The sequence below is a fragment of the Acanthochromis polyacanthus genome, chromosome 4, assembly GCF_021347895.1.
Source record: "Acanthochromis polyacanthus isolate Apoly-LR-REF ecotype Palm Island chromosome 4, KAUST_Apoly_ChrSc, whole genome shotgun sequence".
Taxonomy (NCBI): domain Eukaryota; kingdom Metazoa; phylum Chordata; class Actinopteri; family Pomacentridae; genus Acanthochromis; species Acanthochromis polyacanthus.
This window is the reverse complement of record NC_067116.1, coordinates 31,038,293-32,090,326: the sequence shown is the minus strand read 5'-3', so window position 1 is coordinate 32,090,326 and position 1,052,034 is coordinate 31,038,293. Positions and strand designations below refer to the sequence as shown.

General features: G+C 39.6%; 28 protein-coding genes, 1 long non-coding RNA gene and 2 other non-coding genes across 75 annotated transcripts; 9 read left to right on the top strand and 22 right to left on the bottom strand.

Moving 5' to 3' along the window:
* The first annotated feature begins 17,986 nt into the window (after positions 1–17,986).
* bcl6aa (BCL6A transcription repressor a) lies at positions 17,987–22,800 on the top strand. Its single transcript, XM_022199642.2, is given in 23 exon segments — positions 17,987–18,061; positions 18,064–18,103; positions 18,105–18,137; positions 18,139–18,153; positions 18,253–18,310; positions 18,312–18,442; positions 18,444–18,473; positions 18,857–18,903; positions 18,906–19,027; positions 19,029–19,073; positions 19,075–19,202; positions 19,204–19,442; positions 19,445–19,471; positions 19,474–19,593; positions 19,596–19,815; positions 19,947–19,957; positions 19,960–19,995; positions 19,998–20,066; positions 20,069–20,125; positions 20,219–20,386; positions 20,477–20,607; positions 21,242–21,379; positions 21,469–22,800. Coding segments are annotated over 23 exon segments (2,073 nt in total). The 5' UTR covers positions 17,987–17,997; the 3' UTR covers positions 21,613–22,800.
* Positions 22,801–27,094: 4,294 nt separating this feature from the next.
* Positions 27,095–30,875, bottom strand: smx5. Its single transcript, XM_022199641.2, has 5 exons — positions 30,745–30,875; positions 30,498–30,565; positions 30,050–30,080; positions 29,538–29,597; positions 27,095–27,598 (listed from the first exon to the last, which is right to left on the bottom strand). The coding sequence occupies exons 1-5, from the start codon at positions 30,745–30,747 to the stop codon at positions 27,473–27,475; spliced, it is 288 nt and encodes a 95-aa protein (XP_022055333.1). The 5' UTR covers positions 30,748–30,875; the 3' UTR covers positions 27,095–27,472.
* A 2,219-nt stretch (positions 30,876–33,094) lies between these two features.
* On the bottom strand, positions 33,095–50,616 carry inpp5d (inositol polyphosphate-5-phosphatase D). 2 transcript variants are annotated; one of them, XM_022199638.2, is made up of 27 exons: positions 50,094–50,616; positions 49,579–49,642; positions 45,361–45,496; positions 45,143–45,266; positions 44,063–44,203; positions 43,889–43,979; positions 43,723–43,800; positions 43,559–43,636; positions 43,333–43,456; positions 42,222–42,325; positions 42,024–42,126; positions 41,736–41,932; positions 41,537–41,654; positions 41,355–41,451; positions 39,586–39,724; positions 39,230–39,338; positions 38,971–39,059; positions 38,567–38,648; positions 38,184–38,273; positions 37,991–38,101; positions 37,835–37,914; positions 37,665–37,752; positions 37,433–37,579; positions 35,678–35,741; positions 35,393–35,590; positions 34,579–34,994; positions 33,095–34,487 (listed from the first exon to the last, which is right to left on the bottom strand). In XM_022199638.2, the coding sequence occupies exons 1-27, from the start codon at positions 50,231–50,233 to the stop codon at positions 34,456–34,458; spliced, it is 3,240 nt and encodes a 1,079-aa protein (XP_022055330.1). In that variant the 5' UTR covers positions 50,234–50,616; the 3' UTR covers positions 33,095–34,455. The 2 variants fall into 2 exon arrangements, with proteins under 2 accessions (XP_022055330.1, XP_022055329.1); XM_022199637.2 differs by having other exon boundaries at positions 33,095–34,994.
* A 104-nt stretch (positions 50,617–50,720) lies between these two features.
* On the bottom strand, positions 50,721–58,236 carry gpr17 (G protein-coupled receptor 17). Its single transcript, XM_022199639.2, has 2 exons — positions 57,817–58,236; positions 50,721–54,762 (listed from the first exon to the last, which is right to left on the bottom strand). Exon 2 carries the CDS (start codon positions 54,752–54,754, stop codon positions 53,744–53,746), a length of 1,011 nt encoding a protein of 336 aa, XP_022055331.1. The 5' UTR covers positions 54,755–54,762; positions 57,817–58,236; the 3' UTR covers positions 50,721–53,743.
* Positions 58,237–60,806: 2,570 nt separating this feature from the next.
* Positions 60,807–92,264, bottom strand: LOC110954885 (unconventional myosin-VIIb). Its single transcript, XM_051947664.1, is given in 46 exon segments — positions 60,807–61,700; positions 61,791–61,910; positions 62,005–62,088; positions 62,244–62,360; positions 64,530–64,715; positions 64,962–65,068; positions 65,164–65,254; positions 65,377–65,490; positions 65,598–65,703; positions 68,464–68,619; positions 68,875–69,028; positions 70,798–70,952; positions 71,051–71,172; positions 71,267–71,448; positions 71,557–71,723; positions 71,826–71,949; positions 72,434–72,551; positions 72,656–72,823; positions 72,901–73,128; positions 73,821–73,994; positions 75,205–75,324; positions 75,415–75,541; positions 75,628–75,788; positions 75,877–76,128; positions 76,220–76,384; positions 76,481–76,693; positions 76,775–76,984; positions 79,168–79,386; positions 79,481–79,565; positions 79,654–79,748; positions 80,623–80,715; positions 80,799–81,194; positions 81,971–82,149; positions 83,063–83,198; positions 83,282–83,492; positions 83,580–83,719; positions 85,427–85,546; positions 85,624–85,700; positions 85,800–85,953; positions 86,074–86,187; positions 86,269–86,411; positions 86,505–86,626; positions 88,320–88,504; positions 89,019–89,171; positions 89,255–89,356; positions 92,226–92,264. Coding segments are annotated over 46 exon segments (6,780 nt in total). The 3' UTR covers positions 60,807–61,604.
* On the bottom strand, positions 92,134–104,837 carry sap130a (Sin3A-associated protein a). Its single transcript, XM_051947263.1, is given in 27 exon segments — positions 92,134–93,486; positions 94,944–95,057; positions 95,563–95,666; positions 95,755–95,880; positions 96,337–96,399; positions 96,402–96,581; positions 96,674–97,035; positions 97,122–97,220; positions 97,860–98,031; positions 98,137–98,427; positions 98,514–98,629; positions 100,174–100,189; positions 100,192–100,314; positions 100,432–100,533; positions 100,647–100,701; positions 100,703–100,744; positions 100,835–100,985; positions 101,279–101,406; positions 101,500–101,631; positions 101,750–101,860; positions 102,582–102,670; positions 102,673–102,748; positions 103,320–103,453; positions 103,456–103,581; positions 103,675–103,802; positions 104,039–104,065; positions 104,711–104,837. Coding segments are annotated over 25 exon segments (3,183 nt in total). The 5' UTR covers positions 103,787–103,802; positions 104,039–104,065; positions 104,711–104,837; the 3' UTR covers positions 92,134–93,327.
* Positions 104,838–116,330: 11,493 nt separating this feature from the next.
* On the bottom strand, positions 116,331–126,703 carry amotl2a (angiomotin like 2a). Of its 2 annotated transcripts, none has more exons than XM_022201264.2 (11): positions 126,460–126,703; positions 124,202–124,995; positions 123,908–124,058; positions 123,323–123,467; positions 122,751–122,843; positions 121,144–121,439; positions 119,693–119,886; positions 119,491–119,592; positions 119,244–119,404; positions 118,763–118,942; positions 116,331–118,096 (listed from the first exon to the last, which is right to left on the bottom strand). In XM_022201264.2, the coding sequence occupies exons 2-11, from the start codon at positions 124,912–124,914 to the stop codon at positions 118,011–118,013; spliced, it is 2,121 nt and encodes a 706-aa protein (XP_022056956.2). In that variant the 5' UTR covers positions 124,915–124,995; positions 126,460–126,703; the 3' UTR covers positions 116,331–118,010. The 2 variants fall into 2 exon arrangements, with proteins under 2 accessions (XP_022056956.2, XP_022056955.2); XM_022201263.2 differs by having other exon boundaries at positions 123,908–124,061; positions 126,460–126,700.
* Positions 126,704–150,371: 23,668 nt separating this feature from the next.
* Positions 150,372–163,656, bottom strand: cep63 (centrosomal protein 63). Its single transcript, XM_051947247.1, has 15 exons — positions 163,062–163,656; positions 162,791–162,927; positions 162,157–162,334; positions 161,652–161,747; positions 160,785–160,874; positions 160,594–160,683; positions 160,321–160,494; positions 158,206–158,351; positions 157,888–158,031; positions 156,110–156,212; positions 155,827–156,024; positions 155,223–155,309; positions 154,876–155,078; positions 153,518–153,809; positions 150,372–153,425 (listed from the first exon to the last, which is right to left on the bottom strand). Exons 2-15 carry the CDS (start codon positions 162,859–162,861, stop codon positions 153,225–153,227), a joined length of 2,073 nt encoding a protein of 690 aa, XP_051803207.1. The 5' UTR covers positions 162,862–162,927; positions 163,062–163,656; the 3' UTR covers positions 150,372–153,224.
* trnap-cgg (transfer RNA proline (anticodon CGG)) lies at positions 163,446–163,517 on the top strand. The gene has a single exon. It is a non-coding gene; the product is annotated as a tRNA-Pro (tRNA).
* A 161-nt stretch (positions 163,657–163,817) lies between the features above and the next one.
* im:7152348 (uncharacterized protein LOC559250 homolog) lies at positions 163,818–166,493 on the top strand. The gene is made up of 4 exons (XM_022201260.2): positions 163,818–164,360; positions 165,044–165,546; positions 165,899–166,003; positions 166,101–166,493. Exons 2-4 carry the CDS (start codon positions 165,185–165,187, stop codon positions 166,138–166,140), a joined length of 507 nt encoding a protein of 168 aa, XP_022056952.1. The 5' UTR covers positions 163,818–164,360; positions 165,044–165,184; the 3' UTR covers positions 166,141–166,493.
* trnap-ugg (transfer RNA proline (anticodon UGG)) lies at positions 163,918–163,989 on the top strand. Its single transcript has one exon. It is a non-coding gene; the product is annotated as a tRNA-Pro (tRNA).
* Positions 166,494–171,910: 5,417 nt separating the features above from the next.
* rab6ba (RAB6B, member RAS oncogene family a) lies at positions 171,911–245,376 on the bottom strand. The gene is given in 10 exon segments (XM_051947265.1): positions 171,911–175,469; positions 185,346–185,412; positions 187,946–188,039; positions 195,691–195,802; positions 197,268–197,272; positions 198,436–198,514; positions 198,517–198,557; positions 199,010–199,052; positions 212,407–212,481; positions 245,115–245,376. Coding segments are annotated over 10 exon segments (651 nt in total). The 5' UTR covers positions 245,185–245,376; the 3' UTR covers positions 171,911–175,404.
* Positions 245,377–248,064: 2,688 nt separating this feature from the next.
* LOC127533712 (uncharacterized) lies at positions 248,065–250,704 on the top strand. Its single transcript, XM_051947458.1, has 2 exons — positions 248,065–250,296; positions 250,381–250,704. Exons 1-2 carry the CDS (start codon positions 248,354–248,356, stop codon positions 250,433–250,435), a joined length of 1,998 nt encoding a protein of 665 aa, XP_051803418.1. The 5' UTR covers positions 248,065–248,353; the 3' UTR covers positions 250,436–250,704.
* A 59-nt stretch (positions 250,705–250,763) lies between these two features.
* On the top strand, positions 250,764–253,519 carry LOC127533713 (uncharacterized). The gene is made up of 2 exons (XR_007941464.1): positions 250,764–251,420; positions 251,458–253,519. It is a non-coding gene; the product is annotated as an uncharacterized LOC127533713 (long non-coding RNA).
* slco2a1 (solute carrier organic anion transporter family, member 2A1) lies at positions 253,315–273,983 on the bottom strand. Its single transcript, XM_022201268.2, has 14 exons — positions 273,815–273,983; positions 266,719–266,856; positions 265,189–265,351; positions 264,444–264,656; positions 263,179–263,277; positions 262,934–263,073; positions 261,620–261,692; positions 261,338–261,502; positions 258,868–259,069; positions 257,102–257,249; positions 255,437–255,600; positions 255,028–255,092; positions 254,131–254,251; positions 253,315–254,041 (listed from the first exon to the last, which is right to left on the bottom strand). Exons 1-14 carry the CDS (start codon positions 273,872–273,874, stop codon positions 253,921–253,923), a joined length of 1,872 nt encoding a protein of 623 aa, XP_022056960.1. The 5' UTR covers positions 273,875–273,983; the 3' UTR covers positions 253,315–253,920.
* Positions 273,984–280,765: 6,782 nt separating this feature from the next.
* Positions 280,766–330,997, bottom strand: ryk (receptor like tyrosine kinase). Of its 3 annotated transcripts, none has more exons than XM_022201270.2 (16): positions 330,236–330,997; positions 312,199–312,320; positions 312,012–312,111; positions 311,307–311,438; positions 309,888–309,947; positions 308,069–308,207; positions 306,570–306,670; positions 303,555–303,638; positions 301,179–301,304; positions 295,486–295,572; positions 294,146–294,215; positions 292,237–292,369; positions 288,648–288,757; positions 288,380–288,539; positions 285,836–285,972; positions 280,766–283,423 (listed from the first exon to the last, which is right to left on the bottom strand). In XM_022201270.2, exons 1-16 carry the CDS (start codon positions 330,495–330,497, stop codon positions 283,312–283,314), a joined length of 1,935 nt encoding a protein of 644 aa, XP_022056962.1. In that variant the 5' UTR covers positions 330,498–330,997; the 3' UTR covers positions 280,766–283,311. The 3 variants fall into 3 exon arrangements, with proteins under 3 accessions (XP_022056962.1, XP_022056961.1, XP_022056964.1); XM_022201269.2 differs by having other exon boundaries at positions 308,069–308,210; positions 330,236–330,994; XM_022201272.2 differs by lacking the exon at positions 303,555–303,638 and having other exon boundaries at positions 308,069–308,210; positions 330,236–330,994.
* Positions 330,998–335,709: 4,712 nt separating this feature from the next.
* Positions 335,710–371,385, bottom strand: sned1 (sushi, nidogen and EGF-like domains 1). Of its 4 annotated transcripts, none has more exons than XM_022201273.2 (32): positions 370,139–371,385; positions 363,296–363,583; positions 361,896–362,036; positions 361,617–361,779; positions 361,409–361,534; positions 361,054–361,167; positions 359,935–360,048; positions 359,253–359,366; positions 357,415–357,462; positions 357,209–357,316; positions 355,762–355,854; positions 355,501–355,632; positions 354,583–354,702; positions 354,134–354,250; positions 352,094–352,237; positions 351,509–351,682; positions 350,417–350,530; positions 350,212–350,325; positions 349,994–350,107; positions 348,865–348,981; positions 348,467–348,754; positions 347,506–347,689; positions 347,166–347,278; positions 346,508–346,786; positions 346,225–346,366; positions 346,044–346,126; positions 343,888–343,986; positions 343,547–343,663; positions 338,210–338,297; positions 338,005–338,084; positions 337,881–337,908; positions 335,710–336,335 (listed from the first exon to the last, which is right to left on the bottom strand). In XM_022201273.2, the coding sequence occupies exons 1-31, from the start codon at positions 370,346–370,348 to the stop codon at positions 337,883–337,885; spliced, it is 4,164 nt and encodes a 1,387-aa protein (XP_022056965.1). In that variant the 5' UTR covers positions 370,349–371,385; the 3' UTR covers positions 335,710–336,335; positions 337,881–337,882. The 4 variants fall into 4 exon arrangements, with proteins under 4 accessions (XP_022056965.1, XP_051802895.1, XP_051802896.1 ...); XM_051946935.1 differs by having other exon boundaries at positions 355,501–355,629; XM_051946936.1 differs by having other exon boundaries at positions 357,260–357,316.
* A 121-nt stretch (positions 371,386–371,506) lies between these two features.
* crocc2 (ciliary rootlet coiled-coil, rootletin family member 2) lies at positions 371,507–411,183 on the bottom strand. The gene is made up of 36 exons (XM_022201274.2): positions 410,738–411,183; positions 408,951–409,104; positions 408,692–408,807; positions 399,405–399,572; positions 399,234–399,317; positions 398,056–398,159; positions 396,836–396,980; positions 396,286–396,392; positions 395,574–395,780; positions 394,053–394,149; positions 393,768–393,857; positions 393,540–393,674; positions 393,245–393,444; positions 392,285–392,467; positions 391,406–391,550; positions 390,607–390,753; positions 390,293–390,523; positions 386,457–386,650; positions 385,869–385,996; positions 385,348–385,517; positions 385,059–385,238; positions 383,430–383,564; positions 383,191–383,334; positions 381,039–381,277; positions 380,792–380,951; positions 380,532–380,699; positions 378,438–378,822; positions 378,223–378,347; positions 378,006–378,126; positions 377,731–377,894; positions 377,203–377,643; positions 376,351–376,500; positions 376,073–376,264; positions 374,228–374,359; positions 372,357–372,536; positions 371,507–372,238 (listed from the first exon to the last, which is right to left on the bottom strand). The coding sequence occupies exons 1-36, from the start codon at positions 410,792–410,794 to the stop codon at positions 372,155–372,157; spliced, it is 5,862 nt and encodes a 1,953-aa protein (XP_022056966.2). The 5' UTR covers positions 410,795–411,183; the 3' UTR covers positions 371,507–372,154.
* A 104-nt stretch (positions 411,184–411,287) lies between these two features.
* Positions 411,288–415,960, bottom strand: klhl30 (kelch-like family member 30). 2 transcript variants are annotated; one of them, XM_022201278.2, is made up of 8 exons: positions 415,777–415,913; positions 414,229–415,072; positions 413,951–414,152; positions 413,333–413,419; positions 413,028–413,183; positions 412,613–412,801; positions 411,993–412,138; positions 411,288–411,889 (listed from the first exon to the last, which is right to left on the bottom strand). In XM_022201278.2, exons 2-8 carry the CDS (start codon positions 415,000–415,002, stop codon positions 411,638–411,640), a joined length of 1,806 nt encoding a protein of 601 aa, XP_022056970.1. In that variant the 5' UTR covers positions 415,003–415,072; positions 415,777–415,913; the 3' UTR covers positions 411,288–411,637. The 2 variants fall into 2 exon arrangements, with proteins under 2 accessions (XP_022056970.1, XP_051802899.1); XM_051946939.1 differs by lacking the exons at positions 411,288–411,889; positions 411,993–412,138; positions 412,613–412,801; ... (1 more) ...; positions 413,333–413,419; positions 413,951–414,152 and having other exon boundaries at positions 414,191–414,319; positions 414,501–415,072; positions 415,777–415,960.
* Positions 415,961–416,239: 279 nt separating this feature from the next.
* LOC110956041 (espin-like protein) lies at positions 416,240–437,631 on the bottom strand. The gene is made up of 11 exons (XM_022201277.2): positions 437,042–437,631; positions 434,809–434,999; positions 431,417–431,603; positions 431,145–431,327; positions 430,865–430,996; positions 423,362–423,529; positions 423,136–423,262; positions 422,822–422,994; positions 422,554–422,718; positions 418,788–419,746; positions 416,240–417,380 (listed from the first exon to the last, which is right to left on the bottom strand). The coding sequence occupies exons 1-11, from the start codon at positions 437,333–437,335 to the stop codon at positions 416,849–416,851; spliced, it is 3,111 nt and encodes a 1,036-aa protein (XP_022056969.2). The 5' UTR covers positions 437,336–437,631; the 3' UTR covers positions 416,240–416,848.
* Positions 437,632–438,007: 376 nt separating this feature from the next.
* scly (selenocysteine lyase) lies at positions 438,008–446,566 on the bottom strand. Of its 2 annotated transcripts, none has more exons than XM_022201281.2 (13): positions 445,964–446,566; positions 444,327–444,425; positions 444,061–444,170; positions 443,148–443,248; positions 442,864–443,041; positions 442,627–442,754; positions 441,917–442,072; positions 441,726–441,832; positions 441,562–441,598; positions 438,863–438,946; positions 438,658–438,757; positions 438,413–438,488; positions 438,008–438,313 (listed from the first exon to the last, which is right to left on the bottom strand). In XM_022201281.2, exons 2-13 carry the CDS (start codon positions 444,416–444,418, stop codon positions 438,160–438,162), a joined length of 1,323 nt encoding a protein of 440 aa, XP_022056973.1. In that variant the 5' UTR covers positions 444,419–444,425; positions 445,964–446,566; the 3' UTR covers positions 438,008–438,159. The 2 variants fall into 2 exon arrangements, with proteins under 2 accessions (XP_022056973.1, XP_022056972.1); XM_022201280.2 differs by having other exon boundaries at positions 446,060–446,565.
* A 1,086-nt stretch (positions 446,567–447,652) lies between these two features.
* Positions 447,653–500,649, bottom strand: kif1aa (kinesin family member 1Aa). 20 transcript variants are annotated; one of them, XM_022201282.2, is made up of 51 exons: positions 500,323–500,649; positions 498,156–498,323; positions 486,562–486,635; positions 486,007–486,189; positions 485,832–485,897; positions 485,552–485,730; positions 484,234–484,345; positions 483,881–483,958; positions 483,662–483,727; positions 483,287–483,304; positions 483,096–483,174; positions 482,931–483,009; positions 482,513–482,655; positions 480,551–480,589; positions 478,835–479,037; positions 477,849–477,928; positions 477,182–477,257; positions 476,460–476,539; positions 475,324–475,430; positions 475,137–475,217; positions 474,868–475,048; positions 474,556–474,628; positions 473,869–473,959; positions 473,616–473,764; positions 473,341–473,519; positions 472,820–472,957; positions 469,806–470,117; positions 466,979–467,097; positions 466,776–466,882; positions 466,552–466,687; positions 465,286–465,448; positions 465,101–465,191; positions 464,898–465,016; positions 464,752–464,807; positions 462,647–462,755; positions 462,447–462,513; positions 462,273–462,357; positions 461,632–461,737; positions 459,606–459,632; positions 457,080–457,103; positions 456,531–456,645; positions 456,279–456,412; positions 456,049–456,110; positions 455,822–455,967; positions 454,561–454,749; positions 453,230–453,301; positions 452,991–453,112; positions 452,603–452,746; positions 451,703–451,895; positions 451,495–451,613; positions 447,653–450,570 (listed from the first exon to the last, which is right to left on the bottom strand). In XM_022201282.2, the coding sequence occupies exons 2-51, from the start codon at positions 498,259–498,261 to the stop codon at positions 450,528–450,530; spliced, it is 5,520 nt and encodes a 1,839-aa protein (XP_022056974.1). In that variant the 5' UTR covers positions 498,262–498,323; positions 500,323–500,649; the 3' UTR covers positions 447,653–450,527. The 20 variants fall into 20 exon arrangements, with proteins under 20 accessions (XP_022056974.1, XP_022056975.1, XP_022056976.1 ...); XM_022201283.2 differs by having other exon boundaries at positions 466,558–466,687; XM_022201284.2 differs by having other exon boundaries at positions 466,776–466,861.
* Positions 500,650–509,621: 8,972 nt separating this feature from the next.
* On the bottom strand, positions 509,622–528,863 carry LOC110956046 (tetratricopeptide repeat protein 39C). Its single transcript, XM_051947519.1, has 15 exons — positions 528,607–528,863; positions 528,177–528,396; positions 527,218–527,266; positions 522,382–522,510; positions 521,826–521,940; positions 517,946–518,306; positions 516,287–516,455; positions 515,870–515,963; positions 515,664–515,771; positions 513,447–513,556; positions 513,233–513,356; positions 513,041–513,138; positions 512,845–512,949; positions 512,711–512,749; positions 509,622–512,628 (listed from the first exon to the last, which is right to left on the bottom strand). The coding sequence occupies exons 2-15, from the start codon at positions 528,320–528,322 to the stop codon at positions 512,539–512,541; spliced, it is 1,737 nt and encodes a 578-aa protein (XP_051803479.1). The 5' UTR covers positions 528,323–528,396; positions 528,607–528,863; the 3' UTR covers positions 509,622–512,538.
* A 1,326-nt stretch (positions 528,864–530,189) lies between these two features.
* Positions 530,190–536,819, top strand: zgc:103559 (Allantoinase, mitochondrial). The gene is made up of 11 exons (XM_022201304.2): positions 530,190–530,409; positions 530,647–530,798; positions 532,056–532,170; positions 532,253–532,399; positions 532,519–532,564; positions 532,836–532,929; positions 533,024–533,210; positions 533,312–533,450; positions 536,129–536,301; positions 536,500–536,532; positions 536,613–536,819. Exons 1-11 carry the CDS (start codon positions 530,260–530,262, stop codon positions 536,760–536,762), a joined length of 1,386 nt encoding a protein of 461 aa, XP_022056996.1. The 5' UTR covers positions 530,190–530,259; the 3' UTR covers positions 536,763–536,819.
* A 3,622-nt stretch (positions 536,820–540,441) lies between these two features.
* On the top strand, positions 540,442–1,032,326 carry agxta (alanine--glyoxylate and serine--pyruvate aminotransferase a). Of its 2 annotated transcripts, XM_051947521.1 has the most exons (12): positions 540,442–540,778; positions 542,842–543,034; positions 544,108–544,172; positions 544,625–544,725; positions 544,810–544,880; positions 544,978–545,062; positions 545,145–545,243; positions 545,359–545,428; positions 545,655–545,750; positions 545,840–545,968; positions 546,056–546,177; positions 1,032,316–1,032,326. In XM_051947521.1, the coding sequence occupies exons 1-11, from the start codon at positions 540,620–540,622 to the stop codon at positions 546,161–546,163; spliced, it is 1,176 nt and encodes a 391-aa protein (XP_051803481.1). In that variant the 5' UTR covers positions 540,442–540,619; the 3' UTR covers positions 546,164–546,177; positions 1,032,316–1,032,326. The 2 variants fall into 2 exon arrangements, with proteins under 2 accessions (XP_051803481.1, XP_022056998.2); XM_022201306.2 differs by lacking the exon at positions 1,032,316–1,032,326 and having other exon boundaries at positions 546,056–546,870.
* dtymk (deoxythymidylate kinase (thymidylate kinase)) lies at positions 548,685–551,157 on the top strand. The gene is made up of 5 exons (XM_022201307.2): positions 548,685–548,965; positions 549,051–549,159; positions 550,296–550,386; positions 550,485–550,682; positions 550,774–551,157. The coding sequence occupies exons 1-5, from the start codon at positions 548,836–548,838 to the stop codon at positions 550,882–550,884; spliced, it is 639 nt and encodes a 212-aa protein (XP_022056999.1). The 5' UTR covers positions 548,685–548,835; the 3' UTR covers positions 550,885–551,157.
* Positions 551,203–560,863, bottom strand: atg4b (autophagy related 4B, cysteine peptidase). The gene is made up of 13 exons (XM_022201305.2): positions 560,730–560,863; positions 557,877–557,978; positions 557,668–557,739; positions 557,455–557,553; positions 557,179–557,280; positions 557,004–557,076; positions 555,236–555,315; positions 554,665–554,861; positions 553,182–553,260; positions 552,930–553,075; positions 552,738–552,794; positions 551,833–551,926; positions 551,203–551,739 (listed from the first exon to the last, which is right to left on the bottom strand). Exons 1-13 carry the CDS (start codon positions 560,737–560,739, stop codon positions 551,666–551,668), a joined length of 1,185 nt encoding a protein of 394 aa, XP_022056997.1. The 5' UTR covers positions 560,740–560,863; the 3' UTR covers positions 551,203–551,665.
* Positions 565,885–569,420, bottom strand: LOC110956032 (T-cell acute lymphocytic leukemia protein 1 homolog). The gene is made up of 3 exons (XM_022201261.2): positions 568,974–569,420; positions 567,734–567,798; positions 565,885–567,355 (listed from the first exon to the last, which is right to left on the bottom strand). The coding sequence occupies exons 1-3, from the start codon at positions 569,060–569,062 to the stop codon at positions 567,009–567,011; spliced, it is 501 nt and encodes a 166-aa protein (XP_022056953.1). The 5' UTR covers positions 569,063–569,420; the 3' UTR covers positions 565,885–567,008.
* LOC127533720 (uncharacterized) lies at positions 581,057–586,375 on the bottom strand. The gene is made up of 3 exons (XM_051947520.1): positions 586,210–586,375; positions 586,033–586,119; positions 581,057–584,712 (listed from the first exon to the last, which is right to left on the bottom strand). Exons 1-3 carry the CDS (start codon positions 586,232–586,234, stop codon positions 583,316–583,318), a joined length of 1,509 nt encoding a protein of 502 aa, XP_051803480.1. The 5' UTR covers positions 586,235–586,375; the 3' UTR covers positions 581,057–583,315.
* On the bottom strand, positions 587,756–609,382 carry LOC110949334 (lysine-specific demethylase 4A). Of its 2 annotated transcripts, none has more exons than XM_022191300.2 (22): positions 609,241–609,382; positions 607,543–607,707; positions 606,128–606,303; positions 605,868–605,982; positions 605,517–605,710; positions 603,714–603,763; positions 603,429–603,532; positions 603,074–603,211; positions 602,485–602,717; positions 601,241–601,404; positions 600,222–600,628; positions 599,803–599,902; positions 599,525–599,709; positions 598,607–598,811; positions 598,437–598,513; positions 597,423–597,478; positions 596,735–596,843; positions 594,940–595,128; positions 594,633–594,803; positions 594,007–594,126; positions 592,853–592,945; positions 587,756–591,428 (listed from the first exon to the last, which is right to left on the bottom strand). In XM_022191300.2, exons 2-22 carry the CDS (start codon positions 607,678–607,680, stop codon positions 591,288–591,290), a joined length of 3,165 nt encoding a protein of 1,054 aa, XP_022046992.2. In that variant the 5' UTR covers positions 607,681–607,707; positions 609,241–609,382; the 3' UTR covers positions 587,756–591,287. The 2 variants fall into 2 exon arrangements, with proteins under 2 accessions (XP_022046992.2, XP_022046993.2); XM_022191301.2 differs by having other exon boundaries at positions 599,803–599,899.
* Positions 610,930–1,007,669, bottom strand: ptprfa (protein tyrosine phosphatase receptor type Fa). 15 transcript variants are annotated; one of them, XM_022191302.2, is made up of 35 exons: positions 1,007,113–1,007,668; positions 901,861–902,035; positions 865,433–865,578; positions 858,092–858,233; positions 803,225–803,413; positions 796,666–796,683; positions 788,539–788,649; positions 780,290–780,301; positions 765,670–765,939; positions 757,026–757,607; positions 753,366–753,502; positions 751,890–752,034; positions 729,591–729,784; positions 700,424–700,541; positions 698,737–699,318; positions 695,405–695,514; positions 693,379–693,635; positions 691,051–691,132; positions 684,827–685,039; positions 671,498–671,661; positions 665,719–665,730; positions 659,084–659,193; positions 655,803–655,835; positions 655,141–655,238; positions 645,850–645,973; positions 645,522–645,697; positions 641,839–641,958; positions 640,980–641,134; positions 635,453–635,738; positions 631,983–632,161; positions 620,945–621,071; positions 619,757–619,882; positions 617,492–617,646; positions 616,456–616,591; positions 610,930–613,472 (listed from the first exon to the last, which is right to left on the bottom strand). In XM_022191302.2, the coding sequence occupies exons 2-35, from the start codon at positions 901,952–901,954 to the stop codon at positions 613,404–613,406; spliced, it is 5,472 nt and encodes a 1,823-aa protein (XP_022046994.2). In that variant the 5' UTR covers positions 901,955–902,035; positions 1,007,113–1,007,668; the 3' UTR covers positions 610,930–613,403. The 15 variants fall into 15 exon arrangements, with proteins under 15 accessions (XP_022046994.2, XP_022046996.2, XP_022047000.2 ...); XM_022191304.2 differs by having other exon boundaries at positions 695,405–695,502; XM_022191308.2 differs by lacking the exon at positions 655,803–655,835.
* Positions 1,032,327–1,052,034: the final 19,708 nt, after the last annotated feature.

The following is a 1,052,034-nucleotide window of genomic DNA, read 5'->3' as shown; positions in this document are numbered from 1 at the left end:
CTTATTTTATGTTGTTTTTTTCTTCAATGTGTCATTTTGTCATTCATCTGTACTTTTGCCTACACACGTTCCTTGTGATTTTTCAAATATTTGTCTTCTCAAAGTACTGCCATCTGTGTCAAGCCCCACATAGCAGTTATTCAGGGCTGCTTAGAAGTATATATCTTAGAGAAGGTCAGTTTCTACTTGAAAGAGGTTCTATAGGTGTGCTTCTTTGGTCAGAACATGTATAAAGGTTCAGGCCACTTGGGGCGCCAGGATGACCAGAGGGGCCCATGTATGAGGGCTGTAGTCCTTACATGGTACATATATAAGGCCATAGTCCTATGTACCACCACCACCAGTAACACCAAAAGCCAAGCACTCAAGTGGAACCCCCAAGGGCAGCGTAAGAGAGAAAGGCCAAGAAACACCTGGTGACGAGACCTCGATGCTAACATCAAGAAAATGGGAAAGACCTGGAAACAGCTAAAGAGAGCAGCCCAGGACAGAGCACTCTGGTGGACTGTTGTTGGCAACCTATGCTCCAGGAGGAGTGATGGGCCTAACTACTACAACTAACTACCTATATATGCTCACCCTGGATAAATCCTGCCCAGTGTGATTTGCCTTGGATCTCTCTGCTCCCCACTTTCCTGTCTGTATCTCCAACTGTCTGTAAAATTTGGTAAAAAAATACCTAAAAATATTTAAAATTGAGCTTCCCTAAATGGCCCACAACAGCTGAATAAGGTACCAGAGAAGTCTACAATTATACAATGTCATTTAGCAGACGTACATCTGAGAGTCGATACAACACAAGCAAGGATCTAGTCAGGAGAAAACAACCTGGAGAAGTGCCATAAAACAAGTTCAAGTGTGATAATAGGACCTAGTGCTCACAGGCAGAGCGGATGTAATAGGATTTTTTAGTTTTTTTGCAGTCTGTCAAGTACAAAGGCGTTCAGTGAAGAGCTGGGTCTTTAGTCTTTTCTTAAAGACTGAGAGAGACTTTGCAGATCGAACTGAGCTTAGTAACTCATTCCACCACCAGGGAATTACAGAAAAGAGTCTAGCTATCCACCGGCCCTGTTGTGGTGGTTGTATCAGGCGCCTGTTGTTGGATGAGTGTAGTGAGTGGGAGGGAATGTAGACCTGAATGAGAGAGTCAGGTAGGAGGGAGTAGTTTTCAATGCATTCTGGATCATCTGCAGAGGCTTACCATGCATGCAGGTAGGCTTGCCAGTAAGGAGTTGCAGTAGTATGATATTACCAGAGTCTGTACCAGGAGTTTTGCTGCATGTTCAGACAGGAAGGATCTGATCTTCCTGATGTTGTACAGGGTGAATCATCACGACCAAGAAGCAGAGACCAAATGAGCCTTGAGGGTTAGTTGGTCATCGATCATGACAACCAAGTTACTGGCAGACTTTGTGATTAGAGTCCCCGAGCCTCACTTGTTTGGACGTCTGGCAAGTCCACAGGTGTTCAAGAGAGGACAAAAGATGTTAAAAGCTAATGTGAGTTAATGATCTGTCTCCTTGCATTGCCTCCTTAGCTTTGATGTTGTTATTGTATTGGTGTGAATAGTGTCCTAAGGTTCTCAGTCAGACCCACCTCTCACTCATCATGTCCAGCTTCAAAAGATCACAGTTACCAAAATTTCAAACTCAAGGGTTCATAACAGAAATCCATCAACATCACTGGCGTTACATCTCATTTTTTATACATAGTTTATGGTTACAACAAAGAGACACATAAATTTTAAAAACCGTGTAGTGAAAATCTTTTTTTTTTTTTATCTTCTTAACATGTCCACATGGTGGTTTTCATCTGCTAGAAGACATCATGAGTAAAACAAGCAGTCATTACCTGGCATTTCTGGCTTTAATCTGCAGTCTACTGATACAGTCTCAAAAATACGGATTCAGACCTACAGGATTTACCGTAATATGTAAAAATCGAAGGAACCAATCCTGTCAGCTTGCAGGGTGGAGTTTTCTGTGTCATTTTTCTCCTTCAGAATCAGTTTCTGCTTTGAACACGTAGTGCAGAATTACTCCAGTGTTACAGCTTGTCAGTGTGCAGAGTAGAGCAGTTATACAGCATTTAAGCAGAGTTGTAGATGAACTGGTGTGCTCGAGTTGCAACAAGAAGCGGAAGAATAGGTAGAGAAAGAAGCAGGGATTTCGTAGATGTGCAGATCCTAGAGGAAGCAATGGGTGGTGTTATAACTAAAGCATTTAATAGAGGCAGGGATCAATTTCATGGAAAAAACCTTCTAAATATGTAACTTTGATACGCAGAGATGAGTTTTTCAGACTTCAATCGATGACCAGAGGGGCACTTTTATGTAAAATATCAACAAGAATCTATCATGTGTACAGTGAAAAATAAAATCCTACACATTGTTGTCTCTTGTGTAGTCACCCAGTTGGTGTATATTTTTTGTAACACTGACCTCTCCTTATAGCTGCATTCATATCCTCTATCATGTAAACAGAACATTAAAATAGAATTAATAAGACATCGAGAAACACCAAAAGATGAGTTTGGTTAAACTTTGAACATTCTACTAGACACCAACTTTTAACAAACCATCAGTGTATTAAAATATTGACACAATGAAAAAATGCACCTGAATGACTGCAGGACAGATTTTATTCCTGATACTGAAACCACACTGTGATCACATCTGTTTTTAAAGTGCGTTTCCACTGAAGAAAGACAATCCCAGAATGTTGACGACGAAGCTGTCACTTTGAATCATCTGTTACATGAAGCCTCTCTCAAAAGTATACTTTCTCTTCACTCTATAAATGCCAGCTAATGCAAAGCACCAGATTTGTCTCCAGTGACCTTTATTAAAGCTGATAGCGGCAGCCATGGATACCGGGGAGCTCCATGTTGGCACAACAAAAGCTTGTAGTAGAGCTCGATTACAGATGTGCGTGATAGCAGGTAAAATGACAAGCAAGTATTATCCTTTACTGATGTGATAATTACCTGCAGTCGACTGCCTCAGAAAGGTTATCTCACACACAGACAACCTGGAAACGCTCCAGGAAACTGCAGCACCGCAACGTAGCAGGTTGTTTATGAGAGGTGTGTCATTTCAAATCCAGGAGTGTTGAAAACTGTTTATGTGACAGTGACACACTTGATAGATAGATTGATTAATGATGAATAAATCCAGTCTGCTTCAATTGTTGCACAAATTCCCAGAGGGATGCCTTTTAATTGAATGTTTTTCTTGGAAGAGAATGTGAAATTCATCTGCCAGCAGTACAATCATTGTTTTCAACCCTTTTTTTATTCAGTTCATGAGAGTTACTGTGAGCTATGCTGCATAGAGCGAGGATGCTGTGAATCGTATATTTCTAAGGGAAACGACAGGCTTGATTTTTGCTCCTGGCTCATTTTTCACTGCAACATAAAGTCCTGCACCTCTATAGAAACAGCACAACCATGGCCAGAAGTACAATGAATTAACCCTTCTGTTGTCCTCATTTAGGGGCACCAACAATGTTGTTTCCTTGTCTGAAAGAAAATCCAAAAATTCAGCAAAAAAAATTCACCAAATTTCTGAAAATTTGCAGAACTTTCAGGAAGAAAATTCCAGTAATTCCTTAAAATTTTCCCTTAAATTTTTTTTAAAATCCCCCAAATTTCGCAAGAAAATTCTTGCAAATATTTTCAAGAAATGAGCAAAAATCTTCCAAAAAAATGCTAAAAATATCTAAAGTGATGACATATATATCCGTGAAATTTCTAATATTTTCTTTAAGAACATTCACAGAAAAATCAACCAAAATCCAGCGAAATTCGCTGGATTTTGGTTGATTTTTCTGTGAATGTTCTTAAGAAACATTTTTAACATTTCTTTTTTCCCACCAAAAAATGTTCAAAGATTTCCCAAAAATGTTAAAAATGTGGACATCAGAAGTTTCACTGTGAATTTTAATTTTTCTCCCCCTACATTTTCAAACTTGAAAATGAGTCAATTTTGACCCACAGGACAAAACGAGGGTTCAAACAAAAATATGTTTAGTGCAGCTGTTATGCCACCAATCACTAAAAAGAAAAAAACAAAAGTTGAATTTCTTTAATTATTGTGTTTTTAAAAAATTTAAAAACTGGACTTGCACATAGGTGTTACCAATCCTCTGCATGCTGTAGATATTTTACTCTTTACCATTTTACAAATCTAAAACAAGACATTTCCCCCGTAACTCTGCACATCCACACATATATTTCATCATGCAGAATGTATCTCAAATTAACTCGCTGACAACTCGCTCCGCTGTATATATTTTTTGCACCATGCTGCATTTATTTAAGTGCTAAATGGTTATGTATATGGTTTATTTTCCTCCCATTCTCTCTAATTTCTTTCCATACTGGTCTCCTCTCTGCTTTGTGTAAACATAAGCTGTAGTTCAGCTGAATATTTACTCAATTATCATCATGTGGCTGACAGCTGAGTCACTCACGGCTGCTCAGTCATGCTGTGGATCGCAGAATTCAAATCATAATGTTTAAATAAGACATGTAGAATAACTAGATTTTGATGAAATATTATGATTTTTAGGCTTAGATTTTATTTATTTATAAAGGACAGCTGGAGAGTTGAAAATCTGACGATTCTTTCAGTTTTTAGTTTCTGGCTCTGATAAATGATGTAATAGCGATTTTTTTTTAAAGATAACATGCTTTTCAAGCCTGCCAGAGGTTCAGAGGGTTAAATAAACATCTCATGAAATCAAATCAAGTTTGCATCTAGAAGGTTGCAACATAAAAAAATTGTCCCTTTTAAAGAATTTAGTTGATCCCTCTTTTGTTAATTTGATGCAGGCCGAAATTACATCAGATGACAGCATAATCCAACATCATTATCAACATCAAAATGCGTTTGATGCTGTTTAGCCCGCGGCTGACGGCAGTGCAGCCTCTGTAACGGGATGATATGGATTACACTTTGCTAACCGACCTTGCCCCCCTCTCATTTTTTATGCCTGCCAGTCGAACACAGTGGTGACCGCATGCGTCGCATCGCTGCCAAATAAAACCCAAATATCCCTCAGATGATTAAGGTCACTCATACACTGCTCTACACAAGCTATCCTCTTATAAGCCTCACAGAGTAGGAGGAAGGAGGGGGGGGGGGGGGGGGGGGGTGTTGACCATTTGGACGCCAGTCGGCCTTGATGTCTTCATTTTGTCTCCTCAGCGCTGCTCAGGTTTTCTGTGCTTCACTGCAACAGCTGATCGCCCTAACAGCACAATACAGTAATCAAAGTTTCCCTCTGAGGCAGTGTGACCTGTTGTTGGCTTTCATTTGTGTGTCAGTTCAGAGGTTTAAGCTTCTTCATGAGAAGTTTATCCCAGGATCACAGGGATCTGCAGGGCTCACCGGTCATTTGCTGTCAGTATCCCAAGAGCTCAGATTGTTAAGGGCTGCTTTATTCTGAAATATGATGGAAATGTGTTGGACTAATTTGGCTTTAGCAGGATTGGCTGAATATTAGTCCACTCATCCAATGGATTATCCCACGGCTGCGATGAACATACTGTACACGGACAGATCTGTCAAACACCCATATATATCTCATTTTCCTCTAATATTTAGTTCTTCTTTCTGCTGCATTCATCTCATCACTTTCTATGATGATGACAGCATTTATATCCAACACAGTGCCTGGTGCTGACACTGTAAAGCTGCACAGCATGTAATGCTGGTAATGGTGAGAGCTTTGGGAGTTCTTACCCGGTGAGGTGAGCTTATCTGCACAGACAGCATGTGTATTCATTTAATCTGAGTTCAACATCAGGTGTCAAGTATGATTACACACTGATGCACATGCATTCAGCAAAATGCTTTTACGTTAACACTATGGATTCAGACGCTCAAAAGTACTTTATTCCTGCTAATAAAGCACTGGTGGTGATTTTCTTTTGCAAGTAGATGAAAATGATTACATTTTGATGACATGTAAATACACATTAATTAGTTAATCGGCCACTAGATTAAAAATAATTATTGCACACTGATATTAGCTTTTTCCCCCTAAGTATTCCTTCGCTGTTGTCAGGATTTTCCTCCTAATTTCCTCTCCAGCAGCAACATGACTGACCTTCCTATTGGCTGTGCCATGTTGAAGTGACAGCTGGTGTGATGTAATAACACCCCCTCCACTAGACAAGTTATAAAGAGCAATATCTAGTTCCATGGATTGAGATAAGCTTAGGTAGATTAATGCTGTGGGACACTGAAATGTTTGTTGTATAAAAGCTCTGTTTATAAAACAATGTGTCATTGCCGTATATGAAAACTCTGATCTGGCAGATGGCCTGAGCTCCAAGAGTTCCTCCATGTCAAAGGCACTGCCAGTCTATGGTTTGTGTTCCTGTGGCTTAATGGGATTTTAGACTCTTCATTCAAATGAATTATATATAGAAAAACTGGGATTATTTTACAGGCTGTTTAATCTCTCTTTTTTTTTTCAAAAACTGAGCCTGCCCCACGGTTTTAGCATTCGTGGAAAAGTGGAGCGACTGTGAGTGCTACAATCAATGAACGCTAGAGTGCAGGCGGCCTATCAGCTCAGAGAGCCAGAGAGATGCCCTGTGGACCGTTTCACTAACGTGAAGCGTGCTCAGTCGATTTGACTCACTTCAGCCCCGCTGCCGTGCCCGCCTTTCCAGAAGCGTTCCCATCCTGCTCGACAACGACAGACACGAGGCTTCACCAGAGCTGCTCCGCCACCGCAGGACACGGTGCCCTTTTGCACTGAAGAACAGCTTCATCCCTCCCAGCTTTAGGTGCCACTCAGAGGACAGCAGGGCACCAGCCGGCTTCTGCGCCTTGGATCATCCAGCTACTTGCCAGACAAATAAAACTCTGGTGAAGACACTTTTATGGTGCCACAGCAGAGGCCCCTTCACTTCCTGAACTGGGCTTCAAGATTTTGTGCCGCCACTTGACTTCCACTACAGATCCCATCATGCCTCACTCCTTCCAGCAGAAAAGAGGTGAGACTTCTTTCTTCTGAGCAGCACAGCAATTAAAATGGAAATATCTGAGTATTGGTGCCAGATAAATGAATGCTCATTGCAGCTTTTCTGAAAAAGAGAATTAATTCTTAGTAAAAATGTATTGAGCTGAAGCAGACTTTACATTTTTGAAACTTGACTTGCGACTCTAGAATGTGATATCACCACCGTCTGCCACATATGAGGACATAATGACTTGACTGGGTAGCAAAATGCTTCAATAAAATCAGAATGAACTGGCACACAAATGTCAAATTCTATGTATAATTTAGGTTTATCCGACATTGCATTAAGTTTTGTGATCATAAATACAATTTGTCGTACATACGTGCATCTGTTTTCAGTTTTGCTTCTGAAATAGGACAAATAAAGCTGAGTTAATCAATTTTCCTGCTTTGTGAGAACGTCGCACCTCAACAAGATGGATGACAGTAAAACTACTTCATACAAAGGCCAGACACACTGGCTCGTTCACACCTGCATTGATAAATCTGTATATTTCCATACAGCTTTCATGTTGATCATCTAATCTCTGAGATCAAATCAATATCAGCAACACAACATTACAGGCATGCAAAGTACCAGTAAAGGACATACAGTAGGCACAGGTCGCGATAAAACAACTGACATCTGATATGCAAATGGGCGTACCGACTCTAATAAATAACACCCTCAGAGGTTTTATCTGCAGTATGTAAAAACATGTAAAATAGACATTTACTGCCAGCCAAGATCCGATATGAGAAATTTCAGAGCTTTTTGATTCACTTTTGATTTTCCTGCCAGCTGTACACTTCAAGAATTCTCTCCTGTCTGCACAAAGGACACTAAAAACAAAGACGAGTGGTTTAGGTAAACCAAAAAAGACTTCTCACATCCACAGCCTTTGTTTTCTAATGTTTGAACGCTGTTAACAGATCATTAACACACACAATGCGATCCACACTTTGGCTAGAAAATGTGACTGTCTGTTGAACTGACATGTGCTACCACACGAAGAGTCACTTGTGGTCCCGTGCATGCAGAGCACAGCATTTTTCAAAGTGCAGCAGATATCAAAAGTGGCTTTTCTGCGCGATGTAGAGCAGATAACAATGATGTGAATGTGTCGAACGCAGCCTGAACTTCCACCTGGCGTTTCCTGGGCTCTAGAGCTGCTTTTAATGAACGCACGGAGGGATGCAGTAACACTCAGTGCAGAAAACAGAAAATAAACTTCATTTTTAACTTGCACAAATCCAGGTTAATGAGGCCTGATGGTTATGCGAGTTGATTTGTTTCTAGCAAATATAAACCGTGGGAGGTTTTCCAGAGTTTAGAAGAAGAAAGCGCTGCCTGACTTTATCTGAAATAAGGGTGTAGGCGCTGATGAGAAATAGCTTCATGAGAAGATTAAATCAAAGAGATGCATTTTTAAGTCAAATTTACACAGATTATCAGACAACTGGAGAAGAAACTGGAAAAGACGTGGCCTTTTCTTTGTTTGGGAATTAATAATTCAGCTGTACATGTGCATTAGATACATTATGCATATATGTTCCTTGATATTTTATTTAAATAAAACGCAGGAATTATCTGCTCTTGAATCCATGTCAGCACCCAGAGTTTAAAGGTTTTCTGGGGCTTGGTGGGATTGCTTTCATCCTCCCCAATCCCATGTTTCCATGTTGGATTTAAATCCATTTACTGCTTTGGCTTTAGGGGGAAAAAAAACTTGATATGAAAATACACCTATGGAGGCAGGGAATGTTTGATGCAGATGCAATCTTGATTCCTCACATAAAAAGAACTTCTTTAGAGCTCCTATTTTTGCATTTAATTTTTCTAAAAGCAGCAAACCTGACTTCTAATATCTGGATTTGAGGTAATTAAATATGCATATGTGTTTAATGAGAATTTTAAGAATTCTTTACCCAGGATTACACTCATATTTTATGATTTTTCTAAAAGATAAGCAGCAGAAACAGAAAGCTGGAGCGGTGGACGTGTTAAGTGCTCGGTTGTTGCTTTGTGCATGGCTCTTGTTGAACCGTGGCCTCGAGCTAGGTGTGTGTAGTTCCTGTTTAACCAGCCCTGTAGACCAGTATCAGGAGCTGGCATTAGATGCAGGCAGCCACTTTGACCTGGCAGTGGAGGCAGTGTAACATGGGAGAATTTGATATGGTTGAAATCAAAATTGGGCCACAGCATGAAGGAGTTCAGGGGCAAGAGAGAGAAAAAGCAGCAAGGAAAGAAGCTGTAACAGTTAACTGGAGGAATAACACAAGTCTCCCGCAACAAAACGGTGCGTCTGTGTGGAGAGAATTTCTGCAAACTGATCATGTGAAGACTTTTACAGCAGTTGTACGTTTACTGGACAAACAGTATGGACCCGCTGGGCAGTGGGAGTGAGCACTGAGCGCATACATAGCAAAGAATTTCAAACGGGTTCAGCAACATTGAGCCTTGACCGTTTACATTACCACAAACTTGTTGACAGTGGAAGATTCCACTGGTTGAGTGGAAATACACTGCAAATGTTACCTCTATTGCCTAAACAGTGCAAATGGTAAACTTGAAATTAATTCTGCTCAATCTTTGCGCTCGGTTTTTGCACGAAGCTGTTTACTTTCGATCCGAGACATTGAAATCAGTGGACGTCATTTTTTGAAACAGCGTGCTTGTGTTTGATGTCCCCTTCAGTCATAGTGTGAAATATTGAAGCGGGTGTTTTACAGAGATACACTGAATACTGTACAGCAGTGATTCCCAGCCTTTTACGTACAACATCACACCTGATAAACTCAACGACTTCTTCATCAGACTAACATTCATGAACATGCTCATTTTAGTTGGTTTTGAAAGGGAGTAAAGGCAAAAAAGCGAGTATCTTAATGATAAATATCATATATTTCATATACATTAGTGTTTAGATCTGTTTGGATGCATCCTACTCGATGGTCTGTTTATCTATTCCTTTTTCATAAATATACTTTTTACTTGTAACTATGTTTATTCATTAGTTTTAGCTAACTCTTTTAATATTACATTCAGCTAATTTTAAAACCATTTACACATTAATTTTAATTATGCAAACGGTTGATCCAATACAGTAAGCTTTCCAGTGATCAATGCTTTTAGCCACAATTTATGCTTGTATAAAGTATGTATTCATTACTTTAGCTAATTCTGTCAACCATTAACTACCTGTTTATCCAAAACCTTCAGCTATTTTAATGATATACTGATTATTTCTTGACTTATTAATTTATTTCAATGTATTTATATTATTTGTGTCTATTTCATCTTTGTCCTTCGCTATTTTAATAACATATTCATTATTTCAGATCAATTATTTTAAGTTTCTATTCACTGCTTTCAGCCATCTGAACTCTGAGAAAGTACTTTAAGTTATTTTATTGCCATCTATTTTATTTACCTACTGTTTATCCCCTATTTTTAGCTAGCTATTTTAACGGAGATTCACTGTTTTACCCGTGTATCACCTTCAGGTAAATATGCCAAATATTTATTTGGCATATTATAAATTTGGCTAAATATTTCAAACAATTATTCTAAGGATTATCAGATCCAGTATTCATCATTCTTTCCGATTATTGACATTGGGGTTTTTTTGTAAACCGATTTCCAATAAAACAAGAAAACATGCTACTTTGGCTCTGATGTCAACGCCTCTTTCTGATTGGTTAAATGTTACAAGCAATAGCCAATCAGCATTGAAGGAGAAATGTTGATTAAATATATTTAATTCAATATATTTAAACATAAATAAGAAAGCCTGGTGTTACATTGGAGTTTGTGCTGGTATAAATTCTGAACTTAATATAATTTTTCTACAAATATTTGTTGTTGGTCTTAGTGATTATTAATAATCAGTATCGGCCCTGAATATACAAACATCAGTCAACCTCTCGTTTATTCTGTCAGATTATCTCGAGCTTGTAGCTAACAGTTTAACATTACTGCCGACTTGTTAAACAGGTGGGCTCATGCAGGTACAAATATCTGGTTAGGAATCCCTCCTGTAATGAGGAGTGTTCAAGTGCTGAATGTAAAAGAAAAAAAAACCGCTGTGACATGAGGAAGGAGCCTGCAGCATTTCCAACACACACCCAGCACAGGAGGATCGACAGCCTGATGCTAGCTAATAGGTGTTGTGACAGTGGAGCAGAAAGGGGTTGATTCCGACAGATGATTCTTATTGGATCATTATTGAGGGTGGTGCAAAGAAATAAGACCCACTTGTTTACCATTTGAATCCCTGCGCTAAAGCTCGCTGTCAGGGAGCGGGTACCTCTGTTAAAATACCAAACTGAATCCACATGGAGACACATAACAAGGCTTTGAGACTAATCTGTGCAGAAGTTGTCCCAAATTTTAACAACTCCTCCTCGTGTGCACTTGGAACTCCTGCATTTTGCAGCCCTGGGCGTGTGAAAGAGGAAAGACAGCAAACACTCAGATTGTTGGGATTTTGTGAGGATGGTGGCGATTGCTTTCACTGCACATCCTCATGTTTAGTGGAAGTAACTGACCCATCATCCAGCAGATGGCACACTGGCAAGGGACTGTTTGTGGTATGCGTGGAAAATTCCATCAAGTTCAACTCTGCAGGCTGCATTCCTGGCTCCTCTCAGCTGGCCTCGAGAAAGTCCTGAATCTACATGCTTTGATTTGACTAAATTGGAATTCTAGTCCACTAACATGCCTCTGCTCTCACTATAACCTTAGCATGTAGCTTGCCACAGGCAAACTGGTGAACTCAAGGCTATCCACACAGGCGCAGAACAGAAACTTGCTCCAAAGTTCTTTTTTGCAAATGTCTTTTGTTTGTGAAAAGAACTGATGAAGGACAATAAAAAAACATCTTTAACAAAGCTTTTACGCGTCCAGAGAGCCTTGGAATTGACCACTGGAGCCAAATACCGCAAAATACACGTACAGAGTCTGAATACAAGTATTTCATAAAAGGCCCTGAAACCGCCTGAATAAACTTCAGCACCAAAATGATCATATTCACTTTTTTGTGTGCTCACATATAATCATGGTACCGCTTTTAGATAAGTGTGAACCTCTGCGAGCTCTTTATCTCTATTATCGGAGCTGCTGGTAATCTTCCTGTGTGTGTTTAACCTTGTCAGGAGGGATGAAAGCCAACTTTCAACCCGCAGAGTGTGTGTGTGTGTGTGTGTGTGTGTGTGTGTGTGTGTGTGTGTGTGTGTGTGTGTGTGTGTGTGTGTGTGTGTGTGTGTGTGTAGACACACACGGCAGCATTGTTGCAAACTGACACGATTCATGTCAGAATATCACTTGTCTGTTTGTCTGTTAATTAAAAAAGCAAGAGGCAAGCTTCCAAGGAAAAGCGCGCTCATCATTACCTGCACGGAGAATCTTTTTGAAGTGAATTTTTCCCTGCATGTATTTTTCACACCTCAGGTTCTTTAACAGACGTCATAAATTATGCATGCCGTACTGTTGTTTTCAATGATCTGTTCAAACAGATGATCAAGGAAAAATGTATAAATACATACAATGAGACGCGGAGAACAAATCTTTAATTGACACGCTGCAGCCGAGACACAGTTCAGACCTGCAGTGGTGACAGTGTTTGACAAAGAGCAACTTCGTTGTGGACAAATGCAGGGGAAAAAATGCTTCTGGGATGCATGGAGTTAAAAAAGTGAAACTTAACAATATAAAAAGAAATTCTTTAAAGAAAGGAACTAAAAAGACTTCTGTAGCTAACAGCATTATCTGTTTGGTGTTACAGCGTGGTTGCATCATGCCTCTCAGAACAAAACTCCACACTCACATCTTTGCTGACAATGAACACTGAAGTTGGCAGAAATTTGCTGTGAAACGAGACAAAAGTGTGCAGTTTATGAAAAAAAAAAGTGAGGCAACCTCCGGGCCTCGGGCTTTTGTCAGTGGGCATTTCTATTCAATGAACCTATCATGCACCAAGTATAGGCAATGATACGGCTTAGAGATGTTTCACACTGTGTCAGAAGTGTACAAGAGGTTTTTTTTTGTAAATGTGCAGCTGTTACTGACCAGCCGGACTTGAATCACTGTCACAACCTGTTGGGCTGTGATTGTTTCTAAACAGCGTTAGACAAAGAGACCAGGACCTGAACGTCATGGCCGCTTGTTTAATTATACAGCCTGAAACGGAGATCAAAGATTAACCGATAATGGATAATGTACCCCCTATCAGTTCAGACGGGGGCATATTGATCAGCCACTCTGCACTCTCTCTCTGTCCTCTGTAAGTGGGTCATTTATTTTTGCTAGGAATTGGTTGAGTAAAAGTTTGCCAAGGATTTGCAGGTAATTATCTCATCCTTCTATAGCCGAGCACAGCATGGGGCCTCGGTAAATTACACATCTCTCTCCGAACTCCTGGATGGTTTATGGCCGTGCATTATGCATAACTGTGCTGGAGCGCCTTAAACATCCCCCAAGTGGATTGAAATAAAGTTGACGCTGCTCTTTGTTTGGAGCTCAACACAGTCTTTATTTGGCAGTGCTGAATCGGAGATTGCTGTGAAAAAAAAAGCGTGCATCTTAATTATTTTGGGGGCTTTTGTTTTTTTTTCCTCCCAAATGGTTTACGAACACCTGGAGTGTTTTTAGTGGATGCGGATCCAGATGGGCGGGATGCTCAGGCGATCCGCAGGGAGATGATGGTTACATTATAGCAGAGTGTCGCCACGCAAAGGGTTAAAAACAGGAAGGAAAGAAAAAGCAGTGTGTTGCTCGTTGAATGATAAAGGAAACAGGCTGCATGAACACCCCTGATGTCAATTAGTTATTAGTGTGTGAAGGCTTCAGAAAAAATCTCAAGAATTTCTCTCAAGAATGTCACTAAAATTTGACATAAAAGTATTAAATCATTATAAATTTAGAAGATATTCCACAAAGATTTTAACTATAGGTGCAGAAAAGGAGAAAGCAAATATATAAATATAATTCACCTGACAATGTGTGTGTTCCAACAGTGGATGAGCTGATTATCAACAGCAGCAGTTTATCTGTACAATGATGAGCATATATCAGCTTCAAACACTCAAATATTTAATTGATGCTGTGCTACCGCTTACAAATCCAACACAAGGATGTCACAAATGTTAAATATTTTGGCAGTTCTTATCATTAACTACTCAAAATAAAGCATTTATTTCAAAGAGGAACTGTTACAAGATAACTCAGCTGACACTTGCACTGTTTCTAATAAGTCTTACATATTAATTCTGTTCTTCTTCTCTATCCTCCAGCCCAGCAAATGCTCCCTTCTGTGCCAAGGAGTGAACGGGATGAGAAAAGACGGGGAATCCGTGGTTTGGAACCACCACAAACAAAGTTTCCAAGGTGAGTCGACTGACAGTAAAATGCGTGCCCACAACTGAAATGAACACAACTTTTCTGATGCTGTCATCGGCATCCCCGAGCCGAGAATCACAAGCCACCTATTAGCTGGTAAACAGGCAGAATTCACACCAGCTCTCCCCTCACGCAGGGATGAAACAAATCTACACGGTTCAAGCTTCTCTTTCATTTCATGCAAAATCCCGGCTGCTGATGGTTTCAGACTAAGAAAAAAGCACCAAAAAACTCAACACTAAGAGGCTGGAAGAGAAAAAAAGGGAAAGAAAAAGAAAGACTTAGTTTATTCTTGCCCAACTCTGCGAAATGATGCAACAGGGAGTACACATGCCTTAAATTAAATGGTGGAGTGAGAAGAAAAAAAAATCACAGCAATGCATTCAATTAATTTTCCCAGGAATGCTTCACTTTGCATTTATAAGTGTGCACATCACCTGGCATTTTCGTGGCATCCTCCCATGTTCTAATTATCACAGTAATCCAATCAAAATGTTAATTTTCAGAAAAAAAACATATACCTCCTATGTATATATATATATATATATATATAACATAACAGGAAAAACACCTAGATCTGACAGCATTTTAAACATTAATGGAGTTATAATTCATTTGCATTAACTTCCTATGCGGGACTAGAGATGCAACAAGTTTTCTATCTATACAACCCTGAAATTCTAGGTTCAAGCAACAATCAGCCCAAAGCGTAAAAGTCAGGACAAGAACCGTTTTACGCGCACACCACAATATGTATATTAAAAAAAAACATAGAAACTCTCAACCTACCAATTCTACCAAGCGCTGAGATTAACTGAAAAGTCACATCCGAACGCTCACTGACTGCCTACACCTTGTGAATAATAAATCTATTAAAGCTCTCCTTTGCTTTTCTGCTTGCAAACAAACCCCCGATGGTGATTCGCAGCATTCTCCGTCTATGAAGTCAGCGTACCTGCAGGAAAATGTGCCTTTTACAAACGCGACAAGAAGCAGTGCAAACGCCTGTCACATCGACCTGTCCGCATGGGCCTAATTAAGAGGTCGCTCTGTGTGCTGTACATGGAGGGTCTGTGTGTTAAATGCGACGGAACGATACATTGCTCAAGTCATGGAATATAAATTAGTTCTGAGAATTTCGGGGGCTGGGTTTAAGGCACACGGTGACGTCTCCGGCTCGACGTCCTGTGACTGTGGACTCAACCAAACGCGGGGGGATTTGGATCCTCGTGAAACAATTTAACGTGGGATTTTAGTGAATTATGTGAATTTTTTTGTGCGTTTACACATAAATCCACGCTATTTTTACCGGAAAATCCTCCGTGCGTAAGGCGCGCCAGGAAAAGCGCTTTTCAAATCGTTTGTCGTCGCCACTTTAGAAAAAGCTGTCTCTCCCTGCTCCGGGGAAGTGGTACGGTCTCGGGCTCAAATTCCGAGAATTGTGCTCGTCTGATTCTTAGAACTGGGGTTCTTAGAAGTGGTGATGCAAGAAGTTTCTAGGAAAGCGCTATCAGGTGATTTTTAAATTCCTTTTTCCTCTTAATTTGGCGCGAAGTTGTTATCTCTCTTGTGTTGCCGATGTTTTTAGCTGTTTGTCCGTTTTGTTGCTGTTGGATGCGTGTTGTGGAGCCGGAGCTCTGCGTGTGTGTGACTGTGAGACTGAGAACAGTGAAACTCTGGAGAGGCTGCTGCGGTGACAGCCAGCGCAGCTCCGCTTCTGACAGATCGGCGCTGCGCTGGTCGCCCAGTGGAGGCGGCGGGGCAGACATGCAGACTAACGGAGAGACGGAGAGAGAGCGGCAGCCTCCCTCCGCTCTCACACGGGGTCATGTTGTAAAGCTCTGAAAAACGAGTAAAGAAAATAATCAGAGGGGGGGAAACGATAAAAAATGGGAGCTTTTGCGCGCAGTCCGGAGCCCAGGTGGTGCGCGCCGCTCGGCTGGATGTTGATGCGCTCTGATTTAACGCCACTTTGTCCGTGTAAAGTGTCAACAACGGGTCACAGTGAAGAAGCGGCGGCTGTCACACCAACTTTACCGGCAGCATGGCTGCCATAGGTTCGGGGTTGTGTGTTTTTAATGTTTTCTTCCTTGCGGTAATTTGCTCTAATGGAGCGCAAAAACAGGCTGCGCCGAACAGCCCTCCTGTTCCTGTAACATTGTAGCGAAATCTTCTTCGCGCTGATGGGTGTGAGAGAGTGTGTGTGTCGTGTAGTGTGTTGTTGTTTTTCCGCGGTGGAGCTACAGGACACGTCGTCGCACTAACTTGTCTCTTGTGTTTCCACTGTGACAGTCAGGCTGCTGCGCGATGAGCAGAAACTAAGTTGAGGGCTTGAAGCGAGATGGCGCGCAGAGTTTGGCACCTTTCACGCACAGCAGCGAATTCAAGATTGTAATATGAACGCATGAAGATGAGAGTAAAATAAGAGAGATGTTGAGACGCGTGATGTGTGGATGTATAAAATGTGTTTTAATAGTTGGCTTTCTTATAGATTTCCCTTCATTGCCTGATTTTGCTGGTTGTTTGTCACCCGGCAGCAGGACCTTATGTACTGTCCGTCCAGTTAGGTGCATTCTGCCCTGCTGCTATTTTCGGACGTGTCCAGTTACACACTTAAAGTCTTGACATTGACTTTAAAAATACTGTCATTAAAAGCACTCCGCTCGTACTGAGCCAAATCTGCCGTGAGTTAATTAAATGTTAGTTTTCGCTCTCATCCAGTAATTGACCCAGAAATGCACTGGTCGTTTTTGCGCTGCTCCACAACAAACACGCTGTCACCGGTTCACACAGCAAACAGGGAAACTGTTACTTGTGTAACTCGCAGGGTTTCACCGGGTGTGTGAAGACTGTGTTGTGGAGGAATCTGCGGCTGAAATTCAAATTGGATGTTATTCGTGAAAAAGTTAATAAGTGAGCTGCATGTCGAAAACTGTCTCCCTATATTCGCAGCGTGTCAGTTTCTGAGCTGAAAATCCGTCGAGTTGGAAGCAGACTGAAATTTTCTCCTCGTGAAAACGGACAGTTTGTTCTCATATATTGAATAAATAACGCATGCTATATTTTTTAACGAATCAGCTAAGTGTTTAGGTTATATTTCTGCAAAATACATTTAAATTAATAAGGCAGTTATTACAGAAATCTATCGTGAATATTGCTGTCTGCCGCTGTCAGTTATAAGTGCTGCAGTTTTTCATTTCGTCTAAATAATCTATTCAAACTTGGTGTGTTACATTAAGCTGTCAACCAGTGGTTCAGACAGAGAGAGAGAAAGTGAGGGGGAGGGAGAGAAATGATTCCAAAGGTACAATTTAAATGTCTAGACAGTGTTTACTTAATAAATGGCGCCGCCTTCTGGTGATCTTAGCATCTGTTTTTATAGTCTGCGCCTTTGAGGATCATAAATAACTTCGGTTAATTTGCTGAAGATTATCTCCGCTCCAGTGTGTTCAAACTGATGTGAAGCTTTGAGCTTCACAGCAAAATAAATCCATCAAGGACACTTTTCTTCCTCCATTTTTTGTTGTTGTCGATAAAATAATCTTTCTCTTATGTCTCTCTTGTTTTGCAGAACTTGACAAAATGGCTTGCGCAGCAGACAGCTGCATACAATTCACACGCCACGCAAGTGATGTTCTGCTCAACCTGATCGGCTTCGTAGCAGAGACATCCTCACAGATGCACTATTCTGTCAATCGACAGCAGTTTCGTGCACATAAGACGTCTCATGGCTTGCAGGTGTGTATTGTTTAAGATTTAAATAAGTTTTCTGCAGCTGTTAGAAGAATCAGTGACTGATCTGATGTTTGTGTCTCTTTTTCTGTCTCCTGGCTGCAGTGGGCTGTTTTACACTATCTTCACTGACTCCCACAAGTGCAACCTTAATGCTATCAGTCTTGGACCCAAAGGTGGACCCAGAGGGTTTTGCCATCCTGCTGGAATTCATGTACACCTCCCGTCTCACACTAAAGGAGAGTCTGATCATGGCTATCATGAATACAGCCATTTACCTGCAGATGGACATGTTGTGGACACCTGCACAGATTCATCAAATCCAGGTCAGTGGAAAACTATTCCTTTACAAATTGGTAAAAAATCACGATATTAGGGTGAACAATTTATCAATTGCAGTTGGAAACAATGCAATTCTAAAATCAAAAGACAGCAATGTAGGCTGTGCAGCGCGTCTAAACCAGGGTTTAAATAGTTGTGTCAATGCCGTCCTCCTTGTGTGATAAATTGCACTTTTGACAATGTCTTGCGTTAATACATCATCACATTTTAAATCTATTACACAGTGAATAATAATCTGCTTTTAAAAAATGCAATCGCAAGCCCAGATTGCAATCTCTGTTGGAAAAATTCAATATTTTCCCTACATCGTTCAGCTGCTGTGATTCTCAGCGTCATTGTGTTTACAATCTTCTCACTCTCCTCACAGTGATCCATCTGCCAAGTTGCCCAGAGATGAGTTTTTGGTCAGTCCCCTGGTTTACCTCAGGATGTCCATGCTTACCGGCCCCATGATGTTGTTGACAGTTTGCACAGCCGCGTGGCTCCGTTCAGGGATGGGAGGCCCTACGGCTCCAACATGTTCAGCGGGGTCAGCACCCCCCAGCAACTACCATCTCTACGGGCAGTTTCCCATGCCAGGATTCACCTTTCCCTCTCTGCAAGCTGACTGATACCAAAAATGCTTTTGCTGACCTCTCAAAGAGTGGTATCCACCACAAGCATTGTTCTCCACACGACAGCAGCAGCAGCATCAGGGCAGAGTACACCAGGGCGTCGCACAAGCTCCTCCAGTATTATTCACTCCACCACGTACGCTTCCAGGGAGGTAGGCAGAGATGATGAGATGAGGAAGGAAAGCCACGAGGGGGTTGGTCAGTCCATCGGTCTCAGCACAAGGAAGCGAGCATTTCCTGTGTTGACCCTTGAGCACCAGAAGGACTTGGGCAAAGAGCATGCTCCACAGGCGGAGGAAGACCTGATCCATCAGCACTATCCCCTGGGTATCTCCTCTGCCGACGCAAGAGCCTCATGAGCAGCCCGCAGAGCCCCTCAAATCTGACTGCCAGCCAACTCGCCTACGAGTCCAGCAGCAGCAAGAACGCCGGCTCTCTCAAGCCGCCGGAGCTCAAGTCCCGCAAGGTACCCAGGACCCCAAAGCTCGCAACTGAAGAAGTACAAGTTCATCGTGCTGAACCAGAGCGCAAAGGAGGACGAGGTGGCGCTGAGGGATCCTGGGCTGCGCTCGCCTCAGAGGCTTGGCCTGCAACCCTACCTCCACCCTGGTGACTCGGAGAACCTTGACCCACAAATCACAAGCAAGAGCAGCGAACACAGCGAGGATCTACCTGTTCCTCAGGCTAGTCGTCTCAACAACATCATCAACAGGTAGGTTTTCTATATGAATCAATTTATACTATTGCGGTTATTTGATTGAGTTAATGCTCTAAATTTTGGACACTCACCACAACAATTACAGGAACTTAATTTTGGATTTACAATTTATTTTGTGCCTACAGTGCACTTGAAGGTCACTGAGGAACGCCGACGGTCATCCTCCACACTACCTGAACGCCTCAACTGTTCGTCCTGCGGCTCTCAGTCCCCACAGCACTCAGAGGTCTGTCCAAACACCTCCAGGTCCGTCTCTCAGAGGACATGGCAGAGTTTCATTCAGAATATTCAGACTCCAGTTGTGGTGAGTTTGGGATTTTATTTTCACATCAAAAAATAATAATTCTGCATCATTCGTGACCAGAAGTTAACTTTTAGCTCGATCTCTCCCGCATAGAAAATGGTACGTTCTTCTGTAACGAATGTGACTCCAAGTTTGCTGAGGACGAAGCGCTGAAACAACACATGCTTCAAGTGCACAGCGACAAGCCATACAAGTGTGACCGCTGTCAGGCTGCTTTCCGTTACAAAGGCAACCTCGCCAGCCACAAGACTGTACACACAGGTAAATAGAATATATTAAACAGACTCATTTATTGGCTTTTGACCGTGTGCCTTTTTGTTGCCGAGTTCTAAAGCGATTTCTTGCTTTCAGGGGAGAAACCGTATCGCTGTAATATCTGTGGTGCTCAGTTTAACCGACCAGCTAACCTCAAGACTCACACTCGCATCCACTCAGGAGAGAAGCCATACAAATGTGAGACGTGTGGAGCTCGTTTTGTACAGGTAATTACACTTGTACATAAAAAAAAATCTTAAACTGGTCTTAGAAACATTTTACATCTCTATTATGTAACAGCTAATAGCACCAACACTCAATTCTGGACTGCAATAATGGGCGACTGTGGTTATTTTCAGATTGGCAAAAGTATCTATAAAGGTGTTTGGCCATTTTAAGCAGTAAATACAATGCTGTCTGAAAAGTGTTTCTGCGTTAAAGGATTTGCTGAACCATTCACCAGTTATAGCTCACTTGAGTGCTATTTTCATCTATAAGAAAGTTTAATTCCACTGAGGCTGAACAGTGAATCGAAATATTATTAAAATCACAATTTCAACGTCCAATCACAGGAGCTGCAATTTCGATGATAAAGGTTGAATGTGTGTCAGAATATTTGAAATGACGCAGCAGAGATGCGCGAGCCTACAAATCATTTTCTCCAGATCTAAGGGAAAAAGCTTTTTAATACAGTGCATTTAAAAAAAAATCACATTTTTATATTTCTTTCAGTGGAAAGAACTGCAAAAATCACTTTTCCTACTAATATCGTTACTCATATTGTGACATCCATCAAAATAATCTTAATCAAATTTTTTCACAGCCTTAGATTCTACCTGATTTTGTTTGCCTTTTGTGCAGGTTGCTCATCTTCGTGCCCACGTGTTGATTCACACGGGGGAGAAACCGTATCCCTGTGAGATCTGTGGGACTCGCTTCCGTCACCTGCAGACGCTTAAGAGTCACCTGCGCATTCACACAGGAGAAAAGCCCTACCATGTAAGTGGACACGCCTTAAAAAGTTCCAAAGAAATCTGAACAAGAGAGTAAAAATGATTCAATATAATGGCACTCCGCTTCCTTTTCAGTGTGAAAAATGCAACTTGCACTTCCGCCACAAGAGTCAGCTCCGGCTGCATCTGCGACAGAAGCATGGTGCCATCACCAACACAAAGATCCAGTACCGTATGTCCACGGCAGACATGCCCACTGACTTGACAAAGGCATGCTGAGCTAAATGAAGGAGACATTTCTTGATGAAGGCAATCTTGACCTTGGCATTTATAGACCCCAACTTGTACAATCATCCAAAATTGTAGTGCCACACTGTGTTCATTAGACAAATAAATTGGCTGTGTATGCCATTCTAAACGGGTTTCCACTACATGTGAACGTAGAGCCACATATGGCATCTTAGTCACTTTATTGTTTCTATATAGATATAAATAAATATATATATATATGTATGTTGGGAGTGTTTTTAAGCTTTGAAGGTACGTATATAAAGCTTTATTTTGTTGAGAAGGATGGAATGTAAACAATCTGTTTTTTGAAAATACAGTATTTTATATCAGAGAACTTACTTTTCTGAAAGTATTGAAAATTTTGATTGACGGGTGGTACATATATTTTAAGATAACGGGATTTGCGGCTGTACAGAGTTGTCTATACATTTTTATGTAGATGTACGTACATGTTGCACCATGTCAAGTTGCCATATTCACGAAAAAAGGGTAGAAAAAAAACAAGAAGACTTAATAATTGGATTTAGCCGAAAACATATCAGATGACTGCTGCTGTCTGATGAGGATATGCATGAGGTACTCTCTTACCAGTTGTCAGCATACACAAAGTGGGCGACTGCATAAATATTGTGACATATTGTGTAATTATATCTGTGGGATTGCTCTCTGCTGGCAGAGCCAATCCAAGTGTTGAACTGCATTTCAAGGTACTGCTTTGTAATGACCAAGAAAACATTTTTGCTTCAGATGTATTTGTATAGATGTGACTTTTGTTATTTTGTTTTTTTTTCATAAGTGAAGGTTTACAGTTTTGCTCATTGTTCTAGATCCTAAAGTAAAAGTTGTGTAAATGTCAAGGTTTTTGTTTGTAGATACACTGTGTATTCAATGTGCCTTTCTCTATGGTGACTGAATTCCTCCCATTCAGCCCAGCTCTATTAAGGTACAACTCAAGGACACCACTTGTCCTAGATCCCTCGTGTGTGTGTGTGTGCGTGTGTGTGTGTGTATATATATTTTAAATGCTTGTCACCAACCTTAGAACATGCAAAATTCATCAATGTAAATCTTCAGGACTTGTTTTTGGATTGGGCTTTTTTTAACTGCATTAAAATTGTTGTACAACGTTATAGATGTATGAATGTAAAATAAAGGTATTGGATTTCTATGTATTAACACCAGAGTCTGTGGCTTTTGTTTTTAGCAAAGTTGGTTGACACTCGAATATAAGGGATTCCTCACGCAACACGGATAAGCTGAATATCAAATAGTGCATCTAACTGTTTCATAAACACAGTCTGAGCTGCAGGTAATTGTAGCGGATCATAATTTGACATTAAATGAGTAAGAGCATCACAGAGTACAGGTAACAATAGGTGCAGATTTCAGGGCACAGCAGGATATACTTTCCCTTTAATATTAAGATCAAATATATATTTTTCTTGCAATATTTATTCAAACGCAACAATACTGCCAACGGGTTTGGGTGTTTTTCCATCAGAATGTCAAACAGTTTGTTTTGAATGAGCAAAAAGTTTTGAACATGAGCAGAAATCCCAACTGAACAGTTAAGTCCAGATGTTCCTAAATGAATTCAAATGACACGAAAGGTGCCACACTCAAAGATAAAAGAGTGAATCCAGTCTGTATGAGTGTTTTCTCATCAGGGATCATATTAAGTGAGAAAAGCTGATTTACAGAACAAAATGATTTGAAAACAATATAGAATGCCTTAGAGTCTCATCGCATTTTATTGCATACTATTCTGAATTGTCACAGAGTTATTTCCATCACAAATTGATGCAGAAAAGGCACAAATTAATGACAAAAAATTCATCAGAATGCAGGAATGTTTGACGCTAAAAATTTCCTGAGGGACAACAGCTTGACCTCTCGCTTAATGCTCAAATGAATTCTATACCCAAGCAGCTGACAGATTTTTTTTGTAAACAGTAATTTCATTTAAAAAAAAAAAAAAAGATGTCCTACTAAATGAAGCGCCTATATATCTTGATTTCCCTTGATGGAGAATGAAACAGAGTCCCAAGCAGCATTTCTGCAGTGTTTAAGTTAATTTTAAGACTTTTAAAGAACAACCAGAATCCAATTTGATACCAGTTTACTAACAAAGTAAAATCTACTTAAGGTTCATATGTGATTTATACACAGCAAACTAAATCTATTTATGGAGCAACAGACAAAGAGAATAACATGATGAGTGAACAGTGACAAGATACAAATCTATCAAAGTATGTGCAGAAAAGCAAAGGAAAACGGATTAAAACTTGTAGAGTCAATATATATATATTTGTAATTAAAATAGATGCACTACCTGTCAAAAGTTTGGACACACCTTCTCATTTAATGTTTTTTTTATTTTCATGACTGTTTACATTGTAGATTTTCACTGACGACATCAAAACAATGAATGAACACATATGGAATTATGTAGTAAACAAAAAGTGTGAAATAAGTCAAAAGATGTTTTATATTTTAGATTCTCCTAAATAGTTATCCTTTGCTTTGATTACTGCTTTGTACACTCTTTGCCTTCTCTCAATGAGCTTCATGAGGTAGTCACCTGAAACGGTTTTTACTTCATAGATGTGCCTTATTAAGGTTAATTTGTGGAATTTCTTGTCTTCTTAATAGGGTTGGGACCATCAGGTGTGTTCCGCAGATGTCAGGTTGGTACAGTTGGCAGCCCTATTTGACAACTGTTAAAATCCATATTATGGCAAGAACCAATCAGCTATGTAAAGAGAAACAACAGTCCATCATTACTTTAAAAACGGCAGGTCAGTCAGTCTGGAAAATTGCAAAAACTTTGAATGTATCCCCAAGTGCATTTGCAAAAACCATCAAGTGCTCCAACGAAACTGGCTCACATGAGGACCACCACAGGAAAATAAGACCAAGAGTCACCTCTGCTATTGAGGATAATGCCAGAAAATGCCACAGAGTTCTAGTAGCAGACACATCTCTACATCAACTGCTCAGAGGAGACTGTCAGTCAGGCCTTCATGGTCAAATAGCTGCAGAGAAACCACTACTAAAGAAAAGCAACAAGCAGAAGAGATTTGTTTGGGTCAAGAAAGATAAGGAATAGACATTAGGCCATTGGAAATCTGTGCTTTGGTCTTGTGAGTCCAAATTTGAGATCTTTGGTTCCACCCATCTAGTAGGGAGGTTAATCAACTTTTGAATTCAAATCGATTTGAAGTCAAAAGCCTATTTTTTGGGATTAACCTCCCTCCTAATCGTGTTTTTGTGCAACGCAGAAAGGTCAACAGATAGTCTCTACATGTATGGTTCCTACCGTGAAGCATGGAGGAGGAAGTATGATGGTGTGGGGGTGCTTTGCTGATGACTGTTGTGAATCATTTTAAAACTGAAGGCACACTGAACCAGCATGACTACCACAGCATCCTGCAACGACATGCCATCCAGTCCGGTTTGTGGATAGTTGGACCATCATCCCCCCCCCCCCCCCAACAGGACAATGACCTCAAACACACCTCCAGGTTGTGTAAGAGGTATTTGACCAAGAAGGAGAGTGATGGAGTGCTGCATCAGGTGACCTGGTCTCCACCGTCACCTGACCTAAACCCAATCCAGATGGTTTGAGATGGACCACAGAGTAAAGGCAAAAGGACCAACGACATCTCTGGGAAATCCTTCAAGACTGTCGGAAAATCATTTCAGATGACTACCTCATGAAGCTCATGGAGAGAATGCCAAGAGTGTGCAAAGCATTAATCAAAGCAAAGGGTGGCTATTTAAAAGAATCTAAAATATATAAAACATGTTTTGACTTACTGCACTTTTTGTTTACTATATAATTAACCACGCCTGACGGGTACGTCGGCGGGGTTATTGCATTCGGTGCGGTATCTGGCTGGGTAAGTATGTATGTATGTATGTATGTATGTATGTATGTATGTGGCTATGTCCAGTCCGATATCTCTGCAACCGCAGAAGTCAGGATAATCAAACTTGACACTGAAGATCAGTCTATGGTCCCCTGCTCAGTTGTGGAGTTACAGGTCAGCAGATCAAGTAGGGAGGGAGATACGTACGATGATCAAAATTGATACATATTGCATCAGTTGTATAGGGAGGACAGGGTTTTCGCCAGCAGAGGGCGTGGTTCTGCCCTCTACTGAGGGCTCATCTAGTTCCATATGTGTTCATTCATAGCTTTGATGCCTTCAGTGAGAATCTAGAATGTTAATAGTCATGAAAATAAAGAAATACCTCTAAATGAGAAGGTGTGTTCAAACATTTGACTGGTAGTGTATGTATGGTCAGTCAGATGTCTAGAAAATGTCACTGGAGATTCTCCAGCCAGTTTTTGCTAAAGATCTAATGCCATTACTATTTAAAAACATTGTAATCAAACTTTCAGTCTTTTTCTGGTGCTTTGAAAGCCTTGAAAACAGTCGGGAAAGTATTGTTGCACCTTTTAAAATCAAAATCTGTCAAATACTCCTCAATCTGTAAAAGTGAGGAGTATAAGTGGTGTAACAACAATGAAAAAAGGACAACAGCTCACTAAAAAAAAACATCCGCTCCAGTAGCAGTTACTTCGAAATGTAAAAATTAAAGCAACCTTCTGAGACAATGGGCAGAATAAGACAGGAGTGACCATTACAGGATTATGGGGAATATAAAGTAGAGTAAAAGCACCACAGATTGACAAGAAGCAAAGTCGGCAAACTCATTCATTAGCATCAGCAGGTGTACAGTAATCATCAGCTAAAGTTTGATAACATTAGCCCTCATTAGCTACTGATATCAGACCGAGAAAAGCTGAAGCGGATCAACATCAGTGTGTTCAGCTGAAACTGTGCGTTCTGTTGCTTATGAGTTAAACTTTTCATTTAGTGATAAAGTTGCACTATATATCATCCTCTAGGTCACAGTGAAATACAGCAGAAAGTTAAGATTCAGTACAACAGTTGGACTCATAAAAAATATGCCCAACAACCATGTAGGTATTAAAATGCAGCAGACAATCGCGTGTTGTACAACCAGAACACAAACACTGCCTTCATTATGATCCCACATATTTGAAGTTATCTTAATGCTCTGATATGATTGTTTAGCATAATGAAGCCATGGCATTATATTCTTTTTTAAGTTATTGTTTTGGCCTTTTTTTTAATAGGTGCAGTGGAGATAGACAGGAAAGGAGGGTGAAGAGTGGGGGGGAAGACATGCAGCAAAGGGCCATGAGCAGGAGTCAAACCCAGGCAGCTGTGTCGGGGACCAGCCCCTGTACATGGGTCGCCTGTGTAACCCGTTGAGCTATCTGAGTGCCATGGTATTATATTCTTCATTTCCCATAAATGCAGTGATTTACAAAATAACATTTCCTTCATCACACAAAATTTAGTTTGCAAAAATTTGAATCGAGTTACCAGAAAAACTAAAAAGCTCCTCAGAAATCACAAAAACTTGACCAAAATATAAATAACTTTTTATTTCCAAGTGGCATAAAAAAATCCAAAATCACTTTAACGAGATAAGCAGACAGTGTCTGGTATAATTCAACATAAACATCACAGCTGGACTTTAGCTCTCCTCTCTGGGCTTGAATTGAAGTTACTTTCTTTTCAACAAAACAGAAGATCAACTAAAAACTCCTACATGGTCTGTGAGGTAAAGAAGATTTTCAACAATTAATTTGCAACATATTGATCACTAATGTCAGGGACGCAATTAAATTCTTTTTTGGTAAAGCAGAAGCTAATAACCAATACTGCTGGACGACCCTCATCTTCGAATGAACTTAAACTACTCATTACAAAATCCCTCCCAGACTAAACCCCGTCCTGCAGCGGAATCACTGCTTCTGCTGCATGGCTTCTTTTCGCGCTGCGTCCTGCAACAGCTGAGTGTCCACTTCATCTGCAGGTAGCTGAACGTAACGGACCACCGATCCACGGATGAAACAGTTTTTCACAGACAGCTGGAGCAAATTAAAACAAAACAATGGTGGAGTTTGAGGACAATCATTCAGTGTGTTGGAGAGGCAAATCAGCTTCATGAAATAAGATACATTTTTTGTGAAGAGAAATACCAGAATTGATTACTTTTAAATTGGTAAGAGCAGTTTCACGAGTACTTTACTGACATTGTGTGGTGAACAATATTAGTAAGTGCAAACACAGACATGTTTTTCTCTTTTATCCTTAATTGACTTCTATAAAATTCAAAATGTGTCAAGGTTTTTCAGTGGTAACAAGCTGATTGCACACATCTGATATTACAAGAAACAAGGAAACATTGCATGTTCTGTATATTATATTTTATGCAATGCATAAAAAAAAAAAACAGTCTCCCACAGACCCTTACAAGTGCAAGTGTGCGTCTACAAGTATATACTGTAATGTAAAATTTTGTGTAGTGGACTTCTAAAAGATTCTCACTTGAAAATAAAGTGTGTAAGCAATTTCCATAAATCTGAGAAAGGATTAAACTATGAAGGAAATGTAAAATGTTTCTAATTTTCAGAGCTGTTAGGACTCCTCTCATAACCGGAAAATGACTGACCAAAGAGAGGCCAACAATCCTTAAGAAGATATTAACACTTGACTTTCTGAGGTAAGTGACAAACATGAGAAAACTGCATATGATGATATATAATGTGAAACCAAAAAGATTTATTTAGGATTAATATATTTGATTTTATAGGATTTTGTTTTTTGCTCCTCTCTGTGGAAGCAGCAACATCATTTATTGTGACAGCTGAACGAGACATCCGACTTACTGGATTTTTCACCCCTTTGTTTCCTATCGTTTGCATGACAATAAGGATATTTGTTTACCTACGACTATGGATGCTAATAATAAGAATTAACAATGGATTCATTTCCAATAATATTTTATTTGACTTGTGCATAAATATACAAATCTAAGGCAGAATTCCAGAACCATGCACATCAGAAAATGTATCACAGATTTGCTGTAAAACCTAGTTGTTCCACTAGGTGGCGTCTCTCACTGTTTAATATGATGGAGGTACAGGTGCATTTGCTGACTGCCTGTAAGGGAGCAACAGTAAAAGACCACACCTCTGCTGTCTAACTGCTAACTGCAGCAGTCGTGTTGATGAACTCTTTAGCATCAAGTTGTGACACGATGTCTGGCACACCGTCACAGGAAGGAAGCCGAGTTTCTTCTGCAGAGAGCAACTGCAGCTGTTGTAATTAAAGAGCAGCAGGACTCTGATTACAAGCCTCCAACAACATTTAAACTAAAGTGATGAAGTATACTAGCAACACTCTGCTTTGAGTATAACTATATTTTAGAGGTGGCAATAAATACTTAGAGATTCCTTGGACTGATAAACCTGCTGAGACAGTATTTCCTTCCATCAACTGGACTAACATTAAGTCTAGTGAACAAGTCACAACATCACGCAGATCAGGTATAAGGATTTTTTTGATATCAAACTGCTGTGAAGAGGATATGTACTCTGAAAGACTGCAGCTGGTTTGTGTCATAAATGCTTTTGTTAAATAGGCATTTAAAATAAAGTAATTATTCAAGGAACTTGGTTTTGGTGTGTTCTTCAGATGTGTAATGTAACTGAGTTGATATTGTGGTGAAGATTAAGTGTTTTGTGGTTAAAAATGGTTCTCTTAGGATATTACAACAATGTCTGCTTTATTTCATGCATCTCAACAATTAACCAACTATTGATTATGAGCATGGACAACTCTCGGTTCAGAACACACACAAATTTGAATCCCCAGCTGAGACATCTTTAGTCTGTCTCTTTGTCTAACACCATAATATGCAAATAGTGAAAAAATGGTTCAGAGTTTCACCCAAAAACAACACAGAAATTAAGAAAGACCTAGCAATAATATGCTGAAAGAGAGGTGCCAGACCGCTGAACTTACCATGTGTGGATATTTCTCTGGGTCTGTGACGCTGATGTCTGTGAGTTTGATGTTCAGGTACTAAAACATACAAGTAGAGGACAGCGATATCAAAAAAGTCAATGTTGTATGCTTACAAGTCAAATCAAGGCAAAGTCACTTATATATCACATTCAAAAACAACAAATGTTGAGCACAAGTGTTTTTGTTTTTTCAACCGACAGCAAAAATCTGACCCCAACCACAGCACAAGAAGCAATAAACAAAAAATGAACACAGAAGAAAATGATTCAATGTTAATGCAAATTGAACATGAAAAAACAAATTCACATATTAAAAGCATGAGACTTGTTTCGAGCTTCCTGTCAAAAATATCTGAAAAACAGAACACAGTGCTGTACAAGAAACTGACTGAAACAGTTGCTCCACATGTCAGAATGTAAGTAATGTAAGCAACCATTTTGTCATTAAGAAAATATCACATATGAATAGTTTTGTTTCAAAAATAAGGACAAGAAATCATTATTTCTTACCTGGTCAACAGAATGAAGTGTCCCACAGATGCTGAAAAGGCAAATGTGAGGATGATAATTATTTTTAAGGCATTCATAGACTCGCACCCTTTAATAAAATCGTGGAAATACTGGTTTTGAACAAATAGATCACATAAAAATGTATATAAATGATGCTTTTGATCATGTTATTTACGCCTACTGTATTGAAATTCACTGCATTAGTGAGTCTACACTAGACTGCAACGTGTTTTCAGTATTTTGTACTTCTATTTATTGTTGCACTTCAGTGATAAAGCAGTATGCTAAACGTCAGTTAGTTTCGTGAAGACGTTATGTCACAGCTGAAATGTCTCAGCATCAAGAGCTAACACCAATTAATTTATCCTCCGCTGCTCCAAACAACTAGTACTAATTCCTAATGAAGTAATACAGACACGTTACGTGCAAAATTAAAAGTAAAACTCACCTCAGGTCGTTTTTTAGCTCCACCACCACGTCCTTCCCCACGAGAGATTTGAAAAACGAGTAGAAAAGCTGGAAAACACAACGACATGCTAACGTTAATGCTAGCAGCGACATAAACGTCGAGGGTGCATGTTGTGAGCAAACTGAACCGAAAACAGGAAACTCTGAGTAAGTTAACAGCTCACTGAAAGCCCAGGCAACCGATACAAGGTGAAAAACAAATTAATACATTCAAAAACACTTCTCACCATTATTGCTGTTGCTCTCTTGTGTTGCCGCGTCTGCTGATGACGACGTATCGGCCGTGTGATATTCCTGCGACACAGCAGGGTGCTGTTACTAAGCAACGCCACGTGGAGGAGCCAGAGGTGCGTTCACTGGAGAGTCCCCTATATTGCACATGCACAGGGAGAACATGCAAACTTCATGCAGAAAGATCCCAGGCCCACCCCGGGATTTGAACCGGGGATCTTCTTGCTGCAAGGCGAAAGTGCTAACCACTACGTCATTGTGCAGCCCTGGACTTCTACATGATAGCTTTAATTATTTTTATTCTTCATCTACTTCCTGAAAAGTTTGGTCAACAAAAAAAGACAAAAACTAATATTTTCGGCTGAACTGAAGACAGATTTTGTGATTTTTCTGCTCACATGTTGTGTTTTTGTAAACTTTCTCTTCCAAATAAATAGTCTCCTAACCCCCTGGAAACCAGTGTTTCTCCTGTTTTTGTGTTGCTCCTCAGCGACACAAAAAACATGACAGGTTGTAATGTTTTTTGAACCACACAACCCTGTGTCACCATTAAGCGTTCAGCCATAACTATGAGGTTAAATATGTAGGATATTGTGTAACAAAGTCTGTGGACTGAATCCTGCAGGATAGCTAAGCTCAGTTTCATTCAAATTTAGTTTGGAGTGGCACATATTTCTGAACATAGATGTACACAGATGATGTATTTAAGTAAAAGTAACAATACCAAAGAGTGGAAATTCTCTGTTACAAGTGCAAATCATGCTCTTGAATTTATACCAAATACAGGAGTATTTGCATCAAAATATACTTAATGTATCAAAAATGGGTCTTCCTGCATATAAAAACACCATCTTGACCTATTAACAAGGTAAAGAAAAAGTTCTGTATTTTCATCATATTGCTTTCCTATGTAAACAGTTGTCATGCTCGATTTTATTAATTTCTTTAAAACTTTAAAGAGAGAGTTCACAGAGTCATGATGATGACAAAATGTAGTCAAAGTATAACTGAAAACATAATATTAACTAAATAATTCAAATGTGTTGTAAAAGAAATACAAAATGATCTGCTGTTTGACAAATAATGACAATAATACATTTTATTTGTAATCCATTTTTCATTTAGGGAAAATCTCAAAGTGCTACATTGAAGATAAAAAAAACGGAAAAACAAAACAATCATGTCATAAAAACAACAGAATCAGACAAACAACTGAAATTCTCTCTCTCTCTCTCACACATACACACACACACACACGTCTGGTTCTTATATCCCCATGGGGACTTACCATTGACTCCCATTCAACCCCTGACCCCTAACCCTTACCCTAACCCTAACCTTAACCAACACCAAAACAATGTCTAACCCTAAAGAAACTTTTTTGGACTTTTACTTTTTTCAGTAACAACAACATGGCCAAGAAAACACTGTTTCCCCCCGTGGGGACCTCATTTTTGGTCCCCACCGTGACGTGAGTCCCCACCGAGATAGCGTGGAGTCAGGTCAAAGTCCCCACCAAGTCTCCACCAGTATAGATAAACACGTACACACACACACACACACACACACACACACACACACACACACACACACACACACACTTTAACTTGTTTTAATTTGTACCAATGACCAATGTCTTCTTGCAAAACACCATTGATAGATAAATTCGAAAGGAACTCCACAAATTTAAATTGACCTTTCCAATAAATTTTCAAGACAAAAAGGAAAGCATGTCACAGAGGTCATCTATTGTTTTGTCATCTATCAGATTAAATACTAAATAAAATTAAATACGTGTCCAATCTCCTTCATTACTGACAGATGTACTTATGGGATATCAGTGAAGATGGTCACTGATATTGACAAATTTAAAGTGACAATATTAGTAAATTCAAGAAACAGTTTGTTTGGACTGTGTACCATCATCAACTATTCAACCCTGTCTTTATTCTCATCTAAGTGAACAGAACTTTGGATTATTGTCCACATGTCTTTTGTCTATAATGGAGGACACCTCCCACCCCCTGCAGGAAACAGCAATCTATCAATCTATCCATCTATCCATCTATCCGTCTATCCGTCTGTCTGTCTGTCTGTCTGTCTATCTATCTATCTATCTATCTATCTATCTATCTATCTATCTATCTATCTATCTCCACTCCAGTACTTGGATGATGTGACTGTCTGCCTGCAATTCTTGAATTCAGCAGCAGATGGAAGCAAATGACTGCAGTGTTGCAGTATTCCATAATTCCTACAACAGACTTCAAGTGGGATTTAATCTCAGTTTCACAAGTGACATGAAGTTGTGAAACTTCCACAGCAAAGAATGTACCATAACAAAGATTAAGCTTTGATATTTGATTTATTTTTAATTCAGCATTTATTGTACGTCTTGAAGGCAAACGTGTCTGTGCAAGATAATACTGTGTGGTAAAACATTCATTGGACACTTTATAGTGTAAACTCAACATGAAATCTAAGTTATTTAAAAACAAAGTTCAACTTAAAATCTGATGCTATAATGCGAGTTTAGCACAAATGAAGCTCGAAAATGTATCTCCAATGTTTATGCAACTTTAAAGGAATATTCCTTAACTTTGGGATGGAGGCTCAAACAATGTCTTGCTAAGAGTTAGATTAGAGGAGGACCTTGTCTGTTTAATATGGAGCTGCAGCCGACAGATAGTTAGCTTAGCTTAGCAGGAGGGCTGGAAACAGAGAGAAACCGTTAGCCCTATATAGGCCCTTTCACGTTTTTGATGTCATCAGACTTAGCTGGACGAGCAGTTTTTCTTCACAGCCAGCAGAGAGTTAGCTTAGCTTAGCATGAAGTCTGGAAACAAGAAAGCCTGGCTCTGTGTCTGTCAAGCCCTCTTCTGACATGAAATATGAAACATAGCTCAGTTTTACGTTGATGTTCCTCAGCTTCGTTAAGGCAAACACCACGGTGACTGAGAGACACATAACAATATTTGTCATACATGAAAGACCTAACAGTCATCAAGGGATGTACAATGCATAATGATGGGAACATAAACTTAAGATTTAATCTAAACTAACTGCAGACAATCGAACTGTCCAAATAACTTCTGTATAACTAATGTATTTATGATTCCCTAAACATGAAAATTCTGTCCATGTGTGATAACAATCTAACAGCTACTTTATGAGCAGCATAAATAAGCAGTTAATGAAGATACTCGTGTTGTTCCATATGCATAAATAATCACAACTCCTCCTTAACTTTTGTCTAAAGTCATTGCTTACAAAATTTGTACCAATATCGGTGCTGAAATGTGAAGTCTTCCTCAAATCATGATGCATACCTAGCAGTAAACTGCTTGTGAGTGTGTCTATCTAATAATGCAGCTGAATGAAGTTCACATTTGTGTCACGTTCAAAGTGAAATATTTATGCATCTGACCTAGCAGGTTTCCCCACACAACTTTTACAGAGAAGTGAACAGGGCGCTTGTTTAGATACGAAGACACTGTCTGGTTAATGGAGAGGAGTGCATGTCTGAAAAGGGTTTGTGAGCTTTAGCAGGTGGTAGTTGGATTTTGTTACCTCTGGAAACTCTATGGATGCTAAGCTAAGCTAAACCAACCAACTGCCAGCTGGAATCAGTTTCATCATCTAATTCTTTTATTTCCAGAAATGCAGGAAGTTGTACAGTCAGTGCCAACCGTCGCTGCAACCTGATCTCACTTCACAGGACGGCCCATCTTGGAAACTTCTGGATGCACAAAAGGAAAAGAAAGAGTTTGCATCACTACATGTATTATATTAAAATTAAGACGTTTCTTTACGGTCTTTGTGTGGCTGACCAGGTCTTGACGGCGGTCTGAGTTTGCTCGGGAGTTCAGAGCTTTCTCTGTAGTCTCTGGGTTTGGGGGTTTGGGGCTCCGGGACACCTGGCCGGGACTTAATGGGCAGAGGAGGCCGGTTTTGTGCCATCCCGCCCTCCGAGCGTGATGGTACCACTGGTTTCTTTTGTGCTGACAGATGCTGGTTGACGGGGGCTGGAGGCTGAGGTTTGTTCTCAGAGCAGGTGAAGGAGCGGTTGCGTGGGGTCGGTACCGGGGGCCGATCAGGGTCTACATCTGCTGCTTTGGAGGATGAAAATAGCGCATCTGGGGGTGCGAGGTGGTCCTTCTCTTGGTCCTTGCACCGACTGTGGGATTTTCCCATTGAACCATACAGCGGATTGTCAAACATCTCTGATGTCCTTTCATCTTCACCTCTGCAACAGCAATGCACAATGTCACTTTTAATGGTTCCAATGCTGCATACGTGCAATCCCCTGTCCATATTTATTCTACATTATTGGTTTTTTTATCGGTTCCCACACAGTATTGTATATATTTAGCCTTTTTTGCATATGTTGTAGTTCTCAATATAGTTTTATGTGTACATTTGATTTTATTATCTAATGTTGTTAATTTAGCTTGTTCTCAATGCACCGTCCAGTGGCAGCTATTTATATTTTCGTCATGCTCCCATGTATGATGACAATAAAGCTATTCTATTCTATTCTATTCTATTCTATGCAGTCTATCAGTTGGTAAAGATAGACATCAGCTAATGGTGTTTTCCTGAACACTGAAATAAAACTGAAGTCGCTTCTAATTGGGCACTTACGTGGCACTTTTCCCTGTTGGACTGCGTGTGCTCACATCGTAACCACCCTTCTTCGACTCTTTGCACCCTGCTCCGACGTTGGGGAGGGTCCTTTTTGGCATGCTGTAACTCCAGCCATTATTGGTCACATTCCCACTTCTATACGACAATCCCATGTAACTAGGGTTAGAAATATCATGAGCCTGGGTGACGGACATCCTGTCAACCAGAAGAAGGAAAAATAAATAAATCACACCCTGGTTCCATGTTTGAGATATTTTTCTATTAATGTGAAAAATATCTTACTTGTTGGGGTCTCCACCTTTGCATTTTGAGGCAACAGGGTCATCCTTCTCGATTTTGATGAAATCTAAAGGTGGACAAGGCAAGTTTATTTCTAAAACACATTTAATACACAAAGGCAATCCAAAGTCTCCAAAAAATGATCTCTTTCTATCTATAGGTCCTCAGGTTTATGAAACTCTGGAAGTTTGAATCTGAGTTCTTGAGACTGTTTGTAAACTGAAGTTTCAAGGTGGAAATACTCATCCATAGTGTTGACTGCTTACTTCATTCATGATATGTCCTCGACTTGGTTTCAAAATGGCTATACGTGGGTGTATTTAAGTGCCAAGGACAGCTGATTCCAGCAGTGGGCAAAAATTTAATTAAATTGGGGGGCATTGGGGCGGCATAGCTCAGTGGGTAGAGTGGCCGTCTCGCAACCGGAGGGTTGCAGCTTGATCCCCTGGCCCGTCGTGCTCATGTCAAGACAACTACCCCCTAATTGCTCCTGATGGGGCGTGGTTAGCGCCTTGCATGGCTGCTCCCGCCATCAGTGTGTGAATGTGTGTGTGAATGGGTGAATGTGTGTGCTCCAGGGCCACTGTACCGCGGCTGACCCTGCGCTCTGACCCCCCAGATGGGGGGATATGCGAAAATCAGAATTTCCCCTCGTGGGATTAATAAGGGATATAAAATTTTTAAAAAAAAATGTTATTTACTGTATGTAGCACTAATTTACAATACAAGGCCACTCAGGGCACTTCACATAATAAGGTCAAGCAGCAGGACAGCTAAAAGCAATTTAATCATGTTTGGTTTTAACTCTGAGCCACATTGATTGGCCAATCACTGCAGATTTGTATTCAGCAAACAAATCTGTAACTATTGAGAGACTTACAGAGGATAAATAGGAGCTTAAATCCACTCCTATCATTACCTTGAGTTTTAGCATTTTGAATGAGTTGTAAATATCAAAATGTTAAACTGGGGAGACCATTATGGGGTGTATTACAGTAGTCCAGCCTACAAAGAATAAAAATATAAATGGGCTTATTTTTTTCTAAAAAAAAAGTTATATTTTTGGCCTTTTGTTGGCTGTATTAGGTTTGTCAAGAGGCAGAAAGGAAAGTAGGGAGAAGAATGGTGAAAGACCTGCAGCAAAGGGTTTTAATCAAACCAAGACCACTATGTTGGGGACTATAGCTCATGTTTATGGGTCACCCGCTCAACCAGTTGAGCTACCTGGGAGCTCCCGAATGAGTTTTACTAACAATACGTATCCACAGGCTCTGCCATTTATACGCTTCCTGTTTATTGTCTGTGTAAGAAATCATGCAATGCTTTCTAATATTGTCGCGATGCATTTCAACAAACAAAGCACCACAATGACCGATCCTAATATGCACAAAGTTGAGGTCAAGGCTATTCTTTGCAAATCAGCCATGTCCACATTTAGTACCTACACTGCTTATTTCCCCTCTCAGAAACACATTTCAGTGAACTATTTTTGTGACATAAGCAAATGTTTCCAAATGAGCCGCCGTGTTTGTCTAATTTGAATTGCAGTCATGAGTGAAGCATTCGTCAAATCAGGCGCAGCCAGTGTTTGCATGGATGTAGGAGGGTGCAGTCTGTACTGGCTTTGTGTTGATATCACCAAACAATCATCTGTTGTGACACTACCTAGTCATACGACTATCAAGCGTTGAATGCTATGGAAGAAAATAACAACAGGTGCTTCAAGATCCTGTGAGTCTGTCCTGAGCTGAGCCTCACCGTATAACTTCTCAGTGGGTTTCCCCTCAGAGGTGTGTAACTGGATACCGCCTGTCAAAGTGCCTGTCTTCTCTCCGTGGTGCGTCAGTGTGATCTGAAACTCGGTGTAGCAGAACTGGGCGGCTCGTAGTGCCACACATCCTTCTCCTTTGGGAAACAAACACCAGCAGACTGTAAGCATCGCTCAGTTGAGTGGAATCTGCATTATAAACTGCATGTAAGAGCTCATTACCGTACGACTCGTCGCAGTCTGTGGACTTCACACAGATGAGGATGTGTTGGTCCAACAGGTACTCAGGGTCAGAGATGATGGGGGTGAGCTTGAAAAGACAAACCATAAATGTTAATCAATGATGCCACAACAAAGCAATTTTCTACACTGATATCTGCAACTTCATTTACCTGCACTTGGTTGCCAAACCGAACTTTTATGGAGCCAGCGGAGAGCTCTACATTCTCTCCCTCTGATGTCTTCACTGTCTCTGTTGGAAACATTTGTTTTATTAATATGATCCCATTTAAAATCCAATGAGATGTGGTCAAAAAGACAAAACATACTCTCTAAGCAGCTGGAGTGGAATTCGATGAAGAACTTGGTCTTTGATTTTGTCGACAACGTGGCCACACAGTTCATGATTTGTATTCCACCTTGAGGTGCACTGTCCGGATCTGAAAAATTAAAAAGAGAAAACATCAGACTGCAAATTTTGGAGCAGACACCATCTATGGTGAGGCTGAGTGGCGATCATACCTTGTTTGGAGACATACTGTGAGGCGACGCCTACTTCAAACGAAGCAAAAACGGGCGAGTGGTCACTTGTCATGATGTCATTTGTGCAACCTGCAAGTTAAACAGTTAAGTCAAATATTCATTTGAGGGTCTTTCTTTGTTTTCTACAATGTAAAGCAGAACTGAAGACATTAAAACTGAGAAATCACACATATGACTTCATATAGTAAACAATAACGTAAAAATGGCCCATTTGATGACATGTATTCACTCTATTGGCAAACTTTGAACCAGTTTATTAGATCTTCATCTGGAAGATCAAAATGAATTCTTAGCTTTAATATTCAGATAATTACTGAGGAATTCTGGACTTGTAAAGTAAAGGTTAACATGGAATTACTCACCGTATGCTTGGCAGACAACATGAACCAGAGGATATGACTTCCGCAGGACGCGATCGCACCATGAGGGCAAATTGTACTTTGTCTGTTGAGGTACATCCATCACACAAACATTAATACTGAAAGTATGAATTGTAAGTTGTAAAGCAATGTGAAGACTAAAAAAAATCTGAAATGTTGGGAGTCTGACTTGAGCCATTATGGGTTTTTTATTTAGATTTGTGAGTAATGTCAGAGGTTGGATGGGTCAGTCATGAAACTTCTGGCAGAAACACCATCATGCATTCTTGCTTGTGTGGATCAATGGAGGTTTGTGTTCTTTGGTGTAGCCACCTTCATAGTTTCGGCACTGTGAGGCTCAACAGGAGCCACACAGGGATCAGACATCTGACTAAACACAAGCTTACCCCAGTGGCTTTGGCCTTTGTGTAGGCATACTTCTCTCGCGTGTCTCTTTCAAAGCGGTATGTAGGTGCGAAGGTGATTTCCTCTTCATCTACCACCAAAATAAAAATCAGCTTCTTTAGTTTTGACATGTGGTGACAATCGATAGGTGCATAGGACAATGAACAGAACAGAGTTTATGTAGAAAATCACACACTGGAGATCAAAGTTACACCATCTGTTGCTGTGAATCTGTATAGATTAATATTCTGCAAAGCTCACCAAAATGCAAGAAGACCTTTTCCTCATTCCTCTCCATGCTGAGCTGGTCTTTACTGAGGAGTTCCTGGTACTGCTGCTGTTTGATCTTTGTCACAATGTACTCAGCTTCCTGTCAAGGGAAACAGTGTACAGAGGTGACTTTCCTGGAAGAAAGGGTTCACAGCTGAGCTGAGACACCTGCCAACCACCACAGTCTTGTATTTACCACTGAAGTGCGTCACTGGTAGATCTCTAATGTCTGAAGTAAATGTAATGACAAGACAACATCTATAAGATGTACATATACAGAGCAGACACAGATCAAATAGCTGTGTCATTATGACGAATATTTACAGTGAACGTTCTGTACAACTCACTGTGGATGGGAATTCAACTCGGTAGTTCAGATCTCCAAGCCAGAAGAGGTGAGTAAACTGATGCGTGATGTCAAACGGATTGAGCTTCTTATCACCCAGATTCAAAAATCGCAGGATGTTGGTGTAGTTTTGATTGCGTCTGCAAATTCAAGAAGAATTATTGCAGAAACATCAAATCTAATTGATAAGGACACATAGATCCAGAAAACATTTACGTAGTGTGGTTCCAGAAGCATTCTCAAAACAGACAATTACAAAAGACACATTGTAATGAAATTGGTCATGTTTTCTATAGTGGTGCACAAAAACATGGTAAATTCATTTTTAAATCTGTAATATCAATGAACTTTTCCAACTTAAAGTCAGATTTACTTTTAGATTACTTTCAGTGTGTATTAATAGTTATCTTCGTAGATTATGTGATCCACAAATCCATGCAGTGAAGAAAACGGTGTATAATTTCACAAAAATGAAAAATGCTAAAACATTATGAGAAAAGCAAAAGAAAAGTGCAATATCTGTCAGCATCAACAAAAAGTAAAAATGTACAAGCCTCATAAAATATCAGATTGCCTCAGATTTCACATATATGCCTAATAAAGTGGCCCATGAGCGGACGTTTATGTCTACAAAGCATCAAAATATTTGGCTGCAAGACTAAAATATGCGTTAATCTCATAAAGTGTTGACACCCCTTCCATGGAATTAAACAATGAGAATAAATGCAGACCAAAAAAAGCATCTAATTATTAACTGTTGATGTAATTACCTATATTTCTGACTATATTTGGTCAGCGTCACGCCCACAAAGAGGTGCGTTTTTCTCCTCAAAAGTGTCTGCAGAGCTCTGCATACAGTTCAAGCAATAGATGTTACACTGCAAAGTGGAATGTATGTGCTGCCCAGCATTTTCGTTGATCAGATCAGAGTATCTACTGAGTACTGTACTCAGACATTCCCTAGTGGACTGTGATTAGTGTGAATGTATGTAATGGCTGTAGTGGCTATTGAGTCTGTATGTACCCTAAGATGTAATGTCAAGGAAATAAAAAGTTCACTTATTCTTAAAGCTTACTGCTATGTATTCACCAAACACTGAAAGTGACCCATGTGAGTTGACAAAATTGAGGTTTTGAGAAGTGAGTGGGACATATACACCAATCAGACACAAAATTATGTCCACTGACAAGTGGAGGGAATAACATCAATCACTTTGTTATAATGCAAAGTTCTGCTGGGAAACCTTGAGTCCTGGCATTCATGTTGATGTCTGACATGTACCACCCATCTAAACATTGCAGGTCAAGCAACCCCCTACCTCCCATGGCAACAGAAGTCCTTGATGCCAGTTGTCACCCTCAGCAGCATAATGCACACACCGCAAAAAATGCTCAGGCGTGTCCCAGGGAACACAACAGATCTAAGGTGTTCATCCAGGTTTCCACACTCCCCAGATCCAGATCTTACTGAGCATCTGTGGGATGTGCCAGGATAAGCTAATCTAGGTAGGTCCCACCCTGCAACCCACAGGACCCACAGAATTCACTGCCACCATTTCAGGGCCACAGGACATCCCCAGACGTCCCAACACAATATTATTCAGGTGGTCATAATGTTATGCCTGTTCAGTGTAACTCCCATTTAATAGTGAAAATTACAAATTTGGTTATATTCATACATAAAAGACATAAAGTATCCAGTAGTGGACATATTGACTCCTTTAATTCATTCATTTAAAGGTGATGTTAATTCTGTAACCTGCAGCTCACCTCAGCTTTTTCTCACTTCCAGATGTCAGGTGACTGTTGACAAACCCAAAAGATGTACCATTGAACATGAAGGAGATGCCCACTGCTCCCTTGTTGCCTGCAAATCAAACATCACAGTGAGCACTAATGAGTAGTCGTTCAGTTTCTTACAGACATTAAAGGTTTTATGAAGAACTGCTCACCCAAAGTGTTGGCAATTCCTGTTTTCACACTGTCTGTGAAAACATGGGAGATCCTGTTTTCATGCTCAGGTTTGGCCAAAACCACGATCCGAATATTCCACAGCGTGTTAATCGCCACCTGGATGGTCAGAGTTGGATTCATTATTGCTCTACAGCAGCATTCAAACTGAAAGTTATTGTGTTAGTCAAAGTCACTCACTTGTTTAAAGCTAATGTTTGTGATGTTCCTCAGGACACCTTTCACTGTTTCGGCCCACTCCCTCTCACCCAGAGGATCCTCCTGAGTCCCGATGACGTAGAAATCATGTGGGATGTGATCTGCTGTGTCATCTTGTGTCTTCCCTTGGCCCTTACACTGAAACCAGGAGTTGATGTTGTGGGGAGGACCAGCGTTTCCTGTGGGGTTTGTGGATCAGTTTTTTTATTTTTATTGTCAGCAATCAATCTCAATTTTTTCATGCAGAGATTGTGCGATTCTAAATGTTACCCATGTTCCAGGTGCCAACAAACACTGTGATCATGTCCGGTTCAGGCTTTTCTGAGTGTTTGTTCTTCATTTGTTGAAGCAGCTGACAGAAACCCTCTCGTTTCTGGAGTGAAAGAAAAAATCTTACAAACTGTACATTACTGAGGACAGAAGAAGATGTCTGTCAGAGAAAGACATTGGACTGCTGAAGATAATTACCTTTGCATCATCAAACACAAACTCTTTACGCAAAATCTTCTCTTTCTCTGTTTCTACCACGACGACAAGTTTGGCATTCTTTTGGGATTTCACCAACTGCAGGACTGAAGAATAATCCCAGCATTAACAATGTTAACATGACTAAGAGTCTACAGCCATGTTAACAGCTCTGTAAGGCAGTAAAGTACAGCAGTTCTTTGAGGCTGTGCAGCGAAACCCTGTTACTCCAACCTCCATGTTTATTACTTGATGCACACTGGTCTGGAAAGCTTTTTTCTTAGCAGACAATTGTTGGAAAAGAAGCAACTGTATAACAGTGAATATAATCGTGTTCATGTATGCTCTCTACAGGCTCAACTGATACACAGTTAAATACACATGCTCTCTGAGCCCAAATTTGCAAAAGCATGCAGAATATCAGGTATTTCCTGGCCAAAGCTTAGAAAACAGTTTTGCTGAATGCCCCACTAAGTGCTTCCACTCAAATGAATGAGGCACTATTGTGTCATCTGAAGTCTGAATCTGAAAGAGATTTGAAAATGTTGCCTCCTCTTAGTCCGGAAATAAGTCATCTCATTTTAAGACCAGACAAAAAAGACATCCTGTTCTTTTAGCAAAATACCAGAGTGCAGATATAACTACCAGGTTTGTTCCAAAACACTATGAGAGATGTAGCTAATACCATTAGCATTACAGCTAAGATAGAATGTAGTACAGTACCACCATAAGTTGTAGAGTGAATACTATAAAATACTACAAAGATACTGTTTTGACCAACACAGAGCCTGCAGTACAAGGTCTTTGTATTTCTGTGGTAATGAAGCCTAGGAGCATCTAAGTTGGCTATCCAAGTTTCATGGCAATCCATCCAGTAGTTGTCAAGACATTTTACCAAGAGTCAAAAATGTCAAACTAATGGTGCATCAATAGAAAAGCCAAAGGGTCACTAAAGTCAGTAGGGTTCATTCTCTGGGGATCATGAACAAATTTCATGACTATTCATCCAACAGTTAGAGGGACCCAGTGGTGGACAGACTGACTGATAATCTATTGCTGAAATTTAATTGCTAATGTGGATAAAATAAAAGGAATAAGTTTACAGACTTCTTACTTTTATTGTGCACAAAGTATTTGTCTTCAGGCCCATCTTTCGACTTCTTAAAGTAGAGCTTCCCTCCTTCAACATCTACTTTCAGGAACATCTTTGTGGGAATGGCCAGAGATTCTTGCTTGACCTGCCAGCAAAAGAGGAAACTGATCAGCTAAACCACAAACCTCCAGACATTTGATCTCATGTCTTTTTTTCCCCTGCAGTGTTAACTAATTTGGAGAAGTACCTCAAATGTAACAAGTGGTATGAGAGACTTCCTGTGACCTCCTTCATATCCAACGGACTCGAAGACAGAACTTTTAGCCTGAAAACAGAAATAGAGAAGTGCTTTATCATCTCGCGTCATCTGTTGGCATGTCAAGAAATAGTGAAGCAAAGAAAGTACTCTACCTTCTCTTCTATTGAGTCGAGAAGTTTTGTTAGTTGCTCTAAACGGTATGATATAGACGGACCTGACTCAACAAAAATCTGGGATTAAAGAAAGTAACACATGGTCAGAAGGGATTTTTGTGTGTGTGTGCTGGTAATAGTGTAAAGGATCAGTGGTGGCACCAACTTGTCTCGGAAACTGTCCAGTCCCTGTGCAGAGCTGCTGGTCCAATGCTCTGTGAAAGACTTCCAGAGCTGGCAGGATGTGGGAAATTTCACTGCCACACAAAAAGATCAGAATATGGGCAAATCAACCCCAGACATGATAGAGGGTATATGAGATGTAAACTGGTAACTCTACCTGTTGAGGTTCTTGCAGAGTGTCATCATTAGCTTCCTGAGTCCAGGCAGGTTGGGATTGCCATTCTGTGCCTGTTCAGCATCCAAGCAGATTGAAGACCTGAAGTATTCCTGGATTGCGACTTGATGGTCCTCTGGTATTCTGGAGATACAAGACAAGAGCACTTTAAGCCTTTGAACCCCAAGCAGTTTCTGGATATTTCTTTGCTCCGGTCACATTTTTACCCACTGTGGGCTCGTTTTTCACTAATTTAAAGTCATGTACCTTTATGGAAACATCACAAATATGGCTAGAAGCAGAGAATACTCAAAAATGTGTTTTGTGCAGCTTAACAAAGCTACAATTAAATCATGAAAAAGAAGAAAAAAGTTAGATTTCTTAGTTTTGTTTTGTTTTGTTTTGTTTTGAAATTTTGAAAAATCTTCATGAAGGTATTACCAATACTGGGAAAAATTTGTGGCTCTAGTTACAATACTTTACTATTTACATTTCTACAACCTTCTACAAACTAGGTGTTTTTCCACACTATTCTGCACACTAGCAGAGTAGTGTGAAAAGCAGAAGTCATATTTCACAGTACTGGTTGTATCTTCCAAGAACTTGTTGCCAACTGGCTTTACTGTGTGCTGCTTTTGAGCCATGCTGCATTTATGTTATTGACCAAATGTTTTACTGTCCTCTGAATCCCTGTAATTTGTTTCCATACTTGTATCATATCTCCTCAGTTCAGCCACAAACTTACAGAATCGTCATCATTTAACTGTTGGTCACAGCTGAGTCAAACATGGATTCTCAGTTGCACTTGAGACATGTAGAAAAAAAAGCGATGTTCATGAACAATCATGATTATAAACCAATATTTAGTTAATTTTCCTAAGAGAAAATTCATTAACTGTTGCAAACATGACTTACTATGATAAATTATCTAATTTTAGTGTTTAAAAAAAAATAACATGGCCTTTTTCTAAACAACACGTGAACTGACCAGATTTTTGGTTCCTTATCTTATCTTACAACTTGCTGTGCAATTGGAATGTGGACAGCAAATGCAAAAAATTTGCTAAGCTGCTGTAACCGTACGTGGATAGGTCTAAATGCTGCAGCCTCATCAGGTAGGTGTCTGATAAGGACTTGCACGGCTGTTCAGAAGCTTTGGAGTCGTCGGCTGGGAAGTGCCTGGGTGGAAGTTGCGGTGGAAGACTCTCTGCAGAACAAAAGCAAAAAGAATGTTCAGTTTTTTTAAAAAACAGGCAACACACTGCATTTTCTCCTAAACAGATATAGTGAAGGTTTCTGACCTGGCTCCTCGTCTACCTCCTCCTCCCTCTGGACTGAGTACTGCAGATGTGTGACCAGACCCATGTTGGGGCTGTAGTACGCCTCCACCAGCTCAGGCAGCATCGCAAAGAACCTAATGGGAACTCCTTCAGAGGCCTGCAGAGCACATGACAGCAGAAACATCTTTTTGTCACATCCCTTAAGGCACATAAAACCCCCAAAACAAAGCTGAAATGTCATGTTTTCCTATTGTTCTGAAAGGGTTTTTTTGATCTTTTGTTACTAAATCAAGTAACACAACTTTTCAGGGTTACTTCCTACATGATGTCAGACGTAGATATGTCTGGTTTTTTTTTTTCCAAAGCAGCTCTTTAGTGTTTTTTATTAAGTTGCTTCTTTGGTTATTCAATTTTAAAGAACATATGACTGCTGATGTTCTCCTTTTAGTGTTTTATCATTTTTATCAACAAATTTAATCTGTTTCACTGATTTGAAACTTTTGCTGTGAAACTTGTAGCTATTGAACCATTAGAATAAAAGTGACCCAACTTGCCAATACAGCTGTTTTTGGTGCTATACTTGAAACAAAGAGGTGCAAGTTCTTTAAACCAGCAGTCACCATAGCACCAGATGCATGAGCACAAGAATAAATTATTATTAGGTATACGTTTTTATTAAATAGCCTCATTATAGTAAGTAATACACACAAACTTGCATGCACTACCTTCTAGATTAAACTATCCCACCCTCTTCTGTGCAAAAACACTAGCTGTAGTATCACACAAATCTAAAATGCTGGAACTCAATACCAAAGAACCCATTCACGCTCCAGTAGTCAGCACATTTTCACCACTGAAAGTTTCCATTTTAGGCCACAGGTTTGCATATAAAATGTTTTCATAATTGTCGAGTCCTCCCAAACCAATTTCATTTCTTATTAGTTTTTATCTTAAACAATACGCTGATGAAACCCCATTATATCTTTCTATTAAGAAAGCTCGACGTGCTTCTTATCTTTACTCAGTTGAATGGCAAAGGTGACAACGGCAAAATGTCAGACCAATATAACATGAGCTGATGTGCAGATTGAAGTCATTCTTGCTTTCATTGCTGCCACTGAATTACTGCAGCTTCTTCGGTTTACGGCTCCAGTTCAAATATGGCAGGGCCCTTCAGTCTCAGCTGAATACAAAACACAAAGTAGGCATTTGCACAATGATTCTTTTTTACACCTATGCCCACACTAAATCTGTATTCTATAAAATTATGAATGCCAGTTAATATTAAAACCACAGCTTGGGTTTAATAGATAAATTTGCACCCTCACTATTGCAAGTTTCAAACTTTCGGAGGCTTTAAAATTAGAAGTGCATGTGTCCTGCCAGCCAGATCAGAAAAAGAAGTTCCCCACTAGGAAGGTGAATGGGGACGCCCCCTCAAACCAAACAGACAACGTAGAAAGCAGGCAAAAATGTTGCTACATGACTTATACTACGTACACAGAAATGTAACAGACGGAATAGATATTTGATTTATAGTAAGAAACGTGAAAAATGGTGGAAATTCCCGTAATGCATAATGTAATGCTAATATTTAATTTGTGCTGTGATATTAATTGACCAGTATTAGACAGAAAAGTTATTAGCAGTAAACCTGATAAAAAGTCAGATAAAGTCATCTGAGCAATAAAATATATGGCTGCACTATATGTCGTATTTCGTAAAACATAATTCCCTTCCTAGCTTAGTTTTTATTAACATTTTTATTATATTTTACCATATTTAGAAGAGACGGAGGTTATTGACATGCAGGTTCCATGCAACACCAGTTATATGGAAATATTTCAGCTACAGAGACGAACAGGCACTCTGGCGGCAACGTCTTGCGTTTGTTGCTGCAACACGAGGACACTCATGTAATTTCTTTCACCATTTGAAGCAGCACCATAAAGCCACTGCAGATAGAGTTATTTAGGTCATCTGGTTAAAAACAACAAAACAAACTATTTCATACTACAATATATATTGCAGAAAAACAAACTATCGTAATGTCAGTGTTTTTTCAATATTGTGCTGCCTTCAAAAAATCCATTACAATTTCCTTGTTCTTTTCACTTTGTGACTTAAAAATACATAAAATTGGACCATCTGAGGTCTATGTGCAGTGGTTTAATTACTGGTTTCTACTGACACTCATCATGTAATCATATTAGCTCAATTTAGCTTTGATGAAAATGAGATTAAAGAAATGAAACTGAGTCTGCAGCTTGTGTGACACTCTGCAAAGATGCAGCAACACTTTCAGCTAAATGTGTTTAGCAGATAATGTTGGACATTATGGCTAAGTGTGCTAGCATCACCTTTGCAAGCACAATAATACAGATAAGGTCAAGGGGCTGCTTTCATTTTACAGATAACTGATCTTAAACCACGCTGCAGTTCATCCTGAGCAGCGTATAAATACATGTATCAAATTTTACACCAAACTACTAAAAAAAAAAACGTGGAGACAAAAAAGGATACCCTCATTGTGGCGTTTCAGAAAAAAAATGAAACAGAGAATCATCAAATTCATTAGGCTTTGTCTGTTTCTCACTGCTTTTCCTTTCTTATCTTGCCTTTAACCTCAACCTGACCGGTCGACACAGATGGCTGCCCTCCCTGAGCCTGGTTCTGCCAAAGTTTTTTCTGTCAAAATGGAATATTATTTATTTGTCAGTGTTGCCAACAAGGTGTTTAGAGGGAACCGTTTGGATTTGTTGGGTTTCTCTCTACATTGTAACACTATGTTATGGTCCCTGCTCCTGTTCTTCTCCGTCCTCCTTCCTCCTTCTTCCTGTCTGCCATACGTCACTCCCTATTTTCACTCTCTCTGGGCTCTCTCCCCTATATCTCTCCTTCACTCGTCCCATGTCATCTCTCTTTCCTTGTCTTGTACCTCTGATTCCTTCTGTCTGCATCTGTTGGTTTCTGTCTTTCTGCCTGTCTCACTCTCACTCACCTGCCTGCACTCCTCTGATTACAGCTATGTGAATCAGCTCATTTCACTTAGCTGATCAGCCCATTTACCTCACCTGTCTTCAGTTACACCTCCACTATATAAACCCAGCTCAGTCACTCACTCTCTCATATTCTGTGTCATCTCCCTGACCACCACGCTTCATGGACTCTGCCCCTGTACTCCCGCCGGTTCTTGTTCATTTCCCCACCTGGACTTACGTTCCCCGTTTGGATTCCCACCACTTCCTATTTTGTCTCCAACCTGTTGAAACTTTGTTTTGTGTTCCACCATTTCCCAGATTCCCTGAGCCTGCTTACCAGCCCCTTCAGTTTAGTTCCTTCCCGTTCTAGGTACCCAGTTTTGTTGGATTAGTTTAGTCTATTCATTTGTGGTTTACTTAGATTTCCCCGTTGTTGTTGATTTTGGTAGTCTTGCTTGTTTCCCCCGGGTATTGTCAGCTTTCAGCCCTTCATCCCTGCTTGTTCCTAGTTCCTCCCTAGTTTGTATCCCTAGGTTGCTGTTCTTTCTAAATAAAATTCCTTTATTCTACTAAAACCAGTTTATCTGTTTCTGTGCCTGCATCTGGGTTCTCTGACTCCCCCAATTAACAATACGGTACCCAGCTTAGTGCTCTAAGCTGACTTAAAGTGTGAAATTATCTATTTAAATAAAACTAAAAAAGGAAACAAATCCTTAGGTACCACAAACATCTGCAAAAATGGTCACTGCAACCTGTCTATGCTATCATTGTTGAGAAATTTCATGCTAGGTCAGTGGTGAATGGTTATTACAAGTATAAATATGTTACAAATGCACAGCTGCATTAACAATATTTGTGAACCAGCATTTATTTTTGATATTATGAGCAAAAATATCCTTTGATCATCACAATAATATTGTAGGTCTTAACCTTAATATTTAAATTAGTCATGCAAATTTGCAAAATAAATAATACTGCAAGGTCATAGCCTTAATATTTGAAGATATAAGGTAAATTTGTAACATAAATCTTTTTTTTTGTCTACTGGAAAGCATCTTGGCTCAGCAGCTGCTTTAAATGTGCTGTATGAATGAGGCTGGAGCCTTGCACCTGTCTTGTTTTAACTTAAACTTTTTATTTGTCCACTTTGTAAATCCTTGCTCTTAAAATGTCACATTACTAAAATTATAATCATTACGATAACTCCTGTGATATTGGATCGAAAACAATGGGAGCTCATGTCACACTGTCTACCTACCTGGACAGAAAGCTTCTTGTCCTCATTTGGCAGGATTCTGTATGTGTACACACAGTTCTGGAATCTGTGATCAAAGCAACAAAATGCAAATGTCTGTCAATATAATATTACATAAAAATAAGTTAGCCATTGTCTGGTCGCATTTTAAATGAAAAATGACTTGCAGAGGGCAAAGGGTGGTGCTTTGTGGCAGCACGGTATGCAAAAAAAGGGGAACTAGTCTTGTGTTGCAGTGTGCAAAAAAAAAATGTGATATGATACAGTGGAATCCAGCAAGGGGAACTTAGGTTTTTAATTTTTTTGCACAAATGATGATTCTCATAATTAATTTTCCCACACCTAACATCCAAAACATACAGTATAGCAGCCAGATGTGTCATTAGTCATCATCTACAGCTCATTTTGCATGTTATGAAGGCACATGAATCACCATCAGCTGTACGAAAGCATATCAAAATCATCTGCAAGCTACGATTGCGAATAGTAAAAGACATAGTAAAAGACAAGCAACTTACAAAACGCAGAGGGCATACGCTCCCTGTATGGACTCACTGTCCCGGATAAGGAAGCTTCCATCTCTCGCTGCTTTGGAAAGTAGATCCTCGGCTTTGGATCGGGTTATATTACCATGGTACCAAGGCTGATAACCTGGCATCCTGTTTCTCACCCAAGAGCCTGAGCTCAAGAGTTTTGCATCTGGTCTTTAAAAAAGAAATTGCAGCAAACCTCCGTAGACTCAGTTTTTCTTTGTGGCTATTTTCATCTTCTCACTATGCGTACTTTTGAGTCCTTTCTTTCACTTGTTCATCCCCTGCGTGTACAAGCTGTAAAAGGAAGCTGCTACTAGCTCGACTGTGAACTTCCTCATTTGAGAAGTTACAGAGAGGAGGGCCTCCACTTGGCTGCTCTGTGACAGATCCACACAGCTGTAAAATGGAAATGCAGACTTTAATCTTTGTAAGACTACTGTAAAGATTAACCAACATATTGAGCTCTTTAGTTTCTCTTGCTTGTGAGCTGTTCAGACGACAGTTTATGTAAAAAAAACCTGAGCTGAAAGAAGAGAAAGGGGAACTAACATGATGATTCGTATTGGTTACAGTGAAAGAGCTGAATGATAATTATCAATACAGGAGGCTTCATTCGGTTTTCATATCCTTTTTAATGTTCAAACCATCAAAACAGGCACTCAAATTCACCCTCTCCGGCCTGAGTGTAACTGACACACTTTCATACTTCTCATATGAATCAGGGGAGCTTGGGTGGTTTCTGAAATATATACATTCAGGAAACAACTTTAGAATAGGTTGCCATGTTCATGTGATGGACAGGAAGTCTTGCAGAAATAAGAGGAGAAAAATAAGCCGCTCACAAACCACAACATGGTCACATGATGCGAAAAGAGAACTGCACGGTGACAAGTCAGTGCAGCCTTGGAGGTTTCTGTCTCGGCGCTCGAAATAGTTCTACCACTTTCACGATTAGCGAGGCAAAGACCCAGACATGGAGGATGTGAAATCATACTTTTGCTTTCGCGACTAAAATGTCGAATTAATGTAGTTTTTATGTACCAGAAATGACAAGCAAATGTTATCAATGAAAACAAGGAACAAAATGTGAGCCCGTCGTTGTCATATAATCTGGTGGAGCGTTTGTACAGTTTTAATGAGCAGAAGGAGCATTTTCACTGAAGAGAATTACGCAACAGTTACTTACAAGTTGAACTTGAACAAGCTTTTTTCAATTTAGTCAAACTGACTCCCAGTAAAATAGAACAATGGTTAAGAGCTTGTCATGCAGTAGTCCAATATAAATACATAGAAGAACTAAGAAGCTGGATAATGAAGAATATATAGTATTTACAATGAGAATTGTCAAGCACAAGCAAAGTAAACATAATACTGATGAACTGGAGTTTTTTTTAAAAGGTCATTGCTATGTCCTCATTCACTTATTCATGAATCCCTGTATACACTGATCAGCCACAAGATTAAAACCACCTTGTAGTTAGTGCAGGTCTCCCTCATGCCTCCAAATGAGCTCCTCATTTTCGCTGCTTCCACCACATCATCTTCAAAAACTGACTGTTCACTTGCTGCCTCATACATCCAACCATGGACAGGTGCCATGATAATGACATAACCAACGATATTCACTTCACCTGTCAGAGGTTTTAATGGTGCGGCTCATCGGTGTCTGAGATTTTGGACATTTACCACTCAGCATCATTTTGCCTCAACACTGTAAGCTGTAGAAGTGCACAACGGTCATTTGTACATCTATAAAAGTGTTCTACCATCATGTGGGATTTTTAGCAGAAAGTAGTGTACATGCTATGAACAATACAACTTTGTGGAATAATTGAGGGCATTATATAAAATGGATACATTTGTACAATCAGAATTCAAACACCAGAGTAAAAATGCAGTAAATGCAGTAAAATATTATATAAAGCAAATAGGTGTGACTTTAAATATAACTCAGGAGTCTAGAGTTTCGCTCGCAGCTCCATTGCGCACATAAGCTAAATGCTAATATCAGTATGCTAACATGCAATGCCGCCAACACACTGACGTTTCACAGGTATAACATGAGCATATTTAGCAACTTCATTTGTGATATTAGCATGCTAGCATGTGCTAATTTGTGCTAAGCACACTTTTTGCATGTAGTAGGCCATAAAAAAATCTTTCACTTGATGATGATGGAACCAAATGTACGCAGTTTCTTTAAGAATTACATACAGTATATCTGTCATTTTATGGCAAATATTTTATACTGGATGACAAAGCAATGCTGCTAGCAATGGTAAATGCACCTTAGATTGGGAAAAAAAAGCAATAAAACTCATAATAACTAATGAGTTTTCATCATATTTGGCTTATAATACAAAACAGCAATAGGAAAAATATATTACAAGTTGACTATGTACATGTTTGCTCAGTCTTTTGGTGTTTGACACACCTCCCCTCCCCAGCAAACAGTAAAGGCAGTTTAAATATATTGCTGCATGAGCAATTTCCTTTATCTCAAACAAGATTGTTGTTATTTTTTAGACCAAGAAACCTTTTCTTAGGATGAAGACTGTTGATGGCAGCAGGTTGCACCTAGAACCAGTAGTAGCTGCCCAGCATTAAAATGTGCTCAGGTTTGAGAGTTTTATATTTGAGTCTCTGAGCTTTTTAGACAAACTTTTTTTGCAATTTGGCAGATAAGGAGACTTTGTCCGTGAGGATACATTAAGTCAACATTTCTGGATGTGAACAGTGGAAATCCTACCCAAACCTGACATGCACTCATTGACTGTGAGCACAGCTAGTCAGATAAATTTTATAATAATTAGACCCAATCGAAATGCAGTCATTCTAAACAGATAATGAACAATAACAAAGAATCAGATCAACTGATGAGCAGCTGCAATGGTAAAGAACAGCAATATAATAAGAATATTGTGAAATAATGTTAAGTCAGAGACACTTAAATAGTTACTTTATGTTTAACAGGCAAAGTTATATTTAAAAAGAAGTTGTTTTTCCACCTGCCGCATCAATGACATGACCTGTTTGAATGAAAAAAGATGATACCACTTCGGTTGATTTGGGTTCTCTTGAGAATTGAACATATTGGCAAACAAACCTGAGATCCAATCAGATTAGACTTAATAGATTTTGGTCAGGTGTGGGTTCCATGAAACCAAAGAGACTAATAAAGACCTTGAATGGGAAGAACCCACAATGTAAGAACCCACAATGTTAAAAATGTGATGGGGATGGCAGTGGCATTTCAGAAGCGTGAATAAAACATGGAAGGAGCCTCAAACCTTCCACTTAGTTGTCTGATGACAGCACTATAGTTATAGCTAAATATTTTTGATTTGGTCCTTAAGTACCATGTCATTTTTAAACCATGAGCATCATTCTTTCTAAATGATTAAACATGCAGCCGTGTGACGACACAGTTTGTTGGATTTTAGACATGTTCCTTTGCTCACATAAATGATGTTCAGTGAATAGGGTGTATGCTGGAACTAAGGCTTAATTTCAAAGTGAGCTTTTACTCAGGCAAAGGCAACAGTCATTACATGGTCAGACCAAAGCTGGTTGTATTGGAAAGCCATTTAGTCACACAGATAGTAGATAGTAGATCCAGTTTGAATCCTTCTTCCTCAGAACTCAGACTTTGCGCTCACGGAGCTCTCATGTGTTCCCTTCAACTCTCCACTGGTGGCTCCAGACATGCCTCCCTTATCTTTACAGAACAGTCGTCTCAGCGTGCCGCGAAATTTCTCCGCGCCAAACAGGTAAACCAGCGGGTCCATGGCGCCGTTCAGGCAAGTGAGGGAGGAGGTGAGGCGGTTGGCCAGACTCAGGCCTCTTCGTGTTTCGCAGGAGTTGTCAGGGTGGTTGTAGCCCAGGATGAAGGTGGCTCTGCTCATGTGGTAAGGCAGGAAACAGACCACGTAGATGAGCATGACCAGGCCGATGGTGCGCAGCGCCCTCAGCTTCAGGGCTGGTTCCAGTCTGGAGCCCCGATGCAGGCTGTGGATGATGAGAAAGTAACAGGACAGAGTTGCGAGGAAAGGCGGCGTGAAGGCCACAGCCAGCGAGATCAGTGCTTTGCGTGAGGCCTTCTCTCTATACAGCTGCATACACACTGTCATGTTGTCCATCTCTGCGGTCTGATGGGTGACGAGCAGCGGCGCCATGGAGACGGTAACCAGGACCCACAGACAGAAGCTGATGATGTGAGCGTAACGACTGCGACGGACCTTCAGTGACCTCACCGCATGAACTACAGCCAGGTAGCGATCCCCCGCCACACAGGCCAGGAAGTACAGGCTGGCATACATGTTGACATAGAATAAGAAGCCCACCACTCTGCAGGGCACCTCGCCAAAAGGCCAGTGGCCTCCAGTGAAGTGGTAGATGGCTCTGAGTGGGAGGATGATCACATACGATAAGTCAGCCACAGCCAGATGAATCAAGAAGACATTAGCTGGAGAAGATGTCCCACGCTGTTGAGAGAAGATCCAGAGAGCCAAGCTGTTCCCGCTCAACGCCAGGATGAAAACCACGATGTAGAACCATCCAAACACCTGATTCTCAATCGTTGTCTCCAGTGGTGGACAGCTCTCAGATGTCTGGTTAGACAGCAGCTCCACTGTAGCTGACTCCATTTTGGTAGCTGAAGAGACAGAAATTGGTACAAATTTATCTTAAAAGCAATATTTTATTTTAATCAAGTAACAGGAAGGATTTTTACATTGCAGGGCACAGATCAGGTCTGCTTCCTGACCTGCATTTAAATCAAGTATGTTTCATTTTAAAAACAACAACAACAACAACAAAACATAGTTCATTGTTAGTATTCAGACAGCAAACTACCCCAGTGACAGGAAACCATGTCAGCCCAACCCCTTGTCCTAATACAAGACAACAGTCAGGGAGAGTTTTGTCACAGTGCCAGTTTCACAAGGTAACAATGGACATCAGTGTCCCTGGTTAATGTGCAAATGCCCTCAGAGGATGTAATTCCTGCATTTTGACCACTACAAGTACTAATTAGACTTCCTCTACAAAGCCCAGGAAGCCAGACAGCCTTCAGATCTTCTCTCTGCAGAATAACTAGCCTGCAGCCGGATTAACCAGCAACAACTGTTTCTTCTACATTCAATGGCAAACTCTATGAAGCATGTATGACATTACGCTGTAGCTGTCAAAGGTACACATATGTGGACAAGACAACATTGTGCAACTAGCATAGTTTTAAACTCAGAATGATAAATAATAAAATCATAGATAGTACCTGCAGAGAATTTTAAACTAATGCTAGCACAGAAGCAATGAAGACTGAATGTATGGCTGTTATTTTTATCACTTGAATAAAATGAATTTGAGATTTTAGTAAATGCATTTTTTTTGCTTTGTTGATATTAGTTATATGAGAAAACTGATACTACGTTTATATCCTAAATTTAAGCAAACAATAAGTTAGCTCAGCAGAGTAACAATCCACCTCTAATTCATGCTAATGCAAGTTAAATATCACTTTATATCTAATTTGTTTAATTCATTCATTCGTATGAGCTTAAACTGTGGAATAAAAATGACATGTTGTGGGTAGGTTGTGCCAGCAGGTGCTTTCATTTTCTATTTCGTAGGCAGGCTTGCCCCTGTGTCCATTGTTTGTGCTAAACTAAGCAAAACTGAGCAAGTTTAAGAAGAAAATGTAACAGTTAACTAAAAGTAAAGGATAAACAATAAAACCAAACAGTGAAAAGGAATAATCAATTATTAAAATTCATAAGTAATGGTTAAAAACTGAATGATTGGATGGCTAACTCTTAAAATAATGGTATGGACAAACAATTGAAACTTTTAGCTTAAAGTGGCTAACAGTTAAAACCGTTAGCTCAACATAATGGAAAAACAGTTTAATAGCTAGCTGAAATTAAGACCTTTAGAATTAATAGCTAAAAGTATGGCTAACAGTTGAATTTATGAGCTAGCAGTAAATTAACAAATTAAAATGCTGGATGAAAATTGGATAAACTGTTGGAAAAGTTTCAATCACCAGTTGACAATGTTAGCTAACAGCTGAACTGAAAGCTAAAATAAAATGATTTAGGTTAAACTGTATCACTTCAACTAATCAATAAATAGCTCTGACCAACAGACCTAAACACTGACAGTTCAACTGGATGGAAATATATTTTAAAAATATCAACTTTTACATAAATAAGCGTAAAATTAGATCCAATTTTACAAGGTTCAAATAAGTGCATTTTAACATGAGAAATGTCATGTTCAATCTGAAAGACCTGTTGGGATACATCAGATAAACCACTGTTTTTGGGGAAACTATTTCAAATTCAGAATCAAGATGATATGAATTGTTCCAAGTACTCCTTCAAGGTGTTTTGGATTATTTATTTCATACATTATTGACATGGTTTGTGGTTCTAAATCACTTTTATACCATTCCATTTTAATGGAAAAACTATGACATGTCAATACTGTCATGCTATTATTGTAATTATTACAATTCTGAAAAGATAAATAACTGTATGCCTGGCAAGAGCCCAATACTTTTTGAAAAAGATCTATCTTTGAATACAAATACTGATTGTCTCGCTTTCCCAGGAATGATACAGACAAATATATTTTCCAGTCTTCCCAGGATTGCACATTGTTTCCATGTATTTAGACACACCTTAAAGATGACCACCCACTCTTCCGTCCGAATCTGGCAAGCAACAACTGTCCACTCCTTTTTTTCTGTATTTATCTGTTCTTTTTTGTTGCTTCAGCTTGACATCTAAACACAAGCATTAGCTGGGTCATGAACAGCAAAGTCTGACATTAATTAATCCAAGGCCAGGCTTCTTTTTTTTACTTTAATGATGGTGTCAGTGGTGGATCCAACACCAATATTATAGCGTGTATGTGGAATGATCTTGTCATCCAGCAGATGTTTCTATAGCTGAAGGGAGGATCATAAAAGCACCATGCAGACAGCTCACCAAGCCCTGAAATGAGATTAAATAACACTGCACAATAAAAACAAAGTCCTTTTTTGTCTAACTGGGTTCAATCTCTGCATCGCCAGCTCACTGGCCAGACTTTGAGTCCATTTGAAACCAGCCACATGTAGCAGCGTGGCTCTTTTCACTGAGCCTTGTGGGACCCACATGGGTATTTCTCAGCCAAGGCTCAGACTCAAAGTATTCAGGAGCCCTGAAGAAAGATTGGTTGCAGCCCCAGCAAGGATAACAAACCAGGAGCAGAGCATCTGAATGGAAAAGCTTCCATAAATACAGATCTGAGGGATAATCCTGGAGAGAGACAATTCTGAAATACGCCTTGATCACAGTGATCTGGTTAAGCAGATCTGTGGAGGCGTGAAGAGGAGGCTGAGCATCCTGTGGCTAAACACTGACAGCTGTAATGTTTGCAATCTGGGATAAAGTAAATGAGAAATTTGTGCCATTTAGCCTGAAAAGCTGATGAAAGATTGCCATTATTTCTTTAAAAAAAAAAAAATCGGCAAAATACCAAGCTGTTCAGAGGTATAAAACACTAAAGTACTAAAAAAAGAAATTTGCCTGATAAATTTTAACTACAACCTGATAGCTCTACTGAGAATGCAATCATTTGCTCAGCTATGTGCATCTTTGCACCCACATGCATGACTTCCAAGTTACCATAAATAAAATAATCCAATGTAAAGAAGGCTTACCAGAGTTCCTGAGGAGAAAAGGACAAAGGTTTGCTCAAAGACAACGTGGTCAGCAGTCAGTGCAGGATCAGGGATGTGAAGCAAAATGAAGACAGGCAGTTCGTCCGCCGTTGTGTGGAGGATCTGGCGCTCTGACACAAAGAACTTCGTCCTATGACCCCCTCTTCTCTCCCTCAAGATGTTCTTGGGAATGAGACTGTAGCGCTTTTTGTGTCTCAACAAATTTGATAACAGAAAGGGAGTCCCGATGGGAGCCTTTCGTTTGAACCCTGACCCCACCCTTTCTCTCTCCATCCCCTTCTCCTCAGAGAGCCACTTGTGCGCTCCACAATAGCCTGAGTCAGAATAAGCGCCACATTTTAGCAGCGGGAAGAAGAATGGCGTGCCTCAGTCGCAGCGAGTCGCCGGGTATGACTCCATGGAAACCAGGCCTAGCGGTGCACCGAGTGGCTTCACCATGAACTCCCACCCCCCCACTGATAGATAGAAGATGGACTGTGTTGTTAATAGAGAAGTTTATGACTAAAGTCTCAGAGATGATCTTTTGTTAATGTTCTGTTAAGTTCTAAAGAGGGCCCCAAGCCCTATAGGAGAGCAAGAAAAAAAGAGCGGGGAGGAGGGGACGCTTAGAGGAAACAGAGGCCCTTGTTGCTGTCTTGCCTCCTAGGGGCATCTTGAATTGGAATGCCTAAAATAATCAGTCACATAGCCATCGGACAGATGTGGAGAGAAGACCCACTGGCTGAGGGGGGATAATATTTCTTTCATACGCTGGAGTTCACAGCTGTGTGTCAGACACATCGGCCCTTTCTCTCCTCTGTATCATCGATATGCAAATGGTATTCTGTAGACATGAATGAAGCCACTATCTGTGGAGAAGCTTTGACACCACTACCCCCATTAATATACTGCCAACTGCTAATTGGAGCGGCCCCTCACTTTTGTTCATCTTCTCCACTGTGTCTGTTGTGCATCTTGTAACCCTGAAGCAAAAACATTTCTTTGTGTAAGTGCTCACTATCGTAAATCTATAATTTCTCTCACTGCTGTGAGGGTTCAGTCAAACTAGAAAAAGTTTCTGCAGCCACAGAAAAATAGACGCTTTTATTATAAAGGACAGTGCCACCATTTTATTAGCTGTTGAATTTTGCAGAAAGTCAGCCTCAGACATGTAAACAAACAAGAGTGCATTAGAGCAAATATCCCCAGATTGTCATCACTAATGCAGTGCTAACAAAATTCCTGTTCTAGACGGCTAATTTCTGTTTGTACTTGTCTGGCAGATTTTTTAAGGAGCTGCGGGGTTGTTGAAAAGTGCTGTCCCAAAATTATCTCTTCTGTGCAAAGTTAGCACACATTAATCAATAAGATGTCGGGTTTAAATAAACAAGCAGCTAACAATGGTATAGGAAGTTAAATCACATTTTTTACTTAAATAAAGCGCTAATATCTCACTGAAGGATACTCTGTTAGCGTAAACCGTGTTGTGTCCGTTTTTTGTTTTTTCTTTAATATTTTGAATATCAAATACTGTGAGAACCATATATAGAGTTGGAATCTTCATAAAATTCACAAATTTTGACTTTTCTTTTCCTTAAACTGCAACATAACTTATACGTCACTTATAGAAATGATTTGGATTTTATAAAAAAAAAACTTATTTGCAATTAATTCATAATTGATGGGTTTTGAGTTACAGTTGGGGAGATTATTCTCTAACTATATAATCATTGATATTTAATTACTGACTTACAAATATTGCCATATCACTAGCTAAGCCTAAACTAGCTAAGAAAACTAGATAGTTAGGCACTTGTACATCAAGCTAATAGTGCTAGCTATGAATTTAAACGAGCTGCTACTACAGAAAGCTAGTATTGTCTAATATTTGTAGCTTAAAGTTTACAAAAATGCAGCAAATGATGCCCTGTGACTGTTACACAAATAACAAGAAAAGCATTCAGAGAGCACACTACTCCGCCAATTCCCGCATATGGCATTGCCAGAAATCTAATCACTTAGTCCTTGTATCATTTCTGACATTCCCTGAAAATTTCATCCAAATCTGTTGCTCCGTTTTTGAGCAATGTTGCACACAGATGGAATAACAGACAGAAGGACCAATGTATGCGATTGTAAAATAACTGCCACGTTGTTTGGCGGAGTAAATATTACATACTACGACTCATGCATTTATGGTAAAGCAGGAATTTACTGTTGTTGTTAGACATGGAGCTAATTTTGAACCATTTTGTATCCAACTGCAACAAATAATTGAGTTATTTTCTGTATTAACTGACTGTCTGGTTTGTAAAAATTCTGAAAAGGTGGTCTGAACAATTTCCCAGTTGAATAATTGACTGATTAGCAAATCCTTTTAGGTTTACTTTTGATAGTTAACAACACAGTGCATTTTTTTAATTCTTCATGTTTTATTTGCAAAAATCCTTATTTTCAAAGTAAGTAAAGCTGTCAGATAAATATAGTGAAGTACAAATTCTATTATTTTTCCTATGAGCTGTCGAGTATCGTGAAAAGAAAAGAATCAAATAAACTTCAAGTTCTTTAAATATATACTTAAGTACATAACTTAAGTATATATTTAGCTACTTTACACCCTGAGTATGGAAATGGGGGGAAAAAAACCCTGTCTCTCAACAACAAAAGTTTAATTGGATATTATCAATTTGAACAATTTGAGTTCTCTGTATATTTTAAAGATACCTCATGGAGCTGTTGAACTCTGTTAGTAGTACGGGGAAATGTTGCGATAAATGGATCCCTGATGTGCTCAAAGTACAAAAGCACAAGGGATGACGAAGTTTCAGTTGAAGTTGCTGAGAGTTGTTAGCGTTAGCTCCCAAAGAAGTTTAGCAAAACCCTAACAAAGGCAGTGAATAAGACATCAGAGATGTAAATAATAACGGGTTTAGGACTTCAAGGATGTACACAATCTGTTCTCAGTTAGAAATGTTGAATGTAAACAGAAGAAAATTCCACAAGGCATCTTTAATGTTTTTAAGTCAGGCAGACTAATATGAACAAGTATGAATCTCAAGAGTAGTGACAGTTTTGTGTTTCCTGATCCACAAGTAAAATTAAAAATAAAAGTAAAACATTTACAAATGTATATAAAAAATTAGTAAATAAATTATTTTCCCTAAAATTAAATATATATCCAAAACAATTGATCCTGTGCATGTATATGTTTGAAATTATTTGAGAATTTTTGTAGATTAAATAAATGCAGAACAAATGCAGATTAAATACCCCATGCTTAGGAATAAACAGGGATATTTTCCCAAATAGAAATTCAATATAAATCCACTGAAATCTCATTATTCTAGCAGCACATAAACACAACAAACAGTGAATTAGAGGAAATTAAGAATGTAATGGAATCAGCATTTGTACAAACAGTATTTCAAGAGCAAATTTTAGATTAATGATGATCTCTAAATAAAATATAGGATACTCACATTTATATAATTTGGCTTATAGTTATTGTTTAACACTGTTTAACATCAACAGTTTTGATTCTTTATAGAAAAATGCATTAGTGAGCATCAGTCATGGATCAATAAAGACACCGAAGACACTAATTACTCTTCAGGTTAACGGCACAAGCAAATGTGTAAATTTACTTTTAATTATTATGTTATTTGAACACATGCCAAAGGACTGCAGCTTTAAATAAAGAGTGAGAATGAATCAAATACAGTTGATCGCTCTTTCAACAGCAGAGAACACTTCCTGCTCTGCCTCTTCGTGAGCACAGTTTTAAATGTTCACATGTCAAAGCGCTGGTTCCTAGTTTGCATGGCCCTCCTCTCTCTGTTGTACATGTTGACATAGGAGGCTATAAGATCGTCCATCTTGTAGCCCTTTTAAAAGAAGACACAGAGGTCAAGAAAAAGGAAATGGAAGCATAACACTTCAGCTTAACATAGAGTTCAGCACATTGCACATCTTACCAGTGAAGTTTCACACAGAAATTTGTTTCCTTTCACCAGATTGCCAACAGTCATGTGAAAGTAGGTGCTTCCACTGCTCCAGTTAGCGATGCGGTTGAATGGATGCGTCGCCAAAACATCCTTCCATCAGGAAAAAAAAATGTTAATGGTGAGAGAAAAATAGCAGGACAATGAGTTTAGCATTAGTAATAAAAACATGTTGCTTTTTGTTTACCTTGGTTTTAGGGTTGATGACTGTGACTCCTTGCTTGCTGATGGATATTCGCACGATATCTGGGAAATTTTGCTCCGATGTTTGCTGAGAACAAAGTTAGAAAGACGAATGAGGAAACTATAAGCATTCAGCGAGTGGCAATGACAGACTGAGACGGAGCAGTAGCATCAGATAAACAAGCTGCCCACCCAAACAAACTCATCACAGACTAAGTTGCAGTGCGTTCACGCAGCTCTTACCTTCACTTCAAAGAAAGCACAGCCGAATGTCGGCCAGCGACAAATCGCCTTGAGAAATGCCACCTTAGCTTCTTCAACAGTGAAACCAGCGTATTTGTTGTAAGAGGCAGCAATGCCCTGGAAATGAAAAAATATACACACACACACACACACACACACACACACACACACACACACACACACACACACACACACACACACACACACACACACACACACACACACACACCAAATTTTGATATGCCAGTCTTGTTTTCTAAAAAGTCTTTGCACCAGATTTAATGAGGTTAATGATTCTCTATCACACCCACAGCCTTCAGGGTATGTTCTCAGTGAGCTGAGATAAAGATCGCAGGAAGCTTATAATGGTGATATTGTTCATATGGGGCCCTCAAAGGACATGTCTCGGGATATTCTGTATTTTTCTCATCATAAAGTAATCTATAATAAGTCTATAGCTTGAAACGTCTTGTTCCTTCATTCCACAGAGCTTCACTGTCATCTAAAACCTGTGAGTGAGCAGCATCACCATTGCACTGGGTGAAACGGTCCTTTATCACCATGAACTCACACATTGTAGTTTATTTTGAGCCAGTGCCAAAAAAAACGACCACGGAGCTTTTAATATTCACCAGATTGATTATCTGCATGACTGATTATCGAAGCAGATATTCAGCATTTTTCTGACTATAAGCATGGTTAGTATTTAAAACTAATCACCCAAAATATAAAGTAATTTAAAAATGCTCTTGTTTGTGAACTTGACCAATGTCCTGCAAACAGCACTGTATGATAACAGCCAATAAACACCGAAGGATGAATGCTGAAAAGTTCTTTTATAATTAGACAGGTGTAAATCATAAATAAACAGAAGCATTTTAACTAAGTTTTGTGTTGGAGTTTATGTTATTCCAAATTTTGACATTTTTATTGGAAATGTGTACTGTTTCCAAATATCAGTTAATGGTCTCCTTTACTTTACTAATTATCACTACTGGTATCAGAAATTGTTCAACTCCAACTCAGTAGTGCACAGTTTATAAATCTGTGGCTAAAAAGAGTCTCCAACAGATGCTCCGTTCCCTCAACAAACTAGAGACCAGTTTTTCCAAAGTCCTTTGGATTTGCCATGGTAGGGTCAAGGTAGATTTATGGTGCTGTGTTAGTCTCTGTTTGCAGAGTGAAGGATTATGGGAATCCAACCTATGCTGAAGCCATGAAGAAGCGTGCAGTCTTTCAACGGCTGACAGTGCATTTCCCCTCAGTGATGATGCATCAACGAAATGCTGACTGACAGGTTGGTTGAGTGTTTCACTTTCTCACTCGCTTCCTGTCTGCTTCAGGATTGACTGTAAGATTTAGTTTGTTTTGAAGGTTTTAAATGGGCTGGTGCCACCTCACTTAACATAACTCTTGCATCGTCATATTCCGATCAGAGCACTGAGATTGACCAACCAGATGCTCTTAAGTCTGCTTGATCCAAGATCTTAAAAATAGAGGTGTTTGAGCCTTTGTAGCAGCTTCCCTAATCTTTGGAACAGTTTACCATTTCACGTAAGAACTGCTCAGACTAAAGCTCCTTTTGTTGCGATTCTATTCATGTTCAGCTCGACACCCTGATTACAACACTTATTGTATTGAATCTTTCATTCCTATTATTATTTCATTAACTTTTATTCGGTTTGTCTTTTTTTTTTAGTTGTATGCTCTGCTGTTCTAACCGTACAGCCCTTTGGTTAAGTCCAGTTGATGGTGAACACTACCTGTCAAACATCAGCCTGTTAACATTAATTGCTTTGCATTATGTTGACATGTCTCCTCACTTCTCTCACTCACATCTTTTTCTTCTATCTTTGCTCTTCACAGCACGGATGTGAAAAAAAGATGGAAGGAAAAAGGAGTTGAAGCTGTCAAATGGAAAATTTTCCATTTTCATATTGTCTGTCTTAAGCGACACCCATTACGTATGGCATGTTGCTGTATCACCTGTCAAATCAATCTGACACCAATGAAAGTGCAGAACTATATGTCACACTGTATGACAGAAGACCTCCGTGTAGTATACAGCTGTATTTCCTCACTTTCAGCCCCTCCTAAAGCCTCTTCTCTCTTTATCTCCTTGAGGTGCATTTAAATATTTGGAAGATCCTCCATGATTACAGAGGCAGAACAATGTCATTGAAGGAGAAAGGACGGGAGAAAGCATTAGTTCAAATAATCAAAAGCACCCGATGTCACTGTGCTAGCATGCTGCTATTAGCATCCTTGTCCTTTTGGCCCTCATACCTTCTTCCACTCGTTTTCGGACATGGCCTTCAGCTGGTCAGCAGGCACCAGATCCTTTATCATCTTGGGAATCATGGCTACTTGGCTCTTGTCACTGCCGACCTTCACCCTGAAGAGGAGACCTGCGATGTTGATCATGTCCTCTTTGGTGCAAACATGGAAGCCTCTCAGGTACTTGGGCATCTCCTGGAAGACACAGATATTATATGAGGGCTGTTTGTTTGTGGAATTCTCACCAGTTCTGGGCTTATGTTTGACCTTAAATAAAGGCCTGTTTTGAGATCTCAATCCCATTTCTTTTCACCCGTAGCAGTGACATCACCGCATTTATACGTGAAGCAGGATTACAGTACCACATTTATGGAAATATTGGGTTCCATGTCAGGTGGGAAAACTAATAGGTTTGGAAAATGTGATGTCATTCAAATGTACCTGAGGGAAATGGAAAATGAGATCAGCCTCTGTGTCTCTGCCAGGGATCACATTGAACCACAACTTCCTCATGAAGAACACAAGGTAGGATATATTCAGTGGTCCACCTGCAGAAAACACACACACAGAGACGAGGTTTTGACAGGTATATCTAGACAAACATCAGTCATCCTGTTGTAACTGTAATCCTATGATGCTTTACCACCATCTCTAATCCTCTTGGCTCTCTTGGACCAGTCGGTGATTTGTCTCAGACTATCGAAGAAGTAGTCCGTGTCATTCAAACTGAGAACCTAAAATCAAATAAACACAATGTTTGTGTTTGTCAAAGAGGGTTGTTAATTTACGACAGAGCCAATACTGTGAAATTCAACATAAAAAATATGATGTTTAAAGTTGTAAAATGCCAAATAACCTTGTCATGTGTTTTGACAAAAATGCTGAAGCCGTCTGCTGAAGCCAAGCCGAGCTTCTTGGAAATGCTCTGGATGAGATCCCTGATCCTGGTGCTGGTCGACACCTCAAATATCTGGAGGAGGATGAGAGGAATCCCTGGTATTACTAGAATCTATTCATCTTTGAACTGTTTTTTTCTTTCTCTGTAACTTTACAAAGACAGGAAATGTGTAGTGGTACCTCATCTGTGTCGTTGGGGAAGTGGATTTTATGGAAGATCTGGGTGCTGTTCTGTTGGATGGCGTCCACCTCCACCTGGTGAGGTGGGAACTTCCTGGGCTCCATCCTGCAGCAGAGCAGCTAATGCTTAGTCACATACCTTTTGTTTTCTTTACATTTTGGCTCAGTGTTTCTAGTAGAGTGTTTCTTAGATATTTGGCCTCTCATTCTAATTGCTTCTTGTCCAGGTTTCTCTGGTCCCTTACAGATTTGCAAATGGCGTTGTGGCTTAGTTGGTTAAAACTAGTAAAGAGGAGATCCTGGGTTTGAATCCCAGCAGTGCCTTCAGGTAATATTAATGAACTGCTTTAACCCTGCCATCGTGTAGCTAAGCACAGCTTCCCAATAATCATAATATGTGAAAATTTCATTCCATTATACTCCATGCAAATATCACAAAAGTGGAGCTTAAGCAAAAAATAGATTTCAAATGGACCAAAAAGCAAAATGTATGAACTACTCTGTGCAAATAACTGAGTAGTCTTGGAAACCTTGAAAACTAACATGAAGTGCAAAGTAATTAAAGGAATATACATGTCACCAGTCTGTGTTAAGTTTGTGCTTATTTTGTTAAACCCTGGTGTTGTCCTGCAAGTCAAAATTGACCCGTTTTAAAGTTTGTAAATGTTGAAAAAAATAATATTTTCACAGTGAAACGTCTGATGTCCACATTTTCAACATTTTAGGAAAATCTTTGAACATTTTTTGGTGGAAAAAAGAAATGTTTTAAACATGTGAATTTTGCTGGATTTTGGATGGTTTTTTTTATGTTCTTAAAGAAAATATTAGAAGTTTTACTAATATATACGTAATCACTTTAGATATTTTTAGGATTTTTTGGGGAAGATTTTTACTCATTTTTTGAAACCAGTTTTTTTTTTTTTTATTCAAATAAAACTTTTACAGAAAACTTTTAAGGAATTATTGGAATTTTCTTCCTGAAGGTTTTTGCAAATTTTCAGAAATTTAGGGAATTTTTTTGCTGAATTTTTGGATTTTTTCAGACAAGGAAACAATATTTTTTGGTGCCTTTAAATGAGGACAGCAGGAGGGTTAAACTTGGTCATTTTGTGTAAGGCACTAAAGTAAATCTTGCAGTATTTGACAGAGAAAAGGGGCCTGTACAGCAAAGCAAGGTCAACATGTATAGGACAGGATTTTTCTTTTGTTGACTTCACAAAGCAAAAAAGCAGCAGTCATGCAAAGCTTGATGCAAATTTATTAGGTTCACTCAGGTTTTCTAAATCTAGCTATGAGCGCATTCACATGAAATTTGGCACCATATGACCAATTAAAAGCATGGGCAGGTCAAGAGTCGTATATTTCTCATAGGAACAAACTATGAACCTAAACCAATCTAGACAATTTAAAAATATACCCCAGGCTAAAAGCAACACAGCTGCTGCAGCCAAAATCAGGATGGAAAGATGGCAACAACAAAAAAAACCCTGAAGACTGTGAATGCTGCAGATCTTTGTAAATGGTCTTGGGAACAACTAAAGAACAGCAACAACCAAAAACCTAATTCAAAATGATGCACAGGCTTAATGCAAATCTAATAGTGTTCATAAATAAAGCTGTTTTAGGATTGTATAACTACACAAAGGTCTACAGAACAATGTATTAGATTTGATGTGCTTGCAGTAATGGAAGAAAAAATAGGGCAGAAAACTAGAGCTTCCTCCACTAACAATCAATATCTTATACATCTGTGACTGAAAGAAAAGTGTTTAGATGAATTCAAAAGATTCTTGCTTTCCTAAGATCACCTGAGCCCCACAGGAAAAAAACTGACTGGTCAGTAGGCGGTGTATTTATACGTGTTCTCGTCTCTTGAGCATAACATAGATGTAAGTGGAGCTGAGGCAGGAAAAGTAAACGATTCTGGGCAATGAAGCATTCAGTGACGTACCCACCTGTCAGTCACAGTGACCACACCATAAAAACTTTAAGCTTTAATACAACTTAAATGATACGTTATGCAAAAGCACACCCTCTGTACAGTTGTCATAATCGGGGAAATCAGATATGTAGACCTAAACTGTTTTTGTACCAGTCCATAAACACATTAATTTCTAATGTAAAGTTGGACATTTCAACATGGAGGTCATTTGAGCAACTGCAGCTTTTGGCACTTCTGCATTTGGGTCATTTTACAGACCAGGACATTGCTGCTTGTTGTATATTGGGATTGCCCTGCAATAGGAAAATCTTTTTAAAAAACATCTGAATCCTTTATTATGAATGTACTATATCTTGGAGGGGTTGATCGAAGTAATTTTTGGGTATAGTTTTCTTAAAACGGTGAATTACATCAGTAGTACATCAGCTGTTTGCTGTCTGCGATTGTTGTTTATTATCAAAATAATTCAATTAAAAATATGTGTAGACACTGCTGTCATATTCTGAAGAACACTGAATGTAATGAAAAGTAGCTAGAGAGGAGGTTCTGCAAATGCTGAGTATTGTGAGCTGACTGATAAGGTGATGCAACACTTGTGAATAAAGAGCTCATGTCTGCAAGCTAGTTCTGCCTCACACAGCACGACCTGCTCGAAAAGCATGAGAAACTTTTACCTCAGTTTAGTTTTCAGTGGATGATTATCTGAGAGATTTAAAAGTCAAGACATCCCACCATGACATTTCCTTTCCTCACCGCACCAGTCATGGTGTCATGTTGTGTCATGGTCGCTGCTAACCCGAGGAAGAGTGATGCAACTGCCTTGTGCTCTTCGACCACAGTATAAATTGTCTTGCCTTGCACACACGCTTCCGTCTCCTACGCCCCTCTTCTTCTGTGACGTACAGCACAGTACGTCGAACATACCTCAAAGAGCTCTGCAGCCGCTGCAGACAGTCGGAGGCCATGGGCATTCTGCGCCGCGACTCCAGAAATCGCTGAGCGTGCTTCAGAAGAGCCTGGCTGGGAGGAAACAGGCCACAGCAGAGCCACAGCAGCTGCCAGCCCTGCTCCATGCTGAACCTGCACAAGGCAAAAGGAGAAGAAACATACTTAAGATTTCATATGTTGAAACTAGAATCATTATTTGTACCCTTTTGAATTGCAAACTAAAACATAAGAGGGTCACATTTTTCTTTTTTGGCTCTGTTTGGAGGAAAGAAACAGAAAAATCGAGGGCTGAACTGCTGGACACTGCAGTCATTAATCCAACATTTTTAGATTGCATGTACAAAGACACATCAGATGCAGTAACGGGATGAAATAACATCTATGTACCGGTTGTTATTGTTGGTCATCTGCTTCATGATCTGGCAGTAGATCTCATCTCGGAGCGCCTCGTGTTGAGTGGCGGGGCCGAAGATCTGGTCAGTGAGCTCCAAAGGACTCTGAATCTGCCTGGTGGGGTAATCTCCCATATACTTGAGGATGGGTGCATGTGGTCAAGGTGGAATAACATTAATAAATATCCCGGTTTCAAAAAGAAAAGCCTGAGCTGGCATTGCTAGATGGCGATGATACGACAAAACTGCTGTTGCTGGCCAGAGGGAGATCAGCTTTCTTCATGTGATGGTTTGATGACAACACACTAGTCAGCTTGAATTGATATCTGGTCAAAGCCATATATTTTATGTTTTTGTGGCTGTGTGAGTGTACTCACATACAAATATAAGTTTTCCGAGTTTAGGAAAATGGTTAGAAATGGGGTTTTTGCAAGCACAGGTAGAGTGTATCTCAGTGACTGATGTCAGGTTGCTCAGATGCAGGCAAAGGAGGAGGTTGTTCTGAGAACCTGCAGATGAGCTTTCTCTATGTTGTGGGCCATTTATTGACCCATAGACATGTCTGCACTCTTACACCTCACAGGGCTGCAAACATTCAACTGTCTATCGGAGTGAGATTCTAGAGAGTCTACATCTAGTAGGCTTCATGGGAATGCAATCATGCACACCATGTCACTTCTGCTAAGACTTAAATTAAAATAGCTTAGCTTTGCTTAGAGTACTGGATGTAATTTACCTTTGGATTCTAACTGGTCTTGTTATCATTTTGGGGATAATTACTAATAATAAATAACTGATGAAGCTGCTGCTGTGCCACGTTGGTGTCTGACAGCTCTATGTATTTGAGTGGATATAAATTATATGTGAAAACACCGGAAGAGGAGGGATCAACCGGACAACTAAGTAGTTTACCAGGACTGTAGCAGATGTGCTCTCACCTGACCAATCTGAGCGAGCAGATTTCATTGGTCGGACAATTCCTGGTCCTACTTTGATAAGGAGAAAGAGACTACATCAATCCTCCAGAGTTAATCCCGTATTTTTCACAACAGGATGAACAGACCACTTGTTAGAACTGAACCTAATGTACTCTGCCAGATCTAACTTATTTAATGTTTACTGAACATTTACTCTGAGTTGGCTGCAAACTAACTGACACCATTTCAAAGAAGTTGTCAGACTGCATTATGTCCAGAGGGGAAGAAAGTCACTTGAAATTTCTCAAACAGCAGTTTCTTTGTCACAGCTCAACAACCAACATGTCAGATTACCTGAAAGAAGCAGCTACCTTGTCTACGATACACCTCAATAGTTCTAGTGCTGGGATCACCAGCTGATCTAAATCCTGAGATAATGGGTAGGTGCATGCTCGTCTGCTCCATGTCTGTCATTATCATTTTGGTGTAAAATTAGCCGAATAAATAATTTAATGAGCTGCTAATAGTAGCTTTTACACTCAGCGCACTAAAACCCATGTTAGTTCTTTTTTTCCACAGCCAATTAATTGTTAGTTAAGAGTAGTGACATTTTCTTTGGCTGAATACAGTCCACAGCCTTCACACGGGTCAGAGGGATCAGCTACTCAAGATTAGGTTTAGTAGATACAGCACAGATAATATGTAGGCTGGATCTTTGCTTGGGCAAATGAAGAATTAAAGGACAGCTTAAAGTTGGTTCAGGGTTAGAGCAAGCATCGTCTGTTATATGGTTCAGAAAATCAATGTTGACAAAGTCTGATACCCACAGCAGGGCACAATCATTATGAGAAACATCTTTAACATTGTTACTTGGCTTTAACACAACCTTTGGCACATTTCTTCATGTGTAAAATTAAATAGTTTTTTCAGCCAGCAGAAACTCACAAATGCCCTGGTTAGGGACACAGTAAAACGTGTTAAAGCTCTGGTGTAGAGGATATCAGTGAAGGTCAGACAGGCTTTGGGGCTGAACTCTGAGTTGCCCACCAGCTTCATGAGGAGTGGCTGTCTGATTGGCTCTCTGGAGCTGACCCACAGCCTCTCTGGAGTAGCGTTCCTAGAAATCACCTGACGGTTCACGTCCTTAGTGGGCTGCCTGTAGGATCAAGAAATCAGGATCAGTGCTGTTCCTCTGACCAGCTGCTGTGAAAATAGCACGTAGGTTGCAGTAAAACGGACAACATTTCCAGATACCTGAAATACTGGTGAGAGAATTCTTTGAGCGAGAACGGGGCCATTCTCTCCATTGTGGCCGTTTCTTTCTGCATTGTCTGCAGGATTGTCTTCCTCTGGTTTGGAGTCAGGGTGAGGAGGCTCTGAAACAAAGAAAACGATCACAACAATTAATCCTTCACAGAATCTGGGATCACTAACTCATCTGAGGACAGGATGTAATTGAAAACTCCATACCATGACCTCATTGGAGGGTTTGCTGAGCGTCGGCAAGATCAAGATGGCCTCAATGGGAACAGCTCCTGTGTGTTTTAAGTTCTCCCTCTGGCCCTTTACCCAGCCTCGCTGCTCAGAGAACTCATCGTCTTTGATAAGTATAATGAGCTCTCCTTTCTTGAAGCTGAGGAACGTGGGGTCATCTGGAGAAGAGTGGAAAACGGTTCAGAAATCAGCTAATTAAAAATCAGCAGAGGGGCCTCTAAGGTGGATCATTCAGCTGTGACAATGTGAGAATTCAGGGCTCCAACCTTGCCTGTCGACGTCCTTCAGGGCCACGGCGTACCGGGAACGCTCTTTCAGCCCACTGAGGAACATGGTAATCAGCTCAGACATGTCCTCAACGGTGGATCCGGTCAGGGTGAAGTCTCCTTTCAGTGTCAGCAGACTCACAGTCTGCTCAGATGATTTACCCTGACTGAGTTACAAAATAAAGACAAAAACACATGAATAAAGCACTTCAAGTTAATGCACTCGCTTCTCTCTCCGATTCTCCTGGACCGATAAGAAACATCTCGACCTTATGCTGTTGACTGCAGTGACTTCTGGGAAGGAGAGTTCCAGCAGCCTCTTCTCTCTCTCATCCAGGAATGTGATGCCTGTCCAGTTTATGGCCACAATGAATTTACTCTTTGGCAGTGGACCTAGAAACAAGCATAACAAATCATGGCAGACGTAAGCTGAATAATGAAACGTTCCTGTTCAGCTGAAAAGGGTTACTTGCACTTCTTGCCTGTATCCTTTTCTGGGTTTCTGCACAATTCACAGAGTTAAATCACAGACTTTTAAATACATTTTAGGACTAAACAGAAGAGAATTTAACATTTGTTTTATAATAGCAAAAGTATAAGTGGCAGCAGTGCAAACCAGAGGAGGATAAGGTTTGACATTGTAATCCAATTGCATGAATTTATAGTGATCTGTGTCATATTTGCATCATCCCTTCCAAGCAGTATATAACAGTAACAGTGATTGGTCGTTAAAAAAATCTGTTAATGCTTCTGACTGCCCGTTACAAGCTTTGATAATGTTACAGTTCAACATGGAAAACTCTTAATTATTTTATTGTTATAAATTGTAATTATTATTTGTGTACGACATGATGGGTGTCAGTGACCAGATGCCTACCTGACAGTTTGGTGACCTCGAAGAACCTGGAGAAGAATATGGGCCACTTCTCTCGGGCATAGTCGACCATCTCTGCCTTCACTGAATCTGCCTTTTCTCTTGAACTCAGAAATTGACCCTTGAATGATTCATAAAAAACAGACACATTCATTACACTTCCTCAAAACCCCGTCAATGATCTTTTTATCCCGTCCATGCTGCACCATCTGACACAGGACTGACCTGAGCGTGAGCTGTGCTGATCATTTGAGTCCACTTGGCCTCTGACTTGGCCTCCAGCAGACGGTTGTTGATGCAGTCCTGCACAGCTTCTCTTACGTTCTCTGGGCGGCTGTCTGAGCCGTGCTGAATGTACAGGTGTTTAGCAGCGAGTTGAACCATATCATCCTCCTGTCAAAGGAGAGATGTGGTGAGAACAGTTGTCGTAAGTGTCTCTTGGAAACTTTCTGGGACCAACATGGACCCACCTTTTCAGTCTGGTACTCTCCAAACTTCAGGCCGTGGATAATCTGTCTATAGATGAGGTCGGTGCTGATCTTGTCCTCTTTGCAGTTGTGCCAGGGGGTGAAGATCTCTTTCCGGAGGAGGAGACGCCAGGGAGCGTGCTGCTCCTGGCCGCCCCTCTTCTTCACTTCCTGCTCACACTGGGAGATGGCGTCCATCACGTGTTCCCGACCGCTGCCCAGAGCCCAAACCTTCAGGACAGACCAAATACTGCACCTATTAGTTTCTGTTATTTAGCGCTGCTTTACTGATTCAAAATGGAGCTTTGTCTATTATACTGGATGAGTGCTGCTCCCATAAATTTGTGAAAACCTTAAGTATAGCTCACTGAACACATTTCTGTTCTGTGGTACAGTTTCTCTGCTATAAAATCGCAAAGTGCCATTTAAAAGAACAGACTTTTATTGAAGACCAATACCAGTCGTGCTTTTGCAGTCTGAACTCTGCTACCTGCTGAAATTAGATTTGCTAAATCACAGTTTTTAAATCACTTATTAAATCAGTCTTTTATAGAGAAGCCTTCACATCTGAGTTCATTTAATTTTATTTTTCATCTCTATCTTATTGATGCTTTAATGATGTTTAACGGATGTTTTATGTTATCACTTTGCAATAGTGTTAAGAAAAAGGATGGTGGCCAATGTAAAGATAATGTAGAGAAAGAGAAAGTGATACAACATATGGATGTATTGATATTAATATTTTGTCCCACCATTACTTGCAATGTGAGATTCTGATGTCCTGATGGGAATAAAGGATTTTTTCCCCATCAGGTTTTCCACTTTCAGAGGAAAAGAATTTGGATCTAACCGTTCTAGAAAAAATGTATGTAGAATCAGTGTGATACTCATCCTTTGTTATAGAAAAAACACTGCAGGCATACCTTTTCATACAAGGCGACATAGAGCGAGAAGCCGAAGGTGTCTATGAGTTTGACTTTGCTGGCGAGCAGCTGGCAGATCTCTCTGGATGTAGTCGCCGAGTCGACTGGAAGGTTAATGGAGCGACGATCCAACAGCGTCACCGTCACAATCATGGGCTGGAGTGTCTTGGTTGCCTGTCACAGTGAGGAGAAACAACCACGATTTATTGAGACATGGGAAATTACTTATCCTGAACATGCATGTTTCTGAAAATCCTCTGAAATCACCATAAAACTTTTTTCATCCCAAAGGCTATCTGGACAAGTTTAGGTTCATATTTTGAGATGCTCGTCTGTAAGATATCAGCTGACAAAGGGACTTTGGTTGTGGTGCTTACAGCATGGAAAATGTAAACTTCTATCACAGTGCTCCAAATAACCCACAACCTCTACCTTTAATCAAAGAAATGGTAGCCATGAAACCTGATGATTATGAGGTTGGTGGATTATTTTTACATTGATATTCAAAAAGATGTTGTTCCCATCATTTTTTAATTGTTACTTTTAAATGCTGAGAGCACACAAAAGGAAAATTTTACCTCCACTATTCGAGTGTGGCATCAGAAACCTCAAAACCTGCACACATTAAACTCTCTGAATGTCTAAATAACAAGTGATTTTGGGATAAGTCACTTAAAAATCCAGATTCTTTACTTTTTGTAAACATTATTGTGTTGTACATTTGACTTAAACAGATAAAACTGAAATGCATTTAGGTTCTTGAAAAGAACTTGCTTTAGGTCCTGTCCAGACACACATATCTATTATTTTGAATATTGTTTTTTTCTGCATTTCACCTTTTGTTTACAAGCAAGTTTTAGGTCACTGAAAATAGACCAATTGTGTTTTTGCAATTTCATGTAGACTGTTTTCAAAATAGTGGACAGGATTTTTAGTTTTTTATTGGAATGAAGCAGAAAAGAAGGCTCATTAAAAACTAAAAATGTATTGTATACTTTTAACCTTTTGAATCCTTAACAGTTTCTGGATTTTTTTTTTGTTCCAGTTACATTTTTACTCAGTAGACAATTTTTTTTAACAGCGACATAAATGGAAACCTCTATGGAAACAGCACAACCATGGAAAGAAGTAAACAGAATGCAAAATGTCTTTGATGAGGTATGATGTGGTTACATTGCCATTAATCATAAAAAATGGTAAAACAGCACCTGAGTTACTGATCATTTATTCTGTATAAACTACAATAACCTGAAGTGAACATGCACATTTGAGATTTCAGCATTTATTTTTAACTAAATTAGCTAAAATTCTTTCTACTTTGTCATTACAGGATGTTGAGTGAATGAATTCTGAACCTGGTGTATTAGTAAAAGAGTCTCAGTACCTGCAGCTCCAGCCAGGATGGAGGCTCCCCTCGCATGCCGTTCATCACGGTGCGCCGTAGCCTGTTAGCACAGTAGGAAGCATAGCCCCGCGGAGCAGAACGGATGAAGCTTTGGAGGTACTGCCAAGACCAGAGATAAAAAGACATGAGTGGAACCTCGCAGCATGCGGTACAGTGTGTATGAGACAGAAGAACAGCTGATGGGCTTACCTTTTGAAAGGGCTCCGTTGGAGGAAAAACACCCAAACAGAGTGACAGCAAGATCCAACCACGGAAGTAGCTGTTACGATTCTTGTTATCTTGAAGCTGCTTGCAGATTTGACAGTAAATCTCGTCCCTGCACAGACAACACTGTATTAGTGGACGCTCAGAGACAGATATCTGTAGCAGGGCGATGGGATGAGAAAATCAAACGTCATTAACCTGAGGTCACGTCTGACAATGGCATATCCCACAATGATGTGGAGTTTTTCAAGAGATGTTAGGGGCCTGTCCAGGGTGGGACCTTCTCCAATCATTACATCAGGGTCCTCCGGCACAGTCTGCATGGTGGGAGCCCTGGGCACTTCAGTTTGATCATCTGACTGTAAGAAAAGAAAACAATTTTCCAGTCACTGTGTTATAAAGCAGACACAACACAAGACAGACATGCTGTTTAGGATTCAACCTCACCTCCTCCATGATAATCGAGGGTTTCCTCTGGTTAGAAGTGGGTCTTTGGAATCCATTTTCTTGAACAGAGGATGTTTTTCTGTTCCTGGTCAGAAGGTCAGTGAACATGGATCCCTTCCTTGCTTTAGGAATGGCTTCTGGTACAGTATATGCTCTCAGGTTTTGGGCTGTCTCATTGGGCATAGCAGAAGCTTTCCTGTTTCTTGTCCGAATGTCTGAAGGCGCCCCGTCTTTTTTACTCCTAAGCATCCTCTAAAACAACCAAGAAGACATTTGAGGATACATGATGAGTTAAATCTACAAAACGAGGAATAATTTCAAACCTTCCTGTGGGGATATTTACCTGATCCAGGCCCACCATGTTGCTGAAACGTCTGTCTGCTCTGGAGACCAGTTCCTGTGGCATAAATTGTTCCCGTCTGGAAGCTGCCTGAACATTGACCTGTTTCTTTGGCTCAGGAAGATCTCCCATGAACCTCAGAATGATCCACCACACGGTCAATGAAGCCTGGTGAAAACATAACAGAAATGCAGGTGTAATTGAATGCAAGAAACACGTCTAAAACAACTAACATTAAGAAGTGAGGTGAGCTAAGAGAAGCACCAGAATGTCTCCCTCATCTTCGTGGTAGAGCAGCGGCTGGAGAAGCCTCTGACGGATGTGGGTGGGGGTGGCTGCACCCTGGAAGTACATGGAGGCAAACTTGGAGAAGGAGTACTCATCCAGGTCATCGTAGTCGTCTTTGGAAAGATCCTCCTCCATGGGGATGTCATCGATGTCTATCTCCTCAAAAGTTCTTCTTTTCCCCTCCAAATTCTGAAAACATATATAGACATGTGATTTATCTAGTCTACTTATAAATATTAATCCTGCAGCATGTGCAAAATGTTCCTGTACCTCAAATCCCACAGGTGCTTGCCCCTCCTGCCCTCCAACAATACTGGGCAGGAAGCCAAAGATATCGTCCACAATTTCCTCGGCTGAGATGGCCGCAGATTGTGCTTTTTCCTCCTCTTCTCTCTTCTTCCTTAACACTTCCTCTAAGTGTTTCTGTCTCTGCAAAGCGAGCCGCTGTTCTTCTTCCTTCTCTTTAGCAGAGAGGTACATCTGCAAGAACACAGCACGACGGAAGACCAATAATCAGAGAAAACATCTGGTAATGAAAACTCTTTTAATACTGTTAATCACCACACAACCCAAAAATAACACATTTTTGGGGGACTGTCTTCTCCTGCTGAATACAAACTGCTCCTGGGGGTCTTGCAGTGGTTACATGCTGTCCTCTACCACAGCAATAACCAATCAGCTGGTAGGTTGGTAGATTTAATGTAAAAAAAAAAAAAAAGATTATTTAATTTTAAATAATATACATATATATACTTACCAAATTTGTATTACACCCAGTGAAAAGTGTTTGCCACCACTGCCCTAAATCAACAGTTTTACTGATTATCAAGATATTTTTTATGTTTCTGTGAGGGTTGATCTGCCAGCATGTGCAAGCTCTTTAATCAAAATGACACTTTTAATGATTTAATGCTAACATACAATCATTGATGTTACCTATGAATTTTCAAATTTACTGTTTTACAAAAAAGCAGAAAAAAATTAGTAAAGCACACTATTATTTTCTGATTGAGATGCCAAATTAAAGTGATTTGCTTGCATTCCTGAGCAAAACATTTTGTATGTTATCATTGATGAATTTCTGACTTCTCAAAGAATTCCAGTTTGCTGCCTCAAATTTGGGTTTAAAATCATGAATGATGCTGGATAGTCTTGGAGACAAATATGGCAAAACACCAAGTGTTCTCACAGTGTGGTCAAGCATGCCTTGGGCTCAACTGCAGAGACTGGTATTTACAAAATGCACCAAGGAAAAGGCTTTCAAAAATGAAAGCTAACTTAAGCAGATGTCAGACACCTCAAGATCTGAAGTACTAGAGACAGAAGGAAGACCACTGCTAGTCTTCAGGCCAAGATTAACGCTTCTAGATCAAAATCTGAGAAAGTCTTCAGAATGAAAATAAGCAAACGACTGAAGAAACAAGGCTTAAAGGGAGGTGGCCTCGTCAATTTGTTCAGCACTGTATATTGCGTTTAAAGGAAAATATCCATCCATATGGTTAAAAAAAAGAGTGTGGTATTTCTCTTTAGTAAATGTACTGTTAGGTAACTATTATGCTGACCACACTGTACAGTTTAGGCCTGAATCAGCTGTTACACCTGAACTAATAAGCACAGAAACAGCTCTATAAATTTAATGCATAAAATGGTTTAAACAGCGAGCTAAGAGGATAAATATTTGAGATAGTTGAATAAGCGACATGTTTTAAATTGAAAAAATAAATATGTGACATAATAATCGAAAAGCAACGGATGAATGGTTGAAATAGCAAAGAGAGATGGTATGAACAGTTAAAATAATGAGCTGAAAGGAAGGGACAAACACTTCAAACAGCTAACTAGATGTTATAAACAAATAATTGTTTGCTCAAAGTGACAGACAAACAATTGAAATAAAAAGATTACTGATTGGAACAGTTACCTGAAAGTAGTGGATAAAAAAAAAAATAACTGTACGGTTGAAAAATTTAGCTAAAAGCTAAAAGTAAAAGATAAATGACAACTATTTACCTATTATTGTCTGCCTTCAGCTAAAAAAAAACAAAAAAACACTCAGTGTATTGAAAAAAAAAGAAAGCAATGGGTGAATAAACAGTTGAAATAGTTAGCGAAAAGTTAAACATAATAAATACATAGTTGGAAACTTTGAGTATAAGCAAAAAAAAATATTGTTAACTTTTAGCATTCAGCTTAAAAGGGCTAAAAGCTAACAATAATATTTAGAATAGAAAAAAAGCTAAACGAGATCAATACCAAAAACTAGCTATTACTTTGAGCTTCTAGCTTAAAATAGCTGAAAGTTATCAATAATGGAAGAAATAGTTTTAGATAAACAGTTTGTGTATTTAGGTATAAGCACTGGATGAAATGACTCAAAATATGCTGATCAGTTTAAGTAATTAGATAAACTAATGATGTAACAGGTGAAACAATAAAATAATACAGACACGGTAAAGATTTAGCCAAAAATATTTCCATGAAGAATTTCAGTAGGCTATCAGCCAAAAACAATTAGCAGAAAGCAATGGCTGGGCAGTTGAAAGAGCTGAAGGTGAACATCTGGAGCTTGGTGGTGACTAATAATTAATCTATCAGACTCTTATTGGGAGTCACACTTAAAAGACCTTTTCTTTACAACTTGTTGCTCTCTGAGCTGAACTTACATCTCTTTTCATCTTTTTGAGGGCCTTTCTTGCCAGCATCCCCCTTGTTTGGGCCTGCAGCAGGATCGCGGCGTCTCTCTTGCGCTTCCAGTCCTTCCTGGCCAGGTATCCTCTGATTTGGGCCTGCAGCACCAGAGCTGCCTCCCTCTGCCTCTTGTACTGGAAGTGGAGCTGACGAGAGCGAACTTGTGCCTGCAGCCTCGCAAAGCCCAGCTGCACCTACATTTACAACATAATTAAAGGTTTAATGCCAGCCAGACTGTATTCTCACATAAGTAAATACTGATTTATTTTTTTTTAAAAGGCAACTCACCACTTTGTACAACTTCCTGCCTTTGTGTCCTCTCCAGTGTTTCTGAATCATGATTGCAGCTGCTCTTTTCCTCAGGAATTCTCTCCTTTAGAGGGCATGAAACATATAGATATTAGGCATAAATTCACATGAAGAAATAAAAGCTGCTGTTGGAGAAGTGTGTCGAATCATACCTGAATTTGAAGCCTCTCATGACTTTTTGGATCAAAAGTGCTTTATGGTTTAGTTCTTTTATTCGCTCCACTTCGAGCATCGTGTCATGGAAGTCCTGAAAGAAAACAGCAGTTAGAATTTATCATTTTGGTAGACTAAAAAAAAGAAAAAAGAAATCCAAGCTTTTACACTAGGTTCAGTATTATAATCAGCATTTCAAATCTCATGCATTCAGATATGCGTGTTAATAGTCATTCATATTATCATGATAGTTACATGCTTCCACATACACTACCAATGAAATGTTTTAGAACGTCTCAATTTTTCCAGTTTTTTATTGAAATTAAATTAGTTCAAGTCCAATGAATAGCTTGAAACGGTACAAAAGTAAGTGGTGAACTGCCAGAGGTTAAAAAAAAAGGTAAGGGTACCAAAAACTGAAAAACAGTGTACATTTCAGAATTATACAAAAGGCCCCTTTCATCGAACAAGAAATGAGGTAACAATTTAAAGATGTTCTGCAGCAATGGAGGTTGATCAAGTCTTGAAAGTTGGTGCTACCAAATCCTACAGGTGTCCCAACTTAACTTGATTACTTACAACCCCCTCTGTCTGCATAAAAGTAATGTTGGAACACACTGTTGCTATAAAAATGGTGAGGAAAAAGCAACCAACAATAGAAGAGAAACAGACCATCAAAACACACTACAAAAATGTAGGTCTTTCCTACAGAGAATTCTGAAGAAATCAAGAAGGAAACTCTGACAGGAAGAGGTCTGGACCCAAAGCCACGACAGAATCAGAAGACAAGTTTTTGAGAGTCAACAGTTTGGTGATAGGCAGCTCACAAGATAACAGCTTCAAACACAGCTTAATAGTGATAGTAGGAAGACGTGTCAGTTTCAACTGTTTGGGTGTTCTAAAACTTTTGACCGATAGTGTATATCCACCACAAACAACAGACTTGGCATACAAATGTGACGCAGCACCTTGAGGAATATCTTTGTCTTGCCAGTCTTCCAGTCGCCTTTTCCAGAAAGCATGCTTTCACAAATGCTTTCACAGCATTTCTCTTTGCTTTCCTGTTGAGACAAAATAAATAATCACCACACAAGCCAGAAAAGAGAAGTTGAGGAAAGGTGAAAAATGTTGTTTTATAACTCACAGTTTTGGGATCACAGATGGAGCTCTTCAGGAGGACGCGATAACGATTTAGAAACTCATCGAAAGTGTAGCGAACAGGATACCCGGCTTTCCTGATCCGGATGGTCTCCATCATTCCGGAGTAACGAAGCTGGCGCATGACCAGCTCTCTGTCAAACAGCTGAGACAATGTGCATCCAATATGATTTAATCACAGCAAATGGCTTTGATACAGACATACTCTGTTCAGCTTGAGTAGCGGTGTTTCTCTGCTCACCATGGGCTTCTTGAAGTCGTTGGGTTTAATGCAGCGTATGAAATAAGGCTGACATGCAGTCAGTGCTTTCATCAGGGCATCCAGAGACTGACGGAACTGACCAACCAAAGTCGGCACTCGCTTTTTGTTATCAGACGCTTGCTGTCAGACACAAACAAAGGCCACACAGTGTAAGTGAGTTTAGACAATGATGGTGTTCACCTTTGCCTAATGACACTGTGCAAACTACACCAGGGCTTGAAGGGGAGCCCATTTTTTTTTTTTTTTTTTTTTGTGGTCAGAAAGGACAATTACAATATTTACAGAGTACCTGATTTAACTCGTATTCATCATTATTAATACTAATAACAATATGAATGAAATGAATTTAAAAACTAACAAAATGTCACCAGAATATTAAGTCCAACTGTGCAAAAATGACACAAACTAGTTAAGGGATGCATCTTCAGTAACTATTATACGGTTCTGTGAGCATGTTTGTTATGTTAGCCTATATGGTGAACTGTAAATTGTTGATTGTGATGTCAGAGAGACTGCTACTTTACAAGGACCAAAGGGAAAATGAACAATGTTTGCCATCCTCTCTGAATTTAACCTATCAGGACCTGATCAGAATCACCTTTCATAGACTTGGTACCTTTTCCCCTAAAAACAGTCATAAAAAGAAGTTCTGCAGGTGCAGTAATTGTGGTCAGAACACACATGATGATTCAGGCTGCCCTGAAACGGCGCACAACTTTCTGGAGTGGAAAATGGCCAAATCAAATATGAATCACCGTCATGTATGAATCCCACATCAATAATACCCTATCAATATTTTAGAGACCCCCAAAACTGAACAAATGATGTTCTGAGGGTAGCTCATGTCTTATTGAGGTCACTCTGGCTCCCCTGTAGTTTGCTGAAGCTGCACTGACCCGGAGGCTATTCTTGGGCGTGGTGGTTATGATCATCTTGGGGTTGACGCTGCTCTTGATCGTATTAGATCCCGTGGACAGCTCATTGTGAAAGGCCTGCTTGAGGAGTTTGTTGCCGGAGGTCTCCACCAGTTGGATCAGGTCCAAGCTGAGGGTGTCACGGTTTTTCTCAAGGAAGCCTAAAACAGAAAGAAAAACGATGACAACATGACACACAAAACCATCAAAAGAATGACGCGTTGTTGTAAAAGATTTAAAGTGTAGCTGCAGCAGGAGACTAAACCCCTAAAAACTAATCCTGTGTATCAAATTTTTACACTTAGAAGGCTGTTTTTACATTCATCCTCAGCTGTCAATTTAAAAAGTTACACAGAAGTCCGTACAGACAAAAATCTTCATGGGGGTAAAAATTTGAGGTAGCATCTTCTTAAATATAAATATTATGGCCTTGAACAGCCTTCCAGAAGACCTGAGGGCAGCAGAGAGTGCTGACATTTTTAAAAGCAAACCCAAGACCTACCATTTTAGGCAGGATTTTGATTGATTTGATAGACTTTATTTATTTATTACTCTCCTTATAACTATTAATATATAACTAATATAGTAATAGATATTTTATTGTATTTATTTACCCATCTTGCTTTATCTCATCTGGTGTTTCCTCATTGCTTGTGTTGAATAAGATAGTGTTTCCTCAGTTCCTCAATCCCAGTGTTTTAGAGTCCTTTATCTCTGACATGTTTGGGGTGGGGAGTTATTTCTACCTCTTAATTGCATTTTTATTTCTGTAAAGCACGTTGTGTCGCATTCTATTTGTATCAAAAGCGCTACATAAAAAGTGGAATTGGCTGATTGATTGATTGCTTCCTTGATGAAATTCCCGCCTACTCTCCACCCGCTCTCTCTCGAGCACACCAGCTCACCCTCAACTCTGCTCAAACACTGGAAAACTACTCTTCGCTACACAATGTCAAGTTGTAATATTGGAGTACTTCAACCATACATGTTCCAACCAGTAATCGATTCTTAAGAAGAAGAATGTCAGCTATAAAAAACATAAATGAGGTTAAAAAAAGTAATCTTTTTCTTTACCTTCTGAGTCATAATAGACCACACCAGCAAAATGTTGAATTCCAAACTGTGTCTCATAGTTGTTCTTCGGGGGAATGTAAATATCCCCTTTCCCATGAAGCTGATTCATCTTTTGGAGCATGGTGGAATCCGTGCCCTGAAAATTAGTGAAATCCCACAATTACAGCCTGCTTTAATTTGTTACAACAGAAAGTTACAAGGTATAAAGCCGACAGACACCTTGGGGAAGCTGCTCTCCTCATCGATGAGCGACAGCATGTTCAGAGGTTTGACGGCCAACACATCCAGGGTGCGCTGGTTGTCCTGGTAGTCGATGTGCTTCCAAACGATGTTTTCACGCGAGTACTCCTCCTGCTCCAGCTTGAAAACGTGCTTGACGAAGAACTGCTGCAGCTGCTCGTTGGCAAAGTTGATGCACAGCTGCTCAAAGCTGTAGAAAGAGAGAGAAAGAAGGATTTTAGTCTAAAAACAGTAGAAATGGAGCTCTGATCCCACAGCAGATGATGTAAATGTCCACCTGTTTATGTTGAAGTTCTCAAAGCCAAAGATGTCCAGGAGGCCTATTGACGGTCGAACCTCGTTCTCGTCTTCAGGCGGCTTGTAAATGGCAGAGTTGATTTTGTCCACCACCCAGATGAAAAGTCTTCCATATATACCCTGGAAGAATAACACAGAGAAGAGAATAACAATAAAGGGACCTAAAAACACAGAAGGTACTACACGGCTTGGTCATATTTCCCATTTAATAGCATTGCTAACATAGGAAAGACACATGCCATGCAAAAATGTTAGCATTTCACTTGTCAACAAGCTGGAGGCCACTGTGCCAACAATCTGACATCAGCATTGGATCCAGCAGCTGTAATATTAGCCTCAAAGCTGAACTGAGGAGATGATTTACAAGACATTTCAACACAATTTCCGCAGTGGTGTTAGATTAAAATACGGCTCTGTCAGTGTTAAAATAGTGGAAGGTAACCCGTTACTTTTACTGATGTACTGCACTTGAGTATTTCCATTTTATGCTACTTTTGTCTTCTGTTACACATCAGAAGGAAATACTGTACTGCCTACTCCACCACATTTATCTGACAGCTGGATCTTTATGAAGCTTTTACACAACTCAAGATATATATATATATTTTTATAATATAACACATTAACATTTATTACTTGTTATAAAAAGGCAACATGTGCATGGGCTCTCATTTGGAATGTCTAAAAATTAATAACAGCTTCACCAAATAGGGATTTTTGCCCTTTTTTATAGCTTAATTGCAAGGCATTCTCCAGTTACTCAGAAAAAAATTGTGTATTGGATCTTTGTATTTTCTCCCATTAATCATGTGATTTGTCCCTGTACATAAAACTGCGTATAAAGTAATTCAAAGTAGCTTCAAATACAAAGGTAACATGCTGTTGACTGATGCTTCACTATTAATAATCTAATGATGTCGTATATAATAATATATCAGTCAGAGAGCCCAAACCAAGACTTTTACTTCAATACTTTAACTACATTTTGCTGCTAATATTTATCTTTACTTTCATTTGGGACGTTTACTATAGTGGAGTGTTTTTACACTGCTGGTATACGTTACAACATCCTCTGCCTAAGAAAAGGATCAGATTACATGATCCATCACTGCAGAACACACGGCACCAGGACCCTGAGGCCAAAACATCAATATGGAATTAATCTGATGTTTAGCTCAGGTCAAAATGCCTTTTTTTCCTCCTTTTTTGTTATTAGTTTGGTTTTCATCACAAGACCTCTTGCTGCTGTTAAATGATCTGCATTAACCCTCATGTTGTCCTGCAGGTCAAAATTGACCCGTTTTAAAGTTTGAAAATGTGGGAAAAAAAATATTTTCACAGTGAAACTTCTGATGTCCACATTTTCAACATTTTTGGGAAATTTTTGAACATTTTTTGGCGGAAAAAAGAAATGTTAAAAATGTTTCTGAAGAACATTCACATAAAAATCAACCAAAATCCAGCGAATTTCGCTGGATTTTGGTTGATTTTTATGTAAATGTTCTTAAAGAAAATATTAGAAGTTTTACTGATATACATGTAATAACTTTACATATTTTTAGGATATTTTTGGAAGATTTTTACTCATTTTTGGAAAACATTTACAAGAATTTTCTCGCCATATTTGGGGGATTTTTTTAAAAATAAAACTTTTAAGGAATTATTGGCATTTTCTTCCTGGAGGTTTGGCAAATTTTGAGAAATTTGGGGAATTTTTGGATTTTTTTTCAAACAAAAAAACAATATTTTTTTGGTGACCATAAATGAAGACAACAGGAGGGTTAACTTTCTTTGTTGAAATTGTGTGCCGAGTGTGACTTGTTTTACTTTGACAAAGGCGTCCCTGCCATCCAGAGCCTGAGCCGAGGTCAGTCCTTTGATCACACTCTCTCTGGCTGTCGTGAAGGAGCGCTGAGTCAGACTCTTGTCCAGCGCATTGGGATCCACCTGAGGTAACGAGACAAGACAGTCAGACAAGGTCATTCAGCGCTCCGTTCGAACGTGCACAGCAAAACAACACGTGCCTCCAAAAGCTGGCAAGCCATGTCAAAATGGGATGATCTGTGGATTTCACAGCCCTCCAGGTTGTTTACTATGGTGCCTGAAATGCAGAAAAAAGAAGATCAGTACTTCAGAATCACAACAATATCAGGATACATTCCATAATAAAAAAGTTAGATTTTATATTACTTCTCTTTACCCTCAAATTCCACATTGCCAATGTGAAGAACGGCTGCGAGCAGTTTGCAGATTTCCCAGGAGTCATTTTCTGTGAACATGAGGATCTTCAGAGCTGCTCGGAAGTGAGCGAACTCCTTCACATCATCACGCCCCTCACACCTGGTGCAGTTACCCTGGTGATGTGGTTACATGGTTTACAGCGACACATGAAGCCTTATCCTTTCATCTGTGATTCACACTTCATGTATTTATATGCATCAATAAAGACAGTTTTTATTCAAACTTCACGGTACCATGGTCAGATACTTGTACTCAGCAGCGCTCCCAAGGGACAGAATCTTCTTCTGGTCTGCTGGCATCCCCATCAGCATGTAGTAAAAGATGTGGTAGTTCCTCTCCTCGGGTGCCTGCACATGAAAGCACATGCTCTTTGACGGGGGGAAATTTTGCAACACATTGCTACAGTGGGAAGCATTCAGGTTCCCTACCTGACGGCAAACTCTGGACTTCTCCAGCAGGTACTGATCCACCCGGGCCCCTTCAATGGCCCCGCCTTTGGTGAAGTTGACGTCAATGTACTTCCCAAACCGACTGGAGTTGTCATTGCGAACGGTTTTGGCATTACCAAAGGCTGAGAGGAGAATTCCATCAAAACAGATCAGTCGAAAAAGAAGGAAAGGAGTCAATTATTAAACTTGCTTTACAACTTTTTTCGGTTGTTTACCTTCTAAGATGGGGTTTGCTTCAAGAATCTGCTGCTCTATCCAGGAGTGCTGACCGCTCACTGCAGCCAGGAACTGCAGCATCAGCTTGGTGCTTTCAGTTTTTCCTGCTCCTGATTCACCACTATGGGAGAAAACAGATATGAGCATGTGTGATGAAGATGTATTCAATAACGTCCTTTGTGTCGCATGAACAAACACATTCCTTTGTTGCTTTCTTTGTTTAAATTCTTGCATTATTAACCAAAACAATTCCATGAGGATCAGTTTCAGGTCTGGTTCTGTTCACAATCAATATGAACATCCTTTGTTATGAAGGTTAATAATTGCCAGTTTCAAAGCGCTTCAGTCGAAAGCAACTGAACTACCTGAAAACTTTCCACCTCTTTTAACTCTCTACCTCTCTCTTTTAACTGACTGGTGGTCAGTTAGGCCATTTATTGACTCGCAGCCCAAATTACAAGGCCTACAGGGCATTACTGACTGAAAAACCACCTAACTGAAGGAGTGAATGATTGTTAAATTGTCTGAGGAGTGATCCAGGGACTCCATTGTAAGTACCTGATAAATGGTGTCCCTCCTTCTTTTCCAGTTTAACACAGATAGCTTCCTCAACTTCTCTAAAACTGTCTGTCTTCTCTGTCCAGGATGTGGACATCAGCAATCTCTAAATAGAGGAGAGGGTCTATGACACCACTTATCAGATACTTATAACACAGTTCTAAGATTTCACAAACATCCACACCTTCAGTCTTGTGAGCCTTGTGATTTGGGCTAAGAATAAATAGCTGGCACTTTCCACCAGTCAGATCTGAGGAAACCTCTTGGATGAGAGCTGAAATGTCTTCAAGAACCACAAAATATGTCCAGTCGCCTTATTTTAAAGCACTTACAATCACCATGAGCTGAACTATAAAGTTTGGGAGGGGCTACGATATCTTTTCTCCATGTCATTAAATTGAACTAACTGGCTAGTTCATTTGCTGTGCAGACATGAGTACAACTTTATCATCCAACTCCCTGACAGTAAGCAAATAACTGTCCTTTAACGTTTAGTAGCAGTGTTTTAGTCATGATATTATTTCTTGTGACAATTGTTGTTTGTCAGATAAAACAGGACATTACTGTTAAAATTAACTTGCTCGTTTCTTTGTATAACTAAAAGTTTACCCCTCCTGTTGCCCTCACTTACAGGCACCAAAAATATTATTTTCTTGTCTGAAAAAAAATCCAAAAATTCAGCAAAAAAATTCGCCAAATTTCTCAAAATTTGCAAAACCTTCAGGAAGAAAATTCCAATAATTCCTTAAAAGTTTCCCCTAAAAGTTTTATTTTAAAAAATGCACCACATTTGGCAAGAAAATTCTTGTAAATCTTTTCCAAAAATGAGTAAACATCTTCCAAAAAAATCCCAAAATATGTAAAGTGATTACATACATATCAGTAAAACTTCTAATATTTTCTTTAAGAACATTCACATAAAAATCAACCAAAATCCAGCGAATTTCGCTGGATTTTGGTTGATTTTTATGTGAATGTTCTTAAAGAAACATTTTTACCAACTTCTTTTTTTCCACCAAAAAATGTTCAGAAACTTCCCAAAACTGTTGAAAACGTGGACATCAGAAGTTTCACTGTGAAAATATTTTTCTCCCACATTTTCAAACTTTAAAATGGGTCAATTTTGACCTGCAGGACGACACGAGGGTTAAATCAATCAGCCAATTATTGGATCTCATTTAAATGAAATCAGAGAATCTGGCATCAGTCTCCTGTGACCCCCCCCCCAAAAAAAAAAAAAAAAAAAAAAAGCAGACCTGATGACACAGCACTGGTTTTTCTTGTTGCGCCGCATGTTGAAGAAGCAGGCGTCTGCGAGGGCGAAGACGTGCGGCGGCAGCTCGCCCAGTCGTCGGTCCGTGTACATGTGCACGTGGTCGGTGGTGTAGAGGGGCAGCAGCTGGTAAGGGTTCACAGCAACCAGAATGGAGCCTGTGTAGGTCTGAAAACAGAGAGCGACGTTAGCGTCACACAGATACATATGTGTGTGTGCAGGAGCATAAACAAGTTATTATGGTGGAAGCACAGCAGCGAGCCAGCGACCCGGATGACCCCATGTTCAGTGAAGGCAGCAGCACACGAGACGCATAATTCACTGGATTGAAACATTCAACGGATTAGCTGTGAAAAGCTGTTCTAAATACTGAGGCTGAAAATATGATAAGACAAGAGAATATCAGTGTGTAAATGTGGCCCCCAGCACTTAACAGTAGTATTTTTATATAACAAAAAATGCCCCGATTCATCAGTGAACACACACTGTGGCGCTTTGACGCAGCAACACTGGGACATTTTCTGTCAACAGAGTCTCATTCGTCTCTATGGAGACAAACAGCACTGTGATTAACTGCAGGGCAAAGTCTGAGAAGACACAGACGAGTAAGAGTTTCCACAGCAGGTTATGGGCATCATAAAACTAGGCGGTTCTGCGGTGAGTCCGGGAAGCGGACACCTACATAGATGATGCCCTCTTTGTGTCGCACTAGGAGGTTCCTGAGGAGTCCGGCCTCGTTCAGATCACCGATGCTTATCATGTCGTCCACACCCTTCACAGAGGTGGGGTGCATGGGCCGGATGCTGCCCTCGTTCTTCTTGTTGATCTTGTGCTCCTGCATTCATGATATCAAAGAATTAAGGTCATATCGAAGACACACTTTGATGTTATACAACGTTGAGGGTGTCCTCTTTGTACCTTTCCTTCATCATCAATCAGCCGAAGCTGCCCGGTGTCTGTTACTTTCACCTCGGCCCCTAACGGGACCCCGGCACCAGAATCCACCCATACAAAATCACCCTGATGGGGGAAAGCAGAAGTTGTAAATGGAGCAAAAGTACAAGTCTGATTCTTAAAATTGTGTGTAAATATTACTGACGGTCTTTCATACCTTACTCAAATGCAGCATTGCAGAAATGTTTATTTAGACTGCAGAGAAAATGAAAAACTGATTATTTTAACTCATATTTGGCACAGCTAAAAGATTTATACTCAACACAAACCTGCTAGCAAACCATTATAGTTTTAATCTGTGTAGACTAAACCTCACCTAGATATTTATACAAAAGTGACATGAGCTAAAAACGCCGATATAATACTACATAGATATACATACATGAGTTTGAAAGGTAGTTACTTGATACGTGATGAAGTAGATTTTTACAAAGTCACCATTTTAAACAGATTTTTTGTTTTGGCAACTCTGCCTACACTCCTTATTTCCGGCTTTTTCCTTCATACATGGACAGTTCTGACATCTTGCAAAGTGGGTTTAGTGAGCACCAAAGTAAAATCACCAGTGGCAAAATGATAAGAGTAAAAGCAGCAAAGCCAAATTTTGACCAGGGTATTTGTAGTTTCATTTACACAAGCGCAATATACATTTCTGTTTATCATATCGTCAGAAATCACAAGAAAATGCACAGATTTTCGTGTACAGCCATGGCCATACGTTTTGGACACAGCATGACTTCCTATGTCTGTTTTGATGTCTATGACAGAACATAACTAATATTTTTTGACAGCACCAGTTTAATTAGTCAACAAATCAACAAGGGATATAATATTATCAATAAATTCCAACAATTGGAACAGCTTTGTTCCCAAAACATATTAGAAGAAAATAACAAAAAATGCAGTACTTTCACAACTGAATGTGGTAAGAATAACAAAATGACACCAAACTCTTTTGATGTTTTTTTTAAAATATGAAACTTAATATAGTTCTCAGGAGTTGTGTACTGTATTGAAAGTGACAATTTTGTGGTATTTTCTAAGATTCACAAGCGTCATGGTACTTTTGTCCAAACTTATGGCCATGGCTGTAGGTAACACTGAGCCGCTGTCTTTGCTGAATGTGGCTCGATCAGGCTTACGGTCATGCATAATCACCGTCCAAAGGCCCAATCTGAGCCAAGAAACCACCTGCATCTCACCATATAAGCACGACGTCCAATTTCAAGACACTTCCATTGACAAGTTTTCACAGAATGTCACTTATTAGACAACAACAAAACACTGACAACATACCAAAAACTGTCCTTTTTAGTGCAGTTGTCACGTTTAAGATTCGGTTTTGTGTGTGTTGCATCAGCTCTTACCTGAGAACAGCCGTTCCTGCGGTGGAAGCTCCTGCTACTGCTGAAGGAGCATTTCCTCGACTGATTGTGGAGCAGGAAGGTTTCCCAGCATAGCTCACTTTATGGCCCTTTGACTTTGCTCCTTTACAGGTACAGCCACCCCCAGTCAAATCACCAGAACCGAGGCATTTACTCATAAACACCACAGTGCATCAGTTTCAGTTGTCTTTAAACACATTAACTACCACATATTTGCTGTTGAATATGATCATCTCAAAAAATATGTACTGTAAACAATATTAACACAAACACAATATTTCCATCTATTAATCATATGGTAAGGAATTACTACAGTTAAATTTTCAGTAACATATTGAATGTCTTGTTCTTTCCCAATTCAAGTGTTACATTTTTATCCCCCCCCCCCCCCCCCCCACTTAACTACTGAATAAAGCTAAACACTGGGGAAAAAAGGCAAAACAGCCCTCAGTAGGGCGGTGTCAGAAACTGCTAAAAGTAGAAGTCACTTGCTTAAATACCAGTAACTTTCTTTTCCTGATCCATAAATCCAGCTGTCAAGGGTCAAGTACTGCCAACGTGTTACGATGTACTTAGAAGCAATTAAGCTGTAAAAAGACGATAACAAAGAAGAACAACTGAACTCATTCTGGACATGTGCATCAAAACAGCTCATTCCACCTGTAAGACGCTCATTACACAGAGCAGACTGAGCCACAAAAAAGCAGCAGCCTTCAGAAGTAAAACCTCTAACAGGGGAGAAAACTGAGAGTGTAGTCTGGTTTAACAAACCTTCAAATGAATCTAAACCTGAGGTAGAAAACATGGTTAGGAATGAGTATCATTTTTTAAACTGTAGGTGCCTCACATTTAAGAACAAGGAACCATATTTACAATGTGAAGGTTGTGCTCCTAAAGAGGATCCATGACAACACTGGTCAGACTATAAAACAATGATTGTGATCGTAATTTCTGTCCACAGGTGTGGTCCGTTTGTCCAGTGTGCTTGACACCAGAATCAGTGTCTAACTGAATGCAGAGGACAAACAAACGGGGAATAAATTAAAACAGAGCTGATGTGTAGCAGTGCTGATTGATTCAGTCATTAGTTGTCAGTTACTTAATTTACTGTTAACCATTTTGGTAATTAAGTGACTGGCTTCAGGAATTTGTGGACAAAGGTAAACATTCTTTGTTTCTGGTTCCTTTCCTCTTCTAGGACACTAACTGAACACCTTTGGGTTGTAAACAAAACAAGACATCAGAGGACATCATCTTGGGCTTTGGAAAATATGGATTTACATTTTTTTTAACCATTTTCCAATATTTTGTAGACCGAACACCTAATCAACTGATGGGGGGAAAATGATTAACGAACAACTGAAATGATTGTTAGTTGTTAGGTACAAAATACCCCAAAACAAACGTTAAAGTCAATTAGCAGCATGAAAATTAAAGTGAATAATATGAGAGAGTACCTTGCATTGTTTAAGTATCTTTACTATAATTACACAGACAAAAACAATGTACAGTGGCTGGATGCTTCAGGCTCACTTCATCACAATCGTTACACTCTGCAGCGTGAAGCGGCACGTCACGTAGCACGACATGTTTCATAGAGTACAAAACTTGAAAAGAACCAGGTCAATGGAAAACCAAAAGCACATTTACAGTGATGTACATGAATTCAATCCGCCATTGTGATCACATGAGGATAGTTGCCGTCTCCCTTTCGAGCACTGTACCTTCTGTTTCAGCCAAATCAAAGTGTCATCACGGTCAAGACATCCATTTAGCCATCAGGTGGATGACCTATGACGGTGGGAAATAACTTTGCGTTCTTATTTTTAAATTGAAGGACACTCTTCATCCTTTAAGAGCATTTCTTTCCCATATTAAATCGACATATTTTGAAACAGTTAGGCTCTCCTATTATTTAGACTTTTAAACTTGTGGTTCACAACAGGTTACCATACACCCATATCAGATGAAAAGAAATCAACTCAAAAGATGCAGGTGCAGGATGTAAAAAAGGGGAAGCAGTTCAACTGACCCGACACTTTTGAGTGATATTTTTAAGTGTTTCGACAGCATGTGGAACAGCTCGTCCCCGTTTCATGAACACTGACAAAATGAAGGCACAGACTGATGAAAAGAGCACGACTGAGATTAGTCTGTATACACAGTTTGCTAAAGGATTCCGATTTACTCTCTGGTTCTTCACCTGAACTGAAATTCTTCTCTTTTATAGGACTCACTGGGTGGCGGATTCATTGCTCCTGCGTTTGGAGCCAAATATCACAGATACACACTGTGCCCGCTTCCAAATGTCTTAAACAAAAAGGCAGAAACTAAGTTAGTAAAAACGGTTTCAGGGGGGGTTTCAAATATTTAATAAAAAGGGGAAAAACAGTGGCCGTCCAGTCAGCCACTCTGATGCAACCTACAATGCTCCACGCTCAGTATGTGTGCTGCCTTGAATGAGAACCTGTTCCTGATGGGCTTGTTCTGCTTGGTGAAGTCGCTTCTCTCTGTCCGCTCTCAGGCAGATAGGGAGGGTGCGTGCGATTGTATGCAGCAAATCATAGCACCAAAAATCTGAGCGGCTCCTTCAGCCCTCGTTCAGAGAGTCAGGGGGGCAGTGGTGGTTGTCGAAGGATGGAAACGTGGCGCTCACGCCCGTTCTTTACGCTTCAGTTTGGAGGATTTCTTGACGGCACCGTTCTTGTTGAGCAGCTTCAGCACTTTCTCCTTGTGGTCGAGCACTTTCATCATGGTGTCTCTGGCCTCGGTCACCTGGTCCATCACCAGCTTACAGCGCTGCATGTTACCCTGACAACAAAGACACACCTTACTTCAGCTGACAAAGGCGAACTTAATGTTAAAGTTAGGTGGGAATTGAAATCGGCACTGCAATGTACTGAGTGTGCTGACCGTTAATGTGATAGCAATTTTGTTGTACTCTGTATAATGAAAATAAAGACATCCTTCTTCTAAAGTTATAAAAATTAGTTAAAAAGGGAAAAGTTATAGTAAATTGGCCACTTAGCAAACTTATTTGAAATTTTCCATTTCATTGTAGCAGCACTGTGAGTTTTAAATGTACTAACATTAGGCTCGTTGTTTTCAGCTGATTTTAATTCACTACAAAAACCAACATGCTGAAAATCCCTCAGCATAGCTAATGCAATTTAAAAATACTCCAAAAAGAGGAACTAGCATGAATTCTTTGATAGTTGCAATGCAGAGAAACCAGAAATGAGGGAAAACATGGCAGGGGAAACACATGCAGGTCCAGGCTGGCCGGGAATTGAACTGGAGACTCAGTGCTGAACGGCATGTGTGCACATTTGTTGTGCAACCAAAACACTCAGCTGCAACGTTGACCCTGCATTTCTGAGTTTAAGTCCTGCAGCGCTCACTGAGCCTTTCCTGCTGGTGCATTCACGAGCTGAAGTGAAGTTTCTACAACAAGCTTCACCTGGACAGAAGAATATCCCAAAACATTCAGTGTTCATATGAAACATCTGTGGTGGTTTGACTAATTTTTACCACTTAAAACAATCTTAAATGCCATCCTTATATTTTTTTGTTCATTGTAACAAAAGTCAATGTAAAATTAGGCACGTCTTGGATGAACCATGACGTGTCTAATTCATTGCATCACAGTGCATTGTGATGTCACATGATCATACACTATGATGTTTGGAATTTCAACAGGAAACGCAAACGGTAATTAGACATGGCAGTCATAAAAGCGACTGTTGTACTGAACGGCTAATAAAAATTGTTGTGATAGCTTCAGAATACAAGAGAGCTGCTCATAACTGTACAACTCCTCTGAGCTGAACTTAGATGTGTCTAATCAATGGCTAATGGGGATTCTATAACTTGATTAGAATTATTTATCACCCGACACAGAAGTGACATCAGGACCCCAACAGGTTAAAAATGTGTCTTTTGGCAGGTGAAGCATTTTAAGTTGAAGGAGCTTCTAAACATTTCACGTTGAAATTTCAACTATTTTGATATGAAATCTTTCCACTCTGCAAAGCTATTTAACGTTTACATCATTAGATGGCAGTCCATCAATACCAGCAGACTGTAGTAAGACGAGTACACAACCCTGTAATGCTTTGTTTCTTTATAAGTAACGTATTTGCTAAATCTATGTTTCCATTTCTAATGACTGGACTTTGTGACCACTGAAGTCACCTGACAGGTCATTTTCACATGCCTGAGCAGGTACACTTAGATTTTCATGTCTCAGTCTACACGAGCAGTCTTACCTGTATAAGCTCATTGATTCTGTGAAGGTCATCATCAGCGCCGGCCCTCTTCTTTGGAATCAGGCCCTCTTGGAGGGTGGAAAGGCGGCTGTACACGTCATGCTCCAAACTCGACTATAGAACAAGCAACAGGCAAAAACGTGTTAACAAAAGATCAGTGAAGACATTGAAAGAGAAAAAACACACAGCAGAAAATGATTTCATCTTTGCAAGAAACCACTGGGAATGTGCAGCAAATATAAGAGGAGTGTGTTGTTGAATCCACATTATTAAGTGATGCTTTTCTGCCTAATTAAGTTGATGATTGTAAATGTCAACAGACTGTCTTGGTAAATGTCACTTTGCAGTGTTCCAGTATTTTAATTAATTACAGTTGCTTTTAATGTTTAATAACTGTAGCTTATTGTGTCCTCTAGTAGTACAATACATTACTAAAAACAGTTCCTACTGCTCAGCTACAAGCTAACATAATGACTAGATTGTTTTGATGTAGCAACATGATGCGAAACATTTCCCTCCAAGTTAAAAGCAAAACAAAGTTGGTCTCGTGAAAAAAAACTGAGTGAACTACTGAATAAACAGTGATTTATCTGTGGGCAGGTCTGGGTTCATCACTCACCAACTGTCTGAGCTGTGCAGCACACAAGTGGATTTTCCAGCCTTGTGCTCTGCATGCCACTCCTCTCTGATTGGCCATATCCTGTAAGGTGCCCTTCTTCTCCTCTGAGAGAGAAGCACAACTGTTGTTAGAAACAGAAATCAACAAATTCTATAAAATCAAAGTAGCTGTATGTAATAAAACAATACTCACCTTTGACCCGGATGTCACTGTACCTCTGGAAGTGGTGGTAAGCGGCCTTCCAGGGGTTACGGTAGTGCCGCAAAAGGGTAACAGGTGGCCTAGGCCTGACTGGCACATAACGCACTCCTTCTTCATCTTCAAGACAGAAACACGCATTCAAATAAGGGATAGGATGCTGTTGACACACACTGGCTGCATTCCACATCACAAACATTTTCTTTTTACTCTTTACTCTGTATTGCAGCTGACCTCACAAAGTACATACTGTCCCAGGCAGTATGCGTACAACGGGGACGTAGAACTTCAAAATAATAAAACTTAAACTTTGACCATCGCAGTCTGTAGTGAAATCAGCTATCATCTGTTATTGCTCTATTGGTGGCTCAAACTTGTTTACACTCTCATGCAGCACTGTGACGTTTGCCCAGAGAAGCATGTTATCCTGCATTTTGTAAAATCTGACTGGATGTAGTACAACATCCAGATATTTTTGGCATACTGCACTTTACATACATGTATTGCATATTATGATAGAATGGATATTAGAACACAGCTACTATCACCATTGCAACAGTGGTTGACGTTACATACCAACATATTCTCTGGGTGGAGATTCTCGCCTCTCAGCTCGGCCAGTGATGGGCCTTCCTGGGGCCTTTCTTCATCTGTGCTGTTTGTCTCGACCATCTCGCTCTCCTCAGTAGAAATAACATGCTGCTGCTTCCGGGGCTTCTTCCTCGGAGAGGCCCCAGGTATCAAATCTCCTGTGGCAGGAGTGTTCAGGGTGGAGGCTTGGGTGGTGAGGGCTGGTGCTGTTGACATATTTGCATTGGGATCTGAAGGGAAGCAAAGTAGATGTTTATATTTCCACACATTCATCAATTTATCAGCTCAATGATAACATCTGGAGGACAAGCAGGCTCCTCACCCGGCTGGGAGGTATCCATCGCCTCCACTTCCTGCTTGATTTTCACATCTGGGCAGGTGGAGCTGGCAGCACAAGCTGCAGTGCTGCTGGCTGCAGGCTGGGTAGGGGAGGCCACAGTGTTGGCCATTGAAGCAGGAACAGGGGGGGTAACAGCCATGGCTGCAGGGAGGGATGAGAGAACAGTGGAGGGCTGGGAGGGAGGCACTGGTCCCGGCGTAGCAAGCATGGTGGGGATGGCCTGGGCGAGGTGCTGGGTGTTTGAGGACACCGCCTGCTGCTCTCCTCCCTGAGAAGGCAGTGCTTCTACTGTCGCCATGACAGGAGGGGCCACTGCCATGTGCACCTCAGCTTTAGGTTTCACACTGAGAGAGAAATAAAGGCGTCAGCTCAGAGACACGTATCAGAATAGGTCGTCAACACGGATTTGACCAGTGTGACAGAAGCTCACCCTGCAGGTCGGGGAGATCCTGCTCCTCTCACACCACTCTCAATTCTGCCACCGCTGGCTTCACTGGGCTGAGCAGGGATCAGGTTCTTGCGTACACACCTGAAACATAAAAGAGTATGTTTATTAAAGCAAATCATTTAAGAATCTTATGGAAATTTCCAGAATTTTAGACCAGACTTCATTTGACCATGTGTTGCTGAAAACCTAGTTTAGAAAGTAAGTGGTGCAGCCTTACATCTAATTTTAGGGCTGAGTGCTGAATTGTTAAACTGTGGTAACTTTAACCGCAACCTCATTTTTCAAACTACAAATAAGCAGGGAAAACAAAAACATCGAGTGAGGATGAATATACGGTGGCACCAACAAGTTAACACGTATTTGCACCTATCCTGAGTGCACACGAGGTCAGGCTCTGCCTACAGAACATCAAACCCAGAAAGGCCACCGGACAAGATGGTGTTGCAGGCTGACAACACGTTGATATTTATCGCTACACAGGACAATCGCTGCCTCGCATTGTCCTGTGTACCTCCCTGGCTCACAACATCCACAATAATCTCCGGACCAAAACGTCTCACATTTATTTAGTTTATGCAAATGACCATGTCACAAAACAAACACCTATTCATGTGTAGGTGATATTAATCAAGTTGTAAGTTTGTACAGTTAAGAAAATGTAAGAACATGGAAATATTCTTACATAAGACCCACTGCTTCCTGGGGGTGTATCATACTCACCCTTCATTAGCAGGCTTCTTGCGGAGGATGCTGGGTCTTGGGGAGGAGACCAGTGTAGGAGCTCCTCCGACTCCTCCCTGGGTGTGTGCCTGCACCATGGTGGCTACTGGCTGGGTTGTGCTGAATGTGCTGCTGATGGGGCTAGCTACAAAGCCGTCAGCCAAAACAACACCTGCATTGAAAAAAACACGCATTGCAAACAGCCCAGCGTAAGCAAATTCTCATCAACATGTTTCTTTTTTTTTTTTTACTGACAATATACAAGTTCAGTAACTACCGGGTTTTGCTTCAGACTGTGGTTGCTGCTGCTGCGGGGTGACGTTTGGTGTCTGCTGATCCCCTGTGTGGTGATTGACGCAGACGTGTGCAGGCCCTGAACTCCCTATCGGTGCCGGCTGAATGCCCTGCGCAGCGATTGGTGCCGGCTGGATCCCCTGGGTGCTGATCTGTGCAGAGGGCAGACCGATCCGATCCACCGCCATCAGCTGCATGTGGTTTAGATGGACAGTGGTGGCCACGCCCACTCCAGCCTGAGTTGGTAGTGCTGAACTCGGAGCTTGAGGAGTAACTTAGAGAGGGAATAAAAAGGGATTTTGTCACAATCCACATTACACTAAAGTGACTGCCAGTAAAACAGCACTGACTGATACTTACCAGGATACTGACGGATGGTGGACACAGAGCTGCTGATGGGGGTGTAGGTGTGTGTCAAAGGGTACGACGAGGAGTAGGTTGGCAAGAAATACTGGAACTGCACCGGCACAGACGGCCTAAAAACGAAAAAGAGAATATTAACCAAGACTGATCCACGTTTGAAAAGGGATCTGTACCACTGGGGCAAAAACTTCACCAATGGAGGTTTTCATTCGATCGTTTTCTCAAATATAATAAATAATCACAACAAAACTAGAGGGATTGCCATGAGGATGAGTTGTGACTAAACTGGTCACTGCCTGACTTTTCAACTTCTTGCATCATCAAGTCACGGATTTAAGCACAAACTAAGCTGCTGAACCCCCACAAAACTGCAAAAGAGCAGCAGTGACGTGGGAGCAGTGGTGGTCGACTTTTCGCCGTCTTCAAAAACTGTTTGCAGGCAACGGTATCTTCCAAATGTGGGTGCTGACAGACTCCCTGTTCACACCTTTCAATAACATGCGTCCTGGGTGACCTGATCACAAGAGTACAGCTCTTTAAGCACGTCAGTTCCCATTTGGCATTAGAATGTGTCCCCACATGCATCTCAAATAACTGCCTGTTATTGGATTTCACTTCTCTGCTCTAAATACAAATAAACATGTACATCACATAGAGGAACCTGCTGGCTGTGGGCGACAAATAGAACACCAGTAGGTCAACTCATGTTTTTGCAAACCCTGAAAAACATTTAATTAGATGAGAATATTATTACTATAAGATCTGATTTTTCTTTTCATCACAATGTATTGGAATGTACGTTTTGGACAGACATTTTTGGTGTATAACAGATGTGAAATACAAGTAAAGCAAAAGAGGCAAACTAGCCCACATGAAATCACTGACTGGTGATGTTGCAGTGCTCAGTGGTATGTGCACCTCTGCTGACTAAAAGACAAACAAACTGAGGTTTTAAAACTCTGCAGTCTTCATTATAGACCGATCTCTGTGTAAAATAATGAAGAAAAGCCTGAACAGTAGAAAACACTCGCCTTACAGCAAAAACTAACTTGTAATGGCCTAATAACAGGGTGTCTTGTAAAAGGAAAAACAGCATTCCTCACTCCATCTGATGCTTCAGGCTACATTAAAATAAACAGTTTCACCTAAAAATGGACCCAGAGTGAACACAAACTTTGTCGCAATGCTTACAGTGTGTTGTTTTCACGGTCACCGCTGACATGAACCAAATGAGGCGCAGCATGTTTCTGTAAATAATTCATCCAGTATGGTCGGTTTCACACATAGAATAAATTCTTCACAGACATCGAACTGGAAAAACAAAAACATTCTAGCTCAGACGTTGCCACAGAGGGCATCAGTTTGAGCAGGCGGTCCTTCAGCTAAAATGAAATGAGCACAGATTCAGCCCGGACCTCTGAATGTGGTCTGAATAATCAAATCTCAATGCATGTTGGACACATTCACATCTGTTCTTAGAGCTGTGCATTGTCTTGACTGAACACAATTAGTGTTTTTTTTTTTAATGTTTACAAGTCTATGAAATAAAAAGTTAAAGTGAGTTAACTTTTTTTAAAAAGCTGCTGGGATTAAATTAAATTCTTAAGCCTCACAACTGTATCAGTAAGTCACTAAAAGTCACCATCTGTGTGCTCACCTGTTGTCACTTCTCGGTCCATGGTGACGGGGTTAGGAGACGACCTGTGGCCTGGGATGGGGATGAGGTTGGCTCGCTCTCCTGGGTAGTCAGGTTGCACACGGGATGAAGAGTGTGCAATGGGCTGAGGGACCACTTTAGCTGTGAACACCACCAGAGGACGGTTAACAAACCTGGATGCTGCCACTAAATGATCAAGGCGAAGAAAACGCATGCAGCGGCCGCTAGTTTTAAAATGAAAATGACAAAAGCACCAACTCACCAACAGGATGGCAGAGGTGGTCACTGCTGTAGCATGGGAGGAGTGTGAGGCCATCGTCATGGTGACAATAGTGTTACTGGTCATTGGTATGTGGCACAGTGCCTGGACATGGATAAAACAAAATTATCAATATCTGTGCGCCCAAACTGCTTTTTTTGTGTTAATTACAGAGTTTTCTGAAGGGCTGATACGGTATAAATACACCAAAAATAATCACCGATTGCGGTCGTTGATGGCACAGTGTTAGTGGCAACAATTGGTGCCACAAGTTGCAGCAGCTACTGGTGTCACAGTACTGAAGATGGGCTTCTGTAAGGCACAGAAAAAACAAAAAACATTTTAGTCATGCATACAACTACTGTATAGTGTTTTTGCAGGGTGTCATCACAAACAGTAAACCTGTGCCATGGTGTGAGGAGGCTGAGGCTTTGAGCTTCCAATCGCAGGGTGTGACGGCAGAGTGATGGCTGTAGCGGTGTCACGAAGATGTCTGAGGCCTCTGAATACTAACAGTGGCTGGGAGGGGGGTGAATGGTCAGGTCCTGGACGCCTAAAAGAGTCAAAAACTCGAATGAATGACCTCATTAATACAACATATCATGCACAGCTCTGATGAAAGATCAGAGCGCATCTCAAATGGTACACATCTGGTGATTGATAAATTAGCTGTTGAGGCTGACATCCTAAAAATGACCTGTTATATCCACAACCTAAAGACATTCACTTTGCTATCATAAGGAAAGAAACCTGAAACATTTAAATTGAAGAAGCTTGATCAAAGAGTGGCAGCAATCAAAAAATTAAACCAATCTGATCAATACCAACATCTACATTGCTCCTTACCCATGTGTCACCTCTGCAGAGTGTGTGGCCGTCGGAGCTGATGACTGGAGACTGAGTTTCTAGTTGCTGGAGATAGGAGCCACCACAGTTGGAAGCACAGCTGTAGAGGTTGTTAGAGCAGGTCGGGACTGTAGACAGAAGGACACAACATGTTTACACACAATGTTCTAAGATGTCCAACATGTGTTCAGACTGTTTTATGTGAAAGTACATCAGAGCACCTGAATGGTCTGGTGGATGATGTGCTGCACTGTGGGCTGGCCGGGGCCTGCACTCGCTCCAGTGGCTGGTCGCAAGACGGTTTGGAGCTGGACATAAACAGCTGCTGCAGCAGCCCCTACAGGGAGAACACACTGATCAACATGGGCTCCAACAAGTGTGTGGAGAAATGACTGCTGTTTCAAGGAAAAGGAAACACCAAGTCCAGCACAATTTCTTATTACTTCATGCATACCTCGGGGTAGATGGGACGGTGAAGGTCTGGGGAGGAACTGCCGGGGTCCCAATCTGCAGTGCAGGGGCACGCCCCTAATGATCTGGATGTGAGCTGGGCATCAGGTGATGTAAGTTGCTGGAGTGACCCTGAAACACCAAAAAGCAGGCCCACCTCTTTAGTAATCAGCAGGAAAAGAGAAACAACATTACACTTAAGGCCAATCATGCTTTCCGCCCCACAAAGGTCTGTGTGAGTAAAATGTGTCATCCACCCAAGTCTGCGGACCTCTTTGTAGACCACCGTGGGTAGTTCATAAATTTGTGGACAGTGTGGTAGATACGCACTATAAGTGTGCCGACTGCGCATGTGCCAAAGGAACAAACGGTGCTCAAAACAAATGCTTGACATGATGACAAGTTGTGTGGGAGATTCTTCAACATCCACATCTTCATATTTCGTCATTCAAAGTTATCTGCTGGCCTTCAGAGGAGTTTTGATTTGTCCATGTTCTCTACCAATTGAGCCCAAAAACTGTGAAGTTCTAAATTATCTAGAAATCTTGTGCTATGTCTAGCCACTGCGCTCAGCACATCTCAGGAATAATCAGACTGACGTGGTCCTACAGCCCAGTCTGTAACAACTGCTTTATCCTGTAAAAAGAGCAAAGTCACAGCCCTTTAGAGACAACCACAGGAGCTCTGTGTGCTTTTTTTTTGGTTTGACATGAGGGCCAATGTGACTTCCTTGTATTGTATTGTGCTGTAAATAAAACTGCATGCACATCGGCTTTCAAGCTATGCATCCGTCAGCACATATGGAGATATAGAAGATGAACCGGCCTTAACAGCAAATGCACAGTGCTCTCACCTGCTGACCACTGATGGTTGCCACAGGGATAGATGGGGTCGTAGCAATACTGCTCTCTATGGTGACAGTAATGTGACTAGGCACCTTGGGGGTATGGGAATATGAGCCTGGTTGGAAGCTGGTGCAGGAGCAATAAGACGACTTGGCATAGGTGACTTAAGCACAGCCTGAAAAAAAGAACATACTTTTTTTTAGCCCTGGAAGGTGTTAAAATAATACTCAAAAAACATTGTACATACAAACCAACACACTCCTGCATGGAATATGTTGGAACTGCACAGAGCCAGCACTCTGACAGCATATTCCATCAGTGAGAGGATTCATTCAACAAAAAGATTAGTTATCAAAGTTCAACACAATAATGACCCATTTGTATTTTTTTTTCAAAATCAAAGTCACTTTAAAAAAAATGTTAATAATATTGAATTTAAAATATTGCTAAACAACCCTTGCAAATTTTAAGATAATCACAGAGACTTTAGCCTTCCAACAACGGGTTCAGCTAAGCATCAAGTATAAATTTAATTCAACATGTCCCATCTATATTTCAACATCATCTGCTCACTTAAATCAACTTTACTCAAGAAGAGGTTGTTGCTCTATCACAAAAATAAAGCTCTACAGTTTGCCAACATGTGAATAAGTTAATTGTGTTCCCTTTACTGTGGAGGCATTACAGAAGCACCACTTTTTCTACTACATATACACAAAGCTTTTAGTTTGGGATGTAGTTATCACCTTCATTTGTCCTTCAGTGAGGACGGCAGGTTGACCCTGTGGGAGGTGGACAGAGGGGGTGGGTACAGTCACAGGTGTACCAGGCTGGATGGGTACAGTTTGAGGAGCAACTTGTGGCTGGCCATGTGTTTGTGTGGGTACGGCCTGACCACCATGGTCTCCTGCTTGTCATCTCTGAATGCCAAGGTCCCCCCACCTCCAGCAGGTGGATGATCCTGCGGACCGTGGTCTGCATCACGATTACTGTCCCCATCTGGACCCACTAAAGAAAAATAATTTGATTAAACATTAGCTCACAGGTGTCTTCTCTGCAACATGATTCGTCTTGAAATTCAGTGCAGTAACAATACGCTACCTGGAGCATTTGATGGCTGGTTGACAGGTACCAGGTTACCAGCAGCAGGGATCTGAGGTGCTCCACCGCTGGAAGTTGGCAGGCCATGTCGGGGGAATTGCTGGGAGCTCATTTTATCTATTGATCACCTATACAGTATGAAAACAAACCATTACTTTCAAGCATACTGAAGATATCACATAAGGTTTAAGCAAGTTAATAACTAATCTTTAATCATGTACAACAATAAAAACCCAAGAGGTAACACTCAGTATTGGGACATTAACATCAAAGCTGCAGTACTTATTGAATTGATTGATTGTTACCTATTTTCATAACTGGTTAATCACTTGAGCAATTGAAATAAGAAAAAAAAACTATCTACCTTTTAAAAGTAGTGTTCCTCTTTGGGCTGTGGACAAAACAAGGCATTAAAACGACCTCTTTGCCTTTAGGAAACATCGAAGGCCATTTTTCTGACATTATGTTTCGAGACAATAATTGACAATGATAATATTCGTTGATTGCAGCTTTGTTTATCAGGCTAAAGGGGAACAGCGGGACTTCACCGTTAACAGTTAGTAGAAGAGCTGTGAGCGGCTTACTGATTTAAACTACTGGTTTTAATAAAAACGCGTATGACTGATTACATTGCAAAACATGAGGAGAACATTTCATGGACCTTTGTTTGAAGCAATGTGCTCAACAACATATGAAAAAACTGCTCGACAACAACTGCACCATTGCTTACCGAGTAGCAAGAGAAGCCGCAAGTGCAGAAAACATTTTTTGACAGTCTTCTTTTAAAATAACAAACGCGATATCAGTGCAGTCAGGTAACTTTTAATTGAATAACTGGCTTTCGTTCGGTAACCTTAAAACTGAAAAGCTACCTTGTTAGCCAGCTATCGCAGCTAGCAGAATGCTAACGTTTGACTCGCTAACCCTCCTCCCGCCTGCTTTTCATTACAACCACTCAACTCTATAAAGCGTACAACGGCGCAGACTTTGCACGGCTAAGCAAACAAACACGTTTCTGAATGTGTGTGAACATTACCTTATCGCCGAGTTACTATGCAACGGTCGTTTTGTGGATTTTTTCCATTCGTCTTTTCTTTTTTTTCCAACATGTAAGCCGGAAGAATGCTCAGGAACAACCGGACCTCCTCGCTTCGTTCCACCAATCAGAGAAAAGATAACGAGATCGCGGACCAATCAGATTTCCGGAAATGTTGTGACCAACCTCAAGCTGCAGCGGTCTATGGACGAGTGTCTCCGAGTGATCCGAAGGACCCGCAACATCACAGTCACGTGGTCAACGGAGATAGCCGAGTTAGCATTAGAGCTAACCGGGTAGCATGTGAAGTTCCAGCCAAACATATTTTACTTGATCCCTGTCACTCAGAAGTAGAAGAATCATTGCCTTGTTTATATATATATGTGTGTATATATATATATATATATATATATATATATATATATATATATATATATGTCTGTGTGTGTGTGTGTGTGTTTGTTTTAGAAGTCTACTAAAGATTTTGCATTTTCATATTTTATGTTGTTAATCTTCAGAGTATAGATCAGAAACTGGATAAAGCCTTCTTTAAAACTTTATATAATTTTGTTGTCATGTTAGAGCTGCAATTTTTATAGAGGAAATTATATCTCTTTCTTCATCAGTTCATAAATCATAAAATATTTTCAATAGCCATGAAAAAACAGCAACATATTTTGCAGGTTTTTCAGAATAAATGCTGTTTCATTATGGCTACAAATAAAGTTTAAAGATCTTCTGAATACAGGAATAATGTTGAAAAGTCGACTGAAGTGGAGATTTCTGGCTCGGAGTATGAGAAGAAATATACATTTTTCTCAAAAATGTTCAACTTGATTTCTATGGCACCTTCCAGAGATGGAGTTGCAAGGTGATTTACAAACATTAAAAGGCAACAATTAAACCTTAAAAAGGGAAAACCTAAAACATTATAGAAGACATGAATGCTATACAAACGCTTGACAAGTACTGTATAAAAAGCTTTTTGAAGCATTGACTGCGCTGTTCAGACTTTTAACAGCAGCTGATGCTCTGGTTTAAAGGTCTTGAGGAAGATGAGAGGTGAAATGTCTTTGACTGAAGCTGCTGAGCTTTAAATGAAATCTGGATGCACAGCAAGCTTTTAATCAACTGTTAACAGGCAATTGTTGCATAAGACAAATAGAAAATGCATAGAAAAACATTACATGCTGCAGGAAACAAGTATTTTGTATAATATAGCAAATCCAATTACTTCATGTTAGTGTTGCAAATGTCCTATCAGACAGGTCTTGAGAGCCTCCAATATTATCTTAGATTTAGGAAAAAGTACAAATGTCTATTTATCATAATTACAAATTACTCAGCTAACTATCCATTGTCCATTGATGACTTCAGATGTCTGTCGGTCATGTGATCATAGCCTGGCTGGTCATGAGTGTCTGAGTTTCCCGCTTAAGAAGTCTGAGCTCCACCTTCATGTGACTGCAGTGAACACTAGAGAGCAGCAGCCGATCATAGAAATGTTTTAGAACCTTTGACCTCAGGCCCACAGGTTTAGCATGTGTGCAATAAAGGCTATATTTAAAAAAGAAAAAAGAAAAACAGTGGACAAGCTCCTTCAGGCCCACATCTTCCTACAGCCATCGGTTCCTTTCACACCAAAAACATCTGAGCAGTTTTAAAGGCGATTTTGCTCCCTGAGGCTTTTTTTTATAAGCTCTGAATCAAAAACTTAAAGGCTTTTTTGTTCAGAGGCGTTAATGTGCTCAGCTTGGTTTTCTTGTGGGAAACTTGTCATAAATGCTGTAGAAAAATACAGCAAGTAGATCACTGCTGAGAAATATCCTCCAGCTTTTGAAACAAATAATCTACACAGGAGGGGATATGATTTATGTCATTGCCTCAAACATGTCGCCTTTGATGTTTGTAGGCTGTAGTTGTTTCAATGTGATCATCAGAGCTGCAACAACTAATCAGACTGATCACTGATTAGGCGTCAACTAATTATATAATCAGTTAATCAACTTGAGGATTTTTTAAGAGAAAAATAAAATGTCCGATTCTAGCTTCTCAAATTTGCCAGTTTTCTAGTTTCTTCCCTCTTTCCTCCATTTAGAGACAATATCTTGCCTTCAGAGAACATTGATAAACATTTATGGCTGTTTTAGACATTTTATAGACCAAACATCTAGAAAATAATCAACAGCTTAATAATCAATGAAAATATTCTTGAGCTGAAGCCCCAGCATCAGTCTCTTTGACTATGTATCTGTTAGTTCATCACTTCAGTTGACTCTGAAATATGTCAATGGCTACTGAATTGATGTTGCCCAGAAAAGAATCCTTCCTCTTGCCAGACCATGAGGTTGATATTTGTGGCTTTGAGAGAAATTCCTCTATAAAACCCCCAGGATGAGCTGCAAACACCTTGGTGATGCTCTGACCTCAGTTAGCACCATTATAAAGTCAGAAAATTAATTTTTCACCAAAATACATGAAAAACTAAACACATTTTCACAGTGGTGGAAAGAAGCTAAGCAGCTTCAAATGCTTTACTTATGCTTAATTTTGAGGTAGTTTAATTTTTCTTAAATATTTCAATTTTATGCTACTTTACATACAATTCAGAGGGGATATTGTACTTTCTACTTCTTTTACAGATGCAGATTTTTCAGATGTTCGTTGCTTGTTTCATAGTGTCTAGTTTCTTAGCATCTTTGTCTTTTTTTCTTCCTAAATGTCTTGCATCTTTGCACTGGGGTCTGAGAGAAACAACATGTCAGTTGCCTGTATGTCCTGTTCATATGCCAGAATTAACAGTAAAATTGAATTTGATTTTGACTTCAGTAGAATTTTTAGAAGTGGGATTTTTCATGCAGGAGTTTTGATTGTAGTAGAGTATTTTTACTTTACTGTATTGGTACTTTTACTTAAGAGAACAATCTGAATGCTTCCACCTTCTCATCAGCCTCTGTGTTTAGTGCTGGGTCGATGTTATTATGCTACACTGGTTAAGCTAACACTGTAATATTCCAAATGATAAACATCCACATGTTAGCGTGCTAAGCCTAACAGAAACTCCTGCCTGGCTCCAGAGTTTGAGTCTTACTAATGGCATCACACTAATTTCTTCTTTATTTTAGGCTTAGAAAGGGATGAAAACTTGAATTGTGAAAGCTGAAAGGTTGTTTTGTAGGTATTGTATGTATTCCAATGGTACATTACTAGAAATGCTACACTCTGCTCTGCCTGTGAAAATATCAGTGAAAATTCATGAATATCTTAATTTTGCTCATCTTTCAGCGCCTGAGTGCACACCTTTCACTGCACGGTCCTTTGGGATGAGTTGAGGACGTCATCACTGGCATACACCTGGCCCATAAAGGCTTATATAAACCATTCCTGCGTGCTGAGGCATGCCCACTAAATTCCCCAGCTGTGCTCACTCTCTCACTCACATACACCTGTTGGTAAGTCGCTTCAACCGGGAACTTGTGAAACCCTCATGACAAGCATTCTTTGGATATTATTGCTGAGGAGTAAAGAAAAGGATGTGGGCTGTCTTTAAATGCGGATTCTGAGGAATTCATCTTCACTCTGAAGGAGAGATAATGGGAAATGCTAACAAGGAGTTTTGCTTATGCTGATTTAGAATTCAAATTACTTGTCTTCTTTGTCTGGATTCTTTAGCTTGAGTTCTAATGATTTCTGTAGTTTCACATACTTTTCTGCCTCCTACTTGTTTGTCTACACTGTTAATTACTCATAGGTATTGCAGCCTTCAAAAACTGACAATTCACAGGTAAGTTGCTTGTACACTGTCTGATTTTTGCCACTGACTCAGGTGTCTTTGTCTTCATTAAGCCAGGAGATTGTGGTTCGCAGCACGTTTCAGACTGGAATCGTTTTGACTCATCTGCTCATTTCTCTACTGCAGTGAATCAGTCTTTCTGGACTGTGCAGCCCAGTTGATTCATAAGAAACCACTGGCAGACCGACGTTAGAACCAGCCAAACAGCAATGGCGAGGTCCTGCCTTGATTTACCGCCCATGTGTGAACATTTTATTATCTTCCCAGAAACCACATTATAATGCAGAATAAATTGCCGATTGATGGATAATTAACAACTTGGATGAAAGTGACGGAAATTCTCTAGTACAAATGTGAAAAGGTCGACATTTCTCAGTTTTCTCTGACAGTAAAATCAATATTTTTGGGTTTGGCTGTTGGACAAACAAAAAAAATGCTGTTTGATTAAGTTAGCTTTGGCTAATAGTGTCATTCACTAATTAATGAACTGAAATATGACGTGTTAATAAAGTCGTGTTTGAGGTCATAGTTCAAATCCCATGCTGTTAATACCAGACTATTTCTGGTAACTCAAAATTTGATTTGATTAGTTTCTAGCAACCACTGAGTTGTGTTTGTTTACTTAATGATTATTGATATCATATACCTATAAAACTGTACATGTAATTTTGTGTTGACATTTAATTAATTAAAATTTCTAAGAAAACCACCAATGCTAAACTGGCTGTTTCTACTATTGGTCACATGACCCAGTTCTTACAGGTCATAGTAGTCTGTCGAGAGTCTCCCATACTTACACATACCCTGTGAAAAGTCAGTTCAGAGCTTCAGTATAGTTTATACAAACAAAATAGAGCAAAGGACGTGGAACACAGTTTGAACATAATGATATACATATGGTGCAAAAAATGAGCTTCCAGTTTCCTTTTCCGGCACATGTGTGATCACTGATCAGTGTTTGCAGTGCAGATGTGCTGTGAAATTTAAGGCCACATACAGATGTCCACAAGTGGATGGCAAAATATACGCCACAGAGGTCTAATCAAAAGTACTGAATTGGACTTAAAGGTTACTTTATAGCATTTGCCTCGTGTATTCATAATCCAAACCCATGAAAGTCCACAGAGACTCCTCTAATGATGTGTTTGTGCAGCCCAAAATTTGTGACTGTTGGGCTCTCCACACTGGAAATGCATCAAATGTCACATGTGCCAATGTTACGTTCTAAGGTGTGTGTAGGTAAGATAGATTGTGCTTTCTCTTTTTTTTCAGATTATGCCCAGCGGGAGTGGCCAGGTGCACCTGTGACTCAGTAATTATTAGCAAGAAGAGTTTATAGTCAAGCCACCCTGCTCAGCATCGCCTGTGGGCCAAACCAGAGTGCTGTGTTGGTGACTCGTGTTCTGCCTGAACTCTACAGTGTTGTTGTGCTTAAAGATCTTTGACATAGTGGGATCAGTTTTATAATCAAGAAGCTCGCTTTTGTGTTGGATTTTGTTTTTATTTTCTTTGTAAATCAAAAAATTTTCCACTAAATGATCAGTTTTCCTGTCTCTTTACTTGGTTTTTCTATTTGTTACTCCCCTCATCCCCTGGCCTCCAGGGACATAACAGCCAAAAAAACAAAAAAAAGCCAAATGCTTGTCATGAGCAGATTGTGCAAGGTGATTTTCCGTCATCCACACCTTTCTAGTTGACCATTAAATGAGTAATAATTGAAATAGTTGCTGCTACATTTGGAGGTGGATTCATTTGTAGCTTGTGGGAATTTACAAAATCTTCAGAAGTCTTGTGCTATGGGCGTCCACTGTGTTCAGTACACCTCATGAATAATCACACTGACATGGTGCCACAGATGAATCTGTGACCAGCTGCTATATCTTGCAAAAAGTGCAAAGTCACAGACTTGTAGACATTCCCACAAGAGTTCCAGGTGTTTTACTGTACTAAACATGAGGGTCATTGCAATCTTCTGTGTCTAGACCGACACGTATCCACTGAAGTATGATCAGAATCACTGCTCTCTGCTATCAAATTCCACATCGGTCATGTGAAAACCACATGACTAATTTGTCTTTCACAGAGCAAATGAGTATATTTTCAACATGCGCAAAAGCAGGTCATATTTTTGGCTTGTTAGTCATAATTAAAGAAGTTGTCTTCAATTACGACTAACAAGCTACTAATATGACCTAATGACATCTATTGCATGTTTTATTATCCTAAAGGGCTTTAAAGAAAGTGAGGTTGGTGGGACATAAATGGTAGTTAGGTGGCAGGTGCTGTCTCTTGATCGCAGTCATCTCCTTTAGGTTTCCAGCCTAACAATGGCGTAAATGACAGAGACCTAAAAATCTGCTGCAAGGGGCCTCCTTATGAGAGATTTGCATGGTCTCAGTAGTCTCAGCCCTAAAATTAGAAGACGGTGCCCTGATTTATGTGGAAAAATTAAGGGGGCGGGGGTGCATTCCATGACTGCTGTAGGCAGGAAGTTTTGGAATCTCCATGGAAATTAAGGCAAAACACAGAGCGGCACAGTTATTTTTCCAAATATTTCACACAGGCTTTTAGTACAAAATGTGCTTAAGGGGCTGCAAAAAGGAGACACATGATTTGTTATCAAATGTCCCCTTTGTCTCTGGCAGACACATCGATTGTATCTCAACAGTGCTTCATTTTAAGACTGGAGATGAAGCATGAAATATGTGAAGAAAATTAAAAAAAAAAACAATGCTCAGTATTTCACTCCAGAGCATTTAAAACAAACTCCACTGACATGTGTTCTTGATCCGTGATGACGGATGCTGTGGTCAAGTGAGAAACATTCACAGTTGCTGGGAGTCAAAGTGGTGAAATCATGGTGATAAATGTAACAAGACCGGCAACACTCGCAGTATTTCATGCATTAATCCAGATGTGTGTGGAATTCACACACGTAGACTGAATTTTTCCTCATCCTGGTTGGATGACGGTGAGTTTAAGAGTCTCCCAGGAACGATTGTTCACACTCGGCACTAACGGGAGTCATCCTAACCTTTCCCCCTGTGGAGCCCCTCACATCACTCACAGTCAGGCGGGGGGCTCGTGTCTTAAACACTGACATAAGAGGCAGGATAAAGTATCAGACATCGGACAAAAATAATGAGAAATCACAGACCTCATGGTGCCACACGTGTCCCCATCTGAAAATGGTCTTCAACAGATGGTGATTTATTATTGCAGCTTTTCTCAGCTGAGAAAAGTGGCACTGGGTTACAACAAGTAAAGGCAGTGGGAGGAAAATGTGTGGCATCTGTGGAATGACATTCCGAGCTGACTGTTGGAAGCGAGGCAGGCAAAAATATTTACATTAAAAGTCGAAGTTTACAGAGGAATTTGTGCAAATAAAGACAACTTGGAAATGTACTGGAAAGAGAAACTGACATAAAGAAATAAACAACCTTAAAGGAGCATAGCTACAGTAACGCGGCATTTGATTTGACCTTCATGCGCAACATGATTGATAATGTAGCTAATAGCTAAATGTCTAGAATCTATACTACTGGTCAGAAGGGTCTGGTGGTCATTCTACAGGACATTTATTGTGTCATAAACTAAATTTCCTTGATTCTGCTGTATTTCATGTATCAATTTGTGCCTTTTCTGCATCAATTTACTTTGAAAATGGCTTTGTTAATGTAATGGAAATACAAAATTCAGACTTCAGGTGACAGTCCAGAATATAATGGGATAGTGTTCTGAATCTAAGACATTTTCCACAGTATAGTTAGTATAGTATAGCCTTTGTATGATAACATATGATATATCATGCATATCATATTTTAAAAGTAAAGAAATATGCAAGGTGTCTCAAGGATTTGTTGCTTGTATTAGTAATGTTATAAGAGAGATAAATGTTAAATACTGAGATGTCTGAGTAGGTTCTCATTCATCCAGGTCATGGTTATCCAAAGTAGTTTAAACCAATCCACTGGACTTTAACAAAGTTCCTTGAAGACGTTTCACCTCTTATCCAAGAGGCTTCTTCAGTTCTGGTGGTGGTTGGTGGGGTTCAGTGACATCTGTGCATTTCAACGACCCCCACTGATACTCACAATGACCATCGTTGAGTAGTCAGATGAGTTTTGGTATTGGTTGTTGGTATAATAGCCCTGGACACACCTCACAGAGGTTTGAAAGCTGAGGCAACACCAACCACCACCAGAACTGAAGAAGCCTCTTGGATGAGAGGTGAAACATCTTCAAGGAACTTTCTTAAAGTCCAGTGGATTGATTTAAACTACTTTGGTTAAATACTGAAGAAATCTACTGAAGCCTTTTCCTGTGTGCCAAATATTCGGTGCTGTGAATCTGAACTGGGTTTAAATTTTGCATCATAAGAGATGAAATCTTCGGTTGATTGTAAAACAAGCTGAAAATTATACAGAATATCTTCATTTTCATTTTAGGATTTGATGTACAGAGCACAAAGTACAGTTAGCATCATGTGATTGTATTGTGAGAGACTTTTTGCTCAGGGACTAATGGAAAACAGACAGTAAGAGCTACACTCTGTCGGTCCTTTTGGGCTGAGGGCAAATGTCATGAAGACACTGATCATGGGAAATCACACCAAGAGTTTACTCAGGGTTTTTCAGTTCCTTCTGAGGCAAAAAAATAAATAAAAATAAAAATCAAATCTTCCAAGTGTTGTAGTGCTAAACTTCTACAGCATACTGGCCATAGGTTTAAAATAAGAGATCACAGGCTACTCATAAACTTGAGCTTAAAACAATCAAATTGCTCTCAGTTATGATGCAAGAAATGCTGATCCAGAGTTTCTTTTGTGATTCAGTTTTCAGTTTCTCACACTTCTTGAGTCTATGTTGTTTTTGTAAGCCTCTGGCAGATACAAAGTAGAATCATTTATTGATCATTTATTCAGAAATGTGTCTCTGCTCATCTGATGAATGCATGACCAATACCGACTGTAACTGTAGCTCTGGTTATTAAACATTAAAGTTTATAACAGTCGAAAGTCACAAAGCTGGCTGCTGCTGGAATCTTCTATAACAGATATAATATAAGTGATGGTTTAGCTGTAAACCCTACAAAAGAAAGATTGTGCCAGATCAGAACTGAATAGCATCTGGAACTGAACGGCTACAGATCTGTCCTGGCATCCAAATAAACAATGGCCCAATAAAGATGAACAGACTGCAGATCTGTAGCAGGTGCAGCTCACACCTGGAAGGTGGTTTTTAAAGTGATGCATCCCAGAAATTCTTGCTGTCAGAAAAGTGATTCATTAGTACCATTTGCACATGCAGTGGACACCTCTAGAGATCTGATTTCCATAAAGAATCCATGGATTCCTGGATAGATATCATGGATATCTCATTCTTTCCACTGCAGTGCCTGATGGTGAGAGATTAAAAAGGTTTCCAATGAGAGGAAAACATCTTTTTAGCATCGGTTACAGCAGCTAACAAGATATTACTTGGGTGTTTCGATATGCCTTGCATACATAAGTCATTTAAATGGTTCTGGGCTCTAAGAACTAAGACAGTTTTAAAGCTGTATCTTTCCAGAAATATTCCACCGTTGAGGAATCCCACATCATGTGTGGCCTGCACAAAATGTCTGTATCTAGCTGATAAATACAGCTATATTTGCTAGGTAATGCTAACATTTGGTGGCAGAAAGCTAATGCAACTTGGGTTTTTTCACTACAAATGACTGCTTTTTACAGCTGGAAATAGGGTTGATCAGTGAAGTGGTTGCTGCCAGACAGATGTGAAACCAAAATAAGAAGCTGAGTATTCTGAGCACACAATCTGTTGCATGTTAAGAATAATCCAAACAGTCATGTCTTTGTTAAACTATTTCAAAAGACACGGTTTCTGGAGCAACACTTTGGAAGATACCGGTCATGCAGATATAAACCAGTGAAGTGGGTTTTACTTGGGAAATGGTTGGTGAAGCTTCTGTGGAAATGTTGACATACTTTTTCCCAAATAAAAACTAGTCACCAACAATTTCGCCTTCTCTGCTCAGGATGAAGCTTGAAAGAGCAGGAGTAGACTTCCACTTGGCTGCATGGACCATCAGCTAACTCACTAACGGTCCACAGCACGTGAGGTTTCAGGGATGTGTGTTGGATGTGGTAGTAGGTAGGATTGGGGCCCCACAGATAACAGTGCTCTCTCAACCTTTCTCTTCACCCTATACACATCAGACTTCCACTACAACTCTGGGAGCTGTCACCTCCAGTTCTCTGATGATACAGACATTGCCGGGTGTGCATCTGAGGGGGATATACACCCGGCAATGCCTGAGCGGGAGAATAGGACTGTCATTTCTGCCTTCATTGTCTGGTGTGAGCTAAACCATCTTCAGCTCACACCAGTAAGACGAAGGAGATGGTCATCAACTTCCACAGGAGGACAACACAAGGGTTAATTCATCATATCCACCATGAATGAAAGCTGACAAATTTTAGAACATACTCTAAGTGAGCAATGATAATAATAGACCGTGGATGGACTATGAATAATAAAATCTGTGTTAACTCATTGTACCTTTGAACAAATGAATGTTAGCATATGCTCTACTGTTACTGCTTTGACAAGTAGCTTGTAGCAACTAATGTTTGCAAACTCTGACTCGTGCAGCTAACATTACTGAATGAATTTATCCTTTTATACTTGTTCTGCTGTTAAACTATGTAGTAGCTTATCCTCTGTTTTATCCCAAAGTTACATGTTTTAAGCATTAAATGTGCTACAAGTTAACATTAACATAAACTATGCCAACTGCATATTGGGGTTAAAAGGGTAAATTATTCAAAATGACATGGACTATGAGCTTTGAAACAATGGGATCAGACGTGTAAAAGACGAGTAATCATTCCACAGATGAACAAGACACTCAGCTGAAACTCATGCATGACGTCATTTGTGGTTGCTTTCTGTCTGTAAATCTTGCTGATGTTTAGCATCTATTTGCATGTCTTTCTGGGCATTTTCTCCCTATTTTGTCATTTTGAGTCTCGTTAATTTTACATTGCTTTATTGTTGTTTGTTTGCATTTCATTTTAGTGATTCATGGTTTTTAGTTCTCTTTGTGGCTATCCTGTCTCTTTGTTCATATGTCATTTTGGGATTAATTTCTGTTGCATTTTGGCTGTTTTGCATCTCTTTTGAGTCACATCCGAGACTTTGTGTCTCATTTTGGTCCTGTTGCCTCTTTTTGTAGCCGTTGTATCTATTTGTGGTCATTATATGTCATATTTTGGTAATTTTGTGCCTCGTTTTGCCTTCCTTTGCTGCTATTCTGTCTGTTAATAGTAATTTTCCAGTTTCATAGTTGTTTCCTTGTTCCATTCTGGTCTGAATGTTTGCTGGTATTTCATTTAGTTGTTTTTTGTGTCACAATATGTTGATGTTCTTTCTCTTCATAGACATTATGTTTCTCTTTCATGTCATTTTGTATCCATTTTGTCTTGCATTTTGGGCATTTTGTGTCTCATTTTGGCCACTGCCCTTCTCTTTGTAGTAATTTTGTGTCTTTTAGGTCAGAGTTTGTCACTATTAGGTTATTTTTCAGACTTTGTGTCTCTGTGGGATATATTTCTGGCATAGAACCAGGGGCCCTTTGGCTCCTTGGGCCCCTATGCCTATGTCTGGTAGTTTCATTCAGTGATCTGTCTTTAGATAATGAATGAATTGTCAAGGACAAGCTTTACTGACACCTGTGTCAGTCAGAGGTCAAAGGATGCAGTCTTTTTCCATTTTCGATCTTTAGCTATACAGTTATACTCGGCAAATCACAACAGAAAGCCTTCCATCAGACATATATTAAGAATTTATTCTATTATTGTGAAATGTTAAGTCATACATACAAATGTTTCCTTTACAAAAGTTCACAGCAACATCAAATTGGGTCAACCAGCTGAAGCAAGGCACCTTAACAGGACCTTTTGTATTTATCATCAGTGATAACTTAAAAGTAGAGTACATCTTTGGCACCAAGAAAACAAAAACAATTACACATATGTAAATGAAAAAAAAATACAAAATATATTAACTTCTCTCACTTCAAATAGCCATTCTTGTAAACACATTCCAAAAGAAGTGAAGGGCAGTAACTCAAATGAACACACTGCATTCACCAGCAAATGCACTGTGACGGGGAAATATGATGAACAAGCTAGAGGGGGAATACCAGTTAAATGTGGCGTCACACATTATTTGTACACTTCAGACAATTATCCTGTTCATAATGTTGCCAACATGGAAACCCAAGAAAGCCAACATTTGAAAACCGGATAATAGCGTCTTCAGAAATCCCCTGATGGTGAATTTTTGCGGCCTTTCCCTCTAAAGAGCAGAACAAATCTGACTTGTGGCACATTCCAGTTAAATACAAAGCACATTCCTTGAAAACAGGAGTCTACATTCAGCAGTGTTCAGTGATCCTACATTATGCAGGGAGAAATAAATAGAAAATTCCATGTTAAGCGTATAGCCTGCTCGGAAATGTGAGATACTTGAGCGATGGAGAAAACGGAGCTGAATATAACACAGTGATGAGGACAACAAGTAGCAAATGCAGACCAATTATAGTTGACCATTTCTGCGCTCATGGTAGAACCAGCTACCATGGCTCAGAAGAAATAACCAGCCCTAGAAAAGGAATCATGTGGAGAATGCCTGCCATTTTAACAAGGGCGAGAGGTCGGACTTTAGATAGCCTTTTTCTTTAACGGGAGCATTCCCTCAGCAAGGAATGTGAGAAGATTAGCTCCGGTGTGTCATCGGACGGGAGCGAAATGTTGCGCAGTCGCCATGTGAGGCCCCGAACATTAACCCGGGATCTGGAAAATTAGACCCCAGTGAAACGCTGTCAATCCTCGCAGGCTTTTTTAAGAGGCATTCCGCAGGCTCCACATTCAAAGGAAGTTTCCAAATCCTTTGCTGAGCTGTGAGCAGGGCCCCCGAATGTATTTTAAAGTGAGGAGCAACTGTTAATTTAGGTTTGAGGGATCCTGTTAAACAAAATTATCCCCAAACATGGTATGAAAACGTAGAGGACGCTTATTTTGAGTAAATTTAAAAATACTTTTAGAGGGCATGGTCATAAGGATGCTACTGGAAATTCAGGATAAACCAAACAAACATCGTCACATAATCCAGAGAAGTGAGTCATATATATATAATTTAAAAAGTGGAGCACACCAAGATGAGTGATCCTCACCTCTCAAACAATATGAGCAGCATTTACAAATATAAATACAATATATAACTACAAAAATAACATGCACAACATATGCACAGTCAGCAGCCCAGTTCCAATCACGATGCAGAATACTGTCCAGGTACCTTGGATATTCCCACCGTCTGTGCAGAAACAGTGGAAGAAAAGCTCAGCTCTCCTTACAAACTGTGCAACACTCTGGACTCAGACTTGGAGGCCTTTTACGCCTTGGCCAACAGCTTCTGGCATCTGTCAGTCTATGAGCTTCATTCAAATCAGGATTTCAATCATCTCTGCGTCCGACCTGTTGATGCTCTTGAGAGTCTTGAGCTGTGCCTTCAGCTCCTCCGAGGTGTCTACAGTCAGGATAAAATGAAAGGAAAACAAGGTTGGTATGCTGAAGCAAATAAAAGCACTGCTGTTTAAACCGTTTTAACTTATTAGTATCAACAGCACATCCTCAGTCTGTCCTGGTTCTGTTCCGACTTCAACCCTCTGAAACGAAGATGCACGTCATCTTAAAAAAATAAAATAAAAATTACGCAATTTCAGGAGTCAAAACTCACTAGAATACAAAAAATCCTCAGACTTCTAACTTTGTGACAGTCCTTCAAAGAATCACCTCTGATGTTCATTTTTGGACAATAACCAAATCTAAGCCTAAACGTGTGATGTTTCATCAAAATCATTTCATCGCACTTGTCTCATTCAAATATTTGCTAAACAAAACACACTATTTACACCAGATTCTATAAAAAAAAAAACTAAGGAAATTCTTTGCTTCTTGGCCATGAAGCCATTTGTGACAAGTGATCAAATCTCTTAAGACTGACAGCATTAGAAGAGAAGGGATTTGTTTCCATGGTGGTGCAGGATTTTATATTGCTGCAAAAAAAAAAACAGCTCACAGTGAGTAAAGATGTCGTTTGGGGATCAGAGGGTTAAACAGAGTCTCAACATAAGCAGCAGTCATTTGTCTTGTGGTGATTGAGTGTCAAATGCTTCACAAACAACAAACCCACCAGTGGAAGCGGCTGAGGTTCCCTCCAATGTCTTTCCTTTATCAGCCTCTGCTTCAGGCTCTTGCGGGGCCTCGTCGCTCTGAGTACTGGAGTCTCTGCTGGAGCTCTTGGCTGAGACGAAGGGTCGAGGCTGCAGCACTGAAGCACCTGTCTGGTCATCTGAGAGGCTCTTTACTACAGCTGCAGACAAAGAAAGGAGGCTGCTTAATTACCCGCTTACATCCACATTTACACGCTCCTGAACATCTGCCCTGCCGACTTGTTCTCATGACTATTCTGGATTGGGCTATTCTGGAGCGAGAGATGATATGCATTCCAGTTTAAAAACACGTTGTCTATTTGAGTGACGGTCATCTCCTACTCCAGACTTTTTTTTTTAGGATGCATACATTCTTTCTGGCGGCACTGACCGGCCTGCCAGTTGTCGCTTTATAGCATGTGATTCAAGATTTCTCAGCGTGGCATGAGGGAAAATCCTCACCTTTACTGTCGGTGCTGCTGGTCACGGTGTTGATGGAGGGGACGGATCGGGCCGGACGAAGGCTCTGTTTCTCCAGTTTGCCCTGCTCCCATCTGGAGCGCTGCTGCAGGACTTTGATCACAGCGTCCTTCTCCAGGAGCTGAGCATGAAGTGCTCGAATCCTAAACACAGACAACACATCATGAATTCACAAAACCTCCAAACAGCAGATAGTAAATGAGTAACAAGGACACAGAAAGACACAAACCTGTTCTCCATCTCCTGGTGTCTGTGAGTAGACAAAGGCAGATCTTCATTGAAACTGTTGTTGGGTGAATGTCGGGGTGAATGATTGATGATGGTTGTGTCCCTGAAAGTCAAATAAGAGGCTGTTAAAACCCCAGAACTTCACTATGCTACATTTATATCCAGGTGATGTTTTTATCTTTGCTACTGTGGTTCCATCATACCTCTGTGCTGCAGCTGTAGCGGCTGCATCCATTGCAAACTGCCTCATGGTGCTCTCCTCTAGGTACTTCTGCTCCCACCTGGTGATGTCGGCCTCCAGGGCCAGAATACGCTCCTCCTTCTCCCTCAACTGCTGCTGCTGCTGCGAGGACGAGCTCAGTTCTGAAGCTGTGCTGTCAGATGTCTGGCTCTGGGACTGAGATAAAAAAACACAACAGCGGTTAACTACCAGGAAAACAAACAAATGATCATCCTGTTTTCAGACACACTCAGTGATGTGGGTTAAACCTGCAATGAGGTTTTATTTGTATGGATCAACCTGTATTTGTGTTACTCCTCAGGACTACAATTGGACTGACAGAGGATGATTTTTACGGGACCTTTGATGTGGGTTTCCATTCAGGAATCTGACTGTTTGCGTTGTGAGTCATGAGAGTTTGACAAATAAACTCAACTCTACTGCTGGTTTACAGTTCACTCCAAAGTACCAGATCTGTTCAAGGTCCAGCATTTACAGATGACGTCGCACGATATGACTGGCTGTGGGGATGGCTGGTGTTCACACTGCAGACTACCATTTAAATGAGCAAACTCTGACTGTGCAGTTGTGTAGAGACATAAATCAAATTTCGCGTGATTTTGCATTTTATTTCATGTTTAATGCTTAATGTACACTGATTTTTAAACATTTTAATAGAAACAGATCGCACATCTTCCCTCTAACATAAATAAATTTCTTGATTTGTCAGGTTTCCTCTGGGTTGTCATACTTGTCAGATGTTTGCTCTGAAATGTCTTGTATTGCTATCTCGAAACTTTAAGAACGGTTTATTTTCCTGCATTTCTAACATGCCACTAGGGTTGTGGCATGTGGACACCTCCTACTCTTGACAACTGTACTCTGGGTTTAGTTTCAACATATCTGTTTTCCTCATGTTTTAGTCCATTTTGATTCTGATAAGGGAAGTTAATTGTTAGTCTGTTTTCACAATAAAAGGCTGCGAGGTAAATACAACTTCAAATTACAAATTTATGTCATCAGCAAACGCAGGACCCCGAGCAGGCCTGGTACCTACACCAGCTGTGTTCTTCTCTCAGAATACAACATCATGTTTTATTGTTGTCAACTCACAGCTCCGAACAACTTCCAGCAGTGCCATATGAACGGGTCCACTAGGGTTTAATGCATTTCACTTCTTTTCCTTTTTGAAATTCAAATATAAAGGTTGATACCATTCTCATATCTGTAATCTAAATATGAAGCTAGAGCTAGCGGCTAACTAGTTTGGCATGAAGACTTTCACCCAACCAGGGCAGCTCATTCCCTCTGTTTAAAGTCTTTATGCTAAATCAAGCAAACATCTCCTAGAAATAAATTCATGTGTTATGTATCTCTCTGCAACAACACAAACATCCACACTCCTGAAACTATACTACTGAAAAACCTTCTCACCTGTTGTGCTCTGAGGCTTTTCAATTCCTGCTCCAGCCGAGTGCGCAGTCGCAGCTCCAGCGCTTCCCTCTTCTCGCAGGCCGCCTGCAGCTGAGCCAGCGAGCTCTGCAGCCGCTCCACTTTCTTCACATAGGCCCTCTTCCTCTGCAGCTCTTCCTCCAGCTGCCGGTTGCGGGTTTGAGCCGAGGCCAGAGCCTGTTCCAGCAGCTCACGTCTCCGCTGGCTCTCCTCGCCGGACACTCGCAGATGTTGAATCTGCCTATCCAGACGTTCGCGTTCCCGCTGCTGCTCCTCATCTGAGACACAGAAAGGAAAAAGAAACTAGATCAGAGAGACATACGAGGCTGAAAGGCTAATATTTTCTTTTCAGAATAACAGGCTTCTTAGAGAGGTCAAAGAAACGTTAAACAGCGGCCATTGCTGGGGTCAGACAAGTGACTACACAAGCAATCACTCATGGAGTTGCACTTTAAATGGAATGTGACCCAACAAGAGACGTTTATACACACAGTTATCAAGGCATGTGTGGCTCAACAACAGATCATTTGACACCTTTTCTTCTATACTGAGAACATCTCAGAGCTAAAATCAGTTTTGTTGACCTGTAAACTCATAACTAGCATGAAAATGAAGTGTTTGTCATTTATCAAATAATGGCTGGTGTCTGTTTTAATGAGCACTTTCAGAGAGGCTGGTGTGCCACTTCAGAAAGGGGGCTGATTACACAACACCAGTGCATGCCTGCTGAGGGAATGCAGACTTCCTCTTATCCACTTACGCACACAAGCATAGCTTTGTACTGGCAAAAGCTCTGGAATGCTTCTAAGGACGTGAAGTAAACAAGCAGCTCAAAATATATTTCAAGTGGTTCTTGCAAGAAAAAAAAATCTAAACTACATCCCGCTATTGTATTTTCACTTGAGGCTTTGCCAAGATATCTGCTAAGGAAAGACAGTACGTCAGATCTGATGGCTCAAGACAATCATATGCCTGCTGCTAACACTGCAACTGTCATTCCAGCTGATCTTTACTGTCAGATGACGTGAAAATGCATTTTCTCGGCAGCTCATCCCTGCACAGAACTGCAAAAAAGAAAAGAAATCTTCTCAGCTCGCCGATCACCGTGAAACCAACGGGGTAACGAAATGCCCAAACAAGGAGAAGGAGCTCGCCAGGGGTCATGCGGAGTTAGGCTGGGACGCCCTGGAGTCCCAGACTTATTAGTTCCCCTCGAGGAGGAAAGTCAGCAGTGATGCAAAACTGAGCAGAGGATGAGGGGGTGGAGCAGGGGGGAGCAATCCTAAAGGTGGAACGGCCTGAAATACCTAAAAAAATTCCTGGAATCCAGGCCACATTTACTGCAGCTATGAAATATGGCTGGCGTCGAGGTGCCGAGAGTGACTCTTAACATTAGAGATCGAGCCATTTGTGTCCCGACATGCAGCTTGTGTAACATAGCACATCTCTGCAGGAGGAAACCAATCCCTGCTCAGCAATGTTCCTGCTATTGTTAACATGGGGAAGTGTGATTTGACGAATCAGATCAGCTTTCTCCTGTCGTGAACCGCGAACTGAGAGGAGTTTCTGGAACTGATGCGGATACTTACTTTGTTCAAGGAGTTTTGCAAAGACGTGCTCCTTCTGGTTTGTGCACTCGGCCTCCTTGGCAGCTCTGTGTTTGGTGGCTGTGTCAAGTTGATCTGCACAGAGAACAAAACAATGGTTACACACACTCATAGGTTTCCTCTGAAGATTGGAGAAGACGCATTAAAAGTCAAAGTCAACTTGAAATATCATTATGTATGTAATTAAAAACACAAATGTAATGCTCCAAGTGACAATTCAAGATATAATCAAACATGTATTGATCTAATTATGATTTCAATTATTGACCCAATGGCTTTATGACCTTAGAATTCATATTTTCAGAGTTAAGAAAGACTCCAGCAGTGAAGGAAAAACCCTGTCCAAGGCAGTGTTGAGCCTTTGAGCAATGTTATATTTTTTCAGTAAAAGTCTTCTGTCTCTGTCATGTTTTCTCTGAAGAAGACAAATGGACATGCTCCAAATATAACAGGGGCATATCCACTGCACATCCCTGTGATCTTCACCTATGCACACTTACAGAGCTACATTTTAAAACAGACAGTTTTGCTTCAACAGATAAACTGACACAAACCTTTCAGGTCTCGGTTGCAGTCGTGCATCCTCTTAAGCTCGGCCTCTAGCTTATTCCTCATTGTTTTCTCCAGAGTTTCCCGCTTGGCAGAGCCTTTCATCAGGGTCTCATAAGCCTCAGATATCCTCTGAATCTCCACCTCCAGCTGTGAAGAAAATGTGACAAGAAGATCAGTCTCTGGCAGAAGCATCCCCATTCATTGTCTGGTCTGTGGTTTATGTTAATATCAATGAGGCTAATTAGTCACCTCGACAAATACCACCTACAGGCAAATAACTTTTGAACACTATGCGCAACTGAATGAGTGACTTAACATTCCTGAGTGAACACTTGTGGGTCCCAGGTGTCAAAGCATTTATCTCATGGCATTATGCCAGTACGCTTTGGAAGACAAGGGGCTGGGAAACAGTGAGAAAAGTCTTCCTACGTGGAGTGAACCAATCACAGCGATCTCGCCACAGAGCACATGAGAAATTAATTGCCAGACAGATTATCACTCCAACATGTTCTGGCAGGAAAATGCTGTTTTCCACACCCTCTATGAGCCAACGGCTCCATTCATTGCATTCACCTCCCTCTTCTCACCTTCTGCAGTCTGGCGGCCTTCTCAGCGTAAACCTCCAGCTCCCTCCTGAGTCGCTCGTTCTCCCGCATCAACACGTCGCTCTGAGCAGAGTGATTGCCGGGGGCTGCGATGATGCCGCTGTGAGCCACCTGGGTCTGAGCCGACACATACCTACTGAGGGGAGACGTGAGTGATTCATTACAACTCTGCTGAAAACCACAGGAAACACTTAGAGAAGCTCTTGTCTGGAGCTGTTCACTTGGTTACATTTTATTATTTGTAATTTCAGAGTAAATATAGATTGTGAGAATCACCTGTGATGCTGGGAGTAGAAGGGGGGAGGAGGGTCTCGGTGGTACTGAACGTGCTCCTCTGAGTGGCTCAGCATGTATCCAGGAATCCTGGCAAAAAGAGGATAGCCCGGAGGGGGTCCACGCTGGTCTGCACAGTGCTGGCTCCCCTGTCTGTCTGGAGCTGCAGCGTTTGTAACATTACTGGTATTGTACAGCTGTGGGTAGCTGTGTGAAGAGCTCATAGCCAGATTGTCTCTGGGTGCATTTCTCTCCAGAGAGAGCTGCATGAGCCTCTCACTCAGAGAGCGAGCGTGCTCTCTCTTCAGATCCCACTGACCCTCACTTCGACCTCCCATTATGTCCATGCTGAGGCTGTCCTGCTCCGTCTGTCCTTGCTGGGAGATCAGGTGGGCTTTGGCCTCTTCATAGGTGGGTAGCTCCTCCCCGTGCAGCTGGTAAAGGTGGCACACGGAGCTCTCAGAGTGCAGACAGTCCCCCTGGTGCTCCTGGCCTTGGGGCTCCTGCCGTGTTGACATCTGGATGTACTGTGTCTCCTCCTGAGTCAGGCTCTCCAGAGAGGAGCGAGGGCTGCCGGTGCCGCCGCCGCTGCCTCCACGCAGGGCCTGCTGCTGGATGGCCAGGAGAGTGCGAGTGTCTCTCAGGTTTCCGTAGCGGAGCTGCTCTTGGATGAGACGGTGCAGGACCGTTCCAGAAGAGTCCTCAGCGGTTCTCATCTCAGTCAGCCAGAAATAAGTTAAAAAACAAAAACAAACAGGTCTGGATTCGGTGGTGTGGACACTTCACAAATCACAGATCTGTGGGAAAACAAAAATCTTGATTATGATGGCACAGCACAACATTTTTGTCGCATCTTATCTGATCAACACAGATTTTTCTGTTTGCACTTCTACAACCTTTTATTGCACAATGCCTCACTGCTGGAAATACCCTGATAGGTATGTCACTACAGTTAAAGTTATTACTGTGGACTTTATTATACATTTTCATCATTGCCCACATGTTGTAATACACAACCTTTTCTAGTCAGTCAAACGTAATAGCCAACATTTATCCACACTCACTCCAAATACTCATTTCCTCAGTTTCATATGAATCAAGATGACTAACTATCCCAAAAAATGTTGGAACCATAATAAAATCATTATCTCAGAGTTCCCCGTGGATTGTTAGTGGATTAACCCAACACTCAACAGGTGCACACAGTCTGCAACAAGCAGACTTATTCCCACAATTTGGAGCAATTTAGAGCATGTATTTGTCCCAAAGTAAAAATGAAAAGAAGCAGAGGACGTTTATTTTGAAAAATAGCTACAACAGTATCCATAGATGCACGCAGAGATGGCACAAATGTGACGTAAGTTCACCAGAATGCAGGAAATGAAGTGTTTAATGCTCAAAATTTTCATGAGTATGACCTCCAGACCATTAATGTTCCACAAAATCTGCACCCGTGTGAATCACAGTGGCACATTAACGCTCTCATTAAATCACTCCCTTAAGCCTTCTTTTGGGTTGTGTACGACTAACAATTGCTTCCACTGCTGATTAATGTGTGAATTATTTCCTTGCTTAACCACATCATTGTTTGGTCTATAAAATGCCTGAAAAATGGTGAATGATGGTTCCCAAAGCCCAAAATGACGTCTGCAAACATCTAGCTTTGTTCACAACCCAAAGAGAGTGAGTTTACAGTCCTACATCATAAGAGAGAAACCAGAAAATATTCACAGGTGAGATTTTTTTTAAATGATCACAGAGATTAATGGATTATCAAGATAGCTGGTGACTGATTTAATAGTTGACAACTAATTGATTAATCAAATCAGTAGTTGCACAGGTTCTAGAACAACAAACACCCATTCCGCAAAAATGATATGGATCACAATAACATATTACCCTGAAAATCCTAAAAACATATGAAAACAATTGTTCTAAAGTTCCCTGTGGGTTTTTAGAGAATGAATCCTGTGAAATACAACTGATGGGTGCTTTAAAATCTAAAATAAACAATGTTTTTAATTAATTCATCTGTGGAAACCAGAGCCCAGTAATGTAAAACCGATGCTTTTCCACAAAAACAAACTAAATAAATGTGATTTAAGTGAAGTTAGCTTTAAATAAAAGAGGCAAAGTCCAACATATGCAAGCTAAACGATCCAACAGTTACTACTGCGCCATGCGTAAAGTCAGTGGGACTCCTAGTTACCAGGCATGCACGCACAAAGCAGCCAAAAGCGATGATAAAATGTAAAACTCACCAGATTACAGTGTCATCACACGGCGAACAGCGTTGTAGTATCTCAGATCAGCGCTCGCAGATTATTTTAAATCCGTCCGCAGGCTCCCGGAGCTCCTTTCCTCCATGAGAGTGCGCACCGGCGGGCAGCAGCAGCAGACTGAGCCGAGCGGAGCTGCGAGGCGCACTAATAAATAACTGAGGGCCGATTGTTCGCTGCGGCTGGAATGACTGGAATGTAAAAGCTCCGAGTCCCTGTGGGATCAAAAGCGGAGCAGAGGGGAGGAGGAGAGGGGGAGGAGCAGGGGGAGAGCGCCGGGGGGAGGCGTGGAGAGCGGAAAAAAAAAGTATTCAGAGCAGCAGCAGCACCTCAGCTGGCCGTTTGTGTCAATGTAAAAGAGCTACTTGTTGTTTTTGTTGTGGCGCAGTTTTAGGAATTTTAAGTCCCTGCAACTCCTGCAGATGAAGAAGATTTAAGTCCTTACAGCACACAGGGATGTTATTGTGAGACTGCAGGAGATAAAAAGAAGATCATAAAGTGCAGTAAAGCATTACAACCTCACTGTCATAAAAGGCTTTGGAATGTAATATTGTAAAATATGACATGTCAGGGTGTCTGAGTTTAAAGAAAACACAAGAAAGTATTAGCAAAAGCAAGACTTAGACCATTTGCTAGAATAATAACTAAAAAAACATTGATATTTGACAAAAAAAAAATAAATTCAGTGTCGATTTATCATCACAAAATGTGGAAAATAGTTGAAATATATTTTTATTTTCACCCTAATTTTTTAGTTGTTTATTCTGAAAATCTTAGAGAAACATAGAAAATGCTCAACCAACAGTCCAAAACTCAAAAATGTTTAAATTAAGATTTTAAACAGCGAAAAGCAGCAAATCTTTGTCTTATTCTGAACTTCACCCTTAAAGATGTACACCATTTTTTGTGTGTGATGAATGACTTAAAGTATTAAAGGAACATGAAAAAATAAAAATTAGGCTTGAAAATTTTCTACAACTAAAAAATATTTTGATATTTGATGGTTTTAAATTACAAAATGTGTTGTTTAGTCTTAGAAATGGCAGTAAAAACATTTATAAAATGCTCGCCATTTATTCAAGTGATGTGTTCAAAGACATGATGCAACCAACAGAGGAAATTTCCAAAATATTCTGTTAAAATAAGGATTTAAACCAGAGGAAATCAGTAAATCCTCACATTAAAAAAGCTTCAAACTATAGAGTGATACAATAAAGTGATACAGAAATGAGGAAAATCAAGATTTAGCCTTGTTAAATATGAAATAAATATGTTGATAGTTAACAATTTCTCTTCACAAAATGTGACAAATACATTGTTTATTGTTTTGTTCTGTTTTTTAACCACAATTGCTAAGTTGTTTTGTATGAAAAATATCAGTGAAGTATAAAAAGTTAGCATCAGTGCATTGTCTGATGACTGAAAACAGAGAAAAGCATGAAATTTTCTCATTTTAAAAGCTTTAAACAAAAGATATGTCGGTTATTTTTGCTTGATAAAAATCTTAAATGATTAACTGATTTGTTATTGTCTCAAAACCAACAATAAATCACTACTTTTAATGTAAAATCTGATTACAATTTGTGTTGGTTAACGCTGAACTGAGGTGGATTCTTCATACTTTATGATACAAACTTGCTCCCACTACAACTAGTCAGTTCTTGCCGTAAAGAGCTGTCATATAATTGAGACATGGATTAATCATTATTTCTTGAGAAGCCTTTTGTTTGCATGTGCCTGGTAAATATTTAAGCCGTGGCCCGTGCCAGTTAATTGCAGAGTGTGTGTCTGTCTCTGTGGACGTGGAGGGAGGAGGGTGTGAGGCGTGCTGCCTGCCAGCTGTCCGTGCACTGAAATCCCCTTCCCCTCCTTTAATAAGTGCTCTGAGACATGCATTGTTCTCCCCAAAAAGCAGACATGACGGGGGCAGCCCTGCCATCTGCTGTTCTCCCCTCCACTAGCACCACCTTCATTCACATACATGCATGTGGATGGAGACTCCTGGATCAGCTGGCGGTGGGGGCTGGGCCCTGGTCATGGTATTGAGTGCAGCCTCTTTTTTTTTGTTTTGCATGAAATGCATAATGTGGAGGTTTGTGGGGGGTAAACAAGTCTGCAGGATGCTTTATCTCAAAGCTCACAGGCAAATGTGCTGATTTGCATGGCAGTTGAAGTCCAACAGTTGCTAAAGAATGTTGAACAAGTGATAACAATCAAAGACCTTTACCGTTTCATGACTCGCCTGGGTTGTATAGATAAGCACAGGTTTATACCTTCTCAAACTGTGTAGCTGCATTGTGTAGAATTTATTTTTTTATTAGATGGATAAGGTGGCTTTTCACTGCAGGAATTTGGGGCAGGTGTGAATTGGTGTAAATATTTACAGGAATAACCCTGAAATTGGCGGTGTAGGATTCAGCAGCTTTGACGGCAACATTAACTCCAAGTGCAAAACAATGACAACTAATAGTAGTTACTGGACGCAACTCCAGTCCTATGGAGGTTTGTTGTGATGACCTGTGCGCCAAATCTTATGTTGAACATGTTGATGATTGAGAGGACAGTAAAATTAATTTTCCCTGGAGTAGGTAGTTTTCTCTCTTTCATAAGGGTGGTCTGCAGTCAGAACATGCATAATGGCTCATTTCTGTACATTCAAAATGAAGTTAGAGCCAGGATGTGGTTAGCCTAGCTTAGCACAAAGACTGGAAACAGGGATAAAATGCTAGCATGGCTCTGTACTAAGGTTAAAAACAGAAAAACATATAAAAGAGCCACTCACCACTTTTTTTCTAATGTCCAATTCTTACATTTTACTGTAGTTTTCTTGTTTCTTCTGTGCAAAACAAATGATTATACAGAGAGGGTTACAATACTGATTAAATAGATACTTATAATTAGGTAGGAGCAGTTGCCTCCTGAGTAGTGTTGCCATTGTAAGGCTCGTATTTCTGCATCCATGACTACTCTACTTGGTTTCAAGTGTTGTACATTTTGTCCATGAAAATCCAAGCAGACCCTTATTACACGTGCACGGCCAGCCAACAACAATTACATGTCTGTGGGTGTCAGCATTGGAGACTTAAAGTGGCCGAAGTCACTGCTTACAGCTAAGAACTGGTCCAGCAACATATATTGTATATAAAAGATGGATGTAGCCTTCATTTCTGACAAGTGAAGTTTATGCAAAAGAGCCTTAAACCTGCATTCTTTCTTACAGCCAGAGTGGGCGACTCCTCTGGTTGCAACATCTACAAGAAAATTATCCTATGTCTCAGTCGATCTGCTGCCTCAGTAAATAATTTGCGAAGGAATTTATGATCTCAAATGGTAGTCTAAAGTCTCTTTCAGAATAGCACAGTGTTCATTTAGTAAATTATGGTCCCAGTCAGAGGAAAATATATGATAAAGCAGGATGTCCTCTAGAGCAGGGCTACTTTGTGTTTGACATTTTGCTACCTTATTGACATGCATCAGCTTTAAGTCTTGGCTCTCATGTCCTTTCTCAACAAACCAAGATGCTGAAAGTAAATTATGCAAACTCAAGGCTTTAAATGGCTGTTAATCTTTTATATATTCTATGTTTGAAACAAAATGCTTATAAAAACATTAAGTGCTGTTTCTTTACAAATTAAACTTGGTAAAGCACGCCAATTAGATTAACCTTTGAGCTAAGCCAGATTAGTTGTTTGCACTTATTTCAGTCTTCATGCTAAGCTAAACTAATCCTGACGGTAGCTTCATATTTAGCATACAGACATGTGAGACTTTCTGCACAAATGGAAGTACGAATATTTCTCATTTTTTACTTTAGAGATGTGATATAACGACAGTAATTCAAATAAGTCTAAATAAGGATAAGTGGGCTGTATTTAATGAGTTTAATGAACCTGGTGCAGCATTTCTCAGGGGCAAATTAATCTTTAGCCAAACATGGCATCTACACAGACAGTAATGCAAATTACATTTTTATTCTATAAGTTAAAAAGCCTAGTTAATAGGGAAAATCTGTCTCTAAAATTCTGCATCACTATTTCCGGGTTGTTGCCCAAACAGTTAACGGGAATCAGGACTGAACCTGCTGGGACAAGCCATCTTCCAGCCAACGTCAGCAACACCAGGTTTACACTTCAAACACCCGACTGTGTGACTCTATTCCATGAAAATCACATTATGCGAGTGCATCATACACAAACATACATAATTTCCTGGTGCTCTGTCAAACACTTTACCTGAGAAGTGAATTACAAACACTATGAATAGTATTTCTGGGAAAGAATGAATCAGACCACAACACCAGGGAGCATTACATAAGTCTGATGCTAATAGTGTACGGCAAAATAAGACAACAGTGATGTACACAGAAAGACACTTTTTTCCTTTAAATAACAGTTGTACATTTTCTGAAATATGCAGATTTGTTTGGTTGCAGATCAGTTCAAAAACAGAATGTTTGGTTTTCACGAGCACCTTTGTGTTGTGTGGAGATGCAGAAGATCAAATGTCAAGAATATATTCTTTAATCTTGTGCGTTCTCTGCTGAGATTTGTTTCCCATAGGTAACTCTCAGGAGGGATACAGGTGTGGTGATCACTGAGCTCAAACAGCACATTTCACATGTTTGTCATCATAGTAGCACATCTGAGCTTCATCACACATCCTGCAAGACTTTCCGGTTTCCCTCTGAGTTTCAACCCCAGTCACCATCAGCGGTGACATTTAAGATCAGTCATTCGAACCTGTTAATGGCGTGGCCTGGGCTGACTGGACTAACACAATGCAGACTGTGATCTGGGAGCGCCGGCCTTGTTATGCGAGGTGGGACAATCCAGGCGCTTCAGCAGCTCCTTTTGTTTTCCTGCAAAGGAGGAAATGGCCGCATTCCTCACATTACCATGTGCATGGGGTCTGACTGAGCCTCCAGTCTGCTGTTTTAGTGGGGATGACAGGAGGGCAACCAGCAGCCACTGACATTCTCTTTTAATGGGGGGTTCCTCCAGCCAATAACACGGCTGCATGGCTGTCCTAATTCATAACCTCAAACTTTTCTTTGTGGACAACAGCTATGAATGACTTATTGGTTTGGAATTAAAGCGAGCTGAGAATATAGATGCAGACCAACCTGATGCTGAGGTGTACTTATTTGTGAATAATTAAGCTTATTACATTAAAGTAACCGTGTTTCTAAAAGCACTATATAATGTCCAGGTTTGAGTGGACAAGTGGTTAACAAATGCCAGCTGTCGAATTTGGACACTGACAAACAACTGCAGGTGGCAAATGTTTACAAAAGTCTGACTTGTTGCAGGTCTTGCAAAAACGGTCCCTTGCACCTGGTGACACAAGAAATTCCTCACTCCACCATAAAAGTAAACAAGTGACACTGAACCAGTGGCGAACTCTAAGCAGGACTACGCCTGTGGGTGATGCTGTTTACAGATAAGGCAAGGACACATTTTTCATGATTAACCCCCTGGACTCTGCTGCAGCAGCTTTCACTGAATTTAACCTCAGATATCGTGCAGTGGGATCATGTCTACATTACTGTCTCTCATTTATTAGAAAGATATGATGAAAACAAACTTTTTATAAGTACGTAATACAGCCAATAAGCATCAGTGCAACAACACAGTGACAATGTAGTATATTTAATCCTTCAGTAAACAGTAAAACATCTGCTTCCACGTGCAGCACTTCAAACGCTACGCTGCCAGATCAAAATTTGAACCGTAGAAGCCAGAAGTAGATTAATCGTACACACGTGGACAAAATTGTTGGTACCCCTCAGTTAAAGAAGGAAAAACCCACAATTCTCACTGAAATCACTTGAAACTCACAAAAGTAACAATAAATAAAAATTTATTGAAAATTAAATAATCAAAAACAGCCATTACTTTTGAATTGTTGATTAACATAATTATTTAAAAAAACAAACTAATGAAACAGGCCTGGACAAAAATGATGGTACCTCTATAAAAGATTGAAAACTATTTGACCAGAGTGACATGATTAACTCAGGTGTGTCATTTAATTGACATCACAGGTGTTTCCAAACTCATAATCAGTCAGTCTGCCTATTTAAAGGGAGACAAGTAGTCACCCTGCTGTTTGGTGAAAAGGTGTGTACCACACTGAACATGGACAACAGAAAGCGAAGGAGAGAATTGTCCCAGGACATCCGAAAAAAATGATAGACAAACATCTTAAAGGTAAAGGCTATAAGACCATCTCTAAACAGCTTGAAGTTCCTGTGACAACAGTGGCTCATATTATTCAGAAGTTCAAGACCCACGGGACAGTAGCCAACCTCCCTGGACGTGGCCGCAAGAGGAAAATTGATGACAAATTGAAGAGACGGATCGTTGGAATTGTATCCAAAGAGCCCAGAGCAACCTCCAAAGAAATTAAAGGTGAACTCCAAGGCCAAGGTACATCAGTGTCAGATGGCACCATTCGTCGTTGTTTGAGCCAAAGTGGACTTCATGGGAGACGACCAAGGAGGACACCACTGCTGAAAAAAACTCATAAAAAAGCCAGACTGGAATTTGCAAAAATGCATGTTGACAAGCCACAAAGCTTCTGGGAGAATGTCCTTTGGACAGATGAGACCAAACTGGAGCTTTTTGGTAAGGCACATCAACTCTATGTTCATAGACTCAAAAACCAAGCATACGAAGAAAAGAACACTGTCCCTACGGTGAAACATGGAGGAGGCTCAGTAATGTTTTGGGGCTGCTTTGCTGCATCTGGCACAGGGTGTCTTGAAAGTGTGCAAGGTCCGATGAAATCTGAAGACTATCAAGGCATTCTGGAGAGAAATGTGCTGCCTAGTGTCAGAAAGCTTGGTCTCAGTCGCAGGTCATGGGTCTTCCAACAGGACAACGATCCAAAACACACAGCCAAAAACACCCAAGAATGGCTGAGAGAAAAGCGTTGGACTATTCTAAAGTGGCCTTCTATGAGCCCAGATCTGAATCCCATTGAACATATGTGGAAGGAGCTGAAACATGCCATTTGGAGAAGACACCCATCAAACCTGAGACAACTGGAGCTGTTTGCTCATGAGGAGTGGGCCAAAATACCTGTTGACAGCTGCAGAACGCTCATTGACAAATACAGAAATCGTTTAATTGCAGTGATTGCCTCAAAAGGTTGTGCAACAAAATATTAAGTTATGGGTACCATCATTTTTGTCCAGCCCTATTTCATTAGTTTTTTTTTTTTAAATAATTATGTTAATCAACAATTCAAAAGTGATGGCTGATTTTGATTATTTAATTTTCAATAAATTTTTATTTATTGTTACTTTTGTGAGTTTCAAGTGATTTCAGTGAGAATTGTGGGTTTTTCCTTCTTTAACTGAGGGGTACCAACAATTTTGTCCACGTGTGTATATTTATTTATTTCTTCTGTGAATGTGAGTTTTAGACGTGTATTTTCTGCTTTCCTGTAAACTTTTAATGTACGTTAACCTTGATGTAACCCATAAACAGCACACTGACTTTTAAGACATGCTGTTGAAGATATTCTGGGGAAAAGGTTCCTAAGTTTTTTTTTTCTAAAAAGTCTTCTCACTGATATTTTACAATAATTTTATCAAACAAAGACCTTTTTAAATCCTGTAAATATCTGGCTATTTCCTAACTTTCACAGTAAGTATTCAATTAAAAAAGGGCCCACTTGTTTTGAACTTGTCGTATTGTATTATACTTGCTACAACTGAAATAATGTTTATATTTGAATCCGAATTGTTCGCACAGTAAAATCTTGAAATGCATGTAGTGTAGACATTGCCTTGCCCTCGCTGACAGCAGTCGTGTTTCCATTTTTGTGCATTTTGAAATATGTCAGAAATAGTTCATCGAAACGTCAAAAGTTGCAAAAGAAGTTTGTATGCTCCTTTGAGGTGTTTTTTTTGCTTCTTTTGTTAAAATGATTAGATGGAAACGTGTTGAGCTGAACATTTAGCTCTATTTTATACTTCTTAAGTATTTGTTTGCCTCCAGACATCATAAAACATCACCAATATGAGCTGTTCCTAAAGCCTTAGATGTAGATGAATACAGTTTTATGCGTCTCCTCTTCAAACAACTGTTTTTTTTTTTCCTGTCTTCTTCCACTCTGTTTATTACGGCCGTCTGTATTGCTGACTAAACCAGCCTCTTCTGACGACATCATGCAACCTAGTTCAGATTAGACGACTATTTGGAAACATACCTATGGAGAATATGTATTAAAAATCAGCTGATCAAGTGAAATAAAATCAAAACAAAGGACATATTGGTATGCTAAATAAAACAAAAAAACAGGCAAAACAAAATATTCTTTCTCACCGTCAGCTCACTTTGAAGTGATCTCGAATTGTTCCTGTAAAATCAACCCCTTCATGTGAACAGAGACGTTTCTGGTATGAACAGGAACGGGTTAAAAGCGGCCCGAGGTGAGCTGTGACCCTCCACTTGAAAGACATATTGAAATCACATGCTTCGTGTACGTCATCATTCATTTTCAAAGTCTGTTTGCACTGCACTTTGTCATCTTACAGTCTTTCACCTCAGTCAAGCATGAAAAACTCGCAACATGCAAGAAAAACACTCCTGCAGATCTGAACAGGTGCCTCAAAAAGTTCAATGCTGCCTAACACATGAAGGATGTGCGCATTTATGACGTAAAATGTTCTTTAATTTGCTTGAATCTACATTATGCCGCGTTATAAACCATTTCTAAGGTGTCTATACATGCTTGTAGATAAATATTTTGGCTTAAAAAGAAGAGTAACGGTGTGTTGAATGTGTCCAGTGAGACATGTGTGGTGTTGACCATCTGCTTCACCCAGAGGTCAGAGAGCAACTGCTGTGGTGATAGTCATCTCTGCAGCTACACCAACATCCTGCTCATTTGCCTAAACAAACCCATTCCAGTCAGTTCAGTATGGATTATTGATTCTCTGCTGATGTTCCACACTGACATACATGAAGTTACATGTCAGATCCAAACAGTACAACAGCTGCTTCACTTCACTTTATTGGAGGTTTCTTATAAATAATGAAACAAGATGCAGAATGAATTGGTTTTTCCTGAATATTTCCTGACACCAGGTGCTTTAAGAAGAAGACAACAGCAGCTGTTTTCATTCATGCTTCCTTGTCCGTTGAGCTCTTTGTATTTTTACTGTAGCCAAAGTGTCTCGACAGGAACCTTCAAAGGCAGGTTAGGACGGCCTCCTTCTCTGCGGCATCAAACACAATGGAGGCTTTCAAGTTGAGGACTGCGTCACATCCACACAATGAACAAGGTGTGAACCAAATCAATGACTCTTCTGTTTCTATTGATATTTCTTTGTATTTTTTGGAGCAATATCAAACAAAATTCATTTTTTTAGAGTTAATAATGAAGGATAATATAACTAAATACAATAAAGAATGCCAAAATAAGAGTTCTAAGCCTTATAATAAACAATATTGATGTGTTTTATTAAAACAAAAGCTACTGATGGGACATTTGAGCTGTGTAAATACACACAACAGCTGATGCCCAAACATTCCCTGTCGTCACTGTTGCAGAAACCTTTGGAGGATGTTGAGCTCAATTTAGCCAATTCGGGGAAACAAGCAGCAAGTGTTTGGCTCACAACACAGAGCTTGTGTCAACGGACAACATGAGCATTCTCCTGAATGCCTCAGTTGTCTTTTTGAATGTTGCCTAATGTTTACTGAAAAAATAACACGTCTGAAAGGAGGTTCAGGGAACAAAAAGTAACACGAACAAGTTGGGACGCAAAGAACTCTAAACTTTTAGATTTAATGTAACTGTGCTTCCCTCAGAATGAAAGAGGTGAGTCTTTGTGGGAATTTCATTGACATATTGACTTTTAAAATCAAAGGGTGGATTTTAGTGGGAGATCACCGAGCTTCAGGCTAAGAGGCAGATGTTTTGGGGAAACAAAGTGCAGCTCAGACCATCTCCTGCCCTCCAGCTCAGAGGCAGATGCACCTGTCAGCCACCCACCATATGGACTCTGGCAACAAGAATGCAGTGTATACAAAACAGAAAGCACACTGAGCGTACAGTCAACAACTTACAAAGAGAAAGACGTCAAATATGTGGTTAGCATTCTGTACAAAATAATTCAGCCACCTGTTTTTCCTCACAGAGAGGACCTATTCAAGTGTAATCTTCCCTTTCTCTGCTGCACATTCTTAAAGCCATTATGCTGCAGCAGGTGGAAGAGCCGTTTAATGTCACTCAGCTGCAGTTCACTTTCAGCTGGCTGTTTTATAGACCAGCCGCTGCTGCCCATCTCCAAACCTTGAAATTTTAATCCACACCATGTATCCACAACGGCAGCCACAACAAGCCTGAACAATGAATCTCATGTTACACACTTGCTTGTATGTGTGTCTTTTAGCTCGCTGCCCCTGTGGAAGCAGATGGCTGCTAAAACCATGGCTTCCAGGCCAGATAGAGATGTGTCCTCGGGCCACGTTCAGTGAAGAGCCCTCAATCTGTCCGTCTGTCAGCGAGCAGAGATGGATGCCTCAGAGCCTGAAGCCTAGAAACAGGCCTGAGTCAGACAGAGAGCAGGTGGTGGAGCCCGGTGACACCCTGATACTGGGAGGCAGGGGTTAAACACTGGGATTTCTATTTTACTACTGGCAGAGAAGGCTGAATGATCACACCTATGGCAAAACTAACAGTCTTCTATTGAATTTTTGCTTGCAATCACACTAACAATTTTTGCAAGTCCTTATCCTTTTGTCATCAATCCAAAACTAGTGATCTATTTGGTTTGCAGATAACCAGATTTTAATCCATTAAAGGACAGAATAAGTTTGTCGCTATTAAACTATTAAAACCTAACACAAAATGCAAATAATACCACAAAACAGTTACATCGTTACTGTTTTACAATCTATATAACAAGATCTTTCACATATAAGTCAAGGGTTTAAAATAATGTACTTTTAAAATCACAATTGGAAATATAAGCTTGCTTTGTAAATATTAGAGATATAAACAAACGTTTGAGGAAAAATGAATAACGAGGCTTTCTCTGTATACTGCAATAATTTACTGATTGTCAACTATTACATTAATTGTCAAATATTTAGTTACAGATTTAAATAATTTAAAAAATTAAAAATCCAGCTCCTTAATCGTGTATATTTTTGTTCCTCTTCTGTGAGAGTAAAGTGAATATCTTTGGATTTGGGGATAAAACTAGACGTTTCTGAACATTTTTTGACATTTCATAGATCAAATAAGTAATCAATTATTTGAGAAAACAATCAACTGGTTAGTTGGCAATGAAGATAACTGCTATTTGCCATGCTTTAAAGTGCACATTTAATTGATTACATTATATCTTAGAACATTTAGTCTGATTGAAATGCCAATCATTTGATTTAAAATACACACATAATTATTAACACCAAAAATCAAAGTGAATATTTATCTATATCAAAAGTTTCACTTCTCAGATTGAAAGATTTTAATTCTTTCTTTATTATTGGATCACACATTTAGCAAAAATGAAGACATTTCAACTAACAGCTGTAGAGCTGCTGAGGTTATTCTGAATCAGACCCCATCCCAAAGAGCATCTGATTTGGGTTATACTGGGATGTATTTATTATTGAATCTAAGTGTTGTAGCAAAGGTTATTGTATGAGAGTTGACACAGTTTCCTCTGTCTGCCCCCACCTCTGTCCCAAATGTCTGACTTTGTGTTTCTGGCAATTTGCTCCCATTGTGCAGCACTTCCTGATAGGAGGCACTCTGGAAGACTGGGCTCAGTCAACTGCAAAGGAATGTGACATTCCTTTCTAAAATTACGGATGTTTCTTCGGATTTCTGGGGCCGATTTCTGCCGTTTTCCCCATGGTGTCTGAAGAAAGTGTTTCCGGAGTGACGCGCAAGTGAACACAAGAGCGCATATTCCAAACTATATCCACGACTGACTGCAACAGACTGCTGGACGCCAGCAAAGTATTTATGTTCAGTGGTAACACACCCATTCATGTTGTTGTTGCTCTTTTGTGCACGCTTCACAACATTACATATCTGGGAGGCAAAGTAATGCAGAGAAAATAAATAATGAAATCTAAATACAATTTTAAATATGTTGCATTGTATATTGCTGCTACGCTTGATGACATGTCAGTAATATTTATGATAACCTTCCACGTTTATCAGTACCAGTGACCCATTTTATATACAAGCAGTGATGTGGTTCCTTATTAACATGAAGATGTTGATAATATTTCACTGTATTGCAGTTTAGAGCAGACTTAATCAGTAAGTCATTAATTCCGTCTGTCATCAAAACGCTAATTAAGAACAAGTATGAGGACAACAAGACTTCATTTAGTTTCAGATTGTGAACCATCCATTCATCCATTAAACAAACATTGTTTCAGCTGTAATTTAAGGCTGATCAAGTAAGCAAGCAACAGAAACAAAACTGTTCCTTGGAGAGCTTTCCTTCAACTCTATTTCATTTTGCAGTCATGAACAGGGAGCAAGTGAATGCAGCAGAACAAAAGGTTAAAAGAACGCCACTAGATTCGCCTTTATGCACAACACTTATGCCAATCAGTGGGACGTTCATGGCTCAACATCAAGAGAATTGTAGTTCTGATTGTGAAGGTCTGTAAGTTCAGCATCCATAGAGGCAGTTGAGAAACGCGCAGCTCATTCATAGTATTTATGGTCTACACAACAATAGAGATAAATGCTGTAAATATCAGAACCCATCCTCTTTGTTTAGTTAGTATAGTTTCTGGTAGCATCCGGTGAGGCTGAAGTAAGCTGAACCTGCAGACACACTTTGTTTATCTGTTGTCAAAGTGTATTCATCTGTGTGAACAGTTTATTTGTCCACACACACAGTTTATTTATCTGTTCACACGGAATAATTATTAAAAAATTGTTCTACCAGAAGTCCCGAGGAACATCTGTAGGAGGCACCACATCTAAAAATTTCATCCCTTTCGGTCTGACCACAGTAAAACATCTATAATGCATATCCACAGTTACAAAAAAAAAATCTGGTAAAAAATCAGTGCCTTAATTGATTTAGTAAAAACACTGACCTTCCATCATATATGCAGTTTCCAACTTATAGACATTTCAGTGGATAAAACAAAATTGTATTTGTACACTTTTAACAGAAAGTAAGTGTAAGTAAGCGGAAAAAATGATTGTATTTCTCACTGAAATGCTTCCATTTTATAGTGGAATTTTCTTTTGATCTTAAAAAGAGCATTTCTGAATGCTGAAAAAACAAACCTGTTGATATTTTTGAAAGACTGCATCAGCAGAAATTTCTGGTAAATACAGGCCTAACTAAACAAACATGAAGAGGCCACAGGCTTGCTGTGATAACCTCTATCTCCAGATGGTAGACTGCATTTAAAGGGGAAAAGGGAGTCAGAGGAGTAGAGGGGTGAGACGCCAGGAATGAGGAAATCCCACCCTGGCCCCAGCAGATAGAGGACAGGAAGCAAAGCCATTTGCATACAAATTCACCCTCAGCGGCGCAGCATGTGCAGCTCAGGGTGAACGTGTGAAAGCCTTGGAACCTGCAGACCTCTGATAGTGCGTTGTCAGGTGGCTGTTACATGCCTGATGACATTAACAGACCAAGACTGAAGACACAAGGGGGGCAAAGATAAAGAGGAAGCATTCATTTGAATTCTTGTCACTCATTCATCCTGACATTGCATTTAGCTGACTTAGGGCAAGTAAGCGCACATGAGAAGGAAAGATCAGTCAAAACCCACTGAAGGGTTTGAAAGACAAGCTATCTTTAAAAACACAAACAAAATACACAATTTATCATAGCCAGAAAGTGAATAAACCAAAATGATTTTCAGATTTTCATACTTCTGACAGTCATTGAAAGAGGTTCTGTCATGGAAATTAACTAAATCTGAGGTTAAAATGGTGACATTTTTATCAAAATTACTTTAGTCTTTATGTGTTATTAAAAAAAACTAAAGCATTTGCTATAAAAAACTATTGAAACGTTAACGTGGATTTCATCATGATTAATCTGACTAAGAATGACTCAAAATCCCAGAAACGTCTCTGGCAATGCATTTCGGACACTTTCATGAGTCTGCTTGCTCGTTCAAAATTAACGTGATTAATATAGATAAAAAAATCAATAGTATTTAATCGGGATAATCAAAATGAATCCACAGCAACCCTGTGATTAATCTGATTAAAAATTTTAAACGTTTGACAGCACTAATAAAAAACAAAAACTTCTGCACTCATTAAAACTAACTTAGAAGCAACAAGTGACACAACTTTGACCAAGATGTGATAAAAGCTTGGTGACTATTCCGCTGAACTGCAAGCTGTGTTTACTCAGAACAGGCAGGAGAAAAGGATGGAAACAAATCAGAGAGCAAAATAAATCATACCTAAGTGATAAAATAAATGCAGCACAGCTTCCAAACAGAGGAGCAAGTAGTTGGAAGATACACTCAGTATATCTTTCTAGAAATGATGTGTAGAATAATGTAAAAAAAAAAAGAGAGATTGTCAACTTTCCACTTTATTGTCTCTTTTTTAAATTATTTATGTCAGTATAGTTGTGTTATATTGAGAAAACATTTTTCTGCCTCTAGTCATGATTGTTCCGTTTCCATAGAGATGCAGGATTTTATAGTGCAGTACACAAAAAAATGGCCACAATGAGTAAAAATGTGACAGAGCAAAACATTTTTTAAATTTAACTGGAGACTTCTGAGCTTCATCCCAAGAAAACCTGCATAAATAAATCAATCCATCAAAAGCATCTGCATATTATCCTGACGACTTTGTATACAGCACCATCAGATAAATCGCATAAATAAACTTCCAACAGTCCGTGGCTTAAACACATCCAACAATCACACATCTTAACTCAGATCATGTTTACCTAAGACTCAGATGACGCACATTCTTGGCTTGTCCTTGCATACTTTAAAGCTTTCTCACTTCTCCTCAATAAGTCAAACAAACTGTAACGTTTATGTAATACTGAAAATGACTGTTTAAAATCCACTGGATCTGATTGAGAGTGTCGCTCAGGTTTGCTGGATCAATGCCGGACGAGCAGCCGTGAGAACCTGCTGATTTATGACAGTCTCCCCACAGAGTGATTCCCACAGGTGACGACAATTTTCTCTGTGATCTCCAACAGCAGTGACAATTTTATGGCTTGTGTAATTAAAGACTTAAACACACGTAAGCACCGAAGCTGACTCAAGCATGAAAGGAAGGCAAGCTGTTTAAGGGTCAATAATGTTTTCAGCCCAACTGAGGAGGTATTTAAATTGGCTTTTAAGATTCCAGATAAGGCAGAAAAATGCAAACTTCTACACGCTGATGCAGAACTAGTGTTGGAAAAAAGCCATTAAAAGTGAAGTTTGAAATGTGGAAAGGTGGAATAAGGGGCATTAACATAAGAGGAGTGTCGTAGGTTGGGGTACAGTCAGTGTGGTGATTCCTGCTTCCTGCATACTTCAGTGGGGGGGAGCTGGGAGGAAAGGGCAGATAAAGAGATCCATTTCTGAGTGAGAAAAATCTTGATAATGCTGTTGTTATCTTACCCCCACCTCCTTGTCAAGTGACAACAGCTGCCTGAAAGTAATGGAGCGTGAAAAGTCTTCCCTCTTGAGAACCAAGAGTGTACACATTCTTACACAGTCCACCGCTTTCCTCTCAGTATGTTTGGTTAACAAGAAAACATACATATCCTTGATGGCATGTGAGACTGGAGCAAGACTAACAGACAGAGATAATGCGCTTTTGTCAGTCAGTGATCAAATATGTTATTTTAATCACAGCAGCTCTTGGCACTAGACCCGATTGACTTGGACAGGAGGAAAACCGCAAAGAGATGTTGACATTTTTCTTTGGCAGGATATCTTCACAATTTAACGGTCAAATCTGAAGAAAGATGAGGAAAAAACATTAATCTCCATTACTGGTTCCTCTTTTCTTTTTGGCTCATGACAGTTTAAAGTCAATTTAGACAAATTATACCTTCTCCCTTGTGATATGTTCCACATGAAGCTAATGCAGATAAACAGTGAAAGTGTTTTCCCACCTGACTGGATATTTAGCGCCACCAGTTGATAACCAACCCAAAAACTAAACGTAGAACACATGGATTCACATTGACAGTTTTCTTGAAATTAGGTGTAAATCTGGGATTATGTTCGTGTGATCAGGAGCATCTACTTGGTTCTATCAGTGAATGGCTATAATCTGCTAAGATCTGCTAAGAATACGTTCAGAACATTTGCTGTCTAACAGAGAAGTTCATGCAAGAAAAAGTTTCATTTTCCAAACGTGTTCCATCAAAATGAGTTCGCTCCTGTCAGTCTGGTTGAGGTTCTGTCAATTTAAGCAATTTCTCGGGCCTAAACTGGACAGCTATCTGCCTAAGAATAAGCAAGTATTTCAGTAAAGTCTGATAAAAAATAAACATATTTCTGTCATATGTTATGAATCATCCCATAAACCTTGAGATTTATTTCACAACCTCATTCTCATTCCCAAAAAATATTGTTCCTTTGTCTGAAAAAAATCCAAAAATTCAGCAAAAAATTCACCCAAATGTATTAAAAATTTGCAAAATCGTCAGGAAGCAAACTCCTTAAAGTTTTCCCTTAAGTTTTTTTTTTTTTAAATCCCCAAATTTGGCAATTAAAAAATGTAATATTTTTTTAAATGAGTAAAAATCTTCCTAAAAAAATCCTAAATATATCTAAAGTGATTCCATATATACCAGTAAAAGTTCTAATATTTTCTTTAAGAAAATTCGGAAAAAAAATCTACCAAAATCCAGCGAATATCACTGGATTTTGGTAGATTTTTCCCGCAAATGTTCTTAAAGAAACTTATTTTTAACGTTTCTTTTTTCCCACTAAAATATTTAAAAATTTCCCAAAAATGTTGAAAATGTGGGAGTTTTCAATGTAAAAATATATATATTTTTCCACATTTTCAAACTTTACAACGGGTCAATCTGACCCGCAGAACAACACGAGGGTTAAAGGGACTCAACCTCTGCTTTTATCTGACAGTAAGAGAGGAAGCCTCAATCAAGAAGTAGATGCAAATCTCTGCAAAATCCAAGTTTAAAGGAAGTTTAACACAAAGTAGGTTTAGGCTCGTAGATTTAAGTATGTTTTACTCATCTTATTTCCACAGTGTCATGGAAAGAAAGTTTTTTAAACCAGATTTGAGGAAGGGCGTCACTTTGTCAGGAATTTCTCCTGAAAAGACGTACAAACCAAAACATGTTCAGCTGTTTATGTCACTACGGCTGAAAGAATGTAAACTGACTCTTCCCCTCGCCAATTCATCAGCGTATCCCAGGATGCTTGTGGGGCGTAGATTATAATCAGTTGCTCTACATTGTTTTGTTCTCCCCATTTTGCCCTGCACTTTCTTTTTCAGGCACAGCCATATCAAGCGTATCGCAGCTATCTCAGACTGACTGGCACCCAAAGTCCAATCTCAAACAATCTTGTCATTTGGGATCTGACAGTTGTGTGAAAACTAGCAAGTCTGTTTTAACCGTTTTATGTAAATATGTAGCTACAGTTGCAAAAATATGGAAATAAAGGACAGACTGTTAAAAATAATTCATCATGACAGTGCCACAGGTGTTTCTGTGCCATAAATCCTGAAGAACAAAACCCTGCATAAAGGTCACAGTGAGTGAAATCAGTGCATGCCATTTCATAAGACAGGGAGAGAGAAATGAGGCTAGCTTGGGATGTTTGTGGTTGCAGAGAGGAAATCTGCAAACCAATTACACAAGATGATCCAAACAGATGCCCTCATTAGCAGTGAATGAACAAGGAATGTTCTAAATAGTTTTTACATAAGACATCCTGACATCAAAGCGTACGGGGAAAAAAAAAATGGCCTCAAACGATTCCCTTTTCAGACTGGAATGCATACCGACAAAAAGGTGCTTCATTTTCCAAGAATTTACATCTCTGTGGCTTTGGGGGCTGCATCAGACTGTAGAGAGAATTTAAACTTATTGCCACGATGCTGATGGTTTTGTGCAGCTTTAGGGAAACACCATGGTTTGGGGTGAGAAGTTTGGAAGATGATGTCCAGCTGGATGCCTGCAGTCTGTTGCTATGACAGTAATGTATTCAGCACAGGCTAACAAACAGATGTGTACAAAAGTCACTGCAGAGACCTGACTGATTTGCTACGTGTGTTTTGTATACATGATACTCACAGTTGTCCGTCAAGCCTTTATTTCAATATATACAATCACGACTGACAGATGAAGTGAATATCATTGATTGTCTTTTTACAATGCCACCTGTCAAAGTTTGGAATATATTAGGTAGCAAGTAAAAAGTCAGCGCTTAAAGTTAAAATGTTGGAAGCAAGAAAAATGGACAGGATCTGATTGACAAACTGTGCAGCTAGATGACTGAGTCAGAGCATCTCTAGAACAACCAGGACTGTTAGTGTTCAGTACTGACATAACATGAACCAAGAAAGGACAAACACCGAATTGGAGAAAGGGTCATGTGCACCAGAGGCTTGTTGGTGAATCTGTGTAAAGATCGGACAACTGTGACTACAATGGGTCCGACCCTAAAGAAGAGGAACTGTAGCACAAACTGCTCTAAACCTGAATCCTGCTGCCACAGAAGGTGTCAGAACACACAAAGCATCACAGCTTGTCCATGCAGAAGCTTGTCAACCACTAAAATCACCTGCGAAGGGCAGGAAAGTTTCAAAACTGTACCACAGAGCAATGGAAGAAGGGTTCATGATCTGATCAGTTCTATTTTCTTTTGCATTGTGTGGATTGTGTGTGTGTTGTTTATGTAGGGAAGAGATGGAGCAGGATCCACTACGGGAAGAACGTGAGCAGGGGCACACGGTGTGATGCTCTGGACATTGTGTTCTGTGTTCTGCACTCACACTGAACATTTACCACCTACCTAGACAATATTGCAGACCATTATTTTATAGCAGCAGTGTTCCCTTACAATCTACAACTCAAGTTTAGATCATTGGATAACAGCCTTATCATCACTATGACAACTAAACTAACTCCATCCTCTGAGGAAGACCATGGAAGTAAACGCAAAGTAAACAAGGGGTGTGTTTGACTATTTTTATGCGATGATGCTCTACTTTTATGCATTTTTCTCTACTGTTTACATGCACAGTAAACAAGCACGGACAGTAACTGGGACACTGGTGCATAAGCAGACGGACTCATTGTGTGTTAGAGGAATGAGCGTTTTCCTCTCGGCCTCTCTGGCGCTCTTCCCTTGGCACACAACAGGCCGATAGGAACGCGCCCTTCTGTCTCTGCAGCATTCCAAGCATCCTGCAGCGAGCGTCCAGAGTCCCGTCGCACGAGACGAGTCGAGCCTGCAACCTGCACCCACTCCCTCCAACCCCACCCTCAACAGTCAAGAACAATGAGACGTCCCCGTCGTCTGAAGGGGACGTGGCTGGAACCAGAAGTGGGACACGGACACATGCGAGGCACGACAGGCACGTTCTCTAAGACTCTGCCGTTGAATGTGCAACAAAGACTGCATGCAAGCTGCAACAATTCTCGGAAAAGTCTACTTATCTTATGAAGGAAGTACAGCAAGTCATAAAAAGTCATGTTATGTGTGACGTCCATGAGGGTACAACAATGTGTGAAAGGGCTAGTTAATCATATGAAAGGGACTGAATAAACTGTACACACTGTTTTAACATTTTTAGACACTGAAACAATCTGTGGGCTCCGATAAGTTCACTGAGAACCACTTCTTGATGCTAGTTTTAATCAATTATCACTCACAGAATCCGAGATACTTTTCTCGTGCTCAGGAATCTCTTGGCAAGTCGACTCTCTCTGCTTTAAGAAATCCCCGCCAAACTGCACCGCCTTTAGCCTTCTACAGAGATAAGTCAGCCCCTGCACAAACAATCTAAACTCATTCTTTATTCCCATGACAAGTTATGATCCTACAGATAAGGGAAATTCCTCAAACAAATTACTCAGATACCTCAAGCCATCAAGATGGCTTGATAATGTGAACAATGTCCCCACTGAGTGTTCAATAATTGACTTATGCGTTTGTCTATTAGAGGTCAAAGCCTAATTTCCACTAACATGTCTGCTTTGTGACGAGGTATTTTAGTTTCTTGCCAGCAGCAGACCTTAAACCCAGACACAAGCCCATGAATTACTGCATATTACAGGGTAAGTGAGGAGTTTCTGACTTGGCGGCTTCATTCCTGTTGACTTTGGTGCGACAGCAAAGAATTTAATTGCTCCCTCTGCTGAGTGTTTGCGGTAGAACATGAGCAGCAGTGTCCATGATAATTTCTAATCAACATTTCACTTGATCTTGAGTGTGTTTGCAGGGATGATGCTTATGTTTAAATGGTGACCTTGAGTTAGTCACGATATACATGAAATAAATGTATTATGTATTACATAGCAAAAATCTGATTTCATGTTAAGCTAGGCAATCTTAAATAAATAAAATACATCATTACTTTATCACAAAAAATCTTTATATATTCATAGATCTTGATCTTGAGTATGCCACAAGAAGTGCATGAATTTGTAGGATTTTTTTATAGGACAGTAGAACAGTGTTTTGTCATAAAAATCATATCAGACACAAGTTATTAAATCAGAGTGTTTTAGATGGCTTAAACTGTTACGGAGCTTGAACTCAGCAGAATCCTTCTAATAAGGACGGCCATGAGGTGCAGCTGTCAGCTCTATACACTGTTCTAATAGGTTTATTAAAGGGGCACTCCACCAGTTTTGCACAATACGCACAGTTTTCTTATCACAAAGTATTATTCGGCCTGTGGTCTAAGGCTGTGGAGGAAAATCAGTTGTATTAGGGAAAATGTAGGATGTAGAGTTTGGGGTCTGACCTACATGTACCTTATATTTCTTTCCCATGTTGCATCCACTTCCTACTTTAAGAGTCCACATTCTGCACATGTACAGGTTGTATTTATACTTTTTTGGCTCTACTGGTAGATATTTATATGCTTTAATGTTCCAAAAACACACTATGTTTGTCATAGTGTACATTTATGCAGCATTTCTTCACACTCTCTGTCTAAAATGCTCCATTTTGGCTCCTGTCTGTTTAGGTCAGGAGTCAAAATGACCGCTGGCCAGTAAAAGTGAGCTAATGTTGGTTATGTACTGTAACCTCAGAATTCTGAGTATAAGCAGAGAGATGTTGCCCAAGCAGAAGCCCTAGGCATTTTTCCAAAGCCTTGTATGGGAATCATAAATTCACATTTATTATATTAGACAAGAATCAATACTAACACAGCCACAGCTCAGTCCCCATCACACACATGCAGGCGGATATAGAGAAGTTAAAGTTAAATGTGCAGAGATTTTTATTATGAAGTTTTACTGCAATGTTCTGGAGAGATATGTCAAATACAGAGTTGACATTTCAAAAAGTAGAGATGCTGTGGTGTTCATAGCCTCAAATACGGTGCAGATGTTCTGGTATTTGTCCATGAGACAAAGATAAGTAATTGATTAAATATTCGTTGCATAATCATGTAGCAGCATTACATCTATAAAGGGTCCAAAACATATCAGCAGCTGTCTGCCATTATCTGCTGGTCAGTCTTCAATGTGGCAAATACAGTTTAGTGGGTGGACAAGTGGACAATCTGAACACGGTGTCGGTTTGGGAGCCAAACTAGCTGCTCAGCAGATGTTATGCAAATTAACTACATGGTGATGCAGATAGAGAAAGGAAGAAAACTTCAAATTAGGTGTTTCAGGCAGGTAAGGAGCAGATTTGTCAGTGGAATAAATTACCTTTCTTTGGACTTTGTAAGGCTGCAGTCATTCTAAACACACAACTAAAAGTAAAACACATCGAAGGAGACAGAAAAAAAACCCCACAGGCATAATTCAGTCTCTATCTCGCTTTGCATCACACTATTAGTAGCACTTCCAACATTTATCACGATGGGGTTAAAACCTTCAGTTCGTTAAACTTATCAATTAGGCACTTAATCATCTTACAGCCTGAAGCAATTTTCTCTAATAATTGTTACGTAAATAAAGCAGTCCAAATGCTCCCTGGACTTGAATTGGCCTCACTCCTCCTCCCTTTCACTAGGCCCCTTCAAGGAATCTCCACATATAAAAACCTTTTCACCTCCCTCCAGAGAGAACCAGAGGAATGCCTGCCCTGCCAAATTCCTCAGCGCTGTTTGTTGGGGCTTACAGTGCTAGTAACACAGGCTACCAAATACCGAAGCGAGAAGTCAGAGGACCCGAGGCAGCAGATCATTACTGATGTTCTGTTATCGTCAAAGTATGACGGCACAAATGAAAAACACATACTTCTGGAGGTTTGTTTTTCACTTTATTTCCATTCTATCAGTGTGTCCTTCATTAGTAAAGCAGTAAAACATAACTACACCTCCCACCCTGGCCTTTCAGAGTTCCACATGGTTGATATTAACATTCCACCAGCTTTCTAATGATGAGGACAAAGCAGGCCGCAGGGGAAGGTTCATGACAGCATTGGCATGGCGCACACATTCCTGCGCTAGACAAGCTGGAGGGCCTCTGCAGGGTGGGTGGTGACGATGGTGGTGGTGTTTTGGAGACGAGTAAACTACAGAAAGATGAGAGCTACAGTGTGTGCACTCCCCTGAAGACACAATGTACGGTGCATATGTCTCCCAGTTATGACAGACATGCAGGGAGGATGCACACTCCTCTGGCTCACAGCAGCATTCTTCTCTCTTGATGGAAACGCAAAGGTCGCATTAACGCTGCGTTCCAGACAAGTTGAAACATTTTAATATGCAGCATTCTTCAAGAAAAAAGGGCCCCTTTACATCAGAAGTCCAACAAGTTCCTCAGGTGGAATTCAGCGACCAAATGTAGAGTTATGTGAGGTCACAAAAGTCTGGCAGACACCATTATGAATGCCTGACAACTTCTTAAGCCCTGTCAGTCCTTTAAAGGCACAGCTGAGACCAATTTTCATTTTTTATTAAAAACTCCACTTGCAGAGACAACTGTGAAGCAAACTGGCATACAGAGTGTGATCAAGACGTTCAGAAACTGTGCCTGTAGCCCATCAGAGCAGTCCTTGTATGCAGAGACACACCGCTCCCAGCTCTCCTGCCACCTTAAGAATGTTCTCTGTAAGTGCAGATCTTACCACTTGCTGGTGCGTTTTCACCATGGACCTCAAACTTGTGCCGAGCAAAGATAAGTGATGTGACACAGATCATTCTTGCTGTTTTTTCTGACATTCACATCATTGCTGACTGTGAATTTGTCCACCAGGGTCTGACTGTCAATGCCAAATTCTACCGTGATACCTGAGGTATCTGAGGAAGAACATTCAATGCAAACACCCTGAACTGTGGCCTGTACCATCAAGGACACACAAACGCAACTGTTGTTCTCTTCCGGCCCTACTCACAGGATTTGGCTTCCTATGATGTTTTCCCCAACATGAAATTCAAGTTGAAGAGCCACCACTTCAACACAGTAGAGGAGATCCAGTGCACGTCTGAGAATGTGCTTGACTCGCTTTTACAGCAGGAAGCATTCAAACTGTAGCAGGAACACTGGGAGCAGAGTGCTGCTGCACAAGAAGATAGAACTGACTCTGCACCACACTCTGAGCCCCAGCAGTGTTCCTGCTCTTGTAATATTTTTACTCATTTTGGGCTCATTGTTCACTGTAATATTAAGTCCTGGACCTCTATGAAAACAGCTCAATCATGGCGAGAAGTAGAGAGAATTCAAAAATGTCTTCTGTGCAGCAGAACGAGGTTATAATGCCATAACAAAGGAAAAAAAACAAAAAAATAAGTGAATTTCTTAAATATTTATTTTACAAAACTTTAAAAAAACTAGAGTCAACACGTACAATTGTTTTTCAAGAGTCCATATGTGTAACAAACATTGGAAAGAAGGTATCTTTATATGCCACAGATATTGTATCTGTCTCTATACTTATCTCCTTTCTGATTTGTGTAAGCACAGCCTGCAGTTCAACTGAATCACTAGTGGCTTCACTTCACAGTTGCGCCAAGGAAAGCAGATTTCAGTATTTATTTTAACCAATTTTTTAATTTTTAAATGACACGTGCACAAAAAAGTTTCCAGATGAAACGGTACATCACACATGATTAGTCCAGCGACCCTCGGAAAGTTGAACATCTGATGATTCTTTCTATTTTCACAGCTTCTGGCTCTGATAAACAGGTTGGTGATTGGTGAGGTCTTAAAAACAATATGCTGTTTAAAACTGCAGGCACGTCTTTTTGGTTCATGGAGTTAAATCAGGTACACTTTATACTTCTTAGAGGCGCAGTTTTGCTTTTTAGTCACGTCTCATGCACTGTAATTATGCAACATCTCAACAGACCTACATAAAAGAATCGTTATCAGTAAATACAGGTTGTAGAAGCTGCCCTCCAAATCTCAAGAATTCTACAGATATTGTTCGGACATCAACTAAGCTTATTCATCAATTTATTGCTGTCAGGATGCAGGTTTGAAAAAGTGATGAAAATAAATGCACCTTCCTCACAAAACGGTGGCATTAGCTTAGACATGAAGCTGTCTGTTCATAAAAACAATCACATCCCCGTGTTTTCTTCAGCTGAAACACATGAAGGACTGAGGTCATCCCAGCCTGAAGGGAACGCAGCATAACATAAAGCAAAACACTTCAGATGTGCCACAAACAGTTTGCCTGAGCCGGGCTGTCGTGGAGTTCATGAGTTATGTGCGTTATGTTGAAATGGCCGTGGAGGCTGGGTTATGGTCTCTCAGAACTACTTGTGAAGACATGCTGTCCACCCACGTTGGAAATCTGATGTGTTTATAGTCGTTCCAAAAGGCCACACTGGATGGAGGCGTGAAAAGTCAGCCGTCACGGAGAGACCCAGAATCATTTAAAAACAGGCGAAAATTTCCAACAGTCCCTCCAGGAAGATTGATTCATTAATTGTTTATACAAATAAAAAAGTTCCAAGGAGGAGTCCACAGCAGGAAGAAGGTGTGAATGTTGGACTGTTGGTTTTGAAAGTTACTCATGATGGCACAATATCCAGAGATGGAGTAGATGGTGTAGGAGGAGGGAGTTTCCGACGCTATTCTACACGCAGTTCAGACAGAGTATAAATCCGGCTTAATTCACGCATTTAGAGCAGATAGCTAGTCTTTTTCCACAAGATTGCAAACTGACTGGAGCTGATTATGTGGATATAGGATTAGAACAGCAGCGGTAAGTTGATAAATTATAGTTAGATTAATCTTAGATGGTTCAAAGCTTCTCAGAGACTGAAATTTATTATTTGTTGCAGCCCTAAAGTTAAACAGAGTGTAACGTAAGGCAAATTTTTACAGCTGTCACTATTTGTCAACAGCTGTAAAGAGACTTTATACACAAATTTCAAGTGGAGCGAAACAGGAGGCCAGTTTGTGTGTCTTTCTGCAGTGTGTTTCTGACAAACCCATGGAAGTGAGTGTTCCCTGAACATGTACAGAAAGCTTGTTGTCGTCTTTGTGGATCAACTTGTGACACAGGATGTGAATTGGCACATAAAATATAATCACCTGGCCTCTGTCAGCGCTTTCTCTTTAAGATTAATTTGATGTGAACTCTGCTTCCAACACACACAAAAGCTGAAACACTTCATTTCAGCTTTGGATACATATGTAATAAACAAAAAGAGTAAAAATCACAAGTAACCAATGGAGCTAATGAGACATGCCTCTACACCAGCGGATTTTTAGTAACTTTTTAATGCTGATCGGCCTGGAAAGCTGACCAGCATTTCTCTTTAACTACAACCAACCTGATTTGTGTTTGCAGTACGTCTGAACAATGAATCGAAATATGATCAAACTCGCAATGTGCACAAATGCAACATCCAGATTGCAAGCGATTCAATTTTTGGAGAAAATGTAAAAAAGTCACATAAAAGGTGCTACAGAGATGCCCCGACCTACTAATAATACCGCCCAGATGGAAGGGAACATGCTCGGTTGGAACAGATTGAATGACTAACTCTTAATTATTTTTTTCAGTGGAAATGAAATACAAAAATCAGCATTCCCACTAAAGTCATCTGTTAAAATGCCATGTGACTTTTTGGCATAGCGTTCATCCCAACTCTGCAGTTTTTGCTTTGTTAATAGTTTGCTGAGTCACTGGCGGATCTGCTTTTGGTTTTGGTTCCATTAGTTTAGCTGGCCGGCTTCAGTTTAGTGGAGAAGTCTGAACCTGATGGCCCTCTGCGTGGCACGGTTCAGAACCTTCTCTTTTTGTTTCCTTTGGCTGCGGCTCTAATGTCTTTTACTTTTGTTCGGTGTTTTCCAAGCACTTCTTGGTTCGATACAGTTAAATTTGCTTTGAATCGCAGCAGCTTTGTGGCACCTCATATGCTATGGACTCCTTTGGGGCACGGTTAGATTAAAGGACCATAACATATTTGGCGGCTTGTAATAAAATGTGGCCTTTACTGCTGACAGTTGTTAAGAAACACTTGGGTGAACTTAAAGCTCCAAGCTGCCATAATGATCTCAAACGTTCAAAACATGTAAGAATAGGAACAGATGTTTAAAGTTCAATCAAGTGAGGCGGAAACCTTCCCATCTGCTGCCATTCTAACATATAATAAAGCACATCATTACTCTCACTGCTGTGCCTACATCACTGACCATCCTGCACAGACGTCTGAGCAGATTGGGGCCCCGCGCCACCTGACAGGTACTTGTTCACCGTCCTGATGGTGTTTTCTTTCATACCCTGGATGTGGCTGTCCAGCCTCTGCAGCAGCTCCTCAGTCCGTAGATTCTCCTCCTCCAGGAATCGAGTGACCGTTCCCTGCGCAGGTGACGTTGACAAAAGCTCCTGGGAGGGAAGAAAAACACCCAACTATTGGATTCTTCACTAAAATAAGCAGCAGAATGCTTCCACAGATTTTAATTTTTGAGCTGCCTCACCACAGCAGAAGGTTTTTCTCTGAAGCCTGAAGTCAGAGAGTCTTCAGAGCTTTGACCCTCAGCAGCAGACTCACTGACATCTAATGCGGGGTCTCTCCTGGACAGTCTGGTGCTGCTGCTGTCAGAGGAGGAAGATGAATGAGGTCTGAAGTCTGGGTTCTGGCTGCCTGGCAGCTCTGTGGGGGACGACGGCAAGGTGTGAAGCTCCTTAAAGAGCCTCTGGATCTCCCCTTCATAGCGAGTGCTGTTCTCCTGGGACTTAGCTTTCGAGGCCTGTAGGTCTTCCTGCAGCCTGACAATGATATAGAGATCTGTGATCAGAACACTGTGTACATTTGTTTGTCTGCTGATGGGGCTTGTTCTTGAGGACTCTGTGTAATTTGTTTTAAATGTGTAGAAGTGGGCTACGTGCAATAGTGTTCAAGGATTAATGAGCGATAGTGATAATGGGATATGTGCAATAGTGATAAAGGGACATGTATAGGGAAATTATATGTAATGCAAACAGGGATAGGTGCAATAGTGATTAAGAAAAATGTGCAATATAATCATGTGCAATAGTGACAATGGGAAATGTGCAATACAATTAAATGTAATAGTGTCAGAGGGATATATGTAGTGGAATTTTATGTTTTAGTGACAGAGAGATAAGTGTAGTATAGCAATGTGCAATAATGATAGAGGGATATGTGCAATAGCAACAAAGAGATATTTACAATATAATCATGTGTAAATGTTAACTACTGCATGGTAGCTCTCTTGGTCCCCCAGTTTTTGGTTGTTAAGTGCACTGTGTTATCACTTGTTGCTTGTTTTTCTTTTTGCATGTTTTTGTGCGGGCTGCACAGTGTGTGGTGGTTAGCACTTTCGCAAGATCGCTGGTTCAAATCCCGGGGTGGGCCTGGGATCTTTCTGCATGGAGTTTGCATGTTCTCCCTGTACATGCGTGGGTTTTCTCCGGGTACTCCGGCTTCCTCCCACAGTCCAAAAACATGCTGAGGTTAATTGGTTACTCTAAATTGTCCGTAGGTGTGAATGTGAGAGTGATTGTTTGTCTGTATATGTAGCCCTGTGACAGACTGGCGACCTGTCCAGGGTGTCCCCTGCCTTCGCCCGAGTCAGCTGGGATAGGCTCCAGCACCCCCTGCAACCCTAGTGAGGATAAAGTGGTGTATAGAGAATGGATGGATGGATGTTTTTGTGCAGTTATGGTATTATGTTCTTTCTTTCCTTGGCTATAACTCTCATATTTACGTGGAAATGTACAAAAAACACACAAAAAAGTAAATTAATTAGTATTAATTCCACAGTGCGTTCATCTTTTACTTTTTGTGCGTGTTTGTGGATATACTGTGTACCTGTCCTGAGCAGGCTGCGGTTGGTCAGTGCCGGCGTGGCTGAGCACAGCTCGCTCATATTTATCCTGACAGGTTTGGTTGGAGATCTCAACCTGTGACCTCATCTCACCCAGCGCCTGCCTTAGCTGCTGGTTCTCCTGTTCCAGGCTGCTCAGAGAAGAGACATAACTCTCCCTCAGTGAAGCAAGCGAGGAGTCTCCCCTCTGTGGTGAAAGAAGCAGTGATTCAGGGAGAGAGATGAGTCAGATTTAGAAACAAGCATTGAAGCCACATTAAGAAAAGAATCCTGGCTGCAGCTGTCTGTGAGACTGTGTGATGACTATACAAACATGTCACAGCAGACATACCGTGGGTGACTGAGATGGTAGTCTCTGGAGTAGACCTCTGATATGCTGGTTCTCAGTTTGGAGAGTCTCCAGCTGGATCTGAGTCATCTGAGAAGAAAAAAATGTGACTTTTTTCACTGAACACCTGAGCAGACAGCGGCCTTGTTGAGCTCTGTTAGGATCTTAAACCACAATCTCACTCAAGATTCAAACATTTCTATTTTTTTCTGATACTGGTGCTGCCTTCACTGTAACACTCTCAATTACACAGAATTTAACCCCTTGACGCCTATTTTCGCGAGTTTCCATCATACCGCTTTCATTCAGACTGCAGTCGAGATAAGAGTATCCATTCCCCCAATGCTGGTTTGTGCATATTCAGAACGTACCTCTGAACATTTTGCAAGCACTGGTTTCTTGTAGGACCGGTGAGAGTAGGACCTAATTATTATATATCTGTTTTTATTATTATATATCTGTTCTATATGTAATAGACAAATGAACAATCTCCACATATTTTAGCATCAGCGGAAAGCAAGAACACACAAAAAATGTTGATTGAATTGTAAATAAATTCAGGCGTAAAGGTGTTAATCACTTCATATTCAGAATGGTCCCAGCTCACTTTAAGCTCTGCTGCCTTCTGCTCTGCTCGCTCTGTTTCACCACGAAGCTGCTGCTTGATGCTGGATGAAGCGTCGCTCAGCGATGCGATGGTGAGGTCACGCTGGTGCAGCTCTCCGGTCAGCTTCGACACCTCCTTCCTCATTCCTTCCACCTCACCGCTGTGAGTCTGCCTGGCCCTCTGGAGCTCCTCTCTGAGCTGCAGAGCAAATCCAGAGAGATGCTGATGTCAACCAAGTGGACGACCAACATCTAGAAAGTCCAGAATGTCATTTTTTTCTGACCTTTTTCATTTCAGCAACAGCGGAGTCATTTTCTGCTTTAAGCTTCCTCAGTTCCCGTTCTGTCTTTGAGTGGTCTCCTCTCTGTCTGCTCACCTTCTCCAGTCTGAATCAAACAAATGACACTAATGATATGACAAACATAGAACATACAGAATATAAATTTGAATGGAATCCATTCAATTCTCTTTAGGACTTTAAAATCAGCGTTTAAAATCCCACACTGTTCACTGGAGACAAGATTTCAAGGACTGTCTTATTTTTTAAAATCCCTGAAAAAACCTGTGATTTAAACTCATATATCCCTTAAATTCCATAAACATATTCCAACACTTGGACTCCAAAAAAGGACACATCAGATAACCATCCCAGCCTCCGGGTTCCACTGTGTATGAATGAAACATGATTCATTTCCTCCAATACTAAATTCCAGCAAAAACAGGCAGATTTGCACTTTCTGATGAATGATGAGTCTCATCTTTCACTTTCCAAGAAAACAACACAAAATCAGATGGAGCAGCTTGAGCGCTACCAAGAATCAGTCACGTTTAACTGAGAGCAGCACGTGTTCAAATGTGACCAGTGGAGGAAGATAAATCAGATTATTTACTAAGTATTAATATCACACGATTATAATACTCCACAAAAAGTAGAAGTCTTGCATTCAAAGGCCCTCTTAAGTAAATGTATGAATAATTTCAGCAAAATGCACTTAAAGTATAAAAGTAAAACTATTTTTCAGAAGACAAATGTCTCCCGCCTCTGTTGTACTACTACATATGATGTTTTAAAGAACTTCTGCCGTAATGCTCCTGTTGTATTTAACTCTATAAGGCTGAGCTACTTCAACTATTTGATTCCAGATAGGTTTTAAATCGACAGCAATGAATTCTATTCTCCAAAATTATCATGTATCAAATCTGCTTTTCGTGAGCTCTAAAAAGCCGTTTTCTGCTTTGTGACATTTTCCAGCTAACCCTAAAGGGTGTTATAAATTAGTTTATTAAGCTTCAGAAGAAGGAAAATTTTGTCAAACCACAAAGAAACACTCAATCCTTCAGTTTATCAAAAACACTCTAAAAATCTTCATTTCAATGGACACTACCAGTCAAAAGTTTGCACCTTCTCATTTAATGTTTTTTCTTTATTTTCTTACCCCAAGTTAAGCTTTAGTGGTCTAAGTGTTCCATTTTGCATTATTTCCTCTATATTTTAGACGTTCTCTCCTGTTTTATTTTCATTTTCAGCTGCTTGGTTCGTTGCTGTGACGTATTCTCTAATTCTTCAATTCTCAAATTTTTTGATTTTTCATTTCGAACTTCTAACCCTCAGTCTTATTGTTTAATTTTTAAAACTGCCTAGTTCCTCTGTTTGATATGCGTGCTAATCTAGCTAATAATTCACTTAAGTTATTATAACATTTTTGCAATTCATATTAATTGACTGCTCTGCCTTGTCTCCTTATAGCTTGCTTGATTGTCAATCAATCAGGCCTTTATTGTCATCGCAATAAGACCTGAGTTGCATGTTCTGACAGACAAAGCACCTTGTCAACGCCGTTCTAAAGGGTGCTATGTAAATAAAGTTGTTATTATTATTATTGATATATTATCACACTAAAAAATCTTTAAAAAAAGAATGTACAGACTCTTATGACAAAATGACTTGTTCTGTATAACTAAAGAAAATGTGGCTGTTGGTGACTCGATAAGAGCACAGAAATGGATCACAGACACACACTATAAGTCTTACAGTGTCTGTACAAAGATTCCATCATTCACCTCTCTTTGAGACAAGCCAGTTCCGCCTTCAGATGGCCCTCACATGCTTGTGCACGGTGAAGTTTGGCTGCTGTTCTCTCCAGATCTGATCTGAGGGTTTCCACACCAGCACAGCCCTGAGCTGCCAGACAGCCCTCCAGAGAGCTGCACACAAGAACATCCAATAAACACGTCAGTTTACAACCTTTCTGCTGGACTACTGAAAATCAACTGTAACCACCGCAGTTCGTCCTGCCCACAGTGTTGGTACAGAACGCCCTCTTGTGTACGAGTTGCTGTACTGCATCACAACAGACTGGACGTGAGAAATCCACCCACCGAATGACTTCATCTTTAGCTTGCAGCATTTGGTTCATTCTGGCAGCTTCATTTCGTAGCCGTTGCCGTTCGAGACTCATTCTCCGCACAAATGTGTCCTGACAGTCCAGCGTGGCGTGAAGCTCCTCGCGTTCCTCTGAAAACAGCTGTGGAAGAGTGGACCATCAGCTAACGCAACAATATTTTAAACTGCTGCTCTCTTAGACTGTCTTCTTGATGTTGCGGAGTATTCGAGTGTATATTGCTGCAGATTAACACACGGATGATTCTGTTTGGATCATTTAAAACTGGTGGATGGCAGCAGTGAAAGATGTACTCATGTCATTCACTTAAATACAATTCACCAACGTAAAAACACTCCATTACAAGTAAAAGTCCTGCATCTCCCTCAAGTATAAAAGCATTCAAGGATCACAAGAATGATTAAAAGCAATCCTTCTGTGGCCCCTTTCAGTGATATATTTTTGAACATATTCCACCATTCATACTCATGCATCAGTTAAACATGCAGCTTCTACTCTTACAGTTTTATCTATTTTATATAAAGTAGACAGTATAGTCGCAGGGGTCAAACCTGAAAAATAGATAAAAGTGTATTCAAGGCTCATAAAAACTCTTCTAGATAAGTATTCTCATTATTGTACTTCAAAGTGTGAGGTCATGTTATATGAAAAGTAACTAGACGACGGTTCAAAAGTTTGGGGTCACTTAGAAATGTCTTTATTTTTGAAAGATTTTTTTTTCCAATGAAGATGACATTAAATTAATCAAAAATACAGTCTAGATATTTTTAATGTAGTAAATGACTATTCCAGCTGGAAACAGCTGATTTTTAATAGAATATCTACATAGGGGTACAGAGGAACATTTCCAGCAACCATCACTCCTGTGTTCTAATGCTACATTGTGTTAGCTAATGGTGTTGAAAGGCTAACTGATGATTAGAAAACCCTTGTGTAATTATCTTAACACATGAACAGAAGTGTGAGTTTTCATGGAAAACATTAAATTGTCTGGGTGACCCCAAACTTTTGAGCGGTAGTGCATATCTGCCACACAAATGTAGTGGAGTATTCTTTACAGTACAGCAAAACAAATAGTTTGCTATTTGTATAGTTGTCAGATTTTCCTACAAAACTAATGTTGATCATCCTGCTCAAAAACTCACAGACCATTTCATCCAAAGTGACGTACATGTACAAGTTCAGAGCCTGGTCATCTGTGTGAGTCACTGAAAAATAATCTTATGCTTGAGGGCTTCATTACTATATTATAGTAAATTACATGATAAAATCTTCAAACATTAGACTTCTCTGAGGCACCACTCTGCTATTTTCTCTGTATATGTGATTTCTGCACCAGTATCAGGCTGTTGGTCTGTTGCTAATCTTTGCTGGTGGGAACAAATGGAAGAGACACTTTAATGTGTGAAAAAACATGTCTCAGAAAAAACTAATACTATATTTTTTACATCAATATTTTCTCTTAATATAACATTAGACAGTGTATATTGTGAAAATGTGGAGAAAAAATATATTTTCACAGTGAAACTTCTGATGTCCACAGTTTCAACATTTTTGAGAAATCTTTGAACATTTTTTGGTGGAAAAAAGAAATTTTAAAATTGTTTCTTAAGAACATTCACAAAAAAAAATCAACCATAAGCCGGTGAAATTCACTTAAAGAAAATATTAGAAGTTTTACTGATATGTATGGAATCACTTTAGATATTTTTAGGATTTTTGGAAGACTTTTACTCATTTTTTGAAAATATTTACAAGAATTTTCTTGCCAAATTTGGGAGATTTTCTTTTAAATAAAACGTTTAAGGGAAACTTTTAAGGAATTATTGGAATTTTCTTCCTGAATGCTTTGCAAATTTTCAGAAATTTGGGGAATTTTTTGCAGATTTTTTTTTTCAGACAAGGAAACAATATTTTTTGGTGCTCGTAAATGAAGACAACAGGAGGGTTAAGGCAAGCTTTGTTGTGCTTATGCTACTGGCTATAGCTACTTTCTCACACATTTATGTGATATAAGATGGTAGAGGAGTATCTGATGGCATGATCTCCGTTCTCTTTCACTACTCGTACAGTTTCCTGCCGTTCTACTGACCTGCTGCTCTCTCTGGTACTGTCCCAGCCACACCTCCAGCGGTCGGAAACGCTCCAGTTCCAGCTCCTGTGAATGCAGACTGCCCTGAGCTATCTCCAGCTGAGCGCGTAGATGCTGCAGCTCTAAACAACACTCTCTGTGCTCCCACTCCACTCGCCGTGATGCCAAGTCGGACTGGAAATCAGGTGACGGACAGCACATGTCAAAAACTACCTGTTGCAGTTTTAATCTCTGACTTGTGATTACATGTAAAGGCTATACATCTGCTTTTACCTTCACATGTGAGAGCTCATCTGTCAGCCTCTTATTATGGGCCTCCAGTGCTGTCAGCTGTGTCTGGCACTGGGAGGGTTGATTGTATTCCTGCAGGATAAAAGGATGGTTATTCTCCACATCACCAGCAGATGGTAGAAATGGGCAGCTTGTATATAACTGAGGTGCATAAACAAAATGTGACAGGGCACCTTCGAAACGTCGGCCTTTTTAGCTCCTCCACTGCTCTCCTTGAGCTGTTTTCGCTGAAGCTTGAGGTAACTTCTCTTTAATTTATCCAACTGAAAGAAAAATTTTTCATGCTGTTTTATTCAAATTATCCTACAGAAATACTTTCCTCTGACAAAATTTGACTGTCAAATGCACACAAGTATTAGCCTAGCCATGCTACACCCATGTTTCTGACGGCACAAGGGTCTAGGGAAGCTCGACAGGGAGGGAGGCGGGCTAAAAGGTTGTCTATCAAATCCCTCTGCAGCAATTGGGTAGGTATACAACCAATCAACGCAACGAATAGGCTGACGTAGTTCCGAGAACACCGGCGGATTGTGGCTAAGTCCCATTAGCTTCCCAACCAGCGGAGCCGCGGAGCCAACTGGTATATTAAGGATTTGCCATATCCCGTCGGCATAAGTCCAAATACGTCTTTCTTCTCAATGAAACACTTCAGTGCCGTCCTTTGTTTATCTTTCAAGTTGAATTTTAGCTTCAAATCTTTAAGGGTTGTGGCCAAAGCCGAGTCGAAAGATAACTGTTTATTGTGCGCAGGTTGTTTCTGTCAGAATCGTCACGCCTCTGTCATCACTTCGTTACGCCCGCCTTCTGACTCTACACTTCATGGTGATTGGTCCGGCCAGTTTTAGGAGCATCCAGCCTCGATCCTTATGGAGGGTAACTAGACGCACCCTGGCAGAGAATTAAATTCGTTGCCGTGGGTTGTCTAGCGCGGCTAGGCTACACAAGTATAAGAACTGACAAAATTTGTAAAATGCATATCTCAATCTACTGATCAGTCGTCCGACACACTGTTTAACTCTGCAACAGACAAGTCGTCTCACCTCTTCTCGGACTTTCTGCAGCTGTTGCTCGTATTTGGCAGCTAATTCTTGCCGATCAGTCTGGACATCTTCTAGCTGCTTGCGGAGCAATTCGATCTACAATCAGGGTGATGATGTTAATGGTATTAAAAATGCAAGTTCAGCCTCAGCTTTTAGTGGAGATACATTCAAGTAAATGCTTATATTCTAGGGTTTTTCCTGGTTCAGAATAGATCTGTGGTAAGCGACAACATACATGATCGGTGTACATACAGTAAAGGCATTTTTCTGTTGTTTCTGACCTTTTCATACACAATAATGGTTGTTATACTACTAGGAAAGAAAACACCAATGAACAAAATCTGATAAAATGTGGAAGGATTTCATTTTAATTTTGGTGACATTATGCACTAAATACTCTGTGCTCGTAAAGGAGTAACTAAAGAAAATGTTTTCTAAGTTGGTAAAAAGTGAAATCTAATTAAAAAAAGAAAGATGTGACTTTTGTTAAGGTCTTCTACTTCACCTCAAGGTCCCTCCTTTCAATGATATTCCTCGAGGTTAAAAGTTCCTCTTCTTCATTTTTCAAGCGGAGCTCCAAGGCCCTGATCTCAGCCTCCCACTCCCTCTTCTGATGATTGATCATGATGTCAATCTGTCTCATTAGCTCCTGGAGCTCTGGCTCACATGAAGACAGAACAGAGCTGGAAGACAAATAAACAACAAAAACATGGTGACAATTGCAGCATTTGTTAAAATACGGCGTAACGGACTTCAAAAGGTTGTCATTCCTGTAAGAGCTGGTTGTGAGTGATCACAGGTGTGGATTTTACGGAAGCACAGGGGATACATCTCCCTCAACATATTTACTCCCAAAAGTATGAATTTAAATTAAGAGCTCCTCGAACCATTAAATCTATCATACGTTCTGTTACAATTATCACCTTGTGCTTGAACTCATTCAGTGTTTACCTTTACATAAAAAAGATATTCCATCTTAAATAGATGCAGAAAACTCACAAATTGGAGCATATAAATTTAGCAAAGAGGAGGAAGTTAATGGTTTGACACTCAGAGTTTACAAAAGGACGACCTCCACACCTCTCCAAATTTCAAGTTAAACCTCATACAGTGAGAACTCAGCTCGAGTTAGACGTTACCTCAGATCAGGACTCTGCATTGATCCCAAAGAAGGCTCCATCTTGTTCAAAGTGATGCTGTCGGTGTTCATAAAGTCTTCTTGTAACAGTACGACCGTTACTAACCACAGCCAAACTGAGCAGCGGCGGCCAAGTTGCTGAAATTAAGATTAACAGCTACAACAACTTAAGCATGGATACAGTTTCAACAGCGTTTGCAAACCGTATTCGTTAGCTCTGGCAAGTTTCAGTGTGTCAAACTACATTTGTATACATCATTCACTGAACTCACTTTTCGACCATGTTTTCGACCAACAACTGCTCTGGCTCCAATGGATTTCCTGGTGTAAGGCGGTAACTCCGCCCCCAACCTGTGACCTCAGCATGCTGTACGTCACTACTATATGAAGCGAAATTACAGCTGCGCTAATAAAGTTGTTTGGAATCTTAACGTTTAGCATTTAGCACTTAAGGTTTCAGAATAGATGTTGCAGTAGTGGCATACACACGGTGTAGCAACTGGCATCTCACAATGGAGCTTATCTATATCTCATTTCATGTGTCGGAAACTGGACGTACAGTCGGCCAAAGATAAATCATACAACGGTCATTATACTTACCAAACTTTGCTAGTTAGACAGATTAAATCCTGTTGTATCAGTGAAAATGAACACGTGGCTCGTTGGTCTAGGGGTATGATTCTCGCTTCGGGTGCGAGAGGTCCCGGGTTCAAATCCCGGACGAGCCCAATTTTTTCCGATGGTGGCGAATGCTGCTGGAAGACAAACGTATCACCATCCCAGATAGCCTTTAGCGGTAGCTACAAAGATCCGGAACGTTGCAGGTTGCTCCCATCTCCATAGTAAGCGGTCTTCTGTGTGTCGCTATGTGTCTGAAGCTGCGTTTACCGCGGTAACCTAATGTTAGCACTAGCCAGCTAATACGTAGCAACCTTGCATGGGAGTGCTATGGTTCGCATCGACTGTATGTAAATATAACGGTGTATATATACCCCGTGCACGACTCCTACAGATTTGTCACCTCTGCCTTATGGATTCATACAAAAATGACAGTGAAATGACATATATTATAAACATAATCATTGCTATTTTTGCAATAAAAATCCAAACGTCCTCCTCCTTGCATGTGGCTCGTTGGTCTAGGGGTATGATTCTCGCTTTGGGTGCGAGAGGTCCCGGGTTCAAATCCCGGACGAGCCCTCTGTTTTCTTGTACAATCTCTTGATCTATTCATTTAATTTTCAACGTTCTGTCTTAATCTGAGCCTACACAGTTTACCTATGTTTCTCCAAGCCCCTCCTCTACCTCCCACCCACGCTCCTCCACCTGCCGTCCGCCAAAGCCCGGAACAAAGAGCGTCTCGGCCATTCTGCTTCCCCAGCTGTTGCTCTGGGAGGGTTCAGGCCGTGAGAAACACAGAGATGTTCCGCCCCCAAAAACGGACGCTCCTAACAGGCGGCAGACGAGCCGGTTCTCTGACACTATTCACTGCAGAGAGGCTGAGCTGCTCAGACACAGAAGATACAGATCAGAAGGAGGGATAATTAACGGGTTACCTGCAAAGACCAGCTGTAAGTACACTGTTCTAGTATTTTTCTCTTTAAATAAGATGAGCACATCTATTTCTCTGTGCTTTAACAGAAATATAACTTCATTACTATTTATTACACTGTACACTGACATTGTCATTCTCTAAGACAAATGCAGATTTTGCATTTCATGCTTATACTTTTATATTTGTTTATATTTTAAGACATATTTTTGTACTTTATCTTATATTTTTTGTATTGTCTACATTTCTAAGACTTTCATAGACATTTCTTATCCAGAATCAGTAAAGTATTACTGATTCTGATATTACATTATACTGTTTTGTGTGTTAGACCTTTTAGGCCATCAAATTTGGTGGGAATATTTGTATTTATGTAAAGAAAAACACAAAAAGAGTCCTTTGCTTCTTTCATGTTTTTATTGTGATGGAAAAATGCATTTGTTATTAAAAATCTACGCCTATTCAACCTAATTTTTTCAGACCTTTTTTGTATGTGTTGTAAGTGATGTTTAGGTCATATATAAAAGTCAGTGTTAAGTCATTTGTTGGCCAATTTAATTACAAATCGCAATGACAATACAAATATTCTACTTATTTATGAGTTAAAATAAATAAAGGTAGGAATTAAGGTCTGATCTCATCTCGAAAAAGCAAAAATAAATCCGTTACAGCTTGATAAACTTCTTTTGTTTGATTTAATAGGTGGACACACCCTGGGAGCTTGGCGCCTGCAGCATCCATCAGCTCCAACAGGTTTTGCCATCACAGCCTCCTGGTAGACTTCCCTCTCCAGATCAGATTTTCTTGGCGAAACTTCCTGCCATCCACCAGTCCGTCTCCACCATGGTTCTCTGCGAGGATGGCGAGTGCAGCGTCTGCCTGCTGCCCTACTCCCGGATGGACCGGATCCCTCGGGTGCTGCACTGCCGCCACACCTTCTGCGACCCGTGTCTGGAGACCATTTCACAGGTCAGGAGTGGCCTGATGACCGTCGGCTGCCCTCTGTGCCGCCGGATCACCTGCATAGGTCGAGGACTCAGTCTGCAGGAAGCTCTTTGGGTCAATAACAAACTGTGGGAGCAGATACCAGAGGAGGAGGAGGAGGAGGAGGAGGAAGAAGAGGAGGAGGAGGGGGATGGACTGAAGGGAAAATCTGAGGAGGAGAGGATGCAGGCTAAACAGCAGCCCTCATCACAGGCAGGATGGTGGGTTCATGAGAGTAAACACAGTCACAGGAGGACAAACTAGTTGTATTTCTGTCTACAGGCATTTTGAGCATCTAACACTCTTGTGCCATGACTCAGAAAACAGAAGCACATGACACAAACAAACATAAATAAGGGGTTCTTTCTCCACAACATTGTAAAGTAATCAGCTGCAAATGTTAGAAACCAGAGCAGAGCTGGTGCTCGATTTGAAATTCCAGTCATTCCGGGGCTTTTACACGTCAGTGCTAAGCAGTGTGAGTCCACAGAGCATCTCATTAGCACCTCGGCTCTGCAGCATTTTGTTGCAGGAGTGAAACACTGTCTGACATTGAGGCTTCTACTTTTTCAGCGTCTCCATGAGGTCCAACAGAACGAAGCTCAGACTGCCAGCGTTCTTCAAGAGGTTCAGCTGGACGAAGCAGCACCAAGAGAGGATCGTCCCCGGAGGAAACGTGTAAGTTCTGACTTTGTGGTAAAAAATTATAATGACAAGAAGGAATATGTGCAATTAAAGAGTGGGCTGATGTTTTTCTGTGTTTTATTTTTTGAAGGGAAATGAAATCCTGGCGCAGACTTTCAACTGACTTTTAGAGAAGTTCTCAGGACTTCATGTGTGGACGTTAAACACCACTAGAAGGCCAGACTCAACTTTGTTTGAACAGTGGATGAAAGTTGAGGACTGAGAATCCATTTGTGTTCCTGTCAAGACGATGTTTTGTCCTCAGCCAAAGGTTCCTCGTCTCCCCATTATTTATTCTGGGCTTAATTCTCCCAGCTGGTGCTGTGGGATTTAGTTCAGCTGTCCCAGTGGGGCCAACACCCAGAGACCCCCTCCCAACAGATGGTCTCCTCTGTGTTTGAACCCTCAACATCATAACTTATTCCTTTTTTTAAGTTAAAATAGCTAGCTGACAAAGTATTTAATAAAACTATTTTTGAAACTATTCCTCACTGGTGTGTTTTGTTATTTACTAATTCATGTTGATGTGGCTCCAGGAGACGTCTGTCATCTGAAAGAATCATGAGACACTTTTTACTGCGTACATCATTTATGACACATTAAGCAGGGCCGGAGTGGGACTCTTTCAGCCCTGGACTTTCATGCCTCAGACTGGCTCACTTTAGATCACAACCTATTACTTGCACAATGGTAGGTGTTAAAGGGTTTAACGTGCACTAACATGCACATGCACCTGTACTGACCGCTGAAACATAGAACAAACCTCTTTTTCCAGCTTTTTAATCACTGAGCTGTTCTGTGTATACAGTATTTGCAGATCTGTAGTGAAGAATCATGAGACTCTATATTCGTGCTGCTTTGGCTTGACAAGAAAAAAGTTTCAGACCGTTGTCAGATTTTACCTTCAGTGATCTCAGGGTGAATTCCTTTGGTCTTATCTTTTGTTGGTACCAGTGACTGTTTAACTGGGAGAAATCTAAGTTTAGTAATGTGAACAGTTGTCTGACAGATGGACGGAAGCCCTGTGGTTTCCACAAACCCATATTCCCAGGGATATTAAAGCTCCTTGAGTCTCCTTGAAGTCTACACCACTCTTCATGATATTCATTCTGATAATATTCACTCAATGAACAATCCTACCTCCCACTCTGGACTTGTGGCTCTTGGTGCTGGATCTTTCTTCTGACTTTGAGGGCTGCAGGAAAAAGGTTCCCAGTTATGTGGTAGCATCATACTATTGTTTAAATTATATAACGTTATGTTTTACGCCACAATGACACACAATTAATTGATTTGATAATTAACTTGTACGGTGGTTTGCAAAGTTCAACAAAGTCCGTATCCGTTTCCTCGCCCTCATTTGTCGTTTCAAACCGCGGGCTTTAGTGAAAAAGTTTCCAATTTCTGCACATTCGGCTGCGTCTGTTTCCAGAGATTGCCTGTTTTTAATTCTTACCTTTTCCACACCATCCTTGCTCTTCCTGTTTTCATATTTCAAACACCTCTGACCGTGTGCACATGCACGGACGTGTTACGTCAAGGTGCGTCTGCAAAAAAACAAAGAAAGAAGACGAGCAGCCAGTGGAGGCGGCCCAGGAACAGCAGTAGCAGCATAATGATCAACCCAGTGCCATGACTGAACACCGGCCCACCGGGAATTGTCGCGGTCCTCCCGATTAGCCACCCCGGGCCTGGCATTAAGTACTTACAAAAAAAAGCGAGGTCAGTAAGAGATTTCTGAATGTGAGTATTACTTTTGTGGGCACGATACACAACAAAAAACAGCCACAAAAGAGTCACTGAACCACAAAAGTGGATTATAAACTCCATTCATCGAGCATCTGGCAAGTATTCAGTGGAGATATCAGAAATGTGGATCGTCACTTTCACAGAAATGTCCTTTTGTTCCGTTTCTGTTACCTTATGTGCACGTAGCGGTTCAAAAATATACCAAATGAGAGATGGAAAAAAGGGGAATTAAATCTCATTGTGTTTGGCGTCTCAGTCGTATTAAGGTCAGTGTTGTCGGTGCAAGAAGTCTGTTAGTTGTCGCACTGGTTTGTTGAGTAACAGCCTCAGCTGTAAGTCTGGGAAACACACAGTCATGTTCTGATAGACGCTTTGTTATTTAGGCTTCAAGCACCAGCTTCCAACAGTAAAGTGTTGTCATCGTCACTGACATCATCCTCCACGAAGCTGCATCCAAGTCCTAAATGAACTGGCAGCAGCAGTGTTGGCTGTCGCAGCCGCAGTCTGGACTGGACGACATCAGGAACAAACAAACAAAAACAAGGCTGTGAAAATGGCAAACAACCAGTTTCAGTTTCGCAACGTATTTACAGGCTCCCGGTGCTGCCTGGCAGTGTTGATCACTGGGATTACAGAGCAGGAAGCAACTCCCAGTTTAGCCTAGCGGAGCTGGAGGAAGGATCATTTAAACAGAACTACACCATAAAATAATCCATCATAAATAAGACATCCAAAATAAAAGTCCTCTGTTCTCTGTTGCTCTTAGATATTATACATTTAAAATAATAATCTTCAAATTAACTTGTAACTAAAGCTGTCAGATAAATGTAATGGAGCAAAAAAGTACAATATTACACTCTGAAATGTGAAGGATTAAAAGTATAAAACACTCCAACGACCAATATGTTGTTCTTGACTAAATATATTTGAGAGTTGCAGGGTGTTGGGGTCAGACGGATCAATGAGGCTGTTATTAGATTATTTTATATTACGTCACAGATTCCTGTGGAGAGTGTCTGCAACAAAAACATGGCGCAAGATGTTTCCTCAGTGTTTCTACTTACATCAAGCAATAGTACATTCCTGACTGAGTATGTGTATTCCCCACAATACTCTCAGTATGTACTGTATGTGTTTGTACAGTGCAGTAGATCTGAGACAAACAAACCAGAACAGAACTGTAATAATAATAAAAATATTAAAGTATCAAATGGAAGCTAACTGCACAGGGGTCACAGAATGTACTCTGACACTTATTTTGTAGAAATTATTGACATGTAAATTTATTTTCTAGTACAATTAGTTGATAAGAGTTTAAGTGAGAGCATGTAGCTTTACAAGATAACAGCAAATGTTAAAAATATTTTATAGAAAATAGTCATAATCAGTAGACTGACTTAGTTTTTACAATATCTACACTAGTTGCTTTAAGCTGCTTTATGTCATTACTACAAAGTCAAGCTTATATTTAAAACTAAAATAAAGATTTGAATTTATCTTTTTGAGTTTTTTTCTCATCTTATAAATATGATGATATAAAATTTGCAATTTTTGCGAAAAACGAAGATAAGCATCAGTAAATGCAAGCTAAGTAGTTAGCTAGCTAGCTGCTATGATAGTCTTTGCTAAAGCTACCGTAGTTCACCATTTTTTTAAAACCTGTTTGTTGTATTTGTGTATTGATCTTCCAGTCTCTTGGTTTTAGAATTTGTTATATCAAAACCATAAAGCAATCTTTACATTTTGTTAAAAGTAGCAGTGAATGCAGGCTAGGTTGTGAGCTAGCTCCTAAGCTAGCCTTTGCTAAATAAAAGCTACTGCAGTAGAATCTGATTTCAGACTGGAATTTATGTAGTTTCATGTAATTTAGAAGTTTTTTTTATTACTTGTAATGTGGTCTTGTGTTTTTACTGAATTATGCTTTGTCATTTTTAAAAAAAAATATTTTCCTCTCTTGTTGTAAAGCACCATGACCTGCATTTGCTGTATGAACTGTGTCATACAAATACAGTTATTCATATGCTCAGGTATTCTAACTTTAATCTGTCATTTCATATTGTCATGGCTGCCAACTTGTGACCACACTTTAGAGTGAGATTTGGTTTGTGCCAGATGCTGACAGTGGGTCTGGGCCCCCCCCAGAAAAATTTTGAAAATTATTGATCCTATTTCCTGCATTCTGGTGTAAATTAAGAGCATTTTGCCCTTTTAAAATCTTATTATAGAGATAACATTCAGGGATAATAAAAACAAACAAACAAACATTGAGCTTAAAAAAAAGCAGAAGAAAAACAGAGCAAGGGCAGGCAGTATTGAAAATGGTTCTTCATATAAAATATGGATGAAAGTTCTGTGGCTGGATGAGTACAACACATTTCAGTATTTTCCATAAATATAAGCATAATTGAAATAACTCCAGCAACCACTTTGTAACATTTGTCTTGGAGGATTTGAATGCACACACTCAACAGCTTCAAGTTGACCACATCAGCCAACTAAACAATAAAAAGTGCTTAAGCAAAAAGAAAACATATCTTCATAACTTAATTTATCCATTCACTGAACAGAATTACAATCAAACACTAAACTCTCTATTAAATGTCAAAATAATACATGTGACTCTAAAAACTCAACAGCTTTACAAACTCTGAGACTAAACTCTCCACAAGGATCCAAAATAAGTTGGACTTCTACATGAGAGCTTTAATTATTCTTCATCTACTTCCTGAAAAGTTTGGTCAATAAAAAGACAAAAACTAATGTTTTCAGCTGAACTAAAGACAGACTTTGTGATATTTCTGATTACATGTTGTGTTGTTGTAAACTTAATCTTTCAAATAAACACCCTCCTAACCCCCTGGAAATCAGCTTTTGTCCTATTTTTGTGTCGCTCCTTGGCGACCCTAGACAGCCGGTTGTAATGTTTTTTGAGCAACACACCATACTATGACATTTTTACAGTGAAGTTTACAATCAAAAGATCAAATCAAACTAACGTCATTGGTGCATTCAGTTGCAGTCAGACAACGAAGTTGCGTTCTGGAGTGTCGGAAACCGGAGTATCAGTAATGTAAATTTCCAAAGAAAATTTTGGAAATTAATAATGTAAAATTTTTTCAGATCACGGGGCGGGGGTGCGGGTGGTGGGCACTGCCCGGGCAGCACTACACACAGGCTTTGGTGCATCACTCAGAGCAGTGGTTCTCAACCCTGTTCCTCAGGACCCCATGTCCTGCATGTTTTAGATGCTTCCCTGCTCCAACACACCTGATTCAAATGATCAGCTCGTCATCAAGCCTCTGCAGAAGCCTGATGATGAGCTGATCATTTGAGTCAGGTGTGTTGGAGCAGGGAAGCATCTAAAACATGCAGGACATGGGGTCCTGAGGAACAGGGTTGAGAACCACCGACTCAGAGACAGACGGGCTGAGAGCTGCCCAATGACTGGGGAGCGAGTAGGACGGAAAATGCGACTGGATTTTCACAAACCTGGTGTTCTCCGGAGTAAAAACGCGAACTGGATTTCCCCAAAGGTTACATATTCCCATAACAGCAAAGTAGAACTTTTTTTTTTTTTGCCCACGTGATATTTGGAGTGTGGTGTGAGAACGTGTGAAGGGAATGAGTTGTGTGTGTCTCACGGCCAAAGCGTGAGACTGGGCAGCCCTGTATTGTGCTTAGGTGTCATACATGTTCCGCATTTAATTACATTTCCACCAAAATAACAAGGTGCTGGGAGGGTCTGAAATTGGCCCTACAGCATGTTTTAACCCTTTTGTGGGTTAATCCAGGATTGGCCAACAAAGAAGGTGAACATGCGGTTTAATTCCATCCAGACATCAGTCGAAACTGGTAATATTTGTTATTGAGTCAAACCAGAAACTCCTCATGCCAGAACATGTATGAAGACTTGTTCAATAGTTGACTCAGGGGTTGCTTCATTATTGGTAACCTACATAATTCAGAGTGTGTTTTACTCCAACTTAGAAGTCATGGCATTTGAAACAAATTGATCAAAACACGAACAAAAGGAAATAGTATTAGAGTGACAGTGGCCAGAGAACAGGTCGAAGTATGAATGATAGATACTGTGTGGTTTAAAATAGTTAAAAATGTGCAGAAATGTTCAAGAAAAACCAGCACCAGGCATGATTTTGGTAATAAGACATCTTTATTAATCATTTGGAGAGACATGCTAGATCTCTGTACAGTGTGAATGGAGAGCCAGCTCTGGACTGATCAGTCTGCTGCACAGAGCTGCAACAGAAACACCTTCAGGGAATAACTGCAGCCCCCCCCACCTCTAATTCAGACCCTCTTCTTCCCCAACACACTCAGACATTGGTTGCATCACTTGGTCCATTTCCAGGGAATGTTAAAACAGGCCTTCAGGAAACAAACTGAACTCTACTTTCATATCTAAAGGGAACAAAATACAAACAAGTGTCTGTAGCTACCAATCAATCATTTTGTCCTCATTTAAAAAACAAATACCCATGAGTCATTTCTGAAAAGTGCTCCTCTTACTAGGCAGTAATGAGAGCAGAACATTCCTGTTTTCAGATAGTAGGCAGCAGAACCGAGGGCTCGTACATAACAAGGCTTTATGTTTTAAATTTTGGGGGGAACTTGAAATGCAACTTGTCATCCTCAAACCCACAAAAAAACGTGTTCCAGTCAAGATCTCGTATAGATCCCCCTTCGTCTCTTATTATTAATATTATTATTATTATTTGGCTCATTATGTGGGTTAGAAAGGTTCACTAGTTTTCACAAGAGTGCTCCCCTTTTTGGACATGTGTGAACAATTCATAAATGTTTCACTCTACTCTAAGACACAGTACTCCGAATGTTTTTTTTGTCACCATATTTCTAAGACTTACATCGTCACTCTAACTCTAAAACATGTTCTTAAAAAGTGCAGTAAAGATTTCACTTCAAATCAAAGTAGTGCTCTTAACACTGGCTGACCTCACCACCAGTACATTATGATTCCTGGCTCCGAAGAAAAATACAAAAGAAAAAAAAAAAGAAAATCCAAAACACCATTGCAACATTGCATAATGCCAGTAGTCAGTTTCCACACAAGCAGCAAAGAAAACGTCAGTGAGAACACGTTATGTGACAGTTTCTATGACAATCAGACATGTCTTTGAATTAAGTGACTGTACATTTACAATGAAGCTTTTCAGAACTTCATATTAACCTGAAAGGTCTACATGTGCAAATTAGTCTTTTATCAGGAATGAAGCTGATTTACAATGTTAAAGGTCTGTTTTGATCACAGGACCTACATTACAGTTGAAGGCGCACGGCAAGACGGTTTAACATTTAATAGCTAGACTGGATATGTATATAGACCTCCATAATTCAGTTAGTACTCGTCAAAAACAGCATTTGAGATGTCAACATTGGCATTGTTCCAACACAAATGATGTCGCAGGTATCTGCAGATGAATTATGACTCACTGTAACTCCAGTTTGACTTGTCATGAACTAGTTTAATCCATCCATTCTTTTACTTGTGCCCATCTGGCATCAGGTCATGGTGGCAGCAACCTGAACAAGTTATTCCAGACCTCCCTTTCCCCACCATTGCTTTTCAGCTCCTTTTCTGATACGTTATCACTCCACCAAGTTCTGGGTCTCGTTCAAAATGCCCAGGAGGCATCTAATCAGATCTGAACTACCTCAGCTGGCTCCTTCCAATGGAAAGGAGATGTGACTTCACCCTGAGCTTCAACTAGAGCCTGAGCTCCTCACTCTATCTCTAAGGCCGAGCCCAGAAAATCTAAGGAGGAAACTCATTTTGGTTGCTTGTTTTCTCCACACAGAACTCATGACGTTAAGTGACAGCTAGAATAATGACCACTAAATCAAGAGCTTTGCTTTCTGGCTAAACTTCCCTTTTACTACATTGGTCTGGTGCAATGGTCACATTGCTGTGACTTCCATCCACCATCCATTGACATGTTGGTCTTCTAACATCAGTTCAAGATGCCTTCAATGTCTCTCAACTCAATCTATCTAAATCATTCCTTTCAACACTCTTCAATTAAGTCTGAACTGGTCCTGATGTTGTAGATAACACAAAACTGGAACTATGTCTTGTCAAAATTTAATAAAAGGTATCTTGAATTAGAGTTTGGATTAAGTCAAGGTGCAGATATCTGTAGTTATGGCCAGGAGGAGGTGGAGGCAGCTCATGTTTCAAACATTCTATGGTGCTGCAACCGTAATGGCACATGACAGGCTATTATATCACCATGTCAGAGGAGCCCAAGGCTGAAGTTCTTTTAGATTTCTTGTTCAAGCCTCTAATGAACCAAGCTTTCCTTCTCCACAAACTCCTCACTGATAAGCTCTTTCTATTTCACAGCATTTTCTAACTATTTCATCCACCACAGCAGCTGCTACTACTTCTACCACTGTTCTACTGCTTTGCTGGGACATTTGAGACAATGGCAGCTATGATACTGACGAGTCAAAACTGAATTACAGATATCTGTAACTGTCTTTTAATTACTATCACTCAAAATGCTGCTGTTGATATCTGCAATTTTAATTCCAGATAGTCAAACTCTGCTATTAAACGTTCAAACGTCTTGCCATACAAGGCGAGGGCTTTGATTCTCCACTTACAGTCCACTGTATGTGCAGACTATCATAATCACAAGAGATCACACAATGCAACAGCAGCTGTCATGTAGTGGTGGGGGGTGGGGTGGGGGGGGGTCTATGACACGCTGCGAACAAACGGTGACTTAAAAGGTGCCAGAATGTGGCAAGAATGACACAACTTGGCAGTGGCCCTCTACAGAACTGCATTCTAATGTTGCCTATACAGAAAGCACACATTTACACGCACGCACGACAAAAAGATATTCTGAAGTCAAGTATACAAATCCAGTTCATCAACAAAAAGACTTATCAGAATGCATCAAGTCACTGGTGTAATGTTACCATTTACATATTCAAACTCGTGTACACAGTTAGACAGTACCTATGCTTAAAAACTAGGCATGCATTAGATACTCAAGATGTTACTGTTCACTTTGTCCGTTAGCGCACAATTATGGATCCCAGCTGGGTTATGGGCTGTGATTGACTGGAGATGGATAAAGAAAAAGCTATGTTAGGGGTTAGTAAGAGTTTGTGGTCAGAATGGAGTCTAGATTTCTATCTTTGCCCGTAACAACAGCTGCATCCATAAGAATGCATCTAAAACCATCTCTTCTTCTCAGGTTTCCAAAGACAGAGCTTTGCATCTTTAAAAAAAAAACATTTCCAGAGAAAATTCCCTGAATATACAAAAATACAAAAAGAAACTGGGGAAACCTTCTTTTCTACCTAAAAAAATTGTATACACATATGCAGCTTGGGGATATTTTTTCCACATAATTGTCGTATTTTTTTGTTGGATTATTTTTGTTTTTTTAGCAAGTTGTAGGATTTTTTTTGTGTGGCAGTTTTGTTAACAAAGTAGGCTATACTACTTTAGAACCAAATTCACATATTGCTAGTTCCAACCAGGTGAAGAGGCCAGATTCTCAACGTGCAAAGTCAACTGCGGGTTAACCAATAGGAAGCAACGTAACAAGCATGTGGGGTAAATGACGTTTGTTTTCCAGGACGGATGCTGAGTATTAACAGGAGCAGCCGCCTTCGGTGGTCTGGGGCTCCTGCGGTTTGTCCAATTTGATGTCGATCACTGTTAAGAATGTTAAGGTAGCTTCACAAACATGAAGAGATGATGATGCTGTAGAGATCAATAACTTAGAGTCAAAACAGTTAAACACAATACTATCCATACTCATGTCAAATTCTGACCTACAGTGAATTTTTATTTGACCAACGAATTTCTTCTGACTTTAAATTGCATAAACAAGTGACAAAAGACAGGAAGACGCTGTTTTTTGAGATGTTGGCATCAGAATAGCTCAGATTAATCATTGGTCAAAATTTTTAAAAAAAATCACTCTAAATCCAAATTTGCCACGAGTATGAATAAATTGAGGTGTAACGATAGCTTTAATGGACTGTAGTACCAATTTATCACCACTAGATGATGCTATTTACCATGACTTCATGTAATATTCAAGTATGTCTGACTTCATAAATACTTCAATGAGTCAGTGATAAAGAATAAAAAAATATTTAAATTACAATCGAAATACAGTCAAAAATTTTATTCCCGCATATTTATTTATATTTATTTTATTACATCAGGTTTTGGACTGGCTGCTAAATATGCTAAAAAATCCTCCTGACAATGTGTAAAAGTTATTCAGCTCAACAAGGAAACCATTCCTCTATTGTTATTGGGGTAATAAATTGAAACTGGATGTTGGCTGAAGTCGTTGGCACCGCTGTGCAGCAGTTAAAGCTGGTGCACAATGGGGTGTTAATGAGCTGCTGCTGGAAGTCAGAATGATTTTGCATTTTTTTCCCCCCCACAATGCAGATAAGGTGTTATTCCCAGCAGATCCTCCAGGGCGTTTCTTTTTTTTTTTTTTTAAATACTCTACACTGTGAGAATGAGCTCCTTACTCTTGTGGAGACAGAAAGTGTATCATGAATGAGTGCTTGCGTCCATAAACTACCTGCTGGTAAATGTGGCGGTGTAGCAGCAACCTCTTACTTATTATTCATTTTCAGGGAACATTAAGCATGTAAAAGGAGGAGGCCTACAAAAACTGTGACCCACATATTCATAAAGTGCGATCGGAAACAGTCCCACTGTGGCTCTCAAATGCCCACCTTACAGCGGGGCTTTGCACTGTGGCTGCTGCAAACTGTTCCAGGCAGCAGTTCGAGTGTGTTTTTTCATGTTTTATGGTAGCATGTCATCCTGACACGATGTCGTTTCAAGGGTAGAGTTTAAATAGAAGAAAGACTTCAGCGTTGGGTTGGTTCCCATCTGGAATCTGAAGGTTTATCTAGACTGCCAACATCCAGCATCACCAAACCAAATGAGATTCGTCAGTCCTGAATATTTTAGATTTTAGTCCTCGGGTAACTCTTATGTGTGAGTGTGTGTTTATGTGTGTGTGTGGACTGTATAGTTCGTAAATATATTCTGAAATCTTGAGCTCACTGTGTAACAACAGATGGATGACTTGCAGGCCTTGAGGATGTATTAGCTAGCTACATGTAACAGCATAATTAAATGACAAAATTACAGTTACTGAGAAAAAAATGTAATTAACTTATAGTCACTCAACAAAAAACTAAAGATTAAAAAGGGATTAAATCTGAGTACATTCTTTTTGGTATAAAGCTTACATGTAACTGGAATGTAACATTCATTCTGCTGCTGTGCATTTTTTTTTTGCCATTTTCAAACAAAGTGAATCAGTAAAGATGACTTCATAATATGGGAGATTTCATGCAAATTTTGAGTGCTGATTTTCTATTGGTCCTCTTGTTTGAATTTACCAGTCAAATCAGTGTGTGTTGCTCTCAGCAACCTGAATTTGCCAGCTGATCACAGCAACTCAGGCAGCCATTTGTTAAAACAGGACTATCTTTCAATGCAGTGTTGAGTACTTTCATGAAGTTTACACTGCCTTTATAAATGTATGATTTTAGGACTTTTTAACTTTTATGCCCACTGTAAAACATGGAGCAGGACTCTTACGCATAAATGATTATTTATTAAAGTCAAGATTCTCATGCTGGTGCACCTGTAGCGATGTTTTCTATGTGAACCAGCAGTAATCTGTATGCCAGAGCTGGAAAAGGTAGCAAACGTTGCTACAGAGAATGCTACAACTATGGCGGCATATCAAACATCTGCAACACAGAGCAAAACTCCAAAAAGCATTGCCAGTGTTTGAGCAATAACTCTCACTGCAAGAATAAGGACACAAAAGTTCCACACTGCAGGTCTGACAAACTCTTGAACTCGTATTAAAACGAGAGTAAAAAACATATTTGGGTGGTGAAAAGTCAGTATGCAGATGCAGCTACAAGGTTCAACCTAAAAACCTAGTTTGAGTCTCTGACACCAAGTGATGCCCTGTGAGCATAATTAGCATTATAGTTAATGGGACAAGTTTACGGCAAGTTTGTGTGAGCTTTATAGCAGAAAACAAATGCCCGTTACAGCTACAAACCCATTGAGTAAAATCAGTAAAGCTGGACACTGTAAAGAGCTAAAAAAAAAGACACTATAACATTTCACAGAGCTGAGGGGAACTCCTGAATAAGGGGATAATAAATAATCTCTGGGTTCATCCCCATAAGCAAACGTTCAAATGCCATTTGTTTGACTGTTTATACAACTAATACTGCTTGGAGCAGCTTCATTAATCATGGCTGTAACTACAGCTGCACCTGAATCAGAATTTTCAACATGAGTTGGCTGACTTTTCTCCTTAGCAGGGAGACCTTAAGTTTTAGGCTACATGTGTTGAGTCTAACCAGGCTCATGAGCTGCTAACCTTTACTGTATAGATAAACTCTGCATTGGTGAGATGGACTCAAATAGAGCCTCTGCCATAATATAGCATGAACCAGAACAGTCTCAACACTTTATAGCTCACTACAATAACTTAATCACCCTCAGTCATAGTGGTTGTGGCTCCATGTTACACACTAGAGTCACACACTTCACAGCACTGTAAACTCATCTCATTTCACTAAGTTCAGCCTCCTCATTTCCTCTGTCCTACAGCCTCCTGCCCATGACCCAGAAATAAATCCCGGTGCACCATCACAGAAGATGTCTCAGTTCCTAAAATGCAACTCGAGGAGCTATGTTCGAGGATGCACAGGTTTATCCTTGATGCATTTCTAGTAAAGTCTTTTCTGCAAACCTTAGACACAAGAGGCGTGACACAAAGCTGTAATATACAAACCATGTCAGGAGAAGGACTGACAGATTTGTGTATATGATATATATCATATGTGACTCTCTTTATTTGTATAGTATTCTTTTGTGTGACTCCGACTCTGACTCTTTGATACGTCATCGATAAAAATGTATGACATCTGTATATTCTTGTCACATTTTTCCACATAAATGAAATTATGAGTAAATGCAAGTTGTCATGAACACTGTTCTGCTCATTTTACAGAGATCATAAAATATAGTGGTAGGCTTTAATAGAACAATGCACTGATGATAACACACATCATATTTAATTGCTGTTGCTTTAAAGCAATGAATGGCCCAGAGGCGAAGATGACTCTTTTACTTTACTACCTGCTTGAAGTTAAGGAGAGGAATCGAGGACGGTAGTGAAGTGAGATGAGGGGTGGCTCTATGCCACACACAGGTTAACCTAAAGACTACAGTCCTTAAATGCTCAACTGGCAACAAAACTATCAATTTACTTCATGTTTTAGCTTCTTTTATCAATCACCCAAAACAGAGCAAGCATTGTCGTGTGGACAAACGAATGCTTAACTTGAAGAATCTGGGTTCACTCACAGATCTTTGATGCTTCAAGGCACCAACTTTCAGGAAGGAGCCCTTGATGTTATCCTGGTGAGTACAGGTTTCTTTGAGGAGACTCTTATTGTTGAGAAGACAACACATGCATGCTGACATAGCGCTGTTGTCTGTTGTAACAGCATTTTGTGATTTATACAGAAAACTAAGGATTGATTGATTAGAGCCCTGTTGGATAATTAAGACCAATATTTGTCATTTTTCCGATATCTATATCGTTATGCTTATTAAATGATAATTGCAAAATTAAATGCATGATTTTGCGTCTCATGCAGCTGCTTGTCTGTCTGTGGTCATTCTGTGGTCTCAACAATGTCTCTCTAGCAGTGGCACAACCCAAAAAAAACACACAAGAAACACAGTCATCACCACAAACCTGGAAATTTCCTGCTTTCACAGTGGCTAAGGCTATGCTAACAGCTAGCGGGTAAGTTAAAAGGCAGCCACAGATTAGTCTGGAAAACAATAATTAACTAGAAAAGCTCCTAGAGAGCGTAGTACTCCCCCAAGGCTGTTCATTCCAACATTTGGCATTGTCGGAAATGCAGGATTTTTTTTTTTTTTTTGTTAGAAACGCAGCATTTGTTTATTAGTTATTGATGATCAGGAATCATGGCAACATTAAATGTGTTCATTTAATATAGATGTACACAGAAACAAAACAACCTTGCATTGAGCACAGGTGTGTGTTCTGCATGTGTACATTATGTATAGACATCAAGTCGTGTGAACTAAATAGATAGCGGGACTCAGAAACAGCCCCACAATATAACTCCTAATAATTGTTCCTTGTATAATTTCCAACGGATAAGTTCTGATAAGTCAGCAGCGGTTGATTTTTATTAGGATCGCAATCATGTGATCGTCAGCAGGCAGCTGATGTAGTTACAGCGATGGTGTGCCGCTATCTTGCAAGGATACAGAAATCTTTAACAAATCTGTGGATCCAGACTATAAGCCACATCACTGCTAAAATCTAATTACTTGGTCCTTGTGTCATTTCTGACCTTCCCTGAAAATTTCATCCACATCCGATAGTCTGTTTTTGAGTAATGTTGCTAACGGACAGACAACCAACACTGATCATCGCATAACTCTGCCATGTTCCTTAGTGGAGTAATAATGCTTCAAGGTCTAGACCTTCGTGGGCAACACAAGAGACAGAACAAAGAAAGATTAAAACCGAGAAGAACAGCTGACAGAACTGCAGGAGACAAACTGATTAATATCAATCAATGGATCATTAAGTAAACACAGGAGAATGGCATAGCATCCTGTGATGTTTTGACCCTATCGATCCGATTACTGGGACCTGCTTTATTGATAAAGAACCCTAGTTATGAATGACAGGCTCCCTCCTATCAAATGTTGTTATAGTATGACATATGATAAGACAAGACAAGACAAGACAAGATATGTATCAGCTCAAAATTTTGGTTCTTGGTCTTTCCTGACGACCAATAATCTGCATCTTTGAAAAACTCGTACAGCCAATCCCTACTGACAACACAGATGACATATTCACTTGCCAAGTTTAAGTTGAACGGCTCTGTCAGAACCCAGCATCAGTGACAATGAAAAAGTTTTAAACACAAACTATTAACACAATCACGAAGCTGCACTTTATCGGTCTTTTTTAACCATCCTGAGGTTGCTATGATTTATTTTGCTTTCTAACTCGCTTATTAACATGGATGACCCCTGCACTTGATCTGGGTCAAGCACCTTCTTCACTCTGGCTGTCTGCAGACCTGCAGCGATAATGACACACCATGATTAGGTAGGAAATTGTTCTGAGAAAGAGAGCAGAGGACTGCACCAGAGGCCTCGACACCAACCATAAATCAGCGTGACCCGTCTGTCCCCAATTTAAAACCAGCAATCAAAGGAAACAAAGAACATACTGTGAATGCTGCTTAAACACCTGCCTAAATTCACAAATCTAAGACACACACTGTTCAGTAATGGTTCTATTTTATTTGCCTTTGATAGCTTTCTGATGTCAAATGCTTTGAAGTCCATAAACCCTTGTTTAAGACAAAGAAAATTATCCAAAACACCAAGCTTAGAATTTGCAGGTGGTAATACAGGAGCCTCCAGGCTATATAACACAACCTAGACTGAACCTATCTGTGCCCTTCTCCCAGTGAGATCAATACTATTCACAATGCAATAACAACAGAGAAGCTGCTCCATTAAGTGACAGTGTCAGCAGGGGCACATCATCTGCCATCCATCAGTACACCTCCACCTCACCAGCCCGCTCCCACATCCATTATACCTCATTAAGGCTCTGACAAACAGAGCGAAAGATAAAGGCAATCGGCTGAATGTGAGATGTGCATTGTAACCAGGAAATATGGCCGATAGAGAGTCCTGATGGGTTACCCAGTTTACTATTGAGGCGGTGCAGTTTGGAAAGGCTAAACAACTTCCAGTAAACGATGAGTAGGTGACCATCAAAGACACAGAAAGACTAAATGCTGGCCTGTCATCACTCACACCAAAATTAGCGCCTGATTTATGTTGACGTTGCGGCTGATAAATGCTGCAGGACACACTGTGAGATGGCTTCACATTGAAGGAGTGGTGACGGTGCTATATGGTAAAACCAAAAGCTATTTTATAATTCCTTCACAGTTACCATAGAGATGGCACCATGCTTTGTGTGTTGAGGAGGATATGAAGGACGGAAGCTCTCAGGGGAGAAACTGTGACAAAATGAAATAATGTTGATTTATATACAGATCTAGAATAACTGCCTAGTGGATATATGCCTGCACTGACCAGTCACCTTGCAGTTTACATTCATGTCTGTCAGGGCTCATATATACAGTAAAGACTAAAAAGAAACTGAATAGATAAGCGCCAATGAATATTGTCAACAGATGATACCAAATGTGAAATATGGTCAAGCAGCAACCTCCAGGACTGAAAAGGCAACCCGGTCTCACGGGGATTCGTGAAACTGTCACGTAAGTTTTAGTTTCGGTTTCGTGCGCACCAACACGATTTCGTCATGTTTTTCGTGCCGCTCACCACGAAATGTTTTTCGCTGTGGTAATCACATCTGAAAGTGGTTTATACCGGCGGATTCATGACGATCTAAGCTGTCCATCGGCGTATACTGCTTGTGTGATCGCGTTTGCGGCCGCCGGCCGCCGGACATTCTTGAAATTCCTATGCAAATTGGTAAGTGTACCACCGGCTTATGGTTAGGTTATGGTTATGGTTATGGTTAGGGTTATGTTTAGGAACGATGTCATGCAAAATATAGCGTTGGATTCGCCACGGTTTTACATTAAAAATATAATATACACATTCTTTTGAAATACGTTCTGAGTGGCACGAAAAGTCCGCCGTTTAAAATACATTGGTGTGCATTTCGTGGTGAGCGGCACGAAAAACATGACGAAATCGTGTTGGTGCGCACGAAACCGAAACTAAAACTTACGTGACAGTTTCACGAATCCTCGTGAGATCGGGCTGCAAAAGGTAAGCCAATGTGAAAGTACCACAAACTGCTGTTCCTTCAATGTCCACATGAGGCTGATTCCAAAAGTGATTCAGTCCCCTAGACTCCAAAGTCAAAATATCCAACTTTACAGCAGAAATAAACATGCTTATAGCTTAGTACAAAAACATTATTTGGTTTCAACAACTGATTTTCCTGTTAATTTATATAAAATTCACACCTTTAAATTATATCAAGCTCAAAGTTCTTTATAATTAAGGATGTGGCTTGTGACAGGTGGATACCATCACATGAAAGTCCATAGCTTCACTTCTTTACTATTTTTTTTGGATGAGTTGGGAGTTATGAGGCATCAGGCACCATCCCTTTTAGAGCAAGCCTCAAGTGGCCATTTAAGGAACTGCGATTTTCACCATTTACATGTTGGCTTCCTGTTTTCAGCCCTGATGGTTGCCTCTTGGATAGTATTAGCAAATGATGAGCAGTGCCTGGTGCTCGTCTGCCACGCCTGGAGTTCTGCCAAAACATGTCATTGTTTTTCTCATAAGACCAGAGGATTGTTAGCTTTGAATGCAGTTTGGCTTCAAAGGGCTTCTATTTAGTCGCTCTACCAGAGCAGTCTGAATGATCAAGTGCTGCTGTTTGTCCTTTCTGCAGAGAACTTCTGAGTAACATTACAGTGACCATTGGGTCACTTCCTGACAACTTTCTTGCTCAATTATTCAATTTGTCTGGACGGCAGACTCCAGGAAGAGTCCTGGTGGTTTCAAACTTCTTCCATTTCACAGTTATTGAGGCCACTGTGCTCCTGGGAACACTGAGAGCTTTAGAAATGATCTTTCACTGCACCTTTGCCCTGATCTCTGCCTCACTACAGTTTCATTGCAGAGGTCTGCAGAGAGTACTTGGACGTCATGGTTTGAGGTGCTTTCCAATACCCATCCTAACTTAGTACATAGTATGCCAGAGAAAGTTTTAGAATGTCTCAATGCATAGGATATCGAATGCAGTCTGCAACAAAAATACCAGGATGTCGTTCTGTATCTGGTCTCGTTTTGCATTCTGCAAGCCAGCATGCCTTTGTGGCCATTTTGAAACGCAATCCTCAGCAGAAGATACTCTACATACGTCACGGTGCCTCTTGACAGTTATGAGTTTGAGCCACTGAGAGTGCACAGTTATCACGCTGCAGGCAGCGATGAATATAAGAGCAAGACTGTCAGAGCTTAAGGCAAAATAGCATGACAAAATATGTGCCTGCCTCATGCAACTGCACATATTTTGGAAAAGCAGCTACAATATGTACTAAAACTAAAAACACAATCTATGTTATTCAAAGGCAGGGTAATTTTTTGTCCTGACATGCAGTGTGGATTGTGGGATCTTATATACACAACTGTGTGTCTCTGTAAACTCTGGTTTGCCACAGGTAGACTCCAATCAGGTTCTATACATGTCAAAACAAACAGGATGCAACTAAAGAAATTGTGGAGTGTCACAGCAAGGATGGATTACTTTGGTAAATACCTAAAACTCTAAATAATGTTGCAAAAAAAATTCTATAACTTTACTGGGTGTAGAGTTATTTTTTATCCATTGAAAATGAAATGTACAACAAAATAAATGTGGTAAAAGCAAAGGATACTGGCTTATTTTTTCAATAAGTGTACCTGAGTAGGTTTATCTGCTTTTGTTTTGTAATACTTGTTTTAATTGAACAGAAAAAAGTATAATCTATAAGTCTGCAAAAGTCTTCCTCATTGTTGACTGTGAAAATAGTTGCCCTCGTTGTCGGATACGATAACAGATGTAAAAAATCAATGCAGGAGCAGGAGAGGAGCTCAGACAGCCCGAGGGCTCTCTTCACTTATTGATGAAAATTACAGCCAAATCTGTCTCAGCTGCTGAATTTGTCTCCTTTAACATCAGATAAATACACATATGCAGTGAAGAATTCCACACAGGGAGCATACTGCAGAAATTCACTCCTTAAATGAAATGAAAACCAATAAATTCTGCTGTGTGTTTATCAGTTTACAATTTATGAGGGTGGAAAAGCATCTGTGATGCTGTTAATGCCTATGTGATGAGTTGTTTTGCAGAATTAATGCTACTTTTACTTCCTGAACAGAAACAATATGGTGCTAGAGTTTAGTTTTGTTTTGCTGCAGCTCCTGACAAATCTTCCACAAGTGAAGCTCTGACACCTCACCTGGCAGCAGCAGATATGAAGTGCCATTGAGGAGAGTCTGACTGATGGCTGGTGGCTGAGACTCCTGTCACTGGTTTAAATGAGCAGGCCTGCCTCCCCACTGCAGACAAAACTGCAGGCACTGACTGTCTGCCTGACTGACCGCCCCCTCACTGCACTCGTCAGGCACCGGCGCTGAAAATCATCCAGCAAGAGTGTCGCAATGAAAACACATTTAATTAGACAGGTAGCTGTCACCTCGTTAAACAGATGCCAGAACGCTGAGTTCAATCCCTGAACTCCTTTAATTTAAAAAGTGAGCAGTGAATGATGATATCAGGATTAAAATGCTTTCTCTGAGCTTAGTCTGCTCACACATTATTATTATTAGTAAAACGGGTATTTTATAATATGAGAATGTGATTTTTGTGCTACAATAATGTGTCTGTTAGTCAAAGGATACTCCCTTCTTTGCTTGTTTCTTGCATGCTTTCCATCCCTGGAAGGGCAGCTGCAACACGCCGAAACAGCTGGAAAACAGAAACAAAGGAAGACGCTGATTACATGATTGAAACACAACATGAACGCTTACATTATTTTAAAAGTCATCCTTTGGTTGGGATTAAATCCCCAAAAACTCATGTCTGTGTATCAAAGTTACAGCTTTTTTTTTTATTAAAATAAACCCACCATACCTTAAAATGGTCTTAATGTAAGTCTATACGATTGTTTTTTCGAGAAAATGCAGATCTATCAAGTGCTTACATCTCTGCTTGCCCAACCCTCCCCACTTATCGCAGGTCAAGCACACCAGCTTCAGCACTGTAGAAGTATTCTGTGATACACAACAGCTAGAAGTAACATAGGAGTAATAAAGCCATACATGTTTATCCTGGAAACTGATTCTGGAGAAGAAGAAAGCTCCACTTTGACAGTACACAGGATAAGTTCTGTAGGTTTGTCACATATGAAACCACAAAAGTCTGAATCTGTATTTTTGACTCTCTATGGTACACTGCAGCACAAAATACTCAGCAATGGCTTCTTATTTTGCTCATAATGTCTTTTCCACCACACAAAACCACAATAAAGATGTGTTAACAATGTAATAAAGTTATTTTTCTTTGGAGGTGTTAAAATGGTATGTTTTTTATTACTACTAGTGTAGCCCAACAAAGTGCATCATTAGGTAACTAGTCGTGGCTCATTGCTATTGTAGGTGCATCAACTGAATACCTGAAATCTCATCTTTGTCCTTGTCTCTCTTTGTCATCCCTCCACTCCTTTGAACAATCCTGGATAATTCTCACTGAAGCTCCAAAACTAAAACTAGCATTTGGGACAGCCATAACTAAATCTTTAGTAACAAAAAAATAATAATTATTAAGTCTTAATGCAGCTATAAGTGATGATTTATAAAAAAGGCTTTCCATTACCCCACAACAATAATGTAACTTTAACAAAAAATAAAGAATATCACAATTAGTGTGGCGACTAACTTGATCTTGGTCAAGACTATGACATTCATTATCATATGAGATACAACTAACAAAAACATTTACAAACCTGCCAAAATATAGATACCTCACACGGTCAATTAAAAGCTGCTTCAATTGAAATTTGAAGTCCATGTACTATTTGTTGTTGAGAAGTTAGTAAGTATAAAAATAAAGACATTACAGCTTCATTAACAGAAACCACACTCAAAGCATACAAACAAATATCTCAGTTGTAGCACCAGTTACAAAACTCCTGAATATATTACTCCAGACAACAGATTACATTCATGTCTGTTCCTTTTAAACACATTTATCCTTAGTAATAACAGGATGTTTTTAGCTCTGGCATATCTCCCTGTTACACCTGGCTCCGCTCTTTGTTGTGGACATCTGAGATTCAGCCTTAGTAAAAAAAAAAAAATAAACGGTGGTTAAAGTAGGTAAAAATCTTGACTTTGCTGGCACAGTGTGGGTGAAGATGACACAGCCAAACAATGGAGACACTGCAGCCTTTGGAGGCAGGACTGTGACCTTTGTTTTACAGGTTTCACAGCAGTTCTGGCATTTTGCCGTTAGTGTCCACAGCCCTGGAGTAAGGTGAAGAATAGCCTCCTCTGTCTGTGCAGCTATGGGGCGAGAGATGGGCCTGCCAGCAACACCATTCACAGACGGACACAATACAGCTGGCCTTCATCTCACTGCTTATTAACTTCACAGACAGTCGTTGTTTTGAACAACAAACATCTGTTTTAGACACAGATCACCTTTGTTTGCTGTGCTCTCTTTGTGTCTGCAACCTCCAAATCCTTACTAAGCAAATGTAATTTAAGGGTGAAAACAGCTCAGCTCTGGTGAGATTCTGATAGAGGCAGCATAAATGTCTGTGTTGAGGGGTTTGGTATTATTAACAAGATACCCTTAAAGGTATCCTGTGAAATTGTTGACCACTAATAATAAAAAAACGATTGTATGATGATAAATTTGATTTGTCTGTATCTTATGAACACACACAAGCTTCGCTGTTGGCAGTAATGCACCAAAAACAGAGCAATGCAGCATAAATCTTGGTGAAGAAGAAGAGCTGGTGCATCCTTCACTTGCTGTTTAACCAAGTCTGAATGCAAAACTGTTGCTGCTCTGTATGGATACATACAGTACTCAAAAAGGCAAAGGGATAAACTTTTTCACTGGTCGCAACAGTGTTTGACATTGTCTGTGTGTCTCTGGGCGACCCACGCAGGTATAACCACTCTGCTCTATCTTCAGTAAATCTGACATTAAAATGCTTTATTTCTCTCTTGTCAAAAGAGAGAACTTTGAAGTAAATTCTTTCTACATGTTTATTAGACCTCAGTGACACAGAGAGTTAATGTGAATACAGAAGTTGTCTCATTTCCAGTCTTCATAATATAAAGAACATGACCAGTTACACTAAAAAAGTAAATAATTGATCTTATCCATACATTGATGTACACTGCCTAAAATAAGTCCAAGTCAGACATACAGAGCGGATATATTCTTTGTCCCTCGCAGACAGAACATCCTGGATTTCCTATTCACTCACCTGTTTGACGTTGTAACCCGTCTTGGCGCTGGTCTCGATGAACATGACACTCAGCTCTTTAGCTCTCTGTTCGCCCTCCTCGATTGTGATTTGCCTGAAAAAAAGAGAGAAATTTTAATTAAGACACCGTAGATTAATGCACTAAAGCTGATAACACATTGTTTACAGAAACTGGACACAAAACGGAGGTTAATTTTCTCATATTGCCACACAAAGACTCACACTGAAGCAGCTATTTGCCGCTTGTTTTTATTAAGCTAGCAAGGACTAATTGGGTAATTGGCTGAGAATGATTAATTACATTGTCCTGTGAGAAATTAATACCAGCCAATTTGCATGACATTATAATGAATCTGGCAGTGACTGTTTGGCTCTCGATGTGAGATTGTGTCAGGTTTCCATTAACACAACGATGGAGATCGGTGCTGACTCCACAGCTCGTGCAGCCAGCAGGTTAGTCAAGATGACCAGCTTAAATCAACCTGTCACCGGCCTTCTGGGAAAACCATGACGTAATCAGCCTGTCCTCTTTATTCCTCTCTGCACATGAGGCCTCTGAGGTGTCTACTCACTGAAAAACATCACTTCTTTACTTTCGGTTCACTCCTAAAAGGTTGTAACGCACAGCTAAACCCATTCAGAGTGACAAGTTACTGCCCAGCTTCAAACACAGCTACATTACATTTAACTGATTCTCCTCCTTTTCATCACAGCACAGAAGAAGGAGAAACTCGGCCTGTGTGAGATATTAAAAGAAGTTTCTGCAGCGAGAACAGAAAACACTGCACTGGAGATGTATTTACATAATAACACCACCTGACAGAGTTGCACCAGTGCCTCTGTGACTATTTCTGGATGCATGCGTCTGAGCTCCAACTTCAACAACACCGAGGCTTATTCATCATCAGACAGGCGGTTGGCAAGAAAATTGCAGGAAGAAGAAAATGTGGCACCCTAGCAACATTCATCCATGCTAGCACAGTAGCAATAAGGCAGTAGAAATATGTGGCTTCACTTCTCATTTACAACACATATCGGAACGTTCAGAAAAGCGGCTTTAGAACAAATTATCACAAATTCAGTTACAAACTTTTACAAAAGGATTGATTTGATCATTGTTTGTAAGTAATCCAGCTTAATCCCATTACAAATCAGCCTGACTGTTAGCCCTTAGCAGCCAAAGCTTGAGACTGAAGATTTGCAGAGTTTTTGAAGTAACAGCCCTGAGGAAATATGGCATACTGAGTTATTGGCATCTTTCAAAACTGAGCATAAAACATACCTTTTTCGCAGTACAATCCTGATGACATGTAATCCATTACTACAGAGCCCTGTAGACTATTATTAAAAAAAAAACAGATTTCCTTCAGGAGCCAGTGGAGACCAAAACAGAGCTAACAGAGAGTGAATACTAGAAAGAGATTCATTAGGTACCCTGAAGCACACCTCCAAATGAACGCTAACAATGGCTAACAGCTGCAGAATGTGTGATTATGCAGCTGCTGGTAAGGTGAGGTAAGGTGATGATATGTCAGAGTTGTGTAGCATGTCGCAATGCTTAAAAGCAGCCAAAAAAAAAAATCACATATGCAGGTGAAACATTAGTTTGTCTACTTTATGTGGTGATAAAGATAATTTGGGAATTCTAGAAATCATGGCGCTGTGACAGATGATGAAATGTTTTCTGTGACTGTATATAAATGTTGATAATATTATCAAAGTATGGTCTACACTGTTCTCCTGAGGGATTGTAATAAAATGTACATACATGTGGTTCTAGGTGCATTTTTAATTTATTTAAAACTTTTTGGGGTTATTTCATTCATGTGCCATTCACGGCATGGGAAGAAAAAAGGGAACTTTAAACAGTTGAGGGGCAAATAATAAGAGCCCTTTGTCATGTAATGAAAGCCATAATATATGTGGATAAACAAGAGTACTACACTTTTCTACCTCTATACATTTTCTTTCTTATCTTTTTGCTTTAATAATCTGTTTAGTACTATACATCTGTGTTTGAAGAAGCTGAAGATTTACTGTTTAAACTTGAGTACTGAAAAATAACTGACCTCAAGTTCATGTAATAAGTGAAACTAAATTAACTTTAAAGCAAATCTCAAATTGATGTCTTGTAGTACCAGTGTGGAGTCATGTACTGTGTTAAGCAGTGTTCAGTACTTTAAAACTCCCTGAGCTGCCTGCTGTCAGTGTGCAGCTCTACAGGCTCTGCTTGGCTGATGCTGCCTGCTGTACGATGCTCACTTTCCCTCACGCACAACTCCAGGGGTTGTGCCGCACCTAAACTCTGCATACTTTAACTCCCTTAACACTGAGCACTGCGAAAAGCTCCACCACACATGAATGAACAAACCAAAAAACACAGCAAGAGCCCAGTTTATAGTCAGTCCAACCGAGGACTCGATAATCAAATTCTACTACACCACAGTAACGCAACACACAGAAATCTCTGCTTCTTCTCAAGTAATGCTAAAAATTGTATCACTGACTTGCTTGAAGATGGTTTTGAAAAGTCCAGAAAAACACACACAGATCTAGAGAAAAACACGCCGCTTCTCTGCCAAATTTTTATCTCTGAATATCTCTGAATGGCAGCGAGCGCCACTCCAAACCGTAAGTGATGCATCAGGTGCACAGGTGTTACAAGAATGAAAACAGACAGGATGCTGGCACTCACTGATAAATATTCATCCTGTTTATTGAGGGACAAAATTGACCATATTTTAGTACAAAGCCAATATCAGCACAACTGAAACCAGCAGATATGTCAATCTATTGAAAAAGAACAGATGAATTTAAACAACGATTGATTCATCCTGCATCATAGAGCACAGACTGAATGTCCATGATAAAGACTATAATGCTGAATGAAGGATGATGCATCTGCTTTATTTACAGGATTATAAGCGATTTTTGGGGTCTACTAGAATATATTTATATGCTTTAATGTTCAAAAAACACATTATTTTTCCCATAAGGTACTGTCCCAGCACCTCTTCTCATTGTCTGCCTGCCAGATGGTTGAGGAACACGAGGAAGTGCAAGGAAGCGTTGGTACTGTAAAACCAGATCTCTGAGGATGGGGATGTAGCACCGGTGAAGGAGCTCTAGTGGGTAAAATGGTGGACTGAGTGGAAGCTGCATAGTGATGTAAATAAACAACAAAAGAAAAGCTTAAAATTTAAATTAGGTGTTTTAGGCAGGAGAGGAGTCGTGCTTTCTGTGGGAGAAAATAACTTTCTTTGGTGGAAACACATACAAATAAACTATAAAACACACTTAAGTTTAATATGGGATAACAGACTCCATTATAGATGCACATTCACACTGTGTGAAAAACGATAATCTCTACATATCGAAAATCTGCCTCTCATAGTCAGATTCTTGATGATTTTCAACTCATTTCTCAGTGTCAGCTACAATATTTACACTGATGTCAAGTGCCACGTGTCTAATCAACTCATTTCAACACATGCCACCATGTGATGCACAAGTGCCACAATTACTTCTTGCAGTGTCTGTTAAAAATGTGCCTGCTCGCAACAATCTGATGGCAGCTTGCAGCACGAGCGAGTGATGGAAGCCATTGGTCAAAGGAGGAACGAGGTGTGTCAGCAAATAAACAGCTGATTCGGGTGTCAACATTGGTCTGAGGCTGCCATCCAGGTATACGATGGCAGCCTCAGACCAATGTTGACAAAAAGACAGTTAACATAATTAAGTGATGGCAAAAGTATTCACCCCCTTCAAGTCAGTATTTAGGAGATGTTTGCACATTTGGTTGCAATTACAGCGTTGAGCCTGTGTGGATAGGTCTTATTCAGCCTTGTACATATGGACACTGTAAATTTACTCCATTCTTGTTTGAAAAACTGCTCAAGCTTTGTCAGGTTGCATGGTTCGTGAGTGGACAGCCATTTTCAAGTCTAGGCACACATTCTCAACTGTATTGAGATCTGTGTTCTGACTCTGATGATGTGCAGTGCTTTGTGTCTGCCAAATATTGCATCTAGTCTCAAATATGGTCTCATCAGACCAAAGAACCGTCTTCTAGTTGACTTCAGTGTCTCTCACACGTCTACTTGCAAACTCTAGTTAGGATTTAATGAGATTTTGTAGCAGTGGCTTTGTCTTTACATCTCTCCCATAAGGTTTTGACTGCTGAAGAACAGCCAACACTTGCTGTATGCACAGTCTCAACCGCTGAAGCTTGTAACTCTTTTAGAAGAGTCATAGGTGTGTTTTGGTGGCCTTCGTCAAGAGCCTTTTCTTCGACTGTCACTCAGTTTTTGAGGAGGACCTGGTCTAGGCAGATTTACACATGTACTATATACCCTCCATTTCTTAATGATGGATTTACTCCAAGAGATATTCTGTTTTGAAAAAGGCCTTTTTATTGTAGCCATCCACCAACTTAAGTTTTATGAAAACCTTCTCTCATAGAGCATCCAAATAAATCATCATTATCAGCAGAGATGCTACTGAAATCAGAGCTAATGTAGCAGGAGTCACTGCGTAATGACACAGATTATTTATCTCTATTCACCAGCATGTCCAACCACATTTGCATGGAGGACGTCACTATAGCTAACCTGAGTTTACTTTGCGATTACTATATTCATAATGACTTGCTAACATGACACCGACACTAACACTTAAGATGACACCATTTCAAAATGGAGCCTTGAAAACTGGTGGGGCAAAAGGCCATTTTCTTTCTTCTGCAAGGATTTAGGGGGAAAAAAAACCCTCATACACATACATACAGCAAAAGCTTTATTTACCTTCGAAAAAGCAAGATAGGAGAGTATGAAGAGGTGATGTAATGCAGTAAACACCTTTACTCCATTCCCAAGGAACATTTACTTAGGGTTTAACTTCAGGACCACATTTGACACAAATATTGCAGTGAAGTCAAATTAACCATAAATTTTATATAAAGGGTTCAGTAAATTGAGGCACTCTTCCTGGAGGCCTGCATATTAAAAATGTCCCATTTTGTAGTCTAATATCACAGCTCACTTAGTGAAATATACAAGACAAACCTTTAAATTCAGGTGACTAACAGTTCACTGTCATTGAGAAAGATCTTAATATCGTCTGTAAATTGTGTGGGATAATTTATGTGCAGTCTTAATGTACCTATGCAATCTCACTGTTTCTTGAAACCAAAGATCCTATTCTTTGCCTGATGTTATGGCAGCCATGAACTTTTATTGACAGATCCAGTGAGATACATCCTGGAAACTGCCGTCAGCAGCATTTTTCCTGCTTTCCCTTCACTTACTGACGGGCTGTGAACTAAGACAGGAGTATGCCAATGGAATTTTCTCTGTGCAGCTGTAAAAGTTATTGTTACTGCACGGGGAAAATAACGCTGACCGTAACAATTAAATTACTCACTGCACGAGGATACGTTAACTGTGTCAAAACTGACATTCAATGCGGCTACATATCTGACAAGTGGAGAGAGGAGGAGGATACTCTGAAAATCATGTGTGAAAATCACATTAAGATCATTCAGCTATGCCAAGAAAATGAAATTCATTTGCTCCAGTAAAGCAATGACTTGAGATGTGTCTGAAGCAAAGAGGAAGACCAGGACTTAAAACAGCATCTGTCCAAACTAAAAGTAAGTATGCCCTTGATGATGTCATTACTTAAGACATCAGAGAAGCAAAATACAGAAAAAGATAAAATAATGCCACAAACTGGGATAATTTACTTCTTTATGCTCTGAACTCCAAAACCTGCTGCCATGTTTGAAAGGCATATTTTCATTTTTTTTAAATCGTCATAATTACACCATTTGTCAGAACCTGAATCTGTAGAAACACGAAGAACCATTTTGAACTTGAACTACTCATCTGTGACATGCTGTTCCGTCAGGAAACGTAACCAAATCTAAGCCTAAAATTGTAATATTTCATCAAAATCACTTTTTCTACATGTCCTATTTAAAAGTCCTCCACAAAATAAGCTATTTGCTCTAACCAGATTCTGTAAAAAAAAAAAAAAAAAAAAAAAAAAAAAAATTCTGCGTGCATCATGCTATTGAGAAGCCTTTGGTGACTCAGCTGTGAGCAACAGATACATGACGCAAATTCAGGGATTTTTTGGCAGAACTGCTGGACAGTGTTAAAACTGAGTTGACAGGAGATATGTCTGAAAGCAAATTAAAATTACGGTCCCCATTTTTCCAGTATTGGCAACTAATGCAACGACAACTGGATGTTGCTGGATGTTGTACATGTTGTTTCCAGGTTTTTAGTAATTAATCAAAGAAATTGACTTTTTATGTTGTCTTTTTAAGATGTATGGCATCATGACAGTGTCTACAGAGTTCTCTCCATTTCTACCAATGGTTGTTCTCTTCCATAGAGGTGCAGAACTTCTTACCGCAGTGAAACATTAGCAAACAGTGAGGAAAATGTAATACTAGTGAATCAAAAACACCCAGGAACTGCTTGTGTTTCAGAGGGTAAATATCCACTGAAAACTTACTGATTTATTTGAATGTTTTTTCTGTCTTTTCTCTCTCATTACTCTTGTGACAACATTACTGCACATGAACAGACACTTAAACAAAATATTGTGTTGTTTAATGAGACTATATTATTCAGGAATGAGTTTTTGGTTGAGTCTCTCTTTTAATTATATCTCTGGAGACTTTCTGAATAAATAAAGGTAACAAAATAAAGGATAAATACATACATTAGACCACTGAAATTCTATATATCTAAATATGCTAGGGGAAAATAAAAACTTGCAGTGGATCAGCTCTACTTTCTACGCCTCAAAACGATGATTACATTTCATAAGAAGCTAACTTTGAAAAGATTAGCAAGGCGTTTTTCATATTTTACTAATTACTTTGCATCTGAAATTTATCTCTAGCCCGCATTGTGTATGCATGCACCATTGATACATTTTGTCACCGGGACACAAGTAATTTTACGGTTCAGTTCTCCCTTTATATTCTCCTGTTCTTCCACTACTGTATGGTTCTGCTTCACGTAGTTTCATTTTTACCCTGCTTCTCTAAACATTCCCTTTTCAAATCAATTTTTTCCATCTCACAGCTCTATTAAACATCCCGTCTCATCAGCATTTTCTCAATTTCAGGTTATATACCTACTTATGCAGTACATATGCATAAAAAAATAATTCCCTTGTGCACACAGCACACAAAGTGTCACTGGAGACTAGTAAATCACTGAATGATTTCCTCAAGCAAGCAATAATTTACTCATTTCAAAGCAAGTGGTTTGACAAGACGTGCTTCAATAAGAGGCAGCTGAGTTGACTAAAGTCCCACTATAATTACTACAATAACAGTAAACATAACCAGTTATGCTAATGACTGCATTCATTAGAATATTTGATATAATATGTAGCAAGCATTAATTTCTCATACTTGCCTTTCTATAACACTGAAGCGATATTAATGATTAAATTCATATGGAGTCAGACTGGTCTCCACATAATCACTTCTACCACATTAATATAAAGATTTATTCAGCAAGACGCCTCAACATCTAAGCAAGTCGTCTGCTCTGCAGGGGCAGCCAGTGGAGTCAGTCTGATGTTGCTGCCATGCTTTGTTCTTGATGTATTGTGTTCAACAGACTGACAGACAGACCAGCACTTTGCACATCACAGTTGCCATGGTGTCAGGACAAAAAAAGAGATGCTGACTAGAAGACAAACTGTGACATAAGGCATACCTCTTGTCTGCTAAGTCTGTTTTGTTGCCGACCAGCATAATGATGACGTCACTTCCTCTCTCTGTTCTCACATCATCGATCCACTTTGACGTCTGCTGGAATGAGTTGACATCTGTTGAGCAAGGAAAGAAGCAGAACAGAGTTAAATAACAATCATGTTTGTACACCTTAAGTGTTACTGATCCAAATAAACATAATGTGCATTAAATCTGCTTGGTATCATCAGCTGTCACAAACAGGCTCAAAGGAAGCAACAAATAAGGATTACACACAATAGACTTTAAATCTATTAAAATGTATTAAGCTAAACAAACATGAAGCAACAACAGAGTGTGTAAGTCAACAAAATTGGTGAATGAATGTGCGTTGTGTGTGTGTGTGTGTGTGTGTGTGTGTGTGTGTGTGTGTGTGTGTGTGTGTGGAGGTGTTGAAGGTGCAAACACAAAAAGAAAGCTGATGCCAGTTGAACGGAAGAAAGAGAGAGAGTGAACACACATGCCAGCTTTCATAACCTGGAAGGCCCAGCTCAGCTTCAGTTTCTTAATTTATGTAAAGGAAAACACAAACTGCAGGAACCATGGTGACAGTTCAAAATATAAAGGAATATAATGGATGTAATTATGCTTCAGTAGTTGTATATGTATATTCATATTTTACTGAAGAAAAAAAAAGAGAAAATGCTCCTGTTGAAGACATTCTCACAACACTATAGTGTAAAACAAAATTGTCAGCTTCGTTTATTTTTCATGACGACAAATGCACATACTCTAAATATTAAGGGGGATGTTTCCCCTGTGTCCCCTTTAAAATCTACACCTATGGGTGCATACATCACTTCTTTCTGTATATATAATCTTACGGTACTAGCTAATAGATAGACGATACTATATGATTCACACAGAACTAGAATTACACAATAAATCAATGTAGAGCTGTGCACGTTCTCTGCTGTGCTCTGTAGCATGTTGCGGGTCTAAATAAATCCCTTTGACCTTGCTTCGTTCATTGAGTATGCAGGCTTGCTGGCATGCAGAGTAAGGGTCGTATCGCATTCGTAGACTGGGAATTTGACGAGACAAGACTCCACGTCAGTTTCAAGGTGAAAAGGGAACATGGTTAGCGTGGGTGGGAGGGTACCCCATGTTTTACCATAATACTTGGAATAAAAATTAATTTCCTTGGGGCGAAACAGAAGTCATTGGCAGATCTGAGAGAAGAAAATGTTGCTTTCCGGTCCATAGTGAAAAAAAATATTCCTCGCAAAACCAAGTGGATAAACATTCATCTTGTTTTTCAGATTTTTAGTTCTTTAGTTGAGTATGACTATTTAAACAGCCCTTTGACTTTTGGCTAATGCTAACATGGTACTTAAAATTCTGGATTTTGATTAGTCTAAAACGCATGGATAAACTTTGAAATAACCCAACAGCTTACTGGAAATTTATGACTGTAAACTAAATTATTGCAGACTGAGCTTCAGTTAAAGAGTTGGGAGCTCTTGTTTAAATATCAACAATCAACATAAGATCTAAGCCATAGAAATGTAAGATAACTGTACCAGTTTCAGTCACGCTTACTGGTTCTTCAGAGAAATTTGAATCTCTTTTCACTTTATGGGTGGATCCAATTTGGCCTTTGGGAAATATCATGAACATATTTAAATATTTGCAAAATCTCAACTCGGATCTTACTGCTCTGAAAATCGGTCACATAGTTTCATAAACAATGACAGTTTAAAGAAGCGGTGTGTAGGATTTTGTGGCAATGCCTGCGGTGAAAGGTCTCTCTGAAGTCACTTGTTTGCTTTGTTTATCATGAGCTACGTGAACATACACGGCGGGCTCTGAGGAAGAGGACCTACTCTCTCTGACATTAAGGGTTCATTCTAAGGTAACAAAAAACACAATGATTCTTATTTCAAGTGATTCTACAATAATAAAAACATCACTATTAATATCACTATTCCATTTTTGCCAATAGTTCCCCTTAACTCCTACATACTGGACCTTAACCCTGCGGTTTGCACTGAGGTATGGTAGTGTAACATATGTGGACTGTTCAATTAATTAAAAATGGTCAAATTGGCAACACCAGGAAGGAGAGCATGCATAAGTGGAGCGTATGCACACACAGATCTTCTCAGTAAACAACACGAAAATAGATCAGTCTTCATTTCTATTTTCTACATGAGGTGCATGCAACACTTTTATCCAGAATCAGTCAAGTGGCTGTATTTGCTAAATTAAAAACCACCAGTATGCAGAAAATTACAACGTTATATCAAGCAGGACTTCCACTTGGGATTTTTAATCACCTCAACAATTATTTTGTCAACAAACTGATTGCTCCATACCTTATGTCTGATAGACTGTAGTCTATAGATATCAGCTCACCCATGTTACACAATTCAATGAAAACTTTTAAGTTTTGTAGCAGTGTGTTGTGCCAAGACGCATAATAAAGGCTCACTATTTCTTTTGCCGTGGATTCACCCACAATACGCCTTATGTCTACTGTAGGTGTAAGCCATTAGAAAGAAACATTACGTGACACATCTGCTCCATGAAAAGTCCACATTACATGTTTAACATAGCCAAAGTTTAAAGAGTCAGAGAGAGATGATTTCTGGGTCTGCATTTTGAAAGCAAAAATGTAAGTCTGAATGTGTTTACAGACACAGTTTACAAACAGAGGAAACAGCTTGGTGTGAAATACAGAAGCATCATTGAGGGCACTGACTTGTACATGTCGTAGACCACCACGGCCACAGTGGAGTCCCGGATATAGCTGGGGATGAGGCTCCTGAAGCGCTCCTGTCCTGCTGGTCCCAGAGCTGCAACCTCACCTGGGGTTCAGAGAGAGAAAAGCTGAGGAGGCTGAGATTATTCAGATAGTCAGAGAGGCCTGGAAATAGTCGGCCTCCCTCCAGACACGCAACACACAGGCTTATACAACACGAGCACACGTACCAGGCACAGGCACACACACACACACATATAGGACAAGATGCACAAACAGGCACTATTTAGATGGTGGATGCTTCATTTCCAAGGTCGCATTGCTGTATGATAGATTCTCTGAGATAACAGACAGATAAAGAAGCAGGCAGGTTTGATTGTATTCATCTAGAAAACTACAAAGATGAGACGCTGTTCATCAGCACTGCTGAATACCTGAATGTATGTGATACATTACTCGCAGAGACAAACACCATTACAGTACGTCGTGTTTCTCTGAGAGAAGGAATTGTTGGACTGCAGACACTAACATTTAGCACCTCTGTCATGACATGAAGCAGAATGTATTTAGGTTCTCACGCGTCGATTCTTCCAAATACATGGTTTTCGACAGGAAGTCATCCCCTGATTGTGGCCTGGTGTAGGAAGAGAGAGACATCCCACAGATCAACATCACTCTATCATACTGATGAGAAGCAAACAGCAGCTGATTATTGCATCATGCCAAATGCCACTAGATCAAGATAGAGGAAGACTTATCTGTAAAATCCTGAGCTCAGCTACGCCAGTGTTGGATCACAGTCACATCACCCCGATGCACCAGGAGAAATCAAATATCCTGCATACATAGCAATTGCATCCCAAACACCGAACACAATACCTTTGGGTGACACTTCTCTTGACGTTCAGGTTTTAGCTCTGTCTTCTAGTTTTCTACTGCTGATTATTAAATTACAAACAGCTGCTACACAGGTCAAAGTATATCAGCATTATTGTGTAATATTCCATTTAAATAGTCAGAATAACGGTATAATTTCAACACGTAGTTTGAGGTATTTTGTTTGTTTTTACCCTCAAATGGGCTGCTTATAAATCACGCTTTATATCATCTGCATTATCATCCATTCATGCAGCAATTACGCATCCTAATCATTCCCTTATTGTGTCACTAGGCAGATGGCACTGTGTTCCCGTCTTCAAGCGATGTTTACTTTGCACAGCCAAGCCCACGGCTTTCTGCTTTGCTGCCTGCCATGATATCATCAGGTGCTGTGGCCACCCGCCCCCCCCCCCCCCCCAAATCAAACCAAGGAAATCAATGTTAAACTGCAGATCTGTGTTTGTTGTTGTTCAGGATTTCTGATGCCAGAGCTGCACGGCTTCGGAGTGTGAAAATAAACTTTAACATCTCACAATTACATAAGAAGACTGCTTTTCAAAAACAAACAAATCAGTAGTGGAAAATTATGTATACCATTATAATGATGTTTAGTTATAGTAGTAACTATTCTATTGATATTTTGCAGTCATGCAAGACTTTCTGTTGGGAATCCTTCTAATATACTATTGGACAGCAACAAGGTGCAGGATACAGCTGAAAAAATTACCACGATAAATGTTTCAGTTCAGTCAATTATATATACACTACTGTTGAAAAGCTTGAGGTCATCCAGGCAATTTTGTGTTTTCCAGAAAAACACACACTTATTCATGTGCTAACATAATTGCACAAAGGCTTTCTAATCATCAATTAGCCTTTCAACATGATTAGCTAACACAATGTAGCATTACAGCAGTGATGGTTGCTGGAAATGTTCCTCTGTACCTCTTTGTAGATATTCCATTAAAAATCTGCCGTATCCAGCTCGAATAGTCATTTACCACATTAACAATGTCTAGAAAAAAAACTGCTTTTCTTTTAAAATTAAGGACATTTCTTTCAAGTTTAATTTTTTAATGGTAGTGTATATATAATTCTAATGATTGATCAATTTTAATTAAAAAAGCAAAACATGTGTAATTTGAATTTAGTTGCACCGCACAAGCTCTTAGTGGCCTGAGAACCCCAACAGCAGGACTGTTAGCCAACATGGTCGGGGGTCGCGGGTGACAGGCAGCCGCAACCTCTATTAGTGGAGGTCTGGCAGGCGACAACAAGGGCCAATATAAGAGGCCCAGCGGGACTGCAGACTAGCACACCTGAGGAGTCCTGCATGGAAGCCATGGAGAGAGTGACTGTGGGCTGAAGGAGTTTCATTATCAAGGGGCACGATAAACTGCTATTATCCAGGGAGGAGGACGCTTAGGTTTTCATACAAGTGAACTTCGTGTTTTGTTATTTGGTTTTCATGGAAGTTTGCATCAAAAGTGAAACTACTGAACATTCTGTATCTATCATCTTATTTATATGGAGGAAGTATGTGACATTTGGTATTTATCAGTGTCATTTTATCGCCCATATTTTTAGGAAGACATTATGTACAGGAGGAGACTGAAGAGTTTGCAAAGAGAGATGACAGCTGGCAACGGCAGATGTGATATGTGTCCCTTTCATGCAGCTCATCCAGATGTCTGCTATCTCGCTGTATATGTAGGGGATGAGGGTGTAAAGGGTTCACTGGTAGCTGTTGCAGGACTCCTTCAGGATTACACAGCAGTCCCCAGCTGCATGTTTAAGACCTGTGTGACCCCCACCTGCAAACTCCAGCTCCGGCCAGCTGGAGTCAGCACTGTATATGTGTGATAGGTGTGGCTGACAGACTGAGCAATCCTGGAAACCTGTCTGCAGAGGATGCAGCCATCTTCGACTGTTATTTGTGTTAAAATACACAGTGACATTTTTTTAACCTGTCTGCCATTAAGCAGGTGGATGTGCACTGTATGGTGTGTTTTTCTGTTAGGCAGTCCAGCAGGGTGCCCAATGCCCACTTTGACAGAACTGGGCATCAGCAGCTTGATCACGCACTTGTTTCCTTGGCGATGCAGCTACCACAGTGGACTAACTCAGAAAGTCTGGCATGAAGACAGGACGTCATTTACACTCCTGCTTTAGACTGAGAAAGATCAAGCACTGCTAGGATGAAACTAAACAGCCTCAAAAGAATCCAAATAAGAAAAGTACTTGATACAAAATGATAACGAGTGAAATAAAAATATATCTTTTGGTTGCAGCAGCTCCAAAACAAACAGATGGATAACACAAAGCTCCAAAATTAATTCCCTATTAATTCTGGCAGAATATGCTTTAAAAGTATTTTCAAACTTTATGTTCTCCCGAGTAAACTGCTGCATGGTAGAAGTTAAAAGTAGCAATGATTGTATTAAACTACCAAACGCAAAAAACATAAAAATGCTTTTAAATCCAAAGCATATACAATTATATACTATTATTAACATTTTGAATGCAGTTTAAAAGCATAAAGAGGTTTTTCTTAGGGCATGGCAGAGGTGGTGTAGGTTCATCCTGAACCCAGTTTTAAATATAGAATCCCACACAGACAACTATACATGAACAGATTAGATCACGAGAAATTATTAATATCGTCTTTAAATTTTTAACTAGCACACATCGGTAGAAGACAGACCCATTCTGCTGGCAAGTAGGACTAGAAATGCTTTTAACAGCTCTGAGAAGGTTCAGGAAAATTATATTTGTAATGTATTGTTGATCTTTAACTTGAATATTAAGTGAAATTATTATTTAATAAGCTGATTTCTACTGTGTTCTTTCGTTGAGAAGACATTAGGAGACGTGTGATAGTTGAATTTACAGCCGTGTCCAAAGAGAAAACATCATACTAAAGGTAAATAATACTCCAACCTAAAATTGGTATTTACATTCGAGCCCGACCAATTTATCAAATAGCTGACATTATAGATTTATGCTATGTTGTTTGATATGCAAACAAGGCGTAAACTAACCGTGACGTCACCCGTTGGTTTCAACGGCGAGAAAATGAAGCCCGGATTTTGCTACTTCCTGGTCGCCGTTTTGGATTTTTTGGAGCCAGTGACGTAAAAGCGTCATCAAACAGACTGGACCGGAGAGCAACTAGGGGCAGGATTGGCTGAGGACTCTCTTATCCCGCCCACGTTTTACCGCAGAGGCTTCTGTTGCTGTCTATCAAGTATAGGCCACACCCCCTTGGGCTCCGCCAACTTTAACGATTTATTTAAAATTCAGTATTGATTTATTTTAAGATCGGCCACCTGATCTCTCATTTCACCATGAAAACTAACAGGAAAAAAATCCTGAGCTGTAGAAAATCAGTCTATCAAATTTTATTTTTTCCAAAAATGAATTGGGGTCTATGGAGCAAAGCTTCTGGGAGCCAACCCTAGCGGACGGCGGGATATTGCAAGTTTTGACACTTCCGGGTGGACTTCAATTCTGGAGCCAGATGCTACGTCCACTATATATGCAGTCTATGTATGCAAATCTAATGCAGAAAAACATGCTTGATGGAATGTAGAATGTAGTTTGTCCAACACAGCGGCTTTGATTAATTCGTAATCTTGGCTGATATAGTGAACTGGAATGACGATTTGAATATTTAGTTTTCTTTTCATATTTAAAAAAAAATCTAGTTGACAACCACAACATTCATCTGAAACTATTTCAGTCAATTTCAAGCAAGACAAGCCAACTCTTGCTACTATCAGCTTTTAATCAAATGCTTTTCATTTCTTATGGAACTGAAATAAAAAACAAGACATTTGAAAAATGTCACCCTGAGCTATGGCAAAATACAACATTAAACCAGAATATCTCCTTATAATGAACAGAGGTCTCAGAGTTCAGTACAAGTGAGTCAATCATGAAGCACAACAATCGCCTGAAACCTTAAATTGGATTTGTGAGCAAACGAGTAAGAATATTTATATCGGTTATTCAAGGTGCTTTACAGGCAAATGCAAAAGAAATAAAAGAAAAAAGACAAAATACATAAAAATTCAATTGAAGTTATTAAAATAAGCAAACACAACTTGAATAAAGTGTACATCAATTTATAGAATAATTACAACTGACTAAACAGCCAAAGACAAGAGATGAGAAAAAGCAGACAGAAATATGACATTTCTCTGAATAAATAACTAATCAAACAAATACAAGACTTCATCTTGTACTATTATGGGATTATTTTTTCCATTGTGCTCTTGCTGCTTTTATGCAAGTAGAAGATCTGAATATTTCCTCCACCACTGCTGCTCCCACCAGGACTTTCAAGGTCCAGTATCTGGCAGGGACGCTGTTAAACCAAAAGACCTTGAGTCACAGTGAGGAATGCTGCCATTTGCTCATGGCTCTGTATTTGACAGCAGTTTCTGAACACACAAAATCCGATTAAATTCAAGGGAACTGCCAGCACAAGGAGTGGGACTGAATCTACGTATGATCGACTCTCCGTCCTCAGACAGCCAGCTGTGTTTATAATACACCTGCAACACAACAATTACGGCCTGCTGATTTGTAAACTATACTCATTACAAATGTCAGTGCAGATTCATAATTGTTCTATTTAACGAACATTACTCATGTTGCAAAGCTTTATGGACATATTCCTACCTCACTACAACATTAATTTGAGATTTAAACAGCACCCAGCCAAGGTAGAACACAAGATAGAAGATTACTGATCAGTTATTGCTTTTCAAGTCATCATTTAGTCTTAAAAACAGAAAAAAAAATAAAGAACAGAGCGCAAAATGTCACATCCTCATGTTGTTTACTTTATGACACCATTAATTTAAGGGGATAAGCAATTCAGCTGCTGAAATATAAACGTTTTACTTAAGAGAATAATTATTAAGAAAAACTGCTTACAATGATTCCACAAATTGTTTCAATTCTTAAAAGGAAATAAATCTCTTTTTTGCTTATAACATTGAAATTTTATCTTAAACTGCTGTTTTTCAGCTACAACTGATGATAATTTTCATTATAAATTAACTTGCTCATTATTTTCTCGTTCAACTAAGAACCTACTTAGTTTATTTAATGTCAGAAAACAATGGAAATGCTGTCATTCTGAGGTCATCATCGCCTGATTAACACGGCTGTGCCTAATGACTATTGTCAATTAACCTGTTAATTGTTTTCTTGATTAAATAGTTCAATATTCTTTAATATGTTACAAAATGGTGAAAAATGTCGATTAATGGCTTTCAAAGCCCAAGACAATGTCATCAAAAGTCTTGTTCTGTCCATAACTCAAGGATATAACCATCATGCAAGGGGGAAAGAAACCAAAAAATATTCAAACTTAAGGGGCTAGAGTTGGACAATTTTTACTTTTTTCTGAAAAATTATTTAAACAACTAAATGATCACAATAGTTGCCAATTAATTTAATGGTCAACAACTAATAGAATAATTGACTAATTGTTTCAGGTTCTAGGCCTGACAAGTGAGTGCAGCTAATTTCCATGATGTGGAACCAAACTTCCAATTCAGAAAGCTTCGCCTGAGATACTGTCAACAAACTGCATTTATTACAAATTTCATTATTGCTCGAGGAGATAAAACTATGTGGCTCAGTGAGCAGGACAGAGGAGGAGAAGCAGAGTTAGAAAACAAGTCATTGCTAACTGCTAATGTAACAGACAAGACCAATGCACATAATAACTGTGTTAAATGAATGCTCATTTAGGTTCAACAATTTTGTGTCTCACTTGTTATGATTATTACATTGCTGTATCCCAAAAACAACAACATGATATCAGCATTGTATATTAGCCTTCTGCCACTAGGAATGTGCAATTAATGATTTCAAATCAATGTCAAAACAATTCAATTAGCAAATCACAATGGCTGCAATTAAGGAAGATGGGGGTGTGACTACAAAGTAATGAAACTGATGCTGTAATTTAATTTATTTCATTTGAGCGGATTGAATATTTCAGGGGTTGTTTATGTTGCACACTGATCAATGTATACTACATGGATCATCATCACGCACACAGTGGTTCCACTGAGTCTCATTATTCAACAGCCAAACCTTGCACATTTTACGGCACATTGGACTGTAAAAACTGTCATGGCAATGGTGTGATAAACACTCTTTTGATGGCGCCTCATGTGATCATGATCCATCACATCTTTTAAATCTATTACAGAGTTAATGGGAGTCAATCCATTAGTCATCAGCTGTTAAACTAATGGTAAACATTCTCTGATTACGTCTTCTTAAATGTGAATATTTTTGGGTTTCTTTCCTGATGCACCGCACTAAATTGAATATATTTTTGTTTTGGATAAAACAAGACATCTGAGGATGTCATCTTGGCTTTCGGAGAAAACTGAATGACCTTCATCATATTTTATTTCTGATATTTTATAGATTGAACAACTAATTAAGTTATTGAAAAAATAGGACAGGGAAGAAAAAATAATTGTTAGTTGCAGCCTTAGCCATCAGCCATTGAAAAACCCATGTTAGTTGACCTCTAAGGTGATGCTTGTTTTTTTCTGAATAATAATCTACAACCAAACATGTTTAATTTACTATTAAACTTATTAAATTAACTATACTATTGCATAAGACAGAGAATATATTAATTGAGAGGCTGGAAACAAGGGAAGTTTGGTTAGTTGGTTCCAGCTTCTTTTCCTAGAGAGATAAGCAATTACTTATTCATCTTTTTATTAATGAATTCAATGCTGTTTTCTGACAGAGTGAAACATATTATGCAGAAGATTGTTTGCAAACTGAAGCATTTTCAAATTTAGTCATGAAAAACTGAAAAGCTGAAATGCAGAAAGAGGACCACAATGGCATTAAGTCAAATTCTACACATCTACAGTCTTACGCCCTGTGGCATTTTAAATGGATTGCCCAATAAATAAGATTCACCACTAAGCAGCAGAATATTTGGGAAGAGCAGACAGATGCAATCACAGCCTGGTGTCCAGGCCTGACTGACAGCTCCACCACAGCTGACAAAAGCATTCTGCCTCCAGAGGCCTCTGAGCCTTTTAGCATGTGCTGCCAGGCAGCGAGGACGCCTGCCTCTGTCTCTCTCGGCTGGATGGCTGCTTGATGGGAGACTGCTGCTTTAGAGGCAGCAAATGTGGCTCACCTCGCTCACATCCTCCTGCTGACTAAAGCAACTGCCACGGTCGGTTTCATCTTTCTGATGGCCCTCGGTCCCTAAATATACTGCTGCTCCTCCTTCAAAGGACTGAACTGGATCTGCTCAAATCTGTGAGCTTGACATACATGAAAACAAAAACAAGTGGTGATACTGAGTGTTAGCCTGGAAACTATGGCTTCGTATATCTTCTCATCAGGACAGATGTCTCCTGCAGGCTGCATTCATATCATTTTTCCACCCTCACTGGGCAAATCGAGCCTCCCCGCTGAGCAGCGGCATAAACACTCACACTGATCTAATGCATGCAGCATTTTAATTAATACTCAAAGGTCTCAGGAGTTGAACTAGAAAACATTGAGCCAGAGAGGAAAAGAAGTGGCATTAAGACAGAGGGCAGAACAGGGCACACACAGGAAAGAAAACACACCTATTCAAGAGAGACTGAGCTTCAGCTTTGGCTACAAAGCAGAGGATATGACACCCATAACATAATCATTCCTTCCCTAGCTGGAAAAAAAAACAAGGAGGTATGTGTAAGAAGGGAATGAGAAGTGTGTTTTTCTGGATGCAGGGTGAAGTGGCGGATTCAAACGCCTTTATTTCACGCACAAATGAAATAAGCATCTGATTTCCATATTCCTCCCTAGCTGCTGCCATTACAGTGGTGGGAGGCAGAGGCTGACATTAAACAGCAGATGGGGACTTTATTAAATAAGCAGATGCTATCTGTCCAGCTTCTGTGTGTCCTGTTAAAATGGCAGGTTTGGCTGAAAAAGCCTTGCTGTGGAGAGCTCTCTATCTTTCTAGGCCTGTGCAAACGGCCATTTGTCGGGAAAACTACGTTCCCACACGCTCCTCAGAACGACTACAATTTGACGGAGGCTGGATTTCAAAGCGGTAATTTATCGAGCTGCATTCAGGTTCAGAGTTACAGCAGTGGCCTTGAAGCAAGACAGACTGCAGGCAACAACAGATGCCCGCATTCACTCTAGGTAATGGTACTACTTAAGAGTGTGCTACTCGCTGAAAATGATGCAGGAAATGACTGTGTCACATTTAGCATCCATGCATTAGAGGCTTCATTTATACAGATATCAATCTCACCACCGTCTGGAACATTCTGCACACAGTAATGCTGGACTGAAAAGGGGGAAGGGTTTTTCAAAGACTGACATTGTTGGTCCCTTGTTGGACCAAAATGACACCCCACTGACACTATAGAGTTTATTTCCCCATCTACGTCAGCGAGTTAGTGTTCGTCCAAATTTTGAACCCGAGGTTTTACTTTTTACCACAGATGTTAATAAGTTTAAAATATCGTTTATCAGTCTGATGGACTACTAATTGATAACGGTGTCAGGCCTGAAAAAGCATCAGCATTCTGTCAAAAATACTGATATGATTGATATATACCAAGGCTCCTTAAAGTCCAGACGTCAATACGCATGTGGTCTGAACAACAAGTCAATCAGGACTCAGCCTGTACATTGTGTGATCAGAACACAACGTTCCAAAGTATAATATTTTGAATTTTTAAGTAATTTTTCTATCGATCCAACACAATTTTAGTGAAATTAAATAGGCAGTGGTTATGTGTGTTGTTTCTAGCAGAAGCACTGTCATACCAGAGAAATGTCTGTTTGCTTCATTGCAAAAACAAACATGGTCTTGTGTTCTCCAGTACACAATTTCTAAAACAAATGCAAATATAAACAAAATGTCAGAGTCAGAGGTGATTTTTTTATTGGTTGTACTGATGCAACTGACTGCAGGCAAACAGCCATTTTAACCGCTCGACTCCAATGTACTTTACAGATCCCATATTTGATCACTTTTCAGCAAATAAACTAAAATCTCTCATGTACCCAGATTGTGTCTTTCAGTTTTTCAGATCAAAATTTGCACAGATGATTCATTTCACCATGACTGTATAACCCCTGGTTTTAGAGCTGTTCTGAATGAGAGGTTTTGCTCTGAAATCCAATGAGCTGCTGTTGTTCTCGCCTTCTTCAGGAGTCTGTTTTTAGCTGGATGACTGTTGGTTACTTAGGTGTTAAACATCAACTGGGTTGAATTCTTACTGGTTTGTAAAGCTGGGAGGCTAACTGGTTGTGGGGGGATAAGGAATGGCAGAAATAAATGTCTTTACATATTAATTGTTTTTATTTAAGCCTCCACGTTCACAACAACCACAAAACACATAAAAAAGTCACTACTTACCAAATAGGTTATTTAGTTATTTTAACTATATGTTACTCAATAATTATAATATAATGTTTGGTAAGTATCTGTTATTTTGTCTGTTTTGGCCAATCATTTCACAGGAATGAGGAAAAATCTGATGTGGATCTTTGATAGATATAAAAAAAAAAAAACACCTGTACCTACTGTGATGATTCAGCAGCAACCCTAGACTTTAAACATGAATCAATAAGCAGATTAATTTACTTTTCCCACTGCAGAGAAACTGATAAGGAAAGGTTGTGTAAACAGCTGTCATCATAAACCTGCTTCCCAGCTGTTAAGTCCACAGCCAGCTTTGTCCAAATACAAACCACTTTTATAGAAATTTAGGGAAATGACTTTAAAGGAACTTAAATGCAACACAGAAACTGACTATCTTAACAACAAAAAAGACTTGAGCCCTGACAGCCAATGTGAAATGTCTGTCTCTGGAGTCTTTCATGACTTATGAATGTGGAAATGTAAGAAGATACAGAAGCAGCTGTGAAAGCGCAGCATCACAGAGCTAACACAGACAATTTAATCCACACTCAATGAGCCATCCAAATCTCATTACCGCACAGTACTTATGTGAACACTGAAGTATAGAGACGAGCCTTTTTTTTCTTTTTTGGGGGCGATGCAGGATACAGTGAGGTTCAGGGGTACAGTTCTTTGTGCCATCATTGATAACATAATAAAAATGAAGAAATTACAAGCTAAATAACATTAACAATATATTTACATTGATTCATTACTAATTGTATAATATATCAGCATTTTTAAACAGTGCTTTACAAAAAATAAAAATGATAGACATATATTGAAAAGTAGTATCGACGTTACATAGCACTAAGCAATTACGCTACATGATCTAGAGTAAATGCAGAAAAATAATACAAAATAATCAATCAATAAAAAAGTGGCACAAGAAAGTATAAAAAAAGGTTTGAAAGTCAGTGAACAGAAAAGTGAAATCAGACCACAAATGTTTTAAAAAAAAAGATGTTCAGGAGGATAATGAGTTCATAACAGGCTTTATCTTGTTTATTTGAAAACCAAAGTGTAAAATCATGATGGTGGGTTGTGTGTCAGACTTTTAACTGGAAACCAGTGAAGAGGTCATAAAACACATAAAGCACATAACCCCCCATAAAATCAATGATTTAGTCCAGATTACATTTTGTGGACAAGTATGTTAGAGTGTCATTAATCTTCCTATTAAAGTCAAGGAGAGTTTTTTCCTCCCAAAACGTCAAACTATTCCTTCAAAACACTTCCATTCCTGCTGATAGAGAGCCTGCTTCAATTCTACAAGATTATAGTATAGAGGACAAGGAAGTCAAACTAGATGGAAGCATTGAGGAAAAAACGAGGCAGAGCTGTGATGGAGAACTGAAGCGTTCTTTAGAGAGCACTGTAGATGATTTAAAGACAGGGCCAGATTAACACTTGGGCTTTTGGGAACAAAGCCGCAGGTCTCCAGTTTTAGGATCAAGAGGTAGAACATTATTAACTCTGCTGGAGTGCCCGCCGGCCAATTTTATACCTGATGGAAATGGTTTTGTGTTATAAAATGAACTGACGCTCATATTAAAGTCTGTGTAAAGTAGTAAAAAAAAAAAATACGTGCCTGTTTTAATAACTACCCGGTCAAATCTGAATGATTAAAAAATGCCAAGTATATAAAATTAAGTTTCAAAGTTTTGAAAAGGAAGTTGTCTTCTCTGTTCTGAAATGCTGCGGGCATGTTGGCTTTCACACATGCCCAAATTAACCATACTTTCTATTCAAACAGGCCTGAGTTTGCTTGACCTTAAACAAACAGGTTAGATGTGAAATAAAGGTGCGCTTAAGATACAGAATATTTTTGTCACTTTGTGGCTGTAGAAAAAGTTACTTAATATAACAAACTAAGCGCATAAAGCAATTTATTGGTTGGCCTGGACTCTGTAGTGTGAGAAACTATTATGGTTCCATTTGGTGGTGTCATTCACAAGCTGTTTTTGGTTGTTTTTTGGTCCTGTCAACATTTTTACTCACTGTGGGCTCATTTTCACTGCCTTGGCTCGAAGCAGAAAGAACTCAAAATGTCTTTTGAGCAGCATAACTACGGTAAGGCATATTGCCATAAATAAAAACTAAAAAAGAAACCAAGTCAAATTTCTTTCATTATTGATTTTACAAAATTTAATAAGACCTGGAATAGCCCCGAAAGCACCCATAGCTGTTACCAATTCTAAAAAAAATGGTAGCTCTACACACAATATATACCGCCTCTCTGCTCTATGCAAACACAGCCTGCAGTTCAGCCGAAAACCACTGAATTTTTGTAACGCAACAGGTGGTCACAGCAGAGCCACTAAGGAACACAATTTGTTGTTTTAAACTGAATCTGGTCAGAGTAAATTTTAAAATGATAAGGACTTTGATTAAATAATCACGATTTTAAGCTTAGATTTGGTTCGATTTTTCAATGAAACTCAAAATCACACATGATGACTTTAAGGACCATTACAAAGTCGAAAATCTGATGATTCTGCTCTGAATGCTGTTACTGTGGCAATTTTGTAAAAAATAACATGCCTTTCAAAGTAGCTGTCTGGTTTTGGGTTTCAGAGGCTTAACAATGTTATCCTCCTTCTCGCATTCTCTCTCAGTTTTCTGTTACTCAAATAATTTTCTGATGTCCCCAAAATATATATTTACATAGGAAAATATCTGAAATGTGATTTCTTAAGAGCAGGACTATTGACATTTATAATGCACTAAGAAACAAATCTCAGAATTTCCTTTAGATGGACTTTAAATGCACGACACTGTACTGTGCACTGTATGTTCTCTATTGTTTGGCGAAGAGAACCCTTCCTAAATGTCCAGAGACATCCCTTAAAAAACAATAGACTTGGAATATCATCAGTGTGTGATGAATAAAATTAAGACATAAAATCAGGTTTTACTTCTTGCTTCAAGTTCAACAAAACAAAAGTTACCTCTCTAGTTTTCTTCACTTTCGGCGTCCTCATATTCTGATGCATTTCTGTATTTCCAAAACTAATCTGTTGATGTTTTCCACATATTACACAGGCTCATAATGTGGTAAACTCCCACAACAAAGAGCCTGACTGAGCTAAAAGACACACTATACACTATATGAGAGGGCGGCAGAATAGCTTTGTGAGATTTATTTTTAATTCCTTTTTATTACTATGGAAGTAGATACTTTTTGCTTATAAAGCAATAAAGCTGCAGGTTTTATTTAAGGGTCCTTTGTGTATCTGCAGATGCTTGCATAGACCTCTGGAAGTGCTGTAGCTGCATAAGCAATATTCTGTTTTTAGAAAGGCGAGTGAGATTAGGTTGCTTTGGAGAACAGGGTTAAAAATACTGATCGCCTCGGGGCCCACAGTGTTCAAGATGCTATTCAGTTCAAAGGTGGTAACATCCATGTTGGCTAAAACTTCATTTTTCACACAGACAAAAACTGCTATTTCTTGTCAATTAATTTCTGATCACAAACTTTATTTGAGTCCTATTTCGTCTAAGTGGAGTTCATGTCTTTGATTTACTGATATATTCTCAGCTGTGTGCTTCACCATCAAAGAAAAGCTCCATAGCTGAGTGCGACTGATCAGCGAAGGCAAAATATTCACTCTCTGTGCCTGCAGTAGCACCTACCTGATACGTGTTGTCAAAGCTGTCATACATGAACCGTGTGATCAGAGACGTCTTTCCAACTGCAAGACAAGAAAAAGACAGACTGCGTTAGACAAGAGGCTCCATCTTCCTGCATTCAGACGATCGATGAATCTAACCGTGGGATTGGTGGTTATGGTTTCTGCCGTGGCTGCCACTGCTGCCCAGGGAACTCATTAAAGTGTTGGGGGTGACCAGGAGGTCAGCATGGCAGCAGGTCCACGTGTAATTACAGTGCTGCTATCGCTACCAGCATTCATGTGGTCCTAATATTCTCCATTTAATATACAAAACTGGGGAAAAAAACAAGGGAGAAGATGAAAAGTAATGGTTGCAGAGTGAAAGAAAACCTAGGGTAAACGTCAACCACCTTCTCAGTAAAGGCACCAGACTGCTATGTGATGGATAAATACTGGAAAACAGCCACCTAATTTCAAATGAATTTAATAATTAATTCAGAATTTTGGGAGCATTAGGCATGTCATGCCAGAATTAATCATGTAAAAGAAAGAAGGCTGGTTAAACATGATTGACTTATTGATAGATGGCATATATGGCTTTCAAGTTTTTTTTTTTCCTTTCAGTGGATTTATTAATGAGGGGAACTGGAGCAAAGCAAATGCAGAAGCCAGCAAGAATCAATCACACCCTCCTCTTATATCCATTTAGCAGCAGTGCAGATGCTTGGCTGAGAGCCACTATCTTATATCCCTCTAATAGTGGACCTGATCCAAAATGCAATTGCTATGTCCAAACAGCCACTCGTCTGACTCTGTATTTTGCTGATTTCCACATTTCCCTTTATTGACTTTTGACTAATAGACCCAAATGTACTCATCTACATACACACCCAGTGCAACATGCAACAAGATCTTGTGCAGCTGTCATTCCAGATTTGTTGTTTTTAAATATTTGTGAAATTCTAATTCATTATCCATGGGAAATAAATATACTGTAACTGAATGCTCTTAATTTGCAAGCACAGTCTCACTCAGTAAACATAATCTGTCTTCTATTCACAGTTCATCAAATGGGCAGCCAGTTGCAATTGTTTACAGACAGAGTTTTAATCAGGCAGACTAATTACATGTGTCTGTGCCCTTGTTCGGTTTCCATATCTGCGAGGCAGGATCTGATGTGCTGCTACTGATTATGCTAATGATCTCATGCTAATATATCAGTACATCATCTAACTTACTTAGTTCCAGAGCTGTCCTACTTTAGTGAGAAGTGAATGTAAAGGTGGAATATGCGATTCTAATCCCACACAATTGCTGTTGAATTCAGTAAATACCTCCTCATAGTCTGCCAGCTGTCCATTCTGTATGTGCAGTGAAAATAAATCTAGTGTTCAGACACAGGCCTGGGTCTCTCAATGGGAAACAAACAAGGTGGCTCGGCCTGATCTACACAACACTATTCCAGCATTTTCTAGTTCGTTCTCGAAGGAAAGGGAAGGTAGAACTGGCACATGTTGACTCTGTAAATATGCTAACTGGCTGAATATCAATCTTTCTCCAAGTCCAGCAACATGTGGCATAAAGCAGTTTCCCCATGGGAAATTATATGTCACCTGTGTGTCATTATTCTATAATTCTGATATTATCTGGAAACATTAACACAAATCAACTTTAAAGATGGGGGACGCAGTATTTTTTATTTATTTTTTGCACCACTGGGTGCAAAATTCAATGCTAACTTTTCAGCTTAATGTTTTAAAAGAGGTCTAAGAGGAAGCTAGACTTCTGAAAATCTTTTGAAAAATCGAGTGATGCAAAGGTCTATCACAGGCCACTTCATCTTGATCAGGGCTGATAGTAATAAATAAAGTCCAAGTGCAAGGGTTTGATGGAAAACTTCAAATTTTGTGTGAAGCCATAAATGAATATTGATTTTCAGCTTGACTATTTTTGTGCGTTTGTACAGCGACAACACTACAAAGGCAGTAGTGTACAGACATGTAATACATAGATGTTGATCTACTACATATGTACAAAACGAACTCATCCAAGAGGACTAGAAAGTACAGTGCCTATCAGAAGTATTCCCCTTTCACTGCTTTTCAACACTAAATGACGGCCAATTTAATTAGGCTTTTCTGACAAGAATTTGCAAAACAAAAAGTACTATTTCATGTCCAAGTGAAAATAGACTTCCACAAAGTAATGTCAATTAATAAAAAACAGAAACTATAAAATACGTGATTGCATAAGAATTTCACACCTTTAAAGGGTTCATAATGTGTGTATAGTAACAACAATTATGCATCTGTAAAGTTTGCACTGCAGAAGAGTATAATCTGGATCTTACACACTCTGAAGGCCATTTTGGAAAAGTTCTGTTCAGAAAGTATGGCCACATTACAGTGGTTTAATTTTAAGGCACATCTTTTTCTCTAAGTTTCAGCCCTGCATCCAGACTAAAACACTGATGTGGCTGCACACCCACAGAAGTTTCTAAATTAGAAAATTTAAATGGGCTAATAAAGACATACTTAAAATGAAAAAAAGTTTCCTTACTAAAGCTCCTTAATGTGCAGTGGAAGTTGGCGAAGAGTAGAACACGTTCATTTATGGAGTCATTTATCAAACAAAGATGCCAATTATCTGGTTCAGGCTTCTCAAAACTGAACAGTGGCTGCTATTCTATTTTTTATACAAGTATAAAAGGAAAATGTTTTGATGTCTGAACCTTTAGCCAGAAAAAAATAAGCATTTAAAGACTGCATTTGTGAGCAGTGTAAATAAACTGTAATGGACATTTTCACTACATTTTGACACTTCAGGTATTGACTTTACAGTGGTTTAAAGTGGTCCACCTCCTGTTTATCACCCTCTATATTTGTTTCGCACAGCATGCCTTCACATCAGTGGGTATGAGAGAGCAGAACATTAGGACACAGAGTTTGATCCAGCATCCTCTCTGCTGACTCATCCTCCACGACCACTAAACAACATGAGACTGCACTCTCTGTGCCTCTCAGTCACTGCTTTCAAAATCCAGGGAGAGACAGCATGTCCTTATTTCTTCCTCTAACAGAAGTAGTATCTGGGGGAGTGCATCATGCACTAAATCTGAAGAGACACCAAAATTCCTTCTCCATAGATGGAAGATTCACTGCAGCATCCTTTGATTTGTCTTGGAGGCATGGAAAACAGTGCAATGATGGACACTGAATTACATACCTGAGATGTCATTTCAAAAGATTACACGGAAACAAAACATATCCCAATCCAATCTGCAGTACTCTCCTACTCCTTAAAGGCTGTACTGAGTGTTATTTAATTTTTGTCAATATCTTCAGATGTAACTCCAGGTCTGTTTGTGTGAATTTAATTACAGAGATGGAAGCAGGAAGCTTAGTTACGCTCATGGCTGCAATAATTTAGAGAATTTTCTGTTAGGCTAAAAAGAACTGATTAACAAGGCAGATTTTTGATTACATTTCAGAATTAGCTCTGCATTTCTGAGTATTTCCTCCTCATAAGCTTTTCATCCCCTTTGCCATTACCACTGAACACTATTTTAGAGACTATGATGGGATTCAAATGATTAGCAGCTTTAGTCAGACATAAAAGTAAAATCCAAAGCAGCGGTAGAGAGAACACAGCGATAGCCTCTTTTCATTCAGGTTGTAATAGAGGTGCGTTCTCGTGGGGCAGAAAAAAAAACCTGCAGCTTATTAAATTTCAAAAGGAAGGACAACATGGAACTACAAGAAGTTCAGCTATAATTTAAACTGTCTGGATACAAGCCAATAACAAAACTGAAGCAGAACTAATCATGTAATGAGAAGCAAGTGGTGAAACTGACTAATGCCTTCTTTTAATGTGATTCTTTGGATATATCCTAGAAATGAAAAAAAAATCCTACACCTGCAGGAGGTTTAGTAAGGACCAGGTATATTTTTTATTAAGTGCTAATGAATTAGGTGCTATTAATAATTTAATCAATTAACAATATGTTAATGAACAAAGCAGAGAATGAGTGGCATGCACATCAGGAGATACATCACAGACTTGCAGCAGTACTTGGCTGCACCACTAATCAGAGCCTCCTATTGTTGAATCAGTTGGAGTTAAAAAGGCTTCAGCTGACCTCCAATGAGTGCACCTCCCTGCTGTCCAACTGCTGACTTTGGTGGTTGTGTTTATGAACTCTGTTGTATCAAGTTGTAAAATGATGTCCTGCAGCTGTCCAGATTAGCTCGCAAAGCTAAAGCTCGTGCTAAAGCTAAACTAGGATATTCATCAGTATTTAACACAAAGAGGATTCTGATTATATACTTCCAGCAACACTCAAACTAAAGCGATGAAGTACGATGCTCTGCTCTGAGTATAAATACACTTTAGATGTGCATTTCATGGACTGATAAAGTTGCTGCGACAGTATTTGTAGACATCTATTCCAGATGAGCTGCTGTTCTAGCAGCTACATTAACATATACTACGGTAAATTAGTTACTCCATGATGTAGATCAAGAACGAGGATTATTCTGATATCAAACTGATGTGAAGAGATAAGTACCTTACAGGTTTTTTACTGTGGACAACTGCAGCACATTTGTTGTGTTTAAGATATTTGATTTTGTTTGGTGAATTATTAAATCACAGTTTTAAATCAAGTATTTTTTTTGCCAATTAATTTCAGCTTCAGTAACCTAATGTTCACCTGATCTGCAGTCTGGCTGAGCTGAATGTGAAATGTCAGTAACTAAAAGTAGTTTTATCAGCTCAGGGAAATCACTACTTAAAATTTGCATCCCATGTGTGGTAATAATGCTACATAACGTTCAGGATAATCCCTCTGTATAAAAGTAATGCCGAAACATTTATTTTCAGCACCCACTTAGTTGCTTTGATGAATTCTCCCACTGACTTCAGGCCATCTGTGCAAATGTCTCATCTCAACATTTAGGCTATTTACAGTAGCTTTTTCTTCAGTGTCTGGCACCTATTGATTGCCATCACACTCTAACTGGAGTAGATAAAATGTAAGAGTTCCTCTTTTGCAAATGGACAACTTAATAGTAGGAGAAAACTGTCCATCGTTCACAACAGCAACTTAATTCACCCAAAACGCCTCAGGGTGGCTTTCACCAGTCATCCTGTGCCTGTTAATAAAGACCTGGTGGGCTAGTTTTAAGAAAAGCTCATTCAAGTCCTGATCTGCTATTGGACTCAAACAGAGACCTCAAAGCGAGTATGCAAATGTCCTCCTCTTATGTTGCCTTAATTAGTGCCTGTCTGGTCTGTGGAGGGACATGATGCTTCATTGTTTGTCATGATTTCCTGATAATGCCCAGATTAAAGGCACCGTCTCCAATGACATGATAGTTTTATTCTTTTACTAAATTTTGCTGCATCATGATGTTTTAGAAGAAAAAGGATTTTCAGTTGTTTGTTATTACAGACAGCTTTGCTCATACGCTTGTGGTAATTTTAGAGGAGTTATGCTCCTGTTATATAGTTGCAGCGGGGTTAGAGAGGACAGATTTATGAGGTTGCATAAGGCATTTACATCTTTAACATCGTTGTGCAGCATTGTATGTGAACTTGATGACACCATCTTCTATTTAAACCTACAGCTAGAGGAAGTCTACATGCTGGCATGGAAACAGTACCATGTGATGTGACTGTCTAATGTGAGCAGACATCTACTGAAGACTTGTAGGACCTATTCTGTTTGCTGAAAAACAGTCAGTGAAATATATTGAGCCTGAATATATAGTGTCCAGAGTTCCTCACTTTGATACAAGTTAGCAAGTAAAAAATTTCTATCCCAGTTTAGTCAACATGGACATACATTGTGGAGTCCCCCTTTAAATACACTGCTGGTTATTACTAGGGCTGAAATGATTCCTCGAGTTATTCAAGTAATTCGATGACTAAAATTCCTCAAGCCGCGGTTCGAGGATGGACCCAGACTTCATTCAATACAAACCGGGTCCTTAAATTTTTACAGGACAGTTCTATTTTAACCAGCGCAGTTTTTCTATTGTTTACGGCAGGAGTGCCCAACCAGTCCGCGGTCTAAACAGTCGTCTAAACTAGCTGTTGGTGAACTAAAACAAGGACAGATTCAGCTGCTACACGGCTTATTTCTCACCTCAGATGCTTTCAGAAATGCTTTTCCCTGAAGTGTTTTTGAAATAAAAGAGGTAGTTTGCAGCCGAGCCGCTTTGTTTTTCCGACTCATCTGCCGGACTGTCAAACTGACAGCTTGGTCACGTCATGTGACAATGTTGTGGTCCTCTAGTGACCGCCCACCACGTGTGCAATTTTCAGATGGGGCACGTTTACATGCAGGAAAAATGCATCTAGTGGACATTTATCTTCACTGTATGTTTTCTGTAAGTATTCAGGTACCGTGCCAGAATTCCGGCGTGTGGTGCCGGCGTTTGGCTCGAAAAAAAGAAGATAAAAAATAGGACTACATTGCCAATGGAGTTCATCTATCAATGGAATGAGGGGAGCGCAGCTTTTGTTCTTAACCAAACTAATATCATGAGCCAATGGGAAGTAAAGTAGGGGCAGGTCTTAGAAAGACATTGAGATCCAGTTGCATTTGAGTCCTTACCAGCATTCAGAGAGCGCAGTTTTCCGTCAAAGCTTCTCAGTCATTGCACAATGTTAAATGTGTATATATATATATATATATATATATATATATATATATATATATAATCCGATTACTCGATTCATCGTCAGAATAATCGATAGAATACTCGATTACTAAAACAATCGATAGCTGCAGCCCGAGTTATTACATTCATGAAACCTACTAAATTGCTTTGTAGTGTTTGTTAACTAGTAAGCAGTGCATATTAGTATGATCCTTTATGTGTGCCTCAGTGCAGAATGCAACATGTGACAACCAATCACCCTGCTGATGATATACGACCACACAGAGGAAGCTAACAATTATGCTGCCACATTATAGACAATTAATAAGTAGTAACACAGATAGGGGATTCCTGCGTAGTAGGTTTCCAATTACTGCCTTGGTTTTAATGAAGTCTCTGCTTGGTGTGCTGCTTCAAAGACTTTGCAGAGTGAGTTAGCAACATGAGGGCCAATTAACAGAGAACTGGGCACCTGCTGAGGCACAACCTGCACTTTCACCACCAGGACTCCGCTGAACACAGTCAGCAAACACCTCATCAAGGCCTCTCTTAAGAGCCCAAAACGCAATTTTACGGCACGTTAAAGGCTCTGCACAGTTGGACTTGCATTAGGTTCTGCCTCCTCCGGCCATTTGTTAACTATGCAGCCATAAAATTAATTAGTTAGGGACTCTCTAATGTGTACAGCTACAGTCAGTGACAAAAAAAAACAATGTGCAACAAATACACTAGAATGAAATCAATAAACCCCTACAAGATCATAAAAATTGTGGGTAAATGTATTAAATATATGTGACTGAAATTCACATAGAGAGACTTGTACACTTTAAATGACAATTTTGCCACCAGAACATTTATATAGTGTATGTGTGCGCAAATGTGTTGTCAACAGCAAAGACAAAAATAAGCAACTTTTTCCAAGATAAGTTTGTAAAGAAGATGTTTCTTTCCAATTAAAAGATTCTTCTGCAAATGCTTGCAGTTTTTAACACTCTGAACCCCAGTTTCTGGGCTTCTTTTTTTGCTCCTTTTTTCATCAGCTCTGATTTTTGCTCACTGTGGGCTCACTGGCATTGGAACTGGAATTAACATACACAACATGTTTAAGTGCCCACAGATGTTCCCACCACTGGCAATAAATGTGGCTCGACATGCTATGGATACTTAACTAACATTTTTATAACCTCTACAAATTACAGTAGAAAGACACCTGGATTTAGAAGAATCCTTCATATAACTGCGCCGTGAAAACAGTAGAGCTGCACAAAGTACTCTGTGTAAAGGTTACTGAAAAGCTCGAGTCAGAGGATGTGCACAAGAGAATGTCTTTTAGAAGGAAACAACATAAAATACAGTCTGAGATTTCAACCTGTTGAGCTTCATAAAAAGAATGTGAAATGTGAAAGAGTCACCTCAGATTGATCAGTTGATCATTTACAAGCTGCATCACCTGAAAATAATTTCAATTCACCTCATTTTGAGAAATTTTCAAGACCTGAAAACCCTGAAATGCAACATTCTTCAAGGATGTCATCCACACGTGCAGAACATTATATATATATATATATATATATATATATATATTTTTTTTTTGTGAGAGTGGTGAAAGGGAGAGAGAGGGAGGGAGGAAGGGTGAGGAGAAGGGGGAGGCAGGCAAAGCGAGATCGAACATCCAGCAGCCTCTTCCACCTTTTCCACCTTTGGGAAAAAATGCCGCCAAAAGGATTTTTTCTTCTCCTTTTTTTCTTCGTTGGCGTTTTCTTTCTCAAGAAGCTCTCTGATTGTTTCTTCCAAATCTCTCTTTTCACATGCCATCTCCTCTCTAAGTTTCTCTAGATATATCTGTTTCCTCCACTCTTCCTCTCTCTGCTGGTGTTCGATCTTCTGAACCGCCATCTGATCTTGGAGGGTGGAGACCGTTACAGAAAGAGAGTTGTTGTCGTGGTTCAGCCTCTGGATTTCTCCGTCTTTCATCTGGTCTTGAAGCTGCTGCTCCTCTCTCACTTTTGCAAGTGTTTGTCCCATGTTATCCAACATGACTCTGTTTTTTATTTCCATCTCCTCTTTTTGCTTCAGGAGGATGCTGAGCTGATTCCTGGTGCCGCTTCTCCTCTCTCAGACGGTTTAATCTGTGTTCGATCACAGTTTCACTCAGAGCCAGCGTTTTGTTGGAGTCCTGCAGCTCTTTATTTGCAGTCTGCAGCTTCATGTTCTGCTTCTGCAGTTTTCTGCTTTGCTGTCTGATTCTGGTCTCTGTGAGCATTTTGTTAGTGTGCATGCTCCTAATGTGCAGCTCCAGATCAAGCTTCTCTTTTTTCAGCATTTCATTTTCCCTCAGAAGCTTTTTATTCTGCTGTCTCAGCGTTACAGTTTCAGCTTTGTGGTCTTCTGTCTTCACTTTTACATTGTCTTTCAGGAGCTCAGACAGTCTGAAGATCTCCTCGTCTTTCTGCTTAATTTCAGCTTCATAATCCATGATGTCGCCACATGACATGGACTTGCTGCTGGAGGAGTCGTCCTCCTTCAGCTGGTTGTTGGACTGGACTTTATCTGCCTCCAACTCCTGACATTTCTTCTGGCTTTTTTGCAGAAGAAATTCTAGTTGGCTGATCCGGTAGTTGGCTGCCTCAGCCTGCTGGATGAATCGCCGCTTTTCACTGAGCAGCTCTTGAATCCGACGGATGGAGGCGTCGAGGGATTGCTGCATCCCAGTCAAGTCAGAAGGTCCATTCTGACGTTGAAGAGGGCCATTAAAACCTCCTTGGCGTCTGCTTGAGATCAGTCAGGAAGACATAGTGGTTGCTTGTAGTTTATCGTTCGTAAACTGCTGTTCGATATCCGGTGATACTAGTTTCTCTGCTGGCTCTCAGGTGAATTCCGTCTAAACACTTTCTGAACAAAGAGGAATGTAGAATGTTAGTGTGGCACCTGTGATGTCTCGAAAACATTCTAGAATCCTCCTTCTTCTGTACTGAACTTTAATGTGTGTTTTCTTTCTGATTTCTTTTGCTACTGTTGCTAGGCAACTGTATGAAAAATAAACATCTAATGTCACTGCACTCATCAAATCAGTTTGTATGTGTAGATTCTCAGTCATCCAGGTCATGGTAATTGTCAGGCGGGATTTTGGTGAAAGTAACAGGACGACCACTGCAGCCATGATTAGTCGCACTATGGGTCATTCTGTACCTCCTGATTACCTCTGCAACTGTTATTACTGATCATCGGAGTTCAGTGAATGTGTCTCAGGGATCATACACTCAAAAAAATAAACGCAACACTTTTGTTTTTCCTCCCATTTTTTGAGATGAACTCAAAGATCTAAAACCTTTTCCACTTACACAATATCACCATTTCTCTCAAACATTGTTCACAAATCTGTCTAAATCTGTGATAGTGAGCACTTCTCCTTTGCTGAGAGAATCCATCCCACCTCACAGGTGTGCCATATCAAGATGCTGATTAGACACCATGATTAGTGCACAGGTGTGCCTTAGACTGCCCACAATAAAAGGCCACTTCTTTCTCAAAATTGTTGTTATATTCATATCTCATACCCAGTCTATGTAAACACAGCCTGCAGTTCAGTCGAAAAGTCCTTGAATTTTTGTCACATGAATGTTGGTCTCATGTTAGTCACTGGTGGCGTCTTAGCTGAGCTAAAGAGTACAGAATTCTGTTTTATATTGGATCCGTTCAGTGCACTTGATTTATTTGTAGATTTATTTTTAAGTAAGACGTGTAGAATAAATTGACTTTATCGAAATATCACAACTTTAAACTTCGATTCGATTCATTTGTGAAGCACAATTAATTGAAAAACAGTCAAAAAAAATCTGCCAATTCTTTCTGTTTTTACAGTGTCAAACTATGATCAATGGCGTAATTTTGTCTTTTTTCTTATTAAAAAGTCAGTGTGACTCAGAGGGTGTAAAGTTATTGTGGCTGATTCTGTCAATTCACAAGGTACATGTGAACATCCTTACTGTTAAATTATGGACCAGACAATAGACACGCACAAAAAACACACTATTAATAAACTTTCAGGTCCCATTTCTGGCTGAGCTCTGTGAAGCTGAATAATACACTAAGTTGTCCATTCAGCCCTGAAGCTGTGGGCCAAGTAACCAGGTAAAACCACTGCTGATCACTTGGCGGCGGGCATCATGGAATACCCTTGAGGGCTTGGCAGCCAATCAGAGCTTGGCAGTGCTTTCCGCATGGGCCCAGCTCCCACTCACAAGGAGATGGATAAAAATAAAACCGTGCGTGTCATTCTTCGCACGACACCTAGAAGAAAGCTTGGTGCGCTGAAGAGAGACAGATATCTAATATTTATCAATGAATAACAGAACAGCAAGAAATAAGTGGTTATTTATGATTGTCCTTACTTAAGGTGAAGAGCATGAAGACCTGGAGGAGATAAAGACCAGTAGGAGAGATATTGACTGTACTTGTTTATGCAGAGTCACAGCAGCTGACACAGAGAACGCAACAGGAGAATGCCAAAGAGCAGATGGCCTCCAAATGAATTTCCTTCAGTCGAAGATAACAAATAACACATATTAACAAATTAGACAGAGCTGCCACCATTTAAGCTCGAAAAATGTTTCTTCAATGAAACTTTACAGCTTCAGTGCTGCTTTAGATATAATATGGCTTATATAGATATAGTGCATTGATGTTGTACAAACCTCAACTAGCTGCATCTGAGTTAAGCCATTGGACAAAATACTGTGTTACAAAAACAACACTGCGGTTGAAACGCTTCATAGTTTTACTTCATCTGGGCCCTTTAAAGTTGCTGTCTCCCAGCATGAACCTCCAATCAGAGTACAAGTCAACATCTTGCATTTTTCATACTGGCAAATCCCAAGACCTAGCTATGCTAAGTCTGGATTCAAGCCATTAGAGGTGAAGGTACTCCAGGCGAATTGTGTGACCCTGCTTCATCATCACACACCTGGAATTATACACAAAGCAAACACACATCTCAGAATACAGTGGCGCCCACACTAATGGGTTTTCATTTAGAAACGCATAAGCTTGCTTCATTAGGGCCTAATATTTTGGAAACGCCGCTAACTAGGTTTTAGTTTAAAACACTGGGATTGTGTTTAGCTTGAATAGGCAGAAAATGGCGCTTCCATGATGCAGACACTTATGTTTGTTTATTGATTGAGTGTTATCAGTCACCAGGTGAATCCCTATTGATTGGTCATGTCCTGTTGCATGACCCTTTTCCAGGGGAAAACAAAAACATCCGCCTGTACTACTTGCTTTGAATAACAATTCCATCCAAAAAATCTCATCTGAGCAATAAATCCAAATTAAGCATTTGCAGACTTGCAGTGTGAACACAGCCTCAGCACCAGTCTAATTATGCAGCTTTTTTTTCATGCTGTCTGTCAAATCTAGGTTGACGTTACCTAAAACAACCTGTCTCTGTGCTTATAACCACGTTTCTTGACACTGTAAGCAGTTGCCCTGTGATAATAGAAGTACTATAGGAAGATTTGATTGGACGCATCTCTCTATAGCTTGCATAAATATATAACACAAATTAGCATCTCTGCTACTCACTATGTTAACATGACAAAAAATATTTTAAAAAGTCAGTATGATGCATGCTGCTGCCTCTTAATGCAATTCACAAAGGAAATGGAGGAGAAGCTCATAAATTAACAATGGCAGTGAGACAGCACCAACAACAAAAAATGAAATCTTTAGACAAACGTTTCGCTTTGTGAGGTTTAACTGGCAGTACCATTCAAAATCTTCTGTTTTAACTGACATCTGGTGCACATTTACTATTTTCTTGCTAGTATAAATGTATGTTGATTTCTTGTATCAACTACTGAAGCAGCAGACAGCTGAAATAGTTGCTGCATTGCATTCAGTGAATATGTAGGTGATTAAAGTGTATTGTTGACCCAGAACAAGTCTTTAACCTGTAAAGTTGCACTTCTCTACTGACCTCTACTTTAATTAACACTGAAAATGTGATATGAAGGTTACTGTTGAAACCACTTTGCAGTTAAACATCTGTAACTACGTTAGAGCATATACACACGTGGACAAAATTGTTGGTACCCCTCAGTTAAAGAAGGAAAAACCCACAATTCTCACTGAAATCACTTGAAACTCACAAAAGTAACAATAAATAAAAATTTATTGAAAATTAAATAATCAAAATCAGCCATCACTTTTGAATTGTTGATTAACATAATTATTTAAAAAAACAAACTAATGAAATAGGGCTGGACAAAAATGATGGTACCCATAACTTAATATTTTGTTGCACAACCTTTTGAGGCAATCACTGCAATTAAACGATTTCTGTATTTGTCAATGAGCGTTCTGCAGCTGTCAACAGGTATTTTGGCCCACTCCTCATGAGCAAACAGCTCCAGTTGTCTCAGGTTTGATGGGCGTCTTCTCCAAATGGCATGTTTCAGCTCCTTCCACATATGTTCAATGGGATTCAGATCTGGGCTCATAGAAGGCCACTTTAGAATAGTCCAACGCTTTTCTCTCAGCCATTCTTGGGTGTTTTTGGCTGTGTGTTTTGGATGGTTGTCCTGTTGGAAGACCCATGACCTGCGACTGAGACCAAGCTTTCTGACACTAGGCAGCACATTTCTCTCCAGAATGCCTTGATAGTCTTCAGATTTCATCGTACCTTGCACACTTTCAAGACACCCTGTGCCAGATGCAGCAAAGCAGCCCCAAAACATTACTGAGCCTCCTCCATGTTTCACCGTAGGGACAGTGTTCTTTTCTTCGTATGCTTGGTTTTTCAGTCTATGAACATAGAGTTGATGTGCCTTACCAAAAAGCTCCAGTTTGGTCTCATCTGTCCAAAGGACATTCTCCCAGAAGCTTTGTGGCTTGTCAACATGCATTTTTGCAAATTCCAGTCTGGCTTTTTTATGAGTTTTTTTCAGCAGTGGTGTCCTCCTTGGTCGTCTCCCATGAAGTCCACTTTGGCTCAAACAACGACGAATGGTGCGATCTGACACTGATGTACCTTGGCCTTGGAGTTCACCTTTAATTTCTTTGGAGGTTGCTCTGGGCTCTTTGGATACAATTCCAACGATCCGTCTCTTCAATTTGTCATCAATTTTCCTCTTGCGGCCACGTCCAGGGAGGTTGGCTACTGTCCCGTGGGTCTTGAACTTCTGAATAATATGAGCCACTGTTGTCACAGGAACTTCAAGCTGTTTAGAGATGGTCTTATAGCCTTTACCTTTAAGATGTTTGTCTATCATTTTTTTTCGGATGTCCTGGGACAATTCTCTCCTTCGCTTTCTGTTGTCCATGTTCAGTGTGGTACACACCTTTTCACCAAACAGCAGGGTGACTACTTGTCTCCCTTTAAATAGGCAGACTGACTGATTATGAGTTTGGAAACACCTGTGATGTCAATTAAATGACACACCTGAGTTAATCATGTCACTCTGGTCAAATAGTTTTCAATCTTTTATAGAGGTACCATCATTTTTGTCCAGGCCTGTTTCATTAGTTTGTTTTTTTAAATAATCATGTTAATCAACAATTCAAAAGTAATGGCTGTTTTTGATTATTTAATTTTCAATAAATTTTTATTTATTGTTACTTTTGTGAGTTTCAAGTGATTTCAGTGAGAATTGTGGGTTTTTCCTTCTTTAACTGAGGGGTACCAACAATTTTGTCCACGTGTGTATAGCGTAATGGCCTCTCAGGATATTTTCATACAGCATGTTTTCAGTTTAATTAAAGCTACTGTAGCTCATGTAAATATTACAGCCTTGGTCCACATACAGGGCTGTTTTCATTTACCTGATTAGACCTCTTTAATTGATTACTCTAAATTGCCCGTAGGTGTGAATGTGAGTGTGATTGTTTGTCTGTATATGTAGCCCTGCGACAGACTGGCGACCTGTCCAGGGTGTCCCCTGCCTTCGCTCGAGTCAGCTGAGATAGGCTCCAGCACCCCCCGCGACCCTCATGAGGATAAAGTGGTGTATAGAGAATGGATGGATGATTAGACCTCTTCTCATGACTGTGTGGGCGTTTACAGATGGCTCGGCTGACATCTTCCTGCACCTGTTAGACCAGGTCAACCTACACTTCTATTGTTTCACGAGCAGAGCGACAACCACAGTCAACTTTAGCTGACATATGATCAGCCCCAAATGAAAACACCTGTGTAAGTGTACCAGGGTTTTTATTACAAGTCAGCTAAAGTTTTAAACAGGATACAATCAAATTTACTCCAACAAATTTGGCTCCAAAGGCTGGCTACCACATATGCTTGATAAAAGCAGCTCTTGTAGCTTGTTCTTTTACTTTCTCTGTCTGATTTTACCAGTGACTGATCATGCAAATGTAACAAATCTGACCTCAGTCACATCAGGCAACTTTAAGTTGAATTCTAAATACAGAAAGCAGCCAAGCACAACAGGTGAGCATAAAGGGAAGAACCAAATAAAGCTGTGCTTCAACCTGGTTACTGTCCTACAAGCTTCACTCTGTTTTATTCTAGTGAAGCTGACAATGGAGGCTGAAAGCACATGCACACATACCTTGTGTGTTCTAGTACACACAAGGTATGTACTAGAACAGAAACAAGTCCCTAATCATCCAATTATATTTGTAACAAACTTCAGTAGCTGACCAGAGCTGCCACTTTTAACCCACATAACTCTCGGGATGGAAACATAGCTCTATCTGTATTAAAGTTTTTTGTATATTGTTCAGCAGAATCCCAATAGAATAAATTGTATTAACTTTGCTAATCACTTGATTTTTCCTTGCCATCCTAAGGTCAGCATTATTATTTGTCCAATACTTTGGCCAAACATCTACTAATGACTGACTAATGAGATACTTATTAGATTCAGCTGTACTGTGTGTAGAAAGCTAATTAGCACATGTAGCATTGTTAGCATTGTCTTTTTTAACAGCATGCAAACATCAGCACTTAACTCAAAGAGCCACTGCTCTAGACTCTGTCTTGGTAAACAGCTTCCACCCAAAGCCTGAACCAAGGTAGTTATGGGTTTTAAAAGTATTTGTTTTTTTTGTTTCTGTTCGGTATCTGCTGTATTTATGCAGACATGGTACAGTGCTTCTCTCTTCTCTGGCTACATGCGGCCACGCTTATTCATGTACACCAATCAGAATCAGACAGCAACAAATAAAGGCCATAACATGAGATTTGCAGTTTTTGGTATCAGCAATCTGTCGAGTATTGATTGTTTTTACAATGTGTGTCACATGAACTGCACCTGTAGAAAAATTGCAGGATGAAGTCCAAACAGGACACATCCATTTACCAATACCTCTGAATAATGGATGAATATGCTTTCAAACTCAACAAAGGCTGAGTCTCCCGTGCACACATAAAGCACTCAGAAAGCCATTTCAGCTCTTATGCAGCCTAATGAGGCATTTGACTTTACTAAAAGCAACAACACAACACAGTAAAAGCACAATGACATATCCACAAAGGTGTGACACCAGCTTGGAAATATATGACTCTTGTGGTGTTTGTGACTGCCTTGGGAGAGCAGGCAGAAGTCATATGTCTGCTGTTTGAGGCCAGAGGGCTTCAGAGAGACCAACATGATGTTTTAATGTTTAAATTAGATTTCATTCTCGCAAGGCAGAGGGCAGCTGGAGGCTGGAGAAATGAAAACGGCATCCAAACAGGCTGCTGCTTTCATTTCCAGTCTTCCAGACACATGCTGTATTACTTCTACTTGCTATTATCAGATTCACTTGTGTTCTCAGTGTTCAGTACAGCAGATAAAAAAGTCCTAATTACATTATACACTCAGCTCAAATTAGCAATTGTGGGGTTGACAAAGCAAATTTATGAAGCTGACTGGAAATGCACAGAGCCAAGGAGATAATGTTATGACTCAAATTAAAAACATAACGTGAAATATGTTGCACCAATCACTCATTGTTCCTGGTGTTAAAGAAAACAAGCAGAGGCACCTCGAAAGATGGGAAGTACAAAATAGTAGCCTAGCCGCGCTAGACAACCCACGGCAACGAATTTAATTCTCTGCCAGGGTGGGTCTAGTTACCCTCCATAAGGCTCGAGGCTGGATGTTCCTAAAACTGGCCGGACCAATCACCATGAAGTGTAGAGTCAGAAGGCGGGCGTAACTAAGTGACGACAGAGGCGCGACGATTCTGACAGAAACAACCGGCGCACAATAAACAGTTATCTTTCGACTCGGCTTTGGCCACAGCCCTTAAAGATTTGAAGCTAAAATTCAACTTGAAAGATAAACAAAGGACGGCACTGAAGTGTTTCATTGAGAAGAAAGACGTATTTGGACTTATTCCGACGGGATATGGCAAATCCTTAATATACCAGTTGGCTCCGCTGGTTGGAAAGCTAATGGGACTTAGCCACAATCCGCCGGCGCTCTAGCAACTCCGTCAGCCTATTCGTTGCGCTGACTGGTTGTATACATACCCAATTGCTGCAGAGTGATTTGAAAGACAACCTTTTAGCCAGCCTCCCTCCCTGTCGAGCGGCCCTAGACCCTTGTGCCTTCAGAACATGGGTCTAGCGCGGCTAGGCTAACAAAATAGAGTAGTTCTTGGTGAGGCTACCATCTATTAATCAAACTTATCAGAAGATGGAACAGATCAGCATCCTAGTTGCTTACTATCTTCACAACCAATTTCCAACAATGCTGGGATTTAACAAGTCACACACAAACGGCCAACGAAATGATATTTAACACTAAAAATATTAGATTACTTCCTATATACTACAATGAAGTTGGGATCATGACATTTAAAAAACATCTAAAAATCCCTGATTCTATTTTCCTTCATACATCTGGAGGAACAGCCTAAACTGCACAGGTCCACACTTATTCATTTTTTAGTTTAGATTAGAAACTGTTGTTTTGGCGCTCTACATCACCATAAACCAGCACTTCATCACTGCACACTAACCTGAACTACTTCCAACATAAACTCTGTATGACTTCCTAGTGAACTGACTATAGCTACCAGTTAATTTAATTTTCAGTTTGAGCTCTAAAATTACCCTGTAGATATGACAAGGAGCCAGAATAAATAGCTCACAGACTGAAAGCTGAATGATAAATCTGTGCAGTTAGAGTAGTTTCCAGTGAACATGAGAGGAAAATGACTGATTGAACCACATATCATTACAAAAGTTACTGGAAAAACAATACAACACCCTGCAAAGATTTATACCCTTTGTTGACTGTTAATTAACTGAAATGTCACTATCCAGGTGTGCAGAACACGCAATTTCCTTTGTTGTTAATGGAAAAACAAGATCAGCACAGGAATGCACTGGGTGATATTGACCAATGTGCAGCAGTGCTAACAGTGAGGTTCAGTTTTAACCATTTTGTGTGATGATGATGGAAATATACCACTTTCAGTCTCTTAATTTTCTCATCATTTTTTTGGAAAAATTAATTCATGCTGAACTGATTTGTAAACCAAGCTTGTTACACCAGTGCTGAATGCCACAGTTAACAGTTAAATTTAGTCGACACGCAGCACCGTAAGACATTTAGTAAAGCAGGAGAAATGCACTTTCGACTTTGACACATCTCTCAACCTGTCAAACCAAGTATACCATATGTCTTAGAAATAAATGTTTTTCAAGTACATGTTGGCTTGCATAAATTGCGTTGAGCCATTTTATTACCCTGAAGGCCGAAACATTCCAAAACAAACTCAGCAACAGAGCCATCAGTTCTCAAGACTAATAAATAGGGCAACATGGGCATCCCACTTGAGTCTACAAGCTCCTTGACCCTGGCACACAGCCAGAGACAATAAATAGTGCTCATGAGTGTACTGACAAACCAGTGGGTCAGACTGACTTGGCCTCAGCTTTTGGCTTGCATGTTACACAAGCAAGAACAATTATATTCAGTCAATTCTAATTCAATAACTGCTACAGAAAACGCAAAGTCAATTATTCAAATTCAGAACGTGGGTTTTCAAAAAGCTAAGATCATGAGTTTGGCACCACATTAAAGAGCAACTTGCAATTTTTAAAACTAAATTTATGCTTGATATTTCTTGGAAACATTGTTTTAAGTTAATATATTTTATGAGACATAAAGGCAGAAATTCAGCTTCAAAAGCATATTTTTGTTCACAAAATGTCATATTACGTCACAATAGGAACTCAGACCACTGTGCAGTAGTAGGTGGTAGTGAGTCTCAATTTTTCATCATGGTGGAATACAGTATTATGAAGATCATCAGGACATTGAGTCCACACTTCTAATAATAGATCTGCTTTCTTGCCTGGGTTAGTTTTGTGCAAGGCATGAGACCACATTGCCGCATCTGTCACGCAAAAATGTGTGCAGTGCTCGTTTTAGATAGGAGGATTACTCTACTGGAGATACAAGGACAGAAGTTTGAGATGGAATGCTGAAGCCGAGGCATGTGAGACTGTTTGCTGTTTGGTTTCTTCAGTACACACAGCAACTTCAGCTCCACCATCAGCAGCAGCTCCTGGTTCATTTGGCTGCATTGGTCGCAGATCTGTCACAGATTCAGCTTAATGGAACCAGTACCCTTTTATGTTTGCAAACTTCCACATTAGTAAGCACTCTCTCTTGTGTGACACCATAAAACAGCACTGCTTTGTGACAGATGAGTGAGATATGACTGATGCTCACATCTAGCCCAGTATTAAGCAGTCAGTACGAGTTGTATTATATCCTGATCATCCCAGAGTTTACAAAAAATTACGTTCCTGTAAAACTAAATTGTATTCTAATTATGTTTTGAGGGAAATGTATTTTCTGCCAGGTTAGGTTTGTTTGAATCACAAATACATTTCAAATCAAAGTCTCTTTGACATGTCTTTTACTGCTTCACCATCATTCCTTTTCAGCTAGCCAACCAAAGGATTTCTCACCTTGGTAAGCCAGAAAATGGACAAGATGCTTCAAAAAATTTCTTGCCAAACCTTAACCAAGCTTGTGAAAGTGTCTAAAAAAGCACAACATTTTCCTAAACCGTAAACACATAGCTTTTGTGCCCAAATCTAACCAGAAAGCAAGTGAAAACCAAAATTGAAAAAAAAACAAACAACTGAAAATGAAACTGAATTCTGAGATTGACGGTTCCTTGTCCATCCGGGGACAAGACATCCCAGTTTTCTGTGTGAAAGTCAAGTTTATGGTTTATGCCACAAAGCAACTCTCCTACCCCCTAACTCACGGGGGGTTGATCCTGATATGTGATAGCAAACTTTATGGTATAGTGACAGTGTTTCCCCTCCCATATAACCGACGAGGCGGGCCGCCTCGCTGGTATAGGCCACCACCTCATTAAAATTTTGCCGACATTGCCGCCTCACTGGTCCGCGGCAAAAACAAAAACAAAAAAAAAAACTGCAGTACAAAACCCGCCGGACCGCCGAGACCGTCTGCGGGGGGGTACACGGCTGTGGCGGAGACAGCCCGATAGTATATATAATGCATATATAATGTCCCCCCCCCCCGTCAACAACTTTCAGCTGAAAGTGACCCCACCACCTCACAGCCATTTCAACCCAGGGGAAACACTGTAGTGATGTAAAACATTAGCTACTGTTTTCAAACACTAACCAAGACACCTGCCCTGTTCTCCACTGGTTCTCTTAGTGACAAATTCATTTCTTGCCGATCCTTGTCCGCTTCTGGTCTCTGTGACACTGAGCAGGCTCATAAAGAAAAAGGCTGTGGTACTACATATACATATAAACCTACATTTTGAACCGCTCCAGTCTCAATGCACATTCTTCATGCACAAGTTAAACTCCTGGGCTACACATGCAAATACAGTATTCCTGTAGTTTATGTGGTCAAAATGACTGGCAGAGAGACTATAGTGTAGCCTGATCTCGTTCTGCAGAAAAGCTGCACATTTGGGTGTTGGCAGGAACCCAGCAGTGTGGAACATACTGCATACTGGGCCCAACAAAGAAATGCTGACTCAAGGTTGATCTCACACTATTTTCTAATTCTAGTTTCTAGTCTGTTTACCTGCGGGTCTTTGTTCCATAGCAGAAACAAAACAAGCATTGTAACCATTGTGTTTAAGATCAAGGATTGCCTTTGCTCAAAGGCTAAGCCCTCCCAAAGCTACAAGAATGTGTGGGACAAAACACAGTACATGAGCTTGTAAGGAACTATTCAGGAGGGAAATAGACAAAAAGATGAAAAATAAGGCCTGGAGAGGCCTTGTTGTCCATCTATGTACAAAGACAGGATGAGCTCTATAAAGGGCTGCGGAAAGACAGAAATACTAAAAAGAAAAATGTAGTGTCTCTAAGAATAGCTGAATATGAGAACATCATGAGTAAGCATTAGAGGCTTCAGACTGGCCCTGCATTGCTGAGGCCCCACAGCATCTCTGCCACCTGTTTCTCTGCGCGTCGTCTGGTAGTGATTCATTTCTTTGCCCAGTGAGTTAGATAAAACACTCCCTACTATGTTAAACTGGAGTGATGAATGTTCAACGTGCCTCCACGCCATAAATCCTGGCAGGACCTTCTGCATGTTGCTCCACTAGAATCTCAATGAGACTATATACTCTTAAAGGAATCTCCTGCATTGAACAGTGCTTGAAAATAGTCACTTTCAAAAGACTATGACAAAAGGACAATCAGATGTCACATTAGAGACCTAATGGGAGATTTTAATGATCACGTTTTTTAACGTTTTGACTTAAATGTCCAAAATGATTCCTACCCCTTGAAGGATTGAGAAATAGCAGCCTCTATTCCAAACTGTCCTTGTAATTTCTAATATGTTCTAGAGTTTGCTATTGAGCTATAAATCAAGACCAGCTGATGTAGTAGTTTTTAAGTCAACGCTAAACTAAAGAGCTTAGTGAGCTATTAGGCTCCATCAATGAGAGAGAGTTGGGCATTAAGGTTGTTCAAAAGATAAGGAAAGGCTATGAAGACATACTCAGGTGTTTTCAAGTGTCAGTGGCCATTATGCAAACATAATAAAAAATTCAAAGAAGTTTTACAGTGTGACATATCTCAAAGGTTGAACACAGGGACATGGATTTGATTTGGTAACAAAAGGAGAAGCCTTCAACTCCCAAAAAACAACCTTTGCAGTCAAACACAGTGGTGGGAATGTAAAGCTGTAGGGGTGTTTTTCAGCTGATGGGCCTGACTTTCTTGTCAAAGTAAACAGCATCATGAGAGAAAAGGACAACATTAAAATTCTACAGGAAAACATCAGTCTGCAGAGGAACGTGTCCTTGAACAGCGCTGGATCGTCAAACAGTGATCTTAAACATTCAGCCTAGCCATCAAGAAATGGTTAATGGAAAACAACGGAACATCAGCATGCAATATCAACATCTGGGAGAGGCATAACCAGTTCAGACCAGAATCCCATTAAGAATCTGTGGCAGGAATTGAAGACCAGATTGATGGCAAGACAGCCTTACAACCACAAAGACCTGCAGATCTTCACAATAGAGGCGTGGAACAAAATCCCAGTGGAGACATGCAAAAAGATTGTTAGCAATTATAAGAAGTGTTTGATTGATTAATTTGATCTTCAACACAATGTATTGCCACCTTCTGTCATTTGTTTATGTCATTTCAGCCAGAAGAAACCGATAGGTGAAATAAAAATTCACTACAAAATCAAAATGTGGCATGAGTATTTATAATTTGTGGCTTAACTATGTATAAAAACAGCTAAAAATTCATTACTTAAATTAAAAAAAACAAAAACAATGAAAACTAGGTGAGGTGAAGGTTACAGCAGGCTGCACTCTGGCTACAGCAGCCCCATGATGAGGGCTCATCTGGGGAGCTGGAGAAAGCACTGATGGAGACCTGCTGAACTCAGTCAAGTGTCACGTACCATGCTGGGTAAATAACTTCCTCCACAGTGGGGATTTTATTCACAGAGCTGTTCTGTTTGAGCAACTGGGATTATGTTTAAATAGGATCCTCTGTCTTTCTCCTTCGAGAGAGCTCACATTAAGCAAGAAGACAATCCATTTCTGAGACGCGCAATTCAGAGAGAATAGTCTGCAAACCGCTGAATAATGTCAGGCTCTTTAAAGGTTCCTGGATCCTTGTTAAAATTGATCTTTAAAACAGTAGGGTAAGAAGTTGCATTTATAAGAGAGCGGCACCCACCCTCGCCATTTTATTCCTGCTTTTTGTGAAAGTGTGTCGTCAGAAGCTGCTCCCAAAATCTTTTCACTGGCACACAGGCGGGTGGAACTGAATCAGACAGTTTCTCTACATCACTGCATGGGCAGCAGACTGATTTGTTTTATTCTGGGCAGAGTGTATAAGTGAGGCTGTGCTTTCCCATGGGCCTGTGGGAACACGCCTACTCAGCTGTGCAGCATATGTATATAGAGCTACCATCACTCTGCTTGGTATTCCTTGGCTGCAAACCAGCTGCTGCAGGACTGAAAGCACCTCTTAATAAGTCAGGAAATATTACATATTACATATTTTAAAAACACAAACCTACAGCCACCAATAATATTTTAGGCACTTGAGTTTTATATGCACACTGTTAGAGCTGTGTTGCAGGGTAAAGGTGGAGCAATTATGGAGAGGGATTGCTGTTATTTAGCTAGTTAGCATATTTAGAAGGTTATAAAGTGCCAGATTTACCGTCTCTCTCGCCCCCCACCGCCCCCTTTCTTCCCATCTCCTCTTTTCCTCCTTTTTATCCGGTCCTGTACAAAAGCTCAAACGTGTGTATATTATACTAGAATAGTATTGTGTGAATAGGTCCAACCATTTTGTTCGTTTCACATTTAGAGAGGCATAGCCACATACAAACACCAGATTTCTTCAAAGCACACACCCACAGCAGCTAGCAGACTTTGAGGAGGAACTCGCTGAATTTGAAAAAAAAACAAAAAAAAACAGGTACTGGGTATGAATTGTATATTCCACCTTTAGGTACCGAAAGACTGGAAACTAGATTTATGATCTGACATAAGTGCATGGTGGACAGTTGGATACTTTTGGAAACCACCTGCTCCCCCACCTTCTTAAAGTCGGACAGCAGCTGTCTGCGTCGTCTATTTTCCGTAACCTTCAGTAAAAAAAACAATCCAACATTCGCATCCTCTTCACGCTGGAAGCATCCAGCTGTGCAGGTGTGACACAGGAGCCAGTATTGAACATACTTGATTTTCAATGTTGAACAGCATATCATAAAAATTACTTCTGAAAGACCACAAACTGACACAGGGTGTACAGCTGTTTACTCTGGGAGTTGATGCTCAAATATGCACAATGATAATGCTAAAATGGTGATGTTAAAGCAAATTTTTCTGAGTGTCGTTGATATTTCAGTCTAGATCAAAGTGGTGAAGCTACCAATGGACCTACAGGCCAGCATTAACATTCTCACAGCTGCCATGCCATGTGATTATTTTATTTTTTCATTTTTATTCAATTATGTTGTTACTGTATGCTTTCTCCCAAGTATTCTTCCAAATTATTAAGTGTACTGAGCCCAGACATGACTGATTAATTGACTAATTGACATAAAGATGTGTGCCCGGTTGAGAAAACATCTGTTCTAACCTAAAGCCACAGACAAAAGGCCCAGCTCAGCTGCCCATTAATGGGCAGCCCCATTAATGGGCAGCTGAGTCGATCAATAACAGATCAAAGCTGTCAGACAGCCACTTCCTTAATCTATAACAGAAGAACAGCGGTTGCCAGGAAGACGCAATTAGATGTGAAATGAAAGAGATGACCAGTTATCTTCAGATGCAGGTAGATTATCAGATGTTACAACTCCTGCTGAGGTAATGAAGGCTGGACTCAATCTTCAAGTCAGTACTGATAAAATATCTACAGTCCCTCATTCAAGGAAAATCCTACAAACTGAAGGTCTGGTAACGTTTACTGCACAGTTCTTGGCTGTACCACAATAAAGGATTATATTTTAGAGGAATGTCAGGATGTTGGGGTAGATGGACACCAAAACCATTGCCTATCTTTAGCATCCTTTTACTTAAAACAGGTTCAGTAAAATTAGAGATTGCTAGAAGAGTCAGTCTGTTGCAGTCTACCAGTACATGCTGTTACACAACTAGTTCATTTACCACAAGCCTCCACACAGTTATCCCATAATTGTCCAACTGCAAGTATTGCAGTAGGCCATGCTCATTTTTCATAATTGTATTGTTTCATTTACCCACTGGATAAGTGTGATCTTCAATAACTATGTCTACATAGTTCTCCAATGTTTGCACCACCTTCTTCTGTTACGGTTTAATGGCACCATGCAGAACATGCATCTGTTCTCAGCTGCATCTTTAAGGAGAGCACTTCACTTCTGAAACTGTCACATCAATATGACACGTTGTTTTATGTCTTTATGATTCGTCAAGCCAAGACAGTAAACTTTAAAAAGAACAGAGGAAAAATGAATACATTTAAAAATTCCAGTGTGGCAGATAAAAGCAGGAGAGTGAAGAAGAATGTTCCCAGCTGAAAGTCAGCCAAGGACAGTGGTTCGCTCCTCAAAACTAAATTTGCAAATATCTCGTCATGGTCCAGTAGCTGTTCATTCTGTCTTTGAGTATTTGTATATAGCCCTGGCTCTGTAAATGGGAAACAAACAAAGTGGCTGCTCCACAACTCTATTTCAGTCTGAACCTTTGTGCTCCTGCACAGGACGAGGTCAAGGAAATCTTGTTCATTGACTATATAAACACGCTAACCACTGAATTATCAATAATCCTTCTCCACGTTTTATATGCTCATTCAGTCTACAAAAACTAGATAGGCTTGTCATTTGGAGATCTTTTGTGAAATGCAATGTGATAAAAAAAAAACTGACTTCGGACTTTCAGAAGGTGGCAGCATTTTCTTTGCTTTGTTAGCTATATTTATGCTCGACAGACCTGCAGCACTGTAGTGAAGAAAACAGAGCAAGCAGTGATTTCTTGGAGTTGAAGATATCTGAATAGTGAAATGGCTTTTAATCATCTGGAGGTATTTTACAAAAGCCTCTGTATCAATGTCACTCCTGCCAGGGAAAATTCAACAGATGATGACATATTCTTACTATTAGCCTGGCAGGTACTCTTTGCAGTTTAGTACTACAATGTTAAAACCACCTAAATATAGAGGATGATTTAAACGCTAGTGTTCTAAAGAAATCACATGCAGGCGGCTTTCCAAAGATGTTATATAAAGTTTGAAGCAGCGGGAACATTTGTGACGAAAGGAATACAACAAACAAACCAGCCCACATGAAAATCCCAGCAGTGTTCTCAACACATTTCATCTACAACCACCTCTGATTCACACAGCAAGACATTTTCATCATCTAATGTATGTCTGTTACTGTGAAGAAATGGGTGCACATCTACACATCAAGTCCTGGAGGCAGCTTTTAGAAATCAGTTTCAAATCAAACCTGACAGGTTCTTGCCTGAAATGGGCCAAAGCCTTGCATACTAATACACGGAAATGCATCATATCTAACATGATTTGAAAGATGAGTCCACTGCACTACCTACACTGCATCAGTAGTGTGGCCTGGCTTCAGTTACTGTAGGATTTTTGCTCTTACCTCTGCTTATCGTTGTGCAGTTTTCGTGTAGAAAAGCTGCATGGTACACACATCAGTGTGAAAATACGTAGTATCTATATCTGCCTTTGTCATTCCAAAGCCTCGGTGAGGAACTGTGTCAACTGCTCCCTGTCCGGACCAGCCAAAACCCAGAGTTTCATTTGCTCTGAAAGCTGTTTCATGGAGACACAGTGAGTGATGCATTAGACAACCAACTAAACTCTATTCTGAAGCATATTGGTCCAGTGATTCAGCAGTATTTTGAAGCCAGACCGAGTCGGTGCGATGGCAATCTCTGTGTAGTGAAAGATAGAAGATGGCATTTTGATTCAGTGAGCAAAATCTCACAGCAGCCATGCGGATGCATCGACCAAATGTATTTCCATCTGTTTGTCTGAGGTGAAATGAAGCATGCAGCTGGGGATTACCTCCAAACAATTGGCTTTTACAAAGTACCACAGTGTACTGCTCCTTTTAAAACTTGCTTATGGCAAAACATGTATGACACAATAAATGCAGATCTGAGGTATTCTAACAACGACCTGATGGATTGCTCTCAGGCTGGAGCTGTCAAAATGCTGCTTCCACCAGGAGCGTGGGCACACAGACTTGGAAACAGCTCATTGGCTCGCTCAAAGCCTTCAGCTTTGTTAAGGAAATCTTTAGCCAGGCCTCTTTGTACAGGGAGTGTAGAAAACACCCAGAGAAGTATGCAGGAGGAGAGACTTCCTGACAGCTCATTTAACATTCTGCCTGCTTCCACCCACTTAATCTGGAGCCCCCACCTCTCTGACGTTAGCTGATTCTTTTATGAAAAACAGAACATCATGCCATCTTTCCCTTTATAGACACATTTTTCCAACACTTCCGCTATGATGGGACTTCACTGTACACAGAAACTCTCAACCCAGAAAGAACAAGTGGTCTTTTCACAGCAGGCTCGGTGCTGCGGATGCCCCTGTTCCTGACATACTTGAGTCCAGTCGTGTACATTAATAAATGATAGTGGCAGAGCTGACGGGATTCACGCCCGACTGGGCACCAGCTGCAATTATAGCAGACAAGTCAGACAGACACAGCTCCACCGGAGACGACCCAATCAAACAAGAGGCTGGCGGCAGGGCACTGCCACTGTCTGGATGGTTGACAAATAAAGTCCCTTCGCACTGATAACAGGCACAGACACGACTCCTCCAGACTGGCTAGGACACCTCAGTACAGACCTACGGGGTCTTCAGGGCTTTAGAGCTCAACAACCCACAACATTTTACCAAAGACCCTACAGAATGAGGCCAGCCAGAGCATCTAACCTTCTAAAGCCTGACAAACCTCTTAGATAGCACTGCACAAGATCACAATATGCACAACACTGAAAAAACAAACAAAAAAAAAAAACACTCACATCCATCTTATTTTTAATGATTGAGTTCTCTCTACAAGAGAACTCTGTCTGATAGAACAGCATTCACTCCAATTCAAAAGTTAGGTTTCAGCTGGGATTTTTTTTTTTACTCTAAAATAAATGCTGTGTCAGTTATGGAAATATTTTGGCCACAGAAAGGATGATACTGACCATAAACAGGTCCTCTGCTTACAGTGTGTTGCAATGGTTGCTACCACACAAGGCAACTATTTGTTTCCCCAATAAATCAGCTCTAAAAAAATCCTGCATGACAAGTACAAAGCCAGATGTGTATGCCATCTAAAGCGAAAAAAAAATATTTGGGCAGCCTTTGACAGGGTGCTATAAAAGAAGACTCCAAGTGGCAGAGAGAAATCACTGAAGTGTTACCAGTACACCATGCAAAACATTTATCAATTAACAGAGTTGCCAAAGAGTTTTAAAAAGGTGTACCACAGATTAGCTGCTGTACATGGATGTTCCATCAGTAGCTTACAGAATGATGTCCAGTGCACACATTTGCTTAATTGTTTGCTGATTGATAAAGACTACGGGTTAGGAAAATTGTTCAAGATTTACATCCCTATTCCTGCTGGAGAATGGAGCCCTACGCAGGTCTTACTGTCCACTTTATAATAAGGACCTCCAATTAAAAAAATTGCTATTTGTAGCACAACTGCATTTTCCCCTATAACCTCAAAACAACGATCAGCTCACAGTGTTGAGGGCACAGACTGCATCTTACCCATGCTGTATTTACTGAGCTGTTTTCTAATATCACAGAAAAACAAAATATTGCAACATCAGTTTTTCCAATTTCATGAAGGTCTACAAATCACAGCATCTCACTTGATAAAATCTGACATACTCCAAGATTACATTACAACCCAAAGCTTCCTCTCACTGATAAAACAGTATGTGCCTTGATTAGGTGGCAGTAAGGTTAGCTGTAATTACAGGAAATGCTGAGTCTGTAATCCTTTATTATGCATCATGGGAGAAATACATGAAACACTGCAACTATATAGCATGTGTAGCATTAAATATGTTTCACTGCAACAAAACAGACAGAAAGAAACATGGATACAAGCCATCCTGTCAAAATGTGTGAGTAAACAAGGCCTACAACACCATCCTTTAACACCAGACGCTAATGAGCAGTGAGTGCAAGCCTGCAACAAATTTAAAAGAAGTTTCCCCATTATGGAATTTAATTACTAAGTGGCTCACATTGCTCATGATGTGAAATGATTCACTGATGAGAAATGTTCCTCATTAATAATTCAGGCCTTTTGTAAGTTAAAACCAATTCATGTTCATGTAAGACTATCACGTCTTCCAGATATTAAAAACCACAGAGTGAACACAAAAGCATATGACTGCTTATTCTGAATCCAAATGATTGTAGACAAACCAATGGTTGTACTTGAACTGTAGAGGCTTTATGCGGTTCACAAAAATAGTAAAAATATGCTCAAATCAACTTAAATTCCTTCACTAGACATTTTATGCCACTCAATCTAAAATCCTTAGATTTAATTTGCTACTTTAACAGAAGACGTCTCTTTATCTGCCGAACCTGACCATAATTTATGACATCAAAGCATTCAGCTGGCTTTGTGGTCTGGTGAATACAGTTCACTCCCTGATATTATGTTTGTGCAATCAAATCCCCTCTGGCTTGTTGCTTGGCGCTTAATATCATAAAATTGCCCAAGAGTAAAGGCCAACTAACAGGGATTAAGTGTGTCTATTTTATATATACTGCATCTAATGCATCTAATTTATTTTCATTTAGAGGTGAAAGCACTGTGAAAAGACAGAGGGGAGCATGTTATTAGTTTTATTGCTTACAAAGAGCAGTATGAAGCATCACATCTAATAACTTTTGATAGAAAACAAACCTCTGAATGCACTGCAATCTGTTCTAACAAAGGCTACAACTGATTATTTTCTTCACTGATTACCAGGACAACACAATTAATCGAATATTAATCTTGATCGCTGGCTTCCCGCATTTAAATGAACATGATCGACTGCAATATTGACGTTAAAAGTCATGCTCTGCTCATAGAAATTCAGCTGAAATCAAGCGCTTCGTAAAATAAAAGCCAGCTAACAGGGAATGAACAAGATGGTTCATGCTGTGGTATTTCACTGTTCTGTGATGGTTCCTCATTTGGTTGGCTATTAGACAACATAAATTTAGTATGATTTAGATAATAAGTATGCCACACGGCTGTAAACGAACCATTATTCAATTTTATGCATGACCCCACTATACTGGATGATCAATAAGACCTACAGGAGGACTGAACTGTGACTAATGTGGTTCATTTGGCAGCTGAAGACCTCCGAATTGGACCATAAAACAGACCTGGGCCGCTCAAATAAAAAATATATATATATATATATATACCTAGACATTCAAATCATGTCTCAGCCAGCTCAGTGTAATCTTGTGGAAAACAATTTTGTTGGCTCAGAAGAGGAGAAGCTTTTGACAGTCTGAGGGTGTGGGCAAGTGAAGCTTGGGATGGAACAGAACCCAGAGGATGAGTTTCCACATGAATGTTTTATTTTGTGTCATGCTTGGATTTGGAAACTCAGACTCAAAGAGAAGGGGAGGGTTCAAAACAAATTTGCTCAGCCTCAGCACAAGAGCTGCAGCGATTAATCAATTAGTTGTCAACTGTGAAGCTAATCATCGCATAGACTATAGAAGAGATGCTTTGAAAAGTTCCATTAAAGCAGAAGTGAAACCTACATCCTCTATAACAGCCAGCAGGGGGCGACTGCTTTGGCTGCAAAAACCAGTCATGGTATAAAAGCATATGAGGAAAATTACCCTACTTCTAACTTAATTTATAATATTATAAGACTATTATGACATTATCCTAATGAGTTTACGGTCTTGGCTGCTAGTTTCTAGGTTTTCAAGGTCTTCATTTTGTAAACTATGATCCCATTTAGAGGAAATAGATGATAAAGCAGGATAGGCTTCCAAGTGGCTACCATAACGTCATACAAAGAGTCAGATGAACAAGCTCACTTCTTATATCTGGTTTCAAAGACCAAGATGGCAACAGCCAAACAGCAAATTGAGGCTTTAAAACAGGACTCATGCCCAATGGGTAACATCATCCATCGATCGTCCTTAAATTTTTATCTTTTATCTCTGACTCACCATTTTATAGGCCAAACAACTTTATCAAGAAAATAATCTTCTGACTCCAGCTTTTCAAATGTGAATATTTTCTGGTTTCTATAGCCCTTCATGACATTAAATTGAATATTTTTAAGTTGCAGACAAAATGAGAGATTTGAGGACATCATCTTGGGATTTGGGAAACGCTCCAACTATTTTTTACTGTTTCTGACATTTTATAGACCAAACAACTGATCGACTGATGAGTTGAAAACATAATCAACTATAAAAATAATCATGACTTCCCTAGTTCCTTGATTATTAATAATCGCTATAGGCTTCTGTAAGTCGAAGCAGGAGAGCTGCCATGATTAATCAATAAATTGATTAGCTGTCATCTATTAAATGACACCCTAATCATTTGAATAATCGATTAATCAGTCTGAGTAATTTTTCAGGAGAAAAAAGTCAAAATTCTCTGATTAAAGCTTTGTAATTGTGAAGTTTCTTTACTTCTCTGTGATATTTAACTCAATATTTTTGGGTTACAGACAAAACAAAACATTTAAACACATCATGCTAGATTGTGTGAAACACTGATTGACTTTTTAAGTATTATCTGGCATTTTACAGACCAAATAACTAACCGACTCATTAAGAAAATAATCCCTAGTTGCTTCCTAGGATGCATTATAACAAATTATCAGTAATGGCCTTGACAAAAAACAAGACAGTGAACCCCTATTAAAATTCATAGAACAGATCTGTGTGCAAAACCACAGATTGGGTCTGTCTGAGCAGAAGAGCAACTATTAAATGTATCCACGATGTCCATAATCAGCTCTGTTGTCTGGATTATCTCATTCCATCTTCTTAAATATCAAGTTTCTCAGTCCTCTGTGACAATAAATTCAATATTTTTGAGTTGTGGACAAAAGACATTTGAGGACATCATCTTGGGCATTTGGAAACACTGATTGACTTTTTTCACCATTTTTTGGTATTTTACAGACCGAACAACTGACCCAATTAATTATCAGTTTTGGCCTTGTAATAAGCACGACAGTCAACCCTGATTAAAATTTATAGAGCACATCCGTGTGCAAAAACATGGACTTGGTCTGCCTAACCAAGAGAGATGCAATTATTAATCGAGTAATTCATTAGTTGTCAACTATTAGCTTTGTCCTCAACTACGTCGAAAATCAGTTAAACTGTGGTGTAATTCTGAAAGGACAAAAACAGTCTAAATTCTCTGACACCAGCCTCTGACATGTGAGGTTTCTTTACTGCTGTGACATTAAATTGTACATTCTTAGACAATAGACGACATTTGAAGATGTCATCTCGGGCTTTGCAAACACCGTTCGACATTTTTCTCTATTTCAGACATTTCACAGACCAAACAACTCATGAATTACTCGAGAAAATGAAGATGATTGAAGGTATTGGATAGTTGCAGCCTCACTCAGCAGGCAGACTGGAACAATACCAGGGCAGAGACTGCAGCCACACAACTTATCTCATCGCCACTGACAACCTGGGTGTGTCTCAACACACAGCAATATTTACCAACTTGTACCATCCACAGCAGCATCAGACCTGGAGCTGCACACACCCTCATTTAGCGAGCATTTACAGCTAAATCTTCACAGCTAGTCCTGGCTGGCGGACGTTAAAGCCAGTTAAACTTAGGGACTGCTGAGCGAAGCTGGCACTTTGGTTAAAATAACGCCCTCCGCTGTCACTTTTCACATTTCTTCTTCAGTTTTAAACACCACAACAAGTCACGACCAGCTAGCTAACCGTTTCCATCAAGAAGAACTTGTCGCCCGGCCGGCAGGTGCCTCACTTGTCACCGAAAACGAACTTGTAGGTAGAAATTAAACGCGTCTTACCGCTTTGCTCCCCGAGAAAGACCAGTTTGAATTTTCTTAACGGGTTCCCAAAGTCGCTGCCAACGGACATTTTGAGGAGGAAGAGGGGGGACTACAGTCGCCGATGGACGGTCTTGGTGTAGTTGTGAGCTCCCACTCGAGTTCGGTGTTGGTCGGCAGAGATGCTGGATGGAAAAGGCGGCGGTGCTGCTTCTCTCCCTCTCCGTGACGGGAACGCTGCTGCACCGGGCCGTGACGCTTCGACTGGAGGCTTTTGCGCATGCTCCTATCCAAGCCGGACTGACAGCCGTGATATAAAATGACGTCATGTGAGGAGTGAACAGGGAGGTAGTTCGTGTCGAAACTGCTGCTGGGAGCCAGTTTTATCTCATTTTCTCAGTTCAACACAGACCATACAGACACTGCCGCACATGCAAGTGTCTGGCAAAACATTTTACACACATTGTACTCAAAAGATTTAGCACATTTTTTATATTTAAAGTTAGAATACTTGCAGGCCAAAAGAAAAAAAATAACAAAAACAATGCAGAGGAGGCAAGTACATCCTAAATTCTCGTCAGGGTTGACTTTCAAAATATACGTTTCTCTCTAAATTGGTCATGCTCTGTAAAACAAATAAACAAACAAATAATTCTTGTTAGAAAATCTAACAAACAAAAGATGTGAAAATCTGACAACAAGGGTGCCAGAGAAAAACACATTCAAAATGATGGAATTATTTTCAAAACGGTTCAAATGGTGAAAATAACAGCAAACACTTCAATACGATTGAAACATGTTTCTGTTTTTATTTTTATTTGCTTTTTAAATGCAGTGAAATTGCTGTGTCATTTTAATAAAATCACAGTTTTAAAATCAAAATAAATCAGTAAAAACGTTGCATAGTAAAACATTTGACTTTTTTGTTTTGGTTTTAGTTAAATCCTTATGAAAAAATATAAATATCTGGCAGCAAACGTGCTGGAAGAAAGTCATATAAAATAGTGGAACAGTGTATATTCAAAAATCTTTGAAATGGTAAAAAAAAATAACAGCAAATATCGAGAAAAAATATATTTTTAGCTCATTTAAATGCAGAACTGTGTAATTACTAGAATAATAAAACTGTGTAATTTTTTGGCCACATATTGTAAAAGAGCGATTTACTATTAGTAAAAACACAGATTTTTATGTGATACAATATACAATTTGACCTGTTCTTCTTTTAAAGTGAAATGTAAATTGATACTTTTTATGAAATATGATCTGTATTTTACACAAACCAAAAATCAGTAAAATAACAGACACTTTTTTGAATCCTTTATACACATAAATATTTTTTGCATCAAGGAACAATCTACCATTGTTTAAAAAATACAGGGTTTTAATGTGAGTACTATTTATAGCTTTGGCTGTTTTTTTAACGGTTAACATGTACATTTTTTTTTTTTTTTTACTTTGCTAGTTATTACATGTGGTTTAACAAAACAGGGAAAGTCTTTCAAGTCACAGAAAGTAGTTCAAAAATCCCATGTAAAATCTATTTGAAAAACACATCAACTTTCTACAGTACTTTCATAACGTTGGGGGAGTTATTTGAAAACAAACATACAAAAGTTATGCAGGAGGCAAACATATCTGGAATTCTGCTCAAGGTTGAGTTCAAAAATAAAAGTGTGTGGCAAATATCAGATAATTGATAGCTGACAAATAAACTGGCCGTAGATGTGTGTGTGCATGGTTGTCTGTCTCTTTGCGTTGGCCTGGTGATGGAATGACAACTTATCCTCTCAGCCAGTGTCAGATGGACTCTGGATCCTCCACAATCCTCCACAGCAGGGGTGTAAAACTTAGTTTTAGAGCCACACTGGCAAATAAGAATCCCATCAAGGATCAGGCTTTTATTGAATAAAAAAATGTATTAAAATGTCTGTGATGTCTTGTATACTGTTGTCACATCAGGCAACCACACTGTCAACTGACAACAACCTGTACTACAAAACTGAATACAACTAGACAACATAACATATTATGGTAAAACGCAAAATAATACATCTTTAATTTTGTTTTTGGTCATATTTAGATAACTAGCACCTGAGCCGTTAAGGCTTTAGGCCACTGATCACCAGGTCTGGTAGCCTAGCCACGCTAGACAACCCACGGCAACGAATTTAATTCTCTGCCAGGGTGGGTCTAGTTACCCTCCATAAGGCTCGAGGCTGGATGCTCCTAAAAATGGCCGGAGGAATCACCATGAAGTGTAGAGTCAGAAGGCGGGCGTAACGAAGTGACGACAGAGGCGCGACGATTCTGACAGAAACAACCGGCACACAATAAACAGTTATCTTTCGACTCGGCTTTGGCCACAGCCCTTAAAGATTTGAAGCTAAAATTCAACTTGAAAGATAAACAAAGGACGGCACTGAAGTGTTTCATTGAGAAGAAAGACGTATTTGGACTTATGCCGACGGGATATGGCAAATCCTTAACATACCAGTTGGCTCCGCTGGTTGGGAAGCTAATGGGACTTAGCCACAATCCGGCGCTCGAGGAACTCCGTCAGCCTATTCGTTGCACTGATTGGTTGTATACCTACCCAATTGCTGCAGAGTGATTTGAAAGACAACCTTTTAGCCCGCCTCTGTAGCAGTACTACGTTATGATTTATTGCTCTCGTTATCAATAATTGGGGCACCACCCTAGATTTCTAGGGAAAAATTTAATATTAATAAAAAAATTAATATTCATAAAAATTTTGATCAATCTCATATCAAAAAGTCTTGAGTCCTCGTTTAAATTGACCACATTCTACACAAAGAAACACAAGACTGTAATTTGGTCTAAAATGAGGTATTTATTAACTATTCTATGAAAATAATTACAAGTGAACTATATACAATGTAGATATGGTGTGTGTGTGTGCGTGCAGGACTACGTGTGTGCGTGGAATGTGGGAGTGTGTGTGTGGTGTGTGTGTAGGGTGACCAGACGTCCCTGAAAATCCGGGACAGTCCCTAAATTCAGCCGCTTGTCCCGGATCCCGAATTTTGCTCTAATTGTCCCGAAATTAGCCATACACCTGTTATCACGGTCCAAAAACATGACTGCCGGGCCGCTGCCTGGCCGTCTCGTCTCAGGCCTTCATGTCTCAGGCCTTCTGCAGCCTGCGCAGTGGTCACTCGCGCATGAATTATGACGTTTGTATTATATTTTTTATAGGCGCGAAATGTATGCTATGCTAACACACATTCATTGTTAAAATGGAGGTGAACAATGCTCCGGAAAAATCTGATGAACCCCCAGCAAAGAAAAAACGTCTGTGCAAATACCGAGAGGAATGGACGAGGAAATATACATGGGTAACGGCTGCATTTGGGGATGTAAATAAGGCGTTCTGTAAAGTGTGCCGAAAAGACTTTAGTATTTCTCACGGGGGAGAGTCAGACCTCAAGTCTCACGCTAGCGGCAAGCAGCATGTAAATAACACTAACGCTGTACAGACCAACACTTTGCTATCATCATTCTTCAAGCCACAGGATGACTCAGTGTACAGTAAGGTTGCTGCTGCAGAGTTAACTTCTGTATTTCACTGCGTTTCTCATCAGCAGTCATACCGGTCCCTTGACTGCGCAATGAAACTGACACCAAAACTGTACCAAGATTCAGCCATTGCCAAACTCATAAGCTGTGGTCGCACCAAAGCAGAGGCCCTTGTCACCAATGTACTGGCTCCTCTTGCATCTGACTTCACCCATAGCCTTGGCACAGAGCAGCTCTTTTTTTCTATCGCTACTGATGCTTCAAATAAAGGCAATGTGAAAACATTTCCTCTCTCAGTGAGATTTTGGACCCCAGAGCAAGGCATTCAGAACAGAGTGCTGGATTTCTATGAACAGGCAGAGGAAAGTGCGGATGCAATCACTGACATGTTGTTAAAAAAGTTAAAGGAAAACAACCTCCTCATCCACAACGTATCAGCTTTCTCCGCTGATAATGCGCCAGTAAATTATGGCAAGCGACACTCAGTTTACCAAAATCTAAAGCAGAAAAACAGCAAGATCATCCCAGCAAACTGCCCAGCTCACATCATCCACAATGCAGTTAAAAGGGCCTGCAATGTGCTACAAGTCGATGTTGAAAACATAGTTCTTAAATCATTCAACCATTTCAGCTGCTCCGCAAAAAGAGTTGCCAGTTTAAAAGAAATGTTTGAATTTGTTGATATGGAGTATCTTACCTTGTTACGCCACGTCCCCACACGCTGGTTGAGCTTGCTCCCTGCAATAAATCGACTGGTGAGCATCTGGCCTGCTGTGAAAAGTTATTTTTTGTCGCTGGGCCAGGAGGAATGCCCCCGTGCCATTTGGGATGCGCTCAAGGGGCACGAGCATGGCGAACAAGATGATCCAAATGAGCTTGAAATCACGTTCTTCTTCCTTCAGAATGTTCTCAAAATATTCTCCACAGCTGTCCTCAGTCTTGAAAGCAACAGTCTCACTTCAGTTGAGGTATATGGAGTGATGAACGACCTCCGAGTCAAACTGCAGCAGCGCAAAAACGACGCTTTCTTTGGCACAAAAGTGGATGATATTATGGCTTCCTCTCCCAGCAATAAAGTTGACCGGCTACGCCAAGAGTTTAGCTCTTTCTTACAAGTTGCTGTGGATTACTTGGAGAAGTGGTTCGACTTTTCACAAACTGGATATCTCTACAATGTACAGTGTTTAAATATCAAGGAACAAAGAGAGATCAGATACAGTAAACTTAAAGACGCAGTGTGCGCTCTTAACATGGAAGAGCATCTGGACTTGGATGAGCTCTATAACGAAAACTGCGCTCTGAAGAATGTATTGGCCCATCTGGACACGAGCAGCAACTCAGTTGGCGATCTTTGGGCCCAAGTACTGAAGACCCCGTCCACGTTTCCGCAGTTTACAAAATTATTGTCCTTCGTCCTCAGCGTTCCTGTGAGCAATGCTTACTCAGAGCGGGTCTTCTCCATCATGAAAGGCGCTTGGACTGACGTGCGAAACAGGTGTTCAATGGAGCTTGTCCGTGCAGAGATAAAAATTAAAATGAATCTGGCTATGACCTGTGCAGAGTTCTACAAATTCATCCTGGAGAACAAGAAGGCCCTCTTTGCTGTGAAATCATCCGCGAAATACAGCAACAGCACCGAGTCGTCACAAAAGCCTCCTTCGAGGTAGAAGCCAGACTATGAAAGATGCGTTTTACCCTTTACCTTGTTATAATAACAGTCACTGATTCCCGTTTTTTTGTCTCATAGGCAAACAAATGAAGACAACACCCGTGGCAGCAGAGATATGGGAGAAACGTCATAATCTAATAAAAACCGTTGCCAAGAGATTTTAGTTTATGAATTAATTAGGCCTATGCTAAGAGTTTAAATGAATTAAAATTACCTTTTTTTTGTTCTGTTTTTAAGCAGGCCTACAATGAACTGTTTTCAGTTGGGCAACTTGTCAAAATACAATGCTTGTTGTTAAATAAAACTATAACTTCTAAAGAAATAAATGTGTAAATGTCTTCGAAATTAATAATAATAATAATAATAATAAAATTAAAAAAAAGAAAAAAGAAAAACAGTGTACCCCCCCCCGGCACAGCGTCCCGGATTTTAGTCATTGCCATCTGGTCACCCTATGTGTGTGCATGTGTGAGGGATGTGGAAGTAGGTGTGAGAGAGAAGGAAATATGGTGAGGATTAGCCAGAGCTAACCTGACGAGGTAACCGGTAATTTGGACTAAGAATTCTAATGATTTGTAAAAGAATAAATTGATTAAATGAATTAAATGACCAAGCGGTTAGTACATCACCCATATAATGGAATCAGAGCAAACTCAGCTGGAGTTATTGAAGTGAACCGTCATGGGGCTGAGACGTACGGGGCCTTCAGATTCGCAGCACACGGTCTGGACCTGCGGGTTCGGAACGGTGCGTCGTCGTTAGGGCCGCCTGGATGTCCTGCCGCGGGTTGATCGGTTCTATGCAAAGACCTGATCCAGCAGATCTCCGGAGTTCTCAGCTGAGTGCTTAAAAATGATGGTTCTCAGGCTTTAGCCAAGAAAAACGGGTGTTGATGAAAAACGGTCGAAATTAAGAAAAATAAATGCTGGTTCTGAATCGGTTCTTCAGATTAAAACGAATAACGAGCAAAATGTCTCCTTAAGTTACAAAAATGTTAAAAGATAAATAGTTAACAAACTTAGATGGTGAGGGAATTTCAAAGATAGGAAAAACGCGCTTTAGGTAAGAAAATAATGGGAATCTCTGTCATGGATTCCTCAGGTAGTGAAGAAAGGGAAGTGAAGCGGGCAAGAGAGTAAGAGCGGTAAGAGAGAGGTAAAATGTGGGCTACGGCTGACTTTATCTGTGGGTCCAGCTAAGGGGAGGACCTGGGCGGAGAGAGAGAACTTTTAGGCGCGAGTCTGGTGGAATTTGGAATCTCTTTGTTCTCACAAAGTAGAGAAGAAAGAGGAGTCCAGAATGGATTAAAATATGATATTAAACGCGCAAAACACGATCTGTCTATCCCACCATATTCAGTTGTGTGAAAGTGAAATGTGTAGATTAATACATATGTTCATATGATGTGAATCATTTCATTCATAACTATATGTTTATGTTTATGACATTAAAATATCACAACAAGTCAGAGATTTGGTAACAGGTAAATACAATGGTCATCATTCAACCTAAATGGAGAGGAAATTCAGAGATTAATAAGGGAATTCATTCCAAAATCATAGTATCCTGGGGAAGAAATGATTAAAACATCACAAATTAATAAATCGACTTCTATCAGACATGCAAATATGATCTTCAAATATGACATAGATGAAACACTGTGAGTAACTGTGGTAAATCTGGAAAAACCAAATGCATATAGAAATATTAATTTGGCAAGTGTTTTTGTTTAAGTTCAGTTCCAGTCTCTTTGTTTCAGTCAAAGAGAGTGAGAGGGTGACTCCAGCCTTCAGCCATAAAGTTTTACGACTTGTTATCTGATCTGTGGAATGCAGAGACGTCTCCGGCTGAGGGTCTCCTAAAGCTGAAAAGGGATTTTAGCATGAAAGTTCATTAAACAAACATCCATAGCATATAATTGAAAGTCATTGTCTTTTAAAAAGAAGAAGTTATTCCAGGGGTTTAAATGTTCACAGGAGCTCCATCCTTCTGTGAATGAAAACCTACAGAAATACAAATGTCTCAATCTTCCTATCGAGATGGGTGTTGGTCAGTGCTGGAGAGAGGGAGAGCTTATCTGAGTTTTGATCAGCTCAGAAATTCCAGGGCCTTTGCAGTCTTGCTACACCTCCCTCCCTGTCAAGCGTTCCTAGACCTTTGTGTCTTAAGAGCTGGGTCTAGCGCGGCTAGGCTACAGGTCTGGAGCTCCAACATCAGAACTCTCAAACTGCCTATGTTGGACCCTTGACCAAGGCTCTTTAGGTTGTCTGCTCTGTGATGTGCAGTAGTGAGGCTGACCCTGTGCTGGGATATGTAAAAACTGCATTTTGATGTACTTCATACAACAATAAAGTTCAATCTTGATCTTAGTCTATTTCTACAAGTCTCATGTAACCTGTTTCACAGACCTTAATATATAATAACTCAATGTTAACATAGGAAAATAAATGAAAACTCTAAGAGATCTTTCATCATGTAGTACATCATGTAGTACAGCCTAGTCTCCTGACTTGGAATCAGCTTCACTTAAAACTCTAAAAATAACAAATACTTTGCAGACAATCAAACTCACATACAGCCCATTTTACAGACCTATATCTGCCATGTCAGTGTTGGCCTGCTGGTTAACGACATACACAGAAGTAGATGCAAAATGACCAAAATGTGACAAAATAACCAAAATTAAAAGCAAATGAGTAAAAATAAAGGCAAAAGGATCAAAATGGTACAAAAAAAAAAATCACAAAACCATCTAAAGATAGTTAAGATCAAAGACCCAAAATTCCAAACACATTTGAAGTTGCTTGAAATACCAAAATCCAACAGACGTGCTGTGAACGCAGTACATTTGGTTTTACTCTCTTTGCCGTGTTGGTTATACAGCCGTGGAGAAAGAGATAACGACTAACGAATAAAATACTTCATGTTGACTTGACTAATTGCCCTCTAAATATTTTTTCATTATCTAGTAAGGCTTGCACTTGCACTCTGCTCAATAACCACACCAGCAGATAGCATAATGCATGGTAATTTATTTAATTCTGTTTAGGAGTAACAGTGTATGCACTTGATATCTGTAAATTCATTAGCATTACAATTACAGTGTTACATAAGATCATATATGAAATGAGTATTGCAGTTATCACAGATGTCTCTGTGTACGAGACAAACATCCATAAAAAATAAACTTAAATATTAAGCTATACAGTTAACTAGTTACAAAATATGTTCCCATTGCAAACAGAAACGTCCACAGAATCCTAGTTTTTAGGAACACGTTATATACACAAAGGCATTTAACTGTTTGAGCTTCAGTCAGAGTCTCATCAGTGTCTTGAAAGCATTTAAAACATTGTGAGGTACCAAATGAGAGGTGTTTTAGCTGTTTGAACTTGTAATGCCATACTGAGTTTTTCCAATTATATGCCTTTAAAATATCCACAACATAAATTCCAACCAGTCCCTGATAGGTCAGTAGTGGGGCTGCAGAAAACAAGGTCAGCGTAGGGTCCACTTGACAATGGATTCCTCCCACTGACACAGCTTTCCTCAGCACGCTCATTTTTAAAATGTTTGAAAGCTCCGAGAGGCTCAAATCTCCAGGGAGTCTCAGCAGGATCACAGCAGTCCTTCGGGCCTCTTTTCCAGACTGTACTCCTGGGTCCGCTGCACCTTCCAGCCCAGCATCATCAGCAGGAGGACGCCCATGACCTTATAACCCACCTGTAAGCCCAAGTACCTGCAGGGGTCACATACATGATTAGCAAAAGCCTGTGATGTGCTGTAGATACACTGTTTGATATGTCTATCAGTGATAAATGTCCTAACCGGTTCCTCAAGACGTTGTTGTCATAATAACCACAGCTAAACTTCTTTCCACACACACGTTTCCACCAAATGCACGATGTGTCGATGGCCATCCCAAACAGAGCAGGGGCAGGCAGCCAGGCTGAGAAGGAGACAGAAATCATGTTTGTTCAGATCAGCCTCGTATTTGTTCAAATATTTTTAAGACAGAAACATTAAAGAGAAGTCCAGCATTTGGTTAACAGAAACAAACAAGCAGAGGTATGAACGGACCTGAACATCAATGTACATATTAATATAAAATAACAATATGTTTAGAAACACTTCCTGGTTTCGTTGTTGTACTTGAAAGCTGCACTACACCCCTGTGAGATAGGAGGCAGTTGTATTTCTGAAGCAGAATGCCTTATGATGTATTTGAATTTAGTCAAAGTAAACTAAAACGGACAATGCAATATCACTTAAAAGTCAAATGATTCATAATTGGTAACATCACACTCCATCCATTTGTGCTTCACTGTTAGGACCATGCATTCACTATGTGAGTACTGACCAGGTCATTTTTGTACAATGTCATCTTTAATACTGGAAAATTTAAACAAGGAGTATTTAAAAAGATTTTTAAAAAAAGAATGAATGAGCATGATGAGTTGAGTTTTAAACATTTCTTAGGTTGGTGCACAGTTTAGTTGTTCATTTACATATCGGCACAGCCTATTTATAGGATTATGTATTTCATACAGTCTTCTTAATGTATTCAATACCAACACTTTAGGCCACCGCACAATCACAAAATTGCCATGTTTCAAAATAACTGGGATATTTTTGCAATGGGCATACAATATAAATTAGCATATCCTTAATACAATAACTTGTTTTTTTTTTGTTTCAACATTGCACCAAACACACACGACTTACCTAATAATCTCATGAGTAAAAACTGAATTCCAATAGCAAATGACTTCTCTTCAGAGGGAACAGACCTGAAATGAACAAGAACAGAGATTAGAAGGGCAATGTCTGCATTTTCTATTGATACTGTGCAGCACCCAACACTTGTAAAACTAAATTCTCATCAAATTCTATTTATTTCTGTTCATTATAGCTTATAGCTTTATAGAGAAGGAACTGAATTATTAACATTTGACTTTTGTGGACCTAACAGAGAGCCTGGCAGAGACTTAAACAGCTGCTAGTAGCTGTTTGCAGAGTAGAACAAAACGCCTGTATCATACAATCTATTAGTTGATATTTGTCATTTTAATTTGCTTTGCACATATAAAAATATAACAAATCAATATGTGACTTTGCTGTCATCCCTCCTTACCTGAGCACCATCATGTACATGGGGTTATGAGTGAGGCAGGCAATCAGTGCTGCTAGAGAGATGACGAGTATGACGGGGAGAAGAAAATGAGGGCAGTTGTTTGGACATGGAGCTGGATGGACATGACTCTGACTCCCTGATATACACCTGCAGTTGGTGAACACCTGTATCCAGAAGAAGGTAAAGAAGAACTTACTTAAACACTGAAAGCATTCTTTTTGACAGTATTATTCACTCTCTTGCTGAAATGAGGAGACGAATATTGATACTGCTCATGTCTATATGAAGCTACACTCAGCAGCCACTTAGCTTAGCATAAAGACTGTTAGCATGCTAACTGTATTTTTGTTCCAGCTTCACTTTAAGTGTACTTCCATAAGAGTCATCCCATGTCAGTAATGAGGGAGAACATGTAGAAGATATTAAACAGGTGCTTTCACATACTAAAACTTGCTGTCCGCATATAGATAAAAACAAAAAACCTCATGCTAACACATTTGGATTCAGAGAACAGATTTTCTGGACTGCAGAAAAAAAGACACAATTGTACCATAATTTTCAGTAAATGGGCACAACTGACATAATACTAATTTTGAATGAGGCCAGTCTGTATGTATCTTAATGCAAATATAAATAATTTACAATAACCTATATATTTGTATTTTTGCTGATTCAAAAACTAAAAATACCGAAAAATAGCTGGTGGACATCTAAATCAGCACAAAAAGGAAAATAATCATTCTCTGATTTCGGAGTATTAATCCACTGAGCTCACTGTAGGCTGATCTGTCTGCGTTTGTGCTTCAATGTTACTCAGTGGGCTTTACATGCTGAGTGAAACTGACTAATACACTATTAGGAGTCACACAATCCACCCACGGGAAGATTATTCATAAGCTGTGACGTCTGAACACTGATAGTTTGCTCTTTATTAAAACCGCCGATACTCTCTGTGACTAATAAGCATTGATTTGATATTGACTGTGAGCTGCTTGCGTCCTCTCTGACTGTAACACGACATTAAGCTACAATGAGACACATCATGTCAGTGCTGGACTTCAATAAAAAGTATCATTGACACAGTATGTAATATACATCGTTACATCAAAAAATGTGTGGTAAATATGGAAGATAGTCTAAACACTGGGGCATGGGGCATCAAACTGAGATATCTAAAAAAGCATCCAAGGCAAAAATCACTTCCCATTTCATGTATAAAGAATCCAAAGTAGTCAGGAGAAAAGAGGCTCCCTGAAGAGCAGTGAATGTTTGGTGGCATTTTACTTGCAGTATGGATTCCCTGCAGGGCTCTGCTCCTCACTACACTGGTAAAGGTTAATTATACTCAGTATAATTTACACATCCTGTGCTGGGATGGAAACCAAATGCTTCTTCTTTTATCCCACATTGAGAAAATTATAAGAGATAATCGTTCAAGCTTTGAACGTTTTATACTGATTCCTATCTTACATGACTACTCTGCATCAGAATTTTTTTTCTAACTAATGCTGATGACTTTTTGTAGGGTCTTATTTTAGCGTTGCACTAAAAAGTGGGTATATTTCTACAGCCACCCATCACAAGAACAAACATTTAGCAATATACATCAGTCTAATGTGAAGGTACTCAAGAAACAATGTATAAATGCAAAGAGGGGTCACTGACCTGAACCCTGTGGGTGCTGTTTGGGTCTTTGGTGAAGTTGGTGCAGCCTGCATGGCAGGGCGAAATGTACTCGATACCATCAGAGCCACACACCGGATGGAAGGCACTGGCAGGACAGGAGCAGTTTGAATAGCATTTGGATAGAGACCTGTGGAGGGCAGAGAGCGAGAGAGTTACACAAGAAATAAACAAGTAGCTGGGAATACCATGACAAAATAAAGATAAAAAGACATTATTAATCAGTGGCACAAACTGTAAAACAGAAAGAATCACCAGATTACCAATTTTCTGACAGTGTGTGAACTTGTTCTGTTAGCTTTAAGCAAATTCAGTAAAAAAAACAAAAATTCTGCATTCCATGGCACAACTGGGAGGCGGTCAGTAACTTGGCTGTAACCACCACTCATGACAAAAATTCAGGGTCTATTTAGCTAAACCGGGCTGATCTGCAGGCAGATGTTTGCACAGAGCAGACAGGAAGACAAGTATGGAAACAAATTCAAAATGGAAGTTGAAAAATAAACTTGCACAGTATTTGGAGTCACTTTATTTTCCAAGTACAGGCAACTCCTGTGAGCACTTGAAAAATGTTGTGTATATCGATCTCATTGTTTTTTGTTTGTACAATTTATGTAATTTGAAGTTTGTACTTCTTGAGTTCTTTTTAATTATTAGCCCACAGTGAGTAAAAATGTGACACGCGTACAGACACGCCCAGAAGTTGCTTGGGGCCCAGAGGTTTAAACACTACACAGTTGTGTGCTGGAGGCACCATGAGCTGCTGCATTAGCATCAGAGAATATCTAACAGACCTTTCAGTAAGTGTATGAGCTGCTCAGTGAGACTTTCAAGTTGTGCTGCATTTTTTATTTGGAGAATTTTCTGTCTAGCACAAGACTTTTCATGGTTTTGCTTCCATCTGCCTGTTTTCTTCCACTTATCCAGACTACGGTCACAGTGGCAGCAGGCTAAGCAGGCATTTAAGACGTCCCTTTTCTAGTCACTCCTCAGGGATCCTAAGACAATATCAGGCCAGATGGGATACGTAACCCCTGCAGGAAGGTCTGGGTTTATCTTGGGGTCTCCTACCAGTTGGACATGCCCGCAAATCCTCCAAAGGAAGGTGCCCAGAAGGTATCTAATCAGATGCTCAAACCACCTCAGCTGGCTCCTTTCGACACAAAAAAGCTGCAGCTCTACTCTGAGTTCCCTCTGGGTGTCTCTGCTCTTCACCATATCTCTGAGGTTGAGCCCAAAAAGATACCAAAATACTAAAACTCCTTCGCTTGAGGCAGTGACTCACCTCCATCCCAGAGGAAGCTTGCAGATCTGTATAAAGTTTGAAGTAATGTTGAAAGGTGAGCTATGCCCACTGTAGCCCGATACTTAAACACATCTAACCCATAATTTACATATCTGTGAAGTAAGACCATAATAGACACAAAACGTAATATATTATTAGAAAAATAATAGTTTAATTTTACTGTCTTAACTGTTACATATTGACTGAATTTGTAAAAGTTGGTCCAAAATATGTAAAATACACATGAATTGACTTCAAGCATCTGTGAGCTATGAGGAAACTCTGGCCTTTGAGGTATCTTTGAGACTGGAAGCTCCTGGACTTCATTGTATTTGAACATAAACATCTTTCACATAAACTCGGCTGGATTGTGCTGGAATAAGACGTCAACAGCAAACGTCCCCATATTCGTTCAAACACAGTCATGAGAAACTGCTACATAAATGGCGCTCTCCTCACTCACCCATACGGTTCGATTTGATAATTGACCTCCGAGACTTTCTGCGTTGGACAGCCCATGAAGAAGAGCGGGATGCAGAGGAGGGTGGAGATGGTGAGCATGACCACCGAGAAACGAGGAATGGTCTTCAGAGAGAGGGACGCTTTCTTCATGATGACTCCACCGACCAGCATCCCCACAGCCACTGCTGGTAGATTCACAGCACCTGGGAACCACAAACAATCCAGTCAAATCCAGAAAGATGTCATTTAATCATGATTAAAAATATCAAAATTTGAATGAACATTGTGTAATATTTGAATGATAATGCATACATATATTATTAGTTTTTGTATTAGCATGAATATATCAGTCTGTGTTGTATGAAAATAAAAGCAATTGAGCAAAAGGTGCCTGTATGCCTGAAATAACAAGGACAACCCCAAATAACATTTCCATCTCAGGAAAAGACAGCAGCTCAATTGGAGTTCACGCTTTGGAAAGTAGCCATAATGGAAGTGGACCGGCACACTCCAGAGCATCCATTAAATGATTTTAACACACTGTCTTGTTTCACCTCTGGACTTCATAAAATGGTTTGATACACACCGTACGGTACATTATGGCTTGAATTATTTAACAGCCGACACCAGGGTTCCTTCACATTCTCTACACAAAATTCCACACTCTTCCAGATTTCCCCTTAGATTTTTGAACACCACATTTGACATTCGAGTTCAAACAGCCACAGACGTTATATATTCTGACTAAATATTTTCTCAAAGATTGTAGCTCTCTGTATCATATCTCATACAAATCAATAAAAAACACCAAACCTTGACAAGATCAAGGCACAACATTTTATTCAAGCTGCAACATGTCTGTCTAGAGAGGACTGCTGCTATCTGTAATTGTGTTGTTTTATTTCAATGAATACATCTGATATTACTGATCTGATTTTTTTTTTGTTTATTTAGAAATAAGAAACAGAAGTGAATTAGAAAAAGCTAAATGATTTTATTTTCACAGTATCTGTATAGCCATGTCTATTCACTGTGTTCATGGACACGGCTGTGAACAGTCAAAAAGTCATACTTTTTTTACACAGAAAAGATTATTTTTCTAATAACTACAGCCCTGTATAATTCAAATGCTCAAACGAGCTTAAAATTAGTTTATTTGTGATGCTACACGTACATACACTTAAAAGATATTGCAGCACTTTCCAGATTTGGTGAAGTTTTAACCCCCGTGTCGTCCTGCGGGTCAAAATTGACCCGTTTTAAAGTTTGAAAATGTGGAACAAATATCTATTTTCACAGTGAAACTTCTGATGTCCACATTTTCAGCACTTTTGGGAAATCTTTGAACATTTTTTGGTGGGAAAAAAGAAATGCTAAAAATGTTTCTCAAGAACATTCACACAAAAAAATCAACCAAAATCCAGCAAAATTCGCTGGATTTTGGTTGATTCTTTTGTGAATGTTCTTAAAGGAAATATTAAAAGTTTTACTGATATATATGCAATCACTTTAGATATTTTTTAGGATTTCTGTAAGATTTTTACTCATTTTTTAAAAATATTCACAAGAATTTTCTTGCAAAATTTGGGGAATTTTAAAAAAATAAAACTTTGGAGGGAAACTTTAAAGGAATGATTGGAATTTTCTTCTTGAAGGTTTTGCAAGTTTTCAGAAATTTGGGGGATTTTCTTGCTGAATTTTTGGATTTTTTTCCAGACAAGGAAACAATAATTTTTGGTGCCTGTAAATGAAGGCAGCAGGAGGGTCAAGATACTTGGTCTTTAGTTCACATGCAAATGCAATTGTAGGTCTCTGAAAACAAACTTTTACAATATCTCCTTTCAGGGTGAAGATATTTTAAAACTCTGTTTGTCGTGTAGAAGTGTAGAAAGGGGAGAAGTGTCAGAATCAGTCCATACATGTGATCAACCATTCTTCAATGCACTATTGATGGTAATCTACTTGAACCTGTCATAACTTACTTTTTAGGCTTCTATTTGCTCTTGAAAGTGTTTCTTTTGCGTTTATGTCCTTCATATAGACCGATATTTTTAGGGTGAACAAAGGAGGGAAATAGTTTTTTCAAATGTATCTGTGTTCATGCAGGTTGTAGATAGTTCTGCACAGGAGTGTGTGTTCAGTAACACACTATGCTTCTTGCTATGCTTTCAACAACATTAAGCTCCCTTTGCCTTGTGCTTTCTCACACAGCGGTCAACATTCTGGTTGCACTGGCTGTCTGCTCCAAAAAACATTAAAAACACTCAATTTATTTTTGCAGCTTCAGAATGTCATATTTTAGAGCACAAAACAGAAGCATAAACCTGGAAAGTGACAATTTTTCCACACTTACAAAAATCTAGTTCCATACCTTTCCATCTTGCATAGCAGCCCTGTGACACTGATTATAAGCATTTTGCTGAAAGAGCAACAGTGACCCATGTCTACATTCACACTCCTACAATACCTACCTACTAGCAGGCTGCTGTAGGCGGCCGAGGCGCTGTACTGTCGCTCCAGAAACTTGTTGAGGAACGTAGCTAGACCGGCAATCACTGAGGAGAAACAGCACTGGGCCAGGACCAGCATCAGGAAGAGAGGGCTCAGCAGGAGGTGGACAAACATCCTGGGAAACACTAATCAGACACAGACACACTAATTAGTGCACTGGAAACACACTGTTTTATTTAAATCTGTACAGAACAACCTTAAAACTCAAAAAGCTGTTTACAGTCTCAATGCAACATACTCACTTTTCAAGAAGTCCAGCAAAGAGGCATCTGGTTTCTTGAAGTCATCACTTGAGTCGGTCTCACTTCCAATCGCCTGTAAAATAATAAGGACAAGCTGTTCAGTGCAAATGCTTTATTCCAGCTCTCATTTAGCTAAATTCAGTGTGCAATAAATACAGGCCGCATAAGTTTCTACCAAACCTAACAGTACAGGACAGTGCGTGGGGGATCTGGAGGATTCACATCAGGCCCGTTTTCACACTTCTTCTTTCAAGGAACACTTCAAAGTTTCTTTGTCCCTCCATGCCACATTGTTCTATAAGACCCCCTCGCTGTCTGCTGCATTTATGCGACGTGGGAACATTAGAGTGAGCTGACAGCTCTGTGCCACGGTTACACAGAGTTCATCCGTTCAAAATACCTCACAGATGTCAAACACCATAATGGAAGATTTCTGCAGACTTTTTGTCTCTCAGGAGAATTCCTTTGTGGCTTGTCTTACTGATATACCTGCTCTTATAGTTTACTGATGTATGTTAATATTCACAATGCAATGAAATATATAAAACACATGGTATAAGTAACAGGTTCTTTCAACACTATTTACCTTATGCCTTTTTTTATCAGTGCAGTTTATTCTAAAAGTGCAGTAAGTGACTGAGTGTTTTATGTTATTTTGCTTAATATGTTTTTTATATTTTAAAGGGTGAATTTAACCGAGATTTTTTTTAAATCAATTTTCACGCTAAAAGATTATTTTCTCTTATCAGGGAGTACATATTTCCAACAACTGAGAGGAAGAACAAATAGCAGGGACACTGAGGTGTTATTTTGAAAAGGCCTGAGATTTGTATCAATGTGATCTAAAACCAAGGCATTTGGATCCTTCTCAGTTACATATTTTTTACAAGGTCAAGTCTCAGTCAAAGGTGGGAAAGATAAAATGTGGTTTCACAGAGATGAGGGGGATGCAATAAATATCTTTATCTTATCTATGACTACCATTTTCTGCAGAAGAATGCACAAATTGGATCATCGTAGTTGAAATGTGTTCAGTAACACGAGGAAGTCATAATGCTGATTTGAAAACCTTGTGTGAACCTTCAATATGGTGAAAAAAGAGAAACTATGAACTTGCAATGTTGACACAAAACCAGTAGGTGTCAGTAAAACCTGAGACAAACACAAGTTTTAGAGTCTCGTCAAGCTGGAATCTTACAGTAACACTTTTCTAGGACCATAAACTATAAAACATCAGCATATGACTCCACATCATGCAGTCAGTGACACATACACATCACTATACTGTGCTAAAGACCTAAGAGTGAGACTTACATTGTCTTCTGTTGGCATTCTGCGAGGGAAGAAGAAGTAGGGGATGGAGGTGAGCAGCAGGCAGCCGCTGGTGATGAGCAGGCCCATCCACCAGGCACCAACCCAGCGGGGGTCACCCGGTCTCAGATCCAAATCAGCTCCTACAGGAAACAGAAGCAAACACTGAATCACCAGAGACAACCAAGATTACATTTTAATCTGTTTGTAAGATAATTTTGTGATGCCCTTCAAGAACAAATCATCACCTAAACCAGTTCTGTCCACGTCCACGTAGATCCGCAGCATGACGGAGCCCAGCAGGTAGCCGATGGCAGGCCCGAATACAGAGACGGCAAACAGGATGGCTGTGAATGATAAGAGCAGCCGTGAGCCAGAGCTTATGATGTACGGTTTAGCTGTTTGACATTTTTCCTGCCAAATTGTGGCCTCAGTATATAAAGATATAAAAACATATTTGTGACAAATTATCTGATTTTGTCTTCTGTGCAAAACCAACAGTTCAAGCTCCAAAATCAGTCTATAACTTGGTTCTTCAAGGTTTTGTCTGCAAAGCACCAATCAGTAAAATCTTTATTCTATTACTGTGGGAAAAGAGTGGAAGAAATCATGAAAAGTTGCATATTTTTAAGTTTCAGCATCTTAAAATGTATGACTATCAAAAAAAAAGATACAAATAAAGTAATCGGAAAAGCTGATAATCAATCACAACTAAAAGAAATTACACAGCTCATGCTAGTGCCTGTTCAAGGTCAATATTTTTTATCGATGACTCAAGTCAGAGATCATGGCAGTGACAGACAGCCTTTTAGTAAGTGGGAATCTCAGATAAAGTCATGTTTCTAGCTGCTGCTTGCTGAACATCTTAGATTCTAACTATCAATAACATGGTTAGAGCGTGTTCATAGCTTGTCTGATGCAGGACACAAACTGATCTGAGCTCTCTAGACAAAGAGGCCTTTGTAAATTTGGCAAAAGAATAGCAGAGATAGACAAACAGCTACAAACACTTATTATTTTTTGTCTTTCTCATTTCAGACAATACTTGAATGTGGCCAAAGATCTTTGTGTCTATACCAAAAGTATGTTTCTGTATTGTCGTATTTTGTAACGCCCATCAGCAGTTATTGAAAAAATATTGCGTTATTAAACAAGATAACCCCCCACCAATAAAATCACTGCTTTCTATTCTTCATCATTTTAAATATCCTTATAAAATTGGATTTCAGAATAAAGACCTTTCTGAAATCCATCTGATTTTTAAAACCTAATTAAAAAACTCAACAGGATGTTGTCAGTAAGTATATTGATTATTTTCATGAATAAACAAAACCCGTTATCAGTTCTGCTGTCTAGGATGTACAAATTGTCTAAACAACACTCAGAATGCAGACAGAACAATTTCAAGGTTGAAAAACACTAATGGTAAAAATCTTTGCTCTCTCACCAGCTCCTAAACTGTGCTTCCTTTACGTAACCTAATCAATCTGGTACTAAAGTCCAGGTCAGTCACCTATGTAAAGAGGGGAGTTTCCAGGTCCAGCAAAATCATCAATGTATGAAATCCCAAAGGGCTGGATGGGCACCGAGCCGACACCAAAGAGCAGCTGAGCGCTGGCCATGAGCAGCCACAGGTTGTTGGTGTCTTTCAAACGTCTGGTTTCATCATGACCACAAGACTCTGTGTTGCTCGAGTTGCCCTGCAGGGTGCAAATGTCGTGGCGATCTGGTTCGCAGCAGGTGATTGAACACAAACAGAGACAAGAGGGAAAAACAGAGAGTGACTGTTAATGACAGGTCAGTGGATGTAGATGTCCCACTTGTTTAATTTCCTGGAGCTTCTCTGACCCTCTACTGACACTCTGTATGAAGCCAAAATATGCTGTCTGGAGGCGGAATGAAAAGAGGAAGAGGGAGATTGTTATTGCAAATTGAACGCCTGGAGGTTATCCTAATCTTCTTAGCTTTCAGTGAGTGCACAGAGATTATGAATTTCCTTTTGATTTATGCAAAAGTTCAAGCAGAGAGCACCGGCAAGAACACAGTGAGCCAAACAACAGACACTTGTTTTACTCCTGCTGAGTGCGACGGAGTCTGTGCTGAGAAGATGCTTAGTCTTATATCCTCAAAAACTGCTTACATACACAGACATATTTGTACATTTATGAGTCGTCCACTCTAGACTGACTCACATGAGCGGTCACAGTGATGCCAGTGGAGACAAGAGAAGAAATGTATGTATTCATGGCTTTTCTTACTGTGTAACACGGAGTCGTATTCGTAGGGCTGAGACAGGAAGTGAGGTAAGGTCAGCATCATGGCACTGACGGCCATCAGCAATCCACCGATCCCAATGATGCGAGGACGGTGAACCCGATTCCCAAAGTAGCTGACAAACACGATCAGCACGCTGTTACTGATCTGAGAGAAAAGAAAGGTTTCAAACAGATGCCAGAGGGAGCATTTAGGTCATATAATCTCAAATTAAAATGTTGGACCACTTTCTGCTTGATCATCTCAGATTTGCCTGAAATTTTTATAGCATAAACGATAGATATTTTTAAGACATTTATGCTCTTAGCTTAAAATATCAAACATTTTTGAAGATAGTTTGTTAAACTTCTCTATCTATCTGTCTGTCTGTCCATCTATCTATCTATTGTCTGAACTACAAAATTTTTTAATGTTTTGTCTCATCATGGCATTGATTCAGATCCTACAGTACTGGACATGTAGATTAAATAGTCTAGACCAAGTATTTAATTTAAGAAAGCATTCTATATATTTGGTTTTCCATTTATGTGACATGTAACTACACACAGTTCAGAAAATGTCACTGTCACTGGATGACTTCTGCATTATCATTTTTTTTTAATGTCTGTTCAAAGATGGGACTCTGTCATGGCTTACATTTTTTTTTGTCGTATTTCAACTCATCCATGATCAGATATTATTTGACCTATTTGTCCAATTATACATCATTACATAATGTGAAATAACTGAAAATTTCAGGTTTTTGTCTCTCCTGAGATACTGGTGTTGAATTTCAAATGTGCTGATAGTGGGTTTATGCGCAATATTTTGTTGTTGAAGTTAACTGTCCTTGATAAATCAGTCTGAAAACTCTTTCTGCCATGTTTCACTCAGCATCATCTCCTGTCTTTATCTCACTAACTCTAACCTGAACTATCAAATTTCCCTGTCAATTAATCTCTCAGTTATTTTTTGTTGATCAAGAAGTTGTTTGGTCTATAAAATTTGAGAAAATGCTAAAAAAAAAAAAAAAAAAGCTTATCTAATGCTGTATACCACTGAGTTCAAGATGACATCTTCAAATGTCTTGTCAATCACCCAAAATTTTCAGTTTACCATTGCAAAATGGAGGGGAAAAAAAAGAAGCTGAAATCACCGAACTTAGAAATACAGTCAAAAGCCAAAAGACAGAAAATGTCAATATAGTGATGTCTTTAGAGACAGACCTGCTGTCAGGCATGTTTGACAAATGGAAAACATTAATGTGTGTGAAGCCACTAACATCCACTTAAGCCAAAAAAAAAAAAAAAATGCACTGTCTTCCATAGCAGCACACATAGAACATTCTTTGATCATTCCTGACCTCTGTATCTGTAATAAAACAGTTCCAAAAGGTTTGGGTCCCACTTGAAATGTCAGGAAGTGTGATTTTGATGCGTTGCTTGTACTACAGTTCCTCCTTTGTCACTTGTATCCTTGAAATAAAGCTATCGTGATCTGGCACTGTGTGAGGGCATGTTGTTGTTGGCTCCCACCTCGTTGAGAGAGGAAATGGTTCCTGAGGAGTAACTGCTGAGGCCATAGCGTTTCTCGATTGTGGTGATGGTGCTCTTGAAGTAGGCGCTGTACAGGAGCTGAGAGAGCTGCAGGAGGCCGTGACACAGGACGAACAGCTAGAACAAAAAGCAAAGGATTAGTCTCTAAACAACTCAACAACATGTGAAAAGCCGCAGGTAGACAGGAGAGAAATCTGAGTCTGATAGATTTAGAGCTAAAATAGTTTGAAGTCATAAATGTCAAATGTCTTCTGTGACATTTTCTGCAGCAGGAGACATTTGACTGTCCTCATAAAAAAGCAAAACAGACACAAAATCTAAACAAACATTCCTCTTGAGGCGTTTAAATCGTTCCTAGGAACAGATGACATTTCAGGCCAATGACATTATCAATCCATATGTATCCGCTGTTTCAGGAAAAGCATCTTCCCTTCTGAGCAGAAACTATTACTGTAAAGGCACACAGCCATCCTGACTTTGTGATTTCACTGAGATTCATCCTTGATGAATCAGACTCAGACCTGACAGAAAACTGGGACTCCCCATCAGTTACAGAAGAAGTTTGCTTTTTCCATTAAAAACATTTTCAACTCAACAACCTCAGTCCAGCGGATAATTTCAGTACATCTTTCCATCAATGTCCCAAAGAAATAATGTGGAGGAAACATGTGAAACAGCAATAATACAAAGGAAAAAAATCCTTAATTCAAAGTTTTATGACCCGAAAGTGGAGAAATATTGCCTTCAAAATGCAGCAATGCTCATGATGCAGAATGCCCCCTATTACTAAATAGATTTCTGGGCCATGGATAGAACTTAATTTCATGTTCTGAATCTAAAACCTTCAGCTTCAAAGTAACAAACAACAAAGATACAGATTGAGTTTCAAGCCTAAGCTTTGAAATCATGTATAAAATCTCAAGAATCTTTCACAAGTAACTGTGTATCCTGAACTAGTGTGCAAACTACACTATTTTTTTTAGGGGAGTTCATTTCTTTAGTCTTTCATGGTAAGAAATGAAAGACGCAACATTAACAAGCACCTACTGTAGCTATTATTTGCTATTATTCCTATTAGTAAGAATATGAATAATGACAAAAAGAAAACCATTTAAAGTAGCTACAGCCTGCTTCCAGCATCATGGAGAATTAGGTTTGCTCTGTTTTTGTGGGCATAAAAAAGTTTTTTACCTGATCTTTAAGGTTAAAGTAAGTGAAGTTTATAATCTGCAGCAATTACAGTATTATTTTATGCAATATTCCCTAAAGAAGACACATAAGAATAGAACTGCATGGCCCATATAGCATATTAGAGATCCCAAAAATTGCAATTACGTTTTCACAGGAGCTCATGTCTCACATTTCTTCAATGTTGTTCACAGCCTGGTTTGGACATAGAAATACATACGGTGTACTTAAGGCCTCTAAAGCTCATCATTAGATCCAGGAGGTAAATAATTAGCACGCAAAACCTCTAAAACCAGCAACATGTTTATAAATTCAAGTCTTAATGAGAGTAAAATCAGACATAACATGTTCATTTGTGTGCTTTTGACATTGTGTAGAAGTTATAATCTTTGGACAGAGCCATACAGGCCGTTTCACCCCTCCAGATGTCATGCTAAGCTACCATAATCATCTCTTGGCAGTAGCTTCATATTTGGTCATCACGGTGGTATCGATCTGCAAAATAGCATCTCCCAAAAAGAACTGTGTTGCATGTCAGCAGAAGTTGCAGAAATTCTGAAATACAAGGTTCCAAGGTAGGAATATTTCCACGTTCTGCTTAAATGAAGCACTTTAGAAATAGTGGTGCATTAGAGCAAACCAAAATTTATCGGGTGTTCCTAGAAGCTTGCTTTCCATAAGAGAAATGAAATATGAAGATTCAGGAATGACGTTTTGGAATCATTCTCAGCCAGTCACTCAGCTCCTAGTGATACTGTACAGCATGTTTCTCTTTTTGATTGCATGATTTGCCTCTTTGACTTTCCTCATCACACCCAGAGCTGTGCAAAGATCAAAGCCACCCACTGGATGGACTCCCAGTGATCTGAAAGAGGAGCCCTTGGCTTGTCTGTGTGTCGGGAGGCCTTCACAGACACTGTACAAGGGGTTAATCGCTTGGGGGGCCATAAATGCCCCGATGACGTTGAAGATACGTGTTGAGATTAGCAGTGAATCTGCTATGAAAACACTGATAAATCCAGGCTTCCAGTCTGTTTACCAGCTGCCAGGCCGGCCGAGGGAGAATAAACTATGCATTTGCCTCAGAACAGTTAATGCTCCTATTAAAACTTGGCTTTCTGGTCTGTTAGTGCACACAATAGATGCATTTACACTGTTCCTAATATTTCATCCTCATTTTCTACCACACGGGCTTCAATTATCTAAATGGACCTATTTTCTCAGGCAGGCAGAGAACTGCTTTTGTTTGGGATTTAGATCAAACATTTTAGATCAACTTTAAATGCACTTTAGGCTTTAAAAAACTTGGATTCATAAAAATATCATGTTTCACAGGCAACTCTGTGGCTCTCCGACAGTTTGGCTTTAATAATGGAAACTTAATCATAACAAAATGCAAAAGGTCAGTTTGAGCCTGGGAAATGGCAAAAACTGAGTTTTCTTGCACCTGATTAATATTCAGTCAATCAATCATAATGCGAAATAAAGCAAGTCAGTTTCACATGATAAAACTATGTTACTTTATGTTGAAACCCTTTTAGGATATTGATACTGTAGAAAGCTGCAGTGCATTACACTAAAAATGATGTTATTTATGCATAGTAATGAGTTATAGAGGCTGATGCTGAAGGTGATGTTTGCAAGCAGGAAATCTGGCTGTGCAGAGGTGTATTCCTGTGCATCATGTACAAAATTGATCTTTTTTGAACACTCTCAGCTCCATCTGTCTTCAGCTTATTGTCCCAACCTTTAATCCTGCTGTGAAGGGAAGAATTGAGGGAAGTTCCGGCTTGAATTTCCAGTTCTTTTATTTTAGGGACTCGTGTTATGGCTACGTCGCTAGAAATTCTTTTTTTTTTGTTTTGTTTTTTTTTGATGCCTGACCCACTTTGACAAAAAAATTAAATAAAGGAAAAAGTTACGTGTATCAAGTCTCCTAGGATACTTGAAAGAAATTATAGCCACAAGATCACCTCCCTTTATTGTGAAACAAACATGAAACAGGCTTGCGGCACAATGGCATCATGAACAAAGGATCATGGTGGCAGATTTACAGCTGGAACTTGGGCCAGATTGGAACTTGCACTTATTCTCATTGGTGCATGGAGTTGGATGAGAAGATTGATCACTCTCGTATCTGTCTGTTAAATAAAAAACCAGGAGATGGTTAACTAAACTTTGCATAAAGACTAAAAACAGGAGGAAGTAGTAAGCATTGTTTTGTCCTCTAACAGCACCTCAGAGACTTGATATTTATTGCAGTGTATCACATACTCTGAAGTTTGAACTGCAATAAAAAAAGAAGTGACATCCTACAGTGTGTAACTCTAACCCTAAGACTTCAAAGTGTCTGCTCCTGGCCAATAATAAGACAAGAACAAAGCCCCTATAAAACCACATTCTGTTGATACACTAAAATAAGACGGGGGGGGTGTTCAGGTTCTTTATTTCAGTACAAGTCACAATCCAGCGCTTGGGACTTGTATTGGGACTGTAAAAATACACCAATATATATTCAAGTCTTGCATGAAAAATCACTATCAGAATATAAGTGTGAGCGGCAAAATACAGTCAAAGTAAAATAACAAAACATAGTCAAAGTAAAATAACTGGTTTGTTTCCTCTGGTTCATACATATGACATCATTAGGTTATTAGTAGTGAAGCATCAGTGTGTCAGCAGCATGTTGTTGTAGCAGCTGCAGGTGGAGCTACTTTATATCCACTTTTATATACAGGGTTAACAGATAAATCTGAGGGCTCATCACACAAATAATGGGAGAGGAAAGAAGCGGAAACAAAGTTCTGTTACAAACCTGTTTTCAGTTTTTGGACTTTTTCTCCTATCTTTAATTTTGCTGAGACATTGAATTACTGAAACATTTATTCAAGTGTAGTCGTGCATTTCCAGATCTATCCATAGCTCTGTGAATGATCTGGCCAAGCCTCACCATTAATCTGCTATAGGGGGAAAGGAAGCTTAGGCTTGTTTGCATTTCTTTAAACCAATCACTGCCATTTTTAACCAGTGATAAGCGCTGGATGCAGCAATGCCCCCCCTGAAAAATAACGCCTGGGGTATCATTTTGCTAAAGTATTTGCTTGTGAGAAGATAGAAGTGCTATCATTTTAGTCAAATTCACTGAAAGAACCGAGCAGGCCTGCCTTACTGAACAGTTCGAATCATTATAAACTTGCTGCACAGAAACGACAGACTTATACCTGAAGTCTAAACCCAGTGACTCGGACAAATAGAAATGATACCATGTAAGACGTTTAGAAGGAAAACAGACCTGTTAACAACTGAAAGACATCTGAAATGTGAGTGCAATTTTTTTGTTAGAACTCAAAAAGATGGAAACCACTGGATATGTGTTACATTTTAAAAGCTTGTTATATTAGCCATTGTGTAAAATCTAATAAGTCGCTGAAAGTTCAAAGAAATGTAGTGGAGTTGAAAGTATAAAGATAAATTAGCAAAACAGAAACACTTAAGTAAAGCACAATTATCTCAAAATTGTGCTTAAATAAATGTAGCAAGAAACTTTCCCACACTAACATTTATGTGGATTAAATGAAATAGAACAGGATAATTGGTGAGCTGGGTAAATTTTGTAAACTTCAAACACAGCTGGGATGGCCTTTCACACCTGACTGTACTACTACTACTACTACTTTCATATTTAGCAGAAAGACAAAAATAAATGGTGCCAATTTTGTCATCCAACTCCCAGAAGAACAACCACAGACATGAGTCACTTCCGAGAGCCACGTGCTCAGGTGCAGCGGAGTGTGAATCCTTCAAATATTCAAATATTTCATGTTCATGATGTAAACATTATGTGCCCGTGAGCGAAAAACTTGGCTCTGACGCTAACAGAGATATCCTTAGAGAGAATCTGATGGTGCAACCTGAGTGTAGATAAAGTGTAGCTCACTGCAGATAAAAGAACAAACAGAATGTCCTGATGAAACTGAGCAAATAAAAAGCAAAACCCTGTACAACACGTACCAGTGTCATGGCAAGATGGATGGACCTGAATGCTCCCTGTGAAACCATTGTTGATTGATTGGCTGTCTTGAGCACAGAGGGATTTGCTTTTGCTTAACAGGAGGCCAAAAGTAATCAAGAGTTCTGGCATTACAGTTGACAACTAGATTTAAAAAGTATTCGTCTGTGCTGCTGCAGAGATTGCAGAAATAGCTGTCTGACAAATTTCCTGCTGCTTGTTCTGAGGTACTCCCATTATCCAAATATATCATAACAGGTTTGGACTTCAGGTGCATCCACGCTGTGTAGGCTAAAGTTCACATAGAACTCAGAGTGAATAAGGATCTGCAGGATGTGCCTCACTGTCCTCCACCCTCTCTGTATTTGCACATCTCAGTTTCAACACAGTTGGGTTTTAAAGTGAAGATTTAAAATGATAAACAAGGGCAGATCTGTAGTAGCTGGAGCCACCGCAGGTGGTGTAAAGATAAATACTAGGAAGATTTATAATTCAAATAAATCTCCGTCTTCTGCAAGAAACTTCTTTCAGTGTCACCTCTGAGTGTACAAAATCTATTAGTCATGCTTCATTCACACAATGCAGAAGACAAGTAGTTTCTCGCTGAGTTTTGAAAGCAGCCACCAAAGTGAAACATGGAGTTTTGCCTCATGATTACTCACAGCCCAGGAACAAACTGTTTCTCTCCCATTATTACCTTACTAGAGCCCCTCCTGGCATGAAGTAAGGCTACATTTCTAACTCTGGACCAGACTTTTAATAATGGAGCCAGAGGTGCAGGAAATATAACAAAACTGGAAGTGGATGCAGTTAGCAAACGCTGAACGAATTAAGTCATCAGTGATGGAAAAAACAAAGCTGTCAACACTTTCTTCTGTTGAAATTAATCCGAAACAGAATGAAACGTGGAAAGCTCCAAAGGATAGCCGATTTCTGGATTAGTTGATGACAGAAAATTAATCACCATCAGTTTTGCTAAGTGATTAAAGAAAAATATCTCAGTTTCAGCGCTGTTAGATATGAGAATTTGCAGCTTTGTTCATCTCACATTAATGTAACTTGGTAGATTGTTTTGGTAAATGTATCATTATAATTGCTGCTCGTTACCACTGACTGGACATCTGCAAACAATTTTCTGATTACAGATCACAACAAGAAACAATCAGCAGATTAGAAATTCTGTTTTATTACTGTAATACAACTCATTATAAATTTATCTTTTAGAACAAATTTTTAAGCATTAAACACAGCACACAGATTGTTCTAATAATATATAAAGTTTATTAAAACACCTATAATGACAGAGTTTCTATATTTAACACTCACTTTTGTCATTTGGCTTTTTATCTTAACTAATTGTTACATTGTTAGAAATCATTTTTATATTGCTACATGTAAAGTTGTAGTTCTCACTTTACGATATGGTTTTATTGCAAAGCAGTTGTAACTTTGTTTTTGAAAAGTGTTAAATAAATGAAGTTTATTATTAATACTATAAACATATTTTTCTGAACGTAAGTTCACTATCAAAAAAAAGTCAAGGAGCTCAGTACAAGTCAATGCATAAAAACAATGCAGTTAAATCAGATTTAAAGTAGCTCTGATGGAGAAATACGGCAAAGCACATTCACATTATAGCTGACAGCTTGTTTATCTAAGGTGAAGCTCTTTTCTCTGCCCAGGGGACAGAACACTTCAGTTTTCTCAAGTTCTCGGAAGAAAAATGTGAAGTGACTTGCCTGTTTGGAAGAAGTTTAACTTTACCTGTATAAACTTATGCAATCAACTAAAAATAAATCCAGTTCAGGCAGTTACATAAACAATGCTGCAGGTTAAAACAAGAAGTTTCCCTGCAGCAGCAGCAGCACTGACTCCTACCTTAATGCTGCAGCACTTGGTCCTCGGTTTCTTCATGTCCTTGGAGGAGTGAAGGTCCATGAGTGGAGCTCCGGTGTGTCCAGGTGTACCTACTGTCCGCTCCGTGCTTCAGCTGTGTGCGGTTCTTCCTCCCGGTGAGCCCCAGCTCCGTTTTTATGGCTGCCGGTGATGTAATTGGACTCAGCCCACAGCTGCACGCGGACATGTTTTGAAAGTTGTGAATCGGGAACAGACAGTCTCGCGCTCACACGGGCTGAGTGACTCACGCGCGATGGTAAGGCTGCGCAACTTCACCTGTGAGAGCAGGTTCATAAAAACCCGACGACTCACCGTTACTCACCGGGATGTTTACGCACACACGAACACGCTGTAAACAACAGAAAACAGCTTCTCGTGTGCGCCTGAACCTCCGCTTTGTTCTCCAGAACGATGAACGCTTCGTTAACCGCGGAATGCAACAGCTTATTCTGCCTGAAATTAATGAGCACAGAGGCTACAAATACTGAATGAGCCGTTAATTTAAAGAGGGTCATTTTAGCTAAAATCCTTATAGTGTACATACTTTTGTATTTATATTATCCCAAATGTGTCCAACTATCCTATTTTTATTAAGTATAATGGCAAAGTCCAAGTACACAAATGTAACCGCTCGGCAGCCATCTTGGAAGCGTCCTGCCAGTTAGCTAACATGTCAGTTAGCCTCTACTGCTAAACAAGTTTAAAATATCCTTAATATCTTTGCATTAATAGGCTCCACTAAGTCTAACAAACGGTTGCGCAAAACTACTTTTTAACTTGTCCTACTAAGCAGCACTTAATGGTAAGGGGAAAAGGAATAATTCATTTTTCCAACTATTTCCAAAAATGAATACTGAATCATTCTGTAATTGAAATGAGAAGGGAGAATTTAGCCAGACTCCTTGTAATTGACAGACTTTTGTGCTTACATTTTCTGAAACGTTTACAACTATGTTCAAAACTAGAGAAATCTACTTTTATTCAATATAAGTCTCACCGCTCTGCAGCCATCTTGGAAATGTCCTATCAGTCCAATCATAATCATATTAATATAATCATAATCATATCCAATCATCAATCATAAGTCTGGATAGCTTTTGATTACTTGGCTCCACTAAGTTTAACAAGCAGTTTCATAAAGCTAATTATTAACTTGTACTATTGAGCAAGACTTAAGTGTATGGGTAATAAAGTAGAATTAATTTTTCCAGCTATTACCAAAAATGGATACTGAATCACTCTGTTATTGAAATGACAGGGGGGCAATTTAGCCAAACTCTTTATTGTTTACAGATTTTTAAACGTTCATTATACTGTTTCCAACTACACTCAAAACTTGAGACGTACACCTGCAGCCATCTTGGAAATGTTCCGTCAGTTAGCCACCATGCCAGTTATCCTGCTAACAAAGTTCAGTATTTCCTGGGTATCACTTAATTACTCGGCTCCAGTAAACCTAACAAGTGCAGTCCTGCTAAGCGGTCGCACAAAATTAGTTACTAACTTGAACTACTAAGCCTAACTTAGAGTTTGGGTATTAAAGTATAATTCATATTATGTTAATGAGCTAACAGCAGTCTTGCTAAGCATGCAATTGCGCTGATTGCTATTTTACCTGATAATGACCTAATGAAGCTAATTAAACAATTTGTTTATCATGCAGCTCTCACCAGCAGTTTAATTTCAGTACAGAAAGTTGTATTTTGGGTGAAAAAAAATGCTTGAAACTAACACATTTTAGTTAGAAAGTACTATTTTGGTGGACAACAATTACTTGAACAATAATTAGTATTTGCATTGAATTTAGGCACACTTTAGCAATCACCCAATTTAGTAGTTGATTTTATTATTTCTTCCTTTGATAATTTGTTGTTTTGTGAATAGCATGAGTCAACTATGTTTGTGATTTAATTATACAATCAGATGTAACAGCAAGCAACTTAATAATAAATATAATTTTACTCATATTGTGCAGTATATGATGCAGTGATATTGATAAGCTGATTAGCTCACATTCACACTTTTTTTTTTTTTTTTTTACCAGTTGTCTGGCTGCAGCAGAATAACTGGGCAACTGTGTTGCTTTGAGCTTTGTCATCTTTGTCTTATACACTTAAATTCCTCATATTGGTTTAAGATTACAGTTTGTTATTCTTGTGAGAAATATGCAGCTCCAGACATGTCCATGTTTGCTATCAGTCGTCTGTTGCCCGTTTCATGTGAATGTACTCACAGATAGACTCAGAAATCCCATGTGGACTGAATATGAGTTGATAACCAGCTTTGTGGGACTGCTTGGGCTCAGTGAAGCCAGATAACACAAATGTATCCTGGGTATGTTGAACTTCCTTCACAGTACAGGCCCAAGGCTACAAGCCGAATGAATGGAGAGAAAGCAATAACTGCAGTTTCAGCGGTTACCAGGTCATAAAACCGGCATGTATAGAATCAGCAGTCATATCTGATGAAGCACCAGATGAAAGGTTTTGTGACTTTTCTACTATAAGGTTTAAAAGGGATTTTTCCCCCCCTGCAGCTGCTCAGTGCAATAAAAAGATTGGGTGGATGCTTCTAAGTTTGGCTGTTACAAACCTGACTATTTTTTGGCAGGATATGCACCATACAGCTGGCATCTTTAGGAATTCTGTCACTGATTTCTATTTAAGATTCGCTCAAGGGCGACTTTCTCCCTAAAAACGTCTCTTAACTATTGAAGGCCTGTATTTCCCTACAATAAATGTGTGATGCTGTTAACTTATATAAGGTGTGCTTCTCTGTTTTTTATAATTCATTATTATGTGATGCAGACAGGCTGAAGCAAACGAGACTGCTGGAGACCTAAAATTATCAGAATGAGACACAAAGTGACCTCAAAGAGACACAGGATAGCTGCAAAGATATGTAAATCGACACACAAAATGAGCAGGATGGAACAAACTGACCACAAAGCCATGCAAAATAACCACAAAGATAGAATTACACACAGCATGACTAAACTAGAACAAAAAAAAAACATGAATAAATTCTAAATGGCCAAAATAAGATAAAAAACAATCATAAAGAGATACAAAATGGCATGTAGAGATGGCTATGTCCAATTGAGACACAAAATGTCTTCGATAAGATGCAAAATAACCAAGAGTAGACACAAATCAACCAGATTTAAATGCAAACAACCGCAAAGATAGGCAAAACAATCAAAGTAATATGCAAAATGACACAACTGGGACACAAAGCAGCCATAAAGGTGCAATATGATCTCAAAGACAAAGAAACAGTGACACAAAAGAGATTGAAAACAATCAACATCGGACTCAAAATTACCCCAAAGAAACACCAAATGGCTACAATAAGATGCAAACCGTCCATAAAGACACACAAAATGACCTCAAAAGTACAGAATGGTTACAAACAGATGCAAAATGAACAAAAATATGTCCCAAATGTGACACTAGAGGTGCAAAACAATCAACATTAGATACAAAGTGACCAAAATTAAATGTAACAAACCACAATAAGATGCCATATTATCAAACTGGGGCAAAAAAGGACAATAAAAACACAAAAATGACTGCAAAGAGAGAGAAAATGTCCCAATGTGACACCAAAGAGATGGAAAACAATCAACATGAGACACAAAATACCCAAATTGTGACACAAAATGACACAGAATGGCAGCAAAGAGAAGCAAAAAGACAATAAAATGATCAAAATGAGGGAAGAAATGACCACAAACAGACACAAAATGCTACAAAGCATCTTGAAGACACAAAACAATCCCAAACCAGGTCTGGCTTTTCATACCTCTGTGTCCATTGGACCAAAAAATTCTCTCATGTAACATTATTTGCATATATTTGAGTCCAAGAGTTTGGTAAGATAATTACTCATAGATGTTTGAAGAAGCCACGAGGCCGTTGAAAACCACTTAATGTTGCTCTGGAAGTGTTTCCAGAATCCCAGAAGACTCTTCAACCACATGAATGAAAAAAAAATCAGGTTCTCTGGCTGACAGAAAGAGATTTAACTCCTTTGCCTGAAGCTACCACAGCCAGGATTTTAGGAACACACAGTCCCAAGGATCCTTCAGGTAGCCTACTTAGAACCCTGTTTTTCTTTTTTTAAATCATCAGAATTTACAGATTTTATTTATTCACTTAATTGTTTATTTATATTTCAAATAGACAAAAATTTAGCTACCAAAATAAAAGTCTAAATGCTGCTTCTGGTGGAGAAACGGTGAATCATTTGTTATTTAGTTTGGCATCCAAGTCTTGATCATTATGTTTTATTAAATAAGGACGCCTGTTTTTGATGATTGACCTTTCATTATGTGGTGTGATTGTTTATTTTTATTATCATGGTAATTTGAATGTTCATCATTAGATGCGGCACACATTTGTTTCCATATAATAATCACCTAATTCATGAGTCTTAAAAAACCGCAATCACTCAATAAAATACCCACCATTAATGCAAATTATTCCCAGACTGACAAAATAATCATGAAAACAGAACAAAACCTCAAGAATCACAATGTAAGCAAAACTCGTCCACCTTTAAATGTGGTTATATCATGTTTTTAGGTACATCAAGATGCTTTCTTTCACCTGTAGTGGATGTAAAATCTCTGCAGCTCATTGTCTGCTTCACAAAACACAAGGATGTCTTGATATTATGCATAAAAAGGGAGATTTTATAATGTTCATGTGTTTATACATCTTTGTAGCTCTTTGAGTGCAATTCAATTGTATAAAACAGGTTTTCTCTTTATGCCTTTTTAAGTGCAGGAATCTTATCACTAATTATCTTTAACTTTTAGTCTGGGTACAGTTATCCATCATGCCATATCTGTACATGTGAAAAGCAAACACAGTCGATTATCATCGTGTTTTTTTTTTTTTTTTACCTCTATTCTACTGTTGTGTTTTTCTCTTGGTAACTATGTTTGATTTGTATCTAGCTGCAGGATCGTGTGAATTGATACCTTTAAGAAATGTAATGAACAGGACAGAATAAAATATATGAAGTAGAAAACAATAGCTCTGCAACAGAAACATTTTTTGTATTTTCCACCATCACACGTGAAATTCTGCTTATTTGATCCAGTGAAATAAAAATTCTTATTTCTTGTAACAAGGCTTCACTTCCAGTTCCTCTCTGTATGTCTAAGATCTGGGCAGTATTTCTGAATTGTGCACTACATGTCCATGATGCCTGTCATGACTGTGTTAAAAATCGCATAATCGCACGTAGAAGACCTCAACTCTTGTCTGTGGCACCGTAACCCTCATGTCGTCCTGTTTTAAAGTTTGAAAATGTGGGAAAAATATATATATTTTCACGGTGAAACCTTCCACATTTTCAATATTTTTAGGAAATTTTAGATAATTTTTTTGGTGGAAAAAAATGTTTCTTTAAGAACATTTGGGGAAAAAATGATCTTTTTCTGAATGTTCTTAAAGGAAATATCAGAACTTTTACTGATATATATGTAATTAGACATTTTTAGGATTTTTTGGGGAAGATTTTTAGTCATTTTTTTTTTAAATATTTACAATTTTATTTTAATTTTAAAATTTTTATTTCTTGCCAGATTTGGGGTTTTAAAAAAAATTACAAGCGAAAATATTTTAAGGAATTTTTGGAATTTTCTTTATAAAGATTTTGCAATTTTTTTATCATATAAATTTTTGCGGAATTTCTTTATTTTTTTCCGACAATGGAGAAATATTTTTAGTGCCCATAAATGAGGACCACAGGAGGGTTAATGCAATAAAAAAAGATCTCAACAGCTGCACCTCTAACAGCATCTATAATACTGTGTTAATATTGATTTTACTCGTGGATTAATAACCCGTCAGTACAACACAAAAGTAGGCCCCTGGTTAAATAAATGTGTTGCCAGACAGATATGACAGATATGAGAGCTGAACTTTGGTCTGACAATATTTAGATTTACAAGGGCGTGTTCTGAAGCCTGCATTTCAAAGGTGAGGAGAAGAAGAGATGTTAGCGACTGAAACACATGAGAAGAAAAAATAATTAAAAACAGCAGATAAAAACTGAAAACTTTGAGGAAACTGAAGCACAATACCAAAGTTGGATCCAAATGAGTCACATTAATTATAAACAGGAGCCGGTTCTTAGAAATGGTTTGACAGAGCTACCTGCTGGAAAAAAAAAACCCCACACACTCAGAAACCCCCTAAAACTGGAAATAATCTGCATTTTACATTCAAAACTCTGACACAACTGTCTGGTAATGAAAGCTTCCACTTTCCCAACATGTCCTGCGGTTGCACTGAGTTGCATTAAGGTCTATTATGACTGAATGCTGCTGCTGGTCGTGAGGAAACTGCAGAAAAACTGTGACACCTTCGATGGTGACGGAGTGAAATTCGCCAGCGACTGATATTTTGAAAGTGTCCAAACTCCGCTAAAGCTGCGTGGAAATATTCCAAAGTGACTTCACGTCAGTGACGTTGTCAGCTGCTTATTCTAAGAACTAAGAAGGCTGCATTATCAGAAACAAACTGCTGCGACCACAAATAGAATTGATAGCATGTAAGGATGGGGCCTCGAGAAGCAGGAGATTAAAGGATTCCAGGCAAATTAGATTTTGCATAACTTTCCATTACGGCATCGTGAAGAAGTGCGGAATTCATGTGACATCAATTTTAGCCTTAAGCTGAAGAGGCGAAACAAAAGCAACTCAGATAAGTCAAGGAAACAAAGAACATCAAGAATCCACAACAGCGTTCCTGTATTCCAAACACATCCTTGCATATTTGTTATTTATTGTAACACTGGACTTGTGCACGGTGCCGTGATTGAGCAGCAAAGACACCACTGAAGCTGTACAGGCTCAAAAGAAAAACAATCTTGTGTACAATAAACATTAAAATGGCCAATAATGACACGCTATAGGCATTGTATATTCAAAAGATCCCATTTAATTTGTGGATACGAATTTGGGAAGCAGTTTACAACCTTATTTCAACATGCAGTGACCACAAAGACAAAGATGTCAAAGGTGGAAGAGTACGATTAGACCAAGCTGGTAGGCAGTCGTGTGTGTTCACAGTGATTACAAGTATCCTCACAATAAAAATCAGACAAAAAGTCTTACGAAGGGCTGAGTTCTGATGCATATGACAAGCCGAGGTTAATAGCATTTAATAGCTGAGTTTGACAATCTGGAATTAAAGCTCCGGACAGAATTTTTATTCCCAATATCTATGACATCTCTCTGACAAGTTCAGGTTTAATTCAAGATATTTAAAAAGAAAATGGAGGTGAATTGAGGGGAATATCTTGAACTAGAACTGTAAATGGTCAGACTGAAAGAGTAGATGTTTGAAACTGAAATTACAACTATTCATAATTCAGGTGTCTGCAGCTGAACTGTACGAATCCGTAAAGTGAGACACGTGAACGTAAATGATGCTGCGGATGTAAGAAATGTAAACTGCAATCCGGTCGAGCTATTAAATGATTAAACAGCTTGCCATAGATGCAGAACAATAGAGCTTATTAGAAAACTAACAACCCAGGGAGGTTGTGACAGTGGAAAAAATAAAATGTACAAAAGAAGAAGAAAGTGTCATTCAAATAATAAAAATAGTGTCCAAAATTCAAGCCAGATGCCATTTGAAAAGCAGGTTTACACGGGAGCAGCCCTTGCAGTGCTGGTGTTGTTCGAGTTGCGGCATCTACTTGTTTGATGTGCAGACTTTAAAGCAGCTGTGACATCTCCACTCATCTGTAGGAGATATTATTCTGCCTTCAAACAGGGTCGTGTTTCTAAGAAGAGTCATCCTGTGGTATTCACAAGTTCCATGATGATACGCAACATTGTAGTGTTAGCTGACTTTTTCTTTGAAATTTCATAATATCTGAGGGAAATGCTGAGCATTATATGTTCATGACCATTATGCAACATTCTGTAAACCACTTGATAGCTTGATAAAAGGTTAGCCTCAGTTGCTCCCTCGTACTGAAGGTAAAGTCCATAGGCTGCTTTCTGCTGCAGGTATGAGGTGGCATGATTACTGACTAGCCCTTTTGTCTTTCTGTTTTAATTATGGTGTAGAATCTAAGGGTTTCAACTGTGATGGTAACTCAGATATTAGTGGATGTGACTTCAGTCCACTAACTACGATCGAACCACTCGAACACCAAGCATTTTGCGACTTCCCATGTCACAATCACGAGCTCACAAGTTCCATTGTAAGAAACAGAACACTGCAAGTTTGTTACGTTTACCTTTATGGGGAATGTACATGACTGATAATGGTGTTGGGAAAGAGAAAACTGCTACTAGAACAGGGGTCGGCAAGTAGATGTGCCTTCGGGCCAAAATGTTTGTAAACAATCGAACAGCAGGCCGGGAGGGGGGGGATGATATACAGCTGATCGCTGCTGCTTGGGACACACGTCTCAATTCTGATCACAGATGTGACCAACACAGTTTTGGCCTGCGGGCCGCCAGTTGCCGACCACTGTACTAGAACATCAAGAGATTGTCCTTTTGGAGTTGAACAATCAGCGTTGAGCCCCACACAACAGCGTTTCCAGCTGCTCAGATTTAGCTACCCTGGACTATGTGCTTTTTTTCTTCCTAAAATCCATCCTGACAGAGGTTTTACAGAAGCTGCTCTAGTGGTCAGAAGACACAAAACTGCTTGAGTTGCCATAAACCAGCCTGCAAGTTCCTGCAGGAGAAAACAGCCTCCTGTTGATGTTGCCTTGCAGCGTTGTTCTGCTGTCACCACTCAAACGAATAAACATTTGGTGACTTCCCATGTCGTAATCACGAGCTCATAAGTTCCATTTGAAGGCAGCGTTGGTGTCATCCAGAGGAAACTGTGTACCATTTAAAGAGGTGGCAGTAATCATCTCAACAAACACAAAATGTGGTTTCCAAGCTGCCTCTCGTACCGAGCTGGAGCTCCCCATGGCAGAGCGAGAAGGTGTTTACAGAAACTGTACAAATGAAGCCCTTAAGTCTACTTTGGTACCTAAATCATTCTGCTGTAGTTACTCTCATCCAAAAACAAATCTACACGGTTTCACTAAGTTACAAAACTGTAGAAAATACTGTCGTTTTCAGAAGCTTACACTGTTCTTTAAAAAAATTTGTTCAATGGCACATAAATGTCCGTAAATGTCGACGTGCTGCACAGATGAGGACGTCTTTCCATTGTTCTGGTCCTCTCAGCGAGGGAAGAGCACTGCCATCGCCCTCTGTAGATGCTTTCAAAGCAAACGAAACTAAATTCAACAAAATCTTTTTACTTTGCTATGCTGTAAAAAGGTAATTAAACTATATAAAAACTCCAAGGGAACTGTACAAAATAAAATCATCAGGTCTGCTCTTGCATCTGATAAGGCACAATTTCATCCATGTATTCCTTATGAACAATGTCCGACAGCCTTTAGTCTCGCCGCTTAACTTAAAAAAAGGAAGCTTGTTTTCACACATAAGCACCCAACGCTGCGTGAAACTCTGTGAGACACTGAACCAGCTGCTGAAACTTGGGCCTCTCTTCCGGGTCCAAGGCCCAGCAACAAGCCATCACTGCAAACCTGCAACACAGAGACACGCAAGAGAAACAAGTCACTTATCTGCACACAAGGAATGTCACAATAACGCTTTCTGTGCATGTGTGTGTGTGTGTGTGTGTGTGTGTGTGTGTGTGTGTGTGTGTGTGTGTGTGTGTGTGTGTGTGTGTGTGTGTGTGTGTGTGAGTGAGTGAGTGAGAGAGAGAGGCTGAAACTGGCTTCAGACTGTGGTCATTGTATCCACCTGGTATACACTTTACATTTTGTACTGAAACAGGAGCTGCCTGTGCAGCGCTGATATAAATGACTGAGATACAATCATTTCTTAATCAGTGCTGCCCTTAAATTCTATAATCTTCAATATTTTGGAAAAGGAAGCAATCACTTCAGCAGCTATTGTACTTAAAAGGAAATCTTGTTCGGCCTTTTAACAGATCTCAGATAATCAGCTCCTGGCTTTCCTTTTATTATCAACAATGTGATGTTTTTTCTGGGAATTTACCACTTGTCGAGTGTTTCTTTTTTTTTTTACTGGGTGGGACGCAGAAATGTTTGAGCTCTTACGATCCTATGCTGCTACCAAACTAAAACAGAAAGACAGGCTTTTTTCTTTTCTGACTTATACCTGTTAGGGGATTTTATCAGGAAGAAAATGACAAATTTGGTGTCACTGAAGCTCAGAAATTAACTGATTTTAGCGGGAAGCCCACCAAAAATAACAACACAATATACAATTCATGGTTGAAGTCAGACTGAAATGACAGCTTAGAGCTGAAGTAAAGAAAAGAGCTGTGGTTGTGTATGCAGAACATCAGGGAAGAGAATAACATGGATTATCTTGGTACAGTTTATAGTCTGATGCTGACAAACTTTTGGTCCTGGCATTAATGTAGACGTTCCTTTGAAATGTACCGCCTACCTAAATGTTGTTGCAGAGAAACAATGATTTGAAAGCTACAAGTAACTAAAACACTGACTTTAAAGTTTCACTCTGGTAACCCCCCATCTCTGTACTATAAATAAGCCACAAATAATTCATTTTTGCCATTAAAATAAATCCGTCCTTTCTTTAAAATTTCTCAGAAGTAACTCAATGCTCGGCTCACAATGGAAGACTGTAAAATTGAAGAGATTCAAGCGTGAACAAGAACAAAGATATAAAAAAGTGCCACTCTGCAAACTGACAGGATTTCTTCCTTGTGCTAGTTATGCATGAAATCCTGCAAGTCTGAATCTGTGTAGCTGAGACTGTCATCCACACACTGCAGTCTTTTCAAAGCTGGAAATGCTCAGACATGGTGTTGATTGCTTTTTTGCTAATGATGCATCTTCCAGCACATAGAAAACACTACATGGACGTGTCAGTGGGGTAAAAAAATAGATTTTTACCAAAGGAGGGCCTTCATTTTTCATGAACAGTATAATGAGTGTTATTTTCAACCATGAATGCATGTTATATCTATAAGGAAACATGGTGAAAGATTACAGTATTAAGATTTCCTTGATAAAATTAAAGCTGGTGATGATAAGGCTGATACCAAACACCTTAATGGATTCTGAATCCAGCAGCCAAAGCTTGCACTCTCACTTATTTGAGTCAGTCATGCTTAACAAACTAATCCACCTGGGTGGTCGACCACTAAAGGCCTGCTGTGAGCTGTGAAAAGCCCTGTTATTGCCCAGCAGTGAGAAGGTGTCAGCCTCAGCTTAATATTGAGGAAACAGCCAGTAAATAATAATGCCCCGGTGGGAAAATGGCTGCAGAGGCCGCTCCTTCTTCTTGACAGTTGCCGGATGCTGATAAGCTGCAAATGAACCAACACTGGTAACAGCTGAACATTTCAATTTGATCCAGCTCTCTTATTACACAAACAATGTGTCACCGGCAGCACACTACTTCTGCTGAAAGAGAGCAATAACAAGCCGGGCTGATGCTAAACACACACACACTTCACTGCAGGAATCTACTAGCTTAGATTTATGTGTTGATGGGAACTTCACGTGAAGGACGTAGAGCACAAACTGGCCTTAGTGTGAGCTGTAACACAACTTCTACAACACAAAATGTTCAATGAGGTCACTAGTAACCAACAGCAGCACAGAGCTCCTCTTTGCACAACACGGCAAAGAAAAATTGGTCAACTGCACTTCCTTCCCAACACGGTAAATGCGGTTTTTCTTGTTCCACAGCGTCATGCAAGAATTTATGATCCTATAATCATCTGTTTGGACACAGTGACCACCTTATTACACAAAAATATCACGTAGTCTGAACTCGTCATCACGCTGGAGGCTGGATGAGAATTTAAAACTTCACACACTGAAAGAAAACTCATTAAACTGAGCTACACATTTACCAAGTTCTTATAAAACAGAGGCCAAGTATTGTATTTGTGTGTCCTTGTGTGCATACATATACTCTGAAAAACCACTTACAGTTCGTCTGGACAGTTGATAGGTTGTGCTATTCTGTATCCATCCTTCAGGTAAGCGGACATCTCGAATGGGTCGATGTCCACGTAGGGGGTCTGACCCAGAGTCATCAGTTCCCACAGTGTCACTCCGAAGGCCCACTGTAAACACACAACACGCCATTAACAACCACATCATTTGTTTAGCGTTCATTTATAACATTCTCTAAAATGTGATCAACACAAGCTGCAGCTTTAATATTAAACAGGATAAACAGAAGCAGCATTTCTATCCAGACTGCGGAAAACCAGCGGTGCCCACGCGAACAATGCAAGGAAACTATGTCGAAAAATGTATTTGGGATCTAAATCATTGCTGCATGGTTTTGTTGGGAGACTGAAAGTATAAACAGCAGGGTGGTTGTTCTGTTTAGGGAGACTGGGAGTTCAAGCTGCTGGAGAGTGTTTTTGTTCCTTCTGACCCCTGAGAACAAGAAAAAACAGACTTCATTTTAAGTGTGAACAAGTGTTGTTGTCACTGCTAACCCCAAACTAAGGTCACGCTTAGAAATAACAGAACAGGACAGTGGGTCTTGACCCTGCAATTGATGCCAGTATTTATTTAAAATGAAAACTGTCACAATCTGATTTTAACAACTGAACAGACTCTAGGAGTTTTGTTCCAATTTACTCGTTTTTCCCTTCCCAACAATCTGACAAATCTGTGGGATCTTAAATGTTCCGCCCAGATTATTTTGTGAGGGGTTTACAGATCCAGTTTTAACCATTTCAACTCCCAAATCCCCTGGAAGGTTTAAACTGCACTCTTTCTCAGAGCCAGAAACGGAGAATCGTCTGATTTTCAACTTCAAAAGCCCGTGAACTAATCACGTGATTTGTGATATTTCACCAAAATTACTTTATTCTCTACACACAATTTAAAAATTCACCAAAATATATAATTTATACCAGATCCAGCAAAAGATAAAAAAAGCCCCTCTTTGCTCTATGACTTGACACAACTGAGAAACCATGACTGCCTTAGCTGCAACTAACAGTCACAGGACAGAAATTTTGGGACTATTCGGCTGAACTGCAGGCAGTGTTTACACAGACCAGAAAGCAAATGAGTTTGGAGACAAATTACAGAATGAGACCAAAATAAAACACCACAGATCAATGAAAAAAAATAAACATCGCTCAGAAACCACATACAAAGGAGAAAGGTGTAAGTTCTTGGGAGACACAATGAGCAGGGTGAAGTATTTCTAGAGTTGATGCTAAAAATTTGTTGAAAAATGCTTGTAAAGGTTGCAAGAACAGTACAATACTGATATCATTTCTTTTTCAAGTATTGGTAACATCTGTGGTCACTAAGAAATATGCTATACATGTTGATTTCAGGTGTTACTAGTTTTTTTAAATAAATAAATACATTCAGCTTCAGCTTTTTATAGTATAATAACTGCGTCACACTGCACAAAACACACCTTTGAGTTCTCTCTACTTCTATCCATGGTTGTGATGATTCCATCAAAATGCACGACTTTACATTGCAATGAAAAATGAACCCACAGTGAGTAAAAATGTGACAGGAGCAAAAGCTGGTTACTGTTCAGAGGGTTTAACCTCTCAGACTGCTCACAGACTCATCAGGGTAGCACCCACAGTATCAAAGATGTTTGATACGTTGACGTGAAAATCTGGGTGGTTACGTTTATAAGTCTGGTGAATCTTTAGTGTGTGGTGTGTCATTATTTTCCAATCTTGCAGCATGTGTGTGTCTGAGATCAGCAACAAGAATATCTGAAAGGTTTCTCCTTATGTGAGTGATGCAACCTGGTTCACATCTCCTTCAGTCTGAGAGCAGCATTAGTGTTCAACAGGGTGACAGAGGACCTTTAAGGAGGAGCAGGCAGTGATTAAGAGCAGAGGGCAAAGTGACAGCCTGGTTTCTCAGAGGAAAAACGTGTTGTTCAGTAATCCACCCACATCTGCACGTAGACCACTGCCAGCGTTCCCAACAAGGCCTAAACATGCCACTAGTGTCTCTCCCCTCCTGTCTAGCTTGGCATATAGTATTTATTTGCATAACAGTGATGCTATACAGTTCCAAGTACTTGTCTGGACTTCCCCCAGTTAGCTGGCTGTTATTGTTAGCTTTCTGTTAACTGTAAGCGCCATGATTGCCATGATGCAGCGTGACCATAAGAGGAATGCGGAGGGGTGGGGGCATGTCTGGCTGCTGTCTGACTGGTGTCTCTAAGGATCTGTTCAGCTTCCCGAATGTCTCCGATGCTCCGCGCTCTGCTGGGACAGGAAAGAGCCACACATGGTGCTCCACACCGCACCACCCTTCCCTTTGACACCTTGACCAAATGACTAAGAATGGCTTGAGTACAGGCGATGCCATTTCCTGCATCCCCTATCATGTTTCCTGTAAATGCATTTTCTATTAATGTAGAAACCACTCCAGAGAGACGGAAAAGGTTATTTTTGATAGTTTTTTGGGTGTCAACACAGCACGAATGTAAGCAGTAAAGTGAATGTGCGCAACTGTATTTCTTACCACGTCACTTGCACTTGAAAAGTCGTTGTTGAGCAAGCTTTCAAGAGCCATCCAGCGGACAGGCCGGTTCTCATTATCCCCCAGACAGTGATAATCCATAGGAAATAGATCTCGAGCGAGGGCATTGTCTGTAATCTTCACTTGCATGTTGTCGTCAATGCTGTCAGAGGAGGGGGACGAGAGCAAAGTCGACGTCTTTATTTTGTTAGTAATTAAATTCCAAAGCAAATCACCAGCAGGGAATAGCAGAGGACAGACTGACACTTACACGCAGTTCCTCGCGGCGAGGTCTTTGTGAATGACCTCCCTGCGAGCCAGGTAGCTCATTCCGCATGCAATCTGAATGGCCATGTACACCAAGTCTTGCTGAGAGACGGCCTGAAAGGAAATGAGGGACAAACGGAGACAATGTGCAGTTGAGAGACAGAAATGGGGAAAAAGAAAAAAGAAAAAAGAGAGGAGGGAGTGGGCAGCTGATGGTACTTGACAACGATGGATCAAAGATGGGAGTTACCTTTGCAAATCCTATAAATTCAATTGTAAGGTTAGTCAGCTGGAAAACACGACCAGGGCTTTTCCTACACAGAGGAATGTTGGCATTCCCAAAGAGGTTTTACCCAGCACCAAAGATAATCAGTATATTGTTAGTTGGGGTTTCATTCACTCAAGCATACTAGACTATTTTTGTTCATTTCATCGCTTGTTTTTAACGCATACCTATCTTCCTTACTGTCGTCAGAAAGCATCTCCTGGAGACCAATTCTCAGCCATGAAAAACCCTGATGACTTATTTAAAACAATGGTGCTTCCTTGAATCTAACGCCTTAAAGGTTCTTGGTAACATAATTATCAAAATCTAATAATGCAAAAAATATTAAATACAAAGCAGCTTGACTCAAGAGATGGTAGTGCTGGTTAAACAGTCCTTCAATCCTCCAGTGGTAACCACAGGCTGCTGATTGAGCTTTTAAAGATAGACGTCCATGAAATTTGGTGCACACATGCTGTACAATGACCAACCACAACACTAAAACCATCGGTCTCCTATCATGCAAGTCCCACTCCTGCTGTCAAAACAGCTCTGATCCATTTTGCACCAGGACGTTAGCAACAGATCCTTTGGGTCCTGTGGGTTGTGGAGTGGAGCCTCTAGTTGATCAGGCTTGTTCCTCGTGCATTCCTGGGATGGTTGATTAGATTTTAAACTGGGGAGTTTGGAGGCTCAGCCAACACTGTGGGCTCTTTGATACGTTCCCCAAACTGCTCAGGAGCAGTTTCAGGGTTTCTGCAGAAATCAGCCAGTCAAATTCAATGCTTTTTAATGCCATTTTAATGCTATACTGTACAAATTTTAATGCCACGACCGTGAACTCAACAAATCACAAGGGTTTGTTTTTTTGTAAAAGAAGATTTTTACATGAAAACTGTCCCTACATTTCCTTATTTCTGAATCTGGAAACCACCCCTGACCACCCACGACCGACAGTCATTCTCTGAATTCCACGTTTTTTAGCCATTTTTCCTGGAATTCACATTTTCCAGCTCTCCTCCACTTTAAAAACATGCAGTTTTTGGCAATTGTACTCAACAGGTCGGAACAATTATGGCAGTGCTTTAGCATGTTTACGCAGATGCACATATCCGACGAATCACAGTCTATAATTATATATTATTATTATTATCAAATACCTTTCTTGAAAACTGCAGAAAGAATTTTTAATGCCAATGAGAATAAAATTTAATGATTTTTAATGCCATTTAAGGCCTTGATTTTCCCAAAATGTATTATCTATTTAATGCTTTTTAATGCCCTGCAGAAACCATGAGTTTTTGAGGTGCTGTGGGAGGTTGCTATTGGTCAGAAGGGAGTGTTTTCATTGTGCAACATTTTTTGCACAACCCAATGTTGCCCAGAAGAATGCTGCATTGTAAGATAAGATAGATTATTCACTTCACTTTTCCGTGGTTTTAATGTTGTGGCTGGTTCCCTCAGGACGAACTGCAATAATTCTGGTGACCTTTAACCTTTATCTCTTGTACCAGCTCCAACTTATTTAAGGTAATTAGGAGATTCTGCTAAAATGCAAAATCATTTTTGTGCAAACATGCAAAACTAAGATGGTGACTGTGGTAAACATCTGCTTCACATCTGCATCTTACTTGAAACTAATGATTAATATCAGTCGATTAATCTGTTGATTATTTGATTCATTGTTTGGTACAAAATCCATCATCAAAGCCCAGGATGATGCCCTCAGATATCTTGTTTTGTCCACGAACAAAACAGTTTAGTTAGTTTTACTGTCACAGGAGTACAGAAACCAGAACACATTCACATTTAAGGGGCTGGATGAAGAGAAATTAAACATTTCTTCCTAAAATATACTCAAGCTGATTAATTGATTCTAAAACAGCTGCCAATCAATTTAAAAGTTGACAACTGAGAGATATACTTTTCCAGCTCAAGCTAGCTAAGTTACTGAAAGCGTGCTATCATGCTGATGTTAACATGTAGCTTGAAAGAGCACTTTGTTAAGCTAGATGATTTTCCTGTTGAAATTGTAAAATCACATTACTGACATTGCTTAGTAACTTTATATTCAACGGAAGGACCAAGATTTGATCTGACATGACGCAAAAAGTTGGTTATTTGAAGGTTAGAGCGAGTCTGACATGAAAGAAAGTTGCTTTCTTTGTGCTCTGAGCTACTGAAGGGCTTACAGACAATAGCTGGGCAGCAGGTGTGTCAGAGAAAATCCTTAGCAGTGTGCACAAAGATGACCCCTGACTGCTAACAAAGTGAGGCAGCTCCAATAATGTAAACATCCCGTATAGCTGAAAAGACAACAGTGACTTATAAGAGGGCTCCTGAAGTCAGTGCTCAAGATATTAACGTGTATATTATATCTTGTATTGGATCTATTTCAGTCAGCACAATCTTTGGCTCACATGCAGAGAGAGGAAATGCTTTGGCTGTTATCTGCCAATGGACACTGTGATACGACCAAAATGAATTACTCACCACAACACACAAAAACAAAATCTTAGGCAACCAGTGAACAAAGATAAGATTTTAGGTCAAGTACTCAGATATGTGAACCAGCGAGTCTAGCAACATGCACACTAACAGTCAGTTATCAGTGAAAAAAATCACATCTGTGGAAAAGGTCAGCTGCACCTTCCAAACCAGATGTTCACTTTCAGAACAAATGCCACACCGCACTGTTTGTGCTCTCTCAGTGCTTTTCCCAAAGCCTCGTCTCAACTGTACTGATGCACGGCTGATTTATAGCTTGATGTTTATTGCAGCAGCACAACTTAATGACTATGTCTTTGTCTCCCACAACTGCCAAAAGTGCTAGAAATTGCTGAGCAGGAAGGTGCTGATGTGGTACCCGAGTCTTTACAAAGGGGTTTTGATTCATTTTGAGTAATGCAAATGGCTGGCAAGCTTCATCTTGTGATTGCAAAGTGTTTTGCTACATCTGTATTTTGGAGTTGATGGATTGGTTGGATCTGTGGTGTGGCTCTGCCAAGCACATCAAAGACTCCCTGAGGTTAACCTGTACAAAAGCCTGACTGTCTTTACATAGCAAAAAAAATCTCTGCCCTCAGCACTAGTTTTTTGACTATATCAACAGTCTTTCTAATCATAGTGTAAACAGCAGTTACTGTAGGTGTTACTTTGTGTTTTAATTTCTACAAACACACAAAACTTTCTTTCAGGCTTGACACTGGGATGGAATCTGACTTTTCTTTCAGCTCAGGGGATTTGTTTTAACAGCTTTATAAATGGTACACATGGTTTTCACTGGGGCATTTATCTTAAGCAAAAGTATGCTGAGTTGAAGCCTCACCTGTGGGTTATTAGCCTCAGCTAGCTTGCACTGCCGCAGGAACAGCTTGAGATTCCCCCAAGCCATGAAAGGCAACAGCACCATTGGCTTCTCTCCATCCTCGGTGCACACATGGCTTATGGGCAACAGATTTCTGAAGGTGGTGAGAGACAGGAACAGTGTTTAACAGATATTACTTTCTGTGTATGTATATGTGTGGAAGTCACATCAAACGGGTTCTAGGAAGACAACAGTACATGTTAACTGGTCATTGAAACCACTGAAGAGGAAGCGTCAGCAAATCTAATCATTGTGCTGACCACAGGAAGATAAAAGAGGAAGGAATGGGCCAGCATGACGACAATCTTTGCCACATCAGAAAAGTATAGTGCATTTGTTGGACATTTAGAGTAAAATTTGCCGAAAAAAATTCCACAGTACAACGTGCAAGTGTTACACTGAGGTCAGAAAATGTCGGTTTCGTTTCTGTCAGTTACAGTATCTGCTCTTCTCAAACGCTACAAAATTACTGGTGTTACTTTCATAATGAGAAAAGAGCTACACCTATAGTCTCCCGGGATTAATTTATTATTTATTGGCTGCATGTGTAACAGACTACCAGTGAACACCACCACATTTTCACAACTTTGAACTGGCCCAACCTAATGTAGACTGCTGGGTCTAATTCATCTCCTGTTTACAGAACATTTACTCAGAGTCGGCCCCAAACCATGTCAGAGAAGTCATTGGTACGGCTGCGTTTTACTCAAGCAAACCGCAAGAAAGTTGAGTGTGAACTTTTCAAACACATTTTGCATATCACAGCTCAACAACAAACATCAGAGATCATTGTAGCCTGGTATGGTAATCTGATTTATAATACCAGTTTAATAGTTCTTGCATGTGATCATCTGTTGAGAAATTTTATGAATATGGGCCTGTTCATGGAAAATCTGTTATTTCAGTGTAAAATAACCAGGGTAAAAATATCTAATGTGCTTCAAATACAAGCTTTTTATGTTGATTTAAAATTGATTCATGCTAATAAGGCTTATTCATGTATGCTAAAGTAGAGTACAGTCAGTGCATATGTGTAAACACAGTACAGGTCAATACTTCAGTCTGGGCATGTGACAGTGGCCTGGTGGTCTAAAACACAAACCGTGTTGGTGTTAGATCACTTTGAAGTGTTTTTTTTAACCTCCTAAGACCCAAGCTTTGGTTTGGTTTGCATTTTATTTTTTTCTACTTACTTGGGATAAGAAGTAACCAATAAATATAATAACAGGATAATATCTAATATCTGATTATTATGTTTATTACATTTTATATATTTTTTTACTAGATTTACATTGTTGTTACTATTATTATTATTTGCAGTAGTAGTAGTAGTAGTAGTAGTAGTAGTAGTAGTAGTAGTAGTAGTAGTAGAAGTAGTAATATTAGTATTAACAATATGTCCTTTAGGGAAAAAAAATATCAAAAAACAAAAACATGTCCACATATGTGGATGGCAGGTCTTAAGAGGTTAAATGATTGTTGTTTAAATTAACCACTTTACCATTCCTGTAAAATTATTCAAAAATGCTTATCCAGGACATAAACAAAATAAACTGAAAGCTATTATTAAACCACATGCATGATCCTGGTCTCTTTTGAAACCAGATGTTTCTCTCTTTGGAGACTCTGAAGAAACATGGCCGATACACACTTACATGAAAGACTGATCCGACCAACTCCTGAACAATTTTATCTCCATTTTTGTCTTTCGCCATAAAAAGAACAGCCTTGAATGACATAACTTTAAGGCTCTAATAAAAGGTGAAAATTAGAGGTGTCATAGTCCATATCTGGACTCACTGTCAGCATTGCTGAAACAGAGAAAAAAAAAGTATAGAAACACTATCGTGCTATTTTCTCTTCCACTTACCGATGATGAAGTCCACGAAGTTTGCAACTTTCAGTCAACATCATGGTCACCTGCACCTCAGAAGCATGATCTGAAGAGACAGCATTTAATTTTTTTTAAAAAAGACACTAGAACAACTAGTCAGAGTTGAAAAGGTAAGGACACATTTACTCTCTGACCCCGTGTGATGTTTGATTTTTATCTGTTTCACTGCACAGTCTCTCTGCCAACAGTCATTTGTAGTGGGAAACTTCAGAGGAAAACTGACTTGTGTCCGTTTTTAATCTGTGATTGCAGCTTTGCCATCGTCTGGTACTTATGGAAAGCAGCATTGTTCCCTTCCCAAAAGGCGTATGGGGAGGAAGTAAATACTTTAACAAAGCCAAAACTGGCATGAGGATATTGTTCACAGATCAGTATCCACCCCTCCCTGAGTAAACATGAGAGAATGGAGAGGTCAGAAGGCAACTGGCAGAGAACGCTGACACATGCCGCTAACAAAGAACCTGACGGACCCACGTCAGGGAGCCCCTCCACTGGCATGCAACTGTGCTGCATGAGTAAGACTTCTAATTAATGTACCGACAAATTTGGGCGCTTGTTTACAGGTTTGAAACCATGTATGGCCATCTGCTGAAGCCATTAGAAGAGCACCTACTATTGCAGATTGACAGTGTTTAGTTAACAATCTACGATGCTCACCACCACTGCTCTGTTATTTTAAATAGCACAGACTGTCAGCTGAACTGTTATGTCTCAGTCCTTCACTATTCGTCGTACGTCTTTGGCATGGGTCATGTTTACATGCACTTAAAGAAACCAGGGTACAGTTGACATATTCCAGGAAGCGGATTTCCTAACTATCATACAAATGAGGAATCTGCTTAAGGGAGCAGACAATTCTGATTTCACAAGAAAATCTTCCCCTGAATAACAAATAATTTTGTACGTAGTGCGTCTGGATGAAAGAAAGTCCACACATATTGCAAATAAAACTGAAATATGATACCAAGGAGCCTGTAGAAGCCTATCAAAGTTGTCTTCCACTGTTGAACCATAAATCTAGTGTGGGTCAGGAGGCAGCATCTACAACTATATGGATAAAATCACTGAACCAAGCTTACAAAATATGTTGGGGTATAAAATATGCCTTGTTGCTGATCGCTGCATGTCCTTTCAGATTTGTGGTTACCAGGTTACTATAGTACATGTTCCTCAGTCACTTGCATAACCTGATTTGTAACCTTTTGACTCATAAGCAAACACACTGGATCAGTTAACACTGATAGGAGAGATAAACATATGATTTCTTTTAAGAGCGTGGATACAACTGTGGATTATCGCTGGAACAGAGTGCATACCTTTCACTGTCTTCACAAAGACCTGCTTTTCCTTACTGGGGTCCTTTTCATCCAGCAGCACACCGTGGAAGATGCGGCCAAATGTGCCTGTCAAAGACAAACCACAAGTTTTTATCTACAGAAAAGGGCAAGAGTGAGAGAGCCAGAGGCATCTCCTTCAGAGAAATGTCACCTCACTCACTGGCCGCCATGCCTGGCTGCTCTGCAGACAGAGGTGGACATGCTCCTGCTTAAAACGCTTTGTCTCTAAATGAGATTTGGCAGTTCTGGCTCCTGTTTCACAGACAAGAGCCAAAACAAGAGCAGCTCAGTGGAGCTCAGAGGACCTTTCATCACTTAGAACGATTCAGAAATACGTACAATGTGGAAAGGCCAACTGAGCGCGTTCATCATCTCCTTTGTCTAAACTGTCACCCCGCAGCTCCAGGACTTTTCTGAGGTAAAATGCCATTTCAGAATATAAACCATCAACATAAATTAAAAAAAAAATCTCAGCCCCAGGGCTAACTTTGCCTTATGTTTCAACAGGAAAGGAGACGAAGCATAACAACAGGGTTAGTGTTGAAGTGTTTCTCTCCCTCCCCTGCCTTCTTCATCAAGCCTGTCTGGACCTGCTGACTCCTAAAAAACAGAAGTCAGTTCTAAGTTCATCCCTCTGAGACGCGGCCTTGTATGTCTTCTATTTGTTGTTTCTTCTTTTGCATTTTAAAAATTGATATTAAATTTGCTGTCGTTTTGTATGAGAGTGTGACGAATGTGGATAGCTAGCAAGCAGGAGTTTGACAGATACACAAATACAGATAATATGCATATTTATGTTTACTTGTAGATGACTGTTGAGCATACTGAAAATATAAGGTGGCTTTCCACTCAAGGGATTTGGAGGAAATTTTAGAGCAGCCTGAACTTTTGTACATGTTTGATGACAAGAAACTTTGTAGAACCTCTTTAAGGGTTACTTTTGGGAGAGAAAAAAGTACCTAGTCCAGAGACGGTAATTCTGAGCAGTCTTGAAACACTGTGCTGTGGGTCCCCATGGTGATTCGGAAAACTTCAAGCGACAACAAGTTCCGTTTTTCTGCTTTCTCGATCTTCAAAGTGAAATTTATTGCTATTTTTGTTGTTTTGGAGCATTTGGAGGTGACATCACATTTAAAGTTTTGGATTCTATGGTGCTACAGAAACACAAAGGTTAAATGGGTTGCTTATGGGGTCACAGCTGCCTATGCTAATAGCTACAAGATTTTGACCCTTGTAGCTGCTTTATGTAGTATGTGAGGTATGATCAAGAAGCCTTAAGATTGCACCTATAAAAAGCAAAAACCCTAACTGATTTAAATTTGGATGCCCTCCCCTTCAAAGTACTGACCTTGTGCAGCGATACACTGCTCCCAGTGGCCCTGCCAAGTTTGGCACCCTTTCTGCCCGTCCTGTTCAGTCATTTTCCACATGTGCAATTGTTATTTCACTACAGTCTGCAAAGTTTACTTACTGGGACTTGAAGAGAGCAGTCAAAACACGGCAGAAACACTATTAGTGCACAAGGTGACCACTTCAAAGGAGATGGTGGTCAAATTCAAAAATGTTTTTGCTGTCTATAGGTGCATTCGCCAAACTTTTTGATCGTACCTTAGAGGTCTTGAACTTAATACTTCTGGGAAAAAAGCACCAGAGAAAAACACAGAAATAATAAAAAAAACAAACTTTAGTTGTACAAGACAAAGTCATGCAATGTCACCGGAGTGGGAAACAGCTATGATGAAGTTTTAACAACAGGTTATTTGAAATGTTGTAAAGTAGACAATCAACTAAAGACCAAACTTAAAGAAATGCAGAGGTTGTCCATGCTGGCAGATCTTTGAGGCTACATCAAGAAAAATGCTAACATAGTCACACTGACCATATGAATAATATGAATACGTCTTGGGAACCACGAATGTCTGAACATCTCAGACACAGATGTTTAAGTCTGGATGCAAAGTGGTGAAGCAACTCACTGACACAGACAGTATATTTTAATATTTCTTTCAGACTGAGAGGTTCCATTATAACTTTTGTATTGTAAACAGTCCTACGTGAAAACAGGTTAAAATGAGTATTTGAAAACGGAGTCCTGCATACACTACATCTAAACAGAAGCAGTGACTACAAACCACTGAAAGCTGTTAAGTGTCAGTAAAAACAGAACACCCACACTTTTCTTTCCATTGTGTTGTATTCACCCTTGGGTAATTATTACATCATACAAACAGCAACACTAAACCCTGGTGTGGGCAGTTCTCCAGAAAGTGAAGTACAGTCTTGTTTAGTACCATTACTCCATGACGATGCTGCACCGCCTTCAACATCAGCCGAGGTCAGGTTAACAGAGCCAAACTGAAGCCCAAACACTGGTGCATATCTTTAATACAAAGCCAAATAAAAAAGATTTACAAATTTCCAACATCTAATTATCACTGTCATTATGTAATATGCTTCAGTGGGAATGAATTTCAGCATTTTTTAGGTTCTTTGGTAAGTTTTTACTGACACTGATCTGATGAGGCATGTTCGTACTGTGTCAGGAAATAAGCAGCATTCATATTCACAGACCACTTTTTAAAATTAAAAGGCGCATTATGCAATAAATAACAACGACGGTGCTTATAAACTACAGTTTTGTGTCTCACTGTTGCCAATAAAAAATTTAAAATGAGAAACAAATAGTCTTTACAATTGTTTTATTCTTTCACTACGCTATCTTAGCTTCATGCAGTGTTTACCTTATTAGATAAAAGCTTTAACAATTTCTAAGTTTCCTTGTAGCTGTTTCACATCTTGAAATAACCATAGTTCACAAGCTGCAACAACCGCTCAAGGAATCTTGTTTTACCAGCACCACACAGCCTTCAGTTTAATACCAGTTTCAGAGGTAGATTGGCCAAAGGAAAAAGTGGATTTATTTGTGATTATATAATGCCAGAATGTGTGGTACTTCCCCAGCAGTTTATACCAATAACAAATAATAATAAAATGAAAATGGATGGATGGATTAACCAATTAATGCTCCTAATCAGTTAAAATACTTTCAAAAATCACCACTTGTCCAGTATGAAATAAGAAGCTTCCTAGCTAGGTGACTAGATTGTAAAGGTTTCCTAAACAGCGGTTTTTAAGCTCAGTGTGGTGATCCAGAAGTTAGCAAAGAGGTCGCTCAAAGCATCACGCCCTTAATTATGCATAATCTTAAACTTTAACACAATTTAAATGTGTGAGTGATGGCACACTTGTCACAAATGGGTAAATTAGATATATAGACAAAAACTGCTTTTTGTACTAGGCTGTAAACATGTTTATTTCTGCCATAAAGTTAACCTTTTTAACATGAGGGTCAGTGGGGATTGACCTGTGTTTGGTTCCAGCCTCAAGTGGCCATTTGAGGAAATACAGTTTTTGGGACTTCCACATTAGCTTCATTTTTCTGCACTTGACTTCTATTGATATATTGTTTTAATGATGTTGCTGACTTCACGAAAAAGTTTTCTGAGCACCTGAACAACTGCTTCAACAACACTACTTTTGTTTTATGAAAGCATATCATCTCCTCACTTACCACAATTGTGCATAAAACTACTTATAGGCAACATCACTGCTTTCAGTAGGCAAGGAAATATGCTTAGTCTTATCCAGGATAGATAAAGTCTTCCGAACACTTCAGAAAGCAAACATCAGTTATGTGAATGTCAAATATGTGGTCAGTTTATCCAGATAAAGCCTGATTAAAAATTTACTCCAACGGTTTTGGAGATGTGAGGCTCCAGGTTAGACGGCTATGAGCGGCCGGTCAGAGAAATCTGCCGCTGGCTCTGATGGTTCAAAAGGTTGTTTTACGTTTTTCTAACGGTCACAGTTTGGCCTCATAGTGTATGTTTTTTTTATTGTTCATAGAAAAAATGGGCTTAAAAGAAGTTAAAGTTAATATTCATAAAATAATATTTTTAATGCTTTACTCGATCGCTGACTGTGTGCTTCAGAATTACTGTCTTGTCTTCATTATCTGTAGTACGACTTTGTTCTATTCTTATGACTGTTACTGTGCCTTAAAAATAAAAACCATCCATCCCTGTTTATGAAGTGTCCTCGTGAAGGTTTAATATTTTTTCAGCAATCAGTTTCTGAAAAGTTTTAGTGGATCCACTGATAGAACTGAGAATGAGACGGTTCAGTTCATCACAAACTACAGCTGTCAATAAATCAGAGGCTCTAAAACATTAAAGAAAAAGATGTATAACGATCTTACAAACCTGAATATATATACGCAGTAACTGTTTGAATATTAAAACGTGAACATGTGGGCACCACCATGGCCACATTCTTTGACTTCTGCACAACATTTTGATATCTTTTCATCAAGTATGATTGGTGCATATGCGGGCCAAATTTGACATGTCTCGGACTTACTAGTGAGTTATTAATCTCAGCAAATCACAGGTAATTCAAGTTGGCTGACTTCCTGTTGGGTTTCCAGTTTGGCCATGATTGACTTATTTGTGCGTCCTGATGTGCTGTGTATGCCTACAAAATTGTGTAGCTGTAGATGAAACCGTCTCCCAGTTGGTGTAGTGACCACGTTTTTCAATTTTGTGTGTGTGTGTGTGTGTGTGTGTGTGTGTGTGTGGGGGGGGGGGGGGGGGGGGGGGGGGGGGGGGGGGGGCTTGCGATGGAGCCATTTTGTCAGACACATGCGCAACTCTCATTAAATATCAAATTCTTCACCAGTCCTGATGTGTGTGCAAAGTTTCAGAACTTTTCAGGTAAGTTAAGGCCGCCAAAAATGCATTTCCCTCGTCACGCAAAGACAGAATAATAATAATAATACATTACAATAGGACCGTTCAGTGCTCGGACCCTAAAAACTATGGTCTTCCAGCAGGTGTTCTCCTCTATAGTTTGTGATTTTGTCAGATTGTCAGGATGCCTCTGCAACTCTGTTTTGAAAATGTAATATACTTTCAGTAGGTTGTAAATACTTAATAGATGCGAGTTAAAATGCAGAACATGTTCTCGTTATTTTGTTTTACGTCTCCTGTCAAACTTTGATCTATTTTACATTTTCAATCCATTTTTATAGGATTGCTGTCAAGACAATTTGCACAGTATTGCTCTGTTCATTCTGTGAGTATATCATTATCCCCTTTACTCTGGTAGCATTTGGAGTATTTCATGTTCTTCATACTCAGTGTTTTACTTGGAGAAGATTTATGGTGTAAATGTGTGGTTTTCTGACTCATGTTGCTACACATTTTACTGTTTCGATTTTCTCTTTCTCTGTTTCATGCAACAAATAAAACCATGAAAGTAAATAGAGTTTTCAGTGTGCTGAAAAGTATGTCAAATTTTTAAACCAACTGTAGAGAGTAATCCTCACAAATCTGACAAATACTAGGTTAAAGACACATTTACTAACATGATGTCTGTGCATGTTTTTTGTGATATATGATGTTAATAACTGCAACTGAAAACCTCTCCACCATTCAAAACCACATTGCTCAAACAACATCAGACTCCTGAGCAAAGTACAGGGAAGAAATGTTCACTGAACCACATGACAACCTGCGGTCTTAGAAAGAGCTGCTCAGAATTACTGTTCCACTTTTCGGTGAAACGGGGGATCGCATTCTTCTGAAGAATATAACTGTAAATCAAGCAAATACCTTCATGTAAAACATCTCGTAGTGTGACTCTCTCCCTTGAGATTGCAATGTCTTTCACTTTAGCTTTGGCCTCCAATAGAGTAACGCTCCTCAGGTCGTTCTTCTCTATACGGAGAGATGGGTAACCTGTGAGGACAGAAAAATACAGACTCACATTAAAAGCACACCTGATCCAAATGTAAGCAAAACTTGTTGAAACTGATTGACAGGTCTTTTAACCTGGATTATCTCTCGAAAACTACCTGAGGGCTTTTACTTTGAATGGCTTTTGACAAAGTAATTTTTGAAATTCAAGGGAAAAGTTTGCTCTAAAGCAAGAGGAATCATCATTTGAATTTTAAAAAATCCAGCAAATTACAAGAAACACACTCAACATGACATGTATAGTACCCTACACATGTTGCATCAATGCAACTTCATGCAAAGTCCTGTATTACAGCACGTCTATTACATAACCTCCCTATGTACACACTGTGATTGGCTGCTGGTTTACTGCAGCAGGAGCAAGTCTGGATACAAAAAACAAACAAAGTTCCCCACAGTGTCTGCACACAGATATACATTGTAAACACAACCTCTTTTTATCAGCATACTCCATGTGTGCATAACATGTCAGTAACAAGAAATAACTCATCAAAACCTCCTACATCTGCAGCTAGCGGGGACGACTGCCAGGCTGAACTGTGTGCAGCTGCTTAGACAAACCCGATGATGGATAGAAACAACAGAAAACTCACTGATAAAGTTGCATCCAAAGACACTCAATTTTCCTCTAGGAGACAACAGCTTCTTTTTGCACATTTGAACTGTGTCTGATAGTGTGCCATAAAATGTGAGTTATATATGAGAAGACATAGAGGTCAGGTTGAAGCTTTAATCTCAAGATGATACTTAAAAAACACAATAAATGACACAAAATATCCCTAAATCATTGCTTCTACATGAAAACAGTGCAGAAAAATTACAACACAATGCATATCAATGCTGCCCCCTAGAGATCAAAATATGAGCACTACTAATTTTTAACAGTGTACTAAAAGGAAGACAAGCAAATAATGAACTTTGAGATGCAGCAAAGGACAAGGATATAGCAATTAAAAACACGACAACAAATACTACGATCAGGTCGCAACATAAAAGAAAACTAGGGTGCAAAAATGTTCATAACTGATCTTTTTTCTGTTGTGTCAGTAACAGCCCATTTCTGCTTGAAAACATGAACTGAAAGCTCCTCATGCAGAAGCTTCTTCAGGTAAATGCAACAGCAAGAAACAATGATCCAAAAACTATCTAGTGCTGTGTCCCAAATCCAGACTACAGAGGACAACAGGTTTTTCTTTTCTTCCAGCTATTAGGAGCTCACCCACAGACTGAAGTAGACCGTAATTTGTAATTCATAAAGCACTTTGCAGACTCAAATCTGCTTACAATAAGTACGTAATACATAAATAATGGTAGCTGTAATACGGATGTTCGACTTCTGAGTGAATCAAGTCCCTGGTGTTTTTAATGTTCACTTACTCAGTTTGAGTTCAGATAAACCAATGAACGAAATAATACTGCAGGTGTTTGCAGGTATTTAATAGAATATCTTAATGACTACTTGTTATCATTCATCAACCTTTTTTTGAAGTAAACGATATGATCAAACTGCATAAACAAAGATAATTTTACATCTGAAGTTACACACATCTAAAAGACAGTGCATCTTCCTCTAGGATTGTTTTCGGTCAGGCTTCAATCACTAATGAGCATTTATATTATTGATTCACTGTCAAGTATGTTTAGGATTCACCAATTCATTCGTTAGACTCTATAATGACAGAAAAAGACAAATATGTCTATTTCACATGTTTGTGATATTTAAACAAATGGTTCTGTGTCAAACCCAAACTAAACTTAATTTACAAAGTTCTACAGCAGAGAAATACAGTACAGAAAATGGGACCAGAGAATGTTCAGCATTTTTCTCTTAAAAATAACTCAGTCAAAATAGTTGAATATTGAAAAATAATTGTAATTAAATAGGTACTTTCAGTGACAATTCTGCTAAATTCCAAACACCTACAGAAGCACTCGTGTAACTTGTCAAACAAAAGACAAAAAGAATGTTAGTACAAAGCAGATGAGACGCATTGGACCAGGATCTGAGGCTTGAATCAGCCACCAGGAGGAAGGGAAGCCTTTAAAAGAATGAATTTCTATCAGGTTCCCTAACGACAAGCAGGACATCAGGGTAGATAGCTGCGACCACATACAGTGCCTTTTCAAGCAGTCTAAAGTTCAGAAAACTGGGATCAAAATATGGTTAAAGCGTGATAACAAAATATTATTACTGAGATTGAACTTGTCTCTCCAAGCTTCACTGGAACTTACTTTTGGTTTCATTGGGGGGAGCACCGGGGTTTTGGAAGGAGGAGGCAGCAAGCTGGAGAATGGGTGCAGAACCAGGGTGATTGTCTGATGGCAAGAGGAGAAAGTGGGGGAGTGGAGGGTGGGAGAAAGGGAGAAAGAAGTGGTTTAATGGATAGCTCACACAAATTACAACATGACCTGAATGGATGAATGGATGTATACAACTCTCGCTGTGACTTCACAGCTCATACACTGAACATCCATCACAGCAGGCATGCTTGCAAGTTGGGTAAACTTGCCAATGAGGAGTTGGGTAAAAAAAAGAGAGTGGATGGTGGTACAAAAAAATAACATTCAGCAGAGTGTCAGACATTAGGAAAAGCCAAGTGGGTCAAACAAAATGCACACAGGGTGAGGTGTGGGTTTAATCCACAAGAGGGCGATGATGGATCATACACTGGCAATAAAGACAGAAAAGCAGCTGCTGTGGTTTTCCAATGGGTTTCAAAACAACACAAAGATATGAACTGAAAGAGCATTTAAGTTATTGTATTTGATGCAACTTTCCATCCTGGCAGATATATCAGTCCATATGTAATATGAACAGCGACCAAACATGTTGACAAATCACCATCTGATTAAGGCCCATGGATTACTTTGCATTGTATGCTGCTGACATGAAGATCTCAACAAAGTTTTCTGAAAATGTGAAAATTGGTCAAACAAGCAAAAAGAGCAAAAATCTTTCTTTCTAAGAACAGTAGGAATTATTGTTAGACCAGAATGTGTCCTCCTTTTAAATTGCTGGACACTAAATTAATTTTGATTGTGAATTTTTATTTAAATGAGCACTCACTTGGTGGAGATGCAGGATGAAACTGGCATCAACAGTTAAAGTAAAAAAAAAAAAACTGGCATCCCCCCAAAATGCTTCAGGTTTACAGTTTGTTTTTTTTAAAAAAAAGTTACATTTCAGAGTTGTTTCAGTCAGTGCTACACTTTCTGCAATGGAAACTGCTACTGAGTGTAAAAGTTTTCAGAGATCCAAGGCTTCTAAAGTATAACGGAGCATCAGATTGTCACAAAAAAAGATGGTTTGTACACTGTGCAGTTTGGATGGCCGACCAAAGCAGCACAGCACAAAACATAAGCACCTGAACAGTAAACACATGGAAGCTACTCTGGAAGATGCACCACCAGAGAAAGCAAAACAACTGTTACAATTTTGTTCATGTAGTTGCTAAATTCACTCAAAAAGCTCAAATTCGAACATAAAATGCACCTAAATGAAATGGTCAATCAGATTTCTATAGTAGGGAAATGCAATGTTTATGTTAAAGGGGAATTTCGGTTTTTTTCAACCTGGGGTCTGTTTCTGTATGTAATTTCATACATGTGAGTGATGGAGAAATGAATTTTCGACATAGCTCCAGTATTTAGCCAGTCAGGCAGCTTAGCAGCTCAGCTAGCGAAAAGTATGGGGCAACTTGCCCCCCCGCGTCAAAGTCCGCCCTAACGTGCTTTTTTTCCCCACACTGACCAGCTCAGATAGTCTCAACGAGTGTCCCACAACATACTAGAGATGAGAAGTGAACGAAAACCTCCACATTACCTGGCGATCGCTCTTTGATGTGGTCTGTATCCAAATCTCAGGATGCTAGAAAGCAAATCTTGTTCCGAAATCGTGCGAGAGCTCGCGCAAAAAAAAACGTTTTTTTGGCGGGTTTTTTTTTCTCTGTACTGATTTGTGAATGAATAAATACACGTTCCGAGGTTCGGCTCAAACTCCGCCTCTCAGAGCGTGTTTCCAAAGGAACCATTCAATGTGAATGATAAATACACTGGTCTGTGACGCGCTCAAGCTAGGCAAGATCAAAAACCCGGACATTTGAAGGACTTTATAAACACCGACTGAACAGGCCGGACAGTGTCTCAAAAGAGGACATGTCCGGGCAAAGGAGGACGCATGGTCACCCTAGCCGGTGGTATCATTTTATATTGTTGTATTTATCTGCCACACCATAGAAGCCGGTCCGTGAATATATTGTCTGACATTAAACCGGTCCGTGGCGCAAGAAAGGTTGGGGACTGCTGGTGTACAACACAAAAACAGTATATTATGTTCAAGTACAGAAAAAGGTTGAATGAATTAGTAGAGAGCAAGAAAACAGCAAGAAAAAAAAGCAAATAAAAAATATTTGTTGAAAAATTAACAGTATTTTCTGGTGACTGTTGTGGTGACTGTTTTATTTGCAATCCTTAATCTCCTTTGATGGCCTTCCACTGCACTGTCACTGTGATTAGAAGGCTAAATCGTGTCAAATTATTTCCACTTTCCACTAATACAGGACAGATTTACCCATAACTACAATTGGTGTCGAAGAGATGTAAGGCCTGGGTGAGTAATAACAGTCCAACCTGATGACAACAACGAACAAAGAGCTCTACTGAAGGAAAAATGTTCAAGTTAAGATTCACTTACTGTTTAAGTGACGAACTGCTAAAAGACAAACTGGCAAAAGTAAGTTCTAATACTCTAATGCAGGTCTAATGTAGCCAAGATCTAAGGCTTTAGCACTCACTATAACCTTGATACTGTGTATCGGCCCTTTTCCCACCGTGCTCTATATTTACATCAATTTAGAGTTGTTCACTCCCTCACAGCTCCACAATAATGGACCGCTTTTACCTCTCTTACTGCCTGACGCAAAGCACATGGCGATGACATTTACACATCGCCCGCACAGTTAATAGGTCACAAGGGTGGAAGCGACAAAAAGAAACAGAACATCACTGCAGGAGCTGTGTTTGCTATCTTATGATACCAGTTAAGCTAATAAGGTCATTCCCAGTCAATTATTGCATTTGGAAAAGCATGCACATGTGCAGATGCCAGTGCAAGAAAAGAAAAAAGACACAATGATTCACTGCATGGACTTTTAGCACTCATCTGCTACGAACATTTTTTCAAAATAAAACTTGAAGTGAGTGTTTGGTTGGTGTTACGGTGGAGAGAGAGAAAGTAAAATGTCTCACTGGTGACTGGTGCTGCGTTGTTTGGAGTGTCGGCTCTCAGGTACTGTGTGGTCTGAGTGGACGGCTGAGACAAACCCTGCGAGCTTCCACTGTCACTCACACTGAAACACACAGAAAGAAACAATACAGAACGGTTATTTCTGCAGCAGCTTTTTGTTTAATACAAACCTTGCTGTATGAATGTTTCAGTTACTGTCTAGTTTCCAGTGATTATGAAGGAAGGTCTTGCTACTGTGTAAATAGGTTGTTGATTAAACTGCTACAGACCTTAAAACTGATTGCTTAAACATGAAATAGACAAAAAAGAACCATTTTTTGTGTTTTCCTCTTCAAGTAGCATTCTTCTCCTCACTTACGTTACCTTCAACAATTTAAGCCTTTTTTCACTGAAAAATATATCAAACTAACAATGCAATTTTTGAGAAGGCTGTACCAAACAAGCATGTGCTCTTATATCGGGAGAACAGGACTTGTAGGCATCTCTACAGGTATATGTATAGGCCTCTATGTAAATCAACAGTTCAGAAACACTGCTACTAGAGCATATGGAAACATCTACAGATCTCCCCTGGTACAGCACAGTTCATGCTAATCAGAAACCAAAGTGATTTTAAAGTAAGTGTTCTCAAGCTGACAGACCAAAGCAAACTTTTTTTGAAATTTTGACACATTTTTAAACAACACAACAGAAACTTTACGTAGTAAAAATATCACATTCCAAAAAAAATTAAATGACTGTATTTGACAGGCAAACACTCATCCATCCATTATCTACACACCGCTTAATCCTCATTAGGATTGCGGGGGGGCTGCAGCTGATCCCAGATGACTTAGGACGAAGGCAGAGGACACAGGGCTATCACAGGGCTATCACAGGGCTATATACACAGACGAACAAGCGCACTCACTTTCACACCTACGGGTAACTTCAAATCACCAGTTAACCTCAGCAGGTTTTTGGACTGTGGGAGGAGTATCCAGAGAAGACCCACGCTGCTCAGGGACAAAATGGAAACTCCATGCAGAAAGATCCCAGGCCCACGCCAAGACATGAACCAGGGATGTTCTAGCTGCAAGGTGACGGTGCTAACCACTGACCACAGTGCAGCTCGACAGCCAAACGGTCCTTGAGTCATTTAAAATTGTAACTGTTCCAATGACTAACCTCCCCAAATCAATAGCAAAGCAGTGAGGTGCTGATCTAATTTCACACTGACATCTGATAACCTCTGTAGCTTGGTGCATCAATCCACAGAAGAGATTACAGGCAGCGAGCAGGAGGAAAGCTCAAGTGAAAGTATCAGCTTGATATAATCCTCACTATGGAGATGACCTGTTTTTGTTCAACAGCAGCATTCAGCAGAAATACTATCTTAGCCTTCACAGGGGACAGACACAGGACTGCAAATCACCAACTTCACTGTAGTAACTGTACTTTCTCAGCTGATAAACAACAAAGACTGATTTCTCTGGAAGCAGGAGAAGCAAAAGAGCCAAACCTGTCCTCCATCTCCACTCTCTTCATGCTGTGCAGGTGCAGGATGGCCAGGATGATGGCCACGAGAAAGATGACAATGCAGCAGACGCTGACGCTTATATAGAACACCTGGGTGGAGGTAGTGGGGGTGGTCACACCATCTACTGATAGAAACAAGACACATGCAGACAATCAGACAAAGCAACTTAGAAAAATTGAAATAAAAACACACAAAAATAAAATCCTCATCACGGAAGCTTCAGCAGTGTTTGATATTAAGTAAGAAGCAGAGCAGAAATATGAGGTAAGGATAAAGGCGTGAGTGAGAGAGGGGGGAGTGTGGAGGAGAAACTATAAGTGCACCTCAGGCTCCACTTAGAGGTAATGGAGGCTGGGAATAGTAGTGACTGAGTCCAGGATTCAGTGTCTGAGAGCTTTTCTCATCACCTCTCTAAAAGCCTCAGAGGGCCCCAGGTTCCTCGGGCTTACCCAAGCAGAAGGGACACAACCCACTAATGGTACTTTGTTACTGGAGCAGTGGGCTCACAAAGGGTCTGAATAAATCCTGCTAGATGAGGACGACCACTCCGAGGGGTGGGCGGCTGACAGAGAGCTCTTGAATACCAGAATGAATCCTTCTCTTTGGGCTTTGAAATATTTCGCTTTGGCTATGGAAAGTTTGACTATAATGGTGAGCCTTAGAGACAGACTTTACAGACAGTCTTATAAAGCCGATGCCAACCGGGATACACGATACATGGAGCCAACAGTGGGTATTGTTTGTGTTTTAACAAAATTAATTCTACTTATCGATTCTAGTTCCTAACAATTCTCGATTCCAATTATTTGAGAGGCAGTCGATTAAAGTTATTACAACAGTGAATCCTTCTATTACACTGATGCATAATTATTGTTGGTCTAATGATAAAATATACTATAATATATAAATATTTCCCATCACTTTTAAAGCCTTGATGATATTGATGTGCTTTTATTTCAACCCTCTGGAACCCTGCTGCCAAGTTTTGGAGAAAAAAAATGACTTGCATTTACACCATTTAGCAAACAAACTAAAAAAAAAAAAAAAGAAACGATTGTCAGATTTTCCGTTTTCTGATGGTCCCTAAACTACTCATCTTTGACATGCTGTTCCATCAGAACTAAATCCACAAATGAATTTGTAATATTTCATTAAAACACCTCTTTAAAAAAGTCCATTTACATCAGATACTGTAAAGAACAAAAAATACTATGTTCCCCAGCACAACCCAGAACCATGAGTGACTCAAGTGACAAAAATTTCAAGATTTTCAGGCTGAATTGCAGGTTGTTTTTACACAGAGCAGAGAGGAAACAAGTACAGAAAGGAATCAAAAATATTAGTGGTAAAATGTCTATAGTGTTTTCCAGTATTGATAACAGTCGAGGTATTATAATAATATTATACATATTTTTGCCATTTTTTTCAGTTTTCATGAAACATACATTGAACTTATTTTTTTCTTTTTCTTCCTTTTTTATGATTCATGGGACTGTAACGGTGTCACACCACACAAAAGACATTTTTGAGGTTTCTCTGTGTCTAGTCATGGCTATGCTGTTTCCATAGAGGTGCAGGGCTTTATATAGCAGTGAAACATGAGTCTAAAGGGAGGAGAAATGCAACGGGAGCAAACAATGCTCCAAAACTGCTTGGGGTTAACAGGGTTAAGTAACATTTTTTGTACAATGTAATATTAGTACTCATACTTCAGTAAACGATCTGCGTATTTCTTCCATCACTACTCATCTCTGTCTTTGACAAACAGTGTGCAGAGGAACATGGAGTTAAGATTACTTACAGTCAGGCCGTGGAAGAGTGTTGTTGAGGGAAATTGGAATCTTTGTCTCAGGATCAATTCCTGTTCACAGAGGAAGAAGGAAAGAGAATTACATCAACTCTGGTCACAGTCTAGTCAACAGTATTCAGTCACACAGCTATGGAAGTCAGCACAATGTGTAATGCTGAAACAAAAAAAGGCTCGTCTATTTAGAAAAACTAAGGTTGAAGCCCTGTTTAGCTTTCAGTCTTTTATTACCACATAGACACTGTAAATTGAGAGCCTTGAATTTCTACCACATCTCATGAACTCAGAGGATGAAGGAATTTAGTCAGAAGCCACAATGAAAAGGAACAGCTCAGTGTGAGATGTCATTTTTGCATACAACATGACAGCAACACAGAAAATGTGGTTGGAGAATAAGTCAAACTGTTGTTCTGTGTAATTTAAAGAAAAAAAAGCTTGTCTGCTATGTAATGAGGACGTGGTGAGCATTTTTTCTGATTCCTTAGTATGTAAAATTAATTTAATATGCACAAAAATTCATTCTATCTTGAGAGAGAGTAAGAATAACAAATACCCTCCTCTGAATAGTGCTTAGTCATAATGTCGATGCGTGCAAAAGTGTGCAAGACAATAACAAAAGTGAGGATTGTTCAGGACACCGGAACATTCAGTATTCTCTACTCTCATAGTTTAGACTTCGTCTGAGACTAAGAAGCAAAAAAATAATCATTTTTTTGCTCCTAAAAAGTATTATGAGCTCCTTGAAATGTTCTAGTAGTTTAAAATGTTGATAGGTCACCAAGTTAGAAGCAAACATCATTATTTGTCCTCTGCTAAGTCATTACAGGGACCATCCAAAGAAAGGGTTGACAGGGATGATGGCCCAGCTTACATTCTGAGCACCACTCAGGCATACAAAGAATCTGTTCATGCTGCTAATTTGACTCCTGCTTAAAATAAGATGGGAATAAATTGGTTTCCACGGGGCATATGGCAAGGAGCCTCTTGGCCACATGTAATTATCTGCAGGCAGTTTGAAAATAGCACCGAAATGAAAGCAGAATACAAAAACCTGCACATCTCTCACTGTAACTCTTCAGTGTCACAGACACAGACTGCTGCCAAAATTAAGCAAATCCTTCGAAGTCCAGACACAATGTAAACTCTATGTAGAAAACATGATTTTTTGTGTCTGAACATAACGAGATAAAAGCACATCTTTCTTAAATGGTAATTTGACTTTTCATAGCAGAGGGGAGCAGGAATACTAGCAAAGAGCCAGCAAGTGCACAGCCATTGTTAATTTTAGTGATTACATCTGTGTGTATGAAAAAAGCTTTACCAGTAGACAAGCAATGATATTAATGACAAAACAAACACCCAGGAAGATTGCTACATTTGTTCAGACTGTTAGGTGACGACGGAGTGCCTTACTTTTATAGCACATTTTCCTCCTCTTGAAGTTGAGCACTGTGTAGTTGTTGGTGTGGATGGTCAGGTTGAGCTGCATTGTTAAAAATGCCTCTTCATCTACTTTTCCTGAACACAAGACGTCCACTCTAAAGACTGTGGAACAAACAAACGCACACAAGAAAAAAAAAAAGAAAGAAATTTGGTCACCTCAAAGATACAGGACATATTTGATTAATTAGGTAAAAACACATGATAGCAGACTATATAACTTTGTCATGAAAGATATTTAAATTTAGGAGGACTTTTGGCCTTATTATACTAACTGGTGATTTTCTGACCAATGACAGTTTGGTCAATTAACAACACATCAATCAACCATTCAAAAATGACAACACAGAGACTACAGCCCAACTGCTTGGTGTAGCTTTGTGTTTAACAGACCGACATTTGAGTGGTACCGATCTTGTAATCTACCTGTCAGAGAGTGAATAAACCCGTTTCTTAAAATGTCACAACTCTGTCTTTGGAGTGTGGGAACCTATATGATAAAGGAGCAAGAATATTTTTTCAACAACTTTGACTAAAGTTTCTCAGGAGTGTTCCTCTTTCCCTAAGTTCTTATCTGGTTGACACAGAACAGATAAGGTGTGGATTTACTGACATCACTCTTGGAAGTCTACAAACTGGAGGCGTGCACATTACTAAAAAGGTCAATATTTGACAGACCAGAGGGAGCACGGGGGACCTCCCCCTGATTGGAGATGTTAATCCGTGGCTGGTTCAGGACCACAGGGTTCTCCATGTAGAAAGCAAGCCGGTAGTCAACCTTTGAATAAGAAAGAAATGTTAACATTCATGTTTTCTTTACATGCGTGAACAGGTAAGTGTGCACTGAAAAGACGCTGAGGTTTACCTTCGCTTTGGAATACCATGTGAAGTAAAGGCTGTTGGTCTCCGTGGGCACAGGCATGTTGAAGGAGAATGCATAGTGATTCACCACATCATCTCGCACATAGTAGAGCTCTGCATCGAGGCCTGTGTGAGGACGGACGACACAAAATCATAGCTGATTAGAAAATGTTGGATCGTTGGACATAAAAGATAATTTACAACAAATGTCCTCATGCAGCCCGAGGAAAATGGTAAAATATCCACTCCAACTGCCAGCTTGGATTGTGGAGAGGAGGGGGGGTTTCCCCTCAATAAAAGAGATGGACTAACCACATCTGTTAGTACTTGAGAACTCTTAGTGCCCAAGTGAAAAAATTTACAATGCTCAAGTGACACAACACCCAAAATATGACCACGAAAAAAACACTGGGCAGGGGAAGGGGTTAAGACAATGAAGTAGAGCACTTCAGATAAAAAATAAATAAATAAAAAATAACAACCACAATCCGTCCAACCATGCAGTCTAACAGTGAACACATAGCTGAGGAAATGCTGCAGCACATGAACATCAGAAAGCTGAACAGCCTGGTACTGTATGCAGAATTCCTTCTCTCTCTTCCTTCTGCAACAAAGTCAAGGCTTCAAAAAGTTTTTTCCACTGTTTTTGTTTTTTTTAATGCATCAAAAACTCTAATGTGTGCTGGTGAAATCCCCACCCCTGGCCTGGGGCAGTACTATCAGTCCTTGAAAGTGTCTGTCTGACAGAGTGGGGTCTGTCTATCAGTCTCTGAATATCTAGTTTAAAGAGAGGGGAAGAATGTGCCCAGGCTCCTGCAATACCCCGAGGCTGTCTCAGAGCTCCGGTTCATAGACCTTTCTTATCCCAGCTCAAATAAAAACATTTTCAGGCATTTGCCAACTCAGAGAGGAGACAAGTGTTACATAAACTAGCATCTAACAAGCCAGAAGACGAAAACTGCTGCCTTCAATTTCTGTTAATGATCATTTCTCTCCTTTTCGGTTTTCACAACAACACATGGTTCCAATAAAATTTTGCTTAATAGATGTAATAATAACCGTTTAACTGATGCTAATAACTTAGAATTAAATCTTCAACAACTTATTAAATAATTATCAAATATCAAAACAATCCCAAACTATTTAGACAATCAATTACTTGATTTGGGTAATTATTTAAGAATAAAGTCTAAATTCTCTGACTCCAGCTTCTTATTTTCAAAGATTTTCTGATATGTTTGCCCTTCCATGTCAGTAAACTGAGTATTTTTGACATTTGAGGAAGTCAACTTCAGGAGACATTTTATAAGTCAAACAAAACATCAGCATTTCATCTCTAACAGCAATTGAACATTGCGAATATTCGGATCTCAAAATCAATATTCGGATACCATCGTCACGACTGAATATTTGGATATTCGGGTCCAGCCCTAGTAGATACTATCCAATATGTGTTTACATTAGACAGAAAACAGTCTCGACTTTCAGCCTTGATTTGCAGAGAGAAAAGTCTTCTGATTACAGTGATTCATGTATTCTTGTTTTTGTCATTAAATGCACACACGTTTAATATAACCTAAAAATCACAAGCTTTGCAAACATTAATTGCAATGTGACTTTAAACCTCCAATAATCAACCTACTGGAAGCAGTGCAACAAGTGTAAAGACAACAGCGACTTCAGTTTGACATTGCAAACGTGTTAGCACACATTTTTCTTTTATTTATTAGGGACAATACACAACATTAGACATAAGCATACACCTACAATAAGTAAGGATTCTCGCAAAACTGCTCTTTTACAACCATAAATGCCGTTTACTAGCCAGTTGTTGCTAAATTTGTTTGTCGACTAGAGCAGAGCTGGTAGCTACAGTCAGCTTTTTCACTGTAAACAGCTGCCTGCATCTGAAACCCTGGTGATTAGAGCACACAGTAATAATTGCCTTTCTCATGCTCAACTCTGTGTGCCTCCCTTGTCTCAACATGTGGCCACACAGCTTTTATACCAATTAAACTATGCAGCCAGGCATGAAAGGCCTAAAGAGGACCAGCGTGGCTCAAGTTTGTGTTTCTCACAGCACCTCAACCATCCACCCAAAGTGCAAGAACTTCAAAACAGGAATCAGGGGCAACGGTAACAGGAGCCTGTCAGTGTACACAGACCGAGGACAGGGAATAAGTGGTTCCTGAGGTTAAGGACGTTGAACTGAATCCCCTGCTTTCTGAAATGGGAAAACAGCATTACTAGGAGGTCTGTCTATAAACCAGACTTGTGTATATTTTAGTGTTTGGACACAACATGTAAAGAGCCTCACAACACCATTACATTGTTTGCTACTATAGATGCAAGAGTCTCTAATGCAGACTACTTAAATGGAAAATACCATCATTTTTGAATTCCAGTGTGATGACCTGGCAGCATGTCATGTTTTGAGGGACTATTTCCTGCAGGACATTTCCATTTCTCTTTGTCGGTGTCAAGTGATTAACAATGGCGAGGGCAGAGCACACTGTATCACCTACACTGATCTGAAAACACTCAGCTCCAGCACACTTGATGAAATAACCAAAACAGAGAGACCTATAATGAATTCTTTACGTTTGCAGGAATTGCTTTTGTATTTTAAAACATCAAACGCTATTTTTCAAACTGCATGGAATAAACTCTTGGTAAAATTAACCTAAAAATAAAATGCATTATGTGACATTTGCAAGGACATGATTTCTGCATGTAACCATTATTTACAGTGCAAAAAGCATCTGATCCTGAATACCATTTTAAAGAATTAGACTAAATAGCAGGTCAGTTAAGCCGGTAAATTACTGAGAACACACCAACAGATACAACTTTGGTTAAAACAGCTTGCCACACAGTGACATAAAGTCATGGGAATAACCTATTGGAATTAGTACTTCAGTGTTCTGGTATATGGTCTTCATGCACAATTACAAGACATTGTTCATATTGTGACATTGTTTATTGAAAATTAGGGCCGGCCGAAGAGTGGTTTCTGGCCTCCGAATATTCGGACCCTATTAAAGACGAATATCCGTTCGTGTGGTTCATGCGGCGGCGCGGCGGCGCGGCAGTGGCGGCGGAGACGGCCCGAATAGTTGGATCCGTTTGTCTGGTCTCCCGGGTCCACATTTTGCCCTCGTTTAGTCTTTAGTTAAACTGAAGAATTCCCAAACACCGGTCTTCAGCATCTTGTCTTCTGTTTATGCAAAGAAGTGAAGCGTGACGTCAGAGACGGCAGCCACCCGGCCATTCGGGTGGTGTTTACAAACAAGAATGGAGGAGCCGAAATGAGCCGAAGGCAGAGGGAAGAGACGAGCTCCGAATATTTTCGTCTGGGGGGAGGAGGGGGTGATCACATCGACGTATGTGTATATGTGATAGACATATGTGTATATGTTTATGTGATCACACGAGGAGATGAGCCGATGTGGGCCTAAGGCGGAGGGAAGACAGTAATGCTGCATATTCTTTCCGCCCGGTGACGGGGAGGGGGGGGGGGGGGGGGGGGGTATTCGGATACCAAAATTAATATCCAGATAGTGCCGTAGCGAAAGAATATTCGGATATTCGGGTCCAGCCCTATTGAAAATATAGAGACATTTACCATTATATATCAACAAGGTCACCTGATGAGCCCATAGTATTGTTTTAAAACCAGCAGCCACACCAAGGCCTCAAAACCTTCTGTAACTAATGCACTATACACTACTTTTATACTATACTTTACTATGACTAGCTGGTAGAAACAGCCCTAAGACTAAACATACAACTCTTGGCATCCACAGTGAGAGTTCTGTGCATACCTAAGTGGAAAAGTGCAAAGAGGAAAAGGAATCCTTAAATAACTTTTTATTACCTCAGTTTCTATTGTTAGCTTGGGGGGAAAAAAAGGAAAAAGCTCAGTCATAAAAACTTCAGCCCTCATCATTATAAAATTCAGCTCCTGTGGGAAGCTCAGTTATGAAAGGTCAAACCTAAGTGGAAGATAGCAATGAGAGATATAAATAAAACTATCAGTCTGGTGTGAAAAGAGTGCATAAAAATCTGTGAGATAACCAGCCAACTTAGTCTGTGACCATGTTTAGGTGGTTGGTACTTCAAAGTAACTGTCACTGCAAAACATTGCATTCTAACAAGAGTATCATGTCTGATTGTAATTTAGGGAATTACCTTGGGTGGCAGGAAGAAAATCCTCGAGTTTTTACGAAATTGCATTGGTCGAACCTGATGGAGACTTATTAGACGTTTACTGGACTCAGATTTGGCTACAAACTAACTAAGATTATGTCCAAGAAGTCGTCTGTGTGGCCGAATTCTGTTCAGATGGATGTCTAAAAAGTGTAAACTTCGAAAACAGCTCAACAACCAACATCTTCTAAAGACAGTAGGCTAACTTGTCTGCAATATAGTCATCAGTAGTATCATCAGTCTGTATTGTTCTAGTGCATGCTGGTTTGCTGGTCGGCTCTGAGTCTGCTATTATTATCTCAGTATAAGGTAATAAGGCTAGCAAATCAAATGCATTCAGCGTACTATGACCCATTTAATTAGTATGATATGCAGATTTGTTTCCTGTGACCATCAACTGGTCGAAGAGTATGATTTCAGTCAGCAAAGACTACCTTTGGTTTAGTTAGAGTCCTACCAAGCAGCACATTATTACATTATTAAATGTGGACATGGCAGTTTTGTACAGTTTTGTTCAGCTTGGGACGAAATCTAATAATGAAAGAATCCCAGATGCATGACGTCACTGGTGATTCTACAGAAAAATAATCACATGCTCTCTGCCACTTAAGTCCCTGCTGACATTCCTCAAGTACTGACACATTATTCTTTAGAGCTGCCCAGTACAATCAGTGCACTGCTGTTGGCCACTGAGCAGCTTCACTGGAGTAGAATTTAAGCACCTTGCTTAAGGGCACATCAACACTTCTTTCAACTGTGGGAGGGCAGAGAGGATTACTCATCCACTCACTTCCCTCCTCCAACATTTTTCTCATTGGTTCAGATGCTGAACCTGACAAGGACACTCTCCTGCTCTAGCTCTTTCAGACAGCACCGCATGCAAAAATATACAAATGAGATGAAATTAATCTGCAAATAACAGCACAAAATCACTTACAGCAACAAATCAAGAATAAGAATATATCTTTCTAGGGCTCAGCAAAGTTTTAAGTCAGCATGCTGTGTTCTCTTTTGTGAGCTGTGGATCACGTTGCACACTTTGAAGGAGGAGAACAAAAGGTGCTAGTGGCCAGGTGGCAAGGTCCAGGACAGATATAACAAAGACCCTCTTGTGCGCAGAGTCGACACTATACCTCCCAAAGCCTCCATCCCTGAGTGCTCAGGAGATAAACACTCCCTCCAGCCTCTCACTAGGAAGATACTGGCCATAATAACCAAGGAAGGAGAAAATGAAGGCCCGCGTGAAACTCTATCAACTGGAAACTCTAAACAAATCCAGAGGCACATGAGGCAGCAGGAGGAGTCATGTTTGACGGTCTAAGATAGAAGAGATACAGCTGCACAATGAAGAGACATGATTTTGGAGTAGGATTGCAAGAAAAATCATGAACAACAGCAAAAGTTAAAATATCTCCAGAGTAGAAGCACAGACAGTCAGTAAGCAGGTGAAAAAGAAGAAATGATGCAAGGACAACTAAGTTATCTCTGCTTCTGGCATCACTAAGTAAGATGAATCATGACAGCAAGAGTACCACCAACCAAAATACTTGGAAAGTCTGCATCAATATATTGCAGGTCATGCACTTTGTACAACTTGTAAAGAAATGTAGGTTGCATTGCAGCCCAAACTATCAGTGACACAAGTAAAATTTTGTCAATAATTTCGTCTAAATAACCTAAAAAGAATGAAGTGAAATGATGAAGACAATGCACATGTAAAAAACAAACTACTCTAATGCAGTTATGATGATATGAAGTCATCAAGTGTCTTTTTACTCTCTGAAACCCAACACCTACCAGAGCCCAACCCCCCCAAAAAATAAAAATAAATCACAGCCCAAAATTCTAAAAACAAAAAACATGGTCAGATTTTCAACTTTCATTTGTAAGGTACAGCTGACCCTTCGCTAAGCCCCTCCCACAAATGGCTACCGCCCAATCCTACCTTAGCAACTGTAACTAGGCACGAGAAGTCTGTCAAGCTTTCAGCAGATGAAGCGGTGTGCGTACGGTACTTGCAAGTCCGACACTCGTTATCCGCAAAGCTTGGAGGGTGGTGTTGATTTTTTTGCATTCCCCAAGCCAAAGACACAAGAAGAAAGGTGCCACGTGTGGATTAAGCAGTGTGGGAGACCGCATGATCAGCTGAATCCCTCCAAAATCAATAAGAACACCTACTTCTGTTCTAAGGTAAGTTGCTAGCTAATTTTAGCTAACCGTAGCTCTGTGTGTTAGGTCAGATAACATTAGCAAAGAAAGACGTCTCAATGGAAGGTTACTTCTCTTAAAACTTGAGATACTGTGTATTATTTGAGCAAAATAAATACTGGTGATATACAGAGACAACTTCTGACATACTGGTATAGCATATATATACTATCAATCTATGGGTCTCCGTCTACGCTCACGTCTGGCTTTGGCGAAAACAAAACAGATGAGATCGGTCCTGCATTAATGTTGTAACCCCTTGGTTTGTGCCACTGTTGTGGCAAACTTGTGCAAGATATTGCTGGACTTTGCTGTGCCTTAATGAGATCAAGTGTATGGATCAGCCCCACTATATGTGAGCAATATCCTGGTGCGCTGTAAACAAACACAAATTTAGCTTAGCAAGAAATGGGCAGACACATGATAATGCCAGTTGACAGAACATTAATTTAAATGAATATAATACATATCAGCTTACCCTGCTGTACAAGAACATTGTTGTTTTTGTATATGATTATTTTTGACGTGAAGTGACAATACATGGGGTGTTTGGCGCTTACACTGAGATCTGTGCGCTTTTCCCTCTATTTTAAAGTCCCATTCATTTGCATTCCGCCAACATTCAATTTGGTGAATGTAGTTCTCAAAAGCATATTGGAGACCCTTCTGTCTGCTTCTCTCTGATATCACTGTAGAATATGTCCAGAAATTTGCACATATCTCCTGAGAAATATCACTCACCGGTACCACTAAAAACTCCATATTTCATGCTAGGAGGGAAAGCTTGACAGGCATAGCAACAGTAACCAAGGGGGGCGGGGCTTAGCGAAGAGTCAGTTCCTTCAGGGAAAAATTGCCAACGATAAGCTTAAAATGCTGCTAAATGAAATAGTTCAATAAAAATTGCGATAATTCATCAAAATCGCTTCATTCCACACCTCGTTCAGAAATTCACCAACAATAAACTGCTTGCACCAGATTCCGTAAAAAAAACAACAATTCTGTGCCACTCAGCACAACTAAGCAGTCATGACATGCTCAGGTGAAACAGCATTTATCAGGTGAATAACATGCAGTGTTTACACAGAGCAGAGGAGACAACAAGAGAACGAGAGGAAAATAAAACAGAATCAACAAAATAAATGACTCAAAAGGCTCAAAAACAGTACACAGAGCAGCAAGCCATCAACAAGTTGTCCAAGGATACATTTAGCACGGTGAAATATCCTTCTTGAGTTGGAAGGCAGAGTAAAAAAAAAAAAAAGTCAAGTTTGTAGAGGTTGTAAGTTAAAATGTATTTAGATTCCAGGAATTTAACAATTTTTGTCAAAGAAATGAAAATGAGCCGAGAGCGAGTAAAAATGTGACGTAAGAAAAAATGCCTAGAAACTGCTTGGGATTTATAGGGTTTGTTGACATCATAATCTCTCACATGAAGACAAAAAAACTGTTTTTCAATATCAGCTTTCATATTTCAGTAGCAGTTACTGAAAAAAATCTACTTATATCTGTAATATATTGCATTATAAACCTTTTTTTAATTGTTTATATACTGCTAATTAGAAAACGTCTCACTGCAGTAGTTTTACAGAACTCAATAAGACCTTAAATAGCTTCTAGCAGAAACTGGTTTTCTGTTTAATATGCCCCACAGTAAAAGTCCAAAAACATTCAGAAATATTTGAAAATGAAATCATAGCTGATGTTCAAGAGAATTACGAAAGATGTTATGGAGAATTTAATTTTGGCTTTGAATCCTTAAATAACCACCCACGTTAACGTGATGCAGTGTGTTACCAATTTCAACAGCAAATCACCTGATGTGCCATCCAAGTTCACATTCAGTCTGTTTTTTTGTGTACGCCGAAACACGAATTAGCGGTGGAGTGTCACTGCTACTGTGATGACTTACTTCATGTACGTCAAACAATGGTCAGTGAAGCAAAGCCGATGTTGAACAGCTACTTTTACCAAAATTATTGCAAAACAGAGAAGAAAAAAGATGACAGAACATATTGAGTCTATACAGGGATTGGCAGAGGCAGGAAAATAAGAAAACAGGATAAAGACCACAAACACTGGCACAACACTGGCTACAGCATCTACAATATTTGCAAGCCAGACATAATTACAAACTATTATATGCTACATTTGATTCATTAGCATTAACTTTGAGCAAATTTATATGCAATGTTGACAAGGGACATTTATATCAAGCAACCCAATCACAGTTGTTGCAGTCTGTGTTGCTGGAAGATGTAGTTGCACAGCACAAGGTATACTGAAGAACAAACAGCAAACATGAAATGCTTCCCTATCTGTGTTTTCATGTGCTTTTTCAATTTGCATGTAAAAAAACTTGAGTGGAACGACAAGCAATTCAGAAAACAAAATGTCAGTCTTGCAAAAAAGTTTTTTTTGCTTTGCTGAGGTCTTCTTTGAAAATTTGCAAATACGTATCAGATCAGAACATGAACGCTCTTTTTCCATCTCATCACGCTGCATTTTGATTGGAGTTTTTTTACAACCTCATCTCTTCTACTGACCTGATCAGTGACACCCAGCTAAAGAAACAGGATCAGGTACAGAATGACTCTTTGTAGAGGCAACTATGCAAGACAGTAAGCATGACTGATACAAAAGGCGACGAGTCTGTGTAACCTTACTTATCAGAAATCTATTCATTCTCCCATGAACTGTAATCATTTGATAAGTAAAACTGTCTCTTATGACTGAGCAAATGAAACCACAGTAAACCTCAGAAAACTGGTAAAAAAAAAAAAAAAAAATTAAATTCTCATTTCTTAATTTTGGCGCTAGATTTTCCTTTGGGGCATCAATTCATATTTTCTTTTACATTTTGTTTGAAATTTGACAACTGAGGCTTTTTCACAAGCAGCCACACATCATTCTTGCCAAGGGAAAGTTTAGGCACATGCAATCTTTCGTGCCTCATCCTAACAGAAATCCACTTTTACAAGTTTCTTTATTTCCAGCAATTACAGAGTTTTAGCATCAAAGTGTAAAGTAAAAAGGAAAACACAATAACGATGGAGACTAAAGTTACCATGACGTATGCTCAGCCAAACATCCGGACTAAAGACTACAGCTAAGCTTTTACAGATAGCCTGCAATAGCAGCACTAGATGCAGAAAATAGTCACATCTGAAAGTATCTTAGAGCTAAAAGAAAAAAAACACATTAAGTCACAATCTCTGTGGTTTTCTTTGAATCACTTCAAAGACACCATACATCAGTTTTCCTCTTTTATTTCTTGAAGGGCCCTAAGGGCAGACAAGGATGAAGGAAGCAAAAGGAATCTGAGAAAGACTGTCTGCCGCTGTCCCATTATAGGCACCGCATTGATGCATATTTGTTGCCCAAAGGGGCTCCTTCGTTTACTCAACAAATATCAAATGGTTTACTGAAAAAAAATGATTAGCTGTGTGCAGCAGAATGACTTCATCAGGAGGCGACTAAAGGGTCATTTAGGAGGTCTCACACACACACACACACACACACACACACACACACCGTCTTACTCATCTATTTTCGGATGCTGTTTTTCATGGGCAGCTCTGTGGGTACAGCAGCAGTTTGAAAGACCGGACTGTGTGCTCAAGGTCAAATACACTTGGATTTTTCAGTCAGGCACAACATGGCACCTATTTAACCTAAAGCTACCGAAATGTGAAGGCTTCAAAAATATCTGATTTCAGCACCTACTGCGTCACAATAGCATAATTAAATGACTGCAAGTCAAGCATGACAGTGGTCCAAACAGAATTAGGGCAACACCTAAAATCTCATGACATTTGATGTCAAATGAACATATAAGAGTGGAAAAAACATGACAGTGTATGTCCGATTTTAACACACGGCCAACAACTTGAAAAACGGGTCGATGCTTTACAGAACCTCCTGTGAGCGCAGTGGCTCTTAGACAAAAGATGTGAAAGCGGGGGCTCCCCTATTCAGCCACAGGATCCTTGGAGAATGGCATGAAGGAAATGAATACTGCTGCCAATCACTCCTCACTGTTCACGGACTCTTTTTCAAAGTCCGGGCTTTGCCTTTCAGCTCTTTGGAGGAGGGGAGGGAGGTCGGCTAGCCGACATGTGCTGGACTCTTCAGACTACATGGACAGTTCTACTCACTTGCTCACAAAATTTTTACGAGATCTGGTTATTTTTTTGTTTTTTCATGCCAGGCTGGAGGAAGTAGCCAAACTCTGACCTACTTGCCTGATAGTGCAAGTGGAAAAAATGACGTCATAGCTTGAATCCCCCACTGGATGCAACAATGAAGTAATAAATATAGTATCAGTGATTTTTATTGTGTAATTTCCGGTGGAGTTTGTCTGATTAGAATCCATCAGCAACTGGAGCTGCGTTAAACATTTTTCACTTTCCACAAGCAAAAACATATTAGAAAAAGCGGTTTTAATCGGGAATTTTTCTACTGTCACATTTTTCACTGCAACATAAAGTCCTGCAGCTCTATGGTAACAGTTCAACTATTGCCTGAAATAGAGAGAATTAGAAAATGTTTTTATGCTGGATAATAAAGTTATAACACATCTGAACAACTACTCAAGTCTAGGAAGATGTTTCACCATGCTGAATGTATCTTCCAGCAACTGGCTCCTCTGTATACCATTTATGAGCCATGCTGCATTTATTTTATTGATCAAATATCTTTTATTAATACAAAGGAGCAAGTTGTTGGAAGATTTTTCACCATGCTGAATGTATCTTCCAACAACTTGCTCCTCTGTATACTGTTTTTGGGTCCTGCCACAGTTATTTTATTGATCAAATATGTTTTATTTTCCTCGTAACCTTTCTAATTTCTTTCCATACTAATCTCCCCTCTGCTTTTTGTAAAAACAGCCTGAAGTTCACAGAAAAACTCTTTGAATTTTTGTCACGATTCAGCGTCACAGCTGAGTCCCTCATGGCTTTACAGTTGCACTGAAAAGCAGAGAACTTTAAGAGTTTTACAAAATATTGTGCAAATGGTTTATTGTGAAAATGGTCTCATTTTTTAAAATGAGACATGGAAAAAGGTGATATACAAAACAAGGTGGAGTTTATCCGAATAGAATCTGTCAACAACTGTGGCTGCACTGAACACATTTCCCACAAGCAAAAAACGTATTGGAAAACAGAGTTTAATGGGAAAGTGCTTATTTTGTCTACATAATTCTAATTTTGGTTGGGAACTGAGGAGCTACAGTTTTGCTTGGCCTGGAAAATCCTAGCACTACTACAGACAGCAAGAATGAGAAGACAATCTTTTACTTTCCACCAAGGAGTCTTCAGTGTCATGTGTGAGGGACTGAGCACTCTGGTGACTCTGCCACGGAAAACTAGCTTCAAAGAGGTTATTATTGAAAGAGATAGGAAAATAATGCACAGAAAATTTATTTTTGCTTTACGCTCCATGTTCTAAATGATCACATGGATTGTCAAAATGTCAGGAAACAGACATTAAAAAGACAAAGACAGAAAGAAGGCTATTGAGGCCTGTTAAACCAATGTCATAGTTTGGGTCATGGCAGTCTAAGGTCTGCTCTGGTGTTTAGCGAGCAGTGTGATGCAGCATCTCTCTGGCAACCAAGACAACAATAAGTGTCACAATGATTTCACTATGTTTCTGAACAGCGTTTAAAATAGGACACCTGTTGGAGACTTAAAACCTTCACTGTAAACACTGACATTTAAAACCGGATGGTGCACTTGTAAACTGAATGTAGTTGAGTTTTAGACAAAACAAAGCTTTTCATGATATTACTTTTCGATCTTGGGGATCCTATGTAGACCTGTTTCACAGTTGTTGGTGTGTTAAAGACAAAACAATTACTCAAATAACTGATCCTCCCCTCTGTCCTCTCTCTGTTGTGTCCTGACCAGACCTAACACTTTCTCCTCTTACTGTAAATGTAATTTCTTAAAGATCTGATTTATTACCTGTGTGCTTTAAAATTTGTGGATCCTCATTACATTCCACACCATTTGGCATGTTTTGAAAAAAGAAAAGCTTTCAGTGACTTTTAAGCATTCTGAACAAATCCTTGGTCTTAAGCCCGGCTACACTAATTGAATTTGAGCTGCACAGCTGCAACACAACTCAATCTCATTATGCAAGTCTCGAGACAGAGCTGATCTGGGAGCTGAGGGTAGGAATGCATGGGGATTCTTGAGACAGACAGTTAACTACTCATTAGTCATATGCAGAAACAATCAGAGATGCTGCCTGCTTATGCACTTGACAACCACAGACTAACACACTGTGTACGCAAAAGCCTGTTTCAGTTCATGCATGACGTTTTCCTGTTCCTTACCAACCCCTGGAGAGTCAGGAGGTTTGGTAAAGTTATCAAAATGAAAACAGTCTTTAAAAGACAGTCCATCTGCTTTTAAAGCAGAGAGACCATAGAAAGACTACTGACAGGGTGGAGTTACCTATTCTTATAACATCTGAAAGCTTCGTGTGAAAATAAAATTTAATCACCATACAGTAAAACATATAAAATACCAGAAGATCCCCTGTGGCAACAGCAAAAATAGTAGAAGCACATAAATGTACTCATCAGTGTGGCATCACTAACCTGTAGCTCTGTGTGGTTGCGGCCAAAATGATTTTCAAGATTGTTTATCACAATTATTCATTGATTTTTGGGACAAATGATTTCTAACGTACTTTTAGATTTGATAGACAGAGCATTGGTTTCACCTACACGTTGTGGCTACATTCTTGATCATTTTTGCATCAAAATAAGCCTTAAAACAATCTCCATCTGAATTCAGGGCATCTCCTACAGGCAAAATATAAATAAAACATACCTATAGTACCTGGCATAGTAAAGACCTGTTTATCAATAGACAGTACAAATTACTGAAGTTCCATTAAATGCTTCACATGCAGGCTGTGGTAGAAATTAATTAGATGGCTGTGCACAGAGAACTCTCCACTCAGTTACTGCAGCACAGTTGTGTGATTTAGTTTGAGAATAGTGAAATAACTTATTCAAAAGTCAGATTTATTCAAGGGGAAACCAAGAGACTTCATACACATGGGCAGATTACTATGAGCAGAGTTTTCTAAGAGCAAAGCATTTTAAACCTCAATATTGCAGACACTAAATTATGAACCAAAATGGATACCATGACTAAGATTCAAATAACTGTGCAGCCGTACAAACCTGTATCATGCATAAGACTGAATAAAATGGGATGAAAATATCTCCAATTTTATTGACCAATTAAACAGTACTATAATCCAACTATTAAAACTCCAGGTCTAAATGTGATTTGCACTGTGATACAACAGATAAACCCTTTGCTCTGAGTACTGTATAATACTATATCTGTGGTATACTTGATAATACTCAATATCTGTCAGATATATTAACAACATTAAACTGTGGTTTTGTTATCCGCTACATGAGCATCTATTTCAGGTAATAGTCTGTCACATCTGTAATAAAATGCTCTCATATCTGACAACCATGCTGTTTCACAAATTATTGCAGGTAACAATTAAGGCTCTTTAACATGATGTTCTTGAAACAATCACTTGATGTGTTTTAGTGCTAGCTGTTGCATGTGATGTGGGAAAATCAGGTATGTTGTTTATCTAGATGAAGAAGTAGAAAGACCAAATCCCCTCTCACTTTTCAAACACCTGACTAAATCTTAGTGATAAAATAAGAGACAATAAAAACATTGGTTCACTTCTAACAGCTTTTGAAGACATTGCTAATAATGTGTTCTATAGTCCTGTTACCCTGGAAGCCGATTGAATCATTCAGCCCAACATGGATTAAGAACAGCTCCAGTCCAAGCTCTCCTTGTCCTCATGAAACATTTGTCATAGTTCAAAAAGCCCAGGGGTTGTTTATGACATGAACAGTGGCTCTGATATCTTTAAGTGTCTCAGTGAGCCATGACAGTGATCCAATATGCACAACACCAGGACCCTTGGGTGCTAAACAGAGTCTAGCCATCATTCATTTTATTATTTACACCTCTGCTGTTCCTACTGTGATGGGTCATAGAGCCTTACATGGAAAAGATCTATTGATGTGGCTTATTTACATCATTAAGATGGTTGTGTGATTACAGAGCTGGGATTATCAGGATTAAAATGCAACACTGACATTAGGACCCCAAATAAGGATATTTTTTTGATTCATAAATTAGCTGTTAAGTCTATAAAATGTCTGAAAATAGTGAAAAATGTCAATCAGCATTTCTCAAAGACGAACATGACAAATGTCTTGTTTTGTCCACAACCCAAAGATGTATTTACTTCACTATAAACAGAGGAGAAAAACTAATTTAAGAGGCTAGAATCTAACTATTTGACTGCATAGTTAATCGTTGCAGCTCTAACGTGTCTTTTGCTTAAATCTGTGCGACTGCTACTGGCCCAACAGTGGATGTTATTTAATATCCATTTAAATCAGAAAATAACCTCGAAGATTTTCAGCCTTGGATTGCAAAGAGAACGTTTTTCTGATGTGTCACCAGGAATAGCAGAAAGCAGGAAGTGACGAAACCATACATTTTAAAACCACAAGTAGTAAGGGATATTTGTGGTTTAGTGTCCATAAATTGAGCTTCAGGAAGGCCGGTTTGGTCCAGTGGACTGATACTGTCGTCCTGATGTATGAAGCAGCTGCAGAGAATGTATAAAGTTGTGTCTTATGCATGATTTGAACCGTATTAAGTGTTTTAGCGACATTGTGCACAAAGAAAAACGTGACAATTTTGCAAAATAGTCAGAATGTTGTTGCTTTACATGACATTTCAGCTTCTGTTAGTCTACACTTCCTTGCTACACTGGCTGTTAATGTTCAAAAATATTTCCATTTCAAGATTAAGGCAGGCAGTGGATTGGTCATGAAGCTGTTAATTTAGGGTTTACTGAAGATGTGTTGAGGGTGCACTTTGAAACTAGTCATTTACCGTTTCAGTGCCACTGCACAGCCTAATGAAGGGGTAGAAGTGTGAGTGTCTTGTGTCTTCGTGGCGGCAGGAAGCCCATGTGGCAACTTTGCACATTAACTTGAAATATATATGTCATCATCTTGCAGTGCCATCAGCATTTTTGCAGCAGGCAAGATTCAGTAAGAGTCAGCAAAATGATTTTGTTCCCAGTTGGGTGCAGGTTTTCAACAGGAAGTTTTGTTTGCTAACTTCCTCATGCCATACATATGCAGAGGTATTCATACTGCTGCCAGCCAACAAACAGAAATGCTGGTTTATTTTTGACTATGTTCAGACTCTCTGATGTTAAACTCAATTACAAGGATCGCATTTATGTAAATACTTGGTTAAAATTATCGGATATTTTCAGCTGGTTGTGGAATACTTTAAAATATGTAAACAGGGAAACATATTTTGACAGGAGCACCACAGAATCGCTTGTTGTGCTGTCCATAAAGCATCCCTGCTCTCTATAATCTGACTGGTGTTAGACCGTAGACTGAGTCTGTCCCTTTTGGTTCCTCGTGTTCTCCATCACGCTATAGTTAATCTTCTGTTGCCAGACCAGGGCCTCTCTTGCGGTCCGCCTGAAACCTCATCTGGTCGTATGGAGAAATCTCAATGTTTGACAACTACGTGTGTGCAGCTAAAAGTATGTGTGGACAGAAACTTCCATGATGCAGCGGCAACTTCAGGAATTAAACATGCTGGAGGAAGCTGAGACTGCTGGGTAATCTCACTGCAGATTCAAGGTGGAGACTTAAAGTTTGCTTTTGTTTTTAAACCTGGTGGTGCAGAACAGGTCCAGATAAATAGTATCCTAAGCTCTGACTGATAATTTATATGAAAACTTGCATGTATGTAGTGCATTATTATTTTCCTTGCCTCACCATATATGGGTAAAAATAGTTTAATAGTGAAACAATATTTACTTTAAAGGGTATATTTAGGGTGCACTGACCTCAGTCTGCCTACAACACATATTCCTGATTCCACCTACAAGTATATTGTTCCCCAAGTAGGAGGTCATCAAAGTGTGCATTACCAGCCATTAGAGCTAAATAGTAAATGGTTTACACTCACATAGTGCTTTTAAACCTTGGCTAGTTTCTACAAAGCACTTTACAATGTGTTTCTCATTCACACACACTCTCACACACTAACGCCCTCTGCAAGCTGTTTTCCTGCCGTTGGGAGGAACTTGGGATTCAGTGTCTTTCCCAACGGACCCAGAGCTCAAACTCTATCAAGCTTATCACCGACTATTTTGATAATCAATTAATCAGTTTGAGGAATTAGAAAAATTAGTATAACATAAATTAGTATCTAACAGGCCCAGATAGAAACCTCCTGTTTTATTAATCATGATGTTCTCCCTTTAAAGAGTCAAATTACATATAGCTCTATAAACAAAAAACAACATGCATAATTTACTAACAATGACTTACAATTAGACCTACAAACATGAATCAATTGGTTGTCAACAATTAAATTAATTAGTAACCATGTCTGAAATCTAAAAATTAAGTCTAGATTCTCTGATTTCAGTTTCTTCAACATTTTCTGGTTTCTTTCCTCCTCTAACTGAAGATCTTTGGGTTGTGGACAATTCAAGACATTTGAGAATGTCATCTTGACCTCACTGATCCACATTTTTGACCATTTTCTTATATTTTATATCCCATACAACTAGGAGACTAATTGAGGACAATAATCATCATCACCGTTAGACATCATGTATGATTTTCTGATTGGTAACTTAGATACCACAGGCTGACATGAAAATTGCCACTTGAATAATATAAATTTGACCTAATATTAACTTCAGTAGTGTTGTGCACAGTTTTCAGCTGCAGCTCACTGTCTCAGCAGGTATGTGTTTCAGTTAACTCTCAAAAACATTTGAATATCTCCAATCACTGATGATAACCATGGGCTGCTAGAAAAAGCAGGAAAACTGACCTTTACTGTTTTATAAAATAAGTGAATTTAACTCCTAAATTTATCCCTAATATCTTATGATATTTACAGATTTATTAGCTATCTGTCTTGACATATATCTGGGTAATGTTTACAGTATTTTGTCATTGTTGTATATTACTAGTGTTGTTTAGCGACAGCACCTAAGACAAAATATATTACTTTAATGAGTGAGGAGGACTTTTCTTCAGATTAAACAGACTCTTAGAAACTTCAAACCCACACATCGGCATTATTCTTTCTTAAATCTCTGAATTACTCCTTTATTTCATATCAGGCTGACATTACTGTGGACTCACCATAAGATTTGCACTTCAGATTAACAATACAGTCTATTTAATGTATTTCTGCTGTGTTTATGGATACTTTGAGCCACTCTGGATCAAAGTTAATGCTCTTCTATGAATCAACGGGAACCCAACTGTGACTGACCCACTCTGTTTGCTGCACTATGGCTCATTAATAAAACCAAGTTGTTGCAATGACCTACAGTTAAAATATTAACCAGAGTTTAATGCAGTGTTGTAAGTAAAAGTAAAGACATGAGGGGGCCCAGTCACAATTGCATCTCAACACATACAGACACACATACAGACAGACTGATCAGAAAGTTTAGAGACAGCTGTCTCTCCATGCAGGCCTCCTTACCCAGAAGCTTCTTCACCTCCTCCACACTCATGTATATGTTGACACTGGGGCTGTTGTTGTTGTTATTGACGCCTGAAGGACTGCTGGGGTTGGCCAGGCAGCCGGCCCCTTCTAGCAGCAGCAGAAAGAAGAAGCCCCCGAGCCTCCACAGCACCGAGTGGGAGCAGCCTCGGGACCGAGTCGGGTTGCCGGAGCCGCGGATCAACCCCACCATGGCAGCGGTCGTCGGGCTCGCTGTTGTTCTCGCCAGTTTCTTTCTCATCCGTATCTCAGGTTAATCCCGGGAGGAAACATTACTGGTTACTTCAGCGTCACCTTTAACTCCTTTCCCCCCCCCAACCAGCCTGTTGTTGTTGTTGTTTTTGTTTTGTTTTGTTTTGTTTTCCTCCTTTGCTAGCAGCAGCAGCTAAGTTAGCCGGAGCGGGCTAACTTCGGTCGGGTTTGCTAACCGTCCGCAGTCACAGCCTGTTTGAATGTTCACATTTACGACGGTTTACATCCACGTTAAGTATCCGCTGGTTTTCTTCACATTGAAGCCACTTCGACTTCTTCGGGCGAACACAAAAGTTTGAAAAAGCGCCCTACAGCTGCAAAACTAGCTCCGAGATCCAGCTTTCTCCCTCCATAGTCCGTCCTGCGACTCCTTTTCCTTCACTCTCTCGGTTTTCAGTCGGAGCAGGAGGAGGACGGAGCGGGGGGCTCACTGCTCCGCTCAGGGAGCACGGTGACGCCTTCAGGTGCCGTCGGAAATATCTCCACAACTGGACGATATGTTGTGATTTGGCGCGATGTAAGTAAAGCCTGACTGAATATAAAAGTCCACCTTAAAATGTAGCTGCAGTTGTACAGCTGTGTTAAGGTGGCACAAAGTAAAGAAAGTTGAAGCACTAACCGAGACAAAAGGTAATAATACAAAATAATGTTCCTCTAGACTGATACATCTACGTGTTAGTCAAAATGAGTGATACAGTTAAATACAAATTACTGCAATATATGGAAAACAAAATTATAAATAATCAAACAATTTTAAACTCCGTTGCAACCACAAAATGCTCAGAGAAGACATTTTTACACATGCTGCTGACTAAACACAACACTGCCTTTCAAGCGCGATAGATATACAGTGCCTTTATGAAAGTATTCGGCCCCCTTGAACTTTTCAACCTTTTGCCACATTTCAGGCTTCAAACATAAAGATATAAAATTTTAATTTTTTGTCAAGAATCAACAACAAGTGGGACACCATCGTGAAGTGGGACGAAATTTATTGGATATTTTAAACTTTAACAAATAAAAACCTGAAAAGTGGGGCGTGCAATACTATTCGCCCCCCTTGCATTAATACTTTGTAGCGCCACCTTTTGCTGCAATTACAGCTGCAAGTCGCTTGGGGTATGTCTATCAGTTTTGCACATCCAGAGACTGAAATTCTTGCCCATTCTTCCTTGCAAAACAGCTGGAGCTCAGTGAGGTTGGATGGAGAGCGTTTGTGAACAGCAGTCTTCAGCTCTGCCCACAGATTCTGGATTGGATTCAGGTCTGGACTTTGACTTGGCCATTCTAACACCTGGATACGTTTATTTGTGAACCATTCCATTGTAGATTTGGCTTTATGTTTTGGATCATTGTCCTGTTGGAAGATAAATCTCCGTCCCAGTCTCAGGTCTTTTGCAGACTCCAACAGGTTTTCTTCCAGAATGGTCCTGTATTTGGCTCCATTCATCTTCCCATCAATTTTAACCATCTTCCCTGTCCCTGCTGAAGAAAAGCAGGCCCAAACCATGAGGCTGCCACCACCATGTTTGACAGTGGGGATGGTGTGTTCAGGGTGATGAGCTGTGTTGCTTTTACGCCAAACATATCATTTTGCATTGTGGCCAAAAAGTTTGATTTTGGTTTCATCTGACCAGAGCACCTTCTTCCACATGTTTGGTGTGTCTCCCAGGTGGCTTGTGGCAAACTTCAAACGAGACTTTTTATGGATATCTTTGAGAAATGGCTTTCTTCTTGCCACTCTTCCATAAAGGCCAGATTTGTGCAGTGTACGACTGATTGTTGTCCTATGGACAGACTCTCCCACCTCAGCTGTAGATCTCTGCAGTTCTTCCAGAGTGATCATGGGCCTCTTGGCTGCATCTCTGATCAGTCTTCTCCTTGTTCCAGGTGAAAGTTTAGAGGGGCGGCCGGGTCTTGGTAGATTTGCAGTGGTCTGACGCTCCTTCCATTTCAATATGATTGCTTGCACAGTGCTCCTTGAGATGTTTAAAGCTTGGGAAATCTTTTTGTATCCAAATCCGGCTTTAAACTTCTCCACAACAGTATCTGGGACCTGCCTGGTGTGTTCCTTGGTCTTCATGATGCTCTCTGGACTTTAAACAGAACCCTGAGACTATCACAGAGCAGGTGCATTTATACGGAGACTTGATTATACACAGGTGGATTCCATTTATCATCATCAGTCATTTAGGACAACATTGGATCATTCAGAGATCCTCACTGAACTTCTGGAGTGAGTTTGCTGCACTGAAAGTAAAGGGGCCGAATAATATCGCACACCCCACTTTTCAGGTTTTTATTTGTTAAAAAAGTTTAAAATATCCAATAAATTTCGTTCCACTTCACGATTGTGTCCCAATTGTTGTTGATTCTTGACAAAAAATTAAAATTTTATATCTTTATGTTTGAAGCCTGAAATGTGGCGAAAGGTTGAAAAGTTCAAAGGGGCTGAATACTTTCGCAAGGCACTGTAGATAGATAGATAGATAGGCAGATAGATAGATACTTTATTTATCCCAAGGACAATTCAAGTGATCAGTAGCTTACATACAACAACAAAAATAATAACTAGAAAAGCACTCGGAGAGCGCAGACTTCCGCCAGGCCATCTGTTTGTCTGTCTGTCTGTTAACAGCATAACTCAAAAAGTCATGGACAGATTTTCACCTAATTTTTACAGAATGTCCGGAAGAGCAAAAGTAACAATCGATTAGATTTTGGAGGTGATCCGGATCACCGTCTGGATCCAGGATTTTTTTGAAGGACTATAGAATATATAGACTATAGAATATAGTCTATATATACTATATAATATAGTATCAAATGTACTATATTCTGTAGTGTAAAGCTGCTCCGGAACAGCTTCTTCGTGCAACAACATCATGTAAAATAGTTTTCCTATCATAGTTCTTCCAGTGCAACAACAAAATGAAACACTGTTTCTGTTCCAAGTCAAGTACAGTCATGATCCCCTTGACTGTCATTTAACGTGTTCATCAGAAGATGCAAAGCGGAATGAAATAGCAGTTAAAAACAATGCAAAACATCTTTTAAAAATATTGAACTATGTGAGTAAAAATGATTAAAATGACTGTAGGGACAATGAATTTTCTTTATCGAGGTCCATCCATCCATTCTCTATATACCACTTTATCCTCACTAGGGTCGCGGGGGGTGTTGGAGCCTATCTTAGCTGACTCGGGCGAAGGCAGGGGACACCCTGGACAGGTCGCCAGTCTGTCACAGGGCTACATATACAGACAAACAATCACACTCACATTTACACCTACGGACAATTTAGAGTAATCAATTAACCTCAGCATATTTTTGGACTGTGGGAGGAAGGCGGAGTGCCCAGAGAAAACCCACGCATGCACAGGGAGAACATGCAAACTCCATGGAGAAAGATCCCTGGCCCACCCCAGGATTTGAACCAGGGATCTTCTTATTGTAAGGCGAAAGTGCTAACCGCTTACTCCACTGTGCAGCCCTCTGTATTGGGGTGGTGCATCATTTTCTTTAGCAGTTTGGTAGACGCTTTTGCTGACCCTGGCAGTTCTGTTTCTCAGGCTGTAGTATCTCTTGGCAAAGAGCAGGAGGGTGAACAGGTGATGACAGTTGTGAGTGGACTCACTGATGATGCCGGTGGCTTTGGACAGTCAGTGCTCTTCATTGGTGGCTCCAGTAGTCCCTTCAGCCTTCAGCTGACCTCACCACCTCATCTTTCTATCTATGGCGTTACAGTTTTCATACCAGGCAGAGACAGTGCTGGTCAAAACACCTTCTATGATGCCTCTCAAGAAAGTGGTGAGGATTCATGGACTAAGATGTTCCCTCTTCAGCTGCAATACAAGAAATGTAGGCACCGATGGGCCCTTTTGATAAGAGAGGAGGTGTGTTGTCTGCTACATGAACCCCCAGAAACTTGATGACCTTAACCATCTGCACAGCAGTGCAGTTGATGTACATTAGAGTCTGCATTGGCTGATCTCTCCTGAAGTCAATCTCCACACTCCTCAGTTTTTTAACATTCAGGATCAGATTTGTTTATTATTGCACCAGTCTGCAAAAAGTTTCACATCCTCTTTATAACTTATGAGACCCACTGTGGTGTCATCTGCATGCTTTATGGTGTGGTTTTGTCATCAGTGTGCATAACAAAGGGCACATGACACGTCATTGTGGAGAGCCAGTGCTCAGTGAAACACTGGTTGTGATGTGTTATTTCCTACCTGTATAATCTGAAGCCTGTCTGAGGAAATCCAGTTGCACTTCAATCAGGAACAATTAAAGAGAAAAGCTTCAAATTTTCACTGTTATATCTTGTCATGTCATTGAAGTCTAGAAAACTGTTCTCAGGCTTTCTATCAATACCTTGGTTTATGTGTAACAACTCGTCAAATGAATTATTTCATATTAAAAACTAATCTGTTTTGTTTTATTTGACATGCAACTACAATTGGATCACAAAGTATCACTGGTTTTGTACTATCGTTTTTTCTATTAACGTGAGCTCAAAGATGGGACATCTCATGACAGCTTAGATATTTTTAGCTCACCTAAAATAAAAGATTATTTGATTTATTTGTCTAATATTGCAGATTCTAAACCAACAGCATGATGAAAAGTATCAGCAAATATTTTAGGCATTTATTTTAAACTGTTCTTGAGATATTGTTGTTCAAACAGACTCAAATTTCAAGTGGAAAATTGAGGAAATATGAATACATCAATGTAAAATTTCATAGACACCATTTTAAATCTCCAGAGTTTTATGATAACTCTTAACTTCACAGTACTTGAGTAACCGTATTTAGTTTCTTTTCACTAATGAGAAAACCTCATCATATGTGGGTTGATGAGAGACAGAAGTAAAAACCTGAGATTCGCTTTAACCGTCAAGTCATCCCTGTTTAACATAATTAATGACATAATTGATGTGTTTTTTTTACTATCACCTGAGTGAGTAATCTTGATTTTTCCATCGTCATGTCAAGAAAATTACTATCTCTAAATATTATGTTTGATAAATTAGGTATTGTGGTCATATTTTGTTAAAATGCTGTTAAAATGCCTTTAGTAGGGTGATTTTTCTACCTCCAGGCTGACAGCATAACCGACAACATGATACATTGAACATGGTTTGACAAACAATGTCAAGAAGTGCCATACGAACAAAGCAACACCAGAAAATCACAGCATTTTAACATTTTTATTATTAAAATATTCACCTACAAAATGGCCTATAAACACTATTTACAGAGTAGCGAGCAGCGACGCCTGCTAAGACACAGAGGAAAAGATATTTTACACGGAAAACACTGAGTCAGAGGAAGAGATCAATTCATGGGGTTGTGGTGAAAATAAACATTTCCCGTCGTCTTTGTGAGGAGATCGGGGGGCTGGTGTTTGGAAAAGATCGGGACACTTTACGGTGATTTCCCTGAGGGACAAACCTGCAGCTGAATCACAAATGAAAACCTCTCCTGATGTGTCAGCGTGGACATGGGCATGAGGTATATAAGGTCTGTGATGCAGTGCAGTCGACTGCTTTATTTGCATACTGTGTGTGTTTGTGTGAAAGATCAGTCAGCAAATGTTGAAAATGATAAACGGTGTTGGCCATTTTTCATCTGATTGTGCTTCTGTGATGTTCTCAGGATGCAGAGTTGTTTTCAGATGGATGAAATGTTACAGTGGGTTCTGACAGGCACAAAAAATGACCAGAATTCGTTACTTCAAGTAGATTATAAACACCAAAATTGAAGTTAGGAGGTTTTTCACATGACAGTGATGGCAGTCCTTTCTTCAGTACCCAAATGTTCTAGAAGAAAAAGAAAGAAAAGGCCTGTTTCTAAGGTTAAAGTCAAAATGCTCGTCATATGTTGCAGATCACGTACAGTTAAGGCCCGAATTATCAATAAACATCACATATGGTAATTTATAGTGACTTTTTATTTGATCAGTAGGTTTCTTTTGGATAGAAATGACAGAAAGAAGTGACAAAACACAGAAAGACATTGTGTTGTGTTAATGAGAATTTTAACTTTTTATGAAAAACGCTTAGTCCAAAGCTGGGCATACTTCCTTTTCAGTAACAGCTGGCCCTTATTGTTCACCACACCAATCAAACAGTTCTGATTTCAAACAAGCTTCCTGCATGTTTCCACTGGGATTTTGTTCCTCTCCTCTTTTGTGACAATTTGAGGTTCGATGATCCACTCTCAAATGTTGATATTGTTTACTTTTAATCATTTCTTGACTGTTTTGGCTCAATGTTTCAGATCACAGTGTCGTTGGAAGGTCAAATCTCATCCAAGGCCAAATTTTTCTGCAGACTATTTCCTCCTGGATCCTGATGTCATCCTCTTTTCTTATGATGCCCTTTGCTTTTAAAAGATTTCCTGGACCATCACCTTTCCATCTCCTTAACCAAGAGGTTGGTATTCTTGGGGATTAAGGCTTCCCTTTTCTTTCACCAATCTGAAGCCACATCCAAATGACGCTGCTACTTATCTTTTCTGACAACAGAACTCATGACCAACCATTTTCTTCTTTGCCCCAGTGAGCTTTTGAAAAGGCTAGATTTGTGAGGTGGTTTTGATTAATGTACTTAGAGACCAGCCTCATTTAGGGTCTACTGGAGAGTCTCTTGGTATCTAAACTGCTTGAATTCATCTGGATGGTCTTGGTCATGAGTCTTGGATTCTTCTTGACCTCTGCCATTGTTGCTAGTGTAGGGGTCTCTTTTTTTCTTTTTTTTACCTCCGACTACATCCTTTCTTCACAGTGGGGAACTCCTTGCACTTTTTGATGATGTTTTGCACTGTGGTCAATGCTCTGGAAACACTTTTATAGGTCTTTATAGCCTTTCCTTGTCTTGCAGACACAAAGGTCAACTTTCTCTCATTGATGGACCCCAATAACGAGTTTTAATCATGACTTAGAGTTTACTATTAACTGAACACACTAGTGAGCTACTGCACCAGCTGTTCTTAGTTTACAGAGTATTAAAATTCTCTGAAACATGGTAGAAATTACAGGACCATTTGTAGCGGTATAGACACTGCAATTTCTCAAATATTGGAAACAATTTCAAGGGTGTGAGCAATTTTGGCCATGACATTTTTAGTAAAAAAGAAATGTAAAAATACAAGATAGAAATAGTTCAAATTCATCATTAACATCTGTAAAACAATGTCTTTTGTCACTTTTTTGTGCCATTTCTACCCAGAAAAAAACTATGAGCTAAATAAAAAACACAACCGTGAATCAAACTTTGGTATTTGGCCTTAACTGTGTAGGGTTAGGATAAGCCATTTCACCATAAAAAATATGATTATGGAGATTTCAGGTAAAGAAAACAAACCTTTATTGCTGTCTGTTCGTTCTTCTGTCTGTTAAGAGAGTTAACACCATCGTATGAATAGAACTGCAGAGGCTTATTTGCTGAAAACAACGTCATTGCTGTGCAGATAGATTGTTGAACTCACTCTGACTTTTCTTGGAAACCGTCGGCTCACAAATCTCTCGATAACACACATCCTGCTGTACTGTATACGTCCGTTTGTACCTGCAAGGAAGAAAACGCACTCTTTCATTGGGTCCGTTAGGTTGCACATGACCATAAAAATTGCATTAATTGTAGTTAATTGTAGCATGAGCATAAGAGGCCAGAGGTGGTGATCTGTGACATACAGGTAGTGGCAAACTCCACCTTCCCAGACCGGCACACTCTTGGTTTCAGAGTAGAGACGGGTACATGGGTGCGGCACTCGCTGGCACACTGCAAACAGCAGAAACACAACATGGGGCATGAATGCTTTAAGGATTGCCGATGAGGAAAAGTCTGCTGGATGGTTTAGGAGTCATGTGGGATGGAGCTGGAGCCTGCTCTCTGGCTGATGGATGGTTTTAGGAAAGGAATGTTTAAACAATCTGACGCTGGATGTTTGGGTGAAGAACAAGATTCAAGAGGGGCGAGGGAAACGTCGAGTGTCTCCTCATACGCAGCTTCATCAACATGCACTTATTGGTGAAGGAAAACTCATATTTCCACTCTGTGTTTGGAGGAGGGAACCTGAGTTCAGGCTGGGCGTAATAAAACAAAGTGCTTTTCAGCAGCTGTGTTGTCTTCAGAGTTGGGGGTAACACATTACTGTTCCTTCATTCAGTAATCACGCCACAGTTACTGTTCAATCACAGTTATTGCATTGACTTTGAGGCGGTGCACCTTTGAATTCTCTCAGACGTGTAACAAAGCTTTGTTGTCAACATTTTTCTGTGAAGAACTCTTGGGGCCAGTTTTCACCAATTTTGCTTGTGTCTTTGTGGTATTATTTTTAGTAAAGAGTGAAAAAGAAAGCCCTGGTTTATTATTTATTCTCTCTAACTGCCGCTATCTTTATGTATGGTTATTTTATCTCTATGTATATATATATATATTTTTTTATTTATTTATTTTTTTATTTTTTATCTTTTTGCATGGTTTTAATCTGTTCTGTTGTAATTGTTTTTCCTGTAAAGTGACCTTGAGTGTCAAGAGAGGCACGTACAAACAAAATGTATTATTATTATTATTATTATTATTATTGTTCTTGTGTGTGTGTCCTCTTTAATTAGGGTGTGGAATTTGTGCTAATACATAAAGGTATGGTAGGTTTTTTCACAGACAGCGGTGTGCGTCTCAGGCGATGCTGTGGAACACCAAAGTAATGGTTTTATTGGCATGACAAGTTATAGTGAATAAGTAAAGTAACATAGTAATTTTACAAAAATAACACTTATCGCTAGTTACCTTAAATACCTCTTTAGTGCCTATTTTTCTCATTGGTAACTCTATGCAACAATTTATGTTACATACGTACACTGTTCTATTCTTAAAATGTGAAAAATTCTCCGCAGTTTCTCACATTTGTATAAAAAACCCTCTATATTTATGGAGCTGTTTCTAATAAGACGTATTTGTAAAGGTGCTTCTACATTTATTCCTCATTTTAATGCTCAGATTTTATATAATTTAAATGAAAAACCAACATAAAGTTTCTTATGAGAGTGTTGGGCCACCAAAAGCTGCCAGAACAGCTTTACTAATCATTGGAATTTATTCTCCAAGTGTCTGAACTCTGCTTTGTTTGTCTGTTTTGATAATGGAGGTAAAGAGTGTTGCCTAACACAAAATCTCTAATAGACTGAGTTGAAATCTGGTGATGGTGAAGGCCATAACATGATTCATATCATATTCATACTTTACAACCATTCAGGGACTGCTCGTGCATTGTCATCCCAGAAAATACCACTAGAATAGAAATGATATCGTGGCATTAAGATGATCACTCAGAACAATTTTGTTTTGCTTTGCAATGACTTTTTCTCAGAAGGGACAAATGGAACCAAATCGTGCAGCAAAATACCTCCCACTGTAGAACATGGTCACCAGATCTCTTAATTTGTCACCAGCCTAGATGTTAAATTCTTTCCATGCGGGTGTTGTGACTTCTCTTGTTCATAACTGTTATACTGTGAGTCATAGTTTAAAAACAATACAGCCTCAGACATCTCTCCTATTTACTTCACAGCCAAACTTTACAACACAAAAAAGAGTGATCAACTATCAGTTTATTATGATGATGCACGAATACTAATCTTGTTCAAAGCACACGATTCCTCTGGTCGCTCTGATTATTTTCGTTGGACCTATTGTTTTTCACCAAATGACTGCATTGTTAGTGTTTTAAAACATCTGGGTCCCTTCTGGATGAAGCGTCTTGTTGCAACAGGCACATCACTACCAGGTCGACAGTGAAACTGGCATAAGTTGTTAAAATTTGTTGGTCAGGTTGCTTTTTACAGGATGCCATGTTGACTTTCGAATTGAAAAAAAGTCACATAAGCAGCTGAATGCTTTCTATAGAGGAGATCAGGAAATTACGTTTAAGCTGTGTAAGATAGCACGTGATAAAAGATATAAATATATGTTTTCATTTCCATTAACTTCAATAAGGCCTTGGACATTCCTACCAGCTAGTCCTACTCATTAATTCAGTATTAATGACCAAAATACTTTTCCTCCAGGCAGCTGGCAAGCTCACATTTACATCCTGTCATGGATACACTTGCAAACTGGTGGTCTGAGCTGTAACTGTACAGTCTGTCTTAGAAATAAATGAGGGGACAATCAGTGATTCATATATTTTGGAATTTGGACTAATTTGATCTTGCTACAGAAATTAGGCCGCTCTCAAAATACAGAAATATTTAAATGTGTTGTGAAAATGAAAAGGCACAATCTTTGACTTTGTTCCTTTTTATGTGTCCAAGTGGAAAAAACAGCCAAACTTCAACAAAACATTAACAATGGGGCTGACGAGTTTCCAATGTGACACTGGAAATATGAAAATGAAAACAAAGAAGCAGATTGTGTGTAGATAATATACTGCTGTCTCACACAGAATCCTCCCCACAGCACACTCTGAAGAAACACCGGGTTATAAATGTAACACTAACTCACAAAAATATGGGAGGAAAGTGATGCGGCGTAAATAATACGGTGCCTTTTTGAATTCAGTGACAGCGTATTCATGTTGTGCAATTATGCCCTCGAGCCCTAAAGTTAACCAAGACATTCATAAATGTCAGAAGGGTCAACTGTCAGTGAAACGTGTTTCCTGCTTCAGAGGTCTATACATAGTGAGGCCCTCTCTCTGTGACAGTTAACGTGATGGAATGCAAATATATATTACACTGTAGGTTCACACCTGTAGTTAAACTGACAGAAAGAAGAAACAGACACAATAAATTCAGCACTGACACTCATGACAGCTGAAACTAAATTCAGTAATCCATCAGTATCATCAGTATTCCAGCATGCAGCTACATACGGTTTACAGTTCAGCTTTCTGGAATTTCCTTGAGTGGTGAGAGGAAAGAGAACAGAGACTCGTGTCCTCCAGAGGACAAACCTCTACCACCAACAGATCAAAGTTTTCACATCAAAATCTGTTAGATGGATTGTCACTAGTGAATGCAGATAAAGATAGTTCAGTGTGGTAGCTGGAGGTGTCGCCAACTTGGCAATGCCTGACTTCAAATAACTCATGGTTAATCCCAAAAAAGTTGGAGCATGATTGGAGCTAAGTCAGGTGATGCAAATGTCTTTGTGTCATGGACTGTTCTGTGATCGCGCTGACCTGTACTGTGACTCAAAGCGGCCCTTATCTATGAAGAATTTTAAGTCTGAATATAATTAAGCAGGTGGGCTACATAAAAATGTACCTGATTAAAGGGAAAATTAGTTGTTTGTACTAAGCTGTAAATGTATGTTTATTTCTGCTGTAAAGTTGGGCATTTTATCATGGTTGTCCATGGGGATTGAATCATTTTTGGAGCCAACCTCAAGTGGACATTTGAGGAACTGCAGTTTTTGGCACTTAAAGGGGAACTTCGCTTTTTTTCAACCTGGGGTCTGTTTTCATATGTCATTTCATACATGTGAGTGATGGAGAAATGAATTTTCGACATAGCTCCAGTATTTAGCCAGGCAGGCAGCTTAGCAGCTCAGCTAGCAGCTCAGCTAGCGAAAAAGTATGGGACAACTTGCTCCCCCGCGTCAAAGTCAGCCCTAACGTGCTTTTTCCCCCACACTGACCGGCTCGGATAGTCTCAATGAGTGTCCACCAACATACCAGAGATGAGAAGTGAACGAAAACCTCCACATTACCTGGCGATTGCTCTTTGTTGTGATCTGTATCCAAATCTCAGGACGCTAGAAAGCAAATCTCGTTCTAGCGTTCTGAGATTTGGTAATGTGGAGGTTTTCGTTCACTTCTCATCTCTAGTATGTTGTGGGACACTCGTTGAGACTATCCGAGCCGGTCAGTGTGGGGAAAAAAAAGCACGTTAGGGCGGACCTTGACGCTGGGGGGGCAAGTTGCCCCATACTTTTTCGCTAGCTGAGCTGCTAGCTGAGCTGCTAAGCTGCCAGCTGAGCTGCTAAGCTGCCTGCCTGGCTAAATACTGGAGCTATGTCGAAAATTCATTTCTCTATCACTCACATGTATGAAATGACATATGAAAACAGACCCCAGGTTGAAAAAAAACGAAGTTCCCCTTTAAAAGTTGGCTCCACTTTTGAGTAACTTGATGCCAGAAAATGCTTTATCGACATTGATAGTCCCAAGAGCATGTATCCTGCTGATCCCTTAACTTTTCTATTGAAATCTTAAGTTTGGAATTTGGCCGTCATCATCTTGGTCTAATGAAACCAGGCATAATGAGCCAGCAGTGGATCTGACCAAGAACTCAAGGACACTATAAATGGTGATCTGACACAAGTTACTCACATCCTAAAGCGTTTCCTGCTTTATCATCTGTTTTACTCTAAACAGGACTTTGGCTAAAAAAAGAACATCATGCTCTTTGAAAGAGACTTGAAACAAGTGACTGAGAACATAAACTCATTTACACCAATATCATAGTAAAAATACACATAATATTGCAAAAATCCAGTGTAACTAAGTATCATTCCAACACGTGAACAATGCACGGTACAGTTATGGTTACAAGAGTTTCTCTCACCTTCCTACGTTTGTATTTTCAGTTTAATTCATTTGCCAAAAGAGAAACAAAATACACAGTAAACAAAGTTAACAATGATTTAGACTGACAGAATTATGTTTTTTTTTTTTTTTAAATCTATAGATATTGCAAAAAAATACCATCATTTTCCAAGTATTCTTTTAGCCTCAATAATTTCGAAGAGGAAAGATGATATTGTGGCAGCTCAACTTTGAAGCATTTTGTAGCTAAATAAAGCCATTTAGGGGTGTTACTATGGTGGTTAACTCACTGGTCAATTTCTGGATCAGGTATTTAAGACAATAATTATTCTACCTAAAGAATTCAAATTTCTTATTCAATGTCCTGAAACATCAACATGATAGAAGAGACTTTCCAGTACATTTTCCAGAAAGCAGCCTACTTTCACTGAACCCATGTGCAAATATGTGTATGTGCAGAAGAAACACATAAACTTACACAGTTCACACTGTCTGCCCTTGAAACCAGCTGCACAGTCGCAGATGAAGGCGTCGCCTCCGCTCACACATGTACCTCCGTTCTGGCAGGGAAGACTGCGGCAGTCCTGAGGCAGCTCTGAAAGACAACAGCTGCCATTAACATCCTCAGTTCAGAGAGAGTTTGGCTCTCAGGTTTCAGGCTCACTATTGCACTTTATCCACAGCTGACATCATGTGTTGATAGCCTTTGGCGCTACCCCCACACAACAGAACATGAAGCTCCTGTAAGTGGCACATCAGCTGGGATCAGTTACTTGGGCAGATGTGCCATCTTTTGGAAAAGAGCAGCAGAAAACCTACCAGGCTTTGCTTTCAAACCCTCCTCTTGAATCTCCAGTGCAAGGCTGATTTTGTTTGTTGTTTCCTCCATCTTTTCTAATCTAATTGGTGGGTCGGGTTCTGCAAGGCAAAACATTTCCTGTCATAAATCAGCATGAAAAGACAAACTCTGGTAAAATTTACATGCTGCATTCATTGAGATGCTTGAATGGATTTCTGTAAGTTCTGTACATCAGTCTGAAACAAAGAAACACTTATTAGTATCATTAATCATCATTAAAAGGGGCGGAACACTCTTAGAGAAGAAGCTTATCCTCAAGAGCACAAGATAACATCTGTGGAAGAGTTTTTCCTGTTTGAGATTAGAAGCTTAAGCACTGGAATACAGTAAGCAGAAAAATCTAAATATATTATATACAAGTTGTTTGCTGAAAATCATCCTTCATCCTGGCTTTATCAAAAGCTGCTAAATACAGTAAATAAACAACTTAGTGAGATAATATGAGTTTGTCCAGAGAGTCTCTTTACATGAACAGACCACCTATATTTACATCCAGACGGGCATCAGGCTGCTTTCCTCTGCAGGAACCTGGGTAAAGCATGATTTAATGTGACTGTTTACAGGAACAACCCCTAAACGGCTAAACAATGTCTTGTAATTTTCCATTTTCCCAGCTGTAGGCCATACAATTACATTTTTTTCACTCACTGTTATTATTTGCTTATGTAGGAGAGACTGCCATATAGAAGTATATCAGACCTTATACACAGTATAATAACCTCTTATTTAACCATCAGTTGATTAAAAATCTCAAACAGTTGGTAAAACTCACAAGACAATTACAATTAGCATTAATTAGCATTCTTTTGTCATTTTGGGCCTAATTTTTGTTATATTTTGGCTTTTTTTCCCCCCGGATTTTTGTCATTTGTTGCACGTTTTTGTAATTTTGCTTATTATTTTTTGTCATTTTGTGTTTCTTTTTGTCTCACTTATGTTTTTTGTCTTATTTTTGCCAATTTGTGTTTTGCCTTATTTGTTATTTTGTACAATGTTTTTGTCATTTTCAGTTTTTTGTCTCTATTTTTGTTGTTGTTTTATTTCTCACTTTTGTAAAGTTTTGTCTCATTTGTGCCATTTGTTTCATCTAATTTTTGTCGTTTTGTGTCCTTTTTTGTCTCGCTTGTGCCGTTTGTCCCATTTTTTTTGTTGATTTGTAACTTTTCCATCTAATTTTTTGTCCGGTTTTACATTGTTTGTGCCATTTTTGTCATTTTGTTTCTTGCTTTTGCCATTTTGTGTCTCATTTTTGTAATTTTTTGCCTTTGTTTGGCTGTTTTTTGTCTTTTTTTTTCTGACTTTTGTTGTTTTGATCATAATTAAAGTAAAATACTACATTGTTCAGTTCCAGATACCTGCGACTAAATGTTTTGCGCCTTCATAGATAAAATGTGACCTGGAACTTGTAACGTGTAAATGATAAACTGAAGCATAATAGTGTTGAAATTGAATGTACTTTTCTTAAGAAATTTCAGGCTGTTCATGTTGTGTAAAAAGAATGTACTTTTTTCACTAAAACAAAGGAAAGGAAAGACGTGGATTTGTCATTCTTTATATGTTATTATGCTGTGATTTTACTGGTCTGGCTCACTTGAGATCAAACTTGGCTGAATGTGGCCCCTGAACTAAAATGAGTTTGACACCCCTGGTATAAGAGCTTCAGGAAAATCCACAGCTAAACCTAAATCATAGACACTTTAATTAATAGAAACACATACATTCATGTTCATGTACCTTCTTTTACTTCCATTTAAAATAAGATATACTTTTGCACTGTCTATAAACTTTTTAATGACAATAACATAAACTGTGAATCACTACAAAATCAGTGTAAACATTCTTGTATTGGCCAGAACTACTTGGTTGGGTGGATGAACTTTTAAAATGCAAATGTATAAGGGCACTACATCAGAGAAATGGTGAATTCTATAAGTACATGTGCAAATGTGTGCAGTTTCAATGTGCCATGTGGCCTGTTGGTGTATTATGTGTGAGAAACACAACAGTGTCCTGAATTCATCTGACCTACATTTACATTAAAGATATCAGTAAGTTTTGGTCAAACTGTGCAATGTCAACTCTCCTAAATGTTTATCACATGACTGCTTGGACTTACTAGTGCGATGCCGAATGGCTTTCCGAGGCAAGTGAGCAAACTTTGCTGTTATCTTTCCCCTTCTGTCAACAAGTTCTGTGTACCTGCAACACAGGTAAAAGAAATGTTTAGCGCTGAGCTGAATTACCATATTGTTGATTTTATTGTGGCAGCTTTAATACAAGTGACGATGCTCTCGTACCTGGGCAGCTCCTCTGAGTTCTCCGTTTCTGTGGTTCCTCCCAGGTCTTGGGACTGAGCTGGGGTTAGTGTTCGTCCTCCCTGACCTCCTTGTCCCGTCACCGTGGGCCTCTCTCTCCTCCCTGGTCTGACCTGCATTGGCACTGCATCAAAGAAAATCAGCACAAAATAAAAATACTTAGAAAATAACAAATTCTTCAGTGTGAGGTCAGATTCTAAAACGAGAGCACAAAATCCCACATAATAGCATGCTTTATAAAAGAAAAATTCCCCCAGACACTCACAGGTAGTGAAGGCTAAGTGCTGAGGTATGCTGTGGATCTGTTCCTGCCCCGTGCTCCTGACCGATGTCAGAGCCACATAGTAGTGCTGTCCTGGCGTCAGCTCACGGAGCATGTATGATCCTAACTTCCCATTGGGCAGGAAGCGACTCCTGGTGTTCAGTCCACGCGTCACATTGACCACGAAGCCATCTGGAATGCTTCTGGGGTGGCGGCTCCAGGTGATCAGTGCTGAGTTTGGTGTCACATGTGACAGGGAGAGATTCTGTGGGGGGAGAGGCCCTGAGGGTAACGCATGGAGATGGTCAGACAGCCACATGGAAAGCATGAAATGTTACCTTGCTTTGTTTAGCTGCCATTAATTCAGCTAGCAAGTATTTCCTTTAAAAGGTTACAGTAATTTTTATTCGTCTCTCATGTCAAACAGGCTGGGATGTCCAGGAGGAACATATAGACTGGTAGAAGAATAAAACAAAAATAAGTAAAATGGTGATACTCAAGTAACTCAAACAGCACATAAGTAAATGTGTTTGGTGACTTTCCACCACTGAAAAGAGTAAATGTCCTCAATATCATATGTTGTTAGCTTAGTATTGATTTAAAGTTGGTGTTAGTATTGTTGTACATTCTGCTGCACTCACTGCTGAACAATTCAACCTACTTGTCCAGAATTGCAATGGTCCAGCTGAGTGGCTCGTAGAAGGAAACTCATCTGCTCTGATTCCACTCTGAGTCAACACATCCACTTTGTACATCTGACCAGGCAGCAATGAACTGGGAAACACAAGGGGGGAAAACCAAGAGTGCCTTTCAGTCAAATATCAACACCAATAGTGTGATGTGATACTGCCCTCTGCTGGTTGAAAGATATAACACTCAAAGTTATCTAAAGCACTAAAACACCTCAGGAGCGCCATTTAGTGGACAAAAAGATGCGGAAGCTGTGAGAACGGAACTTCTGGGTTACCAGCGTTCTTCAGTGTCAAAGTGCAGAACCTGACCTGAAGGTGTACTCAGTGGTGCTTGTGTTGAGGACGGCAGTACGAGCCTCGCTTCCGTCTGAATGCAGCAAAGACACATGAACCCTGCTGACCGCTGCATGACGAGCAGCCTGAACCAACCAGGTCAGCCAAACCTGGGAGGAGGAGACGTTCACTACCTGCAGCTGCTCCACCCGCCGAGGTCCTACCACAGAAACACACATTTACTCACGGAAAATAATCCAAGCAGTCAAACTTATATGAATACACTCAGAGACTTTTGAGGAGTTTAATTTTTAGGTGCAACGATTAATCGATTAGTTGTCAACTACTGAGCGAAAATTCACTGGTTCCAGCTTCTTAAATGTGAATAATTTCTGGTTTCTTTACATCTCTATGACTATCTTTTAGTTGTGGACAAAAGACACCTGAGGAAGTAATCTGAGGCTTTGGGAAACATCGATCAACATTTTTCACCTATATATTATTACATTTTATAGTTATTAATGAACTGTTTGAGTAATAGATTAGAAAATAGCACTGGAACATAGCAAGAAGAAAAGTCTAAATATATCATTAAGAATCTGTTTGGTGAAATTCATCATTCCTCAGTTGTTTTGCTTTATCAAAAGCTGCTAAATACAGTAAATAAACAACTTAATCATATATAATGAGTTTGTCCAGAAAGTCTATTTGCATTAACGGACCACCTATGTTTACATCCAGAGAGGCATCAGGCTGTTTTCCTCTGCAGGAACAGCCCCGAATTGGCTAAATAATGTCTGATCATTTTTATTTTCAGCAAATCACTGTCGGCCAAATAATTACATTTTACGTTTTTTTAAGCAAGAAGACCTCATATGCAGTATAAAAAGCTTTTTTTTTGATACAACCCCGAGTTGATAAAAATCTGGAAATCTGAAGAAACAATAACACACAACATGAATAATGCTTAATGTGCTACAGTAAAGAGTGTGCTCACTGGTGCGTATCAGTGCAGTGGCAGGCTGGCTTGTGTCGTTGCTGTTGGTTTTGAGTCTGATGGACACGGTGGAGATGTTGTACAGCAGGCCGGGCACCAGGCCTCGCATCACATGGGTCGACTGCTGCCTGTCCAGGTAGTCTGTTTTGGGATTGCTGTGGCCCAGAGGAGCGTATGTGACGGCGAACATGCTGATGAGGCTGTGCGAGGGCTCCGGTTCGTCCCAGCGCAGCTCCACCTCGCTCTCCTCCACACGCAGCACATGGAGGCCAGGCGGAGGCAGCAGGTCTGGGAACAGTGGCAACCTTACATGTCTAATCCATACGTTAAACAGTTACAGGGTTGCCTTGGCAATCCACAGGATGGTAGAGAGCAGCGCGGTGCGGCCGGTAACTGACCTTTCTCGCAGTCTTTGCCGGTGAGTCCTATCTTGCAAACACAGTTGTAGTTTCCTCTCCTGTCGCTCCAGCAGCGTCCTCGGTTCCCACAAGGTTTCAGCACACATGGGTCCTCCACTTGGGGGTGACAAACACAAACAGTTCATATAAGCATAGTCAGCAATTTATGAAGTTTCTAAACAATCCTTTTTAAACCTTTCTATGATTAAACACAGAAGTTGGGGATTTTACCCGTAATCTAAGTACATAAGAAAGGGCCCATATCACACACATGTACAGGTTTGTAATTTTACTTTTGGGGTTCACTGGCAATTAAACAACCACCTATACTATATATACTGTTTTATACTGATATGTGTAAAGTTTTATCAAGTTGTTTTTGCATTTTTATGAAAATCTCAACATTAGGCTGTTTCTATTTAAAATATATGCTTTACAGGCATTTTTACATCTCTCCCTGCAGTTGCAATGTTAGGATTTCATAAAGACAGGTGACAAATGAAAGGAAAATCAAAATAAAGTTTGGCTGGTTGGTTCTATTAAGGTGTTGGGCAATCACATGCTGCCAGAACAGCTTCAGTGTTGCTTGATTCTCAAAGTCTCTGATCTATACCGGAAATAATGAATATCATTCTTCAATAACACAATTTCTCATTTGATGTTTTGATGATAAAGAACATCATCTAACATGTCAACCCAAAATCTATCATAACTGTTTAATTGGGTTGAAATCTGGTGACTGTGATGGCCACAGTAAAAGATTCATGTAATTTTCCTTTTTAAACCTTTCAGTGACCCCTCATGGCCTATAGATGGGAGCATTGTCCTCTTGGAAGAAACCACTACAATCGGGGTAAAAATAGCAATCACTCAGAACAACTATGTATTGGTTTGCAGTGACTTTTTCCCCTCAGGGAACAAATGGACCAAAATCATACCAGCAAAATACCATCCACAGCGTAACAGATTCACCAGATCTGCTCATTGTAGGAGTCAAGGATTCATTTTTCCCCTTTAATTTATCACCTCTCTGTTAAACACCTTGGAGAAATTCAGTCAAGAGATTTATTAAAAACGTGTAAATCAGCTTCAGTAAAACAAATTGGTGAAGCGGTGTAAAGTCACTTACACATCTGGCACTGGTCGCCAAAGAAACCGTCTTTACACACACACATATAATTCCGTCTGTAACCCCGACACACACCTCCATTGAGACAGGGGTTGGACTCACAGCCGTCCTGCTCTGCACACAGATATTTAAAGCTCAGTAGAATTTATTGCTCTGCATAATCTCTGAGTTAAAATGTGGACAATTCGTAACATGAGATGTTGAAAGAACACTTGTACCTAATTCACAATCCTGGCCTTTGAATCCTGGAGGACAGTGACACAAGTAGGAGCCCGGCTGGTCCTCACATGTCCCTCTGTTCTTGCAGGGCTCCGACAGGCATTCATTTATGTCTTATAAGGTGAGCCACACATACACAGGTACTAAATGTGTCTGCAGGTGAATTACATTTTTGCATTTATTACTAGTTTGATTAAACCTTACCTGACTGGCAGCGGTTTCCACTGAAGCCCTCACTGCACACGCACTGGTAGGATCCGATCTTGTTTCGACATGTACCGCCGTTAAAACAGGGCTGTGATAAGCACTCATTAATCTCTGTAAAAAATGAGAAATTAAGAAATTAGTATAAATAAATACCAATCTGAAAGTTTCAGTTTGCAAAGGAAGAAGAAACTACTGTGATCTTAAGTCTCTGTTAGCTGATCAGACAGGTAAGCTTTGATGGGGCAAATGAAATAAAAAAAAAAACAAGTTGCAGGAAGTTTATTTTAAAAGCTGCCAAATTGCACAATATCTTACAGCAACCACAGAAAGAACAGTCAAATTTTCAACTTTCTGACAGTCTGTGAATGTATCATGTGACACACAATTCAGGAAAAATAGCTAAAACTAAGCATTAAATTATAATATTTAATCAAAAATCACTTCATTTTATGTATTTCATGAAAAACTCTGCAAAAACAAACCATTCGCACCAAAAAATAAGCAAAAACACTGTTCCCTCAGAGCCACTGAGAAGCCATGATTCAGTCTGACACAGAGAGGAAAATAAAAACATTTGATCAATAAAATAAAACCAGCACAGCTCAAAAGCATAAACAGGCTTTTTGTGTCACCCTGTACTTTTACTAAGACACTTGGCCGAGCAAAGCACACCAAATATTCTGCTGTTGGCTGTAAGAGTGAATGCAACAGTGTTTACGCGCTCTCAGCAACTGAGGAACTGAACATCCAGTGGATCACTTCTATTTTTGACGGTAATATCTCCACAACAGGAAAATCTTTAGTGCTAGCCACAATGGGGCAAACGTTACCATTGACCTTGACCATATGTACACAAGCCAGAGTCACTCATCTCTTTGCAGAAAAGCCCCACAATATAGAACTTTTAAAAAACAAAAGGAATATTATTTCACTTGAAAACAAAGTGCCTTGGCTTTCTGCACTATTTAATACCTAGCATGACTTCCTTTTTTGTTTTCTAAAAGACTTTCCATTCTGAACTGTTGTAGTAACTGGGTTCTTTTTAAATGGGCTGTTTAGAGGATCCGTGTGCTGTTGTGTGATACAGACCCTCACAAACCGGTGGCTGGCTCCAGTCTCCCTGAATACCACAGATGCTCTGGGTGGCTCTGGGCACCGATGTGAAGCCTGGATGACAAATATACACAGCCATGGAACCCGATGTTGTCGAGGAGAACTGGACCTCAGCGTGCTTGACTTGTGGAGGCGGCCCGCAGCCCAGCTCTGAAATAAACGTGAACATGTCGATGTCAGCATGGCTGCACAGAAACACAAGCTCACATACACTGAGGCTTAAAGGAGCTCATCCAGAGCATACTGATGCCAACAGAGGTGTTTTCCATCCACTGTCTCTGTTTCTGTCCTCCTAAAATGACCTCCAGCACGCTAGTAGAGTGTATAGACATGAATCATCAGCTCCAATCAGGCCTTACTTTATATAGCTTGTGCAGCCGTTCTATATCTGTAAATGTGGGGCCTCCAGTGCAGCAACACCGCTAAGATTATCTTCAGATGAAGGGCCAGTATCTACACACATAGCAGCTCAGGATATCCCCTGCTTGGGCCAATCATTGTACAAACATCAGTGTTGTGAGATGAAGACATTGTCTTTGTGGTGACACTCGGTCTGCTTACCTGCAGAGGTTTGTACTGAGCTCCTGCTTACTTCACAGTGTCTGCCGCTGAAGGCATCTGTGCATTCACATTTATACTTTCCGATGTAGTGAAAACACGTCCCACCATTCAGACAGGGGCTGGAGGCGCAGGGGTCGGGCTTCCCTGGAAGAGAACATCCACATATTGATATACGATAATATTTGTAGGTCTTGAAGGTTGTTTTGAACTATCAAGGGAGTCTGCTGATGTAAGATCTAAGGGGAGGGTGTTCTACAGTTCAGGGTCATGATGACTTAAAGATACTTTTTTGAAAAACCTCCAAAGGAAAATCAGTATAAGATTGACCATTCTGGTTAGAACATAAAATGAAGTCAAGTTAAAGCACTGTAATTTTTATGACACATTTAAAAACAGTAGAGAATTTAACAATGGTTTATAAAAGAGAGATGAGTTTAATGTAACAAATGCACCACAATAATAAAAAATACTAATTATTTGAGATGATTACATTCTACACATCAAAGGTGCTGAAAGTCAGTAGCTGAAAGTGCCATGGTACGATAGGTTTAAATTTATGTTAAAATTGTCTTTAATCTACGTACTACACTTACATATATACATTTTGAAGTGCTTCACTTGAATATATCCAGATAATTCTACTTTATTCTTCAATGTCTCTACATTTCAAAGACTACCGTAATAATGTATTTTAACAAAATTTATGTACCGTAAATGTACTCCACACATTGATTTCACAGATGAAGTTACTTTTTTTACATACAGAATACAATCTGGGGTCTTTCTGTGTGAAATTTGTATGTTCTCCCTGTGCATGCGTGGGTTTTCTCCTGGCACTCCAGCTTCCTCCCACAGTCCAAAAGCACACTGAGGTGATTGGTGACTCTATATTATGAAAGTGAGTGTCCTTTTTTGTCTCTATATGTAGCCCTGTCATAGACTTGCAACCTGTCCAGGATGTCACCTGCCTTCACTCTAAGTCAGCTGGGATAGACTCCACCCCCTCCAACCCTAATGAGGATTAAACGGTGTATAGATAATGTTTGGATGGATAAAATGTCTGATTGAGTATAACACATTGTTACAGATTAAAGTTAAAAAAAAAAAGATTTGGGGGGTCTTTAAAGGTCTTGCACATGCAGGTAATTTAAGTAATGTTGATGATGTGTATGAGAGATGTGCTCGGGCTGAAGTTATGCTGGCATGTACATGAAGTCCACAGGTATTAATAAGAACGATAACATTGTAAACTGTCCAAGAAAATTCATCAGGAAATTCCCAGAAGTGCTGCAAAAAATATTTATGCTACGGATAACGTTTGCAAATTATCATGTTAAGAGCACTTGCCTATTTATGACTAATATGATAGGGATGGGCACAGCATATACATGAAGTGAAAACAGCTATCCAGTGCAAGTATTGTGTTTTTATTACATTTGTATAGAACGCTAATTTGCAACATCTCTCCCTAGAGGGCTGCACAGTGAAGTAGTGGTTAGCACTTTCGCTTTGCAGCAAGAAGATCCCCGGTTCAAATCCCGGGGTGGGCCTGGGATCTTTCTGCATGGGGTTTGCATGTTCTCCTGTGCATGCGTGGGTTTTCTCCGGGCACTCCGCCTTCCTCCCACAGTCCAAAAATATGCTGAGGTTAACTGATCACTCTAAATTGCCCATAGGTGTGAATGCGAGTGTGATTGTTCGTCTGTATATGTAGCCCTGTGACAGACTGGCGAGACTGTCCAGGGTGTCCCCTGCCTTCGCCCGAGTCAGCTGGGATAGGCTCCAGCACCCCCTAGTGAGGATAAAGCGGTGTATAGAGGATGGATAGATGGATGAATGGATGTCCCTAGAGGGGTTTTTAAAATGTAAAACAATGAGATTAAAAGACATAAACAGATACAAAAAGGCACATCTTCATACACTAATCTATGGGAAGCACTCGGGTGATGTGGTGATTAGATCTGTTATCATGTACTTATTACTTTGCAAGTAAACCTTTGGGCACTGCATACAAGATCTGTTCATTGAGGTGGCACTCACCCACTTCACAGTGTTTTCCAGTGAACCTGTAAGGACACACACATCGATAGCTGCCTCGTTCTTCCTTGCAGGAGCCTCCATTGCGGCAGGGACCAGAAGCACAGGTATTGAGTCTAACTGGAAAGAGACAGGGAGAAGGGAATCCTTGAGGCAGAGAGCACTCAAGCTTTTAATCACACAAAATAAATCTGTTCCGGTACATTGCAACTCGAGTCATAATTCAGGAAAAGAGCTCATAAATCAGTCATAAGTAAAAATTATCCTAAGCCTTTCAGCAATGCCATATTTCAAGCAGCATTACGAGTAATGGCATGTTTCCTGGTGCATTAAAGCTGGAGCTGGGTTTGAGCCTGGGTAATAAGGCATGAATCTGAAGGATGCTTTGAAATTGGTGCTTCATGAATTTATATGAAGGCATTTCTGTGCAGTAGTTTTATCAATTATGCTACCTTTTTCACAGTGCTTTCCCCAGTATCCGTATTTGCACTCGCAGGTGTAGCCTCCATCCCGCTCGTAGCAGTAACCCCCATTCAGACAGGGAGAGGAGTCGCAGACCGATCGGGGCTGTACTGAAAAACACACACCGAGACTTGACTGTGTTCCATTGCACTGGGAAATGGCAAAACAGATTATTTGTCATTTTGTGATTGCATCAATTGCAAAATCTCACAAATGTCTTCAATGGCAACATTAGTCATTCGTGACATTACGCACACACAACTACAAAGTGGCCTCTTGTTGGATTGATGCTCTTACCACAGGTGTAGATTTCAGGGAAGATGGAAGAGGTACATTAGCTCTCAATATTTATAGAAATACACAAAAGAAGGACAGGACTTTTATTTAGAAAAAAACTTCTATAATGTGTACTCATAGAATCAGTAATATCTCTGACATGATGAGCACAAAATTTAAAACATGAGAAGAAATCCTGAAGTTGAGGGGTTTATGAATTATTTAAAATGTCATGCGAAGGTGCCACCTGCACACTTAGTTAGGTTACTTCCTCCAAATAAAAGACACAAAAGAGGACAGAAGAGCAAATCCAACCTATATATGTGTCGAATCAACAGGTATAATAAAAAATGAGAATAACTGATGTACATGAGAATACATACACACACACACACACACATATATATATATATATATATATAGCATTAAATTACATTAGATTGTGACTTCTCATGTGGTGCCTGAATGTTGTGTTTTCCTTTACATACAAACACAATTTCACCATAAATTGATGCTGCAAATGCACAAATTTATGCACAAAAATTCACCAGAATGCAGGAAATTCAATGTTTGACACTCAAGCATTCTCCACTCCCCAACGTTCAAGCAAAATCTATATCCATGGCTCTTACCATAGGGATAAAAGTCTTTATGATCCAGCTCCACTCCCGTCTGACACGTACAAAGGTAGGTTCCTCCGTACTCCAAACAAGGACCTCCATCAGGACACGGTCTGCTGTTACTGCAGGGTGTCTGGGTTACTTCTGAGTGTGAAAGATGGGTTCACAAGTTTGGAAAAGTGTCCTCTGGTCTGAGACATCTGTGATCTCATAGTGACCCAACCATCAAAGCTGAAGTGAGACACCCGATAGGATTAAACGTATCATACCCACCAAACTGACAGTAGATTCCTGTGTAGCCTGAAGGGCATTCACAGGTTCCATTGATGTCCACACAGATGCCCCCATTCTGGCAAAGACATTCCTCTGCAGACACAGTAAGAGAGAGTATGTGAGAATGAGAGGCTAAAGCCGGAAAGTTTGCGAGCTACTTGAAAGCGAGTACTTAACTTAGGTAAAGTTTTCAGCGTTGGTCTATGTGTAAACAAAGACAGAAGGTATAAACGGTCAACATCTGCACCATATGCTGCGCAGCTTTCATCTGCAATATTGTAAACTCTGTATTGATTCACTGTCATTTCTCTTTCCCTAATCTTTTCCAACAAAGTTCACAGGACCAGAAGATTACCAGTCAGCACGCCGAACATCCGCTTTGTACAAATTGTAAGAATGTTTTTATTTTCCTCTGCTTCCTAATTGCAGCAGTGGATCAAAGGACAGGGCCGTATCACAGCTAAATGGCTCCGCTTTGAAGTCCCGGGAGCTCGGTGGAGGGTATTATTTTTCTGATGATATGGAGCATATTTTGTGGCCAAAATGCATGGCCCCAAGGGCAATTAATGGATTGTTAATTTGCAAGAGCCACTTTCATTGGCCACCTGTGCGGCCCGGGCCCTTTGATCTGAGAGCCTGATTAGGCACTTCTGAGTCCCGCTACTTTCTCTTCCTTGGAGGATCGTGCTCCTTTTTCCGCTGTGCCTTCCAAGTGAGCCAGGCAGGAAAGTATTTGGGAGATTTAAGAGAGCCTATATAAGCACTGATAGTTATTTCAGCTCACGGGTGAGAAGTAGCATGCATTTGCAATAGCTCAAATACTATTAAAGTGCTTTTAGTGGGAGGGAAAAAACCTTGCAGCAGCTACTATCGGTAGATGACAGCAACCTCTCAGGGGACCCTGAATTAGCGTCACCATTAAAGCAAACAGGACAGAAAATATAATACAAAACGACTTAATATGCATTCATAAAGGAAGGTATGACACCCGAGGTGAGGATATTTTGTGTTTAAATTGGTTATGCAAGCAGCAGCTGTGTTTGAAACTAGTGTGGTGCAATGGCCAACTTCCAGAGAAGCAAGTAGCGGTGTGGAAGCACACATATTTCAACAGCTCTGTCTGAAGAAATGACCTGAATACCAAAGACCAGCTTTGACTCATAAACAGGCCTTTTTAAGTCTAGACATAGCACTTCCTCTTGTTGGTAAACTAATAAAATGTGCTATAAAACAATTATTCACAAGATCAAGCGACTGGTTCCCGTAGTAAACTGGGCAAGGCCGTGTCAGTTTTGATAATTACAATAATCCATCATCACAGCAGCCTCTTCCAGGGCAGAGTTCCAAATTCCTGTGGGATAGCACAGCTCCTCTTCAAATACCCCAGTCTGCTCTCTACCTGCCCAGCTGCCTGCCGTAAGCGTCAGTCTGGCCAAATGTATAATACCTTCACACTTGTCACCATAGAAGCCTGGAGCACATGTACAGTTGTAGATACCCGAGCTGGTGTGTTCGCAGATCTGGTGCTTCTTGCAGTCCTCGTCTTCACACAAGGCTGGAGATGGAAACAGGTTGACAGGCTGTGATGTAAAAACCAAGCAAATGTGAAAAACCTTTTGGCAAAGCTCGATCTGTAGCTGTACTTGCTTTTACCTGTTTGGTTTTCTGCCTCAGTTGAATTGGCCTGAAGCGCCACCATCTCTGAAAGTGGAAGACAAGAACGTGCTTTGAAGGGTTTGTTCATCCAAATACCAATAACACAGATTTCTTCTCTTTCATCTGGTGGTATGCAGCAGAGGTAGAGAGTTTACGGATCCATTTGCCCAGATTTGAAGATACTTGATTCTGAGAAATATGTACACTACAGCCCCAATACAATGTAGATGGAATTTATTTAAACAGCATTGAAAAACTATGTTGGTAATTTGTTTACTTCCACTGTATAAGGAAACCAAAATTAATCCAAAACTATCAGCATGGCTAGATAGCATTCAGTAGAGGAACGTGATATAGATGGATACAGTATATCAGAAATATATGGGGAACTTGTGATAACATCATCCTGCCAATTAGTCTACGGTACATGAACAAGCTGTTAAATTAGCTTAAAGTATGTGATAAAATCGATGAAATCCCATGAAAACTTCTTAAAAGTGGCCACTGCTAAGATACACAAATCATTTTTTTAGCTTCTTAGCTTTTAAATTAACTACTTTTCTACTCTCCTCCTATATTACACCTTAAGATTTTGCTTTTGTCTTTTTTATGCGGTTTAAGTCACTGAGATACAAAGATACAGACATCTCAGAGCACATTTTTCAAATTCTATTAAATAGTAAATTGTTGGTAATTGGGTTTAGGCAAGCCTGTCCTATTAGGCCTCAAGTAGCCAGAGTGCCATCACACCATCAAGTTCTTTAGAAATTTTAAAGTGCTCTCTGAAATTACACATTTTTGTGGTTTGCTGATTTCCTCAATTAACAACATAGTTTCCCCATATGTTTTTAGTTGACTACTTAGCTGCCCAATTTCGAATTCTGGCTTTCCTGCCAAAAATGAGACGAGTACATTGATGTTGCTCTACTTTCTGTATAGTAATTACGGAGCTACAGCCAGGAGGCGATTAGACTACCTCTGCATAAACACTGGCTCCCTCCAGAATTCAAAGCCATGTTACTAACACCTCGCTAACACATAGCTGAGCTGACAACATCATAGCCTAGCTAACTACAAGGCTGGTTGTTTCCTCTGCTTCCAGTCTTAGAGGTATGAAAGCTATATGCATGTTAACTACCTCACAAAAAGCAGACTTGAGATAACAAAAAGGGTCAGAAGTTTGATTTACTGTCTTTTGCTGATTAGAATGATCACAAACCTGGCATATAATCTAAAAAAATGCATATGTAAGAATGAAGTGTAGTGCAGAAGCATGGCATTTACTGTTCAGAAATTGTTTAATTGTCAAATTTAGAGGAGTTTCTTCAAACAGGCAGGTTGCATCCTAAGTATTTCTATAAATGTAAGAATTAAGCCACAACATCAACTAATATATGCCCATATTGTTATTACATTTAATTAGTATTTTCAGTGAATTAAAGTGAGGTTTATCATGACTATGCAGTAAGCAAACTGCAGAGGCTGAAATATAGGATAAATGAAGCGTGGCTATTAAACAACGAGACTAATGTTTTATTCAACTTTATCTAATTTGAGCATTTTAAAATTTAGCGCTGAAGTGTCCCTCAGACACTGAACCCCGGGTTAGCGGCAACATTCCTGAAATTCCTATAGGAGGAACAGAACCATCTCAGTCAAACATCGACTAAGCTACTGACATTCGTTTGCTCTAAAAGACATGATTTGGTTTCCGTTTTTGCACTTGTCCCAGTTGGAAAAAGGCTACATTGCATAAAGCCAGAGAGCAAAGAGAAATGTAAATATTTTCTATGAAGAACGGCTTATTTGAGCAGAATCCGATTTAATGAAGTCACCTGTCTCGCAGAAAGTTCCGGTGAAGGTAGCCGGACACGTGCAGGTGAAGTTGTTCACCTGATCGACACACTCTCCTCCATTCAGACAGGGCTGCGACTCACATTCATCGATATCTGCAGGATACACAAAAGCCAGCAAATCAGATATGAGAAATTTATCTGCTGTTGATGCAGTTTCACATTAAGATTTTTCATTTGTCATGTGAAAAGCAAGAGGTTGTTCTTGTCTTGGACTCTAAGCTGGATTAGGAGAAGTGAACTTCCCTTGTGAAAGCATAGAGTTTCATTTACCAGGTGTCTGGTATTAAGAGTAATCTGGTCTCATGTAGAAACAAGGATTCATGAACTGTGCAGGGCCTGATAATTTAATTCTCCACTGGATTCAAGTTTCATCAACAATCAATCACAAGAGAGGGGAGATTAGAAAAGGACTTTTTTGGAGACTGACTTGACTTCAGTGAACTTTCTCACTGTGGTTCATTGCTACAGTGTATGACCCAAGTCAAAAAAGAGAGCTGCTTGCAAATCTATTCAACCAAAACCCATTTGTCTAGGTAGACCGGGAAGCTCTTTGGACAAAAACATCTGCCAAAAGACTGAGTTTGATGTAGAAAGCAGCAGAAAATATTTCCTCTGGAGAGAGATGCCTACTTTCCTGCGGCCTGTGAAAAACCCTGCTCACCTGTCTCACACAGCACACCAGTGTAGCCCGGCTCACACACACAGGTGAAGCTGCCAGCGCCTTGTACACACGACGCGTTGTTGAAGCATGGCCTGTCTTTGCACTCGTCAATGTCTGCGGCGTACACAAACACACACACAGGCAGAGAGACACGCTCATGGAATATTTACTCAGCTGATTAATATATCCGCCACACTGCTCCCCTCACTCTGCAAGTATGTGCTGCTGGCTGCGAAAGGTATTAGAAGAGGTTTGATACATCTCCACTGGCCGGACTGTGGGAATAGGCACAGAGACTCCAGAGAGGCCGAAAACACATACTATAAAAATGTTTTTGTTATTATTGTCATATGTGGAATTTATAATATACAGTACAAGAAATGTATCAACTGCTTATGGTTTCAGTAGTTAGAAATTATGAAAGCATGACTGAATTTCTGGGGCCAATACCAATTTTATGGAGAGAGAAATCACGATATATATCGTCAATGTATCGCCTGATATTGTTTACATACATGCATATAGCATGTTCGATCTATATTGAAAAGGGAATATGATGGGTAATTGTTTTTTAACTTCCTAGCAATGTAACTTAAAACTATGTATAAACCTAACTTTAATACACAGCTTGATTCTGCACCACTGTGTGCTCAGTACTGAAGCGTACTCTGCTACATGTGCTGCTGACAATGAAGTCAGAGCTGCTCCACTGGGCAAACTGCGTTAACTCCATTTCTGAATTACCCCAAGCAATTTTTTTTGTACTGTTCTGTAAAATAAATATCGGGGAATAGCAGACAATATATACACAGATACCAATATTTCTATGAAGCAAATATTGGCCCCCAAAACCTGCCGACTACTATATTGGTCATGCTCCAGAATCAAATTTGTCTTTTGGGGTGTTTTGCTTTTATTTGTTTTGCTTTGATAGAAGCAGCAGAGATAGACAGAAAACGTGGGGAAAAAGAGCAGAAGAGTAACATGCAGTAAAAGTCTAGCCAGCCAGGAATTGAACTAGGTACTCGCTGCTGATGACGTCTGCAACCATGTGGTTTGTGCCTTAAACATTCATAACTACAATAACTACAACAGCTTGAGGCAATGTGCCAGTTGTACCTGTTTCACAGTGAATCCCAGTGTATCCAGGAGGACACTGACAGATGAAACCATTAATCTGGTCTTCACAAGTCCCTCCATTCTGGCAAGGACTGGACGCACACTCATCGACATCTGCAGAGGCAGAGGGAAACACAAAGGAGGTAGTATGATATTTTTAATTAGAAGAAAACATCCTGCAAAGGTCAGATAAAAAGGGCAAGAAGCTGATGCAGGTATTAAGGAATCTCCAGGTGTCCCTTTGACAAGTCCAGCATTTTCTTTACAAGCATTTTTCAGGTTGGTTTCAGGTGGTAGTCATTCTCAGTGTGGGCCAAGTGCAACAGAGTAGGAAGTGGTGTCAACCATAACTCACCGATCTGGCATCGTCGACCGGTGAAGCCAGCCAAGCAGGAGCAGGTGAAGGAAGGGTTTCCTGTGATACAGTCGTCGATGCACTGGCCTCCATTCAGGCAGGGACGCAAGTGTGGGCACACTGATGCTGCAGAAAGAGGTCAGTGTAACAGGAATACTAGTAATAACAATATCACGGCGTCAAGGAGCATTAGAACAACTAATCTCACCTGAGTTGTTGCAGCCACCCACTTCCACATGTGCATCGTCTATCCGGAAGACCCATCTTCCAAGGTAGCCCACGTTGGTGGTCCCCTCAACATTCACCACATCGGCGGTGCGAGAGCCAGGGATGTTGAAATAGCGCTTCCCATCACCGGCATTAAAACCTGCCTGGGAAGAGAGTAAGACAGCAGAAGCAGGTATGACAAAGGATCACTGAATTACAGTTTAGACTCATGGAAATGGGAAAACAGATCATACTCGACTGTCATTCCATGTGATCATACCTGCGCTGCGATCCCTCCCAGCCCAGCCAGGTTTCCTCCACTGCTGGCGTGCATGCCTGTGGTCCAAGTGATGTTATTGTACTGGAATATCGTGAAGGAAAGCTCTCCATCTGTAATGAGCACCACTTGGAAAGTATTTACCTGCACATTGGAGAAAGAGACTTGGTTAAGCCATTTCCCGATTTCTAGGAAATTTTGTAATGAGACATGAATCTAATAGAATCATCATATCGATGGTGCAGACTCAGTCAGCATGGGACACAGTAGATGTTTTTAGGCTTGGCGCTGTAGGAGCAGGTGAACGACAAATTTAAAGACAACAGTACAATTAGCAGATTTTTTAACCACATTCAAAATAATTTAAAAAGTTAACAGACATTTACCATAGACTTTAAGATTATTTGGGTCCAGTGGCTTCTTCCTGTGAAAAGTGATTTTTTAAATTTTTTTTTGTCTAATGCAGGTAGTATGTTTGCCAATAGGAAATCTCTGACTTAGTTGGGTTTTTGATGTATTATTTTTTAGATATTAACCTTAATTTTTATATTATCATGTATTTTGGTATTGCTGATTCTTAACTTTAATTTTTAAGTTACTCAGGTTACTGTGTAGAATAAATATCGGAGGGACTAGACTATTATATTTTAGTTAATCTGTTCAATTTGTATTTAAATTTGTGAGGTTAATTTATATTATATGTAATATTTTAATTTCTTAATCTTAATATTTTAATTATTCAAGTATTTTTAAAAAAATAAATAGAATATTTAGCATTTTAATTGAATTATTTCAGCACATTATGTAATTTGTAACTCTCCAGTGACTCCACTGAAAAGCACTCAATGTTTGCTGCTTTAAATGTGCTTTCTGAATAGCAGTGACTTAAATGGAGCATGGCGGACAATGTTGATGACAGTCAGGTCGAGCCAATTTGTCGGTAACACAACAAAAGGTAGACATAACATTAATAATTGTACGTGACTTTTTTCATACAGTTTATTGTGTTGGTTGCTTTTGTCAAGTTTGCATTCCTGTTGTCAACACTTGGGTGGCAGAAGCTGGATCTACTTTTAGCCAACTATTTCAGCTTCTCTAATGTGTGCTATATAGATTGCTTGCCAGTTTTCATGCACACCCAGAGACAACATGTACTGTAACATGCAACATGACGTAGGTTGGTGGGAGGTGCATATGGTGCAGTCAGCCAGCTGTTTACTGGTTAGTGATGGACTATTTTGGAGGGTTCTGTCTGGATATCTGCATGAACTATTTCACAGTCTCACCATAGGCCCCCTGGTGACTGTAGAACAGGCATCCTTGGTTGGGAATCACTTATCAAGATCCTTTAACAGTAATTACATGGAAGCAGGACATTTGTAAAGCTGAGTGTGAGTTTATACCGGTGTACGTGAGTTGCCTCCAAAGAAAGTAACTTGGTGCCACGTGGAGATGAGGGTCCATGTGGCGTTGAAGTCTGGGTACTCTGAAAAGTACGTCCGGACATCACCTGATGCCCTCCTCAGGATGGAGGGATCCTGGCTCTCCCTGTAGAAGACTGTCCCAGCTCGACGGTTGTCCACATCGGCCCAGAACGGCGCCACGACCCGTCTGTCTCCAGCGATTGGAAAGGCTACTGGTGTGAACTGAGACACCTCCCTCAGGAAAGACACCAGGCCATTGTTGTTAACCTGAGGAGGAGATGCAGCTGGAGCTAGAGCACTGGAATAAAATCAACAAATCACTCACAGGTTTTCCTCAACATGTCAGATGTCAAACATCTGTGACGTGTTTATAGGATTAGATGTGGTCAGAGCAGAGGTGTTGAGGAAGAGACGGAAGTTCTGACCTCACAGAGCAAACAGCAGCATGTGGCAGCGAAAGCTCCCATAACGGATATTTGCACTTCCCATGTAGCAAACAGACGCTACCTTCATTCTGTATAACGACAGCAGCCGAGAAATCCTGGTTTCTGCTGGTTTTCTGCTGCAAAATCATCACACCACGGTCTCTAAATCCACACATGACTGCCAGTAAATTACAAAAAAAAAAAAGTTACAGTAAAGTAACCAAATAAATGTCTGCCTCCATACATCCTCCTTGAGAAATGCAGTCATGCTCTGTTGCGTGCAGAAATATCAGCTTCCTGAAAATCTACTTTTAAAGGTCAAAAATAGGTGCCCGACTGAAGGAATATCTTCGTTATCTGATTACTCAATCAGCAATCACTTTGATAAACGTTGAGAAAGATTCTATATACTGCGATGATTTGCATTTGTTTTCTGTTTCATATTAGTGCAATTAAAACATTTAAATTGTGGATCAATTGTGAAGGATATTTTTCTCCATTAGGCTTGTTTCTAGTTGTTTCTAATCTGAATCATATTTTTTTCATATACAAGAAATTTTAGGGATGAAAATATTGCTGTTATACCTGCATTCCTGAGACTTGGGGCAACAGAACGAGCAGTTAACAGTACTGACATAGTACTACATTGTAAAGTTACATGACCTATTTACACATGCAGTGGAAGGTGCAGGAATAACAGAAAAGCCACAGAATCAAGACACGAAAATGCGTCGTGTTGTTGATTAAATCCCTAAAACCTCATCTTTGTGTGACGCAATGAGACATTTTTTCTATGAAAATGATCCCTTCCTGCTTAAAATGGCTTAGATTCAAGTCTACATTGTTGTTTCTTCTAGAATGTGCAGATCTATGCAGGCTTTGCTTCTTTCAGCACACACCTGTTCCCACTCACTGCAGCTCAAGCACACCAGCTCACCTACAACTGTTCAAACACTGTAAAGCTATTTTACATGACATGATGGCAAGTTCTAACAATGGAGTAATTAATGTTCAACTGGAAATCAATTCTGAAGAAGAACAATTGCACATAAAGCCTCATGCTGAAAGTTGATAGGATTGGATCCCTACGTTCCTATATATTTGAAACGCTCAAAGCCTGAGTCTGTGTTTTTGAATTGCATCAGTATCCTGCAGTTTAAAGGCACAAATATTCAACCATTGTGCTAAACGTCTTTTTCGGTTGCATCTTACAGCATATTAAAAAAACACTGTAAGGACATATGAACAAGGTTGAAAATTTAATACAAGAAAGATCAGGCACACAGGCAGTAAACTGGGGATGATTTGGGAGTGGTTGACGTTACTTGGGGGAGAAAATTGAGTAGAAATGTAAGGGAAACACTTCCAGAAGAGATTTATTTGATAGATTCTAAAATAACAATTTGGTGACAATGTCGTCTATGGAGAGTCAAAGTTTTAGTGATGCCCAACAACTTACTGCAATGAACTTTGAGCATCTAGAAAAGCTGGTAAACTCAAATGGAGACCAAAGCTCTACAGACTGTGTATTACCAGCCTGAAGAGATTCTGCCTGCCGTGACACCTACCCTACTTCTTCTAAACTCTGGCGTGAACTTTGCCTCTCTTCGCATTAGGGCTGAGAGGCTTGTGACAGTGACAAAGCAACGTCAGATGGCTGAGCTCTGCACCACGCATGTATGAAAACCATAATTTGAAGGACTTTGCTGTAAAAACAGCAGAGGAAGTTTTGTTTGGCACAGCACGGGGGCCAAGTTAATTGCCCGACCACAGCCTTCCCCTCTGCATCAGCATGGTGTGGTGAGAACGTGGCCAGTGTGGGGGGAAAAGATGACCGACTGCAGGGGCAGGACCCGAGGGTCAGCCAGAGCGCTATCTGATACTGGGAGAAAAACAAGAGCGAGGGCACAGAGCTGGATGAATGGAAGGATGTACATGAATTACAAACCTTCCACACCCACATGCCCACTAATGAGAGAGCTGTGGTAGCAGTGGTCTGGAACTCAACCATCTGAAAGCAGAATTAGTGCAGGAAATCATGAACACTAAATAGAGTTTATATTTAATACTGGAATATACTTAATCACTTAATCCAATCTCGTGTAGCATCTGGAACTATTTAAACAAGTGTATTTCTTTCTTATTAAGTTTTTTTAACCTACTTTGACTCAGAAATGACCTTCGAGGGATTTAAACCGAACTTAGGACCTTTTTCTTTGCATCATATCACATAGTTTTCGTTTTCTCATGGATTCCAACAAAGCTATAACTAGTGCAGCGAAGGGTGGTTCTACATCACACTTATGTGAGAGAGTGAAGGGGTTCAGAGCTGCCCTGTGTTTTGCAGTAACATGACCAAGGTCAGAATCACAGGCGAGAGAGGTGCGATCAGTCAACCTTGTAAGAAGCATCACTCTCCCCATATTTCTTTCTCTCACTCTCAATGGTGCCACTTCACTCCATAACACCACTGTTATTTTTTGGGAATTCTTTGCCGGATACATCCAGGATTTTGCTTGGGTGGTTTTCTTTAGAGCCAAGCAATTTATGAACTAAAATAAACTTTCATCTGGCTTAAGTCAAGCCAAAGCAAACCCCCAAATGAAAAAGGTGCCCATGGATCAACCCAGGAAAACATTAGTTTTCCTTGTCAAAAATGGAGGTTTCACAGCTCCATGCTTGTCCAATTATTTGACGAGACTGAAGGAAGTGACTACAGTCTGCAGTCTGTGCACTTGGCATATAACTGCTTAGCCCTGGCTCACCTTTAGCTACAAAGAGTTTAGATTAAGGCAATAAATCCTGTCTGCAACCGCGTGGAAGGTCTCAAACACAGCTTCTGTTGCACAAGGATTGGCAATAAGATATTAGTGCACCAGTCGGTATATTATAGCAATTGTATTCAACTAAATGTCTGAGTTGCAAGTTGAATACATTTTACCAAGTAATTTCAATTATTAAAACGCTCATATTATGTTCATTTCCATTTTTAGAATTATACTTTGTATTTTGTTTTTAAAATGAAGCTGTGTATCACCTCAGTAATTAACATATTATGTGTTATATTTGAAGTCTCTCTGTAATTGTTGATTTAACCCTTAAAAATTTAACTCAAATTTACATATTTAGTTGTTTTTTTTTCCATAGAAATAATTCGTTCCTGCTGTACAATGCTTTAGACGTAACTCTACACAGGTGCTTCCTTTAGAAAGTGCAGATCTATGAAGGCCTCATCTCTTTATCTATCCACCCCTCCCCATCTGCTGCAATTGGAGCACACCAGCTCACCTTCAGTTTGCTGCACAATGGCAACTTGTAATTTCGAAGTAATTCAGTCATATGGGTTTCAACTAGAAACAACCATGAAGAGTAATGATCTATAAATATCCACTCTGCAACTTGACAGGATCGGCTCCTAAGGTTTGCTATGTATCAAACCTCAAAAGTGTGAATTTCACCAGAAAAGTTGACAAAAATAAAATTTTTACAATAGTAAAAAACAACAAAAATGGCAAATATTTTTGCCAAAAAGGAGAAACCATTACAAATCCTGGGAGTCAAATGTGACTTGGACTTAAATGGACAACGATTGTGCTTACATGACTAAACTGGGAGAACTGAATCAGTGTACCAACAGCTACATTTGTATTCCACTTTGTTTCTCACATCTAACTGACTTTTTAGAGTCTTCTTGCCTCTGTGAACAAACAGACAAGGGCAGACTGCAGGAAGATCCTACTCCCATCCATGAAATAGTTTGGTATTGAACCATCCCTGAAAAAAACTTTACAAAAGCGCTGCATGCATTTATATTGCACTAAGCTAACAATCTCCTGCCTGTAGCTTCGTATTTAATTGACATACATGAAAGTGGTGTCAAACTCTGCAAGAAAGCGAAGAGGCGTATACTCAAACGTCAAATGGTTCTTTTAAAGCGCATCATTTACTTGAAGACTTTAAGTCTCTTCTAAGTATGTGCAGATATATGTTCGCCATGGTGGATGAACAGCTTCTAACATCGCTCTGTCACATGTCTCATCCAACACACGCATGTAAAAAGCACCCATGCAGAGTACAAAGAATAAAACTTGACGCACACATCTTTGGGCCATACACAGTGGTGAGTGAAACTGAGTGAATGAAATTGCACAAAGTGCTGACGCTCTTCAGAAGACCAGATGAGCACTAGCAGATGTGTAATCTGTAAAGAGTGCAGTTAAACTGTAGTGTGTTCCTGGATAGAGACTTTTAAAATGTATCTGAATTTTGTTTACATCTAGTTTATTTGCAATTACAGGCAAATGCCACCATCTGTCATTTTCTTGTACAATTTATTCTCCAGGAAGGCTTGAGTTTTTCCATGAGAGTTTGTCTATCAGCAGTAAGTGCTTTTGATCATAGCCACCTATTTTCACATCTGCTTTTAAACTTGTGCTCTTTCCTCCCTGACCTCGGATGTCCTCCTTCATGTTCTTTATGCTGGCCATCCGTAAGAGTAGTTAATCTGTGAACAGCATTGTTTAGAGGGCCCTAAGATGCTTCGCAGATACATCTGTGTTCTGTTAAAGTGATTGGTCATTTCTCAGATAAAGCAGCTGGACAGTTCCAGGGGGAAGACCCCTGCCATGTTATCTGAGGCGTGGGAGGACGGGAGGGAGGACCTGGAGGGGAGGAGGAAGAGATCCCGGCAACATGAGAAAACTCCCAGACACAAACCCTCACAGAGGGACAGCCTCGTTACCATGAGGCAGAAAAGGGACAGGAGAGGGAGAGACCCATGTTTTTAAAGGGATTTTTATGTGACACGAGAGCTCACTGTTCTAAAATCCACTGCTGTATTTCTTAAACAAAAATCAGGTTTTGCTTCAGGCAGGGACAAGGAGGTCTAACAGGATCTGTTGGGGGAGATTTTAAGAAAACACTCGGAGGTATATGGATTTCTAAACAGAATCAGTTATGATAATGAAGTAAGACAGCACCCACAAACCATCTAAAATCCGTTTGGTTCTACAGCTTCCATGTGGCAGTAGCCCAGGGGCTTGGAACCAACTCCTGGGAGAAATTATTCATACAAATTTACCCCTTAGTACTCACTGAAATATTACCTGTTCAAAGCAGCTCTCTGGCGGCAGATATCACCGTGTGGCCCGCACGCATTACAGCAGATGTTTAATGGATTCAGGTGGGGCATTTCAAACGAGCGTGACTGTAATTTCAAGTGCCTGCCATAATCTGTTATGCTCTCCGTGACAACAGAATTGCAGCTCAATGAGATGCAGAGCAGGCTGAAGGATATCACATCACTACTAACACATTTCAGAATGTGCAGATTTTTATCTCGGAGGATAATTCAGTTGCATATAAACAAACCAAGCAACCAGGAACTTGTCTTATCTTGTCTAATTTGACTATGGTGTATCAAAGCCATTACAGGAGAAGAGATGTTCAGGAATTCGTGCAACACTTCACAGGAAAACCAGCGTGCAGCAACAACACTGCACTTATAAACATTGTGTCACTGTCTATACAGTGAGCGTAGATGAAGAGGAGCTTTACAAGTTTCTTCATTAGGGGACTGACCTCACCCCCTCAGTACAGATGCTCAGATTAGAAAGCCCACCTTTGACCTCGCCCATTGTTGCCATGGTTCCTCAGCCTCTCCTGCCCCACAGTTGGAGCAGGGGAGGAGGCAGGCGAGGAAGGGCAGATTGCGGAGAGCTAATGTGGATGCATAACCACAACAGGTGGTGTTGATTTAAGGGAGTTCTGCCTTTCCATGCGCTGGAACTGAACCCAATACATGACAAAAGCAGATCAAAGGGAGTTTCACTGTGGTGCGCGAAAATCCTTGTCAAATTCAGCTTCCTCCCATGAGCACTGTTTCTCTCGCTCCAGCGTGCATACTTTCCCCCCGCTCTCACTTCTTCTGAAAGAGAACGGCTCACAGATGCTGCAGCAACAATAAGAACACGAGCTGTCATTTCCTCTAACAGCTCTGTGCAGATTTACTACAACCGGAGGTACCAGTGTTCCGCTAATAGTTTGTCTCTCGCTCGCCCTCGGTGCACTTGAGAGCCCTCAGAGTGCAGGAAGGGCAGATGTAAAGTTAACAGAAAGTTACGAAGCATTATTATTCCACCCATGAGGGGAAAATGCGATATTCTACAAATGAGGTTACACACCGGAGCTTGTGGGAGCACATGAACATATACAAAACTCTCAAAGGGGACTGCAATGTAGTGTTTGGCTAAGTGCCAGATCTCACCTCCCTGAGGCTCTTATACAATCTACACGATGTCAGCTTCAATTGCCGACTGCCAAGTGCATGCACACGCACACACATGGTGACATGTAAAGACACAAACACACCGGCAAAAACACGCAGCTGTGTACTCACATAGAGTCCTGTGTGCCTGTCTCCAAAGAAGGGGAAAGCAACGGAGATCTCCAGGAGACCGGAGCCTCCGTCGTCCTGGGTGATGGTCTGGGAGTCCCCCTTGTCTTGGCCAAAGGGGTAGAAGTCCTCCAGGGGCACAGCTGGTTCCACCAGGTTCAGGGAGAGCAGGGTGCAGAAGCAGGGCAGCAGGGCTCGCAGCACCAACACCATGGCCTCAGCCACCCAGGGATGGAGCTGACAGCAGGCACCGCGGAGGGGAGGGAGGAGCGCACACACCTGAGGCAACAAGAGCAGAGCAGAACAGGACAAGACCGTACGTTCCTCCTATCTACCACAGCAGCCTGAATCCTCCCTTGACTGCTCTCTGGCTCTGCCTCTGTCTCTGCTCACTTGTCCTTTAGCAGTAACTTGGGATTCTTGTATGAGACAGGGGAATACTGTAGATTCCTTGCATTCTGCTTGCTGCTGGGCACTGCATGAGCTACACTCCGTCTCACTGAAATGAAACGAGGGAAGGAATAGAAGAGGGGGAGCAGCGTGATTCAGCTGAGATGTTTTTTTTAAACAATCCAGCGATTTGGTCCCTGATGGTCAGCTTAGAAATATCCTCAATAAAAGCTCTATTCTGCTTGCCAAAGGAGTTCTTTCAGCTTTGGCCCCACCTCCCCCCACAGGGATTCACTACCTTGCATAATTAGCTGCTTCCAGCCAATAGCTAAACAGAGGCCGGTAACTGGATAACCACTGGGCGGATCTATGATAATCAAAGGGCTGCTTTAAAGAAACTCTGACAAGATTTTCCCCTTTCAGTGAAACTCCTGTTATGTACAGTTACCAAGGCATGCTGTCTTACATGGTGAGAAGACATGCATGTGTACTGTTGTGAAAAATAAACTGTGCAGAAATTAGGGTTGTAAGAAGTGAAATGAAAGAAAGAATGCAAAGGAGTTGTCGGGTTGTAAGATACCGACACTGGAGATGCAACTGTGAATGAAAACATCTAGCAAAGACAATACAGCTGTGCTTTCTAATCTGAAAAATGAAGATCGCATATTATCCCAATATTTTAGAATGTCAAAATAATAGGAAACCCTACAAACCGTGGAATACGTAACTATCTTTGAGAGAAAACACTGAAGACGGCACTGGCAACAGAGAGCGAAGGTCATTCTCTCACTCACAACACTAAATCCACAAAGGCTTTTAATGGTGTGAACCAAATGCTAGAGCTCACATGCCATGAAAGGGCAGTGCTGTCCTTCACTGAGCTCACAGAAATATTTTTTCCATGACAAGGCTGTGTGGCCAAAAGAATGATCCTCACTGATTATCACATCTCAAAATCTTTAGTGAAACAAGACTGTGTAATTCTGCCTGGATACACTCAGTTTTATTGAAAACAACCACAACTGTTGCACACACTAATATTGATTGAGTCAAACATAATTTATAATAAAAGTGTTTACGTGAGGCTTAAACAATAATACTCCTACAGCACCAGGAAAAGCAAGTGAAATCTGCAAACTATTATTCTAAATATTTGGATCTACATAAATATATATGTATACAATTATATTCTCATTAGGATATACAAATGATGATTATGACATACAAAATTGGTACATGATCATTATGAGTATACAAACAATTATAAGCGTTGGGGAAAAAAAGCACCAATCACGGAAACCTTTCATCACACTCTTTCCAGAAAAAATGACAGCGTAAGCAGTCTTAGGAACGACAACTGCAGCACGCCAGAGGAAATCCTTAAAACAATTTGGCACATCCAGTTCACTTATAAACAAAACACTCATTGTTTGTTGTTGTTGAGTTTTCCTGCAGATTAATGTAATCCCGTGTGCACGTGTGCAGGGTGGGAGCAAACGCCTTGGGAGTGTTTTTGTGCACGTCCAAAATGTGGAAGTGGCTCAAAAACAAAATCTTGTTGGGAAGCTGCCAGAGGAGCAGTGAATGAAGAAGGCAGAGGTGCTACATATTTCACAGCAGGACCTCTGCCTACACACCAGGTTGTAGCATCTGATTAAAATATGCCTGTCGTCTTCTTGTCTCCTGATCAAGCTGCTCCTTTAGAGTCAGCACCTACGTGTGCCAAAAACAAAGAAGCAAGAAAATGGTGAAAATTATGCACTGTCAACACAAAAACAGCCATAACTACACAGCATAATAGGTAACAGGAAATTATCCACTGCTATAATACCTGCTCCTCCAGACATTTAACCCTCTGGCGATGAGCCTTTTCCCTGGTTTCTAAAGCTCGCTCTGCTTGGAGCTGGCTGTCTCTCAGACGATCTGTCTCCAGATCCAATTCCTCGTGATGACGGGCTGTGACCTCCAGGAGGCGCTGTGCATGAGAGTGCTCCAACTGGGAGATCTGAACCTGAAGACAGTTCACATGAGTTTACATAACTGCTGGGTTTCTTAACCTGGGAAAGTCCAACTAGAAAGCATATGCTAGTGTCATTGTAGCATTAATTTGCTCCCAGTTCCTTATGTTTCTTCTGTTTCTCCCTCTCCCTTTTGTCTCCCGTTTGTATCGATTTATCCTCTCCCTGACTCAACTGAGACTCATCCACTAATCACCTGCTGTAATACTTAAACCCCAGCTTGTCACTTCACTCCTTGGTGGACTGTTTGGCCTGCTCCTGCGGTGGTATCATTGGATAATTCTATTGTGTGATTCCTTGTCAAATCAGCCACTTCTTTGTGCCTCAGATCCAAGCACCAGCTTCCTCTTCTTACCAAGCCCTTCTCCGCAGCTCACCATGTGTAATCTATAGCCACTGAACAAGCCCCTTGTCATTCTCAGAGTCATCAGCTTTTAGATGCCACATGCTGCAGGATTCCCACGACAGCCTTTCACCAGCCATAGGCCCATTACTCCGGACTGTTTCTTTATAAACTTCCTTAAACTGTGCATTATCTCTGTGTTCTGCATTTCACTTCAGTAAATTCATTCACCATTACAATTAGTGGAAGGCAGGACTCTTCAGGTTTCTGGTGTAAACAACCAAACACAAGTTCTCCAAAATGTCTGTTGAATCAAACAGCTGTACTTATTGTACTCAAGGAAGTTAACAGAACAATCAACAAAAAAGAGAGAGATACAGACTCAGCTCATTTTTATAGTTGTGCTTATTCATTTGAGAATTAAAAAAAAGATTAAAGGTAAATACAAATTAGTGTCACATAGCCAGACCTACCTCAAGAGCGCTGTGCCAGCAGTGAAAAATGGTCGATGTGTGGTAAATGTGGTGAGTCAGACCGATATAAATATATGCAACTGCTTCTTAAAAAGGTTTTCTGAAGGTTTCAAATATATAATGATGTCACATTTCAGTCACTGGCTGTCTGATGTAGTGGTGTTGTAAGTATTAACTTCCTATGTGAATTTGGTAAATGCTTTTATGGTATCTGATGTGAAACTGTTTACATGTACTGCTTGTCAGTTTGCATCATTTGCTGACTGACTGGCACAGTTTTACAGTGAATAGTTCTTTGCTCTGTATACATACACCTATCAACCACAATGTTATACCGACTACTGAAGTGAATGACACTGATCATTTCCTCACAGTGCAATGTTCTGCTGGACAAACCTTGGGTGCTGGAATTTATGCAGATGATACTTTGACACATAGCGCCAAGCACATCCTCATGAACCCAACACTCCCTGATAGACAGCAGCAGCATCCCCCAGCGTTAGACAGCACTGTGCCACACCACAAAAACTGTTAAGAGGCAGCTTGAGAAAGATGACAAAAAGCCCATAACATTTATTCAGCCTCCAGCCAGATCCCAATCTGATCAACAATCCAGAGGCACGCTGGAACAAGCCTGATCCCCACAGAACCCAAAGGATCTGCTGCCACTGTCCTGGTGCCAGAGACCGCAGGACACTCCCAGAAGTTGTTTTGGCGGCACAAGAGGGACACACAACATTAGGCAGGGGGTTTTAATGTCATGCCTGATTGGTGTAATTTATATGTCAGGGGCCATTTCATATCATTTATGTCCCCTACCCAGTGCCAGTCTGAACCCATCCCCAGTTTTAGTCTGGCAGCCCCTTACCTGCAGAGCTTGCACCACGTCCTGCTTTTCAGCCAGCTCCTGATTCAGGCTGCCGACTGTTTGCTCCAACTGCTCTCGCTCTCTGGCCACCGATGCCGCCTCCTCCTCCTTTCTCAACCTCTCCATCTCCACCTGACAAACAGCACGAGGGTGACATAATGTGAACGATTTTACCATGATCGCTCTGTGCTCATGTGCCTTCCTGTAATGTGTGTAGCAGAGACCGAGCTCAGCGCCTCTTGGTTCTCACAGTCCACCTACATGTTTCCATCACTCGAGGTTCACTTTGTACAATGCAGAAACTGAAGAAATAATATTACTAAACTACAGAATAATAAAACAGCAAATTACTGAGATATTCTCACCCTGAAGTGATTAATGTAACTGCTCGTTTATGTGTCTTAATGCTTCGGCAGCAGCATGTTTTCACTTGGTCCAGCATGTGGCAGTGAGGCTTCTGACCAGCACTCATATTACTTCAGTCCTGGCTGCATTCGTACAAAGGCTTCCAGCAGTTGTAGAATTGACTTTAAGATGCTATAATTGTATTTAAAGCCAATTGTGGTTTGGCTCCCTCATATATTAAGATCTTTTACCTCATATTCAGCACAAAGATTTTAATGTTTTGGGGTCCAGGTTAAAAAAGAGGGGAGGGGTTGATGCCTTTACTGTTATAGTTTAGCTTTTGGCCGTTATGAAACTGCTTCTCAGTGTCAGTATCAGAGCAACTGATTTAGAGCTTTAAAAAGCTCATTACTCTTATTTTTGTGTGGAATTTATAACAAGGTTTTTCATGTGTGTCTGCTAAGTCTCCCAGTTTTGTCCAAGAAAAATTTTAATCTACCGAAGAAATCCTCTGCAGTAAGTGAAGATTCTTATTATAATCTACAATATTTTATCATGCTTAGAGGAGAACGTGTAATACTGGATGAGCGCTGCATAATGAAGCTTATTCCTTTGTTACCCATTTTATTTTGGGTCAGAGAAGTCTGTAACCAATATCTTCAGGTATTATTTCTGAGGCAAATTTATTTGTATAGGACTTTAAAATCAGCAAAAGTTAACCCAGTGCATCGTTCAAGTTGACATGTAAAGTACATGAAAAGGTCAACTGTTCCAGAGATTAGAAGCAGCCACTGTCAAGGCTGAGCTGCTTCTATTTTTTTTTTCTCAGATCCTGGAAGATTCAAGAGCATCTGGTTGGTTGACCTCAGTGCTCTATCCAAGGCATGATGAGGCAAACAAACAATGGAACCTTAAAATCAATCCTGAAATGGACAGCATGTGAGTGGAGGGTGGCCACTAGTGGTCCAATGTTAGAAGACAAGCAGAACCTTTTGGAACCAGTTTACAACACTTAAGGAACGACTGCTTTACACAGACAGAAGTCTAACAAAGTGGTAATAAAGTCATAAATAACTTTTTCAATGTCTGTAGGGGACAGATAGTCTTTCAACCGAATTGCAAGAGACAGTTTTGATCACTGAGCTGATCTATCAAATGTAAAGGACCTGTCAAAAATCACTCAAAGGTGTTTCACAAAATTCTAATATAACTGACTTCTGTTACAAATATTTTTGAAAAGATAAACACAATAGAATGGTGTTGGCTTTTTGACCGAATCCAAAAGAATATGGGCAAAGAATAATCTGACTTTATACAAGATGCAATAAGGTCTTTGTGCTAAGCTAAGCTAACCAGCTGCTGACAGCTCTATATTTACCGTACAGATGTGACAGCCATGCGAATGACCTCTTTTTAGTTCTGGACTTGTGGAAGTGAATGTAATTAGTGTATTTTTATACTGTTGTTTGAAAATACAGTGCAGCAGATAAGTAAGCTCACCTTCTCCAGTGCCTTTCTAAGTGCTGACTTGTCTTTACTGAGGCGTGTCAGCACCTTCTCCACTTCTGCTCTCTCATTCTTTAGCCCTTGCAAAGAGCTCTGGAGATTGGTGAACTTTTCCTGGAGTTCCTCCTTTTCTCTCTGCAGCTGCTGGGCGGTTTGCAATTCAGCTTTCTGCTGTTGCTTCAGGCTCTGGGACACAGTCAATTACCCATACATCAAAATGGAGCCACAACCTTTGCACCTCTATTTACTTACACTCTGCTGGCGTGACTCACCTCCTTCACTGCTCTGTTAAGTTTCTCTAGCTCAGAAATTTTTAGCTCAGAGTCCTCCTGTGCTCTTTGCAGGTTCTGGGTTTGCTCTGTTAGTTTGTGGTTCAGCTTCTTACTCTCTGAAAGGGCATCTCGTGTTTTATCCAAACGTTCCTGCGAGTGCACATATGTTGAAATACAGCATGTATACATTGAGCCACGCAGTTTCATCAACACAGTTGGATTTTGCACTTAAGATGACCTTATGTTTCTGACATTCTTTTATATTCTGTATCATTTGTAGTTTGTGATATGCTGTTGGAAGTTACAAGCAAGAGCATGTCATACTTTTGCTTTTCCATTATCTTTTACATCATTTAAAGGTTATTAATTGTGCTTTATCGACTAGAATATGTGTTAAAACATATTATTTTCCTCATACTTTCCATTGCTGCAGCGTTTCTTCTTAATCTCTGTCTGAAATGCTCCATTTGAGCTCCTAGAGGTCCTACTCCTCAAAAGCCCAATCTACTCTAACTGGTCAGCTGGCCTGATGAAAGCGAGTTATGTATTATAACCCCAATGTTAACAATTATTGTCTTAATTATTTCATCAGGCCAGCTGAATGAATTGTTGCAGGCAGACGGTGAAAGAGGTGTTGTAGCAATCTATAGTATGAGAAAATTAATGACTTTTTTCAAGATTAACAGAGGTAAACTTACTCCAGTAGATCCACAAAATAAAAATATAAACATGCATAATATGGACTCCTTAAAAAAAGTTTGTTTGTAAATACATTTTAGCCAAAGTTTGTCCCTGTAACTTCCACCTACAGCGTTTACTTTGTTGACCAGTGAGTGTAAGTAGATTACAGACCTGCAGCAGCCTTCGGTCCTGCTCACTGGCAGTCAGAGCTCTCTGCAGCTGTGTTATCTGTTCCTGCAGAGCTCCATGGTTGGTCATGTTGTCACTGAGGGTGTTTGACAGTTTGTGAATTTGCTCTCTCAACTGACTCTCATGCTGTTCAGCTCGAGCCAGTGACGTGCTCAGTCTCTCCTCACTGACCCTCAGTGCTGCACACCGGTCTTCACTCTCACGCAGTTTCCTCCTCAGGTCTGTCAGTCTCTCCTGTAATGCCCCTGCCGCTGCATCCAGCTCTGTTGCCCTCAGCTGGGCCCTCTGTAGTTCACCCTCTAGGGTGCGCTGGGAAAGCTCCAGACGGCTCACTCTGCTTTCTGCTTCCTCCAGAGACTCTTTCAGTTTCCGCTGTTCAGCATTTGCACAAGATTCGAGCCCCTGCATAATCTCCAATTTGTCCTGTGCAGGAATTGGGACAAGATTTTCTCAATTTCGAAGACAACGCTGCACAGCATTTCTATCAGTACTTCTTTGCCTTTAGCATACCTGCAGTGCCCTGGACTCAGTCTGGGCAGCTTGGAGATTCATCCTGAGTTGCGTTATCTCCTCCTCAAGGCTTCTCTTGTCCCTCTCTGCATGATGTGCAACTTCTTCCTGTAGGGAAAGGGAAGTGTGCGCCATATGCAATCGTTCTGCCATCTTTTGATTCCCTGAAAGAACATGTAATACATGTAAATATGTTGCATCTCTGTACAAATACCTACTGGTGAATTTTGTGTATTTACAGGATCACTTTGCTTTATTTTTTTATTTTTTTTTACCCTCCTCTGATTGTGTCAAAGACCTCTGCAGTTGTAGAAGCTGAGTGGCTGACTTATGATGGCTGCTTTTGAGTTCTGTCACATGTTGACTTAGACTTACTATCTGAGCCTTGGCTTCATCCTGAAGGAACAAAACAACACAGTTAGGTGCAAAAAATGCCTACAAATCAGAGTTTGAGGTTTGTACCATATTAGTTAGTGCGATTTTTAAATATACCCTTTCTCTTTGTGCATCCCTGAATTCCTGCTGGAATTCCTGTAGGGCCTGTTGCACTGATTCCACATTCAGCTCTTTGTCTTCACCATGATTCATTAACAACACAGATCCGTCTGTCTCTCCCCCTGACCAGAGACCCCACTCATTAATTCATCTCCTTACAACAGAGAAACATGGCAACATGATATCCCATTAGGAAAGGTGCTCGACCATACCTTTCACATGCAAGTGGGCCCTCCAGGGTGAGGCAGACCGTCTTCGTGACCCACGTTTGTTTGAAAGCCTTGTGTGGTTGATGCCAACAGTGTGGCACAAAGCTGAATACAACCCTGCCAGCTTGAGCTCCACGTCCTTGCATTTGGCATTGCTCAGATCCAACTGCTCTTCCAGGTCCTGGGCCTTGTTTTCAGCAAAACCAACCTGCACAGAGAGTTCCTTGACCTGAGTCCTGGCATCCTCTTGTGCTGCCTCCAGCTGGGCAGTGGTTTCTCTGAGCCTTTGGTCACTCTGGTGTAGAAAAGCTTCCTTTGATTTCAGCAGCTCTTGGTTTTGCTGCTCCGCTTTTTCCAGGTCCATCACATGACAGTGCAAACCTGCAACCTGTGCAAAGAAACAGGATAGCAACACTAAACAACTTTAATTACTGTGCTGGTCATAGATGCGTGGTGCTCCTCTCCAGGAAAAATCATGTTTTTTTTTTTAACTTAACATGTCCATATGCTGTTTTTTTAAAAATATTGAAAGACATATTATGTGCTAAAATAGGCAGCCAACACCATGGCAGAACATTTCCAACTTGAAAATGAAATGTACCAATGACAACCTTGAAAATTAAGACTCAGAGCTCAGGGATTTCATGAGTAATAAATCTTAATTCATGTCAATTGAATATTCATGTCAACCTGCAGGGTGGAACATTTTGTATAATTTTTTTCCAGAACAGGTTTCTTCACAGATGTTTGACTGTATTATTGCAATCTTACAACTTGTCATTCTGTAGTGTATAGTAGTTTTACAGTGTTTGATCAGAGTTGGAGGTGAGTCGATGTGCTTCAGTTGCCATAAGTTGGGACGGGTGGGTGGAGAAAGGGGGAAGGACTTTACTTTCATGGAATACAGTGTCTAAATATGTAACAGAGGGACTTTTTTGCTAATCTAGATCTTCTATTTCAATTCACTTGCTAACTCTCTTCTGTTTTTTTCTCATATGAATCTTTGGTTGTTGATTTAACCCTTAAAAACTCATCCCTGTGTATCAAAGTTACATATTTAGAGGGTGTTTTTGATGAAAATTATTCCTTCCTGCCTTTTTCAGATCCACAGTATGGCAAGTTGAAATATTGGAGTAATTCAGCTACACAGCTGGAAACCAAAGATGAGCAATGATACATAAAGCCCCAAGTTGAGAGGTTTAGTTTTCTAGATTTCTAGATTTGTTACGTACAAATTTTAACCAGAAAGAGTCTTTCAGAGAGCTGCCTTTAAGTGTATTTATAGCTGTGTTTAGGTTTTCTTGCAGAAATTTGCAGGCCGAACATAGTTTTAGCTTCAGGACTTTAGTTAAATCTTTAAGAGGCAAACATTGAGCGTTCTTTAGAGTCCTACATTTAACTGTGTAAATAACAAAGACATGGTTTCTGTGAAGTGTCAATGTGTTTTGAGATGACAAGCTTGTTGACCTCACTGATAACGTCTCAACAAATAATTCTCAAACTGTTTCACAAGTAGTTAAACAATATGCTGCGGAACTGCGACCTTTCCTCGTTTCTACATACTTTATCATCCTCGAGGGCTGAGATGCTTTATTTTATTTATATAGATTGGCGCATAGATATAGTCCTTTAAAAAAACGATACAATAACCAGGCTTCTAATATTTCACAACATTGAGTTATTCATTTTCATTTCCCTCCATGCTATGCACAAGATAGAAGTGTGACATAGATTCACTTGTCAGCTCAAGGACACTGTAATTGTTGGGATCATGAGAATTTGGAGACCCTTAAAAAGAGGTCATGGGAGACAAGAGGTTAAAAACTAGATTTTTAAAAAGCCAATTTTTCATGCTGTGCGACAGTATTTATCATTTTGATATTTCAAGTTGTAGTTATTTCTTCAGTCGAGTGTTCAGTTGTATTCAATAAATATTTCACAGAAACCCCATCCCTGCTACAGTCGTAGCTACAGTGTGTTACGGTTCATGCTCTCTGTTTCTGCACAAGCATGACAAGCATTCTTCAAGCATGTATGCCAAGGTTGGAAGTTTGCTCTAGCATGTTGTTAACACACTAATTCCCGGAGGTCTTCTACCTCATTTAGCGCTGCTTCCCTGCCAGCCTCACACTCCAACACTCTCTGCTTGAGAGTGAAAGCCTCGCGACGTGCCTCCTCCTCCTTCTGCTCCTCCTGACATACCCGGGCCTGCAGCTCCTGAAGTTCCTGTTTCTGCCGGCTGTTCTCGCCTTCACAGACCTTAACCTGTTCGCGTTAACATGGCATAAAGCACTTGAAGGTAATTCTTTATTTAAAACAAATCAGACGGAAAACCGGCAGCCTCAGTAATCTTTCACCTGTCTACGCAGCTCCTGCAGCTCTCTGCGTGCCTGCAGACGAGACTTCTCCAGCTCTCTCATACTGCTCCGTAGAGACATTGATTCTTGGTGCATTGAGCTCCTACATTCCTCTAAGACTGACACTTTCTGCTCCTTCTCCTCCACAGCTCGTCTTAAACTAGTCAAGATATGTTCAAAGGTTACACAACAGAAAATAAAACAAATATTGTGGCTTGAAATTTGCAGCCCTGTGTGGGAGCTGTACCTGCTGTTTTCACTCTCTGCTCTCCTGATGAAAGCTCTGAGCTCCTGGTTAGAAACTTGGATGGCCTCCTTCTCTCTGGTCTCGTCACCCAGGAGCCTCTTCAGGTCCAGTGTTTCTTTTCGTAGCTTGGCTTGCTCCTGTGCACAGCCCTGAAGCTCTCTGTGGGCCTCAATCAGCTCTTTTTGCCCTTTAACGAGTCCATCCTCTGCCTCCTGCAGCTGCTGACGAAGGCCTTCTAACTTCATGGCAAATTTGTTAAGTATTAAAGTCATTATATGTCAGTGAAGGTAAATAAGAGGGCATTATGGATGAAGAGAAAAAAAACTTTTTTTGTTGTTGTTTCTGGTTTCTTAATTTACTAAGTAAAAAAAAATCCTTCAGCACAATGTAACACTGATTTTAGATCAGATAGTGCATTAGCGCCTCATTGTTTGAAAGCCAAAACTCAACATCTCCTATTTTAAGTGCTATGTGGACAAACTCAAGATACTCTATGACCTATATTCTGTTTTATGGCAACATGTTGTGTGTGGTGTGAGGAGTAGGGAGGCACGGGTTTATCTGGGCACGGATAAGAGCCAGTTGGGCCCACAGCCAGGTGCTGTCTCTCCCTATCTCCTCTTTGCAGCTCACAGTGTAAAGAATCCACAGAGAGCAACATGATAAACAGCAGCCCCCCTATGACTTGGTGGGGGAGAAGGAGCGAGAGGAGGGAGGATGAGGAGCTGGACAAGGAGGAGGAAGAGTGTTATGTTTAGAGGCCACACAAGATGGTTCCTTCTCATAAACTCTAACGTGAGAAAAAACAAGCCATTGCTGATCTTGCCAATTATACTTTATTTTATCAGATTGTTTTGTGTGGGGAGCAGAGGAGAAGGGCACAGAATATGAGGGCAGCAGTGTTGTGTTTTGTGGATGGGAGAGGGGGACCTGGAGTCCCGGTGGAGCCAAACTCTCGCTGCTGCAAGGGAGAAAATAAACACTCCCCCACTGGCTTATTTACACAAGGGGTTAACTCAAACTTTGATTTCATATTATGGTACCAGGGACCGTATCCTCCCCTCTCTCGTTCTCCCTCTTTTCCCTTGCTTTCGTCTTCTTCTTCTTTCATGCTGTCTGTCTCTTTGTCACACATTCTCACTCTTGCTTTCTAACTATCTGACATGAGAATCCTGAGATGGGATTAGTGCAAATAATCAAACAAGAAAACGAGCAGGGGTGGCAGCCAAATATGACAGCGCTGCTGTAGTCTGACTAGATATATGGCAGGGAGGACTGACCAAACCTCAAAACTCTGCTGCTCTGGCTCCACACTTCCTCATTCACTACAGTTTGACAAGACTAAGGAGACAGCACGAAGACAGGATGACCCTAATTTCTGCTTTTCTATTAAAACCACAAAGTCCCACACAGATAAATAATCCCCTTATGCTTGGAATCCAGGCTTTTAAATCAAGGCATGGTGAGGCCTTACCACTCTGCAGTTAAAACTTAATGAGGTGAGTGTGAGTATGTTATTTCACTGAAACGCCCAGCGACCCTGTGCTTGAAATCCTGACCTCAAGAAACCCCAAGGGATGAGATTTACGGCTCTCATTTGGCTCAGAGAGGTATGTCACTGCACCAAAATTATAGCCTCTAATTGCACTTTTATGTTTATATTAAGGTCAACAGAACTAAATTTCCTCCAGTGGACTTGACAGGAATAGGACACAGAAAATGAGAGCTGAGTCTTTAAAAGGGGACACCACATCACCTTCTCTCCGTGTAGGATTTGGCTGTGTGCACTCTGCACCTGATGGCACCCTGATGCTAGTAAAGCTCTGTGACACCGGCCAATGTCAACACTGGCCTTTGGTAAATGGCTCTCCCTTGCACTGGTACTAATTGGTGCAAACTCTCCCTCACAGCAGAAGCAGATCAGAGGTCTCCCATCTGACGCCAAGTCAAACATGCCTGCAATTTCCCATCCATTTCTGTGATCCTACAGTACAAACAGCCTCTGCCATCTACCAAGTGACATCCACCCCACATATTATGTGATTTGTTAAATAATTATGTTTGAGTAATCATTGCAACAGATATTATTATATACTAATCTCACTGAAGCAATAAGGACAATGTTTCTGTTGAAGACATTGAATGCTCTCACCTCCTGCTGAGCATGCGCTCTCTGTTGGTTCAACTCTCTGACCTGCTCAGTTAGACTGTTTTTGGCACTCTGATGGGAATTCAGAGACTCTTCAAACTGACTTCGCAAGTCGTGCAGCTCAGACTGAAGGACAGCCATTGCATTCTGGAAGAAATACAGACACAGATCAGCTGGCTGAGTTACATGCACAGAACAAGAGAAGTGAGCAGGAAGCAGATATGACCCTGTTGTACTTCTACCTTGTCCTGCTCCTGTTTGCGAAGTGCTTCACGTTGCATGCGTTCCATCTCCATGTCAGCTGTGGTAAGTTCTTGTCGCAGAGATGCTAGCTTCTCTGTGAGGGCAATCTTCTCTGCCTCCTTCAGAGACAAAGCCTGGGCACGGCAAACAGTGAGGTCAGGATCATTTATACACAACTCATAAAAAACAAATGGTTTGGCCATGAGGTCTTGGACATACAAAAGCTGTCATGCTTTACACTGAGGTATAATAAAGGTATGAAAGTTCTTTTAAGGATTATACCACATTGCTGCTTCTCAGTCTGTGAAAATGACAACATTTTGTCATTGAGTCACAGATCACTTTTTACATTAATGTTCTTCAGGGCTTCATTCAGACAAACCCACCACAATGATAGAGAGGATCACAGAATGTAGACGGCATTTTCCACACAAAAAACATTGGACAGTTCATTATTTAATGTATATTGTAATAATGAATAATGAAATAATACATTAAAGTTTAAATCTAAATCATCTATATGACAAGTTATTTAGCTTCAGCCTATTAAACTGAGTGTGACAGCTATGTATAGAGTGTGACTTGCTGTTAGATCCTGATCAGTCCTGTCCCCAATTTTGTAAATTATTTGTAATTATAAGTAATAATTAAGTTACTGCTGTTGTTCCACATATGTAAACGTGCACAACTCTCTTGCCTTGGGGATGCTCATATGGATCCTATTGCTGCTGTCTGACGCAGCAGATGTTTATGAAACTCAGAGGAAAGCAAACTAAACATTAGCTGCTGTTTTGTCAAAACCTGGATTACATTAATTATTGGAGAATCTTATTGATCTGACCTGCCATAGTCTATTTTCATTACGGTAAATTAAAATATAATGGACATTTGAGTTCAAATTAGATGTGAAATTGTATGGCAAAGTGAGCAAAAATGTGTTCTGTTGTCACAAACTAGCTTGAAGAAAATGACAATTAGGGAGTACTCACAGGATATTTATTTGAAATGTGTTAAAACTAAACAAACAGCACAGGATAAGAGCGGAGTGTGGAAGTCAGCAATATTTGCAATGTGAGCAGTGAACGGATGTGTGTCATTGTGCTGTGAAGGTGTTGAAAGTAAAAAGACAAAAAAAATGATGGCAGGGGGATAGAAGAGAGAAACAAGAGTGAACACATGCTAGCTGTCGTAACTTGCTAGCTGACACCCAGGTGAGATGACTTAGTTCTGGCCCCTTCCATGTCAGCTGCCCACTCAGATAGGCTAAGACAGAGTGAAAAAAAATCAAAAAAAAAAAAAAAGTGTTACTAGGTTTGACCTAGTCAGACTGGTACCTTTATGGAAAATTGAGCAGGCTGCTCATTCAGACAGGAAGTCATCAAGTTCAGATGCTTTCAGACTGGTGGAAAGGAGTGAATGTCTGAAAGGGGTTTACGTGATTTGGCTGAAGATACTAACAGGACATGTTACTATAGATACACACAGTCACAACTATTATGACACAATCTTCCATGCTGTTGTTATAAATACAATTTTATAACCCTTGGCTTACCTTTTAGGATAATACTTCAGCATTTTAAAGTTCAATCTGAAAACCCCACAGCAAATCTATAAGGATCACCACACACCTGTTGCTTTTCAGTCTCAGCCTGCAGGAGGCTTTGGCTGAGGTCCTGCTGCACCCTGCTCAGTTCCTCCTGCACCTGCTGCAGCTCTTTCTGGCTCTGCACACGCAGCTCCTCACACTGTCTGCGCAGCTGCTCCTCGGCCTGCTCCCGCTGAACCGTCAGCTCCGCACACTGCTGCTCCTGTCAAGCAGCAAACACAAACACACGCTCGGCTCTAATTAGTTAACAGAGAGCTAAAGCATGTGATTCAAATTTGTCAGTACCAGTCAAACTACCCAGATCATTGTACCTTTTGGTGGCGTTCAGCCTCGAGCTGCTCTTTGTGAATTTGCTCTCTGTTATTCAGGGACAACAGGGCATTCCTCTCCACCTGAGCCAGCTTCTCCTCCAACTTACTCCGCTCTTGTGTAGCTTTTGCAAATTGCTGCTCAGCATCCACATGCATCTGAGCAGCATTACCTGCACAGATAAATGTACCCATGGATCCAAGTTGCAAATGGCACATGCACGTGACACTCTTGACAAGCAGATGATGGTCCAGATTTTATTTGGAGTTTTATTTATGGGCTATCCTCATCCATGTCTTTACATGGGACATGCTAGCTTAACACCACTTATCTGATCCATGTGTGTTTGTGCGCAGTGGTGAGACTCTGGTCAGCTGAGAAAGCAGCTCCAGTGATGCCGCAGCCCAGCTGTTGCAGAGCTCACAGCTGAAATATGGATCTCTAGAGGGCTGCTGGAAAGGCTTCATGGCCAGGGGGCTTGGCACGGAAAACAGTGGGGTCTCTGAGGGAGGGAGCTACTCACGCGTCAAGGCCTCGTTAGTTTGGAGCAATCCACGCCTCTCCCCCTCCAACCTGGTGCACTCGGCCTCCAGAGACGAGGCAAACTCCTGGCTCTCAAACAGAGCCGTCTCTAGGGACTCCTTCTCTGCTCTGGAACACAGCAGTAAAGCAGTTTGAGCTCAGAAAAAAAGACCTTTGAACCCCTAGGTGTAGAAGGTCATAAAATCCAATGATCCACCATGAGCATATTTTCCAAATAAAACCATGTTACTTAAAGACTCTTGTTACATGAAACTTGCTGCACTTTAGAAAGTATTTGCTTAAAAAACACAAAATACACAATGGCAGTCGGGTTTACTTAAACACACAGGCACACACATTGGATTGTTTATGATGCTTTTAAGGACACTGAACTGACTTACATTCATTCCTGTGCTCAACACATGCCTACCTCCAACCCTGACTTTAACCTTGTACTGTCATTTATCCTGAATGTAACTGTTGAAAAAAAACTGGGAAAATTGGTTTTAAATATCAAATTGGCCCAAAACATTTCAGAGTTGGACCCACACAAACAAATACACACAGACACACACAACCACACTCAGACCTCATTGCAACCAGCTCCTGCGTGAGACCGCAGGTCTTTCGGTCAGCAGAGTTTAGCTTGACATCCAGAGCCGCCTTGTCCTTGGCCAGCTCCTCCCTGTCATGGGTAGCTCTCTTTATGGCTGTGGTCTGAGTCTCAAGCTCCTTCCTGCACGCACACAGTTCCTCTGTCACAGTCTGCATCTGCCTTGTGACCTAAAGACCAGCATACACAATATTTAAAAAAGATCTCACAAGCAAATTTCAACTTCAAGCTGCTGTAACACAGTATATCATAAGCATTAAAATGTAGCATACACACTATGACAAACTAGTTTCTCACGAGAAGGAGCATAAGCAGCCCATGAATCATCTAATCTACATTTTATGCAGCCACATTTGCTGTAATAATATTAAACTCTACATATTTTTTTGCTGATGTGAAGTATACATTAAACAAACTTTAAGTGGTGTGTGTCAGTACATAGGAACTTCAGGGCCATAACAAATGCAATGCCTGAGGCAAAACAAAAATGACTAGTGGGATTTTTCCCATTACCACTTAAATCACTGTGACATGCCACAAAACCTGCATCTAGCGATAAAAATAATGAACTGGGAATATGTTTGTGTGCAACTTGCTCAGCTGTATTTTGTTGCATCTGTTAGACTCCAAACACATGCATGGAGATACTGAGGAGCACATTCACTACAAATTCACAAAATTGAGGTGGAAATTTACAATGCAAACTGCATCCAAATACAAACATGGATATATTTGCACGTGATTTTCACTCTCTGAACTGTAAACATTGTATAACACTGTTACTGGAACAACATTTCCCAAGTACTCACAGATGTTACTGAAAAAACCGGAACTGAAAAAAATTAGGGCTTTGTGTATTATGTACATTTAACTATTTGCATTGTTAGAACCTCTAAAGACTAGACATATTCACATTTCTCCGTACAAATCAAGAAAAATATTTCTCCATGCTGAATGTATCTACTAGGAATTGCTGACAACTTGTTTCCCAGCATATCATTCTTGTGCCATGCAGCATTTATGTTACTAAGTATACCACCGTTGAAACGTTTGGGGTCATCCAGACAATTTCATGTTTTCCATGAAAACTCACATTTTTATTCATGTGCTAGCATAATTGCACAAGAGTTTTCTAATCAACAATTAGCCTTTCAACACGGTTAGCTAACACAATGTAGCATTAGAACACAGGAGTGATGGCTGCTGGAAATGTTCCTCTTTACCCCTACGTAGATATTCCACGAAAAAATCAGTCATTTCCAGCTAGAATAGTCATTTATCACATTAACAATGTCTAGACTGTATTTCTGATTCACTGAATGTTGTCTTCATTGAAAAAAAATTGCTTTTCTTTCAAAAAGAAGGACATTTCAAAGTGACCCTGAACTTTGAACGGTAGTGTATGTTTTATTTTTCTCTCACTCTCTTCTGTCATCTACTCCCAGGTCTATGCAAACAGCCTGCAGCATATGAGAAACGGTAAAAGGTAATTTGTGCTTAATTGTGTTGAAAAAGGTTCATGGACCATCAGAAAGTTGAAAATCTGATGATTCTTTCTGCTTTCAGAGTGTCTGGCTCTGATAAAGTGGTGTCATTTTGGTGAATTTTCTCAGAAAACATGCCTTTCAAACACACCAGACAATTTTAGGGTTTAGAGGGTTAAGGCACTATAAATCACAGACCTCAGGAATTCAGTCTCAAACATGGTGACAAAGGTCAGAGCAAGGCAGGTTTTAATGATTTAAAGGGACATTTTGATATTTTGAGAGATATACTAATTTTTTCTCCTTTCAGAGAGTTAGATGATTGATACAACTCTTATGTCTGTATTGTATATGCAGCAACAGCCAGCAGGTAAATTACTGAGTTTAGCTTAACTTTGCATTAAAACTAGATGCAAGGAGAAATTCTGTTACTGGCAAAATGTCTGTAGCTTGATGCCCACAAAGTTTGAAGTGTAAAAACAGGAACTTGTGATTATCCAGTGAGAGCACGAGTCCATTGATTGACCCATGAGCCAATGCTAACAATAACCCCCAGCTAAAATCCACTTGCTGTTTTCACATTTAGCGTTAAATGAAATAAAAGTTGTGAAACACTTTTCAGATGCATAACAATTTTTTTATAATTTAGAAATATAGACAGCATATAAAAGATGTACACAGCTAACATGACATCACCAACTGGTTTTATAGACTGCAGTTTTGAAGCCTTAGGTTTAAGTTTTGAAGTCTGGAAATTAGCGACATCTTGCTTTTCTGAATTCAGGCGTGACAAGCAAGTAGTCGATCTGACTAATAACTTGAGGACACTATGTGTGGTGATACAGTGATGACTTGTCAATCACAAGGTTCCAACCGATAATATATCCTGCTTTATTGTCTATTTTCCTGTAAATAGGAGCAATAATTTCAAAAATGAACATCATGTTGTATTGAAGCAGACTTGAAATGTATTTACTGAAACAGTAACATCATTAGGACAATGTTTACTAAGGTAATAGATCAGGTGAGAAGCCAGGTCATTTTCTCCTTGACTTCTATAAAGTCTGATTTGGTCTTGGAATGAGAGGAGTTGCCCCCTGCTGGTTGTTTGGAAGAATGCCGGTTCAAGGCTGTTGCATGTTTTCTTGACTTTTCAGACAAGGAGGTCAGCCCATTTTTTATATGAAGTCTATACTTTGGGAAAATTCAGGCAAGCTGTAACCCTCTGCTTCCAGTTTGTATGTTAACCTTCTGGCTCTGACCTTGCATTTAGTGTACAGAAATATGAGTGTTATTGATTTTCTTATGTTACTCTCAGTGGGAAAGAATTTTCCAAGATGGCAGACTTTTCCTGTGTTGGTTATTTTACCCAACCGAAGATGTAGCTCTGTTCTAGAAACTGTTGTTTTTAATAATCTTCTTCTTGTTTTTGAACCACAGCTGCCTAACTATGTTTAAAGGCATGTTTACTGTAATCAATAAGATCTCAAAATGGCCAGTCTTTCACTGTTATTTGGTGCCAGTTATTGACACGCCATGACATTTTACATAACAGACCCCTGCAACTTCTAATATTTCATTGCAACAGAATTTTTGAAAAGCAACAATCACTGTAATTTGATTTTGGACCACACTAAAATGAACTCAGATTAATTAAATATTAGCACACAACATCTTTCTGCCTCTCCTTAGATAAATATTAAAGAGGATGAATAACACCAATGTTATGGGTGTGAATGGTGCCCAATAAGGGGATGAAACATGAGCTTAGTGCAATGGAGGCCACTGCGGGGCTTGTTTTATCCACAGCTGATTTATTTTTACAGATAAGCTATCTAAAACTGTTTGGATGGAATTTGTCGAATTGTTTAGGTTTTTTATATTCTAGCTCAGATCAACACGGATATCTCAGTCTCACATTCAGGACAGATAATAAAACAGGAAGGGATTCTTTTCATTCTTTAGGGGATGAAACAGGAAGATCTGGATCTGCTGAGGAAGAATGGGAATACTTAAGGTGTTAATTTATTGGTCCTTCCACTAAACCCCTATTGGATATTATATGTCTATCTATTTATCTTTTTCAGTTCACATTTGTTCATGAAGATCCCCTGCTTGCTATGTCCCAAGTCACTCATAAAACACGGGGGCTCAAACTGCTTTCCCTATCCCATTTGAAAGAAAAAAACATGACAGATGTGTCCTGTACCTCCTATAGATTTTAATGCGACAACAAGCTCTGTGAACCTGCTGAAGGCTATTATTAACATTATAGTTCTCCCAGGTTGAGGGAGAACGGAGGAGGGTGAAGGACCGGAGGTTTCTGACCTGGCAGTGCTTCTCTAGAGCCTGAGCTTTCTCCTTCTGCAGGACGCTCAGCTCTGCTTCCAGCTTCTGGCAGAGATCCTGTAAGTGGTTGTATGACATCTCTAGAGCTTGTTTCTCTGCAAGCAGGTTCATCATGTCGTTTTGTGCCCGTGCTGCCTCCTCTCTTGCTGCTGCCCGCTCTGCTTCAGCTTCCCGTCTACGTTCACCAAACTCTGTCTTCTCCCCTTCTATCTGAAAGGCAAACCAAAATTTTCCACTTCTGTTATGTTTCCTGTCTCACATCAGTGTTATAGGGCAAATGCACAGCTACTGACCTGCAGCAGGATACGATTGAGCTCCACCTTGTCTTTAGCTAAGCCTTCACTAAGGGCAGCCATTTTGGCGAGAGAATCTTTTAGGGTAGCCTCCTGATTCTGCAGTTTAGTGACGGTAAACTCCTGTGCAGCACTCTGAGACTCCATCTGTAGAGTTAGTTATTCTTATTAGAAGGATGTAAACCATCAGAGGGGACAGAAGGTTTGCAGTCAAGGCCCTGCGGCTCTGGAACGATCTGCTCGACGAAATCAGGTCAGCAGAGTCCAAGATAATTTTATGACTTTTCCGTTTTATTTTGCTGCCATGTGATTTCAAAATATCCATCCATCCATTCTCTATACACCGCTTTATCCTCACTAGGGTCGCAGGGGGTGCTGGAGCCTATCTCAGCTGACTCGGGCGAAGGCAGGGGACACCCTGGACAGGTCGCCAGTCTGTCACAGGGCTACATATACAGACAAACAATCACACCCACATTCACACCTATGGGCCAATTTAGAATAATCAATTAACCTCAGCATATTTTTAGACTGTGGGAGGAAGCCGGAGTGCCCGGAGAAACCCCACGCATGCACAAGGAGAACATGCAAACTCCATGCAGAAAGATCAGTGGCCCAGGCCGGGATATGAACCAGGGATCTTCTTGCTGCAAGGCAAAAGTGCTAACCACTACGGCACTGTGCAGCCCATATTTCAAAATATGCTCTGTAAAAAAGATTTTTATTGTTACATCACTGTCAAGACCCTGACAGACACCTTGAACATCAGGAAAGTTGGTCCACAAGCACAGCAGGTTACCTTGGAGAGAGCCTGAGCGAGGCTGGCCTTGTCATTCTCCAACACCTCCTTCTGCAGGGTGACCTGATTCAGAGCCTCCTTCACTGTCACAAGTTCCCTGCGTAGATCTGAGTGCTTCCCTTCAAGCTCCTGCAGACTTCTCTCACTGAAACACAAAATATGTCATATACGTATACACTACCAGTCAAATGGACCAACAAGTGCTCAGCGTGTCTGGGAACTCCTGCAAGACTGTTGGAAAACTATTTCAGGTGACTACCTCATGACGCTCACTGAGAGAATACCAAGAGTGTGCAAAGGAGTAATCAAAGCAAAGGGTGGCTCTTTTGAAGAATCTAAAAACATTAAACATGTTTTGACTTATTGCACAGTTTTTTGTTTACTACATAATTCCATATGTGTTCATTCATAGTTGTGATGCTTTCAGTGAGAATCTACAATGTAAATAGTCATGAAAATAAAGAAAAAACATTAAATGAGAACTTTTGACCAGTAGTGTCTATAACTCCCACCCACTGTTATTTTGTCTCACAAACAGTAATCTATCTTCACTGACAAATACAGAATTGTTCGCGTCAAAGCACAAAACACTGAGCGTTTTTTTTTTTTTGCTAGATCGCATGTCCTGCCTCAATTTTTGGCTAATCAAATTTTTTAGCAAAAGAAACCCTGAAAAGGAGAAAAAAGTATCCCGCTTGCATGAGCACAGTCATGCTATGTAAATCATTTACATTTTCATCCGAATGTCATCTGGGTGTATTGCCGGCTAGAGAATGACATGTGTTACTGATCTGAGCTCTAAACAAACGGAGCTTGAAAACAATCACGCTTGACAGGATGTGCGTTGTGTAATGGTCATTTCATGCGCTCCTGCTGTACCCTCTTTGGGCCTCTGTGCGATGGCGTGCCAGCTGCATCTCCAGATCTTCTCTCTGCTGCCTCAAGAGGTCCCGCTGTCTCTGGAGTTCCAGTGATGAGCTCCGCAGTGCCTCCAGCTCAGCACGCTGGGAGTTCACATCCTGCTGCACCTCTGACATCAGCTTCTCCAGGTTCTCTTTCTCACTGTGTGACACGGAGAAACAAAGGCAGAGGAAAACAAAGAGGTGGTATGCTGTGTAAGTCACAATGAGCATCAAACTTAATTTTTATAAAAACAACATGTAACAACATTAAAAACCCATACAGCACTGTACAATATGTCCACATTCCATATATTAACATATGTTCAGATAATGATAGTAAAGATTATTTGCTTAAACAGAAAACCATCAACATTATTTTTCCAAAAACAACATTCAGCCAGAAAGTCAATTTCATGTTTCAGAAAATGATGTTGCAATTTTCTGTTTTTTATTTTTTGCAATATATTTTGGATTTGGGGATTTTTAAAAAAAAAAAAAAATCAGTTTGGGCTGAATTATTTATTATAGAATGATTGTGATGACTTTGTGAGAGTGTGCTGTAATACTGGCAGTGCATCAAAAATGCTTTTCTTTTTCTTCTTTTTTTTTTTTTAGAATTTTCGAGGCACTGCCCTAACCCTAACCCTAACCCGATTAATTGGTGACTCTAAAATAGCCGTAGATGTAAGTGAGTCCTCTGGGTTATCTGGTTCTTTGTGTTCACCCTGTGATGGACTGGCGACCTGTCCAGGGATTACTCCACGTCTCACCCAATGTCAGCTGGGATAGACTTCAGTTCCCCATGACCTTCTACAGGATAAAGTGGGTGCAGCTAATGAATGAATGGCTTATGCTTCCCTGCAATTTTACAAATACCAAAGTCATTAGAAAGGAATGAAAAAAATGATAAAAGGTACTTGATCAGAATGTCCAGTACCTGGACATGAGCTCCAGTGAGCAGTGATATCTGCTGCTGTCTCTCAGGCTTTCCTCCAAAGCTTTTTTAGCCTCCTCACTTTCCCTCCTCACTTCACGGACCTTCTGCTCCAATTTTCTCCTCTCAGCGTCCTTCTCCTGTAGATGCTCACGTAGTGTTCCCACTTGCTCCAGCGTAGCTTCTAAAAGTGCACGTAGGTCCTGTGGTTTGTATATGAGTGTGTTGTTAAGTAAGTTGAAAGTTGCTACACAGAGTTAAGAATATTGTTTCTCTGAAATATGTGCCGTTGTTGTACCTGTGTCTGTTTCTGATGTTTGAAGAGAGCATTCTGTACAGTCAACAAGGCAGTGTTTTTTAGAGGTGATTGGCCATGGAGAGGTGAGGACAACAGACTTTCAGAGGCACAGCTCTCACTCTCACTGCTAACCAACTGGAAATTGATTTGAGTGGAAAAAGAAAAGGAATAATGCCACCATCTGCCAAATAGGTGCACAAATTAGGTCAAACTTTGGTTTGTTCTGACCTGGTGAACATGAAGCAAAATCTTTTGGAGAGCTTGGATCTCCGTGTGGAGTACTTCCATCTCTGCTTTATCCTCTGCCCTCCTTGTCTCCTAAGCAGGAAACCATTTCAGTGAGATAAGCAGCATATATGAAGCACGTCTGACATTCCCCAGACTGCAGCCCTCTAAAGTAGGAAGCTGTGGCCTTTATCAAGCGTAAGGTCCAGACTACAGCTAATTTAGCCCTCCTAACCACCCGTCTATCTGCCACCTCCCACTGCTTCACACTGGATTCCTAAGACCTACCATCCTGTCCAGACTGATCTGCATGGTGTTGAGGCTTGCATCCTTCTCACTGCTCTGGTTCCGGAGGTGCTTCAGTGTGTCAGTCAGTTCTAGGATTCTAGATAGACCACCATGCATGGAAATTACAAAGACAGCATAATAACAAACACACACTCGCACAGTTCCCTGAGACATTGAAAAGAGGCAGAGACTGGCGTGCACTCTTCCTAAAATACCATCAACACTATCATATTCTGCACATAGAATCATGGGATTAACAATGACTTGTGACGAGATCAAAAGCAGCTTAGATCCAGAATACAAAAGCATTGACATTCCTGCAGTCTTTTGACCGAAGCGCACAGGCGATGGCACAAAAGATTTGATCTTCTATATCAGGTCAAGAGTTTTCTGAGACTAGCTTGAAAGCCTACAGAACATAAAGTTATGGGGTTTCATCAAGGGGATTACATTTGGCTTTTCTTTGAGACATATGAAGAATGTGAATTTTGCAAGTGATCAAACGATTCTACTATACATGACCTCAAGCTCAGAATTTATATTTCACTTTATGATGTACAGACGGATGACAAATCATAGAAAAAAACTGAACCATTGACCCCTACACTGAGAGGGATCTGATGGCTCTGTTATGCAGTGGGTGCATTTTGCTGGCATTGTAAGAGTTTATTTTGGGGTCCTTTTAGAGGGAAAGGTTACTGTAAATCAGTAAAGTCATGCTGAATGATCACCTTTAATCCACGAGGTCCTGATGCTCGCTTCCAGGATGACAATGCCCACATCAATGTGGCACAAGGAGCTACTAAATGTTCGAATTAAAATAGTATGAATCATAGGCTATGGCCTTCACAGACTCCAGAGCTAAAACCGTTAAACACTTACGGAAGAATATGGACCACGTTGTAAGACAGTGCTCTTCATCACCATGATCAAAATACCAAATAATGGAGTATCAACTAGAAGAATGGTGTTAATTCACCAGTAACATTACAGTAGCATTACAGGGACTTGGAAATTCAATACAAAGGTACACTGAAGATGTTCTGGTGGCACGTGTTGTCCTGACGTCATATGAAGAAACATGAGGATGGTTTTTACTTTAATTTGTCATCTGTTTGTGCATTTCAATTTATTTCACTCTTACAATCTGCGTTAGTGTGACTAATACCGGTCATAATAATAATAAATTTTTTTTATAGGCGCCTTTCAAAACACTCAAGGTCACTGTACAGAGGAAACACTAAATAAAACACATTCAAATATACAGTATAAAACGTGACTAGCTCACAGATTGTACGAAAAAGTAGTGGTATGTTCAGGGGACAAACATTAATTAAATATTAAGAGATAAGCTGTTGATTTTCTTAGTTATTTTACTGAATTAACTGTGAGAGAGCATATAATAGTAAGCAAAATGCAGTTTACCTTACAACACTCTGGCTATCTTTTTCACGACACAGGAAAGAAGCTCATCATTATAGGCAGTCTCAGATAGATACAAAAAATTGAAAATAACTTTACCTGGAGTTAAGTTCAACTTTCTCTGCATCCCAATGACCCTGAAGCTGCATGGCCTCTTTCAGCTTGTCCTTCAGCTGCCTCTCCAGAGCTGACATCTCCACACCACTACAGGTGCTCTCTTGTGTTACTCTGGCCTCTAAGTTCATACAGGTAACATGTAGCTGGTGGCTGGCAGCGACACACTCGCCACGCATATCAGACAGAGTTCTATTGAAAAGAGTTATGTATAAAAAGGATTAGAGAATATGCCATTCATTTGAAAGGTCTTACGGGGTATATTTCACTCATACAATTACGAGCCATTTGTATTTGAAGCTCTGAGATCAGTGCTTTGAAGTGTCTTTAGTGTAAGTTACAGAACAGTCTCTGACTTGACAAAGGTGTCTATGAGCTGAGTAGTCACTGTTACAGCAAATTACTCTTCAACAAAGAGATTCAACATTACAGAAGCCATGTCTTCCTCATGCCAAGAGCTCAAGTTTTGTCCTGATGGATGATTTTAACAGTGAGCACAGTCACCTTAAGCCATCTGTGCCCTCAGTGAGGAAACAATAAGCAGGGAGACCAGCGACCCTGCTGACCTCTTCCACTTTGATCCTTGGCTGAGAAAGATGGATTGTGGTCACAATCGTGAGTGTGAAACACAAGAGAGGTGGGGGTTCTTGTGGAATCCTGCATTGCCAGAGGAATTTTGGCAGTTTGCCACACTCACCTGTCAGTGAAAGTCCTTAGCTGGGTGAAAGTGCTCCGCAGAGAGGCGGCCTGGCGCCACAGTGCTCTGACACGAGCCTGTTCACGACTCAACCGCGAGGCGCAAGTCTGCAGAGACAAGCAGACGAGGCGACTAGAGACTGCCGGGTAGGTGGTAAGGGTTGCTCACAGCAACCTTTGATTTCATTGTGATCCCAAACAGATGCAATACTGGAACTCCTGGACTCACACTGGCACACATACAAATAATTGGATTTCCCTGAATCAACAGATGTAGTTCATTTACAGCACGAACGCCAGATTGTTTGCACAAAATTTTCCTCCCCCTCAGCAGTTGGAATGTTTTCACAGGAAACAACAACTCAAAAATCATAGCAATGAAATGAACAGGGAATGAGAATGAATTGAGGAAACTGGCTATGAATGGAATTCCTACCCCATGTGAACTCAACAGGAGTTTAATTGCACAATCTTTCTGTAGAAAGGGATGAACTTGAGCTTTCCCTGTTGCCTTTCTGACTCGAGCACTTCATTTTTGTGGTTTTTCTCACCTCTTGCTCTCTGCGCAGACGGGTATCGCACAACTCAACATCTTCACGGGCCTTCCATAAACTCTCTGTTAGCTCCTTGTTGACAGTAGCTGCTTGGTCCAGTTGTTCCCGCAGCACAGAGTTCACCTGGCTGAGACTGGCACACCTGAAAATACCAAATCTCATGAGACAATGACAAGCAACTGTCTTGGCAACCTCCTACAAACTGCATCACATCACCCAAACTTCACACAGCCAGCTTATCACCTGTACATCTACAGTCTTTAGATCCACCCTTACCAACCGCACTTAAAGGGTGAACATGTGTGACAGATTTCCAATGTCTGTGTCAACTTAGATTTAATTTCCACCAGATCTGCTAGTAGAGTCATTTACAAAATGTTTACATCATCCTCACAGTCAACACACACCCTGCTGCAGTAAGGCACGCACAGTGTAATGTTCGGTTATCTGTCTGAGAGCGAGCCAAACCCTTCTTGTATGTACAGGATGATATCGTGTTTAAAAGGAACTGAGATGTGGGGAAAGAGAGAATCAGTAATGCCAACATGTATGTGGTAAGTGAGGTGTGTGGCCTTATCTTTACATTACACTGACATTATAAATTGTTTAAGCAGGTAAAACTTGGCAATTCTGCAATGAGTGATATTTTTAGGCAATAAAAATGATCACTTCCTGGCAAAGTTTCTACCATGGGTATTTCAAATAAAGCTCTGTAACTGGATAAATCACAGGGTATTAAAATCTGGCCTCCGCTCCAGAGGTTGGCCCACACTTAATGTGAAGCATTATTAAAATACCTTACAACAGAGCCAGCACAGCCCCACTAATTGTCTCTGACAAATTGGATGCTGAGGTTATCTGCCAAGGGCAAGTTCCACCTTCTCCCTGCACCAGGGGCAGGGAAAAATTGAAAAGATCTGGCAACTGCTGGGAATATCTCTGGTTCACATACTTCTCAGAAATATTTTTGACTTGATTTCTGCTTTTGAACAAGAAACAGAAAAAGAAAACAGAAGCAAATTTCAAACAGGCTTGTCCATGAATTTACTGTTCTAAGTCTACATCCAAATAGCAGCTCCCCGCTGATGCAGGTTTTCTGATTTTTGGACTTAAAACGTTGTGCATTTTTCCCCTAATATGTATTCCTTATGAATACAGAAGTTTTAATCTTGGCTGGGTAACCTGGCTACCTGCACTGCATTATGCCCATCACTCACCTCCTCTGCTCCTCCTCCAGCTGAGCAGACTTATTCTGGATGGTCATGCTGAGCTCCTGTTCTGCTCGCTGCTGACGCTCGGCTGAGTCCAGGTGGCCCTGCAGCTGAACACACACACACCATCTTTACTGGCATCCTGATAACACTTCAAGTATATGGCAGCAGCAGCATGTCTGCTTGATATTTATGAGGCAACATAATTACAGTGTAAATCCACTAATACAAACTCTGTATGGGGGCTAAGCAGCCAAGAATAATATTTGGATGAATTAAATATGTTCAAATGAAAGCGCAAATGTTCCACCTGTTTCTGAATTCCTGTTTACTATTTACTGCACCGCATTTACTCTCCACCATCTAACCTGAGTAGCCAGATTCTGGGTGTGCAAGTTTATTTACTATTTAGTGCACTCAAAAATTCCAAAATGGAACAAAATTAGTTGTGTTCATGACATGTCCTTTCTGCTAACAATTTGACAATACACTGCTCTAAATTTGTACATATGTAAAATTACATTTATGTGACTCAACACCTGTCAGAGATGACAGAAAACGATGACGATTGATAAATGTTCAAAATCTTTATGGCTCAGTAATGAGTGAATCATTAAGTGTTGATTACACATAAAGTACACAGCCCTTGTTATATTTCCAGGCCTGTTTGACTCTTGTACTAGTTGGTAGAGAGGCTATGAGTAGTTGATTAGTTGTCAACTATTAATTTAAACTATTAATTTAATATTAATAACAAAATGTCATAAAAATACTATCTTGGTTTTGCAAAACACAGTTTTTCTCCACATTTTTTAGTATTTCATGACATTTTGTGGACCAGTCAACTTACTGATTTATTAAGCAACAATGATGTTGTGATAATGCTGTGATAATGATTAATTTTATCCATATCACCAAGCACTGTACAGTACACTTTCTTCGTCATGTGAAAGATTTTACCAACTCTCTGATTTGGAAAAACCTAAAGCTTTGAAAAAACAACCAAAAACAGCTTGATTCGAGTTTTGCTAGCAGGGCAGTTAGCTGAAGTCATTTCAGCCTAGTTGGGTGTAAGGAGCAGACAGGCCTCTAGATGACCCTAGTGGGCTGATTAGACTTAAGTTTTGAGTAATTATATCTTTGTAATGCTGATCCTTAAAAGTGATGCTGCCATGTGGACTCACCAACAATCTCATCTTTTCAGACTCTGAAGTTTTCTCCAGCACCTGCTCTTCTAGTTCCCCACACCTCCTCTTGTACTGGAGAACCTAGTATAAAACAAAAACAAGGTGCTTATAATGTTTGCATGTAAAGATAAATTGGATGTCTGAATTGTGAGATCCATTTCTTGCCACCTTGGTCTGCAGCTTCTGAACCAGCTGTGCTTGTTTCTGCTGGGCTTCCTGGTAGACCTGCAGTTTTTGTCTATAGGCCCTTTCCTTGTTCTGTAGTTGCAAGGATCCTGGTGATACACTGTCCTGGTCTGAGTCCACTGTTGAGTGCAACATCAGCATCTGGTCGAGCTGGACAGAGTAGCAACAAATAAACTTTATATGTAACACATTACAACAAACAGCCTACATCCACTTTGCAATGATTTATAAGTTTACTGGCTGCAGATAAGGTACAGCCTAACACAATCCAACTTGTAACATTGGATTAACTCAGATGTACAGCCGGAAACTGATTCTGAAAAAGATTAATGATACAGAAAGCCCCGGCCCTCAAATTGACAGGACTGGTTACTGAGGTCTATTATGTATGAATTTTGAGGCTGCCATTCGTACGCTGCAGTTTCAATGTGAAAATGTTCAGCCATGGCACTGACTGCTTATTTCATCCATGATGTGTCTTCCAACATGAAAAAAAAAAACACAATATGATTTTCATCAGAGGAGATTTTTAAACCACATATCCACTCCGAAAGTTACAAAAATAGATTTTATAGCATAGTGCAACAGTTGGGCTAAAAGGCAGGTTTGATTTCAGGTTAACTGTTATCAGTTTTTATCTGTTGCCTTTGTGAAATGTGTTTCAGAAGAAAGTTATTGCATGGGAGCTTTACAAAATATATTTCTGAGTTATTCTACAAAAGCCTGTTCATGCATAAAGAAATATTTTTCCCCAATAAGAAATTTGTGATTATCTATTACACGGTTCAATGAAATGAAAATCGGATTTCCTCAATACTGATGAAATTAAATATACACATAGGATGTTTTACACAAGAACAATGGTAAACATAGCAAAACCTATACAGCAGCAGTAACAACATGATGGCTGAACAAACACTCGCTTGACTTGATGGGGTGACGATATCAGCATCAGGTTATATAATGTCCAAGTGCTTTTTTGTATTTGCATGTATGGTTGTAACTGATATATGCATTTAACAACAGAAATACAAATGTCCTGGTCTTTCTTATTGTGGAATCTCATATTCTCTTCCATATCTGAAATCCAAATGTCCTTTAACCTCTCAACCTCATACAACCTACACTCCCTCTGCGCTGGTGCCAGACACCCTCTCCTCAATAATACAAACCACATGGCCCTAGAGTACTACGTACAACATACTGCGTGCCTCCAGCTGCCCTTGCCGACTTCTCATTTAAGAGAGAGGAAGAGAGCGAGAGCGAGGGAGCCCCCTTCCCTGCAACACACTCCAAACCACCATCCAAGCCCTTCAAATCAACCCTGCGACCCATTCCCTCCCTCCTCTCTTCTGTACCTCATCTCTTCTCTGGGTGCTTAATCTCTCCAGCAGGCTCCAAGAGAGCCAAGACAATAGTCTCACTGTTCAACACTGGACCCAGCCACTTTGCCACCATTATTAACACATTTTCAAATGCCCTTTTCAGAAATTTATACTACAAACTACACCAACGGCCATCACGCACTTGGCTCTGTGTGTTTGGTTTTTTTCTCTGAGGACCTGGAGAGCACAAAAACTTCTTTTACTGCCCGTTGTTTGAGGTGACAGCTTTAGGGACTGAGAAGGGAGGAACAACATGGGCGGAGTGTTTGAAACACACAGAACTGCAGCAGCTGTGTTTAAAGGGACTCCTGGAAACAGCTGTGTGCCGAGCATTAGAGATTATGCATCTTTTCAAGTATTTTGGCATAGCTTTTGTAATAATACTGACTTACTAACAAGCATATACTTTATAAATACATCTTAAATACATAGTCATAGCACATGGTGTTTACCATAACACATGAGCACAATCTACATCTCGAGCCCTGTAAAGAGATCTGACACTGATACAATGTAATTCATCTAGACATATCAAAACCAAATCAATCGGACAAAAAGATGCTCACAAACACAAAAGACTCAGTTATCTTCACTGGAGGCTGCTTCCAAAAGTTTGTCAATTCCCATCAAACCTTTATGTAAAAATACTTCACAGCTGAAATAAAAATTCTTGCAACCTGGTACAATTTTATCTCTATTGCTAATGACAACTGTACAGGGGGTGAATTTTTATGTAACTCACCCATTTAAATAGTATTAAGGCTAAATGTAATGCACAATTAAGAGCATGGCCACTTTTAATGACAAATGGGTGTTGTAACAGGACAGTCCATGGCCCAGAGACATTTGCATAGCCCCTCATGCACCACCTCTTTTCTCATTAAAGGATTAGCCAGAAGTTTAGAGGAATCAGGTACTTCCAAGATGGTGATTCCCAGAGCACCATACTGAGCTTCAAAACTACTGTGCATAAAACCAGTGAGTGACATTGTGAAGAGTTTGTCCATCTTATTATGCATTCAACAGATAGCTTTCCACTACAGGAGCTCAGGGAAGGTGCAAATGTTTACACAAATCCCCAAACCATGATACTGCCTCCACCATGCTTGACAGTAGGTACTGAACATGCTGGAGATAATGCTTCTCCTGTCCTTCTGCATACCCTCACATTAGCAGGAGGAAGATAAAACTGGAAACTGGACTCATTTGACCACAGAATTTTCTTTCAATTCTTGTCTGTGAAGTTTTTGTGTGTTTGGGCCCAAGGACGCCGGGCTAATCTCTGTCTCTCATTGATCAGGGGCTTCTTGTCAGCCTTTTGGGACCTTAAGTCATGATCTAAAAGTCGGTCACACACAGTGCAGGTGAAAACACTGGACACCAGTTTGATTTGAGCACTCCTGCTGAAGCTCCTTTCATCATTTGGCGTTTTCGCTGCACATGCGGATCAGGATGTGGTCATTTCCTTGCCAAAGAAACTCTTGGATGCCCAGATCTTCATTGTCTTTCCAAGCTGTTTGGTTGATCTGTTTTTCTGCAGAGTGTATTCAACTGCTGAAGGACTGCATCTTCACTTTCTGGCTATCTGGTGGCAGCTGTACCCTTCCTACCTGAGAATATGTATCTCAGGTGTGTTTCCTGGGTTCCTTGCTTTAGCCATTTTTGTCTCTCGAGAACTTTCGAAAGTGCTGGCTTTATATAGTCACGAAGCAACAAAAAAAAAACAACAACAAAGATTGTGTCTTTTAATAAAAAGCACAACCTTCATTAGTGGATCACTAGTACCAAATGATCAAATACTTAAAATTTCTTATGCATTTTTATGGAACCAATCAATTTTTAGTTTTTAATTGCTTTTTAAAGATTTGTTCAGTGTTTTGGCTGTGACTGTACCACAAGAAATTGCACTTTAACACCTAAGAGTGATTCTTAATGTAATATTTCACAAATGCATGGGGTGTCCAAAAACTTTTTTTTCCCCATCACTGTACATGGAATGAAAACTGGGCTTTTAGCGCTGCAAACTTCAAACTGTCAGAAAGGTCAATGTCATATCAAAAACCTCTAAAATGAAACAGAGCAATAACTTTTTAAACATGTATGGCTGCTCACTCTGCAACATGGCAGAAGGCCAAAAATGTCAAAGATCCTTCCAAAGGTTTACCTACGGAAATCTTGTTACAACTTTACATTTTACTCTACATAAATCTTAGAGACTTTTCCCCATGTGGTCAAATTGTGATACACACCATCACCAGTCTTTCCTAGAGGGAGAATGTGCCGTTCACTTCCATCAAAAACTACCACTGCTGTGCACTGCACTCTCTCTACCTTGGTGTGCACTCAATGACCAGGTGTCCCTGGCAACTCCTGAGGGTCCCCGCCCTACCCTGATGTGGAGGGTTGTTTGCGCTTTTTCATACATAGCTGCAGTGTGTGGGCTTCTTGCCAGCGCCTCGCCCCGCTCACTACAGAGATGACGCTTTTTTATGGTTTCTCCCCAGTCAGCTGTAAAGCAGGAGGCCGGGGCTGCTCTGGATTAGCCATGCTCCAATGCAGGAAGCTCCCAGGAGGGCGCCATAACAGTCTGATGTGGAGACCCCCCACCTTCACTACGCCACCATCTACTCCCTTACTCTGCTTGCATCATTAAATCTCATCACCCACATCTCCAAGTGAGCTTGAACTCGTTGTTCTTCACAACACACCCCAACACAGTGGTGTCTGTTAAAAGGCGAAAGAGAGAAGCAAGTAATCCCCGTCCTCTATCTGCTCTAACTCTGGGGCTTATAGAGCTTACTGGGGGCCCAGAAGTGTGCTCGCTGAACACGCTTGCTATTTATGATCTGCTTCTGAGCACAATCACCCTTGAGCAGCCTCCACGGCTCCCTAAAGTGAGCTGAGCCCAGTTCCACTACAGCCCAACTTTTTGAGGTCATCTACTACCATTCTGCAATAATGTTCAAAATGCAATTGCTACAAAAACAGCCTTTATGTCATGGTATGTTTTATGCCTCCATATGGTTGCTATGGCCTTTTTCTTTTTTCATTCCCAAGTATCTGTTTCTTGAGCCCTGCTTATGGTTCCAAAGTGTAAGACTTTTCAGGCTCTTAAAATGTGCTTTGAATTAGCTTTTTATATTTCTTGATATTTATGATTTGTGCCACTCCTTGCATTGTCTCTTTTGATAAATATTTCAAACAACATCAAGGGATAATCTTGCTTTGATTCATCTGCCAACAAGCAACAAGAGAATCATTTTCAAGGCCCTCGTGAAGGCTTTGGTGTTCGGGCCAAAAGTTGCTCCCCTGCTCATGTGGTAGATCAAAATCCAATCCATTCAGTTACTAAGTTATGATTATAACATTCTCTCACTGACCTAATGTCACAACATTTGGAGATCTTGATAACCCACCACTTTATCTCACCGGTCAAATGGGTCTTGTGAAATACATTTCTTAAGTTGCTTTTCTCCTACTTCTAATAAATAACACCAGCATCATGGATTCATACCTGTTTTCTATACAAATATACATTTTCCAGCACATTCAGAAGCTTATGCACAGCCCAAGTCCTCTGTCTTTCAAACTTTGACTCACCCAGAGCGACATCTGGCCTTGAGTGCACAGTCCAGCCAGCATGTGAAGGGTTACAGCTGCAATCGTTTTCTCTGGCTTGGCGTGGGCCCAGAGGCTTAATAAAGGGAATTAATGGAGTGCACTATCTGTCAGATTCCTAAACACAGCTGGAGCGGATGTCCATCGCCCCCAAGCTGCCCAAAACTTACTATCCTACTTGAACAACATACCCGTCCCCCCCACTCTTCCCCTCACATTACCCCCTGAGTGCTGACTCTGTGAAAGAGCCCCAGCTGATTGTGAAAGCTGTTTATGTATCATCACTGACGGTAATTACACAATGTGGGATAACAAACAGGGAGAGTGGAAGGGAGGAGGAGGAACTGCTGTGAGCACGTTACCATATAGTGAACTCTCTGGTTATGGAGACAGCTGCTGTGGTGGCATACAGGAATACAAGTGATCTGTGTAAATATGGCAAACTAATAATGTGTTCTGTGTACTTACAAGCGTGTGGCTTGTCTTACAGCACTCAACACAAATGCCCCCTGGCAAGGACTCCACAAAACCTACACACACATACATCCACTCAGTTCAAGACTTCACATCTGATTAGACATTTCTGACATGTAAAAAGGAACTGAAAAGCTTAATGATTTTAAAGTCAGGTAACACGAGAGGCCTAATGTCAAATGCTGAAAGGTTTAATGGAATACTTTCATCGCAAATTCAGTATTCAGAGGGGCTTTTAAGCATATTTCTCTTGGGAAGGCAATTAATTTTCACAATTTTCATTGATAGTTGAGAGAGTCAGACTTTTGGCAGCATTCCATTCAAACTGCAGCCTAATTGAATGGGTTTGTGCCAGCAGGAAAACAAACTGCAAACAGAGAGGGGTAGCAGGGGAAAAGAAGACAGTAATACAATCCTTCAAAACCGACTTTATCTGCTCAAACTATGTTTGACAGGGTTCTTATGGAGAGACCAAGGGGATTCAAGATTCCAGAGGGCACTGGCAAAATGGCAGTTGGTGTCAGAAATCATTCAGCGGGAGTTATCTTTATCCAACGGACTGCCACACTGCAGTATTGTTGGGGGCAGCCGCTAAGTGTTCAGGCAGCAGGGTATGTATGTCTATGTATGAGAAAATGCACACTGGCAGGCTCCAAAAGCAACACAGAGGGTTCAGAATTCACCCTAACATGCTCTCCAACCTCATGAGGCGGTGCAAACTCACAAACTGGGTCAAGGTTTATCCTGGTTCAGGTGCAATTTTCTGGGGTCAGCAGAGATCACGATGAATGACTTAAGAGAGACACAGAGGAAGGCTTTCAGAGTCCAGGTGTGACTTCACCAGTATTGCGTTAAATAGTCTTCTGTCAACTCAAACGGAGTCAAGAAAATCTGGGAAAACTGGGGATTTGGGACGTTTCTAAACTGTCACACATGTTGTGGTGGATTGACTTGGGCTGACATTATGACACATCAGCACTGGGTGGATTTTAGAAGTAGAAATTTATTTATCATGTCTAGTAGATAGATGGATACCTGATTTCAAACTGAAAAAATAATATATTAAAGAAATAGTTTTGACATTTTGTGAATATACTTAGAGCTCAATGGAAAATTCAATGCCATCCTCATGTGCGCACACTAAATTTGAAGTTATCGCCAGCAAACAACATTAAAGGATAATCTTGATTTGATTCATCTGCCAACAAGCAACAAGAGAATCATTTTCAGCTTATGTAAGCTTAGGACAAAGGCTGGAAACAACTACCCCGGCTCTCTTCAAAGACTTAAAAAAAATCTGTCACCACCAGTTCAGAATCCCTAATGCTCAATAATCATCCCATTATATATTTATGCGTTTGCATAATAATTTGCACAACCCTGAAAGACGTGGCTTCCTGGAGTCTTTTCATCATTGCGAGTTTACCAGGCAACCAGTAAAAACTTCAGTGTCACTAAATCAGCTGGAAAATAACTAAGCAACAAATACACACCAATCAGCCACAACATTAAAGCTGTCTGTTGAACACTGTGTACCTCCCGCTCGTGGTGCCATAACAGCTCTGATCCATCAGCACATGTGCACAGGACTTCAGGAGGTGTCCTGTGGTGTTTGGCACCAGGACGTTGGCAGCTTATTCTTTGGGTTCTGTGGGCTGCAGGGTGGAGTCTACACAGATCAGGCTTGTTACGGCACATCCCATGGATGCTCGAATGGGATCTGAGGAGTTTAGAGACTTGGTTCTGGGTCTCTTCTCTTACTGTCGGGGAGTAAGAGAGTTCCTCCCAAGAGTCCTGGCATTCAGTGCTATACATTTGACTTGTTATTGTTTTCAAAGTTGTGTACAGATGGGAAAATTAAACTCCAGAAGACTACACTCCAACTGGAGTTGTACTTTTGTCCTCGAAAGAACACACTGTGCAGGATTCTGAACAATGTCGAAATTAGTGAGGCAAATTTCAGTTTCAATACTCAATGTAAATTACTCAGGAAAGAAAGTTCAAGCTTCGGGAAACTGGAACAAATGCTGGCTAAACGGTTGCTCACAATATTTCAGGGGACTGCAAGTTGGAAGAGACATTTGCCAAAATGGTTTCAAATGACAAAAACATCAGAAATTATCACTGATATCACAAGCTAATAACCAAAGTGAATCACTGAGCAACTCTTATTTTGACATATGATGGTAAATAAATATTGTCTGACTGCTTCATCAAGAGTAAGTGAGATGTACTGATATGGATGTCAAAATCCTACTCTATCAGTGATATGATCCCTTCAGCAGTAAAAGTTGAGGGAGAAAGCTGTGTGAATGTAAGACTGCTGGTCTGAATGTTACCTTCATCCATTTACCATAGTCAAGGCAGCATATTTGGCTCTTGGGCAATGATTAGCACGCTGCATTAACATCGCATAAAAGCAAAGCTGCCAAACAATCCTGCAGAGAAAATAGTAAGGAGAAGACAGGAGCTTTCACTAGAACAGACGAGCCATGACAGGAGTCTTGTAATGAACCTACTGACTTTTCAGACACCACATAAAATATTCAGATTCAAATTACTGCTCTGTTGTCTGAACATCAGAAGTCAGCAACACTTGCTTGTGTTTTTCTGTTTAGTTCCTTTTCACACCTCTAAAAATATCAACAAAATAAATATGCTATATATGCCAAGTTAATTAAGTTATATTTATAGCCCCAGTTTTAAAATAAGTTTCAAGAGCAAAGCAAGCAGTGGGAGTTCATTAGATTTAGGCAGCAGAATGAGGGCAGTGTTATCACAAATGGCTGCTTTGTGCGACGTGAAAAATGAGCTTTTTCTTCGACAGTCTCGAGGGAGGAGGCCAGAGACCTTCACAATTTTCCCCCAAAGCTCCAACTGCTACATGGAGGGGCAACCATGGGGGGCAATGAAGGGAGACGCCGGTCCTCATGAGCACAGGGGGTCTGAGTCTACCTGAACAGACCACAAGGAAACCCTTCATGAACCACCCTCCCCTCTCTTATTTACACTTACAAACACATACACACATGTATCTCGACACACCCCCTTGAACACACACTCGTGTACAATGGATGCTTATGCAGCACTCTAATATGTAATTAAACAAAAATGTCTAAAATATGAGCATGTGCAAAGGTACCTTAACTAATCATGAGTTTGTATAGTCGGTTCCCCCTGCAGCTTTCAATGCAGTACATGCAAAGGTGTTTCAATCGTGCTACACTGTTTGTTTGTTCAGCCCCAAAAGGCTTTCCCTGCTGGAAAAAGTGGTGCTGCACTGATGTTTACTGTAACCATATTCCATTTCAAATGCATGTAGCCTTTTGCAGTCAATGCTCTAGTGTGGTTCACCCTCTTGATCTCATCTCCAGACAAACTTGCATAAATTTACCAACTTCTGTCAACGCTGTCTTAACATCTGTCTTAACATCCCACACGTCAGGCAGGAAGCACAGCTTGTGTGGGAAACAGTAAACACTTTGTGAACAAAAAAGTATTTAGAAATACTAACTAATAAGGCATGAGTTTTTATGGTAACACAGATTGAGAAAAACATAAATAATGGTAGTATAAATTATATGTACCAGCAGTACTTACCTTGGTGAAATCACCTGTGCATTCCATTTAGCCTGTTATATAACTTTTGTTGACATCTTATTCTTTTCCCTCCTGTTGCAGAACAAACATTCAGCTAGACTAGCATGGGTACAACGAATGCTAAAAATGTAAATAAAGTTCCACAGCTTGACCTTGGCCTAAGAATGTGTTGCTCCCCTGTGTCACTCCTACCCTGTCTGTAAGGCTGGTCTGTTTGACCACCGGCTGGTCACGGTGCATCTGGCTGGGAGACAGCTGCTCCCTCAGGGCCCTGCTCTCCTCCAGCTCTGTGACCTCAGAGCTCTCACCTGCGATTAGGAAACAGATCATGCATACTGAAGTGTCAGTCTAACCACATAAGATATACATTAATAACTGATGTGTAGCAAGACAGGGTTATTTGAATTTGGTTCTTTCGTATCAGCATCACAGTTAAAGCACTCTTTCCTACCAGCTGCTGGCTCAGCCAAGTTGCGAGTGATTATCTGGCGGATGCGAGCAGAGACAGGGGTAGGCGTGGCTCCAGACGCTTGTCCATCACCTTGAAGTGTCAGACCTCTCTCTCCTGAGCTGCCATCAGAGTGAAGCAGAGACTCCTCCAACTTCTACAATCACACCAATCATTCAGATATGTCACTTAGCTGAGCACAAAAGGCCTAACTCATTGAAGTTAGACTGCAATGTGTGCAGGCTTCAGTGGCATGCAGAGCGGAGGGTGCAGATTTCAACCAATAAACACCACAAAATGACCTGCTAACACTAGATCTTGGGCAGTTTTGGACCTATGGGATGTGTCTATCTGCATGCCTGCATCATGGCTTCACATTGAAAGGAATTGTTACAGGAACTGAAAAATCTGTTTGTGTCACGTCATGAAGCTGGAAATACAGAAAGATTGGAGAACAATTAAATCACATATACAACAGTATCCAGTTGGTATAGAATGAGCAATTATGGTGGCCATCCACCTAAAATGACACCAAAATCTACCTGCATAATCATGCTATGCAAAAACAGGTAGGAAAGTCATATTTGGCACAGGGGTTTTTCCAAAGTTTCAGTAATGACTCACAGTGTGAAGGACTTTGCATAATGTGATGCTGTATAGACAGTGCCCTAGAAAAAACATTTGGTTGGTCTTTGGCACAGAACTACAAGATTTTTTGCTAAATAAAAGAAGCCTTAATAATATTACGACTTACTTTGTGGTCAGATTAGAAAAGATACAATTGTTTGATTTAGATGGAGTCCAGCATGTTTACCACAAATTTGACCAAGAATACCACAATGAAGCATTGAGACAGGAATGTCATGAAATGGTGTTGGCATGAATGCAAAAGGTGTTGGAGAGATGACATTAAGGATGACATCATGAATACCTGTGGGACTACCAAAATATTGGCTAACAAAATGACTCCCAGTCTGCAAATGCTTGGCAGAACAGAAACATTCCAGCGTGACAACAATGAAAAGTACACTGCCAAAATCACACCAGGGTTTCTAAAAAGGAAATAAATGGAAAGCCTGACCAATAACCTGGTACACAGCCTGATTTGAATCCAATAGAAGATTTAGGTTTGAACATAACTGAGATTTGAATCTTAGTAAGGAATCTAAATTTGTTGCATTGATTTCCTGTGGTGGGATCTGCATTTTTAATTTTGTAAATCTAAAGATCAACCTTTAACAATCCCAGAGCAGAGCAAGTTTCAGCAGCAAAGGGGCTAGTGCAAAAAATAAAATAAAATTAGGGACATCAGCCAAAAAACAAAACAAACAAAAAAACAAGAAATATGCTAAGTGCTTTTGACTTTGTAGTATCACTGTATTGTACATTTTCTTTCTGATATAGAAATTCAGCTATTGCACCCATTCTATGAATGTAGATAGCAAAAGTATTGAACATGATTACTCTAGAATATAATCTTCTATGAGTAGAAAATACATTTTTTGTGTAGAAAAAGTGATAGAAACTGTCAGCGTTTTAGTTTGCACAAGAACAAATACTCTGTTGTTCAACTTAGCTCTGACTAATGGAATTTCAGTGTTGAACAATACAACGTGTTTGAAGTGTACTTATTTTTCTTGTGTAGTGACAGCGATACGACTCGACTTTCAACTGGGAAAATACACTGACATTGCAGGTGTAATTTGGCCATTTGTTTTATCACATCTGTGCTGTCTCTACAGTGTTACAACAGGACATGAAACACGATTAATAAAGCAGTTGTTACCGACCTGAATCACAGCCTCTAGTCGCGGTGAACGACCACCTTCCTCCCGTTGAGAACTCATTGCAAAAAATGGTCCAGTTTTATTGATAAAATGTTTAGCCGTAATAGTACACCCTCCCTAGCTTCAAGACGGAAGCACTGCTAAAGTTAACTAGCGGTTATCTTGCTATATGCTAACCCTTTTCGATAGAAAGCTGTTAAATGTGGAGTCAAACAAAGCAAAAACCTGTCTGGACATTAAACGAAAACATAAAAACTAAAATATATTTAACTCAGTTGGTACCTGCGCTAAGAAAATGATTGAAGGTTCAAAAAATAAATCACTGACAGAGGTTTAAAGTGAAGAAACTTTCGGAGCGACAGCAGCCATGTAGCACCAATGCAATCCCAGGCGATGTCGCTATGGCGACAACAGGCTTCTGGCCCGTTGTCACGGAAACAGAATGCTGGCTTGGGCGTTGCCATGGCAGAGCAGAGGCCACGAGCTAAGCTGCTGGATTCCAGTGGGTTAATGATCAATACAGTAAAACTAAACAGTGTTTTCTCAGGAAGGATTTACATCAGTTGACTGTTTAATTCATATTTAAAGTATTTTCAATCAATATACAACTGTAACAACTAATAATAATAATCCTTACATAAACTATTTCTGCAAAGATTTAGTGACTCACAAACACCATACAGTAGCACAAAGGCATTCAGATCTCAAGCACATGATACAAAGTATAAATAACACCTGCTGAGCGGCCTAAAAAAACATCCAAGAATACCTGAGGATCATATAACACACTATTCTAGGACACAATGACATCCCAGGATGAACATTGCATTTGCATTATATCATAGATACGTGTCTCTGTGAAGTCTTTGACTTTGAGTTTAGTCCGACTGGGACAGAGGGCCACTATGTTGTTGACTCTGTGTGGAAAACCTCAGGCCAATGGGATGGATCAAGAAAGATAGTGCAGACTCCACTGTAGAACCAAAGTCTTGGAAGGCAGCATTCCAAGTCCCAGGTGTTGGACGCTCGGTTGTAAACCTCCACCTCCACCCCATAGTCGCCCTCCATACCTTTCCAGTGACCTCCAGTGACATACAACTTGCCATCCAAGGTGACAAGGCCACCGTTCTCATGGAGCATGTGAAGAAGCTGGACCTAATGGGTGGAAAAAGCATTGTTTAGGTTCAAATTAGAGCACAAAGCTGATACAGATGCGTGTACTGATTTGCGGGCAGTCTGCAGTGATTTCTAATCCCACCTTCTGCCAAATGTTTGCCTGTGGATCATATGAGTAGACTTTCTTAGTGTTGTCAGCAACCAGATATATAGTCCCGTCCACACAGACAGAGCGAGGAGAGGACAAATACTTAGGAATGAAAGGTGAACATATGCCGATCCAGTTATCTATAAAAAAAATAGCACATATATCAATTAGCCTCACAATGTTTAAAATGTAAATCAAGGCTATAAAATGCATCTGCCAGTGCACACAGGATATGGGGGGGAATTCTACTAGGAAAAATCTAATTTGTTTCTTTACATTAATGCCAGATAAGTTAGTAAGCTAATGGACAAATGCTGCAGAGAGATTGTTAATATATGCGGATTAAATATTCAGCAATGAATCGCTATTTTGTGACCAGTTTCAATAAAATAAATTCTTAGAAAACATTTGCAGGCTCTAGTCACCAGTCTGTGATGTTGAGCAATAGCCCACAGCACTGTTTGATTGGCTGAAAGACAAAAACCAAACTTTTTTGTCTTTTTTTGTATGTAATGTTGGAAATCTATTTCCATTAAAAATTTAGGTTAAAAAAAAGAGTTCACACTTTGGAGGTTAAATTTGATTGCAGTGATTTGGTGCTGCAGCATCCTTACCTATGACAGGGTTGTAGCACTGCATTGTCAGTGCGTTGTACTTCACTGCACATGAGCCAACCACATAGAGCTTCCCATGACAGGCTGTGGCTGTGAAGTTAGTCACATATTTTAAGGCGGGGCACGTCAAAGCCCAGGTGTCGTTGTAAGGGTCATAGTGTTCAACCTCAACTCGATCCAATGTTGTTCCTAAAGGGGAAAAATTACAGTAGGCTCGATCATATTTTTATTAACCATCAAATAGACATATTTACAGAGAGTTGCAGTAAAATGCATCCAATATAAGCATCTTCCTAAAAACTATCACCTCAGAGGACCAGAGGTGAGCAACTGAGAAGCAGCTGAGTTCCTGGAGTCGATCCACAACACTGCAGGTTTAAGGCACCACATTCAAGAATGATATTTATTTTCTTACCTCCGATGACGTAAATCTCCCCGTTCAGAGTTGCTGAAGTGTGGTTAGTCCGAGGCCGGAGCATTGGTGCCACAGTAACCCACCTCCCCTCTCTTGTGATGTACTTCCAGGTCTCTGTGGTCGACCAGGTGTTGGTATTCGAACCTCGTGAGCCCCCTGTCACGAAGACGCGAGCACTTTGTCGTAAATCTGACACTGTTTTGCATTCCTCAAAAGAGAAACTGCGGAGCTCCATTTAGAACTGTTTCTTTGCTATTTGCCTTCAAAGTTTTTCTGTTTAAAAGTGTTGGATGCACTTAACCCACCTGTAACATACACGTCGTTGTTCAGGGAGACCATGGAGTAACCCCACTTGTTGGGATTTGGGAAATTAGGGAGCTCATGCCACTGTTCTGTAGAGAAAAACAAAGAGGATTTAATGTTAAAAAAATCATAGACTAGAACACAAATGCAGTATTCAAACAACAAATGTATATTGTAAAACATCAGGCAGAGATGCAAAAATCCTCGATGTCCATTTAAGTGTAAATAAGTCAGTTGGGTTATTACACGCTGGCCTGAAACAACTTCTCTGGCAGATCATCAACTTCTGGCCAGAGCTGTCGTGCATCCACATAAAACCAGAAATCCTAAAAGGGGATGCAACAATCTTTTCCTTAACATCCCATGTGAAAAACATAACATGGATGCCTTCCTCCAGCCTGCACAATAAAACGCTTATTTGAGGAACTGAGATGATGATCCAATTTTGTCACATCCAGACCACATTTCTGCAGAGCCATTTTTCTGTCAACGCTGCATTTAACGACCTGCAGCATCTGCCAAACTGTTTTGAGGAATCACACAGACATTCCCAACAAACTTGGAGATTACAGTGGAATCTGAACTTGAATTTGTGATAGGGGAAAGAATATTTTATTTACTAGTCTTTGTGTTGTAGAAGGCACAGTTCCTGGACAGCAGCCGTTGCAGTCTCGGGTCTCTGTCTTCGTCTTCATCTGAATCATCTTCATCGTCTGAGTCATCCAGAGATCGACCTCCCATTACAAAGAGCACTTCTTGCAGGTTTGGTTGTGGACTCTGAGAGTTGAGCCTGTCCAAATATTCCGGTGCCAAATCCATTTTCTAAAAAAGTGAAAGGTATGATTGTTTTTGGAAATCCACTCAATTTAAAACACAGAAATAATGTGAACTACCTCACCTCTTTGTGGATTTTTTCCACAGCCTCCTTGCAGTTAGGAGAGGCCTGAACCAGACTGTCCTTCAGCAAAGTGTCAGCAAGGTAGTCCAGGCTGAGCAGAAAGAGACGAGACAAGGTGAGGAGCTCAGGAAGGTGGCAGAGTCGAGACTCTTTGTGGTGCCGAACCCATTTCAGGATGGCCTCCACGCGAGCGCACTCTGATCGGATTTGTAGTCCTTCATCAGACAAGCAGGCAACCAGCCTGTCTTTCCCCAAAAACAGAAACTCCTCACCTTGTTGAACAGCTTCAAAGTTCTCCAGGAGGAAGGCCCAAGCTTTGGCCACCACCTCGGGGCAGCCGTGGATCTCCCCAAACTCCAGGATCCCCAGGCAGTTGGTGGCATCAATCTGGTGCTGGAGGTATCTGCTGCACACGGTTCGCACCGTCTGGAACTGCAGCTGGCTGGAGGTGCAGATCAGCCCCTCCACATTGCTCTGGTTGATGGTCAGCTTGCCTGTGTAGGCGAAGTCAAGCAAGCAGCTGAGTATATCGGGATCGACGTCATGAAGCTCCACTCGTGCAGCTATGCTCTCCACAAAATCCCCAGAGAACATGCAACGGAAGTACGTGCTGCAGAGGGCCAGCACGCCGCGGTGACAGGGGAAATCCCGACCGCCGGCGCTCAGCGTTACGTCGACAAGTTTGGGGTGAGAGCAGAGGGAACGCAAGCCCTCCAGGATGCTCTGAGGATGGGAGGACAGGCAAAAGTCCAGGTCATCCACATTACGCACCATGATGACGTTCAGGTAAAAATGAGAGTTGAATCTTCTGAAGGAAGGGAAGGTCAACAAGTTCAGGTCCTACCTAAAAGAACAAAAGAAACATATAAATACAAAGAATTCAACTAAAACTAAAAATCTAAATTAATCATGATTTGAAACAATGTAATTATCAAATCACATAGACTCTGTGTGACTTATGTTGTCCATCTGCTGGTCAATGGTCCTCCTTGTGTGTCAGTCATGTTTTCAATGCTATCTAATGTGACTAAGTTCCATCCCATGATTTATATCTACGACACAGTAAACATTGAATTTAGCCTTGACCTTACAATGTTACATCACAGATCAAATCGTAATGTATGAAGAAAAAAAATCTAAATTGGATTATTTCACAAAATATTTGTGAAATAAAGATCATTTTTAGTTTCACAATGAGGCCCAAAATCCTACGAAACATGTCAATTTAGCACCTCTGACTAGCTTTTTATTTTGAAGATATTTTTCAAGGTTCATACAGATGAAGACATACAGAACAACATGCGATCACGCGAATAGTTTGTTATTTATTGCTTACTTAGAAAACAGTGGTAAAGGCTAAGGGTGACCAGTCATAAATAATGCCATATCTTTCTAATTGTGGCATCGCTGTGTTGTTATAAGAACCGCAAAGTACTTTTGGCTCTCCGCTGGTATGATCCTAATGTTTCCTCAAGCCAACAATAAATTACATTTCCTGTCATCAAATATCGTTAAATTAACCAAAGAATCAACAAGAAAAAAACTCACCACAGAGGCACAGAGTGGAAATAATGGCTCATCCTTCCAGTAAAACAAGCTGATTGTCACGGCTGCTTAGATCAACACGGAGTGAACAGTATGGTGAGAAGCGACTGCCAAGTCATTGGGGTGGACTGCCTGTCGTTCATGTGGTTATTTTTAGGTCTGACAGTGACGCCGTGCTGAAGTCAGATTCCAAACAACATGTATGGGACCCACAGCTGCTGTTACACACACATATTTAGGATTTTTTTCAGCACGCCCTGAAACTTGCAAAAGAGCTAAACAAAGCAGCCCTGACAATTGTGAATGTGACAACTGATTAATAATACTGCTATGATGAGATGTTGGTTGTTTACATGAGGCTCAAGGTGTGTAAGCTTTGATTGCATGTGCTTTTTAAAAAGTAACAAACTAAACAGGGTGTAAGATCATTGGAATGACTCTTAAGAACATGTTAACAATGAAATAATCAAGATCTGTACAGTCATTTTATTTTGAAATACTTGGTTCTCTTTCTGCCAGATTAAGGATCTTAGGCTGCGTTGGAAGTATTTAACATAAAATCTTTTCTTACAAAATGGGGAAAAAATACTTTAACATCAAAACAAAGATGTTAAGTCTCAGGAAAACACACTTTAAACACTCTCTTTTGTAATAGGGCTGGGTATGGTTTGAAATGTGATGATGCCATCATCAATGTGATCCCTGAGTTTCAACACAAGTACCAAAATATCTCCATATCCTATTACTATAAACAAGTTTTTACACCTACTTTTCAAAACCTTAATCAAAAAAAAACTTAAAACTTCTGCAGTTCAATGATGTTTAATGAAACACAATAAAATAAAACAGTATAAAATTAACAAAATTTTGACGGAAATCAGGCAATACTAGATCAAATATTGAGTAAACAAGGCTAGGAATGTGGCTAAGCTTTCTAAGCCAACTTCTGTTTGGTACACAGTTGCTACAGACAGTTCATTTCACAATTCAGAAAGGTTCTCAGGTTTGATACCCAGCCCTACTATTATCTGACTATAAAGCATACAAAAATATCTTTAAAAAATGACACAAGCCGCTACTCAAAATCAAAAATCTCTGCCTCCTTCTCTTTCCAAAAAGCAAAACTACGGTCGATGTATTTGCAAATCTCCTCATTGCTAAAACTGGAAATGTCAGTTCCACCATAGAGCATCCCCTCATCAGGCGTAGGTGTCTGCACAATGACTTTAGGGACCCGTCTAACCTCTGGCAGGCTGTGTTTCACCACATCCACAGTGCTTTCAGGTGAGCTCACGGTGTTTCCAAAGAACTTTACTTTAATGTCCTCGAAGCCGTCCTTCCACTCGCGGTTTCCAGCCTCGATGTCCTGTATGACGGCCTTGTGGAAGTCTCTGACCATCTCCCAGGGGAAGCTCCCCACATGATCGAACACCTCGAAACACAGCAGGTGCCTCATTTTGCGTTCGTCCACAGGCAGCTCCAGCTCCAGGATGTGGAAGTAGCCCAGCATGAAGAGATCCAGGGTCAGGCTGTCGTACTCCACGGGGACGCCGTCCAGACGAGGCAAGAACTGCTCTGGAGAGTAGAGCGCCTGCTGCTTGTGGAGCCTGTGGACAATGCAGCATGGTTGCATAAATACAAAGCTGCAGATATTTTCATTCTCCTTGAGTCTGTCAAAAGACCTATATTTTTCTTACTAATGGTTAAAAATCTGAAGATTCAGTACGTACAACAATATAAATGAAAAAACCCTGCAAATTCTCACGTTACAGAAGTCAGTTATTTGGTGATTTCAGTGAAACTGCCTCGTTAAACCTACTTTGAAGAACTCCACAAATAAGTGGTACAAACTGCTGAATAATGCAGGACTGACCCAGAACCAGCAGCGAAAAGAAAGAAACAAAAGGCTAGAGAGTGGGACGTCTCAACGGGGTAGATGTCCTGAGCAGAATAAGGACATTTTGAGCATCTACAGTCTAATGTGTACTTGTTTTAGGTAGTTTACATTGTCTTAAGAGTTTTACCAGCAATTTGACAAGCACATGTTTTAATTTCAGATTGGTAATCAATTGATGGTTACATTAAAAATCCTATTATACTATGTAAGTTCTTGCCTGTATAATCAAAAAATAAAGATCAGTGACTGATGACTGTTTGGCCTGCGGGTATTTGCTAAAACAAAGAGTTGAGGAGACATCGGCTAGAACCACTATTGTTTGTCACAGCGCTGCTGGCAAGGTTAGCATGGCTAGCATGGTCAGATAATCCTAAATTCAAGAAACTTAAGCTTGTTTTTTTTCCACTTGTGGGAACAGCAAAAACAGAACAGGAAAGTATGACTGACTGGTTTGGAAAATTGATAGTTTGAAAATTTTAGTAAACTACTGCCAATGAACACATTGAGCAGTAAATGTGTATTAATAGCAACAATTTAAAAATAGTTTCTGGAGTTTGTGATCGCCAAACATATATTTTGTCAGCCAGTAACTACAAAAACATCACAATGATTTGGATAAATGGTCAGTGTTTTGCACTAGTTTGGAGTTTGTCGCTAACTCTGCTCTTTGTTGGTTCATGCACAGTTGTCGTTAATTAGAGCTTGTTGGCTGGAAAAAGTGTTAGATGAGAGTTGTGAGTTCAAACAAAAATATGAAACTCAAACTTAAAAGGAAAACAAAAGCCACATCAGGTGGAGCGCTCCACATACTGTAACAGTGGAGAACTGCAAAGTTTGGGCCAATTCTTTGTGGGTATGTCACTATGAGTGACACCTTTTACATTACACAGTGCAATTTGATGCATTACAAATAGAAAAAAATGTGATTTATGCACTTCTAACGTTTGCACTTCTATTTACAGTATCACAGATCTTTAGTTTATTCAATGTTTTTCTTAAGATTTGTTTTCCTGAACACACGTGTGGTATTCTTCTCAAAACACCTAATGAACATTTAGTGACAATTTGACATATGAAGTTTGCAGAGCTTGAGTACTGCTGGTGAGGAGGTTCTTACCTGCGTATCTGTCTGGAAGGAACACTGGAGATCATGCTCCTCCAGTTTCCCAGCATCTTGTTGACAGCACTCCTCTGCTTGAAGAAATGTCCCAGGGAGCTGTTCAACATCTTTGACTGGGCGCTCTCCATGCTGCCGCCACAACCAGAACCTGATTTGTCACCCATCTCCAAGTTCCCGCCGCTCATCTTCCTCTCTGCTGCATCTTTGCTCTTCAGTGTCACAGTGTATGCAGATTTCTTCCAGTGGCCTAAGAACAGAACAACGATACGCTCCTTCCTAAGGCTGGTGGTCTCCAGAACATCTGCAACATTTTCATCATAGTCGATGCCGGAGTCACTGTTCTGGTCTGTTTCTCGGGTTGGACTCAACACTTTAGACTGCTTGTCTGTCTTTGGGGCCTCGAGCTGTGTGGAAGAGCTAAACAGGACGTCCTCCACCGGCTCATCTGGCAAAGATGAGTTCTGTGTCTCGAAATTTGACTTCAGAGTCCTCACAGACACTCCAAACTGATGGATTTCATCCTCTATCCTCTCTCTGCGTCCCCTGGTAGAGTTCTGTCTGTGTGGCGTCTGAGAAAACACGGTGATCAGGTCGGTGTTGGGCATCTTGCAGTAGGGCTGGTCTGTCAGGTTGGTCATGAGCAGAGACATGCTTTTTACGATGCCTGAGATACGGCCGCACCACACAGGTAGGGGGACTTGACTCGAGAAGTTTCTGAACTGCGTATTGACGGTGATGTTGACGATGGGGGCTGGCAGGATGTGCCTGAGCTCCTCAGCCAGACGAGCCAGCTCCAGCTCGTAGCCTTCACAGTTCCTCTGCATGGAGACGTTGGCAATCTGCTCCTCCAGATAGATGAGATCATCCTCCGTCAGCAGCTCACCAGAGGGCCCCAGGATGGCATTGTGGGCTTGGGAGTACCTCCAGCTCACTTTGGCATATCTGTTCCCGTTTTCCTGTTAAAAAAAAGAAGAAAAAACAGGCAAACACTGGCAGATAAACACACTCGATGTCATTTTAAAGTCGTTTTAACATTTCAAATGGGTTTGGCGTGCAAGAAAAAGAGTTATGATACAGTAAAACTGCAACATAGACCTTATCCAAACCTCAGAAATATGACTTGACTTGCTGATTTGTTATGAGCAATTTAAGGTAAATGGTGGCTGTGTTTCCAAGAGTTTTTCAAATTTGAGTAATGCAGATTCAGACAAGCATTACAAAGTCACACCACAATTTTTGTTTTTCTCATTATGGCCTGGTTAGACTCAACAGCTCAATTTGTTTAGGAGCGGTTTTAATTTAAAGGAGGCTTTACAACATGCAACTGACTTTCTAAGTGCTGCAACTGATGTGACAATTATTTTCTCTCTCAATTAATGCTGCAGTTATTTCTTAAGCGATAAAGTATTACATGTAAAAAGCAAGAAAAAAAAGCAAAAAATCCTCCTTTGCAGTTCCCTACAGCCAAAAGCATGGGTGTGGATTGCATATTTTTATTTTATTTAAACAGGAAAGATCCCATTGAGATTAAAAACTGGGACACACTTAAGAAATTCTGAGCATCAAACACTTCACTTTCTGCATTCTGGCAGGCCAAAGTTGGCCAAAGCACTTATTTCTATATATTTAGATTGCTTATTTTTCCTGACCAACAGCCCAAAATCCAAAGTTATTTAGTCTCACGAACCAGAAAATGTTTGACATTTTTGATTGATTATGCAAAGCAATTCATCAGTTATCAAAATAGTTTAATTTCTCTGTCAGTTCGTTTTTTGAATAATTTTACATGCCGCATATATTACATCTAATTTCCTGGAAACCTTCATGACAATTTCCCAAAGAATTTGTTGGTATTTAAATTAATATGACATTTCCAAGAAATAGGAAAGGTCTATGCACTTTAGTTATAAGAGAAATGGATAAAATCTCAACTGCAATAAGTACCTAATAATTCTATGCAAGACTTTAAGATAAATATCTGACATCAAAAATCCATGAGAGCTCACAAGAAATGAATGATATTTCGTGGAATTGATAGATAGATACAGTGACGTCTTCAAGCATGAGACCACTAGTGAAGATAAACTTTGAGTGAACAGGTGAATGTACATCGAATGTCTTTAGTGAAAGCAGCATTTGAACTCCACCTGTTTGAGCAAATCCTGAAAACCCGTCATTCCACAAACCTTCAGTGGTGTTGAGTTCAGGTGACTGTGGAGGAAAGTCCTTGACAGTCAGCCATCAGTCCTTGGTCTTCAAGTCAAAGTTTTGCACTGTGTTTGGGCTCATTTACTGGCTCCACTATTAATCTTTCTCCACAAAGATGCAGGTGCTATTTCTTCTTGGTCGGGGTGGAGTTGATTTGTCAAACTCCCCAGATGTGAATATTCCCAGCAGCATGTTTCATTGTGGGTTTGATCCCCTGTGGTATCATTCTCCCTCCTGCTGGTCTCCTTCTATACACACCTGTGTTACTGACACTGTTTTAGCCCAACCTGTCTGTCTGTCCTTGTTTCCCCTCCTGAGAGTTTAAGGTTGACAGACACACCTTGTCCTCTGAGACATTAAACAGCCTTCTTTTAACATAACTTTTGCTGATTGAAAGCTTGAGTTCTTCATTAATGAAATTCTTTATCTGTGATGAAGCTGCTTTTCCAACTGTCCACAGAGCTTGATGCATTGATCTTCTGATTGCATGCTCATTTTTGGCTCACTTTGGAGTGTCTGTGAGGACTCTGAAGTCCATTTGCAGGATTCTTTTTTTGGATAGGAGAGCTCCATGCACTGCCTTCTAAGACACCTTCAGTCCAGTCATGATCTGATGCTAAGAAAGCCCCGCATTGCCCAGAATAACGATCTGATATCTGATACTTTCACTTAGTTCCTATTCCACGTTTGTCATTATCACAGTGCAAACTAGAGAGCAATGCTCAGCTAGACGCTTGACGCAAAGCCTTATTTCTAATAGGGGAACATCGGCTGAAGGTTGATTGGTTTTAAATGTTTCTAAATCCTAATACTTTCTAATTATTTTCTGATTTGACAAAAAATATGACTGATTTTCAACTTTAAGACTCCGTTGCATATCTGCTAAGCCCGTGTGAATTGTCTTTTGTGTTGACTAACAGATCAGTTTCAAACACAAACCTAAGGAATATGAATTCAGAAAATCAAACAATATGCAGCATAAACGATTATTAGCTAGCAGTTTATTGACTATTTTGCATTCACTTATGCCAGAAAACAAGAATACAACCAGCAGGTTCTAAACAACTGTGATGTCACTTCATCTATATCTCACTGCATGCAAGTTTCATGGAAATACCATTGAAATTTCTGGATAAATACCAGCTCATTTTCAGCAACTTACAGAGAAATATTCCAGAACCATAGCTTTAAAATACAGAAGTAAAATAAAGTATTACTCTTTGATGTTTACCTGAAAGCCAGTGCGTTTTCCTTCATATCTTAGCTCTCTATCTGTCAATATGATTGTAAATAGTCGCATCAGCCTCTAATTTAATCCAACATATATAGCACCTTATGGACTGAATAGATTTGTACAAGATATTTTCTTTGACTAAAGATACCGCAGCAAAAACTGTCAGTGAAAAGCTATGTACTTTGCAGGACGAGAGGATTCTTGTCTGTATTCACAAACCTGTGCTGCATGTCGTCACAACATATTTGTAAGATTTAGATGAATGTCGAAATGTCAGCGTATTATTGATGCAGCCCTGTTTAATCGGTAGATTGGCATTACCTTCCTCCTCTGATCCTCCTCATCCAGCAGTCTGGCCTGCAGCTGCCTCACCATCACCTGCCTCTTCCACTCAGCTATGGGGCGGCCCCGCTCATCATGGGTGGGCACCAGATAGTCAATGTCTGACAGGTTGGCCTCCTCAGTGGGTAGGACCACCATCTTATTCTACACAGCCCACAGGAAGGTAGCATTTATCAGCATTTTATCTGAAGAAAGGAAGCTTCTACAAAGGCAGGGTGTATTAGATAACAAAGCTAAGTATACTTACTGCTTGTCCAGTGAAGACTCCTGATATTCCAGACTGTTTCAAAGATTTAATGGACTTCATGTCGCCAAGAAGTTTTCTTTCAGCCAGGAGGTTTGCATCAGGCAACGCTATCTTATCAGCAGAGACAGTTTTCTCACTCCCATCGGCCTTGAGTTGATTGAAACCTTTAATAACTGCGATACAAATCATAATGCAGACTAATGAACATGCACTTTTTTTTTTTTTTAATTTTGAGCTATGACTTACACTTAACATTAAATAGGGCAATCATTTGTTGCCGTGCTTTGCTAAATTACACACAGAAATTCTCTCACCAGATGTCGCGATTTGAACATGCTGTATTCTGTTGACAGCCGTCTTCTGAGGCTGTGCAGAGGGTGAATGAGGTCCAGGGAGGGCCTGAGGGTATCGGGCCTGTGGGGACTCTTCACTCTCAGGTTGCTAATTTGGAAACAAAGCGGACAGAGACAAGTTGCTTTAAGTTAAAAAAAAAAAAAAAACGTGAACTGAATGGAAAACCTCTTAAACCTTAAACTTTACCTTTAAACTATCCATGTGTGTATTACTGCTGTGACTGTCCATACATGTGTCACTCAGGCTGCCGTAGTAATCCTCCCTGCTGCGCTGCAACACCACAGCAGGCTTCAACTTCACCTCTTCCTCCTCCACTGGAGCGATTACCTCGATGGGCTTATCTGCACAGGACGTCTGCAAATATCACACAGTCACATTTAATGCTACACAAGGTAGAGCCGCACCATATTGTAAGAAAACAAACAAAAAAAGCCTTTGCAACATTTAGTTTTTCTGTGATAGATATTACCATATGAAGAAATACAACAATTTCCACCAGAAGACAGACTTGTGTAACCATTTGGAAAGAATGAATCATTCTAGAAAGATTTAGCTGATATTGTAGGAATGTACATCTGTACAGAAGACAAAAGAGTATCTTGAAAAAAGCAGAAAAAAACAATTGAGAATCTCATATCTCAATTTCCTATCAATTCTCATATCTTGCTTTGAACCCTTGCAAGACGGTGTTGACAGAGTACCTGTTTCTGATCAATACCATCCTTTCTGTGGCCAAAATACATCCATATAACTGATTTTGTGTCTTTTTCACAACCAAAATGTATTTTTTTAGTGTTTTTCTCCTGTATCTCGCTCATTTCACTCTGCACATGTGGAGCCTGCATGTTGCCAACCTCTGCATCTTGTAAATAAAGCTGAAAAAACTCATAGCCGTAAAACCCCATAAACTGTAGTAGTAAAGGATGTTCTCTCAAACAGATGTTTCTGGCAGATCAGTCATAGAAAATGAGAATTGTTTTCTTTTTGTGCCTTACTTCACAACGTACTGCATTTACTATTTCTAAAGTAGTCGCTGCTGAAATGATACATCGGGCAGCCTGAACACAAGGCCAAACATGAATGAGACTTCACCAAATCAACATCAAATTCATGCTCCAAAATCTCTTGTGTTCTTAAAACACATACACAGACAAATTAATGTCTACAAAAGGAGATGTTGCGTAATTAAAAACTGTTTACTGCTCCATATCTGTCCTGTCATTTAAATTGGGTCACACCACACTTACTGTAACAGTATCTCCTTACAGACACTTCACCTCTCCTGAGCTGCTGCAGGATGGAAATTCACATTTTCCAGCATGACATCGCAGCACAGTTGGACAATCTTCATTGGTTTCCCGCTTTTTTTTCATATTTTTTAAGCACACATCAGGGAACAAACCTGATTTGTCTCTTTACATGCTGATTGTTGAGTAAAAGTTTTGTTCATACATGTGTTTTTACCATAGAAACTAATTTCTTTTAGTTATAATTATGAAAATACATTTTTCTTTTGTTCTTGTGATTATTTTTTATGTAAAAGCGGTGTGACCTGGTATCATTGTGTGACTTTATTTCTCCTTTGCAGAAGTGCATCAAAACAACCACAGAGAACAGAACTTTTTCCATGTTTTTAAGTACATTCAGCGCCTCCTGTTTTGCATTTTATGACACCATTTTAAAGTTTTACTTTCATAAACAGACATTTTTTGAGTGTTGTACAGAAAAAAATGACTTGAAAATCCTTATTTCTCTGTTTATTTGTTGTCAAAGACATTCAACACAAATATGAGTTAAATGTAGAGACAAATAAGTATTTAGTTTGTTTAATACTTTATAAGATTGGAGAAACACATTTTAAGCAACAAAAAAAAAAGTGAAATTGGGCTGTGTAATCAATCACACTAAAGTAAAATTAGTTTCGTTTTCCCCCGGTAATTATGGCGTGCAGGGAACAGGCCTTTTCTCAGCACATAAGTGTCTAACAGTCAAGTATACTATGGAGAGAGGAGGTCGGCTTCATGTTTTGTAGGCTGTCAAATAAACAACATTCTGGTGTTAATTCTTTAGGCAAACTAACAACAGTAAAAATGTCTAGACTGAAGTTAACACATGAAACATTTTAAAGCCTGAAGACACGATGAAAGACAAAAGAACAAAAACAAGCACACAGGATAGTAAGCAAGCTGGAATAAGGGGCAGCATTTCACACCGCTCCAGGGAGGATGTAGGATATATGGAAACATTTAGGTTCCCTGTAATGAACCTGCATTGTCCTAATGCACTCCATGCAGAATGCATATCAAATTCAGCTCTCCGAGGACATTATTAGTAACCAAAACATCAAAGGCAGGCCTAATATGCTGCTGCATGCTGTTGTGCTTTATGTCCATGAGGTGGTCCGTGCCATTTCCTCTCACACGGCACTTTGATGTCGAGCTACACGAAATATGCTGTGACACTGCTCAGGCGGAGGAATAAACTTCCCAGAAATTGTGCAATCCATAAATAGATAAACAACAACGGGGCTGGGAAACGCAGGGGAAGAGGGAGCGTGATTCCTTTGTGACCCTTCTCGTAACAGTTCAATGTCCTAAAAGCTACGATGAACCTTGCGTGTGTGTGTGTGTATGTGTTTAATTAGACGCAGTGGCCAGAGAGCATTTGGTTTTCATCAGCACCCCCATCACAATTGCCACGCAGATCCAGATAGCCTAACCCTGTTTTTGGCCTGGATCCACTCTCCCTCTGTCGAAGACCACAAAGACCCTGATCACTACAGATTAGGAGCCAAGAGTTAAGAAACAGCTACTCAGCGTTGTCTCATCGTCAGACATGCAGCACCAGTAATCTGTGGTCCCTGTAGGTCGAGCCATGAGAGAGTTTAAGTATTTCAGAACACCATGTGTATTTAAGAAACATGTCTTGTAATGCTGCGCTCTGGAATCAATCATTAAAACAACCTGCTTCCATGTGAAATATTCACGTTCATGGTGATAAATTGCAACGTGGAATGTATACAGCGGGTGTACATTATACACAGAACACTATAGTGTAAATACATGTCCACTCACATGGTAATATACTCTCAGGTTCCCTCCAAGGAGGTGAATGCTTGTGTGGCTAATAACCGACACATACAACGTTGTTTCTAACATGTACAGCATTTTTTCTCTGCATGTGCTGCAGCTAAAAAAAATTTAAAAAATAAATGAAAGAACGTATTTGTCTACTACACAATGGATCATTGTAGCAACTACTGGATCAGAAAAGTGTATCTAAAAGGAATGCAAGATTAAAAAAAGGAAAAAAAACATGCCTAATTTGTGCAAATGGACAATGACAAAATAAAGTAAGGTCATGAGTCTGAAGCATTAGTCATGCCTAACCGTAAGAGGCTATAGCTGATCAGAAAATAGGTAAAATGCTGCCAAAACATCTGCCAGCTAAGGCCTCTTGAACAGAGAGTACAAAAGTTTCCTTTCATTTTACAAAAATAATTACTCAGCCTGTCCAGTTACATACTACAGCTCAAAGAAAAACACACGAAAAAGAGTGAAAGCAAGCAAAAAGCAGATTAAAAGCTCTAATAATAGCAGTGAGAGTGATCAGCAGACCAGCTAGAACTCACCACCCCCTGACCTTGAGCGGCTCTTCCAGCACACAGCGGCTCGACTTCACTGCACTGTGAGCAGAGGCACCGACTCGTGCATGCAGGTATCCGGGGCGGCTACTCCCTACCGGGGATGTGACGCTATCTGAAGATCACCGACCGCTTGTTTGACACCATCATCATCAGCATCACTGCCCGTGGCAAAGGCCCGCCAGGCAATAAACAATAAACTCTGATCGGAGAATGCTGTTAATAATTAAGGGAAAGGATAGGATGGCCGGTAATGTCACTAACGCATGGAGGTATCAGCGGAAGACTTGTCAAAGCAGCTAGAAAACAGACATTTTATCCATACGTGTTCAGCTGATATTTTTTTCCCCCCACTCGGACAACTGAATGGAGAAGCTCCCTCACTGAGCATTTTTTCACTAATCATGTCATGTACCTGATATGGTTCGTAAAATGTGACAGTGGAAACACAACGTGACACCGTAAGCTGAACACACAGCTTTGGCTGTCAATGTGGAAAAACTAACAAACAACAAACAGGGAGCTGGGACAAACTGTAGCCACATTTACCAGGATTTCACGACTGAAATCATCAACTAACAGGCCAATTTCCGAATGCATATTACATTTTCTTAATCAAAGAGGCTGCACCTAAAAGTAATTACCACCATTACGGATTCGTCTGCTGGTGCCTTTTCTCTGATGAATTGAAGATACTGTATCAGAGGTGATAGAAAGTGATCTGCAGTTCAGTCAAATTCTGATGAGCCTCCACACATCTGCACTCACCAGCCACTTTATTAGGTGCACTTGTTTTGTTTCCAGCTTTGCCATAAATTCTATTTCTAGTATATTTTCAGTTTTTGTTGATTATCCATTGCATTAACGCAGTCCAGTCCAACACCAGCATGACTTCAATGATAAAGATGAAGTAGAATCATCACCTTTTTGACAACAAAAACTGAAAATCTACATGCTTCACAGATGTGGAATTAATGGAAGAGCTGTTCTATTGGATTTCATTCATTTCCACAGATGAAGAAGAACCTTGAATTAAGAATGAATTAAGTCTTTCCCAATATCCTGTATTTTCTAAGACATTTTGGTATGTGCATAAAACGTGTGGATTTATCATAGTATTTGCGTAGTGAGGTCGTGATGGTGCAGATAAAAATGAAATAATTTTCAAAAGTACATATTCGCTGGACAAAAAGAGAAAATACTTGAACATTTAAAACATGTAAAACGAACTATATTTATATTTATTTATCATTTCAAAGCGACTTTTAGCCTGAACGTTTTTATCAGTCAGTCCAAATATTTCATTTTACAGCCTTTATCAGTTAATTCTGTTGCTGATATTAATGTGCGTCCTTAAAATGGCCAAAAATTTGGATCTCTTGCAACAAAAAAATAATTTTGCAACTGTCTTGAAGGTTGCATTTGTTGCAGGACTGCTGTATCAGACTCCATTGATTCTAGGTAGGTTCATCTAAAAATAATAGTAAACTGCCAACTGAGTGCATGTATGAGCACAAATGTGAAAACTTCTAGCAAACAGGAGAAACAGGGACTTGTCAGTAAATAAGGAGGGCTCTATTGTATTTAAATGTGGATAAATCCAATTATCATCTGGTGACAAACTGAAGAAACTGTGTAATGCATACCCCACTTGTTCTCCTGATCAAATGTACAAAATTTGCTATCATAAAAAGCAAAAAGCAAATTTCTGTTTCCCATAGCTCCAGCTGAGATGTTTGTTTTTTTGTCAGCAGTCTAGATCCTAAACATATCTGGTCTACAGCCATAAAGACAGAAAAATGTAAAAAGCATCAGCAAATATTCACATCTGAGGAGCTGCAACCACTTAAGTTTTGGCATTTTAGATCAAAAACAGGTCAAAAATTGCAGCTCCACAGCTATTAATAGATTTTAAAACCTTGGCATCTTTTCCAGATGAGGATGTAAAGGGTATCACACAGTATATGAGTCTGTTATATAGATTTCATGGTGCTGTAAAAGATCTCTCAGTCCGTCATAAATACGCAACAGCGATGCAGCCAGCTTTGTAGTTCAAACAGATCACCAGACCTGATCTGAGAAAAGCTGGAGAGTTCAATAAGAATCATATCCTTTGAATATTTTATTCATTATCACATTAAGAAGACAATAAATTCAGTAGATTCGCTTTAGTGAGAAAGATTTTAAAAAGGGTATTATAACATGTGGCTTGTTTCTCTTCGCTAGAAACTATCCGGATGTTAAGACTTTTCCCTGAAAAACACAGCGATGAAGGGAAACAACAACATGTTTTCTCTGTCCCGGTGTTCTAAAAATACCTAAATTCACAAACAGCAGTATGTTTGGCCTGATCTGTGTGAGTGTGTTTGAAACGTGTGTGAAGTAAACCTCACGCCACACACCGTTTATTTGATTGCAGCTGCTGCTGAGATGCAAGATGAGGGAAGAGTGGTTGACAGCGCTGAACGAGTCTGACCTCGTTGTGTTGTGATCCAAACATGCAGAGAGGCCAAGTACGCAGCTCTCTGCGGCCAACGTCCCAATCCATTCAGGCCACTCCTCGGAAATGAGATTATCTGACTGACACTTAAGAACCGATGAAACCCGTGATCTACGCAGCACTTTACAAACGTGAAACACCACCAGAAATGTAATTAAGCCATGTCTACTTGTACAGCTCATCTCTGGCGCAGAGCATCTCAGAGCATTACATAGGCTGCTCTTCAAATACTATGAAGATTTGAGTCCATTCACTGCCAGCCTCTCTATCTGATCACCTCTTTGTTCATAAGTTTTTGATTGTATATCTAACTCAAACACTGCCAAGAAACATGATACACCATTCTGTCTGCTACCAGCTTCACACAGCATGCAGAGGTGACAATTATAGCACTTCCAAGTCCCTGGAAAAAGAAAAAAAAACATGACACACGATCAAACGTGTGTTTGAAGCCCATGACATCCTGCTCTCCAGGTCCACAGAGGGATAGAGTTGCTGGTTCCAGGCATCAGAATGGTGAAAACGCTGAAACTTAAGCTTGTGGATCCCATAACGGGCTCAGCCCCTGGGCCCTCTACCTGAGCCGCTGGAGAGGGGTAACTGATAGGCCCTTAGCTGGCGGCGGCTCCGGCTGCGTCCGACGCCGCACCGGCCCCGGCGCTAATTAGCTCTCCTTTGTTGATGGGAGGATTATTTCTGAAGGGGAGCTCGGCAGCCACGCCTCGCTGCTTCCCTATCATCCTCCTCTTCATGTATGAGTGCTACTCTCCTCTGCTGACTTATTCATGGCTTCTATTGGCCGACAGCTTTGGTTACTCTGTACATTGCTGTGTGAAGCTATAGTCAAGTGTGATGGGGGAAAACAACTACAGGCTTTAAGGTTTAACACGTCTGCTGACAGAAAGGTCCCCATAGGCTCTTTCAACTACCCTGATTCTCTGTTTCCTATTTAAAATCAACCCCACAAGCTCAAATTTCACAATCAGCAATAACTATAAGCCTCTACACTTTATTTTGTACAATGAAATCTGACATTCTGAATTTGAATTACACAGTTTTAACCTCACTGGCCCCTGATTTGACACCAGCACAAACAAGGTGTTAACACTAAAATATTTATCAGTCACATTACAGAGTGCTGAGCTTTCCACGCAAAACAAAAGAGCTAATCTCAGAGAGTCCTCCGTGGCAAACCGAGAACAAACAATCTCCTCCGGCACTCACGCCATCATTGCCTGTAATGCCTTATTAAGCACAAAAGCCTTCATCCTCCACTTTCTTAGACCTCTTTAACTGAGAGCAATCAGGCTGAGTGGAGGAGAAGAGCTCAGGAAGAATGACAGGCTTGACCTGAATGAAATACATGTAACAAATTAAGAAAATGATTCACCGAGGCTCCAAGATCTTCCAGATGTTTGACCGTACTCACCCGTTCGAGCTTTGATTCTCATGCCAAGGCAAACAGCTGGGCAGTGACACGAACAGAGGACGCAAAGCAGGAAAATGTGCAAAACAAAAGACAGTGGAGGTGAGGGAGAGAGCTTACGTTTTTCTCCATGGCACGGAGATATCTGGCACATTCGTAGTGGCCGTTGTACTCTGCCAAGTCGGCTGCTGTGAAGCCATCAATGTCTTGATCTGAAGGGTTTGCTTGATTGGCCAGCAGGATTTTACAGCACTGAGAAACCAAACAGGATGATATAAGTGGACCAGGAAACAGAAATATGAGTAAAATTCTGTCTATGAATCCAGTTAGGTTTATTACATATACAATATACTGGACATAAACAAGGACAAGATCATCACAGGAAAACAGTTCAGGTTACCTCCAGCTCTCCATTCTCTGCAGCATCATGAAGTGGGGTTCCTCCCCAGAAATCCTTCATGACCTTTGAACCCATGTGAAGCAGCTTCTCCAAGATGCAATAGTGCCCCCTGCTGGCAGCAAAATGCAGGGCAGTCGCCCCCTCTCTGTCCTGGCAGGACAAGCTGGCATCAGTGCAGGTCACCTGTTTGGAGTTCATGAAATAAAGATCAAGGAAAACAACACATGTAGGAAACTCTTTCATGGTAACGACACAGAGACGTCTCTACTGACCAGCCACAGCACCACAGCCTGGTGGCCCATGTGAGCAGCGGCATGCAGGCATGTCATGCCGTCGTGGGCCCTCAGGTGGACGTCAGCCCCGCAGTCCTTCACAAGGTACTCGACCACATGCAGGTGTCCTTCCTGACAGGCCAGGTACAGAGGGGTCGCACCAGTACCTGTCTGGTGGTTCACACATCTGTGCTCCAACACACAGCAGCAAGAAGGTTCCGTTACTGTCATCAGCCATTGAATGCTTGGCAAAAAATTAGCAAAGTTCTGATACTTTGCACCAGTTTGACATGTAGATGATTCATCTGATAAATGGAAAAGATGTATGTCAGTTATAGCTGCAATAATTCGTTGATGAACTGACTGATCAGTGAGTTAAGTTCATTTTTGCATGTACTTATGTTGTTGCCTTTCTTTTAACATATACAGCACTTTGATCAATTCAGATAGAGAGATTAATTTGAATAGAATCAACTTCTGATTGCTGTTTAATTTGAATGACTTTAAATTTTTTTGTCTGTTTTGTCTATTTTTTTAATTTTTTGTCTCTCCACTGTGCACTATAGCGAGGCAGGAAACGTGAAAAAGACATGCATTAAAAGGCAGTGGGTCGGTCTTAAACCCATGACGCTGCATCTGGGACTATAACCCATGTTTATGGGTCACCCACTCAATCTGTTGAGCTGCAGGGGCTCCCATAATGAATTTAATAGGCAATTAGTTTGACAAATAATTAATTGTTGCAATCATGAAGAAAACTGCCAAGCATTTTTCATTTCCAGAGTTTTAAACATGAAGAACATGCTTTTCTCATCTATCACATATGAAAACTGAGTGAAATGTTGCTTAGACAAAACAACACTTCTGAAGGTGTCAGCTCAGCTTATGGTCAAAAGTAGATATTTTTCATGATTCTCATTCATTGATGAACCCAGAAAACAATCAGTGAGCGTGGTCTGGTCAGAGTGCAAAGCGTGTCTCCTTTTGAGCTAAGATTTGTGTTGACAGAGAAATGCAATAATTAAATAATCAAGGACAGCAATGATACATTTGTTTTCATATTGCATATAACAAAATAAAAAAAATACTACTTTCTGAATACAATATTTAAAAATAACAAAAACAACAATAAATACAAACACATCTATAGGTGCATATCACAGTTGTATGAACCTCTGTCGATCTCAGTCTCTGAGAATGACCCACTAGAGACCTAGCTTTACATTCACATGGGGCGGCATGGCTCAGTGGGTAGAGTGGCCATCTTGTAACTGGAAGGTTGCCGGTTCGAGCCTCGGCCTGTCGTGCTCATGTTGAGGTGTCCCTGAGCAAGACACCGAACCCCTAATTGCTCCTGATGGGTTGTGGTTAGCACCTTGCATGGCAACTCCTGCCATCAGTGTGTGAATGGGTAAATGTGACATATCATCATGTAAAGTGCTTTGGATAAAAGCGCTATATAAATACGACCATTTACATTTAAAGTGACAAATAACCTGGAATCCATCCTGTAACAAAGTTCACTTTATTTATCTGTCACTTGTCTTCATGATCTGAGTCCAACAATCCGAGGCTGCATTTACATTGGCGTACATACTGTAGCTGAAGAGCCACAGGGCTGATATGTGATCGACAGCAGCTCTGCATGTATTATTCACAGGTTACTGATGGTTACATGTGAGGTCTGAAACCGCCATGCACAATGCAAATGACAGTCATACTCTCCGGTAACAAGGAGATGAAGCAGGAAGAGCCACATCTTCGTCCGTTTCTTAGTAAGTGCCACTGTCTCAGGTTTAGGAAATGGAAGGGAGCTGGGATTCATTGGGGAGAGTAGAGGGGCAACGGAGTGTTACTTTTCACATTGCTTACGTCTTCCTTTTGATGAATGGAACCCAATGCCATGATTTCTTTTTTGTTTAATTATGCTTCACCTCAAAATATCTGCAAATGTGATGTCATGCTAAAAAATCTGTTAAAAAATACTTTTTCTTATTTTGGATCCGTTTCCAGTCAGATGAGAGTGATAAAGAAAAGAACAGTAGAACACCAGGTGGCAGGTTTTAGTTTTAGTTTTTTTTTTTTTGCTGGAAGACGCATCATGAGCCACAAAAGCAGTCTGCAATGTGAACAACTTCAGACTTTTAAGATTTAACAAATCATAAATCGAAAGAAACAATCCTGTCAACTTGCAAGGTAAGACTGTCTGTATCGTTATTATTCTTCCAAAATGGTTTCCAGTTTGAACATGTGTATCTGAATTAGTGCAATATAACAACTTGCCCTTGTGTATTGTGGAGAGTTGTAGGTGAGCTGGTGTGCTCGAGCTACAGAGGGATGAGTGGAGAAAGAGGCAGGGGCTTCACTGATCCAGGCAACAGTGCAGACCTACATTTAAGACATTTTAAGGCGGGGATTGTTTTAATGGTAAAAATAAAACAAGCAAACAAACAAAACTTCTAAATATGTAGCTTTCATCTTAATACCAAGAGATGAGTTTTTAGGGAATCAACCGACGGCGAGAGAGGGACTTTAATGTACACCACCATTTTCCAACTGAATCCTACCTACACATCTGCTTCTATAACATCCTCTTTAAGGTAACTCAGTGCCACACAAACTAGTGGCCTTTGAATCAGGTGTAGACATTTTTTTCCACTGTCAGCATAGCAAACAGGACATTTCTGACATCCAACTGGTTAAAAAACTAAACAAATGATCCCAACAGTATTTTAAAGAAGAAGACAGAGTCTGTAGTCTAGCTGTGGCTGAAAGGAATGTGTCAACTCGATAGAAAAGCAGAGACTTGGACAAAAATAACCAGATGGGGGAGCTATAGATGAAAGGTCACAGGATCACCAAAGTTCACAACAGTGATTTGAAATTATTCTTTTGAGGACCTTGTGAATATTTCTTATACAGTTTATTTTATGACAGTTCATCTGTTGGACAGATATTTTGCTGTAACCAATAAATTATCAACTTCATGGTGACGTGAGAAGAAAAACGTGGTATTTATTGTTGGGGAACCATGCACATTTCTACCCACATTTAATCATATTATATATATATTTTTTGCCTTTTGTTGGCTTTATTGGACAGGTTAGTAGAGCAGCAGATAGGAAAATAGAGAGGGGAAGACCTGCAGCCAAGGGTCATGAGCTGGAATCAAACCCAGGGCATTGTGCCAGGGACTAGTCCCTGCTTGTAGGGTTGCCAACTCAACCAGTTGAGCTGTCTGGGCACCAATAATATTATCGTATACTTGCAAAAATATCTTTTAGTCTGAACCAAAGCGTTGAACCGACTGACTGCCAGGCCATTGGAGCTGCTACTGCAACATGGCTGAAACATCAGGGATGGCACGAGTGAACTCGGGGCTGTGAACTCACCCTGGTACCTGTTGAATGAGTAGCTTTAAACACGTGAGGTCTCCGTTGGCTGCAGCGTAGTGAGCAGGTACAGCTCCACAGTTTGTCTCCACACTGGCCACTCCTCCGACAGAAAGCAGCCACTGAATGACCTCCACACAACCGAAGCGAGCTGCGAGGTGAAGAGCCGTGGCACCGGCAGCATCTCTGGCCTGCAAACAATTACGATACACTCACCGTAGGTAAACACTTAATCAGCTCAGTCACACAGTGGATGAGGTGCGAGATCCACAGATTAAATATTCATGTCTTTTCCAAAGCTACAATGGAGGTTCTTACGAGAGTCTCCATTAAAGATCATTAAGAAACAATACTTTGAAACACGAGATGTGTTTCTTAATGTTAGGGAAAACCCTGCAGATTCAATAATAATGGTTTGTAATAATGAGAAACAAGAGATGCAGGTAGACTTCAGTCTGCAACTGAATACAAAGTTCAGTGAGAGCTCCCCTCAAGCATCTGGACATAATTACACTTGCACCTTACTAATGGATATGCAGTGAGTCAACACTGTTCTGTGTGATGTAAGCAGCTGGTAATACATCAGAAAAGGTAATATACAGTAACTTTTACAAGTGCAGTGAAGTAACCGCACTTTGGGGTCAGTCACATGACAGTCATCTGAATTTAGACTTTCACACAACAAAGTATTCAGATCCCGATTACTTAAGTAACACCTAGCATTGGCATGTAAAAAATAGTCCATTGCAAGTAAAAGTCCAGAATTGAAAACTTAAAAAGCATGAAAGCAAAAACAGGAGATTTTACTGGAAGTGACGCTAAATAACCACAGTGACTGTTGCACTCAATGTGTTAGCAGCAGTTTACTGTTGGGTTGGTGGGGATGGAGTCAATTTTAAACTGGAGGACTGTAGCTAATTACTTTCCTAATGATTTCATCTGATGATAATTTTCTTGTTTCATTGATCTGGCTCAACACAGAAAAAAAAAAACCTCCAATAAAAACAAGGTGTTTCTACCTTGTTAACATTTCACTGTGGTGTTTTTTCTATGCTAGATGACACATATTGAAACTACAGTGCAGTGATGACAGCCTCAAAACCACAGATTTAGAGTTTCAGAGTTTGTTACCCAACAAACTTAAGGAACCCATCCTGCCAGCTTGCAGGGTGGAGCTTTCTGTATCATTATCAGTTCCTCTCTCTAAATGTCTGTCTGCTTCTGTGTCTGAATCATCGGTCACATCACACGATCTGCAACAGCTTTGACAAATGAAGTTATGGACACTGAAGTGCTGGTTATGGAAGTATCTGACATGCCAGCATGTAGCAACAGCCAACAGCCTGCTCTCTTCTTCCTCATGGGGATAAATCTGTATTTGAATGTGGCCTTTTACAGGCACTGGAGTGTCTGGGTGCTGGTCACACTATCTGATCATTTAAACGTTACTGGAAGAAGCTGTGGATTAGGTCAATATGTGAGAATCTTTCACCACTTGAACAGCTCTAACACTTTTTGTGCACAACTGGCTAAATTGAAGCCTTTTCTAACTTTAACAATATAAATGACCCTTTTAACTTTTTCGAGCAGAGAATAGTCAGAGTAGTAGACAATTTGTATGCTGCATTTATATTTTTATTATATTGCATGTAACTTTGATACACAGAGATGACTTCTTAAGAGTTAAATCAACAACCGGGGAGGGGATTTCATTCATCTGACTGAACATTTGGTAGAAAAATATAATTATGAAAAACAGGCGAAATTAATTTAGAAGAAAAGCAGTGAGGTCTTACAATGAAGAAGCTGGAACCATGAAATGTTTAACATTTTTATTTGCAAAACATGAATTAAAATGCTTGTGGTTTCATTTTCTGTCAACAGGTTTATCAGTTATTCAGTTCTACCTGTTCGTCGTCAGGTGCTACATTTATTTTACAAGTAAACGTTTTTTTTTTAAGCTTTGCAATTGTTTTGTATGAAAAAAAAACAATGAAAGCTGTCTCATAAATGCTGTAGATTGTCAGTATAACGTGCCATGAAAATACATGTCCCCCAAATGTGTATTTGAGCACAGTACTTGAGTAACTGGACTTCATTACTTCCCACCAATGTGAGTTAAGAGAAACTGCCAGGAAAGTTGCACATGTGGCATCTCTCCAAGGCATTTGAGCTCTCAGGCTAAGTTTCTCCCTCTCTCTGTGTAGAGATTGTTCTAAGTGGATAAACTTACCTCAATGTTGCAGCCTCCTTGGTCCACGAGCCACTGCAGCTCCCGGATGTTGCCAGTAGCTGCTGCATCATGTGCTGGTGTCGCCCTGTTCAAGGCCCGGGGATCAGCCGCCAGACCCAGCTCGCCTACCAGGAACTGCAGGCAGTCCAGGCGTCCACACCTGGCAGCATGGTGCACTGGCCCGGCACCTTGGGAATCACTGATGGCCGGAGACAGGTGACCAGAAGATGCCAGATCCCTCAGGGCTGCGAGGTCCCCGGCTCGAGCCGCCTGGATGGCCCGATGAAGCACCATCCCCAGCTGCTGCCAGGTGGTTATGGCACAGACAGAACGTGCTCTCTGGAGCTCTTTGCATCCCAGCAAGCTACCATCACACTCTCACATGCACAAACCCCCCCATACAATAACCAACCAAAAAAAAAAAAAAAAAAAAAAAAGAAGCTCATGCACTCACTGCCTCCTCCTGGGCCAGGAAAGCGACACCAGTGCGGCAGCCAGCTGGCCTGCATGGCTGTTGGGGAGAAAGGAGGGGGTCAGAGCCAGCCAGATAGAAAGGTAATGAAAGACGGGTGGAGGCACAGCACTCACGGCCTCCTGCTTGCTCTTTGTGTGGCAGTGACCATATGCTGGCACATGCACCAACGCTTCATTGGAGATGGGGGAGCTGAAGCAGCACGGAAACTTAAGTAATGGGAGAAGTCAGAGCCAAGGCATGGTGGATTACAAAGAGTGTTATTTTTTACAACTGTTTTAAAGATTAATCAGAGTGCAGGTGCCTAAACAGATGATACATGTGGAATATCAGAATCCATGTAAAATATTTCACAGCTAATAAGAGAAAATCATAATACATATTTGATGTCAATAACCACCATAATACATGTGGCGCTCTCTTCAATTAGCTGATGGGCTGCTCACATGACATGATGGAAGCCGAGTATATTCATCTCTCCATAACATCACCCCTCAGGTCACCTCGTCTTTATTATTTATATTAAATTTTTCATCCATTTTACATGATCGGCTAACATGAGAGAAAACACAGATGGTGCATGTTTTGGTTCTGTACATTCTTATTTGACCCACAGGATGACTTTACTTCGTGCAAATGAAAGCCGTCAGTTCATTTCTTCCAGCAGCTTCACGGTTTCCCTCAGATCCTCCACAACTGCGTCCACATCTTCTTCGGTCGTCTTCCTGCCCACGCTCAATCTCAGAGCATTAGCCGCCACCTCCGAGGGGACGCCACAGCTCAGGAGGATATGAGAAGGCCTGATGGACATACACAGAGCAGAGCAGGGGGCTTATGTAACTGCGAACAATGTGGTGCGAGGACAAAAGAATAACAGGTGAAAAGAGCGACTCTTTTACCGGTTTCCACTGTCTGAGTGGCAGGCGGCGCCGACGCTCGCCAGAAGCCTCCTACAGTTGGACAATACCCTCCAGCCTAAAGCAGGAGAGAGAGATATTAATCATTCAGAGCCTTTGTAGTTTACAAATAGCCCCACGCAGGTCATGAACTGCCTCTGACAAGCATGGGTGTAGGGTTAGAGGACACTGTTTGGACTGGCTGGCCAAATGGGCATAAGACAGAGACGGAAGAGTCATGACATCACCTTGTAATGTTGGGCCCAGGATGGACACGTTACATGTGTTAGGGAGGATATCAGAGCCGGGGTAATGGCTGTTGAACTGGATCTTGTCTTTGAAGACGGCCTAAAAAGGAAATTTGCTCAATGAAACTGTCAACTAATAACAATACTACTCCAAATGTTGAAGTGACGTGTTTTTATGAAGATGTCTGAACTGAACTAAACTCACCCGCAGTCGTTCTTCCAAGTACAGTCTAGTGTATTGCATACGACTCTCATATCCTGACAGATGAGATGTCACCAGTTCTGCAGCCTAACACACACAAACACACACACATATATATAAATCAGTACCTACAAAAGAAGCATAAAATGACTGGTTTGGTGTTTGACTAAGCTATTGGGTGCACTGGTCCAGCACTTTATTAATAACATATACACACCTGCTTATTTATGCAATTAACCAAACACCACTGCAAGGCATTACACTCTGTAGATACAGATCCACATCAAAAATCACAATTGAGAACAAAATTGTGATCTCAGTGACTTTGACTGTAGTATAACTGTTGGTGCCAGATGGTCTGATTTGAGCATTTGTGAAGCTTCCTGAGATTTCACACGCAGGAGTTTTCTCAGAATGGTGTGAATAACAGGAAAACATCTAGTGATGAAAATACGTACTTGGAGCTGTCAGAAAGGCTAAAGTAACTCAGGAATCCACTCTTTACAACTGAGTAGAAAAGCGTCTCAGACTTACAACACGTCGAACACCAAGGTGGATGGGCTGCAACAGCAGAAGACCACACCGAGTTCCACTGTTGTCAGCCAACAAAAGAAATCCGAGGCTGCAGTGGGCACGGGTTCATCAGTACAGCAGAGTTGAAAGTGGAAAAACGTAGCCTTGAACCGCAGCTGAGGCTGCATGTGGTTGGCTCAGAATATGAATCCATAGACCAAACCACCTTCGACTCGACAGTCAAGACTGCTGCTGGTGGTCTGATGATGTGAGGAATGTTTGCTTTCTTTGGGGCCCTAAAAGAGCCCATTTACTATAAATTATTCAAGACTTTATTCTTTTGGGTCTACTAGAACATGCTCAGACTGCACAGTGGCGTAGTGGTTAGCACTTTCGCCTTGAAGCTAGAAGATCCCCGGTTCGTGTCCCAGCCTTCCCAGGATCTTTCTGCATGGAGTTTGCATGTTCTCCCTGTGCATACGAGGGTTTTCTCTTTGCACTCCAGCTTCCTCCCACAGACCAAAAATATGCTGAGGTTAACTGATTATTCTAAATTGCCTGTAGGTGTGAATGTGATTGTTTGTCTGTGTATGTAGCCCTGTGACAGACTGGCGACCTGTCCAGGGTGTCGCCTTCGCCCCACTTCAGCTGGGGCGACCCTAATGAGGATTAAGCGGTGTATAGATAATGGATGGATGGATGGATAGAATATGCTCACAGGCTTTTCTGAATAAAAACACATTCTCTTCTCATCCTCTGCTAGAAACACTCTACTACAACACCTGACTCTTTAAGCCCACCTTCTGAAAAACCCAGACTACTGTAACTGGCCCGACAAAAGTGAGGTAACAATGCTTGTGTACCATAACGTTAGATCACTGAGTACAGGCAGAGAGATGTAGCCCCGGCAAAAGTAGTTCTAGTGTAGAAATGGCAGACTGTGAGCACATGCTAAGTAGCGTGTTACATGCTGATTTAGATAAGTAACGAATGAAAAGCTTGTGTGAAAAAATAACTCTCATTAACTTGGACTTTGGGCTTCGTAAGTTTGCAGACCTTATGCACAAACAAAAACCTACTTCACATGCTGAACGACAGGAAAACAACCAAAAAAGCAGAATTGGCTACATCTAGCGCATAATTACTCGACAATGAGCTCATTAGTCTCTCAGTTACCAAATTTGAATCCAGTAAACAAATGTGGCAGACATGCAGAATGAATGTGCAGCTGAGAGATGTCCAAACATTTTGCCACACAATCATGTCAACATGAAGCAGCCTCTCAAAAGATTGTTTTCATTGACTGTAGAACCCACGAAAGCATGTTTTTGGTTTTGGTTCAAACATAGACTGTATATAAAGATATAAAGATATATATCTTTATATACAGTCTATGGGTTCAAAGGGACACCCTACCCACTATTCATACAGCGTTCCTAATTAAGTGCTCGGGGATGTACTTGCTCTACAGTATTTACAACTGAATCACTTAAGATTCTGTGGTAAATAATGCATTGCAAGATACTGACTGAAAACACTGAGAGGAATAGCAAAATATTTTTTTTAATTTTAGAAATGTTCCATATATCATTTACATTCTGGGAACTAATGACTGTTTCTCTGTCTCAACATGATCTGCTTTGTAAACATTTATTGCAGGCTTTCAGTGCATCCATTATAGTTTCATAAAAATAGAGGAAATTCTGATCAGCGCTGACTGGTATGAGGGCGGTAAGTTAAAAAAAAAAATAAAGGTAACATGGAAAATATGTAGCTGGAAAATAACCTCCATACCATTAATCAGAATACTTTGTTTTGGAGAGTTTAAACGGCACATTGGGTGAAATAAAACTTTGGACCACTTACTGATAACGTACCCCGTATAAAGGATTTATAAGGTGTAACTAATGAATTTATTATTAGTGCATAAATTTACTAAAGCTTTATAGATCGGTCTAAATCATTATTAACAACAACATCTTGGTTGCCAGGTTGTGAATTTGTCCACATCCCCATTTACTCTTTACAAATGTCTAAAAAGGGTCTTTTCCAAATCTTGAACTTGGATTTCTCTATTGAAAAGCTTCACAAATAAATCAGAAAGAGAAAACTTAAAAGTCAAAAAATAAATCTATAAATTTCTGTGACACTTTCATTGACACATACTGTATGTGGGGTAGGAAACATACCTTTCCCAGACCAGCAATCATTGGCGTGTTTTCAGTGCTGTAATTTTAAGAAAAAGAGAAATAAATCTTCATATTTCGATCCGAAGTTCACTGATAAAGGCCACTGTTTATGCTTACTCTGTATTCTACTAATAGCTCTTTGGGAGACACAAATACAACATTACCCTGGTCTGAAGTTCCTCTCCTGTCCTCCTCCAAACAGCATCGGATGTAGCGGCGTCTTTGTTCCAGGACCGTTCACGTACAAAGCACCAATCCGAGGGGCGTAGAACTACAAATGCAACAAATCCTCTTGGTAACATTTCCGCCTTACTGTCGACCGCTCAAAAGATTTTCTACACGGCAGATTCCTGACCTTGTGTCCCACTACAGTGAGGTAATCCACCCCGAGTTCGCTGGCATCGACTCGGATTTTCCCCAGAGCCTGGGCAGCATCAGTGTGGAGCAGGATCCTGAGCCGCTCACGCCGCTTATTGAGAGATTTTATTCTTTGGCAGATCTCTCGCACTGGCTGACAAGAGGAAACGGTTTCAGCACAGAGGAATCATGGACTATACTGTACAAAGAGCAGGATACAAAGCCAGCTGATTTTTCTGTTTTTACCTGGAATTCATATTTGATTTATAGCACACTGGCAAGATATACAGACGGGTGACAAATGAGAGGAAAAACATGAACTCTTGATCCCTACACTATTTCTCTTGTCCTTTATTCTGATGATGAAACATTTCTATTGTGAAGGGAGTGCTCTTTTCCAGGATGACAGTATCCTGATTCATAGAGCCTGACAGATCACTGAATGGTTTGATGGTAGAAAAATGATGTGAATAATATGCTGTGGCCTTCACAGTCATCAGATGTCAACCCAGTCCAACTCAAAATGATGGAAACTTGCCTGACAATTTATGTTTTTCTTCTAATTTGTCACCCATCTGTCTCAACTAATGTAACCGTACAGGACTGATGAGGCAGTAGGTAATGATTTCTGAAAGTCTGTTTCTCCTCTATTAGTAAGGCAAAAGATTTTTTTCAACGAGCACAGAAAAATCCTTTATCTCCTCTTACCATAATGACTCCTGTCTCGTTGTTGGCCAGCATTACAGAGATGAGACAAGTGTTGGGACGCACTGCAGCAATGACATCGTCCACCTCCACACGGGCCGTCACCTTAGACACCGGCACAAAGGTGACATCTGTGACAAAAACAAGTTGAGAAAGGGAACTGTAACTGTAGGGAACTAAAAAGCACAATGCATCCATAAAATATATGTTCTTCTGTAGCTGCAGAGGATGATCTCCTACCTGCTTTGCCATCCATCTGTAAGTGCTCAGCTACAAGTTTGATGGAGTCATGTTCCACATTAGAGGTGATAATGTGAGGTCGGCCAGTGCATCCGTTCTGGTGTCCTTCACGTTGTTCTGCAGCCCTGCAGCTTTTCCTGAAGTGCTCCACAGCAGTGTGCAGCACCAGGTTATTGGCCTGAAGGAACATTTGTGTGCATGAAGGTACAATTCTGTACAAGTTTTCTTTCTGTTTTTTCCCAAAATCACGCAACATTTGTGTCACCATTCAAAACTGTGGTTACCTCTGTCCCACCTGACGTGAAAATAATGTCCTCTGCTTTACCTCCAACCATTCTTGCCACATTCTCTCTGGACTGATTAATGATAGCCTTGGCCTTGGCACCTGGAAGTACAAATGATTGTTTTAAACAGAGATTGTTTAACCCTCGTGTTTTCCTGCGGGACAAAATTGACCCGGTTTAAAGTTTGAAAATGCGGAAAAAAATATATATATTCACAGTGAAACTACTGATGTCCATATTTTCAACATTTTTGGGAAATCTTTGAACATTTTTGGTGAAAAAAAAAAGAAATGTTAAAAATGTTTCTTAAAAACATTCACACAAAAAATCTACCAAAATAAAATATTATAAGTTTTACTGATATATATGAAATCACTTTAGATATTTGTAGGATTTTTTTTGCTTTTTTTTCTTTGTTGCTTTTTAAAAAAAAAAAATCCAGCTGGGGCCTCTTGCCAGGTCATCATTGTAAATGAGAAATTGTTCTCAATTGATCTTACCTGGTAAAATAAAGAATAAATAAAAATTTTGGAAGACTTTTATTCATTTTTTGAAAATATTTTTTAAAAAATTGCCAAATTTGGGGGATTTTTAAAAAAACTTTTCAGGAAAACTTTTAAGGAATTGTTGGAATTTTCTTCCTGACGGTTTTGCAAATTTTCAGGAATTTTTTGGCTTAATTTCTGGATTTTTTTCAGATAACGAAACAATATTTTTTGGTGCCCATAAATGAGGACAACAGGAAGGTTAAAAATGAATGTGTCACTAGAAAAATAAAACCCCTTCATTTAGCACTCAGTTAAAGCTAAGAGGAGCAGGAGTTTAATTCACACTCAGCGCTGGCTTTGCATTGTCCAGTCCAATAAAATATCAGTTCACTTTCATTTTAACACAAGGCTTAAATCTTCCTCACCTGCTGTATAGTTGCTGCTAGGGTTTCCCCAAGCGTCCTGGAGGGCTTCAGAAATGGCCTGAATCACCTCTGGCTCCAGTGGTGTGGTAGCATTATAATCCATGTAGATCCTGTATCATATAAAGAATTTTCTCATCACATTTCAAACTTTCATGTATGTATTGCATTAACAAAACAACAAGAGCAATAGAAAAGCACCAATCAATTAACCTATATTGCACCCGGTTAGGTAATTTGATAACCAACTCAAATCAAAACCTTCTTACCTGTCTGTATTAATTTCTGAATAGTGATGAAAGGTATGGTCAGTGAAGGCGTGGCCCTTCATCAAGCTGATGTCATCGGATTTGTCAGCCATAACAGTCCTACAGAGAAAGAAACATTCATTATGATGTCTATGCTGATTAACTGCAGCCTGGCAGAAATACTAGTAAAATTTGAGGTCATTGCATTTTTAAAAAGCACTACATAAACCTTTGCTACAAGAAGAGGAAAGACAAGAATTGTTTTAGAGTAGCAATCATTCATGTATTCCAATGTGGTAATCACTGGTTTGGAGCAAATCCTGTAGTTTGAAATCAATAACCATCAACCAAACTGCCAGTGCATAGGCATACTGACCACATGTTAATGACGAATTTGTTCATTTAAATAAACATATAACCTCTAGAGTAGTGGTCGGCAACTGGCGGCCCGCGGGCCAAAACTGGCCCGTCAGGAATAATACCTGGCCCGTCAGATGATTTTGAAAATTTGATTTGGCACAGAGCCAAGCCAGTCCGTTACCGCAACACGAAACTCGCGTGGTCGGCTGCTGCCGGGCATTTCCGGGTTTGCTGCGCTACTGGTCGGACACGGTTGTAGCCAGATTTCACTGAGCAACAGTGTGTGCAAAACATGTGTGTGTCTCGGGAGTAATTTTTAATACATCTGTGATCAGAACTGAGACGTGTGTCCGAAGCAGCGGCGATCAGCTATAGAAGCTCCGCTGCTCGCGGTACCTCACCCCATCCCACCCAGCTCGCGGAATCGGAGCGCAACCCCACCGCAGGTTGGCCCGCTGTTCGATTGTTTACAAACATTTTGGCCCGAAGCCACATCTACTTGCCGACCCCTGCTCTGGACTTTAATAGGTCATATGTGTTTTAGCAAGTTGTATCAACAACATCCTCTCTGAAATTTATGAATGGTGTTAATGATAAATAAGTGCAACGTCTCGACTGCAACATGTTAGATTACAATAGTCTTATGCAAAGTATTAAACTTTTTTATTCAGAGAAACTCTGATGAAAAATGTCTCATTAACATTGTGGTAATACTTTTAGTTCACAATGAGTTTAAGGTCATTTAAAATGGTGGTTAGTCACCTTTTTGTTGCTTCTACAGAAATAAATCAATAAATTCCGTATAACAGTTTCAGTGACACATATGTGGGGCAACGTGTTTTATAATGTGCTTTTGAGAGCTATAAAACATCCACTACTGAATAGCTGCAGCAGATGAAACTAAAGGTAAACACTGATTGGCAATAGCAGTGCCAGCTACCGTGTAACTGTCAGAAGCTATATTTGTAATTTACAGAGCACAGGAATTTTAGACACACTTGAAGCCAATGTTTTGGGTTAACGTGCCCAATTGTTTCCAAAGTAGTTTCCTCTCCTTCGTTCACCTCACATCCACGCTGACAGCAGCATGCGTGACAGAGATTTAACTTCCTCGTACTGCCAACACGTATAATAATTCACAACACAAGACAAATACCGACGGGCACATTTAAACAACCCCTCTCATAGTTTCATCTCTGTTCGAGCTAATATTTTGCCTGCTAACGCTAACTTACTGCAGCTCCCATTTGTATACTTTAGCTAAAGCTAGCTACGTTTGCTAACAAGATTACATATACCTGTTATTCTTTCATCTATGAGGCTCTGAAACTGAGTCAGATAAAAATTTTGTGTTTTCAACAGAGCAGCCTTAAAGTCCTGGGTTTGTGTCTGACCTTGCTAAGTGATGTGAAGAAGTCCTGAGTGGATTTACTACTGTCTGTTTCACTCATCAGCTACTTCTTCTTCTTCTTTTTGTTTTATGGCGGTTGGCAAAAAACTTTAGGTTGCATTTACCGCCACCTTCCGGTAAGGAGTGTGGGCCAGGAAGGCCCCAGCATTCAACATCTTCTTAAACTCTCCTAATTAACCCAGTGACACGAAGAAACGTCAGCAGCTCTTTATATACATCGAACGTAGAGTCTCTCTGCAAAACAGTCCCCAAAGAAAAGATTAACCCTCTATTCTCCAGACGTCTACTTAAAACTCTTCTTTGCTGTTCATACTTCCTGCATCTCATCAAAACATGCTCAACTGTCTCATTCTCCTCACAATTTTCACACTGCCCCGTAGGATGCTTTCCAATCAGTTTCAGAGTACTATTCAATCGTGTATGTCCAAATCTCAATCTCGCTACTACATCTTCTTCCTTCCTTGCCCACTCATCAGCTAGCTAGTCTGCTTAGAGGTGATGCGCTGCCAGCCTGCCACTTCACCGGGTTGTCAGATCTCTTAAAGGGAAAGCTACAGTTTAAGAGTTCATCACACAAACGGCCAAGATATTTACATAGTCGAGTCCCGTGCTCTCATATTCATCTTTAACACGTTTAATAGAGGTGAACAATTCATTAAAGTAAAAATTATTCAGAGTTTAGAAGGACAACCTATGTTAGTTTTGCGTTACTACAACTTGAAATTTTCAGTTTGGATGTCAGCGAATGTCAGAGAGTTTGTTATCTGCATGAATGTGAAAGCAGTGTAAATTATAACCGAGCAATGGCGCTTTAGAAAATGGAATAAACGATAAAACGTTCAAATCAGTTCTGAAACGGCCTCCAGGTGACGTGGCAACTTTGGATTCTGCTGCCATGGCAACAACCAGGAAGTCAAATTGTAATTAAGAGAAAAGCTTTGATTATGTTCTCTAAATTTATGATTTTTTTTGTCAGTTTTTATCACACTCCTCAAAAGAAACGTTTTGGCGTGTACCAGCTTATATATACGTACAATGTTTGTCCAGAACCCATATATATATATATATATATATATATATATATATAGGTTTCATTTGAACACTAAATAGACACTAAGTCTAAAAGGGATCCAGGACATATTAGAGGTCAAACGCTTAAATTCTGGCATTCTGGGGAATTTTATGCACAAAGTGGTGACTTTTCTGCATCGCTTTTTTGCTGTGAATATCTTTATTTATGTAAAGGAACAGATAAAATGGAGGCACCAGGTGACAATTCTAACTATAATGAAAAAATAATACAGTAATGCTCTCAGGCATTCTGTATTGCCTTCAAATATGTTTCTCCTGTAGATAAACTTTTCTCTCTTAATATTGTACTTGCTGATTTAATGCAAATAAAATGCAAATAAAGATTAAGTCTTCTATCTTCTTTTGTTTTGAGTTTGAGGAAGCTATCTCTTTAAATATGCGTGTCACTCCTAGACGTTAACATGTGTTTCAGAAAGTCATGATAGTGCTTAGGAACCAGGTAAAAAAAAAACAACTAATGCAGTATACAGAATAAAGAGGAGCCTTTTTCTTTGTGTTGCATAATTTCCATGTTTATTTAATATATGACAATGTGTTTAGTGTACACAAACATTTGACGCTAAACTCCAACACTCAGAGACACCGACTTGAACTACTGCCCATTTAAGTTTTCGTAAATGGGTGCAACTTTATAATACACTGTTCACAGCAATCATGTTTATATACAATGCAAAGTCATTTGAAGAAAATAAAGGTGAAGGTGCGAAAAAAAAAGATGTGGAAGCACAATGTCAATGATGTTCCTTCAAAGGGGAAGTTTTAGAAAAAAGAGAATTTGTGAAGGCTGTTAGAGCAGTGAAAGTAGACACTGAAATAAGAGTGGAAGTGCGACAGTCATGTAACCTACAGCATTACTCTGTACAAGATGCAATGCCTAACTGGGCCATAGTGAACCATCATCCCCCCATACATGAGTGGACACATTATTACAGGTTTGTCCAACAACCTCCATATGGTTCCCTGGTGGTAAAACTACCTACAATCAGTAAGGAACCAGAATCTAAAAGACAAGTCAACACAACAATTTCAGCAGAATAAGTATTTTCAAATATTAATGTACATTCAGTGTGAAGTTTTTGTGTGACTGCACCAACAAAACTTTTTGGTTTGCTCGAATGTGATGCACATTAAAAAGGCCCAATGAAAACAAGAGCAACAATCTTAACACAGAGACCAGACTGGAGCACGCGTATCTTTTTGACTGTATCAGGTTTTAAAGGAAATGAGACACAAGTGTTTGAGACAGTGAGACAGTACAGCAAGGTGTTCCTTCAGTGATGATGATGCTCGAGCTGGATAAAACATAAAAAGTCTGATGGAAGAATTTGATCCAAAGAAAACAAGAGATTTTAACAGACTCTTGATTGTTTGATTTCAGTTGTTTCTGTGACCAGATAACTTCAAAATATGTCCACAACACACAGAACACTTAAATATGTCAGGAAATACGCTTATTATTAGAATAATTTATCATATGGATTACTGAAATGGTGTCATTTGATCCAGAATAAATAACATTTTTGAAGTGTTATGTTCATGTTAATGCCTTGAAATGTTGTCCTTGAATGGATATATCACAGAGCAGGTTCTCGAGGCTGGCTGACCTGAGGCGTGCTTGTACATCCAACTTCACACAACAACTCAAAAGCAGCATCTGTAGATAATTTCTTAACAGATTTCAGATTCATGGTTGGTTAGAACAAAATTCACATCAGATTTTCCTTGAAATATTTGTTGAAATTATTGGAAAAATGAGCCAGAGTACAGTTTTGCAGGTAAATAACTGTCAACATATAAATTATCTGTTTAAGGAGATTCTTCATTGTATAAAGATTAAGTATACTCTGTGTTGTAGAAATTCCATCCTTTCTGATGTCTGATTGCCATATCAGAAATGTAACGTTACCATGAATGAGACCTTTGGTCAGAATATGCAAGGGATGATAATGAGAAGCAGGAAAGTGATGATATGACCCACAGACGCTTCCAGAACAAGTATTATAGCAGCATGACGGATGTAGTTTCAAAGCAACTGGTGCAGAGGCATACTGTACAGTATGACTGAAAAGAGAGGCACTACATTTAATCAATATACATATCATTCAGAAAACCAGTTTCGCATTCGGTACTGTGAGGAACAGTTTGACTTCACAAGGTAGCTTTGTGCAGTCAAGGATGGACAGACCACCTTAATGTTCTCTACCTAACGGTGTACTGACCTTGTTTTTAGATGTATGTTAGTTGGATCAAAGGTGCGACTATCCTAATTGTAAAGGGGATAGTATTATTCAAGTAATCTTCAGCACAAAGAAACTGGCCAATGTTTATCAACAAGTTATTAAATTGTTTCAGTAGCGTTAAGTACGTGGGGGACAAGGTTGTTTTGTTCAAACATTTAAGGAACTCATTAAAAAGTGCAGTGTGCAGAAATTGCACTGTACTACTACTTTAGAAATATAAATGTCTTTGTAAATAAATACATGCAGAAATAAATAATAAAACTGTTAAATATCTAAATATATCACATTTTAAAACAAATGAAATTCAGGTAGAGAATTAGATTAAACTGGGAGAATTAATGTAAGGATGGTATTTGATTACTTATGAATGCAGATACTGTCAGTGCTCCTACAGGTAGCTAAAACGACATGGATTTACCAAAATGCCACAAGAACATGAAGTTTATGACGATTTGCCATTCCGTCGCCAGGCTGTGTGTGCGCTAAAGTTTCTAACAAGTTTCAGGAATAGGAGGCAGATTACTCAATGTCAGGATTCATGGACCAGAGAGAAGAGAGAAATATTCTAGAGCGACGTTCAACTTTTTTTTTTTTTAGTTTAGTGTGTATTTTCTAGCTGTATGCAAACCAGTTTAGACACTGTATATATAGCTGCAGAGTAGAGGAAAATCTGCATGTTTTTCTATTTACTGATGCAAATGTAGCAATGTGATCCTCGCAGACATGGCAGCTTTAGGTAAAGATACATGTCACTGCATTTTTTTTAAGGAATAAATGTATAAGGCTCGATGTGTCACTGACAACAACTACAGTACATTACCATGTAATCTGAGATAAGAAACTGTTGCTACCACCTCTGCCTTCTTCAATCGTCCAGCTATGAATAAACCCCAGTACAGTACAGTGACAGGTTTTTGAGGGGACTCACACCGCAGCAAAGGCCTGACACGAAATGGGCGCTTTAGGTGCTGAGGACACTAGTGACAAACTGAGGACGTACAGGGGAGAGATGGTTGTTGGTGATTGTGGTGGTGAGGACGGGGCTCAGCACAAGGAAAGGGGTAAAGACAAGGATCTATGTACATCTTAGTCTCTGCGTTCTCTCATGAGAGGCTCGTTTCACATCCTCATCTGTCCGGCTCGTCTTCTTGACAGCTTTGACCTGAGAGGCAGGCAAAAAAAACCCCACATTGAATACACGCTATTTTCTACTTGCAAGCTTGTTTTCACTTACACATATAACTATCAGACATTGGATAATAAACATTGCTAGATAACATTCTGTCACTTAGACATAAGTCAGCTTTAACTCTTGTTCAGACATACCCACCACAGTGTTGGAGATACTGCACACAATAATTGTTGTACACACTTGACTGGAAAGAACATCAAGTAATGTATAATGCATTAATAAGAGACTCTGCATGTGACACTTCACTGGTCTGAGGTGAACAAAAGTACACAGTGTGACTTCGATTCTAATTAAGCCTGTCTCCATGTTGGGGATAGTTTGTAATTATAAGTTATAAATGAAGTTACTGCTGTTGTGGGTAAATGTGGACTCTCTTTCGCGCTGCAAGTATTTATTAACCTCAGAGGAAAGATACCTGAAAAGAGCTGCAAGCAACAAACCTCAAACAACAAACTTTAGCTCCTGTGAATGTTTGGTAAAAAAAACCAACCAACCAACCATCATTGGTGAGTCTCATCAATCTGTTACAGACGGTCTTCATTACATGGAAGTTTCATTTTTGTGAATATTTCCATTAGTAACAGAATGCTAAAGTGCATAAAGTGTTTAGTGATTTTGCATCAAATGTTCTTGGACCAAAATTTGTACTAAATGTTGACAAATTCCTTCCTAAATTGGTTCACACAACTTGAAGTATGTTGCTTGTGTCTATCTGCTGGCGTGACTGCATGAAGTTCAGTTATGTCTGAAATAGTAGGATTGCTGTTCAGACTTTGACGGAAAAGTTACCTGGGTGTTCCTTCAGGCATGAAACTGACACATTTAGATGCTGCCAAATATCAAAAAGCAGTGCATGTTTGAGAGGGGCTTATGAAACTTTTTTTGCTATCATACCTGATAGTTCCAGCAAGTAGAGGATTAAACGCATACAGCCAGTCGTGCATTTCTTTGTCATTAGTTGCTTGAAGCAGTATTCCACGATGTTCTGTACACACCGCAAACGTGTTGGGGGTCTGTAGAGAGAACCACGACAGCTTATTAGAGCAAAACCTCATATAAGGGCAGCAAAGGGGAATCTGGAGGAGTTTGACTGATCGCCAACCTTCAGCATGGCCTGCTGGTCCTCACTGTACTCCACCTGGGCAGAAGACAGATTGAGAATAGCTCGCTCCACAGTGTCTCTCTCTGTATTGTAGATGTAGACGTACGGCCGCCGCACAACCACGTAGCGCTTCACCCATCCGTTGGTGTGTGGCTCCAAGAAATGTATGTAACCCTTCTTAGACACGATGGGGCTAAGAAATAAAGAAAATAATTATTTATGCTCTGAACACCAAGTATTTCCCCCTACTCTCACTCACATTTTTAAGCCCTGCTCTTCTATGAAAACAGCAGAACCATGAAATCTGAGCAATATGAGTAACTGAATTCGTTGGATTATTTTTTGTACAAAACATTGATAAAAATCTCGAGTCAACATGTATACGGTTTTTCCAAATGCCAACAGATGTTAACAATACTGGAAAAAGCTGAGGACTCCGTATGCTGTAGATATTTAACTGTTTACATTTTTACAACCTCTACAAACCATAAACAATTTGCTGACAACTTGCTCCTCCACACCGCTGTTAAAATGTTGTATTTATTTGTTTGATTAAGTAGGCCTTATTGTCCTCTCAGTGTCTCGTTTCCTTTGTAAACACAGCCTGCAGTTCATCTGAATAGTCTCTCTTGGTTGCAGTCGAGTCACTCGTGACTTTTCAATTGCATTTAAGAGCACATAATACCACTACAGTATCTGGTGCAAACAGTTTAATTTTGAAGAATTTTGTAAGACAACATGGAAAACAATGTGTTTTGATGAAATATCCCAATTGTTATCCCAGCTTATTTAAAACCCACCAGTGTGTTTTGGTGTCAGAGTTAACACATGTGGAACCAAGAAACTTGTCTTGCCAGCTCAAAATGATGAAACACTTTTAATTGATTGCTTCAGACTTACCTGACTCTAATCTCCTGGATATCAGGGACAAATTTGCGGGGTCGAGATTTGGTATCAGAGGCTCCATTGATGGACTTCTTACCCTCTGCATCCTGCTGTGTGTCCGGACTGGGACTGACAGCACGAGAGCGAGGTGCTGGCGGTCTGTTGTAAATAAAAAGAAGAGGTTTTTAGATCCAGGAATGAAGCAGCTTCCTACAAATTCGAGAACCAAAGTTCTATGCATTACCCAAGCATCACATCATCTTACATTTTATTCAAACTTATGAACACACTTCCTGCAGAAAAGAACATTTGGCTGCACTATGCCAACAAAAGTTACCATGGCTACCAAGGATAATCATCACCACAAAACAATAACTACATTCAGTCAGTGTATACGACTGACCTGAGTTCAGCATTGCTATAGCAACCATCAACCAGTGAAGGGCATGTCGAGGAGGGGGTGATTGTGTTTAAAGCAGAGATTGAAGTGGACTCCCTTAGTGTTGTCACAGACATCTCAGAGATCTGAAACATACACAGACACAAACTCATGCTGGATCAGCGGTGTGGAACCAATCACCAAATGGCAATCATATTTTCTTTATGTGTAGGTTTTAATGGCAGTCTTTTTTATAGCTCTACCTTGCTTTCACTGGCGCTGACACACACATGGCTGTATTCTCTGTTGAAGGAGTGAGTGAGCAGCCGCAAACACTGCATGAAAGAAGAAGAGAGCTTAAAATGTGTGTTTGTAGAGGCACACACAAGTGAAAAAAGCACATCTGTGGGATAAAAACTTTAGCACAGTGACTGTATTTCTACTTGGTAGGAATGTATGTTTAGTTACGCCCTTCTGCCACCCCACTGGCTATGCAGTAACAGTCCCAAAGGCTTTGGTTGGTGAATATATATTGTCTTAACTGTTAACAGTTCTGAAGATTTTAATAAAAAAGTAAGTTGAGGTGACCTGCATTAGGTTTATTTGAGATTAGCTTGACCTGATTGATGTGACTTGACTGACAGACCTGACTTGATCTCACCTCGCTCTGACATTATGAAGACGTAGGCAACAACAACATCTGGAAATCAAGCTAGTTGCAGTTTTGCAGCCAGGCATCACGGTTGCCTCAAGGCATTACGGAAAACATCTGGTTCTTACCTGACCTAACAGCTGATTAGTTTAGATGTTGACTAAACAAATGATGTTTGAGAAAAACGTTGCGTTTAAGCTGAAACAGAGTGATTTAGAATTGATGTGATTTTGAAAGTTTATTCTGTCATTTGGTAGCATGTTTTGTGGTTGATGATGGCGTTTATTAGTCTGAGATTTTACATCCCAAACTGAATACAATATAATCCAGTTCCAGTTTATGTACAGTGTAGTTTCTGTATCTGTACGTTGAACTGTACATTGACTCTTAAAATAACAACTGAACACGTGAGAAGTCCTAAAAATCTAAATATTAGACAGCCATTTTTTGCTTTTGTTTCTATCGTACTTAACTATTTAACAATATTTTCAGTGTAGATGACTGAATGTATGTGTTATGTTAAATGGATGTCGAACGATAGACATGGCATCACAGAGTGCCTGTATAGCATTTCAACAGGCTAGCATCTTCATAACTATTACAGACTGAGCACAAACTGATATGTGTATCTGATAACTGATAACCTGACTGCTGACTTTTAAAACCCTGCTGAGGTCTTCTGCTCTCATCTGCTTCCCAGGTGAGGTGCAGTGAGCTTAATTGTCACCCCTCTCTTCTTGCTGGAGCTCACTATGCTCTCATGGGTGTTTATTCTAACTTAAGATATTTATTTATTGGAATAAAATCCTTGTGTACATAAACTCCGGTGTCAGTCTCCATTTGGCATTGCAGTCCACAAGCTGGCCTGTAAGAAAATGAACAGGATAAACTCTGCTCAAGTCAAACATGAAATGACATGTTCACAAAGTAATGATGGCTGACCTTGGCAGCGAGCTCCCTCTGCCTCTCAGTGGTGATTTCAGAGCCGGAGCTGACCTCCTGGTCGGGCTCAGCGGGTTGAGGAGATTCACTCAGCTCCTCAGTGACAAAGGACTGAAGGGCTTCCTGGCCCATAAGCAGGGTGGACTCCAGTTTCTCCCTGAGCAGGAGGTAATGTTTGGTTTTCTCCACCTGAGAGAATGGAGAGGAAACATCACAGTCATTGACAAGAGGCAATGTCCCCTGCCTAAACCTTCAGAAAGTTGACAGCAAGCAGCTTTTGGAATAGTAGAGGGAAACTGTTATTTGACAAATTGCAGTCTGGTTTTCATCAGAGGCACAGCACAGAGACGGCTCTCTGCGCTGCTTTCAATGCCATAAATCTTAATAGTTTATTAGAAAGTTAAAGGACGTGAGCTGAGGTATTTGGTAAAACAGTACACAGCTTTTGGATGTTTTTCTTTCTATCTTTCTGACTGCAACTTATTTGTAACTAAAGTGCATCCTGTGGTGCTCTGACCTATAGAGTTCCTCAGAGGTCAATGCTAGAACAGTTTGTGAAACTGCATCCACTTTTGGCGGAAATGTCTTTATTTTGCTGAAAAACGACAATTTAGATTTTTAGAATATACTGCATTACAGCTTTTAGGTATTCTATATTGCTTTCAAATATTTATTTGCCTATTAATGTTCTCTCAAATATTTATAGTTAATATTCTACTTGCTGATTCAACATACATCCAGGCATGATTTACTCCTCCACCTGTTTGTTTCTTTTTTGAGAACTTCAGCCTCTTTAAATGTGCATGTGGGACCTTTCCATATCATTTCAATTAATATATAAACCCCTTAACTTGAATAGCTCAATTTTTTTTCCAGCAAGATTTCTGCTCATGTTGAGAACATATCACACATATCTTTGCTTAATATGCTGCAAAAAAAGACCTGCACTTTGTTGCTACAAGTGAACACTGCAGAATTTTTTTTAAAAGGAAAGTACTTTACTTCTTTTTTTGAGGGAAAAACGCTTTCGTTCTAAATACTAAGAGGGGTGTATGAGATTTATGTCAGTCTATTATACATAAATCAAGGTCCAATACCAGAACCACTGTGGATACATGACCAAAGACCAAATCTGTATTTACAGATTTTCAGACAGTTTTCATTAAACAGCTGATTATATTTGGTGACACGTAGGTCCAGTATTTAAGAACCAGTGGCATGTGTCTTCAGGGATTAATATCAAGTAATATTTGACCCTCACATCTTGGAGGAGACTGAGTTTCTCCAGCTCCCACTGGTGGTCCAAGATGAGGCTGTCACTACGTGGCCTCCACCCAGCCAGGTTCTCCTCCCCTCGGACGTAGGCCACTGAGGTGTCCAGCACCCGCCTGCGTCTCCTCTGCATTCCTGGTGTGAGACAGGTGCACAGTTAGAAATGTTGCTGGAGTGAGCTTCATGAAAAATGGTTGCTTTTCGCTTTTTTCTTACCTGGACTGCCTGCATCTGCCAGGTGACATAAGCTGACCTCATAAACTCCAGTGACTCGGTTTCTAGAAAGAGATGGAAAAAAGGGCTCTTATTAATTTATATATTATATTATATTATATTATATTATATTATATTATATTATATTATATTATATTATATATATTGAACTATATATTAACAGAGATCGTGGCAAAATATAGTGCATTCATAGTTTGAGATGTCAAACTCACCCATCTGCAGCTCTGAGGCTTCCAGTACCAAAAAGGTTGCGGATTGAACGGGAAGCTGAGAGCTTTGTGTCTCGAGAGTAAAACACCATGCAGATATCTTTGGTTATGACTGCAGGCTGCGTGCAGTTCTCCATCTGCAATTGATAAAAGAGGCAGGACTCCCAACATTTTTCCTCTATAGTCACTCACACATCATCTCCGATACTGTAAGAGCTATTTCTGCCTCTTATGAATGCAGGCACTGTACTGTACCTCCAAGTAGGCTGAGAGGGTCATGTAGATCTTCTCCCCATACGGGGTGACTCGGTTTAGTAGCAGCGAGTTGTGCATGGAGCTATCCCAAGCAGCCTCGAAGCGGTAGAAAGTCCTGAGGTAGTCCAGAGAACAAAATGCCAAAAAAACTATATCAGCCAACAGAATTTAAGCTCTTTAAACAAAACAACAAATTAGCTGCCAAAGCTGAACCCATGCTTAAATATATCCTGTAGATGTAAACATCAAAATCAGGATCTAAAAATACTTCAATATAAAGATTTTTTATGCTAAAAAATATGCTATTATATTTGATTTGATACACTGAGAACAGTCATTGTACAATATTTAAACACTGAAGAAAGTATTTCTGTCGTTCTCAATGAAACAAAAGTACTAATGCCATCGTTTTGCATGCAACAGGCTGACTGAGTGGATGTTCACAGAAAAATAAAGAGAGCTAAGATGACTGTCAGTACAGAAATAAATGAAGGGAGGAATGAAAGTATGAGACAGCCATACAAAATGAGGGACAGGGCAGTGAAATACCTATGGTCAACTCCCAAGGAAATGCTGGTGAGAAAGAAGAAATCAGCAAAAGAATAGAAAGTGAGAGTCAGGAAGTATGTTGTGGTTGTGCGCTTGTGTGGCTGGGATGGTGTTTGTCTTTTTTCACACAGATATCTCATTTTGTAAACACTGCCATTGATAGTGCAGCTCACCCATCTGAGAACGTTGAGAAATCCTGTAGAACTATTTGATGGACCCCTGCTTAAGCATTGAAAAGGTCAAATAACAGCACATGGCCATTCCTCAAGCAAAACAATGCTGCTTTCTGTTACACTGATGATGTACTCCATACAATAATGTACACAATTTCTTTCCATGTCCCCTGAGGGGGAATAATCACATACTGAAATCAGTTATTATTCTGGCATGCAGCCCAGTGCAGCCTTAAATCTAAAAAAGATAATCCAAGCAAGAATTGTAAAAGGAAACGAACGTTTCTGTAAGCCATAAAAACAGGCTGAATGGACTCTTCATGAGGTTCAGATGTTGGGCCCACTGGCTTTGGACTCAAGTGACCTTGTGGGAAAGTGAACAATGTGTCACCCCGGAGAAAGCAAACATGCACTGAGCGGCCTCTGCAGCAAAGAGAACTCATTGCTTCTCTGTGAAAATTCAGTGTAGTGATGCCCTTTCTTTTCTTCTGCAAGTAATTAGCAAGTTCATTAACACATACACAATTTCACACTTCACACTTGCACGCATCTTTCCCAGTAGTAGAAACCTGTTTGCTTATACTACAAGGAAGCAATTTCCTTTTCGCACTGCACTAACATGTGCTTCTCTGCGTTTTACTACCTCCTAAAAATGTGGGAGCCAGCATTGAAGTCATGCTGCTGGCACAACATGTGAAGAGCCGTTTGTTTCTGGTGTTTGGCAGAGTTTCACTGAGGTACAAGCAAAGATTTAAAAATATTCACAACATCGCAGCAATCCTGGGTAAAGTGCTACTGGTGAGGTAATGGTTCACTGGATTACATTTTAATAGCTGCATTTGAGTATCGTGCCAGACTGGGTACAGTAAATGATGTGGTCCATATTACAGCACTTGAGTAATCGTGGGTGACTAGTGTTCCTGTTAATGTTTTGTAGCTGTGATGGGAAATACTCCGACTCTTGGGATTAGAGGGAACTAACAAAATCATATCCATGGATTCAAAATATTGATTCACTGGTAAGGTCAACAAAATGAAAATAATTAACAGAGCACGGAACAGAGTGGAGAAAATGACCATTTTTTCAGCGAGAGACAAAATGCATCTCTTTGTCTTTGCTGTTTCAAATTTTAAGTAATGGATTACTATCACCCTCTACTGGCAAGCCAGATCAATACACCTTCCTCATAGTGAAACCTTTCAGTTCAACCACTGCAGCACAGAGCTATTTAACTCTCTGAACCCAAAGCAGTTTCTCTTTATTTTTATTTGCTCCTGTCACATCTTCAGGCACTGTGGGCTGATTTTACTGCAAAACAAAGTCCTGTACTTTAACAGAAACAACAAAAACATGGCTTGAAGGAGTTAGTGCTGTATAACAAATTGAAAAATTTGTTAGGGGTTTCCACATGCTATGGATATTTTACTACTCACATTTTTGATTTATTTCCATACTTGTCTAATTTCTACAGCCTGCAGTTCACATGAGTAGTCCCTGAATTAACTATTCAGCATGATAGCTGTTCACAATAAGACATGTGTAACTTTGATAAAATAATAGGATTTTAAGCTTAGATTTGATCAACTTTCCAAACTGACCTGCACATCACATGTGATTAGTTTAATGACTGTCAGAAAGTTGAAAACCTGCAGGTTGTTTCGCTTTTTCCAGCTACTGGCTCTGATAAATGGTCAAATTTTAAGAATCTTTTAAAGATAGCAAGCCCTTCAAATGTCCTGGCACATTTTGGGGTTCAGAGGGTTAATCGTGTTGGATGCATCTTTTCTGCATTTTAATTTTTATCTGCACTAGCATCTATAAACAAAGAGGACAAAGACAGAGTAAAAAGACTTTTCAAACATGTTGGCAGCATTTTACAATTATGTGTTTCTGCCAAAAAACAAAACAAAACACTGTAAGAGTGACAAAAGACTGACACTTCCTAAAATCCGGATTGTAGGTTCCTGCAACAACTGCTGAAGAGGAAACAGAGAGTTTGATACTGGCCCCACGACACCTCCAGCAGAGACGCAGCCAAGGACAGTCCACATGAAGCAAAGCAGAGCCATGCAGACCCTGTCCATCACCAACCAAAGCCTGACAATAGCTCAAACACACATCCAGCACAGCAAGAGAACCAGGGACATGCAGAACCACATCCCTCACTTCTCATGAGGGGGAGAACCAAAGAGGCACAGATGAATGGTTGACAGCGATGACAGAGTAGGACAGAGTAGGACAGAGGGAGCAAAATCACTAGAGGCTGACTAGGAACGACAGGGTGTACAGGACGTTAGAAAGATGAGGTGTTGGTGTAACTTAAGAGCACGAAAAGAGAGGCAAATAATATACCTAGGCATGTCCGAATCAAGAAACTGTCTGCAAAAGCAAAAAAAACAACATTCCGTTAGTGGACTGGAGGGAGAAAAATGTTAGCATCCATATATACCTTAATGTTAGTTTCTGCAAGACCACAGCCTGACCTGCTGCTGAGTCTTTAAACTAAACTCTTGGCCAGTAAAGCCATAAGATAGGCAAAAAAAGCATTATGGTCAAAGATAGACTGATCTAGCAATGATTACTGATTAGTGCTGGGAGGAGGTTGCTTTGGACTGGGACGTGATAAACCCAGGACTGGGTGATGGTGTTAGACTTTTTGGAAAGTTGCTGGGAAAGCAAAGGGATTAAGCAACGAGCCAAACGCAAAGGGTCAGAAAAAGCATAAGGTAAATTGCAAAAAAACGCTTTACAGTTTTCACAAATTTAACATGAATAATATGTAATAATAACAATTCAGGTCAATTGACATTTATAGAAAATTTACAATGATATTTATCCATACAACACGTGAATATACTGTGAAGACATGCTACTAATTAAGAGCTATTACGCCACCACACAGTGGTGAGGTTATGAAGTGGTGATAAGTGATTTTGGATGTTAATGGTATCTTTTATGCCGGTAATTACTCAATTTCTGGAAAAAAAACATGCCATCTGCATTATATTTCAACAGTTGCCAAAACACAAATTCTCATTCGGGGGCCACTGGCATTAAAAGGAACCTGCTGCCCTCTACTGGCATCCTGCAAAACAATATTAAACATGATACACTTCAACATGATTCAAAAAGGTACCAAGGCCAATTATCACATATTCAGAAAAGCCAGAATGTGTTTTTTTGTTGTTTGTCTTTCACTATGAAGTTAGTATATAACAGGCTTTTTTAACATTAAATAGCTAAAATGTATGTTTTGTTGTAGATATTTACAGTTTAGTCACAGATATCCGCAATGTGAATTTTGAATATGTGCAATGGAATTCTGATTAGTTGTAATTCCAGTTTCAGATATCTACAGTTAAATTCAGACTAGTCATAATTCTAGTTGAAGATATCTTTAATTCCCCCCGGTTCAAAATATCTACATTGTCTTTAATAGATATCGGAAATTAAGAATGATGCTGCTGATATCTCTAATTTTATTTACACACAGTAAAACTCAGCTATTGAATGTTAATACCATGTGTCATGCCATCAGTCTGTTGTAGCGAATCCTTCAGACCGCACCTTATTTATTCTTTATAGTCAATAAGGCATTTGATAAAATAATGGTGAAATGCTGTATGTCCTATGAATGATACTGTACTACATCCAAATACAATGTCTTTAGCTTTATTAGCGATTTTACTCTACATTGCAGATGTATGTGCTGCTGGATAAGACAGAAAGACACTTCTATATTGGGCTTGTTCATACACTGGGACATGGTTAAGTGTTAAGTGCTGAGTTACAATAGTGGCATGACCTGTTTACTATTATAAGCTACATTGGGGTTAGTAAATTTAATTCATGGCTTTGAAATGACAGGGGTTAAAGGTGATGTAATAAACACGGTGCGATGCAACATGTAGGTGCAATGATGACAAATGACAAGAGCACAGATTAACACCAAGGAGGGTCGCGCAGCCAGCATGGACAAGTGATCTTATAACTACAGATGTGGCAGATTTGGATTTAAAGAGACACTGAAATAACTCAACGTTTGTTTCACTGTGTGTCTGTGACCTCCTGCAATTCAAAAGAGGGAACTGGATTCATGCAGACACAATGACAAATATATAAGAATACAAAGGAACTTGCTGATGTTCCTTGTAACATCAAGTTGTGGCTATGCTGTCATGCTGTTTTTAGACAGCTGGTACCATATGCCATGCATTTTCCCATGTGCCACATTCCCATGAAAGAGTTGACACAGTAATAATAAAGTGAGACTGTTTTTGACACCAAAAAAATCATACAGAGGTTTCTATATTCAGCCAAGTTGTTGCAACATAGAACATAAAATTTGGCTTTTTCCAAAGTCTACAGCAGTACGTACCTGTCATCTTGCATAGGCCTGACATACCCAGCAGACAAGATGTTGAGAGAAAGAATATTGGGGTCAATGATGGTCTCGTCAGCTTCAGGGGTGTTGCGCAAACGTCCTGGGAAAGAACAAGCATCTCAGTGAGAATAACTTGCAGAGATTGTTGGTGAAATGTTTGGATTTCAGTAGAGATGCCAAGAGCCTGATTCTGAGAGATTTTGGCAGTGCCTGGCTATCTGCCAGGAGCCTGATTGGGATTGCAGATGACCACAGGATTTTTAGTCTGTATACTAGTCTGTATAGAGTCTGTTTACAGCTGATGTTCTGATGGGATTTAGGAACACCATTTATTTATATACCTCACCTCTTAAAACTGTATTACTAAGGCTAAAACGTTATGCATAATTAAAGATGTTTTCACTCTGAGTGCCATGTTGATGATGTCGTAGGACACTCAATGGCCAATCATGGACCACCTCTTTGCTCATTTTTGGATTTACCAGGAGCTAGGAGAAATCAGGCACTGCCAAGTAAAAAAAGTTGGCGATACCACACCTCGCTTGGAAAGTGCTCTGCTGGAAACCTATGGGTGATGAAGGTGGGGCAATCCTTAGATACAGTCTTTGGTTAAAAATCCTGCAAATTAAACTTACCGACAACAAGTTCACGGACTTCCTTCCATTCCATGTCACCTCCAGATTCATGTACAATGGTGACAGTAACTCTCCTCTGAAGGCCCTGCAGAAAAAAAGAAAAGAAGGATAAGCGATGTGTTCAATATCAGTACATTTAAAATATTACAAATATTTTCTGACAGTGGGACTGACCTGGTGCAGTAAAAATGTGCCGTGGCAAGGCATTCCTCCTCTGTGGTCCACCACTGCAGGAATGTAGCTGGAATGACACAAATGAAAACAAGTCTCAAATACAGCCGATTTACAGTCCAGTACAACTTCAGTAGTTTCTGTGATTCAAAGTTCAAAATTTGCATCACTTGATGCTTAGTGAGATGACACAAGACACTCACTCTCCATTGGCCTCTAGCTCACAGATCTCAAAGAACACCATTAGATCGTATTTACAGTGGCAGGGTCCTGCCTGGGGACGGGTCATGGCTGTCAGCTTGGTGGCAGGTACTATGATGAAAGAAATTACAAGGAAGGTTAAACCAAAAGACAAGTGAGAATAAACTAAGAACAGACTAGAGGCTAAAGGCAGCTACCCACCCTACAAAGGAAAATAAAGGGAAGAAGAAAGGAAATCAGTGATGCAGGGAAAGAGAGGAACGGCACAGTAGTGTAGAAGCTCCGTTCTCTCAGCAGATTCATAAGCAACTCTGTTGTCCTCTGTTAAAGGAGAATACTGCTAAATCCTCTGAGAAAAACATAAACCTATACCAGCTCTTGCTCTGTAATTGCACTTTGTTGTATCACAGAATGCATATCCACAAACTCCTTGCACAGTATTCTCCTTTAACAGAACTAATGATGTTGATAATCATGATTGGACAACCACAAGGATTCCTCCAGTTTCAGGTAGTTCCACAAAAGTTCCACAAAAAGGAGTTAAGAGTTAAGAGTGTTCATTAAAACACCATTCACATGCAGCCCTGGAGTTTGGCACAAGCTCAAGCAAATATAATAGCATGTATGTAGTATGCTATATTATGTGTTGTACAAAGCACAAATAATGTATAAAAATGGCACAAGTATTATATAATGTGTTGCAGTTTTCAGATTTTATTGTTATTTTGTCTAATTTATTTAAAATATCTATTTATCTGTTTCCTACCCGTTTGGCTTAATTTTTTGAATGGATTATTTTGTTGCTATAACCTATGAATTTCCCCAGTGATCAAAAAAAGTCTCATCTTATTTGTCTAATATACAAACATGTATCAAATTAAAGTAAAATGAGAACCCTTGACCCCTGAGGAGATCCAGTGTCTTCAGTATCTGGTGTGATCCTGTGGGGGGCATTTTACTGGCATGGTTTGGGTCCACTTATCCCCAAAGTGTCACTGCAAATCAATACAAAGTTGTTCTGAGAGATCAACTTTCTCTGATGAAACATTTCCATCCTGATGGGAGATTGGTCTCCTCCCATAGAGTTCAAGGGGTCAGCTTTGAAGCTGCTTTGGTGGCACGTGCTTTTTGCCAACACCTCACTTTTTCCTTTAATTTGCCACCCATCTGTATAAATATGCGCCATAATGCACAAAACAATTAACATTTTTTACTGATTACTGTAGAAGAAAGGCACTGTGATCCAGTTCAAGAGGAGCTCAAAGAGGGAACTGCAAGGAGAATGCACCACGTAGGTCAACAGCGAACACACAGAACACCAGAGTGCCAATCCAACAGTAGAATCCTGACACAGGAAAACTCCCTTTTTATATCACTGGATTTAATTCTTCACAGATTTGTAGATGTCACCATCTAGTAACTGTGATACAAAACACAGTAAAAAGACTTGGAAGCACACTGAATGTATGTTCTTTGTGCTCCATCTACAGGGAGGTCATTTCACAGTCAGGTACAGAACACTGACCCAGCAGCTTGAAGGGCTTCAGTGTTCCATTTTTAGTAACATCTCACCAAAATGGATGGTTTTCATCACAGGAGCGAGAATCTCTGCCTTTTCATTTTTTAAAATCGTATAAATGAGTTAAATGTAATGTGACATGACAGTCGCTTGGCTCTGGAATATCTTTAAAGTTGTGCCAGGATAAACACTTAATATAAAAAAAGGTTTTCGGCTGCAGGATTCTCTTGGATCTGACATCAATAACCAACCCGGCTTCTGAGCTTTAATAACTGAACAGATAGATGTGGGTGGAGCTGGCAGCTGAGCTCGATCGTTTCCTTCCAGTAGGAAGGAAGCAGCCAAGCCAGCGGCAGACAGAGCGTGGCCCGACAGCGAGTCCACCAGCACCCCATTGAACACATCTGGGACCAGGTATCGGATCAGCTCCAGTGATTTCTCCCGGTCCGGCGAGGCATCAGAGTCCACTGCTCACACCCAACAACATGAAGCTGAGATGACATGCCTTGCAAGCAGACCAGTACAAAGACAATGCAACATAAATAAATCGTGGAATTCGAGCAAAGAAACTCCAGGCTCGAGTTTTACCTGGTTTGGACAGAGGCATCACTCGGGGAAACTGTCTTCTGCAGGGGCGTAGTGGACTGGATACAAGAATACACAATGTAATTATGAAAACACAAATATGATCATTCAATCCTATTTATACTTAATTTAATATGCCCGGATAGTACCTCATGACGTCTTTACAGAGGGGAAGGAAAGGTTGTTTCTGATAGTGTCCGAACACCTCAAACACAATTGGCTGAGTCTTGATGTAGTCAACAAAGGATTTAGTAACTTCAACAGCAATCTACAAAAAAATACATTTATGTCTAAGTACTCTGTTAAAACCTGTGCCAACACAACACTTTGCAGAACGTGTGATGTTACTTACATTCTGCACATGGTAGAAGCCAAGAGGAGGACCACGCCCTGTGTTTTTTAGTGGTTCAGTAGAGAAAGCCTCATCATGGCGGTGAATGAAACTGAAATAGCAAAACAGAAGAATTTGCATGTGAAACTGTGAAAAGAACATGATAAATATTGAGAACTGAGAGAGTGCTAGGGTTGACTGCTTACTTGAATTGGCAGAAGATGTCAGCATACTCTGCAGAGATGCTGGAGGCCTGAAGGACAGTCACCCTGAAGGTAAAAACATTTCCAATCCTGAGGTGCTCCAAAGTTGCATCGAGCGCACCATCCAGACCGGCTTTCAGTGGATTCTCCTGTTCGTCTGCACCAGCTGTGAGGAACAGAAACAGAGAGCGCAGTACTCTTTCAAGGCTGTTCAGTCGCTGTATCATAACTGATAAGTCCCAATAACACCGCAGCAGTGGATTTGTAGAAGAATCGCAATCATGTGATCGTCAGCAGGCAGCTGGCATAGTGTTTACTTGTTGTCATAGCTACAGTGATGCTGTGCTGCTATCTCACAGTGATACGGAAATCTTTAACAAATACATTGATCCAGACTATAAGACGCATCACGGCCAAACTCTAATGAGGTGATCTTTGTGTCATTTCTGACCTTCCCTGAAAATTTCACCCAAATCCATTCATCTGAGAAATGTTGCAGACAGACGGACAGATTAACTGACAAACGTACGCCGATCGTCACATAACTGTGCCGCTTTCCATGGCAGAGTAAAAAACAGGCACAGGTCACAGTAATGTTGCATTCCAGGGAGCGAGCTAAGCCAGTCTGAGCTGACTGTCACTGTTTTCTGGTGCCACAGACCAGGATGGATTATGCCGGGTTCACACTGCAGGATTTACAAAATCTTGACAAATGTTGAAGTCAGGCTGCATCACACATATAAGCATAAATGTCTGAGATTTTCTTCTCTCTAGTATTAGAGATGCAAAGACTGTAAGACTGGAAAATAACAGCTCATCATACACTGTTGGATATTTTTAAGATGATTATGCCAGGGGCAGCAATCAGGCAGCAGAGCACCACCTCACATGACCTCATGCTAATCTGGGAATGCCAAAATCTGCAGTTTCTGAAATGACCACTTAAGGCCTCAAAAGGGAGTCAATCCCGAGAGAAACCTATGTTAAAACAGCCAACTTTACTGTAGAAATAAACATGTTTATTAAAAATGGTTGTGGTCTCTAAAGCTAAAAATAACTCTTTCTATAACTCACCCATGTCAATTGTAATGAGGCTTAAAGTCATGCATAACGAAGGAACTGACTGACAGATCAGGTGGAGTTAGGAGGAGTCACATGCAACCAAGGGTTGGTACAGCTGTATATGTCCTTCCGTTGGGTCAAAAAGGACATTACACACACACATTCAAACACACATAACGTGTCCATTCACTCATAAAATACGATTACCCGCACATGTGTTGTTGTTGACCTCATCGGCTGATGGCCCCATTTCTGCATTCTGTCCCTCTCCCTCCACAATTCGAAGCTCCTCTTGAGAAATCCCTGTGCGAGACAGTCCCACAGAGCAGGACTCTGACTGGAACTGCAAAAACAATGTGCACATCACACTGGTCAGCAGGTACACTGGAGTTCTACATATAATGTAAGAACGATAGTGTGATTTTCTCCACCTTTTCGTATTGCTGATCCTCAAATGAGATTTTAGCAGTGCCAGACTGCCTCACCCCGGAGCCGTAGTCAGGAGCTTCCTCATCAGCTGGAGGGAAACATAGAGCACCTTCACTTCACTCCCTCCAGAAGTCACACACAGCTTGTCCTATCAATTGCTTCATGTAGTTTCCTTCAACAGTGAGGCTGAGGATCCAAGCCTTACCTGATATGGCCTGTACGGCCACTCGGAGGAAGCCCTTCACCTCTCCCTTCTCACTGACGATGGCCACACGGTGAACCAGAGGAACAGGGTACAGCAGATTACTCAGATACACAAACGCCCTGGACAGCAAACAGACGGAGAGAGAAGAAATATAAAACATTAAAAACAACCGAGGCAACAAAAAGTGTCATTCATACTTGATAAGTTTTCACTGGACTGGACAACAGAACACAGAGCTGCAAAGCAACTAAACAGAAGCTGGGACTGCTCTTGCGATGGCCATGGCTGCCCTTTACTATTGCTTTGTGGGGGTTTCCCTAACCATCCATAAATAATTATCTTATCAGGACAGTTATGGGTCGCATGCAGTATAATTAAAGTTTTGTGTTGTACTGATGAAGGCTTGGTGAGGCTAAGGAGCATGTATGTAAGGATCAACATTCAATTCTTTAAATTACGTAAAAATATTAGAAACCAGCTAAATATTTAGCTGGAGAGATGTGTTCCTTAGTAAACAATGAATTAACTCTGCATTGCTTAATAATTGGATGGTAATGCATAACAAACATGCTATAAAATGAAAACACCACATATTAATTATGCAGAGCCAAAGTGGAAATATGAGGCAGTTTGCATTAATGTTACATTTGAGAATACTTCAGGGGCAGTGACAGACTACATTTTTCTACTCAATAGAAATGTAAGAACAACAATATTAGGTGTTTCTCTTTTGTTTCCACTGTCTTGCTTTTAACTACAATACTTGATCTTGTAGTCAAAGTTTTCCATGAGCCAATCGGGGTAGACATTTAAGGGTGGAGAGTGTAAAAAGGGAGAGCATATGACAAGATTGGTGAGGTGCAAATAAGGCATGCTCAGGACAAAAAGGTGAACAAAAGTGCTTTCAACGTTTCGACTCAAAGGAATCAAAAGCAAATGGAACAGAAATCATCATACGGAACATGACTCAGCTGGAATAAAAACTGCCAACAGCTCGATAGAGTGTGTGCTACACCAAAAAAAACAACAAATGACATCAGAAATCAAAGCGCACCTCCTGAGTCGAAGTGGCAATTTGTACAAAATAGGGGTACGAGGTCATCATCAGACGTAGTCACGTAAAAATTGACAAAAAAGGTCAAAATGAAAAGACTTGTGCTCTGGCATGCCTAAAAGAGACAGCTGCAGCAGAAACCAGCTCTTTCATCTTGAGATTTTGAGTCTTCCTTGAACACCACTTTGCTAGTTCATATGAATAATTTCCAGACTCGTACGTGTTCACAGCATGGTGAGAACATTTCACTGTGGGTTCCTGTGCTATGCAAATCAGACCTTTATGTGCTTCATGAGAGATGTCAGTGGTTTAGAAAGCCTTTTTTGTGCATTTAGTCACATTAAAGTGAGACATACAGCTCAAGCAGTGGATCAACATCAACATTGCTTGGATTTCAGCAGAAACAAGTGGCATGAATTGACCCACACTGGGCTGACTTTTAGAACTTGCTCAAAAAATATGAGTGAAAAGCAACCGTTACTGTAAAAAAAAACAGCTGAAAGCAAATAAGCATCTAATTAAGATGAGATTAAAAGCAAAAGATAAACCTTGAAGCCCAGAAATGTCTACTCCAGCGTCCATTCATGTTGACGAAACAAACTGTGTAGAAGTATAGTATATTTGTGAATATGTGTGGCTCAAACATTAGCAGCACAGTGACAATGACAAGGCACTAAAGTGGGTAGGCCTCACAACCTGCAGACATGGAAACCAGGCTCCTGCACAAGATAAATGCATATATGATAAGAGCAGTGTCTGATGACTGATCTTTTGATTGGTCACTTTCAAAACCATGAATCTCTAGTTTCTCCCTGCATGGAGGTCAATAAAGTTTCTTCTAAATCTAATAATAATGTATTGCTGCAAGATCTACAGACAATCATAGGCCACATCATAATGCATCTGTTGATTTGATTTTGGATCATCAATCTGAATGTGCAAAGAAACTGGTAATTAAAGTTCAGTAAAAAGTGCAATATAAATATAAATCCGCATGTTTCAGCGGTGAAATGATGTTGATGACGACAGCTTTATGATGAAGGTAAGCACTGAAATTTATCACTGTTACCTCTAAGTTCTAATTTCTCAGTTCAATTTGAAGGAGTTATATTTATCTAGCTGCAGGAGCCTACAGTTGTCCTCCATTATTGGACAGAGAAGAGCAAATAAAACTCAGTGTTCAAAAGCAATCGCACCGGGTGGGGGTATGGAGTTGAGGGGCATGGAGTGGAGTGAGTACTCATTAAAGTCTAATGTTTTTCTACTATATTTGTGTCAAATTTGCAGGAGAGTTTTTCTGTAATCTCATGCCTGGTTTTCATGTGCAGGGGTTCAGAGACTAAAGGTTTGACTTTGTCTTCAGGTAAGGAGTGTTTAAGATGGTGAAATGAATGAAAATCCTGCAATTAAAAAAACACAACTTAAGTTGATTTTCAAATCTCAGTTGAGCCATCCAACTGAAATAGCTCAGCTCCTTGTTGACATTACAACCAGCTGGACAGTAAAATGAAAAACATCTGTTTGTAAACCAAACAGCAGGTCGATTTAGACAGAAGGTATGTGGTTGCCACATCAGAAAACAAAACAATTACCTAGTTCACAACAGACTGGGGGCTTTGTGAGAACATACTCGTGTGCTGTGGCTGTGTTGTGTATAGTCCTTTCAGTAATGCCATTCCATCTGTTCTGTTGCCTATCAAGGGAAACAGACCCTGCGTCTCAGCGTGAAAGAGCTAGTTTCCTCCACCAGCATGCTCCTGAAACCTCACCAACCTTCCCACTACACTGAATAATGGTGAGCGGTCGTAAAAGGGATCCTGGCCTTCGCTGGAGCCTCGGCAGAGCTCTCCCTCATCATCATCATCATCATCATCATCATCATCATCATCCTCTCCCCCGAGCTCCGAGCACGGGTCGTCCAAAAAGATATCATCGTCCAGGTCCTCCAACTCCTCCAACTCCTCCTCATCACCTCGACCCTCCTGCTGCGAGTCAGCCAGCTCAGTAATTTCAGAGTTGGAGAGGGTCGGGGACGGGGTAGGGTCACTCATGCGCTCGCTCATGCATGTGTTGAAAATGGGGTTTCTGGTGCAGCCAGAGACATGGGAACTGGGTTAGTACAGTTAGATAGAAAGCACACATTTGTTCAAACAAGAGGGGTGGTAGAGAAACTTGGACTCGACCACAGGAGAAAACCTTCCTCCCTCTGAGCCAGAAGCAGCTTTTACTGTCTGTTTTAGTGTCGAGCAAACAGTGGAGACAGAAAGGACAGATGGGAGAGTGAAAGCAAGCTGCAAATGTATTGAAATATTTAAAAGCCCAGGTTAGAAGAGTAGATATGAGTGATGATCAAAAAGTTCTCATACTGTATATGGTGCCAGTGCGTAACTGTTACAAGTCAGGATACTGTGTGCCAACATAAAATCAACAGAGGACCCATGTCAAGCACGTTTTTTAACCAGTAGTAGTTGCACGTGTGTGTTTTCTCCATGGACGGCAAACTGGAGCAGAAAACAGAACATCAAACTCTGTATGAGTCAGCAGCCAGAAAAACCTCACGGTGGAAGATTTGCAGTCTCCAAAACCAAACAAGGCACATCAGTTCAGCAAAGCTCCAGAAGCTCATTGCTTTCTTCAACTTTCATGTGACTTTGCATCATAAATTCGCCCCTCTGATACTGTTAAGGCAGTTGTACTGTAATGTCGAAAACATTTTAAACCAACAACCTGAACGGTAGCATGATGGCATGTGAGTGCTCTAATGCATTGTGTGCCTAGTCAGAGTAAAGTGACTACACAGAAGTGTTTTAGCCACAAAAACACAAAAGTCACTCTCTATCTGCCTGATTTGGCTCCCTGCATCTTCTTCCTCTTCCCAAAAATAAAATTCAAGTGAAGTTGAAGATAAAATTCAAGGACTTTTAGACACAGTTTAGGAGATTCCGAACTCATTTCAGATGGCACTTCCATTGAGCACAAGCATCATGAGCACTGGTAGCAGTGTATCGCTGCACAAGGACACTACTTTGACAGGAACGGCGGCTACATTTCAATCAGTTTTTTGATTTTAATTGATTGTTGTTCTAAAAAGACCAAGTTTTAGTCTTCTATTAAGTGGGAAGTTGTTTTTTGTCCGTACCCATAATCTTGTTCTTAGATGTAAGATAACTAAAGGCATTTAAAAATGTTTGGTGATAACATGCTTTTACATTGCACCTCCACATTTTAAAAACATTTTCCTAATACTGCAGAGTGTTCTTACTTGTCCTATGAATTGTGGCAATGTTTTATCATGTTTTACTTTTACAACATCCTCAAACATCCACAGAATATCCCAGGAAAAATGTTCCACCTCTGTTATCAACAATACTAGAAACAGGAAGGTTTATTTACAAATGTCTTATTATCTTGATAAAATCTTGTACATTTCTAAATGGCAGTTTATGAACATTCTTCATTTGTTCTCCTTTAAATAAGTATGCTTTAAATGTTCACTGACTACTAGATTATTATTAGAATTTGTAGTCATACTAGCCAATGATGTGGGAACGTTCTCTGCTTAACTGTGGTGCATTTGAAACAATACGTTTTCATTTCTCATCTTATTGCATTAATAGACATTATGAACGAGCTGACAAAGAACTTCATTTGCGGGCACATTTTTAGATTGCTGCCTTGTCATTTTTGCTTGTCTTGCAGAAGCTAAATGAGATTAAAGATTGGAAATGCTGAATGTTACATAACAGTGGCATGTGACTCTGTTGGATCCATCTACAAGAGAAAGAGATACAGAGAGAGAGAGCTGGCAGAGTAAGCTGGGCAGAGATTTGGAGGCCATGTGCCAAAGTGTGAGAGAAAGAAGCAGCAGGCTTTGAGTAGGAGGACTGAAGAAATGCAGCTCTCAAATGTTCCCCAGCAGATGAAACAATTCAAGATGGGCCTGTCATCAACCGGCATGTACCATTATCACAATTTACCACTGTGGGCTGGGCGCTATTGGAAAAAAACTGACATTGCAATATTTTCTTTTTCTATGATAAATACCATGACATGGGAAACACAGGAATTTTCACCAGCTGACTTGAGTAACTATTTAGACAGTATTAAACACTTGTAGGCTGATTGTTGTAATTATGCAGGGGAATGTATCTGCATAGAAAAGAGAAAATATTACTTTAAAAAAATTCAAACCAAAAAGAGCTGTTTGGAAGCTTTCTCATATCTCATAACAATGACAAAGGCATCCAAAATAGTTGGACTAACTTTGATGCCATTCAGATCTGGCTTCGCATTCATCAAGAGTCACTGTGTGCTAAATGTAGTTTTAAAAATCTCAAAGAACCTTTAAATCAGAGTAAATTATGTTATATTAGACATTTTCCTCTTGTCGATTATTTTTGAGAAAATGAGAACTGTGCAAGGTTTATTTTGTGTCAAGCAGAAAAAGTTGTAGCATGATATGGTTGAATTGATATGTCTTCACATTGCACATGTACATGTTGTAATGTTGAAACATTTTATTGTGCAGGCCTAATTAATAAGACCTCCAGTAATTCTTTTGTACAAACACAATTTGTATAGTAGCTGAAATGGAAAGATTTGACGATTTCAGAGTATAAACTGGGGACACCACACTGAATGAAGTGGACTGCAGACTATTTCATGAAGTGTTTTTAACATTTTGGTCCATCAGGTGACACCATGTACAGTACGTGGATACTACTGACACTGGGTTTCCTGTCCTTCCTATCCTGAACTGTTGAGAGCCAGTGGCGCTCAGCATTTACCTGCCAACCAGGCGGAACCAGGGGAAGCGATCATAAAAGGGGTCGCCTCCTGTCATCACATTTTCGCAGTCCTCAGTGGTATTGTTGGGAACATCGGCAGCACGATCGTACATCTCCCGCATGAGATCAAGCCTCTGCCTGCAGAAAGCAGCAACAATTGCCACATTAAGACATCAGACAAAGAGGACTAACAGCATGGAGTTAATAAGAAATGTTATTACAGTCAATATTGCGCTTTCTGTTAGATTTATTACAGAGATAGACTCAGAAAATATCAGTCTTTTTTATTACTACTCTACATCAGATGCTGGCAGACATTTTTATTTGGTACTGTAATTATTTAAGAGAATGTTTCTAATTAAATAAACTGACTTACAAGCTGCAGAGCAAACCACAAAAGTTTTATTGCCTTCTGATGAAATGTTAAATTGAAAAAATATGGAAAAGCTACATCGATGGTGATAAATTAGCAATGTACTACGGTCAGAAACTCAAGATTTTTTTGGTGCATGCTGAGCTACCTTAGTTTTTCTAATGTCCAATAGTGAGTGGCTCCGTTCTTCAGGTCTTGCACCTCTACGGCCACAATGGTTCGTGGGAAATGTCGCTTCTCTCGGTCTTTAGTGGCCTCTGGAGGCAGCAGGTCGGGAGGGAGGGGGGAGTAGAGGGTGTCTGTCAGCAACACAAACTGGAACTGGACCTGCAGATGAATCACCAGCGCAGTCAGACAGCTGTTTTATATTGAAAATGTGTGTGAATATATTGATGGAGTATGAAAGACAACAATATGTTAGACCTTCTTCTTGAGTTCAACGCTGATGGCGTTGGCCTCCTTGAGGAAGATGGCGTTTCCCCATAAGAGGTCACGGAGCGAAGTGAACTGGTAGCATCTCCACTTACGGAAGCTCCACACAGCGAGCTCTCGTTCCCTCTCTGTCCACTGCACTACAGGTCAAAAGAATAAAAGATCCTCAGCTGGAGAACATGTGTTTACCACCAACACTGATATACATACAAATATGCTATGTGTGGTAAATAATTTGCTCTACCTTCCTCTTCAGGTTCCTCCTCTTCTTCAGTGGCTTCTGGGTAATAACGGTCCACTTGTTTCTGAAGAGCTTCCAGCTTGCTCTCATAATCCTGGACAATTGATTATTGAAGACTAATGTCAAAATCTTTGATTTTAGTACCTTAACAAGCCACTTAGAATGATGCCAGTGAGTATTCTGTTCTTCAACTGATAACTCTGAAATTAATGACCAAAGCTCATTCACAAAAAGTTAAATTTTATACAAAGAATGAAAAAATACTGGTAAAGAGGAACACAGCCCCTTGGTATATTCTGTAACAATAATCACTGATTAAACAGTATATAATTTCTAATCTATTTGTTGTATTAAAGCTGTTATGAACACACTTAAAAATTTGCCAGTCACAGGGGAGATTTTTGTGAACTGTGCACTTGGGCTTTTAATACCATAGCACATTTTCCTGATCATGCTTACATATTTTCACATATGTGACATTTTTAATGCAAGATTTTAATTTGTAAAAGAGTAAGTTTACAGTCTTGTATTATTATTTTCACCTAAGTACTCGCTCCATTACTGCTGTGAATGTTTTGGTTTGCATTTTAGTTTTTAACATAGTTAGATTTCTTTTTCTTCAGTGATAAATAAGAGCAGCCTTCAAACCTTAACTATGAGCTAAAACTAACAGAACAGCCAATACTGTACCAGTCTTTGTTGCTCCAGAAGGTTGTTGGCCTCCTCTCTTTCTTTACGATACTGATCCTCCAACTCCTGCAGCCTGATAAAGAAACACAAAAAGTTTCGAGTAGGTGATGCACAGACCTAAAGGAAACATTAAGTATGTTTTTGCAACCTGTATTTAAAGTTTCAGAAGCAGCATGTCATTTAGTGAACCATCTGTTTGTATGATGTGTCATCTCCTTTGCAAATGGTTTAGACACTTTTACCCTCGCTGCCTTATCTGTTATTCCTTTTTCTCTGATCTGTAGAGACAGGCTGACTATTTCTCAGATGTACCTCTGCTCCATTTCTTGCTTCATGTCAATGCCCTGTTTCTCCAGAAGCTCCCTCTGAGCAAATGCCCAGTCCACAGGCTCAGCAGGGGTCTCGGCACAGGGGGTCCTCTCCCTCTCAGCTCTGGCCTGAACCGGGTGGTTGAACCGGAACACGTGGCTCTTTCCCAAAATGATGCGATTTCCTGCAAGTGTATCACAAATGTATAAGCTAAATCTTTGCGTATGAAGTGCACATAAATGTCTGCAAAGTGGAAGGTGAAGTGACCTGACCTGATTTGAGAACAGTGGGTTCTGTGACTAACTTTCCATTTACATAAGTCTCAGATCCTTCACAGGGCTCGAGGACAACAGCTGTTTAGGAACAGAGAACATATTTTGAGGCTTCGCTGCCTGTAATAATACTACAGCAATGATGTACATGGCTATAATCCTGTGGTGCAAAATAAAGGCTTCTCACTTTCTCCCGTTGGGCCAGTAGAGCTGGTAAAGGTGCAGTGCTCGTCCTTTATGAAGTGGCCACTGAGGACTATATCCTGACGACTGCTTGCATCTAAACGACCAACCCTGCAAAACATACAAGGCAGATATGAGAGCAAGCAAAGAAAACAGCTCATCTACATACTATTTGCTTGATTTGAATTGAAGTTGCTTTTTTTCTCACAAGAAGGAAAAGGTCACATCAACAATGTTCCAGGAGTTAACCATTATTTTGATAAGTAAGCAGTCAACACGATGTTTGAGCATTTCCATCTTGAAACTGAAGTGTACCCACAACAGTCTCAAAAATGTGGTTTCATGTGCACCGTGCATGCTGCTCTGCTCTGAGGCTGTTGTTATAGGTGCATTGTAAAGTAACTATGTTCAAATTATTTAATATGCTATATTTTATATATATATATATATATATATATACATATTATATATATTTACTTTTTATATTTATTTTATATTTCATTAAGGCACATGAAGCTAGTAGGTAGAGTGCATTCAGTTCAATTCAAAGTTCCAGAAATCCATCAGTTTTCAACTACGACATCAATTGCCAAATATTTTTTAAGAAGAAAAAAGTCAAATTTTTCTGATTCCAGTGTCTCAAATGTAAATACTTTCTGATTTCTTGTCTCATCTATGACAGTGAACTGAATATCTTTGGACAGTGGACAAAACAACACATTTAAAGACATCATGTTGGGCTTTGGAAAACACTCATCGACATTTTTCATCTTTTTCTGACATTTTATAGATCGAACAACTAATCAGGCAAGCCAGAAAATAATATGAATGTCAACATTTATTCTGTACTGCCTTTATCCTATTTTTTCTTTTTGGAGCTGCTGTAATGGTGAACGTTCCCCACTGTGGGATCAATAAAGTTTATCTTACCTTATCTTATCTTAACATATTAATCAGCAATGAAAAAAATGTTTGTTGCAGCCCAAGTCCACTGTGGCCCACTGAGATAATCTATAAAAAATTGCATTTAATTGATTAAAGAGTAGGTAAGACTTTAGTTGACAAAGATTTTCTTTGGATGACTACAGCCCTATTTTTAAAAAAATACTGTTATTAAACAGTAAAATGTGTGTCTCTAACCTGGTGATTCCGTCTTTGATGTAGTACAGCAGACACTCAGACATCAGAGGATCTTCATTGAGGTTCACCAGATGAGGCGTCTGACTCAGAAAAAGGAATAATTAACTGACTGTAAACATTTGGTGAGCAACACACATAAATCATTCAATATCCATATGTTGTTTACAATCCAGCATATGCATATTGTGCTCATCAGAGGACAGTAAAACACTCTCTCGCAAGAAGAAACATCAAACAATCAACTATAGTTAAAACCATGCAGTGAAATGTACTCCCCACAGCCTCGCAGCGTGAGTGTTTAATCTAGTATCAGTCAGATGTTGCAGAGCTGCAGGCGAACAGCCAAAAATCACTGAAATGAGGGCGCTGCCATTATCTTCTCCCCCATGTTTACACCCGCTGCTGCCTTCAGTGCATTAAGGGAGTGTTTGAAGTGAGTAATAAAGCAGATTTAGGATTAATGAAAAAGAGAAGCCCTCATCTGATCAGCCTTGGCAAGGGCCCTGTTGAAGTGAGACTCAGAGCACTCAGAGGAGACAGATTTAAACACTTCAGAGCTACAAACCTCGTTGGGGGAAAACAGCCCAACTGTGTCGATAAACACAGGCTGGGGCTTTCTATGGCTATCGGAGGGCTTCGGGGTAAACAAATAAGCATTTCAGTGAATAATTTACATGATAAGTATCAGATCGCAGTCTTGGTGATGTGTAACTTCTTTATACCTTCTTAGGAGAGAACACACCAACTGTGCCACCATCTTCACGCATTGCTACACCCATTTCTGCCAGCAAGGCCTCTCTGTGGAGGGAAATCAGACTCAGTAGACCAAATGTGATTTATTTGTATATCACGATGCTTTACTTAACAGTAAAGGTTTCATGAAAATGTAGAACAGTAATTTTTCCTACAGGCCATACTGAACAAACAATCATAATAATGCATGTTTCTCTTGTCAATGCATTCCATTTCAGCACCAAGTTGCATTAAGAAGAAGAAGAAGAATCTTTTTGTAGGAAATCAGGAAAACAAGGTTAAGCATTTAATACTTACAAACAAGGTTTAAAATAATCTTCATTGGTGTATATATCTTGTTACTTGCAAGACTGAATTCATGTGTGTCTGTTATAAGCCTCCTGTCTCTCCATGTTCATGAATTATTCTGAAGTCAAGTCAAGTCACTGTTATTTATATAACACATTTAAAATAACAGACTCAAAGTGCTTTGATACAGAGAAATAAGACGTTCCACATTTAACTGACCAATTGAAATATTAACTCATTCTTCTTTTGACTGTGGCCCAGATTCTTTTGTTAAAGTTGAATATCGGGATTACTGATTTTGCTAAAAGAACAAAACAAACAAAGCTTATTATTTATTATTTATCTTACCTTTCCATCCTAATAGCTTCTGTTCTGCGAAGTTTCTCTTCCCATGTCTCGTTAAGTTCAGCAATGATTTTCTCTGTTTCCTGACATTTGAAAAGACAGTGGAAATTACAGTCACTTCTTGAAGAATATGAAAATAATTACAGTAAAAAGTGCTTTTATTGCATATGATGCTGGTCGAGAACTGTTAATTGTGCAAATGGTTAATTTATTCATTTTATTAGTCAGTGCACTCATACTGCCTGCTGTTCATTGTTTTTTCTGTTTTTTTGTTGTTGTACTTTTTGCGCTTTTTTGACTAAGAGAGTAGAGGAGGGAGTAGAGATAAAGGGCAACATGCAGCCACTCACACTGAGCCAGTATCAAACCAACAATACTGCATGGCAATAGAATAATCCACATTCCAATCTGTGTTCTATTAGCTGCAACACCAGCAGCATAAAACAGACTTGGCAGAAAATCAGACGGTGAAGGGTTTAGTTCAGGCAACTGGACTTATTCTTGTGAGCAACAGAAAATCAGACCCAAACATAAACATATTAATACATTTCTTGTATCACCAACTGAATGCATGTAGGTTCTCAGCTTTAGGCCCAACAACAGACTCATCTGTGGCTTTAGGCTCACTATACTTCACTAACCCATCATTCTTCATTCCTTTTACATATCTCTAGGGATTTTTGGGTTGAAATGCAGTTTTCTCCTGTTCCAAGTATCCAACCCTGAACTGAGGACGATTTGAGATCATCAAAAGACTCACCTGCTTATAGTGATGTATGTCTTCAGTTAGGATGTATGGTATGTATTAAACAATGGGAAGTCAACAAGTATTCAGAGACAATCAGAAAAACAGTGAATATATGTAAATGCTTGGGGAAGGACACTAGAGATTTATCTGCATATAATCTGACTGATGGGTGTTGAGAAGGTCAAATATGTACATACAGAGTGTGAGTTTGAAGATAAACTGCACATTAATCAGAGCTCACCTTCAGCCTCTCGATGGCCTCCTCGCTGCCTGGGCTGAACATGATGCGGTCGTGCAGACTGGCGATAGATCCGGCACGACTGGACAAGGCTGAGAGAGACGGAGAGGGACTCATCCCCGTCATGGCATTGGTCACTGTGGAGAGATCATCCCTTTGATTCACAGCTTGGCCTTTATTGTTATTGTTCTTGTAATCGGATAGGTCTGTCGGGGTGGGACAGGGCGTGGGGAGCGGACAGGATGTGGGGTCAGGACAATCGATAATAGGGAGTAAAAGAGCGGAGAAAATGCAGACAGAAAAGGAAGAGAAGGGAAAATAGAAAAGAAAAAGAAAGAAGATATGTGGCTTGAAACAAATCTAACTCACAGAGAGAAATTTCAACTGCTAGTGCAGAAGCAAGGGCAGCACCAGCGGAAAGCCACGCACGAAGATCAACTTAAATGATGCAACAACGAGGCCATCCAGCCACAATGAGGCTCAAAGGAAATGCAGCTAATGTATAAAACTTCAAGCAGAGCGTCATGTGCAGAATCATTCCAAAACAAGAAAATGTAAAGCTCTCTCTATCAGGAACGGTATTGCTCATTTCCAATCAAGTATCTTTGCAAGGAACAAATAAAATTTGTCATCAGTTATTTATGAAAAACAAACTACGTAAGCTCGGCGGTTCTATGCGCAGAGACATAATGACTCATTTGTAAAAGGCTCTTATTTTCCGCAGAGAACATTAGGAAGCAAGAACTCCCAATTAAGATTATTATCTCAAAGCAGCAAGATGCATTTATTGCGCAGTGTGCTTTGCTAGAATTAGTCATGTCAAAGCAGAAATCCATTTTTCTGGCAGAGAATCAGACACAGTGGTAGGCCGGTTTGACTGGCGTTAATTGGAAATTTTCGAGTCATAATTAAAATATATTCTATTTATTAAACTACTACACAAAACAGTTTACAGTTTTCTGTCCAGAGTTGTATCTTTGTTGTGACACCTCAAAGGCCAATAACACATTCTACAGCATGAAGAACATCCCTGCGGGTGCTGCTATGGCAACACGGCAATAAATTGCCCAAGTGTATCACACCCATCCATCTGGACAGGCTTACGCCCGCTAAGATGGATCACATAATATTGCCTTTGCAGCTAATGAAGTCATGTATTATGGAAAGGTTGTAAAAATTTATGGCATCAAATGAGACGACAACGTCAAAGATCCAATATTATGTAAGTGATGGTGCTCATTCTGTGACTGAAGGCTGCATCGTCGTCTTTTTCATCGTTGCTGCCAACAGAAGGCGGTAGAGCCAGACAGACCCTACCAGGGGAATGGGAGGCTACAGTTTCTACATCGGGGGAAATTAAAGGTTGGAATGAAAAGTATCCCATTATGGTCCATAAGCTTCCTTATTATATTCCTCTGCTTTGTTGCTTTATGATATTTAAGCTCTGCCCCACTGATGCCACTACTGCAAAGCCATACGCAGATCTCTACAGCACCATAAAGTGACTCATAAGAACCTAAGGATAAAAGCCAAAATGACAAAACCTGAACAGGCATGCTATTAACATTAGCTTCTTGTATTTCTGTGATAATCAACTCAAATAATATGATCAATTCCTCACTTTACCATGGTGCTGCAGAGAACCTAGAAAAAGCTAGTATTTACTGTCACAATAATCACACTAAGCTGCAGAGCAAAAGCAAGAGCCAGGAAACACACATTTCAAACCCTCTATATCAGCACCAGACGCTCGATATGCTGGGAGAAGAGGAGAAAAAGAGTGACAGAGAGAGAGAGAGAGAGAGAGAGAGAGAGAGAGAGAAAGAGAAAAGAGACAGCACAACACCTTTAGACAACATGTTAATGGGTGTAAATGTTCACTTAGTTGCTAAACATCAGAGCGGAGCAGTCAACATAATATGCTCTCAGCATGTGACACAGCTCTGAAGTTGTGATTCTTAATCATATCTTTTTCTGGCAAATTGTTATTTTTTTCAGCCACAACAATATGAAAAAAATATATTCACATGATAAATTTAAAGGTGCATTTAAATAAAACATTTGTATATGTTTAGAGAGTCCATACTAGGCACATTTACTGGTTTATAGTTGTATTTTTGAGGCTTTTTAGAGCATGTTTACATGCTTTATTGTTCCAGAAACTCATTTTCCTCATACTGCACATCGCTGCAGTACTTCTTCTCACCCTTTTTGTGAAAAGCTGATTTAGTTCCTGTCTCTTTAAGGCCCACCTCCTGAAAGGCCGATTCTGCTCTGATTGGTCAGGTGACCCAACAAAAATAAGATAATGTTGGTAACCCCAAATCTAAGAGTACAGACATGTAGACTGCATCTACACCCCATATTTTTTCTTTATACTTGAAGTACAAGGTACAGCTGCCCTCATGAAGTACATAGTGTTTCATGCAGTATGCACACAACTGGGGCCATGTCGTCATATTGTGCACCTTAAACTTAACCATTACAGTCTGTAGTGAAAAATGAGCTGTCATCTGTGTGGCTCTAGCAAAGAAACTAACGGCAAAGAAGCAGCTCATGTTTTGTTTGATCGCGTGCCAAAGTCAGATGTGTCAACTTAAATATTTTAAGAAATTTTCTTCAATTTAAACTCGCTAGTAAGTTATACATACTAAAAGACGGATTACAATAAAAAATAGCTTCAACACGTGTGGTAATAATTTAGCTTCAGCAGATAGTGTCGTGTTATGAAGTTTTAAAGCTAAACTTCAGCTGTTTCAGCACATTTGTCAAAGCATCAAAGTTAGGACACGCAAACATCTTTCAATCCTTTGCATCATATTCAATGATTGGTTTCTCACACAATGACTGTGCAGGATGCTTATTTTTAATCTCCTGCCAGTACAGTGTCACATTTGAATATTGCTTTTTTGTGACTTTTTAAAAATAAAGTGTTAATTTCTGATGCAATTTATAGATCTACAGATTGTCTATGTTGCTTTTTTTGTGAACAAGCTGCAATTCAGACGTTACGAAAATCTTGTAACGTACAAAGTTACGGAAGAAAACCCTGGACTTAAACCAAGATGTTTCAGACAAGTAGGAGCTGTGTTTTCTGTGGGAGAGAATAACTCCCATGGCATGGACTTTGGGCTTTGTTAGTCTATTGGCTTTTGACATGCCAAAAAATCATACTAAATGAAACAGGAAAACCTGGAATGCATAATATGGACCCTTTAAAGGTGCATCACTGCAGTGAAAGTGGGATTGTGTCTTGTTGTAAGCAGATCTTTGATCTACAGTATGTTGATTTCTGCCACAGGACTCGGATGTTTTTTACAGGGCAGGTGGGCTTTACTGTCAGGACTGACAGTTTCATTCTTCCTGCCTGTTTTTTTGTCACAACATGTGAGTAAGGTGCACTTCTGGTCTCATTAAAGTCTAAAAACAATCTCTATCAGTTCATTTTCATTCACTCATTCCCATTAATTTGCTGGTCTGGTTCTTATTTTGTTCCCTGCTCTATCTGATATCTCAACATACACAATGGCTGTGAGCAGAGGGAGAATAAAAGCATGTGAGGGGAGCTGTGTGGGCTGAGCTACGGCTGACAGTGTAGCACTGAGAACAGTGATCCCACTTACAAAAAGGTCTAAAATCAGCAGAGAATTTGAAAGAAATCTGCAGTTAATGATCCCTTACTCTCAATGATGTCGCCCAGGCCCTGGGCGTAGAGAAGATCTTTGAGGCGAGACACCTCCTCCTTCAGCTCGCGCACCAATCGGTTGTTGGGATCCTCGTTGATGACAGCGTTACAGCGAATCTGTTTGGCACGGTCAGCATACCTGAGGACACAAAGGGAGGTATCACTGAGCACAATGACACAGGTGAGGGAGGACACACACAGATTCATGACTCCCCTGAGTTTATCCATGATTCTGCTGCTTGAAGCTGCAGTTGCAACTCATGAAGGGTGTTTGAAGTGTGAAACTCACTGAGGAAACCACACATTATGCAACACTTCGGTTTCACTGGCATCAGTGTCCTTCAGAGCAACATTCATCAGCTGTGTGGGAGGAAACTTATGCAGCAGAAATGAAATGTACTGTCTGCTGTCTACCTGAGTGTGCTGAGCGTCTCGTCGTAGTTGATGTCAGCTGGACTCAGGGCAGCAACCATGGCAGTCCGAGAGTTCCCACCTGACACAGCGCAGAACAGACATTTGAATGATTTGATTCAATTTGTGTAGAATTCATTTAACATTTTTAGGTAGTGAAATAGCTACCTAAGTTTTCTCTCAGCAGCCAGGTCAAAACAGAATCTCGGTAGGGAATGAAGCTTTCTACTTTCTTCTTTTTCTTATTCTGTGTAATTTATAAAAGCATAAAAGGACAGGTATTCATTTGCATTCAGTTTGGAGAAGTAATAAATGAAAAAAATGCAAAAAGTCTAATTTAAAGTATTCAATTCAATTACCTTATTTGGCCCAGAGTCCTACAGTGAAGTGAAGAGAACAAATAAAATAAGAATCTGAATTAGTTTTATTTCCAAGTAGGTTTTGGTAAATAACAGTAATAACTAAAATGCATCTCTAAAAAAAAAAAAGGATTTAAGATTTTAAAAAGTAAGTGTTACAAGGCATTAAACAATAAGTGTTGCAAGACAACTCAACAGAAACTGTAGCAAATCCAAGGAATTATAAAACTAAAAGGTAATGGAAACATTTCCAGTGTGCAGGAATGTGTAAGGTTACATAGTATGTACTGTAAACAATTTTAAATGTAAACATTTTTTTTCCAATATAAAATGTACTTTATTTTACAATGTACAACAAATAGATAAAATGCATACCACTTCTGCTAAAGCAGAGATGACTTTCCCCAGAGTGGTTAGAGATTTATTGATATTTGCTCCTTCCTGTGATACATCATGAGACAGAAAATGATTTACAATGAAAGTAAACACACTTATTGGCTGCTGTAGTATAGATTTAATACCATTGATTGACTCAGAGACTCCATGATTTTTTCAGGGAATTTTGGGAAAGCCAGTGGAGGAAATGTTTTTTACCTTCAGCCTGGTTCCTTTGGCTCCAGTAGAATCTGCTCTCTCACTGCCAGCCAAATCCACCAGACTTATTTTGCTGACCTGCAATAGCACAATAAATAAACAGACTTCAATAAACAAAACACAACACATTAGTGCCCACAAAAAATCTATAGGTGTTCACCTTTATTCCAGACACAGGCCTCATTAAAAAAAACAGCTTTACAATGTGGCCTTATCATTATGACCTTCAGGCTGTCATTGATTTCCACTTTGCATTAAGATTGAAATCAGCGTCATCAGTCAGTGTGTAGATAACTAGAGACAACAGCTCAGTGTGATATGAATGGAGTTGTGGTGTGATAAAAATCCTCTACCTTCTCAGATGTGTTGTCTGTCTCTGCATCATGGCGTTTCTGAGTGAAAATGATGTTAAAGACGGCGTGCGAGCGACTGCTGGTCTCATTCATGTTGGTCGCAGCAACAGTTCTGCACAGACAGTAGATCAGGTGTAATCAGTTTGTTTACTTCACATTTGACTGGCAAGCAGGACATATTTATTAGGTTTTAGGCATGAAATTACATGTTTCTTGAAAGCACAAACATATTTTTGAGCATTACTGCATAACAAAGACAGTTCTAGGGCACTTTATTACAGTGGAAATAACATATAGTATCCCAGAGGTTACAGAAGTGCATTAAAAATTGGAAGGTTGCTTGCTCATGGCCAGAAGCTGCAATATCTCCTCCTTTGAGATCAGTAGACAATAAGACTGTTTATCACCACAATCTATGTATTCAGCTGCACAGTATGTGAATTCTGCCACCAGTATTAGAGAAGAAGCTAATTCAATCTCCCTAGTCTGGATTTAAGTGCGAGCAAACTTTAAATTTGACAATGTACTCATTTTATTGTATTGAATTTAACTTACTTATCTAATACACTTCGATGTGATGTGATTATATGAATTAGGATGAGATGTGTTGATTGGTTTGTTTTGGCAACAGCGGATGTTTACCATTCATGCCAAAGAAAGCATTTTAAATTGACAACTGAATCATTAGACATTAGATTTACATCTTAATAAGAGACAGATGTTTGTAAAAGGAGGGGGTTTCACACTGAAACAGCAACTGCTAAAATATCAGGGGTTTCGGTGTTTAATGTAGGTTTAGCTCCATAAGCACTTTCCCAAAATGAAATTCAGTAGCACCTTTCATTAGACCTTTCTGTCTTTCAAATGACACCCCCTCACTTTTTGAGGCCTTAACTCATTGAACTTCAAGCAGTTTCTGGGCATTTTTGGTACTGATGAGACATTATGGTTTTAAGTTCAGGTTTTGGTAGTTAAGTTTGGTTAACTACCAAAATGCAACAGATGAATAGTTCAAGGCCTGTCGGAAAGTCGCTTTCTGCTTTGACAGTTTCTGGCTGTGATAACTGGTGTGCTTTTGCAGATTTTTTATTATGCCTTTCACACATGCAGCAGGTTTTGGGGTTAAGTGGATAAAGTTGTTTTTCATAATTTTATTTAAATTAGTTATTTTAACACAAAAACTCCTCTGGAGATTCAGAAAATATCACATATGTCTCAGTAATACCACGGACTACGTGTGAAATCAGTGGAGTGACCCTTGAAGAGGCCCCCTCAGACAACAGTGCGAAGGGACTGGATCAAAGGCTGTCTCCATCACCTGGCCTTGTTGCCAGAGTCCATCAGGTCCTGGATGTCGTTGTAGGAGGTGACAGCCAGCTTGGACAGGTCTTCCACGTAAGGTCCCATCAGAGGATGTTCTCGCACTCGTAGGTTCCCTTTGTTTTTGGGGTTCAGCAAGTCCCGAACACGTTCACAGTAGATTTCCATGTAGCTTACCTGTCAAATTCAAAATTGATTTCAACATTTATAGCAGGTGACACATTTGTGTCTGTGTGTACAAACAGAAAGGGCAGATAACAGAGGCCACCCACACTTACCTCTACAGAGTAAGACATGCTGTTGTCTGTATTATCATTGATCTTTGTGAAAAGATCTTCACACAGCTGAAAGGAAAAAACAAATTATTTCTGAAACTGTTTCACAGAAATTGAGAATAATTTTTTTCCAAATTTATTAGCTGGTCTGTTCAAGTAATTTTGAGATTGTTTATACCAGGGGGATGATTCCTTGTTGATCCTTGACATCCTGTTTTCCCATCATGGTGTAGGACTTGCCAGCGCCTGTCTGACCATAAGCAAAGATGCAGACATTGTAGCCTTCGAAGGCGTGAAGCAACATCTCCTCTCCAATGTCTTTGTACACTCGCATCTGAGAGGCATAATTGACATCCTCGGGCTGTGGACAGAGATCGATAATCAGCAGCCTTAAAATCTCTCCTTAACCCAGGATAAAGCACATCTACACTCAACAAAAATATAAACGCATCACTTTTGTTTTTGCTCCCATTTTTTATGAGATGAACTCAAAGATGGAAAACTTTTTCCACATACAAAATATCACCATTTCTCTCAAAGATTGTTCACAAATCTGTCTAAATCTGTGATAGTGAGCACTTCTCCTTTGCTGAGATAATCCATCCCACCTCAGTTTTACATCTTTGAGTTCAAAAACTTTGCAAAAACAGAAGTGTTGCGTTTATATTTTTGTTGAGTGTATGTACATGTGTCAGTGTGTTGTGTTGAGCTGCAGGAGAGCAGAAAGAGTTACCGAAGTGTGGGACCAGTAGGAGTAATCAAAGTTGAAGCTCTTGTTGTCTTTGGCCTGCTTGGGGTTGATGATGGCTGAAAGACAGGACAAGAAACACGGGTCAGAATGAGGCTGAGAGCTGCCCCTGTGAAACTGTATCTGAGCACAGTTGGTATCATGTTGTGCTAATAGAGCTGGAAGGGCTGAGTCACTTTTTCTTTCTGTACCAATACATATCTTTGGGATTTGGGGATAAGAAAACAATTTCCAAAAAAAGGAGGAAGTCACCAACACGCATACTAAATACCACAAAATTAACTGACAATGACAGGCTCTGATATGGTACCAAGTGCAACTAAACATCTTAATAAAGATCCAAAAACATTAAACTACTTATTAGGTTAGAGTGAAAAACATGCATAGAGAAAAATGGGAGTACAAATGCCATACTAGAATATCACTCAATTCTTTGATTCATTTGATTTGCAATACAAGCTTTTAAAGTCAGCGGCAGTTCCACATACACTGCGCATTAGATTTGAAACGTGATGGAGAATTCCGTAATGAGAAACCATCAAAAGTGTGCTTGTCAAACAAAGACAGCATGCATTCAAACATGTTCCATAACGTACATTAAAACGCTGCCATTAGCAAATCAGACTGCAATTTAGAACTATATAGTCCTATCTTTTAGTCTCCTTAATTCCTAATGATTGCTTGTGGTACCATTCCCGCAAAACACTATATAATTCCCATTTCAACTTAAACACAGTGTTCGTTCAGTGACTGAATCTACAAGGCTGTACAAACAGAGCCATTAAAAATTATACTTTGTAGGTGATAATGTCTTCTTGCTTTTCCTCTTTATTGTGCTGTTTCTTAAATGGCATTCACATTCACATGATATTTTCAACATCACTCATCAGTGTTACATCCTATGAGGATGTAACACTCAATACACAGAAAACAACTAAACTGTTCAATTAGAAAAATAATGCTATTCCCATTTCCAACGTTGCTGGTACTGCAAGATGAAAAAGCCATTTTGTCACCTGCCACGTTTCACCGGCACAATGGCCATCTTAGCTCAGCTCACACTCAGCTTGCCAGCTTCGGCTCATCTTTCAACCGTTCGATGCTCGAAACAACGTACTGCCTTCAGCTGCACATTCTCAGGCTCTGCTGACCTTTCTCAGTCTTTCAATAAATCCTACCTTTGCCACTGTTATAATATTCATTCTTCCCAAAAGGCCGTTGAAGTGTTGATATGATTATATATCTTCCTGTGTCTGTCGACTGTTCTGTAAATCACATGTGCCCTTTATGCACAAATCAATACAGTTGAATCCACCACGAGTCATTAAAGCTTCCATCGTCCTGCTCAAACAGGAAATGCCTTCTGCCATTACACATTCATGACTATTAACACAGTGTATATCTATGGCTATGTGGTGGTCAGTGTAGCTTTATTGCCACAGAGAATCCTGATCTGCTCCAGTAGATTTACATCCTCAGGACGACCCACGATGACTCATGCAAATCTAGTTAAATCATGATGGCTGATCAAATCATATCTTGCTGACCTGACTTCATGTTAGATACGTCTGCACACAGACCCTTTACAAATGAAACACGATGGGGACACACTGGTTTCTCTGGTTCACTTTAACTCTTAGTTTAGTTACGTTTCTATGATTGTATTGTATGTACAATATTTGACATTTTAAAAACAGCATTATTAATGCTTGTCCAGATATTTAGCTCCTGTAAGACTAAATGTGATGTAATAAGAAACCAGTGAGCTAGAAGAAATGTTTTAAAAAGAAATACTCCCAGAAATGAACCCTATAGACTGCGACTGTAGCTAATAATTATTTCCACTGTTCCATTAATCCGCTGATAATTTTCTATGCAATTAGTTGTTGTTTTGTCTATAAAATGTCAGAAATGTTTAAAAAGGTCAACCAGTGTCTTAAGATGGCATCCTCAAATGTCTTGCTTTACCTACAACACAAAGATATTCAGCTTACTCCCACAGAGGAGTAGAGAAATCTACAACATTAACATGTAAGTTGTAAATACAAATATGAAACATCAATTTAAAATTCAGACATAAGCACAAACAAATTAATCAATAATTTTCAAAAAAGAGATTACTTTTAAAGTCCCTCATAGCCTCTCTTTGAGTTACATATCTGACCTTTTAGTACCGTACACACTACTACCAATCTCTTCTTCAAACATACTTTTATTACTTTGGTGAGTTATTTTTTTCTTTGAACTGTGTTTTATTTCTCTCAGTAATGTTTCTTGCTCTTTTAACACCATGTTGTGTTTTTATCTGTCTTGAAATTTCTGGTATTTTTTATGTCTCGCTGTACTGCTTTGCAAACTCGGATTTCAAAAAGATTATTATGATGAAATAGTTTTAACCCTTTAAGCTTCAGTCAATTCCAGCCGTTTTCAGTACAAAAAAATCGCTAATATTCTATTTTTAAATTAAAAAAATTACGAAAAATACAGGGAATATTGGACGCACATCGCGAGGTGCATTTCCTTGAAAACGACCGATTCGTGGATTTTATACCGACTTCAGGACATGTTTTGGATAAAATAGTTTACTGGCTTGTGTTGTCTGGATGTAAAAGGTTGGATTATGGCCGTTTTTTGTGGAATCTTTTTTTTGTGTGTAAAAATGAACCCGGAAATGTGAGTCGCGCTGTGTGCGTTGAAGCCGTGTATAGAGAACGGATGGATGAATATTCGTTTTTGTCGGACAAATGTGTTTTTCTCACTCGCTGTGGTAATCGCATCTGAAAGTGGTTTATACCGGCGGATTCATGAGAATCTAAGCTTTCCATCGGCGTATAGTGTTTGCATAATCGGGTTTGCAGCCGTCGGACATTCTTGAAATTCCTATGCAAATTAGTAGGTGTACCGCCGGCGGTACACCTACAACACACTGGAGCGTAAAGGGTTAATTAACAGTTAATAGTTGACAACTGATTAATTGTTTCAGTTCTGCTACAGATGTCTTACAACAACAATATACGAGGTGAAATATTAGATACATAATGCAAATGATTTTATTGACAAATGTGTAATTCAGCAGATACAAACACACCCAATAGTATTTTGTATGAATACTACAGCAGCTGTCACTGTGCCCACCTAAAGACAGCGTATCTGATGTGGTCTGGTGATGCCAGCTGAGAAAATGCTTCCTCCCAGCTCTCAGAGCTCCAGACCTTTCACTGCTAATGTAGATGCGATCGATAACAAGAGGAAAAGGCCCAGAGCTAAGTACAGTCTCAAGTAAGTGTACACACTCTTGCTTCCTCTCTACACTGCTACAGCGTTTCCAACTATGAAATATAGGCCAGTGTGGCTGACTTAGGTTTCAGATTTCAGGCCCATGACAAAGAGATGAAGCCCATGACTCATCCAGGTACTCTGGAAGACGGCCAGATACAAACGTAGATGCACTACAGCCCTGTATTTCATTTGGTTTCAAAACATTTTTATTATTTTATTTGATAGTAATAGTGGCGCGCAACATGAAATGTGCAGAAAAAGTGCAGATGAAACACATTCACCAAATGGACTTCAGGCAGGAATCAAATATTTATCCAAGCAGTTGTTTCTAACCACTGCAGCAACAGAATCTGAAACCTTTTACCAGATTATTCGAAAATAGCCAAAAACAATCTTGAGAGCTGCTAAATTCTGGTTCACTCAGCAACAGACCTGTACCCATGTATAGTTTGTTAATGTAATGTATTTAAATGTGTGCATTTTGTATCCTGCTACAGTCAGATTTATTTAGTTTTATAGTACCTTGTTTTAGTTTTCCTTTTATCCTGTGTTCGACCTCTTCATCTCATGAAAACCCTTCTGGGGAAGAATGCTCAAAATTAGCATTCATTATAAACAACGTGACACTTGCCTCTGGATAGCTGTGTTCAGTTTATGTATCATTAGCTGGAAAAGCTATTGCTCTTCTACAACTGTGTTTTCTCCTGCCACATGCAATCCTCTACAGTAATTTGTCCTGACATTAAGCAGCATTAGAAATTCCAGTTAGACGTAAACATCTATTTAGAACTGGATGGACAAACGGTCTTAATCAAGTAATGACTATTAAACGCGCCACTCTTAATATTAGTGCATCTGTAATGTTCATCTTTGTTACATTTGGCATGTTGTGTTGCTGAGTGGTACAAAGCTAAAGTCCTCATTTTAGAGTCAAGTTTTGGAGTTGCAACTGCTTAAGCAACACAATGCAAAATGTAGGTAAAATTGATTTACAGTTTTACTTAGGAGACATTTTTATCCAAAATGATGCATATCTGAGAGTAGATCCAACACAATGTAGGTAGGCGTGGCAGCACAAAGGGCCTTGCCTGAAGGACCTCGCTGGACAACTGCACCCTGATCAGGATTTGAATCAACAAATCTCCTGTGCCAAAGTCAGGGATGCTAATCATTGAGCTATCCAGCTGCTAGAGATGCTTTCAAATAGATGTTTTGCTTCCGTTTTAATTGGCAACTGCTCAAACGGAATGTAGTTTCTGGGCAGGAAGAAGATATATTGCCAGGAGGGCTGTAGCCTCCAGGTCAACTGGTTAATCAGTTGGTCGATATTCTCCCATTCAACAAAATTGTCATTGGTTGGTTGCTGGTGTTACTTTAATGAGGGGGAAAGCGCTACATCAATAGCCTTTCAGGATTTATCCATTATTTTCGACAGCAAAAGTAAGACTTTCTGTGAACATCTTTTCTCACAACTTTGATTCAAGGTTTGATTTATTTACTTAATGTTTACTGAGAGTCATCTCTTAATGAATTGAACAGATGATATGTCAAAAAAGTCGGTGTGGTTCCATTTCATTCAAACAAATGGGCAAAAAGTGTGAACTCTGCAAACAGCAGTTTGTATATCACAGCTCAACAACTAACATGGAAGATCATCTAAAACAGCAGGCTAGTATGTCTGTGTTGTATCTCTCAATAATTCCCATCCTCTGATCACCAGTTCATATAATCCTGTTTTCACAAAACATATAAATAAGGGTTTGCTGCAGTTTGTGATTATCCAGTATAAAATAACCAGGTTCAAATGATTTAATATGCTGCAAATACTAGATTTTTTGTGGATTTATAAGACATTAGGGCTATTAACTCCTTTGTAGCCAATTTAGAGCATCTATGAGATCTTTTCCCTTGTGACCAACTGATCGACACAGTTAAAGGGTAGGTACAGTTTCAGAGCACCAAGGTTCTCTTTGGTTCACTTCAGCCTTAATTAACTGGTGAACTGCTACTTGCTTAAAATATCTTGTAGCAAAACGTCACTCAGTTATTTATGTTACATGGCCTTAAATGGTCTTTCTGATATATAGTAATAACTCACATCTGTTCCATCGTTAAAGAAAAATGGGTATTTCAGTATGAATATTTTGTAAAACAGGAGAGAAACTGGTCTTCCTATAAATAACACTGACCTGGTTCCATCAAATTTAGAATCAATCACTCAGAAGAAAATCATCAACTAGATCACATTTGAAAGGAGACACGGATTACTGTGCCAAACTTCTAAAACTAAAAAAATATCAAGATCTGACAGTGGCTCTGCAGTGTTACATCCTCTCGTTGCTTACTCATGTTTGATTGTGCTGTGATTCATACAGGATGAGCCTCCACCCATCCTTCAGCACTCAGGCAAGGTAATTACTTTAGAGTGATCGGCAGCACATATGAGGGTTACAGAGTGACCAGGGCAGGTTGCTTACTTAAACAGCACTCAGTATTTTCATATCTTTCTCAGTGGCAAACACTAATCTCCACCAGAGGACAGCTTTTTGCATAATTTCCAGCAAACAGGGCCTCCAGTTTTCATCACACTCCCTTTTACTGGCTGTCTTCTCTTTTGTTGATGGAAACGTTTTTTATTTGCTACGTGTTGAGTGCACAGGTGACACCAGGAGTGGAATTCACGTCATGGAGGGCGTGATCACATGATCTTTGACAGTGTGATCAGCAAACCTCGTCACCAGGTGCACGTACGCATCACGTCCACACTTTTATTACCATAACGGTTGCACAATTAGACATTTATTTCTGACAAACCCTTTTCTTTTTACAGAACATAAATCACATCTTGGAAACGGGAAACATTTATAGGAGCTATGTCTTTGTTTCTATTTTTAAAGGTCAAAATTTGAAGATCCATCCAAACTATTATGTGAGGGAACAAAGCAGAAGGCAGACAATTCCTAATTAAAAACAGACCTAAAAAACCTCCATGTTATGCTGTTTGCTCAGCACAATGTCTTTAATCTGTTACAAAATAACATTTTATCAACTACTGAATAAATCAAATTTAATTCCTGATGAGTTAATTCAGAGCATGGCTACAACCACTAACAAATGTAATTACTGAACTACCTGCTAACATGTTATTCGATTAATTTATAAATCATTTGAAATGGTAAAATGTTGTCAGAGTTGTTTCTGATTCATTTTGTCAATGAACTGAGTGAATAATCAACTAAATATTTCAATTCGGCTAAAATTGTTCCATTATTACTACAAATTGCTACAAAAAAGATTTCCAAATTGATAATGGTTATTTTGATAATTGAATCCATTTTACTCCACTTTCACTGGAATCAAATCTTTATTTCAAATTGAAATACTGTAGCATGTTTTCACCAAAAATTCTACTTGTAATACAGCATTTCATTTACTGTGTATCACAAAGGAATATTTCCTAAATAACAAATGCTTATTATACTACAAATTTGAAAGATGTATATGTATGTTTTTTCAATAGCATCTTTCAAAGCATGATTTTACAGTTCACCTTATATCAGATTTTAAATAGTTAATATGAATTGTGCATTTGAAAAATATGAATTCCTAACAGATGAACACACATAACTTTTATCAAACACCACTGTAGCTGTGAGGAACGTCTACACCTCACATCACTTTGCCTAATTATAGCTTCAATTATCTGCTGCAGTTAATTTTAGATGCTACTCTGCTGTGTTTGCAGCATTCTTCTTGTGCCATACATCTCATGTTTGTGTGTGTCATAGCTGCTGGATTTTCATAATTGTGATGGAGTGATGCTGGTCAGACTGTCACGGGTGACCTGCCCCGGTCAATAGAGAGGAAATGTGGCTGCGTCAGCAGGTCTGGCAGAGGAGATGTGAACCCACTGACAGGGAGCAAAGCCACGTAGATGCTATATTCAGTAGCAGCTGCTGTTCGCTGCTGGACTCAGTTTACAGTCTATAAGACAAGTATTGGCAGGGTGCACTGTAGCTGTCTATGATGTATGCCTGAATTAGCATAAAAGAGCAGAAAATATTATGCAATTGGGGATCTTCTGCATCTTCTCCACTGACTGCAAGCATGACTGGTCCACATACAGTTCAGACAATGCTTAGAAGCATTGTTCTGGTATTTCTGACCAAATGATAAACCAAAGTGCAGTGAGTAAATGAACCCCCAATTAACAAAATTGACCAAAATATATGTATTTGACTGATTAAAACCCTGTTTAGGGGTAGCACTAATTTCTCCATCAGCGCTCGATTTAGACGGTCGCCATGTCGCCACGAGCGCTGGGAATCATGGGAGGTCGACGACATCATACAAAGTGGCTGCCTCCACGAAGAAAACATGATAGGCGGTCCAGCTCGATCGAGCATGCGATTTAGACGGTCGCCAGGTCACCATTTGCGACGTTTTTAGTCACAAATGGCGACCTGGTGACCGTCTAAATCGAGCGCTGCTCCATACAAGACAAATCATGGTTAACAAGATCCTTGAATGTGCAACATGAATCTACTAAATAAGCAATCTTGCAAGATTGAAATGACAAAAAGCAGCTGAATGAGACTTTAAAATCCTGCCTGGTTTTCATTAATATGAAAAGATGTAAACTGTACCAGTAAAAGACTAAATTATAACAGGAACAGGAAACAGTGTCGGCCTACTTACGATGAACTGAAATGACATTTGGTTTCAACAGTCATCAGTCACTGCATTGAGTTGAGCTGCTTGAATGAAACCAGGGTCCACTTTATTGGATTATAGGAAAAAAGGCACAAAACGTAACAATATAACTGAAGAAAAAGTAGACAAAGCTGGTGCTACAGTAGTGTGTCTTCAAATAAACACACAGAATACAGCAGAAATACATACCTTTGCCAACATGATTGGATATAAGACATTGCTATTACAGATATTACTATGGTGTACAATCCAGTTATTTTAACTTCTGATTGATTTATAATTTTTCTGCAGCAGCATAAATGTAAATCCAACCAGCAAGTCTTTGCATCTACTAGTCGTTTAGAAAGAGGCCCAGTATTCCTTCAGGTCTGTCCCCTGCATCTTAATTAAGGTCAGTGTGGGAGGGAAGATCTATCAAACAACAAGATTACTGCCATTCTCCCGCTTTGTGGGAACTCAGCTATTGACCCACACGAGTGTCAGAGAGCACAAAGCAGCGAGAGAGAGACACACAAAAAATCCAGAACTCCTTTATCTTGTTCTTTTCTTCAGCCCAGACTACAGAGGGACAAGGGGCCATTTATACCCTGCCTCTGTACCCCCTCCAGACACTGCAACCAATGGGCTTTTTCATGACATCAGCCTACTCACATCCTCCAGCCCACATCCAGAGCCATTGACTCGGTTTGGAAGAGAACAATCTGCTCTGCTGAAAGACCTCCAGTCTGGCTGAAAGCGGCTTTGTGCGTGTGAACAACATGAACTTCTCGAGTGATGCTGGCATAATGTTAAATTCAATTTTACTTCTGGATTTTGAAATAACTAACAAAAAACTGTACATTCAGACCTACTTTTTTCAATACACGGTGAATGTGGAGGAGGCTTCGCTTTAGTATGTCAAAATGACATCAATTCAGTCTTCATGAGCACCAATATTTCCCCTTTAGTGAAGCTTCTACTGTCATTTGCCGGTTCATATTGTTGCGCTGCACAATATATAATTTCAGTATCGACCTTGTAATGTGTGCAGGCACAATAGTCGCCCCACTGCAGAATAGCAATGAAACAGGACAAACTAACTCAAACTGCAACTTTTTTGCTGCTTGATAGTTTAATAGTTTTAAATTTCCATGACTAATCCACACTAATCTGAGTCTGTGTGAATAAACACAATGTACTCCAATATAAAGGTTTTCGGACACACTGAGATTTCTAAAACTTTATTCACAAGACAGAGAGTTTGTTGACATGCATGTTCCACGGGAACAGGAGAGAAACACTGAAAAAGAAGATTTGGTTGCTAAAAAAATGCAACATCCCTTTTATGGGATTATTTCATCTATAGAAAGGACAGCGTCGACCAAAAATAGGTCCTCTGTCGGCAGTGTCTTGCAATTGTTGCTACTACATGACAAAATTTGTTTGACCATTTATATCAGCACCACAAAGCTCTGTATGACAAGTGCAAAGATCTGAATGCCATCCAATGCAATTTCAGATGTGTTTGGCAGTGTGTCGGCTTTTTAAAAGATGTTTCCATTTTCTGTGCAGATGGACCTCATACAAAATCACCCCACTCATTCTAAAATGATTGATTCTCTCCAAATGCTGCAGTTATTCAGGTAATCTGGTCAAAATTAGAAAAAAAAAGTTTATATTGCAGAAAACGAAAATGTCTGAATCTCAGTTTTTGTTATAATAAAAAAATCCTGCACTTCAACAGAAAAAAACAACTATGGCTAGAAGTAGAGAAACATCGAAAATGCCTTTTGTGTTTTTTAACAAAGTGGTATTTCATTATTAATTTACAAAAACTGAAAAAAACTGGACATTTAACATTCCAGAGGTGTTACCAATACTGGAATAAAGTCGAATTGCTGTATAGTACTTATATTTTAGTGTCTTTTCATACTTGTCTCCTGTTTTCTTTGTTGATACACAGCCTGCAGTTCAGCCCAGTTCATTTGAAAAGCCTTTTTTGTTTTTGTTGAATGACTACTGGTCACAGTCTCACAGCTTCTTATGGATTGAGGAGAGCACAGTTTTTGTTTTTCACAGAATCTGAACAGTGCAAATAGTATACTTTGGAAAATCTGAGTAATGAGAAATGCCGAACTAAAGGATTTTGATTAGATATTCTCATTTGAAGCTTAGCTTTGGTAAATTTTCCAATAGAACATCACAGATGATTATTTGAGGTTTAATCTCACCACTGCATCTATTTTTACAATTTGTGGCTCTGATAAATGGTGCAATTTTGGCAATTTTTAAATATATATTTTCTTACAGATAATATGCCTTTCAAACTTGCCAGGAATTTGGGGTTTAGAGGATTAAAGTCACCTTTATCTGGATAAATTGCTGGATTAAAACATCTCATTAGTTTGAATTCTGTCAATATATTCCCAGTGGAGAGCAGTACCTCTGATCTCAGTTTACACTACTAGAGGAGACGATACTGACAGCTAAACGCCCATTGTCCACTGCTGCAAAGTAAGAGGTGGAAGTGACACTGCTCCTACTGCAGCCGTCAACATTTTAGACACCATCAGCCTACTTCACAAGCTGCAAAAAAAATCAAAAATAAAACCATGACGGCCCAAAAAAGGCCACCCAGCTCGTTGTCTAGTCACCCATGACAGGACGAGGGAGGAGGGAGATGGCTAATTTAGGCCAAATGGTAAATATTTCAGGAAGTCTCATTCATTATTGACGAATGGCTTTACCTTGCGAAGCAGACTACATATCGAGTGTCTTTCCAGTCTCCTCGCTCTGTGCTCGGTAAAATCCGTGCAATGTGGGGCGCTCTGGGCTACATTCTTTACAACATGTGAGAACAAAAACAAACACAGTAGGCTTGGCAGGAAACATGTCATTTCTAATTTTTAAAGACTACAAAAATTGACATTTCTTCCAATTGTTCACTGCCACTGTTCTACCTACTGTATATTCTGCATTAGCAGAAACATTGATTAGAAAATGTTGAATGAGGAGCCACATTTTTATCTGAGTTAATCTGGCCACACACACAAATAAAAGGCATTGTCCTAAATTAATATCAGGTCAAATTTGATGGAGATTGTGTCACCTGAAGTGTGCTGTTCAAGAGATTTACAAAGCAGGCGATTATAATTTGATAACCGCTCTAGTGCTCGCTCTATTTAGCAGCAGAAAACAGTGTCAGACTTGCAGAAAAGTTCAGCTAGATGACATTTTTGTCCGAGATAGAGGGGAAAATGTGCTTCCTCTGAAGTTAAAGCTGATTCTAAATAAATGCTCGTATCATGTGTCCCGCTTGTTTACCAGAGATTTGCACAGTCACTCCAGCTCCTATGCAGAGGAAATTTATCTTTCAGTAATCCCGTCACACAGAGAGGTCAGAGTTAAAGATGAGAGATAGTGCAGCTAGAAATTCATGCATTTTGTTCGCGGAAGAATCTCACAGCTCAAGCTCACATATTTCTGCACATTTTTATGTTTCCTGCAATCCACTGTAGATTTAATTCAGCATCTAAAACAATTAAAAACACTGACATACAGTGCATTCTGTCAGTTCAGTGAAAAAAAAATGGGTTTAGACTACTTACTGGTGGTGTTTCCAGACATCTGAATGATGCATTTGCTTTCTTTTCCGATCTCTCTTGAATTGAAGGGGCGGACTCGCACCGCCACCTTCACAGAGGCCCCTGCCATGGTGCTGTCTTCCTAGCACCTCGGGGTGCCTTCTTTAGTGCTCGGGTGTGGAGTCTGCAGGTCTGGGGATGGGAGGGGAAAGTGAATCATTATCAATACTTATTAACTTATTAACATGTGTCAGCTCACAGGCAGTTGACAGACCACAAGTAACTTATGGAACAGTGTCTGTCATGTGTCATGCTGTGTAACTTTACAAAACGGATGGATTTTTACGTGTTTGTGAAATGGTGGAATATTACACACTGCGGTTGGCGTGTTCGGGACAATAGAGGAGGGCAGGGCTGGGTGGCTGTAACATGAAAAGACCGTGCATGGTCAGCTACTGCCAAGGGAGATGGATAATAAAGCTAGCTGTAACAAAAGAAGTGCAGCAGCAGCTAAATGTCAGTCTATTTCTCTAGATGACAATAGCACTGAAACAGGCCACAAATCCAGGGCTGGGCTCCATTCAGCAGCTTCGTTTTTATGAACCACTGGCTCCCAAAAGACTCCAAAATGAACATGAAATCACTGTGTGATTTTAGTGTGTTGTGGGCGGATCGACAGCAACCGTGATTCATCATCGAATTACAATCTACTCATGTTTTTGTCAATAACCTCGACAGTGAGCGACACAGTTATGTTTTACCGCTGCTGCCTCGGGTGTACCTGCACATGCTATCAAATGATGTCATACTACAGCATATTAATGAGAGAGAATGTTGTTTATTATACTTAATTTACACACAATATTTGGGATAATGTTGGATTTGGTCTTAATATTCAACTACCTGAGATCCATTTATGAGTTGGAGACAAACATTCAAACGTACATGCGACATCGGCGTTGCTTGTATACGATCATTGACCAGAGAGATATATGTTTTTATGGTACTGTGATACATCTTAAATCTTTACATAAACCATATTCTAATGTTGATGTCTTTTAGTTTATGCTGTTCCAGTCTAGGCTGATATTCTTAATCTAAATGGTTAAATGGAAGCTAAATTTGATAAACATTCAGAGAATGTTCCGTTAGTTGGTGACTCAGATGTCTGTCATCATTATTGAATCTTGTAAATTTGCTGTGTCACCCTGTTTCCTGGTACACCCTCTCCACAGCTCACACCTAAACACATCCATTTGTGAGAGCATGTAACGCTATTACAACAGGAAAGCAGCAAGAAGGCTTTAAGGTGCTGTGGAAAAGACTGAGGTCAAATCGGGATTGAATTAATGAATAATACAAAAGCTTCAGCTTAATTTAATGCAGTTCAACATTTGAAATAGAGGAGCGGGCATGTGTAGGTGTCTGGTCACTGTGCAATATGACATCTTGTGTAAAGATCATTCTTAAAAAACAACATTTAATCTGTTTTTTCCCCTCTCACACAACATCCATGGTCATAATCTGCCCTCACAGATGCTCAGTCCAATCAGCTGATGATGCAGCTCAGCTGGGCGGCCACCATTTTCCCGGTGACAAAGGCTAATGTAATAAACAGACTGGTGTGTTTACTTGAGAGCATTTTTTTGATAGTTTTAGCTCATCACGTCTGGATATATACGTTTAAGAAACACTCAGTAGCGTTTAAGGGTAGCAGAAAATCAATAAATACTAAGTGAACCCATGCTAAAGCTAACATGAAGCTAAAACTGACATTTAACGGCTGTTTCTGAAAAATATACTTCTTGCGTAGTTTAAAATAACATTTACCATCCTGCAGTTTACCTTTCTCTCAATGACATGACAATGCGTTTATTCTCGACATCCTGCTCTCTCTCTCTCTCTCTCTCACACACACACACACACACACACACATACACAATTAAAGGCCACTTTAATTTAAAATATCTGTATTTAATCATCGTGACAGTTCGTGAACAGTGCTCCGGAGCAGCTTTAATATCATTTAGCCGCTGTAACACTGAAGCCTCCACCATGGCCGCACCCTGAGCCCATCTCCTCCCTGGAGATTTAACACTGAGTAAATACACACCGACTCGTTAAACGGTACTACAGCCTCGAAAATTGAGCAAATAACGTGACATAATAGTAAAACAAGGCGCTGTCCTACCTCCTGCCTCCTACCGCAGTGTCTCTCTCTCCGGTGTGTTATCCTCCAGCTACCTCCACCTCCAGGTCTGGCTCTGCCCCGAGCTAGTAGCCGCCTCTCCTCCCCATGAAGGAACCACTAAAGGAGCCGTGAAAAGGGGCTTCAAACTACCCCCGACTTCCGTCCCTCCTTCCGCCCGGCCGTATGAGGAGGCTTGGCGGCTAGGTAGCCGTGGAAAGAAGGACGTTTAACCCGAACCGGGGCGGTCAAAATGGCTCTGGTGTCTCGGTGTCTTTGGCAGAGGAGGATGCTGGAGCTCCGCTGACATCACCGCTGAGGGAGGTAACGGCATCAATGCGGAGGGAGGAGGAGGAGGAGGAGGAGAGAGGTTGAGGAAGGGGAGGCAAGATCCCGCTTCAAACACCTAATTTTAAAGATGCACAAAGAGTGCAATCCTTTTTGTGCAGCTATGTAGCAACACCCAGCAGGGATATTAATATCTTTAAAAGTCCAGGCTGGTTGCAGCTTTACTGTGCATGCAGTTGATATGAGGACATATTAGGGGATGAATGAGGTTTAGTAGGTCAAACCAGGGACATCAAGCTGAGAGGAGACAAGCAGGTCACTGCACCATGGAAACACACAAACGATAGAACATCTTGGAGCACAGCCTGGCCACAAAAAACAGGATTATGCACTAGCTGTGGCTTGGTTTTACCATATTTTTCAATTTATTTATTTATTTATTTTGCAGATGTGTTGTCCCTGAATGCCTCTTTCTGGGGTGATGTGAGTTTGTCTGCATTGCAGTTCAAAGTTGTGTCTTCACAGCCTCTGTTTACTGCAGCAAGTAGGAAGTGTTAAATGGCAAACATGGGCGTAGGTTTTGTTCCTATTCTGCACCAATTTATGATGGAGGTGTCTTTATTTAGGCACCAGGGTAGAATATAAAATATAATGCAGCAAGGCTCTCAGGAAATCTGTATTGCTTTTAAATATTTGTTCTTGTGCAGATCCCTTGTTTAATATCCCCACTGAGTCAACACTCACTAACATGTAATTGTTTTTCAGTTTGCTGCCTTTATGTTTTTATGTAAGGGGACTATCACGGCTCAGCTGGGAACCGAAGCGCAAATTTTATTTACAAAAAGAACATTAAAGTAAAACTCAGAGCCCCAGTGAGTTACGGAGCAATTTCCTTCTTTTTCCTCTAATCTCAGACATGCACAAACTACAAGATCTGAAAATAATGGCACATCACATGCTGTAGGACGTCATTGAGATTATCATGCCAGAGGGAGCAGTGCATCATCTCACATGATCTTATGGGGAAACAGATGTAAACAGAATGGAGAATGTGAAGCAACAATTTGCAGTGATGCTACTTTCCAATTAGAAGAAACACAAAGCAGAAAGCTCAACAAGTCTGGATGAGAAAATGTTTGAGAAATGAGGTCTACATGGGTTGTTGATTCTTCAGTGAGACCTGCAGATGAGATTTCAACTCTCTGTTTTAATAACTGTGGCTAATGTCAGAATCAAACACTAGATTGTTGGTGTCCACTGCTTCTTCTTTTTTTAAATCTTTCATCAAAAATACAATATTGTATTCATAAATTTGCACACAAGTATTTACAGTAATCAACAAACAAAAAAGTATTTACAATATAGACGAGACTGCAAGAAAACTCAAAAACATTTGACAGGATTCCCAGAGTGACTAAAAGAAACTAACTAAAACTATAGAGAAAACACTATTACACAACCCAAAGACAAGAAAAACACACAAAACATGAGAAAAGACTTAAAAGAAAAAACATTCCAGGCCAAACATTGTTCCAGACCAAGATCCAAGGATGGATGATAGATTGATATGTGGTGGAGCAGATAAAGCAGAGAGTAATGTTGTAATCCACATTACCAAGGACTGTTGAATAATGATGAGAGCAGAAACCAAGACATGTTAAAGTGATTCATACAAAAAAACATAAATAACACATAGTTTATCATTTCAAACAAGACATTCATCTATTTAGCTGTTGTTAAAGTAGTTAAGTTCTATCTGTAGCATGCACATGTCTTTGTTTTACCACTGTTGGGGTATCTGGTTTTCTGCTGCCGTTTTCATCTGGATGGTCAAAAGATGGAGTCTGAAGTGCAGCAGGTTTTTATACCAGAGCTGCCAATCAGACCATAGCAAGTGCAGCCATTTCAAGGGGTGAACTGGGTTTATTTGATTTAAATATTATTTTATTTATTATATTTGTGTTGGAAAATTAGCTATCTTTTTGGTTTGTCTCTTATTATTCTATGATTAGGTCGACTAATTGTATTGTTTCATGCTTTTTGATGTTAGCTTGGGTGTTTTAAGTTTCCTCTATTGTATCTAGCTAGTCTGATCAGTCAATGTATGTATCTGCTTTTAATCATTGTTTTTCAGGTCTGTTATAACTTTGTTTGATCAGTGCAGTTGGTTTACGCTTTTATTTTGTTGCTGATAGCTTTACTTAAGATCTGCTCGGCCCTGATTTATAAAACAGCTTTTTGTAATTTTGTCATTTTTGGGTAAATTAAAAACCCTATTTTTGAATTCACCTGCGAGCTTTGCAGCTCAGTCCCTCACAGTCCTGCAGAAATCATTTTGAGATGTTGCAGACACCAACTTCCCAGGGGAACAGAACAGTCTGAGTCTGTTTGAGGAAGGGGTGAAATGGGGGTAAATCCAACCAAAACTATTGCTATGCGACCCCGGAAAAGTAGACTGAGACAGGAGCAGGCAGGGGAACTCAGCTGAGGCCTGGACTGGAGAGCAGGGAGTGACAGCATCTACAATGTGAAGTTTAATGGAGATCTGAGCCAGGTTTATAAAGCCAAGCAGGGTAATGAGTAACAGGTGCTCAGATCTCCCACACAGCTGTCTCTACTCCTGCTGTTAACATACCCATTCAGGCCAGAGAAACAAGGAGAGGCTGCCAACTATAAGAGAAGGGAACAGCAGGAACAAAGTCACCTGTTCTAAATATTAATGGGAACATTTCTCTTGTGTGTCCCCTGAAATCCACACATATGGTGAAAAACAAACAATGCACATAGCAGAAATTTTAACTTGCCAATGCAGGTTAAGTGCAGGTGATATATATGTAATAACTTCCCCCAGCATAACTGCGTATTAGGACCATGACACTGAAGAGGCTACATGGATATGCCGCTATCTTTCATGTTATTATTTACTCCTTTGCTCTTCCTACTCGACACGCTACACCTGTGTATCCGGTTACATGCGGCTTAAACATATGAGCTGACAAGGATCGTCTTTAATGGAAATAACAAAAATGAAAACAATAATGTCAGGTCATTTGTTATTCAGCTTAATATCAGTCATGCAATTGTAGTCAAGGAAGTGCAGTTTTGATGTACTTGGGCTTTTGCTGGTTATTTCCATTTTAGGATACTTTATGTTTCTACTTCACTCCATTTTTCAGAGCGAAATATTGTTCTTTCTGCTCCATTGCATTCATTTGACAGCTTTAGTTAGCCTAGCCATGCTAGATCCCATGTTTCTGACGGCACAAGGGTCAAGGGAAGCTCGACAGGGAGGGAGGCGGGCTAAAAGGTTGTCTATCAAATCCCTCTGCAGCAATTGGGTAGGTATACAACCAATCAACGCAACGAATAGGCTGACGTGGTTCCGAGAGCACCGGCGGATTGTGTGGCTAAGTCCCATTAGCTTCCCAACCAGCAGAGCCGCGGAGCCAACTGGTATATTAAGGATTTGCCATATCCCGTCGGAATAAGTCCAAATACGTCTTTCTTCTCAATGAAACACTTAAGTGCCGTCCTTTGTTTATCTTTCAAGTTGAATTTTAGCTTCAAATCTTTAAGGGCTGTGGCCAAAGCCGAGTGGAAAGATAACTGTTTATTGTGCGCCGGTTGTTTCTGTCAGAATCGTCACGCCTCTGTCGTCACTTCGTTACGCCCGCCTTCTGACTCTACACTTCATGGTGATTGGTCCGGCCAGTTTTAGGAGAATCCAGCCTCGAGCCTTATGGAGGGTAACTAGACCCACCCTGGCAGAGAATTAAATTCGTTGCCGTGGGTTGTCTAGCACGGCTAGGCTAAGCTTTAGTTACTTTCACGATGCAAATTTTATGCAGTGCATAATATAGCAATACATTGTTAAAGGCTGAACCAATGGTTTCCAAACTTTGTGTCGTCTTGAAAAAAGCAGTATGTAGTTGGGGACATATTTCAGATGAGTTGTTAACAAATTCACCAAAGAGTGATTTTTCCCTCTAAGTCACATGATTATGTTTCAGTAAATGTGAAAATGATCTGATATCTTAGAGAGAAAAAAATTAAAACTGAAGCCAGATTTGTGGATCAGAACTTAAATTTTCTGATGAGCCTTCAGATTTATCTACTGTCTCTGTACATAAAACTGCTTACAAAGTAGTTCAAACCACCAGTAGCTACAAAAAGTAACATGCTGCTGACACACTGATGCTTCACTATTAATAATCTAATGATGTTCAAATCATTACTTTAACTTTAATACTTAAGCTGTGATTTGTTTGTGATATGTACTTAACTTTTACTGAAGTAGGGATATCAGTGCTTGTAATGAAGTATTCTTACATTGCTGTATTGGTATTTTTTTCTTCAGTAAAGGGTTTAAATACTTCTACTGCTACTTTATGCGACACAGTTTACAAAAGAACAGACACAGCAGGAAAAGTAACAGGTGCAACAAATTTTGTTAACAATGGCTCGGCTCCATCAAGTGTCCCAGTAGCTATAATAGTGAGCCAACGTTCACAGTAGCAGGACCCTGGCAGTGTAGCTCCCAGAATGGAATGCAGTAGGCTTTAATGACACCAATTACATCAGTACTTTGCCAAAATAAGACATTCTGACACATTGCTATAAGAAAATCACACTTACAAACAATCAAAACAAGTTAGGCTGGTTGCTGTTTAGACACATGTTAATGCTGGTTCACTGTCACAGTCATTACAGAGCCATTGTTAATGTTATTAGTAACACCTGGAATTTAATGACAAGTGGAGGTGTCTCCAGAGACAGAAGCCCTATTTTTGTGTGAATGTGAACATTTTAACACCCTCTTGGGGAAGGTAACACTTGAAAAAGTAACGCACTATTGTTTTTTATTACCAGATTGGAGTCTTTTCACACTAAATATATTTAGAGCTGACTAACAAATTTATTTAAAAAAAGGTAAAAAGGGGAGGAGACAGAGTGGGAATAGAGCGGCTCATGATAGAAGTCAGTCAAATTTTGGGATCAAAACCCTGTAGAGTTATTTATAATTTAGTGTTATTGACCTACGAAAATGATGTAAAACCCGACCTGACTTTATTCTTATTTTATGGGGATTGTTTTTTTGTTTTGTTTATAAAGAAGATCAATAGCCGATATGCAAAAATGGACACGCTGTACATGTGCCTGGAAGTGAAAATCTCGGTTTCAGAATTTAGAATTACACCAATGCCAATATACATTTTCACTGAAATACCTCAGTTTATCTAGTGTTACATGTTTAATTAAAATATAGCTCATCAACGTTTGTCCTTTAGTGCTGATTGGCTGTTTCTCTTGATCTGGAACCTATCTGAGAGTGTTGTGAGTGGGACATTGCTTGAGACTACAGGTAAAGAGAGGCTGCTGAGGCAAAGCAGTGTATTTTTTTAATCTATTCATTTTTTCAGGGATCACTTTTTAAAAAATAAGATAGTGATAATCAAGAAAATGCACATTATCAAATCCACTAATCAGTCGGTTCCTAGTTACAAAACCTACATAGAATCTATTTAAATCAGACCATTATATTGAAGAATAATTATTTTCGAAAACATTAAATCACTACTAAGGGTTCATCAGAGAGAAGCAGACTAAGAAAAAGTGCAGCACCTGCAGAGATGTTTATGGAGAAGGCAGCTCTCACACAGTAATTGAGCTGATTGCATGATGAGATGAGGAACCAAACAATGTCAATGCGTCCTTGTGAGAGTGACCTCATCTACACAGTAAAGGACCATAATGGTTTTAGTGCCTGTAGAGGCTGTTGCTACCAGATCAATACATTTTCTTTTGTCTTTCGTGCACAACAAGACAAACACATGCAGCAACTGTCTTTATGTTGAAATTAACCTCACATTACCCCAATTTTAGCCAGTGAATGGGAATGTTTCATCGAGTTTTGTAAAGAGGCTTAGGAGCAGTAAAGGATTGTGAACATGAACTGTCTATCTGGTGGTAGGACACTCTGGCTGCTCAGGTTTCAGCCTGATTGAAACACAATGCAATTGTGACCTTGCTCTTTGCACAGTCCTACCAGTCCTACTGCTCTCTCTCTCCCACATTTAGTGGATGTGTAACATCTCTCTCGGGCCCTCTCTGCCTCCTTCACTTCTATCTGATGCAGTTGCTTTATTTAATTCATCAGCATTAAGACTTCAAATTCTAATCCACGCACCGAAAGAACATGCTGCACACGTCCTGCTTCAAACGTCGCTCAATAAATGCAAAAAGTGGGAATCATTACAGATGAAAAAGGATGATGTCACTCGTATGAATCACCACCGACTGATGAGGAACATTGTTTTAAAGTGAAGCAGGCCAGCAACATGCTCTGGATATTTGAAAAGTGAGAATGTAAGGACATTTCTTTAGACTATTTAGGGAACGTCTAGTCGAGGAGGATGCAGGAGGTTTATTCTGCCCAACCCTCCGGCTCTGCTCTGCCATGTCTAAATTCAGTGGCACAGGAGCCTGAATAATTTATTGGCTGAGTGAGCTGCTGCCTTGAGCCTGGTGTGACAGACATGTTTCCTTCAAGAGACGCTCTTGGTGTGTGTCCGTCAGAGCGTGTCGGACAAACTCCCACCCCGATCACATTCAACGGGCACACAGCAGAGACAATAGTATCATGAATTCAATTATATATTTTCGTTGATAATCCACTGAATGGAAGAAAAGCTCCTCAATTTGATAAAAATTGCATTACAGAATTATAGACAACATCTAAATGTGCAGTTGTAAACATCAGGTAGGTGATACCATGTTGCATTTAGTTATCTTGGGGTATTCTCAGCGGCATACTTAGAAATTTTACTAAAATAAAAGTAGGAATACTATAGTGTAGTATTCCTACTTTTATTTTAGTAAAATACTTTTACTAAAATACATATGTATTAAAATCCTGAATGCTTCAGTAGAAGGCAACTAGACTAAGATTGCTCCTCAGGCAGTTTTACAACCATTAACACCCTGAGTCTTGTGAGTTTTGGGTCATTAACAGGTTGTATTACATGTGATTTGGAGGTGAGAATAAATACCTGGGACTCCCTATCAGTCAGCTACAACTGAAAAAGCCCCTGAGCTGAAGGTGAAACATCTTCAGGAGTCACCTTTCAGTAAAACACTTAAAATGACTATGAGCAGGATAAAATAAAATCTACACAGATGAAAGTCATAAAATCAAAATATACTTACCAAGCAGCAGAAGTGAAGCACTCACGGTGCAGAATAGACACCCGGAAATTAATTATGAATGAAATAATATGTGAGCATCACTCAAGAGTTACAGCTGTTAAAAAGCAGACTATGGTTAGCAGTGATGTAGAGTAAGTACATTTACTAACATACTGGTTGTACTTTTTCTATTTTGTGCATTTTTTTCTGCTACCTTTTACTTCACTACATTTACCTGACAGCCATAGGACTTAAAAAATCTTTTACATTTTACTAAATACTAAAAAATACAATGAGCTGTTATGCCGCTAATTATGCCATCTGGCAGTATAAAAATTAATAAAATCAGTTTTGTATATTAAAGACTCCCTACAGTGAAAATTCAGCTTTTCGCCTTGTTAAAATGTCCATATGGTGTTTTTTTATCTACTGGAAAACACATTATGAGCAAAAAAATAAGCAGTCAACACCATGACAGACTGAGTTTTTCCAGGGTTTCATCAACAACTGGAGAGGAAATTGTTTGGTAGGATTAATCCAGTTGTGTAACACAGAAAAATAGAACACTGACAGAGAGTATTTAATGTGTGAAGAAAGCGTTCACATTTATACTGTAAGGCCCTTAAGCTGGTTATACTTTTACTTTAGTAAGGGTCAGAGCAGAGTAATTTTGAACTGAGGTATTGCTATTTTTAGTTCAGTAAAAGATCTGAGGACTTCTTCCACCACTGCTTTGTAACTACTTTATAAACTGCTGCCAAGTAACTTAATATGTAATCATCAGCATCTTTCTAATCATCATCACAAAAAATATTTTGTGTTTGTTGATTAAACTGGGTAGTAATTACAGTAATATCCATTAGAGTAACTAAAGCTAAATCAATTCTGTGTGGAGTATTAAGCACAGTATTTCTTTAACTGTAATCTAAAAACATAACAAGGAAAATACTCAAGTGTAGTCAAGTACAGTTTTCAAGTATTTGCTGTGGTAACTTTCCACTACTGTGTACCATCATTGAGCTTAAATTATTTTTCTGTCTTTGCCCTGCTCTTACTGTCAAAGATGTGGGAGAACATGGCACATCCTGGATGCTGAGCTGAGAGATAAGCTCCCCCTGGTGGCGTACAGATAATAAAATAAAAATGGGAAGACACATTATGTGCAAAAATAAGCAATCAACACTATGACTGACTGAGAGAAGTTTTTCAGGGTTCAATCAACAACTGGAGAAGCAATTATATGCAACAACAGTATTAATCCAGTTGTATAGCACAGAAAAACAATACAGATACATTTTAGTACATTTTAGATCTAGAATGAGTATTTATACTTTTCAAGTATTTTTTTTACTGTAAATTTACTTAATCACATATTAAAACATAGTTTCTGTTAATGTGAGAGATTTCAGGAGATTGTCTGTGGAGAAATCCCACATTATCAGTGTTTTACATGAAAAAGATTCAAGTTTTTCATTTCTAAATGCTTTTTGTCATTTATCATGTACTTCACTTTTTGCTACACTGTTGTTTTATATAATTACTTAGTTACTACTGTCACTCACCCATGTTGTGGCTTTTGTGTTCCAGCTTTTATATTGAAAATGATGATTTGATCATAAAAGACAGCAAAAGATAGTGTCACTGGTGTCTCAGTGAACCTCCTCTGCTTTGTCTCAGTCTTTTAAAACACAAAGACACTTCCCACGCAGGCATTTTTCCAATTTGCTGTGATTCTGACTTCAGTCTGCAGACTATACGTGGATGTGTTTGTCTCTGAACAACATAATATCAACCGTCCAAAGTGCAAGTCCAAAAACAACCCCAACTACTTTTCCTCGATTAATGGAGAACAGTTTATTGTAGAGTTCAGTGACACATTGGAACACCATCATCCTGACATGTAACCTCGATTTCAACAAAAAAAGAAAAACTCTTCAGTGACAGAAGTATCTTACTGACATTTCACCGTTACCGACCACTTGCACGGCGGTCACGTCAACATTTACCACAATTTTACATCCATCACGGCCACGAGGGATGACGAGCATTGTAAACAAAAAGCAAAGTAAACGTCCACGACCTTGAACATGAGATGAAAAACACTGTTGTCGAAAGCCTCTGTAAATCACGACATGACACCCTTCATTCGCTTATATTGCTCGGATGACACATATTCATAGTGCTCTTTATTAAAAGGCAAAAACCCTGCACAGAATACTTTATATGTACAGAGTGAAACAGTTTAGAAAGGTTGTTAAAATCTCTCATAGCAGCGTGCAATACAAGATCGTACACTGGGATCAGCTCGACTGCTAAAACTGGCCACCACAAACCAAAACAGCATAAACAATGCTTGTAAAAGTACACCTTCTGTATGTAGTAAATAAATTTGCCACTATTAAGAACTAATTCAAAAGCTTCTATCACTAAAACACTATTAAAATAAGTAATACATGTTTATTTAGGCTGACATTTAGCAGCACCTTTCAAGAGGTAACATTACAGTACTGCAGGTACTGGTTAAAATACCTTCATGTTTATGCAGGAATGGACACACAGGTACGTTTGACTTCAGTACAGTCTTAAAGCCGCTGTTACCCTGCCATACCATGCATAGTGCACATGATCAATACCCAATGCTGTCACATTAAAAGAAAAAAAAAAAAAAAACGTCATCAGGACATTGTGAAGTGTGGCGATCGCACTTACTATAAATGTCCAACTACTTGAATGTGACTCAGCAGCCTAGGTGTTACTCTGTGCGACTTTAGGTGACCAGTGATGTTATTTAACTAACCTCTGTGACTATTTAGTCTGCTAAGTTATTTCTGTTGTGAATCTAAGTGACCCCCAGTGTGATATGACTCCTTTCAAAGTCTATGTTCCAAATTTAACAAGCAGCTTTCTGAAAATTTAAGAAGCAACACCTGGAGTCACTTATAAGAATATATAAATCCAAATACTAAATGTTATTTTTTCTATGATATGTGAAGTGGTCAAGAACTGGCATCAATTTATTCTATTTTATTACTGGAGTGAGAAGCTCAAATGGCTCAAATGAGTGTGAAAAACACTATTATCTGTATTTTACTTATTGTAAAGTTACTATTAAAGGATCTCATTACTTTTAGGTGCTGAATTGCTCGCTGAAGGGAGAGGCGGAATTAAAATCCTCCAAATACAATGAGGAAAGTTGTTACAAGCTAGCGAACACATATGGGTGAGGAAAACACTTAAAGAAACAGTTAGAGATTCATATCAGTTTCATCTCTGTGCATTAAGTCCAGAAAGAGGCTTAGGATTGCACAAAGACTGAAAGCAGGAGGAAACAGCCAGCATAGCTCTGTGAAACCACAAAATCAAAACACCCATCCCAAACTGTGTTACGTATCATGTGCTGGTTATTATTCATCTTACACCATAATAACAATATTCTAACCTTGTGATTTTACTATTCTAGACCAACAACCGCTGGGTGGAAGCAGTTCTATAGCGTTAGAGGGTTGCCAGGTTTGCACCTCGTACTCATACAGCAAATTATTTGAATATTTAATAGCTTAAAATAACAGATATCAGCAATGTTATTTTGAGTAAAATTTTTATTCCAGATTTATCTATATTGGTAACTTCATTCTGACTAGTCACAATGACGACTATTTATTCAGTTTGGATTAATCAAAGTAAGAGTTGCCAGTATCTCCAAAATGTTAATCTGACTAGTTGTTGTTGTTGTTGTGCATCGTGCTGCTCACTTGAGGCAGCACGTTAGATACTGGTCCATCAAAGCATTTGAACAGACTGAGCAGAAGGAATAGCGACTGCTGTGGTGGATAAGGTCATTAGAAAATGCTATTAAATAGAAAGAGCTCATCAGCAAAGAGTTTGTGGAAATCATTAGTGACTTGTGGTCGAAATTTACCAGAACTTTGGCCTCAAGCTGCTCTGACATGGCGGTAAAAGAGCTCGTCATATGCTGTGATGCCGTCTTCGCTTCCTACTTGCCATAGCTACTGAAAAAACTCAAATTCAAGATATCTTTGACTACATTTTGAGAAATCTACTAAGCCATTCTCAAAAGTTTTAACATAATTTGAGATATCTAAAAATGCCAATGAAGAAATCCTATACTGAGGGGTATTAAAGATATCTTGAATAAAATTTATGACTAGTCAAAATTAAACTTTAGACACCTGAAACTTGAACTACTATGAGTCACAATTCAGCTGCAAATATCTGCAGTGCACATTGTAGACATCTGCAATTGAATTGTGGATACCTGTATTGAAAAAACCTTGTGCTGGAGGAATGACAATGTGAACATCTAAAACACTCACCTTCTTTTAGAAGAGGAGAAATGAATTACAGACATCTACAATACATATGGAATGTGAAAATGGATAACCATATACTCAAGTATGAATGAATACTGGGGGCCATCCTCCTGACTAACAAGATGTGTCCATACCAGTAAGATAACTTTGGAGATTTGAAGCATAGTTTCTAAACTGCTAGCTATACCAGCTGTTTCCACCTGTGTGCTGAGCCAGTATGAACACATGTCCGACACTGTACAGAATGCACAGAGATTATTCTCAGTCTGACTCGGTAAAGTGACAAACGTGTATTTCTCCGAATCCTTTAGGAAAGAAAAACACAGGAGTCTGTTCACTCGGATGTCAAACGGTTACTGTGAATGGCTTAAAACTTTGTGCAAAGCTTGAGCCACGGCAGCTCTCCTTCCTGGAGTCACTGAGGCACTACTTCCTTCAAAGAAGCCAGGGCTGAATGGATGCGAACGTGAAGCCGGTTCTCAAAGTCGTAGCCTGTAAAATCCTCCTAAAACATTTGAAACACACAGATCTGAGAAATCTGATAAAGATAGAATTACCCTCCAATGCAGATGATTGATGCTTTGTACCTTTGCTTGAAGTAGCAATGATCTCCCCTTTCCCACTGTCTGAAGTGCAAATACACAAACTGAGTGTTATAACTGAGCACCACAATCCACAATAAAATAACTAAAAATCTGAAAGCTGTGTGCAGCAGACTGACCTCTGGTTTTCCGAGGAGGACGCACCCCAGCTCGTAGACGGCATACGGCTGAACATATGAGTTGATTTGCCGCCCGTACTCGTCTCTAGCAGCCAGCTGGAAAGACTGGATCACAGACGAAAAGAACAGGAAGAGCAGGATGAGTAAAAATAACCAGTGTGGACTAACTGCTAACACATTGAGCTCTGAGTGATACCTGAAGAGCATCCCTCATATTCCCATGACATTTATGAATGGCACCAAGAAGGAGGTGTTTCAGACCTCTGCACGAAGCTTCATCTAAACTCTGTAACACTGAACACACCAGAGGAAACCATCACACAGGGCTAAACATTTTAAAAATCTGGCTGCTGCAGGGTTTTTTTTTAATCACATAGGCTATACTCACCTTGATTCATTATCTGCAGTTTAGACGACGAGCAGTTCGGCAGCGCTTTCCACAGATAAAGCACTTCGATTACGCCCAGGATGCATAGCTCTCTGGTGGGCGAGATCTTCCTCAGTCTCTCAGCCTGCAGGCAGAAATCACACAGACATGGAAAACTTTTGTGATTCACTCGCGGTGACTTTCAAAAGGGGGTGAAAGTTGCAGCCATACCCACCCTTTTGACAGCAAACTGCTCTATCTGGTTGTTTTTTCTCTTGAACAGCTTCTGCACATCCTTGAAAACTCCGCTTGCTCCGTCCAGGTCTCCTGCTGCCCCCTGACACACTGAGAGAAAACGCAGAGAGGACCGTTACTGCCTCTGGGGCTTCACTAGTTCTCTCTCTCTCTCTCTCTGGGAAACTAGACATCGTGAGTGGGTTTTTTGGATTGGCTCCTGTAGCACCTAGCTGCCTCTGACTGACTGGAGACCTGTACTGCAACCACAGCAACAGGTCTGATAGTTAGCACTGCTATAGTCTCAGTAATTAGATCATTTGTATAAAGGTCTGGCTGCACCTCATTATCATTCTGCTGCGGAGTGAAAAAACCCACTCTGGCTTGTTGGTATTTCTTTTAATCAGTTACAGCCATTATAGGGGGGTGTAAACAAATCATACAGCTTCCTGTCCAATAAAAATGATGACTGGTGTAACTGTTCAGGTAAATATTTCCACGCTTAGAGGCAAGAACTGTCATTAAATTGGATAATGTACTGAAAAAAATAGCAGGGCTGCTTTACTGCATGGTCCAAATTCAAAAACTTGTAATTTTCAAGGTGGTAGGTTGTTGCCCAGTGTTCCCCATTGTGAAGAAAATGGGGACGTACAAAGAGCAGAAGGGAAGACAAAGGTGCCTAAAATGAGTGGCAGGTTTATAGCTGCATCTTACTGTGATAATTCACGTGAGCAGATTACCTCTGTGATTCTTGTTCTGAATTTACTTGTAATTCTTTGATCGTGCCCAGATAGCAAACTATGGGTGAATCAATGTTGAATCTATGTTGAGACCTAACGTCGAAATTATACAGAAAGCGCAAGGTTGATAAAATGTTGAGTCAACGTTTGCTTACATAGATTACATGTTTGCAAACATAGATTCAACATTAATTAAACATTGACCTGTCAAACATTTTAATTAAACCAAAATACAATGTTGATTCAACGGTATCTTTTAAACACAAACTTCAATGTTGACAAAATGTTGTTGAATCAACGTTGATCCAACCATCAGTCTTCAACCGTAACCACAATTCAACCTTCTTAACCCTAATTCAACATTGATTTAACATCTTTTGCTATCTGGGAAAAGTGTGATTTATGGTTGAAAAGCAAACGTTGACTCAACATTTTATCAACCTTGCGCTTTCTGTATAATTTCGACGTTAGGTCTCAACATAGATTCAACATTGATTCACCCATAGTTTGCTATCTGGGTGGTTTCCTGGTGTCAGTGTGTCCTCTGTAGCCACTTATTACTGGTTAACAGAGATTTGGTTTGTGTGACTGAGGCACTTGTTCCACTGCCTGGACACTCAACCAGACACCTGCCACCTTTCAGAGGCTGGTAAATGTAGTCTTGGCTCACTTGACAACCTCCAGTGTCTCTCTGGATGATCTGACTGTGTACGCCCATGCATGACAAGAACATATGTAAATTCACCATTGGAAAGCTTATTGGAGCACACTTAGGCTGGGGTCACCCTACTGACGTTTTATGTTGATTTACCTGTTTTATTTATTTTTTCAAAGAATCAGAGGAGAAATCTTGTCTGGTTTCTTGGAATGAACGGATGCTTGGCCTAGATTATTTGGCAATGTGAGAAAATAACGGATCGATCATGTTCTCCCACGTATCCCGGCATTATTTTCCAGTCTTGTAATGTGTGCATGTCTGAGATTAGACAGAAAAAATATCTGTGAAATTTCCCCTTATGTGCATGATGCAACATGATTTCAAAATCTGTCAGGATTTTAAAATTCTTGCAGTGTGAGCCTGACCTTAGGTCATTTCACACACCTGCACACACTTCTTTAGCATCCTTTGTTAGACACACTAGCTTAAAGGAGAGGGGCTGCCATTGTTTCAGTTTGGTTCAGTATCATCGCTCTTTCTGCTGTTTTCTTTTTGCAGATTTCTGACATTATGTTGGAGCCTGTTTAGCTTCATTCTTTTCTTTGATTTAGCGGATTAGCGGATAGATTTTTCTGACATTTATGCTCGCTTTGCAGTTTTTCCTCATTTGTTTGTTAATCAGCAATAAATGACCTTGCTGAAGCGAAAACAACGGGTTTTATGTTGCTTCTCTGCACCCAAGAAAAACTGGGACATAACATTACAGGACATGGAGAAACATACCCAGCAGCGTGAGTGTTCGTTAGTGTGTCACACTTACCTCCGGTCAAATAGGCATAGTAGCACTGTGACCAGCGTGACTCATTCTTCAGCCTTTCGAACGCCCTGTACGCGTCCTCGAAGTTCATCTCTATCATGCTACACCAACCTGGTCCAGAGAGAAGCACACAGAGCAAAGTGAATCCCTTGCTGCGCTTCACGCCTGCTACCAGTATGTCACAACTAACCTGATAAGAAAACACGTACCAATCTCATAGAGACACACATGCTGGATCTCTCTTTGGTCTGATGCAAGCTCTAATGCATCATGGAAACAGGCCAAAGCACTGTTGATATGGCACTGGGGACAGAGGAGAGAGCACACACACCAGCAGGTAATGCTAATCCTGTTAGACACAGACTACATGCATGTGTTGAATGACAGAGTTAGATCAGTAGATGGGGGATCAGACGTCGGTGAGTTAATGAACCGTCTCACATGCATATTAACTTTATGTCTTTGAACAGAGAGCCTGCAGGATGAAAGATTATTTTCTGATTCTACTGTTGTATTTCTCATCAAGTGCCTTCATTCAGCATCACACAGATAGACAAGTTGCATATTAAACAGACTGGTTAAAGTTTTCATATGATTATTCTAAACTTTAAGCCTGCAGTACGCACCTCTAGCCTCTGAACTCGTCCTTTAAAGAACATGAAGAGAGATGAGTTGGGGTAAACCACCGACTTTCTCTGCAGAATAGCTTTGGCCTCCAGCAGCCCTGCATGTGTGTCAGAGCCGTCCAGAGCAAAGAAAGGCAGCACTACTGTGTGGTACCACAAGAGGGCCAACCTGAGCAACAAAACAAGAGATGAGGGTTCAGTTTCTGTGTCTAAGTCTGTAATTGGCATTAAATTGATTATTTACAAAAGCTTGGACTTCTCTATGTGACTTAAAACTTGATTTTAACAACAAACTCTCCAAGCTCCTGTGCAGCAAACAAATGGAAGCAGTAGTAAGATTTTTTTTTTTAAAAAAAAGGTGCTCTGGAAAGACCCTCAGTCGGCTCCTGAGAATTATGTGATATGACCAAGAGCCCCCTAATGGCGTTTGGAGGTACAAGCTCTCTCCTTGACTACATGCCAGCTCTTTCATGTGTAAAGGTGGAAGCTCCCTTTTAAATTTCATAATTCCCTTGGCTAGAGGCATAATTGTACTTCACCTGAGAGTTAAATTTATTTGTTTGGATTAAAAACAGAATAAAAAGACACTAAACTCTAAAAGCTCTCACCTGTCAGAGTTTGTCCTGGAGCTTAAAGAAGAAGAATCTCTTTTAGATAATAGCCATTTGACGAAATTTTAAAAAAATCTTGTCTACTTAGTCTCTACCTACTACTTTTGAAATTATACAAATAAATCTTTGCTTTATTTTTTTTTCTTTTGGAAGCTTCTAATTATGCTGCGATTAAATATTTCCTATTTTTGTAGCTCACATTTACCAGTGCAATGTTCAGGCTCCACTTTACAGCACCTGGTGAGACTGCTCTGTCAACCTTAACATGCCATCTTCAATTGCTCTTTAAATTTAGAAACAGGAATTCATATTCACAGCATAAAACACATTTAATTTTTTTTTGTTCAACAAAAGGGAGATGCTCAATAGGGGCCAATACGAGCTTTGGATTATTTTATTAATAACGTCTAGTTCCTTTTTCCTTTTTAGTAAGCTTACTAGTGAACGTCATATGACCAAACATGACATAGTTTATACCAAAGATTCTAGAAAGTAGCATCATCCACTGTTTTAATTAGTTTTTACAATGGACAGGCAAATCTACAAAAGAAAAGCTGATTTTTTGGCCAGTTGTGGGCTTCAAGCTGCAAACACATCACTGACACAATACAACCTTACAAACCTGACCGTCTATTACACATCTATCGAAAACACAACTTATGTAAGTGTAGTAGTTACTGTTTGTGAGCTCTTTTATAGCCTCTAAGTCAGTTACTTTGTCCATCATTTGGTGCTAGGCGAGAACAGAACTTTATCAACAGAAACAATTGGAACTGACAGGAACAATACATATAAACCATAAAATGTAAATAACTAGCTGAACAACGCAAACAGAGCTGAAGGGCACGATCTACGGATACGAATATCTATGGGTTCAGCACTTTTCATTTAACATACAGACCTTTCATCCATTAACACTGATACTAATAAAGCAACTTTAAATAAACTTTACATGTAACAAACCATTTTAAATGAACTACTGCTAATTTAAGACTGTGTTTAAGCTGTCCCTCTGTGTAAGAAAATACTGAGACCTGAGGATACTCACGTAGCTAGTGGTGCCTTCATATCTTTGCTCTCGCTCGCGTACATCAGAGAGGAAAGGCCCTGGAGACGGTCGCCGGGGAAACCCAGCAGGTTGATAATCTTGAGCAGGTGTGGCGGCACCATGGAGATGCACAGGTGGAAGAGGCCGTAGCCGAAGCTGACAGAGCCCTTGAGTCGGTCCAGGGCCTCTGCTGTCACAGCATTCTCCACCGGGGCATTGTGGTTGGCGTTGTCCGCTGACAGGGACTCCTGGTTGCCGGAAGGCCTCCGCTGACACGACTCCTGCAGCTGGCTGATGTCGCTGTGGCACTTATTGTACATTTTCCAGGCCTTACGAAGAATCCAGCCGCCTTTGATGTATGCTGTCAGTGGAAACAATCGATAAGACACTTCCTGTGAGGCGTTGCATAGTGAGGTGGAAAAACAAGATCAGAATTTTTCAAAATGGGGTTGTTGATTAGTCTAACTGGCTTCCATTGGTGAACACATGCATTATCAACTTATCTACTGAACAATCAAGTCAAGGTAGCAACAAAATACCTATCATCAGCCTCATTATTCCTTGTGTTTAGTGGTAATTAGCATGCTAACATGCGTAACTAACATGGTAAACACTTTATCTGTTAAATGTCAAGCAAGCTGACGCTAGAATGCAGCTAAAAGTCCAGCTGTGTCTCAGTTCAGTCTCACAGTTAGCATGGCTATAAATTCTCCTCAATTATCTTTTCATCCATCAAATGTAATTTCTTGTTATATCTGACCAACAAACCTGACCCCAAGATACTGAAATTACAATTATCTAAAACAGGACAACACAGACTGATAAGCAATTATTATCTGTTGCCCATGACAACTGCCCATAATCCATTGATTAGCTATTTATTTTTGATAATAAATCAAGCAAACAGATTCATTTACTACAGATATACTGAAAATTAGTGTGACTAATTGGTAGCATTACATAATATACCAGACATTTATGACATCGATGATTAAATTATTTATTATCTAAATTATTGCTCTTTTTTTAGACTTGGAGCTAGGGTTATTTGTCTAAAGGCAACCAAATAAAACTGCAATTACCAACTCACATGCCTCTGCCAACAAGTTTCTGTCATGTCTGTCCAAAAACATGTTATTTATGCAGTGAAGATTTTAAGGGGATTTTACTGGTGTCACCCAAGATTAGTGTTAATGTAGTATCTGATTAAATGTTAAATATTGTCACAATCTCTCCTTCTATTCTTGAGATATAGTGTTAGATAATTGAAGAAAATGTTTTTTTGTTTGCTTGTTTTTTTTGCAGAACTACACACGTGGACAAAATTGTTGGTACCCCTCAGTTAAAGAAGGAAAAACCCACAATTCTCACTGAAATCACTTGAAACTCACAAAAGTAACAATAAATAAAAATTTATTGAAAATTAAATAATCAAAATCAGCCATCACTTTTGAATTGTTGATTAACATAATTATTTAAAAAAACAAACTAATGAAATAGGGCTGGACAAAAATGATGGTACCCATAACTTAATATTTTGTTGCACAACCTTTTGAGGCAATCACTGCAATTAAACGATTTCTGTATTTGTCAATGAGCGTTCTGCAGCTGTCAACAGGTATTTTGGCCCACTCCTCATGAGCAAACAGCTCCAGTTGTCTCAGGTTTGATGGGTGTCTTCTCCAAATGGCATGTTTCAGCTCCTTCCACATATGTTCAATGGGATTCAGATCTGGGCTCATAGAAGGCCACTTTAGAATAGTCCAACGCTTTTCTCTCAGCCATTCTTGGGTGTTTTTGGCTGTGTGTTTTGGATGGTTGTCCTGTTGGAAGACCCATGACCTGCGACTGAGACCAAGCTTTCTGACACTAGGCAGCACATTTCTCTCCAGAATGCCTTGATAGTCTTCAGATTTCATCGTACCTTGCACACTTTCAAGACACCCTGTGCCAGATGCAGCAAAGCAGCCCCAAAACATTACTGAGCCTCCTCCATGTTTCACCGTAGGGACAGTGTTCTTTTCTTCGTATGCTTGGTTTTTGAGTCTATGAACATAGAGTTGATGTGCCTTACCAAAAAGCTCCAGTTTGGTCTCATCTGTCCAAAGGACATTCTCCCAGAAGCTTTGTGGCTTGTCAACATGCATTTTTGCAAATTCCAGTCTGGCTTTTTTATGAGTTTTTTTCAGCAGTGGTGTCCTCCTTGGTCGTCTCCCATGAAGTCCACTTTGGCTCAAACAACGACGAATGGTGCGATCCGACACTGATGTACCTTGGCCTTGGAGTTCACCTTTAATTTCTTTGGAGGTTGCTCTGGGCTCTTTGGATACAATTCCAACGATCCGTCTCTTCAATTTGTCATCAATTTTCCTCTTGCGGCCACGTCCAGGGAGGTTGGCTACTGTCCCGTGGGTCTTGAACTTCTGAATAATATGAGCCACTGTTGTCACAGGAACTTCAAGCTGTTTAGAGATGGTCTTATAGCCTTTACCTTTAAGATGTTTGTCTATAATTTTTTTTCGGATGTCCTGGGACAATTCTCTCCTTCGCTTTCTGTTGTCCATGTTCAGTGTGGTACACACCTTTTCACCAAACAGCAGGGTGACTACTTGTCTCCCTTTAAATAGGCAGACTGACTGATTATGAGTTTGGAAACACCTGTGATGTCAATTAAATGACACACCTGAGTTAATCATGTCACTCTGGTCAAATAGTTTTCAATCTTTTATAGAGGTACCATCATTTTTGTCCAGGCCTGTTTCATTAGTTTGGTTTTTTAAATAATTATGTTAATCAACAATTCAAAAGTAATGGCTGTTTTTGATTATTTAATTTTCAATAAATTTTTATTTATTGTTACTTTTGTGAGTTTCAAGTGATTTCAGTGAGAATTGTGGGTTTTTCCTTCTTTAACTGAGGGGTACCAACAATTTTGTCCACGTGTGTACATACTGTCAAAATGAAAGAGCCCCTTTTAGATATAAAACGTCATTGCTTTATCATCTTATCCAAATAGACAAGATTTGCCATAATTAGCCTATAAGTTCATGGGTTTTGGTCGTGGCCTTTGAAAATCAAAATCTAACCAGTTCACCTTTGAGTCCAAGTGAACCTTTATGAAAAACTTGAAGAATTTCCCTCAAGACGTTCTTGAGATATTAAGTCACGAATGGGACAGATCAATGGACAAGAGGCAGTAATTTTTTAAAAAAAGTTGCGTCAACCACTCTAATTATAAATGTGTATATTTGTGTAAAATGGGAAGCCAAGAACAAAGAGGACTTTAATGATGACACTAAGTAATCTGTTTAGATTATGGAACTGACTTCAACCATTACTAATGCAGTCAAAACTACATATTTCTTATAACACTTACAGATTTGTTCCTGTTCTGTATTATACACTTGTTAGCCACAACATTAAAGTCACCTTCTTAATTTAATGCATGCCCCTCAAGTCACCAAAGTGTATCTGATCCATCACAGCATGAACATGGGACCTCTAGAAGTGTCTAACTGTGGGACATTAGCATCAGATTTTTTGGGTCCTGTAGGCCTCTGTGGATCAGGTTTGTTTCAGCGCATCCCAGAGATGCTCAATCGGACTGAAACCTTGGGTGTTCCCTAAGCTGTACCTGAGCAGTTTTGTGGTGTGTTGCAATTACCTGCTGGGGGATCATGGTGGGGTGTGCTTGGTGTAAACAATGTTTAGATGAACGGTACGTGTCAAAGTAACATCTGGATTAGTGCGAGGACTCAAAATTTCCCTGCAGAATGTTGCAATGTTGCCAGATGATCATGACATCTCTATGAAGTCATGACAGACCAACACCACCAACATTTAGGTTGCACTGTTTGGTTTCTGTGTAGACCGTGATTACCTGAGAGTTCCTGTTTGACAAAGGAGAGCACAGCGAGGTACACTTGGCAGTCAGCGACAATGATCTGTCTCTGCAGTCGGTCTATGACAACAACACCGGACCTTTGGGAGTCCATCTGTAACACAAACACACATGTTCAGTCAGCAGTGTGGCTCTTCCAGTTAGTTTCCCCAGCAGTCGATTGGCAGGCAGAGGAAGAAGGAGTTTTCTGAGTGACCCAGAGCTGCTAGATATTCCCTGGACTCCCTCACTCAGTCTGCTGATTAAATTTCCCAGATGTACTAATTGAATCTGTTGGTGGCTTCGGCATGATCTCACTGCTGCCTGCATCATTACGCCCGATGCTAAGGATCTCAACATTGTTATCTGAACTGCAGCCTGTTCTGGCGGTGATATCAGGAGATGTAGGCAACAATGGAATCCATCTAGATGTGCAAATTGGTGTTATCAGCATCTCTGGATTTCAATTCCGCACAACTATCTGCTCGGCTTAGTCATCCAACAGTCCACACAATGCACTTTCTGACTTTTTTTTTGCATATAGTTTCGCACTTACACTCTTTTTAATCTTGTTTCTGATTGTCTCTATCACTCCGGCACTGTCGCTCTCACACAGCTTCTCAGTGGTCCTCAGATCATCACAGGCCGTCTGCATCTTCTCCTCCTCAAATGTCATCATGGCATTCTGCAAGGAAATGCTGATTAAATTTGTTCTCATATGTCTTAATGATATATCTCAGTCAAAGGGAATCAAAAAAACTTGTATTACGCTCTGATATTCAATTGTTGTAATTCACAGAGCAGATTTATGCCTGAGCCAGCTCACAAGCTTGTTATAAAAGTGTCAGAGTGTTATGTAATAGTCTTAAAAAGCAGGCAAGGACAAAAGGCCTCTTTCTGCATCACAGTGAATGGAGGAACACAGTGACATCTGTACAGCTGTGTAGGGGTGGCAAGATGCTTCTCAGCTGACAGAATCAGACAGTCTTGGGTTGGGCTCAGTTTGAAGCAGGCAGAAAATAACCAAATAAATGAAGGAGATAATGCTATATATAAGAAAGACTCTATAAGACAGTTTTTCTCAATAAGATATGTGCAATGAAACTGGGATCCAACTGATCTTTATCATCACATTCTTCTCACAGCAGAAGTTTTTCCTTGATAAATTGCTAACACTGTTTCACTGATTTCTCACAGCGTTTCTCAAAACACAGATCTCATAGAAAGACCCCATATTCTGTTTGATTCACTGTGGTAAACAAAAAGAAAACATTTGTTCACAGCTGAGAAAAATTACATGTATAATTACAGAACTCAAATGCACATGTGTGAAGCTCCCTGGCACAACTTCTCAGTTAGCAATAATGTCTTATATATGCATAAAAATGGCACCTCAATGTTGCTATTTGCAATAACGGACCAAAGAAAGCAAAGGCTTGATTATACTACCTTGCAAAGCATACGCACACTCCTGTGAACACCAGCAGACATCCCAGGCATAAAATTTCTGTAATTAAATTACTTTTCTAGCCTGCTTGCATATAGATTGGAAGACTCCGTTCCATACACTCACAGCAGATCATATTTAGATAGCAGTCACCACCCAGACACAGATTTTGGTCTGTATGCGGATGTCTCCAGATGTGTCTGTGGAGTCACATTTCTGGTAGAGCTGCATACTGACTATATAAGGAACTAAATTCTCTGATATGACTCTTGCAGACTAGGACAGCAGTATAACACCAAAAACTATGAATTGTAGTGTCCACAGCTGTCTGTGTCCATGTCTAAATTTCATCATCTCCCAGAGAGTCCTTGCGGACCCTTTTACAGATATATTATGCAGTCCAAAAATGGTGCAACTACACTAGAAGGGCAATCATTTACTACATTGTTCACATGTTTTTTTTGACTGAAACAAATAGCTAACACCATGACTTAACATTTCCAGCTTGAAACTACAGTGTACTGATGACAGTCTCTACAACACAGATTGAGGCTTACAGCGTTTTATATGCTACAAAACTAAAAAACCTGGCCAATTTGCAGGGTGGGTATAATATTGGTTTACAGTTTGAATATTTATGGCTGAATTACTCCAAAAACTTGATAGTGTAGAGTAATTTTAAAGTGTTTGAACGGAGTCGTAGATGAGCTGGTGATGAAGCTGCAGCAAGCAAGGGAGGAGAGGATGGAGAAAGAGGCAGGAACACTAGATCAGTGCTCCGGGTTTTGATGATGGAGATTGAAAATCCACAAGGCAGCACTTTCTCTTTTGGGCGTATATCAATTTTCACAGAAAGTCGCACATGTCTGTATGTGGGAGACTGACTGCAAGAGATCAGACACATTAACGCCTTGTACTGTAGTCTGTAGACAGAGCATGTCATTGTGATACAGGAAGAAAAAAATAAGAGAGTCTTTTACAACACTGCATAGCACAAAAGAAAATAATACATCAGGACAGACGTCTGCAGAGGCTGGATAAGACATTCCAAAAGATTCTTTCTGTGGTGCAGAGGAGGGAAGATATCTGCTGTGATGTGGATGAGAACCAGTGGCCCGACAGACGAGAACATCGTGAGATGAATAAAGAGTGTAACTGAATTCACCATACAGCACTGCATGTACAGTTCTGTCTGAGGGCTGCTTCTATATTCCTAATTCTGCATTTGTTCTTTTGCGTCAGGCAGAGAATTAAGAGTCGAGCCTTTTTGTTTTCCATATCACAATGACACCATCATGTCAGGGCACATTTACATAAACAGTTTAGTAGATATTTATAGAATATATGCACTACTGGATATGATAATTTATTCAACAAATTTGCATGTAAGGACTTATACAATGAATAGCTGGTCAGATGTTTTGGAGGGTAAAAACAGAAAAACAAGTGTTGGAAGAAGCATTCAGATCCTTAAGTAAATGTAACAATACAGCGATGTAAAAATAATTCACTGCATGTAAAAGTCCTGAATGAATAATCGTACTTCAGTAGAAGTACACAGCAGCAAATTGCATTAGAGTAAAGGTTTTAGTTTCTCTTGGTCACTCTGATTGATGTATTACTTTATCTGCTATCATTAAAATAATATTAGTGTGTCATCAGTGTGTCAGCAGCGTGTTACTGTTGTAGTTGTCATATGTTTGAACTACTTTATATCCAGTTTCATATCCAGGAACAGCAGATAAATCCAAGCGCTCAAAACATGATTAATGGGAGAGGAAAGAAGAAAAAACTAATTTCTGATCCACAACTCTGTTTTCAAATGAGATATGAGATTACTGGAACATTCATTGAAATGAAACCGTGTGGGGAAAAAATCACAGTTTTAGTGGAGCTGTTAACAAATCATAGACATCTTCAATGTGAGTCTGAACGCTGTTGTTTGAATGAAACCAAAAAGACTGAAAACCACCTATCACATGTGTTGTAATTTAAAAGCTTTTTATATTATCCATTGTGTCAAATTTGCCTCTTAACAGTAACCAAAGCATCCAGATAAATACAGTGAAGTACAAAGTACAATATTTCCCTCTGAAATGTAGTGGAGTGGAAAAATAAATGAGCATAATATAGAAATATTCATATTGGTTATGGAAATTTACTGAATACAAACATGACATGAGCAACTGATGGTGTTGGAAACAGCAGACAGTGATAGTAAAGCATTTGCATGAATTTGTTCAAAAGAACTGCTTTAATGTTGAGCACAAGTGACCAAATGATCTGAGAAATGTACTGAAGCGAATAATAAAACTATAACCATTCATATAGGAATGATGGTCAGCTGTCGCTGCCCCCACTGCCCTCAGGACGGTGTATTATCTTGGGACGGGGGATGACATCATCTCTGGCTTCATGCTGCACGAGTGCCAACACTATGAGGAGTGACAAAGTGTGTGTTGTCTGTTTGTGTGAGAGGCCACGCTATGAAAAATGTCCGTCTCTCATCAGTGATGGACAGTAATGTGTGTCTCTGCAGGAGTAATACTGGAAGATGCATCCATTATGTTAATGGATGGAAAAGCAAAGCCAAGAAGAGGATGCCGGTGGTGACAACGATGCAACACTTTGATAGATTAGGTTATCTGAGGTCTCAATATCTGGATGTGTTTTTTATGAATTGTGACGCTGTGAGCTTGATTCTAGTTCTGCTCCTGTGTCCTGCGACTACAGATGAAAAACAGGCTCCTGCTCACATCTGGCACATTTACAGCAATTTTTACCAACTCTGAGAACCACAAAACCAGACTACAGATATATAAGGCATGTTTTCTTTGAAAAACTGGCAAAGTTACGCCATTTACCAGAGCCACAAAGTGTAAAAACAAAACGATTCATAGGATTTTCATCTCTCTGACAGTCCTTAAATTGATCATGTAAAAATCACTGTATTCTACATGAATCGTTTAAAAAAATTGCTCAGAATAAAGTATTTGTTCTAACTAGATTCTGTAAAAAACAAAAAATTCTCCAATCCTTAACTCAACTGAGAAGCTATTCGTGACTCAACTGTGAAAAACAGTCACGTGACAACAATTCAAGGACTTTTCAGCTGAACTGGAGCATTTACAGAGAGCAGATAAAAGACAAATATGGAATCACATTCAAAAAATATAAATGGTAAAACATCTATAGCACGTGGAGCCATCATTTTTTCCAGTATTGGTAACCCCTGTGGGCCTTTGGAAAAATGTACACATTAATTTACAGTTTTTTTTTACAGTTTTTGTAAAATAAATAAGAAAAGACATAAAGCTATAGTTTTTTCTTTGCTGTGGTTCATGGTAGTACAACTGTGTCATACTGCTCAGAGGACATGTTGAGTTGAGTGGTTGTATTTCCAAACAAGTGCAGGACTTTATGTTGCAGAATAAAATTGCCCATACGGAATAAAAGTGTGACAGTGACAATGAGTTACAATGCATTGTTGCATCTAAATAAACCTAAAAAAATACAGTATGTATTTAATACATGGCATTTCTGTATCTTCTGCTGTTTTCCTTGATAAGCAACTAGAATCGGGACTAATGATTATTTTCACAATCAATGAATCTGATGATTATTTTATCAAATAATCGATTAGTCATTTGATCTATAAAGTTTCTGAACATTTGGAAAAAATACCAAGCAGTGTTTCCTAAAGCCTAAGATGACATCGTCAGCTGTTTTGTTTAATCCACAACCCAAATGATTCAGTTCCCAGTCATAGAGTAGAACAGAAACCAGAGAGTATTTACATTAAAGAAGCTGGAATCAAAGGATTTTAACCTTTTTGTCTTAAAGATAATGATCGTCAGAAAGGCTGGTGATGATTGACCAGCTGACAACTGGACAATCAATCGATAAAACAGCCTCAGCTCTGTTAGCAGCTGAGAGGAAACTCACCAGGAAGCTGACGAAACTGGCCCCAAAGCTCATCAGTGGGCTTTGAGTCCTGCAGAAAGAACAAGAATCAGGGAAGAATTAGAGACCACAAAACAAAACAAGATACAAAATGTTGAAGATTTTGTTGAAAATTGGAATTACAATGAAATCTTAATTATGCTTTTCCTGCAGTTTTTGAGCACGACTTCATCTCGGCTTCCACAAAAGCAAAGAGGACAGAATCTGAAGTCTGAAAGGAGCTGCACATAGTAACTTTGGCACAAACAGAGCATGCTCAGAAGTAGGTCTCCTGTTAAACTGTCATGACTGGTGTCAAGGTCTATTTGGTTGACATGCAGGAAAGAAAGAAAAAACAAGTGTCCAAGTGTATAGACTTAACAGAGGCTGTAACAATCAAGTGTTTTCATTAGAGATTATTATAAATCTGCAGATTTGTTTTCTTATTCACAGAATATTCATAAAAAATGTCACCAAGTGTTAAAACTTTGCAGAGCTGAGGGTATTTAAAAGTCTTGTTTGGCTTGACAAACACACTAAAAACTTGCAATGATGGTCGACATGAGAGAGAAATCCAGCATCTTATGTTCTCATTTTAGAGGCTGCAGGCAGAACATTTGAGAGTTTGACTATTTTTTCTTGAGTACTGCATTAAATTACCATAAAAATAGTTAATTTATGTGTCAATAAGATCTCTAGTACCATGTACTCCGTGTTAGAGGTGGCCAGTGTGAATCAGACACCTTGGGAACGTAGACTCTCTCTGACAAACAGGCTCTAAAATGCATTTAAAACAGGCAGTTGTTATTGTGAAATGTGCGGATCGACACGTGCAATCCTTGTCTGACAGAGAACATGCTGTACTCTGAATTTCACTTGACTATTTGAACCACTTTTCTCTCATAATGTGGGATTCGTCATGCAGCGTGACCAGCTGGTGCGTAAAGGAGCGAAGCAATCACCTGTATCTCCTGAAGAGCTCGTCGCTTTCCTTGAATCCGTTGTTGAGCAGCATGTTGATGCCTTGCAGGGCCATCTCAGCATCATCTATGTGCTCTGCCTTCTCCTCTACCTGCTGCTGCTGCTGGGACTGCTCGGGACCCGCCATTGTTTATACCGCAGATCGGAGGCTGCTGGATGAAGCCAGTGCAGTGAAGAAGACAAAATGATCCTGGTTCCTCCCTGAAACCAAGCCGCATTGGTTTGTTTCCGTTGATAAAAGAAACTATTTCAAGCAAAAAACGCGGAAAAATAAGGTGTGCAGCAGCTTGAGCAGGCTCCAGACGTCTGTGCGCCTCAGGGATAGGCCACTGATGCCCAGACGGGCTCTACTGCGCTGCACGATTCGGTGTTATCATCATTGCACTCCGCCTCAGTAATAAACCAGCTCACCGTTATTTCTCACTAAAATCAGCCATCCGACAGTTTTTTCTTCCCCTTCTCCTGATGATCCGTGCAGCTGCATCCGATGCATTACATAAGAGGCTGCTGTGCCGCTCTGCCAGTCCCACGTAATGCGCTCGTCAAACGGCCTGGCGTCATAACGCACAGCGCATCGCCGGGGAGGATGGAGGGATGAGGCCCGATGAGGCGAAGCTGAATCCTGTCAGCCTGCATCCCCTCGCACTCCCTCCGCAGGCTCAGGCTCTCAGCACGGCCTCCTCCTCCTCTAGCAGCCAGCCAATGGGGGCACTGAGAGCCCGCAGTCACGTTCATTAACACAGAGCTGGATATCATGGTTCATCTGTCAGAAATGAGCTCTTAATCACTTGTCAGAATTATAATCAGGCAGAGATAGGGGCAGAATTAAAAGCGCAGTCCCAAATAATGTGCAATAATAATGATGCATTTTAAAAGACTTTCATTTTCAACCCCCCATATTTATGAGTTGGTTGGAAATGCAGCAGGGGTTGAAGTATCCAGACCCTTTTCTTAAGTGTAAGTACCAAGACAGCAATGTAAAAATACTCCATTAGAAGTAAAGGTCCTGCATAAACAATCCTAAGAACATGGCACCAAAGTGTTAATAGCTGGTTTGATCCATCTGTTTGATATATTACTATATAACATTATTATATTAATAGTGAAGCATCAGTGTGTCCGCTGCATGTTCCTCTTTCTATAGTTTCTTTATTGTTTACTATTCTCTTCCATATTCCTAGGATGACACCAACAGCCGAAACTAAATTCCTTGTGCGTTGTGTACGTACTTGGCCATTAAAGCTGATTCTGATTCATACACTTCCACACACAGTTTTTTGAAAGAAGACAAAAAAGTTAGAAAGCTTGTGATATTATCTGTTGTGGATACTCTTCAACATAAAGGTAACTAAAGCTGTCAGATAACTCTGGGGGAGAAGAAGCAGAAAGGAACATAAAATGGAAATAAATAAAGTGCTTGAGTAAATGTTCTGAGTTACATTCCATTGCTGAGAACCAGTATAATACTTTTACTTTTTATCCATGTTTTCCAGCAGTTGTATGTTTTATAGTCTATTAGTCTTGAAATGTAGTCTTTCTCTGCAACCCTTGAACTGTGGTACGCCATGAGATTGTATGTTGGGTAATGTTCTCCACCTAAACTGTGTCCCACTTCCACATATGGACATATTCTACACATATTCTGTTCATGAAACCACATCAAACATGCTGGCATGCATATTAAATTTGCATCATGTTGAGGGATGCTGTTGATATATATTATTGGCTAATATGCAGCAGAATGGAGAAAAAGTAAAGCTACTACCATACAATTTGTTATTACTAATGTTTCTGTCCACACCACAACTCCAAAAGCTTTTCCCCTCTCTACAAGTCACACTAACACATTTCTCAGTCTCATCTAATGGTCTTGACACTCCGCATTGCTGTGCATGACTGAATCTGAAATCCAGCATGTCACACGGCCAACAAAAAGTCAACAAACCCGTTCAGTCAGGGGCGGTGCCTCAGCTTGAGGCCACTGAACTGCCAAGATTATATCAGAAGTGTAGAGGAAGAGTGAGTAGAGCCTGCTACACTCACTAACGGTCAATAAAAACAGACATGGAGCTCGGATCAGTGGTTAGTGCTGTTAGAAGTAAGAGAGTGCTGATTGGTGATGAACTGCGTCCTGCTGTCGTAGTAATAAAAGATGGGAAAATACATCAGATAGTGTCACACAGCAGCAGGCTTTCTGAGGATGATGGCTGTGAGGTAAGCTGGCTCTCACTGCTCTGAGATTTTGGATACTCCCCTGGTGGAAGGGAAACTGATGTACACCCCCTGTCAAAAGTTTTGAGACACTTTCTCATTCAAATAAATTAGAACCCGTCTCAAAACTTTTAACAGGGGGTGTATATGTCTGTAAAGTTAGCAGGGCCGAGGCATTGATTCTGCACTCCTAATGTATTTTCATTGATGCTGTTATCCTGAAACCCCATGTGACTGCAGGTGTTGGATGTGGGTGACAGTGTAGTGATGCCAGGAATTGTCGATTGCCATGTTCATGTGAATGAGCCGGGTCGCACCTCCTGGGAGGGTTTCTGGACCGCAACAAGGGCTGCTGCCGCTGGAGGGGTGACAACTATTGTGGACATGCCACTGTAAGTTGCAGACTTTCCCATCCAGAAATCAATCATTTCCCACTGTCTGACCTCACAGGGTCAATGATCAAAGGTAAAATCTGGCAGATTATGAAATAAATGTAAACAAAAGTTCCTGCTAAGGCAAACATCAGATGGATCTGAGAGTTCCATTCATGATTTTAGTTTACAAAAATAGAAAGATTGCACCATAAGTGATGCTAAATAAAGTAAATAGCCTAATGTATCTATCCAAATAGGACATGTTTAAACTCAAATGTGACACAAATGGTCTTAAAGAGAAAAGAGAGGCCACAAGAGATGCAAAATGTTCAAAATGAGATGTAAAAAGGAGATAAACAGCAAAAAGAGATGCAAAACATCCAAAATCAGGCCCAAACCGACAGTGAAGAGACACAAAATGACTCAAAAGAGAGAATGGCTTCAGAGAAATGCATAAGGACCAAAATGTGACCAACGATGTGTGACCAAACTTAAAAGCAAATCCAAACTGTGATGCAAACGAGATGCAAAATAGCCTTAAAAAAACAGCAAAAAGCCCTCATGTGATACGAAATGATCAAAGTTAAAAGCAAATTACCAAAATATGACACAAAAAGCTACAAAAGGACCAATTTAAGATATAAAATAGCCAAATGTCTTACACAATGCATTTAAAAGGCATGTCTTCTGGGAGTTATATTGTGTTGTAAAACTGGGACTAGCCAAATTTTGTAAATGCCTAATTGAGTAAAGTGACATAAAAGTGGTGGTGGCATGTTTTGTAAGTTATCCATCTCTTGGTCAAGAGTTAGGCACTTGTATGATAGATAATGACAAAGTTCAATTGTTTTCTTGTTAAAATAAAATATTACCATTTGATACTATTAGTGTATTAATAAATGTATAAAAGTACGTAATTGCAACTTTGTTTTCATTAAGCGACTGTGTTGTTTTCAGTTTTTAATGCAGCTCTGCTTTACGCTTTTAGCTACGCTTTTGTCTTTGCTACGCTAGCGTGCTACATAAAAGGTTTATGTCTTGGACCATAGGGTTCCTAATTTCTTCAAAGAAGAGACTATTTCTTCAACTGCTAAGCTTAACAATTGGACAAATTTGCTCTTAGCCAAAACATTTAAAGGTTAAAATGATCTTAGCTCAGTTAAGATTCTCTTCAAATTAAGATGTTTTGCTTTTTAAAGATGTGAATGAGTGCTGGAGAAACTTTAAATTGTTAGTATTGATGTTTTTGTTGTATTTCTGATTAAATTTCCAAAGGAACAGCATCCCTCCAACTACAACACTCAGCAATTTTCATGAGAAGCTGCGGGAGGCGACGGGGCAGTGTTTTGTGGACACGGCCTTCTGGGGAGGAGTGATCCCTGGCAATCAAGTACAGTTTAACGGCGGTGACAAAACACTATTACGTCCGAGTTTTACTGAATTAGCACCAAACAATGACTGTCTCTTCACAGCTTGAGCTGCGGCCCATGATCCAGGCCGGAGTCGCCGGCTTCAAGTGTTTCCTGATCCACAGTGGGGTGGATGAGTTCCCCCATGTGGTCGACTATGATCTGCACACAGCCATGAAGCAGCTGCAAGGCACAGGAAGTGTCCTCCTGGTAACTCACAAAATGCAACACCTTCCATTAAGATAAAACACTTGTGTGATTTCTGCTGATTATTTTACCTACAAGTTCAGATAAAGTATTGTAACTCAAAGACCTTTTGTCTCCTCTAGTTTCATGCAGAGAGGGAGGTTGAGAAACCAACAGAGGAGACTGGCGGTAAAAATAATTTTACACTCATATATTGCTTTAAGAGAAGTAATATGTCAAGAGCTGGGAAGCAGTTTTAAAAATCCAATATTTAGATTATATATATAAAATTACGCTATCTGCTAATGCAAGATCCAAAATCAAGGTTCATGAAAGCACATTTTTAATATTATACTGATATACAGTCCTAATCTTGATGCCATTCAACTGTGAGAAAGGAGATTATTTTTGTTTAATTATAGTGCTAATACTGTACTTCTCACACCTCTCCCCATACTAGATCCATCCCAGTACTCCACCTTTCTGCAGTCCAGGCCAGATATCATGGAGACAGAAGCTATTCGCATCGTCACAGAACTCTGCCTGCAGTACCAGTGAGAACATCACCCAGCTACTAAACAACCAAATGTCATATTTCTGTGTAAGATTTGCATTAGCAGCAGTGACAGGTACTTTTCTCTGCCAAAGGGTGCGGTGCCACATAGTTCATTTATCCTCTGCAAAGCCTCTGGAACTGATCCAGAAAGCCCGTCAAGCTGGAGCCCCACTGACAGTGGAGACGACCCACCACTACCTCAGCCTGTGTGCAGAAAACATACCGGCAGGAGCTACACAGTTCAAGTGCTGCCCCCCCATCAGGGGATCTATTAACCAGGTAAACAGAGCAGGATGTACAGAAAATGCAATGGTGACTATTTTCAGTCAACATTAAACACTCGCTTAATTTATTCTGTTTTCTTGGTTCTGCCCCTCCAGGAGAAGTTATGGTTGGCACTGAAGGCCGGACAGATTGACATGGTGGTGTCTGATCACTCCCCCTGCACCCCCGATCTGAAGAAACTGGACAGTGGAGACTTCACTCAAGCCTGGGGAGGAATTTCTTCTTTACAATTTGGTATTTACTCATGACAAACACACCTGTTGAAAATGTCTTGTCCTGTGGGTGATATTACCACCACTGATTATGGATTGCTAAATTCAAACTAGTGCTGCAAATAACCATTATTTTTATTGCCATTTATGTGTAGATTATTTTCTCAATTAATCGATTAGTTGTTCTGTGCATAAAATGTCAGAAAATAATGGAGCAGTCTTTCCTAGCTCCCAAGATGACAACTGTTTTGTCCACAACCCAAACATATTCACTTAACTGTCATACAGGAGGAAAGAAACCAGAAAATGTTCAAATTTAGGAAGCTGGAATCAGAGAATTTAGATATTGATTATCAAAGTAGTTGCTGATTCAATTAATAGTTGAAAACTAATTGTTAAACCATTGCAGGTCTAATTCAAACTATATTATATTACTATATAAGTATTGTGTTACCTTCTATTGCAGTGAAAAGCTGAAGCAGTCAGCCATGATTTTGGATAAGTAATTGCCAAAATCATTCAATGTACTCAACATCAAGCTATCCAAAATGTCCCAGAATGCATTGTGGTCACTGATAGGAAGTGTTTCCACAATGCTGTGTACAAGTTATATTCTAGAGACTTTAACTACAGCAGGAGAGTACAAGAGATGCAAAGCACCTGACAGCAGTGTACAAGGTGGTGGAAAGAATGCAGAATTGTAAATAAAACTGTGACAAAATTTTATCATATCCAATGTGTTTGTCAAGTCAGATTGAAGTTTTTATATGAACAACAGATAAAAATGTGCTAGATGTAGCTGTGCGGTTCCTCTCAGCTCTGCAAGGCATTTTAGCATTCTTCAGCTCAGTGCTTTGGTTTTACAGCCTGCAACTTTCTGGTTTTGGTTCAATCTTAATATTCCACTTAAATTCAAGCTGCAGCAGATTCACTGCTCAACCCCAACAAGCCGGTGAACACTGTGGAGCATTTAGCAGCTAGAAAGAGAACAACCGGTGTCGCTCTCACCGGAGCTAGAAGAAGAGTCAATATTGGACTTAGACTTGCAGGTGGCCAGAACCATGAAGTGAGATGAATGCTAATGTTGGTCACTGTCTGCTGGATGGAGCAAATGTTTGCCAACGTCTTCGTCATATTGACTCAGTAAGGTGAGGACATGTCAGTGTCGCCTTTACAACTTTTTCCGTGGCCATCTATCAGATCTAGTTAATGAAAAAGCTATACAATTTGCTTATTGACGGCTGTACTTTTAAAAAAAAAATGTGCCATGTGATAAAAAAATGCTCTTTAGACTTTTTCAATATTTTTTACATGTTGCATTTAACTATTAACTAATGTATTTTACTTTTGAAGAATCATTATGTTGACCAGCTGTGAATGCAGAATCAACAGAGCAGAAGGTAATAAAATTAATGATGCAAACTAATTGGTACACCTAAATCACACTTATCTCTATGGGTCTATATGCTGTCCAATATATTAATGATGCATGATGACATTGGCACATTTACGGATAAAGGATTTAAAATGAAATCCTGGCATCGGCCCAAAATAACCAAATGACACCTGTCAGGCGAAAAACTTGTAACACAAATATAGCATGTTTTACAGATAATTTGAAAGGTATTGTGTTTTATTTTTATTTCATTTCTTGCCAGTGTGGCTTAATGGTGTGAGTAAGCATAATATCTATAGGAGAAAACTAATATTCAAACTAATGTAGCAAAAACATGGTCAAATATCTGTACTGGAAATAGAAAAATGAATAATAAAATATCCGATATCAATAAAATCCAATATCGTGCATCTCCAGAGTAAACAGTGTTCCAGGCCCAACACTAAGATGTGCTTGTTACAGCCACAAATAGTAAGCAGACTTTCTTCAACAGCTGCAGTATGTTTGGTGTCATATTATCATGCTATATCTCCAAATTGAGTGATGTATCTTTGGTAAGCTTTAGGTGAATACCACATGAGTTCAAACACTCTGAGCAGCAAGTTTTTGGTTTTATTTCCGAATTTTCTGCATGCCATTTCCCAACATTCTCAGTCTCTTTCCTCTGTTTTCTATCAAATAAAAGGTAGAAAATAACTAATGATTCACCCTAACATGTTTATTCTACTAGGGAGGGATCTGAGACTCTCAGTGGCCTGATGATTTCTGGTGACACTTTTAAATATCACTCGTGAGGGTTTTGTTTCTGAATTTACATTCAAATGAGTGTTTTAATTTCTAAGTGTAAAAGGCTTTGAACTGTGATTGCTCCAGAGCTGCTGTCACTGCCATGACAGTTTTCCTATCATTCACTGTCCACAGAGCAGCTGCAGGATTTGTCTTTACATGACTAATCCTCTCTGGTGGAGACACTGGGAGAAACTGACACATCAAAACTGATCTGTGGGAATATTACAGGGATAATGCTAGCTTTCATTGTGGGTGGATTAGATTTCACCCCACAAAAAAAAGAAAAGAAAAAAGTATAACTCTCACCCACAGTGGGCAAAGTTCACAGGAAGGTAAATAAGAAATGGGGTTTAAAGCAAATCATTTACTGGTATGTTGCAGTGAAAGTGGTCAAAGTCTGACACTGATACAGACTGGTGAATGCAGGAGTGAAAAATCTCTGCAAAGCTGTTCATATTTAATGGGTGTCAGCTCTGTTGTCTGTGAGCTTCCTTAATGTTCTCATCATTTTTCAGGCCTGCCTCTGTTCTGGAGCTCAGCCAGTAAAAGAGGCTTTCAGCTGTCTGATGTTGTGAGGCTCCTCAGCAGAAAAACTGCTCAGCTCTGCGGTCTGGACAGCCGCAAGGGAAGCCTGGCCCCCGGCTATGATGCCGACTTGGTCATATGGGACCCAGAGAGAGAATTTGAGGTTAGCATGAGGAATCCCATCAATCACAGAGCTTTTTTTTATGGGATTAAGAGCATTAAACCCATGAAGTGGGTCAGTAAGCCGTGACACTGAACCAGAAGCAGGACCTCCCTATTGTTAATTCCCTTCTGTGACAAGTCATAAAGCTCTGATCAAACCTCCAATCAGATATTTCAATGTTTCTGTGTTTCTTCGCAGATTCAAGAAGGAAGTATCCATCATAAAAACAAGGTAAATAAAATTATTATATGGGAAAATCCTTCAATAGCACTGATTTTTGTTTGATTGATTTTGTGACTGTGTATTTGCAGTTAACTCCTTACCTCGGCCTCAGCCTGCATGGAGCTGTATGTTCCACCATCCTGAGGGGTCGACTGGTGTACAGAGACAGAACCTTCTGCCCCAAACCTCTGGGGACACATCTCCTCATCCCCCCGAAGACTAATCAAGCCCAACTGTGAAGCATAACAACCGGCTCTAATAATAATAATAAACCTTATTGTGTTTACTGACTCTGATTATAAGAGTGCACCATATTGCTTTCTTAATTTCACCTACACCTAATAAATGCTTTAATTATATTTTACTATCTTATATAAGAAATTTAATTTGTAATAGAACTGTGAACACTTGCTGGTTTAACAGAAACCCATTTAATGATCTCATAATAGCGTCTGGAAATGGATTGTCAAGTGGGGCCTAGTTATTTGAGATCCCAGGAGCAACCACTACCTAAATAAAAGCTTTAAGCAGACCAATAAAAAGTTAAAATGAGAAACATTATAAGTTAACCACATGATTATGCTTATGCTTGATGCAAGAATGATTTTAATAGGCTGATATATATTCTGAAAATGATGATTGCTGTAGAAGAGAATGATTTAAAATGAGTTATTTGATCATGGTAAGAAGAATGATTTAAAAAGTGATTCAGTGTAACTAAATGAGTTTTGAATGGAAGTAATCTGTGCTGTTCTGAGCTGTGTGCAGGGCAAAAAGCAGAAGTCCCCATGACACTGCAGAAACGAGGACATTGAGGAAGTTCTGTGGCCAAATATGGTCTTGGCAACATGTCTCAAGCAATGTGTGTGTGTGTTAACAACGGAAGGTGGATGCTGTGTACTTGCTGGAAAAACATTATTTCTGTGTAACTGATGTATGTGTAATAGGAAGAAGGTTGTGTCTTAAACCTATGAATTAATTAATTGGGCGTACCTACTAGTTAGAATTGTGTGTGAAAATGTGTATGTGCTAAGCTGAAGTCGAGCTAGGGTATAAAACCCAGAGTCAAAGACACTGAATTCGGAGTTCTCCCCCGGAGGGGGGAGATGCTGCTCGCCGGAGCTGCAAGAGATGCTGCTCGCCGGAGCTGCCGGGGAGAATCGCCAGAGTTCTGAAGGTGTCCTGATTTAACCTGAGGCAAGGGTTAAAGAAGGCTATACTGACCGACAGGATTTAAGGGCCGATTAACAACCTGAATGTGTAAAACTAAAGTTCTTGAACTTATAACCGCAAAGAAAACAGTGTCATGTTGAGTCTTTACGATTGGGTAGTAATTGGTCACAAAATAACATAAACAAGACCCAGAAAGGAGGAGAAATTTCAGTGTTTTTTGTAGTTTTGGTTTAAACCACAAAAAACACTGAAAGTTCTCCTGATCTTGAGTGTTTGCTGCAGGAGATAACAAACACTCGTCATTTTTTGTTCCAGGATCGACAGTGATGGGACTCAATTGCTACTTTGTCAAAATTACACAGCGAACATATTGTGTTTTAGTACCCAGGCCAAACTTTGTAATAATATGCATCTACATGCTTAGATTTGGTTTCAGTCCGACATTTTCCCACAAATTATTCCATATCCAACAGTTTTTGCATACAACGTATTGGAACACTGCTTTATACATATAGTAGCCTCGTTCGCTAAAGGAGGCCGCTCTCTTTAAGAAAACACTCTTCAGAGTGACCAAGGACAGTTAAACTTTGTGAAACATCCATCTATATTGAGCTACCACAGCGTTAAACCCTTGACACCCATTGTCATGAATTTGCAACATGCCACTTTCATTCAGACTCCAGCCAAGATAGTGTATCCATTCCCCCAATGTTGGTTTGTGCATATTCGATACGTACCTCAGAGCTTTTTGCAAGCACTGGTTTCTCGTAGGACCAGTCAAAGTAGGACCGAATTATTATATATCTGTTGTTATTATTATATATTTATGTATCTATGTTCTATGTGTACTAGATAAATGAACAATCTTCACATATTTTAGCATCAGCTGGAAAGCAAAAACGCACAAAAAATGCTTTTTTATTTAATTGTAAATAAATTCAGGCACCAAGGGGTTAAACCACTGAGAGATTTAGTAAAACTCATTGATTATTGCGTTAAAATGACACCTATAAAGGTTTAGGATATATAAGACAGCAAGCGAGCAGTCAGTTCTTCAAGTCAGTGTTTAAATTAACAAAAATAATCAGCATGAGGATCTGAGAGACTTTAACAAACTGTGACAGCCAGATTTCTGGGTCAGAGCATCTCCAAAATAGCAGGTCTTGTCAGGTGTTTGTGGAATGTAAGGGTTAGTACCAACCAAATGTGGTTCACGGAAGGACAACAGTATGATGGACAGGCTCATTGGTGAATGTGGGGAGTGAAGGCTGGTCCATGAGATTCGATTCCACAGAAGAGCTGCATTGAAACAAAGGTGTCAGAACACACAGAACATAATTTTGTAGCATATGAGGATATATCAGAGTGTCCATAGTGACTCCTGTCCACCACTGAGAGCGTCTACAACACAATGGACATGTGAGCAACAGAATTGAACCAAAGAGCAACAGAAGAAGGAACCCTGGTCTGATGAATCATGACTCCTTTTACATCATATGGACGTCATTTACCAGGGGAAGAGGAAGCGTGATGCTCTGAGCAATGTTCTCCTAAGAAGCTTTGGGTACTGCATTAATGTGGATGATAATTTGACGCCTACTCAAACAACCCTTCAGGGCAGCAGTATTCCCTGATGGCAGCGGCCTCTTTTAGCAGGATGACGCTTACTGCCACACTGCAAACATTGCTCTGGAGCAGTTTGAGGAACATGACAAGAGTTCAAAGCTCCACCTTGCAACTTCCAGGACTTAAAGAATCTGCTGCTAATGTAATGATACCACAGGACACCTTCAGAGGTCCAGGATTTAACATATCAGAGCTATTTTGGATGTGGATCTACCTGATATTAGACAGGTGGTTGTGATGTTGTAGCTGGTCAGTCTATAAATACAGGTGTATTTTTTTTCCATTTTGCCCTTCAAAGGATTTCACCAATTTTCCAACACAGTCAAATATTAAAGATAAGTCTATGAATATCCATCCATCCATCCATTCTCTATACACCACTTTATCCTCACTAGGGTCACGGGGGGTGCTGGAGCCTCTCCCAGCTGACTCGGGCGAAGGCAGGGGACACCCTGGACAGGTCGCCAGTTTGTTGCAGGGCTACATATACAGACAAACAATCACTCTCACATTCACACCTACGGGCAATTTAGAGTCATCAATTAACCTCAGCATATTTTTGGACTTTGGGAGGAAGCCGGAGTACCCGGAGAAAACCCATGCATGCACAGGGAGAACATGCAAACTCCATGCAGAAAGATCCCAGGCCCACCCCGGGATTCAAACCTGGGATCTTTTTGCTGCAAGGCGAAAGTACTAACCACTACTCCACTGTGCAGCCTCTATGAATATCATTAATTCAAAGTTGTCTCTGCAACTAGTCAAGGAAGACAGAAGTCCAGCCCAGAGTCCAGCTCGGTTGGAGAGTTTGTCCCTGTAAGAAGTAAATTATTTCCAGACCAGGTATTTGTTCCAAAGGGGAATTGTTTGGGTTACTCTCTAGACATAATTCGGCACTATATATAGACTTGAATTAAACTGAAAACTTTCCATTAATGGAGATTTAAATGCAATTTAAAGAGCGTGTTCAGCAGTGAGGCACTGCAATTGTCCAAGAGTGCAGCCTTGCAACGGTTAAGTCTGATACTCTGGAGAGTCAGTAGTCAATAATTAGCATTTGAGGACATACTAGGTAACGTCCTTATCTTTAAAAATGGGAAAGTATCAAGCTACCTGAGCTGACAGAGGGCAGAACGTGTTGACAGAAGAAGAAAGATAAAAGCAGTGAATGTTGTGACAGACTTCTGACCTGAGAACCTCACTGGTTAGACGGAGGAGTGTGCTCAGCCCAGGTGTTACTTGACCTGCTTCCACGACTCTGTTCTGGTTTTACTTTGCTTCTCACCCTGCAGGGAACATGCCGTCCCTCTCTGTGCCAGCACCTCGATGTCTGCAGAAACCCCTGGTGGTTCCTCATCGTCATATGTTTGGACCAGGACCTTCCAATGTTCCTCCACGTATCTTGGAAGCTGGAGCCAATCCTGTTATCGGACACATGCATCCAGAGATATTTGAGGTAACTCAGGGAGGTTTAACACCGATCATTAAGAGTATGCAGGAAGAGACTGGCATAACAGAACTTCTGCAGCTTTCTGCACCACTACATTTCCTGCACCTAACAGCTGTATTAACTTTGTTTGCATGCAAACAGTATTACCACTCTTTAAAATGACAGATCACCAAGAACAAACAAGAGTAAACCATCCAACAGGATATTAAAAATTAAACAAGTTCCATCTTTACTAGCTACAATATAATAATAAGAATCAGATTATATATCAAAACACTGCAAAAGGGACAAATCTGCATAATAAATCTGACTTCACATGTAAATGATTCTGTTTGTATGTTTTGCTGACATGCCAGACTCCTCTATTTTAACTAAAGTACATCTTAAGTGTATGAATTTTACTTTTAACATGACATTTCTGGACTTTATTAATGATACTTTTATTTAGGGGAAAGATTCAAATAAATCCTCCATCCCTGAAAACTGCAAAACAGCAATACCATTTTAAAAAGAAGACTGAGTAGTTAACATATTATGAATACTTGTATCATGTTTTTGAGTAGAAAATGAAGTTGTACAGCTTTCAGGCCCAAGGTAGAATTTGCAACTTTAGAGAGAGATTCTTGATATTTCGCTATTTAGCATAGCGACCGAGTGGGGCCATTTATGACCCCAGCCATATAATTATATTTGCCGTTTTTATATCTTTTATCCGAAAAATGTTTCCTACCATGAATTTGTCAATCTACTTGTCCTACAGCTGCTCATAGTTTTTTGGAGAGATCGGCCAACTGGTGTGACAAGGATAATGGAAACTTGTCTGGGGTCACTTATGACCCCAGAAAGATGTATAGGTTTTTCACTATTGCAGGCCTTAGTTTTATTTATTTATTTTTACCTCTATTCACTATATTTCAGTGTTTTGCAGTGCACTATAGCTGGCAGACCTACATTTTTAGCCACAGCTGCCCTGGGGCAGACAGACTGGCTGCCAATCCACTCCTACAACCCCTCTGACCACCACCAACATTACACAGCATACACATTCATACACCAGTGTAAGTGGCAGCACTGGATGTAAGGTGGGTAAAGTGTCTTGCATTGGACGAACGGCTCTGCCACCTGAGCCACAGCCGCCCCTAATCTAAATACTTCTCTGCATGTTACATTGCACACATACAGACAATATGTTTGTGTAGATTTTGTTTTTATGTACTTTTGATTTACTATTGAGGAAACAAAAGGAATAAAGTTTTAAAAGAAGTGGCAGACAAAGCGTGTCTAAATAAATGTTACTGCGTTCTTACAATGCATCATAATGTTCATATGGTTTTACTTTAGCTCTGAGTCAAAAATGATTAAAATCCATGAATAATTACAGAAGGTTATTTTTGAATATCCATCTTAAAATGCAGTGGAATGGAATAGGTAAGAAAGCACAAAAAGAGGCACTAAAGTAGACATATTCCTGTGTAAAATATAGTGGGGTCATAAATGACCCCAGTCGGTCATTTTAGTCGCTAAAATAGCTTGGTCGCTTGAGGGTTAAATAGGTAACATGATGCATTTAGCATCCCTTTCTCTCCTTCTGCTCTCTTTTACTCCTTCTTGTACATGAGCTCAAATGTGTACAGGACTCGCTGGAATTGCATGGATTGGTCCAAACCACCGTGTTGTTTCCGATTTACAGGGCCGAGGTTGTGTACAAAGATAGTGAGAAAATATTCTCTGACTTGTACACAAAGTGCACTGGATTAGAATCACATACTTCCCCTTTAATGTGATCAATACCACCTGTGTTTAGCTATTATTTCATGTCAAAATGGCTACTGTGGAGAAGGTCTAACTCTGTCGATAAGTGGTGTGTTAATACCACCGTAGACTAAGAAAATCTGCAAAAGCTTACATTTGAAAAGCTGCATCTGGACAATTTTTCCTTTGTTTTCTTAAAAACGGGAGACTATCAGTCTATTAGCTGTCTACAGCATCGTCATGATTGTATAAATTAGTGTTGCAGTTAAACATGTTCTCTACTATTGTCACTAAATGTAGCTCTTTTTATATCACAGATAATGAGTGACATCAAAAGTGGAATCCAGTACATGTTCCAGACTCAAAACAAGATGACTCTTGCTGTGAGCGGCACTGGTCACACTGCGATGGAGTGCGCTATCTTCAACACAGTGGAACCCGGAGACAGTGTGCTGGTAGTGGTGAATGGTATCTGGGGGGAGCGAGCAGCAGAGATGGCAGAGAGGATAGGTAACTACATGTTAAACCTGACAAATCCAATGAAATGACCAAAGTCTACAGTTGTCTAAAACAGGTGGGCACTGCTGTGTTTAACAAATTATACTAAAACATAAGTAAACAGTGCAACAAAGTGGTGCATTATATGAATCAAACTGTTTGTCATGATGAGTTTTTAATAGTTTCTGGACAAAAATCAAGCACTCTGGCACAAAGGAAAATATATTCCTCTAATGATGCTTCCGCCACAGTATCCATCATTCCAGTGCTTCCTATTCGTAGTGAAAGTAAGGAGCCGCACAGTGCATTCAGGTTGTGTTGTGATGCATTTTGAGACACCGGGCATTTTGCTGGCTGTTCCTTATTTGCGTGAAACTGAGGTTGAGGGGCAGCTCTGTAACTATAGAGCCCCATGTATAAGGGCCATAATATCAGGCGCAGTATCCTGGGTTTGATTCTAGTTCATGGTAATTTGCTGCATGTCATCCCCTTCTTTTATTCAGTTGTCACCATCAACACGGTCGAAATGCCACAAAAATAATGTTCATAAAATACAATAGCGGTGTCCTGTAACTTGCCTTTTGTAGAAACTCCTGAAGGACTTTTGAACCAACTATTATCCACTTAATGAAGACAGATTCAGCAGCTAGACAGCTCACTTATCGCCTCAGATCTTTTAGAAAACACTCTCTGTTGATCTATTTTTATAATAGAAGAAAAAGCTTCCGAAACAAGCTGCCATATTGGTACGGTTTGAAATCCAAGAGCAGACAGAGCACAAGTGAAGAATTTGTCTGATCAGGTACAGCCAGAGTTTGCAGGAAGGTGTATTCTATATCGGTTACCCGTTTGAAAGCATCTGTCATGATACTGCCTGGTCACAGGCTCAGCTAGCATCCATTACTGGGAAGTGGCACGACAATTCATGTCCAAAAACACACCTGTAAACACATACCATAAGCTTTTTCACTGGATTTCCTGATAGTAATAAAAATACACATTATCATCACCCTTGTTCTTTAAAATCTGCATTGATTGGTGGATTCTCAGTCGATTCAAGAACATCATGTGTTTCAATCCAACAGGTGCCAAAGTAAACACCATAGTGGCGCCTCCTGGTGGCTACATCACTAACGCAGACATTGAGAAGGTATTGTTACCTCCGCCAGGAGGTTATGTAATCATCGGAGTTTGTTTGTCTGTTTGTCTGTTAACAGCATAACTCAAAAAGTCATGGACGGATTTTCACCAAATTTTTACAGAATGTCCGGAAGAGCAAAAGTAACAATCGATTAGATTTTGGAGGTGATCCGGATCACCGTCTGGATCCAGGATTTTTTTGAAGGACTTTGGATCCAGACGGTGATCCGGATCACCTCCAAAATCTAATCGATTGTTACTTTTGCTCTTCCGGACATTCTGTAAAAATTTGGTGAAAATCCGTCCATGACTTTTTGAGTTATGCTGTTAACAGACAAACAGACAAACAGATGGCCTGGCGGAGGTCTGCGCGCTCCGAGTGCTTTTCTAGTTATTCATATATCAGGTCTACTATGCTGTCGGTCCTTCAGTCTGTTTAATCCTACTCTTCTCTCACCACAGGCTTTATCCAAACACAGGCCGGCGCTGTTCTTCCTCGCACATGGAGAATCTTCTACAGGAGTTCTGCATCCGTTAGACGGCATTGGACAGCTGTGCCATAAGTAAGACATGATGTTTGCATCTCATCACATCTGTATCTGTAGACAGCCAGATGACAGCAGATGTATCCGGATTTCTTCCTACAGGTACAACTGCCTGTTTCTTGTCGACTCCGTGGCTTCAATAGGAGGAACCCCTCTCTACATGGACCAGCAAGGTTTACTGATGCATCCTGACAGATGTTTCCAGACACCTAAATGTCACATTACCAGTTTTCATATGAACTGATTTTTGGTTTGTTTGTGTGAATGCAGAGATAGACATCCTGTACTCAGGTTCCCAAAAGGTTCTGAACGCCCCTCCTGGTACAGCACCAATTTCCTTCAGTGAGAGAGCATGGTGAGAACTGTACATTGCATTACTTTACATACATGCATATAATAGTGTGATAACATGTACTTAAGGCTAAATGTGTCCACAGTCAAAAAGTCTTCAATCGGAGGACAAAGCCTGTGTCATTCTTCCTGGATTTGAACTGGCTTGCAAACTACTGGGGATGTGATGGCAAGCCGACAAGAGTGTAAGGCACGTTTTTTTTTTTTTAGCAGACAGGATCTGATCACGTTTCAAACAGTCATCTAATTTTTAGCAAACTGGCAAAATGACTGTGTGTCCTCTTCCTTTCCTGTCTATAGATATCACCATACAGGTCCAGTCACTGCTTTTTACTCTCTGAGGGAGAGTTTGGCCGTCTTTGCTGAAGAGGTGGGATGTGTGTTGGAATAAAATATTGTGATCTTGCACAAATCTGAAGCTTAAAGGAGTAAAGCGACAAAAATGCAACATTCCTCCTCTGTGCCAACAATATACTTGCCAGAAAAGGGGATCCATATGAATCAGTCTTTTTTGGAAAGAAATGATAATGCAAAAAATGAAAATTATTGTTCCATAGTGTTTATATTGTCTGTTTTAATACCATGTTTTTAACAAGGGTCTGGAAAATAGTTGGGAAAGACATCAAACTGTGGCAGAGTATTTCCATGCTGGACTGGAGAGCATGGGGCTCAAACTTTTTGTCAAAGAAAAAGTAAGTTTTGAAATAATCATAATAATCTGCAGTTATTTCTACTGAGAAAAATGATTGTATCTTCAAAAATGATAAACGATTTCTTACAGCAAGCCAGGCTGCCAACAGTTACCACAATTGTTGCTCCTTATGGATACGACTGGAAAGAGATTACGAGCTACATCATGAAAACACACAATTTAGAGATTTCTGGGGGGCTCGGACCATCGGTCGGTTTGGTAAGAGAAGCCACTGGTTGGTGGTTTTCAGGTAATCTCTCAGTTTCTGCTTATGTGAACTTTACGTGTTGCTTTTGGTCTTTTCAGGTGCTGCGTGTGGGACTGATGGGATGTAACAGCACCAAGGCTAACGTTGACATGGTGCTGGCAGCACTAAGAGATGCTCTGAAACACTGTCACAGGAGCAAAGTTTAACATGTCTGTTGCCGTAAAGGTCATTTTTAATCAATTCACAAGTGTAATGAATAAATGATTATTCTTAGTAATTGTCCTTGCGAAACTAAATCTCTACTTGAATTAGTATTTTTTTTTGTTTTCTTATCTCATATAAATGATAGAAACAACTAATTAAACATAACAAACTTCAGCTGTTAATGGTGATAGAGTTCACATTTCATACCATATCCCACTGTCTTTAAAGCTAATTAACGTCGGTATATTTTTTCTAAATTAGGTCATGTTTTTGTTTTAGCGGGCATCTGTTAGTATTGTTTTCTGTCTGTAGTCAAACTAAGTGGACATCATTCACTGCCCTGATTCCAAAATTAAACATTAGCACCTTTTTATTTTGGATTTCTTACTAATTCATGTAAAAAAAAAAAAAAAAAACTGTACGTACTGTACAGTCTTTGCCACTTGTTCACTGTCAAAGATGTTGATTTATTTTATTGAGCTATCAGAATTGAAGCTCCTAAAGTGAGAAAAATGTCCCCTACATTAGCACATACTGCTGTTACTCAACAACCTTTCCTCTTAGATGCAATAAAATATCAGTACTAATTGCTGCTTTGTTGAAAATTAGGCACTTTAATATCTGTACATTGTGGATTTATTTACTTATTGTATGGAATAATAAAAATGTTAATGTCTCTCTCCGGTCACTGATTAAAGTCCTAAACTCATCTCTGTGTATCAGAGTTACATATTTAGACTGTTTTCTCCATGAATATAATCCTTTCCTGGTCTAAAATGACTTAAATGCTACTCTGCACCTCTCTCTGCACACTCCTCCTGTCCTCAAGCACAACAGCTCACACCTCATCTCTACTCAAACACAGGAAAATACTCTATGCTACACAATGGAAAGTTGTAATATTGCAATAATTCAGCCATACATACATGAACTGTACAGTAACACTGAAAAAGAATAATGGTACAAAAAGCCCCATGCTGCAAGTTGACAACATTGGTTCCTGAAGTCTAAATCTGTGTTTTTGAGACTGTCATCAATGCACTGCAGTTTAAAGGTAGATATCCTCAGCCATCAATAACAGTGTGTCTTGTAGCAAGTAAAAACCACCATATGGACACGTTAACTAAGTAAAAATCTTGATATAGACAGAGAATGGCCCCAACAGCAGTAAGGTGCAACCCAAATTTGTCCAGTCATGACATCAGCAACAATTATGATGATTAAAAAAACAACTTAATTTTTCCTGGAGCAGTTGTTAAACCATATACAGGGAATGTATAATTAAATGTATGATTAAATGTTATAAAAGGAATCAATAAATTAAGCAACTAAGTTCATTTATGTGGTACCTCATCATACACAGAGACTATTCAAAGTACTTTACAGGCAACAGTATAAAGTAAAACAAGCAAAACATGAAATATTAAATATAGCAGGGTCATATAATTAGGATTGAGTGCCTAAAACAAAAGAAAAATGTACTAACAATTTAGATCTGACTTTATATATAATTTTTTTTAGAATAATGATTAATTAACAGCAGCAGAAAAAAAAATTGTCTTTACCTTACTTTCAAAAATGGCTACACTTTGGCAGCAAATCTAAGTTCCAAGAAACAACCTGACAACAACTTAACAAAGCAATAACATAATTCAGAAACAGTATAGATTGTATAGATTTCCTATTTGGTTGATTTTTTGTGATGAATTTGAGTTTTTGTCACAATTTCACTTATTTTATGGTGATTTTGTGTCATTTTGTGGTGATTTTGGGTGTTTTTCCTGACATATATGAAGTTTTCAAAGTAGTCTGGGTCCTTTTTGGGGTGATTTTGTGTCTTTTTGTGGTAAATTTTGCAGTTTTTGTGGTTATTTTGCATGTTTTTGTGCCAAATTTGAGTTTTTGTCACAATTTCACCTGTTTTTTTGGTAGCTTTGGTCCTTTTTGTGGTAACTTTCGCTGTTTTCGTGGTGATTTTCCATGTTTTGGCTGGCATATTTGGACAATTCCAGGTATTGTTGGCTCTTTTTGGAGGCGATTCTGTAAGCTTTTTGAGCCGAATTTGCATTTTTGTGGCAATGGCACCTGTTTTGTGGTGATTTTGTGTGTTTTTCCTGGTATAGTTGAACCTTTCAATGTAGTTTTGGCTCTTTTTGGGGTGATTTTGCTTTTTTGTGTTAATTTTGGCTGTTTTTGTTGTAATTCTCCAGCTTTATTAAGTTATTTGATGTGATGTGTGTACAGTTAGTATGATGTTCCTGAATTGCAGTATGTTGTTGCTCTGCTATGTGGTTATGTGCAAAATGTGTTGGTAAATATTTATATTAAGGTGTTCAAATAAACGATAACAACTAGACTGCACAGCACAAAACGACATAAATCGTAGTTACTGTCCTTTGTTGCGCAGGAACCCTAATAACACATTCACTGCAGCTCTACAATTTACCTGTGAATGGTCGTCTGCTACGTCCCTGCGTCCAGTCTGCCGCCAATTTCACCAGAAGAAGAAAAACGTCACCGGAAGCAGTCACTGTACTTCCTTGTTGACATTCTGCTTCAGTAAAAGGCGCGTAAACGGTGATACGAGACAGAGAGCAGAGTTCGAGATTTAGTTTCAGAGAAAGGTGTCAGTGTGTGTAGCTTTCACTGTGGCACTGATAAACATTGGTCAGTAATGGCGTGTAAACGAGGAGCTCTCATTGTGCTGGAGGGGGTGGACAAAGCCGGAAAAACGACCCAGTGTAAAAAGCTAGTTCAGGCGTTGCAGCAAAGCGGCCGACCAGCAGAAATGATGAGATTCCCCGGTAAGCTTCGTTTTTGTTTGTCACTTTGAATAGCTCTCCTGTACTGTCTTAGGTTACTATAGCGTGTCGTGGTTTCTCTTTACAGACAGAACTACAACGATCGGACAGCTGATCAGCGCCTACCTGGAGAAGAAGAGTGAACTGGAGGACCACACGGTGCATCTGCTGTTCTCTGCAAACCGCTGGGAGATGGTGTAAGTCTCCCTTAAAGCTTTTACTGATTGGTGCTTAACGGCTGCATTCCACTTAAGGATGGTAGCTGAACGGGAAACCTATTGGAACTGAGCCATTGAAATCTGGGCTTCGACATATGTAATTATGTAAAACAATGTATCTTATAAAATGTACAAAGTACTCAACAAGAAGAATGATTCAGTCAGGTGTAGGCTGTTGAGGAATCATCTCACCAAAATCACAGGATCATATGTTTCTGTTACAGTTTCACTGTGCAATCAGCAAATCACAAAGACTGCAGATTAGGATAAACACTGATGCAGGCTGTCTGACCCAGGGTTTACACTGATGTCAATGGCTCTACATTTCTCATGTATTCTTGCACAAAATCAAAAGCAACACACAGTTGGTGGCGTGTCTTCTTTTAACAAGCAGTGATCTTTCTGTCAGAGAGGGTAGGCAGTAGTAACGCACCAGAGTCGGCCTTCAATTCAAGATAATGTGAAGCTCCATGTTGTTTTTCCTTAACTCAGAAGACATTATTTCCTTTTCTGTTTAGTGTGTTTGTGGTAAACTTGAATTGTTATGGAAGCGTCATCTCCTGTTCTAAAGCACACCTGCAATTACCACTTCTCACCATAGGTGATGCCAAAGACAACAAAACGGAGATCTTTGAGCTTGACACTTAAAATGCTAGAGAAGCCTCTGTGTATTGATGCACAGCTGAAAATAGTATTTGTGTTTCCCAGAGTTTTTCCTGCATTTAGAATTACTCTCTCTCTCTCTCTGTTTAAATGTTGTTTCTGAAAACGCCTGTACCCAGCGTTTCAGGAAATGATCTGCTTTTCCAAACTTGTGACTTGTTTGAGTCTTGAGCCATAGGTAACTGAGGAAGTTGAAGCATATCAAAACAACAAACTCAAACATTGTTGGTATCTGTGTTTTTATGGGACTTATTTATGACAAAAATAGATAAATATACCCTGTCCAATTATTTACAAATGCATACAACTTTTAGGAGTTGGCAATGCCCAAACTAAAGTGGAAAATGGAGCTTGACAGATTTCTTTTTGTCTGCATATATTAAATTTCCTTATTTATTTAGCATTTATTTAACCAGGTTATGCAGCATAATAAAAATTTTACTAACCTACAGGCCTTCCATGAAGAAGAAGCTGGAGCAGGGCATCACTCTGGTTGTAGACAGGTACGCCTTCTCTGGAGCTGCTTTCACCAGCGCTAAGCCAGTGAGTCTGTTTCTTTTGCCTTTCACACTCTGCATCCATCAGTCAGTTTTATTACATGCGGTTGAGGCCTGATAACTTGAGCTATTTGTCTTCTCCAGGGTTTCTGCCTCGACTGGTGCAAGAAACCTGATGTGGGACTGCCGAAGCCCGACCTTGTTATGTTCCTGCAGCTGAGCCCGTCTGAGGCGGCTCTCAGAGGTCAATTTGGGGAAGAGAGATATGAGACAAGTGTTTTCCAGAGAGCGGTTCAACATAAGTTTGAGTTGCTGATGAAGGATCCTTCAGTAAACTGGCAGGTAAGAGGGTGGCCTGAAGAAAAAATTGACTCCCATTGGCAGTTAAAATCAATAACAATGAACATGTAACAATCTAAATCGTCTGTCGTAGGTAATTGATGCCTCACAGAACATTGAAGGAGTGCACGACAACATCATGGACCACAGCCTCAATGCCATCAACACAGCTCAGAACCAGCTGCTTGGAGAGCTTTGGAAGTGAACCTGAACGCATCACATAGAAACTACAGTTACGAAATAACTTAATAACTTCTGCACAACAGCCACTTTGCTTGAGTCCCATCTTTACTTTGGGAAATAACTTGGCAAAGGGTCAAATGTCATATCACACTTTCTAAAAATTGAGGAGAGATATGCAGTTGTGAAATATCAGATTCTGATTTTATTTTTACTTTTTAATCCTCTTACATGTCTATTGTTCTGTCGCCTGCCTATATATTGTTTTGATTAAATAAATAACCTTCAAGTGAACTTATGTATATGTTTAGACTTGGCAATGATCATTTGCATGAACAACTAATACAACTTCAGATTTTTACTAAATTTGGTTTTCGTTACAGGCTGTTACAGACTTCAGTTATTAGTGACAAACCGCGTAAGCCATGGGCATCATGAACCATTGTGTTTCTATACAACATAAAACTGTTATGGCAATTTTAATTATGGAGTCAGGGAAAGGCACCATATCACTTCAGAATAAACATTTAAAGTGTTAAGACTCAAATGGAAACACATGTATGTGAAGATGTGCATACAGAATTTTATCCTGAGCTCCTGCTACAGCTTCCACCGGGCGGTCTCAGTGTTGGATAGAGAGCATTCAGAGGCTGTTGAGAAGAACGCTGTGTGACACCATTGGAGCTGGACTGGCTCAAGAGGTCTCCAGTTAATGTTCATCCCCTCAGGCTTCCCTTCTGATACAGAGAAGAGACAGAATCTTTCGCCTACTGCTGAGAACAGTAAATCATTGTTCATTACGTTCCTCACAGGGAAAGGATCTCAAACTCCTCGTCCTCTGAATCGAAGAACCGTTCCAACCTGTCCGAGTCTGAGAAGTCTGTGAAGGGAATGTTAAAGGATGTAAAATTTATAATTCATATATATATTTTTGGGATATGTTTTACAAAACGTACACAGTTTTTGCATTTACCAGGAGTTAGGTTTAGAGCATCCACGCTGACCATGTGAGAGGGCTGACTGTCTACGAGTTCAAACATGGGCAGCCCCCATTTGTTGCAGGACAGCTAGAAGAAAGGACCAACATTTTATGATGTATACATTACTGTAACACAAAGCGATGCTGATTTAACCCTCTGAACCCCAGAACACACCAGCAGGTTTGAAAGGGGTGTAATGTGTTCTTGTTTTTCAGCTTCTTATGATCCCTGAACTATTCATGCTGGAAGTGTCTTTTATTTAACCAAATCTTAGCTTAAAATCATTCATCAAAAATTTGACAAAACAAAACAGGATGCAGCAGATTTTGAGGGAAAAAACATGACAACAATTCTGACCTCAGCACAACTGACAAGCCATGAGTGACTCAGCTGCCACCAGCAATCAGGTGAAAAATATTTTGGGGCTTTTCAGAAACAAAGAAAATACGGGAGCAATTACATAGATCAGTATCACCAATAGCATGGTTAAAAACTGGTATGTAGAGGAGCACCTTGTCAGAAAGGTGTTGGAACATACATTCAGCATGGTGACAAATCTTTCTGGAGTCAATGTGCTGCATAGAGTGAAAAATGTCAACATGCTCAGTTAAATAGTCTTATAATTGCATGTGGAGCTCCCATTTTTTCCAACATTGGTCACACCTGTGGGTTCATACGCAAGTAAAAATTGTTTTTAATATTTTTTTTTAATCAACATATTCTTTATCTGGTTTACTGTTTGTAGAGGTGGAAGACTTCATATTGTAGTGAAAAATGAGCACACTGTGAGTGAAAATATGACAAAAGCAACAGAACGGTCAGAAACTGGGGTTCAGAGGGTTGAGTGTAATAGTCAAGGCAGCAAATAAAGAAAAAAGAACATTGTTTTGAGGCATACCCTTCTTATGCGCATACACCAGTCGTCAAACTCGTCCTCTGTTCTGCAGAAGAAACCCTGGCAGGCACCAGAAAACAATCAGCTATGGAACATCTGAGTTACTGTAAAAAGTTGTCAGCCTTCTCACATTCATGTTTAACAATGGGCTTTAGTTTGAAATACAAAAGTGCTGCGCTATAAAACCCTCCCTACCGCTGCGATGGAAGGGTCCAGTTCACAGATGTGCATGCGACAGGGCGGGTGCTGACAATGGTACGTCTCATCGGGGACCTGGCCGTCTTCACACGGCTCCACTGCAGGCTGTGTGGTGTGTGGGTCTAAATAAATGAGCTCCTCTCCTGGCAACAAAGACATGTGTTCAGAACCACACTGTTCTGTTGATGAAGCTAATAAAAAGTAATCACATGATGAGTATGAACTGCTTTTCACAGAGACTAGACATACCGACATAACCAATGAAGTAATGGGCACTGTTGGGTTTTCCCCCAATAACACCCAGGGACTGAGGCAGCATGAAGCATTGCTGTGAAAAGAGACAAGACGGTTTATCTCACCTCAGCTGTGACTGATTTGTTTTACTGTTAACCTGGTCAAATGATCATGTGACAACCTTTAGTGGCAAAAATCACGATCCACCGCGTGAATCCCAGTTTTCCCAACAGATTTAGTTGCAGATCTTGTAGCCTGGTTGGAGTTTTGGAAGTGGCATGCTAATAGCGGCTTATGTAGCCTGAAACCTCAAGCAGAGAGGGAGCTATGAAGGTTCGACAAAGTCACTTCTTTCTGGCACAACCCCCACACACTTTCATTCTACTTTCGTTTTCTTGTAGATTTCAGCCATTTGACACCACTCGTCAATTCCATGCAGCTGCCTATGGAACAGCAAACGGCCGTATATAACTTGATTCCTACATGCAATAGTGTACCACCAGAACCTGAAAATAGACTCTGATGTTGGTGGAGGTCCTCTTCAAACATTTAACAACTGAGAATTTTGGTTCCTTTTTCTTCAATGAAGAAAAAACACAGAACAAGCCACTTGGGGATGAATAAAGTGATTCTATTCTAATCTATTGGAAAGTATAGTGAGCTAATCAACCAGATACTCTTCATTCAATAAGGCACTGAAGCTACGCTCGAAGAAATGTACCAAGCTAAGCAACACAAATGTGGCAAAACTGCATAATTCATTATATCATAAGCTTTTTAAAACTGTATTCATTTACTGCCTACAGAATGTGACAATCATGGCGCTAGCTAGTAGTTAGCTGTTGACAAGCTGCAAGATGGTGTTAGCAGACTGCACTAAAGGCTGGTGGCGCGTGCTACACACGTATTTATGGATTCAAAGTTGTATGACAGAGCACTGAAAGTTCCATTGTGCTTGTTACTCCAGGAATGCTTGGGAAAATGTAGCTTGTGTGGAGGCAGCCACACTACCTAATCTAGAAAAGAGCTCATGAGAAGCAACTTGATTCAGAAAATGGTGCCATTATCATAATGATACTGATAAATGTAAACTGTTTATGCTACTGGCCAACACCGAGAAAACATACTGAAAGACAGTTTATCCAAGTGTGTCTGCCAGGCACCAACTGGTGATCATTCAGTACACAGTACAGTGAACATAACAATAGTTGTACATTGTGATGGATTACTTGCCCAAAGTAAGGACAAAGTCTGGGTGAGTTTAAGTGAAGGGCTAATCTCAAAAGCTATAGTGTGGCAGTGAAGTACACATCTGTGATTTGTAGTAAATTGGCAAAACATTGAGTATGTCATCTATTTATAATCACTATTTCTTTTTTGCTATCTGACTGAAGCTCGATACATACAATAATACAATGGCCACTAACATCCACCTAAAACCTTTAAGACTGAGAAAATAGTCATATGGAATATGTGTGTACATGCTGAAATTTCTCACTTTGAGGGTTTCAATGTAGGCCTCATTTATATCGGTCAGGCCCAGCCTGAGGGGGATGAGCAGGACCAGTGGCTTCCAGAGAGCCGTCTCTTCCTCAGCCAGGGCACATGCTCCCTCCAGGCAGCCGTTGAGTTCCCCCATTCCCTCTGAGCCACCACAGGCTCCTGCAACATCCAGCCAGGGCATACAAAGACGCTCTGCAGTGAAAAAAAATGATGACAAAAACACAAAATATCTGTAATTACTATTAATCTATAGTGTCAAAACATATTTTAGGTTACATTAGGGCATGCTGTAGGCTTAAGTCAGAGAGGGCTGAGGCTGACAAGCTTTGGAAGGAAATAATGACACCGTCTACTCAGCTACTTTGTGTCTTAGTCACATGCTGGTGGCTTTCTATCTAAGGCCTTTCAATACTGCCTGCAGATGAGCTCACTTTATCACTTAAATACATACTTGTTTTGAATCTGTAATAACAATAAGATTTAGTCGACATACTTCTTGTGTAAACAACCTCAACACAGCCCACAGTGTAACCTAAAGTGACAAGTTGCAACATGGTCACACTCACTGATCTCCTCGATGACCACTGTGTTGTCCATCGCCACGTGTACAACTAATCTGCTCCACGTATCAAACATTGCCAGCTTCCTGGAAGTGAGACAACACAGTCACACATCTGGGTTTTTTCAACAAAAAGTCCTCTTTAGACTGTCTTTAAACCTAGGGTGCCGTATCTGATCTGTTTATCACTGTTTGAAAGTGGGTTGTTAATATGTAGTTAGTGGAAAAACAAGACAAAGCAATGCAAACAACAAATTGCTACACACCGCTTGTCTCACTCACACTGATTGTCTGCTGTACTGGGTCAGAGTTATACTCAGCAGATTTCTGTGTTCTGCCTCCCTTGATAGCAGCTTGTTTTGGGAAACTAAATTTCTCTTCAAACTTGATAAAACTTTGCTTTTCATATTTAAATACTTTTCCATTATGCTTGTTGTGACAGCAGTTGTAGTATTTGTGGGGAAAAATGAAAACATTAATTAAAACCATAAACATATAATTCTATAAAGCAATGTTAAAGTAATCTGTACTTTATCAACAGTTGTCTCAACTGCTTAAAAGGTGCATGAAGTTTTTGACAATGAATCGTGATATACAGTGGGCTTTTATTAGTAGGTCCTGGTTTTGTTTCTACAGCTCTTAAAGAAGCTCATAAGAAATCAGATTTATTACTTTTAACCTGACAGTAGTACAGCAGTGCTTAGCATTTTGACTGAAGCTCATTGATTGTACAGCCACATGTAATACTATATTTTATATTAACAGATGTACTATATGAATAGTACATTCCTTTACACTGTGGTTCAGCTAAGTGTCAGTTCAATAATGCACATGACCATGCTGCTTTAAAAAAGTACTGTATTGAATAGGCTATTTGTTTTGTTTTCATGTCATTACTGCAATCTTTTAGAATATTTGTAAATCATTATGACAACAGTAAGCCTATAAATCTCAGTAGATAATGCATTTTTTTAAAAATAATGTTTGGACTAATGTCAGTGTTCACATTTAGAAATTATCGGTGGTGTTCTTGTCTTTCTGAAACAGGTTGCAGTATGTACCACAGACATCCATCTGGCTTGTGACCTGCAGCTCACTAGTGTTGTTTTTAGCATCTTATACCTGTAAACATTTACTATCCCAAACCAATCAGGAAATAGACAGGGGCACCTAATCAGTTTTGTTTTTCCACATTTTGTCATTTTAGAAAAATTGTATTTATTTTCATAACAACATGTTAATTTTCAGCTGATTGATTTCTATATTTTGTCAACTCTGCTTCCCTCTATACTTTCTTCTGTCCCCAAACCCATTTCAGGCCCTTGTAGTGGAAATGCACTACAAAAAGTAGCAATGTACAAACTCAGTGGAAAACAAAACTGAAAGCTAAAAAAGATAGATGTAAATGTCGCACAACCTGAAATACTGAAGAAAAAAAATTGCTTTATGAATGTTTAGAGAAAAATTCGATACTTTCCACACATTTTTTTAGACCTTTAAATACCCACATTTCATTTTAGTGAGAAACACAACTGTTGTTTGTTCACAAGAAAGCTCTATACGGCAGTTTGATCTGTTGTCAATGAAAATAATTTACCAGTTTAATTTTTCCTGGTTTGAGGATTTCCTGTATATATCTGCTTTGTTAGTTTGTTTTCACAATTACTTGAGAAAATAATCAATATAACAATTGATAATAAAAACAAGGATTAGTTGCACTGTAAAACAAAAAGGCTTGAAATAAATGGAATTCTCTGCTACTTTCCAGTACTTACTTTAGAACCTGGGCGACTGTGTTTGGTCCATACCACTGGCCTATTGGTTTTCCCTCTCCGACTCCCATTTGGGCTGCAGCATTTAGGAACAAAAGAAGAATTTCATGCAAACTCTTCCAGGGCTACCCCAGTGAGCCCTTGATATGACTGGAAAGGCTTGACAGTCAGTACTCACCAATTTGATGGATGGAATAATAGCTGTCTTTTTTGTCAATGAAGGCGTTGAGAATACTGATGTACTCTTCTCTTTGTTTGTGGCCTTTGGCCCATCTCCAGTCTGAAAACAAAAAGCCAGTTATCAAGTCGGTCTAAAACAAGCTCTGTTTGGTACAGTCTACTCACTGGAGAAGAGCTGTTAGTGACACACAGTGATACAATCTGGGTTCTCTATATACGCATCCACAAAATCTTGATTTTATAGCTTTAATTTGGCATCTTCAAGTTGTCTTACCTCTGCCTAAATGTCTACACATCAAAGCCTCACCGAGGATCATCTGGCCGCACCGTAGCATACATCCCCATCCTGTGTCTGATGTTGGTCCGGTGCCTCCTGTAACACATTTCCAGGCATCATTTCTGATTTCCCTTTTGTAACTAGAAGTGAAACTAAGATGACTCACATCTCAGGACCTCAACTAAACACATATCTGTTGTGTCAACTCACCAATCGGTGGGAAGTTTTTTCTGTATGTGAACCACAGTCGGGAAGTGACGTCTGATAGAATGTCGTCTTTCTCTGTATAAAGAGCAGAAATCACCATACTAGAACACATGAAAAATGATATAATACCATATACTAGCGGTCTTGTTCATCTGATTCTTTAATTTACTCATTCAACAAGACTTTGTCAACTACATATTCCGAAGGCCCACCTGTGAGTGCATTGTATTGTTTTCCCAAGATCCACACAGGCTCTGAGGTCTCAGGAAAATCTTCAAACTCTCCAAAGCGAAGTGTGTCGTATGTCAAGGTAGCTGCAAAGGAAGGCAACTGTAAGTGCATGGGCACCCAAAGGGGCAAAGTGCATTGTGGTTATTGCCTGTATTGTTGTTAACTGCTGGCCACTTGATGCCGCTGATAAAATGTGAATCTATCTATTAGGGAGTTATAATGGAGTAGCCATTAGTTGCTGAGTACAACCTCAGTAACTTCCAGGAAGGACATTTTACAGCATCCATCTTGCAAAAAATGCCCAGCATGATGAGAACCTGTTCCTTTAAATCAAGATGAAGTGTAATAAAATGCAAGTGAAGACTTTTCTTTGGCACTGACCGAGTATCAATTCCCTGCATAATATGTTTCAAAGTGAAATAAATGCAAGCCCTTCAACGCAAAAAACAAACAAACAAACTGAATAGTAATTTATCTTTAAAGGGGAGCTCAAGTGATTAATTATTGTTCTTTCATATTGTCGGAAGACTTTTGAGAAACTCACTGTGAAAAAAATTCAAAAATTTGGTGCAGCAGAGTCCTTATTATGAATCCGTCTCAAAGACACTGGCTTCTGCACTTTCTCATATAAATTTGCACATTAACCTCATTATTAGAGTTATTACGCAACGCTCTTCACAAGGCTGAGTGGTAGACGCAAAAATGTCATTATACATGATAAACTGACAAAAGTAAAGTTATATTTGCCTGTTTTTGAACTTGCCGATTTCACATCATCATCCATGAAAACATAAAGCAAGGACTACAAAAGTAAGACGCAAATGTTCGTGCATCCTTTTCATATGTTTTTGTTAAGGAAATTTCACTCTCAGTCCTTCAAAGTTTGCTGTAATGGTGCGATTTTATTAGTATTTCTGGTAATACGGTGGATTTACCGACACAGAGTATAGGTCTGCAAGGGTAAGTCGACCCAGAGCATTTTCAGGGCACACATTTTATAGGAATGTCAGGGGATGGGTCAAAGGGTAGGGAGGGGGCTGTATTCAAATACAGAGGGTAAAACAAAAGGGACTTCTCAGAGGATGGATAAAAGGGTTGGGAGGGGGTTGTAAGTAAATGTCCCTCGAGGGTAAAACAACAGAACAAAAGGGCAACTGGGTAACAGGAGGTAAGACGGGGGTATGGCAGAAAGGTGGGATAACAGGAGGTAAGAGGGGGGTATGGCAGACAGTAACAAAGGATGAGTCTGGAGAACACTTGCAAATAGTAAAGGTGTGATAACAGGAGGTAAGACGGGGGTATGGCAGACAGTAACAAAGGATGAGTCTGGTGACATGTAACAGTAGTGACAATATGTGGGCTATTTTTCCATCAATCATGTTTTTACCACAGCTAGAAACAGGCAACATTTGTGCCTGCTTGCTGCAAAGCTCTTTGTACACATTGTGTTTTTTAACCCATTACTGCATTTCAAGGTATTGACAGGCTGGTATGACTACACTCATGCCTTTGTAATCACTCTGTAAACAAATGCTTAACATGTTAGAATAAATAGAGATCATCATTTCTGAAATCTTGAAACAATATTTGAAAATGTAATTTCCTTAGGTTTGAGAGCTTTGTTTTTGCTTATATGCATACCCCTTCCTCTTAAAGGTTGATGGTCCTGTTCTGGGAGAGGCAGTGCTGGTAAGAGAAGACCATCTACTAGAGGTGACTGGAGTTCACAAAGACAGTCCTTGGTGGGGGGAAGTGGAAGTCCACAACAACAGAGAAGCTTTGCAATGTTTAAACCAAACCTCAAGCTTTAGCTAAAGTCAACACATACTGGCCCCACCAATGACTAATATTTATTTATCCTATATTTTCTCTGAGGGAAATTCCTCTTCTTGAATTTCCCCATGGGGAAAAATAAATGATCTATCTATCCATCTGGTAAGACAGAACATATCTTATTTTGGCCTAACTAATATATAATGAAAAATGTGCCGAAAATATATTAAAATAAATTTGAAACCAGGCTTCTGAGTTGTCTGCCAATATATAACGTTATCCACATAACTACCAACACACAAAAACCTGACCGGCTAGCTGCTTTTGAATTTGCCTGCTTTGGGTTTTACCTTTTTGCTCTTGATGTGAAGCTTATTTTTAAGAATTATTGATGACTTATTGGTTTGTAGAGTGGTTAGTTAACTTGAACACAGAGAACAGTGATTTCCAGGTTCAAAACATAGGAATGAAGGGAGGTGTTTAAAGTCGTAAGAGAAGCAAATGTTTAAACAAGCCTGTTTGCTATTGCTCCAACGCCAAGAGTCTTGTTGTACACCATATCACCCTCACATCGAACAGCCTTCCCAGTGCTAACAGCAGCATAATAACTGATGAGAGGGTGACAGTGCATCGACTGGGATGCTCATCTTGGGCGGTAGCATAATGTTAGCATAAACAGTCAAAGGAAGGACAGAAGATAAATTATTGAGAGCAAAACTCCACAAAAACACATGACATTAACACTACTGATTTCTGGACTCCGTGCTCGAAGGTATACAGCGGCAAAGCGAGCTGTCAAAGCGAGGAATCTGGCACATTAAGCAATAATAGCAGGCTAACGTTGGTTAGCAGTTAGCTTTAGTCATCACTTTAGCAGGCTAACGTCACCGAGGCTACAGACGGGTCTGTGTTGGTCTGTCAGCTGCTGTTGGCGATCCTTTGGTGATGGAGGGGAAGAGTTGTTGCCTTGCAGTGAATGACAATACTGAGACTATTCTACGGCTAGATTGGATTGCTAAGAGAGAGAAATAAATGGTATTTTGCTATAAAATCTCGCTTACCTGCATCCATCCCGACGGTCTTCACCCTATCTTGTTTGTTGTTCTCTGCTCTCTGACCTGATGGACCAATGAAAAGAGATTCCTGCTGTGGAATTCCGAATAAGGCGGGATATTGCTTACAAGAGCCAATAAGATCTGGGGTGGTGGGGTTACTTCACCTTTAACCAATCAGTGACAGCTGACGTTTCAAGTAGAATACCAAAGAGTGATCGTCCGCCAAAAAGTAACTGCGGCCTCTACAGTTTAACTTAAAAGTAATTGATGCATCAAAATGAACAGATTTTTATTAACGAAGGTTATATTTGAAATACTGACACTCGTAGAGTAATTATACATACACACACACACACACACACACACACACACACACACACACACACACACACACACACACACACACACACACACACACACACACACATATACAAATATATATACAGTGCCTATCATAAGTATTCACCCCCTTTGATGGTTTACCATTTTATTGCTTTCATAAATCAATCATGGTCAATAAAATTTAGCTTTTTTAACAAAAACAATTATTGGAAAAAACTCTTTAATCTCAAAGTGAAAACAGATTTCTGTAAAGTAATGTTAATGAAAGAAAATTATATAAATAAAAATAATTGTTTGCATAATTATTCACCCCCTTTTTATTTTAATGGTCTAATTCAATAGAGGTCCATCAAATTGTTGCCAATAGTCTCACAATTAGTGAAATGAAGATCACCTGAGTGGTGTGGGTGTGTTTCAAGTGATCGAGTTGTAAAACACCTGTGTCTGAAGGGTCCAGAGAGTGGTTGATCAGTATTCCTGGCTACCATTACACCATGAGACAGAACAACACTCTAAGCAACTCAGGGAAAGGGTTATTGAGAAGTACAATTCAGGGGATGGTTACAAAAAAATTTCCAAGGCACTGAACATCCCCCGGAGTTCAGTGAAATCAATTATCAAGAAATGGAAGGAATATGGCACTTATGTGAATCTGCCTCGATCAGGCCGCCCTTGTAAACTGAATGACCGTGCAAGTAGGAGACTAGTGAGAGAAGCCACCAAGACTCCTACAACTACTCTGAAGGAGTTATAAGCTTCAGCTGCTGAGATGGGAGAGACTGTGCATGCAGCAACTGCTGCCTGGGTTCTTCACCGGTCAAAGCTTTATGGGAGAGTGGCAATGAGAAAGCTACTGTTGAAGAAAAGTCAAATTAGATCTTGACTAGAATTTGCCAAAAAGTACGTGGAAGACTCCATGGTCAAGTGGAAGAAGATTCTTTGGTCTGATGAGACCAAAATTGACCTTTTTGGCCATCAGACAAGACGTCACGTTTGGCGGAAACCAAACACTGCACATCACCAAAAACACACCATCCCCACTGTGAAGCATGGTGGTGGCAGCATCATGCTGTGGGGATGTTTCTCAGCAACTGGACCTGGAAGGCTTGTAAAGCTAGAGGGCAGAATGAATGCTGCAAAATACACTGAAATCCTGGGGGACAATCTTTTTCAGTCTGCAAGAGAACTACGTCTTGGGAGAAGATTTATTTTCCAGCAAGACAATGATCCAAAACATACAGCAAAAGCTACACAGGAATGGTTAAAAAAGAAACAGGTAAATGTTCTGGAGTGGGCGAGTCAAAGCCCAGACCTCAATCCTATAGAGAATTTGTGGCTGGACTTGAAAATAGCTGTTCATGCCCGATACCCACGCAACCTGACAGAGCTTAAGCAGTTTTGCAAAGAAGAATGGAGCAAAATTGCAGTGGGCAGATGTGCAAGACTGACTGAGACCTATCCACACAGACTCACTGCTGTGATTGCAGCCAAAGGTGCATCTACTAAATACTGACTTGAAGGGGGTGAATAATTATGCAAACAATTATTTTCATTTATGTAATTTTCTTTCATTAACATTGCTTTATAGAAATCTGTTTTCACTTTGACATTAAAGAGTTTTTTCCAATAAATTTTTCTGTTAAAAAAGCTAAATTTTATTGACCATGATTGATTTATAAAAGTAATAAACAGGTAAAACATCAAAGGGGGTGAATACTTATGATAGGCACTGTATACACACACACACACACACACACACACACACACACACACACACACACACACACACACACACACACACACACACGTGTGTGTGTGTGTGAGAGAGAGAGAGAGAGAGAGAGAGACTAATGAACATTAACAACATTAACAACAGTCACAACAGTCCATTTTTTTACATGCTACAACTCCCATTTTATGTTGACCTCTTAATGGGACACTTGGGCCTGCCTCTCAGACATGACCAGATCTAGTCTGGGTGGAATGGGGGAAAGGCTCACTCTCAAGGTAGCCTCTAGTGAAACTCTGAGTCTGTTTAGAGCTTTGGTCTTAGTTGAGACCACAATGGAGAATCCTGATTCACACAGGTATGTAGTTATGAATGGGAGGAGGAGTTTCACAGCCCTCTGTGTTAGACATGGGTACTCCTTTGAGACCACAATCCAGTTCACAGTTCACAGCTTGGTAAAGTCCATAACATCTGTTTTTGCTAGGACAAAAGTCTTGTCCTATCTTTAAATGATTCAACCAATCACAGATTAGAGCTTCACCTGTGACAAATAATGTAATGAACACATTCCCAGGTGTGTATAAAAAGAACCCCAGCACACCAGTCCCTCATGTGAAATGCACCCTGACCTCTGACAACATGCCAAAGATTCAACCACAGACCAAAGTGCTGATCATCAAGAGCCTGAAGACCAAGTCTGCTGCTGAGGGTGGCAGACATCTTTAATGTATCCAAACGTCAAGTGGAAAGGATAAGAAAAAAGATTTGAAGAAACTGGTGATGTTCATGACAAGCCCAGGTCAGGCAGACCCTGTAAGACAACTGTGAGAGAAGACTGTTTGTTACTTCGACAGTCCAGGGTCAGCCCCTTTTCAACTGCAGACCTACATGTGAACTGGTCACCAGAAACCCCTGTATCTACTAGAAGTTTGTCAAATTCTCTCACATGGTGGTCTCCATGGCCAAATTAGTGCTCATAAACCAGCATTAAACAGAAGACAAAAAAAAAAATCATGTTGCATTTGCCAAAGGCCCACAGCTTGCAGAAAGCATGGACAATGGAAAAGTGGCAGAAGGTTGATTTTTCTGATGAATCATCCATGGAACTGCATCCCAATTGACGCAAATACTGCAGAAGACCTGTTGGAACCCGCATGCAGATCTGCCATTGCTTCTTGCCACTGTGTTTAATTTCACTTAATTATCCCTAGTTCTCAGAGTATGTAGCCATGTAGTCATTCTCAACCATGCAGAATACATGGTTTGAGTCTGTTCAGAGTTTAGTTTTGTTCGAGTAACTTCTGAGAGAAACCTTGCCACAAAACTCATTCTTGGTTATTTAACGTTCTGCCATTCATTTCCTGCGCCTGAGCCTCCAGAATTCGTAACACTTTTAGCACTACACCTGGTACAGTTTCGTGTCGAGTTTTAAAGGAAAACACTGCATTTGAATAGTATACTTTTTTCAGTGTCACATCTTGATGGGACTGTAAGTTTAAGGAAGATAGTGCTTGAAGCTCTGAAACATTTGTGAACAGTGGATCAGACGTGTCCAAAGCTCTCAATTAAAAGTTCAGTACATCAAGCTATGCTTACTGAGAGATGTAAATTAGTCATAGATGCATAATTTACCAAAAAAGAATGCAGGACTGCAATCAGCAAAAGTCCTATAAAAGATGGCTGTCTCGTCATGTTTGGATGCCTGCAGCAAATTAGCTCCATCCTGAACGAGAAAAAGTAAGGACTCCATTCTTCACATATACTCCTTTTTGGAGAAAAAAATCATGCAGGAAAATGAGCCCAAACACACCTCAAGACCACAGAGCCCTGACCTCTCCTTCCCCATCATCTGACCTCAACCCTGTCTGTCACAGTTGCCATGGCAATCTGCGAGCCAGCTTTGTGATATCAGAAGAGAGACCTAATAGGTGAATGAATCAAAACCCACATCAGATAAACCTGCTGAATGTGTGAAGAAAGAGGTGGGAACTGAGGGTGAACCAGCATCTCACACTCAAACACTCAGCTCTCTCTAATTGAAACACGCCCCCTCAGCTCCTCTGGGACCTGTTGTGTTGTTGTTAATGCCGCTGTTGTCTCTCGGGACTGTCTGATTGGCTGAGATGTTTATCAGTCATCAGCCCCACGCCCACTCATCATTGGCTTGTTACAGTGACACTTCCCATCCCACCCATCCCCACTGTGACCTCGCCCAATCGCTTTTGTTGTGTCTCCCTGTTGAACTCGAGTGGACGGGCAGTAACCCCGCAACAAAGAATATATGTTGGGAAAATTTTAAAGGCAATAAGTGTTTTTGCATTTTACCTTCTTTTATTGTTTTTAAGTGGAGCCACTAAGTTCAACTCAGGGCTAACAATGTAGTCACACAGCTGGAATTGTTAGCTTAAACATACCTGACAAAATATTGACATAGCATATCAGAATTGGAAATCAATCTCCAGAAATATGACTAGCTGTCAGAATTGCTAGCTAAAAATGGATGAGCAGTTAAAGTAACTAGCAAACTATGGATATTTTGAAAGCTGTTCGCTAAAACTGGGAACACAGAGTTATTAGTTATTATTAGCTAAAAATATAACCTGCAGTTGAAGGTGTTAGAAAAAAGTGGATAAACAGCTAGAATAACTAAGTAAAAGAATTCATATTTACTAGATAAACATGGGCGTAGTGGTTAGCACTTTCGCCTTGCAACAAGAAAATCCCCGGTTCAAATCCTGGGGTGGGCCAGGGATCTTTCTCCATGGAGTTTGCATGTTCTCCCTGTGCATGCGTGGGTTTTCTCTGGACACTCTGGCTTCCTCCCACAGTCCAAAAATATGCTGAGGTTAATTGATCACTCTAAATTGCCCGTAGGTGTGATTTTTTGTCTGTATATGTAGCCCTGCGACAGACTGGCGACCTGTCCAGGGTGTCCCCTGCCTTCGCCCGAGTCAGCTGGGATAGGCGGTGTATAGAGAATGGATGGATGGATAGATAAACATGAGAATCGTCACTTAAAGGTTGATTTAGAGAAAATGAAGCCATTATTGGAGCGTTTTTCATGCCGCCAGATAAACAAGTGGTAAGCAATTCACACAAAAATACCTTTTTATTAATCTTTATTCTCACAGACAACGACATCAGACCTTTGCACAAGTGAAAGTATCAATGAACAACAAACATGTTTCTAACACTACAAAGAACAAGACCTCTAAGTTAAACAAAGTTAAAACAATAAAAGCACCAAAGGTCCCTTTAACATAAAAGAACCTGAATCTGGTTACTGGCTCTTCTGCTGGACAGCAGAACATCAACAACACATTAAAAACACATCTAATAATTCATTAAAAATTGACTACGCTGATAAATGTGAATATCACATGACTGTCTGCTGCTCTCAGTCTCAGCCCACAACAACAATATGTGTTTTTTACAGGACAGTGAAGCTGCTTCTGCATGTTTGTAGAAGCTTGGAGTTCATTCACTCTGACTGAAAACATACCAGACACAACATACAGCTTGACAGAGATCTACAGTCTATTGTCACCTTTTTGTCACAGAGTTCGTCATCTATATGTCTATACATCTTCAAAAACCAACAAGATTTTTGAATCACTTGATATTGCATTTACAGAATTCTGAAAGTCTAATAAGAGCAGGTGAAAATCTGTGTGGACTGCTTGTTTAACCCAATGGAAAATCAATACAAAACACGACAATTTTTAAAAAGGTAGTATTCCCATTTTTGATAGTGAATGTGTGACTGAAAGACAAGCTTCAGTTTTGCCCTAAATATTTGCATTAACTAACAATCAGAAACAGATGCCAGTGCCAGCATTTATTTCTGCAGTGTGACCTCTGGCAGTCTCTGTGATCCTTTATCCATCTGGATCAACAATGAATCTGTCTGCTGCATAAAACCTTTAGCTTCCATCCTTCATGAAACACTTCAGTTAATCAAATAGTTTGCTAAACATTTTGAAACATTTTGAGTCATTTTATATCAGAAATACAAAAATGATGAAGGTTTTAGTGTCCTCAGTGTCTCAAGTTTGAATCTGAGTTTGGATCTGAATTAGATCACTGAGACCAAACAGTCTTTTGAATGAAATAAAAATCACCAAAATCTGGATTTACAACATGTGCCATTGGCATCACTCTGACCCGACTCACATCAGGTGGGTTTTCAACTCTGGTAAAGTTCCTGGATCTGCTCAGCTGTACTGGAAGTACTGCAGCTGACTCTGGTCCTCCACCAGACCATCAGAGTCTCCGTCCACTGAACTCTCACAGCTGGAGTTTGAGGACAGTGTCTCTTCCTCCTCCACGCTCCCTGCCCGACCTCGGGGGGCCACCCTGAGGTCCTGCTCTGTTACCAGCTGGTCCAGAAAGTTGATGTACCTGAGGGCGAGGCGCAGGATCTCATTCTTGCTCAGCTTCCTGTCAGGTGGGTGGGTGGGGATGAGACGCCGCAGCTCAGCAAACGCCCCGTTGACATTCTGCTGTCGCCAACGTTCCCGACTGTTGGTGAAGATCCGACGGACAACACGAGGTTGAGAACCTGAGGGGAAGGAGAGAGAGGAGTCAACTGGAGTGTAAAAAAGCTGAACTGAGGAGCCCGACTGTCACACAGGACCACATGAAGAGGAATCACTGAAATATATCAACAAAAGAAGAAAAAAAGAATAAAACATTTGTGTAAAATGACACATAAACTGACATTTTTTCTTGTGTAAAACTGGAACAACTCATTTAATCAATTAATTCAACAACAGAAAATTAATCTGCCAATGTTTGATAATCAAATAATTATTTTAAACAATTACTTTAAGAAAAACAAACAAACAAGCATTTTGAATTGATTCAAATTAACTGCTGATTTAATGCAGGCTTAAAAAAAACACAGTGTGAAACTAACTGATTATTCCAGTGACCGTACCATCATCGTAGCTGGTCTCATATGGAGTTCCTCTGTGATTCATCATGATGGATGGTTCTGGCTCTCTGCACACACACAACAATGTTTAGCTGGTAGCAACACAAAAGTCCATCTTGCTGGTGATTTTCTGCAGCAGGTGGATCTCTGAAAACCTCTGACTGTCTCCCTGAGTTCTATGAAATACAGATGACAAGCTCAGCAATTCACATTTTAGACACATTAAACAAACAAAAATATTGGCAACATTCTGAAGCTAATAAACCATAAGTATTGACATTGCTCTCCACATCTTGTGGAAAAATCCTGATATTTTTAAGGTTAGTGTGCTCCAAAAATCACAGAAATACTGGAAAATAGCAATCTCATAAAACAGTGTAATTTTCCAAAATTCAGCAGTTTAATGAACTCCAGTTTAATTGTCACTAATTGTAACTAATTTCAGAAATATATTTACAGTAATAAGGTTGAATTGAATACGTACCTACTAAATAAAAGGAGATGTTTATGGAATTGCAATAAATTTGTAAATAAATAAAAAAAAATTAAAATTTTCTCTACAAAACTAGAAATTTTATTCTATGTTATTCACAGTTAGAGGTTTATTTTTCTTAATATTTTACATGTAGTTATAGATATTTTTTGCTTTTGGAGTTATACTGATCAGAATCAGAAACACTTATTGACCCTTGAGAGGAAACTGGTTATGTTACAGTTGCTCCCATTCAAAGTCTCGGAAATGTAGTGAATTTAATAAAAACACAGAAAAATCTATCTTAAAAATATAAACACAAGTAGAGAAAATATAAGCATAAAAAGTAAAATGTGCATTGTTCTAAGAAAAAGAAAAATGTAAGTTTACAGAATAGTAAATATTAATGGAGTTTTATTTGTGATATTGCATTGATATATACACAGAAAATTATGTTAAATAAAAAGGAAAATTTTTGAAAAATTGCAGATTTGTAAAAATGATTTATTGTATTCATGAAGAGCCACCTAGTGACTCAACAAAACAGACAATAAACCTCATACTGAACATGTGTTGTGATGTTGTGAAAGCAAGTTTAATGTCCTTAGTTTTCTTCCTATTTGGTAAATATTAAATAACAATGCATATGTACACAATGACTGTAGCCTGCAGGCGGAAATAACTTGAGGAATAAAGAGATGATATTCAGATAAATTCAGATATCCAGAAAACATGTCATAGCTGCATTCCATGAGATGGCGTTTTTCTGACCTGGTGCAGGTGTGGAGGTGATGTGCAGCTTCGTGCAGCGGGTCCGGTGCAGACAGCAGCAACAGCAGCGGAGAAGTCTGGTGGGTCATCCGTGTTTGGCTCCGCGGTTCCTGAGCAACAGACAGACCACAGTCCGGTGAGCTTCACTGACAGTACGCGTCCCGAAGCCTCTTTTATACCGACCCGCGTCTCCTGTTGTGTGTCGTGACGCGTCGTTTCCATGGAGACCCCGCTGATAATGACAGTCCCATGAAATTCATTAAATTCAGGGTCCCAGGAAGCAGCACCCCAGAGACCTGCAGGGCCCAGGGGCGCCTCTACCTCCACCCTCCCCCCGCCCCGCTGCAGGAGTCGTGTTTTCCGGGTTCTTTCCTCCACCGTCTCCGTCACGACCCGAAGCTCCGGAGCTCTTGGTGTCGTGTCCCAACAAAAGCTTGACTGTCCACGCCACACAGATCATAAAAAACAGCAGTAATAACATTATTTTACCACTTTTCACTTTATTGCTGTTATCTCAACAAGAACACGTTAAAGGTTTTCAGTCTTAGAAGGACATCTAACCTCAGAACATTTGGACCAATTCGAGACACTCTGGACACGTCTTGAGTCATTTAGGACAGTTTTAAAATCTGCTTTTGTATCATTTGGACAAAAATGCAGTTATTATTAACCATTTTTAAATGCTGTTGAGTTCAATTGTGGAGTCACTTTGTACAACTTTGAGTAATATTGGGCATATTATTTTGGACACATTTGAGGTCATTTTTGTGCAAGTTTGGCTATTTTGGACAATCTTCATCAGTATCAATCAGGGCTTTTCTTTAGAACCTCAAAATGACAGTCTTGGAGACAATTTGTCCAAGTTTGAGCAATATTGGTTATTAATGGGGCTGCTCAGTAGAGTAGTGGTTAGGACTTTCGCCTTGCAGCAAGAAGATCCCTGGTTTGAATCCCGGGGTGAGCCTGGGATCTTTCTGCATGGAGTTTGCATGTTCTCCCTGAGCATGCGTGGGCTTCCTCCCACAGTCCAAAAATATGCTGAGGTTAATTGAGTACTCTAAATTGCCTGTAGGTGTGAATGCGAGTGTGCTTGTTTGTCTGTGTATGTAGCCCTGTGACAGACTGGCGACCTGTCCAGGGTGTCCCCTGCCTTCGCCTGAGTCAGCTGGGATAAGCTCCAGCACCCCCCACAACCCGAATGAGGATAAAGCAATGTATAGAGGATGGATGGTTATTAATGACCTATCTGGAGACTTACTGGGCAGTTTTGGAATTGTTTTGTACAAGTTTGGGTAATACTGTGTTAGGCCTGCCTCTGCCGGCTCTTGGTAGGGCCCCTCCTTCCCTGTGTATTTGCTTCCTTTTTAGGTGTGCTGGGTGCTGCGGCAGCAGGTGAAGGCAATTCTCTGCAGACAATCAGCAGAAGCAGGAGCAGGTGCACCAGTATCAATCAGTTCACAGCACCACACAATATAACCAGACTCCAGTCACCTCTCAGATGCTGGATCATGAGCATCCACTGACAGTTTACTACTCATGATTCTACAGCTTAACTCCTGACTGAGCTCTAGTAATCCTGTTTCTGCTCTTCCTCAGTTCGGACCTCGACCCGCTCCTAACCTTTCAGAGGATTTGTCTGCTGTTCAACTCATTCCCCTCTGTACACGTCGCTTGGTTCATCTCCACACGACCCAAACCCCTTCTGCCTTCCCCTGTCGTCGCAGTCTGTGTGAAAGGTGCTAAACAAAAAAAGTTGAATTGATAAACTGAATAACTGACTAACTCATGATTGTGACAACAGAAGTATTTTCATTGTGATTTAAGGGTTTGCTCCATTTTTAAGGTTGGGGTTAAAATCTTGACAGAAATAAAGTACACTTAAAAAAAGCGATTAAATCAAAGGAAAAAAACATAATACAATAAAACCTAAAAAGAAAATTAAACATTAAATACAATTAAATTATATTAAACAGATAAAATACCTAATTAAATAATTAAACAGAAGATACAAAACATGTAATTATGAAATTAAACATTTTTTTCAACAAAAATATTAAACATTAAAGAAATATTTTATAGAATTAAACATTTTTAAAAAATACAATTAAACAAGATGAATATTAAACATTTAAAAAATACAAAACATTAGATTATTAAACCTTTAAAAAGACAAAACATTTAATTAAAAAATAAATCTTAAAGTCAAAACTTCAAATAGGAATTAAACAGAAAATACAAGGAAGCATTTAAAAAGAAAATTAAACATTAAAAGGTGGTAAAACATTTAAAAAGAAAAACTTAATAGATTTAATCAAAAAATTAAACATTGGGAAAGAAAAGGAAATTTTTCAAACAAGCCGAGAAAACATTTGAAAAAACAATTAAACATTAAAAAGACAAAACATTTCAAAGTCAAATCAGACATTAGAAAAGAATAAAAGGTGAGAAAAGAGAAAAATTAAATATTTAAGAAGAATCACACTAAAGACAAAACATTTTAAAAGACACCAGTTAGACTTTAGAAGATCAAATTAAACAGAAGAGACAATAAAACGATCAAAAAGAGCAAAAACAGATAAAGGTCTTAAAGCGTTTGAGTCTGAAATGAAAACAAGTTGTTTCTTCAAACATTTCCTCTCTTTATGTTCTTGGTTTGACTGTGGGCACATTTACTAAGAGCTCATTTCAGAAAACAGCTTTCCAGATAAAGTCTACTCGTAGTTGAAGGCATTGATCAAACTAATGTTACCTTCTGATCTCCACAAACTTTACTGTTCAGTGAAGAGAATCAAAGTTTGTTCAGGATTTCTAAAGAACCCACAGGTGAAGGTCTGAGAAGAACTAAGATGGACGGTCTAAATGTGAAATCAAGACTCATGGTCACAAGTTTTAAGGCTTCTGTTAATCGCAAAGTTCAAACTAACAGCCATCTACTCAGGAACTTCTTAAATTTCAGCCCTCAGACTGTCTGAAGGTTCAGACTAACACAGATCTACTCAGGAACTTAGAAGATATCGGTCCTTGGACTGTCTGAAAGTTAAATCTAACAGAGATGTACTGTGGAACTTAGAAAATTTCATCCCTCAGACTGTGTGAAAGCTCAGGTCCTGAGGACTTCACCCTGAGCACATGTGACAGGCACGAAAGGGTCTGGAGAAGCCGTGGAGAACGTTATGCTGCCGGTAACATTGTTCAGCATGACCGGTTTGGTCGGTGATGGTGCGGGGAGGCATATCCATGGAGGGACATACAGGCTGGAAAATGCACTCTGACTGCCATTAAGTAACAGGATGAAATCCTTGGACCCATTGTCAGACCCTACATCGGTGCAGTGGTCCTGGATTCCTTCTGGTGCACGACAATGGCCAATCTTATGTGGTAAGACAGGGGTGTCAAACTCAGTTCCTGGAGGGCCACTATCCTGCATGTTTTAGATGTTTCCCTCTTCCAACACACCTGATTCAAATGATCAGCTCATCATCAAGCTCAGCAGAAGCCTGTTAATGAGCCTGATCATTTGAATCAGGTGTGTTGGAAGAGGGAAACATTTAAAACATGCAGGATAGTGGCCCTCCAGGAACGGAGTTTGACACTCCTGTGGTAAGAGAACTCATGCAGTTCCTGGAGGATGAAGGAACTGATGCCATTAGCTGGCTCCCACGCTCACCTGACATGAATCCAATAGAACACCTTTGGAACATTGTTTTGTTCCATCTGACACCATCAGGTTGCTCCTCAGACTGTCCAAGAGCTCAGTGATGCCCTGGTCCAGTTCTGGCAGGAGATACCCCAGGACACCATCCGTCGTCTCATTCAGAGCTTGTCCCGGCATCGTCAGTCATGCATACAAGCACATGGAGGCCATACAAACTACTGAATACCATTTTGAGTTGCTGCCAAGGAATTTCAGAAAGATGGACCAGCCTGCCACATCAGTTTTTCACTTTGATTTTGGGGTGTCTTGAATTTAGCCCTCCTGGGGGTTGACAATTTTCATTTCCATCAAACAATGTGGCATCTTTTCATTCCTAACACATTATCCAGTCCATATCAATATACACATCTAGTTTGTTTTTCCCTGCATTGAAATATATGTTTTCAAAGTGTCCCTTTAATTTTTTTGAGCAGTGTATGTTGGAAAACACATTTTCTTTGTCCATTAATCTGTTGATTGTTTTCTCCAGTAATTCATTTCTTGTTTTGTTTAATAAAATGTCAAACCCAAATATATTCAGTTTACTGTCATAAAAACCAAAAAGATTTATATTCATGATGCAGGAATCAGGCAGTTTTTCACTTTTTATCTTAGTTTAGTCAGAAAGACAGTTGATAATGTGTGAATTGTTGCAGCTTGTGAGCCGTAAATGGTTTTTATCTTTGCGGCCGAGTGTCAAAAAACATTTAGAAACCAACATCAACAAAACACTCAATCATTATTAAAGGGAAATCCAACTTTTACATGAGAGTGTCTAATAAAAGGACATTTATTTCCAAAGTAAATGTGAGATTTTCATCCAATGGAGCTTCTCTTCACATCGTCTTTCACCTGGACTGGTTTGATCGGGAGCATGTGCAACAAACATGAAAAACTGCACTTCGTCATCAATGAATGACACTGAAGTTTAATCTCTACATAAATGAGACTGAGTCTGGATGTGCTGCTCTGTCATTAACTCCTAAGTTTAGGGAAAGTTCAAACAAAAGAGGAAAGTTCAGATAAGACTTGAGAATGAGCTGATTTTGAACAAACATCTCAGACTTTCTGAGCTTCAGCACCTCTAGCAAGATATTTGGACAACAAGCAACTCAAGAGATCCAGAGGTTGGAGAGAGTTAGCTTTAGCTAAGGGAAAGAACATGTGGGATGCTAACCTAGCAAACATTTCATACTTTTCTCTGTGAATTCTTAGAAATAATTTCCTATTTAAAGACAGAGCTACACATCTTAACTCAGTCTCATTGAAACAAACTCTAATTCATTGTCATCCATCCATATTAAAGTGCAGTTATCCAAAATATTTGTTGCATGAGCTCCAACAAAACCTGTCCAGGTAGAAGGCCACTTTGACTAACAGGAAGTGGAAGATTCCAAGCAGATTTATAGAAGGGGGAACCAGACTGTACTAAGTGTGGTCAAGTATAGAGGGGTGTTTTGTGGGTTTTTAAGGCTGATAATGATTATTAGTGAGACATTTGAAGGAGATATTAAATTGCAGTAAATGAAAGTATTTAAAATCTTGGAGTTAAACTTAGAAGAACACAAACTAACAGAAAACTTTGTTGATACATTTTTGTTTTGTTTACAGATGTTAAGTTAAAGGAGTTTTATTTGTGATGTATAACCAATCAAATCACTCCAGAAGACAGAGCGACCGCAGCTAGAAAAAGGTTCAGAGCCAAAGTAGTGCCATTTTTAAATGTATTTATTACTGTAAATCAGTAAAAAATAAAATACTGATAATCAGTAAATCAGTCAGCCCACAATTACTAGAATTCTACAATGTACGTCTCTTTCCTTTGACTTGTTATTTGTACAATATACAGTGTATATGATGGCGTTTTATCATACCAAAGGCTAACTATGATGTTTTCTTGGAGACATACTATGTACTCTGTTTGTTCTGGCCCTGGGCCGCTGCACTCCTCTGTTGTTTTCTGGATTCTACTCAATGCCTTCGTCCACCTGGCCTCCGTTGACTCGTCCCACCTGCCGTCTCTGGAGCTGAAGCTGGATTGGAACAGACCAAAGTACAGTCCAATCACGATGCCAGCTGCCTCTCAAAAGGCTCCTTCATCTGACGGCACTTCTTGTGAGGAGAAGCTGAGCTTCAGCAGAACTTTGGAGATGTGTTCCAGTGGTTGGTGGATGTGTGGGGAGATAAAGAGGGACCTCTGAATTGTTCAGAAAGGAAAACAGGAACCCATTGGTAGTTTTAGTTTAGGGTGCTACTACAGTGTGTTTTTGGGTTTTAAGAGGTGAACAGGAAGTTTTTTTTTTCGTATCAATGATCTTTTACTTTGTTCCTGGCTGGAATGCCCATCAATATCAACGTGAAGTTCACTTTTATTTCTGTTTGTTTATTTTTATTTTACTAACACCCACTTGCTTTTAACCCACTCACATGTTGCGTTGTTGTAAACTTACTCTTTCAAATAAATACTCTTCTAACCATCTGGAAACCAGGGTTTGGACTGTTTTTGTGTTGCTCCTCACCTACTTCAAACAGCCGGGACATAACAACGTTTTGTGGACCAAGACTATACTCTGATGTTTTTAAAGCTACATGCTATACTATGGGCTTTTTTAATGGACCTATTACTATGATGTTTTTTTTTGTTTTAGGTTTTTTGTTGTTGTTTTTAGCAACATATTATAAGAATTTGAACAGTTTTAAAAATTACTATACTTTTACTTGTGCAATGAACTAGTATTCTATGGCCTTTTTAGACCACATATTATACTCTGATGTTTTCTTGAATGACATACTATTTTGACAACATACTGCACTTTGACATTTTTTGAACCACACAGCATACATGACAATTTAGGCAACATCCCATAATTTTGTGCTTTTTGAACCACATAATAATCTATGGGGTTTTTTTGTTGCCGACATGCTATACTATGAAGTACAGGCCATACTATGTTATTCTTAAAAAGTATACTATACTTTGACATTTTCTGAACTACATCCTATACTATGGTGTTATACACACAGTGCTTTGGTTACATGTTGATTTATAATCTAGATTTTTTTTCTGTTTTGTTTTATGACGGGATTACCACAGACCTGACCGTGAACACAGTTGACATCCACCTGAGGGAGACGCTGCCTAAGATCTCAAGGCTGCTTGGTCGTGGTCTTTCTGCTCCAGAACGCCTTCATCAACTATGTCTTCTTTTGAAGAGGCCCTCAGATGCTGTTATCTCTGATCTTAAGGAGGAACTTCTACTTTTACTCTGTAACGAGACAGCGGCTATTTTAAAGACCCAGCTCCTGGCGGCTTTGAGTGAAAATTTAACATCCATCAAAACAGAACTACAGACAATTAAATCTGAGCTGTCGATCAGTATTTCACACATCAAGTCCGACCCAGGTGCCCTGAAGCATGCTGTGGGTGAAACAGAAACTTCAGTCTCCACATCACCAACGACATCGTCACACTCCAAAGCAGAGCACCTGTCTGCTGAACATAGAATAAGGCTATGTTCAGACTGCAGGGCTTAATGCTCAATTCCGATTTTTTTGTGAAATCCGATTTTTTTGCGAGTTCGTTCACATTTCCAATTAAATGCGACTTGTATCTGATCTCCTGTGTGAACCTCACACGACCCAAAAGTGTCCCACATGCGCAGAAGAGGACACAACAACGACACGCAGAGCGTGTTCAGTGTTTACGGAAGTAAACATGAATGCTAACAGTAGAGCATGTCTGGCCATTTTAAAGTTGCTGTCCAGCCGGAGCCAGCATATTTACAACTTAATCGTTTTAAGGAGAAGGTCAAGAAGGAAGAGAGCCAGGATTTTGGCCCTGGCATTTTGTGGGGGAGTGGCAGCAATGTCTGTCCAGAGAACTATGTGGGTGCGGAGTCGCAGCCAGGAATGGTGGGATAGTGATATGAGAGGCTTCACAGATGCGGACTTCATTCAGAATTTTTGAATGACAAGGGCGACCTTTACCTATATATGTGAGCGCCTCTTTTTAACACTCTCACGGCAAGACAGACGTCTTCGGCAGCCCTAAGACGTGTTTTGCTTGAACGCAGAATAGTGACGTTTGTCTTGTACCAATGACGTATAGGTCAGATAAATGCGACCTGGCCGTTCAGACTGAAGTCGCATGGCAAAAGATCAGATATGTATTGGAATTAGGACCACATATCCAAGTGGCCTGGGTCACATTTGAAAAAATCAGATCTGTGTCGTTCAGACTGTCATGAAAAGATCAGATACAGGTCGCATAGGGGCAAAAAAAATCGGATTTGGGTCACTTGAGCCTGCAGTCTGAACATGGCCTAATAAACTGCTGAAACAGTTGGTCTGTCCTTCTGCAAGTGAAAGTTAAACAGGAAGTGGTTCACTGATGATGTTTTCCATTCATTCTCCTTCTTCAGAACCAGATGAGGTTTTCCTTCTGTTGGCTTCACTCAGAAGATCCTCACAGTGAACATGAGACACCTTTATGAAGACAGACGTCACAGCATCAGCATCAACAGCAGAGGTTCATTTTAAAGAGACCCTGGAAAGATTTCCTCTGTCATATATATTTTCCAAGCACTGAAAGACAGAAAGGCCTGCAGTCACTTTAGCTTTACAGGAGAGGATTTTACTATCCAGCTTATCTGTGCTGCAATTTAAATGTAATAACTGTAGCATTCATCATTACTTTGGACATATTCTGGAAGTTTATTTTTCCAGTTTAAACTGCAGGAATACGTACTACAACATGTCAATCAGTCATTAAACAATGTTAACGACTAGAGAGTAGATTTACTGTTTTCTCCAGTTTAACTTCAGAGACTCAGCAGATATTCAGGACTACTGACAACACAGAACCTTAACCTTACTGTTTTAATCACATTTAGGTTTTCTAAACGTTATATTAATATGAACCAACATCTCACAGACAGTTTTATTAACTAAATGCACCACATTACACTAACAACACACTTCAGCTGTTTACATGAAACACAACACAAACATTGTTAGCTTAATGCTACGTTAGCTTTAATCAGGCTACGACTGAGCAGCTAGCTCAGTTAGCATCGCGAAGATTAAAACGAATATTTACGGGATGGTAACTTTCTTCTCTGGTCAACGCACACTGAAATAAATTCCACCAACATCTGGAGTGTATGGCACACATTATATCTGACACTAAAGTTGCACATAAAGTGCATTAAAAGCGGCACCGACAAGAAGATAAACACTTACGGAACTATCAGAGTCCTTTCAGTGTCTGCTGGTGGAATCAGCCGAAGGTAGAAAACTGGTCAAAACAAGCCAACGGGCAGAAAAACTGTTTGTGGAAAATGTTCTGCTGCTTCGCGGATAAACAAACCAACAGTGATCATATCAGTTAATCCAAAGGAGGAGAGCAGAGTCTGGGGTGCCTCCTTCATATGACCTGTCAATCATTCCAGACCGGACTGTGAATGAAGTTAGAGTGCCTATATAATGAGAGTGGCGACAACTGGGGATTTGAAGCCATTTTGTTTCCATTCACTCAATATGGGACGCGCAGCGCGAGGTGGACATTCACGAAAACTATGGATTATTTACTGATTTTAAGACACGTTTTGGACAAAATAATTTACTGGCTTGTATTGTCTGGATGTCCAAGGTTGGATTATGGCCGTTTTTAGTTGAATATTTTCATCTGTGACTAGTTTTGAGCCTTCAAAGGTGAGTTGTGCTGTTTACGTTATTTGCTGTTTGTTGGACAAATGTGTTTATATTACCCGCTGTGGTAATCACATCTGAAAGTGGTTTATACCGGCGGATTCATGAGAATCTAAGCTTTCCATGGGTGTATAATGTTTCTATCATCGAGTTTGCAGCTTCGGTAAAATTTAGTAAAATACGTTTTCCCGTCCGCCTGTACGCTGCTGCAGCTGTAAGCATATGGCTAACAGCATCCTCATGCTAACGGCGGCTAACAGTCCAGAAACAGGTGAACAACACGGAGCCTGTTCGGGTCATATGAGGCTGATAAGTGACTGCAGATTGGACGGAAAACAGAAAATAGGAAACAAAAACTGTCAGCTGTTTGTTGAATTGGAAATCATGTGAATGAACAGGGAGGCTGTTGTCGAAGCTCAGATGGGCCGCTGAAGTTTAACGGGTTACCCCGTTAAACTTCAGCGGCCCGTATTTCATGCATCTCCATGCATGAAAATGGTCAAAGTCAAAATAACCACAACTGCCTAAAATCACATCAAACTTTTCTATCTGTCATTCACCCATACATCATAACATGAAAGTACATACATGGGACTAACTTGGCACAAAAATCATGATGAAGTCGGTTTCCATCCCACTCTCCGGACTTTATTTTCCCAGTTTCCTTCTTTCACTACTCCTGGGAAATCTAAGCATGTGTAATCCCTTCTCCGATCGATTTGTGCACCCAAAGGCACAACAGCCCGTCATTTTTCAGGTATTTATGAAGCCAAAAACGACCTAGAATGACTCTCTGCATTGTAAACAACGTTAACAGGCATAACCGGCGTTCATGAATTGGAAACAAAATGGCTCCTATAGATCACGTGACCAAAATTTTTTGGACCTGTCATGTCGCCACTCTCATTACTACACTATCACTCTAAATGAAGTAGCCCCGCCCCCTGGCTTCGCAAAACTTTAACGCTTTATAAAAAATTAAATATTGATTTACTTTAAGATCGACCACCTGATCTCTCATTTTGACCATGAAAACTAACGGAAAAAAAAATCCGGTCTATGCACCGTGCTCTGTTTGGCTCAACAGACTGCAAACATACTAATGGAAAAGAAGCTTTCAGCTTGAACAGAAGTTTAGAATTTGCCAGAGATTTTCGAGGCTTTTCAGATTCCTTCAGAATCTAAGTAATTCAGCAACAGTTGTCAGTACAGTCATTGGCCAGACAGACATCTTTCTATCCATGAAAAATGTCAACTGTGTGTGTTGTATTTAAACTAATTTACTTTACATTGCCCTTCCTGTGATGTGGCTGTCCACATTAGCTCATTGCAATGTTGATGCCAACACAATGTATTGTGCAGCCCCAATTTTTTGTTCTTTTTTTATTAGTGCAATTATTTAAGTTGACTGAGTTAATTTTTTTTACCCACAGATTACCCACATTCAGTCTCTGTTTGCACATATCTGCTTGTAACCTTGCCTGTATATGATAAAGAAGTCATGTTATTATTAAGCCAACCCTAATACTGAAAGATTCATCATCTTGCTTTGAGGACTGACAGGTTTTAGTGCAAAATCTACAGTTAAAATATCTCAGCATTGATAAAATTCCAAAGGTAGATATGAGCAACTGTCTGACATGAAAATGATGAAACAAGAAGTGTGCAGTTTGTCTTTCACTTGTATCAGTCAGCAGACAGATCTGGTGTTCAAGTGGCGCCTCCTTCTGGCTACTCATCCCTACATCTCTCAGTGTACCAAGTAAATTTAACCAAGCTTTTAGCACCCACAGATACCCCCTAAAACTGTCAAACAGTCCATTAACTGATTATTCAGTGAGAAAAGGTCAATGAAAAATCATTGTAATTAACTGATTATTAATGGAAAGAATTTTTTTTCAAGCAGGAATTCTTTTCAGAAGCGGGGATTTGGTGCTTTTCTTTGTTACATAATAATTCATTAAACAAAACAAGCCCTCTGTGTTTCACCAGCAGCAATTTTGAATTATAACTTACATTTATTCACAATTTGTGGTCATTTTCAAGACACTTAATAAACATAATCAGCAGATTGGTAAATAATGAAAAAAATAAGCTTGTGGCATCTCTAACGAAAATACAGAAAATGCAGATTTTAGAACCTATCGTAAGAAATTACAGTGTTATAACCAGGCATTAAATGGTCCATAGGCCTGTTATCAGGACTAGACTACAAAAGTAGTATATATGTATATATAAAAAATCAGTAAAACTTTATTTAGACAAAGACAGAGGAGACAAAATGCTCAGATTTTTTTTCATTTTGTTTGTGAAAGTATTGATTATTGCATGATGTGTTTTTAGTTCAAGTAAATAATCCTTGTCGTTAAAGTAGTGGATTGAGACTGTGAGACCTCCACCTTTATAAGGTTTCTCACCCTCCCATATAGGTCCCCCAGACTCAAAAAGTCATGAACAATGCTGCCTCCACTTAAATTTATCAGCAATAATAACCCAGTCATATTTTGCAATGCGCACAGAGGACATTTTCTGGTTAAAGAGATATGAAATACATCGTTAATGCACATTTTGTCGTGTTACTTCTGTTTGAATCTTAATCTGTCAGTCTTCTGGTGTAATGTACTCATTTAATGTTGTGTTACTGCTTGTAACTCCTAAAAAAACACACAGAACAGTTGCAAATTTTTCAAGAAGTGTATTGTACAAAATAGAGACTATCAGAACTCTTTCAGTAACAAAGAAGAAACACAAAAGAAAAAAACCCCACAGTTTTATAGTAAAACAGAGAATGAAGAAATTATTTCTATCAGTCAGCGATAATGATGTTTGCCTTATTTCACATCGTATGTCCTGCAATGTCACTATATTTAAAGTCTAACAAACAAAAACCACACTAGGTCAATCTAACCGGAAAACACAGGTGTGAAGCACAAAAGGTTGGAGTCTGGGAAAAACGAGGGTGCTGCTGTCAGAGAGGCTCCTCCATCACTGCTTTATTTAGATTTAAAATGATGAACAGCCAGTCAGCGCTGGGACCGCCTTGCCACCAATTACCGCTCCTGGACAGAACAAAGATAGACACAAACAAAGAACACCCACTCCCAGACAACATCACAACAAAACACATGACAACCACACTACACAATACGTCCACAGCTGTAACACAATGTCAATGCTGAAACAACGCACGGTGCAGTTGTAATTTAAATCCTATTATTCATTGCAGTTATTAAGTTCAAGCAAATCAACCATACATAGAAATGATTCAAATTTAGTTTCCAGTGGCACATAATTATGCCCAGAAGTTTGTCTTTACATGATATAGAAGTCATGTCACTATTAATAAAACCTGTTCAGGGTTTTTACAAATAAACTGAGTCTGGTACTGAAATCTCCAACCGTCTCAACCTTAAAGCTTTTTATAACACCGAGCTGTCAGACCTGCTAGGGTTAGAGATTGCCAACAAAATTCCTTTGTATTTTCAAGTACATTGATAATAAAAACATCTTTAATCTTGAATAGTGCATTCAGAATCAGTAGTTAAAATAGCTCTGTGATGATAAAATCCCTGAAATCACATGTGAGAAGACTGTTGACCATGATAAAAATAAATGAGGAGAGCATTGAGCAGAATATTTTTCTTTCAATTTGCAGGCAGCTGTTGTGTTGAAGTGGCGCCTCCTCCTGTTCAGTCATTCACAAACACTCCTCACTGTACTGAGGAATGAAGTGAGTGCAGTGTTGTCTTCAACCTATGTTGTAATATTTGCATCCGTGAGCACGTAAAAGTCTGAGATGTAAATGTCCTCATTTTCCTAAGTTGGTGAGAGTCGGCACAGAGCCCTCTGAGGATGTTCGCATGAAGGCTAAAGTTGCTGTCTCCGTGGCAACTCGTGTGCAAGAACACATAGATGCCAAACTACTGTGCATTTATGGAACGCATTCTCCAAGTGAACAAAAAAGTAGTACAACAACAACAGTTGCCATTCTGTGGTGGCTGTGTGCTGTAAATTGCGTCATCAGACAAAGTCTGCAAGGGTCCATATGAAGCTCAAAAATTGTGACCGCGTGGATTGTTATGCACTGCAAGCATGTCAAATGTGCATGTGCCAGGAACACAGCCTGTCATGAGGATAAACTGTACGAAGAGATTCTCATCTACATCTTCATCATTCATGTTTGAAAGAGTTGTTATCGAAATCGTTGCAGAAGGACTTCAGCGGTGCTGATGATTTGCAAAAATTAGGATTTTTTTTTTCGAAATTTTTAATCAATTTTAACTTTTTCTGATTTAATGCTTTGAAATGCTGATGGAAACTGAGGGATGAAGTGAGTGCAGTGTTGTCTTCAACCGATGTTAGAATATTTGCATCCGTGAGCACGTAAAAGTCTGTGAGATGTAAATGTCCTCATTTTCCTAAGTTGATGAGAGTCTGCACAGAGCCCTCTGGGGATGTTTGCATGAAGGCTAAAGTTGCTGTCTCCGTGGCAACGAGTGTGCAAGAACACATAGATGCCAAACTACTGTGCATTTATGGAACGCATTCTCCAAGTGAACAAAAAAGTAGTACAACAACAACAGTTGCCATTCTGTGGTGGCTGTGTGTTGTAAATTGCGTCATCAGACAAAGTCTGCAAGGGTCCATAGGATTGTTATGCACTGCAAGCATGTCAAATGTGCATGTGCCAGGAACACAGCCTGTCATGAGGAGAAACTGTACGAGGAGATTCTCATCTACATCTTCATCATTAAGTTTGAAAGAGTTGTTATCGAAATAGTTGCAGAAGGACTTCAAGGGTGCTGATGATTTGCAAAGTTGAGGAATTTTTTTTCGAAATTTTCAGTCAATTTTAACTTCTTCTGATTTAATGCTTTGAAATGCTGATGGAAACATGGCCAGTGTGTGCTTTGGCTCAGACAGAGGAATGGATTTGTACCTAGGACTGTGTAGACCAGTTGCTGTTGAGGAACAGGACCATGTTAAGGTTTTCTGGCTCAATTGCGCTCCTTAGGTTGCAGAACTGATCACCTGCCCTGGAGAACGCTCTCTCTAAGGGCACAGCAGTGGAGACAACTCCAAGTTTCTTCACAGCGTGCTTGCTTAATAGAGAGAATTTCTTCTTTCCTGTGTGCCTCCACCAGGCCAAAGGGTTTGACTCCTGTGAATTGGGTTCATAAGCCTTGTAGCGGTCCAGTTGGACTCTGAGCTCGGCAGCAGAATTCACTTCGCCTGCATTGAGCTCCTTCATTATCTTATTAATTGCTTGGTTCTTGGTGTTGTCTCCTATGTGGTTTTTGTATCTTGGGTCGAGAAATGTGACGGTAGCCAATTTGTGGTCGCTGACATTGCCAATTTCGACATTGCATTTTGACAGTAGCATTTTGGCAACATGATTCTTGCCCTTTGCTTCTTTTCCAAGTGCGTCCATGAGCTTCGATATCACAGGCACCATGACTGAAATGGTCTCAAATCCTTTGCCTTTCATCATGGAAGTGGCTTGCTTCAGAGGTTCCAGAGCAGATATGATGTACTTGATGTTCTTTTTATCGTTTTCGTTCAGAAGTAAATCTGTCTTCCCCCTCTCATTGATCAGAATCATCATGGATGGGTACTGCTCATCCAGTGGTTGAAGCATGTCCAGCCAAGTGAGCCATCTGTCACTGGAACACATAATCAGCTCAGTTTGTTTCTCTTCCAATTTGCCTTGCAATTCTCTGAGCTTCTTCTCAGCTTCAGAGTCATACTTAAAGAACCGGATGATGTTGCAACACTTGTTGAGAACGCTGGACAGCTCATCGTTGTTCATCACATCCTTAAATACTGCATTCAGGATGTCAGAAAAGCAAGGAATGTGAGTCCATCTTGCTTTATTTCCTTTTAGCTGTGGCATGCCAGCTGTGACAACAGTATGAACCTTTTCTGTCACGTGCCAAGTTTCCATGATGGCTGAGAGCTGATTTAGTATGTTGGCTGCTGATTCATCCCCAAACAAGCCGGTAGTTTTAAGTATGTAGGACTTCAGACTACCGAGGTTGTCCACAAAATGGCACCTGACGGTTAGATAGGAGTCTTCAGATCTTGAAGACCACAGCTCACATGTCAGCACGATGTCTTCAACTGAGGTCAAGGTACTTTGCAACTCTTTCTCTTTTTCCTTGTAGACCTTGAGAAGCAGTGACTGCATCACAGATTTGGTAGGAATTTGCTGTGTGGGCTTCAATGCTTTTGCAAAATCAAGAAAGTTTGCATCTTCTGTGATACCCAAAGGCTGCAGATTAGATACAATCATCTTCAGCAGCTGTGTTTTAATTGTTAGTATTCCCCGGTCTCCGGCTGTGGAAGGAAACAGATTTAAAATTAGGATATTTTTTGGTATTATGCTTATTTCCAACATTAGCAGTGCAATGGCAGGCGAATCCATTTCTAGATGTCCCTTCAAAGATGCCAGCAGAAGAGATGCTGCATTGTGTTTGAGGAAGGAAAAGTTTAAAATCCCATTACACAATAATATCATAAATAAAGAACCGGATCAAATTGGATGGCTGTGTGTCTGACAGCATCCTTTTATTAGTTTATTTATGACTTTCTCAACGTGTAATTCACTATGAATGATAATACACTACAAACTACTGTGGGATGGAGATTTCGGTGTGCTAAAGATGTAGATCAACATGAATGAGAAAGGTGTTTTGCGATTTAGGCAGCAGGTTGTCTCTTTTGCGCTCTGTGATGTTTGTGGACAAATAGCATTGTCGAAATGCGGAAAAAGATTCTTCCTTAAATCGCTTCAGACAACTTGAAGGACATTCCTCGTCCATGTCCCTTCACCAATGCGACGGCATACAGTTCAAACTGGTGCCTTGTTGACGATAATACGGAAAATGGTAGTCGGCCTGATATGGCAAGATAGCTGTCACGACTTTTATGGGAAAGTGATCAAGGTGCTCATTTTGACATGAAACTGACAAGTTGAGATGCAGTCAGATTCATGGAACGGAGTGCATGTCTGAGAGGAGCTGCAGCGGCATCGTTTCTAATTCTTAATCAGAAACACAGCAATATCTCATCCAAACATGTTGGAGCCTGATGCGATCCTGAAAATGAGCGCGGAGGACAGTGCATGTACTTTCTTGTTATCTCACACGACAGAGCATGTGCAACCGGGTGCACAACAGACAGCAAACCCGGATGGCGGAAAATGCTTTGGGTTCATCTGTCGTATTTTATTTGTGCAGGAAGGCTGGCAAAGCTCAATAATATTCATAAGAAAAGTGCTCCCTGATTAGCTGGCGAACGAGGAAGAGAAGATTTTCTAGGACAGGCAGAATAGGGTGTGTCATCCCTGCACGCAAGGGAACAGCTGTATGGAAACAGCTGCCATCTTTGAGGTGTGTACCCAGTTTGTCTTTGTTCTCATTTGTTTTAAAACCTAAGTCTATAACCATTATTATTCATTCATATTTGCCAGTTAATAACAGTTTTTGTGTTGTGACAGACTCATATCACACATTATACGACTTTAAATGTTCATGATCTTTATACACACTTACATGACTCTACCAAATGAGTGTGCAAACAGCTTAGAGAGAAATCCTCTCATTTCTAGAAACCTTTTTTAAAAAAAAAAAATTAGAATAAGACATGCTTTGTTACCTCTGCTCTCCCTGATCTGATCCCGTCTCATTGGCTGGTGGAGATTTGTGAGGTGTCCTCTTGTCTCCATGTTGGATAGACGTTTGGCTGTTGAAGATAAGAACAAAATTAATTAAATGTAAAGAGCTGATTTAATGACACAGTGTCAAAGAAATGTTTGTCAGTCTAAGTACTCACATCGATTTCTTCTATTTGCACGCATGGCAGCGGTGGTTCAGCGTCTCTTCGGTCTCGATCAGTGACTCAAAAGTCTCCCTCCTCTCTGTGTTTAGATTTAACTCCATCTGCTCGCCTCCTTTTATCAGCCGAGATAGGAAAGTGAAACTTAAGGATGTAAATCCGTCATGACGTGTCTGCTGATGACTAACACGTTTATCATACCAAGCTCTTTTTTTCTATCGAAACCAAAGTAATATTTGTTTTGAATAATTCAATTATGGGCTGTAAATGAGTCCTAACTTGTCTGGTGATGAGTAATACACTTGTAATACACCCCAACAGGCTGTTTATCTATTGAAACAAAAGTTTGTTCTGAATATCATCAGTATTTATTAATGAGGTGAAAGCAATTGAATTACAACATAAAAAATTGAAGTAGAAGTCTGTTCTTCCTTTTGTATTCCATAAATGCTCAGTAAAGATATTGTTACAGCTTGGCTCAAAAACTGTACATGGAGGCAACAACTGTGTGGTTCCTAAATAGATTTATTTTAACAAAAGAAAAGCAGCAACAGTGATCCTCTACTTAATCTCTGCAGCAAAACACAGGGACACCTGGTGAACTGGAGGGTTGTCACAATATGAAGGGATTTAGATTTTTTTACTATTAAACACAAATATTGACTTTTCAAGACATTTTATATTATAAAACACATTTCATTTGGTTCACTTGTATCTGAAAATATCCTGTTAAATTGCAGTTTATTATGAGACACTCATCTCTCCGTGTTTTTCCTTTTTTGCTGTTGATGAACCACAACACTCAGAACTAAATGTGCTCCTCATAGCAGAGTAACCTGATATTAAGCAGCTATTGAAATATAGAGTACATGTCTGATGTTTGTTTTTTATTGATCATAAGAGGAAGTATTCAACTTATTAATTCAAAAGTAAATGTTTTCAGTTTCAGTCACATTTCTTTGCCGTTAGTGCTGTGACGACTGTCTGTGTTTTTACAGTCTGTGGCTGATACATGGTGTCATTTTGGCACTTCATAGAAAAACAGTCATGTTTATGAAAGAGTAAAAACAGACATTTTTATTGGTGCTGGAAACCCAAATGTTGCAATTATTATTTTTGAGTTATGTTGTCCCTAACTTCGTTGCCTCGTTTTATTGTCTGTGTAGAAAACAAAACTGAAACGATACAGAAGCTAAATTGAGCCTGTAAACTCGGCCTGACATGTCTGTTGATGATTAGTACAAATACTTAACACCACCAGAAATGAAGTAGCTCGCTGTTTTTATGTTCAGTTTCGGCTGTGCCAGCTTTGCTCTCATTACTGAGAAATGAAACAGAAAAATTAACCTGAAGGTTTCATCGAGATTCCTAACTAATGAATCATTCCATAAACCTTTTTTGTCACCACCAGGTTTGTTTCCTGTTGAAACGAAAGTAATATAGTCATCATTTATTTCTTTTCTTGTAACTTCCTCATTGCTTCTAAACTTTATATGGAGAGTCTTTAGTGTTTAGATATGGAATAAAGACAGACAGATGGCGCTTAAGCAAAATTATTTACTGAAACAAACACAGAAATTTTACAAAATGCTTGAATGATAATCTGTAAGTTTGTTTATTTATTTTTCTGCAGGGGAGACAACGAGAACGGACAGCTCGTCTCCCAGGTCAACAGGTAACATCTTAAAATAGACTACATGACATTTACACTTCACAGGCTCCTGTGAAAATACATGGAACAGGTTTTACAAAACAACACAACAAAATAGAATAGAAAAGGCCCCTTCCCATGTAGAACTCTGCTTATCGATAAAATAAATTCCTTCTCTGCTGGACCGATGAAAGAGTGTCTGACCTGCCAACAGCTAACTATAAAACTAGCTGAACAAGTTCACAGGCAGATGAAGGCCACCTCGTCGCGGTGACAGGTGCAGTGTGATCGATAAGGGAGGGCGGCACAATCCATAAGACATTTTATCAATGTACAATTAACATTCTAAAACATTTCATCAATGGCAACTATTCAAACATCCTCGCAAACTGGACTTAAATAAAAGTGCAATACACAGTTTTCAGTAGGAGAGCGAGGAAACAGCTGGCGAGACGAAGCGCGTTAAAAATCTGAATGGACTCTTTAAAATTCATCTATATACTGTAGAAAAAATAGAACATACATCAACAACCTCTGCAGAATTACTGCAAACTCATCGCAGAGGTTTCTCTCTCAAAGCACCATAATAAATAGGCTGGTAAAAACATGTCAACATGTAAAAGCTATTTTCTCATCTACTACATGAAGGAATGCAGTTCTTAGTAAAAGATGAGCTGTCATCAGAGGGTAAAATGGCACTGGTCCCACAAAGAAATACTTCATCCATCTGCAGAAACATTTGTCCTTAATGTGTGTGCTGTGATTTTGCAGACACTGAAGTTATAGAGAATTGTTTTTCAAAAACTTTAAAATACGGTAAATTGCTCGTGCCAACTTAGTACTAAACCATTCTATGCGTTTTTTTTCTGTGTAAAACTGAAGAATTCAACTGAAATGTGCTTCAAACTACAACTTAAAGCCAAGAGAAAAGTTTGTAAGTTGATCTTATACAAGATTATTCTATCATATTGGGGGTGAAGTCACAAATGAATTCCATGCTCAAACAATCCTCATTAAAATGCGTGGCTACACAAAAATCAGTCTGCATTCAATAAAGGTACGTAGTAAATCTGTGTTATTTGAATTTAATCTATGTATTTGTTCTTCTTCTCACCATTTCATAGAAAAAAAAAAGTCTGTTATGCTGAGTGGATGAAAACCCAATTAACAAAACTGGTTAAAAATTAGTCTTTTTCCATTTAGGCACTGGTGATTTTCTCATGGTCCTGGCTAACACCTCACTACAGGGGTGCTAGAAGTTCCTCTATGCAGGAAAAACCTTTGGATCAAGAACCAAAAGCTGTCAGATTTGTGATCTTGTTTATTTCTCGACATTTTTCTAATGTCAGATGATGCGGTTTTGGTAACGTTTTTGGGCAACTTTTTAAAAATTGGGCACAAATCTGGCTAAAATCTTGAAAAAATTTTCAAAAATCTTAAAGTTTCTTTTAGAGTTATCAAAAACAGGTTGGATTAGGCATTGGTACACAAATTGGATCTGCAAAACCGAAAAACCCTGAGGTGGTTTTGCTGCTAAAAATAATCTCCCTGTAACTTCAGTGTTTGAAGAATAGGCAGTTCTGAAGCACAAACACTGCATCATTCTGGACTACCAGAGGCAAGTAGCTACGTGGTAAAAGTATTCCTTTAACAGAAAATAGCAGTGCCATTTTATAATCTAATGTGCACCTGTGAAGAGTCAAACTGTCAATAGATTCCAACAACTCATGCCAGGAAAACATGTTTTAGTGAGCTGTTTTTTTTAAACATCTGGAAATAAGTTTTTTTGTTTTTAATTGTTGTTTGGTTATTTTTAAATGTGATTTATCGGGTAGTTTATTTCTCTGACTGTGCAAATCATTCAAGTGTTGCAAACAGACAAGACTTAGCTGCTTTAGCCTGGTATGCTAACAGCTATGAATGAAATTAAAATTAAATATGTAGGTCTGGGTCATGGATCATGGATCAGGCTCATCTGACCAGGACTAATTATCAACTGGTCTTATGTCCTCAAGCTTCCAATCTCAGTTTGTGCTGTGTCCTGATTAGAGATGTCAATGACTGTCAAGTGATTAATTTTCAAATGCTAGCACAGGCCGGGAGCAACTTTCTGGAACAGCAGGACTCTGAATAAATGCTTCCCACAATGCTCCAACTGCAGTGTATCAGCGAAGCTCCATATAAGCTACAAACACATTTTAGAGACGGCAGGTTATTTTCTGGGGAAAACTACAGATTTTTTGCTGTGTGAAATATTCGATTTTGTGAGGTTGATCACTGAAGAGCAATTTTAAATAAAGCATTTTTTTTTTAATGTTATTTATAATTCAACGAACCAGGTGATATCTGTTCTTCAGTTCCCTAATGTAATCGAGATGATTTGGTGGTGAGCATGAAGTCCAGACAGAAGACTTAAGACTTTCTCAACAACCCTTAGACTTTTAAAACATCACTGTTTAATAATCACTTAGAGACACTGATCATTTCCTCTGTGTTGATACATGAGAAGCATAAACTGGAGCTGGACTTTAAGAGACGCTGCACCACTTCTACATTCTGTTAACGTTGTGACCCTGGCTTGTGGTGCATATTGATAGCTAAAGTTAAATGTGTTAAATTAGTGTGTCAGAATTCCAGTCTAGCCTCGTTAGAAAATGGAACCTGGCAGATATCAGGACAAACATTACATTTTAACTGTTTAGTCAGTTTGGTAAACAGAAAATTTCTGTTTATCCTATTCTAGCACCCAGCTCTTCATTTAAAAATGTGAATACGCCAAGTTAAGCTTTGGGAACTCGCATTGAGTATTTGTCACTAAATTGATAAGAATGCTGATTAGCTGTGATTTTAATCTGGGATTTTAACTTAGTAAGGCAGTAAATATACCTTCAAATGAATAAGGTAAGTGTGTATGCTTTGGGAACAAATTCAAACAGTAAGTAGAATAATTCCATGTTTCATTGTTTATCTTTGCTACCTGCCAGGCTCCAAATCATAGGCACTAACGGCAGAAATAAAATGAAGCCGATAATATCCTAAAAACTCAAGATTACTTGAGTAGCAGAATTGATTGAAATGATTTCTGTAAAATTTAACACCGAACCTGTCATTTTTTTATTGGTGTCTTAATGTCAAAATGCTACTTGAACATTTTAATATTGCTTCCTTCTGTTAGGTGCAGCTGTGGAGTCCTGTGGAAAAACTAAAATACTGCAGTTTCCTACATCGCAGTCAAACAAACAAAGCAAACAAAGGTGGATGAAGGAGAAGTAAAAAAGAGAACAGTCCGAAGCGGGTCCTGAAGGAAGTCCTGTGGAGCTACACTCTCACTGTGGCTAGCTGCTAAGGTAAGGTAACAGTGAGCACAGTTCAGTCTGTCAGTGCTGCTGGTGTGAGTGTGGATGGGCGGGCAGACAGCCGGGGTTTACTCCATGATGGCTCTGTAGATCACAGGTTCAATGTAGTCGCCCCTGTAACGGGAGTTGATCACCCTCTGTCGCTTCGACTCCTGGATGATCTCCCTTTCTTCAAAGATCCCGTCAAATCTCATGTCTGACGCTTTGGACTGCAGAAACAACCACAGGGACAACACCGCCACGTCTTTTTAGTGTCTTTCTCTGGCTTCATAAATATTAAATGAGGTCACTATTTACAGAGCTGCTGAAAGGTCACAGTGAGAAGTTTTTGATTTGTAATCTGCTTTCCATTCCTTCTGATCAACATGGACAGTTGGTGTGTTGGTGATGGGCTGCATTTTCAGTAAATCATGTCTTTTAAAAAAATCTGTCAAAACTATTACAAATGTTCAGGAATGCAGCATCTTCCAACACAACCAGCAAAACCATCACTGCATCCACACACACATTGCCTGGAGTCAGAGTTACAACCAGTAAAAATGAATATGTCACAGCCATAATCATCACAGTGGTTCCAGCCACGGTGACAACAGTCATCACAAGGATGGACTCATACAGTTCAGAGTTCAGAGAGAGAGCTGCTCGACCAGCTCCTTTTAGTTTTCTTCCTGAATGCAATGATGCAGACTTGTGCCTGACAGACAGCTGAGGGTTCGCCCAGCTGGTGAGCTGTACTATGATGCAGCATCATGCAGTCGATATACCGCTGCAGGTTGTGACTACAGAGACTCCCTGAACCGTCATTTTTAATGTTTGTAGCTGTGACTGCATGCAGCGCTGTTTGTGTGCAGTAACAGTCTTGCTGGCTTAGTGTTCCGTTGAAGCTGCTGTATTGCTGAGCTTCTAAAGAAACAGCATCTGTTATAGAAGCTCTGCAGGTTCAAACCGTAACAGCTGGACATGTCCAAAGCACAGCACCAAGCAGTGTTACTGATGATGACACAGCAGTCCCAGCAGTGGCAATGTCCAGCTACAGCTGGAACGCTCCCTCAAAGTCCTGTTATATAGGCGGCAACTCCCTCTGAACCTTCTAAACTGTGTCAGAAAGTGACTGATCAACCAGAATTTCAGTTTGGGTAAAATGAAGTAGTTGTAGGGAAACAGATCTGGTGATGAGCAATAATGTGTGTTTTCACTTTGCCGTGTTTCCATGATTGAACACCAACATGCAATCACACCACTGTTCAGGTTGTTTGGACTCTCATCCAGAATGTGTTTTGTCTACTGTGAAAACTGCTGCTTGATCTCTGCGTCAGAGATACAGACAAACCTTTTATCTCCAATGATGATCCTCCCTGTAAAGGTTGAATCATCCCCGGTCTGTTGACAGATGGCTACAGTGCTGTTACTGTGGGTCCACGGTGAAAACACACGTGCACTTTCCAGTGGTCACAAAAACGTGCAACGCAAGTACGATGCTGATTGTGTGATGTCACAAAGAACTGACTCAGTAGTTACTGCTAACGTCTGTTGCAGGAGTACGTCTGTGCAGCGCTCCATTCATGCAGATCAGCAACAGAACCAGAACTTTTTGACTGCACCTTGTATTCTAAAGAATAAAGTTTTGGCTTACCAGTCTGGACTTGACTCTTTTTGGGAGTTCCTCATCCAAAGTGTAGACATCATCTCTCTTGGTTGTTAGTTGAGACCCATCCTCAAACTCTACCTGCAGTACAAAGACAACACGATCAGGACACAGAGAGCTGAACTCAGCAATCACTGCTGCTGCTTTATTGGACAGAGCAATTCTCCTCTCTTTTACTCTCCACGCATGTATATGCCACTTTTGTATCATATATGTATTTATACACACACTACTGTTCAAAAGTTTGGGGTCACCCAGAAAATTTCACGCTTTCCATGAAAAGTCACTTTTATTCATGTGCTAACATAACTGCACAAGGGTTTTCTAATCATCAGTTAGCCTTTCAACATGATTAGCTAACACAATGTAGCATTAGAACACAGGAGTGATGGTTGCTGGAAATGTTACCTTCATTCATAAAAACTACTTTTCTTTCAAAAATAAGGACATTTCTAAGTGATCCAAAACTTCTGAACAGATCACACAACACATCTGTGGATACTACTGTGGAACTGTAACAAAACATTTTTTTGCCATGAGCAGATGACAAAAAAGGATGCTGCCCATCTGAACAACTTCAGATCAACACTGCATGTCCTCGGGTCCCTAGCAGCACACCTGCCAAGATTAAAGTAGATCAGGTAGACAACAGAGGAGAAAACCAGACATTTTTTCATTTATAATGAGCTTATATTACTATATTTTCAGCTTTCAGGGCCCATTTCATACTCTGCAGTGCAAACTACCAATGAAATCAAAACTGCAAGAGTAAGAGCTGCTCATTAAATTGTTTTAAAGGGATAGTTCTGTTTCTTTCAAGTGGGGCTTTGGAGGTACTTATGCATGCTGCACACTGCTTCTAGGCAAGTTAAAGAATGAACTGTTGTGAACAAGGTCAACAGCAAAATACATTTTAACCACATACAAATTTAAAGGTTGTATTTAGAGTAATGTCACTGCTCAACTTGCCGTTGGCCAGCTCTTCCTTTGGCACAACATATTATATCTTGGCTGTCGCCTTCTCCTAGCTTAGCTTTTCTTTTTCATTTATTTCTTCTAAGCCTTGATTCAGAAATGCTCTTCATGTTCTTCAGGTTTATTGTGGACCACAAATCAAGTACATGAATGAAAGTAATTCTTACCAGATACATTTGAATGACATGAGCTGCCACAAATTTGGCCCCGTACACCAGACCGTCGGTCCATCGCACCTGAACCACTTCTCCCTGCGGTGGGGGTCCAAGCTGAGCACAGTCTCGGCTCTAATAGACAAAAAATGCAGAGTTCTGAGCAAACTCAATAAAGGCATGAATCGCCTGAGATTAAATTAATCTCTATTGGTACAACCAAACCTGTGAGAAAGCTACAGAAGCTCATTTCAGATAAGAAAGTAAAAACAGGAACTATATAAGGCAACAGAAATACATACGGCTTTAAAAAAAACCCACATTCATCTGGTTGTAATTTTTAGTCCTCACTTTTCTTGGGAGGTTTGTTTCAACATATCTTTACCATTGGGCCATTCAGAGCTCATGTTGTCTAAGGAAAATTTGTCATTCTTAAGCTCCACATCTACAGACAGATTTTTTTTTTGTCAGTAAGAACAGAACTACTGTAAAAAAAACCACCTTCAAATACCCAAAAAACTACAGCTCTGTGTTAAACCTGACACAAAGGGCTGAACTGTTATCACAGTAACCTCTAAGGACACAGTGGATGTTTTAAGGGTTAAAGAACTTTCACTTAGAGCTACATCAACAAAACCTACCACAATGTCTTCGGGGAACAGATTATCGCTGAAGGAACCATCGTCAAAGTTGACTTCGTAGAATGTCTCTTTAGACAGCTGCACCACGTCACACTGGTAGTAGCGGCCATTCTTGTGCTTACATATGACCTTCTGTCCTACGGTTAGCTCATGCATGGCTGCTTTATTGCGCTGTTAGATGAGACAGAGGAAATAGCATTTATATGGATTTCCAAGGCTTCATGGTTATACAGTGGCAAAGAAAAGTGAAAAATGTGCAGTTAAGCAAAGTTAAATATAAGGTTTCCAGATCTGAGCAGCTCCTTACCTCAATCTGAGTGGGACCTTTGTGTCGACAGCAGGTAACGTGGACCACAAAGGGCCATTCATCTGGCTGCATCAGTACTCCAGCAGCTTGGGCACAGGTGGGATGGTAGGCAGTGGGACAGCGGCCATGAGAACACTGGACACAGCAGCCAGACGCCTTCTTCATCCGCTTCTTACAGTAGTAACATTTCTGTCAGATGAAAACACAGAAGCTAGAGCTCAGAAAACTGGAGTTGGTTGAAATGACTATGACTGCAGAGCGAGTGTTTCAGCTGGATATGTGGAGAAACTGGTGACAATCATTACTGATTTCTTATTAGCAAATGTTAAAAGAACCTTTAGGCAGCAGCTTGGCAGATGATGACTGTTGCTTTGACAGTTAAATAACAAACGCTTATGGCAGCAGGTTATATCACCTGTCGCTAAGTAACATTAATGTCAGGAATAACTTCATAACAGTCCAAAATGAAAGTAGACGGCCAAAGGTTACTTGTAAAGAAAGATACAGTATACTAAAGCTAAACTTTGGGATTTCACGCCCTCAGGAAAGTCTAAATCAGTCTGTTAGTGTAGAGATTGGTATGAGATGACTGTCTCACAGCTAGAAGAATCTGCGCTGCTCAGAGGTTGTTGTTTTTTGTAGGAAAGGAGATGTTCAAGACAATAAAGCACAGATAACAGCAGGGAAGGGGGAAGATTTATACCCAAGAGTCTACATGTAATAAGTCACAATAAAGCCTGTAAATGTAGTATGTTTTCTTATAATTATGCATGTTTTTGGATTTATTTGTGCTTTTCAAAAATGATCTTACAAAGGCAAATAAAAGGTGAACACACAAGATTTAGAATAAGGGACTTAACATAAAATGAACAGTTGCATAGGTAGTATTTTCAAACTAAGACCTTTAGTATTTTAATCCTGAACCTCATAAAAAGGTTTGTTGTCACTATGCATTTCAATATGATAAAAACTCACAAACTCACCTAAACCTCAGACACTTTCTTGAAAAAAAAAAAAATGCAACAACTTCTATTACATACATGGGACCCTGTAAAATCCTAAAGCTCTACTACAAATACAGTTTTAATTATGAATTGGAATCTGTGGTTCCTTCCCAGCCTAAACAATCACTGAGTTCTCACCGGACTGGTTTAGGATGAAATTTGAGCTGAATGTTCATGAAACCCACGAGGTCAGTTGCAGCTGAACAGCTTCTGTTGGATGTTTTACAGCTAAAATAATAATCATTTCCTGCCTTTTTTGCTATCAAACTTTGGTACTGTGTTGTATTAATATAGCTGCAAGACCATAAATGTATTTGGTCCAACATAAAAAAAAATCAGATTATCACAGATGTTGCTGAAATTTTACTTTATAAGGTATTTTACACTGAATATTTTCATAAGACGGATCATTTTTAAATTCTGTGAAACTTTGTGTTGTAAAAGTAAATATTCACTGGACATTTCAAAAAAGTAAGTGTGGAAAGGAAGTGACTATTGCAGCTTTGAAGGGCCACGCTTCAAAAACTCACAGCTAAAAAGTATATGATCTAGAGCCTGAGGATTCTACAGGGTCCCATTAAAATCCCTGGCATGGACTGAGGGTTAGTTGAGCTCGCACAGAATGACCCATTTCTATTGAAGAGACAGACATGATTCTGTTGATAAACTGTGGAAATGATACAGTAAATCATCTACCCCGTAAAATCATCTGCACTCAACAGTTTGCTTCTCTTCTGTTTATTTACCCGCTAGTTTTATGTGACTCGGCTGTCATGAAAGTGTGGACTCACCAGCTTAAATCTCTGCAGAGGGATCCCACTTAAATCCACAGGACTTCTTTCAGTGATGTTGACAAAACGTGCCTCCTGCACAGCAACTGCACACAACACATGGACCCACCTGGAACACACACAGCACTGTTCAAATACTGATCACTGAGTCCATTTTCTATTGGAGTGCAGAAGATGATTTTCTTGTGTGACTGACTGCTGAAACATAAGGTTTATGAACACAACTTTTTCTTTTTTGTTCTCTACACACCCTTCTCGCCATGTATGGCTCCTTGCTGTTTCTTTCCCAAAAATAAATTAAAGTTGAATGGTCATCGTTTTGTTGTTTTATGTAGCCTATAGCACCACCTTCTGATGACAATGTGCAGCCTGCTTTATATATTTGTACACATTATCAGCCAAAATCACGTGAAACCTGATTGTTGGAACATAATTGTTATTTGTCAGTCAATAACAGATCAACCACCATTACATTCTGTACTCTGAGATAGCATTCAATCAGATCTGTTTTAGGTTTTGGACACAGGACTGCCATACTGGTTGTTAAGGCAAGAAAAACAGTGTAATTCAGCACAGCACTTTGCATCAGTTTGATTAGAATAGCTAAATGTCTTTAGGATGAAGTGCACATTTGGTGAAATAGCTGGATGCACTTCCTCATGGTCCTGAAGCCTCTGAAACTACTTACTTGTTGTTGTTGGCTTTCTGCAAGGCGCCGCCCCTCAACGAACACAGGCAGCAGTTCTACAAAAACAACACGTCATCAATGAACTGTCCAGACAAGAATTAAAAGGCAAAATCTGTCTTTCCCTGTTGTATCTGGTGGCAGTCAACTAAAACTTTATTTGTATCCATCAGTGCCAGAAGCAGGAGACACAAGTTCGGCACTACAGATTTATGTCTTTTAATAATTAAGAAAAATACAAAGAAAAATAGGGAGTGGTGCACTGGGTCAAGAACATTAAATGTTGGTAGAAGAACAATGACAAAAGACAAAATTATTAAAGGAAGTCTTCAGCATTGGCCTTATTATCATCCATAAGCTTTGGTGTTAAAATGGGCCAAAAACCCCAAACAAGCCTGTTATTATATATTAGAAATAGTTTTGTGCATAAATATGTTCTTGAAATTGATTTAACCCCCTGAATACCTGTTGTGTAAACACAGCTTACAGTTCACCTGGAAACTCTTTGAATTTTTTCCTTTTTTTGCCATGAGACTATTGATCACAGCTCATTGTACAAACACTTAAATCTGGTTTTTAATGGTTGAACCACATGTCACATGTTCACAGACTCAGAAAGCTAAAAAAAATATGGTCATACTTTAAGAATTTATTTATGGCCCTTGATTTTTTTTTTTTTTTTTTAAAGATAGCCTTTCAAGCTCACTGGCAGGTTTTTCTTAAGGACTGCAGAACTCGTCAGTTAAACGATATCTGCACTACTAACAAGCTTTACAGCTGGAAAATAAGTACATGAGCTTACAATGTGAGATTTGATGTTAAAAGGGGACAAAAGCAAACTTAGCACTGAGTAGATATAGGTTTATTCATGAATGCATACTTTACATATTTTTTGGGATATTTGGGTTGTGTTAGATCAGTAATCATAGAAATAATCCTCATCTTTAAAGAATATTAAGGTTGAATATTTGAGATAAACACCAAGTAGAATAAATCCAGCCACATGTGTTCACTGACCTCAGTCATGGCGTTGGCCTTACAGCGTGCACATTTCCACTCTTTGCTCACACTGGCTGGATCCACACCGTAACAGGCTGGAATATACAAAAACAGACACAGTTACAAAGGCAGGCTGTGTTACTAATGTGCAACCAGCATTCTCAGTTGAAGCGTGCCATTGTACATACTGGTGTGAACACGAATGCTGCACTGGGAGCAGCTGATGAGAAGGCTGGTTCCATCTTCCTCCAGATGAGGGGTGGTGGGCTGCTCCTCGCACTCTGAGTCTTCTTCTGTCGTGGTGGTGAAGCACATCTCTGGGATCAGAGGTTTGGTCCGCATGCGTCCGCCGGCCACCATGACAGGAGTGTCTACATTGTTCGCACATTCAGTCTGACAGCAGGCACAGCACACACAAACAAATATGGACTTCTATTAAAGCTTCACAGCTACTGCACATCTGCAGTGTTGGCATTTTGGACTCAAACCTTTACTGACTGCTTTCATTTCACGCATCCACATTCTAATCCTCCACAATCTCTTTACACGGTGGCAAAATATGATGCATTTAAGTGGAAGTGGAGACGAAACGTATGACACCTCTGCAATCTTTATTCTGGATAAGATGCTTGATCTGAAGCTGTTAAAGCATCTATTTTATGTACATTTATACCAAAGGAAACACTGTATTTTTAAGTGCACTGCTGCTTTAGAGGAAAAGAGTCACAGTTGCATAAATGTGTGGGTGTTCACAGGTAGTCTGCTTCTGCTGCCGCAAAAATAATGGATCAATTCCAGAAGGCTGCTGATGTAGCACCTTTCTACATATGAAAGCAAAAACACAAATTTTCTGATCTATGAGAATTTGTTCAAAAGAGAACGTATCCACCAACCAGTCGATCTGGACACTAAAACCAAACCTAATAAGTTTCTAATTTGTCAAAACCTACAGGTCCAGTTTGTAACGTAGGATTGCTGTTAAAAACTATAGGCTTATCTTAACTGATAGAAAAAAAACTATACACTATATTTTTTCCTTGTTTCCTGCTGGTCTCCGTAGTACATGTTTTATATCTTGGCTCAATAGATGACAGGTGAGTGAGTACCTGCTGGTACGTGTGAAAGAGCAGGCAGATGGAGCAGTATGGAGGTTTGGAGCCGATGCGCTGGTTGTACTCCCTCTCCTTCTTCAGGTTGGGAGGTCTGCTCTGCCACAGGTGAGTCAGAGGTTTAGCCCAGTTTTCCCCTTCCAGACCACCCTCCTCTACTGGAGTAGCCTCGTTTGGAGCTTCTGAGGCACAAAAAGCAAAGATGGTGATACTCATTCAGATCAAATAACAACTATAGAGTGAACAATAGAATAAGAGTTTCTGCTGTGAAAGACCTTCATCACTCATGCCGTCCTTTATGAGCGGATGGTGGCCTGGCAGCTGCCCCAGATCATTCTCCTGCTCTTCATCTCCAGCCACCACCTCTGCCACCTGCTGGAGAAAAATACTGGCTGTTAGCATTCAGGATAGAACTAACTGGTAGTTTAGCACTTTTTGTGTCCTTCGAGGCCTCGAAGTTGCATCAGTAGTTTCTGTACTTTCTCCAAGCAGCAGAATCTTACCATGTCTCAAACCAAGCATGAAGGAGAACATAACCAAATAGTGTAAATAGTCAGTTACCCCTTTACTGTTACAAGTGTTATTCAAATGCAAGTAAAGATTTACAATAGTGTAAAGTAGGAGAGTGATTATTATTACGGTCCATTAACATGGTGATGTACTGTACACACTGTGTGTAATGTTATCTACTCACTGGTTTGTTAAGATGACTGTTGTCTTTCTCCATCTCATTGTCACTCCCCTCAATCTTCTTCTCCTCCTTGGGCAGAACCTCCCCTTCTCCGTAGTCTCCTTTGGCGTAGCTGTGGACGTGCAGGACGTCTGCAGGGCTCAATGTCCTCTGAAACAGTTTTTGTGCTGGACTGCAGCTGCTGCTCAGCTGAGGCTCCTCACTGCCTCCAGTGTCCTCAGAGCTTGGAGCCACCACCTGGTTCTCCACAGGTTCAGGAGGAAAGACGTCAACGGCAGACATGCCGTTCCTCTCTTTCTTTGAAGGACTTCGTCTGTTTGAAGTTTTCTTGGTACTTGCTTTGGACTGAGATTTGGACTGTGGCTTGATGTCCTTCTCCTTCTTCGGCTCTGGTTTGACTTTCACTGTTTCTGAAAGATAAGCTATTACTGAATCTACTTAAAGTACTGGCTCATTCATAAAACAATTTTTTTTGGAGATTGCTGTTGAAGAATGGTCCAAAATGCCACTGAAGACATACACTTTATTCATCCCCGAAAGGAAATTCAGATAACTAATAATATAATATAATATATATACATAGTTGTCATTTTTTTAATTTATATGTAATTTCCAGACAGAAGGAAATTATTTGTAAAATAAAAATTCAATACACGTCAAAATTTGGTTTTAACTAACTTTGGGCTTAAATCTACAATTAATTTTTTTTGTCAAAAAAAATTTTTTTTTCAAAATTTAGACATTTCAGTTTAGAATTTGTAATACATTCACCTCTGTCATTCTGGTTAATTGAGACTATTTTTTTCATTCACACTGCAATAGAGTGAGCGAAAAGTGAAGGAGTCTGAGTACTTTCTGAAGTGACTCTAAGATCAGCACCAGTACTGTGCTAATCAGGTCAAAAGAGGACCACGGTATGACTAACCAAACCAAGAGCTCTCATAAGCTGTAATTAAATTCCCCTTGAAATTAGAATGAAAATAAATATTAAAAAAAACAACTCTTTATGAACAGTGTGGTACCTTTATCTGGCTTGGCGGTGACTTTAGTTGGAGACTCCTTGCGTAACAACTTGACATTCTTTGGCTCCACCTTATCAGTTTCCTTCATTGTCACCTCAGGTTTGACATCTTCAGCAGCTTCAACAGCTTCAAGTTGACGCTTCGTACCAGTCTCAAGCTTCGGGCTGATGAATAGGAGACAGCAAAGAAGACATGTTGGACAGGACTCACCACTGTCACAGAGTAAATACATTTTAGCAGTGTAGTTTCCCTCACTGGTGACTGTGATTGGTTTTGTCAGCTTATTTTAAACACAGATTACATTATAAGGCTGTTATAAAAACACAAAAGCCATAAATCTACAAGCCAAATTTAACATCTTCAATGAGCAAAGTGACTGATAAGTTACTTTACTAAATCTTTACAATCAAATTTAGGATTTAAATATGTATTAACATTCAATGTTTTTTAAGCACATCACTATGCAAATCATCTAAATAAAACTTATGAAAATTCATGCATTTCATATTTTATACTGGGTTTAGCTGTAGACTGCATACAAAGATAGACAAGCGCTCTACAACCCTCAAAGACGTACTCTTGCCATGAATGGGAAAATTAGCCATTAGGACTTTTCAGCTGCAGAGGTTGCTTCAGGTTTCAACAACTGAAATTAAGACTTTTTAAGACCCTAATTAATACAATTAAAGACCTATTTAATATCCATAGTGGCAAAAAACAGAATGAAAATCGGCCTTGCTGATTACTGCAGTATAAAAAACCTAAAATGCTACTGTTACGTGCTTATTTTCAGAGTACTTCTGCCTTTATCTCTCTAGACCCTGAAAGCCATCAGAAGGTTTAGCGGACATCTTAAAAAAAAAGAAAAAACAACAACACTTGCAATCACTCATATCAGATAAAATCATGTACTATTTATATTATATTATTATTTATATTACCTCTAGATGCTGAAGAAGTGATGCCACTTTAACCCATAAACCACATTGTAACACACCAGATGAGCATTTTTTACCCCAAAACACATTTAAAAGCAAGACTGAAGTTAATTCAAATGCAACTTTTAAATGTTTCCCCCATCGTCCCACTTTAAAAACTTCAATTTTTTAAAAGAAATTAAAACATTTTTGTAGGACATGTAAGACTTGGTATTCATAATATTGGATTTAAGATATTTTTTCTTTTCTTAATGCCCAACAATTCCCTCAGACAGTAGGACAGAAGGACTGAGTGTAAATCCAGACCTTTTGTCCTCCTGGACAGGAGCAGTGGGCTCCTCACATCCAGCTTCACTGGGAGTCTCTGTTTTAGGCTCGATCTTTTCTTCTTTCAGGAATTCTGCAGCCTCCGGTGTGGGTTTGGAGTGATCAATGGGAGCAGTGTCTTTCCCGGCCTTCCATAATTTGTAACGGTCGGGCTGAAACTTGCGTACAAACACATCCATGGAGATTTTCACCATGTCCTGACGGCACGAACACTGGAAGGAGAACACAAAATGATGGTCGTCAGAGCAGCAAAGAAAATGTTTTGAGAACAGCTGTGGTCATTGATATGGGTGAAAGTGTTCTCAAGCTATTCAAATAAAAAGGATATATATAAAACTTTGTAGCTCATGGTGATCTCCCTAAATATCTTTTGTCCACAACTCAAAAATCCTCAGTTAAAAAGCTGGAATCAGACTTTGTTTATTTAAAAAAAAATAAAAAACAACAACAGAAAACAACCCAGAAAGAGAGTCACTAAGAGATAGTCCGGTAAGTAAAAGTCCGACAGAAGCAAAAAATGCCCAGAAACTGCTTGTTATTCAGAGGGTTAAATGTAAATTGGGTGTACCAGTGTTGCCTGTTTGCCGTAATCAATCCATCGCTGAGTGGCAAAGTTGGTGGACTCGGCACAGTTGAAGCCATGGTTGAAACCAGCGTGATAGCCAAATGGAAACGTCACAATGAACTGTCCAGCTTCCTGAGTGACCTGAATATATATATGTATAAAGAAAGAGAAAAGCCAGATGGAATTGTGATAGCTGACACATCATTTTCAGAATTCGAATGTTCAGTTTTTCATCATTATACTGATTTAATCATAAGGTTTTTCTTTTGCCTGTGTTAAGCATTTTCCTGTTCTTACATTATACTGTTAACCCATAGCACAGAAATGCTTTTTTACAGTATATAAAATCAAAGATTACCTTCTCGAATGGTATGCCATATTTTTTCAGGATTGAGGGTGAAATTAAAGTCATTTTGTGGCGCAAGAAGGCTTCACAGCTTTGAGCATTCCCTGGAAAGAAACCTGGAAATACAGGAGACCATCCACATCATCAGTACAGTGACCCTCTATGTGTTCAGGTACTCTGTGTTAAGCTGTTAAACGTACACAGAACTGCTGTTACGTCTTTGGAGGTTAAAGCTGGAATATAAAAACTATGAATGGTCAATGCTCACAGAGGGTTTAAGACTACTACATCACTTACCTTTGGCGAGTCGTTCTAGTCTTTTCCCATGCTCCGGTGGGACAACATACCTAAAGAGCAAGAAAAGACAAAAACATCAAATGGTAGTTGTGATATTGGCGGGAAAACCTGTAACGTCTGAACAAACCAATCAGAGAATATTTTCACAAAGGACATTATTTATCACAGAGCTGCTGCAATACTATAAAGCAAAGACCACCAAGACAATGATCAACAACAAAAGAAATTGATAGGAAAAGAGCTTAATCATTGTTTTATCTTCTGGTAAATAAGAATGAATCTGGACAATCCAGGTACCATCACAAACAACGCTGAAAATGATTTATAAACATTTCTCCCCCAAGTTGTTTTAATTCCTAGCTGCCTACTGCCCTCTTCTGGTGAGAATAAAAACTACAGATGTATGAGAATTTTGACACTCATCAGCCACAACATTAAAACCAGTCTGCCTAATAATGTGTAGGTCAGTACCTCAGCACCTTCAAGTGTTTTTCATGTTCTTCAAACCACTGCTGAATAATGTCTGCAGTCTGTCAGGCAGCATCACCCTGCTGCCATCTGGAAATATTGTTGCATGAAGATGTCTGCATCAGTGCTTCAGTAGGTTGTATGTGTCAAAGTAACATCGACATGAATGCAGGAACTAAGATTTCCCAGTAGCTCAGAGCATCAAACTATGGGGACCAGCTAACATTCTTCCCATAATGCATCCTGCTGCCATCTCTTCACCTACAAAACAACTCACCTGCCTGTCCACATGATGTAAACAAACGCGCTATTTCTCTGAACAGGCCACCTTCCTCTACTGCTCCAGAGTCCACTTCTAACACTAACAGAGCTTGTAGCAGAGGATCATGGACACTGACTCCACTGTCCCAACACAGCCTCATAACCTCATACATAGCAAGCTGAGATGCTCAGTGTGTTCTAATACATTTATATCACAGCAGCATTAAGATTTATATCAGGTTGTGCTACAGCAGCTCTCCTGTAAGATCCGATGAGACACTACAAGGCCACTTAAAGACTCCTGAACATATGTGCAAGAATCCTGTGATGCAAAAGATGGTGTTTGCATGACATACGTCTGGTCCCTTCCCTCCAGAATTCAATTGTAGGTTTTGTAACAGCCAAACTGGTACAATCAAGCCAAATTGTGCGACTGTATGCATGTAGTAGTAAAAACAGTACCTAATGTTGAACATTTTAAGTGGATATTATCAGAGTTGAGCGGTGATTGTACACATACAGGCTTTATGTCCTGCTGACCAGTGAAAATACAATTATGGTTCTTCATTTAGAGAAGAGCCTTGTAGCCGGAATTAACAGTCAGGACATTACCAAGATGGTTGACGAGTAGCAAGACTTGCCAACAAAGACCACATGAGCCCAGAATGATAAATGTTTATTCAGCATTTATTTTAAATTAAGCATTTAAAACATTTTTTATTGATAAAAGTTTATTTATCATTCTGGGAAATCATGACTCTCCCCAGTTCACTTGTTGGCCTTTCTTGGACAAGTAATATCGATTTCAAACTGGGAACATTGCACAACACCTGTCAAACTTCAAAAATTGACTCTTCACTTGCTGCCTACTACGGCTTCAATGTTGTGGCCGATCAGTGTATAATCTGTAGTGAGACTGACAGTGTCATTATAGTTTTATGGAGCGCTTATTCAAACTCATTGCGGCTGAAACAAGCTGAGAAGCAGAAACAAGGTGCAGCATGGTGATGTGTGTGTGTGTGTGTGTGTGTGTGTGTGTGTGTGTGTGGGGGGGGAATCTTTCAGTGACTGTACCAGGATTTTGGCTCTCCAAAGTGCAGATAGTTGATGCTGTACAGATCCATGTCCTCTGTGTGCCATGCAAAGGCACTCTTCCACATCCCAAAATACAGGTATGGTGTGTTGACTCCTTTGATCTTGATGCCACTTTCGTTCTCTACAATGTCCAGGATGGTGTTGAGATGGCCGACGTTCCATTCAGTCACATCCTGCAGAGAGGGATTCAAAGCAGGCTGTAAGTCAGGAGAAAACTGTAAGTCTGGAACCCATGTACGTTGAACTGATCAGTAAAACTGATTAGTACTGATGATCAGTACTAAAGATGGCACAAAACTGTACATATGTATCCAACCTATGACCACTTACTGGATCATATAGTGTTCCACTGACATCAGCCCCGTAAAGTGGGGGATTAAAAGTCAAGTTTTTCCAAAACTTCCTCTCCAGCTCATCAAAATCCACATATCGTGGACTGCAGAACCTAGACAGAGAAATGTTGAGATATTCAGTGAAAACCATTTAAAATGTGAAGGGATATAATTTTAAAGAGATTTTAATCTCATAGACATCGTATGAAAAACATTTAAAAGAGAACTTTCATTCACTGTTTCATAAAATACACTGACTTGTCCAAATTTGATGTCTTGCGGAAGTCATGGACAGTCATCGGCTTCTTCTGGATGTTGTATTGTGTGAACAGTCCTGACTGGCCGGTCACCACCTGCTGAATGGGAGCTGGAATCACCAGATCATCGATGTCATCATAGGTCTTTCTCGGTTTCCAGCCTTTAGGTGGAATAACCTGCAACAGAATGATGTTATCAGTGCTGTGAAAAATTTGCATTAGTCTTAATTTATCAAGACGAGTGTTAGTGCTCATTCATTTTACCGCCTTGAGTGTTTCTGACATTTTCTCAAGATTCCATATAAATGTCTGCTACTCTCTTTCTTGGCAGGATGCAAGATCAGATAACGTATTGCACTATTTGCATTTAAGAGTAAGACAAAGTTACAAATGTCCACTCGTGCATTCATCCATGAATTTTTAAACCTCTTGTTCACTATGTTCACAATTAATGACTACAACTTATGATTATAGCAAACAATTCTGTGCATTTGTGGACATGATTGCATTTTTGGATCAATTCCTGTGTCCAACAAGTGGTAATGGAGAACATACAAAAAACATGCATTACGTTGTTTTATGTCTTGTGCATGTCCAGTGTGTGTCACTATAACTAGAATTAAATTTTGGCATGCAGATGTGTTAGCCCTTGGGAAGTTTTTGATAACGTATTACAAAGATCTCTAGATGACACCAGCTACATTTTAAATTGTTGAGATTAATTATGCAGGAGTTTCATATATATAGTATAAGGGCTTCAACTGGGAAAAGCAACACCAAATGGCACAGCAAACTCAAAATGACTGACTTCCTGTGGGACTTAGAACAAAGCTCCAGGAGGCATTTTCGTACATCTGGACATGATGCATCTGACAACTATTTGACACATGCAGGTACAATGTAATGTGGGAGCTGCAACTTTGAAGACTTGTAGGTGTGCAATAAAATAAACAAATAAAAATCATCAATTCTGGGGCATGTGCAAAGTTTCTTTGGTTTTCCAACAACTTCACCTGCTCAAGAATATGATTCATATTGAATAGTAATAATAATCCCTACAGTCAGACACAAAAAAGTCTAATTAATAACTACAGAGCCAAACTGAACGTCTAAAAAAGATCAAACAGATCACTGTCCCAACAACAAACAATGCAAATCTGACCCACAAACTTAACACTTAAAGATGAGTTCAGGATTTGTCTTCATGCTGCATATTTGTGGCCAAAATAACAATCCCAATTATTTTGATCAATAATTAAATCCTGATCCTGTATTGCAATAGTTCACTGATTTTAGGGGCAAAATACTTTTATTGCACTTTCATATTGCAATAAACAGAGTACTGCTTGCAATTTCATGTTTTGCTGCCTTTCTGCTAATGTGCAAAAATAAGACTTGGTATAATCCTCAACTTACCTTTGCCATTCCAGCTCTGTGTGCTCCTTGAGACTCCATATAGGCAATATACCGGCCAAAGTTCTTGAACTCTTCTTTGGAGGGGGTGAACGTCATGATCCTGGAGCCCACACTTTGGGCTGGCGTGTCTGTGGTCATCTTGAGATTGTTGCTTTGACCTCAACTCTGATTGGTGGAAAACATGGACACGATCATGAAAACATCTGCGCTGGCTGTGACAGTTACATGTATAACAGAGTTTAGTTCACTTCAAACAAAGCACTTCCTCTTTCAGTCAGTCTGCGTCGGCTTGACAGACTTCATAGAACATCTTGAGCACATTTCTTAACTTCCATTTGAGAAGTCAGTGGAGCTCTGGCTAAAATAGGACAGAAGGATTCATCAAAATATTTTTGAAATCACATCGTAGACAAGTATAATATTCAAAGAAACTGTGTTGCAACATACTTCTACAACAAAATAGCATACATAAATAATGAAAGTACTGCTCAACAAGTAATCGATTTTAATTCAAAATTGCAATTTGAAACAGTGTAATTAGCAAGTCTCATGATGTAATGCTCCATTACGTTTTACCGTGAAAAATACTAACAGTGTGACTTTAAAAGATATTTCACAAATCAAATCCTATTATCCATTTCCCCAAATCATGCATTACTGATTTTAAGATAAACAGAAAGCTTTGAAAAAGTCCGAGGAACCTTTATGAGCGATATGAAAGATCTGGTCTTTACAGAGAATCTAACAGAAGAATAACTGCTGTTATTAAACAATGCAGACTTTGCCTAATAGTGTTTTCGAAATACCAAAATGAATGTTAACTGACACATGGGAATTAAAATATGCTGTTTGTTGTACTAGCTTTTTTCTGTCTCGTTCTTCTTCAATTTTTACAAGATGAAACAAATCTAAGAGATTTATTATGGGTAATAGAAATGGATGGAACTCTGACAATTACGAGAAGCAGTTTACTGTCATTTTAACCTTCTTTATATCTGTGTTTGTTTACTTAATACTGCTGTTATAAATGCATATACTGTTGAAGACACTATTTACTCTTTTAACACAAAACCAAGAATGTACAGGGCTGTTTTCGAAATGAAAAACTATTTTATTGGGAAAAGAATTTCTCTAATATACCTCCAATTTGACTACATTAGTTATATGATGCTTATTAAAAGAACCGAAAAGATATTTAACTTTTAGCTCACAGCTATCTGGCTTTACGGACTTAACCAGCAAAACGGCGAAGAGTGGGAGCTTCACTGTGATTGGCTAGAAACCTGAATCTCGTCGTGTCATTGGTTAAGAGCGCCGTCGGTCAGACAGTGTGGCCCACTGACAGCGAAGCTGCTCGGAAAAATATTTAGCTAGACCGTTAGCTAACATGCTAACTGCGAGATAGCTTGTTCTTCGAATTAAAAGTGACGTCAACAAAAAAACAAAGCCTTTCTTATATCCAAGAGGAAACGGCAAGTAAACAACATCTGCACATAATTCGAGTCGTGCTGTCAGAGCCGACGGAAGTTTATTGCAGAAGCGAAGTGTGACTCGGAGATGTGACAGCTGCCTCCTCTCTCAGCTAACCAACTAGCAAACATGGCTTGTTGCTGACCGTCAGTTTCTCCTGCACAAACTTAAAGTTACTCCCGCTTTTCTGCACGCGAACCGTTTCTAAAGTGACAGACTTTAACTTACACACGCTGAAATGCAGAGGAGTTGTTTTTTTCCAAGTTCACGGATAAAAGAGTAGAAATACAGACATCATCAGTCCGGCTGGAAAAGACAGTCCTCCATTATTGCAGTGACGCATGCCCAGTGTGTGTTTGTTTACATAGAAGGCTGGAGGAGGGGCTTCCGTAGCCCAACAGCCAATCAGAACCCTCTGTTTGCCAGCCCATGCCTGGTTTAACCCTCTGAATCCCAAGCTGGGCGTTTTTGGCTCCCGTCAAGTTTAGTCCATAGGTTTAGTCATTCTGGGCTAATTTCTTTTGCATAACATAAACTCCTGCACCTCTATGGAAACAAGCACAACAAGGACAGGAAGAGACAACTCAAAAATACCTTCTGCATAGTATGGTACAGTTGTAATGTCATAAAATTTACTTATTTTTTGCTGATTTATCTTTCAAAATGTAAATTTTTTTAAAATGCTGACAGATGTTACAGACACTGGAAGAATAATAAAAAAAAGCCACTAGTGGCGCCAGATATTATCTCTTACTGCTCACATTTTTACAATCACTTCAAAATAGTTGTTTTTCACACGACTGTGCATATCAACTCTACCAAGATGTTTCACCAGGCTGAATGTCTCTGTCAGCAGCTTACTTCTCTATGTACCATTGATTAATCATGCTCCATTCATATCATTGATCAAGTATTGTATCTGCTTCTCAGTCTCACTTATCATCTACTATCTGTTCTGTATAAACACAGCCTGCAGATCAAAACTGTCGAACTTTTTTGCCATGTGACTGTTGTTCAAAGTTTCCTACAGCAGCTGGTGCAAGCACTTTATTTTTAGATCATTTCAAAAATAAGAATTAAGTGATTTTGCTGAATTTGCTAGTTTCATTGAGGGAACATCCCACAGGAACAGTTGAAAGACTGTCTGAAAGTTGAAAATCAAATGATTCTTCCTGTTGCTTTAGTTTCTGGTTCTGAGAAATAGCTGCTGTCAGGTTTTGGGGTTCAGAGGGTTAACAACAGCTGATACTTTAATCGGAGGGGTTAGGCTGCAGGACCAGGGGTTAAAAGTTCTTAAATGAAGTGTGGAGCAAGACCATCTCGAGACTGGTTTAGGACTGGAGAAATATACTTCCTGTGTCGAGTCTTGCTGCTGTGTTTTGAACAAACTTTAAATGGACAATTGCTGCATGATTTAACCAGGTGAATAATGAGCTTCAGTTGTCAAAGTAGAAGAAAGAAAGGGTGTGGGTAAGTTGCTTTTTATGAAGCTCTAGAAGTCTGAATCCTTTTTTTTAAAGCTATCATAAGCAGCGTTAAGGTGGAAATGTTCAGCCATGGTGCTGACTGCTTATTAAAAAAAACCCATATGGACATGTTAACGAAGTAAAAGATAACAGATTTTCATTGAAAGGGTTCTTCAAGCAAAGATATACATACATAATAAAAAACTAAAAATATGTATCATTAATGGATTCTACCGAGACCCTAAATTTACTCTGAATGTTCACTGAAACTTTCTTTCTAAATATGAAATGACACTTAAACAGGCAACATAAGAGTGAAATGAATGAGGTTGGAAACAGAGACAGGACTGTGCATATCCATTATTTTTACCATCAGTCTTCAGTCCAAAGGCCGGCATCTCGCACCACATTTTCACAGAGCTGAAAGAAATCACTGCTTTTATATGAAAAACCCAATTATTCAACTTTATTAACATCAAGGTTTTCAAGACATTTTCTCTGCTTTTTATTAACAAATAGAAAACAGATCATTTGTACAACAGATAGGACCCCTACAGCACGACTATGTGAAATGAATCCACTTCATCCGAAACCCACCTCACTGTCATCCAGTGAAAACCAGAGATCCACCAGTGAACAGTGATGTTGCTCTGAGTTACAAGTCTGTCCATCTGCAACACAGTGATAGAATAATTGTAATATATCTGAAATGGGGATCCAGCATATCTGTCTGTGCGGCCCGTCGTTGTTGAACTGGGACTTTATATTTTGTGAGTTTTCAAATGGTCTAATATCGGCCCCTTCAGTGGTACACTGTTAATGCTGTAAAATTCAGGTGAGAACTTTTTAAAAACATCAACATTTTTTTCTCTGTGTCAAAAAATCCCACGTGAAGGCTCAAACCATGAACAACTTCATTCTACAAAGACTAATGACTATACATGACATTGCATCTACCTTATTAGATAACTATCTGTGCATTTTCTTATTTCTGACCATTTCTGACCACAGAAACATTTCTTGTTTGAAATCCCAATTACCAAAATTGTTTCCTCAATTAAAATTATTTTTGCTGGTAATTTTCCTTTGGCGCTGACTAAAACCTCCTTGGAGGTTGGCAACAATTCTTAAATGCAGGAAAAACGCTGGTATATGTTGCTTTAACTCCACATACATCATTCTGCTTGCCCAAATATCCTCATAGCTCTGGATCATTGCTGTAGAATGATGTGGCTGCACCTTATCATTCAGCCATAACAGGTAAAAAAAACACTCTGGTTTGATTATATTTTTTTAAACCAATCACAGCCATCCTGGGTGGTGCTAAGCCCAGGATGCAGTGACGGTGTCCAACACTAAAAATCAGTCCCACGAACATGCGCAAATCAAATTGTGAATAATTTTTAGAATTGAAAACTAATCTTTACCATTTTAACTATGTTTATTTTCCGTAGAAACCAGTGGGTTTGGTGGTGAGAGCCTCCGAAATCATTGGTGTTGGTCTTTTCATGAGATTTTCTGACAGTTAGAATAACAACATATAAATCTGGATTCATCTCTCAAGGTTAAGGTTGAGTACAAGACTGATGCTCTCAATAGAAAACATCCATCCATCCATTCTCTATACACCACTTTATCCTCACTAGGGTTGTGGGGGTGCCGGAGCCTATCCCAGCTGACTCGGGCGAAGGCAGGGGACACCCTGGACAGGTCGCCAGTCTGTCACAGGGCTGCATATACAGACATACAATCACTCTCACATTCACACCTACGGGCAATTTAGAGTAACCAATTAACCTCAGCATATTTTTGGACTGTGGGAAGAAGGCGGAGTGCCCGGAGAAAACCCACACATGCACAGGGAGAACATGCAAACTCCATGCAGAAAGATCCCAGGCCCAGGCCGGGATTTGAACCGGGGATCTTCTTGCTGCAAGGCAAAAGTGCTAACCACTACTCCACTGTGCAGCCCTCGTTAAGAAACATCTTGTCATGAACTGGGGCTGGAGAGGTTGAATTTCTTCCGTGTCGTCTTTTCTTCTTTCACGCACGGAGCATGAGATCTGTATTTCACAAAAAAATTTCCCGAAGAGGCCGTCTGTGTTTCGTCTACCTGAGTCCATGTTAAGAGTACACCCATATCGTTCCAACAGCTTCGGATTTCTTTTGTTGAAAGTCTCCATAAAATTAGTCAACAGTTAATGACGAGAAACTCTGTACATGCTAGCAGTTATTCAGATGTGAATAGTCTTTGCACATTTATAGCCATGTAGCTCACAAACCGTATCTGCTTATTGGATCTGTTTGGTAAATATCAGCGTTCTGTTGGATGTCAAGACAGAAAGTCAAAACCCACATTTCCCTCTAAATAAGACCAACGATAATATTAGAATATCATATCTATGGTACAAAATAAAATCATTAGCAGCTGTGAGTATACGATCTCCAGGATTAATAACTTGGAGCATGTTGAAAACACATGTCCTGTGTGCTAATAAAAATAATAATAAAAAGATAAGCAAATTAAGAAAAGGCCCATTAAGACATATATAACCAGTGTAAGTGATCACAAAATAAATTCTAAATATGCAGAACAACATGATGAGTATAAATGAAAAAGAGCAGAAAATTTGTTTTTGCTGTTAAGAGGAGGCTGAAAGTGGGAGTGGCGGGAATCAGAATGAGGCATGACTACAGTACAAGTCTGTTAGGGTTGGGAGGTTTTGGTGTGGGGGGGTCTGTGGCAGAATCATGGCACCAGTCCAGGAGGATTTCTCTCCACTTTTCTTTCATCTCCTCTGATTCCTGCTGTCCTCATCAGCCCTCCTCGTAGCCTCCACATCAGGCCGCAGGGACTGATGGAGCTGAGTGGATATGGCTCAGAGGAGACACCAAACTCGGCTGAAGGTGTCTTTCTGGGTGGGGTTATGTTGCATAGTGGTCAAAGCTTCCCAGGTACTCCAGAGCAGCCCGGTAGCACAGTTGGTACTGGTCCTGGAGATAAATATCAGATTTGGATCAGCTGTAAGTCAGAACTGAAGCTGTGCAAAAGTCGACATGTCCTCGTATCTAAATGATGAAACAGGCTTCCAACATGACTCCCAAAACACATCGTACAGTTGCAACTAAAATTATTCAATTGTGCCAATTTGGGTTTGAAGTACTATCTAAAACTTTTAAGTTGTTTGGAATAAATTTAACATACAAGTGGATTTTAAACAGCTGAATGTAACCAATAATACAAGGGTTTTCTCTAAATTCCACACAAAATGTTAATTTTAATAACTAGTGCAGTTTCAAAATTATTCAACCCCCTAATGACAAGTGACTTTAAAACTTGCTGGAGCATTTTATGACTGTTATAACCTTTTGCAAATAAGATATTTAACCAAACAATACCTTCTGGTAATCCAAGCGAAGAATCTTGAGATCCTTCCTCATGGGAAAGTGTCCTAGTTCAACCTAATTCTTGAGTATGTCTGCTGCAACTGTCTTCACCAAATCCCAATAAAGATTTCCTGTGGGATTTAAATCCTTCAACTACCAATACCACTCTAGAATATTCTAGGATGTCTTGGGAAACCCAGCCTTAGAAGACAATGTGATAAGCATGGTCTTGTTGCTGGAAAGCCAAATGTCATCCTCAAGCATCATCTTATTCAATGTCAGCATGAAATTAGCTTCTGAGATTTCCTGATATTTGATCAAATTCATCTCGTTTTCTACTTATTATAGTTTTGCAGTACCTGATGAAGCCAATTCAGCCACTGACATGCCTTACTGTAGATAGGGTGTATTGTCATCTTCCATCTCCAGCCATATATACTGATAAATCACAGGCCTACAGAAGTTCCTTTTTTCTTTCAACGCTTTGGAAAATAAGATTACAAAACAGCTATGGATTATGTAAATGGTTTTAAGAAATTCTGAGCTGATTTTTATGTGTTTGCTGTGGGTCAATAGAGGTTCCCATCATTGAGTACCTGAAGAAGCCCTTTGGTGTGAAGTTGTAGCTTCCTGTACCGACTAAATATCGGTTACTGATTAGTTCCTGATGTCAGAATATCTTATTGTAGTTCTTTTATAGTCACTCAAGCTATTTTGCCACTTGTCTCCATAGAAATGTGGTGGTAGTGGTGGTTAAGTTATTCTTTCTCCCTAGTCAGGTAGTGCGGCCGCTTTATGTAAACCAATTAACTAGCGAACTGCGCTTTCAAAAATATCCTTAGAACAATTTAGTGCTCATGCTACCTTTTTGGATCCATTTCATTGCTTATGCACGGACATTGCATTTTTCGTAATTTTTTAGAGTATTGTTCTTGACTTTGATGCAATATTAAACTAGGAAAGCATTCAGAGAGTGCAGACCTCCACCAAGGATAGAGAGGAAAACAGGAAACCCATGCAGTAAAGGATCATGAGCTGGAATCAAACCTGCATCTCTGACACAGTTCTGTTTACAAATCACCTTCTTAACCAGTTGAGCTATTTGGACACCTTGTTCCAATTTGTTGGACGACATACTAACCTGTGATGTTTTTTTCATATTTTGGACCACATACTAAAAAATTCAAAGTGATCCAGAATCCAGGATTCTTTCTGGATTGCCACCAAAATTAAATCAGCTCTTCCTCTTACCATAGTCTATATCCCCTGAAAATTTCATCTGAATCTGCCCAGGCGTTTTTGAGTTATCTTGCTAACAGACAGACAGACAGAAACACAAACGCCGGGTGTCACATAACCTCCTTGGCGGAGGTAACTATAAGATGCAAATCCAAGCATGTAGAAAAGAGAATTTGCAACTGTAGTACTAATGTTAGCTTTCACGCACATTATAAAAGTTTGGGGCATTATTAACCACACTTGATTTGCAATTGTGCGTCTTTATACGGAATGCTCCTTAGGGGTTGAATAATTTTGGTTGCAACTGTATATGAGAGTAGGACTAGTTGGCCTAACTGATGATGTAGTTGCTGACAAGAATACTTTAATCTAATGCATTCCAGTCATTGATCATCTGCACTCAGCGCTACACTTTTAGAAAATGGTGGTGGTAACAAAAGTTCAAAATTAAGTGTAAAACTTTCCAAAAGCCCAAAACTTGGAAAGCACGGGAGTACTTCAAATGATCACAGATCTAAAAGGTGATTTGTACACCGTGCACAGTTTGGTTTACAGATCACAGCAGCGCAGCACAATAAACAAACACCGGGAAGGTAAAACACCATCTGGAAACAAACAAAATAATGTAAATCTAGTCTGTAATTCTGGGTTTACTTAAAATGTATGCTTTGGTCACTTGTGAACACAAAACCGTCATTATCAACTTTTACTGACGTGGTGATGAGACGCTTCTTCAATCTGAAGTTCTTGAAAAAAATAAAGTTTACCCTCCTTAAAACTGCTCCTCTTTTATTACTTGAATCCTAGCCAATACAAGAATTTACAAACAAAGACTCTGTCATGTCAAAGTGAAAACAGACTTCTACATGCTGCAATTGCAGTGTGACTCGCAGGGGGCGAGTACTTATAAATCCCTTATTTTACATTTTATGTTTTTATTTACCTAACACTACTTTGGAGAGATTTATTTTAAGGAAAATGTTATATGTTTTGTGGATAAATTCTTGTCAAAAATACAAAATTCCATCATTTATGATTCAATATTGAAAAGCAATTACAAGGGAAAACTTCCAGGGGGCGTGGATACTTTTTATATGAACTATAACTCTGCTTTTGTCTCTATTACTTCTGTGAAAACTGTTCACTAAAGACAGCTGCTTAAATCAATGCCCAGTCAAATCTGTGAAGCTATAGCAAAAGTGTTGTTCTACACACAGTTGTGAGGTGCTTCACTTGGACTATATCAATTTTATTTTACTTTATAATCGTAGTGAGTCCTTTTTTTGAATTTACCTTTTTTAATTCTTATCAGTGCTGATCTAGAGCAATAATGAAGAAGACAAAGTAGTACCTCTGTCTGCACCATGGCAGGCCTCTGAGTTCGGAGAGTCTTAACGGTCTGGAAGAGGTCAACCACTCCCTCGTACCTCATCCTCTCCAGGACAATACTCAGAGTGATGAAGACACCAGTCCGCCCAACACCAGCACTGAAAAACACACACTTTATTAGATTCTTATTACAAATCACGGCATGCTCACACATATTGCACATATAAAGATCCTGGCAGAAAACTGTCGCCACTCACAGCTGCTTGTGTTATGTCAATCCGTGTCAGAACTTAACAAAACCTCCCAACAGATGTTGACAAGCTAACTCAACTGTGAGCGTATTTGCCTGTTTCGTCACACATGGTTTGATTTGCTTCACTACTAAGAACATAGGGCGCTCAGAATAATTACATGTAGATGCCTGAAAATCCCCTGCTAAGAGAAGAGAAGTGCTTTAAAAAAGAAGTGGGTACAACCTCAAAACATTAGAATAAAGAATAAGGAAACAAATTGTGAAACAGAAACCGCTGTAGATGGAAGTACAATCCAAAACAACAGTTTAATATTGAAATCTTGCTGAAACTCTGTCTGAGAGGTGCTGCAGGTTACGGTGATGTTTTATTGGATTGCATCTTATAAGTATATGTGAAATATATACAAACACTTCTTTAAACGTCATATTTTGAAGAACAATTCACACCCAACCCACTGAACCCTTTCAAAACAACTCCATAGCAATAAAGCAATTACTCAAACAGATGTATATTTGCTGCAGCCTACCATAATCAATAAATATGTTCATATATTACAGAGCTTTGTTTGTGTCGGACAGCTACAGTAGATATAAAACAGATTGGATGGAAAAGTCTACAAACTTCAAGTTCTTCAAGATACTCCAGTGTTGTCCTTTCAGGGACAGGCAGGACAACACAGTGTGTATTTCGATCGTAACTCCTCTTTCCAGACTACTTTAACATTAGGAATACAATAACAACAGCAAAAACACTCAGATGACAGTGAATCCCTCTCACATACTAACACAAACACACACAGTTTACCTGCAGTGCACAGTGATTGGTCCGTCTTGTCCAAACTGCTCTTTAGTTTTATGGACTTGACCAATGAAGTCAATGAATCCCTCTCCGGTTTTTGGCACTCCTTGCTCAGGCCAGTCGGTGAACTGAAACTGCCTGATGGTCCTCGACTGACCATCCTGATCAACATGCAGGAAGATGGAAACAGATTCAATCAGTAAGCCAGCCACAAAGCAAAAGCCCTTTCCTGTTAGATATAGAGAATGATGCTGGTAAGTGACACACTACTATTAATGCTGTTACTTTCCCGTCTCTGAGTTTCTTCTCTTTCGTCTTTCTACGGTAAAATATCTCAAAGCAAAAAAGGTTTGTCCTAATAGTTTTCTGAATATGCTTAAAATGTTCCCAATAATCCCTTGCACATAAACTACTTTTTTTTTTTTTTTGGTGTTTCTTGCTGTGAGTGCTATACTTTAAACATTCTTATGATGTTCCATCTGAATTCTCATTAGTGAAAACCACACTGTGATGAGTGCTTTTCCAAAACCTCACAGCTGATCAACACTTGCTGGCTTGTTAATGTGACTTTAGAGGCCGTGGAGGGAAGACAGTGGACAATAACCCTGCTCTGTTGGCTGGTTATATAAGTTGTGTTGATTGAATATTGCTGTCACTGACTAATTAACTAAATACTGCCGTTTTTGTTACTGTCTGTCTGTTAGCTGCATAATTGGACGTAGTTCAAAATGAAGTAAAAAAATATAACTTTACCTGTCAAAATGTAGCTTTCCTCCATTTTTAAAGCACAATATAATGTTAAATAGTAACTAAACAGAATGTAATGAGTGTCAATATTGACTTCTAGCATGACGAGGTCCTCATCCACATCATACAAGAGCTGAAACATGCTCTGTGATTTATATAAATAGGTCAGATGGTAGTTGTGGAAAGTAACTCGGTACATTTATTCCAACACTGCTTCTTCAGTGCAACTTTTTGTGGTGCTTGAATTCTACTTTAGGACTTTTCATTGCTTGTTGCTTTCAGCTTTTAGTTCACTGCAGTTCAAAAGCAAATGCTGTACTTTTTATTCTACATTTACATTTTGCTTTATGATTTGACAACTTTACCTTTCATATTGAGATTAATATTTGAAAATATAAACAACAAATAATTTATGATGTATCGTATTATTGTTGGAAAATACCGTCGTGACGCTGTATTATTAGATGAAAATGATGCTTTAATGAGCTCTATGCAGGGGAAATTTACAAACTACCCAGAGGTAAATATTAAAATCAGTTTCACCTCCACCAGGTACAACATTTAAGTGATGAACACATTAATGCGTCAAGAATTTTAATCCAGTAATATAATACACATTATTCTGAAATATGCCATTCTATATAGTTACTACTTTTACTTTTGGTGCTCTAAGTCCTTCTTGATGGTAATATTATTGTACTTGTACTTAAGAGAAAAGTGAATGCAGGACTTTTACATGTAACAGTATTTGGTACTTTTACTTAAGTTGAAGACCTGAGTATTTCTTCCATCACTGTCAGAGGGTAGGAGAAGGAAGGAGGTTTTTGGTGTTGGAAAAAAAACAATGAAAGAAGTGGAATTATCAGCTACTGTCCAACCTCCATTGTCTTAAAAGTCACCTTGAAAAGCGAGGGGGTACTGAGCAGTTGAAAGCTCGAGGGAGCGTTGAGCGAGTGCTCGTCACAGTCTTGTGCACGTGGGATCAAGTCTGTGCACGTGGGGCAGAAGTGCTCCCTCACAGAATTATTTTCTGCTCCCAGACACTGTTCGTCTGTGCTTGCATCACGTCCACATGCCTGTTTTTTTGTGAGACTAATTAAACGCCATAGTTATGATGTAGCATCACATCAATCAGATCAGCTGCGGTGTACACAAACAAACAAATTTCTATTAACGGGGTGTGTCGACCTTCTGCGAGGGGCTGCTGTCTCATAAACTCACTTCACACAGGAAGACTGAAGAGCAATAATCAATCAAAGGAGGAAACTAACATGTAGTCCTGATTCCTGAGGGAGAACACAACCCACATCCTCTCACCTACGTGCTTTACATCACTTTACGTCACATTAAAAAAAAAAAAAAAAAACACCTCTGCATGGAATGAAGAAGTCGCTCTGTTATAAAAAGAGTGCTCTCTGTGGCGCTGACGTCCTTCCAATTAAAACAAGCTGAGCTGAAGCAATTTTCTCCTTCTGCTGCTGCCTCATTCAACAAAAGCAACTCTTGTCAGTGAAGAGAACCTACCCTGGCGTCTGTGACTTTGAACTCTCTTAGGATGTACTGAGGCATGTTGTACTCAGCCATGGGGTCCACAACAAAGTACTGGTAGCGTGCAGAGCGCTCGGCAGGCCAGTACTGATGGCACTTCTCCTGCAGAAGAGAGGAGATGCATCATGACGTGTTTATGGTTACACAGCTGGTAAAGATCAGGCAACAGAAATTGGGCAGGATTAAATTAAGCTGTTGCGTCAAAAATATGCTGCTAGGACCCTCCTGATGCCCCATCTCCTTCACTCTGTGCATTCTACATGCACCCTGCTGCACAAAGCAAACAGCTTCAATATTTCACCAGAAAACAAACCGGTCCTCTGTGCCAGTTGGCTTCGGGTTTTTCTGTGCATCTTTGGTTTGTGGTAAGTTAGCAAAACTTTACTTTGAAACAGTGAAATAGGGCTTTTGGGAGCCGATGCGTGAGACGCCCTGATGTGGTTTGATCTCATCTGTTGCCTGATTTGTAAACAAGCGCGAGAAAGAGAGCACATAATGCACATTCACAGATTTTGGTTTTTAAGGATAAAAATATAAGCGTGGAAAAATAATTAACTGGTACTAGAAGACAAATTCCTAAACTAATTAATTAATTTCGAGTTCCTTAAAAGCCTCTTAGATATGATGTTAATGATTGAGCAAGTTTGTGTTAAAAAATGACTATTAGGTAAAAACATCTGTACTTAAATGTAAAAAAAAAAATGTTTCTCTTCTGGGCATTCAGTACTAACAAAAAATTAAAATGTATTTTGCAAGAAAAATTATGATGCCTCAAAGGTCAAATTGGATCTAATTAGTTTTAAACTTAAAAAACATCCAACATTTGTGTATATATTGTGTTAGTTTTTTCCCCAGAGAGGCGTTGTAATCTTTTTTTCTGAATGAGCACATTTACACATTTTATTCTTGTCAACAAATGTGCAGTTTATCTCAAACCAGATTTTTTGACTTTCTGATGTGATTCAAAATATAAATTGGTGCTAAGGATCATTTAATTAATTTAGATATAACTACCATCAAATAGCAATTGGAGAACATGTGATTTAAAAAGTGTAGAAACTGACAGACAAATCAATAAAAAAGAGTAATTATAGCCAGCTTAAGGTAATACTGCTTCCTACTTGATGATTTGACATGAAATAAGGCGTGACTGTGATACGTTACCCGTCCCATCTCGCGGAGCTTGGTGAGCATGACTACGATGGTGGAGTTGTGTTCCCACAGCATTCTCCAGAAGTCCTCGGTGGTCTCAGCTAATGGGCCCTGGGTGGCCATGTACGCTTTCTGCTGCCTGCAAATTGGAACAGAAACACGTCTGTGTTTACTCCTCAGGGTTCCTGCAGCACTGCTGTTAGTTGGATTCAATTTCAGCCAAAGCTGCGGTTCTGGAGCAGAATTTCATTTTACTGTGATAAAAACACAGGTGCCAGTAGATAAATAATGCTGCTGAGGTAAATTATATGTCCACTCATATTTATGCCATCATTCTGTGCAGTAAACAGCATCCAAAAAGCTTCAACACTTTTTTGTGGACATGCACAGCAGAATGAACGAGTTGTGTCGCTCTTTACTGTTCCTCATTTCACCTGACTGAGACAAAGCAGGTCGATCGGAGCCTAAAACATGCTCAGGGGTCATAAAAATGAGATTTATTGGAAAAATTGTTGTATGGCTGCAGTGTCCAGGCAGACTGGCTGACTGGTTGTTGATACATTCTCATCCGATCAGGTTCTCATTGGTGTTAATTTTATCCAGGAAAAAAAATGCGACATTAGTGGCCTTCTGACAGGAATCCATTATTTCTGGTAGGAGGAGGATATTACTAAATGTAAACACTCCCTCATTTTCACAACTTTAACTGGCCCAGCCTAGAGGATCACTGCTGGTTGTAACTTATTATTTAACACTTGGAACTGGCGTCAAACTGACCGACACAGTTAGCTCCCAGCTCTGCTAAGGTACAGGAAGGCAATATAAAAGTTATTCTTACTTGTGGTTTAGCTTTTCCAGACTTCAAAAAATATTTCTGGGCATCTCAACTACGAACCTTGATACACTGGATTAAAAATGATTGTGAGACTGTATGGGTACAGATTGAACAAAATTCCATTCCGGACTACTCTCTTCGATCTATAATATTTCTGAGTGAATCAATGTGGAAGAAAATTAAAATTAATAATGTTTGGGTTCTTCACACATTGAATGTTTGGGATACAGAAAATATGAAGCCCCTAATTCGATTTCAAGAGCCTTGTCAATTGCAAATAATCCGGACTTCAAACCATCCTTATGAGATCCAAGTTTTAAAAAATGGGAGGAGTTAGGTTTAAAAACTGTTAATCAATTATTGGAAAACGACCTCTTTAAATCCTTTGCACAATTGCAACAAGCATTTAATTTACCCTCAAAAGACCTTTTCAGGTACCTCCAAATTAGACATTACATAACTACTCATAAAGAATGGGAAATGCTTAAAAGACCTCCAATAGGAATAGAACAATATTTAATAAATTTAATGGAAAAGAAAACCCTAGAAACACATTGTGTATCAAGCATATATAAAGCAATGCAATGTGATATGGAAAACACTTGCAACCTTAAAGAAAAATGGGAACTGGAAGCCAATATAATTGTTGAAGACTATGAATGGGAAGACGGTTTGTTAAAAACACATTCAATTATTAGTAGCCCTACGTGGAGGGAATTTGATTGGAAGGTTAAAGTCAGATTTTTTAGAACACCAATGATATTACATGGATACTTCCCATCAGTGTCATCATTATGTTGGTGAGGATGTGGTCAGATTGGTGATCGCAGTCATATTTTCTGGGACTGTCAAAAAATTAAAAAGTATTGGATGGATATTAGGGATCAAATATTTACCATATTGGGAATATATCTACCATTGGAACTTTCATATTACATTTTGGGTTGCATACCTACAGAAGAATTGAATACAAACAGAGACAAAATATACCTTGTCCATATTATGCTACTGGTTGTAATAAAAATGATAACAGTTTCTTGGAAGACTGTTTCACCTCCAACACTCAAACAATGGAGGTGAGTGCGGTGGCGCTTTCAATATTAAAGTTGCTGGGCTGCTCCTCTTCTTCTGATTCTTCTGGGACTCCCTCTCGGGCATTGCCAAGGACACTGTTCTCCATCCTGGCAAGCTCCAGTAGGGACTTCCCACACAGGAATAAAGCCTCACCGCACTCACCTCATAACGTAGAAACTCACTGCACAACTAAGAATGAAAAGTGACTTATTTACAAGACGATGGTCGCCTGTCAAGTCATACTTGGAATCCAAACAAATGTTTGTATGAAGAGCAATTTTGCCAAGGAATGTTAGTTTTGTTATTAGTGTGCACTGTTATTGTAAAATGTGACACTAAATAAAGTGAGTTAAAAAAAAAAAGTTATTCTTACTTGGTAATATGATTAGCAAAAAACTATGAATTATTAAAGTAAAAGGAAAACAGTGCCAGTGGGTGTTACTAAATCAATGATGAGAATAGAATAACACAGGCATGAACATGGACGGGTGAGTTCAGAAAACAATAAAAAGAGCAATGCTACCTACCCAAGCCAACTAATAGAAGTACCTCCCCTATGCCTTGTGGGTCTAACAGAGGAAGCTGACAGAGTGTGTGCTGGTGTGTGAGGTTCACTAAGCCCGGTCCATTCTCCAGGCAGCAGAGAAGCAGTCTCAGTTCAATAAATCACAAAGTTAGTGCAAAGCTATGAGAAACACCCTGCACCTGGCTACAGAACAAACCAGGACAGCAAAGACCCCACTAGTAGGTGGACAAACGCACAAGGCTACAGGGAGCCACTCACGCGAGATTACAGAACACACAAAGATGAATGCTGGTAGGTGGTGACGGAATTATACAGAATACACAAGACAATCAGAGGCAAGAAGGAGAGGGTCTCATTTTAAATCACAGCTGTGTGGAATGATAAGTTGGGCGCACGTTTGAACTCCAGGATGTGGAGAACACACAGGACCCGATCCTGGTCTCCTGGTAGAGAGCGCTCATGTACTATTTCACACAAGAGATTCATGAGTTTTTTATTTGTCACGGGCTCATACTGTATGGACAGGGAAATACAAAGTGTTCCACAAGGCTGTCCAAGAACAAAAAACATTCCTTAAAAATAGAAAAGTCATCAATAATGACAAGGAGATTGTGAAAGAGAAGTGCAGTGTATATTGTGCACGAGTTGCAGACGTGTGTGTTTGTTATGTTACTGCACACACATGAAAGAGGTGAGGAAGGAATGATGGTACAAAGGGCCCAAGAACCTCCATGTCAAAGACGTTGTCAGTGTGGCTACATTTTGTTCTAAGAGATGACCAAAAAGTGAAGAAGGATCATCTAAAACAGCAGCTAATGTGTCTGTGTTATATTCTCCAGCAGTTCTTGCACTTGGATCATAAGTAGATATATTTCTGTTTTCAGAATCATATAAATATATGCAAGCGCAACCTGGTGTGCTCTGAGTCTGTCGTCATTTCGGTGTAAAATAACAAGGCTCAAATGATTTAATATTCCTAGCTTTTAATGTTCATTTACAATTAATTCTGGCTCATTAGGCCAGCAACTACTCAGTGCACTGTGGGTACAATTTGAGTCAATCAAGATTTTACTTGACTGCGAAAAGCTAAACAAAAGCTGAGGTGAAGGGAGTGAGGTTTGCTCTGAAAATATAGAAGAGTTGGCATTATTCTGAGTTTGTGTCAGTCTGATATTCAAACAGTATTGTCATCAGTTTCCAACGTGTTTCAACCATGACAAATACATCAGCTCTGTGAAAGTCAAAAACACAAGCAGCACTGACAGGAGGCCTCTACTGCCAGTCATGCATGCACCTGGGCAAAGCAACTGGAACTAGATTTTAGAGCTGAATAGCACACAGAGGAGGTGCTCCCCGTTTCCAGAGCTGACTCACCCTCATTTTAACACACTGTGGATAAAATACTCATGAGGAGCAATGTCAGCTTGGCGCAGAGGGAAATGTTTGCTGGCTACCCTGTGCTGATGGAACCTAATTTGAAGGACCTATGGCAAGCTGTTAGAATATTTAATATGTGATTGACTATGTAGAAATTGCAGATATCACAGAGGTCATTTTGAGTCATCATAGTTACACTGCGAGTAGTTAGAATTTATATTCCTGAAATATCTAGTTGGAACTGTCTGTCATTCTGTTTAGACTAGACATAAGAGTTTTGGGTACCTCAAACCCAGTGCTGGAGAGGCTCCTACTGAATGCTGGACCAGGAAAAGCATTTGAACAGTCTCAGCAGAAGTAACAGCAGTCGATGTGGTGGATAGGACTGTTAGAAAAAGGCGTGAAACAGGAAGGGCTCATTAATGAGGAGCTTGTAGAGAACGAGTGCTTCGTTTATTAAAGACTTGTGGTTAAAATTTACCAGAACTTTGTCCTCAGGCATGGTGGGAAAACTGCTTGTTATTTGCTGTTGCAGTGCCAGAGTGTGTTTGTCCAGTCAAAACTCTAATTCAAGATATCTGTAATTACATTCTGACATGGCCAAATTCAAAGATATCTACAATGTTAGTCTGACTAGTTCTACTGTAAACATATCTAAAAAGGACAATGTAGATATGCTAACTTGGGGGGAATTAAGGATAACTTGAAGTTGAATCAAGTGTTGCCATTTGCACGAATAGAAGGATGACATTATGAATATCTGAAATGTTTATTTTTTTGACAAGGAATAAATTAATTTTGGCTATCTGCATTCACATCCAGTCAAGCCGTTCAGTTGTAAAACAGCTTGCCACACACTCAAACAGGTAGACTGTTTCCACCACAGCTGACAACAGAGCCCATCTTGAGGTGCTTTTCATGAATCTATCGTGTCTTCTTGCTTCCATCACTTGCATGTCTTCCTTGCTTGCATCTTAGCTCCTCCCAGTGAGAATTTGACAGAGATTCCTGAAATAGATGCGAGTATGGAAGAGCTGCCAAATGAGAAATCCTTCGTTCTACAGTGTCAGTCTTAAGCAACGGCAGCTACTTTGACGTGCTGCATAGCTGCATCACCCGTCACATCAAACCGACAGGCACAGAGGTGTAGCCTTTATACATCACACGACTTGATTAAAGACTTCTCTGTAGGATATACTTGTGTTTCTTCATTCTGAGCTTCTTTTGAAGCCTTTTGTATGCCTCGACGTGCATTTAAGCAGTAGTTAATTCAGACGAGTACACTGTGGCCATTTAGTTCATCTCAAGATAATGTGCAGATTTCTTCTCTTCCCAGCGACTAATCGTTTGATTACGTACCATTTTAGTCCACAAAGACTTTCTTTGATTGAGTACAGCAATCATATAGATTATTCAACATCTGACATACTCTTCGTCATGGGAAGCCATCCCAGATTATCACCAGTTGCCCAAAACAACCTCCCCTGCCTTATCATGTCAGTAAATATTATACTACAGTGGTTCATTCTCCCAAAGCAATCTGTAATTAACCAAAATATGAAAAACCAGCTGATGCTCAGTGATCCTTGTGCTTTGTGAGCCTTTGTGGGTCTTTGCTGCCCACACAGCAACCTTGAAGATCAAAATTAATTCTTCATCACCTCTTGCTTGCCATTTTAAAATATGTGCATCATACATCAGCCTAAAACATACATTAGGAATAACTGTTAGACACACTTCCAGTATGTGAGACTGCGGTAATATTAAACTGGACTTACTCTTCAACACTTCCCTGTAACAGCTTCCTGTTCCAGGCAACGGTGTCCCCCAACTGTTGAATGAACCTCTCAGGTGTTAAATATTTAATTTTACACACCCCCTTAAAGTAAATTTGACGAGTCAGCTGCTTGCTAATGTGTGCACTGATATTTAAACGGTTTTGCTTGAACACAGACCCTTTTTAACAGCACCGTTAAAATGACAGATGCCACCCCAGCTGCTCTGCCAGGCTCAGGGCGCCTCATCAGAGTAGTTACAGGACGTGACCACTAGGGGGAAGTGTTGAAGCGTGCAGTGGAGGGTGATTCCCAGAAACCCGTGAGTGTTCGTGCAGCTCACAAACAGGGCTTTTCTGTTTTCTGTACACATCAATACTCTGTCATTTGTGTGTGCCAGTGATGGTTGGAGGCTCTGTTGTTCTTGGCTGCATGTTTGCCCTCGTCCTGGTCTCAGGTTTACAAGCTCTGGAAGTACTATTTGAATACTTCATAATACAACAACCAAACATAAACTCAGGAACAAAAGCTGTCTGATGGAAATCCAGCTCCTCTGGCAGTGTGCTCACTTTACCTGCAGGCTGTTCTGGCTGACCACTGCTGAATGACTGAGGCAGTTTGGCCAGCAGCAGCCTGGATGAGTTCATTTAGCGCCAGACGAGGGAGTTTGAATGCTGAGGCTGAATCATTCCTAACCTCTGTGCATTCAAGCAAACAGAAAGTTTGGCTGCTAATGAGCATCCAGGACTCTTTTAGCCAAATATTATGATATAAAATGCTGAAATGGAGTTTTTTCCTACTTTTAATGCCACAAAATCTCATGAAAGCCAACAGTCTGTCTCTCAATACTGTGTGGGTAGACACGTAAAATAGATGACAAATATAGAGTTGGAAATTTAGCAAAATGTAACTCCAGCAAAAGGTAATGTTTCATTTTTATAAAGTACCTTTTAGGAGGAAAGCCACATATATTGACCATAGCAGCACTATGGTGGCCAGAGATCATGGTACACTTTTTCTTCTCTGCATTCTGGTGACTTTTTATGCATTGATTTGTTCATCAGTCTAAAGGGAAATGTCTTTATCAATGCAACAAGAACACAAAATTCAGGCACCAGGAAACAATTCAAATATAACGGAATACTCTTACTGCATTCTCTACAATAGATCCAATGGATGCACAAGTTCATAATTCATATTTTGAGAATAAAAAAAGAGCCAGTTCTGAAGAAAAAAGACTCGCCACGGTTGGAGATATTGCTTCATTTATAAGTAACATTATAGTTTTTCTTCAAAAATGAAAGTCTTTTATTTGAATTTCATTTTGAGTAAGAGGAAGAAGTCACAGGGAGCCAAACCTTGTGTGGGTGGACAGGAGAGATTGTGTGGCTGTGGCCAAAACAAACCCCATGTGTAATCACTGCATTGTGATGGCGCCACATAGTATACTGAGAGTACCTACATGCCATCATGCTACCATTTTAGGTGTTTGTGCTGAATGTTCTTCTGATGAAGTGTAAATTGAGTCACAAATCAAGCACAGAGTCTATGACTTCACCGTGTGCAAAAGTTTGAAAGTTTCTTCAAAGATCTTCGAAAAAAATCACCAAGAGAAGTCAGCATTAGGAAGCAGGAGGATTGATTTGTCGACAAAAAATCCAGGAGTAATTCTTAGCAGTGATAACACCCCAAGAAGAACTGAAGAAACTGAGCTGTGCAATGTCTTTTGTGCTGTGAACGCTGGTCATTTTTCTACACCTAGAGAGTGTATGACAGGAGTGACAGTTTTGACACCAATATACTTTTCTCAATCTATTGGTCAGATCATGATGTCATATTTCACCCTAGATCTCACTATACAGAAGACATTAAGTAATCATTAGGTCATCTTTTACAGAGAACATGCCCAGACATGTTCAGACTTTTTGCTCCACATCTTACCCTTGTTATTTTGTGACAGATTTAATGCATATTATTTCAATATATGCTAAAAGTTATAATACCTTAAGTTTACACCACTATGTTTTGAGTACATATGTTTTACTTCTGGTCTTCAGTCTAATAGCATTTGCCATAATTGTATTATCTCTTATTTTTAGCACATCGTTCTCAAAAAATATGACACTACACTTCCCTAGAAGTTGCCAGAGAACTGTGTTGACAGTCCGACCCTGGAGAATGAACTCCTCATGCACAAGTACATAAATGTTGAAGAAAACAAGCCTGCTCCTGCTGTCTGGTCTCTGGGTCGTAGCTGCACACCCACCTCTCCTCAAACATGAGAGTTGGATCATGCTGCACTGCTGACTGACACAGAATTCTGTGTTTGTGTTTTTCTCCAGTTTGGGCTCAATGCAGAAATTACAAATTGACCAGGGCTGCAGCTAATCATTATCTTCACCATCTATTAATCTTCTGATTGTTCGGGCTCTAAAATGTCAGAAAACGATGAAAAATGTCGATCAGTGTTTCCAAAAGGCCGGGATGGTGTGCCTAAAATGTCATGCTTTGTCCAATATCACAAGATATTTCATTTACTGTAATACAGCAAGGAAAAAAAATCTGAAAATATTCAAACTGAAGAAGCTAGAATTCGAAGTTTTAGGATTTTTTAATTACTCAGACCTATTTATTGTTGATCAAAAAGTTGGAAATGGATAAACTTTGGTTATTTAATTAATCTTTGCAGCTATAAAATATGCACCTGATCACAAAGCGTGTGAAACAAAGTTATAAGTTGATTACATAACATTGTGTGGTCGGCTGACAGTTACTGCTTGCACATGTTGCAAGTATAGGACTGTAACAAGCTCACACAGCATAACATAAATAGCTTTGGAACTTTTTAGTTGACTGTACATCTTGTATAGTGAATACAAAGTAAGTATGCATAGGTGGTAGGATTGTGGGTTTATAAAACACCTTTTCAGGTTCACACAACTGATATATAAGCTAACTAACAGACACAATGACCAAACCAACAGTAAAGTTGTATAAGACACAACTCACAGTGGCACAGTTATAAAGAGAACCATAGGAGAGAAAACAAGTGGTTTAAGCTGAAAGTCCGTTCTATTTCTGCAAGTTTTGTCTAATGTAGAGGTAATCCTGGTATAAGCCTCTTGTCTGGATTTCTATCTTGCACCATCCCGGACCGGCACTGAAGTGAATGACTACTGCTGATATACCTCGAGGTCACTGGACACCTCCACTGATCATCATAATCATGTTGTTCCCCTCACCTTAATCTACTCTAATCCACGCTATGCACTTTAAAGGCTGAGCTGGCAGAGCGCTACAGCTCCCCGTATCTCTCCCCACTCTTAATTACCGACACAGGAATTAGAGAGGAATTACACGACACCCCTGATCCATCCCCATCCTCCCTTAGGTGGAGGTACCCAGGGGACTTCATTAGGTGCTGGCAGCCAAAAACAAGATACACCCACCCTGCAAGTAAAAGGGGAAGTCCGGATTCATTAGCCGCTGCTTTACTGTGCAAGTTCACTGTGAAGCATTTCCAATTAGTTTCTACCTTTTGATGGAAGATAGACTTCTCTGAAATGTCTGTGATTGGCCATTTATCTGACATATGACAATATGAGGGCCGATTTTGAATAGATACAGTTGTGCTAGCGAACCAGGCGAACTCAATAAAAGAAGAAAACATTAGTCATATGTAGACATGAGCTACTTTTAAAATATTATTTGGTTTATAGGACAGTCGCACCTGTCCAGGTTCAGTGCAGATTCAGTTAAATCAGCAGTCAGATGTGGCTACTTAGATTTGCTGTGACTAATAATCATGTGGGCATATATTTTTGATGCTGACTGATTTATTCTACAGGATATTTGTGCAGCATCTTGAGAATATATTATTTATATACACACTCAGTAGTACATGTTGCAGATTTAAACCAACTAAATGCATCTTACTAAAAGTATTTTATGTTCACCAATGTCTGACCTCTCTGAATCCTCTGTGCCACAGATTGAGGTGAGAAGTACATCAACTCAAATATTGTACTTAAGTACAGTTTTGAATCCCTTGTTCTTTCTCTGAGTATTTCCATTTTCAGCTTTTTTTTATTTAAAAAGAGGCAAATATTGTATTTTTTTTACTCTACTATGATAATCTGATAACTTTTATAACTTGTGGATTAGCCTAATAAAAGAAAAATATTATCAAGAAATAAATTATGATGTGTTATTACAGATTAAGATAAAACATTATTGATTACCAAGGGGAAATTCACAAGCAGCAGATGCAAAGTAGATAAATCACATTTACTAGCTGCAACATTAAGTGATGAACACAATATAATCCATCGATAAATATAATCCAATACAATATACACTGTTCTCAAATATGCCACTTTACTCAAAGAGTATGTTTGCTTTTAGTACTTTAATTGTATTTTGATGGCTATACTTTTGTACTTTTAACAAAGGGAAAAATAAAATGCATGAGTTTACTTTTAACAGTTTTCTACACTGTGATATTGGTACTATAACCTAAGATCTGAGGAGCTCTTCTTTCTGTGTACATTATATAAGGCTCCACTGTTGTCCAAATACTCTTAAAAACGCATCAATAAGCAACTGTTGTACTGAGTGATGTGCCTATTCATTACCAAACCATCCTGCTGCCCCAAATATTCACTAAAGCACCTGGTTCCAAGCGCCCTGAGATGTTACTCATGCTGGAAATAAACTGGGGCAAATACTATTTGCACTTTTCAATATACTTTTAATCTGTTTCCTTATTTGACCCCTCTCTGACCTGTGGAAACACAGGCTGCAGTTCAGCTGATTGCTCTGTAATTGTTTGCGTTTTTGGAAAATGTATAAATGAGATGTGCAGGATAAAGTAATGTTGACGAAATATCATAATTTTAAGATGAATTCAGTGATGAAAAGTTAAGCATTGGGTGACGTTTTTCTGTTTCTCCTGTGTCTGATTAATTGTGTAATTTTGGCAATTTATTAAAGAAAACATGTATTTGCTGACAGATGTATGGGTTCAGAGGATTAAACTGAAATAAATCTAAAATGAAAATTTTTCTCCGTTCAGAGGGATGAGCTGATGTCTGCCTCTCAAGTGAAAAACTCTCATGGACCCCGACAGGACCGGTGTAATCAGTTCGTTTCTCTGGTATGTCACTGATCTCAAACAAGCTATCCATTTACACGACGGGAAAAACAGGGAGAATTAACAGGCCTGCCAATAAAACCAATTTGTTTTGACAACTGACACAACAAAAGGACGTGAGGAAGCGAAACACCGGACTTCATGTCAGCCTGTAATTTACTACCGTTGGCTGCCAGGGAGAAGGTCCAGCCCAATGCTTATTAGAGCTGCAGCAGCCGGGTGGATAAATGTCTACCAACCTTAGATCGTTTTTGCAAAATCCCCTCTGCTGCCTGTGCCCTTTTGCAGTAAACGGATGCCTGTGGACTCACCTGTATCCGTCAATGAAGCTGGCGTTGATGTAGTCGGAGCCCTCCACCCCTCTGATTGGCTGCAGGCAGACACGAGTGGACTCGAAAGGCATGATGTTCACCAGGCGGTTCTTGAATTTGTTACACGGCAGGTTGGCACTGATGAATCTTGAGGTATGTGCTTTAGAGTTGGCCAGTTTCTGCAGACACAGAAGGAAGGACAAAATTGTCTGTGATGCTGCTCATCTCAGGGGTAACAACTACACCCAACGTCTCCGCTGCCTCTGGTCTTTTAAAGTGCTAATGCAGCTAGTCTTGGTGGAGTTTGGTGTCTGAACAAGGTTGTTAAAGGGCACAAGGAGGTAACACTATCATTGATGCATGAGCTGATCCTTTTTTGTTCTTTGACTTCAAATGAACGCCTGGCGCTGCACCGTGTTACAGCTCATATCCTGAAGAAAACAAACCCACACATTTACAGCGAGCGGAAGCAGACAGGCCTGTGACAAAGCAGATCAAACTGTGGTGAACAAAATTTGTGAAAGCCACCCCAATTGAGGCTGTTTTTTGTTTTTTTTGGCCCATCTTTGCTGACAGGCCTTAATGTGATTCCTCTGCACTGCAAGGGCAAGTGTCAATTTGAGAAGTGCTAGCGAGAGAAATTTGCAGTGAGCTGAGGATCAAAACCTAATTATGCTCTGTTCGGATTTACAGCCTTCCTGCCTGCTTGAACAAGCAGCATAACTCTGGCTGTGGCGTGCCCCCCAAAGACCGGGTTGGTAAAATCAGTGTGATGTCGCTCGGTGCGGAGCGAGCAGGCGAGGACGGTGGGATGCTGCAGCTCATCCCGTGTAAAACCGCCTAACCTAGTAGGACCTTATCTCTGTTTGTCCCAGCTCTCTCTCCTTCTCTGCATTTCCTGCACTCCCCCGTCTCCTTTGGCCTGTCAGCTCGAGCTCAGGAGTTAATCTCCTGCAGCTCCTCCTCGGAGAAGGAATGCAGCTCTGTTATGCAGGCTGAAGATGAAAATCCCTCGTCTCCCTTTGCTTCCACTGCATCATGAACTTGAAGGTGCACTGTCATGATTTCGTATTGCATTTTCATGAAGATTAAGAATAACAACTCATGAAAATGGATGCAAGAGAAGCCAAGAAATCCCGACTTTTCCTCCGTTGCGCTGCTGTAATTGCGGATTCTCTCTTTGTACTGCAAAGCAAACAACATGACAAAAAAACAGCCTCGTATTCTATTAAAAATAAATGCAGGGTGAGAGGCCTCTATTCTCAGGTAGATACAGTAAATGTTTGCATGCAGACAGTCTGACCCAGAGTAATTAACATCATTTAATCAATGTTATTAATGCCATTGACTGTTGTAATGGACCATAATTAATGCAATTAGTAGCACCGCTGCCTTTCCTGCTAAGATAAGTCAAAATGTCTGCTGTGAAAAGAATCTATTAATAAAAGCCATGTTGCTAGCGAGGTTTGCAAGATATATTACAGAACTGAGTGTAAGGCTCTCTTATTTGTCTACAAAGCCAAGCATGCGTCGACACCTGGCTACCTTTCAGATCTTCTCTGCTCCTACTGTACCTCCAGGCCTTTTCGATCCTCAGAACAGCTGCTGTTAATTATTCCACGATTGAGGCTGGCGGCTAAGAGAGACCGTGCCTTTCCGCTGGAAGTGCCAAAGCTTTGGAATAACCTTCCTGTTGAAATCACTGACAACTTCAAGGAAAATCTGAAGGCGTAAATGTTTTCAATGACTTGGTGTTGCTGTTAGTGGTCTTAATTTGATACTGGATTTTAGAAAATGATTTTACTAGTTTTAGGGGCTGCACAGTGGGTTGGTGGTTCGCACTTTTGCCTTGCAGCTCGAAGATCCCCGGTTCGCGTCCCCACCTTCTCGGGATCTTTCTGTGTGGAGTTTATATGTTCTCCCTTTGCATGTGTTGGTTTTGTCTGGGTACTCTGGCTTTGTCCCACAGCCCAAAAACATGCTCACATTGGTAACCCTAAATTGTTCAATGGTGTGAATGCGAGTATGATTGTTTGTCTTTACATGTAGCCCTGCAACAGAATGGCTGGGATAGACTCCAGCCTCCCACGACCAAATGCGGATTAAGTGGTGTATAAATCATGGATGGATTTTTACCAGTTTAAAATTTTTTGTCTTGAACATATTTTAGAGTTGTTTGTGCACCGCTTTGGTCATATGCAGTTGTTTAAAAATGTGCTCAAGTTCACAAAATGGACAGTTTGTCGAATTTAAAATATAAACAAACATTTTCTGCTTTCACTGGCTGTTCGGTGAAAGACTTGCCAGCATTTTCTGTGCATTCTTCACTTGTACAACTACTGAAAAAACACAGTAGGAGGTCTTCATAATGTTATTTTAATAGAATTCAGTTTTCTTGACTCATTTACTTCCTTGTTTCCCCAGTTATTGACTGCTTGAGCATGACAAAACAGTTTGGGAGCCACTGGGTGGTTGAAAATGTTAAAAAAAAACCCAACTCCACAGTATTCGAACTAAAAAGACTGTGTGGGTAGGCGGCATTCATACATAACTTTTTTTTCCCCTTTTTACCGTCAGCATCTGTTTTACACAATGATCTTATAGAGCAGAAAATGTTTTAAAAATTGACTGGAGTAGCTTTTTTAACCCTGCTTGTTTTTTTTGCAGCTCGGGTCATATTTTTTTTCGTATTTGAAAATTTAACTTCTCAATAAAAAACAACCCTCCACATCTGATCAGTCATGTGGAGGGTAGTGGGACCTTTGGTTCGCTAAATACAAGAAAAAATGGAGAAGGTTCTGGTGAAGGGGTTTCCTGTTTTTATGAGAAGGTCTTCAAATTGGCTCTTGCTCGGTCTGAAGTATGCAGCAAACTGCACACCAAACTGTATCATCGTGAACCCACAAACGTCAGAGAAAACCAACATCCTTCACGTTTTAAGATTCAAAAGCTTTTCAGGATTCAGTATGCCAAAAATGTTGCAGTAGCCGCTGTTATGACAACACAGGATGCTCTCAATTGCAGCGTTTTTGTCGATCTGAAAAAACCCCACTTTTAAACAGAAAAAGATGGATGGTGCCAGCTAAGGGTGGCCTCACATCTTTGGACTTTTTCAAAAAAGTTTTTTGCAGTTTGTACATTGTACATACTGTAGATATGATACAATGTTACAGTGTTGTGGTTATGTTTTGAAACAGTGGTCCTGATATCCACCAATACCCCCTGGCAAACCCTTTTTAGTTGCACGAACAGAAAAACACCAATTATAATATAATATAATATAACATGATTAACACAACGGCTGATTAAAAAAATGGATAAATGTAGGGAGCAAAATAATTTGGGAAGGAAACCAACCAAAGCAAGATGGAACAAGAGTTGAAAATGAACCCTAAAAAAAATAAAACTAAACTAAATTAAACTAAAACTGTCATTCAAGCTGTACAAATTCCCCAAAACAAAGTATTCACCTTAAACTCCAGTTCCATGGCTGTGACGGTGTCTCCAGGAGGGACCTGGGTGAGCTTCTGGATGTGGGCGTACAGGTTGCGGGCGGGAACTTCTGTGTTGCCACACGTTGCAGCTTCCAGCAGGGCCTCGTGGATGAATATGTACTGATCCTCCGTCTGAACCATGTAGTTCCTCTGAGCTCGCATACACGTCACATGGCCGTATATGTCCACCGACTTCTCGTGCTTCATCCTCTCCAGCATGGCGTCGATCACGATGAAGCAGCCCGTCCGACCCACACCGGCGCTAGCGAAGAGGAAAGACATGGATGTCAGTAAAAAGGAGCCGTGCACTGCTGTTTGACAAGAATCGACATCCCCTATTCTCCCACAGCTACATCCTGACAGTGCAAACATTAAAGGAAGGCAGTTCAGAGGCTCTACCACTACAGAGTCCCACCCTACGTCTGAGGCCTGTCTCCCCTTCTTCACTACATACACCTCATGAGGGTACGTCTCTGATTCAATGTATGCAGCAAACTGAAAAATCTAAAACACCAGTGACAAGTTTCACATACAGTATCTGCTTAGTAGTATCATCACGGTTCTGATATTGCCAGATTTGAGGCAATCCACCCTAAACAGTTATGAAAAGATATCTCTACCACCAGCATTTTGTGGTGGGATACGTGCAAAAACATAGCAATATCATAGTCTAAAATATTGTTTCCCCAGTTATATAACGACTGATAGAAAAATGTGTAAATATTATCATATGAAATGATAAAAGATGTGGACAGTCCAAACTGTTTTGGATAAAACACAAGATACTGCAAGAACTGCTAGTCTTTATAATGGCCAAGACAAGAGTTTGAAACAAAGGTAAACGGTGAATTTATTCAAATGAACCTTAAGTCATGCTTCCACTAGCTGTTATAGGCTGCAAGACTCTTCATCTTTTAGTTGTAACAGCAGATGGAAGTTTCAAACCAGCTTATCGTATTAGCTAGCGCTGCTGTAGGTCCTTTGTCCCTGCTGCTGCTCATAATCATCCACCACTTTGCCTTATAGTCCCACTGTCTGCACTTTATTCCTCCGGAGAAAGCTACAACAAAACACTGGATATTTGTACAGAAAACAGAGCCAATATTTCTCTGCTCAGTGGGAAGCAGATAATTGAGGCTGTCGTCTCGTCTGTCTTACATTATGATGATGTTATCTGTAAACATGCCTCTGCCCCCACTCCTAAACCACAGATTCAGTTTGTCATGCTGCCCTAACATTTACTGCCGGTGACAGTTATTCTAACATTAAATTGCTGTAGAATAATAATTTGAACAGTACAATGTGACAGGCAGCTGTTTTTGTTTATTTACAAAGCCCTCTATGGTAGCTTGTCATCACATATCACTTTCTTACACAGGTGATGTTATGAGTAGAATATTAAACTCTCAAATTTACCAGAATGCAGGAAAGTATGTGTTTGATGCTTAAGGACGAATGAAACTTACATTCAGGCTTCCTTCTCTCATTGGTCATATATTTTTGATTTGACTCATTGCTCAAAGTTCCTTGTGGAAAAACTACATTTGGCAACGTGGAATACTTTACAACGCATATTAAAACTTACCGCACTTTAAGGTTCATTTAAACAATGTTTACAAACTACCTGGCTCTTTATTGTAACTGTTTCCAACTGTGTTCTGCTGGTGTCTGTTTTCATTTACACCAGTGATCATCAACTGGCGGCCCGCGGGCCGAATCCGGCCCGCCAAACCGTCCAATCCGGCCCGCGACTGGATTCCAAAATTGTGAGGATCAAAGAGAAAATATCATGTGGTCCACACTATTAAAGCAGTCAGTCCAGTCATTATTAAAGGATCTGTTTTCCACATCAACTTTTCGTTTCGTGGCCTTAGAGAGTGCCATTTTACCCGCGTTAAGAGGCCTTTTCCTGTCACTTCTGCGGTGTTTCTTTTTCAAGTTCTCTGTGAATAAAGTTGATTTGAGATGAGGCAAAATATCTCTATCACTCCTAGTGGTTGACTGTGGTACAGGTGATAGGAGCACTGACTCATAAAGGCTAAAAATGCCTTCAGTTTTGTAATGAAATGGAAAAAATATAAAAAATAAACATCAAATAATAATGTTATGCCAAAATTCGATTTTTATTTAATTTTTGTTTGAGGGTCCGGCCCCCAAAGTGACTGTACGGTAAAATTCTGGCCCTCTGGCAAATATAGTTGGTGACCCCTGATTTACACTCTCAATATCACTGGAAATCACAACTTGCCCTCAGTAATCTCTCAAAATTTCCATTAAGGTTTAATAAATGAATTAATGAAAACATTACCAATACATAGAATTTCAATTCTTTGCCTCATTCTCTTCAGCAGTCAACTACTTATTATTTTGTTTTCTGTCATTTTATTCGATATATACTGCATGTCTTTGGTAACAATGAGAAGGTATGTCATAATGATTAGAAAAACATGGTTTTATAACATGACAAGGATCAAATTCATAACATATCAGGGGGCAGTCAAAGAAGAAGCACAGGTTTTGTTTGACACTAATCTAAAGACTAGCATTTTTCCAGCAGTTTTAAAATATTTAAACTTTCAGCCTACTTTGATGTATTTAAATCTTTCCCTTTTTTTGCTCTTTTCATTTGATTTTGAATGTTTTTCCTCATATTTTCTTTCCTTTTCAATGCACTACATGAAGCAATTTGAATCGTCTTTGTGTATAAAATGTGTAAGACAAATGCACTTGCCTCGCTTTATGTGTTTACACCTATTGCTTTCTGTTACTACATTACAAAACGCAATATAATTCTGAGCTACTCATATATTTCACAAGTGTATGCAGCGTTACGCCGTGACACGGCTGACCTCACTACTCCAAAGAAGAAGTGATGTGAAGGCCTCTGAAACAGCAGGGAAGGAGCACGCTGCCTACAGGAAAGCAGACTGGATTTTCAGATCTTTACTTCTCTTCTTCCTTTGATATGTTTGCTATAAAGCTTCACAGGTCGACTGGGTTGGTAAACAGCAGTGTGCAAATAACACTTTCAAGGATTTCTGGAAAGTTCTGTGTTTTCTTTTGGTGTATTACATTCACTTTGATGACTGTGAATAACATTCAGCACTTAAAAACAAGTGCTTTAGCATAATAGTGGGTAAAACATGAAATCTGTTTTCCTCTGGTCGCTTTAAAGGTTTGGTTGAACAGTTTAGACTGCAGCACACTGTAACGTCCAACCATGTTAGTGTTAAAACTGGAAATTGGGGTGAAAAATCTTCTGTGAAAGCCTGCTTCTTGCTGCAACCCACTGCTTTCCTCATTTACCTCTAAGATTTTCGTGTATCTAGGGTCTGAGCACAGAGTGATGCCTTTTTATATCTGTAGGGATTATTGTTACTATTTCAAACGAATGACTTTTTTTGATATGGAAGTGCCCAATTGGCTCCATGGTACCCCTTAAAAACGTTCTGTGAAAGCAACTTTGGGTTTTACATACATTAACCACATTAAGTAGGCACATGTATCATGTCCACATGCAGGAAAAGTCTATTGCAGTCGCGTCCCAAGCTACAAAGGAACTCAGTCATTTTGAGTTTCCTGTGTGATTTTGGATGATGGTTTGCCATTTACAGGGGTTGTATTTTAATGCTCTCCTCCTGGATAACTAAACAGAGCATCATCAAATTTGGTCAGTGTCATCTAATGCTGTCACACAACAATCAAGACTGTGACATTTCATTTATTACATTAAAATAGAAGCCTTTGACACCCAAATATACATGATCCAATCTGCTCTTCTGAAAACGCCCAGCTGGGCGCACTTTAAGGTGCTTTGGAGGTGTAGCGCTTCTTAAGCAGGGAATCTATGGTGGCTATGACAAGGAATATTTGTAGAATAGCACAAGTAATAGGTTGTAAAGCCACCTAATTTTGCAAGTAGTTTGTTTAATCAGCAAGTACTGAATGTAAAAATTGCAGTACATGATAGAGTATGCTTGAGGGGATTACTGGGGCATGTAGAGAGAAGACACACTCACACACAGGAGTATGAGATTTTGTGGCAGGAAAACATGGTAGTCAGTATCACTGTTCATGTTCAGCAGTTGAAGTTCATCGGTCAGTGGTGGTATTTGTCCCGCAACTCCTCCACTGTGATTGGATAACTGGGCGACAAGTGCAGTGCTTTCCCCAAAGTTAAACATTTTTCAGCACCCAGCACCCAGAAAAAGGAACATATTGCTCAGCCTGGAACAGACTCTGACATGGCGTCTTTAAAATACTGCTGTCTTGACCACATATAAATATGAGGTTTTCCTGTTGTAAAAAAATGAAAAAATATGCCAGCCTTTGACACACACACACCCCCTACCTGGTTCTTTTAATATTCCCCGTCTTGATATGGTGACCTCATATTTCAATTTTTCCATGGGTGCTCAGAAATTACCTATGGGTGAACTCTACAGCACAGGTGCCTGTGATTCATGCTGCTACGATGTACAATGAATGTCATCACCCCCATCCTTCAAAACCTAAACTGGCTCCCTGTCCCCCGGCAAAGCACATCAAAATCCTTCTCATCATGTACAAAGCTCCAAAAAACCTGGCTCCACTTTACCTGACTCAACTCCTTCACTGGCACCATCCCACCTGCACCCTCTGCTCTACTGATGCGAGCCTCAACAACCCCTCTCCATCCAAACCAAATACCAGACCTGGGGTGAAGGGTATTTGTCTATCACCACTTACATCCTCTGGAGCTCACTCCCCAAATGCATCATGATCACTCTCCATATTCAAGAAATCCAGAAAGGCACATATTTTCAACACTGTCTACAATTCATAACCCCTTTTTACCTCCGCCAGGAGGTTATGTAATCATCGGAGTTTGTTTGTCTGTCTGTCTGTTTGTCTGTTAACAGCATAACTCAAAAAGTTATGGACAGATTTTCACCAAATTTTTACAGAATGCCCGGAAGAGCAAAAGGAACAATCGATTAGATTTTGGAGGTGATCCGGATCACCGTCTGGATCCAGGATTTTTTTGAAGGACTCTGTACAATTGAGAGAGATGGCCGGCAAACAAAAATCTTTCTTCTGACAGCACAGAAAAGAGCAACGAGTTCAGGGTCACTTGAAGACTACACGTCCTGTAAATGCACAGTGGATGACTGAATGAACACAGGCAGAGCAGCAGGTGATTTTTAGTTTCATTACACAGAAAATACAAAAAAATGCCAATTATAGCCTCCAAAGACAGAAGCTGAAATATTCACACTGCTTGTTTTGTCTGATGTTCAAACATTAACCCTCTAAACCCCAAAACCTGCTTTAAAAATACGTAAATCACATCATTTATCACAAACATTTACTGGGTCAATATATAAACAGCTGAATCTACTCTAATTTTAGGAGTTACACAAATCGTTGGATGCCGTTGGGATGGCGCATTGCAATGTCAGATGATTTGACAGACACTTTGCTGCATGCTGAAGCCTTTGTGTTGATGGAACAGGTGTTTTACCTGCAGTGAACCACCATGGGTCCAGCATCTGGAGGGTTACAGGCCTTGACTCTGCGTAGAAAGGCCAGTGTTGGGGTGGGATACTCAGGCACGCCGTGGTCAGGCCAGGCCAGAAACTGGAACTGTCGAACTTCTCTTTTCTCACTGGAGCCATTCTGTTGGAGAACAAACACACACACAGCTTCACGAACATTTGGTCATTTATAAAAACTTGATTCAGCACACTGATAATCCCGAGATTTGATTATGCATCCATCAGTGCAGTGGCGTAAGTGCATTAGAGTCACTAACTGATCAATCATCTGTCTCATTAATGTGAGGATCTCACATTAATGTTGTGTATTAACATAGCCTTTACCGCAACAACACTACACAGCCCTGTTTATATGCTCCAAACCAGTTAATGGAAATGAGCCTAGATCACATTTTCGTTCCATATGGTTTTGCCATTTCAAAAGTTCTTTTCAAATTTGCTTGATAATTATATGAAAACACAGCTAGTAACAGGGTTGGTGTGTATATATATATATATATGTCATCTATAGAGTGGGTTGTTTCGGGATTCACTAATTTATTTGCATGGTTTGGTGAATTGAGGAAATTGAGAGAAAACATGTGGGTGAGAGGGGTGTCTTTGTTTATGTTCAAAAATGTTTGGAGGTTTTATGACCAAAGGAAGATAAGATGTGGCATGCTTGTGGTGTTTTTGTGGTGTTGGAGTGAATGCAGTCGTGATACATGTTTAAAAAGGGTTTTAGTGCTTTTTCAGAACAAACCGCCAAAGCCTTCTGTTGTCTGTGAGTGCTTGGCTACCAAACATTCACGCTCTACAAACACAGCGTACATATCCGGTTCTCACCTTATAGAGGGCGAATGTTCTCACGCTGTACGTAGCCAGCTCCACAGTGTCCAGCATGGTCACCTGAATCATCCCATATGTCTCTGTGCCTCGACTGGGCCAATACTGGTCACATTTTACCTGCACACACAAGCACAATAAATTTACTTATATTTACAAATAACACTAGTGAGGATAGGGATAAGAAAAGGAGAACAGAACAGAATGGATTGCCAGCTATACATCCATTTCTAACATTTGTCCGAGGCAGATTTTTGGACAGCTGCGGGTCAAATTGACAGACAACACTGGATATTAATGAATGTAGGATTCCTTACGACTTGAGCAGTTGACCAAATTTAAAAATTTATACTGTAACATAAAGAATTTACACACCAGGAAGCAAAAATGAAAAGTTCACCAAATTAAATGACTGCTGTAACTGCCCTTTAGAGCAACATGCATAAAAGCTCACTGATCTCGAACCTTTGAAGAGGACAAAATCATATGTCTTCCTACGTCTTCTTTCATTTGGTTAAACTCAGACACAAAAACAGATTGGTTAGGTTTAAGGAAAGATGTGGGTGTATGCTGAAATAAGTAATAAGCGAGTAATATTTCCTGCCCCTCTAGGTGAACCACAGACAGGTGTTAGTGGTTCTGACAGAGGGCTGAGGGTCTCTGTCACAAATAATAATGGTGCACTGCTGTGGCTCTCAGCGCTGCCCTGTGGTTGTGGAGTTATTAACAGCGTGAAAGAGGGCTGACATCATTACTCATATGAACATCGTCTCTACTCGGCTACCTCTAGCACGAAGCTGTTGCAGAGCCAAACTCATCTATACCACTAGAACAGTATATCAGAGTGTCGGCGCTCCTCCTCCAGCCCTCTTGTCTATTATTTCTGTACCCCTGTTTGAAATATATCTCCTACTGTGCGAGAATCTCCTTGATACAATATTCGTGTATTCGTGACAGCAGTAAGAGCAACTGAAGACAATGACACGCTTTTATGTGGCTTACACAGAGTCAATTCAGACCCAGTCACTTTGTACATGCTTTATTGTGTTGGAAATTAGATTTTATATGAATAAAACTGACAGTTTGGCCCAACATGCAGCAACCCAAAATAACTAATGACTACATCAAAATAGATTTTAGGGGCTTTTTTGCAATTCTTCTACAGGCAATGTTTGAGTTTGTGAATTCATGGGGTCTTCAAATGGTATAAAACACTGTTAAATGCCATGGCAGCACATGTTGCTTGCAAACAGCACATTGACATAAAAAGAAGTGAATTTGGACTTCAAGTTTCATTCCTAGTACAATCAGCTGTTTGGTCAAACACTGCCTGTTTTAGTAAGAAAATTTAGCAAACAACAAAAAGTTTAGAAAGCCATCAAAATCTGTAAATCCTAAGTTTGAATGACACAACTATCCAAATGTGTAGTAAATATTCACAACAGTGTGCACCCAGATGATGTCACTAACAGATATATTTACTAGCTGATTTCTTCCCAACACAATCCATGCTTAACTTGTGTACATTTTGCAAGAGGCAGGGCTACAATGCTTATATGTTACTAATTTGGCTACAAACTATGGCCAAGTCTGTTGGAAGAGTCTGCAGATATGCAGACTCACAGACGCTGCATAATAGCGTTGAAAATTCAGCATCACAACCCTTACGCACTTGACAATTTGACAGCCAAACAGCCCTGAGCCCTCACACGCTTAAGCTCGGCTCACACTGCGGGAATTTTAAAATCCTGACAGATTTTGAAATTGGGTTGCATCACGCACATAAGGAGAAGCTTCACAGATATTCTTCTCTCTAATCTCAGACATGCACGCACTACAAGAATGGAAAACAATGGCTCATCACACAACGACAGGATATTACTAAGATTAGCAGCCCAGAGGGAGCAATCAGGAAGGAGAGTGCCACCTTAGTTGATCTCATGGCGAAGCAGATGTGCATGCTAATAATAGTTTGCAGTGAGAAAAAAAACCCCAAAACCAGTGGGTGAAGTGATGAATCGGATGAGAAAATGGTTGGGGAGATGCAACCACACAGGTAGGTTGTCTATTCTTTAGATCAAACTCAAGGTGAGATTTTAACTCTCAGTTTTAGTATTTGTAGCTTATGTTAGCCTCAAAGATGCTAGTGTGATAAGCTAGATATTAACTTGTGTAAATATCAAACATGTTTGATATTATTGCAGCACAATGGTGCACTTGCTAGCACTATTGCCTCACAGCTAGGAGTTCCTTGGTTTGAATCTTGGCCTGGGGTCTTTCTGTATGGAGTTAGCAAGTTGTATCTGTGCCTCCTTAGCTATGAGTGGGTGCTCTGGCTTACTCCCACGGTCCAAAGACATTGTGAGGTTAACTGGTGATTCTAAATCGTCCGTAGGTGTGAATGTGAGTGTGCTTGGTTGTCTGTCTCTCTATGTGTGTGTCTCTGTGATGGATTGGCGACCTGTCCAGGGTGTCCCCTGTCTTCGCCTTAAGTCAGCTGGAACAGACTCCAGCACCAACCACACAAAGGATAAATCGATGTATAGATAATGGATGGACATTTGATATCATCAGGCGGCCTAGATAAGTATGTGAGCAGTTCATTAGGTTACAGACTGAATCTGTAAACCCCTCACAATACCAAATAATGTGGGTCCAACACCTGTGATCTGAGCCCAGCATGCCATACCCCTGTGTTAGTAACAGTTGCTGCCCACTGCACACACACTGGGCCACGCACCTTTCTGATAAGGCTCTGGCCTTTTTGGGAGAAACATTTGCCATAATGCCTTTGCCATAGTCCCTAAAGTGAATGTGAGTGGGCTATGTGGCACTGAAAAATAACCCTTGTAACTCTATGCGAACACTAAATTTTTTTTAAAGCTGTATCCTTGTTTGACAAGACAAGATGAACAGAATGGCTGATTTTCATTGAATCAATAGCAAAACAATGATGAACTGGAAAAGAACTCAGACAGCGCAGTACTTTGCCCAGGCTGTTCATTCCCTCTTATAGCTTTTACAGAAATATTGCATTTTGTTTTTAGAAATGTGGCATTTGTTTACAAGTTATTGATGATCAGACATTATGGCAACATGAAATGTGGCCATTAAATATAGATGCACCCATCAACAAAATGACTTTATGCTGAGTACAGGCGTGTGTTCTGCATGTGGAAGTTATGTATGAATACCGAACTGCATCACCTAAATATGTAGCGGGCAGCAGGAATTGATAGAAATACCTCCACAATTTAATCAATTGGTCATGTATCACATCCGACTGATAAGTCCTGATAAGTCCACAGCAGTCGAATTGTCGTAGGATTGCAATCGTGTGATCATCAGCAGGCAGCTGACGTCGTGTTCACTTGTAGTCATAGTTACAGTGACGCTGTCACTATCTCGCAATGATACAAAAGTCTTCAACAAATCCGTAGATCCAGAGTATAAGCCGCATCACTGGCAAAATCTAAACACTTGGTCCTTGTGTCATGTCTGACCTTTCCTGAAAATGTGTTCCAAATCTGTTAATCCGTTTTTTGAATAATGTGGTTGACAGACAGACAGACAAACAGACAAACTAATGCTGATCATCACATAAGTCCACCACATTCCTTGGTGGAGTAACTATCTATTATTGCATTAAGTTCATCAGCTTTGAGTCGACATGTGAGACTCACCCGTGACTTTTCCTCCAGGCGGGTCATCATGACGATGGTACAGGTCCTTTGCTCCCATACCATCCTCCAAAAATCACTCAGTGTCTCCGGCAGCGGGCCTTGTGTGGCGATGTAGGCATTCTGCTTCCTGTAGCCATCAATGTAGTTGGCATTTATGTAGTCGCTACCTGGAACTCCTGCAGCCAGGAACAAATTGATCAAGTTAGCAAGTAAATTAACATGAGAGAAAATTAAACAATGTTTTTTTTCTTTTTTAAAATAAGGCTTCCTGATATAAGCCTGTTCTCTCTGCAACTCATGCAGTAGTTGAAATATGTTTGTTTCTCACCGTCCACAGGTGTGAGAATAACTCTAGAGTGGTCATAGGCGATAACATTTGCATAGCGGTTCTTTGGCTTGTTGACCTCCAGGTTAGAGTGCTCCCAGGTGAACTGCTGTCCTGGATCAATAGACTGAAAGACAAAGGAGGAGGGAGATGGATACAAAGAGGTGGGAGGGAGAGAAAGCAGGTAAGCATTTACTGCAACAGTGCTTGCCTTCTTTGCTGTGGTTTAAACCCTGTCAGAGCTTGGAATGAAAAGTCCACACCAATAAATGTGACACAGGCATTAATTCATCTTCACCCTTCCAGCCTGAAGCTGTATAATATGAAAACCCCTGGATGATCTTTAAGCCCCCTCCTCCTCTTGAAATCCCCTCCAGCTTTCCTCCTACCAGCGCAGTGCCTGCTAGTTGAAGGGAGAGCAATGCAGTGAGGTTGTGGCACAATCATCTGGGACACACGCTTAAGTCCAAAATTATTCATACTCCTGCTAAATATTGACTCATAGAAAATTGTTATTGGACCAATATGTTTATTTCTGGCTGGAAATGCCACAAACAAGTGACGGTTATCTCTGGAAGGGCCTTCCATTTTATTGAATATTCGTGTTTAACTGAAATGCTCAAATCAACACTAAAAACCTTTATCCATTTTTGCTTACAGTTGACTGTACAGCTTAGCACTGGGAAAGGTTCAAATATCCATCTAAAATTACTGTTTCTTTGTGGTTCATTACTTCATATCATTTACTTTTCTTGCTTATATGTTTTGGCTGATGCAACATGTACAATGTAAAATGTAAATGCCACTGAGTGATTCTGCACTTTAAAAAAATTGTTTGATAATTTTTGTCACCTGTTTGCTTCTTTGATAACCTGTATTGCTTTCGTTTGAATCTTTCTACATTCATGCTTTATTATACAACAGACACTACAAACTGCAGACATTCTCTTTTTGTGTGTTCAGCATTGAATTAGACAAGCGCCATCAGAAGCTAACAAGAGCTAGATGATGCTATAAGGCATGGACTGGAGCTAACAGGTGCTGACTAAAACTAATGCTAACAGAAGAATAGCCAGCTTGGGCTAACAGTAACTTTTCAGAGCCAACAGATTTCAGCATAAAGTTCAGTGAATCTAACAGAAGCTGAGAGGGGCCATAATGAGCTAACAAAAAACATTACGTGCTAACAAAAGCAATCTCGAGCTGAAATAACTAATTGGAGCTAAAGGGAGCTTTCTGTGGCTAATATGAGATAACAAGAGTCATCAGGAGCTAACAGAAGCTATCTGTAGCTAAAAAAACAATAAGAACCAGTAGCATTATGACAGCGGTTGCACACTCAAAATTCCTTAGGAAATGTTTTAGCTTTTATCTAATTCCTTAATATCTACATAAACAAAGAACAGATTGCAGCAGATGGTGAAATATACTTCTCTAAATGGTTCTTGCAACTTTCTTATTTGTATTCCTATGAATAAAATCCATGCCCTATATGAGATGCAAACCAATGCTGTGCACTGATGTGAACTGCTGCCTGATGACTGCTCTTTATTGATTGCTGCCTGGTTTAGCTAAAATGGCGTGCTGCAAATTCATGATGGATCCTCCACGCTTTTGCTGTTTATCTCATTTCACCTGGAAATAAACACATACCCATATATTTCAATAAACACACACATGCACAGGCAAAACAAAGCAGTGACAAGGACTGTAATATCCTGCTGCTTTTTCTCCTCACTGGCTGGACGCTCTGCAACTGATAATAATGACAATGGAGAGAGAGGTTGAATGCACATCTTATTTAACAGCCTGTTAGGTAAGGCTTCCACTACACTGCACTGACAAACCACTCACATTACTGCTAATGCGCTCTGCCAACATGTAGATCAGTTACCGAGATGACGGTGTAATCACACTGCAGCAACACAAAACAAAGCAGGTAAACACACACAGAGGAACAGCCAGGCGTGAAGCATGTGGATCCGTGCGAGCCAGACTCACACTCAGCACCTGCCGCCACATTCACTGGGTCAAGAATAATAATTGACTTTGTTTTAATACATATTACAGGAGTGATTACAACAGAGGGATTAAGTTTCTTGGCACTAGTGACACAAGGAAACTTCAGTGTTATGAATAATTTACTGACATGCCATGCCTGTTTTTTTAAACATTATTATTTCAAATATGACTGCATTCGTATGTCACAAAGATAACTTTTGTGACACATTAAAGCTCCTCTTGGGTTATTTAAAAAAAAAAAAAACGTGTAAGAATGAGCGGATTGCGTTTGTGTTCATGCCCTTGCTCTGTGAGTATAGTTGTTTGCATCAAGAAATAGTTATAATGTGCTATAGCCTGTTGTCCATCCTAAAAATAGACACTTTGACACATCATAGCAGATAAAGCAGAGCTGTATTAAAGAGCCCATATTACACTCCTTTAAAGGCTTGTTATTATTGTTTTGGGGTCTACTAGAATATGTTTGCATATGTTAATTTTCAAAAACAATATGTTTCTCATACTGTACATTGCTGCAGCTGCTATAGTCTATTCTGCAGAATGCAGAGATGTGAAAACTCCAAACAAAAAATTTGATTCCTCCCTTTTCCTACACTGACTTATCTCTACTCTCTTTAAGGTGGGCTTCTGTAATGTCATCATGGTTTGCATTGTTTTAATTAAATAAAAAAATAGCATCTAACACATGTAAGATGCATTTCATCAATTTGGCTTGACTATTAACGTTGCAAAAATGTATGAATTTTTACTGAATATTAATTAATACACATTATAGAGTCCATATTCTGCATATTTACAATTTTTTAAATTTTAATTTTGGGCTCTACTAAAACATGTTGATATTCTTCAATGTTCAAAAATCCATTATTTTTCTCATACTGCACATTGCTGCAGAACTTCTTCCCTTCGTCTGTCTGCAACACTCTGTTTAGCCCCTGGCTTTTTAAGGCCCCTTTCTAGAAAACCCAGTTCAGATGAAAGTGAGGCTATATGGGTCATGTACCATAACCCCAGTTCTAGCGTACAGGCAGTAAGCTGCTCTTGGTACGAAATAATAATTCTTTGTTAGAGGGTGTGCAAAACTAGCCGCTAGGTAAGTGTTATGCAAATGAGTAACATGATGACGTAGACAAGAAATGGAAGAAAAGCCTTAACTTCAAAAGAGATGTTTCAGGCAAGTAGGGAGCAGAATAACACCCTATGGTATGGACTTCAAGCTTTGAAGGTTTGCTAACCTTTTACAGCCATAAAAAGCAGCTGTAAAACATTGAGGAAAAGGGAGTAACCCAAAAAGCAGAACATGGGTTCTTCAATCCTATGAATCCAGGTTATTTTTCACTCTGTTATTATTCACTCTGTTATTTATATTGCATATTTGTAAATAGAGACTGTTTGCACTATCTTTAAGATTTCTAAGGCTTTTACCTTGTACCTTCTGTTTGCACTGAAAAGACACTGTATAAAGACAATAAAGCACATTCTATTCTATTCTGTTATTTTAGCTGTAATATAACTACTTTAATTTTGAATCTGTTTGGTCAGTATAAGGGTTAGCCCTGTATCTCAATTTTTTCACGACAGTTTGGGCTTTCCAGACCCTCTAACATCTGATGTGAAAATACACAGTACATTTTTCACATTAGCCTTTTGTGCAGCCCACAGTGCAAAAATGTGTGGTGATTTATAAACCTGATTAGTCTTTGGTACACAGAGAAACAACTGAGTTTATCCGAAAAATGAGTCCTGTTTTGTATTTTGATATGTGGTAGGCTTACATTATACAAAACAAAAACTTTTGCAGAATTGTAATTTGTCTTTATCATGTTAAATCTTCAGTATGGACAGAAACAGGCAGATAGAAAGCTATGGTTGTGCTCTTTCTCATGATAGGATATTAATCAATCAGTGCAAAGATATGATAATGTGTATGCACTGTAATCATTCCAAAGATATTAACATATCGAGATAGTAACATATCAATGCAATGACAAGTTCATGAGTAATTCAAACAAGAGTAATGGGTGTAAAGATGGGGACAGAGCTGTATGCAGGTTGTAACCATGATTTAATTTGATGTCAAATGAAAATTATTTTCCTCGCCCACACTGACCAGCAACTGGCTTTGGGCTAGTCGTGTGGTTGTACTTGATATGCATTACACCTCACTGCAATGAATACATTGAGATCAGTTCAGCTGAGAAGAAGAAATGTGAATTTGGATTCAAAGTGTGTCAGCTTGGCTCTAAGGGTTAATGATGGCGGCATTCCACTGAAAGGAGCTCCAACTGTTGCGCATGCCGGCTTACTGTCACGGCTTACGTGGACATTTAGGCCTATCCAGCCTGGAGGTCCCTACACCAGATTAGGATGTATCTGATATTCATATGCAACTTGCTGACATTTTGAGAAGGTTGCTGAGCGTGTCACACTCAGTGGAGAGGCTGACTCACACTGCCAAAATTAAAATGGCTGCAGCAGTTTTTGTTAGAGTTAGTTTTGAGAACAGGTTCAAAATCAACGGGTCATTGCTGTAAGACTGCTATTTAATGTTTTATTTTGAAATATCTATAAGGATATAGTAAAAATTCCATTTTATATTGTATTCTAAAAGTGTCCTATGTGCCTCTGATGCATAGAGATCATGGTTGTTAAGTTTTGCATCACAGTTATAGAGCTGTTACTGTTTGTGGGTTTCCAGCATGGTTTAACATAAATATATAGATATTGGGTTGTCATTTACTCCAGTATAATACACATTTTTTTTGGATCAAATTATCAGAAATTACAGGAAAGTGCATAGATTTTAATCAAATAAGGCAACACAGACTCATTGCTTTGACTATATACTGACTAATCTTGCTTATTGCCATTGCAGTCACCCTACTAATGTAAATTCTGAGTCAGGAAAAACCCCAGCCCGATCTCACGGGGATTCGTGAAACTGTCACGTAAGTTTTAGTTTCGGTTTGAAACCGAAACTAAAACTTACGTGACAGTTTCACGAATCCCCGTGAGACCGGGTAACAGCCAACCCTGTCCTGCAGTAAGTCAGAATGTGTATTGTGAAACAGGTCTGCAGCAGCAGGGACAGTATCCATTGCCAGTGCAGAGGGTATTTCAGAAGAGCTGTTAAGGAGCCCTGAGGCTCAGCTAACAGCCCAAAATAAGTTTTACTTGAGCAAACCAGCTTTTACTCATTTGATACGGCCAAAATAATAGATGTAATCATTATTATGTAATGAAGAGAATTACTGTTACAGAGCCATATGCATTATATGAAGTGGTCTCCAGCAGTCCCCAAACAGACTGGCCCATTCATCAGATGTAACAAGCTGTGAGATACTCTGGCAGGTCTCATTTTAAACACAGCCATTATCAGCTTTTCATTTCAGGCCCTGCTGCTCTCACTGTGGACTAATGGCTGGTTACTCCTATGCAACAGAATGCAGGAGGACATACAGTATACGTGCGTGTCTGAGAGTGAGGGTTACCTCGTGCTTCTGTCACCGACATTCTCCAGATCAAAGGTAACAAGTTCCTCAGTGTATATGCCTGCAAAGCATCTTACACATCAGCTACACTAGCTATGTTTCTATATAGCTGTCAAATGTACTTCAAGTCAACTTTTGAAATATGGCCAAAAAAAAAAGGGAGAGAACATGTGGATTAGGTTTGTTTCCATGAACTGCTTTGGAACAAATAAACTAGGCTGGGTAGTGCAGTCAGAAGATGGCAGGATAGGGTTTGTTCAGCATGGCTTTATTAAACAGATTTGAAGAAGAAAGATACAAAATAATTTGTTTGCAACCTTTCAAAAAATCCTCAAAGAAGAAGTAGAAGAAACAAACAAAAATTTATGAGGAAAAATTGAGATCTATGAGTCTCATTCTAGCATTAGTAGCAGGAGACAGCCAACTGTGTACTTCACATCTTTTAAAAAAGCTGAACCTGTACCAGTCGAGACTTGGAGAAGACTCACGACTGCGTCCTTCAGGCTGTTTTTTTTAAACTGAGCTCATAGCCAAACCATTGTACCATTTTCCCATCTTTTACAAACACATAATCTCATATTAACACACCATATTCAGCTAGCTACCATTTAAAGGCATTATGGAGGATGTTTTTTTTTGTTTAATTTGTCTGATTCACATAAAATGAATATACTGACCTTTAGTGGACTTGTATGTATGGTTTCTAAAAAAATAAAAAATAAAAAAAATAACTGTGGACATGGCAGGACCTGAAAAACATCAGCCAATCATTGCGCTCGGACCGAGGCGTTTGGTTTGCTCCCTTTCCTGTCAATCAAAAATCTTCCGGCTCAGGCATAGTTACGTAGATTACGTACGCCTTGGACTTACGTGTTTTGTGTATGTGTTGCTTTGGTATAGCTTCGTAGTTAGCTGGCGACTTGTTTTGCTCATCTTTTTTACATAATGGCAGCTAAAGATCCAGGGGGACCCAGCCGTAAAAGACAGGCATTTTTTGATGTCAGAGAAAATAAAAGACAACTGGATAGCGACAATGCAAAAACAAAAGTGATTATTGGCGAGTCATTTGGGCGATGGCGTCAGCTCAAGCAACAAATGGACCTAAAGACAGATGCCTTGGTTGAATTCCTTCTGGACAGGTAAAATGTATTATTGTATTATACTGCGGCTGTAGGCAACTTCTCGAGTCCTACACAAGTTTCTGGAGGGGGCCGTTTCTTCGTAAATGTTAAGAGGGGGGATGTTAGAGGGGGGTGGGGGAGAGGTTGTATGTGCGCATGCTACGTTCAAAGTCGTAGTAAATTAAATCTCCTCTAATGCCTTTAAGGGATTGGTCCAATTCGTTGGAAAAATTAGGGTGACATTTCTCAGTGCCTTCTTCTAGCAGTCTTCAACTTGTGTAAATAATAGAGGACTAACTTTATCTTTTGATGGGCAGCCACCTACAAAAGCATTTGGAAAGATACATCAAGATAAACAGAGTTCTAGTCTTTCTTACTTCAGCTAAAAGTTATGCTCATGTCTCTTGTGCTTAGACATAAAGGAATATGAGCAGCACTGCAGGAAGCAGTTTGACTCTTGTTTCATTTGTGCTTTCTAAGCACAACAAGGCCATCAGCTTCTTACATTTATCTCCTTTTGGTTCCTGAAACTGCGTTTAAGTGCATTCCTCTGCTCAGTTTAGATTACATTCTCACCCTTAATGAAATCCAGCAGAGCTCCACTGTGGTTAATTAATAACCTTTTAATATTCAATAATTGAAAAAGCTCCCTCCACTTTATAAGTAAATTAGACTTTGCAAATGCATTTACCGCTAATCAAATGAGGGTTTCTTAGTCTTTACTGAGACTGTAGAAGTCAACTGCATTTTACTGCAGCACGTATAGCTCATAGCCTGCATAGACTACCTCATGAAGCTCAATGAGAGAATGCCAAGGGTGTGCAAAGCAATAATCAAAGCAAAGGGTGGTCATTTTAAAGAATCTAAAACGTATAACGTGTTTTGACTTATTTCTCACTTTTTTGTTTGCTACATAATCTTATATGTGTTTATTCATAGTTTTGATGCCTTCAGTGAGAATCTACAATGTAAGTAGTCATGGAAATAAAGAAAAACCACTAAATGAGAAGGTGTGTCCAAACGTTTGGCTGGTTGTGTATGTATAAGAATGTCACAAAAACTGAGGAAGTTCTCCAAGACGCTTGGAGAACTCACAGTGCTAAACATTTAGAATCCTCACTGGAAGTCTTGCTCTCTCAGGCCAGTTATATGTCAGTGTTATACCTATGGTATCAACAGGTAAACACAGGCCCACTGGGGTCTGGGTGAGACATTTTGTAATCTGCCCAAGTCTGTTCAGACCTCTCTGTGGGAGTCTGTGTGCAGCTTGAAATTTGTTGCCATGCCAACAGACTGTAATCTTATGGCAATTAACTGCACATGCATGATGTGCGTCCATGGTGACCACAACCGTCTGTGGGGGTACCTGTTGCATGTACATGACCTGTGTTTGAGTATAACAAGAAAAGTGTCAGAACTTTTTGATCACAACTCATATTATCAAATCAGATATAAAAATATCATTATTATATGTAAATGCATACAGTAATAACTGGAGACGTGTCCTCATTATTCAAACATGTCATTTGCATCCTCTAAGCATTCAGCTGTAAACATACTTTAAGGAGCTGTTCATCAAAGTTTATGCCCACCAACACATTCTTATCTGAACTGAATGCTATCTTGTTTGGCAAACACAACAACTTGTCTCCAAAACGTTCCCTCTGTTTCGTCATACTGGGAGAGAAAAAAAATGGGAAAGGTAGAAAAGTTGCTTCAGTTGCTGTTTCATAATTTATATGCCCCCTTCCTTCTGCTGTGCATAAACAGTGCACCCATCTGTCCTGGTTTATCCGCTTGGAAATTCACCACTTTAAATGCAAATTACCTCCCTTTGTAGGACATCAACAAGCCATAATCCCTCACTGGCTCTTACAGTAGGTAAAAGCAGTGGAATATTATTCTTGGAAAGGAGGCTGAGAATTCATGCATACTTAGCAGCATCCTTTTTACCAATGTGAACTTCAACTCTGCAACGGTAAGCCAGCTCTATACATGAGTGGAAACATCTCAGGGAAAAAAAAGTGCATTGGGAAATGTAGTGAGTGTGAGAAAATGAAAGGCTGATTTTCCAGATGTGCTTGAGTAAATATATATTTAGCCCTGGCTTGAGTGAAACAAATAGCATCCCTAAATGACAAGAAAAAGAAATCTGTGGGTCAGCAGAAAATGCCATACTTCCTTTTATTTTTAGTTGGAAATATCAGCTGTGTGATTGACTGAAAAAGCTTTTAACAACATTAGTACAATTTACTTTCTGCTCCATATCATGATCAACCCTCTTTGCAACATTTATTTGAAACTATCTTGTACCTAATTCTGAGTGAATGAAGACAAACACAGACAAGCTTGTCTTATTATTGTGAGCTTTCTCAACTTCTGCATGTTACAGTGCAGACAACTCTAAAAACAACAACACAGGATTAGCAAAATTGTATCTATCACAGGATAATCTGACATAATCCCAACAAAAACTAATTCATGCGTTTCAGACCGAAACTGCTCAATTCTCAAACTTTTCAACACTACAGGAATTAGCTTTTTCCTATTTCTCCAAGTGTTTTCCCCAAGAAAATAGCTCATGCATTGATGCACAAGAGACTTTGAAAGTGGCAGAAAGTTTGTATTTCTTTACTTGAAAGCAGAACAGGAAGATTTACCTCATACTCCTGAGAGAAGTGCAGACCGTCGTTGGCCTTGAGTCGCTCGGTGTGGTCAGCCAGATCACAAATAGCAATGGGAGGATGTTCCCTCATCCCTGTGGACACAGGTGGCGTGATAAGTACAGTCCATCGCACACACACACACATCCACACAAACACACATGGGCTGGACAATGTAACCAGAGTGCAGATGCATGTTGAAGGCTCAGTGCTAACTGCTCACAGTGACATGAGGTGACAGCGAGAGTGCTGTGTGCCGAGCAGAGGGATGACGTCTGGCTGTGCAGCTCTTCAACAGCGTATAATAACCACAGTGGTGATGAGCATCAACCAGCATGCTGATTGGTTAAAGAAATCCCAGAAAGCAACAGGTGAGTGGGAAAGTGGTACACAGGTGGTTTGGTGTAAGAAGACAGCATCTTACGCTGATATTTGCATCTATATACTTTATGTTGTCTCACTACTGCACTACATCTTTGCATTCGATTTGAATGATAACCATTTGATCTAAATGGCTGACATTGACAGGGCATGAGAAAAGGAGGTGATGGTGTTAAATGGGAGGGCTTCAGTTCAAATGGCAGCGATGTAAAACAGAAAAGGGATGAGGCAAGAATGGAAGGACACATTAGTAAAACACAAGAGGAGTGAAAACTAACTTGGGGTGTTCGGGACACTGAGGGCACTGGAACCTGTGGGGGAAAGACGAGGCAAAACCAAGAGCACAGGGGTCAGTTAGGACACGAGAACACAAGGAGCACTGAGAGAGGAGCTGAGAGTCTGCTCTGCTCTGTAGTTTAACCCTCTGAACCCCAGGCAGTTTCAAGGCATTTTGTTGCTCTCACATTTTTACTCACCGTGGGCTTATTTTTTCACTGCCATATAAAATCCTGCATCTCTATGGAAACCGCAAGTCCACGAAGTAAGAACAACTCAAACATGTCTATTGTGTTGTAGATCACAGCTAAACTGCATTAAATCATAGTTTAAGACAGCTGAATTCTTTGATTCTTACTAGAAATATACTGGAATCAACATGTACAATATTTTTTCAAGTGCCCATAGGTGTTACTCATAAAAATAATTGATGGCTCCATATCTCATAGATATTTAACCACCTCATTTTTGAAGCCTCTACAAACTAGGAGTTTTTGATCTGACTCTGTACATCTACTCCAGAAAAATACTTCTTTCTACTTTCTGTTTTTACATTTTCTTGTTCTGATAAATGGTGTACACTTTTCAAAGTAGCTGGTGGATTTTTGGCATTCAGAGGTTACAGACGGTGTCAAAATTAAGAGATCCTGGACGTCAATGTAAGGCAGGGTCCTCGAACACACTCTGCATACCTGAACACATCTGATACAGGATCAAAACACAGGGTCAACTCTTTGTCAGCCTTCCTGATCTCTAGAACGATGGTGATGCTGCCTTTCATACACCACCTTCCACTGAGACTTATCAGTGCATCCTGGTCCATTACTTCAAGATTAAGTTCAATTATTATTATGGAACACAGTATTGTATAACAAAAGTACAGTAATGCAGTCCTTTAAACTCCTCTAAAAAGACAACTTATTTATGGAATAAATAATCAATTAATAACATTAAAATTCTGTTTGTGGTGCAGTGTGGAGGATGTATCCAGTAATCTCACAGCCTGAGGAAAGAACAAGTCTGGGGGAACAGCAGTGGATGCATCTGTATTGCTGGCAAGACAGATAAAGGGCGAACAGGTTGAAGCTGGGTGGGTGTCGTCTTTGAGTATCGTTTGACAAATAGCTGCAAATTCCACTTAATTAACATAAGCAACCAATCAGTAGTTGCTTGGCACAAACCACAATTGACAAATAAATATTGCGGAGTCTACAATTTGCCTTAATTACACAATAAAGATGTATAAAATGGAAATACTCACATAGGTGCGTAGCTTTGCTGATATTATCTGTCAGTTTTTTGTGCTTTGTTATGAATAACTCTGAGGCCACCCAGTGTGCAAAGGTTGGCAGTCAGAGGAGCTGATGAATTTATGTTGGTGTAAACAACATCTGCCAAAATCCCTCCTACTGCTACCACAGGTAAATGCCACCCATCTCAAGTGAGAAGAACACGGACAAAAAACAACGACACGCTTTGAGCTTAAAACCTCCCACTGAAAGACAGGTGGGAGACAGAGATAAGACAAGTCGGTGGAAGGTGTAGAACAGACGAAAAAGTAACAATAAGTGAAACAGTCAGACAGGAGAGTGAATGGGGACACGAGGAAACAGGTAGAGAAATAAAGTTATTGGCATATATACGCATAAAAAGAAGACACAGGTTTCAGGGTTTATTTTAAGAGGGAACTATGATGAGGGCAAAAGAGGAAATGAAGTGATGTTACTGGTCCAAGAAATCACCTGCGGGAGAGTCCAGGGTCAATGGACAGGTCAACAAAACACTAGACCATAACTACATCCTAAAATGTGGTCATTTGTGTTAGTTTTGTTCAGCTTAAAATGTTTTAAGATTCTTTTAAATGACTTCTACACCTGCTAAGCATACGAATATGTGTATGCTGAATAGATGCTCCTATTATTTAGTGTCTTTAGGGCTCATTTTTTTCTGCTTGAAAGCCGAAACTAAATGAAATGTGACTCTGAGAAAGAACATAATTTTTCTTGGCACTATTATAATCTAAAACCAAATGTGTAGCAGTGGGTGGTCTCAGTAAATTCTCAAATGAAAGCTGGCATTTAAAATATGAGCAAGTCTTAAAGGCCAAATAAAAAGCTCAAGGAGGGGGTCTGAAATTACCTGAGCTCTAATAGTTTACATGGTGAATTTAGTACAAGGAACATTTGCTTGCATATTAGAGGAAGCAACAAAACAAAACATGATAAACTACACTTTGGAAGCTTCTCCTAGTTCTGCATTACCATATATATATTTATTTTTGTAAAAACATTCTCATTGCTACTGACCATAGAAACACTGGGTTCCTTGTTGAATCTTGTGATATATATCCTTATGCAGTGATTTATTGTCAGCACTGGGAATAGATGTGTCTTATTGAAATGGCCTTTGGGAGTAGTAGTTAATGTCTACATACTTGAACCTAAGATGTTCTAACACCACCAGATATTTTGTAATGCAGTTATTAAGTAGAGTTGAATAATTATCAACAAATTATATTCAACAATAGATATTACCATGACACTTCTCCAGCTGATAGTTCACATTAAGACAATTATTTGAGATATTAACTCTTTAAATATGCACATATTTGCCTGAACATTTAAGACAAATTGTACAAAAAAAGAAAAAAAAGTGTATTTTGGACGTTTTTCTATTTGTCCGAAAGAAGACAAGGTATGGAAGCAACATAACCTAAATTCTAAATGGCATGACAAAACTATGTATTCACCAGTAGTGTCTCACGTTTAAAGATGATTATGAAGACAATTTAACTGTGAGAGTTCAAGCTGTACAAAAGCTCCAAATGGAATGGGAGTTTTACTTGCACAATCAGGGACACCTGCTGAAACACAATAGGACCATGTTTCAAATACATATCTGGGCCCATTAGGTGGTCATTGGATGAGAGTGAACCGATGTTGATATAAAAAACCTGGACTATCTCATACTGGATAGCAAGAAGCAGGATTTCCACATCCACATGATTCTGATGCAAATTAAACCTTGTCTCTGCAGTTGAATTGGAATATTTTAGAATACATTTTAAAATATGGGATAGACAGCTTAGCAGATAGCTTTCAGAATTGTAAGAGACAAAAGCTGCACATTCAGGATGTTTGTATGTAAAGATCTGCATGAATAAATATGAGTCTATAAGAGTTGGGGGCAGTGTGTGAGAGAGTGTGTGTGTGTGTGTGTGTGTGTGTGTGTGTGTGTGTGTGTGTGTGTGTGTGTGTGTGTGTGTGTGTGAGCATGTCCATGCCTTGAGTCTGATAGTTGAGTCTCCTCATCTCCACGGGGTCTGAGGAGTGGGCCAGCAGGGAATCTTTCACCCCCGCCATGTGCTCATCTTTGGCTGGAGATGTTCGTTTTCTGGCGGAAAAAAAAGATAAGACGCCACCAAATTAGAACAGGTGAAAGTTTTCAAATTACATTTTCTTTTGACACAAAATGGAAAATAATGAAAATCACATTATCAATCCAGACTAGGGCAAACAGCAGGTGATAATCTGCAACAAGTGCAGATCTCTCATGGTGACAAAACATGAATAACAATATCTTGTAATGGGAAAAATTGTCCTCCAATCAACAGGTTTACTTGTGTTAACTGTTACACCGGCGTTTTTAGTTTGAGAATTCACATGCGGATTTGAGGAGAAAGTACAATGTGACAATGGCTGAAGGTTAAACAGAGAAACAGAGGAACAGAATCTGGCAGAACAAGCTGCTCTATAAAGAATAAATAATAAAGTTCCTCACTTTGGAGTTCAACAGGTGACTTAAAGGTTCTGTCATCTGTTCCTGATGTATTATAGGACAGCATGTAACAACACAACCTTGATCCAGGACAGCTACACACAGTGAAAGCCAAGTCAACCATGCCATGCTTTCTATGTCTACATGGTTGTGTGTCGTGAACTCCATTCTCAGGATGTTCGTTTGCATCCCAACATCTGTGACCGATCGGACTGCCTGCACGACAAATGCACCTACTCTGCAAGTGACAGGAAAAACATTGCACCTAAAACTTATTTTTTGCAAAAGAAGAGAATGTTTAAGGAGATTCTTAGTCCTCCACACCTTTACAGTTTGTCATTGAAAGCATTGGAATTGAAGCATTTGAGGCAAGACTTTGGAAGTACTTTGAGTTGAGTTGTAAGCATAAGTTAGATAGTTTCACTGTCACAGTCACTAACAGGTCTTTTTGATAAAGGCAGTTTTAGGGTCAGTTTGGAGGTGGAGTTCAAAGCAGGAAAACTGGCTCCACAGGAGTAACAAGACTTTGCCAAAAACTGCATAGGGCAGGGGCTGAAATCAACATTATTTTGACTAACAAGACCAATTGCACTTTTGTAAGTCTCATTAAAAAGAAAAAAAAAAAAAACAGAGCTAAAAGTGCTTTTTGACATGACAGAATCATTACCGGACCCATCAGGTGTTGTAACAGTTCAAGTGCTGTACATCATGCATGATTAACTGGCATCTCCTTCAAGTGATGCTGAGGGGAGTGAGGGTGTCTTGTTTGGCGAATACATTTCCTTCGGCTTAACATCCTCTCCTTGCATCTTTCTTGCTCGCAGAATGAAAACCACTCGAGGTGAAAAGCCAGTGTCGCTAAATGTCTGAGGATTGAACTTCTGCTAACAGTTTATTCATGCTTGTAATACAAACAAAAGTGACCTGGATTATTCTGAGTTTAAAGTAATGCATCTTTAAATGAGTTTAGAATCAAGTTGTAGACCAACTCCACTCTGCCCATATGGTAAACACAGAGCATGAAAAATATAAAATGGGTAACCGGTTCCTTGCTCTCCAACTGCAGTGCTGTTCAGTGACAGCAAGGACATGTTTTATTCAGTAATACTGCAGTAGGATAGCTTTCAGCCACAAGAGGTAGCAATCAATACTACAACAGAGACTGTAATGACAGAAATAAAGAACACCTTTCTTGGTTTCTTGTCTTTTCTACGTTTTCATCATCATGTCCACTACCTGTTAAAAGTTTGGACACACCTTCTCATTTCATGTTTTTTTCTTTATTTTCATGATATGACTATTTCTATTGTAGATTCTCACTGAAGGTATCCGAACTGTGAATGAACACATATGAAATCATGTAGTAAACAAAAAAGTGTGAAATAAGTCAAGACATGTTTTTTTATTTTAGCTTCTTCAAAGTAGGCACCCTTTGCTTTGATTACTGCTTTGCACACAGCTTAACCCTGGCATTCTCGATGAGCTTCATGAAGTAGTCACCTGAAATGGTTTTGTCAAGGTTCATTTGTGGACTTATTTCACACTTGTTTGCTTACCACATAATTCCATGTGTTCATTCATAGTTTTGATGCCTTGAGTGAGAATCTACAATGGAAACAGTCATTAAAATAAAGAAAAAACATTAAATGAGAAGGTGTGTCCAAACTTTTCACTGGCAGTGTAGGTCAACATTGTCAGTATTTTCAAATACTGAATTTATGAGCCACACGTTGAATGTTTTCGCTGCATGTGTCATGGTGCTGTAAAGGGATTAGTACTTTGATGGTAGTATGTCATAAAACTTAATTCGGTATTGCTAATCTTATGAAACCTAAGCATCAGATACTACTTTATATTTATCTTTTCTTGCACAAGAACAGATAAATGATTTTATTTTCTGAAGTACAGCTGCTTCAAAAAGCACTTAGACCCCTTCATCTTATGCACAATTTATAGTGTTAACAGTGTTAAAATTGGCATTTAATCTAGTCTCGTGAGTTTGCACTCTATAGCAGACTTTCTACATGAACTTCTGATTGACAGAATTTAGTTTGCATGTCCTTAAATCAGATTATCATGTTCCTCTACATGCAGTTTGACAAGATCCAAACAGACTGCCATGTGTCTTTCATTCAGAATGGCTTCATCCAGCTGCTCTGCCATTGAGACCTGACTGATGGAGAGCTACTGAGATTCTACCAGCAGGTGCTACAGTTCTGCAGAGAACTTTTGAAGCTCTGTTAGAGAAACTGTTGGGTTCTTGGTCTTTTTGCTGAATGAGGGCCTTACTGCATCATTGCTCAATCCTGGAGGTTCCAAACTTCTTCCATTCCGTTTATTGAGACCACTGTGCTCCTGGAAACACTCAGAGCTTTACAAAGGGTATCCTCATCACAGTTTTATCACTCTGCATTCAGGGTTATTTCATTTCACGGTTTTGTTTTTTGTCCTGACATGCAGTGCAAACTGTGCAATCCTATATACACAGATGTGAGCCTCAGTCTTTTTAGCCTGCCACAGGTGGAGCTCAGTCGAGTAGACACATCTCAAGAATGATTAAAGCAATCAGGATGCAGCTGACATCGTTCTGGCGTCTCAGAACAAAGTCTGATTAATTTTGTAAATGAGACATTTCAGGTTTTGATTTTTAATACATTTACAAACTTTTCAAAAACATGCTGCTTCTTTGTCATAATCAGTTATTCAATGTAAATTTGATTGGAAAAATGCTAATTTTATAAATTTAAAACTAATTTAAAAATAATAGTTAATGCAAAAAGTAAAGGAGTCCAAACACTTTTTGAAGTGCCTGCACATGTGGCAACATTTTTATGCAACATAATAAAGCTAAAAGTAACAGCTACATCATATGCCCATCCATTTAACAATAAATACTTCAGTTAGTGATATCATTAGAGTTCCTTCTGTCTGCAGACTCTATCTAATGAAATCATTGAGGAAAAATGTGTAATGAATAGAAAGTGTTTGATAAACCCCAAAATATGTAAATACACTTAAACTATACACATATATTTTTATACTTTAAAGAAGTATTCATTATTTGTGCCAGCTCGTGTGCAGAATGAGTTTTGCTGAATCCACACTGGTGTTGGTATGAAAATGATTTATGGCTAAAGATGCTTAATATTTAAAAGTACTTTTGGAAAGCATGGAAGCATGAGATTGGCTGACCAAACATTCAATAATTCCTCAAGGGACAACTGTTTTTAAATTGTTGGGATTAAATATTTCAGTTGCAATTGGATAATGTGGACCATTTCTAGTATGTGTAACCATCATATCACATGTATTTACAAGCTTTTTATAATTAAGTTTTCTCTTGATCATATGCTATAATCAGTGATTATACACTACAGCAGATGTCGGTTAGGACCCAATACAATATCTGCAGCATCGCTGATGCTGAAGTTCTGATGGCGTAGCTCCTGTACAACAGAAAGCCTTTTGTCCCCCTGTTGAGAGACCTCCCATCCAGAGTGAAATCAGTTTAAGTCATGGAAAAGAGTGACTTTCACAGTATGTTGGAGTACACTGCCATTCCTGTTTAATGTTTAGAGGCTTCTTGAGTGTTTCCACAGCAGAATTTAAAGTAGAGAGTTCAAATTTGGGCTTACTAAAAATGTGGCTCATATGACTGTGTGAAAACAAACCAGCTGAGCAGCTGGTGAAGCGGCCCAGACAGAGAGAGGAGGCTAATGAAGGTGGAACAGAGCTGGATATAATGCTACGATACAAACAAGTACACTGTTCATTTTGGGCTACTTCTACCTTAAGTTCCTGGTACCTGTGATAAAGCTTGTTCACCAGCTTTATTACATCCAGAGTTGAAGTCATGACATCACCTCTGGGCTACAGCCTCCCTGTGAGCAGCTGAGTGGAGTATCTAACTGAGAAAATTCCTGTTCCTGGGGTATAAGGTAGGTTTACTTTGTGAGCACAGAAAAAACTGCAGCTCTTGTGGAAAATTAAAACAACCAACAATGCGGACACTTAAGTCAATGCGTCTTTATCCCCATCCACAAATCTTAGCTGCGAGTCAAGTTATTTTCACTTTGTAATTGAAATTGCTATTGCCTAAAACATCTAGAGCTGTTCAGGGTTCGAGGGTTTCTCAGATTTATGAGACAATATCAGATTGTTCTTGATTTACTGACCTGAGCTATTAGAGTAGTTAAAAGCACACCAACATAGTTTAACAACAACCTATGAAATAGTTAACAATTTTAAGGTCTGAACCCCCACAAGCATGTTCTTGGTGAAGTATGAGTGCACATTTTCCTGCACTGACTACTGCAGCAAACAGCATTGTGCCTGTTTATTCATATTGGAACACGTCAGGTCTGTAAATTATTCAGCGTTAATTGTGTCTACGATGTGGTTTGCACCGCTAGACTTGACCAGTTTATTCATAATTTATTTGTGAGATGTGTAGATGAATATTAGTCTCTGTCTTTGTTTAAAATGATTTTCAGCACATAGCACTAAGGTAAACCACAAACTGTTGCACTCTTTTTCTGTTTGTGTAGAGACAAACAGAAGAGATACAACCTGTTAATTAGTGAGCTTTGTAGGAGTTGAACTATGGACAGACCCATGCTGACTGTTTCTGTACTTAATAGATGCACATAATACACTCAACAAAAATATAAACACAACACTTTTGTTTTTGCTCCCATTTTTTATGAGATGAACTCAAAGATCGAAAACTTTTTCCACATACACAATATCACCATTTCTCTCAAATATTGTTCACAAATCTGTCTAAATCTGTGATAGTGAGCACTTCTCCTTTACTGAGATAATCCATCCCACCTCACAGGTGTGCCATATCAACGTGCTGATTAGACACCATGATTAGTGCACAGGTGTGCCTTAGACTGCCCACAATAAAAGGCCACTCTGAAAGGTGCAGTTTTATCACACAACGCAATGCCACAGATGTCGCAAGATTTGAGGGAGTAATCGACTTTTTTGAGGGAAGGGGACTACATTTAGATTCTGTCGGAAAACATCATGCAGTCTGCAGAAAAACTTGGCCTTGGGCAACATTCGACCTTCCAACACGATGGTGATCCAAAACATACAGTGGTCAAGAAATGGTTAACAGAAAACAATATCAGTATTTTCGAGTGACCCAGCCAAAGATCAGACCTGAATCCTATTGAGACTGAGAAGAAAACTGAAGGCCAGAGTCATGGCAAGGAAGTCTTCCAACCTCAAAAACCTGCAGATCATTGCAAAAGATGAGCAGAACAAAATCCCAATGGAGACGTGCAAAAAGCTGGCTAGAAATTGTAAGAACTGTGTGCTTGTTGTGGTGCTAAATAAAGTTGTTGCCACTGATTTCTGAGGTAGGGTAAAAAAATAAATTCTGGACATGACAATCTAAGTAAACATATTAAAAAAAGATTGCAGTGATAATAAAAATGTCTTATTCACTTAATGAACTACTTGGGGCGTTATATGGAGTTGTCTAAATCTTCCAACCTTCCACCACCCCACCTTGCAAAAGTAAACAACAAATAAAAATCCAGGTGACTGATTTTGTATGTATTAGTGATGAGAACATTCAATATGTAATATGCAGGTCAGGCAGGTAACACAAACAGGGAAGCGAAAAGGTTGTTGTGATGTCAGTTGTTGCCTGCAGGTGATATCAGGATTGGATTTTTCAGGTCTGCCATTTGTTTTGCAGTCGAAGCTACGGGTGTGTGAGAGGTTGAGAGGTGAAGCAAGCACTGAGGGAGGATTATTGTTGAGGGGAAGATCAGCAGGATTCAGAAGTCAGCACTCAAAGCTGTGCAACAGAAAAAAAAACACACACAGAGAAACAGACATGCTAAAATGTAGCTGCGCACACATACCGACACACATGCTTCCATCAGTTGAAGCTGATGTGTTGGAAAACAATACTGTGAGCCCACAAGACAGCACAGAACAGCTGACAGGGAGGTGTGATTTTGAAAGTGTTACAGAAACAAGTATCTGTCACCTCACATCATCACTGTCAGACAACACGTCTGACCCAAAAAGCTTTACACAGTACGGGGAAAGACAGGCCGGGGGTCGGCGGATGGATGGGAGGATGGTTGATGTGAAAGAACAGACAGAAGCACTAACCTTTCTTGTTTGCTGTGTCCAAAGAAAGCAGGGAGACAGTGAACCAGGGAGCAGAGAGAGAAATGATTAATTTACAAGTTGTCAGCAGCACAAATCCCACACGGTGTTGCAGTGAACGAGAAGTGCATCTGACAGAGTTCATTACAGCATCTTACTTACAACTAACTACGCTGCTCTGTATTTCATCACGCTTCTCTGACACACATCTTACACTGTGGTGCACTTATCATCATCAAATAACAGGAGACAGTTTTATTAATACACTTTTAAAGAGAAATGCAGTGACCGGGAATAAACTTGCAATCATGACTCTCACCTGAGTGAGAGAAAGCTGGTTTCACACTCGATCGGTACCATGCAAATTACTTATATGCTCAGTGAGAAATATTGAAAGTCAGCCGACACGTCATCTGCTCTCATCCATCAACCCTGCTGAAGGCTGCTACTAGGGCCACAACACGTCCAGGGGCAGAAGTAGGTTGGTGCTGTCCTTTGAGACCACCCTGTGATTTTCTGCATTGTGCACAAGTCTAGTGAACCTACAGCTCACCCTCTGTCCAGTCCATATTCAAGTCATCCATCCATCTATTATCTATACCTTGCTTTATCCTCATTAGAAGGAGCTGGAGCCTATCCCAGGTGACTTAGGGTGAAAGCAGGGACAGATCTAGATCTGACCTGGACAGATCACCAGTCTATTGCAGGGCTGCATATATAGACAAACAATCATACTCACATTCACACCTACAGACTATTTGGGATTACCAGTTAACCTCTGCATATTTTTGGACTGTGGGAGGAAGCCAGGGTACCTGGAGAAAACCCATCCCAACATGCAAACTCTATGCAGGAAGATCCCAGACCCTGGCCAGGACGTGAACCTGGGATCTTTAACCACCGAGCTCCTGGGCAGCCCCATATTGAATTCAATTTTATTTTATAGTGCCAATTCACAACATACAGTATGTCTTCTCAAGGCACTTCTCACAGTAAAGACAAAATCTTATATATGCATTTCTAGCTTTCAATGTGTAGTTAGTCCAGCTGTAAGGCAGTTTGTCAAATGTGCTGCTGGGCAAAACCGAGGCATCCCAAGGATGCTTACTTTCACTATTGCTAATTTTTCACAGCAGTATGAAATCATGCATCTCTATGGCAACAGCACAACCACGGCTAGAAGTAGAGAGAACTTAGAAATGTTAAACTGAATTGGCATGAAGAAGTAAGCTTTATATAATTTAGCTACTTTTTCCATTTATTATGCCACTTTGCAGCACATTCATTCATTTATTTGTTTTTAATTTAATTAAATGTGTTGTTCATCTAGTTGTTTTTGATATTCTATTAGGTTTTCCTCTTTATATTCAATTAGAGTTTAATTGTGCAGTTTTGTCTGTCTTTGAGCTGCTGCAAACACCCAACTGGAGGCCCATTAATTGTCATCATATGTTTTGATCAACATAGCTGTCTATTTCTATGCTGTAATATTAGAGTCTAGAGAGTTCAGAGAAGAATACTGACAGCTGATTCTCTCTTGATATTATGTTGTACTGATTAAAGTGCGCCATATCTGAAAAAGACATCTGCTTTACTAACTCACAAAAGCGGATGTAGTTGCTCTTCAGGTACCCATTACCTTTAAAACACACAGCACCTTACACATAGCAGCGTAATTATACTTTCCCCAGAGACCCAGAAACCATAGAGAGGAACAGTCGTCTTGGTTAGGCACAGAAAAGTTTATGCTGAGTTGAAAACAAGATAGTTTCAGCGTCTTACACCAACAGTTTGTTTCAGTATGCTCATGTTGAAGTCATTAAAACTTTTTAAAGCCACTAGAGAGGTTCAATGTCAGTAAACTACAGTTTTGCCAAGGCAGTCGGGACACTTTTTGAATGCAAGTAATTTAAAGTTTTACAACTATTGTTTACTGACAGATTATGCCACTTTTAGGGACCTTTTTTAAATTTCAATTTAGCAGGGACAAAGATAGGCAATATGGAAAGAACGAGCAAGGAAGTGACATGCCGCAAATAGTCTGGGAAACTGGGATTTGAGCTGAGTGCTCACTGTTTTGGGCATTTATGCCCATGTGGTAAACAACCTCTCCACTGAGCTATTGGGCTGCACCAGATTATATGCTTTTAATTCACCATATCACAATTCTACAGCTGGAAAAATTCCACAAAATTATGCCAAGGCTTTAGAAGTGTTTTGTAATGTTCAGAAAAAGTCCCAAATTCACGTGTTATTTTACACTGGCATCTTCAGTTTTAGAGAAAATTATAAACTAAAGAAAAAACCTTTACTATACAGGTGTGTCCAAACATTTGACAAGTATGCTATATTATGATGTGTTAAAATGTTCCTCTTGCCCATACTGAGTATGAAGGAATCTCATTCTAGCCAAAACACCACTGCGACAGAACAAAATCCTCTGTCCTTATTCTGTGAAAATGCATTTTGAAATCCAGCGTAAGTTAATGTGAGGCTTTAGTGGTCTGAGTTAGACAACTCAAATGGGTATTGTGCAAAATTATGGTCTTTTAAGAACTATCTTCTTTGCCCATGGTGCATCTTTGTTCTTAAATCCCTCAGACAAAATCACTCTCTGTATTTATGCTTATTACACATGGACATTGCACACAGCGAGTTCTGGAGCTAATATATGAACTGTTAGCTGCATTGGCCTTTTGTGCCAAATAAACACAGACTCATTTGTCTAACTCGGACTGTCCACGACTCACATTGGTTTTCAATGATTATTTTTACACAAAAAGAAACTGCAGATGTTTTTGTCCATTATTACTTGTGTTTACATTAACTTTAACATTCTAATAACAATCAGAATAACAGAACAATCACAGCACTCATGTAACCACCTCAGTTGGACCAGACTAGCCAAATCTGATTGTTTCTTCCTGGTTGGAATACAGAATATATTCTTTCTGTGTCTGCCCCATGTTTCACTCCTGTTTGGTAAACTCTGTGAAAACAACTCTCTTCCACCAGTCTCTGAAAATTATGTACCGTTGTAATCAGAGAGAACAGCAGAAATGCAAAAATACTTGACAGGACACACTGTGGGTCCATCCTGGTCACTTCCTTCTATTGAATAAATTACATTTTCTAAATAAAGCTGCAAAAAGTTTTCTTCTTTGGATTGGAGAGCTGATTACTGTGTTGGGAAATCAGTGCAGTAAAGTTTATGAATATCTTGACAGTTCTATTTTGACAAAAAAAAGCAACACATATCTCTGAATTTGTAAAAGTTTTGACAAAAATATTCCTTTATTGGAAGATTAATAATTGTCATCGACTAATGAAGCCTTTTAATAACTCTCCGTTTAATAACCGCTCCAAAATGCTTTGTCGCAAAGCTTCATATATTACCAGATCTTAATACAGCGAAGGAGTTTTTTTTCTTTCCATCACATCAGCTCTTACTTATTGTGCCCTCTGGGTTTGTTTTTCCCTCAACAAAGTTTGGTCTTGTGTCAGCGTTCATGCAGCATATGGAAACAGACTTTGGTATGAACTTTGATTTAAAAAAAACATAACTGTATATTCCCTGTGATGGATTACCCAACTCACAGAAGTTTCAAGGTCTAAAAGCTTATTTCCATGGTAATGGAATAATGCCAGTAGTAGCATGGGCACACTCAAACTTCCTTTGAAATAATTACAACCCAACAATAATTCCAATTATTCCAGAAAACATGCAGACCCACTGAGAGAGAACTGGAGCAAAGGAGGGATGAGAAAAAGACAGAACAAGTGTTGCCTTTTGAGCAAAGCAGCAGCCATATGGAGGCTCTCTTCAGCCCAGCCAGTAGCTCCAGATGTTTGACCCAAGTACAGGAAGCACAAGCCAACTGTTTGCCTTGAAGTGCAGGGCTGCGAGGCGACTCCCAGCGCCTCCCTCCCATATGCCACGGAGGACCTCTGCCCTCAGGCCGGCTACACCACGACAAATGTCTATCTCTAATTGAGAAAGACCTCCACTCTCACTATTTCTTGGTGCTTGTAAAATGTTCTTATCATCTGTTGTGCTCCAGGTCTCTCTCTGGACTGTGCTAAAATGGTCGCTGAGCTGGACGATATGAGGAGGAACACAATGAACATACACTGCCTTCAAGGTTCATTGAAACTCTTTGTGTAACAGATGACACAGAAGGGATTATTTGTATACTCTCTTTCAGATAGTAGTAGAGTACAAATATTTTACAGCTGATAGCTTTCCAGAATGTGGACTAGATATAAATATTTTTGATATACAGGGTTGATATTAATCTCTTATCGAATGCCAGAAATACGGTTGCAGAGGTGTGGTGCACAGATACGTCATTTGTATCTGTTTAAGCCTTAGAGCCTACAGAAACACCTCATGTCCAAACTGAGGTTTATATTCATCTTGATTGAACTGTTCTCAAAGTGTTCAGTTTGGTCATTTAATATCAAAATATACTGCATGACTTGACATTTGAAATAATAGTTGCTTTTCTTTGTAGAAAAGTGTCGATGAGAAAAAAACTATTTAGAATTTCTATCAGATTTAATCAAAGCTATTGTATAATTGCACTGATATGTTAATACCTAGATGTGTTTATATATATGCTACATAACATGGAAATATGTATGCCTGGTTGCCACCTCTGTAAGCAGACTACTGTATGTTGAAACTTCAACAAATAAAATTATGACATTTATTTATCTTGTGCAATAAACAAATATTTTATTTTAATTTATAAACCCTACTGTATTCCACTATCTCCCCTCCACAGTTATGAAAAGCTTTGTCAACTAAGCATTTTAAGGTGTTATGCATGTAAAAACATGACAATTTCACAATGAAAGACATTTTTTTCCTTGATATAAAGATTAATATATAAAATATCAATGTGATCAAGATGATGGGAGTAGTGGTAAGTAATAGTACAGACTGTTCTGTAATTACCAAGATAAGAGCTTAAATGCAACGGTAGTGAAATCACCCTGAAAAAAGCCTGGAGCTTTAAGGATTAACTCCTTGCATTTCCCGTTAAATTATCTTAAAATACCAAGTCAAGGTACAGTATACACAAAGTTAATTGAAAGTTGCTCTTAAATATTTGGAGTACATACAAACTGTATTGTTTTAAACGTCAATTTCAATTTAAGATCAATTATTTGTTCAGCCTTGGTGGCCATGGCATGGAGCAGCTGACTGGGTCAAATGAGGAGACTACAGGGGCCATTCTGAAATACAGAGACCAGAAATGTTTACAAATGAACTGGAGTTATGATGGAGATTGTGTGGGCAATTTGAAATGATGCAACAGAAGCCCCAAGGATATTTATGGATGTACTTATTTGTTTCTGACTTAATATGTAATGGATTGGATTGTCTGGACCTTTGTCGATGTAACAAGACTGTTTTAATTGGGGTGCTATTGATCTGTAGATCAATATCATGTTTCATAGGTGAGCTACCTCAATTTTGTAAGTGTTTGCTTGCTTGCTAGTTGATGGTTTGACAGAGGTGTTGATTGCATTTGCTGTTGTGATTGTGTCTTGAAAAGGTTTGCATTGATCAGATCGCCTCAGCTTCCCAGGGATGGGTCTCAGCTGTATCGACAGCTATGCAAATAGCACAGTTGTGAGGTTACGGGGAACTGCAAACGAAATGTAGATTGCACATTTCAGCTGAGCCTGATCCAATTCTCCTACTGGTAGCTTTACTCCAAAAATAGAAGGAGTCTCTCATGACAATGTGTGCTGTTTTGTGTGTCGGACTCACCTCTTGAAGAGTAAAATAGCAATGACTATGATGATGATGAGAATGACAGCCAGCACTGGACCCATCACCCACAGCATCTCCGGGTCCTCCTGAGGCTGTCGGATCACCCCGCTGAGCTTCACCATGAGGGGCTCGGAGAACGGACTGGCTGCAAATGTCCTCTGCTGCAAGCGATCAGAGGAGGACACAGAGTCAGCTCACCCAACAACAGGAGATCAGGTTGCTGTATTAAAGTAAATATAACTCTAATTTACAACAAGAGGTTGTGTTTTTGTGACCTCCCACGTCAAACAATCAGTACTAATCACTGAAATGCAATGATCTTACAATCTGCCCAGAGAGAATTATCAATTATCAAGAGATGGCAGAGAACCTGAAAACTAGACAGTTATCATTAAGTCACACACACAGACAAAATCTTGACATGGATAATAACTGATGTAGGCTGCTGTCCCGATCAGTGTTCCTGGGTTTCTACCATGGCAGAAGGCCATTGATTGCTGTGTTACCAATGTGACAGAGGTCTTTTGGTATCCTGGACAGACAGCTGAGGGGTTGAGACTAGATTCTAACCCTATTTACACCACATTGCTATAACACAACAACAACAACCAACAGAAGTCCTGCTGGTGGTGATTTGATTCCTCTCACCTGACAACAGTTCAGTCACACAATATGGCAGTATGGTTGTAAGTATCTGTCCAGTTAAGAAGACATTTCCTTTAAAAAAACATGAAATACAGTTTTTATTTTTTCAAGAGCCCATAAAGAGAAACTCAGCGTTCCCTGTGGAGCTTTTTCTTCCACTCAAATTTACTGACTTGTAAAATTTACTGTATTTTTAAGTTCTAACAAACTGATGTTCACCATTTTCCTCACAGCACATTGACAACGCACGTGTTTTTTGGCGACATGAGTGAATCCAACTTGTCAATGACAAGCTGCTGTGCAGTGGAGAAAAGGGTGAAATAATGACCAACTATAAAGAACACCAGAGAGGAAAAGTTACATTCAAACCACGGAATTTTGGAATAAAAACTGAGTTCAGTAAGAAGAGTTTGACAGTTATATTCCACTGAGGTAAAAACGGATAAAATACCTTTTTTTTTTTGCTAATCTTACAACAGAGAAGTACATCACCTGAACTCTGTGCTCATTATGCTCATCAAATGATAAGCTAATTGCTTTCCTGTTTCATGTAACTATGTATTTATCTGATTATTTCCGGTGAAATGCATTCGGCAGCCATATACTTTTTTTAAGAATTCTTGACAGGTGATCCAAAGGGTAAATCTGGGCTCCGGTGGGCTTGTGTTCAGTCAGGCAAGGTTCCATATGGGAGTAAAGAGGAGCTTTAAGTCCTGTGTGCACACAGTGTGCTGACAGGTTGCTTCAGGTGAATGCAGCTGGTTAACTGTGACAGTACTTAGAAAGCAGCAGGAGGAGCGGAAGAGGGTGGGAGCAGAGGAGGACAGTGAATCAATGGTGAGAAAGACAGAGGCAAGCTGCTGTGTTGGCTGTGCTGGATGTGGGAGTCCCCATGGAGGCCAGGGAGGAGAGAGGGGCACAGTGGAGGATACGCATCAGTGACATCCTTTGAGGACAAATCCAATAATGGCAACAACTTCACAACGCCTTCTGGACAACAGTGGAGACCTCAGGTCGGCCTGGCCTGTTTCCCTGCCATCATTAGATGACAAGAACACAAACAGTCTCTCCAAACCACACAGGACAAGATCACACTGCTGCAGGCAGAAAGTCTCAGAGAGCATGGGGCTGAGCGGTAAACAATTATGACCCGTTGAGAGACATGTAGAGATTCAAGCACTGGCATATTTTCCATTTATGCACACAGATCAGCCACAACATGAAAACCACTTCCAGAACTTTGTGTAAGTCCTCTTTGCGCTGCCAAAGCAGGTCTGACCCATCAAGGCCTGGACCTCCAAAGACGCTGTGTGGTATCTGGCCCCAAGACCCTTTGAGTTCTTGGTGGGTTCTGGGAGGCGGCAAGATGCTACTGTGCCAACATGTGGGATATTCCACAGAAGCTCGATCAGATTGAGATCTGAGGAATTTGAAGGCTCAGTCAACACCTTGAATTGTCTGTTGTATTCTTCAAGCCATGCTGAGCAGTATTTGAGGCGTGGCAGTCTGCTCTGTCCTGCTGGAGGGGAGGGGGGAGGGGGGGGGGGGACACGCTGTCATCAGGGAGAACCGTTAGCGACGTTGGGGTGTGTTCAGTCTGCAACAAGGTGTCCCAGCAGCAACAGTGCAGGAGATGACCAGTGTTATTTACTTCACCTGCCACTTTTTTGTACTGTGACTGATTAGAGCAATTACCTCCTACTTACCACTAATTTTACAGCACAGAATAATTTGGCTGCACCTCATTATCATTCTACTATTGAAGAAAAAAAACGCTCTGGCTTGTTTTTGCATTTCTTCAAACCAATCACGATAGTATTGGATGGAGCCAAACGAACTATGCAGCAGCAGTGTTCCCTTTTTAGTGGAACATTTGCATGCAGGGAGAAGAAAACTATCATTAAAATGGCTAATTCACCGAATAAAATTGGCAAGACTGTCTCACTGCACGATTCAAATCCTCTGTAAAATTTGAAATTTTCAGTCTGGTTAATAGCTACCCTGGAAGTTGTTCCCTGTAGTGAAGGGGATTTTGAAAACAGTAACATGAAGATAGTGGACGGCTGGAGAAATCTGTGTGAAATGTGCCGTCAGTGGTGAACTTATATATGCAGTCCACGTCCAGTGAGTCAGACAGTTTGGCCAGTATGCTGTGGCAGCTCATGGTCAGACATTGACATGAGTAAATTTGAAGGTATTTTCAGAATTATGCTCTTATTTTTCTAGTTTTTTTGGGTGAATTTTATGCTGTTATTATTGGGACAGAGTAGATGTGACAGGAAAAATATAAACTGACCTAGAGATGGAAAGCACCAGAAGTTGGTGGTTGGATTCAAACAACCAAATTTTTTGTTATGAGATGTGGTGAATGGGTGTCAAAGTCCACAAGATCTGTCATTTGCCATGAATTGTTTATGTAAGCGGCCATACAACACAATCTGGTAGCCCCATATTGCATTTCCGGGGACATTCATTTTCAAAAAGCTGAGGTCTTGGCTACTTTATGAAAACTAGGGCTGGAAACTGTTGAAAAACTATTAAATTGAAATAAAAAATGAAGACGGATTCAGCAGGTGCACAGCTTTTTTCTCACCTCAGATGTTCAAGGAAACATATTTCAGCAGTCTGTGTTTTTTTAATATAAGAGAAAGTTTCCAAATTAGCTGCCACGTTAATCGGATTTGAAATCCAGGAGCAGAAAGCCCACGAGTGAAGCATATGTCCAATCAGGTGGAGTCAGTGTTTGTTGTAGGAGGGTGTAGCCTGCATTGGTTTCCTGTTTAAGTAAAGAAGAACACCTGTCAATCATCTGTCCAGCCATATCCCCATCAAGCCTCCTATTCTGGGAAGCGTGTGCAACCCTTCACATCCAAAAACACTGCTGCCACGTACCATCAGCTGTCACTCTGCTGCTGCTTGGATGTGTTGAAAAAGTCAAAAACAAACTAGTTTGTAAATGAAAACGTGAAAACAACATCTTAATACATGAAGATGTTACTAAACTTATTTTTTACTCAATTATAAACCTGTATCTGTTTAGAATAGTAAAATAAAGGATTATGCCAATGGAATTTAACTCCTGCAAGAATAGCATAAATATCATAGTGCCTTTATTCTTTTCTCTGTTACTTATGTTGACACTGCTTTCTCTCTAGTCTTGTCTTTTCTGTGTATCTGTATATTGTGTGTCTATGCCTATGTGGGCAATCAGCTGGCACATCTGAGATCATTCAGCTGCAACATTTATACCACAATTTGTCACGACACCTCTTTCCAAATTGCTTTTTCTGCTCCTGTGTTACTATCGTTAGCAGAACTGTTTTAACTTTGCTTTCCAGTGCTTTTGCTCTAGGTCTAACGTGAATTTCCTGAAATCTGAAGTTCCAGTCACCACAACCCAGCTCCATCCTACAACCCGCAGTTTCAGGCATCACGTACAACCTCCTCAGTCTCCACAAAGTCAGTCAGCGACCTGCACAGCCATATGCCACAGTCAGAGTCACCAAAGACAAGCACTATGCACCTCTGGATCCTCACATCAACCACTCACATGCTTCAGTCTACACCCTCCAAGGATTCACTCTCACTACTACGACTTTTCACAATAACAACTGTGCTTTCAGGTTTGTGTAACAGGTCCAGAAATGTCATTACCTGCAGGAATTAGTAAAGATTTTTTGCTGTCACTACCTGCCAATGCCACTAAAGAAGATCCTGGCCCCTCTGAAAGAATGGTCAGAACTGAACCTGACGTCCTGCAAGTCAACAACATTAGACGTAAGATCCCCACTGCCTGTAAAATCCAACAACTTTAGAAGTAAAGAGTCTGTAATACAGAACTTCTGTTAGCAATGTGACATCACTCAAGTAAACTAGCTATCAGAAGCACCACATCTGTTGTCCTGAAATACCTTCAGAGTTACTCCTTTTTGTACGAAAATCTCATAAGTAATTATGAAAAATGTCACTGTATCATTAACTTTCAAAGAAAACACTATTAGTTCCTGTCCATGAATCGTGATTAGTCAGCTGCAGTGCAGAGCTAAACGCGGTCGGATATTGGCAATATAATTAACATTAAATAGAAGTTACATGGATCAATTTGCAAGGCGTAATTCACTTTAAGTAACTGTGCTGCTTGTCACTTTATGTTCTGAGACAAGTGCAGCAAGTCGGACTGTGTTGGTGAATGAGACTATAAATATTCCTGTGAGCCTGACAGGGCTCTGGCTGGACAAGGCTGCAGTTCCTCTGGGTGAAAACCCAACTCAGGTATGGGGCTTGTTAAAACACTTCACATCAGCTCATGTCCAGCTTTGATTCCTAATTGCTGCATTAACTTCAATCCATTTTTCACACACACATTTCCACTTTAAGATTCTTTGTCAAGGTTGTGATATTAGAGCAGAGAGCTACAGATGAATTATACATGAACTTAGCACATCTGTCATGTTGTGGAAGGCTGGAAATAAAACAAATGCATTTTGACACTTCATGGTCTTGGACTCTCCCAAACACATCAAACCCCATAACACATGTACCATAAATCTAAAATATATGGATGGGTGGATATGTTTACTTTCTAGACAATCCTTCCAAATACTAAACTTAAAAAATATATTTTAAGGTAACTGTATCTTCCTTAATCTGCCATGGAAATCCATTAGCATTATAATTATGTCTTCTAGCTGAAACTGTATTTTCTACTTATAGGAAACCTGATTTAGAATCGCTTTATTTTTCATATCTATCTACACATGGGATGCACTGTGCAAAGCAGAGCTGTAGTCTGCCGGTTGACTGGCTGATTGGTGGGTTGCTCTCAGCCAACCAAATTCTCCATTATTACACTACCTGTGTACTGTTTTCACAACTTTGAACTGGCCCAACGTTATGGAGACTACCAGGTCTAATTTATTTAATGTTTTCTGAATGTTTACTCAGAGCTGACTCCGAGCTGATTGGCACCATGTCAAAGAAGCAGTCACTGCAGGCTCTGTAATGGCTGCAATTTGTTGGAACTGTGAGGCAAATAATCTAAAACAGGTCAACTTGTCTGCATTATATTCCTCCGTAGTTCTTGTGCCGGGATCACCAGTTCATACAGCTCTATTTTCAGAAATCATATGAATATGTGCAGGTGCAAACTGTTCTGCTCTCAGTCTGTTCTGCTCATTTCAGTATAAAATAACGAAGTTCAAATGCTCTAATAATCTTCTTGGTTGATTACAGAGTCAGGGCAAAGCTCTTGAAGTTACACAAAAAGGAAATAACAGCTAGCTGAATAAATAAAACAGGAAGACTGTGACGATAACAGTTACAGGTTCTTTGGTTGCTGTGGTGCTACATGACCCCATTACACAGTGTGAAGGCAAGGAATCCCACAATCACAAACTGTATGTCTGACTGGTTTGAAACTCTAAAGCATCCTGAACACAAAATGTTACACCTGACAAACAGGAGAAATGAGAAAGGAAGGCCTGTATGTAATATAAAATTGCTTTAGTAATCACTCTAAGAAACTCCTGAGGTCAAATTGCAATGTGGGGCTTTCTGTATCACTGTGCTTCTTCAGATTTGGTTTGTGGTACAAAAATGTATGAGTGAATTACTACCAACAATCCAACTTTGCCAATGTGCAGTGTAGAGTAGCTCTACAGTGTTTGAGCAGAGACAGAAGTGAGCTGGTGTGCTTGAGCTGTAGCATGTGGGTGGAGAAAAAGGCGGCAATACTAGATCTATGCGTCGTCATAAAGGCAAACTGTAGACTTGCAGCTAAACAAAATTAAGAGCAGAAGGCAGTATTTTCACGGTAAAAAAAGTTATCTGTAGTAATTTTGATACGTAGACACATTTCAGAGGTTAAATCAACAACTGGAGAAGGATTTACGTGCATCTGCTTTGTAGTTACATGTAATAAACATTTATAGCCTCAAATTAGGATTTACAACATTTTGAGCTTTTTAAGTGATATTCACAGGTTCTTCTGTGACGAGAAGGGTTTGCTCATATTTGATGATTCTGTCAAAAATAATGGTATTTATTGACATTGACACCTACTGCTGCACGCAAAAAACCCCATAACAAATAGAGAAGATGTTGATTTCGGAGGTATTATATTAATTTACATTATACGCAGCAAGTCACACCAGAGAAATTTTCTTTGATGTTAGACTGACACAGGCAGCATCCCTGACCAGTAATTTTAGAATATTGGTGAACTGTTCGCTGCTGTAACTTTAGTGTCGCACAGAACATGAGAGCTTGAGGACTGAATTTTACATGCAGTTTTCTGCTTTGTATCTCTACATAGATGCTCAGAAAGCACTTATTTTCCCACACAAGCATGTTTTTTTTGAACAAATACAAATATTTTTGCACAAACTGTACTTGCTCATGCTGATATATTTTACAGGGTTTCAAAGATTGATTTCTAACCACTTTAAAAGCTCAAAATCCTGTTGAGCCTAATTTGAGCCCATACATGTGCTAATAAATGGCTGCTTTTAATGGCCATATTACATAGACCTCCATTTATTATGACTGAACTGATATGAGTACAACAATGATATCGATGTGCACATAATCATCCCATCAGAAAGCTTAGTGGGTGACATGTTCACCAGACTGATGTCAAAATTCTTATCCATTGTTTTCCATTATGCATGGTAGCTGGTGCGAGTAATAATCACCCAGATCACAAGAGTGAGTGTGCAGCAGTTGGCAGCAGGTGTGCTCCAGGCTTACCCTCCCACAGCCGAACAGTTTCTGCTGCTTCGTCTGATGCACCAGCTCGTCCTATCCAAGAAGCACCAAATGGCATCTTCCTTTGTGTTTGTAGTTTGGTGTTGTTACAGTCTTTTTGGAAAAATCTGTTCTGTACTGTTTCCTCCAACAAATAAATATCTCGAGCATTGTGGTGCAGCAAAAAGAAATCTACCAGTCGGTCGAGTTTCAAATTGTGATTTCAATTTTATTTCTCCTGGAATGGAGAGTCAATTTTATGATAACAGTGCAGCTATTCATTTAAACGGCTCTCATTTCTAGACCATCTTTATAAACTGCACTCATCTCTGAGGTACAGGTGTAAATAAAGCAAGGTCTGATGATGAATGAGCCTAAATTACTTGTCAGGACAGATATCTGGGGAGTGAATTCTGTTGATTAAAAAAAATACATAATTTTGTTTTTGTTTCTGACTCCACCTGCAGCTGATTCATTTCACTCTTGCAGCTGCTGGAGTTGTAGTGATAAAAATTAAGCTTGAAGTCCACCGGAAGAGTGCTCTAAATTGATTAAGTGGTGCGGTTGATGAAATGTTTTTGAATCAACAAGCGGAGGGTGTTTGTCAGTAAACTAATATTTTAGCAGAGTCCCTTAAGTGGCACTTGGGAACCATTTTGATGAGTGGATCCCTGTTTTCTTTGTACCTTCTCTGCAAGCTACAGGCGCATATGCACGCAGTGCTATCAAGAAGTTTAAATACTGAACACGGAGAATATCACTGTGATGCTGTATTGCTGCACAAGGAGACTAGCTTAAAGGGGACGATCACCAAATGTATGATGTTTATACAGGAATTTTTCAGAATTTTTTGATCATACCTTGTTTCTCATCTGGCTTTGGATCCCTCAGGAGAAAATGGAAAATATTGCTGGAATGCCTTGCTTAACCTGCTGTTTAGTGAAAGAAATTGAATGGATGGATGTTTTTTTTGTTGGAGAAACCCTCTCACCACAGTCGCTCATTTTTATTTCTCCGACGACTCATGCTTTCTTTCTTTCTTTTTCCCTACACATGCCATCCATTTGAGTGATTGTGCAAATGCGGGCTGATCCAAACCAAAGACATAGTATTGCAGCCTCTTGTTCACATCTTTTCCCTGTCTTTGAAAACCGGTGTTGTACCAGAGGATTTAAAAGTTGCCAAAGTTATTCCTCTATTTAAATCAGGTGATCCACATTGATTTAATAATTATAGACCCATATCTATTTTGCCTTGTTTTTCCAAAAATATTAGAGAAAATTATTTATAAAAGGATTCTTTTTCATTTAGATTCTAATTCAATTCTTTTTAAGCACCAGTATGGATTTCGCAGAATACATTTAACACGAATTTGATCAAATTTCACTTTTGTGATAATTACTGAGTTTTCTTTTTACTGCACAGCTCTACTGAGATAATTAGGTAAAAATAGTCACTCCTTTCATTACAGTGATTCTTTCCCACGTTTACATGCTGCCATGTAGTTTCCTCACTTCTAAGAAACATCTTCAAGAAGACTGTGTGTAACCAACTTTTCTAACTCTGCTGCGCATTGTCTGTAGGAGAAACCTTAACAGCTGAAAGGTGTGGTGCTTGATAACATGCTCAGCTCATCTGTCTCGTCAGCTCTTTCAGCTCTCATCTCTCTGTAGTACTTTTGGCACTTTTAGCAAAGTACTGCCTACAGCTTAGAAAACTTTTTTTTTGAAAAAAGACAGTTTTCATGGCTTTCAGATGCAGCAGAAGCATATTCTAAGGGATATTTAGATAATCTCAGGGGGGAAGTTTTGAAGTGATCAATCTCAGCGGCACTACCCCATAGATAGTAATCCTTCAGGGGTGAAAAATGTGCTGCTGCTACATCTACGTGCTGCAGAGAGGAGGTGTGTGAAGAAGAAAAGAGTGTTTAATATCAGTGGGAGGAGGAACACTTTGCTTTTGTTTCCACAGTCCATAATCCTCGCAAAAGAAGAAGTGACTGATAATATAAGCAGAAACTATATGTGACTGTAATGTTTTTTGACAGCTGTGTTATTTTTCCAGAATATTTCTACCTCAGCCGGAGCCGTCTGCTCACAGCTCATCTATCTGCGACAAGCTGGATGCTATCCAGTCGGCTCAGTGTGTTTTCCTACAATCCCCAGTCCTCTTTGCACTGCCATCCTTCTGTCTTTTCGCCTCAAAGTTCAGCTCTTCCTCCTACATCACAAACACATTCCAGCATCTGTACCGCTGCTCTCTCGCCAGTGATTGCAGCATTTCTTGCCTTCTCCTCCACATCTGCGCTTTTTTTCTCAGGTGCCCCCACACCCCCAATCTTATAACCTCGTTTAAGCTCTTCTCTCTCGCCACTTCTCCTCACCTCTCTGACACTCCCACAGGGCTCTGCGTTCAGAGGAAGCTGCTCGCCTACCCTCTCCAATCCCCGCCCCTCTGCTCTAAGTGATCACACTGTTTATATGGCCTTTTCCTTTTATCCAATTTCACACGTCCCGGCTTGTTTACCAGCAGTGAGGGCCACAGAAAGCCACAGTGCCCTTTTCCTTCAGTCTCCAGCTCCCCCTTCTTTCTTTTCCTTCTTCTCTTCTTGCCTCTGCCCTGCCAGCAGCTTTGCAGCAGAAATAAAAGCTAAGCTTACTTCAATTTCAATGAATGTGATTAGGTTTCTATTTTTATACAGGCTTGACTCACATTCAGCACTGTCATTTATTGAATCTGGACTCTGCAGCTCCGTTTGTAACACAATGAAACGAGTATTGCCCAAGGCTACATACTCCTGACAAAAGCGGTAATGAGGGAAGGCAGAGCAAAGAGACAGCGATGAATGCTGCATGTAACTACAGTGTAATGTGTTTGAATGACATCTGGATGTGTGTTTAACTGAGTTAGCTTGAACTTTGCATTGCAGGACCTTGGGGCAGGCATGTTGTGGAGCGAATGTTCACTGGAATGCCCTCCAAATTAGACCTTTTAGCCTGTTTCCTCTGGAGCTCAGCATCCGACAGCTTAAATAATTTCATTCTGAGTTAATGAAGATTTATCTCGTCTTATTTCTTTGAATGTGACATTAACTGAGTGTTTCAGTACAATGACAAATAGTAGTTACCGAACAAAACTTCAGTTCTGTAAGCATGCAGAGAACAGTACAATGGAGGTTTGTTACATTAGCCACTATGTTTTTGTATTTATTGTTGTCTGAAGGCGTTTGATGGAGTAGGCACGTTTTCCCCCCAGAAAGCAGTCATGAAAGGTTCTATAGAGACAGTTCCAGTGGTCAGAACATGGCCAAAGGTTTGGGTCTCACTACCACAGCTCTCAAATTCCAGCAGTGTAAAATGGCTTCTTGACAAGGTGCCAGGAAGTAAAGGCAATAAACATAACTAGAAACTGAAAAAAATGACATCTTCACACTGCTCTCTTCTTAATCTTAATGTAGATCTTATCTAAATTGTTTAATGTAACCTGTTAAATTATCCTGCAGCCTGTCTTGGTCAGGGTTGATTGAGATTCTTAATCTCAAAGAGAGCTTTCCCTGCTTAAATAAAAACATTCTGACAAGTTAGAACTGATTTATAGATATCTTTAATTTAATTACAGATATCAGCAAATTTCTTCAAGAATAATAATTACTGATATCTACAACTGAAGGATTTTGACAAATGGAAATGTAATTTTCCATTTCAGACACTTCAGAATAATTGCCTTTTGGATATGTCAGCAAATCATTTCAGATTTGTCGCCCTAATTAGCATACACTGAAAAAAAAGGTAACATTTCAGCAGCTGGTGTGCCAAGAAAAGACAGCAAACTAACGGAAAATAACCACGCCATCTTTGCTTTTGTTCTTGTTTTCGTTGCTGATTAAATGTCTGGCCATAGGCAGGCTGACACTGGTCCACCCATACAGATAGACCTCTGATGCAGGTTTAACATGCATCACTGTGTTAGTCTGAATGGGGTACATGACACTCTGAGGCCAGAAGTCACATCTTCTATTCTAGACCAAGCCCGCCTCCACAGATCTTCACACATTTAAATGAAGACGCCACAATGGCAAGCGACTGATCCAAAGAACAAAAGCTCTTGAAATTAGAGAGGCAGTCAGAAGATGCTCTGCCGGTGGAAGCAAGAGGCCTGTGAGTGACAGCACGGATCATGGCCTCACTGCCTCAGAGACATACCTGCAGATGCATGCGTGACTCAAGGACATGATTTAGATCACTGCAACGTGCTTGGCATGTGCAGCGCTGCCTGAAGGACTGCTCTTTATTCCACAGACAGAAAACACCGGGGAGGGAAAACAATGCCAGCAAACTCTGCTCTGTTTATTCAGCAATACAAGACCTTTGGAGCTAGTGTGGAACTCACACTGCAACTGTACGTACGACAGTGTGACCCATAAATGAAGTTTACACACAGTCTTATGAGAACTATTCATCTGACGATTGCAAAAGGCCACAACGCAGACAAAACAGCAACAGATCCACATATTAAAAACCTGCCCACGTCGCCTCAGCCATTCCCCTGTCCTCTGCTGTAGTTTTATGATTTATTAAAGGGCAAGAGGAGTCAAGCACAGCCTTGGTCTCAGTGAACCTTTCTTGACGCTGCACTGCTGCAGACAAGGTAACTAACAGCTTAATCTGGTCTAATAGTCAAATTTGCTTCCGCCTCACGTGGTAGCAGCTCACTGCTGGCTGTGTATTCAATAGAGCTGGTAGGGTGTATTAAGAATTTATTCCAAGTATTAATTACCTGTTTATAGATGTCGTCAATTAACTTATCCAAGTTTCACACGATTAAAATAATGTCACTGCCAACCTTCAGCGAGATTCAGAGAATGTGAAGGGGCTGTGTGGTTTTATAGGATACAGCCCTGAGGTAATTCCTAATTGTACTTTAATGTAATAAAAATTTTAAACTCAGAGGAAAGACTTGTACAAACAGCTGGGAGCAACAACTCAATGCCAACTTCTGTTCTGTCAAAATCCAGATCACATTATTGACTGGTGAGTCTCGTTCATCTGACTTCTTACAGTTTCTGTCTTCATCACGGTACAGTTTTCGCTTTATAGGCATTTGTAATGTGCAAGGATGTGAAATGACAGTGCAAAGTACATGGTGCAAAACAAACAATGAAGGAGTTTTGTGTGAACGTAAACTAAAGGCAGCAAACTGTGTGATGTACGCTCTGTGTGTTATTTAGCGACCGATGTATCTGCAATCCAAATATGTCTTAATGTCTCAAAGCTTTAAAGGAACACAACTAACTTTTTTGATTAGAAACTGCCTAATGTTATTCCATATTTCATCCTACTTCAGTGTAAGAAGAGGATATGACATAGAACAACTGGTGCAGAACGGCTGGCCCTCAGGGAATCCATTTGTATGACAACCAGATCCTTGTTCTTCCAAGGTACCATTAACCCAAAGGTTATAGCATAAAGGAAATAACAACCTTACCTTCATATCCAGCACTACAACAATACAGACTGTGGCCTTACCAGAGAAATTGAAAACCGTACACATTGTTCAAGTTTCACAAACAAGTATGTTTCCAACACACTGTATTCATTACAAGGCTACTGAATTATACAACTGTCCTTGTTACTGTTTCTGTTCCCTGCATCGTATTAACAAGTGGATAACAGGTTTTGTTGTAAAGATGGCCAGGCGCTGCACAAATCAGGAAAGATTTTATAACTCTAAGCAGGTATTTCTGATAGAGTGAGGGCTCAGTTATCTACAGATTAACGTCATTCTCTCATACTGAACAGAGCCCATTAGATGTACACTCAGAAGCAGGTTAAAATGGTGAGTTTCATACATTTAGACACAATAGAGTCTATTTGCAGCTTTAAAATATATCAAAAATGCTAATGCTCATATTCTTATAAATGGATAAAGGTCACTTACAGACTCGTGGTCTGCCAGGTCAGCCAGCACAAAGCAGCGATACTGCTGCTGGCCAGGAAGCGGTTTGTTGTAGTAGCCATTGTATTTCTTTTCATCACCCAGAGTGAAGATCTCAGGCAGAGCATCCAGCTTGGCAGCGATGTACGGCTGCAGAAAGTCCTGGCTCTGTCTCTTCTTCCTCTGGAGACTGCTGTCAGCATCGGCCTCCAGGAGCTGCCAGAGGGACAAGACGACACGACACTTTGGAACAGACTGATACCATGGAGCATAATGACACAACATGATCTACCTAAACTGATCTTTGCATCAGAGAGTTTTGTTTTCTGCTTCCTCCCTACATGAAAACACTTAATACTTCGCTTCTTTCATGCCTGATCTTAGAAGCTTTTACTCTGTTGTCTTTATTGCTTTTGCACAAATTTGTGTTGTTGCATGACTAATAATATGTACAGCACACTGGTGAACTCTGCCTGTTCTAAATGATGCTATAATAACAAAAATGATTACATCTTTCTTTTCTCTTGTCAGTCACATTCAGATCCTGTAGCTGATCCATTTTCAGTTCTTCATCCCATGTTGAGAAGATGCGTAACCCAAGTTAAGTTACAATGATCACTTTATAGCTGAGATCTGGGAGCTCAAAGTCTGAAAACAAGCTGTCAGATATCTACACAGGCTGTAAGAAAACAATACTTTATCTAGATTATTTAAAACCTTTATTTTGAAATTAGACTAAAAAGTTCTGTGCATTACATGTCCTTGATCAGTCCAAGTGAATTTATGTATATTTGTAATTTTCTAAATATATATTCAGGCAATAAATATATGGCATTCTGGCAATTTGAATATGCTTTAAGGAGAATTCTGGTTTATTCCAGTTGTTGTATTTCCCGGCAGTGTGGTGATTGTGGTTTTAAGTATCATGCTAACTTGGCCCTCTTTGGCTCTGTTGTGGAGATTCAGGCCAATCAGCATGAGCTCCCTACAGCTTTTCAAAGACAGATGATTTTTTACATGAATCATTTTAAACGTTTGTTTTCAGTCTGGCTGAAATCAAACAGAAATTAGCTGCCTGGAACAGACTTTCAGCTAACTGCATTATGGAACCCCATCTGGAGACGTATGCTGGCTGACCTAATCATTGACATATTCATCTGCTGGTTTGTTTCCATATGTAAGGCCGACTTTCACTAGGGGGATCGACGGTATTAGGAGCACAGGACATCCAGAAAGAAAGTGTAACTTTGCAAAACTAGTGGTGTTCTTACTGCTGCCACCAGGACAGGGGCCTGTTTATGGCAGACTGGGCAATTCACCACGTGTCCATGGATAGATAGTACAACTAATAAATCTGCAGCTTTGATAAATTCACAGGAGATAGTGTTTCACTTCCCCAACATCAATTGGAAGAAAAGACCAAGACCAAACACTCAACGTTCCATAAGGTCAGTAAAAGCTAATAGTTACCAAAATGTGCATTCTGTGCAGCAAATGTCTGTGTTTCCTTTTGGTCAGACGGAAATCAAATATTTAAAATGATGACTGTAAAAATCATGTTACTTTGGAAAGATGCAGGGAGCTCCAGCTAATTGCCTCCAACTAAACAAAATTCCTGCAAATCTCTTTAACGAAGTTCAAGAGTGCAAAGTTAGAATGTTACTTAGAGCCACATTAATGGGAAATACATCACTACTCAGCCTCACTAATGCTTTGTGACTGATGCAACAGCAAAATAGGACTTTCATCAGTTCAAATGCACTCCTCTTCTGAGATTTTTTTACACTGTTATTTCAAGTATATTTTGAGTACTTCCGTTTACAATGTATCTTATTTAATAAAACTATACTTTTAAAACACCATCATAGTTCAAGGAAAGGTGATGTTCGAAGATGGCACTTTATGATTAGAGAGGATTGGACGTATAGATTTTGAAGGCCCTCTGTGACATTTAGATGGAGTATAGACCGTCATGGTTTCATTGCAAAAGCTCAGCCCTTTTTATTCTTTTCAAGTGTTTGTGCCCATGTATGTGACAGACATCTTTCTCAACCACATGCTTTCTATCGCCACCTCGACTGCATTCACGTGTAGTCCTTCCACTGACACAAATATCCTATTTCTGTTTTTATAGCAGTAACCTCAGACACAACTACTCACCTAAAGATAGGACGTTGGTTGTGGTTAGTTCTGCTCTTCATACTGCATAACAAAGATCCTAAGTCCAGTGAGCAGGAATTGTTCCCACAAAACTGCCACACATTATTTACAAGTTTGAATAATGTTTTAAAGTTTTAATATATTGTCCAAAGAACATTTTATGGAAATTTATCATTCCAGTAAAGTTCCGATGTGGTTAAAAATGAACTCAGACAAAAGTTGCCAAATCGAGTGGACATTTTCGACGATGTCGTCAGGGCTACTGATTATGTTACTGGATAACAAAGGAAGAACATTCTGAAACAAGAATGTTAGGGAATATTGGACGAAAACATGATTGGAATTTACACAGGTATTGGGATTTCACCCCAACATCATTCATCAGACATCAGCATGCTAAACATAATGTATTGTATGCAAGTTGGTAGACTTAAAGTCACCAACTTTTTTTAAAATATATATATATAAAAGACGCTGTGACCTGAATAAGGTGCCAAAATCACTCCAGTACGCCCTGACATCAGCATCAAACCCCAACCAAATGACTCAGTAAACAGCATTTGGATTTTTAGGATAATAAAGTGGATCCATGGTAGTGGAATGTTTCCTTGTGTTCAATATGACTGTAGTCTTTGACTACATCCATAACAACACATTTTCAATTTAAACATACAACCTCTGCCACAATTGCTCGTAGGGTCCACACTCAGCCATTTAAGACCCCTAAATCAGAGACTTTTGGAAGATATGACGTACTTGTTGTCTCTATGTATCCTATTTTTCATTGTTGCTGTTCTTTCCCTGTAGTATTTTCAACACCTAAGTAACCAACCCCGTATCATGTTTACATCAGCACCTGAATGCCCAGTGTAAACAATCACAGCTGTCACTTGATATGCGTTTTATGGCATTGTCGTTTGCATTTCTGAAACAATGCTGACATGTAGAAAGCATTCCACATGTCTGGATTAATTAATCTCATTCACATCTTTGTGTTCATTCATTCATTCAACAGGCAGCTGAGCCTTTTCCCCTTTTCCTGTCTACCAAATCCCACTTCACAAAACTTCCAAAGATCCAGTCAGTCAGAAGAGATTTCTGTGTGCTAGAAAACAAAGAAAGATTGATGCTATATGATAACAACCTTCACGTCTTTATCCACTTAGTTAAGCCATTATCCATCCATCCATTCTCTAGGGTCATGGGGGGTGCTGGAGCCTATCCCAGCTGACTCGGACGAAGGCAGGGGACACCCTGGACAGGTCGCCAGTCTGTCACAGGGCTACATATACAGACAAACAATCACACTCACATTCACACCTATGGGCAATTTAGAGTAATCAATTAACCTCAGCATATTTTTGGACTGTGGGAGGAAGCCGGAGTACCCGGAGAAAACCCACGCATGCACAGGGAGAACATGCAAACTCCATGCAGAAAGATCCCAGGCCCACCCCGGGATTTGAACCGGGGATCTTCTTGCTGCAAGGCGAAAGTGCTAACCACTACTTCATTGTGCAGCCCCATTAAGCCATTATCTACTTTAGTTTTGCTAGTTTTCCACAGATGCATTTATGGGACATTCATTTCCTTGTTACTCCCATAAAGCATCAGGGGAGGAATTAATGACAAACTATACTCATAAGAGTTAGTGCACAGCACAACCTTATCAGCCTGACTTCAGTACTATCTTCAGGCACAGTAAAACTCCTAACAGCCGCACTTCCTTTCGAGCTCACTCAGTAAAGATTGCAGGGAACACAATCCAGTGCAGCAGCTCATTAGAGGATGCTTATGTAAATGACACCCAAAGCAGCCTGTTCACTCATAGGAGAAGAAACACTTTGAAATTACACACTAAAACTAAGGCTAATGGATTTTTACTGACATTAGGTAATCATATACAATTGCAGGAAAAGTGAAAAAGGCCTGCTTTTAGAGCTACTGGCAGCCTAAAGTGAAACTTGAGGATTTTGGTGACACCCTGGATTTCTTGCTGTTGTTTTGCATATCAGTAACGAGGATGATTCAGCATTGAAAGTCACACCCCTGCAAAACAGGCACAATCCAAAATGATGATTTGTGACTGTTGCACTGCATCCACCTCTGAGTAATTTTCTCAATAAAATCACCAAACCTATTCCTCTCACCGCCTTTCAGCTCAACACTTACTCTACTTTTTACAGAAGTGGTCAAGCAAGGGAGGTAGCCCACATCACCCAATCTGCCTACAGGGAGATGCAGCACTGCTTATATCAAAGGACAACGCTGAACATTTTATGAAGAAAATTCACATTCTTGGCATCCCCACTGCTTTGTATCATATCAACCAGCTTGACTGTCATGAAACACATGGTGGATATTAATGATCTCGTCTGAACGCAGCGACCCCTGTTAGGCCTTTATTCCTACCATAAGCATCCCCACAGCAACATTTGAACTTCCGTAAAATTATTGCACTTCATGTTTGGTGTGCTAGATGGAGGTCTGTTGTCCAAACTTTCCTTTAGCACCATCGGAAGACTAAATGAACAACTTCCAGCACACACACAAAAAATGTGCAGACTGCCATTAGTTTTCCTAATCTCAGATAATGAAGCCCTGTGATTGTTTAATAATTCACTCTACAGGGTTTTTTCTAGCTCAGAATGGTCATTACGCACAGCAGTAAGTATAATCAGTCTATGTACAGTTAAAGCAATGCTTCCCTTTAATCTTATAAGCGATAAATGGATGAATTTTCCTGTTATTTCGGACTATCTGTGAAGTAAAAAAGTCTATATGGCGGGGCAAATGAAACCCCAATTACCAAAACTGGTCAAAAAATATATTTTCAATTTTTTTTCTCATTTCTCGTCATTGTGCCACTGGATATTTTTCTTTAATAGTAGCACCAAAAAATCTTTAATGCAGAAAAAACTGTGCTCTACCAGTGATGTTTGTGCCCATGAGCACATTCAATGCTCTCCAGTTGAGGAACCAGCCAACCTCATGTTTTCACGTCCTCCTCTGGTCATCAGCCTACGATCAAGCATTAGTTTCTGTAGTGCCCCTAAGAGCAAGTCTGTAAGAATAGTTTAAACACTAAAATGTTGTTTGTCCCACCAACCCTTTCATATTGCTGTATGTAATGGAGATTCTGCTCTCAAGGCTGCTAGAGGGGCTTCGGTCTTTTAGTTTTGTTGGTTGTGAAAGTACAGCATGAGGCCAGTTAGTTTAAACAAAGCTAAAGCAGAAAGTGTGGAATAATATCCTGCAGTGCTGTAAACAGCCAAAGAACAATGTGTTCTTCTGTAATCTACACAAAGAGGCTGAGAGGCTGATTCATAATCACAGCATTTCTGGATCAGACCATGGCAGTGGAGAAAAGGCTGCCAAGGTAACCTTAAATTACAATACATGATCCTCATTTATACCAGATACTGACCTATTTCAAGTGCAGCCACTGGAAATGAGACTGACACTGAAGATTAAAGGTACACACACATGATTTTGTCACCCAGGAGAAGTTTTTGACCTCAAATGGTTCTGTGCAGCATTTTTAACAGAAGACATGTTGACATGTCACAGGAGTAAAAGCACAGGAGGAAATAATATGAACGATGGCAGGATCTTCCAGGATCAGTGTCACACCGTCATGGTCTCCTGGGACACTTGAATACAACAGACCCACCATTAAAGAGCCCAAATTTCACACCTTCACAGGTTTGGAATTGCATTTTTTAGAGTATACTAGAAGATTTTTCCAAGCTTTAATGTAAAAAAAAAACCCAATAACAACACATTCTCCTACTTATACTGTACATGGCTGCAGCACCTTTGCTCATCCTCTGTCTGAAGTGCTCCGGTTTTAGCTCCTGTCTTATTAAGAGCCACCTTCTGAAAAGTTGGATCAGTTAGCGAAAGTGAGGTTATGTTGGCTATGTTTCTGTTGTTGTAACCTCAGATCTCTCAGAACAGATGGAGAGACACAGACCTGACAGAGGTGAGTCTACAAAATAGCATTATTTGGTCTCTTCAATGTTATTTGAAACAACAAAATCAGACTAAAGTACATGTCCTCTCACCTCATGTATGTCCATGTCTTCAGGGTTCTCCCATCTTCTCTGAGAAGCTGTAGTGACCGGGACAACCACTATGTAGTACCACCTGCATCAAACACAGAAACAGAACTTTACTATAAATCCACAAGCCATGCACACAGCAAAAAAAACACTAAATTTTACTGCGCATTAGTTGCTGTTTCAATTTTGGATGACACATCATGAAGAACTTTTCTCAATATGTGTTCTAAACTTTCTATTTCAGATGCGATCACTGCGGCTCTGGGCCTGATGAAAAGGTCTTCCCTGGACATTATTTCTTTTTCTCCGTCAGCGCCACTCCTCTTAATTACTGCTTACTTGTGGGCAATTTCTTCAGAGAAACAAACACTTGAAACACAATTAATTACTTCTACGTAATTCGCAGTGCCTGTCCTCTTGACCGAGTCGGGTAATAATAAGAAATAAACTTCTGTTGAATTGCAGCATTTGCATTGGGATTGTTGTTGCTGATTAACTCTTAAATAATGCTTACATAAATTGCTTTCTGGTATCAAGAGAGGGCTCAGAGTTGCAGTGGGGTTATTGTTAATATGTCTGTGTAATCATCAGCTGTAACGCTGCAGGACTGAATGTTCTGTTTGCACTTAAAACTACTCAGTCTGACCTAAAAGACAAGTCCTGCAGCAGATAATTGGCTGGCTATGAAGTGGCTAAAACATGACAAGCAGTAAATAAACCAGGCTTGTAATGGCTGTTGAAGTAGCCCCCTGCAGACAAGCTTGTGTCTGAGTTATTGATTTTTAGAAGAAAAAAAAACTGTGTGTGTCTTTGTACATCTCCTCTTGCCTCAGCCTCACTGGGCCACTGAGTGCTGAGGCTTTTTAAGGTCTTTATACATCGAAAGTATGCAGAGAATGGCAAAGCACAGAATGTAGCCGAACACTTCTTTCAATAGCAAAAAGCATTCTGGTTTGAGGAATTGCTCAGATTCTCGACTTGTAAAGGTGGCAGTATAAAAAGCTTCCATTACCTTTAAGTAAAGCCCTCAATATCTGTCTCAGTTAAGAGCACAGAATTATTAACAAAATATAATTAAAGTATGAAAAGTAAAAACATTAATACCCTAAAATGGATCCTTTCAGAAGGAAAAATTCTGAGATGCAATCAAGAAGGAAAAAGGTATCATATCCCATTAAAATTTAGCTGCTATCCTCTTCAAAGTACATTTTTGTGCAGCAATGCACTGTTTCCAGTAGGTCTGCCACTTTTGAAGATTCTTTTCTTATTTCCAGGTGCATTTACAGTGTTATGTTAAATGTGTTAAATGTGTTGCTAAATGTGTTGACAGAAAAAACACCACTACACGACGCCCAGCGGTGATAAGAGGTGGGTCTATGGCTAACATCCAGAGAACAAACAGCGGTGTTCAGTTGAAGGTCAGCAGCGCACAAGTATGCTTGTTGTTTTTCTTGACATTCACATGGTTGTGCATGGTCCTTTGCTGGAGTCGGACTGTCGTGGCAGAGTTTTCTTCTAATGTTCTAAAGTATCTGAGGGAGAGCGTTTTGCACAAACAACCTGAATGGTGGCATAATGGCATGCAGGTGCTCCATCATGAAAACGCATGTTTTTGGTTGCATTAACACAATCATTGATCTCCACCCACCAAACTCTGTGGGATTTGGTTTCCTGTGACTTCTACCTCTTCCCTAAAATGAAATCCAAGTCCAATCTTTGACACAGTGGAGGACATCCAGAGCCCATGAGGGACACATTTACAGACCTGGGTTTCCAGGGTGCTTTGAGTGATAATATCAGTGCACTGAATTTGAATAAGGTATGGCTTTTCCTTTGATCAAATTTACTGTAAACAGTACAACAAATGGTCTCGAAAAAGAGAGATTGTTATTATTACTGATGCATTACATATAAGGTAGATTTTGTTTTTGCCAGTTGTGTAGATAATGCTGTATAGTTTGATATAGAAAAATGTAACTATTTTTTGTATAGCTGGGTGGTGTAACTCAATAATTTAGCACATCTCCATTTCACTTGTTTGAACATTATACAGGTGTTACTGAATAGCATTACTTTTACATTTGCATCATCAATTAAAAATTGATCAGCAGCCTCTCAAATAAGATGCATTTAAAGACATTCAGTGTTAAACAATTTGAACTAGCCTTATCTAGGTCAACAAAATTGATAGATGGAATGCATCTGTAATGTCATATGAGACAATACAACGATAACAAAAAAAACAAAACATTTTTATTGTTTCTGAGAAGCTATGAAATCCTGTGTTGTTTTTTTTTTTGTTTGTTTGTTTTTCAAACAGACAGCACTAACCTGACAGAGGCTCCAGCAGGGACCTTGGGCAGGCTGATGGTCACTTTTCCGCCTTCCTCCACTTCGTCTTGGTATCGAGCCGGTTTCATCGTCAGCAGGTCTGGAGCTGTTCGGATGGAGACCTGCTGCTGAAGGCCGCCAGCGCTGTTCCCTCGACTCATCAGCACGAAGGAATAATCAGTGTCTGGCTGCAGCTGTGTGATCAGCTTCCTCTTCAGGTTGCCCTGAACCTCCACGCTCTGCTGGTTGTACAGAATCTGAAACCAGAATAAAGGTGTCTAATTAACTGTAATGCAGTATGATTAATGACAGTTACATTACATACACACATTTATGCCTTTGAAACACGTATATAAAGTAGTTTATTTAGTCTGCAGCATTTCCCATTAATGTAAATATGGTGTCTCTATGGGTCACGCTAACTCCGAACTCTCCTCTTCTGTTGTAAAGATTCAGGGAAATGAAGTGTTGCACAAAACAGCTTGTGAATGGCATTTACAGGGCAGTTATCATGGGTCCCTGCAGTTTTCCAAAAAAAGAAACTTCACCATTACAATAATTTTAAACATAGATTTTTTTTGTCAGACTGAAAGGAAACTTAGAAATTTGGCGTCTGGAACGGACAGTTTGCTAACGGCGTTAGGGATCGTTAGGGGATACTTGCTGGCTGACCTAATCACTGACATATCCATTGGCACATGCTGGTTTGTTGCCATTTGTGAGTCACTGTGGTGATGGAGGCAGGGTGCAAAGTCAGCATGACACTTTGAGTCACATTAGTCATATAAATGGGAAACACAGAAGGCTGAAACATTTTAGAATTCTCCTCTGAACCCCAGAACCTCCTGGTGAATTTTTAAAAAACTGCCCAAATTCCAACCATGATCAGGAGCAGAAACTGTAAAAACAAAGGAATCACTGTATTTTGATCTTTCCAATGGTTCCTGCACTTGTGTGATGTGTAAAAATGTGACAGGAGCCAAAAATGTTCCGAAACTGCTTGGAGTTTCGAGGATTAATAATCCTTCCTCTCATCTTGGCACTACAGTTTCTTCCCTTTGCTGTATTTCACCCTGGCTCTTATAGAAATAATTGTAGGAACAGCACTTGCTTCAGTTCTCATTAAGATATGAGAAATTTGACCCCACTGTTACATCTGTAGGCTAAATTTGAAACTTATAGTCAGCAGCAGATTAGCAGGTGGAGGCAGCTAGCCTTTCATAATGTTAGTTTAACTAATTAAAAGAGAAAAAGAGAAACTACACGCTGTGTTTTTAAATGCAAGGACTAAACGAAGTATCTGCCGCATCCCCATCCATCTTTGGCTAAAACACACATTGCAAGAAAACATTTTGTTTTGGTCTCTGTCGAGGCACAAACTTGAGGAAGCTGCTCCTAGTCAGCTCTTTTAATTGTTGTTTGCCATGATGCTTGTTTTGTTTCTGTTTTCTCAGGCTTTTGTACTTATTTTGCAGCTTCAATTCACTTAGCTAAAACAAAATTTGTCTGCTTTGTATTTTGTGAGGCACTTATCATATCACTCATAGTTTATGCTTGAGCTGCAGTCATAAACTTTAGTTTTTTTCACTGTCGTTTATCACCAGAGCTACACAGTGCCGACGGCTGAATGACAGCACAGACAAACCCCTTAACAAATAGACAGTCATTAAATACAGGCGCAATTTAATAGGGTGCACATTGATCCTCTTGCTGATTTATGAAGCAGCTGCTCCCACAAAAAGGCCAAAAGAGCAAAAAGTTTCACAAAGTAGGTATTCTTATTCTAATATTGGTCCAGTTCCAAATGCTCTTCTATTTTTTGACAAGTCTCTGTGGCCATCATTCTGTCTACATCAATAACACTGTCTGGGCAGTTTCACCTCCTCTGGCTGGCCCTTTTTTGGTCCCAAATATTCACAACTTGTGTGAGAGTATTGCTAAGAAACCTCTTTTAGTTGTTAAATTCAAAGCCCATAATGTCTGTTTTAACTGTTGTATGGATGGAAGACTGTGCAGCTGATCTTACCTTGAGAGGAACTTGAGATTTGTAGGTTTCTGGCACTTCCCAGGTCAGCAGGACCGATGTTTTCATCACAGCCTTCACACCAAAGTTCTTGGTGAACACTGAGGGAAGATCTGGATGATTATTAGGTGGTTAATTTGAATGTGGACATGACTGAGATGATTTAAAGATGATGAGTGGGTGTAATAAAGCATGAAAATGAGGCTATGCAGTCAAATAAGTCACCTCATTTAGAGGTTTTCTTAATACTTTAAAGTGTAGAACAAAACTGAAGACATCACAACTACAACATACCACCTATGGAATTACTTAATGATCAATAAAGTGGAAAGAGACAAAAATCTGTTTTTATCGTAGATTCTTTAGCTCTTACTTTCAGTTTGTGAACCAGCCCCGATGAAGCTAAAATGGTCTCTTTCTTTCTTCTTAATGAGATAATCAGCTGATTTGTGGTTTGATATCAACAAACAGTCCAATCAAACTACTACAGGAATCCATATTCTGGCAAAAAGAGCTCAGCTAAGTACAGAGAAACAACAGTCCATTACTAATTTGCATCTTCTCTGGGTAACATTCAGAAAAACCTTGTCAATAATGATACCAATGTTGCCATTAACTTCTTTCAGCTTTATGTTGCTTGCACTCAAAGGGCAGGTAAAAGTGAGCATACTGGTCATCAGCTAAAACATTGACGTCCACGCATACGACTAAACATAACTGAGCTAAATAACTTAAGAGCTACTGTGATTACACTTTGCCTCCAAACTACAATTGGGACTATAAATTAGGTCTCTAGCATTAACACAGCACTCAGACAAAATGTGGAGATAGATCTGGCTACATGAGGCCTTACTTTGACGAATTTCATGTTTTGTCCTTTCATGAAATGAACATCCTGCAAATGTTGACTCTAGTTTTGCCTCAGTGTCAGTCATACTCCCGATACACAGCTGCCACTATATTTCATGCTTACTTGAAGTTTCTGTAGGAGTCTGTGTTGGCCTGGGAGCCTGTCTTTTGTTGACGATAGGAAATGCTAAGCTAACAGTAGCAAATGTCCATGCTGCTGGTGCTTTAGGAGAGTAGAAGAGTGATGGCTTTCCACTGCAGGAACTGAGGCGCAGGTGCAAATTAGAGCAAATATTTACAGGAACTGCATCATAAACGTCCCTTTCAGTCTCTCTGTTTTCATTGTGGCATTGGATCGGACATCTTCAACTGTTACGTTAATTCTGCCTGCACCAAAACAATGTCAAATGGGGTAATTGGACGTAACTTCAGTTCTTTGAGCACGCAAGAAAAAGAAGAATGGCAGTTTATTATGATAATCTATATTGTGAATGTTATGTTTTTGGCGACCATGACAGAGAAGACTTCTACGTGATGAGAACATTGAGAGGCAGAAAAAATTGCTGTTTTTTCTATGGGTTTAACCAGTCACAGTCACAAGACCCACACAGCAGTTTTTTTCAGGATTGCTAAGAAGCAGCTACCTTTTCTCCTCTGAAAACGGCCCTTAAAGAGGTTCTAAGGGGGAGGTTCTTGTGGTTAGAACACCCATAAAGGTTCAAGCCACCCTAAAACTTCCTGCAGTGGATAAAAGCCTACAAAGGCAAGACGAGTCGAGACAAGGCAAGGCAAGGCGAGCATAACCGTCACATCTTTAGGCTTTTCCACTTCATCTCAAGTCCTTTACATAGAAATCAGTCCACAGCCTGTTATAGTCAGCCACGACAGTGAGGGAGGTTTCATTTTTTAAGTTTCATTATTATCCATTCTCGCATTGGCAATAAAAAATGACTAATAGATGTAAATTACTTCACATCGTTACTTATAGAACCTTTCAGACATTAATTTCACTCAGACCAAAAATGTCAAGTTACTCTGAGTGCTTTGTTTCTCACTACATATATCCATATCTGGTATTTATGGTGTCTTCAGATTTGTTCTTCACTATAGAAAACCAAAATAACTTTTAAGGAAAAACCCTTGAATAAGCATCAAAACCTTTGACTTTTACAATTTGTGTTCAATTATGCACATTGATAATTTGAATTCATCTTTAGAAGGGATGTTCCTCCAAGGACAGTGATTATGCATCGTTGTGAATTCAGTAATGAACGGAGTTATTTCAGCAGAATGCTCTCAAACCTGAACTACTTCATGTTTGATGGTGCAGCCTCTTAAACACATGCCTTATGTTTCAAATCCAGTTGTAAAAATACAAGATAAGGTGGATCTTAATTTATCTTTCTGAACACGATTTGGACTGGGAGAACCTGACAATTTTACCTAATAAGGTCTGAGGGCATTTCTGCAATGTTTGCAAATCTTGTTAATTGGTACGTACGACCCTGCAAGAGAAGAACACTGAAGTGGCTGTAGCTCAGGTGGTAGTACAGGTTATCCACTAACCACAAAGTTAACGGTTGGATCCTCTGCTGAAGTTTCCTTGGGCAAGATACTGAACCTAAATGTTGCTCCTAATGGCAGATGAGCACCTTGAATGGCTTCTTTGTTGCCAGGTGTGTTAGTGTGTGTGTGAATGGGTGAATGAGAAACATTGTAAAGTGCTTTGAGTGCTCTCAAGGTGAAAAAGTGCTGTTTAAGTACAGACCAATTACACATTAGACATGTATGATGGCCATTGTCGTGTGGATTCAGTCATCTCAGACTGACTTCATGTATCAGCATTTCTTTAAAATCCTGAATAACTCCTGAGCTGAGTAACCTGTTGTATTACTATGAAACTAGCAACAAGCATCTCATCCTTAGCTGCGCCAAAAGTTCTTTTTATTTCAAAATTACAGTGAACTATATATTGCAGGTGATGATTATTTGAAAATCTGACGTACAGTAACTGTTTTTTCATCCTATTTTACAAACATCTCAATACCACCACACATAAATCAGGAAACGGCCACAGAGTTGGACACTGACCACTTCAAAAGGAGGGAGCCACAAATGCTCTTTTCTCTGTTTAAAATATGAATCTGTATGAAATAGATTTTGGTGCTCATTTTTACATAGAATTAGCTGTAAGATTGACTTAAAGAGAAATATTTTAAGCAGGTCCATGTTTACAAAGTTTAAGCATTTATACCAATTCATAATAGTGAATTATTTAAAATTAGTTGTGAACTGAGAGCAGACAACACATTGAATGAGAGGGGGTAAATATATAAAAAATGTAGAGGAGGAAAGGAACTAAAACCATTTGACTTTGTGTTTGTGTCAGTTGTGTCAGTACAGGCAAACAAAGCCCTAAATGTCCAAATCATGGAGCGTTGTGCAGAATGTTTATGCAGCAGTGATGAACCGCCTGTGGATCTCACCTGGCATTGAGGTGGACATGGTCCTGCTCTGGATGCTGGGGCTGATAGGGCCTCCACCCTTGCTGGTGAAAGCTTGGACTCTGATGTCGTAGGTCGTGTCAGGCTGCAAACCCTGGACAGTCATCTCTGTTTCTGTGGTGATGTTGGTGTTGTTGTGATGGCTGTTGATATCTCGGTACACCACCACGTACTTGACTATCTTGCCATTTCTCTCAGCCAGAGGAGGAGGGTCCCAGGCCAGCTTGGTGGAGGTTGCAGTCAGGCCGACCACGCTCAGATTCTGTGGGTAGCTGCTGGGGATGTCTTCAGGGGTGCTGATCTCCTTCATGTATTCCTCCCCGTTGCCTGCTCTGTTTTTGGCGCAAAGTTTGAAGATGTAGGTGGCTCCCTTGTGGAGGCCAGTGACGGTGAAATGATCGTCTGTCTTTCTAAAGTCTTTGACGGTAAAAGCCTCCTCCTCTGCTCTCTTGTACTGCAGCTGGTATCCCACGTGCTCCCCCACCATCTCTTTAGGGGGCTGCCACTGGATCAGGGCAGTGTTCCCTATGGTGGTGCTGATCATCATCGTGGGTTTTCCAGGCACTGCAACACACGAAACATTTGCCAACCTGTCTTTATTACTTTAGACTCCTACAAATTCTTAAAACATCAACACTCAGAACACATGGCATACTGTTTCCTGACCTGCTTTGTTTGCACGACTTTCATAGAGAGAAATGGAACCTTTTTTGAAAGATCTAATGATTACAAAGTCATAAGATTTTTAGACTAACTTCTGAGATCCTGGTATGTAAATATGAACTGGAAGCTTTGACAGATTAGCACCACTTCACTTGGATCAAAAACCAAAAGTGTCATAAACAATCCATCATTGCACAGGAAAACAGTTTCACTATTATTGCCTTTACAAATTAAGTCTGGCATTTTAGCATTTCTAGTGATGTTGTAGTGTCCCAACATCTCACAACAGTATAGAGATATAAATATTATAATAATCTATAAAACCTATGCTGCTTTATATACAATGACAGCAGATACATGCGAGGGCTCATCATATGATTAATGCTAAAGAAAAGAAGAAAAAAATAAAGTTCTGATCCTCAAACCTGTTTTCAGTTTTTGGAAAATAATTGTAGATTTTTGCTGGGATACTGCATCACTGCAACATTTATTAAATATAAAACGTGACAAGTTCAGAAGGAAAAAAATCACAATTTGATGAAGCTGTAATGACTCATAGACATTTGAAATGTACACCAGATATCATATGCTGTAAGAAGCCTAAAAAGTTGGAAACTACTGGTTTAATCCAGAGCAAAGTGATGCATTTTAAAGCTTGTTTTATTACCCATTGTGTAAAAAATACATCTTAAAGGTAACTAAAATTGAAATGCTACACAATATTTTGCTCTGAAGTGTAGAGGAGTGTCAATCTAAACTTGAAAAACATGGAAATACTCAAATAAAGTACCTTATAATTACATTACAGTACAATATTTGAATAAATGTACTAATAGCTACTTTCCACTACTTGCTACTATTAGACAGAAATCAGGTCAGTCCAAAGCAAGAAAGATTGTCGTATCAAAACCTTGTGGGTATTAAACTGACATATTTTAGCTTACATGAAACGATAAAAAACATTAATTTTAAAATGTGCAGTAACAGATAGAAGCACTTCACGCACCTGCGCCTGTGGTGGTGACCACCTTGGATTTGCTGCGAGCTCCATCACCCTTGGTGGTATATGCAGCCACAGTCACTGAATAGGTAGTTTCTGGGATCAGACCTGTTATAATGGCCTCCTGCACGGATGATGAAAGAGAAGTGGAGGGAAAAGAGGTAGAGGCACAGAGAAAATAGAGACAGAGGGGAAGGAGGGGTGGAAAAAAAAAGAGAGGAAAGGGCAACAACATTCAGGGTGAGACAACAACCTCAGCTCAATTGACATCCTGTCAGGTAGTTTATTGTACCAGGCACTCAGGCACATTAGACAAGTCAAGCACACACAACATGCATCAGCTTCACATTTCCAACACTCCCCAGGCATTTCAACTGCGCTTTTGAGGAAAAAGTCAAGAGATGGCCATGAATGTATAACCTGAAGAGCATTTCTAAACCCTCCATTAACTCCTTGATGCTTGACTGTACAGGTAGATGGTGTGTAGCCTCACACAGGCACATGGCCATTTGACCACGAACAGTTAAAGAGCATATAGCATTAGCTACCTAACAGCAGATGGAAATGATTTCAGTCCATTGTTAGGCTAAAAAAGATATTGTTCATTAAAAAAATGTGATCTCAACATGACTCCAGAGTAACATTTTACTTTAGTTGTCGTGGTGTACCTAGTTTTTTTCATTCGAGTCCACACAAACTTTTTCACAATGCTTTTTGGCTCTGAATAATATATTTCAACCATAGCTTTTGGTATTTTGGTATTAGTTCCCACACACATTGGTAATGTCTGTCTCTATGTAAATGATGTGAACAGAAATAAAGGTGCAAGTGCATGTTCTGTACTGTTTAATAAGGATGATCTGAGACTTAGTCAAGGGTAGCTCTTCTTCAGCTATATCATATGCAATCTTAAATTGTATCATTTATGATTCGTCAGTTAGCTGCTGCCTGGCCCTAAGATGCTGTGGGTAGGTCACCTGCTTGACTGGCTACATTATGCTTTTGTAACTTTTCAGTACAAAACACTGCTCTGACAGCAAAAGTTCTGTTCGCAGCCACTCTCTGGCTGCAATCTCTGCAATATATTCAGTACATAATAGCTGTTTAACAGATGCATGTCTGCGCCCAGAGAAGTCTCTAGTTTCCTCTCAGTTATGTGGTTCAACAGCTCAGACAAATGTGTGACCAGAAATTCGTCTCGAAAAAGTAAAATGGGGCATGATGGCATATTGTCAGATTGAAGTTGAACCGAGGCAAGCTGCTCACTCTAAATTCCAGGCAACGGTTTAGCTGAGCTTTAAAGCAGGTGCAGTGATGACAGGCGCATGTAAAGGAGCTTGCACATACTAAATTACATACGGGATTCAACTGCCTGAGCTGTGTTATTACCAAAAGTACTGATAGACTAACTGTGAAAGTAACACCCAAGTATTTTCTTGAAAAATACTGAACAGGTGTACAGTATTGAGTAAACGGCTACAATTCCGCTACTTATGGACAGACACTGGGTGTACAATGTGACAACAAACTCCTTGAGCATAGATAGCTCACAAGGGGAAAAAATAGGCAAAGATTTCACGTATGGTGTGACCTAAAAGGTTCTAATATTGTTTGTGGTGCACGTGCACAGAGAGCATCACAGTTGTTGTCGTGTACCATGTGCAAGGAGTACCTGTTAGGAAACTTCCTTAAATTTAAGATAAAGGATTGCAATTTCTGCACAGTTTAAGAGATCCAGCGCAAATAGTGACTGATATTTAAAAGCATTGCAGGAGCATTGGAAGTAGTGTATTGCTGCACAAGAAGACTACTTTGAAGTAAACGGTGGCTTCAATTAAATGAGGTACAGTAAAGGATTTGTATTGGTGTAGTATTGGAACTTTTGATGCATCTCATACTAATGGCTTGAAGAAGGCAGTGAGAAGAATAGCTCTACTGGAATTAACTACGTTCCAGGCTTAAGACTCACATTATAATCTACAGTATTTTATTACAAAAGATTGTCCAAGTGTACAAAATTTCTGTGAATGATACGTTTAGGCTAATTAAAGTCTTTGAAAGTGCAAAAAGCCAAAAAAAAATCAATAATTTCATACGTCCTCGCAGGAAATTGTCAGACACTCACATCACGGATTACATGCTCCTCCACCCTACAACCACAGGTACAGTGTGTGAGCTGCTGGAAGTCCATTAAAAAGCAGAGAAAAGGCCCACTCCTCTCAGATAGCAGAGGATTCCTTTCTAGTGGTACTCCTGAGTGATGAGTGGAGAGGACCTGCAGAGATGAAGCAGCTTGTGATGAGAGAAAAATGGCAGCAGGATGGTGGTGGAGCTGTGAGTGTGTGTGTGTGTGTGTGGGGGGTGATAGTTGCAGCAGCTTGGTGGCTTCTATTTTCCCCGTCAGAACTAAGCCTCCGCCTACAGCCCAGGGGTTACAGCACCACGGAGATGACAGTGCAAACCAGCAAAGCCCTGCCAAAGCAGATTCCAGAAAGAACCAACGTTCTAATTATTTCTTTATGACTGGCAATTTAATATCTATCACAGGATGTTAAAAAGATCCTTCTTCTTCTAATTTGAGGGCAGATTTCTACAGAGCAGAATTCAGCTGGGGCGTAAAGAGTTAACATATCTCCCTTCTTCCTTTGTTCTCTGCAGGGTAAAGAAGCCGAAAGATAAGAGAGAGATGGGATGCGTGAAGTCCTCTAAAAGCCTCATTATTTTAATCTGCTGGTTTTCCTTTTCACTTTTGTGGCTCGAGATTGTCTTGATTTAGAAAAGAGAAGGAAAAATATCAAATTGGTCTTTCATGTGCCTTTCAAATACAGAGCGAGCAGGAGTGTGTGGGGATGAATTCTGAAAGTCTGATGCACTTTACATTGAGATAGCAGACGTCTCTCATGTGAAGGGAAAGTCTGCTTCAACAGGAGACTATCAATCAGCAGTGACTTCCTGTGTGTCAGAATTCATGTGCCACTGTCTGCCACCTCCATCCCTGTTCAACCTTCATCGCCAGTGGGGAGACCACTAATGCTAGAAACAACTCCACTATGAAAGCTCATTAGCAGTTACCACACTGTGCTGATTCATCCCCACAGAGGCCGGCACTCAGGGAGGGACACTTCTGACTGATATTTCAATAAATGTTAGAGACCTTTCATCTACACCCACAGTCCGCATGTTAAATCTGAGAAATTGTTAAATTTGACATTTTAAATGGCAGCCAGGGAAGCTGGGCTAACATTCTGCAAGTTAGTTAGCCACAGCTTTCAGACTGCACACAGCTAGACTTTTGTTTCGGGCCTTGAAGTCTGGTCTGCTGCTTTATCTAATTTAAAGATTTTTTTTCTTACAGCCTTTCACTGTTATGTAAATAGCAGTGGATTTATTACCCCAGGTTTTCACATTCAGTCATCCATTATCACTATCCACTTATCCTGTGCTGGGTTGAAGTAAGGTGGCGGTGGCTGGTCGTGGCAGAAGGAAGTTGAGTACTGCTTTCACCCATTAGTATACACAGTAGAATATTAATATTACTGGGCTGCAGACACAGCAGTAACGACTCATCGTCTGAAAGCACCTTTGGTTGTTTATAATAGGGATTACACAGTAACGTTTGATTTCACAGAACAAACCAAAAAGCACCTTACAGACCCACTCTCCCCCTTGTCAATCCGACGGCATCTAAATGTGTTAGATTCATATCTGAATAAGCACCCTACTCATTTTTCAGACCCAGTAACATTTCCACATCCCTTTCAACAAGTCTGAACTCCTGCAGAAAATTGACAGGCAGACAAAACACATTTTAGCACCAATAATAATATAGCACCAAAAATATCCCACAGCATGAGAGATATACTTTGTGACCTTAACTGCCAATAAAAATAAAATTTTACTACAATAAAAAGGTCAGCAACTCTGATTACGTTAACTCACCAATAGTGAATGTAATCTTGGTTTTGATAAAACCTTAACAGGAACCACAGTCAATTTTTTTTACTTCCAGCTGTTTGTAGGCGTCTCTCCTCTGAGTTGATTAAATAACTGCAGCACAAGACAGCAGCAGGATCACCATCAGCATCTCTAAAGAAAGAGGGCTGCGGGCAGTAAATGGAACTTCATTTATTACTTTTAATTCTAAATGATCCCCGACATGGAGACAGGATTGATCGGGATGTAGCGGAAAGTCACACGGGGTAGTTTTCTTCACCTAAGACAGGTGATGTGTCACACATAGGGTCACAGTTTATAAGCTGCAGTTAAATAAACTGCTACATAGCACATTTTGGATTTAGTCTTTTGTTTATTAAAGTAATAACATGCATTGTGTCACTTAATAAAATGTCAAATCTTCTGTATGTAAAATATCATACTGTGGCTTTCTTCATCAATGTTGTAGATATGTAAGCTGTGAAGAACATTAATGTAAAAGTGACCTATGTCTGAATGTCACATATCATTTTACCACAATCATGTAGTAGCAATGTTGTCTATCCTATGTCCTAACAGTACTAACCGCAGAAAGAAGCTCTGCGAGGCAATTGTACAGAGTTTATAAAGACACCTTCCTTGAAATAACTGGTCAACTAAAATAAAATTCATAGAAAACACAGAAAATATGAAGCTATAGCTCACTGAATAAATACAATCTAAACGGACAATTTAATTACAAAATATACAGACTTTCTTTCACCACAGTAACTAGAAAAATCCTGGTGACATGAAGAACTGTCTCATCACTATACCAAAATACACAACAGAATGGACTGGAGCATTACTTATGGTGCTCAAAGCATTAAGAGACACCATTTAAAACTGCAACAGTGATATCTCTCTGCAGAAAGATGAAGATTAATCTGCCTCGTCCATTCACACATACAGAAAAGCCATTCTATTACTGTCATTGAGAGAACATTGCATATTTTCTCCCATAATGCATTTTCATCTAGGACAGTGGCTCTCAAACTTTTTCTGTCAGCCCCCCACCAGAAGATGAAATATAAATCTAAACATAAATATGTCCTCTCTCAAAAACAGATGAATTTTTTTGTATAACACAGAAGAATAGAACATAACACATGCATAACAATAACATACAGTTCAATACGCACTCGCACTGTGTGCAAAAATATGGAAAAAATCTTTGAAATTGTGCAATAATTTTGCAATCAGCCCAAAAAAGGGGGGAGGAGACACAGATATTTGGCCAAGATGAACAAGACAGTGTGTGGTGACTGCAGTGAGCCTGTTTTGAACTGCACATTTTTTCAAAACGGGGTTGTAGGCTTGGTACGGCCACTCTCAAATACTGTCTGCTGCGAGAGTTTCCTAACACAAAACACACAGGGGTGTCTCCTCACCTCTTACCACATTCACTGTGGAGCCCTTAGCTAGATAAGCCTCATTATATTTTCCTGACTTTTTTTTTGTAGGTTGTATACCGTTTGTCTCCAGCTCTATTTCCGTTTTTGCCCTGGTCAAATATTTCTCCATTCTCTGACGGCTAATCACCATTGGGGACGGTTACCGTGACAGCACAGTTTGTGTATTGTGTGCCGTGAAAAACGGGCAGACGGTAAAACAATAGTTCAGCTAATTAGTCCTGTGTAGATGGACCTTTTCCTCCCTTTGAGAAACACTGATCTAGGATAGACAAATACATAGCAAGACAAACACAGTGTGAGTGTGTATTGAACTGAAAAAGTTTGAGAACCACTGTCCTAGATGAAGATGCATTGTGGGAGGAAAACATGCAATGATCTCTCAACAACACTAATAAAATGTCTTTGCTGTATGTGTGAATGGACGAGGCAGATTAATCTTCATCTTTCTGCAGAGAGATATTACTGTTGCAGTTTTAAATGGTGTTTCTTAAAGATTTGAGCACCAAAATAAATAAATAAATAAATAAATAAAAGTCATCTCTATAATTTGGCTAGTTTGTAGATGAATGGTCTAAAATCTGCAGGATAAATAAATAATGAATAAAATGACTATTACAGGTGGATGACCTAGGTGGGATCTGAAATAACCTTCTGGGCCTGTGGGGTGGCAATAATTTTGATACAGTCATTTTTGGACATGTTAGGACAATCAAACATTGAATCATCTTTAAAACAGTGCCTAGAAATAAACTTAGATCAGTGAAACATATTCTTAATGTATTCGTCCACCAAAAATATCAATAGATGTAATTATCTTCAGTGGAAAAATTAAGCGGTCTCAGAAGCGTATGCCCCCTCCTTCAGCAGACATAATGGCTTGTAGATGTTTGTCATAATTATCCACCAGTCTCTGACATCAGCTTGCTGATTTCTTTTAAACATTTACTGCTCATTTCTAATCCCTTGATAGCACATCAATGACGAGGCCATCCAACAACCCTCCATGTCGTCTTTGTGAGCATGGATTGTTGGATTTGTTTGTTCATTTATTATCATCCACTGCCAGTTCAACTTCAACTTTTAGACAGGTGGCCGCCTATTGTTTTCAAAGCACTCTTTGATATGATGCACATTTCATAGTGAAACCAATCACTACAAGCTGCTCAGTCCCTGAGGCAATGAAGCAACCCAAAACACATTTCCAGCACCATGCTTCACAGCTAATATGAGCTTTTTTGTTCTGGCATAGAACTGGGTTGGAGTCATTGTTCTCCTGTGGACATGGTTTCTTAGGAACAAGTGCATGACTGCCTATTTCCACAGCGTAGAACCTTGGATTTATTGAAGGGCTTCTCTATATAGTCAATGCTGGTTGCCTCCTCATATTACTATTTTCCAGACATGTGCCTGTTGTTTGGCCTTCATAGCCTCGGTCTAAAGAAGTTGCTCACCTTCAAAGTTGCATAAGGACATGAATGCTGTATAGGAGAGCGCCTGGTTACGACTCAATCAAGCAGGTAACACAGGGCAACCAATGAAACATCTGCATCACATCAGTCTTAAAATACAAGCCATTTATGAATCCTTTGGTGGTTTACACAAAGAAATTCAAGTATACAAACCATATAAAAAAAACAACAAAGTCACAAGTACAGCGGATCTTTGTTGTCGCGAAACAGCATCACCCAATTGTCGTTATTAATAACAACAATTATAAAGAGAACTATTCCTTAAGCAAAGAGTAAAGTCTGAGAAAACTGTGAATGATGTACACTTTGGAATATCCAAATAAACATGATGCTCTTTCTGGAAATAGATCACGCTGTGAAACTGCTTATATTTCATTTTACCATACACCTCCACTGTATTAGTCAATCATCTGGTTTTGTGGTTTGTCACATTCATCGTCTTCGTATAGGTAGGAAGATAATAACAGTCGTTCAAAGTTTCTCAATTCGGTCCAAAAACAGCATTGAGAAATGCTTCAGTAATGCGATAAAACAAAGGTTTCTGCTTCTGAAGAATTTCACTGTTTATTTCCCATTAATTTTACTTCATTAACAACTTGCTAGTGAGCTGTTAGCTCATCGACATGATGAAACATTAGGAAAGGCCATTTCAAAGCTGTGAAAAATAAGTGATGCGATTGTTGAAAACTTGCAAGAGAGTAGTGCATCGATGCAATTAGTCTGACTCTGCCTACAGTCATTTACAGTGAGTCATCAAAAGAGCTACAGCGTAGATGAGCAGCAAAACTGAGACTGCAAAACTCAAACTACAATGCAATGCAGAAACAGGCTCTGTTGTCTGTGGACTGTCCAGAATAAGCAGGGATTATTTCTGAAGTGCTGCTAGGTTTTGAATGTCACTTTGCAATGGCGTGAAGCCAAATCTCGAGTAAATCTGGGCAAATCAACCCAAAACTATGTGCATAATGATTAGGATAATTTTCACAGTTTAATTATCTGGCTATTGTTTTCTCAGTTTATTGATTTGTTGTTTGGTCTGTAAAATATCAGAAAACTATCAAAAATGTCAATTACAGTTTCCTAAAGGTGAACAGATTCTCTGAGTCATAAACAGGTTGTCCACTAATCCCAAGGTTGGCAGCTAAATCCCTGTCTCCTCCATGTGCCAAAGTGTCCTTGGACAAGACAATCAACTGCAAGTTGTTTCTAATGGCAGGCTTGCTGTCGCTTGTGTGTATATATGCGAACAGGTGACTGACAAACACACTGTAAATCCCTTTGTAGAACCCAGTTGTGCAAGTAACATCAGTTATCAAATTTAAAAAGGCTCTGTGTATGTGTCGACCACTTAATCTGAAAGGAAACAACTTTTCCATTTCTATTAAAGCGTTTTTTCTCCCTGTCAGGGACTTTTAGACAAGTTAATTCTCTTTGATAAACAGCAAAGTCAGACTGGCCTTTCCTTTACTGATGTCATATTGAGAAACTGCCTTCCATTACAAATTAAGTCTTTTATGTGCCAGGTCAAGGCTTATCTACAGCTAAATGCCATTGATGATGATCTGCTGGAGTCATCAACTCGAATGAGGTTTTCAATCATGAATATACAGTGCATTGTACACACAGATGAGCCAAAACATTATGTCCCTGCCTAATGTGCTGTTGATCTTTCACAAGCCTCCAAAACAGCAGCGACCTGCTGAGTCACAGACTTGTCAAGACCTCAAAGCCTACAGCCACATTAACAGCATTTGTTTAAAAACTGCCTTTTAAATCAAAAACAATCTCTCTAAAAACAATCCTTTTAGCACCATTTCAGAACTAGACTCTGTGCATAGTAACACACCTAAATGCAGATATGTCATGACCACTGATGTACACTGGGCACGCAGGTGCTTGCATTAACATAAAGCAGGGAGTTGGCTGTTTACCTGTGGAAAATACTACAGAGGGAGAAGGCAAGGCAAGGCAGCTTTATTTGTATAGCACATTTCATACACAAGGGCAGTTCAATGTGTTTTATATTAAAAACATTCAGACAAGCAGAAAAGAGCAAGACTAAAATGACAAACATAATGAAACAGAAAATAAAAGGAAAATCAGAAATATATTAAAAATATGATTACAATTTGCATTTAAAACAAGCCAAAATAAGCTATAGTAGAAAAGCAGTGGAAAACAAAAAAGTCTTGAGCTTTGATTTAAAAGAAGTGAGAGTTGGAGCGGACCTACGGCTTTCAGGGAGTTTGTTCCTGATATGTGGAGCATAATGAGAAAACGCTGCTTCACTATGTTTAGTTCCAACTCTAGGGACAGAAAGTAGACTTGTATCTGATGACCTGAGAAGTCCAGATGGTCATAAGTGACAGCAGATCAGCTAAGTATTCAGTGCTTTATAGACCATCAGCAGGATTTTAAAATCTATTCTCTGGCAGACAGGAAGCCTGTGTAGAGATCTAAGAACTGCAGTGATGTGATCTACTTTTCTAGTCTTTGTTAGGACTCGAGCAGCAGCATTCTGCATGAGCGGCAGTTGTCTGATGGACTTTTTGGGGAGTCTTGTAAAGACACCGTTACAGTAGTCTAGTCTGCTAAAATAAATGCATGGACCAGTTTTTCTAAATCCTGCTCAGCATTAGTCCTTTAATCCTTAATATATTCTTAAGGTGATAGTCAGCTGATTTTGTGATTGTCTTAACGCGGCTGCTGAAATTGAGGTCTGAGTCGATGACTACGCCAAGGTTTCTAGCTTGGTTTGTACATTTCATTGTAAGGGGCTGAAGCTGAGCAGTAGAACCACAACAGTGAAAAGTAAGATCAAAAATTTCTTTAACTGCAAAGTAGCTACAAGCGAAAACAGCAAGCTCGACAATGCCTGCAACTCTTTATCCAAGTTAAATAAGCTTGGGAGTCCTGGCTGATGTCTTCCACAAAACAAATCAAGTAATGAAACATGGTAGTGTCTACAGATATGGACCCGTACCCGTAGCCTGTGGGCTACGGATACGGCACTTTCCATTTGCCAGACAGATAAGGACCTGTACGCGAGTCTCGCGAGTCAAGAAGCTGCTAACCACTGCAAACTGTTGAAAGGTAAGCAAAGGTTAAGGTTAGGGTTGAGTTAGGTTTAGGGTCCGTACCTGTAGTACTGATGCTACGGGTCCGTACCGCTAACGTCTACCGGGAGTCACGTGACCAGATCTAGCGTATCTGATTGGCAAATGGCAAGTGCCGTATCCGTAGTCCACAGGCTACGGGTACGGGTCCGTATCTCTAGCAAAAACCAATGAAACATAGTTGACCAAAAGTGCCAGAAACTGCAGTTCCTCAAATGAACACTTGAGTGTGCCTCCAATAGCAGGTCAGTCCCCATAGACATCTATGTTAAAATGTCCACCTTTACAGCAGAAATAAACAAATGTACAGACTGTAACTAAAATAAAGTTTGGTCTTTATAGCTAATTCCCCAGTTCATGGCGACTGTATGTGGGTTAAATCTTTTGTCTAACTAATCAGTTTAAACAGTGTCAGGACTTCAAGGTACGTATAATTGAGAGAATAGACATTTTGAGTGATAGGTGGATGCTGTGATGCCACACTGCCAAGATCATGATGGCACTATTATGAGTTTCCAGAATGCTCTGAAGAAGACATATGGGTGACGTCATGAAGGGCTTGAGCGTATCTATATACAAGCAGTGTCTACACTCCGTTAGAAAATTAACATGGGTGTCTGCGTCGTTTTCTAAATTTCTGCTTTATGGCCATCTATCCCTCCTGACACAAGTAGTGTGAATGCATGCCATAAACATAGCAGAAGTTATGTATTATAAAACAAAAAAAGGCTTTATGTGGATATAGCCTGAAGGGTTCCTTCTAGTACCGAGATGCTATCAGCAGAACAGTTCTGTATTTTACAATTTTACCCAATGTGGACAAAATTGGTTTCAGCACATCTTCCACCACCCTGTTGCTGGTTCATGGTTTGTCCCTCCAAGGAGCACTGTGGTAAGTAGGTAAAACTCCAAAAGTTATGGAGCTGCTCTGGCCCAGTTGTCTCAGGTCTTTCTACCTGCAGATTTATTCCACACATAGCACATAAGCCAGGAGAATCGACTGCTCACTTACTAGCATATTCCAACAAAAAATATCACCCAACAAATATCAATAACCCCTGTGCCTTTCACCACCAGTAAGCGGAAACCTCTGGTGAACTCTTGAACTGTGTTAGATTGACACGGCATATGGAGTTACAACACTGTTACCATCAGCACTGCAGAGCAGGAATGAGGCAGAGAGCTGGGATGAAAATACTGCACTTTTCATGCTCGGCACAGCAGACAGAAGCTCGCAAACAAAAGCTGTATGCACTGAAGTCTCTGTGGATTTGTACTGCAGAATAAACCAACACGAGCTGGATTCAAGTAGAATCAATAAGCAGTCTGGGTCTTTATTGGATGGAAGGTACGAGAAAACAGACCTCGCATTTAATAAAATAACAATGTGATTGCAGGGATTCAAGCAAAGTGAGAGAGGAAGGAGCAAGGGACGCTGTACTGGAGGCTCAACGCTTGTTTGACAATTACTGCTGTAGAGCCTGGGATATTCTCTCTGTGTGTATACGTGTGTGTGTGTGTGTGTGTGTGTGTGTGTGTGTGTGTGTGTGTGTGTGTGTGTGTGTGCGTGTGCAATAACATGGTCGATATACAGATATTCCTTCCCTGGGCTATAACAAATACACAGTGAAACCACAACCTGAACTTTACTTCCAGAATAAAATCAAGCTGTCACACACGCATGCAGACGCTCACACAGTAATGAGTTGTCGCAGTTGTCATCCTGGTTGTCTGCAGCAAATATTGGGGCATGAATTCTCAAGTCTTGTGTCAATGTCTGTGTTCATATCAAAGCTCGATGCACGACACTGTGACACTCCCACCCGCCCCAACATACATTAAAGTGAATATACTACACACACACACACACACACACACACACACACACACACACACACTGAAAAGTCAAGAAACAAGTCTGGCACACAGAGAGAGGAGTTTAAAACAGACAGTTGGAGTTTAAAGGGGACGTTTCCTTGTTTGCTGAGGACCTGCCAGCTCTCTCTCGACAGTTTCTTTGGTTTTGATTTTGTGGTTTGAGAGATCGGATTGACGTGACAGAATCCTGCATGGTTAGAAAATGGATCTGGCCTCAGGGATTTAAGATTGAGGAAAAAAAGTGAGGAAAGCCAACTGCACAACAAATTACTTCTTTAGAGGTGCAAAACCAGACTTACTAAATGGTAACTTTGTTATTTGACTGTAAGTTTGCTTCTTTTCACAGGAGTAAATTTCAGGGAGGATGCAGAGGAACACATGGTTTTGTCCCTCCGGTTACCTGAGGGTTCTGTGCTGTATCTTAGCTGTTCCTAGGTCTACACTTTTCTGGACAGAGATCTCAGATATTATACCTGGAACCTGGTGGAGCTATCCTTGTTCTGGGAATACAACCCGTAATGCTCCTGATACCACTGACACCATCTTGACCTTCCCCTTCCACATCTGTTTCAGTTGTTCTTCGAGCCCCAACAGGATCTTAGCACGGTCAATCTCAGCCACTTTTGGTGGAAAGTCCCATTAGAACTTGGAGACTAAGACAAGTTAAGGTTAGGCAACTCAAGACATTTGGTTAAGTTACAGAGGGATTGTGGTTACTGTGGTTAAATAAAAGTCAAACATAACTTGCAATGTCAACTCTATTCAACTGCATAATCAGACATGCAATAAGCCAATCCTGTGCTCTGATGTTCTTGCTTTTTTATTTACATTTATCTCAATCAGTGTTATAATTGGATGTATTCATGTGAAGTACAGAATCCTGCAATGCAAGAATTACTAGGAATACTGGATTGCAGCAAAGTCAGAATAGTTAACATGCCTACATGCCTTCAGCTGCTGCATCTGTCAAGTTAACCTCACCTAAGCAATCCTTGAAGATTAGCATGGCCTCCCCTGACATATGAAAAATGAGTAAACTCAAGAAAATTACCTCCTCACATTTTACCTAGTAAAAATGCAAAGACCTCATAATCAGATGCCATTATTCATATAAAGTGTAGAGACAGAGAATACATGCGTATTCCAGGTGGAAATGGTGCAATGCTGAGCATCTTTTCCTTTAAATGAGGCTTGCTTGGAAAACTGCTGCACACTCTGTCAAGTTTCTCATTTCAGAGGGATGACAGGAGAGGAAAAATAATTGCGTTAGTACCCACACAGAGATCGGAGGATGTTATGACAGAAAACACACTCCCCATAACCTCCAGTCCACCCAACACACCCTGTGGCTACTCACATAGTCTACTGAGTCTTCATGAGTCCACTGATGAAAAGGACAGATGGGAGAGAGAAGTCAGAAAACAGGGTGAACATTTTCTCTATTCTGATCAGGATTCTGGATGACTGCAGCGATTACTGACTGATGGAGACACAGATCAGCCGGGACAGGGGTCATTATAAAATACACATGGAAATCGAGGTAATGTGTGAATGCATGATGAAGCTCTTCTCCACAGGTTCACCGGCTGGGGTAAGTTTCAAAGCTAGTGTGCCACCCAGAGTTTCTCAAGCCTAGACTGTAGACTAACCTGCAACAAGAACCTAGTTTCCTCACCCTGAGAACATCCGCCGCACACTAAAACACACTCTTACTTTGCTCCGTCAGTCAGTGTCTGATTGTAATTCACTATTGACCAAATTAAAATTTGTGCTGCTTAGCTGACTGAAAACAGTCCTCAGTGTTATTTTTCTGGCTAGTTTCCCCTCCACCTCCATCCAGAGCAATTATTTTGTGAAATGGGTTGGAAAAAATGTGATGTTTCATTTATTTCCTCTAGACTAAAATGTCTAATTTCACCTGAATTAATGCCATGTTTCAGATATTTACTCAACTAAAAATGTCTAATTTCCCCAGACTAGAATATGACCAAATAATTTGCATAATATTTGAGATAGTCCATAATAGCATCCAAGTAGGAAGACCATGGATGCAGGTTTTATTTGAAAAACAGTGTGGTACACAAGAAGCAGGAAGTTTGAGCATCCTTTCCCTTAAAATTTTCAATTTTGGACACATGGATCTAATGACGTCTTAACAATGGATTTGGTGGATGCATTAGCTCATAATTCATATTTTGAAAGCAAAATAAATAAATAAATAAAGAGCCAGAACTGAAGAAAGAGACCCGCCCACCCCTTCCTGTGGCATTATTACATCTATTAGTCACATTATGGTGGTTTTAAAAACAAGTCTGATTCTTTTATGTTTTAGTGGGAGGGATACTGCACATTATCCAAATATTGAGCAGAACATATCCTCTGTATCCTCTCTTCAACTGTTTCCATGTGTAAAACTATGCGATGGACAGGACTGTTTTATCAATGTTCCAAGTTACTTCAACCAAATCATTGTCCAGACAGCTACTGTAGCTTTTTAAATAATGTAGGCAATGGGAGGCAAATGTCATAGAAAATTTGAGAATTTAGAAACATTACAAACACCAGAAGTCCTGACGTTTCAAACTGAAGATGAAATATTTCAAGTTCTTCTCTATTCCTTCAGTCGAACTTATATTAGTGACATTGATCATGTCAACTCTGTTTTCAAAACCACATTCAGATGACACTGGATTTGATCAACTCATCTGAGGTTTGTTCAACTAAACCAACCTACAGTCAGTTTTCACCTGTTAGAAATATGACTGGACCTCAAGTTTCCTGCACAACATCGCTCACTAAGTAGCACTGTGATAGTGGCAGACATGGTAAGTGAAAGTGCAGGAAGTCTGATTGTTATTCTGAGCAAAGTGGGGTTTTCTCAGAGTTAAATCAAGGCTTTACTAAAGGTTTCTAAGGAGGCAGTGCACGGGGCTCTAAAACACTTTGACACTTTGTGGAAACTGGATCAGGTGTATCCACAGCACAAAGGGAGCACACCATCAGCAGATCAATAGATTGAGCTTTGTTCACTGGGAGACAGAAAAGGAGCTTCATCACAGATACAGATTCTTTTAAATAAAGAACACAAGACTACAATCAACAAAAGGTCAACGAAAGTCCTGTCAGGCTTTCTACTGGTGTCTAGACGGATGAGGAACATCTCTACACCACTTCTCAGGAGGGGAAACAAGGACAAAAGCTTAAGGTGGGCTAAGACAGAGCAGTGTTTCACATTAGATGATGGAATGAAGTTGTGTTAACTGGGGAATCCCAGTTTAAATTAGTGGAAGTACCAGATGGATGTATGAGATCAACAGGAGAGAGAACCATACCGCAGTGGATCAAACCCGCAGTGAAACATGCTGCTGGGAATATTCAAGGCTGGAAGGTTTGGTTTGGACACCTGCAGCTAATCGACTCCACCCTGACCAAGTAGAGGCAGTGTTCCATTCTTTAGAGACATGCTGGTTTGCATGTTTGTAGAGGAGGATTCATAGTGCAGCATGACAATGAGCATGTGTACTTTAGACGTTATAGCATTTCCCTGAGGTTGTGATCAGAGCAGAGAGACAGAAACAAATGCAGAAAGGAAGAGAGAGAGAGATGCAGAAGAGAAAGTCTGCTCAAAGTTTGCACTACTTTAAAGTTAGAATACCTTTCACCTTCTGGTTCTGGAGCGTCTCCGCTCCTCTAAGAGTGATTTTGTGATTATAGCTCTTCGGTTGTCTGAGGTTACCACTGTTTTTCCTCTTCATTAATCATTACCAAAAAGCAACCAGATAATGTCACTGCCACACTCTGAGCTGGCTCAGAAATACAGAGGAACTTGCAGAGTTTACGGCTTTAACAGAAAACACGGCTAATCAGGATTAAAAGTAGCACAATAGTGCTGATTTCAGAAAGTCTGAACTTTCAACAAACCTTTAAGCACTAGAAAGTTTTGTCTAGTGATAGAATGTAAGTGCTATTTTGTGATAATCAGCATTGGCTGAAAACAAGCTCACAAAGCCGGTAAACAAAACTGTCTGCAGACTTGAAATAGCACATTAAATATATGCCAAGTCTAAAATTAGCAGGGAACTTTGCAAAACAACTGTACATTACAATTCAAGTACAGCCACTGCACAGAGATGTAGTGGTAATAAATGAGCTAAAGCATATGAGCCATGATAACTCTTGACCGACTGATCGAAATATTATTGGATTTGCAATATCCAGACCACAGAAGCTGCAGCATTTTCCAGATGTAAGGGAACATGCTTGTTTGGTACGGTCTGCAGCAAAAATCCCTTCCTGTTATGGCCCAGAGCTGTTGCTTGCCTTTCATCTTTTTGTGTGATTAATCTGGACCTGGTTCAGCATGTAAATTAGCAGGTGCAAAGTGCTGTCCCGGACTGGTGGCTGTACTTTTACCCTGCTCTGCCTGCCGCTCTGACGGCTCCTTCTTTGTCCTGCCTTGACTTATTGAACTGATGTCCAGCACCCAGTTATCCCGTTGCGTCCGTTATCATGGCATTTGCTTCAAAGCTCGTTAAAACTGTCACTTTGGATGGCTGTTAGCTGCTCGCTTCTGTGTCTCTTCATTTTCCTTTATGCTCACTTTCCATAAAACTATTTGTGATTGAGTTATGTCCTGCAGCGTGTCTCCAGATGTCAAGCCACGTTTAGAGATTTCGTTTCAAGCAGACCTTGGTAAATTGCAGATTAAGTAAACATTACGGCCAGTAACTTTTTTGCTTGGATAGTAATTGAAGGTAAGGCAGTGCAGGATTTGACCTTGAAATGCTTTAATTGTTAATGTAGTTTAGGTTAACATAATCCTCCTTTTATTTAGAATCATTTCTTATATTTGAGTAGCATCCACCGGCACCGTACATCTGTTTGTGTCCTGCGTTGATTTATTTTGCTCGACTTAAAACTAACAACTCATCAAAGTAACACTGAACTGTGGAACAACCCTGACCAGATACTACTTCCCTTTTCCCCTATAGACATCATCATTCATTTACATTTTTTTCCAGTCAAAACAATGGTAATGTGATTTTTTTTGCCCTAGTTATAATAATTGATGAAGAGCATCACAGCACCATGCATTGGCAGCAGGAAATCACAGTACATATACTGCAACATCAGTTGTCAAAATGTTAACCAGACTAGTAGAAGGATATGCTGCCAATAAATGTCCATGTCTATATAGTATTTTGCTTATTTTGTTTACCAGATACAAAAGAACTGACAAAAATCCCCCACAACATTGAAAAACCCACATCAGTCGGCCTCTAGTTTTGTCCTTCAATTTTGTCCTTTCTTCCAGACTTCTGGCACAGTCACTAAAAATCTCAGTTTCAGTACCATATAATATCATTTTCTCTGGCTGCACACAAATACTATTCACAATTCAGGATGTTTCTTTCACTTTTTTGTTGAGATGTAAACACCACAGTAATTCAGACAAGAATCAAAGTCAAAGAAGCCAAAAAATTTAGACCAAAATTGTAAAACAGCATCAGTTGTCTGCCTACACACTCTCAGTTGGTACTAACTGTAGTGAGATAAGCACTCAAGTTGACAAACTGTTTAAACAAAACAAAAATGAATAGACTCAGAACCGTTTTCTTTATTTTCTATCTTGCAACTCTGGCTATTATGAAAACAGGCTTTAAAGAACATACCTATTCTAAAATCCCAGAGCACCAAATTAAGTATTACTACATTTACAGACTGGAATCTATCAGTCTATCCATCTATCCATCTATCTATCTATCTACAGCAGAATGCTGTAAAAATGTTCAAAATAACCCATCACTCCTGGACAAAACAGACATCCGGTTAGCAGACTTACAAAGTCTGTGTAGGACAGTTTTAGTGTGAAGCAATAGAGAGCTGAGCTGAAATGGCTGTTTATAAAAGGTTTACTGGATGTTTGACCGCACAAAGGTTTGCTACAGCACCATAAAGGGTAACGACTAATTTTAAGGAACCCTTAATGAAAGGAACATTAATAATGCTGTTTAACTCCCAACCAACGAACGACTGCTTCCACAGCAGTGATTCAGAGGCCCAGGGTATTTTGTATTACGCTGCACAACCTTGCTGACTAACCGCAAATAAAAGACAAAGGGCTTCGCTTCCTCAGCTTCTTGGAAGAAATAAATAAGAGCCGTTATCATAAACAATGTAAGCAGCTAACGGTGAGGTGGAAATCAGGTCCATTCCCTGGCCAAAGTGCAGCTCGAGCTCTAAATCAAAGAGAGATCCATTAAATAAAGCAGCGAGGAGACTAAAAGTGGTCTCAGTGTTGGGTAACCATCATTCTTTCATGCAGTAACTGATGTATCACTGTACTCTACGCCTTGATGTATCACTGGCTCTGTCAGTGAACTTATGACGATGGATTCCTCTGAACTCATAATGACTGGCCTCACTGCTGTACTGTACATCAAAGTAACCCGACGGTCTGGTGGGAGACTCTGCTTCAGACAAAGGACAAAGTCAAAAACATTCTCGAACGCATAAACAAAGTATGTACAGTACACGTTTCTTCTACACACAGGATCACATTTAAAGGGCCACTATCTCGTCTCCAACTTGTTCAAATTCCTGCAGCAAGGCTTCTTACTTGTTTTAGCAGACGAAATCACATCACATCACATCATTCCTGGCGTCACTCCATTGGCTCCCTGTCTGTTTTCGAATTTTAAGATACTACTGATTACTTTTAAAGCACTTCCAAGTCTTGCTCATAGACTGTTAATAAATAAAGATGAATTCTTCATGGCTTCACCCATGGGTTTTCTAAATAGCAATTTTGACTCTCAGCATGGTGGCTCCATGTGTCACCATCTTGGCAGTGCCCGATTCCTCTTAACTCCCAGCTAATCCCTGTGTGTGTCCCTGGGAACGATCACTGTCGTTTTTACAGGTTACCTCATTCCTCTGCCAACAAAACAGTCGTATCAAATGATGCTACTGGGTGCAGTATTTAGTCACGAAGAATGGGTTGCCATTTATGCTCTCATGCCATTCAGTTTGCATGCACCAGCCTGATGGCTGGCAGCAAAGTATTCACTCTTAAAGATCCCTTTGAGGCTGCAGAGTGAGTTGAGCCATTGCCATAGTTAGCATCATCCTGTCTGGTGTTATTTCACTCTATTGCAATCAATTCTTCCTTGAACAACTCTGTCATCATAACCAAAACTACATCAAAGGGGCATTAAAACACAGCTGCTTGTTAAGCTATCTGTGATAATCAAGACCTCTGATGAAGGGGGATTCATTGAAACACGTGAAGCAGCAAAAGAGATCAAATTAGATAATATCCCTCTTCATCATGGAGCATTTGTTCTTTTCTATAAGAACAAGTTACATCTCCAGGACTAACCTAAAAGGACCAGCTGTGCAGTGTTGACTTCAACATTTCTATCTTTGACAGGTGTCACTTGCAGCGGAAATAGGGCAACAGCAGGCCTCAAACGAACCTTTTAAGTGGACAGGGATAAGTGGAAGGATCAAAAAGTCTTCCAAGATCAATAAAAGGCTGTTTTCTTGGAGAGCTGTGTGTTTCATTTCATCTTGTCAAATGGAGAAAAAAAACTTTCTCTTTTTTTGCCATCATTTGCTATGGTCACCGCTTCAAACATTAAAAGCTAAAAGAATGTATGGAAACGTCCTCTAGTGGATCCCTGGCAATTGCTTAACACAGAGGTGTTTTCGACATTGCTAGGGTATGCCCTTCCTGAATAAATATTCATATTAACTAAATAATGAAATCTTCTGTGTGAAATCAATTTCTGTGTATTCATGTGAGATTTTATTACAATATGTAACAATTGATTGTCTTGTAACTCTTCTCATCTGTTTATTCTGCAGTGATGTTGCTCAACATGTGGATATAATGAGTCAAAGAAAATGTTGCAATGTTCTTTTTAATATAATGAGCAAAGTTTTTGGTCTATCTAACAGCACTACAAATGAAAAAGACTCCGCAAGGTTTCAACTGTCATATATGCAAAGGCTGTCGCTGACATCATATTGCTGACTAATCATCAGTGTAACAATACATCCAGTAAAATTTGGGTGGTGCTACTGTCTGACTGGATAAATGAAGCAACCATTAAGCTGCTGAATGGTGGCTTGAGGAGAAGGAGAGCTGTTCACAGCAGGGCACAATGACCCCAAACTGCTGAAAATCCAAAAATGCAGCCTCTTAAAGGTACAATAATTAGTTATATTCTATTTGCCAATTTCCCAAGGGGGACTTTAAAATTTAATCTTTTTTCGTATTATTACCTATCTGTCCTCTCTCCTCTCCCTACCTCTTCGTCTGATTTGCACTGATGGCAACCAACAGACAGACAAAGAGACCAGATAGGGATGAAGGGAGAACTGATGACTGATAAGAACTCTGAAAACAACTTGTTCCACATCAGACACCTCTGCAAAACATTCTAGCTGGCAATGTCCTCGTCATATCAGCTGCATCTTACTTTTTTTCGTTCCAAGACAAAGCAAATATATTTGGGCTGCTTGCTGCTCTAGTTAACATTTACAACTTCACAGTATGTTTTGTGTTGTGCTACTCAGAAGATCTCGTTTTAAAACCTACATATGTTACTGTGAGCAAATATCGTCCCCACTGTATGATGCTTAAAATAATTTGCATACAAAGAGGATCTTCATCGTACCTCAGTTTCCTGCAGCAGCAGGCAGCTGTTTTTAGGACTTTTCCATTAACTCACTGTACACCTCCTAGCACCAAACAGTAAGCAGAGCCTGGTTACAGCAAGCAGAATATGGTCAACATCAAATGTTTCCACCCACTATGCACTATGTGCAACTATTAAATTTGGGCAGATTTATACGCTGATTGTGTTTAGATGCTCAGTGTCAATGCAATGAGCAAGCTCTACCAAAGCATGAAAACTAGAAGTATTCATTCTGCAGGACAATGTTCACCGTCGGTATCTGACTATTATACATGCTCTTTTGAATATTCCTGCAGCATTGACATGTTGCCTTCTGCTGTAGCTGCTTAATGTTTAGTCATTTTTATTAACTACTTTAAACAGTGCAGTGTTCAGTGCTAGTTCAGGATCCATATGCTTCTAGAATCACTGTCCTGTGAGAACCATGTCCATCTTAGATGCCAACTTTTCATAAGCTCCTAAAAAAAGCTCTGTTTTCTGCTTTGTGAGGATGCATTTTAAAGCTAATCCAAGAGGTTTATGAGATAGTAGAAGGAAGTCAGAGAATTTCTTCAACAAATAAAGGAAATTTTTATCCTAATGTTCAACACAAACAGTAAAGCATTTGAGATACATTGTTTTCACTGTAAAAGGAGGGTATATATCTGTATATTTCTAGCTGATAGATAAATGCAAGGGAGTTTAAAAGTACAAAATTCGCCTCTTAATGTCGTGGAGTAGAAGTGTAAAGCTGTAAAGTACCTTAAAGGACAAATACATCATATCTGTAATTTAGAACAGCACTCAGATGTACTTTAAAAACATTCCATCACTGTTTATAGTCTTGAAATAACGTCTACATTGAGGCCACACTTCCCTTTGGATGGAAGCAAAGTGGGAAAAATGACTGGAACTTGATGGAAGCCAAGTGGTGACACTGTTAGTTGCTTCAGTGTACCGCCGGCGGTACACCTACTAATTTGCATAGGAATTTCAAGAATGTCCGACGGGTGCAAACGCGATTATACAAACACTATACACCGATGGAAAGCTTAGATTCTCATGAATCCGCCGGTATAAACCACTTTCAGATGCGATTACCACAGCGGGTGAGAAAAACACATTTGTCCGACAAAAACAAATATTCATCCATCCGTTCTCTATACACGGCTTCAAAACACACAGCGCGACTCACATTTCCGGGTTTATTATTACACACAAAAAAAAAGATTCCACAAAAAACGGCCATAATCCAACCTTTTACATCAGATGACACAAGCCAGTAAACTATTTTGTCCAAAACATGTCCTGAAGTCGGTATAAAATCCCCGAATCGGTCGTTTTCAAGGAAATGCACCTCCCGATGCGCGTCCAATATTCCCCGTATTTTTCGTAATTTTTTTTATTTAAAAATAGAATATTAGCGATTTTTTGTACTGAAAACGGCTGGAATTGACTGAAGCTTAAAGGGTTAACACACATAAGTTTAGGTCCTTTTCATGTTTTGAACTTCTTTTGTTTGACTCTGCTGAAGTCAAAGTCCAAACCCATGATATCAGTGTTTAACCCTGCCAAAACTGTCATTTAAACCAATCAATTGTGCTAATTCTGTCTATCTATGTCTGCAGTCTAGCATCCCTACAAACAGCTGATGGCCACTGCTAATCTGCTCTTATCTATTTTTTACATGCTCATCATTATTTCTTTACAAACTCATGATGACAGGTGCTGTAAAGTCCTGTAAGACTTGCATGATTTGCTATTGTTCGAAATTTGGTTTTGCCACCTTGGACTTTTCCTTCATTCACGCCCACATGAACATAACCAGAGCTATAATTTTTGTAAAAACAAAGCTTTCACTCATACTATTTTGTGATGGTGCAGTGATATTTGCTGGCACCTTTGTTTTGTAGTCTCTTGGTTGAACTCAAAACATGAATTTCTTTTTCTGATTCAGTGCATAATTTGGTCTCATCTTGTTGACTGGGCTTTACCTGTGCTGCGGTGGAGGTCCTGCACCAAAACGTGTTGGTTATTAAAATGCCCATATTCACATCTACATCTTGATGGGCTCATGTGGAGCACAACGGTGCTTCCACAGACAATGAAGACTCTGTCCAGGGTGTGGAGCCGGGTTTGTTTTTTTTGGGCTCCAACAAACAGACATGAGACGCTGCCATGTCTTATCAAATCGGGAGACGCTCACGCTTCATAGCCGTCAGCACTGTGAGGGATTAGAGGCCCCTCCAACCATTCTTCAGCCATCTAAAAATACGCTTCACTAAGATCTTAAAATCTGTGGGTCTGCCAGTAGAACAGCAACAGAGATGGAGGAACTCAAGTCTAAAACAAACGGCAGAGGACAAGAAATGAGCAGCCAATTAAAGCTTTGGTCCCTGCCTCTGAGCTCCCATAATTTGGCATGACTGAACTTTTTTTATGCCATCAAGGTCTCTTTTTTTGTGACAAAACAGTGATGTGAACTGACTGCTGGTGAGCCAAGCCTCAGTGCAACTACTGAGGGATTTTTAGGCAGCTTCAGTGGAGACAACATGCAGCTCAGTGCTCACAGTGCAGCTCAGTGATTTTTAAAAACGCTGCTGTGTGGTTTGTGCTCTAGTGAAGACATTATAACCTTATCAGCAGCACTCGAGGCTAGTGTCCACTGGTTTAAGGACATTTGAAGCAGCTGTGGTGCAACTGGTTCTGCTGGCAGATTTCTCCTCAAGCAGCTCATCAGCACACTGCAGTCAAAATCCACCAATCACAGACAACATGTGATGCCAATACAATGAGCAGGTAACACAGTCAAACCCAGAAACTCTGTGCTGCATCTCTACACCAGTAAGTGATCAGTTCACTCAATTAGAATTGTATGCTGGATGGAAAGTCACTGTTAACTACAACACAAGGAATGTCACCCAGAAGAGATTCAAGGACGAAATGACATCAGTGTCATTCAAAGAAAAAAACTGTTCCAATAATATTTTCCTACAAAGCACAGGGAGGTCTGTTGGTAGAATTTTTTTTTTCATTTTTTCACTAGAGTGTCTCTGTCATATTTGACTGTAGGTTTGTCATCTTTCCAAATACCAGTATTTATATTCTGCAACTTTCTCTATATTGGGTCCTTATACAACCTCAATATGAAGACTATTGATGTCATCACCTCTAGCTCTAAGCAACAACATAAATTTAGTGTTATGATGATAATGGTCTGAAGTCTCCAGGTCGACTGGTTGAGTTCACAGGTTAATCCACCTGTAGTCACCCCTGTGTTTTCGCAGCTTTGAAATGTGAACCTGACGGAGACTGCAACACCTAACTTATTGAGCATTTGCTGAACATTTACTCAGAGCTGCCTCCAATCTAAATGACATCATGTCAAAGATGTCATCAGTGTGGCTGCATCTAAAAACAGTAGCTCGTGTTTTATTTCTCATACATTTCTGCAAGGATCATCATTTGATTAGGATCTATTATGAGAAATCCAGCATGCTGTTCTTTTCGGTCTGCTGTTGTCATTTCACTATGAAATCATTAGGTTTAAATAGTAAATATGCTGCAAACACTAGCTTTTTATGTGAATTTATGTTTCATTCAGGCTAATAAAGCTAGTAGGTAGAGTGCGCTCAGCACAAAAACAGACGACAGCATTAAATTACAAAGTTATTGGCAAAAATTCTTTACAAATAGCTTGAGAATTCACTGATTCATGCTATATTTATATTTATGTTAACCCTTAAAATATTCAGGTACTAAGAACTTCTAAATGAGAAGGGAACACTCTGGACCTCATCAACACAACCTGAACACATTTTTTCTTTGTTCTAATGCAAAACAAACCGAGTTCACAGAAAGTGAAAGACAGAGAAATAAAAGAAAGTACAGATCCAGTGAGGTGTGTGGATGGGTCATAGTGAGTTAAGCCCCTAAGTGCAAGACGTGTGTGTGTGTGTGTGTGTGTGTGTGTGTGTGTGTGTGTGTGTGTGTGTGTGTGTGTGTGTGTGTGTGTAGTGAGTGTGTAGTGTGTGTAATGTGTGTGTGTGTGTTTTGCGGAGGGTCACTCCACAGACCATGTTGATTCTCATCACCATCACTGATGCCAGAGGGAGAGACTAAACTTATCACAGATGAGGCTTGAAGACAGTTCCTTCAAGAAAAGTCCCCTCAGCAGGTGTGTGTGTCTGTGTGAAGTGTGTGTGTGTTAGGAGAGAGGTTGAAGATGGGTTGTGAGATGCGGGCCCTTTATCAGGCCTCCTGCCTTGCACAGATAAGACAGGAATGCTGCTTACAAAGGAAATCAGGTGAGACGCTGCTTCTGGAGAACAAAACAAGCTGAGAGGGAAGAAGCTGAGCACCACCTCACCGAGGGCTTTTAAACATCCACCCTCTGACTTCTGCTCCAGCAGGCTCACAAGTGCTCACTCGTGCTGCTGTTAATCCACAACACCTTTTTTTCCTCTTTAAAATGGTCTAGGTGTCGCTCTTATCCCCGTCTTCTCAGCCAGGTTGCTTTTGGCTGCTCGTGTTAACTGGCCCCTGTCTGACATCTACACCTCACAATCATCACCCATATGGCAGGTGAGCATTTCCCAAATGGTTTCAACTAAGAAAAGGACAGGATACACAAATGAATCTCAATGTATAACCTGATGTGTTTCAGCCAACAAACCTTCATCAAAGCAGAAACTGAAAAAGTCGTTGATCATGCTGGAGGTCCACCTACAGCAGAACCTCAGTGCTTCAGTACATCACTATAACTAGAAAAATTTCAAGGACAGAATCCCAAACACATTGACACAAGATAAAACTGATAGAGCCCACCACCACATATAAATGCAAAAATACCATTTCATAGAGCTACACGAAATAACAAAATTCAAAAAAAAAACTGAAGAATCACAAAAAAGTTTTAAAGCTCCCTTGATGTGGTGTTTGAGTTTGTTTAAAAGAACTTCTAAGGTAACAAACATTTAATTTCTTTAACTGATCAGCTGTTTCTTTTATTATCTTCATCTCCAGACAGCATGAAACATGGCTGATAAATTCAACTTGATAAAATGAAAACAATTTCTGAAGGCTTCATTTCATTTTTCTCTTGTACATGGCCATAGTCTTGATCATTTCACCTCATTCATGCTGTTTCAGCAGGTGGCAAATAACTAATTTTGTTTTCAGCTTCTTCTCCTCATTTTCTTAAATGAAATGAAGCCAATATATGATGGTACACAGACCCACGTATTTGTTCCAAAGCAGTTCATAGTGACAAGCTTAATTCACATTTTCATTTTTGTTTTCTTGCCACCTTTCAAAATTGTGCTTCAAATTTGCCTGACAATTATATGACGTTTAAGTATTCAACCTTACTTCCTCTCAAAGGCACATTCGCATATACCTGATATGTCATAACGCCAGCAACGGGGACCAGCAAGTCTGCTGCTTAACAACAGAATAAGTTTTCCACAGTTATTTTAGAAATTCTCTAGTTTTACTGACTTGTCCCCACATATCATTCAAAGTCAGAATATCTGAGCTGAACATGAAAAAAACATCTAGGAGTCTAAATAAAGGTCATAGAAAAAAAGGGCCTTATTGTCTCAAATGTTGTCTCTAAAGCTCTTGAATCTCTTGTCTCTGGAGGATCAGCAAACACTCTGTAGCAGTTCTCTGTACATATGATGGTCACAGTGCAAAAAGGAACTGAGTAACTAATGCAGCATACGATTTCGTTATGCAGATCCAAATCCACATTGTTTGATGCTGCCTACTGGAGAAAAATGAATGAAGGCTTTACTGCTAATACAGTTTTTGTCAGCACTCTCCCCTATCCATCCACACACAGACATCTACTGTAAATTCAGAACTCAAGGATATAAAGAGCAGAAAACATTTTCTTTAACTTCACAATTTTAATATGAAGAATATAATAATACATAATACTCATGAAGGGCTTTTTAAGCCACTCAAAGATGCTGCATACTGATATTTAAAAGCCTCTTTCGAAAACTGTTGTTCTTTTAATAAGGGTGCAAATTTTTGAAGGCCTTTATAATGTGTGAGAGAGGACAGTTATTCTACGATGCACTTAATGTGTCACACTTCTCTCATGGAGCTGCCTAAGCACCATTTCATGTTAAGTGTTATCAAAACAAAGATTTCAAATGTCAAGTATCATCAGTGTTATTGCTGCTGATACTCGTCACCATTAGAAAAAAAGAAGGCCAACTTTCTGAATATTTTCTTGTGTTTCAGACTGTGGAGGAAATATAACATGTCAAGTACCGAACAACCTCGAACACAAACATCACCTGCATACGTTTGCATTCCTAAGCAGGATTATCTGTGTTTTTCTGTTATTCACACATCCATATTTGTGGCTCTTTTCCACGACTGCAGGCTGGAATAAAAATAAAACTCCGGCAAACATGAAATGCAATTATTCTAATGGAATAACAAGGCAGTGGAAGTGCATCTTAAAAATACCACGGCATTGGGATCTAATGACAAATGCAATTTCATCAGGAAACTACAGACCTCACACAGCTATTCTAATCTGTTTCATCCCTTTTCTGATTCAGGAGAAGATAAGAAATCATTTGCACATATTAGATTTTGAAGGCACATTCTGTACAGAGCGTCAGCATCTAAAAAATCATCCTAATCTGCTTATTTTGATGCCCATGACAACTCTAAAACAGCAAGCTGATGTTTTGAATATTTAATAGTCCCAGTCACCTTCATGTTGTGTCATTTGGATTTTATTTAAATCTGTTTCCAATGTTCATGTGTTTGTTTATTTTTTTCTTAAAATATGTATGTATCTGCTGCAGTTTCATCCCATTCTTCTTATTTTGAGGATTTTCTGGAGGAGATGTTTTATTTTCCATGCGGGGGTGGACGGGTGCCAGCTGTGTGCTAATAAAGTCATCGATTCTCCAACTAAATAAATATAATTTAAAAAAGACAATAAAGGTAAATTAAATAATAACAGAGTCTTTTCCTGAATGCATATAGATTTAATAATGGCTAAGGTGTAAATGCTCGACTCCGTAATGACCTAATCCTACTTATTAGGATTAGAATTACTAATCCTCCTTCGCTGGGACCTAATGCTATAGAATGGATAATGTTATATACTTCTTAAAGAGAAGATATTTGACACCTGGTGTGAGAACACAGAGACTGGCAGTGAGTTATAAATGGTATGACGGCGAGGAGAACGGCTGCATTCTGCAACACAGATGGATATTTAAACTTATTATGCCGCTGAAGCCTTAATTAATAGGCATCATGAGCACGAGGGACTAAGTGAATCCACATTTTCACATCAATCTCATCATTTAACATTATTAGGCAGCAAATTTGGATGCTTGTTTGGTAACATCTAACAGTGCACAGACGCTGAATGACAGAACATTAAGTTGAGGCCCTTGTTTAATCCCTCATATGTGAAGTGCTTTGCTGTATATTCAGTTCTTCACTCAGTTAAATGTATAGTCTGCATACACTGTAATAGCATGAATATCTTTTCTTTTATTGTTTTGCATGTTTTGTTGCTGTGTTGTGAGATGCTGTGTTGCAGGTTTTAATTTGTATCTGAACCCTCTGTACCCCAAAACAAGTAGTTTGTTTGAAAGGCATGTCATGTTTTATAAAAAAAAAAAAACACAAAAAATGACACCAATTATCAAGGGCAGAAGCTGTAAAAACAGTGTGGTGAATTACTATCATATGTTGGAGCTTCCATGTAAATTTTGCACATGCTGATTCTAAATATTCTAAAGAAACTCGAGTTTGGTTCTTTTAAGAATTATGGCTTTGTGACTTTATTATAGTGCATGTAGAGTTTCTGAGTTCTCTCTACTTCTCGCCATGGTTGTGCTGTTTCCATAGAGGTGCAGGGCTTCACATGACAGAAAAAGATTAATCTACAGTGAAAATGTGACCGGAGCGAAAAACAAACTGCTTGAGGGTCAGAGGGTTAATATAACCTAAGTCAGTTATGCAAGATGAGGACTAATGTTTGGATCCAACTAACAACGTGAGGGGAAACTCCTGGTACACAGGTTTGGTAGCAAACAGTTAAAACGTATATTAGATACTTTCTTTAGGCCTTCAAAACAAAACGTTAGAGTGAAATAATATGATATATTGACTTACCTTGACGCGATAATTGTTCCTGTATGTTTGCCCTGCACATAAATCGTCAATAGATGCTCTGCTGAGGCAATTTCCCTTGATTTTAATCTACTTAATACTCCGCTGGCAAATTATATGTTGGTCATAGCTCTCAAATGCTGACTGTAGTATGTTCTGTCTGCTTCTTTATATAATATTTCTGAACCATCCTGCTTTGGAATACTGTTGAAAGCGCCTTTGACTGAAAGGACTTTCCTGAAAAGTGCAATAACTCCGTTTTTTAAATTCTCTACTTTCTGTGCTTTGTTCCATTTTAGATGGTGTTTGTGTTTTCAAACATAAATTTCTCATGTAAGAAAAGAAAAGTGTTTCCCTCTGAATGTTGGGATTTGAACCAAACTCCTCCTCCTTCAGTTCTTACTTGGCCATCGTCTCTGCAAGCTTAACACATGACAATGACACCGACACTGGGCTGAAGTGAGAGACTGAGACAGTACCTGGGCGTCAGGCAGGGCGACGTCCATGATGAGCGGCTGGCCGTGAGGCTCCCCGTTCTCTTGCCTGGAGTAGACCAGCTGGTAGCCTCTGATCTGGCCGTGCTGCTTCACAGGCAGGGGAGGCTTCCAGGTCACCCTGAGGGCAGTGGAGTTGAGAGCTTCTGCCTCCACCTTCCTTGGAGGAGCTCCAGGCACTGAAAGCAACACAGCACACAACTTCAACTTAAGTGCTGTTAGTGAAATACGAACGTTTCCTTTTGTTTTGTATTTACCCTAGCAAGATGTTCAATTTCAGCTCAGTAGGTAATAATAAAGAATGTTCATCTGAGTCCTTATTAGTACCTGTCAATATTTAGGAAGGTCTGACAGCCGGATAGCTCTACATTTGAATTTTCAAGGGTAAACAGAATGAAAGAAGCTTTAGTGGCTGCAGGTATTGGACTGAATTTGAAGAGCCTCACTTTAACTCCAACATGCACAAAGCGCAGGTGTGCTGCTGTGGCGCACCCGACACATGCCACAGTATCTGTTTTTCTCATGCTACTCACCGTGGCACATTGTCAGTGTGGATAATATTCAGTGAAATGCTTGCTGCTATTTCTTTGTGCCTTTGTATGGTTCACTTGCTGCCAGTGCTTTATGCTTAAAAATGCTTCCAGAAATTTAAAAATGGTACAGCACACAAAGGCAGTGTAACCAACCAGGACAAAAATAACCCAATTAACACTTGCTGTTGCTGTATTCACTGTTTCACAACTTCCATGATTGTTACAGGATTTCATCCAGAAACATTGAAAAGTCATGAGCAAGCATGGCACAAAAATTTAAACATTACAAATGTCAAAAATGATTGAAAAGCAACATCAATCCAAAAGGTTGCTTACTATAATTCCCAAACCCTTAATAAATACATAGATTTTAAAAAGACATTTTAAGGTTAGAATTCTTGTCATAATTTGCTGCATGGACTGTCTTTTAACCTCACCCACCTGTCACTCAAAGTGACCAAGCTCTTAACTATGAAGAATTTTAAGTGCTAAGACAATTTAAACGCATGAGCTATATAAAAATTCACCTGTTGTACAGTTGTCACGAATAGGGAAACTAGCTGTACAGACCAAAACTCTTTATGCACCAGGCTGTAAAAAAGTTCATTTGGACATTTTTTTACATGGGGTTCTATGGGATTGACATGATTTTGGAGCAAGCCTCAAGTGGTCATCCAAGGAACTGCAGTTTTCGTCACTTCCATGTTGGGTTCATTTTTTAGCCTTGGATGATGTTGCTTGGTCCATAGTACGGTTTTTTTTAACGAGTTTTGACTGTTGCCCACATAGATGCAGTTTTAGCTTTTTGAAAACTGCGCATTTGGAAAAATTCTTATAGAATGACAATACTGAGAAACTCTGGCTGCATCGCTGACTTGATAACAGGATTGTAATCTCTTGTTTACATGAGGCGATTTTGTGCAAGAGCGATGAGGTCAAAATAATGCTGGTAAAAATCTTGGCAGCTTTTTGCATGTTTTCCAATAAACTTACAGTGACTTGTCCACTATAGCAATGCAGAGAGGCAGCAGAATCAGTCTCAGTATCAGTACTACTGATAGGGCGCGTTCAAGTGAAATAATGTTATTAATAAGGAAAATGTAAGATTTCATTTTTCATTACGCACGAATTAGCCAACTAGACTCTCACTGGGTCAGATGCGGGCTCCATTTGCATTAAACAACAACAGAGGAAAAAATGAAAGCAGAAAATTAATTTGCCTGCTTCAGTATAAAACAATCATAACACACATATATCTCACTGAAAAGTGTCATGTGCGATGAGGTGCGGGTCTCTAAATCGTGTGCATAACGATGTTGTAAGACCCAAGCCGCGCATCACTAATAAGGAGAAATGAACTTCACGTTCAATTAAAGTGGATTTGCTGAAAGCAATGACAGCAGGTGAAATTTCAGTAACGTGTAAGTGTGCTCTGAGCATTTCAGGCATCTTCTGAAGTGGAAGCAATGAAAGCAGTTACACTAACAGCAGAGAGGAGCTGAACCGTCAGCTGCAGTTAGTAAGTGCTGAAAAATAACATGTTATGCTTTGTTTTTGACCTTGTCCGGGTCATTTGGAGAAATGAATAACTGCACTTAATAATTTAAAAGGTCAACAGAAAAAACATAGATGAGAAGGAATTGTTAGGACAACATTAAGCCATCAGACTTGTTTAAATAACCTGTGTCCAGACCAGTGTTTTCTGGTGGTTCGACCAAGGACTGCTGTCGGCATATAAGAAATAAGCAACAAGAAAACAGCTAAACCTCCTCTTTACAGTGCAGTAAGGAGTGGCACATAGAGCCCAGCTGATCAAACATTACTTTAAGCAGCATTGTGTGGCAAAAGCAACATAAATTCAGTTGGGGTGTATCATCGGCTAGATCAAGGATTAAATGTTGTATTTACCCACTAAAACACGCTAAAACTGTAAACACCGAAACACCAAACCAGTGTTTTTAGAATAATTACACACTCTAGAAGCCATTTTGGAAAAGAGCTGTTTTTTAGGGAGAGAAAATGATTCACTTAAGCTGGATCACCATATTAAGAGTCAGAACACTCAACATGCCAGCAGATGTGCTAAAACCTGTTCCTGCATACACAATCTAGTAGTTTCTCTTCAAAAGTTTGACCTGACAAGGTAGTTACAGGCCTGGAGAAGTTCCAAGGAAAAGTGAAGGTCACTAGCTATCTTTGCAGGTTATTCACATCAAAGCTTGTCACATGGAGCCCCAAGAGAATGCTGGGAGCAGGATTTAGAGCTCACACTTTTTGCTTTGCAGCATATCGAAATGAGCTTATGAAGAGAATGCTTGGTCAGCTTCAGAGGGAGGCGTAAAAGAAGACAGATTTGACTTCAATAAAAATGAGCATATGAGGTTGAGTAAATATTAATGAAATTCAATACAGACGCAGGAACAAAAGGTTAAAATACTCTAAAAGAGATTAAGACATAGAGAGACGAGCGTTAAAGCAGCAAGTCGAACTGTTCAGGTACCCGCCGACACAGCACGCAAAGAAAAACTCGGTGCCACTTTAGTCTAATTAGAATCGTTTAACCTTTTATAAAACCAGCAAGCTTCCAGAATCAAGCTTCAAGCTTTGGAGGAAAAACGTCAATAAACCTCTGTGTGAACAGCACAACTTAAAGCCACAGCCTTTGTAGTGTAGAAGAAGAACAAAAGAAGTACGTAGCAGACAACAGAATCCCATAGCAGACTAAATCATATCTTTGAAGTCAGTTTGCTGCCACAGATTAAAATAAGCTACAGTCATCAGGAAATATTATCAACATCTACATGTTTAGCTGCAGCTGCCTTGATAGTTGTTACATTCTCACTGAGCCACTTCACTCTTTCTGAACAACCCTCTTACCAGAGAAGAATGTCAGAAAACTGTAAATTACATTAAATGACAACATTCTTTACAAATCTCACTTTCTAAAATACTGACAGGAAATCATTGTTGGTCTACAAGAATATATTCACATTCTCTAATGTTCAAAAGCAGGTCATTTTTTCAATGCTGCACATTTCTGCAGTAATTCTTCTTAAAGTTGGTCTGAAACGCTCTATTTTAGCTCCTGTCACTATAAGGTCTCCTTCTGACGAGCTCAGTCTCTTCTGTTTGGTCAGCTGGTCCCATAAAAACATACAAAGCTAGCTGCTAGGCAGGGGTTACACAGATGTGTAACATAGTGATATAGATAAGTAACAGAAGAAAAGCCTGAATTTCACCGGAGGCATTTTAGGCAGGTCAGGACCTGTGTTTTTAATGGAAGAGAATAACTCAATTGAGTGTGGATTTTGGGCTTTCTAAGTCTACAGACCTTTAAACATAAAAAACATTATAAAGCTATAGAAAATACTAAGGCAAAGAGAAAACCCCAAAAAGCAGAATATGGACTCTTGAATGTTTGGGTAGATGTGAGCCAAAAGAGCTAGTGACATGGAATGAAGGAAACCTTGTACTTTGCCTCAAAAATGATAAACTTTTTGAGGTAAGGAAATCTTTTCCATCATGACTAAAACGTTATAGGATTGAAAAGTATTACTCCAAGCTCAAGCAGTCAGAGGGTTATGGTTAGGGGACTAAAACAGATGACAAAGGACTGATAAAGACTGTTTTCTTGGAAAAAAGGTGAATGTATTTCTTTAAGCTATCGCATCTAAATCGCAGTCCTCACAAACCTCCACATCCCTACATCACCTCACTACATAAAGGGACTAGCATGTCCCCAAGTGTGACTGCCCGTATAAACTGCAAGCCATTTTTCTCAGTCACATTAAAGTGACAAGGAAGCACACTAGTGCTGTTTATTGTAATGTTTATCTCAGATAACAGAGTGTTCTTACAATGTTAAGCAAAACCTGTGTGTCAGTGCTAGTCTATCCATGGAAGCCATCCATCTGTGCCAGTTGAAAGATAGATGGCAGCTAGTGCATTTCCAGTCAAATGAAGATTTACAATGATGTAAGATGACGTAGATGCTAACCGAGCACTGATTTTATCTCCGTCTATAAATACCTGTTTTCCTATTCCTGTCTGCAGAAGTTTCCATGATTCCACCGACAGATGCACAGTGAGCGTGGACAGAGTTTTGTTATCCACTCCCACTGTAATGTAGAGATGTGTAACACAGATTTTGTGGGGCTTACATAGTTCACGCTGGTTTTAAACTTGCAGGGCCATCCTGACTGTCAGCATGAAGCCGGATCACGTGTCTGCGGGTGCTGCCGATTCTCTGCAGCAGCTGTCAAATGCTACTGCAGCCACTAATTGTCTCCTCGGTATGAGTCTCACTGTGTGCAGTACGTCTGTTCACTTCCTCCTGCATTCCTCAGATTAAAGTAACCTTAACATGCTGCTGTGATTTATTTGCCTTTACATAAGACAAAAAACTCTTGAATCATGTTTGAATTGTGTCATTAATGACATATTCGCCAATTAAAAAGCAATTTTGTAGAAAGTCAGGAAAGTTGCAGTTTGTCGTAAAAATGGTAAAGGACGATATATTTTTTCAGTGAAACTGCTCAGTGAGATACATTTCTTGCACAACATGCAGTTCTATCCATCCATCCATGATCTTCAGTGACTGTAGGCAGCTGGGTGATGAAACCTATGTGAGTTTGGGATCTAATTATGCATTTTCAGCCTTTTCACTGTTAATCCTCAACAGTATAAAAACAAATCCTGATTTCATATTTGTAATTCATGACATAAAACAAAATGGACCAAAAGACTATTTTTCTCTTGCAGTTGAATGCCCCACACTTTATTTTCACCATAAAGTTCCACCAGAAAGGGTAGGACTTTGTCTTTTTATACTTGACATTGATATGTTTGTAGACACATACCCAGAATGCTATCCAGGTCATCGTACAAAGCAAATTCTTATCGGTCAATACGCTGCTTTTTTCGTCATTGTACACCTTTGTGCTCTGCTGCTGCAGTTTCTTTATCTTCAGGTGTCATCCTATCTGTCCTTTCATATCCTCCTTCATCCTCTTTGAAAACACCTAGAAAGTGTTTTTTTTCCCTTTTCCTATTTTAGAATTCAGTCAAACCATATTTCAGCTAAAAACTTGGTCTCCTCCTCTCCTTGTGCTGCTATTGTGACTCATTTTTCAAGTTTTGGACAGCCTGTTGTGACTTCTTGGAATCACTCCGAAAGTTCAGACCAACCAATTATGTTTTCACTTTAGAAACAAACCAAAATGGGGTTCAGTTTGATAAAGATTAAGACCATCTCCTTATGTTGGACCAAGATCTGAGGAAGGTTTTACATTTGGAATTTAGGTTTGGATCAAACTGAAAGTCTTCACCAAATGAAACATTTGCATTTGATTTGATTACACTTCCAATTTACAGTTGGAACCACTAAAAGAATACACCACTGGATCAAAATACACTTTACTCTGAAAAAATATATCCAGGTTTTCTATTTGGCTTGTTGGGATGCTTCAGAGTTTTCCTTTTATTTAGTTCTGACAACAATAGCTATTTGCCAGATTGAACAACTGTTCTCTGGCCAGCTGTGGTCTGTAGCTGTGAAAAGGGTCCTCATTATTGAGCTCACCGTCCCTTGAGAAGAAGGTGTGACTGCAGCCAGTGGAAGGAAACACGTCAAATATACAGAGCTGGTAGCAGAGTGCCAAGATGTAGGTTGGAATGCCAATTCCTACCACACAGAAGTCAAACGCAGGTGTTTGGGGAGAAAACGGTAGCCAAACTGCGACACCTTCATTGTGGCCCCATTCCATTCACTTCAATTGCAAAACACATTATCTCACATTAAAAAATTAAAAAAAAACTTTAGTCCGGTAAGCAAACAGTTTTTGGGTGGATAAGAATGGAAGAAGTTGATGCATTTTCTTTAATGTGCTGAATCCTCTGAATGACCTCATCTTCCCGAGTAGTTATCAGGGCCAAGACATGTCAGCTTGTCTTCTCTTCTCAACGTAATTCTTGTTTAAAGGGTTACAGTATTTCATTGTGTTGGATGATAGCAGTAGTAAAACGTGGGCTGCGGTGTGATGACACACCTGCTTGATGAATCACAGCTGTCAGCGCTGACAAGTACCTGGAAGCCAGATTGAGTGTTACCTCCAGAGAAGAGCCAAAATGTAATTTCAGGAGCACGTCTCCAAAGCAGAGGACAGTGGAAACAAAGGTAATGTTACATTTCCTGCAGTAGAAAAGGGCTAACTGTGATGCCTATTAGTTTGCTTTAATCTGCCAGCTCTGTTTAGGTTTAGTGTTCTACTGACGTTCGGTATCTAACGCACAACACACGAGGAAATCTAAGCTCACACAAAGGGCCTGTTGGCTCAGGACAGCAGGGAAATAACCGAGCACTAATTTGACACGTCTCGATGAGGCAGGTCTTAATCACGTCCCATGGAGACGCGATGAAATGCGACAGAAAATTACTGCTTCCCTTCTCTCTCACATGAGTGCAATATGTGAAAATGTTCAGTCTCAGTGATTTTTAAAGAGCAGAGCTTGCTTCATTATTAAAATAAATTAATAGTGAGCCAGAAGCCGCCAGTGTGCTGAGAACCACTGTTGTGATTCTGAGGCACCCGGCTGACACTGATGCGAGCTGGAAGGAGGATTCGTGGGCAGAACACAGAGAAAGCCGTTACACTTTGTGTGGAGAACGGACAGATGCTGGAGAAATCCACTGAGCAATGAGAGCTCAAAGTCAAATGGGGTGCAGAGAGATGGAAAGAGATGAAAAGAGTGTGTGATTAAAATTCAGTGGGTGTGCAGAAATAAAGTGTGCTGAGAGAAGCTGAGAGAGAGAATGAAGAGCGAAGGACAGCAGGTGGAGAGGGTTAGTGATTGGGTGCGAGGAAGGAAACAGTGCTGCAAACACTATTTAGATTTGTCTCTTTGAGGTCTGACTTGCAAAATGTTGCTGTCCCGGAAAACAAAAAGCACCAGTCGCAAGGTCATTGTTTGGTGTTGGTAAGTAAAGTTGAAATCAAACTTATGTGTATGTTTGCTGGTACAACAACTGCTTAAATCTGGGATAATTTGAAAAAAATCTTCAGGTTTGAGTCAAACAGATTAACCTTCCGTTCCAATGTGTGCACGTGTTACAAAAAAAGACGCAAAGAATTGTAGCGCTCCAAAAGTGTACTTCAGTTATTGTTGCATTAAAAACAAAAAAGCTAGACTTTAGCTATAGATTAGTTTTTTGGATAGACAACTAAATTTATCTGCTGCATAATTTATCCATTTAGTCCTTGATTATCTTAAGTGAGACTTACTTGCAATGAGTTCTTGACAAATTTACTCCACCTCAAAAGGTTTGCCCTCAGGAAGGATTTTACAGCTTCTAAGGATGTTTTACTGTGAAAATCTGCCTACAGCCATTTTTTAATTAATCCTCCTGCACTTTTAACCATAGCTAAAAGTAGAGAGAACGTAAACATATTTTATGTAGCATAATAAAGTTATGTCATTAAGAAAAAAAAGATACATTTCTTTGATTATTTATTTTATAGAAATATTTAAAAAAATCTGGAATCTGTATATGCCCCTGGTTTCCATGTGCCAACATGTGTTACAAACACTGCAGAAAAGAAAAGATGGCTCTGCATCCTAAAGATATTTAGAGCTTACTTATGTTATTTGTTTTTATACTTGGAAACACAGCCTGCATTTCAGCTGAAAAGTCTCAGACTTTTTTGTCACATGATTTTAGCTAGCAGTTGAGTCATTTTTTAATAGAATGTGCTTTGAACAAACGGCTTACGTTTGGCAATTTTTGAAGAGTGACTTTGAAAACATTGTAATTAGAAGCTTAGATTTGATTAATATTCCATTTGATTTGTTCCGGATCTGCTGATATCTTTCCGTTTCTGACTCTGAAAAGTGGTGTCATTTTGTCATTTTTTAAAAGACAACATGCCTTTGAAAACCACGGGCATGATCTGAGGTTCAGGGGGTTAAAAATGATTTAATAAAATGACAGCACCACTGACAGGGGCATCAAAACATTGTAACAGCTGCAACAAATTGTGTCTTTGCACCATGCAGAGAAATTTTGAAAACATCCTAAAATGGGATGATGCCCACAGGAGACGTTTAATGACGCTAAAAAATTGTGATGCATGGAGTTTTCAAACACTGACTGTCTAATTTATCCTGGGAGCAGCCGCTGAAGTTTGTCAACTATTTTTGTTAAACTGTCTAAAACGCACCACTGCCGTAAAATGTACAACGTGATGATTTAGTGACGGTGTGGGCTTTTAGAATTTGTAACCTTGCTTACTCCTTCATCTAAAATGGAATTGTAGCAGTCAGTAATGTGGCTGCCATCCATCTGTAGCACACAATTTAAGTCCAGTGCCAACATTCAGTGCCAGTGCAGGGAGCAGTGGAGCAAAGCAAATGGAGCTACAGGAGTCTGTGGTGGTGGATCATGTAGTCATCCAATTTTCATGTGGGAGATCTGAATTGTGTTTTGTCACAATCCGAGAGTTTTTTTTCTTTTTTCTTTAGTTCATCACTACAATCTCTTACCAAGCTTAGCAAAAAGGGTTGGTTGTCCAATTTTAATCAGAACCGAACACTAGTTTCTTTTATCTTTTATATCTAAGCCCAAATCATAAATCAACCTTTTGTCTGGTGTTTGGGTTGTTTGACAGCATGTAGCATTTTATTCGAATCAAACACTAGTCCCAGTTTGTATTCATCCTACATTTACTGCTTTGCTTTCATGGTGGAGAGATATGTTTAGAAGCTTTGCTCATTTCACAACATTTTGTGATCCATGTTTTGTGAGACTTTTGCAGCCACTGATCTCTTCCCCGCCTCACTCTGCCAGTCTTTTTCCCAGCATGAAGACACGGCGTGCTGCCCTGCTAGGCTAAGGTATCTGGAGAATTGCCTGAGTGGCAACATAACATGCTGTTTCTCTGTCTTCAGTCAGATAGCAGCACCGAGGCGCTAGCTAAATGGACACTCTGATTCAGTCCTGAGGGAGGCTGTGCTGTTCACAGCACACATTTGCTATTACTGTCACTGCTGAAGACCAGTTGGAGGCAGAATGCAGCACAGCCCAATGCTCATAGCTCTAAGACAGACAGCATTACAACAAATCCTTACAAGAGGATTCACCTTTTTTTTGTGAAGGCACAATTGGCCATATCATGACCAATGAGAGTGAAGAATAATGGGTTCTTTTCTGTAACCACTCAAGGGAATCAAAGTATCAAAGTATAAGTCCTGGACAATATCACAGAGGCTTAGAAAGTATAGCAGCGTAGTGCAGAAGCTCTCTTCTGTTAAAGCTCTCTGCTCCTTCTGCTTACAAATGACCTCCAGCTCAGTCTTTGACATCCTCCCTACTACTTCCTTTCATTTTCTTTTTAATTGTATTAGTCGTACTGATGTCTGCATTAATTTGATTGTTTTGTGCTCTTATTGTGTTTAAGTTGTCTGCTTTTAAGGTGAACTGTCTGCTCTTCGTGTATTGATATGTTAAGATGATTGGGGCTATCTGATGTGGAAACTTGTAGTCCGTCTCCCAGTTCAAAATGTTGTGTCGGTCTGCAGTGGGAAAATGGTTAATGCATTTCCTTTAAGTCTACTCCCCATATTAACTTAAGACAAGAAAGTCAAGACTTTTATTGAACGATAACCCTAATCTGCCTGACATGCATCATTTTTACCTACTTATGTAAATAAATGCATTTTTCCCCCCTTGAGATTTAGATGTTCAGTACTCATCTCTGTGTGTTCAGTACAGAGATGCTGTCAGGACGTGATCAGCCTAGCTTAGTGTAATGACTGGAAACATGGGGAAATGGCTCACTTGGCTCTTTCCAAAGGTCAAACATACATCTATAACGGTACTTCAAAAAGTTCTTGGCCTCATCAGAAAATGTCGACTGTTCTTACATTATTTTTCAATATAGTCCCCTTTAACTTCAATGCATTTGGTCCGTCGATGTTCAAGCTTCATGAACCCTTCGTTGTAGGTCACACCTTGAGCCTCTAGACAAAAACATGACTTCATCATCACTTCAAAAATGGCAACCACACGAGTAGGATAGAAGTTTGGGAAACAGACAGGAGTCAGATAGCACAGATTGGGTGAGTAAGGTTCATGGGGCAACAGTTCAAAGCCACATTTGGCAGCTTCTGCCTCCTTTGCTGTGTGGGCGGACATACTGCAATGGAGCAACAGCAGCCAGCTCAAAGCATTCCTCTCTACCATTCCTTGATTGCTTCAAACATTAAATTTTTTGTTGACAGTAATATAAGGCAGTTATGACCCAAAATGGGAGTTACGTCTCTTGGCCTCAGACATGTTCAATCAATCTGTACACAAGCAGTAAAGTAGGGGAAGTCAAGTGGAAGATAAGCAATGGATATTTCTTGATTTTAGTTTATCTCGTCAGCAACTTCACTGTGATGAAGACTTCACAAGGTTGCACCTGGTTGTGCCAAGCTGCTGTTTAGAAATAGTTCATGCAGTTAATTCCCACTAAAACATCAACTTGGTCCTTCGGCTTTTCAGTTTAAAGTGGCATCGGACCAGATTCTCATTAGACTATCACCGATGTTACTTTCATGAGAACAAAAGACCTTTATCAATGGCCTTTGAGGATTAGTCCTTTAGTTTTGACAGCGAAAGGAACAGAATACCTGTGAACACCCTGATGTTTTCACAAGACTGTGAGGTCGAACTTATTTAACCTTAACTGAAGTTGGTGTGAACAGACGCCATGTCCAAGACGTCGTCAGTGTGGCTGCATTGCCTTCAAACAGGCCCCCAGAAAGTCAAGTTTAAACTTTGCAAACAGCATAAATCATATTAATATGGGCAGGTGCATGCTGGTGCATGCAAATGACTTAATCTGCTGCAAATGCTAGCTCTTTATGTTGATTTATGATTCATTTAGGCTTATAAAACTAACAGGCAGAGTGCATGAGGTACACTGTGGCACATTTACTTCCTTTAGAGATAACCTGCAGATTTTTTCCCTCATAACCAATCGATTAGTTGAACAGCAGGTAAGAGCTCAGTCTACTCCAATTTTTGCAGTGTCAGAATAATTTTACGATTGGGAAATTAAGCTTAGGAAAAAAGCTAAAGGTTACAATTTTGTTTTGTACAAAATCTTAATTTTTAAGACAAATTGTCATATGTTGGGTCTCACATCATTGTTTTTGTAGTTAAAGCAAACACACTATCCACTCACTACTAACCTATTTACTCACAGTTAGACTAACCAACCAACCAGGAGGCCCCAGGACAAATATTACCATTATCTTTACTCTACAAGGAATATGCATAATCTGAATGATGACAGAGATTTCACATGAGACAGACAAGAAAACATATCCTGCAGGACCTGTCTTATACACACGTGGACAAAATTGTTGGTACCCCTCAGTTAAAGAAGGAAAAACCCACAATTCTCACTGAAATCACTTGAAACTCACAAAAGTAACAATAAATAAAAATTTATTGAAAATTAAATAATCAAAATCAGCCATCACTTTTGAATTGTTGATTAACATAATTATTTAAAAAAACAAACTAATGAAATAGGGCTGGACAAAAATGATGGTACCCATAACTTAATATTTTGTTGCACAACCTTTTGAGGCAATCACTGCAATTAAACGATTTCTGTATTTGTCAATGAGCGTTCTGCAGCTGTCAACAGGTATTTTGGCCCACTCCTCATGAGCAAACAGCTCCAGTTGTCTCAGGTTTGATGGGTGTCTTCTCCAAATGGCATGTTTCAGCTCCTTCCACATATGTTCAATGGGATTCAGATCTGGGCTCATCGAAGGCCACTTTAGAATAGTCCAACGCTTTTCTCTCAGCCATTCTTGGGTGTTTTTGGCTGTGTGTTTTGGATCGTTGTCCTGTTGGAAGACCCATGACCTGCGACTGAGACCAAGCTTTCTGACACTAGGCAGCACATTTCTCTCCAGAATGCCTTGATAGTCTTCAGATTTCATCGTACCTTGCACACTTTCAAGACACCCTGTGCCAGATGCAGCAAAGCAGCCCCAAAACATTACTGAGCCTCCTCCATGTTTCACCGTAGGGACAGTGTTCTTTTCTTCGTATGCTTGGTTTTTGAGTCTATGAACAAAGAGTTGATGTGCCTTACCAAAAAGCTCCAGTTTGGTCTCATCTGTCCAAAGGACATTCTCCCAGAAGCTTTGTGGCTTGTCAACATGCATTTTTGCAAATTCCAGTCTGGCTTTTTTATGAGTTTTTTTCAGCAGTGGTGTCCTCCTTGGTCGTCTCCCATGAAGTCCACTTTGGCTCAAACAACGACGAATGGTGCGATCTGACACTGATGTACCTTGGCCTTGGAGTTCACCTTTAATTTCTTTGGAGGTTGCTCTGGGCTCTTTGGATACAATTCCAACGATCCGTCTCTTCAATTTGTCATCAATTTTCCTCTTGCGGCCACGTCCAGGGAGGTTGGCTACTGTCCCGTGGGTCTTGAACTTCTGAATAATATGAGCCACTGTTGTCACAGGAACTTCAAGCTGTTTAGAGATGGTCTTATAGCCTTTACCTTTAAGATGTTTGTCTATCATTTTTTTTCGGATGTCCTGGGACAATTCTCTCCTTTGCTTTCTGTTGTCCATGTTCAGTGTGGTACACACCTTTTCACCAAACAGCAGGGTGACTACTTGTCTCCCTTTAAATAGGCAGACTGACTGATTATGAGTTTGGAAACACCTGTGATGTCAATTAAATGACACACCTGAGTTAATCATGTCACTCTGGTCAAATAGTTTTCAATCTTTTATAGAGGTACCATCATTTTTGTCCAGGCCTGTTTCATTAGTTTGTTTTTTTAAAATAATTATGTTAATCAGCAATTCAAAAGTAATGGCTGTTTTTGATTATTTAATTTTCAATAAATTTTTATTTATTGTTACTTTTGTGAGTTTCAAGTGATTTCAGTGAGAATTGTGGGTTTTTCCTTCTTTAACTGAGGGGTACCAACAATTTTGTCCACGTGTGTACTTATAATGTTGGAGGCTTTATAGGTGAATGTTCTCAAAGTAATGTGTAAATTGACCTCCCAAATGTCTGCAGGCCTGAGGTAGTTACCTGCTTTGTCAATACTCGTGCAGAATAATAATAATGCAAAATAATATCACACATTTTAACCAATTGGAAGACTAAACTACAGAAGAGGGAGAATTAGAGGGTTAGTATTTTCACAGAGAGCCAGCTTCCCCCACAGCACCATCAACATACCATCTTCCTTGGTTTTGATGCGGACTGCAGCGCTCTCCGGGCCGGGCCCAATGTCAGTGTAAGCCTTCACCCACACCGAATACTCGGTCCACTTGTGCAGGTCCTCCAACATGTAGCTGGTGACATCAACACCGATCCCTGACACCTGGTGGCGCTTCAGGTCCTCTCCTGTCACTGCCTGGTAGGCTAGAGAGTAGCTCACTATGTCCCCGGACCGGCTGTCTGTGGGCGGTGCCACCCAACTCACCTTGATGCTGGTGGAGCTGAGGCTGAGCAAGCGAACCTCCTGGGGAGGAGCTGACAGGGCTGAGGGGAGGGGAGGAGGGAGGGTAATGGTCAAGCAGGGTGGATAATGGATGACAATGCAAATGATCCCCTGGACTGCTGAGATATAATATAAGGTCTGTACAGGCTACAGAAACAGACTCAGTATTCAAGTTGAGTTGAACCAGTGTTGAGTAGTTGAAACAGTCAACATTGTTCGTGTAATTTTAATTTTTTTATTAGTTTTACGTTGTTGCTTCCACTATTTCTCAGTTGCATTGCTGTAACGACACTATTTCCTGGATCTAACAGCTTTTCAGTAGCAAACCTTTTCTAATCAAACACGTAGTGCAGTAGGTCGTGTCCACATGAGCTCCATTTTCCTGATTATTTCCAAGGTAACATGCATAGCAAAGCTGTCATTTTACACTGGGGTTCATGTGTTCAATTTTTTTATTGGGTCTTTCAACATAACATTTACTATATGACTGTATATTTATGCTATGTCTTTTTAATCTAATTTAATATTATTTGTTTTTATCGTATTGTATTTTCATTCTGTCTTAATCTAATTTTATCTCATTTTGTATATATTATACCGGTAGTCTGTTTCCATGCTTTATTTTTCTAAACTGATATTATCTTCTTTTTATGATCAGATTTTTATTTTATGTTTTTTCTTTTTATTACCTGCTTTTTAATTTAGACGTATTTCACTTTCTACTTGTTCTGTCTTGTTATGGGCTTATCAGTCCCCTGTGACGCGCTTCAAATTGCACTAAGCTGTATGAGAGGTGCCATACAAACAAAGCTTGATTGTTGTCGGATTTAGGCCACAAAACAATGCTTGTGACACATCGTGGTGGTGGTTAAATGTTGAAAAAGCTGTGCAGATGCTTTAACATTGGCTTTTTCAATATGTAACCAAGACAACAATCTTTCACCGACCCTAAATGAATGACTGTATTTAATTTTGACATTGGACTGATTTTTTCAGTTTTGGCGATTACCAACAGTCTTGATTTTCTTATGCACTTTTTTGAAGGTCAAGTTGAAAGTGTTGCTATAATTGCTGCACAGAAGACCTGCTGCCTTGCCTAACATCAATGAAAACAGTACGTCAAAGTGAAATGCTGTTTAGAAAGGAAAATTTTGGTAATAATTTTACTGCTTTGTTTTTAATTTGTCTGACTGACTGATTGAGCATATACTGGTCAGATAAACATGATTTGACTTTCAGTGAGTCTGTCAGCAATGAATGAAGGAGATTACTCCTAAAAGTTAATAGTTTAACAATAAATAATACATCTTCAAAGGCCACCTGAGTTGTAAGCACCAAAACATAAAAATAAAAGCCCTATAATATGTCATGTATATACATTGTGCTGCAGCCAAATTCGGATGAATATTATAAGGAAACTCCAGTTTCCACTGGTGAATGTGAGTGTGATTGTTTGTCTGTATATGTAGCCCTGCGACAGACTGGCGACCTGTCCAGGGTCTCCCCTGCCTTCGCCCGAGTCAGCTGGGATAGGCTCCAGCACCCCCTGCAACCCTAGTGAGGATAATGTGGTGTATAGAGAATGGATGGATGTCATAAAGACAGCCGAGGAGAGAACATGACATAGACACATGGCATTTTAGTGGGCTTTAGTTTCAACTTTATGATGCTCACAGTTCAGATGCTCTTTGCTGATGTATTCTATATTATTTTGTTAAATGTAACTTTTATGACAGCAGTTGTTTTTGTATGAATATCCCATTCTTTCAATGTTTACTTTGTTTAATGTAGTTATTTATGTATTTCTATTTACTAAATTGTGTAGTCATTAATTGATTACTTTTGGAAATTGAAGTTGCGTCAAACTTTTGACTGGTCGTGTATACAGGTATATGCAATAGAATAATCCTGTAACACTAAATACAGTTTTCATCCATGTCTTAATGTAACTTAGCCAGTATAATGTTTTCTCCAAACTATACTAATAATCAAATTAGTAGCAAATACATGATTTTGTTTCTCAAAGATAAGTTAATTATTTTCCCGTCTGTTGATCACTAAAGGTGAGACTCCATGTATAATTGTAAATGATCTGCACAGTCCAGAGGGCACACAAAAACAAAAATAATACTTTGTGCTGAAACATAAAAGTAACACAGTGTGAAGTTTCGGCAACTGAAAAGTAAAACAGGCACAGTACAGATGAATGCATGTATGCACAATGATACACAAGAGCAGAACACAACAAAACATAGCAACAAAACCAGGCGCTGAGATGAGTGTGGAGCAGGTGGGAGAGATAACACGGGGAACTGTTATCACGCTCGCAGCCCCGGCAGAGCGTGTGGACCCAGCAGAGCTACTGTTTGAACAGTGTTGGAGGCTGGTTGGCTCTCCTGCTGCAGAGGAGCTCGTGACCGGTGCAAAGAAACACGCGATGATTGTGTCACACATACTAGTACTTTTGGATGCATCAGTGCAGGGGCGCAATAGATCAAAAGGAAGAGATGCATGCGTGGGAGATGCACAGCAGCAGATTAAAGTCACAAATAGAAACAGGAATATGAAAAAATACCAACGTTTAGAGTAGAGGTGGGTGGCTTTAAGAGAAAGAGATGCGGATTTGGACAGAAAAAAAATGAACTACACCCAAAAGGAAAAGCAAATAGTATTACGGGAATAAAAAAAAAGTTGTGCCGTTTTGATAAACAGGTTAGATTGGGAGCTTAGGCTCCATCTCTGGGGTTCTAATGGTTACCTCTGTTTGCTTGATATGTAACAAACCCACAATTTCATCTGTATATGAGCCCAAACCTGTGGGTTTAAAGGACACACATAAGAAGTCAAAGCCAAACTGAAACCAGAGGAGAAATATTTTAGCCCATATCCTTTTTAGCCTCGGCAGGTGGTAAAAGATGTAAGTACATTTTACTTTTATCGATTTCTGAGCTCAAGGCCTTCAGCATAACAGCATGAACAAGCATACTAATCCACACACAGTTAGTCTGGGAAACCTGGGACTAAAACTTCCTGAAGCCCGATTTGACACGATATATTTGCAGCGGAAGAAAAATGGTCTATGACTTTCTAGAGGTCTTAAATTAACCATGAAAAATAGTTGAATGAGTTGAGGATTGTGAAGTTTACATGTCTGTTAGGAGGAGAAAGCTTAAGCAAAGACTGCTTTTCTTTTCTGATGATGTTTCATCTCACAAATACATAAAGGAATGCCTTTGTGTTCGTCAGTCAGTCTGTCTGTTCTCTGCTTTTCTTGACAACTCTATATCCAGTCTACTTCAAACTTGGCAGGTGTACTAGTGGGGATTTGAGAAAGTAAAAATTTTTACTTTCAAGTCATTTACATTAGTGGTTCTCCAAAAACATTTTGGAAAAAAACACACAACACATTTAACAGCAGACAGTGAATACGATAAGGATGGGGCCACTAAATGTAATGATGCCACTGATGACGACTGCAGCCTGTTGAAAAGTTGCCAGGTCCCAGTCAAGGCAACTTCGCCCACAGTCTTCCAGTTTTAGATCAACACCAACAATGTGGTGGTCTGTGTGCACTGCAAACTGGAAACGGCTGATCACACCAGTGCAATAGCTGCAGGAGCACTTGAAGCAAAACAATGTCAGAAGAACATGTCAGAGTGCCTTGTCAACTTTTGATATATAAAGGCTGTTAGGATTTCCAGCATGCAAAATGTGTTCTGCCAGCAATTTACTAAAAATTGATAGACTAAATTTTTTTTTTTTTATTACCTCACATGCAACGTCAGTTCTGCACTGCTGCTGTTATGGTCATTTCAAATTGTTATTCAATTATTTATTGCATACTTTCTGCTTTCTTGTATGATGGAGAAAATGGCTTAAGCTATTGACAAAGACTGTTACAGTCTATAAATTGTTTCATTTCTTGTATTTGCCCTACAGTGATACAAAAATACATTTGCCAGTCATTATCTTAACTGCATACCACTACAGCATTGATGTGAATCCGTGCAATAACCATTTTTAAATCAAGCACTTCAGTAAAAAAAAATCACGCTAATCAAGGTTTGAAAGGTCACCACCATTCAGTTTCTTGCATGAAACTTTTTCAAGAATCAAAAACAAAGGCAGCTGCCTTCTACTGAAGCTCTTAATATTATCATGACTTGAATGAGTGACGATACACATATGCTTTATTGGAAGAATTTTCAAATAAAGTTTTTAATATTCCAGGAAAAAGTCTTTAAAGATGAGGTCTAGCTGGTTGGTTAATGGTCCCATCTCTGTTAACATGGAACACAAAGCTTTTCTTCTGGGCCTGTCACAAGCTTAGAATGTTACTGCTTGGTAGGGTATGACAAGAAAAAAATAAACTATTCCCTTTCAGTGACTTTATATAATTCCATGTTTCACTGTATCATATATATATACATACATACATACATATATATATATATATATATATATATAGAGAGAGAGAGAGAGAGAGACTGCTGCCAAAGTCAGCTGAACATTTGTGAGTCAAATAAATGACTGAATGAATGACTAAGGAGTGTATCTCTGAGTTAGAGTCGTAGTTAAATTTATATTTTTGGTATATATATTTATATATCAGAAAGGCTTTATTTATGCTTTACAGTATCACAGAGGTACATCTGTATGTAGTATTTCAATTTAGCAGTAACTTGTCTTGTGACAGCAGCCTGCCACTGCTGAAAACAAAACAAGTGATGAGATCAGTTTTTCCTCCACACTATCTCCCTTGATGACCTGTAAAGCTGCAGATATGGTGTAAATAAAAGGAACAAGATTGGCAGGTAAATGAAAAGTTAGAGTGAGATGGCAACAGTGGTCAGACTCTTTAGACTTGTTCGTGAGTTTCTGACGTGATGGGTTTGGCAGTCAGAGGAGTGATGAGAGACTGGAAATCAAAGTGACTAGTTTTAAACTTTTGTTTGCAGTGTGACTGCTGGCTCAGAGATTTCTCTCCTGACAGCTAAAACAAGTAGCTGACGGAGGGCTTCGATTCCTTCTGGGAGCTGTCATAAATACTGCAGCTTCATCTCCCAGTGTGCTAGAGAGGCTGAGATCCAAAGGTAGATATGCAGTCAAGCTCTGAATTAAAGGTGTTCAATAGCGTTAGTGTCAGTGTGGGAACAGTGATCGAAGTCCTGCACATCAGCACTCTCCGTTGCCACATTCTGCTTGACAAACTATGATTTTGAAGGAACATGACAGTCATGATAAAAGCCGTCTCTGCAACAGTCTGCTTGTGTTTGCTTGGTCTTACATCATAACATGCCGTACGTATCGACTCGGTGCCTTTATTAGACTATTTGTCAAAATGTGCAATGTGGAACGCCTGGTGATTTGTTACACAGCAGAAAGCAGAATATATACATAAATATCAAGCATCACTAAAGCCCTTAAAAAAATTGTGTATGTGGATTTTACGCCTCTTTAAAGTGACATTCTCCTTTGTTGCTGCCTTGCCGCTTGAACTTTGTAATTGAGTTGAATGTTCAGGAAAATCAAGCATGACTGGCACATGTGGAAAAGAAGTCAACTTATAATTAATGCTACACTGCTAGCTTGGAAATTGACATTTGCAATTACACAGCTGTGTAAGCTACACAGCCTGGTATTACTGGGTTCTAATAGTTTGAGTGCACTCAAATGGTTGGCTCAGAATAGGAGGTTCTGCTCCCTTTCTCAGGTGGAAGTCGGCGTTGTAAAGCTCTGGATAAAAGCAGATCTCTACAGACGACAAACAGACAACGGCGGGAATCCCTGAAGCTCCTACCTCTCTTCCAAGTACGTCTAAATGGATAGACGTTGAATTCATTAGGGTGTAAATGTGAAGCAGAGTAAAGTTTTAAACATCGGCACTCATCCAATGTGTGTGTGCAAAGTTAAGCTATATTTTAATGAAAGATTAATGGCCTGTCAGTCTAACACTCCATACTGTGCTCTGCCAGCATGCTGCTCACACCATACCTTCAACTACATGGTGCAGCTTTACTCTTGTATCAACTTGCTCCATTGCACTGCTAAATGAATATATGAACAAAAAATTTAAATGCTACAGACTTTGCACCTCTGCACTTCTAAAATTATGGCAACGGCTCAGTTTATGCCTATCCTAAAATCCTTGACATGAAGACATGACATTGTAATATTATGGAACACTTATTTTCATATTTTACTTAAAATAAACGAACCCATCTATATAGGGTTATAACAAGAAGAAGCATCAGAATTCCCTAAATAGTTTTTCAAAGCATGAAAAGTAGAACTACAATTAACTTTTTTTTTTTTTAAATGTTGATCAGTTACTTGTGTGTGTCATAAAATGATGAAACATGTCAATCAGCGTTTCTTAAAGCCCAAAATGACGCCCTCAAATTTTTTTTTTTGTGCATGACCAAAACATATGCTGGTTGCTGTCATAGAAGAGTAAAGAAACCAAAAAATATTGTAAAATAAGAATTTGGAATCACAGAAACTTAACCAAACTAAACGATTGATTTTCAGAGAACTTAGCAATAATCTCACAGTTTATTAATCAGTTATTTATTGCATCTCTAACTTAAGGATGAACATAAAACAGCAAATGGTTTGTTACACAGAATTGTCTAAAAAGTCCTTCATGGAAACAATTTTTAAAAGAGCAGACACTTTCAAAAAGTTGTAGCTGCCAGCAGTCCCTTAGAGGACACTGGCTGGTTATTGCATCACTGCTACTACGGAGCCAAACTGAGCTCAAGTACAAAACTCTTAGTATTATTTTTTCAAGACTCAGAATTGTATATGAGTTATTACAGAATTTTCTACATGATTCTTACAACAAAATTCATACTGGGGGAATAAAAAGTTGCTTTTTCAACTTGGATTTAAACATTTAAGTCATCTAAATTCTGATGAAATACAACAAACTCCAAGATTGAATGTTCAGGACAATACTTGACCCACACTAGGGAGTAAAGGTCTGAATCTCTTTGCTTTTGCATTCATGCTGAATATTTTTTGAAAATCTGTCTCTTACAATTTCACTGAACTTTCTGAGAGTGCAATCCTCCATCCCTAGAAAACCTTTAAAGAGCCAATTTACAAAAAATGACTGCTGTGATCATCACTATCACGTGTTGCCTACACATGGGCCATTTACTCTGAGTCAAACTGACTAATTACGTCGAATAAGTTGTTGGTGTGGCTGCCTTTTGTTAAAACAGATGCTCAAAAAGTCCAGTCTACAGAGCAAACAGTAGTTTGCATATCACAGGTGAAAATTCAGTGAACAAATAGAAGACAATCCTGTTATGTTTCTCGATATTTCTTTAGCTGGGATCATTAGCTGATATAGTTGTATTTCCAGAAATCACATGAATATGGAATATTGTCTTCTCTGAGTCTGTTGAATCATTTCAGTGTATAATAACTGGGTTTAAATGATTGATTATGCTGCAAACACCAGCTTTTTATATTAACTTATAATACCTTTAGGCTAAGGCTTAGTAGATAAAGCGGAGTCAGAGTACCGTGGCCTGATTAGTTCATGTATGGATAATATAGACTATTTTTTCCTTTTGATGAGTCTATTGATTGAAGAGTAGATTTCCATCTGCCAAGATTTTCATTCCTTCTCTACAGCCTTACTTGCAAGGTAACTTAATGTGTGGGCTAGAAATTTTGGTCGGCTTCCACAGCAGTAACAACAGGCCTAAACAAGGCCAGTGAAATGCTGGATAATTTTTAGGGCAGGCCCCATGGAGGAGGAATTTTTCACTAGAGTGCGACTGATTGTGCTCCGTTAGTCTCTTCATTTTAACTTAGGCACATCATCACACATGGTAGAGTCGAATATTTCTTACAGCAGGCAAACCAGCAGGGAGGTTACAAACACTCACTGACACGCTCAGGGGACACAGGAAACGGAGTAAGAAAGAGGAAAGCCAACTAGGCTCAGAGGACATAATGGCTAAGACCAAGTCTGGAAAAAGAAAAAAGAAAAAAAAAAGAGACAAATCTCGGGAAAGACTCAAACTGGAGAATGAGACCAATCTCCAGAACCACAGCACAACATTCATCCTCTAAACTCTACTTACCTGTAACTCGACCTCGTGTTTTTTCTTTCATGGTTACTTTATAATGATCTAGCTTCATCTTGAAGCAAAACCAGAATAAATAGTTGTAAATAAAGTGGCATCAGGTGGTGTCGTACTTACAGGACTGGGCGGTCCTGGCTTCAATAGGCTGAGTAAAGACTCCTAAACCCATCACGGATCGTGCCGCCAGGGAAAACATATACAGCGTATCTGGCTTTAGACCATCAACTGCATATGAGCCCGCTGCGTCGAAAGTGACACGATGCTGCAAAGAAATGACAACCATGAGATCATGACGACAACAGCACACACATGTACACATTATGTACTGGGCAAAAGGCTTAGTTATTTCAGGTGTTTATAATCTCATGCTCATCAGCAAACAACACCATGAGTCAGTCTGGATTGCATGAAGAGACAGAAGACACTGACACGGACTGAATGCACAAAAGAATTGTAACGAGATTTCCAAAATAAAAAGTACCAAAAATGTGTCGAAAAGTGTATTTTTCTCTGTACCCTAAGTGATCAAGAACCTTTTAATTTGTATTCATACAGTATGGTTACTGATATGCTACGTTACTCTGTATGAAACTAAAGAGCCCATTTATAGCTTTTTGAGTTTCTTCTTTCCGTTAGTGTGTCAGTGCTTTTTTGTACATTTAAAGGGTCTGTAAACATACAAAGTCCAAAGCCCAAAGGGAGTTATTGTCTCCTACAGAAGCACTTGTCCTTATTTGCCTGAAACAACGCACTTGAAGTCCAGGCTTTCCTTCTGTTACTGATCTACATCAACATGCCATACATTTGCATAACACTTGCCTAGTTGCTAGTTTGGCACATTGTCAAACAAAAAAAAATGTGCTGCTGCCTTGCAGTCTGACAATAATCCTTCACTAGCGCTGTTTCTGCTTGAGCTACATTCCTAAACTAAGAGATCTGAGGTTTCGCTAGCTAAACAGAGTTACCTTGCTTTTGTCAGTCCAGGGCACTAGTTACAGCAGACAGAAAGATAGTATTTTTGAACACAAAGGCATGTAAATATATTCTAGTGGAGCTCAGAAATAAAATTATAAACCTATAAATATGTATTATAAGGGACTCTTTAATTTATACATTATCAAATCATCTGTACTATATAGTATATATATATACACGCACACAATTTCCTCATAAGCTTTGCTGAGATAAACCCAATCAGATGTGACTGGTGCAGGTGGCCACAAAGGTTCATAACATGAACCTTTTGCATTAACGTTGTGTCGGCAGGAAAATTACTTGAAGTAATTCTGAGTTCAGACAGGGAAAACGTGAAATGAAATGAAACTTAAAAAGACAGTGGAGCAAACAACAGAGTGTGGATAAAAACAGGTTTGTAGCTGCTGTCTGCACCTGTCAGTTCCCAACAAAAAAACAAACAAAAACAAAGTGGTATTAATTTGTAAAACAAGAGAATCAGCTGCAGAACATATTAGGTGCTTAGGTAACACAACAGAAAATGAAAAGAAAACACATCACCCATAGAAACGTACACGCTATGAGAAATATTCGGTGCACATTTCAGTGGAAGGAAAATGTTTTAAAGAGAGTAGTTACCTTGTCTGTAGGATTGTTGGCCTCCCAGTAGAGCAGTTCAAAGCCAATGATGGGGTCCTGGACAGGCCAAAGCCACGACAGCATGATGCGTGAGTCCAGCTCGGCCTCAGCCTCGAAATCAGACGGCTGAGCTGGAACTGGAGGCACAAACAAAGAGATGAAGAGACAAGAAGATGGGAATAGGGACAGCGAAGGGTGCATCGGGAGTGGAAATAAAAGCAGGGGAGTCAAGAGGTGAAGTGGGAGGCTGGGCACAGAGTAGCTGCGCGTTTGCTGCAGTCGATACTCATCAGTAATCACAACAGCAAGCACACTGAGGAGGTATAAAAGATGTCATCACCTTAAATTCTCTAAGGTGAAGTCGGTAAACTATGAATCACATTTACTAATGGTGTCTCATGTTCAGGAATTCACTGAAGCGTGATATACAGGCCACAGCCACAGCTGCTTCCAGGCTATTTGAAGCTTGGACCTGAGTTCACTACTAGTTTTTATGAGGAGTAGTTTGTAATGCTGGACTGGCAACAGAAAACAGAGAGACAGAGACAGTGACAAACATGAAGCATTTAGCAGCTAAAGAGGTAAAAAGGTATTTGTCTGGGCAGCTGGTAGAGTCCAAAACAAAGCTAAAAAGAGAATAAATGCACCTGTAAGGTGAATTTTCACATTTCTGTGTCCGTAGGATGTATAGATAAGCAACTGTTTGTCAACACATGTTTAACACAATTTTGAAACACCTCTGCTAATTATTTTCCTTCAAAAAATGTTTTTACATTTCATGTACATGTACGAAATATGGCAGACACAATGGGAGAGACTCACTTCCTACAACACACCCACTAGAAAATGTCACCCCCTTCCTTAGAGGGGATGTGCAGTTTAAAAACGTGACAGGTAACATAATTAGGAAGGACTTCTGGCAGACAGAGATGGGCAACAGTGGAGAAAATACTCAGATCATTTGCTTCAGGAAAAATACTAATACCACATTATACAATTCTTGCTTTGAAAATGTTCCTTAACGTATTGAAGTGCAATCAGAAAAAGTGCATGGTGTTAAGTCTTCGAAGTAGAAAAATGCCTCTTGTGATTGTTATACTGGAAGACAGTAGACTATGTATACTTATGCATAGTGTAAAATCAGGATTTTACTGTTGCAGTAACCCCTGCCGCCTGCCGCTGGGAAGAATCAGAACTGAGCAGAGCCAGAATCAATGAGCTCAACTGGATTCATCATTAAAATACAAATGATACCTAAGACTTGTCCAAAGCAGTTCACTCTCATGCCAGTCTGCTTCTCCAAACTGAGAGTGTGAAAACCATTATATACATAAACCATTATGTTTACAGTGAGCATGCCTCTAACTTGCACCATGCTCTACATTTTAGATCTCCTATTGGTGCCAATCACAGGGGGAAAAAAAATCTGCCTCTGTGGGTGAACAATGCAGGGTTTGTGGTTGGTGGAATATCAGAGTAGATAAAATCATGAACATTTTTAACCAAATTTGCACCGTCATATAATTGGTTTGTGTAGGTTTGTAAATTGAAGACCTCAATTGAAGACTTCAAAGGTTGCTCCACAGGTTGGCACAAAGAAAACCGCACAAAAAGTTTGTGTTATTCTAAATTTTGACACCAATATTTAATTTTTACAGCAAACATATATCAGCTCTGAATATTAGTAATAAATCTCTATCATTTTTAGTATTCATCACTAATAGTCATACTGCCTCTGAAAAAAAATTCAAATAAAACATCTGTCAGCCCCTTATATGAATCAAAGGTACATTTCAGGATCAAATACATACTGTGCGATGACAAATTATAAAAATGATCGACACTAATAATTTCCATGCTCGGTAAAGTCCAGAGAGGTAACAATTACATTTAGTGAAAGATTTGAGTTTAGCCCTTTAAGCTTCAGTCAATTCCAGCCGTTTTCAGTACACAAAATCGCTAATATTCTATTTTTAAATTAAAAAAATTACGAAAAATACGGGGAATATTGGACGGGCATCGCGAGGTGCATTTCCTTGAAAATGACCGATTCGGGGATTTTATACCGACTTCAGGACATGTTTTGGATAAAATAGTTTACTGGCTTGTGTCATCTGGATGTAAAAGGTTGGATTATGGCCGTTTTTTGTGGAATCTTTTTTTGTGTGTAATAATGAACCCGGAAATGTGAGTCGCGCTGTGTGCGTTGAAGCCGTGTATAGAGAACGGATGGATGAATATTCGTTTTTGTCGGACAAATGTGTTTTTCTCACCCGCTGTGGTAATCGCATCTGAAAGTGGTTTATACCGGCGGATTCATGAGAATCTAAGCTTTCCATCGGCATATAGTGTTTGTATAATCGTGTTTGCAGCCGTCGGACATTCTTGAAATTCCTATGCAAATTAGTAGGTGTACCACCGGCGGTACACTGAAGCTTAAAGGGTTAGTGCCTTTAAACACAGCTGAGTAATAATGTCAGATGTTTTCATCTTGTTTCTCAGACTCTTAGTAGGTAAAAAATAAATAAATTTGGGATTTACAAAACTACCAACATATTCAAATTTGCCTAAAAACAACACAGATCCTTGATGTTGCCATTTATAGCTAATATGATGTATGATGCACAAGACACATGGAAAGATTTTACATTAATTGCAATAGTGTACGGATAATAAACTGTAAAAACACTCTTTCCTTCTCGGTCTGATGCTTAACAGCCTTTTAATGTGTATTGAAGTCAAAATCCTTTCTTTCCGCATCTAAGGGTTCATATTTCACAAATAACATAACGTGAATTTGATTGGCTTCATTTTCCACTGCAGCCCTGGTGTGATTTCCTTCTTCCACCGAAGCACAGTAAGGTAAGAGCTTTAAAAAATTAGCTTTCTGTGAATGGAACACAATCATTATTGCATGCAGGCAACTGCTTTGTCCTCAAAGATAAAGTATGCCAGGCCTTTATATTCCACACACACCCACACACACCGTATACAATATGCTCCTGAGGATCCTTCTATAATAATCTCAGCTGGTGAATATTTAACACACTTATGTTTCACATTGCAGCTGTGTGATTGAATTTATTTCTGCGGCTGCCGAAACATTTTTTTCACTGGTCAATTACACAAATATTTAACACAAGCTGACGTGGCTTCATGCAAGCAGCCAGGCATCAATCTGAATTACACAACAAGTGTGTGTAAGTCAGAGGTGCTACATATTATGGAAGTTGTACACAGTCTAAATTTAAAAAAAATCAGTGGAGATGAAACAACGTCAAGCTAAAGAGTCAGACGTTTTTTAGAGTAGTTGTTAAAAAACAGACGGAAAAAAGTTTGAATGTTACACTTACATTCATACACTGCATAATGAAGCTGGGAACAAAGAAATGTAACTGTTTTTTTTCTGAAAAACAGATTGAAAGATGACTAATTTGTTTGACAACTAAACAATTAATCTTTGCAGCTTCATTTAACACTGTGAAAACTAGAGTTTGGAAAAGAGTTAAGAATTTTTATTGCTTATTTAAAGCAAGTTATCAAAATATTTCTTCCACTGCTGCCGAGAACAAAATGATGCAAGAAAATCTGATCCACTGCTTGTAATATATGACTGTAACACCCTTAGAGCTCAGTACGTTTAGTGGAGCATGCTCTCACCTCCCTGCTGGGTTTTGATCTGTAGAATATCAGAAGGAGGTCCGTCTCCCACAGAGGTGAAGCCCAGCACCCTCAGGCTGTAGGTGATGTCTGTGGTCAGGCCTGAGATGGTGGTGAACTGGCTGTCATCTGTGTTGTGTTTCTGCCAGGCGTTGAGCGGGGCATCAGGGTCGGAGCTGTAGTAGACCCGATATCCCCGGATTTGGCCATTGGGCTCCTCTGGAGTTTCCCACTGGATCAGCATGGTGCTGGAGCTCAGCATACGTGCCTGCACATGAAGAGGTGGCGATGAAGGTGCCTGCTCGCTTGTCCGTGTGTCCACAATACCGCTGGGAGGCCCACGGCCAACATTGTTAACGGCCATGACACGAAACTCATATTCAGAGAAAGGGCTGAGGCCACCGATGCTGTATCTGGTTGTGGCAACGCCGTCTACCTCCTGGAAACCGTTGTCAGACAGTTTGGCACGGTACTGAATCACATAGTAGGACACAGGTTCTGGGTTGCCAGAGTCCCAGGTGAGGGTGACACTGGTGGCCGTGGTTTCTGTCACAATGAGGGAGGTGGGCGGCTTTGGAAGAGCTGTTAGGGAGTGGAGACAGACACAAGAGTCAGAACAACATGTTGCTACTATTCCACCTCTCTGGCATGAAAGTCCAGCAGGAAGAACGCCCACTGAAACTCTGAGTACATGAAGCTGTGCAGCACTGCCAGTCTACTGGATAATTATCTTCCCTGATTTGCACTGGGCCAGTAGGCTCGGCACATGGATTATGCTGCCAAGCAGATGGTTGCATGTTCTCCTATATAATCCATCTATAATGTACCCAACCAGAGTTGGACATCATCAGAACTGCATGTATTTATGGCAGCTACATTGCAGAGCCTTCCCTGTTGCATTTTCAACAGATGTAGGAAAGCTACTCATTTCACATGGAGATCAACAGGTGTCATAGAGCAAAAACACATCGCATTTATACACATAAATGACTAAATTGTGAACACAGTTCACTTCATTTGTATTTGTGTGCAACAACCATTTTGTTAAATAACTGCTGACACACGTACATTCAAACAAGCAAACTCTGGATATACACATTTCCATCTGGGTGCAATTTAGATTAAACTGTGCATGATCTGACAACTGCTTATTTTTCAGTGCAGACAGCTGCACATTTCAGCGAACTGAAACACTATCAACTGCATTAAAACAACAGCATTAAGAAGAGTTTTTGAGGGACAAGTGGAAAGCACATGATAATCTAATGACATTAATATCAAGGAAGTAAATCTGCAGGTAACTGAACAGCAGATCAAGACTGCTCTACGGGGTTCTCTCTACATATATTACACATGACAGCCTGTTCTTAACAATATTTAACAACACTAATTATCCACATGATCTAATGTATTGAGCCATTTGTTTATCTTTAACAGTTTTATCAGTTTGTCTTTATCTCCATGATGCCATTCTAGCATAAAACGCCTACATCAGTGTGGGCAATCCCATCAAAACATCATATGACATTTTGGGGAAAATCCTGATCTGAATCACAGTTTTCCCCAGAGATTTAGTGAAACTTATGGACATGATTAGTTATCCATATGGTTTCCTGGATACAAAGCATGCCACTTCAAATCAAGGGTCCATCTTCTGTATCTTGTTACAATTAGGCTTTTATTGTACTCCCTTGTGGACACTAGCACAAACAGCTGAGTTTTGTTTCGCCCGTAAACATGCTTGAAGGAGTTTGCACGGACTCTTGCAGACTTGGGGAGACAACGAAACATCTGTACTCGCAGATGTAAAAAGTAAAATAACGTCCTATTTCTTTGTATCCACAAAACTCCTTCTGTTTTTTAAACTTTTGTGAAGGATTGCACAGAGATTGCTGTATGTGTCGGGAAGCTAGAAAAACAAATAAACTAACCAGCTGTTCAGTTGGTTGACAATTTGACAGTCAAACTGTGTAACTTGTTAACTTAAAAAGAAAATATTATAGCCAGGATAACATGCTCTAATATTTCGCAAAACTGGCTCCACACTTGACAGAATTACCTCCTCAACTATTTCTCGCCAGGCATCGTTGCATTGGTCCTGTTTTCATGGCAGTAAGTGGACACTACATAAAAAAATGGTAAAAAAGATAAAATGTGCTCGTCTCTGGTGACTTTGGAGAATTTGCATCCAGTAAGCTTTGTCCTGTCTGTGTCTCAATCAGTCAGGATTCTGCTTTCCTCAGGTGGACTAAAAGTGCTAGTTTAAATGCATTCAATGATGTCATCTGTACGATTCCACTGTAAAGCAGATCATATGAAAAATGAAGTTTGCCAACGATATAAGATCATCACATCACCCACCCCTACTCCTACATATAATCATTTATGTTGCTTAGCGTTAATGTTGTTTTCTTGAACTGAGACCATTTTTCAAAACTCGGGAAATCTTGTTAGACGGTGCTAAAATATGCTGTCTTGACATTTAACTTGTCACAACAACCCTGTTCTATCAGTTTGGGTATATTCATTAGCATTTCTAGAAAGCAGTCAGTGCACATAAATGTGTTTTGTAGTTTTCTATGACATCTGCCAGGTTCTAGGATTGCACCAAATCTCTGTTACAGCAGAAAGGATGTATATTTAGGAGAGAAAAAAAATGCTTTGGTAAGACAAAGATTTTATTCATTCTGTCTGTTTGCACACTGTACACTCCACTATTTACTGATGCTCCAGAGTGAAAAAAAAGCCTTTTAAACAATGGTACAGGAGAGAAGAAGTAGGAAATAACGATAACTGTCTTCCACGGTTGAAACCAATTTCAGAAAGACATTCATCATCTTAATTATGCTGTGGCCTTGATATGGAGTAAAACACAGTCAATTCAAGATCTGTGAGTAATATAGCAGAGGCAGCCTGAATCAAATGAAATGCTATCTTGACTGTAATGTGTACGATGTGAGTGTGTGTGTGAGAGAGAGGATTAAAAACAGCTCAGACAATAAGAACATCGTGGTGGTCAGGTCTTTGTGCTGCTGCAGTGAAAATGGATGTGCTGAAGTCTGAAGCGGAGCAGTGGGCTGTGCAGAAACACTCACAAGCTGCCATTTGGGATGAACCACTGCAACCACAGGCTTTTAGCTCTGCTGCTCCAGTCTTGACATCTGCTTCATTATCATGCAGTGCATTCAACTATTCTTCTTCTTCTGTACAAACACGTGAACCCCAGCAGGCTGTGAATGAATGAGACTGCTGCTTCTGACAATCCTCCCTTCGATCTGTTACTGTAAAGCTAAAAATTAGATGGTATTATACAACAAAACCGAATCTAAAATAAAAGAATAAAGGAATCTTATTCTCTCCTGGATTATGTTTGTTTGTGAGATATCACAAATGCATTTCTAATCATTTAGTCAGTGAGGTGTGCCCTCTTTCTTTTTGCAGTCAAGGCTCAGGCCGGTAAAAAGAGATGACGAGCAGCGAGGGAGACACATATCCCTTAGATGAAAGGGAAAACAACTGCTATAGCACTGAGATAGCACCTCAAACAAAGTATGGATCTGTCAAAGCGTTCAGGGCTTATTGTGTGACTAATAACAGACTATTGATGCTACAGAGGAAAACGTTACCTAGAAATGATACCTGCTACTGCTGTTTATACTGTCTGTATACTATGTATATTTATGGCACACACTGACCTATTCATCAATTTAGCACTGTATTGGTGTCTGACATCCAGAATAACTGTGTTTGTGTCAGTCGTGTTGTTGAGGTAGGCGTGTACGTTGCTTTCGCCCCTTAAATTAACATCAAACAAAGCATGGTATTTTCTTCACCTTAACCCGAGTAGTTTAGGTTATGAAACAGAAACAAGAGTGAGAGAGCATGTGTATAAGACAAACATTGTAAATCACTTTGTAGAAGCTAGCTAGGGTTAAAATACACTGTAGAAGTATGGACCATTAACTATTGAGTTTACATTGTGGAGGTTTCAATTTAAACCCATAACATGATATTTTCTAGCCGAGCCGCACTAGATCCAGCTCTTAAGACACAAGGGTCTAGGAACGCTCGACAGGGAGGGAGGCGGGCTAAAAGGTTGTCTTTCAAATCACTCTGCAGCAATTGGGTAGGTATACAACCAATCAGCGCAACGAATAGGCTGACGGAGTTCCTAGAGCGCCGGCGGATTGTGGCTAAGTCCCATTAGCTTCCCAACCAGCGGAGCCAACTGGTATGTTAAGGATTTGCTATATCCCGTCGGAATAAGTCCAAATACATCTTTCTTCTCAATGAAACACTTAAGTGCCGTCCTTTGTTTATCTTTCAAGTTGAATTTTAGCTTCAAATCTTTAAGGGCTGTGGCCAAAGCCGAGTCGAAAGATAACTGTTTATTGTGCGCTGGTTGTTTCTGTCAGAATCGTCGCGCCTCTGTCGTCACTTAGTTACGCCTGCCTTCTGACTCTACACTTCATGGTGATTGGTCCGGCCAGTTTTAGGAGCATCCAGCCTCGAGCCTTATGGAGGGTAACTAGACCCACCCTGACAGAGAATTAAATTTGTTGCCGTGGGTTGTCTAGCACAGCTAGGCTAGATATTTTCCACAATTTAACCAAAGAGAAACAAAATGTAAGTCAAAGATGATACATGGTCCATCTAGCGCAGGGATGTCAAACTCATTCCACAAAGGGCCGGTGTGGCTGTAGGTTTTTGTTCCAACTAAGCAGCATCACACCAGACCTGACTCATTTAATCAACCAATCTCAGTCTCCAGACAGGTGATTGGTCAGACTGTGTGCTCTAGGCTACAGCATTTAGTTCCAACATATCTACAGCACACAGTCTGACCAATCACCTGTCTGGAGACTGAGATCGGTTGATTAAATGAGTAACGTCTGATGTGATGCTGCTTAGTTTGAACAAAAACCTGCAGCCACACCGGCCCTTTGTGGAATGAGTTTGACATCCCTGATCTAGAGGAACCGCCTCTATAGAACCTCTCTGAAAGTTGTTTTCAGGGTAGTTATTTCTGAATGGCCCTGAAAATACGGCTGGGTGGTTCTCAACACTGGTTAAACTCAAAGAAAGAAACAGTGATTGGATACATGCAGAGATGACAACAAGAGCCATTTTCTTCACTCTCAATGTCCTTATTGAGTAGCCACATTGGTAAATATCTATTTCCTACGTGGGCATAAAGTGGAGTCACATTAAGTAACTACTATTGGTTGTTGTGATGCACTCTGTTGAAGCTGTCTGATTCAACAGCGCAGTGAAAACAGAAAGGCTGAAAGGGGCCAATTAGGGGGTCATTCCTGTAAACACTATCTCACACCTGCTCAGAGTTCCTTCAGGGGAAAACCACCCGCTGTGACACTGCTAGGAGAAAATATCTCTTTCAAAACATAACAGGGATGCAATTTCATTGTATAGGAATGTAATTTTTCGGAGACAGTGTTGGTTGATGATGTGCATCACCCTGAGCACTTGTTATATTTCAATCATTGTTAAAATGTAAATCAAACTGAACATTTCCTTTGAATATTTGAAAATGAAATACTGAAGTTAAAAAAAAAGAAACACTTGTGCTCTGGCTGGTTTATCTGTCCACAATATTACGATTTCACAGCCTTCATAAGGTAATATAGCGAAGGCCTAACTGGGAGAGACAGGTATCAGGTCTCTTTAGCCACAGTTTATTGTGGGATATCTGTTGAAAAAGTGGTGAATTTCACTCACTTGGGCTTTATAGCAACTAAAAAACAGTAAAGTAAAATCAACTAGTACAAAAAAGCAGATATTCGTTTAAGTATTGACATTGAAAGCACCAGCACGGAGACAGAATTAGTGAAATATGCGTTGAATTCACATTAAAAGCAGACATCAAAAACAACTTACAATATGAGCAGAGTAGAAAACAAGAAGGCTGCTTAGTGAAACACGATCAACTGTATATAAAGAAAGTAGTCTACTATATGTATTGCATAGAAAAAAATGGAGAAACTCTCTAAAATGAAGGAATTATTGTAAACACTTCAAGAGATAACTCTTTAACTTTACTGTCTTAACTTCATGTAACTGAAAACAGTGCTTGACTTTATTTGATGCAAATATATTCTGCTTTTTGCTGAGGCCATGGCACATGGGATTATGTCTTGTTAATGAACAGTAAACGACATGCAGGTTCATTCTGCAGCGTCTTATCAAGCTGTCACAACATGCTCTAATGCTGATATTAATGGCCGCTCTGTCTGAGACTGCAAATGGGAATTCTTTAGGCATGCTTTAGCTGACCTCACTGTCACAGTTTCACCCCGATACTGAGGAAACCAAGCCCGAGCACAGTATCACTTCAAGTAGATGAAAAATAAAACTAAAACGCATTAATTCACTAAGCACTACATTTTGTCATGCTGACCTGTTCCGTGCAGATCTTTGAGACATTAATCTTTGTGAGCTCTTTGACTAATTTGAAAAACTTTGAAAACAGCTTCCTGGTTTCCCTCCATCAACACCAGTCTTCACTGTCAACAGTTCAACAGTTTCTTACACAGTAATCCATACAAAAAAACTGTTTAACAAAGCAATTCCAAAGCAATGGAATGGTGTTTATAGAATGGTTGCGGAGCCCACATGGACTGATTGATTGGTTGGTCGATATGCATCTAACCAAATTCTCACTGGTTCCACAATCATGAATGCTTCTTTCATAATGGGAAAAGCTCTACATCAATAGCCTTTCTGTGCTAATCCATCATTTTTGGCAGCTGGAAGAACAGACTACCTGTGGACACCTCTGCGTTTTCACAATTTTGAACTCATTCAACTTCATAGAAATGGCTTGATTTCACTAACTTAATGGTAACTGAACATTTATTCGTGGTCAGATCTACAATAACTGACTCCATTCAAGAGCAGTCATCGATATAACCGCATTTTGTACAGCGAATGACCAAAAAAAAAAAAACTTTGCAAACAGCAGAAATGGTACATCCATGTGCGTGCTGGCGTGTTGTCTTTTCAGTTTAAAATAACCTGGTTCAAATAATTTAATATGCTGAAAACACTAGATTTTTATATTGATTTATATTTCAATTAGGCTAATAAGACTAACAGGTCGAGTGCACTCAGTATACTATGGTCTGGTTCATCTAGAAACAGATGGCATTCCCCTGCAAGATGAAAAGTAGGTACGATTTCCATCTAACAAGATTTTCTTTGCCCTAGTTTTCACACACCAGATACTAAATCATACCCTGTAATTTCATTGGTCAACTCCAGAGAAGCTCAGTCGACATAAAAATGCCAAATGAAATAGACAATATCTTTAAATTTTGACAAGGCATACTTTTACTCTGATGATAAATAAGCTTAAGTTGTCAAGCTTACAGATTTCTTTTTTATTTTCTTCTTAGTCAGCAACAACTGAAAACACATCGATATCTCATTTTCAGTGCTGACAGCGGCCAGGTGAAGTTTGCTTATTTCTGCTTAATTAGTCTCTAAATCCATGCATATAAAAACCAGGTGTGTGGACGTGATACAAGCACAGAGAACAGTGTCCATGAGCAGAAAAACATACTTGTGAGGGAGCGTTTCTGTTCCACATGCAGAACTGAGGTTATGGCTCACCCAACCCTCCCCAAACATTCACAGCTGCACCAAACTCACTTGTCAAGTTGACTTTTAAGACTTTTTAGAGGAGGAGACAGTGGCTGATAACTTTCCTCCTTTGATTGGTTATATGAATAATACCACTGAACAATGACAGCCTCTTCATTGTTGTCTATCCACTATGGTGGAGTGCTACACCACTCGATAAAGGTACTTTTCCAAAGTAAAGCAAAAGGTTAGAACAGAACACTCCAAAATGTTGTTCTTATAAAACACAACGAGATAACAGTGACTAAACAAACATGTCATTCAAGAGCCTTGACATGCTAATTTATACTAATGGGTCACAGGGTAAGCAACATTTTGGGTGTTAAAAGTAACCATAGTAGCACAGTTATCATCTACAGTCCACCTTTAAAGTCTTTAACATCACCTTGATCAGTGAGCAGGTGTTGTGCATTTACCAGAGCTTTGTGTTCATGGGGCAGCATTAGTGCAGACGGAGCAGAAGTGCTCTCTGTGAGGACGGTTTCCCTCATACAGATACAGCTCTGTGAGCTTGTATGATGTGCATAAGCCTAGCTTTTATGTAAAATGGGTTTTACACTAATTAGATGTCTTATCTGTCTTGTGTGAAGTTAGCGTGCTAAATGTATGTGACGTTTTGTGAGAACATGAAAGAAAGTCTGTGACAAAGGTGACATGTATGCCTCTACTTGCTGTTGTCACTCATGGAGCTAATTGTCAGTTTGAGTTGGAACTGATAGCTCCAGTAAAATACCTCAAAAACAATGCCAACAGTATGGCTGCAGCTATATCTGACAGTGAAATGCAGCTGAAGGCTCGCTGAGATTACTTTCTCACTGCTTCGAAAGTGAAAAACTTGCATTTGAACTTCCAATTTGATCAAATAATTTTGTTTTAAGCACTCTGATTGTATAAAACTCCAGCACACACTCTCTGAAATCTTTCATTCCTTTTTTCTCCATGTCACATCTCATCCAGACACACCTCCACACACAGTGTTTCTGACCTTTGACAGTGATCTGGGCTGTCGTCTCGATCATGCCCAGGGAGGATATGGCCACACAGGTGTAGTTGGCAGATTGGCGGATGTTGGTGAGCTCCAGGACGTTGCGGCCAATAGGCATCTCATCCTCGCGGGTCAGCTCCACTTCACCACTCATCCACTTGACGTATGGCATGGGGGCGCCGACCGCCACGCAGGTCAAGTTGATACTCCCGCCAGGCATCACCTCGTGATTGGTGGGGGGGATGGAGAAACGTGGAGGCACACGGCGAACTGCAGGGGCGAAGAGAGAGAGTGTGAGAGGACACAGACGAAGGAGGTGGAGGGCAAACCACTGGGCTGACTCAGTGTTTGACTGGCCTGACTTGTACTGTGCACCACTGTGTGTGAAGTGGTCAGGGTGAATGGTCCTGAATGACCGATTAGCTTCGGCCTGGGGGGTTTTACTGCTCCATCATGCTCTTTCTTCTGTTTTAGGCTGATTCATGGGGTGTGAAAGTGTTGCTCCACTCTCAAGTCAGTTCAAAGCCAATTTATAGGCAGGATTTTTCTCTTGCTATTTAAATGGTCTTCATCAGAACTGCTTTCAGATGAGATTTTAAGTAATGCAGCCTAAATGCTATATTGATTGATATCATCATTTTTGATCTGATGTTGAGTGTTAAGTGTTGTTCTGAGAGTAATTAATTAGTTTTATATTATAAACGAGAGGTTTAATTTCATCATGTTTGAGGTCTATTTATGTTATTAAAATATTACTACAAAATCACTGCATGATTTGGCACAAGATCCTACCATTTAATATTTTTTTTATAAGGATTTGTGTAATCCATCTTCAGTGGCTGTCACATGTAATGATCATTTCTACCTTTGCAGTTGCATTGCCATGCAAAGACAGCATGCTTTTATCGCCTTGCATGCCTTCTTTACAACTTAGAACTACTAAGTGAGGGTGTGACACATGGATATGAGAATGAAGGAGCTGAAGGTGCCAAATGAGAAATCCTTCATTCCATATCGACACCCACAAAGGTGCAGCATGTATTTGTCACGCCACTTGATGCAAGATTTTATCGTAGATACACCTGTTTCCGTGTTCTAAGCTCCTCCGCTCTTCTCAAGGTGCATTTAAGTAATTGGAAAATCCTCCATCATCTGGAAGGACGAACGAGGGGAAAGAGGACGCAAAGAAGCACAAGTTTGCATCGTGAAAAGCACCCATAATGAAACTGTGACTTGAACAGACACGCTCATGATGGAAGCAAATCTAAAGTCTTTCAATAGTAAATAGAAAACAGTGTGAAACAGAGACCTCCAGAAAAGCAGAAAATTATTCAGCTATGTAAAGCATTTAAACTTCGTATGGAGAGCCAGATTTACACACATGAAAAAAGGCCAAATTACACAAGGCTGTTTATCAAATCTGTGCATCATTAGCACCCAATTTAGTGATGCTGAGCTTATAATGATGCAGTGTGTTAACAGCAGTTCTGTATTAAACATCGACAGCATTGTTTTGTTTTCACAACAGTGCACAATTATACAGCTTTAGGTTTCACTCTATGCTAATTATATCACCCCCAGTGTGATGTGCAGTTTCATTTTGAGGAGGTGGCCGACAGCTGTTACAGATGTGTGGTTGCTGTCTTTTTTATTATTCATTATTAATTATACATCTACTGCCGTTGCTTTATGAGTACAGCACCATCAATGTTTTCAAGTAGAGACTTTTAAAGTTGAACCAGCGTCCTCATCTTTAGAATTCACTGTGTCGCTCCTCCCTCTCTACCAGGTTTCCACTGCAGGAACAAGCAAGCTGTTTGAGGGCGGCATGAACCTTTGTATGGGTTCAGATTGGAAGAACTACTCCTGTAAAACTTCTTTCAGGGTCATTTTCAAGGAAGAAAAAAAAGGACCTACTAGAGAGCAGGCACTTCTGAGTGGCCCTGAAAAACTACTGTGTGGGTCTTCATGGTAACTGGTTAACCGTATTATCACAAACATGCTTGAAAAAGCAGATTTTCTTTAAAAACAATTGATAAGAGGAATTGTGAACAACTGTCTAATTTTAGATTTTCTTTTGGTCGCTGAATTAATTGTGTCTGATGTATGATCAGGAGAATGAGTCAAAAGTAACCAAATCTAAGCTTAGTATTTTATCTAAACCACTCTATTATACACACGTGGACAAAATTGTTGGTACCCCTCAGTTAAAGAAGGAAAAACCCACAATTCTCACTGAAATCACTTGAAACTCACAAAAGTAACAATAAATAAAAATTTATTGAAAATTAAATAATCAAAAACAGCCATTACTTTTGAATTGTTGATTAACATAATTATTTAAAAAAACAAACTAATGAAACAGGCCTGGACAAAAATGATGGTACCTCTATAAAAGATTGAAAACTATTTGACCAGAGTGACATGATTAACTCAGGTGTGTCATTTAATTGACATCACAGGTGTTTCCAAACTCATAATCAGTCAGTCTGCCTATTTAAAGGGAGACAAGTAGTCACCCTGCTGTTTGGTGAAAAGGTGTGTACCACACTGAACATGGACAACAGAAAGCGAAGGAGAGAATTGTCCCAGGACATCCGAAAAAATTATAGACAAACATCTTAAAGGTAAAGGCTATAAGACCATCTCTAAACAGCTTGAAGTTCCTGTGACAACAGTGGCTCATATTATTCAGAAGTTCAAGACCCACGGGACAGTAGCCAACCTCCCTGGACGTGGCCGCAAGAGGAAAATTGATGACAAATTGAAGAGACGGATGGTTCGAATTGTATCCAAAGAGCCCAGAGCAACCTCCAAAGAAATTAAAGGTGAACTCCAAGGCCAAGGTACATCGGTGTCAGATCGCACCATTCGTCGTTGTTTGAGTCAAAGTGGACTTCATGGGAGACGACCAAGGAGGACACCACTGCTGAAAAAAACTCATAAAAAAGCCAGACTGGAATTTGCAAAAATGCATGTTGACAAGCCACAAAGCTTCCGGGAGAATGTCCTTTGGACAGATGAGACCAAACTGGAGCTTTTTGGTAAGGCACATCAACTCTATGTTCATAGACTCAAAAACCAAGCATACGAAGAAAAGAACACTGTCCCTACGGTGAAACATGGAGGAGGCTCAGTAATGTTTTGGGGCTGCTTTGCTGCATCTGGCACAGGGTGTCTTGAAAGTGTGCAAGGTACGATGAAATCTGAAGACTATCAAGGCATTCTGGAGAGAAATGTGCTGCCTAGTGTCAGAAAGCTTGGTCTCAGTCGCAGGTCATGGGTCTTCCAACAGGACAACGATCCAAAACACACAGCCAAAAACACCCAAGAATGGCTGAGAGAAAAGCGTTGGACTATTCTAAAGTGGCCTTCTATGAGCCCAGAGCTGAATCCCATTGAACATATGTGGAAGGAGCTGAAACATGCCATTTGGAGAAGACACCCATCAAACCTGAGACAACTGGAGCTGTTTGCTCATGAGGAGTGGGCCAAAATACCTGTTGACAGCTGCAGAACGCTCATTGACAAATACAGAAATCGTTTAATTGCAGTGATTGCCTCAAAAGGTTGTGCAACAAAATATTAAGTTATAAATATTAATAAATAATAAATAAATAATAATAAATATTAAATAATAAATTTTATTTATTGTTACTTTTGTGAGTTTCAAGTGATTTCAGTGAGAATTGTGGGTTTTTCCTTCTTTAACTGAGGGGTGCCAACAATTTTGTCCACGTGTGCATATGTCTAATTTCAATATTTGCTCTAGATAAACCCTTGGCAGCGGAGTCTGTTAAAACAAAACAAAAAAAAATAAACTTTTAATTTTGTGCTTCTCGGAAAACTCAATGAGTGCCATTTATTTCTGCCTCTCTCCTTATTGATTAGCAGCCCTTTCCTCTTCAACATCAAATTTACAATATAGATTGACATTAATAAACCTCTATTGTTCTATTTTCTGTGTACACATAGAACTGGAGGTACTTCTGTGTAAATGTTTGTGCCATCTTGCACCTGTAGCGAGATCCTGCAGTAGAAAGCTGTTTGACAGATGATCCACCCTCTAGTTTGTCACAGTGAACCCTTAGTGTCATGACTGCACTGTCCTTTCAAAGTAAAAACCTGCATTCAAGAACTATTTCCTACAGTCTGGTACAGAAAGGATTACTTCAGCCTTTCAGGGTTCCTAGATGTCAAAATGGCATTACCTGATATTATGCCACCTTTCCTCTCCTGGATATAAACGCTACCTTGAGCTGCTATGTTCACTTAGAAACTGGCTAAATTGAGAGCCAGTGCTTGAGGCGTGTCACTAGATTTCTCTGGACAATGACGGATTTCCTGCTGGGCTGCAGAAATTAAAATGCACCTGCAGTCTACTGCGTTGCTTCCATTCTGAAAGTGTGCTGGAGAAGGATTCTCCTCTATCGTTTGCTCTCTTCCTGAGAAATCTCCTTTAAGTGGTTCCTCATTACACACAGCTGAATTAGTGCAACAGTCTTGTGTGAGCATTAACTATGCAGACAGCTCTGTTGCACCACTGAAGTCTTCGCTCTCTTGACTTAGCCGAGCGCACAGTCACGAAAATCTGACTCGCAGTGTAATTTAAGCTGTGAGCCGGAGAACTGGTGTGAGGAGCTTACACTGCGGATCAGGGGCTTTTCTGAGGGTTTCGTCTTGGTTTAACTAAAGAAGGAGAAAAGCAGGGTTACACATTCTACCACTCTACCTCTGAGTGCAGGAATATCTGATGTATTGTGAGAAGTGACGAAGTTGAAAACTGTGAAGCAGCAGTTTGTAGCGGGCACATAATGTTTGGCTGATCAATGACTGACATGCGTGGGCAAAATGTTTCTGTGGCAGAAGAGATAATGCAGTGTTTTGGGCGCTGCTCTTACAAGAACAGCACTGTTTGCTGGCATGAGAAGCTGGAGGCTCTGAAATGCAGATGGCTGGCATTAAGACAGATTCCAGTGGAGGCTGGAATACTGCAGAGCACGATGTAGAAGAGGAGGAGGAGGAGGAAGATTTAGGGGCAAAGTGCGAGGGCAGCTAGGTGTTGTCTCAGGGGAAATCTTTTTTACTGCGAATGGTCACATATTTGATGTTGGAGGGCATCTATTTTGAGGATTTGATTAAAGGTATAAGAAGGTCAGATGAGATCCCAACCACGTATTTATTTTCTGGATTGGTACTATTATTGATCACTGACTCAGTGTTATTTCATGCTTAGAATTCTGGCTTAAAAAAAGATTATGTAACTTTTGTGTCTTCATTGTCATTACTTCAAATCACTATTTTCTCAGTTTAATCCTCTTTTAGAGGTGACTTTTATTGATGCTACTAAAAATAGATCCAACAGGCCAAGAAGCACAAGCAGACACTCATCAAGGTTGTAAAATAAAAATCGGTCTAACTCAGAGTAGTGAGCATTTCACACTAAAATGACTGCAGCATGTGTGGCTTTGGTTGATGTTAAATGAGGAGGTCAGGAGCTCAAAACAGACAATTGAGATAGTCCTTTAAGTATTTCTTTTGTTCTTTTTTTGGAATAAGTTTGACAAATCTATAAGTTTCTTTCTAATCTTAGGTTTTTAAGTAAACTTGGGATTTTCCGAACAACAAATTTCTCTCACGATTACACAAAAATTCAACTTCAGGCAAATCGACAAGTCTGTAAGTTTTGTTTCTGTAAGTATTTACAAGCCACTAAAATCCATTATCATCTTCTTCAATAACCAAACAGTATTTTAAATGTTGCTATAATTTGGTGCCGTGCTTATGAGCATTGCACATTATCCTACAAAACAACTCACAAAATGTAATTTAATTTAGCTTTAAGACACCCACATGCTTGTACTGAATGTGGTCACACATTTCTCTGCTTGAGTGGATGTATTCTGACACAGCCTACATATAACCATATTTTTATTTTCTACATCAAAATACTGCCAATGCATGTTGGTTTTCACAGATGTCATTTGTCCCACTTTCACCTAAATGGTTTCCAAAATCCAGACCTCAGTGTAGTAAGACTAACAGTTAATCAGCATTGCAGAGTAATAAACATGCTTTATTAGTTTAACCAATTAGTATTTCTGGTGCTGACTACCCAAGGTAGCAATGTTTATCTATTCAGTTGACTAATCCCAAGCTACTGCCTCACCCAACTTCTTTGTCTGACTGCTCGTGTTTGTTGCCCTGTTTGACCTGCGGCCCCAGATCTAAACTATTACTTTGGTGAGTGTGCTGACATGCAGATCTTCAGCAGGTAGAGCTGTTGCCATCTTAGTTTTGTGTGTCAGCATTAGGGGTTGAACAATTATTGGATCTGATATTCAGTGTTTCCTAAATTACCACTAATCCATTTTCCTTTTTACAGGCTCTCAATGAAATTTACTAATTTAAAAAACACATACTACTTCTAAGTTTTGACACCAACATGTTAATTTTTATGCAAATCTGTATCAGTTCTAAATATCACTTATTTGCCTTCTTGATCATCAATATTCAGTATCGGCCCTGAAATAAATTCATTGGTCAGCTTTGAATAAAAATGTCAACATTTGCTTAAGCCCTGTGGCGGTGCTACATAAAAGTCGAGGAGAAAGGATTGATCCTGACAAGAACAGAAAAGGCTGTACCAAACTTCAAAACCAAATCTGCTTCGATATGGCAGTAATAAGAGCAATAATTAGCTAATTGTTTAATAACTAAATTAGTTCACTTGTAGGACTAGAAAATTGTTTGTATACTTATATATATATCGTGCAGTTGGAGTCATATTTACTTGTAAAATTATTATGTCATATCATGTTAAAGTAATATGTTATTGTCACATATATTGTATTTATTATGTCATAAATGTCATTAGTTGGTGATTTTTTTGTTGGATATTTAACACATTTTGCAATATATTCAGACTTTTTCGTGTTAGTATTTGAACTAGTGGGTTGATGTTATGTTTCCCTAAAATCTCTGGGGGAAACTAAAGGTCACACACCAAGCTTTTACTGCATGGTATAATGTGGAACAATCTAATAACAGTGATACATTTTCAGTAAGTGCACAGCAAAAGTCAAGACTTGACCTTTGATTCCCAAGTGATCCTCCAACACACACAGCTGTCCTGTTGCTAATGTGGCCATGTGGGAAGTGTTTCACAGCCAATGTTGCTAATAAAGAAGAATAAGCTTTTAATTTGGATGATAGTTGATGATGTTCCACAGATGTGTTTGAGTCTGAAACTCTCAAATCTGGATGTCAACAAAGTGGTGTGACAGTGCTGTGTGTGTGTTGGTAAAAGTGAAACACTAGAGCCAGCAGTACATCAGAGACCTCACTAATCGACATCAATAACACTGAAATTACCTGTTTATACTCTTACCACGACATAGTGAGGGTGAGCTGTGTTACAGTAGGATATATTAAGTGCAGCTGGCCAGCAGTTAGACTGAATCTGTTTTAGATAATTGTAAATCTTTAGCAAACATTTCAGTTTTACATGGCATGAATGCAATATGAATCAAAAATGTGAAAACAACATAGCAGCAAACCGTAACACAGAGCAGTAACAATACCTTCCCTAATATTCCTAAACGTATGATCTATTATCTACAGCGCCCATAAAAGGCCATGGAAATTGTTATTTCTGTTTTGTAATTGCCCATTTAGATTCCTATTTTTGTTTAGTATTTGTATTTCCTTCCTATTCCTTCAGAGCTCTGGCAGTGTACGTGCTGCAGCACATAATGCAGAGATATCCGGGTTTTTAGATGGCGGGTCAAGGCCACATCTGTGCAGTATGTTCAGCGTATCCTAAATACAGTGGAAATATGCTTGATTCTTTAGTGGGGAAGTTTTAATCAGTGTAAATTCAACCATTGGTGAAAGTGTTTTAATTCTACCGTCTAATGCCATTGTGTGCAGCCTATCAGCATTGGTAATAGCTTTATTTCAGGCTTCTAATTGGCAAACATGGCTTCAGATTTAAGGCTCTGTTGAAGCCCGTTGGTTTGGGTCTAAACAGCTGATCACTGTTTTTTTTCCCATGTCAACAAAAGATTTCTTTTAAGATCAATGAACTAAAAAAAAAACTCCTCCTTTAAAAAATACCTATGCACATGTGACAAGAGTGGCAGCAGACTAAGAAAAACAGCCGTATTCCTTAGCATGTTGTTCAGCTCCACCTGGAGGCTCCTGAAGCATATCTGGGTCAGATGGAATATGTATTTCCTTCACCCTCAGGCCTCCTTCCAGTTGGATGTATCTGAATATTTCCACAGGGAGAAGTCCTGAAAACCTGATCATCTATTGCAGCTGACTGCTGTCAGTGAGAAGGAGCAGCAATAATTCAGTAATTCTGAACTCTTCCCTCCTTTTCAGTCCATTCTCACAGCTCCTGTCCACATTCTCATTGTTCAGACCACTGTCCAAAGCTCATGAGCAGAGGTGAACGCCAGAAGGTAGATCAAACTATAAATTGAGAGATTTCAAGCCTTCAGGTTCAACTCATTCTTCTCTTACAATGCCAATGTAAGAGTTTATTAGAGATGCAATGATTACTTGATTAATTATAAACCATTAAATTAATTATCAATTATTTTTTATGATTGATTAATCGGTTGAAATAATTTATCAAGAAAAAAATGTCTGTAGCCTCTAAAATGTGATTATTTTCGGTTGCTTTACTCCTCTGTGCCAGTAAGGCGAACATCTTTTTGTTGTAGACAAAGCAAGAAATGTTAGGATGTCATCGTGGGCTTTGGTTACTGCTTATCTATTTTTTAAATTATTATCTGAATTCCTAAAGACAAAAGAAATATTTGATTGATTGAGAAAACAATACACAATGACAAGTTTTAGCGCAGTGATCAGGGTTATACTGCACCAATGTATGTGTCAATTATGCATCCATCTCAATCTCACCTACTAATGTTGAAACTCCCTTCACACAAGTGACTCACTACCAACTCCAATTCACAGAGGAATACGTAAACATGATGCTCCATACATATTCATTTCCTGACGTATATCAGGGTCTAATAGTTCAAGGTAGCTCCTACATCCCTCTCCTGAGCTTTTCTTTTGGGATTCCAAGGCATTGACAGTTATACTGATTAGTCACTGCGGTGCTTGGGTTTGGTGGGATTATGCAACAGCTAATAACAACAAATGAATATTTAGAGTGAACAGCTGCAGATCTTTTTGATTTGTCAACATACTTGGCAGGCAGTTTGCTTATCTTGGCAAACTTGCCATAGTCCTTCAGTGTTTTCTGTCTCTTTAAAAAACATTCAAAATTTCGCACAAACAGCTTATAAGGTAAATGCACTTCATGGGAGATGGCAACACCTTTTCTAAATAAGTTTTGACATATCAAACATTCAGCTCACATGACCGATCAGCTGTTTCCACATCTGGAGGCTCCAGACTGCATGAAATGTGGTCAGTACCAGCTCACATGAGTGAATAATTACAACTCTCCCTGTTGAAAACAATTTCGTAAGATCAATCTCTATTAAAATTTTGTATATTTGTAGTTGTGCAATTATATATTTTTTTTAGGAGCTGGCAAACAATTGGCTCAGTGACGCATAGCAATGTCTATATAGACACCTTCTGACAGCACTGAACAGTCTACTTTATTTTATTCAAAACAGATCATGAAAAAAGATGGTCTAAAAAAATGCAGCATTTTGAACATTTGCTTCACCATCATTTGACTTTTTTTTTTAAACTCGGCTTCTGACTCTACCTGGTTATTTGGGCTCATCATCACGCTGCAGAATGAATTTGAGACGCACCTTCCTAATGGACGGATAAAATCTAAACATCTACAGAGCCTAATATGCTTGCACAGCACTGTGTTTATTTATCAAATGTTGATAATTGACTCATTTGCACATGCCAGGTGAATCTGATACCTTTAGTTTGATTCATTCAGGTAACACTGAAATGTTTACTTTAGATAATTAGTACAACATTATGAGTGTGGTGGCCAGCACTGTGGGAATCATCATGTTCTTGTATTAGTCAATTAGAAGGTTACTCATGGACATGGAAGATGGTGAGAGTACAAAGACAACTCAGAGGTTAGAAATGATGCTATTGTTGCAACATTTAGTCTGGACAATGGCCTGATGGGTGGATGAAAGTACTGATACCAGGGGTGAGACTGACTTTGTCACTTTGTGGCCATGATGACATTGAGAAGTAAGAGATACACATTAAGAGCAGCAAATAGTTAGAATGCATACAAACTCATATTTTTTATCGGCATGCCAGAGAAAAGAGACGAGAGAAGGAAAGGGAGGGAAGGAGGAATGAGTGAAAAAAGTTTATGAAGCCAAGTCCTAAAAAAGAAAAAAAGCTAGAGTTGGAGGATGGGTGGGGAAGCAAACATCTGTATGCACTGTAAGGGAGGTCATGCAGCAGCACAAGTAAAGAGGCAGCAGCATGCTCACTGGACAATACGTGGACCAGGACTAAGCAAATTGAATCGTTATAATGTAGAACATTTTGAACAGGATTTCAAGTTGAAGAATAGCTTTTGTCATCAACTGCATTAATGACATCTTAGCTTTAAATGTAATCTTTTTTGCAGCATTTTAGTTGATTGCACAGCAATGAATCAGGCATATGTATCTTTGAGAGAGCAGTTCATCTTCTGAAATAAAGTTTGGACCACCCAGGACCAAATCTCACGTTAGCTCTTTCAAATAATCTCTGAGACACAATAAACATTCAAACATTGTGGAAGCATTTAAAGCCAGTGAGAGGAGAGGAATTGAGTAAGATGATGTAACTTCACAGGAGGCACCACTAGGTACCTCCAAGAGGATCCAACTCCCTGCCGAACTTTATCATCGTCATCATCAAAAAAAGTAAATGTAAATCAATGAACACCCACCTTCAATGTGTTTTTCAATTTCATTTCATGAAATCTAATCAATATGATGTGGTCAAGAATAAATGAATTTAGAATATTTCAGATCTTAGTAAAGATGAAGAGATTGCAGTGCAGCAAACCATGAGGTACCCTTTGCTTAACAATAGAAGACATAAATCAGAGGAGAGAATAAATCCGTGCTGAAGTGTCAGAGGAGTTTAACCTTTTCTTATATCTTTACGAAAGTCAGTATCAGGTTCAGCTAAGTTACGTCACTTCAAGCTGACATAAATTTAGTTAAACAGCGTGATGTTTGGAAAATTTTAATAATTTGCATGCACAGTCGCATCAGGGAATATTCAAATCACTCCACTTCTAGAACATTTTATAGTAATTTAAATGTATTTTTACTAGATAAATTGGCTATTTTCTATTGATCGACAGGCAATAACACTCCATGCTCATGGGGTGAAAATTTCTAAAATTCAAAAGCTGAAATTTCTTGTTTACAAAAAGAACTCAGACCTTTAGCTGCATGTTGCTCCAAGCACATTTTTAATTTATAGTCCTTGAAATTTATGGCAAATGGAATGGACTAGAAAAAGTTTTGGAATACAAAATCAGTGAGGCTTTTATGGTGAAGCATGGTGATGGCAGCATCATGCTGCACATGCTGAAAGACTGGTCAGCATGGAAGAAAGGACCAGTGAAGCTAAATAAACAGAGGTCCTTGAAGAAAAACGTGCAGACACTTAAAACTAGGAAGATGATTCACCTTCCTGCACCACAATGCAAACATTCCTATGAATTTGTTTTCATGTTGTCATAATGGGTTTTAGTTATATACTAAAGGATGAAAAATGGCAAAACACATCAAATCAGAATTAAATCTACAAAACAAGAAAGTGTGGCACAAGTGAAGGGATCTGGGTACTTTTGAAGCAACCACTTCTGTTGCACAGTGCATGATGCTTTATACGCCAAAGATCAGACACTGCTGTATCTAACACTCTAGACAGCACTGAATGTCTTGGAAAGCTAAAGTTTCTATGAACAGTCGGCTGCCTTCTGTTGCTTTCAGTTGGAATCGACTTCATATGTCACCATAATGAATTTTTTTTATTCTGAGTGTATCAAACATCACAAATCTGCAATCTTTTCCTAAAATCCTCATGTAATAAATTGTTGTTTAATCAGATTTTTCCATTTAGATGAGATTACAGAAAGTTATATTTTGGATTGAAAAATATGCTTTTTGAAAATCACATTAAAGCTATCTATTCTTCTTCACAGTCTCATTTTACTTTCATTACATCTTTAGTTTTCAGTTTGTCATTATTACAAAACTAAAATTACTTTCTCAGGTGTCACCATTAAACTCAGCTTTCAGTGGTTCACAAGCACATCTTCTGTCAAATTACCTAAATATTTTTGCTGAAATCATAAATTGCACCCGTCTAGTATCCATATATATGTTCTATTAGATCAGATATAAAAAAAACAAGCTGCACCACAAGTCTTCAAATCCACATATCAAACCAAAGACTTGAACTAGAGCTGCAATTCTTTCTTCTAGTACTTTCCTCCCCCTCAATTTCTGAGCTCCTCCACATTCTGCTATTAATGACCCAGCAGTAAGAGTTGTGGAAAGTCTGTGAACATTTTTGAAGCTATTTTGTTCTCTTGGAGAGTCTAGTTTTCTAGCAGACACAGATAAGAGGAAAGAATGGTAAAAGCAGTGTGAGCTCAGTGTAATGGTGGTCAGACAGCAGATGAGAGCTGGGACGAGCCATGCCTTTGAATTATCCAAGACAATAAATACATGATCAGCATGCTGAAGAGGACGTCATGAGGCTGAAGCAAAATTTTGTGAAGTGAGCACAAACTCTGAAATCAGACGAACACAAATATTGTCAAAGGTCATTTCCCAGTTCACCAAGAAATGTGTGAGGTGTGCGACAACAAAACATACTGGATGTATTATTATCATTTCACCGTGACAAAGATAAATATTTTGTTGGGACAAATGAGGAAGTCTTTGAGGCTTTGTTGATAAGATTTGTTAGCATCCTAAGATTAAATCAGGCTCATGATACCCACAAACCAGCATGAGGAACAAAACACAGATAAGTTAACCAATTTTTAAAAAAATAATATACACCATGATAATATGTCATGTTGGTCGTTGAGCTGAGATACGCAAACTTCTTGTATGCGCTTGACTTTTTGGCCGTCTGTTTGAACAATATGCAGCCACACTGATGACTTCTTTGACATTCAGTTCAATTTGGTTTTATTTATATAGCGCCAGTAATGTCAAGGCAGTTTACATAGTAAGATGAAGACCTGACAGTGTTATAATACAGAGAAATTCAACAATAATTATTTTGCAACAGCGGAAAGAAAACTCCCCTTTGACATCGTGTCAGTGGGTTTGGAGCCAACTCTAAGGAAACATTCAGTAAATGTTAAATAAGTGAAGCACTTTTCTCCCTAAAAATACCACTGACAATTGTTTGACCAATGACAAACTGATCAAATGAGACCATATTCTCATAGTATTATATGACATTATGCCTAAAATTCTTTTTGGAAGTTGAATTTTGGTCTCTAATGCATGCTTTTTTAATATTTTTTTAAATAAGTGCTTCAACTCATTGCGTTTTTGTTGTAACTAAATGCTGCATCATGACAGTGTTTGGCTCCAGTTAATGGCTGACTGCATTCAATGTTACAGTTTTGGAAAATGGCAGCTATAGCACAGTCTGATTTGATATCAGACCTGAGGCTTTGAAATAATGGCAGTACTTCAGATTACCACAGAACAAAAAGGTGGTTTGTACACTGTGCAGCGTTTGGATGGCAGACCACAGATTCTTAAAAACCACCTGAAGAGAAAATGCACAGAAGATATTCTGGAAGATGCGCTGCCAGAAAAGTCCACTCTACGTGCTGTCTGATCCTGAATAGAAGCACAAGTACTTAATTTCTTTTTGTCCTTGTAGCTGTTAAATACACTCATACAAAACTCAGAGATAAAAAATACAATTAACTTAAATGCTCAATTAGATTTTTTTGGGGGAAAAAATGATCACTTGAATTGAACTGACTAATTTGTGAAATAGTATTTCAGTGGAGAGAAAATGTCTTTTGTGGCAGTTCTCGAAAATTTCACAATGATATAATGTGTTTCTTTGTAAAGACACTGTTGTAGTTGCAATTTATTTGCCCTATAATAATTTTATTATATATTTTGAACTTTCTGTATTCTATAGTACGGAGAGGTTTATTCCTTTTGCTGAAAATAAAGAGGAATTTAACAAGAACCCTGGACATCTGAAATTACTTCTTCCATTTTGCAGTAAAATTTCACTTCACACAGCGTCGCTTCAGTGTCACATCCTCACTGTAATCCTTTCCTGGCCGGGAAACGCTCTTGTCATTTTATTACTGACATTTAAGATGTGCTCATTTCACAAAATTTCAAAGAAGCAGACTGCACAGGGTAACAGGTGATGTTGCTCATATACTGTAGATGCAGAGGGATGGGTGGGGTGGAGGTCGATGGGAGCTGGGAAGAGGAGGGGTCGGGGTGGTTGCACTGTCGGGTTGGGGTCCTGAGAGAGAGGCCGGGACGGGCCTAAGGCGCCCAGCGAGATGCCGGCGCGGCACGGCTCCAGTCAGCCAGGCCTCAGCTTTAGGGGGGTAAAGAGTGAAAAAACCAACCTTCCCGTTGATCTGAGTGGTGAGATTTGGATTGTATTTTTGGATGGCAGGGTGCAATGACGATGGAGGGATTCAAGATAAAGTGAGAAAGAAAAAAATAAACAACGAGAGGGGCAAAATAAGGAGTGGGAGGAAGAAGACAAGGAGAAACAGAGAGAGTAAAACAGGCAAATATCTGCTTATCCGTTAACGAGTGAAAAAAAATCACAGTGGAGACAACAGCCTGTGCAGCAGTGCAAACACACACACGCAACATATGGCATGTAACAATGCAAACCCACCACACACACACACACACACACACACAAAGCAAAGAGGCCATGAACGATACATTCTCACATAAGCAGAATAAGGCACACAGAAAGACAATCAGAGCTCGTCTAACTCTGTTTCCAGTCAGCCTTCACACACACGCACACACACACACACACACACACACACACACATATAATTACATACTCCCACTCTCCCCTCCCTGTCCTTAACTCTGCTGCAGCATCTGAGCCCTCCAGAGCCTGTGAATTAAGACAGCATTAAGGAGGTCGAGGCTTGCTGACAACCAGACTTCATTAAGCACACAAAGCAGACAGTGTGTTACTGCTCACATTTATTCTGCTCATTGACTGTGGGGAGAACTCAGCCGTGGCACCCTGAAATCAATGAGCACGTAAGCATGCTCCCTAACAGGATTAATCAAACACTCACCTTGGAAATTTGTACTTGTTTTGCCATGAGCTTAGTCCAAACTGAGAGCGTTTATATGGAGGGACACGTGATAAGGGCCTCATGCCGTGTTAAAAAGAAGCACACTTGGACACTGTCTTGTTGGTCCACTCGCTGATGAGAAGACAACCATTAAGGTAATCCAGATGTGATCAGGCAGAGAGCACATTTATATGGATGACAATCATCTGACTGTTGTTATGAAGACAGCATTGAGCTCTTTGAGCCTTCTCCAGCTCTGACCTAACAGACCTGAAGCTGCATTTGAAACAAAGCACAGATATTCGGCAGCTAACTCTGACCTTATGTCTGTATTTGTATCTGCTGGATCTAAACTACAACCCACAGAATTCATGGCCAATTAGTCGAAAATTTGTCTCACATGCTAATATTCCATCCCATGTCTTAAATCTATTACTCAATAAATACTGAAGTGAAACAGACACTGGAATATTAGAATTTCTACTAATGACTGTTTGAAGGAAATCATTCCATGTAACAACAAATCAAAGTTGGGTTCCTTATTGTCAGTTTTGGTCTCTTGCAATGTAATTTTTTAAAAATGAAACTTAAGTTCATTTTTCATCGTGTAATTGATTTAAAGCGTGATTGAGCATTAACACACGAGACACCAAGAAAGGTGTGACTGTCACACGTGAAGGACAGCATCAATGTGTATAACCAGTGACACAACAGTTTTAATACCACATAAGACATGCTCCATAATGTATGTCCTAAATTGCAGCCTTTTGATTTTCTAACTGCATTGTTTTTATTCACAATTTAGAGATAGATTTGTTCAGTTCTACTGAACACACAATTCCACCATTACACTAACTATATGTCAAAATATTTAGACAGCCAAAAAAATTAAACTACTTTCCAGCTTAGTGACAAAGGACAAGCAGACAGTTTATGCGCGATCAGTATGGTTTGAAAAGTGTTTGTGAATTAAAGGTCCCAGTATTACTGCTGGGGTTGGGGGGGTGGGGTGTCATGTAGACCACTCTTATTACTCTAGTGGGTCATGACTCAAAAAGGTTGAAAACCACTGATCTAAGATGGTTCAGGTTATTGAATACATCAGTCACTTTGTAGGTTGGAAAACCCCTTAAGGATAATTACATTAACAGATGCTAACTGGAGTCAGGAGTCTAATCAATGATTGTGAACGGTTCCTCTCAAAGAAAGCGATCTCAGGAGACTTAATGACTGAGATTGTTGCTTTGTGTAAAGGTGGTGAGGGTTGCAGAGTAATCTCAAAGAGTTTAAATATTCATTAGCTCAACAAACTGTCTATAAACGGAGACAATTTAGTGTTGTGGCTGCAATCCACTTACAGCCAAGTCACTGGCTCACTTTCATGGCTTACTGGGGGGCACTTAATGGAAACAAGACATTGTTAGCAAAATTGGTTTCACCTATCCTTGTCAAAAGGAAATTGTTACAGGTAAAAACGATCTGTTGAAATAATGTTAAGCTGAAGGTAAATCAGGCCTCAGCAGTCTGAATCCACTAAATCAGCTGACTAATGTCTACATTTACAATTGGACACAATGCAGACAAACACGTGCATTGCAGACAAGTCTATGGATTTTGTCCTCCATCTTTAACAGCTGTGAAATCTTTCAGTAGAGCTAGTGAACCTTGAGTTACTAAAAATATCATGAAGTTTTTTTTGAAATCCAAAGTCTTTTTTATTATTTTTAAGTGTTTGGACAGTGATGCATCTTTTGTAATTTTGTCTTTTCATACCACAACATTGGATTTTAGAAAAAAGTACTGGAATGTCACTGAATTGAAGATTTCCAGCTATAATTCAAAGGGTTCAACAAAAAATATTGCATTAACAGTTTAAGAATTACAGCCCCTTTGTACATAGTCGTCTCATTCACTGGGGGGGCTATGTACATTCATTTGGCATTCATTGGCTGCAAAGATACCTGAAGTCTGGAATGAATCACTAAATGCAGTTTCCTCACTTGAGCTGCTTTGCTCGGCCTTTACGGCCGCCACCTTCACTTTGTGCTTATCTGTGGGTCTTTCTGACCTCAGTCATGCCTTCAGTGAGCGAAGAGCATGCTGGATTGGGTTGAGGTGAGGTGACTGACTCCGCCTGGGTTTGCTTTCATGGAACGTTTAGGGTCATTATCCATCTGTGCTGAGAGGTTCTGCCCTGTCTTTGTTGCAGCATTTGACTGGATCTGGGCAGAAAGGAAAGCTGTGAATACTTCACAATTCATCCTGCAACATTTATCGGCAGTCAAATCATCACCCAATACCAGTGACCAAGTCCCATTGGTCTCTTTAAGTAGGCTTCCTTCTTCAACCAATTCTTGACTTGTTTCAATGAATTTCTTCTCAAGAAAATAATTCAGTCTTTGTCCACCTCAGCTGTCTTCTGTGGTTTTCCAGATCTTTTGGTGATGCTGAGCTCACCAGTGTATTCCTTCTGGATCAAATTGTTGATTTGGTTACCCTAAGTTTTTGCCTTCTTATTTGTCCAATTACTTTTGTGTCTGTGAAAATGGATCGGATGTGTTGAAGAATCCTAAACCTTTCATGCAATATTTATATTCAGCCTCTTGAGTTAAAGCTGGAAGTCTTCACTTCAATCACATTTTCATTGGTTCGTTTCAAGTCCCCTGTGTAAAGAGCAGAATTATGAAAATTGTGTTGCTGTCCAAATACTTATGGGGCTGACTGTTTTCTTAGTAAGTATGGAGTAAATGTCAAAATGTGATCAGTCTTTTCCATCAAATGATTTTTTTCAAATTGCTATCATAGACTATCTGACCAGAAATCTGCACTGTGTACATTTGACATCAACGTCTTTATCCCATCCCATAACAACAACATTCACACGGACACACTCTCTCACATGACCACTAGAAAAAACAAAACAAAGCACATTAAAGAATGAGAACCAGCTGTCTTCATGTGTAGATAGAAGGATAAGCATTTTGAGACATGAACAGAGACATATACAGTTGACGTATATGGTGTGGAAGAAAGAGATTGTGGACTGGGGCACAAACGCAAACTAAAAAAAGATGAAGAGAAACAACAAACAGCAAAAAAGACACTTTGGCAACATATCTGCAGCATATGTTGCTGTGATTGCTCAGAAGCCACGCTGTGAGATGAAAATGGAAACAAACTACCACCTAGAGAGGTTACAGGTTAAAGCAACACAGACAGGAACCTTGAAAAGAGAAGCAGAAACAACAAATCTTATGCTTTATATTTGTTGGCTGCGGCTCTGTTTGCTGTGGTTTAGTGGAGGATATAATGTTTTTTGACAACTGCGCTACCTCTCATCAACAAACCAACCACATGTAGAGGTAGAACGCAAAATGTCCCCGTCCTTCCGTACCTTCGTTTTTTTAGTCTCGAAAGTATTTTTTCAGCACTTAAAGGTAATTCCTTTTTTTAATCTTAGTGCTCTGCTGTGATCTGTTACTGGAAAACTGATGCATCTGCTGTGTTAAGAAAATAAAACGTACATCTGCTCGCACATATGTATCTCCCACACACACACACAGAGGCCACTTTGCCAGGGGGAATCAGTGATCTTGTTTTACTTCACATTTACTTTAAATTGTGTGTTTTCCCTGTGGTTCTTCTGTCGGTTATTGTTCACACTGACAGAACGCTGCAGAGTCACTATCTCACAGTTATATATGTTTACATTTGAGTCAGTTTGTGTTTTATATCCCTGACAAAACATATCAGAGTGAATCGCCAAGGTTCAGACAGGATCATTTTCACATCTATGACAGATTTTCTTCATATTATAATTGCAAAAAAATATTGATAAACCTACTTTGATAGATACTAGAGTCATATGCTCCATTTAAAAGTATTTGGTCACTGTGCTGATTCCTCCTGTCCATACTGGCTGTGAAGCAATTAGAAAGTAAAAGTAAGCCTCTATTGTGTTACGCTGCTGAGGTGTGGCAAATGAAAATAACCTTGTAGTTTTTCTGTATCAGCAGAAGAAACAGGAGATGCAGCAACTGCAGCTGCATGAGAATCTATGGTCTGAGAGTGCCTTGTATATTAAGCTTTGGTTGAATATTTACAGTTTTATTGATTTAAAATATGTGATGAAGTATTACTACATGAGGCACCATCAAAAGCATAACTGTCAAACAAAAAGCATGTATAAGCAGTATTTGCTATTTACTAATTGCATAGTTTCAAAGTGCAATTTCGATTTGAAATTGATCAACTGCTCAGCCCGAACTTACAGTGTATATATATTTCAATTTCAACAGCATGGTATAATTTTACAAGAATGTATGAATGCACACAGTTTATACACACAGTTTTGATATACAAGGATAAACCTGTGGTCATTTAGTAAGTCTTCTCTCTTCTCGAGATGCATTTCAGGAATTCAGACATCCTTCAAGATGTGAGATTGATTTCTGAGTCACACAGGAGGAAGGAGGACAGAGGAGACGAAAAGGCTCAAAATAGAAAAATGAGATGAACCTTTTTAGTATGAATATATAGTCAAGCAGGAACAGCTTGAGTGAGGAAATGAATGTAAGGAAGGTGCTCATTCTTTCTTTGAGGGTGTGCCAAACTAGCCGCTAGCGTATGGTGTCAAAATTGGGTCAAAAGTCACACGCACGTAACTTTCTCTCTCTCGCGCGCAAAACACGTACCCCGCGTGAGCAGAAAAAAGTCTCCACTGGCGCAAAAAACACTCTGCGCGTGCGTAGCAATGTGTCCGCATGCGCAGACAGGGAGTTTAAGAGTCAGAATCACTGGAGTAGACACGCTGGGCTTCTGGGCCGATTCCTGTCAGTCCACCTGGGTAACTGCCGTTAGCAATGGAGCTAACTAACGTCTAATCGCTGTACTATAGGGACGTTGTGGCGAGCACTGGTATCCGCCCACAAAGGGTCAAAAGTCTTCTCCCCGCGCGCGTAGATCAGAGCTCCATGCATGCAGGAGGACAGTTTCGTGAGACACTGGACGCACGGAGCTTGGTCTGCGCACGTGGAGACATTGCTACGTGCGCGTAGAGTGTTTTTTGCGCCCGTGGAGACTTTTTTCCGCTCACGCGGGGTACGTGTTTCGCGCGTGCGAGAGAGAGTTATGTGCGCATGACTTTTGACCCAATTTTGACACCATACTAGCGAGGCGTCAGATTACAGGATGGCACAGATTAATAACAAAAGAAATTCCTAGACTGAAAACAAGACATTTCAGGAAGGCAAGGAGCAGTGTTTTCTGTATAACGAATAACTCTCTTTGGGACAGATTTTGGGCTTCATAAGTTTGCAGACCTATTATATGCACCTTGAAGGAAAGGGAGAAACCATAATGCAGAATATGGCTTCTTTAACGGTTATAAATTATTTGTTACCCTTACGGTTGAGGATGCTAACGATTCATAGTTAATTGATTGATTGCCATTATTATGTAATGGATTAAACATATATATTAACCCTTTAAGCTTCAGTCAATTCCAGCCGTTTTCAGTACAAAAAATCGCTAATATTCTATTTTTAAATTAAAAAAATTACGAAAAATACAGGGAATATTAGACGGGCATCGCGAGGTGCATTTCCTTGAAAATGACCGATTCGGGGATTTTATACCGACTTCAGGACATGTTTTGGATAAAATAGTTTACTGTCTCCCAGGTCTCCCGGGTCCGTTTTGTCTTCAGTTTAACTGAAGAATTCCTTAACAGCGGAGGTCTTCAGCATCTTGTTTTGTGTTTATGCAACGAAGTCAATAAGTGTGCGAATATTCGGATACCAAAATTAATATCCGGATAGTGCCGTAGCGAACGAATATTTGGATATTCGGGATATTCGGGTCCAGCCCTATTAACCAATCAGGCAGAAGAAGATGAAGGACATGATTGCCAGAAAATGTATTATAGATTACCGATATTAACTGGTGGCACCACCAGGTGAAGCCACTTTCAGTTTAACCCTGTAGGGAGCAGATGAGGACTACCAGTTCCATATTAGTTAGCAAAGGTTTTTTTTGGGTGTTTAGCAAGCAAAGGATCACCATGAGAAAGTGTTATGTGATGCTAAATGGCTACAGGAGGGCTGTTGTTTTGTTAGTGAGCTAGTGTACTATGTCAGTGTTACTGTCATGTAGTTGCCATATATTTTTACCAATAGATTGTCCATAGCATGTGATGTATAAGCCAAACAGCTTGTGTCATGCCATTGATCCAAAGCACAAACACAACAGTCATTTAACAGTGGTAAGGAGAAATAATGTCTTTTAAAGTGCTGCACTTTTGCTGTGTCTATGGGGAAACCTATGATATCGTCATAACATTTCAACAGTTTTGCGTGCTTTGGACCTTCTAACAAACTAAACAGCTTTAAACTGCCATACAACCCATGTTACAGTGTAATATCTATCTTTTGTATCTTTTGCATGACAAATGGTGTTATGAAGGCTTGTAAAATCCAATCTGCTGCTCTCAATAGTGTGTTGTGCACGTGTCTTGCGGTGGAAAGGGCAATTTAAGTTCTGAAGTCAAGCTTGTCATTACCAGCTGACTGTAATAACACATACGTTTGCTGGCAGAACCAACAATTATCCCAGGTCTCACTTCCTGACTGGTATGGACAGAAGGAATGATTGTGACTATCAGCTCTTCCTTTGTACATATATCGCTGAATGTTGTACTACCTCTTTGATGATCTAAGCACAACATTTCATGAGCTTTTGGGCTAAGACAGGAGATATAATGAGATTGTGTTCTACATGGTACAAAATATTACAAAACAGCTCTGTAAAACAGCCTAAAACTGGGTAATAGCTGTATTTAGTATGCAGACAGTTTCATGATTTTTTTTAAGCCAAAACTCATCAAAGAGCATTGTCAATGGAAACTGCAAGTGTGTGTGAGATTAAAATGAGGAATGAATCACCATCTTGCTTGAAAAATTGCCTTTGAGAACCTGATATAGGTCGAGGCTAATTGAGTTGTTTGTTGACAAGACGAATGAGGAGCCCTGAGGCTTGCTGGTTTTTGTTACTGTACCTCCAGCTGACTGGAGCAGCTTTCGGGGGGAAATTCCTGCCTGTCTTCTCCCAGATGGGATGCTGAAGGTGTCAGCTTGTCTTTGAGGCAAGACTCCACACGTAAACCTTCACCGCCCCAAAACAAAGAGGCAGAACCGCAGCCAACCTCTCTTTCACCCCTGATGATTCAAAACATACCCCCGTCACCGTGGGGTTAGGCAGGTCAAGCAAACTAACAGCGGGCAGTGGAGCAAAATACATAAATCACCGCCCAGGAGACAAAGACGAGACAGAGAGGCAGATAGAGAGAGCAGGAAATGACAGTGTGAGAGTGGAGACAGTACAGGCATCAACAGGTTTTACTTTCTCTGCAGTCGAATCCAGAGAGCTGGCTTTCCTATTAGCATTCAAGAGGAAGGGCAGGAGGTGACCAAAGAGGACCTTTCTACTGGAGGCGGTGACCTGAATGGCAGCGGGGAGGGGTCGGTCGGGGTCAAGAGGGATCTTACCTCGAACATAAAGGTTAGCTGGAGCCGAGTAGCGAGTCCCAGCGCTGTTGACTGCCACGCACTCGTACTTGCCCTGGTCCGACTCCTCGCTGTTCTCAATCTGAAGCGCTCCTGGGGAAGGAGACCGAAATGTCACAGTTCATATCTGCACCACACACACTAAAACACTCTCACACACACACGCCCACACACATGCATGCAGACATATTTAAGCGGTACAGTAGACCGATCAGATATTAGTTTTGCACACATGTAGCCTAAAAAAAACTTCAATCCTATCCTCACCTAACAACTATGAAAAGAGGAACCAGTAGATTTTTTGGAGGTCTACACTACATCTAATCATTTGTGGCAATGACCAGCTATTATTATGTTTGAGATGGCCCAGGACTCATAGACTATATTTAAAATATGGTTGTAGCTGCTAGGTCTGACATATGAAGCTAATGTGCAAGAACCTTAGACCTGCATTATTTGAGGGTCATGACAAAATGGCCCTGTTCCTCACCTAATCTGTTGTATGTCCATAAATCAGAGTATGATCTCAATTGCTAGTTGCAAGTTTCCTTCACTACAGCATGGTATTCATTCTGCAAATTATGGTCTCAGTTAGGACAACAGTCTGTAAAGCCACATATGCTTTAGGGCATGGTTTCCTTGTGATTGGCAAGTCTATGGGTGTGCATAATCTCAGTCTGATCCATCACTCACTCATCATGTTTAGTTTGAAAAGAGCAATACGAGAATGGCCAAATTCTAAATTCAAGGCTTTAGAATATTAGTCCACAAACCAACAGGTAACATTAGGGTGGCCTCTCTTTTATATACAGTCTATGTCAAGACTCCTGTTCAGCTTGGTCACTAGTGGTTGTAATGCTACCCCAACAGAAATCATGACTCCATCAGCACATTTTAAAATATTGTATTAGAAAAAAAAATTGTAGAAACAGCAGAATTCCTCATGAGTTGTATATTTCATATGACTGATCAGCTGCTTCTAGACACTTTAGACATCGTGAAACATAACCAACATCAACTGACATGAAAGAAGAATTGCAACCTTCCCAATTAAACAAATTTCCTGAAGACCTCGTTCTATTTTTATCATAGATGGTTAAACTTGTGTTTGTTCCTTCTCCTTTGAGGTCTATTAGAGGTTGGCAAACAACTAGGTTTGTTTGTGCCTTCTTCTGCTCCATTTATCGTAGCCTTTCTTAAAGTAGCCTAGACTGTCCTCTTCTGACAACACTACATAGACCACTGCATTTCCCTTTCTTGAATTTTCTTGTGATATTTTAAAAGTCTCAAATTCACTTAGATGGAAACAAGGTTACTATCAATAGGCACCTTTCCACGCAACCCGGTCTCACGAGGATTCGTAAAACTGTCACGTAAATTTTTGTTTCGGTTTCGTGCGCACCAACACGATTTTGTCATGTTTTTCGTGCCGCTCACAACGAAATGTTTTTCGTGTTGCTCACAACGAAACCCGCTGTGGTAATCACATCTGAAAGTGGTTTATACCGGCGGATTCATGACAATCTAAGCTGTCCATCGGCGTATACTGTTTGTGTAATCGCGTTTGCAGCCGTCGGACATTCTTAGAATCGCGTTTGCACCCTTTGGACATTCTTTAAATTCCTATGCAAATTGGTAAGTGTACCACCGGGTTATGGTTAGGGTTATGGTTAGGGATGATGTAATGCAAAATATAGCGTTGGATTCGCAACGGTTTCACATTAAAAATATAATATACCCATTCGTTTGAAATACGTTCTGAGTGGCACGAAAAGTCCGCCGTTTAAAATACATTGGTGTGCATTTCGTTGTGAGCGGCACAAAAAACATGACGAAATCGCGTTGGTGCGCACGAAACCGAAACAAAAATTTACGTGACAGTTTCACGAATCCTCGTGAGCTCGGGCTGTTCCACGGGAGGTAACCAGGGAGGGCCTGAGAGTGTGAATATTTACAGGAATGACTCATAATTAGACCTTACAGTCTTTCTATTTCCATTGCAGTGTAGGATCTGACAGCTTTCACTGTAAAACAATAAAATTACAGCAGTTACTGGATGCAACTCCAGTTCTACCATCACTAAGTAAATAGAACAATGGGGAAAAGTTGTGATAGCATATATAGTGATTTTACAGTTTTGATGGCAGTGTTTGAGAAAAAATGTTACCCAACGAGGGCAGTGTAAGGGCATAAAAAGAGTGCTTGTTGTCTTGGCTGAGTTTAACCAATCAGTGTCAAGACCCGCACAGCAATTTTTCAGGGCACAAAGGTTCAGGCTTTCAGGCTGCCCTAGAACAACTTGCAATTTCCTACAGTAAACATTTGCCAAATGCTAATCGAATGAGAACAGTGTGGCTCCAGTTCTGAGAGAGGAGCAAAAGATACAGGATAAGTTTATAAGTATACTAAATGTTTCTAGTTATTATGCTGGGTGATGTGCCTCTTCATAACAATTACTACAGGCAATTTAGTGAATCATTTCTGTCCTAAAAAAGTCCCTACAGACTACACGTGTATGAATCCACAGCTAAAAAAAGATTGGTTCACTGAGCCACAACCACTGCCGTAGAATGTTTGACTTGTTGGTCAATATATATGGACTTATTTTGGGACCAAAACTGTATATTTATTTATTTATTGGGGGGTTGGAGGCATTCACTTTAAAGTCCAAATGAGTCATTGTACTGCTAATCAAATTGGGCCATAAAGACTAATTTCCTGTTATTCTGGCAGCTCCATTTCAAAATTGATTACCACATTATGAGATTCCCCAGTGACTGTTCACTCTGAATGACAATCAAAAGACCTTCAGGTTCTTGAACACATCAGAAACTGTTGCAGAGAGTACTTATTCTTAATACCTTTAGCTGTTTTTCCAAGGAGATGCAAAGAACATGAAAACAGAAACATGGAATTCTTGTTTATATAAGATAAAGTCACAAATTATCAGTGATAATCCTAAAAACCCTGGCTGGTCAATGCCACAAGTAATACTGTCTATTTTCTTGTGTTTCCTTTGGTTAAGCCCTGTCTCCCCAAACCCTAAGCTGTTCTAAAAACAAACAATACTTACCTGACACCATGAACCGGAACAATTTCATTGCATTTAAACAAACATGTAACCATCATCTGTCATTGGAGAGGTTAGGTTTGAGATCAAAAGCAAGAATACTTCTTTTGTAATTGTGCAACATTACATATTGACTGTGAATGTGACATATATCATGCAGTGTAGCAGTGGACAGTAGAAAATATGACAAAATGTTGAAAACGTACATATTTCAGAATACAATCCTGAAATGCATCATGAGATGGATTTGTAACACAAGCTAGTTTAAGATAATGGTTGAGATAATGTACGTAAACCCACATCCCTGGTGGATCTGGTGCAGGCGGTGACTCCAGAGGTGGAGGAGGAGCAACCTCCATGTGGGATGCAGTCAGCAAGGACATTCTGCTTGCGACGTATGTCCTTTAACTCTCTGTCTCTCTCTCTCTCACACACACACACACACGCTATGTAGGAAAGTCTTTCTCCTACATCTCACAAAACATCATGTCAAAAGGATAATGAGAGAACTGTGTGGCTATTTTCATTTTATCTCCCATTGAGCGTCCTTCCAGGAGACCAATTCTTACGCGATTGTGGACCGTGGAATCTCTTCCTCTATTTCCATTTTTGTTATATTAATGTCATTGTTCATTCAACATCTCTATATGGCAGAGCCCTTTCAAAAATTCTTCATTGTCTTCTGCAGACAAAGCAGACAAATGTTTGCTTTGACATTGTGGTATGAAAAAGGCTAATCGGTGCTTCTAGACAAGGCAACACTTCTTAGACATTAAAAAATTGAAGCCCAAAACAATCTGCGATTGGAACTTCTTTTGCCCTTCAGGCTTTGAGTCTTTAATAATGGAGCGCGTGTTCCCTTCCTCTGCAGTCGAACCTATCCATTTTAATGGCACACAGCTGGTAGCTTACGAATTATGCATGTTGTAAGTTATCATATATGCTTACACGCTCACTGTCAAGACCCAGACATTGGAATCTAAGACAGGACACTCTGTGCGTTATGTTTAAAGGAGAGTTCAAGTTATTTCAACCTACTGTACTTCCTATTAATGTGGCTATTGTAGTTCGAAGCGTCACACCAATTTTGCATTCTTTGCCTCCTTCTTAGAGATTTGGGGAAGCAGAGTTTAGCGAGTCAATTAACATAAGCTCCCTGCAGCTTTTAGAAAAAAAGACAAACCATTTTTGTCATTGTTTTTAAGTCTGACTGCAGTTGAACACAGAAATTAGCCATATGGAATGAATGTTTAGTAAAATGCATTAGGGATCTCCATCCGAGGATAGCTGCTGTCTGACCTAACCACTGACATCCACCAGTTAATTTCCATGTGTGGGTCTGACTTTCACTGAGGGATGGAAGCAGAAAAATAATAGGATTTCCATACAGACAGTATACTTTGGGAAACTGGTGGTGTTCCTGCGCTCAATCTCACCTGGAATAATACCTATGTGTCTACTGATGAGAAGAATCCCAGCTGTGGAATTACAACTAGAGAGAGGAGACAAACTGATCACTCAGCTTTCCATGTGATCATTTAAAAATAATACAGTGTTCAAAATGTCCATTTTAGGTAGCTAATTTTTGTTACTCATTAGTCAGACTCAAATAAATGTTTAAAATTATTCATGCAAAAATCAGACTTCTTTGGAAAGCTGCAGGGAGCTCATGCTGACTGTTCATCGCTAATTTCACCGAATGTCTCTAACAGAGTGGAAGGACACAAAGTTTTTGTGACACTTAAAACCACAAAAGCCACATTAATGGAAAATACAGCAGTTTGAAGCTTACCAGAATCCTTTAAGTACAGAGGAATTGGATGTTACAGTATATCTGATGCTTATACAACACATTTATGCTAGCCAAAAGTCTCAAAGAAGCCGATAGAAGCGTGCAGCAGTGTTCACAGTTTGGTTTCTTTAAAAGGTTTGGTGCAGTTTGTTCTTTTAGTTCAGTTTGATGAGGCCAAAATTACAACCAAACAACTGGACAGAAAGCAGATCCAAGGCTATGTCGGTATTAAATGTGTATATATGTGCGTCTGTGCAGAAAGACATAGATGAGATCAGTGATCCATGGCTACTTAGGGCTGGATAGGATGGTCATCAAGAAAGCCTCCAAGAGTGTATTTAAAATTGTCATTTCGAATCCTGAAATATGCTGATCAAAGCAACCTGTACAGCTAATCTGTACTTATGTAAGAAAAGCATATGGTAAAATAGTAACATGGTGTTTTCAGCATGTAAGTGTTGGGATTATACTCATATACTGAAGTGACAAGGAGGTGTTCTTGTGTCAGCATAATGTATTTTAGAAGTTTGTTTAGAGCTGCAAGCTGATTAGCTGCCTACTGTTTGGATAAATAATTATTTAGTTTGAATATATTTTTTAAAAAAAGCAGTCTAAATTATGCAATAGCAGTTAGGTAGATGTGGAATTTGCCTGGTTTCTTTACTATTTCAAGACGGGAAACTGAACAGCTTTGTGTCCTAGATAAAACAAGACTTTTGAGGATGTCATCCTTGGGTTTGATCTGATCAACAGTTTCCACCATTTCAATGAATTGTGAAAATTATTTACAGATTAATAAATCCATATTGCACTGATAATGTTGTCAGTCTGCAAAGTCTTGCAATGAGCTGCCAGGGAAAGCATATGATCTTATGTGAAAATAACATAAATTTCAACTAAGACAAAACTATCTCTGTAATGTATTTGTTTGTTTATCTCTAGAAAGCAACCAGAGGCCATACCAGCTAGAAAAAAATAACTCATTCACAGACTTGACCCAGACTTGGCTACCTGTCTGTACAATCATGTTTACGGTGACATCAAAAATACATTTCATAGCACTTGAAGGCTCTTTTTCAGACAATGATAGAAGCCATTCTTCATTTATTTTGTGTGATAAATAATAGCTGCAAGGCGCTGTTTGAAATATGGATTCACTGTGCGCATGGATCAATGACAATCTCTGCACACCAATGTCATATTCTCGCTTTGGTTCTGATACCATGGAAAATAGATCAAATAGCTGTGTGGTTTAATGCAACAGCAGTTTGTTAACATGGGTTTCACTGTGTTTTCTGTGCTGCATTTACACTGTGAAGGGACCTGAGTGTGTGTGGTAAATAGGGATAACAGTTTTAAACAATTTTCTTAGCCTATTGTCGACCACATTAACAATCAACATTGCTGATTAATTGTTGAAATGAACGGACACAGTGGATGCTTTTCCATCTACTGACAAAGCTGTTTGTATCCACTAGCAATCAATGTTCACCGCAAAATCGTTTCAATTACATTAGGAATTTAAACAACAGTAACTACTAGATTAAATTACAAGTCGAAAAAAATAACGGCTTTAAGAATGACGTTCAATGACTGGCCTGACAAAATCCAAGGTAATAAACACAACAAATGAGCAGCAATCCTGTGACATTATTAATCACTTCACGATGGTTTAATATCTTATCTATATGATGCAGTAACTTGTTCAGTGTTGTTACCATTACTCCAGCGAGTGGAAACAAGGTGCTTAGCAAGAGCAAATGTCCACAAATACTGTTGCAGCAACTTTGTCAGTTCAAAAAATGTAAGCAGCATTAGTACCTATAGCTGCTATCTGCTGATAGACAAAAAGACCCTAACGTCAACACGTTAATGCTAAAAATCCTAGTTTAATGATAGCGTGAGCCTCAGGTAGTTACCTAAACCACACAGCCGCCAGACACATTTTTCCAAATGTAATGCTGCAAAGTTGAGTCTTGGTGGCAGCAGGCTCAGCTGGACATTGTAGAGATCTCTCTCCCCAACAACATTTTCCAGTTCCTCTTCAGCGATCCAGAAGTGTCCCTGGCCAGATGTGGCATGTAATTCCTAGAGCGACTCTACTCGAAATCTCCAAAGAAATGAGGCATCCTCATTAAATGTTGAGCCACCTCAGCTGGCTCCTTTTGACATGAAGAAGCAGTGACTCTACTCCCTCATTCTATCTGTAAGGTTGAGCCTAGTCATTCTACAGCGGAAACTCATTTATATTTATCTTCATATGTACGTATATCTGCAATTTCCCTCTTTTGGTCACTAACTACAGCTCATTATTGTAGGTGAGAGTTATATTGACTTTTAAATTGAGCTTTGTTTTCTGGCTTCCTCTTTTCAACAACAGTCTGACACAAAGCGTGCATTACAGCTGACACTGCACCGACCTGTCTGTCCACGTCACGCTCCATTTTCCCACCAATGTGAACATGATCCCAGGAAACTCAGTCGTTTGGAGGAGTGTCTACCCGCAACCCAGAAGGAGTAATGCACCGGTTTACGGCAGAGAACCATGGCGGGACGCTGGGAGGTGGGCTGGCTTTATGGACCTTTACAGGCAGCCAGCACACACATCTGTAACTCTATCTCATTAAACAGTAAGTAGCTCCAACTACCACTGCTAGGTTAGATATTAAATCAACAGCGCATTTTCTGACATGTTTGTCCCTCAGCTTCTTTCTTCTCAGTTAATATATTTTAAATCGATTAAATTTTTAACAAATGACCAATTAATTATTACCATCCCTGATGATAAGTGATGTTAGATAAGCTTAATGCACTACATTGAATCAAAAAGGCTAATAAATAATAATTCTGCTTTGAAGTCAATATTTAGAAATAAACCAGAGACCATGTTTCTGAGTTGAATGGATGTGTTTGACCAACTGAAACTCTTAAACTGCACCAAACATGCTGAGTGTGAACAGAGCCAACATGATTTTGGGTGGCTGGGACTTTCATTAGCCACTGCTGCCTATAAACCAGCCGTAGCATCTGTTTGGAAGCTGCTGAAGTAAACTATTATTAGTGACAACCTCTGACCGGTTATGTGCTGAAGGCAGAGAAAGTGTCGGAGCAGGCAACAACGACAGAGGACAGGAAATGGGGACACACTGAGGTGGCAGGAGGAGGAGGATGAAGGCGACGGGGGCAGTGTGAGGTAGTGAGGAGGGGCGGAGGGTGAGTGGATGTTTTCAGTACCCAGCATTCTTACCTCTTATTGGTGTACCACCTGTGAGGTAATTTGAATGCAAATAAGATTAGAGATAACCATTAGTATAAATAGAAGGCAGAGAAACAGAGACTGTCATTTGTGTATCCGGTTATTTACTGTAACACAGTGCTTATTTGCATTATACACCTGGCTATTTCCTCCACAGAGCTGGAATCCTGAGCATAAAACTTCTCATCATCAAGCCCCACACCTGCTTCTTTTCCCCTCTGAAAGCCCCTGACTATCAAGCAGTTGACCCTCCTTCACCAACTACAGACCTGTTTTGGTTACAACCCAAAGGTATGTGTTTTTTTGTTCCTCCTACGTTCTTCCGCAACAAGGCAGATAAGGACACATGCTGGCAGCTCTCCTTCTGATGCAATTCAAAGAAACATGTACTTGTGCCCTGAAATAGTTGGTGATGTTGCTGCTTCAGTGGTGGAAAACTCTACCATTAAGCTCCAAAATTTGCATGCTATATTAGCATACTATAGAAGTATTTTTATAGCAGTTGTCACCTTATTTGAGTCGTATAAACTTTTACCAATGTTTTTCTCTGTGGGCTATTTACGGCTGAACAACCTGAGGGATGTATCAAAATTCTATTTGTACCAATTTGACTTTGCAATTTTAACTTCTACTATTTTTATATGATAAACAAAATAAGTTAGAATTACCCCAAGCATAATCCAAGATTTATTTGGATTCCTTGTGCACTAGGTCCTCCCTTGTGCTAAACTCAGACTACAGGAGTTTCAGGCTGATTTACCCCATGTTTCACCCCTCTACAGCTGGAGAAATCTGTTTTGGGATATTTATCTGAACCGATGTTTGGCCCAGATTATTTGGTGATGTGAGGCGTTTACAGGTCCAGTACTGAGCCTCCCAAACTGCTTGCAGACTCAGTGGGGACACCCTGATTAAAATCAAACATGTTTGATATTTACGAGATTAATCTGGATGATTACCTTGCAACTGCCCAGAGCAGCAGATGGTGTTGCTAGGCAATGGAGGAGATTCAAGGCCTTGAGGCTAATGCTAGCTACAAATATAAAATTGATAGTTAAAATCACACCTCCAGATCTTGCTGAAGAAGAGACAAGCTATGTTGATGGCATCTTCCCAACCGTGTTCTTATCCAGACTTGCTTCGCCTGACTGCAACATATCATTAGCTTTAAAGTGAGGTGCGGCACCTCAGTCTCCATTTTGTTTACATCTGTTTTGCTATGATATCACCTAAGATGGTGATCTGACCACTTCATCCGACATAAGCATCTAAAAAATAACCTGTAGTGTGTGATGTCCCAATATTTTACTAGTTTTGTGGTGTTTACATGTGTACCATATGAGAGAAGAAAATCTGTGAAGTTTCTCCTTATAAACCTGATGTAACCAGACTTCAAAATCTGATTGGATATTAAAACTCCTGTAGTCTGACCCCAGCATTAGTTCAAACCACAGGGTCCAAAACAAGTTGGATCATCAAGCTAACTTAAAATTACTGTGAAACTGGCTTGATCACTTCAAAAATTACAAATTAAGCTCACAAGTAGATCTTGCATTAATCACTGGGCACTCACTTAGGCATTGTAATTATCACAAAGTGTTGGTTTTGGACAAAAATCATAATGTTTCGTGGCATTAAAGAAGTAACTCATGTCTGACAATACTAGATATTGTCTAATGACTTTTGTCTTAAAATCTGGGATCCTGAAGTCTATAATTTAGAGGTTTTAAACATAAAACAATATTATCAAGCCAAAAAGGTCAGCTGGCAATGGTGACAACCTCTGAATCTATCTGTCATTTACACAGACTGGGAGGGAGAACCTATTTTGGTGTCCCCTAGCTCTGAAGGTAAATGTCCTCAATTCATTTTAAATCTACAGCTCAGGAAAGCTCCTTTTTGAGTCATCAGTATAAAAGATCATCAACTGTGCTACTATATTGCTTCCCCCCCCCCAAAAAAAAAAAGTTCAAGCACTTATCCATAGCAACATCTGTTCAGGCTTGTGGGTTTCACAGTATTTAAATCTGTCCATCACACTAGCAGGATAAATACAGATAAATTGTTTTGAAGTAAAGTTAAAATAATTAAAAGCTGTTGTCTACAGCATAATACTGCAGGGTTGCAAGGTTATCCAGGAGAGCTCTGTGGCTGTAAGACAAAACTTCACCTCCTGTAGCTTGCCAACGACAGGAAAGATATAATTATAAGTTATTAAAATTCCAACTTGCTGTCATTTCAAAAACACATTCTAATCACAGAAAAATAAGATAAGTGCTGATCACTCCAGTAGCACAGTAGCAACATTTCTCCTTTGGTGTCGTATTTTACTGGTGTGAGTAACTGGGACCATTTGGGCATATCAGGTCATATGCAGCAGAGGGTAAAGAGAGGGATGGTTACTATGCAGACGCCAGTGATCTGGATAATAAACCAAGCCATCAGATAGGTGAGAGATAGCAGAAGGGGAGCCCTGGAAGCTGTGTGGCCCCTGGGGTCTGATAAGGGGGACATCAGCAGCTTCCAGAGGGCGGGACTGGGCAACGCTGAGACCTGTCATGACTTCCCCCCACAGCTGTCTGACAGCTAGACACCACTTTAGCACAGTGTCATGACAGATTTCAGGGTTTCATTGCGAAAAATAATAGCACTTTATTATATTTTCACAATGTCTGGATTGGAGGGACTTTTCTCTGTAGCAGTGTCCATCAAGAAAGGACGTATCAACAGACGTGACCTTCATATTTCAATGGAGAATATCGCTGCAGGTCTGCATGAGGTGTGTACCAAACCGTTAGTGTGTGGTGCAAGATGCTCCAGTTAAACATAGAACAAATAAAACTAAACCAAAAACCAAATCCCATCAGATTAAGTGATTGGCTCTTAAAGAGGGCTGGCACTAATTGTATACATTGGTTTTCTTTCTTTTGGTAGTACTACTTAACCTGTGGACACACTTGTATGGTGTCTACTGTCGTTCTAAGGACAAAATAACCCCAGTGATGACAAAAACAAAGCCTGTGTTACAAACAGTGGACATATTACTCTTCATGCTGCCTTCAGGATTTCTTGTAGGGATCTTTTGTCCACATCAACTGGGCAATTAGTTGTTTGATGTGCTCCCAGTTGACCAAATTCTCATTAGTCTCATTTAAAATGGCTAGGTGGCTGGGCAGTAGAAGGTAATCAAGCAGCTAAGATAAAGCCTTAAGTTAGTGCTTGTATAGACCTGCAAATACGAGCAGGATGAGGCTGGTTCTGAGAATGGTTTTATTGCATCACTGCTACAACTGGGTCAAACTGAAGTCAAGTAGGATCCACCTGACGCGATTATTTTTTCATGACACCGACCTGTACATAATGTATCATCATTTTTCTATATGTTTTTAACAAAAAAATGTATAAAGGTGGTAAAATAAAAGCTGTTTTTTCTACAAGAAATTGACTTCTACGTTTGGCAAAGCTGAATACCAATGGTATACAACAGAGTCCAAGGACAGGACAATGCTTGACCCACACAAGGGAATAAAAGTCAAAATATATCTGTGTTTACATTGATTCTGACCACTATTTCATAAATCTATCTCTTGTGAGTCCCCAAACATTTTGCAACCACAATACTGCATCACTGGAGAACCCCTTTAAGAGCCAATTACTGCAAAGTAGTTCAGCTGTGATCATCATTGTCACACCTTGCCTACACATGGTGAACTGGAACTTTTCTTGAATGATGTCAGTGTTTTCAGAAGTTGTCTGTAGACTGGTGGTTGTGTCCAGTATAAAGACACACTTATTGTAGTGTTTGAAGATCTGGAAGATGAATGAATTTCATGCTTCACTTCAGCATTGTTGAAGCACTGGACTATCAGATTCCATCTTGAAAATCAGTCTCTGTACAGCAAACCATCAGTCCTTAATACACAAGCTTTACTCAAAATTGCTGGCAGCAAAAGTAGAGTTTTGAAAAACCGGTGGAAACCTTTGAGAAAACACAGGGAGTTGTTTTCCTATTAACAAAAAGAACAAAGGGCTCAAATTGAAACAGGAAGCTATCAGAGTTGTTTAATGGATAAAAGTCATTTAATACGGCTAACTAATTGAAGAGCAAATCTGATCACTCCTTTATATAATGAATTCTATTGAAACAAATAAATCGAATAACTCTGGAGTGCTCAGTGGATGGCTACATTCACTTGTGTGTGGCACAGGATAGCTCAGATTTTTTTAATATAGGAAAGAAGCCATCTGTGCTGCGCTGCTGTGGGACTGCATGAGACGACGGGGCCCTGTAAACCAAATTGAAACAAATTGCCATGCTGTTTGGTTAATAATACATGGCATGTCTCTCCCCACCAAAGGTACTAAATCCTGGGAGTGAACTTTAATGCCAATGATATCCTGCAGCCTGACTTTCTGCCTCTCAGGGTTGAGATCAGAGCAGCCACGAGAGGGGCCTGGGGCCCTCAGTGGTGGGAAATGCGCTTCTTACAATTGTTGCAAGAGCTGGCAAGAAAGTCTGGAGCTGGACAGCCATCCCATTGTTGTGTAGGTGCTTGCAATTTCTTTGGCAGACATCAACCATTCCTATTTTCTCCCAGGAAGTGAGAAAAAGGGCAGCTGACAGGTTTCATGGAGCTCGGTTACTCTGCCAGCAGCCATCCAGCTCTGCGCTGAGCTGCTGGGCCTGGTTCTGTGGAGAAAGATGCCCTATCTGCTCTTCTGGATGCTGGCACCCTCCTCACAGAGCGGCTTCCCATGGCTGCCTGTGCTTTAACATTCATCACCGTCTGTGGTGTGTTAAGCGCTGTTGGCACACCAATATTCCCACACAGGTGCTGCTCAGGTAATTACTGAAATTTGTGAGCTTCTTAAAAGTAGGAAACGTTTGTCTCCATCATGAGCTTAATGCATGTTTTACTTTCTGAAAATGAAAGTCAGCTTAAGCTCTTGCATTTTGATTTACAAATTAGCCTAATCATTGGTATTTTTGATGTAGTATACTTGACCAGTGTGGTATCGAGTGTCCTGTGTAGCATTTAGATATGTTTTTTTTTTCATTTGTTGGGTGCATTTGTGTGTGATTCTGTAAATGTTTTCTGCTATGTTTTTCTTTTTCCCAAGAGATACATGTAACTGGGATAAGCAGACCCAATTCAAAAACTGTTGTATTTCAAAAAACCTGACTGAATGAAATAACTGTGTGACCCCCTAGGGCTGGGAGCAGTTTAAATCAGTTTAAATATTAATACAATTTACGGTTTGCTTGTTTTTGCTCTCTTTTGTTAGATAGTGTAGTTCTATAAACAATAGTAGCAAAAATGATTTATTTAACCCTCTGCACCCCAAAACCCACATGTGGGTTTGAAAGGCATGATATCTTAAAACTGAATAAATAAACAATGCAAAAATGGCACAATTTATCAGCCAGAAAGTGTAAAGATAGAATCATCAGCGTTTTTTGATGGTCTTTCAAAGATTCATTTGTGAAGCGCAGTTTCATTGGAAAAACAACTAAAACTTAGCTTAAGACTGTTAGATTTTCTCAAGATCAGTTTATTCTACAGCTCATTCAAATATCTGCCAAAAATAAATAGGTGAACTGCAGGCTGTGTTTACACAGAGCAGAGACCAGATGTCAGGGGCAACTGAGAGAAAAACAGAACACGCTTGATCAATAAAACAAATGCAGCATGGTTTCAAACAGTATACAAAGGAGCAAGTTGCTGGAAGAAGCTTGTTAAAATGGTTTTCTAGAGTTGATGTGAAGAGTACTGTAAAAAAAAAAAAAGAAGTCGTTTTTAGACTGAAAGATTGTAACCAGTTAAACATCTAAAGCATGTGGAGTCATTCGCTTGAGGTTCAAAGGGTTAATTCATAAATTGACAAAATATTAATTAACAACTTTGAAAACTAATTAATTGCAAAGGAATACAAAATTGTGATCAGTTTAAATTTACAAAATGATAAACAGGACCAGACATTTGAATGAGTACTTGACAGTTTTTGGTCCTGTAATCTACGGCTATATTTCATTTTGCACTAAAACAATTCAAGTTTGACACTTATATAGATTTTGTAGATTTGGGTGGGGGCACATTCATATTTCCTCCCCCAGAAAATTTCTTGCACTGCGATGTTTTTTTTTTTGTTTTGTTTTTTTTGCATGTAATTGTTCATTTTCTGCATTAATTTATATTATAAATGTCTACATTTGTGTAAAGGGAATGACTAAATTAACGTACAATGAGTAAATGTGCAGCAGTTTTTCAAAATAAGACTCCTGTGCTTCCTTAATGTTTCACTAGATGAATATCTCCAGTATCATAATTAAAATATACACTTACGTATGTACCCAGCCCTAGTGACTGATAATATAACTGAACTGGCAGGCTACATATATCAGTGTAATGTTGTGCATACACAGTAAATGCCTTCCCCCAAATCTAAACCCAATTCTACCTGTGCCATATTAGTTCTGCAGATTTTAAGTAGTGCAGCTGAAGCGTAAATGTAACAGTTGCCATAGAACAGGCTGTGGTGAATGCTTTACCTGAACGCAGCTGCTTTATGCGGCCGTTGCTGCTGCTGATGTCCACAGGTAGGAAGTCTTTGAACCAGTAGATCTCTGGGTCGGGGTTTCCGCTGGCTGCACACAGCATTGTGGCAGTACGAGTTCTCTCCACAACCTTCAGCTGGGGCCCCATGTCTATGGTGGGGAAACCATGGGGTATCTGGTCCTCTGTGGAAAAAGACAGATATGATATGTGAGTGTTACAGTTCAGCCTTCAGTCAGTCATCAGATGTGTTTGTCAGCCGAGACTCGTGTCTGTGAGAGTTCACTGCTCATTTCATAACCGTGAGCTGGTGAGGTTCCCCCCATGAAATTCGAACACACTAAAATCCAGCTCTAATGTAAGTATCACTGAGCCGCTGCACCACTAATCCTTCCACAGAATTTCCAGTCATAGATGTGTGTGAACGAGACCGATGCAATTTCACCGCGAGCAAAATGTATTCTGAAAGAAAAAGGCCACGACCAAACTCGCGTAATCTGAAACGCTTGCTGCAGTCAAAATGTCAATCCTGCCAAATTATGTATGGAACATAATGAAATCATGAACTGAAAATCCCATTCCACACCTCTGTCCACGCTTCTGAGGACAGACACAGCAACAGCTTTACACACATCTGCAACCCTCTCTCCCACTTTATACCTAAGCTATTTTTGCCACAGATTCTCTCATTTACATCCGTTTAGGATCACATACTAGACATGTATTACAATCAGCATTTATAGCATATTGAATCTGCATGGTCTCATTCGTGCCCAGAGCTCTAGACAAATTTTCACTTTGCCTGCGCTGCTTCAAAATCTTAATTTTAGATCCTCTGGAATATGATTTAGGTTCAACCATACATCTATCGTGGCACAGATGAGTTTTTTTGGACATATTGTGCTTTTTTCATCAGAATGTCAAGGGTCAAACAGCAGAGGCACTATTTCCAGTCATGCTTTGGCTGCACTCCTTGCAATAAATGCAATGCATAATGTTGACTGTTGCATCATATCTCAGTCTTTCCCATGGGCTGAGAATTTACAGCACAACTGATGTGCATGCAGAGACTCAAGCAGTGGTAGAGAGGGAGAGTATAACTCCAGTTGTTTTCTAAAGCTACAATTTACTGAGTTCCCCGAAAGCCTTACATGCATCCCTAGACACTACTCAGCAGCTGTGCACAGAGAGGCTTCTAGTCTCCACTTAGCTACTGCAGCACAGCGGCTCAGACAGGTGTATGACCAAAGTTTGGCTTGAAAAGAGTGAATCAAGGTGTTCCACTGTCATAGTTACCTCAGTGATTTTATCGACAGACACAGACGAACTTGCTGTACGTCATATGTACCAGTGTGACCAGTGACAGTTGTTTCATCGCACTGGATGCATTTTCATTCGCTACAGTAAAGTTTTGAGGTTTTTAGTTTTTCTGAGAGTCATGCAGTGCACATCTGTCAAACCACAAGAGTTCAGGGCATGCTAATGAGATGCGGTAGTATAGAGTGGAAGTGCTGTAAAACAAACGTATGAAACATCTTTCAGTATACTAAGCTGCAGGATGCAGATATATAAACTATGAAATCATTGCATCATTTACTGTGATAGTTGTGTTCATGCTGCTTGTGTTTTTTTTTCCAGTAAACACAGGATAAAATCTACCAACTCGTATGTTTGTTGCATCATGACAGTAGCAGAAATGAGAAATAACCTCAAGCTGATACATTTATTTGAACAGCCGCTAAGAGTAGTCAATTAATTCAACTGCAGCAGCAAATCTCCACAAACTCTGCAGGCAGCTGGAATAACATCCACAGGCTCACAGGTTAACAAGCACCAAGTCTACTGTCTGACTCTGGTACAAGTGGTCTCTTCATTATTCTTCAGCATGTACAAATGTCGAGAGCAGCTGGTAGCAGCAGTAGCAGTCGAGTTCTGAACAGTCTCAGCACGTATACGGTGAACTGGGAGTGGCAAACATGTCAACTTGTCACCACCTGCTTAAAGCGAAACATACAGAACAAAACTATAGGGGCGGCATGGGGCATGGGTAGAGTGGCCGTCTTGCAACCGGAGGGTTGCCGGTTCGATCCCCGGCCCGTCGTGCTCATGTCGAGGTGTCCCTGTGAAAGACACCTAACCCCTAATTGCTCCTGGCGGGTCGTGGTTAGCGCCTTACATGTCAGCTTCCGCCATCAGTGTGTGAATGTGTGTGTGAATGTGATGTATCATGTAAAGCGCTTTGGATAAAAGTGCTATATAAATACAACCATTTACCATTCATGATGCTGCTTAGAGCTATGATGCTTCCACTTTGTTTGCTGGCAATTTGGTAACAACTCCAGCTGCTTGTATTTGGAGTTGCTAACATGTAAAATGATACAGGCTAAAAACCACAGATGCTGTCTGAGTTCAAACCTTCATAATTTGTGAAAAGGGTTGTCAATTTCTCACCGGATTTGTAGCACAGTGCAAGCTGAACTGAATTTATTTATACCTGATTCCATGATTCTGTATTTAAAAAACAGTTACATAGCAGACATGGAATTGAGAGGCTGACGACACGGAACATCTTAAATGGTCCAGATAATGCTTCAAATTAGGCATGTTAGAAGCAAACAACATCCCTGTTGATTAAACAAACATTTAAATTTGGACTAGCTGACCAGTCTGAAAGTAAGACGCTGGTCGTGCTTGAATCTGGGTATAATCATTTTGTGCCTTGGCAACAAGTATTCAAGCTGAATTAAAATTAACTTTCTAAAGCCTTTAACAGAGTAAAGTGGAAGCATATTTTGCACGATCATTGTCATGCTGAGTTGCATTATCTTTTCAAACCAAGCAGGGTCACAGCTAACCAGCATGATTATGTTTACTCACAGATGCTGAGTGTTGCCGACATTAGCAGTGTCGGCACCTGTAGCCTTGTTTCCCAGAAGGTTAGCATCCACATATCTCTGCTAAATGTGGCTATGCATTGCTCCGGTCAAGTGGTTATATGCCAGTTTATTCTGACAGCCTACATACAACCTCTTTTCATTTTCTGCATTAAAATACTCACAATAAATACAGCTTCTGCTATGAGTCACAGAGGCTCAGAGTTGCTTGTCAACACATGGGAGCATTTTCAACATCTATATTTATATTAACTTAAAAACTATCCTTTGCAAGTATTTCAAACAAATTCAGTCAGACATTTATGATCGAAACCCTCTATTTATATATGCATTTACATGCAATATTAATAGAGATGTGAATGTGGTCAGGACTATTTCAATATGTATAGTATTTTTGGTGACCCCAAGAGTTCTTTCATAGAGTCTGTGTAAAGATGGACATAGTCACTGTATTTTCTTCCACTGGCTTGTGTACTGCTGTTTTGGAGTTAGGAATTTGGCCACTGCTGTTTTTGCTTTTTAGGAATTGGGTGTAATTAAATGTACAAATTAATAAAAGAGTCCATGATTTATGAAATTATTTATGCTGTACTTTCATATCTATTACTCTTAGTCTCTCCCTTTTATTGTGGTCATTGAAGCCAGCCAATAACATAAAACACACTATGTAAAATATATTGAAAAGAATAAAGTTACAGCTTCTAACATGTAGAAATACTCTGAATATAAAACATTAGGGTCAAAGGATCAATTCCTCTGTCATTTACTTCTCAATAAGTCAAAACATCCATATCAGGATACATTTGCTTTCTGAATTAAAACTGTCCTCTATGCTGTTTATTAGAGTTGACTGCCAATTATGGACAACAATGGACAGTAAAGAGTGCATAATAGATTCGATGATGTAACGATACCATGAAAGTCTTTCGAGACTAACTTGTGAGACCTGTGCTTTGACCTATTGTGGACCCATCCATCCACCGTGACCTCCTTCCTCTGTGGACTTTAAAATGACAACAATGCAGATTTATAAAAACTTCAGCATACACTTTCACGAGCTGCCTGTATCATGCAGGGACAGCCCTTAATACAGACGGGGCTGAGCGGAGGTGAGGAAAGATGCTCTGGTGACAGATCTAAAATGAAACTCCAGGAAACAAAGAAGAGGTGACAGGAAGGCAGGTTGAAAGCTGGTGGAAGACTTCCAGCATCGACAAACAGTCTCTTCATTCCACACACTAAGCAAATGAGACCAGTCATCTGTCATGGTTTCTGTTGGCAGCGAGGGGAACAGGAGCAAAAACCGAAAAACACCTGAGCGGGTTCAGTGTTGGAGGACCAGAGGGGTACATAGGCCACTCAAATGCCCCACTGCTTTGACATTAGTCTCACACAAAAAGTGCTTCAGGGCACACATAAATCATGTCTACTGACAAACCAATCTTTTTTTTTTTTTTAAACAGATGCTGCAAACTGCTGTTTAGTGTCTTTGAATTGTATTGCTTTTATAATGTTTCTGTTGTTATTAGGCTAACTGCCAGTGGATATGGATGCCAGGAGCTGGATTCATCAACATCTTTAAAAGCTAAGAATAGTTCCCAAATGGATGATTTAGAAGAACTACCTAACAAGCTTTTCTACTGCAGGAACTCACAAACACACAAAAAATCGTATAACATAACTTTTAATAAGCTTGTAAGGCTGCTGGGCTTTCCCTTGTGTTTTCACTAAATTTCAACCCTAAAATGACCTTTATATAGGCTGCAACTAATCTGCAACGGCAATTATTTTTTGAGGGGAATGTAATGCCAACGTGCCATCAAGATAATAGCACATCGATAAAATCCTCATTAACAGAGCATTTAATTTGTTTTCCTCGAAAATGTCCGGTCTTTCAATACAATATTTACTACTCAGGACAAAAACTTCTTTATGCTATGTTTAGACTGTGGCAGCACTTTGTTATGGATCGGGTTGGGGGGGGGGGGGGGGGGTTATTTTCATGTAGAAAAACTCTGCAGTAACCTTATTCATGCAAGGTGTTTCTTAACATTTAGTGGAAAACCAAAAGAAAAGAAAATGCAATATTTGCTTCACTTGAACTGAATGCTACCAAATCCTAACCACACATCTGGAAAGTGAAATCCCTGGAGTCACAGTCATGTATTTCTTAGGCCTACATCAATCCTGACCACATTATTGTGACTTCATTTACTTCACTCAAACAAATATTTCCTGATAAGATGACAACAATGTTCATCATCACTGCTAGTGCTGTATAAATATATTTTCTAGTGAGCAGAACTGATATTTTTGTAGAAGGTGGAGATTTTGACTGTGCGCTAAAAAAAATGATAGAGCAGGATAGATGTTATTGGCTGACCTATCACATATAGATCAGTATTGGGTGACACCATATGCTACAGTACGCTCACTACTTTTGGCAGCACATGCAGCAGAGTATCCCATCCGTACAGACAGTGTGCAGACTTAAACAGTATAATCATGCTGTAAAGTTAATATATCTTAGTATCTGATAGCACTTTTTAAAGAATAATAAATAGAAACATTTATTGTAGTATAAATGTTGACCAACATATTGATATTGGAATTTTGTATTAGTGAAAAATCTCACTCATCTGCATTAGACCAATGAAATCCAATATTGATTGTAGTTTGTCAGTAGCATAGTTGAAGACAACAATATATAAAGTGGTTCTATAAATACTGACTGAGCATGACTTCAGGTTGATTCAACAAAAATTAGTTAAAAGTGTGAAATAGCATGTGTTTTTTTGAAAATATTCATTGCAGACTTTTTGGCCTCAGCAGCAGAAAAAGCACAGACATAATTGATAACATTAATACTGAATGCATTTAATTTAGATGAGCAAATATTAGGGTGCTGGTACGATGTGTGCTGACTCACTGGGGCACTCAATGGGATTAAGTCATTGTTACTAAAATGAGTTATAATAATTTTTTTCCCCCTTCGCATAAGAGGTCAAAATATTTGATGTGTGCACGTTTAGTTCCAGAAACTGGTTCCATGAGAGGAAAATGAAAACTGTGCAACATCTGTGGCAGACCACAAAACTGCCAAATGATTGATGAGGACAGAATAACCGACAGTCCATCTCATAATCTGGTCAGTGTTTTTCAAAGATTTAGAGGCAGTGGGCTTTTAAAGAGAACAACTGATATAAGAGCACAATGAACAACAAAGAGACACAGCTTGAGAAGTGACAGTGGAAATCCATAGAGAGCTCATCACATCTTTCATCCACCCACAACTGTGACCTCAGGTAAACTACAGCATCTGTACTGTTTAATTTATTACAAATAAATAGGAATGACAAATACCAGGGCTCGTCTTGCTGGCTCCACACCTGCAGTGCAGTACTGAGTAGGCTGGATCCTGCAGGGACCAGCAGCAGGCTCAGGTGCACGGCCAAGTGAAAAGGTGACAGAGTAAAATTAATGATAGCAACAGAAAGAAGAAACAGGTCAATATTTGGGCTCACTAATGCCACAGAAAGAAAGAAAAGAAAGATTTGAAAAGGTTTACCTCAAATCGCTCACATTTAGTCTTCACAGGTGAAGACGACTTTAACGAATTTAATCATGATTAAAAGAGGACTAATATCACTGCAATGCACTTTTAAAAGTGCCTGACAATACCTATTAATCTACACTGACTCTGAGACACAGACAATGTGGACTACTATAGGATCATTTCCATAGACAGCTGTTTAACGTCGCTGTTTATATGTTCCCAACTCATTAACTGCATCTGTAATGATCGATCAGGGCATCCAGTCTAACTGTGAGCTTGCCAGCTTCACAGTTTGCATCTGCATTTGCGTTGCCTTTCCAATTAACTACAAATTAGACCTTTTAATTGAAATTTAGGGAAGGAGATCCAGGACCATAGGGCTTTAGACTTGAATCATTTAGTTGCATTTTGTTACCACTTTTGGGGACAGTGCTACTAAATTTCACAACTCCATGCACGTAGGGTCCCTGTTAAATTTTTTATTTAAATCCATGCACTACCAGTCAAAAATTTGGACACACGTACTCATTTAATGGTTTTTCTTCATTTTCATGACTCTTTACATTGTAGATTCCCACTGAAGGCATCAAAACTATGAATGAACACATATGGAATTATGAAGTAAACAAAAACGTGTGAAAAACTCAAAACATGTTTTAGATTTTTCAAAATAGACACCCTTTGCTTTGATTACTACTTTTCACACTCTGAGCATTCCCTCAACGAACTTCATGAGGCAGCCTTCTGAAATGGAGACTACCTGCCATTGTGTGTGATTAGAGCAGAGAGCAAACGCAAAGTTCTCATCATCATCTACCTGTGTCAAATCCCTAAATGTCCACAAGTGACAATGAAACAAACTTATCAACTCATTTTCAAAGGAAAAGATCATAATGTTCCTTCTGTGCCACGACACTCCCAACTTTCTGATGAGGATCATTCAGAGAAGATATCAGCAGCTGAGCCTAAATTGAACTACACTGACAGAAATAACTCGCCGTGTTTACATGGATGAGTTATTGCACAGACAGAAAGGTTACGTAAGATGCACTGATGAAACTAAAGCACTAAGCATTTTCAGTGTTCTTTTTGAACTTCAAGCAGTTTCTGGGTGTTTTTTACTCAATGGGTTCATTTTTTTCGCTGCTATATAAAGTTCTCAATCTCTATGGAAACAAGAACAGTCATGTCACTGTTGTAATGCCATAAATCATGAAAACAGAAAAAAGAAAGCTAAATATTCTTTAATTATTTAACTTACAGATATGTAAATAAATAAATTTAAAAAGGAATCAACATTTTTCCAAGTGCCCACAGGTGCTCCCAACACAGGGGGAAATAAAATGAGCACCACATGCTGTAGATATTTTCCTATTTACATTTTTTCCAGCCTCAACAAATTAGATGCTTTCCTTCCTGCTCTACACATCAACTCTCGAAAGATATTTCACCATACTGAATATACCCTCCAACAACTTGCTGACAACCTGTGCTAATTATTTTATTGATCGAGCTTTTTTGCCCCTCCTCTCAGACGTTCTTGGAGTCTCCTCTCTCTTCTGTGCACACACAGCCTGAAGTTCAATGGAAAACTGTTTTTTGGCACATGAATGTTGGTTGCAGCTGAGTCAGTCATGATTTCTCAGTGGCACTGAGGCGCATAGAATGTTTTATGTTTTTACAGGATTTGATGTGAAAAGTGTATTTTTGTTAAATTTGTGAATAAGAGACAAAAAAAATGCATTGACTTTGCTGAAATGTCTCTATTTTAAGTTTAGATATGGATGATTTTCCAGGCAGAATCATGTCATACCTGACTAGAAGCTATAAATCAGATTTTTCTTTTTCATTATTACACTTTCTAGCCAATAAATTAAGTAATTTTAGTATACATTTTTAAAGAAACCATGCCTTTCAAATCCACCAGCAGATTTTGAGGTCCAGAGAGTTTACCTGTTTTTAGTAGGTAACACCAGAGCTAATAATAGAAAAAGTTTAGTCTGGATTCTGATCTGCTGACTGAGTTTTTCCCAGAATGCTGACAGACTTTGAGAATCAGCTTTGCATTCATTTTACCAGACAACTGAACTACAAAGTGTCCCTGAAATCTTATAATCTTTAACTTGTCTCATATAATGTGGTCACACAGAGAAATGAATCTTTGACATACTCCTTGACAATGCAGCAAAGCTGATTGCTTATGTGGGATTTTGTAGCCCTTCCAAGACACCTGATATTGTACACACCTAAGTGTAGTAAATGAAAGGACATCACAGTAAATATAGCTGCTCCAAGGCTGCACAGACACACACTTGAGAGAGGAGGAATTATCATGTTTTTCAAAGAAGCACGACAACTCAATCCACTGTGACTAAAAGACAAAAGAAAAATAGGTCAATAAAGTTAGTCAGCAAGCGGCACTGAAACACAAGTAGAGCTCTTATTGTGCAGCAGCTGATTGGCTGTCAGTCAGAGTGTTCACACTCAGAATAATGGTGTGGAGAAATGTCCGAACTCCTGTCGATCATTCTGCCCTGCATTTTCTTTTCACCAACTCTCTGGGAGGAGAAACAGTAACCCAACACTTCTTTGCTCTCTGAGCACAGTGATCAATAACCAAGATTTCGTGAAACACAAGCAATCAAACCTAATATCATGCAGCTTCAATTGTTAAATGAACAGCCTGAAATAATAAAAAAAAAATACATATATCCCAGCTTTTAAAACTCTGAACTTTCAAGTCACGCAGGATATATTTTTTAATACGACAGTCCATCACTCTGCTTAAGCTTAATGGCTTCACAAACAGCACCTCAGACAACCTCTAATATTCAGCTCCGCTATTAGTTGAGCGCTCCAGTAATTCACTTTCACTTCATTCAGCTGAGGAAGTGGATTTTCTTTGCACTGAAATGGAAACACTTTACCCTAAAAGGTGTCTTATATCACATCCCAGGGGAGTTTATTGAGAAGGTAGACTGCTTCATTATTAGGCGAACAGTATTTTCAATTTACAATCTGAACTGAGTCAACTATAAAGTGAATAGATACAGAGATCCCACAGCTGTGTCTCTACTGAGTCTGGGAAGGCTTCTCTGACAGCTGAAGCAGAAAGCCTCCATAGTTCGCACTGCGATATCCTGAAAATCTAATACTGCATGCCTGAGTCAGATTAGGAAATGTTAATATCAGTAACCACGGACATTTTTAATACACAGGAATTGCTTTTCTTAAAAAATAAAGCATCTGGACCTGGATAGTAATATCCTTTAGCCTGAATAATGGGACAAGAAATCAATATTGCAATGTAAAAAATTACAAATGTAAAAAAAAAAAAAAAAAGATTTTTGATGTGATACTTGGACATTTTGGGGTCCTGAACTATTTAAGAAACTGCCTTAAAGTCTTTTCACCAAATTATGTTTTGTTTTGTTTTCCCAACTAAAGTCACATGTATTCAAAAAGTGCATTCAGAAACGACTGCTGCATAAAACACATTAACTAAAAGACAAATATGAATAAAAGACAATTAAATAATAACAGTAAAATGTTACAAAACAACCCAAGTCAAGGTGTCAAGCTCTACTTGAATCAAATGTCACTGAACTGAAATGAGTTTCCAGCAGCAACTTAACAATTTCTAAAGTCCAAACAGCTCTTACATGAAAAGGTAAACTGTTCCAGAGATTAAGAGCAGCCAGTGTGAAAGCTGCGTCACGTCTATTTTTATGCCTGAATATCAGAACACTCAAAAGCAACTATTTGTTGAACCTTAGTGTTCTTACAGGAGTATGATGATGACTGTTCAAATCAATCTTGAAATAGTTTATGATGTCCATTGTATCCCTGTGACCCTTGTCTATTAGAACAAATGGGGAAAACCTTGCAATTTCTGTGTTATGCTTGGCTTGGAAAATGTGATCCAAAATATAGAATTTGGCTATAATGAAGAGTAAATTGTCTGCCAGACGGTAATTTTTCAATGTATATATTTCTGAAAATGTTCAGGGCATCAAGCTGCAGAAGTGAAAAAGTGAACGCATCTCTTCAGATTTGGTACAAATCACCAGGACTAGATGCAGAAACCAGGAGGTGACAGACAGGAAGGAATGCTCAGCCACATCTGAATCTGAGTTGTGCTTCTCTGTTTGAACTTCTGTGTTCATCATGGATTGCCCATGATAACCACCAGTTGATTTACTAGTCGATCTACGTTCCTACCCTCACCTGAGGTTAATAGCACTGACACAGCACAATACAAGCAGGTAAAATGAGTTTCCTCTGGAGGGCGACTGGGTTTACCCTCACAGACAGGTTGAGGCGCTCAACCATCCAGAGGGAGCTCGAAGCCGAGGTGATTCAGGCATCAGATTATGGTGCGTCCTGCGTGCCTTCCTTTGCCCGTCCAGCTCGCAGGAGACCCTGGTTACACCCAGAGAACGCCGGAGAGATTATATGTATCATCTTGGCTTAGAATGCCTCACCTATTGCCATCTCAACCCAGTACGTGATAAGCAGCAGAATACAGGTGGATGGATGGGTGTCAATGTGCACAACAGCTTAGCAGATGCTGCAACAAATACTGTGGGACTTTGAAGGTATAACAAGCCTAAAACTGTGAATTTCTAACTAAAGAGCAGTAATTTAATAAGTAGTACTAAAATAGTAATAGCTTCTTTACCTAATTGCTATATTTGTTTCCTGGTTTGGATTTTAAAACATCCCAGCAGTGTTCCATGTTGGGGAAACACAATCTTTCTGCAGTGCTTAAAACATATTCTATGAAACCTATAAACTGCTATGCACATGTACCGGTATCAGTGAATCTGCAGACTTTAAAATTGTAAGAGTAAAGTAAAAGCAAGCACAGTAAGAGGAAAACAGTAAGACAGCAAATGTTTCATTATAATTCTCAAATCAGTACATTGTGTCGCAGTAATAATAATTAGGACCAGCTGAAAGAAAATAGCAAAACAATATAGGCCAATTTTACTTCTGTTGCACAAATTTTCTTGGCCAACAGACACAATTATTATGTGAACAAAGACGCGGTGGTGATGTGGTTTCCTCATTATTATTTAGGATTATTTAGGGACTGCATGGCGACTTTATGTTATTCCACTACCACAAACATACATTTCTGTCAACGGATTTAGGCTGCACGATGTTTGTGTGTTGCAAATCTGTAACAGCCACACAACAGTCATAGTTTCCGATTTAGAGAGGCCAGTGTACACACAGTTTGGCAAGATATTTTCCGTATGCTGTGGACTAATAAGGCTGATAAACAAGTAATCTAACTAGCAGCAGATGGATTAGATGCCCATTAATTGTCCTTCTGCACGAGACTTTGCTGGTCATCCTAGTTCTTGTAAATCATGCTTAAAACTGATGTATCAGGCATTACTAAAGAGTATCTTATTAAATGGCGACCTTCACAGCTTGTTGTGGGCTGTAATTGACCAAAATACAGTTTCACAACAGGGAGGAATAAGCTGTACTGAGCGTCTTGATAACTGAAGTGGGTGGGGTGGGACTTTTTTGTCCCACAACAGGGGCTACAAAATGAGTTTTTAGTGGCCATCCAAGTAATCACTGGTGGATTATGGTCAATCTGTGCTACGGGAAGGTAAAGACCTCACTTACTCCCTCTTTAAATCGAATTAATGTTTAATACACTGTTACAGGCAGTTAAAAACTGCAGCCTGTGTGCATCCCTGTAATGGTGTAAGTGGCCTGGCTGATGAGAGCCAATAGACTTGTGCACACAGAGCTCATTGTTCTGCTGTGACAGGGTGCTTTGGCTCGAGATGAGCCACACATTCCTGCTGTAATGCAGCAAGTCCAGCGCTGTGAGCACAGAGGGAAACCTGATCAGACATGATGTTGGCCAGGTTGGGGGCAGGTAGAGGTGTAAACAGATAATAGGTGGTACATTAACTATGGACAAAGCTTTGTTAACCACAGTATGCAGCATGATAAAGATCAAATGCCATTAGCTGTTTTTCCATCAAAACATTTTCCTGCACATTCTGAAGTATCGCATTAGAGCAGTTAATGAAAACTGCAAAATAGAAAAAAAACATTATCAGTTTTACATAAAAACCCATTTAGGCTCACTAGGGGGGGTTAGTATTTTTTTTGCAGTTCATGGAAGATGAAAACATCTTGAACATTTAAATCCCATGACAGGTCAGCTGCTTCTGCTTCTAGAGGCTCTAGACATCATGAAACTTGGTCGATGCTACCAAAAAGAGTCACTGCCTTCCTGATTTAAAACAGTTCCTGAAGACCTTCCCTGTTTTGTTTCTTGCATCTTCTTCTTTTTAGTGGTTAGCACACAAGTTGTTTTTTCAGCTTCTTCTACTCTGATAATTACAGTCATGTGAAATGTTACCTTTACCACCACCTACTGATAGGACTACATAGCCTAGTTTACTGCTGTCTCGCACAATGTACACCGAACTTTAGTTTCACAACCTCTTTACATCCTCATTATTTATGACATATTATTTTTAAGGAATGTTTTTATCATGCCTTGTTACTGCACAGCTTTGTGGAACAGTCACTTTGCATTTTGCTGACTAAATTGCATGAGCATGTGAGAAAGAAAACTCTTGAATCTATATAGAAATATAACCAACGTGACTCCACTGCACGTGAAAATTTCCCTTACAAACACGCTTAGCATCATGGTTTAACAGCAGTCCAGATGAATTTATCAGCAAAATCAGTTAGCAATGCTATGTTGTCAGTGACAAACTTAATTTTAAAGATCTCCTCATGGCCCACGAAGGGGAGAGAATGACAAGCGGGCTACTGATCCTGCTGAACCAGCCAATCAGCTAATCCGACCTCTGCAACAAGTTTGGGAGATTTGAAAGGTTGGAGATGCTAATCTAAAATCCTCTGTGGCATGTGATTAACCACTGCACCCCGACAAGAGCTTCAGTTGAAGCATTATATCGCCGAGTCTGACTGGTAATACATCCAACTGCGTCTGAAAAGCAGCATGATTCCAGTCTCGGTTGCCAAAGATGAGATCTTGCATTGAGAAAGGATTTATAAACTACATGTAATGTGAAAGACACTGCACAGGGATGAACTGGTTGAGAAGATCAAATGTCATCGTCAGACTAGTGTTTGCCAGTTTACTATAAACACCTGAGCGTGAATGATAATGTTTCTGTCTGCTGAATGTGTAAACAGGCAAATGATTGCTAATGTGTTACTATAATAACATTAATAAGGTGAACATATGTCAGTGTTTTGCTCAAAAACATAATAGGCTGAATTAATTTCTATGGGTGAAATCAAACCTCCATCACATATCTGACACATCAGAAAAATGCTGTTATTGTAAATGCAGGATTGTGGAATACACTAATGTACCAATGATGTACTGCTGATGTGTAAACTAAACCGGGACAAGAGTTATTTCATCTGAATCCGCCATCATCACACCACTGGATGATTTCACTGAGCTTCAGGCACTGTGAGTTAAGAATGTATTTGTATTTGGAAACAGGTTTGACTATAAAGTTCCATTTTATCTGTCTTTCCTCTTAATTTAAGGTGTCACTGGCTTCACTACAGTTCAACATTTTCCAACCTTTCACGAGGCTGGTGTGTTTTGTCAACATATGGCAAGGTACCAAAATGACAGCCAGTTTCTTTGTTTTACTTAAGAAAAAGTTTTGGAAAACCTTGGGGCCTTAGATTGATGCTGTTGCAGAATCGGTAGTATTTTTTGCTGATTTTGGTGTGGTGGGAGATCCGGATCAGCCAGGTTTGGAGAATTCCCCTGATAACTGCTCCTTTGCAGCCCTGTTACACACAGATGGCCCTCTCTGCAGCAGTAGGATCAGTTACACTCAGGACTTTCCCAGAGTGACTGTAGCTGCGAGGGAATACTTTGGACATGAAACAATGGTGCTTATGATGGGAAGGCTTTGAGTAGAAAGAGTAAGACTTCTACCCATTCCATGATTATCAATTTAAACACAAGAATACGTAGAAAACAGGATTTACATCTACATGCTGCTGTTGTGCTGTAAAACCTCTTTCCATAAACTTGCATCTATGATGAAATGATGAATTCTCACCCAGAATAAGCTGAAACATTTTTCGGGCCTTGCCAATGGCCGCTAAGTTGATCACATCTATTCTTGTCACTATCTTAGGCCCATTTTTCTGCAGCTACTCTTGTATGCAGTTGGGAAGCTAACTAGCTGTGTAGGCGGATTAGATCCCAAATTGTTGATATTAGATGTGATTCAGAGGTTTGGATTCAGACCAAAACCTTGCAGGAGGAATTCAGTGAATTTGCCATGCTTCTTTGACACAGTCTTTTTATGAAAATCTGAAGGAGCTGACACAGGAGTTCATATACTAAGACTACATCTATTTATAGCTAACAGTGGAAGAACTAGGCATGTCCGTGTGAAAATGCACATTTCTGAGTGAAAAACAACACACATGAATGTTTCGAAAAAGGAGTATAGGAAACATCTAGGATGGTATGGGACATAGATTTCAGGAAAATATCCAATTTGGATTTTTTTTCTCTGACTGATATTGCAATCTCATTTGTGAAATCGCTCTTTGTAAGTCAAGCTTTAGCCATAAAATACAGTGTAGTGAAGCATTATTTCTTAGATACTGTCAAAAGTGGGACACATAATCATTGACACAACAGCTTAAACTCTGCAACACATGCACTACACAACATTTATCCTTAATTGCATCCTTAGTAATGTGCTAACTACTTGCAGTGGGGTTGTGCAATTATAGCCAAAATGCTAATTATGATTTGATCAATACTGAGATCACGATTATTCACTGATTTTAAGTGCATGATATTTTATTGCTGCCATTTTTAAAAAGTGCACAGTTTCACTTTATGTTATGCTATATTCCTGGTATTGCATCAAATACAACTGCTAATGATTTAAAGAACATCACCTAGAAGCAAAACATAAATCAAATTTCACTAAAACTTTTTACCAAAAAATAAATCCACAGAGCTGCTTTCACATTCATGTCATGTGATGTGATACGGTGTCACACTTTGTAGAGTCTCTGTTGTGGATATCTGAGTTGACATTGGACAAGGACGTGGCTTCAGTGAAGTAACATTATTCCTGGCCTTCGTGTGTTCATTGTGCTGCAGTTTGTGGTGTTATTTCAGCTGCTTGTACAAGATAGTGGTGCCGCTTCGTGGCAGGACAGAAGCCTCATGCCCTCTTTTATTATGCCCTAAATCCAAAATATCTTCAAACAGAGGATGATTTTTCATGATGATGATTTAAAGAGATGAGCTCTTCACCTCCTGCTCCATAAATTTGATTCTGATTTTGCCCGTTTGCTCCTTGTTGTATATCACATATCTACTCTGGATCACAGCTGCAGCATCCAGTAAAGTACTGTACAGACCGTCGCTTCAGTTGTGCGGCTGGAGCAGCAGGAAGGCTCCCCAAAAATGAAGCCAAAACATCTCAATCCCTCCCTTGTGGCTGGCAGTTAGTTTAGGAAGCACTTTGTTTGATTTGCAGCAGAGTTTTCTATGAGCAAAACACAGTCAATCATGTTCATTTATTGTGAGAGTCCAAAATTGTGAATAATCTTCTATTCATTCTGCAGCCCTGACTTGCTCTATGTATTTTCCAAGACTGCACATCTGATGTATTTTTCATATATCACTGTCATGGTTAAAATGTGGCTCGAAACGTGTAAATATACTCGATTAGGTACGAGCTATTGGTCAAAAAGAGCCATAAAACTAGAAGAACACTTCTAAGCACAGACTTACACCAAGGCCAATAGTTCTAGGAAATGGAATTTTACAAGCCCAAATTTAATGGCTTCTTCCTTTGCCCACACTTCATCTCACCACCAGGTTTCTTGAAATTCTGCTTTGTACTTTTTGAGTAATTCTGTTTACAGACAAACAAATGAACTGAAAACAGAAGCTCCTTGGTGGAGGTAATAAAGATAAACAAGCATGTTTCCAGATTTATGCGCTCTGTGATTCCAGTGTTCGGACTGTGGGCATGAATTTCATTGGTCCTATACTTTCTTCACCCCGAACCTGCTTGAAACAACTGAGAGGCTCTGAGATCCGCTAACCAGTGTCAGCCCTGACGGCCATTAGAGTCCAACCAACCACTGAGCAGACGCTTGGCATTCATGCAGTGCTACAACATTAGCCTCAGGCCAATGTTGCTTTCAATGATGCCAAAATTTCACGAGTGTGAGGCAGCAGACAGAGGGTGACCTGAGAGGCTTGGAACGAAAGACAAAATGCCTCTCTGAGCCTTATAATTTCTCCAAGACAGCCCATCCCCATCTCTATCCATCATTTTAATCAAGCTGATGCCCGAGTGCCTCTCCGGAGGAGCTATATGCTCTTAATGAGATCTTCCTGGCAAATTAAAAGAGCCAGAAAGTGTCTCAGCATAAGCAGAGAGGAGGGCAGGGGCGTCTAGGCGGGTAGAGGCAGAGAGGGAAAGATCTTGGCAGGACACTTAGAACATTTGCCCGGTGCATTACCAATTAAAAACAACAGGCAGCTCCCACATGTGCTGTGTACCTTTCTAATGGGAAACATTTAGTCCTGCAGAGAGTGGAGGAAACTTAAAAGAGATGCTTCAGAGCTGTGAACTTATTCTACTGCTGCACTAACAACACACTGTTGTGGAACCAGTCAAAATTCTTAATTTATTATCAAGAAGAGATTTACTGCATACAATTGTAGATTACTGACACATTATTCAAAAATAATATCCATTCACACCCTCATCCATTACGTATTATTGCTTGTAGGATTGCAGGGTATGAGAGGCCTGGTAGTTTTGTTAACAAGAAAATAATATATTTATAGATGTTGCTGGTCTTTTATTTAAAATAATCCAAAACAAAGTGTCCATCCTCTTAGCATAGTGCATTTCAAAGTTTTCTGGCAATGAGGTTTTGGCCTTTTTTTAAATAAACAAGCAGAGGTTCCAGGCTGCTGGTAAGACCAGGAGGAAGGTCATGTTGGTCAGCAAAAACCAATACGATGATCATCTTCAATATCCACAGCAACTTTAAACGATTCTCCAGGATACTTTCTGGAGGTAAACTTACTCTCAGACAGATCTTGCCAGTCTTGAGTATTATATCCTCATTCCAGAGCTGACTAATTAATAGATTTTAAATTGAAATTGCAATATGAAACAATGCAAAAGTAGCAAAGGTAGCAATGTAGGACACATCTTCTGCAGGGTTTCACAAATTCATGCCATCCTCCAAGTGTGACAGTCATTACACAGCGAATATCAAACATCAGCTTGCCGAATTCTATCAAAAATCGAAATGCACATTTATCAGAAAAAATTGCAATACTGTTCTTAAATTGTTAATTCATACCCAAGTCTACTAGAAAGTTTGACTGAAAATGCTGTTTTACTAAGAAGATGGTGCGATAAAGGGTGCACGATAACACTTATGTAACAATAACAGATAGGAATCTATTTTTTAAAATTTCTCCAGTATTGACAGGAGAACTGATAACATCAGAGCCTATCAATCAGTCTTTAAAATTTAGCCCTGGGGCCATTATTCTAGAAATGTGGCAAAATCTTTTCCTTCACTTCAGCAGGTGTCCCAAGTTTTACTGTGAGGCACAAATATGTGGTGACTGGGCCAATTTCCAGAAATGAAGAACCAAATTCTCACAAAACGACGGCTACTACAGCCATATCCAAAACCAGTCAGTCAGAATACAGGAAGAATTGGTGTAGCATGCATGAGGTGATGCCAACAGTGCCACCAATGAGTACATACAGATTTCCAAATTAGCATTAGCAGTCTACTTTGTGGTAGTATCCATCATATCCATATTCATTATAAAGCTATTAAGTGCAATATAATCCAAAAGCTATGACACAGCTGCATTTAAATGAGAGCAGTGCAGATGGGAAATGACAGACTCAAACGAATCAAGCTTAAATCAGATCCCAAAATTTACATTGCACAATCGAACAAAGATTTATCAGGATTGTTTTTGATCCATTTCTGCCCTGTAGGTTTCTCCATGTGTTTATATAGCGCTCCTTTGCTTTGTGCTGTCCCCAGATAACTACACACCTCTGGCAGGACCAGAAGACTGACCTTCACTTGTTTTCATCAAGAGTAATTAGCTTCAAGAAATTATTTGCATTTCTCATTTATCTCTGCCTGTCTCTACTATTAAAGGTATTACACACACACGGGCATGTACATGAATACAAATAACGATCATACACACCACCCTCGCCCATGTACGCATTCCCTAATAAGCTGTTAATAGGAGCCTTTTCAAGTGGAGCCTTTGAAGACACATTCCCTGAGCATCCCACTTTACTTCTGCACATCTGTACCATCATGATCAAATGGTTGCATTTTTAATAGTGCGTATACAGGATTACGCACACACGCGTGCGCGGTCAGGACACCAAAACACCAGGAGACTGCATTTGATGCACTCATTACGCAACCAGCTTTACTGACAACAGCACGGTTAGTGATGGAGGAAATAATGTGTCATTGTGTCTGCTGTACACTGCAGGACCAGAGTAATCTGATTACAGAGAAGCAGCCACCCTCATGTATTACTGGTATTAAGTTGCAATCTATATGAAGCCATGAACAGGGAGGAGAATTCATGATATTAAATATGGAGATAACAGCATATATTGTCTCTTGTGGAAGGCATTCAGAGTTCTGCTTTGTTTAAATAGAAAGTGATAAGTGAAACAGTTGCACAACAAATGAAAAACAGAGCTGAAGAAAGAGATATTCAAATTCTGGCCCCTCTCTCATCACTGCAGAGCTGACCAAAGGCTGTGCGAACAGGATGTGAATGTTGATTCCAGAAAGTTATTTGGCCATTTGACAGCAACTTCTGATGAAACAATTTTAAAGGCGTGGAGGCCAAGGTGGTGAATGGGCACGTAGCGTGAAGTCAGACAAAGGAATCGTATCTGTCATCTGTCAACTGGCAGGATGACATTTAATCATAAAAAAACAAACATTTGTTTTCAGGCAAAAAAAAGAAAGCATAACTCATTCAATATGGCATGCATTTAGGTATATTTAGAACACATTTGGAGGTGCTCCTGTTTATATTGTCATGTGTGAATAACATCTGGTCACATTCAGAAGAAGATAATGATTACAGTTGTATTCATGTGGACTGACCCTTCAGGGCTACCTGTAAACACCCACACGTTTTTACAACTATGCACACACCAAACATTATTATGTATTACATTATGATTATTTATGTATTTGTAAATACTATCTTTCCAGATTCATTCATATTTACACTAGAGCTAATAAAGCTAGCACGGAAAGCACAGTCACTGCACTGTGTCCCATTTAGCTCAACTAGGGATAACCTGCAGATTCTTATCGGTTTTGATTTTTAATTGATCGGTTGAAGAGTGAGTATGATTTCAGTTGACCAAGATGTTTTTTCTGGCTCACTACAGCCTTAAAATAATATCCAGCTGGATTTGTGAAAGCCCATTCAACTCAGCCTCTTGCTTCCATCTCAAGCTGCCTGTCGAAAAGCTAAAAACAACTCCCTCCACAGCAGAGGAAAAAAAAAAAAAAAGAGAGGCAGAGCCCAGAAGCATTGCTTCAGGAAACTCATGAGTCCCTATGAAGAGCTAGATATGAGCTGCCATTCTGACACTTGTGCTGGCAAGTTTCTACATAAACTCTGATTGTATTCTTATAGGACAAGTAATATTAGCTTATAGTGAAATAGGCTGCACATGCCTTTGGTTTACTCAGCGTGTCACATAACCTTCCCTTTAGACACTGTAGCTGTTTCTAATGAATATTCAGCAACCTATTTGCATATTTAGATGTAATTCAATAAAGACAGCAATCAAGATAACAAGAACATTAGATCTGGTGTGACGCACAGGCCATTGAAAATACGTCAATATACCATTAAATAAATAAACAACGAAAGCAAAATTTTGTTTTCATTGTCTGACCTTAATCTCTACTGTAACTGAATAATTAATTCAGGCAACTGAACATAACATAATTAAAACAGACAATGATCACCAGAGTCATGAGAAACTTAAAAAAAAACATTTAATTTAGTCAATATAGATTCATATGCAGCATCAAATATTTTACGATCAACCAAAATCAATGTAAATCCGTATAGCATCTTTTTTAATGTTACGGTGCAGTTAAAGGGCTTCACAAATGAAGACAACTAAAACATTCTCATTCATGACTATGTCTAATATTTTAGAGGTTTATACTTAAATACACTGTGTATTTCTTATAAAGGTGCATTCTGGCAAGGGGTTTTGGGTCGTTTGCAAGCAGCCTTGAGTAAAGCTTCATTATTAACTGCAGCAGCCTGCGGCTATCTGGGTGTAATACTGGAATAATGTAACAGAAAAATCCTGAGGGCTGCACCAGGCTGCTGGTGACCAAAATTAAAAAGCCCCTTGTATACCTCCAACCCTCTTCAGTCCCTTTCAGCTAACTACTGTGACAGATGCAAACCCAGCAGCGTGTGAAACAGTAAGTTAGCTAATCTGAGAGAAAGCAGAGTTAATATATCATCAGGGAATAAAATAGTGCAGTAATTATGGAGAGTTTGGTGTTGGTTAGAGGAATTTAGCTGGTGTTCAGCAGTCATCTGTCTATAATTTATGCAAAAGGCAGTAGATGTGTGCGTGTTTGTGATGACAGAAACCACAGCATATGGCCGGTCGATTATTCACTGGTATTGATCAAATATCCCTGTGGGTCATTCAGTGTAATTAAAATGCTTCGAGAATATTCATGCTGTATATGCAGTCATTATTTAAAGTAATCTAATCGTATCAGCAAATCCATATGGTTTGTAGAGTCCAGAGGATTCTGCAGAGTATGAATTAGTGAAGCTCCACATATTGCAATGATACCTCAAGTTAAACTATCCGTTAAAGAACTACTACATAAACGAGCGTGCATTTCTATTTCCATGGAATACTGAATCAGTTCAATGATCAATAAATAAGTAGACAAAAAAGGCAAAGAGGGAAAGGCATCATTACCACAGTCTGGTTTTACAACAGTGCCATGAAATAGAACTGGAATGATTATTATTATTAGTTAACAATTACAAAAAAAAAAAAAAAAAGAATCAGTTTGAGTACTTTCTTAAGAATGAAAAATCTAAGTTCTCCAATTCTGGATGAAGTGAGCATTTTCTGATTTCTTCACTCCTCTGTGACAATAAGTTGAATATCTTTGGTGATGAATAAAAGAAAGCATTTGAGGACATCAAATTGGACTTAGCAAAACACAGGCTGACATTTTTCATCTTTTTTTTGGCATTTTATAGACCAAAAAGCGACTTAATTAATCAAGAAAAGTATCAACAGATTAATCAACAGTGACTATAATTGTTGGCTGCAGCCTGCTATAAAATGTGAACAACAACATGCCTTTCGAAAGTATTTCAATTTTCTCTCAAACATGGGATTTTCACTTCTTGCGGAAGTAAAAAAAAAAAAAAACTAATCAAGATGGCAAAAGGACTGACTCTGTCATCTTGCCAAATCACAGAACTGCAGTGAGTCCTTTCAGTACCCAGCGGATCAGGGAAATTATCTCACCCCAGGAGCTCCTGGATACGATGGGACAGAAAGCCAAGGACATGGCAGCTCTCCACAGGCTCAAAAACACACAGAAAGCCAAAATTCTCCAAAGTCCTTAAATTGGTCTGCCAGTTAGAGGCAATGCTTTCTGTGCTCGTGTATCTGCAAGGTCCCTCGTAATATAAATTTAGTCATCCACCTTTGTTTCCCTGGGTCCACTTGGACCCCTCTAAGGGTGTTTGCACAGGAAGCAGCAACTGTGCTGGCACCAGTTAAGTAATACTGATTGCTTGTTTGTCTGGATTGTACTTTGTTGTTTATGCTGCATTTAACATCATTGGCTCTGTTTTTGTTCTTCGGTTGCACAGACTCTGTTTGACATTTTACTAAGGATGCACGATATTGAATTTTTGCACATATTAGATATTTTTTCAACTCATTTTCTCTGATTGCTGATATATGCACATACCTGTTCCATCTAACTGCAAAGCACATCAGATCTTTCCTGCGGTGGAATTAACATAATATTGTGCCTACTCTCTTTTTGACTGCTTACCGGCATGTGCCTATAAAATACAGTGTCAGATGTACACATTTATTACGCAAAATAAGAAAACTGTTTCAACTTCTGAGGAAAATTGGCCACGTTTATTTTTTTGTTTTCAACAGGACAAGTGTTATTAGCCTGTTAATGTTCATTTTGGGCCTATGCCGATATTTTACTTTAAAGCATTTATTGCCCGATAACGATGATGATTTATCATTGTGCATCCCTACATGTTAATGTTCTCAAGACAAGCACAGTAAACGAAGCAGCTCTTCCTCTTGATGTTTAGAGATCACAATCATGTTTTTTACTGTACATGTTTGTAAGTGTCCGCTTAGACATACCTCAAATTATAGTATATACAGTAAGACATGCAATCCAACGTTCTGAGTTCTGGGTTAAAATCCACAGTTGTCCATAGGTGCAAACATGGAAACCATGAATCAGTCCTACAAGTAAAAATGTGGCTATTGTGCCTCCACGGGTCACACAAAGGAAAAGGAGAAGTGACAAAGAACAGCTTGTGAATAGCCTTTAACGGAGCGATTAGCAAGAGCTGCCTGCAGCTTTCCAAAGAAAGATGATTTTTAATCATTTTAAATCATTGTGTTTTGAGTCTGACAAAGTTAAACACAGAAATTAGGTGCCTGGAATGGGAATTTTACGAACTACACGAGGGTATTTGCATCTGTGGATACTTGCCGGCCAAGATAATCACTAACATTCATCCGCCAGTTTGACGCCATGTGTGAGGATGACTTTAACTGTGGGGATGGAGGGAGACAGACAACAGTGTACCTCGAGAAAACGGTTGTGTTCCTGCACTCATTGCTTTGATGCTGACGGAGGAAAAAAACTCTTGTTGCAAAAGAATACTGAACTCTCCATACAGTCAGTAAAAGTTAATATATTTTGGAGGGCTAATGTCATAATTTCCTTTCAGTCAGACTAAAAGCAAACATTTTTATTAATATCTGTAAAAAGACCTTGTGTTTTCTTTGGAAAGATGCAACCACCTGCTGCTGCTATGCTCCACAAATTTCTCCAACATACAAAGAACACGAAGTTAGTGTGACACCAGCTAATGGAAAGAAAATCCTGGTTGAAATATAGCAGAAATTTTCTCTCTCTCAGTGTCTGAATTTAAAGATCCTGAACATTGTCCTCATTTGAGCCAACACACTGCTGCTTTGGAAACTTGTCTCTGAAAGTATTTAATTAACAATGAATAGTCCACAATGAATGGGGCACCCTTTTGAGTTGAACCGAGTCAGCATTTTGGTCTCAGAACTGTTTAATAGTGAAAATCTCTCGCAAATTTGCTATAAACAGCAAACATGCATCCAGTTTGCACAATTGGTAATAATAGTCCCAGCACAGTTAAGGAGAAAGCAGGTTGAAATGAGGACAATCTAGCACTCACTAATGCTGCAGAAATTTGCATTTTGTGAGTTGAAGCCACTTACAAGGGAAATTTTCTCTTTAGGGCAAGTGTAACTCAAAGTTTATGAGAGAATAACACACACCACACACATCTCCTACAACAATCAACAAGTTACACCCTCTGCTGAGCTCTAAGTTAATTTGTACACTGTAGGAATCTGCTGTAACCAGATCTAACAACTAGACAGAGGTATACTTCAGCCTGCTGCAATGACGCTGCTTCCCAAGGGAATCATTAGAGTGCCATTCTGTCTTCTGACACCACTGCAGGTAACTTCCTGACAGATGGTCCGCACAGCATGACGAAAAAGTCAAAGAAAGTCTTCGCAAACTAGAGCTGACAGTGAATACAGGCAGGAGTATGCTTCAAATCCTCTACGGAGCTCTGAGAACTTAGTCTAAGTAGATAAATAAAGTAATTCTCAATGTCACCAGTGACTATGGCACAGATCTAGGCAGACAGGGGGTCCCAATAAGTAAATAAATAGCTATTCTTATACAGGACAGAAATCTGATGGGTTTAATTACTTCTTTATCAGTCTGCTACACCCAGGCGCTGTATGCCTTATGCGGGTGTGTATGTGTGTCTCTGTCATTGTATCTCCCTGTGCTGCTGTGTACTGTAGGCTATATTTGCTAGTATGAGCCTTTGAGCCTGGAAGCTGAGTGCTGGGCCTGTTGTGGGGAGATAAACGCCAGAAGAAGATGGCAGATAGTTGAGTCTGAAATCTCTTTTCTGCAGAAGTCACTACAGCAACATCGACCCTACACTAAATATGCCCTCTTACAAGAACATACACGGCACGGGGAAGGAGAACACTTTAATCTGCACTTATTTGGGTCTGGGGACTGAAATAAGAATGCAGTATGCACAGATGGGAAAATAAGATGCGACTTGTGAAATGAATCTGTGCTTGGGAGAAAGTTTCCATCACTTTCTGGTGATGGAAACTTTGAACAACTCGCTAAGGCGACTTCCTTCTCTGAAGACCACCTCTCACTTAGAGGGAGCAATGTTTCCCTTGAGAACTACCTGTGTGCATCGGTGTGAGATTGGCTGTTGAAGGGCATAAATATGTGAGCTCAAGCTCCAATCTGAATGTGTTTAGTTGGGGTTTCGGTGCTCAGTGTTCCAGAACCGCAGCTTGGTGCGGAGGAGCGGCTGGGCCAGCAGACCTGAGCTGTAGCTGTAATTGGCATTGCCGCTTTAAAATGAAGGAGGATTTTTCCTCTTTAGAGGGAATTATGCACCCAGTGGAGCTGCTATCCATCATTCTGAGGAACGTGGTTTTGACAGATAGAAGAGGATATCTCCTTTAATTCAACCATACTGAGGGTAAGTACAGCAGCTCAGGGCACACACCTCCACAGTCTGCTGCTTGACCACAGAAGATAATTACAACCTGGACAGAGGTTCATATTACATGCCTGCGTCTCTTTGATAGGTTAAGCAGGGACATCAACATACACACCTGCCAATGGCTACTAAATCAGTCACTTATTAAATTCCAGCTATTTTCCTGCTTGCAGCTTGTAACACAGAATTAAAATTTAGTGAGCAAAAGCCCTGGAGTGGGACTGAAAAACTGGTGCCAGGGTTTTCATGAAAAAAAGGATCTAGTTGCAATGTGGTTTTCGTTAAACAATAAAATGCCCAAAGCAGACTTTCAGTATCAGATAGGGCTGCACAATTAATTGAAAATTAATCATGATAACAATGTAAGCTTCCTATAGCTACATTAGCATGATGCTGATGTTTAACAGGCTCTGCTTGCAGATAGCTCAGTTCATAGGAAGCAGGCCATATAGATGGAAACACTTGATTTCAACTTGTGTAAATCTGACAACAGAACCTCATATTTCTATCTTTTTAAACGCATTTCTGGTCACACACCCATTTGAGCTGCTGCACTGCAATAACTGGGTAGAAACTAGAGGTTTCTCCTGGAAAAGCTAGATACCATCTACTGTATCCTGCATGTGAGGTGTAAAGAGAACTGGTAAAATGTGGGGTCAGCTGATACACAGATGTTCTGATATGAGGTACTTTGGGTAGGATATATGTAATTTTTTAACCTCTAAGTGATGCTCTGAATTCAAATTATTTTAAGTCTTATTTTGAAGCAAAGATTTGAACATTAACAGGAATGTCACAGATAGACATGGGCCGGTTACCGGTTTTAAGGTATACCACGGTATGAAAAAGTCAAGGTTTCAAAACCACTAAAATTTTCCGTCATACCGTTCCTGCGGTATGAGCGTTTTTTTTTTTTTTTTTTTAATGTGACGTCTCATCAGGGAGAAAGTAGAGGTCCCTCACGCTGTGTGAAGCTGCAGCCTAAAGCGCCCCTCCGCCCGCTCACCTGCGTTTGTTGTGAGTGACAAGCAGGCAGCTCTGCAGGCTGTGTGATGGCTGAAGGAGCCCCCGGAACCTTTTCCGCCGTCCAAGCGGACTAAGTCGGCTGTTTGGGAATACTTCGTTAAAACCCAGACGGCCACGGCTTGGAGGAAGAAGGTCGCCCGACGTGCAAAACGTGCTTGAGGACAGTGGCAGCCCGAGGAGACAATACATCGAATATGATAGCGCATCTACGGGAGCACTACCCATCGCTGTACGCTAAATTAAAGGTGCTGTCTTGAAATGAACGAGCGTATTAGCGTCTGACATTAGTGAAATGAGCTTGTTACCGAGGCAGATATGGTAACTACCATATCTTATCTTTTCTTCATCTCTATCTTTTAGTAACTTTTTTTATATTTTAACTGAGGCAGATACGGTAACTAGCTTGCTAAGGATTTATCTTAGCATGCTAGTTACCATAACTGCCTTAGTAAAAACAAAACAAAAAAGTTATCCACAACTTTTTTCTTTCATCAATCTTGATTGCTAAGATGGATAACAACAGCTAGTTTACTCTCTAACATTTTAGAGCTGCAATCATAATACCGTGAAACCGTGATATTTTTGCCTAAGGTTATCATACCGTCAGAATCTCATACCGGCCCATGCCTCGTCACAGAATATGGAAAGAGTTAAAGAAAACAATGTAAAATAATGTTAATGTATTACATTGATCAATGAACATTTTGAAAGGCTGTGTCTGAATGAATTTTGACAAGTTAATTCAATCCGTTGCATGTGCTGCCAACAGGTATGCCTACATGCTTTCTATACAAATATAAGAAAATCCCCAGAGGAGTAAAAGCAGATATTAACTTGTATGTCTGTTTTAGGAATCATTGAATAAAATAAATCACTGTTTGTACATAACTTACTGAAATCGATGAAACATGAGGGTACAGCTGATGGCTACTTTCAGCAGCAAGTTGACCAATCAACCAAACTGTCATTGTGCATGATGGTGCACTGAATAATCACTGTGTACCCGTTTGTGAGTTTACCAGCTTCCTGCCTGCTCTAATTACCCCAGAGAGGGAACCCACAGCGGCTCCCACAGGCTTCCCATCACAGCCAGCCGCCACACCAGGCTCCTGTGTCCAAACACAGAGCAGCTGCACATCAACATCAACATACACACACACACACGCACACATCTTCTGAGATACATCATTAGCATAGCATGCAGCTGATTACCATCCAAAGGCAGCGTTTGTCCAGCCTGCATGTCTCTCTTTTGGCTGAAACTGTTGTCACAATAACCAGCAATTCAGTCCTATTGTTATACAGTCAATATGGGGTGAATCCAGAATTGAAATTTCAAATATAAGTTTCATTTCAGCATCACCAGCAGAGGGCATTTATATGTAGATTGAATAGAGTGGGTTTGGTTTCAGAAGTGGGCAGCTAATAACACATGATGAAATAGGCTCTGTAATAATAGTATTTCAATAAAAACTTGCTATGTATAGTACATTGTGGTGTTGTTGGTGCAATGTATAATAAAAAAAAAATTGTATTACTATATTCTCTGCTGCAGCTTCCCTTCCTGCCTCATCTTTGCAGTTCAATTCAATTGTCTTTTAAGGAAAATGTTTTCGCACTTTTTGTTTTGTTGCCCAGAGTTGTGAGTCAGGCTATCACTAATCACCACCAACCACCTCCAATCACTCATTAGAACAGCCTACATGAGTAACAAAACCCTTGGCAAAACAGTAAATAAAGCATTTCTCTATTACAGTACCAACTAAAGGTGACCTGGCAGAGATTATGAAAATATTTATCAACTGTCAAACTTTTTCTAACTTGATTAGAGACACACACTGTTCAGCTGCCAGATTGTAAAAAAAAAAAATGTTTTTGAAATGTAAGGGGACACTTTCCCACCCAGCAACCTGATACTATTCCTTTGAGATTAAAACTAAAAGTCAACTGGAGTGAGAAAATAAAGCTGATTAATGTGTGTAGTAGTTACTCACAGGTGAAGGTGAGGTATTACCTATTAGCATGTGATGAGATTCTCCGTTGTACAAAACTAATAACTGATTGCATCATTTTACAGTTTTCTGGCTCACATGTTTGGATTTGTCACTGTCCTCTAGATACCTGATATGGCACAAGCAGGGCTGCACAATAATATGACACAATACAGTGTTTCATTGACATCACAATGTGCACATGGGACAGTCACAAGTGCAATGTGAAGCAAGACAAATTAAATCAAACACTGCCTTTGGCTGCTTGATATAAAAAATAAACTAGTACACTTGTTATTTTCCATGACCAATCTGCACAGGAAGCCTGTTTGACTGAGCATAATTTACTCTGATTTAAGGTTTCTTGGAGACATTGATTCTTTTTGTTCAATGTTGTTTAAAAGACACAGAGTTTGGTGAGGTGCAGGCTCTACACGTGCACAGTAAAATGGGAGAGAAACAGGAGAAAAAGTCTCAAAATAAAATTTGGTTGTGAACAGAAACGCAACATCAGCTGTACGGAAATATTTCGGCTACTCAAGGATGATGAGGACCCAAAGCAGGTGCTCTGTCAGCAGCGTGTTGCAATTGTTGCCAGTACAAGGCAACACATCTAATTTGTTTGCTCATTTAAATCAGCACCACTATGTTCTGTATGCCGAGTGCAAAGTCAGATCTGAAGGTCAGAATTTTTTTCAGCTTTTTGGAAATGTTTATTTTTTCCCCACTCCACTACCAAATCACCCCAATCATTCAAAAAAAGATAATTATTTCCAAATATCACAATGTCAGCTTTTTTCCCCAATATTGTGCCGCCCTAGATGGCAGTGCTGCTACCAACACAGCAACTGGAGTTGATTGGGCTGATGTGCTTGAGCAGCTTGTCAACAGCCCAAAGCATCTCTGTCTAAAATTGCAAGTGTTTAATCCATACTTGGATGTCTTTAAGGTAGAGTCAGTGATTCTTGTCCAATACGATTTTTGTCAAATTCGCGGTCTGTAACTGCTCATTCTGTGTGTGCACTGAAAAGCAAAATGATGTTCGTTCACAGCCCTGGCTCTGTAAACATCGTCGTCTTTCTTCGGAATAACAAGCTGCACCTTTAACGGCAATAAAGTATGTACAAATCATTTCCAAAATCAAGAAACGTCAATGAAGACTTAAGGGTGACCACAGCATTCAAAATTCCATCTCAACAAACATCAACAGGTAATACAGCTGCCAGTTGCACCTTTATATTAGTCCCCTGTAGAACTGTAAGGGCTAAAGGACTTCCAGAATTGGACACTCTTGGTTGATTAACTCCTGTCTTGCAGATAAATATGCAAGAAGAGTTTGTAATTAGGAGGAATAAGGGATGACCACTGAGACCAGACATAGCAGTGACAGAGCAGTAGGCTCAGAGCCCACAGCTAAAACATCCCCACTGTGGCCATAAGGCGGAAAAGCATGACAGGCTAGAAGTCTCAGCCTCCAGCCAAGCTCTTAATGAATGTTAGTGCACTAAATGTCTTAGCTGGTGGCAGAACCCTCCACGACCCATGTGACACCACGCAGCTGACACCCTAGGGACCAAATAACACAGTGGCAAAATGGAGAAGTTGATTGAAGAAAGTCAAAGCCTCACAGGGTTTAATAAAAGAATCACACAAAGGAAGATCTCAAAATGACTTAATCAAACCTGTAAGTAACTTTAAAGGTTGCACTATGGCAGCAAGGAGGAAGCCCACGATATGATGAAGGTGGTGACAGAGGTTCCTGTCCAGTTGTCTTTCTATAAAAAACAGATGAAGTGTTGTTTTTGTGGAGGATTGCTTTTACTGCTCAATTGTCTGTGGCATTTATCTGACACTTCAGCTGTGTGATGTGATTACACTTCAAATGTATGTTTTCCACAACTGAACTTTTCAACTGTTTACACTTCAGACAAATCTTTACGTCTCACATTTCAAATGATGGTTCTATTAAAAAAACTGAATAATGATGTTAGCTGGAGTCGTGCAAGCATTTTTTTTCCCTCAGACATGCACTTAAACTGACATCTCTAGTTCCTTTTATCAGCTCATTTCAGTGCTTATTCTTGGTACTTTTGCTCAGTCTTCAGCTCATTTCAACACTTCTGCTTTTGCTTCACATTTAAACTGAAACATTACCTCTTTTTATATCTTCCATATTAGCTGCCACTTTAACTTATTTCAGAAATTCAGCAGTACTGCTGCTTCACCATCTGTCAGTGCTCAGTGCGTTCTGTGCCGCATCTTACGCTTTGATATTATCAGTTGTAACTGCCATGCGAACACATTTAATTGTGCTATCATTTGTATTTACTCTGCTTTTCAGTGTGCACTCCGTTCTGAAAACATGACTTAAAAAGACCTTGTACTTTGAAGAAGTGTCCAGTCTTTGTTTTAAGGTCTACACTGTATCAGTCACATTAATGGTTTTGTATTTCACTCTCTTAAAATTACAAATATTTACAATGTGTTTCTCACTCACCCACCCACTCACACACACCAATGGTTGTGGAGCTGTCATGCAAGATGATTGTCTGTCATTAGGATTCATCAGGTTAAGTGTCTTGCCCATTGACCCAGATAGCACATAGAGGGGTTGGGATTGAGCTGCTTACTTTATGATTAGTGGACATCTCCCTCAACCACCTGAGCCAGGGTGACCCAAAATATGTAGCACTACATCATAGAATAAGTGACTGTTGGGGGGGATTTTTTCAAACTGTCCTGTAAAACCGATAGTTCAGCTCATTGGACTTGGTATGAGAGCCACATGATGGTCCTCATACTGACATGGAAGTCAAAATTGTGGTATGCAACACAACGCTAACTGCTGGTTTCTTCCAGCGTTGCCATCGCATCTATGTGACAGAGAGAGAAAAATGGCGTGTGTGCTTCCTGCAGCTCAGTGAGAGCATCTGAAGGCAGCCGGCCTCTGCATGGTCTGTAGAGCCTATATGGGTGATGGATGACAATAATTATGTGGAACATCCACTTGCATGGTATGTGTGTGTGAGTGTATGTGGAGGAGAAGGGGTGCACACTCATGTTCATTTGATATAATAACAGTGAAACATGGCTGTTCATTCCTGGCGCTCAGTCCACTCCATCACCTGCTTCCCAACACAGCCCTCAGCCTCCGATCCTTTACCTGTCTACAGGAGGGAGGTCCTGGCCTCAGAGCCAGTCCAGCTTTGGGTACACTAAAACAACATCAGCAGCCTGCAGGAAAGAAGTCCACCTCGTCAATATGAAATCTGAATTATTGCAGAGTATGTCTAGTAGATAGATGCAGCAGCTAAAGGCTAGTGTGAAGAGTGCTGCGGCTACTGCTTGTGCAGCTAACAAACGCTGCAGATTCGTCGATAATAAAGCTGAGCTTTTTAAAATGTCGTGTTTTTTAAAACTTTACTCCTTAATGTGGGCTCATTTTTCACTGCAATATAAGTCCTGTATCTCCATGGAAACAGCACAATAATGAATAGAAGCTGAGAGAATTCAAAACCGTCTTCTATGCTGTGTGACACAATTATGATGATTTAACTGATCGCATATAATTCCCTCTGTTGCTACCTCCTCCATGTTCTGTGTGAACACAACCTGCAGTTCACCTGACAAGTCTCTGAATTTTCGTCACTATAGCCAAGTTTCTTATGGCTCCTCAGTTGTGTTGAGGAGGGCACTTTGGTTTTTTTTCTTTGGTTTTTTTTTGCTTTTTACAGGACTGGATTCAAACTGTTTGGCAAATGTTTAAATGAGAAATGTAGAATAAAGTGACTTCACTTATATATCCCATTTTAATTCGGTTCATTTTCCCATATGAATAACACGTTACATATGATTTGTTCAAGGACTGTCAGAAAGTTATTCTTATTTTTAGAGTTTCTCTCGCTCTCTGATAAAAGATAACATGCCTTTCAAACCCACCAATGTCTTACAAAATCTTCTAATTTCAGTAAGATATATACAGTGGGTACGGAAAGTATTCAGACCCCTTGAAATTTTCCACACTCTGTGTCATTGCAGCCATTTCCCAAAATCAAAAAAAGTTAATTTTATTTCTCATTAATGTACACTCAGCACCCCATCTTGACAGAAAAAAACAGAAATGTAGAAATTTTTGCAAATGTATTAAAAAAGAAAAACTGAAATATCACATGGTCAGAAGTATTCAGACCCTTTGCAGTGACATTCATATTTAACTCACATGCTGTCCATTTCTTCTGATCCTCCTCGAGATGGTTCTGTTTCTTTATTGGAGTCCAGCCGTGTTTAATTAAACTGATTGGAGTTGATTAGGAAAGGCACACACCTGTTTATATAAGACCTTACAGCTCACAGTGCATTTCAGAGCAAATGAGAGTCATGAGGTGGAAGGAACTGCCCAAGGAGCTCAGAGACAGAATTGTGGCAAGGCACAGATCTGGCCAAGGTTACAAAAGAATTTCTGCAGCACTCAAGGTCCCTAAGAGCACAGTGGCCTCCATAATCCTCAAATGGAAGAAGTTTGGGACGACCACAACTCTTCCTAGACCTGGCCGTCCAGCCAAACTGAGCAATCGTGGGAGAAGAGCCTTGGTGAGAGAGGTAAAGAAGAACCCAAAGATCACTGTGGCTGAGCTCCAGAGATGCAGTCGGGAGATAGGAGAAAGTTCCACAAAGTCAACTATCACTGCAGCCCTCCACCAGTCGGGGCTTTATGGCAGAGTGGCCCGACGGAAGCCTCTCCTCAGTGCAAGACACATGAAAGCCCGCATAGAGTTTGCCAAAAAACACATGAAGGACTCCCAGACTATGAGAAATAAGATTCTCTGGTCTGATGAGACCAGGATTGAACTGTTTGGTGTTAATTCTAAGCAGTATGTGGGGAGAAAACCAAGCACTGCTCATCACCTGCCCAATACAATCCCTACAGTGAAACATGGTGGTGGGAGCATCCTGTTGTGGGGGTGTTTTTCAGCTGCAGGGACAGGACGACTGGTTGCAATTGAAGGAAGGATGAATTCGGCCAAGTACAGAGATATCCTGGAGGAAAACCTCTTCCAGAGTGCTCAGGACCTCAGACTGGGCCGAAGGTTCACCTTTCAACAGGACAATGACCCTAAGCACACAGGCAAAGGAGTGGCTTCAGAACAACTCTGTGACCATTCTTGACTGGCCCAGCCAGAGCCCTGACCTAAACCCAATTGAGCATCTCTGGAGAGACCTCAAAATGTCTGTCCACCAATGTTCACCATCCAACCTGACAGAACTGGAGAGGATCTGCAAGGAAGAATGGCAGAGGATCCCCAAATACAGGTATGAAAAACTTGTTGCGTCATTCCCAAGAAGACTCATGGCTGTACTAGCTGAAAAGGGTGCTTCTACTCAATACTGAGCACAGGGTCTGAATACTTATGACCATGTGATATTTCAGTTTTTCTTTAATAAATTTGCAAAAATTTCTACATTTCTGTTTTTTTCTGTCAAGATGGGGTGCTGAGTGTACATTAATGAGAAATAAAATGAACTTTTTTGATTCTGGCAAATGGCTGCAATGACACAGAGAGTGAAAAATTTCAAGGGGTCTGAATACTTTCCGTACCCACTGTATGAACCTTTAAGTTATACCCAGAGTTTTGATTATGTCTAATATTGTAACATTAACATTTACACATATAAATAAACCTGTGATGCTAATCTTATTTGTAGACTGAAATGCACTTTAGCTCTACATCTGGTGTTTTGAATGTGCTGTCGAAATAGGATTGCCTTGATTTGACTTTATTGTCATCTTTTAGAGGAAGACAGTTTACTTGTTGTCTTATTGCCAGATTTTGGCAGTGGGATAAAGACAAAACCATCTTCAATATCAAATGATAACAATCATGAAACCCAAAGATAAACATGAATTTGTTTTGAAGAGCAGAGTTTATCACACTGTTCATGCCAGAAAGAGAATTTATATATACAAAGATAAATTACAAAAGAAACACTATTAACAGAAGTGCATAGCTATATATCATATATATTCAATAACAAATAAGTCAAACATAAAAAGCCTGGTGTATCTGGAAGTTGTATTTGCTAATCATTTATGAACTAGTGTTTATAAAATGAGTGCTTTAAAAAAACATCAGCATCTGGGAGTGTTTTCAAAGAACAATCTGCTACGCAAATAAAATAAATGAGAAGCAAACACAAGCATATACGAGTAAAAATATGCTCCATGTTTCTCATCATCTGTCTGTTTGTCTTTGCAGAAAGATGTTCCCTGCATTTAGCTTACAGATGTTATACAAGCAGCACTGACAGATCTCTAAACTCCTCACTGAGAAGGAAGAAAAGGCAAATGGTGAAAGAGTAAGACAAAGTGAGAGAAACTCAAGGGGGAAAAAAAAGCTGGCAACACGCAGTATGACAGAGGCAGAGACAGCAGGAGATGTGCGTAGGTCTGTCTCAACTGGTTGTCTGGCTGTTTTTCCTTCGACAGAGAAAACAGCAGCCAGGCAGCAGACAGGACAATGCCTCTGCTGTCTAGGTGTCATCTCCATCTGCCTGGGGGTAAAACACTATCATAACACCACTGCAAACCTCAATATCCTCCACCCACGGTCTATTCAATTAGAAAAATGTTGAAGTGCACACTGGAGAAACAGGATTTAAAGTTTGTCTTGTCAAAGAAATCCCAGCATTTAAAGTGATAAATGATCTAAAAGTTTCTTCTCTTCTTTTGTTTGGCCTATTTATCTGTCGGTTAGCCACACTTTTACTGAAAACAGATCACTCTCTGCTGCAGTCTTACCTGGCACTGGGGCCTGTGGTCTGACGGTGGTTAACATTAATGTTTAGTGACAGCGCTAAACCTCGACACTGAGCTGCAGTTTCAGTCCAGCTGGTGCTAACGAAGTGAAGAGGTGGCGCTAATTAAAACTAATGAGCTGCATGTGTTGTCGGTGTGGCAGCCACAGCTACTGATATCATAGACCTTTATCACAGCTTAACATTATGTTATATCGAATTAATAAAGCTGTCTGTGCAGCATATGCGGTCTCTGCATAAAATATTGCATTCACCTGAATTCTCAGCTGACATGCAGGGTGTTATTTCATTTAAACATAGACACATTTCCGCATTTAACTATTCAGTGTCTTAAAACTTCTGGCCTACTAAAAATAGATTCTTGAAGACAGAATCTGTGGATTTTCTCGAGCAAGACAGAAGTAACCTCTGCTGGAATGAACGCTATGAAACGGAGCTGACAGCAGGAGTGATAATCTGATGAAGCACATGTGTTTAAGTAGAATTAGTACTGGTGAAGTGAATTGAAGTTTGGTAAAAAAAAAAAAAAAAAAAAAAAAATGTATCTACGGATTGTGATTTCATACCAAACTTCATCAGTTCAAATGAACTCAGGTGTGTTTTCATAGTTAATTTGGACTGCTGTGAAAGCTGTAAATCAGCCTAAAGAGTACTTCAGAACAGAGAACCCTGATCTTTTTTTTAAATGTTATTTTGAAGCCTAATTTCTTAAACTTGGTGATTTTTTTTTTTAGATTATTGTTACTCAGCTGGTTGTTAATACACTTTTCTGTAGTGTAGAAAAGTCAGGACACATATTTATTTGTTACAGTTGGGCAGCATTTAACATGACAGCCAACATTTAACCCAAGTTATTAGGTTCAATGTATTTTAGAATGTGATAACTTGATAGAAATATTAGGCCACTTTCCATTGCAGGAACTTAAATGGGCAGAAATGTTTATGCTCTAATACTCTATGAGCCCTTTTCATTTACATTTGCACAGTGGGATAAATTCAGCTGCAACGTTAATTTCAAGTCCATCATAACAATGACAAATATAGAAAGGAGAAAACTGCTCCTCAACGAGAACATTGAGAAAGCAGAAAGAAATGGCGCTTGTTGTCTTCTCTGAATTTAACTAAATCTGTGTAAAGCCCCACACAGTAGTTTTACCAGGCTGGTCAGAAGTAACTACCCTGGGGTAGGTAATTCATTCTCACCAGACAATATCTGGTGGCTCAATACAGACGGTTCTTGCAGTCAAAACACACAGATATGGGCCTCCCTAAAACATCCTGCAAGTTCCTGCAGTGAAAAATGGCCTATTGGGGCAACCAGGTGATTTATATCTTGTTTCAGTTATTTCAGTTTTTCTAACCATGGCGGTTGTAGCTTGTTCCACGCAGTCTTCTTTCCTCAATCTGGATTTTCTTGCTCAAGCACAAACCAACACATCACCTCACATTGCACCAGTTTGACAAATTCATCTTTTCTTCATTTATTGGATTTGTTTTGTCAGTTCTAACAACGGTGAACTTGTGAACTTTAAATACTGATCTCATTGTCCACATATTTCCTGGCTGGCCTGTCCAGGAGCAACGTGCTGCACCCTGTCCTTGAAAGCAAAGCTGTTTGGCTCTGCTCACAGGCAGCAGGTCCATCCCTGCCAGACAGTTTATTTTCTTACATAACATTCATGATTTGAGGCGGGTGAACTTTGTGCCAAGGTGTCTTGATACGGGCTGTACCAAGGACCACACAGAGCTCTTTCATGTTTTTTATTACAACATCAGATATTTTTACCCTGCCCTGATTGACCTAACACAATGAGTTAAGGTCCGGTTGTGCTTTTATTTCTTTTCTTTAGCTTGTCTGTCTATTCAAACACATTTATACAACATTTTGAACAAGGAAAGCATTCAGAGAGCACGGTACTCAACTACTGCTCAGTCGCTGTATCATTTCTGACAGCTGAAAAAAGTCATGGCAGAAATCACAGCACTGTAGAATCCACAAACACAATGACCTTGCACTGAGCACATGCATGTGTTCTGCATGTGTACATTATGTAAGGACACCGAATAGCGTGACCTAAATATGTAGCATGTAGCAGGTGGTGGGATTGATGGGACTCCCACAATTTAATCAATTGTTCCTCGTATCATTTTGGATGGATATGTCCTGATAAGTTCTCAACGTCGATCTGTAGTAGGATCGCAATCATGTGATTGTCAACAGGCAACTAATGAAGCATTCACTTGTTGTCATAGTTACAGTGACACTGTGTCGTTATCCTACAATTATAGAGAAAGCTTTAACAAATCCCTGGATCGACACCATACGCTGTATCACTGCCAAAACCTAATCATTTGGTCCTTGTGTCATTTCTGACCTTACCTGAAAATTTCATCCAAATCCGTTAGTCTGATTTTGAATAATATTGCAAGCAAACACGGACAAACAGACCAACTAATGGCATAACTCAGCCGAGGCTCCTCCTCCTTGGCGGAGAAATAATACAGTATCAAAACAAATTGATTTCAAGGCTAAGTGAAAGTAGACTAAGCTTTCTCCTGGCAGTTCGCATAGAGCTCCCAGCAGCATCAAGTTGTTTCAACTTACAAGAAATAAGTTCTTCATAATTTCTCAGAAAACATTTGTCAGTTAAAGGAAACATTCATGACTCACTGGGGTTTTGTACATTTTACCATCATTACACAGCAGTTTATTGAGATTATCACAAGCACTTTATTTGCAGGTAAAACTGCAGAGGTCAAAACTGTCAGTAAAAAAAAATCTCCTAAATGTAACTGTATGAACACAACTGCAGGAAGTCCAGGAGATGAAAACTGAAGAAGGATTGTGTCTGTCATGAATGTATACAATGGACAATTTTAGTTAAAAAATGCATCCTGTCTTTGTTTTCTCTTCAAAATAATTTTGGTTAACTCCATGTTTGCAATGCGACTGAACTTTTTTACAGTGGCACCACTATGTTGAAAGATGTTAGCAATCATTTTAAACATTTGTTTTTCAGTCTGAATGAAAAGAAATGCAGAAATTAGCCGCCTAGAATGGACATTTTAGTAACTGCATTAGGAATCAGCATCTGGGGTGGTCGTGGTTTAAACTGCTGCAGCTCATATGACTTTAAATATATATGTGGGTAAAGTAAAATATATCACAAAAGGGAGAATGTGCACAGCAACTCTCTCAAATAAAGTACATGAGTGACCACTTATTTATAGCATTATATCAATACATAGCTCTTTTTCCATTGCCTCATTAAAAAATGGCTCCATGTTGTATCCATAGTGGGATTTTTGCACTGCTGCTCTGCTGCTGACTGAGGAGAAGAGCTGTTGTTGCAAAGAATAGAACCCAGACTGGGAAAATCTCCATGTGCCAATGTACAAAAGGGACCCCAGCCACTGAACTAAAATGAATGAATCTGTAGCTTTGATAGACATCAGGGAAGTGATGTTTCACCGTCCCAACATTAACTGAAGAAAAAGACCAGGAGGGACCGGACCGACTGCTCAGCTCTCTATATGATTAGTAAAAGCTAATGCAGCTAGGAAGGTTTCTGTTCCAGGCAGTTACTTTCTGTGTTTCCTTTCACTCAGACTGAAAACATACAAATATACTTCATATAAAAAATCTGCTTCCTTTGTTAAGCTGCATGGAGTTTGTGGCAATTGCTTCCAGTTAAACACTGTTGCCCAAACAGAAAGTGAAGAGTAAAAAATTAGTTGGACACTGAGAGCCACAATAGACACATCAATTAGACACACAAGTTTACATGAACTAGAATTCCCCTTTAAAAGGACTGACTGTCAAGACAGCCAGAGCTCTTATATTGGCTGGTTTCTGTAGATTTTGTAAGCATGTAACAACTTCTTTCAGTAATTTGGAAAATATCTGGGATCAAAGAGAGAATTCCTTTGAGCATGAACATAAATTCTTCATGTTTCTTATTCTCTCACTGGAGTGCTTTCGGTCTCCTCTTCTTCGTTACATAGAAAGTGGCAGAATCTAACTCTGACCCTTTATTCTACACTCTGAAACACCACTTTAGTTAGAGATAACTCAGATATCCGTATTTCAGTCAATTATATTTTTTTCACCACTCAGAGTGAGGAAAAAGTTTCTGCATTAGTTCCCTGGATACTTATGAGACAGCTTGTTAGTGCCAGTATTTCTCCATCAGTCCAGCCATCCTCCCAAAGACAGAAGCCAATGAGCCAGCCTGCTACTGGCCATGCCTACCGTCTCCACTTAGGAATGCTAACAGTGTAGCAGCTCGCCATTTTCAGCCCAACCCAAGGCCCACGTTAAAAAAAAAAGAAGTTGGTGAAGCTAACAGCCTCCTGCAGTGGGAAACACAGAGGTATCCCTTTAATAACCAGTGTGTCCATTCACCTCTGTGGCCAGGGTCGTGAGAGAGCCACAGATTCCAGGAGGGATTTCAGAGCTGCTCAGTCTAAAGTTTCATAATATATTGTCAGTGTGTGAACATGAGGACCTGGTGTATTATGCTCGGCATTTATGTAATCCCATATGTAACATAATAGCCTGTACTTAGGCAGGAAAACAAAAGCATAAAGCAAGCAAGAGCTTAAAAACAGTGCACTGGATTCCATCACATTTGTCTGTAGCACTGAGCACTGTCTGCTGCCTGTCTGAAAGGTATTCCACACAGAAATGGGAGAGCCAGCATAATAGTACTTCCTAGAGTGAGACACTGAAATCTAGTCACGCAAGCAAGTCAGGTAACATGATGATGGACTTAAAGGTGGAGATGGAAGACACTGAAACACATCAACTCAAGAAAAAAAGTCTTCTCAACCTTGTTTTGTTGTCGTATATTGGTCAAAATCTCACATACAGTTAAGTCTCAAATAATTTATGCCAATGTCAATTTTGATTTATAGGCAGTTTTTATTGGGACAATAAAATTGTTCTGGTTGGAAATGGCATAAAAAGTGAGAAATGACAGCACAACATTGCTTCAGAGATGTTAACTAACCTTTTCTCGACCACTTTATGTTTCATAACACTGTCTTGTTGGAATGTCCAATGCTGCCCAAGGCCAAGTTATTCTGCAAACTATCTGATGTATTCATCCAGAATTCTACCATGGTCCTAGCCTAGCCGCACTAGACCCAGCTCTGAAGACACAAGGGTCTAGGAACTCTCGACAGGGAGGGAGGCGGGCTAAAAGGTTGTCTTTCAAATCACTCTGCAGCAATTGGGTAGGTATACAACCAATCAGTGCAACGTATAGGCTGACGTAGTTCCCAGAGCGCCGGAAATCAGAGGATGTGGGAGTTAGGAGAAGCCTTATTTATACAGTCAATGGGTGAAGCTAAAGTATATTACAGACATGTTAACAGAAAGATTATTCAAAGTCGGTGCTAATGGAGCTCAACGACTGTTGTCATTTTTGTTGTCGACCCTGGCAGAGAATTTAATTTGTGTCTAGCGCCGCTAGGCTAGTTGTTTCCGGTTGTTTCTGTCAGAATCGTCACACCTCTGTCGTCACTTAGTTACGACCTTCTGACTCTACACTTTCTGGTGATTCGTCGGCCAGTTTTAGGAGCATCCAACCTCGAGGCTTACCGAGGGTAACTAGACCCACCCTGGCAGAGAATTAAATTCGTTGCCGTAGGTTGCCCAGCACGGCTAGGCTACCATAGTCCTGTTCTCTCAAGAAACTCGCAACTTTAACATGGTTGTCTGGCTTTCAGCTGAAAAACACCACCAAAGCATCACATTCCCACCACCATGGCTGACCTTGGGGATGGTGTTCCTGCTTGTCCGTTGTTTCACCAAACAAATTAATTTTTGACTCATCCAACCACAAAACTGATGACCAGAAGCTTTCTTCTTTGTCTTGGTGAGCATTTGCAAAAGCTTGATGAACTTTTGTCGTCTTCTTGTCCATGTTGATGAGCCTCATTCAGCATCTGTCGGATTGACTGTTTTGAGATGTTCAGAACTGCTAGATTCATCAGGATGGCCTTGGCTGTGATCTTTGGATTTGTCTTAGTACCACAGCCATCGAGGTTGTTCCTAATGTGAAACCCTGTGTACTTTTCAATTATGCTCAGCACTGTAGCAACTGAAATGAGAAACACTTGAGTATGTCTTTATAGCCATTTCCCATGTTGTGAGCAGCCACAATACATAATTCTCTCTCAGTGATGGACAATAAAAGCAAACTCACAAAGCTCTTCAGCTTTAGCAATGATTTGCAATGGATTAATAGGTGACTTAGGAACTACTGCTCAGCTGTACTCAGTTTATCGTGTATTAAAATACTGTAGAATGCATTGTTGATATGGCTGTAGATTGAATGGTTGACGCTGTCTATCACGGTTCTTTAAGGTTTATTATGAACTGTAAAATGTCAACGCACCACTGCAAGTTATATTCTTGAGTAGAATGGCCAGCTTTAGCCACCAGAAGGATCCATCATTGGTATATTTTCATATATAAAGCCATACTTGGACTACTGCCTACCTACATTTGTTCCTTAGCAGCTCAGAAAAGGTCTGATCTCCACTCCCATCTGTTGCTTTCAGTTCCATATATTTGTATTGAACTGGGTAAAAAGGCTTTTGTTTATTCTGCACCTTTAGTTGCAGAAAGACTGGACATTAACTGAGTGCCTTTAAATCTAAACTGCAAGCTCTTGTGGCCATTTCCACAACATGCACTTTGTTTACAACTTGCTTGTAAATTTAATTATCATTATATATTTATATATATATTTTTCCGTATTTGAATTCTGTTGTAACTGTGTAATTTTATAACTGTGCTTTGTACTTGCTGTGGCCTATCTTGACCAGGACTCCCTTAAAAAGAGGTTCTTAATCTCAATCACCTGGTTAAATAAAGGTTAAATAAAATAAAGTTAAAAAGATGACGAAAAAAATGACCGGGAGTATTTGAAGTGGGAAGTACTTTAAAAAAAAAAAACTTGCAACAATTTCAAGTTTATGAATAATTTCAGACATGATGTTTTAGTAAAAATATCAAAAAAAAAAAACAACACAAAAAATACAGCAAAGAAACAGTAAAAATATTTAACATCTGTGACACAATGTCGTACTGTCTTTTGTCAGTTGTTTATGTCACTTCCAGCTCGAGGAAACCTTTTAGTCAAAAGTTCACTTCAAATTCCTAGATATGAATAATTTTAGGCTTAACTGTACAACCTCATGTGATCGCTGCTATATTTGTAAGGAGTAACCTCACTAACATTTGTTGCACCACATTCTCAATAACAAAAGGCTGCAGTGTGAAAGCATGCACAGGAGCATCTGACTCACAGTGAAAGTGACAGATATGGTCGTTAGGTCACGTCTTCCTCCGGAAACAGGTGTGTAAAGCCAACACATGACCTAAACACTGCAAGGGCCCCTCAGCCGGGGTCAGGTCAGGACCCCTGCTGTCTCCCTCTAACTTCCAGCACTGCAGGGCCACAGGTCACTTCCACAGCTCTGTACAGTCATTGTGATGCTGGTACAGTAACCACCATCTCCACGCAGCCCGGGAAGTAAAAGACCTTTTAGGCTGTTCTGCTCCACTGCAGAGTAATTCCAACCCAGAGATTTGCCTCCCTCATTTTACACCATTTTAATTCCCTTACAGCGTTTGAAGTTGTGACAGGCATGCTGGTTGGCTCGCGACACTGGCTTCATGATTGATTCCCCATTAATGGTTAACTGCTCTGTTAGCAAAAAGCTTTAATGCATGGCTGATAAGCTCCACCACTGAAGATGTTAAGCAGTCTAATGTTGTTAGAGCACACAGCAGGGACGTTGTGAGCACGCACCATGGGCTGTTCATGTCAAATTTTCATCCGCTTTTTCTTCTCGACTCTTAGTGATTTTTATCACAGCACCAAAGCCCTGAAAAGGCAAATTCGGACAAAAAACAGTTGGTAATGTCAAACTCTAACTTTGGGAGACATTTTCTGGAAGCCAGAAGGCAGCAGTTGAAATTGAGATCTGTGTATGTGCGGTCCAGATACAAATGCAGCAGGATCTACAGAGAGCAGCAGACAGCCATGCTGCAGTGCTCTGGATCGCTTAAACAGCCACTGATGGAGCTTTTATCATCCTGGACCAGACAGCACAGACCATGTCACACTTCTCAGTCACGCTGTAGCTCAGTGAAGGACAACCCAGTTACCTGAGTGCTGGACTATCACTCAGTACTGCAGTAAGAAACAAACCTGCACATCTCTACGTCACCATTAAAACGGCGGCTGGCAGGTGAAGGTAAAAACCTGCTCTACACTTATTTTAGGGTTTGGGAAGAGCGTAAAATAATGGTAAGGTGACAAAAGATGCACTCTTATTTCATTACTAATTTTGCATTGCATGTTCATGAAAGTTCAACAAAAAATAAGCAGCAGCGGGTGTGATATCCTGACTTCTATTCCACACTCATCAGGGGCAAGTGGAGGTGTCAAATGTCACAGCTGATAGTGCCAGCTGTGTGAGCTCATTATTCAGGTGCATAAATTACACTGGTGATTTCATGGGTAACATCAACACATATTAACTCCCCGTGCTCTCAACAACATGTAAACAACTTCAGTTTCTCGATGGTTCTCAACATTTTAACACCTCAAGATGCGGCACCTGAAAATTTAAAAGTCACACTGAAGCGAAAAACTTTAACTACGACACCTTCCAAATGTTTTCAATATCAATGGATTTTCTGTCTCCTATAATGCAACTCGGTAGCATATATATTTGTCAGATATTCTCTACCAGATGTTAGGTTTCAAACAGATTTGGCCCAACTGATATAATCAGAGGAAACCAATGACATCATCTAGGATATTTGTCAGAATAGATAAATGTCTTTCTGAGTCACAGGAGATGTTATTCAACTGTTTTTCGAGGCAGAGTTTAGTCCCCATAGTGAATAAACTGATATTCACTGGCTAATGGAGCACAGTTTTACCCAGAGGCCTCGACATCTGACCCATAAAGTACCATTCCATGCTAAAACTCCCATATTGGCAAATAGGGAACATAAGGATTTCCAAGGGCAGTCAAAAAGTTAGGATTTCATTTCGAGGGTCCATGTGAACCTTTGCTAACCCAGATCTACGACAAACATTACGTAAAGCAGATGAAAAAGTAGAAAGTGTGAATAGAAGCTGAGTGGAACCACATTTAATGAATCACAAGTGCCTCATGTTTTATCCAACACTGTAAATGTCAAAAACTAGGACGGAAAATATGTATTATGTTCGTTTCCATGGAAAAATGACAGTAAAACTAAATTTAAAAGTAATATTTTAAAATCAGAACTATGATGAAAATGTTTTACTTTTTTTTATCAATGACAAAATTAAATGGTAATGTTCAAGTCACATGAATGGACACATGAACTTATCACTGCTTTCATAAACCCAATTGATACTGCTATTTTTGGGTTGATGGTGATGTTAGCGAGGAAAAATATTCAGATATTCATATAATGGGGAGCGCCCTGCACGAAGAAGATCCCCGGTTCATATCCCGGCCTGGGGCTGGGCTCTTTCTGCATAGAGTTTGCATGTTCTCCCTGTGCATGCGTGGGTTTTCTCCGGGTACTCCGGCTTCCTCCCACAGTCCAAAAATATGCTGAGGTTAATTGATTACTCTAAATTGTCCATAGGTGTGAGTCTGATTGTTTGTCTGTATATGTAGCCCTGCGACAGACTGGCGACCTGTCCAGGGTGTCCCCTGCCTTCGCCCGAGTCAGCTGGGATAGGCTCCAGCACCCCCCGCGACCCTAGTGAGGATAAAGCGGTGTATAGAGAATGGATGGATGGATGGATATAATGGGGGGCGTGTGTGTCTGTGTCACTAGTAAGGTAACACTTAAAAACAACATTTTTTCTTTCATTTATGTTCATCAAACAGCATCTTAAGCATTTTTTGCTCATATTATATAACAGTCAAAAATAGTAACAGGGATAACTTTTTATGCATTTGGTGGAAAACCAGAGTTTTTACTCTACTCATTAAAGTCCTGTTAATGTTATAACAGGCAGGGAGAATGGGCTGAAATACTAACACATTAGCTTCCACTCAACTGACAAGCTATGAACATAGCTACATAGTTTGTTAGCTCTTTATTATGGCAAACGAACATGAGCATGAGAGGAATAATGTTTGTCACAGGAGAGTAAAAGATGGGCATATTACTATAAATCATATGTCAAGCTCCAGGATCAAGAGATGCTCTGATGCTGACCTTTCTCACAATATATAGCCAGCTAGCTGCTACAAAAGACCACTGGTGTAGATTTATGCTGAAGTTGTATTGACAGGGAAAACGAGGGGGTTGTTCTTATTAACTTTAGTTTTGAGGTAAAGACACTGATTTACTCGGCACCAGTGGAATTGTGATGGACACTCTTTGTGTTGCGTGTGCAGCGGAGAGTTTTACAGAATATACTTTGCTGGACAAACTAAATAGTGAGATTGTTTTCAATTCAAACAAACCTCTTTTTCTTTATTATGTTCTTTCAAAAAAGCCGTCATATCAGACCACATATATGGCAATGCTAAGATATTAGTGATAGGCTTAAATTGGCCGGTAAATCCGGCAGGCTCTGGTTTTAGTATGCCTGGAATCACACATTGCAGATCCTGATCAATAAAGGTTTCCTGCTCTTGTTTAGCACATTGTTCAGTTTGATCTGTTGTACTGCTGTTAATAAAAACTTCTTTACATTTAGCAACATTTTGTGTTGGTCAGTAATTTTATCTGAAGTTAGGACTTTTCGGAAGAAACATATTTATGTATGTGTATTATCTAGAAATTACAACAATGACAATCAGATGAGAACCAGTTAACAGGACAGATTTTTTTTTCTTGGCAGAAAGAATTAGACCATCAGAGGAAATCTATTTGATCTATTTGTGAATTACAATATTGAGATGCTAAGTGAGAGCCTCAGACCAGCTGTGTTGGCAATTTTATCATAAAAGTAACCAAGTTTTTTGATTTACAGCAGTGCAAACATTAAAACATTGTTTTCCTGTTGTATATTTTGGTACATGGCTGATTACCCCCGCACCATCTTTCGCCTAATGTTTATATTTGCCTCCTGCTCAAAGAATCCTAAATGTGTTTACAGTCTGACCAGTTGTCTGTTGTTTTGGTTCAATTTAAATCTCCCTGGGGCCTCAAAGTGTAGCTGGAGTGACTGCAAATTAAAATTTCCTTTCAGTTCCTCCTTTACTGAGTCATTTCCAAATCAGCTGTATTCACCGTAATAAGACCAGACAAGATGTTATGACTGTCGCTGATGAAGGTGAGAACCAGTGGAAAGGTCTAACACAGGAAAACACGATGTATGGCATCGGTTATGCATTTCATTAAACAGCGGTAAAAGGCAGCTAAGTTGGGCAAGTCCTGTCACATTTATTCATCCTGATTAATTGACTCTCATCAACATCGCTGTGTAGGGGAGCTGCAGGTCATTCTGCTGCTGCTGCTGGCACAGACAGTTGTCACAAGACAAACAGCAGCAGGTGGATGTAGAGAAAGACAGGATGGAATTTTGATGCTTAAACGAACATAAGTAAAAAAAGTCAATAAATGCAACACGCAAATTGTCTTGTTCAATGACTTACATTAGGGAGGAGAAATGTGATACCCTAGTAGAGAGGAAGACAATTGGAACACATGCTCTCAATTTAAATTGCTAAATTCACTTTAAATCACCGTGCCTTGAAATGTGTAAATACTGTATATTGAATTTTAATTTCATTTAGCATCCTACAGGTTTTAAAAATAGAATATTTTTTGTTTTCATATAGTATTGTACAGCAACATTTTCAGAGTATATACTAACCTTTATTGTTAATGTTACTAACCTCCCTTTTTATTATTGATGTTGTTGTATGTAAGCTGCTGAACACTTGAATTTCCCTTGGAATTAATAAAGTATCTATCAATCAATCAATCAGTCTATCTATCTATCACTCTCCAGTCACCCTTTTTGACCATGGGGACCATCACCCCAGTCTGCCACCCCACAGGCTCCGTATCAGATGCCCACACAACCTTGTAGAGATGTGTCAGCCAAGACAGCCCAGCAATGAAAAAGAAACTCCACATCGACCAAAACACAAAAACGAGTGTTCACAGTATCCTGCCTTTGCCACTTCATGAGGCATCACAACTAACTTGTTTGACCATTTCAATTAGCACCAAAAAACTCAAGATGCAAGGAAAATGCAAAGCAAGAACTGGATGCCATCCAAAGCAAAAAAAAACAATATTTTGGATGCCTCTGCCAGCGCTCAGACGAGAAAGGTCCAAACAGCTCTTTCTAATTTTTATTAAAATGATTTTTAACTCCTATGCAAATGTGCACTGATGATTTTGTTAAAATATTTATTCAAGTCTTAATTTATTTTTCCATATTGCAAATTATGCCGCAGAAAAGAAAAATATCACAATATCATTTCTGGTCCAATATCATGCAGCCAAAACATAAGACCTAAATCACTAAAGAGAAATCTTTTCAAAACTGTGTCATGGAAAAAAACAAACAAAAAAAAAATCATGCATAAATTAAGAAAGACTCGGTCTATAAAGACAGATGCAAGGACACAATCTGAATACACCCGCGGATAATTCGACAAAATCCCGAAATACAGCTAAACAGACCCAAACAGAAAGAGAAGAGCAGCACTGGCAGAGGCACGATGATCCTGCAATTACTGCAAAGGTTGTGTACATATCGTCAGTGTTCCCATCATGCACATAAATATGCATTCTGCCAGAGCACATAGAGAGCTTTAGCTCTTCTATCTACACTACCCACCTTTACTGTCAAAGTGCCCTTAGGCAGGGCATCTCAGAGGAAAAACAAAGACTTCAGAGAGATTGGTTATTGCAGACAGAGCGCGAGCAAAAGACAGGAAAGCAGTGGGAAAGAAATCTTGTACTTTAAAAGACACTGATGTTGATTCAGTGCCTATCAGTGCAACCAGCAGTACTACTCGAGGCCATAACAAGTACAGAAGGTTTGTTTGGAGTGATGTGCATTTGCTGCTCTTGAATGTCACAATCAACCGAAAGAGAAAAGTATATGATATTTTCTACAGAAAGGCATAGAACTCCCACGCGTGAGAAGTAGCGCTCCTTCCTGTCTGCACTGTACTGGCTTCAGCTCCCGCTGTCTTCACCATCTCCCTCCCTTCATCCCCTTAAGCTCTCTCTGTCGGTTCACTTCATGACTAATGCTGCACTCTCATTACCCAGAGTCCTGCTGTCGACTCCGCTGCGTCTTCATCCTCTCCCTCATCTCTCATTTCTGCCCATTCTCAGTTATTGCTTTTGCTGTTTTGTATTTCCATTCTCTCTTTAGCTATCACTCTCCCTGAGACTGACACACATATTCTCTCTCACACACGCAGATGCCCTGAGTGCAGCATCAGAGAGGAGCTTTGTTTCAAAAATACAAACGCACTATTTGAAAATAGCGACACAAAAATGGGGACTGGAATGAAAGTAGGTCTCATTATGATATATGCTGAAAGCTTTTTCTATCAGAGCACAGAGCCACGCACACTTGGAAAAGATTGAGGTGGATATGAAGCCTTGCAAAGCACATTTACACAGATTCATGTAACCAGCTCATCTAATTTAACAACTGACAGAAATATTTCTTGCACAATGTCAGATCTTTTGTCTATATGATGGCTGCATCATGGAAGACTTTGTCAAAACAGAGGCTAGTTCAGTTATTTTAGTCTCACCAGCAGCATCATTATTTTCTTCGAATTGAACAGCAAAATATTAAAGGGAAGATGAAATTTTCAGCCTTGAGATGTCAAATTCAATGTTGATGTACTGAAGTATTGATAGCCTGGACATTAATACACAGAAGTACCAAGAACCTAGATAACACCCCTCAAATGCATCAATAACCTGAAAATTAACCCAGTAACATGTCAATACCCTAAATGAAGAATAAAATCTTCCCTGCCTGAGACTAGGACTGACAGTCATTGATGAAGCAAGAAGAAAGATTACTCCTGGGAAAGTATGATGCCTCCGTTTTATCTCGCAAAGCAGAAATTATGATGATGCATTTCAGTTTTCTACAGAGCCCCAAAAGGTCATAGTGGGAAAGATTTTATGATCTACATTTGCATTCCTCTTAGCGATACATTTTGCATTTTCAATCCAAAAGTGAAAAAAGCACAACCATGTCAATACAAAAACATAAGGTTGTGTATTCAGAATCCAAAAGAATCATTAAGATAGTTGAATTATGATTCTGCTAATCATCGTGAAAAACTCATGCTAGTTTTCAATAAACACTGACCTACCATATATCTACTGCTTATCGTTTGTCGTGCTTGGACCACAGGAGTTGGATTTTGAAATCATTTTACATCAGACACATAAGGAGAAACAACTATTCTCATCTCAAATTTCAGATATTCATATACTAGGTGATTTGAAAGTAATGGTAATGGATAGGATATTATTGTGATTATTGTGCCGGAGGGAGCAGGAGAACAACTCACGTGATCTTTTGGGGAAGCAGATGTAAACTGCAGTGCAACCACTTGCTGCAATGCTCAAAAAAACCAAAACTTTTCAGTGAGAGAAAAACAAAAACAGAAGGCTAATCGATGCTGTATGAGAAAATCGTTAGGGAGATGCAGTTTGTCTATTCTTCAGCAAGAACTTGAGATGCGATTTTAACAGTATACACTGCTCTGTTATAATTATAACAATCCATAATTCTAACTTTAGCCCAAGGAATCTCTGAGCAGCGTGGGAGGTTTCAGAGTGGATCTGTAAATCTCTCACATTACCAAATAATGTGGGCTTGACATCGGTTCAGACGAAGGTCTCAGACCAGATTTCTCATTTAATTGTCAGAAGGGGTGAAAAAGGGGTAAATTGACACAAAAAGCCTGCAGTGAGAGCCTGACTTTGATAAATTGTGAACTTCAGCCAGCCTACTTAGTTGTTACAGAGCTGATTGATTAGCAGATGAACAATCATTTTAGCATGCTTGTCTAGCAATTTAGCTGCCACAAAAAACCTGACAAGGACTGTACTGGAATCCCGTTCTATTACAGGAAAGTATTCAAAATATTCCACAAAATATTCAAGAAACCAGAAAAGAGTCTAATACTATGGTTAAGATTACTGTATCTAATTTGCTAACACTTATCTGTGGTAAGCAGTATTACACACACATTTGCTGTGAAGAATACAGGACGACGTGACAACAAGCATGCAGACGTTATGATGAGAGGATGTCAAAGCGGTTGGTGATGGTAGAATTAATTAAAAGTTACGATATTCACAAATACAACATTCACACAGGAGACAGTGAGGAAACACTGGCCATCTCCACACGCAGCTTCAGAAATACATCTGGTCTAATTTAAAATGTCGCGTGAATACTGACACATCTCTCACATATTACGCCATAAATCGCAATGATATCTGAAACAAACACAATTTAATTCAAAATTAACAAATCAGACCATGTGTTAGATATACGCTTAGGTATTAGCTTCAGCTGTTGTGTCTTTCATCACATTACGGCAGAACCATCATTTCTGCACAGCTGCATCTTCCCTGCTCCACAGAAGAATAATGTTGTGAGGGGAGTTTTTCGATTTTTTTTTTGAGAGAACATGCTCTCTCTTTCCTGCATCCCACGCAAGGTCAAGCTCAAAAACAACTCGGTTTTGTCCAAACAGTATCTTTTAATAAGATCATTGTCATCATGCCTTCTCAAAACATCTCTTCACTCACAGAATATTTCTCCCTGAATGATATCTCAGGCTCCTGGAGCTCTCTTAAATATCAGCCGAGATACGAATGACTTCCTAACTTTTTCATAAAGTCCCTGCCAGTGTGTTTGATTTTCCTGTGACTCAGTTTCATGAGCTTCTGCACAGTTTGACTTCTGTGTGACAGATGAAGAAGTGCACTGTAGATGGCATATGGATGAGTGGAAGAAGCAACTGGAAAATACTGTGGAAAGAAACAGCATTTAAGCATGTGCATGATGTTAGAACAGCAGCAGAGTGTGGAATATGATGTAAATCGGTTTGTGGAAGCTATAGAAATGCCCATGGCACTGTCAATAGTATTGTGTTGCGATAACAGCAAAAAAAGGAGCAGGTCAGACAACAGAAAGGCCTATAAAATATACTTATAAAGCAGAGAGAAGATGACCCGTTTCTCTGTAGGTAAATGAAGCCCTGTGTTTAAAATGCATAGCAGTGATTGCCATTCACAGACCAGTACTGTTGGTTCTGAAAATGTCATTATAAAAAAACGATTTAGGCCTTAATATTAAAACTAAAAGGCTCCATCCCCTGCACATCAGTCTTGACAATTTGGTTTGATGGTGATGCTTGAAGAAATGGGTTTATCCTCAGGACTGATTTTAGTACATTTTAAACTATTCCGCTGATTAGAAGACATCATAACTTCTTTACAATGACTTTTCCTCCACTTTCCATGAAAATTTATCAACTGAATTTTGTGCACTGCAGCGCTGGTGATTGTAATTGTACAGTCAAGGAGACACTGCTGCAAAGTCAGATGTGTCATACACAGTCAGACTGCTATCCAAAATTTAATATACTGTCTACAGCATCACCATTTCTGAGACTGTATCTAATCTTGCAAGCTTTTCTCACAAACTAGCTTCAGCAGTACTAAACTGAAATGTTTATCAGTCCATGAGGACAAAAATAATGAAGCTGCCCCGGTCTTGTTACTCTTTAACAGCTGCAATAAAATCTATCTCGTCTGCCTTAACGAACTGCTACATATTGATGATTTGACCCTGACAGGCATCAGCAGAAAGGCTATCAGCTCCTACGCCCTAAAAATAAAAACACCAAAACAGAGCACAAATTGTTTGACATGTATACATATTTATCAGTTCACAGCTTACTCTGTGTTTTGCAGCCTTGTGTATTAAATACAAGTCCACTAACAGTGATTATCAGCGCGGCCCGTCACTCTCTTTTAACAAGACCCTGAGTGGTTTTGGAGAGAAAAGGCCTGTTTGTTTGGTGCAACAGGCTCGGGAGCCTCAGGCTGTGTTTACTGCTGACAATATCTACATGGCAGAATAAGTATAATGGGCTCCTGAGCGATTTGGAAAAGGCTGCCAGAGAGACAGCCCTTTTTTGTGTGTGGTTGTTTGTCTATCAATTAGAGTGTCGATTAAATAAATGTGTTTGGGCTCCATCTCGCCGCTGGCAAAGAGCAGAACCGTCTAGAGACACACCTACAGGAGGTTCCCAGCCAAAATCACTTTCAACACATTCCTGTTCAATAAACACGATCACACAAAGACACTGAGTCCTGTTTGAGACTGAGACATCTAACGGCCAAACCGCAGACTGACTTTTTGTTCCATCATATAGAGAGCTCAGCTGTAGTCTGATGTAGTGTATTCTCTGTAGCAAGCTCAAAGGCAAAGTAACAAATGCTTGCAAATGTTTGACTGAACAAGAAACACAACAACAACAGCCAATGCATCAACTACTTGTGTGAAATATCACTCAAACGAAAGTAAAGCAAAATTTGTACCATGTGAGTAATCGAGAAGCTTCTGTCCCATTTAGTCTTGCCAGTGATGGGGTAGTGGTGCAGTATCATAAAATGTTTCAGTGGTACATTTTCAGAGGCAATGTGAGACACTACAGTTTGTCATTTAGTTTGGAGGACTGCTTGCAGACTCATGGGGGACAATCGCAGCCTTTCTGAAAGCTGCTGCTGAAGAGCTGTACTGCGACTTAACCATGAAAATCCCTTTCCCAGCAGTGTTCCCATCACTGTGAATAGACAACATTGCTGGAAACAGGTGAATATGGGGTAGTAGAAGGCAGTGAAAGCTTCCTGTGACACAGCTACACCCACAGGCTTTCATGTGTCATGTCTGTGTTAGAGTCAAGATGAAAATAGCAGCTATTGGCGACTGAGTCCATCACCAGTTGCTATATTGGGTGATTGTTGTCATTTTATTTTGCTAATTTCATTGGCTGCCTCCTTGAGAGTTTAATTTGGTAAATAATTAACCTGTAATGTGCAATTCAAAGCGTGCACTAACAGGAACTGCCCGTGTGAAAAGTAAGTTAGCGACGCATAACTACACTCACTGTGAAGAGCATGCCAACAGAGGTGATGAAGTTAATTCATCACCCATAAGGTGTGTAGATGAGCCCAAATTACACTTAATGTTGTGTACCTTGTGTGGGGGACAAGAAAAGGGAATAAAATTCTGGTTTATGCAGTGAACAGTCCCTCTTTGCCTCCCCTCATCACGGCAGAAATGCTCTCGACAGTACAGACTAGTTAGCAGCTACAAGACAGGCTACAGTAAAGCAACTTCTGGAAAGACAATGTGACACCTTAGATGCTTAAAATAACTTAACACGAACAGTGTTGTGTTAAGAGAAAGGTGAATTTAGCAGGTACCTTGAATGCGACAGTGTTTCAGTTTATGCAGAGGCGTTAATGATATTAATAATTTATAAACTTCACACTGACTCTGTTCTGTATGGAAAGCTTAAAACAAGTGTTTTGATTCAGAATGATTTAGAGTGCAAAATAAAAAATAAAATAAACAGAAAATGAACATGTGATGGTCAGTGATGATACTATGATGGACTGCCACAAATAAATCAGGGTTTGGGAAATACTGATTTGCCACTATCAAACTAGCAGGCAAACAAAACGAGTTTTCTTCTGTCTGAACTGTCTTGCACTGTTAATAACTTGTAACGATGTTAATGTCTTCACAGCAGTTGATATCAAGCTATCAAGAAAACTCATCTGAAGAGCCAAGAGAATCAGATCAATTGGCACATTAATTAAATCAACAAAAACAACAAAAACAACAAGATTTGAGATGCCATTTTCATACACAAGGAAAGAGAACATTGTCATCAAGCTTTTCTTTTAATTTACATTGGTAGAACACTGATGGATCTAATGAGTACGAGAATGAGAAATAGTGGGATAACATCATGGCTCCAAAAATAGCCTTGGTAAATAAAGTCATACTTTAAGACTAAAGTGGAGAAGTTATTGATGACTGCCAAAGTTTATTTCAAAGAGAAGTATCCAATCACTGACTTTTAAGTGAAGAACACCAAGTACAATCTAAAGATTCACAAAATTGATGAGTGTCAGTGAAAACAACCAGACATGTCTCCTGATATTGATGCTAGTGGTTTGAATGCAACTCTGCCCCTGAAGTTTTTGGACTATCAAAGACTACCACACACAGAGCAAGAACTATCTTCAGTCCACTGGAACTTGAGTTATTGAAATGGTTCCCAGACCCCTATAAATATTTCTGTTGTGGGTGTATTTGTGCCATAACTCAATGCAATGCTAACTGAACTGAGTTCAATGAATAAAACTGGACACAAACAGTGAGTCAAATGGAGAACTCAATGTGTTGTCTGTGCACGCTCCATCTCCTAACGTAGTGCCAACACGGGGTAACATGAACATGAAACCCTGTCCAGCTGTCAGAGAGTCCGTGAGGTGATTACACAAAGTCAGGTCTTACCCTCTAAGACGGTGAGTTTGGCGCTGGTGTTGATCTCTCCTACGCTGTTGGTGGCTGTACATTCATAGATGGCTTCATCACGGTGGGTCCTCAGAGGCTGGATACGGAGCACTGAGCCTGAGCCGTCATCGAACTCAATCACCTGCCGGATGACAGTAAAGTCGAATTAAAAACATCCGCTGGGAAATTTCCATTCAAATTCAGACTCATAAAACAGTAAAATTTAACTACCTTATCCTAAAGACAGATTTTTCTCAAAGCGGAAACAAGTTTCACGGAACTTCAGCTGATAAATACTGTATATAAAAAGCCTTTAGTCCATAGTTAATCTGGAATAAATGTTGTGTTAACTCTTATAGGTGTGATCAACCAAAAGGAAAGCTGACATTTGGAAACACATTAACATCCCAACAACACAGTTTGATGGGTTAAGGAACATACAATGACACTGGTTTTAAACAGTGCCCGCTCTTTTCCACCTTACTTGGATGTCAAACTGAAAATTAGGACATGCTAACATGCTAACAGTCCCTCAGTGTACAAAAAACCTGAGTGTACACACCTACAATAAGTATGTAGTCAGTTTACACGGTAAATACTGTAATTACTGGAAACTACAGAGAAAAAAATTCAAGAACTCAGAGTAATTTTGCTCTCAGGCAGAAAGGTAAATTAATTCATACAATCATCTCCTGATGGGAGATGGCAGGGCATTTTTGGGTATTTGTTTTGCTTTCCTAGTGTTTCATTCAGGAGTGGATAGTAAGGGAAATTTGATCAAGTTGAACATCAAAATGTGAATTAATGTAAAACACACACATACACAAAAGTACAGCTGCTTGAAACTGAATCAGGAAAGTGGTCCATGAACTGAGATGGATGTGTCCAGTGGCCTGCAGGATGATCTGACTGCTAATGTTTCTCACCGTCACATTTCTTTGTAGCAATTTCACTGCAGATGTCAGCGATTACAGTGAGAACAATGTATAGACAAGAACAGTAACCAAAACCATGATGCGGTAATTAACTGCAATTATTCTTCAAAAGGAGAAAGAAGAAGGAACATATTCTCCCAGAGTGTGATTAGACTCCTTGGAGCGACCTGAATCCAGAGCCTGAGAGCAGCTGAAGGCCACGTACACAATATTGTGCTTGAGTGGATAACAGGTATGTGAGGGGCTTTAGGAATGTTGAGGGGGTAAAAACTCGGGGTCAGGAGGCTGGGTCTTACACTTCCGCTCTGCTGAAATGTGTGTGACCCAACAGGCCAACTGGCAGAAATCACATTGTTGCTCTAATAAAGGAGGTCCAGAGTTGCACTCTCTTCCTGCCTTGGTAGGAGGTCTGTCTGCCCCACACACAGGGAAGCCGTCAGTTTGAGTGACAAGACAAACACTCAGACTCAAAACAACATGAGTCGATTATATAGCCAGTGTACAGGAGTAAGAAAAGAAAAAAAGGGTGTTTGAAATGAATAAGATCTTAGCTTCTGTATACAGAAAGCAAGTCTTTAAATCTATCTGGACTGCAGGAAATACAACCTCAGTTGAGTCGACACCAAAGCCAACCAGTAAAAGTAAATTCTGTGCCTGCAGGATATAAGGGAAATCTGCAATTTATGATAACATTATTAAATATTGCGATGAATAAAAATAAAACAAATATTTAAGTGTATTGGCTACAGTTGGAATATCTTTCTGCTTTAATCGTGAATCCCAAAACATACCGGTCAGAATGAAAGGCATGTTAACTTTAAACACAAAATTACACTGTGTTCCACAGCATAAAACTGTTAAAACCAAAAACCAGTCATGTGCGATGTGCAATTTAATTGGGAAAGTTAACAAACCCAAGCTTAAAAGCATTATACTAAATCAAAAATATCAAAATCATCTTATTCTACATGTCTTGCTAAAAACAAATGGTTAATGTTTGCACTAACCAGATTCTGCCCAAGAAAAGAAAATGTGCTCCTTGATGCTACAACTGACTTCACTGCGACCAATAGTCATGTGACACAAATTCAGGAGCTATTTGGGTGAACTGCTACAGTATTCGAGAGGCTACGATTATTCTTACATTTTTATTAAATCAAGATAAGAGTAATTACATGCTCTTCACCACAACCCAAATTAAAAATCCTCTAATTTCATCATTAATACTAGAACTGGAGCTTGAAGTAAAAAGGTCCCATGTATACCTGGGTATCATTTTAGATGATAAATTATCTTCTAAAACTCATTTAGAGGAACTGACCGAGACTTAAAATTAAATTAAAGGTTTCCTTTTTAGAAGTAAGCCATGCCTATCTGTCAGCAGCAGATCGCAGATTTTCAGGCAACATTTTTATCACTGCTTTAATATGTGGCTGTAATTTACGCGCTTGCTGCTGCCCCATACTCATAGGCCACTGGATTCTGAGTAAGACAGCTCATGTAGATTTATTATCGGTGACAGTTTCGAAATCCATCACTGAATACTCTCTGAGAAGGGAGGGTGGTCATCACTTACAACTTGAAGGAGACAACACTGTCATGTTTATTTACAAAGCTTTCCCTAAATAAGCTACCACGTTATCTGTGGTCACTTTCAAGACTTAGAAATATGGGTTACAATACCACTTATGAATGCAAAATGTATTGAATGGAACAGTCTTTGGGACTTAGTCTGGCTTAACAAAATCTAAAACAATCAAAACTTCTGCTGAAATTTAATTTATATATAATTAATGTTCAAGTTTTGTTAAAGTTTTTGCTTGTCCTTGTTTAATATACATGTTGACTGAATGGTTGAATGTACATTTTTTTATACACGTATAATTGTTTACATTATGCATATATTATATATGTGGTTAAGAGCCTTTTTCTGAATAGATTTTCCTCTGAATAAATGAAAGAATATCAATCAATTAATATTACTACATATGTAATTATTGGGTTATTAACAGCGAAGCTTCAGTGTGTCAGCAGCATGTTACTGTTGTAACTCCTGCAGAAATGAATTACGTCATATCCAGCTGAATAAATCTGAGGAGTCATCAGTTAAAAGATGACAAAGAAAAAACAAGGTGGTGACACAAATCTGTTTTGATTTTTGCTGAGATATTGGATAACTGGAACATTTATTGATGAACACTGTGATAAACTTAGTGGTTTAGGAAATATAGCATGTCTCACTGAAATGTAGTGAAGCCAAAGGATAATGTACCATAACTTGTACTTTGTATTTACTATATATATCGTTATTGCATTGCATTCACTCTGTTTCTCCCCGTGTCCTTTCTCTGAGTGTCCCAGAGCTGGATGCTTCAGATCTGTGGTTGCTGTCCCACAAACTGGCCTCGTCTCCATCATGTCCACGGGGGGATGCTGCTGCTGACCTTCCTTCAGCCCACTGCTTCCAGCTGTCCATTTCCACCAGTCTACTCTGCATCGCCTTCACTATACTTGATATTTTCATCTACATATTGTTTGAATTTTCCTACCAGCTATATATGTAGTATATTTAATGCCAGAGCTGTACACCATAACAGTAAACTATGAATTAATTTTAATGTGAGCTTGTAGTTTGTATGTAGCATCTATCTTATCTTGCATGTATCCAACTGTGTGTTATATGTTCCTTGTTCCCCACCCTCCTCTTCTCCCATGCCTCCCCCTCTGCCCCTCCACCTCTTCTGTCCCTCTCAACCCGGCGGCCAGAAGGCAGATGGGTCCCCCCACATAAAGAGCCGGGTTCTGCTCAAGGTTTCGTCCCTGTTAAAAGGGTATTTTTCTTGCCACTGTCACCTTAGGGCTTGTTCTGGGGATTCAGGCTTATGGGTTCTGTGAAGCGTCTTCAGACAAATTGACCTGTAATTGGTGCTATATAAATAAAATAAAATTAACATGGAAATACACAAGTAAGAAAGTAAGTAAAAACATTTTTTTTGAAAATTTGTAGTGTATCTGAGAAAAAAAAATCTATTATCAGCAGCATTCAACACCAGGATTAGTAAATGTGACCTTCTGCTAATCTTCTACCATTCTACTGCATTTCCATTGTCTTGAATCAATCAAAAGTATAATTCTGCTGAATAAAACTGAATTACAAGCTGCCGTAGTTTTAAAAAAGTGGTGGAGAGTCGGGCTGTCTCCGTGCACTGAGAGGAGGAACACCCACTCCACACACAGGGTAGCCATCAGTTTGAGTAATGCTGAGCAGACAGGTGGAAGATAATTCCTATTACTCAAAACGACATGAACCAAGTGTCTCCGTCTGCGCAGGACTCATGTTGAGTCACTTCACTTGAAGTCATTTGGGTTGGCTGGCAGCTAATGAGCCTTCCTGCTGCTCGGGAGTCCTGCAGGAAGGCTCATACAGCCCTATTTATTAAGCCGTCGCTGTGCACGTTAATGCAGCCGCATGAATAAAATGTCTACACTCCGGTCAGCGCTTCCGCAGGAAACTCTGACAAGGTCTGAGCCGATGCACAAGTATTCATTGCATCAACGTCAGCTTTATCTCACTTGTTTATAAAACACTATTAATCAACCAGCTAAGTTTTGACTTTGTGTTTTACTTTATGCAGCATCCAGTTTTACTATTTGATGGATCCTTAAAATGATATACGTTTCGAGTTGTGCTTAGCAGTGTCTCTCAGGAGCTAACTGACAGTTGGCATGTCAGAGAACTGACTGCCCAGGAGTCTTTAAATGCTCCCCAAATAATAGTGGACATTATTTTTGACATTTATACACACTACAACAATTTTGAGACAAATGTTCTTGGGAACTTCAACAATGCCTGAGAGTCTCAACGTCTGAGAACCAGAGGATGCAGTGTGATCGACTGATGCAATCTGTCCACTCGTTATAGCGGACTCAGGTAATTATATATTAACAGGAGTGTTGTGTAAGTCTCAAATGATCATTTTCTTAGCTTTCACTGCACTTTTAAACTCTAAGATCTTGTATTGTAGTGATGCTACAAGTTAACAAAATGTCTGTTCATGGCTCTAATTTCAGTGTTTAGTAAAACTGAGAACACTTAAAATGATTCACATAAAAAGTTCAGGGTAAACTGCCCTTTCACGAAACTCTGTCCACATGCAATTTTGTGTGACTTCTCTGAATCTCTACAACAGAGTTGAAAAGCGTAAAGTCATCATGACACTTAGAGATATGAGAGCAACATTAGGAAAACACAGGAGCTTGAAATACACAAGAATTCTCCCGTAAGGCGATCAGCTGGTTTTTCATATCTCTAAACTCTGACAGCGGTCATTATTTTGACCAACTGGCAACAGTTTGAAACCTGACAAAGTGAAGCATGTAAAAGTCATGAGTCGGACATTTCCACTTGTTGACATGAAAGTTTGCTTTGATATCTATCTGATGTTTTGGGTCCCATTTGGGAGTTAAACTGAAAAAGGCATCTTTACTAGTTCTACTGTTTCATTTCACACCAAGTCAAGGCTGCAGGTGTTTTGTTTCAAAAGCTAAACAATAATAGATCATATGGGTTCCCAAAATATGAAAATCACTTGGAGTTTGTCATTTTTCTCCCTGAAAGTGCATGAAAGCATCAACAATGTGTAGTTAAAGAATAATGTATTATCTGTCTAGTGATAAACTAAACAGCTCTACTAAACAACAGACGGCCTTTTTTCCATCTCTGGAGCGTCGCTGTCAGAGAGAAATGGCTGTGCATATTCTGTCTTTTCGCAGCTTTCCTGGTTGGATCGCACATTCACGTAAATCACAGTAACAGAATATGAGATGCTGCATGGGTTTTTATAGGTCTATCTTCAATAAAAACACTCAGTTGAGGTAAAATCACTGCTGGTCATGGTTTCAAAAGGGGGCTTGTTCAGAATTATAAAATCAAGTGCACATCTATATCCTAAAATTGTAATAAACCAAAAGTCATTTATTTTACCAGCCATATATAGAGAATTCATAAAGTTACAATTAAGAAAATGTAACTTTTAAGAGCAAGATCAGTAAATATCATCTTGCTGGTACATTTGTGTTGTTTCCGGTATTCTTATTTGTTGGTGTTGCTGCATGGACACAGATGCTTTAAACTGTTTGTTCTGTATTTTGGCCGCACACTGACCTTAAAGATTTCCAGTAATTTACAGTCAAAACTGGCAGAACTTAAGGGTTATGTGACCAAAAAAAAAAACATTTAAAGATGTTTTCCACTGATCTGTGAGTTGTCACTATTTTTAGCAATCTTTTAAGACAAAACGATCAGTCGTTTAACTCAAAGAGAAATCAGCAAAATACATAATAACGAAAAATTTTGTTAGCTTCAGTGTTTTTCAGTCTTTCTACCACCTTGATTACAATAGTCTGGCTTCATACAGCTTAAGGCACATTGGCTTTCACCCTCCAGGCCCACAGATCTGCTTGTGAGTCTGAACGGGAATTGTCCAAATGATATAGTTTATAAGAGCGCTTCATCAGATTTTCAAATTTTCAAAAATCTTTGAACAAATCATGTTTGAAAAGCAGGTCCATTTGGAAAACTTCTCAAATTTGAGCTTAAAATGATCATATTTCATGAACATCATGTGTGTCATTGTTTCAAATTTTTAAAGATAACAAGCCTTTCAAACCTGCTGAGGGGGGCTTGGAAATCAGTGCGTTAAATTATTTTCATATTAATAAACTCCGTGCCTTTCAAGGTGTTTAAAGAATCCGCAGGAGCCCTGTTCAAAAGTCTAAAACTCTTTTCCAAACATTTCACAACAAAAAACAAAACTTTGATGATTAAGCTTAAATCATTTGTTGCTTTGAGGATAATAATAATAATAATAATAATAAATCAACTCATTTCACACATGAATTAATATGTCAAATTTTCAAACTATCTGAGATAGGAGATGCTGTGGTAGTTGTGAACAAATGTGCTCACTCCGAACAAACCTGACAGCATATCATGAGAAGGCCTCTGGCTTAGCTGCAGTGGGTTATCACAGTTCTGCTCTCTAACCTGCCAGCTCCACTATTTAACCCGCAGACACTCAGCTCTGCACTTACTGGGATTCTGAGCCTCGGGTATTCTCATTAGAATATTGCAACTAACTCGTTTTGCATTAAGTGGTCTTCAAACGGGCACTAAATAGAAAAAGCTGCTGCACAGGATTATGTGCATGGTGGTAATTAGCAAATACAGCGGCACCCTACAGCTCAGTCTGTATGCAGATGCTCTCACTGCAGACTTTAAAATGACAGCACAGAACCTCTGCTGCTCTGTCTTTGTCTTAGACTGGTAATGAGCAGTGAAGGTGTGAGACAAGCAGGTGCTGCACACATCAGACGGGAGGCTTTGAGGCCAGCTCACAAGTCGTACCTCAAAGCGCTGAGAGCTGACTTTCTTCCCCTTCTTCATCCAGGTGATCCGAGGTTTGGGCTCACCCACCGCCTGGCATACGAACGACGCCACTCCTCCCGAAATCCCTGTTTGATCGTCAGGGGACTTGATGAAGCTGGGCATGCCTAAGGGAGAGAGACAGAGGGAGAAAGATGAGGGCAGGCAGAGAGGAAGAGCAGGTAAGAGAGGATAACCAGAATCAGATGAAGAGCCCTGGCAGAGAAACAGCTGCAGGCAGGTTATAGGGATTTTACAGCTGCTGTAATTCTTGCAATAACAACATGATCTTCCAAAAGCTGTTTCATGCCTGTAGCCACACCTACTCAAACAGCTCAGCTCCGTCATTTTCCTGATAATAAGCACCACCTGTCACTCTTATTAATAGTGGCAGGGAGCAGGCGGATGTGAACGGACGAACGGAAACCTTGAAAAAAATCTGCTTTGAATCCATGAATACACATCGGGCCATAATATCGAACATTGTCAAAATAAAAATCTGAACTAAGCGGTGCGCATGAATAATAGATGGTGCTGCTCAAAGGTAAATCATGTCACGCATATGTTAAAGTTACCCATGTGGGGCGTTTGACCACTGGTGGAGCTATGATGCAACGTTTTGATGAGCGGGCCATTGTTTTGTTTGTACCTGGTGCTCTAGGAGGCACAAATGCTGCCTTTGAATGTGCTCGAATTCACAAGAAGAGCTTCTATAAAACTGCCTCACTTGTGCTGTTCACAACCCTGTAAGTGGAAAAGTTCTAAAAGCTGAAAGTTTACAAGTTCAGCCATGTCTGCTGATGTTTTAAGAAATGATGGATGCCATGAAAGTATATTTTAGTGGATGCTAAGTTGATAAATTGGAATTTTAGTCCTGAAGAGAAAATGTTTTTTCCAACAGCTTTTCATTACGCCTTTGCATCTCCTACATTATCCGCTTGCTATATAGCTTCTAGATGTCCACAGCAGCATCATGTTGCTTTTGTCAAAAAAAAATGCTCCAACAACTTATGTCTGATGTTACCACCTGAATGAGACTCTCCATGTCACGATTTAAAGTTCCATTTGAAAGCAGCAATATCTCAGAGAGACTCAGTTCGCATTCTTGCAAGTCTTTCGCTTGAAAGAAATCCTCAATATTACACAGTTTCAACAGTAATTAACAGCTGATGGAGGTAACACACTGAGGAATGTAGCGAGGAACTAATAAAAGCTGCTTATCAATACGCCAGCGTATATATTCTCCACTTCTCCGAGATCATAATTTCTATCAACCAGAATGTGTTTAAACATTTTAATGCTCAAAATCGTATTATTATTCTAATTCCGTACATCCCTGCAGCACCTCTTCTCGCCCTCTGTCAGCATCTGAACAGTGGTAGCAGAAGTAATGGCGGCTGCTCCGGTGGATAAGATTGTCAGAAAATGCCAGGAAATAGAAAGAACTCATCAGCAAGGAGTTTGTGGAGAATGAGGGCTTTGTGCATTTGAGATTTGTGGTCGAAATTTATAGTGCATTGTAATTTTTTTTCTCATGACACACTTAAGGGCCTAAACAGAATTCTGATTTCTTAAACTGGAATTAGAACTAGTCATAGTTTAGCTGCAGATATTTGTAAAGTGAACTGTCACTGCCTGTAATGATGTCATTTGTCCTGGAACAAGAAAAATGTTGATATTTAAAAAGTTGTTTTTGACTAGGGAGAGCTGAATTACAGATATCTTGAGTACATATCTCATCTAGCTTTAATGTGTTAAAATGGCTTGCTATATGTATAAATGCCCGAATAGAAGCTGCTATAGTGTTGAAATAATACCAGACTGAAGCAGCTGCTTATTCTTTGCTATTTAGGCATGCCAAACTATCCACTCATGCAAATGTGTTACATGGTGACATAAATAAGTAATGAAAGAAAGACCGGGACTTTCAACAAGGTATTTCGGGCAGGTAAGGAGCTGTGTTCTCAGTTAGAGAAGCTAACTCCCTTTGGTGGGACTTGGAGCTTTGCAAGTCTGCAGACCTTTTATCTGTACCTGAAAGCAGTTACAAGTAAAAGCAGAACCACAAAGAGCACAACATGGGGCTCTTTAAGTAACTTACTAGATACACATTTAAAAACCAAAGGTCAAAGTCAAAGCAGCAGGGGCTGATGGCTCACACTTTGAAAACATTATCACACATTTCCATAATGCACCACAATCCCTTTAGTTCCTGGTAAATGTCCAAATCTTTTAAGTTCAATCCCAGTTTGTAATGTAGACAATCTGTCTATTTGTAAAAACAAAAGTGTAAGATTGCAAAAGCTCCAAGACAAAGTGCAATTTCTAAATTACTGCATTTTCAGAACATGTCAAAGAGCTAATTTGAAGTGCAAATAAATATGATTTGCAATTAAAATCCCAGCCATTGCCTGTATTTTGTATTTTTGGCTTGGAATTTATATAATTTCTTTTTGCTTCTCAGTTGTTCAAATTTTCATGGAAAAAGACACTGGTCGAATAAACCATCAATCATGTGATGCTATTAGCATTCAGGTAGTAACACTGCCTGATTAGAAATATTTATTATGAACAAATGCAAGAAATATAGCGATTTGGTTGTGGTTTATACAGCTCACATAGCTCAGTTCTTTTTTATATTTGACTACTCAAATTAAAGTTAAGACTTTAATGACGTAAACTATCATTTTATTTCAAACTTAGTTTGGTGAAGCACAGAAGCTGAAGAACAAAGCATTACTGTACGGAACTTTCAATACTTCTGGACTCTAATGGCAAGAAAAATATTGATTGAATGTGGGTGTTTTTTTCAGCTGCAATTTTAAAGGAATAACCTCAGGCGTTAAAGACGAATTAAAAAAGAACTAATAATACAAATTTATAGGAACCAAAACACCTCTAAGGGCTCTGAGGAACAATTTGACTGCTCAGCAGTGAAAAAGTCCTGAAGCCAAAGGGACAACCACAGTGTACTAGTGGATTACTGTGAGCCTTGCACAAAGTGTAATCATTCACCGTGTACACCGAAAGTTAAGCTCCGGATGGGATTAATATCTTAACAGTGTTGTATGCCTGCTCAGACAAGGTCCAGAGGCAGCTTTCTGCTATCTCTAACTCCATCTGTGATCACACAAAAATGTATTCATCAGACAATTTCCTGTCTGTAATATAGTTTTAACCAGGATTTTAGCACAACACAGACAGTACAGTTTGTCTGGTTAACATTTAACATCAAATCACTGTTTACACTCATCTGTTGTCTGACAACAGACACTGAATGATAATTAAATGAGATCAGCTATTCAGAGTGGGTGTGCATCAAGGTTCAGATGGAGTTTTAGATGACGGGAGAGAGGATTTATGTGAATTTTTGTTAGAGTTAAGTTTAGGCATGAGTTAGGGTTGGGCAGTAAGCTTTCAGGTCTGAATAAAATGAAGCCAATGTGAAAGTGTTAAAAACTGCAGTTCAACAAATGGTCAGTTGAGGCTGCTTTTAAAAGTCAGTCAATCCCCATCGATCCCAATGTTACAATGTCAAAGTTTACAGCAAAAATAAACATGTCTACAGCCTGACAAGGTTTTGGCCTCTATCAGTAATTCCTCCATTAATGCCAGCTATACAAGGTAGAATTTTGATGTAACTCGCCAGTTAAACCCTTTGAACTCCAACACCTGCTGACACACGATTTCTGAAAAAAAGAAAGAAAAAGCAGAAACTGGACTATTTCTTTGAGAACACATTCCTGCTGGGGAAAAAAATATCCAAATTGAAGCTTAAAAAATTGAATTGATATTTCACACAAATAGCTTCATAAATGTCTCATGTAAGTTTCACCAAATATACACAGTTTGCATCAGAATTTACGAAAAATTAGAAATTCTATGCTCCTCGGCGCCACTGAAAAGCCATGAGTCACTCAGCTGTGAACCAACACTCAATGGAAAAAATTCAGAGACTAGTCAGCTGAATGCTGGCTGTGTTTACACAGAGCAGAGAGGAGACGACAGGAGAGAACGAGAGGAAAATAAACCATACTTGATATTTCACAAAAATGTCAAATACAACCTGATAATTCCAAGGTGCTGAAATATTGTGCATTTACCAATGAGTTAGTGGAGTGCTGTTGTGCTGCTGTTCATAAATAAAACAGACAGGGTCATAGCTGTGTATAACTGATGCCTAGACCTGTTTTAAATATTGTAAAGAGGAATAACACAGTCTGACTACCATGAGCCGAACTGAGCTGCGAGTGACAGTGACCAGCACACTTTCAAACCTCATGCTGCATCCAGCTATTCTCTGCACGGCTCAGCATCACTAATGAACCCAGATCACACTATAGAAAAACACGTACAGTCTGCAGGTGTCTCCATCATTTACTCATCTTGTCAAATTAATTAGTCAAACTGTGTTAGGAAAATAATTTCAGGAAATTTTGATGACACTGATGATAAACTGCATTTCTCTTAAGATAATATCATCGAGTCACATTTAATTTTGGCAGTAATTGCTGCTCCAAAAAGATAATTGGAACGAGTGAGTCAACTGTGACGTTATTTATAACACTACTCAGTCTCAGTGCCTCCACTCCTGGAGCTCAAAGTAAATACGGTAAAACTCACAAAGGCCTGATCTCACTGCAGACAGACTGATGTGAATGTGCAGCGGTTAGACTGATAATTAAATATTCCCTGTTGGGGCTCCTCACCTCGGAGGCCACTCCTTGGTTCCCACAGGAAGAACCATAAAGCTGGATATGGTGTGGATGCAGGCTGAGACAGGTAGATGATACCTCAAGTGTTGGTGCTGGAAGGCATCAAAGTATTGCCATCCAGCAGTTCCCCCCCTGCTGTCCTAAGATTGCCCTCTGTCAGCACGTCTCTTCCAATGAGAGTTTGTTTCTCTGGTGTAACTTTGAAACGCAGCAGAAGCCAAACATTAGCCTGCTGCCTGTCTCACTACTTCTTGTGTGGTTTGTGGCTCACGGCTCCTTTCCATTCAACACCCAATGATAAACATATTACGATTGGCCACCCGCACTTAGAAATAAGCAGGCAATTTGATTCAGTCGGCGTTCTAGACTGACACAAACATTTTTAGGTTGGAGATTGAGGCTGGAGAGTTGCTGGTTTGAACAACTTGACCCTCCCTCTTTAACCCTCTGAATCCTAAGCAGTCTCTGGGTGTGTTTTTAATCCTGTCATTCTTGTAGTCATGGCAGGCTTATGTGTCACTGCAATATAAAGTCCTGCATCTCTATGGAAACAGCACAACCATGGCTAGATGTAGAGAGAAGTCAAATGTCATCTGTGCAGAATGGCAGATTTAATGCTATAAATCAAAAAAAGAATAAAAGTTGAGTTTCTCTGATTATTTGTTTTACAAAAACATGGAGAAAAAAACCTACTAACTACAATTTTTCTTGCTACTCTGCCCATTCATTCAAGAAAGTTATTTCACCATGCTGAATGCATCTTCCAAAAACAAATTGACAACTTGCTCCTCTACATACCGTTTCTGAGCCACGCTGCATTTATTTGTGTTGAGTGGAGTCAGTCGTTGCTTGTTAGTGGTGCTGAGATGTGCAAGACCTTTTTGTTTTTTCACAGGATCTGGTACAAACAGTTTATTTTTGGTGAATTTTTTAATGAGAAAAGGGTAAGGAATTGATTTTGACAAAATTTGTAGCCTAGATTTGCTGCTTGTTCTGACAAAACCACATCACACGTGATCAGTCAAGAACCGTCAAAATGTTGACAACCTGATTCTTCATTCTGTTTTTGCAGTTTCCAGCTGGGATAAATGATGTCATTCTGATTATTTTTGAAAGAAAACAAGCCCCTCATATCCGCCGACGGGTTTTGGGGTCCGGAGGGTTATCCTGATGTGGTACTGACGTGTGTTGACATCATCATTCACACTGTCTCTTCTTTCTTACTACTATTTCTTGATAATCAGAAACTTTTCTTGGATGCTTCCTTGGTTTTCCACCATAATTCCAGCTACTGTAGCCTATTCCATCTCTTTCTCTTCAGCCCAGAGAACCAATCATTGCGCCTTTTAACAGGTGCATGACAATGGGAAAGTCGGCACAGACATTAAGTCTAAAACACAGGCCTACCATGAAATGCAGACACTTTTAACTGGAGCTGAAAATGTTAATCAGCACTGAATGTAAAAGACATTAAATTATGTAAAAATCTTGCACTGCAGCTTCACAGCAGGAAAAAAAAACTTTGACAAATGAACATCAAATGTGAAGGGAAACTATCACTACTCTGGATGTCTGACAGCAGCGGTGCAACTTTGCTCTAAAACCATATGAATCTAAATGAGACTGTTTTCAGATGACATTTTCTGTGATTTATCTACAAGGTCCTATTCACACGTGTACAGTACACTTCAAATAATGTGATGTATGCACTGCGCTGTCCTCCTATGAGCCACAGCTGCTACTGTGTGTGTCCGCTAATGAAACAGCAGCACTGAGGAGTCCGTACCATCAATCAGTATTCCACACTTACAGTACCGTGACTGCAACATTTTCAGAACGGCAGGCTGCAGCGAGGGGTGTGAATGTTTCAGGCAGGGGTTAAATCCTATTTCCCCAGCAGGGAGCCATGACGAGCATTTTGCAGGCAAGGCAAGACATTTTCACAGTAACTTTTGGCAACTGATAAGTGTGCTCTTTAAAGTTCAACGTGATTCAAAACCCATTTGTGCAGTTGGAGCCAAGAGCTGCTCCCCGAGAACATTTCCATGGAAATCCAGTCATACAAATTGTACAACAGGTTACTGTAGGGTCCTGAGGATGGTCAACGTACAGCAGGGAAATACTGCCCTTTAATAACACTATGCAAAAATAAGTTTGCAAGCCAGCAGAGGGTTTTATCAGAGGTTTCAAGGAGGCAGAGAGGGTGGGTGGAGGAGAAGTGAGTGGATCATACCATTATTAAGCTATTTATTTCCCATGGCTGCTTCTGGCTGACCCTGAGGTTTAACACTCTAAATATAAAACATGTTGGTGCCCTCGCCTCACTTCACAAGCAGCAGAGTTGTCTCTCACTTGCATTCTTCTCTGACCCTGTGCTTGCAGCTGTTTCTTGGAATGATTCTCTCAGAAATGTGTCCATTTGACCTCTGGCATATAGTCTTCAAATACACACATTTTATGAAGGGCAAGAGAGAAAAAGTAGAACATGAACTCTCATGTATAGAGATAGACCATCATGAATGCACCACACCATGACATAACTTTGCATTGTCGTCATTTTTAGTGGAACTGGGCAAAGTTCAGTCAGTCGAAGATGAGTTTCCACTAAAAGGTAAAGGTCAGAGATGCTCTGTATCATCTTTTTCATCTTTGTTGAAAAGTTGTCTTTGCTGAATCTGACAGACAGCAAAATGTTTTTTTATGACAGCAAAGATTCAGTTCAATCTTAATCTCAGTCAAAACAAGGGCTGCATAATGTATTTTCATAGTACAATAGTTTTTGCTCCTTGATACAAAAAGAAGGATTGTACAGTTCTCATTTCCCATGACTAATTGAGAGGAAAAAATCTGTCTGATACAGCATAATTTACTCTGACTGAAGGGTTCTTGAATATACTTGAGTGTTTTAAAACTGTATTCACAGAAGCTGAGTTAGTTGACTTGTAGGCTCCACTGAATTGCTTCATCATTTAAATCAGCACCACAAAGGGTATAGTAAAATGCCACATCTGAATGTCATTAAAACCACAAAAAAAAAAAACCTATTTTGTCAGTTTTTCAATTTTTTTCAACTTTTCAAAAAATACTATTTTCTGATGCAGATGTGCTCCCCTACAAAATCACACTAATTGTTCTGGGATGATTAGTTTTTCAACACAAAGTTATTCAAGTCATCTAGTGAAAATCTCTCCATTTTCTTCATTTCACTATGTATATTGCAGAAAAAAAATAAATATCACAATGTCATGTTTTCATGTTTTTTTCTTTTTTTTTTGCTCACAATTCACACATATAACAACATACTGAGGTGCAAAGATTATATAGATGGTGAGACTATTAGAGAGCTCTATAGCACATTAACACCACACAGCTAATAGCTAACCCCTCTGGATGAGACGACAGAACTAGCTGGACCTCTGAACCTCTCAAAGGATGAGCAAAAGCACTTCACAGCGTACTTATTCAAGCTTAACAGGCATTTTAGAACCTCTTTAAGAAGAGAAAATTACCATTTCACGTAGAACTTGTAAAGCAGCTGCTCTGCATGTCTGGGTTTTGCTTAGTGTTCTTCAGTACGGTCCTGGGGCTGGTTGGACCAGCTGGATGTCAAAAAAGAGGGGGTATAAGCCAAATATTGGCTTTGCAGCATTCACGTTTGTGATAAAGATTGATACCTGTTGTAGCATCTAAAACAAAAACTACAAAATATTTTGTCAAGTGTAGAGATGAAATCGTTCCCACTCCATTCATGTCTGCAGATTTATATTTACTGGTGCCAACAGAAAGATACACATTTACCGCAGAGATAAGAAGCAGAAATTTAAGTACTCAGACTAGAACAAAAAATATAACTTTAAGAGTAAATACATGGATTGCCATAACTGAGAAGAAAAACAAGATTTCTGGCAAATGACCCAGAGGGTAGATTACGAAGCTGGATAGTGGATGAAGTAAAGAAAAAATTGAAACTCTCAAAAGCAAAGTATTAAAATGTCACCGTACAGCAATTCCAAACATTCGGCGTGTGTGGCTTTTTGCTAGGCGGGCAGACAAACATACTGGTGAACCTGATTTTGAAGGGGCAAAAAACTTGTCCTTGTGCCATATGTTATACTTCTGCTTACTTTCACCATCAAACTCTGAGAGAATGAGAAGCTGTGGCGCTGGGGACGGCACTCCATTTCTAGCTGTTACTTGCGGCAGCTTCAGGGAAAACGCCAATTAACTCAAACAATTCAGCTCTATACTGGAACAATATCTCTCAACAAGTTGTCTATCTCCAAATGTATCCAGAGGCGTGAGTCTCATTACTCTTCCATGCCTGAAAACCCACTATCTGTAGCCTGTATACTAGACGCTTCATTGTTTTAATGATCTCACTTTCACAATGGAAACCAGCAAAGGCCATTCACAGCAGACCAACCTCTGACAAAGATTTTGTCTCTGATGTAGCACTACGGCTAGATGGCACCATAGGTGGTGAATCTGTGTAGGGTTTAAAATGTCCATCTTCGTTATGTGTCTGAGTGTAACTTCCAGCTGGTGCAACTGGCCATAGAACATAAATATTTGGGCTGCAATGCATTTTCTGTGGTTTTTCCTGTCGGTTGAGCTGAAATAAAATGATGGACTGTTCATTAAATTAACATGTCTCAGTTTATTTGGAGCAAGTTTGCGTCCGGATTCATGAGTAATTAGTTACGTGCCACTTTAGAGTTAGTTCATTAACAAAGAACTCACACCTTACATAGAGGTGATTGAGATTTGCCATGTAGGCTAGAAGTCTTTTGAAGTAGTTCTTAAGAAGCACGTAGACACTGAAACACTAATGTTATGGCCTGGGCACGCATGGGTAATGGAGCTGGCACACAGTGGAGGCCAAGGAGAACTTCACCATAAAGATACAAAGCGTCTGCTGATGTCTGGGGGGCCACAATTTCAGCCGTTTACCGACTGCGAGGGATTTTCCACACAACATTAAATAAGATCAGTCTTAACCCTCTGAACTCCAGGGAGTTTCTGGGCATTTTATGCTCCTGTCACATTTGTACTAAATACGAGCTCAAGTTTCACTGTATATAAATTCCTGAACCTCTCTGGAAACAGAACAATCATGTCTAGAAGTAGAAAGAAGTCAAAAGAATATTTATTGCAGTGTTTTTGACGTTACAATGCATGAATCATTAAAAATAAAACTAAAGTTGAATTTCTTAAATATTTTTTATGTTTACAAAATTTGAAAAGACATGGAATCAGCATGTGCAACATTGTTCCGAATAGCGAAGGGTGTTACTAACATTGGCAAAACATTTTTCATGTGTCTCACTGCACAAACTCAAACTCTTACCAAGTCTGTTTGTCTTATTTTTAGTCAAAATGTCTCATCCCACTTATTTATCTTAAATCACAAGATAAATTCACTTAACAAGAGACATTTCAGCATATGGAGGGAGTTGTTTTAAGACAATCTTGTTTTAACCCTCGTGTCGTCCTTTGGGTCAAATTGACCCATTTTAAAATTTGAAAATGTGGAAAAAAAATATTTTGACAGTGAAAACTTCCACATTTTCAAAATTTTGGGGGAAATTTTTTTGGACATTTTTTGATGGAAAAAAAAGAAATGCTAAAAAAAGTTTCTTTAAGAACATTCAGGGAAAAAATTAACCAATTTTTTTTTAGAAATCGGTTAATTTTGGTCCTGAATGTTCTTAAAGAAAATATGAGAAGTTTTACTGATATGTAATCACTTTAGATATTTTTAAGATTTTTGAAAGATTTTTTTACTTATTTTTTTACAATTTTAATTTTTAATTTTTTATTTCTTTCCAAATTAATTTTTTTTAAATAAAGATTTTAAGGAAAACTTTTAAGGAATTTTCTTCCTGAAGATTTTTCAAATTTTTATAAATTTAGGGAATTTTTTGATTTTTTTTTCCTGAAAAGGCAACAATATTTTCTGGTGCTGTAAATGAGGACAACAGGAGGGTTAAGACACCTAAGCTTGACAATCCTGGTAAAATAGAGCTTAAAAAATTTCCCAGCTAATTTTAAGATCTCAGTGTTCTAAATGTCACATCTTATTTCAAGAAATCTTACCGAGACATTTTTCACCTGTTCTATTGGCAGATTTTTTTCACTTATTTCAAGGTGAAACTTCCTTGAAATAAGTCTTTTTTTCTTGTTTTGAGAGGAGCATTTTTTCCAGTGCTGCATCCGTGTCTCTTCTATTTGCTCCATTTAAACACAGCCTACAGTTCAGCCTAGTTCAGTTGACAGATGTCAGTTGCAGCTGTGTCACTAATGGCTATATGTTTGCATTGAAAAACAAATTTTCTTTATTTTTGTTTTTTTCTTTTTATTGGACTCTGTTCATTACAAATATCTCTTGGCACTTTTCAATGAGATGCAGATAAAGTTTGAATTTGGATAAAATATCACAATCTTAAGTTCACACAAGTAGTTCAAGGACTGACAGGAAGTTAAAAATGTGACAGTTTTTTTTCTGTTTATACTGTTTCTGCCTCTGATAAATGCCGTAATTTTAATGACTGTTTCTAAAAGATACCATGCCTTTCAAATCTGTCAGCAGATTTTAGGGTTAGGAGTTATTATAATCTTGCTCAAAATAATGCTGAGTTGTTGCACTTTTATGAAGGATCCATTATTAAATATTATACTGAATGTGCTGAAAAACTGAACCTGGATGCTGAAAATGAGTAACTGTCCAAATATTTACTGTTTGGGCTATAAGGTTTGGAGCACTGAAAGTTACCCTGGGATGTTATACCCAAGCTGCCCTGATATTTCCTCAAAATAGTGGGAGCTGTAAAGATGGATCACTTTGATGTATGGCTATAGATCAGATTATTTAATGAAGAGAATAACAGACATATCAAACAATACCTATATGGGATAAATAATGAAAATCCTTAGATAGCATTTGTGTAAATACAAAAGAAACCATTTCATATGTGGGAAAGGGTGTGCCAATATAAAAACAGTAAGGAAAGGTGTTGTGACATCAGTGAGCACAGATCAAAAGTAAACCAAATCCATTTTATTGTGAAATTATTTGACAAAAAATTTGGTCTAACACAGAAAAATTATTTTTGCTCTGTACTAACAAGAGCTGTTATACCGATGTTTAACATTGATTTTGAGAAGACTCCTGCTGTGAGAGAAGAAATTGAATATTTGTCCGAGCTGCAGGAAGTAGGAAATGAGTACTCTCATTATGTTTTTTATTGTCCTTTGTATTGGAAATGTTTCTGGATCTTTTCCTTCATCAGATAAAATATAAAACAAACTGTTGGATATCAGTGACTCACAATGACTAAAATGATTGTTTCAAAAACAGGCCTTCAGTGTTGGAACTACAGGGGGAAAACCTGGAATCAAAACACATTATTATTAGAATCACTTTATAATAATAATTATTGATATTTTTGTTGGTGGCGCAGCCATTTCGATCTGTGACTCATACATAAAAAGCACAACTGGAAGCTGCTTTTTTTTTTTTTTAACACAAGGTAAACTGTGTAGTCTGATGTTTTGTAATCCCATGAGGAATGAGCCAAGAGCTGAGGATGACAAATAAAATTCATCTCATTCATTCAAATATAGCATCACAGACGAGACACAGAGACCAATTACTCAACCACGATCAGTGTCAGTAGCTCAGAATGCAATGCAGCCGGAAGATATGACGGCTTTAAGATAAAAGCCCCGATTCTGCACATTAACAGGCTTCTAATTCGATTTTTGGGGAGAGTGCTGCAGCGCGAGGAAATGCAAGTCTAACAATAACGGTAAGCAAACATAAAAAGAAAAATATGGGCTCTTTAAGATATGTAGCTATTATTGCAGACAGGTGACTGTCGTTAGCTAAATCTACACAACATATCCACCTTTAAATGAATAAAACAGGCATTCATACATTTTGCAATTGGACTGAACTTATGCAGAAGTTAATTATTTTTGTGATGAATCGATCAGTTGTTTGGTCTGTAAAATGTCAGAAAATAGTGAAAACTTTCTCCTAGTGTTTCCTAAACATTCGGTTTACTGCCACTTAGGAGTGAAAAAAATCACAACATATTCAAATTCAAGACTCGAGGATCTGAAATTTATTTTCAGAAAAAATTGCTAAAAGTGATTAAGCGCTCATCAAAATAGTTGCCAATTAATTTAACAGTAATTCAGTGTTATAGTTCTACTTTGCGATAGTTTGTAACAGGCAATTTGAACCAAATTTCCCCTGCTCGTGTACAATTGTTTGTGCCACTTATCTAGATATGTCTATTTGTTTTACAGTATGAGTGTGCTGGCAATAAAAAAGCAACACATTCATGATAAAAGCCCGTAGAGATGTTCTGAAACACTACAACAGCCATTGGAGCACCGTAAAGCACATTTACATGATTTAATATATTACTGCTGCATTTTGGCTGCATTGAACGTAACCCCAGTGTCTGCCGGTTATGTGCTTGTCCTGAGAATGCACTCTACAAACAGTATTATTCTGCCAATAGAATTTGGTTCGACAAAGCTATGGGAAAATGGGAATACCAAGAGAACTGCAACACTTCATTAAAACAGTGTCCTTGGAATAAACTGAACAACATGCTGTGGAGCAAGTGTGGAATTTGCATCTGACTCATGACTCATTAGCACAAAGAAAATCTGACTTTAGCTCAGGGCAAGCTATCTCACTGTTCTGCCAGTGTCAGTCTCTTAAATCAGGTGCTGTACTGTTCGGGTTTTCATTTGGAACACTTTCAAGATCAATGTCAGCACTGTTCTCATAGTCTTTGAATGAATAATGTAAGTGTTGGGAGATTGCTTCATTGGAGTCACGTTACCATGACGTCCCCAAGTCAGCTATAACCCCTGCAAAATATGATTACATACCCCTAATTAGCTTTTTTGGAGGAAATGTAATTGCAGCCTGGATGACGCTCACAGGCAATGTTCTAATCCATTTGGAGAAGGTCAGTGTGTGCAAATCACAGGGAACCAGGGTTCCAGTCCTGTACCCCACATTTTACTGTGAAAACGCATTAACAATGAACTGTTTATAGTTAAGTTCCATAAAAGCAGTTTGTGTTGGCAGTAAAGAGTTTGCATTTATGGGTATTAGAAGCATTTTCTCATTATGTTGATAGAAAGCAACAGCAGCAACAACTCGTAATTACAGTGATCTTTGCAACGAGACTGTGCTTTTTGCTTCTGTAGTTCCCTCCACCATCCTGGAATCTGTAGTAAGTGTTGAGCTTTGGTAATGTTCATTTTAAATAACCCATATTTTTCTTATGGTCTGTTTTTCTTTGGTGTGTTACGTTCCTTTATGTGCTCATAAAAGACCTCAAATCTCACAAATCTCAAGGTTCATGCCAAAGGGAGTTTTTCCGCTCTTACAGACAACAGTACTCCTTACTTGCCTGAAATGCCTCGTTTGAAATCCAGTCTTTTCTTCAGTTACTCATCTATGTTACCATTGGCATGAGCCCTGCCTAATGGCTAGTTAGACCCTCAAACTAAGAATAAACTGAACAATAAGCTGACCAATCTGAGCAGACTGGTTTTATAAAGAAGGGGACCTTAAAGAGACATGAACTAAACACGTGAATGTGAGCTTGTTAATGTTTACAGATGTGCTTTATTAACGGAGAGCAATTTCAGCTGCAAGCATAAGACCAAATTCACAATCTTCGATGGAAAACTTAAGTGACCTTGACGAAGCCATCATGCATCAAACATGCTTCCAATGAAAATCACCTTTCCACGAATATCGGCAGTAGGGGTTGACTATCTTTATTATCTGTATTTTATCTGCTTTTTAGAGGATTCATGCAAATTAGTGAATAAATAAGAATGCCATCAAAACTTTCCTACTCCACCTTAACTCAGGAAAATCCTGATGGGTTGCAATATAATTAGGTGGAAGTTCATTGGATGCATCTCATAACTTATTTTAGAAAATATCTTTAAAGAAGTATTAATTACGTGAGCTCAGACACAGTTTTCTGACTGACAGTGTTTAAGTTATTATCATTTCATACGCTGATAAATTTTACAATTATTTTAGCTTAGTGTTATGTGTAGTGTAATTTTTGCTGTCATTCATTCTAAGACTGAATTTTTGAAAACAGTCGTTTAGCAACGTCTGACAGTACGTTGTGACAGTTATGTTAAATCATAGATGTTGCAGGTTACAGAGGAGGCAGTTGTCATGTTCCGTTTCTGTGCGTTTTACTGTCAAAAACTACTATCACTATTTATCTGGGCAGCAAAAAAAAAACACATCTGGAATCCTTTTTATGTCTCCTTTTCTCCTGAGCAAAGAGGTGCAACATCATTTGGTGACTTCACGCTCTCTGACTTGAACTCTGGAGCGTCAATGTCAATTATTTAGCAACAAATTCAACAAGCATCAAAGCGGTTGAGATATGGATCATCACATCAAAAACAGCTCTGCTTGAAGTGACAGGCAGGCATGTGCACCACTTGTCAAATGATGACATAAGTTCAACTAAATCTGTGGTGAGAATTCAGATCATGAATCGCGCTTCTACCCTGAAAGATTGCATTGTAAGCTACCTTTGCATTAGCGCTTATTGGGGTCGGTTGGTTAGTCAGAACATGTCATCTAGAGGAGGTAAAAGATTTACTGAAAACACAAACAATTTACTGACATTTACTGACACACACAAATGCATCCAGCACTCCTACACCAAGCTTAAAGTCACACAGCTATAGATACAGCATAATAGGTTTAGCATGTGCTAAATGCCAACTCCTCCCTGCTCATTTAGTGGCTGATGTTTGCATAAAGCCAATCTCACAGAGGACATGCATGGCTGGAGCCACAGAGGAGAGGCTGCTCTTCATCAGGAGGGAGGCAGAGAAAAGCAGCAGCCCACAGGGACACGAGCTGCCTCTCCACATGCTTTTTACGGGAATTATAATGCAAACACATGCTTAAGGGAGCATTGTTTCTGTTCTCAGGAGAAAGACAAAGTCTTTGCCAGTGAATGAGCGAATTAATTAGAATGTTTTAGAAAATGTTTTCTGTACTGTGGTCAAGTATGGCTCCATCTTCTTTCCACTTTCCAAAGACATGGATGATAGGTGAAGTGGTGGTAAAAAAAATTGGCTGCAGGTGTGAATGTGAGCATGAATGGCCATCTGTTTCAAATTCTTTGTTAGCCCTGCAATTTACCATTTACTTTCCCTGGTGTTCCCTGCTTTCCAGTCAGTGTCAGCTAACACATGATAATATATAGACAAATATGACTATAACAAACAAGATGAGCCCTCAGTAGAGGGCAGAACCACGCCCTCTGCTGGTGAAAACCCTGTCCTCCCTATACAACTGATGCAATATGTATCAATTTAGATCATCGTACATGTCTCCCTCCCTACTTGATCTGCTGACCTGTAACTCCACAACTGAGGAGGGGACCTTAGACTGATCTTCAGTGCCAAGTTTGATTATCCTGACTTCAGTGGTTGCAGAGATATCGGACCGGACATAGCCACATACATACATACATACATACCCAGCCAGATACCGCACCGAATGCAATAACCCCGCCGTCGTACCCGTCGGGCGTGGTTAATAAGGCATCCGACTGCCAAGTCTCCAAGCAGTAGTTCAAAAGGTCCCATGAAATCCTCCTGTATTGTGTTTTGTAATTGTTATAAACTAGAAAGCATAAAGTAAAACCTGTTACAAAATGAAGACGTTTGCTTCTGCCATTCAAAGGACTTAATATGCCACAAACATTAGCTTTTTCATATTTAGAATTTGTTTTGGTTAGTAAGGGTAGTAGGTAGACTCATGCACTGAGGCCCACTTAGTTCATCTAAAAATAACACACATTGGTTTTTCCTCAACCAAAAAAAAAAAACAGGTTGGTGACTGTGGGTGAGTTCTTGCAGAATCTACAGCAGTAACAGACTGACTCATGCTCGGTTAAGTTGATTGAGACGGATGGGGAATAGGATTTAAATCTGTTCAGTCTTACACTTAAATGGTATGTTACTGGCAAACCCAATGAAAAGTATTGCAATAGTATTAGTGCGATGACCTTCTTTTCTCTTAGTTAAATTAGATCATTAAGGTTCCACCAGCAGGAATGCATGTCACATGTTCTGCCTTATGTTTTAGAAGGGGTTTGTCTTCCTTGGCTTCCTTACAAACTTTCCTCCCAGCATGCCTCTGCCAAATCCAACACCGCCATCTCCAAGACATTACTCCCTGCCCATTACAGCCTTTCAGACACCACGTCAGCCATATGCTGAAAACCACACTGCAGCCAAACTGCAACTCAAAGCTGGACTAGAAACCATATTCCGCATACAGAAACACAATTAAGAAGCAATTTGGAGAGGGGAATCAATACATGAACTGGAGACAGCCCAGTGTGTCCTCATTAATAATGGAAAGGCCACTTAAATTCCTTTAAAATCATTCTACATGTATTTATTGAGAATGATGGCATGTAGCTGTATCCCGGCAAACCATTAAAGTGGTTTGCAGCAGAGAAAGTATGTGCACAGAAATGCTGAGGGGTCAGTGCAATTCTCTCCTGCAAATGTAATTACTTGGAAAATGCTGAATATTACGGTAGTTAGACATAATTGAACACATATTTCACTGCTTTCTGACTTTAGCTGCAGTTAAAGGGGGGAAAAAGTGATTTTAAACCCTTGCACTTCACTCTGTTTTCAAATGAATTTATTAATAATACACTAAGGTTAATTCTAGTTTCATTTCCTTGCCTAAAATTTCGAAAAAGTGAATACTGCAATAATTAATGGATTAATTTTGAGTTACAGAGGCATCTGAATGCATAAAGCTAAAACGATTTGCTTTAATTGTGTATTTTCTCACAGGTGTTGAGGTAGTATGAGCATTTCTATTTGATGGAAGCAGTAGAGTGATGTGGTGGGTTCCTCTGCAAAGTAAACAAAAGGTCTGAGCTTGATGATCCTTTAATGACCAAGTGAAACTACAAGAGACTAAATGGAAAGTTTGTGTTCAATAGGCTGAAAACTGAGAGGATTGTGTCTCTCAGACAACTTCAACAATGCAGTGAATGAGAAAACAAAGTGCGTATCTTAGTGTGTGTGTATTTGGAGGACAAGTTAATTCAATAGCGCTGAAAACCTATTTTCTCCTTCAGCTTATTACAAAGAATGGGCTCCTACAAAAGCACTTTCTACCAAGGTCATTTCACATCACTGTTATGAAGTGGGAAGACTCAGAAACAAAAGTGATGCGAAATATTAGGTATGATCAACAATTTCCAATACTGTGCTTACAAAAACCATACTCCATTTACATTTGGCCAACATCCTCATCAAAGCAGTCTTCTCATGCAGAAATATATCACTCAGAGTGCTCCTTCCACTCATTTTCCTTGGTACTGAAGGTATGTGAGCTATCAGCCTACTTTGATTTCTTGGGAATTGCACTGACACGTGCAGGTTGTACAATAGGTCCACTGTGACTTGTGAAAGAAAAACCCATCAAGAGTCAAGGACAAGTTATAGACAACTAAAAACCAGTGTCACAGAGCATTTAACGGTGGGGCGGCTGTGGCTCAGACCGGGTCGTCCAATGATCGAAGGGTCGGCGGTTCGGTTCCCGCTCTGTCCTAGTCATGTGCTAGTCAAGACACTGTACCCACCTTGCCTTCAGTACGGCAACTCACACTGGTGTATGAATGTGTATGAATGTTGGTGGTGGTTGGAGGGGCCGTAGGTGCGGATTGGCAGCCATGCTTCCGTCAGTCTGCCCCAGGGCAGCTGTGGCTACAAACATAGTTTACCACTATCAGAGTGAGAATGTGTGAGTGAATGAATAATGGATTCATTGTACGCGCTTTGAGTGCCTTAGAAAAGTGCTACATAAATCTAATCCACTGAAATACCTCAAAGTGATGTAAACAGCTCAGCTCAAAGACAGACAATGAAATATTTGCACAATATTCAAGTTGAGACCTTCAGATGTTACTTTTTATTAACGACATGTCATAACAATGTTCACATCCTGAAATGATTTTGTTGACAATTTTCAGAGGCCCTGAAAATATGAGAAAAACTCACATCAAAGTTATCACAAAAACTAGAAACTAGCTAAGTGGGTTTTGTAACACAATGTTCTTTGTTCTAAATGCCTGAAGGCTAAATTCCACAGTTTTTTAACCTTCTATTTGTTATTTGCCTTCTTTTTTACTTTTAGGCACCGCAGTAAGAAACGCTATCCTATCCTTAAAAAGTTGACTGGTTTATTTTTTTTCCTTTCGTATTACCACTAGAATTTACAAAGTCAGGAGTTCAGTGGTATTTGTACCAACTACCAAATTTCTGATATAATGGCATTTCTTGTCAAAAATGTGAAACCACAACTTGAATTCCATTTAGGGGGAGAAGAAGAAGTAACAGGGACACATTTGACAAGTAGTTCAGGTGGAAGGTCATGACTGTGTTGGTGTGCCAAAAAACAAGTGATTTTTTTAATGCACTGTGAGTAGACAGGCACTGACACAATGAAGCACTCATCTGCAATCAAGTAACAGTTCAGGTCCTTGCACTGAATATCCCCCCGCAGACAAATTTAGAATATAACAAACCCATCCATCCTTCTCTTTTCTTCTGCTTATTAAGGGTCAGATTGTGAAGCAGTGTAGCAGGTCCTTCCAGATGTGGTCTCCTAAGGAATGCTTTCCACTTTTGCCCCAGGTTCTCCTCCCAGTTGCATGTGCCAAAAAACTTGAAAAAATAAAGTTGTCCAGGAAGCATCCTAATCAACTCGCTCGACATTTTCAACATTAAAGGAGCAGAGACCTCCAGAAGTCCGATCTCCTCACTCTATCTCTAAGTCAAATCACCTAAAGAATGTCCCTTGAAGAAATGCCACATTCTCATGGTGGAGGGGTTTGTGTGTCCCTGTGATCCTGGGAGTTATGTTGTCAGCAGCAAGGTTTTAGTTAGAAGAAGCAGTGCAACCTCACCTGGAATAGGGAGACTGGTGCCTCTTTCTGGAGCCAGGACCAGGAGGGGAGCTTGCTGCTGGTATCTGGTGGCTAAGTCTTGGCCCTTGGGGTTCGGTCAAACACAGCCTTGGGCCCACCGCATAGTCACAAGCACAAGCAGCAGACAAGGGCAGGTATTGGGCGTGCTAACCTCTGGTGATACAGTCTAATGTAGGGATGTTACAGATTCTGGGGGACATGAATGTTGGGGGAAAAAAAAGGAAAAAAAGAAACAGCAATCATGATCCCGTTGCGCTCCTAAACTGATGGACCTTCTTTTGTCTCAGAGAGTGCAGCAGTTTTATTGTGAAACTGCTGTTTGGTCTTTGAGTTGGAGCTGAAGACCAACATCTGACCACCTCTGATGATCTTCTACATGAAGGTTGGGTCATTTCAAGCTTCCTGAGGGAGATTCTCAGCAGATAGTGGTCATAACAATGGGTGTAATATAGGTCTCGATGTTGATTGCACAATTTTACATGGACTCCTTGAGAGTTACTGTTTGTGCATGTGTCATGTGCATGACTGTGCCATGCTGCACTGTGCCGGCTACGTTCATGCGTAATAGAATCAGAACTTAAATATTACACCTTGTATTCCTTTGCGCCAATCAGAGTATATTAATATTTAATATACATAAGATGACAGTTTGTGAAATATTTGCCTGTTCCAAGACTGTCAGCCAAATCCAATCCTGAGATTTCACTCTTCAAAAATGTTTTAACTTCATCCAAACTTCAACTCTGGCTAATTTAATCTTCAATAATAAATGTTAGAGTTAAAGTTTTCAGGGGATTTAAGGAGCTGATTAGCGTGGGGGCTCTGGAAGTTCAAAGCACTACAGCACACGGCAGCACACACACACACACAAAACATTTTTTACATGTGCAATATTCAAAGTAGAAAGACAACACAACCACATACAGAACAGACTGTGGTCATTTAAACACGCATGGTTTCATGTATGTGTGAATCCCAGCAGGGCTGCAATCTATCTCTCGCACCAGCCTCATGTATTCAGCAACCTCCAGGCTACTGAATAATTGGTGGAATAAAGCATATTGGTTATGAGCTCATCTCTTCATGGGTGGTTTTGCTCAGAGGAGCAGACCGTTTTCTTCCTTCAATTACTTTGGTAAACGATGCCACAGTAAACAGGAGAGGCTGCTTTTAACAGAAACTGCAGAGGCCTGTGGCAGCACAACCTCCTCCACTCTGACAGATCTCTGACACCAGTCATAAAATCTATCCACATGGTACATTATGCTGCTTACATGATGTACTAAGTGTGCTGTAGAATTGTTGGCAACCAGGGTGAAGTGACAAGGTGTCACTGTGGAGGGGGACTGCATGAATGCTTCTTCATAAAACATGCAAGTATCTGTTGTTTTTACGAGAAGTTTAAAAGCCTGTTAAGCAGCATTCCAATGACCATGAAGAATACACTTTAGGTTTTAGATTAACAAATTATTTTATCTCTTTTGGCATCAGAGTCTGCAAAAATAGACAAATCAATTTTGTCAACAAAAATTGTGTTCAAAATTTCTGCATTTATCCTTGAAACAAAACAGGACTTCACCATACAGTAAACAGAAACACCGAGGTAGGATAAAAAATATATATTATGGCCTGAGTTCTGAATCTGTGATCCTGTCAGATTTTTTATGAATTAGTCAGTCAGTGGCAGGTTGTTTTTTTGCTGGAGTCCCTTTCCATTTCAACATTCCAAACATTTCCAACCTTCTATTTTGACAATAATTGACATCTAAATCAAAATAGCTCTTTGTGGTAAAACTTAGTTCATAGATTACAGACATGGTAGTTTTCTAAAGAATTGCAGCAGTGTTTAAAAACTACATGGGATTTTTAAGATATAATAGTCCCTAATGATCTGACAATTGTTGATATGTCGGAAGAGGTTAGATATCTCAAGCTACGACATACTACGAGTTTCGTATAATATTTATGAGTCTAATATTGAAAAGGCTAATGAACCTCGAGAGGCCAAGCATGTCTCTTCTTTGCAACAAGAAAGAAAATGGTAGTGTATGGAGCCTTTACAAGTCTGCCAGCAGCCCATTCACTGGGATAGTGAGTACAAGTGTTGCAGTCATGACCAAGACCAGAGTGTAGCAACAGCGAGACAGTACCAACTAACTGACTTTTTTTTCCTGCCACACAAGTGTCTTGAATCTTTCATCTTTTCTGAACTTTTGTCCTCAACCAAAGAGCACTTTCTGAGCACGCTAGACTTTTTTTCTTTTCTGAAGACAAACAGCAAACTGCTGCATTTCAGTTCTGCTCTGGGTTGTGTTTAGAAACAACCAAACCACCATAAGATTGATCAGGATGAAAGCTCTGCACTCACCTGTCAGCACACACACTGATTGATTTATACTGATCAATGACACAAATGTTTCCTTCCACTTCCACAATAGGTAACACAAAGCAACAGTCAAGCTTCTGAATTCTTGCTGAAACCTCAAATCTACTGCAACAAAACATTCAATACTCTGCTTGGACTGAAGCCATATTAGTAAACTGTCTGGGTCTGGTTGCTTGGTCCATGTGACGGTTTTACTGTCACTTTTATGAACTCAACAAACTGAACTAACTGGTTAAACACACCAGACTTTGTTATAACTGAAACCAACCACATTAAATTTGAAAACTCCCTCAGTAACCCAAGTCTAATATCAAAAATCTTCTTCTCTACAATCAGAATGAACAGAAACTCATTCTCTGTACATTTTAATGGCTGAATTTGTGCTTAAGAGTAACTGTCATGATGATTTTTTTTAAACATTTTTGTAGTTGAATGTAGAGTCCTCCAGATGTGTGTCTTGATGAAGGGTAAGCGGGTGGAAAATGACTGTGCTGAAGGACAATAAAAAAAAAAAAAACCTGGACGTAATGACGTGATGTTCTTCCTAGGTCACAGCTATTCTTCACCCAAACTACACCTCAGCCCCTGAGACTTTACAGCCCACTGTTTCACGTCTCATTGTCACCCACCGCAACAGCACACTTGTCTTACAGGCCCGTTTCTCATTTGGGCTCCAGAATTTAATGGTGTCTAGGCATGCGGCCAGGCAGTCAAATGTTGTGTGAGGCGGAATAAAGCTGTGTTTCAGATGCAATTCACAATGACAAGTGACAACAGTTTCACACAAAGCGTCTTCTCCTCACAGAGACTCATTAGGCTGTGGAGCTGAGGAAGAGCAGCCATGCAAATCAACCTCTGATCAGTCAAAGTGACATATAAACAATCTGGCTCAGAAACACTGCAGTGCCTTTCACAGTTCCAGCCTCCACCTGAAGAGAAGGAAACTCACCGAAAGTTCCCTCATAACAAGTCAGGACTGGAAAAGAGAATCAATCCGATGCAGAGGTCAACAAAGTTTGCTTCTAGTAGGAGTAAAACCTTTTGTGCTCTGCTTAACTCAAAGTAGAGAAAAGAAAGACTGATTAAATGTAATCGAAAGTGATGCAAACCACTGTCAGCAGCATTAAGCCGTCGCAACATGTTTAATGCAAGACTGGAAGTTGGATGCACGAGTTTGAATTCTCTCACAGAACTGCAATAAACATTTGCTTTATCTGACTTTCTCTAATTTTGTCAAGTGCCTAATTGTCTACCATTATCACATTCTTAACTATGATGTTTTCATAATTTCACAAAATCCTAGGCTACATTCACACTAATGTGTTTCCAATTTAACCCTCTGAACCCAAAACAATTTGTGGGTATTTTTGTTCCCGACACATTTTTACCGGGGACTCATTTTTCACCTCTATGGAAACAACACAGCACAGAGAGCTCAAAATGTCTTCTGTGAATTAGGACATAGTTTTAAAGCTGCATCTTATATAAAAGAAAAGCAAAAGAAGTTAAAAAAAATATTTCACAAAAACTGAAAAACTTGGAATCAACATGTACAAAATTTTTGCAAGTTCCGCCAAGTGTTAGCAGTACAGAAAAGATGGTGGCTATACATACTTTATATATCACTACTTACATTTTAATTTGTTTTCATACTCTTCCTTCCATCTGCTTTGTGTCAACACAGCCTCCAGTTCAGCTGAAAAGTCCCTGAATATTTACCATGTGGCTGTCTGTCTCAGCTGAGTTACTAACGACTTTCAGGTTGCACCACAGAGCACAGGAACTTTTGTTTTTACAGAATCCTGTTCCTGCAAATCCTTTGGTTGGTAAATTTTTCAATGAGACGTGTGGAATAATGTGATTTTCATGGAATATCACAATTTGTGCATGAACAGCCATGTGACATAGCTTTTCACACATAGCATGTTGGTATGCATGGAGACTTTTTCTAAAGCAGAGCGAAAACACTCGCCTCGACAGGGATTAGTTTTCTTTTTCAAAACACTATTGTTTTTAACTTGTTAGCATGTCTATATGGTGTGTTTCCTACACTAGTAGACACAACATGAGCAAAATAAGCAGTCAACGCCATGGCTGAAAATTTAATCCTTGACCCTGCATTGTACTGATGACAGTCTCAAAAACATGAAGTCAGACTTTGGGTGTTCATACATCACAAATCTAAGGACCTAGCTATGTCTGCTTTTATAATGGGGCTTTCTGCATCATTATTCTTCTTTGGAATCGGTTTCAAATTTAAATATTTCTCGATAAATTACTCTGCCACTGTGTAGTATTTTTACACTGAGCAGAGCTGTAGGTGTGCTTGAGATGCAGCACAAGATGTGTGGACAGAGAGACAAGGACTTCATAGACCTGCATTTTTCTATTGGGAGCAATGGTGAAGCGTTCTATCTCAAAAAATGAATTCTGAAAATGTAGCAAACTACAGTCTGACGCACACCAGGGTATATTTGATGATGTGGTTAAATAACTTGAGAATAAATGTATTACTGATAGGGACAGAGGACAAACTGTAATTATCCTTCAAGTGTCTGAATAAATGTTTCTCAATGTGTCCTGTGATGATGTAATCCCATAAGCTATGGCAAAAAATCAGAAGTAAACATTAGCAGAAGAGTTACTTTACCTATCAGGTGAGCACACTCTAAAGAGGATGGAGGGAAGAGCAAACGTTTGCTCATTGAGTTTCACAGCACAGCTCCCCTGCCCTCTAATGCAGAGCATCCTGCCATTTCCCCAGTGCAGCGCTCTGACGGGCCTGTCAGCATAAACTGTCAGCCGTGTAGCGCCGGTAGCTTCCTGCTTCTGTGGTGTACAGAAAGAGCAGAGAGAAGCCTCCTACATGGCTGCACTGAATGGAGACATAAAGCGACATACAGTGGGACTGAACAACATGATGCACCACAGCACCTCTCGACATTTTGCATTTTAGACTTTTAGTTTTTATCACCAGGCAGTTTCCACAAAGTGGGAATACTTTGAGTATCTGCTCTGCAGAAGTTGAAAAGGTGGTTGTTAGCTCCACAGTTAATGATTTTTCATTCAAACCAACAGCCACCCAGTTAAACAAGGCACTCACTACTCGACAGGACAAATGTTTTTCGACACTCAAATGGTTCTTAGATTGGCAGGGTCATTATGGAGTCTGCTGGTGCGTCTCTGTCTTTATCAGTCAGTCAATAACAACAGACGCAGAGTTTCTTGTAAAACTGTTGGGCACCTGAAAACTTGGTAAGTTGCTTTGTTTGGCAAATTTTTGATAAGTATATATTTCTCTGACACACTGTCATAAACAAACAAGTTTAAGACTTTTCTTAAAAACTGATTTCAAGCAACTGATGAAGCAATCTCCAGGCCTGAAAAGTGAATACAATGTGGAAGTACCAAAAATCGCAACTCCCTCAATGGCTGCTGGAGACTGACTCCAAAAGCAAGTCAATCCTCACACACCCTCATGTTAAAACGTCCATCGTTACAGGAGAAAAACATATTCACAGCCTGGCTCAAAAAGCAGTTTGGGTCTGTTTGGCTAATTTCCCCATTCATTAACAACTGTGTGGATGGTGAATTTTTACACCACTCACCAGTTAAATTATTCCACGGCTCAAAGTTCTGCTTAATTAAGGGTAATGCCACATTGAGTGACAGGTAGGTGTACCTTTCGTGGTTCAGTTCCTCAGATCTACAATCCTTGCTCATGTTTGGAATAATCTGGAAGTTAGGAGTCAGGGACTGACAAGATGGCAAAGGCAGGACCAACCACACAGTTTCAAAACCAGTAAACCAGAAAATCTATGGGTGATAGATAGATGACAGAAGGTTCCTCCATCTTTATGTTATGTATGTACAGACTGTGGTCCCCAGCAGCAGCAGAAGATATGCCATAATGTCTGTGTGTCTAAACGAACAAATGACAGCTCAACTTTACACTGCAGATGGCGACGTATACATGAGCGAGACAGTTGAAGCTACAGGCATTAGTCCTTGACAAAGTAGTATGTCTCTCAGTTGTGTGCCCACTGCATGCAACAGTACATACTTTGTACGGGCAGCTGCAGTACCAGCTGTAAGGAAAAAAGAAAAAGACATACAATTTAGAATGCTGGGATTGAGACTTGACAGCCGAATTAGTTGGAAGTATATGCAAACAGCAGGCTGTGACATTGAATGCATCTGTTTATCGCTGACTCTCACAGGTCTACAACTACACTCTGTACCCTACATTTACTAGACAAGTAAAAACAAGGGCATATACACATGGATGGACATAAATTTATGTGTCCCAGCATTTACACTGATGCATGCATTTGCGTCATGTGCCCAATGTGTTTCCATCATGTTCAAACATTGCTTTTCATTTTCACCAACGTCTGCAAGTAGGTTACTGTACGTGCACACTTCAGTGAACATAAATGACATTTATTTCTGTCTTTATCTTTCCCAATTTCTGAGTCATACAGTTTTCCACCATCATATGCATTTTCCATGGACATGAAAACAAATGCAAGTACTTTTCAATAAAATGATGGAGGATCTGGATACTCGAGACTGTTCTGAAAAAGAAAACAAGATACAACATGTGTGGCTAGTTCATATAATCACTAAGATATGAATATAAAATTGAAGGTAGCGAAAAAACACTGCAAAACCCAGACATGACGGGTCAATAAAAGGCTGAAATACTAATTCTGTGCACAAAGAGCATGCTTTAAAAAAAATGCATGTCCACAGTCACGTCTAGCAGAGAGAAAACAAACATTCACCAATTCCTCTTCATGACATGATAATCCATACGTCAGGCCTCTGCCAAGAACAGCTTATCTTAATCAAGATAAAGCTTTACATTCTCATGGACCAATCAATTTACACCCTCGTCAATAGCAGTCTGCCAGTACAGATCCTGCAAATCCAATAAATTCAACTGAACTCCAGCCTGAGCATCAGGCTGAATGGAGAGATGAGCAGCAGAACAGTAAATAATGTCAATTCACTATGTCACCACCAAGAAACTTGTGCAATCCAAGATACAAAGCAATGTGGAGAATCAGAGGGAGCAGCTTTTTGTTTTGGGGACTCTCAGCTTCCTTCAGTGCAGCTTTATTCACAGAAAAAAACTACACTGAGCAACTGAGTGAGTATGCTCGGTAATAAAGACACAGATGGCGGGTAGAAGGAGGGAGGAGACACTGAGATCGTCTTCATTTCAATAAGGTATACATTCAGATAAGCTGAACAGTCTAGACTAACAGATAACTTCACTTTCCTGTTTCCCAGCTGAGTCTTAGTAAATTTTACTTCCGTTCAGATAGCTGGATGCAGAGACGCTGCTGCCACTTGTGTTTGTTCTTATAAATAATACATTGTTCTCCTGCTCCTTGCTCATGACCCGCAAAATTGCCTCCCACACAAGTATGGTAGCGGTACCCACACGCGGCATGAAAGCTGGGAGGAGGGAGGCGAAGACACGGGGAATAAACTGATTCTCTTTTGCAAATCATTATGTGCAAGCGGCCCTGGGGAGTTGCAAATCCAGAGCCAAGCTGGGTAGGGGGAAAAGCAAGGTTACAGCACACTGGCCATAAGCGAGTCCCGCCTGGATAATGAACACTGTGAGTGCTTGACTACAGTTTATTCTTTGGTTAGAATATTAAACATACTTTGTAACGTGTAATACGTCAGATATATATATATATATATATAATTATTTGTGAGGGAGGGAATTGCTGCAGTATCTACCTGTTTGTTCCCCGTCTCTAAATTGCTGTTAATTATATTTTTTCATTTCATACAAGTGTGAAGTGTTTCATGTGTCTTCACTTTTTGTAAATTGCTGCCATTAAATAATGAATCAAATAAATAAAGTTGTGAATTTATAATAGAAAAACTTTTGATCCACTTTTAAAACAGTACATTTGAAAAAAAGGTGCTATACTCAAACAAATGAAGCAAAAGATATACATTTAAATAATAAATGAAAAATATTGGTTAAATGAAAACCTGCACTCCTACATTCATCATATCCTCGAATCCATCAAATTAGAATCATGAGCTTCTAAATTAGGTTTCAAATGTTCCGGTGGCATTTGGAACCTTTTTCAATTAAACCTCCAACATCGAGTCTCCCTTCGTTAATGAGGTGTGTGGTGTCATCATCCCAGAATCTAAAGGCGCTCTCTGAGACTTTCTGAAAAAAGGAATTCAACGAGATCTCCTAATCATTCCATTGTGAAGAGAAAGCATCTATAAGAGGTGCAGATTTCCCAAAGGTTTGTCTAGGATTGGGCGGCGAAGCAAATTCAGCCAAACAAACAGAGTCTCCAAAAACAAAATGTCATCCCAAGACCTGCATGTACCTCTGCAGCTATTGGTGTAAAGTGCTACGTCCACAATGAGAAACAGACTCTGCATTGATTTGGCCTACACAGGAGGCGTGCCAGCACCTTACATTTGCCATTGTTTTAATCATTTATTTATAAGACTACGGCTGTGCTTCCTTCCGTCAGCTACCTCCACAAATACAATCTATTGTAACTCCGTCAGAAACACGGAACTCGATTAATTTCAGGTCAACAGAACTCACTGTTGATATTGCAAAATGACGAATGAATTGGCAAACAAGGCAGCAAATGCATGTTAAGCCGCAGCAAATGCAAGTTAAATACTATCAACTTATGCAGTGATTAGGATTTATTTTAGCACCCCGATAACATCAATCTGGCGTCTTGCCATCTTGGAGAAGGTTTCTTCATTCATTTTTTTTTTTCCTGTATTTGAGCAGCTTTATGCACAGTCCTCCCACACAAGTGAACATGTAGTCAGACAAGAAGGGAGGCGACAGACTGTGATCATGCATATGCAGGTTTTAAACCTCTGAACCCCAAAACCCACTGGCAGGTTTGAAAATCTAATATTCACCAAAAATACACCATTGCACCAGATCCAATAAAAAATAAAATAAAAAATCCACTGTCCATCACAAGTGAGAAGCCACAACTGCTTTTTGCAAACAACAGTTGTGTGACAAAACTCAAAAGGTCTACTGACGGTGTATAGAAAAGGCAGAAAGAAAATAATTTAAAAAATAATAAATGTAGAATGGCTCAAACAACAGCATACAGAATAGCAAGCTCTCAACAAGTTGTTAGAAGATACATTCCACATGTAGCCCAGCCGGGCTAGACCCATGTTCTGAAGGCACAAGGGTCTAGGACCGCTCGACAGGGAGGGAGGCGGGCTAAAAGGTTGTGTTTCAAATCACTCTGCAACAATTGGGTAGGTATACAACCAATCAGCGCAACGAATAGGCGAACGTAGTTCCTAGAGCGCCAGCGGATTGTGGCTAAGTCCCATTAGCTTCCCAACCAGCGGAGCCAACTGGTATATTAAGGATTTGCCATATCCCGTCGGCATAAGTCCAAATACGTCTTTCTTCTCAATGAAACACTTCAGTGCCGTCCTTTGTTTATCTTTCAAGTTGAATTTTAGCTTCAAATCTTTAAGGGCTGTGGCCAAAGCCGAGTCGAAAGATAACTGTTTATTGTGCGCCGGTTGTTTCTGTCAGAATCATCACGCCTCTGTCGTCACTTAGTTACGCCCGCCTTCTGACTCTACACTTCATGGTGATTGGTCCGGCCAGTTTTAGGAGCATCCAGCCTCGAGCCTTATGGAGGGTAACTAGACCCACCCTGGCAGAGAATTAAATTCGTTGCCGTGGGTTGTCTCGCGCGGCTAGGCTATTCCGCATGGTGAAACATTTTTCTAGAATTGATGTGCTGAATAGCGAGAAAAATGTCTTCTCTGTAGCAATTAGTAAAAATGTAAGTGGTTAAATATGTATAGCCTGTGGTGCCATCTTTTTTTCTCCACTGCTGATAACATGGGAAAAATTGTTGTTAATTTCAGGTTATTTACATTTTTGAAAAATGAATAATGAATAAACTCGATGATTTATGGCATTCTAATTGTGTCATCTGCTGTTTTCTTAACATTATTTTTGAGTCTTCTAAATACAGCTATGGCTGTGCTGTGCAGGACTTTATATTGTAGTGGAAAATGAAGCAACGAATGTGACAGGAGCAAAAAACAATCACAAACATATGACGATTTCTATTCCAGCAAGTTCCCCAGCTTGAACAAAAATACATGTGACATTTACCTGCCAGCAGGAGTATCTCCTGCATTACCGCCCCCTATCAGCTACAGCAAGTTGAGCAGGAACAATTTATGGTACTTTCATACAAACAGCATGAAGCTCTATTATCTAGTTGCTGTTTTTAAAGTCAAATTCTAATGCCTGAACTAGTGAAAACATTAATTCCCCCCCAACATACTTTAGTAGCTGTTTGTCTAGCACTAAGAGCCAGTACAGGTAATTTTGGATATAGTGTGTACCATTATTTTAAATAAGTCATGAAATGATTGTCTAAAAAAACTACAAGTATGCATGCTGAGCTCAGCTAGAAATAGCATTTACATCAACACATGGTTGTTTACATGCAGTCAACCATTAAATATACTAATGTGTTGAAATTATCCACAAAACGACTCATATTTTTGGTTTTAGAAATATCTTGCTTTTAAAAATATCTGCCATGAGTGAACTCATGAGTGAAGTGTGCGAGTTGTGTGATCTAAAGCATGATGAAGGCAGAATAAGCAACAGTAGCCCTCCCTCTGACAGAGAACTGCCTCCCTGTGGAGAGCTGACATTTGACATGAAACCAGCTCGCGCAGACGCAAAATCACACGGTTCATGCTCTTTCCACTGAAAGGGGTCATTTTCATCAGCACACTTGGAAACCATTTCATTGTTTGATGGACTCAACTAATTAAAATGACAATTTCCATTTATCCATCTCATTCACAACCTCTCACGTTGCCATATTTGCATCAACAGGGAGATCCATTCTATCAAATCAAGTGCTAATGACTTCTCCTCAAACTTAATCAACAAATGATAAGAGTGTGCTACACAACATGACAAAGCGTGCACAGGAAGATACATCAGCACAAAATACAATGTGATAAAACTGCCTGCTGTAGCGTACTGTCGGGACCAAAAAAGTCCTGTAAGTGAAAAGAGATCCGAGAGACTGTTTGTTTTTAACCATGGCAACCTTGGGCTTTTTTTTTTTTCCAAGTTTTTACTTCCTTTATGTGTATTCAACGTGTTTTGTTATTTTGGGGTTGCACTACTCCATCAGTTGGCATGTCAGTGGTACCATACACATTCTAGGACAGGTTTGGACACGGCAATGTTTGAGATATTTGCTTGTATGTCTACAGAATTTTACACATGAATGGACAGAGGTAGATATCAGTGTTGCTGGCAGGCAAGAAGCACACTGATGGGACACACTACAGCCAAAACACATAGTAGATAGTCTAGAATGAAAATGGCTATTTTTATGGATTTCAATGTTGTACTGTTTTTTTTTTTTTTTTTTTTATTTAGCTCTGGTAGTCTTACTGGCAAGGAATGTGAAACCAGAAATGTTGACTATGTACAGTATGTGCCCCCGGCATTTAGAATGTGCTGGATGCTGACGAGAATATGTTAAGCGATTACAATATTAGCACAAATTAGCATTAAGAAGCAAAACGCTCTAGCCTGTTTCCATTAGATATAATGCATAGGCAGATCTGAAACAAGAATGCAGCAATGGTGCCTTCGACGTGCACACATGAGGGTGAGCACTGACATTCAAATTGTTAATTTAACCAAAAAAGTCCCCAAAAAACAGCAACTAACAGGGTTGACTCACTCTATGATCCAAATCTTGTGCCAAACTTGGAATATTCAGCGTGCAGGTTGCTGCCCAAAACTAGTTGTTTCCCATATTGAATGGGATCCTGAAAATGGTAACACATCGATAGCAGAAGAGGAGAAAAAAGCAATGTGAAATGCGCAGCCAATGACAGGCATATAAGCGCCAATTACATCTATTAAGTCAGACTACATTACTAGTTACAAAAAAAAAAAGCATTAATCCCACTGGGCAAAATCTTAAGTTACTTATGCAAGAAAGGCTTTTTTAAAATATAAATTCTATGTAAATGTATGAACTTTATTCCTCGCTGGAGATGTTCACATAATTGGAAAAACGAAGTTCTGCTGATTCCAGCAGCAGCATGCGTACCACCCATGTCTATCTGAGTGGGAACACTGAGGAAAAAAAATTATTGACATAAACTCCATTAATCAGGCTCAAGTGGCTTAATATGGTTTCTATAAGAATCGGAGAAAGTTTCAATTCTTAATTAATGATCCCTATTTTCTCCAGAGTGCACAGTGCTCTCAGTGGAAGGTAATTGCTGACACAGCCTGCTGATGAATTCCTATGAGCTAAATTATAGAGGCAAATTATACAACGTGTTCATTGCAGCAATAAAGCAACTAGCCCCGATAATGAACCTGTTGACGAGAAACGCTGCCCTCCGAGGACCTCCTCCTCCTTCTCCTCCAACTCGAAGCCCTCTGAAGCGTCAACCTGCCCCTGCCAGGCCTACATATTGACAACTGCTCCCGAAAACCATGAGATCATCGCTGTTGGAGTTGCAAGTTCACCTCCTGCTTGTTTTAATTACACTGGATACAAATATACAAAGAAACCAACTTGTGAGGGCATGATCATATATTGCAACGGCATGAAAATGAGTAATGTACTACTAAATGATTCCATAATACTGTGCTTTCAATGACTGACACATGCAGAAATGATGTTTAGTTTCAGGAGGACACCAACACATTACAAGCCTCTACTTACCACATTGTCCCAGAAAATGTAGCTCATGTTTACAGACCTGTCTTTCATTACCTCCTCTGTGAGCTAACAGCACATTTGGGAGTTTGGTTACTTCACTCAGGGGCATGCAACTCGCACAGAATCAAATTAAATCCTGCGCCAGCATATAATAGCTACATACATGCAAAGTAGGCACTGAAATTTCCATTTTCTGCTCTGTCTCTTGTCTTACAATGCACAGGCTATTCTCACATTTCAGTGGATTCTTTTAGCCTAAATGGGACATGAATTGTACTGCAGCATCCTGACGGGTGCATGCTGTCCCTGTGCACCAAAAGAACATTCCATCTTGCCAGATTTTCTAAGTGGTTGAGTGTTTTTAAAGCCCAAAACCCAAGATAAAGGAACCATGTCTTCAAGTGTCCTAAAGCAGTCAGTTCTGCACCACTGTGATGGAGAAAAAGTCTGATTAACTCAGTCCAACTCATTTCCGTGTATGACCGAGCTAATGTGGAATTCCATTTTCCTAATGTTCCAACTCCACCTTTCACCCCTGTACCTAAATTTAATGTTGTGCTGATTACACATGGACGACTTGCTTCAATGGGACTCCCATGAGAGAATCCAAGAACCATAACTGCATTATCTAGGGTCTGGTCAATGCACACGGATCATTTTTTAGTCTACAAACCCAGCCGTGACCCTCTCTGTGAGTCAGTTCTCAGAATGTTGTTGACCTTTTTAGTGTCTATTCACATTACTGGATGCAGAGTGAAGCAAATAAACTGTGAGGAGTAACTGGGGGACTGAATGCACAGTGACCAGACATACCAACAGACTGAACAGCCACAACTAAATGTTGGCTCCATTTATTCTTTAAAGCCAGATTATTTTAGTAAACCTGGCCCAAAATGCCAATCAAAGTCGTACCCAAAATAAAGTAAAAACTGCAGAACTTTAAATACACTCAAGTTGAAGGTTTACAAAAGGTCAATAAATCTTTTTTTTTTTTTTTAAATAAGCCCTTTATGTTTTTGTTGAAAGAGAGCGAACATGCTGGTGTCACCTCCAGGTTGGTCTTTCTTCTACTGACTTCTGTGATTAAATCTCCTCATAGATTTTGTGCTTTGTATTATCCAGTAAAATCCACTACAGCACTTTTAGCCTAATTTCTCTCTCATCCATGAAATATATTAACACTCTTCTTCAAAACTGTTGCTGGGGATGTGGGCGTCACAGTTTTGAAAACACACGTTTCACCTCTGGAAACCTTATTAAAATTAACAAAATTAAGGTCGCCTGAGAAAATGTGTCATTCTGTCTTCTAAAAGACATTTCATGTAACTGTCGAAGATGTGACTGCCGATAGGGAGTAAGGACAGAGTGAGCTATAGACATGCATTAAGGTAACAATCATTGTGAGCAATCACGATCAAGAAATCCATCAATTACTTTCTCATTTAATTCATTAGTTGTTTGGTCTATCAAACATTAAAAAATGGTGAAAACTGTTGGTCAGTGTTTCCCAAGGCACAAAATGACGTCCACAAATGCCTTGTTTTGTCTGCAACCCGAGATTTCAGTTTACTGTCATTGGAGAGAAAAGAAAACAGGAAATATTCAAATTTAAAGAGCATGAATCAGAGAATACAGAATCGTTTTCAACTGTTATCGAAACCAATAATTTGATTATCAAGTTCAACAAATTTTCATAGATGAATTAGTTAATTGATTAATAGTAGCAGTTATAAAATCCACCACATAATGGAACTCTTCTACAAAGCCTGTACAGTCACTTAAGTACATCTTTGACTATTACATAGAGAAACTTTTCACTGATTTAAACTTTAGAAAGGTCCAGATGATTTGCTCCACCACTGACTGTTCTGACTGGGTTTCATCCACAAAGTGAGCCTGAATCATTTCCATCTCCTTTCTTCTCTTGATCTGCTTTTTACTCTCCGACTTTTTATCCCCCTCTTTCTTTAATATTTTTCTGGCTTCAGAGTCAAATTGGTGATGTTAACACCAAACTAGTCAAATGACAAACTGTCATTACACTCTGGAGCTACAGTTTTGGTTACATCTCATGGTTGTTTATTTCTATGACTCAGTCAATCATGTTTCTGATGCCTTTAAATCATTATTTTCTGTGTCTGATTCAGTGCTATTTAAAAATACCAATGTCAATGAACAATCCACAGCATTCAATTCCACCAACGCAGTTTTTCATAAAAGGAACGCCTTCAGTTCAGGTTTGTAATAGGTCTTCAGATAAAGAAGAAGAAATTTGTTTACATGTTGCTTTTATGTTTGCTCATATTGGTTTGTTCTTCATTTCTGAACTGTATGTTGTATAGAACTGCATGGCACAGACTTGAGTAAGGTTATGTTTAAGGGCTGGATTTTTAATCCTTCTTTATTTAATGGTCCCATATAGTGGAAATGCTTTTGCATTTTGTGGTTGTTACAAACTTGTGTCAAATAAATGCTGTTAAAATATAAAGGCGTTTACTTCTGCCATTTCTAAAGCCCCACACAACAAGTTAGGTTCCCAGCTTTACAAGCGAGTAACAATTTCCCTCAGGACAGTGTCTCTTCCTAAAGGAGGCTAGAAGAGCAGCAGTTCTCTGGTTTTCAGAATAGAACAGCCCGAAACCCAGGGGTTATACAGTCATGGCGATATGAACCATCGTTGAAGGATTTTGAGCTGAAAAACTGAAAGACTCATTGTGAGGGTATGTGAGACTGATTAATTTGACTAAAATTGGAAAAGGGGCACAATATAAGACCTTTAAATGTCAACTTGGGCTTGTGAAAATAGACCCAGGAGTTTTAATTTCACTGAAACTCGACTTGGTTCTAAAGATGCTTAAAAGTGCTGATGCAATGCAAACGATAACAATTTACAGCTTTGTGTATGATCAAGTACTTTGGGAAATGTCTGGGCTTTTATGCTGACTGTTTTGAATACTTTTTAATTGAAAAAGTAAGAGAAACTATATATTTTCGTATTTCGTCCGATAAGTAACATTCAGCAGCACTTCACCTCTTTGCTGACACCAACTTTAATACAGTGAGTGTGAATGAGAGAGGTATTTGGCTTTGTGTAACAGTACAATAGGAGGACTGGGTGATAGTGCAGTAAAACAAAAGCATGATGAGTGGCTTTTGTCTGTGAATATGACTGCTGTGAAAAACCTGAGATTAAAAGCACAAGTGAGTCTGTTGAACAATCCAAATGAATGTAAAGCACAGGAAATCTCAGCACTACATCCATCTTGCAAAAAAGACATTTTGGGAGGCAGAAAGAAGTCCACAATACCCATTTTCTCAGATGCTTTTGTAATCAGAAACCAGTGACTGATGTTGTATTTCAGTCACATAACAAAGTTCCACTTAAAAGCTGTGTCTGCAGCTAATGGATCCTACCTGCCAGTAAAACTGTTAACATGTGGGTTGAGCTCTGAGCTGTGTGGATAATATTAGTACTCACTCTCTGTGTGAGAAGGCAGCACCAGTCTGGCCAGCAGCAGGAGATGAAGAGCTGCCCTGCTGAGAAACGACAGCCGTCTGAATCTGAGGTCCATCTTCTGACTGTTTGTTCGCTCTCCGCTGGTCCCGACGCTGCTGTTAATTGGCTATGAGCTCACACGTTCACACAGTGTCACCTGGAGAAAGATGAGAACTGATGTTTAGACATGAGTTCTATATAGGCTCTCTGCAGTTCATTAATGCCTCTACACCTAAACATCCACTACATAAACATCTGGTGGGTTTGATGGGTCATTTTTGTGATAAAGAACTGTCACATGCTATTTTTTTTTCAAAAACACCTAATTACACTAATTACTATTAAGTAAAACATAAGGCGTAGTGTCTCAGTGGTTGGCACTGTCACCTCACACCTTTAAGATCCCTGGTTCACGTCCCGGCCTGGGATCCCTCTGTGTGGAGTTTGCATGACCAACTTTCCAGCTAGAAAACCAGTGCCTTCCACCCTAGGTTAACAGTTGATTTTTATGTGCAGGAGGCTTTAGTTCTATTGGCAATGGAAAAGGTACATGTCTGTGCCAAAGCCACTTCAAACCACTAAAAACACGGGCTGCAGAGTTATTCAAATATTAATCTCAATCACAATTTTGGCTTCGTGCAATGAAATAAATGTGACCGTTTGCAATAATGACATTTAAAATGCTCTACTCGTAGAAAACTCCATTGCATATCAAACTGAGCATTTCCGAAACCAATTGCCAGTCACCAGGGAGCAACTGATATTTTTGGGAAGCTGTCATGCTGCTGCACATGCACCCCTGCAGTGGCAGCCTGTGCAAAACTTTCCTAGATGTTGTGGCTGCAGTATAGAGTAGAAGATATGCAACAAAGCACAAAGGGGCAAAATCAAATGTCTGCAGCAGAAGTTGAATCCACTGGAATGGGTCATATATTCGTTATTTGGATAAAGCGATGTTAAGCTTTTAAAAAAAATCACATGCAAAGAGTGCATGAGTCGGACTTCTTCACCTACATGAAAACACCACAAACTGCAGCTCGATGAGAAAATGACAGCCAAAAAGAAGAATGTTGCTAAAGTTACCTCACTGGATTCTGTGCAGCGTTAACTCAGGCATCAATAACAGCACATCATACTATCTCACATTTAATTTTACATAAAAAGTTTTGGAAGAATTTTAGTTATGCATTGCCTCTAAGAGATGCTCTGAGATTTTCTGATGTTGCAAAGATTTGTACATGAGCAAGAATGAAGCACAACATGTGGTAAAAGCAGTGTTCTAATTAAATGTCAAAGTACTATAGAATTTATTCATCCCTAAAAGCAATGAGGAATTGTGATAACTTGTCATGATTATCAATTTGGCCATAGTAGTGCGGTTCTACCGAACACAGCAATAAACTAGACACCGTCTTGTGATAAGCTCGCTGTGACAGCTGTCAACATGTTAACGTGAGCAGTCATGAATCATATCACAACCACCTTCAAACTCAGCCTTCATTTTGAGCTCAACTACACATCTGTGAAGTTTCTTGACTGCAGTTTACACATTTGTGAGACTATGTCAACAAAATACACACAGACAGACTCTGGATAACAATGCATGCTACAAACCTTGTGATGCTGCTTTGCATTGTTTTCCCTGCAGCTTTATGTCCAAGCTCTATCATATCTTAAATACATTACAGTAGTAGAACTACTACAACCACTTAACCAGCACCATGCTGTGGCTTTTATTTCCCATGGACACATGACTGGGATTCAGAGACAACAAGGTGTCTCATAAAGCACCATATAAGGTAGAACAGTGAGTCATTTAACGTCAAAATGTAAGTCAACAGTACGATTCCATGGTGGTGTAATACAACAAACAACTTAACAGCTGATTTCTAAATATGTCAGTTCTGTTTATATCACACAGCAGTGCACATGTAGAATACAGATACATGATTTCCACGTGTTTCATATATATGTCCTTAGCATATGTAAATACAGTGTTGTACCACAGAGATTACACTCTGCCTCAGGTACAGATTAGAACTAAACACAAAACACATGTTTATGTTGACAAGCACCAATGCATGCATTAAATACATAACCTACACACTCCTCTATATCGGTATACATATTTTCAGCTCTTCACTGATTTTATAGCAAAGCATATTAAAGAAACAAGGATGAAAAAAAATCCTCAGAAGCAGTGCTGCATATGCTCATTCACAAATCAATAGCTGACTGAGTAACCAATCAATGCAGACCTGGGACATGAATACAGCATGTGATTCATTCATACCAACACTGTAGTTCAGTTCTACACACTGCTGCTGAATTACTAAATGCATCACCATCAGAATTAACAGGTGTTTGACTATCTCAGGAAAGATGGGTACATTTACAACACTATCATGGAGACATTTGATTGTAGTAAGTTGGAGGATGTGCGTTATCTTAAGATAAAAGCACAGCTCGATCACCTGACCACAGCTGCCTTTTATTATGTTACTGTTTGCATCTTGCTGCTTATTATCGACACATTTTGGTCATTTGGCCTTTACATGACATTGAGAATAGACAGAAAACAAGGAAAATGACCTGCAACAATGGTTGATTGATTATAAGCCTGGTTGATTATCAGATATGATATTTAGGTACTTAGGTGTTCAGTACTGTTAATATTTGAAGTGATTTTTTGCTAAATTAATTTAAAAATGTGCTCTTTTTTCTATCATTAGTCACCACTGTATGGTCTAAAGAGATTATTCTCTGCTTCATTGCTAATAATCAATATCAGCCCTGTCAAAACTAAATTGGTCCACCTCAAGTGCCATCGAGCAGAAGGCATTTCGGGGTATATTCCTTCTGCTCGATGGACAAAAGGAATATACCACTGGAGATACCCCAGTAAAATTCACCCTATATATGACTTAAAAATACTTGAGCAACCAGAATGATTTATTCACTTCAACACCGCTGCTATTATCAAATATAACACGCATCACAGGCAAACCTGCCCTCTATGTTTCACAATATGCAGTAAGCACATGCTTCTTGTGGTTTCCACTAACTCCACATGGGTACTGAGAAGCATTCATCTGGAACACAAGTACAGCCGAGTGCGCACAACTTCACTGATTGCACATCAAACCAGAGATGTGCTGTGAATTCAGGGATCAGAGTGATACAAACTCCCACCTACCTCAGCACACAAGAAAACCACAGGGAGAGGAAGAACTGTATTTTCCCCTGATTTTCTTGCTTTCTCAGATGAAACCCAGAGCAGCATGAATCCCGTCAGCGTCCGCATCCACGCAGATGCACTCAGCCAACAGCTCAAACTGGACGTATCCAGTCAGTCTATGTGCCTTTCAGTATCCTGTGATTCAAATGTACTGAAACATAAGAAAATGCTTTGATTGTTTCCCCACAGTGTGACTGAACAAACACGGAAACAATTCAGAGAAAATTTAGGGACAATTTCCAATGTCTTCGGCATGCCATTAGGAATGCTGTGACAGGAAGGCTGGAGGACACGAAGTGCTGGACTTCCATGGACTTCCTGTTGCAACAGCATTTCTTCATGCCTTTGATATTGTTTGCCAGCAGCAAATACTTTCATTACAGCAGCTCCACATCTCTAAAGCATCTCAACTTCAACTCCCCGATCAGGGTAATTCCTCAAGTTATTTACATTTTATTTTGCAGCACTGCAGTGTTATAGCATATTTATAACAGGACAACAGACACACTATCCAATATTAAAAATAAAACATTAAGGATATCTGTCAGATGTTTGGCCACCACATGACACCAGAAAAGCTTCAATGTACCTTGACAGATTCTCCATTTCTCTGAAGTCTACTGGAGGGATGGACACCAATTCTCCGAACGATATTCCCTACTTTAGTGTTTTTATGATGGTGGTGGAGACCACTGTCAGTCCAAACACCCATAGATGCACGGTTGAGGTGAGACCTGGTGACTGTTAAGGCGATAGCTTTTGAGTTTATATCATTTGTAGAGACAAACTACAAGGGACAGTCAGGACTGCATAAAAAAAATTAAAAAACATATTAATTTCCAGATAGAGGAAGCAAAAAGAACACATCAATGCAGGTCCATCACATCCTAGACACAACCTGCTCCAGCTCCTCCTCTCTGGTAGGTCTTACAAAGCACTAAACACATAAAACAACCTGACAGAGGTTTCTTCTCACAGGCCACTGCACTGATAAATATTTAAATCATTCAGGAAGAAGCCATCCTGAATCTCAGCCCTGAACCACTGTATATACTGTACACACTGTATATTACATAGTTGCTTATATTTCCTCCTCAACAACACAGCTCTCTATTCCACTGCACTATCCTCCATCTCTGTCTTTATTGTTAACTGTACTTTTGCACTAAACTTTGGTTCATTTTAAGTTTGCACTAAAGCGCTAAATTATTTCTAGGGCTGGCCCGAATAGCAGTTTCTGGGCTCCAGATATTCGACCCTGATTAATGACGAATATCCAAATATTTGGTTTGGCTCGTAACGTCTGACGGAGGGGGAGGGGGAACGGAAGAACTAGGCAAATATTACGATCGGTTTATCTCATAAGGTCCGACGGTGGTTCCGTTGGACAAATTGACGAGACGAACACCAATCGTGCGACATCATCCGACAGAGGAGAGGATCCGAATATTCAGATCTCAAAATAAATATTCGGATACCACCATCATGACCGAATATTCGGATATTCAGATCCAGCCTTAACTATGTCAAACTTTCACACATATCTATAGTTGTACATAGTAGTTAAACACTTCTTTTCCTTTTGTAACCTGCTGTCATTGTTTGAATCCAAGCATTTTAATTTGTGTGAGTACTTTAAAAGCAAAGAAAACACCAGAATCAAATTCCTTGTATGTGTTCACATATTTGGCCAATAAAGCTGATGTGGATTTTGATTTTGATTAAACCATTTAGTGACCTTGTGTCCTGTGAATACAGCGATTGTCATCCTCTAAGAGACCATTCCCTTCAGAGGAGAAATGTTTCATCAAAGGATAAAGGTAATCACAGACAACTCTAGTGATTTACAGTGACTCTTCCCTGAAAGACAACAAATGGACCCAATTCATGGCAGCAAAGAGTCCCCACAGTGTAAGAAGGCCACTGGATCTCTTCACTGTAAGGGTCCTGCATTCAGCCTGTAATGTCCTTCAATTTGTCGCCTCTCGGTATGTTATAGTTAAGGCTACATGGTGTGGTTTCCACTGTTGCCAAGGTAACATGACAAGCAAACAGAAAGTTGAAAAGTGTCACAATAGCCATCTGAAGCAGCTGCAGGAGGCAGCAGTGCATGTGCAAGAGAGCAGTGGCCTTCTTTCTCCAGCTACCAGCAGTGCTGCCATGATAGCCGGTAGAAGCATCCAACCGCTGTCTGAAATCACCTCAAAGTTCACTGCTTCCTCTGATCTCCATCCCAGTGAATCTGTAGGTCACCATGGAACAGCCACCTAACTGCTGCTACCTCCTCCCACACAGAGCACTCGGGCTGCAACCAATAATAACCTTTATTGTTGATTCATTTTTATGGAATAATCAACTCATGGACTCCTTTCAGAGTCCAAGATGATGCCTTTCAATGTTTTATTTTGTCTCCAACGCAAAGATATTCAGCTTACCGTCACAAAGGAAGAAAGAAACCAGGAAACGGTAAATTGACTTGCACTGGACTCTGTAGAGGCAGTTGTGCTCAGTTGTATATGTGAAGTACTTGTGTGTGCTTGAATGATGAATTCAAACTTTAAATTCTTTGAAAAAAATCTGCCTTCCACTATGCTACTTGGTGTTTGATAGAACTGTATTATTTTGTCGAATATGACGTCTGTGATTTGACTGTTTTGCTCTAGAGCTCCATTTCAGTGTGTTGAGGGCTTAAATAATAGATACGAGAAAAAGAAATCTTGAAGAAAGACCAGCAATAGCAAAAAACAAAAAAATAAATAAAAGCAGAAGGAAATTAAAGGAGTTTGTACTGTGTCTGTGTACTGTCTATCAGGAGATTACATCTCCCATCCAGCAGAGCGGCCTAAAAGAAACCTTGCATTATTTATCTGTTATGTTGTCCAATCACTGCAAGAACAGCATGTCTCAGAAGAAATGGTCATATATAGTTCCAATCACATTTTTATTGATGAATTAATGCCAGACCAGATAAACCAAACCACAGGGGCAACAGAAAATACAGGACAACATGACTGAATGTTACACAACACTTGTATCTTCCAAAGAAATTGCATACATGTTCTGTAAACATGTGGCTGCAGCAGAAATTTACCCTCCATTTTTACATGGATTTAGGGGGTGTTTTATAATGAAGCATCATGTCAAATATGTAAAAATGCATCTCTTCTTGCAATACACTGGTGACAAATGAGTATTTGACAACTAACACAGAGGCACTCTAAATAGATTTCCCCATCTAATTTGACTGGCCAGAGTTACTACTTAATGACTCCTTGTAGGGCAGAAGGGTAGCGTGAGCCAAAGTTAACTGACTTGTGGTGAAGAGGAGCTAATTAATTGAAGTGACACATTATTAAATTTAAATATTAATGACAATACACACACAAAGAAACAGGTTTTTTGCTGTTCAGAGGTCTTCTACATCTTCAGGTACACCAGTATCACGGTGCATTGGTGGATCAGTGTCTTGCAATGAATCAAGTATCACAAAGTTATCATGATAGTATTTTCAGCTACTCTGTGATTCCCACACCTGGCTGTAAGGAAACTAAAAAGAACTCTACGCTGAATCTTCTGCCCAGCAGAGCTTTATAGCGGCTTTCGACTAATGTTTTCAACAGTCTGGTTCCCAGTGGGACTGTACGATCTTGGAAAGGACTGACACTACAATGTTCAGTTTTTTTGTAGTGTGAATAAAACGTAGGCATTTTCACCAGATGAACTGAATAACTCAAGAGGCTTATTTTGTAGGGAAGAGTGACTGAACAGAAAATAAAAAAATAAAAATCTGGAGAAAAAATACTTTGAAAACATTTGAGTGTGACACTTTTGGAATCTTTCTCATATGATGCAACACCAGCAAAAGCATCCTCGTATTTTTTCGTTTGAGTTGCATTAAAATCTGACTGTACTCCTCATACATACAGCACTTTATGTTACTGACTAAAACTATCAATTAAGTCAAAAATGATGCAATTTTGGTGTTTTGTTTTAAAGACAACATGCCGTTTAAACCCATGGGCATGTTTTGTGGTTTAGAGGGTGAACGTGGTAAAGCTACCATGAATACGGAAACGGAGCATGAATATTAGAAAAACTAACAAACAGACTTCTGTATAAACATGTAACAGCTAAAATGGTGAGCTTATACTGTCAGAGAGTGTTCATTTACAGTAAACATAGGGAAAACACTGCATAGTAAGGGACTAAGTAGTGCTTACTATATAGAGAATTTTACAACTCTGTGACTTTTATTTTTGAGGACCGAATCCACAGCCCACCCAGGGAGCTGCACAGGACAGCCCAGCTGGTGAGCTCATACAGGGAAGGTCACAGCAGGCAATAAATGAGGATGCTCCTCAATCACAATGCGATCCAGTGGTTTAGTGGCAGCCTCATCTTCCCCAGACAGACTGTCATATACAGGGCCACGTCTCCCCTTCATCAGCAAGAAAGGAGTGGCATCTATCACCATCAGGCCTGTCAGGCGGGGGGAGAGAGCAGGAGGGAGGCACAGTGGCTTTACCCTCCGTCATCTATAGATGAAGCCAAACAAGATCAAACCTAGCACACACCTGTGTTGTAGTGCAGTATGGTGGTTATAAATCATATATTTCCACCCATTACTAATGAAAGGATGAAATTAAACCGATTTAGTGAGACGCTCTTCAAAACCGTTCAGCTACAGGAATTATATCAATTACAGCTGTGCGAAATATCTCACTTGGGTTTTTAAGATACATTGGTAATATTAAGATCTGAATTCAGGAGCTGAGCCCACAGGCTGCTATGAAAATATGAAAATCTTTCTGCCACATTGAGTTCATCTCTACTAAAACCATCAAAGGAGGCAATTGTATAACAGCTGCTTTACAAACGGAAGGAAGGCAGAGTGTGCAACTACTTTTATTGGGGTGTTTTGAAAGTCCACAAGGCTCCAAAGAAAGTACTTGTAGAAACTATGAAAACAGACGAAGGTTCGGGGTGTAATCTAAAAATACTGAGCAGGCAGGCAGTGGACTGTGTGCGTCTGCATTGGTGTCACCACTCCTTCTCCTGAGCTTCTCCTTTCACTGCAGCACCATCCGTCACGAGGACAAACTGCCACAGCTGAGGCAATAACTACACTGTGTATGTGAAGGTTTTCCTGCAAGGGATGACAGCACAGCTCACCACCTGTAACCTCCTAATAACCCCAACAGGGAACTAACACACGTCTATTACTGTCACCTAGCAAAATGCTGTATGTGTGTGTCAACCCCATCTGAACATCCGGAAATCACTGGAGGTTTGAAAGGCATGGAGTTTTCTTTAAACTGCCAAAAATACACCATTTATCACAGAATCTGAAAAACTGGAAAAACATTTAGATTTTAAACTTTTAGAGGTTTTTAAACAAACCACATGTGACTTTTGGTTGGGTCTGGAAAATAAATCACATCAAAGCTTTCAATCAATTTCTTTTCATATGTCTCATTTTAGAAATGGTCAAAAATGCACCTTTTGCTCTAACCTGATATTCTTCACTCCTTGCCCCAACAGAGAAGCCATGACTGACTAAACAGCAACCAACAGTCATCTAACAAAAATTCAGGGATATTAAACTTGGCTGAACTGCAGGCTGTGTTTACACAGAACAGATTGTAAAAAAAAGGACAAAAAAAAAACAAATACAAAATGAAACTAGTGACATTTATAACATGTAGAAGGCCCATTTTTTTTCACTACAAATATGGCAGATGTATAGCACTGTAGCATAGAAGCCATTTCTGTGTTCTCTCTACTTCTAGCTAAGGTACTGCTGTTTCCATAGAGATGCAGGACTTTATACTGCAGTGAAAAATGAGACCACAATGAGTAAAAATGTGACAGGAGCAAAAAGATAAGGTCACAGTGCACACGCAGGGCAAAGAGGCAGGTAAGTAGCCAGACAGGTTGGCAGGCCATCAAAACTTCTCATTCCAAAAGCAATAACTGGATTTTTATAGGCCTGCGCCTGCCACAATTCACAGATTCTTTTTATTATCAGAGCAATTAATGTATTAATTGGCATCTAGCTTTGAAGTCAGACTTTAACTTAAATTGATATAAATCCAACATTTTAAAACTGCAACATAAAAAACAGCCTAACTAATAGAAAGCTTGATCCTTGCTACAGGTCACCCCCGCACATATACACAAACACACACCGTAGTAATGAAATGCTATGATGGATCAGAATTACTGGTGCTCTATTAATTATTTCATCTTGTCATGTCCCTTTGAACACAAGCTGAAACTAATGCAATCTAATCCAGCACCCCTGCAATAAATCCTACCTGCGTGAAGATTAGCGTTTTAGAGAGGTGCTGATTCATGTACACTGGAGTGTGTGAAGGTGCTTCACTTGCTCCCTCAAACAAGGAACTATCGGGGCCCTTTGGAAATGATTTCAGTCCATTTAGGGACTCTATAACACCTTGATCAACTTTATTTGGACCGGCCTATATTTAACCTATCAGCCCAAGCTTTTATCTTGGCTAGTCATACGTGCTATATCTTGTCATTTTTTTCTTTTTTTTTTTTCAGGACAGTCTACACTATCTCGATCTTCCATCATTTCACATAATAATACTGCACATTGTTAATGAAAGCCTTTTTCATCAAAGAAAATATTTAGAAATATGAAATTGGTATGATTTTACACGTGTCTCAGCATAAAATGCTGGCAGTGTAACGAACTTTCCGGACGTTTGTAGGGCAGATTGTTCTGGCAATATAGCAATAGAAGAACAAGGGTGGTGAAATAAAATTTTTGCTTGCTGCCAAGTAGAAATACATTTTATTGGCTCATATTTTCATTACACAGTAGCCTACCTGCTGAGGTGCATTGTCAGAAGAGGCAAATCAGGCAAATGTTTGATATATGGTAGGTTATGTAACTATAGGGACTTTGTTGCTTGTTTAAAAGAGATGTAAGAGTGTGAAAAGTTGAAAAAATAGTAAACATTCTACTTTGCAGAGATTTGGTTTGTCTTACATAACTATATTACCTTGATACATATAAAAATGTAGCAAGCATAATTACAAAAGTCCAGTTCTGCTCTATCTTTATATCACAAGCTGCATAGACATAAACAAATCTAGATATAACAGATCCACAAATTAATTCATGATTAGTTTGATCATTAAATGTGATGCAAATCCTAAATTACCCTCACCTACACAGAGAAGCACATCATTTGAAAGGTTTGGTCATGCAGTTTCATTTGATATGTGCTACACCTCACTGCAATGAAGACTTAGAGAGCAACTAAACTGTGAATTGTGGCGCAAAGTGTGACTGTTCAGTTTTAAGAGTTAAAGTCCTGAAATAGAGAGAATTATTCACATTTGGCTCATCTCCTGCATAGCAGACTTTCTCAGACCGAGACATTACAACAACTACTCTGCTGAAACTGTGATTCTCTTCTTGTCAAAGGTCATGACTGTAACTTTTGTTTTGCTGTTGACCTCATCTTGTAAAATTGCAGCATGATTTCCAAATTAGATGTGTAACCGCTCACCTTAGTGAGGATGCTAGTGCTTAAACCTGTCATCTGGCTTTTCAATATTTAACTCTGCGTCTAACTGCACAGGGCTTCGTGTTGATGGCTGGCTCATTGACCTGTGGTTCCTCTGAATCAGTAACCTTTTCTTCCACATCCTTTGCAAAACATGTCAGCAATCAGAACTTTCAAAGCTATTAGTGCGGTCAGTGGCTTCGTAAAAACTTGTTATCAGATTAGCGGAAACAGTATTTGGAACTTGTCTTTAGAATCTAGTCCTTTAAATGACTGCAGCCTTCATTCCTCAGCTGGATCCACTGAGTTGTCAGAATTGACAAAAGAGAGGAAAAAGGACAGATCTACAATCAGAGACAGAGAGAGAGCCATTGCTGAATGGCTTCATTGTGCACTACTGATAAGCCACTACCTATAAAAGAGTATTCTGCAGTTCTGCTGAGTTCTAAAGCCCGCAGACTTAGTGTACCATTAAAAGCTTTCCTTTACTGTGTCTTAGTCGGGCCATTCTCTACCTCAAGTCCAAAGTCCATGCAGATAAAGGCTGCAGTCATTCACACAGCATGAAGGGAGGAAGTGCTGGTGTGGGGGTTCATCCTGAGCTTCCACCACCACTGGCTGGACAAATCAAAGCTGAAAGCTATGAGGTGGCTGGAGGGTTTTAAGCAAGACACACATGTGCCATTAAGCAGCTGATCATTAACTTCTTTAATTTCTGCCTGAAAAAGCACCCACATATAGTCACTAACAGCTCAACAACTGTGAGGACAAAATAAACAACCCTGAGCTCCACAAATAAGAGGCGCTTGGAACACAATAAATATTTCTTTATTCATCACGAGGCCACAGTGAGATTTAAAGAACTATGGCAATGTTAAATTCTAAATTTCTGCCTGAAGTCTGATATAAAAGAGTAAATAACAGCCTGTTAAGGAGTCAGAACACTGATGCTATTGAATCTGTTCTAAAAGTCTTCAGCTGAGGCTGGAACAAATATGATGCAGCAGAAATGGAGCATAACAGGCAGTCTCTGTATTGAGTCTACCAGGCTCAGCAACCCTCTAAAACACCAGCAGGATACATTTTAACAACAGATTTGGCCTGGACCTGATGCAGGGATCTGCAGGGTGGAAAAGGCTAATAGTCATTAACCCTCTGAACCTCAAACTTGTTGGCAGGTTTGTGTGGCTTCTCTAAAAATAAATCGACAAAATGATGGCATTTATTTGAGCCAGAAACGGGAAGAAAAGCAGATTTGGACTTTCTAATGGTCCTTCAACTAGTTATCTGTGACCTGCTGTTCCATTGCAAAACTTAACTAAATCAAAACTTAAATTTGTAATATTTCAGCAAAATTACTTTATTCAGTGTCACATTTCAAAATTAGCCAAACTGAACTGTTTGCATATGAATCTGCAAAACAAACAAACAAAAAATTCTATGGTAATTGGCACAACCATGAAGCCATTAGTTACTAAGATGCGACTAACAGTTATGTGGCGATAAATTCTAGAACTTTTTTTGGCTAAGCTGCAGGCTCTACAAACTAATTGAAAATGTAAGTGGGAAAACATGTATAATATACAGGGTTACCATTTTTTTAACCCATACTGGTAAGACTGTGGGCACACTGCAGTCAAAAAGTGGAAATCAATTTTTGTAAATAAATCAAAAGATTCAACTTGCCTTTGTTATGTACAGCAATATACATAACAAAAGACATCTCTGAGTTTTCTCCACGTGTAGCCATGGTTGTGCTTTTGGCAAAGAGATGCAGGACTTTATAATGTAGTGACAACTGCAATATAAATTCTTGCAATTCTGCACATTAATCCCCTGAGCTGCTTGGGGTTCACATAACCTGTTCATGTTATTGGTGTCAGATGACCATAGTTACAAAAAACCATTAAAGCATTTCAGTTTCATAGTGGCACTGCCTGAAAAATCACATCCAAGCCATTAAGTTGAATCAGCTGATAGCATAACAAACACAGTCATCCAGTAAAAAAAGTGGAACCTCAACTGTTGTTGCCAGCAATATAATAACAGTAACATGAATAATGTAGTTCCTGGGAAATAATTTCAAGGCATGAGCACAGCACTGGGTTTCTACCTGGACATCATCACAACCAAACATTAAATCATTACTGCCACATATATAGCAAGCTTACTTTGCTGACATGATCTTGACAGCTAAGCAAAGATCAAAAAATGGGGGTTTATATCTGATTGTTGAAGTAATTTCTCTCCCTTATAGTGCTGGTGGTCTGTGTCTATACGGGTGATTTAGCAAAGTAGCTTAGATTTGGAGTATAGCCACTGAAAAGTACAGGGAGCTAACCATCACTAGAAGATGAAACAAAGTACTAGAGTCTATCTCAGGGTTTTATCTGCTTCAGAATGGGCTTTAGAGGAGGGACTATAGATGACGGTAAGATCGGTCTTTGTAGTCTGTTACCTTATGTAAGTGAAATCCAACAATTTTCCTTTTATTTCTTATCACTTAGCAGAGCTTAGCACCAGCTGTGTCTCAAGTCATGATTTGACTGCACTCTGAAATAAATACAATGGCTAATCAGAAGGTTAATGAGTAAAGCCCTGCACCCCAAGTTCCTACTGTACCCCTGAACAAGGTCCTTAACTCTATCTGCTTCCTAACAAGCTGGGATATGGGAAGACTGCACTTTATCATACTCTTGGCAATGACAGTAAATTGAATCTTATCGTATCTTATCTTATCTTGCAGGTTGAGAGTTTACTTGTGGTGGTGGGTGGCACACACTCATGCAGAAACTTGTGCAGTCTATGGGGATGGCTAGTAACTACGCCATCGTGTCCAAAAACGTCACTTCCGTGTCCTACCAAACCAACGATATAATGGTGCTGTGTTGTGTCCTGTGTTGCAACAATAGAAATGATGTAAATAAAACGATATCTTTCAACCACTTTCCTCTGGACGAAAAGGAGAAGAGAAGATGGCTGACACTGATAAGGTAAGTTGGATTTCTAATCTTAGAAAATACATTTAGCGCTGGGAGCTAACGTGCGCTAGCTAGTATTAGCCGCTTGAATCATGTTATCTTTTTGTGTTATGAGGAGTGTTTGGGCCACATTACAAAAGAAACTAAAAGTGGTCGAGATTAAAGTCTCTGATAATAAGTTTATACTTTTAATTTATAAGAATAAAGTCTGCCGAGGGAGACTATTGTCCCAGTTTTGGGGACTTGGACTTGCTTGACCAATCTGCCCAAAATACTCGACTTGACTAGGATATGGGTCTATGTGACTTGGATTTAATTGAGTCCAATACTTGGACTGACTTGCTAAAAATGTTTGACTAAGATTGTTTTAACTGTTATGGATTCATGATTAGTGTAAAGAGATGCGTAGTTATTTACATATGCAAATTAGCCATGTGCTCCCGGCAGAAGTTAGCGCTAGAGTGTGCTGCTGGGAATCTTTAGAGTATACTTTTCAAATCTAACATAACAACTCTAACAAAGCCAAGTAAACGACATTTAACCTCACACAGATGATAAAGCTAGCTTTATTTCTGACATCCTGTGTTTGTTAGCTTACACTACTTAGCTCACCTCAACACTGTACGTTTTCCTTTTCATTGACGCCTACACTTTCCCTTTAAAACCACCTGCCAGCACACTAACTCTTACAACTCTGTTTGAGTTGTAAGAGTTAAGACCTCGCTTTACCGACTTCGGAAAATCCGCAAAATAAGATGTCACAGTGAAAAAGGTGACCGGTTCTTTCGCTACTGCCATTGTGTTTTCATTCGGTACGCCACGGCTTGGACACGGAAGTGGTCCATGACGTCACACTAGCCATCCCCATAGGGGTAGGGTGTAGTCATGGTTGTTTTCTGAAGCAACAATTTACAAGATGTCCTTAAAAAAAACCTCAGATGTAGACTATCAGTAGATGCTACAATTTAATAATGTTCCCTCACTGCCAGCCAGCTGTACACAGAGAAGCCTCTAGTCTCCACTCAGATTCTGCAGTGCAGTAGCTCAGACAGATGTGTGCCCAAAAAATAGTTTGAAACCGATGAAATAAAGTGTTCTAAAGTCAGATTTGTCTCAGCTGAAACCACCGACCTGTGCATAGCAGCTCTGAGACGAAGGATGTCAAACGCAGAACCACAACTTTTTCTTGACTCATCAACACCCAGACTGATGGAAATGCTAGATCAGAAAGCAGCACTTTGAGGAAGCTCATACCTTTCATGGACCAACAGCTGGGCACAGCATAGCACGACAGAGATGTAGTAATTGTATTTGGTTCAATGCGTTTTATCGTTATGATCTAATTTTATGATTAGGTTTATGTGAAATTGGTTTGGCCACGACTCGATGTTGGTCATGCTTCACATACCTGCATGGTTTTGCATAAGATACAAACACACTCTTTTTGAACCTGGCACCATTATTCTACATACACAAAGTTAGAATTGGCCTTAAACCGGCATATACATGGAGACAAAGCCCCAAAAGCCTGCTTCACTTGTTTGTTTCATGACTGTGCATGTGGAAGAAACAAAGGCAGCACAAAGACACACTCTTTTCTCTTTCACATTTTATGTTGCGCGACCGCAACTCAGATGTAATAAAAGATGGGCGATGAGCCCACATTCAAAACCCAACCCTTGCGGTTCTCCACACAGTCCCACAATGCTCCTCTGCAGACACTGATGAGTCCGCCTCATCACTCTGTGGAGAATTTGAGATACTATACAGGCTATTCGTCGACAGGGTTATTCACTTATTGACGGCCGAGACAGTTGGCAGGAAGAAATACTGGCTGTCAGCCTGCAGCCGCAGCACATGGATGAGAAGCAACCTTCATAGAGCTTTGATACATTAATGCAGTGAGATGAAACACTGCACTCATCAATCACCAATCATTTCAGTCTTTTCATCAATCCACACGTCTGACATCCAACATCCTAATCAATTAAAGTGAGAAACAGTCGGCTTTTTATTCACTGCTGGGTGTTTTCTGTGATTGTGCACCAATGTGATCAACACAAATTAAATATGCATTATGGTTTTTCTGTGCATTCGAGTGTCTTTTATTTTTTACTACAGCACTGAAACTGCTTCTTCTCTAAATTTGCTCAGATTTTTGGTTTGAAGTAATGGAGTGCTCTGACAGACAGAAAATTTAAAGCTTTATAAAATTCTATGACTCAAAAACACAGAAAATGAAGTTCTCCTTCATCCTCTCCCCACACTCACATACAGTGCCCGATTTCTATTTAGGTTAATCTTTTAAACTAGCCAATTATTAATCACTTTAGCAAGTAGCATCTAGGGACTGGTGCGGCTCATTACAGCCTGCATTATGCCTACACTTACTGCTATATCATATATGAGATGCCTTCCCTTACACAAGACAGATAGCTTCATGAAAGTAAAACATACATTTCAAGCACAGGAATCACTGTAGGTCCCTTGAGGTGCGCTTGTCCATGCCCATCTCCAGACCTTCCTTCATAAAAGCTGTGGTTAGCTGGGACTAGCGGTTGCCCTTGAGAGATGGGCTTAACAACTGAGAACAACTCCATGACCTTGTGTCTCCCACCACCATCAGCAATGCACTCCCAGCGACCTACTCCGAAGGCTAACAGACTTGATGTTTGGGTTGACACTGATTCAGGATAGCCACCATAAAACTCAACCTCAATTCAGTGCAGCAGCTCAGCCCAGGTCTTCCTCCATGCAAATCGTGGTTTTCCTTGCTTTCTTTATTCAGTGTGTATCAAGTGAGGGCTATGGTTCTATACAAGTTTCTTTTCATCTCTTTGTGGACGTGCATTTATGTTTGTTTTTCATTGTTATGTTAATGCTGAAATAACTGATCATCTAACCTAAATAGTTAAATAGGCTTATGTGACTACATTTAAAACAAACTCTTTTCTGGTCTTTATTACGAACAAGCAACTAAAAAAATAATCAGTGATCAATATAGATTGAAACTGTTTCATACTGCACAGCCCTATTAAACAACCTTTCAAACAATCAGCATTAGACCCACACATCGCTTAATTGATAAAGGAGAATGCACCATTCGCTCATTGGAAAATCAGAATCAGGCGGTTCGTCATAGCCTCTGCATTGGCTAAACTCCCATCATCCTTCATTCTGTGTGAACAGAAAGCTATGCGACATGGAACCAGAATTAATCCTTAAGGCAGCTTAAATAGTTCGTCCTGGATGAGAGCCACTGATGTGGGCTGCCTCTGGATTGTGGGCTGAACTTTACTTAACACTGCCCTCAAGTGAATCAGAATTAGTCGATGATACTGAAAATATGGCAACAGGATTTTCATTCAGTCTGGCTACTCATCTCTGACATGGTGTTCCGTTGAGAACACTAACCAGATCAAAGCTCAAAGTCATCATATTTCATCAAAATCTCTTTATTCTACATGTCTCATTTGAATGTTTTCCAAAAATAAACCATTTGCTATGACTTTCTGATTGAACTGCAGGCTGTGTTTACATGGAGCAGAGATGGAACAAGTCTGATATCAAATTAAAAATGTAAGCAGTCAAATGAAGGGCTTGGAAGCAGAGTGTCTGTCATTTTTGAGAAAAATGGGTTCAAAGTTTTGTGTTTTTAGTAATGGTCGAACACTTGAAGCACCACTGTTATGCTATATTTGAGTTGTGGGTTAGATCACTTTGCTTCTAAAATCTAGACCATAAAATATTACAGAAATTATATAAACTCAGCTTGGATTTTTTTGAAGGTTAGACCACTCTGCTTCGAACCCCCTCAAATATCTACAGGTAGTAGTCACTATTTTCAAGCAAGGGTAACATATACAGACAAAATGCTTTACAGGTTGATTCCAGTTCTGTTTATTTGCTTGTAAAATAAGTAATCACAGGAGTTCAATTTTAGTTTTTTATTTTTGCTCTTTTTTTTACGGCATCATAACTTTGTCATATTGCACTAAAGACAGTTTCAAAAACTCTCCACTTTGAGCCATTGTTGTACTTTCTCCATTACTTTACATTGCAGTGAATAAGGGATCCCACTTTGGGTTGAAATGCGATCGGAGCTAAAATCTAAAAAGCCGCTGGGGGTTCACAGGGTTACACCAATTATGGGGTACCATGATCTCTGGAGTCAAACTGCTGAACAGGCCTATTACTGTGAACATCTTTTGTAAAAGTACTGGCATCAAAAAAAAAAAAAAAAATCATCTGAAGTTGTCGTATTATCTCCATCTCAACAGCACTCAGTGATTTGTTTTTGATGGAGCTGACAAGCTGCTGTTAAAATTGAAATGAAATAAAGCAAAATGAGAGCCTTTGTGCTGACACAGTGATAGGCTGGTATTACTGTCTGAAAGGGTGAAATCAAAATGTTCCTCTGGCAGAAAAGCTGCTGATTACATTTTGTGGTAGTCCTCTTAATTACAGTCCCCCATTTTCTGTAATTATAGTATAATTAGAAACAATACAGTATATTATGGCAAATTACAAGTCAGTGAAGCAAACAATAAGGAAGAAAAAAATATTGTTCTGTTGTTTGTTTTTTCTGTCACTATTTGGTATTGTTGGTTTCTAAATCTCTGTAATCTCAATGGTAGACGTCCAAGCAGCAAAACGTGGTAAAGTGCCAACGATTTGTTACATTCCTATGCGAGCAACGCACAACATCACCAAGACGGGAGCTGCTGTCTCCTCACACTGCCGTTCAACACCACGCCAAAGGCCACAGACAAACTGAAGCTTTTCAGGCGACACTTCCTGACAGGACAGCTGCTCACGTCCGGCCTCATAAACACTGTTAAATATGAATGCAGCCGATCCGTCATGTCCACAGGCTGCGAGGGCAGACGGTCGCATCATTCCCTCACTACTGGAGACAAAACTGTGTCAGCAGACGGATCAATACGGCCCGGCGCTGCAGAAGTGAAGCGGCTGGGTTTGGACTGATAGATGGATGAGTGTGAAGCATCACTGAGGCTGACTGACAGCCGCCAACAACAAAAGAGTAAGTCAACGGTGAACTGCTCCAGTAGAAATGTAATAAAGCGGCCAGATCTCTACTTTATTACTTCTTCATTACCCCTTTATAATAAATTGCAAATGGCTGTAAATATTATTGTAGCACTAAAAACAATGAAACAATCCGCAGAAGCATTTAATTCCCATAACTGGTCAGTGCTGCAAATACTGAGGCTGACTGACATGATTTTTGGGTGACCCTGTAAGCCAAACGGCTTTAGCATTGGCTGAAAAATTGCACAGAACAGAATTCAAAGTGCACTGTAAAAAATGTTTTTAAAATTTGGCAAATGTTATTTATTCAAAATTTAACTTTTTTTTTTTTTTTTTTTTTTACAGATTTTCCCTGTTTTGCTAATATCTTGCAAAATCATTTTTTAAAATTAATTTTACTAGGTAATGGCCAAAAAAATGGTCATAAATAGGTATTCTTACAAATGGTAATTTGTCCTTTTATAACATTATACCATAAAATCACACTATCTTTAGTGTATGAAATGAGCAAAAGTTTCTGTTATTTTATCTGTGTTGTGAAACTTTTCACTCATTTAGTAAAATCACAGGATTTTGTTTTTATAAATGTACATGATAAACAGAAAATCTCTACATCAAAAATATGTATTTTCACCAGTGGCAATTAGCTTTTTCACAGTGTCTCAAATGGCATTTACTGTATTTAAATCCGGTAAAAACAGAGTTTTACAGATTTTTGCCATTACTTTTATTACTTTTTACAGCCCGAACGCTACAATATTGCATTATTCTATAACTGCCACCCTTGCTTCCAGGTTTTCATTGTTTTCTTGTAGGATTTTTTTTTGTGTATAATTCATCATAAAAACATATTTTCAGTTGATGTGTGAAGCAGGCTAGAAATTTTGAACTTTAAATGGTCTGATGGTGAGTTATAAATACACTGGATGTGTACGAGTCTCTACTTGAAGGTACTGTACAAGACAGTAGACAATAAGTGATTTTAAAGAACTAATGCCACTTTAAGCCAAGGTTTGGTTTGTATTGACAATCACAGACGATGAGTTTAAGGATTAAGTTGAACATCCAATGATTCTTTCAGTTTTTACAGTCTCTCTCTCTCTAAGTCATGTAATTTGTTTTTTTTAAGATAGCATGTCTTTCAAATCTGCTGGTAGATTTTGGGGTTTAGACGGGTTAAGACTTCACTTAGAGACTGCCCTTCAACAAATGGATTCACATGGAGTAAAACTGTGCAGCACAAAACATTAAAATGCATCTGAAAGAAAAACCAGTATCCAGCAGCTTAGTTTGATTTCAGAGACTTATTTCTGTTTCAAACACGTGTTACATGTAAGAAACTAATTAAGTTTCTATTTTAATACCTGAAACACTTCAATTTCCATGGAATTCAAATTCCGTACCTGCAGGCACAAATATCTGCCCATTCCCAGCAGCATCACTGAGTCACTCATCATTTCCCTGTGCATCAGCCATCAGCATACTCATGTATCTGCAGACAGACAGGCTGCCTGAGAGCAGGGCGGCCCCTCAGCTCCGTCTGATGATAAATATCCCCTTCATGTATGAATGATGACACATATTCAAAGAATCCCAGCCCTCCCCTGTTCTCCATTTTATTGTCCTACTCGACTCGGCTTAGTGAAATGAAGGCACAGAATGCTTGTCTTGGTGCATAACTCCTGTCATAACAGCCAGTCAGGTGGACTCCCCGACTGCATTCAGCAGGCGAGTCAAGACTCATCCTTAACTTCACACACAGAGGCTGTTGTGAATGTTGTGAAGCAACTCTGGAGGTCTGCAGGCTGTGTTGTCACACCGCTGCACCGCTTCAACAATGTGACAGTGGAGGGCTTCAGAAAGAGCTTTGTTGCATTCATCACTCAAGCTCAGAGGTTACACCAGCATTTATAAGGAAAGACTCTGACCCTGGCTGATTGTGTGGAACAGTAGGTTTAAGGTTGGTTTCTGGCATACTACACAAGATGATCAACACCACTTTCATGTCTGTATGACGAAAAAAGGTTCCATCCAGCAGTCTGTTAGCTTAGCATAAAGACTGGAAACGAGGGCTGCAACTACGGATTGCTTTCGTTGTCAATTAATCCCTTGATTATTCTGTGAAGTCAATCAGTTGGTCTGTAAAGTATCAGAAAACTTTGAAGACAGACATTGAAAGATGACATCCCAAAACGCCTTGATTGTTCACAACCCAAAGACATACAATCTGCTATCTTAAAACGAATAAAGAAATCAGAAAAATATATATTTAAAAAGCTGGCATCTGGAAATTTAAACTTTATTTGAGAAAGTGATGAAATTGGTTCATCAATTAACAAAATAGTTGAAGATTGAACTAATAGTTGACTAATCAACAAATTACTGCAGCTCAACTGGAAACAAGAGGAAGCTAGAATGGGTCTGTCTAAAGGCAATTAAATCCACCTAGCAGCGCTAAAGTTCTTTAATTAAAATGCTCCATTGCCGGTGAGCCAGACAGATTGATGAATGTGGGGATTGAAGGCTGTTCCGTGTGGTCTGACCCCACAGAAGTGCTAACTGTGGTGTAGCACTAACTGCTGAAAGCCTTAATGCTGCTATTATAGAAAGGTATCAGAACATATGAGGCTATGTAGAGCCCATGCTGACAGACATGTGAGCAACATAACTGAATCATGGAGCAACAGAAGATGGAGGTCTGGTTTGATGAGTCATGTTTTCATTTACATCATGGAGGCACTATGGAAAGAAGGCGAGCCGGCAGTGGAAGTGTGACGCTCCGAGAAATGTTCTGCTGGGAAACCTTGGGTCCTGCATTCATGTGGATGCTACTTTGACACTGACTGCCCACTCAAGCATTGTTGGAGACCTTGGACAGCCCTTCATGGCAGCAGTATTCCCTGATGGCTGTGGCCTCTTTAAGCAGGATGATGCTCACTGCTACACTGCGAACACTTGCTCACAAATAGTTTGAAGAACATGACCTGCAGTTCAAGGTGCAGACTTGCCCTCCATATCTTAATCTGATTCAGCATCTGTTGGGATGTGCTTGAAAAACAAGCGGGACCTATGGAGGCTTCACATCACAACTCCCAGGACTTAAAGGATCTACTGCCAGCGTCTTGTTGCCTGATGCCACAGGACATCTTCAGAGCCTCGAGGGGTCAGAGCTGGAGGGAAATCGACAAAATATCATGCAGGAGGTTTAATGTTTAAATATTTCTACGACTGACTGGCTGCAAAGTGTCAGGAAAGTGCTGAGACTCCAATGCAATAAAAGCAACAACGAATGACATTTGAAAAAAAAAATGTAAAAAGTAACTAATTTGTGCCATGACATGCAGACTGATCCGGCTAAGTCTTTAACAAGAAATCTTTTCATCACAGCTGACTGACATAACACTGAAGACGACAAGGGTGCAGCGGCTCTTTGAGAGGAGAGAGAAGTCATTATGAATCAGAAAGGCTTAACAAAACCCAGAACAATCCCTTTAAGGATTTTCTTTGCAGCTCCTGAATCACAGAGCCCCCTTGATGAGCAGTCGACTCAGAGAAGATGCTGCAGGGAGACTGTAACTGGCCTCCAAAGGCTGCATATCACTGACTGCTTCACACAGAAAAAGGATTCCTTCAGGCTGATATAATAAAGGGAGCCTCAAAGCAGAATATTTGCATCTCTTATTTATGAACAGCTTCGGATCATTTTCAATTGCAAACACTTAAGTCATACATTTCGAAGTTTATCTAGAGGACTTCATTAACGTAAAATTTAAAGATGAGATGGAAAAAAATACAGTCTAATATGTTGCAATGTTGTTCCACAAGAGCGAGATGAAGAGGGATTAAGTTCCTCACAGACCACAGTTATGGATGACACCCTAAATAACTGAGGCAGGGAAATAAAATGGTAATAAATTCCATCTATTTTGAACTCTGCTTCATACGCTTGTGGTGGAGGGAAGGGACTTTGAATTCCTACATCAAGAGGGAAGGAGTACAGCGAAATGCTCTCTTCACAGGGAAACCAAATTACTAGTGTTAATGGCAACTTCATCTTGATCTCCATCCGGCTGTGCTAAAGGTTTCACAAAGACTTCAGACATGAGAATGTGTGTGTATGCATGTGTGTAAGTATATAATTTCCTGTGAATGTCTTAGTAGTTGTTTTATGTCCGTAAAAACAACATTCCCTGAGCTCCGTGTGAAGTGTTTATTAGAAAGACGAGAGAACACACAGGAAGCATCTCTTAACCCTCTGAACCCCAGAGTCTGCCAGCAGGTTTCAAAGGCTTGTTATCTTTTAAAATATTGGCAAATTATACCATTTATCAAAACCAGAAACTGTAAAAACAGAAAGAATAGCTGAATTTTCATATTTTAGATGGTTCTTCAAACTTATCATCTATGACCTGCTTAATTAACCAAATTCAAGCTGAAAGTGGTGGTGTTTTATTAAAATCACTTTATTCTGCGTGTCTTCAGAAATTTGCCAAAAGTAAACCATAAGAAAAATTGAGGGGGTATTCGGTTGAACTGCAGGCTGTTTACAAATGGTCGAGAGTAGACAAGGACGGCAAAAACTCAAGAGATTGAGAGCAAAAATAAACACAGTATGTCTCAAGAAAGGTGTACAGAGGAGTAAGATGTCAGCAAATGCAGCCTGTTGAGTCAGTACTGGCAACTCGTGTTGGCGCTTGAAAAATTGGTGTAAATATTGGATTCAACGTTTTTTAAATTTTGGTAAAGTAGTTAATAAAAAAAATGTAAGTAATTTTTTTTTCTTTTTCATGATTTTTGTATTGTAACTGTGTGACACTGCACAGAAGACATACTTCTTGCCATGGCTATGCTGATTCCATAGAAGCGCAGGACTTTATATTGCAGGGGAAAATGAGCACATAGTAAGTAAAAATGTGATGAGAACAAAAATAAAAGAACCCAGAATCTGCTTGGGGTTCAGAGAAAGTAGAAGATACACACAGTTATCCTTGAAAACTGTCTGAACGAAGGACGTGGTCCTTGCCAGACTTTGGAACAATCCCTCAGCAGCATCCGAGAAACGCGCTTGTTAGGGATCCCTCTTCGACTTTGAGAAGCAGCTACAGCCTCAATGCTAATCAATTAATACTTGCAACCTCACACAATAACCCGGCTAACAAGCTCAAAACTGGAGCACAAACTACACAAAGGCAGGATTAGCTCTATTAGCACAGGAATCTCCGAGGCAATTAACCTGCTGTGAGCAAAGCCCTTCCCTCAGATTCCAGCATGAAGCGGACGGGGAGGCCGAGCGATGGAGGAATTTAAGCTCTCGGCACTGGGGTCAAAAGCAAAATGGGATTGGTTATAGGAAGTAGTGATAAGGTGATGACCTATTCCAACACTGAACACAAGAAGTAGAGTGGGAGAAGGAAGTTTACTCTTTTTCTGCAGAGTCTTTTGTTTTAACACTCTCTTTGCTTCTTTAAAACAGTACTGCCAAAGGAATGTTCACAACGGACTACGCCTTTGCACGGACTTCCAACACTCATCTGTTCACAATGACTTAAAGTCACATCAGCATAAATATAGTCGTCAATCACCACATCGCGGTCACGTTTTCCAAGTCTGCACTTCGAAGCAGCTGGAAGCACCATACATTGAGCATGGTGAAATGTCTTTCTAGAGTTGAAGTGAAATTGGTTATCCAGAGCATTGTCTTGTTTGTAGAGGTTGCAAAATAAAGTGAAATATTAATGGCATGTAGAGCCCCTATATTTTTTCAGTAAGTAACTGTGGCTGAAGGAAAATTTTGGGTTAAGATTTCCATTTTATGCTACGTTCTCTTTTCACTCCACTACAACTTGATGGCAACACCTTTGACCAATCGCACTTGAAGTACTTTTTGCACCTACAAAAGGTTTTTCCTTATGTCTGAATTCTTGCTTGTGTTCTACGTCGCTTTGGACAAAAGCGTCTGCTAAATGAAATTGTAGAATTGTAGACTACAATACAGGTGGAAATATTGTACTGTAGTTACTGTTAAGATGACGCTTTGACAAAATGACTAATACAACAGGGTTCAAAATTCAATGCAGAGTTGAAGATTAAAATGGCAGTTTTCAGTCTGTTTGGCGTCTTACAAACAGTAATGAGCGACTGGGCTCACATTTCATGAGTTGTTAGCAATTCCACTCCATGTGATGTTTCCCTCTAGCCTCTAACATGGTCTCAATAAATAATAAAATGATGTAAATTCTCCAAAAAACTTTGTATGAGCTATTGTTTCTAATCATGTTTTGAGCCCCCCACTGTGCAGCCCTGCACTGATCCATCATATTTAATAACATATCAGTCAAAGCTACCAAACCAGTACTTTTACTTTAATACATCGACTACATTTTGCAACCGTGTACTTTAGACTAAAGTAATTTTTCATGCAGAAGTTCTACTCGTAATGGGGGAATTTCAATTTGCTGCATTGGTACTTTTGTTTGAATAAAGGATCTAAATACTTCTTTCACCACTGGGGACAAACTGTGTGACTTTTCTGGTGAGCCGAGTCTTCCTGGATACCATCCAAAGTCATTACAACTAAAAACAGATTTTAAATTATCCCTTTTACAGTATTTATAGTACAATGATGAGAATTATACTTTTACATATTTTGTTCATAGTACAACGATGCTTATACAATTAAAATTCCTGAGATAAAGGCATGCTGGCTTCACACAGTACGTGACACCTGAAGACAGTCGGTCTTAAGTAAATGGAGTCTTCTTTGAAACAACAACAGAGGCTGTTGAGGACTGTGGGATTAGCTGGTGATAACGGTGTGGTTGAAAGACATGAGGCTCCCTGAAATGTAAGCAGTCCCCATAGACTGGTCAGCTCTGTGCTGAACATTAGACGACGTGTTCAGTGCGATTTCTTCACATCACTCCAGGGAGGCTGACCTGTTCTGCAGCGCTGGCCTACTTCTCTCTTTGTCTCGAGTGTTTTATAAGACACGCTCAGAACTGAACAAAGCTGGTTACAACTGTTTAGTCCAGAAAAGGAATGAATAGAAAGTGGACACATTGGTAGCGAAGATTTCATTATTTTTTTCATTTCTGATTGAAAGTGCAAATTAAACTGAACAAGAAAATTCTAAAATATTCGTCTTAGTCTGAACTCTGTAATCTTCTCCAAGGACGCTCTCTTTTGCGTCAAACTTTATTTTGTTCTTTCCAAGTTGCAATGAAACTTTTATTTTATGACTCAGTGGGTGTAAAACTGTTGGACAAAAACTACTGTGAATAAATAAAAGCTTGGTGGTTTGAAATAACCCAAAACTTTCACAAAATAACCCGAAAGGCCTTTCTACAAACTATAATGTTGTAGATTATATTGTCCAACAGTATGTAATGAAGGTAAAACTTGTGAAAATCAACCACTTGAAACAATAAAATGCTACTTGGCATTAATGCATCTGTAACAGTAATCCTACAGGACAGTTCAAAGTATTTAGCGCTTGGACTCCCAGATACCTCCAAGTACAGTTTTCCAAATGTACTTAAGCTAAGTTAGTTTTTTTTTAGAAAGGAGTACTTTCACATCTTTAGTTTGATAAAGCATCTGCATAGCTTAATTCTAATTTCCTTCTTTCCTTGAACTAGTTTTAAACAGCTTTCGAAGTGTCTCAAAACTAAAAAGTCAAGCAGGACTATAGTGAAATATTCTAAAACACTTACACATTGGGGTATTTTGTAGGCTGATTCCCATGTTTCTTTCTCATAAGACTGCAAAATTGTTGAACACTTTTGGAAAAATGTAACAGAAATCGAAAACTTGAAGAGTTTAGTTGAAGATTTTAGTTGTCCAGCCAACATTAAAATACTATAAGGGACAGTTAATTTGACCTTTTCAGATTACATTTCACTGTCTGCAATTTGAAAATGTACTAATTTTAGTGTGTTTCACTGTATTGCATGTAGTGCTTTTATTTATAATGAAATATAATCAGAAATTATTTTTCACAAATTAATGTTTAGGGATTTGCTCAGCAACAAGAGTTGTTGCAATAGAAGTGAATTCTGTGGAAATTTTAGAAGTTCAGTTAACATCGCTTCATACTGCAGCTTAAATCTACTGTCTGTGGCCACATTTCCATGCTGGTGCTCTGGTAGAAATGTAGCGATGATTGGTTATCTAGAGCTCAGGAGGACAGCAACTGTAGCTACGCTAACCGACCAGGCTACAGCAACTTGAAGTACAGTGGACTCTATGGTGCAAAATCCAAAATCCTAAGAAGCATCCACAACAAGTTCTGATGCTCCAGATAAAAAGAAACTGCAGAGGAGGGATTACAGAGTAGACAAGAAAGATAGCTGGCGGGACAAACGTGATACTTGCAATTACTCCGACAGCCAGAAGGGGATGACAAATGTTTCTCATTGTAGGTTTAATGCAACAATCAGTAAAACTTTTTCTGAATGAATTAATCAAAATAATATTATTAACTGAATATCTTTTAGATCTTCTCTGATTAAGATGAACATGTTACAATTTTCAGACGTTTACATACTGATAGATTGATTAATGGCATTGGACTGAAAGCCTGCAATAATCCCTCCAAAATTATTGGACATTAGATTCTGACCGAGTCATCTTTTACGTTACTATTACATTCAAATATTAGTTCTATGAATTTGTTCACCTATGCTGCCGTATTACTTTGCTACATGGATTTTTGCTCACAGGCTTGATGCAATATGCATTTCAGTATTGAATGTGCTATTTTTTTTCTACAGTTCTAAACTTAGTTTAGAAAATTACAAATAAAATGAATATTAAATATGCTCCACAAGGCTTTATTAATGAAGATCTGTAATATTTGTGTTGAAACGTGTAGGAGGGTAAAAGCATCAAATGAAAGCAGTGAGTAGACTTCTTTATATCTCTGCACTGAATCACAGTGGACTCTAAGTTTCCCTCCTGCAGGCAAACTCAGCTCGTCAACGTACTCTGTCTTGTTTTGCTCATTCTTCTCTCTGTCTCCCCTGTTTGCTGTTGGTGCGAGTGTGCACAGACCCTCGTCGGAAGCAAGCTCACCAGGGTCTTTTGTTGTTAAGTGCATCCAACCAAAGAGAGGATGATAGTCAGAAAGGCCCTAAATAGACATTTGAGAGCCACTTTCAAAGGTATAACGGAGAAATAAAAGCCTCCAAAGGCGTGTGAGCAGATGGCCGCGTTCAGCATAAAAACTTCACAAGTCACTGAACGGCAAGGGCTTACCTGCATTAAGTTCCATGGAGAAAGCAAGAGTATCCCAGGGAGATTAGTGATTGCAGCCTTCAGCGATGTGCTTTAGAAGTGACAGGACAAGTCCCCAAAAAAGCCCATAAATGAAGGCTCCTCCGAGGCGGCGGAGTAGGGAGCCTGGGGGAGGTGTGCTCAGGTAGAGACTGTGCAGCAGCTTGATTGATCTGAATGTGGATTACCTCCTTGTGGCGGGTCAGAGCTGCTGATCTCTCCTGGGACTGAGGGTAGTGAACAGCCTGCAGCTCTGAGAGCAGGACCAGCCGGCAGCAGCAGGGTCTGTCTGCATGATGTCACAGGTGTTGGGTTTCAGGGGAGGTTTCTGGAGACTCGGAGGCGGGCGCTGCTCTGGTGGGAAGATGTACTCTAGGTAGAGCCCGTGCAGGTGAGACAGGCTCCTCCCTCATGCTTCACCCACAATCAGGAGAGGAGAATAATGGGTGGGGGTGTGTTTGCAAACAGGTCAAGTCTATCGTGGGTCACGCTAGGCTATTGGAGTCAGGAACACAAAAGCCTTTTGCAACACGATAACATCACAATGGTGAGGCCCTAAAAAGTTTATCACATACTTGATCTAACCCTTTGAACCCTAAAACCCACCAGCAGAATTATTTAAAGCAATCTCCAAGACAACACCGTTTCTCAGAGCCACAAACTATAAAAGAGAAGCAGTTGGATTTTCAACTTTTAGACAGTCACAAACTAATTGTAACAATAAAAGGAGAAGACAAGAAAAAAATGACTGCAACACTGCTCCTCTCAGACTGCAGTAGACTTGAAACATCTCTGAATGCCACATGATTGTTGGTTGGAGCTGAGTCAGTCATGGCTTCGCAGGCGCTCTCAAGAGTTATTTCCAGGATCTGGTGCAAACCTTTCATTTTGGACGACTTTTTGAAAGCGACATGTAGAATTAAAGGATTTTGATGAATTATCACAAGTGTAGGCTTAGATTTGGTTAATTTTCTACACCAAATTGTACAATACACATGAAATATCATAGACTATTAGAAAGTTGAAAATCTGACAGTGCAGGTGAGTCAGCGGCATTAAACCCATCTGCAACAAAGATCATCTTTCTTTACCTTGCTGTGGCTCCTCTAACGGGGGTATCCATTTAACTTAACATCACAGGGCACATTTTCAAAAGTCTGCCAGCTCATGTTTCCCATAAAGATTCATCATTTCAGCAATATGAACTCCTGCAATTTCACAGGGTCAAAAGACACATCAAACAAGCTGTGGTTCCCCTTGAAAGTGAGTGGCCACCTGGTAGAGGCAACTGGCTCCAATTCCTCTCCCTTCATTCAGTTACAAAAAAGCTGCTCGGCATCTGTGATTAGTGGTGTGAGCTGCCTCTTAATGACCCTGTAACATCACAGATCCAGAAACAAAATGTGTCAGGCTGAAATCCAATAATACTGGAAGTGAACTGATCGCTGAACTTCAAAAAATTGGTTAGCAAACGTCTGGAGGAAACGTTGAGGCTTACTCAGCAGCAGGACTGTGCAGCTGGGTGCAATGCATCACTTTTCTCCTGCAGGAAAGAACTCTAACACCCCCTTTAGGGGCTGCTCAGATGAATCTTCTGACTGAATGCCAGGAACACACATGCCCTCTGCTCCAAAACACTGGAATCAGCACACTGCTGTTCCACACCAAACTGTGCACATTTTGATTTGTGTGGTCTTCGTTTAAATCCCAGAATTCAGTAAGAAACCTTGAGGAAGACACCAGTCTCCACTTTGCTTAATGGGCTCCTCTGTGTATTGATCAGGAAATCAGTGCTGGATTTACCAATGAGATTTCACTGGTGCACAAATTTCTGGTTTAGGGTTAGGGCTCATTTCTATTAACACTACAACTTGACTAATTTATTGGAGTTGGGTCCCTGTCAGTCCAACAACTGGTGATGACACTGAATAGAGTCCAGTGTTCTGAGATCAGTGTTTGAGACATTAATGTATTTGTTCCAGCGCATCATAACATCAACACTGACCAACACAGAAATTTGTACCTATTGAAAATGGGTAAACTGAATTTAACCACTTTAATGTCAGTATATTCACTACATTTATCATGGCACAGTGGTATTAATTTTATTTTTAACTATGAAAAACACATAGATAAATAATAATTAAGTTGTTGATACCCATTAAATATAGATGGGTAATAAATCGCACTTTGAGGAAACTGTCATCAAAAAAAAAAAAAAACTGTCATAAATAAACAAACTACAAAGAAACGGTTGTACTTAAAAAATTCGATGTTACTAAATACGTGTCGTCCAAAAGTGAAAAGTGTGTGGGAGATCTGAGCTACTATCTGCATGTATGGTACCATGTTACCATTCCAGATCGGCAGGAGGACCTCTGGTTTTAGGCAGAGTGTTCTGTCGCCTTCCTTGTAGCTGCTAACTAGCTTTTACCATCCAAATCAACTCAGCAGTGATGAGGAGAGGCAGAGAAACACCACGTGTTGACTGAACTGGGCCTTAATTTCCTTTTCTTGAGGTGCCAACACGGTACACAACATTTTGATAACTGTTCATGGATACCTTAATGACTGACAGCGACTTAATCACCACTCTTGGCTGCTAATTTGCTTCTGATACACACTTAACTCTAAATTCAAGTTCGATTTTCTAATTTAGCAAGCTGAATTGTCAAGAGGCAGAACTGGAGATTGACTGAGTCAATCGCTGATATGGTAATCCATTCACCCAACAATACTACTCTATTTGTATTGTTTTCACATTTTACTGAAAACTGAAAAAATCTTCCTAAATGTCTGGTATGATATTGGTTATGGTATAGTGTAACCCATTTTTACCATTCAACACTATTTCTATGTCTCAATGGTGAAAGAATGAGCACTGGGTTCAATACAGCAGAAAGATCAGACTGAACAATACAGTATACTAATCAGGGGAGTGATCTAAGGCTTTAGCTGCTCAACTCTTCTGATTGTTGAATGCTGTTTTTGTAATTGAGCATGAACTTCAATTATCTCCTCACATTTTCTCGTCACGTCTTTCAAAAGAGATACAATCTATCCCCTTACGTTTTCATTCAGCTCCGCTGCGCTCTATTTTTAGCCCGAGTGCTCTCATTGTGACATGAGTGCTTAATATAGCCTGTTGTATGAACACTACATCACACAGGCATCAGAGAGGTACAGTATGCATCCACTGTCTCCGGGAGCGACGTCATATGAGTATGACAAAGAATTTTGAGCCTTGGTAAGAAGATCAATGTGTTTCCAGATCAATGGGAGTTGTGAAAATGCTGATACAGGCAACCTGCAGGGCTCCATTGAGCTTTCCAAAGATGGAAAATAAGTCAATTCTAATTTTATAAAGTCTGATTCAAGCATTTTTATTTCACTAAACCACAATGCATGCAATAACTTAATGGATCAACTTATCACGTCTGGAAATGAATAATAACATGTTTCTGCTTTTGCCTCTGTAATCTTGAGACTGTGTACATTTTTGTTAGCTTTCAATGTGAGTGTTTGCAACCTGACATGTTCCTGCAAGCTACATTTCTCTCTACGTCCTCAAAATGTCCCGTACATTCATATACTTGCTGCATTTGTTGAAACTGCATTATAAAATGAGATCTGGTGACAAAGAAAGCCAGAATTCAGTTATTATTTTGATTCAATTGCAGTCTTCCATGTTGGTGTCCCAATATTCTCAGTCTAGTAACTGATTTCATGATACTGTCATGCAATCTTAATCTTTATTTAAACCTTCAGCCTGGCTCACACTACAAGAGCTTGAAAATCCTAACAGACTCTAAAATCAGCTTGCATAGTGCACATGAAGAGAAACTTCACAAATTTTCTCCCACAGAAAACATCACACACATCAGGTTTCAGTCTGAACTTGGTGCCACCTTTCTGTGCCAGAATCACTGAGGTATCTGCATCCATGAAAACACCAGCAGAGAAAAGGTGACAACAACACTGACAAGCCTGGCTGAGACGGATACAGACATTAACTGCCTCGAACTGCAACAGTGACCTCAGCTGAGAAGCCAAAGGAAAACACCGTGGTAATCACAATTATTTATCATGTTTATTCAAAGGCAAATCATTTTTAGTGCGCAAATTTCAACAGAACTGCTGTGTCTAAATCCTGCTTAAGTGCAAACTTTGCATCAAATTACGTCTAGCCCTTTTCACACTGATAGACACGGTGTTCAGGAGTGTGTTCAAATGTGACGTCAAGGGCTTTTGAGTGGCCAATTGAAGCCAGTGAGGAGGAAGAACAGATATGAGACTCAAAGTTGACACTGGACAAGAATGTGGATTCAGCGGTGCAACATTAGCAACATTCTTCTCTCATTTTGTTCCTCTAACATCGCTTGCCCAAAACCCCCAAATACTTCCAACAGAAACAACAGATCAAGATCCATTTTGAGTTGCTTGCTCTTCACCTTCTGCTACACACATCTGAATTCTGCCCATCTGTTCTCTGTTATATTTCATCCTTCTACTGTGTCATGCAGCCACATCTTCCAGGAAATTTTCGCACCGGCTGCCGCTGCAGGTCTGTGTACGCAGTAGCATGACGACTCCCTTAAAGTGCAGCCAAAACATCTCGATCCTTCCCTCATGGCTGGCAGTTCATTTGGAATAAGCTTGATCTGATCCGCAGCACAGTTTTCCATGGCCATTTTAAATGTGAGTACCACAATGAAAAGGCTCATTTAACCAAACGCTAAAATTATAATGAGTAATATTTGATTAACTATGCAGCCACATTCAACCATAAGTAATGTCAAGCTACATTAATAAAAAAAATCTAACCTCCAGTGATAAGCGACAAAAAGCGCAAAACAATATTTTCAGTTTAAGTGTACATTGCTGATATACAGAGAATGGTTTCCACAAAATGCACGGGTGTCACTGCATAGTGTGTGCACAGCATAATTTTCTGCTTGTCAGTGTCATTAAATGCAAGAATGCATTCTGGAGTGTGGACATACTAACGGTAATCACTGTGGTTGTGTTGCCTCATGAGATTAGAGAAGTCACAGACTCAGGAGATTTATGCCTGGGCAACGTGATGCACAGAGTGTCATTATCCTCCACAGAATGCATTAACATTTTCTTTCTCTAATTACAAATACAGCCTCTGTTCATCAGTGGATAATTAAAGGTCTGTTTAAAGGTTTCCTGGTGGCGTTGACAGCCACATATACAATGCTGTGGGAGCTGCTGCTCAGTCCAGGGAGAGTCGACAGTCTGTCCAATCACACCTGCTTCTCATCGCTTTGCTTCCTACAGAAGCACGAGAAATGCAGGGTTAAGAGCTCTTCTGAACATGAACACACAGCATGCAAACCGTCACATAGTGATGATGATAGACTTGTCTGAGCAGTTGATGGCTGTTTTACATGGACAAGAACAAAACAGGAAAGTAGGTGACACTCTATAGCCAAGTGCTCATGTTACTGAGTGTAACAATGAAAGCTGCCTTCACACAGCTATCTTACTCAGTGAGTTGTAACAGGATAGCACACTGCAACACTTACTTTCCACTTTGGTCTTAAGGCCATGATCTGACAGACAGTAGATCCATGTGAACACAGTGGAGGTGATAATACAGACTCTTCTAGTAAAAGATTCAAATATTTCAAATTGCTTGACAAAACCGGGTGATCCACATCTTCCAGCTCGTAACTGGATCACTCAGTAACTCAAACTACCACAAGACAGAACATGGATAGTGGATTCTGCAAAATCTTTATCTTTGGTGACACAATACAATGGGTAGAGACTTCAAATGTTGTAGCAAAACGATCTCAGTTAAGAAAGTTAAATACGCCTACTGAAGGGAAACGCACAACAAATCAAACTATGTTTACACAAACTGACTATCTACAATGCATTAACTATTTAACACACACCTGACGTGCCAACTGGGATTGAGACCTGTGTCTGAATGAGGGTTTTTCTCCCTCTGTCTCATTATAAAACCAAAACTTGTGTCGTAAGTCAGGATATTCAAACAGAATCCACCTTTTGAAGCTTGTTTTGAGCCTCATTTCTTTTGGTCATGTGGGTGTTCATCACAGCAGGCAGCGGTCAAAGCTGCACTAATTTGAACTTTGACCACGTTTCACGGTTTGTCGCTTTGCCAATCACAGCAACAAACCATTACGGTGCAGAGCAAGCCACTGGAAATAAAGTGGGTTTTAGCGTGTATGGTGGCTTTGGTCTGAAAATCTCTTAATAAATGTGCATTAAATGAAGATTTAATAGTTCAAAGTAGTACTATGAATTTGAAGAATAAAGAACTTTGAGTTTAATTAACTGAACTTGGAAACTCAAATTCTTTATTCTAATTCAATTTGGCAGGACAATACAGGTTAACTCTTGAAATCTTAGATCTCCCAGATATAACTATATATTACAAGACTACAATAATAAATCAAATAATTCAGCAGATTAACCATTTAACATGGCACCCAAGCACCATAGTCTGATATATGTGTTTCTTTATAATCCAAAATAATAAGCACACCCAAAAATTGTCATTGATTTATAGCTGTTGTTTTTGGTTACTCTACTTGTAAAGGAAAATTACAACAATAATAATTGAAATCTTTCTTGTGTTTTCCTTTTTTTTTCTTTCAACAAATGTTACATCTTGTATCACAGCATTTCCTTCTCAGATCTTATAATATATGCACTAATATAGAATATAGAATTCCTACTTTTCATCATTTTAAGGTATAGCTTCACTCCTTGCTCTGAGCCTAACTCAAAACACAGCATGAATTACAAAAATGTTACAAAAAAAAAGAAAGTGAGCGCTAGGCATGATTTGATGCTTGTGACCACAGAAACCCAAAGTTCACCACTTCACTCAAACTGCAGCTAAAATCAAATAAATCGCTGGTACCTGTTTGTAGACTTGTGTGCTCCTTCAGAGAATTAAGGCTTGAAGTACACAGGTGGCTGTCCATGACCAACATGGCAGCTCTGGGCCATATTCCCAGAGTTTGGAGGTTATCCAGCTCCGAGTATTCCCAGGAGCTCCCAGCTCTGTGTGGTTGTTGTCTCGTTTTCAGGAATCTGTCCACAGCCGTTCACGACACTAATTAACCACTCAATTAATCAACAAGCAGCTTCGCACTGATTACAGCACAGCAACCTTCAACCACAAATTCTCTACTACTCACAAGATCATGAGAGCTAGCAGGTTATCTGCTGGACAATCTGGGACAACAGCAGATACAAAATTTTCCTGACTCCCTCTGTCAGCTACCTCATTGCCTCATTACCCTTTTATCTCCACTGACCCTCCTCCCACCCCTCTCCGACTAACACGCCAATTAAGCCAAATGAGCAAAGCCCGGTGACAGGACACACAACTCTAACAGATACCATGCCAGCAGATTAGCAACCTTCAATCAAGACAAAAAACACAAAATGTATTTTGAGCATTCTATCATATGACCTTGACATCTCACAACAATATCCTATTTATTTGTTCCTCGATTCATCGCATGCATTTCAGAACAATTTATTCTGTATAATTTAACTGGGATACATTAAGAACTTACAGCTGCAGCTGGTGAAGCCATGTCGTATGAAAGTCAGTACAAAGCAGGACCGTAATTATGATAAATACTGGGGGAGGACACATCTCCTCCAATAAACAAAACACAGTAAAACATGTCATAAGCTGGTCTGGTGATGCTGATCAGGTCAGGCAAGGTTTACAGTGACGGTGGTGTAGCTATAGATACTCTACTGATGACTACTTGAGGAGCTCATGTTAGGTGATTTAATTTACTACCTCAGTTAGGATTAGATATTTTCTGTCCAGCAAATGGCAGCAAGTCTCTGTCAAGCCCAGCGTAGACTACAGCACAGTGCTTGTAAAAATTATCTACCTCCTTCAAATTTTTCCTCTTTTATTGCTTTTCAACACTGAATCATGGCCACGTTAATTTGCTATTTTGACGATAATCTACAAAAACAGACTCTTTCATGCCAACGTGAAACAGATTTCAATCATGTAAAGTCGATTAACTAAAAATATAAAATGTATTTACCCCTTTGAAGTCAGTATTTAGTACCCTTGGCTGTAATTACAGCACTGAGCTTGCATAGGTAAGTGCTTCTACACATGTGAACACTGCAATTTTACTCCATTCTTCTTTGCAAAACTGCTAAAGGTAATTCAGGTTGCACATGATCGTGAGTGAACAGCCACAAATTTTGCACTGGATTGAGGTCTGGACTCTGACTCAGTCACTCCAGAACATTCCCCTTGCTGTCTTCAAACTATTTCTATGCAGCTTTGGCTAATGTTCCTCTGAGCATATCTGTGACACCGTTTCCAAATCTTTGCGCTCCATGTGTTTGAGTTGTACTAATATTTAGAAAATCAACATGTCAGCACATATGAGAGATGATGGAAACCTTCACGTGGGCCGAGGAAGCAGCATCCGAGCAATGTGCTCCACCACTAATGCTCACAATCTAAGCCCACCACCTGCCACACGACTGACACAGCAGGCTGCCGTATAATTCTTCTCATGCAGTCAAAAGCACTCCTAATATCCACAGGAATCCAAATGTGTTCATCAGTGGCAATCAGTGGCCCCCTCTACACAACACGCCTGATGATCTGTGTTGATGATGTTTTCTAGGGCTTCATAACACCCACACAGTCCATGGATGTGTTCTGCCGGGGGGCCATAATAATGAGACCGTAACAACCCACATGTTTGTTCGAGCTGATGCTGCAGGTAGGCAAAGTCACAGCAAGCTGCATATCGACACACACCTGTCGAGGCATTTTAGCCCTGACATGAGTGGAGCTGCAGAATGAGATCTAATGACTAGAGCACCTGCAGCAGCAAAGGCGGGTTTCTGTACTGATGCCGATTCTGAACATTGTGATGAGCTGATTACTGGTTTCATAGCTGTGAAAACAAATCATACAAGAAATTAGACCTGTAATTACAGCTGTTTAATTGGTGTTGCTGCCCTCTGTTTGAATCTTGCCCATGAACCTTGGAGAAGTTTCTGTCCTCTGGATGTCCTCGTTCAGCAGCAGGCTTCTCATCTAAAACAGTGCCACCAGGAAGTTAAAATCCTCCATGAAGGTTAACTATATAATCCTCAACTGCTTTATTTTCTGCAGAGAACTGGAGTCACACCCAGTAACTACTATTTGTCCTTTATTTGGCTCACTAGCAATTAACATTGCAGTTGAAACTGTCAGATCCTACATCACAACAGAAACAGAAAGGCTGAAAGGATGAATCAGGACTCCGTTCCTGTAAATGTTTACACCTCCTCATGTTTGCCATGAGTTCCTGCAGTGGAAAACTGTCTATTTTCAATAAAAAAAAAAACCTTTCCAGCTTTATCCAAGAATATTGAAATGATGAATTTACAATCAGAAGTAGGACAATGTTCTCCACCTGCAAAGTAACACTTTGTCCTTAAGTTTATGCTAAACATTCAAAAACAACACATCTGAAGACGCCTGTTTTTTACTGAACAGAAAAGGTATGAGAAATTGGAATCTGGAGGGTAACTCAAGCTGTCAGACAAATACAGAGGAGTAAAAACTACATTATTTGCCAGACAGCAGTAATGCTAAATATGTCAAAGTGAATATGATCAGTTCATTAATACATGCACAGAGACTTAACTGGACTCTCACCAACACACACAGTTCATCCTATGCTAATTTCAGTCTTCTCTCTCTCACTTTGGCCTCATTGAAAACAACAAACATATTCCAAAACACTAAAAACTGTTTCTATCATTAGACATTCAACCCTGTCAAAATGATAATATAATATGTAGCATAGAAGCAATGTAATGTACTATTTCCCAGAAAATTAGACAACATTTACAGTAAAATGTGAGTGTGCTCAAAAACACAGCCTTAAACTAAGTTCAAGTTTGTCCTGTTATAGTAAGTAGCTGATGAATTGCATGATGGCAGTATTTTTTAGTTTTCTTGAGGACCTGTGCTGCCTCTTTGTTATTTGGGTGTTTGCTTAGTTTCTTGAGAAAACCGTCACAGAATGATGAATGTAAAGTCAGCGTGTTCCATTTGTTTCCATTACTTATCAGCCGCACACACACAGACAGGATATACAGGTTATTTAGCATCTTGATTGGGATATCATCGGTAAGTTGCGCAGATGTGTCCTTTGTCAGGGTGAAACACCTAAACAAATTGATCAATGGAGAGCGAGAAAGAGCTTGTAAAGCTGGAGCAGCTCTCGGTGAGTAGAAGTAGTGGGATTTAGAGGAGGCAGAGATGAGAGATGATGTGTTTGATCTCTGTGCAAGGCGAGGCATTCATCAAGTTTTGAAAGTGGTGCAGCTCTCAAAAGTTTACTTCCAATTCTACTTCTGCTCTTCCATCATCTATCATTCACACTAACACACCGGTGGAGAAGGCCTCGTCGTGTCAGACTCAGGAAACATATTTACTGACTGCTCGAGATGTTTATGTCTGACTTTGATGTCAGTGAACTTATGGATGCTACTAGACTCTACATCAGCATCAGCTGGAATGGAGTTCTGTATTTGTATTTTAGTCAGTTGACTCATTCAACAGCATCCACCTCTCTCTGGAAATAGTCTCAGTATCATTACAATCTAAATCAACAAATTGGAGTAAAAAAAACCCCTAAAGAGTCAAAGAGATGTGCAGTGACTGAATTAATTAATTGATCAGAGGAGTTATTGACAACTTAAGCCAGAATATAAACAGCATCACAGAGTCTGCAAAAGAGGAAACACCTGAAAACTGAGCTAAGCAGCTCAAAGACAGACATATAGATCTGTACAGAGAATTCAACCTGAGAGAGCTTCAGTTGTAACTTTATATTAAAGCTTAGTGTTCACATTCTGAAAGATTACTGCTAGTATTTAAGAACTGGGGCAGCTGCATCTGTTGTTGTGCTCCAAACACAATGCTCACAAAGGCTTATTGCTCATTGGACTACCAAGTTCCATAACACAATGTTCTTTATTTTAAATAAATGAAGGCTAAACTTCACAGTTTTTTGTAGTGTTAAGGATTTTTCTTTTATATGGCAATGTTTGTATGTTTGTATGTTTTTGACCATGGTATCAAAATTGGTGTCAAGAATTGCATCATTTCAATGATGTTGATACTGACCAACCAATTTCTGATATCAAAAGATCATTAATTCTGACTTTTGTGTGCTGGAAGTAAAGGAAATGAGGTGACAATTTTCAACAGATGCAGCAAGTCTGACAACAAAAAACTTACAACAGGAAACTGCCATCTGTTCATGTTTACTTTGGTAACCATCCTGACAAATGTTCCCCTTACCTCAGTGGACTAATGTTAATCCAAACCACAATGTCTGTCTAATCTTCCCATCTCAGCTAATTCATGTTTGCACCTAAACCTGTTTTGTCATATGGCATATCTATCTCACAGTGACTTGTAACAGCTTTGGAAGGCACAGACAGATGACTCGGTCCTGCTGAGATCAGAAAATATGAGTCATTCAAGAGGCCAATAACAAACAGTGTAATTAGTAATTTGGAGGATTTGATCAAAATTAGATGACAGTTTTCAAAGACATCAGTTTAAAAGAGGGCTTGGATGTCATTTTCTCAATTAAGTCACATTATTTGTTCATATAAACAGCATTTAAGATATTAGCTGACAAACTGATCGTGAAACCCCATATTATGAGATAACAGTGAAGAATAGCAACAGCATGTGATTGAATATAACTGGAAATCAGGGACTGGTAAAAGAACATTTCTGTGCAGAATGAAGTCAGTGTGAGGAAAATTTGTGATATTTGTGAATGAGTTACAAACTAAGAAATGGACCCAGACCTAAAAACCTATTCTTCTGGAAGCGAGGTGGCTGTAGAGGCCTAACAGGAGACACAACCCAGACAGGGTCATTGTCCTGGTGTTGGTTGTCACCTCCTGTGATCCGTCATCGGCGATGTGTCTAACAAGGCAGCTGGTGGAGAGCAGACAGGTATGAGGGGAGAGCAGCGCGGCCAGGAGGCCGACACCTGTCAAATTAATGTCCTCCACTACGAGCCGCTCAATAAACTCTCCCAACAGCACCTGGTGAACGATGTGTTCCCGCTGCTCTCATCGACCTGCAGCCCCCATACAAAACACATCTTACTGCTCTAATGTGACACTGTCCGGCCCTCCCTGTGACATGCTCAACTAATCACATAGATTTCTGGTTTTATATTTCATACTACTTTTATATTGGCATTACTTCACTGTGTGTTACCTCATTGTCATTCAATAATGCTATCAGGGGTGCTGCGCCAGGTTTTGCATTCTGTGTGAGTCCCCGTTTGACATGTGCTGGCCCTCGTTTGTGCTTGTATGCCTGTGTGTGTTCTCACCAGGCCTGTTGAATGGTCCAGCTCCATGTTGAGATGTGTGTGTGTGTGTGTGTGTGTGTGTGTGTGTGTGTGTGTGTGTGTGTGTGTGTGTGTGTGTGTGTGTGTGTGTGTGTGTGTGTGTGTGTGTGTGTGTGTGTTGGGGATGCTGTCATGGTAGTGCAGAGTCAGCTGTAATCATCAACCAGATCACTCCTCACAGCAACGTGGCCGACCACAGCCCCCCTCCTGTGATAAAAGCTGCCATATTCCCTCTTTATCTGAGCACATTATAAACAGCAAAGTCTTCTACTGCAGTCTGCACACAGACTCAGAGCACAAGTGTTGTCGGTCATCATATCACATCATTCCCCATTAGCGCTCTGTGATAAAGCCCAAAAATGTATCATGATAAAACCCTTCATTTCATTTGATATCAATAAATAGTTGTAATTTTAAAAGACATCCTTTTGATAAAGACTTACAGAGAAAGGTTTCCTTTGAATTTACCCATTTTTTAGGTTATTTACCAAGGTGCTGGGGTAATAATTTTAATCCTAACACAACAATAACACTCACAAATGAATAGACTTAAACACATGAATAAAAATAAAAATGATAAAGGAGTGAGCCCACTGGATATACATAGAAAAAAGAAAACAAGTTTAAAAAAAAAAGATACATGGAACACAACCAGGACGAAGCCACTGCACCACACTGAGGTTAAATGTGCGGTCTCTGCACACCTTTATGTCAACTCTGTCAGCCTTCAGAGCAGGCCACCGGGAGTTCCCACTTGGGTTTATATGTTTGGGGACACAAGGTGGTTTTAGATGAAGAAATTTGTCTCTCAAGGGCATCTAACAGTCCTCACCAGCTGTAGCCTCCAAAAGAGGAGGTCTGCAAGCTTGGACAGAGGCAACAAGAGAAGTGCACCTCAGGAAGCTTGTTGAAGCTACTGTTATTGATGAAGAGTCTATCGCTGGTCTGTTGTCTGCCTGCTGGTCTGTAATATTCAGGCCTATTCCCTATTATTACTGAAAACAATTCAGTAAAATTGGTCTTTAAAAGTCAGTTCAAAGGATATTATGGTTGTAGTGGGTTTCATTCACAGCAGCTTAACACCAAGATCAAAAAAGAGCAAAGTAGAATCGATCAGAATAACATACTGAATGAAAACACTTCTGATACATCGGGGAGGGGAAAGTGAGCCAGAGAGTTGTGTGTTGGATATGAGTCATCATGACAACAGGTTAAAAACATAAATGTCAGAAGGGGGAAATCTGATTAGAAAGGTACATTTACTGACAGGCACAGCGCGAGTCATCCAGAGGCCTGAACCTGGAGTCATGCTGGCAGGTGTCACCGACTTCTAGCAGAAGATTGAGCTAGTTAAATGTTGTTTTTTATGATTTAATGGAGGAGTTTAGTCATATTCAAAAGGCATCGATTATCTGTAATTTATATACTTCAAAATTCAGATCTAAGCAGCTCAGAAATACATAACCATAGAGTTTCGTTAGATGGCACTGTCTTGGCCCTCGGCACTACTGTAAGGAACTTGAATTTCCTAAAACTCACACAAAAAAGACAGTCTTCTTTCATCTGTGCAATACTGACAAATTAGGAACTGAAAAACTAGTCCATGCATTTGCTACTTCAATGCCTGATCAGAATGCCCCAATAACTCCCTAAAAAAAAACCACAGGAACTGGCGAGAGAGATCACATTTCTCCCATATTATCTCTCCTCATCGTTTGACTGTAAAATCCAGAATAGAATTTAAAATCCTTCTTGTCACATACAAAGCCCTGAATAACCATGCTCTATTGTATCTTAAAGACCTCATACTACCATATTATGCCAGCAGAGCATTCTAAGGCTGCAGACTTACTCGTGGTTCCAAGAGTTTTCCAAAGCAGAATGGGAGGCAGAGCCTTCAGTTATCAGGCTCCTCTCATGTGGAACCAACTCCCGGTTTAAGAAGCCGACACCCTCTTGACTTTTGAGCTTTCCGTTTTGATAAAGCTTATTGTTAGAGCTTTTGGGTTTCTCTCTGTATAGTGCCATGGAATTATAGAACATGGCCCTGTATAAATACAACTGTACTGAATTGAAGGTCTATATTCATAACAACAGAGCCGATGTAGCAAATGGAAATTTGTTCTAGATGCTGGTGCAGGGGAATAAATAATTAATTTCCTTAACGATGATGCATCGTCTTTAAGGAAAATGCTAAACAATGGCTACTGGTAACTGGTGTTTTTTGTTTTTTGTTGTTTTTTTTTTTGCTATAATGTGATTAAATAAACATACAAAGGCAGGAACAAGGATCTTAGTTGAGTCAGTTTCTTCAACCAATCAATTGGTCATAGGGAAAAAAATAAAAACCTGCTTGAACTAAATAGGCCATGGTGCACTGAGAGCACTCTACCTGTTAGCCTTAGTAGCCTAAATGAATCACAAAAGGTTACACTTAACGTGTCAACCATCCATCTGAACCAAATTCAGCCACACTGATAACTTCTTTGACATGGTGTCAATTATTTTGGATTCCATTCTGACATAAGTAACTGTCAGCAAATCTTAAACACACTAGTCCTAGCAGTCTCCATTAGGTTGGGCAAGGTCAAAGTTGTCAAATCGCACGGTTGTTTGAAGTTAGAATGCCTCAAAGCTACCCCTAAAATTAAAGTAATCTAATGTAATCATGTAAACCTGGAAGCTTATTGACGTAGCACTTTTTTCCTTATGGAAGAAAACAAGCAGTTGTCCAGGAAATAAGAATGTGGTCTGATGAGAGCATGTCAACCAACCGATTAACAAGCTGTTCCAAACACCACAGACCATGGAAATGAAGGAAAAAGGCCTGATTTACTGTATACTGTCCAGAGTCGCCTTTGCCTCTGCAGGAGGGAGGAAAAAAAGAACCTCCCCTCAGTGTTTCCAGCGAGAAACAAGCCAAGAACAGGAAGATTTGCTACTTTAGAAAGCTGGGAATATCATTTACAAAAAAAGAAATATTTTTATCTCATAGCCAGATTGCCATGAAATGTGTTTTTATTCATGATATTCAAAGCTTGCTGAATCTGCTGGCTCCTGGGCTTGCTTTTATGGGTACCTTTAGACCAAAATTTACACATTCACACATAATATGCAATAATCTTAGAGGGTAACTGCACCTCCTTTACAATAAAATTCCAACTGCACACAATGGATGGTATTTTTCACAAACACCACTGTGAAGTCAAACATAAACAAAAGGAATATTTCATAGTTATTAGCAATTTGGGATAAGCAGGCAAACTCTCCCTTTAATTACATGTACATTAATTAAGCAAACCAGTCATACCTTCGCAGTAAAAAACAGATGGACCTCGTTTGCGATTCCACATATTTATCTTTAACCACATTTATTGGGACAGCTCAGTGCACCTGCATTTCCTCAGTGTCACCCACCGAACCTGTCTCTAATAGGCAGCACTTAGCGAATGCTTGTGTGCGTGACTTCAGGTGTTTAAGTGTTATAATAGCGGGAACACATTTATATTCATGAACACAGCTTTGCTGATACAAGGTCCTCTGGGTGCACAGTAGAGAAGGCTCTCCTTGTGTGATGCACCACTTCTACACCAGACCAGCAGCTTCTCTCTGAACCTGCCAATGCAAAGGTTGTTTGCCCACATGCCATTAACCAGCACACTTCAACCAGCAATCCTGTCTGTCAAGAGCTCCTCTCAATTCCAGAGAAACGGCAAATTGTGTCTATTTTAACCGTGCCATGCTAGCAGAAAAAAAAAGCAGACATAGCGAGGGAAACAGAGATAAAGACTACCTTTTATACACTACCACAGAGAAACGCTTTTTACACAGGGAGCTTGCAGTAGCAAATACATTTTAAAGTATGCATATCTGTCACCAGATTATGTTTTCTGTTAAGATAGTGAGGACATGTTTATGTATGTATCTGGCAAGTTGCAAATCCGTTGACACTGAAATCCGCAGCTAAATTTTCAGTGTTGAAATTACCGCTAAAATGGGATGTGAGTTGGACAGACAGACTGGTGAAGCATCAGCAGTAATGGGGCCGTCACACTAGACCATCATGGTGAGCTGGAAGGCAGAGCGCTTGATTTACCGGTCGATCCAACCCTCTCCTATGGTCAGGAGTTCTGGGTAGTGACTGAAAAAATGAGATAGTGGATAACAGTTCAGACTGAGAAGAGCTTGGAGTAGAGTTGCAGAAGAAGCCAGCTGAGGTGGTTCAAGTGTCTGATTAGGATGCCTCCTGGGTGCCTTCCTTTGGAGGTTTTCCAAGACCCTAGGGTAGGCCCAGAACGTGCTGGAGGGCTTACATTTGTAATCTGGCCTGGGAGCACCTGAAGATCCCACAGGAGGAGTGTGAAACTGTTGCTGCGGAGAGGGACGCTGGAATACCCTGCTGCCACAGAGAAACAACTTGATAAGCAGAATGAATTGATGTGACCTTTCTTCAGAAATGTATGGTGAAAAGAAGAATTCAAAATATAGAGGAATATAATCCAGCAAGGCTCTCGGGCATCCTGTATTGCTTTAAATATTTATTCTCCGGCAGATCAACCTTTGTCATTGAATATATTCTCCACTAAGTGAACACACATATTCTTCCATCCTCTTTTGTTTGTGAAGTAACCTCTTTAAATTTACATGTGGGAACTGTTCACATCGTTTCCGTTGATATAGAAAAACCCTCGACTTTAATAAGTCATCAGTGTTTTAACAAGATTTCTGCTCACACATATCTGAATCCCTTAGATTACACAGATGCATTTCCAACCTTGCTGTATAGTATCACGTGAAGTTGTGAGCAGCATCGTCAAATTTTTTATGGTTCTGTTTAGACTCTGGCAGCTCTTAAGTTAGTTGAAGATAGTCATCGGCTTTAACACAGAAAAAGTCCACAGAATGTGTTTATTTACACCAAAACCATAATCCTTCCTAACCTTGTCCAAAGGGCCTCATTTATTCAATCTCTGCCGGCTGTGAACATAATCCACGATGTAATTGGCAAAGTATCTCTAAGTCAGGGTTGATCTTTCTGCTGTGTTACAACAGCTGGCTGCATTTTTCACAAATACTGAGACAACTTATAGGTGTTGTTTCTGTAAGCTTAGTTAGGAGAACATTCATACACTTTATGTATTCAACATACACTCCCTGGCAAAGATGTAGGTTTAGTTTGAACATTGTGGAGGACACATAATGCAGGAAATTTTAAGCATCTAGCACTGCATTAATTGCATTCTGGTGATTTCTTTATGTGCCGATTTGCCTTTTCTGCATCAATTTACAGTGGAAATGTCTTTAATTATGTGGAAGTTTGCACAAACATTTCTGTTTCAAATGTGCATGTACCAGATTTTGAGGGGCACAAATCCCCTGTACGGTATACCCACTGCAATCTGCACCTATGCTCACTGGCCACATTATTAGAAACTTGTGAAATCTAATGCAACGCAAAACAACAGCTCTGCTACATATTCTACGTTTAGATTTGTTGTCAAAAAGGTGACTTTATGTAAATATTTGAGGTTTAAGTGGATTGTTGTTAACATTTATTACAGAGACATCAGCTTTTAGTTTTCTGGATAGAAACTTCTTATTACACTTTACACCAACAAAAACTGAAAATTTAGATGTTTCTTGAAGTAGAATTATGGCTGAGCTGTTGGATTTCATTAGAGTTTACATGTGTACCTAATAAAGTGGTGGGTAAATGTAAAGCTGCAACGATCTCTTCCATGTTCATCTGCATTCTTCTGTATCCGTTGTGATATCATATTATAGCATATTCTGATTTACAATGTGAGATTGCTTTTTTTTTTTTAAATACTGCTCCTTTAATGTCAAGCTGACACTCTTCAAGACCTGAATTTGAACTTGACATGCTTTTTAAACCTTTGTTCTCTGTGTAAGGCTCAAGTTTTGGATTGTAGAGGTGCACTGCAGCGTTGCATCTTTTGAATTCTACTTCAATCATTGTGTTTAAGCAAAATGAAGCCGGATCTTCCCATCAGCTGCAGCTTAATGTCGACTGTAGGAAACTGTGGCTTCAGCAAGGTAGCCAACAGGGAATTTATCTGTCTGAGGCCTTGTGTGTCCCTGTGTTTGTGTGCCTTAGCTGTCATACAGGTCAAAAAGGTCTGGGTGCTGTGATGTTAAACTTGGTTGTGGTTCCCTAAAGATAAGAAGAATAGGACAGTGTTTTTGGACTGTATATTTAAACTCCAAAGAGATTTAGTGATGATACACACCAACTGGAGCTGAACTTTGAACTGCAGTCATCTGTCTTGAGTAATGGGCTACACATTGGAGCCCATTTACTACAAGGGAGACATCGTCCTGACAAATATCAGAGGGGGGAGACACAAAGAGACGAGGACACAATGGAGAAAGAAACAACTTTGTGTTCATGAATGATGACAATAACAAAACAAGAAAATATTGCACATAAAACTTAACTTTAAAAGGTAAATAAAGGTCGAGTAAGCAGATAAAAATGACACAAACAAGGCAAGAAAAGACTATGAACAATAAATAGCAAAGAGTAAAGACCATTCATTATTATGTTCATGTTGAATCTAAAGTAGAAAGTGAGGTTACAGGTTTAACGTTTTATATGTAACAGCTAATCAATCAAATGTCAAAAATAATGGCACCCATCAGATGCAACCAAGCTCAAACTAAGCGCTTCAAATTGTTAACTTCGTCTGATCAATATTCAGCGGTACAGGGTCTTCCATTTGAGCATGGAAAATCAGTCTTTGGGTTAGAGAATCTGTGAGAAAGAACGTCATGGTGGACTGAAATTATATCTACTCTTCAACCAATTGATTGGTCACAGGAAAAAAGAAAAAATCAGCACATTATCTCTAGATTACTTAAATGGGCTACAGTTCACAGAGTGCACTCAAGCTTTTAGCCTTATTAACCTAAATTCATCTTAAATAAACATAAAAAGCTGGTACTAGCAGCATACTAAATCCTTTAACCCTGGTATTTTTAACTGAAATGATCACAAAAGATTTGGGACGGACCAGAGTGCATCTGCTCATCTTCATATGATTTGAGTTTGATCAGATGAGAACATATCAATCAAACAACTGACCAGTTCATCAGGAGAACATAACACGGCCCTACATGTTAGACATCAGTAAAAGCAGCGAAAATGTGTGTTAGATGTGAACAATATGAGGAGCTGCTGTGCTGCCCTGAGGAATATTTTATTTCTCATGATTGTAGTTAAGGTCTCTTTTATGAAAGTGCACCATTTATAATGTTTTTCTGTAGCTTTAGAAATAAATAACTAAATGGAGCAAATACAAGCACACGGCAGCAGCATTATTATGACTTTGTAATGTGCGAGTCGTACAGTAAAGCTCATATAGCAGGATTAAGTACAACAGCTCTGCCTGCCTAATTTGCATAATGAGATTTGCTCACATTGCTGACAGCACCCAGACAACAAGAACACTTACAGTATCAGGTGTAAATGAATCGAGCACGTGATCAGATTACCTAAACAATAAATCCACATGGAGACGTGGATCGCAACAGTTACAGATGAGGAAGTGACAGGTCTCATCTCAGCAGCACACATTAGCAAAAATCCTTCATGTACGGACCTATGCATTCTTTGAAGTGATTACTCTTTAATCATGATGAAAACACTTCCCTGCCTTATATCAAACCAACAAACAACAGCAATGGGCAATTCTCAGGCTCAAGGGCATCGTTGATTCACTGTCAAATGATTACAGTTCAGCACCCAAGAGATGCAACAACTCATCTTCATGTTGCATCTCAATTAGAAATCAGTTTTCTGGTCTGCGATAGCTACAGAGTGGCTGGGCTGACTCCTTCATAAGCTACAGTGGTCATTTCGTATAATACTGTCTGTGGAACTAGTGAAAACTTTGTTAGTTTTTTCAGCACAAACAATAAGAGCAGGTGTTTCAATGGCAACATCCCCACAGGAAAGAATTTCCAGCTTAAAACCTTCAAAGCCGGCAACCGATTCTCCCCCAGCTGAATCCATTCAGAGGAGAAACCTGAAATCCTTCAGGGATTGAAAGTGCCTACCACCCCCACACCTGCACACAAACAAGGCAAACATATGTCGTGTTGCTCTAATGCTGCATTTTAAAAGCTACAGCAACAACTTGTTCTTCCTCGTCTCGTTCTGTTTCAGCGACTCAGATCCACCCTGGAAGGCAGCAGGATGTGAGCAACACCAAGAAGCAGTAGCTTCTATCTCTGTCTCTATATTTCACAGTAATATCTGCATTCAGGCTTCCACTCAATCAATCAAGCCTCATTTGTATAGCACCTTTAGAGCAAGTTGGTGCTTTACAGATGAGTGGCAAGCTCATACAAGTCAGTTTAAACGCAAACGAATACCACCAAGAAATACAAACGGTGTAAAACTACTAACAACTATAATAATCACAAACAAGGAAAACTTGATGAAATAGATAAAAGATAACTACTTTCAAAGCAGGAACACAATAAAATAACCAAAAATAAATGAAGATAAAATAATGGCCATGAGATACTTGGGATTCCCTCTGATGAAAATTCTCCATAAGATTTCCATCTGTCAGCAACTGTGCAGCTGGCTGATCCAGCTGATAAAAGCACCGTCATCAGCCAAAGGCCTCCGGAGAGCCTCATTAAAACCCACATCAAACTAAGAGGACAGTGAGACAGCGAGAGAGGCACAGGAGGACTAAAGGTAAGGCTCAGAGTATCACACAACTAATTAAAGTGGCAACAGGACTAAAGGGCGCAGAGAGGACAACGACTGGCTCATTATTTACAACTCTTTATCTCCGTCTTAATGAGAAAACCAGAACCAAATTGCAACAAATTAGTCTTGCCAGAGGTTCACGGGGCTGAGCATTAAATCACTCGCAGGTGTGACCTCATCTGTCTCTCCACCTTTTACACGCTGCATCTCTCATTGGATCACAGTCACACATCCTGTTGCTCTGGATAATCTTCAGAACTCAGTTTTGAAGTATGAAACATGCATACTGGAAGGTAGCAGAGTATATTTAGGGATATCATTTATGTTCTGATAGAGCACAAGCACTTAATCCTGAAACTAGCCTGCCACATTTATCAGAGCCACAAACTATCTAGATAGAAATAATCAGATGTTTAAATATCCAACAGTCCTTGAACTCCTAATCTGTGATACACCAATCCATCCAGAAACTTACCCAAATTTTAGCTTAAAATCATTGTCTTTAATTGAAATCATTTTATTCTACACGTCTCTTTTTGTTATAATTGTAAGATAATTTTTTTTTGCTCTATATTCACTAAAAAACAAAAACATGTACTCCTCAGCACAACAGCAAAGCCTTTAGTGTCCAAAGCTTCAGAGACTGTGCAGCTGAACCAGGATGAGCTGCGTTTACACAGGAGACAAGCACAGAAACAAGTGAAATTATAAGTACTAAAATACAATATCCATGGTACAAAGATTCACCATTTTCTACAGTACTGATTACACCTGTTAGCACTTGATAGAAATCATAGAAATCTTTCAGTTCGCTCTGCTTCAAGCCATGGCTATGAAATACTTTATATTGCAGTAAAAAATGAGCCCACAATGACTCAACATGTGACAGGAGGAAAAAATGCCCCAGAACTGTTAGGGGTTACGTTATTCTTCTCATATTGAGCATCGCTGCAGTTGACAAATATCAGTGGCTTGACCCAAAAAGAGCTGTTGAAGCTCTTCTCTCCATTGTTTGCTGTTTAACATAATGTCACTTAAACACCCACCTTCCAAAAAGCCTTGTCTACTCTGATTAGACAGCTGACCCACTGAAAGTGACCCGACATTGGTTAAGGTCCATAACCCTGGATCTCTTTGTGTAGGCAGAGACATAGCTTGAGCAGAACCGGCTCCAATGAAGAAACAACAGTTGACTGTGAGCAAATTGCTTATTCTTCAATTTGCTGGCATGCCACAATAGCTGCTAGGCAAACGTGTTACATCATAAAGTAGATGAGTAATGGAAGAAAAGCATTCACTTCTCACGTATGGCTGTGGCGATAATGTGTGTAAAACGGATGTATAGGGCTGAGAGAAAGAATCTTCCCGCTGTGACAATAAAGTCTAACTAATTAACTTGGCTGAAATTAAACCGCTTCAAGATGTGGTCTGATTGATCCAATTGCATACTGATGTTATGTGTTTGTGTTGATCTTTTTTGTTATGGAGATTGCATGCTAATAATAGTGCTTCTATTCGCGGAAGTGAGACTGTCTTTTTTGTCGCAGCCTGATTTTTGTTGCAGTCAAATTTTATGGTTAGAGAGAAAGTACTTTGGCTATTGTTTTGTTCCAATTCCTTATTAAGTAAGTAAAAATCCTCACGTATGATTATAAAATACAACTGCTCATAAGCTCTCGAGCTCAGTCTTACTCCTAATTTGTCACATATTGCCGATGGGGCGGCGTGGTTCAGTGGGTAGAGTGGCTGTCTTGCAACCGAAGGGTTGCCAGTTCGATCCCGGCCCGTTGTGCTCATGTCGAGGTGTCGCTGAGCAAGACACCGAACCCTTAATTGCTCCTGATGGGTCGTGGTTAGTGCCTTGCATGGCAGCTTCTGCCATCAGTGTGTGAATGGGTGAATGTGACGTATCTTGTAAAGCGCTTTGGGTACCTTGCAGGTATAGTAAAGCGCTATATAAATACAGACCATTTACCATATTGTGCCAACTGAATGCACTGGGTACACTTTAATGTCTTTTTCAGTGTGAAGGGTAGTCTGACACATGTATAAAATTTTGTAAACATCAGACATGAGTCCTTTCCCAAATGTTGTCTGCTGCTGTTGTCATTGGTGTCTAACTGCATGGTCAATCACACATCCTAAATATCGTCCTTTTTCTATGAATTGAATGCTTTTATTTGGATATCTTGGGGATATTTAGTAGTTGGTATTCTACTTCTTTTTTTAAAGTTTTTTTTTTGCGTTTGTTATAGTGCACAGTGGAGAGAGAGAGACAGGAAACATGGGGAAAAGAGTGAGGGAAAGACATACAGTAAATGACCGTGGGTCAGATTCGAACCCTTTGGAGACTATAGCACCTGTTGTTGATTCGGCCACTCAGCCTGTTGAGCTACAGGGGCGCCCCATACTGTACTTCTAAACAGTGCAGGCTACTTCTATATACTGTGATACTGTTGCATAAGTAAAATACCTGAATACTATTTTAATTCACAAACCGAGACCTTTCCTCTGAAGAAATTCTACAAGTTGACCTCTCTTTCTGATCAGTCATAAGTACAAGGCCAGTCTAACTCCCAACTTGTCACATACCACTTGATCTGGACCCTCAGACATGGCACTGGGTGACTTTTAGCATCATTTTCAAAACACAGGGTAGTTTGATTGAAATATGAAATTCCCTAAACACCAGAAGACACTACAACACTGCAGCCAAAAGTTTACTGTTGGTGTCATCACTGTTATTCTATTTCAGGAATGAAGAGTTTGACGTAAAAGAGTGTATTTTATCAAACAGCAGATGAAAACAAGACTTCAGTTACGAAATAAAATCAAACTGAAAAAAATACAGGTCTAACAAGAAGCTCAGTCTCCTAGGTGAAAGTCCTGTGAATTACGCCACCGAAACCCCCGGAAATCCTGATGTCATTCTGATAAAAACTAATTTCATGAACTGAACTAGATCTTGGGTTGTCAGCTCTGAAGGTTGGAGTTTCATTTGTCCCAAATGGCCCCACAGGAGGAAAACTTCATCACAAAGAGGAGTGGGAGGTGGTCGTTAAAATGGAGGTAATTTAATTTGACCTTTCCCAATAACATGGCTGCCATGCTATCCCTGGACACATGCTGATCGAATTCACAGCACAGGTAGGCGTGCAGCTCACAGTTCTCTTCTAAGTAGAATAAGAAATTGATGAAAGAAATATAGTCCTTAGAGGCAGACAGAGTCAATTTCCTGAGCCTGCTCGTCTTTTACAGACACCGCTTCAAACGTAGAGCAAATATTTTTCCAAGAACACACACAAACTCATACAGCCAAAGAAGCTTCCAAAATTAAAAAATATTTGTCAAATCTTGCACAACCAGTGACAGTTTCTTTATTAGTTCTGCGTGGTTCATGAACCAGACACTGGGAGCTACAACTGTATATCAACACCCAACCAAACCATTTGATACGAGCAGCAATTTGGAGCACATCATAATGACCTGCACTGTAAATGCAGCCTTTGATGGGCAGCCAAGCCTGGTTGAACTTCAATAATTTGTTCCCACACAAACGAGGATCAGTCTGCCCTTGAAAAATTATCTTCAAACTCGGCGAGGTCAGAGTCAGTTCAACATCATGTGCTTTTAATGTTGTGGAATGAGCGACCCACCAAATTAGATCGGGTTTTCTTCACTGCGGTTGCTCACTGTTTAAGAGGGAAAAAGTTCAAACGGCTGATTTTGTGAAATGAAACTTGAGAGGAGACAGCCAGCTGTTTCAAAAGCTCATACTGAGACAAAGAAAACACAGGAGTTGCAGAATAAACTGGCAAACTTCCAGTCAGAGGCTGGAGTCATTCCGTTGCTGCCACCCAGACTTACATAACTGCCACAGTGTGTCTGTGTGTAACTGATTGAGAAAGAAAGAGAAAGTCATCGCGTAACATAATAAAACTGTAATGGAACATCCCAATTCATTCTCCTTGTGCTGTTTTAGCTGTATAGTTGGTTTTTCATGTTTTGATGTTTTAAAGCATCTGGGCAATACAGCTGAGAAAATCATCAAAAAATGTTTAGTTTCAGTCAGTATCCACATAGACCAGCAGAAAAAAAATGACTTATTTTCAAGAAAACTGCTTCAGTCTGTGGGCTTGGACACTGACGACGAAAGTTTCAGGCAGCCTAAGACTAGGACACTTCAGGAGGCCTGCACAGAGAGGGTGATGGCCACTAAAGAGGTTCCATTATCAAGGGACATGATAGACCGTATATGAGCCAAGGAGCAAACACGCTTGGGGTTTGTTTATGCAACCAGATTTAACGTTTTTGTGACGTGCTTTCATGGCGGCTGGCATCGAATGCATTTCAGACAATATTCTATCAAATGATGTTCTGATCGTCTCTGATTAAGTGTCTAGCATTGGTACGTATTGCTATTGTTTTATCAACGAGGTCGAGGTTCAAGGCATAAGAAGAAGTATTTAAGAAGAATAGCTAAAGTTGTTGTAAATGTCACATCTACAGACTAACACTGAGACTTATGTTTTGTAATTTTGGTAAGGTATCTTTCCACTGGTGAATTTTGCTTTCATGTCCTAAAGAAACTCAGTCTCAGACACAGTCTCAGACCAGGCTTTGCTTATTACTTAGTATGCCATCAGCAAAGGCTGGAATGGTGTTGCTCTCATCTAGATGTGTGACATGACCAACATTTCATTAAAATGTTCCACAAAAGCTAAATATCATGCAGCATTTACAGACTTATTATTCTATTTCGGGGTGTACTGCAATGTACAATGTAAATGCACATACTACAATGTATTTAACAATTGGATTTGACTTAAGAAATTAACAAAATGTACGTTCTGAAGGTATATGGCCTCCGATGTCTCCTGGACAGTGAAGCTCAACACCACCCCATGGGAGGAACACATCCACGATAGGTTTGATGCTGATTTGAATTTGGCTTCAAAACTTTCTATGTAGAGGAAAGTCACTGAATTGCAAATAGAAACCAATAGTTTAACTTTAAACTAGGGCTTGTTTTTTCTATATTTTACTTAAAGTTTGATTCCACTATAATACTGCAACAGCATGAATGTTTTCTTTAAAACTGTGAGCTTTGATTCTGTTTTTATTTCGGCACACTTTTGCAGTGCAAACATGCCAAAGTGCCTCCTTGTCTCTGCGTTCCTGAACCAGCTGATCCAGCAGATCATCACAGATCCACATCGTGCAGCGGTCTCCCCCTTCCTCCTACAAAGGCTACACTAGTATTCCTTTCCTTCTGCTAGACAGGTGAATTTACAAATTACACCTGGTTTTCCAAATCTAGAGTGATTCTAAATTCATCACTTTTCTACCAACTGCTTCCAGTGATGATCACAGATAATTCATTTATCTGCATTTATTCATTAATGCAGTCACTGTTTTTGTTTGTTGTTGTTTTTCTTTGTTCATAGTATTAGTTCATGAACGTTTGTGTACAATTATCATCAGTTCAACCATGTATTTATTGAGGTGTGTTGCAGTCTACACTTTTTATCCTACATTGTTTGGTGCAGCCATGTGAGGATATTTCTGCAACTTTTGTTACATCCTTCTTTCAGTCATCTAATCTGAGAAAATCATTCTGCAAAGAAGCAGCAGCAGGCCAGGTTAAGGTTATGCGTGAGAGAAAATTGTGTTGAAATAAAGAGTACGAAAGAAAAGTCACGGTAAAAAAATGATACTACTAAATTAAAAGTGCATTGGCCTAAGCTAAAAGACATCAATCCAACTATTGAAAGCTTAATCTATTCTTTTAGTGAAACACTGTAACACTGTAGTAGAATTAATTATGTAAAGTCAAAGAAGCGTGTCTGTGAGTGGTCTGGCTAGTTTCACTGCCAAAAGCTGACACCAACACGATTAAGCTACACCAATCAATACTTTTATATATCAAGAGATTACATGTATAAAAAAATGTGTCCAACTGCATTATCTGGTTCCAGCAACAATCTGTGACAAATCTTAAAAATATAGCTTTAAAAACTTACTATGACATCATTTACAGTTTGTTTATGTTTTCTTACATACTGTGAATCCAGTGAGTTTGCAACTCAGTCTTACCCTCAGTGCAATTCACATTTTACTGCTAGCAACAGGTATTAGAAAATGGAAAATCCTATAGTGGCAAGGTAAACGGGTGTGTCCTAAAAAAGCTCTGGCTTAACACTGATTTTTACTCAGCTGGAGTAAATTTCACATTAATGAACTTCTTTGTTTATTTTTTCCTGGCATGATATTTCCCTGATGCTGTGACATACAAGGTGTTGCTCCACCCACCCTAGCCCTGCCCACCGGTATCCAGGGGAGCAGCAGATTGCCGGGGCCGGGGGCTCTGCCAGGCTCAGTGGGTCACATCCCCTCAGTGCCCGGGCCAGGCTGCCGTCGAGCCTGAAGCCAAACCTCCTGCCACTGGGGACGTCACGCTCTCAGAGAAACAGGGCCAGCGCCCCGTCAGGCCTCTCCTTATTCAGCTTACAGCTGACTGTACAGGCACATCATGTACTGGACATATGGTCATGATTCATATCCGCCAAAGGAATCGCTTATGTGACAACATAAGCAGTGAAACCTCAATGTAAACACATGTAGACGGACTGAAAAGGAGGAGCACTGCAAGGCAAAAGGTGGGAAGCCATTAGTGACAATGTGGGAGGTCACAGCAGGACAGCAGCTCCAGTCTCAGACAAAAATTAGCAATGCAAATTTTACATTATCCAAAATTATTAACGTTAATCAATAATCAAGTAATTATTAAAATGAATGACACAAAGTGGACACATTTAAAATTGCTGTTCAACAATTTCCCGACAAAATCCAAAGTATTATACACATCAAACGAGTTGAAGTCTTTAAACGTAAATAACTTTTAATGTTAAAATCTGATATAGTTCAAGATACATAAAAAAAATAAATCCTCATTCTTGATGGAGTAACTTCTTCACTGTACCTGTCCAGCTGAAGGAAAAAGCTGCTCAGCTGGAACAGATGTCTACAAAGACTGTCACAGTAAATTTAGCAGTCCAGGAAATTTTGCAGTATTTACAGCCACTTTGAAAATGTATTTATTCCCAACGGCGAGCATCACACATAAACATATTCAGTTTAATTTGAATGTTGTTGGAAGATGTAATCAGAGTCCTTCTGCTCCTGAGCAACAGCTAGTTCAGCATTACCATGAGCCTCAGGTAGCTAGCTAAAACCAGATAGCTGCCAGATGCTTTTTTTTTTTTTTTTCACAGCTTGATGCAGTAGAGTTCATTAATCCAAGTTACCAGTTACACACCTGTAACTCATCTCATTATACAGTAAGAAGCTCCACCTGCTGGGCCAAGTACTACAGCAGTTTTGCAACATATCTTCTGACATGCATGTCCCTGGAATTCTGCTTTATCAATTGGCACATTTTCAACTGAATACATTATCAATAGCATCACTGACAGTATATTATCAACATCTGTCACACAAACATTACACACTAAACACTGACTGAGCAAAAAGCCTTTCACATGTTGTTACAGGGGGTTAAATGCCCTCCTATTGACTAAGGACATTTTGTCACGGAGCATTAAGACGGAGGCTACTGTCCAATCAACCAGTCAGGTAGCATGGGCACGAATGAAGGACAGAACAACTTGAGCTACAGTTAAAAACTAAACCTTCATTACTGTTCAGTGGTTTTTAACACTAAAAGTAAAAGAAGTCTGCTTTCAAATATAATGCGATGAATATATTTTATTTTTCAGATCAATTACCAGATCAATATTTGGCAGGAGCGGGTGGCCTTTCCCTTCAAAACTGCACCAGTAGCTCTCAGTACAACTGAACACAGTTTTCAAGTTACTTAGCAGGTTGGCTGTTCAGAAAATGTTGCCAAGAGAATCAAAATGATCATGATGGATTGTCACTGCAGTATATCAGAGAGTTTTTTTTCAGAAACTTCTCACCCTCCCCAGGCCATGCAGCTGAGCAACTTTTGAGCTTTGCCTCATGGTGGGGAAGTTAGGATAATATTTCAAGGCCAAATTAACAATTGATGATTTCTTGCAAAGCCTTAGGTATCTCAGTCAGTTTGTGTGGGGCTGAAAGTCTAAATCCTTTTTAGCAACCCATAGAGGCTGCTGCTGTTAGCTGGTGGATGCACAATCTCCTTTGCTGGCCTCGGAGTTTCTGGAAACATCCAAAATACCTTTCGCACCTTGATCCCTGCATGACCTAAAAATCCACCAAAAACCCATCAGAAAACAAATACCAGCAAACAAAACACCGTAAACATAAAACCTTATTTTTCCTTTATGCAAGGTAAATGTTGCCCTATTTCACGGTACACCAGGGTCTTAAATTTGCTGTCTTTGGTGATATTGTCATGCTGGAGAGTTGGTAGCAATGATTGGTTTGCCAGATCTCTGTAGCAACAGAGACTAGGAGTATGCTGGAGCCGATAATGTAAAAAGCAAGGAGACATATAAGAAAAATTTCTGTTGCTAAAGATAAGAAAGAAATTTCAGAGGAAGGGTAACAGTCTAAAAATTAAAGCGATCGATTGTCAGGGATGCGTCGACACTGACTCTCACTGACTAATCATAATAAAGGAAATGATTATAGAGCATAATCAGACTTTTAACATGGCTGTGTGATATTAGTATTCTAAGAATTCACTAACCCTGACCATGTTTTACAACACAATATTACAGGGTTTTCTGGCTCAGATGGGTATTTGGGGACGACTGAGCATGACAGTAAAATGGTCCATCCTTGCACAGCAAAGGCAATAAGTCTGTGTTTCACATTTGATGGAAATCTCTGCATTTTACTGCCTTTAATCGGACCATTTGTTAAACAAAAAGGAATATTTTGCTTCAGTAAATGAAACCTCAGATAACAAGACTGGTTAAAAGATGTATCTGTCTCCTAGTGCTTGCTCAAAGCAAAGTCTCACTCTATAATCTAATATTATATGGTCTGGATCATATTTTTGTAAAGTGCGCTGAGACAACTTATGTCGTGAATTGGTGCTATATAAAATAATTTAAAGTGAATTTCTATTTCAACTATCAACTGTTAGAACTGTGGTTCGGGCTAAAATTAATCCTCTGAGCACAAGCAAGCATGTATTTATCTCCATGGAAACTATTTTTTGGGTACTCTTGTCTTTTAGGGCTGCAGCCATCGATTATTTTAGTAATCGAATATTCTATCGAATATTGTGGCAATTGATCGAGTAATCGGATTCCGCACTTAGAATGGGCATTACAGCATCAAAAGCGGAAGGTGAGCACACTGTGCAACAGAAATAACTGTCGAAGCAGAACATAAGCGGACATGTGCAGTGTATTGTACATATATAGTATTGTACAGAGGTTTTTAACTAAAACTCAGAGCCATAGAAACCCAACATGTATTTAGTTGGTGATGTACAAATCGAATAAATGCATGTTTGGTCCGTTTAAACTGCTGGTACTGCAGCTGATAGAACACAAACAAGAAAACTGATTAGTTCATTGGTATTTATTACAGAGAATATTCATTAGTTTTACTTTGATTTGGTCACATATTAGAGACACAATCAGACCTCCATGCACTTCAATATAATATCATGTTTGAATACATGAAGTTTGATAGTTTTGTTGTGCAACTGTTAGAAATAATCAGCTGCATTGATCAGTAAAATAAACACAGTACGCACATTTAAGTCTTCTACCTGAATTTCTGTCTTACATAATTAAAAGAATAATTACATAATTTCCAGTCGCAGCTTTTTACCTTCATTCATTTTTATGTTCCTCATGGTTCTCCATTAAAACAGCCTGATGACTGAAGCAGTTGTACGGGATCAGTTCATTTTGTGCAGAAATCAAGTCAAATGAGGCGTTAAACTCTAATGTTTGTGTGGACGAGTTTGAAGCAGAAAGTCTGATTTAACAAAAAAGGTGAAAACCACATTCATACCTGTTAACTCTGACTGAGGTTTTAGTTTTTGTCAACTCACACCAGGAAAGCCTGACTATGTTAAACTGCCTTAGTTCAGTCCTCTGATCTGCTAAATGCCGTAAACACTAGAAAAGCTGCGCCGGTTAAAATATGAAGTAAAAATCCCCTTATAATTTATCGACTATAGGTTCAGGTACATATAGGATGACATCTGGGTCCAAACTCACCAGTTAGTGACCTCAGGTATAGAATGTAATAAATTAAACGAAGCCTCAAGGAATTTTAATGATGAAATTATTCAAATAACTAGAGGAATCATTTCTGCCCTATTGTTTTTATTTTATATTTGCAGTGGAGAGAGACAGGAAATCAAGGAGGAAAGAGAGCAGGGAAGTGACATTCAGCTACTGGTCCAGCTCGCCAGGAAACAAACCGGAGACTCGCTGCTTAAGACATTTACACCACAACCACTCAGGTATCTGACTGTCCCTCCACTATGTCTTTATTTTACTTTAACTATACAACGCACATGAAAAAAATAAAAATGTAAAGCAAAAATAAAAATGTTTACAGTCGGGTACAAAAATGATGCTGATCTCTTTAACCAATTCAGATAAATTGTTATATAACTAAATCATTTCAATAGTGTTAATGCTTAAAGTTATGCATAAATAAGTGGGTGGTCATTTTGAGTGATAGGTGGGTGTTATCATAGAACGGTCCATGGCACAGAGATCTCACACTCCATCTCTTTCCTCATTTTTAGATTAGCTGAGAGTTAGGAGGAATCAGGGACTGCTAACATGGCAATGGCCAGAGCCACCACACTGAGCATCAGAACCACTGTTCAAGAAACCTGTAGGTGACGTCACAGAGACCTTTATAAGCAGTCAGTGATCTACACATCAACAACAGCCATGTAGAGAAGGTGGTCTGTGCTTAAAAATGTCTCTTTGCAAAGGTCACATTTTGGTCTGATGGTGGAATTAGAAAAAAGTTCAGGGACTGGAAACAATGAAGGCTAAGAGCCATGGAAATACAAAAAAAAAAGAGAGAGAGAAAAAAAGGTTATCAAGGTTCCATTAGCCAGTACAGAATGTCATGATAATTTAGCGCATTCATATTTGAAATGTTAAGTTAAAGACTTACTGATTTAATGTGTTGGTTTATACCAAAAATAATATCTTCATAATGGTACACGCCACACACTACCACCACATCAAGCTTTCACATCAGCTGGCTTCACCACTGCTGCCACTCCCAAGTACAGATAGTGAGGAACGCATTGTCAGAGCTATTTAACATGTCACTGTCATTGTCGAGCATATCCTCACTTTTCAAAGGAAGGAGATTTGCTTGTGGTTTAATTTCCATCTACCTGTGCAAAAGCAATATCCAGGTTTTAAATAGATCGGAATAAATAAAAATCCTGAATAGCTCAGAGACTCATTCATACCTCGACAACAATACTGCTGGCATACAGTGAGGCTCTGAGGCGATAAGAGCTAATGTAGCTGCGAGAACATCATTCATTCATGTAATTTCAGTAAGAATGTGACAAAAAGATGACCTTTAAAGCCTTTTGTGAGACTCAAATGGGGATAAACTTCATCCCCGTACGAGTTCAGCTGAGGTACAGAATGTCAAAAAAGCGGCACAGTAATGGCTGAATTAAAATGAGCAGGTTGTTGACAGTAATCTTAGTCTCATCCACAATGACTCAGTCCACAGCCAAGCTTCCATGGCCACATTCAGATGGGAGCTACGGCCAAATCCAGAGGTGATAAAAGTCAAGAGTAAAGCAAGGTTTGAAGAGGAGGGTCCAAGGAGAAGGTCGACACTATGAGCCAAGAAAGAAACGTCCGAGCTGACGTGCCACTAATTCAAGGAGAAGAGGACAGATGTTGGATTCTATTGGATTTATGTGCTTGGAGGGATTTATAGAAGGTGCTCTTTGGTTTGGAGCAGCTGATAAATGACAAAAGGAGAAGATGAAAAGAAGGAAGAAAAAAGTAAAAAGAACTGAGTTCATTGGGTAGTCATGAAGGAACTTTATCTGTATCTTATTGTACATTTGTCCTTGATGTGTCTTACTATTGTCATCAAATTTCCATACTCAGTATATTTCATAATATCACTTCATTCAGAAAAAATCTGCAGTTATGTCACATCCTTTCCTAAAGTAGCCCCTGTTGTCTGTCTGTCTGTCTGTCTGTCTGTCTAAATACTGGAGGTTGAGATTCATAGGTGGTATGAACAAGAACTAAAAGCCAAAATTATTGATATCATATGCATAAATATAGCTTGGGGATTTTAATTCCTGGAATCAAAATCAACATCACCATGTTATGTTTGCCGTGGATGCACATGTGCATCAGCATAAGTGACAGGCAAAAATATTTCTCCATCCAAAGGCTTACATTTGAATAAAAACTATTTAGAGGAGGCCTATGATTGATATCATTTGACAGGCAGTACATTAAGTATGACAAGGTCTGATCTGCGCTGACACCCTCCTGCTGTGAATGTGACACCTGATGATAATAAAACCTTTCTGTAAGTGCACTCTCCTGTGTGTCCATATCAGATACAGTAATGCTGTTTGGCTGCCACTAAAGGAATGAACTGCATGGACCAGTCTTTTCCAATGATACCACTAAAAGAGAATTAATATACACTACTGGTCAGAAGTTTTATAACGCCCCAGTTTTTCCAGTTTTATATCGGAAATTATCCATGTTAATGTCTCATTACCTCCGCCAGGAGGTTATGTAATCATCGGAGTTTGTCTGTCTGTCTGTCTGTCTGTCTGTCTGTCTGTCTGTCAACAGCATAACTCAAAAAGTCATGGACGGATTTTCACCAAATTTTTACAGAATGTCCGGAAGAGCAAAAGTAACAATCGATTAGATTTTGGAGGTGATCCGGATCACCTTTTTGAGTTATGCTGTTAACAGACAAACAGACAGACAGACAAACAGATGGCCTGGCGGAGGTCTGCGCTCTCCGAGTGCTTTTCTAGTTGCACTCTGAAATGAAAGCACAGAACTAATCAACAAATGAGGTTAAATCTGCACCTGAGACTTGCTTACTGCGACCACTATTAAGCTGTTGACTCAAAAACTTGTCTTCTGATTCTGTTGTGGCTTTGGGTCCAGATCTCTTACTGTCAAGAGTTTCCCCAGTTTCCCAGTGCCTTTTCATGGTGAAGAAAACTAATCACTGACACCTTGACTGTCTTCGCAATTCCTACGTAGGAAATATCTACATTTTGTCTCTTTTCAATTGTATTTTTATTGTTTATGTACTATTTATTCATCTATTGAGCTTTATCTCACCATTTTTATAGCAAACACTGCTTTCTGCAGTACAATACTGTTCAAATAATGCTCTTGAGGATATGGTGCCACGGTGCATTCCAACACTACCTTTATGCAGACAGAGGGGGTTGTAAGTAATCAAGAAAAATTGGGACGCCTATAGGATTTGGTAGCACCAACTTTCAAGGCTCGATCAACCTCCATTGCTGCAAAACAGCTTTAAGCTGTTAACCCAAGTCTTGTTCCCTTTAAAAGGCCTTCTTAATTCTGAAATAAACGTTATTTTTCAATTTTGTGTCGCCTTACCTTTTTTTTTTACCTCTGGCAGTTCACCACTTACCTTTGTACCATTTCAAGCTATTCATTGGACTTGAACTATTCGAATTTCAATTAAAAAATGAATAAATTGGGACATTCTAAAATTTTTGACCCATAGTGTACATTCTACAGGAAAAAAAAATCCACACAGATATGCTGCTCCTATAAAATTATCAAACTAGCTTCGTGTTACTTCATCAGCATCAGATTTGAGTTGCTCTGAAATTTTGCTCAAACCACATTAGCTAGCTCAGTTTAACTTAAGCTTGTCAGGAAGCTTAATGCAATAGCTCGGTAGCTCATCTCAAGAGAGCCAGCAGTACATCATGATTACGGGGATCTAGCAAAAGTGGAGATGTATGTTGTTTAAACAGAATAAAGCCCACAGAATTTCTACTTATAAAAAAACTTTATAATCCAAATTAAGCTCAATTTTTACATTTACTAAAAATGTAAAATTTGTTGCAGCAGGTAATTCTACATTTGTTCTAGCCTTGCTATTTAAGGTGATTCCTGGTAATTGAATTGAATACTGTTCAGTTAGAAGTGTTATTTGTCCACTGGAGGCAATTCAGAGACATGTACAATAGTTGGACACAAAACGGTAAACAACAATACAGTAGTGGTAGTAGTAGCAAAGTTACTTACTTTGAACATCGTCTGATGAGATAAGATGCTTTGGCTGCATTACACATCATAGGTAGAGACGCTGGAGACTTTGTATTCTCAAGCCAAAATCGAGATCATTTTCGTAAGACTAAAGAGTGCCTTGATAGTCAAGTGGTTAGGATACATAGCACGAATGTCCTGACTCACCATCTCTGCATAAATTGCTAAGAGCAGTAGATGACCTTGGTTTTGATGTGATTGTTGAGGCATATTAGTCCAGACAGGCCTTCATTATGCAATTAAAATCATCGGACAAGAAGCTCGAGCTTTTACAGCAAAGATTAAACATGTTTGTCAGTGTAACTAAAGCCTAGAAATGTCATCAGAACTGTTCATACATTATATTTTCTAGTGCAAAAATAAAACAAATAAAAAGACAGAGGAGAAGAAAAGTCTCGTAAGAATCAAGGCTTTGTGAACCCAGGCGCTGTCAGCTAAAGGATCCAAAACAGGACCTGCAAAGTACTGCCAGAGATCACTGTCCTTAGGTTGATGACTGATCATAAAAGCGGTAAGGTTAAAGATAGTCCTTGAGCGGGGAACTACGATCTAATTGGAATTTCAATGTTCTTCTTGCAAACATAAACTTTGACAAATTAATGTGCTTGGATATGCGCTTTGATATCTACAGCAGGAAATGAAACAGCGTGTCAGGCAGCTCCTTCAGGCTGGCAGCAGGAGAAGAGACGAAGAGAAAGTCAGGGTTGGTAACCTGTCAGAGAGCAGGTGATTATCACAGACTTAAAGTTACTACAGTACCTGACCTTGATGTGAAGTGAGCTCAGATTCTGGAACTCAAAGATCAGAGTTCACCTACACTTGGGCTTACCAAACTCAGAGTTTCACTAAACCATAAATAAAATATGGAGCACTATAACGCACACAACTGAATATAACATTCAAATATTGTATTGCAAAGGTAAACCATGACACACTTATGAGGTCTGACTTTTAATCATGAGTACCTTCAGTTGCAGAGTTTTTGTCATATCTCCATATGCAGCCAACACCCATCTTCAGTCAAGCGTCTGTGATTGTGAATAAATGGATCTCCTTTTCATCTGAAGCACCGGTAGATAAAAATGATTCTGTTTTGATTTCAACACACAGCTCATGATCAAAGCTTTGGAAAGATTATGACAGACGGAGTGGAGTTACGGGTATCGAATTCTAATGACGAGAAAACTCTGTTAGTTCTTGGTGAGATGGGCATTATCTTCAACTCCTGAGGAGCCTTTTTGCATTCGCACATAAGGACGGTACATAGGTGCACCACAGGTAGCATTAAGATCCTGTGTTAGTTTTATGCTTTGGAAAGCACTTATTAAAATGAATAACTGGCTGTTGTCCTCTCTGCTGGTTTTGTGCTTCCAGACATGTGATGGCTCAGACTGCAAGTCAAATGTTGCTGATAATCTAGTAGAATGTATTTCCATCAAAAATAATTTTCATTTCATGATTTTAAGTCTTGCTAGCTGACAATATGTGTGAACATTACTACCTAATATTGATACAGAAGTAGTAGCCTGTTTGAAAAGAAAACATGGCATATGTTTAGCTTGTCAAGTGCAACCTTCAGTAGTAGCAAAGGTGGAAGGTACATTGTTGTTAGCAAAATGTATGAAGCTGACAGCAGCATAGTCCGTAGAGGAAAATGTACTTATTGCAGCCAATTAGACCAATTCTAAGGTCAAAATTTGCAGTGCTAAAGAGTCCAGGTGGACTGGTCAATCGGTTTGTCAATATGCTCTTGTCTGACCAAGTATTCATTAGTCAGACAGTCGCCAGTTTTACATTCACAAGGAGAAAAGTGTAACATCAATAGCCTTCCCAGTCTAATCCATTATTTTTGACAGCAAGACGAACAGACTACCTGTGAACACCTCTGGATTTGCACAACTTTGAACTGGCCTAATGTAATAGAGACTGCTAGGTGGGGCTGGCCCGAATAGCAGTTTCTGGGTTCCGGATATTCGGCCCCGAGTAATGAAGAATATCCAAATATTCGGTTCATAACGTCCAAAGGAGGGGGGACGTCGGACAAATTGGTGAGACAAATACCGATTGCAAGACATCGCCTCACGTGGAGGGAGGATCTACAATGTAAATAGTCATGGAAATAAAGAAAAAACATTAAATGAGAAGGTGCGCCAAAGTTTTGACTGGTCCTGTATATTCCTTAGCAGATCTTGCACTGAGAAATGTGACCAGAATTATGTGAGGTAAAACTTCTCAAACCAATAATAAGGTTTCACCACTACGACCAACAGGGTCAGATAGATGTCAGTGGACCTCAGTTGGTACCTGCCCACACAGTCATAAGCAAAAATAATTGAACACCTGTGTGAGAAGAGGTTGGGTGTGCAGGGCCACAGTTATTGCAATCCAAACTAAACACAACAACCCTACAAATCCACTCATATAGGTGCTTTAAACTCATCAGCACTCCCATTAGCCATCTGGAATCCACATAAGAATGTTTCATATGACCATTTCCTGATCTGTGAACATACTATTTAAGGTTTGGCTAAGTTTAGGTACAAACACTTCTTGTTTGGAGTTGGAGGCTCCACTCCTCCTTCCCCCAGAAATGGATTTTGTGTGTCCCTCCCATCAGGAAAGAGGCTACACAGTATCAGGGCCAGAACTATCAGACAGTTTTAATCCTGAGGCCATGAGACTGATAAACTGCTTCACTCCCTGGCACACCACCACTGTTTACACTGCTATGTACTGTGTGTCAGTGCTGCTGCTACTTTACATACTTTCAGACTTTTTTATTTACTTATTTATTTAATGTTGGGTGTGCATGCATTTTTAAACATATCTCATTACCGTTTATATTTTCTTGTACTGGTGCAGCTTCATTTTGTTTAACTGTGTTGCATCTTAATATTCCAGGAACAGTGTTGGGGTTTTTTTCTCCTGAAGTTGTAGTGCAGTAAAATTGTTTTAGTGAAAACCACTTTGCTGTAAGGATTTTGCAGAATCTACATGAGGAAGCAGGTTGAGGTTGACATGATCACAAATCGGTATTGGTTTATGCTGAACCATATCTTGACGTGGTAAGAGAGGCCGCCGGGATGAAACTGCAGATTAATGGAACTTGGAGGCACGCAAATCTAGCTTCCCCCTAAAGGAGCCTTTAATATGCAGAGGAAGGTGAGTATCTGACTGTCATGTCAAACACGGCATTTAATTATCAAACAATGTGATCCACCATCACTGCTGTTAACATAGCTTCTCATAGCAAACACCGCACTGGCACAGTGGCTTTGTGGACAAGACAGAAATAAATGCTCTTTAGAATATAAAATGACCTATTAGTGAGGCACAAATCCACAGCAAAGTGCTGTTTGCCTGCTCCTCTCCTTCATTTGAATGCTGATGAAAGGAGTTAGCACGTGGTGTCAATGAAAACACACACTGCACTGTGTGAACTCTGAAATATTTCAACACAGCACATAATCTACGGAGAGTTATTAGCGAAGCTCTTATTCATGCCAGCCGAGTTAAACATTAATTAACAACAAATCTGGACAGAAAGCAACAGAGAGTCATCAGTATTCAGCAACACAGCCGCTCACACTTCCATGTGCTGCAGTGCTTAAAGATAGATCCGCCGAGCCAGCAGCCTCCCACAGCCGCCTGCTGCTGCTGCTGCTGTCAGAGGAGGCTCTGAAAAGCTGCAGGTTTATGTGGAAATAAATATGATTATATGAAAGGTCTTTGTTTGGTGCTGATGGTGAAGGTGAGCTGACTCTCAACACATTTCATGACAGCTATGTCTTTGCTCCTCTCTTTGTTTTCCATCCTTCATTATCTCTGATATTTCTCTCATGTGCTTTCTGACAGAAATTCTACTTCAAAAAAAAAAAAGAAGAACTGGAAATAAGCAGTCTTGTTCTCTGGAACGAATGAATCACAATTTCTTTAAAAGTGAAGAATGTATAATTTGACAGGCATCACTTGCAAACAGAATATTCTGCAGTTCTGCTCAGCCTTGCAGAGTTTTAGTATCTTTCACCTTAGTGTTTTGGTATTACTTCATTGCTTCCTGTTCAGACTCTAAGCTCTCATCAGCCTCATTTCCTGCAACATCCTTGTTGTTTGCAAGGAACAATCTCTAAATCATTAATGCCTGTGCAATATATACCAGTCATACATCAATCAGGTAAGAAAGCAGTTGCATGGAATTTTTCCACTGAAATGCATCAGATGCAAAGCACCATGACAGCGCACAACAAAGGAAGTCTGGCTGCCTTAAACTTCAGGTGTGCTCCCTCCATAACTAACAGCCAATCAAGCAACATCTTGACACTAAATCTCCTTTGCTCTCCAGCAGTCTCTCCTTGGCTGCTATCCAGGTGAACTAGTCTGGGGCATCATGGCCCATAGCCAGTGATAGGTGCCCTCTGCACACTTCCCAGTTTTGCTTTCTTTATTTAATTTGTATCAAGGTCTGATCATTGCATTAGCCTTATCCATTTTTGATGTTGTGTAAATTGATTTATATATTGATTTACGGGTGTATTATCTTAATAAACAGGCTGAAGTGGTTAAATTCAGACTTTTTTCCGTCAGTGTTTATTAAAAAAAATAGTTCAGTAAAAATAACAATTACCGCTATATTGAAAAAAAAAATTTAAACTATTTTTTCCAATTACATTGTCCAGCCCCGTGTCTATTCACTGCACACTGCCAGTTCAACAGCAAGCAGACTAGCAGCTGAAGATGATTTCTTAATAGCATTATGTGGAAATGACACCAAATACAGCCAAACCAGAGCTTAAAGGAGAGCAAAGGTTATTACACAAACATGACTGTTTGTCTGTCTGTTTGCTAATGTGTGCGAAATGTCAACACTACATGCATGTCAGCTTCATGCAGTGATTGCAAAAAATATTAATCGTTCTTAGAAGTTATGCATTTTATTAACATTGACTCATGGTCAAATTAATTTGGCTTTTGTTTTTACAAGAATTTACAAACAATTATTTTACCATGTCAATGTGAAAACAGACTTTTCAAAAGTTATGTCAAAAAGGAAAATTTCTGACACTTTCAATTTGACACTTTGTCTGTTGCATTTTGGTGGGAATTGCATAAGGTAACGATGAGTAGATCAGATTACGTTAGACGAGGTAACATCAGCATTTAATTTCTTGGGTGCAGCTGTTGTAATGTGTCCTTGGACTTAACTTGTGGTTTATAAAGTGGTGGTATAATGTTGTCTGTAGGTTAGTGTTCCCTGAGTTTGTTGCTCGCATTAAATGTGACATTAGCAGCTACCAGCACATCCCATTTGCATAATCATAATGAAATTTTGCGTGAAACGGGCTTTAAAGTCAAGTGCACTCTAACCTTTAACTTAGCTGCTGTAAAATGAAGCGAATTTCCAAAGTTTTGCATTTAAATGACGGACTGAAACAGGTAATTTAATGAATATGAAATCAAAATGACCTTCAATTGTGGTCTACTTCATAATAAATGACTGACAGATTTCACAAATGGAAGCATGTATTCACATTATCTTTTTCATATCACAGGTTCAAAAACTAAAAGAACAATTTAGAAGTGTGATTTGAAACAAGGTCTTCAGCCGTTTTCCATATGTTTTTATGAAGCTTGCCATAACATTAACTGCCAGAGGTAACATATTTAGGGGCAACACAGTACGGTTCACCCAAATATCATCCAAATCACCGCGACAACAAGACAAATTCATGTGATGGAATGCAGAGAAGCAGCAGCAAAAAAGAAGAGGTCTGCTGGGAGAAGCATGCAGGGAGTCTCTGCTGTGGGGAAGCTGTCAGTTTGCACTAGCGTCGTATTTGGCAGCGACAGAGAGACATTTGGACCGCTTTCTGTACAGAACTTTCAGAGCTCAGTGCTGTTCTATCAGTCACAAACAGGCTCACAACAACTGTCAGCTTTCTCTTAAGACAATCCAACAGCTGAAGTGCGAGCAGCCACAGTCCTGCTTATCTGCTACGCTACCTGCTGTCAGTGGAACAGCTTCTCTTATCTCCTATCACAGACACATCAAACTTTTGTGTACTTGTGTGGCTTTTTGACATGAAAAACACTGCCAGACACAGTCAGTATTTTCACTGTTTGATTTGGACAAGGTGAAATTATAATTACGGAATAATTCATCTGTATAACAGTAATACAAAACTCAGTAAAGCAGTGTGCAAACTTGTGTTAGTTATTTAAAAATATTTTTAAAAAACGCATACGAGATGTCAAAGGACAAAGCAGAAGTTATTATGATTAGCAAATCTTAAAGAAAAATCTATAATTAGGGCTCTTGGGGACTTGTTATAGATCATCTGACATGATCTAATAACTCCAAATTCAAAGCAAAGCTTGGAAGTCTTCTTCCAGTGGAGAGGACAGCAAATCCCACAACTAAAACAAGTTTTACAAATGTTTTAGCAAGAAATTGACACATTTGTTTAAAATGCTGCCTACAGTCACCACAGTCACTTCTGGTTACAACAGCAGCGGCAGTCATCACTCTGAGTTAATGAATAATTGGTAATTGATTAACTGCTCAATAATCAATTCATAAATAAAAAACAACACAACGGGAACATCTCTTTATGAACCACATTTCTTGTGAAACTCAGATGTATATCACGTTGTATGCTCCCTGTGTGAAACTGAAAAATAGCTCTGAGTCACCTTCCATCAGCTTCATCCCTTTCTCTTTCTTTGTGTTAGTTTCCATCATATCATACTGAAATCTGCATAGCTTGTGACTTTGTGGTGACTCACATTTTAGCAGTCAGCAGCAAAGACAGTGACAGGTTAACCTGCAGTTGACCCATGTGTGTGCAGTTTGACTGACATCAAACACAACCCCACGATGACAGCCTTCTCTGATTCTTCAGACATTGGATCAAAGCCAGATTTTAAGAAAAGCCTCTGTCCTGCAGTTTTAAAAACTACGGTAAAAATTCAGGACATTGTCTCAATATGTGAGGCCTGAGGCAAGACATAAAAAACTGTGCATTGAGGAAAGAAGCAGGACACCTGGTCATCACACATTGTAAATGTCAGCGGAGCAAGTTTTAGTGCACAGCTACTGTCACTGACATGCATCTTGGGTGAATATGTGTGATCATAAAATAATACATTTTACCTGCAGCTCAGAGTTTCTGTAATACCTGATGGTAAACCTAAGAAGGTAAGGCCGACTCATAATTTAGTTCAGGATATATTGTACTGTACACACACACACACACACATATATATATATATATATATATATATATACACACACATACAGTGGGTACGGAAAGTATTCAGACCCCTTGAAATTTTTCACTGTGTCATTGCAGCCATTTGCCAAAATCAAAAAAGTTCATTTTATTTCTCATTAATGTACACTCAGCACCCCATCTTGACAGAAAAAACAGAAATGTAGAAACTGAAATATCACATGGTCAGAAGTATTCAGACCCTTTGCAGCGACATTCATATTTAATTCACATGCTGTCCATTTCTTCTGATCCTCCTCGAGATGGTTCTGCTTCTTTATTGGAGTCCAGCTGTGTTTAATTAAACTGATTGGACTTGATTAGGAAAGGCACACACCTGTTTATATAAGACCTTACAGCTCACAGTGCATGTCAGAGCAAATGAGAATCACGAGGTCGAAGGAACTGCCCAAGGAGCTCAGAGACTGAATTGTAGCAAGGCACAGATATGGCCAAGGTTACAAAAGAATTTCTGCAGCACTCAAGGTTCCTAAGAGCACAGTGGCCTCCATAATCCTCAAATGGAAGAAGTTTGGGACGACCACAACTCTTCCTAGACCTGGCCATCCAGCCAAACTGAGCAATCGTGGGAGAAGAGCCTTGTTGAGAGAAGTAAAGAAGAACCCAAAGATCACTGTGGCTGAGCTCCAGAGATGCAGTCGGGAGATAGGAGAAAGTTCCACAAAGTCAACTATCACTGCAGCCCTCCACCAGTCGGGGCTTTACGGCAGAGTGGCCCGATGGAAGCCTCTCCTCAGTGCAAGACACATGAAAGCCCGCATAGAGTTTGCCAAAAAACACATGAAGGACTCCCAGACTATGAGAAATAAGATTCTCTGGTCTGATGAGACCAGGATTGAACTTTTTGCTGTTAATTCTAAGCAGTATGTGTGGAGAAAACCAGGCACTGCTCATCACCTGCCCAATACAATCCCTACAGTGAAACATGGTGGTGGGAGCATCATGCTGTGGGGGTGTTTTTCAGCTGCAGGGACAGGACGACTGGTTGCAATTGAAGGAAGGATGAATGCGGCCAAGTACAGAGATATCCTGGAGGAAAACCTCTTCCAGAGTGCTCAGGACCTCAGACTGGGCCGAAGGTTCACCTTTCAACAGGACAATGACCCTCAGCACACAGCTAAAATAACAAAGAAGTGGCTTCAGAACAACTCTGTGACAGTTCTTGACTGACCCAGCCAGAGCCCTGACCTAAACCCAATTGAGCATCTCTGGAGAGACCTCAAAATGTCTGTCCACCAATGTTCACCATCCAACCTGACAGAACTGGAGAGGATCTGCAAGGAAGAATGGCAGAGGATCCCCAAATCCAGGTGTGAAAAACTTGTTGCGTCATTCCCAAGAAGACTCATGGCTGTACTAGCTGAAAAGGGTGCTTCTACTCAATACTGAGCACAGGGTCTGAATACTTCTGACCATGTGATATTTCAGTTTTTCTTTTTTTAATAAATTTGCAAAAATTTCTACATTTCTGTTTTTTTTCTGTCAAGATGGGGTGCTGAGTGTACATTAATGAGAAATAAAATGAACTTTTTTGATTTTGGCAAATGGCTGCAATGACACAGAGAGTGAACTTTCCATACACACTGTATATATACACACATACACATACATACATACACACACACACCCATACACACACGTCTGGTTCTTATATCCCCGTGGGGACTTACCATTGACTCCCATTCATACCTAACCCCTAACCCATACCCTAACCTTAACCCAGACCAAAACAATGCCTAACCCTAAAGAAACTTTTTTTGCACTTTTACTTTTTTCAGTAACAACAACATGGCCAAGAAAACACCGTTTCCCCCCGTGGGGATCTCATTTTTGGTCCCCACCGTGACGCGAGTCCCCACCGAGATAGCGTGGAGTCAGGTCAAAGTCCCCACCGGTATAGATAAACATGTACACACACAAACACACTCTTTCTGGCTCATTACAAAAAACAATGAAAGTGGATACAGTGAGGAGGAAGAGGCTGAACATGTGTTTACAAAGCCATCTCCCTCCTCCCATGCTCTTCGTGTCACTCTTTCACTCACTACAAACACACACAAAGTGAGTTCTGCTGCATGTGTCTCAACAAATTCGAAGTCAATTCAAGTCACTGTTACTTGTTACCCAAAGTGCTTTGCATCAGGAGTCGGACTAACAGAACACGTCATTCACTTCACTCGTATTCATTTTTCACAGCTATTAAGCGAATGTAGATTCTGCTGTTTCATTTGTTTCACAGTAGTTATGCCTTTCATTTTTAAGTGTGATGGCAATGCTGCCAAATAATTAACAGGACTGCTTTGTGGCTTCATATGATCTCTGTTCACTAATCAATGTGATGTTATGATTAAGGCACACTGGCATTTGACTATGAGGAAATTCAGAAAATTGCCAATAAAAGTAAGTATTTGAAGTGAATTTCACACAACCGAGAATCAAAATGCTCTGGCAAAAGTAGAGTGAGACCCTTTGGTGAGACTTTCCCACAGCCATGACATGATACAACAAAGTCTTACAGTTTAAAATATTCACCACTCCGAGAACACAAGTGTGTTGACATGTTCAGCACACCAGCTGATTTAAAAGACAAGATTTTGAAAAAAAAATGGGGTGGGGTTGTTACTTCTTCTGCAACTTGATGGCAACACCTTTGACCAATCGCACTTGAAGCACTTTTTGCACTTACTAAAGGTTTTTCCTTATGTCTGAATTCTTGCTTATGTTGTACGTCGCTTTGGACAAAAGCGTCTGCTAAATGAAATTGTAGAATTGTGTAGAATTGTAGAAGATTTAAAAAAAAAAAAATAAAGTCCCCAATTGCAATACTAGCCAGAAATTGTAAAAACTGAAAGTTGCAACAGAAATCATAAGCGCTATAAATTTCAGATGGTCCCTGAAGTAATCATGTGTGGCATGCAGTTCCATTGGGAAAATTGAAGCTCAAAATTGTGATATTTCATCAAATTCCCTTTATTCTACAATTCACATTTAAACATTTTAAAATAAACCAATTTCTCTCTATTCTGTAAGTAATAAATTCTGCGCTCCTCAATGCACCTGAAAAGCAAAGACTGGCTCATCTGAAACCAACACTTATGTGACCAAAATTCATGATTTTTCAGATAAACTGCCATCTGTGTTCACGCAGATGAGAGGAGACGACAAAACAGAGTAATTGGGAGGAAAATGGAACATACTGGACTGATAAAATGCAGTATGGTTCAAAAACTGTATACAGAGGAGCAAGTAGTAAGTTGTATAATACGGTCAAGTATCTTTCTAGAGGTGAAGGTGAAAAACAGCTAGTTTAGTGGAATATTGTAAAGATTGATTCCATGTTTTATTTAATTTTTTTGTAAAATTAAGAAAAAAAATAACTTTTTTTTTTAATGATTTGTGGCACTTCGTGTCAAACTGCACAAAAGAGATTTCTGAGTTTCTTGCACTTCCAGCCATGGGTGGGTCACTTCCATACAGGTGAAGGAAAGAGAAGGGAAACGGAGCAAACAATTCATTTTTCTGTCTAACCAAGTGCTTCACTTCATCCAGCTCTGCAGGCCGCAGGGATGCTGGAAATCTGTGCAGAAGTGTGATCCTGTCGGGTAGACTGTGCAGCAGCCAATAAATGTCAGGAGCTGATTACAGTCTGTGTTCCCTAATGAGCAATAAGGGACGGAGCAGGAGAGGCTGAATTCAGACCCTGACACCTTCCTTTATCCAGCCTGCTGTTTGTGATTCACACTGAGGTTAATCACTTTCATTAATCCACTGCTCCTCCACAGGGGAGCTCCAAAGCAATGTCACAAGACCCAGCAGCTCCTGCAACACACAATATCCACCATGTCCGTTCATCAGACACGCTGAATTATGCAACAAGTCAAGGATTCAGCAGTCAAGAAAAGCTTTGATTGGAGAACAGGCACCTGCTGATTTTAGTAAGTGATCATTTAAATTGTTGAGTTGAGGAGAGTTTTTGGTGTGACGTACAGAAAACGTCCTGGAAACCCACTCTACTACTCAGTGCTCAGGTCTGGATCCCAGTATTTATTGTTTGTACTTTCACAGCTACTGATTCCATGGCAACAGTAAATGTCTTTTATACAATCTGCAGCAACATGGGAACTACTGCAATTCATCTTGGGATTTGTTTTTATATGCGAGTTTATTCCCTCAGTGGCCAAATGAAACTGCATGGTTAACTAAGATAATTAAACACTCTGGAAAAACACATTATTAACAGACTTAAATAAACTTACTAATGTGCAGGCATTAAGACTACATACAATCCAATATTACAATATTGTGTAGCAGCTGGTGTTACAACTGTACACAAATAAAAGACAAACATTATTTTGCTATATATTTGGGCCCAGAACCATATTACGATTCCTCCTTAAGGGGACATAAATATGTGAAACAAATTTCATGGAAATCAGTGAAATAGTTGCTGAGATGCTTCACTCAAATCAAACAAGTGGAATGTTAATTTTGCACTCTTGGCCTCCGTTGAGGAGATTCAGGGACTTTATCTGGGGCAACTTGAATGAGTGCCCTGCAACTTACCAAAGAAACCAGATTTTTACATGACTGATTTTAAGAGTTTGTCTCCAGACTGACTGAAAGGGCATGTAGAATTAGCTGTGTGCTAACTGCATTAGCTTTTCCTGAATATATGAACAGCAAAGCATTAAGTTCAGCCGCTATTGGTCTTTTTTCCCAAGTCTGCATTGGGGAGGTGAAACACCATCTTCAGGGTGTTTGTTAAAAGGTGTAGACTATTTAGTTCTAATTTCACAGACAAATGACAATTTAAAGTTTTTAATCAACAGGTCCCACTATTTGCAGTAACAGTTTTGCTCCTTAAATGCAGGGCAGCAGTAAACATCATTTTTTAAGACACTAGGAGCTCTTTTTGCCTCCATCTCCACAGTGGAAGTCAGACTCTCACATGGAAACAAATCTGTGGATGAATATGTTGGTGACAGCAAGGACCCCCAGTGCAGCTGGCAAAATTTCAATTCGCTGTAGCTACTTTCTGTGCTCTCTTCCTTTAAAATTAATTTGAAAATGGTTCATGTAAAAATCTGTTGTTTTTTGCAGGGAAGTCATGCAAATTGATGCTGCATGAGCTGTTTTACGCAATTCCTCGTTTCCCTGAATCTCTATAATGGAGGTAGAGAGTGCAAAGTTAGCGTGACACAGAGACACTGCAGACACATGATTAGGAAATGCAGCAGGTTGAAAGAATTTGGATTTCACTCTTAACACTCAAAACAAAGTTCTTATTTGTTCCACCGTTTCAAACCAGAGCGTCAATGAGCACAACACCACATATCTGAGTCCCAGAGCTGTCTTCAACTACAGCCAATGCACACAACTTTTTTACTTGATAAAAAAATGATGAAAACTAGGACTCATGCCTCATCTTTCACGTCAGCACTTTACTAATATCCTGCACTGTTTCCCCAGCACCAGACTGAGGGTTGCAGCTGGAGGATGGAGCAGGTCTGCTTATTCATGAGGGGATCTGGCTGTGGCCCCTGGAGGCCTGCTGGAACAGCAGGCATTATCAGTGGTAAATGGATGTGGAAAGACTTTGGTCAAGACAGCCTCACAGCTGCCTGATTTATGGCTGGCGATGCAACAAACAGTTAGCCGTGTTACCAGCAGGGATATAAGCATTTTCATGGCCACAGTTCAAGTTTATTTCAGCTATAAATTCGGAAAGATATGGAACAAAAAGAGCAAGTGAATTTATGACACAGGATGTTGTTTGTGAGCTGCCAGCGGGAAGGTGTGTTTTAATACCCTGTGGACAAGGATGAATGGTCATTCTGCCCTCTTATCTCTGCTTTTGGTCCAGCACAGCATCAAAATAAATATTCTCAGACCACAATACAGAAAAAAAGAAAGAAAGAAAAAGAATGAAAAAAGAATAAAGGTGTTCTCATGTCCCTATTTCACAACAAGAGCTGTTTGCCATGGTAAAATGTGGATATTCTCATATATACTCATTCATTCACTTATTCACTGTCTGCCACCAACAGTCCATTAGAGGTTATTATGCATGTCAACTTTGACTTGCATTGGAATGTAGCAGCAGCACTTTCTTCAGGCAGTATTATAATTAGAGATGCTGTGGATTCTCTGAGCACTGAAGCCATCAATTGCTTACCATTTATTTCTTTAATTGATCCTGTACAGCCATTTTCGTGCTTACCATGGTGAACAATTTTCCACTAAATGGTGGAACCATGCCTAACTCTAGAATATGTTGGATCAAATTGGGACAAACTACCCCTTGAAGTGTTTTTTTCCCTGGTTTTCATTGTCATTACTTACAAGTCTATGATTAAAGTAACATTTCATCAATGAGTTGATCAAGACAAATAACTTGCAACTGTTTTGGTATCTGATTAATTATTTTCAGTAATGAAGCATTAGCTAGTTAAAGCAGATTGTAAAATAAATTAGGTTTGAAATTGTATTCTACACCATTCACTATTTTCTGATATAAGCAGATTGACAACTCGTTCTGTAATGATTAACTGAATAATCCAACAGTTGTAAATTATAAAAATAAGCACTGACTACTTAGATAATCTATTGATCAGTTTAAGACAATAAGTAAAAAATGTCATATTCCAGCTTCTTAAATGTGAATACTTTTAGGCTTCTTTCTTCCTCTGTGACCGTAAACTAAATGTCTTTAGGTTAATGTCAATGTCTTGGACACTGAGATGTTTTCATCCATTTCCTAAATGAAAACTAATTCAGAAAATAATCTACAGATTTAATCGCCAATAAAAATATTCATTAGTTGCAGCGATATTGATGACGTAAACAATTACTTTATAGTTGTTAGCTGACAGTCAACACATGTCTAAATCAACAAACTATGCCACAAGTAATCATGCTTGAGACAGAAAAGCACTCAGAGAGTGCAGTACTCCACCAATGCTGTTCATTCACCTATATGGCATTGCCAGAAATGCCGCAAGATGCCCAGGGTCAAATAGTCATGGGAAGATTGTTTCGTGAAAGATTTGTATGCAGGGAGATGTGCAACATCCATAAAATGGCTAAGTCACCAAAAGAAGACCATCAAAGATGTTGTAAACACTTCCCATTTTCAGAATGTAGGTTACTGTTTGGAGGTTGCTTCCCATTGGAAATGGGATTTTGAAAATGGCAACATGTAGATAGTACAAGGGGATGAAAAAGGAACACAAAATGTGGATTGGGAAATGGCAGGCTTATAACCAAAGTTTACATCTTGTGAGTCAGACCGCACTTCAACTCATGCATACCTATTGCTTGCAAGATTGTCTCTGTGCAGTACGCCTGAGCTTTCCAGCCTCCTGTAGTCTTATTTTGATCTTTAAAGTTTTGGACCTCTGCCTGTTAAATGGAAACTTTGCTTGAATCTTCACGTCTTGTCTTGCGAGTGATTTCAAGTGAGCAACAAGGTGATTTTTTGAGCTGCATCTCTCAGCATCATACATTTTTATCTATTTTCTTAGTCGTGACAGAGTACTGTATGACTCTAGCGGTGTGTGTAAATGTTTCTAATTCAAATGTTTTTCACGACAACAAATACACACAGGACAACTAAAAGATTCGCATTAACAGTTCTCAAAATCAAAAATTGAAGACTGTATAACTTAGAATACTATACTTAACACGTACCTATATTGCATTACACAGGTTATGCCTAATGTAATGATATTACATTATATATTAAGTGGCGGCGTGGTGGTTAGCACTTTCTCCTTGCAGCTAGAAGATCCTCGGTTCTCATCCCAGCCTTCACAGGATCATTCTGCATGTTCTCCCTATACATGCGTAAGTTTTCTCTGGGTACTTTAGCCTCTCCCACAGTCCAAAAAATATGCTGAATTTAATTGATTATTATAAATTGCCCATAGGTGTGAATGCGAGTGTGATTGTTTGTCTGTATATGTAGCTCTGTGACAGACTGGCGACCTGTCCAGGGTGTCCCCTGCCTTCGTCTCAAGTCAGCTAGGATAGGCTCCAGCTCCCCTGCAACCTTAATGAGGATTAAATGGTGTATAGAGAATGAAGGAATTAAGTGGCTTTCCACTGCAGAAAATCAGGGTAGGTGCAAGGTGGAATGAACAGTTAGCAGATCAACCTCTTAAATGGCTCGTTCAGCCTTTCCGATGCAGGATCTGAGAGCTTTGAATGCAAGTTAACTCTGAGTGCCTCAAAACAATGACATTACTATTTGTAGCCGGTAATTACTACAAGTAGTAATTACCGGCTATAACTGTAATTCTAGTAGCACGTAGGACATAGACTGAAGACATGGGAAATAGGTGCTGATGGCAATGTCAGACAAAAACAGCACTCGAGAAGTCTATCCAGCAAAGACATTGAGAGGGCAGAAAAAATGGCGCTGGTTATCCTCTCTGAATTGAAACAATCACAGACCAGGTCCAGCAGTTTTTCCAGGGCTGCTCAGAAGTAGCTAACCAGGAGAAGTTGTTTTATTCTCTGATGAAAATGACCCTAAAAGATGGTCCACGGGGCAGCTCCTGCAGTCAGAACACAAACTACGGTTGGATTCTTTCTGAAAACTCCCAGAAGTTTCTGCAGTGGTAACGGCTGAATGTGATGTAATGCATTGGAATACAAATACTCTCTTGAGTACATGAGAATATTTTTGTCTCTGTTATGTCAAAGTAGACATAAGCTGAGGTTTGATCAACCCCCGCTGGATCGTCTGGGTGAGGACGTCTGATGTTAAAACACCTGATGACCCCAGGAAACATCACTGATGATGTGCTCAGGTGTGTCAAGATGATGCATGTTAAAAGAGATGTGACTTCCAAACAAATATTTCTTATTCTGTTTTGTAGAGACAACAAGTCAAGCTCTTCTTGAAGTGAGATTTTCAATCAAAATTCCTTTAACGCCTGCATGAAATGAAGCACATTTTCAAAAACATCAAAGAAATCAGCTATCTGAAGATGTGCTTATTGAGTTTTGGGTTTGGAGTTATTTGAGTGATTTCCAGCTGAATTTCAGGGAGCAATTCCCCGAAAATAAATACAACTGTGGAATGAAACCTATTTGATTATCTGTCTCGAAAACAAACTGTGCAAGAAGGGCTACTCTCCGATAATGGGGGGATATTTTATTAAGCACGACAGTCCCTATCTGTTTACCATATGTAAAATTGACAGAGCCTTCTGTTACCTTTATATCTGGCCACTCCAACACCTATCTATGTCCCGTTCAAGGGAGGCACCATTACAACCCCATAAAAGACTCCATACATTCGCCATTACAGCTTTCATGATACCGCCACTGGTTCAGTATTGTACAGTCATAAATATCAATCCTTATTACATAAGTCATTGAGAATGGATTGTGTCCCAGTGAGTGACTGGGTAATGCTTTTCTTGAAATACAGCTCACAAGGCAAAGTGCGGCTTGTAATGCATCTAATAAGATCACTGTGTGAGTACTAAATTTATTTGTATAACATGATATAGTATAAGTTGCATTAGATCACATTTTATGTTTTCTGAAGTTGCTGTAGCACATAATGTCCCTAAACAATCCAATCCAAAAATGTCTGTCCTATTTTGTTTAAAACAGACGTCCTAGGAGTGTAGGAGTTTGCCAGGCTGTCAGAACAGAGTTGTTTTAATTAACATTTTAATGAATATTTTTGGCCTAAAATCTACAGCTTAAGCCTTTAAAACATACAGACATGTGGCAAATTAAAGGAAAACCCAATGAGCCTTGGCACTGACTGCCCGAGTCTCTGGAACTCGACTCTACTCCTTTACTGAAGGATGAAAACCATTCCTCCAAAAGATATTCCCTCATTTGGTGTTTTGATGATCGAAGCGGAGAGTTCTGTCTAAGACATTGGTTCAAAATCCCCCATAGTAGTTTAGTTGGGTTAAGATCCGGTGACTGTAAATTAGAGATGGGCGAATACACAAATATATCAACTACGGCAGTTGATGTTTTTGGTGATTGATTTCAGTGTAACAGTTATCCAAATGTTGTCTATCGTGTTGGTGGCCCAGAAAAGAAGATATAGATCAGTTTCATGTGTCTTTGCTCCTTCTCAACACCGCAGAAATCCGGAATATTCGGATCTCAAAATAAATATTCAGATACCACCGTCATGAATGAATATTCAGATATTCGGGTCCAGCTCTACATTCTGCAGGGAAACACCAACAACAACCATTCCTTCTGCATGTATCTTGATTCAAAGTGCAAATGGAGAGGAGGAACTGTGGCAAGGGCAATGCAGCAAGATTTTGCCCAACTTTAACAGTCTTTAAATCGCTGGTTATCAGATCCTACTTTCAGCATTTTTTAAATTTTTCAGATCTTTCGTATGTTATTTTTCAACTGAATTTGTCTCTCTCGTGGAGTTTTCTCTCTATTTGTAGTTGCTACTCTATGGTGTCCAGCAATGCCCAACCTCACTGGTTATACTTCACCAGTAATACCTTTCAGCACTGAAGGAAAAATGTTCAAAAGATCTATTTTAATTAAATAGGTAAATCAAGACATTTTCATAAAGATTTATGCTGGAGTCTCACTTTCACTGTAAATGTGTATCAGCTCTAAATATTGGTTACTGGTATCCTTGATTATAAATAATCAATCATTATTGTTCTTGAATGTTGCATCATAGGATAAAGGTGATCACTTAGAACAGCTTTGTATTGATTCTGAGCAATATATGGCACAAGAATTACCTTCGGGACTAATAAATCTGCATTTTATCGTATCTTATCTCATCAAAATGCCATTTACAGCATAAGAGAGTGACCAGACACTTGCTCTGTAGAAGTCAAAGGTTCAGATATATCCTGTAATTTGTCTGTATTACAGAAAGCAAAACTTCCCTTGTGTTGTTTGAACACCCAAACTAGCTTCCTTGGTGGTAGTCATGTCTCTAATTTCTGCTTCAACTTTGATCAGTGCACACACATTTTCAGTGACACTGTTGCTTGTTTATATGATCACTGCCTGACTGCTCTTGTTTCCTGCCCTGTGTGACTTGCTAAGACAGCCAAATCGACAGAAAATAAAACCCACGCTGTGATAAATCAGGAAAATGCCCTAACAGATACAAGTCTGTTAGAATAGTGAAATTTGCCTCTGATAAGCTGAAGCCTGACCACAGTCTGAAAAATCTGACATGACATATTATTCATTCATTTACTTTTCATGTCCCGTGGCCCCATAACAGTTATTTTTAGACAGAAAAGGCTTCCGTTCATCCTGAATATTGACAAAAAAAACCTCACATCAGCTTTGGAAAGCCAACGTCAGATAAATCCTACTCATTTTGATTGAAGTAAAACACCAAAAATCAAGACAGGCATCATTCAGCACAGTTTCCCATGTGACACAGAAAACAGAAATGAAAACAAAGTCATGCAAACATTTTGAGCAATAAATTATCTAATTTAGATAAGCCTCAACATCATTCACTAAAAGTAAATGCAAAAAAAATAATACATGACATGCTTTGATGTAAACTCGTCCACCTTGTGCTTCCACTAGGGCAGGGCTTCGCCTCTAATAGCTGTTGGTGGCCATGTTTGCTTGTCAGAAGCATTTGTTTTCCTGCAGAGAGCTAGCACACAACTACAGCAGCAGGTCTGTGAGGAGGTTGGACTTCATCCCTGGTTTGGAACGACTCGAGGAGGCTACCACATGGCCAACTGCAAATAACTGGCAGGTTGTCGTGAAGGATATTCAGGAGAAATTTAAATACAGTGTCTGTTACATGGGACGTTTCCAGAGAAATAATTGAGGACACTGTTTCACTCATTATATTTCTGAAAGTGTTTTAACCCAACTTGTGAGGGGTGCCCATTTGCTTGTCGTATGCAGAGCTTCAGAGAAAAATATTTCAACAATTAGTGCGCAAAAAAATGTTTGACATGTAGCACCACTGTGATGTCAACTTACAAGCAAAAGACTGTAAATTATTTTTGTTACTACAATATTTATGACCCCATTATTAAGGACACGTTTTGGGTTTGTTTTTTGTAACCTGGAACCTTCTAGAAAAAGATCTTAATTCAAGGCCCATTTATGAGCTATTTCCAGACCTTTCAGCTACCTCCTACAGTCACTCATTGTGAAAATACGGGATTGTCGTAACAGGATGTTTTCTTGCACGGAGGAAAATTCTGCCAAACGAAGTAACATAGAACCATTATCTTGACTGTACACAGACCAACAAAGCTCACTGTCCTACGTACTCACCCCTACAAAGTCCCATCGCAAGCTAGGAGAAATATAAACATACACAATGAAGAAGTCAAAAAATTCTCCAGAAAACGCTCTGCCTTGAATGGAGATTATTTTGTTAAAGATAATATTTCGTCAGTCTCGAATCAAATGTTGCTGCTGCATGGTCACAACAGAAACTGTCAACATATCAGAAAAAAACTCACATGTGACGGATGTTATTATGAAGAATACAACATGGGACACTTCAGTCCTGACAATGAAGGGAGGACGGGACAAACTGTTAGAAGTTAGACTTAAAGGAAGCAAACTTGTTATTCACAAAACAATACCAAATCAAGATCCATTTTATTGCTTCTAAATAGTTTCTCTACCAGCTCACAGCATTTTCATCACCAGATTTTAGTCAGTGGTGGCTTAACAATGAAGCTTCCTAGTTCATACTTGATTTTTAACACAGCAATAGTCCACCAAGTAACTCTTCCTGGGCTTTCAACCATACTACACAGCCTTGCAAGTCATGTCAACAGATTCCTCAACTGAACATTCACTGACTAAGGCTGTGGGATACTGTTGAAAGCTCAACAAAGAAGGACTTGATTTGGTTTCACCATTGAGGAGGAACTTTCCTGTTTGTACCAACTAGTAGTTCAACCTCTGGGCTCTGTTAAGATGTTAAATGTTGTTATGAATAAACAAGTGCTGTCAGTAAACATATTATCATCAGCATTTGTTTCCAATCTCAGAATCTGCAGTCAACCAAGAAAAACTTTTATTGTCTAAACCCCTGAGACTTGAAGAAGGTCAATGAAACAAACATCCGATCAAAGAAAGTGCTAAAGGGAATTACTTTTTTTTTTATTATTATTAAAGCCCCCTCTCTCTTAAATTATATACATGCCACATCACAGAACTTCAGATACTTTCTAGGAGGTTTTCAATCCTCTCACATTTTTACTCAGTGTGAGTTTCATTTTCACTCCAATATGAAGTCCTGCACCTCTATGGAAACAGGAGCACTGCCATGGCTAGAAGTAGACAGAACTAAAAAATGTATGCCAGTGTGCCAAGTTAAAATGCAATAAATATTTATTTTTAATGACAAGTGAAGTTGAACTGCTTTGATTATGTATTTTACAAAACTTGCAAAACCCTGGAATGAATAGCATGATGAACTGCTACTGAATGTAGTCCAAAAGAAATAGTTTCTTTCAATTAAAACATTAGATAAAACTAGCAAATATGTTTATACTGATATTGTGTATGAGGTTGAAATTCCTGGCTGATCAAATGACAAATGCTATGTACCTGAGCCTCAGAACACTGTGAGTAATAAAATAATCTCAGCTTCAAAGGCAACTTGTTTGCTTTTTCAGGGCTTTCAGTTATATAATATGGTGTTATTATTCAAAAAAATATAATAGCTCAAAGTTTAATTGTCACAATTTGACAGTGCGACTCCCTGACGTGACTGAACTATCACAGTACCTACAATGACTTTTGAAGTTGTAAGGAGTCAGCACTAACTACAAAGCTTCAGATCTCTGCTGCTCAAGACCACCCCGAGACAATGATTGAACAGTGAGGATGTGCCAACCCATCGGTCATCAATATTTGTTCCATCTAGTTTGATTGGTAGTCTCCAAAAAAGCCAATCTAAAAATCTGATCGGATGGCTCAAAACACAAGAGACAATTTCTCTTCGTGCAGCTAAGATGGATTCACCAACTTCAACAGTCTGGCAGTTCTACCTGGTGCTTGAAAAAAACAATACGTTTGCAATTTCCAAGGTGTGTGCCAAAGAAATCCCTCAACCAAAACATTTCAACACCACAGACCTCATTAGATATTCGAAGGATTGTTACTGAAAGAAATATGTAGATTTTCTAGGCTAGCTAGCACTGAGGCAGAGACAGAGAGACTGATTTGTAACACAATCGCCACACATTCAGCTGTTGTTTTTGTTCTTGTTTCTTGCTTTGTACTTTATTGCCTAAGCTCCAGTATCTCATTTGAATAAGTTCTGACAGACTTGAAAGAACGTGTTTGCTATACTTATTTTTTGTTGCAGTTTTTAGGATCCAAACTTAGAGTAAATTGATAAAGGCTCTGTGTTTTTTTCAGTCTATTGAGATTGATTTTTGTTGTCTCAGTAAAATCTACTACTATAATTTGGTGTTATGTACATTTAGCCTTATTATTGTTAATATTTGATTAATTTTATTCCACAAGAAAGCTGCATTTCTTATGCTTTATGGTGTACCCAATAATCAAGCACTGGCTCAAGCCGTGTCTCAATCTAAGAGTGAAATATATCATACATATTGCCCACCAATAAATAATCAGCTATCAATTCATGACACCCTTTCATCGCTTAACTTTCATATATAATATGCAGTTCTAGTACTTATAGTTAAATCATCTGAAAAAAAGACTGAATGGACAGTAGAAATAGATGAATGTATCCCAGAGTTTAGTTTGTTCCTGAAATAAGGGAAGGCTTTTATTTCCCAAAACTCTGAGGTCACCACAGTAACTTACTTTGTGAAGCTAACCTTTTCTTGTTGCAATTATTTCAGCCTACACTGCACTAAATGAAGGCTCTGCTCTTTAATCACTTGTTACCATAGTGAATCGCAGCATCAAATCTAGAGGAAGCAAAAACATCAAACAAGAGCCAGTGAAGAACCAGAGAAAGACGAAATCTCTGAATAAATTTAGGAGTCATTCTTTGAACCCATACTTCAATTACCTGTTATTCTGTGACTCAAATTCTTCACACAAGTCAGGTGTATTTACTGAATAAGATCATGAGAAGCAGTTTAAAGTGTAAAAATGACCCAGTGGAGCTTGAGTTGAATTTAAGTTGTCATTTAACTAGCTATAAGCAATCATACACCGATTGTCTGAGGGAAAGAATTACATTATTTTGTTTAGTTCCCACATAAATATGTTTTTAAAATCTGTTTATTACTTTAGTTTTGGAATTTTAGAGAGCTTCATTTCCTCGTGATTGATGAAAAGGCACTGTCACGTTAAACATCGTTGGCAGAAACAATGATAAACAAGGGCTCATCGTTCTTCAGTCGAATAAACACAAATATTCCTATGAAGCCTGCATTGCCTTAATACAGTGACAGCCTTGAACTGATGATGAGGGGAGCTTTTACATTCAGGGAGCATCCGGGGGCACCTCCAGGTCACAGATCCAACACTGGAATCTATTCATCCATATAACATCCAGCAGTTTGGAGTAGAGTGGAGGGAACGAGGCACGGTGCCGCTCAATCTGTCTAAACTTTACCCTGCATTTCAAATATCAGCACAACATTTTAGCTTTAATCAACTGCAAAATATATCAGGCATCAGCCAACAGCTCCGCCATCACTCGTCTGCTCTGAAGTCTTATTAATTGATGCGCTGCAGTAAATAGCAGTCTTATCATTCTGACAGGGGAGCGAGCAGCTCGGCCCAGTGATGGAGCCATAACTGACAGAACGAACTGAGGTGATGTGGAAGCTATAATTCTACACTGTCTTCTTTAAAAGCAGTGTTCACTCTGTACTACATGATTGATAAGGCATCAAAAAGACTAAAGTGTGGGTCTGTGGAAGCGTGAGGTATAATAGTAACTACAGGGAAGATAACTCAACTTCCAGGTGCTGCTGTAGTGATGACAAAACCTCTTTAAATCTCATTTATATCGAAACACAAATTTATAAAAATAATTATGGAACGAGGACAATAAATTAGAAGCACTTCCACAGATCATCAAAAGACACAAAATGCAACTGAGAAGAAAAAAAGAAAAAGAAATATGGATAAAAGTACTAAAATACAGGAACATCAGAAAGACAATGATAAAAAAAATAAAAAGAGAAAAAAATCGGTATATTAAAAATAACCTTACTGGGGCCATAAGCTTTTTTTATTTGTTGGATCCCTTTGCAATGTTCTGAAGCTTAAGGTGACATCTTCAAATTATTTTATTACAAAATTTTACTATCACATATGACAAATAATCTACCTATGTGGGAGGCTGGAAACCAACCAATTCTTTAGAAAAAAAACATTTATTATAGCTAATAATTGGGAAAACTTCACCGGTCCAACATTCCTTAAACTGCTAATCTATGAGCATTCCGTTAGAAAACGTAACCAAATCCAGGCTTAAAATTGTGACGCCCCATCAAAATTGCTTTATTACACATGTCAAAGTAAATAAGGTAAGGGGAAGAAAGAAGGTTTGGGTTAGGGTTTTATCGTCAAGGGAACACGGGAAATAAAAAAAATACGTGGAAACTGCAGTGCTTCAGTATTTTTGCTTGAATTAACTTTTTTTCTTCAGATTGTCATTATTTTGCTTAACTGAGTTTATATTAAGAAAGCAGTTAAAAACATTGTTGATTAAATATTTACATTTTTCAATGTTTTTTACTGAGCAGTTCTATTTCTATTATAATTTTATTTTTTATCTTAATTCTAATAGCCAGTTCCATCCCACCAGCCTTCTATCAACTACTACCTTATGTTTTATTATAGACACTTCCAGCCAACTTTATTTTTATCTCAGCCTCTTCCATCCCACTTTACTTAAAAATCAATGCAACCTCCCCAATTGCACAATCTGTAATGTGTAGTCCCACTGTTGAAACACTCCTCTTCTTTAAATATATTTTATATTTATGTAAGCTTTTCTTGTTTTCCTGGCAGTCCCAAAGTTTTTAAGTTTTAGGTATTTTAGGTCTTCTTGGTCACAATAATCCTGGGATAGTGTCGCACTGCATCAGCTCTGCTGTCTGACCTAACCCATCCGAACTCCAACAACTCATCACAGTAGATGCAATACACTCTGCTGTGATATAATCTGACTTCAGCCATAATCTTGCCTCCCCAACGGCCTCTGATATATGTGGTTTCTGGTTCTGGACCAGTAAAATCTTGGTTCTACTCTTCGACAAGTTTTCTTGCTGAGAGATTTTAATATCATTTAAAAGATGAAGAACACATTAGAGATTAGGCACAGTACACTAAACAACGGTACAGTAACAGAAATATTTTCGCTTTAAATGGGCACTATTAATAATCTCATGTTGAACTGGTGCCCGATTTCAGAGTCTAGTTGAAAGGAATTCATTATTAGTGTTTTAGCGATTTATCCCAGCAAATCGAACCGTAACAGGATCCTACATAAGAATATTGTACATAAAGTACAAAGAAGAGAGAAACAGGGGAGCCACTGGTTCATTTTGATCTAGATCTCCATGCCATGTCATTGCATTTTTGATATTAGTGCCTACAGACGGATGCTGGTATGAACTCCAGGTAAAGTGGATGTAGTTAGGAAAGCAGCGTGTTCTGGTCAAAGACCTCTCTCCTACTGAACAGTCCCACAGCATGTTGTGTCCTGCATCCTGTTTCAACCACAAATACATTCCCTTTTGCAAGCAGCACACGATCAAACCCTGCACAGGCCAAACACCCATCACAGAGGTCGTTTTTGATACCAGCAAATATCCTGTGTCACAGAGGGGAAATCACAGGCTTATCTGCGCTGATAGAATCTTGCCCATGTTCTGAGGTGAGATGAAACAACAACACTGCAGCCACACTTTGGCTGAACAGCAAATAATAGAGAGTCTCAGTGAAAGGCCTGGCTATTGTGGACCTGCTCTATTGTGGGAATGAAAAGAGACAAACTGGACTGTTCTGCAGATAGGTCAATCAGCCCAGGAACAATACCACTGCATGCAGGAGACAAGCTGAACTCCCGTCCAACCGTGTCCGCAGAGTCTGTTGCTATCTTATCGGTTCTCTGCTTTGCACTGAGGCAGCCTGTTGACCACAAAATTACTATTTTCAGTACTAACTACCATAGAATAGACAGAAATAAAAATGGAATGCCTCATCTACACTATGCTGAGATATGAATGGAGACAGTGTATTTGTTCAGTGTGGCAACATATCCAGTGAACAAATAATGCGTTTATATTAGTTTTTTTTTATTTTTATTAGGGTTTTACTACTGAGAGGAACGCTGTCTTTTTCAGGAGTGCTCTGTTCATACTGACACAGCTACAACATTCAGCTCTGGAAACTGTCCAGAAGCAGCAACAAAAGCTGTTATTCTGATGTGCATCCACAAATAAGCCTGCAAAAATTGTTTATTTTTACTGGCACTTGATCTGTCAATTATTTTCTAGTAGTTTGTTTAATATAATATTCAATATACGATGATAAAACAAAGAAGTTGAATGACTTAAAGAATTAATAAGATATTTCTTGCTTTTTTATTTGCTCAGTATTGTTTAGGAACACCAGATACAATAACAGTAACCAGATCCACAAATTAAAAAGTACAAAATGAGAGAACGTACACACATAAAAACAATCCTTTCAGAATTATTGCTCATGCTGAAATATTTCTCTTGAGGGTCTCTGAAGCCATTTGGCTGAGAGAACCCATAAACAGCTACAGACAGCTGAGATGGGATGATAGCAGGGAGCAGCAGTCTGCGCCGTTACAAAACTTATGATTAAGAAATATATTTTTTCTTTGAAGGTGCTGCAGCAGGAAACGCAACCTGCTGTAATCTGATCTCATTGTGAAAACAACTGTGGCAGCAGACAAATAAAAACAGAGCAGAGCATCTGTTCCCTTTCATGTTCACAAGAGAGAAACTCATGTTTTTGCTCAGAAACGATGTGCGGGGAATTTCTGGGTTCATTCTCATGTAATGGTCATGGGTTTTCCTACTTTAGTCTATATTATGACATGGTAATTATTCAAAGTCAGATATGAGACTAAATATGTTTCTGCATCGGCATGACCTGTTTTTCGTCTCAAATATTTATAAGTTTCGAGAGGGCAGCTCAGGAGAAATTTGACGCCATTTTTAGTCCTCAGAAGTAAGACCAGCGAAGCCTCAGGAAAGCGGTGTCTTCATACATTACAGTCGAGGAGAGATTCAGGTTGATGCCTGAGTGAAAAAGAAAAGCATCAGCGCATGCTGGGCCTTGGGAGACAGCAATGAGCAAAATGAGAAGTGATTCATCGATATCATCTCAACAAAATGTCAACACAACCAAGGAGGTGATTATTGATTGAGGAGAAAAAAAGGAGGCCAAGACATACACCTGTGTAGATCAATGGAGCAGGTGGACAGTTTTAGTTTTCTGTTGGTCGTCTCTGCCTCAGCGCACCATCCAGTAGGAGGTAGCAGTGAGTCTGAGCAGCTGTGGTTTAGAAAGTTTGTCTGTTTTGCAAATTACTTTGCATTTCATCATTACTATGTTTTTGCAGGTTCCACAAATTCTGGTCTGACAGGACATGACTCCACATTTTTACGAACTACAGTCTCTGGGCCAGCTTTGTGCAGGTGACAAGTTGGGACTTCACTGCTGCATCTATAATGAGAAACAGCTCTGTGTACGTGGCACTCGTTTTAACTCTTTGATGTCAAAGATGACCCATATTCAATGGAATATGGACATCTTTCGACCCATGTTGTGCATCAAAGGGTTAAAGTGGAGATAAAATGGAACTCTGGATGGGATGCTGAAGCTATGATGAATAGCTAATTCAGTTCCTTCAGTGTTCACAGACACCTCAGTTCCACCATCAGCAGCGTCTCGTATCAACATCAGCGAGACCAATGATGATACATCTAACAGAGATTCAGCTTAACCCTAGGATGCATAGGTGGGGTCAAAATTGACCCCAGAGGTTGTTATTTCTTAATATCTTTAAGATTAAAAGTTTTGATATTTTCATATTCCAGGTATTCCTCATAAAACATGTTTGTGACATGATGCCATTTGCATTTTTATTCATTTTTTCATTAATTTAAAAAAAATTCAGTTTTTGTATCAGTACCCCACTCTTTCATGGGCGGGGTCAAAAATGACCCCAAGTATTTCCAATGGGATATTTCACTTAACATTGGTTCTTGGAAACTGTGAGTGTAAATAAACATTTACTGTCCCTCATACAACTGATGTCAGCAGTCCCACCACCTAGGAGGTCATTTTTGCACAGCATTATACATGTAAGTATTATCTCCATTTATGAACGCATTTTTCATTGAGAGAATATGTGAATTTTATGTGAATATCTCTGAAATTTGCCTAGTTTGTGGTTAGCTAGCAATACTGTTAGCTAACAATACTGTTAGCCAACATTATTATTAGCAAACAGTATTGTTAGCTAACACAATCACACACACACGCATGCACGCACGCACGCATACACATACACTCATACACTGTTGTTGCACTGTTATTACACAGTATCTTAGCTAACAGGATTGATAGCTAAAGTATTGTTAGCTAACACAAACACACACACTCTCTCTCACACACACACATACACCATTGAATAATCGATGATCATATAATAGGCTACCTAATGGGTTAGTGTGTGTGTGTGTGTGCGAAGACCGCAAAGCCACCAACTTCTGTTGGAAATGCAAAAGCCCTGTCTGCAATGGTCACAGCCACAAGAAAATAGTCTGTGAAAGCTGTGAAGAGTGAGAAGAGACATGTTTGTGTCTGAACATGAATGTTGAATGAATGTTATTGAATGTTATGATTGTTATGAATGTTATTGATTATTGTTACTGAATGTTAATTTATGTGTCCCTCTGTCTGTTTTAAAATACGGAGGAAGATTAAACATGTTTTGATACCGTTTCAGTGATTGTTATGTGATAAAATTTGAATTAAAAGTGAAGAAAGAACATATCAAAACTGAAAATACTCTAGTTGAACAAAATACATAATGTCTAACCAACATGAAAGAAATGTCTCAAGTTTATTGCAAAAATGCATTGATTTCAATTGGGGTCATTTTTGACCCCACCCATGGAAGAGTGTAGGTATTGGTTGGCCATGCATCCAAGGGTTAATATTAAACACAAATTGCACGCTTCAAGTCTAGTTTTATGTTTGCTAACTTGTAAATTAGTCAGTTCTCTCTCACCTCTCTAAAATGCAGTATCAGCATATGTTAGACAAAGAGACATGACCAATACCTGCTGTTCCTTAGTTTCTAGCTAATGCTCCACTATTAAACAGCAAATACTAGTCGGTCAGAGGTCATGCAGCAATACAACACCTAGTGCACAGCAATCATAAAGGGAGGTTTTTGTGGTTTGCAGCAATAAAGTCAGTTGTTTGGTTTTTTTTTTTTTTTAAATAAATAAATCCAGCTCCTGCTTGATTTTTCTAAAAAATGTATTCATGGGAGCTGCCAACCTGAAAGTTTCTCTGTAATGTCACGAAGAACCTGTCATGGTCATCATTCGTCCTGGTAATGAAAGCTCAGAAATTACTGGGCCTTTTCAGGAAACGCAAGAAAGCTGGATTTATATGTTATGTTCTCATTAACACTTACAGAAGAGTAATAGATAGCATCCTGACTAGAAACACATTAAAGTGGTGACAGGAAGGTTCTGCAGCAGGTGATGAAAACCTCCCAAAATATCATTTACACCCATCTACCGAGCATCTATGAAACAAGGTATCTATATAGAGTCGAAAGGATACCTAAAGACAACACACACGGCCACATACACACACAAACCAGGCCCAGTCAGTTCATCCTGTAGCTGTTTGGCAAGCAAATTTCCATTTATCAGATAAAGGAACTGGTTTTGCATTTTCGTCATTCAATCCTGTGTTGTACAGTGATAATTAAACTGAATCTTGATCTTAATTTCAGTCTGTTAAATTATGAGCTGGAGTCAGGACGCAGTTGGAGTAGCTTAGCATACAGGCTGGTACCGAGAAACAGCTGACCTGGCTCTGTCCACGGTTCACAAAGTTCTCTGAAACTGTTAACTAAGCTACAAGTAATTTTCTTCTGCATTAACTGACTTGTTCAGTGCATAAAATGTCTAAAAATACCTAAACATTTCCAAGCTTCCAAAAATATCCAGATCTAAGACATTTTTAATTTACTTCCACAAAAAATTAAGTTGTTTTCAGTTAATTGACTATTAAGTATTTCAGTTCTATTTTTCCGAGGTTTATTGTAGGGTCCCAAACTTGGCGCAAACTTTATATGAACACGTCTTTCTTACTTTTACTCCAAATAACTCACATCAACTGTTCTAGCTGATAAAAACAAAAAATGAATTCATTAAGTCAGTAACTAATTCATAAACTTTGAATTTTAGCCTAAAATGAAGCAGATTGTGTTCCAAAGGTTTCACAAAGTTTATCCACAAAGTCTGATATAATTCATGACACAGTACAGAACAAGATCAAAAAACTGAGCCACTCTACTTGACTCTGACTACCACTGACTGCACTTAAGTGCTCATTAACTTTAATTAAGCGCTGGCAGCAGCTTTTTTACGTGGTATGTATTTAGTTCTACATGTATCACAAAGAGCAAAGTTTATGTGATTATGCACAGTAGGCTTCAGCCAAACGTAACAATTTAAACAATACAGATTATATATAAGTTAATTCTAACAGCCGTCATGAAAAATCTTGACTCAGATGTATTTCTATGGCAAAATGTTGCTATGTAAAGACGTAATTAGGAGGGGAAAAAAAGCACAGCACTGATATATTGCTGTCAGATTTTCATTATTCTAAGCTACAGGTGTTGGCCTTTACCTCCAGTAAAGGAGCCATTATTTACTGGATCTTACAGAAACCCTCTGAACAGGCTCATTATAAAACCATAAAGGTGCTTGAATCTGGTTCCAGCCTGCAGAGCTCTGTGGCCCTCTGGGTCAGTGTGGCGACTCTAGCCTGGATGAAACTGCTGTACCAACAAAATGCCAAAATATAGCAGCCCTTTCCACCCATATGTTTTCATGCTTGTTCATCCCTGAAATTACACACAATTTATCAATGTGGAGGGGATGGCTGAGTGCGAGCAGCGATGGAGAGCCAGCCCACATGCAGCTATGCAGCAGCTCGAGTCTTCGATTGAGCTGTGATCAAGACAAAGAGGCACAAGTCTGTAGTCGGATGCCAGTAGTTACTAACTCCTATCTATCAAATCCGTGTGGTTCTGTGGAAGTCTGCTGTCAGTACTTTACACCAGCAGCTACAACACATGTGGTGTTTGTTTTCTATAAAATCTCCTCCAAAAATGACCGTGCATTACTTGTATAACATTTAGTAACAGCACAAAACATCAATGCAAGTAATGAATTTAGACATACAGCAAATTTACAGCTGTAAAGTGATTTTAAATCCAATGCAGAAAGGACAATAGATTTTTATGTCACTGTTCACTGTATATTTGTGTTTCAAGTCTTTAAGAAAGCCATGTCATGAATCAGCATAATGAGTTAATTAGACAGTGCTCTCCAGTGGCTGCAGTAATTAGGAGGAGGCGAGTAGACGTAGCTGTAGACTCAGTCATTAAAATGGCAGACCACAGTTCGTTTTCCATTTCAAACCATCAGACACTACTTTCAACCATGACTGTTCCATAACCTTAACCTTGTGTTCTCCGTTCTAATCCAAACCCTGATCTGTCCTTGAACTCAACCACATTGTTTCTATGCCGTACCTTAGCCAAAAACGAATGGAAAATGTCTGATATTTCTTCTTCTACTGGAGTTCGAATTCAGGAACACTCCTCTGAACAAATGACCTACATTCTTGTGAACAAGTATGTATATCTGTCAAGAAAATTGTTGACTTCCTACATATTTGAGCTAACAAACAGATCTACTTATTTGTAATTGTTCAGATTGTGGGTATTTGTTTTTGATTGGACAAGGCTTTTGGGAACAAACTACAAAAAAGAAAATTGCTTTTACCTGTAGATCACAAAATATGCATTTGTCACCAATATTGAGTTCAGGGCCTATTTGCTATGCGCTCCTCTAGGGCACACAGGTAGGAGAAATTATTGACTTTTTCAACGCATTTCAAACATTGCCTAATAATACAGGTGGCATACTCAAACAGTTGACACAAAATGGGCATTTTGTTGTCAATTCTACATTTAATTTAAAAAATAACTATAAAAAGTCAGTACATTGATAACACCTTATTCTTCTTTTCCTTTCGGCTTTTCCCTTCAGGGGTCGCCACAGCGAATCAATTGCCTCCATCTAACCCTGTCTTCTGCATCCTCTTCTCTCACACCAACTACCTTCATGTCCTCTTTAACCACATCCATAAACCTCCTCTTTGGTCTTCCTCTAGGCCTCCTGCCTGGCAGTGGGAAACTCAGCATCCTTCTACCAATATATTCACTCACTCTCCTCTGGACATGTCCGACCATCTCAGTCTGGCCTCTCTGAATTTATCTCCAAAGCCTCTAACATGTGCTGTCCCTCTGATGTACTCATTCCTGATCCTATCCATCCTGGTCACTCCCAAAGAGAACCTCAGCATCTTCAGTTCTGCTACCTCCAGCTCTGCCTCCTGTCTTTTCCTCAGGGACACTGTCTCCAGACCAAACAACATGGTTGGTCTCACCACAGTTTTGTAAACCTTTCCTTTCATTTTAGCTGAAACTCTATCACACTTGACACTTTTCTCCAGCCGTTCCAGCCTGCCTGTACATGCTTTTTCACCTCTTTTCCAAACTCTCCATTGCTCTGGACTGTTGACCCTAAGTACTTAAAATCCTCCACCTTCTTGATCTCTTCTCCCTGTAACCTCACTCTTCCACTTGGGTCCCTCTCATTCACACACAGATACTCCGTCTTGCTGCGGCTAACCTTCATTCCTCTCCTTTCCAGGGCAAACCTCCATGCCTCTAGCTTCTCCTCCACCTGTTCCCTGCTCTCACTACAGATCACAATGTCATCTGCAAACATCATAGTCCATGGAGACTCCTGTCTAACCTCGTCTGTCATCCTGTCCATCACCATAGCAAACAAGAAGGGGCTCAGAGCTGATCCCTGATGTAGCCCCACCTCCACCTTGAACTCCTCTGTCACACCTCACCACTGTCTTACAGTCCTCATACATGTCCTGCACCACTCTAACATACTTCCCTGCCACTCGAGACTTCCTCATACAAAACCACAGTTCCTCTCTGGGCACCCTGTCATAAGCTTTCTCCAAATCTACAAAGACACAATGCAGCTCCTTCTGACCTTCTCTGTACTTCTCTATCAACATCTTCAAAGCAAATATTGCATCTGCTGTACTCTTTCTTGGCATGAAACCATACTGCTGCTCACAGATGTTCACCTCTGCCCTTAGCCTAGCTTCAACTACTCTTTCCCATAGCTTCATCATGTGGCTTATCAGCTTTATTCCTCTGTAGTTGCCACAACTCTGCACATCTCCCTTGTTCTTAAAGATGGGCACCAGCACACTTCCTCTCCATTCTTCGGGCATCTTCTCACTATCTAAGATCCTGTTGAACAACCCAGTCAGAAACTCTGCTGCTACCTCTCCGAGACACTTCCATACCTCCACAGGTATATCATCAGGACCAAGTGCCTTTCCACTCTTCATCCTCTTCAATGCCCTCCTCACTTCATCCTTACTAATCTTTGCTACTTCCTGGTCCACAACAGTCACCTCTTCTACTCTTCGTTCTCTCTCATTTTCCTCATTCATCAACTCTTCAAAGTACTCTTTCCATCTTCCCATCACACTACTGGCACCTGTAAACACACTTCCATCGTTATCCTTTATCACCCTAACCTGCTGCACGTCCTTCCCATCTCTGTCTCTCTGCCTTGCCAACCTATACAGGTCAGTCTCTCCCTCCTTACTGTCTAACCGAGCATACAAGTCACCGTAAGCCCCTTGTTTGGCCTTTGCCACATCTACTTTCACCTTACGCTGCATCTCCCTGTACTCCTGTCTACTCTCTTCAGTCCTCTCAGTGTCTCACTTCTTCTTAGCTAACCTCTTTCTCTGGATCCACTCCTGCACCTCCTCATTCCACCACCAAGTCTCCTTATCTCCTTTCCTTCCAGATGACACACCAAGTACTCTCTGACCTGTCTCCCTGATCACATTTGCTGTAGTTGTCCAGTCATCTGGAAGCACCTCCTGACCATCCAAAGCCTGTCTCAACTCTTTCTTGAAAGTCATACAACACTCTTCCTTTTTCAGTTTCCACCATTTGGTCCTCTGCTCTGCCTTTGCCCTCTTCATCTTCTTCACCACCAGGGTCATCTTACACACCACCATCCTATGCTGTCTGGCTACACTCTCATCTACCACTACTTTGCAGTCATTGATCTCCTTCAGATTACACCGTCTACACAAGATGTAGTCTACCTGTGTGCTCCTACCTCCACTCTTATAGGTCACCCTATGTTCCTGCCTCTTCTGGAACAAAGTATTCAGCCATTTCCATCCTTTTTGCAAAGTCAACCACCATCTGTCCTTCTGTGTTCCTCTCCTGGATACCAAACCTGCCCATGCCCTCATCATCATCTCTGTTTCCTGCACCAACATGTCCATTCAAGTCTGCACCAATGACAACTCTCTCACTTCTAGGGATGCTCTCCATCACTTCATCAAGGTCCAACCAGAATTTCTCCTTCTCCTCCCGCTCACATCCTACCTGTGGAGCATACCCGCTAACAACAATGAACATAACACCTTCGATTTGTAGCTTCAGGCTCATCACTCGATCCGACACTCTTTTTACCTCCAGGACATTCCTAACAAACTCCTCCTTCAAGATAACTCCTACTCCATTCTCTTCCTATCTACACCATGGTATAACAACTTGAACCCTGCTCCTAGACTTCTAGCTTTACTACCTTTCCACCTGGTCTCCTGGACACACAGTATGTCCACCTTCCTCCTCTGCATCATGTCAACCAGCTCTCTAACTTTTCCTGTCATAGTTCCAACATTCAAAGTCCCTACTCTCAGTCCTAGACTCTTGGTGTTCCTCTTCTCTCTCTTCCTACGAACACACCTTCCTCCCCTCCTTCTTCGACCAACAGTTGTCCATTTTCCACCGGCACCCTGTAGGTCGACAGCACCGATGGCGGTCGTTGTTAACCCGGGCCTCGACCGATCCGGTATGGAAGTCATACATTTGATTCGCATGTTTGATTTGGCCAAAGTTTTACATCGGATGCCCTTGCTGACACAACCCTCTGTATTTATCCGGGCTTGGGACCGGCACAATAAGACACTGGCTTGTGTCCCCTTGCGGCTACATTACATTGATAACACCTTCAAATCTGTAAAAAAGATAAGGTGTCCGTGACAATAACAACCCTAGAGAGCAACTGGTGAAGCCCTTCATATGTAAACCTCTGATATCGAGGAAGTCTGTGGTGTCATCATGCAAAGATGTAAAGAGCCCTCAAAGGCCTTCAGGGAAAAAAAAAAAAAAAAGGTTGTGGGTGCCTGTAAGTATAGAACAGCATGGATTTTAAAACAAAGCATCCAAATCATCTGCAAGTGATGCAGTATTTTTAACAAATCTGTTCGAGAATGGTCACAGAGATACAAAAACAAGTTTCAAAGATGCTCAAAGTTTCATCCCAGGATCTGCATCAGTTGGTGTCAAAGTTCTGTGTCTACAATCGGAAAGAGATAAATGCACAAATCTGACCTGCATGGGAGGCATGTCAGAAAAAAACAACAAGATTTTAAAGCAAAACTACAATGTGTCAGTGAACATACAGGCAAAGAGCAAGCATTTTGAAAAAATGTGATCTGGACAGATGAATCAAAGACAGAGTTGTTTGGCCACAGTAACAGTAGACATGTTTGGCAGCATTTCAGGAGAAAAAAATCATGTGAACTGTGAGGCATAGTGATGGAAATGTTATGGTTTGAAAATCATCAAACATCTTGCAACTGAAGGATTTTTTTTTTTATTGAAGAGTGGTCAAAGACTTCAGCAAGCGAATATCAGAAACTGATGGATGGTTATGCAAAAACACTCAGAATAAATTATTTCTGCGAAAAGTGGTAATACTGGCTTCTGAGGTCAAGGGTGTAGTTGCTGTTCCCACAGAAGAATGTTACATCTATTCAGATTTGCGTTGAAAACATGATTGAAAAAAGTAATTTTTCTTGTGGTGCTGTTTAAATGTCTGTCGGCACTGTTTCAAAGATGACCAAATGTTTGTTTGTCCAAATATGTCCAGAAGGCAAACAATTTCCAGTTCCTTATTACATACAAGACTGAATATCTTGTTTCCCTTGGACGGCTTGGATTGCCACTATTGCACCGACTGTTGCTACTGATTTACAGTGTTATATCAACCATATCATGTTCGATTTAATGACTGATGTATTGAGTTGCATCCTGTTGGCTGGCATGTAAGTGACATCAAAGATTGTTGTGTACATAACCTGATATGTAATTAATGCTAAAGCTCATTCTGGGACTCAGATCTGTGCTGAATCAGCTTAAGTCCCACTTGGCAGTGTGTAAATTATACTTGCTGATGACACAATGTCAAAACATCAGAGCCGCTCTTGTTAAAAAATACAATTGAGTATGTGTACACTCTTGTGAAATTATTTTTGCCTCCTGTGCCATTGCACCTGACAGAATATGGGGATATGTACACACAGCTTGGTGAACAAGAGCTTTTGTCTCCTGGGTTTTCAATAAGAAGTATATGAATTTATGTGAATAGCAGCAAAACCGATATTGGACAGTAAGATATTCTAGATATTCAAAGTAGTGCTGCAGTTCATGATTATTTTCATTTTCAATTCATTGCCGATTATTGTCCCACTAAATCGATTAGTTGTTTGGTCAGTAAAATGTGAGAAAAATGGTTAAATATGATGATGACTGTATTCCAAAGCACAAGATAATGTCGTCAAAAGTCTTTTTTTCACAATCCAGAGATGTCCAATTTACTGCCATGGAGGAATAAAGAAACCAGAAAATATTCCTACTTCAGAAGCTGGAATCAAATAATTTAGATGTTTTTTTTCCTTGATTCACGATAACAGTGTCTGGAAAGCAAGCATTTTTAAATGTCACAACACAAAAAGCTTCTATTGACATGCTGTATTAAGATGGAGACAGAAATCACACACTTAAAAAGACAAGGCCTTTCAGGGGAGATAGAATGAGGAAGAAGGGAGTAGAGTCAGTCCATGTCAATTCAACAAATGCTTGTTGCACCACTTTCTCAGATCCTCCCAAAAATTTTTTTGGGCTTTATTTGGGTAATTTTATGAACAAATGCAAAGTATTATGGTTATAAACATACAGTATAAGCAGTAATGATCTAATCTAATACCCATAGTCAGTCCAAACTTAATCCTCGCCTATGATTTTAGGGTTTTAAACTACTAAAAAAAGCAATTTATACTCCTTTTACATGGTCAGAATTTTTTCCCCTTCCAAAACTTGTACCCTTCTGGTGAGAAAAGTATAGAAATGAATGAAAATAAAAAAATACTGGACTGTGGAATTTCCCAAAATATCCTTATTATTTCATGGGCGACTTTATTTTGGGTTTTTCATGCCTCTATTTTAGGACTTATTCTTGTGAAAAGACATTGAAAGAATGAATTTTCTTCTTTACTAATGAAAGTTGCATAAGGTAAAAGTTTTAAAACATTAAAATAAAGCTTATTTATTGATTTATAGGCTGTTGAACTCAGGTGTAGACCCAAAATAGCCTAACTTTAGGCATTAAAAAGTGCATGTGGGATACATGGTACGCGGTTCAAATTTTTTTTGGAGGAACTAGTATGTGTGAAGTATGTGTGAACTTACTTTCATATTTGTTTCTTGTGCCAAAGATGAGCAACTGCTGAATCAATTTACTATACATTTTGATCCTCGTTTTTGTTTTTAGGAACCATTTACATGACCAACTAAAGATGAAAGATGAATCTGAAGCATCAGCATCGTAGTATAAGTTACAAAGGGCATATCTGAAGTTAATTATTATATAGACATTGTTTTTTCTTTCATACAGTAACTGAATAAGAAGAAATGGCATCACTCCCAGACTGCATTCTCAGGACAGCCTCGGTATCGTATTTGACTTATCAGCTGAATTTGAAGATTTGCAAGTGAAATTCATGCACCCAAAAGGTCCCAGCAAGAAGTTCACATGGCCTAGAAAGGATGACGTAGTGTGGGTGCCTACAGCCCACATCCTCTGTCCAATCACTGCTCCTTCAACACGCCGTGGTGGACAGTACCACATATCTGGTGCAGATGATGGCCTGATTTCAGAGAAATTCAAGCAGTTCAAAGGACAGAAATAGTGGTGTGATAAGTTGGGGACAAATTACATGTTTTACATGGGACCTCAGGCAATATGACTCATTTTAACTGCAATATATTAGTTAGAATTCCTAAAAAAAACGCCTATAGAACATAGTGCATTTCTTGGTTAAATTGGCCATGAAGGATTCAAGAAACAATGTTGATACTTCAGATATCAATTATTCGGATGTTTATTGTTATACTGACAAAGTTTCATGTTTCTACTCCATGTCCCACATTGGTTTCTGTGCCAATATATGTATGGTGTTTTTCAGTCTGTTTCATAAATAGGCATCGTTTTGAGGTCTAAGGAGACTAGCTAGCTCTTGGATATTTTTAGGTTAGAGAGAACTTTTAAGGTACTTTGAGATTTTTATAACATATGAACCTTGTTACTTATTAAATTTGGGAAAAAAATGCCTAAATTCTTGAAAAATGCCATTTTCGCCAAATTTTTAAATTGCCCTGTACCACAGAGAAATGGGTATATTCATTCCAAATTTTTTTTCCTGCTCTATTGTTAAGGTGTTTGAACCCTTCAGATCACTTGTGAGTCTATATCATCAGTCAGTTCCCAGTATTATCTTCCTAAATCAAGCCTTTCTACCTAACATATCAATTTCCGAGTGGAAAAATAGGGATTTAAATATTTTATAACTTAGCAAATAGCAATCATATGATGTTACAACTTTGCAAGTAATCTATTCTTATGTTGGGATAGTTAAAAAAAAAGTTTGGAGATGATCAGAGGAGGTCATGCAACAAAATTTCCTCAGATTTGTTGAAATGAGATGGAATGACTCAGTAAACATTTTTGCTTGTTGTTGGTTGAAATGTTAAACTAATACAAGACCGCATTTGAATAGTAATTATTGGTGTGAAATAGGGCTGAGTACTGAAACTCTGTATATAACAGGCAACCAGGGCATAAACATTACAGATCAGAAGCTCTGACGCCATCAGTTCCACTGTCGCTACTTGACAAATTCAGAAAACAGATTTCCTGAATATTATTGCAACATAAACAATATCTTGCACCTCACATCTCACACACAAGGATGTATCTATGTTATTCCCAATCCAGAATAAAGATCTCTATTGGAGTCAGTGTATGAGGGGTGTGGCCAGGGCTCTCTGTCACAGACTGCAGTACACACACACACACACACACACACACACACACACACACACACACACACACACACACACACACACACACACACACACACACACACACACACACACACACACACACACACACACACACACACACACACACACACACACACACACACACACACACACACACACACACACACACACACACACACACACACACACTCTGCACTTTGTGATAATGGCGGAGAGAAGTAAACGTTCAAAAGTGTCGTTACATTTTACTCGAGTCAACGCTGACAATGCTTATTACCACAAGTGCAACAAGTGTTTTGCATATTAGAGCTCAAACACATCAGTCAATGGAAGCATCCAGCGAAAGTTCATCACATACAAGCAGTGAAATGCAGAGTTTTCCACAGTCTGGCTCTCAGTTCCCCTCATTGCCCCAGGTATGTTATGTATGCCAGAAGCATGGAGTCCAAGCACGTAGTTAATTAAATTATATAGTCATGGGTTAATGATTACAAGTAAACATTAGCCAGCCGATTGCTCTCCTATGGATGCATTCATAATTTCAGTCTGAAATAGTCAGAGCATCATCTCAACTGTCATTTAGAAATTCACAGTCTTAGTTTCACAGCATAGGGGCTTATTGAGTGATTTGGGGGCCGCAGGCAAACTCAAGCTTTCTCTAATTAAATGCTGATGTTGGCAACGAAAGAAGATATGCCTTAACTGTTTTCTGAAGTACTAAAACTATTAACACTGCATAGTATAAATACTTTCAAGGAAAAAGTCCAGCATTCAAAGTTTTATTGAAAAGTGAAGAATGACAGATTGTCCTTAATTTTTCCCCTCTCCTAAAACCGAAGAAAAAAATAAACAAGAGTACCGTCAAAATACCACATGATTAAGTAGTATTAGGTCAGAGTAGAAGGACTCCTCACAATACCCATCCCTACTAGATACCACTGGTGTGCCAACGTGTGGGGGGAAACAAAAAAAACAAAAAACAACTTGCTGCTGCCAGCAGCAACAGTGAGGGATTCAGCATTCAGGTCCGAGTCTCATGCAGCCTTCATTAGGATGAGAAGAGCAACACACCAACCCACACCCACACACACACAGACCTTTCCATAATACATACACAGTGCTGGCATTCAGCTGCTGCACTCATGGACAACACAGAAACGAACACACTCCCTCCACCTCTTCTCTGTCTGCATCTTGGTTTTACGACGCCACCTCCTCTCCAGCATCCCTGCCCTCACTCCTCTTCCCTCCATCTGTTGCACTCCTTCACCCAGCCCGCCTCACTCCTTCTCTATCCCCTGTCCGGCCTAATTAGAGCTCTGTCAAATCCAGGTGAACTGACAGCCAATTATCACTCTGTCACACCAAGTCATGCACCCTTATTCCTTTTCTTTTTCCTCCTCTGCCTTATTTAGTCTTGAAGCATTTAGATTCCTGCATCAGTAGCACCAACAGGACAGCTCGTTGTTCTTGCTGTAGAAAACTGCCAAAAGAATGAGGACCCAGTATGAAGTAATGCAATATAACTGGCTAATAATAAACATGCAAACACATGGGCTGCCACACAAACGACACAACCAAGATGAGACTGTAGTAGAATACTGGAACATTTCTGCAGCAACTACACCAACATTTTTCATGACAGCAATAATATATACAGCAAGTATTGCATTCTGGCTATATGTAAGCAATAGAATGTTCCACTGGCACGGTATGAATGCCTTGCAGAATAGTCTGCAGACCACAGTATCTTCACACATACATTTATTCTTTCATAAATAATCAAACCAGAATTGATTGAAAGAGCTTTTTAATCATGTTACCAAGACACACAGTGAATTCTAATGGGAGTAGCCTGGTCTTACTGACTGTGCAGAGTCTGAACAGAAAGCTGAGACTCATGTCTCTATCAAAGCCAAACAATTGAATTAATAAGTGACGCAAACAATGCAAAGAAATGATGCAAGTGAGCTGCTGCACAGCTTTGATCCAGAAGTGACATTTCATGCAAAAGGACAGAGCAGCAATGCCTTGACTTGCAAAAGATTTTCAATGGCAAGCACAAGTGTACCATTATTTCCCTTGTATGGAGAGATGCACTCCCCTCTCACCAAACTGCCTTGAAAAATCTTCTGAATTCAGGAATCCTGTTATTATGGAGCAGAATGGAAACAAAACCGTGACCCTTTTCTGCCTCATTAGGACAAACTGTGTAAATCCACTTGTAATTCATTAAAAAGGATGTTTAATTAAAATGTGGGCAGCATTTTTGACAACTGTCAGAAATGCCTTTGTTGACAAAATCCATCATAAATGTTGGTTTTATTACAATTATATATGAAAATATATAAAATAGGTGACAATTGCAACACATTCATGAAAAGAATGTAATTAAACACCTAAATATGAAAATATAACTATTTGTCACTGGAAAATCTAGACTACATACATACATATATAGTCCAGACTATACATATATTTATTAATTTATCTTAAATATTTTAATATCATTGCAAACTGCGGATACAATTAAATTCAGACCAGCTCCGCATGACACTGTAGTAAATTGTGTGGACGTGTTTTTTTTCCTGTGTGCATCTTATTAATTATGAATATGTTGTGCTGTTGTGTAGAGTCCCTGCACAGCAGGATGAGTGTGACTGTTGTCGGACTTGTGTGAATATGTGATGGAGCCTGGCATGCAGCGTGTCCATCCTGCAGGACGCTCCTCTTTAACACATGTCACCACGGAGCGCTGCATTTGTGACACCTGCCACAGCAAAGCACACGATTACGAAAGAAAACGAAGTCTAACTCACCATTATCTACGGTTTCCTGGACGTTTCGGAAAAGATGTTGAGAATAAAGAAAAGCAGGAGGGTCCGAAGATTAGAGACAGTTAGGAAAGAGTCTCCGAATTCCTCCAGTCCCGCAACACTTGCTCTAAATCCCCCGAAGGTGAAAAGGAAAAAAAGGTCCGTAAAGCACTGCGAGGGGTGTCAGGTAAATCCTGCGCTCAGCTGGCGGGCTGTCGAGGTTTCCCCTTTCAGTGTCGGTTCCCGGTAAGCCAGCGGTCTGCTCCCTGACCGTCCGCGGTGGCTGCTCTCTGACAGAGCAGCATCCCTAACACTTAGTCCATATACACCCTCGGTGTCGGCTCCGTTCGGCTTTTTCCGGAAACATTATACTGTAGTATAGGCTGACTTCCCGGTGTAAAATCAAATTAAAAAGCTTCTCTGAGAGCGTTTAAACACGCATAAAATAAGCGAGTGGGTAAAGTAGTCTAAATATATTTTACCCGGAGTTTAACACATGCGAGGCTGTGACAGAGGTTCGATTCTTGCACTGAGTTCAGTCGTCGTCCCGCCCTGCCTCCCCACTGAGGTGCCCTTGAGCAATAACTGCTCCTATAGGAGATCCGAGCAGTAATTATCACCACAGCATCGATCTGCTGTATGACAGTGCAGAGGTGCCATCTATAGAGAAAAAAGATTTCTCACAGCTGTGACTGTATACAAGCCAATAACAAGGCAAATCTGAAGAAGACCGAGACATTTAACTAAGTATGTATGTATGTATGTATATATATATATATATATATATATATATGGCATGCCGTTTAGGAAATTATATATATAATGAAAGTCGATATATATATAATGAAACTTGATATATATATAATGAAAGTTGATATATATATATAATGAAACTTGATATATATATAATGAAAGTCGATATATATATAATGAAACTTGATATATATATAATGAAACTTGATATATATATATAATGAAACTTGATATATATATAATGAAACTTGATATATATATAATGAAAGTCGATATATATATAATGAAACTTGATATATATATATAATGAAACTTGATATATATATAATGAAAGTCGATATATATATAATGAAACTTGATATATATATAATGAAACTTGATATATATATAATGAAAGTCGATATATATATAATGAAACTTGATATATATATAATGAAACTTGATATATATATAATGAAACTTGATATATATATAATGAAAGTTGATATATATATAATGAAAGTTGAGATATATATATAATGAAAGTCGGAATATAGAATGTTCAGATTTTCATTCCATCTATTCAAAGTTTCATTCCATATATTCAGACTTTTTCCTACTGAGCCCTGGAAGGACATGGCAAACAAAAACAGGAACCTTATTGGACATTTGCTCTTCAGATGAGCTCTTCTGTGATTATCTGTCTTCATGGTTGTCACAGGGAACGGCGACTACGTTTGAGAAAACAGGTAATTTTTAGAGATGTTTTGATTCTGAACACTGAACGTGTTAGCATTAGCTTAGCTACTTAGCTTCGACTACATTTGCATCCCTACATAGCTTAAAGGTTAAACACATGCACCATATGTTGATGATAATGATAATATCTATGTTTATCTTTATAGCTGGTCTTAAGGCTAATTACGAGGCAGAGGTCAGCTGCTGCCTGGACACATCCATGATCACGCCACTGGTGGGACACAATTGTACTGGATTTCAGCTGAAGGCTGTTGTTCTGTCCAAACTGAGACATTTTTATTGTGACATACCCTCCACTGTTGTTAGCTTTTGATTCAATAATTTTTTTTGAGATGAGGAAATCACTATTGCATGTTTCTAGTTAAATACCCTATTTTTATGATATATCACTAAAGCATGCACTTTTTATATTTTCCATCAATTTCACCCAAAAGTTGAATAACTATTTGTGAGCAGTGTATGTAGACACATAATAGAAGCACATTTCAATAATATGTCTGCTGCAGTAGTGCAGTTTATCTACCTAGATTGGTGTAACAGTAAAAAAAACACATATGCTACTGATGTTTCTGACTAAAATCTGCTTGAAAAGCACAACTGCTTATCTGTCAAAATGTGTGTAACAAAAGTGTGCACTGAACACTGAATAAAGTCTCTGTAGATTATAGACAAAATTTGCATCTCTCATCACAAATTTCTGTTTATTCACCCAAAGTGCATGAGTAAAATACAAAACAGGTGAAGTACTAAAAAAGATTTATTTTCTAGAAAAGCCAATAGTCAACAATGCAGTTTAATTCTGGGACAGTTGCTCCAGCACCGACGCCATGCGTCCCATCAGTGCAACCAAGGTTTTCATTCATCTTCTGGATGTTCTGGAGAATGGCAGAGGTCACGTCTTGGTGTCTTCCGATCTGTTCCAAGAACCGTTCCTCTGACCTCTCCAGATACTGCAGAGGATCCACAGCAGCTTCCTGGTTCCCTTTTCCTGCATAAAAGCACCAAAAAGTACTAGTTGTCAGTAATTATTTTCTATTTTCATAAACACAGTTAACTTAAAGTAAATGTTCTATTTTGTGATTTTAGGATGGGTCAAAAGATAACATACTGATCATGTTGATGTCTGCATAGTCTAAACAGATCTTACTTGATTTGGTCTGTAGAGAGGAGGACAGCGTGGAGGAGCTGCAGGACGGAACCAGTAAGCTGCAGACTAGTGCTCCTGGTAACTGGACCTCATCATCCAAGGCCGACAACTAAATAAAATGAACAAGACATGCTGATGATAGCATCTGTAATACAAATGATTTTATCCATTAACTGATTTATTGCTTTGTCCATACAATGTTAGAAAGTGTTACAAATAATACCTGTAATAATTTCCAACAGTGATAAATGCCTTGTTTTATTTTACAACAAAAAACACCAAAAGCATCTGTGTATAAGAAATCAGTGCATTGGATTTCCACATCTGCAAAGCTAGAAAATCACACATCAGAATTTTACCTTGAAATTATGAAAATAGCTGCAGATTACCAGTACTCTTTACTTCATTGTGTTAACTTGATCATTTGAATCAGTTTTTTAGACTTGTATTACTGATACGAAACATAATCAACACATAAATTAAAATGTGTTCGCAAAGAGTTCACTGGTTCTTCAAGGAAAATTTCAATGATAACCATATAGTTCAGTAATATGATTAATGGGTCATTGTGTAACAGCGTGGGAGGTTCTGAATACAGGTCTTGGACTGAAATATTGCTGCTGCTTTCCTCCGGTTTTATAAGGAGTTGTTTCATAGCTTGTTAGCTTACCAGCGGCTAACTGGCTGGCAAACAATAGTTCAACGCCAACCTCCAATCAGTGATCCGGTGTCCGGACCGCGTTAGCTGGCGGAACGTTCATAATACTGATGTGGGACTGTTGTAGCTAGCGTATTCATAGTAGGATAACAGCAGGATGTTGGAGAAATAAAACTTACCATTATCAGGATCGCTGGTCTGCATGGCAGACTCTTAGCGCATCGCACTGCTTGAATGTCTGTGTATTTCAGGCCGATTTCAAAATAAAACTCAATAAAATTCTCGTCCGGGTGAGTGTCCTTCATTGTCGCTTCGCCATACGGACATGTCCCTTCCGGGGCTCGGTAGGAAAAAAAGATTTGATATATATATAATGAAAGTCGATATATATATATAATGAAAGTTGATATATATATATAATGAAACTTGATATATATATAATGAAAGTCGATATATATATAATGAAACTTGATATATATATATAATGAAAGTCGATATATATATAATGAAACTTGATATATATATAATGAAACTTGATATATATATAATGAAAGTCGATATATATATAACGAAACTTGATATATATATAATGAAACTTGATATATATATAATGAAAGTCGATATATATATAATGAAACTTGATATATATATATAATGAAAGTCGATATATATATAATGAAACTTGATATATATATAATGAAAGTCGATATATATATATATATACATATATATATATATATATATCAAGTTTCATTATATATATATCAAGTTTCATTATATATATATCAAGTTTCATTATATATATATCGACTTTCATTATATATATATATCAAGTTTCATTATATATATATCGACTTTCATTATATATATATCAAGTTTCATTATATATATATCAAGTTTCGTTATATATATATCGACTTTCATTATATATATATCAAGTTTCATTATATATATATCAAGTTTCATTATATATATAATTTCCTAAACGGCATGCCATATATATATATATATATATATATATATATATATATATATATATATATAGTGGGTTAAATTATTTTCATTTTGGAAACTCCTTCAAATATTTGTTTTTCTTTTTTCTAAATGTCACCATAAAAACAACTGCAAATACATTTACTTCTAATCCTCACCTAACCCGATACTGCAATTTGCATTGCAATATGATTTTGAAAAATTCCACTTCAGTTCAATATGCACCAAGTAACAGATTTAAACCCTGTGGTGAGAGCAACATTTAATGAGATAACATCAAAAGCGAGACTGTCAGACAAGAAGACGTTGTACATTTGTAAAAGCACTTAGACAAATGCATAGACCCTGTCTTGCTTTGTCCACAACACAAAGATGTTCAGTTTTTTGCTGTCACAGAGGAATAAAGAAACCAGAAAATATTCACTTTTATGAAGCTGGAATCAGAGAATTTTTACTTTTTTCTGCCTGAAAAGTTGCTCAGGAATAGATTCTCAAAATGTCAATTAACTTGACTGAATTAACTAAATAACTGACAACAAATTGATTTGCTGTTGTAGCTAAAGAGTAACAGTTTCTGGAAAGCAGGAGTTTTGAATGTCACAGCACAAAAAATAAACCACTGACACAGTTTAAACATGGGCCAGATGCATTGCCAAATGTATGTATATTTTAAATTGCAGCCTTTGTGATTTGTCTGTTTCATTGTTTTAAGTTGTGATTTGAAATTGATTCATTGTTTAAGCCTAGAAAGAAACACAGTACTTTTAACTTTACTATATCTGTATACTACTATACTATATCTGACAGCTTTAGTTGGTCCCACCAATCTGTCTGGTGTTTGTTCTATTGTTTGTTGTCTTTCTGTTTCTGCTTTCCTTCCTCTCCCCTTTGGCCTCATCCTAGCCTGTTTCAGATTCAGAAAACTTTATTTGTCCCCAGGGAGCAATTGTTGAGGCAAATGTCTGCCCTCCCTGAGTTTGGTTCTGCTGGAGGTCTCTTACTGCTAACAGCAAGTTGTATCTGTCCACTGTCGCCTATATGGTTGCTCACAGAAAATCTTTGCATTTTTTGGGTTTCTATGTATAATTTTGCAGGCTCTTAACCTTAATTAACCATCTAAATTAGTCAGGGAATTTGCTAGAGTATGTAATATTGTATGGTCCTAACCCTAAAATTTAAATTTGATACATTTGCATAATTATAAATATACTGGGGTCTTAACCTCAATTTTTAATATAGTCCGGTAAAACTGTGTCTTATATAATATTGTGAGATTCAACCTTAATATTTAAACACGGTGGGTAAATTCATAACGCCAGCGCCTCTTATTTTTCTCCTGAAAAGCACTTTGACTAAATGACTCGTTTAAAATGCACTCACATAAAGAACTGTGACTTAACTTAACAATGAAGGTTTGACTGCTTTCATTATTTCATTTGTATTATTATTTTTTGACATACTGCTTTTTGCATTGTTGCATCTGCAGTTTTCTTTTGGCTTTATCTTAATTGGGGTTATATTGTCTTTTGCTTTTGTCTTGCTTTTATCTTGCTTTTGTGTGGTCTGTCAAATCATTTTGTGAACCCGTTGTTTAAAAGTGCTATATGAAAAACTTATTACTGTTAATGATTTTGCACACAAAGCAGATGAAGAACCTATAGAAAAACCCAAGAGTTAACAAGTACTGCTGAGACAATTAGTTGATCGATAAGTTAAACAGCTGACAGAAAACTGGCAACTAATTTGATTAAGAGCATTTGTGACAGGATTTCTCTGTATTTTTTTAGCATTCCAACAAACCAAAGAATCAATTGATTAATACACACGTGGACAAAATTGTTGGTACCCCTCAGTTAAAGAAGGAAAAACCCACAATTCTCACTGAAATCACTTGAAACTCACAAAAGTAACAATAAATAAAAATTTATTGAAAATTAAATAATCAAAATCAGCCATCACTTTTGAATTGTTGATTAACATAATTATTTAAAAAAACAAACTAATGAAATAGGGCTGGACAAAAATGATGGTACCCATAACTTAATATTTTGTTGCACAACCTTTTGAGGCAATCGCTGCAATTAAACGATTTCTGTATTTGTCAATGAGCGTTCTGCAGCTGTCAACAGGTATTTTGGCCCACTCCTCATGAGCAAACAGCTCCAGTTGTCTCAGGTTTGATGGGTGTCTTCTCCAGATGGCATGTTTCAGCTCCTTCCACATATGTTCAATGGGATTCAGATCTGGGCTCATAGAAGGCCACTTTAGAATAGTCCAACGCTTTTCTCTCAGCCATTCTTGGGTGTTTTTGGCGGTGTGTTTTGGATCGTTGTCCTGTTGGAAGACCCATGACCTGCGACTGAGACCAAGCTTTCTGACACCAGGCAGCACATTTCTCTCCAGAATGCCTTGATAGTCTTCAGATTTCATCGTACCGTGCACACTTTCAAGACACCCTGTGCCAGATGCAGCAAAGCAGCCCCAAAACATTACTGAGCCTCCTCCATGTTTCACCGTAGGGACAGTGTTCTTTTCTTCGTATGCTTGGTTTTTGAGTCTATGAACATAGAGTTGATGTGCCTTACCAAAAAGCTCCAGTTTGGTCTCATCTGTCCAAAGGACATTCTCCCAGAAGCTTTGTGGCTTGTCAACATGCATTTTTGCAAATTCCAGTCTGGCTTTTTTATGAGTTTTTTTCAGCAGTGGTGTCCTCCTTGGTCGTCTCCCATGAAGTCCACTTTGGCTCAAACAACGACGAATGGTGCGATCTGACACTGATGTACCTTGGCCTTGGAGTTCACCTTTAATTTCTTTGGAGGTTGCTCTGGGCTCTTTGGATACAATTCCAACGATCCGTCTCTTCAATTTGTCATCAATTTTCCTCTTGCGGCCACGTCCAGGGAGGTTGGCTACTGTCCCGTGGGTCTTGAACTTCTGAATAATATGAGCCACTGTTGTCACAGGAACTTCAAGCTGTTTAGAGATGGTCTTATAGCCTTTACCTTTAAGATGTTTGTCTGTAATTTTTTTTCGGATGTCCTGGGACAATTCTCTCCTTCGCTTTCTGTTGTCCATGTTCAGTGTGGTACACACCTTTTCACCAAACAGCAGGGTGACTACTTGTCTCCCTTTAAATAGGCAGACTGACTGATTATGAGTTTGGAAACACCTGTGATGTCAATTAAATGACACACCTGAGTTAATCATGTCACTCTGGTCAAATAGTTTTCAATCTTTTATAGAGGTACCATCATTTTTGTCCAGGCCTGTTTCATTAGTTTGTTTTTTAAAATAATTATGTTAATCAACAATTCAAAAGTGATGGCTGATTTTGATTATTTAATTTTCAATAAATTTTTATTTATTGTTACCTTTGTGAGTTTCAAGTGATTTCAGTGAGAATTGTGGGTTTTTCCTTCTTTAACTGAGGGGTACCAACAATTTTGTCCACGTGTGTAAATAAAACAATCAGCAGACCAATCCATAGGAAACATAATCCAAAGAGCTCCTCAACCTACCGTGGCAGTAGATTCCTGCTTTTTCAGTACTGACTGAGTAATAATTTACTTTTAAACATGCATAATAGTATGACAGCCACAGGGGACATTATGTTTGCATGCTATCAATACTGTAATTACATTTGTGTGATACAACAGCTGAAATCAGAGAATTTATACTGTTTTACTGAAAAAGTTACTCCAACCAGTTAACTGACTGTCAAAATAGTTGGCTATTTACTTTCAATAGTGAAAATGCATTTTGCTGATATATATACTTAAAAGTAACATTTTCAATGCAGGACTTTCACGTGCAACACAGTCATTTTACAGAGCGGCATTACTAATTCCATAAAGGATGTGAATACTTCCTCAACCACTGTCAGTCATGCCGCTCAGTTTTAAGAGGCATTCACCCCTGCGTGTTGTACCAAAGTCGTAGAGAAGTATTTAGACTGCTTCTGTTTTCTTTTTGAAGTTTCAGTTGCAAAATTAAATGCAAAGAGACTCAGTCATCTGCCATTTTCCAACTACACACATCTATCAAAGATGTCTCCACTGCAAATCTCTCTGTAACAGTGAATGGAATTCAATGCATTCATTATTAGGACACCACGATGGGTGAGAGCTAGGCCAACATGGTGGCAGGACAACTGCTAAATGTCCAGGTGATATAGGTGAAAAGTTTATCACATTGAAACACTTCATTTGCAGTCAATATAGAAAATTATTGATAATTTAATAGCCAATTTGAACATAAGTGTTTTAGCCTATTTATCAAGGTACACAGGTAATGCTTTAACTTTGACAAAAGCTATGAAAAAGACACAAATAAATGAACCCACACATAAAAACAAATAGAGATAAAAGAATTACCCACCTTGATACATATTAAATAAAGAAGGCAAGCAAAACCTGGAGTTGCTCAGAACTAAGGCAAAGCTGCCTCACAACAGTAAGGTAGTGGTCGGCCAGGTAACAGCGATAGCAGAAACAGGGTTATGGATGTCGCTAGACCATGAAGCAAGTTTCACAGGGGTAACTACTAGTCCCCGCCAGGTTCAGCCCCTGTCAGGGCAGGTTTGCAATCATGGACGGGGGTGATGAGAGGCACTGTCAGCAGTTTATTCACACACCTTGGGGGACCTGCACAGAAGCCACAGGGAGTGCAATGTAGGGCAAAGGAACTTTCTTATCATGGTATGACGGGCTGTTAATGAGCCAGGGAGGGAGCCCACCTGGGGTTTGATCAGGCAGCTGAACTTTATCTTTATGCACTTTCATGGCAGCTTGCAACTAATGCATTGAAGTAAAACTATCAATCACTCTATAAGACTTCTTTTACTACTGAGAGGCTTCAGCACACGTTGCTATCGTTTTATCGCTAAGGCCTATCACACAGTTGATGCGTACTTTTTACATTACTGTTAGCCATTTAATAAGCTTTATGCAGCATGCAAATCAAGATTTACAGTATTCAAAGTTTATTTGACTTCTACAGAAACATAATGCACACAGTTTTTGCATTTGTCAAATAGCAATATTTGATACAATAAGCAAAGTTTCTCAATTTAAACACATTTGATTGACGACTGAATCAATGAATATACGATAAATAGACAAATATGTAAACGTAACAAAAATATTCGCTTCATTTATATTTATCTGTGCATTTTTCATCGGTGTACCACATTCACAGATTACTGCAAACTCAAAGTGCGATTATAGCAATTACATTTTCAGAGTTTTTGTAAACTCGAGCATTTTCAGTGCCTTCTAAAATGGTCTACTATGGGCTAGCTACACCGTTTGCCAGTACCAGGACTGTCGCAGCTAATGTGTCCACAGCATTGTCAATTTCTGGCATCCCATTCATTGTCTATGTGAAACGCATGCTGGATGTGTTGCAGCGCGTTATAATCTTCGTTCCAGTGCAGCACCCTGGGGCTCATTTGCATAAAGTAGACTTGACTTCTACTTCAAATTCGGCATGGGCAGCAGAGGTCTGACGCATCTCGAAATATTCATTAAACAGCAAAACTAGCCCGTCGCGGAACTAAAATGAGGACAGATTCAGCAACTGCACAGCTTCCTGCTGAAGTGTTTGTAATAAAAGAGAAAGTTTGCTGCCAAACCGTCATGTTGGTCTGACGTTTCTACTGGACTTACACTAAAGTGCTGTCATGTGACCAGCTAGAGGCCCATTACAGTGCGTCCTGTGCATCTTCTTCACGGCTGGCAAACAGACTATAGGTTCATTACTGCCACCTACCGGGCTGGAGTGTTCAGTGTTACTAGTGTGCCACAAATTAAGAAACTGAGAAAGGTGTGATTAAATGTGTCATTTTTTTAATGTGTTATATTTTCTGTAAATAATTAATTGAAATTTACGTGTTAAAGTCCCAACTCTAATTTATTTGTTTGTATTCTACATAGGAATCATTTTTATATACAAAGATCAGCCATAAGATTAAAACTATCTGCCAAACTATTGGTGCCAAAACAGTTCTGAGCTGTGGGGAGTGGACATGAGACTCTGGGGGAGTCCTGTGGTGTCTGGCAATGAGATGCTGGCACCTATGATCAGAGTTCTGGACCACTAAGCAGAAATTGGTGTTGGCAATGTAACTTCAGGTTTATTTCTTGGTTTTCATGGCTATGGTTCACTGGTGGCTCACTTCCCACTGGAGTGAATCACCTCAGTAACTTATGCTGCACACCTAGCCGCTACGAAGAAGATTATATTCGAAATAACAGATAGTGCGTACGAATGCACCACCCACCAGTGACTAATTGGCTATCTTTGAAAATTCCATCAACCATTCCTAGAAGATCCTATGGAGATCAGTGCATGGATAGCAAGAGGATCTCCTGAGAAGAACAGAGTTTTAAGAGACTGCCGAAGCCCTTTTGCTTCCCTTTTGCTTCATTTTATTTTTCTCTTCACTGCAAGAAATTTCAAAGCATTTTTTTGTTGTATAGGATTTTGTATAGAGATTCAATTCTAAAACAGACACTGATGAAAGCACTACAGCCTTGTATTATTTGACCTTACAAGATTTGTATCAAGTCGACTTACCAGTTTGAATTATGCTTCAACATTTGTTCTTTACTTGCTCCAAAGACATTTAACATTGCCAGGATTGCAGTGGCAAAAGTAAGGCTGAAATTGTCTAACACACAATGAGAATATACTACATCTCAGCAACACATAAATTAAATGGAACACACAACTGTAATTATAGTTATTTCTACTTGTGCCTTAATGACGGGGGGGGGGGGGGGGGGGGGTAATACTGATGGGTCTATTAACTTACACATTCTAACAGTCTGCACTGTTGCTAGCATTCCTTCGTGCCTTGGCTGCAGCAGTTCTGTTGTTTATTTTTTAGCCTGTATAATATATTAACATTTCTCATATTGGCTTAAGATTATAGTTTGTCCTTCTTGTGAGGAAAAATGCAGCTCTTGACCTGTCACTGTTTCGTCATCTGGTGTCAACACAAGCCATTTAGTGTAAAATGCGCTCATAGCTAGGTTCAGAGGCCCTGGGTGTACTTATGGCGTAGATAACCAGTTTTGTGTGACCACTCAGCATGGCTATGTTTATTAGGTTTGATGAAGCCAGATAATGAAAACACATCCGCCTCAGGGGAATCCTGATGTTAAGTCTCACCTTAGGCTTACTCCCCACATTTCAAATCTTCACAGTGACTCATAAAGGTGGATTTAGCATGGACTCATGGATGCTCAGCTGTACCATCAGAGGTATGGCAGCTAACGATACCAAGGCTCTACAGTGTGGTAAAATCATCACTGAGACTGAGGCCTACTACTAAATGTGCAGGGTGAAAACCCAAAGGATTCTGAAGGACCCCAGCCACTTATGTCATGGACTGTTAACTCTCTCACCATCTGGCAAAGAGTAGCAGAAAATAGCACAACAGAGTGAAAAACATTTTCTTAACCAGGGTCATCACAAGCACTGGAGTCCAGCATTTGCACTGTATGTGGTTAAAGTTAGGCAATTAAGGACTTTCATTACACGTAGGTTCAAGTTATGGTTTAATATTGAAACTGGATTCCATCGATTTAGCATTTCACTCTTTTCCCACGGAAGGCAGCAGTTTGGTCTTAGATTCACTTGTGTTATGCTAGTAGCAGATTAAGTGGCCATGAAGACGCTAAGCTCAAGTAAGGAAGAGGAGCAGGCAACAGACGCTACAGCCACTTATCAGTAACAGTTTATGATAAGAGTACAAATTCTGTACTTAATTATGCATGGATAAAGATAATAATTGGCTGATGTAACATGTCTTCCTGTTGCTCATCATTAACAAACGATCAAGTTATTATGACGTTATGTGAGGACTGGAGCTTGATGATCAGTTAAAGGTTTGTTGTTGAATCTGACTACTTTTTGGTAATCCTAAAATTAAGAATGCCAGTATCAGGAAGCCAAAATCAAAATAGGGATTAATACAAGAGTAATTGTGCAGCCCTAATTGAGAGTAGGACTTTTTAATAATCTCCTGGTCTGCACCTGCACTCTCATAATCAGGTGTGCCTGGACCCTGACCTCTTCACCAGATTCCTCCACTCTCTCCTCATTTCATCTTGTGAGATAATCAGTCTGTTCTTCTTTGGAACGCAGTAACAGCTAAATGGATCATTTCATGCATCAGGTTTGACCAGCACCAAAATAGCCCAATATTCATCATGCACTCACACAAATATGAAAAATTTTGACTTGCATAGTCTCGGAAGTTGTCCAGAGCCCTAAACAAACTTCATCCACTGTTAATTTGATGAGGGTGTCACATGAAGCTTCTATTTAAAGGATGCTAACATATGCTGATCATTTCATTCTTTATTGTATGCTTCAACTCTTCCCAATTCGCCTCAGCTTGATTTATGTGGGTAATTGTGGTCAAATAGCATGCACAATTCTTAGTTTTTAATCAGTCTTTTATTTTGCATTGGTTTAAGTGTTTTCATTATGTAAGACCTGAGGCATTCTGATTAGAGAGCTGCATGTTTAGGCTAAAACCAACCCTAATAAAGGCAAGTATACGGTACGCTCGGGGCTAATAATGTCATTGCCTCGCTTAGAAGAGAAAAGAAACATGCTGCCTAATGATCATCACAGTTTGAAATTCATATGTAACACTGGGGACAGCACAGCTTTCTACAATAACATTAGCTTTTACTGCAAAGCCTGAGGCTCCAGAGTCGACATTATCCAGTTGAAACCGAGGTTATCCTGTTTGCTGGAATAGTAGTGTTTGAAGCATGGCGGTATGCATGTTAAGCCAATGTTTATTATCAATATGTGACCAGAGTCAGTGATGAGAAAAAGCTTGCATTTATAAATCTGCACAATAAAACTATAAGTGTTTAACACAATTATGCTGAATTTACATATTGAGTGTAAAGACTCGGTGTCAGAGGGTCAAAAGCAGAAAACAACCTACCCTGCCAAGGAACATGGTGGAGTTACAGTTGTTTGTATATGTCTGTCTGTCTGTTAGCAGCATTACTCAAAAACCCATTTGGATGGATATGGATTTGGATGACATTTTCAGGGAAGGTCATCAATGTCACATGGACCAAGTGATTAGATTTTGGCAGTGAGGCGACTTGTAGTCTGGATCCACGAATTTGTTAAATATTTTTGTATCATAGCGAGATAGCTGCACAGCGTCACTGTAATTATGACAATAAGTGAACACTACGTCAGCTGCCTGCTGACGATCACATGATTGTGATCCTACTACAAAATCAACCACTGTGGACTTGTCAGGACATATCCATCGGAAACGATACAAGGAACAACTGATTAAATTGTGGGGGGGTTTCCAAGTCCCATCAATTCCCGGCATCCATTTAGGTCACACGATTTGGTATCCGTACATAACATACAAATGCATAACACAAGCCTCTTCTCAGCGCAAGGTCATTTTGTTTGTGGGTACATCTGTATTGAATGGCCACATTCTATGGTGCTGTGATTTCTGCCACAAATTTTTTCAAGATTTCAGCCGTCGGAAATGATACGACTGAGCAACCTTGGCAGGGTACTGCGCTCTCTGAGTGCATTTCTTGTTGAAAAACTGAGCTGGATAATAGCAGTGCCTCTATGGTATAGAGTTGTGGCAAAACAAGTTGCTGAAGTTTCATTTTGGTGTTGTGGTGTCTTCAGTTTCTGGACTCAACATGGTGCGATGACACTAAGCATTTTGCAGAGTTTGTGTAGAAGGGGAAAGATGACATCTATAGATTAGAGCAGAATCTGTTTCAGGGATGATGTTACTAAGAAACCATCAGCTGGCACTTGAAAATGAATGCTGTGATCAAGTTTCTGAAGTGGAAGCCCTGTTTGATATCATGCAGTCATTTCCTGTATACTGGTAATTTAATTAAAAAACAAAACAGACACTTTGCAACAGTAGCACTGATCTCTACAGCACAAATCTAACACTTACGCACTGCTCACACACCTGATGTAGCCACTTTGATTGATTGTAATGGAAGCGTAGTGTTGCAGCATCCACTCTCCTGACAGTCTACATATGTTAGGCATTCAGTAGAGCCACAAGGTAAGGATTTTGCTATTGTTCAGACACATTGTCATTAAAAATAATAATAATCCACTGAATCTCCAGCTCCTCAGATGATTGTAGAGCATTAAAATCCACATTTCTAACTGAATACACTAAAATGAACTCAAGAATCAGGTGCTGATTGTAGCCAGGTGTTTGAGCATCAGTGTGGTTTACTGAAGTGCAATCTCCAATTTACTGAATTTACTGCTTCGCAAACGAATGCCAAGCCCTAAGCAAATGTCCAGCTTGCAAGAATCATTTCCTGAAATCTACAGCTACATCTACAGCTCCAGTTTTTATGTTCGTAACATTGCAGTTTCTTAAACAGTGTTCCATTATCTGGCCACTGACGGGAGTGCAAGGAGCTGCAAAAACTGTGGACTTCAATACGGCTGCACTGCCCAGCAATGCTGACTTTACTAGCCAAGCATTCCGGCTTCCCATCATTGCAAAGCAAACGTAATTCTTGTTTAGTTTCTTTGTTTTGGCCAATAGGTGAAAGTGAATCACTGTCTGCTTCTATGTGTCAGCCTTGTGACTGTGTGGCTACCTTTCCACGTCTCTCAACCACTATCATCTGGGATAGTTTCCAAGCCTAGCATAAGCAATAAATGCAAGGCAGACATGTGGAGATTGTCAGATACATACATGTGTTTGTGTCTGTGTGTAAAACACTAAAGGACAATTAAGTTGGTTTCAGATCATTTAATGCTTGAATTAACCCTGTAAAACAGAACAAGGAAAAATCAAAGCAACCCAAAAGACATTTGTATTTCTTTCCTACAAGAAACTCAACAAATAAAAACAAAATAAACTGGTCAAACTGGCTTTAACACACTGGTTTTATTCATCTTAGCAGGCATCAAGAGTGGGACCATTTTATAAGAACTGCTCCCACCCATTATAAAATCACACCTGTCATCCAAAACAAAGATGTGGAATTATGATAGGGAAAATACTAAATGTCATTATCGTCTCTGAAAACAAGCACTACAGTAATATTCATACTTCTATCACAGAGTCAAGGAGTAGCTGTTGTCACATGGGATAAAAATGTACTAATAGATCCTAAAAAAAAGATGCACAGAGTAATAATGCACATAACTTTAATCAAGCAGCAAAAATAATTGAGAATAGCCACAAAACAGACTGGAGCTGTGAATGTATACTATTACACCTCAATGATAGAGATTATGTTTTTTTGTGTTGATTTGTTTTTGTAAATCACATTCTTTGTGTGCAATGAAGAGCTTCTTTCAGCAGTTCTGTTGTACTCTGTGTGGGTGCAAAAGCAGTTACTGTGGGGGAAATAATATCTGTTGAATTTTTTCAGAAAAAGAAACAAAAGAGTTTTACAAGTTCGCAAAATATGCATAAAGTTGTTTAATGTTTACCAAACTTAATGAATTTAGAAAGAAACCAGATTTCGTAACAACTGAACAAACTAAGAAAGTCTTAATGTTCACGAGACAAATTATTATTAATACTACATTCAAATCCATAAACTGAGGAAACAACAAGCAAAAGCAAATATAAAATGTATATAAACTGTCAAGAAACTGCATAAAAGAAAATACTGTAAACAATTATCGAGGAAAGATTAGAAGATGACTGAAACTAAATACTGAAATATTATGAAAAGAAAAATAATGACAGTTTGTCATGTTTCGTTAGAAAAGGACTTGAAATGGTCTTTAGAAGAGCATGTTACTTAGTATCAAACTGTCATTTTGCCATTAAACTGATGCTCATGTATGCATTAAGTCTCATAAAAAAATGAATCATCTGTCGTTGATATTCTTGCAAATGTACAAGTCAGATGACTTTCTTTCTTTATGAAATACACACAGAGTCTCATTACTTCATGATGACTAGCTAGTAGGGCTGTAGTTTCCAGGTTGTCCAGTTGATTGGTTGGTTGATATGCAACATGTGAATAAAATCTCATTTGTTGGACTGGTGTTGCTTTCATAAGGACAAAAGCGCTATATCAATTTTTTTCCGGGATGATTTCATTATTTTTAGTGAGCACGCCCATTTTTCTTAACTCTGAAATGGTCCAACCTAAGGGATACTGCTAGAACTGACTTAATGTTTACAGAACTGACAATATCACTGAAGTCATCTGAATGTTTTTTTAATGCTTATTATGTTGATTCACAATTCATTTAGCCTAATAACACAAGCAGATTAGGTAAACTAATTGCACTGTGGACCATTTTGCTAATTTTGAATTAAGGTACAAATTTATTTTTTATTCAACCAGTCTATTGATTGAAGAGTAGGTACGATTTCAGTCCACTAAGATCTTTTTGGCTGACTACAATCCTACTACAAAGCAGTGAAATACAATGTGACTGTTCCACAAGGCTGTACAATTGTGTGCCACAATAAAGGACAGAATATTCTGGACACACTCAAACTGGTACCAACTCAGAAGATGACGGGTTACCTTTTCGAAGGAACAAGGTCCTCTCACGTCTCCTAATCAAACCCACATGAAGTGCAATCTGAATGCACAATTACTGATTGTGCTCCTGTGAGGAGAGACACACAAATCGACAACACTTATTTGTACATTAACTGCATTCTGTTTGACATCTACATCAGCCACAAGATGACTACCACAGATTAGCAACAAGATAATATTCAAGGAAGAATATTTGACTGGACTGTAAATCTTTCTCTCCTCATTACGCTAACGAGTACGCCATTACAAAGAATCCCACTGGAAATGCAATTTAAAATACCTACAATAGAAGGACCAAGCATACTTTCCATTGTAGATACCATAATGTTTTTTAAAAACCAAGAAGGGATTCTATCTAAACAGAAATAGAATATTTTGTGTGCAAGAGTGTGCTCTAGGGTTGACAGACAAATATCAGTGAAGTGGGTTCTGAGTCTCATACACTCTTGTAAAGACAAGGAATGCATCATATTAAATTCATACCAAAAGTGTCAACAGTGTGAACTGTTCAATAATAGCATGTAGTAGTATAAATTATTTATAAGGAAAGAAAAAGCAATAGAAAATATCCAGAGGTGGTGATTAAAAGAGTGTGAAAACAGCAAAAGCAGAATCAGTCGCTTCAGTGGTTCTATCCAGGAATAAATCCTCAGGAGAGTAGAAAAGTGATCATTTTCACTTGAATATGGAAAGTAGCCCAAATTTGTACTTTGTATGCTTTTTTTTTTCTGCACTTTTGTTTTTTTCACTCACATTATCTCAGAGATATTTGATTATATTTACTTCATGAGTTCTTTTTGGTCTGTTCAGTTTGGAGCTTGAGAGACTTCAGATATCAAATATTGAAGGTTATTTTCTAAGGCCATAGAAATGTACTGCATAAAAGCTGAAACAATTTCTAACCTCACACTGAGAGCTGCCCGTACAGTCACACTGCACTCTGTTTTTGTACTGTGGTCTTAAATCAATTTCAAATGAATTATTTGAAGTTGTAATAAAATGAACCAGAACTTGATCTCATTCACAACATTTCAGAACATCATGTACACCAGTGAGACACTGAAGATACAAAATAGTCATCATATTCAGTTCCATTTTTCCGTTCTTGCACTATGATTTACTGATATCAAGATTTCCTTTACATGACGGATCTGAGACCAGTTTACAAACGTATACGACTGTACAGCAAAATAATGTTTGGTATCTGCAGAGCTAGAGTGACTCAAAACTAGTAGTGCAATACCCCAGGGGGTCCGTGTAAAGCTCAACAGAAATAGCAATACAGTTAGGAAACTAAGTGGACTTGAATAGGCTTAATCACAAACATGAACAGTTAACCAAATGTAACAAAGAAGCTGCAGACAGATGGAAGAACTGCATGTGTTATTTAAACAGATAAGGAATGGCAAAAAAAAAGGAAAAAGAAACAAATGGTTAAATTAGCTACTTAAAACTATATGTAATGGTTAAATATGTTAGCTAACAGAATGAATAAACTGTTTGCTAAAGTATAGAACAACTGGATATAGTTAGCCCATGGTGTGAATTAAAAAAAAAAAAAAAACTGTTAACCAAGGACTATGGACAAACAGAGAGCTCGCTAAAACTCGAAATAAAGAGTTGAAATTGTTAACTAAGAGTATCAAATTGTAAACTGTCAGCTAATACTAGGTCTGGCAAATATTGCTGAAAAATGTATCATGATAGAAATATCTTAGATCGGCCACTGTAATCAGTCTTCTCATAATTACCTATTTTTAATAATGATTTTGAAAATAAAGTATAGCATGTAACTATTTTAGAATGTTTATCAAGGTACACGGGTTTGAGTTGCATAATGGAGGTGAAAATTATATCACCTCTAAAATGCTTAATTTTGGTTGATATCAATAATTACTGATATTGCCAGGACAAAAACAGCTGAATTTAACCATTTTAGAATTTTTAGAACTTCTAGCACAGTAGCAGACTGATGACAGCTCTTTGTCGATGGATTCCCTACACACCAAATGCAGTTGGAGAAGTGCTGTCTTTGAGAAGTGCTTGCGACTGGGGACGACGTAGCGGTTTTTAAACAGGCGGAGACTTTTTAACCACATTGACTGGTAGCATATCCTTAGCAATAAAGTCTGCTGCTGTGTAGAATATGTCCTTGTACTGTCTGAACAAGTAAAAAGATGTTGTTCCTGAGTACCTCACCATCTCTTCTACAACTATAAATGACAATTTCCATTTATAATGTGCTTAGTATAATTTTTTATGACTTCATTAGGCATGACAACACTGCACTCAGCAATAATTACTATTTTAGGTTTGTTTTCTAACATTAGTTCTTTAAGAGAGCAAGCAGCTGATTTATACAGTTGGTGAAGCTAAAGAAAAATTGTGAATTCAACTCACAACATCTGACAAACAGAATTCATTTGTATTTCAAGTATTTCCATATGAAGTCTAAGTATGTCATATTTGCCTCTGCCTCAGAGTTTGTCTCCCTCTGTCCTCTCCCTCTCTCCCTCTCTCTGACAGTGTGTCAAACAAGCTGCTGACATTATATTTCCTGCTGTGGGGTAATTGACCTGGGGGAGTCATAAACTGAGTAAAACTCAACTTCGCAGAGGAAGTGGAACATGAAATTAAAAAGCAGTGATAACGACAGAGGAAAAGACAGACTGCTATTTCCATTGGCTCTGTTTGGCCAGGACCTTACAGACCTAACCTCAACCAAGGGACGGTTGTTAAGTGTTGGGGTACCAAGCTGCATATATACAATACATGTATTAATGGCTAGTAAATGATGCTTTATATATATCAGTCTTTAACATACATTATTGGGTTTATGGACTAAGAAAAAATATCCTCAAGTGTTTCTTTACCTTAACTTTACAGTGGTGCCTCTTAGGGGAATGGTACAAATGTAGGATTGCTGGTGTAATCCCACACCATCAGTAGGTGTACTTGTACACTGATTTGTAGGTGTTTACTGTCCAGTGCCGTTCACACTGACGTGCTAAAGTCATGTTTGACTGACAACAGGTAGGCGTTCTCCTTCAAATCCAAATCTCTGCTAGAGACGAGACATTTCTGCTGAAAAAAAAGACATGAAATTTTATCAACATCTCCAGGCTACTGCAGTTTTCCTAAGCAGACTCAGACTCCAAAAAGGCACTACAGTGTGAGGCATGAGCATTTTAAAACGATAAATACCGAGGCAGGGTAATGTTGTTGAAAATGTTCTAACAATAAAATATTTCATTTCAGTTGATATTGTTGATTATTTCTAACAGTTAATGACGTGCCTGTTAATTTACCTTACTTTGGATTTAACACACACAAAGTAATAAACTATTCTAAGTAAAATAAAGCAAAGTGAGACTAAATTTTATCATCAGAGGGTGTGTGTGTAAGGCTCTGTGCTGACATCCATGTACCCTTTTTTCTGAAAACTACAAGGGCACAAACTGGAATACATACTGTATACACTAGTCTACTGTGCATGTAGCAGTTCCCCTAGCAGACTAAAGGTAGCATACTAAGAACAACAGCAAGTTTGTGATGTCCACAGTTCTCCATTTGAACATCCGTATAACCAGCCCCTGAGCCTGCAGTAAAAACAATGCTGTATAGAACAGACTTGAAGTACTGGCAGTTCTTGAGGAAAATAATTCTTAGATTATCCAGAAGCCACAGTGGGCACTCAAGTGAGCTCCAGTCTTACTTCCTGGGTTGCAGTACATCAGAAAGAACAGTACAGATGAACCAGTTGAGACAAAAACAAGCACTGTGGAAAGTTCTGATTAGTCCACAGTAGGGCTTCACGTACTCTGGACAGAATCACCACGGTACTACAGTGACACTGAACTACCACTTTCACTCAGTGGTATGTTAAACATTATTGCAGCTGCAAGGCTGAAGGAAAGATGAAAAAGAAAACATGAAGTTGATAGAAAGAACTAAAAATTCACTGATCAAAATCCATAACTGTGTAAGCTGAAGGACCAATAAAAAACAGGACATCCATGCAGCAGCAGCAACCAGCAGGAGGACCCTCAGCACTGTTACACCTAAAGACTTACCTACATGGACTAGCAGTGTTGACTTTAAGCTAACAACGGTAAATGTGTTAAATCAGGTTATTAAGATGGTGCAAGAAGAAAAGATGCCCAAAAATGTAACAGCATTATCCTCATTATATTTGAATTTCTTCTGCTAAAGTGATGCTGTTCCAGGGAAGGTCAAGAAGTCAAGGAAACCCATCTGAATATTATTTTTTGATGGTAATCTGGACAGCAGATGAAAGGCGAGGCCCACTGTCCTACAACAGCGAGCTCAAGGTCTGTCGTTTGCAGAGCAGAAAACATTCTTTAGATGAATTTTAAATAACATCCAAACACAATCTGAACAGAAAATTCACATAGGGTCAAATGAAACAACAAATTAAATGAGGCTCAGTCTGTTTAAAGCTGATGAGCATCAAGACCCAAACACTGACCTCTATGATTAACACAATTTCCTCCTCCTTTTCCATTGTCACTTCTTTTTAACAGTTCCTTTGATGAAAGGGTCATTTCTACTAACCAAATCCACAGTCAATACCATAGTTCTCCTGATAAAACCTTAACTTTTACCTTCATAATTGAAATTACAATCATTGTCACATGGTGCTTGCAAACAAAACACTGTCTTTTCACCACACAGTCATGACAACTCGAGTGGCTAACTGAATCAGCACGGCTAATTTGTTTTGAGGTACTTCCGCTCACTCTGATAATCAGTGGCTTTATTACGTTTGCATTGAAACAAGCAAAGTGGGAAAAACTTTAATTAAAATTGATTTAACTGTAACAGTAAATTGTAAATAGCTACAAAGAGCTGGCAGTGTGTCATTGGTTAGGACATTCCAGTTGTCTCAGGATGTGAGTGCATCTCAGCGGGGATGAGAGGGTCCACAGCGTCACTGTTTCAATGAAATTCCATTTGTATGGTACTAATTTGTTTCTGAATTCCACAGTGAACTTGAAATTAGTTGTGCTATTGCTAGTCCTGTCTAACATTGGTATGATTAAAGTGGAGGCTGCACTGCTGTATTTCATGCCTTTTCCACTAAAAGCATGACAGTTGCATTTAAGAGATTTCGGAACAGCTTGGTTCAACGGCATTCTCTCTACAGACTCATAATGCTGTTATTTACTCTTTTATTTTAAATTTTGAAAGGACAACCTTGAGTTATTTTGCTGGAGGTGACTGCATCGTAATTAGCTGCACCGCAAGAATGACTATTCAAGTGAACGAAAGAGTTGAATTCTATCATGTGGTCCATCTGAAGCCTGAATCACTCTGGACAAGGGCTACAAGACCACTGCAAAAACTGACCTTGGAATATCTTGTTTGTTTTTGTGATATATATATGTCAGGGTAGAGACTGCGATTTGGTAGAATTGGAGTTTCTACCAGTAGAGATTGCAATTGTAATCTCTACCAGTAGAGATGGAACTTTAAATCTGACGCCTGCCCTGACCCCTGACCCTAACCTTAAAAGTCTAACCTTAGCCCTGACAAATCTCTACCGGTAGAATTGGAGTTTCTACTGGTAGAGATTGCGATCGCAATCTCTACTGGTAGAGACTCCGATTCTACCAAATTGCAGTCTCTACCATGATATATATATATACACACTGTGACATGGAGAAAAAGGAATATTCACCATTCACACACTCAAATCTCCACACTTCTGAATCATCTGAGTACAAAGGATGAATGAAATATGGTTTTAAATTTATTGATATATCCTGAGTATGTACTCTGTCATGTTTTCTAAGTTTGCAGATCTAGATATTGTTGCTAGATATTGCTTACCAATAAATCTTTGTGTCTTGAGTGCTGAGAATGATTTCAAAATGGAAAACAGTAATATTTATGGAATCTGTGAAGCTCTGTTTATTTACTGAATCCATGAAAAGAATCATGAATGTGGGAAAAAGGTTTCCTTGCACAAAAAAAGATACTTTTCTAATAACTACGATTCTGCATCATAAATGTTCAGACAATACTGGTTTATTTGTGATGCTCCATAAATATGCAACGCTATTGCTGCATTTTCAAACTAATTTGGTCTCCACATTCAGATTTAGTGCAGTTATGAGGCACTTTTTTTCTACATTATATTTTCTTGTTCCTATACTGATCAAGAGGTGTAAATTACTAAATCTAATTTCAGAATTTTCAAACTGCAAAGGACAAAAATATGCATGTCAGTCTCCTGCTCTCTTTCCCACATTTATTGTTTGTCTCTACCCCTCCTTTCTAATATAGGCAAAATGTCAAACAATATTCTAAGAAAGGGAGCTGATCAGTGTTCTCATGGCTATCTGTCCATGCTTAAAATCTTGGGTAAAATTTAATCAGATGAATTGTCCCTTTCACTGCATTGCCTGTACTACACAACACACACAACTTCATTTTGTCCATGCCAACATGTTTTGTTGTGTCTCCTCCATTTTTGTGGTGCCCTATTTAGGAATGCATTAATATAATAATGTCAGGGACAATTAAATATAAGGTAAGATTATCAATCAAATTGTCTCCTGACAATCAGATCAACAAAGTCGCCATATTTCAGTTTGAATCAAAGTGACTGACTTTGCCTTCTCTCAAGCCACCACTGTTAGCATGGCTAAAAAGAATATATATATATATATATATATATATATATATGGCATGCCGTTTAGGAAATTATATATATAATGAAAGTCGATATATATATATATATAATGAAACTTGATATATATAATGAACTTGATATATATATATATAATGAAAGTCGATATATATATAATGAAACTTGATATATATATAATGAAAGTTGATATATATATAATGAAAGTTTATATATATATATATATATATATATATATATATCAACTTTCATTATATATATATCAAGTTTCATTATATATATATCAAGTTTCATTATATATATATCGACTTTCATTATATATATATCAACTTTCATTATATATATATCAACTTTCATTATATATATATATATCAACTTTCATTATATATATATCAACTTTCATTATATATATATATCAAATCTTTTTTTCCTACCGAGCCCCGGAAGGGACATGTCCGTATGGCGAAGCGACAATGAAGGACACTCACCCGGACGAGAATTTTATTGAGTTTTATTTTGAAATCGGCCTGAAATACACAGACATTCAAGCAGTGCGATGCGCTAAGAGTCTGCCATGCAGACCAGCGATCCTGATAATGGTAAGTTTTATTTCTCCAACATCCTGCTGTTATCCTACTATGAATACGCTAGCTACAACAGTCCCACATCAGTATTATGGACGTTCCGCCAGCTAACGCGGTCCGGACACCGGATCAGTGATTAGAGGTTGGCTTTTGAACTATTGTTTGCCAGCCAGTTAGCCGCTGGTAAGCTAACAAGCTATGAAACAACTCCTTATAAAACCGGAGGAAAGCAGCAGCAATATTTCAGTCCAAGACCTGTATTCAGAACCTCCCACGCTGTTACACAATGACCCATTATTCATATTACTGAACTATATGGTTGTCATTGAAATTTCCCTTGAAGAACCAGTGAACTCTTTGCGAACACATTTTAATTTATGTGTTGATTATGTTTCGTATCAGTAATACAAGTCTAAAAAACTGATTCAAATGATCAAGTTAACACAATGAAGTAAAGAGTACGCCGGTTGAATCTGCAGCTATTTTCATAATTTCAAGGTAAAATTCTGATGTGTGATTTTCTAGCTTTGCAGATGTGGAAATCCAATGCACTGATTTCTTATACACAGATGCTTTTGGTGTTTTTTGTTGTAAAATAAAACAAGGCATTTATCACTGTTGGAAATTATTACAGGTATTATTTGTAACACTTTCTAACATTGTATGGACCAAAGCATAAATCAGTTAATGGATAAAATCATTTGTATTACAGATGCTATCATCAGCATGTCTTGTTTCATTTTATTTAGTTGTCGCCTTGGATGATGAGGTCCAGTTACCAGGAAAGCACTAGTCTGCAAGCTTACTGGTTCCGTCCTGCAGCTCCTCCACACTGTCCTCCTCTCTACAACCAAATCAGTAAGATCTGTTAGACTATGCCAGACATCAACAATGATCAGTATGTATCCTTTACCCATCACTAAATTCACAAAATAGAACATTTACTTTAAGTTAACTGTGTTATGAAAATAGAAATAATTACTGACAACTAGTACTTTTGGTGCTTTTATGCAGGAAAAGGGAACCAGGAAGCTGCTGTGGATCCTCTGCAGTAGCCGGGACAGGTCAGAGGGAACGGTTCTTGGAACAGATCGGAAGACACCAAGACGTGACTCTGCCATTCTCCAGAACATCCAGGAAGATGAACTGAAAACCTTGGTTTGCACTGATGGGCACGCTATGGTGTCGGTGCTGGAGCAACTGTCCCAAATTAAACTGCATTGTTGACTATTGGCTTTTCTAGAAAATAATCTTTTTTAGTACTTCACCTGTTTTGTATTTACTCATGCCACTTTGGGTGAATAAACCAGGAAATTTAGTGATGACAGATGGCAAATTTTGTCTATCAATCTACAGCAGACTTTATTCAGTTGTTCAGCTGCACACTTTTGTTACACACATTTTGACAGATAAGCAGTTGTGCTTTTTCAAGCAGATTTTTAGTCAGAACATCAGTAGATATGTTTTTTTTTTTACTGTTACACCAATCTAGGTAGATAAACTGCACTACTGCAGCAGACATATTATTGAAATGTGCTTCTATTATGTGTCTACATACACTGCTCACAAATAGTTATTCAACTTTTGGGTGAAATTGATGGAAAATATAAAAAGTGCATGCTGTAGTGATATATCATAAAAGTAGGTGTATTTAACTAGAAACATGCAATAGTGATTTCCTCATCTCAAAAAAAATTATTGAATCAAAAGCTAACAACAGTGGAGGGTATGTCACAATAAAAATGTCTCAGTTTGGACAGAACAGCAGCCTTCAGCTGAAATCCAGTACGATTGTGTCCCACCAGTGGCATGATCATGGATGTGTCCAGGCAGCAGCTGACCTCTGCCTCGTAATTAGCCTTAAGAACAGCTATAAAGATAAACATAGATATTATCATTATCATCACATATGGTGCATGTGTTACCTTTAAGCTATGTAGGGATGCAAATGTAGTCGAAGCTAAGTAGCTAAGCTAATGTTAACACGTTCAGTGTTCAGAATCAAAACATCTCTAAAAATTACCTGTTTTCTCAAACGTAGTCGCCGTTCCCTGTGACACAGAAGAACAGATAATCACAGAAGAGATCATCTGAAGAGCAAATGTCCAATAAGGTTCCTGTTTTTGTTTTGCCATGTCCTTACACGCAGGGCTCAGTAGGAAAAAGTTTTGAATATCTGGACATGAAACTTTGAATAGATGGAATGAAAATCTGAAACATTTCCCTTTATATAATCCCGATTTCATTATATATATATCACTCATTTTACTTTCATATTATATATATATCGACTTTCATTATATATATATCAACTTTCATTATATATATATCAATTTCATTATATATATATCAACTTTCATTATATATATATCAATTTCATTATATATATATCAACTTTCATTATATATATATCGACTTTCATTATATATATATCTTTCATTATATATATATCAAGTTTCATTATATATATATATATTATCGACTTTCATTATATATATATCAATTCTTATTATATATATATATATATCAACTTTCATTATATTATATCAATCTTTCATATATATATATATCAATTTCATTATATATATATCGACTTTCATTATATATAATTCTAACATTCATATATATATATTTATATATATATATATAACCAGCAGTTTTACATTTTCTGGTTAACTGAGTCGTTTTTGTACACTAGGCAGCACAGTAAAAATGTGCATCTGTCCAAACTCCCAGCAAAACAAGTGAGTCAACGCTGCATTTCACAATAAAAGTGACTTTCCCTTAACATGAGTTGACACTGAACCTTGCAGCAATCAGTGAGTAAGCAGGCTGAGAAAAAACAAAAAAAACAAACAAAAAAAAAACAGGACATCCTCCCTGACAGGGGGACAAAAGTCAGCAATGCTCAGTGTTGATCCGAGTACACAGCCCATGGCAAGTTTTAGGTGCTAATTTGAAGAGATCAGAGACTGGATAATCAAGAGCTGATGTGGCCACATACTGCCTGCCTGCTGCTACACTGCACACTTAGACTGTGTGGAAGGAAATGTGACTTTTTCCACAACAGTTTGCATTCTGGCTTTCATTTCAGCTTGTCATCCCCTTATTAGCTGTAGGCAACCACTATTTTCCACATTTTTGTGGCCTCCTACCACATTGGAAACTGGCTGTCTGTCTCCCAGACCTCTATATTCATTATGAGCTTTACATTGTACTTATTCTGTTTCATCAGAATTTTCTCTGAATGTTGATTTTTCTACTGTCAATGTCTTTGCTACTATGAAAAGAACAATTTCACCCCGTCTTCTTCCTCAGCAGACCGCACAAAACAGTGACCTGGTTAATTTTAATTACTTTAATGCAGAGCTATGCTAGCCTAATGGCTCAGATAAGATTTCCTTTGCAGATTGTCAAGGAGCAGTGAAGGGGATGGGCTGCTCTCCAGTGGGTACAGTATCACCGGACTCCATTTCACTGGCAAAACAAGCTTTTTGTGGCAACTGTCCCTCCGTATCAGACTGCTGCCTGCTTCTTGTCTGAAAAATGCTTACCTTGGAGTAGAGCTTACAACATGACATCATCTTTTATTGAGTTCTCTTATACTTGCTCTTCACAGTTGTCTAGTTAGTCATTGTGCTTCACTGTGTTTCCGATGGTTTGCTAACTGAATTGTACAGCACTTTGGTTCTTTTAAATGCGCTTTAGAAATAAATTTGACTTTCAGTCAAGTTCAGACAATATGCTTCCTACTATTCACTGTAAGAAGGGATGTACTTGAGGAGAGGTTAGAAGTGCATTTGTACCCTTAAAAGTTAGCACTCTTTCAGGGCAAGCTGAATTTACCACCTTAAATGAGGTGTACAGTGCAGCCATTGAAAACACTGATAAATATAACTCCATGTGCTGAAGAGAAAGACTGTTCTTGCATTATTTTTTAAGCACAGTCTCCTTAAACTTCAATTAATTTTGTTCAATGTTTAAGCTTTGCTATCTCTGCAGAAGAAATTCACATCTTGAGCCTCCAGGCAACTCTTCAAAAGCATGGATGACTTCATCAACATTCTGAAAATCGCGACATGCTAGTGGGATTTTAGTTTGAGAAACAGGTTGAAGTCAGACTGTACAGGTTGGGTGAGTAAGGTTCATGGGGCAACAGTTCAAAGCTCCATTTGGCTGCGTCTGCCTCCTGTGATGTGTGGACGGATGCATTGTCCTCAAGCAACAGCACACCAGCTCAAAGATTGTTCCTCTCCTTTTTTCTTTGATTGCTAAGGAATTATGGTATATGGGTATGCCCAAAATGGGTTTTACGTCTCTTGTTTCTAGAGGAGACCAATGAGTACCTTTGTATACCAATACTAGAAAAGTATCACAATACTCTGGCCAATAAGTATGATACTCCTTCCCATTTTATTAGCAGTTGCACTGACATTTTAAATAGAAGACATTTCTTTTGGGTTGCGTAAATTTGTGTAGGTATAGTGGGCCTTGCCCAACTGCTTTTTTCTTCTCTCATAACATACTATAGCTTTAATGGTGACAAGACAAAAGGCTGACCATCCACAAATTGTCAACAAAGCAGATGCACAAAGCAAAATATGGTATTTAGTCAGGTGAGGCTAGAGACACCGTGAAGACCATCTATAAAGGATGTTTTAACCTACATAGATTAAGGAAGTCCAACACAGCCATCTTGGCAAAGCATCTCACTGACAATGCCAACTTGTAGATGGATCCAAGGAGTGTCAATTAAAGAGTGTGGGACCCACAATTACAATATGCCCTCAATTATGTGTCCAAAGTATGATGTTGTTTTGTGATAAAGCAAACTTTTTTCACCATCACAGTTTGACGAGGCAATGAAGGACAATAACTCCTTAATATGCTTCATCTTTGAAGTTAACTTCCCAATGTGTCTAATATCTCTACACAAAAATGTTACAGTCACACTGGTTAACACTAACTCATATTACTGCAAGATGCTAAAAATTAGGCTTTCACAAGTATGCAGTTCAACAACGTCAGTTAAAAACAATCAATTGAATTCCCCCTACAGGAAGAGATGCAAACAGGTAAACCGCTTGAATGATCATGATGAATAGCTCCTGCAGTTCTGGTCGGATATGAGAATGTACAAAAACAGTATGATACAATAATTCACTCCTTTAGTTTTAATGGCTTCTGTTACATCATTCTTTTCTTCAATTAATTAAAGACAACAAATTTAAAGTTATTTTTTCTTATCCTCTACTACTTCTGTTATTCCATTACATTTTCTCATGTTTTGATTCTTGCTGTGATTTCAGTATCGCGATGAATATATTTAAAAATAAAGATAAACATCAACTTTGTTGATCTTTCACCAGGGAAATTCCACATCACAGCAGCTCAAAAGACATAAGCAGAAGGAGGAAAAGCAATCATATCAAAGTCAGGATTTTGGCATGGTGCCAGCACTTGCAAAAGGTGCAACAATCTTGTAAATTTCGAAATAAAATCTTATGCCATCATTGTTCTTCACAATATGCTTATCACATACAGTATGACCATGTGACCATATTACTGCAGTGACAGAGACTAAACTGCTTCACATGCAGCTGTCTCGTCATGGATTTTTTTAGTTAATTGAGACATTGGCGCACTGTACTTAGTTGTTTTGTTGTATGCAACAAATGTGAGACTGAGTCAAAATAACAGAAATACGACAGCATTACAACAGAGTACATTACTGACAACTATGAAACTCTAGGGTGCAGACGAAGGAGATATGAGAAGACAACAGTTTGTTAGCAGGATACATTCACTGCTGCTACAGGTTTGTTCATGAGATTTCTTAAAGAATTCCTCAAATTTCATTTTCCAGTATTCAGCTCTGACTTTGAATCCTCGTGTAACGTGATGCCAGCACAAAGAAGCTTCAATTTTGTAGTCAGAGAGGAAACTGAATCTGAAACTAGATTTATTCTTGAGAAAGAATTACTTCAAAATAGTGAGCCTTCACACAAGGTTTCTGTCACCAGACAGGAAGAGTGAGTGTGGTGTAGAATTAAACAGAGAAGCACAAGGTCAGCGCAAAACCTAATTCAGAATTTTTCTCCTTAGTAAATCTGAAGAATCTAAGAGAGAGACATGTGACCGTCATTGTGAGAAACATTCACCGTCGCAATGTGACAAAAGCAATGTTCATGCATGCTAAATCTAGCAAAGGCTCCAAGCAATAACAGTTATTTACATTTGAAATGTAATAACGAACAGTAATGAAAGTTAATTAGGAAACCAGCAACTGTCTGACTTCATAACCTTGCATACTGCATTTGAAAGAAGTCAAATAAAAGTCTCAGAGTTACTGCTGAAGAAAAGTAGCAATTAAAGTCAACTTCTGCTCTACATGATTGAACCTGTTTGCCCCCATACAAAGCATCACAGTGTTCAAATAGTCTGTGTGCCTTGCTGCAGGCACAGCAGGCTGCCCTGGGATACTTTACATCCTCCAGTTGGTGCATTACATCTCACCCACATGCTAATTCTGTCCACTGGAACATGCATTGTTTAGGGTAAAGGCAATGTATGGAAATTATGCTTTTTCGAACAGATACGACAACACATCAAATTTCAGACTGCAGCTGAAAACTGGCATTTGTAGAGGCATAGTAAACACTGGTGAAGCAGACAATGCGAAAGACAAACTAATTTCATTGTGTAAAATGTTAGATGAGCATGTTGAATCTTAAAGTCAGTGTTTGTATAATTTAAAGGGAGGAGATTTTAATATCACCTACCATGCTCTGTTTTTTTTTTCCTTCAGAGCTCAGCGTCAATTAAACTTTTGTGTGGAGAAAGCATTTTGTTAATCAAATAAAGGAAACGTTTTATTCTCCAAGGTGTCACATATTTCTGAACCAATATGACAGCAGTAAATTTAAAAAAAAACATCAGAGCAGCGAGAATAAAAGCTATCTTTCAATGTAGCTGTTGTAATGTTAGCTACTGGTAGACAATGGTTGTTTTTTTAGAGCTTCTCCTTATATAGCCTATATTTGCTCACATTTTTAGCAAATTTGTAATAATGAAAGTATTGCAAATTAGCTATTATCAGTTCATGTTGCACTGGACATACAGGCAGCTGTCACCGGATTTCTATAATAGTGAAGAAATCCTGAAGCTCAGAGAAGTCTACGATTTCAATAAAAACTTGCCAGTATTTATTGATGCTGGACCTCAAAGTCAAATTTATTAATAAGGCACATTTAAAAACAGGAGTTCAATCACAGCTCCGTATAGTTAAAACCACTTGGACAAATCTGAACAAAAGTTGAAATGAAATGCATGAAATAATAAGAATAAAAGACAACATAATTAAGGATAAAATAAGGGTGTCGAGCTCTAATTAAAACTTAACTGAAAATCTGGCTTTGACCACTGAACTGATCTGTCTGTTGAATTTCAAGGAGCAGTCAAAGATCATCTTAATGTTCATTTTTCAAAAGTATCACAAGGCTAAGAGTACCGACAGGGTCACCAAAAAGCTGTGTTTTACCGAACATAATCCCAATTCTATTTTCATAAAGTTGAGAAAGCTTCGATCCATCCATGTTTTAATGTTTTTTAAGCAGTTCAGCGAGGGCTGCAAAGAGTCCTCACTTTTTATCTTTAGTGGCAGATAGATTAGTATATTGATTTGGACAGAGTCTTGGGGGATGCAACAAAAAAGAGGGCCTGTAGTCAAACAATATTCACCTACGTCAACCAAGAAACTTTGATCTTTCAAATATGACATGAACCACTTGAGGACAGAACCCTAAATGCCTCAGAACCCTAAATGCCAAAACACTCTTCAAGATAAGAAAAAGTATGCATGATCACACAGAGTCACCAAGGTCTAGAAGGAACAGAATAGGCAGAGTTTCCTAAATCTACAGTTAAAAGATCATTAAAACTTGCAGTAAGAGCCGTTTTCAGTACTGTGCTGAACCAACAGGCTCATTTTTTTAATGAATATCACCGGTAATCCAGAAAAGACTTCCATTGGATTGAATCAGAACAACTTCTTTCCAAAAGTTTTGGCGGGCGAGGTAAACTGAAAATTGCCCTGAAGACCAGTGAAGGATCGAGATCTTTTTATATAAGATGCTGCTTGTCAGCATGTTTAATGGCAGTTGGGACACATCCGGAAGCAAGAATGTATTTACCATGAAAGATCTTTAAATAATCTCGGGGGAACCCTTTCTGAAGGACAGTATGTGGGCAGAAAATGCTGAACAGCCTCTGTTAGTGAGGACAAAGTATTTCAGAAAGGTCTCACAGAGTGTAGGTGTTGCCACAACACCAGCTGTATCACATTAATAATGGATTTAAAAACCTTAAAAGAACCTCAGGCTTATAGAGTGTTGGAGACAATGCAAGAAACTATGTTTTAGCAGCTTAAAGGGCTCTCTGGCATTTCAGAGATGTTGGCATATTTAGGAAGTCATGAGGAGTTTGTCAGAACCACAGCCAAGCCTGTCTGTTCAGTTTTGACAGAGTAAAGATTTTTGAGCAAACTCAAAATTAGACAATTATGTATTAGCTAAGTGACAGATTGCTCATAAATTGATGTTAATATCCATCAAAGTTAAACAAAAATATGGGATCTCCTGGAAAAATAAAAAAAGTATTTACTAATCATATGTTGAAACATTAAACTATGCAATTCAGCCAAATGCAGCATAAATGTTCAGTTACATTATAGATGCTCACTGCCAATTTCTGCCTATTCAGAAAGATGTTTTCCATTTTTCATCAAGAGTCCTTTCGAACTCACCTCAAGCAAGTGTAAAAAAAAAAAAAAAAAAAAAAAAAGCTCAATTGTTCACTCTCTTGTAGACTAGTAATAATGACTGTTGTCTGTTGGGATGGAAAAAATGACTAAATCCCATGAGGTAATTGAGGCACAAAGTAACAGTGGGAGAAGGTCTGGGTGGATGATGGGTCAACTTAATTTTGGTCTGAAAAAGACTAGTGTTCTTTTCCAGGTACACTGACAATCAGTTGTTTTTACCATGACAACAATCATTTCATAACCTTAATCCTGTGGTTATTATTGTAATCACAATGACAAAGCTGCTTTGACCTTAATCTTTTTGTGCATTTACCTAAACTGTTATGTTGCAGTGATGAATATAAAGTCCTCCATGCTGTTTAGGTTGAGACAATGAACTGTTTTTCAATCCAACGCCCCTATCAGCGGGATCATTATTTTTTTTTGTGTTCCAAATTGTGTGCGATGTCAGGGAGGTCAAATGAGAATTACAGCAACATATTAAACAGACTAGAAAGCTCGGTAGAAGCATAAATACTGAGCTCACAATAAGTCAGCTCCGGACAGTACATGGAGATCACGGTCCCAAACAGATGGAATGTACCAACATTCCAGTTTCTGTGGCATTCCTCATACTTGTCACTGTTTTACACTGCATATTTGTTTGCACATCTGCATACTAATTTATGCATCTTAACATAAACTTCCTCATGCCATACTGATTCCTGAGGCTTAATCCTTTTAGGTAGCACAGCTAACTCGCTGTAAACAGAGACGGATCTTTGTGAATGAGATGCAAATGTGATGCTAATTCTACCCAAAGCCGACCATATGCCAGAACAAATGAACATCATATGGCACCAGGTGCACTGAGATATTATCTGCAGGTTGTCATCATGTTTACAAGAGCTGATGTTAAACGTAAAATGTTTTTGCTGCTTAATATGTAGCGAGATGGCAATTATCACGTTGAGTTTTCTGTACTTAGAAACTAACATTTCAATCAGAGTTTTATTTCATACGGTTGGATTTTTGCCAAACATCTCAAGTGACAGAGCTCATCATGTCACACACAGTAGATTTTCTGCAGAGGGCTAGATGTTGCACACTACTATGGGGATACTGAATTCCATGGTCACTGACCTTTGTGAGTGCATGCATTTGATATTATACATTTCTTTTTCGCATGTACAGACACATTAAGAGGAGTTCAGTGTCTTGCTCAAAGGCTCGGTAACATGTAACCTACCATTTCATTCAACAGAGCATTTAGCGATATTGTTTAAAGCAATATTGAAGGGTCTTGAATATAGTCATTAGTCAGATAAATTTGTGTAATAAATAATATTGGAAGATTTAACATAAATATTTAGTTTTTATTTTAGGATTTCTGTCCAAGGCAAGAACTGAAATGGATTTCTGCAAAATACAACTTTAACAAAAGGTGATAGTCAGTCATTTAAATAGGCATGGAAGCGTATAAGAACCATTTGAATAAATCAAAATACAAATGAAAAGGGAAATGGAAAAAAATGGGGGAAAAAGCAGTGCAAGACATACAGTCAGACAAAATAGAATCTAAAGATCGGGGCCTGTTATTTTGATGTGCATATCGATCTACGTTAATCTGAATATTTAAACTTGTTAGGAGTATTTGTAATGTTAATCTTGTGTCCTTATTGAAAGCAGTTTATCTTGCTGGTAATTTACTGTGCTGTACATTTAACAGTGACTTGACTCCCAAGCTTTACCATCCATCATCTATCGCATAATCCTCACTAAGGCCGCGGGGGTGCTGGAGTCAATCCCAGTTGACTTCAGGTCAAGGTTGGGGACACCTGGACAGGTCACTAATCTATCACAGGACTACATATAGAGTCAAATAAACACACTCACACCAATTTAGAATCATCAATTAACCGCAGCATGACTGTGCGAGGAAGCTGGAGTACCCGGTAAAAACCCATGCATGCACAGGGAGAACATGCAAACTCCACACAGAAACATCTTCTATGCTTTGAGATTTTACATGCGATTTGTGACTTCATCATGATGTCAAAAGTTTTTGAAAACACAAACAGATCCTGCTGTAGTCTGTAGCCAGTAAAGTCATTTATTGTCCGGGGTCTCTTTCCATGTGCATTTCTTCTTGACAATTCACCATACTATCATTATTCTCATTTCCATACGAACGTCAGTAAAAAAATAAAAATAAGCAGAAGAACAAGAAGTTGTAAACTGGAAACAAAACCAGCTGTTTGCCAGCTGCCATCAAACCGTGAAAAACAAGAATAAACAAAAAAACTTGCCCAGCTACAAGAGAAAAATAGAGACAAGTAAAACTGAAATTGCACCAGCTGTAATTCAGGACTTTATGTTTTGCAGCGCATCATGACCAAGGGTTTAAACTGTCATGTCAGTAGTTTTACAAATTCATGGCATCCTCCTTGTGTGACAGACAGACCTTTGATGGTGTCTCCTGTGGTCTCATTGAACTGACACTTGACAGTCAGAAAAAATCCCATTAAATATTTTCTGCAAATTGTTCAGCTCCACTCCACACCTTAGTCTTAGGAAATGACGGTTACAGCAGAGTCAGTTCAATGTAAAAGCTTCAAAAGAGTTCAAAAGTATGGGAGCACTTCTAATAATAATAGAACACAGAGATGGTTTGTAAATTGTGGATAGTTTGGATGGCAGATTACAGCAGCACAGTGAAATGCACGAGCACCTCGAGAGAAAGACACAGGACTAACCCTACTCTGGAAGATACCACTAGAAAAAGCAAAATCACTGTAAATATTTTAAAATCATTAGTAAGGAGAGCAATTAAATATCTTTTGTCTTGCTAAGTACATTCATAAGGCTCAAAACTTGGAAATAATATGAACTTAAATTAAACGGTTAATTAGAATTTTTTTGAAAGAAAGTTAATTGTTATGCAGAAAAACTAAAAGGGTATTGAAGTGCCCTGAAATTTATCAAACTGGTTGTCTGAATTGTAGTCTGTATCTAATTTCAGGATTTTTATTTATTTTTACACTTCAGCTCGTGCGACTCCTGAGCACAAACTGGAACGTTTGATCACACAATCTAATCATGTGCCCAAAAAACACTGTCACAACATTACATGGGAAATTTGAATTCATGAATGCTGTATTAGACAAAGTGGAAGAATCATGAGACTATCTGTGCAGACAAAATATTCTTGTCGTTTCCTCAGGGACAGACGGCCTTATAAAAGAGAATTTTAAATGTGTATATGTAAAACCAGTGCACGTTTAATATTGCTGTACGTACAGTATAAATGCAATAGAGGAACACAGTGTTGAATTCTCCTTCGTCCACCCCCTGCCAGTTGTACAAATCCTAATACAAGCCACCAGATGGTCTCCCCCAGGATATAGCTACTGAGGGGATGTACGCTGGGTAAGGCAGCTAATATTAGACATATTAGAGCATTTCTCAAGGTACTTCCACTGACAGATGGCATGAAAGCATCTTTGACTCACAGCACAATGTGAATAAAGTCTAACCACGCAGAACCAAATGAACAGCACCAGAAAACTGTAGCTCTTTATATCTAAGACTCAACATTGCACTTGACCCTCTCAAGTCATTCAAGACCATAGATAAATTTTGATCATATGTGAGAAATTTTGACAACAGGTCGAACAGACGGACTAGATTTTATATCTATCTGGACCTGGTGAGGCCTGACATCACCCTTTGGTCTACAGCAGAGCTGGTTTAAAGCCCAGATTTGCAGCTTGTGGCCAGTGCCATCTTTGCTGTTTGGAGTCTGGACCTTCCAAATAAGAAGCGAGGGGTGTTTCCTTTCTCATAACACTGACTTGGATCAGGGATGCAAATTTTCAACTTTAAATCTTAAACCGATGGTTGGCCACCATAAGGGATGGGTCCGATCCAATCCAGTATAGATATCGAGTTCTGAGACCAATGCAATTCATGGATTGGAAATTTCCGATCCAGCCTGCTTGATTTCCGATCCGTGAGCCACGTCTGTGTTTTGATGTCTGCCGAAATGACTCCACAGTGACTCCCTGCCGGCTGCTCTGCTAGCTGGCTGCAAACTGTGGAATGGATTTTCTGAACAGAGGCGTATTTCAATAAGACGTGGAGTAATGAGGCACATCTCCATTTAGGAAATCCATTCCACAGTTTGCAGCCAGCTAGCAGGCGAGCATTGAGCAGCGAGGCTAACCAACTTTTCATCACATCTGCTGTGTGGAAATATACACACGTGGACAAAATTGTTGGTACCCCTCAGTTAAAGAAGGAAAAACCCACAATTCTCACTGAAATCACTTGAAACTCACAAAAGTAACAATAAATAAAAATTTATTGAAAATTAAATAATCAAAATCAGCCATCACTTTTGAATTGTTGATTAACATAATTATTTAAAAAAACAAACTAATGAAATAGGGCTGGACAAAAATGATGGTACCCATAACTTAATATTTTGTTGCACAACCTTTTGAGGCAATCACTGCAATTAAACGATTTCTGTATTTGTCAATGAGCGTTCTGCAGCTGTCAACAGGTATTTTGGCCCACTCCTCATGAGCAAACAGCTCCAGTTGTCTCAGGTTTGATGGGTGTCTTCTCCAAATGGCATGTTTCAGCTCCTTGCACATATGTTCAATGGGATTCAGATCTGGGCTCATAGAAGGCCACTTTAGAATAGTCCAACGCTTTTCTCTCAGCCATTCTTGGGTGTTTTTGGCTGTGTGTTTTGGATCGTTGTCCTGTTGGAAGACCAATGACCTGCGACTGAGACCAAGCTTTCTGACACTAGGCAGCACATTTCTCTCCAGAATGCCTTGATAGTCTTCAGATTTCATCGTACCTTGCACACTTTCAAGACACCCTGTGCCAGATGCAGCAAAGCAGCCCCAAAACATTACTGAGCCTCCTCCATGTTTCGCCGTAGGGACAGTGTTCTTTTCTTCGTATGCTTGGTTTTTGAGTCTATGAACATAGAGTTGATGTGCCTTACCAAAAAGCTCCAGTTTGGTCTCATCTGTCCAAAGGACATTCTCCCAGAAGCTTTGTGGCTTGTCAACATGCATTTTTGCAAATTCCAGTCTGGCTTTTTTATGAGTTTTTTTCAGCAGTGGTGTCCTCCTTGGTCGTCTCCCATGAAGTCCACTTTGGCTCAAACAACGACGAATGGTGCGATCTGACACTGATGTACCTTGGCCTTGGAGTTCACCTTTAATTTCTTTGGAGGTTGCTCTGGGCTCTTTGGATACAATTCCAACGATCCGTCTCTTCAATTTGTCATCAATTTTCCTCTTGCGGCCACGTCCAGGGAGGTTGGCTACTGTCCCGTGGGTCTTGAACTTCTGAATAATATGAGCCACTGTTGTCACAGGAACTTCAAGCTGTTTAGAGATGGTCTTATAGCCTTTACCTTTAAGATGTTTGTCTATAATTTTTTTCGGATGTCCTGGGACAATTCTCTCCTTCGCTTTCTGTTGTCCATGTTCAGTGTGGTACACACCTTTTCACCAAACAGCAGGGTGACTACTTGTCTCCCTTTAAATAGGCAGACTGACTGATTATGAGTTTGGAAACACCTGTGATGTCAATTAAATGACACACCTGAGTTAATCATGTCACTCTGGTCAAATAGTTTTCAATCTTTTATAGAGGTACCATCATTTTTGTCCAGGCCTGTTTCATTAGTTTGTTTTTTTAATAATTATGTTAATCAACAATTCAAAAGTAATGGCTGTTTTTGATTATTTAATTTTCAATAAATTTTTATTTATTGTTACTTTTGTGAGTTTCAAGTGATTTCAGTGAGAATTGTGGGTTTTTCCTTCTTTAACTGAGGGGTACCAACAATTTTGTCCACGTGTGTATGTACGAATGTATGCATGTATGTCCCAAAAGGCAACCTGAGGTAAGTACACATGTGGACAAAATTGTTGGTACCCCTCAGTTAAAGAAGGAAAAACCCACAATTCTCACTGAAATCACTTGAAACTCACAAAAGTAACAATAAATAAAAATTTATTGAAAACTAAATAATCCAAATCAGCCATCACTTTTGAATTGTTGATTAACATAATTATTTAAAAAAACAAACTAATGAAATAGGGCTGGACAAAAATGATGGTATCCATAACTTAATATTTTGTTGCACAACCTTTTGAGGCAATCACTGCAATTAAACGATTTCTGTATTTGTCAATGAGCGTTCTGCAGCTGTCAACAGATATTTTGGCCCACTCCTCATGAGCAAACAGCTCCAGTTGTCTCAGGTTTGATGGGTGTCTTCTCCAAATGGCATGTTTCAGCTCCTTCCACATACACACGTGGACAAAATTGTTGGTACCCCTCAGTTAAAGAAGGAAAAACCCACAATTCTCACTGAAATCACTTGAAACTCACAAAAGTAACAATAAATAAAAATTTATTGAAAATTAAATAATCAAAAACAGCCATCACTTTTGAATTGTTGATTAACATAATTATTTAAAAAAACAAACTAATGAAACAGGCCTGGACAAAAATGATGGTACCTCTATAAAAGATTGAAAACTATTTGACCAGAGTGACATGATTAACTCAGGTGTGTCATTTAATTGACATCACAGGTGTTTCCAAACTCATAATCAGTCAGTCTGCCTATTTAAAGGGAGACAAGTAGTCACCCTGCTGTTTGGTGAAAAGGTGTGTACCACACTGAACATGGACAACAGAAAGCGAAGGAGAGAATTGTCCCAGGACATCCGAAAAAAAATGATAGACAAACATCTTAAAGGTAAAGGCTATAAGACCATCTCTAAACAGCTTGAAGTTCCTGTGACAACAGTGGCTCATATTATTCAGAAGTTCAAGACCCACGGGACAGTAGCCAACCTCCCTGGACGTGGCCGCAAGAGGAAAATTGATGACAAATTGAAGGGACGGATCGTTGGAATTGTATCCAAAGAGCCCAGAGCAACCTCCAAAGAAATTAAAGGTGAACTCCAAGGCCAAGGTACATCAGTGTCAGATCGCACCATTCGTCGTTGTTTGAGCCAAAGTGGACTTCATGGGAGACGACCAAGGAGGACACCACTGCTGAAAAAAAACTCATAAAAAAGCCAGACTGGAATTTGCAAAAATGCATGTTGACAAGCCACAAAGCTTCTGGGAGAATGTCCTTTGGACAGATGAGACCAAACTGGAGCTTTTTGGTAAGGCACATCAACTCTATGTTCATAGACTCAAAAACCAAGCATACGAAGAAAAGAACACTGTCCCTACGGTGAAACATGGAGGAGGCTCAGTAATGTTTTGGGGCTGCTTTGCTGCATCTGGCACAGGGTGTCTTGAAAGTGTGCAAGGTACGATGAAATCTGAAGACTATCAAGGCATTCTGGAGAGAAATGTGCTGCCCAGTGTCAGAAAGCTTGGTCTCAGTCGCAGGTCATGGGTCTTCCAACAGGACAACGATCCAAAACACACAGCCAAAAACACCCAAGAATGGCTGAGAGAAAAGCGTTGGACTATTCGAAAGTGGCCTTCTATGAGCCTCATTTTAGTTCACCAATGGCTAGTTTAGATGTTTGAGGACAGTTTCACGATGCGTGGAATCTCCGCACACCGCATCGATAATCCTTGGTCAACCCCTACTCCTGAACCACAAATACAGCATGACTGGAGAAAAATCACCACTTTAGCAAGCAAGTCAACTGTCAATCAACAGCCACATGACAAAACAGCTTTCAAATCTAATTAATTAATGAGGTCTTCCACACAGCAGTAGTTGACCCTTGACCACTATTCGAATAGGGCCAACACAATATTTGTGTTTTTTCCTTCATAAATCCACACAATGAAAGAGAATGAGAAAGAGAGACAGAGAGCTGAGTGCTGAGCTGCCCAGCCCTCTGTGGTTCTGGATAGTTGTCATTTCCCTGTTGTTTCCACATTTGGTCACCTGGCTGGGTCCCAAGGTCCACCACTTAACCAATTTCTGTGGGAGGATCTTTTACCATCATGTAAACAGAGACCTGGGTAGCAGCTGAGTGCTGCAAACTTGTTTTACATTAACAGGAAAGGTGAGACTGAAACGCAAAGAGAAAAAAAAAAAAAAAAAAAAATATATATATATATATATATTATTATTATTATTATTAATGCATGAAACAAATATATATATATATATATATATATATATATATATTATTAATGCATGAAACGCTGCTGATGAAGGAAGCAATAGCTCTGCAGATGACAGATTGGGCAAAGCAGCAATGAGTCCAGTGAAAACAACAAAATGTCAACAGTTCCTGGGTTAGCTTCACAGATTGACATCACTATGACTTATATCTCAGTAACAGTCAGATTTCAGATGCACTTCCAAATTTATCTGTTCCACAAAGCTGTTTAGTAGCTGATTGTCTTATGTGGGACTTGTTTGCTCTGAGTTCTTGTCATATTGAGACTTTTTAAAATTAAAACAAAGCATGCCACCGTATATAGAGGGTTAATGTTGCCACGACTACAAGGCTTTTCTGACTGTAGCAGTGGAAACTTGGGTATCATTTCTAAGTTGACGCAAGTGTTGGTTGCCTTGTTTTTATATATGTAAAATTGTGTAATTTTCTTTAGATCAATCAAAGCAAAATCTGAAATTGTCTGATATGGAGGACCTGTGTGACTGGCCTTAGTGAAAACAGCTCCTGGGTTTCTTTAAAAATTGAAAGAGGGTACTAAAGGCTTTCTGCTGTACTTTCATCACAATATGCAAAGTAACTGAAGGCACTTACACACAGGAAGACCAGAAACAGTGTGGTGATCAGAGATTATTGGACGGTACCTAGCTTTAGCATCATGTAGGAATGAAAGGTGAAAAAAAAACATTGGATGAGAAAACAAACAGAAGAATCTTGCTTAATTGTTTTGCTTAAATGAACAGTGCACAACTCCAGAGCTTTCAAATAGAAACATGGATAGCCATGTTTCCAAAAGTCTGGTTAAAGTGCTAAAACTCTGAAGTAGTGTTGGCACTAAGCATAAACACAGCAAACAAGTATTAAAATAAAAACTTTACCAGTGTGAATGTTGTCTTTGGCATAAAAAGTCTGATGAGTTCAGAACTTTCCTGACGAGGCAGTCAGTGAAGGGAAATAAAGCCAGCAAGCTGTATTTGGCTACCCTCAGTAGCCTGAATTTTAATCTTACACTCATTCATGTAGTTGGTAAACAGTCCTGCTGATGTAATGCCATTGCTAGTTCAGTTTTTGTTGATAGTATCACCTCTCTGGAAGTTTGTGTGTTGACTCAGTTAAATGTCAGTATTTGAGAATATTTTGTCTTCTTTAACTTGAGAAACTACAATATTGTTCTTGATTTGTGCTTCCTTATGAAAAAAATATGCATGTTTGTAGCATCATGCATGAGCTACGGTTGGTTTTTCTTGTACTGCTTGTTCCCAGAGCAACAGCGTCTGACTTGTACTTCATGCCACCTTTCTGTTTACTGTTGTCCCATGCAGACCACCCAGACAGGACCGAATCTGCTCAGCACTGCTCAGTGAAGCATGGAGCGCTAATCTCTGTGGAAATGCAGCTGTTAGCAGCACGCAGCACATATCTCACCACTACAGTGTCACAGTAATCTCTGTGGGGTCACTAGCAGCAGGAAATCGAGCTTAATTCTCTTTTGAACCGAGTGTGGGACGCTTGCTTTGAATAGTAATGCATGTTTCTGCAGAACTGATGTTCAGGGTGGGAGTTAATTATATTGCATGTGTCCTGAGCTGGGACACTGCTGACCCTAAAGCTATTAGAACAGAAAAGGATGGATTTTATAGGAATTAAACAAAAGTTAAGCAAAACCTAACAAAAGTTATGCAGATAACAGATATGTGACAGGTTTGTTAAACAAAGGAGTAAGAATCAATGAAGCCTATGAAATGACAGTATAAATGTATGGTTTACTTCATTAAATGTTTGATGATTTAGGTGCAGTTTTTAGGCACATTAATATGTATCAAAAAAAAATCAAAAGCAGGCGTCATTAGATCTATGAACTTTGAAAATATAATATGTGAAATACTGAATTATCCAAGTTGGGATCTATTCATCTGTAATTATTCTACATTTGCTTTACTTTCACAAACATTATAATCACTAACAATTGGAGATGTCCTGATAAAGTTTTTTTACCCCAACTAAATCTGAAACATTTAGTGCGTTTGTCGATGCCAAGCAAGTCCCAATCTGATGTCATTTTTCTAGATAATACACATTTCAAATACATTAAAGTTACTATAAATTATCCAGTGTTAATGCCTGATAACTGAATAGCTCTTTTTAACAATTTTACCACTTCATAGATATCCTGATCATTACAGAGGACTAGATTTTAACACGAGTCCTCCATACGTAACAGGAGCACACACAATAACCAACTTAGACACTGCACTTAGGTTGAGGATGTTTCTTCAGAAGTTTTCATTACATTAATGGGGCCTGTAGTGGTAGAGAGCGGAGAGTTCAGCATTTTGCAATAACTGTTGATGCTATTTCAGTTTATTAGTTTTACTCAGCTTTCATATACAATGATCAAGAAAGGGGACAAAAAAACTGAGAAAGAGTTAAAACAAACTACTATAAATGTAAAATAGGACCACAACAAAAAAAATGTGTGTGCAATAAATACGCATCTGCTAAAATGGGAAAAGAAAATAGGAAATTAGGTACAAAAGCGTTTAATAAAATATACAACACGGAATAAAAGAGCTCCACATTCTTAGTTTTTCTGTTGCAAGCCAAGCCTCTTTAATTGGCTGTATAGCCTTAATGTGCCGTTTCTGTTGCTTTTGATTATTTTGATTGGAAGCGCCATCTGAGAGACAAATGAGTTGTTAGTTGTTCATAAAGGCTTTTAGCTGTGATATTATTTCTATAAACTGTAATTAACTTAACAAGTCTTGAGTCTCCAGACTGATTTATAGTCTGCAACTCAATTACCGGCAGAAAGTCAGAACTCTCTGATGGTTTCTAACATGCAACAGCCTCATTCCAATGAATGCGATTATTTATTATACAGTATTTATTATACAATTAGTCACTGTTAAGATGATATTTTATCTCTGTTATACTCTGTTCTGTTGAGGTGATTGATCAGGTCATGCCCATGAGTAGGCATGCACAATTCCAGGGCTGTGGAACTGTAAGACATCCTTAATGATGTCAATACCACACGTGTTGCTCTTGCAATGAAATCTCAAATGCTGTAAAAAATGTCTTGTGGTCGTTTCCTATTTTTGCATCATCAGTCAGATCTGACGATTCCAAATCGGCACAGGCCTGATGAAACACATTATCTGGGTTTTTATAATTTAAGGTCTTACATATGTCTGAATTTTAACTGGTGGTTATTTGTTAGGAACATTTGTTTAAGTCGTAAATATTTAAATCTTTGATAGTGAGCTTTGAGAGAAATATTTTTTGTTTACTGCTTTGATATTGCCATAATGCTCGATTATTTTTCTGTCTGCTTTATACATGAGAGATCTGAGCATATGACTCCAAAAACATGGTTCTTTCCCTTTCAAAACACATAATAGGTTCCAGATATATCTTGAGCAAACAGTTAAATTTACAGAAACGAAAGATAGAAAGTCACTGCAATTAGAACAATTTGAGACTATAATGAAATCTGTTTTAGAGTGCTGTACTATTGTTTTAGCATACTGTAGCACAGATACGTGTGCGCGTGCGTGTGCGTATGTGCGTGCAACAGCAGAAGTGTAATGGAGTGTCTCTGCAGTGCTAACCCAGTATCTCTGCTGGTCAGGTCCTCCAGGAATACTGGTTTTCATGGCTCTGAAATATAAATCTGTCAGGGCCCAGATTTGAACCAAACAGGAGCTCCAAACACTCTCATCTGATGTTTCTGTCCTCTGACTCTGCACTGCAGATGAAAGGATACTCAACTGGCAACAAGGGACATTGACAATCATCCTTTTATT

Bases quoted from the DNA above. Each gene is read 5' to 3' on its own strand.
- smx5 (XM_022199641.2), bottom strand. The intron at 29,598-30,049 runs GTAAGAAATAAT...TGTATGTTTTAG, and splicing joins CACTTCATTCTGTTGACCAG to TACCTGAACATCAAACTCAC. The intron at 27,599-29,537 runs GTAAGTTCAGCG...AATTTGCTCCAG, and splicing joins CAGAGAAATATCCACACATG to CTGTCTGTGAAAAACTGTTT.
- inpp5d (XM_022199637.2), bottom strand. From the start codon at position 50,233: ATGCCAGGTTATCAGCCTTGGTACCATGGTAATATAACCCGATCCAAA. The intron at 39,725-41,354 runs GTGAGCTGCAGG...TTGAATTTGCAG, and splicing joins GGAAGTGAGAAAAAGCTGAG to ACGCAATCAAAACTACACCA. The intron at 39,060-39,229 runs GTGAGCTTTGCA...TTTTGGTGGTAG, and splicing joins AAAGGTCTTCTTGCATTTTG to ATGAAGAGGAAATCACCTTC.
- gpr17 (XM_022199639.2), bottom strand. From the start codon at position 54,754: ATGGAGTCAGCTACAGTGGAGCTGCTGTCTAACCAGACATCTGAGAGC.
- amotl2a (XM_022201263.2), bottom strand. From the start codon at position 124,914: ATGAGAACCGCTGAGGACTCTTCTGGAACGGTCCTGCACCGTCTCATC. The intron at 121,440-122,750 runs GTAAGTATCCGC...TCTGTGTCTCAG, and splicing joins TGCAAAACTCCTTGAACAAA to ATGAGGAGCAGCAGCGGGAA. The intron at 118,097-118,762 runs GTGGGTTTGTTG...TCCTGACTGTAG, and splicing joins AACCTCAGCCGCTTCCACTG to ACACCTCGGAGGAGCTGAAG.
- cep63 (XM_051947247.1), bottom strand. From the start codon at position 162,861: ATGAACACCGACAGCATCACTTTGAACAAGATGGAGCCTTCTTTGGGA. The intron at 160,684-160,784 runs GTGCCCTGTCAC...TTTATCCTGCAG, and splicing joins AAAAGGCCGACGTTTCGAAG to GAATACAATCAACCCTCCCA. The intron at 156,213-157,887 runs GTGAATGATGGA...TGTTTGATTCAG, and splicing joins CTGGCTTGTCTCAAAGAGAG to ACTGGAGAAGGTGAGCAGAC.
- im:7152348 (XM_022201260.2), top strand. From the start codon at position 165,185: ATGGTTCTCTGCGAGGATGGCGAGTGCAGCGTCTGCCTGCTGCCCTAC. The intron at 165,547-165,898 runs GTGGGTTCATGA...CTACTTTTTCAG, and splicing joins CCCTCATCACAGGCAGGATG to CGTCTCCATGAGGTCCAACA. The intron at 166,004-166,100 runs GTAAGTTCTGAC...TATTTTTTGAAG, and splicing joins ATCGTCCCCGGAGGAAACGT to GGAAATGAAATCCTGGCGCA.
- LOC127533712 (XM_051947458.1), top strand. From the start codon at position 248,354: ATGGAGGTGAACAATGCTCCGGAAAAATCTGATGAACCCCCAGCAAAG. The intron at 250,297-250,380 runs GTAGAAGCCAGA...TTTGTCTCATAG, and splicing joins TCACAAAAGCCTCCTTCGAG to GCAAACAAATGAAGACAACA.
- slco2a1 (XM_022201268.2), bottom strand. From the start codon at position 273,874: ATGGACCTTCACTCCTCCAAGGACATGAAGAAACCGAGGACCAAGTGC. The intron at 263,074-263,178 runs GTGATGATTTGT...TGTTTCCTGTAG, and splicing joins CGTGGACAGAACTGGTTTAG to GAGCTGATTTGGATCTGAGA. The intron at 255,093-255,436 runs GTAAGGAGGGAT...TGTTCATTTCAG, and splicing joins ATGTACATGATGGTGCTCAG to GTCTGTTCCCTCTGAAGAGA.
- ryk (XM_022201269.2), bottom strand. From the start codon at position 330,497: ATGAGAAAGAAACTGGCGAGAACAACAGCGAGCCCGACGACCGCTGCC. The intron at 309,948-311,306 runs GTAAGGCACTCC...CTCTGTGAACAG, and splicing joins GAGGAAAATGTGCTATAAAA to GAATTGATCCTGAGACAAAG. The intron at 303,639-306,569 runs GTGAGACATTTT...TCTTGCCATCAG, and splicing joins CAACGCAGCACCAGTCACCA to ACAATCACCCTGGTTCTGCA.
- sned1 (XM_022201273.2), bottom strand. From the start codon at position 370,348: ATGGTGTTGGTGCTGCGAGCCCTGCTGCCCTGCTTCTGCACCCTGCTC. The intron at 361,780-361,895 runs GTATGATCACAT...CTCTCTTCCCAG, and splicing joins TGGGAGGGATCGCAGCGCAG to GCAGGTTTTAATGCCGGTGA. The intron at 357,317-357,414 runs GTAAAAGCAAGT...TTCCATCTCCAG, and splicing joins TGAGGCAGAAAACCAAACAG to CCTTGTGTGAAGACGAGGAC.
- crocc2 (XM_022201274.2), bottom strand. From the start codon at position 410,794: ATGAGTTCTCAACGGGAGGAAGGTGGTCGTTCACCGCGACTAGAGGCT. The intron at 396,393-396,835 runs GTGAGAAAAACC...TTGTCTCTGCAG, and splicing joins GTCTGCGCAGAGAGCAAGAG to ACTTGCGCCTCGCGGTTGAG. The intron at 383,565-385,058 runs GTGTGTGGTGAT...TGCCGTGCCCAG, and splicing joins CTGAGACTGAAAAGCAACAG to GCTTTGTCTCTGAAGGAGGC.
- klhl30 (XM_022201278.2), bottom strand. From the start codon at position 415,002: ATGGTGCGTAATGTGGATGACCTGGACTTTTGCCTGTCCTCCCATCCT. The intron at 413,420-413,950 runs GTAAATAAAATA...TTTTCTCTACAG, and splicing joins CTTCTACAACACAAAGACTA to AACAGTGGCATGAGCTCCCT. The intron at 413,184-413,332 runs GTGGGTTAAGTG...TCTTCGTGACAG, and splicing joins CAACGACGTGTATGTTACAG to GGGGCTCACGAGGTTCGAAT.
- LOC110956041 (XM_022201277.2), bottom strand. From the start codon at position 437,335: ATGGTGCTTCATCGGGCCATCCAGGCGGCTCGAGCCGGGGACCTCGCA. The intron at 430,997-431,144 runs GTAACCTGAACT...TTGGTTTCTCAG, and splicing joins CAGAGAATGGAGAGCTGGAG to TGCTGTAAAATCCTGCTGGC. The intron at 419,747-422,553 runs GTAATGCCAATC...TTTTTTTAACAG, and splicing joins AGGAGGATCAGAGGAGGAAG to GAAAACGGGAACAGATATGC.
- scly (XM_022201281.2), bottom strand. From the start codon at position 444,418: ATGGCTGACAAATCCGATGACATCAGCTTGATGAAGGGCCACGCCTTC. The intron at 444,171-444,326 runs GTAAGAAGGTTT...TATATGATACAG, and splicing joins TCAGAAATTAATACAGACAG to GATCTACATGGATTATAATG. The intron at 441,833-441,916 runs GTCAGGAATCTG...TTGCATTTGTAG, and splicing joins TCACTGTAGTGGGACACAAG to TTCTACGCCCCTCGGATTGG.
- kif1aa (XM_022201282.2), bottom strand. From the start codon at position 498,261: ATGGCAGGGGCCTCTGTGAAGGTGGCGGTGCGAGTCCGCCCCTTCAAT. The intron at 473,520-473,615 runs GTCTAACATATT...ATTCATCTGCAG, and splicing joins GCGTTGAACTCAAGAAGAAG to GTCCAGTTCCAGTTTGTGTT. The intron at 459,633-461,631 runs GTACGTACTGCT...TTGCTTTTGCAG, and splicing joins AGGCCTATGCAAGATGACAG to ACAGTTTCTTGATTCGGACA.
- LOC110956046 (XM_051947519.1), bottom strand. From the start codon at position 528,322: ATGGCGGGTCCCGAGCAGTCCCAGCAGCAGCAGCAGGTAGAGGAGAAG. The intron at 522,511-527,217 runs GTGAGTTTCCTC...ATTTCCTTGCAG, and splicing joins CCAGTTTCGTCAGCTTCCTG to AATGCCATGATGACATTTGA. The intron at 512,629-512,710 runs GTACAAAGCATC...CAAATGTTTTAG, and splicing joins CATTGCTACTTCAAGCAAAG to GAGGATTTTACAGGCTACGA.
- zgc:103559 (XM_022201304.2), top strand. From the start codon at position 530,260: ATGGAGCTCGGATCAGTGGTTAGTGCTGTTAGAAGTAAGAGAGTGCTG. The intron at 532,565-532,835 runs GTAAAAATAATT...TCCCCATACTAG, and splicing joins ACCAACAGAGGAGACTGGCG to ATCCATCCCAGTACTCCACC. The intron at 533,211-533,311 runs GTAAACAGAGCA...CTGCCCCTCCAG, and splicing joins TCAGGGGATCTATTAACCAG to GAGAAGTTATGGTTGGCACT.
- agxta (XM_051947521.1), top strand. From the start codon at position 540,620: ATGCCGTCCCTCTCTGTGCCAGCACCTCGATGTCTGCAGAAACCCCTG. The intron at 545,429-545,654 runs GTGGGATGTGTG...GTTTTTAACAAG, and splicing joins TGGCCGTCTTTGCTGAAGAG to GGTCTGGAAAATAGTTGGGA. The intron at 545,751-545,839 runs GTAAGTTTTGAA...GATTTCTTACAG, and splicing joins AACTTTTTGTCAAAGAAAAA to CAAGCCAGGCTGCCAACAGT.
- dtymk (XM_022201307.2), top strand. From the start codon at position 548,836: ATGGCGTGTAAACGAGGAGCTCTCATTGTGCTGGAGGGGGTGGACAAA. The intron at 549,160-550,295 runs GTAAGTCTCCCT...ACTAACCTACAG, and splicing joins GCAAACCGCTGGGAGATGGT to GCCTTCCATGAAGAAGAAGC. The intron at 550,387-550,484 runs GTGAGTCTGTTT...TGTCTTCTCCAG, and splicing joins CTTTCACCAGCGCTAAGCCA to GGTTTCTGCCTCGACTGGTG.
- atg4b (XM_022201305.2), bottom strand. The intron at 557,077-557,178 runs GTGAGTACTGAC...TAAATGCTGCAG, and splicing joins TTATTCCATCCATCAAATTG to CCCAAATGGGAGTCGGAGAG. The intron at 551,740-551,832 runs GTAAATGCAAAA...TTCCCTTCACAG, and splicing joins TGCTCTAAACCTAACTCCTG to ACTTCTCAGACTCGGACAGG.
- LOC110956032 (XM_022201261.2), bottom strand. From the start codon at position 569,062: ATGACCCACCAGACTTCTCCGCTGCTGTTGCTGCTGTCTGCACCGGAC. The intron at 567,799-568,973 runs GTCAGAAAAACG...GTGTGTGTGCAG, and splicing joins CACCTCCACACCTGCACCAG to AGAGCCAGAACCATCCATCA. The intron at 567,356-567,733 runs GTACGGTCACTG...CCTTCCCCTCAG, and splicing joins TGAGACCAGCTACGATGATG to GTTCTCAACCTCGTGTTGTC.
- LOC127533720 (XM_051947520.1), bottom strand. From the start codon at position 586,234: ATGCGTGCAAATAGAAGAAATCGAT. The intron at 586,120-586,209 runs GTGAGTACTTAG...TATCTTCAACAG, and splicing joins TGCAAATAGAAGAAATCGAT to CCAAACGTCTATCCAACATG. The intron at 584,713-586,032 runs GTAACAAAGCAT...TTCCTTCCACAG, and splicing joins TCAGATCAGGGAGAGCAGAG to CCGGAGACCGGGGAATACTA.
- LOC110949334 (XM_022191300.2), bottom strand. From the start codon at position 607,680: ATGACCACAGACACGCCAGCCCAAAGTGTGGGCTCCAGGATCATGACG. The intron at 606,304-607,542 runs GTAAGTTGAGGA...ATTCTGTTGCAG, and splicing joins ACAGAGCTGGAATGGCAAAG to GTTATTCCACCTAAAGGCTG. The intron at 594,127-594,632 runs GTAGGTTTTGTT...TTTGTCTATTAG, and splicing joins TGTTCCCCGAAGACATTGTG to AGCCGAGACTGTGCTCAGCT.
- ptprfa (XM_051947515.1), bottom strand. From the start codon at position 901,954: ATGGACCTCAGATTCAGACGGCTGTCGTTTCTCAGCAGGGCAGCTCTT. The intron at 645,698-645,849 runs GTGAGAAACAAA...TCCTGGCTGCAG, and splicing joins TATTCTCACACCTGTGGACG to GAGTTCCAGGTAGCGACTAC. The intron at 635,739-640,979 runs GTAAAACACCTG...CCTCTTCGCTAG, and splicing joins CCCATGGTGGTTCACTGCAG to CGCCGGTGTGGGTCGGACGG.